General features: G+C 41.4%; 6 protein-coding genes across 6 annotated transcripts; 4 read left to right on the top strand and 2 right to left on the bottom strand.

The window, feature by feature from the left end:
- Positions 1-39,143: 39,143 nt before the first annotated feature.
- On the top strand, positions 39,144-45,266 carry prdm8b (PR domain containing 8b). Its single transcript, XM_078411145.1, has 5 exons — positions 39,144-39,337; positions 40,502-40,589; positions 41,036-41,271; positions 42,247-42,478; positions 43,500-45,266. Exons 3-5 carry the CDS (start codon positions 41,047-41,049, stop codon positions 44,750-44,752), a joined length of 1,710 nt encoding a protein of 569 aa, XP_078267271.1. The 5' UTR covers positions 39,144-39,337; positions 40,502-40,589; positions 41,036-41,046; the 3' UTR covers positions 44,753-45,266.
- A 78,064-nt stretch (positions 45,267-123,330) lies between these two features.
- On the top strand, positions 123,331-128,138 carry fgf5 (fibroblast growth factor 5). Its single transcript, XM_078411132.1, has 3 exons — positions 123,331-123,607; positions 124,689-124,792; positions 127,788-128,138. Exons 1-3 carry the CDS (start codon positions 123,331-123,333, stop codon positions 128,136-128,138), a joined length of 732 nt encoding a protein of 243 aa, XP_078267258.1.
- A 17,689-nt stretch (positions 128,139-145,827) lies between these two features.
- On the top strand, positions 145,828-676,615 carry cfap299 (cilia and flagella associated protein 299). Its single transcript, XM_078411120.1, has 6 exons — positions 145,828-145,964; positions 166,342-166,472; positions 300,264-300,354; positions 545,612-545,754; positions 667,186-667,315; positions 676,468-676,615. Exons 1-6 carry the CDS (start codon positions 145,851-145,853, stop codon positions 676,561-676,563), a joined length of 705 nt encoding a protein of 234 aa, XP_078267246.1. The 5' UTR covers positions 145,828-145,850; the 3' UTR covers positions 676,564-676,615.
- A 30,174-nt stretch (positions 676,616-706,789) lies between these two features.
- bmp3 (bone morphogenetic protein 3) lies at positions 706,790-720,734 on the top strand. The gene is made up of 3 exons (XM_078411106.1): positions 706,790-707,338; positions 715,573-716,468; positions 720,215-720,734. The coding sequence occupies exons 1-3, from the start codon at positions 707,053-707,055 to the stop codon at positions 720,404-720,406; spliced, it is 1,374 nt and encodes a 457-aa protein (XP_078267232.1). The 5' UTR covers positions 706,790-707,052; the 3' UTR covers positions 720,407-720,734.
- A 14,598-nt stretch (positions 720,735-735,332) lies between these two features.
- Positions 735,333-801,734, bottom strand: prkg2 (protein kinase cGMP-dependent 2). The gene is made up of 18 exons (XM_078396866.1): positions 801,205-801,734; positions 792,308-792,474; positions 789,212-789,325; positions 782,839-782,944; positions 781,870-781,933; positions 778,831-778,908; positions 774,776-774,870; positions 771,999-772,067; positions 770,730-770,828; positions 759,613-759,757; positions 758,227-758,363; positions 753,618-753,707; positions 753,335-753,476; positions 751,802-751,965; positions 741,957-742,079; positions 739,584-739,646; positions 736,999-737,065; positions 735,333-735,667 (listed from the first exon to the last, which is right to left on the bottom strand). The coding sequence occupies exons 1-18, from the start codon at positions 801,732-801,734 to the stop codon at positions 735,572-735,574; spliced, it is 2,349 nt and encodes a 782-aa protein (XP_078252992.1). The 3' UTR covers positions 735,333-735,571.
- A 45,253-nt stretch (positions 801,735-846,987) lies between these two features.
- Positions 846,988-925,554, bottom strand: rasgef1ba (RasGEF domain family, member 1Ba). Its single transcript, XM_078402088.1, has 14 exons — positions 925,251-925,554; positions 911,215-911,397; positions 908,782-908,904; positions 908,151-908,288; positions 894,317-894,529; positions 890,803-890,877; positions 871,120-871,215; positions 870,862-870,964; positions 867,342-867,421; positions 864,768-864,863; positions 862,325-862,420; positions 857,399-857,522; positions 854,120-854,192; positions 846,988-852,424 (listed from the first exon to the last, which is right to left on the bottom strand). Exons 2-14 carry the CDS (start codon positions 911,389-911,391, stop codon positions 852,400-852,402), a joined length of 1,419 nt encoding a protein of 472 aa, XP_078258214.1. The 5' UTR covers positions 911,392-911,397; positions 925,251-925,554; the 3' UTR covers positions 846,988-852,399.
- Between the last annotated feature and the right edge of the window lie 172,763 nt (positions 925,555-1,098,317).

Genomic DNA, 1,098,317 nt, shown 5'->3' with positions numbered 1-1,098,317 from the left:
ATGAGACATAAAACAGACAATTCATGAGAAATCAGCAGCACAGTAAAACTGAGATTCAGTCACACAGCTTGGAAACAGCCCGTTTGGCCCAACTCGTCCATGCCGACCAGTGGGCATCCTTCCATGTTAATCTCATCATCCAGCATTTGGTCCATGGTCCTCTGTACCTAAGTGGTTGAAGCATTCACCTTGCTAGTTTTTAAATGCTAGAGGTAACTCAGCTTCAGCCAGTGCATTCCAGGTAATTGCCAATAATCTAGAGTGTTTATTTGTCAAATGTACAATGACAAAACAATGAAATTCTGACTTGCAGTAGCTTACCAGGCAATACTTTTTTTTCAATTCAATAAATTAATAACTGCAATAGTAGTGCAAAAAACAAAGTACTCAGTACTCGCTGGAGTTTAGAAGGATAAGGGGAGACCTCATTGAAACATACCGAATAGTGAAAGACCTGGATACAGTGAATGTGGAGAGGATGTTTCCACTAGTGGGAGAGTCTAGGACCAGAGGCCATAGCCTCAGAATAAAAGGATGTACCTTTAGAAAGGAGATGAGGAGGGATTTCTTTAGTCAGAGGGTGGTACGTCTGTGGAATTCATTGCCACAGAAGGCTGTGGAGGCCACCAATGGATATTTTAAGGCAGAGATTGACAGATTCTTGATTAGTACAGGTGTCAGTGGTTATGGGGAGAAGGCAGGAGAATAGAGTTGAGAGGGAAAGATAGATCAGCCATGATTGAATGGCGGTGTAGACCTGATGGACCGAATGGCCTAATTCTGCTCCCATAACTTATGAACTTACAACCAATGACAGTCCATAGAAGTTTGTCGTTGTTCAGGTGAGTGTTGGGTAGTGTTCAAGAGACCAATAATTTTTGGGAAGAAGCTATTCTTAAACTTGGTGGTCATTGTTTTCAGGCTCCTGTACCTTCATCGCAATGATAGGGGCAAAATGAGAGCATGGCCAGGGTGGTGTGGTGTCCGCTGCCTTTAAGATGCAGTGCCTCCAATAAATCCCATCGATGGTGGGGGTCAGTGCCTGGGCACTGTCTACCACTCTGTAATCTCCTTTGTTCCTGGGTGTTTAAGTTGTCGAACTATGCCGTGGTGCAACCAATCAGTATGCTCTGTACCACACACCTGCAGAAGCTCGAGTCTTCATCAACATACTGAATCTCCTCAATATTCTCAGGAATTACAAGAAGATACGGAGCCTTCTTTGCGTGTGCATCAATGTGCCAGACCAGGACAGATCTTCAAAGATATGAATGCACAGGAACTTAAAGCTGTTGACTCTCTCCACCACCATCCCGTTAATGAAGACTGATCTGTGGATCGTTGGCTTTCATTCCTGAAGTCAACAGTTAACTCCTTGGTCTTGGGCTGATGTCGAAAGCAAGATTGTTGTTCTGGCACCATTCAATCAGATTTTCAATTTTTCCCTGCTCCTTACCCAAAACTATATCCTCTAGTCTTATCTAACTGTGATATGGAGAAAGGTTTCCTAGCATATCTGTATTCCACCCATGGCTGGTGCATGTTACATTAATTTCAATTAATTTATTTTACATTACAAAATCTGTTTAAAAACACCAGTATTTGCTGTTTTATTTGAGTCATTTTTTTAATGGCTCTGCGCATCGAAATCCTGTAAAATTTGTTCAAAGGACTTTGACAGAAACTATCTGCTGGACACCATCAGGGTGATCCAAAGACAGGACCCCAGGATCCGCTGCTTGAAGCCTAGTCATTGCCATGGTCGGCTCCACTTCATATGATGACCACAGCGCTCTGATCTCCAATTTGCTTGCACCCACAGGCCACAAGTAAACGTGGCTGCAAATATAACATGAGACTTCACCAAAATGGGGATGATCCAACTCAGTAAATTAAGGAGCATTTTTAGTGCAGTATAAAGTCATATGGAGTCTATTCAGATGCAAAATCATACTGAACCAAAGGAGATGAAGCTGGAATCAATGAATGAAAGCTTAGTCAAAACGTTTGGTTGCACAGGGTTTTTAAAAGAAGAAGAAAGAAATGGAGTTTAAAATGGAAAGTACGGTGCATGGGCAACTGGAAAGCCACAAACTCTGGGTAAGGGGAATAAGAGATGCTTAAGAACCAAGAGTTGAAGATGTGTGAAATCTCAAAGGGTTGTAAAGGTCATTACAATGATACAAAGATAAATAAAACTATGGGGGAATTTGACCACAATGGTGAGAAGTTTCAAACGGAGGTATATTCTCAACAAGAGCAAGTAAAAATCAGTGAACACAATTATGATGAGTGAATTGGTTTGAGTTAGTATACAGATAGTTTTTAATGTGATATCTAATTTATTTAGAGTGCAATATTGGAACAGAATATTTTCTGCCAGAAGAAAATTGGCAAGCACTGGACAGGAGACAGGACAGAATAAATGAAACTCAAATGTGAAGAAGCTGTCTCAGCAGCAGATAAACAGAGACTGAAACAAACAACATTTTGGATGTGGAATGAACGAATGAATGCCTGAATTCATTCAGTGTAAGAAAATAACTGCAGATGCCTGAATGCTCAGTTTAAGATCATATAAGAAACCAAGCAAAAAAAGTGGAATTAGTGGCTAACAAGCTGGGTTGGCCCCTTCCCCTTGCACCTATATTCCTCTCCGCGGCCCATTTCTCACCTCCTCTATCCTTATTTCAAGATTCAAGATACAAGATTCAATTTAATTGTCACATGTACATCTCACATTTTTTCTTTTCATTTCTGGCCATTGTCTAACCATCTGCCAATCAAAAAAAAAAACTTGACTGTATCCACCTATCACTCACCTGCTCCCACCTCTCTTCCAGTAGGGGGCCCCCAACCCCTGCCACCCTACTACAGTCAGCCTGTCAGTCTGTAGGGTTCCGACCCAAAACATGACCTTGTCTATTTTTGTAAATCAGTATCTACAGTCCATTCTGTCTCCAAGTAGGGTTTATGACGTTACAATATCTCCTGCAACCTCGCTAGTAGATTCATATCCTTCCTCTAGCGTGCTGACCAGAAATGTGCACAGTACTCCAGATGTGGCCTAAACATGGTTTTATAAAGTTTACCATATTTATCTTATTTTTATATCCCATTCTCCAGCTAATTAGTTAATTATCCCATACATGTTCTCAGCCATTTTATTTCCCTGTGCCGCTGCCTTTGGGGATCCTTGGACACTTGTAGCAAGGTATCTCTGCTCCTTGGTACTTCTAGGGCCCTACCGTTCATTGTGTATATGCTGGTCTTACCAGTTCTCCCTAGAAGCATCACCTCGCAGTTTTCAGTATTAAATCCCATCTGTCATTCCTTTGTCCTTCTTACCAAATCATTAATATCATTATTTCTCTTTAAACACAACATCATTAACCTTCATGTCAACTGCAAGCTTACTAATCAAATCTCCCATATTCATACTGAAATTGTCCATATAAACAGCAAAGAAGAAGGGCTCCTTCACCAATTCCTGGGGTACATCTCTGGTCACACACTTCCAATGACAAAAGAAACCCACCACTATCAACCACTGTATCCCATCACAAAGCCAATTTTGGATCCTATTTCCCAAATTGCCTTAGATCCCATTAATTTTACGGACCAGTCTCCTAGGTGGGGGTTTTGTCGAAGGCTTTAAAAGCCTAAAGTCTTGCCTAACTCTCATTGACATAATTAGTAACCTCCACAAAAAATTCAGCTGCATTAGTCAGACAGGATCTCCCCTAAACAAAGCTCTGCCAACTAAGCATAATTGCTCTCTACTTCCCCAAGTACATATTAATCCCGTCCCTAATATTTTTTTTGAATAATTTCCACTCTTCCAATGTTAGAGCCACTGGTCTGTAATTATCTGGTTTATTCCTCCTCCCCTTCTTAAATAAAGTTACTGCGTTTGCTGTTTACTGGCAGCTCTTCCCTGCTCCAGCAATCTCCTCTCTTCCTGCCTTCAGCTGCACTGGATAACACTTCATCAGGCCCCAAGGATTATCCACCTTTCTGGCCACTGAGATTGTCTGTTCTATACCACCGCTTTTCTGGTGATAACTTGTTCTAGAATTCCACTATTCCCCCCTGAATTTTCCATCTGTCCTTTTCAACAGTGAATACAGAGAAGTATTCATTGAAAACCTCACCTGGATCCTCCACGTCAACGTATCAATTGCAAAGTTGGACCCTGATGGGCCCTACACTTTCCCTGGTTACACTCTTGCCCTGAATACTATTAGTTTAGTTCAGAGGTACAGAATGGAAACTGACTCTTTGGCCCTTGCCGATCTTTGATGACCCATTCACATTGGTTCTGTGGTATCCCACTTTCTCAACCACTACTTACATATTAGGGCAATTTTATAGAGGCCAATTTTGCACGTCTTTAGGATGGAGGAGAAAACCAGACCACCCAAAGGAAACCCACAAGGTCACAAGGAAAAGGCACAAACTCTGCACGTACAACTCCTGAACATAGATCTCTAGTGCTATGAGGCAGCAGCTCTAGCATTTACACCCACAGCACTGATAGATGTTTTGCAACTTCTAATAATCCTGTCTGCCAATGCTATCTCATGCACCTCTTTCCACTCCTGATTAATTTTGAGAACCCTACTTCATGTTTTATATTTCTGAAAAGTCTCTCCCTTTTTCAGTTTACTAAAAATGCTATAAGCTACCTTTGTGTCATTTTTCCATCTCTTAATATCCCTTGACATCCAGAGTTCCTCAGAGTTGTTGACCTCATCTTTCACCATTATGGGAACACATTCATCCTGAACGCACAGGATTACATTTTTGAATGACACCCTCTTACGGCAAACTGCTTTTCCCAGTCTATTTCTGTTGTCTTTTCTTATTATATTGAAATCTGCCATCTCCTGATTCAATGTCTTACCTTCAAATATGTCCTTGTTTATGTCCATAATAATTTAACAATTTACAGGAGTTACTGTCATTATCTCTGATATATTCTCCCAATGGCACTCCTTCAACTTACTTGGCTACATACCCAAAGATTAGGTCTGGTATTACTACTTCGTTCAAGTAAGGTTATTGATATAGTGGCTCAAAAGGCTCTCCTGCACGTACTTTAAAAATTCCACCCTCGTAACTTTTCACAATAAAGTGATCCCAGTTATTATCGGGGATGCTGAAAAATTATATTTTCATTCTATGGAGTAATACAAGGGGCAGCTTCCCCAAAGCTTCAGCAGCTCAAATTCAATCCAAACCTCCAGTGCTCTGTGTGTGACCTTAGCGATCCAGAAATCTAAAGCCCTCCTTCCTTCCTCATCTCTTCATCCACGCAGCTATCTAATTTATCCTCCTTTTCCTGTTTGCACATCATCCCTGTAACTGCACAGGTTTCCTCTGCTGCTCTGGTTTCATCCCATAACCCAAAGATGTACCGATGGGTAGGTGAATTGGTTACTGACAATTGCCCTGAGTGTAGGTGAGCGGTAGAATCTGGGGCAGGGCGTGTTGGTGAGAAAATTGTGAAGAATACAATGGATTAGTGTCAGATTAGTATGTGAGTGGTTGATTGACTTGTTAATGAGGGAGATGGGGGGGGGGGAGAACAATGGACAATGGGAGGGGGGGACAAAGGACAATGGGGACCCGGCATGGTGGAACTGTTGGGGGGGGGGGGGGGGGGGTGGGGGGGGGTGGGGGGGGGTGGGGGGGTGACAAACGGGGGAGCAAGCGTGCTTTGTAACTTTGTCAGCACCATATGTGGCTGCTATTTGTATACATTGTGTATGCAAGCAAAAAATTCACTGTGCCTAGTCACGTGTGACAATAAAGTATTCCTATTCCTCGATCCATACCTCCCTCTGTATAAATCTATGACTACGTAATCCCGTACCTCCTTCTGACCTTTGGAGACCAGTAGTATACCTCCAGCAAAGATGATTCTAGTTTTTTTAGCTCCATCCCCATGGTCTCATTTGAAGAACCTTGTGAGATATCTTTCTTCCGTGCAGCAGTAATGGACTCATTTGATTAATATTGCAAAGCTGCCTGCACTGTTATATTCACCCTGTCCCACCTGAAAATTCCGTATCCTGGAATGTTCAGTTGTGTTCCTGGCCAACTTTCAATCACATCTCTCTGGTAATATCTTTCCACCGTGTGTTAATTAATGCCATGATTCAACTGCCGCAGACTCCCTGCAATAATATTGATATAATCTAGCTTTGCATTGCTCCCACGTGCCTCTTCAAATCCATGTATCCTCTCACTATTGGACTGACTCAGTTGTCCTTCTGTATGTGACCATTCCCCACCCTCTACTCTACTTCTACTCTGGGTCCCATTCTCCAGCCAAATTAATTTAACCCCTCTCCGTACTCATTCGCTAATCTCCCTGCAGGCACGTAGGACCCATTCAAAATGAGGTGTAACCCATCCAATTTGTACAGGTTGCAACGGCTCAGAAATCATCCCAATGATCCAGAAATCTATAGCCCTCCTGCACCATCCCTTCATGGACACATAATCAGATTATCCTCTGGTTCCTGGACTCACTAGCATATGGCAGCAGAAGTAATCCATAGATTGGAACCTTGGAGGTTCTGTTTATTCTTTCTGATGACTAGCTCGCTAAATTGATTTTGCAAGACATCATTCTTCCTTTTACTTGTGTCATTCGTACGATTGTGAACAAAGACCTCTCATCATTTACCCTCCCCCTTTGAAATGCTTTGTTACTTTTCTTTGTTATCTACAACACTGACAGGAGGAAACATTATGTTTCAGATCAAAGCAGTGCCTGTCCATAACCTCTGTAATAAACCTCCTATGTTTGGGCTCTTAGTCTCCCCCCACTTGTGCAGCTAAGCCATTTAAGGTGCCCTGATCTTTGCTTTGGTTGCAATCCCCAGAGAAACATTCATCCCCATTATTTTCCAACACGACACAACAAGAAGATGCACTCTGAGACTTGTTTGACCTCTTGCCGCCACCCTTCCTCAGCCTGGGCTTTATCCATTCCCTTTCTGACTGCATTTCTTTAAGCTGTGCGGTGGCCTCCTTTATAAACAACGTCTGAATTGTTCTCATCCATTCTGAACCATTGTAGTGCCTCCAACTGGAACTCAAACACCAAAACCTGGTGCTCAGGCTGGTCAATCGAACTGCAAAGAGCAGTTTGGAATTCCCACATGCAGCAACCATGCAACATAAGGGCTTGTGCTCCCCTGTCAAGGTCTTAATTTAAAAAACAGAAATTCTTTACCTAATAATAATATAATAATAAACATTTATTTTATATAGCGCTTTTCCAAGTGCTCAAAGACGCTTTACAAAAACAGTCATGACATAAAAACAAACAGACGAACTGTCCTGACGGAGAAGCGGCGAACAAATAGCGCCAGCGTCCTCTCACGTCAGGGTCCGGCAGTAGACAATAAAGAACACAAGACACACAATTACAATTTTAACACAAACAGCCATCACAGTGATTGCTCCAGGCACACCCTCACTGTGATGGAAGGCAAAGAAAAGTTTTATCTCCTCCTCATTCTTCTCCCGTGGTGCCATGAGGCGATCGAGGCTCCCGACTTTTGAAGCACCCACCGGGCGATGGAAAGTCCCAGGGCCGAGCCGAGCAGGCCGATGATATTTAACCCAATTAGAAATATATATATTTGAAGGAAACTACCAGTTGCCGTACATAATTAACGATAGCAAATCTCTTAACTAACACTGTATGCTTGAAGAAATTATTCCATCAATTTTGGTTTCAGTGAATAACAGGTGGCATCTCGGGCACAGGGATATGCCAGTGTTGTTGGCTCCATGTGAGTCTATAAAGCCATTGACTGCACTCATAGTATAAAGACTGCACTAAGTAACGTCATAAGGTCATAGGTATCACAAAATGCAGGAGTAACTCAGCAGGTCAGGCAGCATCTAGGAGAGAAGGAATGAAGGGTCTCAACCCGAAACATCACCCATTTCTTCCCTCCCAGATGCCGCCTGACTTGCTGAGTTACTCCAGCATTTTGTGATACCTTCAATTTGTACCAGCATCTGCAATTATTTTCCTTCATGTCATAAGTGATAGGAATAGAATCAGGCCATTCGGCCCATCTTATCTATGCCATTCTCTATCTCTCCCTCCTAACCCCATTCTCCTGCCTTCTCCCCATAAACTCTGTAACCTGTACTAATCGAAATCTATCTTTCTCTGCCTTAAAAATATCCACTGATGGCCTCCACAGCCTTCTGTGGTAAAGAATTCCACAGATTTAAGGGAACACGATGACCTGGGTGTCATGGTGCACCAGTCATTGAAAGCAAGCGTGCAGGTGCAGCAGGCAGTGAAGAAAGCGAATGGTATGTTGGCATTCATAGCAAGAGGATTTGAGTTTAGGAGCAGGGAGGTTCTACTGCAGTTGTACAGGGCCTTGGTGAGACCGCACCTGGAGTATTGTGTGCAGTTTTGGTCTCCTAATCTGAGGAAAGACGTTCTTGCCTCAGAGGGAGTACAGAGAAGGTTCACCAGATTGATCCCTGGGATGGCGGGACTTTCATATGAAGAAAGACTGGATAGACGAGGCTTGTACTCGCTGGAATTTAGAAGACTGAGGGGGGATCTTATAGAAACATATAAAATTCTTAAGGGGTTGGAGAGGCTAGATGCGGGAAGACAGTTCCCGATGTTGGGGGAGTCCAGAACCAGGGGTCACAGCTTAAGGATAAGGGGGAAGTCTTTTAGGACCGAGATGAGAAAACATTTTTTCACACAGAGAGTGGTGAGTCTGTGGAATTCCCTGCCACAGAAGGTAGTTGAGGCCAGTTCATTGGCTATATTTAAGAGGGAGTTAGATGTGGCCCTTTTTGCTAAAGGGATCAGGGGGTATGGAGAGAAGGCAGGTACAGGTTACTGAGCTGGATGATCAGCCATGATCATATTGAATGGCGGTGCAGGCTCGAAGGGCCGAATGGCCTACTCCTGCACCTATTTTCTATGTTTCTATGTTTCTAGAACGGGGAAAGAGAAAAAAGAAAAGGTAGTATTAGTTGCAGACATGGCGGCCAGAGGGAATAGATAGCACAAAGAGAGTATCTGTGACACCATTAGGCCTGGTGAATCAACTGGTAAGGGCAGTTCAAGGTTGATAACACTTCTTTGCCTGCATTATGTGTTGCTAATAGAAAGCCTTGTGGCATACTGTTTTAAAATAACCAGTGTTCAACACTTACCCGATATTAAGGATTTTTCTAGATGATATGTAATTCATTTCACATCAGAAAGTCCTATTACATTGAATAAACAGATAGGCTGATAAGCCTCAGAAGATAGAAAAAAATGTTAATATTAACTTTCAACAACCTTTGATACAATGAGAGCTGGAATGCAAACAGCAACAAACCCTGAAAGTAAAGCCTGAGCAACAAAGTTTAAATGATAAACAAAAAACAGTTAGATCAAAATGGACAGGAACGCCCCAAATTGTTGAGCCAGGAAGAAATTAAAGTCAGATTGAAATCTGGCTGAACATTACAACAAATTGTACTTCTGAAAGTCTGGCCATGAAAGAGATTCAGCAAATTAGGCCGATACTCCTTTGAATTTAGAAAAATGAGAGATGGTCTCACTGGAACATACATAATTCATAGGGAGCTTGACCATGTATATGCCAATATATCTGGCTACGGGATCTAAAACAGCGATCTGTCTCAAGAAAAACACGTTGGCAATTCAGAACAGAGATGAGACTGAATTTCTTCAATCAGAGGCTGAGTTGCTGAGTATATTAATGGCAGGGTTCAATAGGTTCAGGTAATAAAGGAATCAATGTTAATGGAATTAATGTGTGAAAGTAGTATGTAGGTAATGTAGGAAATGAGGGAAAAGATTAGCCATGATCTTATTGAATGGTGGAGCCAGGGCCTACCTTTGTGAGGACTTCTGTGTCTTATCAGAATTAAACACTAAAATTTCACTATTTAATTGAGACTTTAAGGGGGTGATTGCTGGATGTAGACCAAATAAAGGTTTATATAAAGTCTGATTGCCATTAATCAGTCTTTATACCTTGTGAATATTCTCAAAGTGCATCAGCATAACAGAGCAGGGTTCTACCAAAACTTAAAAACCATCTAGAGCAAGAATTTCATTTGATCTTAATAAAAATGTTAGGTTGAAGTTAAATGTGAACACAATGAACTAAGAGTTAGAAACACCAAATGTTACATATTATCCAAGAATTTTTAAAAAAAAATGTAATTAAAAGGGAAATCCAAATAAAAAGAGTAAAACAATAAAATTCATGATTACATTTTATCAAAAATGGTGCATAATTTGAAAACATAGCATTTAAATTTTACATTTTGAAACACCTTGTCAGTGTTGACTCTAAGTGCCATAGACAGTGAAGATGGCCATCGAGAATTACAGTGAGATCTTGATAAGTTGGACATGCGGGTGAAGGAATGGCTAATGGGGGTTTAATTCAGATAAGTATGAGATGTTGCATTTTGGGAAGTCAAATCAGGGCAGGACCTTGACAGTGAATGGTAGGTCTCCAATGAGTGATGTAGAGCAACAGGATCCAGGAGAACACATACATAGTTCCATGAAAGCATCATCACAGGTAGAGAAGGTGGTGAAGAAGGCCTCTGGTTCATTGGCCTTCATCAGTCAGATATAAAAGTTGGGATGTTATGATAAAGGTGGTGAGGCCGCATTTGGTTCAATTTTGGACACTGCTGTAGGAAAGATGCCATTAAGCTGGGAAGTTTGCAGAGAAGATTTACAAAAATGTTGCCAGAACTTGCGAGCCTGAGGTATAGGGAGACGTTGAGCAGAAAAGGACTTCCTTCTTTGATCTGCAGGATGCTAAAGGGTAACTTATAGAGTTATATAAAATCAAGGGAGAATTAGATAGAGTGAATGCACAGACATTTTTAAGAAAGGGGAATCAAGAACAGGAGGCCATAGGTTTAAGATGAGAGGGAGAGATTTAATGGGAACCTAAGACACATCTTTTTTCACACAGAGGGTGATGGGTAATGGAACAAGCTACTAAAGGAAGTGGTTGAGGCAGGTACAATAACAACATTTAAAGGATATTTGGACAAGTGCATGGATAGGAAAGGTTGAGAAGGAAATGGGCCAAGCATGGGTAAATAGATGAGACATCTTGGTCAGCATGGATGAGTTGGGCCGAGAAACACATTTCTGTGCTGTATGACTTTAGGACTTTATGATCTATGGCTCTTTTAGCAGGATGACCAGAACTGTGCCTAGTACCTCAAATGTGGCATTACTAATGTCTTGAAAAGCTGTTATGTAACATCCCAACTCCTGTATTCAATGCCCTGACCAATGAAGGCAAGCATGCCAAATGCTTTCTTCACCGGCCTGTCCAACTGTGTCACCACCGTCATAAAAAATTGCACTTGCACCCCTAGATCTCTCAGTTCAACATCATTCCCCGTGGCCTTAACTGCTTATGTACTGCCCTGGATTGTCATACCAAAATACAACACAGCACATTTATCAGAATTTAACTCCATCTGCCAATCCTCAGTCGATTATAATCATAGATAACCTTCTTCACTGTCCACATTATGACCAATTTTTGTGTCATCTGCAAATTTACTAACCATGTCACCTACATTCACATCTAAAACATTAATGTAAATTACAAACAGCAGTGAACCCACCACAGGTTCCTGCATTACACCACGAGTTACAGGCCTCCAGTCTGAACAACAACCTACAATCTCCATCCTCTGTTCCCTATTTTTCTGTAGAAACTAATTTATGCATCATGGGCTGCTGTCTGTGTGGAGTTTGCATGTTCTCCCTGTGACCGTGTAGGTTTCTTCTAGGTGCTCTAGTTTCCTCCCACATCACAAAGACTTGCAGATTGGTAGGTTAATTGGCATTTATAAATTGCTCCTGGTGTGGAGAAGTAGATGAGAAAGTGGGATAACATAGAATACAGAATACAGAGAATACAGAATACAGAGCCTTTATTTGTCATTCGGTACCGAGGTACCGAACGAAATTACGTTACCAGCAGTCACACAAAAAAAGAAACACAAGACACATAACCCCAACATAAACATCCATCACAGTGACTCCAAACACCCCCTCACTGTGATGGAGGCAACAAAACTTCCGCTCTCTTCCCCACGCCCAAGTCCCCGCGGCCGAGCTGAAACATCCCGCGACCGAGCCGGGCGATGGAAGGCCCCGCGGCCGTACCATGCGCAGCTAAGTCCCGCGGCCGAGCCGCGCCGGGCAATGGAAGGCCCCGCAGCCGAGCCGCACCAGCGATGTAAAGTCCCGCGGCCGAGCCGCGCCGGGCGATGTTAGGTCCCGCGGCCGAGCCGCGCCGGGCGATGGAAGACCCCGCGGTCGAGCCGCACCTGGCGCTGAACCGTCCCGCGGCCGTACCGGGCGATTGAAGGCCCCGCGGCAGAGCCACACCGGTCACTGTTAAGTCCAGCGGCCGAGCCGCACCGGGCGATGGAAGGCCCCACGGGCGATGGTAGGCCCCGCGTTTTTTTCACCAGCGCAAACGGAGATACGACCCGGAAAGGGTCGCATCTCCGTTGAGGAAGAGATTTTTAAAGGTTTCCCCAACCCCCCCACCACCCCCCACCACCCCCCACCCCCCCCCCCCCCACCCCCCACATATATACAGCTAACGATAGACTATTTCGTACATCTAACACTAACAATTAGACAAGAAAAGAAGAAAGACAAACAGACTGCCGGCGAGCCGCAGCTGCAGGGCAGCGCCGCCACTTCACAACTAATGTGAATGGGCAATGGATGGCCGGCATGGACTTAGTGGGCCAAAGGGCCTGTTCCCATGCTGTGTCTCTAAACTAAACTCTAGGAAGGATGTCATAAAATTGGAAAGGTGCAGATGAGATTCACTAGGTTGTTACCTGGACTTTCGGACTTGAATTATGGGGAGAGGCTGGATAAGCTGAGACTGGACTGTGGGAGGCTGAGGGGTGAGGTAGTCAAAATCAGGAGGAACATGGATAAAGTGAAGGCTCAAGGTCTTTTTCCCAGCGAAGATGATTCTAAAATGAGAGAGGTTTGTAGCTGGAATGATTTGCCTATTTAACATGGACATGTTAAGCTGAAAGATCAGTTTTGATGATATATAGCTCTCGGACTCTGTATCCTATAACTTTTTCTTTCCTTCCATTTTGTTCTAAGGTAAACAGAAAATGTAGAAACAAGGAATTGCAGATGCTGGTTTACAAAAAAACAACACAAAGTGCTGGAGTAATTCAGGCAGCATCTCTGAAGAGAACGGATAAGTGATGTTTCAGGTCAAACCCGTTCAGTCTGAAGAAGGATTCTGATCCAAAACATCATCACATATCCAATAACAGAAGATGGACATTATCCATGTCCTTCACTGCAGTTAGTTCCAGGTTGAGTATTTTCCTTTATTGCAAAACAAAATAACCTAGAAACTTCTTCCTCAAGCTAAAATAGTGTATCAAAGCTTTGCCATGTATTAATACCTACAACTACATTTCTGAATTAATTGCAAATGGATTCTATGAAGGACATATAGGTTGTTTTATCTGCTTAATGCAAGACTTTAGATTCAGACTATGGAATTGTTGAACCTGCTCTTGGCAAAGATCTAGTCAATAATGGCAAGTATTTACCAATAAAAATATGAATCAGTATGACTAAGTTCTCACGAAGAGATAAAAAAGTAGGGTGTACAAAACTTGTTAGAAAACTGAAAATGAAATTAAATCCAACTTAAGGTGCAACATTTTGAGCCGCTGATACAAACAGACTTTGATATTTCAGTTTGGGACATCCCAAGGCTGAAAATGTAAGCAATTCATTAGAAGTAAATGGAGATAGAATTAAGTTAACAATGTTTGCAGGAGCATAATATCAGGGATCCAGGGCCACATTGGATCCATGGGTCATATCTTCACATGAATGTCCTAATGATAATAGGGTGACCTTAGTCAGGAGGAAGCTTACCACTGCCCTCTGCTGATTAGTTGCATGTTTTAGCTGGTTGCACATCACTGGTACCCCACAACATTTTTACTTTTTTTCACTTCAGGAATGACTTGTAATTGACAACAGAATAAATAAACACTTTAAAATGTCCCAATGAGACAAATTACCATAAATAAACAAAAGTTAATAAACTCTATCAGAATAGTCAATGAAATATTCTTGAGCAATTCAAGGTTCCCACCAATCTATAGAGCACAATATGAGGGAGTGGTGATCTTGCTATGGTAGAGTCTAGTGTAGATGGGGATAGAACAGAGCAAAGATCCATCTCCTAGAAAACATGGAGCTTTGCGATGCGCAATGCAGAGAGAATGGCCCAGAGGTCTTACTGGGTAGTTTGAACTAAAATGAGTGGTGCCTTTACTTGCATCCTATTGATAACCTGATTCAGTCAATATTTACAGAATTAATTTACTCAATTGTTAATTTGAAACCAAATTTCCCCTAATTCTCACTTGCAGGGCCAAAACAACCTTATTCTTCAGACAAATTATAATCATATTTGTGAATTCAAAATAGAAATATAGTTGGGCCAGAGTGATCCCAGCATTTACATCTGTATACTAAAACTCGCGTATGTTTGTTTGTTTGTTCCTGAACTACAGCCAAAATGGTAGACGATAGCACGACAATTGTAGGCCCACCTTACTCATCACCGTCCCTTTGGTGCCAATGGAAGATGTTTCATTGAAACTTCTTTTTATATATTTAAAGTTATTCACATTTTAAAGTTTAAGTCTATCTCCTAGGGAGGGAGGGATGATAAGGGGGGTTGAAGTAGGGGGAGAGGGGAGGGGAAATGGGAAGGAGGAAGGAGGAAGGGGAGGAAGAAGGAAGGGGAGGAAGGGGGAACGGGAGGGGGGAAGGGGGTGAAGGGGGGAAGGGGGAGGAGGGGAGGAAGGGGAGGAGGGGGAGGAGGGGGGAGGAATGGGGGGAGGAGGTGGGGGAGGGGAGGAGGAGGGGAGGAGGAGGAGGGGGAGGAGGAGGGGGGAGGAGGAGGGAGGAGGGGGAGGAGGAGGAGGGGGAGGAGGAGGGGGGAGGAGGAGGGGGGAGGAGGAGGGGGGAGGAGGAGGGGGAGGAGGAGGAGGGGGGAGGAGGAGGAGGGGGGAGGAGGAGGGGGAGGAGAAGGAGGGGGAGGAGGAGGGGGGAGGAGGAGGAAGGGGGAGGAGGAGGAGGGGGAGGAGGGGGGAGGAGGGGGGGAGGGGGAAGAGGGGAGGGGGAGGAGGAGGGGGGGAGGAGGGGGGGAGGAGGAAGGGGAGGAGGAGGAGGGGGAGGAGGGGGGAGGAGAAGGAGGAGGAGGAGGGGGAGGAGGGGGAGGAGGTGGGAGGAGGAGGGAAGGGGGAGTGGGAGGAGTGGGAGGAGGGAAGGGGGTGGAGAGAAAGGGGTGGGAGTGGGGGGAAGGGGGAGTGGGGGGAAGGGGAGTGGGGAGTGGGGAGTGGGGGGAAGAGGAGAGGGTGCTGCACCAATGCAGGAGAGGTTTGGGCCCAACGGGTCCACTTGGTCTAGTATCTTACTATTTATTGCACATTTACTCACAGCAGAAGGCGGGAGAGTAGAACCAGTTGATGAATGCTTTGGAATACCCAATGCTTGTGAGTGGGTTATCAAAAGCATTTCAAAAGGCCATTTACACTGAATAATCAGTGCATCAGGAGAGACTTTCAAAACTATAAACTGATTCAATATTGCTTTAACATTTAGAACTCAATTATCTTAAAGTAGCAATTCACTAATTGTAAAACAATGTTCAGCTGCTTGCAATTCCTGATGTATGTTTTCTGGTACAGTTTAATAGGTGGCAAATAAGCATGGAAATAATGTTGCGACTTAAGGTGTAAAAATATAAAATATACTATTGATAATTCTTACTTCTTTTAAAAGATTTAATTTAGTGTTTTGTGTATTAGTTTAATAGTGCACATTTAGGAAGAATGCCATATATGCCTGTTATGTGCCTGTCTAACTGTTTCTTTAATGTTGGAAACATTTCAAATCAAACAAATCTCCAGCTGACAAGCTAGTCATAAAGTATGGAGGACACAGCATGGAAAGAAGGCTTTTGGCCCACTGAGTCCATGTTGACCATCAACCCCCATTTACACTAATCCTACAATTTTTGTTTTTGCTTTTCTGTGGCATTGAAAGATTTGCTCAGTTAAGGTCCATTTGAGAACTTGTTTCAATTAGAAGAATGGCTTTCTTGCATTTCAGTGTACCAGTCTTGTGCAGACACATTCTCATCATCATTGATTCCAATATAAATGAGTGTATTGCTATGAAAGGCTCACAGCCCCGACTGAATACAGCTTGTCTGAGCAGTCACACGACCGTTCCTGCACAAGGATTATGCTGCTCCTTGTCACTGCCCCTCCTCTGACTGCTCTCTGATCACTCCTGTTTCCTCCTAATCAGTGACGTTTCGGGTCGAGACCCTTCTTCAGTCTGAAGAAGGGTCTCGACCCGAAACGTCACCCATTCCTTCTCTCCTGAGATGCTGCCTGACCTGCTGAGTTACTCCAGCATTTTGTGAATAAATCGATTTGTACCAGCATCTGCAGTTATTTTCTTATCCTCCTAATCAGTGTTTTCTCAGGACTTAGACTAATCATGTGGAGGCTCAAACCTGTGGTCAGAGGCATCTGGCCCAATCCTGGAACTTCTCACTTAAGCTCGACAACAAGCTGAAATGAAAGACTTTGCCTTTTCTTCATCTTTTGTCCTTAGACCATTGTCTCAGACAATGGAATCACATCAGGAGGCACAGAGAACAGCTGGGTCATTCAACTTTCTAACTACCCTGCACCTACGGCATACATAAACATGGTGTGTCATATATAATCATGGTACATCAAACACAGAGATTATACATAATGTTTACATGCTAAGCATTACTGAACATCCAGCAGCAAAGGAAAACTATATTTCCATAGCTGAAACTCAATACTAATGAAATCCAATAATTCAAGAGCCTTGAGCATAGTTCAGCTCCATGTTGCTGCAAAGTGGCATAGATATCCATTAAATAAGCATTATGTAGTAAAATTAAGGATTTGGAATAAAATACGGTCATACCTGTAACATATTTTATGCTTCTGGCAAAGTGCCCAAGAGCAGAATTAAGAGGTGTCCAACCTGTTGAATATTTACATCTAGGACCACATGTGATCTGGTGCTGCTTAAGGCTTGTAGAACAGCAATCCCCACACACAGCCATCCAATATCACACCCTGGATTGAGCTGCCTCTGAAAGTGTTTCAGTTATTGAAACTTACATCACACCACATCCACCTCGACTTTTTTGTCCATCTACGTTTATCACTACGTTTATCCCTCGAGACTTTGACTACTTAAGATAAATAAGAGACGCTTTTGCTGTTGACTTGAGCTCAGACCTTCCGTCCCTCCATGACAACACAATTCCATTCAATGGATTACCGGAATATTGCTTAGGAAATGAGTGACAACTCTCACGGTTCTGTTCTGCCACAGACTATTGTTCAACTTCAAAGGATTAATGACGTGATTATGTTTGCTCATCAGAATTACTATTTCAACATTTTTGACCAGACTAATGTGTTTGACCTTGAGCCAAGCATCTGGTTAGTAATGATCCAAATACATAGTAAACATGAAGAATTTTGGCAGTAAGTTACGGCAATTTTATTATATTAAAATTAAAGCATATACTTATAAAACTAATTAGAAGGAACTAAGTACGTGGAGGCTGAAAGATCAGCAGCTAATACAAAACTATGGACGCCAAAATGATAGAGGAAATGTTAGGTGGAACAGCCAAAATCTTGTAGCTAGAATTACAGAAAACAGAGCTAAATTACAGAAACATTTGTTTACAATAGTTTGAATGCGAGGTGAATGATTTTGCAGAAGGAACTCTGAGTGTGTCTGAAAGCATTGGTACTGATAGTGGAAGAAAGAAAGAAGGCAATTTACAAAAGAGTACCTTCAGTATAAAGAATTGGAGCAGGGGTCGGTGAGCTGCAGGAAGTTGTAGACAGGCAGAAAGGAGAAAACATGATCTTTTTTGAGTTAAGGTGCAAGTTTCAGTTACAGGCCTCACGAGGCTTGAGGCCAGCTTAATTTGCCAATTTGGCTAATGGCTTGGAACTGTTAGAAGACAACTGGAAAATGAAGCATGGCGCAGAACGGAGGCAGCAAAACCCAAAGTGCTGGAAAAACTCAAAGGGTCAGGCAGAATCTGTGCAGGGAATGGATAGGCAATGCTACAGGTCAGGGCTCTTCTTCGGATTACAGAAGAGACCAGAGCCATTTTGACACCTATCCATTCACTCCATAAATGCTGTAAGACCCGCCAAAATGGGTGCGTGAAATTGACAGCAATTATTTCTAGCGACACTTGTGCAAAAATATTCTGCTAAAATATGTAACATACAGTCTTTCGCAGTTTTAGTTTGCAGCGAAAAAGATAAACCTAACCTATTGCTGTAGGAAGGAACTGCAGATGCTGGTTTATATCAAAGATAGACAGAAAATGCTGGAGTAACTCAGCGGGGTCAGGCAGCATCTCTGAAGAAAAAGAAAAAGTGACGTTTCAGGTCAAAACCCTTCTACTATTGCTATTAAAAAGACCTTGATGTTTGAAAACCCCGCAGGAAAAATCACATCACTATTGTGAGTCTGAAACTCTCTCACCCAGAACCTATTTTCTACTGACAGTTATTTTTATAACTTTTTTCTATTTCGCAAGGTTTCTTAGGAACGCAACTGTTTCATTGTAGCAGACCTACCTGTTTCAAAAGTTTTTTTTAAAACTTTCTCCATTAGCAATGTAAGTGTTTGGAAGAAGAAGAGGCCTAATAAAATTGATGTTTCGCAAAAGGTGCCACACATGCAATGCTACAGCCATAAATAAATGTACCTTGCTGTGGCAGATGATTGGTGTGGGTACAGGCTTCCCAGTACTAAAGGCAACTGATACAGGAGACCTAATGGCACCCAGTGAGATGCATGAACAGTAATATTGGAGGCTTACTCAGAGGCATCTTAAGTATCCTTTCCTTGGCACTTTGGAATAGAAGGCTTAGCCAAGTTGAATATGATCCAATATGTTTTGTTCGGCTGCAACCACAAATATGCCATCGACAATTTCTTCAGGTTCTGGCACATTTGCGTGATTATGATCAGAAGGAATTGTCTACATAGAGTCTGGGTCATTAGGTAGTCAGATACTGTGCCATCTGTTGGAATGGTAGCTCTTATGCCAATGGAAGATTTGGCACCATCCTATAGCCACGAGCCTGCCTCAAGTTCATTGCAAACATTCTGCAATATTAACCTATGGGTCTGAGACACATACTAGCGCACAGAGCCATACCTCTCACAACCAGCTCATGTAACACTGTCTTCATCAAATCATGAAGTCATGAAGTAATGAATTGCATGCTTCAACACCTGCCTGCAGAAAAATGTTTATACATTTGATTTAATTTCTCTCCTTTTTTACCAATCAAATATTCGTCTTTCTCTGCTTATTATGTTGTCAATGGATGGCGGCACATTTCCACATTTTTCTGCCTGAAAGAATTTGATCCTCTTTTGTATCATTTTTCCTTCAAATGAAACTTAAAGACTTGAAAGTGATTTACTACTGATATTTTTAGCAGAGTCCCTTAACTTATCCAAATGGGTGCCCAGAACGATACTTAATTCGGCAAACAGCCAAATTTAAACATCAGTAAAAATATAATCATTCTGATAAAACATGCTATATTTTTTAATAATTAGAGCAAATTTATAATGGTACATTTGCCTTTGTGGGTTAATTGTCCCAAAACTGCAATTCATATTTATTCAGTGAGCTAACTTTCAACTTTAGACTTCAGACTTTAGAAATGCAGCGGGGAAACATACATTTCCGAACACCCACAGTGTTGCGTGGACAAGTGATAACTCAATACACTAAGTATCCTTACACACAAGGGCCAATTTACACGTTTTTACCAAAGCCAATTAACCCTCAAACCTGCATGTCTTTGGAGTGTGGGAGGAAACCGGAGCACCTGGAGGAAACCAATGTGGTTACAGGGAGAACATACAAACTCCGTACAGATAGCACCCATAGTCAGGATTGAACCCAGGACTCTGGTGCTGTAAGCAGCAACTCTACCACTGCACCATTGCAAACACCCAACTAACATACTCATTGTAAAGGAACCCCAAAGATTGTGAGACAGAGTGGCACAGCTAACAGAGATGCTGCCTCACAGTTCCAAAACCCCAAGTTCAATTCTGACCTCTAGGTTTGTCTGTGTGGAGAGTGTGCGTTGATCCTGTGACCACATAGCTTTCACCCTGGACATTTTTTTGTTTGGTTCCAAATCCCAAAGGTGTGCAGTTTGGTAAGTTGATTTGCCACTGGAAATTATGCATGTTGAAGACAGTCACAAAGACCTGGAGTATCTCAGCAGGTCAGGCAGCATCTCTGGAGAAAAGGAATAGATGACGATTTGGGTCGAGACCCTTCTTCAGACAGACTGAAGAAGGCTCTTGACGCAAAATGTCACCAATTCCTTTTCTCCAGAGATACTGCCTGACCCGTTGAATTACTCCAGCTTTTTGTGTCTGCCTTTGGTTTAAACCACCATCTGCAGTTCCTCCCTTCACAATTATTCATTGGTACAATCTGGGGGAAGATAATGGGACTGTGGAGATCATAGGTCATGTAAAAAATTAGTGGGGCTGGTAGGAGATCCCACATAGAATAGTGGGCCAAAATGGTCTACTTCTGTGTCCTGAGGAAATGTAGAAATTACATTTAAAAAGAGTCATTAGGGTGGGTTTCACCAATTGTTCATTTAAAATAGGACCAAAATGTTTTTTGGCATCTACCAATGGAGAAAATAATGGCCCCAACATTGTTGCTAGGAATCAAGGGAAGGTAATCAGCACTTTAAACAAATAGTTTCCATTGCAGCCAAAACAGTTGTGAAAAAGGCTGATATAGAAAGGAGGAAAACATGGGGTGGGACTGTGGGAGGCAGTGTGTGCCTTCAGTGTTTGTGGCCAGACCTCTCCATCACCACTATTATAAGCATCAACATAAATAGACCAAAAGATACAACGTGCTGGTGTAACTCAGCAAGTCAGGCAACATCTTTAGGGAAAATGGATAAATTATGTTTCAGATCGAGATCTTTCTTCAGACTGAATGTATGAGGGAGAAGAAAGCTTGAAGAGCGGAGAGGCAGGAGAAAGCCTGGTAGATAATCTGCATTGCCTGCCTCTCTTTGTCCTGGCTCTCCCCTCTTCCAGCTTTCTTCTCCCCCTTACAATCAGTCTGAGGAAGGGTCTCGATCCGAAACATCACCTATCCATGTTCTCCATAGATGCTGCCTGTCCTGCTACGTTACACCAGCACTTTGTGTCCTTTTATGCATTAACGAGCATCTGCCATTCATTGTTTCATCATTTAGTTTAGTTTCTATATAGTGAAAAACTTTTGTTGCAGTCAACGGAAAGACTATACATGGTTACCATCGAGCAATCCACAGTGCACAGATACATCATCAAGAGAATAACATTTAATGCAAGATAAGGTCCAATAAAGCCCGATTAAGGATAGTGCAAGGGTCTCCAATGGGGTAGATAGTAGCTCAGAATAGAACACCTTGTCAGGAGTGACACTGAGCCTCCAAGAGGCATGGGGGTCTTCACTCCACAGAGACTGCAACATGTATCTCAGACATCCATAATTGCAATGTATAATGGGACCTGGCAACAATGTGTGACGTATGCAAAGCATTAATCTCTGAGGAAAATAGATGCAGTTAGCGACACATCAATGTTGCCATGGGACCATTTTAATTCATGCCTTTTTATTGACTTTCTTAAGGTTATCTCTTTGTTTTGCTGGGAGATGTAAATTAAGGCCATAAGCCATATTATGTTCCAGTTTATGTCAGTATACCTCATATGAGCATCAAAACATGTTGGTGGCATTTCTGCAGTCATGAGTCAAGTCAGAAAGCTATCAGCTATGCTCAGTAGAACCACGCCAAGAGTTGACCAAACCAATTTCCCATGGGGTGGAACTACTGCTGGTAATGGTTGCTGTTACATTAAAATATGCACAGAATAATTATAATAAATATTTGCAAATTAAATTAAAAAATGCACAGTGCAGCAGCCGTAGATTTGCAGTCTTACAATGCCAGAAACCAGGGTTCAATCCTGACTACGAGTTCTCCCATGTTCTCCTTGTGACTGTGTGGGTATTTTCTGGGTGCTCTGGTTTCCTCCCACACTCCAAAGACGTACAGGTTTGTAGCTAAATTGGCTTCTGTAAATTTTGTAAATTGTCCCTAGTATGTTGGATAGTGTTAGTGTAGGTATGATTGTTGGTCAGTGCGCATTTGGTGGGCCGAAGGGTCTGTTTCCATGCTATATCTCTCAAGTCTAAAGTCCAAAGTAAAATGCAGGTGAGTGTTTTTCTTTGCCAGTACATCTGAAATCAACTTTGAGGTCAATAACAAAACATTTCATCAGCACTTTCGTTTGGCCCAAGCATAGACATTGATTTCCAGCAACAGAATTCCTCATGCCAATTAATACCAATTGATTTAAAAGTTTGCAACTACTATAAAGATTTAAAGGAAGAGTAAGAGTTGTAACAACAGAGCAATGGAAACTGCAACTCTAACTTCAATCACGGTCACACCTAATTTTAACCTGCTGAAATCATTTAAAAAATAGTATTGATGGTCTCAAAGTGATACTGCTTTGTAGATTTGTTAATGACACTTTCAAAGGAGAACCCTAGTGCTGAGTACAAATACTTGTCGACATCAGGTGGTAACTGCAAATTAGAGTCCAAGGTGTTCGTAAGAAATGTGTTACAGATGGTTTCAAAACTACAACCAGGAATTTTATTCATGACTATTCCCATATCGTGTCCCAATTTTCCCAGAAATTCTATTCACATTCCCATCATTTGGATTTCAGCAGTTTTTCCAGCGGGGCTAAAGCAAGTAGCAGGACCAACCTAAGCTGTTTCGCACAAATACCTCTGGGATTTTTATTAAAAATGTTACATTCCAGAAGTCGGAATGTGGGTCCTCAAGGGATTATCGTACTGAACCCATGATAATCCTTCAGTGGAAAATGGGTGACAGTTCATTTAAATAGTTATTTATATTGAGGCTGATAAACACAAAATGGTGGAGCAACTCAGTGGGTCAGGCAGCATCTCTGGAGAAAAGGAAAAGATGATGTTTCAAGTCGAGACCCTCTGCATCCAGCATCTGCAGTTCCTTCCTACATATTTTGTCTGCTCCACTGCGAAATCTCCTCAAGGTAAACCTACTTTGAAGAAGTTCTCTCGCCAACAGGAGTTCTGAAACACCCTCTCTCACTGCTCCCCTTCTGTGATTCGTCCTGTTCTCCAGCACTATGACCACTTTTTAACCCAGTCTGAAGGATCTCGTCCCGAAACGTCAGTTATTCCTTTTCTCCAGAGATTCTGCCCGCCCCACTGAGTTACTCCAGCATTTTGTCTCTATCTTTGGTGGCAGTACCTTCCTGTATATATTGAGGCTGCCCCATTCCAGATAGATGGGGAATGTGCTAGTTCAGCATGCAAGAACTGAGTGCAACAACAATTTATTGGTGTTGTGCATGAACACAGACAGCTTTAGTTGCTTGGATTAAATGAAGTTTCTACACACAAGTATCTTGACAAGGAATCTGCAATTTTGTAAGAACAGCTTCAAATGAAGGAGCAGTTAAAAAAATCCAAATGAGAACTGATCCATTGTAAAGTTTGATCTGGAGATATTTAAGAATGAAATATAACAAAAGTAAAGGATGAATGTCAGCCTCAAAATTCAAATTAAATGGAAGGTAACATTCAGTGATAAATAAGGGAAAGAACTGCTGCTGGATCCTTTCTCTCTTGGATATCAGCAAACCTAGAAACAAATCACTCTTTTCAATACTGTAAGTATTCTATAGCTTGATCTATGGTTCATCTGAATGATAGCCTAACCATTTACTCGACAAAGAATTATGGTCTCCCATGCAAACAATTCTTGCCTGCAACATCTCAGAAACTGTAATCTATGTTAGTAGGGCTTGATTAAACTGTCAACACACTAATGCATGCTGTGTGGTAAGGATTAATCATAAGCTTCACTTTACAATACATTCAATATTATTTTAGAAAATCACTCGGAATGTTCTTAAACTCGGGTAATTAGTTGAGACATTCCACTCAAAGTTGAGACTTTTTCACTAAAAAGGTGGTGGGTGCATGGAACAAGCTGCCAGAGGAGGTAGTTGAGGCTGGACTATCCCAACGTTTAAGAAACAGTGAGACAGGTACATGGATAGGACAGGTTTGGAGAGATATGGACCAAACGCAGGCAGGTGGGACAAGTGTAGCTGGGACATGAAGGCCAGTGTGGGCAAGTTGGGCCAAAGGGCCTGTTTCCACACTGTATCACTCTATGACTCTATGACTATGACTCTAACTAAAACATCATCAAACAGCAAGCCAGCAAGCTATCAGCTCCAGTTAGAAGATAAATTCTTGTGCTGGAACCAAGTGAGGAAAAATTATGGAAAAGCAAAATACTGTAAACAATGGATATTTAAAGCATAAACAGAATAAAATTATAACACTCAATTGCTCAGATAGCATCTACGGAGAGAGATACAATTATTTTTACACTTGCATCCTTAACAGAGATGCCTTGGAGATCAATATTAAGTAGCAATGATCTGGTATTCTAAGGCCGAGGCTCTGTTTGAAGAATGGTTAATTTTAATGCTCCAGACTGTAAGAATTATATTTATTACCTTAAAACTGAAGTAATTGCAATGATTTCATATTTCTAATTGGTCCTTTGAGAAGCACTTTGGATTTTTTTTGCAAATATATAATTGGCATCGGAGATTTTGGGGCATGCACTAGTTTCCTCAAAATTTGCACTGTTTTGCAACATTAGCTTTAAAGTTATGTCAAGTTCAGTTTATTGGCATATGCAGAAGTATGGCAAAGTACAGGTACAATGAAAATCTAGTTTACAGCAACATCAAAGGCACTTAAACTCAAACAATACACGGAAACATAAATCGTACATAAATTACACATAAATTCTGCAAATTGCAAGTACTGCAATCCCAGACTTGGCAGGTGTACCTTCATCGCAGGTTAGTACAGAGTCATGTGAAACCCATTACAGCTTACTGTACCAGTCAGAGGAAATCTGTCACAGAAGAATGTTTTAATCATGAGGCATTTCGGGGTTTGTATCATTTCCTACAGCAAACTCCTTTGACAACACATGAAACTGTGGCTTTTTAATGAAAAGTAGAAGCCTAGATCCATAACCTCTTCGGATCAACAGACTTCTTAGGTAATATTTGATCCAATATGCTGCCCTTTGCTTATCCAAATGGTATGTTGTTCCTGTGGATTTTGAAATGCACACAGAAAGCCCCAAATGGATTTCCCAAAAGTGAATAATTTCAGAGTAACTCCACTACATAAAGGACACATGAGCATCCAAGTTGCTTACTCGGGAGTATACCAGAAATTGCCAAGGATCAACTTAGCATCTGTCCTTCATTGCAGACAGAACCATCTGCAGCAGGAAGAAATCCCAAAAGGGGGGAATTCAACTGATTAACTGTGATATATAATCTTAGCTTGATATTTAAAAAGGATGAATGTCCTGAGAGAATCTTTCTTTGTTCAAAGTATTGAACCATATTAACATATTAAAATATGTAATGGCCTATATTCAAAAATAACACATTTTTTGTTCAAATAGAGACCAAGCAAGTATCTGCAATGAATGAAATGGATACCATTGAATGCATTGGCTACTGAACAATCAGAAACCATACAACTGGCTCTGTAACATTTATATGTTCAGATTTATTTTGATTTATGTATTTTAAGCAAATATTTATTAAAACATAATTAAAACTTGAGTTGCAATATTAAAAATATAATAAAGTCTTTATATCTCATGGTTTCAATCAGGTCAAGAATAAATTGTGGATCATTGTTGAAATCTCATTATAACTGATCTTCCAACAGTACTGATTTGAATCATGTACATATCAATTCTTTAATTATATGTGTGTGTGTGTGTGTGTGTGTGTGTATGTGTGTGTGTATGTGTGTGTATAAATATATATATATAGATAGACACATAAATATATATATATAGATAGACACATAAAGCTGGCGTAACTGAGCAGGACAGACAGCATCTCTGGAGAGAAGAACTGGGTGATGTTTCGGGTCGAGACTTCATCAGACTAGTTAGGGAGTAAAGGAAATGAAAGATATAGATGCCCAAAGATGCTGCCTATCCCGCTGTTACTCCAGTTTTTTGTGTCTATCTTTGGTTTAAACCAGCATCTGCAGTTCCTTTCTACACATTTTGTCCGCTGCACTGCAAAATCTCCTCAAGGTACGTCTACTTTGAAAAAGTTCTCCTCCTCTCTCCGACGAGAGTTCTGCAACATCCTCTCTCGCTCCTCCCCCTCTGTGATTCATTTATTGTTCTTTATCTCTCTACGATCTCGAACCAAAAATGTCTTGTCTGGTCTCTCCAGAAATGCTGCCTGTCCTGCTGAGTTACTCCACCTTTTTGTGTCTATCTTTGGTTTAAACCAGCATCTGTAGTTCCTTCCTACACATTCCTATATATATATGTGTGTGTGTGTGTGTGTGTGTGTGTGTGTGTGTGTGTGTGTGTGTGTGTGTGTGTGTGTGTGTGTGTGTGTGTGTGTGTGTGTGTGTGTGTGTGTGTGTGTGTGTGTGTGTGTGTGTGTGTAAAAAATGCTATACTCCTCTGCTTCTTGATCTTTTACACAAGTGTTGTAGTGGCCTACACAAATACACAAAATATACAAATACACTGTTTGTTCTTTTAACCCCCAGTGCAAAGAACTATTGTACTCTATCAATGCAGGCCATCACTCAGCTGACCTGAAGGATGGTGTGCATTGCATAAGAACTTTCTGCCATGTTTATCTAATCTTCTTGGGGCTCTGGTCCTTTACATTTTCTCTCTTTTTGGTGTTACATTTGGTATTCTATATGCATATATGATCTGACCTGGATAACATGCAAAACAATGCTTTTGTTGTACCTCGGTACACAGAATTTCAGTACCTTAGAAGTAGTGAGTTCTAGGCCATAACATTCACGGAATACAAATATTTTTCTTCTGTTGTAGGGGAAGGAATAGGGAGAGCTAATAACTTGCAAATAAGGATGCGGCTTGTGCTAATGTGACAGGGAACCGCAGACCAAGCCTAAAGGTTTGATCTGACACCCATTTCAGGAACTCCAGTGATTATGTTATAGCATGCACCCATCATTGTAACAGAAAATTAGATCCACTGTCAACAAAGTTAGAATTGTGGATAATCATCTTATTCTGTTTTTTTACCTAATTAAGTCTTCCTGAGCTCCATTCTGTAATCAAGACCTCATTTTACTGTTAGTCAAGTTTCTGTGACATCTTGTCATCTGAGAGAATAAAAACCGTACCAAAGTCACACTTGGGAGATCAGCTCAGATCAGCTGGTCTCCTGGTGTGCACCAGTTTTAATAAATCACCCGTTACTTTGAACATCAACGCCGCATGGCCTTTCCATTTTGCTCCGGCATCTTCACATCCGCCATGAAACTGCCAAATTTTGTGATTCTTGGGCCTTGCACTGGGAGCTAATGGGGACAGCTTTTTCTTGTTAATGACATCTAAATCTTTCATAATGTGGTACACCTCCGTCATTTTTTTTCTTTGTTTCCTTTATTCAAAGGAGAACAATGGCAGTTTTTCCTATCCGCCCTCATAACTGGAACCATTCTTCTAAATCTCCTCCATATCCTTTCAAAGACCATGCTTTCTAAAGTGACCAGACTGGCACCTAATGTTCTAGGTGTGGCCTATTGAGCTTCAGTGTGACATGTCTGCTTTCATAGTCAATCCACAAAATCCTTATACTTTAATTTCCTTAAATAAAATAATTAATCTTCAGGATCTGAATGTCACAAGCAAGGCCCTCGTAGAAACTTATGCAGTCACAGGGAGAACTGACAACTCAAAGCATACAGCAGCTGAGGTTAAGTTAGAACCAGGGGCACTGGCACTGTGAACCAGTAACTCTACCAGCTGTGCCAGTGAACCACTGCAGTCCTTCTGGCAAAGGTTCTCCCACAATGCTACAGGGCAGAAAGTTCCTGGACTTGGATCCAGTGACAATGAAGAACAAATTATGTTTCCATGCCAGTGATAGACACAAAGTGCTGGAGTAACTCAGCGGGTCAGGTAGTATCTTTGCAGAAAAAAGATGACGTTTTGGGTCAGGACCATTCTTCAGACTGAAAGTAGAGTGGAGGGAACTGGAGGTAAGAAAAAGCCAGAACAAAGCAGGGCCAGCAACAAATGGCCAAGGAAGGATGAAGTCCATATGGCCCATTGTTGGTTGGGGAAGAGGTGATAACGAAGGGATACAAAGATGCAAACAGTGGAACTAGTCGGATGTCTAGGGTTAGGAAGGGGGGATAGGAGAGAGAAGGAATGCAAGGGTTATTTGAAATTAGAAAAATCAACATTCATACCACTGGTTTGAAAAGTGCCAAGCAAAATATGAGGTGCTGTTCTTCCAATTTGTGTGTGGCCTCACTCTGACAATGGATTAAATTGATGGAGTAGATTTGATGGGCCGAATGGCCTCATTCTGCTCCTATCACTAACAACCTCACTTATATCAACATCCAATTGCTGTCAAGTGATTTCACTGCAATTGTTTGCCTTACTTCCGGATTTGGAATCAGTAATAAACTTTCAAAGTTTATTCAACATTCCAGCAAAGAAGACATTATTTTTTAAGCCAATGTCCTGGAACTGACCATTGAGAACTACTTCTGTCTACTATTCCTCTGTTTAAAAGTAACCATTTCCCATGAAATGCTGTCTTTTGTCCTTGACCCTTTATTTTTAAATTTAAGCTTACATTACATGAGACTTCATTTTGTTAACTATTCCTTATCTCGAACTTTGTTGGATGCTTTCTTAAAATCTATATAGAAGGCATCCACAGCATTCTTTCCATGGCCTTTCTTGTTGCTTCATCAAAAAAAATCATTCAATTTGTCAAACATAATCAATATTTACAAATCCATGCAGTTCACTTTGGTTAACTCAGAACTTCCCCAAGTACCTGGTAAGATTTTTTCCCCTTGTTTACTTTCTAAACCTTTGCCATCACTGGCGTTAAAGTGACCAGCTGGTGTTCCCAGGGATGTCCCAGCATTCTTCTTTAAATGAGAGTATCATATTGCCACTTTCCATTCCTTCTGCTATGTCCACCATTAGCCCTTACTCCCATTCCTCTATTTAGCAACTGGTGATGCAATCCATCCAAACCAGGTAATTTATCTACTCTGAGCACAGCTAGTCTTTTTGTACATCCTCCTTATCGATTTTCACCCTCCACATTATCATTACCATTTATAATAAACATTGATACATGGTTAAGTATTCCAACCTTGCTGCTTTCCTTGATCAGAACGTATCCCACTTCATCTCTAATCATCTGTTATTTAGATGCTAGTAAATGATGTTTAGTTTTTTTGGTATTTTAACCTCCATTCTTTTCTCATATTTGCTTAGTTTAGTTTAGTTTTGAGATGCAACGTGGAAACAGGCCCTTCGGCCCACCGAGTCCCTGCTCACCAGCGATCCCCGAACACTAAATTTATCCTGCACAATAGGGACAATTTAAAATTAAGCTAATTAACCTACAAACCCATTGGTCTTTGGAGTGTGGGAGGAAACCAGAGATCCCGGAGAAATCCCACGCAGGTCACGGGGAGAACGTACAATCTCCGTACAACCATCTGTAGATAGGATCGAACCCGAGTCACTGACGCTGTAAGGCAGCAGGTCGACTGCTGTGCCACCGTGCTATTTGTCAAATCTATTTTTCTCACTTTCTCTCTCAACTGATTGTATTTTGCCTGTCTCTAGCTTAAACGTTCACTTGACTTGCATCATATGCTCCTCTTTTTTTGTTTGAGTACGTCCTTGATCCCCTTCATCAACCGAGGAATACTGGCTTCAGTTTCCAGTCTTTCCTTCTCCTGGGAATGTACCATAGCTGAACCCGAAGCATCCTCTTCTTATAATTCTCCTTCATTCAATTGCTTGTTTTAAAGTTAATTTTTGCTCCCATTTTACTTTGCCATAGCATTCCATCAAAATTAGCCACTACAATTAATAAGTTGCACTTTGGACTGTTCCTTGAGCTTCTACATTGTTAAGTGAACCATTCTTATTCATAAGGCCTTAAAAATATCCACTGACTTGGCCTCCACAGCCTTCTGTGGCAAAGAATTCTGCAGATTCACCACCCTCTGTCTAAAGAAGTGCTTTCCACCGATCACTTGGCATATATCTCCTCTAGCAACTGATTCCATATTATCTCCCTTTTGATTAGGCCCAGAACACACTGGTCAATGACATTTCAGAAACATATTTCAGAAATTCCTTTATCTTCCTTTCCCGTTAGCAAAATCCTAAATTCTATTTGGATAAAGAACCCAATGGCCCCACTCTAATTTTGCAGACACCTCTGTAATTCTACTGTAGATGTATTTTTCAATCTGCCTCTCATTATTTGCAAGTCTATGGAATACCCCCTCAGTGGCATAATTGTGTCCTTCTGATAGTCTCTGCTCCCCCCTTCCCTCCTAGATAATCTAGTTCTCTTTTTCATTCCTTCCTAATATCCTCATATCTGATGTGGTGCTACTTCCTACACTCGTACTATCCAACACACTTCCTTGTAAACGTATCACGCTTTTTTTCTAGGTCTTCAGCAGGTTACCAACGACCGCACAGACGAACAGCGTTTGGGAGGCGTGGGAATGGATTTACCGCTGCTACCAAGCTGCTGGTATTTTCTGCCGCTTGGGAACGCGATTCACGGCTGCATTTCTGACTTGCGATCTGTCCGGGTTACGAACAGTCCTCAGAATCAGAATCAGAATTACCTTTATTGTCGTCCAAAAAAACCCAAGTCTTTTGGATGAGATTTCGGTCTCAGGAACGGAACCCTGTCCTAACATGAGGAGACCTTCCATAAACAGATACCCCTCCTTCTTGACGGTGACAATGACTGGCACCGGCATTTTTGAGATGCGATATGCACTTTTTCAGTTGTTGCATCCGATCCTGGAATTGGTCTTAAAGCCCCAAAACTGCGATACCGTCCTTTCTGCACTTTGCATTGAGATAAGCATTCTCTTTATCTTTCTACTTTTACCTTTGCTGGGGCTTATCACTGGGAGTAAACCATAAATGTTATCTTCGACCCTTGCTTCCTAAAGTCTAATGGTAAAATCTCAATTGTTGGGCTCGAAGTATGATTCGTCCTCAAAATGATATTTGGTCACCAAGAGCGTTAATGGAAGAAAGTCAGTTAAAAATCTTAAATAGGTGCTGTGTGCCATTGAATTCGTCATAACATTATATATTCTCGGCTATAACATTTCGAGCAGGCTTTGGTGGCCGCGGCGCCAGTAGAAACGTTGATAATATGGGATTGGTGATACATTCGTGATTACATTTCTTAAACGCGTTCGAGTTAACAATTGAGCCCAAAAAATCTAATAAACGATCGCATAAAATGTACACCCTACATGTGAATTTAATGGGTCTTATTAACTTGGGTATAAAGCGTTACAGACTGTAATGAGGCAATCGCAGGCAAGTAAGCGAAGATCGGAATCTGTCAACCATCGGTTGTGCTTTGGATGCAAAACTTTCAACTCTTCTGCCCTCCACCGGAATTTCAAAAAACTATTTCTAGTTTAGTGTAGAAAAACATTTTATTTTAATCTCCTTGTTTTCACTGTGCTTTTCTTCTAGCTTCTTCCACTCCTTTTTCCACTTGGTCTTTTGTAACATCATCAAATCATGAGTTAGCGAATGCCACTGGTTGCAGATAATCCAGGGCTCCTGTCTTTGGGCTCTGACATTTAGCCCAATTTCTGCACAACATGACCAGTGTTTACATTGTTTTTTCTTGCGTTTTAAGTGCGATTGAAACGCCGGCTCCATTAATATCATAGGTCAAATATATAACATTTAGACTTTAAAGTGGAAACAAGCTAATGCAGAACCATGTTTCCGTGCCAATACCACTTTGAAAGATAATCATAGTTTTCACGGGCTCTTCGGGACAAACTGGGGACAATGTGCTCTATCCTTTTGGAGGAAAAAATAAATTAAAAATTGTATTTTAATTCTAAGTATCCCTGGTCTTTCGTGATTGGGAACCAATGAATAGAAGAATTAACCAAGTATGGCTTGGTCAAAGCCCTGATAATTTGCCTTTATATGAAATAATTCCATGTTCTGCCTCAATACTAGCAAATTGAACTTAAGCACGTATTAAATTTCCTCAAACCAGATCACCTTAAATAATACTTCAGAAATAAATGTTCACCTTCAGGTCCATATATAGCCACTTTTCTCCGCTCAATGGCGTAACATTTCAGATGGTTGTGCAGTTTATTTTCGTGAAAGTGTGGACGGGGCCAGAAGTCACCTTGGCAACCAGGTGAGATGTTATATAACCTCATGACTTGCATGGTGCTTACATAACTGAAAATCTGAGTTAGCCCAGGAATACAACTGATCCAATGCTACACAGTCGCTCCCGATTAAAGGGTAAGCCCAATTCTAAGTTCCATCAATAATTCTCTACTAAACACAACATTTATATTTCATCAATTAACATTAGGGAACTCGATAAACTGTATGCAATTAGAAGAAGAAGAATTTGTTATAGGTAAGTAAATATGAATGTACATTTCTGACAGGTAAAGAAATTGTTACTTCTTCAGAGATTTTATATGTATTTAGCAGTAGCGTATCCTGATGGCTAAGCCTTGCCAGTTAACATTTTGATCTGTGATTTCTTTTGGGCTTTATCTGCTGTCAACAGATGCATATAGATATAGCTTTTGTGATATCTCATCTATACATTCAGGATACAACGGTTGTTGGTCAGAAATTATCGTAGTTACCAAAGTTAGTGAAACAGTAAAACACGGCCAACACGGCCAGCTGTCTTTTGTTACAGGATACGATATATTTTGTTCACATTGTATTGATTGTTGGACTTCTAATTATCTAATTATATAGTTCAGGTTTTTCTTGGTGGTGTGGTTAATTCTGAACAACTGGACAAAGACGATACCGTATATACAAAGTTACACTCTGATATTGAATCTTAAGTTATGTGTTTAAAGTAAATGTGAAATTACACTAAGCAGGTAGTCTAAAATCCAGCCTCCACAAAGTATGTTGGCCATTTCTGCTAAATAAGGAGAGGCTTTTATTTGTTTCTATTTGAAAAAGATACTGAATGCACACAGAGAAGAAAAATGTATTTTGTTCATTGCTGAACAGAGGATATGTCATCTTAATTCTACCAGTCAAATTGTTCAACAGATAAGTTGCCTCGAAACGATTGAATAGGTACAGTCGCGTTTCATTATATTGCTACTGGGACCGGACAAATGCCTCGAATGAACACTTCGAAAAAAACATTTGTGCTATATTTACTAAGTACCATCGTCAAGCTTGGAACTATTTTATTGCATGATTTAATTAAATGCACGTTAAAAGACATGCTGAATTATTTAAAACGATGGTTCTGCTTACATCAGAATATTCGAACTGTTAGGTCTCAGCACTTAAAGTAAAAATTGCAATCACATCTGCTAGTCGTTGAATGTATGTTGCGAAAGATAGCATTCAGTGGTAACATTAAAGCAATAGTTATCAATAACAAGTATGGGACCGGGTAAGATTCTGCTGTCCATTCAAGCATTCCGATACAGCATTGGAAGTGAAATCCTAGCACTGCTTATTGGCATTGCAGTTTATCGGAATAATTAATGCACCCTGCACACTCGTGTTAGAAAACAAACTTTTTAGATGAGATGTAAGAACAGTCGGTCGGATAGCATTTAAGATTCATGATAATTAAGAATTGAAAACGTGGCGCGCACAACCAGTGGTGTTTAATATCGGGAATTTGATTGTTATTTGTGGTCTAGAAGCAATATCTTGATTATAAGGTCTGAAACATACAAAGAAGTTTGTTTTAAAAAGTCACTGTACTTTGTTTTCTAAATCGAATAGCCAACATTATTAAGAACCGTCAGATTTGTTTTTAAACTTACAGTCGTAAGGAAAAAAATCACCTTTAATAGTTAAGCAAAAGCGACTTGTAACTGGGTAATTCCACATATTATGAAAAGTAATATGTTGCATATGACATTCTCAAATCAAATGAAAATATTTTTTATTCTGGAAGAGAGGTATGGATTTTAATTGATGCTATTTGTATACAGCAAACAAACACCTGGATAATGCGGTAGGCATAATTGTGTTATATTGATCATACAAATATCTTGTCATGTAGTTATTTCAAAAAGTTAGACATCTCATTTAACAATATTGTACGACATATCAGGTCAAAATGAGAATCGCTAAGCAGAAATTGACTCCCTCGTTTCCTGTGTTAACTTCAAAAATAAACAGTAATATACATTTACAAGCACGATGTTATTCTAATGCATCTCGATAAATATGACACGTTCATAAATTTGGCGACGTGTTGCTTGGAGTTATCATATTTCTATGCAGTTTATTCTTTAATTAATAATTCGTCGCTATTCGGAATGGTTACGATCATAAATTTGAAAGACGCTTGTTTTGATCAGCTACTGTAGGGAAACTAGGCAAAAAATAGAACATGAACATTGTTGTTGACCACTGGATATCAAAGGTGATCAGAGTCATTTTACGGTTAGTCACGCACTTAAACGATGACAGAAACCATTCTCTGTGGGTTATTAGAAATAATTAAAATATTACAAATTTTAATTTTCTTGTTGTGCCCACAAATCATTGTGAGGTGTATTTTTTAACCCCATGAGACTAATTTATTTAAGTTAACAGTAAGTTATTTTAAATATAGATTCCTAAATAAATAATAGTGTGTGCAAAGGAAACAGTTTATAACTGGGAGGTACATGTCAACCGCATCACATCACCAATAGAACATAATAATTTGGCTACTTAATAAACAAGTACGGGATTCGTAATGTTTTATCAATAGATTAACTAGGGCATCGTGTAATGCCTTTCAACAATTCCAGATTGGGCTATAAAAAAGAAAATAATAATAATAATTCAATGACACGCCAAAGCTGGAAGACTACTCTTTATACCTGTCTATCTATTTTGAACCGCCAACACCATCCATTTGTAAATGTAACTATCAATATAATTTGCCTCCTAATGCAAGCCTAAGGACATCAGTCGCATATCAGAAATATCATTTCATGCTATTGACAACTTATAAGGGGAATAAGGTCGCGATAAGAGCAACGCATCACATAGGTGTTGATGTTACAAGGATTTGATGTTAGAATTAAATATACTGCATACATTTCTCATATAATCGGGCTTCTCTTGCATGCAGGTCAGCAATTCCAAGCCTTCGACTGAAGGGCAAAAGTTTTTGAGGTACGATTCGCCTTGGCTTTTTCATCTATAACCTTCAGTGAAATATTCATAGCAGTTCCAATCGTATGCAGTTCCAATACGCTGCAGCAGCTGCGGTTACAAGATCGTAGTCGGTAGAGAATGACACCGCACATTCAGACCAGTGTAGTACAGAAGGTGGAGGACTACTATTAGGTTAAATAAATGAATGCAACAAAGTTGTTATATTACTGCGTGCCGCCTGTAGTATATATCTCTGAAGACTACTAGACCTCAATGTCACAGTCAAACTTAGGACCACACCTTCGATCCAAACTACTTTGAAGATGCAATACATTTTAGTCGCACGATGTAGCACAGACCTTTGCACTTCCCTAAATCGATACCAATAAGATGTATGAATCATTTCTACGATTGGTAACTATATCCTGCTGTAGCATATTTATTTAATGGTTTGTCGAAGAATCAACCCGATGGCAAACGTGCAGATTATTTCTAAGTTTTCAAAGGGCCAGGTACCATTCAGATCAGTTTTTGATCTCAATGAACAAAGTGATGATCAGGCAATTAAGCCATGTACAACCAACTTGCTTGCTTCATACGAGTCGTTCTCTGGCTTCTTGTGGTCCCGTGCAGTTTATTTTCATAGGGGCTCTGTTAACATAATGGTTCTCAGATAATTTCTGTCCTGTGAACCTAAGTGGAGCGCGTGTGTGTCGCTGCTCTTGCTGCCATCCCCTGTCACACACGCTGCTGTTGTGGTGGAGGCAGATGGCCACTGATTGGGTGAGCTTTGTGGTTTTAATACTGAATACTTTATGGAAACGGGTTTTAGCATGCATGGTTGGTCAGAGGCACAATGGGAAGATTTATGATGATAGCACATCAATCGTTTTATGTGTTGTGTCTACAGAATATCGCAAAACAATTCAGCTGGTCGGTGTTCTACTTTAGTCTTTTATTTTTATTTCTCCCAAGTTTTTGATCCAGAAGTCTGGAAAAAAAAAACCGTCCCTTTTTAAAGGAGAGGTCGGTCCAATTTCAAATCTTACCCATGGCGAATGATGCCCAGCAAAGCATCTGAAAGCTATTTATATTTGCTGGCAATCAATTGGAATTCAAATGGAAAAGCAAAGCTACCCTTTTGAGTAAAGCAAAATATATAATAGGTAGACCTATTGTTATTTTGAACCTCATGTCGCCTTGTTAGCATGTGCGGCTGTGTCTTTCATTGGTTTGCGCAGTGTGTTTATTTACTGGTTTCTGCAACATTGTCAATACATCAAAACAGCAAATTAAATTCAATATTTTCATATTTTATCGCAACGTAATGTCTATGGTTTGGTGCACAAGCCATTATTAGTTCCAGTTTGATGCCCCTCTTGAATTTTTATAGAGTTCATTATGCCTTAATTCAGCGTAGAATTTTGTTAATTCCGAAAATACAGCAGCAGCAAAATAACCTTTTGAGTGACAGCTTCTAGATTTCACACTTGATTCACAAAATGCACTCATTGAAAAGGCAATAGAGTCGCGGAATTTTTTTTTGCATAGCAACTTCCCATGAAATCACCGCAGCGCACTCAGTTAGCTAATATTATAAAGCCAAACCTCCGAATATTATACCATCTGTACTACGTATGGTTACAAGAATGCCTTTGTGAAAATCAGCAGGAAAGGTGTAGATCATTTGATAACTGCATCTATTCCTCATAAAAATATTAATCAAATGACTGTATTTGGCCTTCAACTGCCCGAATAGATATTTATGAATACTGTTTTTGTTTATATATAGATCTATGTATGTATATTATTTGTGTGTTTTTGCACTTATCTATACATGCAAATGTGTACATATATTTGACACGTGATAAACATATTCAGTTCTGTGTAGCCTGAAATGATATGTAGGGATGTAAGTGTTGAATACAAACAAACACAACACAAGAGTGGCACTGGTGATTGCTTGTCTCTATAGGCCGAATAACATATTTTCCAAAATGAGTATCAAATGGTCAAAATGCCCGTCCACTCAAGTTGATGAAATTTCAGTGAAACCTGAATTAGACGCTTGAATTTGGACGCCGTTTGCCGACAGGTTAAAAATAATTCGCACAGTTCCCATCGCACCCGCTCCCTCGCCAGCAGTGGATCGCCCAGAGCTGCAAAGATTCAATAAAAAAGTTTGAATTGCCATGATGATTGTCGTAAACTTCCACAGGTGAAAGCGTGAACTGTCTCAGAACAAAGCTGCTTATTAAATTGGAAACAAAATCCTATCAATAATGTTATGGAGTATAGTATTGTGGTTTCCATATACATTTAATTAGAGACTGGCGGGACAATAATAATGATTAAGTTGTTCTCCAGTTAAGTACAAGATTTAAAGCCCACCAAAGTAAGTAATACATAGGACATGTAAATGTCCTAAATCTATTGTTTTCTAATAGTATTTTAAATTATTTACCTTGTGGGTTCCCATTATTCACTCCAGGCTTTTAAAACAAACAAGCAATTGATAGGTAATACACGTTACTTTGCCACACGTGGAACCGTATCAGTGGGTGCTGACATTTCAGTTGCATGCAAAACAACTGTTTCCGATTTCGGTAGGAAGCAATCTGGGTCTAGTTTCTTAAAGTTAGCCAACCCTCTTTACAACATCAATAATAAACCCCTACCTCTTCACCTGTTTAAAAGCCCTGTCAGCAGTTGATCATCCCAAGTAGGCTTTGAAGCAACGGTGTAAAATGTGCCTGTGACACAGAAGCTGCTCCTACTCGGCGTTTGACTGTCCATAACAGCTTTAATATAATCTGCTGCCGGTGCAACGGTGGCAAGCGCAGACTGTGCATGTTGTTACACCGCATTCAGGCGAGGAGCATTGGCCCTCACACTGTGAGATTGAGATCATTATTGGGGTGGACGGTGTTTGTGGTGATGGTGATGGGGGGAGTGATGTTGGGGGGTAAGGATGGCAGCAGCGCACCATTCGGCAGTGCTCTGTGCTCCGATATTATCCCCCCCCCCCCCAGCTGGCTAGAGGCAGCAGTCCCTGCCCGCTTCCACCACCTTCCGTCCCTCCCTCTCCCCCCTCTTGCTCCCCCACCTCATGCGCCTCTCAGCCCGGAGCTCGCGGGCGCTCGTGAGTTCGGCGGCCGCTCCCTCCCCCTCCTGCGAGCGGGCGTGCGCGTGCGCGTGCCCGGGCCCGGAGCCAAGCGCGCGCCAGTGTGTGCGCGCGTCAGGTGCAGCGGGCACGAGCCGCCACCAACAGCGCGCGCGCCCGCCCGCCGGCCCATCGTGAGCGCGGGCTGTAGAGTACGCGGGTGGTTGAGCAGAGGAGGGGAGGGGGCTCAGTGCGGGGGGTGGGAGGGGACGGGGACGGAGTTTCACGCGTCATTGGATAGATTATCTCCACCAAACAAAGTGTCTGCCACTTACGTCCGGGCCCATGTGCAACTCTCTCCGCGGCTCCGCTCCTTTTTTCTTGTGCGTGCGTGTGTATCGGAAGCACAGCATCACCGTCACTTTCACCAGCGATGCCACTGCGCTGACAGCACCCAGCCAGAGCGCTACGTCCACAGCTGCTGCTCCAACCTTGGCCACATTCTCCTCCTGCATCCTGCAAAAAAATAAAAATAAAGAGCAGAACGAGAGACCTTTTTTTAAAACAAACCGCGACGTTTTTTTTCTGGTGAGTGCTTACTTTTTGTTGATGTTTTCCTTCGTTCTAAACGCTCTGCTGGGGATGGAAAGAAATGCATATTCATGAAAGCCTTTTTATTTATATTCTTTTGACGCCCCAAGTGACGCGCAACCTCATTCACAATAAAGCATTTGTAAAATGAGTTTGCAGCGTATGTTGCATTTTTTGTTACTCTTTGCTTTGCAAACCAAACATAAATCTCGGAATCTGGAGAAATGTGCATATGATTGTCGCTCGATCAGGTAAGGCGAGGGCATCACTTTCTTGTGTGACCAGGGTCTGTTGGAGCAGCCTATGTGCTGCGTTCACTCCAAGTTCAAGGAGACCATAATTGTCCACTTGGCTCTGCTTTCACATTGCGCTAACGATCCAGTGTTGCGGGGCAGTGAAGCCTCCACTGGGTTAATGCCAGTTGGTTATCATTAGAATAGGTTCCTTTCTGACGTTCATTGCCAGTGTGTTTGTATTTTGCAAGCAAATCGATTCAGTTTGTATCGAAGGTGAAAAAATGGACGAAGGTTTAAATTGCCTTTAACTTTCTGCTTTTCGAGGGCTAAATACATGACACTTTATCGGACTGTAATCGATGCAATTGTATTTTACATTTTACGTGTTCTCCGATTGGAAATAAAATGTGATTTGCCGTATTGAAATGTACATGAAATGGTATGAATTAATTTCAAAGTATCCGCCACAAGATGAAATACGATGCCTTTCTATTTAAACCATCCAAGTCAGAACGGTGTAGATTCCATGCTTCTGGCGTGTAGATTGCGATTTCGGAGTGTGTCTGTCACAGAAAATTGGCCCTGAACTCATTCAATTCCTGCGAAGATTACTGGCGATACAAAAACTGCCCCCACCCCGTACAATTCAGATTTCACAAGCCACGTTTGACCGAATCTCTCCCTGTGTCGAACAAGGTAACTGTGATTCATTCTCATCCATAAATAACCGTGTCGAGGTAAAAATAATTAACTCTGCATGCTGCTTTTAATTAAAGTCTCAGAGGGAAAGTGGTGTATTATGGTAATGAGCAGAGCGGACGAAGAAGACATACGTTCTTCCTTGTAGAAAAGATCTAAAGGTTATCTGACATCAAACCACTGGAAATGACTGCACACTTTCAATGCATTTCATTTGCATTTGCAGATACCGTAACGGTGCGATTTGATATTTACCGATGAATGATTTCGCCAGCATTCAGCCAAAATAACACACCGAACTGGTAGTAACACAGGTAAGGATCGCGTCTCATTGTGTCCGAACCCACCCAGATTTTGGAAGCTGTCAGATTATCAGCAAGTGCAAAGGCGAGGTTGTCATTCGTAACATCGAAGCTATTTTTTTTTTAAACCGCGTGAATAAAAGTTAAAAAGGGTGACATAAAAAGGATTTGTCAGGATTATCATATGAACGTTTTAGCAGCAAAACTCACTAGTTGTTTTTAAAAATACTTAGCGTTTCTGCTATCCCGTATCAGGCGGGTTCTTCTTTGTTTACACATTTAATGCATTTTATAAATATTTCAATTGAGTCTCATAATGATGTCCTTGGTCAAATAAAAAACTGACATGCATTGGAAATCTGGACCAGTAATTGTGTCGTGATTTTCGAAGCTTAAGAATTTTGCCTCTTCTCTGTCTATAAGCATTGAGGTGACCTTTTCATGTGATTTCCTCCCAGAACGAGCGCCGATGATGGAAGATCCACATGCTCACAGGGGGTGTTGGGGGAGCGAAGCGAGCAGGGCGGTCCAGCAGTGTCTCACCGACATTTTCACCAGCGTGTATACAACCTGTGACATTCCGGAAAATGCCATCTTTGGGCCCTGCGTGCTGAGCCACACGTCCCTCTATGACAGCATCGCTTTCATTGCTCTGAAGGCAGCCGACAAAAGGACGGTGCCCTATATCTTTAGGGTAGGATTAATTTTCCTCTCCGTGCTCATTATATGCTCTTGTTGATTTCGTCTTTTGTCTCACCAAGTAAATGTTACCACGAGTCAGTTTAAAAAAAATATTGGGGATTTTCCCCATATTTTTTCCCCTCATATTTACCCGCATTGTACTTTCGTCCACGTTGTACTTTTAGCACAGCATTTTCCACCCAGTTCCTATTTAGGGCTGTCCCTCTTATTTCTAGACACCTGAGTGCTTTCCTCATTTATGCTCTCGCGTTTGCCCATTAGAGCAGCGGGTTTTTGGGCCACGCCGGGAAGATGGTTTATTCGTGGCTGGGAGTGAATACAGCGATGTGGGGGTAGGGGTGGCGGTTGCTGAATGCAGGTGTTGGAAGAGAGATGTGGTTTAGGTGGGTCAGGGAAACTGTACGTACTAAAGTATAGAAGCATGTAACGGACGCCCATGGCTCGCCTGTCATTTGGCACTTGGACTTCCTAAACCGCCACTGCAGTAACTGATGCGGTGATCAACAGTGCCTGAAAGGTGGCCATCACATGCAACACCTCTCCCCCCGCTTTCCAAATACATTGTCACAGTGCCCAATCGACATAACGATATACAGCAGTATCTGATATCTTTATAACATTTGCGAAAATGCGAGAAGTTGTAATTCTGTAAGGTTTATGGATCGCCAATCTGATTTCCAGTTATTCCGAATGCAGTGCTTCGATTTTTTAAGTAGTACATAGTAAATCATAAGCACGATGTCCAAACGCCTTGGTAATACTCAACAATATGCAACACTCCGCTGCACAATACAGCGGGCCCCAGTCATGTGTAATTTTTTTCTGAACCCCCAATAAGATCTTGGTAACGGGGTGGATCTACGTCTTGGGGAACGTGGGATAGGAAATGTGCAGTGAAACAGGACCCAAATGCGATTATTGGCAATTCCCCCATCTTCATCAAGCATGTGGCCCTCCTTTACTGCAGGTGGATACATCATCGGCAAACAGCTCCTCGGAGGGTTTAATGTGGCTCAGGCTGGTCCAACCGGCTAGGGATAAAGAAGAACAGAATCTTGAAGCATACGTGAAGAACGGTCAGTTGTTTTATCGGTCTCTGAGGCGGATTGACAAAGACGAAGAACTACTTGTGTGGTATGGAAAGGAACTGTTGGAGTTACTCCTCCTCATCAACAGCAGACCACAGGCCAAAATGAACGGTGAGCTGAGATTTGTAAAGTCTCCTATTGATGCTGTAAAACACACGTACGTGCATCAACAAACACACACACACAGTGCAGTGTCGGAAGGGACTACTGATGCTGGTTTAAACAGAAGACAGACACAAAATGCTGGAGTAACTCAGCGGGACAGGCAGCATCTCTGTGGAGAAGGAATGGGTGACGTTTCGGGTCGAGACCCCTCTTCTCAGGGTTCTATGGATGATACATCACCTTCTATATATCGTATAAGAAGATAACTGCAGATGCTGGTACAAATCGAAGGTTTATATTCACAAAATGCTGGAGTAACTCAGCAGGTCAGGCAGCATCTCGGGAGAGAAGGAATGGGTGACGTTTCGGGTCGAGACCCTTCTTCAGACTGATATATATCTCTCGTTTCCCTTTCCCGTGACTTTCACTGAAGAAGGGTCTCGACCCGAAACGTCACCCATTCCCTCTCCCCAGAGATGCTGCCTGTCCCGCTGAGTTACTCCAGCATTTTGTGTCTATACACACAGAACAGTCTATTTATTTAATAGGCAATTGAAATGTATTATGTATACTGTCTGGCGTAACTTGGGTTATGTAAATATTATCTAATGTTCATGAAATGTATGAAAATCCTTCACATAAAATGCTCCAAGATATTTTAAATGCCTTAGAAATTAACAAAAACGTGTAGACAGTGCCACGGCGACATGGAGAGTTGGAAAGGGGCCGTCGAAGTCTTCAAGAGGAGGCAGACAGGGAGATGGAATGAGCATTTTGCGTAGACAAATACACAGACTGAACATAATGGAGTAAAGGGCTGTACAAGGGCAAGTGTAAGCAAAGTGATTTGGCAATATGTCAATGTAATTATTATAATGACAATGAACTATTTATCACATTGCTGAAATATTTTCTACACTTCAGACGCGTGCTTTTAACATTATGATTTATTGCCGGTTGTTAAATCAGTGAACGCTGGAACATGTAGGAGCGAGCAATCTCATTCTAATGTGCTTCATTCATACAGGATCGTCGGAATACACATGCCTGGACTGCAGCCAGCGTTTTCAATGTGAATATCCCTTTCTAGCCCATTTGAGATTCCGCTGCCAAAAGCGAATGGGCTGCATTGCCTTGGACGAGAACATCAGAAGTAGTGGAGACCGTGACGACATCGCTATCGTCGTGCCGAGTGTGAAATTCAGCCGATCGGAGCGACAATCAGCCTTTTCAAATGTGGAAAACAACAAGCCCACCACAGATTTCCACAATCTCGCCAGGGACATGGAGAATCCACGCGATAATGCCAGGAACCATCGGGAAAATGAAGGCGTAAATGAAAATAAAAGAAAGTACGACGAAGTGGAAAAGAATGATAATGCAGCGCACAGTGCAAAAGTGGCAGATAGATCGCCGCCCACTCCAAGAGAAAAGTTTCCCTGCCCTTCCCAGCAGTTCAGAGGGAGCTATTTCAGTCTAAGAGAAAACGGAAGGTTGATGTCCAGCCCAGACTCTACAGGTGCCAAACAGAGCGCATTCAATGAAGTGAAGAGAACTTCACTTAATCTTAAACAGACTCCAAAGGATCACACTGCCAATACAGACAACAAGAACGGCACAACGGCTAATAGCAGCCCTTCGGAGAAAGCGATGGACACTAAATCTGTCCTGACTGAAACACAGGTCCCTTCTTGTCTGGACAACATTGCCATGGGGAGCGCGTTTCGTAGCGTCTCTCAGCTCTGTGCTACAGAGGAGAGGAAGAGCGCATTCTCTCAGCCAACCAGATCGTTTACTCAGTTGCCTCCACTCTTGGTATCCCAGAAGGTGATTCCTGGTTTAGAGTGTCATCCTAGCGTTGGCGAGTCTGGCAGGTTTTATCAGGCGAACGCCTTGGCTGCAAAGCTCCAAAGTGCAGACGTTAACGGCAGTTGCAATATACAAGGAGGTCTCCCGAAACAAAGTCCTTTCATTTATGCCACCGCCTACTGGCCAAAGACTACTGGGCCCATTCAGCTGCAAGTTCCATCTGCTATGACCCTGCTTCCTCCTTCATTCACGTCCTTTTGTTTACCAGCACAAAACTGGTGTGCTAAATGCAACGCCTCTTTCAGAATGACATCCGATTTAGTGTACCACATGAGATCTCATCACAAAAAAGAATATGCCATGGAGCCTTTAGTGAAAAGACGAAGAGAGGAAAAGCTTAAATGTCCCATTTGCAACGAATCCTTCAGGGAACGCCATCATCTTTCCCGGCACATGACATCTCATAACTAAACTCTATCCGATTGCAATACAAACTTAAAATACAGACAAACTAAGGGAAGGGACGATTGTGATGACACCCTATCACTTTACATTTAACATTTTGTAATTACAAACGGCAGTAAAACCAATACATTTTGTCACAAGTTTATTTATGTTTAAATACGTTAGGCGCTTATGGTAGCTTGGCAGAGGAACATATGATATTATCATATTTAAGGACAGAATTTTATTTTCGATAAATTAATAAAAGGTAAAAGAATGGATTTTGCTTTATTGACTTCATCACCTATTTCAGTCACCATTAAACTGATGTGAGCAGCTTGTCCGCGGGAAATGCAAAAGCGGAAAGCAGGAAAGATGCATGTAAAACGCGTAAAATAATGAACACCAAATGCAGGTGGGACCGCGCGGAATATACGTCGTGTTTGTAAATATTTCCGTTTTGAAAAAACAAATGTACTATTTTGTGCCAGTGTAAAAAAGTCTTAATAGTTATTGTGTTCCTCAATCTTGGCGAAATCTATGAATCTTGATAGTCTATCTGGTCATTTTGGCTGGCTTCAACAATAAATAGCTTTATTTTTACTTGACCAAATGTATGCGTATATGTAATCATTTAAATTTCAGGTTGAGATAATGTGACTCAGTAACACCCACAATTAACATGTATAGTTTCTACATATTTAGTGCATCTTAAAAAAAATGATGAAGCGCATTTACATGTTGTTTTCGGTGGAAAGGATGATGACAAAGTAAGGCTTGGTGTCATATACCCGTGGTAGTGCGCACGAACAGACAACTAGTTGACAGTGGGCACTAAAGGTGTTGCTTAGCTGCTTACTACGTCACTGCAGAACCTCTTTTCAAGTTTATCTTAATTCAATTTCAGAAACCAGACACATAGCTTGAAATAGATCCGACCTTCGCGAGTTGCTGTTTTGATTTGGAGTAAAAATTTGCAAAGATGTTGCCAAAACAAACCCGGTTCAAATCTAATGAAGAAGTAATATTCTCTGATAAATGTAAAAAAAATCACGAACACATTAATCCTAGAAATCAGAGCCCAGTGAAAAGCAACAGAAAAGGGTCGAAAGGTTTACCAGCAGCCTTTCCGATCCACACGCCCCCGACCCACCACACACACACACACACACACGCGCGCGCGCGCGCGCACACACATAAACTCAATTAAAGGCAAAACTTGATTCAGACAAGTATCTAGCGTTCAGGGATTAGTAGAAAGAGCAAGCAGAAGAGGGAAGACATCTCTTGGTGGATCTCCATCCTCACTGTAACCACCAAAAAATGGCTGCCACTGTCTAGCTACCTGATAAAACATCGGAATGTTCCATTATATCCATGATACAAGATGATACCAAGAGATTGAACATAACGTGTAATGTAAAATGTTAACACAAAACTCAATAGATTTTGTGAGTTCTGTAAGATATTTATCTGCGGCCAAATATACTACGAAACAATTAATCTACTTGCTGGACTATAGATTTCAAATGATTTTATTTGCATTTTCTTATTACCACAAATGAAATATGATTAGATTAATTTATTCCTTTGCGGCATTTTGGTTTTACTATGTTTTTCAATTCCAATAGTGGCTTGATTTTGCCAAAAAATTGATTTGTTTTGAACTCGGCAACAATTGATCTGTTTGAGGCTACATTTTCATAGGTCAGTTACACCTGTAAAGCACTAAATGTCCGACAATTTGAAACTAAAACAAAATAGGAATGTTGCATATGAATGCCAGGATTGTCGACGTAAGGAGGGAACCACGGCACTCGTTTGATGGAAGATGTAGGTGGAACTTGCATAGACACAAAGTGCTAGAGTAACTCAGCGGGCCAGGCAGCATCTCTGGATAAAAAGGATGGGTGACGTTTCGGGTCGGAACCCTTCTTCAGGCAGGGAACTTGGAATTGAGAGCAACAGTGAGTGGATAACTCTGTTACTACCGAGCGATGGAATGAGGAAGATGAGAAAGGTAGATGTCCAGGTTGCCGAGTTACAGCGTGCTGCCGATGGATTTAATACTCGATATGAAATGATAACATTCATATATGACAAATAAGGACGATATCACTGACCGAGCGAACATTGTTAGTAGGTTCCTAGCAGACATTACACACGAAAGTAGATACAAAATGCCGGAATAACTCGGCGGGTCAGGCAGCACCTCTGGAGAGAAGGAATGGGTGACGTTTCGGGTCGAGACCCTTCTTCAGACTGAAGAAACGTCACCCATTCCTTCTCTCCAGAGATGCTGCCTGACCCGTTGAGTTACACCAGCATTTTGTGTCTACCTTCGATTTAAACCAGCATCTGCAGTTTTTTTCCCTTCCCAAACATTACACACATCGGGACAGAAATATAAAAACATTTTACGTCACTTTACGTGATTGTCGGGACAAAGCAAAAATATACATCACTGAATTTGAAATTAATCCTTTGACTCGATACCTTGTGGAAATAGTCTTAACGCTCCTTCAGATAAATCTAAACCAATTCTTTAGTTCGTAAAACTAAATTTCTTCCATAATTATATCGGTTTACCGACAGATTTGTTTTAATTTAGTAACCTATTATTTTTATAGGAAACAAATACGTAATTTTTAAAACATTCTTGATTTCATTCATGTCTAAATATATATTCTCACAAATAGTAATTGGGGTGCGCTTATAATGTGCGTTTAGTCCGGCACACAACTAATTCATTTAGCCACGTAAAATGCACAGAAATCAACATTCGGGAGGGCAAAACTTGACTTAAAGTAAGATGTCTAGGAGGTGTCCCTGTTAGTTGTTTTCTGTTTCCGCTCCATTGTAACATTACATAAATTGTGAATACATTGTGATATCTTATTGGTATTATTTGTACAACCGTAAGCATAGAAAAAACAAACATAATTGGACTCGTGCAAGTAATATCGGGAGGTGTAAAATTCGCTCCTGAAGAGAACAATTAATGTACCAATAAAGAAGGAGTCAAATTATATGGATTGGGGTTTACCATACTGGAACCTTGAATCTAAATGTTCTCTTGATAATGTGTAATACGTAATAAATCATAATTTCTGTAATAGGGCGGTACAGTGATGCAGCGGTAGAGTTGCTGCGTTGCAACGCCACAGACCTGGGTTCATCCTGACCACGGGTGCTGTCTGTGTGGAGTTTGTATGTGCTCCCTGTGACCGCGTGGGTTTTCTCCGGGTGTTTGGTTTCCCTCCCACACTCCAAAGACGTAGGTTGATTGGCTTCTGTAAGTTGCCCTGTGCGGGCTCGGTCGGTCCAGGGGCCTGTTTCCACGGTTTACTTCTGAAGTCTAAATTGATAAACGATAGAACACTCTAGTAAAAATTAAAATCGTATTGCACAAAAAGATATACAACACCAATGTACATTTTAATTAACATAATTAATTTATGATTTTATTTTGGACTCAATTAGTCAATTGGACTCAAGAACTGAAGTAAAGCTTTTTCTGAAATCATACCAGATATTGAATTAGTTAGAAATAGATGCCCAGGCGCGAAGCCACGAATGTATTGTTTCAGGCCTGAATCCAAAAGCTACAGAGCTGGCCATTATATACTTTTATCCATGTTTGTTTACCGGTCATTGTAGTCAGCTGCATTTTCTCACTGCCGTGATGTATTTTCCCGAGCTCAAATATCTTACTAATCAAATGTTGAGTGAATATGCTTACAAATGTGTAATAGGGGGATCACTGCGCAGTTGTTAACGAAAATTGTTTAAAAAAGAGAAACATATGAATACATTTCCATGTAAACGCTGCAGCAATAGATTCACCTGTATCAGCACATGACTTCTGAAGTTGGGTTAACAATGCTCGGAATGCGACAAATAATGCAAAGTAACTCATCGTCAATTATCATTCTTCGTGATAAATGTTTCTACTCTTTTATTTACACTTTTGATAATGATTAGATATTTACCCAATATTCATCATAAGGATCTCTATGTTTCTGAGCAGTCATCAGACACATATCGTGCTTCCATACAAGATCATCAAACATGGAGCAGTCTCCTTCCACAATGCATTTCATCCTACTGCCTGCAGCAATGGCTTGTAGGGCCCGACCATCCCATGCACTATTTAAGTTACTCGCAAGCTTCACGCCGTCTTCCTTTAAACACCCATAATCAACATTATCCACGATACTTTCCATCTTATATTTTTCTGGGGGATACCCTGAAATGGATGTACTGCATGCCATTTGCCTCAACCAGCCTAGAGTTGCTTGTTCTCGCCACTTTCTGGTACCGAGACCCTACCTGATAAGATTGAAATTGTATTTCACACACAATCTTGGTAAATCCTTTTTCGCACCAACTCTATTGCTATTGTATCCTTGCCGTAATATGCGCGCACATAATGTTCCATGCATGGCGTGACAAAGGTTCGATGCATTATCTCCCTACAGTTTAGCTTTATGTCTGAAACGCACGGTTGTATTCATTTATTTTATAATCGCATTGGCCTACACATCTCGTGTTTGTATTTGTGCTCCCAGATTCCAATCTATCCCTATCCCAAATTAATTAACTTTAACAATAATATCAAGCTTCACTTTTCTTCCCAAATGGTAATACACATTGTTTATCAAAATGAAAGCCATTTACCAAATATATACCTAGTGTGCACATATTTATTTTCTTTTTGAGATTGGTTGTATTCCTCTTCATAATGGACCAATTTTGTGACATTCACAACGTTATGAATTGCGATTTAATTCCACTCTCTACAGTATGATTATTAATATAAACTGTAAACAGTTCTAATATTGATACCTATGGGATCCATCCCACTTACCAGCTTCTGTCAATCCGAAAAGTCACCGTCTACTTTTCCTTTCTGCTTTCTGCCTTAAAACCACTTGTTATTATTTATGTTACGTAACACAGTAACATTATGCACAGGTGTCAAGGTACATGTGGTAATGAACATTAGACTTACCCTTAGATATACTTCGCCAGTCCAAACGGCTTGATTATTCTTCGAATGGCCAATCAATTTCCCACCAGAGCGTGATTGTTAAGAAATGCGCATCTTCACAGGCAAATGAATTACAAAGTTCACTCATGGATTCCACAACCTTAACCCAGTATGTAGATTAATAGCGAAAAGCAAATTGGCAGTGGACAAAACAAAAACAAGAAACCATCATAATAGACATGGCCATAAGCCTTAATAACAATTCCTAATATAATTGTCACTTTATTGAGTATTTATATTGGACGATTATTGTGAGGGTCGCATGTTGTTAAGATAGCATCGTATGACAGAAATTGAACACAAACCATCCCTTCTCGTAGCTACATATATTTTAGAACGAGAAAACAGACCTAAAACTGAAATTTAAACGGAACGCTCTCCAGAGAATCTTACATTTGCGATACGTGTCCAAACTTATTTAGAACAATTAAAAATGGCAGATTCGCTTCTCATATGGGCCAGAGTGAAATGAATTTGGACTCCGGTCGAGTTAACTGTAAATTTGTAGTTAGCTGCCGCATTTGTCAACTACTCACTCGAATAATTCAGATCTAATTGAATTAGCAATATTTCCATGAAGAAAAGTAACTGCAAAACTTATCGGTGGCCATTTATCACGTTAATTCATTTAAATTTTTAGACCCAAACCGCGAGATTCACGATTCCATGATTAGTAAAGGCAATTCTTGAAATATTTTAAGTTTTCTAGAAAACTGAGGGATATTAATACTGGATTCTGGGTTTTTTTCCTGTGCGTCAGCATAAAAATACAATGACACAAATTCCAGGACAAGTCTAATTTCCGCTGTGCTTAAGATGGTCCGATTTTTCGCTTATTTTAAAGATTGCATCTGACTCAAGCCCCGTGGCTCAGGAAATTAAAAGTAATTCAAACTTCCTCACTGCTGGTAAAATTTGCATCAACACAAGCTGCATAGTTTAAAAAGCAACAGGCACCTTATACAATCAAGGCTAACCAACCGTTAATGAAAGGTGCGCTGTATAAACACGAATTCCTAGTAAAAACAACTATGTGAAGTTATTTTGGGGTATAGGGATTTGGCGACAGCCAGTGTAGTAAAGAATGTAATGTAGCTGTTAAGTGGTCCCTCTGGACTAACTCGGATTGAAATGAACAAATTGATGACAGTATAATGTTTCACTCACTACAGACCAAAAACACCTGTTTGGTTCAGTATATCGTGCCCTTTGCACTCTTAAAACTCCCCTTTATTTTACTGTACAACAGGAGAAGAGCGCAAACTTGCATTAACGCGACCAAACAACTCGAACTTCCAACTGCGCAAACCGCTGAATATTAATTTTCAATGTTAGTTATTCACTGTTGGGAAAATGCCTTTATTTTTATTCTCCAATAACACGGCGATATTGTCATCTGGTGAAAAAAGAAGCCGTCGGTTGTCAAAGAGACAACATCAAACATCCCTGGCGTCCAGGCGGAATATGTTGCTAAAAGTAACTAAACAGCGACCCCAAGCTAACAAAAATGTGTAACTCAGGCACGCAGCATCAAAGGGTTTTTTGCAAATATGAAGGACTGTTCATAACGCCACCATGAACTCCAAGTTTCTAAATCAGTCCAATTGATCATATTTATTTTAATCTCAAAATATTTCGTATATTTATCAAAACCACAGTCAATTATAACCCACACATAAGGCTACTCGATGCCGCATTCCGCAGTCTTTGAAAATGACGACCTTAAGTGCTGTAATCAAATCCCATTCTCCTCTTTACTAATTTAATTAGAAATGTGAATTGTGGCCCATCAGAGCTGCGAGATTAAGTTTAGTCCATCATGGCCTAGTATTATGGATTAAAGGAATAAATGTCATACAAGTTATATTGGAAAGAAAAACTACCATCACATACAGCGATTTAAGATAAAGTCTCAATTTCAAGTTCCTTCATGTACTTTACATTTCTACTCAACATAAAGGAAAACGACCCTCTATATGATAATCTAATTTTAACCTTAATGGTTTGAATTGTGCGGTTGTAATTACAAATTGCAAAATCGACAGAGACCTCAGGACTTCTGAGCACACCTCATCTAATGCAGATATCCTGAATTTACAGTCAACGAATTGAGGTGACTGCGGCCTGCATTCTGACATTGGAACCGACACGGAGGTCAACCAGGGGAACATGAACTTGCACCAACTGCCCATTCATTACAAAGACAACTCCTGTAAAGATTTTGCTTCAGATCCCAGGAATCTCAAAGAGTGTTTTCTCCACTCTAGAGACTAAACACAGCAGAGAACAGCTGCAGGAGACCCACTGGGTAGATCTTCAGTGGCCTTTTAACTTAAAAGAACGTTTTAACAATCCTGTAATTGTTAATTTATTTTCCTTGTTTTCCTTCGTTTCTGAAAGGATTTTGAAGTGTTTAAAACTAATCTAACTTGTATAACTGCAAGTTGTTTTGTACGTTAAAATATGCCTTACCTTAAAGTTGCCACAGGCATTGGCAAATTTGTCCAAACTTTCCTGCAGACCAGCTTATAAGCTTGTCTTGTGTGCACAGTCACAGCAAAGAGGAAGGTCATTAAAGTGGTTTCTCACACTATGGTTAAGAGTCTCCTTAGTCAGTCTTGTGTCTAAAGTTAATTCTATCTTTTCTACCAGGATAAGCAACAGACAGCATTTCCCTTTCTACTACTGCAATGGATGGCATTATGCAAACATTCAACGTCCACTAGTTCATTATTTTCACTTGCAACGGTACATACAACTGCTTTTAAAGGTCCCACATTATATCATAAGGCCATAAGGCCATAAGTGATAGGAGTAGAATTAGGCCATTTGGCCCACCAGGTCGACTCCGCCATTCAATCATGGCTGATCTATCTCTCCCTCATAACCCTATTCTTCTGCCTTCTCCCCATAACCTCTGTCACCTGTACTAATCAAAAATCTATCTATCTCTGCCTTTAAAATATTCACTGACTTGGACTCCACAGCCTTCTGTGGAAAATAATTCCACAGATTCACCACCCTCAGACTAAAGAAATTTCCTCTCATCTCCTCCCTAAAAGAATGTCCTTTTATTATGAGGCTATGACCTCTAGTCCTAGACTCTCCCACTGGTGGAAACATCCTCTCCATATCCACTCTATCCAAGCCTTTCACTATTCTGTGTGTTTCAATTAGGTCCCCCCTCATTCTTTTAAACAGGCCCAGTGTCGACAAATCCTCATCGTAGGTTAACCTACTCATTCCTGGGATCATTCTTGTAATCCTTCTCTGGATCCTCTCCAGAGCCAGCACATCTTTCCTCAGATATGGTGCCCAAAATTGCTCACCATATTCCGAATGTGACCTTACCAGCACCCTATAGAGCCTCAGCATTACATCTGTGCTTTCATCTGTGCTTTCATCTTCCACTCTGTGATTGGGAAGGCTTTACCTCTTCAACATCCAAGAGAAACTTTGAAGAAAGATTAGATGTATTGCTCTGCTACTTGAAGATTCCTGAGAAGATAATCATGTTATGTGCCAGGTTTTGCTCTCATGTTAGCTGTTGGAAGTGCTCCTCACAGTCAGCTAGTTAAACCAATCAATGTAGATCAGGTAACATAGGTCTGTTATCATCACATGTACTGAGATACTGCAAATAACTGTTCCATAGAAACATTAAAAATAGGTGCAGGAATAGGCCATTCAGCCCTTCAAGCCAGCACCGCCATTCAATATGATAATGGCCGATCATCAAAAATCAGTACCCCATTCCTGCTTTCTCTCCAGATTCCTTGATTCTGTTAGCCCTAAGAGTTATATCTAACTCATGTTGTTCCGCATGTTATCCAGGTCATACTACACAGGAGTAATGTTACAGTGAAAAGAGTGTAAATGCAAAGGACCAGGAAACTCAGGAGATTTATGTAAGAAGTGAATATTTCAAGGGGACCCAATACAGAAGTAGCCATGAAAATGTTTACAAAGGTTTAGGTTTAAGTTTATGAATGTCACGTGAACTGAGGTACAGTGAAATGCTACCTAGTCAAATCAGATAACACTATAGATGACACACAATCAAGCCAAACAGAGAGCAGAGTATAGTTCTCAGCATAGTAGCATAACAGTTCCAGAGTAGGAACATTAATCAGGAGCATTCCCCTTCATCTTTCCATTGTTTCTCTGCTTTGAACTATTTGAATTTTGAATATTTGTGGAAAGACAGTGAACTTGAATGTTTATCCAATCCTGAAGTGGTTTACCAGAATGCTGCCTGAATTAGAAAATATTAGCTGTAAGGAGAATTAGACAAATTTGGATTGTTTTCTCTGGAACATTGGAGGTTGAAGGGTCACCTGATACAAGTATATATAATTATGAGAGGTATTGATATTTTGACAGCAGAACCCTTTTTCTCAGGTGGAAATGTCAAAGACCAGATTGGTGGGTACCTGAAATGGTATGATAGTGGCATTTAAGGTAGGCATTTGGATATGCAGGGATTGGAGGCATATGGATGGCCTGCAAGCAGAGGAGATTAGTTTAACTTGGCATCATGTTCAACATGGACCTCATGGGCTGGAGAGTCTGTTCCTGTGCTGTACTTTTATATGTCCCATGCACTGTTTAAACATCAACATTACCTGATCCCTTACCATTTAACAAACACTCTGCTTTTCTATTTTGAGAATCAAAGCAAATGCTGTCACATTTTTCCACATTATTTTACGCCATCTTTCTCACTCAGTATATCTGTATCCCGCAGAAGCCTTCCTTCCTACTCATAATTCCTTCCAGGTTTGTATCTCCAGCAAACTTTGGATATGAAATGTCAAGTATGACATTTTGTCCGTTTACACAAATTGTTGACAGAGATTGCGAAAAGCTGGGGAGAAGCATTGCTCCCTGTTACATCCCACCAACCACAGCTTATTATTTTTTTCTTTCTTTCCGAGAAGGAATGGGTGACGTTTCGGGTTGAGACCCTTCTTCAGACTGGGATGTTATGTTAGATTTGTACAAGATGCTGGTAAGGTCATATTTTGAGTATTGTGTTCAGTTTTGGTCACCCTGCTGTGGGAAAGATGTTGTTAACCTGGAAATAGAACAGAGATTTACAAGGATGTTGCCAGGATTTGAGGACCTCAGCTACAGAGAGAGGTTCGGTAGGCTAGGACTTTATTATTTGGAACGCAGGAGAATGAGGGGGTCATCTTATGGATGTGTATAAAAGCATGAGGGGAATAGATAGGGTAGATGAACAAACCTTTACCCAGAGTAGGGGAATCAAGAACCAGAGGACATAGGTTTAAGGTGAGAGGGGAAAAGATTTAATAGGAACCTGAGTGGCAACCTTTTCACACTGAGGGCAGAGGGTATGTGGAATGAGCTGCCTGAGGAGGCAGTTGAGGCAGATACTATAAAAATATTTAAAATGCATTTGGACAGGTACATGCATAAGAAAGGTTTAAAGAGATATGGACCAAAGACGGGCAGTGGGACTACTGTAGATGGGGCATCTTGATCAGCATGGACAAGTTGGTTGAAAGGGCATGTTTCCATCCTGTATGACTCTATGACTATGAGTAACCTGTTGCATCCTTAATATAATAACAGTAGGTTGGTTAAATGTGATTCTCTTTCCATAAACAAATGCTGACTCTGATCAATCCTATTATTATTTTCAAAGTTTTAAAATTATATCCTTAATTTTTAGATTCCTGCATTCCCCCTACTACTGACTTTTGGTAGAGGGAGTATTTCCTTGTTTTTCTCTCCTTCCTCTATGAAATTACTGGGGCACGCTGGATACCTTGCACTCCACAGTATTATGGTAGATGATTACCAATGTCACACAAAAATGATGGGGTATTTCAATGGGCAAGGCAGCATCTCTGGAGAACATAAGAAGGGTCTCAACCCAAAATGTCACCTATCCATATTCTCCCAACCTGCTGCTTGACCGACTGAGTTACTCTAGCACTTTGTGTCTTTTTTTGATAAACAGCATCTGCAATTTCTTGATAATTACTAATGCGTTCACAATCTCTACAGCCACCTCTTTCTAACGTCCAGGTGGTAGATCAGTGGATCCTTGGGATTCATTGACATGGACTCATCAACCTCTCTGGACCTAGAGATGCTAATATTCCTTTCAGTTCCTCCCACTCACTGGAGCCTTGGTTCTTGATATTTATGACAATCACAAAGTAATTATTTAATTCTCCATTATAAATATTCTCAGGAGTATGATTAGTCTAAATTGATGATATTGAAGGCTGACAACATAGGTTCTGAGTTCAACTCTGGATTGTTTTCATAATGCCAGCATTAATTATGAGCAGCATGGTGGTGTAGCGGTAGAGCTACTGCCTTACAGCACCAGAACCACAGGTTTGATCCTTATTGTGGGTGCTTGTAATTCTTCCCGTGATCTGTGTGGGTTTTCTCCGATTTTCTCGGTTTCAATAGACAATAGACAATAGGTGCAGGAGTAGGCCATTCGGCCCTTCGAGCCAGCACCGCCATTCAATGTGATCATGGCTGATCATTCTCAATCAGTACCCCGTTCCTGCCTTCTCCCCATACCCCCTGACTCCGCTATCCTTAAGAGCTCTATCTAGCTCTCTCTTAAATGCATTCAGAGAATTGGCCTCCACTGCCTTCTGAGGCAGAGAATTCCACAGATTCACAACTCTCTGACTGAAAAAGTTTTTCCTCATCTCCATTCTAAATGGCCTACCCCTTATTCTTAAACTGTGGCCCCTTGTTCTGGACTCCCCCAACATTGGGAACATGTTTCCTGTCTCTAACGTATCCAACCCCTCAATAATCTTATACGTCCTTCTAAATTCCAGTGTATACAAGCCTAGTCGCTCCAGTCTTTCAACATATGACAGTCCCGCCATTCCGGGAATTAACTTAGTAAACCTACGCTGTACGCCCTCAATAGCAAAAATATCTTTCCTCAAATTTGGAGGCCAAAACTGCACACAGTACTCCAGGTGCGGAGTTAGGAAATTATGAAGGCCAACATTCCATTGGCTTTCTTCACTGCCTGCTGTACCTGCATGCTTCCTTTCAGTGACTGATGCACTAGAACACCCAGATCTCGTTGTACGTCCCCTTTTCCTAACTTGACACCATTCAGATAATACTCTGCCTTCCTATTCTTACCACCAAAGTGGATAACCTCACACTTATCCACATTAAACTGCACCTGCCATGCATCTGCCCACTCACACAACCTGTCCAAGTCACCCTGCAACCTCATAGCATCTTCCTCACAGTTCACACTACCACCCAGCTTTGTATCATCTGCAAATTTGCTAATGGTACTTTTAATCCCTACTCCAAAGACGTCCTGGTTTGTAGGTTAATTGATTTGGTTATAAATGTAAAAATTGTCCCAAGTGTGTGTAGGATAATGTTAATGTGTGGGGCAGCTGGTCAGTGCAGCCTCGGTGGGCCGAAGGGCCTACTTCCATGCTGTATCTCTAAACTAAACTAAATTAAACTAAACTAATTTGGGACCAGCAATTGCAGGAAAGTATGCTTTCATATTTCAAAATGTGCCCAGAGGTGCACGATTCATGTTTTCACAACTTTGCACGTAGATGTCTTAGAAACAGATGCTTTAAGGGCATATATGAAGCATTGCAATATATTTTAAACTGCTTTCAGTTTAGTGAGTAGAATTTCAAATCACATTTACTAAAAATGTACTTTGTTAAGTTATCCTGTAAGAGCAGCAATGTTAACATCAAATCAAATCCCCAGGGGTACAGGAATTACTTTTCATGGGTAATAAATGATACTACTTGTGTCAGGATACAGACCATTGAATAATTCTTTTTTGTTATTCAACAGCACATCATTTACATAATTTATTCAGGTGAGTGAACTGGGACTAATTTCTTACTCTGCTCAGTCCACAGAACTGTCTCGTTTAATGCTCTGTAAACAATATATGTTACCATCTATCATGGGGCTAGTCTAAATTTCTATCTGTATGACTCATTGGCATCATAAATATGCAGACATTTTTAAATCAGCAGTTCAGGAAGTGTATCCTTGTTACTGAGCAGGCATAGTAAAGGTGCAAGCTGAGGCTGATTAAATATTAGAAAGAACATAAATACTTCCCTACTGTCACAAAGTCAGAGGGCTAGCCTTTGAAACAAGCTTCCTGAAATTACTGTTGAGACGGACGTTATTGGGAGCTGCACTGCTCCCTGGTTTTAACTTTCAACCTCACAGAATTTTCAAGTCTAAATCATCTGGATTTACACAAAATGCCTGTGAGTTCTAACACATCTTCTACGACTGCTGCAGTACCCTGCAATAAAAATAATAAAAATAAAACATACAATCTTTTTCTAATACCACCTTTTAAACCCCCACATGTGATATAGACAGAAGACAGGCAGTTAAACACTTTATGATGTTCTTAGTATAATAGTCATACTGTGTGGAAACAGGCTTTTCGGCCCAACTTGCCCATACCGACCAACATGGCCCATCTATACTAGCCCCACCTGTCTAGGTTTGGTAGCTATCCTATCCTATCCATGTATCTGCCCAATTGTCTTTTAAACCTATTCCACCGGGTGGCGCTGTGATAGCTGCCTCGACAACAGTCTGTCTGTCTTTTTCGTCTTTTTTTGGTTATTTTTACTGTGTTTTAAAAGTATGTGTTAATGTTCTCTAGTTTGTTTTATGTGGGGGGTGGGCGGGGGAGGGTCGGGGGAAACTTTTTTTCAATCTCTTACCTTGCCGGAGATGCGATTGTTTTCCGGATTCTATCTCCGGTCGCTCTGCGGCCTAACATCATGGAGCTGGAGGCCCTGCTCGGGACTGACTTTGAGCCCCACCGCGGGGCTGTGGACTTACTATCTGAGCTTGCGATCTCTTGCCTGGGATTGAGGCTCCAACCGCGGACTTCAACATCGAGGAGCTCGCAGTCTCGGGTAGAGACCGATATCGGGAGCTCCAAACGATGCAGAAGGTTTCGACCAGCCCCGACCCAGGTCTGATCGGTTGCTGCGGGGGAGCTGAGATTCCCCCCTGATGCAAGAGCTTGATCGCCCCGATGCGGAGGGCCCAAACGCCTGCCGGCTACTGGAGTCAAGATCGTCCCGTCAACGGAAGGCTCAAGGCCCTCAACCGTGGGAGAACAAAGAAGGGAAGAAGTTTGAACTTTTTTTCGCCTTCCATCACAGTGAAGAATGTGGAGGAGTCAGTGGTGGATGTTTATGTTAAAATGTATTTTGTGTGTTCTGTTGCTTTTTATTGGTATGACTGTCTTGCAAATGAAATTCCTTGTATGTTGCAAAACATACTTGGCTAATAAAGTATGATTATGATTATAACAGTATAACAGTATAACAGAGCTTTATTTGTCATTCGGTACCGAAGTACCGAACGAAACTACATAGCAGTCATAGAAAAAAGAACACAAGACACATAACCCCAACACAAACGTCCATCACAGTGACTCCAAACACCCCCTCACTGTGATGGAGGCAACAAAACTTCCACTCTCTTCCCCACGCCCACGGACAGACAGCTCGTCCCCGACCGACCCGCACAGTCCCCGCAAGAGGATGGAAGTCCCCGCGGCCGAATCGCACCGGGCGCTGAAACGTCTCGCGGCCGAACCGGGCGATGGAAGGCCCCGCGACCAAGCCTTGCGCAGCTAAGTCCCGCGGCCGAGCTGCACCGGGCGATGTTAAGTCCCGCGGCCGAGCCGCACCAGCGATGAAAAGTCCCGCGGCCGAGCTGCACCGGCGATGTAAAGTCCAGCGGCCAAGCCGCACCAGCGATGTAAAGCCCTGCGGCCAAGCCGCACCAGGCGATATTAAGTCCCGCGGCCGAGCCGCACCGGGCACTGTTAAGTCCAGCGGCCAAGCCGCACCGGGCGATGTAAAGTCCCGCGGCCAAGCCGCACCGGGCACTGTAAAGTCCAGCGGCCGAGCCGCACCGGGCGATGTTAGGTCCCGCAGCCGAGCCGCACCCCGCGCCGTGAAGAAGAGAAAAGTTTCCCCCACCACCCCCCCCACCCACACCACCCCCCCACCCACACCACCACCCCCCACACATACACAACCAAAAAAAAATACAAAAACCATCCCAACACCGACACACAACAAAGGAAAAGGAAAAAAGACGAACAGACTGCCAGCGAGCCGCAGCCGTTAGGCGCCGCCACTTCAGATTATGAACCTATCCAATTGTCTTTTCTTGATCTAGTTTGACACAAAGTTTGAATACTGTGGATGGTTATGAGGTTATGATGGTTATGCGTATAATAATAATAATAATGCATTACATTTATATAGCGCTTTTCATATACTCAAATACGCTTTACAGGGATTTAAAGAACATAGGGAAGTGAATAAATAGATAAAAAAGTAAACGAACAGAGAAAGGAGACAGAAGGTGAGGTGACCTTCAGTGGTTGAAGGCAGTACTGAACAGGTGAGACTTCAGCGATGTTTTGAATGTGGTGAGTGTGGAGGAGTCTCTGACGGTTTGGGGTAGTGAGTTCCATAGGGTGGGAGCAGCGATGGAGAAAGCCCTGTCCCCCCAGGATCTGAGTTTGGTCCGGATGTGGGGGGATAGGAGATTGGCAGCAGCAGAGCGGAGGGTGCAGGTGGGAGTGTGCCTGTGGAGGAGGTCGGTCAGGTAGGATGGGGCCAGGTTATGGAGGGCTTTGTAGGTCATGAGGAGGATTTTGTACTGGATTCTCTGGGGGATGGGGAGCCAGTGGAGTTTGTAAAGGACGGGGGTGATATGGTCACGGATCGGGGTGTGGGTGAGTAGACGGGCAGCGGAGTTTTGAATGTATTGAAGTTTACTGATGATTTTTGAGGGTGCGCCATAGAGGATGCAGTAGTCCAGATGGGAGGTGATGAAGGCATGGATGAGGGTTTCTGCAGCTGTGGAGGAGAGGGATGGACGGAAACAGGCAATGTTTTTGAGGTGGAAGAAGGCTGTCTTTGTGATGTGTTTGATGTGTTTGTCGAAGGAGATGGTTTGATCAAAGATGATTCCAAGATTCCGGATGTGAGGGGAGGTGGATACTGGGAGACCATCAATATTGAGGATGAAGTTTTGGGTGGATTTGGTGAGCGTTTTTGGACCAATGATGATGATTTCAGATTTGTTGCAGTTGAGTTTGAGGAAATTTGATTGAAGCCAAGATTTTATTTCAGTGATGCAGTTTGTCAGTGTAGAGTGTGTGGTGGGGGAAATTGACTTGGTGGAGATGAGGAGCTGGATATCATCGGCGAAGCAGTGGAAGTTGAGACCATGACGGCGGATTAATTGACCAAGGGGGAACAGGTAGAGGATGAAGAGGAGGGGGCCAAGGACTGAGCCTTGGGGGACACCTTGGGGGAGGGGAGCGGTAGGGGATTTACAGTTGTTAATGGAGATGAACTGGTGCCTGTCAGAGAGGTAAGATTTGAACCAGGATAGGGCTGTGCCGGTGATGTTAAAGGAGGTTTCATGTCGGGTGAGGAGAATGGAGTGATTTATGGTGTCAAAGGCGGCGCTGAGGTCAAGTAGGATGAGGATGTTGAGGTTGCCAGCGTCGGAGGAGAGGAGAAGGTCGTTTGTGATTTTGAGGAGCGCAGTTTCAGTACAGTGGTTGGAGCGGAATCCGGATTGGAAAGTTTCATACAGGTTATTGGTAGAGAGGTGGTATTTGAGTTGGGATGCTCTTCCTCACTGGGGGGGGGGGGGGGGGGGGGGAGGAGGGGGGAACAAGTAAATCAATGTGCATGAAAATAAACCCTCTCCCACCTTTGAAAGCTAAGAACAGGACAAAGATAGAGGAGAACTTATTGTCTGCCCAGTATGTTGTTAACCCAACATGTTAACCACAGAGCAGCAGTCATGGAGAGTTGAATGGGTGAGGTTAGTAAATCATCAAATATATGACACAAACCATCTATTTTTAATTCCATGGTGATGTTTACAACATTTGATGATTTTGCTCTGTTCTGATCCATCAATATCTTATTTAACAGTGGCATGCAATCTTCAGCTTAGTTTGGCATTAACATGTTTCCTGAGGTTTTCTAAGCTCAATGGTAAAATGTGAGCAACACTTCATTGGGAGGAGGCAGTGTCAATGTCTAGTTCCCTTCCATCTGCCCCTGCTCTTACTTCTTATTTTCCATCTTCATCATGCTCATCACTGCAGCAGATCAGCATATAGCAGGAGCCTGGGGCTCTGTGTGATAATGGTAATTCAAGCAGTGTTCAATGGGTCATAATTAATCATGACGCCAACTTTACTGTGTACCGTCGGGCTGCTCCAGAGCTCTTCCTAAGTGGAAGCATCGCTTTTGCATGGTGTTGCTCTGTGTGGCTGCATGGTTTTCACTGTATGTATGTAGCCCATGTGCAGGTGGGCTGCATGTGTTAGCAGATGGATATTGTAGCAAAGCACTCACCCTTTGGTTGGGCATTGTTACAAGACTAAAGGCACAATGACATCAAAAAGGATTGATGTGTCTCATATATTTATGGTGGTGCACACCAGTTACCAGCTGAGGAACTGTTCCTCTTTAGTACCAACATCCGGCAGAGCTGATACATAATGGCCTCAGAGTGATGCACGAGTAAACATTAGATCTGTCCCATGGAAAGCCTGTAATCCCTGCAAAGCCACAAGCTTTATCTGCCATCCGATCTCTGGCAAGATTCAATGAAATACAGTAGGCTTTCTTTGAACAGAGAATATCAGTGACCTTTATTGTGTAACAACAGCAGAAATCTCAGAAATGTTGGAAATATCCCCAGTTCAACAGAAGACAGAGTCAGGTGTATAAAAGTTCATGGTCACAGCCTTGATGAATGTCATTGGCACTGTCGTGTTTGCTGATGGCGGAGGCAAGTTTTAGTGAGAATGTCCTCATCGAAGCACAGACATGCTGTTTCTCGCCTATGTTCAGATAAGAGAACTTGCTTCTGAATGGAAGAATGACTCAACATGCCGGGGTAGATAGAGCTCTTAAGGATAGCGGAGTCAGGGGGTATGGGGAGAAAGCAAGAACGGGGTGCTGATTGAGAATGATCAGCCATGATCACATTGAATGGCGGTGCTGGCTCGAAGGGCCGAATGGCCTCCTCCTGCACCTATTGTCTATTGTCTATTGTAACTCAGCGGGACAGGCAGCATCTCTGGTGAGAAGGAATAGGCGACGTTTTGGGTTGAGACCCTTCTTCTCAACTCGAAACGTCACCCATTCCTTCTCTCCAGAGATGTTGTCTGTCCCGTTGAGTTACTCCAGCATGTTGTGTCTATCCTCAGTGTAAACCAGCATCTGCAGTTCTTTCCTATGCATTTCTTTCTGAACAGCCTGAATGGGATTGCCTCTTGCTGAGAACTCTTTTCCCTTTCCTTGTTGTCCTTCTTCCAACAGATTATCTTGCGTTTTATGGCCTCTGCCCATTCTCCCACCAATGTTGTATTGCAAAGGACAAAGCTTGCTCATGTTATTCTTCTCATATGTTATTCAGTCTGAAGGAGGTTCCCGACCCGAAACATCACCTATCCATGTTCTCTGGAGATGCTGCCTGAGCTGCTGAGTTACTCCTGCACTTTGTCTTTTCTTCCTAATGTTAACATGCCCGTGAATACCTTGTTTTTTGCAGGAATCTGGCACACCATTCCATGTGAACTTCTGCAATTTGAACACAAGAACATTCATGAACATTAGCAATCATAGCAACAAGTTGATTATTCCATTAGGCAGTGTGGTGAAGTCTTGCTGTAATTCCATGTGCAGGGCTGTGTGAGTACTGGAGAGAGAGAAGCAGCTGAGGTGTGAAGTCATAAAATAATTGTTAGTCGACTGCATGACTGAGCTGTAAACCTTCAGTGCAGCCCTCCATTGGGAGGCCAGCTGATCAGCAAAGCTCACCTCGTGCAGCACTGTAACCAGCTCGATCCCAAGGAGGCCGATGACAGGCAGATAAGAACTGCTCCTGACACCCTGTCAGACAGTGAGCAACTACACCAGAGCACCCAGACAATGAGGAACTATCCCCGGGCCCCAGATAGACAGTGAGGAACCAATCCTGGGCACCCAGACAGCGAGCAACTGCTGCAGTGCACCCAGAGAGGGAAAAACTACCCCAGGGATCCAGACGGAGAAGCTGCCCAAGGCACCCAGACAATGAAGAACTAACCCTGGGCATACAGATACCAGTGAGGAACTAACCTGGGCACCCAGGCTGTGAGGAATGGCTTGGGGAGCACAGACACCCAATGGGGAACTGCCACTGGGACCCAGACTGTGAGGAACTAACTCTGGGCACACAGATGTGAGTGAAGAACTACCGTGGGCACCTGGTCATCCAGTGAGGAATTAACCCTGGGCACACAGACACCCAGTGAGGAACTGCCTCTGGGCACACAACCAGTGAGGCACTAACCCTGGGCACATAGACACCCAGTGTGGAATTGCCCTAGGCACCCAAGCAGACAGTGTGAAACAGGTATGCAACAGCGTCTTTGACTTTCCAAAACACACAATAATTTCAAAGAAGTGAAAACAGCGTTAAAAGATAAAATCTTTTTTTTCTCTCTAAAAGTCAAAGTACTAAAAACAGTCACAAATCAAATGTATAAAGTGTGCATTTACTGCTTTTTGGACAGCTGTTGGTCCCATTGATTTCAAGAAGCCCACTGGCTTTGTGCAAGGCTCGGCAGACACATTTCCAGGCTTGGGAACCTGAGGAAGTCTGCACCACTCCTTTTAGATTTCATGAAATGTTCACCTCCAGTGACCCAGAGTTGGTACTTAACAGAAGCAGAAGGCTAGACCTGAGTTTGTGTACAGTAATTCTGGATAATGAACTAAACATTCTGATTAACTGCTTTGCTAAACGTTCATCAACCTGAAATGTTAAATCTGTTTCTTTTTCCGCAGATGCTGTCAAACCTACCAAGTACTTCCAACATTTTCTGGTTTTATTTCAGATTTCCAGCATCTGCAGTGTGTTGCTTTGGAGTATGTCAATATCTGCACATTTTTGTCATTTCTTTTTTAACTGGTGGTGAATAACGTTTCATTTAATCCCCATTGCTGACACCAAGTATTTGCACTTGAAACACATCCATTGAAGTTTTAACCTGCACTTACACGCAAAGGAATTTGCAGAATGGCAGCAATGCTAGAGTGACAGTAAAATGGAATTGTCCCAATCAAATGTGTCAGACCTTGGAACAGTTTCACATCCATCAGGTTTGATATTACATGATGTATAATTCCTTGGTGTCTCCAGGATCTGTGACCTTAATCACCCTCAGACAGGATGTTTGAGGTACCGCTACCCGCTGTCTGACCTTTCCTTTGAAAACAGGGTTATACATGTGGCTATCAGCTCCTGGAACATGTTGCAGAAATTATCCCTGAGACCAGGTCACCGGATTAACTCATGACGTCGATGTTTTTAAAAAGATCAGACCTACTCTATATCATGCCAACTTTGAGTGCACTTATTATGTGCATATAAGACAATGGCAAAACAAAACAGAATATTATTTTTAAACTATATTTGATCAAAAGTGGGTCAGTTCAGACTGAAGGCCAATGGCTTTTGTAATATTATTGTGATCATTGGATAGAATAACCACAATTTAATCACTGCAAGCTATTCCTGGGAAGTGAAATTAATTCCTGGGAAGTTAAATTAATTCACATACTGACAGAATCAACCACATCAAACTCATGGAATGCAGAAAAAAATCTGCTTTACTGTTCAAATCAGTTACCCAAAGTCCAGCGACTGTGTTAGAGACACAGGAAACGTCAGACTGGCATCTTGAGCAAAACACAAAGTGCTGGCTCAATTGGTCAGGCAGCATCTGTGGAGAAAAGGAATGTGACGTTTCAGGTCGGGACCCTTCTTCAGACTGTGAAGATGGACTGGATGGAAGGAAGTTCTGTTGATAAGGATATTCTATTCACACACACGCTTCCTCGGGTCATCCATCAACTAATTCATCTTGCTATTGTTAAGGGTTAGGTTGTTCCCTGTCACCATGACACAAAGTTCCCGACCTCTTTCCTGAACTTCTTCTCTTCATTGATGCAGGTCCAGCCGACAACAGTGATATCTTCAGTTCAGGCAGTACAGCACCACTCAAAGTCATAACCCCTACCACCAACAAATCAAAGGCTGGCAGACATTATGGGGACACTATCTCCAGCAGATTCTATTTCAAATCATATACCATCATGATTTGGAAAAATATGACTTTATCTCATCATAACCATGCCTAATGTTTAGAATCTCTACCCGACAGCATTGTGAGAGTGCCTTCGTACCACTGACAATAATGGATCAGGAAGCCGATTCACCCAATTCCTTCTCAAGAGTAGATTGACAATATAAGCTGACGTTGTCATAATGTTCACAATCCAAAAATTGAATAAATAAAACTAGTTTCATAGCTTAGTAATTTAATATGAATTTATGGCACCCAAGTTCAGCTAAGTCTGAAGAAGGGTCTCGATTCGAAACGTCACCCATTCCTTCTCTCCACAGATGCTGCCTGTCCCGCTGAGTTACTCCAGGATTTTGTGTCTACCTTCGACTTAAACCAGCATCTGCAGTTCTTTCCTGCACCTGTTCAGCAGTCTGTTTCATTCATTTCTACTTCCCAGATACATCCTGAGACAAATTTCTAATGATACTACCAAAAAGGAGACAAATAACATATAACTGGTCGATGGTTGACACCCCCATTTCACATTAAATAGATTGTGGCTTAGGTTTCATGAAAACCACTATTCCTATTTAATTTAAATTCTTCAGCAAAGGTCATTTCAAATAATTAATAATTCGAAGCCTGATATTTAATGTCAAACAGTGATAAGATTTGGCAAGTTATTATGGGTTATACTTTAATGCTTTACCTATGTTAAATGACCGATGCAAACTGTAACATAAGATCATAAGATCATAAGTGATAGAAGCAGATTTAGGCCATTTGGCCCATCAAGTCTACTCCGCCATTAAATCATGGCTGATCTATCTCTCCCTTCAAACCCCATTCTCCTGCCTTCGCCCCATAACCTCTGACACCAGTACGAATCAAGAATCTATCCATCTCTGCCTTAAATATATCCACTGACTTGGCCTCTACAGCCTTCAGTGGCAAAGAATTACACAGATTCACCACCCTCTGACTAAAGAAATTTCTCTTCATCTCCTTCCTAAAAGAATGTCCTTTCATTTTGAGGCAATGACCTCTCATCCTAGACTCTCCCGCATGCAAAATATTACCTGTGTTTTATGTCATCCCCAAAGTGTTTTTTTCGACATGCGCATTGCTTGAATGTTACACCTCATATTTTTCTTACATTGCGAACATTCAACCTCGCAGGGCAATTCTATCATTATTTTTGCACTTATTTCCCTGTTACCTAATCTCTCATGTTCTTATCAATCCCCGCTTATCTACTCTAATTCACTCAAAAAACAGCATTTCTTAGGTTGTGGTGGAAAATTAGAGAGCCCAAGGGAAGCTATGTGGTCACAGAGAATATCCAGGCAAACTATAAATAAATGATCAGAGATAGACACAAAATGCTGGAGTAACACAAATGGAGATCCGTTCAAGAAAAATTAAGACCAATAGAAAAACTGAAAAACAATGGGAAATATTTAAATATAAAAAAGGAAAAAGTGGACATACATAATACATTGATCATGTGAGTCAATTGTTGCACATGATCCCGAGTATGTTTATAGCAGGATGCTGATGCCATATGACTCATTTTGCTTGACCACCCAGGATAATATTCTATCCCAAACAGGGCAAATAAGGTTAATTCCATAAAGTGTAAATATAACATATTGAAATTTGGAATTCCATGGATGAAGGGGTAAATAATTATGAAACTTAAAGGACACAATTTATGCTTATAGAACAGCTTATAACAATATTATCTTTTTGCACTTGTCCCAATACTTCAATAGTCAATAGTCAATAGTCAATTTATTTGTCACATACACATAAATGTGCAGTGAAATGAAAAATTACCCGCAGTTCAACAATATGAGATGTAAGAGAGAAAATTAATAATCATATTAAACACAGATGATTTCTATGGTGATATTAGTATTAAACATGTGGTAGTAAAATGGCTGCAAAATGTAATAAGCATTTTGCCTTCGGTGAGATGAATAAGGAATAGAATAAATAATTAATGTTACTATTTGTTATGAACAATAATGACATAGGAGGCTGTAGCTGCATCAATTGGCTTTATATACCTGTGCCAGTCTTAGGTGCATCAATTAAGTGTCAATACAACTGCCCTTATTTCTCTTCATAAAATTCTGTTTAATTTATTATCCACATTTTCATAATTATGGTTGAAAGTATCATAAAGAACTGCATAAGCGCTTCAGAAGGATTTTTGGCGCCAAGTATGTACAGAGGGATCTTAAGTTCCACGTCTATAACTTCATCAGAGAAGCAACACAGGTAGATTGTGTGGTAAAGAAGGCATATGGTTTGAACATTCAGTGTAAATTCCAGCTTTATATATCTTTGGTTAGGCCTCATTTGCAGTTTTTTTGTGCGATTCTGATCGCTCAATTACAAAAAGGATGAGAGGCTTTGGAAAGGGCACAGAAGAGGGCACCCAAGATGCTGCCTGAATTAGTGCTATTAAAGAGAGTTTGGACAAACTTGGACGATTTTCTCTGGAGCATCAGATGCTGAGGGAAGTTTGTAAAATTATGAGAGGTATCATGAGGATAGACCGCCAGAACCTTATTTCCAGGGTGGAAATGTCAAATAGGCTTCACGGTGGCGCAGCGGTAGAGTTACTGCCTTATAGTATTTGCAGTGCCGGAGAACCGGGTTCGATCCTGACTACGAGTGCTGTCTGTACGGAGTTTGTACGTTCTCCCCGTGACCTGCGTGGGTTTTCTGCGAGATCTTTGGTTTCCTCCCACACTCGAAAGACGTATAGGTTAGTAGGTTAATTGACTTGGTAAAATGTTTTTTTTTAATTGTCTCTTGTGTGTGCAGGATAGTGTTAATATGCGGGGATCGCTAGTCGGCACGGACCTGGTGGGCCGAAGGGCCTGTTTCCGCTCTGTATCTCTAAACTAAAAAAACTAGAAGGCATAGCTTTCAGATCAGAGAGGAAAAGTTTAAAAGAGATGTGCAGCACACTTTTTTTTACACAGAGAGTGTTAAGAGCCTGGAATGTGCTATCAGGGGAAGTGGTGGAAGTAGGTATAATAGTTGTATTTAAGAAGCTTTTAGCTAGGCACATGAAAATGCACGGTATGGACTGGTATGGATCACGTGTAGGCAGAGGCAATTCGATTAATTTGGCATTATGTTTGGCACAAAAATTGTAGACTGAAGGGCCTGTTCCTGTGCTGGACTGTTCGATGTTCTATGCTCCTAAAAAATAATTTTTAAATACTAAATGGAAATTTATTTTATTTATTTGAAGATGGTCTTGGTATCTTAAATTTCACAGCAAATGGACTGAATTTTCAAATTATAGTGATGAGAAAAACTATCGGTGTTTTGTTATCACTATGAAACTGAGGGTAATTTTTTCACTGCATACATGCCCAGTTGATCATGGAAAACCCAATGTTATCGTGAGCAGCTCCATTTTTCCTGGAATCTAAAAGAAAGTAGGAAATGCTATAAGTACTCAGCAGGTCAGTCCACATCTGTTAACATTTCAAACTGAGTTTTGTTTTGCGATTTCCAGCATCTGCAGTTGTTTTTGAGTTAAAAAAGAAAAATTCCCCTAGCAGAATTTGCTGTTTTACCGCATTCTCTATTTTCAGAATAAGAACATGACAAAGCTATTCTTGAAGTAAAACACCTCTGGAAACATCAGACTTTGATGAGATATAAGTGAGGTTTTATTGGTATAGTAAATCATAGTTATTGTTTAACAATCTCACTGGCACTAAAAATGTATATGTGCGTAAACTGTAATCCCATCAGATAAATATTTATTGAACCCAGCATCAATGGTGGGAAAGTTATTTGAAGGGATTCAGAGACAGGATTTATTTGCATTTGAAAAGGCAAGGGTTGATTAGGGAGAATCAAGATGGCTTTGTGCATGGGAAATCATGTCTCACAAATTTCAATGATATTTTGAAAGAGGTGACCAAAACCAACGAGGCCAGGGAGATAAATGAGAGAAGGTGGGTATCTTTCAATATCTGGAGGAGGTAGTTGAGGCAGAATGAATAACAACATTTAAAAGGCATTTGGACAGGTACATGGATAGGAAAGGTTAAGAGGGACATGGGCAGGCAGGACTATTGCAGATGGGGTACCTTGGAGAGCATGAGCAAGTTGCACCGAAGAGCCTGTTTTCAAGCTGCTTGATTCTAGAGCTCTACGACTCTATGACATTGCCTACATGGATTCTGGAAAGGTCATTGACAAGGCTGATGCAGACATTAAAAAATATGGGATCCAGAGGGAAAGTGAGCACAAGAAAGGCAGATGGAATTTAATATGGACAAGTATGAAATGGTGGGAAATTAAACCCGGTCAGGACCTGTGTAGTGAATGGCAGGACCCAAGGGGGTGTGGTTGAACAGAGTGACCTTGCAGTACGTACATAGTTCCCTGAACGTGACAACATAGGTGGACAGGGTGATGAAGAAGGCATATGGCATGCTTGCCTTCATTGGCCAAGACATTGACAATAGACAATAGGTGCAGGAGTAGGCCATTCGGCCCTTCGAGCCAGCACCACCATTCAATGTGATCATGGCTAATCAATCTCAATCAGTACCCCGATCCTGCCTTCTCCCCATACCCCCTGACTCCGCTACCCTTAAGAGCTCTATCTAGCTCTCTCTTGAATGCATTCAGAGAATTGGCCTCCACTGCCTCCTGAGGCAGAGAATTCCACAGATTTACAACTCTCTGACTGAAAACGTTTTTCCTCATCTCCGTTCTAAATGGCCTACCCCTTATTCTTAACCTGTGGCCCCTGGTTCTGGACTCCCCCAACATTGGGAACATGTTTCCTGCCTCTAACGTGTCCAACCCCTTAATAATCTTATATGTTTCGATAAGATCCCCTCTCATCCTTCTAAATTCCAGTGTATACAAGCCTAGTCGCTCCAGTCTTTCAACATATGACAGTCCCGACATTCCGGGAATTAACCTAGTAAACCTACGCTGCACACCCTCAATAGCAAGAATATCCTTCCTCAAATTTGGAGACCAAAACTGCACACAGTACTCCAGGTGTGGTCTCACTAGGGCCCTGTACAACTGCAGAAGGACCTCTTTGCTCCTATATTCAACTCCTCTTGTTACGAAGGCCAACATTCCATTGGCTTTCTTCACTGCCTGCTGTACCTGCATGCTTCCTTTCAGTGACTGATGCACTAGGACACCCAGATCATGTTGTACGTCCCCTTTTCCTAACTTGACATCATTCAGATAATAATCTGCCTTCTTATTCTTACCACCAAAGTGGATAACCTCACACTTATCCACATTAAACTGCATCTGCCATGCATCCGCCCACTCACACAACCTGTCCAAGTCACCCTGCAACCTCATAGCATCTTCCTCACAGCCCACACGACCACCCAGCTTTGTATCATCTGCAAATTTGCTAAGGGTACTTTTAATCCCTTCATCCAAGTCATTAAGTCATTGAGTACAAGAGTTACAGTTGGACAAAGCATTGGTGAGGCTGCGCATGGAGTATTGTGCATAGTTCTGGACATCACACAGCAGGAAAAATGTGATTAAGCTTGAAAGGTGCAGAAAAGATGCACAAGAATGTTGTCTGGACTGGAGAGCTTGAGTGGGATTGGCTGTCAATTTTAGCTGGAGCTACAGAGATTGAGAGGCAACATGATAAGAGTATGTAAAATTGTGAAAGGCAGAGCTATGGCAGATAGCCAGTGCCTGTTTCCCAAGGTAGAGATATCTATGACTAGAGAACAAAGGTTTAAGATGACAGGAATGAAGTTTAAAGGGGATCTGAATGGAAAATATTTCACACAAACAATAGTTGGTATCTGGAATGCGTTGCCAGAGGAGATGGTGGAGGCAGGAACAGTAACAACAGTTAAGAAGCATCAGTACAGTTTTTTTAAATGAGTAGGCATAAAGGGATGCAGAATTAATGTAGGAAAGCAAGATTTGTATAGACAGGTGTGACTGTTGGCATGGACACAATGGGCTGAAGGGCTTGTTTTTTTAATGCTGTACAACTGTATAAGCCAAAGATCAACAAACTAAGTTCGAAAGCATGCGTATCCCTGAGCCTCTGTCCTGGGCCCAACACTGATGCAACCATAAAGAAAGCCCATCAATGCTTTTACTTCCTGAGAAGGTTGAGGCGATTTGGTATGTCAATGAATACTCTCTTGAACTGTTAAGGTTTACACTAGAGTGCATATTGACTGGTTGCATCATGGTCTGGTTCAGCAACTGTAATGCTGAGGAACAAGTCAGATTACAAAAGTTGTACACACCGCCCGACCCATCATGGGTACTGACGTCCCCACCATGGACGAGAACTATGGGGGTGGTGGGGGGTGATGCTCGCATCATCAAAGACCTACACAATCCTCGTCATCAGGAAGAGGTATAGGAGTCTGAAAACCTTGATCTCCAGTTGTAAAAAAAGCTTCTTCCCAATCACCATCAAGCTCTTCGACACTATAAAATACTAACTAAACAATGAACTACAATATGAACTATTTTGGATGCAGTCAGGACTTCAGGTTTTTGCACTCATATTGAGGTTTTAAATTTATTGTTGTTTATTATGCTATCAATACCGTGTTTACTAAAGTACAGGCCTGGATAGAGTGGATGTGGAGAGAGATGCTTCCACTAAAGGGAGAGTCTAGGACCAAAGGCTACAGCCTCATAATAAAAGGACGTGCCTTTTGAAAGTAGATGAGGAGTAAGTTCTTTCGTCAGAGGGTGGTGAATCTGTGGAATTCATTGTCACAGAAGGCTGTGGAGGCCAAGTCAATGGATATTTTTAAGGGTGAGATTGACAGATTTTTGATTAGTAAGGGTGTCAGGGGTTATTGGGAGAAGGCAGGAGAATGGGCTGAGAGGGAATAATAGATCAGCCATGATTGAATGTTGGAGTAAACTTGATGGGACAAATGGCCTAATTCTGCTCCTATAACTTATGAACTTTACAGGCCTCTTATGGTGCTGCAATAAGAAGTTAATTGTTCTGTTCTCAGTACATATGACAATGAAAAACTCTAGACTCTTGATCATGACTCAAAAAGGAGTTTGTTTCTTCTGAATAAAATTGTTTATGATACTTCAGCTTCTGCATGAATTTGTGCATTTGCTAATCTTCATGTTGTACCTTGTAAAGTACTTACCATGTGTATTAACACCCATCATTATGGAGTACGCCATGAACAACCTGGCCAGTCACCAATGATCAGAAACTCCACTAGACCTGCCCCCCCCAAAAAAAAATGTGGATAGTACAAGCCAGAGGCTGGGTATCCTGCAATGAATAACTTATCTCCTGACTCCCCAATTTCTTCCCCTCAGATCCCTTGCTAATCTTTGTCCCATCGCCACTTTTCTCTTCCAGCTTTCTTCCCCTTCGTCTGAAGTAGGGGCCTGAACCAAATTTCATCTGTCCTTCCCCTCCCCAGATATTACTTGATCCACTGAGTTCCTCCGGCACTTTGTGTTTTTCTTCCCACCATACAAGGGCATCTGTGAGGAATACAAAGAGTACTCTTCACTTGTCTGGATAATTGAGCTCCAGCACCCAAGAAACCACTCAAGGTAAAGCATTTTACTTCAATGGCATCCCATTTCACTAACTTGCATGTTAATTTTCTCTTGCATTGTTTGCTATGAATTGGCTGTGGATTTCAACTGCAAAATCATAGGGCCCAGGGAATCCTGGCAGATCCCTCCACATTACTCACCAAGGCTGTCTCAACAGCGCCTCCAAACCCTCCAACTTCCAACACTACCAATACCAAGTCCTCTCCTGCAACCCGTTTCATGACCCTCCCCCTCCATCTGCTCCCTTTTACTCATGTTGCAGGCCACCCTGACCTGGAAGTATATCACTCTTCTTTCACCTCTGTTGGGTTTAGCTCCTGGAACTCCCCATCTAAAAACATTATGGAAATATTTCCAGCAGAAGGATGACAGCCGTTTATCAAGTTGGCTAACCATGACCTCTGCATTGGCAATTTGATTTAGGCAATAACTATTATGCCACAGATTTGAAGGATAGGAAATGTAAACATGCAGTCACAGAAAAACTAAAGGCAGTTAGTTTGCAAATGACTGATGTTTGGATAAAGCTGCACATACTTGCAAGAAATCCGTTTTAATGACATACTGGGTCAAATTTCCTATAAATTACTATGATTCTAAAATCTATATGTGGGGGCTCAGAAAGTTTAGGCTGTCATATTTAAAGGATGGCAAATTCAGAAAACATGAGAATGTCTAAAGACCAAAATTTACTAATCTTTCAAACCCAGAACCTAACAGTGCTTGCAATACGCAGCTCGTAAAGTAACACAGAAAACAAAGTGTAACACATAAGATCACACATGAAACCTACATAGAGAATAAGAGAAAAAACGTGTAATGAGGGGCATGGAAAAGTGACAAGAAACACAACCAATAGATGACTTTTGTGAAGAATGAAAGGTTGTTGCAAAGAGTTGAACATAAATAAATCACAAATGGAAACTGGTCCTACTGACCATGCCTCAGAATCATAGATAAAGTCACAGGAATTCCACATGGAGCAGTGTCTCAGCAGCTCCCATCCCAGTCTCCAAGCTGGAATGTCGGGGCATCACATGTCATTTCAGTGGCAGTAAAGATTCCCTGAAAGTGAACAATGGAAGTTTACATTCGGAAATCTTCTAATCTCAGTGGATCCTTGTGAATTCCTGAGATAGCTACCTGTCCCCTCTGGGATCAATTACAACTTGTCATCCTGAACATCTGTGAGGTGGAATGAAGTTTCAATAAAAAGCTTTAGCAAATTGAACGTGAAAAAAAAAGTAAAATGGCAGAGAAAGGAACTTGGTACAAATGTGTTAACATGTTTACCACAATGTCACATTGAAATTTCAAATCCCGTAATTATGTGAGTGGAATTTGATATTTCTGAAAAGCCGAATCCAGCTCATGTTTATGTTTGGATATAAGCCTCTATCCAAAAGCTAATAACGGACAACGGCACATGGTCTTAAAATAGTGCTCACAAGTGCACGCTTTCTAAAGCATTACATGTTGAGTGCAGTGGGTCAAAGAACAAACATCCTCACCCTCCAATGTCATTCACTCAAGTTATTTCCTCCCCGATGACAAACACTAATCACTTCCACCTGCTGCTGTCGTCATGGTCTCTAACTGATGGCTCCTGAGGTGACACCACTACAATCGGAAGGCAAAACAACAAAAAAGAACCGCACAAGTTACAAGTGCACGACATACTTACAATTCCCAACTTCATAAGCTAAGATTATGTTAGTTTCTCTCGGTGAGGAGGGATGGGGGAAATTTCATACACATACTGGCAGAGTGATTTTCCACTTTTGCTTCATTTACAAGTTACTTCCATGTTTAGTTTAGTTTAGTTAAGAGAAACAGACCCTTCGGTCCACACATTAACACCATCCTACACACACTAGAGACAATTTTTTACTTTATACATTTATACCAAGCAAGTTAACCTCCAAACCTGCACTTCTTTGGTGTGTGGGAAGAAACCGAAGATCTCGGAGAAAACCCATGCAGGTCACGGGGAGAATGAACCAACTCTGTACAGATAGCACCTGTGGTCAAGATCGAGCCCGGGTTTCTGGCGCTGTAAGGCAGCAGCTCTACCACTACACCACCGTACTGTCCCACTTAAGGTTTGTTTTATACCTTTGGCATTGCGGTCCCCTTCCTTTATAGATGACATAATTATTTCTGCAGGCGATAAAAAAATGCAAAATGGCAGGAAAATTTGAAAAATAAATTTATGGATTATGTGATGAAGATGAAATAATAAGATGGTGTGAAATTACCTAGAATCAGAAGCTGAAAGAAAGCCTCATTGCTCTGTCTTCCAGTCTTTGTCTTTTTATTTAAATCTGTACCTGTAAATCTTAAATTAATATAAATTATAACATTTTAAATTAAATTTATTGATATATCGGGCAGTTGAATTTTTCAAGGTTCTGAACCTGGAAATAATTTTTGCTTTCCACTTAAAGTGGTATGATACTAGTAATGCTCATAGTTACCCCTGGCACGCCTGAGTGAATTCTGTAATGTATTCACCGAATCGGATCTGCTCCTACATCTCCAGTGAGGACTATCCAGCAATTCACCAGAACAGGAATGTTTTGTTTAGTTTAGTTTAGAGATATAGCATTGATAAAGGTCCTTTGGCTTACCAAGTCCGCACCGAACAGTGATCCCCACACACTAACACTATTCTACACACACTAGGGACAATTTACAATGATACCAAGCCAATTAGCCTACAAACCTGCACGTCTTTGGAGTGTGGGAGGAAGCCGGAAATCCTGGAGAAAACCCACGCAGGTCCAGGGGAGAATGTATAAATTCTGTACAGACAAGCACCCGTAGTCAGGATCGAACCCAGGTATCTGGCGCTGTAAGGCAGCAACTCTACTGCTGCACCACCATTTGAAATGGTAAGGCTACTGGTGGAAGATGGAGGGATTGTGTTTATGGCTGTTGTGTGGTTGAGCCAAGGCAATTATTCAACCTACATAGCATCCTTACACCATCCAGCTCTTCCAAACCTTACAAAAGTCCAAACAATGCTTACCTTTTTGGGCCAGTTTTCTGAAGTCTCTTCAAAAATAATTGGTTCGGCTTGTCTTTTCCTGGAACAAATGTGAAATCTATGCATGCGAACTGTCATTCACTGCTGAAATTTGCAATGCTGAAGGATCAAGATTTGTGTAGACAGCAGGATGGGCATGTGATGGCAGTATCTTCTTCGGCCATTCCTTGCGATTAAAGAGGACCACGTAATTTCTGGGTTCTGCGTGGTTTATACCGATTCTCCTGAAGATGGGGCAGGAGGAACAAAACAGTGGGGTGAAGAGGGGTGGGGGTGGAGTGCTGATTTATAGTGGGGTCTCACTGCATCACTAATCCAAGGATTCTTTATGCTCCTGCTGCATGAATTTGAGCTGCATTTTGAAGTCCCCTTCCCTAATCTGAGTGGTCATGAGCAAGCATTACAAAGAGTCTGGCTGGATTGCATTTATTTTTAGGGAAGCTTTGAACATATCCTTAAACATTTTTCTCGTTTTACCTTTGCAATACTTAGAATGAAGTGTCTGTTCACCATGTAGATCTTGGTTATTAAGAAGGAGTCCACTGAATTTTGTATTGCAAGAATCCTACATGACAGTCAGAAAATGGGCTTTCGGCAATTTGATATTGGCCTTAATGTAAAATCGTGATAATTGGCTCAAAATTGAAAACAAGAGGATGCAAAGAATCCCCCAGTCTTCGCTGTGTAAATAATTTAATTATTCTAATCTTTGGACTATTAACAGCATCAAGAAATTCCACATTTCCTGAAACATTTGAAGGCTATTTCTCATCTGACAATGGTCTGCTAATACAACAGGGAGTTCAACTGCCACACATATGTTGTAAAACAGATTACAATCGTAAAAGGCTGCAGCAATGATAAACTTCTGAGGAGATCCCAGACATTTTCACCAGGTGAAAGATTGGCCAAGCCATTGAAATCCAATGAATGCTCCACTATGATATATTTTTGTTTAAGAGCTGAGGATAAACAGTGGAGAGAGTCCCATGGTGCTAAAGTAAGCATGGGAAGGTAATATTTATCCTCCTGCTCACTCTTGAAGTACCCTTCAATTTTGCAATTTCAGTCTTCCTCCCCATGCATTGTTGGAAGCTCATGTGAAAATGTGACCTCATTCTGACTTAACCTCTCAGCAGACCACTCCTTCCAACTTTGAAAGCCTCCAATTCTTGATTTGTGCACCATGAAGAAGTTGACATCTTCCTCAGAAAGTGTGCAATCTTCAAGAAGACCATCTTCATTCAGGGTTTGGGTCCGACTTAATATTCCTGAAATGATGAGAATGCCATGAAATGTATAGAGTCCTGAAAGTTGTGATGCATGCGCTGAAAATGGTTTTAAAACTGCACAATATTACAAACGCTGGGAGACAAAAGACCTACTCATGGCTCTTCAGAAATCTGCAGCAGGAATTTAAATCCTGAAACAACAGACTCATTGCACCTCTCACGTTACTCCCTGTTACTGGAGCTGGGCATTCCCCCAGTTCCATGCAAGAGTTCTCCAACCGGCCTGCACTTGTGGTGCCTTCCAATTGTGCATTGATCTGCCTATGTGGGTGTGATTGGAGGCTCAGTAAAAATGTACAGCCTGGTGATGCAGCTGCTGCCTCATAGCTCCAGAGACCCAAGTTCATTACTGATCTTTGGTGGAGTTCTCCTGTTCTTGCTGTGACTGCTTCAATTTCCTCTTAAAGATGCACAAGGGAATTATGTGGCTATTGTATATTACCTCTCAGAGTGGAAAAAAGCAACAAAAAAAATCAAATCAGAGTTGATGAGCATGTGAGCGAGAGTAAGTTGCAGGTTATTGGGAAATAAAAAGAGAAGGAATGGAATTGATATGATCATTCCAGTGGAAGCTTGCATTGAACAGGTGGACTGAATGGCCTGTTGTGTTGAAGCAGGAGCTGCATATGTTACCCAACAGTAATGAGCTGATGTTGTAAAGTCAGCAAAATCAGGGGGCTCCGCAAGGATGCATTCTCAGCCCCCTTCTTTACTCCTTGTACACCCACGACGGTGCAGCCATGTACAAATCTAATTCAATTTTCAAATTCGTAGACATCACCTCCATTGTGCGCCGGATATCCAATAACAATGAGATGGAGTATAGGAAGGAGATCGAGAACCTGGTGTCCTGGTGTCGAGACAACAACCTTTCTTTCAATATCAGCAAGACAAAGGAGATAGTGATCGACTTCAGGAACACATACCCCGGTTTGCATTGACGGTGCAAAAGTAGAGTTGGTTGAAAACTTCAAATTCCTAGGAGTCAATATCACCAACAACTTCTTCTGGACCACCCGAATTGAAGCAATGACCAAGAAAGCACACCAATGCCTCTACTTCCATAGAAGGCTTAGGAACTTTGGCATGTCCCCTACAACTCTCACCAAACATCTACAGATGCACCATTGAAAGCATTTTATTAGGATGCATCACAGCTTGGTTTGGGAACAGCTCCATCCAAGACCACAAGAAATTGCAGCGAATTGTGGACGCAGCCCTGACCATCACCTAAACTAACGGAGATGAAGGAAAAACCTTTTCAGTCATTAGAACGGAGATGAGGAAAAACTTTTTCAGTCAGAGAGTTGTAAATCTGTGGAATTCACTGCCTCAGAAGGCAATGGAGGCCAAGTCTCTGAATGCATTCAAGAGAGAGCTAGATAAAGCTCTTAAGGGTAGCAGAGTCAGGGGGTATGGGGAGAAGGCAGGAACGGGGTACTGATTGAGAATGATCAGCCATGATCACATTGAATGGTGGTGCTGACTCGAAGGGCCGAATGGCCTACTCCTGCACCTATTGAAATTTTAAAAAATAACCTCCCTTCTATTGACTCTAATTATACATCACACTGCCTCGGCAAAGCCAACAGCATAATCAAAGATGTTGCACCCTGGCCACTCCCTCTTCTCCCTTCTCCCATCAGGCAAAAGGTATAGAAGTGTGAAAAGCTTACCTCCAGATTCAGGGACAGTTTCATCCCAGTTGTTATCAGGCAACTGAATCATCCTACCACAACCAGAGAGCAATGCTGAACTACTATCTAACTCTTTGATGACTCACGGACTTTCCTTGATTGGACTTTGCAGACTTTACCTTGCACTAAACGTTATTCCCTTATCTTGTATCTATTGTATATGACTTGATTGTAATCATGTACTGTCTTTCTGCTGACTGGATGGCACGCAACAAAAACTTTTGACACATGACAATAAACTAAACTAACTAACTAATATCACTTATGGACAGTAGGCATGTGCTGTTGACAGTTGTGGTTTTTAAATAGCACAAAGGAAATATTACTTCATGTACTTTAGCTTTCATTTTCATCTGTTTCCTTTTACTTGTAGCATTTGGTTTATACTTTCTGTTACTGTTTTGTTACTATTGCTGCCCCAAATTAAAAAGAATATATATATTTATGATCGACTTAAAGAATGTTCCAAAGTTGTTTTTCGCAGATAACTGGAGGGCAGTAAGCTTGAAATTGAAGCTGGTCACTTTCCCAAACCTTTAGTAGTTGATAACTCATGGGTTCAGTAAATATAATCATCTAAGTACTTGAATGGGCTACAGTAATCTATTACATCCCTACATTAAATTCACGGAGATGGAATATCCCTATGTTAAATTCACAGAGATGGAATTATTTGTAGTGATATCTCCATTATGTTCTCCAAATAACATGGCAGCTGCTATCACTGAGATTATGAATCAAAAATATGCTTGGAATGGTTAGAATGGACTGTCAATTGGGAATGACATATATCAGGACTTGCAGAATTGGTGTAGCAAGTTCAAAGGAAGAAGGGATTTGGATTTAAGAATCTCTGTAGGGCAATGTAAGCACTACAGCCCTGAGCAATGCGAGGAAGTTAAACAAGAAGGCAAGTTCAATCAACTTGACCTCTTGTTGAGCTAGGATTGCAGAAGGACATTGCCTCTCTGTAGGAGGCAAGGTCCTTGGCCATTGTTAAATTAGGCTTTGCGATGCTGAATGCGAGAATGGTCAGAGGATCTGCTCACACATTTGACTGACTGGCAGGCAGGGCGTTTTTCAATCTGAATTCAATCAGTCTCATTGGAGATTAATTGTATTGTACAGGTTGGTTTCAGGCATATAATCCAGTACGCAGGTTTAGTGGTCATTGTGTTCACAGATTTTGACTCAGCAATCATATCAGTCCATGTGCGTATACTGGATTGCACACACCTACCAACATGTCATTTTACAGAGGACTGAAGAAAACTGTGCAGGTGAGAAGAGCTAAAATTCCAGGATGGGAACAAAGGCATGACTAAACGTTGGTTGTCTGTGTTCAGCATGATGCATTAAACTAGTGAGAAGGGAATGACACAACATGGTAGTGGAGGATGGAAATGTTTAATTGGGAAAAAGTGAAGAATTGCGAATCCGTTTGTGCAATGCACATTTTCCAGAGAAAATAAACATACACTGAAGGTTGCACTGTAGTGCCGACATGTGCCTTTAGCAGTAGGATGATCCACATGGCACATTGCTCCAGAACCCTGAAGTTATCCAAAATACACATAGTGGGGTGCAGCAAGGCTCGGTACTATTTACAATATACATTAATGATTTAGATGAAGGAATTAAAAGTAACATTAGCTAATTTGCAGATGACACAAGGCTGGGTGGAAGTGTGAACTGTGAAGAGGATGCAGGGTGATTTGGACAGGTTGGGTAAGTGGGCAGATGCATGGCAGATGCAGTATAATGTGGATAAATGAGAGTTTATCCAATTTGGTGGCAAGAACGGGAAGGCAGATTATTATCTGGTGTCAGGTTAGGAAAAGGGGAAGTACAACGAAACCTGGGTGTCCTTGTACATCAGTCACTGAAAGTAAGCATGCAGGTACAACAGGCAGTGAAGAAAACTAATGGGATGTTGGCCTTCATAACGAAAGGAGTTGAGTATAGGAGCAAAGAGTTCCTCCTAGGGCTCTTACAGAGAACGTACAAACTCTGTACAGACAGCACCCGTAGTCAGGATTGAACCCAGGTCTCCGGCGCTGTAACTGCTCTAAGGCAGGATCTCTACTGTCGTGCCACCATGCCGTCCTATTGTGGGCATTGTGAGTCAAAGGGCCTGTTCCAGTGCTGTACTATTCTATGATTTGTGAACCCATGAACCCAATCCATGATCACATTGAATGGTGGTGCTGGCTCAAAGGGCCGAATGGCCTACACCTGTACCTATTGTCTATTGTCTAATCCACTCCTTTATGGCAGGAGCAATGCTGTCATGCGCCTCAATTCCCCTGATCATTGTATGGAAGTGTATTGCCTTTACAGTTAATTAGCCATACCTGCCATTTAGCTGCAGGTGTGTGCGTCTGTCTGTCTATCCATGTGTGCAGTCCTATCAGTCCTATCAACATCAGGCCTATCTGCATTGTCAGTATCAGTCCTATCTGCATTGTCTTTCATTATCAAGCACACTGCTTACATTTAATAACTATGTTCATGCATGAAAATTAAAGGTTAATTGCCCATGGCAGACTGGACACAGAATAAGATAACATCTTCATTAAAATGTGCAGAATAGATAAAGAAAATGGGAATCAAAACAACAATGTGACCCTTGCCTAACTAGAAAAAAATGCTGCATGTCCATCTACTTAATGTAATCAGCTAAATATATAGCCCTTATTTTCAAGAATAGAAGACTTAAGTTACTTTACGTAATTGAGTTATTTGAAGTTACCTTATAACCCACTATCGAAACAAGTCATCTGTTCTCATATTTGTCAAGTTATGACACATGTAAGCCTAAAGTGAAGAAAATGGAAGATGGGAAATTATAGTTACAAAAATAATAATTTCATTTGTCTGCCGATTCACAAAATTTGTTCTGATAAATTTGTTCCGATATGATTCTATATAAAATGTACATACATTTACATAAATTTGTATATAGGTTTGTATATAAATTCTGACGATATAAATTTGTTCTGACAAAATACGCAAAAATTTGTCCTGACTATATATGCATTCATCAGTGATGCAGTAATCATTAAAGTAATTCCAAAGCATTCTTTACAGGGAAAACTGAGGTATAAGTGTACACTAGAGGTCACCCTTGCTGCTTTGAAATTAAATATTAGAAGAAATTTAAATTACAAATATTTCTCATTGGGTAATTGATTGTTAATTATGGTAAATCTAGTTTTCAGATTCTCGTATGTATGAGGCATTGCATATCTAACACATGCAACCCAGGGCAGCAAAGAGGGACAGGTGGGTGGGTGGATATGTGCTTAGGGGGGATGCTCTGATACTTTTTTTCCCAGATTCAGGATAGCTAGCCAATCTGTTGTTTTGAACAATTCTGCTTTCCGTCTAAGAGGTCAGAGCACAGAAGCAGACTTGGTAAAGTGGTGGGCTCCACCAGTCTGATGATGGGTCTCGACCCGAAACGTCAGCTATTCCTTTTCTCCAGAGATGCTGCCTGACCCGCTGAATTAATCCAGCATTTTGCATCTCTCTTCGGTGCAAACCAGCATCTGCATTCCTTCTTCCACCTCTCCTTGATCATTGTTGCTTTTTGCGTATCTTTTTTTCTTTTGTTCTCTATCTCTCTATATCACATCTATATCCCTTAGTTCCCTTTTCTCTGACTTTCAGTGTGAAGAAGGGTCTCGACCCGAAACATCACCTACTCCTTTTCTCCAAAGATGCTACCTGACCCGGTGAATTACACCAGGTTTTTGTGTCTATCTTCAGTTTAAACCAACATCTGCAGATCCTTCCCACACATAGATATTTTCTATGGTTACAAACAGCCTTGGAGAAGATTCCCATTTGCTTGAATTATACCAGTGGCACAGGTCACCAGGTAGTATTTGAAAGCAGGTTCAGGCACCTGTGGGATACTGAGGGTAGCTTAGCACTGCATTTTTCAGTGCACTCCCTATTCTCACCAGCAGAGGCCATGAAAATGAGTTATATCATCCCCCATCTGATGTATCCAGTTTGGCGACAAAAGTCCTTACTGATGGTCTTATCTACTATTCTGGCAGCGGAGCCTTTTTTTGTCAATTGACTGGATTGTAAAATGAAGCTTAATGAAGTTATTGATATTACTAGGTGATTGTAAGGGCAATATATTGCAAGATTTAGTTTAGTTTTAGTTTAGAGATACAACGCGGTAACAGGCCCTTCTGCCCATCGAGTCCGCACCGACCAGTGATGCCCGCACATTAACACTATCCTACACACACTAGGAATAATCTTTTTTTAACATTCATAACAAACCAATTAACCTACAAACGTAGACGTCTTTGGAGTGTGGGAGGAAACTGAAGATCTCGGAGAAAACCCACGCAGGACACAGGGAGAACGTACAAACTCCCTACAGACAAACACCCTTAATGAGGATCAAACCCGAGTCTCTGGCACTGTAAGGCAATAGTTCTACCGCTACACTACCGTGCCAACTCAGATGTATTATTTTCCCCGCTCAATGGTTCCTTTCAAGTGGGAAGTCCAAAGAATTGGAAGTACAGTCCCAAGCTCTTTGCATAATATTGCTCAAAGCACACCTGCCCAGCACCAACATAGATATTAACACTTCAAAACATTTCAAAAGTGACCTGTCCAGCTGTTGCAGGAGTAGCACAACCTATTAGCAAGAAGAGCACTTTGAATTCAGAGTCAAAGATGTTTACAGATTTATGAGCATGTATAGTTTTCCGACATCACAAAGGTATTGTTATTTGACCGTGTACATCAAATAAGTATTTATTATTGAATTCAATTACAAGTTTTGGGTGTCACTGTCTGAAAGGAATGAAGCAAGATATTTTTAGTCTGAAGACCCAATGGTGATTAATTCCAAGGTTGTTTTGCTCAGATAATTAACAAACGTACTTTTGATAATTATCACCATTGTTATTCAGTTTTAAAATACGACTGATACAATTGTCATTTCCTGTTCGCTTCTCTCACTAAATATAAATTACAGACTAGTCTTGTGGGCGCAAGCAGTGATTATCAGTGGTTTGGAAATTCCCTCCCAATTTATCTTGAATAACTATCACTGACATCGGCTGTAATAATGTGCTTTGTGTTTACATTTCATTTGTATGAAGTTCAGGATTTCATCTTGGTGCTTTTTGCTCAGAGAAGGATTGTGGTGGCCCTTTCCTTTGTGAATACTTTAAAAGTAATCATTGAATATATATGAGCCCCTTTTTATCTGGAATCTCTTCTGCATCTTTCAATTGTCTCATTTCTTGTCTTACAATCATACTTCAAACACCTGCTTTGCTGTTGCCTTTGCCTCAGTTGTCTTGCTCTCTTCCCAGTCCCTCTTTGTCACTCTCATCAGCTTCTTCACATGTTATTGCATGATACTTAGATCATGTATTTTTATACACCATTTTCTGTATTTATTTTTAGGTGCTGTTTTCTTATTTTCATTTTCACTTTTTATCTTTTTGTTAATCCAACCAGGTTACATTTGTTCAGCCTGACCCTTATAATCTTTAGTGTGCATTTCCCTTTCATTTCCACTGTTATTAATTTAAACATGTTTCTGCTACTCAAGCATGTACTTCCATTTCATTTGTTTGAATGTTGTCCTCAGCCATCTGAATGTGGGTCTTTTTTATGTTGTACACTTGTAATCTCCTCATTAGTATATTGGGATGCCAGATAATCTAAAACATGCATTTTTGTGGACATAATGCCCAAGGGAGGGGGTTGCATTTACCACCTGAGTCATTATCGACAATTAATTTAAGGTAGACTTTGAGCTGATGCCTTCCTTTAAAGCACTGACTCATTAAGCAGACATGCAATGTATCGGACAAATATCCAATTTCAATTGCACAATTTGTATCTGTTCAATTTGAAGTACGGTACGGTACGGTAGCGCAGCGGTAGAGTTGCTGCTTTACAGCGAATGCAGCGCCGGAGACTCAGGTTCGATCCTGACTACGGGTGCTGCACTGTAAGGAGTTTGTACGTTCTCCCCGTGACCTGCGTGGGTTTTCTCCGAGATCTTCGGTTTCCTCCCACACTCCAAAGACGTACAGGTATGTAGGTTAATTGGCTGGGTAAATGTTTTAAAAAAATTGTCCCTAGTGGGTGTAGGATAGTGTTAATGTACGGGGATCGCTGGGCGGCACGGACTTGGTGGGCCGAAAAAAGGCCTGTTTCCGGCTGTATATATATATGAAGTAAGGATTTTCTAAAATGACTATAATCCCATAGATTCTCTAAACCCTCAACAGACAATCTTAGATGCTAAAATACTGAGGCACTCCTGCTTGTTATAGCTACATGAAGAAATTAAGGAACTAAATGATAATTCAACAGAACATTAAGTTACCACAAAGAACTTCACAACTAATAATGAACATCTGCCAGTGATAATATCCTCTAGTGAATGTTACTCAAGTTAACCCAGAGCTTGAATGTGTAAGTCAAGACACTACATTACCCGAAAGATGTAAATGTATTGGAGAGGATGCAAAGGAGGATGTAAAGGATGTTCATGATGATGTTGCTAGAGGTGGAAAAGTTAAGGCATTAGAAAGATTGGGTTTGATTTGTGTATGGTGGAGAATAAATAAATATTTTTTTCATGTATACAGTGGTAGGGTTTTGGATGTGCTGGGTGGCAGAGGCAAAACATTTATTTCATTTAAACAGTACTTGGATGTGTTCTTGAAGATCCTTGATATGTAAGGCTAGCACTGGAAGGTTTATCCCATGGTGGAAGTATCAAACATTACAGGGCATAGGTTTAAGGTGAGAGGCGCAAAATTTAAAAGAGATGTGAGACAGAGATTGTAAATGATCCCTGGTGTGTTTTTGTCCCCAGTGTACTTTTTTTATACAGTTGTTGGTTGGCACTGCCAAGTATGGTGGTGGAGTCAGAAAAAAATAGTAGCATTGAATAGGCTTTTAGATAGGCACATTGATATGCAGGGAATGGGGGGGGGGGATAGATCACGTGCAGGAAGAGGAGATTAGTTTGCCCTGGAATTATATTCTGTGTAGTCACTGTAGGTTGAAGGGCCTGTTCCAGTACTATTCTATGTTCTGAGGTATGATTAAGTTCAGTGGCTCTTTTAGGACTGATACAGATATCATGGAATGTGTTATACATTTTCTATGATTCTATAATTCTATGTTTAAGTTATACAATGCAATGGAAACTCGTCTTCTATTTGAAGTCTATTTATGATCTAAGAGCATTTGATAAAGTGCAAATCAAGCACAAGGCAACAAACATATCAGAATCTCTCGCACACTCTCCATCCTTTGATTTTCAAGGGTACGATTAAAATAAAAGATCAGATATTAGCGCCTGAACAAAAGTAATCCACGTGCTGTCCTGATTGGTAGAATCACAGCAGTTACCAAGTCTAAATATTTTGCTTGTTTCACATCAATGCTCAATTTATAGATTTGAATTCCCTCTACAATGTTCATGGAGCAATAACATATATAAATACAGAGGTGAATCTTCAACAGATCACTCTTTGTTCAACGGGAACAACAGTACCAGAAGATTTTTTTTTGTATTCTGTCTAAATAACACCAGTTTTGACATAAAAGTAGATTGCTTCTCTCATTATAAAAGCATCAACATCCTTGGGCTTCCAAGTAACATCACATCGAGAGACAATGGTTCAAGAGAAAAGTTTACCATCAGTTTTTAAATGTGGCATTGTTGTTTCATTGTAAAAACAAATATAATACTAAGTTACAATTTGATAACTTAACAGTGGGAGTCCAGATCAAATGACCAGGAAGGAGTATTCATCCATTTTAAATTCACACCAAAAATAGTAATATTAGAGCAAGTCAGCAACATTTGGGAGCATTCACTGCAATTAATGCCCTTACTCTGTTATTAGAGATTACTTCTATTGTCTCTAGCTGGAAAAACATATTAAAATATATGTCTGATCCAACACTGGGTGACATCAGCAATGGCTGCCTCGCCGATAGTCTGTCTGTCCCTTCCTGCTTTGTTGTTTTAATAGTATGTGTTAAATGTATGTTTTAGAGTTCTTTAACTTGTTTTATTTATGGGGTGGGGGTGAGGGGGGGAGTTGGGGGAAACTTTTTAAATTTCTTACCTCGATGGAGATGCAACTTTTTTTCTGGATCATATCTTCATCCGCACTGTGGCCTAACATCGAGGAGTTGACGACCCCTGCTGGAGATAGACCAGGAGCTCCAACCTCGGGCACCTGCAGGACTTTAACAACGTGGAGCGGGCGATTCCTGTCGGGGATTGACCTCGGAGCTCCAACCGTGGGAGCCTGTGGAATTTAACATCATGGAGCTTGCAGTCCCTGGTTAGAGACCGTCTTCGGGAGCTCCAAGCCACAGGAGCTTCGACCTCCCCGACGCGGGATCTATGATCGCCCCGGGGCGGGGGCTTCAATCGCCCCGACACAGGGGCTTCGACCGCTGGCTGCCATTGTCATTGGATTCCCCAGAAACAAGCATAAAAATGAAATATGTAATCCTCCTTTTCACAAAATATAAAAATAAATGGCTTTTTAAAAATCTGTAAGTGAGTAATAACAACACATTTGTTTGGCATTTATCCACAGCTGAAGGTCAGGATCGTAAACCTCTGCTGCCAACAATTATGAGAAATACATCCTTCTCCTTTCCATGACACCCTGTGACTGGCACCAATGGCTTTCAGATTTAATTTACTGTTTGTGGCAGAAGACTGAGATTCATTTTAAAGAGATGTGTTGTTTTTTTTGTATATGTACAGTTATTACTTTATTTCCATCTTAAGGTTTGTCTTGCATTTAACTTTATGCACGTTATTTCCTTTATTATGTATCTGAACACTGTGAATGACTCGATTGTAATCATGTACTGTCTTTCCGTTGACTGGTCAAGCACACAACAAAAGCTTTTCACTGTACCTTGGTGCACGTGACAATAAACTAAACTAACAAACTAACTATCCCTATTATTTTTCTGAATTCAGGGTAAATTTTATAACAAAAATCACAATATTCATCATTATTAAAATATGTCCAATGGTAATACTGGTGGCCACAAATGCACAACTAAGTGCTGAAATTCAGTAAGTTGATCTTCTCGTTCTCTTCGCCCTCCACAGCTATGCTTTGCCTATGTCATTTTTGGTCCAGTGCGGTTTTGGTCTCCAAATTTGAGGAAGGATATTCTTGCTATTGAGGGCGTGCAGCATAGGTTTACTAGGTTAATTCCTGGAATGGCGGGACTGTCATATGTTGAAAGACTGGAGCGACTAGGCTTGTATACACTGGAATTTAGAAGGATGAGAGGGGATCTTATCGAAACATATAAGATTATTAAGGGGTTGGGTACGTTAGAGACAGGAAACATGTTCCCAATGTTGGGGGAGTCCAGAACAAGGGGCCACAGTTTAAGAATAAGGGGTAGGCCATTTAGAATGATGAGGAAAAACGTTTTCAGTCAGAGAGTTGTAAATCTGTGGAATTCTCTGCCTCAGAGGGCAGTGGAGGCCAGTTCTATGAATGCATTCAAGAGAGAGCTAGATAGAGCTCTTAAGGATAGTGGAGTCAGGGGGTATGGGGAGAAGGCAGGAGCGGGGTACTGATTGAGAATGATCAGCCATGATCACATTGAATGGTGGTGCTGGCTCGAAGGGCCGAATGGCCAACTCCTGCACCTATTGTCTATTGTCTAATGTCATGCCAGAAACTCAGCAGTGAGACACTCGAAGTGGGTTGGAGGCTATACATACACGTAAGCACACACGCCAAGCTCATGAGAAACAGTTTGGGGCTTATCTGTTTTAAGTTTTTTTAGTGGGTTGATGAGGCTTTTTTTAAATCCAAATAACTAGCCATTACTGAAAAACGAATGTGCTGTACTCCACTCTTCAGATTTTAATTTCTGTTTAAAATATTTGAAATGCTGAAAAACTTCCACTGTTTATTCGTCTCTCATTTACATATTTTTGTCCTCGCTATGTTTCTTTCTAATTGTGCATTGACAGTAAGTTCAATGTTCCAACTGGCGCCTCTCCATTCAGACCCTGGATCAGTCATTTATAATTCTTAACATAAATTGGTTCAGAAAATATGCAGTGGCCTGTCCTTTTCTTCATACTTCACTCGGTACCATTTTGACTCTCTGATTCAGTTTAGGAACTAATTAATGTAAAACCCCGCGAAGGCTAGTACAAACTTAAATGTAACGCACCATCCATGTGCTGCGGAAGTTTATTTAAAAAAATAATCACCCATTCTAAATCGCATACCAAAACATCAACAGCTGAGGGGGTGAGGCTCCCCACTCAGTAATTTCTCCTGGAACAACTCCTCTAACTCGTTATTGCCAACCCTTTGGCCAGCGTGGCTCCCATTCCAGGATTTCAGTTGAATTTTCAGTTCTTTCCATTTCATTGAAAATGTTCAGTGTAGAACCATTGAACAAATCCTTTGTTCCGTTGACCCGAAACGTCACCCATTCCTTCTCTCCCGAGATGCTGCCTGACCTGCTGAGTTACTCCAGCATTTTGTGAATAAATACCTTTGGAAATCAAGATCGCTTCCAAGCAGGTCAAGACTCTTCGCTGAGCAGCTGAAGCAACACTCAATTTGAAGCATATAGTTGTGTTTTATACGGGATTGTCCTTGAAATTTTATGTTGCTCTTTTGTAAAAGACCACATAACAAACAAAACGACAACAATTGAGCATAGGAACACAGGGGATGCTATTTTGAAGTACATTTGAAGTACTTTTGAAGTTATTTTAAAGTTGATAATTTTGCGTGGCTAATCTGATCGTTTAAGACAGAGGAACCCGTGTATGCAGGGTTTTCCAAAGCCGCAGCTCAAAGTCACCTCTTTGACTCTCTTTCAGTGCATGAGTGTTTTCAGAACAACTAGCTTCTCTTAAGAGATGCAGATAGCTTACCTCCAGAGACGGCTTCCAATGATAAAGTCTTCAGGTAGAAACAAGGAACTGCAGATGATGGTTTACCAAAAAAAAGACACAAAGTGCTGGAGTACTCAGCGGGACAGGCGGCACCCCTGGAGAACATGGATAGGTGATGTTTCGGGTCGGGACCATTCCTCAGAATGATGTAAAGTCTTCAGGCAGGATTCCTAATACCTTTTGTAAATAAAATCGTTTCCGTAATTTCACTGAATAAATTCCTTTTTAAATACAGGATTATACTTTTAAAAGCTCTATGACACAAAGACGAATAGTTTAAAACCTAACATTTTAATAGTTCCTTTAAGAGTCTGAGAAACCACTAAGACCCCAAAAGTAATCTGTCGAACTAGACAACCATTATACAATAATCAAAACAGAGCTTGGCCGAATTTATTCCAGGGTCAAGGTCTCCGGCAATCGCCTTCCTTGGAGTATATATTGTCCAAGTTCAATTGTAATTGGGAAATTCGACATGTGTTCCGGTCACACGCTATTGCAATTTGTCTCACCCCACCCGAAGTACAAATAACCTTACCATGACTGCTCTGCAGCGTGGGGTCAATTCCATGCTCTGTCAGACACCACCACGTGATATTACAGGCTGATAAAGCACAAAGTTGATGTGGCAAGTCTGAAGAAGGGTCTCGACCCGCAACGTCACCCATTCCTTCTCTCCCGAAATGCTGCCTGACCTGCTGAGTTACTCCAGCATTTTGTGAATAAAGCACAAAGTTGCCGGGTGTCGAGCACCACACTCCCTTACCCCCCTCTCCCACTCTGAGCTTGCTCCGTCCCGAGGTAACACAATGGGGGCATTATCTTCAGGGGTGCCGGTCTTCGGATGCTGCAAATAGGAAACTGATTCTGAAATCCATAGATGATACACACACGCTCGCTTGCTTGTCCACCGCACAGTTTAAGTCGCAAAAATGACACGATAAGGGTTTCACTCCCAGTTTGGGGTTGAGGTGTAGATTCATTTCAGCAGATCAGAATGGAGATGCAGCCATGGTTCCAAATATCCACCTCTTAGTCGCTTTGCTGTCCGTGACAGGAGACAGATGGTGGCTGTAGGTGTGATCAAAGGAGTTAATAAGAAAGAACTTGCTGTAAAACCTACCAAGGCTGCCAGTAAAATAATAAGCGAGAAATGAATATCACCACCAGCCACCAAGGTTCAGCAAACCCTAAGGCTGACGCAATCAAAGTTCAGCATTAACTAATTAACTAAATTGCTTGTCTATTTGTTTGTTTGCTTTTTTCTCTCTCTCTCTCTCTCTCTCTCTCTCTCTCTCTCTCTCTCTCTCTCTCTCTCTCTCTCTCTCTCTCTCTCTCTCTCTCTCTATCTCTCTATCTCTCTATCTCTCTATCTCTCTATCTAACAAAATATTGAAATATTCATAGAAACATATCATCTAGTTCTATATAATATAATCTTCTAATATCTAGTTAGGCATTCATTTAGTTGGTGTCGTGTCTCAAATAAATGATCCATTTTTCCAGTTCTTTTCAAATGTATTCTCTTTGACTCTCAAAAAGCATGTCAACTTTTCCATAGCAAAGATGTCTTGAACAATTTCCAGCCACTGTTCCTGTTTTGGACTGTTTTCATTAAGCCAATGTCTGGTAACGCCTTTCTTACTTGCTGCAAGTAGAACTTTAGTCAAGTAGATATATCTTCTCTCATCACAACATCTTTAGTGCTCCCAAGATACATCACAGGGCAGGTATTTGGGATTTTATAACCCAAAATATTTTTAACAGCTGCGTTAACATTTTCCCAGTATGGCCTTATCTTTGCACAGTTCCAGAAAATATGCGAGTGGCCAGCCTCCATACTCCCGCACAGCCTCCAACAATGTTGTTGAGCAGCAAGTTGCCTGCTTTTTATTTTGGGTGTTATAAAAAAGCGAGTTAAATTCTTCCAGCAGAATTCTCTCCATACTAGTGAGTTTGTGGATGTACATTGTCTCACACATTTGATATCATTCTTCTTCTGTTATTTGAATCTTTAACTCTGTTTCCCATTTTGTTTTTATGTAGAGCGTTGATTCCCCCCCCCCCCCTCCCAGAGCTTGGTAGAAAGCAGAGATGACCCAAAGCCCCTTCTGCTTGGATGCATCCACAATCACCTCAATCACATTATTTGAAGTTTCATCTAGTTTCAACCTTATCTCTTTTGTCGTCTCTTAATTGCAAGTATCTAAAAAAATCTTTGTTTTCGAGACCATATTTTGCCTTTAAATCTTGGAAGCTCATAAACTGGCCACTTTCTGAAACCGTACACATTGCTGTTATGCCTTTTTGTGTCCATTCTTTGAATCTTGAATCTTAAACTTTGAGTCATATGCGAATCTCTTCAATGCGTGAACCCCTCTTTTTAATTTGTATTTTTCCACTATAACATTCCATATTTCTAGCGTAAATGCTACTATTGGATCCATAGCATGTCTCAAAGCCCGTCTCAGATATTTGTCTCCCACCAAAATCTGGGTCTGGCAACCCTGTATCTCCCTTTCCATTTCTTTCCATCGAGACTCATAATCAGGTCTACACCAAAGTTCAGCATTAACTAATTAACTAAATTGTTTGTCTATTTGTTTGTTTGCTTTTTTCGATCTGTCTGTCTGTCTGTCTGTCTGTCTGTCTGTCTGTCTGTCTGTCTGTCTGTCTGTCTGTCTGTCTGTCTGTCTGTCTGTCTGTCTGTCTGTCTGTCTGTCTGTCTGTCTGTCTGTCTCTCTCCCCCTCTCTTCTTTTCCATACTTTTCTTCCTTGTTGCTTCCGTGTTGCATTCTTGACACCACCTCTCGAGGGAGAGCTCTGCGCCCTCTCACCCAATGTGTTGGGAAATCCCAGTAGCTACTGTTTGTGTGAAGCTCGCTGTGCGTGTGTATTATCCGCCTTCCGGATTACTCCGGGAAGATTTTTCAGCGTTTTAACATCTGAGCAGCTCTTGCGATAATATATGACGCTGATGAAATTGTATTCTCAAAGGGTAATCTGAATCTGAGGCATGCCCAATTCATCCTAAAGACTCGACAAGTTAATTCTAGCAGATTTATACCTCCTCAAACCGCTGCCACCTGTTGTCGGCTTTTTAATAAATTGACAGTGTACAGTCCCGAGCCATTGTCTGAAACTACATTCAACTTTTCGGGCCGTTTCCACCCGCGCAGGAATGTGAAAGTGTTTGCTGAAGTCTCCTGGCTCTGCCTTAAAAAGGGGGAAACTATTATGAAAATCCAAGGAGATAAAACTCCGCAGCCTCTGTGGTGGGGAACGTTTTATAAAGGGCTGTTTAATGCCCATCTCCACATTGAAATGCTCAAAATGCCACCTTGAAATACATGAAGTGGGAGTGGAGAGAGAATGATTATCTTTGCGGGGCTGGAGTTCCATCCGTGGCTGTAATACCCCAAATCCACCTTGGACCCGCCAATTGAAGAAAGCGAAGATAGACACAAAATGCTGGAGTAACTCAGCGGGACAGGCAGCATCTCTGGAGAGAGAAGGAATGGGTGGCGTTTCGGGTCGAGACCCTTCTTCGAAGAAAGCGCTTCGCGAACCCACAATCCCATCAATTGAAAGCTCTTTTGCTCTTCCATCCATCTCTTATTTCTACTTCTGACATTACTGGGCTTGTGATTTGCGCTGGACTAAGACACACGATTGTGTTAGAGAGAATGCAGCCAGAATTCACCAGAATTACGTCTAAAGAAGGGTCTCGACCCGAAACATCACCCATTCCTTCTCTCCAGAGATGCTGCCTGTCCCGCTGAGTTACTCCAGCATTTTGTGTCTATCTTTGATTTAAACCAGCATCTGCAATTCTTTCCTCCACATTCACCAGAATGTTGCCTGGATTTGGATGACTATAGTTACGGGGAGTGATTGGATGGGCCTGATCTAAGATTACATGAGACATAGATAGGGTGGGTCGTCAGCATCTTTTTCATCTGGCAGGGCAACAAAAACAAGAGTGCACAAAGCGATGGAGTAACTCAGTGGGCCAGGCAGCATCTCTGGAGAAATGCACACTGAATCGGAAACTCTCTTTTGTGTCTTGTATTTGTAAATCAACATCTGCAGATCCTGGTATCCACAAAAACAAGAGGGCAAAAGTTTCAGGTGGGATGTAGAAGATTTACAGGAGATTTTAGTTTTTTTTTTTACACAGAGAGTGGTTGATATCAGGAATGCCATGCCAGAGAAGGGAATGGAATCAGATACAATTAGTATGTTTAGAGGCATTAAGACAGACACTTAAATAGACAATGCACAGACACTTAAATAGATAATGCATAGAGAGATATGTTCCTAATGTGGGCAAATAGGATTAGTATAGATGGACATAAAGATTGGCATGGGCATGATGGACCAAGGATCCGTTTCTGTGCTGTTCTCCATTACTTTATTGCAATGGACTAACCCTATGGCAATGCACTGGTTACATAGGGCAGCAAATAGAAATCAAAATAACTGCTAGTGCAGGAAATCTGAAATATGACAGAAACATTTTCAAAACACTATGTAGGTCAGACAGCATCTGTGGATAAAGAAACAAAGTTTATGTTTCAGGTTATAAATCCTTAGACAGTTATTTCTGACAGTGTCTTTGGCATGAAATATTAACTGTTTCTCTTTCATGAATGCTACCTAACCTGCTGAGGATGTTTTGCATTTTCTGGTTTTATATAGGGCAGTACTATTGAAAATTAATTATGTTCTGTTAAATTTGCTTGAAATCATATTCCACCCTGATAAAGTGAGACCTCTGAAAATGTTTGTGCAGTAAAGTTCTGGCTTTAGAAATGTTAAATGGCCTTTAGTTTAGAAATGTATCTGAACTTAAGGATATTTTTATATCCTTGCTCTCTATGGCGCATCTGTAGGTGAAGGTTGTTGGATACATTTGATCTTCATCAGCCTTTGAAGGAAGTTGAGGCATTGATGTGCTTTCTTGGCCATAGCTTCAATGTGGCAAATTGCTGGTGATATTTATTCCTAGGAACTTTGAGCTTTCCACCATCTCCACTTCAGCGCAATGTAGACTGGAATATGTGTACTGGTTTGGTTCCTGAAGTCAATCACTATCTTCTTTGTCTTGTTGACATTGAGAGAGAGGTTTTTGCCTTGGCACGGTTACTAGGTTCTCAATCTCCTTTCTGAACTCTGTCTCAAGATTATTCGATGGTATCGCTACCATGATAATTTAATTTTGGTCATTGATCCAATCAAAAAAACCAAGTCGTACATAATTGTAACATTTTGTCAATTTTAGGAAGTAATATTAGTTTTATATTAATACCATGCGTTACAGCCCTAACAGATAACCCAGTGCCAAATAGCAGAGGGTTTTTAATTTTAAGGAAAACCTTTGCATTTTTACAAGCAATAATGGTCTGAATGTTGCAGGTAGTTATTAATGCACAAATCAATCAATGGTTTTTGATAAGAGAGAAATACCTTGTGAACTACATAGAAAATGGAAAATAGGTGCAGGAGGAGGCCATTCGGCCCTTCGAGCCAGAACTGCCATTCATTGTGATCATGGCTGATCATCCACAATCTTCTTTCACTGCAAATGGCTTCTGCTTTGCACTGCAATACCGTATTACCGTGATGGTATTGCCACTGCAACACCATGTGGAATCATCTTAAGATTAACCTTTCTGTGATCTTTTTGCAATGTTGCTGCCTTTTTCACACTGCTGATTAAACTCATCACAAAGTTAAACAATGAACTACTCAAGACATATTTAGTAATGTGATATAACAACAGAAAATGTTGGAAATACTTGAGTCAGGCAACATCTGTGGAGAGACAAACAATGAATGTTTCAGCTTTGTACCCTTCCTCGGTTCCTGATGCATTACTTATATTATTCTCTTTGAAGCTGTCTGACCTATAGGGAAGTTTCACTATTTTCTGTTTTTCTTCAGCTGTCCAGCCTCTGTAGTCTTTTTGTTTCCTTTTTAATAAAGTTTAATTTAGAAATACAGCATGGAAATAGGCCCGTAGGCCCATTGAGTCCACACCGACCATTGATCACCCCCGTGATAATGTGATCGTTATTAGTGGACACTATCAACTTGACATCCAGGAAGGAAACAAATAAAATGTAGAATATCAATTGGTGAGTTTGTAAATTGTTCTAGAAAATGTAAAACATATATTATTGTTTTTTAATTGTTCACTTAATGCTTTACCCTTTTTGTGAGTTCCTCTTGCCCCACTGTTTCTTTCCACAAGTGATAAGTTCTCTATTTAGCATCTGTAACTTGTGCCAATTGTTGAACTAATTTTCCAGACTAACATGCCTTCATTGTATTCCCAAACCAATCTGCTGTAATTTCTGGCAGACGGTGTTCAGACTGATCTGTGGCCATTACCAGAAGAGTGTACTCTGTGGCTTTACTTTCAATACTGGCAGCCTCATCACTTGGCCCTCAAAAAGAAACTTAATTAGATGAGTGTGGTTTGATACAGATGAGGGTTTGATGCCAGTGAGCTGTCGGAAAAGCACTACCCTCATGTTAGACGAATAGACAGAGAAAAATAGCAAAGGGAAGGAACGCTGATTATTGTACAGCATTGTGAAAAGTTGGCATTATCCAGAAGCACACTTGAAAAAATATTGGTGAATATAAGAGTTTGATCTACAATGAATCTCAGTCAACAGAGGATTAGAGAAGGACCCCTTACCTTCATCAGGATGTGAATGCCTTGGACAGGGTTATGTACAGTGCATTCAGAAAGTATTCAGACCCCTTCACTTTTCCACATTTTGTTACATTACAGCCTTATTTTAAAATGGATTAAATTCTTTTTTTTAATCATCAATCTACACATTTCGAAATTTTTGTAAAGTAATGAAAAATAAATAACTGAAATATCACATTTACATAATTATATAGGCCCTTTGCTATGACTCAAAATTAAGCTTGTCCATCCTGTTTCCATTGATTATCCTTGAGATATTTCTACAACTTGATTGGAGTCCACCAGTGGTAAATTATATTGATTGGACATGATTTGGAAAGTCACACACCTGTCCTTATAAGGTCCCACAGTTGACAGTGCATTTCAGAGCAAAAACCAAGCCATAAAGATGAAGGAATTGGCTGTAGACATCCAAGACAGGATTGTGTCAAGACACAGATCTGGGGAAGGGTATAAAACAATTTCTATAGAATTGCAGGTCCCGAAAAGTGCAGTGGTCTCCATCATTCATAAATGGAAGAACTTTGGAACCACCAGGATTCTTCATAGAGCTGGCCGCCCGGCCAAACTGAGCAATCTGGGCAGAAGGGTCTTGGTCGGGAAGGTGACCAAGAACTCGATGGTCACTCTAACAGAGCTCCAGAGTTCCTCTGTGAAGATGGGAGAACCTTCCAGAAGGGCAACTATATCTGCAGCACTCCACCAATCAGGCCTTTATGGTAGAGTGGCCAGATGGAAGCCATTCCTCAGTAAAAGGCACATGACAGCCCACTTGGAGTTTGCCAAAAGGCACCTAAACAAGATTCTCTGGTCTGATGAAACCAAGATTGAACTCTTTGGCCTGAATGCCAAGCGTCACGTCTGGAGGAAAGCAAGGCACTGCTCATCACCTGGCTAATACCATACCTATGGTGAAGCATGGTGGTGGCAGAATCATGCTGTGGGGATGTTTTTCAGCGGCAGAAACTGGGAGACTTGTCAGGATCGAGGGAAAGATGAACGGAGCAAAGTACAGAGAGATCCTTGATGAAAACCTGTTCCAGAGCGTTCTAGATCTCAGACTGGGGTGGAGGTTCACCTTACAACAGGAAAATGACCCTAAGCACAGCCAAGACATTGCGGGAGTGGTTTCGTGACAAGTCTGTGAATGTCCTTAAGTGGCCCAGCCAGAGCCCGGACTTGAACCCAATCAAATATCTCTGGAGGGACCTGAAAATAACTGTGCATCGACGCTCCCCATCCAACCTGACAGAGCTTGAAAGAATCTGCAGAGAAGAATGGGAGAAATTACCCAAATACAGGTGTGCCAAACTTGTAGTGTCATACCCAAGAAGACTTGAGGCTATAATTGCTGCCAAAGGTGCCTCAACAAAGTACTGAGTAAAGGGTCTGAATACTTAGGTAAATGTGATATTTCAGTTATTTATTTTTAATTATTTTGCAAAAATTTCTAAACACCTTTTTTTTGCTTTTGTATTATGGGTATTGTGTGTAGATTGATGATTAAAAAAATGAATTGAATCCATTTTAAGATAAGGCTGTAAAGTAACAAAATGTGGAAAAAGGTGAAGGGGTCTGAATACTTTCTGGATGCTTTGTAGTTCAGGACACAGAAAAGAAGGGGAGGACAGGAAGGCAGAATTCAGGAATATTGGGAAGCCTCTAGTAATTGGAATAATCAATACTTGGCATTGAAGGATTAAGGATGATAGTATCAAATACCTTAATATTTACATGGAGACAGAAAAGGAGTAAGGAAAATGTCATGAATGCAGAGGTCCTACCAAGTATCATGTTTCAAATTCACTGCTCCAGTTCCCTGGGAGCAGGAGGTCATGTTGACAAATTAGCCAGCTACTGGACTGGAAATCAAGCAGCAGAAGGCCACAGCACAAGGCCACTGCAGCCTCTCCCCAGGCAAGGAATGGAGCCTTGGGGTGCTGGGAGCTGGGGGTGAGGTGCAGCAGGCATTGTGGGAGTCAAGGAATCAGGAGCTAGTTTATCAGCATTAAGTGAGGGGAGAGCGGAGGAGATACAAGATTAGCAACTGGGAGTGAAGGTGAACCAGGAGAGAAGATAGGTTTGGATGGGGGCAATCGGCTAATTGCAGCAATCAGTTTGAGGTACCAGACAGCAGACCAGCTACTTCTCTTCACTGGAGTCATGATGTCTGAACTAAGGTAAATTAGGTGACCGACCTAGCAGAAGAGAGATAGCAGAACATTCCTGCCACTGTTTTTTCAATTTTTGTAAAAGATACAAATAACATTGGAGTGACAGAAAACTGAATATGCAAGAAAAGCCTACAAAGGATATCTAGCGCAACAATGTTTTTTTACATATATATTAAAGAGGAGGGTAGCTCAGGGTAAAGTAGGCCTCTGAATGACAATGATGTAGAGGGATCTGGTTGTCCTACCACATATTGTCTATTGTCTATAATTCTTAAAAAGTCCCTAATTTGTACAGTCTGCTAACAGAACATTCTTTTTTCAGTTAGATGAAGCATTGATCAGACCATGGGTAGAACATTGTTTAGGGTGTTGGCCTTAGCATTTAGGGAAGATGCTAATGAACTTGAAGCAGTTTATCAATGGTTCAATAAACCAAGAGTCCACAAAAGCTGGGGTGCTGGCTTGTTTTATGAGTAAAGGTTGGAAAGATTAGGTTTATATCTGCAAGAGTTTAGAGGAGCAATAGGTGACTTGTTTGAAACATGTAAATTACAGAGAGGTCTTAATTGGATGATTTCTAGAGAATGTTTCCCCTTCTCAGAGAATCAGGAACAAAGAGGTTACTTTAAAAAATATATATATATACCACCCATTTAGGAGAAGAATAAGGCTATTGTTTTCATGAAGAAAATTAAGTCTTTGGCGAACTCTTCCCCCTAAGGTAATGGAAACAAAATCTTTGAATATTTGTAAGGCAGCATTACTAAGTACTCGGGATGAAAGTCAACAGCAGATAGATAGGAATGCAGAGGTGAGGGATGTTTGTATGTGGGTGATATCGTAATTGACAGTCAGGAAATGGCCATTATTAAGTATTACCTTGAATCAGTTGTCACTCACGAAGATAAAGATAAACTAAAGGAAAATAGAAAAAAACTCAAGGGGGATAATTGAATTTATTGTAAGTAAAAAGAGAAAGAAATAAAGAAAACTAGACCAAGTAGACCCGTTGGGCCCAAACCTCTCCTGCATTGGTGCAGCACCCTCTCCTCCCCCCTCCCCCCTCCCCTCCCCCCTCCCCCCTCCCCCTCCCCCCTCCCCCTCCCCCTCCCCCTCCCCCTCCCCCTCCCCCTCCCCCTCCCCCTCCCCCCTCCCCCTCCCCCTCCCCCTCCCCCTCCCCCTCCCCCTCCCCCTCCCCCTCCCCCTCCCCCTCCCCCTCCCCCTCCCCCTCCCCCTCCCCCTCCCCCTCCCCCTCCCCCTCCCCCTCCCCCTCCCCCTCCCCCTCCCCCTCCCCCTCCCCCTCCCCCTCCCCCTCCCCCCTCCCCCTCCCCCTCCCCTTCCCCTCCCCCTCCCCCTCCCCTCCCCCTCTCCCTCTCCCTCTCCCTCTCCCTCTCTCTCCCCCATTCCATTCCCCTCCCCTTCCCCATCCCCCCCACTCCATCCCCCCCTCTCCCTCTCCCTCAACCCCCCCTTATCTTCCTCCCTCCCTCTCCCTCTCCCTCTCCCTCCTTAGAATATAGATTTAAACTTTTAAAATGTGAATAACTTAAAAAATATAACACCAATTTGAATAAAACGACCATTTTTACCATTAAAGTGATGACGGTGAGGAATGTGAGCCTAAAATTGTCGCGCTATTGTGTACCATTTTGACTGAAGTTCAGTCACAAACAAGATAACAAACGAGAGTTTTAGTATATAGATAATGATGATGAAAATAATTAGGTTCAAAATAAATGACTTTTCAGGACCAGACTGTTTCTATCCGAGTATTGAAAGTGGTACATGGGGAAAGTGTTGATGCAATGTTGATGCAATATCTACAAACTTTCAAAACTCAACTGAATCTAGAAGGATGCAGAGGGTAATGGTGGAAGGTTGCTTCTCAGTCTGGAGGCCTGTGACTATTGGTGTACCTTAGGGTTCGGTGCTGGGACCATTTACTGTTTGTCATTTATATCAATAATTTGGATGAGAATGTGCATGGCAAGATTAGCAAGTTTGCAGATGATACAAAAGTGGGTGGTATTGCAATAGTGAAGTTGGTTATCAGAAATTGCAGCAGGATCTTGATCAGTTGGCCAGGTGGGGTAAGGAATGGTTGATGGAATTTAATGCACAGAAATGTGAGGTATCGCATTTTGAAAAGTCTAACATGGGCATGACCTACGCATTGAATGGTAGGGTTCTGGGAAGTGTTGTAGAGCAGAGAGATCTAGGAGCGATACATAGTTCCTTGAAGGTGAGGTCATAGATAGATGCAGTGGTCAAAATGGCTTTTGGCACATTGGCCTTCATCGGTCACAGAATTGAGTGTAGAAGTTGGGAGGTCATGTTGCAGTTGTATAAAACGTTGTTGAGGCCTCATTTAGAGTATTATGTTTATTTCTGGGCACCAAGTGAAAGGAAAGTTGTTAAGTCGGAAAGGGCGCAGAGAAAATTTACGAGGATGTTGCCAGGATTTGAGGGTTTGAGGTATAGGGAGAGGTTGAGCAGGTTGAGCAGGTTGAGACTCTATTCCCTGATGTGCAGGAAGAAGAAGGGTGACCGTATAGTGTATAAAATCATGTGAGGAATAGATCGGGTAGATACACAGAGTCTCTTGCCCAGAGTAGGGGGAATCGAGAACCAGAGGACATACGTTTAAGGTGAATAGAGGAAGATTATATAGGAATCTGTGGGGGTAACTCTTTCACAAAAAGGGTGGTGGGTGTATGGAACAAGTTGCCAGAGGAGATATTTGAGGTAGGAACTATCGCAACATTTAAGAAGCAATTAGCCAGGTACTTGGATAGGACAGGTTTAGAGGGATGTGGACCAAACGCAGGCAAGTGGAACTCATGTAGCTGGGACATGGTGATCAGTGTTGGCAAGTTGGCCGAAGGGGCTGTTTCCACACTTTATGACTCTATGACTCTATTTATCCCTTTGTGCCTGCTCCGTTATTTAATAAGATCATGGCTGATCTTTTTCCTCATTACGCCATGTCCTTTGATTATTGTAATATGTTCAAAACACCCTGTCATGAGTGGAAACATCCTCTCCCCATTCACTCAATCCCCTCTACTATGATCCCCTCTACTACATCTTCTCCCCATTCACTCAATCCCCTCTACTATGATCCCCTCTACTACATCCTCTCCCCATTCACTCAATCCCCTCTACTATGATCCCATTCACTCAATCCCCTCTACTATGATCCCCTCTAATATTTACTCATCAATATAACCAACCCATCCAAAGTGGATTTTTTTTCAGCAAAACTCTGCTTCATGAAACTTCCCGGCAACCATATTGCATTTAACAACTCATTAATGTTGTTAAATGCAACAATCACACCAGTCTAAAAGCTCTGGTCGACATTCAAACTTGATTTTAGTGCCCTCCATGGCACATGGCATTTAAACCAAGGTATTGTTCCTTTGGGCTATTTTCAGCTCCTAAGCAGTGTAATTTTTTTAATAAAATCCAAATTCAGTAACAGACCTTAAGCACAGACAGATACTCTGTCCTTCATTACTAATCCTGTGAAACAGGACCTGGAAAGATTACAAAACCATGCTTTCTTAAAAGAGAATTCCAGCTGCTGGAAATCTTCACCCAATAACACTGCATGGAGAAAAACGGATCTCACAATAGAGTTTAGGATTGATTATTTGTGTGAACCCCTGAGAAACGAAGAAGATAATCCAGGAAATGCAAGATATGAAAATTAATTTTAAATAGAAAAAAGGAATGACAGTTATGTTGATGATAAACTAACCTGTTCTTTTGCAGTAATGGAACCAGTTTATATGCGATATTATAGACAAAATTGGCTTAGAGGTGGGAAACAAACAGTAATTCTCAATAAGAGTATTGGTGGCTGGAAGGCTGTCCACAGTGGGGATACACAAAGTGCAGGTTCAGGCAGTATCTCCAGAGGAAAAACATGGCAGACATTCTCAGGATATTCTCAGTGTGAAGATAGGACTCCGTCTCCACAAAGATTGCGCAAAGATTGAGAAGCAGAGGACATAGATTTCAGGTGAGGGGGGAGAAAGCTTTAATAGGAACCCGGGGGGACAACTTTTTTTGTTTTACACAAAGGGTGGTGGGTGCATGGAATGAGCTGCCGGAGGAAGTAGTTGAGGCAGGTATATCACAACCTTTAAGAAACATTTATATAGGTACGTGGGTAGGGTAGGTTTACATGTGATGTCCCTTTGAACATCAACGCAATCCAATCCCCCTTCATTAAAAGAATGCTCTGAGTTTCTATGCTGTACATCCGATTGAACTCGTAAATCTCCGCATCACATTGCACCTTGCAGTTCCTTGTTTGCTCACTCAGTTCATCCGTACTCACCGCTTTATTTGTTCAAACATTGTTGACAAATTTCCTGTATGCAGCCTGAGTGAAAGCCTTCTGAAAATCTAAATGCATCACATCCACTTTATAAACATAGCACAAAAAGTAAGGAAATTTGTGTTTGGTAGATTATTTCTTTGTTGTAACAATGCTTCTTGGCAATAAATCTTATACCGTTGGAAAGCCTGTTTATTTCCCTTTTAAATGGTGCCACATTTGTAAGGAACATGCATTTGTGGGATGAGCAGCAGAGCTGAGTATGTGGGTTGCGCCCATGAAAAATCTGCCAAATCTTCTCTGCCAATGCCAAACAGCTTATTCTGCCATTGACTCTTGTTCGGTGTTGTTTGGTGGATTGGATGATTGAAGTCTGAAGAAACAAGACATATTGGCAATTTAACAATTTATTCATTTAATAAACAGGAGCCTCAGTAGCGTGTGGAAGAACCATACACAGCCACAACAGCCTGGAACCTCCTCCTCATGCTGGTCACCAGCCTGGTCACACACTGTTGTGGGATGGCATCCCATTCTTCAACCAGCATTTGTCGCAAGTCAGCCAACGTGGTGGTGTTGGTCATTCTGGCATGAACAGCACGCCCAAGCTGATCCCACAAGTGTTCAATGGGGTTGAGGTCAGGACTGCTGGCAGGCCATTCCATCCTCTCCACTCCCAAATTCTGGAGGTAGTCTCTGAGAAACCCTGCTCTGTGGGGGCGAGCATTGTCATCTTGGAGGATAGAGTTCGGTCCCAGACTGTGGAGATATGGGATTGCCACTGGTTGCAGAATCTCATCTCGATATCTCTCTGCATTGAGATTGCCTCCAATGATGACAAGCCTCGTTTTTCCAGTGAGGGAGATGCCGCCCCACACCATCACACTGCCTCCACCAAAAGATGTTACTCTATCGGTGCAGCAATCAGCATAGCGTTCTCCGCGTCTTCACCACACTTTGACCCTATGATCCAACTGCCGTAGGCAGAATCTGGACTCATCGCTGAACATAACGTTCCTCCACATGTTCAGGTTCCAATGCACGTGTTGCCGACACCAGCGCAAACGGGCCTGACGGTGAAGGGCAGTCATGGCAGGCCTCCTGGCAGCCCTATGAGACTGGAGATCGGCTGCGTGCAGTCTGTTCCGAATTGTCTGGGCAGAGAGCCGTCGGCCATATCGTCCTGCAAACCTTGACTGCAAATCTGTAGAAGACAGCCTACGGTTCCTAAGTGCTGACAGGGTGAGGAAATGGTCTTCTTTGGGTGACGTCTTCTTGGGACGCCCACTTCGCGGCCTGTCTCTGACATCCCCCGTTATATGGAACTTGGCCTTCACTTTGGAGATGGTACTAGGGCTCACTCCAAATAATGCCGCAACTTGGTTTTGCGGAACACCAGCTTGAAGTTGCCCTATCGCACGGGCCCTATCCAGATCAGTCAAACGTGGCATGCCGATTCTTGGAGCAGACACCTACTGACCACTGTAGCAGGGCCCATGCTCACAGATGCTGCCAATCAGGTGCCAATCAGGCACCTGATTGTCAGCACCTGGGGGTACCAGAAGCTCAAAACAAGAGTCAATAGCAACAGCAGAATAAACTGTTTGGCATTGGCAGAGATGGTTTGGCAAATTTTTCATGGGCGCAACCCATATATTCAGCTCTGCTGCTCATCCCACAAATGCATGTTCCTTACAAATGTGGCACCATTTAAAAGGGAAATAAACAGGCTTTCCAACGGTATAAGATTTATTGCCAAGAAGCATTGTTACAACAGAAATAATCTACCAAAGACAAATTTCCTTACTTTTTGTGCTATGTTTTATATTCTATTAGTTCCATCAACAAAGAATTCCAGCAAATTAATCGAACACGATATAAAAACGGAAAATGCTGGAAACATGCAGGTTTGACAGCCTCTGTAGGTAGAGTTAATGTTTCAGGTTGAAAAGCCTTCATCAAAACTGGGAACGAGAGAAAACAAGTTAGATTTATATTGCAGAGAGAGTTGGGAGGAATGGATAGAGCAAAGGGAGTATCTCTGATAGGTTGGGACCAGGGTTGTTGTAGCGATAAGCTGTTGATAATTGCAAATGGTCCACAGGAAGGAGTCAGAGAGGGGGAATACAAACAAAGGAGCAGATTGAAAACTGCAAATTGCAGAAATGTAGGAAATCCCCAGCAGGCAACATTAATAGCAAGAGAAAAATCTGAGTGAAAACAAATTGTGGATAACATACAACAGAACTGATACTGACAGAGAAATTGAGTTATCTGAAATTGTTGAATTTTCACTTGTTGAATTCCCAGCAAAAATGTAAGGTTTCTGTTCATCGACTACAGCTCAGCATTCAACACTATCATCCCTTCCAAACTTGTTACAAAGATCTGGGAACTGGGTCTCTGCACATCTCATTGCAACTGGGTCCTCCACTTTCTCTTCAACAGAACACAATTGGTATGAATTGGCAACAACACTTCATAAGGTCATGTCATACTTGAAAGGAGTAGAATTAGGCCATTTGGCCCATCAAGTCTACTTCGCCATTCAATCATGGCTGATCTATCTCTTCCTCCTAACCCCATTCTCCTGCCTTCGCCCCATAACCTCTGACACCTGTACTAATCAAAACTACCTATCTCTGCTTTAAACATATCCACTGATTTGGCCTCTACAGCCTTCTGCAGCAAAGAATTCCACAGAATCACCACCCTCTGACTCAACAAATTTCTTCTCATCTTCCTAAAAGAACGTCCTTTAATTCTGGGGCTACGACCTCTAGTCCTAGACTCTCCCACTAGTGGAAACATCCTCTCCACATCCACTCTATCTAAGCTTTCACTATTCTGTATGTTTCAATGAGGTCTCCCCTCATTCTTCTGAACACCAGCGAGTACAGGCCCAGTGCTGACAAATGCTCATCATAGGTTAACCTACTCATTCCTGGAATCATTCTTGTAAACCTCCTCTGGACCCTCTCCAGAACTAGCACATCCTTCCTCAGATATGCTGCCCAGAATTGCTCATAATATTCCAAATGCAGCCTTACCAGCACCTTATAGAGCCTGAGCATTACATCCCTGTTTTTGTATACAAGCCCTCTTGAAATAAATGCTAGCATTGAGTTTGCTTTCTTTACTACAATTCAACATGCAGATTTCATCCTCAATAACCATCAGCACAGGGGCATCTCAAGGCTGTGTGCTCTGTCCCTTGCTCTGCTCACTCTGTACCCATGACCACATAGCACGACTCGCGTCCAACTTGATTTTTAAATTTGTTGACAACACACCTGTTGGACGAATTATGGGTAATGGTGAGTCAGAGTATCGGAAGGGTATCGATCATCAGATTGAATAGTGCCAGAACAATAATCGTGCTCTCAACATCACTTGACTTTCGAAAAGGAAACCCAAGGATCCACAAACCTGTCTTCATTGATGGGTCAGTGGTGGAGAGAGTCAACAACCTCATGTTCCTGAGTGTGCATATCTCTGTCCTGGATCCAGCAGATTGATGCAATCATAAAGAAAGCCCATCAATGCCTCTGCTTGCTTAAAAGACTGAAGAAATTTAATATGTCGACCTATACTTTATGGAAATTCCGCAAATGTATGGTGGAGAGCATATTGACTGGTTGCATCACCGCCTGGTTCTGCAACTCGAACACCCAGGAATGAAGAAGATTGAAAATAGTCGTGGACACTGCCTGGTCCATGACATGTTCTGACCTCCCCATCATTGAAGGGACCTTCGGTGCTGCCTCAAAAAGGACAGTCAGCATCATCAAGGACCCACACCACCGACCATACTCTCATTTCACTCCTGCCATCAGGAAGAAGTTATAGGCGTCTGAAAACTGTGACCTCCAGGTTCAGGAACAGTTTCTTCCCAACAACCATCTGGTTATTTAATACTATAAACACCAACTAAACTATGAAGAATGAACTGTCTTGTTTGCACTGGGGACTTCAGGTTTTTGTTTTGCTTTGCACTCATATTGGGATTTTTAAGAATAAAGCATAAAACATACGTTCATATTGGAACGTCGCCCATTCCTCTCTCCAGAGATGCTGCCTGTCCTGCTGAGTTATTCCAGTATTTTGTGTCTACCCATTATCTGAATGGTGTACGATTAGCAAAAGGGGAGGTGCAAATGAGACCTGGATGTCCTTGTACATCAGTCACTGAAAGTAAGCATGCAGGTACAGCAGGCAATGAAGAAAGCAAATGGCATGTTGGCCTTCATAGCGAGAGGATTTGACTACAGGAGCAAGGAGGTTATACTGCAGTTGTACAGGAGCAAGGAGGTTATACTGCAGGTGAGACCGCACCTGGAGTACTGTGTGCAGTTTTGGTCTCCTAATTTGAGGAAGGACATTCTTGCTATTGAGGGAGTGCAGCATAAGTTCACCAGGTTAATTCCCAGGATGGCGGGACTGACATATGATGAAAGAATGGATCGATTGGGCTTATATTCACTGGAATTTAGAAGAATGAGAGGGGATCTTATAGAAACATATACAATTCTTTTGGGATTGGACAGGCTAGATGCAGGAAAAATGTTCCTGACGTTGGGGGAGTCCAGAACCAGGGGTCACAGTTTAAGAATAAGGGGTCGGCCAAATAAGACTGAGATGAGGAAAAACATTTTCACCCAGAGAGTTATGAATCTGTGGAATTCTCTGCCACAGAAGGCAGTGGAGGCCAATTCACTGGATGTATTCAAGAGAGAATTAGATATAGCTCTTCGGGCTAACAGAATAAAAGGATATGGGGAAAAAGCAGGAACAGGGTACTGATTCTGGATGACACAGGAGGCACAGGAGAGAACAGGATAGCACATCAGGGCACAAGAGGGCAGATCATTGATGTTCAATAGACTGTGAATTTTACACCTGATCTGACGTCTTGCTCTTCAAATGACCCTTTCCATAAGCTACCAAAGGCTTTGCTCATGACAATAATACACTAAACTAAATCATGAGGAGAATTAATAGGGTGAATGCACAGTCTTTTATCCAAGGTAGCAAAATCAAGAGTCAAAGAACATTGGTTTAAGGCGAGAGGTGAAAGACTTAATAGGTCCCTGACTGGCAACTTTTTCCACACAGCGGGTGGTCGATATTTGGAGTGAGCTGCCAGAGGAGGCAGATACAATAACAACACTTAAAAAACACTTGAATAGATACATAGAAAGGACAATTTTATAGGGATATATGGGTAAACACAGGCAACTAGGATTATCTTAGATGGGGCTTATTGGTTGTCATGGACAAGTAGGGCTGAAGGGCCTATTTCCATGCTGTATGGCTCGATGATCACATGGGAATTAGTTCACATTTTTCAGGGTCGCACGATGAATCATACCAGTCTCCACAGCTGCACTTGGCCACGGAATACTAGACTATTGCACTTTGCATCTCTGGAATGATGCCATTCACCAATATGTAATTGAATCAGCAGTATCCCTAGAAATTAGTCACATCATATAGGTTTGCCATTTGCGCAGGGTTCTACAAGAATAGTTGCACAGGATCATAAATACAAGACATGTTAACTTTAACATGATACACTGGGTGTATCATAGATGCAGTGAGTGTGCATTCAATAATGACAATGTTAACATAAATCAATACTACACTGCTTTTAGTGTTATGCATTTAATAGGTAAAGAAGAAAGCTCCTGCACATGTATATATCCTTTTTATCCTTTTCAGGATGTCTCAAAGCAGGAAGAAAGTGCAATCATAATTATCAAAATCTAAATTGCAGCAGCCAATATTAAAACAGGAAGCTCTTGCAAACAAGAGTGTCAAAATGGCTATTTTAATATGATTGCAAGGAAAAGCAATTGGTTGAGCGTAAGAGAACACAGTGGGTGCTCCCCTACCCATCTTTAAAATTGTGCCATGGTGACTTCTATGTCCACCTCTACTAGAGCAGCACTTCCTCACTGGAGTATCAGTGGAGATATTTGTGATCAAGATTCTGAATTGGGACTTGAACCATAATATTTTGGCCCAGTTGAGAGGGCCAAGGTTGACATTTAGGAACCTCCAGGATAAAAATAAAATCTGTTTGCCGATTATATATCTCAGGTTTATGTTACCAAGTGCTTAAGCTGTTCTGATTTGCCCATCAATTATATGTAGCAACTAACAGCAGTTTTCAAATCTCCAAAATAGAAAAAATCCAAGCAGAGTAGCAACTTCGAAGTATAGGCAAACAATAAAATGCTTGACACAAGCAACTGCAGATGCTGGAAATTTGAGCAAAACACAAAGGGCTTGAGGAACTCAATGGGTCAGGCAGCATCCGTGGTGGGAATGGACAGGCGATGTTTCAGATCAGGACCCTTCGGTATGAAAAGAGGTCCTGACCTGAAACATAACCTATCCATTCCCTACACATATGCTGCCTGACCCACTGTGTTGCTCCAATCCTTTGTGCTTTGCTCAATAAGATGCCGGCTAAGGTTGAAGCTCTTAGAACTGAGGATTTGAAGGCAAGGTGAGTGGCTGGAAACAGGAATATAAGGTGAAAGAGTAGGTGCCTTATTTACCAGGAGTTGATCAGTAGTGTCTCAGAGGAATCGGTGTCATAGTCTCAATTATTTATTGACAAGAGATACACAAAACAGGCAGTGTAGCAAGCAAAGTAAAGAGAAGGAAAAAGAAAAAAAGCATGGAAACAGTACAGAAAAGGCATAATTTAAATGAATGGACAATAAGTGACAAATTAATTTCAGTATAGGAAAATAGGAGTCATCCAATTTGGATCTAAATAAAGACAGAATAAAGTATGTTCTGAATGGTAATAAACTAGTAGTGGCGGAACAAAGAGATTCAATGGTTCATCTACGGAGTGAATTACAACATGACAAGTAGTGCAGAAAATAATCAAAACTTAAAAACTTTAAAATGGTGTATTGAAGGAAGGGAGAGCTATATCAAACCCTGGATAGACTGCTCATCAAATATTATGAGCACATCTGGGCAGTGCATCTCTTGGAAGGATATGTCACCTGTGGAAAGTATCTGCTAAACTGAAACCTGACTCCATGAATTCAATCATGAGGAGTGATTATACAAACTACCATTGTATTCCCAGGAAGTGTAAGGGGCGATATGATTGAAGTTTTCACGACAGTAAAGGGCATTGATAAAGTAGGTGGAAAGTAACTATTACATCATTTCAGGGAGTCTGGAATTAGGGGATGAAATAAAGATTAGAGCCAGGCCTTTCAGGAATGAATTTGAGAAAAATTCTATTGGAAATTTGAAACTGTCTTCCACAAATGGCGATGAATGCCTAGACTATTATTCACTTTAAGTTTAGGATTGATAGATTTCTGTTAACCATATCTGTTAAGGGATATGGGGAAGAGATGGATATAGGGAGTCGGGTCACAGTTCAGGCATGACCTTCTGAAAAGTAAAAGAGGATAAATGGCCTAACACTTCCTAGACTCCCATATTTACTGGAGTCTGGCATATGGTCAGTTGAGGTACATCTGTTCAGAACATACATGCTGCTTCATCAGCAGATGTGAGGCTGCATCAAATATTATGAACCAGAATGAAGATTAGATGCATATTTTGTCTTATTCTTCTTCTAATGATTTATTGCTAAGAGGACAATTGGGATAACGAAGCATTGTTCCTGTTCATGGGGAAGGATCCTGATACTCCTTTTCCATTGCAGGAATATGGGTCACCTTTTTCAGACTTGTTGCCATAACAGATTCCCATATCCCCCAAGGTCCACACTGGTGATATGGAAACCAAAGGAATGAATGAATGAATGAATGAATGAATGAATAAGTTTATTGGGCAAGCATGTACACATACAAGGAATGTGCCTTGGTGCTCCACTCGCAAGTAACAACACGAACATACAGTAAACAATTAAGAATAAAGCATAAAACATTAAAACATTAAGAATACAACATTACAGTTTAAACATGTGAGTGAAATAAACCAGAGCAAAAAGAGACTACAGATTTTTGGTTATTGAGTAGAGCTACTACTCGTGGAAAAAAAGCTGTTTTTATGTCTGGCTGTGGCTGCTTTGACAGTCCGGAGTCGCCTTCCAGAGGGAAGTACTTCAAAGAGTTTGTGGCCAGAGTGAGAGGGGTCAGAGATGATCTTGCTCGCTCGCTTCCTGACCCTTGCAGTGTACAGTGTACTGTTGATGGTGAGTGGGGGGAAGGGAGGGGGAGCTCTCCTAAATTCTACAATCAGTTCCACTATCTTAAGAGCATTGAGCTCCAGTTTGTTATGAAGGCACCAGGATGCCAGTTGTGTCACTTCCTGTCTGTAGGCAGATTCCTCCCCATCTTTGATCAGTCCAATCAGGGTTGTGACGTCCGCAAACTTGAGAACCTTGACAGAGGTGCAGTCGTTGGTGTAGAGAGAGTAAAGGAGAGGGGAGAGTACGCAGCCTTGCGGTGCTCCTATGCTGAGGGTCTGCGGGTCTGAGATGTGCTTTCCCAGCCTCACATGCTGCTTCCGTCAGTCAGGAAGTTGATGATCCACTGACAGAGGGGTTCAGGCACAGTCAACTGGGAGAGTTTGGAGTGTAGAAGCTCTGACACAATGGTGTTAAATGCAGAGCTATTTGGGGATTGGGGAGGAGTGGGTGGTGAAGGGTCCAGTCTTTGCTGAACGGAGTCAGGCTATGAGTAGGTGCAAAGTGGCAGGGGGGTGGGGGGGTGGGGAGAGGGTCCCAGGTTTACGATTCTGTTTCTCGAACCTGCAGTAGAACTTGGTCAGGTCATTGGTCAGCTGACGATTGTCCAAGGAGCGGGGGGGGGTTTCCTCTTGTAGCTGGTGATTTCTTGCAAGCCCTTCCAAACTGAAGGTGTCATTAGCTGAGAACTTGCTCCTCAGCTTCTCAGAGTACCTTTCCTTGGCAGTTCTGACTCCTCTTCTCAGCTTGTACTTGGCCTGCCTATAGAGGTCTGCATCCCCGCTCCTGTAGGCCTCATCTTTTGACTGGCGGAGCTGCCTGAGTTCTGCTGTGAACCAGGGCTTGTCGTTGTTGAGCCAGATCCGGGTCAGTGGGAATGCAACTGTTCTCGCAAAAGCTGACATATGATGTCACAGTGTCTGTGTACGCATCGAGGCTTGTGGTTGTTTCCCTGAACCCATTCCAATCAGTGCAGTCAAAGCAGGACTGTAGTTTTTCACTTGTCCACCTTTTCGTTGTTCTGACCACAGGTTTAGCAGATTTTTGTTACTGCCTGTAGATTGGAAAAAGGTGAACTAAACAATGATCAGAGAGACCCAGAGCCGCCTGGGGAACAGAGCGATATGCATTCTTGATTGAAGTGTAACAGTGATCATGTGTTCTCTCCCCTCTGGTGGGGCAGGTAACATGAAGTCTGTACTTTGGGAGCAAAGGATCTGTCAGGAATTTCTCAGCAATAATTAGAAGTCACTAATTTGGCTTCTTGTGACCACTTAAAACTATTGATTGCAGTAAAACTTTTAAAAAAAACTAATATCTACATTAAAATTGAGATATCATAAAGAACATGAAAATAAAACAAAGTAAAGTAAAGTTAAAAAATAAATAACAGCTTCTTATTTCCTCCTAATTTCCAGGTTATGAACCCTTATTCAAATGAATGGAAATTTCAGTCTAAGATCTGACTGCTGGAGTTTTACAGACTAGGAATTATCAGTAAATGTGGAGTCCAGTGACAGAGCCGATGAAAACATCCGTCACTTAAATCTTTCTGGACTTGCATCAGGTCCTTATGGAATTGTAGCATAATATTAAGAAGCTTCTAAAACTATTATTTTATCCAACGATGTTAGGAAGCCAAAGATTAATCATCTCTACCATTTCGACCTTAACTTCTTTCAACAACCTAGGTCACTTTCCATCTGGACCAGTTAACATCTCTCAGTAATCCCAATAGTAAACTTCTTGGAGCTTATTTTGTATTTATCACTCACTGTCCTTTGATATTCCATTTTTCTTTTAGTATAATTGCAATCATCTGGTTTTTTTGAAGCTGTTCGGCATGGACATTATGGGCCTGTTCCTGTGCTGTGCTGTTCTATTAAAAATACAAATATTAACAGTCCTAATATTTTTAGAAAATGTGAAGATAATAAATATCCTAAACAAGACATTTAAAATGATCAAAAATCCAATTTAATTTAAAAAAAATAATATTTCCTTTGCAGTTCCTTGCAGATATTCCCCTGTATTGCAATGAATGGTGAAGCACTACCTGTGTCAATTTCAAATCATGTTATATGGTGGAGAATCAGTGCAGTGTGGGGCTTTCACTTTGCTGGTGGAGCACAATTGGCAAAACAGCGCTGAATTAATGACTGCAACTTCAGGACTTTTATAGTCATGTAGAAGCCCTGAGGTAGCTCAAAGAAAATGTCAGCAGTTCTATCAGGAAATGTTGACATTTCTTCCATGAAATTCAGAGTTGTATTAAAAATATATCAACGCTTTTGCTGGTAGCAAACTAGGGTTTTACATTCAAGTCACCAGACCTGTGTGAGGGTTAGAGTGGTCTTGGATCTCGATCAAGCTCAATCCTAACAGAGTGATTCAGGCGCAAAAAGGGTTAAATTGTGAGGAAAGTTTGCACAGACCAGTCTTGCGTACCTTTACACATAGAAGTGTAAGGAAAAGGTTAATTAAAAGAATTGTAAGGATAATTACAGAGAACCTGTTTCCTCATCCAGTTGATCAGAACAAAGGGCTGGAGTAATAAAATAGACTGCTCCTCAAATGTAAAGTTGGGAAAGATAATTTCACATAAACCCACTAGAACTTGTCAAAGTATACTGTGGGATAAAGATTTGGCTACAGAAATGGGGGAGAAATGACAGATGAAGTTTAATCCAACAAATGTGAGGTGTGGCACTTTGGGAGGTCAAATGTAAGGGGAAGGTTTATTGTTGATGGCAAAATCCTTAACAACATTGATGTACAGAGGGATCTTGTGGTTCAAGTCCATAGATCCCTTAAAGTGGCAGTGGCAACACAAGTAGAAGAAGGCAAGCATACCATAGAGTGGTAAAGAAGGCATATGGTATGCTTTCCTTCATTGGCTGGGGCATTGAATATAAGAGTCAGGAAATCGTCTTGCAGCTTTATAGGACTGGTTAAGTCTGATTTGGAATATTGTGTGGAGTTCTATTTGCCCCATTACTGGGCAGCACAGTGGCAAAGCAGTAGAGCTACTGCCTTACAGCACCAGACACCCGGATTCGATCCTGACTACAGGTGCTTGTGTGTACGGAGATTGTACGTTCTCCCCCTGACCTGCGTAGGTTTTCTTCGAGATCTTCGGATCACATTCCAAAGATATACAGGTTTGTAGGTTAACTAGCTTGGTATAAATATAAATTGTCCCAAGTGCGTGGGATAGTATTAATGTGCAGGGATTGCTGGTTGGCGCGGACTTGGTGGGCCAAAGAGCCTGTTTCTGCACTGTATCTCTAAACTAAACCAAACTAAAATTATGGGAAGGATGCGGAGGCTTAGAGGTTTGTGCAGAAGAGGTTTTTCCAGTATGCTGCCTGGATTAAAGGAAAGATTGGACAACCCTGGATTATTCTCTCTGGAGTGTCGTAGGCTGAGGGGAGACCTGAAAGAAGTATATAAACTTATGAGAGGCATGGATAGGATTGATAGTCAGAACTACTTTCGGAGGGTGGAAATGTCAGACTAGAGGGCCTAGCTTTAAGCTAAGAGAGGCAACGTTTAAAGGAGATGTGCAGGGCAGGATTTTTGCACAGATGGTGTTGGGTGCCTGCAATGCGCTTCCCAGGTGATGGTGGAGGCAGATATGACAGTGGCATTTAAGTGGCTTTTGGATGGGTACATAGATATGCAGGGAATAGAGGAACCTGGATCACATGCAGACATCATGTTTAGCAAATATTGTAGGCTGTAGGGCTTATTCCTGTGTGGTATAATTCTGTGTTTTATGTTCTAAATGTGAAATAGAAAGCCATAAAAGCCAGATCAATAACGTGAAAACTAATTTTGATACATTTTTATTATTCCCTTTATCATGTATCCGTGCACTGTGAATGGCTCAATTGTAGACATGCATAGTCTTTCCTTTGACTCGTAGCACACAACAAAAAGCTTTTCACTGTACCTCAATACACGTAACAATAATAAACTAAATTAAACTATTGTTGGCATCTTTATTAATATTTCAAACATTCAATTATTTTAAAGGCTATAGAATCAAGGCAGATAAATTAAATGAAAATACACATTAGTCACGCTCCAATTGAAATGCAGAAATAGTATAAGGGGCTTAATAGAATACCCCATTCCTATCATTCAACCTTGACTATCTTGTTCAATATATATTTACCAGACATTTATTGGATGCGCATATCATTATGTGGGCCATTGGATTTCTACTTTACCTGTTTTTATATTTTCTTGTCTGATCTCCGGCAAGAATATCTTATCAATTATATGTTCAGTCTGAAGAAGGGTTTCGACCCGAAACGTCACTCATTCCTTCTCTCCCGAGATGCTGCCTGACCTGCTGCATTACTCAGGCATTTTGTGTCTACCTTCGATTTAAACCAGCATCTGCAGATTTTTTTCCTACATATATTATCAAAACTCATACCATTTCACAGAATCAAGTTACCTCCAAAATACCTGTGCACATAATATTCTAAATATCAGTCATTTTTACTTCATAAAGTTTTAATCTTGTCTTTAAACAACATTGTTATTTTTCACAGAATTAAATTCTCCAGTTAATGTAAATAGATTTAAATGATATTTCATTACTCTTTAACATTTAATATTGAGGCAAAGATGAAATCATATTTATAAATGCACTTAATAGAGCAATCAGTAAATAAACGCAATAATCAAGTTTGATTTAATTTTGTTTCTTGATATTTTGTTGTTTTATTTGAACAATCCAGTGGAGTTTCTATATTTGATATTGTTTTAATATTTCACATGAGTAAGACATAAAGAGTCTCTTTAATGATTGATTTCTCTTAACATTCTCAAATTCGTGGAATATTACTTGTGTTTTCGCACATGAAATATCATAATCGGAGATGACAATACATTTTATCAATTTTTTAAAAAATCAGTTATCAGTTTCCTGTATTCCAACCAAGGAAATTACATAAAATTGCAGTCTTTGGTTATTAAAGTAATGGTGTGACAGAGACAGGTTATTCACTAGATTTGATGCAATAGATTTTTATAAATTTGGGCAGTCAGTCATCTATAAACAGATGTTCTTTAAGCATCTGTCAATAGCAAAGACCCTAGGGTTTGCCAGTGGACATCTTATTTCAGAAGTCAATAGCCTGCCTTTTGTATGTCATTATCACCAAGCAGGTGCGTGATCATTCGCATCACTGATAAGAAATCCATTGGGATTTATGTATTGACATCAACTTGTCACCAGTCAATACTCTGATTGACAGGTGTATGTCAATAATCGGACAACAGGTGCAGTTTAGCCAACCTGTCAATAGCCCTGGAGATTTTTGCATCTGGCTGTTCAGAATTAGGCAGTGGGGAATGTTTTTTTGAAAATGCACAAAAGTGGAACAGATACTGTGTCCAAAATAAAGAAGATTTGCATGCACGATCACAAAAAGTAATGTTTGAAGGAACAATAGAGCATACAGCCAATTACTTATCAAGAAGCATGCTCACGTGCTTTTGGGAAAGTAACATTTTGTGAATTTAACTGCAGGTCTAAAATTGGAAACAAAAATCAAGCTTCAAAAATGATGTTTCTTCCCTTTGGAGAAAATGAAGCTTGAATAAGCATTTGTTGAAATTAATTAATCCTGGAATGGTGCACAGTGACATGGTGCAATACTGCTTAGAATGGAATAAGCCACTGATCAGAATTTTGGTTATTACTTTTTCCTTAATCAGCATAGCCAAGCACTGTAAAAAACACGGAGCTAGATAAGGCAGAATAGTGCCGTTGCATATCGCAATTTGATACCTTTACCATCTAGACCCAAGAAGATGAAAATGAAAACTGTACGTGAGAAGTAGTCATTACTTTGCCACTTCTCCAAAGTGATTTTGGTAGCAAAGCAATACAAAAGTGGATAAATCTATAGGCTAATGTATCTCTGGAATGCACTAAATTAAATGGTGTGCGATCCCATGGGAATTTGGTCTTGCATTCTTCTAATTTGACACATCTGATCTATGTGTCCAGCACAGTATGAAGCTAGATATCAAGAATACTCTGTTATCGGCACTTATGCACATATGTTTCTCCTTGTGGTACGGGTGCAATTCAAAACCTGCCATTTGTATTCTGTAACTATCAGTTCGCAGCTTGAATATTGACAGAACCTCAAAAATACTTAATTAGCTGTATAGTGCTGAAAATCACCATATAAGGCAAATACTTTCTTTCTTTAACCTTACTTATAAACACATAGATCTTGAAACCAAGAAGCTACAGTGATTACACTCAAAGACTTTGACATAATAGTATCAAAGCTATCTGCAAAGCATATTCGTTTCTGAACTCACGATTTTTATCTTTTTTTTTAATTTTGAAGAATTTTTCCAAATTCTTCTCATTTTATTGGCTCACAGAAGTTACCTGAAAAATCCCAAAGTTTAATCGTAAATGCAACTACTAAACCCGTGTCATTTGTATAACCGCCACACCTACAGCTTTATGTTACTTTAAATGAGATTCACTTTGTGCCAGGAAATGGCCTTTAGCCCACGCTTGGTATTAGGTTGAGGTTGCTTAAATTAATTTCAGCAGAAGACAAAGGGCTTTACTCTATCATTCTGGTTTGGATTGGTAATAAAATCCAGGAATGCAAGTGCAATGTTTTAACTTGCTGAATCAGACAGTCATTGTGTACTAATCTATGTAGTAACACATATGCAAATATTATCAATTGAATTGAGAATTGAAAACCATAGTAAAATGCGCAGTGCAATCTTTTAGAAAGAGGTCAGAATAACTTTCAAGAATGTTGTTATTTTGTTCTAATCTATATGGCACCAAAAAAATTGTCAAACTTCCTCTTATTTCCCTTTCAATTACATTGACCCAGTTGTCATCACAGCTTATTTATTTAAACAGACAAAAATAAACACCGTTATTCTATAGAATGCATTGATGCACACCTAAAGCAATGTAATCTAGCTTGCACCTGAATGTTTAAATTACATTTTGAATCTTTGTTTTTAAATGTAGCTTTGTGAATAAATAGCTTTAGATTACTTAGGCACATTTGGGGTTATCTAAGCTAACAGCTACGTCCGATTAGATAGAATCCAGGGCAAATGGAGTGTGTACTTACTTTATCCAAATGGTTTATTTTTGTTGCAAATGAAAAATTAATCAGGGTTGGTTTATAAGTCAAGTCAAGTCAAGTCAAGTCAACTTGATTTGTCACATACATATACAAGATGTGCAGTGAAATGAAAGTGGCAACGCCTGCGAATTGTGCTAAAACTACAAAACAGAATAGAAACATTTTTTAACACAAAAAATAAATTAATACAGTAAATTAAATTAGTCCCTGGTGATATGAGAGTTAACAGTCCTGATGGCCTGTGGAAAGAAACTCCGTCTCATCCTCTCTGTTTTCTCAGCGTGACAGCGGAGGCGTTTGCCTGACCGTAGCAGCTGGAACAGTCCGTTGCTGGGGTGGTAGGGGTCCCCCATAATGTTGTTGGCTCTGGATCTGCACCTCCTGATGTATAGGTCCTGCAGGGGGGCGAGTGTAGTTCCTAAATTGGTTGGTTTATAAATGAATTTTTAAGGACAAGAAAAGGCATAGAAGATTCATGGCAAAGCTTAAAACAAGGACACTCTGGGAAATCTACTCTTTCTCTGGTTACTTGATGAATCATAGGTTTCATGTCATTAATCATTCTTTCTTCCTCATCTTTAGTTCAAATGCTAAACCGTGTCCGGTGTAAGCAGAATCCTCAAGTTACAGTTCTGAAGAATGACAATATCGTTAAAGTGAATGGGTCCAAACATTTACAATCAGATCAAAAACATTCAATAAAAGATGCATTTACAGCACCGAAGTTGAGATGGTTGGACGCTTCCAATTCCTAGGAGTAAATATCACCAGCTACTTACCCTGGACTACCCATATTGAAGCAATGGCTAAGTTTAGTTTAGTTTAGTTTATTGTCACATATACCGAGGTAGAGTGAAAAGCTTTTTGTTGCGCGCTAACCAGTCAGCAGAAAGACATACATGATTACAATCGGTCTATTTACAGTGTACAGATACATGGTAGGGGAATAACGTTTAGTGCAAGGTAAAGCCAGCAAAGTCCGATCAAGGATAGTCACCAAAGAGGTAGATAGTAGGCCATTTAGAACGGAGATGAGGAAGAACTTTTTCAGTCAGAGAGTGGTGAAGGTGTGGAATTCTCTGCATCAGAAGGCAGTGGAGGCCAGTTCGTTGGATGCTTTCAAGAAAGAGCTGGATAGAGCTCTTAAGGATAGCGGAGTGAGGGGGTATGGGGAGAAGGCAGGAACGGGGTACTGATTGAGAGTGATCAGCCATGATCGCATTGAATGGCGGTGCAGGCTCGAAGGGCTGAATGGCCTACTCCTGCACCTATTGTCTATTGTCTATTGTCTATAGTTCAGCACTGCTCTCTGGTTGTGGTAGGATGATTCAGTTGCCTGATAACAGCTGGGAAGAAACTGTCACTGAATCTGGTGGTGTGCATTTTCACACTTCTATACCTTTTGCCTGATGAGAGAGGGGAGAAGAGGGAGTGGCCAGGATGCGAATCATCCTTGATTATCCTGCTGGCCTTGTTGAGGCAGCATGAAGTATAAATGGAGTCAATAGAAGGGAGGTTGGTTTGTGTGATGGCCTTGGCTGCGTCCACAATTTGCTGCAATTTCCTGCGGTCTTGGATGGAGCTGTTCCCAAACCAAGCCAAGAAAGCACACAAGAAGGCTCAGGAAGTTTGGTGTGTCCCGAACAACTCTCACCAACTCGTCAAAAGCATGTATCAGGATGTATTACAGCTCGGTTAGGGAACAGGTCCATCCAAGATTGCAAGAAATTGCAGGGAATTGTGGACGCAGCCCAGACCATCACACAAATAAAACCTCCCTTCTATTGACTCCATTTACACCTCACGCTGCCTTGGCAAGACCACCAGCATAATCAAGAATGAGTCGTACCCTGGCCACTCCCTTTTCTCCCCTCTCCCATCTGGCAAGAGGTATAGAAGTGTGAAAATGCACATGTCCAGATTCAGGGACTGTTTCTTCCCAGCTGTTATCAGGCAAATGAACCACCCAACCAACAACTAGAGAGCAGTCCTGAGCTACTGTCTACCTCATTGGTGACCCTCAGAATCTCATTGATTAGACTTTACTAGTCTTTATCTTGCACTAAATGTTATTCATGTTATTCCGTTTATCATGTATTTGTACACTATGGATGGCTTGATTGTAATCATGTATTGTCATTCCGCTGACTGGTTAGCACGCAACTAAAGCTTTTCACTGTACCTTGGTACACGTGACAATAAACTAAGCTCAACTCAAGTAAATATGCTGATGTGCTTTCTTGATCACTGCATCAGTGTGAAAGGACCAAGTTAGAGTGCTGGTGACATGGATGCACAGGAACTTGAGCCAAGTGATGTTTGGAAGATCTCACGAACTACAAATAAAACTTACTGAGGGTTTATTATCAATATAAATATTGAAAGTTCACTTGCATCCTGCTCACGCTTTCATGGTTGTTCATGCAAGCGCACATAAGCCTGCACATGCATTAAGAACCCAGCCGTAGACACCGGCTCTTCGCTCATGTACATGCCCATTGACTGCGTTGATACCCACCCTTCTTACATACAATAAGTTCTAGTTGAGATGTCTTGTTAGTTTTGATTTTAGTGCAAGACCATAAATTGGTGAATCTCCAAACCGTCTAGTTTACCACCAGAACTTTTTTTTCCAAACACGGCGGCTCGCGTGACTGCAGATCCTGGAATATTGAGCAAAGAACAAAGTGCTGGAGGGACTTAGTAGGCCTTGGAGCACTTACGGAGGGAATGGACAGATGACCTTTCAGAATGTAGGAGGATCCCGATCTGAAAAATTATCTGTCCATTTCCCACCACAGATGCTGCCTGGCCTGCTGAGGGCCACAATTTAAGAATAAGGGGTAGGCCATTTAGAACAGAGATGAGGAAAAACTTTTTTAGTCAGAGAGTTGTGAATCTGTGGAATTCTCTGCCTCAGAAGGCAGTGGAGGCCAATTCTCTGAATACATTCAAGAGAGAGCTAGATAGAGCTCTTAAGGATAGCGGAGTCAGGGGGTATGGGGAGAAAGCAGGAACGGGGTACTGATTGAGAATGATCAGCCATGATCACATTGAATGGCGGTGCTGGCTCGAAGGGCCGAATGGCCCCCTCCTGCACCTATTGTCTATTGTCCCTCCAGCCCTTTGTTTTGTTTCGTATTCTCCTGCCAACTCATTTGCAATGCCGATCCCCAGTAGAATATAGGTGTGCTCTTACAAGTCTATATATGTTTCTATCAGTGTGCAGAATATGAGTGATTTCACCTTGCTATTGTCAACCTTGCAAGAACTGGAAAAAAAATGTTTATTATGTTTTATTGTAAAATATCGAGCGATTTCATGTATTTTGTATTATAATTGGATATCAAATGAGCCCATTATTGTGCGAGTGGTCATGCTTACACATTATGGGGTGCTAGAATGTCGAATATTATAAGTATGCCCAAACTAATCCTTTTGACCTGTAAATGCTCTATTTAAATGATTAGTCGCTGTTAATTAGTTATGTGGCACAAACCTTCATATAGAAAACCTGTCGATATCGATCCATTGAGTAAATTTGTCCTTTTAAAAAATTTCAGACTGAACTCTGTGGCCATTTATATATCTAGTTGAAGTCTCTGTGGAGCTGATGGGTCACGAAAGATCATTGCGGTTCTTGGTTAAGAACCATTAGTTCACGGCATCCTCGAGTTTCGGCATGAAATGACTCATTCGTTGTCCCCTGTGGGGCACATTTCTGGTTGTTATGAATTATTTGTGGGCTTCCCTCTACGATTAAAATTCGCCGTGTCTTGCGTGAAGTCTGTGCAGATGGCGTCCTGGCATTTTTGATATTATTGATGCCTCTTGTTTCGTAACGTGTCGTCTTCGCCTTTCATATTGAACGCGACCATGTCCATTCTTTGGCGGCTGCAGGATGAGAACCCGTCGTTCAGATCACAGGCATGCATCTCGCAGTGAGATCATTTGTGTTATAAATATCCCCGTGCCAGCAGTAGCTTTTGCATGGAAATGCCTGGCGAACACGCCACGAACGGCCGGCAGTGCATGGAGCAAAGGAACAGCAAAATGCGGGGATTGTCCTAGCAGCGAGCACTCTGGACAGATCTGCTGGAAGAATGCGCCTGCACTTGCTCCTCCGCCTCCTCTTTCTGAATCGCGCTATCCACTTCGCCTCGGGCTACATCGAGCAGGTAGTGTCCGCAGAATCACCCCAGGGCAGAGCAAACGAAAGCTCTTCAGCCATGCAAAGCCGCAGATCGCTGAGGAACATCTACCAATGGAATAGGTCTGGGCCGCGCACTGGAAGACTCTTCTGCAGAGTTGGAATTGGTTTTCATTTACAGATTCAGGCTGATGGCAAAGTCAGCGGCTCGCATGAAGCCAATCTGTTCAGTAAGTGTTTGTTCTAAATAAGTTCACGTGGCAATGGCAGACTATTACGTAAACACAGCCAGTCAAAAAAAAACCATAATATGGTCTATGGATTCCAATTATCTCCGGAGAAATATCATATCATTTATGCGCGTGCATCGTGTTTCATTGCAACTTTCGCTGCCAGTCTCGTTTAGCATGATTGCTTTTGTTTCAAGTAAATTGCTTCGACCACCAAAGTATTGCGCGTTCTGGAGGTCACGAATGGATACTGATTTATAAGAATTGACAGACTTGTGATGGGCAAGCTAAGTATCTTCATTTCGATCAACGTGTTGGCAGATATTAAATGCACATCGACGCGTTCCTGGTTGTTTTAATATTTTAAGCTAAAGGAAAATACTTACAATACTTACAATACTCACAGAAAGTGAATCTTACAGCGTGATTTTAGCATATTGTATAATTATCATTATTCTATTTCCATGTAACTGGAAGTGGCGTGTGTTTGCAAAGCTATTTCTGTTATAAAGATCGATTTTGCGATTAGTGATTCCGGGGACAGGTTGTCTGGCCAGTGCTTCACTGTGGTCACGTTAAACTGCGAAGTATGTTGGTAACAGGTGCAGGGCTAAAGGGAACTGAGTGCTTGGAGTTATTGCGTTAGAACATGGTGTGGTCGATCTGGCTAGTTAATATCTGGAAATAACACATTTCTGAATGTATGATTCATATAACGCTTGAAAACACCATGATGCACAAATCATAAAACTGAAAAGAAAGTCATTATTGTTTAAATATTTCTTAGCAAGCCATCTCTAATTCTCAACCTGCGAAACTTTGTGATCTGCAATCTCACCATACACATGCTATATTAGTGTAATCCCTGCAATGATAATAAAAAGTGGCATATATTGTAAAATGCAGAGCATATTTGGCATTTCAGAATTTCAAATCGTTACTTGATATAAGTGAAAACCAGCTTTAAAAGCGATGGTTGAAAAGGCCTTTAAACAAAGGAAGCTTGCCTTTAGCCTTCCCTTGGTAGTACATTTTTGAAACACGACGTTAACATTTCTTTCTTGTTTAATTTCACTTCTAGGTATTTTAGAAATATTCGCCGTGTCTCAAGGGATAGTGGGAATCCGTGGGATTTTTAGCAATCGTTTTTTAGCGATGAGTAAAAAAGGGAAACTCCACGCTACGGTGAGTATTGTAGGAGGTCGAGGGTGCTTAAATTTGTACAGGGCCTTTAAGATAGACCATTCTTCAAATGTCTGTGCATCGTACAAGTGTAAATGTTGGATGTTAATTGCACAAATTTGTCAGGTGCACCCGCCCGCTCACTGATGAATGAATGGTTCAAAACGAGATCTAGCTGACAACATGAGAGTGTTTGAACATCCGCAACTGAGACGACATCTTTTTTAACATCATTGGTTCCAAAAAGTTTCGCTCAGTCCACGGTAAATCATCTAAACATTACGCCATCGTAAGAATTAGTGAGGATTTGTCTCCTGACCATTCGAAAACCATTCCTTGCTTATTATTGGATTTCGCCGTATTATCCATTACTCTTGTTAAATAACCGAGATGCGATGCTATAATGCGCGCAACCTCCCAAATGTCCAGTGTTTCGTAGAAACATGGAAAATAGGTGCAGGAGTAGGCCATTATTCCCTTCCAGCCAGCACCGCCGTTCAATATGATCATGGCTGATCATCCAAAATCAGTACCCCGTTCCGGCTTTTTCCTCATGCCCCTTGATTCCGTTAGCCCTAAGAGCTAAATCTAACTCTTTCATTGAAATGAAAACGGGAATCATCCACGTCCCCACGATCTGAGTGTTCTCTCTCGTACCGTGACAACTTGATAGAAAAGCTCAAAGCCACTTCGTAAATGGCTGACTCACGCAAGAGGAGCAGCAATATTTGCAAATTAAGAAATGGGGGGGGGGGGGGGGGGGGGTCTGATAACATAAGGAAATAACGAAATATATGGCTTCAAATCCAAAACTGACAATATGAATAAAATAAGCTTGCTGTTGATCTTATTCCAGTCGCGAAATTTCCCTGCACACTTAAAATACTTTTTTTTTCACAGTACGAACATCTAGTAAGTCATTTCAGCATTTTTTTTGCTTACATTGTATTTCAGTCTAAACTACGTTGAAAGTTACCGGATGAAATTGCCTACAGAATACTCAGATGTTTGAATGGCCGCTTTCGAGTTACGCAAAATAGATAGGCATTATTGTACTTTTTAACCATCTGTTAACTTTATCCAGTGTTGAACATGGCAAACGTCGCACGGCCATTCAGCTTCAAACTTAAAATATAAAAGAGATTTGTTTTCCTATTGCTCTGGACCACTTCGTGAAATGTTATCCAGATGATGATCCAGTAGTTACTAGTAATAGTAATGGTAATCGTTACTATTTAGGGTTTGTGCAACCTTGTCAAGGTTCCCAACGAAATCAAATCATTAGATTGCGTCGGGGATTCTGAGCACACAAATTGACATTTGACCTAACTTGCCTTCTGTTGATGCTACTAAAATTAATGCAATCGATGCTAAATGCCACGTGACTCTCCAGCGGTCATGCTTGGTTGAAGTTGTGTGATTGCTTAATAAGTTTCGGAATAACAAAGTGGATCTTGCTCCCGTCAGTCAGTATGGGCCTTTGTAGAACTCGATCTGTCCACTTACATCTGAAATGAGATAAAAGTCAATAGTACAACTAATTCTGCATCCTGCTAAACCATTCAATGTATTAAGTTGTCACACTGCTCCAGTTCTTCTTCCTGTCTCTTATCTTGACTAGTCGCCTGACACCAGTCTTCTTTTTTTTCAAAATACAGATGGCAACGTAATTAAATCAGTGATTGGGTTGCAAGGATATTGTATTCCAGCATTTACGTGTCCTAGCAATTATCAACTGCCGCACAGAAGAGATTTTCTTTTAATTCCTCTGGAGGATTTGACACGTTTTGAAATGCTGCAATATTCACTTCGCATTAATTGCAATTTTGACTGCCTCGGGCGTGGAAACGGGACATGTCACGCAACGATAATTTCGTATCGAAGTTTAAGATCACCCCTTTTAAATTTGACCTCCAAGCGGAAAGCTAAGCAGCCAACATTTATCAAAATACCGAACATTTTGGGAGGCATGTTTCAACGTGAATGCCACAACTGGAAATTGGCAGACAATAGCTGCCAATAATGTTTGTAGTTTGGCTTCTGGAATTTCATTGCAAATTCGGAGCTTCAAAAGAAGGCTGGGCAGGTGTACGAGGAGGTTATATGGATGCAATGTCTACAGTATTACATTTTTCCTAGATAACAATCTTATGCAGAGGCAGTTGTCTAAAACCATTGTTAGATGTATAAGTGTACATTTTCACATGCAGTTATATTTGATCAAAACTATCTCAAAGTTATTTTTTTTTAAAGTACATATGCTGAAAATGCGAGTTTGCTACGGATTCATTTGCATTTTTTTGAAGTCTTAAAGATACGAATTATGGTTTTACCGCAACCGGCGTCTGGTTTGAAGTTCTTATCTGGTTTGAAGTTCTTATCTTACAGTGATTTATTTCTAGGACGCATTCCGAAGCAGTTCATTATTAGAGAATCTTTGAGCTAATTGCTCAAAAGCTAATTGCTCACTTTGAGCTAAGTTGCATTTACGGGTTCTGACGAAAGGTCGTCGACCTGACACATTCACCGCGTTTCTCCACAGATGTTGACTTACTTATCGGGTATTTCCAACATATTTTTGTTTTAATTGTAAATTTAACAGTTTTCCTGGGTCTGAAGAAGGGTCTCGACCCGAAACGTCACCTATTCCTTCTCTCCAGAGATGCTGCCTGTCCCGCTGAGTTACTCCAGCTTTTTGTGTCTATCTTCGGTTTAAACCAGCATCTGCAGTTCCTTCTTACACAGTTTCTGGTAGGTCGGTTCTCCCTCAAATATACGACTGAGGACAAGTTAGTTAAACATTTTTGGGAGAAAGGAATCGAAGGCAAAGATCGTTAGGCGAGGTGAGATTATTGGCACGGAGCATAAGTGAAACGGCAAGGAATTTTTGGGTCCAATGGCCAATTTCTGTGTTGTGCGTGAAATCTGTGCTGACTGCATTATTGAGATGTCTTAAAGCAAATAAAGGCTAATTTTGTTTGTGTTGCTCCTTTTGTAGACGAAGTTTACAGCTGAATGTAATTTCAGGGAGCGATACCAGGAGAACAGCTACAACACTTACGCCTCAGCCATTTACAAGAGCGAGAACAGCAGTCGAGAATGGTACGTGGCTTTAAATAAATGCGGCAAAGTTAAAAAGGGGAATAGCCCCCGAGTGAAACCTCAACACATTTCGACACATTTCCTTCCAAGGTTCAAGCAGTCTGAAAAAGAAAAGACTTTCAAAATTACCAAGAAGGTTCCAGAGAAGAAAACGCCACCCAAGCCCCCGAAATCGCCTCCCGCTGTAAGCGCCAGCAGGAAGCATGTGAACGTTGTCAAATATAGGCCGAAATTTCGATTTGGATAGCAGTGGGTGGATTTCGCTCTTTTTATTTGCTTCAGGGGTCAGTGATTTCGGTGGAAAGTCGATGTGAAGCAACGAGGATCACTGAACTTCCCTGGTAAGGCATGGCATCCACGAAACGCGTAGTCTGCGCCCAGCTCCGGCAGTGTGAACTTAAGGGTTTTCATTGTTATGGGTGGATGCTGCATCGACACTGGAAATGACAGGCTCACCGGGAAATATGCAAACAAAAATCTTATTTTCTAGTAAAAGAACGTATGTCTGTTTGTATTCAATCGTTCGCCAACTGGAGAAAACATACTTTAAAAGTGCATTCATGTTCATTGGAAAAAAAATGTTTTTGTCGGTGCATTTCTTCGAGAGGATATGCTTTTATAAATTAAAACGCAAAAAGTTATCCTGTTTTATCCCTGTCGGAACCGGAGAATCGGTTTGGAAAGATAGCAAAGTCCTTTATTTTCAGTCTGAAGAAGGGTCTCGACCCGAAACGTCACCCATTCCTTCTCTCCTGAGATGCTGCCTGACCTGCTGAGTTACTCCAGCATTTTGTGAATAAATACCTTTATTTTTAAGGCGTGTATCCCCTTTCCCAGAAACTTGCAATTCTTTCTCCAATTGTTTATGCCTCTCCTCTCTAAGACGAATAGCGCTGGTATTGTATAACTTACATTGATACTTGTTTGGAAAGCACATGCAACAATGATTATACTCTTGGCGCACGACCCCTGAGCTCCAGTCATCTCCCGACCGAACAGGTGGGAGGATGGATTGGAGACCGTCAATCAAACTATCACTTTGGAGTTCGGATGTTTAAAATACCCCTGTCATGATCCTAGCATTCCACCTCTTACAGACTCGGGAGGAAAAAGACTGCTTTGCTTTGCAGAGAAAAATACGCATACTTTTGGGAGGCAGCATCTGTCTGTAGGTGTATCAAGTGGCAAGCATCAACGTCACGGACCATTATCGCACACTGTCATCAGAAACGCTCTATTTGCAGAAAAAAATCTCTCCTGGGACTCGTATAGGGAGGTAATGATTCCTGTGGTAGACATTGCATTAAAACACATGCCTTATTGTGTTCGAGGGCACGTTGTTCTTTGAGTTTACATGCATGAGCTGCACTCGGGAATCGCTGTCTGCTGCACTTGGAGATAACAAGCATCGAGGCAACATTCATTTAATGTGCATGCATTCTTTAATACTAGTCTTGAAATATTTTGAGGTATATGACAAAAAAGATATACAATAAATGTATTGCTATTAATTTTGTTTACATTCACGGTATTGATTGTTGATGTTATGTTGTGATCATTTAATTAAGAATGTTGTCTCCTTGAATGTTGTCTGGTTGGTTATAAAGATATGTAAAATTGGAATGTATATTTTCTCATGTTTTCTGTTTGATTTTATGGGCAATATGCTGTAAAAAAGCACTCGTATCAAAAAGAAGAAAGTGATTAATGAATGTTTATCAATAAATCTCAAAGAAACAGGTTTTATTTTTCGTGAATGCTGTGTGTGATCTGCGGTTTCTGTTCTGTGAAGGACAATGGGAAGTGTATTCTCCTTCGATTTGTCTTTCATGCGTTTTGAATTTTCAGTCATTCTATGCCAGCTTACAGTTCAAGTTATTGGACTCGAGCGAGACAAATCACAATGCAAAAGCACAGCAGCAGTATCTATCACCTTGTACCCAGCAGAAACACCAGCCCAGTGCCTTTTCTCCTCCATCAATCGTTGAATTTGTGGGGGGTTTTGTGCATTTAGCAAGTCATTGATACATCTGAGATAAAAATAGAATATGATAGAGATGTTGAGCTGGTCAATTAATCAAGTAGCCTCTGTGGAAAGAGGGGTCCCAGCCTGAAATATTGCCTGTACATTCCCTCCGCAGATGCTGCCTGACTTGCTGGATTCCTCCAGCACTTTGGGTTTTGCTCAAGACTTCAGGATCTGCAGTTCCTTGTGACCCAGTGGAAAGGGGTTAAAGTTTCATGTGGATTACAAAGGTTCTGCTCCCACAGGGAGTGAATTCCAGACCACAATGCCTCTGTTTATAAAGAGATGAGAAGAAATTAATCTTTTGTCAAATATTGTAAATCTTTGGATCTTGAAACATCTGCTGATGGAAGATGCTTTTCTCTAATTCCCGATTTAAACCCACCTTACCCATTCTTCTATCAGCCTTCTTTGTTCCATGAAAAGCAACCCCATCTTTTAAAGTCTAACTTTGTTGCTGAAATCCCGTTCTTGCAGGAAACATTCTCGATTTTTTTCCTCACTCTGGGGCTTTTTAAATCTTTCCTTAATTCTCTTGAGCAGAATTGTACCCAATACTCTGGTTGTGGTGTAATTAACTTTTTTATAAAGGCTTAACTTATTCTTTCTGCTCATTTATGAAACCCAGGATCCCATGTGCATCAATATATCCTGTCACCTCAAATGATTTAGACACATATTGTATTTTCCTAGGTTCCTTATGTTCCTACATCCCCATTAGAACTGCAATATTTAGTTTGTAGTGGTGGGAAGGAACTGCAGATGCTGGTTTACACCGAAGATAGACACAAAATGCTCGAGTAACTCAGCGGGACAGGCAGCATCTCTGGAAACAATAAATGAGTGATGTTTTAGGTTGACCATTTGGGCAATATTTCTTTTATTGTCAGGGTTTGGCAGAATTGGAATTTGGTATTAAGACTGGATATTAGTCCAGTGTATCCTGTATTTAAATTCAGTACAGATTGTACTGAAAAATAGGAAATAAAACTGTCATTAACTACAATCCTACAGATAAACAGGATATATATCATCAAATTAGTGGACTATGTAACAAGATTACTTAAATACAGAGGGACACTGCAATTTTGATTGACCAATAATCATGCAACCTAGAAATAGGCCCTTAAACCCATAAATCCTATCCCACTGGAAAGATCAATTGTCAAATGAAGGAACAGAAACAGCTGAATATATTTGCTTCTGTTCCTAGAGAATATAGTTGAATCAGTTCAATGTCTGGACATTTGAGATTGTATCTGGAACCAGAAGGAGGCCATTCGGCCTGTCAGATCTATGATGCCTCCTATCGAAAACAATCCTATTGGTCCTTTATCACTCTTATTTCTCCATACTCCTACAACTTATTCTCCTTCATTCATGCCCATACATTTTCTTTTTTCCCATTAATTTGCAGCTAATAACTTAAACCATGACTTACATGCTGGTTCACACCAAAGATAGACACAAAATGCCAGAGTAACTCAGATGGGATTTAGTATTAGGTTAATTAGTAACATTGAAGTAGGTGATTATCTGGCTAATGATGATAAGAATAAAACAACATTTTATTTTAAGGTCGAGAGTGAATCAGTTACATCGGCAATTTTGTTCTTAATATTTTTTCAAAGCCATCTACAAAAATATGAGGTCAGAAATGGCTGAAGTTGGCAGAAAAAAATAGATACCATAGATGCAGCAGTAGATATGGCTTTCTTTACATGGCAAATATTTAAAATAAATACTTTTGAAAGAAATATGAATTCCCTTGAATTAAAAATTCCACTTCAAAAGTAGTATTGCCCTGCCTGTGTAGAAAAGTTAAGTTTGGTATTGGATTGGATTGGAAGAAGAAACATGATACTGGTAAACACATTCATATCAGTAGTCTAGGAGTTTTAACAATCAGCACATTTAATTTTCCATATTTCCTTGCAACATAGGAGGCCATTTGGCCCATTTAATCTATGTCAGCTCCGAGACCAGTTCCATTCCCCTATTTTTTCAATAACTTATGCTCCCTACATTCTCATCCACTCCTCTCAGATTCTATCACTCACCTCCATACTAGAGGGAATGTACAGTAACCCATTAACCTATCCACCTGTATGTCATAAAACATAGAACAGTACAGCACAGGAATAGGCCCTTCAGTGTTAACACGCTTAACGTGATGTCAAGCTAAACTAATCTCCTCTGCCTATACATTATCCATATCCATTAATTCCCCACATATCCATGTCCCTATTAAAATCCACTTAATCACCACTGTATCTCCCTCCCCCACCACCTTTGGGATATTGGAGGAAACCAGAGCAGCAATGGTGCTGGTGACCCACACACTCTCAAGGAGAACATGCAAACTCCTCACAAACAGCGTGGGTAGTTAAAATTGAATCCAGGTGACTGGAGCTTCGAGACAGTAGCTGCAGCAGCCGTGCTTCTGCGTTGAAATAAACAAAACATTGAAAAAAGTGACTGAATAGAAGATACAATTTAAAATTGAAAAAAAAAGTAGTTTGTGAGAGTTTATTAAAAGTATGTAAAAGGAAAACAGATAGAAAGAGATAGGAAACTGCATAATGGGAAATAAAGAAATTATAGGGGTTAAACACTAAAATTCCATATCTAAGATGCAAAAACCAAATCACAGATTATGGGGAACTAACGATCCATCTAGAATGAAAAAAATAAAGTAATTTGTACTAATCATAGAAAATGAAGAATCTAATAGGGGCAAACCCTAACCAACCCCTTGGGTCTGATGGTCTCACATGTCTTTTAACAATGTAAATACAAAAAGAGTGGATGCTTCGTTTTGATCTTCCAGATTTTTCTGGCTTCTAAACAGTCCCAATAAATTAGAGTAAAGAAATGGATGCCTGCGAAACAATGAGGAGGGGGAAAAAAAGGAACTAAAAGGCCGGCAGAGGAGTGCAGTTGGTAGAGCTGCTGCCTTATAGTGCCAGAGATCTGGGTTGAATCCTGATGTATATGTGCAGTTTGCACATTCACCCTGTGATGCCTTCTTCCCACAATCCAAAGATATATGGGTGTGTAACTTAATTGGCCTCTATAAATTGCCCCTAGTTTGTAGGGATTGGGGGTGAAAATGGGATAACATAGAACTCACATGAATGGATGATGTATGGTCAGCGTGGACTCGGTGGGCCAAAGGGCCTGTTTCCATGCTGTATTTCCAAACAAAACTGTACCTCTACACAGAACTAAATTAAAAATGAGTACTTATTAGAAGGTAAAATGGTATGGGGAAAATAATTATGGAATTGGAACAATGAATATAATTTTTAAAAGGGGAAATCTTGTTTATAGAATCCATTAGAGCATTTAAGGGTAAAGTTCCCAAAGTAGAAAAGTGGAAAAGGCAGCAGATGTAGTGTTTTTGTATTTGCTAATAGCATTTAATATGATGCTGAACTGTGGATTGTTACTCAAGTTTTGTGCATGGGATTTGGATCAATATATACTAGCATGGTTTGAGAATTTGTTAACAGATAGAAAATAGAGAGCAGAAATAAATGCGTGAAATTAGTTAAGCGTCCCGTGGGTCTCAGCTGCTTGCTATCTATATCAGTGGCTTACATGAAGGAATCACTCTGCTTTATTCTTCCCTTCGATACTGTGGATATGCCTGTCAGATTCATGTCATTGGTTGTGTGAAGATGGTAGCTATGTCAATCGTGGCATGTCACTGCCTCCTCCCTGCTAGCCCATTGCAGCATACTTTGTTCATACTCATCCTATATTCTTCTCTTTGCCCATTCGAACTCAGTACAACCTTGATACGATCAGATATGGTTGTCAGTAATTACTGTGCTGCCAAGGGGAAGAGCAGGGTGACATTGTTGTCTCAGGTTCAGGTTTGTGTTGTATGCCATGATAGAGGCACGTGTGGGTCAGGATAACCCCATACCTTCAGAGGTGCCTTTTTCTCTATCTAAAGAGTTTTTTTGGGGGTGATCCTTATCTGAATGACGATAAAGATCTCACCCCACTAGTACCCCTCTTGTATATCTTGCTGTTAGCTCGCTCCATCATTGAAAGAGACTCAGATCACTTATGTTAACCCCCATCCTTGTTGGAGTTATTGGCTTCTGAAATTTTATAATGGGTCACATTACACTTTTTTGTCACAACTTTTGGCCACAGGAGAGGTAATCATGCAAGGGAAGGTTGCTTTAATTTCCTTTTCACCCTCTAGGCCAACATAATGTCAAATGTTTCGTCTTTTTTTTACTCAGCCTGCCTAATATCTCTTACCATAACCTGGATCCTTTCCCATATCTGTTTTCATGTTAGTTTTCTACACTGATCTATCCCACTAAATATCTGACACCCAGAATAAGCCTTCATTACAAAAATCCAATTCCTAATACATCTTAGCGCTTCCTACATGGTTTGCTAACATGCTCTCTCTGTCTCCTCCATGTTTGCATTCCCTTTACCTTTCACCCATAAGTCTACTTCCATTTACAATGGTCAGATGACAAACAGGAAGCAAGTGTTTTTTATTTGAGATTCCTGCAATGTGATCGTTGAAGACTGATTCTAGTTTGTATTAATACCTGGTATCCAGATTATTCACGAAAGATGTATAGGAAGGAACTGCAGATGCTGTTTTAAACCGAAGATAGACACAAAAAGCTGGAGTAACTCAGCGGGACAGACAGCATCTCCAGAGAAAAGGAATAACTGACGTTTTGGGTCAAGACCCTTCTTCAGACGGTTTTCGACCCAAAAAGTAATTTATTCTTTTTCTCCAGAGATGCTGTCTGACCCGCTGAGTTACTCCAGCTTTTTGTGTCTAGCTTATTCCCGAAAGATGTTGCATGTCTAACAATCCCAAACAGCCTCCCACACTGTTACAGTGATGCCCACACAAGCTCAAAGAACAACAGTTTATTTTCCATCTGGGAACCTTGCAACTTGCTGGAGACAGTATAAAAATCTCCAAGTTAAGATAACTTGCTCTTTCTTTCTGTTTTGTATCAGAACTGTCCAGTTTTGTCTGCCATCCTTTTTACTTTCATTTGCGTAGTCTGGCCTGTTGGACACATCTCGGTAGGCTAGACCATCCCCCACATTCTCTGCTTCCTTGAGCAAATTGTTTCTCTCTTTCTCAGTTCTGACACAGGGTTTCAGACCTGGAATGTTACCGATTTTTCTTACAATAGATGCCAACTGACCATCTGAGTTTTTCCAGCATTTTCTGGGTTTTTATTAGATTTTTTAAAAGATTTTTTTAGAGATACAGCGCGGAAGCAGGCGCTTCGGCCCATCGAGTCCGCGCCGCCCAGCGATCCCCGCACATTAACACTATCCTACACACACTAGGGACAATTTTTACATTTACCCAGTCAATTAACCTACATACCTGTACGTCTTTGGAATGTGGGAGGAAACCGAAGATCTCGGAGAAAACCCACACAGGTCACGGGGAGAACGTACAAACTCTGTACAGACGGCGCCCGTTGTCAGGATCGAACCTGAGTCTCCGGCGCTGCATTCGCTGTAAGGCAGCAGCTCTACCGCTGCGCCACCGTGCCGCCGTGCCGTTTTTATTTCAGAATGACAGAATCTGCAAATGTAATGAATCATACACCACTGCTCTTGACAGGCAGCAGTGCTGTAGGTGGAACCTCGCTGTCAAAGCAATTCTATAACACTAGCTGGTTCTGGGTTGTTTTTAAATGTGCTATACAAATAAAATTGACTTGACTTGACTTGACTTGTGTGCTGATAAAGATATTATGTTGTAGTTGCTGGCAGACGGGCTCCTTGTTAAAGACTGGGTTAGGGGATATATTCATGCTCTGGTATGAATGCATGCCCCCAAGGCAAGTTCTTGTCAACTTGGCCACAGAAAAACTGTCCCAATGTTGTGGCCCTCCTAGCCACCTCCCATTATTGTCACAAGCTAAGTGTTAAAATGTAAACAAGCAGAAGCCTCTCAGGAATGGAGAGGTAAACGTAGTGTTGTATTGTTGATGGCCCAGGCAGGTTAAAACTAACCTATCCATTTTAAATACATATAATGAATCTAGCAAAAAAGAAATAATGCTTCAAGTATGTCAACAGAGGTCTTTCCCTGTCCTTTGGGGGTTTTATTTGTATAATTCTTGTCTTGCTTGTTTACTTTCAAATATAAATAACGTGACAGATTTATTAATGTAATTCAATAAAGATTAAATTCTGCAGTTATCTAAAAACGACAAAATAATGTGAAATGTTCATCAGCATTGTGCTTAGCCTGCATCCAAAAGATAAGGGAACCAAAAACCCCTGACATAAATTAACTCTTACAAATTATACATCTTGTTTTAAATAATTCTGTAGGGGGAGATTAATTCTTATTTCAAAGTGGACAGATTCCTTCACGTGACACTCAAAAGGCAAACGATATGAGTGTTGTTTTATGGAATAAATAGTGATATCTACTTAGATTTATTAAATTAACTTTAAAATGAGGAATAATCTCAAATTACTGCTGGTCAGCTACGGATTGAATTGTCATTCATGAAACCAAGATGTGCTGCGTGTTGTTTTCTCAAAGACTTTTCTCAAATATCCGGATCTAATAAGGCTGACAGTTGCTTTAGGTAAAATTACAGTTCTAAGTAAAAGATGAGACATAAAACAAATGCTTGGCTTGCATCATTTTATCAGATCGGAGAGATGCGGATCAATAATGATGGATAAGACAGAAAGGCGCTACAAAAAAATCTATATCCATTCACAGAATTATTTCTTACAAGGGAAACTACAAGCCAAAAGCATTCACAATAGAAGTAGAAATAAGTCATTTGGCCCCTTATGTCTGCTCTTTCAATCATGTTGATATTATTATTCAGCATCACTTCCCTGCTCTGATCCCAAATTATTGGTAAATAAATTAATTTACATTTAGAAATATTCCTAATCTTACCTAGTACTTTAAATTAACAATAGTACTTCATCTAAATTTAAAGTAAATGGATGATTCTTGATTGTTTGAAATATATAACTTTATGCCAATCCTTTATTCAACGACACCAAAAGTGATTATTTTATCAATATCACATTTTTGATTATGGGCGAATTGAACTACTCAAATTGGCAACTCTATTTCCTAGTTCCCGAAACATATTATATTTCAAAAACCACTTGAGTGGTAGTAGAGTATTTTAGGATGGTATGAAATATGCTGGATCAGTGCAAGTTTTTATTTCATTAATGACTGATTTAGCTGGTTGGATTTACTTAATGAACATTTTAAAAATTATTAAAACCTACGTTTGTAGTTTCTTGCTCTACTCATTTTAATTTCTGCTCCCTGCTCAACTTTATCTGATAGTATGATATGTAATGATGGTCAATTCTGATTTCAGAAACGACAGCCAAATTGTTAGTTTGCCTGCACTCAATCTTTGTCAATACAGAGAATGACTGTAAATGTATCCATTCCTGGGAGAAGCCAGTTTTTTTATAGTGGTCCTGGAGTCAAGAGAAATATTACAATCTGACCTATCATTTTTTGTTCACTTTAGGCACTTCAAAGAACCCCAGAAAGTGCCAATTACTAGGAAAATGAACAAGATGCATTTGAAGTGGGGCATGTTTTTCATGTTTTTTAAAAGGATGAAGTGTTAAATCAATCATGAATTATGATCAGCAGTTTCCTAAAAGGTTACTCTAGCTTCTATTAAGAGGATTTGCCTATGCATGGAGGTTGCTGGGCATGTGGCATTAACATTACCATTACCATTGTGCTGTTCCTTGCTGCAGCTGTTGCAATATTGAAGTGCGAGTATGTGTTGAAGAAACTGTGTGGACCCTGTAAAGGAACTCTAACTTTCTTCTGCACTGGAGGAGCGTGGGCAAGAGCAGATGTGCAAGAAACAGAAAAAATGCGATTGAGATCTGCATCCATAATAGAAACATAGAAAATAGGTGCAGGCGGAGGCCATTTGGCCCTTCGAGTCTGCACCGCCATTCATTGTGATCATGGCTGATCATCCACAATCAGTAACCTGTGCCTGCCTTCTCCCCATATCCCTTGCTTCCACTAGCCCCGAGAGCTCTATCTAACTCTCTTAAATTAATTCAGTGAATTGGCTTCCACTGCCTTTTGTGGCAGAGAATTCCACAAATTCACAACTCTGCGTGAAAAAGTTTTTTCTCACCTTAGATTTTAAATGGCCTCCCCTTTATTCTTAGAATGTGACCCCTGGTTCTGGACTCCCCAACATTGGAAACATTTTTCCTGCATCTAGCTTGTCCAGTCCTTTCATAATTTTATACGTCTCTATAGGATCCCCTCTCATCCTTCTAAACTCCAGCGCATACAAGCCCAGTCTTTCCAATCTATCCTCATATGACAGTCCCGCCATCCCGGGGATTAACCTCGTAAACCTACGCAGCACTGCCTCAATAGGAAGGACGTCCTTCCTCAAATTAGGAGACCAAAACTGCACACAATAGTCCAGATGTGGTCTCACCAGGGCCCTATACAACTAGAGAAGGACCTCTTTAATCCTATACTCAAATCCTCTCGTTATGAAGGCCAACATGCCATTAATTTTCTTCACTGCCTGCTGTACCTGCACGCTTACTTTCAGTGACTGGTGTACAAGGACACCCAGGTCTTGTTGCACTTCCCCTTTACCCAATCTGACATAATTGAGATAATAATCTGCCTCCTTGTTTTTGCCGCCAAAGTGGATAACCTCACATTTATCTACATTATACTTCATCTGCCATGCATCGGCCCACTCACTCAACCTGTCCAAGTCACCCTCCAACCTCCTAACATCCTCTTCGCAGCTCACACTGCCACCCAGTTTTGTGTCATCTGCAAACTTGCTAGTGTTACTTCTAATTCCATCATCCAAATCATTAATATATATTATAAATAGTTGCGGCCCCAGCACCAGGCCTTGCGGCACTCCACTCGCCACTGCCTGCCATTCTGAAAAGGACCCGTTTATTCTTACTCTTTGTTTCCTGTCTGCCAATCAATTCTCTATCCATGTCAATACCTTGACCCCAATACCAAGTGCTCCAATTTTGCCCACCAATCTCCTGTGTGGGATCTTATCAAAGGCTTTCTGAAAGTTTAGATACACTACATCCACTGGCTCTCCTTCATCCATTTTACTTGTTACATCCTCAAAACATTCCAAAAGATTAGTCAAGCAGGATTTCCCCTTCATAAATCCATACTGACTTGGACCAATCCTTTTACTGCTATCCAAATGCGTCGTTATCACCTCTTTAATAATTGACTCCAGCATCTTCCCCACCACCAATGTCAGGCTAACTGGTCTGTAATTCCCCGTTTTCTCTCTCGCTCCCTTCTTGAAAAGTGGAATAACATTAGCTACCCTCCAATCCACAGGAACTAATCCCGAATCTATAGAACATTGGAAAATGATCATCCATGATTTCTAGAGCCACCTCCTTGAGTACCCTGGAATGCAGACCATCAGGCCCTGGGGATTTATCAGCCTTCAGTCCCATCAGTCTACCCAATACTATTTCTCGCCTAATGCAAATTTCTTTCAGTTCCTCTGTCTCCCTTGATCCTCTGTCCACTAGTACATCTGGGAGATTGTTTGTGTCTTCCTTAGTGAATTCAGAACCAAAGTACCTATTCAACTCTTCAGCCATTTCGTTGTGACCCATAATAATTTCACCAGTTTCTGCCTTCAAGGGACCCACATTTGTCTTTACTAATCTTTTTCTCTTAACATACCTAAAGAAGCTTTTACTATCTTTCTTTATATTCTTGGCCAGCTTACCCTCACACTTCATCTTTTCACCCCTATTGCCCTTTTTGTTACCTTCTGTTGTCCTTTGAAAGTTGCCCAATCCTCTGGCTTCTCACTACTCTTTGCTATGTTACACATCTTTTCTTTTAGTTTTATTCCACCCCTAACTTCCCTTGTCAGCCACGGTTGCCTCTTGCACCCCTTAGAATTTTTCTTCCTCTTTGGAATGAAATGATCCTGCATCTTCTGGATTATGCCCAGAAATTCCTGCCATTGCGTTTCCACCGTCATTCCTGCTAGGATCCTTTTACAGTCAACCTTGGCCAGCTCCTCTCTCATGCCTTCATAGTCCCCTTTGTTCAACTGCAACACTGACATTTCTGATTGAACCTTCTCCCTCTCAAATTGCAGATTAAAACTATCATATTATGGTCACTGCCTCCTAGCAGTTCCTTTGCCTTGAGTTCCCTTATTAAATCTGGTTCATTGGACAACACTAAATCCAGAATTGCCTCTCTGGTAGGCTCCAGTAAAAGCTGCTCTAAGAATCCATCTCGGAGGCACTCTACAAACCCCCTTTCTTGGGGTCCAGACTAACCTGATTTTCCCAGTCTACCTGCATATTGAAATCTCCCATAACCACAGTGGCATTACCTTTGTTGCATGCCAGTATTAACTCCTGCTGCAACTTGCACCCTATATCCGCGCTACTGTTTGGGGACCTGTAGATAACTCCCATTGTGATTACCTTTATATTTCCTCAATTCTATCCACAGCGACTCTACATCATGTCTCTATGTTACCCCTCGCAAGGGACTGAATTTCATCCCTCACCAACAGAGCTACCCCACCTCCACTGCCCACCTGCCTGTCCTTTCTATAGGATGTATAATTCTGAATATTCAGTTCCCAGTCCCGATCCTCCTGCAGCCATGTCTCTGTAATCCCCATTTGGAAGCAAACCAGAGATAACCACCCTGGAGGTCCTGCTTTTCAGCCTTCCTCCGTGCTCTCTAAAGTCACGCTGCAGAATCACTTTCCTCTTCTTCCCGTAATGGTTGAGGGAATGCCACATTCAGAAGCACCAGGTAGAATGCCTTATACTTCCAATAAATATGATGAAAAGAAAGAAAATGGAAAATAAAGGAATGATTTCCCGACATGAGGCAGTGTGAGAGCATGTAAGGTAATTGTGAGAGTATATATGATTGTGAAATATGTTATTAACTATATCTCCTGAGATGGAGTCAAAAAGATAGAGAAAGAGAAGGGAAGTGTGTTACTGTATAAATGTGCAGGGAGAAAATTAGCAGCTGGAATAATTAGCAGACAATTATTCTGTCTGGATGGAGAATGCAGCACCAATGCAACATCAATGTATCAGAGAAAGTTGGGGAAGTAGTCTGGAATAGGCTTGGAATAAGGAATGTTCCACATATCCAATGAAAAAGACCAGGATGTGCTGCTTGAGAGTTCCCTTAGCAATACTTTTGATCTGAGGAATGTGAACTGAATAAAAAGAGAAGTTATTGAGCATAAGGACAAGTTCTATCGACTGAATGAGTGTGTTGGTGGGAACTAAAGAATGTAATTTGAAGAAGAAACTGAAGAGCTGTAAACCTTCCTGAGGTGTGGTGGAGGTGGAAAAAGTCTGAACATTCATAGTGAAGATGAGCCTCTTGGGACTAGGGAATCACATGTGGTCAAAATGGCAGAGAGCATCAGAGGCTTTGTGGATGTAAGTGGGAAGAGGCTACCTAGGGCGATAAGATTAATTCAAAGTAGAAAAAGTATGTTCAATAATGCGTAAGCTGAAATGCAAAAAGAAGTATCTATAAAAAGGGGATGAGGAGGAATTTCCTTAGCCAGAGGGTGGTGAATCTGCGGAATTCATTGCCACAGACAACTGCGGAGGCCAAGTCTTTGGGTATATTTAAAGCAGAGATTGATAGGTTCTTGATTTGCAAGGGTGTCAAAGGTTGCGGGGTGAAGGCAGGAGAATGGAGTTGAGGGGAGAAAGATAGATCAGCCATGATTGAATGGCCGAGCAGACTCGATGGGCCAAATGGCCTAATTCTGCTCCTATGTCTTATGAACATAAATCAATCAGTCTACTGGGTGTTGAAATTTACTGAATGAACAAAGCAATCAATATGCCACAATTATCATAAAATGTTCAAATCATTCTTTTTAATCATAGGCAGAGAGAAAAAATACACTGGTGATTGAACTATACAGCATGGAAACAGGCCCTTCGGCCCACCAAGTTCATGGCAACCATCGATCGTCCATTGATACGAGATTTGTTATCCCACTTTCGCATCTACTCCCTGTACAGTTGAGCCAATTTACAGAGGCTAATTAACCTACAAACTTCTTGCTTTTGAAATGTGAGAGGATACTAGAGCACCCAGAGGTAACCCACTGAGTCACTGTGATAACATGCAAACACCACACAGACAGCACCCAAGGACAGGATCGAACATGAGTCTCTGGTGCTGCAAGGTAGCTGCTCTCACAGCCGCGCCACTGTGCTGCCACATTTACTAGTTTGTTACAATGGAAAATCTATCTCAGTAAGCCAGCTTATTTATTCAAATGTGACAAAATACATTTTAAATATTGCGTATGGTTTATTTTACCATAGAATATCTTAATCTTAATTGGGCTGCTTAGCAAATCATATTGAACATTAGATAACAATGTTACTTTCAGGTATAAACCGAACAATAGTTCCATCACAAATGCCTTATGTAGCCTGTACTAAATATTTTAGCAATAACATAACAGAAACCTAGTGTAATTTGCCCAAATGCCATCAATACCAGCGTTTAGTTATATTGTCAAAGGTTTTTACCACTGTATTCAAATATGTAGCAATTTGAAATGTGTTTAAAAGCTGCTCAAATTGAGAGAAATAGAAATAAAAACTAAAAATGTGTAAAATACATTTGAAAGACCAGATCTGAAATGCTCTTTGTTCCAACTTAATAATTCTTAGTCTTCCAAAAGCAGAGAAACCCTTTACTACTTTGTTATTGACTTTGTCATCAAAATATTACAATAAACTCAAACAATTAAACCATTTACTTCTCAATTTTCACAAATAAATGTAGGTGTAGTTCTTAATGCCAGTCGGCCTTGAAGGTAATGCTGGTGCTAGTACCTCTCCTCAGCAAGGCAATGATTTGCTGTTGGACTCAATGGTAAATCCAACAGTGTACAGAGAGGTTGAATAGTTACTTGATCCAAATTTGAGGGTCAGAGTCATTTCCTAAATACCACCAATGGAGTTTCATTGGTGCCCAACCTAGTCTCGTAAAGCAATGACAAACACTCATCCAAAATAGCTATCCATCAGTCAGAATACAATTATTCTCTTGAAATAATTAAATGGTGAAACTTTGCATGATAACCAGAGTACTTGCTTGACATGCTCCTTTGTTGTGCTAGGGAAGGGATTAAAACTGCTGAACCGATTTTTAAAATGGTTGGAACCTAGTGAACTCACCAGAAACAAATTTGGAGACCAAAACTGCACACAGTACTCCAGGTGTGGTCTCACTAGGGCCCTGTACAACTATAGAAGGACCTCTTTGCTCCTATACTCAACTCCTCTTGTCATGAAGGCCAACATGCCATTAGCTTTCTTCACTGCCTGCTGTACCTGCATGCTTACTTTCAATGACTGATGAACAAGGACATCCAGATCTCTTTATACTTCCCTTTTTCCTAACTCGACACTATTCAGATAATAATCTGCCTTCCTGTTCTTACCACCAAAGTGGATAACCTCACATTTATCCACATTAAACTGCATCTGACATGTCAGTACCCTACCCCCAATACCACGTGCTCTAATTTTGCCCACTAATCTCCTATGTGGGACCTTATCAAAGGCTTTCTGAAAGTCCAGGTACACTACATGCATTGGCTCTCCCTTGTCCATTTTCCTAGTTACATCCTCAAAAAATTCCAGAAGATTAGTCAAGCATAATTTCCCCTTCGTAAATCTATGCTGACTCGGAATGATCCTGTTACTGCTATCCAAATGTTCCACAATTTATTATTTTATAATTGACTCCAGCATCATCCCCACCACTGATGTCAGGCTAACTGGTCTTTAATTTCCTGTTTTCTCTCTCCCTCCTTTCTTAAAAAGTGGGATAACATTAGCTACCCTCCAATCCACGGGAACTGATCCTGAATCTATAGAACATTGGAAAATGATCACCAATACTTCCACGATTTCTAGAGCCACTTCCTTCAGTACCTTGGGATACAGACCATCAGGCCCTGGGGATTTATCAGCCTTCAGTTCCATCAGTCTACCCAACACCATTTCCTGCCTAATGTGAATTTCCTTCAGTTCCTATGTCACCCTAGGACCTCTGTCCACTAGTACATTTGGGAGATTGTTTGTGTCTTCCTTAGTGAAGGCAGATCCAAAGTACCTGTTCAACTCGTCTGCCATTTCCTTGTTCCCTATAATAAATTCACCTGCTTCTGTCTTCATGGGACCCACATTTGTCTTAACTATTTTTTTCCTCTTCACATACCTAAAGAAGCTTTTACTATCCTCCTTTATATTCTTGGCTAGCTTACCTTCGTACCTCATCTTTTCTCACCGTATTGCCTTTTTAGTTATCTTCTGTTGCTCTTTAAAAGAGTCCCAATCCTCTGGCTTCCTGCTCATCTTTGCTATGTTATACTTTTATTTTATTTTTTTACTGTCCTTGACTTCCCTTGTCAGCCATGGTCGTCTCTTACTCCCCTTAGAATCTTTCTTCCTCTTTGCAATAAACTGATCCTGCACCTTCTGTATTATTCCCAGAAATACCTGCCATTGTTGTTTCACCGTCTTCCCTGCTAGGGTCTCTTTCCAGTCAACTCTGGCCAGCTCCTCTCTCATGCCTCCACAGTCCCCCTTGCTCAACTGCAATACTGACACTTCCGTTTTTCCCTTCTCCCTCTCAAATTGTAAATTAAAACTTATTCTGAAGAAGGGTCTCAGCCCGAAACATCACCCATTCCTTCTCTCCTGAGATGCTGCCTGACCTGCTGAGTTACTCCAGCATTTTGTGAATAAATACCTTAGATTTGTACCAGCATCTGCAGTTATTGTCTTATAAAACTTATATTATGATCACTACCTCTTAATGGCTCTTTAACCTTGAATTCCCTTATCAAATCCGGTTCATTACACAACACTAAGTCCAGAATTGCCTTCTCCCTGGTAGGCTCCAGTACAAGCTGCTCTCGGAATCCATCTCGGAGGCACTCCACAATATTTAGAGAATTAGGTGATGTGGACACAAAGTAACTCAGCGGGTTAGGCATCTCTGGAGAACATAGATAGGCGACGTTTCGGGTTGCGACCCTTCGTTAGACTGCAATGTTTATTGTCACTTTCCTATTCCCTGATTTATCAGCTGCAGAGAGCAGATAGCTTCCTCACTGCAAAGATGCAAAACAATTGCTCAAGATGGTGCTGTCCTGGGCTTCCTGTCCTGTCCTATCAGAGTGAGACCCAGCGCAAATTGGAGGAACAGCACCTCATATTTCACTTGGGCAGCTTACACCCCTGCGGTATATTGACCTCTAACTTCAAGTAACCCTTGCTGTCCCTCTCGCTCCATCCCTCCTCCTTCCCAGTTCTCCTACTGTCCCCATTACATTTTATCTCTGCTTGCTTAGTTGTCACCTTCCTCCGGCTATCAATGATCTATTCTACATTTCCCTTGAGCCACATCTCTTTAGATGTTGTAGGAAGGAACTACAGATGCTGGTTTAAACCGAAGATAGACACAAAATGCTGGAGTAACGACAGAGGGTCAGGCAGCATCTCTGGAGAGAAGGAATGGGTGACATTTCGAGTCAGACTTTTTTTTTGATGTCTCGTTTTCACACCTTGCACTTCCTTTTCCCTGGGTCTCCCTCAGTCTGAAGCAAGGTCTCGCCCATTGCTTCTCCCCAGAGATGCTGCCTGTGCCGCTGAGCAGCAGAGTGGCTGCAAGAGGCGGAGCTCGTGCCCCGGGCCAGCCCCGGCCCCAGCCCCAGCGCCGCCGGAAGTCCCCGTTGCTGGGCGACGGCACCGGCCCCAGCCCCAGCGCCGCCGGAAGTTCCCGTTGCTGGGCGACGGCACCGGCCCGGGGTAAACAAGATGGACGAGGACGAGCTGGGCGTCGCGGCCGTCGACAACATTGTCAACGATTTCGAGACCTACGAGACTTTCCTGGACTCGCAGATCACTTCGCTGGATCTGTATTACCTGGAGGTGAGAGCGCACCCGCCGCATCCACCCTGGGGTCGTTGGGACTGGGACTGGGACTGGCCGAGCGGATCCGCCGCGCACTGGTAGCGCCGCTGCTCCGGGAGACTGGGCGGGCGGGTGGGGGTGGCCAGCCCGGCACAGCACAGCACGGCCCAGTCCGGCACAGCACAGCCCAGCACACCATGGCACAGCCCAGCCCGGCACAGCCCAGCACAGCCCAGCCCGGCACACCACGGCACAGCCCGCCACAGCACAGCATACCATGGCACAGCCCAGCACAACACAGCACAGCCCAGCACAGCCCAGCCTGCCACAGCCCAGCACACCATGGCACAGCCCAGCACAGCACAGCCCAGCCCGGCACAGCCCAGCCCGCCACAGCCCAGCACACCATGGCACAGCCCAGCACAACACAGCACAGCCCAGCACAGCCCAGCCTGCCACAGCCCAGCACACCATGGCACAGCCCAGCACAGCACAGCCCAGCCCGGCACAGCCCAGCCCGCCACAGTCCGGCACACCATGGCACAGCCCAGCACAGCCCAGCCCGACACAGCCCAGTACGGCACACCATGGCACAGCTCAGCACAACACAGCACAGCCTGGCACTGTCCGGCCCGGCACAGCCCAGGACACCATGGCACAGCCCGGCCCGGCACAGCCCAGCACACCATGGCACAGCCCAGCACAACACAGCATAGCCCAGCCCGGCTCAGCACAGTCCGGCACACCTTGGCACAGCTCAGCACAACACAGCACAGCCCGGCACAGCCCACCCCAGCGCTGTTTTCTTTTCTCCAGACGTGCTGCCTGTCCCGCTGAGTTACTCTAGCATTTTGTGTCTATCTTCGGTGTAAACCAGCATCTACATTTCCTTCCTACACATAACTGGATACAGGAGATCGACACAAAACGTTGAGTAACTTAGCGGGACAGGCAGCATCACTGGAGAGAAGGAATGGATGATGTTTTGGGTTGAGACCCTTCTTCAGACAGGCTTTGGATAAGGGAAACGAGAGATATAGACGATGATGTAGAGAGATCACAATCACAAATCACAATCAATCACAATAATACTTTATTAGCCAAGTATGTTTTGCAACATACGAGGAACTTCATTTGTCATACAGTCATAACAATAAAAAGCAACAGGACACACAAAATACATTTTAACATGAACATCCACCACAGTGATTCCTCCACATTCCTCACTGTGATGGAAGGCAAAAAAAAGTTCTATCTCTCCCTTCTTTGTCCTCCAGAGATCGGGGGCCTCAAACCTTCCATTGACAGGACGATCTTGACATCCGTAGCCGGCATCGGGCTTTCCTCATCGGGGCGATCCAGCTCCTGCTTCCTTGCTTCGGGGGGGGGGGGGGATCTCAGCTCCCCCGTGCCAGGCGATCATACCCCGGGTTGGGGCTATCGAACCTCGTGCGGCTTTTGGAGCTCCCAACTGGTCTCAACTGAGCTCTGCAATGTTAAAGTCTGCAGGCCGCGGTTGAAGCGTCGATCCCAGGCAAGGGATCGCATGCTCATATGGTAAGTCCGCACCCCGGGGGGAGTCAGGCAAGACCTCCAGCTCCACGATGTTAGGCCGCAGAGAAACTGGAGATGCGATCCGGAAAGCAATCGCATCTCCAGCAAGGTAAGAGATTGAAAAAAGGTTTCCCCCTCTCCCCTCCCCCACCCCCCACATAAAACAAACCAGAAAATGTTTACACACACTTTTAAAACTTATCAAAAATAACAAAAGAGTTCAAAAAGGATAGATAGACTGTAGGTGAGGCAGCCATCATGTGGCGCCCCCTGGTGGAATATATAGAACAAATGAATGAAAGATATGCAAAAAAGTAATGATGATAAAGGAAACAGGCCATTGTTAGCTGTCTGCTAGGTGAGAACGGGAATCTGGTGTGTCTTGGGTGGGGGAGGGATGGAGAGAGAGGGTGCAGCTTACTTGAAGTTAGAGAGATTAATACCACTGGGTTGTAAGCTGCCCAAGCGAAATATGAGATTCTATTCCTCCAATTTGTGATTACCCTCACTCTGACAATGGAGGAGGCCGACGACAGAAAGGACAGTTTGAGAATGGTAAGGGGAATTAAAGAGTTTGGCAACCGGGAGATCAGGTAAGTACAGGCGGACTGAGCGAAGGTGTTCAGCGAAACGATCTGCTCGTCAACGTTTGGTCTCGCCGATGTATAAGAGTCCACATTTTGAACAACAGATACAGTAGATGAAGTTGGAGGACGTGCAAGTACCTAACCTGCTGGAGTCCCTGAACAGAGTCGAGGGAGGGGGTATAGGGACAGGTGTTGCATCTACTGTGATTGCAGGGGAAGGTACCTGGGGAGGGGGTGGTTTGGGTGGGAGGGATGAGTTAACCAGGAAGTTGAGGATGGAATGGTCTCTACAGAAGGTGGAAAGGGGTGGAGATGGGAAGATGTGACTCGTGGTGGGATCCCGCTGGAGGTGGCAAAAATGTCGGAGATTTATGTGTTGTATGCGATGGCTGATGGGGTGAAAGGTAAGGACTATGGTTTCATGGTAGGAAGCAGAAGTTGGTGATGGAAGGCTGATTTTCAGACTGGAGGCCAGTGGCTAGTGGTGCCATTGCTGTTTGTCATCTCACGTACAGTCTTACTACTATTAAACCAGACAACCTGATCCCAATTCGTAAATCTTGGCCTGAACTGTTATTCCAGCTCTGTCCAGGTGGGAACAAGAATTGCTAATAAATTTTAACCTTAAAAATAACCTGCTGGCTGCAATAGTACATTTCTATGTGTATTAAAACAGAATTTTATGCTTGGAAAATGTGTCATGGTAAAAATATACCTACTGCACAATTTTGAACTTCTACTGGGGATACTGACAGGAGAATGTCAAGTATTGAAGATCACTTAGTCTGATTTTGATCATTTTGATCCTGCGTTCCATAGTGTGAAAGTTAAGGATGATCTGAAGGTCGGATGGTCTGATGCTGGATTTAGTTTTAACTCCAGAGTCAGTACACAAATGTCTTGAACCAACAAGCATTTTGAATCTGGCTCCTCAGTTTCAAGATCAATAATGGCTGGCATTCATTGTGTGGTGGCACAGTGGCACAGCACATTGGCGCAGTGGTAGACTTGCTACCTTACAGTGCTAGAAACCTGGGTTTGATCCTGGCTAAGGGTGCTATGGTTTCGGAGTTTGTATGTTCTCCCTGTGACTGTGTTCGTTTTCTCCAAGTGTTCCGGTTTCCTCCCACACTCCAAAGATGTACAGGTTTGTAGGTTAATTGGCTTGAGTAAAAATTGTAAATTGTCCTTAGTGTGTAGAATAGTGGTAGTGTACGGGGGTGATTGCTGATTGGCATGGGCTCGATGGGCTGAAGGGCCTGTTTCTATGCTGTATCTCTAAAGTCTAACAGAAGGGAAGAAGCTGTTCCTGAGTCTGGTGGTGCATGCTTTAAAGATTCTGCATCTTCTGCCAGTTGGGAGCAGGGAGAAGAAGGAATGACCAGGTGGGATAGGGACGTCTTTGATTATGTCGGCTGCTTTTTTTAACTGCTAGATGGAGTGTATAGTGGGGAAGACACAAAGTCTGAAGTTGAATTGTGTCTTTGCGCAGGAGAGAAAAAGTGATTTTTTTGGGATATTTATTAATTTTAACTTTTTTGAACTGTTTCAAATGCTCATATTTAAACACATTTAGAATTCTGAGTTTGAACGCTTGACAAATATTAGCTGTCAAAAGAACATCAGATTAATCTGTGAGTGAGGCCCAGGATCTGCTGTTAGCAAAGCCTCAGAGAGTTGAACCCAGAAGTGCTCAAAAATTTAACACAGATTTGGGACTAGTATGGACAACAAGTTGCATTATGCACCTTTTTCTTATCTTCTATATTCCCTTTTTACTTACTATGAAAGAACACTTCAACAAGGCACGATAAGATTCCCCATGGTTGGCTGCTACAGAAGGTTAATTTGCATGGGATCCAAAGGGAACTAGCTAACTGGATACAGAATTGGCTTAATGGCAGAAAGCTGTGGGTGGTGGTAGTGGGAGGTTATTTTTCGGACTGGAGGTCCATGACTGGCTAATGGAATTTAATTCAGATGTGTGATATGTTGCATTTTGGGAAATCGAACCAGGGCAGGACCTTCGCAGGGAATGGTAGGAGCCTGCGGAATGTTGTAGAACAAAGGGATCTAAGGATATAAGTTAAAAAATATATAAGATAGGGCCTGAGGAAGGTTCCCAACCCATTATTGATTACATACGTGAGGTAGAACAAGTGTAGGGCTACAGAGCTCAGTTGAAAATATCATGCCTGACTTTGTTAAAGATCTATTTCTACTTGCTGAGTAGATATGGAGCATCCTTCAGCATAAGAGGCTCAAGATGCCTGGACTTTGCTGAGATCTACATAAAATTGTTTGATACTGAAACCTGTATGATAGACTTGTTGTTCAAGGTGTGAATCAGAGATCCAGGATGATGAGAAGGGGGAGCAGGAGGAAGGAATGAAATGTAGCCAATGTAAGAAGAGTGACAACCTTTCTTCTCATGGCTGATTCATCTAGTTAGTGCCATACAGCATCTCTTTACAGCTTCTTAAAATCTGGGATGTAGTCTAAAACGCTTTATTGGACTACATTAGACTCTGCAAGTGAAATTCCATCCACCATGTTCACTAATGATGAATGGAATATGGTGTTAACTGGGCATTTTGCTTATTTTGATAGCCATTTTCTTATGGAGTGAACATTTGGCAATGATATTCAGCTCATTATCCAGAGAGCACATTTCTCCTTAATGTAACATGAAATAACACCATGACCCAAAACCTTGTTTGTCCATTCCTCTCTGCAGATGCTGCCTGATCTGCTGAGTTCTTCCAGCAGTTTGATTTTTGCTCAAGGTTGTACTGTCTGCAGTCTCTTGTGCATCCAGGTGTCTGACTCAGTTACCACCTGTAACTTTCTTTTTGGATTTGAAACTAGAGTTGTTTTCCAGTCTCACCCATGGATCCTGGAGTGGTATTACCAACAATACCCTCAGAAAGTCATTTGCATTAACTTTGGAGACCAATATAACTATGTTGTATCCAAAGCCAAAATCACTGGCATTAAGATAAAGATAGTACATGTGACAAATAAAGTACCATAAAGATCTTTGAGAATCAATTCAGCTGCAGTGTTTGGCAGCCCTACTCCCTGGTCCCTAAACAATTTTTATAATGTCTGTGCAGTAGACCCTCAAATACTGTGACAGTCGAAAGAAACATTGCAAAAACACACTAAAGGTATTTCCCAAGGAAATATAGTCGTCACAATCTGCAAAAAGAAGGCTACCAATCAATGCCAATGATGCCAATGCCACCATTATACAGACGCCTGAATGAAAGGGAAAGGGTTTGTTCTTGAAGTCAAAAGAAGTGCATCGGAAAGGAAAGGAAAAGAGGCTTTCACCAATGAACTTGGAAGTATCTACAATTAGGGGTCCTTGATTTTATCCCATGGATATTTTTTGCCTGGGATACCATGTGCTTCTTAGAGGTAAAACACGAGAAAGAAGACACTTCATTTCTTTTTGAAAATGTTCTCCTGACTTGTATAAATGTAGGTTAATTCTTAATTTAGACACACTAATGCCAACATTTTGCCATAATGATTTCATAATTCAAAAGAGCAACATTGAAAGGGAGGAGATTTAGTGGGGTGGGAAGAGGAGTGGTGGGATGGAAAGTGGAAGGAAGCAAAACCATGTTCAAAGCCAATTATTTTGATGATTAACTTTCTCCTTCAAATTGCAGTGCCTAAAAGCAAGACAGTAACATCACGGCACCTAGCTCAATACAGAAACTGTGCCATGTCCATAGTCACCAGAGCTCAGCAACTTAGATTCAATCCTAATTTCCAGTGCTCTCTATGTAGAGTTTGCATGTTCTTCCTGTGATTGTGTGGGTTTCCTCACAGAGTTTCAGATTTCCTTCAATGTTCCAATGTTCCAAAGATTGACCATATAAAAAGCCCCTTCTGTGCAGGTGCAGGGAATAGATGAAAATGTGGGAAAATAGGTTACTGGGAAAGTAAATGGAATTGCCTTATGAGTCACCAGAAGATTGATTGCAAAATGGTCACCTTCTATGTTGTATGGAAATACGTCATGCCATGTGTGTAGCAATATTTTTGCTTTCTGATGCATTATATGTCAAATTGAGCATATTTCAAGCAAAATAGATCAGTTGGATTGTAAAAAATATAGTGCTGCAGGAACTCAGTGGTTCAGGTAGCATCTGTAGAGAGAATGCACATATGATGTTTAGGGTTAGAACCCTTCTTTAGACTGATGAAGTAGGGGGAGAAAGCTGAAAAAGAGAGGTGGAGGTGGGGCAAAACCTAGTAAGTGATAGGTGGATACAGGTGAGGAGAGGACAGTCAGAAGTTCCAGCAGTCTTGGCTGACAGAGTGCAGGTGTTTGCTGAAATGGTTGACTTGTCTACACCTTCTCTTACCAATGTAGATAAGGCCACCTGGGAGCATTGAATGCAATCCACATGGGAGCACCTCTGCCTTCCTGGATGGAAGTGAGAAAAGAGAGTTGTAGGGACACTTGTTATATCTCCTTCACTTAAGGGGAAAATGCCTGGGGAGGGTGCGGGTTGGGTGGGGTGGGATGAGTGAACCAAGGAGGCCACGGACAGAAAGATATATATGGGAAAATGAGTTAAAATGGTTAGCAACCGAGTGCTCCAGTGGGCTTTGGGGGACAAAGTGGGTCTAGCTGAAGTAGAGTGAGCACATCAGGAGCACTGAATGCAATAGATATGGATGGAAGAGGTGCATGTCAATTTCTGTTCCACCTGGAAGGGCTGCTACAATCTCTGGCTGGAAGTGGAGGGACAGGTGTGGTTATAGGGGAAAGTTGGATTTATAATCATTTAAGTATGAATGTAGATAGTGTAGAAACAGGCAAGCCACTCTCAAGGTTAAGGATACTGGCTCGCAATTGGTTGAGCTCTAATGAGATTTGCTGAAACCACATAAACTACTTCGAAAGTACTTGGTTTTTATTTCCACGGAAGTAGAAACCAGATCTATCAGTTTCTGTGGTTTTGGCAGAACTATTGTGCTGTGTTGCTCTCTGGCAATCTGCCACAATAGATGTTTCTGAGCTGACTGCAGCTGATGAGTGCTCGGTGTTTCTCCTATAACCTCTATGTCTTTTGTTCTGCACCCTCAGTGTCACCAGATGCCACATCAGCTGCTTCTGCTTCTTCCTAATAAACTGATACAGGAATCTATTTAATCTATTGGGGTTTTGGATTTCATCTTATTACCTCTTGCTATATTTTCTTGTATTCCTGAAACCTATCCACCCTCACTCATGTCCTTCAACTCTCTGGGATGTTTCTTACCATTAACTCATACCCGAGTAATTTACAATAGTCCATTAAGCCACGAGCATGTATTTGTGATGTGGGAAGAAACCAGAACATCCAGAGGAATCTCACTTGACCACAGAGAGAACATGAAAATTCTGCACAGGCAGTACACAAGATGAAGATTGAACTCAGGTCCCTGGAGCTGTGAGGTGATGGCATGTACTGCTGCTACATTGTGGCTCTCTCAATCCCTACACTCTTATCAAGCAAAACAATTTTTAATCTCTGATTTAAATCCACTCCGCTACCTGGAAGTTTCCCTCCAACTAGAACATTATCCTAATTTGAAAATATATATTTTATCCTTCAGTGTCATTGGATCCAAATCTTGAAAATATCTGCCAAACAGCAATATGCAAATATCTTCACCATAAAGGCTCTAACAATTCAAGGTGGTGGCTGATCAGCATTTTCTTAAGGGCATTTGGGAATGCATTAAATGTTAGCCCACATCTTGAAAAATAAGTAAAAATTTATTGAGCCCACATCAAGAACATTCCACACTTCTACCACTCTACATTAAGAAAGCATCTCTAAGAAGCATTCGCTTTTTCTGATGAATGTCCTAACCCTAAATTTATGGTGATGTTCTGGATTCCAATAATTCTTTATCTCTCTGTTAAATTTCTTTAAAATACTTCATATTTTTTAAAGAAATCACCCCATTTCATGTAATCCTGATGTTTTGCAGAATCTTTGCCATGCTTTTTCCAGGACCATATTATTTCCCATGTGTAACTTTATAACTCGACACTTTATGCCAGAGGTGGTTTAATCATGGTTCTACCTGGCTGTAAAAAAACTTTCATTGCTCTTTATTTACAGCCATTAGTATAAAAGCTAATGTTCCATTTACACTTTTGATTTTTCTTTTCATATTTGACCACTACATTTAAGTGATCTGTGTACCTAATTCCTAATGTTTTTAACATTATGTTAAATCTCACTAACCTGACTGAGTTAGTGAGGTTGGATCCAATGTTAAAATTCAAAATGGATACTGTAGATCAGTGCATGTTCCTTTAACATAGTGACCTCACCACTACTAACCACTCCCCATTGTCTCTTGTATAATTGTAGCTTCCCCACCTCCAGCTCGCTCTCTAGTTCCAGTGATGACCACGGACAGCTAGGGCACAACATGTGTGTAGTGAAATTAATAAACAATATCCAGTAAAAGACTCTGTGTGCAAAGGACGTCTCTTTACATGGTGTCAGAGCGGTAGACTTGCGTCTCCTGTTTATCGGGTTTTTATTTTTAGCATTTGTTCGTCCCAGTTGTGTCCCATCCTTCCACTTTGCCATGGCTCCCTCGTGTCGTCGTCCGGACACGCTTGTTTTTGATGAGGACATAGTGCACCGCTGGACTGTCTTCCAGCGGGACTACGAGCACTATATAGCGATTGCCCATCCTGATGCAACTGCTGCGATAAAAGCTCACCTGCTCCTCAACCTGGCTGGTCCGGAGGCAATGGAACGCTATGCGTCGTTCGAATTCGTCCCTCCGGAGGACCGCAACGACCCGGTATGTCTCATGGCTAAGTTCACTGCCCTGTGCGATATACCCACCAATAACATTATCGAACGTTTCAACTTTTTCTCGCGGCGTCAGACTCCAGGGGAGCACGTTGACGCCTTCATTGCATCCTTAAGACATATGGCTCGGCGGTGCCGCCTTCAAACGATTACACCCGACGAGATGATCAGGGACGTCCTGGTCAACGGTCTCCTAAACTCTAAGCTGCGGGATGAGCTCCTGATGAAGCCTGACCTGTCGCTAACGGACGCCATACATGCCGCACGCATGGCCTCTGCTGTTGGCTCAGTATCTCGGCCGGCGCCCCAGGACATAAATTTCACCGGCCGCCGGCGATTGAATGACCCGCAGACCAGGGTCACCCCCTCCGCGCCCACTATGGTCACCCCTCGCAGATGCCCAAACTGCAACTTCTCGTCACACAGGTATAACGTTTGCCCAGCGCAGGGCAAAACTTGTAATTCCTGCGTGAGGCAGAACCATTTTTCTGCAGCTTGTCGTTCTCGTGGGAGACCTGTCCCTGCTCCTAGAAGGAGTCTAAACAACCTTGCGACCGATGATAGCGCAACCGGTTCCCGGTACCAACATGAGGAACTCCATGGCTCAGATACGACTTCCTCCCATGGAGACTCTATGCTGTTTTCGCTTTTGGGTGCACCTGCATTGATAACGGATCCATCCGTGCATGTTACGGTCAATGGACACTCCTTCCCTGCCAAGGTCGATACTGGGGCTTTTGCAAATGTTATGTCTGTGGGCCTCTTCGAGCAGATAAGCTCGGGGGAGAGGGTTACTCCTGACAACTCCCGCCTCCATGCCTATGGGGGAGGCGTTCTGATTGCCGTGGGAAAGGCAACGGTTATCTGTACTGTTCTGGAGACCTCTCGGCCCCTCACGTTCCTCCTGCTAGCATCCGACAACGTCACCCTGCTGGGCGCCCGTGCATGCCAGGACTTTGGTTTGGTCTCATTCCACCGCGACATCCACCTGGTGCAGGCCCCCATGGACCCCCTGATCGAGTACCCTGACCGATTTGATGACGTCCTGGGGAAGCTGCCCTGTGCCTACAAGATCGTTGTGGACCCGGGGGTCGACCCAGTGGTCAGACCGGCCCACCGTGTGTCTTTTGCCATGAAGGGCCGCGTGGAGTCCACACTACGTGGCATGGTGGACATGGGCATCCTCAAGGAGGTGAGTGCCCCCACCCAGTGGGTCTCCACCATGGTGGTCGCTGCCAAGAAGGACGCGAGCGAGATCAGGATCTGCATCAACCCCAAGGACCTGAACCTGGCTATTAAACGCCCGCACTACCCCATGCGGACGGTGGAGGACGTCGCGGCACAGGTCGGTCCAGCCACAGTTTTCTCGGTCCTGGATGCCAAGAGCTCCTTTTGGCAGATCCCGCTGGATGCACGTTCCTCCTTCCTGACCACCTTCAGCACACCGTTCGGCAGGTTCCGTTTCCTCCGCATGCCTTTTGGGATCAACTCGGCAAGCGAGGTTTTTCAGCGTACGATGGAGCAGCTGTTTGCTGGGTTGCCGTGCGCCATCATTGTGGATGACATCCTGGTGTACGGGAGGGACGTCGCTGAGCATGACCGACACCTCCGCCAAGTCCTGGACAAGGCTCGTGAGATCAACCTCAAGCTTAATCGAAGGAAGTGTCGGTTCCGCGTTGAGGAAGTCACCTACGTCGGCCACGTTTTCACGGCGGGGGGCCTGAAGCCAGACCCCGAGAAGACGGCGGCGATCACCAAAATGCCCGCTCCCACTGACGTGCCCGGCCTGCAGCGCTTCCTGGGCATGGTCAACTACTTGGGTAAGTTCATACCCGACCTCAGCGAACTGAGTGCCCCCCTGAGGGAGCTGACCAAGAAGGACAATGCCTGGGTCTGGCTCCCGCACCACCAATCGGCCTTCGTGGCCCTGAGGTCCAGACTCGCACGGACCCCCACTTTGCAGTTCTTCGACCTGAACAGGCCAATCGTCCTCACCTGCGATGCATCTCGGTTCGGCCTTGGTGCTGCCTGCCTGCAGCTCTACGACGACCGACAGCTGCCCGTCTCCTATGCCTCTCGCACAATGACCCCTGCTGAACAGCGCTACGCCCAGATAGAAAAGGAGCTCCTTGCCGTGGTGTTCGCGTGCTCCAAATTCAGAGACTACGTTCTTGGAAAAACTTTCACCATCGAAACTGACCACCAGCCGCTGGTCTCTATTTTAAACAAGCCCATCCACGCAGCCTCGTCCCGCTTGCAGCGAATGATGCTGCAGCTGCAGCGTTTCACATTCAAAATCGTGTACCGCAAAGGCAAGGAGATGTTCGTGGCAGACACTTTGTCCCGTGCCCCACTACCTTCCACTTCCCGCCATCCGTACGAATCGGCTGACCTGATGGTGTTGAACGTCAACATCGTTCCATCTTGGCAGATGCAGTCACTGGTCACACACACTGCCGCTGATCCGAACCTTCAACAGCTTGAGGGCGTCATCCGCCGTGGCTGGCCTGAACGACGGTCTTCCCTGCCGGCTGGTGCCGTGCCCTACTTCCTGGTTCGGGATGAACTGGTGCTGCACGCGGGCGTGGTGGTGAAGGGTCACAAGGTTGTGGTGCCGGCTGCGCTGCGAGATCACTACTTCCAGACTGCCCACAACGGACACCCAGGGGTGGAGGCCACGTTATCCCAGGCCCAAGCACAGTTTTACTGGCCTGGCATGGTCAAGGACATCCGGGACAGGGTCTCCGCCTGCGCTGCCTGCAACAGCCTATTACCTCATCAGCAGCGCCAGCCTCTCCTGCAGCAGCCGGCTCCCGAGTTGCCGTGGATGGCTGTTGCCGCTGATATTTTCGAGTGGCGTGGCAAACACTACCTGGTCCTGGTGGACTCCTACTCCAGCTGGTTCGAGGTGGACCTGCTGCCGTCCCTCACGTCTGCTGCCGTCATCGGGAAGCTTCGCCGCCACTTCTCTACCTTTGGTTCCCCGGCATCCCTCCAGTCCGACAACGGCAGCCAGTTTACCAGCGCGGAGTTTGCTGCTTTCGCCACCCGGTGGAACTTTCGCCACATCACCAGCAGCCCCGAGTACCCGCAAAGCAATGGACTTGCAGAGCGCGCTGTCCGCAGCGCTAAGGAACTGATGGAACGTTGCCGGCTTGACAGTTCGGACTTGTACCTTGCCCTCCTCAACCTCCGCAACATCTCCCGGGACCCCGCGCTCGGTTCCCCTGCCCAGCGCCTCATGTCCCGCACCACTAGACCCCCTATCCCCGTCTCCCAGCAATCCCTGCAACCCACGGCTCGGAGCCCTGCCGCTGTCAGGGAGCGCTTCACTGAAAAGCAGCTCATTCAGAAGCGCTCCTTTGACAAATCGTCCCGTCCCCTTCCACCTCTGTTCGCTGGCCAGGTTGTCCGGATGGAGTCCACCTCCGGTCACCACCGGCTGGCCGTGGTCGTCGGCAATGCTGACTCTCCACGGTCGTACCTGGTCAACTACGAGGGCACCGTGTATCGTCGTACCCGCCAGCACCTGATGCTGGTAAACGAGCCTGCACCGCCTCCCGCGGTCCCGTATTCACCTCCCGTCCAGTCCCCGGTGCCTGATGTGCCTCCTGCTCCGGTACATCCGCAGTCGCCCCAGCCCCCTTCCCCTCCCTCGCCTGCGCATGTATCGCTTCCCAGTCCTCCTCCTTCCCCTGGTTCCCCAGCCTCTGTACCCGCACCCGTCCATGCTGTTCCTTCGACCGGAGGGGATGGTGCGTTGCGCACCCGCTCTGGGAGAGTGGTCAGGCCGCCTGTCCGGTACGGTGTGTATGAGTAGTCTGTGTTGTGCTGCATTCTATCTGCTCCCTGCTTGTAGTTTGAGCCTAGCGCATGAGCCGTGGTCACTTTTGTTTCCAAGAGGAAGGATGTAGATCAGTGCATGTTCCTTTAACATAGTGACCTCACCACTACTAACCACTCCCCATTGTCTCTTGTATAATTGTAGCTTCCCCACCTCCAGCTCGCTCTCTAGTTCCAGTGATGACCACGGACAGCTAGGGCACAACATGTGTGTAGTGAAATTAATAAACAATATCCAGTAAAAGACTCTGTGTGCAAAGGACGTCTCTTTACAGATACCCTCATGCTCAGCTGCATTGAAACCCAAATTCTTTAATTTATGAATATTTCAAAGTTAATTTTAGAGTTAATACTTGGGAAAGTATTGTCGGGAAAAATACTCATCATGACACATTTGAAGTTATTAAAGGCTGATTTTTTTCTTTGTGTACTCCAGTTGGAATGCTGTGCTGGTTGCAATTAGATATTCAATTGTGCACAATTAATCCAAATGGTAAATAAATTGTACTTTAAAAAATATTAAGAATTTTGAAAGAACAAAAGAACTCCAAGGATGGTAGGGAAGCCATTGGAAAGGATTCTTCAGGATAGGATTTACTGACATTTGGAAGAGAATGGGCTAATAAGGGACAGTCAGTCCACAGCAGGCCATGTCTTACGAACTTGACTGAGTTTTTTGAAGAGGACAAAGCTGACCAATGAGAGGGCAGTGGATGCTGTCTACATGGGCATCAATAAGGCCTTTGATAACGTCCCTCATGGTAGGCTGATCCAAAAGATTAAGATGCATGGGATCCAAGGAGACTTCGTCAAATGTAAGGGGAAAGTATACAATTAATGGCAAGACTCGTACATACAGAGTGATGTACATAATGATGTACAGAGTGATCTTGGGCTCAGCATCTGTAGCTCTATGAAAGTGGCCATAGAAATAGATTGGGTGCTAAAGAAGATGTATGGTATGCCTGCCTTTGAGCAGTGAATATAAGAGTCAGGAAGTCATGTTGCAGCTTTATAAAACTTTGGTTTGGCTGCATTTGGCGTATTATGTGCAGTTCTGGTCACCGCATTACAGAAGAAGCACACCTATGTTGATTTAAATGAAAAAAGATAACTTACACAGTGTACTGTTCTATGTTTAACAGGTTAAATCAAAATATTTCGTCAACGGAGATAATTGCCAGTGGATGTAGTGTATCTAGACTTTCAGAAAGCCTTTGATAAGGTCCCACACGGGAGATGGGTGAGCAAAATTAGAGCACATGGTATTGGGGGTAGAGTGTTGACATGGATAGAGAATTGGTTGGCAGACAGGAAGCAAAGAGTAGGAGTAAAAGGGTCCCTTTCAGAATGGCAGGCAGTGACGAGTGGAGTGCTGCAAGGCTCGGTGTTGGGGCCGCAACTATTTACCATATATATTAATGATTTGGATGAAGGAATTAGAAGTAACACTAGCAAGTTTGCTGATGACACAAAGCTGGGTGGCAGTGTGAACTGCGAAGAATGATGTTAGGAGGTTGCAGGGTGACCTGGAATGGTTGAGTGAGTGGGCAGATGCATGACAGATGCAGTATAATGTAGATAAATGTGAGGTTATCCAATTTGGCAGCAAAATCAAGGAGGCAGATTATTATCTCAATGGTGTCAGGTTAGATAAGGGGGAAGTGCAGCGAGACGTGGGTGTCCTTGTACACCAGTCACTGAAAGTTGGCATGCAGGTACAGCAGGCAGTGAAGAAAGCTAATGGCATGTTGGCCTTCATAACGAGAGGAATTCAGTATAGGAGTAAAGAGGTTCTTCTGCAGTTGTATAGGGCCCTGGTAAGACCACATCTGGAGTATTGTGTACAGTTTTGGTCTCCTAATTTGAGGAAGGACATCTTTGTAATTGAGGCAGTGCAGCGTAGGTTCACAAGATTGATCCCTGGGATGGTGGGACTGTCATATGAGGAAAGATTGAAAAGACTAGGCTTGTATTCACTGGAGTTTAGAAGGATGAGAGGGGATCTTATAGAGACATATAAAATTATAAAGGGACTGGACAAGCTCGATGCAGGAAAAATGTTCCCAATGTTGGGGGAGTCCAGAACCAGGGGCCACTGTCTTAGAATAAAGGGGAGGCCATTTAAAACTGAGGTGAGAAGGATCTTTTTCATCCAGAAAGTTGGCCATTTAAAACTGAGATGAGAAGGAACTTTTTCACCCACAATGAATGGCAGTGCTGGCTCGAAGGGCCAAATGGCCTCCTCCTGCACCTATTTTCTATGTTTCTATGTCTATGTTTCTAATTGCCATTGTAAAGACAAAAAACTTATGAAGGGAAAGCTGAATTAGGCATTTCTGTCCTTTGTGGCTGTTCTGACATTCAACAAAATCATCACTGATCTTAGATTTTATCACCTCTGTACTGATCCTGTATCGCTTGTTTATTTTAAAGTCCAAAAATCTATTGGTCTCATTCTTGTTCATATTTAACATCTGGATAGAGAATTCAAACGATTCACTAACCACTGGGTGAAGCTATTTCTGACACTTGACTGACACCTTATTATGATTAGTGGTTCAGGACTCCCCATTTGGGTAAACATTATTCTTCTATCTATTCAGTCAACTCTGCATTTTCCTAGGGATTTTAACCTGATGGATGATAAAGTATTTTTCTGTGCCATATAAACCAATTTTATTTAATGATCACCAAATCTAAAGGTTATTGTAAATCATACTGTAGTATATATATACTCTGTTTTATTATTCAATGGAAATAGAGATATCCAAAAGAGCACCTGATTAATGGAAATTAAATTGAAATGTTGTTAAACTGAAGTGAAAAGAAAATTGGAATTAGTGGGCTTGCTCATCAACATTAGTAAAAGAAAAGAACAGTCTAACCGTGGACCTTTGTCAGGCTCTTGAGAGGCAATTCAAATTGTACTATTTAGACCAGGGGTGGCCAAACTTGCTTAATGTAAGAGCCACATACGATAAAGTTCAGATGTTTGAGAGCCGCAAGACATGAACTAAAGAGCCGCAAGACATGAACTTAAATATTTTTACTAACCATGAACATTAAACTTACGTTTTATTCCAATGGGGTCTCAATTCATACCCAGTAAATAATTTTTTTCTTATTTACCTTTTATATTAACTGTGATGAAAAAAGGAGCTCAGCCAACATATTTTCACGAGCCGCATATTAAAGGTCAAAGAGCCGCATGTAGCTCGTGAGCCGCGGTTTGGCCACCCCTGATTTAGACTGTACTTTTCAGTAAGCTGCTTTCTCTTGTGTTTAGGTTGAATTCTGCTGCAATAACTTTTCTGTCTGAAATTTTCGATTTGAATTTTAATTCTTCAAAAGTTGTTGATATGTAATTCATTCTTCACTTATTGTTGTTGCCTTAATTATAGAATAATTAGTTAGTAGGTAACAGAATTTTTGAGATGGTTGAAGTGCTAGAAAACAGAGGCTAAGCTTTTTAAAATTCTGGTGCCTAGAAAGAAGATTGCCTGAATTTTGCATGAGTTCGAACTAAACAAAACCACATTTTAATGCCCATTTGCCTACCTTGTAAAAAACAATAAATTTGTCCCAACTTCAATTTGAAAGACCATTAGGGTACATTATAGACACAATCTCTCGGAAGCGACCGTACAATTTCCAGTTTTGCAAATCTCCTGATACTTAGCTGTGCAGAAGGTTTCCGGCCCTTAAGACATGGCCCTGTGACAGCGAACAAGCGAAACAAGCGATTACACAGCAGTAACACAATACATTGGTTACGATGGAGAAAATAGATGCTGCAGGTGAGAGGGAGATAACTCCCACATTGATTTAAATGGACATAAGAGTGCTGATGAACTATATATATAAATCAAAAGGAAGGTCCAGAATGCAGAAAATGTTGTGGGGTAACATGTAAGAGACTACTAAGCCACCTAACCAAGAGCTTGCAACAGTAGTCTCTTGCAAGAGTGAGGATCTCCACACAATGGAGTAATGCTGAAAGAAATTTCATGATCTCGTAAGACATTTCATGGTGATTTGCACACCATTGTGAAGACCTGCAGAGTGGAGATATTCTTAGAAAATGTCTTTATTATGCCAAGGTCTAAACTCTCGAGAGAAACCTAAATGTAGATATTACTCACGAGAGAAACCTAAATGTAGCAAGCCAATAAAATAATTGGAGTTATGATTCAGTTATTTATGTTTTAAATTCAATAAAGATGTTCTTGTGCAGTCAGATGAAAGAGGAATTTTGCATCATCTGGGCTTTCCTGGATGATTATTGGTGCACAGTGTTGGTGTTAAAGATTGTTAAAGGTTGGTGCAAAAGCTTTTCACTGTACCTCGGTACATGTGACAATAAACTAAACTAAACTAAACTGTAATATGGAGTAGATTCCATTCAGGATAGAGTGGTCATATGTCCTTCTGGAAGCGTGGCATTCAACATGAAGTGATTCTTGATGTGACCAGCAAGGACCTTCAAGTTGTAGAGATTGGAAACATTTATTATAAGTATGAAGATCTGGATAAATAAGGGGAACTGCAATAGGCATATGAATTTAGGCTATGGTTGCATGTAGTCTTAATAAGCTATCAATTCTGGCAAATCCCAGTATAATAGAACACACCCGTTGGTCCCTTACATCAAAATATTTGAAAGTATTGCTGTGCTAACAGTTATTTTCAGAGATCTCTTTTCATGTAGTAAGCAGCAAATTGGGAGATGCAACTGAAATCTACAGTGGTCATTTGGAAAAAAATGATGAGGAGGTTGAGAAGATTCAATATGACCTTGACCTTCATGGAGAGAGCAGTCCAGACAGCTGTGTCATTTATTTCAGTGATGATAGTTTGGAAAGCTCAATATTGCAAGTACATTGTTCATCTGAGAGGCCCCAGTATGATGCCTTTAAAAACATAAGGGTAGTAGGTTCTTCAATGAATGCTCTAAAGTACCTCTACTATATTAAAAAGTCGTCAACTGTGGCAATAACTGCACCTCCGGTAATGGACTTTAGAAGGGCTCAACATCCAAGGACGTACATGCCACTGGAGATAAATGGGTCTACTGTGGATAGGGTGAGCAGCTTTAAATACTTGGGAGTCCACATCACAGAGGATCTGACATGGGCAACGCACATTGCCGTACTGGTGGGTAAGGCACAGCAGCGTCTTTACCACCTTAGACAGCTGAGGAAATTCAGAGTGTCTCTGAGGATCCTTCATTGCTTCTACTCTGGGGCTGTAGAGAGCATCCTGTCCAGCAACATCACAGTCTGGTTTGGGAACAGCTCTGCCCAGGACAGGATGGCCCTGCAGAGAGTAGTGCGTTCGGCAGAACGCACCATGGGAACTACACTCGCCCCCCTGCAGGACCTATACATCAGGAGGTGCAGATCCGGAGCAAGCAAGATCATGAGGGACCCCTGCCACCCCAGCAACGGACTGTTCCAGATGCTACGGTCAGGCAAACGCCTCCGCTGTCATGCTGTGAAAACGGAGAGGATGAGACGGAGTTTCTTCTCACAGGCCATCACTACTGTTAACTTTTATAACTCCAGGGACTAAATTTTGTCTTCTCTATATTAACTTTATTAACTTTATTTATATGCTGTAACTGTAATTCTTTTTTGTGCACAATCCGCAGGCATTGCCACTTTCATTTCACTGCACATCGTGTATGTGTATGTGACAAATAAACTTGACTTGACTTGACTTGAATGGAATTCTGTTTCTAACCTCACTTGGTTTTGATTGTGCAAATTCAGAAACAAAATATAAATGCTAGAAAAAATAACATTCAATGTTACTTTTAACACACTTTGAATACCCTGCTGGCATCTAAAGTTGCCCAGCATGGTTTACAGACATCACAGAGTACATTTTTAAATGGTTAAAAAAAACACAGCAAACTGGTGTGATGTGTTGCTGAGCTTGTACTCCAGCGGATGTGGCGTGGAAGTTTGTGTCCCAGTATATGTTGGTACAGGTGGAAACATGCCTTGCATGAACAATAATGGCGGGAATATATCATGTATGCGATGAAAAAAAAGTAAAATCAGATGTGCTAACAGCAAAACCTTTTCTGGATAAAACTGAAACTGTATCATGTTGTGCCTCATATAGCTACTTAATCCAATTCTATCCAGACTTGACTAGCCGTTAAGTACTTTTATGCTGATCATACACTAGGTGGCAGTACTTGATCATATCATAGCTATAAAATAACTTTTTTAAGTAATGCATTACGGCATACTTAAAAATCTTCATTATAGTCAAAAATCTATTTACTTATCCAAGGACTTTCTGCTGCTTCTTCATCCCAATAATAGGTTTTTAATTTCTAACTTGAGAAAAGTTAGCGTTTTTGGTTGTTAAGTACGTGTTCCAGGATAATTATATCATCTGCGTTTTGCTCTTGGTTGAAGCTTAATTACTTTTGTAGTGCTTCATACATGCAAATCTGCTTTCAAAATGGGAATTTGGGGTAAAGCATTTAAAATAACTTCACTGAAAGAGTTTTTTTGGGAGTTGAATGCGGAGTGGGCAGCCAATATGTAAGGTTGATAATTGATCTATATATACTCTTTTTTTTCCAGTATTTATATTCCTTAAATATAACTTTGTTTCTCTTAATGCATAATAACTTAAATTCCCCTGTTTGAATAGAAAAATAAATACCTCAAAATTAATATAGTCCATCAATTGTTAGAAAGAAAAATGCTGTTAAGTATATTTGAGAAGGGAAGATGAAAAATATGAAAAATACCAATTTAATAAAAATCTCTAGATTAACAAAGATTTTGTGCTCTTCAATTACACCTCTTCAGCTTTCTTGAAATAAAAAGTAATTTGAAAATTGTCAGTCTCCATAAATGTAATTGTTCAGCCCAGGCAAGATTTTTTCTATATTCTGTAGTTTACACGTCCTTCCCGAGCTGTACATAGTACTTGTGTTATGTCTTAATTTGTGATAATTAATATATATCACAATACTTGATATACTCGATATAATTGTGTTGTGGTATTTTATACAATACCAGCACAACCTCCTTGCTCTTACCTTCTGTGCATTGGCCAGTAAAGGCAAGTTTACAGTTTGTCTACTGAAATGCAGTGATACTCCAAAATAACTGTATGCCTACCCTTCTATCGTCTGGTTATGTGGTCATTTCTGTCTATTGGGAACATTTATTATTTGTTTGGAATTTGTAATATTTAAGTTATTATCATTTTCAACAAGTAGCATTTTAGAGTTTTGAAAACTGGTAAACTCTTTATTAAGAAGTACTCTTCAGTTACTTTATAATTCTTCTGGGACAATGTTAAAACTGATAGAATAAAAAAAAACATTTTGTTGAAAACCCTCACATTCATATTATTGTTAGCTGTAGCGAAGACCTGCTTCTTCAAAAGTTGTAAGTTTTTTTTTCTTTATTTGCACTTGTTTTCGGAGTGGTCAAAGTTCTATAACATTATTGTAACATCATATGAGGCAGTCAGCCAGTGAATGAATTTTAGTTCTGCCTTGATAAATTATGTCCATGAATCCCATAGGATGAAGAGTTGGCTCGACAGCTGGTGGAACTGGGATACAGGGGAAGTGGAGAGGTGCTGAAAAGAGAAGAGTTTGAAATGAGGAAGGCAGCTGCTGAGGCTGCAAGACTTGCTAAAAAAAGCCAGAAAAAGTGAGTACATTCCAGTTCCTTGGCAATAGAACATATTTTATGATTTTGTTCTGAAAAGAATGAAGCAGTATTCATGGTATTTTATATGTTGCGTGTCTATCGTCAGGGTAATGGAAATGGAAGGGCATTTAGTTTGTAAATCTTACCTGCTTCATTTGGGAAGATGTGTATTCTATTGGGTTCTTTTTCCAGTATTAATCCCCCAGTCAAAGATATAAGAATTTCAAGATAGGTAAAGTAAAGCATTCTTTGGCATTCTTGTATAAATTCTAGCAAGCTGAGTTTACTCAAATTATACCAATAGTGGCAGAATATATGTTATATTATATTACAGGTACCTTAGAAGAAATAAGATAATATTATATGATATTGTATTACTCAGATTTCTACAATGTATTATTTTACACCACATGGTACAATTATGTCCTTTATATTTGTTCAAACCATCAAAATATTTCATTTACACAGGAAGATCAAAGCACTAAGAGAAATTTGCACTGATCAAAAAAATAAAAACAGAGTGCGAGTTTAAAACAAAAGATCATGAGGTACAGACATGTTTTACCCTCTAGAATTTTAGCTCCAAACACAAGTTCATCTTATATATTCAGATTTTTTTTGCTTCAGAATATGTTTCAGTTCAACTTGTTAGTGATTGAGGGTCTTAAAGCCAAAGGCTTGATTTCCTAGCATAAATGCAGAGATGAACCCAATTTTTCTTCCATGAAACTGATCCTTCCAAGGTTTATGCATTAAATTAATTAAAAACAAAAGACTGGCGTATTCCCCAGTCTTTTCCCCAATGATCAAATTCGTGCCACTTTCACTATTCAGTAATCCCGTTTTTGTAATGTGATGTTCTATTTGGCTAGAAATGTGGAACCTCTTCATCACTGGTGATGCCACATCACAAAATTTTGAAACCAGATCGCAATCACTCAACCTTCCCCTAGTAGCATGAATACTGTGCTCTGCATGGCATCAACATTCCTACACAAAGAGGAAACATAAGGGAAAGAATGTGAAGATCGATGAAGCGTTGCTCTGATGGTTTCAATTTCTATAGTAAAGATTCATTTATCAGTGATCCTTTTCTGGTTAAATTGGTTATTTGAAGTCTTGAACAAGCTCTCTTAGGGATGATATCAGAAATGGAAGTTTGGTTGTTTCAGGTTTTTTCCAGGTCCACAGAGTAAAAATAATATGGATGCTATAAAGTCAGAGTAATTCCACACCAAGTTCATAAAGTCATAAGGAATAGGAGTAGAATTAGGCCATTTGGCTCATCAAGTCTACTCCGCCATTCAATCATGGCTGATCTATCTCTCCCTCCTGACCCCATTCCCCTGCTTTCTCCGCATAACCTCTGACACCTGTACTAATCAAAACGGTGCTGCAGATTTTAATCAGGTCAGTCTCTCAGGCCATCAGTTGTTCCATTATTGACCATTCCTGCAGGATAAAGTCAGAATAAGGATGTCCACCGAAAACGACCAAACGACTCAAACTTGGGTTGGGAAGTTAAATAACATGTTTCATTTGGACCAGCCAGATAAATAACAGGGCTACAAATCAGGTCAAAAATTAGAAATTCTGCAGCAAATTGTGCACATTCTGTATCCTCAAACAGCTTGGATGTACATAGAAAATGTTACTGAATGCATTTGTTTGTGCAATTACAAACATATACTATGCATTTGCCTTTCTGAATGCCCTTGGCTAATTGGGATAATGAACAATCTCTCTTCAGTTTGTATGTTCTTGCTCTAAATGCTAGATAAATGCTGATAAATAAGAAAGAGATTAATTGAAGGAAAATTGTACTCCAATACAAAACTGACCCCCCCCCCCCCACGTGTCTGAAACAAGACCTTCTTTGTTATGTACTTTGTGCCTATTAAACCCATGCTTTGGATATTTTCAGTCAGCAGACACTTCAGTGTTGCTTCTAAAAAAATCTTGCTTTTGTTGGTAAAGAAAGAATTGTGGCAGAAATACTGAATAGGATGCTGAACGAAGCTGTATCACTGGGGTAACCAGATACCATGTCTGACACCATGGTTAAACCAGCATCTACAGTTCCTTCCTACACACCATGTCCGACACTATGGTTGGTGTATTGAAAGCTGGTTGGTGTAATGATAATGATAAAGAAAAATCCTGTACATGTTCACTAAGCAACATGTGTTTGTATGCAGCAAAACTTAGACAACATTCTGGCATGAGTTGGTAAGTAGCAAGTAATATTTGCATGATACCAGTGCCAAACAATATTCACCTCCAACAAAAGAGAGTCAAATCACCTATCCTTGACTTTTAATGAATTACCATCACTGAATCTTTCACCATCAACATCACATGGTCATCATTGACCAAATGGATGGGTCATGAAGAAACTGTAATTCTAATGTGTTTCGAAGGCAGGGTATGCTGTGGCAAATGATTGCCCTCCTAATTTTCCTAATATCTTTCAACTGTACAAATCAGAATTGCAATGGAATTATCTTCATTTTTCTGGAAGATCTTTGTTAATTTTCAGCCACTATGTCTTCAGTCAAAGTCTTCAGCCTATGTCTTCAGTACTTTGTTTATTGAAGATCTTTTAAAGCTTGAAAGCTAATAATGCTTGAAAAGTGATACAACTTTTGTAGTCCATCTCGTTTATCAGGGAAAACAAGTTAACTCAATACAAGCATTAGGGACTGCATTTGACATTATGATAAGAGCATTTGTTTTTATTCTTCCTCTTGCATCAATCTTGGTTGTCACATTAGCACAACTGAAATATTAAACTTTGGTTAAGCAGTCCATTTTCGTCAGCAAAAACAAACTGCTTACCATACTTGAATAAAATTTTGATCTATTGCATCCTGATATAATTGCAGTATTCAGGCTCCAAGGTTGTGGCACATGACTATATCAGTTATTTTTCTTGGGTACTCAACAAATGTAATTTTCTGTTAAATTTATTGAGTTAAAAGTCAATTAGGCTTTTATGGAAGTTCTTTTGCGTGTAAACAAAACACTTGTTGGTCAACTGTTTAAGTAAATTTATTTGAGGTGAATAATCAACTACATTTCAAATCAGAAGGCCAATCTAGTAACAATTGCTTTGAACCTGAAAAATTCTTTAAAATATATAGCTTGTACAACAGCATGTGCATCTAGATGGGATCACACTTATGAAGGTTCAGAGATTTTATGAATGGAAAAGAATGAAAATCGAAAACATATTTCTCATATAATGAAATTAGAGTCTGTGAAACAATAATGTTAATTAGGAAAATAAAAGTCAGAATGATATATCATTTTGTTTCTCCGCTTTTGTATTGCTACAAAACATTGTTTTGTGTATGTTATGCTAGACTTTAAAAAAAACAAATAAAATGAACGAGTCAGTTGAAATACCTTTTCTGTATTATCACTAGCCAAAGTAAACTCGAATGTGAATATGTCACTCCTGATAGTGATATCCTTATCCCTGGTGCAGCTGGGTTCTGATATGATTGTTTTTCATGTACACATTACTTTGAATAATAATATTTGCCCCCTGAGCTTCAAACCTGGGAAAATTGAACCAAATATGCTTGGGTTTAGAACGTATCCATGCTAATTTTTTTGCCATGTATTGTGCAATTACAGCTTTTGTATGAATACGAGAGGCTTAAATGTTTATCCAACATTTATTGACATTGAATTAGGCTTCTGGTTGAGTAATAACTCATAACATGAATCCAGCAGATGAATTACTGATTTTGCTTCCTGCATATGAATTTGTCTGAGATTACTTGCACTTTCCTTCTGTTTATTGGTAATTTGCCATTGCAGATTATTGCTTAGATTTAGTTTTTACTGCCTGTCATCAGCTTTAATTATTGAATTTTAAAAAAATGTCCTTTAGTCCATGTTTCAGCATGTGCACTCACCATTTTAGCTCTTTCCTTTTATGTTGTTATGCAAATTGCTCAAAAATGTATTATCAGTATTCGAGTACGGAACAATTTTGTAAACCAGAGAATGCTAAATTACAATATATAATTGTCAGGATTTTCAAAGAGAAATGGTATTTAGCATTTCATGTTTCTACCCTTCCTCTGAACTGAACACTGAAAGGTAAGCAAGGTCCTTTGTAGACTAGCATAGAAACGATAAGGGGACGGAGTGGACACTGCATATAGATTAACATTCAAGTTACCAAATGTAGGTTAAATCAGTTTAAAGATCTGAAATACCACCGGGTGGCGCCGTACAATGGCAGCCTCACCAATAGTCTGTCTCGTCCTTTCCTTTCTTTATTGTTTTTAGTATGTTATTAAATGTATGTTTTAGTGTATTTTTAGATTTGTATTATGGGGGTGGGGGGGTTGGGAGAAACTTTTTAAAATCTCGCCTCGACGGAGATGCGATTTTTTCCCGTATTGTATCTCCGTCCGCACTGCGGCCTAACATCGAGGACTTGGTGACCTCTTGCTGGGGATCAACTTCGGAAGCTCCAACCACGGGAGCCTGCGGACTTAACATCGTGGAGCTTGCGAACCCTTTGTCAGGGACTGACTTCGGGAGCTCCAAGCTGCGAGAGCTTCGACCGCCCCGATCACGGGAGCTTCGATCGCCCCAACGAGGGAGCTTCGATTGCCAGCTGCGGGAGCTTTGATCGCCCCGACTGTGGATGGTTCGACTGCCCCATCCGTGGGAGAAAAGGAGGAAACAAGATAAGACTTTATTGCCTTCCATCGCAGTGAGGAATGTGGGGGAACCGCTGTGGTGGATGTTTATGTTAACTTTTATGTAGTTGTGTGTCTTGTTGCTTTTTTCTGGTTTGACTGGTAAATCAAATTTCACTGTACCTTAAATGGGACATGTGACAATAAAGGACCATTGGACCATTGAAATTGCATTAAACATGACAGATAATTCGTCTGAAGATATCAAAAAGTTACGAGAGCTAAAATGTGCTCAAACAATGAAGGTCTGAAAAACTAATGCAAGAAACGGTGTAATAAAAAGGAACTGCACATAGCAGTTTATGCAAAAGATAGACACAAAATACTGGAGTAATTCAGCGGGTCAAGCAGAATCTCTCGAGAAAATGGAGATGTGACGTTTCAGGTCGGGACCCTTCATCGAACTGAATAAGGGTCCCATCCCGAAATGTCATCTATCCAGTTTCTCCAGAGATGTTGCCTGACCCGCTGAGTTACTGTGGTATTTTTTGTCTATTTCAAGAATAAGATGTTTTTGAATCAAAAAAATAGTTGAATTGAAGGAGCTTTGAATAGGGAAACATAATTCTGGTTTCACATAGTATCCCAAAACGATATATTCTCTGCCTCTTTCTCGGTCTGTCTCTCTATCTCTGTTTCTCCATCTCTGTTTCGCTGTCTCTGTCTCTCTGTCTCTGTCCCTGTCCCTGTCTCTCTCTGCCTCAATGCTCTGTCTTTTTGTCATTGTTCCTGTCTCTGTCTCTCACTGTCTCATTGTCTCTCCCTGTCTCATTTTCTCTCTCTGCTCCCTACCCCCCTAACGTCTCTCACAGAGTCATAGAGCTGCATGGCATGGAAACTGCTTCAAAATAGATTATTTAATGATAGACTTTATAAGTTCTGCCTTGCAAATGGTTTTCTGTATATCACTACTTTTCTCAGTCCGTCTTTTGGTTACTGGTTAATTTTTTTGCTTTTGTTTAAATGTTCTCATTGACTTCAAATGTATTTATCATTTTACAACACTATCCCAATCACACGCATTCCCACAACATTAAATATCATAGTTGACTCAATTCATAGAGAATTAAAATATTTCTTTTTCACCATGTTTAATAAGAAAGGGGAAGAAAGAGAGTGGTATATTTCTCCTTAAATAATGCCCACTAACAGCTCTTCTCATTCATACAATAAGATGTAGCTATTTCTACTTGTTCTATATTTCATGGAGTGGGGAAGTGCTACTATTCCACTCATTTTCTCATCTACTGGGAACAATATCATTTTGCTTAATGTACCGGTTAACAAATCTCAGATCCAGGACTAATAATCTGAAAAAATCTGTTCAAATTACATCCCGGCAGATTGAGATCATAAATTCAGTTATTTAGCTAACATAAAATGAATATGTTGACCGTGAAACTGTTGGATTGTTACCCTAACTGGTTCACTGAAGTTCGTCAGGAGGTGACATTTCCCATCCCTGTCCAGTCCAGCCAGCATATGACTCCAAACCAATAGTAACACAGTTGGCTCTAAATTATCATCTGAACTGGCCTAGCAAGCCTGCTGTGCTTAACAAACCACCACCACTACTTGGAAGCGAATACAGTACTGGATTCAATTATGACAAATGTGTTTCCACATAAAAACAGAAATTGCTGGAAACACATAACAAGTCAGGCAACAACTGTGGAAAAAGAAACCAAAGTTGTTGGATGTTAAACCGAAACTGTTTAGATGTGCTCTTACACTGACGGCTCTTATACTGACGTCACTACCGGTGTACCAGATATAAAATGCATATGAAAACAAAATAAAAGTCTTCTCTTCCGGTTAAAGCAACACCGACGTATGAGAGCATGTGTGTTTATTCCTCCGAAGAATAAAAGCATAATACCGACTATCCTGCCCTTGAGATGGAAACGTCAACAGGTTATGGGCCCAGGAGGGATGGTGGAAGCCGATGGAACAGATTATGCTTCGACGGAGATGAAAAGAATGACGAATTATGGGAAACAAAGTTTTTAGGCCACCTGCGGCTACAAGGCTTAAAGTCAACAATTCTGAACGAGCCGGCTACCGACGAAGAAGACGACGGGGAAGCCGAGAAAAACGAAGAAGCCTACGCCGAGCTGATACAAGTGCTAGACAACAAAAGTTTGTCGCTCATTATGAGAGAAGCGGCGGACGACGGGAGAAAAGCGTTGCAGCTACTGAGGAGCCATTACGCGGACACAGGGAAGCCGCGAGTGATCGGCCTCTACACCGAGCTGACGTCGCTGAAAAAGGCCATAAACGAAAGTGTAACTGAATACATTATTCGTGCAGAAACGGCGATTACAGCACTAAGAAAAGCCGGAGAGACTCTTAGTGACGGGCTGCTGATTGCCATGATTCTGAAAGGCTTGCCAGAGACATTTAAGCCATTTACCATCCACATAACACAGGGACAGAGACAGTGGTGCAGTTTTTGCAAGAGCCCCACTCATAAGGAGGCAAACTGCACAAAGAAAAAGCGAGACAACGTGAAACAAGCATCCGACTCCAACGACCACACATTTGCATTCAAAATAAATGACTGCCAGGCAAGTAAAGAGACTCGTAAAGGGCTTATGGTCGACACGGGCGCAACGTCACACATAATCACAGACATTGAAAAGTTTAAGAACTTTGATGAGACTTTCCAGCCGGCCAAGCACTTCATCGAGTTGGCTGACGGGACAAGGACGAGCGGTGTCGCACAGAGGAAAGGCGAAGCAGAGGTGTACCTGAGAGACAGCGAGGGCCGTCGTGTGAGGACGACGCTGAGAAAGGCGTTGTACATCCCATCATTCCCACAGGACATCTTCTCTGTCAAGGCAGCAACGACCACCGGAGCTTCAGTGATCTTTCGCCAAGGCAGCAACAAGCTCATCCACAAGAACGGTACCAAGTTCGACATTAAGGAGTACGACAGACTATACTATCTAAACACTGTGTCATAAATCTAATGACGGATGTCACGGGTGTTATGATATTCAAACATGGCACGAGATACTTGGTCACTGTAACTATGATGATGTATCACAGTTAGAGAGGGTAACAGAGAGCATGAAAATTAAAGGTAAAGTTGATAAGTCCAAACTCAACTGTGAGGTCTGTATAAAAGGCAAATTTGCACAGAGCAGGAACAGAGAGCCAGATGTAAGGGCTAAAGAAGCACTTGAGTTAGTGCATACTGATTTGGCTGGTCCTATAGAGCCAGAAGCAAAAGATGGATACAAATACATACAAACTTTCACAGATGACTACTCAGGAGCAATGTTTGTTTACTTCTTGAAAACAAAACGTGACATTATAAAAGCTACAGAAAAGTTCATAGCGGACGTGGCCCCCTATGGAAAAATTAAGTGCATAAGGTCTGATAATGGCACAGAGTTCACAGCAGCAGATTTCCAATCATTGCTCAGTAGAAATGCCATAAGGCATGAAACCTCCGCACCTTACTCCCCCCATCAAAATGGGACAGCTGAGAGAAACTGGAGAACGCTATTTGAAATGGCAAGGTGCATGCTACTCGAGAGTAACCTACCGAAAGAATTGTGGACATATGCTGTAATGACTGCTGCAGTAATCCGCAACAGATGCTACAACAAACGTGTTGGTCAGACTCCACACTACATGGTGACAGGCAGAAAGCCTAATCTTTCAAAAATGAAGAAGTTTGGATCAGTCTGTTTCTCATACAAACAAGTCAAAAAGAAGTTAGACTCAAGATGTGAAAAAGGGATTTTTGTAGGTTATGACAAAAACAGCCCTGCATATTTAGTCTACTACCCAGAGACAGGGCGAGTTCTCAAAAACAGACTAGTGAAGTTCATAACAAAAAGTGTAACTGAATGCCAAACTCAGACAGATATGGAGATGAGTGATGATGACTATCCTGGGAAGAGATTAACATCCCCCAGACCAAACGCAGAGGTGACTGATCAGAGTCCAGAAGTGACACTGAAGTCACACACGGATACTACTGAGAGTGATAGCAACACTCAAACTGGACAGGGTGAAAATAGTCAGAGTACACGCTATCCTAAGAGAGAAAGGAAAAGCCCACAGTACTTACGAGACTATGAGTGTAAAGTAGAAGAGGATGACCAGATAAACGTAAATGTAGACTACTGCTACAGAGTGATGTATAATGTTCCACAAACCTTCAAAGAAGCTATGAGCTCATCAAAATCTGACATTTGGGCTAAAGCTATGAAGGAGGAAATCGAATCTCTCAAAGAAAATGACACATACACTCTAACCACAATACCACAGGGCAAAAATGCAGTGGGGGGGAAGTGGGTGTTTGCAGTAAAAGAATCTTCAGATAAGACTGAGACATACAAAGCCAGGTATGTTGCAAAGGGGTATAGTCAAGTAGTAGGAATAGATTACAAGGAGACGTTTTCCCCAACAGCTAACATGACATCAGTGCGCAGTCTGATGCAGCTAGCAGCTCAGTACGATTTGGAATTACACCAGATGGATGTGAAAACAGCTTATCTACATGCTCCAATTGATTGTGAGCTGTATATTGAACAACCTGAAGGATTTGAAGTGAAAACAGACACAGGTAAAAAGCTGGTCTGCAAACTTAACAAATCACTGTATGGACTGAAACAGTCAGGACGGAACTGGAACAAGATGCTGCATGATCATCTCAGTAAAAATGGTTTCGCACAAAATCCAGCAGATCACTGCGTGTACAGTAAAGAGACTGAAAATGAGAGAATAATTCTGATCATATGGGTTGACGACCTAATTATTGCTGCCAGTGATAAAGAATCTCTCAATGGTGTGAAAGAAATGCTAAGTGCAAAGTTTAAGATGAAAGATCTTGGGAAACCTAGACATTTTCTAGGCATTGATTTTTCACAGACAGAGGGAGAAATAAAAATGAACCAAAAGAGGTACATAGCAAAAATACTGGAGAAGTTTGGAATGTCTGACTGTAAAACAAGGTCAACTCCATGTGAACAGAAACAAAACTTTTATGATGATGATGAGCCTGTTAATCCAACACAATACAGGGAAGTGGTAGGCAGCTTGATATATGTGATGACATGTACAAGGCCTGATTTAAGCTGGATTGTCAGTAAACTGTCACAATATCTAGCAGAGCCTAAAGAACAACATAGGATAACTACCAAACATGTGTTGAGGTACTTAAAAGGGTACTATAAACCAGCTGTGTTACAAGAAAAGAGAGGAAAAACTCAAACTTGTTGCATACAGTGACGCTGACTGGGCGGCAGATCAAAATGACAGGCGAAGCACAACAGGATATTGTTTTAGTTTGTCTGAAAATGGGCCTGTTATTTCATGGAAATCCAAGAAACAGCAGACAGTAGCCTTATCCACATGTGAAGCCGAATATATGGCAATGGCGGCTACTACACAAGAGAGCTTGTATCTTGTGCAGCTATTGAAAGGAATGGACAAAGATTGCCAGTACGAGCCAGTGAAAATCTTTGAGGACAATCAAGGTGTTGATTGCATTATCAAAGAACCCAGTGAACCGACAAAGATGCAAACATATCGACATTAGGTATCATTTCATTCGGTCTGCACTCAGTGATAAGAAAGTAATCATTGAGTATTGTCCAACAGCAGACATGGTTGCAGATATCTTAACTAAGCCTGCAACAAAGTTTAAAACGGAGAAATTCAGGGATTATATGTTTGGAGTGTAAAATCATAACAACAATTTTTTTTTTTTTTGAAAGGTTGAACACTGTAAATATGTAAAATGTGGCGATACAGAGAATGTAATCAGATTAAGTTATGTTGTATATGTTGTTAAATGTAATGCACAGCATAAGAGCAAGTGGGGGTGTTGGATGTTAAACCGAAACTGTTTAGATGTGCTCTTACACTGACGGCTCTTATACTGACGTCACTACCGGTGTGCCAGATATAAAATGCATATGAAAACAAAATAAAAGTCTTTTCTTCCGGTTAAAGCATGTGAGCATGTGTGTTTATTCCTCCGAAGAATAAAAGCATAATACCGACTATCCTGCCCTTGAGATGGAAACGTCAACAAAAGTAATGTTTTGATTGAAGACCCATCGTCTAAATTGGAAAGAGAGAAAGCAATTTAATTCTAAGTTGCAGAGAGGTGCAATGGACAAAGGGAATATCTCTGAAAGAGTGAGGCTAAAGTTTCTGTGGGTACAAGGTGTTGACAAAGTTATCTTTTATGATTAGTGAGGGTACTCTGAGAGAGAACACCAAACAAAAGGGCATGTAAGAGATATAAAATGCAGGTTAAGGGTAAAGGAAATGCCCATCAGACCTCACAGTGATGCAACTGGAGAAATTGCATTCTCTGAAATTGTCTAAGGGTCAGGAAGTCAAGGGTTCAGTGGGAGAGGAGGGGAGCAGACTCCTAGGTTCATGAGTTTGGAGATGAGTTTGGTTGGGATTATGGTGTTGAAGGAGGAGGTCTGGTCAATGAATAGGAGTCTGCAATATGTGTCCTTGTTATCTAGATGTTCCAGAAATTAGTGTAGGGCCGGGGAGATGGCGCCTGCCTTGGACCTGTTGCGACGGTAGGCAAACTGCGGTGAATCACGGCTGTCTGGAAGGCTGGAATTAATGTACATCATGGACATCCACCTGAAGCACTTCATGATGATGAATGTCAAAGCCACTGGGTGCCAGCCATTAATGAACACTACCTACGTTCTTTTGGCACCAAGATGATAGTGGTCTATTCAAAGCAGGTGGGGACTTCAGAATGGAGTAGAGAGTGGTTAAAGATATCTGTGAATATTCCTGCCAGCTGATCCATGCAGTTCTTGAGGACATGGTGGAGGACTCCATCCAAGCCAATTGCTTTCAATGGGTTCACTCTCAGGAAGGCAAATCTGGCATCTGCTGTAGTGATCGTGGGTACAGGTGCATCCAATGCTATCAGGATAGATGATGTCCTTCCACTAACCTGTTCAAAGCAAATGTTGAATGCAGTGAGCTCATCAGGGAGGGACATGTTGTTGACAGTGATATTGCCCAGCTTCATTATGTAGCCCTTTATAACTTGCAAGCTTTGCCATTGACAGGTGTTCTTGTGATATTTTGGGACTTTAGTTTGGTCTTGAATTCCCTCGTGGCATCCTTGATATCTTTGCTAAGATCGTAAATAGATTTATTATACAGTTCATCCATCGTTTCTGGTTGGGGAATATTTGTATTGTTTCGTTTGGCATGCATTTCTCTATAAACCCACTGATGAAGTACTTGAAGGCAGTGGCAGACTCATTTATGTTGGCCTAAAATATGTCCTTGAATATGGGCCAGTCCATTGACTCAAAGCAATTGCAAAGGATCACGTACGTTTCCTAGACCAATTCTCCTGCTTTAGTTTCTGCTTGTATGCAAGGAGTAGAAGGACAGCCAGGCAGTCAGATTGTCCAACGTGTGGTCAGGGAATGGAGTAGTTGGTGTATTTGATGGTTGTGTCGCACTGGTCAATTGTGCTTGGACCTTTGGTGGGACAGGTAATATTTTGATAATATTTTGCTAGTACGCTCTTGAGGTTGGCCTGATTGAAGTCCTAGGCTATTACGAACAAGACCTCAGGGTTCTTTGTTTCAAGGCTATTGGTAGCAGTGTGTACTTCATCAAGTGCAAGCTTCGCATCAGCATGGGGTGGGATACAGACTGCTGCCAGGATAGGCGAAGAGGATTCCCACAGCAGATGGTAGGAATGGCATTCACTGTTAGATATTCCAGGTCCCCAGGGAGCAGGAGTTCACCAGGACCTCCACATTTGAGCACCACAAGGAGTTGATTAAGGAGCAGATCCCTCTATCCCTAATCTTGCCTGGGAACTCGATTTGGTCCATCCGGGGATGTACGGCACAGTTATCAGGGGAGAACCCATGTCTTTCTAAAACAGAGAGCACAACAGTCTCCAAGGCCCCTAAGGTAGAGGAATCTAGCTTTCAGTTCATTCTGCTTGTTGGCAATATCTTGGACATTTGCCAAAGGTATGCCGTGTAGATGGGACTTGAACCCATGTTGTTTCAGTCTCATCTGCAGGCCAGTGCGTTTCCCACATTTTCTATGTAAGTGGCTGCTGCTGATAGAGCCCAGGAGTCAGAGTTGAATCGGCCATTCCTTATCACATGTAATGTTGTGTTTTCACAAGATAATGGACTTTCTCACTCTACCTGCAGCACACCTTGATTGATATTGATGCCATTCCTCCTGTTTCTCAAATAAATAAGCTAAATAAGAATTGAAGAATAAAATTATGGATCATAAGCACGTTCTCTGGTTATCTCAACAAGAAACATTTTAGTCAAAGTAATAAGCTTTGTGTTTTATATAAAGTAGTTTAGATGTTGAGAATGATTTTATGTCTATTTACAATAGGGCACAAAATTAGACAATAAGTAAATATTTTTCTACATATCCTATGTGTATTGTTCTAATCTTTTAGGGCATGACAAAGTTCAAAACATTTTAGTGATATGTTGCATAAGATAATGTTCAGATAACATTGAAACAGTTGTTTTTTACACTGTATGTATACTCAGCTGAATTTACTGACATCATAATTTTATTTGTGAGCTATTGAACTAAAGCAGTGCTAGATAGTTGTATCAGAATTTACTTAGTATTTTATGTTTGATTAAGGCCTGCTGCCAGGAATATGTCATTACATTACCCTAGAGAATCAATTCCCATTTTCTTATGACACTGAAGCAGGTCATTCTTCCCATCGAGTTCATTCCAGCTCTCAGAGCATTCCCATTGATACAATTTCCCAGCAATATATTCCCTCGTATACGCACATAAACTCCCTCTAATTCTTCTGACAAACATGTTTGGGGCAATTGATGGTTGTCTATTGAACTTCCAGTTCATTGGGGATGTGAATGGAAAGTGGAGAAGCACTTGATCATAGGGAGAATGGGGAAACTCTACAGGGCACCTGAAGTCAGTATTGAACATGGGAAACTGGAGCTGCATAATGACACTACTACCATTTATAGAACAAAACATTGAACCTCCAGTCCATTCATTGTTTTTCATTGTAAATGTTTCATCATGTGCTCCAACCATCTCCTTTCTGGATGATGTAGATAAATGTAATAGCCATTGATTTGGATTCTGAATACACCAATTAATGGGCAATTACTACAGGCCTGATTTCTGACTCAAGAAATGTACAGCGCCGCTGAGTACGCCGCCCCAGCATGGTGCCACAGCGCTCATGCTAGCAAGCTAGACGCCACCCTCAACGACACCATGCGGATCATCACCGGCTGCCTACGCACTACTCCGACGGATATCCTGCTGGTGCTCGCAGGTATCGCACCCGCCAAGCTTCGCAGAGAGTTCTTCACTCATTGGCTGGTGTTCAAGGCCCCATCGGACGCCAAACATCCTTTGCACCACCTCACCCAGGATTCACAGCAACTGGGACCTCAACGTCTGTCATCTCGTCGCCCCTTCTCCCGTCATGCAGCGACCCTCTGTGGCTCCGGTTTCAACATACTAGGAGCATGGAGAACCAGCTGGGAACAGACTTTTCGACTTCCTCAATTCACTGTCGCACCGAACACCACAACCCCACCCGGCTCAGACATGCCCCACAAAGAGTGGGTTGCCCTGAACGGCTCCGCACAGGGGTCGGCCGGTTCAACGCCATCATTGGGGGTTGCGTTCATCAGCAGCCTGCGTGTGTGGAGCAGACCAACAAACAGCGCAGCACGTCATTTTCGACTGCGCTGTCCTCCGCCCCTCTGGTGGAGGGGTAGACCTCATGGCCCTCGACAACATCACATTACACTGGCTACAGTGCCTGGAGGGCGTTACATAACTTCTGCTGCCTCAAACGCAAGAAGAAAAAGGTCCAAGGCAGATGCTACTATTTATTTCACCCTTTCCATTATTTTGACTCTTGATTTATTTCCCTTATTTTCATTTCATTTATTTTTTTGCTTTTCCACCTGTTTTCATAGTCCAGAGTGACTTATAAGGGAACAGCATCAAAAAAGCCAAGAATTATCTTAATCTGTAATGCACAAAATTCTTTACCCTCAAAGAGAATATATTGAACTAGAACACCAGGTTTATCAGTATCAGAAGACAGAAGGCAAGCTAATATTTTGGGTGAATTTCTTTCACCAAAATTAAGAATAAGAGAATGTCCCTTCAGTATTTTGCAGGGTATTGCAATGACGTTTTTTTCCCATGAATTATGGCCAACTGTTGTGGAAACAATGTTGATTTAAAAACAAAAATGTTGATGCCAGAAGTTAATAATTTAATCTATTGCACTAAATGTAGGTTTCTTTACTGATGCATATTTCAGCTTTTTGGGGGATTTTGCACATTTAGTTAAAAAAAATAGTGTTATTCATCTCCTTAATATTGAAAGTTTTCTGGAGAATTGAGCATTGATTTAAATACACTCATTGAGATTCTTGGTAATTCCTTGCTGGTATTAACTTTTTATATAGGCACCCTATGAAATGAAAGGAAATGCTTCACTTTTGCTCCTATTCCATTCATTTCTACTCCTCAAAAGTAATAGTTTGTTTGGAAGAAATGAAAAATCTTTGAGACTTTTCTCTGACTTCTGTGGTCAATTTGGCTGTTCAGTTTTAAGTATCCTGTAATAACTTGTAAACACCTGCAATTAAAGAAGCAATTCTGATGAGGGGATGGGTAGAGGCTTGACTTTATGGTTCTGTCCTTTCCTTCTGGCCTGAGGTTATACAGTTATTGTGGAAGTGTCCTTGATCAGCACATTGCTGTTTTCTTGTCCTCCATTTGTTTTCACATGCCGCTTGCATTCAATGTCTTTAGTACATGCAGGTGAATAAATAAAGCTGTTTTCAATTAGCTCTGACCTCTGCAGTTACGTGCATCTGATCATTTTGTACTGTGCACCTGTGGTAATAAAACACCAAGCGAGAGTGATAGTTTGCTGAATCTTAATCAGATGTTGCATTGTTACATTATTGCACTGCTTAAGCTGGCTATTATTGATAAGCTCCTTGGGTCCGACTGTTATTAATTGAGTCCACAGAGAGAAAGGGCTGATTGTATCCTCTCTCACGCAAAACAGTGCAATTCTTTTTGTTACTTGCTTATTCATGGAAATTCTGCTTGTGTTTTGTCAGATGGCTATGAGGTGAATCATGTGTGAAAGTCTTAAGCAAGTGTGCAAACATTTTTTGATGACAGTAAGTTTGTTAATGGTTATCCTGCCAAATGTTTTTAACTTCTGGAAGCAGGATGGAAAAAGTTTTGATTGACAGAATCATCCCACACTTTGAAGCAGCTCAAAGTGAGAAGACAAGGTTTAGTAATGAAATCTCTAAATACAAATCCTTTTGCTGCATTTTGATTTGATGCGTGACCTTTAGGTCATGTAAATTGGTATAAACTGAATGCAAGTTATTGCTTAAGAAGAATATATTTTATATTTAAATTAATTAAATGTGTGAATTTATTCAGGTATTCCTAATGGATTGCCTTATGCTGCACCTGGATCAGATTCTGCACAAGCCGCCTCTGATTCTACAAGCCCTCAAACATGTTTTTCAGTGCAGAGAGTTGGATGAGCTGGCTATCTGCACTGGAGAGACATCCCACAAGGTGGAGCTGGCTCCAAGAGGTAAACATTTTCAGGTGGTATGATTCTGAGATCTCAGCTTAAGGAAGGGAGAGATGGAATTGCTGGAGAGGATTTGATATTGAAACAGGCTATGCAACATGGATCAGTGGCACAATTTATAACAGCGACAGGGTATGGTCAGACAAGGGCCCATGATCTATGTTCACGCGTGGGGTCGGTGAGTTGTGAGTCTGTAATGATTGGTCACAGTTGAGAACGTTGGTGTTTGAATGAAGAATATTTTATTGTCACATGTGACGAGTCACAGTGAAATTCTTTGTTTTGTATACCCAAGGTATAAATGGCACAGGCGAAGTTACAAAGTATCCTACACCACGTCCTCCTTGGTATCGTCCCCCCCCTCACACTGGGCCCTTCTTTGTTCCTGGCGGCGCTTCCTCCGGTGGGCTCCGACCCGCGAGGCTCCGTCGACCCGCGAGGCTCCATTGACCAACAATGCTCTGTTGACCCGCGAGGCTCCATCGACCAGCAATGCTCCATTGGCCAGCCAGGCACCATCGACCAGCAAGGCTCTGTTGGCTGCGGGGGTCTGCCAGCCAGCGGGGCTCTGCCGTCCTGCTTCTCCGTGGCTTCCTGGGAGGCCTATGCCGCCGTGGCCTCCTGGGAGGCGTCGGGGTTTGCGCATGCAAGGTAGTTTGGTACCTTGAATATCATGATTATGGGGGGAAATCGGCTGAATGGTGTGTGGAGACGTTTGGTGATTAGTGTAGAGGAAAAGACGCTAGTTAAAGGAAAGTATAGGGATGGTCAGTGATTGATAGGTCAGGTAACTATCAGGAGGCAGTATCGATGTATGGGGTTGGGTTGGGAGGGTTATAGAAGAGCTTTTAAGTAAATATGAAGTCATTTATTTTGAGAGAGCTTACTTACAAATGGGCAGTGGGCAGGTGCTATAGACCTGCACGGGAAGGTAGAAGCTCCCGCCCCCACGAGTCTCGTCAGCCTGGGAAGGCAGTCCATCTATGAGAGGGAAAACTCTGATCTAAAACCTCCACTGCCTTGTGGCCATATTCAGTCATGGAAAAGGCTCCAGGAGTAAACCTCAAAAAAATCCGGAGTCGGAGTCCCTAAGGTAGTTTGTCGTTGTCTACAACCTCGTTCTGGCAGCTCCTGCGACGGCGCTGGTGCCAAACCGTAACGGCTCTGCTGTTCCTTTGGATCGATCAGCGACGTGGAGAGGGGGGACGTGCTGCATGGGCAACAGCCTGTCCTTCATATGACATCGCCCAGGCTTGCGCCCGAAAAGGATGCATCACCAATGGTCAGCCATGACCGAGGGGGGGCTAAGAAGAAATACAAAAACAGGGATGTAATGCTGAGGCACTGGTCAGGCCACATTTGGAATATTGTGAGCAATTTTGGGTAATTCTGAGGAAGGATGTGCTGGGTCTGGGGAGGGTCCAGAGGAGGTTTTATAAGAATGATCCCAGGAATGAGTAGATAAACATACAGTATGATGAGTGTTTGATGGCACTGGGCCTATATTCGCTGGAGTTTAGAAGAATGAGGGGGGACCTCATATGAGGGGTCCTTCATTGAAACATACAATTGCTTGGATAGAGTGAATGTGGAAAGGATGTTTCCACTGGTGGGAGTGTCTAGGTCTAGAGGTCATAGCCTCAGAATTAAAGGGGGATCTTTTAGGAAGGAGATGAGGAAGAATTTCTTTAGTCAGAGGGTGGTGAATCTGTGGAATTCTTTGCCACAGAAGGCTGTGGAGGCAAAGTCAATGGATATTTTTAAGGCAGAGATAGATAGATTCTTGATTAGTACGGGTCTCAGAGGTATAGGGAGAAGGCAGGAGAATGGCCACTTAAAATGACCATTGTCCACTGAAAATGGGCAGTTTTCCACTGGTCACCTTGCACCCTAAAGTGGAGCACTGCAAAGGAGCATGAGGACAGCAAAAATATACATTGAGCAGGCACAGAAGAATGTACACTGGTAATATGTTGACGTTTATTCATTTTTTGTCTTTTGTATGTTGAAATATGTTTGGAACATTCATTTGTTTGGTCTTGCATCTCCAATTTGGCCAAGCAGCCATCTAAGGTAAAATGAACATCATTTTATCCCAAATTAATGATATATTTTCTAGTGTGTGAGTGCATGTCAAAGAAGTAAGCTAATGCATATCTTATATATTACAGTGTAAAATGATGGTTAATATTTTACAGCATATTTTCCAAGGAATATGTTATTTGCTGTTTTGGAGCAGATTTTTTTTCTGCCAACATTAGTTATTTCTACCAGATTAAATTGAGAGCATTGTAATTCAGTTCTGTAGAAGGATTCTTGTCCATAAAATTCATTGTCTTTGCTGATCTGTGTGAAGGTCTGGCACCAGGGGGTACTTTGTCTCAATCTGGTTATCATTTAGCTTATTACTCAATTTGTTGACAACATTCCCAATTTATCAAGTACTTAAAATCTAATTTTAATGGTTCTGATAAATGATCCATCAGGGATTTTATTTCCTGTTTGTAGACATTCACAGTTTACCACAATATACACTTGCTCCAGCTGCCTTACTTGTTTTCTGTGGTAGTATGCCATTTAACTGCCTAATTTCAGGATCTGCTCACCTTTCATATTCGTGGAGAAAGGGACTGCAAATGCTGGTTTGCACTGAAGATAGACACAAAATATTGGAGTAACTGAACAAGCCATGCAGCATATCTGGAGAAAAAGAATAGGTGACGTTTCGGGTCAAACCCCTCTCTCAGACTGGTCCTTATTCATTCCATTGCCATGTTCAAATATTATTTTTCACTATTAGTAGTAAATCTTAAAGCTTGTTGATTGTGCTTGTTTCCGATTTAGACATAGCTATTATCAGAATTAACATATTGCCGATAATAAAATTTCTTATATTTTAATCTCCGATTGCAATCACTTTAAATTGCGAACATTATATTTCAGTTCTGAAGGAGAATTCTTGTCCATAAAATCTTATATGATGTCTGACCTGTTGTGTCTTTCTAGTACATTTTGCTTCGTTGAATTTCAACATCTATTGTAATTTGTTTTTGGAGTATTATTTGATTGTTTTTTAGATGCTACCAATAGCTTCCTCTGTGTTAGTTTCAGAGCTATGCACAAAAATTATCACTTCACTTGATTAGGAAGAATAACTGCACTGACAATTCACATTGTTTCGTCACTTCAAATAGATCAGGTTGCATTTATAACAATGACCGTAATATAATGTAATTGGTCGCAAAGTGTGTTGTGATATCCTGATGTCAATGATAGTCAATGCATTGTAGGGACATAGGGATTGGCCAGGTAATAGAACCCTCGGATTGGGTTACGGTCACGGGGTGAGGAAGCGCGGGGTATTTAAATGCTTGGCGCCAAACGTTAGGTAGAGATTAGATTAGTGAGTGAAGTTAGTGTTTGTCCAGAAAGAAGTCTGTCGCGTTTGTTACGGGTTTTATACTAATAAAGGATTTAGATAATACCACTCGTCTGGACTCACTACAGCATATTGTTTATTAAAATAATTTTCTTTGCCAAAAGGGATGAAAACAGATTGTGTATAAAGAGTTATTTCTGAATTAGAAGACAATGATGAGTGGAAACCATCAGGAGCCATGGTGGAACCTAGCTGTTCTAGATTAGTAATTAGATGAAGCAGTGTAAGTATAATTAACCCAGATTTGTTGATGTTGCAAACTTGGGTGACAATTTGAGTTGCGAAGAGAATGCAAAAGAGCTTCAGACATATATATATATATAAGGAAATAGAAACACAAGAAACGGCAGATGTTGGAATTTTGAATAAAAAATGAAGTGCTGGAAAAACTCAGTGGGTCAGGAAGCTTCTATGGAGGGAAATGGACATGCGTTTCGCGTCATGATCTTTCAGACTGATGGAGTAGTGGGGATAAAGCTGCAAAAGAGAAATAGGGGTACGGTTAAGCCTAGCAAGTGATACGTAAGAGAAGGAAGGGAGATGGGTGATATTACTTGAAATTGGAGAATTTAAAGTTCAGATCATTGGGTTGTATGTTACCCAAGCAGAATACGGGGAGCGGTTCTTCTATTTTATGTGTTGCGTCACATTGGCAGTGGTGGAGGCCAAGGACAGAAAGGTTAGGAATAGGAAGACAATAGACAATAGGTGCAGGAGTAGGCCATTCGGCCCTTCGAGTCAGCACCGCCATTCAATGTGATTGTGGGTGATCATTCACAATCAGTACCCCATTCCTGCCCTCTCCCCATACCCCCTGACTCCGCTATCATTAAGAGCTCTATCTAACTCTCTCTTGAAAGCATCGAGAGAATTGGCCTCCACTGCTTTCTGAGGTAGAGAATTCCACAGATTTACAACTCTCTGAGTGAAAAAGTGTTTCCTCATCTCCGTTCTAAATGGCCGACCCGTTATTCTTAAACTGTGGCCCCTGGTTCTGGACTCCCCCAACATTGAGAACATGTTTCCAGCTTCCAGCGTGTCCAATCCCTTAATAATCTTATATGTTTCAATAAGGTCCCCTCTCATCCTTCTAAATTCCAGCGTGTACAAGCCTAGTCGCTCCAGTCTTTCAACATATGACAGTCCTGCCTTTCCGGGAATTAACCTAGTGAACCTATGCTGCACTCTCTTAAGCGCAAGAATGTCCTTAAATAAGAGGAGGTATATTGCCACAAATGGGAGTTCCAGCAGGCATTGGCAGATGGAGTACAAGTTAGTTTAATATGGTTTAGTTTAAAGATACAGCACCACCTATTCACATTAGTTCTATATTATCCAACTTTCTCATTGACTCTCTAAACACCAAGGGCAATTTTACAGTGGCCAATTAATCTACAAACCTGCATGTCTTTGGATGTGTGAAGAATCCAGAGCATTCGGAGGAAACCCACGTGGTCATAGGGTGAACGTGCAAATTCCACAGACAGCACCCGAGGTCAGGATTGAACCCAGCTGTCTGCCGCTGTGAAGAAGCAGCACCACCAGCTGCACCACTGCAGGGCAAAACATCTGCCAGATCTATGTTTGGTCTTGCCGATGTTGATATCGTTGCATCCGAAGCACTAAATGCAATTGACAAGGTTGGAAGAAACACGTATACCTCTTTCTCCCTGGGTGGAGGTGAGAGAAGAGAGGTGCAAGGCCAGGGGTTATATCTCCTACAGTTTCAATGGAAAGTACCTGTGTATGGAGTGGTTTGGATGGGAAGGGATGAGCAAACCAAGGAGTTGTGGTGAGGATGGTCTCTACAGAAAGCAAGAAGGGGTGGGGAGAGAAGATATGACTGGTGGCATCACGTTGAAGCTGGTTGAATTGTCGGAGAATGATGTGTTGGATGCAGAGGCTGGTGAGGCGAAAGGTGAGTATTAGGGGAACTCTATCCTTGTTCCATCTGGGGTGAAGGGGTGCAAGAGTAGAAATATGTGAAACTGGGAAGGTACCGGTGAGTGCTCCCTCCACAACAGCAGGGGAAAACAGTGTTTATTGAAGAAATAGGACAACTTAGATATCCTAGAGTGGAAAGTCTCATCTTTGGAGCAGATGAAGCAGTGACAGAGCCAATGAAAGTAAGGGATGGCATGCTTGCAATAATCAGGGTGGGAGGTGCTGTATCAAAGTAGTGTGGGAAACAGTGGATTTGTAATAGACATCACTAAATAGTCTATCCCTGTGAATTGACACACAGAGATTGAGAAAGAGAGGTGGCAGATAGTCCATGAATTTGAGGTCAGGGTGGAAATTAGTCGTACAGATGATGAAATCAGTGACATCTGAAGAAGGGTCTCGACCTGAAACGTCACCCATTCCTTCTCTCCTGAGATGCTGCCTGACTGATGAGATGCTGAGTGCTGATGAGATGCTGAGTTACTCCAGTATTTTGTGATACCTTTGATGAAATCAGTGAGTTCAGTTTGGATGCAGCAGGCAGCCCCAATGTAATTGTCGATGTTGAGTAGGAGTCACAGAGTTGTACTTGGAAACAGGCCCTGCTGCCCACTTTGTTCATGCCAACCAAGTTAGCATGCTGGGTGAGTCTCATTTGTTGCATTTGACCCATATCCCTCTAAACCCTATCCAATTGTCCTTTTAAACATTGTAATGGTATCCGCTTCTCTAGCTTGCCCTGGCAGCTTATTTCAGATATGGACAACCCTTTGAGTGAAAAGGTTGTCTCTGAGGTACCTCTTAAATTTCACAGTAAGCCTATGTCCTCTAGTTTTAGAATCCTCGGCTCTGGGGGAAAAGACTGTGAGAGTTTACTTTATCGAAACCCTGCATAATCTTGTACAGGTTAATCCTTTTACTGAAGATAGACACAACAACCTGTAGTAACTCAGCAAGTCAGGTAGCATCTCAGGAGAAAATGAATAGGTGACATTTGGGTTGAGACCTTTTTTCAGAATGAGAGTCAGGGGAAAGGGAAACGAGACATACAGATGGTACACAGAACAAATGAATGAAAGATATGCAAAAAGCAATGATAATCAAGGAAAGGTAGCGCCCACAATGGTCCATTGTTGGCGGTGGGGTAGGTGATAACAATTTATACAGACAGTGAAACTTAACAGGACGACGGTGAACCTAGTATGACAACTAGGGTAGGGGAGGGACGGAGTGAAAGGAGATGCAAGGGTTACTTGATGTTATAGAAATTAATATTCACACTGCTGTGATGTAAGTTGCCCATGCAAAATATGAGGTGCTGTTCCTCTAATTTGCATTTGGCCTCACTCTGATATTGGAGGAGGCCCAGGACGGAAAGGTAAGTTTGGGAATGTTAAAGTGTTTTGCAACTGGGAGAACTCGTTGGCCAAGGTGGACTTAGCATATTACACCTCAGCCCCCTATGCCCCAAAGAAAAAAATCTTTGTCTATCCAACTTCTACCTAAAATTCAAGCCCACAAGTCCAGGTAATATCCAGGGGAATCTCTTGTGCAGCCTTTCTAATTTAATGAGATTCGTCCTAAATGCTGGATGACCAGAACTGCACACAGTACTCCATATGTGGTCTCACCACTGTCTAGATTCCATGCAAACTAATCTTGCAGGCAATCCTACCATGTAGGACCTTGACAAATACCTTGCTAAAGTGATATTGAGGACATACATTGCCCAACCCTCATCAATCCTCTTGGTGACCTCGTCAAAAAAGTCGATCTGATTTGTGAGACTTGATTTCCCATGCAAAAGCCATGACCATCCCTAATCAGGCCATGTCTATCCAAAAGCTGATAGATTCTGTCCCCAAGAATCACTTCCAACAGCTTTCCCACCACTGACGTCAGGCTCATCAGTCTGTAGTTCCCAGTCTTGTCTTTGCTGCCCTTCTTAACTAATGGCACAACATTAGCCACGCTCCAGTCTTCCAGAACTTCACCTGTGAAGATTTGTAAATATCTCTGCAAAGGCCCCTGCAGTTTCCTCCCTGATTTCCACAAAGTCCAAAGAAGTACAGTCTAGGAAAGATGAGGGGAAGAATTATCTGTCCAGATCCCCCCAAGAGGGATGCCTATATTCTCTAGTTTAAAAGAACTAAATGTGATTTTATTGAAATATACAAAATTATGTTGGGCTTATGCATAGATGCAGAGTTGATGATTTCCTTAGCTGAGGTATCTGGAACTAAAGCTGACAGGCACAAAATAAGTTGTTTCCCTGGAGCAGATAGTAAAGAGAAGAAATGTCTTCATCTAGAGAATGGCGGATCTTTGGAATTCTTTACACGTGAAGTCTTTGGAGCTTTGTTCATTGGGTTTATTCAAGATAGAGATTTATAGCATATAGATATTAAGAAAATTAAAGGAAAATATAGGAAAGAGGATTGAGGTGGAACATGTGTCATAATGTTTATGAATTATGCAGCTGGCACAAGGGGTCTCTGCTTCTATTTCTTATATATTTTGGAAAAAAAAGAATTAGGCTTTATTATTATCAATTGTAACTTAGCATTTATATTTATGGAAAACTCCACCCTGCTTAATTATTAATGTTTTCCTCTAAATGTAAATTCATTCAGCAATTTACATTTTTTGGTCGTTGTTTTTTGATTACTTGTTCAATTGCATTTAGTTTACTTAGAACTCTGTGCTACACTGCATAATGGGAATCACGTTTTCAGTCATAGTTTGAACCTGTAGATTTTGCAGAACAGGAATATATTGTTAATTACTCATGCATGCAATGAGTGCAAAATCTCTCCTTATATGAAATATCCTGCATTAGCCATCTTTCAGAATTGTCTAAATAGGCTTTTTTTGAAAAAACATAAATAGACTAATTTTACAATTCTGTAATGCCAAAATGGCATGGGTAATCTCAGTGTAAATATTTGATCATTGTAATATTAGGAAAATCCTTCTGGATTCATTTATCTTGATGACAAAATTCATGTTTCCTTCTACTTGGAATGCAGAATTGTGGATAAATTATTCATGCATTTACATTAGAATATTTTCTGCGGTTTCTTCAGAATATCTTATGCAGTTGCATCAGAATATATTATGCAGTTACAACAGATTACTTTATGCAGTTGCAAAATGATTCTGAGCTCTGTAAGGGTAAGTGATGTCTAGGTAGACGGAGATAAAGGTCCAAAGATATGCTGAAGCACTCGTAGAAATGTATTTTTTACAGATTTTTGGTGAAAAATGTACATTTTGGATGATAATGGGAATCCTGAATCTGTGCACCAGGAGCACGCAGAAGTAATGCGTAAATGAAAGTAGAAAAGCAGAACCGCACAAAACTGCTAATTTCCTGCCTGTGTCTGTGTTTCTCACATTGGCCTTATTATTGAACCAAAACTCCCCAGAACTTGAGTGGAAGTTATTCGTTCTTGATACTTCGGAGGAAAAATAAAATGAGGGGTATCTGTGGATGAGTGAGCCTGTGTTTTTAACATATTCCATTTTCATTGACTCCTAATGAGATCATGAAATTTCTTGAAACTCTTTTCCATTGCCCAGAGCTTCTCTTTTCAGGTTGAGAAAACTCAGGCTGACTTCTTCCATATTCTTTTTAAATGGCCTCCCTGGTAAACAGGACTCCCGTCTTCAATAATCTCAGTGACCGGCACTTTAACATGCCTTTCAAATGTCTGATGCACCCTCCATCTTCTTTTTTCTCCTCTTTGCCAACTGTAAAATACATTATCGTCGTCTGTATGCCATGGGCAGTATTTCTTTTAGGTTGGACTCCAATCCCTCCCCAGCTGAGGCAAATTGTCAGCAATTCAACATTTCCCTGCTGGGTTTTGACACTTTCTTCAGGTTGTAAAATAAACACTGTTTGAAGGGGATCTGAAATGGCATTAGCACAAGATGCAATAAAAAATTAGCATATCAAAAATTGATGCAATCTAGTTTCCAGGCACATTTCTATATTTGTATAAGAAGGTATTTGATTAAGAGGCTGTTCACTAAACCTGAAACACATGAGATTGAGGGGTTTTGACCACACGAGAAAAAATGGAGTGACAAGAGACTAAGTGTAGGTATAATAGCAGGTACTCGGATGGATCAGGCATGAGTTGTGGAGACTCAAAAGGATTAGCATTGGGGATTTCATCTATTCACAAAATTTAGAAATTACATAGATGATTGATAGTAAGCAACATGTGATAGATGACATTGCTGGTAATGTTAATTAACATAACAATGTTAATAGCATGAGTAGGCATCTGGGAAATAAAACCTCATTGTAGTCAATCATAAAATCACCCACTCCTGTCCAAAAAAGACAAAGTGCAAATGATCTTTTAAGCACTGAAGATATAGAAACAGTAGAACTGCAAAGGATCTTATGGATTTGTGCCCATTTGTGGCACAGCGGTAGATTTGCTGCCTTACAGTGCTTCCAGCCCCGGGACTCAGGTTCGGTCCAGACTACGGGTGCTGTCAGTATGGAGTTTGTACGTTCTCCACATGACCGCATGGGTTTTCTCCAAGATCTTCGATTTCCCCCCACACTCCAAAGATGTACATGTACTGTGTATAGGTTAATTGGCTTGGTATATGTGTAAAAAATTGTCCCTAGTGTGTGTAGGATAGTGTTAATTTGCCGGGATAGCTGGTCGACGCAGACTTGGTGGCCGGAGTTGGTTCCCCGCTGTATATCTAAAGTAAACTAAAGTAAGATCGTCACAATTTTTTTGAAAGATTTGAAAATAAACAAAAATGATAATAGAATACCGACCTATATATCATATCATATCATATATATACAGCCGGAAACAGGCCTTTTCGGCCCTCCAAGTCCGTGCCGCCCAGCGATCCCCGTACACCAACACTATCCTACACCCACTAGGGACAATTTTTACATTTACCCAGCCAATTAACCTACATACCTGTACGTCTTTGGAGTGTGGGAGGAAACCGAAGATCTCGGAGAAAACCCATGCGGTCATGTGGAGAACGTACAAACTCCATACTGACAGCACCCGTAGTCTGGACCGAACCTGAGTCCCGGGGCTGGAAGCACTGTAAGGCAGCAAATCTACCGCTGTGCCACAAATGGGCACAAATCCATAAGATCCTTTGCAGTTCTACTGTTTCTATATCTTCAGTGCTTAAAAGATCATTTGCACTTTGTCTTTTTTGGACAGGAGTGGGTGATTTTATGATTGACTACAATGAGGTTTTATTTCCCAGATGCCTACTCATGCTATTAACATTGTTATGTTAATTAACATTACCAGCAATGTCATCTATCACATGTTGCTTACTATCAATCATCTATGTAATTTCTAAATTTTGTGAATAGATGAAATCCCCAATGCTAATCCTTTTGAGTCTCCACAACTCATGCCTGATCCATCCGAGTACCTGCTATTATACCTACACTTAGTCTCTTGTCACTCCATTTTTTCTCGTGTGGTCAAAACCCCTCAATCTCATGTGTTTCAGGTTTAGTGAACAGCCTCTTAATCAAATACCTTCTTATACAAATATAGAAATGTGCCTGGAAACTAGATTGCATCAATTTTTGATATGCTAATTTTTTATTGCATCTTGTGCTAATGCCATTTCAGATCCCCTTCAAACAGTGTTTATTTTACAACCTTTATTTATCGGAAGGATCAGAATACAAAGAAGTTTTTGCTGCAGCTATGCAAGGTTTCGGTTATGGACCATTAAAAGCAATTCTAAGCACCATAATGAAAGCTTTATGATATTAAGAATAATTGAAATGGCAGATCACTTTTTAGGAACTTTAAGTTGAATGGGAGTGCTTTATAAGTTAGAGGCTTGACAAAGTTCATTAATATGGAGACAGTAAAAACTGCAGATATTGGAATCTTAAGCAAAACACAAAGTGTTGGATGAATGCAGTCAGGCAGCATCTGTTGAGGGAATGGACAAATTACATTTCTGATTGGGATTGAAGAAAGGTCCCAACCCAAAGTGTCATTAGACCTTTCCAACAGATAATGACTGGTCCTTTGAATTCCTCTTGTACATTGTGTTTTGATGAAGATCATGAATACTTAAACATCAGGGTAAAGTCATCTTAAAATCCATTATTGAACCAGCTTTGAGGTTTTTGTACATCCCTTTCTATATGATACCGTTCCAGATCTACACTTTAGCACCAACTATTCAAAAGTAAAGAAAACAAGCAAGGAACAGTGAATGCAATAAAAAGCCAAAAGAAGGCAGAAAGGTGCAGAACAGAGGCTATGACAAAAGTAGAGTTTGGATTAACAGCAACATTTGGCACGTTAGGAATGATTTTTGTAGGCTCAGACTCGCTTTACCAGATCAAGCTGACTGACAGTTGGTGATTCCAAAAGCAAATGCTGGCTGTCAACAATTATTAGCTCAATCTTTACAAAAAAATGTTTTTTATTTACTTACATCCATTTGACTAGTTTAAAATATATCTTGTTATCATTGACTTTTATAAATAGTTTAAAAGCCTTGAACAGTGGTAAAGCCAACTCAGCTCTCATACCCCACTCCACCTCTGGGAATCCTCTTGGATGTGGAGAGTCAGACGTTATAAAGTCATAGAGTGGTAAAGCATAGAAACAGGCCCTTCAGCCCAACTTGCCCACACCGGCCAACATGTCCCCACTAGTCCCACCTGCCCGTGTTTGTCAATATCCCAAACCTGTCCTATCCATGTACCTGTCTAACTGTTTCTTAAATGTTGAGATAGTCCCTGCCTCAACCACCCCCTCTGGTAGCTTGTTCCATACACCTGCCACCCGTTGTGTGAAAAGGTTACCCCTCAGATTCCTATTACATTGTTTCCCCTTCACCTTAAACTTATGCCCTCTGGTCCTCAATTCACCGACTCTGGGCAAGAGACTCTGTGCATCTATCCGATCTATTCCTCTCATGATTTTATATACCTCTATAAGATCACCCCTCATCCTCCTGCGCTCCAAGGAATGGAGTCCCAGCCTATTCAACCTCTCCCTATAGCTCAGGCCCTCTAGTCCTGGCAACATCCTGCACTCCTAGATCTCTCTGCTCTACAACACTCCCTGGAGCCCTACCATTCACTGTGTAGGTTCTGCCCATGTTAGACTTCCTAAAATGCATTGCCTCACATTTCCCTGTATTCCATCAACCATTTCTCAGATCACCTGGCCAATCAATTGATTCTGCTGCAATTCTCCACAACCATCTTCACTATCTGCAAAGCCACCCACTTTTATTTCATCAGCAAACTTGCGAATTGTGCTAAGTATGTTCGCATCCAAACCATGTATATCCTAAACCTCTGAAATGGTTCACTCATTATCTGCAAAAGGTTACTGTTGGCACTTGTAATGAAATATAAACAGGTTTCCTCCCTTACCACTGTAGCTTCCATTCCAGATTTCTACTATCCTCTCTTCTCTTGCTCACTCCTAATCTAACCATTCCCTTATACAATGTTCCAGTAAAGATGAAAAGAATCTCAAGGAATCTTTTGATTTGGCACTTTGTCATCTTTTCAATTCAAAGCAATTTCATTTAAAAATTCATAAAATTTCATCAAAAATAGATAAATTACAGTGGTTAAGCAGGGTAAAAAAAAAATTGTCAGTGTTATTCTAACAGTTCTCTGACAAGTTCTAGAGTAGAGGGCAGAGTTTCAGTTTCAGTTTAGTTTATTGTTACGTGTACCAAGGTACAGTGAAAGGTTTTTGTTGCGTGTTAACCAAGCAGCAGAAAGACAATACATGATTACAATCAATCCATTTGCATGTTAAGGGAATAATATTTAGTGCTAGGTAAAGCCAGCAGAGTCTGAGCAAGGATAGTCAGAGGGTCATCAAAGAAGTAGATAGTAGTTCACCAGTGCTCTCCGATTGTGGTAGGATGATTCAGTTGCCTGATAAAAGCTGGGAAGAAACTGTCCCTGACCTTTGGGGGTGTGCGTTTTTACACTTCTATATCTTTTGCCTGATGGGAGAGAGGAGAAGGAGTGGCCAGGGTGCGACACGTCCTTGTTTATGCTGCTGGCCTTGCCGAAGCAGCATGAGGTATAAATTAAGTCAATAGAAGGGAGGTTGGTTTTGTGCGATGGTCTGGGCTGTGTTCACAATTCGCTGCTTTTTCTTGCGGTCTTGGATGGAGCTGTTCCCAAACCAAGCTGTGAAGCATCTGATATGGTGCATCTGTGGAAGTTGGTGATTGTTATAGACAATAGACAATAGGTGCAGGAGTAGGCCATTCAGCCCTTCGAGCCAGCACCGCCATTCAATGCGATCATGGCTGATCACTCTCAATCAGTACCCCATTCCTGCCTTCTCCCCATACCCCCTCACTCCGCTATCCTTAAGAGCTCTATCCAGCTCTCTCTTGAAAGCATCCAACGAACTGGCCTCCACTGCCTTCTGAGGCAGAGAATTCCACACCTTCACCACTCTCTGACTGAAAAAGTTCTTCCTCATCTCCGTTCTAAATGGCCTACCCCTTATTCTTAAACTGTGGCCCCTTGTTCTGGACTCCCCCAACATTGGGAACATGTTTCCTGCCTCTACTGTGTCCAATCCCCTAATTATCTTATATGTAAATGTAAAAATTGTCCCTAGTGGGTGTAGGATAGTGTTAATGTACGGGGATCACTGGACGGCACGGACTTGGTGGGCCGAAAAGGCCTGTTTCCGGCTGTATATATATGATATGATATGATATGAAGATCCCCCCTCATCCTTCTAAATTCCAGTGTATACAAGCATAATTGCTCCAGCCTTTCAACATACGACAGTCCCGCCATTCCGGGAATTAACCTAATGAACCTACGCTGCACTTTGGCTTGGAGGGGACAAGCCAAACTTCTGAAGCCTTCTAATGAAGTAGAGGTGGTGGTATGCTTTCTTGGTCATTGCTTCAATATGGGTGGTCCAGGAGAGGTTGTTGGTGATATTGACTCCTGGGAATTTGAAGTTTTCAACCATCCCTATTTCGGCACCGTCAATGGAAACTGGGATATGTGTACTACTTTGCTTCCGAAAGTCGAGAGAGAAAGAGAGAGAGAGAGAGGTGTCCAGATGGAAGGATATTTTGGTCAGGAGAAAATATCCTCTGAAAGACAGTAACGTGTGAGTAAAGAATTGGCCAGAGAGTGGAAGAACAGTTCAGGATTATGACATATGTGAAGGTCAATAACATGAGACAGACTAGTATTAAACTTGGATTCTTGCTAGCATTGCCCATTTGAATTGGTTAAATCTTAAGTTGCTTGACATCTAAAAGGAATATAAGTAAGTTATTAATTAAAAAGGCTGGATGAGGCAAAAATAGACAATGCTTGAAGCAGCAAGTCAAAGAACTACGGATAAGGAACAAAGATAACATCTCATGTTGATGATCTGGAAAGTAGAAAGTAGAAAGAGTAAAAGGGAGTTTTCCATAATAGAGTAAAATAAAGCAGAAACATGTGTAAGACAAAGGAAGATGTCTATGGGTTTATAAAAGAATGGATGAGGCTAGAGGAGCTTGTTAATGAACCTCATAGAATCATTAATAACAGCTGGCCAAAGATAACAAACGGTGTTTTTTGATCTGTTGAACTTAATGGTACTTAAAAGAGTAATGTTGAAATGTTCACTCTAATTGACACAGGGTCAATAAAGTTGCTCAATAAGTATAAAATTTAAATTTGACTTGTTTATTTGCCTTTATGTCAATATGGTAATACTCCGCATGGCAGTTCAGCGAGGTTTCAAAGAAAAGGATAGAATGCTAAAAGATCAGAGTAATTTTATCCTCTTTTAATATATTACACTCTAAAACTTCCACTGGTCTTTTTTTGTTTCTCATTTCAAATCATCTGTATCATTCTTTTATTTTATTATTATTAATCTTGCAGCCTTGCAGGTGTAGGTTAATCCACCGATAAGGAGCCAATACAAGAAGCTACTTGGTCATGGCAAAGAAACATTTGTGTGAAATGTGAGTCCTCAGTTAATTAATTGTTTTTAGTTGCTCGATTTACAAATTAAAAAGTTGAAATATACTGTCCATTTCTGTTTAATATCAGATTGCAATGGACATAAGCTTGAGAACATAACTCCCTCCAGCTTGGTGTCCATAATGTTGCCACCTCATTGTTTCAGCTAAAGGCCTTTAGGCAGTAACAGATTTATGTAATGTTTATATCTAATTGTGCAGGAATTTGGATGTAATGGGGAGAATAGCAGATGTTTAATTTTTTTGCATTTTGAATAAACAATGACTAATAATGTGTTAAGTCTTTACACCCTTAGGTTTGGATGGCATTCTAAACCATTAAAAAAACATGCAGTTGTGCTGTGCATAGTCATCTGAGTTTTCAAATTCACTAAAGGCTCATACTGTAATTTCTTTCCTCCTTGCCTTTAGTTATTATGTAGATGTAATTGTACATGTTTTTCTTATATCAGTGATTTTCATAATGAGTTTCATTTGTATCATCCAGACTTCAATTGGAGCCATCAAATGTTATGGTGTTGTTCTGTATCATATGAATGTAAAGTTAAAATAGAGTCAATTGAAAGAAAGATTTTACAAAAATAAAGATTATCTTTTAAAAAATGTTTAATACTGCTATCTTTGTACACATGGTGATATAAATTATATTATATTACATTATCATATTATATTACATTTCTATATCAATATTGAAATCTGCTTAAACTATCAACCAGGCTTTTGTTATTTCTAAACTTACCCATTCCAAAGCACTCCAGACCAACCTCCCTTTTCTAATTGTGAACTTCATATAAATATAAAATTGTTAAAAATTATGTGTCATCTCATACAAATTCCATCAACCATAATCCCTAGACTTGCTGAACTACATTGACTCCTGGTTTAGTAATATCTTGCTTTTTAAATTTTCATTCTCATTTCGAATTACTTGTAGCTTTCCATTGCTTAATCCACCTCCTCTTCTTGAACCTCCTTGTGCCTAATTTTAACCACCTTCACCTTCAGTTTGATCTCCTTTAGTCGTGATTTCTTCCACCAAACTCTGATCTGCAATTCTCTCCTTGAATTACTGAAAGTAAACATGCAGGTACAGCAAGCAGTGAAGAAAGTAAACATGTAGGTACAGCGGGCAGTGAAGAAAGCTGATGGCATGTTGGCCTTCATAACGAGGGGATTTGAGAATAGGAAAGAGGTCCTTCTGCAGTTGTATAAGGCCCTGGTGAGACCACATCTGGAGTATTGGGTGCAGTTTTGGTCTCCTAATTTGAGGAAGGACATCCTTGCTATTGAAGCAGTGCAGCGTAGGATCACGGGGTTAATCTCCGGGATGGCGGGACTGTCATATGAGGATAGATTGGAAAGACTGGGCTTGTATTCACTTGAGTTTAGAAATATGAGAGGGGATCTTTTAGAAACATGTAAACTTATGAAAGGACTGGACAAGCTAGATGCAGGAAAAATGGTTCCAAATGTTAGGGGAGTCCAGAACCAGGGGCCACAGTCTAAGAATAAAGGGGAAGCCATTTAAAACTGAGGTGAGAAAAAACCTTTTCACCCAGAGAGTTGTGAATGTGTGGAATTCTCTGCCACAGAAGGCAGTGAAGGCCAATTCACTGGGTGAATTTAAAAGAGAGTTTGATAGAGCTTTAGGGGCTAGCAGAATCAAGGGATATGGGGAGAAGTCAGGCACAGGTTACTGATTGTGGATGATCAGCCATGATCACAATGAATGGCGGTGCTGGCTCGAATGGCCAAATGGCCTCCTCCTGCACCTATTTTCTATATTTTTATGAATCTTACTACCTCCTATCTACATCAAATTTATCTTTTTGACCAAGCCTCTTATGTCTTAGTGTCAAGCTTTATTTGACTGGAGTCTGCTAAAGCATATTTTACTATGTTAATACTGTGTTAGGGGAGCAATGTAAATACAAAACATTGGTGTTTTATTTGGATTGTCTCCTTTCTCAACTGGTCTTGGGTGCTAGGGGAGCAACGTTGTTAGAATCTATTTCAATGTTACTGAGATAAAGAGAACAAAGAAGATTGTTTAGAGTGGTGGGGTTGGTGGTCAGGGTTGGGGAAGGGAGAGAGACCAGTCTATTCTTGATTACTGTCCAATTATACTTCCAGCAAAACACACTAATTTAGATTTTGTGTGTGTGCAGGAACTGGCCAGGCTGTGAAACTATTCAAATAGCCATTGAAACTCAATTTCCAGTTTCATATCCTAAGAATGGCACACACTTTCAACTTGTTGAAAGAAAACTGAAATAAAGTTCTCACCTTCCACCTGGTATATTCTGACTTGGTTTGAACCTTTCTCTTTGTAAAGGGCTGACCCATATTTTGGCTATTCTTGACCTGAAGATGGGAGTGAAAGTCTAGATAATAGACTTGCCTTCTTAGAAAACATGTTCTCCAAATATGTGGCTTTCCATTTCCTACTGCCCAAATATAACTATCAGAAGATCCACCAGCCTGAAGATTCATGGGGACCATTTTATTTTGAATAAAGGTTTTTTGTCAGTTTGTGCAATAAAGGAATTTGTTGCCTACTTTTGTTATTTTGTAGACGGGTACGAGTTCATAGTTCAGATGATAGGTCATGTAAATGTTGTGATATAAAACGTGCTCTTTACTTGAATTGTGAACAAACAAAAGAAAATCTTCCCCAGATTTTTTAGTTTTCAGTGAACTTGGCTGGTGAATAACCCGTCTGTTATGATGGCAACTCTTAAAGCCCCACACTTCACTTTAAAAGGAATATTTATTGTGATGCCAGTAAAATAAACTAATTTGTTTGCAATCATATTGAAAGAGCATATTAGCAATGTTGCAGTTTTTGAGAGTTGATGGTGCACTGCAGGAATTGCAAAAATGCACAAATAAAAGTACAGATGCCAGATGAAAGGAAATAGAACTGACAAATGGGTATTGGCAATCTGCAGTGGCAAAGACAAAGTACTCTATGCTCTTGGGAGGTAAATTAACAGAGCCAAAAGATGTAATGTGTAGACTGGCCAGTAAACGCCCAATTGTTCCTGTCCTCAAAAACAACAACCATTATGTATTAACTGATAATGGGGACAAAAATAATGATGTATTTTGGTACTATTATTTTCATGTACTGTAAAATCTGGAATTTTCATCAAACTAGCAAAACCTTCTAAGCTCATTTAATATTTGATTTTTTGTCAAGTGATGTGCAAAATAAGCACAAAGCCATTTTCAGTTTAGTTTACATAACTAAGGTTTAGGTTGTAGGCTGAATAGCAGCAACTCTGATGTTGAGAGAAACTGATCCTCTGGTCACGATAAAGGAGTAGGCAAGAGTAAGGAAGATTAAGGGTTAAGTGTATCTTTGGAAGAGCATATGGGATTGAGGAGCAAAGGAAAAGAAAGAAATCAGGAGGGCCAAATTGGTCATAAGATAGCTCTGACAGACAAGATTAAGGAGAATCCAAATGGATTTATATTAGGGGAAAAGGGATAATTAGAGATAATGAACATGTTTCATGTTTCATGTTCATGTTTCATGTATTTTGTGCTTTTATGCATGTTGGCAGGCCAATTTCCCTCCTGGGATAAATAAAGTTCTATTGTAGCGTATCGTAAAATAGTGGCCTCTCTGATCATCTAGGTGTGGAACTACAGGAGTTGAGCATGGCCCTCAAATAATATGACTGTTTTTACAATGTAGGACAAGAAGATGAAGTAACTTGGGACAGTTAATCATGAGTCAAGAGGATATATTGTTATATGTTTTTACATTCATAGTGCCAATTTTTGCGAGGAAATTTTGCCAGTCAATGGAAACTGCAACCTATTCAACTAATCCTTCAATTTCATGGGAAAAAGCATGATTAAAAACACAATGGCTACTACTACGCCGATAGATTTGTACTCTTAAACATCGTATGGTGGACAGAAGCTTTATGTGGTGAAAAGGAAATAAATGGTGGCTTGAAATCTCCACACTGTTAATCATTTCTATGTGAAGGAATTAAGTATAACAGAAATTGCAAAAAAACGATTAAATGAAACTGCACAACAATTTCCTTCAAATGTTGGGCACAGTTGATTAATTCCTAGGAGCCCTGTGGATGCAACTTCATCTGAATAATACAAGTGTTAACCTTTAAATTCTGACACGTAGCAAACATTACAACAGCTGAACATCTGCCTGAATTCACCATAATGCTTGGGAAATTTATTAATGCATGTTATATATCTGCCAGTTTCTGAGGAATCTGATTTTAATCAAGAAACAAAATGCTCATTATATTGGAATTAAAGAGCTAATTCCACAATTCACAGTGGAAAGTGATGCTCACGGGGAGTACATTCTTGGAAATCGTGATTTTTATGTTCAATATTTAAACGGAAATAACAGCCTGCATATCACTGATCCCTGTTTTACAATTAAACGATTTCTTTTGTTCAGTCACCATTGAGAACATGTCAGAAGATGCTTCAGAATCAAGGTTGTAATTGTTTCCATAACATGTGGAAATGTTGTATTAAAATTGTAGGATCCATGATTTTAATTAAATACTTTTGTTACCTCTGGAGATTAGCTAACTCAATCTATTGTTCTCAGTGTAAGAATAAAGAAAGTCGAAAAACTGTAAACAAATTGCAAACTGTTCACCTCAGCAGGGACTAATGCTAAAGGGGGGAATTGAGTCCACCTCCGCGTTTCATGAATTGTACATCTACCCAGATATTTTTTCCCTACTGGTACTTCACATTTTAATTTATAAACCATTAACCATCTATCTTTATAGTGCCGGAGAGCCCCTAAGAGTGGAGGAGGGGGGTGAGGGGGGGATATGGTGGGTTGAAGGGGGATGGTGGATGAGGGGGGGTGAAGGGGGTGTTGAGGGGGGATGGAGTAGGTGAGTGGGGGGAGGAGGCGAAGGGGGGAGTGGGAGAGGGGAGAGTGCTACACCAATGCAGGAGAGCTTTGGGCCCAATGGATGGCCGCCGGATTCGCGCGTGCGTGGTTAGGGGAGGGTTGCCATGTTGTGTTCAACTCCGGCGCGTGTGCAGTTGGGGGAGGGTTGCCATTTTGTGTTCATCTCCGACCACAAGCTTGACGCCTCATTGCTCTGGGTCCCACGTGGGGGGAGCGCCGGCGCGTCCTGATTTGCTCCAGCCGCTCACCCCCATGTGGGGGGTCCATTGATTGGCTACAACCTCCCGCTCGACGCCCAATTGGCCCGGGTCCCCAAGTGGACGGAACGTCGACGCTCTCCGCTCTGAATGTTCGCAGGCACGTCCTCATTTGTTCCTGCCGCTCACCGCCACATGGGGTCCATTGATTGGCTCCGACCTCCCGCTCGACACCCGATTGGTCCGGATCCTACGTGGGGGGAGCGCCAACACTACCCCTCTGATTGGTCGCTGGCAAGTCCTGATTTCCTTCTGCTGCTCAACCCCACGTGAGGTCCATTGATCGGTTAGAACCTCCTGCTCAATTGGCCCACGTCCCCACGTCGGCTCGAATGATTAGCTCCGACCTCCCGTTCGACGCCCGATTGGTCCGGGTCCCATGTGGGGGGTGCATTGACTAACATTATGAATTGCAAAGTCTGTGAATTTTCCTTCTGTACTGCTATGATAATTTTCCTTATGCATGGAAAACTCTGAACATGAATGTGACAGGCAACATACATCAGGATGGCACTTTCTTGATTGTAGTGGTGTCTATGTGGACTCCCATGGGCCAATCACAGGAAAGCAAGCTTGTAGCACACCTGAGAAATCTACTTCTGTGTGACTTGGTAGAATGAAAGTTATGTCCCAAACCAACAACTAGAATTTGAGCTCCCTTCAACTAACTTCACTTAGTCATTTCATTTCTTCTTAATCACACTTATAGTGCACTCCAATCCCCCTAAGTATTAGGGCATGAACTATCTCTCCACCCACAACCAACTCTTAAATCTTAATTGAAACCCTAGGCTGATTCAGAGTTTTATTAGGCGAGTGATAGGATGCATTGTGTTGTTGTGGGTGAGACATGATGTACTGTATCTGGTGGGAGATATAATTGGATAATGCATTCATAAACCTTGACTGTTTATGTTGATTGTTGTTTATGTTGGCTTGCAGTTCTTGAATCGTACCATTGGACTGTGTTTGTTGATGTTCAACTCAGTTGTTACTTAGTCCAATTTCTGCTTAATTGTGTCATCCAAGAACTCCTTATCTATGCCACAGAGGTTGTGGAGGCAAAGTCAGTGGATATATCTAAGGCAGAGATAGATATGATATGACCAGACCTTAAAATGCCCCCACCCTACTTTAGAGCATGGACATTTTTCACCATGTATAACATTTTGTACCAGAACACAATTATGAGCAACAAGTGCCTAAGGATATTGGTTAAATTAAAACCATCATTGGCATATGGTAGATGTTAACATGTGGAAAATATTAACACGAAGAACTATCGCAAGATTTTAATAAAAACTTTCATTGTATCTTCAATGCTGCTTGCATTTCTGCATCAAACTCTTATTTATTTTATTTTAATATTATTTGGAAGTTACTAAAGTGGATTTCTGAGTAATTTAAAAATATTTATTATATTCCCTGAATGTGACTAATTGTAAAGTTCTAATATATTTAGTTCTAGTTGCTTTTAGTGTACAGATCCATCAATGGCTAATCGAATGAATGAATGAATAAGTTTATTGACCAAGTATGTACACATACAAGGAATGTGCCTTGGAGCTCCGCTCACAAATGACAACACAAACACACAGTTAACAATTAAGAATAAAGCCCCCAAACAGTAGCCTCGACATAGGGTGCAAGTTGAATTAAGAGCTAAAATTGGCATGTCGCAAATGTTTTGAGGGGGCGTGGCTGCGTTCTGCAGCTGCGGCTCACCGGCAGTCTCTCTGTCTTTTTTTTTGTTTTTGTCTTTTGTTATCGTTTAAATGTATGTTTTGATTTATTTTTAGCTCTGTATATGTGGGGGGTGGTGGGGGGGTGGGGGAAACCTTTTCTAATCTCCTCCTCAACGGAGATGCGACCTTTACCGTGTCGTATCTCCGTTCGCGCTACGGCCTAACACCATGGAGTCGGCGGCCTCCAGCTGGGATCGACCTTGAAGACTCCGGTCGCAGGGCCTGGACTTACCATCTCGGAGGCTTCGGCCGTGGGTCCTGCAGACCTCAACATCGGGAGTTCGCAGGTCCCTGGCTGGCGACTGGCCTTCGGAAGCTCCAGCCGTAGCAGCTTCGACCGCCCCGGAGCGCGAGGTTTGATCGACACGCTCGCACGGCCTGCATCGCCCTGCATGGCCTGGCTGCGGCACTTTCCATCGCCCGGTGGGGGCTCAGGACCTTCATCGGCCTGCTCGGCTCGCGCCTGGGACTTTCCATCGCCCGGTGGGGGCTTCAAAAGTCGAGGGCCTCAATCGCCTCGTGGCACCACGGGAGAAGGATGAGGAGGAGATAAGACTTTTCTTTGCCTTCCATCACAGTGAGGGTGTGCCTGGAGCAATCACTGTGATGGCTGTTTGTGTTAAAATTGTAATTGTGTGTCTGGTGTTTTTATTGTCTACTGCCGGACCCTGACGTGAGAGGACGCTGGCGCTATTTGTTCGCCGCTTCTCCGTCAGGATAGTTCGTCTGTTTGTTTTTATGTCATGACTGTTTTTGTAAAGCGTATTTGAGCACTTGGAAAATCGCTATATAAAATAAATGTTTATTATTATATATTATTATTATTATAATGCTACGGTGGTTATGGGAGATTTCAACATGCAGGTAGACTGGGAAAATCAGGTTGGTAATAAACCCCAGGAAAGAGAGCTTGTGGAGTGCCTCCGAGATGGATTCTTAGAACAGCTTGTACTGGAGCCTACCAGGGAGAAGGCAAATCTGGATTTAGTGTTGTGTAATGAACCTGATCTGATAAGGGGACTCAAGATAAAAGAGCCATTAGGATGCAGTGATCACAATATGATAAGTTTTAGTCTAGAAATTGAGAGGGAGAAGGGAAAATCGGAAGTGTCAGTATTACGGTATAGCAAAGGGGATTACAGAGGCATGAGGCAGGAGCTGGCCAGATTTGACTGGAAAGAGGCCCTAGCAGGGAAGACAGTGGAACAGCAATGGCACGTATTAATGGGAATAATGCAGAAGTTGCAGGATCAATTTATCCCAAAGAGGAGGAAAGATTCTAAGGGGAGTAAGGGCACCCATGGCTGACAGGGGAAGTCAAGGACAGCATAAAAATAAAAGGGAAGAAGTATATGATAGTAAAGAAGAGTGGGAAGCCAGAGGATTGGGAGTCTTTTAAAGAGCAATAGAAGATAACTAAAAAGACAATACGGGGAAAAAAGATGAGGTACGAGGGTAAGCTAGCCAATAATATAAAGGAGGATAGTAAAAGCTTTTTTAGGTATGCGAAGAGGAAAAAAATAGTCAAAGCAAATGTGGGTCCCTTGAAGTCAGAAGCAGGGGAATTTATTATGGGGAACAAGGAAATGGCAGACGAGTTGAACTGGTACTTTGGATCTGTCTTCACTAAGGAAGATACAAACAATCTCCCAGATGTTCTAGTGGCCAGAGATCTTAAGTTGACGGAGGAACTGAAGGAGATTCACATTAGGCAGGAAATGGTGTTGGGTAGACTGATGGGACTGAAGGCTGATAAATCCCCAGGGCCTAATGGTCTGCATCCCAGGGTACTAAAGAGGTGGCTCTAGAAATTGTGGACGCATTGGTGATCATTTTCCAATGTTCTATAGATTCAGGATCAGTTCCTGTGGATTGGAAGGTAGTTAATGTTATCCCACTTTTTAAGAAAGGAGGGAGAGAGAAAACGGGAAATTATAGACCAGTTAGTCTGACATCAGTGGTGGGGAAGATGCTGGAGTCAATTATAAAAGACGAAATTGCGGAGCATTTGGATAGCAGTAACAGGATCATTCCGAGTCAGCATGTAACTAGGAAAATTGACAGGGGAGAGCTGGTGGATGTGGTGTACCTCGACTTTCAGAAAGCCTTCGACAAGGTCCCACATAGGAGATTCGTGGGCAAAATTAGAGCACATGGTATTCGGGGTAGGGTACTGACATGGATAGAAAATTAATTGACAGACAGAAAACAAAGAGTGGGGATATATAATTCCCTTTCAGAATGGCAGGCAGTGACTAGTGGGGTACCGCAAGGCTCGGTGCTGGGACCGCAGCTATTTACAATATACATTAATGACTTGGATGAAGGGATTAAAAGTACCATTAACAAATTTGCAGATTATACAAAGCTGGGTGGTAGTGTGAGCTGTGAGGAAGATGCTATGAGGTTGCAGGGTGACTTGGACAGGTAGTGTGAGTGGGCGGATGCATGGCAGATGCAGTTTAATATGGATAAGTGTGAGGTTATCCACTTTGGTGGTAAGAATAAGAAGGCAGATTATTATCTGAATGGTGTCAAGTTAGGAAAAGGGGACGTACAACGAGATCTGGGTGTCCTAGTGCATCAGTCACTGAAAGGAAGTATGCAGGTACAGCAGGCAGTGAAGAAAGCCAATGGAATGTTGGCCTTCATAACAAGAGGAGTTGAGTATAGGCGCAAAGAGGTCCTTCTGCAGTTGTATAGGACCCTAGTGAGACCGCACCTGGAGTACTGTGTGCAGTTTTGGTCTCCAAATTTGAGGAAGGATATTCTTGCTATTGAGGGCATGCAGCGTAGGTTTGCTAGGTTAATTCCCGGAATGGCGGGACTGTCATATGTTGAAAGACTGGAGCGGCGAGGCTTGTATACACTTGAATTTAGAAGGATGAGAGGGGATCTTATCGAAACATATAAGGTTATTAAGGGGTTGGACACGTTAGAGGCAGGAAACATGTTCCCAATGTTGGGGGAGTCCAGAACCAGGGGCCACAGTTTACGAATAAGGGGTATGCCATTTAGAACGGAGATGAGGAAAAACCTTTTCAGTCAGAGAGTTGTAAATCTGTGGAATTCACTGCCTCAGAAGGCAGTGAAGGCCAATTCTCTGAATGCATTCAAGAGAGAGCTAGATAGAGCTCTTAAGGATAGCGGAGTCAGGGGGTATGGGGAGAAGGCAGGAACAGGGTACTGATTGAGAATGATCAGCCATGATCACATTGAATGGTGGTGCTGGCTCGAAGGGCCGAATGGCCTACTACTGCACCTATTGTCTATTGTCTATTGTCTATAAACACATCAAAACAATAAGGATACAACATTACGGTCTAAACATGTGGGTGAAAATAAACCAGAGCAAAAAAGAAACTACAGACTTTGGTTATAGAGTAGAATTACCACTCATGGAAGAAAGCTATTTTTATGTCTGGCTGTGGCTGCTTTGACAGTCCGGAGTCGCCTTCCAGAAGGAAGTGCTTCAAAGAGTTTGTGGCCAGGGTGATAAGGGTCAGAGATAATCAAGTAAAATGCTAGGATTGATTTGTATTTCAATAACTTGAAAAGGTACATATTAAATACTTCGTCTGCAGACTGTAAACCCCAACATTTTCAAAGCTTGGAGATTTCGGATACATGTTTGTGAACTCTTCTCCTTCATTTGAGAAGAGGAGAACTTGTCAAGGCACCTCAGATAGACACAAAATGCTGGAGCAACTCAGCGGGATCGGCAGCATCTATGGATAGAAGGAATGGGTGATGTTTCGAGTCGAGACCCTTCTTTAGACTGAGAGTCAGGGGAGAAGGGGGCACAGAGATAAGGTAGGTAAGGTGTGAAAACGAGCCATCAAAAGAGATGTAGCTCAAGGAAAATGTAGAATAAATCATTGTTGGCTAGGACAACAAAGCAAACAGAGATACAATGTAGCTCTGGACATTCAGACTGGTCAGAGAACTGGGAAGGGGGAGGGATGGAGAGAGAGGGAAAGCAAGGGTTACTTGAAGTTAGAGAACTTAATATTCATATCGCTGAGTTGTAAGCTGCCCAAGCGAAACACAAGGTGCTGTTCCACCAATTTGTGCTGGGCCTCACTCTGACAATGGAGGAGGTGCAGGCCAGAAAGGTCGATGTGGAAATGGAAGGGAGAGTTAAAGTGTTTAGCAACCAGGAGATCAGGAAGGTTCAGGCGGACTGTGCAGAGGTGTTCAGCGAAACGGTTGCCGACGCTGCGCTTGGTCTCACCAATATATAGCTGTCCACACTATATACTGTAGATGAAGTTGGAGGAGGTGCAAATGAACCTCTCTACCTGACCTGAAAAGACTGTTGGGGTCCTTGGATGGAGTCGAGGGTGGAGGTATAGGGACAGGTGTTGCATCCCCTGCAGTTGCAGAGGAAAGTAACTGGTGAGGGGGTGGTTTGGGTGGGAAGGGACGAGTTAACTAGGGAGATGCGGAGGGAATGGTCTCTGTGGCCTATGTTTTCCCGATTGCCAAACACTTTAATTCCCCTTCGCATTCCAATACTGACCTTTCTGTTCTGGGCCTCCTCCATTATCAGAGTGGGGCCCAGCGCAAATTGGAGAAACAGCACCTCATATTTCGCTTGGGCAGCGTACAACTCAGCAGTATGAATATTAACTTCTCTAACCTCAAGTAACCCTTGCTTTCACACTCTCCAACCCTCCCCTTCCCAGTTCTCCAACCAGTCTGACTGTCCCCGATTACATTTTATCTCTATTTGCTTTGTTGTCACCTTCTCCTAATTAACAATGATCTATTGTACATTTTACTTGGCCTCTTTTGATGTCTCATTTTCTCACCTTACCCTTCCTTATCTGATGCTGCCTGTCCCGCTGAGTTACTCCAGCATTTTGTGTCTTATCTTCGGTGTAAAATAACATCTACAGTTCCTTCCTTCACGGGTCACCTCAGAAATGCCAGAACTGTAATCTTCAACAGAGAGGCATCAGAACTGATTGCTATAAAAACAAAGAGGTCTCCCTTATATCTGACTAAAGTAAGGTCATCACCAGGGAGTTCTTCAACCACATCATCCATGTTATCGAAGAGTTGTTCGCCAAAGTGTTTTGTAAATTCTATCCATTTAGATATATAATGGATATGATCTTCATTGTGCACAAGCTCCCAAAATGTAGGAAACAGCAGTAACTTCTTTATATAGCCTGAATTTGACCTGAACAAAACATTTGACTCAACCAGCAAGCGGTGTGGAATATGGTTTACAAATTTGGCTTCTCTCAGATATTTATAGAAATTCATCTCCATGTTAAGGTTGGTTAAGGATGAATGGCAATCTATGATTTTATGTCATGTGCATGTTCATGACAACAGGTCCACTACAGAACCACTCTTGGTGCAAGCTCATCTCAAAGAAAGTTGCATCAGAGCTCCAACAATTTTCACAACCTTTCTCACCACAATGCATTACCTCATCCAAAAACCATCCTGTTGGAGTGGAGCTAATCTGCAGAGCAAATGGGAATACCGGTCATTGGTTTCAATCCTGAACTCAGGTCACCCTATCTCAACTCATTGAACTGCAATAGGCAGAAATGCTTTCGGAGACTTACCTCCAAGCCATCTTCAACTCATTCATTGAAGCATACGAGAGACACTTAAACCTGCAAAACAACCTGCCCAACTGTACATTACTGCTTTCTAGCAACAAGGTCTGCAATGTGACCATGGCTTGCCATTTTTCAACCAAAACTAATGAAATCCACAATCACTTTCATGCAGCCTGTCGCTATCTGCGCAAACATAAGAAATATTTGAAGATCATGACCTCAAATCTAATACACTGGGCAGTAGTTATCCCTCCCTCTTGAATTCTTCTCGAACGTGGACCACTTAATGCAAAAAACCGTCAAGAACTGGAAAGGTACCACCTTTGTGAAATTATGGTTGTGATTTTCTTATTTCCTATAGCATTTGGGCATGTTGACATTCCTAGCTTTTGAGTTTAGTCATCACACATCCAAATCCACTGATACAGTAGGTAAATTAATACAGAATACAGAATACAGAGCCTTTAATTGTCATTCGGTACCGAGGTACCGAACGAAATTACATTACCAGCAGTCACACAAAAAAAAGAAACACAAGACACATGACCCCAACACAAACATCCATCACAGTGACTCCAAACACCCCCTCACTGTGATGGAGGCAACAAAACTTCCGCTCTCTTCCCCACGCCCAAGTCCCCGCGGCCGAGCCACACCGGGCGCTGAAACATCCCGCAGCCGAGCCGGGCGATGGAAGGCCCCGCGGCCGTACCGTGCGCAGCTAAGTCCCGCAGCCGAGCCGCGCCGGGCGATGGAAGGCCCCGCGGCCGAGCCGCACCAGCGATGTAAAGTCCCGCGGCCGAGCTGCACCAGCGATGTAAAGTCCCGTGGCCGAGCCGCGCGGGGCGATGTTAGGTCCCGCGGCCGAGCCGCGCCAGGTGATGGAAGGCCCTGCGGCCGAGCTGCGCCGGGCGATGGAAGGCCCCGCGGCCGAGCCACACCAATGATGTGAAGTCCCGCGGCCGAGCCGCGCCGGGCGATGGAAGGCCCCGCGGGCGATGGGAGGCCCCGCGTTTAAATTTATTTTTTATTTTTAGCGCAAACGGAGATACGATTCGGAAAGGGTCGCATCTCCGTTGAGGAAGAGATTTTTTTAAAGGTTTCCCCCACCCCCCCACCACCCCCCACATATACACAGCTAAATGTCAGTATCCTGACCTAGATTAACATTCCCAGAACTGAGACTCTACTTACACTCAGTCAGCTCCGATACTTGTGACAATGACACTTGATTCCCAGCAGTGTCATGACAAGAGAACCTGCTGGTTAAAAGAAAGGTTTAAGGCACCGTCAAAGTGCAGTGTCCCACTGCCTCATAGCACTGCCTCATGGAAATCCCTGGCTCATGATTGAACAAAGTGAAGAAAGAGCACTCATTGAGAACCACAAACCTATTCATTGGTCGCACACAGAGGTCCAGTGTCAATAACAGAAAGGGTGTGCAATCTCCCAACTATCCAGCTGCCCTCCCTTCCAAGGACCTGCAGGTTCCAAATTGGCTCAACAGCCAACTAAGATTCAATGAACCAGACAAGAAATAACCCATCCTCAATCCAGGAGGAATGCCCAAACCGATGCTAAAGAAAACATTTGTAAAAAATAATCAAAAGGACCAACATTTAGAACATGTTAGGAAGGCTCAGAATGAATGATTTTAAAGCCATTAAGATGGGCAAATACATTCGAAGAAGTAATTGAACCACGTAAAGAGGAAAAGATAACATTGATGTAAAATGAGTAAATAATACTAATATATATTCAGGATTCGGGCTAACTTTCACAAATTTATCGTAGAACTATGATTGTGAGGGTTGTTCAAAAGCCATGCTGGAAAATATATTCGCAAATACATGACATGAAAGCCACTAACTTGAACTCAAAATTAGGAATCTCAATGAGTCTGAGTACTGTTGGAAAAAGTACAACCATGCTTTCATAAATTCCTTGGAAATATGAATAATGTTAAAGGATTGGATGGTGCCAAATGAAACAACCCTTCATTCAAGAAAGTGAAAGGGATAAGCAAGGAATAATTGGAAAATTAGTCATACCTTGAATGTGGCTGAAATTCTAAACCCTGAGATGAAAATTGTTGACTGATCTGGGGTCAAGCTGGGTCATGGAACACTGAGCTGATTAGTTGCAAGTTCAGCTTATTTCTTTAATTAGCATAACTCTTAGCAAAGTTACGGCTACAAAGTTAATCGCGATACTCAAAATCTAACATCACATTTAATGGTCTGTGTACACTTAAAGTTAAGTGGCTAATTTTAGAAGTAATTATTTTTCAAGACTTCAGACAGATTCCAGTTATTTGTCAGTCTTTTCCAGTATTAGAGATCTGAGACAAAGCAGAATATACTAGAAACGCTTTATCTAGTCAGGCAACATCTGTGAAAAGAGTTAATATTTCAGGTCAAAAGGCCTTTCATTGGAACTGCATTTTCTGTTTTTGTTTCAGATGTACAGCACCTGCAGTATTTTTTAATCATCATTTACTAAGACTCCAAGGGATAGAAGGTAATTTGCAGACAAAAATGATTTATAGGGAAATTCCATTTGGAATCACAATGTGGAAATTATGTCTCCCCCAAGTAGACAATAGACAATAAACAACAGGTGCAGGAGTAGGCCATTTGGCCCTTCGAGCCAGCACCACCATTCACTGTGATCATGGCTGATTATCCACAATCAATACCCCGTTCCTGCCTTCTCTCCATGTCCCTTGACTCGCTATCTTTAAGTGCTCTATCTAGCTCTCTCTTGAAAGCAACCAGAGAATTGGCCTCCACTGCCTTCTGAGGCAGAGAATTCCACAGATTCACAACTCTCCGAGTGAATTTTTTTTTCCTCCTCCATTCTAAATGGCCTACCCCTTATTCTTAAACTGTGACCCCTGGTTCTGGACTCCCCCAACATCAGGAACATGTTTCCTGCCTCTAGCGTGTCCAATCCCTTGATAATCGTATATGCTTCAATAAGATCCCCTCTCATCCTAAATTCCAGTGTATACAAGCCCAGTCGCTCCAGTCTTTCAACATACGACAGTCCCCCCATCCTGGGAATTAACCTCGTGAACCCAGTGCTGCACTCCCTCAATAGCAAGAATGCCCTTCTTCACATTTGGACACCAAAACTGCACACAATACTCCAGGTGAGGTCTCACTAGGGCCCTGTACAACTGCAGCAGGACCTATTTGCTCCTGTATTCAATTCCTCTTGTTATGAAGTGACCCCTGGTTCTGGACTCTGCCATTAGCTTTCTTCACAGCCTGCTGTACCTGCATGCTTACTTTCAGTGACTGATGAACAAGGACACCCAGATCTCGTTGTACTTCCCCGTTTCCTAACTTGACACCATTCAGATAATAATCTGCCTTCCTGTTCTTGCCACCAAAGTGGATAACCTCACATTTATTCACGTTAAACTGCATCTGCCATGCATCTGCCCACTCACAGAACCTGTCCAAGTCACCCTGCAACCTCATAGCATCTTCCTCACAGTTCACACTGCCACCCACCTTTGTGTCATCTGCAAATTTGCTAATGTTACTTTTAATCCCTTCATCTGTCATTAATGTATATTGTAAATAGCTGCGGTCCCAGCACCGAGCCTTGCGTTGCCCCAGTAGTCATTGCTTGCCATTCTGAAAGGGACTCGTTAATCCCTACTATTTGTTTCCTGACTGCCAACCAATTTTCTATCCATGTCAGTACCCTACTCCCAATACCATGTGCTCTAAATTTGTCCACTAATCTCCTATGTGGGACCTTATCAAAGGCTTTCTGAAAGTCCAGGTACACAACATCTACTGGCTCTCCCTTGTCCATTTTCCTTGTTACATCCTCAAAAAATTCCAGAAGATTAGTCAAGCATGATTTCCCCTTTGTAAATCCATGCTGACTCGGAACGATCCTGTTACTGCTATCCAAACGATCCGCTATTTCCTCTTTTATAATTTACTGCAGCATCTTCCCCACCACCGATGTCAGACTAACTGGTCTATAATTTCCTGTTTTCTCTCTCCCTCCTTTGTTAAAAAGTGGGATAACATTAGCTACCCTCCAATCCACAGGAACTGATCCTGAATCTATAGAACATTGGAAAATGATCACCAATTCGTCCACGATTTCTAGAGCCACTTCTTTAAGTACCCTGGGATGCAGACCATCAGGCCCTGGGGATTTATCAGCATTCAGTCCCATCAGTCTACCCAACACCATTTCCTGCCTAATGTGAATTTCATTCAGTTCCTCCCTCACCCTAGGACATCTGTCCATTAGTACATCTGGGAGATTGTTTGTGTCTTCCTTAGTGAAGACAGATCCAAAGTACCAGTTCAATTCGTCTGCCATTTCCTTGTTCCCCTTAATAAATTTACCTGCTTCTGTCGTCATGGGACCCACATTTGTCTTAACTATTTTTTTCCTCTTCACGTACCTAAAGAAGCTTTTACTATCCCCTTATACTATATTCTTGGCTAGCTTACCTTCGTACCTCATCTTTTCTCCCCATATTGCCTTTTTAGTTGTATTCTGTTGCTCTTTAAAAGTTTTCCAGTCCTCTGGCTTCCCGCTCATCTTTGCAATGTTATACTTCTCTTTTATTTTTATACTGTCCTTAATAAAGGCTATTCTATTCTTGACTTCCCTTGTCAGCCACGGTCGCCTCTTACTCCCCTTAGAATATTTCTTTGTCATTGGAATGAACTGATCCTGCACCTTCTGTGTTATTCCCAGAAATACCTGCCATTGTTGTTCCACTGTCATCCCTGCTAGGGTCTCTTTCCAGCCAACTTTGGCCAGCTCCTCCCTCATGCCTCCATAGTTCCCTTTGCTCAACTGTAATACTGACACTTCCAATTTTCCCTTCTCCCTCTCAAATTGTAGATTAAAACGTATCATATTATGATCACTACCTCCTAATGACTCTTTTACCTTGTGTTCCCTTATCAAATCCAACAACATCTGTCTCATCACTGGCAATATATTATTAGCTGGTGGAAAATTATTCGTTTTTTTGTAAATTGGATGAGGACAGCACAGTAGATGTTTACGTGGACTTCATCAAACTTTTGAGAAAGACCCGCGTGGTAGGCTGTTCTGGAAGATTAGGGTACATGCCATCCTCAAGGTGTGTGGCAAATTGGGTCCATAATTGGCTTGATGATAGAGGGCTGAGGGTTGTGGTCGTTTGGTAATTCTCTGACTGCAAATCTGTAACGGGTTCGGTGCTGGGATAATTTATATATGTGTGGGATAATTTATATATGTGTGTGTGTGTGTAATTAGTAAGTTTTCTGATGAAGCAGACATTGGTGGGTGGTGAATAGTGAGAAAGATTATGAAAGGATACTGAGGGACATGGATCAATTGATCAGTTAGTAGAGCGGTGGGACTCAAATACTAATAGAACATATTCAGTAAATAGTCAGGACCTCAGAAGAGTTGATGTGCAGAGAGACCTTGGGTTGTAATTTCAAAGTTCCCTGAAAATGGTAATCCCAGTGAAGAGGGTAGTGAAGATGGCATTTGGCAATCTTGCTTTTACAGGCCAAGGCATTAACTGTAAGAGTAGAGATGACGTGCTGCAGCTGCACAAAACATTGGTAAGACTACTCTCATTATTTGTTACTGGTATTATTTACCATGCTGGTTGCCATGTTATAGGAAAGATGTTGTAACATTAGAAAGAGTGCAGAAGAGATTCACCAGCATGTTTCTAGGGATGGAGGGCTTTACTTCTGCGGAGAGATTGGACAGGCTGGGTTTATTCTCATTGGAACATAGGAAGCTGAGGAATGACCATACTGAGATTTTATAATACAATAAGGGGCATAGATAGAGTAGAGAGTTAAAGTATTTTTCCCATGGCAAGGGAATCGAGAACTAGAGGACACAGTTAAGGTGAGAATGGTATGTTTTTCACACAGAAGGTGATGATTATCTAGATGGACTTGTGAGAGGAGGTGGTAGAGGCAGATACAATTACAATGTTTAAAAGCTATTTCATCAGGTACTTGGATAGGAAAGGGCCAGAGGGATACAGGCCTATTGTAGACAAATGAGATCGCAGATGGGCATAATGGTTGGCATGGACGAGATGCCCAGAATGATCCATTTCCATGCTCTATGGCTCTTATAATTTTAGGTAGATTTCCTGATGAAAGCAACACTTTTTCCTAGCAGTAATGTGCACCTAGGCTCTGCATTTGTGCAAGATGACTGGTAGTAACAATAATACTCGAGACTCGTGGGATGAAATATTTAGTCTTTTATTTTTCATAGTGAAAGTGATGGTCCTTGCAGTGTACAGACAATCCTTATGCTGAGGACTGGTTGTGTTCCTGGACAACAGCACATCCTGCGATTTTCTGTAATGCATAATTCTATTTTCCATCGAATCCCATGTTATATGTGGAGATGTGTTCCTACACTGACTATAGTACTGAGCTAAGCACAAAGTGCTGGAGGAACTCAGTGGGTCAGGCAGTATCTTGGAGAGAATGGACAGACGGCATTTTGAATTGGAACCTTACTTCAAACTGATAGGAGTAGGAAGGAGAAAGCTGGAAAAGAGAGGTAGAGGTGGGACAAAGCCTGGCAAGTGGATAGATACAAAATGCTGGAGTAACTCAGCGGGACAGGCAGCATCTCTGGAGAGAAGGAATGGTCATGTCTGAAGAAGGTCTCGACCCGAAACATCACCCATTCCTTCTCTCCAGAGATGCTGCCTGTCCCGATGAGTTACTCCAGCATTTTGTGTCAGTCTTCGGTTTAAACCAGCATCTGCAGTTCCTTCCTACACAAGTGATAAGTGGATACAGGTGAGGGGGGTTTCTAATTGAAAGATGGATGGAGTAAGTGACAAAGGATAGAGGTAAAAAGGTGACAAAAGGGTGTCAAATAAGGAAAGAAGGGGAGGGGTGAAATATAAAGCTGAAATGAGGGATATGGGTGGAAAAGAAAGAGGGGGAAAGGAGGAGGGAAGAAGGGGCACGGGGGACTAGGGGCTAGGAAATAAGCCTATAAAGGAGGAAAGGGGAAAGGAGTAGGGTGACTGGGGGGGTGTGGGGTTGGGAGATGGTGGGAGAAATGAGTGTGCACTGCAGTAGGTGAGGGGGAGGGCATTATTGAAATTGGAGAATTCATTGTTCATATCATTGGGTTATAAACCAGCCAAGCGGATAGTTTGGAGCTGCTGATTCATGGCGGGTAGCCACAAAGATATTGCCTTATCAGTATCCAAAGCAAATCTCTTAATGGTCAGCAGCTGCCTTTGGAGACACAAGCTACTGCTGAGGTTATAATATGGAACAGAAAACAGAATGAGGGGCTGGAAGGTAATGGCGAAAGGTAGAGATAGAAAGGAATTCACAAATCACTGGTTCAACCCATCGCCTTCCATACTTATCAGATCCCAACATCTGCGGTCTCTTGTGTCTCCACATATCATCTACCCAGCTATAAGTTTAGGTTTACAACTTACACTTAAGCTTGCCAACCCTGTTTCATTCAACCTGAGGATAAATAGTGTGGAACACCCTTGAAAAAAGCACAAACTAAAATAAACAACCACATTACGCATGCTTAAAGAGTGAGTTGAAAAAACTAAAAACTGACAACAATTTGTGGGATTTTTACATTTTGTGTTTATCTAAATATTTCCCACATAATTTCTGTAAGAGCGAATTTTTCACCATGTTTTAGATTTGTGGGCCATCATTTGTGAATGCTGTGAAGGTGAATTTCCAGAGCCCAAATGACCGGAGTGCGGGTGTTGCCTGTATTGGTAAGCTCCACTGGAACATATCACCTTTGGTGGCTTAAACTTTCAAGGCAAATCCAATGGTATGAACCAACTCTCCAGTACAAGTTAAGAATTCCTACATTAGACTCCAAAACTATGGTCCAAAAATAATAAAACAAGTTTCCAAGGACTGTTGTGGATTCTATAATCAGGTGCTGCAAAAGTAACAATTGAAGCCAAACTTTAATTAATGCAAGAAGCTGCAGACAAACCAAATGGCTCGGTGGAATGTAAAATAGGTGGCAGATGCAGGTCAGTATAGTGAAATGTGGTATAATTTGGATAAAAGAAACGTGAAAAGAATTCTACCCTAAACCATGGGAAATCTACGGTACAATTATTTCAAGTAAAGGCCAAAAAAGACAAATTGAATTGTATTTGCGGAGTCTAAATATAAAGGAAAGGAAAGGTGATTGAAGATACAAACCTATATATAAAGCACCTCAAGCATATTTGGCCATTTAATAAGACCATGGTTAATCTGTTTGTGACCTCAACTCCACCTTTCCATCCACCTGCATCAGTTTTCCCCTTTCCCATCCCAACTTTGTTTTAAAAGTCTCCAAAGCCTCCACATCCACCTCTGAGGAAGAACATTCCAAGGACTTACAAGGCAACAAAAAGGTTTGCCTTAACAATGTGTATAGGTAACTCCTTATTTTTAAACAGTATCCCCTGGTTCTAGATTCTCTCAAAAGACTGCTCAGGATCTTGAATGCTTTATAGTTATTGATTCGGCTATAGTTTTGAAAAATTATGTGCAGTTCTGGGAACATGTAGATGTTTCTCTTTCTTTCATATTAGTTTAGTGATGCCAGGATTTATGGACAAGTTTTAACTGTTCTGGGCAAGTTGTTTGCGAGACTCTGGGAAAATACTCATGAAAGTTGCAAAGTAGAGAGTTCCAAGATTTTAAGCAATACAATAGCACTTGGCCTGGAAGGAAACAGATATGGTGGAGTACTCTACATCTTACTTCCCTTATTCTACCAGTGATAAATATGGTTTGGGAAATATTATTGAAGATGGTTTGACAATTTCTGCCATGCACCTTGCAGGTAGAACACATTGAAGCCATGGTGCATCAGTAATGAAGGAAGTAAATGTTCATAGTGTAAGCAATGTACCAATTCAAAAAACTGCTTTATCCTGGATACTGTGAAGTTATTGAGGTGTTATGTAATGTCACTCATCCAGCCAAGTGGAGTGTATCCCCATTACACTCCTGGCTTACAGATGCTGAAAAGTTTTGGAGAGTTGAGAGTGCACTTATTTGCCACAAAATACCGCTTTTCTATTCTGTTCTTGCCTCTACAGTATTTAGGCAGTGGGTCCAGTGCTGGCTCCCAAGGCTTAAATGGAAGTAGATTCACTGGTAGCTCCATTGCTTATGTAAATAAGGAGCCTAACATATTTCAGCTTTCTTCACTGTTTGAATATAGCTAATGATTACATGTGGTGTGCATGTTGCAATCACTGTCCCCAGCACATCGCAGCCAAACAAGCTGTTTTAAAAGGCTGCCTGCAAAAATTTAAATATAAAATGTTGCCAAAATGTCTCTATTGTGTAGTGTTCTAATGCTGTTTCAAAGAGTTTCAAGAGTTGTGACATTCCTTTGCAATCCTCATCCTCATGTGGCAGCATTGCTGGGTTTGGATGAGGATTGCGCCATTTTGAATCTACCATTCAATGCAGATTCCAACACTCGGTGTCACTGGTGCAATCTTGGGGTTCAGTGCTTAAGGGAACCAATGCACCTGTCATCCCCCGGAGTAGTAACTTATTACAAGAGGAGACAGGGAGCGAGCTTGCAGATTCACAGAGCATGGTTTGGATCGTTTGATTCACAAGGTCAATGTTGGGGTTTGTGTGCTGAGGTGCATTGAAACTGTACAGTGAACATCCAGGCATGCCTGGAAGCAGTCACAAGAAAGATCAGAACGAGGAATGGCATATCAAGAAATATACTTCAGTACCATGAAAAGTATAACCTTTATAATATATGTGAATATGGGCCTTGGTTTTCAACAGTGCTTAAGATGATGTATGGCCTTTTGAGGCAGATCTGTTAACACACTGCTCCGCCTTCACCTCATTCAGTGTTTCATACACAAGCATGTACAGAAGCACGCTCCCATACTCAAACTTTCCCTTTCTGCCAAAACTCATTCCGTCATGCATTTTCATGCTCTCTGAATCAATCAAGGTAGGCAAGTAATTCATGCTCCTATTTTTTAATATTCCAGGCATTGCTTGCTTGTAATAGTCAGCAGGTGTTGTAGGCTAGAGGAAATACTGCTCAAAGGTAAAAGATTATAGGCTGCAATGAAAGGGTTCTTAGATTGATGGGTGTTGGGGCAGGTAAGCTTAAAGCCACAGGATGCAGTGGAATCAGTTCACCATGTCCCAGGCATGCATTTGATTTCCTGATTCCATAACATGACTCTTATAAAAAGCTGTGTACCATGGGAATCTTTGTATCTATGATAATGAGATTTTTATCAGGTATTTTCACAAGACAGAGGCTTCAGAAATCCAAGCAGAAATCACTGTCAAAATAACCAGTTTCACATAGTACTAGCATAATTATACATTGTTAGAGACACAGTGTCAATGTATCCAGTACATGTAATAATGCCATGCTGACATATGTGTGTTATCGAATCCCAATGCATTTTATTGCAATAATAGGACAATTAAGGTTCTTCAGTATCTTAATGCGAAGAGATGTATTAAAAGACGTGGTCAAGTGGAATACTGAGTGCACAAGAGGGACCCATAATGACTTACAATTGCTAATGTAATGAATAAAAAATGTGGCACTGCAACTTGGAGATGATGTGCAGATGGCTCTTATATTTTTAAATGTTGTGTGAAAGATCACGCAGAACTCAGTATAGTCTACGATAGTGCCCATAGACAGTTTATTAGCTTGTATAGTTATTCTCATACAAATAATACCTTTTAGCATTTGCCATTTTTTTTACAAAGTAATGTGAGAAAATCAAACCATGTTATTGTAAGGCTCACGTCAACTGTGTTCATCTCTGAGAACATTGCCCACATTGTTCATTTCTACCAATGTACAAAGGACCTTAGATCAGAGAGTGGCAGTTTCAGAGAAATCCTGTGAGGATGGTAACTCGAGAGCCACGGAGCTCTACTGAATGAAATTACTTGGGGAAATAAAGAGGAAGTGGTGCACAAGATAACATTGGCGGCTGCAAAAGTTACAGTTAATCGTATTTCACAAATTTGGGGTGAGAATTCCAGGAAAATTAAGTTAGAGGAATTCCAGTGAGGGATGAAGTTTGAGGGATGCATATCACAAGGGGCAGTGCTTGGAACTAGAAGTAGAACATGAGAGAAAGAAAATGTACTCTGTCAGCTGGATCGAGGGCAAGTAGAAAGGTTCAGAGGGATCTACTGAAGACCATACGAGGGAAGGATTTTGCAGAAAGTGAAAGGAAATGCACATTAAGATCTTTGGTGAAATGAAGTCAAACCGCAGGAGAAAACGGCAAGCCAATGGAGTCTATATTTAGCTTCTACAGTGGACTTTTGAGATACAGTTCATTGTCAGCAATTGACAATACTCAGGAAACTATGGGGTTGATGGAGCAGGTTTCTACTTTTATGAATGCGCAGCCAAGCCTATGTGCTGTGTTAATAATGAGCTCATGACCGGACAGCTTCCAGAGAGAGAAGATTGTTATTGGCAGGTAGACAATTGTTTTCAGCAATGTATCCACTGAGTGGCAGGATTCTCGAGGAGACGGTGAACTCTATGTAATTTGGGCGGGTGAAGATGCAGTGGATCATGATCTGCCCTGCCTTGTGAGAGTCGCAGCATTATTTTAATGAGTGGAAGTTCTACCGTCTCTTTTGAAAAGTAAAGATCTCCTGTGGCTACTGACTGTCAGGCACCATCTTCTGAAATGCATCACAGCTTGCTTCTCCGGATTGAACTCTGCAGTGCAGTTCAGAGACAGTCCACTTGAATCAGGAGTTCATTATAGATGACTAGCAAGGATAACTGAATCAATCTGGAAGGGGGCCAGATAGCATCATGACATAATAAGGTTATTAAATCAAGTTGGAAAGTAACAACAGCAAAGATGTACTTGCCAATACTGAATATTGCAATGGTGACACACATAATGCCTTCTCCATTGTGAAATGTATGCGACCAATAAGTAATTATTAACATACTCTTACAGAATGTAGACAAGAAAAACTGCAGATGCGAGAATCATAAGCAAGAAATAAAGTTCTGAATGAACTCAGTGGGTCAAGCAGTATCTTTGGAGGGAATGAACATGATGTTTTGGGCTGGGAGCTTTCTTTATGATGATGGAGTATTGGGGAAAAAGCTGAAAAAGAGAGGTAGGGTTGAGGTGAGTGAGGTGATAGGTGTATCCAGGTGTGAGGGGGCGGTGATTGGCAGATGAATTAAGTAAGTGACAAAGGCTAGTGAAGAAAAGGAGACAAAAAGGGTGATAAACAGCAGGGAGTGAAATGTAAAGCCGAAGGCTGAGATATGAGTGGAAGGGGATGGCGAGGGCAAAAGGTGGGGAGGTGGAATCAAAGGGAAATAGGGGACACGGGGATGGGAGAGGAAAGGAGCAGGGTGGAAAAGATAGAATCAAGATATTTGGAAATTAGTTTGGTGAGACAATTGCCCCAGCATGGAATAGATTAGTCTGACAGAATACAATGACACTCCCTCAGCTCCCGGAGTCTTCCTCATGCCTACTCCTTGACCATGACCACACGGACAAACATTACATAGATACATAGATACATAGACAATAGGTGCAGGAGTAGGTCATTTGGCCCTTCGAGCTAGTGCCGCCATTCAATGTGAGCATGGCTGATCAACCACAATCAGTACCCCGTTCCTGCCTTTTCCCCATATCCCTTGATTCCGCTAGCCCTAAGAGCCCTATCTAACTCTCTTTTGAATACATCCAGTGAATCGGGCTCCCCTGCCTTCTGACGCAGAGAATTCCACAAATTCGTAACTCTCTGTGCGCAAATGTTTTTCCTCATCTCAGTTCTAAATGGCCTACCCTTTATATTAGGTCACCATCTCCCAAACTATCACAGATCTTGTCACCTCTTTTGATCTCTCCACAGCAACCTTATGGTTCTGCAACCTCTCATCTATCTCCTTCCCAAAATGCACAAGACGACTGCCCCGGCCGATTCATTATTATTTTTTCTCCTGGCCCGCTGAACTCATCTTCAAATGCCCTACTTGTCCCCTTCTGACACACTTTCCCCTGACATCGCAGAAGATATAATACCTGTCCCTACATCTCCTCTCTCACTTCCATCTGGGGAACCCAGCAGCATTTCTAGGTGAGACAGGTTTACATGCACCTTTTCCAATTACATTTGGTGCTTCAGATGTGACCTCCTTTACATCAGCAATGCCAAGTGTACACGAGGCAACCATTTTGCTAAACATTTGCGCTCTGTCTGCCAATGCCTGCTGGACCTCCACTGTTTTAACTCACCTTCTCTTTTCCATACTGATCTTTCATTCCTTGGCCTCCTCCATTGCCAGAGTGATGGCACATCTAAACCGGAAGAGCGTAGAGTTCTTAAACCCTCTCTCTTTCCCCTGTCACCCTTGCCCTGGTGCATGCACATTTCTCCCATCTTCTCCCAGCACTCTAATAAACCCAGCCCCCCCCCCCCCCCAACTTGTATCCACCTATCACTTGGCAGGCTTTGGCCCGTCCCCACTCTCTTTTCCAGCGTTCATCACCCTATTACATCCGTCTGAGAAAGGATCCCCCCACAGATGCTGCGTGAGCTCTCCTGTTTCTTAATTACTTAAGTGTAGACATTATATGTTTTCTTTTAACACATTTTTGCACAGTCCTTTTTGCTCATTGAATGCATAAAGCATTTTTTAAATGTGTCTGTCAGGTGTAAATTTTAATTTGTAAATATTAAAATTGGATAGTTAAAAACATAAAAATAAAAATAAAATAAAATAAATTCATAAGAATTACTCCACCTTTAAATAATCTCATTTGTGGTAAAGGAGCAGAAATTTTGATCAACAGAAATGATCAGCATTTGCCTATGATACATTAGTATGGCATCATATTCAGGTGAGAATATTAAAAGCCCTCACATCGTAACTCATTGTCTGACCCCACTCTTTAGTTCTGTGACAGCTTATAACATCACAGTTCTTGCAGTGATTTACAGACTGTTTAAGTTAAACGGTAAGTCTCAAGAAATTGAAGAGAATTGTTGCTGTATGACTCAGACAAGAATAAATGAGCTGAAAACTCTGATGCTTTGCCCCTTGGAAAGACTTTGCTGGATGAAACATTCCCTGGCATCACATTTAGAAATGGGACCCCCGCACTATCCCTCCCAACACTGGATTCCTGCCGTTAATGCTGCTGATGTGGAACACATCCCCTCGTTTCCTCTTCCTTTTTATTGTTGTTTCAAATCTTGTCTTCTACCTGCTGGCCCTTTGCTGCAATGCATTTGGTTATTTCACAGCTATAAAAGGAACATAACTACAAAGCTGGAAAGTTTAATTGTGGACCAGCCTTTTACAGTGGTCAAAATAAATGGAAAAATTCAAAATGGAAAGACATGGTCTAGTTTATTTGGAATAACTGATAACTTATTGTTAATTTATTGTTGTTGCTGTAAAAGTGCAGCAAATAAGAGCTTTATTTTTCCAGTCATATCCGCTGCTCATGACATATAATCACCCTTGACTTGACTCTGAACTGATCGTGTTATTTATTATTTGAATACAAAATTATGAAAGCATAAGCAGAAGAGAGTGCAATGCAAACTTTCTTCATGACAGTAGTGTTACAAACTAGAGGATTGGTTTAGTGTAAGGGATTTGAGGAAACCTGAGGTCAAACTTTTTCATGCAGAGAGCATGAATGAATTATTGAATGTAGTGCACGAGTGGGTGTTGTGAGGGGTACTCTCACACCATTTATTAAGTATCTAGATGAGCACTTGAGTTGCCAAGGCAATGGACCAAGTGCAGATAAATGGAATTAGTGTTGATGGGTAATTGATGTTCAGCATGGAAATGATAGGCCAATGCACCTATTTCTGTGCTGTGTGTATGTGACTCTAACAAAACTCATTCCACTCAGTTCAAATTAATTTGAGTGAACTGAACTGACAACTGTAATGATAACTGAGTACAGACTGTTGATCTGTACAATTGAAGTACTAAATGCAATTGTAAGAATTTTAAGCCAACTTCACCCCATTAATCAGTATTGTATTGAAATTGATTCCTATTGATTGCACTAAATACGCTACATATTTGCATTAGCGCATTGTTACTCTGCTTCTGTTATTCATTCATTGGCTTTAATGGAATAAATTTCCGAGGCAGAGTTCAATGCCCTAATGTGATTATAGAGGGCTTTTTGTGCTACTGGCCCCACATGCATTTCTAGGTTGGTGCTTAATGGTTCAGCTCAACTTCACTCGAAATTCAGCTGGTCTTGATGCAATCTATCGCATGACTACAGTTCTTCAGCATATTTTTGTTGACTAAAAATGAGATATTTTTCATAATCTCTTAAATAAAGAGCATAGGTGTAAAAAAATCTATTTCTCAATTACATGTTTTGTCTTTTTGCATGCTTTTTGTTCCCATGGTTGATAGCAATTACTGTGTAGAGCTTTGTGTCCAACTAACTGAACACAACATGTGGCTTAATCCTCACTCTAAAAAGCTCTTGCCAACAGCAGCCTTATCTTTCCACATTAATGAGCTGTCAAAATGCTGAAGAGTTTTATCTACACCCCAAAGTCTTGGGTGAAAGTGTATTGTTTTGAATTTTAATGGCAGTATGTCAAATAAAAAGAACAGTACAGACAAATGTTAAATTCAATTAATGTAAAATTCTTATATTTAGCAGTGTACCAAGGTTTTACATAGATATCAATAAATGTGTGGGGGTGGGAGGAGGAGGGGGAGAGTGGGGTGGGGGGGAGGGGGGAGGGGAGAGTGGGAGTGGGGGGGAGGGTGTCGGAGAGAGTGGGGGGTGGGAGGAGGAGGGGGTGGGGGAGGGGGAGGGGGAGGAGGGGATGGGGAGGGGGCAGTGGGGGTGGGGGACGAGTGGGGGTGGGGGCAAAGGGGGACAGTGGGGGGCAGGAGAGAGTGGGGGTGGGGAGGAGGGGAGAGTGGGGGTGGGGGAGGAGTGGGGGTGGGGGAGGAGAGAGTGGGGAAGGGGGGGTGGGGGAGAGTGGGGGTGGGGAGAGTTTTGGTGGGGGGTGGGGTGGGAGGTGGGGGTAGGGGGAGGTGGGGAATAGGGGTTGGGAGGGGGGAATGGGGGTGGAGGCAGGGCTGGGGGAGTGGGGGTGGAGGCAGGGCTGGGGGAGTGGGGGCAGGAGAGGGACAAGTGGGGGTGGGTAGGGGGGATGGAGTGGGTCAGTGGGGGGAGTAGGGGGGATAAGGGGGATTGAGTGGGGGGGTTGAGGGTGCTACACCACTACAAGAGTGGCTTTGGGTCCAGGACTCACTCACACTCTCTCCCTTTCCCTGTCCCCCCTCTACGAGGAATGGGCCCAACGGGTCCACTTGGTCTAGTAACACTTAAAATTGTGCCGCATAATAGAATATTAAAGCAGATAATCAAAGCTGAGCCAAAGAGATAAGTAGAGAGCAGTATGAAGGCAGAAAGATTTGCAAAGGAGTTTCCAGAGCTTAAGATTTAGGCAGCTGAAGATAATGCTGGCAAAAGTATGCTGATTAAAACTGGGACCCCAGAAGAACAGTGGAATTTTGTCTTGAAAAATGGATATCATTCGCAAAACAAGCATTTATTGGGCATCTCAAACTCCCTGTGAGAAAGTAGTGATGAAATATTCTGAAACCATTGCAGCCCTTCCAGTGATTTTATTTTCACTGTCTTTGGGTGGGGTGTAGACAGCACTTCATCATGCTCTTGACTTGTGTCTTATACAGTAGCTGATAGAAATGCTTGGATGAGGCAGGAGGGCAATGAATTGCTACAGAGTACAAAATCTCTGACCTGCTCTTATGGTATTTATGTGGCAAGTTCATCTCTGGTCAATTTCTGGTCAATGATGACTTCCAATGGGTGATCTCAGTGATGGTAATTGAATCAGGGGTAGCTAGGTAGAATTTATCTAGTTGAAACTTCTCATTCTCTGGCACATTTTGGCATGAGCATTACTTGTCACTAAACAGCCCATTGACTGTTATGGGCTTGCACGTTGACTATCAACAACCAAAGTACTTTCCTTTTCCACATGGAATGACTTTCATTGATGTGTTTGTGACCTCTGCTTTACATGGACACTTTGATGCCTCACTTGGTCTTATGTTATCTTGATGTTAAAGGCACATTCTCAATTCACCTTTTGAATTCAGTCTTCTGATCCTCATTTGGGCCAATACTGTGGGGATGTCTGTGGTTGAGTGTTCTTAGCAAGTCTTTCATACTTCATTTGTCAGATACTCGCAGCTTTGCTGTCTCAAACCATGCAATGACATGGTTACAATGACTGTGGTGGGGCAAGGACCTCAGTTGGCAGTTAATATGGATCACATACTCTTCATTTCTGACCAAAATTGATTACAAAGAGTTCAGCCTTTTCATGCACTAGCATACTAAGCATCATTAACTGAGAGACAACTCTGCTAGTTATGTACTATTCACCATAGTTCATCATTAATGGAGATGGGTATGCAGTCTAGTTGTGCATTGCTTAGCTCTGTCCCTTATGTTCTTTTAATACTGTTTAATACTGGTCTACTATATGTGGGCCTATGTTACACCTTTACCAGGTTGGTACCTTATTTTCAGGTGTACCTAAACCTGGGTTGATCCCTCTTGCTTGTTTCTAATGGCAGATGGGTTATGCTGGGCCACAAGATTACAGATTGTGGTGGAATACATTTCTAGTAAATAGTCTTCAGTTTAAAGATAGATTTTATCCCACAAGACAATGATGGATGGATGTAACTGCAACAGATAAATTCCTGAGAACAAAGGAGATTGATTACTCATATTAATTAATTAACCACATTATTTGTAAGATTTGTTCTTGAGATTTTAGCCAGCTGTTTCAATGGTGATGAAGTTGCAATATTGACAAGAAACTCCCTCCCCCATCCTCCAACACATCAAATTCACGGGGTACACTCTGTAATCTTTATGGTCTCAGTGCTTTTTCCTCATGTTGTTTAGCATGGAAGAGTACTGAGTAATAAGATTTTATGGATTATTAAGGTCTGTTGAAATAGTGGTGGTGGATGCCACACTGATGGGAGTGTCTCCTGGGATAGGAAGAACACAGAAAGAGCTCTTAAGGATAGCGGAGTCAGGGGGTATGGGGAGAAAGCAGGAACGGGGTACTGATTGAGAATGATCAGCCATGATCACATTGAATGGCGGTGCTGGTTCGAAGGGCCAAATAGCCTACTCCTGCACCTATTGTCTATTGATTGTTTCGTAATTAACTCACTGCACAACTAGACTAGTAGAGAACAAAGGGAGTACAGATCTTAAAACTGCAGATGTGTGGATATTACTGAAGGCAGGTGGGTAAGTAAAAAAGTACCAATAATATTTGTATAATTAAGCTAAATTGGTGATCACAGTGCTTCACAATTTCATAGAATCATTCAGCATAAAATAGGCCCTTTTAACTCACTTCATCCATGCCAATTGTGATGTCTTTTTACATAAATTTCATTTACCTGCATTAGGCCCACATCACTCCATGCTTTCCCTGTATTAATTCCTGTCCAGGCCTGTTTTAAACTTTCCAGATAACCACCACCCACTGTGTGGAAAAACTGCTCCTCAGATCGTCTTTAAATTTCTCACCTTAAATCTGTGCTCTTTAGTTCTGGATTCATATCACAGGTGTTCTGCATTCTTCTGCAGAAATTCTTGCCAAAATCATGACATTAACGATTACCACATCTCTAGTACATAGAAATGTAGAAAACAGAAGCAAAGGTAAGCCATTCAATCCATTGGGGCTGCCCTACCATTCAATATTATCATGGCTGGTACCCTGTTACCAGATTTTGTGTCCATCTTCGATTTAAACCAGCATCTGCAGTTCTTTCCCTGTGATGCTTGATGCTTCCATTCCTGATGCTTGATGCTGATTCCACTTGACACATTGTGATGTCTTGAGAGGTCGGGAGCTTTTCTCTTGAAGGTTGGGAGGTGTGGGTGCCAGAAATGAAGACAGAAAAGTTCTTGTTTTCAAACTGAAATTCCATATATTTAGTATTTTCCAAAAACAGGTAAACTTAATTGTTTGCAGACAGGTACACAAAACCAAAACAGGTAGTTAAATCAAAACTGTAGCTTGCTGCCTTCTTACAAAATATAACTCAAACGCTGCTTCTCTCCCTCTCTGCTCCAGTCGGTCTCCCTCTCTGCTCCAGTCGTTCTCCCTCTCTGCTCCAGTCGTTCTCCCTCTCTGCTCCAGTCGTTCTCCCTCTCTGCTCCAGTCGTTCGCCCTCTCTGCTCCAGTCGTTCGCCCTCTCTGCTCCAGTCGTTGTCTCTCTCTTTAAATATACTGCTTCCCTTCCCTTTTAGCTCTCTCACTGAGGCAATCAGCTCATCTGGTTCAGCTGGGCAGCAATCAGTGTCAGCAGCAATCAGCAGCAATCAGCAGCAATCAGCAGCAATCAGCAGCAATCAGTATCAGCAGCAATCAGTGTCAGCAGGGCAGGCAGCCTTGCTGACTATGGGTTTTGTAATCTTTTGCTGGCAGCCATGATGGTTTGTAGTCCTTGTTGCATCCACCGGGAGGAAATGTATCTCCCCTCTATGACTCTACCTCTCATGATATCACAACAATAGTCAATAGTCAATAGTCGTTTATTTGTTACATACACATAAATGTGTAGTAAAATGAAACATTACCCGCAGTTGAACAATAAGACCAATAAGATTAATCAATAAAAATGCAATAACACATACAATCACAACTAACACCAAACAAAAAGAAACATCCATCACAGTGAGTCTCCTCCAGTCCCTCCTCACTGTGATGGAAGGCCAGAATGTCTTTTTCTCTTCCCTGCCGTCTTGTCCCGCGGTCAGGCTGTTGGAGTTGCCACGTCGGGGCGGTCGGGGCTCCCGATATTGAAGCCCCCGCTGGGCGGTGAAAAAAAATCCCGCGGCCTATTTCAGGCCGCGCCGGATGGTGAAAGGTCCGTGGCGGGCCGACCCAAGCACCGCGATTCGGGGCGGGCGGACACGTTGCCTCTGCCGCTGCCTTCAATATATCCTTCAAGAATATATTTAATGACTTAACCTATGCTTTCTATGGTAGAGAATTCCACAGCTTCATTGCCATCTGCAGGGAGAAATTTCACCCAAATACCATCCCTATATACTACAGCTGCAACCTCTGGTTCTGCACTCCACAGCCATTGGGAACTTCCTCTCTTCATCTGTAGGAAAATAACCGCAGAAACTGGTACAAATCGAAGGTATCACAAAATGCTGGAGTAATTTTATCAGTCTGAACAGGTAGTTAAATCAAAACTGTAGCTTGCTGCCTTCTTACAAAATATAACAAAATATATCTGAAAAAGGGTCTCGACACGAAACGTCACTCATTCCTTCTCTCCAGAGATGCTGCCTGACCCGCTGAGTCACTCCAGCATTTTGTGAGACCTCCTCTCTTCATCTAATCTGTCTTGTTATTAAATAATTTTACAGGTTTTCATGACACCATCTCATTCTTCTAATCTCCAATGAATACCCAATCTCACCTATATGTCAGTCCTGCCATCACATTGTTCAAGAACTTATTAATCATGAATTTCTGATTTGTCCTACTTTTCTCAATGTAAGTTGAAAAGATGACAAGTTATCCAAATTACTGCTTCAAACTTTTTCTTCAGGACTTTGCAGCAGAAAGCATAAGATTCCAAATGGCTTATGATTATGGGCAAAGTCACAAATTTCACCCCCAAACATCTGCATCCATATTTACTGGGGAGGCACAGTGGTACAGCTGGTAGAGCTGCTGCCTCCAGTGTGCTTGAAAGTGTGGAGTTTACACACTGTATGGGTTTCCACCAGACGCTTGGTTTCTCTCTGCACCCCAAAGACGTGCAGATTGTTAGGAAAGGGGATGCATTGGAGACGGAGGGAATGTGAGGAGGATGTGCCTGAACCCCTCTGTCAGTGGATCATCAACTTATGACAGAGAGGAAGCAGCGTGTGAGGCTTGGAAAGCATATCTCGGACCCGCAGACCCTCACCATAGGAGCACCGCAAGGCTGCGTCTCTCCCCTCTCCTTTACTCTCTCTACACCAATGACTGCACCTCCACAGACTCCTCTGTCAAGCTCCCCAAGTTTGCGGATGACACAACCCTGATTGGACTGATCCAGGATGGGGAGGAATCTGCCTACAGACGGGAAGTGGTACAGCTGGCGTCCTGGTGCCATCGCAACAACCTGGAGCTCAATGCTCTTAAGACAGTGGAACTAATTGTAGACTTTCGAAGAGCTCCCCCTCCCTTCCCCCCACTCACCATCAACAACACCATAGTCACATCTGTGGAGTCATTTAAGTTCCTTGGAACCATCATCTCCAGGGACCTTAAATGGGGGGCCACCATCGACTCCACAGTCAAAAAGGCCCAACAGAGGATGTACTTCCTGCGGCAGCTGAGGAAACACAATCTGCCACAGGCAATGATGGTCCAATTCTATACTGCAATCATTGAGTCCGTCCTCACCTTCTCCATCATGGTCAGCCACCAAGCACGACATCCGGAGGTTGCAACGGATCGTTCGCATAGCTGAGAAGGTTGTTGGCTGCAACCTTCCCCCCATTGACAAACTGTACACTGCACGGGGCAGGAAGCGAGCGGGCAAGATCATCTCTGACCCCTCTCACCCTGGCCACAAACTCTTTGAAGCACATCCCTCTGGAAGACAACTCCGGACTGTCAAAGCAGCCACAGCCAGACATAAAAATAGCTTTGTTCCACGAGTGATATTTCTACTCAAAAACCAAAGTCTGTAGTTTCATTTTTGCTCTGGTTTATTTTCACCCACATGTTTAGACCGTAATGTTGTGTCCTTATTGTTTTGATGTGTTTATGCTTTATTCTAAATTGTTAACTGTATGTTTGCGTTGTCATTTGTGACCAGAGCACCAAGGCACATTCCTTGTATATGCACATACTTGGCCAATAAACTTAATCAATCATTCATTCATTCATTCATTCATTCATTCATTCATTCATTCATTCATTCATTCATAAAATTAGGTTGTTGTAGGATTGATACACAGCATGTGTGATGGTTGGCATAGGCTCTTTGGGGTGAAGTGTCTGTTTCCATGCCATATGACTGAAATAGAGAAGCTCCCGGCGAGCGCTGGAAAGGACCTAGCTGGTGGTGCAGAGCCATGCTGGAGTAGACCCAGCCAGTGGCCGATATGAACAAGAATGAGCCCGGCGGTCAACGTGACCGCCAAGAATAAGTGCGGGCCGGACAGCGACAGACAAGAACCGCCAAGAACAAGGACAGGCCCGGTGGCTGATGAGAACAAAGACCTGCCGGCCGCTGAGAAGGAGGGCCCAAAGGTCACGTGTGAGGGAAGCTTGGAAGACCTGAAGAGTCACTGGCGGTGACGAATGCGAGGAGTGGGCCGGTCAGAGAGGGACCGGGCTATTGTGCTACAGCGCCTTCAGGTTCGGCTGTAGGAGGCTGTCCGGGAACACGGGCGGTCGGCAGAGGAGAGGGACTTCGGGTCACAGGCCTGCAGGGTTCCAGGACTTATAACATGTGGACTGGACTTCGGACTTGGACTTTGGACTGTTTGTGTTTTCTGTTTTTTTTTATTTAAAATGGCGCCAACATTGTGCAAACTGTGCAATTGTGGTTGTGCAAAAGAATTTCACTGTGCTGTGCATACGTGACAATAAAGAACTATTTAACCAATGAAGCACCGAATTGTAGCTTGTCAATAGAGAGATTCCCATTTGGCTTTGATGTGAAAATTAAACAGCAGTTATTTATTCAAATTCATTAATTTCATACGACCAAGGATACTTCATTTGCAGCTGTATTGATAAGTTTTCCGTACTGACTATCTGTCAGAACAGACCTTCTTTCCTACAATGATATTAGAGTCATATTATTTTAGTTTGCAGATACAGCGCGGAAACAAGCCCGGCCCACCGGGCCCGCGCCGACCAGCGATCCCCGCACATTAACACTATCCTTCACCCACTAGGGACAATTTGTACATTTACCAAACTAATTAACCTACAAATCTGTACGTCTTTGGAGTGTGGGAGAAACATAGTAACATAGAAAATAGGTTCAGGAGGAGGCCATTTGGCCCTTTGAGCCAGCACCACCATTCATTGTGATCATGGCTGATCGTCCACAATCAATAACCCGTGCCTGCCTTCTCCCCATATCCCTTGATTCCACTAGCCTCTAGAGCTCTATCTAACTCTCTCTTAAATCCATCCAGTGATTTGGCCTCCACTGCCCTCTGTGGCGGAGAATTCCACAAATTTACAACTCTCTGGGTGAAAAAGTTCCTTCTCACCTCAGTTTTAAATGGGCTCCCCTTTATTCTAAGACTGGCCCCTGGTTCTGGACTCGCCCAACATTGGGAACATTTTTCCTGCATCTAGCTTGTCCAGTCCTTTTATAATTTAATATGTTTCTATAAGATCCCCTCTCATCCTTCCAAACTCCAGTGAATACAAGCCTAGTCTTTTCAATCTTTCCTCATATGACAGTCCCGTCATCCCAGGGACCAATCTCGTGAACCTACGCTGCACTGCCTCAATTACAAGGATGTCCTTCCTCAAATTAGGAGACCAAAACTGTACACAATACTCCAGATGTGGTCTTACCAGGGCCCTATACAACTATACAACTGCAGAAGAACCTCTTTACTCCTATACTGGAATTGTGAAGGCCAACATGCCATTAGCTTTCTTCACTGCCTGCTGTACCTGCACGCCAACTTTCAGTGGGAGGAAACCAAAGACCTCGGAGAAAACCCACGCAGGTCACGGGGAGAACATACAAACTCCTTACAGACAGCACCCATAGTCGGGATCAAACGGGGTCTCCGGTGCTGCATTCGCTGTAGGGCAGCAACTCTACCGCTGCGTCACTGTGACCGCCGTGTTAATTACAGTTAAAACACCAAATCGGACCCTTTAGTCCAAGGAGTCTCTGCCAACTTTCTTTCCTGTTCATGTAAATTCAAAATTGTGAATTAAACTCAACTGTTAAAATAGTCACTCACACACAGGAAATGAAGAATACATGTGCAAGCTGTGTCCAGACATGCAAAGCTTGCATTTTCAGAAGGAACAAATTTTACAATTTGTCCCGGGGAGTTTTAATGAGGCTCCGTCTCCTTGTCGTGGATGTTCTACTGGCGTAAATTTTAAATATGTCATTCTTCATGCGCACTCTATCTTTAAAATATGTCACACAAAAATCAACAAACAATTAAGAGCATATAGAATTTGCCAAATTTGAGGAAGGATATTCTTGCTATGGAGAGCGTGCAGCGTAGGTTCACTAGGTTAAGTCCCGGAATGGCGGGACTGTCGTATGTTGAAAGGCTGGAGCGATTGGGCTTGTGTTCACTGGAATTTAGAAGGATGAGGGGGGATCTTATTGAAACATATAAGATAATTAGGGGATTGGACACATTAGAGGCAGGAAACATGTTCCCAATGTTGGGGGAGTCCAGAACAGTTTAAGAATAAGGGGTAGGCCATTTAGAACGGAGATGAGGAAGAACTTTTTCAGTCAGAGAGTGGTGAAGGTGTGGAATTCTCTGCCTCAGAAGGCAGTGGAGGCCAGTTCGTTGGATGCTTTCAAGAGAGAGCTGGATAGAGCTCTTAAGGATAGCGGAGTGAGGGGGTATGGGGAGAAGGCAGGAACGGGGTACTGATTGAGAGTGATCAGCCATGATCGCATTGAATGGCGGTGCTGGCTCGAAGGGCTGAATGGCCTACTCCTGCACCTATTGTCTATTGTCTATTGTCTATTGTCTAGAACAGTGCAACACAGGACCAGGCCTTTCAGGCCATCATGTCTGCACCAAAAATAATGTCAAGACCAACCGTATATAATCCATGTGCCACCATTCCTTGCATATCCATGTGCCTTTCCAAAAGTCTCTTAAATGCTATGATTGCATCTGCCTCCACCACCACACCCACCATCACCACCTGGATGATTCTACTTTTTTTCATTTCATATTTCCCATTTTATGCTTTAGGCTTAAGTGTCTTGTCTCAGTTAATATTGTATGATTTTATTTTTGTTTTTGTTATGTCACATGCAACAGGATGTGAATTGGAGGATCTTTACAGATTTCAGCAGTGGAGCAAGAGGTTGCTCAGCATATTCTTCATTTTCAGAGTGTGTTTGGAATATTCAGATTGAAACTAGGATAGATGAAAATATAAATCGAAAAGTAGGGAGAGTATTTTGTTAGAATCTTGCCCAAGCCAAAAATTCACAATGTCAAACCCTTTCCTCGCATTTGTTCCATTGCAATATTGGGCAACATTGGAGTCATCAAGTTATACAGCACAGAAACAGGTCCTTTGGTCAGCTCGTCCAAGTAGATCAAATTCAACAAACTGAGCAAGTCCCACTTGTTTGTCCCTCCAACCTTTGCTATTCGTTTACCTGTCCAACTGTCTTTTAAATATCGTAATTATTAAGCATTTTTAAGTATCTCTCACATTCAGAAAGTTTAATTATTTATATTGTTACTTCATCTCATAATGTAAATTATGTAAATAATTAGACTATTTCAAAAGTTAAATGAAAACAGACACATTTGTACATAATTAAAAATATGGAACTAAACTGAAGCAAAATATCTTAAAATCTTTGTTACTTTCTAAAACGTTACTCTTCAGTGCTCCTTTTAATCAGTGAGGTGTTGGATCCAATGTTGGTTCTCATCTATCACGTCCAAATGACTATTTTCCCAACATAAGCAATCTCAGCTAGGCTTCATGGGAACTATAAGGGAAGAATGGACAGCCAGATTCATAATCTTAGCGAGGGCGTGTGTTTAAATAGTTAAACTCCTGTAGTGCTAATTAGAACTGCCAGCATAACTCAGCACGGTACGGTCTAATAAATGCAGAAAAATTCACGGGTGGTCTGGGAAAGGAAATTGTACAACTATTACGAGCATTTTTTGTACGAAAAGTATTGCTCAAGTCATTGATATAAACACCTCTTTAGCATGGTTAAACAAACATTCACTGTTGAACAGGCAATCTCATATTCTCAAATATGTAAAAATATAAGAAATATACGCCATTTGGCCCTTTATGCCAGTTTCATCATTTAATAAGATCATGGTTGATCTTTTAACACAGTGCCACTTTCTTGCACTTGAGCTGTCTGAATGTGACTTGCCAGTTTATAGCTGCTATTCATGATACTGCTTCACTATTTCTTTGAAATGTCTCCAAGTGTCATTGCCCATATTTAACCTTCCACCAATATGTGCCCATGTGTTGGAATTTTGCTATGTACAAATTGAAGGCTATATTTCCTATTCACTGCAGTAATTATACTGAGAAAAAACACAGTTAATGCCTAAAAATACTTTCAGGCATTCTGCGATTGTGAAGGGCACGATATGAATTTGGATGAATATGAAGTCTGAAGAAGGGTCTCGACCCGAAACGTCACCCATTCCTTCTCTCCAGAGATGCTGCCTGTTCCGCTGAGTGACTCCGGCATTTTGTGTCTACCTTCGATTTAAACCGGCATCTGCAATTCTTTCCTACAGATGAATTCGGATTATTCTTTTTGGAGTATTAATTAGTGTGTCTTCAAATGGTTTAATGAAGCATTAATTTTGGCTACCTTTGATTCAGGCAGTCTCAATGTTGGCTCTCTGAATTCAATTTTGTTGTTAATTCCATGATCTTAGTATTACTTAAAATTATTTAAAGCTTAGTTATGTAATTTACAGTTTTTCTTTTGGTTATTATTCTTAGATTTGTACGGACACAATACAGTATCCTATTTTAAATTCCACTTCTTAATAGATACCAACATAACATGAAAGAGTTTGCAATGTCCTTTGTTAGTGTACTTTTTATACTCCCATTCAAGATAGCATTTAACCTAAAGTGTGGTGAATGCAAAACAATGTTAGCATTATTACAACTTCATTATGGATACAAGATATTATTTATAACTTTCAAATGTTGAAGTATGAGGATGGTACAGTGAAGCACATTGTATATTTTGTGCTTTTGGATTATTTTATGACTATGGTATTGTGGGACCTCTGTTCTGTAGGATTTTCTTAATAAATCTCTTTGTATTGAACTAATAAATTTTACCCACAGTTTTACAATGCAATAATGTGTTCTGCAATTGATTCCCCTAATTTAAGTTTGAAGTCTCAAAGAATTGTTTCTTTGGTTCTGGTGTTTGTGTTTGGTTTTGTTGGTCCATTAACTCAAAGGTTTGGAAAGAGAGCGAAGTAAGAAAATGAACAATGCAAATAAGATAACATGTGATGATGTTTATAAGACTCTTATTAGGTGAAAGAAAGTAGGCATTGACATTGTCAATTACAAATCCTAAGGGATTTTTTGCACTTGCAGATGTTATAGAAACAATTCCGTTACTTAATATTCCAGGGAAAGACTGGGATGAACATCTAAGTAGCAATGAGTATTTATGGATGGGCCATAAACCAAATTCCAATAATTATGGAGGTGCCAGTGTCCAAGTAATCAGGCTGAACAGTCGCTTAGGATCCAGTTAAGTTAGCTTTTATCCCTTTTATCTTGTGTGCTTCAATGGCGATTTCTCCAATTGAAATAGGATGAGCAAGATCATGTCATATCTAGGAATGCTCACCATTTCTGCTAATATTTCCTCACCTATAACCTTGTATGCAATACTCTCCAATAGCTTACAGTTTGAGTTTTGTCAGGTCCGTTTGAATTTACACCACATAGCAACTCCATTACAAACAGCACAGAATCCTTAATTCCAGAAAAGTGTTAAGGCATAAAAGAAACATTTAATCATATGTGCTACCAAGGACCCTAAGTAAAAATGAAATTAATTGGAATTAGACAATGGGAAAAATTGTACGTACGAGAACACTCCATGTACAGCCCTGCTGCACAGGGGCTAAAGCAAATTGGGGTGCCCTTGGTCCAGTGGTTATTCCGACTTGTTCTTTCATTGCCCAGATTATGAATAAAGACTTAACCTTGTTTATCATTAACCTCATCCTGTGTATTGGGGAATCGGTGTATTCTGATATAAACAGAAATTTTAAGCTTACTGAAATCATTAATTTTGATATTGAATGGCAAAGGCCATATCCTCCATATCATTGTGTTGTAACGTTTCAGAAACAATGTCAAATTCAACTATTTGCCTTTTCTATTAGTGTCAGAACTGACCTGTTCTGCTGTAAGTTGATCCATCTGTAATATCAGTTTTCCCTCCCTCTCAGCAAGTAGATCTGTTAACAGCAGCATTACCTCAGCAAACCTCGTCTCACCTTATCGGAGATATTCCCTTTGTCCTAGCAACCCTTCCCTCATTCTACCTGCAACTTTAAACTGACTTATTTCCACACTTTCCCAGTTTTGATGAAGTCTTTGAAATAGTTAATGTATTTCTCTTTCCACAGATGTTGCCTCTCCTGCTGAGGTTTGACAGCATTTTCAGATTTTATTTCAGATTTTCAACAACTGCAGATTAGATATTTAATTGTACAACCACTCCCTGGGTTGTCCTCTCTTGCCCATCTTCTTCAACTTTTCTTTATTGATACAATTTGAAAATTATTGTTTCTTCTTCCAACCTTGCAACCCCCATCCCCATCTCTCCCAACTGCAGGAACTTTTTTTAAAAACTTTTTTTTAGTTTCTTTAGAAACTCATAACTAAAATATTTTGTTTGGTTGATGCTGTTCTATTTTGTTTTGCCAGTGATTTGCTAAAAACTTCCAGATTGCCCTGATAATTCAACTTAGTTTACTTCAGTTCATTACTGAGTTTCCTTCTACTGATTAAGACATTATATTTTTCTTTCTCATGTAGATACATAGCAACCATTGACCACTGTTTCTTCTTTCTGCTGCAGCTTGTAATTCTCGTCTGCTTGCAAAAGGCTCCCAATTTCTTTCCAAACCTACCTGACCACCTCAAGAAGGGCCAGTGCATTTTTTGGTGTGGGTAGTTTATGATATCTACACAATCCTAGGCCAAGATCTTTTGAAAATGTAGTCTCTCAATCAACATTACTTGATTTAGGTTGATTCCAGGAACTCTAACACATGCTCATAGCCTGCAACTATGATAGTAAACAAGACCCATCTGTCCATGTCAGGTACCCAGCAGTCAATTTCATAGAGTACTCTGAACGTAGATAGACACAAAATGCTGTAGTAACTCAGCGGGACAGGCAGCATCCGTGGATAGAAGGAATGGGTGACATTTTGGGTCGAGACTATCATAGTTTTCAGGCTACAAGGTGCACCACACTGTCTTGATCTGCATAGCAGATGCAAAGGAAACAAATATCTTGTTTTCATTACTCCTTCATTTGACACGGTGGCCTTAGAGTAATCATTTTTTTTAACTTTCTTCAAATAAATCAGGGTCATGTGAGAACTTAGAGGTGCACTTACACTCACTACACTTACACGTGTCCACCATCTTTGATAGTCCATCTCAATAATTGCCAGAGCAGGTCAGAGATTATTTAAGAGTGTGAAAAGCTAACTTTGTACCGCCTCTCCATCATATATTATAAGGTGCATGTGTGGAATGGGTACAGCTATAGGAACATTCCAGAATCTACAAATAATCCATGACAAAGATGTCCACACACCAGCTTAAATATTCACTCTTTCACCATTGCAGTAGAATGTGCACTATATAAGGAAACATTGCAGTAAATCACTAAGCTTTAACTGTAGCCCTTTGAAATCCATGACACAAGGAGTTCTATTAGTAGCTTCTAAAGGGCACTTAATTCTCTGAACATGAAGATCTCTATCGATTTGAGATTCCCACATTCAGAAAATAAATTGATAGAAAGAAAGGTGCTATTTTTCAAAAGAAAATCCATGTACCAAAGTTAAAGCAGAAAATTCAAAACAAATAATACAGTAAACCCTCAGTTTGAGTAGACATCTTTATAACGAACTAGACCAAATGGACCCGTTGGGCCCAAACCTCTCCTGCATTGGTGCAGCACCCTCGCCTCCCCCATTCCCCCCTCCCCTCTCCCCCCCCTCCCCTCTTCCCCTCCCTCCCTCCCTCCCTCCCTCCCTCCCTCCCTCCCTCCCTCCCTCCCTCCCTCCCTCCCTCCCTCCCTCCCTCCCTCCCTCCCTCCCTCCCTCCCTCCCTCCCTCCCTCCCTCCCTCCCTCCCTCCCTCCCTCCCTCCCTCCCTCCCTCCCTCCCTCCCTCCCTCCCTCCCTCCCTCCCTCCCTCCCTCCCTCCCTCCCTCCCTCCCTCCCTACCTCCCTCCCCGTCCCTCCAATCCCCTCCCCTCCCCCTTCCTGTCCCCTCCCCTCCACTCCCCGCTCCCCTCCCCCCTCCCACCTCCCCCCCTTCCTCCTCCCCCCCTTCCTCCTCCCCCCCTTCCTCCCCCCCTCCCTCCACCCCCTCCCTCCACCTCTGCTGTGATCGCATGGCAGAGTAGACTTGATGGGCCTTATGGCTTAATTCTGCTCCTAGAACATGAACACAACAAAAGCAATACTCTTAAGATCTGGCCTGGAAGTGGCGCGAGCTAGGGGCGGTGAGGGCAGCCTGTGCTGCAAGTGGGCGGGGAGATGGCACAAGCAGCTGTCGGTAGGTCCGTCTATTGTAACTGAAATCTATATACTAAAACTTTCATTTGTTTGTTTGTTTGTTCCTGAACTACAGCCAAAACGGTACACGATATTTATTGCAACTCTTTGCCTTCTGCCATCCAGCCAACTTGCTATCCATGTTAGTATCTTCGCTCTCCACCCCCTGACTCTCTTGAATTTCAGGCACATTACTCTGAAGACTGATGAAAAAATGTATTCAATTCCTCTGCCATTTCTTTATTCCCCATTATCACTTCTCCAACTTCATTTCCCAGTGGTTCAACATCCACTCTCACCTCTTTCTTACTCTTTATATATCTGAAGAAACTTTTGCCATCCTCTTTTATATTATTGGCTAGCTTACTTTTATATGTCATCTTTTCTCCCCGCATTGCGTTTGTAGTTACCTCCTGTTGTTTTTTAAAAGCTTGCGAATCCTCCAGCTTCCCACGAATCTTTGCAATGTTATGCGCCTTCTCTTTTAGTTTTATACTGTCTTTGACTCTGCTGATCCTCACCTCTCCTCCGGCCACCATCTGGCCAGGGCCGTTAACTCACTTGGATTCCAGGCCTAGAGTCTGAAGAAGGGTCTCGACCTGAAACATCACTTATCCATGTTCTCCAGAGATGCTGCCTGACCTGCTGAGTTGCTCCTGCATTTTGTGTGCATTTGTGTATTAACCAGCAACTGCGTTGTTTATTTCTACTATTCATACAATGATAATCTCTTACTCGGTTATAGCGGATAATCGGCAATAACACACCATTTCCCCCTATGGTCTGTTATAACGAGGGTTTTATGGTTATTATAAAAATCTCTTGGGACAGAGGCAGGAAGTTTAGTAATGCTGAAAATGGTTGTTTGCCAACCTACATTAAAATATCTCTGAGCCTTAGGTACATCTAAGGGGTAATTGAAAATTCCATAGCATGTCTACCCCCAGAAAGATGACATTTATTCTTTGTATTCTGCGATCTTGACAACGTTTCCGTGTTTGCTTTATCTTCAGTATTTTTTGTTATTTTGGAGAATTAGCAGGACATTTTTCTTTTAACAGCAAACTTGAAAGTTTATTCCATTTTAAAAGAACCTCTTCGCGGGTACTCTGTGTAAAAGTTGAAGAGGGTTATATGAATATTTTTCCTGATATTTGGACTACAGCACAGAGCTCAGGATGGATACTGATATATTCATACAGTGCGCAGACTCATGAACTATTTAAAATTTGGACTTCTTTATGACTTGTAAGTGTACTTGAATCACCCTCTCCCCTTCCCTGTCCCCCCTCGGCCGCCCACGACCCCGGGGGACACTCCCCGCCCGGCAACGGGCTTCAGTTGGAGAGGGTTGCCGTACCCGCAGGATCATCAGTTGGGGGAGAGTTGCCCCAGGAGAGGCTCACAAGAGAGATTTGGACCCAACGGGCCCACCTCAGTCTACTTTCCATTAAAACCTCTTTGTACCCCATTATCTCTCAATATAACTATAGCTAAAAATAAAATTTTTGCCATTTTTAAAACTGGTAAATTTTAAAACTTGACAGAGCACAGTTACTGGAAATCAGAATTAAAAAATAATTACATGTTGGGTATATTTTGCCAGGCATATAGATTACTGCCTAACAGCGTATAAAGCTCAGGATAGAAATATTGCTGTGGCTACACATATTGATGCCGTGTCTGATAAAATGAAAACTTCAACTTTGGGAACTCACATTTTATAGGCCTTAAACACTTGACAAAAATCCATACTTTTGTACGTCGTAAGTATATATTCCTCATTAAACCCTCTGTGCCTTTCCTCAGATAATTTCCGAAGTGAAGCTTTCAGGATTTGCAAACTTGTAAAATATTTCACAGGCCAGAAACTTGAACTTTTTGAAACATTTGGTTACCTGATATTCTAAAAATGTATCCACTTGATTTCAAGCTGTAATTCCATATACTGGTTGTTAACTTCCAACTGACCTGTTGTAATAATTAGGAAAAGGAGAAGTGAAATAAGATTTATGACAAAGACTAAAATGCCTATAATAAAATCCCTGACAGCAGGACACTCTAGCTTACATTGGAAAAATGCCATGATACATTTCCTTAGATTTTTGGCTTGTTTGTTTCTTTTCCAGATCGAGGTGAGATTGATTTTTTTAACAATTTCAAATTTCATCTTGATATATGAACTGTTATGTATCACTTTTGAACTGAGTGTGAAACACATGTAGAAGGAAATATTACAAATAAACATAAGCCGAGAAATTGGATCATGTAGTATTTTCTTTAAGTACTGCGCAATCCAGAATTGAATTTACTCTAATAAGAATTAAGAGTGATAATTTCTAGTTGAAATTGGGCACATCATGAAATGGGATCAGGGAACCTAAATTACAATTAACATTAGCACACCTCATCTTTTCCTGGCATGAGATGCTCAACAAATGATGCAATTATTCTCCAATGCATGCTTTTGCACAAATTGAAAATAAATGTAACTTAAAGCTCCACATGAATATTGTTGTGGATTAGGTGAACCAGGAGCATGTTGCAAAAACTTCTTGTGTTTCATTACTTAAAATGAATCCTGCTGATGTTGTAAGATCTAATCATGGAACTTCAGAACTGCAGTTTTCTCAAAAGTCTTCCAAAATCCACAAATGTCTCTAAAACTGACAGGAAGTCTGTTTTCTCTCTTAGCTGCTTCAATATTCGTTCATTGGATGCCCCAATCGGTGACATCTCTTCATTACTGGGGGCTCTTGGTTATGTGTGCACGGAAGGGTTTTCAAATTTGTGACAGGAGCAAAGATATGTTTAAATGTTGCGGAAGTCTATTCCCACAAAATGTTCAGACAGACTCTCTGTATTCTGCACTCATGTGTCCGATGAGCAATGTATTTGCAGGTTTGTGTTTTCTAAGACAGTCAGTATGTGATAACCTGCTGGTTGTCCTTTAACGATGCTCTTGGATTTAAATAGTTCTTTCTGTGGAGATTAAGTTGACGGTGACTCAAAGCTTCTGGGCCAATGGATGATTCCAGGCAGCTGTAGTGAATTTATGCCATATCTTTCAATTTGCCACATACTGCAGTGGCAGAGAGTTCAGCGAGATCTTACCTATTCATGATTTCAGTGAGAAGGTGGTCACCTGGACACTGGGAGATACCAATATTTCTGGCTTCCCACAAGTGCAGGTGGCCAATGACAGTACTCGTGTCCACCAGGTTCTTTTCGCCTGTTGGAAGACCTTCAAAGTGCAGCTGATAATTAATTATAAGACTAATTTTGATGGTGTATGTGCAATCTCTGAGCAACATATGACTTATTTAACATAAGTGAGTCAGCACTCTCTGGAGGAATTGATTCTGTGAGCCATGGGTATTGCCGTGGGTCCTCAGAACAGTGAATTCTAGAACTACAATAGTTGAATGATAACACAAAAATAAACCTGCAACATTGTAGTGGAAAACCCATTGGCCTCCTAAAGCTCAAAGTTTATTGACTGCATCATTCCAAGAGCATCTTGTATGTGCCAACCAGATACAGTGGATCTAAGGTATTGGACTAAAGGCTTGGGCTGTAATCATAGAAACATAGAAAAATAGGTGCAGGGGTAGGCCATTCGGTCCTTCGAGCCAACACCGCCATTCAATATGATCATGGCTGATCATCTAAAGTCAATACCCCATACCTGCTTTTTCCCCATATCCCTTAATTCCTTTAGCCCTAAGAGCTCAACCTAACTCCCTCTTGAAAACATCCAGTGAATTGGCCTCCACTGGCTTCTGTGGCATAGAATTCCACAGATTCACAACTCTCTGGGTGAAAACATTTTTCCTCATCTCAGTCCTAAATAGGCTACCCTTTATTTTTAAACTGTGACCCCTGGTTCTGGACTCCCCCAACATGGAGAACATTTTTCCTGCATCTAGCCTGCATCCAATCCTTTAAGAATTTTATATGTTTCTATAAGATCTAATTTGAGGAAGACATCCTTGCGATTGAGGCAGTACAGCAAAGGTTCATGAGGTTAATCACTGGGAGGTGGGACAGTCATATGAGGAAAGATTGGAAAGACTGGGCTTGTATTCACTGGAATTTAGAAGGATGAGAGGGAATCTTTTAGAAACGTATAAATTTATGAAAGTGTTGGACAAGCTAGAAGCAGGAAAAATGGTCCCAATGTTGTGGGAGTCCAGAATCAGGAGCCACAGTCTAAGAATAAAGGGGAGGCCATTAAAAACTGAGGTGAGAAAAAACTTTTTCACCCAGAGAGTTGAGAATTTGTGGAATTCTCTGCCACAGAAGGCAGTGGAGGCCAATTCACTGGATGAATGTAAAAGAGATAGAGCTCTAGTAAGTACTCGGAAACCTCATCCTTTTACAATGGACTCTCTAATCTTCCCAACCACTGAAGTCAAGCTCTCCGGCCTATAGTTTCCACTCCTCTGCCTCGCTCCCTTCTTGAACAGCAGAATAATATTTGCAAAAAGTTAGATAGAGCTCTAGGGGCTAGCGGAATCAAGGGATATGGGGAGAAGGCAGGCACAGGTTACTGATTGTGGATGATCAGCCATGATCACAATGAGTGGCGGTGCTGGCATGAAGGGCCAAATGGCTTTCTCCTGCACCTATATTCTATGTTTCTATGTTTCTATCTCCTCTCATGTTTTTAAATTCCAGTGAATACAAGCCCAGTTAACCCATTCTTTCATCATATGCCAGTCCCGCTATCCCGGGACTTAACCTGGTGAACCTACACTGCACTCCCTTAATAGCAAGAATGTCCTTCCTCAAATTAGGAGACCAAAATTGCACACAATACTCCAGGTGCGGTCTTACCAGGGCCCTGTACAACTGCAGTAGGACCTCCTTGCTCCTAAACTCAAATCTTCTCGCAATGAAGGCCAACATGCCATTAGCGCTCTTCACTGCCTGATGAACCTGCATGCTTACTTTCATTGACTGATGTACAATGTCCCGTTCTTCTCCCCGGGCTGAAAATGGGAATAACAGTAGCAATTGATCAATGCACAGAGATGAGGGACATTAACAATGCTACCTGAAGCTTGTACAATAGGTTATATGCCTCCTTTAGATATGTGTTCTAGTCTAGATTTATTCATCACAACAATCGCAATTCACAACTCAATGCTTAAATTCAGAGGACAAAGAGAACTATGTGTGATTCTGTCAGTAATTTGAAACTGTGAAAGAGCAGCTACTTTATTGTTCCATTTTGGATCAGAGTATGGAAAACTAAACTAAACTGAACTGAAAAAAGTGATTAAGAACTGTCATGGGACTGAAACCCATTAACGTAATCCAATCAATGGTGGTCCTGAGGCAAGGACTGATTATATTGACTAGATCTACAGGTGAATAAAGTACAGAGTGAATGTAATATTGTACTTTTGTGATTGGAAGGAAGGTGAATGAAACTGATATGCCAGCTGTGATATGAGTACCGGAGATATTAAAATATCCAATCATGGCTTTTGGGGTAGTTATTTTTAAAAGGGAAAAGAGCACAGGGAAGATCAGGAGCTGGATATAGGAATACATTTCGCACAACATCAAAAACACCAGGAGTTGCTACTTCACCCACCTGTAATTTATAAGCACATTGGTTGGACCTATGTTTTCTTTACTGATGGTTATTCGCACTACTTGCTATGTAAAATCTCTAAATTTGTTGGAACTTTCTGAAAATAGCCAATATTTGTAATTTGAATTTGCTGTTAACCTACACAATGTACAGCTGAAAACTCAGTGGGTTAGTACAGATTTTAAGTTTAGTTGATTGTCACGTGAACCAAGGTAAAGTGAAAAACTTTTTGGTTGCATGCTATCCAGTCAGTGGAAAGATTATACGTGATTACAATCAAATCATCCACAGTGTACAGATATAGGATAAAGGGAATAATGTTTAGTGCAAGATAAAATCCATTAAAATCTGATTTAAGATAGTTTGGGGGTCTCCAATGACGTGGATAATAGGTCATATTCACTCTCCAGTTGGTGATAGGATAGTTCATTTGCCTGATAACTGAACGTGTGCTTTTTCACACTTTTGTAGCACTTGCCTGTTAGGAGAGGGGAAGAGGAAGTGTCCGGGTGAGACTCGTCCTTGATTATGCTGGTGACTTTGCCACACACAGCTGACCAGGATGAATGTACAAGGCTTTCTCAGGTACTAGTAGCTGCCTGCTGTTGGCAAAACTGTGCAGAAACCACACTTCATAACAAACATGCTTTCTGCTTATTTATATTTCAGAATGTGGCAAGGGAATCATTTAGTGCCCTTCGTTAACTCTCCTTCATGAAGAGGCATGCTTGGCTACTTCATAGGCATTTAAAAGTCAACCACATTATAATGGGTCTGCAGTTACATATAGGTCCTCCTCAGGTTACAGGAGAGATCAGTTCCTGTGAGCTGTTCATATCCTGAACAGTCTGCAAGCCAGAAACATGGCCGCAAACTGTGTTCCCACAGAGCAGTGACTGGTGGGGTGCCACAAGGCTCGGTGCTGGGACCCCAGTTATTTACAATATATATTAACAATTTAGATCAGTGCTTCTTAAACTCATTTACCCTTGAGTCTTCATCACAAAATTTCATTCACCCTCGACTAAATGTTCTTATGTTTTTTGGTAATTTTCGTCTTATTCTCCCTTGTGTATAATTTTATATATATTAAGTCATTCATCCTTCATGCACCCCTCTAGTTTCATTCACCCTTGGGTGAACCATTCATCAGTTTAAGAAGCACTGATTTAGATGAGGGAATTAAATGTGACATCTCCAAGTTTGCAGATGACACAAAGCTGGGTGGCAGTGGGAGCTGCGTGGTGGATGCTATAAGGCTGCAGAGTGACTTGGATAGGTTGGGTGAGTGGGCAGATGCATGGCAGATGCAGTATAATGTGGATAAATGTGAGGTTTTCCACTTTGGTGGCAAGAACAGGAAGGCAGATTATTATCTGAATGGTGTCAGATTAGGAAAAGGGGAAGTGCAACGAGACCTGAGTGTGCTTGTACATCAGTCACTGAAAGTAAGCATGCAGGTTCATCAGGCAGTGAAGAAATGGAATGGCATGTTGGCCATCATTGCAAGAGGATTTGAGTTTGGGAGCAAGGAGGTCCTACTGCAGTTGTACAAGGGCCCTGGTGAGACCGTACCTGGAGTTTTCTGTGCAATTTTGGTCTAATTTGAGGAAGGACATTATTGCTATTAAGGGAGTGCAGCGTAGGTTCACCAGGTTAATTCCCGAGATGGCGGGACTGGCATATGATGAAAGAATGGGTTAACTGGGCTTGTATTCACTGGAATTTAGAAGCATGAGAGGAGATAGAAACACAAAAACATAGAAAATAGGTGCAGGAGGAAGCAATTTGGCCCTTCGAGCCAGCACCGCCATTCATTGTGATCATTGTGGATCATCCACAATCAGTAACCCGTGCCTGCCTTCTCCCCATATTCCTTGATTCCGCTGGCCCCTAGAGCTCTATCTAACTCATGTAGTTGATACCCTCTAATCCAGGCATTACTCTGGTTAACCTTGGAAATATGCACCACGGTTACAGGGGTTATAACTAGAGGCTGAGACCATTTTCCTTACCAAGGAGAAGGCTGAGATTTATAAATATATAAATTAACAAGGAGAGTTGTGACAGAGTGGATAGTTGGGAACTGTTCCCTTCGGTGGAGAAATCAAGGATCAGAGGTCACAGGTATAAAATAAAAGGGAAGAGAATTGATAATGACACAATTAAAACATTTTTACAGTGTGCGTTTGAAACTGGATTGTACCTGAGGCTGGTTCCCTTCTGGCCTTAAGGATAGAATTGGATACATCTGTGGTGATGCAGCGCTTGTAAGTCTCCAGAGAAGTGGTAGGGGGGTGAAGTGGAATCAGTGGGTTGTTCTGTAGAGAGCCAACACAGACATGTGATTGAAATGGCCTCCCTCTGTGCTGAAGCCGTTCCATGTCCTATTTTCCCTTGAGTTTTTTCCTCCTGCCTGCTCTGGCATTGATTCAGTGAGCCTGATTTTGCTCAAACTAACTTCAGAAACAATGATCTACTTTCCCAACAATTATTTCTCTGTCTCTAATTATTTCTATCCTCAGGATCAAGTTATGTCTGAGCTTTATAACTAGTTTTTGGGACATATTGGGCAATTAGGATTATAAATCAATGATCTAGGGGTATTGCTTGTGATCTGTTTATCACTGATATCCCTTCCAAAATCACTCATGTGGAAACCATACGTTATCTGCATATTTATGCAAGCTTTCTTTCATTTTCTGGTGAGTTTTACCTATTTTATTGGAGAAAATTATTTGAGAGAGGTTTTATTTGCGTTTGATAAAGCATTGGCCTTTTAGGGATCAGTAGCATGGCTTTGTGGGGAAAGTCCATTTCACAGACTTCATTGAATATATGAGGAGCCAACTACACTAAACTAAAGGAGAATGCTCATCATCTGATCCTCAGGTTAAAAAAGAAGTAATCGATGTGAAATATATTCATAGAAATGGGACCTGGAATGATAAAAGAGTGCATTTCAGTGTGCTATGAAAATCAAGGCTGTTTGTACCATTACAGGAGGTTAAGGAGAAATCTAGTGAAAGGTAAATAGTGAAAATTATTTACACAATCTAGGGCATTGATAATTCAGGGAATAAAATAGGATTGAATCTAAAAGTATAAAGAGATGGGTGAGATGGAAAATTTTGAAATCAAAATATTATTAGAGTATTGAAAGGGTTAATTGAAGGGAAATTAAATAAATACGTGCAGTAGAAAAAGGAGTTAAAAAAATGTGGCATCATCAACACAAGCTTAATAGATCAAATACTTCCATCTGTAGTGATATTTATGTTTTGACATGACACACATTTTTAAACCTTGGTTTTGAAAAACAAAGTCCATGCATATTCAGATTTCTGAATGTTGGTATTTGATGACTTAATATTAATTTCTTTATTCTGAGATATTTAAATAATGCATGTTTTTAGCGATCCTAATATTGTTTTTTTTGGGTGATTAACATAGCCTTTTTGAAATTTGGATAATATTTATACAAGTCGAGATATGTGTTCATATCTGGAACAGTTCTCATGGAGTAAAGTTTGGAAACCGTGACTGTTTTGAATATATCACTCAGCTAAACACACACAGTTGCCATAACACAAATCAACTTCTTTTATTTCTTCATGTTTAGTGAAAGGGTCATGAATGTAAGTCAAGGTACATTTCATGATTTTATGGGTTACTGTTATGAAGTCTCAGAATCAGCAGGAATTTAAGCAGCCTCTTTCTCATTTTGCAGTCATTTACAAATAATTATAGCTAAATTCTTATCTTTAGACGTTAGAGATATCACATGGAAATAAGCCCTTCAGCCCACCAAGTCCGTGTGATCAGTGATCGCCCCTTGCACTTGCACTATCCTACACCCTCGGGACAGAAGCCCATTAATCTACCAACCTATACATCTTTGGAGTGTGGGAGGGAACTGGAGCATGCGGAGAAAACCCACGTGGTCACAGGGAGGACGTGAAAACTCTGTACCGATAGCACCTGTAGTCAGGATCGAACCCGGGTCTTTGGTGCTGTAAGGCAGCAACTGTACCGCTATGTCACTGCGCTGCCTTGACATTGCCAAGAATATACTTTCTTAGTTTGCTGCAGAAAATCTGAGTGCATTCATCTTCAAGAGTCAAGAATGTTTAATTGTAATATGTACCGACAATGGAACAATGAAAATCTTACTTGCTGCTGCTTAACAGGCCTATTGACATAATAGCATGCAGATAAATATAAAATACAATAAATTAATAACTATAATATAGGTAACCATAAATTTGCAAAACCAAAGTCCATGGTGCAATCACAGACACCGTCTATAAAAGATTATGGTTGCCGAGGTCATGGTTTGTGCTATACAGTGTTCATGAGCCTGATGATAACTGGGAAGACCTATTCTTGAATCTGGTGACCATGCTTTTCAGGCTCCTGTATCTTCTTCCCAATGGTAGTAACAAAATTAGAGTGTGGTCTGGGTGTGATGGATCTTTGATGACACTGGCTGCCTTTTTGATGGTGGGGAGGTCAGTATTTGTGATGGACCATGCAATGTCTACCATTCTCTGCAGGCTCCTTCATTCTTCAGCGTTGCATTTGCCAAACCGGCCATGATGCACTCAGTCAGTATGGTCTCTACCGTACACCTGTAGAAGTTTGATAAGGTATCCATCGACATACTGAGTCCCTTCAGCAAGTAGAGGCATTGTTGAGCTTGCGATATACTAGGCCCAGGACAGATCCTCAGAAATATGGTTTAAGTTTAGGTTTATTGTTGTCGCAGATTATTTGAAGCAGTTGATTCTCTCCACTGCCATCCCCACATTAAAAACAAATTTGTGGATCGCCAGCTTTTCCTTCCTGAATACAACAATCAGATCCTTATTCTTTCTAATATTGAATGCAAGATTGTTGTTCTAGCAGTATTCAATCCGATTATCAATCTCCTTTCTGGATTCTGACATATCGTAATCCATTTTTCATCCAACAAGGGTGGTATCATCGGCAAATTTAAAAATGGCGTTGGAGTAGTTATAGTTGCACAATCATGAGTCTAGAGAGAGTAGAGCAAGGGACTCGCGCACAGCCTTGAGGTGCAGCTGTGTTGGAGGTTATTGAGGAGGAAGTGTCGTTGCCAATCTGTACTGATTGCGGTCTGCCAATGAGGAAGTCAAGGATTCAGTTACATCGGGATGAGCAGAAACCCAGTTCTCTGAGTTTGATGATGTTCAGGATGATGGTGTTGAATGCTGAGCTTTAGTCGATAAACAACAGCCTCACGTCCATGTTCTTATTGTCTAAGTGGTCCAGTGCTGCATGGAGAACAAAATCGCATCCCATGCTGATCTGTTGTGGCAGTGGGCGAACGATAATGGATCCAAGCTTGTTAACCGTATGTAAATCTTAAACCTTTTATATCCACATATAACCATAAAAAGCTTCTCACTTCCTCAGGCAGAGGATTCTTGCCATTTGCATCTTTTACTACCCTAAGTTATTTTCTGTACTGAGGGAACGCTTTACCATTGTTTCCTTTGGCATCTTAGCTCAGGGATGGTCGGTAAATGCTGGAATTGCCAGCGAGTTCACATTCTGTTGAGCAATTAAAACAAAGGCTTATATATTTTCCTGCCATTGCATTTTGATAAGCTGTTCAGCACCGTCAATGTCACAGAGTCGAATCTTATATTTATATTAACATATATTTAATTAGATATTCAAAATAATGAATAAACAAATGAATAAAAACCTTCAACCCCCTTTATTTAACCTGATATCGTTCTTCTTTGAAAGAGTTAATCGGCATAGCATTAACAGTACTGAAAATCTGTTTCACATAACCACCATTCTGCAAGAAGGGAAAAAAATACTTCTTTTAAACCTCTAGTTTCACTTGAGGCTTGTTAATTTTGCACCTGTGTCCTGCAGTTCTATAGTGTTAGTCCAAGCTAAATATTAACTTGTGTTCAATTCTTAAAATGATGGGAGTTGGTTTCCGACCCCTGGCGTGCAGTGTAATGATGTCATCATTCATGTCGCTGTATATCAGCAGGAAGAAACCAAACATGATTAACAGAAACTTTCACTGAAATAGCATCTCAATGTTTAAAAATAAATCATGGTGGAGATTTGCAGGAGTTTTAGATGCTGAGGATGTAAACCTTTGGCGGGTGAGTGAAAATTTGGCTGCAAGTTACATTTTGATTGCACTGGCAAAAATTAATAAAAGAGACTTCCCGAAAGTGGGAGCAAACTGACTGATAACACTTTCATCGACTGTGAAGGTGAAGGAGTGCATCACAAGTCAGTAATGTGACCCTTGAATATGGAAGGAGATGTAAGGTAGGTAGAATGGCAGAAGTAGAATGTGACAAGGTTATAGAAGGGTTGAAATAGAACAGTTATTGGGGAATCGGTGGAGAATGGTAGATTAACAGGATTTAGTATGTTATAAAACAAATTGTGTTGAATGTGGAGATGGTTCAACATTGCCTGGGGAGGTCTATTTCCACCCAGTGAAATAATGCAATTTAATTACTTTTCATGAATTTTAGATTTTCATGCTTATGGCAGTGTATTTCTACATCCTACAGTAGAAATTGCTAGACAGTGTATGTTTTGTTTTGAGTATTATTAATTCCTCAACATTCCCAAGGACCACTGCTATTCAACAATCAGCACAAGTTCTCACTATTTCCTTCCAACATCCTTCCCATCACTTATACATCTTACTTAAATGTCACTGTTATTAAGGCATGTGCCAAAATTATTCAGTTGGAAATGGATGAGCTCCCTCTTGTGTTGTAACAAGAAGGAGCCAATCATTTAAATTATTAAAAATGATCCAAGACAAAATTTCCTATGATCCTTAGGCTTTTCTGTCTGAGTTACATGCTGTTATTTATAGTTATATATCTCAAAATAGGAATAACAAATCTCTACACCTGCATCATTCCCAACACCAGATGAATAGTTTGAAGTGTTGCTTATAGGGTTATGCAAATATTATATTTCAATGGACTTTGGATGTATGATAATCATCTTTTTTTAAAAACATCCATTAAAAAATAATCAGGGTCCTGGAAGGTGGGAGCAGTACTCAGTTTACATAGTTGGATAGGGGTTAATGGATCCACAAAGTTTTAACCCACCTTACTGTGAATGTCACTTGCTAACCTGCCTTCAAGTCACAAACCTGTCCATTAACTTTATTTAGCTGCTTATGATAGTATTTTAAAAATGGGGAAGGAATGGAAAGGTGGACGGAGAACCAAACCACAATTAAAGGAGCGTGGGATTGATAATCAAATGTGGGCATTCCAGGAGCAGTGAGAAAGAACATGACAAAACAATGGCATCAATATGTTTCAACTTTCATGACCCAAAATATTCAGACAACCATGGAAAATGTAGAATTCATTTCATAATTAAAAGTCATGGTAATTGATGACAAATCAATGCTGGGCCACACACATTTTTGATATAAATGTTTCCAATATTTGGATAAGGGAAAATTTCAGCTTGAAAATGTTGCAGCCAACTTTACTTTTTCCTATGTGGATTAACTTTGAAAAGGTAAATTTATCACCATAATAGTGGATATTGCGATTTGTTATGGAATATAAATGCATCAAATCTCTCAATGCATTAAACTACAGCATGCATAGCCATCGTCAGTATTTCATAGTTGGCTAGTTATTTGGAACTTACATTTCCTGCAATTGACCAAAACCTAGAAGCACACCTCATGCAGTTTCACATAACACATGGTTACCTCAAAATGATTCCTGGCTTTCTCCTCTCCTCTACTTAACCCCTGCTATTGTTGCTGTTGCTGTTGCCAGGTACTTCCTTGAGTTTGTTTCCCCATTGCTGGCTGTTGAAGTAGTTAGAGGTCATTCATTTACTAATACGTGCCAGTGAGAGTTGGCCACACCAGATAGTGCTGCCAGTTAGTTCTGAGTGGTGATGCTGTGGGTGGTGTGGGGTGCGGTAGAATGGAGAGGTGAATGGTGTTTGGTGATAGTGGGAGTATTAGTGATATGCTCAACCCACAACCAAATACCATTCACCTCTCCAAATTTAGCATAGCCCAAAAATTCGTAGAACATAAAAGTTTACAAGGAGCCACTGTTCTGCTAATGATTGGATCTGTGCATGCCAGGTGCCTTTGGAGGGAAGTATCGGCCAGAGCTTGGGGAACACGTGGGTAAATGCTGCTTTTGTTGATCGGGGCTTGCAACATTTCAACTATCAAAGTTACATACAAATGGGGATTGATTGTCTGATCACAAGACCATCACATTCCGGCACAAACTAATTTTCTCGCTCTGCAGCCAAGATGGTTGCCACTTTTTCTTTTATTATTTATGGAAATAAACCTTGGCCAGGAAGCAGAGTTGAACAACTTACAATGTTGCTACTTGCTGCTTGCTATTGCACTGGTTCTACCAAAATTCTATTCTTAAGTAGGGAAGGCAAATAGAACACCGAACAGTATGGCACAGGGCCAGATCCTCAACACACAATGACCATGGCGAACATGATGTCAGGTTAAACCAGTCTCCTCTGCTTGCATGCTATGCATATCCCTCCATTCTTTGCATATCCATGTGTCAATCCAAAACCTTCTTCACTGCCACTATTGTATCTGCCTCTACCACAACCCCTGGCAGTGCATTCCAGGCACGGATCACGCTCTATTTAAAATACTTGCCCCGTACATCTCCATTAAACTTTGCTCCTATCACCTTAAAGCTGCGCCCTCTCATCTTTTATATCCCACCCTGGGAAAAGTTTCTGACTCTCTACCTTATCTATGCCTCTCATAACCCACATACTTCTATAAGGGTCTCCCCTCAGCCTCGCACACTCCAGGGAAAACAATCCAAGATTGTTCAACCATGTAGAAAATATCATCTAATCCAGGCAACATTTTGATAAGCCTCTTCTGTACTCTTGTCAAAGCCTCCACATCCTTCCTGTAATGGGGCAACCAAACTGCGTACGACACGACAAATGCAGACGAACCAAAATCCTATAAAGTTGCAACACAACTTCCTGACTCTTCTATTCTATATCACGATCAATGAAGCCAAGCAAATCATATGCATTCTTTACCATTATATCTGGAATTTTATAGTTTCTACTTTCAAGGAATAATGGATTTGGACCCCAGGATTGCTCTGGACATCAATGCTGCTAAGTGTCTTGCCATTAACTGTATACTTTTTCCTTATATTCGGCCTCTGAAAGTGTAATACCTCAAACCCGCTTGGATTACACGCCATTTGCTATTTCTCCAACCGTTTTTATGGCTGATCTGCATCAGCATACTTGATGACCTTGCTCACTGTCTGCAATCCACCAATTTTGATTCCTGCGGAACTCCAGGAGTCACAGACGTCCAACCAGAATAACATCTTTCTACCTCAACCCTCTGTCTTCCAATTCCAAATGACTGGATTACTGTGTATCCTGTGCACCTTATTCTTCTGGACCAGCCTATCATGAGGGGTTTTATCAACTGTCTTATTAAAATCCACGTAGACAACATCTACTGTCCTACTCTCCATGATCACCTTCATTACATCCTCAAAAAACTAATTCAAGCTTGTAAGACATGACCTGCTGCAGCCAAAGCCATCCTGACTGTCCCGAATTAAACCATTCTCTTCCAAATGTGAGTAGGTCCTATCCCAAATAACTTCTCCCACAGTTGATCAATCATTGACATGAGGTTCACCAGCCTATAGTTTTATGGATTATCTCTACTTCCCTTCTTAAACAAAGGAACAACAATGACTATTTATTGGATACCTCCCTTTAAATGCTGCAGAGTGGATGGAGAATGGGGCTTTGGAAAGTTGTTGGGGAGGATTGTAATGATATGAAGGGTGAGCCCAAGGAGAATGAGATATGTTTAAAAATGTGCCTGGTTTTGTTTTTAGTAATGAGGTCAGGTCAGGTCAGGATAGTCCCCTAAAAATAGCACTATTGCAGAGACTACTATGATGTAATTTGAACTTATTATTCTGGGAGTGACCAACAGCAGTGCTTCTTAGAACAACAAAACATCATGACGTAATTTCCCAGTCATCGTTTCAGAGAAGCAAATATGTATAACGATTTGGAAGAGCCTGGTTAAACTGCTATTGCAATGTAATTCGACAATACATGGTCACAATCGATTCCATTCCAGAAATAATTGAGTTTCACATGTATGATGTGGAGTAAGACATCACTTCTGAATTTATAGTCCTGTGTAATATAAAACACTGTATCTATATGTGTATGCAAACAATTTGTTCAAAATTGAAATACAAAACAAATTAAAGATTATTTAATTATTATTTTTAATAATACTGAGCATGTCAAAATTACAATCTTTTGATCCTTTCCAAAACAAAGGTATTACATTATTTAAAATACAATGTTTCATCTCAAGGCCAGGGGGTTTGCTTGCTGTCATCTATCCACTTGGGGTGTCAAGGAAGGACATTAAAATTTGTCATTGATTTCCTGAGCAAAAATGGCAGCTTAGAAATGTATCTGCTGAACCCAGAACCTGTCCTGTCAGCTGTGGATAAAGGGAAAAATGGTATGTTCATTAATTTGTAATGTTTATCAATGTGTGTACATAACTCATGTAGCCAGAAGACACTGCCTGTTAAAGCAGCAATATTCAGACATTATGGTACTAATGGTCAAGGGACATCTAATCATTAGAAAAAAAGGCAGGGATAGACCATTTAGCCTCTTGTGCCCGCTCCAGCAATAATCAAGTTCATGGCTAATAATTTCCCCAATTTCCTATTCTAATACCATTTATTTTAGTAACCAGAAATCTCAGTCTCAGCAACTGAACCTCCATTACCATCTTAAGTCAAGAGCTCCAAAGATTCACCAGTTACTGGATAAAGACATTTCTTCTTATTCGTGTCCTCAATGTCAAATCCCTTATTTTTAGACCATGTTTCCTGGTTCTAGACACCACAACCAGGAAGGAAACCTACTCTCCATTTATCTAGTGAGGTCCCACCAGAATGTTATATATTTCAAGGACATCTCTTCTCATTCTTTTGAATTTAGGAAAGTGTTGACCTAGTCTGCTTATTCTGTCTTCATAATACAAATTCTTATTTTAGGAATCAATTTGGTGAATCTTGGTTGCAAACCCTCAGCAGTAGATATCCTTTGGTAGGGAGACCAGGTCTAAGAATAATATTCTAGGTATGGTCTCACCAGGATCCTATGTAGTTATATTAAGGTGTCTTACAACCTGTAAGCAAACCTTTTTGTAATAAAGTCAGCAGGCCACTTGTTTTTTTCCAATTATTAAATTCATGTTCAAAATCACATCCTTCTGAATTCCAACACATTCCATTCTAATTCCTTTAAAAAAAAATCTGCTTCTCTTTCTTTTAATTAAAAAGTGAACTTGGTGTGCCTTTAAACATTCATGGAGCCTGCCTTTATCCCCTTTGTGTCCGTATCATCTTGACAGCCGACACAGTCATCTGGTTTTGTATCACAATCAAGCTTGATCACCTTTTCAAAACATTGACAGAAATGGGCTGACAAGATCGTAGATCGAGGCCCTTCTTCATGCATGAAGAACGGCCCTGACCCGAAACATCATCTATCTATTTCCCATTAAAGAGGTTGCATGACTTGCTGAGTTCCTCCAGCAATTTGTTGTTCATTTAAGATTCCAGTATCTGCAGCCGCTTGTGCTTCCAGAATAGAAGGCAGTGTAGCTGCCAGATGTGAACCTGCTTTGGAAGTCAACAGTCAGGAATGGTGAAGAAGGAGGGACTGCAAGGTTAGGAATGTAGAGGGTTATTGGAGCCCAGTAATTCTCATGTACCTTAAACTTCCAAGGTCCCTGAGCCCTTTAAATTCTAATGGCAATTACAATCTGAAGAATGCCAGTGATAGAAACATAGAAACATAGAAAATAGGCCCAGGAATAGGCCATTCTGCCCTTCGAGCCAGCACCACCATTCAATATGATCATGGCTGATCATTCAAAATCAGTACCCAGTTCCAGCTTTTTCCCCATATCTCTTGATTCCCTTAGCCCTAATAGCTAAATCGAACTCTCTCTTGAAAACATAAGTTTGTTAACGTAAGTTTAAACTGAGTAGACAGCGGAATGGGGCTCAGACTAGATTTTCCGATGGAGACGCAATCCTCACAAGGAAAAATAGTTGGTGAGATCAGAAGGCTGAAGCAGGTAAATGCCGACTAGAAGAATTTAAAACTAAGTTGCATCTATTTGAATGCAAGGAGCCTAATTACTAAGGTAGATTAACTCAAATCTGCAATTTACACAGGGAAATACAATCTTATTGCCATCACTGAGACTTGTTTAATGGATGGATTGGACTGGCAAGTTAGTATCCCAGGATGTAAAATATTCACATGAGACAGAGGGAAGTAAAAGAGGAGGTGGCATTGCACTGTTAGGCGATGACTGTGTTACTTCAAATACTGAGAGAATATCCCAAAAGGCTCCTCTGATGAAACCATATGAGTAGAGATTAGGAACAAAAAAGGTTTGTTGCAGAGTGTTACAGACCTCCCAATAGTGAAAAAAGCTAGAAGAACAGAAATGTGGGCAGATTTCAGAGGGATATAATACAAAGGGGATTATTGTATTAGGAGATTTTAATTCACAAATATTAACCGGAATTGCCTAAGCACTAAAGGCAGGGGGTCTTTTTTGAGATGTGTTCATGAAAGCTCTTTGACATAGTACCTGGATGGACCAACGAGGTAAAGAACACTTCTCTATCTTATCCAGGGAAATGAAATTGGTTAAGCGAGGGGGTGTTAGTGGGTGAACATTTTGGGAATCGTGATCATAGCTCTATATATTTCAGAGGTTATATGAAAAAAGGATAGATCAGAAATAAACTTTTTAAGTTGAGGAAAGGTCAGTTTCATTAGAATTAAGGCTAAGGTTGACCGGGAGCATTTACTTGCATCTGCACAGTGCAAAGCATTCAAAGGAGAAATGGCAAGAGTTCAGGGCCAACATGTTCCAGTAAGAGTAAAAGCTGGAGGAAACAAGTTCAAGGAACCTTGGATGTCAAAAGGTTATTGTGCATTGGATAAGAAGTAAAAGGAAAACATATGGCAGGAATAGGGAACTAAAGATGAGTGCAGCTCCTCAGGAGTACATAAGTATCGGAAGGTACTTAAAAATTAATTTGTTGGTAATGGCATGTTCACATACCTTTTAAGAAAAGAGTGTATTATGATATCACTGTGCCAGATACTATATTAATTGAGTTATTGCTATTAATAAAAGGTGTTCTGTTGATATCTTTACTTATGCGTATTTATGTGTGTTTACTTAAGCATTTTACTCTACCGAGGTACACATAACAATAATAAATTCAACTAAACTAAACTATTCTGCAAATAGCAAAGCAATGGAACCTATTTTTTCATTTATTTAGAAGTGACTTTTAAAATCATCTTAAAGGTCAATTTTTTCCATGTATTATAAATATTTTATAAATCTTTCTTGTCAGTTTATAGATTGACAATTAAAAATATACTGCTAGTTTCCAATCAGTCCAGTTACAGATAGTTTTGCTTTTTTTTATGTGCTTATCACTTAGTTATGTTAGTTGATTTACTAAATTAAATGCATTCCAGTGATGGGCTTCTTAGATAAATGATTCCCCATTCTTTTTATTAAAATGGTCAATGTTCAATTATTCAGGAAAATAAATAATCTGCTTTCGAGTATTGTAACCTTTATTTCCCACAAGATTGCTCCACATTTTTCCTGAATGTATACAGAGATTAAATTGGTCAGCTTCTGTAGAGCCCTCCATTATCCAAGGCTGTTGTGTATCCAAATTGTTGCTGTAGTCTGAAGGCAGATGTGCTTTAAGGCATGAAGCAGATGGTTGATTTATAAGTGGATTTATAAGTTCTAGTGTTGAAAAAACATTTTGCTAACCTCATGCACCATCTAATCCTCCAAATCTGTATTACAGATATTACATCTGAAGAAATAGTAAAGGCAGCAAAACAGAAGACGTAAATGTACAGATTCTGGTGTTAATGTAACATATTAGCAGGCATATACTTCCTTGAAAGAAAATATATTAATATGTATTGACATTAATATACATTAGTATAAATGCTGGCCAGTCTGAGCTTTACTCTACCCTTCAACTCAATTCCAGATTCACTCGGTCCCATCTGTTAATCTCAGGTTTTTACTACATTTTTATCTTCTCTGTCATATTCTATCTTTCTGTGATGGTAAATATGACATCTGTTGAGTTGAAATATAAATTTATTTATTTTTTATTGTTGTACGATTAATGCCAGATGATGAATGTTTTCATTGACTGGCGTTTAAAATGAAAGAGCAAAGTTTAATTATAAGTGGGAATACAAAATACCGACAGTAACCTGTTCAAAGTTGATGAAGATATTTATAGCTTTAAAAAAAATACTAATCTGAGAATAATTAAATCTATACCCGATTAGACTTTTACTATAACTTGTAGAGTCCTCATAAGTCAGATTACTCAAAGGAGATTGAGCACACAGTAATACAGTCAACTTTTGATTTGAGACATCATGGTGCACTTCTGCATTAACTTCCATTGTACCAGGTCAAAGGTTTACCACTGTCACAGCCAATTTCTATAAATATTAATAGAATACTCATGGATCTGCATTATTTCTCTTGTTCTGAAAGTTGGGTAAATGATATCAGAGGTTTAAGAATAGATGGATAGGCTTGGATGGTGGAAAAACTAGACAAGAGCCTTAGGTTATGATTTATTTAATCCGATCCAGCAGGAAACAATTTACAATGATGTGAGGGAAAACGGGATTGGAAGAATATCATGAGTTTTAGGATTGGAAGCACTGGTTATAATGTGGCCGGGGAGGTAGTTGTGGCATACCAATCTTACTTCAATACAGTATTAGACTGGGATCAAATTAAATTACCCTGCTGTGGAATAGAATTGTCTTATCACTTTTACTGGTGATGATTTTTTGTTGTGGTGAGATTTCTGCCTGTTTTCTGCTTGTTTGCAGTGACTCAATTGTTCATACATGTGGAAGAGGTGCCAGAGCCATTTCTGGCAATAATAAAGTGCATGTAGAAAGAAGGGCACTGCCTTTCCTTGCAGTAATTCAATTAAAATTATACATGTATCAAATTTAGTTTGTATCAAACGCTATGTAGTAGTTTGGAATAGTGATTCCTTGAGATCAATCTTACTTGAATGTTTCAGAAAGTGGCGTCACATTTTGTGAAAGTGGCATTGCAACTAGATAGGGTGGTGCAGAATGTTTTTGCCATGTTTCTTCATCAGATGGAAAAATGAGTATAGAAGCTGGGACGTTCTGTTACACAAAAAGCTGTGAGAAGACTGAAGAAGTGTCTCGACCCGAAACATCACCTATTCCTTTTCTCCAGACTTCTTCTTCTTGCGCTTGAGGCAGCAGAAATGATGTAACGCCCTCCAGGCACTGTAGCCAGTGCAATGTGCTGTTGTCAAGGGCCGTGAGGTCTACCCCTCCACCATGGGGACGGGGGACAGTGCAGTAGAAAATGACGTGCTGCGCTGTTTGCTGGTCTGCTCCACACACGCAGGCTGCTGATGGACGCAACCCCCAACGATGCATGTTGGCATTCAACCGGCCGACCCCTGTGCGGAGCCGGTTCAGGGCAACCCACTCTTTGCGGGGCATGTCCGAGCCGGGTGGGGCTGTGGTGTTCGGTGCGACAGTGAATTGAGGAGGTCGCGATGTCTGTTCCCAGCTGGTTCTCCATGCTCCTAGTATGTTGAAACCGGAGCCACAGAGGGTCGCTGCATGACGGGAGAAAGGGTGACGAGATGACAGGCATTGAGGTCCCAGTTGCTGTGAATCCTTGGCGAGGTGGTGCAAAGGATGTTTGGCGTCCGATGGGGCCTTGCACACCAGCCTATGAGTGAAGAACTCTCTGCGAAGCTTGGCGGGTGCGATACCTGCGAGCACCGGCAGGAGATTCATTGGAGATGGGCATAGGCAGCCAGTGATAATCTGCATGGTGTCGTTGAGGGTGGCATCTAGCTTGCTGGTTTGAGCGCTGCGGCACCATGCTGGGGCGGCGTACTCAGTGGCCCAGAGATGCTGAGTTACACCAGCTTTTTGTGCCGATCTTCGGTGTAAACAGCATATGCAGTTCCTTCCTACACACGATATGGTACAGTTGTGCAAGATGTTGGTGAGGCTGCACTTGGAATATTGTACTCATTTCAGTGGCGGATGGTGGTGTAGCGGTAGAGCTACTGCCTTACTGCGCCAGAGACCCGGGTTGATCCTGACTACGGCTGCTGTCTGTACGGAGTTTGTACGTTCTCCCCATGACCTGCTTGGGTTTTCTTCAAGATCTTCAGTTTCCTCCCACACTCAAAAGACGTGAGGGTTTGTAGGTTAATTGGCATGGTGTAAAAAAGGTAAATTTGTCCCTAGAGAGTGCAGGATCGTGTTAATATGCGGGGATTGCTGGTCGGTGTAGACTCAGTGGGCCGAAAGGCCTGTTTCCACACCGTATCTATAAACTAAAACTAAGCTAAAGTCAGCCTACTTCAGGGTGTCTGCACAGAACCTTTTTCCTCGGGTAGGTGAACTTTAGGTTTTCGGTTTAAGATGAGAGGGAAAAGATTTAATAAGGATCTGAAGGGCAACTTTTTCACACAGAGGGTGGTGCCAGAGGAAGTGGTTGAGGGTAGGTAAATTAAACAACATTTAAAAGACAGGTACATGGACAGGAAATATTTGGAGGGATATTTTGAGGGGTATACATAAGCAAATAGGTCAAGCAAGGAAAGGGCACCTTGGTCGACATGGATGAGTTGTGGTGAAGGGACTATTTCTGTACTTTATGACTGATTCTTTGGCTCTGTTGAGTTTGAATGCAAAAGCTGATGAATTAAATTTCACCATTTACTGTTTGCATTTTGATCTTTTACCTTGAGTTTCCATTCTACTTTTCTCAAATGTGGCTGCATGCTCAAAGGTCCAATTTCATTAACAAATCCAAAGAATCTTGGCTAAATGCTGAAAAGAAATTGCAGATATGTATCATGGGATATAATATTTCCTGGGCACTTACTTGGCCCGAAGGAGTGCAGTGATTTCTGTTCCTCTACATTTCTGTCAGCGATTAATGCAGGAGGTCCTTTGTTTTGTTTTTGTAAAAGTCACTTTGGGGTGGTTCGTACAGCTGAGGTGATAAAATCAAGTGTGTAAAGTTACTAAATTTTAATTTGCCTGGATAATTCCAAACCCCTTTGGGGTTTTGGGTTCCTTGAGAACAATGTTCAATACCACAGAGTTTGGTGCATGCAAAACTGTAGGTGAACCGTAAATGGAAAGTTAACGCACACTCAATTCCATCATATTTTTAGCAGGTGGCTTTACTAGACCAGCAGGAATTTTATGGGTTCTTAAAACTTAAACAAAATTCATACATTCTGCCAACTTACTGTGCCGCTGGCTACATGTTGATGTGAAAGCATTGTAACAATATAATTTAAGAGTCAGTTTGTTGATTTAATTCCCAAAGTATAAGAATGCTGAACAGTGTGAAATCCAAGTAATATAAGAATACCCTATGTGTAGCAGGTCAAAGCGACATTCTTATAGCACTCAAATTTCACTGTTTGCAGTATCACTGCAGTCACTTGCAAAAATCAAGGAAAGAGAAGTCTTGGGTAATTGAATGGTCTACAGATACATTTATTAACAGTTAACTTTACTGGCAAATTCTACAGAGCAGCTGGCCCCACAGTACTGCACCCTAATTTGTGCTACCTTCAAGAGCAGCTTCTTTACTGGATTACCCAATTGCCCTTGAATATATTTGATATTTGCAAAACCTTGCTCATTTCATAAGCTTTTTCATAGCATTAGAATTTTACCACTAGACTTGCGACAATATTCTCTTATTTTTCTTTGTCGAGTCTGACATAAACCTGGCAGCACAATTTGGGTCTTCTTAGTGCATTTTGTATTGGAGTACCTGTTAGAGACTGTATCTGCAATGTATCAACAGTTATGATTACAGTATCAGCAATTCATCTATTTACAATGCCAAATAAAACATATGGCTCCTTGAAACAAAATTCAAAACAGATTTCTAATGGAAAATTTATGCAGTTTGCTTCAGGAAACAGGTGTTGTTGATGTAGAATATTGAATTTTGAACTCCCTCAGGATATTAATAGAATATTAATTACTTTTAACAACCCATATGAAAATGACTATGTACACCTGTTCTTGTGGGGTGGATAATTAACTATTAAGATTAAAGCCCTTGTCACAGTATCCCTAAGGACATGCGACAAAGATTGAATATTCATTAAAAAAAATATTTGAGCTGTCTTCAATTCAAAATGTTTTTCAGTTCATAAGTCCAAAGACAGAGGAGGATGATTGAAAGCACTTTAGGAATTTAACATTTTTTATTCCAAACACCCGGAATTTTACCTGCAATTTTTAGTAAGTTTGAAGACTTCTACCAGAGATAGATGATAGCCTTATGAGCTCAAGCATATGAGGATATATCATTTTATTCAAATTCACTATTTTAGGGGGAAAATAGAGTTCTATGCAACTCCCAAGCAACCAGTAAAAGTTGGAAGTATTGATCTTATAAAAGAGGTGGATTTTCATTTAAAGGGACAGGTCAACTGCAAGCCATTTTATCTCAGGATCTATGATTATTCGCTTTATTATGGCAGGACAGTGTACAGTATTCTAGTTATTTGCAGTAAACTTTATATGCTTATCGTAAATGAAAATTGACAATTAAATAAAGATGCAACAGGCAAACTAGTGGCACCAGCCTGAGCAAACAGCACAAGCCATAAATACCCCATTAGCAGACTGGAGTGTAGGAGTTTGCACAAAAGATATATGGCAACCAGTTTCTTGAATTTTCTTGAAAAGCGGAGCATCAGCTGGCTATGCATTCTCTGAAGGACTTTTGCAGACTTGCAATAATATTGTTGTTTGCAGAATGGAAGAAATTTACTTTGTCAATTGTTCATCAATCTTTAACTCACTACTTTGCACTATGCACCATTGACCATTATCATATCTCCTTTCATCTGCCAAGAAGCTTTTTTTTCTCAGAAATGGATTGAAAATTCAGTGCTATGTTGTTCCATTGTTTTACAGAATAAAACAATTGAAATCTCTGTAGAATTAACATCCTTCACATTTTTTATTGTGTCTTCTTTTCCATAGTTCTATGGCAGAGCAGGAGGTCATTAGACTCGTCAAGTACAAAATGGATCTCAAAACAACCTCTTGAATCCCCTTCCCTGACCCCCTGGAGGCATCCCTCATTCTTCTGCTTCACCCTGGTTTTCCTCATTTGTTTTGTGCCCAGAATTGGGAGACAGCAACAAAGCAATGATGTTTGCTGCTCAACTTGAAAAAAGTGCTCTGTAAAGTCCAAGTGATATCTGTGCCATGAACTGTCCCTTTTCCAGTACCTACTGTAATTGGGAATATGTTTCAAAAGATACCAGGTATTGAGCAGTAGTGATCAACCTAATCATATTAAAGAAATCTTACAGTTTTCCCAGAAGCAAAATAGATAACAAAATAGAAACAGAAGGTGTCAAACGAAAGTTGCACAGTGTAAAATGCAGAGCTGCAATATGAATATTATAAAAAAATCACTTTGCTACTTATATCCAAGTTCAACAGGGGAGAGACAAAAAAAATGCTGGATCACTATGCCACAGGATCACTATGATCAAAATCGAGCTGCTTCTCAGTTGACGATCGTTAATGATTCTACTAGACTGCTCAAAAAGTATGATGGTATTCTGATCCTGCACACCATTCCCAAACAAAGTCGCATCAATAGGAACAATAATGCCTTATATTTTACATTAGTTTTGTGGATGAAATTACAAGCATTGTATGTCGTTAATCCATAAAAATGCTGTATCTTCAAGATGTTTGCGTGCATGCTAGTTTTGTAGAAATTCCAAAATTGTTACCAGTAATTAGTGGACATCTGTACTCTGCACTATGTGCAACTTTCTTTGCTACAGTGAATGGAAATTGGATAAATTAATGTGAATTGAAGACACCTACAAATTATTCTCTATATAAGCAAAATTCTCAAATCTTATGCTTCATTGCATGAGGTATCAGTGAATCACAAATGGCGAATGAAGCTATAATCAGTAAATAATACCCTTCGAAGTTAGTTTTAATCTCAAAATATATGATTCCTTTCGTTTTGTTAAAAAAAACGGAACTATAGAACTTCAATATTTAGTTATGCATGTTTTATCTCATTTTAGCAATCTGCCCACTTATTGTTGTAATTAATTAATTAATTTATTAGCTAAGAATGTAAACATACAAGGAATTTGATTTGCCAACAGTCATACAAAAAAAGCAACAAGATACATAACCACATAAAAATTAAACATAGAGTTTAACCAGCCACCACAGCGGCGTGTGAGAATCCCCAGGGTACACAGCATAAGTGGAGACCCACAGCCATCAGTTCAATGTCCGGGCCACACACACGCTCCTGGACCGTGATGTGACCAGAGTTGTACTGACCGTTGTCGCTCTCTTTGCAGTCCCTGTTCGCACGAATGTCAGAAAGCCGTTCACACTCGCACTAGACTCTGGGATATCCCCATGTTGCCGCAAAACACCGAGATCACTGCACTCACAGCTCTCCCTCCGAGTCCTCACCAGTGCAGGTAGCACGTCCATCTTCTTTTTCGGCGACCTCACATTCCCTACTGTGATGGGAGGCAAATAACTTATACCTTTCCTCCTTTTCTACCGCAGTCGGGGCAATCAAAAGTTCCGCAGTCGAGGCGATCAAAGCTCCCGCAGTCGGCGATCGAAGCTCCCGAATCGGGGCGATCGGAGCTCCCGTGATCGTGGCAGTCGAAGCTCCTGTGGTTGGAGCTCCCACAGTCGATCCCGAACAAAGGGGCCACCAGCTCCACGATGTTAGAGCCGCAGTGCAGACAGAGATATGATTAAAAAGTCGCATCTCCGTCAAGGAAAGAGATAAATGTACGGTGCCAGCGATTGTTTCCACGATGGTTCTGAGTATGCTATCCGGAAGATTTATTTAATATGATTAGGTTCATTACTACTGCTCAATGCCTGGTACCTTATGAAACTGATTCTCAATTACAGTAGGTACTGGAAAAGGGACAGTTCTTGGTACAGATATTACTTGGACTTGATGGAGCACTTTTTTCAAGTTGAGCAGCAAACATCATTGCTTTGTTGCTGTCTCCCAATTCTGGGCACAAAACAGATGAGGAAAACCAAGGTGAAGCAGAAGAATGAGGGACGCCTCCAGGGGATGGGAGAAGGGGATTCAAGAGATTGTTTTGAGATCCATTATGTACTTGGTGAGTCTAATGGCCTCCTGCTATGTCATAGGAACTATGGAAAAGAAGACACAGTAAGAAATGTAAAGGATGTTCATTCTACAGAGAGTTCAGTTTTATTCATTTTATTTTGTTTTTGTTATTGAAACAATAGAATAACTGACTTTTCAATCCATTTCTGAGAAAAAAGAAGGCTTAATAGCAGATGAAAGGAAAGATGATAACGGTCAGTAATGCATAGAGGTGGTGTGGGAGAGGTTCCTGTTTAACAAGCAACTAACATTCAACATAAAGGTAAGGTGAGTTGAGGATTAATTGGTTCGCATCGACATGTTGGATCTTTGTAATTCTCCACATTGAAGGGCCATGAGGACTTGCTCATTGAATTCGTTCAAAGGCAGAGATTGATAGATTTCTAGATATTAAGTGAACCAAAGGTTATGGGGACAATTTAGAACAATGGCGTTGAGGTGGAAGATCGACATTGTATGGTGGAGTGGCTTGTAGTTTTAAATGGTCTACTTCTGCTCCTATTTATTATTATTTTTATACTATTGTTGCAGTTATGGGTCTACTCTCTAGATGGAGGTTTGAGTTTACAACATTTCCAGGGGAGAGATAAGCAAGGATACATGCTATATTCCCTCCTGAACCTGTTTTGTAACTGATATTGGTGATGTCAGGGGTGGCAGATGGAATGAGGGATGGTGGCCGAATACCAATGTGGAAACCATGTCAATTGCTAGGAATTTGTCCCTGATATAACATTGGTCTTTGTAGATTAGGTGATGGTTGAGATTTTGTTGTGACATTCCTGCATTGGTGAGGAGCAGAATTGCCAGAATTGTTGAACCTAGTGATTTCAAACAAACCCCAAGTAAATAATCCCACGTTTCCATGCCTAGAAGTAATCTATAAAAAAATTGATAAAGATGCTTAATATTGATTCTTCGGTTCACTTTGCTGACATTGACTGCTTGTTCCCATTCAAGTCTTTGAATGCAGAGCTCACATTGTGAACAGCACCATTTAATAGGGATAGGCAACTTTCCAGGGCTTGCTTTTGAAGAGTTGTAGTGCAGTGGATTAGAATCACATCATGAGCATGATATAAAACTGTTGGCTCTTATTTTAATTGCATCAAATTTGCAAAGGATTCATATACAGTTTTATAAAAATGACAAAAGTTACAGGCCTTTCAAAACATTCAAAACTGTTTCTCCATTCAACAAAATATGGCTGACCTTAAGGTGTTTATTGCCAGCAGCTTCTGCGTGCTTGCATTTATGATAGCCTGGCTGTTATCAAGACAGTCATGGTTCAGTTGACATCCCCACTGCTGACAGACTGCCAACCCAAAAGTAACCTGTCCAATCCTATACACTGCTTTCTGTCTGTAAACCAATCCTCAGTTTAAGCTAGTATAAAACTCCATAAGCAATTTTGTGAAATTACATCCTTGTTGTATTTGAACAAATGGACCTTTTAAATCCAAACAACATAACTCTCGCAGTTCTTGATTGTTGACCTTGCGAGTTACAACCTCATACCAGTGGAATCACATTAGGGATGGATGACGGGTAGATGGAATGATGGAAATGGAATTGGGGAGGGGAGTCAGTCTCTAGGTTCGGGATCCTGACCTAAAACATTGACCACTCTTTTGCCTTCACACATGACACTTGCCCCACTGAGTTCCTCCACTAGTTTGTCTTTTGTTCTTAGGATGGCACTTTTGTCATATGACAAAGGATTAAACAGATTTTTCCATGCGTTTACAAGAATGAGAGGTGTTCCCATTAAATGTACTATGTTCTATTGGGTCTGGACAGGGTGGATACAGAGTAGTTTTTTCCCCAAATGAATTGGCCTTTCTTGAAAGAGATGTGAAGACATTTCTTCCCCAGAAATGGTGAAACTTTGGAATTCCTTTCTCAACAAGGCTGCGGAAATTCAATTGCTGAGATATTTAAGGCAGAGATTAATAAACTTTTAGGTATTAAGGGAATCAAGGAATCTGGGAATACAAGAGGAAGGGTGGTGCTGAGGTCATTTCCAAACATCAGCCATTTCCTATTGAATAGCCTAGCCAGTACAAGCAGCTGAATAGACTACTACTCCATCACAGGAGATAGACTAGTGACTGACATCTACTATAAACCCACTAACTCGCACAGCTATCCGGACTACACTTCTTCCCACCCTGTCTCCTGCAAAAAGTCTATCCCCTACTCCCAATTCCTCTGTGTAGGCCGCATCTGCGACTGGGATGAGGTGTTTCACACTAGGGCATCAGAGATGTCCTCATTCTTCAGGAAATGGGGCTTCCCCTCGTCCATTATAGATGAGGCTCTCACTAGGGTCTCTTCTACATCCTGCAGCTCCACTCTTGCTCCCCCTCCCCCCATTCGTAACAAGGACAGAATCCCTCTCGTTCTCACCTTCCACCCCATCAGCCAGCGTATCCAACAAATCATCCTCCAACATTTCCGTCACCTCCAATGGGACCCCACTACTGGCCACATCTTCCCATCCCCTCCCCTTTCTGCATTCCGCAGAGACCGTTCCCTCCGTAACTCCCTGGTCCACTCTTCCCTTCCTACCCAAACCACCCTATCCCCGGGCACTTTCCCCTGCAACCGCAGGAGATGCAACACCTGTCCCTTTACCTCCCCCCTCAACTCCATCCAAGGACCTAAACAGTCTTTCCAGGTGAGACAGAGGTTCACCTGCACCTCCTCCAACCTCATCTATTGTATCCGCTGCTCTAGATGTCAACTTCTTTACATCGGCGAAACCAAACGCAGGCTTGGCGATCGTTTCGCTCAACATCTTCGTTCAGTCCGCCTGAACCAACCTGATCTCCCGGTGGCTCAGCACTTCAACACCCCCTCCCACTCCCAGTCTGACCTTTCTGTCATGGGCCTCCTCCAGTGCCATAGTGAGGCCCACCGGAAATTGGAGGAACAGTACCACATATTTCGCTTGGGAACATTGACTTCTCCAACTTTAGATAGTTCCTCTATCCCCCTCGTCCCCTCCCCCTTCCCAGTTCTCCCTCTATCTTCCTGTCTCCACCTATATCCTTCCTTTGTCCTGCCCCCCTGACATCAGTCTGAAGAAGGGTCTCGACCCGAAACATCACCCATTCCTTCTCTCCTGAGATGCTGCCTGACCTGCTGAGTTACTCCAGCATTTTGTGACTAAAAGACTACTACTATTTATTTCCAATGTTCTGAGATGCTCCCTCAACTATTACTTTTGTCAGCCATGGGAATCATTGGAAAAGATACTGGTTATGAAAGAGGAACAGTATAATTATTTCCAGCCTAGCGTGGTGAACTGCTAGTTACAAGCCATCAATGCATGCTGCTCTTGATACCTGCAGTGGCAACAACGTCTTTTGAGTGGGCGATACCCCAGCCTGGTTGCCATTGGTTACCAGTGAACTTTGTGATGGACAATGACTAATTCTAACATCCCAATCAGGTTCCTGAAGCCACCCCTTAATCAACAAGGCTCTCTGCAGTATTGACAATCACTTTTGTTTTGGCAAACTTTAAATTATTGGAAATAGTAGAAAGGAATATTGAAAGTTATATTTTAAAGAATGAAACCACTCAAAAACAGTTAAATACATTTGTTAGGTAGACACAAAATGCTGGAGTAATTCAGCGGGACAGGCAGCATCTCTGGAGAGAAGGAAGAGGTAACATTTCAGGTCGAGACCCTTCTTCAAACTAAATACATTTGTTAACTCAATTAACACAAAAAAGTGTTAATGACTTGGAACTTGCCTACGGCTTTGGAGGCAATTCTGTTCCCCGTGATTTCCCACTGATTTCCCCGTGAACTGCCAGGAATCTGATGAAAGTTGGCACTCTGAAATTAAGGTCTGTGGGAAATCTATCAAAGGAATACCATTGAATTGGCATAGTATTAACCTTCCAGGAGCTTCAAGCCCCTTGGATCACGTGAATGACTCTAAACTATATTTTGGATTTTCAATCTGACCATTCTCACTGAAAACATTGTGCATCATTGCTCAATTTTCTTTCTACACGATTAAATGCCACTAGTTGAATGAAATTCAAAGAAAAAGTATTGGGACCTGTGAAGAAACTAATTAATTTACATGGAAAAAACACAAAAACAAATTTGAAGTGAATATCAATCTAAAACGATGATCCCAATGTGTAGGAATTTGATGAATTCTTTAGACGATGGATCTATGATGGCCAAATGTTGTCACACATCTATTATAGCAACAATTGCCTGACTTTCTTTTTTTTTATTTTTTATATTTTTTATTTTTGAAAAGCATATGTACAGATAGAAATAAGAAAAAAACACATTTGTTACAAAGTTCTTACATAGCTTCAATTTTAAATTTTTGAAGAGAGAAAGTAAAAATAAAAATAAAAAACTATAAACTTGGGGAGAGAGAGTAAGAGGGTTAAAAAAAAAAAAAAAAAAGGGATCTAACAATAAAAATTAAAGGGAGTAGATCCGGGAGACAATAACCACAGTTGTACATCCAACCCCTAACTCAAGTTTCAACTTTTAATTTAATTTTTTTATTTTAGTCCTGTGCCAAACCCATTTACTTTTCTAAAAATTCAATAAATGGAGACCATATTTTTAAAAACAACTCAGGTTTGTCGATTAAGGCAAACCTTATTTTTTCCAAATGCAGGGTCTCTGTCATTTCCGTAGTCCACATTTTAATTGTGGGGGTTATTGGTTTTTTCCAAAATTTAAGTATTAATTTTTTCGCAGTTATTAGACTGTAATCAAGAAAATGTACCTGACTTACTGTAAAATTTGTAGTATGTTCTGATAATCCTAATATAATTAATTTTGGGTCCATATCTAATTTTTTATTAATAACTTTAGAAACTATTTTAAAAATCTCCAACCAGAAGTTTTGCATTTTTATACAAGTTACGAAAATATGAGTTAAATTAGCTTCTTGAAATTGACATTTATCACAAATAGGAGAGATACTAGGAAAAATCCTATTTAATTTCGTCTTCGAATAATGTAATCTATGTATTATTTTAAATTGTATTAAGGAATGTCTAGTATTCAATGAACATTGATGTATATGTTGTAAGCTTTCATCCCATATATCTTGCATTATAAATTGATTCAATTCGTCCTCCCATGCTCGTCTATAAGATTCTGATGACGGAATGTCAGTGTCAAGGAGAGTATTGTAAATAAAGGATATTAATTTATTTGAATTATAATGTCGATTCAGGCATACATCAAGTGTTTCTGGACCTCTAAACTTATATTCTTGCATGTGTGATTTTACATAATCTCTAAGTTGTAAATATCTAAAATAATTATTAACATGTAATCCGTACTTCTGCTGTAAATCCTGAAAAGAAAGAAAAGTTCCCTTATGATAAAGATCTCCCACCCTTTTAATTCCATAACTTTTCCATTGAGCAAAGCCTCTATCTAAGACAGACGGTTTAAAAGAGGGATTATTCGCAATAGGAAGGAAAACAGATAATTTACTCAATTTTAACGTAAGCTTTAATTGTTTCCAGGTACGGATAACACTGTGTATAATGGGATTACCTCCATATGTTTTTTTATTTAAATTTATTGGAGCTAAGAGGATCGCACCAATATCGAATGGTAAACAATCCTCTTTCTCCATCTTTAACCAATCCGGTTGTTGATCAGAATCATCCAACCAGCAGGTTATATTTTTAATATTAACCGCCCAATAATAAAATTAAAAATTAGGTAAAGCAATTCCTCCATTAATTTTAGACTTACATAGATGTCTTTTATTTATTCTATGAGTCTTGTAGTCCCAAATAAAATTAGTAACAATTGAATCAATTTTAAAAAAAAACTTTTTTGGAAGATAGATCGGAATTGCTTGAAATAAGTATAGTAGCTGTGGAAGAAAGATCATCTTTATAGCATTACTACGTCCAACTAATGATATAGGAAGTGTTTTCCAAAGTTGGATATTTCTGTGTAATTTAGTGAGTACAGGAGGAAAATTTAATTTAAATAAAGAAGTATATTTCCTAGTCACGTAAATTCCAAGATATTTAAACTTTTCATAGGCAATTTTAAAAGGAAATTGTTGAAGTATGGCCGGATTATGCTCCATTATTGGCATAATTTCACTTTTATACCAGTTAATTCTATAACCTGAAAATGAACCAAATTGAGTTATGAGATTTAATAAATTCGGAATGCTAATTTCTGGCTTTGTAATATATATTAATACATCATCCGCATATAAAGAAATTTTATTGGTTGTATGTTTAGTGTTATAGCCATGAATATCTGAATTTGATCTAATACTCTCAGCAAGTGGTTCTATAATAAGGGCAAATAGAAGCGGTGATAGTGGACATCCTTGTCTACAACCCCTAGCTAAATGAAATTTAGATGACAGCATTTGATTAGTTAATATTCTAGCTGTTGGGGATGTATATAAAAGTTTCACCCATGAACAAAAATTTTCACCTAGTTGAAATTTTTCCATCACTGAGAAAAGATAGGGCCATTCTACTTGATCAAATGCTTTTTCAGCATCTAGCGAGATGATTGCTAAATCTTCATTTAATAGTCTATTTGAATAAATTATATTAAACAAGCGTCTCAAGTTGAAAAATGAATATCGTTTGGCTATAAAGCCTGATTGATCGGGGTGTATCAATTTATCTATAACTAGACTTAATCTCTGAGCTAAGATTTTTGCTAATATCTTCTGATCAGTATTTAAAAGAGCTATCGCCCTATACGAACCAGGATCTTCAGAATCCTTATCTTTTTTAGGAATGAGGATTATTGTTGATTCAGTCAGAGTTTGTGGTAATCTCTGTTGTTTAAAGGCGTGACTATATACATTTTGCAAACGTGGAGAGATCAAATCACTGAATTTTTTATAAAATTCATTATTTAAGCCATCAGGGCCAGGAGTCTTCCCATTTTTCATGGATTTAATGGTCTCTTCAACGTCTTTCATAGTTATTTCTGCGCCCAGTAAATTTCTATCACTCACATTCAAACCAGGAAGGTTACATTCCTGCAAAAAGTTTTGCATCTGCGCAGAAGTATCTGTTATTTTTGATGAATATAATGACTGATAAAATTGCAAAAATCTCTGATTAATATCCTTAGGTAGTTTAAGCAAATCTCCATTTTCTGATCTAATTTTATGAATTGTAGAATCATCTTCTAATTTACGGAGTTGACGTGCTAGCAATTTCTGTGGTTTGTCTCCAAATTCAAAATGTTTTTGTTTAGTATATTGAAAAAGCCTTAAAATATGAGCTGAGAGGATATAATTTAACTTATATTTGAGAGCTGCAATTTTATTATGTATTTCAATAGAGGGAGCGATGGCATTTATTATGTCTAACTGTTTTATCTGACTTTCTAGGTCATGTTGTTCAGCTCGCTTCTTCTTATTTTGAGACGCTTGAAAAGCAATAATACATCCTCTCACAAACGCTTTAAATGTTTCCCAAAGCAGGGACGCAGGTGTTTCAGGAAGGTCATTTGCGTAAAAAAAAGTCTCAAATTGCGATTTAAGATAGTCATAACATGCTTTTTCATTTAAGATTTGCGGATTAAATCTCCAATTAGTCTGTTTCCCCGTTACTCCTTGGAGTTTTACCCTAAATGTTAAAGGGGCATGATCGGATATAATAATATTATGATATTTTGAATTATACGTATAAGGAATAAGTTTGGAGTCCACCAAAAAATAGTCAATTCTTGAATAAGTTTTATGCACAGGTGAATAAAATGAATACTCTCGGCCTGAAGGATTATCAATCCTCCAAACATCTTTTATATTTGCACTATTTATATAAGAGTTTAATAATTCACACGACTTGGATTTTATTTTCCTTTGAGTTGAAGATCTATCCAAATAAGGATCTAATGTACAATTTAAATCTCCTCCAATTATCAAGTTATATTGTCCAAATTCTGGAATGGTATTAAATATATTTTTAAAAAATAACGGATTATCAAAATTTGGTGCATAGACATTCACCAATATCAATTTTGTAGAATATAGTTCCCCCACTAATATAACATATCTACCTTCAGTGTCGACTATAGAGGAAGTATGTATAAATGGTATACCCTTACGAATTAAAATAGCAACATCTCTTGATTTAAAGGGAAACGATGAGTGAAATACTTTATCAATCCATTTGCCTTTCAGTCTATTATGTGCTACATTTTTTAGATGAGTTTCCTGAAGGAACATTATGTCTGCATCAATAGATTTTAAATGTGAAAGTACTTTACCTCTTTTAATTGGTTCATTAACACCCTTGACATTCCAACTACAAAATGTAATACCTTTACCCCCTATTTTCCTAATAGAATCTTGCATCTTAACCGATAAATAGTCTATAATAAAGCAAATGGTCTGCAACCGGACTACAACATTTTTCTTGAATGAAGGGTGGATGATCTTTTGTACAACGTAGAGTGTTTCCCGGAAATATCTCCCAAAAGTATATAATTTCTGAAAAATGACATGATAATAAAAGTTAAATCTAAAAAAAAAATCAATATATAAAAGGTTAAAAGAGTGCAGGAAAGAAGAAGAGACAACTAAAACTACAACTACAATTAGTGCAGTTAGTGTTAGCCACCCTAAGGTGGCAAAAAATCTAAGGACTTTCGTGAGATGTAAAAAAAAAATTAATACTAGCTCCGTTTTTTAACAAAGTTATTGTTTGTTTTTTTTTTTTTAAAAAGAGAGATTGCCTGACTTTCTGTCACGATTTTGTCTAGAACTCGCCAGGATACATATTCCCCATAGCAATGTTACTTGCGGAGTGGTTTTCCAGAAGGAAGACATTGCAGACCTTCCCATCCGTTAATATTTCCCATCTCATCATTTAACCAGAAACCTTTATGGACACAAGCCAAAGACCTTATGGAACATGACAGTTCAGCAGTTTGGAGGAAAACATGGAATAAAACAACCATCTGTTTTAAACATCTAATTTTCAGCTTGATAATAAAGCCTTTGGGTTTTGACCTGCTACATAAAGTACCAAAGGATCTAAATCAGATCCCACACAGGCATGACTACTGCTGTCACTTGATGTAAAAATGGCATGAAAAGAAGTTGTGCAGAACCTGACTGTGGCAATGTTGATGAAACTGTGTGACCTTTAGCAACACTCAGTTCATAAGAAAAAAAAATGGTGGCATTATAGACCTATACTCTCTCTCGTTGAGTGCTAAATTAATAAATCTTATATGATTTGAATTTCTATTTCAAATCAGCCACCTGAAGGAAGCAGCAGAGCAATAGCTGCTGCTCTGGAACTTTTGGTGTTTCAAAATGCATTTTGATGCATCTTTTCCCTCTATTTCAAGTTCCATATCCTCTCGATCCGATGTGAAGGTCGAGTGGATAAGAAAACCCCATTGTGCCATATTTATCAATTAATTTGCATGATCCTCAATTGGAGACTCAAACTGAGAAACTGGATGTCCTATTTTGGGGATGCTAAATAAGTACCACATTTTACCCTAATTCCAAATCAACTGTCATCAAAAAATAATTCTAAATTGGGATGTTCTCACTATAGGAAGCTGATGCCTTTGTTTTCTTTTACTTAAAAGCAATAGAAACTGGCATACGTGCTTTTAAAGGACACCTGTTGTCTTGAGAACTTAGATGTCATTTCATTTGCACACTGCTCTCAGGGAAGCGGTCAGCATTGTTAAAAGGTATTCCAATGAGCTCTGGAGGGTAATCAGGGTTGTGGTGATGGAGCAGTAGGTGAAAAATGGAAAAGAAAAGGTGGAATGGAGAGGTAGTGCAAATCAAAGCAGAATGAGCGATCTGGTTAAATGGTGTTATGCTGGTTCAGCGTTGCCCATAATGGAACAGTTTCAAATAGGCCCAATACATATTTGGGCAGAGACCATTGGGATCATCAGGGATGCAAATATCATATATTTTGCAGAGGTACTACAGTGACTGGGGGAATCAGTAAAAACAAAATGGAGTCCCAGCTTAGTTTCCCAACATCCTCGGTGATGTACTTCTTGCTTTACTTGTTTAATCAGATGTTTTGAACTGATTATGTCAATAAGTCGGATGTGTGATATCATCTGATGTGTAAAATATAACGGGGAATCAGGGCAGGGAGTTCATGGTCCAACGTTGCAATACTTGCAATTCTGCTGCAAATGAGCGTGAACAAGTCAACTTGGAAAAGGGGATTATTTTATTTCTAGTTCATTTTCTAGCCTACAAGGTCTAAACTGAGAAGTTTAAAATAGAATAATTAATTCAATATTAATTCATACAGGGAAAGTGTAAAATGAACAATGAAAGAGATTAAAGAAATAGAAAGAAGAGCGAAACAGTTATGCGTTTCCCCAACAATAACAAAATCTAAGGAATATACTTCATACGGGAAATAGTTCATTTTTAGCACTAAGGTTTATTTAACAATAATTCTTATCAGTGCCGGATTAACATAGTAGCAAAAGTAGTATTTGCTATGGGCCCCGTACTTTTGAGGGCCCCGCACTAAATTCTTGCATGCTAAATGCTTGAAATTGGCATCCCACTGAGGGGCGCTGTGTTGTGAGCGCCGCTCCCCAACCGCCACGGTTTGAATGTGTTGGTGGGGCTGCGCGGACCAATGGGCAGCCGGCGTGTCACCGCCCAATCGCCCAGTCTCCGGCCCTCTTACTCCACACACCTCCGGCCTCACCCAAACACCTCACTCCTTTGGACCTCTGCTCGAATATTGGCCTTGTCTCCCCACACATCCTGGCCCTCTTACTCCTCGCTCATCAGCTCCTTTCTCTCAAGTCCCCAGGCCACTTTCACCAACTCATCATCCCCCCCCCCCCCACCCATCCCTCCGACTCCTCCAGCCCGCCTTCTCCCTACTCCTCCAGTGCTCTCTCCCACTCCTCCGGCACTTGCACCCCTGAATCCTCCACTGCTCACTCTTCCGCATACCTCCCACCTGTTCTTTCCCTACTCCCTCTCCTTGCTAGGGCCAATTCTCTCTCTTCGTTCCTGCGATCTTCACTCTCTCTCCACTCCTCCAACTCTCTCCTTCTCCACACTCCATTGGGTGTCTCTCTCCACAATCCCCCTTCTCTCTCGCATCCTAGACTTTTGTCCCTCCAAATAGCCACTGTTCCAGTCCTCTCTTCCACCAATCTACCTCACCCCTTTATTCCCAGTCTTCTGTCCCACTCTCCCTCCTCTTCTCTATCCCACTCTCCCCTTGCGCATCTCCATTACGCTCTCCCCTTTTCCTCCGAACATCTTTCCCCCACACCTCCCTCCATGCCCCCCTCCCCTCCTCCCTCCGGCCTGTACTTTCCATTTCTATAGGCACATTCCCTCACACTTTTGGCCTTTTCTCATCCCCTACCCATCCGTACCTCTCTCTTTCTCTACTCTTCTGGCCCATACTCCCAAAATCCTGCGACCCTCTCACCCATCCCAAAAGCTCGGGCCCTCTTTCTCACCAGTCCCCCGGCCATCTCTCCTCACTTCCTGGGCCCTGTCTCCTCCTCCACTCTTCTACCATCTCCTCGACCCACACCTTGCATGCCTCTCAGCATCCCCTGCTCCAGCACTCCCTACCCCTACTCCATCCCTCTCACCCCTGTACCTCCAGTCCTGCCTCTATTCACCCCTCTGGCCCTACCTTTGCCACATTCCTCCGGCCGTCCCTGTCTCTACTTCTCTGGCACCCTCGGCTCCCACTCCTCCGGCCCTCTTCTCGCAATCCTCCGTCATTCTCCCCATGGTGTCGCAGCGGTAGAGTTGCTGCCTTACAGCGCTTGCAGCACCGGAGACCCGGGTTCGATCCCAACCACGGGTGCAGTCTGTATGGAGTTTGTACGTTCTCCCCATGACCGCATGGGTTTTCTCCGAGATATTTGGTTTCCTCCCACACTCTAAAGACGTACAGGATTGTAGGTTAATTGGCTTAGTGTGTGTGTAAAATTGTCCCTAGTGTGTGCGGGGATCGCTGGTCGGTAGGGACGGTGGGCCGAAGGGCCTGTTTTCACGCTGTTTCTCTAAACTAAACCCCTCCATCACACACACTCTGAGAGACCCGTATTACTGTAGGCTACTGTAGGCCCCAACACTGTAGGCCCGGACAGTGTAGGCTAACAGAGCTCGTTAACGTTAACAAAGTTCGGGGAGTGGGGCCGAATGTGTTTGGGGAGCGGGGCCGAGTGTGTTCGGGGAGCGGAGCTGAGTGTGTCCGCTGAACGGAGGTCGCAACCCTCCTCCAGGCCCGGGCAGCTGTCATTGGTGAAGCGGGAGCACGTGGCCGCTGGCTGGGTGAGGTCACGTGGGGCGTGGGTGGTGACTTCACCTTGTCCCATATTTAAGGAACCTTTGTAACATATGCTACACTAGCTTAATCTGGTCCTGATTCGTATCACTATTAATCATTTGCTTACACTGAAAGAGGCATTAACTCCGGTGAATTCCATGAGTATCTAACATGAAAGTACAAGCTCATACAGCTCACATGTGGGATATCAGCAATTGCTTAAGAAAGGCACAAAATGTAATTCAGTGGGTCAGGCAGCATCTCTGGAGGAAATGGACAGGTGACGTTTCAGGTCAGGACGCTTCTTGAGTCTGAAGAAGGGTCCCGACCTGAAATGCAGCTGTCCATTTTCGCTAGAGATGCTGCCTGACCCACCAATTTACTTCAGCATTTTGTGTCTATTTTTGGTATAAACCAGCAGCTGCAGTTCATTTTTATTACATCAGATATTGCTATTTTATTTACTCCTTAACAACAATATATGTTGTTCTTAAAGTCCTCATGTCAACAGTTTGCTTTAGAATGAAAATAATTAATGTATTCCAGCAGTGATATTGATGTCTTTCAAAACTGAAAATCTAATCCTCAGTTTCAGTTTGTGTAGTTAGCTTGAGTAAATATATTCAGTTGAAATGACATTATATCAAATTTGACATACAAAATACATAGATTGTTAGATTGTGGTTGAATCCTGATTTTTTTTTGAAATGTGCTTGCATTTACGTGTTCTTCACATAAAATTTGTGGGAAATACACTTGGTTGGAGGTCTTTGGCAAAGATGCAATATGGTTACACCCTGGAACCAGCGCATTTTTGAACAAGTTTTACTGCGTAATAGACCTTCTCATGAGACAGTTTGTTCCCTTAACTTTAAATTCAAAACTCTGTGAAATTTGAATCTATGTAAAGAATTATTGTTACAAGATTATGCTAATTTTGACCCAATATAGGAGCAAAGCAATTTACAAATTAGTTTGATTTATTTTTCATGGTGCATACTCTCTAAGGCTTACAGTAGGCTTAGTTGTTTTCGGAATTTAATTGTACAATGGGCATATTATTTAGCATTGACATTATACAAAAATATTTGTAAAGAAGTATTGACAGGTGCTACTGCATTGTACAGAATTAGGTGATATTTAATAAATGTGATTGAATTTTACTGTGCTACTTTAACAAAGGAATTTGAAATGAATGTATAGATTGATTAACAATATTGCATTTCTGATTTCACTTATTTTAGACATTTTGGAGAGGTGATCTTCTTAAATTATGTTTAACTATAAATCTAATTTATGAGGCCATTATGCTTATGCTGTGTGTGTATTCACACATTTTAAACATGTATATTCTCATTCATATTTAATGGCACAGTGCGTAGAACTACTGCCTCACAGTACCAGAGAACTGGGTCTCTAGTGCTGTAAAGCAGCAACTCTACTGCTGTGCCACCATGCCATTGCATTTTGCCCCAGCAAAAATAAAATATTTTCATCTATATTACCTTGAACTAAACTTCATACATTGACATTACACATCCTGAAGACGTACGGGTTTGCAGTTTAGTTGGCCTCCATAAATTGCTCCCAGTGTGTAGATGCGAAATACTGTGAATGTATGATGGATGGTCAGCGTGGACTCGGTGGGCCAAAGGGCCTATTTCCATGTTGTATCTCGAATATGAAGAAAGAATGGGTTGACTGGGCTTGTATTCACTGGAATTTAGAAGATGATAGGGGATCTCATAGAAACATATAAAATTCTTAAAGGATTGAACAGGCTAGATGCAGGAAAATTTTTCCCAATGTTGGGGGAGTCCAGAACCTGGGATCACAGTTTACAAATAAGGGGTAGGCCATTTAGGACTGAGATGAGAAAAAAACCTCTTCACCCAGAGAGTTGTGAAACTGTGGAATTCTCTGCCACATCCAATTCACTGGATGTTTTCAAGAGAGAGTTTGATTTAGCTCTTAGGGCTAAAGGAATCAGGGGACCTGGGGAAAAAGCAGGAATGGGGTACTGATTTTAGATGATCAGTCATGGTCATATTGAATGACAGTGCTGGCTCAAATGGCAGAATGGCCTACTCCTGCACCTATTTTTCTATGTTTCTATGTTTCTAAGTAAACTAATAAAATCTTTGCATGTAATGGTTGGATAACTCTTTCAAAGAAAATGTAGTTGTTCAAGATTTATTGCTTTTATCTTGCCTGCATGTTGGAGAGAAGTAAGTGGATGGATTGTAGCAGTTCATTTTGTCTTGAATTCTTTTTTAAAATGTGCTGCCATTTAATGTGTTCTTCACATAACATTTGTACGAAACTCACTTGGTTAGAGGTTATTTTCAAAGATGCAATACGGTTACACCCTGGAACCAACCCATATTTTAAACACATGTTTCTGTTTTCTGTCTCATGAATGGGCATGATGGGTATGGATTTTAGGACCTACATAGTTTTTCTGGGTCAACTTCGCTCACAAAGGCTGCTTCATGTGACTGAAAAGACAAGAATTGGATGCCATTTCAGGATGTCATTAAGGACTGAGACATGTTTCTTCAAAGGGCTGTGAATCATTGAAATTCTGTTCCCAAAGGGCTAAGGATGCTCAGCCATTTTACTTGAAGACAGAGTTTGGTAAATTTTGCAAATAAAGGATAAAGAGAATTTGTCAGGAAGTGAAGTTGAGACAGAAGATTAACCATGAACTTAGTCAATGGTGGAACAGATACAAGAGCCCTGTGGCTCACCTCTGCACCTATTTTGTTTGTGCCCTATTGGCTGCTTACTGTTTCAGGGGTTGGAAATTAGTGTTGTATGAAGATCCGAGATCCAAACTTGCAAATAATTCCCCATTTCCTTTCAGAGGCTGATCATCCCTGATTGGAATTTATCGATGCATATTTTGTTCACATTTCCATTGAGAGCATGTTTACTGTTAATCATCAATGGAGTTTCACCTTCTTTTAGTTGGACCAGGTTGTTCTAGCCTGCTCACCAATGTACCTGGATGATACACTCTGTCCCCATGAAAGAGGAAATGTGATTTCCTCCTCCACTATTCCGTTCAGATACAGTCTGTCACGTTACCATAACTTGGACCATTGCTGGATTGGAGAAATGGAAGAAAAATACCAATCTGTAATGGGGTGAGGTCAATCTGGCATGTCTAGAGCTATCAACCTACCATATTTTGATGACCGGCATGGTGGCGCGACAGTAGATTTGCTGCCTTACAGCACCAGAGACCCGGGTTTGATCCTAACTGTTGTCTGTATGGAGTTTGTACATTCTCTCCGTGACCTGCGTGGGTTTTCTCTGGGATCTGTGGTTTCCTCCAACACTCCAAAGATGTACAGGTTTGTCGGTTAATTGGCTTGGTATCATTGTAAATTGTCCCTAGTGTGTGTGGAATTGTCCCTAGTGTACAGTGATCGCTGGTCAGCATGGACTCGGTGGGCCAAAGGGCCTGTTTCCATGCTGTATCTCTAAACTACACTAAATTAAACTAAGATTATCCTGATGTTAAAAGTGATTGAATGTAAGGCAAACTAGAAGGGATTCTAACTTAGTTTAAGGGGAATACTGCATTGGAGTGTCACCCTAGGTTTTGAGCACATCTCTGGAGTAGATGAATTGGATGGGACAAATATTATGTTGAGGCTGACACCTAAATCAGTGTATTTAACATGTCACATATACTATTACAAGCACAATAAATATAAACTAAGGAGGATGAAACAGCTATTTCTGTTTAGATATATTATGCAGTAGGTGGTGAATGTATGCTATAAATTGTAAAAGGAGGCTGCTATTGCTGATTTAATGACTGTATAGATGGACAGGGATAAATAATTGGAGAAAATAATCATTAAATATTTTGAGGAGAAAGATGTAAGATAAAATATTTACATTACAACTTCCCAGACAGACTGCAGTATTTTTTGTAGTTCTATACATCCCCATTTTCCTTGTCTCTCAGTTGCATGTGAGCAGCAAATCATAGGCACAGTTCAAATCAGTGAAATTGCCCAGAAATTCAGTTGCATAAAGCTGTAGTTTTCAGAGTAATGTCAATTTATTTATTTTTACTATTGCTGGGTCAAAATACAACCATTTACAGGCGTTTTGGTGCCAGATTGATCTTAGTCGTCCTTGCAGCCTAATGCTATTTCCATATCAGAGGTGCAAGGAATGATAACATTCCCCATGATAGCAAACTGTGGAGCATTAAAGGAAATATGAACCATGTTTCCACATGAACCTGGGGCACCTGTCAAGAGCGACTCTCAGGGCAACAGCATCTTACCGGTATAGGAAGGAACTGCAGATGCAGGTTTAGACCGAAGATAGACAAAAATGCTGGCGTAATAGAACATAGAACATAGAAAATATGTGCAGGAGGAAGCCATTTGGCCCTTCGAGCCAGCACCACCATTCATTGTGATCATGGCTGATCATCCACAATCAGTAACCTGTGCCTGCCTTCTCCCCATATCCCTTGATTCCACTAGCCCCTAGAGCTCTTTCTAACTCTCTTTTAAATTCATCCAGTGAATTGGCCTCCACTGCCTTCTGTGGCAGAGAATTCTACAAATTCACAACTCTCTGGGTGAAAAAGTAGCTTCTCACCTCAGTTTTAAATGGCCTCCCTTTTATTCTTAGACCGTGGCCCCTGGTTCTGGACTTCCACAACATTGGGAACATTTTTCCTGCATCTAGCTTGTCCACCTCTTTCATAATTGTCTACGTCTCTATAAGATCCCCTCTCATCCTTCTAAACTCCAGTGAATACAAGCCCAGTCTTTCCAATCTTTCCTCATATGACAGTCCCGCCATCCTAGGTAACTCAGCGGGACAGGTAGCATCTCTGGAGAGAAGGAATAGGTGACGTTTCAGGTCAAGACCCAGCTTCAGACTAGTCAAGGGAAAGGGAAACAAGAGATTATAGACAGTGATGTAGAGAGATATAGAAGAAATGAATGAAAGATATGCAAAAAAGTAACAATGATAAAGGAAACAGGCCATAGTGAGCTGTGTGTAGGGAACCTGGTGCGACTTGGATAGGGGAGGGATGGAGAGAGACGTAGTGCAAGGGTTATTACCTGAAGATAAAGAAATCAATATTCATACCACGGGGTTGTAAGCTGCCCGAGCGAAATATGAGAAGCTGTTCCTCCAACTTGCGATTAGCTCACTGACAAGGCCCAGGACAGAAAGGTCTATGTGAGAATGGGAAGGAGAATTAAAGTGTTTGGCAACCGGGATATCAGGTAGGTCCAGGCAGACTAAGCAAAGGTGTTCAGCAAAACAATCGCCCATCTACGTTTGGTCTCACCAATGTATGAGTCCACATCTTGAAAAACTGATACAGTAGATGATGTTGGTGGAGGTGAAGTGAACCTATGTCTAACGTGAAAGGACAGTTGGGATACCTGGACATAGTCTATGGAGGAGATATAGGGACAGGTGTTGCATCTCCTGTGGTTGCAGAGGAAGGTACCTGGGGAGGAGGTGGTTTAGGTGGCAATGGTTGAGTTAACCAGGGAATTGCGGAGGGAATGGTCTCTTGAGAAGGCGGAAAGGGGTGGAGATGGGAAGATGTGACTCGTGGTGGGATCCCGTTGGACCTGGCGAAAATGTCAGAGGATTATGTGTTGTATGCGATGGCTGATGGGGTGAAAGGTAAGGACTAGAGGGTCTGATCCTGCTGCGACATGGGGCAGGGGGAGCTGTAGGGTACCGGGGAGATGCGTGTGAGGGCTTCATCTATGATGGAAGAGGGGAACCCCCTGTACCCTAAAGAATGAGGACATATTGGATGGCCTGGTATGGAACACCTCATCTTGGGCGCAAATGCGGCGTAGACAGAAGAATTGGGAGCAGGTAATAGTCTTTGCAGGAAGCAGGGAGGGAAGAAGTATAGTCGAGATAATTGTAGGTTTGTAATACACGTCAGTTGATAGTCTATTTCCTGTGATGGAGTCGGTGAAATTAAGAAAGGGGAGGGATGGTCCAAGTGAATTTAAGTGCAGGCTGGATTTTGGTGGTGAAGTTAATAAAGTCCATGAGGTTTGCATGGGTGCAGGAGGTAGGACCGATGCAATGTAATGGAGATAGCATTCAGGTATAGGGCCTGTGTACGCCTGGAAATGAGATTGTTCAACGTACCCTACAAAGAGGCAGGCATAGCTGGGGCCCAGCACAGTATCAAACTAGTATGCCTGTTATATAATATATGATTCTGTGGCTCCTTACCTGCACCACACCTATCTTTCCCAACATACCTATACCCAATCCCCATATTTCCTCCCAATCCTCCATCTTTGCTCCATGACCCCCAAATCCATCCCCCACTGATGAGGGTCTCGACCCAACGTGTACTGTGCATCACCCCACCCTTCACCCACTGTTTCTCCAGCAGTTTTTTTATTGTTCCCAATTTCCATAACTGCCCAGAACCCCAAGTACTGATTTTGCCAATTTCTCCACATCACAATTGCAGTCAGTGGCTTCCCACATCCCCTACAACACGTGGTATCGATTACATCCTGATTTCCCTCCAGCCCAATGCACTCTCACCACTTTACTATCTCATTACCCAGTACTGGTCTCCCCCAAACCATCACATCACCAAATGCAGTTATTTTGCTGATATTTCCTGCCCCTCCCCTCCACTATACCCCACTAACAACACTGACCACCAAGCTTGTCCCTATCCTTGAATGTACCGTGCTGATCTTCTCCTCCAGCCTCAATCTCAAACATCATGTCATTAACCTTCGGCTACATAACCAAATCCATTAAACATTTGGAAATATTCAGATCATATTCCTCCACTTCACTTCCCGCACATACCTTTTGTTTCTCTCTAATGTGAAATAAAATTGAATTTAACTTTATTTGTCGTCCTTTCTACTTTGGTAATCCATAAATTTGAATATTTTTTACGTTCATAATTTAGTATGCTCTAAATCATTTTCACTACCCTTGTGCACTTTTGTTTGCACAGTGACCCCAGCTGGACACCGGTGCTTTACATATGAATGTCCATATGGTGCATTACGCTGAAATTACATTTTGTGGATCAGTTTATACACCAGAGCATTTACTGTCAGTTGTTGCAGCTTCTGGTGACTATTAGCTAAACTTAACCTGTGGAGTTACTGGTGTGTTTAGCGAGTCCAATGTAACTGTTGTGCATTTGAGAAAGCGTGCTCTAGCACACAGCAATCCTCAGCAAACACAGCTGTGCAGACATTTTATTATTAATTCTGCCTTCTACTGGGAGTGTATAATTTCACTGTTATTTCTGGGAAGACATAATTATTGTGCTGGCGGCATAACCAGGTCTTGAAGTGTAAAGCTGCAGCAATTGAGAGGAGGAGAGCACGGGTGAATTCAATGCGTAATAGGACTGAGAGTGTAGCTATTTATTTTGTTTGTGAGGGTCGAGGAGGAACATTTTCAGACATGCATGAGTTAGGTCAGCTAAGAGGAGCTAATGATTGGGAAATGCAGGGAGGCTTGGAACTAAAGCTTATTGTTCTGCTGCAAACAATTAGTACTAGTTTGAGGCCAGATACAGTATTATGGTCAGTTAGTCAGCAGTTAGTTTTATAGAACTGACGGTGCCTTGGGAAAACTCAGTGGATGAGGCCAATGAACAGAAAAAGCTTAGATATGTAGATATAGCGGCAGAAATTGAGCAGCGAGGATGGAGAATAAATGTACGTCCAGTTGAGGTGGGTTGTAAATGTTTTATAGCGCAATCAACCACGTCGCTCTTTGGAAAGCTCGGAATTCGCAGGCAGAGTTTGCAGAAGGCCGTAAAGGAGTTGTCAGAGGCAACAGTGTAAGGCAGTAGGTGGATTTGGTGGAGAAGAAATTGTGTCAGTTGGGGTTAGAAAGGAAATGCGCAACGCGAGGTAAGTGTATTCCTTTCGCTTTTGTATGTGAGGTTGATATGAATGGCACCACGATTGTTTGATGGAGGGTTAGGATAAGTGTAAGACAGGATACGAGTGTTTAGCATTTGTTTGAGCGTTGAATTAATCATCTGCAGTTTATTTTACAGTAGATATTTACATAGTTAGCTGCTTGGTAGTGCAGGTTGGTAGCATAGGTGAGGAGAGCAGGTAGAGGGGGCTGGTTCTGGGACCCAGAACTAACTGTTGAGCCTTCCTGAGGTGTTATGGGCCTAACATAATGAAACATCAGTGAATAGAGGTGTCCACTTGATAAACCCAATTATACACTGGCATTTACATGCCAACTTTTTGTAGTCCCATCGTTTAATTGTGTAAAGGCATTTTAAGTTCTAAGGAATTACATGTAAGAAACATTTGCCTATAAATTTGTTTGCTCCTTTCCTGCTCAAACGAAGGGATTAAAAGTACCATTAGCAAATTTGCAGATGATACTAAGTTGGGGGGTAGTGTGAATTGTGAGGAAGATGCAATAAGGCTGCAGGGTGACTTGGACAGGTTGTGTGAGTGGGCGGATACATGGCAGATGCAGTTTAATGTAGATAAGTGTGAGATTATTCACTTTGGAAGTAAGAATAGAAAGGCAGATTATTATCTGAATGGTGTCAAGTTAGGAGGAGGGGGAGTTCAACGAGATCTGGGTGTCCTAGTGCATCAGTCAATGAAAGGAAGCATGCAGGTTCAGCAGGCAGTGAAGAAAGCCAATGGAATGTTGGCCTTCGTAACAAGAGGAGTTGAGTATAGGAGCAAAGAGGTCCTTCTACAGTTGTACCGGGCCCTGGTGAGACCGCACCTGGAGTACTGTGTGCAGTTTTGGTCTCCAAATTTGAGGAAGGATATTCTTGCTATGGAGGGCGTGCAGCGTAGGTTCACTAGGTTAATTCCCGGAATGGCGGGACTGTCGTATGTTGAAAGGCTGGAGCGATTGGGCTTGTATACACTGGAATTTAGAAGGATGAGGGGGGATCTTATTGAAACATATAAGATAATTAGGGGATTGGACACATTAGAGGCAGATAACATGTTCCCAATGTTGGGGGAGTCCAGAACAAGGGGCCACAGTTTGAGAATAAGGGGTAGGCCATTTAGAACGGAGATGAGGAAGAACTTTTTCAGTCAGAGGGTGGTGAAGGTGTGGAATTCTCTGCCTCAGAAGGCAGTGGAGGCCAGTTCGTTGGATGCTTTCAAGAGAGAGCTGGATAGAGCTCTTAAGGATAGCGGAGTGAGGGGGTATGGGGAGAAGGCAGGAACGGGGTACTGATTGAGAGTGATCAGCCATGATCGCATTGAATGGCGGTGCTGGCTCGAAGGGCTGAATGGCCTACTCCTGCACCTATTGTCTATTGTCTATTGTCTATTGTCAAATCTGACTATCCAAGCTGGTGAAGTTCTCATTATATCAGTGTAATCAGGTCCTCACAAGCTATTTTAACTGGAGACCTTAAAGGTTGCTCAGAGATTACAGATTGAAGAACAGAAAGAAATCAGGTGGGTTTGGGAAAGATTTTAAAGATTCTCTTGTGGGGCAATAGGATGGATCCCTCATCAAACCACCAAGCCACTTTACTCAACCTCTGAGAACACTCTCCCTGATTTTCCAGCAACAACACGCTGCTTCCCTGTATTTTGGTCCCACCCAGTGGCTGGGAGGTCATTTATATTGGGTTCAGTCAAGATTTGCAGCTTAGGAAAAAAAAACAAAGGCTTGGAAGTTTGACATTGTCCTAGTTCATAAAGTCATAAGGTCATAAGTGATAGGAGGAGAATTAGGCCATTCGGCCCATCAAGTCTATGACATTCAATCATGGCTGATCTATCTCTCCCTCCTAACCCCATTCTCCTGCCTTCGCCCCATAACTGACACCTGGTTACACTGGTTTGCTGGTTCCAACATTTCAGCCCCACCAGCCATTGCGATTGCTACGCTATCCACTTCAGGCCTGTTGCACTCTTTCTGATTTCACTCACTCCACTATTGATAACCACACTTTCAACTATTTTGGTCCGAAGCATCTCTGCCATTTTGCAACTGTCTCCTTTCAGTGGTTCCCTTAAACTTGCCTCTGCTGTTGTAGTTCTTTTTGTAATTCGATAGCTAATTATTTTTTCAAATTCCAATTATATTAAAATCACATTATGATGTTGCATTAATTTAAAAGTGCCATTTTATGTCATTGCATAAAGACACACTTCAAAAGTTATATCTGTCAGTTTTTATTTTATTTTCAAATAGAAAAACACTTTAATCTTAATTTCAGTTATGAATTGCCAGCTTCAATAACAGGCAGCCTAAACAGACTGCGGCAGGATTACAGGCAGCATCTGTGGAAGGAAATGAAAAGACAATATTTTGGATCAGGATACTTCTTCAGACTGGTGAGTTGGAGGGAAGATAGCTGGCAGAAAGAGGAAAGGAGAAGGCATGGGCAAGCGCTTGCAAGTGGTAGGCAATCCAAGGGGAGCGGTATATTGGCAGATGAGACAGGTGGAGATGGTAACTAAGGTTGGAAGTGATAAGCGGAGAGAACAAAAGGGTGCAAATGATGGAGTCTGAGAAGGTAGGGAGGTGCAGAGTAAAAGCTTGAATCAGACGGATGAATGGTGGACAGAAGAGAAAGAGTGTAGAAATGGAGGGAAGGATGGTGGCTAGAAGGGAATAAGGTTCAGAACCAGAGGAAGGCAAGGTGGGTGGAAGCAAACAGGATGGGGACAGATGGTGGAAGTAGACAGGGAGTAGAACCGAAGGGAGGGATGATGGATTGCCCCATTCCTTCCTCTCACCTCTTTCTATTTGCTCTCTCCCTTCAGACTGAAGAAAGGTGCTGACGCAAATAGCCGCCTGCCCATTTCCCTCTTTAGATGCTGCCTGACCCACCGAGTTCCTCCAGCAGTTTGTTTTTTTGTTCAAGGTTCTTGCATCTGCAGTCTTTTGTTTCTCCATAACAGACAGCCAATTTGCTTCAAGTCTTATGCCAGAACCTCTCCGTAACAAGCTACAAGTACTGGCCTTGCAGGACTTGGCTGCCATTTTTTGTTTCCATTCCTATGAAGGATCATTATTCTCCTGTTTGGTACTTCTCCAACAGGTGGCTCAGATTGGAAAATGTTGTTTTTTTTGCGGATTTCTGAATATGATCTGCATCATGCCAGTTATGTCATTCACCAAACACTACCTCTTTGATTTCAATATATGGAAAATGGCAGATTAAATGAATGCCATTCAGACAAATATTACTCTTTGAATAATGGTTAATCGTGAAAACATCTCCGATAGGTAATCAAATTTACCCATTCTTAAAATAAACCTGACATATTTCAAAAGAAGGGGACATTTTTGCAGCATCTAATTCACCAATTCCTTTCAGAAAACTGGAGCGTGAAAATCCATCGCACAGTTTAAACATCTCAGCAGTCTGTTTGTATTGGTTGCAGAAATAGTAATAGTTATTTTTTTATTTCTTAATTTTAGCTTCCTTATTGCATTTATTGTGGCTTTAAATTGTGGTCCAAATTTATACTTGATGGAGGTAATATTAGTGGTTCGTGGTGCGTAATGGAGTATATTTTAAACTATTGGCCTGTCCAGCTGTTATCTGATTTGACCAATCCAACAGGCTTCCCTAACTTAGAAAGGACTTTAGGAACACATTAGTAACTTAGCAAGCACAGGTGCGAGACTTCTGGCTTCAACATTATTTGCATAATGACAGGCACTTAATTGAAGCTTTGAAAAATGGCAAGCTTTGTAACAAGACCAGAGTTTTGTTCAAATATTGTCATCTTTCCACCCTAGATTTCTAAAACATTTTCAACAACAAAGCCAATCAGCACAAGTCATTGGTCTACGACTCATACAGATGCATGCTTATTTACTTAAGGAAAAACGATGTTGGTCTTCTGCGTCTATCTTTTCCATCAAAAAGTGAAATCGTGAAATAGTGGAGGTAATGGGAGTGGATTTAGCAGCATCCAGTGGTGAGCGATCACTCATGCATCATCCCTCAGGCCCTGTGCAAGTTAGGCCTTAACTGAGTCCCCATTAAGTTCCACTGAGAGTTTAGACTTGCAGATTAAAAGGCAAAAAGAAAGGATTTTGTAGAAGCATTGTTTTAAAATTTTATTGGCCTCATATTTTCTGTACATTGGGTAGCTTTGAATTCTTTTCCTTTTCTCATATTTTTGGAAGTGATGAAACAGTTGAATTATGATGAGTGTCTCAAGTTTTGGTCCACAATATATTGAATTGAATATCGTTACCAGTGAGTGAATGAATGAATGAATGAATAAGTTCTTTGGCCAGGTATGTACACATATAAGGAATGTGCCTTGGTGCTCCGCTCGCAAGTAACAACACGTACATACAGTAAACAATTAAGAATAAGCATAAAACATTAAAACATTAAGGATACATTATTACGGTTTAAACATGTGAGTGAAATAAACCAGAGCAAAAAGAAACCACTGACTTGGTTATTGAGAGAGCTACTATGGAAAAAAAGCTGTTTTTATGTCTGGCTGTAGCTGCTTTGACAGTTACCTTCCAGATGGAAGTGCTTCAAAGTGTTTGTGGCCAGGGTGAGAGAGGGCAGAGATAATCTTGTCCGCTCACTTCTTGGCCCTTGCAGTGTACAGTTCATCAATGGGGGGAAGGTTGCAGCCAACAACCTTCTCAGCTGATCGAATGATTCGTTGCAGCCTCCGGATGTTGTACTTGGTGGCTGAGCCAAACCAGACCATGATGGAGAATGTGAGGACGGAATCAACGATGGCAGTATAGAATTGGACCACCATTGCCTGTGGCAGATTGTGTTTCCTCAGCTGCTGCAGGTAGTACATCCTCTGTTGGGTCTTTTTGACTGTGGAGTCGATATCCAAATTCATGGAAGTAAGGTAATTCTACGGAGAATTTGGTGGACAATTTAGAGAAAATATTCACCATTGGGTGGTGGAGATTTGTAACCCACTCTCTGAAAGAGTGATAAAGGCAGAGCAGATCAAGTTATTTAAAACATTTGGATCTGCACTGGAAGTGCTATAACTTTCTAAATTAAAGCTCAGGAGCTGGGAAGTGGGATTAATTTGAAGTGGTCATCTTTGGCCTGCAAGGAAAAGATAGATTGATGACCTCCTTCTGTAGCATAAATTTCACTGCCGTGATGTAATGGTCATTCTCCAGTACTTAGACTCAAGTTCAATGTTTGTCAAGTATCTACACTCATGCTCTTGTCCTCCCAGATAAAGCCATGATGTTTTTGACCATTCGTGCCAAATGCAAAGTGGGCAAACTCTGCATATTGTTTGGGCCTCAATGTAAATGGATAAGGCCCCAGTCGCAGGTGGATAAACTGGCAATACAGAGATAGGTAATGCCATTAAAGGAAATGTTAGCCTACTGGGCATCATAATGGATGATTTACTGTCCAGATAATGCTGTATTTTGATAATTAGCAGTGACTCCATTACATTTGAATGAATATGTTGCTCTCTGAGCCCGTATTTATTCGCTGTGACATTTTCTGTTTAAGTTTCAATAGTTCCAACTTCTGCAGTCATTTCTTCTTGCTGAAAAGTAAAAAAATATATTGTATTTGAAAATACACAAAATAGCTCTTACATAAGCTGGTTTCTGAAAAGGCTGGTGTGGGAAAGAAGAAGGAAGCATCCCTTGGTTTGCTTTATAGTGTTTTATTGGAACAAAAGTTTATTCTTGAGGTATAGCAGACAGTTTCTGATAAATTTAATATTAACGTGCTCAGCAGTAACACTTTTGACTTGAACAGAAAACCTGACAAGGGCATATTTAGGTGAATTCAGCCAGCTAGTTCGTGCTGTTGCATAAAAAAATGAAAACAGTTTAATTTTAAAAGATACATTGATCAATTTTGAAGTATAGCTAGTTTTAAATGGAGAAACCCATGTTTTCGGACAAACTATGAGCGTTTCTCATAAGATTTTTTCAGATGAGCTAGTTGTCATCGTAAATAAATCAACAGGTTAGCTGACTGGAATATCATTGAACACGGTGTACAATTTTCTTTGATGCTGTACATTTTAGTATTTTTCATGTTTGCAGTTTTACACACTGAAGAAACAAATTGATAAGAAAGAAGTGCACAGAGAGTTGACAGGAGCTAACGGTTGCATAGCCAGTCATTTCCAGGTGTACTTTTGGATCGGCTCATTATTTTTGTGATGCTAATTTTCTGCTGTTATTTGTAATACATCAAATAATCCACTCTCTTTAAAAGTGGAAGAGAATGCCACTTTATATGAAGCCAAATCTAACATATATGCAGTTGAAGATGATGTCCTGCAGATATTGCTGTTTCATTCAGTTTTTTGTGCCTTTCTCATTACGTTAATGAAAAATTAACATTTCTCTTTTTCACACTTCTTGGTAACTTTTATTCATGGCTGTATTTAAATGCTAATCCAACAAATGGATGATAGAAGTTTATCCCATGAAAACTTGGAGGAACAACAGAGCTGCATTCACTGCTAGTCTGCTGGAAGCTATTCGGAACATTTGTATTTGTGTTTTGTCAGGTGCAAGTGCCTCATGGTAGGGTCAAGGATGTATAACCACACTATTCAAGCACCAGCTCAAGAAAATGTGCTAGATTCATAAAGGTTTGGTTCTTTTACCCAACAATATTACAAAGATTCCATTTTGCAATGGATCAGTAATTCATTTATAATTATACATTTTCTTTTCTTTAGAAAACAAAACTTCATTAATCTCTGCAATGTGTGCAATTTAAATTAATGAACCTTTCTTTAAAATACACTATATTTCAGCACAATACCTGCTGCTAGTAGTGAGATTTGCCCCGCCCCTCTCTAATATTAAGGGCAAGACCCTTGCTAACAAACTACTAAAATGCCCAGAAATAGTCTGACCAAGTCAACATCATCTGGTTGCAGTTAGAACTTATAGTAGAATTGGATTCACACATTACCATTCCTTTTTTTGGCTGAGCAGTAAAACAAGCTGAACTGATATGGGACTACTTTTATGTTTCCCTTATGCCAGAGTCTGAGAACATGTATCTGCTCTCCTTAATAAGATGTGTTAGGCCTTAAAGATATTATTTTGTTTTCGCGAAGATCCTAACAATCTAGACTGCTTAACCTTCAGGCAAGAAACCTAATTGAAGTGTATACTTGGTAATGGTGGGGATAAATTTTCATTTAGCTAACATTTCCTTTGGCATGATTCTGCTCTCTTACTGTTTCTTGGAACGGGACAGATAGTGCACTTGTTTGTAAGCTCTATGAGCACTGACCATTGAGTTAACCTGCTAGATGATGGGCTTTTACTTAAAAAAATTGACATTATTGCTAGAAACTGGGGCAAGGATTTTAATGGGTCAAAGCACAGGATGGCACCCTGGTGTACTCTAATGCTGCAGTTGGTCTGATGGTGTTTTTGTGTAAAATGTATGATAAGTACTAGTTACATTAGCCAGGTTGTGTCGGCATATGTCCAGCACTGCAGCTGATAACATGAGCCAGATGTGCAGCTGGGCTTGGTTGCTGTGAATAGGCCAAGAATGCAGCCAGGATCAGGATCTGGAGTCAGGAGGGAAGCATTGGACATGGATTCCTGTGCCTAAGCCCCCACAAGTGCATGAGCATGCATGCGTGTACACGTGTGTATCGCTAATGAGTGAACATTAATATCCCTGCTGTCTGCAGTTGTCTTCATTTCATTTTGTTCAGTTTAGTTTATGTCACTAAGGTACAAAGAAAATATTTTGTTGTGTGCTAACCAGTCAATGGCAAGACGATACGTGATTACAATCGTGTCGTCCACAGTGTACAAATACATGGTAAAGGGAATAACCGTGAATAACGTTTAGAGCAAGATAAAGTCCAATAAAGTCTGATCAAAGGTAGTCTGGGGGTTTCCAATGTTGTAGATAGTGGCTAAGGACTGCTCTCCAGTTGTTGGTCAGATGGTTCAGTTGCCTGATAACAGTGGGGAAGAAACTGCCCTAAATCTGGATGTGTGCATTTTCACATTTTTGTAACTCTTGCCTGATGGAAGGAGGAAGAAGAGGGAGTGGCTGGTGTGCGACTCATGCTTAATTGGCCTTGCCAAGGCAGCGTGAGGTGTAAATGGAATGGAGGCTAGTTTATATGATGGTCTGGGCTGCATCCATAATTCTCTACAATTTCATGTGATCTTGGATGGAGCTGTTGCCAAACCATGCTGTGATGTACCCCGATAAAATGCTTTCTATGGTGCATCTGTAGAAGTTGGTGAGAGTTGTTGAGGACATGCCAAATTTTCAAAGCCTTCTAAACTCTGTTCCCTTGGCCATTGCTTCAATATGGGTGGTCCAGAACAGGTTGCTGGTGATATGTACACCTAGGAATTTGAAGCTTTCAAGCATCTGTACTTTGGCGCCTTCAATGCAAACCGAGGTATGTGTACGATATTTAGACTTTGCTTACATCAAGCAATATTCTTTTGTAAATATCTGAGCACATCTTTACATTTATAAATACCTGAGCACACCTTTAACGACAGAGAATAATGTGAAAAGCATGGGAAAATTGCGGATCTGTTTGCGTTCAACAATTCCGGATCCTCCTCGGGTCTATAATAAAGATAATTGATTCAACAATATGCCAAAGCAAAGTTTATGCTTGTCATATGATTGCAATTTTTGCAAACACTATCCATTTGTAAATGCCACTGTGCAGAGTATCAGTGTAATTTGTCACCTGATGCTAGCCTTTAAACACCGGTCGCAAATCAGAAATATAAATTCACGGTTTAACAATTAATCGACAATAGGTTTTAATCAGTCATGTTCCTTGCCAACCTTATTGTTCAAGAAGGAGCTAATTTTGTCGGAGGGATCGAGGGATTATGGGGAGAAAGTTGGATGTGGATATTGAATTTGGATGATAGGGCATGATAATATAGAATAGTGACGCGTTAACTAGCCCTCTCCTGCTCCTTTCTTCTATATTTCTGCATTTAGTTTTATCATTACTGCACCTATCTGAATTAAATGATCAGAACATAGAGAAGAACAATCTGTACCCAAGAACAAAAGCCTATTTCATTTACCGTCAGGTTAATAAAGTATTCAATCTTACTTGCCTATTTAGTCTTACTCTGCTGTTTTTAGAGATTTCAATAATGCCATGTAAGTCTGTTGTGCTTTCTTCATTTTTCAAACTCGACACTTATTTTGGTGGAAAAATATCCACATCCCTGATTTTCCACTGTGACATTAGCAGAAACCCTTTGGAATTAGTGTAAGTGATTGGTAAGTTCCTTTCTCTTGGAGTTGAGCTAATTTTCCTCCAATGTTATGTTGTGTGCGGGGAAGCTGATTCATTTATATGTTTTAGCCTGATTGAAAAGAAATCGTGATTAAGCAATTAAGCAATTAAGAAAGAAATATGGATGTAGTGATCCCACCAGATATGCATTCATTTATTTAACATATTTATCTCTGAGGAAGTAAAGATGAATTTCCTGTAAGGGTGAAGTTTAAATTGTTTTGGTTTACAACATTATATTATGAGCGCACCCATGGAATTGCACCCAAATTCTCAACGTGGTCCTGTGCCATAAAAATCAGAATAGGTATTATACCAAAATGTATTTGCAGGATTATTGACAAGGAATCAAAAATTGGATACATCTTATTTTATAAAACACTTGTTTATGAAATCATAATTTTTCTAGTATTAAGGATGTGCATAGAATTGGCTTCATGCGCATAATGATGCACTTTGCCTTATTTCCGCTGGTCAGCTTCCTATTTCTGCTGTCAACGCAGCCAGCATATTTTTTTGTCTTTGGTTAAATAGGCCGAATTCACTAACCTAAATAAGACGTATAATGACTTCTATGAGACACAAAATTTTAAAACATTTTGGGTGACATCAGTCACAGTCTCCCTGCTTCCATTCAACCATGGAAGGAATTTTAAACTAACTTATTCAGTGAGAAACTAATGTTATCAGATGAGATGCCAATTGTGCCGGCATCTAATTTTAAGTTCAATAGAAACAAAAATCAGATGCCATGTAAAATGCTGCTGATTTCATTGTAATAATCTACCCACGAAATGGATTAGCTCAAAATTACTCTACAGTGTTCTATTCTCATCATATTTTGCCAATCTTATATGCCTTACTATTACATTGTCTTCAAATCCTCCACTGCATACTGTGTGACTATTTTTTCCAGGAAACAATCTCCTTTGATTTCTGTCTCGTCTTCTCTCCTCATTTCACATGTAGCATTAGAGTCCCATCATTTATCACAATATTTGTGCCTTCTGAATTATCTTCTAATTGCATCTTTTTTCCAACTCTTTTAATGCTTTCAATTGGCCCTTTACACACACTTTCCTTTGGTTGTACCTTCAATCTCCTTGCCATATTTCATGCTTATACAATTTTCCATCTAGTTTCTTCTTGGTTATTCATGATAAAATATGTTAAGAGGAATTTCTCATTGTTCTGATGGTGCTGTTCTAAGATGTCAAAGTAATTGTGGTGTTTTCTTGCACGGTAGCTTATTCTCTGATTCATTTGCTACCTTTAAATTCCCAAATTTCTTTAAGTTACCATATCAAATAACAGCAATCACTGATAGTTAAATAACATTTCCAACATAAAAGAGCTTTTAAGAGTACTTTAAGCAACAAAATCCTTTACAATCTTCACATTAGATTGGAAATTTGCATAGATAAATAATTCATTATTGCTTTTTACTGGTCACACGTGTTCATTTGTGCATACACTTTTGTAAATTTAGACATCACTTATTACTACAGACCTTGTTTGCAATATATATGTTAAATTAACTTGATCAATAGGCCATCTTGTATGAAATATGCTAACAATGAGGTTGTTAAGTTCCAACATAAATCTGCTTTTTCCTTCCCTTAGCATAATGTTTGTATAAGTTATCAAAATTATAATTTTGACCTTTTTTTAAATAATCTTCTGTGTGGCACTCTTTGTTTTCCCTTGCAAGTTGAAATTGGAGATGATAATATATTAAAGCAATGATTAGGTCCAGTTTGTGTCACTGGACTCTAATCTTCAATTGGACCATTTATTTATGTAGGTCTTATGAACCAGCCTATTTTAAATAGGGTAATCTTTAAAACATTGCAACTATATGGGTAAATTCATTTAATAAAGCACTTTCAAAAGGACATGGAAATAATCATTCTGCTGAAGCCAATTGGAAGAAAATATGTCTTGTGCAACTTAACCAAAGTAGGGATAGATACTGTGCATAAATAGCCAGACACATAAATTTGTACTTGGAGTACTGCATCTTCTCATCGTGTCCCTGAAATGATAGGCATATCATTTTAGACTAGTTTCACAGGAATGGGTTGACAGGACTCTTTAAAGCAAATGTTTTAAAAAGCCATTTATCTTCTTCTTGCAGAATATCGGCAAGTGCAGGAAAAGAGTTTAAAGATAATTTCTTGATAGCACTGGCAGAGCGAGAGGAAGACAACCGCAGTGGGAAAACGAGTGTGAGTACACAATCAAGATCTTAACTTGCATTTAATTTCTTTATCTGTTGGGAAAAAAACTGTACAAGATTTGGCATGCATACAAACACGTGAATTAAGCGAAGTGAGTTTGGCTACTCTTGAGATCATCCTCAACTCTTCATTCTCATTTACCCACAAATACCTTTCATCCTTTTGCTTAGTGTATTTATCAATCTCTGCCTTAAAAATGTATAAAGTCTCTGTCTCCACCATCCTTTGAGAAAGAGAGTTGCTAATTCTAGGTTCTCCCACAAGAGGGAACATCCTCTCCATATCAATGCTATCAAGATCGCTTTGGACACAATTAAGTTGCCTCTTACTCTTCTAAACTCCAACATTGCAAGCCTAGTCTGTCAAATCTTTCCACACAAGACAACTGGTCAATTCCAACTAATGTTCAGTTTTACAGTTGCCCTGTGCCCGGGTTTAATTCTGATCTCCGGTGCTGTCTGTATGAAGGTTTGAATGTTCTTCCTGGGAGTGCATGCGTTTCCTTCGGGTATTTTGGTTACTTTCCACATACTAAAAAGAGAGAGGGTTAGAATGTAAATTGGCCAATGCAAATTGCCCCAGGTATATCAATAGGTGATAGAATCTGGGGTAAATGTGTGAGAATAGAATGTGTTCGGATTGGACTAGTATAAAAATGGGAGCTTGCTAATCAGTACAGACTCATGGGCTGAAGGTTTTTTTCTATAAGGTATCAATCTAGGACTCTAAACATTCTCTGAATTGCTTCTTATGTGTCAGCATCCTTCCTTAAACGAATTGACCAGTACTGCACATACAGCCTATCTATAGCCAATGTAACTATGTAACTGAATCCTACCTTCACTGCTTTTGTAATTCAATTCCCCAATAATAATGGAAAAGTTATATTAACTTTTCTAATTATTTGCAATACCTACAAACTAGCATTTTGCAAATAATGCACTTTGCACTGCAAGACTCTGCCACATCTCACTGTCCAGATAAATGCCTCTTCTTCATTTTCCCTGCCAGAACAGACAATTTTGCATTTACCCACATTCTACACCACTTGCCAAATGTTTGCCAACCCAATTAATCCATCTACATTCCTTTGTAGCCTCCCTGCCTTCTCTACAACTTACTTTTCCTACCTATTTTATCGTCAAACATTAAATGTGTGTATTTGATATTGAATTATTTGCTATTAAATTAAACACAATTTACCTTTGTATTTTTAAATTTTGTTTTCGCTTTACAATATTCACTGAGACAGACAATGAGATTGCCATTAAATTAGATAACACTTTTCACTCACCCAATCCTTGCTGCAGGATACAAAAATTATAATCACATTTTTTGTTGTGCCTCAAGTACTTTTGATTTCAAATATATATGGATACAAGTGATTTGAAAATGTACAGATATATATGATTGGAAAATGTAATTTAACTGCTGCAAGTTGTATAGAAACATTAATGCCAAGAAGGTTTGAATTAGAAGTTGACTTTAAAATAAAATCAATTTTGATTGGAAAAACAAACAAGCAAAATGGTGATGCCCTTCCTATACCTGGACCTATGGGATTTGTAATTAAAAGATCAAACACAGACTGGAGAAGGGATATTGGAATCTGTGGACACATATTTTTCCAATGAATATTGACTATGTAAACTGTTTCATGCAAAAGGCATTCTAGCTTTTAAACTTACGTTATTGAAGTTGGTATAAAAGAACTGGTTACAACATTTTCCTTTTCAAGGTTATTCAAAGAAACCACTGTAGTTGACTTAGAAAACAGTGAATTAAGCAGCTTCTAATGTACCTCTTCCTGTGTTTAAAACCTGAGGAAGAAAATATAGCAAGAGCATATGACTAACAATATTGTGCTGACACACTCCTTTCTTTCCTTTACTATTTTCCAAGTCCTCTGAAGTGTTTCCTTTGATGAAAAAAAGGCTGATTGTAGGAATGTTTATTTCGTTTTCAATTAACCCAAATTTGCCCCCATTTAATAAACCTACTGCTGGAAAAAGTATGAGTCATGCAGGTAATTTCATCTAAAAGTTTGACAATTCTCATTTTGTCCAAACTCTACAAGTATATCAAACTGTGTTTACATGGGCAAAGACTGTATCTCAAGGAGCACTTTGTGCTTAACTCTGCACGGACAGACCTACAGAGATTTAATTTCCATGTTTGTAGCTTACTATTTTAATTCAAATATTGTGTTTTGTGATACATTGGCATGAAAGTTTCCATTTCAATTCTATTTAACCGCATTAGATAAGTTGATAAAGGATGCATGTGCGATGAAATGCAATTTTGGTTGGGAAAGATAATATGATAGACGCTCACAATGCATGAAATGAAGTCAGACATGGTGCTAAGATCATAATAAAGAAAAATAGAAATAGACTCTGGAGTAGAGAATCAAAAGGTTCACATTCCTCCATTCTTTCTCATTTATATGGATGACCCTTTATGTGGAGACATCAAGTGTTCTCCTGCATGCTGCCTGCAAAATGTCACTTCTGACACCATTTTTATATTAACTATGCCGCCTAATTCAACGTTCCCATATGAGGGGACCATCTGCACACCATTTATTTTTGTCAAGAATGGTATGTTTTAATGCCATTTCTCATTAATCTCAACTAGAAAGAGCAAGGGTACAATCGATTTACGTATCCAAGGAATCAATCTAAATGAGGCTTTACTGCATTACTTCGAAGGATGGTGCATCAAAACCACATGTGGCGAACCAGATGGCGTCTCAGCAATGCCCGGGAGAAAGACTTCCCTATAGTTGCACTCCATCCCTCTGGGCAGGGAGATCATTACCCTGTACACCTTTCTCATCTAGTTATATGCCTACATTTGATATATGAGGACACTATCCAAATATTTAATTCTGCTTTACTATTCCTCTCACCACAGTAGACATTCATAGCTCCTCACTATAAAATCTGTCTGCTGATATTTTGCCCACTCACTTAACCTGTTCACAATGTTATTCATACCTATTATTGTATCTTTAGGGAATGTAGAGATAGCAGTCTTTCAACTGAGTGATTACTACAAATTTTAGACATGCAGGGCCTCATCATGATCTCATGCACCCCACTAATTCCAACATGCGACCCTGAAGATGACCCATGTGTCTCTGTTCTGTTTTCAGTCACTAAACCAATCTTCTATCCCTGCTAATGTATCATCATCAATACAGTTACTCCTTATCTTATGGAGGAACATTTTATGTGGTATCTTAATAAATGTATTTTGGAAATACAAAGACGTAGCCCATCAGATTTAGGAGGTAGAAGCCCTATTAGTTTACTTTAGTTTTTTTTCTCTCTGGTGATAACTGTTTTAAATTCAGCTCCCTATTTTGCCCCTTACTTTCTATTGTTTTTGGTATGTTTTTCATGTCTTCTGCTATGAAGGCAAAAATAAGGCACCCCTGCTATTTCTGTGCTCTCTGTTAATAATTCTTTGTTTCAACTGCTCAGGGGCCAAGTATTCACTTTTGGTGCTTTCTTTCTTTAATTGCATTTTTGCAATTAAAGAAATGTACTTTATATTTATTTTTGGTTCACAATTTATTTAATATTTCTTGTTCATTTACTGTTGTATTAAATGTTCTTCCTTTATATACTATTTATTTCAACTTTATTCTTTTAGATGTGTTGAGGTGATGAGTCACATAAAATGAATCAATTAAACTGCTGAGCAGAGTAACTGATTTTCTTTAGGCAATACAAAATATGTATTAGTTCTGAATTTTATTGCAGTGAAGAGATGGAGATGCTTACTACTGATTAACGTAGTAAGTGCTGGCAAGTGTAATTAATGGGAAATGCTATTCACAATTATTCTTTGTTTGAAATTTGAATGTGCACTAAAATATAATTAGTTGTGTAATGGAGGGCAGAAGATTTGAACTGAAAGTATATATTAGAAAATGTGTGGTAAAAGTTTCCAGAGGTATTATCTGATCACCTCTATGAAGATCACAGACATAAAGGTTTCTAAAACATTTTTCTGGGCCTTAATTTCCTAGGGAAGATGTTGTGAAATATCAGAATTAATGTGAGAACCACTGCTGTTAGATAGCCCTATCTGCATAATGTAATTATTAAATAACCCAAGAGTTGTAAAATATGACAAATTTACTTAAATTAATCCATTTTATGAATTTGCATCTGCTGCTCCAAGCTATGAGCAGTCTGCTAATGTCTACGAGTGATTAATGGCTTAATAAACCCATGTGGTGGCTTGTAGCATCCTTTAGGCATTTTGTATGCCTGCTTGCAAATTTATTCCACTGACAATTTTCAGATGTTACATTGTATCACATCTGTTTTGTGTAATGTTTATTGTATTGCTTGTGTAATGGTTTTTATTGTCAAGTGGGATGGTTTAATATGAATGTACCTTCAATCCTTTCCAACTTTCTTCCCCCTGCACAAATAATAACTATGAAATCAAGGTACTGAGCATAAATCCTGAATGACGTGCTCAGCAGTGTGTTGAAGATTCTTTTAAAATTGAGGGGAAATATTTTCTCTTCAATGTTACTGATTTAGTGCATGTCAGACCCGGAGGTATTATGATTCCCATCACTACCAGCTTTAGATCAGTTTCATATGTGCTAAAAATAGTTAAGGAATTATCTACTATAAAATTAGTTTGCTTTCCTATGGATAATTAATTTTTATAGGAAGGACTTGGATTTAGCTCTTTATCTGAACAGTTAAGGAACATTTAAAAATATGTAGTGTAGTATCTTAAATATCCCCAAACCTTTTTCAATGTAGATGTTAGGTTGTCAAGTCACTTACTTAAAATAGCCTGGCACACAAGTTGACATGGTCATTTTCTAGAGAAAGGAGCTCAATCACTGGCAATTTAAAATGCATATGGAACTGAATTATGCAACTTAATTTTTTTTTTAAAGAGGAATACATTCTTGTTCAGAGTAGTTATATCATTGTGGTTACCTGACTTCTTCTGTCAAGGTTATATCCTGGAACATCTCCACAAATCTTTTTCAGGCTGCCCTCCTTGTCTTTGTCTTAGGATTGTGATGGTCTCTAAGAGGCTCAAGGAAAGACAGGCAATAATTCTAGATTATTTTTCTATTCCAATGGCTATACCCCTTTCTATCATAACAGACCTTCAATAGGTTAAACGTTGAAAATTCTGCTTCCCCACATACTGAATTATTGATGGAGGAGGAGTGGAAGACCCAGTGTCTCACTTTCCTGCAAAGACATGCCATTCTTCTCTCTTTCATGTTGCCAAACCATGCAAGGTAAATGTAGTTATTGATAACATTTTCCATTAGATGAAACTGGTATCTTTCTTTTATGTTGTTCCCCTCCTTAAGACAAGTGCAATGCTTCTTAAATAGGCGCAAGTGCCTTGCCCGGGTGCTAGAGTAACTCAGCGTCTCTGGACATCATGGACAGGTGACATTTTAGGTTGGGACCCAAAACGTTACCCATCCATGTTGAAGAAGGGTCCCAATCCAAAACGTCATCTGTCCATGTTCTCCAGAGATGTTGCCTGACCCGCTGAATTACTCCAGCACTTTGTGCCATTTTTTTGTAAACCAGCAACTGCAGTTTCTTGTTTCTGCAATACTTCTCAATCTTTCATTAAATTATTACCACCAGTAAACTTTAATAAAATCATATTACTTCCGTTAAATATATCAGTTTTGGTTAACCTAGTACCCTTTTGGTCATTAACAGATGGTGTCACTGTGATGTATACTGAAACTGCATTATAATGGTTCATTATCTGAAATATCCGTCATTGGACCATGATTCATCTTTTTATTCAGATTAGTCAGATGGATTATTTACTTTAGTTTATCTTAGCAATATACTGTAGCACAGAAGCAGGCCCCTTGGTCCACCAAGTCCACACCAACCATCAATCACCCTTTCATACCAATTCATTGTTATCCCATTTTCACATCCACTCTCTCCACGTGGACCAATTTTACAGGTGCCAATTAACCTACAAACCCGCACATCTTTGGGACGTGGGAGGAAACTGGAGCACCCAGAAGAAACCCACACAGTCACAGGGAAAACATGCAAATTCCAGACAGACAACACCCAAGGTCAGGATCGAATCCGGGTCACTGATGTTGTGAGGCAGTAGCTCTATCAGCTGCTCCACTGTGCACCATTCAGAACTAAAGTACCATCAATACTGAAATTAAAGAAAGCTGTTCATTTATGTCTGTGTTGTTTATATCTTGCTTGTTGATGTATTTTCTGATGAAGCAAAGTGGCATGTTTCAAACAATTTATTCAAAGGAAAATCAGATATTTCTGAGGGGTGTAATGAGGCACTATGCAAACACAAGTCCTTGCTCCAGTTGCTGAGGCTATGACCTTTTTTAATTGATGTCTAATATTTGCTGGATATCACATCCAAGGGGTCTTCTCTCATGGCTCATGCAAATTTGAAGAAGGGTCTCGAATCGAAATGTTATCTGTCCGTTCCTTCCACAGACAATGCCTGATCTGCTGTTCCTCTGATACTTGGTGTTTTACCCATACCATCTCATTTTAAACCAACTACTCGAAGCTAGCTAGCTTTCATTCTGCTTAGCTACTCTCAACTGAGACACTGGTTGAAGTGTTCCCACATGGTATTGTTAGCTATTGATGAAATGATTAAATTACTGTTGCAGTGGAAACTTATTCGGAATTCATTAGGCTTAATTAGAAACTGTAGATATGTACTTTTAAAGTTCATTTTCAGCAAAGTATGCTGATGTCAGATTCCATAATGCTACTCACAATTAAGTATCTCTTTATAAATAAAGAATTACCAAAAACATTTTAATGGTAGTTATGACTTCTGTTTAACCTAACATTTTCTGGCCATGTTCTCTTCTACTGATAGAAGATGGCCAGAAAACATTAGATGGTGGCATAATATTTCACTAACAGTGAAGCCTGCCAGGAGTAAGTTATAAAATTCTGTTAATGGGAATAAGGAGATTTCAATGATTTCTGCATGCTGGCAGGCTTAGGTGAACTCTGATAGATTAACAGAACAGATAAACATTATAAATAGCATACGAGTCTAGTTTCCTGTATAATTTTCAGACAAAAGGGGTCATAACTGACTGGAACCGAGATGCTTGGAAGGGGATTAATAACCTTTGAGTCTAACTCTAAGCTTGTTTTCACCCATTTCATGATGATTGTATCATATATGCTGACAGACAGATTATTATGTAATTTAAAAATTGCTTTTGCTCTAATGATGAAATAATGGTTTCTTTATGAGTTCACCTGTTGCAGCTTCTCCAGTATTACAGCCGCTTTGAGTTGATTCAATACCAATACTTAACTCATACAAATAGAAGTATGGTTTTTCGTTTAGAAATTTTTACTTAATTATTGTTTAAATTTTACGCATTGCAACAATGATAAGCTGAAGTATGCTTTTTCATAAGCTCTGTGCAAAGCTATTTCTGATAATGTAGAAGGATGACAAAATCTTAATTCCTCAGCCAACGGATAATGGGAGTAATTTTAGTTTCCCATTTGTGAAAAAAATAGTCCTATCAGAACATGAACTATGGCACATTACTCTTGATTTTTGATTTCCATTTAAGGAATGAAAAGGTAGATCAAGTGGGACAAATGACAGGCACATCTGCTTGTTAATAATTCTACACCGTTGTCAGAGATCAAAATGGCATCTCTTATATCTTCTGTGGTAGCCAGTATTCCAACATACTTGTACAAGTTGGAAGAAACAAAGAGAAATTTGACATAAATATGCAATTTTAGGAAATCATATTTTTCAATTTAGATGTGCTATCATAGAGCTAGAATGACTAATTATTAATTTCAAGTTAAGTCTAGGATGCCGAGGTAGAAATGCAGTGAAAAAAATAGTGAAATACAAATCAATTGAACTATTTTGTAACTGTTGGCACAATTTAAATAAAATCATTCCTTAAGAAAAATTTGCAATTACAAAATAGGGATGAAAAGTTAATCTTCTTGCTATTTTGGACATTTGCACAGCGGTGTAGTTAATTCAAAACATAATTCAAATCAGTTCAAACCTACCCTACCTCTACCTCTACGTCTTCCCCCTCCATCCACCAATTTTGTGCATTTTCACCTGCAGTTAGCAGAATCGAGCACCACGTGATTGTGATGTTGAACCACTGTTAGCAGACTTCATGGACACAAAGTGCTGGAGTAAGTCAGCAGGTCAGGCAGCATCTTTGTAGGAAAAGGATGTTTGATAAAGCATCACCCGATCCTTTTTCTCCAATGATGCTGCATGACCCTCTGAGTTACTCCAGCATTGTGCATCTTACCTTTGATATCAACCAGCATCTGCAGTTCTTTTTTACTACATCATTTCATGAAACATTATCTGCTGTAAACTGCAAGGCTCCATGACAGCAATTTAGGCAAAATGAATGTATCATCTTTGTTCCCAGAATACTGTACAGTGACCTTTAGGATCCACAGCATATGATTGCTGACTTGCTGACATTCAGTGAATAGAAACTATTGCACGAAAGTGCATTTTGCAGTTCAGATGTGTTAACGTCAAAGTGATATGAGTTTAGTTCATGGCATGTTTGTGAGCTTTACAAATCTTAGCAAAGTCACATATCTGTGCCAGTCTCACTCAATGAAGGAAGAATAAGAGAGATTACACTGTTGTGAAGTATAGTCCACCAGTGGCTACGCAAAATTTTGAAGATGTCAGTTGCTAAAGCTGGAAGAATAATTCACTGCTTCTTTCACCATTGGCAATGTAGTTCTGGAAGAAGGTATAGGAGTCTGAAAACAGTAACTAAAGATTCAAGAATAGGTTCTTCCCAATGGGCTATTCAGGCTCTTGAACACTACAGTGACGACACAACACTAACCTCAATTATGAAATTTGGGCTGAGTTTGTTTGTACTCAGGACGTGTTTTTTTTGCACTTGTATTGGGGCCATTAATTTATTGCATTTTAGTTTATTATTTATTAGCTGTGCTAATATGGTTAAATTGTGTTGACAGGCTTGTTATACTGCTGCAATGAAGAATTTCATAATTCCATTGTCAGTACACATGACAATTAAATACTCTTGACTCTTAGATAGGTTCCGCAGCTGTAGAATTGCAAGAAGTTTCATACTTCATGTTCCTCACTGAAATGGGATTGCCTCACAAATTTGTTTTGCATGTCTTACTGAGGCGCATGTAGAATAATTATTCCCTGAGGAAACTTAAAAGATAGTGTCTCCTGCTGACTCAAAGAACTGCTTCACTAAAACTTGAAGTCTGGTCATTCTTAGTAGAATTCAACAAAGTTTAGAAAGTCTAATCACTGCCTTATTCATTTGTCACATCAATTGTCAAACTATATCTAACCTGCAAATAACTAAGGACCCCCTTAAACCAAGCAGGTTAGGATATTTTCCTCCTGTATACTGCTAGGCTCATATTGTTGGATCCTTTGGTGCTGTATCAACACTTAGCATTAAATGTAATCATCAGACAGATTTCCAAGGCCGATGTCAAATTTGTGTTGCACAGTGGAGGATATCATAATCTGTCTCCTCAGCGGTTCAACACCCATTAAGCTGAAATAGCAAATACAGAACACCTTAATTTTATTGCCAAGCTATGTAACGTATAGAAATATTTTACCACAAGGTTGAGCAAAAGGTCATTGTGTGTTATCATAAAAAGAAAATTCCAAATTTTGTGCGTACAAAAAGCAAAGCACAGATTCATCTATTTTGCACTCATTGATTCATTATGTTGCCAGAAATGTGGCATATCATATAATCTGGAAGAAAGAATAGAAAAATAGCAGGTAGAATAATAACCATATTTATCTCAGAGACAAAATGTTGAAAACTGATGAATCTGGCCTCTGCCTTAGAAACTCAGACACATCTTTATTGTGTGCATAGAGTAAAATGAGTAGCTGTTTGCTTATGCTTGGATCCACATTTCATAACACACACATTAAGATCTTCCCTCCTTTAAATTTCACAATGGTCTCCTGATTATCAATCTGAGTTCCATAAATCTTCCACATTATCAGATAGAATTCTCAGTAATACTGCCACTTTAATTTCCATCGAATTAAAGAAGCCTTGAGCATAGATAGCACATAAAATTGCTTCAAAAGTGAAAGTATCATTACTTTCTTCTCTATATTAAGCAGTGACTTGCACCATTGTCTACCTGGTCAGGCACCAGTAGATATTGAAATCACTTTTCGTTGCAAAACATCTCAAAGTTGACATTAAATGTATCCGCTGTCTTGGAAATGGAGAGCATCAAAAGCTTTCCTTATGTAACAGTGAATGCTAATTTCTCTCTGCCAATGACTTTAATGCCATTGTTCACTCTGTCCTTAAAACACTTTTTTTTTTCTCTCCTGCAGTTCCTGCATACACATGAACAAATTTCCCCAGGAAGTAAACACAAATGTTTTGAATGAGGTTTTCCTTTCTGGATCCAATGCACACTATAATTTCAGTATGGATAGCAATTATGGTTTTGCTACTGACCCCACCCAATTTGCCAAGATCAATGTTTTCAAGTAATTTATGAGTTCCCTTTGGAATATCCCCTTGCCTATGGTGTCTGCCATGTGTGAACTCTGCAGTCTCTGAAGAAAATTGTGCCTTTGTAAATATGTGAGTATTTTCAAACAGAAGGATCATAATTGATCACTCATCAGAGCAACAATGCATGCCAGAAATGCACTGACATTTCTTTCATCGAGCAATCCAACAGCATTAGTGATAGAAAATGTTCTGACATTTTCCCAGCTTTTTGTTATTATTAGCATTCAACACCTTCAGGCAGAAAATTCCAGTCGTGGTAGTGGTCAGGAAGAGGTAGTTGGAAATGCTCCCCACCCCTATTTTCTGCTTTACCCCAGAGGAAACTTGTTTGCTGAACTAAAGTATTGGAGGAATTAAATGCCATTGGGAAAAGTAAATAATTTAACCAATTTAATCCTAGATTCATAAAATTTGAGTTTGACAACTATTTACTGAAACTAACAATATTTTTTTTGAAGAAAATATAAATGCTCAGAGGAAGCATAAACTGATCAAAGCCTGATTTTCTAATTGCATCAAATATTTACTTTTACATGGAGGCAGTCAGAAACTGGAACAAATTACATGCAGGGGTTGCATTTTTCTGGCTATGTTTAATGTTGTTATATTCCTTTACCTTTATCGTTTAGATAGAGTGCTCAATCATGTGCCAGTGTTCATGTTTTCAGGCTGTCATGAATTAATTTCACGGCCTTTTGAATTGTAATTATGATTATCATATAGATAAAAGCAGCAGATGAATGATGTGTATGCTGCATCAGAAATTATAAGTAACGTACAGAAACTACAGTGCCCTCCATAATGTTTGGGACAAAGACCCATCATTTATTTATTTGCCTCTATACTCCATATTTTGAGATTTGTAATAGAAAAAATTACATGTGGTTAAAGTGCACATTGTCAGATTGTAATAAAGGCCATTTTTATACATTTTGGTTTCACCATGTAGAAATTACAGCTGTGTTTATACATAGACCCCCCCATTTCAGGGCACCAAAATAGTTGGGACACAGCAATGTCATGTAAATGAAAGTAGTCAAGTTTAGTATTTTGTTGCATATCCTTTACATGTAATGACTGCTTGAAGTCTGTGATTCATGGGGATCACCAGTTGCTGGGTGTCTTCTCTGGTGATGCTCTGCCAGGCCTGTATTGCAGCCATCTTTAGCTTATGCTTGTTTTGGGGACTAGTCCCCTTCAGTTTTCTCTTCAGCATATAAAAGGCATGCTCAATTGGGTTCAGATCAGGTGATTGACTTGGCCACTCAAGAATTTACCATTTTTTAGCTTTGAAAAACTGTTGCTTCAGAAGTATGTTTGGGATCATTGTCTTGCTGTAGAATGAACTGCCGGCCAATGAGTTTTGAAGCATTTGTTTGAACTTGAATAGAATAGAATAGAATAGCCTTTATTGCCAAAAACATGTTTTTGGACGAAATTCCGTTACCCAGTCAACAATAAGAAGCAATAAAAATAAAGCAATAAATCACACAATCACAAAACCAACATAAAACAAAAAACATCCATCAGAATGAGTCTCCTCCAGTCACCTCCTCATTGTGATGGAAGGCGAGAATGTCTTTCTCTTCCTTGCTGTCTTTCCTGCTGTCTTCTCCCGCGGTCAGGCTGTTGAAATTGCCACGTTGGGGCGATTGGGGCTCCCGACACTGGGCGGAGAAATTCCCACGGCCTATTCCAGGCCGCGCCGGACAGTGAAGGTCCGCAGCGGGCCGGCCCAAGACCCGCGATTCGAGGCGGGTGAAGACGCTGCCGCTGCCGGAGCTCCCGAGGTCGGTCCCCACCCAGGGACCTGTGAGCTTCCGATGTCTACGCGGCCCGCGGCCGAAGCCTCCGGAGCCTCCGAAGGCAAGTCGCAGCCGCACTCGCAGCGCCACCACAGCCTCCAAAGACAGCCAGCTCCGCAGATGGTGAGTACAGTCCGGACCGCGGGCTCTGCGAACCAGAGCCCCAGGTGATCCCAGCTGGAGGCCGCCAGCTCCAGGTGTTAGGCCGATGGTAGGCCACAGCAGAAACGGAGACACAACCCAGAAAAAAGGTCATGTCTCCGTACGGAAGAGACTCCGTACGGAATTTTTAATAGTTTCCCCCCCCCCCCAATACACATAGCACACAACCACAAAAAACACTACATCACATCCAAACACTACAATTAAGACAAAAAAACAAAAAAACCCCACAAAAGATAAATGGACTGCAGGCGAGCCGCAACTGTTGCGCAGCGCCGCCACTTCCGCCATAGCAGATAGGATATGTCTATACACTTCAGAATTCATTATGCAGTTGTATCATCAATGAAGATAAGTGAGCCAGTACCTTCAGCAGCCATACATGCCCAGGCCATAACACCTCCACCACCGTGTTTCACAGATGAGGTGGTATGCTTTGGATCTTGGACAGTTCCTTCTCTCCTCCATACTTTGCTCTTGCCATCACTCTGATATAAGTTAATCTTCATCTCATCTGTCCACAAGACCTTTTTCCAAAACTGTGGTTGCTCTTTTAAGTACTCCTTGGCAAACTGTAACCTGACCATCCTATTTTTGCAGCTAACCAGTGGTTTGCATCTTGCAGTGTAGGCTCTGTATTTCTGTTCTTGAAGACGTCTGCGGACAGTGGTCATTGACAAATCCACACCTGACTCCTGAAGTGTTTCTGATCTGTCGGACAGGTGTTTGGGGATTTTTCTTTATTATAGAGAGAATTCTGTCATCAGCTGTGGAGGTCTTCCTTGGCCTGCAAGTACCTTTGCAATTAGTAAGCTCACCAGTGCTGTCTTTCTTCTTAATGATGTTCCAAATAGTTGATTTTGGTAAGCCTACGGTTTGGCTGCTGTCTCTAACAGTTTTATTCTTGTTTCTCAGTCTCATAATGGCTTCTTCGACTTTCATATGCACAATTTTGATCCTCATGTTGATAAACAGCAATAGAAATTTCCAAAGGTGATGGAAAGACTGGAGGAAAGTCTAGGTGCTGAGAGCTCTCTTATACCTGCATTTAAACACACCTGAGCAATTACAAACACCTGTGAAGCCATGTGTCCCAAACATTATGGTGCCCTGAAATGGGGAGACTATGTGGAGGGCACTGTATGTGACAAGTATCCCAGGTCTGTGCAACTGCGATCCTCAAGGCCTAATATCAATCAATTACCTTGTGTGAATACGATGTCTGCAGTGATAAAATGGCAAAATGTGGAGAATGTAATTCATGCTGAGCTTCTTATGCATTACTCCCCTTTTCTATTTTTACTTATCTAATACAGAAACAGAATGGATGACGGCCCCAGAGGAGGCATGGAAATGAGACCAGATAGTTCTCCATATGCTTCAATCCTGCACCTCTTATTTTGTATCTTATGTTAAAATTACAGCTTTAATGTTGGTGATTCCATAGTAGATCAATTTGTGATTTCTGGACTTCAAGAGACAGGACAGAATTTCATGAAGGATTATTTGATGCATTCATATACATTTAGCAAAGAGGATTTGTTCCTTACCGTTTGGTTTCAAAATGTTAAAAATGTTCCGAACATAAAAAGCTAATTATGTCCTTCTGATAATAAAAATTAACTTCTCATGCAAGAAGAGGAAATGCATGCCCTGATCAACTTGTAGTCATGGCCTAACAATATACATAACATATCCGTGACGTTCTTTCTAAATGTAGCCCTAAATGATCTGAGAACCATCTTTACAGATGATTTCCACAAGTGCCTCACTTATCAGCCCATTTGTTAATTTTTGCAAATGAGACTATCTGATGACAGAGTAACTATTTGCTAAGGTTGGTGCCATCAAAAGTCTTCATTCCTGGAATTTATGTTGATTATTTAAAACTATTAATGCACACTTTAAAAATAATAGTCTTTCAGTGCAGTGCATTAATTTGCAAGTGACAATAAGTGTTTTATTTTTTTTATTGAATGCATTTTGCAGAACGATACATTACCTATATGTAGGAATGTGGACCAAATGACTGAGTTCCTGACATGTGATAAAATAAGACAAATTTATGATCCTTTCTCTTTTTGTTGAACTGAATGCATTGCATGAAGTAAATAATAGCAATAATATTTCAACTATTTTTAGTAGTCTCAAATTATCAACTCCCATTATCATTCCATGCTTTCATCATTTCTTCCTCTGAACAAAAAGAAATTGCTGATGAAGGATGTCCAGATGTCATCTGTAATCTGTGTTAAACCCACAAAAGAAACAAGGACTGGTCAGAATATATTTCGAGTCTCCATACAATGAACACTGTGACTCCAGGAGGTGTTCAGTATCACATGAATAGAAAATTGTTTGGCAGACAGGAAACAAAGAGTAGGTATTAACGGGTCCCTTTCAGAATGGCAGGCAGTGACTAGTGGGGTACCGCAAGGCTTGGTGCTGGGACCACTGCTATTTACAATATACATTAGTGACTTAGATGAAGGGATTAAAAGTAACATTAGCAAATTTGCGGATGACACAAAGCGGGGTGGCAGTGTGAACTGTGAGGAGGATGCTATGAGGATGCAGGGTGACTTGGACAGGTTGTGTGAGTGGGCAGATGCATGGCAGATGCAGTTTAATGTGGATAAATGTGAGGTTATCCACTTTGGTGGAAGGAACAGGAAGGCAGATTATTATCTGAATGGTGTCAAGTTACAAAATGGGGAAGTACAAAGAGATCTGGGTGTCCTTGTTCATCAGTCACTTAAAGTTAGCATGCAGGTACAGCAGGCAGTGAAGAAAGCTAATGGCATGTTGGCCTTTATGACAAGAGGACTTGAGTATAGGAGCAAAGAGGTTCTTCTGCAGTTGTACAGGGCCCTTGTGAGACCTCAAGGCCTAATATCAATCCTCAAGGCCTAATACCTGGAATACTGTGTGCCGTTTTGGTCTTCAAATTTGAGGAAGGATATTCTTGCTATTGAGGGCGTGCAGCGTAGGTTCACTAGTTTAATTCCCGGAATGGCAGGACTGTCGCATGTTGAAAGACTGGAGCGACTAGGCTTGTATACGCTGAAATTTAGGATGAGAGGGGATCTTATTGAAACATAAGATTATTAAGGGATTGGACACATTAGAGGCAGGAAACATGTTCCCAATGTTGGGGGAGTCCAGAACCAGGGACCACAGTTTAAAAATAAGGGGTAGGCCATTTAGAACGGAGATGAGGAAAAACGTTTTCAGTCAGAGAATTGTAAATCTGTGGAATTCTCTGCCTCAGAAGGCAGTGGAGGCCAATTCTCTGGATGCTTTCAAGAGAGAGCTAGATAGAGCTCTTAAAGATAGCAGAATCAGGGGGTATGGGGAGAAGGCAGTAACGGGGTACTGATTGTGAATGATCAGCCATGATCACTTTGAATGGCAGTGCTGGCTCAAAGGGCTGAATGGCCTACTCCTGCACCTATTATCTATTGTCTATTCTGATCTACAATGGAAGCCAAGTTAATACTACCTGGGATTGAAATTCAGTATGCGATGCCTTCATTTCATTTCCTTTTGAAAATCCACTAAATTGTAGAAGCCATAACATTTACTTTGAATTAAATCTATGTTTACATTTCTCATCAAATGTTCTATTTTATTTATACTTGTAAAACATGCTGTGCATGATTTTTTTAACCTTCTGGATGAGGCCCACTGGTCGTAATAATTACTTTAAATCAAATGATTTAATATGTTACAGTTTTCTTTTATTTTGCTTCTAATAAAACAGTCTTCTTGGGGAATATGTTAGGATCAAGGATGATTTGTTTAAATTCCAAATTTGTGAGTTCTCAAGAGTCAAGAGAGTTAAAAATGTTTAATTGTCATATTCACCAGCAGCCTTAGAGATGTATTACAAATAACACACACATATTCGGTCAATAATACAATACATTAATAATCCTAATGCCAAGTAATCAGACAATAATATTGCAAAACCAAAGTCCATAGTATAACCCAAACAAAGTCCACAGTAGATCATAGTTGCTGAGGTAGACACAAAATGCTGGAGTAAAATGCGGCAGCATCTCTGGAGAGAAGGAATGGGTGACATTTCGGGTCAAGTCCCTTCTTCAGACTGATGTCAGGGGAGTGGGCGGGACAGAGAAAGAATGTAGTCGGAGACAGTAAGACTGGTGGGAGAACTGGGAAGAGGGAGGGGATGGAGAGAGAGGGAAAGCAAGGGCTATTTGAAGTTAGAGAAGTCAATGTTCATACCGCTGGGGTGTAAGCTACAAAAGCGAAATATGAGGTGCTGTTCCTCCAATTTGCGCTTGGCTTCACTCTAACAATGGAGAAGGCCCAGGACAGAAAGTTCAGATTGGGAATTGGGAGGGGGAGTTAAAGTGCAGAGCAACTGGGAGATCAGGTTGGTTAAGGCAGACTGAGCGGAGGTGTTCAACGAAATGATCGCCGAGCCTGCGCATGGTCTTGCCGATGTACTTGGTCTTGACGCCTGGAACAGCGGATACAGTAGATGAGGTTGGAGGAGTTGCAAGTGAACCGCTGCCTCACTTGACAAGACTGTCGGGGTCCTTGGATGGAGTCGAGGGGAGGTAAAGGGGCAGGTGTTGCATCTCCTGCGGTTGCAGGGGAAAGTACCTGGGGAGGGAGTGGTTTGGGTCGGAAGGGACTAGTTGACCAGGGAGTTGCGGAGGAAACGGTCTTTGCCGAAAGCGGAAAGGGGTGGAGATGGGAACATGTGGCCAGTAGTGGGATCCCATTGGATGTGGCAAAAGTGTTGAAGGATTATATGCTGTCTGCTGTAGGCTGATGGGGTGGAAGGTGAGGACAAGGGGGACTCTGTCCTTGTTGCGAATGGGGGAGGGGGAACAAGAGCGGAGCTGTGGGATTCCTACACATAGTTGCTGAGGTAGTGTTGTGCAAAATTCAACAGTCTGAAAGTTGCTGTTAAGAATCTGTTCTTGATCCCGAAGGTCATGGTTTTTAGCTCCAGTATCTTTCTGATGGTAGTCGCAAGGCAAGAGTGTGACCGGAGAGTGTGGCTCTTTGATGACATTAGCTGCACTTTGAGGCAGTGCCTCCTGTCAATCCTTTCGAAGGTGAGAAGGTCAGTACCCATGAATGGACTGGGCACTCTCCACTACTTTTTCCAGCCTTCTTCATTCCTAAGCATTCAAGTAACCAAACCAGGCCATGACACAACCAGTGTGTATGCTGTCTATCGTAGAAGTTCAATAGAGTGTTTTACGACATGCTGAATCTCCTCAATCTTCTAAGAAAGGAGAAGCATTGATGAGGTTTCTTAATGATTGCATCTATGTGCTGGACCCAGGAGATCTTCAGAGATATGCACAGCCTGGAACTTGAAGCTGTTGACTCTCTTCGCTGCCAACCCGTCAATGAAGACAGGTTCATGAATCCTCTGCTTTCCTTGAAGTCAATATTCAGCTCCTTGGTCTGGCTGATGTTAAGAGCAAGATTGTTGTTCTAACAGCATTCTATCACCTCCTGTACTCTGACTTGTTGGTGAATAGTAGTGGCTTCAAGTCATTACTAAGGCAGGTGTTATAACTAACACTTGATTTATAACTAATACTTCATCACCACGGATGTCAATGCCACCGGTTGGTAGTCATTGAGGCAGGCCCTCTTGCTTTTCTTTGGCACAGGTATTATGGATGTCCTTTTAAAGCAAGGGGGACCTTAGACATTAGTAGTGAGAGGTTGAAGATGACTGCAAAATTAATGCAAAACCCCAACCAGTTGGTCTGTTCAGATTTTAAGAACATGACCCTCTACACCATCAGGGCTGATGCTTTCCAAGGGCTTACCCTTGTGAAGGATCTTCTGAACTCAGCCTGAGCTCTGAGATGATTGATGACATTAATCTTTCACAGACGGGACAGATGTACAGTATGTAGGAGTGGATGGATGGATAGTTTGGGAGGTGGTGCACATTTTCTGCCATTTACACAGGGCCTTTTTGCAATACCATCCTGAATGTTCCTTATCCAACTTCATGCAACTAGGCGACAGGATTCCAAGTAGTCAGTGGTATTGTTGCATCTTTTCAAATAAGCTTTTGTTGGGAGAGGTGGTGGTTAAAGTTAATAAGAATGTAGAGAGAATTTTAAAAGGTTATGTAAATGGGTGGTTGACAGTTAGCACAGAATCAGTGGACAGAAAGGCCTGATTCTGTGCTGTATCTCTTTGGGACTCTGACTCTGACTCTGACTTTGCAGCATGTCAATAGACAATAGACAATAGACAATAGGTACACCATGTTCTCAGGTGAGGACTGCCTCCGCTATCAAAATCTTTCAATGGTAGGATCAATCCAAGCTATGGCTGCAGACTTATGCCATGTCTCCCAATTTGGTGCTCACCAATGCATCAGGGAGTTCACACAGACTCTTTATTAATGTAGGAATAACTTATGTACTTTGATTTCAGTGAAGAGGAAGTCACAAAATAGACAGTGGGATTTGCAAGAGTTGCTCTTTGCCCATCAGTCCACATGTATGCACACAAAAGCTCCAAGCAATAATTCTGTCCTTTTCATCAGCAAAAAGCACTCCCTCTCATTCAATGTTTAGGTCATGGTAGATCATCGGACACTGTTTCTTTTGTCCATTACTGAATTATGACAGGGAATGAATTTCTTAGGAATTCATCCTAAGGAAGACATTATCAGAATGGGATGGATCCAGGGAGCAGGGGCCACTGTCTCCATCCTGGGGGCCTCATTCCTGCATGATTCACTCACACTGCTAAAGGGCATTAGTATTAATGAGAGCCATACTAGTTTTAAAATCGCCGCTGAGAGCACCATAAGCATCCTTGGGATGTGATTTAGATATTTTCAACAATCTGGGCAAATCCTCAAGTTTATTCCAAGTAAGTGCAGAGATTTAATAATTGTGTACTCTCTGCTGTATGTGGGAAGCAGGTCATGGGATGCACCAAAGGGGAAAACGGAAGGAGCAACGGAACCTGAAGACCAGTTAGGAGAGGAGGAGGTATCAGAAAAACAAGCAGAAAAGTGTGAAAGTGCAGATGGGCCCATGGTGTCATTTTTAGGGACACCAGTATCGGGACTTGTTTTTCATAACCTTCCTGCACAGACAAAGTTCCACGAAAGATGATCCAGCAGGCAAAGTCCTGATCAGCTCTGGTATTTCATAAACATAATGCAGACAAATTGCATAACAAGAATGTTTTCTCACACACCCTCCAATGCTCATTACACACCAATGAAGGCATCAGCCCCTTTTGTTTATAATGACTTGCTGCAAATTCTGTGTTACCTGTATTATCCTTCAGGAACAAAAACAGTTGTTTGCCCCTGTTCCCAACTACAGGTGTAATACTTCTTTTGTCTTTTGAGCTGTTTGAATTTAGTCAACATACATGTCTGCTACAATGTAGGAAAACCATAGGCACTGAGAAAAACGTTCATAAGAACAAAGTGTTGTGAGATGTCTGGCACAGCATCACAGTATGCAATCCCTTAATGTTCTCTTCATCTGTCTCTTCCTCTCCAACGTGTCTCTCCTCTTGCTCAGTTCCTCCTTTCAGCATCCATTCTAGCTTTCACTGCTCCATTCATCCTTCCTTTTCCAGGTGAATCCCTGTCAATGCATAAAATATAGGACAATTAGCAGGTTGTAGTGGCCCCACTGACATCTGTGAGGTTGTGCACTTCTGGAGAAACCATTTGGGATGTTGTTCTCAGAATGTAACATTATGTGGCAGTTTTTGCTCTCCCATACGAATGCATAAAGACTGCTCATCAATCTCAATCCCTGTTCAGCAAGATGCAACCTTTTGTGAATCCACCATCTTGTAGATAAGCCTCCCTCCGATTCCAGACAACATTTGCCTAATTAGTGAAGATAAAGTGCATAAGAACATGGATGCGTGCTTCAATTTTGATTGACTTTTAAAATATTTTAATATTTCAATGGTTTTAATGGTGGGAGTTGTGTTGAAATGTGAATGGTGATGTGAGATGGGCGTTGCTCTGCTGGAGGGAGTTGTGATTTATGAAGGGTGTTGATGATATGTGATTTTGTATGTACCCATCCACCTCCTCACTCACAATTCTGCAATGACGGGTCTCAGTGACCCTGCAGCACAGGATTTCTCTTCTTGCATCTGTGAAGTTGATGCTGATGTGGAAAGGATGAAAGGAGGAGCTCTTTTCCACTCTACAGCAACTTCTGTGTTGACTGCTATTATTCATGTCATGGGAGCAGAATTAGGCAACTTGGCCTTTCGCGTCTACTCTGCTATTCAATCATGGCTGATCTATCTTTCTTAACCCCATTCTCTTTCCTTCACCTCATAACCCTTAACACCCATACTAATCACGTATTTGTCAATCTCCGCCTTAAAAATACCCAATGACTTGGCCTCCATGGCTGTCTGTGGTAATGAATTCCACAGATTCACCACCCTCTGGCTCAAGAGATTCCTCCTCATCTCCTTTCTAAAGGTGTGTCCTTAGGCTGAGGCTGTGCCCTCTGGTCCGAGACCCTTCCACTAGTGGAAACAACCTCTCTGCATCCACCCTATCCAGGCCTTTCACTATTCTGTAAGTTTTGATGACTTCCTCCCTCATTCTTCTAAACTCTAGCAAGTACTGGCCCAGTCAAAACACTTAGTGTGTAGCTGCTATCTGTGCTTGCTTGGAAGTGTGCTCCTGCAGGATTGGTGTACAACAAAGTGCGTGCTAGTTCACCAAATTGTGTTAAGTGCTTTATAAAATGACATCTGTCCTATATGCAGCATTCAGCATATCAAAAATAGTTGGCCCAGTTCCTCACTTTTTTCTCAGATCCAGATCCCTCATCTAGGTCAGGGCAAAAATTCATCAAAAATATAGTTGATGAAAAGAGTTTGTTGCAATAAAGTAAACTAATGAAATATCAATAATGTATTATCTTATATTATCTTGACATTTCAATTTCTAAGCTTAAAAATTAAATAATACAATCAGGGTTTTGCATTTGCTTGTGCATGTCCTTGATTAGATTTAACTAGATTAGCATGGGTGTCAGGGGTTATTGGGAGATGGCAGGAGAATGGGGTTGAGAGGGGAAGATAGATCATCTATCATTGAATGGCAGAGTAGACCGGAGGAACCAAAAGGCCTAATTCTGCCCCTATAACTTATGAACTTATGACCTGCTTGCCTTGATGTTTCTGTGGGGCAGGGACAACAGTAAAGGAGCATTTGCATTGAGTTTAGTTGGCACTATAACTTTATTAGGACCCACACCTCTTCATGCCTTAATCTATGATAGGCTCTTTCTTTTGGGGGGTTGGGTTACAGCCACACACAGAACCTGCAGCCTCAAGTCATGGAGGTGTAAACGGGGACACCTTAGGCAGTGGGATGAAGAAAAGGAGACTCTCCTGTGAGTAAAAACCATTTGAAAGATGACAAGATTCATATTTCAAGGCCTTCTTCTGATTATCCTTAAAGCCAGAGTAATGTAACAAGAAAGACAAATAGGCATTTCAGTCCCCTTTGCCGATTGCTTTTTCAAAGGGTATTTTTTAACCCGGACCTTTGCAGTAAAACAGGACACACTTTGCTTTATAGCAATCCCATCAGGCCACTTCCCCGTGCTACCCCCAAAACAGCTTTTCAAAAGCACTTGAATATTATTCTGCAATCAGTCTCCACAGCCCTCTTGGATTGTGATTCTAAAGATTCACCACTCTCTGGGTGAAGACATTTCTCTACATTTTAGCCCTGAAAGGCTAACCTGTTACTCTGAGTGAGCCTTGATGCAAGGCACCTCAACAAGGAAAATGAATACCGCATCCACCTCTCATTTTCTGAAAGCAAATGAGTCTCGACCTAATCTTCTTAACTTCTTCACATATTACAAACCTGCCAGAACAGGAATCAATCTGATGAACATTTATAAGTTGTAAAGTCATAGGAGCTGAACTCGGCTATTTTGGCCCATTGAGTCTATACCGCCATTCAATCATGATTGATCCATCTTTCCCTCTCAACCCCTTTCTCGTGCTTTCTCCCCATAAACCTTGACATCCTTACCAATCAAGTATCAGTCAGTCTCTGCCTTAAAAATACCCAATTAATTGGCCTCTACGGCCATCTGTGCACATTTGTGCACTACCTCAAACTCAAGTATATCATTCCTTGGATATGGAGATCATATCATTACATGGTATTCTAGATGTGGTATCACAGAGCCTCTATAATTATAGAAAAATACCTCTTATCATGTTCTCAAATCCTCTTAAAATAAAGAACAACATATATAGCCTTGCCTAAACTCCATGTATAATTTGTCATTCCTCCAATGGACACACAAGACCCTTGAAACACCAATAACTTTCAATCCTTTACCATCTTAAAAAATAATCTATCATCTTACATTTAACAAAGTGTACAATGTCATGCCTTTCTACGTTATTTATTTATCCATCGTCCTAACCTTGCCCATTCACTTAGCCTGTCAATATCCACCTGACCTCTCTTTATCCTTAAGTCAGTCTAAGGTGTCATTTTGGTCTGTATCACCAGCGAATATGAATAATCATACTTGATCCCTTCATCTAAATGCACAAAAACAAACTGCTGAAGAAACTCTACAGATCAGACGGCATCTGTAGAGGAAAGGTCAGACCACATTTCAGGTCATGACCATTCTTCGAACTGGTCAGTCTGAAGAAGGGTGCCCGAAATGTCAGCTGTCCATCCCTCCAGAGATGCTGCCTGATTTGTTGAGTTTCTCAAACACTATTTCTTGCTCAAGATTTCAGCATCTGAAATTTCTTGTCATCAAAATAATTGCTACAGTCTGAGTAGTTGGGCTCCCATTACTAATTATTGCAGAATTATTGCAGAAGCCCACTTGCCAATTCTCTCCATAGCCACTGCTATTAAAACTTTGTCATGCAGATCATCAGGTAGTAACGATTTATTGCGCTGCAATCCCGGTCAAATATTTGCTCAATTTCACTGCTGTTGCATATTCCCTGATGTCACTTCTTCTATCTCAGCCGCTAAGTGACTCACATGAATCTTTTGCTGAACTTTTCCTTTTTTTCCACCTTCTTAGCCACTTCTAGGCTCTAGAAGATAGGAAGGAATGGGCTGCCCAGTTTTTAAGCTGATTTGCCTTTACTGCTTCACCATACGCTGCCACACATTTTAACAGTTAGGGAAAGGAAATAAATAAACCAAATAACCTATTCATCCCTGCTCGTATTTACATCTTTGGAAGCCAGATTCCCCCACTCTCCCGGTGTGGGAAGGAAGGAATGTGCTGCCCAGTTGTATTGCTCCTCAGGGAAGGGAAGGAAATGCATGTCACCAGTGGAGAAGTTTAGGATTCAACGATGGGCCACCTTGCTCCATTACAATAAATGACAATCCAAGCCAAGAACTTGATTGCATTCCTTGAATTCTCACTTCATCGTACAAACTTAAGCACTGGTGCTCATGTGGAGTGTTATTGGTATGACAAAAGTATTTGATGGAAAACATCTGTTTAACACAATCCTTGCCCTCAAAGGGCTAATCAAAGAAGGCCTGAATTCTTTTTAGCAGTGGCATGTGGATACATTTTATAGCACCCACATTTCAGTGTTGTCCTTCCTTTAAATTGTTTCTTCCTTGTTGCTTCCCCTCTACTGAGCACTGCTCAGTACCGTTCAGAGCAAGGGCAGGTGGTCTGCTCCCATTGTGCAGATTTTGTCTCTTTGTAATCATCTGGTAGAGCATTTTTGCATGATTCATCCTCCTCCAATTTATTTTCCTCTTCCTGTAGGAAAGTGCATATCCTTGACTCAATGCCTTCTCCAGATGGCAGGATGCATATCAACAGTGGGTGACTATGGGTTTGAACTTATGCCTGACCACCCTATGTTGTGAGATGCAAGCACTTCATTTCATTCCCATTCTCACACCATTACGCTATACTTTTTGAATCAGCTCAACTACTTTGATGGACTAATATGTTTTGCATTAATTTATCCATTAATATTGAATCAACTACCAATGTAATTAGTCTATATTAGTGAGCAGATGCAAAACCAAAATCAATCATTATGCTTTCAAAGTAATGATCCTTTTACCCTTTTCAAGTAGCTAATAATCCATTAAATTTATAAGGGATAAATGAATTGCAGGAGTCACTCTATTGTCTGCCCAAATTAAGGAAAAAGTGGACATCTATATACGAAAATTCTTGTTTGTTATCTTGTTTGTGACTGAACTTCAGCCAAAACGGTACACAATAGCGTGACGATTTTAGACCCACCTTACTCACTATTGTCACTTTAGTGATAATGCAAGTAGTTTTATTGAAATCGGTGTTATATTTTTTCAGTTATTCACATTTTAAAGTTTCAAAGGAGGGGGAGGGGAGGAGGGAGGAGGGAGGGGGGGAGGGGGGAAGGGGGAGTGGGGGAGAAGGGAGAGGGGAGGGGGGATTGAGGAGAGAGGGGAGGGGGGGGAGGACAGGGTGCTGCACCAATGCAGGAGAGCTTTGGGCCCAACGGGTCCACTTTGTCTAGTGCTCTTTTAAAAAAAGAAGCATTCGCTGCTGATCACTGTTCTGCCACCCAGTTGGTAAACTAATTGCAGAAGGTTAGAAGTTCCCTCATGGAAATGACTGAGATAAATTTCATAAGGTTAATGAACTAACTTTGCATGACATTTTTTATTAGTTAATGATAAATGCCAAATCTAATTTTGGCAACTATACTCTGAATCCAAAGTCATCAATGTTACAACTGTTCAAAAATTCAATCTCAAGCAGTAGTACTAATCAAGCCACAGAGATGGTGTACTTTGCCTCCAAAAAATGTAACGGCATAACTCATTTAATGCCAGTAATTCTATAGGCAAGTGCTAATCACATTGACATCCAGAAGCCAAGAGTCGACAAGAGAACTCTCGTTAGCAGTGGAATTTGGTTAGGAAATAGTGAAATAGAAAATATTTTATGGCTTTAAAAATTTTAACGTCAAAAATATGTATATTCTGATAAAGGGTTGATAATTCACAAAAACAGAAGTAAAATGGTAATTATTAGTGTTATGATAAGCTTCAGAAACATTTGTCATATTCCATGTACCTTCAGCAAAAGGTTGATGGAAATTTCTAGAAAAGTAGCATAAACCATGGCTTTTTGGAATTTGAGATACCTTTTCACCAAAACACTCAACACATTAATACACAAAAACACAATTATTTTCAGTTGTTTTGTGACTAAGCAGATCATCTACTGGATTTTGTGGCTCATAGTTTTTTTTTCTCCGATTTCAATGGAAGTAAATGGGGTGTCGGGTTTTGGGTGGGAAAGCTTCTGCAAGTTGACATTTCACTCAATCAAATTATTGCCAAGAAAGTCACGCTGGAACGACACCTTTAGTGTAATGAAGAAGGTTAAAATATTAAATACCATGAGAGAATTAATTGGAGAGGAATGTATTATATTATGTAGAGGCAAAGAGAAACTATTCTCAGTAGTAATATACCAGATAAATGCACATCGCTTCCATTTTAATGGTTGCAGTTATGCATATGTTTACAGTGGTGTTGGTAATAATGAACTTTAGTTCCTTTTATTATTCGGGTAAAAGAAGTATTTGACAAAGATTGTATGGTAAGATTTAGCAGTTAAACATGTTTGCAATAAATACAAAAAACTTAATTTAAGAAAGATGTCTTGCTGTTGGGATCAGGTGGCATGGAGAGCAAAAGGAATGTAACGTAAAGTGCACAGATGTTTCAATACTTCATTGAACTCAAACAGTACATCTGTGCTGTCAACTGGAGATACATTTTCACACAAGCTATTTATTTCACATAAATGAAGTTAATGTTTTTTCAATAAGGATACCTTAGACCACCCACTAAAGTTAGGTGTACTCCACTGTGCCTCTTTAAGGTTGTCGTGTTGGCCTATTGAAATCACCAGCCAGCAACAGCAGTTGAAACACTTTAATGTCACATTTGTCACATTTAGCAATTCTATTTTCTACACAGCTTTCCATTTATTGAACTTATTTTCTTACTCAAAATGACAAGAGCAGGTATTTCAAGCAATGGTTTGAGGTTCCTGTAGCAAAGAATGTACATATAATCAAATAACTTTGTAGATATTGTCATATTTATCGAAATTATTTTTAAACGGAGCCTTCTTCCATTTTAAAACCATTTGGTACTATTATCTGATTTTTTGTGAGATTGGATTCGTGTGAATCAATAAAGGACATTTTCTACAATGCAGTTCAAATAATCTTATTCACTGCCTCTAGTTGAATACTAAAACATGATTACTGCCTGAAAATTATTCCCTTTGTTTATGATTTGTTTTAGATAGGAATTTAAATTTAGCTTGGGCATCAATGGAGGAATGTAAGAGGTGAAAAATGGGAAGGTTAGACTGGGAGAATGGAAAGGAGAATTAAAATGTTAGAAACTCAGGTGGTCCTTCCAACTGAATAGTCCAAATACATTTCCTTTATTGAGTGTTGAGGATACCACTTTTTGAGCATTGATTGCAAAACACAAACTGGAAAAAGTCGACTGGAGAGTCAACTGTTGCTTCACCCAGGAGGATTGTTGTGGTTGCTGGATGGTGGGAACGACTGTGGTGCGGCACAGGGGCGCCGTGGTAGAATTGCTGCCTTACAGCGCCAGAGACCTGGGCAAAGGACCTGTCCCACTTAGGCGATTATTTTGGCGATTGCCGGCAACTGTTAAAGTCGTAGCAGATCGCCGAACTTTTCTTTTACCCGACGACAATGACCACGACAATGCCGAGTCAGGTCGAGATTACAGTGTCTTCGGAAACATTGCGAAAATTCCCACGCTGTCAATGCTCCGGCGTCCTAATTTTTGCTGAAATCACTGACAAGTCGGTAAGTACTTGAGAGTTTTGAACTATAACACCTTGTATGGGTTACTTAAAAACCAAGCTTCACTGTAACAAGGAATAAACTGGATTTACTTCCAGTTTACTAATAGCTGTATTAAAAAAAATTTTTTTTTAAGTGGTTCAGTGGATTTTTGTGAAAAGTGTGTGGGCATTCTTTGAAAATGTAAGGGAGATGCATATCTGGTTTCTGGGTTGAATATCGTGGTTTGGAGCCCACTTTAAATGTAATGGCTGAGGCCAAAAACATCGCAAAAATTCCCACGCTTACCTGTCTGTCAAACTGTCGCCTCCAATCTACCTGTCAAATGTCCTGACGGTAAATAAAGTCGTTAAACACAAGCATTTTATGTTATTTTGAAATGACTTTACTTATTTTAATATTATGTGCTTCTAAATGCATCTTAAGAGAACCTATCAAACCTGGGGACAGCATGTGACAGCGCCCGCAATAAGCTACGATACCTGGCGACAAGCCAGCTGTCGCTGAGAAATTTCAAACCGTTTGATTTCTCAGCAACGCGCCGAGATCCACTATGGTCCACTACAATCTTTGGAAGACTCCTCACGATCATGCCCGCGACACCCTGGCGAACTGTCGGCGACAACCTAGTCGCCGGCAGTCGCCTAAAAATCGCCTGTGGGACAGGCCCCTTAATCATGACTACGGGAACTGACTGTACGGACTGTACGGACTGTACGAACTGACTGACCTTCTCCCTGTGACCATGTGGGTTTTCTCCGGGTGAAACATAGAAACATAGAAAATAGGTGCAGGAGGAGGCCATTCATCCCTTCGAGCCAGCACCGCCATTCATTCTGATCATGGCTGATCATCCAAAATCAATAAACCGTGTCTGCCTTCTCCCCATATCCCTTGATTCCACTAGCCCCTAGAGCCCAGTTGTTTTCTGTGGGTTCACCCCCAGGATCCAATTTCAGCAGCAGTGACCCTGGCATACTTGAGTCTAATGGGAAGGATATCATCGCAATGTAGGCCTTCTACTCAAAGCAAGTATAGAGTGCATTAGGTAGGGCCACACTATCACCATTAATGTTGCTTCACTTCGCTTTGCTGCCAGGTATAATATAATATTCAGACCTTGCCGCATTTTGTGGGTGTCCAAATGATTATACTGGGACTCAAGTTTGTCCCGGTATTGTCTCGGCACCCTCAATGGCTTTGCAAAGATCATAGTGAGCTTTCTTGTACCACTCGGGATCATTTATCCTGTATGCTGCGGACCTGGCCTTCACCCGTGAATGTACCTCACGGTTTATCCATGACAAGCTAAATCCACTCAACCTTCTGAGGAAGTAGAGGTGTTGATGAGGTTTCTTTGTAATTGCATCAATGTGTTGCGCCCAGGACGGATCATTGGGGCACTTTCACACATATTCACTATATCTAGTTGTTTAAGTTTTGACTTCCAAGACTGTCTGCTCCCAGCAACATTTGTCAAGCCCCTTGACTGTGTGGGTTCAACATATCTATGCTAATTTTACACTTCCCCACAAAATTGTGAAGCCTTGGAATATGATAATCCTCATTGTTTCCTTGGTCAGATTCATACATAAAATGACTTATAGCACAAGATGCAGTCTCAGTGTGCTTACTGTTTGTGGTTTGTCGGCCAATTAAGCAGCACACAAAATGTGAAGTCTAAACTCTGAAAAATCTGAAGAAGGATCGCGACCCGAAATGTCACCCACTCCTTCTATCCAGAGATGCTGCCTGTCCCGCTGAATTAATCCAGCATTTTGTGTCTATCTTCGGTTTAAACTAGCATCTGCAATTCCTTCCTACAACACAAAATGTTTATACTGCTTGCTTTGCATCAAACAAACATGCATCAGTCATTCACCATAATCCACATGGTTATTTTTAGGATTAATGAACGTTACCCTTTGTATTCTTTAAAAGTTTCTATAGTTACAGAAGCATCAAATGTAAATACAATTTCTTAATATTTCATTCCAATATCCCTTGAATCATTCAAAGATCAGTTAGTTAACTTGTTCTACAGATATTTGGATTGAAATGATTTATTTTTCATTTAGTTGTTTTAGCAACAAAGTATACAGAGATATGTGAACATGTGGGGTTTTGAAGATATTGCCAGAGCAGCTTCTAGTTTGGAAACAGCTTGCGCCTTAGCCTGTCAAGCATGTATTTGCGGTTTGCTAAAATTTGGCCAGCCAAGATGATGGAACAAATTATTATATTGGCATAAGATCAAAGGTTGCAAAATTGCATCCTGAAGCACAGCATCTAGCATTTTTCGGAAATACAGTTTAACTGATATGCCGGCTGGGTTTATTAATCTTGCTCTGTTGTATCCCAAATTGCTGCATTACAGTAAACACCTGTACATTCCCAGTAACTGCCATATAGATACACCTAATGGGCATTTCTTGGTGAGGTTTGGTCACACCTGAACATTGAGTAATATTGTTTTTACTGTACAGATCATTGTTTGCACGTACAATGGCTTCTAGAAACTGTATTTTCTACATATATGACCTCAGGTTTGCTGTTACTATAAACCAAGCTTCATTCCAATTACATATTTATTGATAGGTTCAGAATTTTAACACTGCTCAGACAATCTAAGTTCAATCCTAAACTTGGATGCTGTCTGTTCTCCCTATGACAATATGGGTTTTCCACTTTTCTCCCATTTTGCAATAACACGTTGTGTCTTTTTTTTGATCAACTAATTTATCCAATTTTCAAATGTTCTTGGTTTATCAGGAAATCTTGTGTCCTTGAAATTCTATTGTTTCAAATATTTATGTACTTTCTGATCTTTCAAAAAATGTCTTTATTCTTATGCTGTTGCACTGCACTTCCAGGAATTAGATGACGTTCCTTTTTCATGGTGGACAGATGCATGAAAGCTGCTCAGAATCCACAATGTGGACCCACATGCAATGCATGGTGTGATTCTACATCAACAAAATTGATCTGTTGAGTCATAGAGAGTCATAGAGTCATAGTGATACCGAGTGGCAACAGGCCTTCGGCCCAACTTGCCCACACCAGCCAACAATAGCTACACTAGTCCCACTTGCCTGCGCTTGGTCCACATCCCTCCGAACCTGTCCTGTCCATGTTCCTGTCTAACTGTTTCTTAAATGATGGGATAGTCACAGCCTCAACTAACTCCACTGGCAGCTTGTTCCATACACCCACCACCCTTTGTGTGAAAAAGTTACCCCTTGGATTCCTATTAAATCTTTTCCCCTTCACCTTGAACCTATATCCTCTGGTCCTTGATTCCCCTACTCTGGGCAAAAGACTGTGCATCTATCCGATCTATTCCTCTCATGATTTTGTATACTTCTATAAGATCTCCCCTCATCCTCCTGAGCTTCATGGAATAGAGACCCAGCCTACTCAACCTCTCCCTATAGCTCACACCCTCCAGTCCTGGCAACATCCTCATAAATCTTTTCTGAACCCTTTGGAGCTTGACAATATCTTTCCATAAACGTGGTGCCCAGAACCAAACACAATATTCTAAATGCGGTCTCACCAACGTCTTATACAACTGCAACATGCCCTCCCAACTTCTATACTCAATACTCTGACTGATGAAGGCCAATGTGCCAAAAGCCTTTTTGACCACCTTATCTTCCTGCAATTCGACCATCAAGGAACCATGCACCTGTACCCCAAGATCCCTCTGCTCTATAACACTACCCAGAGGCCTACCATTTACTGTGTAGGTCCTGCCCTTGTTAGACGTCCCAAAATGCAACTCCTCACACTTTTCTGTATTAAATTCCATCAACCATTCTTCCGCCCATGTGGCCAATCGATCCAGATCCTGCTGCAATCATTCACTATCATCTTCACTATCTGCAAAACCACTAACTTTTGTATCATCAGCAAACTTGCTAATCCTGTCCTGTATGTTCTCATCCAAATCATTGATGTAGATGACAAACAGTTACGGGCCCAGCACCAAACCCTGAGGGACACCACTAGTCACATGCCTCCAGTCTGAGAAGCAACCTTCCACAATTACCCTCTGTTTGCTTCCATGGAGCCAATTTGCTATCCATTCAACCATCTCAAACATTATCTGTATACTATGAATGGCCAGTGAAAATCCCTCAAGAAATTTGTTGCCAGGAAAAAAAGGAGTCTACATTTGCCTTTAAAAGCTGGAAGGTAAATCCATAGTGCAGACCCCTATATGCGAATGGAGCTGGAGGATGAAAAGGTGAAAATGTGAATATTCAATATAATTTACCATATATCTAAAGAGAGTGATAGAGATGAAACAAATGAGGCAATGTTGTTTATTGATCAGACCACAATAAATGCACATATTCAATGCATGAGATGGACGTCTGTGACTCATACAGCCAGCTGAGCTTAGTATGTAAAGCAGCCAGAGAGGTGGCTTGGATGGATTCAGTTGGATTGTGTTCTTAAAAGGGTCATGGCATTGAGCAGTGACGGGATCCAGATGCTAACCACAATCTGGAAAGCACTAGCCCTGCCCAACCGGTGCACTGATCATGTGGGTTTGTGAAGTGCTGAGAGTTTACAGCCAGCAGACTCCAGCTGATGAGGGTTATAGGGTACAGTTTGCACAAGTTTGATTTTGGAAACAGCAAGTCAAAGGCAACAAGAAAACATCTGAAAATGTAAAAAATATTTAAAATTGCAGAGGCATCTCACCAAAAAGAAGGCATATTTCAAGGTTTACAAAAAATCAACACGTTAATGTGTCTCAAGGAAGACAAGCCTTCACTCAATAGCAAGTGCAAAGCAAACTAAATCATCAGGTAAAGCTGGAATGTTTGCAAAGGGATCTTTCTTTGTGAACATAATCTTCAGATTTGACATCAGTTGAACAGGTTTTATTGAAGAGTTTGCAACAATGTGGGGCTGTCCAAGGCAATGCTTAGACTGGGAAGTTAGAATGAAATCTCTGTACTTGTAAGAGGCAGGGGAGGAGAAGAAATATCTCAGTTTTAAACAACACTACTAATGAAAGAAATTGCTGTTGGTGTGTAGCACAGTAGACAACCTGTTGTTGCTCAGAATCTTCCTCACAAAATGTTGGCTGATTTCAAGACAAGGATATTTAAGGATACCGTTGATATTAAAAATCCTGTGTATAGAGTTATCCAAAAATCTTCCTATGTTACATTAATTGAATTTGAGAAATAAGTGGTGCAACAGTAAAGGATGTCTGGACTCCGTGATAATGGCAACACGGACAAACTGGAAGAAGCAAGTCTTATCTGGATATTTTTAGCTTGCATCAGTGTTGTGCAACATTTTGCATAGGTCAGGGAACACAAGAAGTTCATTGTTCTCCAGAAATATGCCTCCTTTTAAGATTTACTCATGAGTGATTGTTCCCACCTGACCCCAAAATGTCTACTGCTTCCTACCAATTTCTAGAGATGCACCTTAGAAAGCATCCTATTTGGGATACATCACAGTGTGGTTTAGTAACTACTCTGCCCAAGACTGCAATAAATTGACTCCATCCACATTTCATGCAGCCTCGAGAAAGCAGCCAACATAATCATTGCATAATGAGTACTTAGAAGCACACGATAAAGTAGATCAAAGTCAGCATGGTTTTGTGAAAGGGAAATCGTGCCTGATGAACCTGTTGGAATTCTTTGAGGAAGTAAATGGCAGGATAGACAAAGGAGAGTCAGTGGATGTGGTTCACCTGGATTTTCAGAAGGCCTTTAATAAGGTGCCACACATGAGGCAGCTAAAGAAGATGAGAGCCCATGGTACCAGATGGAAGATACTAGCATGGAAAGCAGGATGACTGGATGGCAGAAGGCAAAGAGTGGCAATAAAGGGGGCTTTTTCTGGTTGGATGCCAGTGACTAGGCGTGTTCCGGTGCTGGGGCTGCTACTTTTCATGATGTATATCAATGATTTGGATGAGAGAATTGAAGGCTTTGTGGCCATGTTTGCAGATGATACAAAGATAGGTGGAGGGGCAGGTAGTGTGGATAAAACAGGGACTCTGCAGAAGGCTGGGAGAGTGGACACAGTAGTGGTATATCTCAATTACACTAATCCATTCTGATATACCAATACATTACATCTCTAAGTGACTCCCCATCTCCCACCTCCCAATCATCAAGCTGTTGTCTCCCCTTACCAATCCTTCATTACCTATTAACCTCACTAATTTCCACTCCACAATCATCTTCCTACAATTTGTCCGTTCTCAATTGTTTATCTACTGATTCTGCTCTCCTTTGAGTCACGCGCCGGGAGTATCCCAGCGAGCGACATGCTGGAAGTATGTCGGCAAGCCCATCAGCACGCCCGGTTCACCCGCCGCAGACCAAGCACTCGCTCACCGAGTATGGTGGACCCGCCGGGTAGGCCAGCATTATCCACCGTGGACTTCAAACTTGGCCCCGAACCACTGGCGTTGAAGGTACCCACGAAACTGAGAGTGAGGAGGGACTCGTGAGGTCGCTGGATAGTCGAGAGCGAGGTGGAATCCTTGCGCGACCACCAAGAGCATAGGTGGACGGTAAAGAGTGAGGAGGGCCACCAAAAGCTACCCAGTGGGGGACCGCGAGAATAAAGGGGGTCCCGGCAGGGTATGGGCCACCGAGAATGAAGAGGGACCTAGCGAGCGGGGGAGGGGGGGGGGCGGCAAAATAAAGAAGGGACCCAGCAGGGGGCCACCTTCTGCCATGTGCTGCATTTGGCAGAAGATAGGAGCATTTGGTGAACTGTTGTAACTTTGTCAGCACCAAAAACATGGTGATACTTGTGTACTGCCTACGTGAGGTCTGCTATATGATTTTACTGGTTTGTATGTAAAACAAAGCATTTCACTGTACCTAGTTACATGTGACAATAAAATATTATTGAATGATTTAAATCTCTTTTGCTAGCCCGCCCTCCCCTTCACTAACCTCTTTATTGTTCTTTTGTGTGTTCCTCTCCCCCGTCGACTTCAAGTTACTCCCAACTAAGTTTCTTAATGTCTGAAATGGTGGGAAATACAAGCATTAGTGCTATTTCCTTGTGCAAAATCTATTCTGCCAACACGTTTGACATCTTGTACGATGGAATATCATAGCGTGAGGACTTCACTCAAAACTGGTGAACAGCACACAGCAGCACCAAAGGCTAGTTACAATTCCCAGCTCAGTCTCTTCTAGTGTGTTTATTTATGGAAACATTCCAATCAGATGTAGTACACAAAATACTGTGGTGCCACCTGTGTTTTCTTTATGGGCAGAGCACACAATTATCTTGCTTGTTTGATTTGTAGGTTATATGTGAACCCGTCATGGCATACTTGATTTAAAAGTTGTGTTTTACTTTTTTAAACATGTTGGATTGAAGATTGGGAATAATTGCTTTAAAAATTAACATGGACAATCAATTGCAAAACTCGCAACATTCATTGCCTAATATAATATATTTTGCACTCTTCTGGATGCAAGTTAAGTGGAAGTGGCGGCGCCTAACGGCTGCGGCTCGCTAGCAGTCTGTTCGTCTTTTTTCCTTTTTTTTTGTTGTGTGTCGGTGTTGGGATGGTTTTTGTATTTTTTTCTGGTTGTGTATGTGTGGGGGGTGGTGGGTGTGGGTGGGGGGTGGTGGGTGTGGGTGGGGGGTGGTGGGTGTGGGTGTGGGTGGGGGGGGTGGGGGAAACTTTTCTCTTCCTCACGGCGCGGGGTGCGGCTCGGCTGCGGGGCCTAACATCGCCCGGTGCGGCTCGGCCGCTGGACTTTACATCGCCCGGTGCAGCTCGGCCGCTGGACTTAACAGTGCCCGGTGCGGCTCGGCCGCGGGACTTTTCATCGCTCGGTGCGGCTCGGCCGCTGGACTTAACAGTGCCCGGTGCAGCTCGGCTGCGGGGCCTAACATCGCCCGGTGCGGCTCGGCCGCGGGACTTTACATCGCCCGGTGCAGCTCGGCCGCGGGACTTTTCATCGCTGGTGCGGCTCGGCCGCGGGACTTTTCATCGCTGGTGCGGCTCGGCCGCGGGACTTAACATCGCCCGGTGCGGCTCGGCCACGGGACTTAGCTGCGCAAGGCTTGGTCGCGGGGCCTTTCATCGCCCGGCTCGGCCGCGAGACGTTTCAGCACCCGGTGCGATTCGGCCGCGGGGACTTCCATCCCCTTGCGGGGACTGTGCGGGTCGGTCGGGGACGAGCTGTCTGTCCGTGGGCGTGGGGAAGAGAGTGGAAGTTTTGTTGCCTCCATCACAGTGAGGGGGTGTTTGGAGTCACTGTGATGGACGTTTGTGTTGGGGTTATGTGTCTTGTGTTCTTTTTTTTTTCTATGACTGCTATGTAGTTTCGTTCGGTACTTCGGTTATACTGTTATACTGTTATTTGTAAAAGGATTTTACACTTGCATTAGAACAATAACTGTGGTACTTTTCTTTGGATAAATAAAAGTCCTAATTTTCACGCAAATGAATTACTGCAAAGTTGCAAAAATCATGTACTGTATAATGATGTTTTGCATTTTATTTATATTTGTCTTGTAGGAAAAAGAGAGTTTAAGTTGCCTAAAAGGTTATGTGTCTCACTGTGGCCATATACTTTGGTTGTGCATGTATTTATGTCTGTGCATGGGTGCGAGAGGCTATTAAGAGGATCAAGCAAAGACTTGGAGAGTTTATTTCCTGTGCCATTTTCTTTTGCAGGGCACTGCTCAGACTTGACTGAGCCTCAGACTAAGGAATGCACATTTTGGCTCAAATTATATTTGAAGCAAAAAAAACCTCACCATTGTGAAAGCAAAAATAGAGTATTGAAGCAACTTTATTTAGCAATCAACGATTAAACAAAATAAATGGTAATCAATTGCCATTCATTTTGTTTAATCATAGATTGTTTAAATGTATATTTACCATTTGGTGCATATGTGGTGTTCGTGATAACAGTGTGATGACATTCATTTCATGAAATCATATTGACAGTCACAGTGCATGCTGTGAGCATGGCTAGAAATAGTATCAAGCCTATTTACACGTGAGGACTAGTATGTGTATTTGTGAAGGCAAAAGAGAAACATTTGTCACGATGATAACAGATTATTGTTCACATTATTTATATTACTTTGCACAGCTAGGATCAATATTAAAGTACTAAAATGGTTTCATTTCGGAGATACCAAAATAAATAACAAATAAGATAGTAAAGATAATTTCCCATGCCGTGAAACTGCCATTTTATGGTAACTGAAAGCATATTCTCAAGACATAGAGTAACTATTCTTAATTTTTAGTATAATAATAGTGTAATATTGTCACCAATGATAAATTTAAAGACATTAATTCAATTAACTATCGCCGACAATATTATTGTAGAAAATGTATTGAACATCAAACAGTCACAGAAGAAATTAAATGTTCACTGCATACAATAATCACCACTTGTGGCATAAGACTCAAAGAATCCAATTTATCAAAATCGGAGTGGAACGTTTGGCGATTTTTCTTTGGATATTTTAATTAGTTTGCTTTTTAGTTCTTTCATGTCATAAGGGTCATTTAGCATGATTATCCGAATTCTGAGTAAGATAGCCCACGTTATTTACATCACCCTGTTCATTAACAATTCATTTTTCAACCCTTGATGAGCTGTTTTACTTCACAAATTGCTTGTAAGTACAGGCATGAACTTTGTGGCTATACAGATTTTAACTTTCTACAGTGTTATAAATGTATAATTGTATTTATAATTGTTCACTTCACTTCACTAGCATTGTTCTGCCATATTTAGCACAGTTGCTGAACACATTACGAAACAGCAGTAATGATCAGCAGGTTATGCCTCAATTCTAATCACTTTTGAATGTCAGATAATAGCACAGGTGTGCTCATTGCTAACCAAATATGAAGTCAAAGTGATTTTGATGTTGTCAGAACTGGAAGGAAATGATGGATACCAAGTGCAAGAAGAAATATAGGCTGCAAGAGAATGCAGGCTGGTAGAAAAAGAATAACCACTGAACACAAATCAGCTGTACAAATGAAACTCATCTGTCTTTTAAAGTAGTTAACTAAATCCTAGCAAATGAGAACAAGGATCATGAGAACAATGGGAACAAATGGAAATTAAAATTATCAGCAAAGTAAATCCGATGGCCATTAAGCTACAATCTCTTTAGACCTTCGAGATACTTTTGACATCAGAGATATAGCGTGGAAACAGGCCCTTGGGCCCACTGAGTGTGCGCCGACCAGCGATCACCCTGTACACTACCACTATCCTATACACTAGGGCTGATTAACAATTTTACCAAAGCCAATTAACCTACAAACGTATGTCTTTGGAGTGTGGGAGGAAACTGGAGCACCCGGAGAAAGCCCACACAGTCATAGGGAGAACGCATGAACTACGTACAGACAGAACCCGTAGTCAGGATCGAAAACGGGTCTCTGGCACTGTAAAGCATTAATTTTACCGTTGTGTCACTGTGCCTATATATCTATCTCCACTGTATCTCCTTTATACAACCTCATAAATTCAAAATTACCTTAAATATCTTTTACAAGAAACAATGAAGCAAAATAAGTTTTAAACAAATGTTAAGATACTGGGAATTACAATTTGCTTAATTGATACACACGTTGTTTGTTGGTCTAAAGAAAAGTTTCATATTGGACAGCTGTTTTCCAACCAGATAAAAAATGTATCAACATGGGAACTTTGGAAGTGAATAAGGCAAAAGGAGAAAAGTTATGGCAAAAATACAATTCACATTCAAATACTGGAGTAACTGATGGTATCTGTGGAGGGAATTGATAGGCGACATTTTGGGTTGGGACCCTTGTTCGGTCAGAAGAAGGTTGCCAACTCAAAACATTGCATATTGATTCCCTCCATAGATGCTGTCAAATCTGCTGAGTTACTCCAACACTTTATGTTTTGCTCAGGATTCCAGCATTTGCACTTCCTTGTGTCATGATTCTAAATAGGTGTAACTCAGTAGGTCATGCAGCATGTGTGCAGAACATGAATGGATAACGTTTTGGGTTGAGACCCTTCTGAGATCCTTCTTTAGACTGATTGCAGGGAGGGAGAAGAAAGCTGGAAAAGGGGAGATGCAGGACAAAGCTTGACAGGTAATAGGTCGGCACAGGCAAGGGGGGTTTGATAATCAGATAATTGGAACCAAGGCCAGAAATAAGAATATAAGGTGTGAAACAGGCTTGAAAAGTTGCAGATTGTGAAGACAGTTGGATGAGAGTAGCGCGGGGGAGGGGGTGGGGGTGGGTGAAGGGAAAAATAGGTGGGAGTCCAGGTGAGACCCAGAGGAGGGGGGAGGGGGAGGGGGGAGGGGGAGAAGAGAGGTGAGAGGTTTGGAAGGTGTGGGGGGGGGGGGGGGTGAGTGGGGGGGGTGAGTGGGGGGGGGGGGGGTTAATTGAAGGTTACCTAAAATTTAGAATTCAGTGTTCATACCATTGAGTTGCAAACTACCCAAGTGCAATATCTGGTGCTCTTCCTCCAGTTTGCGTGTGGCTTCACTCTGGCTATGGAGGAGACCCAGGACAGAAAGGTAATTGTGGTTAGACACAAAAAGCTAGAGTAACTCAGTGGGTCAGACAGCATCTCTGGAGAAAAGGAATAGGTGATGTTTTGGGTCAAGACTGAGAATCAGGGGAAAGAGGGAATGGGTAGAGGGGTTAAAATAGTTAGCTACCGGGAGATCCAGTAGGCCTTGGCAGATCGAGTACAAGCGTACAGCAAAACGGTCGCCAATTCTACGCCTGGTCTCGCCAATATACAGGAGGCCATATCTGGAAGACCAGATGCAGTAGGTGAGGTTAGAGGAGGTGCACCTGAACCCCTTCTGTTTTCGCCAGCATCTGCAGTTCTACTCTTCTGTTCTACTGTTCTACTATTCTACTGTTTCTATTCTCTGATTTTCTGCAATTGTTTTCCATTATTTCAAAATGATATCACATGGTAATTACACAATCAATATTTACAGGAAAGGAGGTGTAAAGGCGGATAAATATTCTAAATGAATCATTTAAAAAAAGTTGATAACATCAGCCTAACAGGTACAAATTTGCTAGTGCTACAAGGGTGGGTTTAAACTAGATTTGCAAAGGGGTGGGATTTTATGCAGGACTGAGGCAGGTGAGAGGTTAGAAGTTGATATGGTATTTGTCATAACTTTAGAGGAAATTGCAGGAGCCCTGGGTGAGATTTACAAGTCGTCATTAAATAGAGGTGAGGTGCCGGAAGACAGGAGGGAGGAAAATGTTGTGCTTGTATTCAAGAAGGGATGCAGGGAAAAGCTTGAGAACTACAGGCCAGTGAGCCTGACACCTGTGGGCAGAAGGTTATGAGAGAGTATTCTGAGAACTAAAATGTACATGTTTATGGGCAAGGGCTGATTAGGGATAGTCAGCATGGTTTTGTACGTGGGAGGTTGTGTCTCATGAATCTGCTTGAGTTTTTCAGGGTGTGACCAAAAAGGTTGAGGCTGGCAGAGCTGTAGGCGTAGCTGTTCTTTGTTTCTACTACTTATAATCCCTTACTGGGTTATGGCGGACAATCGGCAATTGCCCCTGCTATGGTCCGATATAATGAGGGCTTATTGGATGTTGGAAAAACTCAGCAGGTCAAGAAAGGTCAGCCTCTGTGGGAAGAGAAATGGAGTGGATGTTAAAGTTTGGATTTAATATTGAATTCTGCAACTTTAACCAGTTTGATTTCTCTATATCAGTCGTCCAACTGTGGCCCAGTTTATTTTAATTTTCCATTGTATTGCTTTAATTCCTCTGAAAGTAGGAAGCATGCCCAGCCAGTTGGGTATGTCTGCTTGCTCTGCATGTTGCAACTCCCAAGATCTTATGTCTACATTCTTTTGTCCGTTGTCTCTTTCTCTAACTCCCCCACAAGTTCACTCCTTGACAGTATAACCTTGCTAATAGCTTACCCCTACAGTCACTCAAGTTTTACCCTTTCAGAGACATTCCACCTTCTCTACTCTCACTGCAGCTTAACAAACTCCTTTGTGTAATATTGCCCAAGTTTTAGTTATCTGGAGGGCAAGAACACTTATGAACTCTGTTGCAGAAATTAGAGGAGGATGTCAATGGGGACTGCATGACAAAATGCTTTTGGAAGCTTGTCATAAATTTAGGATTTAATGTTATTAAGTGCAGAGAGAGTTCTTGGCACAGAACCTTGTTCAAGCTTGGAGCCCACCCTTTCCAGCATGGAATTAGTAATGCTGGTGACCAGTAACCAGTGTTGCAACTTCCATAATAGCAGATGCAGCATCCACCCAACATCTGTTCTATAGTTGAGGCTCAAACTGTAAGAATGCAATCTTCAGATTTGTGGATTTTTATTTTCAACAAGGCTTCCAGAGTGTCAGTTGCTCTGGCAACCTGGAAGTCTGTTCTTCAACAAATTATCAGGATTGCAGAGGTGTCCACGTTTGTGTATGAGTGGATCCAGGAATCACAAAATTCCTATCCTTCCTCAAGTAGATAACATTCATATTCCAACCCTTACCCATCTTCCAGAGATCGTATTGCAGTCAATTGGTCATGGTGGTGAAGCGGTAGAGTTGCTGCCTTACAGCACTAGAGACCTGGGTTTGATCCTGACTATGGGAGTAGTCTGTATAGAGTTTGTATGTTCCCCAGGTGACCTGTGTGGGTTTTCTCCGGGATCGCCAGTTTCTCCCCACACTCCAAAGACGTTCAGGTTTGTAGGCTAATTGGCTTGGTAAAATTGTAAATTGTCCCTAGTGTGTGTAGGAAGTGCCAACGTGCGGGGATCGCTGGTTGGCACAGACTCGGTGGGCCGCAAAATGTGAGGTGTTGCATTTTGGGAAGTCTAACATGGGCAGGACCTACACAGTGAATGGAAGGGGTCTGGGGAGTGTTGTAGAGCAGAGGAATCTAGGAGTGCATGTGCATAGTTTCTTGAAGGTCAAGTCACAGGCAGATAAGGTGGTCAAAAAGGCTTTTGTCACATTGGCCATCACCAGTCAAAGTATTGAGTATGGACATTGGGAGGTCATATTGCAATTGTATACAACGTTGGTGAGACCGCATTTAGAGTATTGTGTTCAGTTCTGGGCACCATGTTATAGGAAAGATGTTGTCAAGCTGGAAAGGGTACGGAGAAGATTTACAAGGGTGTTGCCAGGACTAGATGGTCTGAGCTACAGGGAGAGATTGATTAGGCTGGGACTCGCACAGGAGGATGAGGGGTGATCTTTCGAAGTGTATAAAATCATGAGAGGAATAGATCGGGTAGATGCACAGAGTCTCTTGCCCTGAATGGTGAGTCGAGGACCAGAGGACATAGGTTTAAAGTGAAGGGGAAAAGATTTAATTGGAATCAGAGGGAAAACTTTTTCACTCAAAGGGTGAAAGCTGTCAGAGGAGATAGTTGATACTGGGACTATCCCAATGTTTAAGAAACAGTTAGACAGGTGCATGGATAGGACAGGTTTGGAGGGATATGGACCAAACCATGTTGGCAAGTTGGGCCAAAGGGCCTATTTCCACAGTATCACTCTTTGACTCTATGAGAGGCATGTTTCCGCACTGTATCTCTAAACTAAACTAAATTAAACTAAACTGAATCCAGCCTGGAGTTCGAGGGTTCGAACTGCTTGAGCCGATTCTCTGAAACCACCCGCAGTGTCTTGGACTGAATGTCACCAGCTACCCACCAGCCATGCTGCATCTAATGGTGAAGAACTAGTGCAGGCAAAGGAAAATGGAGGACAGGCACCAAGGAAATCACAAGGCTGATTCATTGACTTTTACTGAAATAAGAAAGGATTTACTTCATAAATTAGGTTTGCATTATTCATTTTGCTTGAATGTTTGTTTTGTGGTCAAGTGCACTAAAGTTCCAATGTTAAGAGAGTGAAATAAAGTAGGTTATAAGACTGTTGGCAAATAGTGGATTTTGATTGAGTTTAGTGGAAGTAAATGTGAAAAATTATTTTACAGTTATCCAGTTGCAAAGGTAAATTGAGACAGACACCAGGAAAATACACAAACTGATTAGCTGATTTTTAATGAAATACGAAGTGATTTACTTCATTAGTTTGCTCTTTGGTTGCTCACTCTGCAACTGGAGTTAAAGATTTCAAGCGAGAGTTAGATTTAGCTCTTAGGGCTAAAGGAATCAAGGGATATGGGGAAAAAGCAGGAACGGGGTACTGATTTTAGATGATCAGCCATGATCATTTTGAATGGCGGTGCTGGCTCGAAGGACCGAATGGCCTACATCTGCACCTATTTTTCTATGTTTCTATGCTGTGTCTTCACAATCTTCTAAGCACTGTATTATCCTATCAGAATGCCCAGGACACTGGTGTGGTTTTAAAATATCAGCAGTCTGCTCCATTATATTTGACTGTGCAATATGTTTCTCTTTCTGTGAATGCTATACATTTGTGTGTGGATAGCACACTGAAGTCATTTGTCTTATTATCAGTGGGGAACTTTGATTTGGAATAGTTCTAATGCATCAACTATAAAATGAAACAATGAGGATTACAACCTAGATAATCAGGCATTCGTCTTTGAGGCCCTCTGAGGGGGCGCTGTAAACTGTTTATGTATGTGCTGTTATGTTTGTGTGCCATTGTATGTTCGTTCTTAGTACCTGAACTGATGTACAGCACTTTGGTCAATGTGGGTTGTTTTTAAATGTGCTATACAAATAAAATTGACTTGACTTGACTTGGATAATTCATTGCCTCAGGTTGTGCTGGGCATTCAACCCTTTAGTTCCAGAATAAGGAGTGTTGCCATAATCTGGCTGCAAATAAACTTTTCCATGAAGAAACCGGTGTTTATGTGGCAGAAGAGAAAAGAGTCATCTTCTTTTGAAGATGTTGGTGACCAACCTACCATATAAATGATAAATTGCAAGATATTGAATATATTCCTCGCTCCATTGCAGAAGCAATGTTCCATTGGTAATGTTTTCTTTGTCCTACTATAATGTGGCAACAGAAAATGGAAGGTTTTAGGAAATATGTCATTACTGAATTACAGACATCTCACTCATTGCTCCTGGCTGGTCTGAGTAAACTTATTGCTCTCCGAGTATATTAGGTGGTTTAAAAAAAAAAAAAATCTGCTAAATTGTGTTTTCATTTTTTTATCTATGATGTATTTTTGCTTTGTGTGAGAAAAATATTTGTCCATTTATGTGGGACTCCACAAAATATTTCTGTTTCTACATAGTTTGAAAGAAGGGATTGCCTAGCAAACAAGGAAAATGAAATCTCTGTATTTCACCGTATTTGGATAATCGTTTCTAATATGAACTTTATTTCCATCATATATACGATTGGATTATCGGGTGTTTTGGCAGCAAAGAGTTAAAATGTTAGTGTTTATGGTAGTATTAAAGTAATTTGAAGACATGAAGTACTATAAAATTCATAACTCGTACACTAAAACTGAACTGTGTCTAGGGCCCACAGAAAAGATTTGAGGGATCAAGGGGCAACAATTTTCTTTTCCATATTGTGCATGATGATTTCCAGAGCTTTTATGAGATTAGTTGTAGAAATGTAACATTATACAGGAAGGGAGTTCTTAAACTGCTTGTTCTCAACAGAAATGCCAAAGTAAAGAGTGACAGATCAGAAATGGGAGTGAACATACCTCTGTCTGCAATGAACAATTGGGCAATGTAGCATCAGAGGTGGGCATCCAGAGGAAAGAATTAGAACACTTTACAACTCCCACCTCCTCAACCCCCATTCTTCCTATCCTATAATATTTTGTTCACAAATATCCTTTTAATAGTAACTCTACTTGGGTCAAGAGTATTTTTTCTGGAAAAGGAAATTGTAGTAAGGTTGAAAACATTTGATTCTAGCAATTACTGTATCTGTAATTCTTTGAATTGAAGAATTAATCTATGCCTTTAAGTATCAACTTGTAAGACATGTTTTTGAATGATGTACTTTAACTTTGCCATTCTTGTACAGAAGTAAGGAAATAACATGTTTTGTGGATTATTCTCCCTTTTGGAACTGAGAGGGTCAGCAAGTCAAAATACTCCATTGAGAAATAATAACGTTACATAAATTTAATGTTAAGGACTATTATCAAAGGTCTAGTGCAAAATTGGAATGCTATTGAAGGCTATTGCTATTGCTATTGATGTGCTGTTTTTCTTTCATTGCAAAATAGAAACATATCTATTCTGAATGTTCTTAGGCCAAAATGATAGATGCCTTAGTCTTAGTTCCTTGAATCTGTGTTTATGAATGAGTTACTCTGGACTCCTTAGCAAGAGAAACTATCAACACAACATCAACTAGGAATCTAACTCGATATCTTATATGAAAGCAGAAGTCATGCCACTAAATTTCAAAAAGTAAAAGCTGCTCTATCTCTCCTCTTAGTTCACCTCTCTGAAACTAGGTTCAATCTAGAGAATTTGAACGGAACCTTTTAAGATAGGCGGACCGAAAGTGCATATATTTATCCAGGTGTGATGTTATCAAAACAGGAGCAATTTCTTACTCTTGTACTTCAGCTCTTTGCAATAAATATCTGCACACAATTTGGTTTTCTAATTGCTTGCAATATTTACCTGTATACTTTCTAAATTTCAACTTGTCTCACCTTTACACAAACATGCACTAGGATTTCTTACCATCTCACATATCAAATATCACTGGCAAGCAGATATCAGATCTAAAACACCTTCACACAGTTTGCCTGGGCCTACCTGATCTCCCAGATGCCAATCACGTCAATTCCCATTTCCATACTGACCTTTCTGTCCTGGGCCTCCTCAATTGTCAGAGTGAGGCCAAATGCAATTTGGAGGAACAGCACCTCATATTTTGCTTGGGCAGCATGCAACCCAGCAGTATGAATATTGATTTCTCTAACTTCAAATAACCCTTGCATCCCCTCTCTCTCTGTTCTTCCCCACCCGTCATTGTTCTAGCTTCAAAGTCATCTTCCTGAGACTCATTATCTGTAACTCGTTTTCACTGAGCCCACAGCTAACAATGGCCTGCTTCCTTTATCATCGTTACTTTTTTGCATATCTTTCATTCATTTATTCTTTATCTCTCTATATCACTATCTATATCTCTCATTTCCCTTTCCCTTGATTCTCAGTCCAAAGACCCAAAACATCATCTATTCCTTTTCTCCAGAGATACTGTATGACCTGCTGAGTTACTGCAGCTTTTTCTGTCTATCTTCGGAAAAGATGGTAGTTCTATTCACAGGATGAATTTGCCATTTTCTACTTTTACATTCCTAGCTCAGTGCTTTGTTTCCCATAACCTCATCTAAGAATATCCCTAAAGAATTTTCAACATTGACACTGGGAAGAACTAGCATTTGGATCATCCTGTGAGACACACCTGCATAAAACATGGTGCTTGTTCATAAGGGGTGGTTAGAATAGAGGAAGCAAAGAGGAAAAAAGAATCTTGAAAATCAAAAGGCATCCTGATGCCTTTGTCACCTGCGTAGATGGAATTTTCAAGTCCAGGTTGGTCTAATCAGCCATCTCTGAAAACATCGCAACACTCTTGACTGGATGTCATGATTTTATTAGAGAATGAGAGATGAACAGCAACACATTCTTAGCTCAATGCTTTGCTTCCTCTCAGTGGAAAATAGACACTGTCTTGCTCTTTCGCAATCCTTTAAAATAATAGTCAGAAGATTGTACAAAATGCAGGTCCAGATTTCCAATATATGTTCTTGGCAAGAAAGCTCATGGCTGAGAATGCAAAGGTGGAAAATTATCCTTTGCGAGTTCCAGCCAGTTTTGTTGGTATATTGACGGGGTAATTTATTAACTATGAATGAATTTCTCAAGTCTTTATTTCTCATGGGGGAAAAAAAGCAACATATTTTCCAGCTGTATTGAAGTGGATGTTTCATGAGCTAATGCAGCAAGATTCATTCCGCATTAAGCAACAGATTCAGCAATTTTGACAGATTAAAGAAAATAATGTCAATGTCATATACAGCACCCAAATGATCTATAAATGCAACTTTTCTTCAGATGGTGTGCATGTTGATGTGGCCATGTGCAGGGAAATTACACTTGGCAAGGACAAAAAGAAACAATATTTGTAATAAGAATATTTTGTTAACTTATTTATATTTTAAAGTATAGTTTTCTAGTTACTCTCATATGCATAATTGTCAACAGTGAAATTATAAAACATCATTAGCATATACAACAGACACAAAAATTATCATTATTAATAATATGGAGCCAAATGTTACTGCATGATAACTGATAATGTCACATTTTCCTCAAACCCTCTGTGCAATGTTACCATGACTTCACGAAAGTGGGTAGGAACTCTGTTTCCAATACATTAAAAGTGGTTATTGTATATTGTTGGCAGAGAATCAAGGAAATATATGCTCAGTGTGTTTCATATTGTCCCAAAGAGGCAAATTAAGATTCAAATGTTATAATATATGAGCAATAAATTGAGATGTATCAGAAATTCCTTTGGGTTTCTGTCAGCTCCGCCTATAATTTCACGAGTTTCTTCAATGTTTTGTAAGGGATGGAATCTCTGTTTTGCCTTTAAAAAGCCAATAAACCACAGGGTGGGAAATCATGATACTGGGAGGATGTGCTCCTGAGCCACACTTTGAACCTACAAGTGTACTGATTGCTGGCCTCTGCATGGGTCCTTATTGGCCAGAACAAACAAAGAAACATAACCCATCAGGAGATTTATTAAATAAACAAGTTGGTCTTTTGTATTAGAATGTTTATTCTATGAAGGCCACAGGTCACTAACTCTTACTAATGGATGGGGCCATTGGGTTTCCCAGTAGAAGTAAGAAGCTGCTCAAAATGGCAGATGCACCTCGTATTTACTTGTTACAAAACAGAAGGTCATTCAGCTGTCTAAATCCATGCCAACATGAAACAAAGGAATCCAATGAGTTCAATTCCTCCTTTCATTATTTTCTCTTGGAATTGTTTTTTCTCAAATGCCATGAACTCGCTTTTGATTCTTTTCCCATTTACCTACACTATTGGGTAATTTACATTAGCTATTGAACCTACCGGCCTATCTTTGGGATGTGGAAGAAATTGGAGTAATCAGCACAAGTGGTCACAAGGTGAATATACACACTGCAGATATGAACAATGTCGACATTGACGGCACGCTTGGTCAGGAGAACCATAGTCTCTGGAGTTGCATGGCAGCAATGCCACTATGCCACCTTATCACCAATCTAAATTAGATACATCCACTCATTCCCCCACACATTAGCTAAATTAAAACTAAAAAGGTACCATTACTTTTGGCATAATTATCAATGGTTCAAATGGTTCAATCAAAGTTTGGGGATCAAGGCAGTCATGCATTTGGCAAAGATATTAAGCTAATACCTGTGCAGAGACAGAACAAAACAGCAATTATTTACATATTTGTGCTCTATTCACTGATATCATATGGGATGACAGTCCATGGCCTGAAAAAGATCTGTCTCTAATCTGACATTGTTACTCCTATTAATCTACAGCCAATCCCTTGTGCAGCCCAGTCTTTTAGGTCAAAAATATATTATTTGCCCTTGGAAGAACATATGTCTAGAAATTGCAAAGTGTTTCAATATTTAATCATGGTCCTTGTTTAAATGTTCATGTACATTTGCAGAATGCTATCTTAAATTATAATATGTGATAAAATAACTACTTCAATTTCATGTATTTTCTGCCCTATCCCCTTGCCTATCACATAAATGTTGTCATCTTTACTCCACTCCAGCTCCATCTGTCCCAGACTATAGGTCCACTTATCCCATACTATAGCACCACCAGACAGAAGAAGGGTCTTATCCAAAATTTTACCTATCCATGTTCTCTCGGGATGCTGCCTGACCCACTGAGTTACTCCAGCACTTTGTGTCCTTTTTTCTATTAACCAGCATCTACAGTTCTTTGTTTCTACAGCCCTACCTGCATTCTATGCCCAGTCTTCCCAATAACTGATTGTGGCCTTTATTTTTGGATTGTCCTTTATTGCAAATGGATTTGTGTACAAGAGTAAAGATGACTTACTACAATAGCATAGGACCTTGTGGAATATTATGCACTATTTTATTCTCCTTATCTGAAAATTGGATATACTTGCTCCAGAGCAAGTGTGGCAACAATTCACCAGACTTGCTCCTGATGGCAAGTCTGTCAAATAAGGTATTGAGTAGATTATATATTTTTAAAGTGTAGAGTAATATGAGCTGACCTTATTGAAACATGCCTAATTCTTCGTGAGCTTGACAGGGTAGATGTAGAGAAAATAAGGACCTAACTAAGGAGTCTTGGACGAGGGAGATAATCTCAAAATAGGCCACATAACTCATATCAGAAAAACTCTCTGCACTCAGAGGATTGTGCATCTGTGGCATTCCAAATTTGAGGAAGGATATTCTTGCTATGGAGGGCGTGCAGCGTAGGTTCACTAGGTTAATTCCCGGAATGGCGGGACTGTCGTATGTTGAAAGGCTCGAGCGATTGGGCTTGTATACACTGGAATTTAGAAGGATGAGGGGGGATCTTATTGAAACATATAAGATAATTAGGGGATTGGACACATTAGAGGCAGGAAACATGTTCCCAATGTTGGGGGAGTCCAGAACAAGGGGCCACAGTTTAAGAATAAAGGGTAGGCCATTTAGAACGGAGATGAGGAAGAACTTTTTCAGTCAGAGAGTGGTGAAGGTGTGGAATTCTCTGCCTCAGAAGGCAGTGGAGGCCAGTTCGTTGGATGCTTTCAAGAGAGAGCTGGATAGCGCTCTTAAGGATAGCGGAGTGAGGGGGTATGGGGAGAAGGCAGGAACGGGGTACTGATTGAGAGTGATCAGCCATGATCGCATTGAATGGCGGTGCTGGCTCGAAGAGCTGAATGGCCTACTCCTGCACCTATTGTCTATTGTCTATTGTCTATCAGCAGTCTACATGTGCTATATTGCTGATCACATCCATAGCAGGGCAGAGAACATTTGATTTCTGGATATTCATGGTATCAAGAGATATGGGGATTGGGCAAAGAAATAATGTTTGAGTTGGAAGATCACCCAGCACAGTGGCAAAGTTGCTGCCTTACAGCGCCAGAGATCCAGGTACGATCCTGACTACGGGTGCTATCTGTACGGAGAGCATAAGTTTTCTCTTGGTGCTCCAGTTTCCTCTCACACTCCAAAGACGTACAGGTTTGTAGGTTAATTTACTTCAGTAAAATTGTAAATTGTCCCTAGTGTTTAGGATAATGTTAGTGTGCGGGGATCGCTGGTCAGCGCGTACTCGGTGGGCCGAAGTGCCTGTTTTTTTTTACTCTGTATCTCTTAAATCTAAAGTCTAAATCAGACTTTATGCAATTGAATGACTGAGAAGGCACAAGGGATTGAATGACCGACTTCTACTCCTAATTATTTTGTTTTTATGTTCACCATAAAAATCTGTATTCCTCCAAGTTAAAAGTCCATTTGCAGCCATAAAAAATGTTTGGATCACAGCTAAGAAAGGGAGTTATAATTTTTTTAAATATGAATGGCAAATTATTAAATTAATGTGTTGGCAGGACCTTTTCCCAGTCATTATTGTTTTGTCATGAATCTTCATCAAAATAACATCATGCTAGCTCAAAATTTCATAAAATTGCAAGTGGCTGGGGAGTCATTCAAATGATGCATGCTGTGGTTGTCTTCTTTTCCATAATCTTCATGGTTCAACTTGATTGTGGTTAAAACCAGACATGTTACTTCAATAGTATAGTTTAGTTTAGTGATATAGGCCCTTTGGCCCACCGAGTCTGCAGCAATCAGCCTGTACACTAGTACTATCCTACACACTAGGGACAATTTACAATTTACAGAAGTCAATTAACCTGCAAACCTGTTTATCTTTGGAATGTGGAAGGAAACCAGAGCACCTGGGGAAAACCCACGTGGTCACGGGGAGAACATGGGTTCAGTTAGCATCCATAGTCAGGATGGAACCCGGGTCTCTGGTGCTGTAAGACAGCACTCTACCGCTGCGTCACTGTGCCACCCCAATAGGTGACAGTTTTTAAGATATATTGCTATTCCCCTTCATCAACATCATGCACCTGTAGCAGGATGTCATCTAGTACATGTGAAAAATGATCAGTGTCAGCGAGTTGTGTCATCGTCAATTACTCTGAATGTTAACATTTCCCAAGGCTATAAAATGTCCTCTTGCTCTTCATTATTTGTCAAATTTCCTCATACTGCTTATGTGAAGCACAATGGTGATCAGTTCAAGGATTGGAGTCATATTAGAGATTAGGCAGACATCCATTATGGTTGTAGAGAATCCAAACAGTGGGATGGTTAGGGAATTATGATTGCTCCTATTCTATTGATAAATGTTGAAATTGTCTGCCCAGTGAGACATTCACTGTTTATTACTCATGTTCTAGTGAAATCAATGTAAATGATATTTTAAATTAGAGATGAAATGTTTTAATAGATTAAGCTGCTACCTTAGTTGACTTCATTTAGTTTAGTTTAGAGATACAGCATGGAAACAAGCCCTTTGGCCCACAGTGTCACACTCCAACCATCGAACAACAAAATAACAATTTGTGACTTTTGAACAATTTGACATAGCCTGATGATCAGGCTAATTCCCAATGGCTAACAGAGTTAACATTCAGGCTAATGGGAAGATGCAAGATAAAGGGATGATAAATGTTGTGACAGTACTTTCCATGCATTTATAACTAAGGCTATCTTCAGTTTGAGAGATAGTGAACAAGGTATGTACACTATGGAAGATAGACATCTGCAAAGTACATTATTAGCACCTCTATTGACATTCTTCTTCAGGCATAAATCTTTCTTGAGTAACTCAGTGCTGGAGTAACTCGGTGGGTCAGACAGTACATGTGGTAGGATTGGATAGGTGATGTTTTGGGTCAGGACCCTTCTTTAGACTGATTGAAGTAGTGGGGCGACAACTGGAAAAGAGGTGGAGATGGGACAAAGCCTGGCATTGGATAGGTGGATATTTGATAGGTGGATACTTGATAGGTAGACTGTGAGGGGGATGATTGGTAGATGGGTGGACAAAGGTTAGAGATGAAAAGAAGATAAAATTGTGTCAGATAGGGAGAGAAGATGAGTGAAATGTGATGCCACAGGGAGGGATTATAGGTAGAAGGGGGCGGCGGGGTTGGGGCAAGAGGGGCAGGATTGTGGCAGAAATGTGTGTGCACCAGGGTGATGAGAATGCACGAGAAAGAGCATTTGGGGAAAGGGGGTGGGGAGCGGTTGTTACTTAAAATTTGAAGCATTCAATGTTCATACAGCTGGTTCTAAGTTCCGCAAGTGGAATATGAAATGCTGTACCTCCAGTTTGTGTGTGACCACTGTTGATGGAGGAGGCCGAGGACATAAAGGTTGCTATGGGAATGGGAAGGGGAGGTGAAATGGCTAGCAATTGAGAACTCCAGCAGGTGGACCAAGCGCAAATGTTCTGTGAAACAGTCTACATATCGAGTATCCACCTATCAAGTGGCAGGCTTTGACCCACACCTACCTATTTTCCAGCTTTATCCTCCCCTACTATAATGAGGCAGCCAGCGTCATCAAAGACCCGCACTACCCTGGTCACTCCGTCATTACAATTCTGCAAATGGGAAGACGGTATAGGAGTCTGAAAACTGATGTCCAGGTTCAGGAACATTTTCTTCCCAACAACTATCAGGCTATTGAACTCCACAAACACCAACTAAACTTCAAATTACGAACTGTCTTGGTCGCACCAGGGACTTCAGGCTTTGTTTTGTTTTGTACTGCATTGTTTTTTTTATTTCTCAAACTTTTTGTTTGTAGTTATGTTGAGTACCCTGTTTACAACCCTGTTGTGTTGCTGCAGTAAGATATTTAGTGTTCTGTTTCGATACATATAACAATTAAACACTCTTGGCTCTTGACTTGAGTCTGAAGAAGTGTCCCAACCTGAAACATCCCCTATCCATTCCTTCCACGGATGTTGCCTGACCTGCTGAGTTACAGCAGCTTTTCAATTTTTGCTCAAGATTCGAACATCTGTACTTTCCTCTGTCTCCATTAATATGTTTTGTTCAAAATTTCTTCTTAATCTCAGTTTTGGCTACACCTCTTTCAGCACAACCAAACTACTATGATCAAAAATTGCATTTCTGCTCACAAAACTTGAGCAATGAGTAAGGAAGTCCAACAAAAAGAATCGCCTTTGCATTGCAATTCAATAACTGATTTTTTAATTTAGAGAAACATAACAAGTGTGATTGTTGTGTTCTTTGCAAATTTCAGATCAAAAGCATGTATCTATCTACCAGGTGCATTGCTGCATTATTTGTCATTGTTCTAAATCTTTGTATGTCAAAGTCTGTCTAAGTTCTCAGTCTTTGTATGTTTGTTCTTGTCTTTGTTTTATTCTTTCATTACTTTGGAACTTTTACTTTTAACAATCAGCATTTTTTTCATGTGGGCTCAAATTACACCTGCCAGTGTTGAGAGTGTTTAGGTCACTTTTTTTCTGTCTCCCATTAACATGAACTATTGAAGCTCATGTCACTGAATGATGGTAGTACACTATCACTTTCTATTCTATGTTTACCACAATTGTTTTCCTGTTTATCACCGTCAGAGATGGAATAGATATTAAAGGCTCTGTTATGGAGAAAGAGTCAGGCTTTAACAATTCTGTGCAAAACAATACCTATGCAACTTCATCTCTATTTAAACATCCCAGCCCATAGGCTAGGTTACAACTGTTCACAGTGATTTCACCTTGATTATCATTTTCATCTGAAACATCACCCTTCAAAAATCCTTGCCAGGGTGCACCTCTTTTCATGATTTAATTCTGCTTTCTGTTGCCAAGTATTCCACAAAAACAATAGGTGCACCTGGGCAGTTTCCACTGTATTTAAATTGGGAAAAGTTAATGTTTTACTGAATCCAGGTCACACCTGTGAAAGGAAAGGATCTTAATAAGATCTTTTGATGTGATTGTGGCACAGCCACCACAAATGCCTCTGTTAAGAACAGCAAAGTGAGGAAGAGCTTCTTTGAGTTTCCTGTTTATTTTAAAGTTCGGTATTATTCTACATAAGTGGTATATAATGTCAGTGAGTTAACAAAATGTTTTTTATGTATTATACTCTAAACCTTTGAAAACTGAGCATCCATTCTGTAATGTGTACCCAAGTAAAATGTTACAGAAAGAATTGGTCATGCTGGTAATAATCATGCATACACCATCATATAAAAACTGAAAATAATACATGGTTTTTAGTAAAGTCAACAGAGCCGGACTCTATCTATAAATTCAAATTGCTTAAATTAAGCAGCACAAATGGAAGCTTAAGAGGGTGAATTCAGTGCATACTTCAGTGATAATTTTTCTCTCCACACATGCTGATTGACTGGCTTTGTTTATCTAGCATGTTATGTTTGTGTTGATAATCTTAATGATGAAAAATTTCCAGGCATTATGAAGGATTTTTGTGCAAAGATTTTGGAGCTGATTTTTTTGCATTATAGAATATTTTTGTGTACTATGCGAAGGCAATTTAATCTGAAACTCAATTGTTATATATGATTGGATATATCCACTGTCATGGAGTCCTGCAGCATATAAACAGGCCATTTAGCCCACCATGTCCCTGCTAAACAGTGGCACCCATCTAACTTAATCCCATCTTCCAGCACTTGACCTATAGTATTCTATGCCAAGGAAAAATTAATTTCTCATTTAGACACCTTAAAGGCTCTCAGCGACTTTGCTTTCACCACACTCCCTGGAAGTATATTCCAGGTACTCACCACTCTGTGGGTGAAAAATGGCCCTGACAGACCGCTCCCTCCGTAACTCCTTGGTTCACATGTTTCTCAATATTCCTCAGAAATTACCATTTAGTGTGTATGTCCTTCCCTCTGTCCAAATCCAAATCATTCATCAATATTATAAAAGACGAGAGTCCCAGCACTGATCCCTGTGCAACACCACGTCATAGGTATCCAAGCACAAAAACAACCCTCTACCTTTAGTATTGGAGAAATATCTCCTATTTCTAAGCCAATTTTGGATCTCATTTATTATCTTGCTCTTGATCCAATGGGCTCCATGATCCCTATTGGACCAGTCTCCCATGTGGGACTTTCTCAAAGGCCTTACTGAAGCCCATGTAAACCACATTTTCTGCACATATTTGTCACCTCCTCAAAAAATTCAATCAGACTGGTCAGACAGGATCTGCCTTTGACAAAGACATATTAATTTCTGGCTGCACATATAGTTTGCCCTGTTCAAATGCACCCCATTCTAGTTATTGTTTTGTCCTTAATATATTTATTAAGTGCCTTCAGATTTACCTTCATCTTGTTTGCCAGTGGTATTTTACAACCCGTCTTTACATTCCTCATTTCCCTTTTAAGCATATCCCTTCCTTAGTTCTCCACACCTGCAATATCCTTAATTTTTTCCCTCTTTACCCAACCTTTGATATAGGAAAATAACTGCAGATGCTGGTACAAATCAAAGGTATCACAAAATGCTGGAGTAACTCAGCAGGTCAGGCAGCATCTAGGAGAGAGGGAATGGGTGACGTTTCGGGTCGAGACCCTTCTTCAAACTGATGAAGGGTCTCGACCCAAAACATCACCCATTCCCTCTCTCCTAGATGCTGCCTGACCTGCTGAGTTACTCCAGCATTTTGTGATACCTTCAACCTTTGATATACCTCAATTCCTTCTCTCCAGAGATGCTGCCTGTCCCACTGAGTTACTCCAGCATTTTGTGTTGACTTTTGATATACCTCAACATCCATTGTTCCCTGTACTTGTTATCCTTAGCTTTTACCCTTGCAAGAACATGTGGACCCAGAAATCTTGCTATTTCCACTTTGAATACTTCCCACTGTGCAGATGTAAACATAACTGTAAGTAGATCCTCCCTGCCTGCCTTTGGTCAGTCTTGTCTTATTTTAATGAAATTGCCTGTCCCAATTTAAGACCTTTATTCCTGAATTATCCCTATCTTATTCCATAACCACTTAAAAAAATAAAGAATTATGGTCTCATCTCCAAAATACTCCCCCACTGATTCTCTCTCCTCCTGACTGACTACATTCCCCAATTCAAGATTCAATGATACTCCATACATTGTTGGGCTATGTACCTTCTGCATGGAAAAACTATCCTGGCCACATACCACTAAAAATTCACTCCCTTTGAGCCATCACGTTTAGGCAAATGTATTGCATTTTCTCTTTTTATGGGTTGTGTCAAAGCACTAAGGTGATTAATAAGCACAGTAGTGTATGGCATGCAATGCAACTTTTAATGGCACCTTTCATTGCTGGACTTTAGAGATACAGTATGGAAACAGGCACTTGGGCCTACTGAGTCTCTGGTGAGCATCAATCACACTAGTTGTATGATATACTAATTTCTTAACCACTCCCTACACTCAAGGGGCAATTTACAGAGGCCAATTAATCTACAAACTCACCCATCATTGAGACGTGGGAGAAAACCAGACCACCTGAAGGAAACTCACACAGTTAAAGTTTGTATTTATCTCTTCCTACAACAATTCCAGATGTTCCTCGGTTTTCCAGTCAGACAGATCCTAACCTGATTGTGAATCCCTCCTTCCCTGCTTGATACCCTGACTCAATCCTCAAGCCCCCTATCCCCCATAAACAAGTGCTTTAACATCTTCTTCTCTCAACCTTCATTTCGCCACCACCTTGTTCCTAAGTCTTTCAACCCAGCCTTACCCACAAACCACACCTACGTTAAGTTTCCCTTCCTATTCAGCAATCATAAAGCTAGCAAAGAAGGCCTTTGTGAACATTTTCAGTACATGGCCACTTCTGTTGTGCTCGACTACTTAGTTCCCTCATTCATGGTTAATTTAAAATTCCTTTGAGGTCCAAGCAATTTTAGGCCAAAGCCTTCACACTTTAACATATCTGTTGATGCAATTGTAGTCAATCACATTTAAAGTATTGCTTTGGAGTTTCCATCTAATTTAGTCAGTAATTGAGTCATAATTGGTGTAACTACTTCAATAGATTGTGAATTTTCAGGTGCAATTTCCATTGTGGAATGTGAATTTCCATGACCTTACTTACTAGTTTTCTCATCATTGTACTGCAAAAGGTCACAGCTTCTCAAATTTGCAATGCCTCCTGGGTGAATTAATTGGCAATAGGGTTTCTGTTAATTACACTTCACCAAAAGGGTTTTAGAAGCTATTAGTTCTTTTGCACCCAAGGATATAAAATACTTCAGATAGTTTAGGATATGGTGGATCAATTAAGTTTGGATCCTGATCAATATGTAAGTTCATAAATCAATGGAGCAGAAGAGGCTATTCGACCTATTGCCATTCAATTTATTCTGCCATTCAATCATGGCTGATCTATCTTTCCCTCGCAATTCCATTCCTCTGCTTTCTCCCCAAAACCCTTTGCCAATCAAGTATCTGTCAATCTCTGCCTTAAAAATACCCAAAGACTAGGCCTCCATCTGTGGCAATGAATTCCACAGATTTACTACCCTCTGACTCAAGAAATTCTCTGTTCTAAAGGTGCATCCTTTTATTCTGAGGCTATGCCCAGTGGATTGACACTCTCCCACTAGTGAAACAGCCTCCACACTTCCACTTTATCCAGTCCTTTCACAATTCGGAAAGTTTCAATGAGATCCCCCCTCATCCTTCTAAATGCCAGCGAGTACAGGCCCAGTGCCTTCAAATGATCATCACCTGTTAACCCAATCATTGTTGCCAGCACATTGTTCCACAGATATGAGGCCCAGAACTGCTCACAATACTCCAAATGCCATCTGACCAGTTCCTTATAATGCCTCAGCATTACATCCCTGTTTTTATATTCTAATCCGCTCAAAATAAAAGCTAACATTGCATTTGCCTTCCTTACTACTCTTACTTCCTTACTTGCAAATTAACCTTTTGGGAATCCTGCACGAGCACTCCCAAGTCCTTTTGCACTTCTGAATTCTGAATCCTCTCCCCATTCAGAAAGTAGTCTACTTCTTTATTCCTATTACCAAAATACATGATTGCACACTTTGCATCACTGTATTTCACCTGCCACTTCTTTGCCCCCTCTCCCAACTTGTCCAAGTCCTTCTGCTGAGTCCCTGTTTTTTCTACACTACCTATCCCTCCACTTATCTTCATATCATCTGCAAACTTGGCCACAAAGCCTTCAATTCCCTCATCCAAATTTAAATATAAATAGAATGTATTTTATACAACAGAGATGGACTCTTACTGCCCACCTCATCAATGTCATGCATGATCCCTTTCTATGCTAATTTCATTTGCCCACATTATACCCCTATCTCTTTACATCTTTCCTATCCAAGTACCTGTTCAAATGTCATTTAAATGTTGAAATAGTATCTGCCTCCTGGCAGATCATTTAAAAAATTCACCATTGGTTGGGAAAAATTACTCCTTGGATCTCTTTTAAATTCCTCCCCTTTCACTTCAATCAAAACCTTCTTTTTAGACTCCTCTGTCCTGGGAATTGACAGCTCTGCACTTGCTCCCCCTCCCCCTATTCGTAACAAGGACAGAGTCCCCCTTGTCCTCACCTTCGACCCCATCAGCCGTCGCATACAACATATTATCCTCCAACATTTTTGCCACCTCCAATGTGATCCCACTATTGGCCACATCTACCCATCTCCTCTCCTTTCTGCTTTCCGTAGAGACTGTTCCCTCCGAAACTCCCTGGTCCACTCGCCCCTTCCCACTCAAACCACCCCGTCCCCAAATACTTTCCCCTGCAACCGCAGGAGATGCAACACCTGTCCCTTTACCTCTACCCTCGACTCCATCCAAGGACCAAACAGTCTTTCCAGGTGAGGCAGAGGTTCAACTGCACCTCATCTACTGCATCCGCTGTTCCAGGTGTCAACCTCTCTACATAGGCATGACAAGCGCAGGCTCGGCGATCGTTTCGATTATCACCTCCGCTCAGTCTGTCTTAACCTACCTGATCTCCCGGTGGCTCAGCATTTCAACTCCCCCTCCCATTCCCACTCTGACCTTTCTGTCCTGGGCCTCCTCCTTGTCTGAGGCCCAGCGCAAATTGGAGGAACAGCACCTCATATTTTGCTTGGGTAGTTTACACCCCAGCGGTATCAACATTGACTTCTCTAACTTCAGATAGTCCCTGCTTTCTATCCCTTCCCCCTTCCCAGTTCTCCCACTAGTCTTCCTGTCTCTGACTACATTCTATCTTTGTCCCGCCCCCTCCCCTGACATCAGTCTGAAGAAGGGTCTCGACCCGAAATGCCACCCATTCCTTCTCTCCAGAGATGCTGCCTGACCCGCTGAGCTACTCCAGCATTTTGTGTCTACCTTCATGTTATTCACAGAGCCATTGGTCATTTTAAAGCAAATCAAATGCAATTTTTTTTTGTGGTTAAATAGTTAATAGCATTTAAACAAAACTGTAATACTCCATACATCAACAGACCATTTTAGTACACATCAATTAAGCACCTGTCTTTCTGAGAAATGCATTTGTAATACAACCCATTTCGAAATTTTGTATTGGTATGAGGCTGAGATTTGACACATGTGCAATGATTTTAAAGCTGCACAAAAGACAGTCCTGACGAAGTGATTCAACTCAACCATGCAGCCAAATCTAGCCAAGGTCAATGTTTGTTAACTCCACATGTGTGTTAGGCCATGGTATTACACGAAAGCCTGATTATTTCTGAAAACAGTCAATTGATTAATCTAACTGGTTTGCAAAAATATTATATTTCCACAGTAATTTGAAGGTGGAGGTAACATATTGTTTCCCAGAAGCACTGACTAAATTCCCATTGGTAGAATAAATTCCTGTTAATATCATTATTCACAGGTGTTCCTGTTGTCATGCTCTTGTTGCTGCCATGATCACTTTTCATTGTTGCTGTGGGGAACAAAAATCATCTGATTTTCCACTGACTTATATGAAACAAAAATTACAACAGCAACATAAGAATGCCAGAAATGTTGATGTAAAACACACATGACAATATAATGAAGTGGAATCATAAAGCTCTCTGAGAGTGAGTCAATTTGAATACTCCATGCTATAGAGTCATAGTCATACAGTGTGGAAACAGGTCCTTTGGCCCAACTAGCCCACATCGACCAACATGTCCCATCTACACTAGTCTCACCTGCTTGCGTTTTGGTCATATCTCTCTAAGCCTGTCCTATCCATGTACCTATTGTGATGTCTTGAGAGGTCGGGATCTTTTCTCTTGAAGGTTGGGAGGTGTGGGTGCCGGAAATGACGACAGAAAAGTTCTTGTTTTCAAACTTAAATTCCATATATTTAGTCTTTTCCAAAAACAGGTAATTAAATCAAAACTGTAGCTTGCTGCCTTCTTACAAAATATAACTCAAACACTGCTTTTCTCCCTCTCTGCTCCAGTCGTCGTCTCTCTCTTTAAATATACTGCTTCCCTTCCCTTTTAGCTCCATCACTGAGGCAATTAGCTCATCTGGTTTAGCGACCCGAAACGTCACCCATTCCTTCTCTCCCGAGATGCTGCCTGACCTGCTGAGTTACTCCAGCATTTTGTGAATAAATCGATTTGTACCAGCATCTGCAGTTATTTTCTTATAATATTAGCTGGGCAGCAATCAGTGTCAGCAGCAATTAGTGTCAGCAGCAATCAGTGTCAGCAGCAATCAGTGTCAGCAGCAATCAGTGTCAGCAGCAATCAGTGTCAGCAGCAATCAGTGTCAGTAGCAATCAGTGTCAGCAGGGCAGGCAGCCCTGCTGACTATGGGTTCTGTAGTCTTTTGCTGGCAGCCACGATGGTTTGTAGTCCTTGTTGCATCCACCGGGAGGAAATGTATCTCCCCTCTATGACTCTACCTCTCATGATATCACATTTCCCCCTCCCTGACTTGAGGCCTCCGGACTGGGGAAGGAGGCCCACAGGACGTCTCTTCGGGAAAGGGCATCTGCATTCCCATGTTTCCGACCTGCCCTGTGGACAACCGAGAAGTTAAAAGCCTGGAGGCTGAGAAACCATCTTGTTACTCGACTGTTCGTTTCCCTATTTCTTGACATCCACTGCAAAGGAGCATGGTCTGTGAGTAGAGTGAATTTGCGCCCAATAAGGTAATAGCGAAGGGTTTCAAGGGCCCACTTAATTGCCAGACATTCTTTCTCCGGTGTAGAGTATCTTTTCTGCTACTGTAGAGGATTGGGTGCTCCTCACCCTTCTGTATCGGAGAGAGTACCGCCCCAAGACCCACCTCTGAGGCATCTACCTGCACAACAAACTCCTTGTTGAAGTCTGGGACGGACAGAACTGGGTGGGAACACAAGGCCTTCTTCAGGCTGGTGAAAACCTCCTCTGCTTCCTGTGACCATTTCACCATTCGGGACTGTCTTTTAGTTGTCAGATCTGTTAGGGGGGCAATTACTTCAGAGAAGTTGGGAACAAAGCATCTATAGTAGTTTGCCAGGCCGATAAAGGATTTTACTGGTCTCTTTGATACAGGTCGTGGCCAATCTTGGATGGCCCTTAGTTTAGCATCTTGAGGTTTAACAAGGCCACGCCCTATTGTGTAACCAAGGTACTCTGTTTCACTATAGGCTAGCCTGCACTTGCGGGGATTGGCTGTGAGACCTGCTACATGAAGAGCATCCAGTACCTTCTGTACTCGGGGCAAATGACTTTCCCAATCTGTGCTATGTATCACTATGTCATCTAAATAGGCTGCAGCATATTCTTTGTGGGGCCGCAGGACCCGGTCCATCAGCCACTGGAAGGTGGCAGCTAGACCAAATGGTAACTTGGTGTACTGGAAAAGCCCTTCACTTGTTGCAAAGGCTGTTTTCTCTCGGGATTCTAGGGAAAGCGGAACTTGCCAGTACCCCTTTGTGAGGTCAAGGGTTGTGATGAAGCGAGACATTCCCAGACGGTCTATTAGTTCATCTACCAGGGGCATGGGGTAAGCGTCGAACTCGGACACTTCATTTAGTTTTCTTAAGTCATTGCAGAATCGAGTCGACGTATCAGGTTTGGGGACCAGTACAATTGGGCTTGCCCAGACACTATGGGATTCTTCAATAACTCCTAGTTCAAGCATCTTTTTAACTTCCTCTCTAATTGTTTCCTTATGGGCTTCTGGAACTCTATAGGGCCGCTGATGGACTACCTTTCCAGGCTTAGTGCGAATTTCATGTACCGCGAGATGTGTAGTGCCCGGCTTGGCCGAGAACACATTTTGGTTACGGTCAACCAGCTCCATGCACTCTTGACGTTGCTGGGGTGACAGCTCTGGGCCCATCTTTATGTCATCTCTTGGTGGTGCTCCTGACTCTTTTGGAGGTAAACAACTTAATAGAACCTCTGCCGGGTGCCATTTTTTCAACAGGTTCACGTGGTAAGTCTGTTCTGGTTTCCTCCTTCCCCGTTGCTTTACCTTGTAGTTTACCTCTCCCACCTTTTCGATGATTTCGTATGGCCCCTGCCAAGTGGCTAAAAATTTACACTCAACAGTGGGCACCAGAACCAGAACCCGGTCACCTGGCTGGAACTCTCGGGGCTGTGCAGGGCGGTTGTAGGATGCTTGCTGTTCCCTTTGAGCTTTTTCCATATGTTCTCTGACAATAGTAAAAGTAAACCCCAAGGGGTTCTACAGTAAAAGTAAACCCCAAGGGGTTCTACAGATATGTCAATAGCAAAAGGATAGTGAGGGATAAAATTGGTCCATTAGAGAGTCAGAGTGGACAGCTATGTGCTGAGCCGGAAGAAATGGGGGAGATATTAAACAATTTCTTTTCTTCGGTATTCACCGAGGAGAAGGATATTGAATTATGTGAGGTAAGCGAAACAAGTAGAGTAGTGATGGAAATTATGAGGATTAAAGAAGAGGAGGTACGGACACTTTTGAAAAATATAAAAGTGGATAAGTCTCCAGGTCCTGATAGGATATTCCCTAGGACATTGAGGGAAGTTAGTGCAGAAATAGCAGGGGCTATGACGGAAATATTTCAAACGTCATTAGAAACGGGGATGGTGCCGGAAGATTGGCACATTGCGCATGTTGTGCCTTTGTTTAAAAAAGGTTCTAAAAGTAAACCTAGCAATTATAGACCTATTAGTTTGACGTCTGTGGTGGGAAAATTAATGGAAAAGATACTTAGGGACAATATATATAATTATTTGGACAAACAAGGCCTGATTAGAAACAGTCAACATGGATTTGTGCCTGGAAGGTCATGTTTGACTAATCTTCTTGAATTTTTTGAAGAGGTTTCCAGGGAAATTGATAAGGGCAAGGCTGTGGATGTTGTCTATATGGACTTCAGTAAGGCATTTGACAAGGTTCCACATGGAAGGTTGATTAAGAAGGTTAAATCGTTGGGTATTAATAGTGAGGTTGCAAGATGGATTCAACAATGGCTGAATGGGAGATACCAGAGGGTAATGGTTGACAATTGTATGTCAGGTTGGAGGCCAGTGTCTAGTGGAGTGCCCCAGGGATCTGTGATGGGTCCACTGTTGTTTGTCATTTACATTAATGATCTGGATGATGGTGTGGCAAATTGGATTAGTAAATATGCAGATGATACTAAGATAGGTGGTGTAGTTAGTAATGAAGTAACATAACATAACAACACTTTATTGTCACTCGGCACAACACCGAGCGAAATTTCAGCAGTCACACAAAATACAGCAAAAAGAAAAGAACACAGGACACCCGACCCCAACACAAACATCCATCACAGTGACTCCAAACACCCCCTCACTGTGATGGAGGCAACAAAACTTCCCCTCTCTTCCCCCCGCACCCACGGACAGGCAGCTCGACCCCTACCGAGGCAAACGACACGCACAGCCCCCGCAAGGGGATGGAAGGCCCCCCGGCCGAGCCGCCCCGGGCACCGAAACGTCCCGCGGCCACACCGGGCGATGTTAAGTCCAACGGCCGAGCCGCACCGGGCACTGAAACGTCCCGCGGCCGAACAGCGCTGACGATGTTAAGTCCAGCGGCCAAGCCGCACCGGGCACTGAAACGTCCCGCGGCCACACCGGGCGATGTTAAGTCCAGCGGCCAAGCCGCACCGGGCATTGAAACGTCCCGCGGCCGAGCCGCACCGGGCACTGAAACGTCCCGCGGCCACACCGGGCACTGAAACGTCCCGCGGCCACACCGGGCGCTGAAACGTCCCGCGGCCACACCGGGCGATGTTAAGTCCAGCGGCCGAGCCGCACCGGGCACTGAAACGTCCCGCGGCCGAGCCGCACCGGGCACTGAAACGTCCCGCGGCCGCACCGGGCGATGTTAAGTCCAGCGGCTGAGCCGCACCGGGCACTGAAACGTCCCGCGGCCGAGCTGCGCCGGCAATGTTAAGGCCCGCAGCCGAGCCGCACCGGGCACTGAAACGTCCCGCAGCCGAGCTGCGCCGGCAATGTTAAGGCCCGCAGCCGAGCCGCACCGGGCACTGAAACGTCCCGCAGCCGAGCTGCGCCGGCAATGTTAAGGCCCGCAGCCGAGCCGCACCGGGCACTGAAACGTCCCGCAGCCGAGCTGCGCCGGCAATGTTAAGGCCCGCAGCCGAGCCGCGCCCCGGGGAAGAGACCTAATAAAATAAAGGTTTCCCCCCGCCCCACCCCCCCCACCCCACCCCACACCCCCACCACACACCCCCACCACACATACACAGCCAAAAACAGAAACAAAAACCATCCCAACACCGACACAAACAAAAAAAAAGAAAAAAAGACAACAGACTGCCAGAGAGCCGCAGCCGTTAGGCGCAGCCAACTCCTCCCAGAGTTTCAAAGTCTACAGAGAGACTTGGGCCTTTTGGAAGGGTGGGCTGAAAGATGGCAGATGGAGTTTAATGCTGATAAATGTGAGGTGCTGCATTTTGGTAGGACAAATCAAAATAGGACGTACAGGGTAAATGGTAGGGAATTGAGGAATGCAGTGGAACAGAGGGATCTGGGAATAACTGTGCATTGTTCCCTGAAGGTGGAATCTCATGTGGATAGGGTGGTGAAGAAGGCATTTGGTATGCTTGCCATTATAAATCAGAGCATCGAGTATAGAAGTTGGGATGTAATGTTAAAATTGTACAGGGCATTGGTGAGGCCGAATCTGGAGTATGGTGTGCAGTTCTGGTCGCCAAATTATAGGAAAGATGTCGACAAAATGGAGAGGGTACAGAGGAGATTTACTAGAATGTTGCCTGGGTTTCAGCACTTAAGCTACAGAGAGAGGTTGAACAGGTTGGGTCTTTATTCTTTGGAGCGTAGAAGGTTGAGGGGGGACTTGATAGAGGTTTTTAAAATTTTGAGAGGGACGGACAGAGTTGACGTGGGTAGGCTTTTCCCTTTGAGAGTGGGGAAGATTCCAACAAGGGGACATAGCTTCAGAATTGAGGGACAAAAGTTTAGGGGTAACATGAGGGGTAACTTCTTTACTCAGAGGGTGGTGGCTGTATGGAATGGACTTCCGGTGGAAGTGGTGGAGGCTGGCTCGATTTTATTATTTAAGAGTAAATTGGATAGGTATATGGATAAGAGGGGATTAGAGGGTTATGGTCTGAGTGCAGGTAGATGAGACTAGGTCAGGGAGAGTGGTCGGCGTGGACTGGAAGGGCCGAACGGGCCTGTTTCCGTGCTGTAGTTGTTATATGGTTATATGGTAATAGGATAGATAGTAGCCACCCTGTCTTTCATGGCCTCCACATGCTCAATAACAGTGCGGTGACGACAAGGCTGTTTCTCCCATGCGTCTTTAGCTAGGTCAAGAAGCCCCCTGGGTTTGTGACAGTATAGGAGCTCAAAGGGTGAGAAGCCTGTAGAAGCTTGGGGCACCTCCCTAACTTCAAACATCAGGTACGGAAGGAGCTGGTCCCAGTTGCGCCCATCTCTTTCAATTGACTTCCTTAGCATGGCCTTAAGGGTCTTGTTGAACCTCTCTACCAGACCGTCAGTTTGAGGGTGGTATACTGATGTTCTGAGGTGCTTGATCCTTAGGAGGGAGCACAGGCCCTTGGTGACACGAGACATGAAAGGGGCCCCCTGGTCTGTTAATATTTCTTTTGGAATCCCTACTCTACTGCACAGGAGGAACAGTTCCTTTGAGATATGCTGGGCTGTAGCCTTTCTGAGGGGTACAGCCTCAGGATAACGGGTAGCATAATCAACCAGGACCAGAATATACTGATGCCCCCGAGCACTTTTGGGTAGGGGGCCCACAATATCTAACCCAATCCTTTCAAAGGGGACTTCAATGATTGGTAGTGGGATAAGGGGATTCCTAAATGAGGGCCAGGAGGCAGTGAGCTGGCATTCTGGACAACTACGACAATAATTTTCAACTTCTTTGTGGATGACTGGCCAAAAGAACCTCTGCAGCATTCTGTCTTTTGTTTTTTCCACTCCGAGATGTGCCCCGAGCAAGTGTGTATGGGCCAGTTGTAACACTGTGAGACGAAAAGCTTTTGGCACTAACAACTGCTCTGTTATCTCATCTTGCCCTTTTTTCATCTGGTACAGAAGCCCATTCTTTATAGCAAAATGAGGGTAAGTTAAACCACTTCCCGGCCCCTGGTCCACACCTTCTAGTACTCTAACATTTTTTAAAGCATTTATCAATGTAGGATCTTTGAGCTGAGCAGTACCATACTGGCCTGAAAGCGGGGGTGGTCTATCTGCTGCCCGGTTGGAATCCTTACTTGATGATGGCCAATTGTTTCCTTGCGGCCCTTCCTCTTCAGAAGCCGGCCCCGTATCACTGGATGATGCTACCGCACCCAGGAGAGCATTTACTGGAGGAGAAGTAGGCGTTAAACTAGCACTGGACCTATTCTTAGGACTGCTTCTCTTATGCTTGTTCTTACCTCTGGGCAGTGATGTCACCCTAGATCGTCTCTCTTGTATTTCCCTCCAGAGTCTGTGGAACAGGGGGCAGTCTCGTCCTATTAAGAGTGGGACTGGCAGGGCATCCAAATCCCCTGCGTTGACTTCACATATGCCTTGGGTTGTGTCTAGCTTCAAACTACTAGTAGGATACTCACGAGTGTCACCATGGACGCAGGAGACGGGTCGGGTCTTTGCCTGCAGCAAGTCTGTTTCATCTATTAAAGATTTGTGAACTAGTGTGAAATTACTCCCCGAGTCCAGCAAAGCTTCCACATCTTGGTTATTTAGCTTCACAGGGCACATAAAAGCTGGGTGTTCAGCACCCTCCATCAAGGCAGCATAAAGGTTTGTGGGTTGGCTGCCAGAGGAGTCTGCAGTGGGCATCAATTCATCCACTTTGTCACATTGCCATGAAATATGACCCATTTCCCCACATCTGTAGCATCTTCTGGTGTCCCTGTCCAGGATTTTTCTCCTTTGTTCAGCCTGATATAATCCCTGTACATTAACCCGTCTGGTTGGGTTGCCCTGTATGGGTTTTTGGGGCTGTGACCGAGGATTTGCTTGACGTCCTTGAACGATAGGTTGCTCTTTTTCCCCCTTGCGGAGCATTTCATTAGTAGCCTGAAACCGTTCAACTGCATCCACTAAGGCACTAGCTGCAACAGGAGCACTGTGGCCGATAACCCTTTTTGCCTCATAGGGTGGAGCACGCAAATATCGATCCACAACAATGGCTTCCACAATGGCTACTGCAGAGTTTTTATCAGGATCAAGCCACTTCTTTGTAATACGAATAAGTTCATGCATCCGAGTCCAGGGGGTTGGTCATTCCTGAAACCCCAATTATGGAAACGCTAAGCCATTCCAAACTTTGCAAGTCCTATTCTGCTCAATATTTCCTGCTTCAAGATGTCATAGTTATTCGCTATTGTACTGTCCAAGTCTTGAAAAGCTTTCTGTGATTCCCCAGCTAGGAACGGGGCTAGGATACCAACCCACTGGTCTTTAGGCCACTTTTCTCTGGTTGCAGTGTCTCGAATGCATGGAGATAGGCCTCTGGATCATCGGTGGGTCCCATTTTAGGAATAAAATCACTGGCACGAACCCTCGGGTTGGTGGTTGATCCAGAGACTGGATCCTCTGTAACCTGAGTTCCTCTTCTTTCAACATATTGGCTTTTCTTTGTTCCTCCAAAAGAGCCCGGCTCGTCTCTATTTGGAGGTGGTTACTCCGAGCCAGCATCTTCAACATTTCCTCCATGTCGTTCTCACTGGTTCTCAATTGTGCCAAGCGGATAGTCAAATCACTGATGGACATTCGTACTCACCCACCCCTCCTTATTTGGCATTCTCCACCATTGTGACGTCTTGAGAGGTCGGGAGCTTTTTTCTTGAAGGTTGGGAGGTGTGGGTGCCGGAAATGAGGACAGAAAAGTTCTTGTTTTCAAACTTAAATTCCATATATTTAGTCTTTTCCAAAAACAGGTAATTAAATCAAAAACTGTAGCTTGCTGCCTTCTTACAAAATATAACTCAAACACGGCTTCTCTCCCTCTCTGCTCCAGTCGTCGTTTCTCTCTTTAAATATACTGCTTCCCTTCCCTTTTAGCTCCCTCACTGAGGCAATCAGCTCATCTGGTTCAGCTGGGCAGCAATCAGTGTCAGCAGCAATCAGCAGCAATCAGTGTCAGCAGCAATCAGTGTCAGCAGGGCAGGCAGCCCTGCTGACTATGGGTTCTGTAGTCTTTTGCTGGCAGCCATGATGGTTTGTAGTCCTTGTTGCATCCACCGGGAGGAAATGTATCTCCCCTCTATGACTCTACCTCTCATGATATCACACTATCTAAATGTTTCTGAAATGTTGCAATAGTACGTGCCTCAACTTCTCTTGAAGCTTGTACCATACACCCACCACTCTTTTTGTGAAAACGTTACTCCCCAGGTTCCTATTACATTTTTCCCCATTTACGTTAAACCTATGTCCTCTGGTTCTCGATTCTCCTACTCTAGCCAAGAGACTCGGTGCATCTACCCGATTTATTTCTCCCATGATTTTGTGCACCCTTATAAGTTCACCCCTCATCCCCCTGTGCTCCGGGGTCAGGAATAGAGTCCCAGACTGCTCAACCTCTCCCTAGAGCTTAGACCCTCTATATTAACTATTATTTTTAGCAAGAAGCAGTAGAAAAGTAATTCAGTCTATAGCGCCGGCAGAAAAGTTCAGGAGAAACAAGATAACATGGTCTCCTCATTGGAGACCTTTGACATCTTTAATCGAAACTTATCGAACTTTATCTTGCACTAAATTGTATCTTTTATCCTTCATCTGTGCACAGTGGGTGGCTTGATTGTAATAATTTATAGTCTTTTCTTTGACCGGATAGCACCAAACTAAAGCTTTTCACTGCACCTCAGTGCATGTGATAATAATAAACTAAACTAAACTAAACTAGATATTCACTGTAAATGAGAAAGAAATATGAGCCAATGAGAAACATATATGTGTGCGGCCACATGCATGACATTATCTTCACAAGCTTCACAAGATTTCACGAGCATAAAGCAGATTTATGTCCATCTAATCACTGCTTCCCTTGGCTGTGGGTTAATGTGCAGTGCGAAAAGTAGCATTGATAAACAGGTACTGTTTTTCATTAACTATCTCTTGAATAGATAGTTTTGGCCTGTCGGATATCTGTGTGTTGACGTGACAGGAATTGCTCATGCACACAATAGCTGTGTTTGTTTTTGGTCTCTGGACCCAGGATATTCTCTGTTGGGAGACCAGGACTATATCGGTAATAAGGTGGTCAGTGATGCAACAAAAAGATCAAGTTTAAAGTCAAAATTAAAGTCAAATTCCCAGCACTATTGCGTTTCAGTCCCTGCAAAGGTTGATATACTGATATACTGCCCAACCCTCTGCCCTTGTCATGGGCAGTAGAGCAATAAAAATACAAAGTTGATTGCAATCGTTAGTTGTTGGGAGGTCTTCTGATCTATCGACACAGAGATAACATGTCAAATCCATCAGATACCTTGACAAGGTTGGAATGTAGCATTCCAATGTAATGTTTAGCTAAAGAATTAGAGGATTACGAGTCAGGGGGTATGGGGAAAAGGCAGGAACGGGGTACTGATTGAGAATGATCAGCCATGATCACGTTGAATGGTGGTGCTGGCTCGAAGGGCCGAATGGCCTACTCCTGCACCTATTGTCTATTGTCTACCTGTGGGTCAGATCATTTCATTAGGCTTAATGCAGCCATACAGTTCTTGATCAAAGTGCATTATATGAAGGGAAGAGAATTTAGCATTACATCCTTGCAAAAAAACTCTCATGGGGTGCCTTTCAAAGTATCTATGTCAATGAACGCTGTAGTCTGGGTCACATTCATTCAATGTGATCAGCATAAAATCCAATATTGCTGTACTCTGCACTGCTGTGTATTTAGTCCTTTCCTTTCATATATTTTTTCTCGCATGATATATATTTTTCTGACTTTGGTGTCTTGCAGCTTGAAACAAATATATAGTACAGAGCAATGAGTTACTGTCACCAATATTTTCTATTAATATTTTCATTGGATTATCTCTGATCACCTTATCAGTATCAGGGGTAATTTAGGAACACTTGTAGAAATGTGATTTCTCAGTTATACTTCAGTTTAGTTTAATTTAGTTCAGTTTAGTTTAGTTTAATTTAGTTTAGTTTAGTTTAGTTTAGTTTAGTTTAGTTTAGTTTAGTTTAGTTTAGTTTAGTTTAGTTTAGTTTAGTTTAGTTTAGAGATGCGGTGTGGAAACAGGCCCTACAGCCCACCAAGTCCACGCCGACCAACGATCACCCATACTTCTTTCCTAGATACTAGGGGCAAGTTACAGAAGCCAATTAACCAACAAACCCACACAGTCACAGGGAGAACATGCAAACTCCACACAAACAGTACCCAAGGTCAGGAATGAATTTGGGTCTCTGGCGCTGTGAGGCAGCAGCTCTCCTACTGCACTGTATTTATATTTCCTTGACCATTCTTTATGCTTATTTATAATGTATTTGCTTTTTCTGAAAATCACTGTCATTTATTGCATTTCCTTATTTGCCTTATGCAAGTAAAGAGGGCCCATCTTCTTGAACCATTGTATTTGTAGTGCAGTTAATGTCACAATAGCATGGGATTGGGAATACTCTTCATGTATTGAGAATAATATCCTGATAATTTGCACAATTCCAAGTAAAATAATGAACTATTGTTGACAATAGATATAATACTCACATATCTATCGTCTTTTGGGGAATGAAGAATGCAATCATTTTAGATGAAATTGCTTCATTGGCATAGACTTTTCAGAAGTGGAGTCTGTCACATTTGTTGTAAGCAGTGCTTTGACATTATGCACACTGCATAATGGTGGTTCTAAAGCAGGACCTGTGTGGTACCTCTAGTGCTGGTCTGAGGATATGAATGAGATCTTCCATGACTGCTTTGACTGGTTGGTGGACTGGTCCATATTCAAGGACATTACGGACAACCTAAATGAGTAAATGAAGCTACAAGAAGGAATGTAGTGGAAGGGGAGAGGATAAATAGGTACAGGTTCAGGTGAGGCACAGTGGAGGGGGCGGGGGGGGGGGGGGGTAAGGGAGTGGGGCAGTTCTATATAGGGGAAGAAGGGAGAGGGCGAGGATGATGACTTTATAACTTTTGAGGGTTCCTCCACAGGGAATGTCATTACCTGCCTCCTCCTCCTGGTGCCTCCAGATCATAGTAGGGATTCCAACTATCCAGAGACAATTGATATGATATTCATGGCATAACATCTCCAACTCCAACTCCAAGAGAGCATTTGAAATCGCCGCCCCCCCCCCCCACCCACCCAAAGTCCTTCTGAAAATGTGGCACCCAGGCCGGGTGAAGCGGCTGACCCTGACCTCATCAGGACTTCCGTAGCCAATCGGTGGGTCGAATTTGCCCCCTGTGACCGGAGCTCTGGATCTCCGGCTCAGCTGGAGATGGCAGATCCATTCCCATAGCTGATTTTCGAGGCCGGATTTGCAGACCAGTATCTTGGTCCTATGAAGGCCGTTGTCCTGCCAGGAAAGCAATGCCTTGGCCTCGCGGCTGGGCGCTAATCCGACAGTCATCGGGACCTGTGTGGACAATTAATGAGTGCCTGGGTTGCCCTTGCAAGAAATGTAAATTACTGTACATTTAATTTACATTTAATATTTTTTAAATTTAAGTTTCTAGCAGTCCATGGTGCTGTGGTGACATGAGAGGGCTACAATGAGTGGGCCAGAGGTGTCTTTTTGTATCATTATTACGTTACCTCCATTGGTCCGGCAACACGGATTATATGGCAAGGCTCTGGAACCAAGGGTGCCAGAAAATTGGTGATGGACCTGTACCAAGCAACCAGTGCATGGGGCAGAACACAAATCCTGAGGAAATCTTGTCAGCAGTTGAATTTCTGGAAATAGTCACAATAATGGTCTGGTCTAGAGATGTATAATTTTCAAATGAAACACAAAGCTTAAAAAAATTGTAAGTCAATGTGCATTAGTTACTTTTCAAGGTGCAATAGTTACTGCATGGTTAATCCTTAGAGGTTCTTTCAAAGTCAAGAAAGGATTCTCTATACATTTACAAAGTCAAGTATCAAATGGAGCTGTTTCTTAAGTACGTAATGATAAGGTATGGTCCATGGGAATTATTTTTCTTATTTGATATTGAAGGAATAACAATGATTACATTTGTGTGTTTCTACGTCAGGAGAACAATAATTGCCCTTACTGACAAATAGATAGTGACAGCTTTCAGAATCTTAATTTGCTGTGGTCATGTGAAATTTCCAAACAGAATCTTTTATCTGATTCAGTTATGAAAGAAATCTTTCTTGAGCGTTGAAGAGATTTAGCTACATAGACTATTTTCATTTCTAGGATTTTGAGCATGTATGGATGACTTATCATTTTCCATATTTTTCTTATATGATTATTTATGAAATTAAATGTTGACAGATAATGCGCTACTGTAAAATTTAGTGGTTTCTGTGTTTGACGATTTCCATGGCTGTAAATTTCCTTCACATGCCATGTTAGAGGCCATGAGACTCAGCTTTTATTACGATTAAGAGCAGCAGTTCCTCAAGTACATTTTTAATTCTCTTCTTTTTCCATAAATGCATAATGAGTTAAGTGTATGTGAGAGATTAGCTTTAGTAAAACAGCCCTGATTTTCCATGTTCAACAAGTGGAACAACTCATGTTTGATTTGAGTGTATGTCCATGAGAAATGAGGGCTGATGGGGGGCTGGAGGTGGTTTGGCCAAACCTAATAGTATTTATTCATTTTGGTGCCGTCCCTTTATTTGAATTGGCTCCATAAATGTGGAAAACTTGTACAGAAAGTGAGGTCTGAAAGCTATTGGGAGGTTGAGCCCAAGTTCTTTTTAAAAGGAATCACTGGACATGCCCTAATGGAATAAAATAGAGCACAGAACTGCAATTGCAGAGGACATAGCTTCGAGGTGAGAGGGACAAAGTTTAAAGGAGAAGTGTGGTGCAACGTTTTTACACATAGAGGTGGGTGCCGGGAACACGCTTCCAGGGATTGTAGTGGAGGCAGATACGACAGTGGTATTTAAGATATTTTTGGACAGGCATATGGATATGCAGGGAATGGAGGGATATAAATCATGTGCAGGCAGAAAATATTATTTTAAACTTTCCATCAGGTTCAGCACAGACATTGTGGGCTAAAGGGCCTGTTTCTGTGCTACACTGTTCCATGGTCTCTGTTCTAAATGATGTATTGAGTTCTGTTATTGGAGTAAAAGTGGGTGAGCTTTCTTGCAGAAGGATGGCTGGCCATTTTCTAAATTACAAGATAAACTCCATTGCACCAGCAGCAATATTTTTACATTAATTTTGTTTGAAACATAGAAACATAGAAAATAAGTGCAGAAGTAGGCCATTCGGCCCTTCGAGCCAGCACCGCCATACAATTAGATCATGGCTGATCATCCAAAATCAGTATCCCATTCCTCCTTTTTCCCCATATCCCTTGATTCCTTTAGCCCAAAGAGCCAAATCTAACTCTCTCTTGAAAACATCCAGTGAATTAGCCTCCACTGCCTTCTGTGGCAGAGAATTCCACCAATTCATAACTCTCTGGGTGAAAAAGATTTTCCTTATCTCAGTCCTCAATTGCCTAACCCTTATTCTTAAACTGTGACCCCTGGTTCTGGACTCCCCCAGCATCCAGAAAAAAAACCCTGCATCTAGCCTATCCAATCCTTTAAGAATTTATGTTTTTATAAGATCCCCTCTCATCATTCCAGTCAATACAAGCCCAGTCCACCCATTCTTTTATAATTTGTCAGTCCCGCCATCCTGGGAATTAACCTAGTGAACCTACACTGCACTCCCTCAATAGCAGTAATGTCCATTCTCAAATTAGGAGACCAAAACTGCACATAATACTCCGGATGCGGTCTCACCAGGGTCCTGTACAACTGCAGTTGGACCTCCTTGCTCCTAAACTCAAATTCTCTCGCAATGAAGGCCAACATGCCATGTCATAAGTCACACACATGCATGACCATTCTCTTATGATCTGGTTGAAACTTATCGCTGCACTTTCAGACAGATCGGCGGTACAGGTTCTAAAGTGAACTATTATGCATCTTTTGTTCACTTTCATTCCACAGAAGATATCCAAACAATTGCCTCGGGAGTTAATGTTTTTCTGCGCCATTCTTTAAATGATGGCTGCATAATATATCATGAAAGAACCATCAAATGAAATTACTCAGCCAAGCAAGGTCAATGGCAGATGTGAGTAAGGTAGTGAATGATGGTCCATTCACCAGCAAATACCTTTGCATCTATAGTTTGCTAATGGACCAAAACAGCACACAGCTCAGCTACCATGACAGTACTCAAACAGAGTTTGCATTTCTAAAATACAATTCGCATCGTAATTTTTCATGAGGTGAATCTGTGCAAAGATTTCTGTTTGTTTATTTACTTTCCTCCACATAAGTTCCATGGGAGTGAATTTTATTCTGCGTCTCAAAATGTTGTGTGATAGGGCAAATTACTGTTCTTAGAATGACTGTAATGGTGGGGGGGGGGGGGAATAACCTGCAGTAACTGGCCCTGCTCAATATGAAATCTGCTTAGAGTCATAAAGCACGGAACAGACCTTTCAGCCCAACTCAGCTGTGCAACCAAGGTACCCCATCCAAGCTGGACCCATTTGTCTGCACTTGGACTCTATCCCTCTAAACCTTTTATATCCATGTACCTGTCCAAGTCTCTTGTAAATGGTGTTATTGTACTTGCCTCAATTACTTAATCTGGCAGTGCATTCCATATAGCCGCCACACTCTGTGCAAAAAACGCCTCTCAGCTTCTTATTAAATCTTTCCCCCTCTCACAAGCCTATTTACTCTATCCTTCAATCCTCTACCCTGGAAAAATACTGTGAATTTACTTTATCTGTTCCCCTCATGCTTTTATACACTAATGTAAGATCACCGTTCAGCCTCCACTACCTAAGGATTAAGTCAAACCTGCCCAACCTCTGCCTTTAGCTCAGGCCCTTGAGTTTTGGTAGCATTCTCATGTCTTCCCTGCACCTTTTTCAGCTGAATGGCATCTTCCCTACACCATGTTTACCACAACAGAGCACAATACTCCAAATGCAGCCTCACCAAAGTCTTGTACAACTATAAACTGATGCCACTGCTTATTTTTAATTCTTTGACTGATGAAGGCCCCTGAATGGCAATTCGGGTAGCTAATGTCCCACTTTTTAAGAAAGGAGGGAGAGAGAAAACGGAAAATTATAGACCAGTTAGTCAGACATCAGTGGTGGGGAAGATGCTGGAGTCAATTATAAAAAACAAAATTGCGGAGCATTTGGATAGTAGTAACAGGATCGTTCTGAGTCAGCATGGATTTACGAAGGGGAAATCATGCTTGACTAATCTTCTGGAATTCTTTGAGGATGTAACTAGGAAAATTGACAGGGGAGAGCCGGTGGATGTGGTGTACCTTGACTTTCAGAAAGCCTTCGACAAGGTTCCACATAGGAGATTAGTGGGCAAAATTAGAGCACATGGTATTGGAGGTAGGGTACTGACATGGATAGAAAATTGGTTGACAGACAGAAAGCAAAGAGTGGGGATAAATGGGTCCTTTTCAGAAGGCAGGACAATGGGATTGAGAGGGAAAGATTTATGAGCCATAATTAAATGGCGGAGTATACTTGATGGGCCAAATGGCTTAATTCTACTCCTATCACTTATGAACTTATGAACTTATACTGCACATGGCAGAGATGATAGAAACGTGGAAAGGCACCTTTTAAAGAAAGCATCGTAAAGGGCTTCTCTGGACTGTAGTGAACCACGTGCTATGCAGAAAAAAGAGCCAGTATGTGATATCCTCAGCATAAACCCGAACGTGGCAGCACTGCCCTGTAGCTGCGGCTCACCGGCAATCTGTTTGTCTTTCTTCTTTCTTTGTCTATTTGTTAGCGTTAGATGTATGTAATAGCCTATTTTTAGCTGTTTATATGTGGGGGGTGGTGGGGGGTGGTGGGGGGGTGGGGGAATCCTTTTTTTAAATCTCTTCCTCAACGGAGATGCAACCCTTTTTCGTGTCGTATCTCCATTCGCGCTACGGCCTGACACCGTGGAGTTGGCGGCCTCCAGCTGGGATCGACCTTGAAGGCTCCGGTCGCAGGGCCTGGACTTACCATCTCCAAGCTGGCCGACATTCGGAGGCTGTGGTGGCGCCTTGATTGTGGCTGCGACTCTACCTTCGGAGGCTCAGCCGCGGGCTCTGTGGACTGCAACATCGGGAGCTCGCAGGCCGGTGACCAGCTTTCGGGAGCTCCAGCCGTAGCAGCTTCCACCGCTCTGAATCGCACGGCTCGATCGACCCATTCGCAGGACCTTCATTGCCCTGCACGGCTCGGCCGCGCAACCTTCCATCGCCCAGCGGGGCTCAGGACTTTCAACGCACTGCGCGGCTCGGCCGCGGGACCTTCCATCGCCCGGCGGGGACTCAGGACTTTCATCGCCCTGCGCGGCTCGGCCACAGGATCTTCCATCACCCGGCGGGGGCTTCAAAAATCGGGAGCCTTGATCGCCTCGAAGCAGCAGTTTGACTGTCTGACCGTGGGAGAAGAACAAAGGAGGAGATAAGACTTTTCTTTGCCTTCAATCACAGTGAAGGGGTGCCTGGAGGAGTCACTCTGATGGTTGTCTATGTTAAACTTATGTAATTGTGTGTCTTGTGCTCTTTACTGTCATGACTGCATGGCAAAGACATTTCATTCAAATTTATTTTTGAATGACAATAAAGGCAATTTGTATTTGTATTTGTAACTCACTTCAGCTGCAACATATATATATCACAAAGCAGTGCAAAAATTGTGTATTAAAATGAGTGCCATTGATTCACAGGAAGTTTATGAAGCCGGTCATTTAACGATTACATATATATAAAGAGATAGCCTAACCCAACTTTCCAAGTTTTTCTTTATATGCATTGAAGGTTTTTGCTTCTACCAACTTCTAAGGCAGTGAATTACAAACTCCTCCCACCCTCTGGATGAAAACATTTATCTTCATATCTCCTTTTATCCCTCTACCTATAGATTACTTTAAATCTTTTCGAGCGGCACAGTGGCGCAGCAGTAGATTTGCTGCTTTTCAGCGCTTGCAGCGCCAGAGACCCAGGTTCGATCACGACTGCAGGAGCCGTCTGTACGGAGTTTGTACATTCTCCCCGTGACCGCGTGGGTTTGCTCCGAGACCTTTGTTTTTTTCCCACACTCCAAAGACATACATGTTTGTATGTTAATTGGCATGGGTTTGTATACTTGGTATAAGTGTAAATTGTCCTTGGTGTGTGTCAGCTTATGTTAATAGAAACATAGAAACATAGAAAATAGGTGCAGGAGGAGGCCATTTGGACCTTTGTGCCAGCACCACCATTCATTGTGATCATGGCTGATCATCCTCAATCAGTAACCTATGCCTGCCTTCTCCCCATATACCTTGATTCCACTAGCCCCTAGATCTCTAATGTGTGGGGATCGATGGTCGGTGCAGACTCAGTGGGCCGAAGGACGTGTTTCCGCGCTGTATCTCTAAACTAAACTAAACTAAAGTCTATATCCCTGGTTTTTATACACTCCCAAGGGAAACGTGTCATCCTTATTTAATCTAGCCATCATTTTAGGCTGTGCACCATTTTACACAACTCGGTTATATCTCCCTTCAGTATCTTCTGCTTGAAATATAACAACACTAATCTTTCTCGTCCTTCACTATGGCTAAATCTTTCCAGTCCTTTCCAGTCTGGACCTCTGACAGTGCATGTTCTCTAAAGGTGATAAGCTGCACTTGGATAAGGCGGGTAGCAGAAATGGGAAGTATATTTTAGTTTAGTTTAGTTTAGAGATACAGCACGGAAACAGGCTCTTCAGCCCACCAACCAATTATCACTGCATATTAACACTCCTACACATACTAGGGACAATTTACATTTATACAAAGCCAATCAACCTACAAACCTGTACGTTTTTGGAGTGTGGGAGGAAACCGAAGATCTCGGAGAAAACCTATGCGGTCACGGGGAGAACATATAAACTCCGTACAGACAGCACCCATAGTCGGGATTAAACCCGGGTCTCTGGGGCTGTAAGCACTGTAAGGCAGCAACACTACCGCTGTGCCATTGTGCCGCCACTTCTTTTCCGTTATTAGGATTTAAACCTTTAAAAATAACCTTAGGTTTAGTGCCTTGCTGCTCTCTCTGCTCTTTAGAGTTCCCATTTATTTTCCCACTGATCTTTATCCAACATTTTTTTTACATTAATGGGACTGTTGCAGGCTCATTTAATTTTCTGACCTCCCAGATCTAACATCCTCCAAAATGGGAAGCTGTCAATCAGCAACACTCATTAGCCCCAGCCATTTTTATCTCGAATCTGAACCAGATTTGAAAGTAAGAATATCCATTCCTTGCTTCCCAGTGGTATAAATCAACCCTACATCAATCTGATGTGCAACAAAAAATAACAATCAATACAATGGAGAGCTAAGCATTGAAATTGTTCAAAGGATTATAAATAATAGTAAATTGGACTAATTTCCATTTAAGTCTTTTAGGCAGCACATTCTGAACCAAATAATGCAACTGTAGTCTGTGCCAAAATAACTTGCACAACTTCTGAAGATTTAAAGAAAGAAAATCAAAGACCAAAAAATATTATTTTGCTGTTCTTCCGGAACCATGTGAAGCGCTACAAAATTGTAGGATTAAATTTGGTTTGGATTTTTTCTTTGTAAATGTTTGAAATAATTATCGCTGCCTTCATCTGGGATAACAGCTGCAGGGCACATCAGGCAGGGAAGTCTACTAAAATTATTCTTGATGTGTAATTACAATTATGTAAATTCTAGCTACTGGAATTGTAAACAGTTGGACTCGGGAGAATAAGCTGGAAAGTTGTCAACTCACTTTGCACACAGACACTGATTTAGATTTGAAAAGCCTGGCAAGTTCGCACTGGCATGCAATGGCCTGAGATCCACACTACTTGTTTCTTCCATTTCAGCATTGAAGTGAAGTGGCTGGAAGTGCCTTTTATAATGATTTCCTTTACTCCACCACCATTACCACCCCCAGCCCCCAATGAACAGCTGCGGGAATGTAGGCAGCAACATTTACAGTATATACTGGCTGATGTTCAGATGAGATAAAAAAGGACATATTTAATCTAATCTCTTTTACTTTAGCATTACAGACATTCGTTAAATAAACACAGACAAACTTTTTCAGATTGACACTTTCTCCTAATGAATCATCTGGATGTTGTTGCCTGGCTGTTATATTGTTGGGTAAATGTGACACAGTAGGTGCTGAACTTCAATTTAATCTCCAGCAGTAATATGGCTCAATGACTTTGCTTAGTTTTGAAATGAGAAAAAGATTGATTGTTAATCTCTTGCCATATGTGTGAAGATGGTCTGTAAAAGTGCAGTGAAGAGTGCTTTAAACATAACGTGGAAAACACGTTCATCAGACGTATCAAATGTATCAACATTTTACTCTGAAGGTCAAAAGCAGTAGAAAGTAAAACTGTAAAGCTGTTTGAATTACGGTGTCTTTTATAAATTTATACAGATGTGATGCAATTTTGGTAAACATTAGAAGATGTTCTCATGCTGTTCAGCATATAGGCATGAAAATGAATAGAAATGCTTATCCAAATTCATGCACTCGCTGCTCTTCCTTCACCATCTGTGTACTTGGCCATCGGGGGAAAATTTCCTCCATAATCTTTAATCTTGAGTCCACTAACCAATAGAGTTACTAAAAATTGGAGAATAATAAGGCAATGAAAAGAAGAGTAATATTTAACTGAATACATGAGAAACATCAAATTTTTAAAATGTATTGCATACATTTGTGTGACTAATAACAGATTTACTTGTTTTGTTTACCTGAATCCAATTTAACCACCAATGCTTAGGAAATACTTATTTTGCCTTTAAATTAATTGATTTTCAGCTTTGTTTTACCAACTGGTAATTTATAATTAGGTACAATTAAATAAATTAATAATAAGCATACAATTTAGAATTTATGTCAGCAATCAATTTGCTTTTTTTTAAAAATCTATCTTCAGAAAGGTTGGATGGTGCATAAAAGCATATGTAAAAGAGATGATTTTTTTCATGCGGAAGAGATAATGAATGGTACAAAGACTGGTGTAGATTAGAATTTGATGAACTCCAGAAAGTTACATAAACTTCTTGTACCATGCATATGGTATGCTTGCCTTCGTAGGTCGGGGCAGTGTGTATAAGAGTCAGAATGTCATGATGCAGTTTTCTAGGACATTGAGTAGGCCACATTTGGAACATTGCATGCCGTTCTGGTTGCCCGATTACAGAAAGGACGTGGGGGCTTTGGAAAGGGTGCCGAGGAAGTTTACCAGAATTATGCCTGGATTAGGAGGTGTTAGGTACAGAGAGAGGTTGGACAGATTTGGATTGTTTTCTCTGGAACGCCAGAAGTTGCGGGAGACCTGACAGAAGTATATAAAATTATGTGATGTATAGATAGGTTATACAGTCAGAACCTTTTTCCCACACTGGAAAAATCAAATACTAGTGCATAGCTTTAAGGTGAGAGGGGGAAAGTTTAATGGAGATGTAAGGGACAACTTTTTACACAGAGGGTGGTGAGTGCCTGGAATGCGTTTCCAGGGTTGTGGGTTGAAACAGATACAATGGTGGCATTTAAGAGGCTTTTGGATAAGCTTATGGATATGCAGAGAATGGAGGAATATGGATAATGCAGAGGTAGATATGGTGTTGATATCATATTTGGCATATTGTAGGCCGAAGGGCCTGTTCTTGTGCTGTACTATCGTATGTCCTATCCAATCAGATTTCTCCAATAAAATTCATACCAAAAGTTTAGCTTAATTTGGTTTAGTTTATTATTGTCACGAGTACACCTTATTTTTCTATGTTTCTATGTTTACCCAGATAAAGTAAAACACTTTTGTTTGCGTGCTATCCAGATTACAATCAAGCCATCCACGGTGCATAGTTGAAGGATAAAGGGTACAGCAATTCATGCAAGATAAAATCCGGTTAAAGATAGTTCAATGGTCTCCAATGAGCTAGATGGGAGGTCAGGACTGCACTCTAGTTGATGAGAGGACCGGTCAGTTGCCTAATAACAGCTGAGAAAAAACTATCCCTGAATCTGAAGGCATGTGTTTTCAAACTTCTGTATCTTGACTGATGGGAGAGAGGAGAAGAGGGAATGATTGGGGTGAGACTGTTCCTTGATTATTCTGGCGATCTTGCCGAGGCAGCGTGAAGTGTAGATGGTGTGAAGTGTAGATGTTACTCCAGCATTTTGTGAATAAATCAATGTTACTCCAGCATTTTGTGAATAAATCAATGTTACTCCAGCATTTTGTGAATAAATCAATGTTACTCCAGCATTTTGTGAATAAATCAATGTTACTCCAGCATTTTGTGAATAAATCAATGTTACTCCAGCATTTTGTGAATAAATCAATGTTACTCCAGCATTTTGTGAATAAATCAATGTTACTCCAGCATTTTGTGAATAAATCAATGTTACTCCAGCATTTTGTGAATAAATCAAATGTTACTCCAGCATTTTGTGAATAAATCAATGTTACTCCAGCATTTTGTGAATAAATCAATGTTACTCCAGCATTTTGTGAATAAATCAAAGTTACTCCAGCATTTTGTGAATAAATCAATGTTACTCCAGCATTTTGTGAATAAATCAAATGTTACTCCAGCATTTTGTGAATAAATCAATGTTACTCCAGCATTTTGTGAATAAATCAATGTTACTCCAGCATTTTGTGAATAAATCAAAGTTACTCCAGCATTTTGTGAATAAATAGATGGAAAGGAGGTCAGTTTGCGTGATGTTGTGGGCTACATCCACAACTCTCTGCAATTTCTTGCGGACATTGATGGAGCTTTTTCCAAACTAGGCTGTGATGTATCACAAAAAAATGCTTTCTGCAGCACATCTACTGAAGTTGGTGAGGGTTTTGGGAACATGCCGTACTTCCAAAGCCTTCTAAGGGAGTAGAAGCGCGGTGTGCTAACTTGGCCATAGGTCCGATATGTCTGGTCCAGGACAAATTGATGACGATATTTATTCCGAGGAACTTGAAGTTTTTGACCACCTCTTCAATATACATCCTTGTATATCGGGGCGTATGTATAGTTTTGCTTCATGAAGTTGATCACAATCTCCTTTCTCTTGATGATATTGAGGGAGAGGTTGTTGTCTTGGTGCCTAGTTATAAGGTTCTCATTTTCCTTCTGCAGAGGGGTTGTGTGGATAGTCAATGAATACTGGCCTCACCACTCCCGGCTGGGTAAATTGCATTTTTATCTAGCTGCCTCACAATCAAGGCAGTGACCAAGCTCTATTATCTTCTGCAGGCTGGTTTAAACACAATTTAAAGCATGGTACATTACTTTGCACCATTCAAAATGAGAAGATTGCACTTGTAAGCATAAAGATGATTCAGGAGCATTATAGGACTTTTGCCTGAAAACCCAATTTCCTGTTAATTTCTATGCAAAGCAACTCATTGCATTGACTCCTTGTATGTATCACATTCCCAGTGGGGAGTGAAGCTGGCAGATTTTCCAAGAACAAAGTGTTTTATAAATAGACCTTATGTGTCTATCAAGCCCACACATATGAAACAAATGTACATGGAAGAGGGAATCCTCACGTAAACATAACAATGCTTTTAGTCCAGAATATTTGCTTCACCGGCTATAGATCGGGGCACTATTTTCATTCATAATTTTTTTAGACTTGTGAACGTCAGAAACTGGATGATCATTTAGTGACCATTACTTAATTATTTTTTAGAAAACAGTTATAAATCATCATAAACTGCTACATTTTGGTACTTGCAATATGCAGTTGTGTCGGGTTTTCCAGGAGTTAGAATGAGCAACAATAATAGTCAATAGTCAATAGTCGTTTATTTGTTACATACACATAAATGTGTAGTAAAATGAAACATTACCCGCAGTTGAACAATAAGACCAATAAGATTAATCAATAAAAATGCAATAACACATACAATCACAACTAACACCAAACAAAAAGAAACATCCATCACAGTGAGTCTCCTCCAGTCCCTCCTCACTGTGATGGAAGGCCAGAATGTCTTTTTCTCTTCCCTGCCGTCTTGTCCCGCGGTCAGGCTGTTGGAGTTGCCACGTCGGGGCGGTCGGGGCTCCCGATATTGAAGCCCCCGCAGGGCGGTGAAAAAAAATCCCGCGGCCTATTTCAGGCCGCGCCGGACGGTGAAAGGTCCGCGGCGGGCCGACCCAAGCCCCGCGATTCGGGGCGGGCGAACACGCTGCCTCTGCCGCTGCCGGAGCTCCCGATGTCGGCCCCCATCCAGGGGCCTGCGGGCTTCCGACGTCCACGCGGCCCGCGCCGGAGCCTCCGGAGACGAGTCGCAGCCGTTCCCGCAGCATTCGCAGGCAGCCAGCGCCGCAGGTGGTGAGTCCGGACCGCAGGCTCTGCGAACCAGAGCCCCAGGTGGTCCCAGGTGCATGGCCGGTGGTAGGCCGCAACGGGAACGGGGACACGACACAGAACAAAGGTCGCGTCTCCGTTCTGGAGAGAGAATGTTACAGTTACAGTTACAGTTCCCGTTCCCTCCCACCCCCCCCCCCCCCCCCAAAACATAACATATCCTATCATATCATATATATACAGCCGGAAACAGGCCTTTTCGGCCCTCCAAGTCCGTGCCGCCCAGTGATCCCCGCACATTAACACTATCCTACACCCACTAGGGACAATTTTTACATTTACCCAGCCAATTAACCTACATACCTGTACGTCTTTGGAGTGTGGGAGGAAACCGAAGATCTCGGAGAAAACCCACGCAGGTCACGGGGAGAACGTACAAACTCCTTACAGTGCAGCACCCGTAGTCAGGATCGAACCTGAGTCTCCGGCACTGCATTCGCTGTAAAGCAGCAACTCTACCGCTGCGCTACCGTGCCATACAACACTACATCATATTAACACTACAATTGAGACAAAAACAACAAAAAACACAAAAGACAGACGGACTGCAGGCAAGCCGCAGCTGTGATCACTGGATTAGTGATCAAAAATCAACACAGAAAATGCTGGAAAAACTCAGCAGTTCAGACACCAATTGTGGAAAGAGTAACTGAATTAAGACTTTAGGTTGAAGAATCTTAGGTCAAAGCACAGACAGTGCTTCCTGGTATTATTTATTAGTTGGCACATTGGCACACCTGCTAGAGCTGCAGCCTCACAATGCCAGAGACCTGGGTTTGATCCTGTCCTTGGGGTTCTCTGTGTGCAGTTTGCACATTCTCCCTGGACTGCCTGGGTTTGCTCCGGGAGCTCCGATTTCATCTCACATCCCAAAGATGTGCGTGATTATAGGTTAAATGGCCCTTGTAAATTGCGTGTGTCGGGTATGGATGAAAAAATGGGATAACATAAAACCAGCATGAACAGGTGATTGATAGACAGTGTGGACTCTGCGGGCCCTGATTCAATACTGCATCTCTAAACTCTAAACTAAACTGGGAGAGAGAGAAGACAAGGTAGCTTTAAGCTGCAGAGAGGGTGAGGTTGGATTGGACAGGACAAAGGGAATAGCTGTGATAAGTTGAGCCTCAGGTTGCTGTGGAAGGAGTTGCACAAGGGGATATAGATAGAGTGTGATGTGTTGCAAATAACAAGACACCAACTGCATCCCAAAACCTCCTGACCACTGATCCTTACCTTTGCTATCCACTTTGCAGCCCGATTTTCAAGAAGATTGATTTCTCAACTACTGATCCTAAACCTCCTTATTACCCCACCCTTTAAGTTCCCAACTCACCTACCCGCCACCTCTCCCAGGTCAAATCCCCATGACATTTGGACCCTAACTTGGGCAATTTGCGAAAGCAAAACACATGGAGTTTAAACCTTATGTGCACTGGGCTTTTTCAGTGGCACAGAATGCTTTTACATTCATTCTGCTGAATTTCCCAGTGGCAAGACTTTCTCGACTATCCTTTTGGTGCATATATTTTGTTGTTTCATTTCAAAAATCTCTTTTATTCAAATTTTATCTTTGATTTGATTGATCTTTGCTCAGATTTCTAATCATTCTTTATACTTTTTTTACATTTAGTAAAAGAATAATTGTCCATTTATTTTTTTAAAACATTATTCACTCACAAAATTGACAGTATATAATGCAGTACATTCGTTACCATTCTCAGTCATAGTATTTTGTTTATAATGATCTCATATCAGTTTTCTTTGTACAAACATTCCTAGAGCACAGTCTAAGGGGTGCACCATCCCTCATATTGAGGAGGCAGGGAGGCTTTAAACTGTGGTCTTTCCCAATAGACCCTTTGCACTGATTGTATCAAGCTTCATTGTGTCCCTCGGCATGTTTTCATTGATCTTGGAATTTTGCATGCTGTAACATTTATTCATGGACAGCTCCTCACATTTGAAGACCACACAGTTCTGGTAGACCAAAGTTCTGGCATTTCAACAAATTCATAACCTTCCAGAACAATTAGTGTATGTCTCAGTGTGCATCCCAGGGAACAGCCTCAACAGTCCAATGTGATAGAGCTGGTGGAAGGAACTTCAAAACACACCTTTTGGTGCTAGCGTGGTATTGAATAACATTTGTATACAGTTCATGTATACATGCCCTGGCATTTTAGTGTGCAATAGTGGGAATGTCTTAAACCTTAGCCCTTCCTCATGGACTCTTTGCAGTAGCTGAACCTTCCTTTATCCCATTTGGACATTGTAGAGTGCCAATTTGCTGTACAAGGAAACACTTTGCACTGGAAGAGCAATCAGTTTAGTTTTGATCAGAGTATTTTACAGTGTTGGCGGTTCTCCTCAACCATTGATGTATGATTTTGGGATGCCTCTAGGCAAATATCACTCCATTTCTTCCCAGACCGTCTTGGCAAATGGTCATTCTAGAAGGAGATAAAATAATCTAATTCCTGGTGCAGCATTCGTGTGGGCACTGTGTGGTGTCACTGATATTTTGATTCTATAAAAAAGATCTGACAGGATTATTCCTTATCACCAGTGGTCAACAAAGATCTTGAGGTTTGTTTAAAAGTATTGGTGATGAATTATTCTGTCGTATGACTGGTGGTTTGCTTGGTGAATGAGGTCTACCATCTTTGATTTCCTCTTTCCAGGAACAATATGTGCTTCCTAAAAGCCAGAACTTTACCTTATGCATAAACTTTCTCAGATGGCAGTCCTCCAATTGAAAATTAACCCTTCTTACTATGTGGTATCCGCTACAAATAGTAGAGCATTAAATTCCAAAGTCCTGATCTCCCTGACTAATGAAAAACACCAGTCTGCTTATATATGGTTAGCTGAAACTGAAGCTTCAAATTCATATTTATTACGAAGATTAAACAAAACCAAAGGCAAGTTTATTCCACCACTTATCTAACTTTCGTTATGTATTCCAAACTAATTAATGACATTAGCACCAACAATAACTTGCATATACATTGCACAAATGCATTAAAAATTCTCTCAAGGCACTTTGAAGAAATGTAATCAGCCAAAATTTGGTTCTGAGCAAAGAAGGTGATATCTGACTAGAACACTAAAACCAAAGATGGAGTTGGACTTTCAAGGGAGATCTTAAAGAAGGTCAAATGTGTAGGAGATAGAGCGGATTAGTCAGCGAATTTAGAGTGCAGGATCCAGATGACTGATTATACAGCCGCCAGTGTTGGTTTGAAGGAAACGAGAACTATAAAAGACTAGGGCTGGAAAAATGTAGACTTTCATATCATATCATATCATATCATATATATACAGCTGGAAACAGGCCTTTTCGGCCCACCAAGTCCGTGCTGCCCAGCGATCCCCGTACACTAACACTATCCTACACCCGGGCTAAGGAAATTACTCAGTAAAGGGAAGGGTGAGAATAGAGAAGGAGTTCAGTAACCCGTTTTTCAAGACGACATCCATGCACCCGTTGAAGCTCTCTGTTCTTAACCAATTGTGGGAAACAAAGTATGACACAAAATGCTGGAGTAACTCAGCGGGACGGGCAGCATCTCTGGAGAGAAGGAATGGGTGGCGTTTAGGGTTGAGACCCTTCTTCAGACTGCGAGAAACAAGGATTGGATTGTGGTAGAATTACAGAAGCCATTGCACTGTGAATGTGACTGCAAATTTCAATTTAAAAAATGTAATTGAATCTTATGATATGTACAATTCCTTAACCACAGTGTAAATCCTAAATGACACCATAACATTGAGATAGTCCTTTTTGCTATTACTTTTTTTCTTTTTTTTTCTTATCTTTAATTAACATGAAATCAGCAGTCATTTAAAATCAATCAGAAGTCACAACATAGCCTTTAATATTTAAGAACAGTTTATTCTAATTGAAGAGATCTCCATGAAGTCACCGTCATCATAGCAGATTTTGATCATTCTGGGATATCTGGGTAGATCGGGTAGATGCAAAGAGTCTCGCCCAGAGTAGGTGAATCGAGGACCAGAGGACATACGTTTAAGATGAAGGAGAAAAGATTTAATAGGAATCAGAGGGGTAACCTTTTTCACACAAAGGGTGGTGGGTGTATAGAACAAGCTGCCAGAGGAGGTAGTTGAGGCAAGGACTATCCCACCATTTAAGAAACATTTGGACAGGTACATGGATAGGACAAGTTTGGAGGGATATGGACCAAACACGGGCAGGTGGGACTAGTGTGGCTGGGACATGTTGGCCGGTGTGGGCAAGTTGGGCCGAAGGGCCTGTTTCAACTCTGTATCACTCTATGACTGTATTGTGTTGCATGATTCCTGATCCAGCCTGCTACCAAGACATGCCACTAGTACCCTTCTCATGTCCATGCTAACCTAATAAAGATGTGTGAATCTGTTGTTGCACTGTTCCCAATCCCAGAGTCAGGCATTATGGTGCTGCAAAGCCATATCAACAAGACTTTAGACTTTAGAGACACAGGATGGAAGCAGGTCCTTCAGCCCACCGAGTCCATGCTGCCCAGAAGTAGCACCATCCTACACACTAGAGAAAACTTACAATGTACAAAAGCCAATTAGCCTACAAACCTGTACTTCCTTGGAGATTGGGAGGAAACTTGTGCACCCAGAGAAAACCCATGCGGTCACAGAGAGAATGTACAATCTCGGTCCAGACCCGTAGTCAGAATCCATCCTCAAGTCTCTGAAGTTATAAGTCAGCAACTCTACCGCTGTGCCACTGTGCCACCCTAAATCCTTAAGATGTTATGCAAAAAGACCCCGAGAGATTTTGTATGCAAGTCCTTGGTGGGTGCACTCATGGAATATTGTGTGTAAATGCTCCATTTACCTAAGAAAGAATATATTCATCAATGTGGATGTGCAACAAAGTGTCATCAGGCTGATTCCTGGGATTTCTAGACCATTGGATGAAGATAGATTGGAGGACTAGCTACGTCTGTGTTCATGAGAATTTCAAGAATGATAGGGGATCACATTAAAACGTACAAACATCTGCAGGGTTTGACAAACTGAATGGAGAGGAAGAAATTTTCCTGACTGGAGGTGATTAGAATGAGACCACTCTTTTCCAGGATATGTCCTAAGATATTTAGGACTAAGATAAGATATTTCTTCATTCAGAGGGTGCAATTATCTACCGTAAAAGGAAGACAAACTCCTGAAGCAGACAATGAAAAGCAGAAAGCTGCAGGTTCTGTAAATCTGAAGTAAAAACTGAAAAAGCTAGAATCGCACAACTGATCACAAAGCATCTGTGGAAATAGAAGACTCAAGATACTGCAAATGCTGGAATCTTAAGCATGATACAAAGTGCTGGAGGAACTCAGCGGTTGGGAAGCATCTGGGGAGGAATCAGACCGAAAAGATTCCCAATTTGAAACATAGTCTCTCCATTTCCTCGCTAGCTGCTGCCTGGCTTATTGAGTCCCTCCAACAATTTGTGGAAAGCAAGAATCATTCATTTTGGTACTCTTTCCAGTGACGCTGCCTGATCCGCAGTCACTTCTGTAATTTTCTGTTTTTATTCCCGAAACAGCCACTCACTTTCATGTTCTGTCTTTGGAGGAAATTATAAGGTGGAGCGAGAAAAAGATTCAAAGATATGCTCAAAGATATGAAGCAATACAGCATCCCTACTGACTCCTAAGAACTTCTGACTCACGATTGTTCAAAATGGAAAAGGAGCAGCTGGAATGGTTTTGAGAACTTCATGGCCATGCACCAAGAACAGACAGAAGCACTAGGTCAGCAGCAAAAGGAGCTTAACAAGCTATCTACTGTCCCATCACCTGCCCCACCTCCTCCCCCATCAATTGAAGAGCCTGCAGTTCCCACATTGGCCACAGTAGCGATCTAAGAACCCACAAAACTGTAATGGAAGCAAGCCATTCTTGATCCTGAAGAATTGCCTAAGCAAGGAAAAGAAGAAGGAGGTATTGAGGTAGAGAATCGCCCATGAATAACAGAGGTAACCCAAAGACACAAATGGCTTGCAACTGCTCCTTTATTTTTATATTTCTGTTACTAAGATGGGAGAATCCATAACTGCTTCACGTGCGCAATGAACATGACATGGGGAACATCATATTTCGTTGCGACATTCTAGGTATGGTGACATGACTTATTTGAAAGGGATATTTGATGAAGGAATTTATGAATTTTAATAATACAGTGTAAAGATCCCAGAGCTAACATCAACCAAATATGAGGAAGTTTCATTTAATGACGACTTGCATGACTGCGAGAATAGCTGGTCAACTGTGTTTCTTTTCACTGTGAAAAGAGAGGAAATAGATTTTGAAATAAATACCAATTATTGGCACAGAGCCAGGAGAGGTTTTACAGATTCCCATGATTTAGATAATATAGTTGTCAAAGGAAAGATATATGAGGGAGATACTTGGTATCAATTTTCAGTGAGAAGGACAATATTAAACGAGACCTCATTTAAAAAAAAAGATCTATTGTCTAACCAAAATTTATGAATGTACAATGAAAGGACAGTATTATTCATGGAACACCTGTGAGGCTCCAATTTCTGAACCCTGTGTTGAATGTTAACAATCACCAACTCCGCTTCATGTAATGAGCACAGTGGAAGCGACCAATAATTCTTTAGTTAGTAATTTGTGAAGCAAATAAGTTCATTCTTGAAATAATCTATTTTATTTAATGTAATGGCCATGATCATAAAATGAACATCAGTTCACAGGTAATCAAGCAAACTAATTTAAGGAAACAATCTCTCAATAGCTGCGGTATACCTGAACCCATGACTAAGCAGCAAGTTTTAAGAAAATACTTTAGTAACTTTGTAATAAAACCAGCAAGACTCTGATAAAAACAGATTCCGATGCATGGTCATTGACCTGAATAATTTCAAATCACTTAAGCCTGCATTTTCTAGTTAGTTTATATATACACAAGTACAAATAGAAAAAAATGAAAATGTGATAAGTAATATGGAAAACATTGGAAGGTATGTGAAAACTAACAGTTGAATTGTTTGTAAGTTTATTAAAATAAGTTGTTGCAAAGTAATATGAAGTCATTAAAAAATAAGGCAGCTGAATGAATATAGGATGATAATGAGAGGACATAAATGGGCACCTTTTATCCATTTAACATCATGTGAATTAATGGAACCTGTTATCAGACCGGGCATGAAGGAAGTTGGTATAGATTTGTTAAGGGTAGGTCAGACCAACCTTGATGAAGTTTGTGAGAATAATGGATAAGGACATACTCATGACTGTCGTCGATATGAACTTCCAGAAACCATTTGTGTGAGTTCTGCTTAAAAAATGATGGAATGAATAAGATGTTTGGTATTGGTAATTGTTTGAATATTATAGACAGGGAACACAAAAAAGGTGATCGATAAGGTATGACAGGATGTATTTTTTTTTAGATATATTATTGATGATTTAACCTTTTATATTAATGACTTGAATGTAGCTTTAGAGTTAAGTATCTACAAATCCAAAAAAGGAGACAATTAAATGCTTAGATAGGCTCTGGAAGTTACAATGGATCACAGAAAGACTAAATGGATGGGGAAAACTATGGTAGTTGGGACTTAATGCTGCAAATGTGAAGTCACCCATTTTGGTTCTAAGTAAAACTCACTGATACATTTCCTGCATTGTAAACACCAGCAGCTGTTTTTGTTTGTCAATTTTTAGGACTATGCCACCATTTATTACCTTCATTTCCCATAAGAAGGTGGTGGCAAGCTGCTTTATAGAACTACTACAACCCTACTGGTGAAGATACATTCATAAAGACAAGGGAGTTCCAGGATTTAGAATGAGCATATGTGAAGGATGAGCACGTGAAGGACCAGCAGCATTCATTCATTATTCATTCATAAAGTATTCATTCATATAGGTTCAAGTTAGGATAGAGTACAACTTGGAAGGGAAACTGTAAATGATGGTTATTCTTAAAAGTATTATGCTTGTCCTTCATCGGAGAAGTTCTGCGTTTGAAAGACGCTGCCTGATAGTTTGCTAAGCAGTTTGTGTTTGGTACACTCTGCAGCCATCCTACTGGTGAATTAATTTACATATTAATGTAACCTGTTCCTGTTCCCTTTTGGGCGGCATGGTGGCGCAGCGGCAGAGTTGTTGCCGTACAGTGCCAGGGACCTAGGTTCGATCCTGACCATGTGTGCTGTCTGTATGGAGTTTGAACGTTCTCCCTGTAACCGCGTGTTTTTTCTCCGGGTGCTCTGGTTTCCTCCCATAAGCCAAAGACGTACCGGTTTGTAGGTTAATTGGCTTCGGTAAGTTGTAAAATTGTCCCTAGTGTGTAGGACAGTGTTAGTGTACGGGGTTATCGCTAATTAGTGCGGACTCAGTGGGCTGAAGGGCCTGTTTCTGCGCTATATCTCTGGTCTAAAGTCTAATTAATGACTTTGAAGAAGGAATATAAAGTTTCAATATTGCAGTGGTTGAGGGAATAATGTTTCTGGTGGTTGTTCGAGATTGCTTTGCTCTGGATGGTAGCGAGCTTTTTCAGATTTATTATGTGATACTCATCAAGGCTAACAGAGAGTATTCCACTTGTAAATTGCAATGGTGGAAAAGCCTCATGGTGTCAGGGGATGAGTCACATGCTGTTGAATACCTAGTTCTAATTTTCTTTTGTGTCAATAATAAATGATCGAACTTAATTTCAAACATTGGTAACTCCATTGATGTTGATAGTGAGCAATTGAGTGATCGTAATGCCAATGAATTTCAAGTTGTTACACCTACTTTTGTTGGAGTGTCTTTCCCCTTTGATGCCTGTCAACGTTAGTTTTCTCAGGCCACCTTGCTTCAGCCCAGCGGAATAGGAACAGCACCTCATATTTCGCTTGGGCAACTTGCAGCCCAGCGGTATGAACATTGGCTTCTCCAACTTTAGATAGTTCCTCTGTCCCTCCCCCTTCCCAGTTCTCCTACTGTCTTCCTGTCTCCACCTATATCCTTTCTTTGTCCCGCCCCCCGACATCAGTCTGAAGAAGGGTCTCGACCCGAAACGTCACCCATTCCCTCTCTCCTAGATGCTGCCTGACCTGCTGAGTTACTCCAGCATTTTGTGATACCTTCGATTTGTACCAGCATCTGCAGTTATTTTCCGACACTACTTGCTTTAACACTTGGTCAAATGCTGCCTTGATATCCAGGGAAAACATTTTCACCTCAGCTCTGGAATTTAGCTCTTCATTCAATGTTTGCAACCAAGTGGGCCCAGCAAAAAATGAATTGGATGTTAGTGATTACGCCACTGGTGTCTAAGAGCCATTTAATAGCATTGTCTGGCATAGTTTCCATCACTGTAATGATAATGGAGAGCAATCTAATTGTGAAGTGACTGCTGGTTAAACCTATGATAGACACCAAATGCTGGAGTAACTCAGCGGGACAGGCAGCATCTCTGGAGAGAAGGAATGGGTGATGTTTTAGGTCAAGACCCTTCTTCAGAAAGAGCCTGAAGAAGGGTCTTTACCTGAAACATCACCCATTCCTTCTCTCCAGAGATACTGCCTGTCCCACTGAGTTATTCCACCATTTTGTGTCTATCTTCCGTTTTAACCAGCATCTGCAGTTCCTTTCTACATTGTTCCACATTGTCAGGTAGATGTTGGAGTTATAACCAGACTGCCATTGCTTGGCTAGAGGAGTACCTCATTCTGGAGTGCAGGCCTTTAAATCTATAGTTAAGATGCAGTCTGATCTCATACCTTCTGTTGTATTATATGGATTGAATCGAGCTTCTGGTGTATTGGGTCCCTCCAAGTGGACTTTCTGACATATTTATGCAAGAATTGTGGCAGGGATACCCTGGAAGATTGATACATTTTATCCAGATGTACCAGTAGAAACAATCTATTCTTTGCCAGAAACTATGGAGTTTTACAGCACAGGATCTGCATTGACTATTTGGAGATCATCTCAAATTTGTGAATCTGTGAAGTTTCTGGTAACATATATTTTTCCACGTCCACATTAAAGATGGTTCAGACTTCTCTGCATCATTATTTATGTTAGTGGATTCCATGAACGCAAACCTGTAGCCTTTTCCGTCCTCCAGTCCCCCCGTCTCTCTACTTTCAGTCTGAAGAAGGGTTCCAATCAGAAAGTTCAACCATCCTTTATCTTCAGAGATGCTGCCTGACCTGCTGAATTACTCCAGCACTTTGTGTCTATCTTTCAATAAACAAACCTCCCACTTTGTTTGATAATTATTTTACATTTAGGCTTTCACTGATCTGATCAATACACAAAATCAAAAACTCTTTCCTTATTGTGAAGGGAATACATCAGCTGAGGACAATTATATCTCTCAATCAACTCAGCAAAAGTAAACAATTTGGTAGTCGTCTCATTGGTATTTGTGAGATCTTGCAATGTGAAAATTGTCTGCAGACATCCTATTTTTGCAACATTTAATATATTTTCAAAGTATCGGAATGGCTGTAAAATGCATTGGGTTGGCTTCAAGGGGCACAAAATGTCCTATCTTAATGAAAGTCATTATTTTTCTGAGCAATAAGGGTGGTATCTACACATATGTGTGGCCAGTAAGCTTGATTAACTGTCATAACTGTCATATAAAACTGTCATGTTTTAAAGTAAATTGGCTTCTTTGTGTAAAAACACAATGCTCTAGATTTTGCAGCCAGAGTGAACTGCTGCATTCACAATTGACTATGGAATAAAGCTTGGATTTCGATAGCACGGTTCTTCCAAGTGGAAATTTGCAGACTAAACTTGACTTGTTCCCTTCAGGGTGAAATCCAGTGTGTGACAGGCATTCCACAATATAATGGGATCATGTTAATAGAGTGAGGGGGAGAGCAGTATAAGACCAGCCCACTTAATAGGTTAAAATAAATATTGCCACTTATGCCACTTTGGTACTTGGTTAGCTAATTGCCAAAACTGAAAAAGCATGAATATTTCTGACATTCAAAAATAAGCAACAATTTTAAATCCTGACAGATTGCTAATATCTTTAATGAGCTTTAATAGCTATTAATAGCTTGACAACATGCTTGTTAATTATCTTGAGATCTTTAATTGTGTTTGAGGTGCTGTATTGTGATCATTGTTACAATTCAAATTATGAAGTGCAAAATAAATGTCATTCTTAATTTGAACGTAAAATGAGTAAATAAAGATAATTCAAAACAATTTCCATTTGAAATCAACATTTTATGAAGGAGTAAATAAAATTACTTCTTACTCAATGAATCCCAGTTAATCATCATTGACAATAGCGCATTTTTAATGGGTTAAATGTGGTAAAATTCTGCTCTGCACATTTGCAAGTAATTATTGAACATGTTGGGAATGTACATAACATACTTTGTCAGACCATATGAGAAGTTCTTTTATCTCTGCCTGTCACCTAATATTGGAAATTCATTTGCCACGGACTATTCAAAGGAACACATGGGAAGCATTTTAAAAAATGTTCTGTTTTATCACTCTAAGCTAGACAACGGCAAATTTGTATTATTGCACCTGAACAAATACTACAGCACATTTCACCAATTTCAGGCTTTGCACGAGCCTTGCCAGGCATTCTTCTGCATTTTCCCCTGACAGAATAACAATGTCTAGGCACCCGTGCCATCTGACCGGATATCAAGAAATGCATGTTTTTGATTCCAACCCTGAGAGCCCAGCTGCTGACCACCAGTAGGTCTGTATACAGAATCAACTGGAGGGGAGGGGTCAGCCAGTACCCATACTCCTACTCACGATAATAACTTCCAGCATAGTTTCATGTCTGCAACTTGCCAAATTCTCCAAATATTTTAATCGCATCGTAATGCATAATAACAGGTGTACAGTTTGGTTGCCAGCCTTGAGGTCTGGAATGGGGGAAAGAAAAAGTTAGCCAAAAGTGAAATATATGTTATTGACACTTGCTGAGGAAGTTGATCATAGCATAAGTCTGAAAACACATGAGTATTAAATGTATAAATTTGATTTTTATATACGTATGTATTTCTTTTTCGGCCTTTTTAGACACGCTAAAAGCCTGGTTTCTTTATCATTTGGGCAGAATTTTATTTATTTCCTAGTGTTACAGTGTTTTTTCTCTATTTTTCTTACTTTAATTAATCTGTTGAAATGCATCTGATGTGAAAACCTTTATCTTCCATCTTTTATTAGCTTTCATACTGTTTTAGACATTACAGATATATCAATCTGTATTGTATAACCATACATGTATGAGACTAACAAAAATTGTATAAAAGTGATACACAACATTTGGTAGAAGTTATTTTGTAGAATTGTGTAATCCACACAAGTGAAAAGAACTGTAATGTAATATAATGTAATTGGTTTCTGGGGACTAATCGAGTCAGAGACATAAATGATCACGGATTTATCTTCAAAACAATAGAGCATTTGCACCCTGCCAATTTGCTGCCTGCTGTGATGAAGTGAAGATTGGGCAAGCTACCCACAAGCAAATCAGTTACAGAGGGTGACTTTAGCAAATCTTATGAATGGAGAAAGAGGGTGAGTGGATGAACCAGTTACAGTGAGCCAAAACTCTCCCTCCCCCCCCCCCCCCCCCCCCACCCCCACCCAAGAGATAAATTTGAACCATTCCTATTAAGGTCACCACTTCTTCTAAGTAGTTTTCATGAGCAAGAAAGCCACAAAAGGCACCCCAATCAAATGGTGACTAAAATGTCACCATGATCCAATGTACACAGTGATTATGTTATTGAACTAATAATTCACAGTCCTGAACTAATAGTTCAGAGACTCTGAGTTCATGTCTGTCAGGACTGATGCAGAATTTTTTGATAAATTGAAAAATAAATAGTTGGTCTCTGTAAAACATAAACACGGGATATCCAGATTGTTATGTATCACCAATTGATTAGTTACTATCCATAAGGACATTTTCTTGAGGTGGACCTCTCACAATGGTCAGCGAGGAGGAGATATCGGTACCAATATGTTCTGATTTAGTTCTGCAAATGAGGAAGTCAGGAATCCGGTTGCAAAGGAAGGCACCAGAGTGTGCTTGCAATTCAGTCCTTATAAAACCTCCCAATAATATTGAGAACTCTTATCTTGAACTCTTATCCCACACATATGATTATGATTGTTAAGGTCAGTTGGCTCAGGCCAGGACTTCACTGCAAGAATCCCTGAGGAAAATATCTTAGGCCCAACCATTCTTTGGCTGCTTCATCACTGACCATCATTTTCACCATCTTATTTTTTATCAGTAATCTTACTTTCATATAAAGCCAGTAGTGAGGATGTTCACTGAGAATGGTAAACTCTGTTTCAATTTCATTTGCAGCTCTCCAATAAATAAAAGTCTGCATATGCCAAGAACTGGACAACATTAAAAATTGGATTGATAAGTGACAAATACCATTCACACTACACAACTGGCAGGCAATGGTTATCCCCAACAAAAGAAACTCAAATCATCTAGCCTATACCAAATTTCCCAACATCAATTTCAAGATCCCGGAGCTCACTATTGACTTTAAATATAACTGAATCAGTCAGAAAAATACTCTGACTACATAAACAGATCAGAAACTATTGACCATCAATATAATTAGATCATTCAATTGAATACTGACTAGATAAACAGACCAGTTGTAGGTAACCTGGATATATTACACATCTCCTGCCTTTCAAAAGCCTATCTGCCATCCACAAGAAGCATGCTGGAACGTGATAGATTGCTGTCCATTTGAATAGATGAGTGCAACAATTCAAATCTCAAGCAAGCTTAATACCATACAGGATAAAGCAACTGCCTTAATTAGTACCTAATTCATCAGTCTAAATATTCACTTCCTTCATCACCAACACGCCATGTTTGTTGCATTCCATCTACAAAATGCAATGTTGTTCCTTTCCAAAGTTATTCCAACAGTATCGTCCAAACCCTCAACTTTGATCGCAAAGAGTGTCAAGGAGAGCGGGAACCATTTGCTGCTTCCAGGTCATAAATTTAATTGAAATGGAAAAATATTGCCAGTCCTTCATTGCTGTTGTATCTGAATCCTGGAACTCCTTCACCCAACAGTGTCACAGTTTTACCATCACCAATCAAAAATATGCTTCATACCAACTAGTCAATGGCAATTATGGGTGGGCAATGAATATTGCCAAGACCACCTATATCCAGTTGATAAATAATATTGAAGTAATTGTGGCATTATACTGTATTCAGAATGGATTGGCTGAATGTGCCCTATAGCCTTGATGATGGGTATATTGACAAGAGAAACATTGCTGAAATTGATTCAGCAATCCTGTGAATCAAGTTTCCATTTGTTTTGAAGAACTAACATTAGTGGTATTTCTCACGTGCTTTTGAGGTGTTCACTGTAGATTCTACATTAAAGGAGGGGAGGAGAATGGCACTTCAATAGACTATGAACTTGGTGCTTGTTTTGAGGAATTGGTTTTCAATAAATATTAATATTTTCACAAAAATGAAAGAAATTTTAGATAACCACATTAAATATGTATTACCCCTATGTATTTCATATACTCATTAACCCTAGAATATATTCATGACTCAACATCGAGATTTGTAGTTAATATTACATTGACAAAGCCTAATTTGAATAATTCGCTTTTGAAAATATATAATTATATATATATAAATGTATTAATAAAAACATCATACAATTCCAATAGCTCCTGGGTATTGCTAGTGAAATTATTGAGTCTTCTACTTCTTCTTTCGTGTTCATTATCCATGTTTCAAATGTTACATCACTGTCATTGTCCGTCCTTAAAAGGGCGCAAGCTTCCGGCGACAATCAGTGGGACCCATCACTTGTGCAATAGATGATGGTGGTAACAGAATTAGCTCAGGACACTTCCAGTTTCCAGCCCCGTGATGTGAACGCATCTGCTATGGGGCCAATTATTGAGTAAATTGCAGTGTTTTTGCTGACCACTTCAATTGGTTTGTTTAGATATTTATTCAGATTTCTTGTTACACCATTAGCAATGTGCAGCAAAATTCACAAAAATCTGGAATAGCGCTATGAGTTCATATACTACATAATGCAATTTATTATGGAAAATAAAACAATGTTCAGGGTCATTTAGGTAAATTACAATCTTTGCTTTGGCATGCTCTGTATATCTGATGCATAATTGATGGATGACCTGGAATATACATAGAAACATCTAACAATATGAGATAGACATCTGGTTGCCATGCCTAAGATTTCCAGTGGTGTATGAGTGGCACATGCAATTCATGCGGTTTTTCAACGTGCCTGTAAAGCTTGCTTTTGTTTGTGTTAAAGGGGCCTTGTGCAAAGCTCATTCATTTATGCATGAAGCTTGGGGTCTTATGTGGATTTTCCAGCGGTGGGCCATGAAAATAATGTTTGTTGGCCTCCTCTGCAAGGACTGTTTAAAGTACCTTTGCAAGCCTTAACCAATCTTTAGGCATTTGTATTAACAGATGGGAGTAATCTAATATTATAAACAGATTTTTTTTAGAACCATAGTTCATGCCAGATGAGAAAAGGCCAAAAGTATGCCTGGTTCATTTTCTGCCATATTGTAATCCTCTGATAAAATGATAATATAATTGTTGACTAATCATAACAGTCTCTGCCAAATAGATTACAACAATCCAAGCATGTCATGGTAACTACCCAATACTGGAGACCTCCAGCAATCATAGTTACCTGTTCCTCTTAAGGATAATACACTATATACATGTTATGCCTCTGATTACTCATGTACCACAATCCCAAATTGTTATTCTGTGAAATTCGTCAGTGCCAAAAATAGAAACAAAGTGGGTTTATCAACGACATAATATACCTCGCATGTGGTCGAAGTTCTGTCATTATATGTTTTCACTATGTCAGCTCATGGATCATTGTTGCCACAAAAAATCTTTTAAATTTAAAGACCTCCATGTTATTCGGTTTAAGATTTTAAGCTAACCCTTGAGTAAAATTTAACAAGGTCAGGAGAAAGCTAGATTGGTATTTAGGTTTGGGAACAAAATAAGTTCAGACCATGAACTGAGCATGCAGTGCCAACCATTTAAAATTATACATACCTTCAATGATTTATTCAGCGCTGAAGCTTTAGGGAAGTCAAGGAAGCATTGTTGCGCACTTGTTGATTTCAAACCTGCTTATTTTCAGCTGTAGGTGTCTGACCTAATCCTATTTCACTACAACTGTTTCTTATTATTTCCAAGCTTTCCATTTCCTTCAACCCTCCAATCTCAATCACTGTTTCCAACCCAAACTAACCCAGTTCTTTTTGTTGTGCCTTGATATTACGTAAAACACAGAACAGTACAGCACAGGGACTGAGATATCAGCCCACTGTGTCTGTGCCAAACATGAAAGCAAGATAAACTAATCTCATCTGCTTTATGTAATCCGTATTCCTCCATTTCCTGCATATTGAGATGGCTTTCTAAAATCATCTTAAATGCCTCCATTGTATCTACCTCCACTACCATCCTTGGCATAATGTTCCAGGCACTCACCATTTCCTGCGTAAAAAAATTTGCCCAATACATCCCCTTCAAACTTTCCTCCTCTCATCTTTAACCTCTCACCTTTCACCATGACCTCACCTCTAATCTTTGTCATTTCCATCTAGGAAAAAGGTTCTGACTGTCTGCCCATGTAAGCCTTGCATAATTATCTATACTTCCAACATGTCTTCCCTCAATCTTCAGTTTTCCAAAGAAAATAAACCAACCTCTCCTTGTAGCTAATGTGTTCTAATCCAGGCAGCATTTTGGTAATATGCAGAAGATATTCTGAGAGTGATAGGAGGTGGTAGCCAGAATGCCCCTGAGGTCCCCATGGATTTAGGGGTAAATCCCATGAGATACTCCACCACTATTCTCCCATACCATATCCCTTTGAAATCCAACTGTCTCAAGGTTGCTTCATGATTAAGGCACATTGGAAAATGTGTCGTTGCCATTATTTTAAGTTCTCTGATCTGCGATGCAGGCCTGACTGTTATAAAACTTACTTTGTTCCTTTCTGTAACTTTGTTCACCCATATCCTCCTGCACATCAATGATGAACACGAACTATGAGTACTGTGTTTTTGCAGACCTGTTATCCTGCTGCAAGCAGGACATTCATTGCTCTGTTTCAAGAGATTCAAGATTCAAGATATCTTTATTTGTCATCCAAAAAACAAGTTTTTTGGACGAAATTTCGTCACCCACAGTCCAACAATAAGAGCAATAAAATAAGCAAATTACACAACCCCAACCAACACAAACCCCCCCAAAAAGAAACATCCATCACAGTGAGTCTCCTCCAGTCCCCTCCTCACTGTGATGGAAGGCCAGAATGTCTTTTTCTCTTCCCCTGCCGTCTTCTCCTGCGGTCAGGCTGTTGTCGTTGCCATGTTCCAGGCTGCGCCGGACGGTGAAATGTCCGCAACGGGCCGACCCAAGCCCCGCTGCAAGTCGGGGCGGTCGGGGCTCCCGACATTGAAGCCCCCGCCGAGCAGAGAAAATTCCGTGGCCTATTTCAGGCCGCGCCGGACGGTGAAATATCCGCGGCGGGCCGACCCAAGCCCCGCGATCCGGGGCGGGCGAACACGCTGCCGCTGCCGGAGCTCCCGATGTCGGCATCCACGCGGTACATCGGTACATATGACAATTAAACACTCTTGACTCTTGTTTTGTTTCATTCTGGTGAGCTACAAGGCTTCTATTCTGGAGCAGGATTGAAGCAAGTGGTAAAATGTAAAAACCTGCCAACCCCTGCACCTCGAGCAATTCTCTCACAGCTCCCAATATTGTAATAGACTCATCAAATCCTTCTCCATATGTACTCTCACACATCAAATCCAGCATCCCTGACTCACTGGACCCACATCAATTTGCATACAGGGCAAATAGATCCACAGAGGACGCCATCTCTCTGGCTCTTCACACTGTCCTGACTCACCTAGAGAGACAGGGCACGTACGTGAGGATGCTATTCATAGACTATAGCTCCGCCTTCAACACGGTCATCCCCACCAAGCTCATCACCAAACTCCACCAGCTAGGCCTTAGCTCGTCATTATGTGACTGGATCCTGGATTTCCTGCTGGAACGACCGCAGGCAGTGAGAATGGGCCCGCACCTGTCCTCCACTATCACCCTGAGTACCGGCACACCACAGGGCTGTGTTCTGAGCCCCATGCTCTACTGCCTCTTCACACACGACTGTGTTCCTGCATTCGACACCAACACCATTGTCAAGTTTGCAGATGATACAACGGTGATCGGGCTGATCACCAACGGGGATGAAACAAACTATAGAGCGGAGGTGCAGAACCTGGCGGACTGGTGCTCGGATAACAACCTGTCCCTAAATACCACCAAGACCAAGGAGCTGATCATCAACTTCCGTAGGTCACATAACGGGGAATATGTCCCGATCTCTATCAACGGGGTCAGTGTGGAGAGAGTGTCCAGCTTCAAGTTTCTGGGCACTCACATTTCGGAGGACCTAACATGGTCCAATAACACTGCTGCGCTGGTCAAGAAGGCACAACAAAGACTGTTCTACTTAAGAACACTGAAAAAGTCTGGTCTACCCCAACAGCTGCTGACGACCTTCTACCGCTGCACCATAGAGAGCATCCTAACGCATGGAATCCCTGTGTGGTACCTCAGCTGCACGGAGGCAGAAAGGAAAGCTCTACAGCGGGTAGTCCATAGAGCTCAGAGGGCCATCGGAACACAGCTACCAGACTTGGAGGGCATCTACAACACACGATGCCTCAGAAAAGCCACCAGCATCCACAAAGACTCTTCACACCCCTGCAACAGTCTGTTCGAACTCCTTCCATCGGGAAGACAATACAAGGCCTTCTATGCCCGCACCTCCAGACTCAGGAACAGCTTCATCCCCAGGGCCATAGCTGCTATGAACCGGTCCTGCTGAGCCGGATGGCCACAACGCATAGATCAACTTGCACTTTACCCTGTCCAAAACTGTTACAACTGTTCGTTTCGTTGGGTTGCTGCTGTCTAAATTACCTAAATTATTGCATCGTATGGGAGGCGCATTCCCAATCTCGTTGTACCCCTGGGTACAATGACAATAAAGATATATTGTATTGTATTGTATTGTAATTGTTGAACACAAACCTTTCCAGATTGTTCAATTTTCATGGTTACAATGATTATCATCTTATGGTTTTGACATTACTGTATTATATGAATGAACTACATGCTTTACTGGTATGCTTTACTGGTAGATCTACAATATAATTTTTGCAAAGTGGATTGCAATATTTATTTCCCAGCTGAAAATATCAGTGAAAATTACCTTAATTTTTGCTTTGTGAGGAAAGTCAAAATTCAGACTTCCCTTGCTCCTGGTCGTGTTCCAGGCTGTCTTGCCTACAGATCCTCTTTAACTTCTGTATTTGCCTCAACCTTTTCATCAGCCTCACTAATGCTTTGGGCCTCATACCCCTGTCAAAATAATTTAAACCCTCCCGAGTAACTTTGGTATCTCCCCGCCAGGATGTTTGCCCCCTCCAATTCAGGTGCAACCCAGCTCTCGTGTTCAGGTTAACCTCTGCCCCAGAGGAGATCCCAATGGTCCTAAAACCGAACCCTCGCCTCAACTCCTCAGCCACGCATTTGTCTGCTTTAAATTTCTGTTCTTACCCTTATCAGCACATGACACAATGTGTAATCCAGAGATTAAACCCTCAAGGTCCTGTTTTTTTAAACTTTCTGCTTAACTCTTTATATTCACTCTGCAGGAAATCGTCTCTTTTTCTCCCTATGTCGTTCAGACCAATGTGCTTAAAACCTCTGGTTGCTCATCCTGCACCTTGTGAATATTCTGCAGCCACCCAGAACATCCTAAACCCTGGCATTGGGGAGGCAACATACCATCCTGGTAATGCTGCACTCTCTGCCTACACCATTTGCCCTTCCTGGTAGGCGTCCAACTACCTGCCACTTGCACATTAGGTGAGACCACCTCATGGGAGCTCCTATCCATGATGCCCTCAGCATCCCGACTGCATTAAGGCTGATGAGAGACAAAAGATTTAATAGGAACCTGAGGGGCAGCTTTTTCACACAAAGGATGATGGGTATGTGGAATAAGCTACCAGTGGAGGTAATTCAGGTAGGTACAATTACAACATTTAAGAGACATTTAGACCGGTACATGGGCAGGAAAGGTTTAGAAGGATATGGGCCAAATGCAGGCAGGGGGGACTAGTGTAGTTAGGGCATCTTGGTCAGCATGGGAAAGTCGGGCAGAAGGCCTGTTTCATGCTGTATGACTCTTTGACTCTATTTTTCCCAATTAGACTTTGTTCATGGCAGGATGGTTGACATGATTGTCCCAATATTGCCAATTAACATAACACAACACAGTTTCACTTTGGCTAAGAGATTTATCTTTACCAACTTTACTTACTGCAGCATTTTACATTTTACATTTAAGACACATGCTTGACTTTTTAAATAAAATTTGCCACACAAATTTTGCCACACAAAAAAAGATCATTAGGGTCAATGGTGACCATCGATTCAAACCTTAAATTGGATTGGAATGCTCTTTGAAAGATGCATCCAGTTAGTTTCAATGTCCATTCCCAATATATTTAGATGTATTTTTACAGAAATGTACAGTTTCTGGTATACATCTGGTATATATCTAAAAAATAACCTCAACAAGACCTGGTATCATTAGCAGAAGTAATTAGCGTCGGTCACTCCAGCTGACCTTGAGGAGGCAGTGCTGAATTGACGTGTATCGGATCAAATATCTTTAATGATTTTATGATAAACACAAAGTAAAATGATTGCCTAATTCAGATCCTTGGCACCTGTTGTTTGTGTGCTGTGGGTGCCAAGATGGGTTCAACGTATTAATAGATGTGCATATAAATATTCATGGTGCAAATGGAATTAACCGTCACAATTTTTAAAAGATGTTGATGTCTACAGGACATGGTGTACCAGGCACAGAAGGATTTTGTCCTGATTTAAAGGCTTCTGCCCAATTGTTTCTCACAATGAGTACATTCCCTTGGGGTACAGCTTGGCTATAAGAATGAGAGGAAGGTACTCTTTGCATGTCACTAAAATAGGAAAGCAGGTCAGAGGAAAGCCGGAATGGCCCTCGAGAAGAACAATTCACCCACCTACAATTAAAATATGAACTTTGAATCCATGCAAGTGGTTGAACAAGGAGCTCACTAGCAGACTGTAAATGATAGAGTACTGCATTTGACTGTAATCTTGGGTTTAGATTTAGGCTTAGGTTTATTATTGTCACATATAGTGAGGTACAGTGAAAAGTTATGTTTTTGCGAGCTTTCCGAGCAGATCAGATGTACCATACATAAAGACAATATGCCACATATAACTGCAAATCCTTCACGGTGTAATTTGGATTAAAAATGTACCTGTTTTAATTCTCATTTTTTCTTTATACTGTGCCTGATTATTAATGAGTAAAGACGCTTGGGTCCCAAGATAAGAACAATATTTACTCTATTTCTTTCCTCAAATGTGAAAAGTAGTTTCAACTCAGTGAATCATTAATCAACACAACATGTAAATGATGGTTTTTAAAAAAAAGATGTATATTGATACCATAAAAACATATTGAAAGGAACAGTAAATGCATTACAGGTCTCCTCTCCCATGTGGAGGTTGTGATCCATAAAGATTGGTTGTGACTGTATTTTATTCTCATCAAGGTCCCTTTGCAGATGCATTGTACTGAAATAAACAATGCAGCATGACACTGAATTTCCGAGTCATTATGTTTTCATCATCACAATGCTGCTTATAGCCCTTTCCATCTGCAAATTGGTTGAAGGATTTTGTTGTTACATTGTAATAGTTAATATTTTAGTGGGGTTAATTTGTCCCTTAAGATCGGCAAAGTTTGTAGTATAGCTGTTAAAATCCACAAAAAGAAATTTAAGGAAGCTGATGATAATTTGTTTACAAATTCAACACTTATCAGAAAAATAATAACGAAGAATAGCCACATACACTGGCTACCAGCTCTCCACATCACTTAATTTATCCCCATTTGAGAGAACATTTCGTCTGACAAGAGGAAAAACATAGCACATAGAACAAATAACAGAGAACAGTACAGCCTAGGGACAGGCTCTAAGTTTGCCAAAGCTTTCATGATCGGAAATACACTCAAATCTAGGCAGCATGCTGGTGAATCTCTTCTGCACTCTCTCTACAACCTCCACTTTCTTCCCGGAGACCAGAACTGCACGAAACTCCAAATATGGCTGCAACATGAGACTTATTATGGAAAGAATTATTTAAAAAAAATATTACATCAAAGCAGAATAAGACAACTTTTTTGTTGAATAGGAAGATTAATCAAAAAGTTTGATTATCAATTTGCACAGGAAATTCTAAAGTATTGCAAGTATAACAACATCCTTCATAGTAGAGTGACCAAAACTTAACACAATACTTCAAATGTGACCTCACCTTTTTCTCTTTGCACTTTAACACATTCAATTTAAAAAAATGATTTTATTGTTGAAAATTGTCCCAAAATCTGTATACCCTTTTCAAGTTGGAAATTGGGAATTGATTCAAATACAGATATAAATTTTAGGAAAATGCTGAAACAAATTTTCCCAGCATAAAATAATAAACAGAGGTACAGAAAGTATTTGCTGTACCATACTCCCTCTTACTTTAAAGAACACTGTTGGGACTGTTTCACAGTCTAACATTTCATACGTCTGGGATGAACATTTTGGGAATTACAAGCTGTTTTCCTACCAGGTTTTATATTATTTACAGTGATTTTACACTGTTTCATTGTTGTCCATGAGAAAATGCAGCCCTAGATTTATTCATGTTGTCAACACTACTTTACCTCCTTCGAAGTCCGCTCATAAATCAGAAGTAAAGGCTGTTTTTACTTTGACCTTACTGCTGTTAACATTAACAGATGTGGTGATAGTTAGAGGTTTAACCCAGGGTTCATGAAAGCTCACAGAAGTGGCATTTATTTCATAATGTGTTTTTATATTTAAAACTAGTCATTTCTTTTACAGTCTCGCTGCCAATTATTTATGACTCGAGGCTGACCCCCTCACCCACACACCCACCCCTTCTCCTTAACTTAGTAGTCATGTCATATTGCTAAAATAGAATTTGGAAATGTTGTGGGGTAATGCTAAGTACATCATTTTTCATCAGACACCTGCATGTAGCTGGCTGAGAGGATCCTTGAACCGCAACCTGTTTGACAGTACCCTGTCATAAGACAAGCACTGAACATATCAGACCAGACCGGATTACTATTTAGTTAGTATTTGGCTTCAAATTTTTCCTTACCTTTGCTTTCATCGCAAAGTCAATTGAACTGGGGTATGTGGCATGCTTTAATGAAAATCTTACAACAAATAAATTAGGTAAGGTATTTTTCTGAGCTTTAGCTCCCACCATGGCATCATGACCTTTGAAGGTTGCAGTAAGTAAAGGAATTTCTCATTAGAAAGGAAATATTATTTTCTGCGTTAACAATATTGCAGGACTATTGTTCAGAGAAGATATGTTGAAATACACTGAATGTGCATAAGCGTTTCATGTTTTTACTCAACTTCTAGAATTACTTAAGAATATTTTCAGTTACTTTACATCACCCTGGATTGCTTTTCTTAGTTAAGGATGCTGTATAAATGCAGGTTGCTGTTCAATGGAGATATATAAAAAAACAAATTATTTTTAACAAATATTCCACCATTGAATAAATTATTATTATGCTTTAGCAAATAATTTTTTCGAGATCTAGTCCTTCTAGTAGTGTGGAATATCACTAAACAAGGGCTGAAAGTTGCCTCCTGTATATCGGCTGAACATTTCCACTCAGTCCACCAAAGCCTGCTGGATTACCCGCTTGTAAAACGTAACAAAAGCACTCACTGAGTAACATTGCCCTTTTCATGACTTCAAAACATTCTTTATACATTAAGTTCAATCATATTTACAAGAAGGTGCAGTTGCTAATATATTCACATCAATGTGTCATTAACAGCAAAGTGATACAGGATTGTTTAATCAGCATCTACAGTATATAATACAATACCCTGGACACCATGAAGAATCTTCAATCATCTCCAAATGTGGCGTGAGGTATTTTTATATATATATTTGAGAGGGCAAAGGATCTTTGTTTTAATTCTCCATCAAAAAAGATGTTTACTCATTTTCTGTCTCTTTGACAGTACAGAGACCAGCCACAAGGTTTATGTTCCACAAAAGCCATCTCCGACCTTTCTCTATTTCACCCGCAGGTTTACAAAATGAGACACAAAGTGCTGGAGTAACTCAACAGGTCAGGCAGCATCTATGGATAATATGGATAGGTGATGTCTTGGGTCGGGACCCTGCTTCAGACTGATAGTGAGGGGGTGGGGGAGGGAGAAAGCTGGAAGAGATGAGGGAGACCTGGCAAGTAATAGGTGGATACAGGCACAGGTTAACAACTGCAGAAGATGTAATATCTGTCCTTATATCTCCTCCCTCACCCCCATTCAGGGGCCACAGCAGCCCTACGTAAGATAGAAGTTCATGTGGTGCACTCTAATTTCATCGACTGCATCTGGTGTTCCTGATGGCCTCCTATATATTGGCTGAACACTTGCACTCAGTCCACCGAGGCCGACTGGATTTCCCGGTTGCTAAGCATTTCAACTCCTTTTCCCTTTCCCATGTCGTCCTTTGTGTTCCGGGCCTCCTCCATTGCCAGAGTGAGGCCACACACAAACTGGAAGAACAGTACCTCATATTCCCCTTGGGTAGCTTACAACACAATGGTATGAACATTGAGTTTTCGCAATTTAGGTAACTACCAAACCGCTCCCTCCCCCCCTTTCTTTCACCCTCGCCCCCACTAATTTTCCCCCTCTCTTACCCCATGCCCCACCTAGACTTGCAACCATTTCTCCCCTCCCCCTCCCTTTTCACCTACATTCCTTCCTCTGGCTTCATATTTGCAACACTTCAATCAGTTAGTCTCACAACTACTTTATCCAAGCTGTATCTGTATCCACTTGTTATGCACCAGACTTTGTCCTGCCCGTTCTCTCTTCCAACTTTTTTCCTCCCCCCCCACACTACCATCAATCTGAGGATCCCTATCCAAAACATTACCTTGTAGGGACATACGGATTGGCCAGGTAGTCTAGAACCCTCGGGTTGGTTTACGGGTCACGTGGTGCGGGAGCGCGAGGTATTTGAGTGTCTGGCGCCAAACTCGAGGAGAGATTAGATTAGCGAGCGAAGTTAGTGTGTGTCCAAAAGTAAGTGCGTTGCGTTTGTCACGGGTTTTATCGACAATAAAGTCTTTGGATAATATCGCTCGTTTGGACTCACTACATTGGTGACACCGACGTGATCCGTAAACCAATCTGGCACGGCCTGCGGAAGCAGGTGGCAGCCTGGGCACGTGCCTGCATTCCGTGCCAGACCTCCAAAGTTCATCGCCATGTCCAGCCCCCATACCAGAGATTCGAGGTTCCCCCCGTCCGTTTTTTCCACATCCATGTGGATTTGGTGGGTCCATTGCCCTATTCTAGGGGTTATACTCATCTGCTGACGGTGGTTGATCGGTTTACACGTTGGCCGGAGGCGCTCCCGTTGTCGGACACCTCGGCGGCCTCCTGTGCACGGGCCCTGGCATTGCATTGGGTGGCTCGTTTCGGCGTCCCGGCTATCAGAAGGCCTTCGACAAGGTCCCACATAGGAGATTGGTGTACAAACTTAAAGCACACGGTATTGAGGGTTCAGTGTTGAGGTGGATAGAAAATTGGTTGGCGGACAGGAAGCAAACACATACAGGTATGTAGGTTAATTGGCTGGGTAAATGTAAAAATTGTCCCTAGTGGGTGTAGGATAGTGTTAATGTACGGGGATCACTGGGCGGCACGGACTTGGAGGGCCAAAAAGGCCTGTTTCCGGCTGTATATATATGATATGATATGATATGATAAAGAGTAGGAATAAACGGGTCCTTTTCGGAATGGCAGGCAGTGACTAGTGGGGTACCGCAAGGCTCAGTGCTGGGACCCCAGTTATTTACAGTGTATATTAATGATTTGGACGAGGGAATTGAATGCAACATCTCTAAGTTTGCGGATGACACGAAGCGGGGTGGCAGTGTTAGCTGCGAGGAGGATGCTAGGAGGCTGCAGAGTGACTTGGATAGATTAGGCGAGTGGGCAAATGCATGGCAGATGCAATATAATGTGGATAAATGTGAGGTTATCCACTTTGGCGGCAAGAACAGGAAAGCAGAGTATTACCTGAATGGTGACCGATTGGGAGAAGGGGAGATGCAACGTGACCTGGGTGTCATGGTGCACCAGTCATTGAAAGCAAGCATGCAGGTGCAGCAGGCAGTGAAGAAAGCGAATGGTATGTTGGCATTCATAGCAAGAGGATTTGAGTTTAGGAGCAGGGAGGTTGTGCTGCAGTTGTACAGGGCCTTGGTGAGACCGCACCTGGAGTATTGTGTGCAGTTTTGGTCTCCTAACCTGAGGAAAGACGTTCTTGCCTTAGAGGGAGTACAGAGAAGGTTCACCAGATTGATCCCTGGGATGGCGGGACTTACATATGAGGAAAGACTAGATAGACTGGGCTTGTACTCGCTGGAATTTAGAAGACTGAGGGGGGATCTTATAGAAACATATAAAATTCTTAAGGGGTTGGAGAGGCTAGATGCGGGAAGATTGTTCCCGATTTTGGGGGAGTCCAGAACCAGGGGTCACAGCTTAAGGATAAGGGGGAAGTCTTTTAGGACCGAGATGAGAAAACATTTCTTCACACAGAGAGTGGTGAGTCTGTGGAATTCTCTGCCACAGAAGGTAGTTGAGGCCAGTTCATTGGCTATATTTAAGAGGCCCTTTTTGCTAAAGGGATCAGGGGGTATGGAGAGAAGGCAGGTACAGGCTACTGAGCTGAATGATCAGCCATGATCATATTGAATGGTGGTGCAGGCTCGAAGGGCCGAATGGCCTACTCCTGCACCTATTTTTTATGTTTCTATCATCACCACGGATCGGGGGGCCCAGTTCACCTCGTCCCTCTGGGCCGCGCTGGCACAGCTGTATGGGTCTCGCTTACAGCAGACCACCGCCTATCATCCCCAGGCCAACGGGATGGTTGAGCGCTTCCATCGGCAGCTGAAGGCGTCCCTCTGTGCTCGCCTGACCGGCCACGATTGGGCTGACCAGCTGCCTTGGGTCCTCCTCGGCATTCGTATGGCCCTGAAGGCTGAGCTGGGCACATCCTCGGCCGAGCTCGTCTACGGTTCGCCCCTGCGGGTGCCGGGTGACATTCTTCCTTCCACTCCCGCCTTGCCGCCGTCCGTCACGTCGGTTTTGGGTTCCCTCCGGGCACGGGTGGGTTCTCTGGCTCCAGTCCCGACCTCCAGTCACGGAAGCACAGCAGTTCACGTTCCGTTGGACTTGCGGGGCTGTGATTTCGTGTTCCTTCGGAAAGATTTCCACCGCCCCCCTCTTCGGCCGGTTTACCAGGGCCCGTTCCAGGTGCTGAAAAGAGGGACTGTCACCTTCACCTTGCAGGTGGGAAATCGGCAGGAGCTCGTTTCGGTGTCCCGGCTCAAGCCGGCCCATTTGGACCAGGACCTCCCCGTGTCGGTGGCCCAGCCTCCGCGCCGGGGCCGGCCGGTGGCCGCCCCTCTGGTCCCGCCAGCGGCGCCCTGTTTGCCACCTCTCGGGCCCCCGCCGCCTATGGTTGGGCCCGGGCCGCCGTTGCTGATCAAGTGCCCCCCGTCACCTGCACCCTCCGCTCCAGTGGACCCTCCATCGCCTCCAGCGGCGGCGTCCTCCCCGCCTCCTGTCATGCTGGCGGTATCGGTTTCCCCCCTCCGTACACGTTCCGGGCGGGAGGTTCGGGCGCCCGTCAGGTATGGTTTCGAGGGTTCTGGGGGGGGGGGGGTCATGTAGGGACATACGGATTGGCCAGGTAGTCTAGAACCCTCGGATTGGTTTACGGGTCACGTGGTGTGGGAGCGCGAGGTATTTGAGTGTCTGGCGCCAAACTCGAGAAGAGATTAGATTAGCGAGCGAAGTTAGTGTGTGTCCAAAGGTAAGTGCGTTGCGTTTGTCACGGGTTTTATCGACAATAAAGTCTTTGGATAATATCGCTCGTTTGGACTCACTACAACCTATCCATATTTCCAGAGATGTGACCTGACCCACTGAGTTACTCCAGCACTTTATGCCCTTTATGCCCTTCTACACACGTCTGCATGATACACTGAACTAACTTTTACTTAAATACTCCTTTATTAACAAGCTCAACAACTCCATGTGATAGTATGTTCCGCATTCTAATAACTTAGTGAGTAAAAGAGCATATTTCAAATTCTTTATTGGGTTTGTTAACAGTTATTCTATATTTAAGGCCCTTTGTTGTGTATTCCCTTACTCGTTACTATCCTCCGCATGTCAACAAATTTTATTGATCACCAACAAATTGTCTCTCAGCACTATATCTAGGGAAGTGCCCTGACTTGTTCAGTCTCTTTCTCTGATAATTATTTTTCGAGCATGCAACAGTGTGGTGCAATGATTAGTTTAATTTAGTTTAGTTTAGTTTAGAGATACAGCACGGAAACAGGCACTTCGGCCCACCATGTCCGCACTGACCAGCGATCCCCGCACATTAACACTATCCTACACACACGAGGGACAATTCACACTTATACCAAGTTAATTAACCTGCAAACCTGTATGTCATTGGAGTGTGGGAGAAAACCGAAGATCTCGGAGATAACCCACATGGTCACGGGGAGAACGTACAAACTCTGTACAGACAGCACCCGTAGTCGGGATCGAACCCGGGTCTCTGGCACTGCAAGCGCTGTAAGGTAGCAATTCTAACGCTGCACCACCGTGATGCCCAAAAAATAGGTTTCACATAGTTTATCTGATTTTAAGCTCTTCTGTTTTCAAAGAAAGCCCAGTACTTAACCTTTTTTTAAACTTTTATTCGCATGCCTTGCTACCTTTTTGTATTTATGGATCTTATCTTCTGAATCCCTTTGTGCTTGTGGTAAAGACCAAGTAAACCGTTTCAGTGATGTTGTTTAAGGGATAAATATTGTCTCGGGAATGCGGTAGTAGCTTCAAAATAATGGCTGTTATCCATAGAGTAGAATGGAGTCTCATTTTAAAAACAACCAAATGTTGGCATCTCTGGTAATACAGTGATGATGCCGATTTTTGTATTCAATAGTGGTGAATAAATTTTCTCATATGGAGGCAAAAGAGCTAACTTCTGAGCCACAGCTGACTTAGCACAAATCTACTGATGCTTTGCATTTAGTTACCAATATCTCGTGCAATTTGCAGGTTTGGACATGTTGTAATTTTAATTATCATGTACGAATTATTTGTATAAATAGTGAATAACTGAGGTCCAAACCCTGATTTTTAATTGCTGGTTCTCTGTAAGGTTGAATTGTAACCTTTTAGCCTTGTCTAATGATTCCCGCTCCTGCACAACTCTGCTTTATTGTTTTGTGGTCAACTTTAAATTCATTATTTTGCTTAATCTTTTATTCATTCCTGGTCCTCAGCATCTTGGATCTTTTTAATGAAAAGGGCAAATGGAACTTTTAGTGATTAGGCCAGTATTTATTTCCAAGCCAACAGCACAGAACACATTTATAATTGGAACATACCTGTAGAAACATGGAAAATAGGTGCAGGAGTAGGCCATTCGGCCCTTCGAGCCAGCACTGCCATTCAATATTATCATGGCTGATCATCCAAAATCAGTGCCCGTTCCGGCTTTTTCCCCATATCCCTTGATTCCCTTAGCCCGAAGAGCTAATCTAACTCTCTCTTGGAAACATCCAGTGAATTGGCCTCCACTGCCTTCTGTGGCAGAAAATTCCAGATTCACAAAATCTCTGGGTGAAAAAGTTTTTCTTCATCTCAATCCTAAATGACCTACCCCTTATTCTTAAACTGTGACCCCTGGTTCTGGACTCTCCCAACATCAGGAAATATTTTCCTGCATCTACCCTGTCCAATCCTATAAGAATTTTTATATGTTTCTACAAGATCCCCTCTCATCCTTCTAAATTTCAGCAAATACAAACCCAGTTGACCCATTCCTTCATCATACATCAGTCCCGCCATCCCGGGAATTAACCTGGTGAACCTATGCTGCATACCCTCAATAGCAATAATGTCCTTCCTCAAATTAGGAGACCAAAATTGCACACAATACTCCAGGTCACTGGCTGCCATTCTGAAAAGGACCCGTTAATTCCTACTCTTTGCATCCTGTCTGAAAGTAAACGTGCAGGTACAGCAGGCATTGAAGAAAGCTTGTGGCATGTTGGCCTTCATAATGAGAGGATTTGAGTATAGGAGTAAAGAGGTCCCTCTGCAGTTGTACAGGGCCCTGGTGAAACCACATCTGGAATATTGTGTGCAGTTTTGGTCTCCTAATTTGAGGAAGGACACCCTTGCTATTGAGGCAGTGCATCATAGGTTCACAAGGTTAATCCCCGGGGTGGCGGGACTGTCATATGAGGAAAGATTGGAAAGACTGAGGTTATATTCACTGGAATTTAGGAGAGAGGGGATTTTACAGAAACATATAAAATTATAAAAGGACTGGACAAACTAGATGCAGGAAAAATGTTCCCAATGTTGGGGAGATCCAGAACCAGGGGCCACAGTCTAAGAATAAAGGGGAGGCCATTTAAAACTGAGATGAGAAAAAACTTTTTCACACAGAGTTGTGAATTTGTGGAATTCTCTGCCACAGAAGGCAATAGAGGCCAATTCACTGGATGAGTTAGATCGAGCTCCAGGGGCTAGCGGAATCAAGGGATTATGGGGAGAAGGCAGGCACGGGTTACTGATTGCGAATGATCAGCCACGATCACAATTAATGGCGCTGCTGGCTCGAAGGGCCAAATGGCCTCCTCTTGCACCTATTTTCTATGTCCATGTTAACCAGTTCTCCATCCATGTCAATACCCTACCCCCAATACCATGTGCTCTAATTTTGCACACTAATCTCTTGTGTGGGATCTTGTCAAAGGCTTTTTGATATCTAGTCCAGATACACTACATTCACTGGCTCTCCCTTATCTATTCTACTTGTTACATCCTCACAAAATTCCAAAAGATTAATCAAGCATGATTTCCCATTTATAAACCATGCTGACTTTGACTGATCCCATCACTACTTTCCAAATGCGATGCTATAACATCTTTAATAATGGACTCCAGCATCTTCCCCACTAACGATGTAAGGCTAACATAATATCATTACTCTCAGACCTCTTCATGTTTATTACCATGAACAATGCAATTAACATAACGGTAAGAGATTTTTGAATATTAAGAAAGCTTTTGTGCTGCGAGAACAGATTCGATAATCAAGCACAATACAGGCACAATTTTCTGATTGCACTGACAGCAATGATAATTTCACCCACAGTATTTAAGTTACAATGTGTTTTTTTAATCTAAATTTCATGTTTCAAGATTTAAGAATTGAAATTTGGTCAGTTCATTGCAGATCTTTCATTAATTTAGGAACTGTGTAGAGGGAGGATTTTGCCAGTGACGACTGATTTTAGGGACTTCTGTGTAGCTCTTTTGTAAAAAATGTAGACATTTGGACAGGTAGTACTGAAACCTTTTCACTAATGTCTACTTTAACATTAACTTTTTTTTTCCAGCATGGAACATTATTACGATGAGTATGGGTTCAAAAGTTCTGTTGTTTTCCCAAACCAAACTGGAATTTCAAACCTATAATTTATTTTCACATCCTGTGGAATATCTTGCATACTGAAAATAAACATGCCGATCCTTCCAATAGTTGAGCATGTTAGCTAATAATATAAAATACATTCTCAGAGACATAATCATAGGCCTGCAAGTTTATGCACTCGTGTAGTATAATTCAGAAGAGCATAAAAAGCTGGTGTAACTCAGCAGGACAGGCAGTATCTCGAGAGAGAGAGAGAAGGAATAGGCGACGTTTCAGTCTGAAGAAGGGTCTCGACCAGAAACGTCACCCATTCCTTCTCTCCAGAGATGCTGCCTATCCTGCTGAGTTACTCCATCTTTTTGTGTCTATCTTTGGTTTAAACCAGCATCTGCAGTTCCTTCTTACTCAGAAGAACATAAGCTACATATTTTTCTCTTCATAGCCGATACTTCAGAATGTTTTATCTATGGCTTTCCCTCCATTTTAGCCATCTTCAGTTTACCATACCAGTTTCTTTGTCCCCTTTATACCTGCCAATGGCTGATCCATAATAGGATGCTTATAATTTGAACAGATTGCAAAATAATCACACTTGAGGCGTATTAGTAGCCAGTAGATGTTGCACAAGGGATTGAGGAAAACATAAAATGCTGAAGAAATTGCAGGCGGTTTCGAGTCGGCCGGTCCCAGAAAGAAGGGTCCTGACCCGAAAACTGAAGAAGAGTCATGACCCGAAATGCCTTCTGTCTATTCCCTCCACAGATGCTGCCTGACCTGCTGAGTTCCTCCAGCACCTGTGTCATGTACAGGGCATTCAAAACGTATTCAAACCCTTTCACTTTTTCCATATTTTGCTACGTTACAGCCTTATTTTAAAATGGATTAAATTCTTTTTTTTTTTATCATCAATCCACACACAATACCCCATAATAAAAAAGCGAAAACAGATGTTTAGAAATTTTTGCAAAGTAATTAAAAAGATCCTTTTCTATGACACTCAAAATTTAGCTTATGTTCATCCTGTTTCCATTGATTATCCTTGAGATGTTTCTACAACTTGATTGGAGTCCACCAGTGGTAAATTAAATTGATTGGACATGATTTGGAAAGGCACACACCTGTCTATATAAGGTCCCTCAGTTGACAGTGCATGTCAGAGCAAAAATCAAGCCATGAAGACGAAGGAATTGGCTGTAGACCTCCGAGACAGGATTGTGTCGAGACACAGATCTGGGGAAGGGTATAAAACAATTTCTGCAGCATTGCAGGTCCTGAAGAGCACAGTGGCCTCCGTCATTCTTAAATGGAAGAACATTGGAGCCACTAGAACTCTTCATAGAGCTGGCCGCCCGGCCAAACTGAGCAATCGGGGGAGAAGGGACTTGGTCAGGGAGGTGACCAAGAACCCGATGGTCACTCTGACAGAGCTCCAGAGTTCCTCTGTGGAGATGGGAGAACCTTCCCGAAGGACAACTATATCTGCAGCACTCCACCAATCAGGCCTTTATGGTAGAGTGGCCAGACGGAAGCCACTCCTCAGTAAAAGGCACATGACAGCCCGCTTGAAGTTTGCCAAAAGGCACCTAAAGGACTCTCAGACCATGAGAAACAAGATTCTCTGGTCTGATGAAACCAAGATTGAACTCTTTGGTCTGAATGCCAAAGGGGCCATGCGGCACCGCTCATCACCTGGCGGAAGTGGCGGCGCCTAACGGCAGCGGCTCGCTAGCAGTCTGTTCGTCTTTTTTCCTTTTTTTTTTTGTTGTGTGTCGGTGTTGGGATGGTTTTTATATATTTTTTTGGTTGTGTATGTGTGGGAGGGGGTGGTGGTGTGGGGGGGGGGGGAACTTTTCTCTTCCTCACGGCGCGGGGTGCGGCTCGGCTGCGGGGCCTAACATCGCCCGGTGCGGTTTGGCCGCTGGACTTTACATCGCCCGGTGCGGCTTGGCCGCTGGACTTAACAGTGCCCGGTGCGGCTCGACCACGGGACTTAACATCGCCCGGTGCGGCTCGGCCACGGGACTTAACATCGCTGGTGCGGCTCGACCACGGGACTTTACATCGCCCGTTGCGGCTCGGCCACGGGACTTAGCTGCGCAAGGCTTGGTCGCGGGCCTTTCATCGCCCGGTTCGGCCACGGGACGTTTCAGCGCCCGGTGCGGGGACTGTGCGGGTCGGTCGGGGACGAGCTGTCTGTCCGTGGGCGTGGGGAAGAGAGTGGAAGTTTTGTTGCCTCCATCACAGTGAGGGGGTGTTTGGAGTCACTGTGATGGACGTTTGTGTTGGGGTTATGTGTCTTGTGTTCTTTTTTTCTATGACTGCTATGTAGTTTCGTTCGGTACTTCGGTGCCGAACGACAAATAAAGCTCTGTTATACCTGTTATATACTGTTATTACCATACCTTTGGTGAAGCATGCTGGTGGCAGCATCATGCTGTGGGGATGTTTTTCAGCGGCAGGAACTGTGAGACTAGTCAGGATCGAGGGAAAGATGAACGGAGCAAAGTACAGAGAGATCCTTAATGAAAACCTGCTCCAGAGCATTCTGGACCTCAGACTGGGGCGGAGGTTCATCTTCCAACAGGACAACGACCCTAAGCACATAGCCAAGACAATTCAGGAGTGTCTTTGTGAATGTCCTTGAGTGGCCCAGCCAGAGCCTGGACTTGAACCCGATCGAACATCTCTGGAGGGACCTGAAAATAACTGTGCATCGACACTCCCCATCCAACCTGACAGAGCTTGAGAGGATCTGCAGAGAAGAATGGGAGAAATTACCCAAATACAGGTGTGCCAAGCTTGTAGTGTTATACCCAAGAAGACTTGAGGCTGTAATCGCTGCCAAAGGTGCCTCAACAAAGAACTAAGTAAAGGGTCTGAATACTTATGTAAATGTGATATTTCAGTTAATTCTTTTTTATTACTTTGCAAACATTTCTAAACACCTGTTTTTGCTTTTTTATTATGGGGTATTGTGTGTAGATTGATGATTTAAAAAAAAAGAATTTAATCAATTTTTAAATAAGGCTGTAACGTAGCAAAATGTGGAAAAAGTGAAGGGGTCTGAATATTTTCTGAATGCACTGTACTTGTAGCCTTCCTTCTATCAATCACAACCAGCACATGATCATTTTATTATGTTTACTTTCAACAGCAAAATTTACAGCATTTATTTATTATCTACTTCCTATTCTTAAGATTAAACAATATTTTGAGAGATCATGAAAGTTTAATTGAAAACATAACCCAAGATTGAGGTGAGAGGTTTTTGCTTTATTCTTTAGGAGCAAGGATGAGGATGTCAGTAGTGTTAATCTTAAATCATCAGCAAGAATGTAACCTGGCCCCACTCAGCACTTAATGTGGTGTTATATTTAAGGATAATAAACTATATAGAGCGAACAAATTAGAGAAAATTGAGGGAGGGCGTCAACTAATCACACAATGCAATTTATGTTTTATGTGAAGTGTTAGATTACATGTTCTATTCCAAACCTAGCCTTGCCACCAAAGTATCTGTTTGCAACAATCCCCTCTAAATACATTGTAAAACTTCCAAGAGGAAGCACAACCTGTTCCTTACTGCTATTTCCCCACCTGTCATACAATTCAAATTTAAAATATTGGTTACAAAAAATAGCACATTACCAGCAACAAGAAATTCAAATTCATTTAATCTTCCAATTTTTGGAAAATCAGTACCACATGGAAATTGATTGTAATTCCAGGTGACCATGAGGGACCATAGTGCTGTTCATCCTTTAAGCTCTCAGGCCTTACAACAGTGCTCGCTTTAAGCTCCCAGATCCCTTTCTCTTCTGTGCTTCTTATAGAATTTCCATTTAATTTTCCCCATTTCTGGCTACGCGCATTTAGAGGACTGGTCCTCTTTAATATTTTAAGATTAAGATTAAAGTATTTAATCAGCAATAAGTAAGGGCTGAACTGCTGTAATTTCTTCCAGTGAAGCATCTTACAAACTCAAAATAAAGATGTGGATCTTTCAAAAAACTCAACTGCACAACTGACGTATATTCTCAAAGGCAAAGCCCCCGGTATTGAAAGTGTCTGCATAATTGAGACAGTCTGCACAATTACTCCTCCCGATTAGATTTCAGCATGGATAGCCCATTGATGGAGATGGGCAGTAAATCTGTCAGAACCTCCATGATACTGATCTGGAAACAAAGTGGTTGTGATCATTGGGGAACGGGTAGTGGGATGGGTGTTGGTTTACAATCAGCTTAGAAGTAGAGTGAAGCAAATGGCAACAGCTTTCTGGGCCCAAAGTAAACATAAAATGGTGGCTTGGATTGATCGATTCCCGATTCCTAAATAATCTATAGTAGACTAAGGATTATGCGGATTAAGGGTTTATCGATGTCCTTGTCAAAGTAATTCCGTATCATTTATGGCAGTGCAAGATTCAAATAAGTTATACAGTTAGCAAGTTTTCTTCCAATCCTGAAATCAAACTTTTATTTTATACTGCAGTGTGTGAATTCTGATATATTTAAGTAGTAACCTTGATATTAAACAACTTTAATACTTACTGTCCCTTCAACTAAAATAAACTATATTTAATTTGATTATCTCACTGGCTATAAAATTATTATTTTCATGAAATCTTCACGGAGATCTTCCCTTATATCGCATGATATGCAGTGTCTGTGGTCGGGTCTGAAAAACATCCATCGTGGAAGCCAAATGTCATTAAGCCAAAAGCCAAAAAGTACTGGCTATGGGATTAAAAATACACTTTGGATGTAGTGAAATGCTATAATAACGACTTTCATTTTGCTTTGGTGCAGAAATCCAACCTGGCATGAATAATGCTTGCATATCTAATGTCATTTTTGCAACAGGCCACATTAAGCAATATTGTTTTCCATGCAAACCTCCTTTTGGAAACCAGAAGCAAAGAGGAAAGGAAATGCTAGAAATCTGAAATGAAAACACAAAATGCCAGAAATTTTCATCAGGCCAGATAGCCACTGTGGAGAGAGAAACAAAGTTAATACTTTTAAGTCAATAACCTTAAGTCAGAACTGAAGAGTAAGAGGAGAAACTATGTTTTAAACTGAAGGAAATTAACAGGGTGGAGATCATTTGACAAGGTCCTTCATGGTAGGCCTATCCAGAAGATTAAGACACATGTAATCAATGGAGATTCGATAGATTATATTTCAAATTGACATGGTAGGGTTGTGGTGTGATAGTGTTTTTCTAACTGGAGGTATTTGACCAGTGGTGTTCAGGTAACTGTCTTTCCCCTCATAGATCTCTGGGTTTTATAGCACCATGTGTAAAATGTGATGGGCACTTAAATCAACTGACAAATGTCCCTCCTCTTGTGCACGGTGTTGACCGCAAGAAAGTTTTGTTCATGGACACACAGTCTGAACATTTTGACACTGATAGTCCTACAATTGATAAAGAGATTGGATTTAACAAGGGAACCTTTGAGCTCAATGCGGTGCCAATCATTCCCTTAACCTTCCAGAAACCCTTCATCTGAGAACATGCACTTGTTCACATTGCCCTGTTAGTAGATGCTCAAGGAATTAATGAATTAACATTTCTGTGAATTTAGGGCATCCATGAAATCTCTCATGCTGCAAACTGGGAGGCATGACATAGATCAGTCAACACCAACTGGAATGGCCTGAAAACTATGAGATTCTCAGCACCATTATCCTTCCCCTGTACAGAGCAGCCAACAGTGTCAGGCTGGAATTGTCTTTCTATGCTCTTTGCCTATAACCAATCTCTCCTATAAACAGTGGATGGACAACTTTTCCCATAAAGAACAGCAGGCACATCGACACCTCCCATCCCAAAAGCATTAGCATATCAGAACTATGGGACCATACTGTCCCATGAGGCTGCTCCACCTTTCATCAAGAACATGGCTGGTCTTCTACCTCAGCGCCACATTCCCACACTATTTTCATATTATTTGGTTTCCTTAAATTGACCTTAACAATTGGTCTCTCACACCCCACTGGTATAGAGAATCCCGAAAAGATTTGAATCTTCTGCATAGAAATGTCCACTTTAGTTTATTAATATTGTCATGTGTACTGAGATGAAAAGCTTCAGTTTGCATGCTATCCTGTCAGAGGATAATTTACATGAATACATTCAAGCTGTCCACAGTGCACAGATAAAGGATAAACGGTACAACATTTAGTGCAAGATATAACATTGAAGTTTGATTAAGTCCAATTAAAGATAGTTCAACGGCCTCCAACGAGGTAGATGGGAGGTCAGGACTGCACTCTAGCTGATGAGAGGACCATTCAATTGCCTGATAACAGCTGGGAAGAAACTGTTCCTGAATCTGGTGGTTTGTGTTTTCAAACTTATGTACCTCTTGTCTGATGGGAGAGAGGAGAAAAGGAGTGACCGGGGTGATACCAGTCCTTGATTATGCTGGTGGCCTTGCCGACCATGAAGTGTAGATGGAGTCAATGAAAGAGAGGCTGCTTTGTGTGATGGTCTGGGCAACGTTCACACATTTTGCAATTTCTTGTGGTCTTGGATGGAGCTCTTCCCAAACCAGGCTGTGATGCATCCCAATAAGATGCTTTCTATGGCATACCTGCAGAAGTTAGTGAGGGTTATTGGGCAAATGCTGAACTTCCTAAGCCTTCTAAGGAAGTAGAGGTGTTGGTGAGCTTTCATGGCCATAGCTTCAACATGGCTGATCCACAACAAATTGCTGGTGATATTAATTCCTAGGAACTTGAAGCTTTCGACCATCTCTTCTTCGGCAACATTAATGTAGACTGTATTTTGTATACTGCTTCGCTTCCTGTCAATTGTAATTGCCTTTGTCTTGCTGACATTGAGGGAGAGGTTAGACACAAAATGCTGGAGAAACTCAGCGGGTCTGGTGGCATCTCAGCTTCAAGTCTTTTCAGTTCTTTCTCAACCTTGTCCTTAAGAGCAAACCCGTGGTTTGCAATGCACTGGTGTCGTATCCTGCTTCACGCGTACTTTCGCCTTGTACCCCTTGATTGGCTCTCCCTGGTCGCTAAACACCTTCGGATGTTGCTTGATTACGTCCTCCGGCCACTTGAATTCTTCACGAACGAGGAATATCTCGTTCCAGTTGAGCTTCAAGATCTGCAGCCAATTCCGACCTAGCAACACAGGTTTATCTCCCTTTACAACTATGAGGGGCAACTCCGCCTGTTGCTCCTTATACCTAACTGGTACATGTACGCATTTTAACACAGAAATCTTCTCTCCAGAGTAACCACGTAGCTCGATTCACTTCGCTTCCAAAGGAATTTGACTCAGCTTTTCCCGATACACAAATTCTGGAATCACGCTCACAGATGCTCCTGTGTCGACTTCCATGCTAACATGAGCTCCATTCAACTGGACTTGCACGGGACACATTCTTTGTCTTCCGGTTTACTAGCTCATTGCTGCAGATGATGTATATATCGAGAAGCTCTTCCTCTGCCTGCAGTTGGTCCACAGAATGCAGCTTACTTGTTGTTGAACCTTTTTTCTACTTAGCCTTTCGACAAGCCTTCGCTAGGTGTCCCATCTTGTGACACGAGTAACACTCTGCCTTGAAGAACGGACAAGACTGCTAGATGTGAGGCCAAACAGCGATAGCATGACTTTGCAGTCGTCTTGCTACCCTTCCATGGATAACAATTCTCTGACGTCTTTGTCGACTTATCCGTCTTTAGTTTGCTGGACTGCAGCTTGTTCAACTCTTCCGCTGGTTGTCTAGAAGTTGTCCTGACTTCTCTAGAACCCCTTTCTGCCATATCCATTGACAAAGCAGGTTTACAAGCTGTTTCAAAGGTCAGGTCATGCACCGTCATCAGCTTACTTCGGAACCGCTCACTTCTCAGTCCACACACGAAATGGTCTCTTAACGCCCGGTCTTGGAGATTTCCAAAATTACAATGAATTGATAACCTCTTGAGTGTCACGATAAAATTACTAATATCCTCCTCTGGAAGTTGGCATCTCATTCCAAAACGATAGCTTTCAGCTACTTCTAAGGGCTTTGGGTCATAATGTTCTGTTAATTCCTTCAGAATATCCTTCAAAGGCGTGTTCTTTGGTTTGGCGGGAGCTAATAAATTCTTTACTGTATCATAAACATTGGGACCCATTTCAGTGAGAAAATTTGCTCTTTTCCTAGCTGCTGCAGCAATCAGCAGCAGCAGCAATCAGCAACAGCCAGCAGCAATCAGCAATCAGCATCAGCAGCAGCAGTAGCAGCAGCAGCAGCAGCAGCAGCAGCAGCACCAAGCTGTGTTGCTTGGGAAGTATTGTGTGGGGATAGTAAGGAGTAAGACCTGTGTGATCTCCCGGACAAGTTTCGATCGCCTAGCTTGAGGTCGGAGAGGAATTTCCCGGATTTTTTTTCTCCCAAATTGGCCTGGGTTTTTTATCCGGTTTTTCGCCTCTCCCAGGAGATCACTCAGTTCTTTTGGGTGGGGGGTTGGAGCAGCGGCCGGGCGGTAGGTTTAGAAACCGAGCACGGGGCTTTGTTTGGGGAGTATGAGTGCCAGGGCAGTTTATTGTTCTGGGTGTCGGATGTGGGGAATCTGGGAGTCTGATAGTCTTCCAGACATCCACATCTGCGCCAGGTGCGACGAGATGGGGCTCCTAAGGGACCGTATTAGGAACCTGGAGCGGCAGATTGATGACCTCCGTCTGGTCAGGGAGAGTGAGGAGGTTATAGATAGGAGTTACAGAGAGGTGGTCACTCCAAGACCACGGGAGGTAGACAAGTGGGTCACGGTTAGGGGGGGCAAGGAGCAGAGGCAGGGACTAGAGAGTACCCCGGTGGCTGTACCCCTTGGAAATAAGTACTCCTGTTTAAGTACTGTTGGGAGGAACAGCCTACCTGGGGGCACCGACGGTGCCCGGGCCTCTGGCAAGGAGTCCGGCCCTGCTGCTCAGAAGGGTAGGGAAAGGAAGAGGAGAGCGATAGTAATAGGGGACTCTATAGTGAGGGGGTCAGATAGGCGATTCTGTGGACGCAGTCGGGAGACCCGGATGGTGGTTTGCCTCCCTGGTGCCGGTGTCTGGGATGTGTCTGAGCGTGTCCAGGATATCCTGAAAGGGGAGGGAGAGGAGCCAGAGGTCGTGGTACATATAGGTACCAACAATATAGGTAGGATAAGGGAAGAGGTCCTGAAAGGAGAATTTAGGGGGCTAGGAAGAGAGTTAAAAAAAAGGACTTCCAAAGCAATAATCTCAGGCTTACTGCCTGTGCCACGCGATAGTGAGAATAGGAATGGAGTGAGGTGGAGGATAAATACGTGGCTGAGGAACTGGTGCAGGGAGCAGGGATTCAAGTTTCTGGATCATTGGGACCTCTTCTGGGGGAAGTATGACCTGTACAAAAAGGACGGGTTGCATCTGAACCTGAGAGGAACCAATATCCTGGCGGGAAGATTTGCTAAGGTAATTGCGGAGACTTTAAACTAGTACGGTTGGGGGGAGGGACTCAAACACAGATAGCTAATAGGCAGTGTGTGAGGTAGGAGGCAGAAAAGGGAAACACTCAGACCCAATATGTAGGAGAGAAAGAAGGGAAAATAAATAAACTGAGAATAAGAAATGATGGGTCCCTTAAATGTGTATATTTTAATGCTAGGAGCATTGTAAAAAAGGTGGATGAGCTTAGAGCCTGGATTGACATCTGGAAGTATGATGTTGTGGCGATCAGTGAAACATGGTTGCAGGAGGGTTGCGATTGGCAATTAAATATTCCAGGATTTCATTGTTTCAGATGTGATAGAATCGGAGGGGCAAGAGGTGGGGGTGTTGCATTGCTTGTCAGGGAGCAGTGCTTTGGCAGGACAGACTAGAAGGCTCGATTAGGGAGGCTGTTTGGGTGGAACTCAGAAATGAGAAAGGTTTAGCAACACTTATAGGGGTGTATTATAGACCGCCAAATAGGGAACGAGAATTGGAAGAGCAAATATGTAAGGAGATAGCAGATATTAGTAGTAAGCACAGAGTAGTGATTGTGGGTGATTTCAATTTTCCGTATATAGACTGGGAATCACATTCTGTTAAAGGGCTGGATGGTTTGGAGTTTGTAAAATGTGTGCAGGATAGTTTTTTGCAGCAATACGTAGAGGTACCTACCAGAGAAGGGGCAGTGTTGGACCTCCTGTTAGGAAATGAGACGGTCAGGTGACGGAGGTATGTGTTGAGGAGCACTTTGGGTCTAGTGATCACAATGCCATTAGTTTCAATATAATTATGGAGAAGGTCAAATCTGGACCAAGGGTTGAGATTTTGGATTGGAGAAAGGCTAATTTTGAGGAGATGAGAAAGGATTTAAAAGGAGGGAAATTGAACTTTTTGTTTTATGAAAAGGATATAATAGAGGATATTTAAAGGTGAAATTTTGAGAGTACAGAGTCTTTATGTCCCTGTTCGGTGGAAAGGAAAGAATAATAATTTGAAAGAGCCGTGGTTTTCCAGGGAAATTGGACACGGTTCGGAAAAAGAGGGAGATATACAATAAATATAAGCGGCAGGGAGTAAATGAGGTTCTTGAGGAATATAAAGAATGTAAAAGGAATCTTAAGAAGGAAATTAGAAAAGCGAAAAAAAGATATGAGGCTGCTTTGGCAAGTAATGTAAAAGTAAACCCCAAGGGGTTCTACAGATATGTCAATAGCAAAAGGATAGCGAGGGATAAAATTGGTCCATTAGAGAGTCAGAGTGGACAACTATGTGCTGAGCCGGAAGAAATGGGGGAGATATTAAACAATTTCTTTTCTTCGGTATTCACCGAGGAGAAGGATATTGAATTATGTGAGGTAAGCGAAACAAGTAGAGTAGTGATGGAAATTATGAGGATTAAAGAAGAGGAGGTACGGACACTTTTGAAAAATATAAAAGTGGATAAGTCTCCAGGTCCTGATAGGATATTCCCTAGGACATTGAGGGAAGTTAGTGCAGAAATAGCAGGGGCTATGACGGAAATATTTCAAACATCATTAGAAACGGGGATGGTGCCAGGAAGATTGGCGCATTGCGCATGTTGTGCCTTTGTTTAAAAAAGGTTCTAAAAGTAAACCTAGCAATTATAGACCTGTTAGTTTGACGTCTGTGGTGGGAAAATTAATGGAAAAGATACTTAGGGACAATATATATAATTATTTGGATAAACAAGGCCTGATTAGAAACAGTCAACATGGATTTGTGCCTGGAAGGTCATGTTTGACTAATCTTCTTGAATTTTTTGAAGAGGTTACCTTGGAAATTGATAAGGGTAAGGCTGTGGATGTTGTCTATATGGACTTCAGTAAGGCATTTGACAAGGTTCCACATGGAAGGTTGATTAAGAAGGTTAAATCGTTGGGTATTAATAGTGAGGTTCCAAGATGGATTCAACAATGGCTGAATGGGAGATACCAGAGGGTAATGGTTGACAATTGTATGTCAGGTTGGAGGCCAGTGTCTAGTGGAGTACCCCAAGGATCTGTGTTGGGTCCACTGTTGTTTGTCATTTACATTAATGATCTGGATGATGGTGTGGCAAATTGGATTAGTAAATATGCAGATGATACTAAGATAGGTGGTGTAGTTAATAATGAAGTAGAGTTTCAAAGTCTACAGAGAGACTTGGGCCTTTTGGAAGGGTGGGCTGAAAGATGGCAGATGGAGTTTTAATGCTGATAAGTGTGAGGTGCTGCATTTTGGTAGGACAAATCAAAATAGGACGTACAGGGTAAATGGTAGGGAATTGAGGAATGCAGTGGAACAGAGGGATCTGGGAATAACTGTGCATTGTTCCCTGAAGGTGGAATCTCATGTGGATAGGGTGGTGAAGAAGGCGTTTGGTATGCTTGCCTTTATAAATCAGAGCATCGAGTATAGAAGTTGGGATGTAATGTTAAAATTGTACAGGGCATTGGTGAGGCCGAATCTGGAGTATGGTGTGCAGTTCTGGTCGCCAAATTATAGGAAGGATGTCGACAAAATGGAGAGGGTACAGAGGAGATTTACTAGAATGTTGCCTGGGTTTCAGCACTTAAGCTACAGAGAGAGGTTGAGCAGGTTGGGTCTTTATTCTTTGGAGCGTAGAAGGTTGAGGGGGGACTTGATAGAGGTTTTTAAAATGTTGAGAGGGACGGACAGAGTTGACGTGGGTAGGCTTTTCCCTTTGAGAGTGGGGAAGATTCCAACAAGGGGACATAGCTTCAGAATTGAGGGACAAAAGTTTAGGTGTAACATGAGGGGGAACTTCTTTACTCAGAGGGTGGTGGCTGTATGGAATGGGCTTCCGGTGGAAGTGGTGGAGGCAGGCTCGATTTTATTATTTAAGAGTAAATTGGATAGGTATATGGATAAGAGGGGATTAGAGGGTTATGGTCTGAGTGCAGGTAGATGAGACTAGGTCAGGGAGAGTGGTCGGCGTGGACTGGTAGGGCCGAACGGGCCTGTTTCCATGCTGTAGTTGTTAAATGTTATATGTTATATGAGTTGCTTCATTTAACCGTCTTGATTCTGCATCAGAAGCTTCTACTTCAGTAATGTTATTTGCAGCAAAAAACATCTCTAAACATTTGATGTACGCACTGAACGTTTCCCGGCTTTGCTGGAACTTACCCAATCTTCCGATATATCCACTGGGTTTTAGATTTTAGATTTTTTTTTTAACAGTCTCACAGAATTCAACTTTGTGACCCGATTTCCAGCTTTCCCTGACACCAAAAGTTATACAACCTTCTCCGTGCCTCTGTAGAATTCCTTATCTACACAAACAAGTAAAGCTGGGGAATCGACGATCCCATCCTCGTCGCCAATTTGTGATATCTTGAGCTCAGACACAGAATAACAAGTTAACTCACTGCTAACTGGAACATGACTGCACAGCTGTACTGTGGTTTATTTAATCATTTACAATCCTCCAGCCAAAGGTGGCGCTATTACAGAATAAACTAGAGGCAAGCAAAGGCCAGAACAAATCAGGATCAGCAGCAGATGACATCAGGATGGGTGGAACCCATAATGGTCCATTGTTGGCTGGGGAAGGTGTGATAATAAGAGTGTTACAAGGATTGCAACCAATGGAACTGGTAGGACAACTGGGGTGGGGGAGGGGAGTAGAGAGGAGAAGGGAAGAAATGCAGAAGTTACTTGAAATTAGAGAAATCAATGTTCATACCTCTGGGTTGTCAGCTCCCCAAGCGAGATATGACGGGAGACCAGGTGGAGCACAGAGCACTGAAAAATGAATTCCAATTTAATTTAGGAAAGTGTTACGAAGGGCTAAATAAAGGGCAAAAAGGTGGATCCATTATTAATTGTAATAGCTAATAATCCTGATTAAACCGAAATAAATTTGTTAAAATAACTCAGCAGATCAAGCAGCATTTGTGTCAGAGGAACACTCTATTTACACTCCAATAACCTAAATTATCTCTTTTAAGTTCCTGTTGGCTTAATATGAGTAATTACTGAAACATTTATCTTCCAATTTAAAACCATATTCAGTTCCATACTTATTTTAAAAGGCCATGCATTCCTTACCGAAGTTTTCCGCTTCTGTTTACCACACTCCTCTGATTTATTACTACAATTAGTTTGCAGATTAAAAAAGAAGTATGAGCCTGTTCCATGTACTTTCAATAAAGGGAGACTGTTTAATAATTCTTGTCAGATCACATTTTCTTTTACAGGTGAACCCACTCCAGGTTATAATTAGTATATATTGCCAAGATTTAAAAATAATAATATAGACTTGACATTTCAAATTAAAATGTTTTGATGCACAGCCTTTTGTCTTATCAACCCTGACATATTTGTTTTTTCAAAGGGCCAGTTAAATGGAGGCATTGTTCTGATTAAATTGAGTTTGGAGACACGTTTTGTTGAAGGTGCCTTCTATAACTCCAGAAAGGAATTGGCAGGTCTTCTAAGGAATTTTTGTGTCAATATACTTAACCTGCACTGTGCCTCGTAAAAGTCATCAACTCAATTTAGTTGCCAACTTTTCCCCTTTTTATCAGAAGTCAATGTACAATTAAGAGGATCAACATTTAATACTGTTGGAGGCCACCACTAAAACATCAATTATTTAATGATATAAGAAAATAACTGCAGATGCTGGTACAAATCGATTTATTCACAAAGTGCTGGAGTAACTCAGCAGGTCAGGCAGCATCTCGGGAGAGAAGGAATGGGTGACGTTTCGGGTCGAGACCCTTCTTCAGACCCTTCTTCTTTATATTTAATGATATAATTTCAGGGAGATCACACGTGGATCCATACATTATCTATAATGGGTATGTGGAGTTAATTGTGGAGAAGGATGGTGCTCAAACTTCTAAATGTATAAGATTTAACATAAGATGTATAAGATCATCAAATGAAATGTGCCCATTGACTGAAAAAAGGGTGCATTTCTGGGCGAATTCTCCAATTCACCTGCTATGACTATGACTGTAATGCTAATATACTGAAAAAAATTCTGGAACATCTATGTCAACTTTTCAATTTCATTTTGCTTCTGTTGATATCATTGTAGAAAAAGAGTGGAATAGTGAGATAGCTGTAGAACTAACATGTGTAGGAAGGAACTGCAGATGCTGATTTACTTCGAAGATGGGTACAAAATGCTGGAGTAACTCAACAGATCAGGCAGCATCTATGGAGAAAAGGAATAGATTGATGTTTCGGGTCATGACCCTTCTTCAGACTGAGAGTCAGGAAAGAGGGGAACCAGAGGTATGAAAAGGTACAAAGAACACACAACTGCAAGGTATGAAAAGAAGAAATCAAAACCAGCAATGATGATCAAGGAAAGGCAGAGCCCACAATGGTCTCTTGGTGGCTATGGAAAAGGTGATAACGAGTAGATACAAACAGTGAAGCTAAGCAGGATGACAGTGAAACTATAGGAAGACTAGGGTGGCCGAGGGACTGAGAGAGAGGGAATGCAAGGGTTACTTGAAATTAGAGAAATCAATATTCATATTGTGTTGTAAGCTGCCCAAGTGAAATGAGGTGCTGTTCCTTCAATTTGCATTTGGCCTCACTCTGACTTTAACTCCCCTTCCTATTCCCGTACTAACCTGTTAGTATGGGAATGGGAAGGGGAGTTAAAGTGTTTGGCAACCGGGAGATCGCATAGGCCAAGGCGAGTAAAGATGTTCAGCCAAACAATCGCCCAGCCTGTGCTTGGTCTCGCCAATATATAGGAGTCCATACCTAGAACACCTGATACAGTAGATGAGGCTGGAAGCGGTGCAAGTGAACCTCTGCCTCACCTGAAAGGATGGTTGGGTTCCCTGGACAGAATTCAGGGGGGACGTATAGGGACAGGTTTGCCATTCCTGCCGTTGCAGGGAAAAGTACCTGGGGAGGGAATGGTTTGGGTGGGAAGAAGCGAGTTAACCAGGGAGTTACGGAGGGAAAGATCTCTGTGGAAAGTGGAAAGGGGTGGAGATGGGAAGATGTGATTGGTGGTGAGATCCCATTGGATCTGGCGAAAATATCACAGGACTATGTGCTGTATGCGCTGGCTAATGGGGTGAAAGGTGAGGACTAGGGAGACTCTGTCCCTGTTGTGACTGGGGTGAGGGGGAGCAAGAGCGGAGTTTCACTGTCGTCCTGCTTAAATTCACTGTTTGCATCCACTCCTTAACACCTTTTCCACATCCAATATTGGACCATAGCGGGCTCCACCTTTCCTTGGTAATTGTTGCTGGCTTTGATTTGTTCCTTTCATTCATTTGTTCTTTGTACCTTTTTCATATCTCTAGTTTCCCTCTCCCCTGACTCTCAGACTGAAGAAGGGTCTCAACACGAAATGTCTCCTATTCCTTTTTGCCAAAGAATGCTGCCTGGCCCGTTGAGTCACTCCAACATTTTGTGTCTATCTTTAGTCCCAACTTGTTGGCTACTAAAAGAAATCCTGCCTGAGTTCCTAATTTGGATTAAAATTACTCAATTGTAATTATACCTTCTGGTATCTGGACATTTTAACATAGTAAACAAATTGCATGGATGAGCTTTGTCAATCCCGCATACAATCTTGAAAATATATGTTCAGTATCCTTAAAGAGTCTCCTTCAATGAAAATGAGGGTTAAGTTTCCAATTCATGTTGGTTTTAGATTAGTTTAGAGATAGAGTATGGAAGTAGGCCTTTTGGTTCACTGAGTGCACACCAACCACTGATCACCCATTCACATTAGTTCAATATCATCCACTCCTGCACACCAGAGGCAATTTAAAGAGGCCAATTAACCAATAAACCCACACGTCCTGGCGATGTGGGAGGAAACCGGAGCACTCTGAGGAAACCCAAGTGGTCACAGGGAGAATGTGCAGAAAGAATAATTTCAAAATCCCTGAAAATAATAAACCTCCCATGGACGTTTTGTGGTGGCAGGTAGCCTTAATCCTTTTGTGCTCCTGTGTTTAAGAAAAACTCCAGAAAGTTACAGAAAGACTGGGATGACACAACCGCTGATGACCCAATTGGTTCTGTATATTAGATATGGAACTGGCATTCAGGCAGCACAAAGCTTCTGCCGTTCACTCGAAGAATAATTTCTGGCAAAGCGATCATAGTAATATTTCATGGCATTACTTACAAAACAAGAAGGAGATTTGCCTGTTGTCCAGATTGACATTTATCTCTGAACTCTGAAAAGCAGATTAGTTGGGTGTGGAGTTTCCACATGGTTGCATTGGCATTTTTTCCAGTACAGTTTCCCCCAAATTAGCCAAACTAGTCGAAAAGATTACATGATTTAGATTCAGTGCACGTTAAGCTTCCGTGTCTTCTTGCACAGGTTTTAAAAGAACAATAGTAGGAAAGTTAATTCTGGCCACAAAACTTATTTTTTTCAGAACTTTTGTAACCAACTACTTTTTAGATGCCTTGATCGCATTGGAGAAATAAACTAGCAGGGCCAAATTGTTTATTCCTGCACCTAATTTATATGTTTAAGTGTTTCTCAAAATGGTTCTGTAGGATTTTTAAAGCTCTAAGTGTTGCATTAAACACTATTTTTAATCACTCTTTTTAAACACTTTGTTCATGATCCCATTTTCAATTGTTTTATCTGGACTGAGTTTATAGGAGGCATTCTTTCTTGAAACACAAGAAAAACATCGCATTTTGAGATGCCATCTGGTTGTGCTGGTCATTGATAGATGTTATATTCTGAAATATATGAAAGGGATTATGTGTAATCCAGAATACAGTACTCTGGATGTGTAATCCACCATAGTGGCACAATGGCGCAGCGGTAGAGTTGCTGCCTTTCAGCGCCAGGAATTAGATAAAGTCACAGGCTGCTGAGAGTAAAATGGCAGAAATATTAAACATTGATTTGAGCATTTACGAAGAAGATAACAAGTGATAATGCAATTGTGAGATTAGATATGCAATTATTGAACAATGTCTAAAATAAAGGAGCAAAATATAAAATAAATTAATCAAATCCTAAATCCACAAAATAAAATTGGGGCTACTAAGTGATCAAGTTCATAATAGACAATAGACAATAGACAATAGGTGCAGGAGCAGGCCATTCAGCCCTTCGAGCCAGCACCGCCATTCAATGCGATCATGGCTGATCACTCTCAATCAGTACCCCGTTCCTGCCTTCTCCCCATACCCCCTCACTCCGCTATCCTTAAGAGCTCTATCCAGCTCTCTCTTGAAAGCATCCAACGAACTGGCCTCCACTGCCTTCTGAGGCAGAGAATTCCACACCTTCACCACCCTCTGACTGAAAAAGTTCTTCCTCACCTCCGTTCTAAATGGCCTACCCCTTATTCTCAAACTGTGGCCCCTTGTTCTGGACTCCCCCAACATTGGGAACATGTTATCTGCCTCTAATGTGTCCAATCCCCTAATTATCTTATATGTTTCAATAAGATCCCCCCTCATCCTTCTAAATTCCAGTGTATACAAGCCCAATCGCTCCAGCCTTTCAACATACGACAGTCCCGCCATTCCGGGAATTAACCTAGTGAACCTACGCTGCACGCCCTCCATAGCAAGAATATCCTTCCTCAAATTTGGTAGTTGATCTCAAATTTAAAAAAAAAGAATTATAAGTTAATAGTTTAAATTATACTGTTAAACAAAAAATGACTATTGATATTTTGTATTCTTCAAAATAAATGGTTTTGCCTTTAGTTTTGGAAAATCCATTGGAAAATGTTATGCTTAATCAACATTTAATGATTGACTTACAAATTGTCATTCTTTTCAAATACTTCTGTGGGCTAGCCAGTAGTTCTGTAAACCTCTTGCAGTCCTTTCACCCTCAGATCTCCATTTTCTTCCAATTCTGCCCTTTCATAGAAAATAGAAACATAGAAAATAGGTGCAGGAGGAGGCCATTCATTGTGATCATGGCTGATCATCCCCATCCAGCTTTCCTCAGCCCTGATTTACTTTATCGACCATGGGGTCCTTTATCAACTTGGTCGCTGCATTGAATGCTAAGTTAACAGAATAGAATTGTTTTATTGAATGAGGTACTGTAAGTGGGTAACAGCAAGGAGTTGAGGAGAAGAAGCAGGAAGAAGCTAGATGGATTCAGGTCTGCTCTGGGCATGGCTACCCCTTGTTGAATTGAATTGAATTGAATTGAATACTTTATTGTCACATGTGACAAGTCACAGTGAAATTGTACCCCAATCACTTTAATATTAATGACCGATTCTGACTGAGTTTAGTGTGGAACTGCGTTTAGAATGATAAAGAGCGGTCCTGAGCTACCGTCTCCCTCAATGGAAATCTTCGGACTATCTTTAATCGGACTTTCCTGGACTTTATCTGACACTAAATATTATTCTTTTTATCTACTATCTGCACACTGTGGACGACTCGATTGTAATCATGTATATTCTTTCCGCTGACTGGATAGCACGCAACAAAAAGCTTTTCGCTGTACCCATAATGAAGCAACGACCAAGAAAGCACACCGTCTCTACTTCCTTCAAAGGCTGAGGAAGTGCGGCATGTCCCCAACCACAGTCACCAACTTCTACAGAAGCGCTGTAGAAACCATTTTATTGGGATTCATTACAGCTTGGTTTGGGAAGAAATTGCAGCATATTGTGGACACAGCCCAGGCCATCACATAAACCAACCTCCCTTCCACTGACTCCATTTATGCCTCACACTGCCTTGCAAGATCAGCAGCATAATCAAGAACGAGTCGCATTCTGGCCATACCCACTTCTCCACTCTCCCATCAGGCAGAAGGTATAGAAGTGTGAAAATGCACACCTCCAGATTCAGGGACATTTTCTTCCCACTCCTGCACTAAATATTATTCCCTTATCACGTATCTGTACACTGTGAATGGCTCGATTGTAATCATGTATTGGCTTTCCGCTAACTGGTTAGCGCACAACAAAAGCTTTTCACTGTACCTCAGTACATGTGACAATAAATGAAACGAAACTAAACAGTGGATCACATTAGATTGGATGCAGATTCTTATTCCAAGTGGAGATGATATCTACGTCCTTCCCATCCTCCTCTCCCCTACGCATATCTATACCTATACTACTTTCACTCTCACACTCACTCTCTCTCTCTCTCTCTCTCTCTCTCTCTCTCTCTCTCTCTCTCTCTCTCTCTCTCTCTCTCTCTCTCTCTCTCTCTCTCTCTCTCTCTCTCTCTCTCTCTCTCTCTCTCTCTCTCTCTCTCTCTCTCTCTCTCTCTCTCTCTGTCTCTCCCCCTCTCTCCCTCTCCCCCTCCCCCTCTCCTTCTTCCCTCTCCACCTCGCTCTCTCCCCCTCTCCTCCTCTTCACCTCTCTCCCTCCCCCCTCTTCCCCTATCCCCTTATCTCCCTCCCCCCTCTGCCCCTCTCCGCATCTCCGCCTCCCCCCTGCCCTCTCTCCCTCTCCTTCCCTCTCTCTCCCTCCCCCTCTCCCTTCCTCCCTCTCTCTCTCTTTCACTCTTCCACCCTCTCCCTTTCGCAGGCAGGTGGCATTAGGGCAGGTCAGGGCTGATATGCCACTATCTCTAGTTGCTGGATGTCAGCACCACAGAATGCCACAAGACAAGAGTGCACATGTTCTGCGCAAGGGTTGGAAGGGATCAGACTGTTAGAGGTTTTGATGTCCCAGGCAACATGCCTCACTGCACATCCCCTAGTGTTGGTATTGCCAGCACTTCATTTTCACAATCTTTCACAGTCATTTTGTAGTTAGAATGATTAGCACACACTTCAAAATCTGTCTTGTTTGATCATTCTCTTTGCAATCTTACAAAAGACAACAGAAATCCTAGAGCGGGATGATGCAGTAAATGTAATTTATTTCCAAAAGGGCTAAATGTAGCATATGAGAGCAATAAACATTAGAGCGTGCATAACATAACTATCTCTCATAATTAGGGGAATGGAAGCACTGGAGAAGATGCAGTATGATTTTGTTAAAGTAGTTCCACAAATGCAGGTTATTCTCATCAAGAAAATTTGCAGGACAGGTCTCCTTTCTCTTGAAGAAACTGAAAGATAAACCATTCACTTTTAAATACAAGAAGAGTATTTCCACTGTGGGGAAAAGCAAATTATTGACTGAAAAGCAGACATCATGAAATCAGAAAAAAACTTTATAAGCGATGAGAATTGAAACAAACACAAGGAAAGGTTGAAGTGAATACGAAGAGAAGACTGGTTAAAGCATTTAAGAGCAGTGAGAAGGGAATAATAATAATAATAATGCTGATATACAGAATGACAGAAGGAGATTTGGTATGAAATCAGCTGATTTAATAATTGTTTATTCCTGGTAATTATGTAAAATTAGATTAAAATTGAAATGCTATTGGCACCAGAAAGGGGGAATTCTCTGCCAGGCTATTAACGTTATTGTTCCCTATGGAACCTTGTGTATAAATTATTTTGTTTCTCCATGTTGCAGAGTATTAAATAACTTAATTGGATTTAAAATAGTTTCTGATGCCTTAATACTGTATACGTTTTGTGTGAATGCAAATATTTTCTTAATACTGATCAGTTTGACAATTCATCACCAATTGTTACCCATGCAGAACACTTTTATTATTAACCTCAATCTGTCTGTGATAATGCAATCAGTTTCATAGAACATGGAACAGAGAACAATACAGCACAGGAATGGGTTCTTCAGCCCACAATGTTTGTGCCAAGCATGATGGCAAGTTAAGCTGATCTCATCTGCCTGTACATAATGCATATCATTCTATTCCCATCTTCCATGTGCCTATCTAAATGCCTCTTAAAAGCCACTATTGTATCTGCCTCCACCACCATCCTTGGCAAAGTAAGAAAATAACTGCAGATGCTGGTATACTATTGTATCTGCCTCCACCACCATCCCTGGCAATGCTTTCCACCCCCTTACTCATTATAAAAATCCTCCCTGCACTTCTTCATTAAACCAACCCCTTCTCACCTTGCAGCTATGCCCTCTGGTGTTAGACATTTGCACTCTGGGGAAAAAGGCTCTGGCTGTCTACCCTATCTATGCCTCTCACAATGTTATATCTATTAAGTCTCCCCTCAACCTTCAACAGTCCAGAGAAAACAATTCAGGTCTATCCAACCTCTCACTGTAGCTGAACTCCTCTAATCCAGGTTTCTTTTTTAGTTAAAAGATTGTCTTCTAATCTTTCAGAACATGCCATTAATCATTAGAGTGGCCTCTTCCCTGCTCTCGTGTAAATCTGGAATACATAGATCTTGTGACCTGATGCTTAGCAGTGAATCATACCAATCTGACATGTAAAGCACAGATCTCAGCTAAACTTCCTCGATGTCTTCCTATAATAACATGGGAAACAGTAGGACCTCTTTATCATTCACCCGTTTGCCAAGTCTTGAGATGAGAGAGGTAATTGGATAAGATGGGCGCTGACCATAGATGGGATATCTGGTAGTAATTATGTATGTTTTTCTGTGAGTGGGAGAGACAAAAAATCAGTTAAAGATTCATAGAGTTGTACATCACTGAAATGGACAGTTTAACCCATCATGTCCATAAAGACCATTTTACTCATCTGCACTAATCCAATTTGCTTAGTTTAGCATCGTACCCTTCAATGTCTTGCCTACTTAAGTGTCTGTCTAAATGCCTCTTAAATATAGTAATTTTATCTGATTCCACCAGTAGCGTGTTCTTGATATCAACTGCTTTTATGTAACAAAAAATTAAAGCTCCTTCTCCATTTAGATTTTGACTATCCACCCATCTATGTCTCTCATAATCTTATGTATTTCTATCAAGTCACCTGTAATCCTCCTTCATTCCAGGGTAAAAAATCCCAGTCTGTCCAATCTCTTCCCATCTGCATTCTCACTAGCACAATCATACCTTTTCTACAGTGTGGTAACGAGAACAGCACACAACACTTCAAGTGTGGCCCAACCAGTGTTCCAGAAGGACTGAATGGGGGCTGGCAAGGGAATGAAGGGCCACTGTGACACTGGCTAGCAGCACTCCTGTTGCTTATGGATTCACATTCAGCCTGGTACCTCCCATAAACTGTTTGATTGTGGCCTCCAACAATCCTTATAATTATTGGTTTGGTCGCAGTTGACTTGGCAATTTAATTAATGGAAGGAGATCTGTAACAGCCATTAATCTTGCTCTTTTGTCATCGTCAACAACCTTGCACCCCTTGCACAATCACCAACATGCCAAGAAATGCTTGAAGAGTCGGAACTGCTTCATGGAACTAGAGCCAACCGTGCCAGGTACCAAAACCAAACAACAGATGGCACCAGGACACCACCTGCCTTATACTACCTGGAAAGCCCTAAATCGTCTCCGTACTGGAGTGGAACGTTGCGGACTCAACCTGAAGAAGTGGGGCTTCTTGGGCTCTGACAAATGCAAATGTGGAGAGGTACAGACAATGGCCCACCTACTGACTTGCAGCAGAGAGGCATGCACATGCTTTGCTCCAACAAATAATAGTGGTTCTAGTGAGATAATATCAAAATCATATCAATTTAGCTACGATATAACTAAGTTTCAACTCATTGTTGATTCAAGTACTGCAAATTCCATGAACTGCGCCCTTTTACTAGTGATAAAAATCACAAAAATGTGCTATTACAACACAATAGACTTACTGTATATGCTAATAATCAAAGACACTGTTTTTTGAGTTTTAAAGCAAAATGTAACTTGATTAAGAACACTTCTCCACTCAGTTAATGCTCTGATGATATATATGCTGCGTGCACCTCTGGCTGGCTATTATCAACTGGAACAGACATTGGCATCATTCTTATTGCTGGATTGATCACAGTACTTAAACACAAGTCAAAACTCAGTAGCAGCTGGGAATGCTTTCAACACAGCACTTGGGAGGAAAATGAAAGCTTAAAGCCAAAAACTATCGCTATGTTTCTTTGAAGGAGTATATTTATATTACTTTAAAAGTTTTATTTTTTAGTATTTTCCTGTATGTAGCCATAATGTTTTCCTGCAGGTGGTATTCTGAGGTACCTTTAAAATTATGGAAAGCCCATTGAAGTGTGACCTACATGTAGAAAGTAGCAATTTGGCTCCAGATTTCAAACACTCGTATTTTATAATGATATTCCCGGTTCCATAATTAATGCTTGAGTATGAATCTTCAAGGATAACCAATTCAGATACATATCTGCACATGTGAAACCTTCTAAAAATCACAATCCAATGGAGTAATTTCTAAAAAGAGGCTTTCATTTGCTATTGCTGAATCTATCTTTTTGGATGTTTCCCTAATGTTTTCTCATGAGTATTTATGTTTATATTTGCATGGCAAAGTAAGACCATTTGTCCCATTTGGTCCATGCTGGCTTCCCTTGGAGCCTTCCCATGTTCCATTCATGTCATTCCCCCTGCTTATTTCTCCCCTGAATCGTATTTTTTTTCATATTTGTCCATCAATTCACCATTTATTCTTTTCCCTGCAAGTTTACACTGAGGGGTCATTTTTGATAGCCTGTTGATTTACCAGCTGGCCTTTTGGGATATGGATGAAAATCAATGCACCCAAAGGCAGTTGTCGCAGTCAGGGAGAGAATATATATCTTAGCACAGGCAGCACTTGAGGTTAGAATCAAATCTGGGTCCCTGGAGCTGTTTCACACGAATTACCATGTCACCATTCTGTCTTGATATTATTTTTATAATTTAACATACCTCCAGACAAAAATATGTTTATGATTACATGAATCGGTCAATAAAAACACATAGAGAATTATCTACTTGAATTTCCAAATCACTCTGTATGGGCTGATTGCTGGTTGTGGTATTTTATTAGTTTTGTTTAGTTTAGTTTTGTTTAGTTTAGTTTAGAGATACAGCGCGGAAACAGGCTCTTCGGCCCACCGTCCAAGACGACCAGCAATCCCCGTGCACTTACACTATATGACACACTCCAGGGATAATTTACAATTATACAAAACCAATTAACCTACAAATGTGTATGTCTTTAGTAGTTTTAGACGAAACCAGAGATCCTGGAGCAAACCCACGCAGGTCACGGGGAGAACGTACAAACTCCATACAGACAAGCACCTTGTAGTCAGGATTGAACCCTGGCTTCTGACACTGTGAGGCAGCAGCTCTACTGCTGTGCCATCATGCCACCCTAATAGTCTGATAAGTTATAATAAGAGTTTAGATTAATCAACATGGATTCCACTGATATTTTGGAAGAAATGCATGTGTTTCTTTGTGTTAAATATGCATTAGGTAAGCTTCAATGAAAGCAAATTTCAGAAACTGTCTTTTGCATATAGAGATATATATTTGTATTGTACGTTTAATACATGCGACCTTGGACAGACCTCTGCCCCAACATGTGGCTTTGCTTCCTACTGACACTTAGCCAACTGCTCTATGATCACCATTCATGATTATGTATCAAATTTTATCTGATCATATTCCTGTGAGACATGATGGAATATTTCACTGCGTTTAAATGCGATATCAATGAGAGTTGTTCCTGTTCCTAGGGGTTATTCTGGTTATTAGGAATTATAGTGAGATTGAATAGGTGTTGGATTTATTGACTAATAATGCCATCTTGGACCTTGCACAGTTTCTAATAACCTTTCTGATACATGCTCATGTTACTGTGACATTATTTATGTTCTTGATTATCAGAGGAAGCTTATGAGAATGATCACAGGAATGATTGGGTTAACATATGATGGGCGTTTGACGGCACTGGGCCTGTACTCGCTGGAGTTTAGAAGGATGACCTCATTGAAACTTACTAAATAGTGAAAAGCCTGGATATACTGGGTGTAGAGAGGATGTTTCCACTCGTGGGTGAGTCTAAGACCAGAGGCCATAGCCTCAGAATAATAGGAAGGAAATGAGGAAGAATTTCCTTCGTCAGAGGGTGCTGAATCCGTGGAATTTATTGCCACAGAATGCTGTGGTGGCCAATTCAATGGATATTTTTAAAGCAGAGATTGATATAATCTTGATTAGTATGGGTGTCATTGGGGTTTCGGGGAGAAGGCAGGAGAATGGGGTTGAGAGGGAAAGATAAATCAGCCATGAGTGAATGGCAGAATAGACTGGATGGGCTGAATGGCCTAATTCTGCTCCTATAACTTATGAACTTATGAACCATGACCCAGTGGATCCAACTTTAAGCTTGTACAGTGATTTTTCTTTTTCACAGTGCAACTAACAAAAGAAACCATAAGCGTTGACTGTTACTGCAGTTTGCAGAGGCAGGTCTGTGACTGAAACCGTCATTGATATACCACACAGTGACCATATAGCATACTGTATCTTTCATGGCATGCTACAATTTCTGTATCTTTCAGAGGAAAGTCATTATATTTTCCACAAGATTGAAAGCTGTTGAAGCACATCGAAGTCTAGCATCAACCATTTAGCTTATATTTGGCAGGCACATCATCAGTTGTTTGATTAGCGGAGGCAGAAAACAATGAATTCATTTAAATTTGAATACAACCTGGGGATGGTACGAGTATCCACTTGACATTTTGTGGTTGGGACATGTGCTTTTTCTCTTTTGTCACAGGATAGAAATAAGAATATCTAATTTCTTACAGTTTTGTTATTGGCAGTCACCATCATTTTAAACCTGACCTTGCAGCTGGATGGATTGCTGCTGTATTTTTTACTACATTTTGTGTGTTGGGGTTTAGCACTGTTTTAGTTGAACAATTTATTTTGGCCACGTTGGTCAAGAAACAGCCCACCTAGTTAAATGTGAAAGGCAGGTGCTGGAAGAAAGGAGAAAGATATTTTTTTCCACATCATGCACAAGAGAGAAGCTACAGCCATGCATCTTTATTCTTTATGATAGTTAAATAAATGAATCATAAGTAACTTGCTTGGGGATTTAGTTTCATAAATTGACAGTAAAAAGATACAAGCTGAAATTTATGATTATGAGTTTTAAAATAACTTTTAAGTTGTTGGGTCAAGGCTTCTGAGTTTTATCATCGCAGTAATCACAGTATGCAGCATTAAGCACTTTTGTAATTACTTTGTAATAGTTATGTGTGCTGAAGTGCCCATTACTGACTGAAGATGTACTGTCTTTTTCCTATGTGTTGACATATTAGAGTCTAACTTGTGAGCAACAGATCCTGATTTTGCCCTGATCAAAACCAAATGACAACCATTAAAGGGCAAGTTATCTTCTCCCACTTATGATTATCATAAGTACTGCAAAATATATATTGGTCTAGATTTTGCAGATAAAAGTAAAATATTCCAAATGGAATTTCCACCATTTGCCTACTTATATGGAAGCAAGTCCAGGGCATTTGCTTTACGTGTTCCCAAACAAGGAAATTCTGAGTTCACATAGACCTGAACTCAGAATTTGTCAGTTAACTCCTCTATGTCCAGTGGTGGAGCACTGTCCTGCTGGGATTCAGTAGCATTTATGCTCAAAACTAGTTTCAGATCCAGCACCAGATTAATCGAGACCCCATTGATTTCAGCAAAGAATGGCACAGCAGTAGAATTGTTGCCTTACAGCGCCAGAGAACTGGTTCAATCCTGACTACAGGTGCTGCCTTTATAGTGTCTGTAGGTTCTCCCTGTGACCTGTGTGGGTTTTCTCTGGGTGCCCCGGTTTCCTGCCACACTCCAAAGACCTACAGGTTTGTAGGCTAATTGGCTTGGTAAAATTGCAAATTGTCTCGAGTGTGTGTAGGATAGTGTTAGTGTGCGGGAATCCCTGGTCGGCACGGACTCGTTGGGCCGAAGGGCCTGTTTCTGTGTTGTATCTCCAAACTAAACTAAACTAAATAACAAAACAAAGTGGTAGCTAAGTTTTTATTTTAAGTACTTTAAATATTTTGCTTTAAATTATTTATTTTTATGTTTGTTTAGTTTAACATATTTAATTATTTATGTTTTTAGGTGCTATTAGATATGTATATAATTTTTAAAGCAATATCTTTCAAATGCTTTAATTATTAACTTAATATTTAGTAGATTTTAGATACCTCTGCATGTAACCTCTGGGTTAAGCTTTGCTGGCTCTTGAAGCTGGGCTACTTTCAAAGTAGCCTGCCACCATTCAGACCACATTGGATGCTCCAGGCTAGCAGGGTAAGATCTCTGCATAGTATGAGCATGATGGTGGGGTGATCGCAAATGCTGATTGTGGGCATTGAACCTATTTCAACAAGGACTGGCCCACTGAGCTTTTCCTTTTAGATTACTTGTTGGCCAGTCTTTAATGTAGTTTTACAAGAATGTAAACTCAAGATTTGCAATTTGTGAATTCTCTTAAATATTAGCCCAATTTATATTTTTAAGTATTTTCAGTTAATGAAATGACTGAAAATGCTTAAAAATATTGCACTCTCCAAGAAAGTCAAGAGTGTTTTATTGTCATATGTCCCAGACAGTGCTTATTTAGAGGTTGTGATGTTTAATAGCCTATTGACTGCAGGAAATATACTGTTCTTGAACCTGCACTTTCCAGTTTTCAAGCTCCTATATCTTCCCGATGGCCAGAGTGAAATGACTGTGGCAGGGGAATGTGGGTCTCTGATGGTGCTGGCTGCCTTTTTGAGGCAGTGACTCCTGAAAATCCAGTAGATGGTGGGGAAATCAGTGCCTGAGATGGACCAGGCAGTGTTCACAAATTTTTGCAGTCTGTTTCACTCCTGGGCATTCAAGTTGCAGAACGAAGCCGTGATGGATAATATACTCTCTACTGTACACATGTAGAAATTCAAGAGAGGCCTCTGACATACCAAATCTCTGCAATCTTCTCAGGAAGTAGAAGCATTGATGGGCTTTCTTTATAATTGCATCAATGTGCTGGGCCCAGGAAAGATCTTCAGAGGTACGCATACCCAGGAATTGGATGTTTTTCACTCTCTCCACCATCGTCCCGTCAATATAAACAGGTTTGTGGGTCTTCATCTTTCCTCTTCCCAAGTCCACAATCAGTTCCTTGGTCTTACTGACATTGAGAGCCAGGTTATTGTACTGGCACCATTTGGTTAGTCGATCAATCTCCTTTCTATACTCTGGGAGCAGGGGATTGAGCATGCATCCTTGAGGTGCTCCCGTACTGATGGTTATTGAGGAAGAAGTGTTGCTGCCAATTCGTACGGACTGTAGTCTGTTGATGAGGAAGTCAAAGATCCAGTTGCAGATGGATGCAGAGACCTGTGCAGAGACCCAGTTCTGTGAGTTTGATAATCTCCTTAGAGGGGATGATAGTATTGAATGCCGATCTGAAGTCTATGAACAATAGCTTTTTTTACTATCCAAATGGTCCAGTGCAAAGTGGAGAGCCAGTGAGATTGCATCCTCAGTCTGAAGAAGGGTCTCGACCCGAAACGTCACCCATTCCTTCTCTCCCGAGATGCTGCCTGACCTGCTGAGTTACTCCAGCATTTTGTGAATAAATCCTCCGTTGACCTGTTGTGGTGATAGGCAAATTGTAATGGGTCGAGTTTCTTGTTGAGGTAGGAGTTGATATGCGTCATAACCAACTTCTCAAAGCACTTGGTAGTGTAAGAAAATAACTGCAGATGCTGGTTCAAATCGAAGGTATTTATTCACAAAATGCTGGAGTAACTCAGCAGGTCAGGCAGCATCTCAGGAGAGAAGGAATGGGTGACGTGTCGGGTCGAGACCCTTCTTCGGTGGTACTAACATCACTGTTAGTACCACCGGTCAATAGTGATTGAGGCACATCACCTTACTCGTTTTGAGCACTGGTATTATTATTCGGCTTTAACTTTCAGCATGTGGGAACCTCAGACTTTAGTAATGAGAGGTTATAGATGTCCGCAAAATCTCCAGCCAGTAGATTGGCACAGATTTTAAGAACACGACCGGGTATACCATCAGGTCCAGATGCTTTCCGAGGGTTCACCCCCCTGAAGGATCTCTCTGATGTCTGCCTCTGTGACTGTGACTGTAATACTACCAGGGGCTATGGTGGCTCGGGAAGGCACATCAACGTTCTCCATAACAAAGCGTGCGTAGAATGCGTTGAGCTCATCTGGGGGTGATGCTTCGCTGTTGCTTGAGCTGCACCCCGATTTTGCCTTGTCAAGCCCTGCCACAGTTGCTGAACATCCGCCTCATCCTCCAGCGAAGAGCGAATGTCCCTTTTAGCCTTTTTTGATGGCCTTATCAAGTTCATATCTGGACTTCTTATGTACCTCTGCAACGCCAGACTTGAATGACTGGAATCTGGTCCATATAAGGTGCTGGCAAACCTACTGATACTGCATTGTTCAATAAACAGTTAAATGTTTGTTATTATTCATTCACAGGAAGCTGATATCATTGACAACATCAATTTCATTGTCACTATTACTGATTTTAACTAATTTGAAATGTGTTTAATTATTCTACTTGAAATTCCCCAGCTGGCTTGGTAGAGTTTAAACTTATATTTAGATGAAGAGCAATGAATCAATACTTAAGCCACTGAATACGAGCATGGTAACATGTTACCAGACGCCTTTTGCATCTTACTATTGCAACACTATTAGTACTGATGTGTGAATTGCCCTGAGGCGATAATGCTCAGCTGAAGAAAAATTATTGAAAGGCTGTTTTGAATCAGGTGACACATTCAAAGATGTACTTAAAACAGATTATATTTTTAATGTTTGAGCAGGACCACATTGTACTGTACAAAACAGTGCTGTTGAACTGATTGCTGTTATGCAGTAGTTGGTGTTATGAGGTATCGAAGAAGTCCAGATATGATAAGAAAATAACTGCAGATGCTGGTACAAATCGATTTATTCACAAAATGCTGGAGTAACTCAGCAGGTCAGGCAGCATCTCGGGAGAGAAGGAATGGGTGACCTTTCGGGTCGAGACCCTTCTTCAGACTGAACTTGATAAGGCCATCAAAAAGGCTAAAAGGGACTTTTGCTCTAAGCTGGAGGATGAGGCAGATGTTCAGCAACTGTAGCAGGGCTTGAATGCCATCACTTCCAATGAGACAAAATCAGGGTGTAGCTCAAGCAACAGCGAAGTTATGATGAAGTGCTGTAAGCAAGAAGACTACTGACCAAGACTGGCAAGTGGTAGAAATAATATAGCTTGATTTTTGCCTGGACACAGTGGGCACAATTGTCTCCTTCAATGCTGTAAATCTTGATGATTCTTGTCTAATTTTAATCCAGATTTGGAAAATTTGAAAAACGAATTTTCCATCACTTAATGTATGAAGTTGTAAGAATAACAACGAGTTAATAACTTCAAGCTAATTTTATTGAGCACAAGGAAGCAAGGTTACAGTCCAAGCCGCAGCTCACAAACAAGATGACTCCCGCCGATACCACACATGTGCAAGATAACTTCTTGCAGGAAAGGCATATGTAAAACCCGACATGGACTTCGAACTCAGTGACTGATGTACATCCCCTTTCCTTAGCTAATGTTCCATGTCAAACTAAATATCATGCGAAGTGATAAATATATCAGGCCGCACACAAAATGCAGCTACTGCTAAAATAAGCATACAAGGTAGGAAGTTCTACATACTAAATACTAAACACGAGTGCCAAACAAATGTACACACTGTAAAACACAAACTTAAAGTCACAGCATTGTAAAGAAGTGAATTCAGTCTTGGTATTTGGGAATTGGCTTGCTGACACGACCTGAGCGTGTTTGGCACAGACCCATAGTGATGTTCAAAGGCAGCTTAGCCACAGGCACAGGCACCTGAACCTGGAACTGCTCAGTGTCCATTATTGCTTGTCCGTCTCTCGTAAGAGCGTTATCGCTGCTTGACCTAAGTCCAGTATCCTGGTGATCGGTATCAGTGTCACATGTACTAGTTGATCTGGCTGTTTTGGGGCAGGCTTACTTACAGGCAAAATGTGTCTGCGATTCCTCCTGTGCAACTTTCCTTCCGAGTGGATAAGGTAAGACCTGGGCTCCTGGCATATTTCCTTTACCATGCCCATCCGGTTGTAACCTTGTGGGGTCTGTAACCTGACAACCTGTCCTTCCATCAAAGGCTGAAGTGGCCGGCTTGACTTGTCATAGCACCTTTTCTGTGACAGCCTTTTATTTAGAAGCTCAGCTTGTACCTCCTGTGTTTCACGCATATGTAGTTCAAGCAGCTTCCTTGAGACTGGGAGAGTAATACGTGTCTGCCTTGACATTAGTCTTTGTGTTGGAGATCCAAGTATTGTGTCACGTGACACATTTCTAAGATTGAGGAGGTTTAGAAAAACATCAGCTCTGTCTCTGTAAGACTTCTCCATGAGTTGTTTAGCACTGCAGACAGCTCTTTCAGCTAACCCATTAGATTGGGGATACTCTGGGATGCTGGTAACATGAGTAAAGTCCCACCGTAGCAAAGTCTTTGAAGCATTGGCTTGTGAACTGTCTGCCATTGTCTGATATAAAGGTGTGTGGTGCTCCATGAACTGAGAAGTGTCTCTTGAGTTTTAAAATGATGGCTGCTGAAGTAGCATCATGAAGCAAGTCGATCTCAAACCAGCAGGAATATGAGTCCACTAGCACCAATTATTGCTGGCTGAGCCATTTGAAAATGCCTGTTGCTACCGTCGACTAGGTCAGGTCTGGAACTGGATGCAACATGACTGGTTCTTTCTGCTGGTGCGACTTTGTGCTGTTACACAGAGAGCATGACTGTACCTCATTGTTGATGTCATCTGCCATTGTAGGCCAGAAAACAGTTTTTTGCTCTCCTTAGAGTAGCTTCTGCACCAGGATGCCCTCTGCATAATACTGATATATAATCCTTGTGTAGTGAGGAAGGAATGATAGCTTTGTGACCCTTCATGATGACCCAGTCCTCAATAGTTAGCTCATCTCGGAAAGGAAAATAAGGGCGAACAGCATGTGGTAGTATGCGTTGTTTGCAGGGCCATCCATGTCCGACGATAGTGCTGAGTGTCTGCAGGGTCATGTCATCTGCTGTGTGGCTCTTTAACTCCTCCAGGCGAGAAGAGGATATGTATCTGACTGTCATGACATCAAAGCTGTCTACCTCGTCAGCTTGCTGAACTGTGGGACTCCTAGGAGCTTGAGACAGAGTGTCCGCCAGGTGCATCTGTTTTCCACATTTGTAAATGAAGGTGATGGTGTACTTTTGAAGTCTTAACATCATCCTTTGAAGTCGTGCCGGTGCCGCATGTATGGGCTTGTTTAGTATGGTGACCAGGGGGCTGGTGGTCCGTTTCTATGGTCACTGGCTTGCCGTAGATGTAATCGTTGAATTTATCCCACTTCTGACACCATGTATGAAGTTGCAAGAGTAACAACGAGTTATTAACTTCAAGCTAATTTTATTGAGCACGCGGAAGCAAGGTTACAGTCCAAGCCGCAGCTCACGAACAAGGTGACTCCCGCCGATAATACCGTGCATGTGCAAGATAACCTCTTGCAGGAACGGCATATGTAAAACCCGACATGGATTGTGAATTCAGTGAATGATCTACATCCCCTTTCCTTAACTCATGTTTCATATCAAACTAAATATCATGCGAAGTGATAAATATATCAGGCCGTATACAAAATGCAGCTGCTGCTAAAATAAGCATACAAGGTAGGACGTTCTGCATACTAAATACTAAACACTATATATTTAGTCACTATTTGTTTACTGGTATATTTGTTCAAATTTATATATTAGTTCATTTGGATGAGCCAAAGTTATTGTTTCACCCTTTACTTAAAATGTTTTCATGTAATTTACAATTGGGCAATGCGCTTGGGCAGTCAATGGGTGGTGTTCCCTTTAGCGCAAACTGGTTGTAAACAGAACAAAAAACTTCCCTTCCAAATTATTTTACAATACGCCTTGGATCAAGTCGAAGCAACATTGAATGCCAAATAACCCAACACTGAAATGATTGGTACTTCTTGTTCGAAATAACTGAACAATATCTCCCTTTGGTGCCTCTCGGTCAACAAGAGATGTGGGAAAAAGAAAGAATGAAGGAAAATCCAAGTTAATATCAACATGCTCAGGACATGGTTTAACAGTACAAACAGCTGGAAAACCTACTGTTGGCTCACCATAACTGGATTCAAAGATTCCTGAGAATTTGTCGACCACTTATTCAGTTCAGCAAGGCTTGTCAGTGGCTGAAAGCTTATTGAAAAGAAAGCAAAACATTCATATCAAGAGGAAAACCGCATTCCAATTGATTTGTAAAGCACATGTTTCAATAAATTTCATGAGTTCTCAAGTGACAACTGCATCGAACAATTCCGTGCAGATCACTCAATTTGTGGGTACTCTGGCCATCTCCTTTGATATCTTCATAATGATGCTCTCACTCAACAAAAAGATTTTGGCTACTATAATCTCTGAAAAGTTTGCAGAAGTTGACTTTGAATCAGCCACATGGAGACCAGAGCTACGGATACAAAGGATCTTTATTCAGCACAAGCAGTTATTCATGAGGAGACCTATGGGAGAGAGAATCTCTCGGAAGAATTTCTCTGGACATAGAGTATGTCAAGGTTTTGTATTCTTTAAGCATAAAGGGAACAGCAGATTTTTAAATACTGTTTCAATAGTTTTCAAGAGAAAGTTAGACTTAGCTCTTCGGGCTAACGGAATCAAGGGATATGGGGAGAAAGCAGGAACGGGGTACTGATTTTGGATGATCAGCCATGATCATATTGAATGGCAGTGCCTGCTTGAAGGGCCGAATGACCTACTCCTGCATCTATTTGCTAAGTTTTTTTGGTTCTAATAGTCACAATTAAATCGTTTATTTCAATATTTTTGGGAGTAGATAAGTGGTTCTGGAGAATTATATATTTACAATGGCAGCACATCTCAACTAACAAGACTCCTCTGAACAAGCAAGCATCTTGTTGGAAATCCAGTCACCTTAAACTTAAGGAGGTGGCTCTAGAAATAGTGGAAGCATTGGAGATCATTTTTCAATGTTCTATAGATTCAGGATCAGTTCCTGTGGATTGGAGGATAGCAAATGTTATCCCACTTTTTAAGAAAGGAGGGAGAGAGAAAACAGGTAATTATAGACCAGTTAGTCTGACATCAGTGGTGGGGAAGATGCTGGAGTCAATTATAAAAGACGAAATTGCTGAGCATTTGGATAGCAGTAACAGGATCATTCCGAGTCAGCATGGATTTACGAAGGGGAAATCATGTTTGACAAATCTACTGGAATTTTTTGAGGATGTAACTAGGAAAATTGACAGGGGAGAGTCGGTGGATGTGGTGTACCTCGACTTTCAGAAAGCCTTCGACAAGGTCCCACATAGGAGATTAGTGGGCAAAATTAGAGCACATGGTATTGGGGGTAGGGTACTGACATGGATAGAAAATTGGTTGACAGACAGAAAGCAAAGAGTGGGGATAAATGGGTCCCTTTCGGAATGGCAGGCAGTGACCAGTGGGGTACTGCAAGGTTCGGTGCTGGGACCCCAGCTATTTACGATATACATTAATGACTTAGATGAAGGGATTAAAAGTACCATTAGCAAATTTGCAGATGATACTAAGCTGGGACGTAGTGTGAATTGTGAGGAAGATGCAATAAGGCTGCAGGGTGACTTGGACAGGTTGTGCGAGTGGGCGGATACATGGCAGATGCAGTTTAATGTAGATAAGTGTGAGGTTATTCACTTTGGAAGTAAGAATAGAAAGGCAGATTATTATCTGAATGGTGTCAAGTTAGGAAGAGGGGATGTTCAACGAGATCTGGGTGTCCTAGTGCATCAGTCACTGAAAGGAAGCATGCAGGTACAGCAGGCAGTGAAGAAAGCCAATGGAATGTTGGCCTTCATAACAAGAGGAGTTGAGTATAGGAGCAAAGAGGTCCTTCTACAGTTGTACCGGGCCCTGGTGAGACCGCACCTGGAGTACTGTGTGCAGTTTTGGTCTCCAAATTTGAGGAAGGATATTCTTGCTATTGAGGGCGTGCAGTGTAGGTTCACTAGGTTAATTCCCGGAATGGCGGGACTGTTGTATGTTGAAAGGCTGGAGCAATTAGGCTTGTATACACTGGAATTTAGAAGGATGAGGGGGGATCTTATTGAAACATATAAGATAATTAGGGGATTGGACACATTAGAGGCAGGAAACATGTTCCCAATGTTGGGGGAGTCCAGAACAAGGGGCCACAGTTTAAGAATAGGGGGTAGGCCATTTAGAACGGAGATGAGGAAGAACTTTTTCAGTCAGAGAGTGGTGAAGGTGTGGAATTCTCTGCCTCAGAAGGCAGTGGAGGCCAGTTCGTTGGATGCTTTCAAGAGAGAGCTGGATAGAGCTCTTAAGGATAGCGGAGTGAGGGGGTATGGGGAGAAGGCAGGAACGGGGTACTGATTGAGAGTGATCAGCCATGATCGCATTGAATGGCGGTGCTGGCTCGAAGGGCTGAATGGCCTACTCCTGCACCTATTGTCTATTGTCTATTGTCTATAAACTGCCTTCTTTTACCACTGTATTGAAGGATGGGTCTCTTGATGCACTAACACCCCAATATGTCTTTGTGTATTCAGTGACCAGATAGTCAGTCTGGACCCCTCCCTGATTTCATTCTGGGGCTTCAAAATATTATGATTAACATAGAATTTTACTGGTTGTTTCCCTGCATGATTTACAATGATGCAAAACTCGGAAAGTTGCACACTTTGCAATTACATTTGAAGGTTGTTTTTTTTTTTGTATTACTCACTGCCACTTACTATAAATTAAAGTTGATTAATCATCCCTAACATTAGGTTTTTAAACTGAAATTCATTTACAACTCAGAGCTGTGCAAATTTGTGACCATTAATGGTCTTTTCTACATTTGACTTTCCATTGAGATTTTTGTCAGCATTTTTCAATGCAGTTTTGTTATGACATTCAGGAATATTTACTGCCTATACCCTACATTCTTCATATTTAATTGACTTCCCAGTACCTTCAATTACATTCCTGCATTTAAAACGCAAATCCAATAGATGTTCTTCTAATATATAAGAAAATAACTGCAGATGCAGTACAAATCGATTTATTCACAAAATGCTGGAGTAACTCAGCAGGTTAGGCAGCATCTCGGGAGAGAAGGAATGGGTGACGTTTCGGGTCGAGACCCTTCTTCAGACTGATGTTCTTCTAAACCTACCACCCTCTTGCTTGATGACATAACATTGGAGGCACCATGAGAGCCAAGGTACCATGTACGATTAGACCTAAAATGGCTCATCATCCCAAACTTTCTCCACCCAGGATTTGCATGGGGCCCAGGCTCGTAATTAGGCTCATATCTCCCATAGCAGCAATAACTACATAGGTCTAACTTCAGCAATGTAGTCCTGATTAACATCCATGACCACTATGAGTTCAGGGACAAGCTTGAGTATGCTTATCACATGTGGTCACATCTCCCGAGCCTCAAGATCATTCCAGGCCACTGCTCTTTATGTACGCCATGTTTAGCACTTTTCTACTCACTGCTGCAAAAGGTTGGTATATATACACTCAAAGAGACAAGACCGTTTACTTGTCCCTCAGGCCGCAGGATCAGGCAGACAAGAACCACGGCATGGGTGGCACGGTGGTGCAGCGTTAGAGCTGCTGCATTACAGCGCCAGGGACCCAGGTTCGATCCTAACCACAGGTGCTGTACAGAGTTTGCATGTTCTTCCCATGACCACGTGTGTTTTCCGCGGGTACTCCGGTTTCCTCCCACACTCCAAAGATGTTCAGATTTTTCCGTTAATTGGTTTAGGTAAAAATTGTAGATTGTCCCTAGTGTGTATAGGATAGTGCTAGAGTACAGGGATCGCTGGTCAGCACGGACTCAGTGGGCCCAAGGGCCTGTTTCCGCGCTGTATCTCTAAACTAAAACTAAACTAAACCAGGGATGTACTGGCATTGCAGGCATAAAGGATTGGCCATCATAGACGTTGGATTTTATTGCCTGTAGAGAACGTCTGAGAAATCTCTGACCAGAATTGGTTAGCTCAATATGAAGAACCCAGTGCTTTTCCGGTGATGTCTGCCCTGGTACGGTATACTGCCACCTTAAAAAGTTATAAAATAGATTTTATATACAGCAGTCAATAGCATTAATGTATTGTTGCATGCATACTAAACATTTTCATCAACAAAAAAGGAACTGGAAGAATCTATGTGACCTCTTTGCACAGAATACTTATTTCTTGTTGGTTATCTTTGTCACTTGACAATTAACAAGACACATTATTGGATCAACTAAGTCCACGAAAATAGATTGATGGCTGTGTTTGATTTCTTAGTTCGTTAAAGATACCCTATGAACTACAAGGCAAAACTCTTCAAATGTCTTCTTAAATCCAGTTCTGATAATATTAAAGTCACAGCATCATTTTGAAGAAAGCAAATGCCTTCCACAATTTTATTAGAAGCCATTTTTCCACACTGATGTACATGTTAGAGAAATACTCCCTAATTAGAAGTTGGGTAGGACATCCTGTTGAGGTCAGCTCTTCCTTTTCTTCTCCTCACTCTTTGGCAGATCCAAAATTTCTCTACCAATTTCTCCACCATGAGGATGGCACGGTGGCGCAGTGGTAGAGATGCTGCCTTACAGCGCTTGCAGCACCAGAGACCCAGGTTCGATCCCGACCAAGGGTGCTGTCTGTACGTAGTTTGTACATTCTCCCCTTGACCGCTTGGATTTTCTCTGAGATCTTCAGTTTCCTCCCACACTCCAGACGTACTGGTATGTCGGCAAATTGGCTTGGTATAAGTGTAAATTGTGCCGAATGTGTGTAGGATAGTGTTAATGTGCGGGGATTGTTGGGCGGTGCGGATTCGGCGGGTCAAAGGGCCTGTTTCCATGCTGTATCTCTTAACTAAACTCTCAGAAAAATGGCCACTGTGTTAGGGAGCTGCAGAGAAATCTACATCTACATCTAAATCTACATCTTCTAGTTATATCTCTTTCATAACGCCCTCATTGACAAGAAATTGTGTTACCTTGAGCAAACCTTTACCAGTATTTCTCAACAGACTAAACACTCAATGCCAATTGTTTACTTATTTGATAATCTGTTTTAGTAATATTAATTTATAGATCAGTTTTGGCCAGGACACCAGAAATATATCCCATGTAATTCTTTGAAATAGATCTGTGGATTTTTTTACATTCATCTAAGCAAGGCCTATGTTTAATTAAAAAAAGACACAAAGTGCTGGAGTAACTTAGCGGGTCAGGCAGCATTTCTGGAGAGCATGGATAGGTGACATTTCGGGTTGGGACCCTTCTTCCTCCATTTAATATCTTGTCTGGACAAGGTAGCAGTGCTTGACTCCCCAGTATTGCATGGAGCAATGGCCTAGATATTTGTGCTCACACCTTAGAGAAAAATTTGAACGCATAGCTTTCTGACTCAAAGGCAAATGTAACGATTTGAGCCACTGTTGCTACCAAATGATACCACAGCTGAAACTGCAATGCTGAAAATTTTCAGGGAAAGAATAGTGAATGAAAAAAAAGGTCAAAGTACTTCATGCAATGTATCAAAATGTTGTTGCCAAACTGTTTAATCACAATGTGATATGCTTCAACCATAAAACAGCAGCTGTTGTGTGTCATATTGAGTTGCACCTTTAAAGTTGAAAATATGCTTTGCTGTGTCTCTAACAGGAAAAGGAGTTATTGCAGACAGTCACAATTAGTTTTCAATGAAACACATGCCGACCAAGCTGGCTTTTATCAGCTGCCGTTGTTTTCCTTGGAGCAAAGAAGGTTAAGCAGAGATTTGCTTGAGGTATTCAAAGTAATGTTTGGTTTGGATAGGGTAAATAGAGAGAAACTTAAACCCATAGCAGATAGTTTCAGGAGACAGATTAAAAATATTGCAAAAGTACAAAGGTGTGTGTGGACATTTGTTTTAATGCAGTACATGGTTATGATCGTCTTTGCTCTGGGGATGAAAACAAATTTCAATCAGGGTTTTTAAAAGAAACCAGACAAGCACTTGAAAGAAAATAATTTGCAAGGCTATGGGAAAAGAGCAGGATAATGGGACTGATATATCTACTTGGAACCAGTAAAGACTGAGTGGACAATTGACTTCTTTCTATGCTCTAATGCTTCAAATATTGTAGGTGCTTTGATGCATTTATGTTTGAAAATGTACAAAAGTAACATGGTCTGAATCTAAAGTAAACTGATACAAGTGTAGCAAAAAATAGAAACAACTTGGAACTGCAGATGCTGGAACCTTGCATAGAACACAAAGTGCTGGATGCATCTCTAGAAGATATGGACAGGTGATGTTTCGGGTCTGGGCCCTGAGCAAAAGTTAAACTGCCGGAAGAACTGAAGAGTCGAACAGCATCTGTTTGATGCACAGGGTCTCAACCCGATATACCAACTCATATGTTTTGCCTTCATGGATGCTGTTTGCCCTGCTGAATTCTTCAAGCACTTTATTTTTTTGCTTTAGATGCCAGCAATCTTATGTGCAAATCTCAAGGACATTGTCATTTTTAGAATAACAATTATATTTTTATCTTTTTATGTATGTGATAACTGCTGTGAAATTACAAAAGATAATATGATTGGTTTTTTTTTTACAAACCTGTAGTTTCCTTGGAGTAGTTACTAACTTATATTTGAAATAGCTGTGGGAAGGTTGTAATCTTAAAATATAAATTTGTAGAGACAATAGATCAATTGCAAAACTTCAGCAATTTTGGACTATTAGTAGCTGTTGTTTATTTTTTAACTTTTAATTATAAATACATTAGTTCAGGTTATGTGATTCAAGATATGTAGGAAGGCTGATTTCAACAAGGCAACTTTAACCCAACAGGAAGCTGTTGTAATTGTTTATATATTCTGTCTGCATCAGACAAGCTGAAACATTAGGGAAAACATTCATGACCTGTAATAAAGTTCAGCAAGCAAACTAATTTTAGGTTATTTTACAGCTGTTCATTTAGAAATTAATAATATTTTGTGCGGGCTTCAAGATCTGTGATTGATTTTAGCACCTATGAGTGTTTTGTGCTGAATTATCTTTCAACCTATTTGCACAGAAACATTTGGCTTGTGCACAAAGAAAATATTTGTATGAGAGTCACAGGCAGAAGTTAGAATTCTGTATTACTGTATAATATTAAAGGAATTAATATATCATATTATGTTTAGAGTATGTGAATTATATAATTGTGTATTAACCTATTTTAAAGCTTTACCTTAAGAAAGATACATTTTTAAAAGTCTTTTGAATGTTGAGAAAAAGTATTTTCTCATGCTTGCCACTAGATCGTTAAATGTCATACACGGACATAACTTCACTCCAGTAGGAGGCATAAACACAGCTCTTCCCAAACTAGAGTGACTTTAGCTGTTCCAAAATATTTTATGTGAATATATACTCCCAAACCAAAATCAGGCTGAAGAGAGATAATCTTGTATCCATCCGCCTGCTTTCGATTTAAAATTTGGCTCAACATTCAGAAGAAATTTATTTTTTTAAAGAAATAATCAGTAGCAGAATTAGAAATAACAATCCGCACTTGTGTTGCAGATTTGATATAGAAATACAGCCAATTAAGCTTCAGTATGTGAGAAACAAGCCAACAGATTCTGATTCAAAGGAAGGATAAGGATGGGTTTCCAAAAGGATGTCCGAAGAGATGCATTTTAAGGCTAACGATGGATAAGGAGAGGGAAATAAATGAGTTTGGAAAGAAAATTCCAAAGCATATGATCTAAATAACTAACAGAAGGATGTGATAAAGTTATATACAATAGGCTAAAGTCAGAGAATGAAGCATTTAGGGAGGGATGCTGTGGCCAAAATTAGTTATAACAAAGGCAATTTGAAGTATGAGGTGATGGAGATCCCAGAGTCAAAGCAGCTTGGAGAGATCCTGACTGGGGACAAGTCAGAATGAAGTATGATAAAAAATGCAAATGTTCAAATGAATTGAAATCACAGAGAGGGAATGGAAAAATCATCAGGAAAACACTGGTCATATCAAATACAGAGATGATAAAGACAATTAGGTGAGGTTTAACAGTAGATAGATTGATTTTGGAGTAGAGGAAGCTCTGGGGAGCAGTGGGCAGTCTTTGCAGTGAAACAGACATGGAGTTGAAATCTCAGCTCACCTCAGAGCCACATGTTAAAGTTATGGTTTGTATGTTTAACTTGAGAGACTCTGCTATGCAAAGAATGGAGTCAATGATCAGTATGCTGAGTTTGTGGCAGGCTTAACCATGTAAATGACATTAACGTAATATGGAACAACACACTACATATACTGTAGATCAAGCCAGCATCTTTATTCCTTTCACAGGCAGTATTCCTCATCATGGACTGTACCGTCCTCATTTTATTGGGCAAAGAACAGTAAGCCTCAGGAATAAATAAATTCATAGCACTGTTATCCAACCATGACCAATGCCATGACCAATGCCATGACCAATGCCATGACCAATGCCACTCCACAAACCAAAGAGGTCAGAGTTTGACAATGGTGATTATAAGTATGCAAATTGATGTTTCTCGTTCTAATGCAGAAAACCACAACTTTAAAAAGGAGTGATATTCACAGGGTCACTTTTTTTGTGAAATTACTTATACTTGAAGTTTTCATCGTGAGGATAATCTAAAACTTTAAATTTGTGAACATAATGAAACCCTCCTCAAAATGTAGTATTGCGGAAAATCTCAGATTAGTTGTACGTTCGTTTAAACGCTTTGACAGAATTATATTTGCATTCATTTTTTAAATAATCTGACCTAATTATTGTTTATTAGTATGTTGGTATTCTTTAAGAAGCACAGACTCATCAATATTGCTATATTAAAATACACAGCAAATGTTTAAAAGGCTTATACATTTCATTTGATCTTTGATAATTATTTTAAATCCAGTGGGAGAAAACATTTTTTAACTTTACCATAATTTGTAAAATTATATTGTAGTTTAAAACCTATTATTATGCGGGTTGGGTGCAGAATCTTTCAAGTCTTTAATTTTACTCAGTAGGGAGTTTTTCCACTGCAACCAAAATTAATACATTGGATTAAATTTTAAAGGAGTAATGTTGTATTGGACATCTATGTCAACTGCACTTAAACTACCTCGAACCTCAATATTGCATTCCTGTCATTCCTAATATAAAAAAAGTATGATATGGAATAAATTAAAGAAGGGAATGATGATGCTGAGAAAAAAATGATGCTTTTTGATGTCGTCCTCATCCAAATTATAGAATGTAAGTGTCTTGTTTTTGTGAAAAATATGTTTTTTTTAAATTGGCTTAAATTAACATAAATGAAGCCAGGAATATGTATTAACTCAAATTTAATAGCAGGACTTTGTAAAACATTAAGTCCTTGCAATTTCCTGTTATGCTGCCATTTTAGAATGAGCCAGTGTAGCTGATCATTAACATAAGAATACAGGAGTATAACATGCCAAGTCTGAAACTGATATCACAATGCATTTATGTGGCTGGTGTTTTCTAATGGTAAATGGTACTTTTATATCATCATTATGTTTAAATAAAACTAATCAAGTTGATGAAATATGATCCTTTGCTCATGTGGCCTTACTATATTACCTTTTTGGCTTATTAAGTAAAACCTACAATCCACAATTGGTTGTTAAAGCAGAGTATTTACGTTTAAGTATACGTGAGTATTGCTCCATGGGTGTTACACTGGGCGACCAATTAGACAGGGTAGCGGTGCTAACACACATGACAAAGGAATATCACAGAGGCACACACAATTATCCAATTATTTAGCCATATGCAATTGTAACCTAAGTCTCACTGAGAAAAAACCTCAAAGTAGCTGCAATCTTTATTGATCTCATTTTTTTGTGGAGTATGTCAGTCATTCTATCCATGCAGAAACAACTCATTATGTAATTCTTAGGATCTGTATCAGTCTCGACTACTGAATGTCAACAGCTACAGCATGACTGATAGAAGATTTGATTTTCAATGGAGGAGATTGCACCTGGGATTGCAAGATATCTCAGATACGTGGTTCTGCATTTTGGTAAGAAAAACTAAGGCAAGACTCCCACAGTAAATCGCAGGGCCATGGGGAGTGTTGGGTCTTGGGTGCAGGAGGATAGTTCCACAAAAGTGGTGCCATGGGAACACAAAGTAATGAAGAAGGCATTTGGCATGTTTACCATCATTGATCAGGGTACTGTGTTGGGAAATAATACTACAGCTACAGCTACAACTAGTACAGCTATGCAAGACATTGGTAAGGCCATGTTTGGAGTATTGTGTATATTTCTTTTTGCCCTGCTATAGGAAAAATGTTATTAAACTGGAAAAGGTACAAAAAAAGATTTATGAGGATGTTATTGCATCTAGAAAATTTGAGTTATAAGGAGAGGATGAATTGGGGTCTTTTTTCTCTGGAACTTTGGAAGCTTAAAGAGGTTTTTAAAATCATGAGGGGCATAGATAAGATGAATATCCATCTTATTACCCATGGAAGGGGAATCAAAGACTAGATGGCATAGGTTCAAGCTGAGAGTAGATAGATTTAAAAGGGACTTGAGGAGCAGTTTATTCGCACTGAGTGATGTGTACATGGAACGAGCTGCCAGAGGAAATGATAGAAGGGGGTACAATTCCAACATTTAAAAGATACTTGGACATGTACAGAGATAGGAAAGGTTTAAAGGGTCTGGGCACAGACAAATGGGACTACCTCAGTCGGGCAACTTGGTCAGCATGGACAAGTTAGGCGAAGAGCTTGGTTCCAAACTGTCAAGCTCTCTGACTCTATAACTCTTTGGCTTACGAGAAAATATCTGATAGGAATATAGAATGAAATGTTTGGTGAACTGGTAAATCTTTTTTTTTCCCCTTAACCTGTTCCATCAAAGTCCTCATGTGTGTCCACTGTGGCAGTGTTTGGCCTCACCTAGTATCTAGCAAGTTAGTGTCTCAGCAAGCTAGTATCCCACCTGAAAGCCATTCGTATTTTGTGTCTCACCATATACGTATCCCACCACCATGCTCCTCTAAACTACATTCAGCACCAATATCTGCATAAGTGGCCGTGAAAAAGTATGCCGTTGTTGCTTTATCATTATTGAGGATGAAGTAGACTATATCATTGCTCTCACTGTCTTCTGATCATGTGGCTGCAGACCCACTTAACTCCCTGCTGTTGCATGATATCTCACCTCCATCTCCTCTCCTCCAATTTTCTCTTCTTCTTCTTAAGCCCTTTGCTCCTCTAGGGAGCATAGGCCATTGACAGATGTCCTCCACCTCACTCGGTTGTTGGCGGTTCTTTCAAGATCTCCCCGGTTGAGCCCACTCCCAGACATTTCTGCCTGGACACCTCTTCTCCAGCTGTTCCTGGGGCGACCTCTTTTCCTTTTTCCTTGGGGGTTCCATTTCAGGGCTTGCCGGGTGATGTTTGTGGCAGGTTTTCTGAGGGTGTGTCCAATCCAACTCCATTTTCTCCTTCGAATTTGTAAGTCAATGGGATCCTGGCTTGTTCTTTTCCACAGGTCCACATTGCTTACTTTGTCTCTCCTCCAGATGTTTAGTATTGTCCTGAGGCAGGTGTTAATGAATGTTTGCAGCCTGTTTGTTGTGTGTTTTGTTGTTTTCCATGTCTCTGATCCATACAGCATTACCTGCTTCACATTTGAATTAAAGACGCGTATTTTGGTGTTGATTGAGATGGATTTTGAGCTCCAGATCTTCCTGAGCATGTTAAACACCACCCTAGCCTTATTAATTCTGTTTTTTATGTCTGCATCTGCCCTTCCGGTGTTGTCCACAACACTGCCCAGGTATGTGAATGTTTCTACCTCCTCCAGGGCAGTGCTGTGCATGAGGATAGGGTTGCTGGTTTTGGAGTGGATCTTCATCACCTGTGTCTTTGCTGTATTGGGTGTAAGACCAAGTTTTGTTGCAGCTTGTAAGAGTCTGTCCATCTTCTCCTGCATTTGTATCTGTGTGTGTGAAAGGAGAGCTATGTCGTTTGCAAAGTCAAGGTCATCTAGCTGTTCCCACATTGTCCACTGAATTCCATTTCTTTTCCCTTCAACTGTTTCCATCATGATCCAGTCAATTGCCAGGAGGAACAGGAATGGTGACAGTAGACATCCCTGCTTGACGCCCGTCTTGACACTAAAGCTCTGGGAGAGCTGGCCTGCATGCATAACTTTACATGAGGTTCCATCATACGAGTTCTCGATTAAGTTTATGATCTTGGTAGGAATTCCATAGTGGTCCATTAGGTGCCATAATGTTGTTCTGTCTAAGCTGTCAAACACTTTCTCAAAGTCGATGAAGTTGATGTACAGGGATGTGTTCCATTCAATAGACTGTTCAATGATGATGCGCAGTGTTGCTATGTGGTCTGTGCATGAGTGATCCTTCCTGAATCCTGCTTGCTGATCCTGTAGCCTCTCGTCTACAGCTTCCTGAAGACGGTTGAGGATGACCCGGTTGAGAATTTTACTGGGTACAGAAAGTAGGGTGATCCCTCGGTAGTTGTTACATTTTCTTAGGTCACCTTTTTTTGGCAGTTTCACAATGTATCCCTCTGCCCATTCTGCGGGTGTCTTTTCCTCCTCCCAAATATTCCCAAAGAAACCGTAGAGCATGTCTGTTGATGAGTCTATATCTACTTTTTCAGGTGGAATATTGTCAGGGCCAGCAACCTTGCCAGTTTTCAGTTGCTTGATTGCAGCCTTTAGTTCTGATTTTGTTGGTCTATCACACTTAATATGTAGTGGTATCCTGGTTTTGGGAATATGTGGCTGCACTGCCGGTGGTGGCCTGTTTAGGACTTCTTCGAAATGCTCTACCCATCTGTCGAGCTGCGCCACCTGGGTTGAAAGCAGTTGGCCGTTCGTGTCTGTAATTGGTTTATTACTGTGCAGGTATGTCCCGGACAATTTCCCGGTGATGGTATACAACTCCCTCATGTTCCTTTGAGTCGCTGCAATTTCTGCCTCCTTGGCTAGCCTCTCCACCAGTGTTCTCTTGCCCCTCCTGATGTCCTTTTGCACTTCTTTGTGGCATCTGTTGTACTCCTTTTGGGCCAAAGCCTTTTCAGCTCTTGTTCTTGAGCTGTTCACTTTATCTTTGAACTTTCTCCTCTGTTGGATTGTGTTGAGGAGTTTCTGGTGTTATCCACTCCTTGTGCTTTTGGGTCCTTCTCCCTCGGGCCTCCTCACAGGTTGAGCTCCAAGCAGCTTTTAGGTGTTCCCACTACTCATTTATTGTCCATCCTTCCTTCCTCCTCAGCTGTAGCTCTGTATTTTCCCTTGAGAGAATATCCTTGAAATTCTTCACCACTTGAGCACTGCTGAGGTATTCAGGGTTGTATTTCGCTCTTTGGCTTTTGGCCCGGTGGTGTCTCCTCAGCCTTAGCTTGAATTTCCCTACCAGGAGAAATTGCCTCCCCTCCAATGCAGCATTCAAAATCAATGGAGTTTACTTTTCCCCATGAACTGTTCTTCACAGCTTCATGGGTCTTGTAAAAAAATAGAATGCACTGCTGTGTGTCAATTGAATTTATTACTTTGCATTGGCATGGGACCAATAGAAGTTCCAGTCATATAAGTATTAACATACTCAACATTGAATTTTTCTTCATATGTGAGAACAAAATTCTGGAAATGGTCAGCTCTGGAAATGACAGATAGTGTAATCAATGGGTAGGAATGTTAATTGATGAACAGCCTGATAGAATAATTGATCACTTGAAGATAGTAGGAGTAATTTTCGACTAGTATTTGACAAAATGATTGCAGATGGAGGTGAATAGCCTGTGGGCATGTATATGTGTGGGGATGGGAGTGAGTATGGTTGGGATGGGGGGCTGCTTGCCTGCTTGCATCCATAACATACCAAAACATTTCTAAATACTACTTAGTTTAGGATATTAGAAAAAACCTTGGCCAGAAATAAATTATCATGAGTGACATAAAAGTAAGGAAATGGAAATGTTCGTTTGTACAAATATTAGAAATTAACCCCTCATGAAAGCATGAACATAGCAATTCCTGCTGTTGATTCATCTTTTTGCTATTTTTATACGTTGATGCACAAAGAAACAATACATGAATATGTTGAATATTTATCTAAATTAAATATCTATTACTAGATTTATGCCATGATTTGAAAATGGAAAAATTGCATCAAAATCCAAATAGTCTAAATTTACAGTGAGTAATGAATTTCCACTAAATATGGGTAGGTCATGAAAAAAACACAGCAACTAAATGGATTCCTGCCAATGTCACCACTCCTTTAAAATGCATAGTGTTCTGAGCTATTTTATTAAGCCAACAGGAAAGCTAATTTTCTCTGTTTACTTGCATGGAAATCATACGTTTATTTACTGATTTTCCAGTCTGCTTGTAAACATGATTAACATATCCTGCAATTTATTTTCAAGAGGGAAGACCAGAAAGTCGGTGCAGGTTCAAAAAGAACAAAAATATTTCAAGTACAAAAGCAAAACTGAGCAGTTTCCTTTTGTAGTGAATTTAGCATTTCATCATTACTGAAAACACATTCTATTATTTCATCTCTTTCCATTGTGACACACGGAACAGCAGATGCTAGTTTACAAACAAACACAAAGTGCTGGAGTAACTCAGTGAAACTTCAGAAGAAGGGTACCAACCCGAAATGTCACCTGTCCATGTCTGCTAGAGATACTGCCTGACCAGCTGAATCACTCCAGCACTTTGTTTTTTTTAAAAATTTCATTGCACGTTTGTTTCTGTGCAGTGCCTTGGTCACCATCTGAACATTCAGTTATGCTGTGAAAGATAGAAAATTCCAATTACTTACTTTGAAGGGACAATGTAACTTTACTTGCTTCCTGTAAGAAAATAACTGCAGATGCTGGTACAAATCGAAGGTATTTATTCACAAAATGCTGGAGTAATTCAGCAGGTCAGGCAGCATCTCAGGAGAGAGGGAATGGGTGACGTTTCGGGTTGAGACCCTTCTTCAGACTGATGTCAGGGCGGCGGGACAAAGGAAGGATATAGGTGGAGACAGGAAGACAGTGGGAGATCTGGGAAGGGGGAGGGGAAGAGAGGGACAGAGGAACTATCTAAAGTTGGAGAAGTCAATGTTCATACCACTGGGCTGCAAGCTGCCCAGGCGAAGTATGAGGTGTTGTTGCTCCGATTTCTGGTGGGCCTCACTATGGCACTGGAGGAGGACCATGACAGGAAGGTCAGACTGGGAATGGGAGGGGGAGTTGAAGTGCTCAGCCACCGGGAGATCAAGTTGGTTAAGGCGGACTGAAGCTTGAAGGAGAGGTAAGATGGGAAAGCTTCTTAATGGAAATACCCAACCCAGGGCAGAGATCTGCTTAGGAAGCAGTGCTCTAACAACACAGTTGTTTAGAGAGTACCAAAGACAGGCTCATCTCAGAACAATGTGTGCATTATGGCTGGAAACTTCATAAACTAGCGATGAAACCTCTAACAGTACCTTTTCCCTGACGTGTTGTGGTATTTGGTATTGTGGTATTGGTTGGTTGTCAGTATACGTATATTACTTGACTCTTTACTCTTGATTTCCAGTGAGTGATTACTGCAACTTAATCGCTTCACGCAAAGATCTTTAACAAAATGTTGTTGAAGTAGAGCTTATGGAACAGCTAAAGACGTTGGACAGCAACTTCCTGAGTTCTTTGTTCACCTGTGTATGATTCAACATTCAAAGTTTGCAGCCTGATCCATTCCTGAAAGACATAAATAATGAGAACATATTATTTCTACCATAACAGTCTGAATACTCAAGTTACATTGTGGGTAATATTAATATAACTCACCAGGAAGGAAGTACATGGGATTGAGTGGAATGGCATTTAACCCTGCTCATTAGTTTTCTCCATTGACTTCAATGCAAATTCTTAGCTGGATGTAAAATCGGTATTACACCCATTTCTATAGATTTAACTCCTTGTGAACTAGATGGAAGTTTCCTCATTAAATCTTTTATTAACAAACTAATTTTGCTGCTCAAGATTATTTGTAGTTTATGACATTGTTTTTTCCTCTGAAGAATATTTTCTTCTTTGCTGGCAACATGCTGGTGCATTTCATTCTGCTGGTGTCATTCACCAAGAAGCTAAAACAGTGAAGAATAACCTGAGAAAATATTCAACCACAGAAACATTGCAAATAAAATTATTTTCTCCCCATCCAATGTTGACATATGTATGTTCTATTACATTTAAGCACAGAAAATCGTAATTTGGGGATCATGGTGGGTTTTTCCTTTTTCCATCCAGGGACTGCTAAAAGCACTTGACGCTACCACTACTGTACTGCTACTTCGAGATCAACAAATGTAAAATAAATTTGTACAGCATCAACCACATATTGATTTTATGTGTCAAATTTGCAGGTCCAAGCTTTAATGGGAGCATTCTGACAAGGAATACTCTCATTGGACTAAAATAACAGATCCCCCTTTAAATTTGATGTATGATGTGAGTTGTACAAATAGTTCATGCTTACTCTTAGAAACTTCTGTACAGCTTGTTTGCAAATTATATGAGGAAATCAAGGAGCGTCCACGAGGAGTAGACCTGAATGGCCACCAAGCTCATCTGCAAAACAGAAGTTCCTTCAATTCTCTATCTGTCCCTCCAAAGGTGCTGAGGTCAATGTCAGAAAAAAAACTGTGGTTGGTGTTTGGCATGTTTCCCCCTTCCCCTACTGCTTTCTCTGCAATGTTATCAAGAGATCAACAGCACACAGCAGCTGCAACAGTGCCACGTGCTTGGTGGAGATTGCCATTTAAGGTCACCAGATAATGTCTGGAGCCTTGACATAATTTAGCACTGCAAATTGCCAGAAGATGACTAAGTGCATTGGTTAATTGTAGCAGCCTGCATTACTTGTCTGATTTGGTCATGTTGTTCAATGAGAATACCTTTACGCTCTTACACGGAGATTTTAATCTAAAACCATGACCTAGTATGCATCAGTGTTGGTGTGCCAGATAGCATTCCAATTCTGAAGTATAACAATTTATCGGAAAGTGATTTTTTAAATCAATATTCAAAGAATATCAGACTAGTTACTAGAATTTGAGAATTACTAGAAAATTAGAGAAAACATATTGGAAATATATTTTGCAAAACATTATCAAAGTTCATGCAATCCAAAAGTATTTCCACCATTTTCTATTTAATTTTAATATGTAAGCAGTTTGGGAGAATATATGGCATGGTTTAACATCACAGATTTTGTGGATTGAAGAAGCAAATTAAAACAGATTAAAAATAAGGACAGTATTTTTCTACTATGTTAAAAGGATGCCTCCTACATAATTTGAAGTACAAGCATCCATTGAAAGGGATGTTTACCTGGAAAACAGTGGGATATGATTTACTAGCATTTGGGATGGGATAATTAGGGACATTCCTTGGCTTTGTCCACGCCTGGCCATGTCTTCGTAACATGACTGAGGCCTTTTGACCGAGTTGACAAAGGTGATTATGAGGGGAGGGCAGTGGATGTTGTCCACATGGATTTTAGTAAGACATTTACTCCACAGCCCCTCTGACCTCACTGACTACTACAACCGCACTCTCTCCTCCTGCCTCGACCAGCTTGCACCTATAAAAACCAAAACAGTTTCCTTCACCCACTCTGCTCCCTGGTTTACCCCTGAACTCCGCGTGATGAAAACTCATGCCCGTCAACTTGAAAGACTCCGCAACAAAACAGGTCTCACAATTCACTCCCAAGCCTACAAAGACCACATACAGCACTATAAAGATGCCCTCTCCCATGCCCACTCCACCTACTACTCTCAAATAATTCACTCTGGCTCCGGAAACCCCAAAACACTCTTCTCTACAATAAACAAACTCCTCAGCCCCCTGGACACCATCTCCCAATCATTCACAGTTGACAAATGCACCACTTTCCTTTCATTCTTCCAAAGCAAAATAGACAACATCTACAGCACCTTAACCACCAACGCACCTGCTCCCCCTCAAACCACCTGCCCCCCCTTATCCTGTCAGCCCCTGCCTCAGTTCTCCCCAATCTCCACCACCGACCTCTCTGACCTCTTCACAGGAATAAAAACTGCCACCTGCTCTCTGGACCCCATCCCCTCCAGCTTTGTCAAGGCCTGCCTTCCTGCTCTCTCTCCACTTATCACTGCAACAATAAACTCCTCCCTGTCCACTGGCATCGTCCCGCCATCCCTCAAAATCGCTGCTGTCACCCCCATTCTGAAAAAACCTGGTCTAAACCCTGACACCCCAAACAACTTCAGACCAATCTCCAACCTACCCTTTCTGTCCAAAGTTTTGGAACGTGCTGTAGCTTCCCAACTAAAATACCACCTCTCTACCAATAACCTGTATGAAACTTTCCAATCTGGATTCCGCTCAAACCACTGTACTGAAACTGCGCTCCTCAAAATCACAAACGACATTCTCCTCTCCTCCGACGCTGGCAACCTCAACATCCTCATCCTACTTGACCTCAGCGCCGCCTTTGACACCATAAATCACTCCATTCTCCTCACCCGACTTGAAACCTCCCTTAACATCACCGGCACAGCCCTATCCTGGTTTAAATCTTACCTCTCTGACAGACACCAGTTCATCTCCATTAACAACTGTAAATCCCCCACCGCTCCCCTCCCCCAAGGTGTCCCCCAAGGCTCAGTCCTTGGCCCCCTCCTCTTCATCCTCTACCTGTTCCCCCTTGGTCAATTAATCCGCCGTCATGGTCTCAACTTCCACTGCTTCGCCGATGATATCCAGCTCCTCATCTCCACCAAGTCAATCTCCTCCACCACACACTCTACACTGACAAACTGCATTACTGAAATAAAATCTTGGCTTCAATCAAACTTCCTCAAACTCAATTGCAACAAATCTGAAATCATCATCATTGGTCCAAAAATGCTCACCAAATCCACCCAAAACTTCATCCTCAACATTGATGGTCTCCCAGTATCCACCTCACCTCACATCCGGAATCTTGGAATCATCCTTGATCAAACCCTCTCCTTCGACAAACACATCAAACACATCACAAAGACAGCCTTCTTCCACCTCAAAAACATTGCCCGTCTCCGTCCATCCCTCTCCTCCACAGCTGCAGAAACCCTCATCCACGCCTTCATCACCTCCCGTCTGGACTACTGCAACAGCCTCCTCTATGGCGCACCCTCAAAAATCATCAATAAACTTCAATACATTCAAAACTCCGCTGCCCGTCTACTCACACACACCTCGATCCGTGACCATATCACCCCCGTCCTTTATAAACTCCACTGGCTCCCCATCCCCCAGAGAATCCAGTACAAAATCCTCCTCATAACCTACAAAGCCCTCCATAACCTGGCCCCATCCTACCTGACCGACCTCCTCCACAGGCACACTCCCACCTGCACCCTCCGCTCTGCCGCTGCCAATCTCCTATCCCCCGACATCCGGACTAAACTCAGATCCTGGGGGGACAGGGCTTTCTCCATCGCTGCTCCCACCCTATGGAACTCACTACCCCAAACCGTTAGAGACTCCCCCACACTCACCACATTCAAAACATCGCTGAAGTCTCACCTGTTCAGTACTGCCTTCAACCACTGAAGGTCACCTCACCTACTGTCTCCTTTCTCTGTTCATTTATTTATTTACTTATTTATCTATTTATTAATTTCCCTATGTTCTCAAAATCTCTGTAAAGCGTCTTTGAGTATATGAAAAGCGCTATATAAATAAAATGTATTATTATTATTATTATTTGATAAAGTCCCTCATGGTAGTCCAATCCAGAAGAGTAAGACGTATGGGATTTTGGATAAGCACTTTTTTTGTACACAAATACGTGTTTGCACACTCGACTAATAAACATACATGTCATGTGGCCAGAAAACGAAATATTGATCTTTAATTTTTTAGAGATGCAGGCATGCTGTCCTGGTGCATGTAGTCAGTATTTGTTTGGATTCAGAACTGGCTTAACAATGGAAGGCAGAGGGCAGAAGTGATGGAAGCATGTTATTCTGGATAGAGATCTATGACCAATGATGTTTCATAGGGATCTGTGCTGAGACCTTTTTGTTTGTGTATAACAACTTGGTTGTAAATGTAAATAGGTTGGATAGCAAGTTTGCAGATGGCACAAGAATCGGAGGATTTACAAACAGGGAAGAAGGCTGTGAAAGGATGCTGTGGGATTTAGATCTGTTACAGATATAGGAAGACAAATGGCAGATGGAGTTTAATCTGAGCAAGTGTGAGGTGCCGCACTTTTGGAGATCGAATGCAAGCGTAAAGTGTACAGTTAATGACAACCTCCTGAACATCATTCAGGTTCAGGGGAATCACTGGGTCTAAGTTCATAGCTGCCTGAAAGGTGTAGCGCAGGAAGATAGACTGGGAACAAAGACATACGGTATGCTTATCTTCATCAGTCAAGGCATTGAGTATAAGAGTCAAGGAGTCATGTTGCAGCTTTATTAAACTTTGGTTAGGCCACATACAGACTATTATGTGCAGTTCTGGTCGCCCTAGTATAGGAATTATGTGAAGGCTTTGGAGAGGGTGCAGGTGGTTTATCAGTATGCTGCCTGGATTAGATATCAGCTATAAGGAGAAGATTGTTGTCTCTGGTGTGTTGAAAGTTGAGGGGAGATCTGATAGAAATATCAGAAAAATTATGAGAGGCATAGATAGGCTAGACAGTCAGAAGCATTTTCCCAGGGGATGTGCAGACCATGTTTTCTTACACAGCGTGGTGGGTGTCTGGAATGTGCTGCCAGGGGTGGTGGTGAAAGCAGATACCACAGTGACTTTAAGAGCCTTCTAGATAGATACATGGATATGAAGGGATTGGAGAGGTATGGATTATATGCTGCCAAAGGAGATTAGTATAAATTGGCATTATGTTTGGCACCAAAGGGCCAAAGGGCCTGTTCCTGTTCTGTACTGTTCTGTGTTCTTAAAACATTTCGTGAAATGAAATTTTATAAATCGAAAATGTTGGGTCATATGTTTCATGCGGGTATTCTGTTGCAGTGTATTCCTATGGGTGCAGTCACAACAAGCTATTAATTATAGCTAAATAATAGACACACAAATCAAAACAGTTGCCCAAAGACTCAAATGGCATTATTTTGAAAATTCATATGTCGACCATTTGGACAGGTTCGTGGATAGGAAAGGTTTAGAGGGATATGGGCCAAACGCAGGCAGGTAGGGCCAGTGTAGATGCAGCATCTTGGTTGGCATGGGGTAGTTGGGCCGAATGGCCTGTTTACATGCTATATGACTCGTGTAAAATGCGGAATACTTTATTAGTATTGCTGAGGTGCAACTATGTAACTTTTGAATTTAATTGAATAAATACAGGACCTAAATTAAAAAGATAAAGAAACTCTTTAGTAAGATGAGGGGACAATCACATAGTTTGATGTTTGGTTTCTGTGTCTGATGTCAGGGCCAATGATACAGTAAGTTTATTGTATTCTCAAGCCTCTTTGGAAATTTAGATTCATCCATGAATTTTTAGTCCCAAATGATTTTGGTTTCCTCCATGCAATAGTAAATATGTGAATAGAGATTATTTAACTATAGAACCAAAAAAACAGTGTGTTGGAAAAAGTCAGCTGACTCGGGTTTGAAGTCAGCTGACATCACCAAAATAAGATGAGCCATGTATGGAAGGAAGGGCCAAATCAGAAATATAAATGAAGAAAATACCCCATCCAGAGAATTTCCCAGCATGACAGGCAGCCGAGTTCTGCTGGAATCGGAACAGATTACAGGGCAAGATACGCAAAGCAGCACGGACCCTGAATTCTCCACAGTAAGTAGATAGAAATCCAGAAACAACCTGGAAGTTCAAGTCCCAGCAAATTTTTCCCCGGCTACATTGGTAAATATGTGAGACATAGAATGATACAGTGTGGAAACAGGCCCTATGGCCCAACTTGTCCACACCAGCCAACATGTTCCAGCTACACTAGTCCCACCATGTTGCAGCTTTACATTTAAAGAATGGACAAATTAAATTATTCTAGTTCAATAATTTGCGCGAAACAGACAATTCAGAACTGTGGAATGCATTTCCTGAGCCACGTGGTAACTTCATGATGCTTTCTATGTCCTGGACAATCACAGGTATAGCAAGCATCGTGAACTGAAGGAGCCCGAGCTCTGGATTATGGAGCTTGTTGACTGCTGACACCACTGCAGTTCATCGGCAAGACTGTGCTGTTTGATGGATAGCATCTATCAAAAGATAGCAACTTTTGAGCAATAAAAAGGAGAGCAATAAGAAGAAAATGAGAGCCTGTCATTCTTATAATAAACAAATAGAAAAGAGGCACCAGAGATTGCAGAAGTTGCATTCTGGAGCAAAAGCCAACTACTGCAGGAGCTCAATGGCTTGAGCAGCATCATGGAGTTGAAAGAATAGTTGTTGATGTTGCTCAATCCACTGAGTTCCTCTAGAAGTTTGTTTTCTTGCAAATTAGAAAGCAGAGCTGTACAATATGCTCTAGCAGAGGCCTAACCAATGTTTTGTATAGTTGTAGCATTAACCTCCTTGCTCTTATATTCTCTGACCCTCCGAATGAAAGCAAATTTCCTACCACTATAAACATCTTGGATGTGTGCTTGTACAACCATGAACTGCACAGTGACTGACTCAGTGATGGAAGGTGGGATTAGGCTGAAGATGGCTTCTTTGGCCAGCAATGATACAATGATTTATACAAATCTATATGTGTCTCTTGACACCAGATGTTTGACCTCCTCTGTTGGCTCTTTGAAAAGTGTGAAATAAATATCTCTTTATTCACATGTAGATGTTGTAAAGTGAGTCGGAACCATACACAATATGATCTGGAATCCAAATAATTCCTGACCTGCTGGCTATAAGTCTTTGCCTTCACTGAGGCGAGATTGAAATTTCACCTTACTGTCAAAGGTTGAATTTATGATGAGGAAAACTAAACACAGTGATCTCATTTGTGACAAAGCCTTTTCTCATTCCATGTTTACTTTCATTTTTGTTATATAACATACAGGTTGAGAATGATAACAATATAAATACATTGAGCGAGAGACTCACAGTACTTAGCATTGCATGTATGAAGAGACAGAAGGGAAAAATATGAAATGCTGACTGGGAGAAAGGCAATTAAACAATGTTTATCTTTCTTCTTGACCTGTATCGGCACTAACAATAACAATAGAGGTATATAAAAGTACAATGCGATGACCATGTTTAGGATATGTATTGAATTTGATAGGAATACATTAAAATTAGTGATAACAATAGAAAATTCACAGTTTGCATCGGTAGCATATACATAGAAACATAGAAACATAGAAAATAGGTGCAGGAGTAGGCCATTCGGCCCTTCGAGCCTGCACCGCCATTCAATATGATCATGGCTGATCATCCAACTCAGTATCCCTTACCTGCCTTCTCTCCATACCCCCTGATCCCTTTAGCCACAAGGGCCACATCTAACTCCCTCTTAAATATAGCCAATGAACTGGCCTCAACTACCTTCTGTGGCAGAGAATTCCACAGATTCACCACTCTCTGTGTGAAAAAAAACTTTCTCATCTCGGTCCTAAAAGACTTCCCCCTTATCCTTAAACTGTGACCCCTTGTTCTGGACTTCCCCAACATCGGGAACAATCTTCCTGCATCTAGCCTGTCCAACCCCTTAAGAATTTTGTAAGTTTCTATAAGATCGCCCCTCAATCTTCTAAATTCCAGCTAGTACAAGCCGAGTCTATCCAGTCTTTCTTCATATGAAAGTCCTGCCATCCCAGGAATCAATCTGGTGAACCTCCTCTGTACTCCCTCTATGGCAAGAATGTCTTTCCACAGATTAGGAGACCAAAACTGTATGCAATACTCCAGGTGTGGTCTCGCCAATGCCCTGTACAACTGCAGCAGAACCTCCCTGCTCCTATACTCAAATCCCCTCGCTATGAATGCCAACATACCATTCGCTTTCTTCACTGCCTGCTGCACCTGCATGCCTACTTTCAATGACTGGTGTACCACGACACCCAGGTCTCGTTGCATCTCCCCTTCTCCTAATCGGCCACCATTCAGATAATAGTCTGCTTTCCTGTTCTTGCCACCAAAGTGGATAACCTCACATTTATCCACATTATACTGCATCTGCCATGCATTTGCCCACTCACCTAACCTATCCAAGTCACGTTGCAGCCTCCTAGCCTCCTCCTCACAGCTAACACTGCTCCCCAGCTTCGTGTCATCCGCAAACCTAGAGATGTTGCATTCAATTCCCTCGTCCAAATCGTCCATATACGGAAATATATATTTAATTTCTTGATGCCTGGAGATACATTATTAAAAGTTTAATTTCCATGTCTATGCTCATTTAAAGAAGAGTATTCATCATCAGTGGACAGCATAGTGGTGAAAGAAGAGTTAAATAAATCAATATTTGCCAGGGAGCCCTTTCTAATCCCACATGAATTTCAGTGGACACTGGTATTTTGCTTTGAAAATGTGTTCCCAGCCGCATAGACACCTGTTTCTTACGCAATGTTTAATGACTGTGCTTTCAGTGACGATTGCTTCACAATTCATGCGGATTGGCTGTTTTAATTCAGGGAGCTAAAAGTAGCCTTTAGCATGTCTGTTCATGTCAACAATAAAGTTCCACAGTCTCTGAATGACTGACTGTGGTTTAGCAAGTTGAAGACCAGCAGCAAAGCTTTCCATATAATTTTAATTTAAGTGATTCCAAGACTGGATCTGCTGAGACTGCTACTGGGAAAGTAACTCTGCAAAGGTTATTGCTTTTAGATTCCCACCCCTCAAGGGTAATATGTGAATAACACACAATTCGGCTGAGAAGTGGAAAGCCGACATAATCTAATTAATCAGGCAATATTGGATGCTTCAATGAAGAGGGCAGCTAAAGACCTAAATGTTCAGCATTCAGCTGTTGCTTCTCAACAATAACTTGACCATTTGCCATTAGGAATCTATTGCCAGCAAAAACATCCGCTGTATTACTTGCATCGCCAGCCTTTTCATTCGTGCTTCAAATCTCCTGGTTTATCAAGTCCAGCAGCAGCAAGAGCACTTTACCATCTACCCCATACTGAACTATATTAGACATTAGCTACTCTCATTTCACAGTGCTGGTTTTTATTGCTAACTTATTTTGCCTCAATCAATAACTGGATTTTTATTTGCTCTTTACCATCAAAGTTTCATCTTAGTTGATATGTTTAATAAGTTAAGCAGACTAGTCAAGAGTGTTTAATTGTCATATGTACCTGGAACAGAACAATTAAATGATTACTTGCTGCAGATTTACATGCCCATTTGCTGGCCAGTAACACAATCAATAAATAAATAAATATACAATTATCAATAATTGTAGTGTAGTGTAGTGTGACACTGTAGATGAAACTGCAAGTGGAAGTGTGAAAATGCACACCACCAGATTCAGGGACAGTTTCTTCCCAGCTGTTATCAGGCAACTGAATCATCCTACCACAACCAGAGAACAGTGCTGAACTACTATCTCCTCTTTGATGACCCTTGGACTATCCTTGATCGGACTTGCTGGCTTTACCTTGCACTAAACATTATTCCCTAATCATGTATCTTTATACTGTAAATGGATCGATTGTAATCATGTATTGTGTTTATGCTGACTGGTTGGCACACAACAAAAAGCTTTTCACTGTACCTCGGTACATGTAATAATAAACTAAACTGAAACTGATAATACAATAAATTGATAATCAGTCATTCTAGGTAAGCAGACCATTTATAGTACAGAACAAAACTATGTAGTACAATCAAAAACAAAGTCCATAGTAGATTGATTCTGAACTAGGATTGTGGTTTGGGTTGTGCAGTGTGGTTCAAGAGCTTGATGGTTGCCAGCGAGAAGCTTTCTTGAACCGAAAGGTCGCAGTTATCAGGCTCCTCCTGTATGTTGTTCCAAATGGCAGCAGTATGATGAAAGCATTGCCATGGTGGTGTGGGTCTTTGATAATGTTAGCTACCATTTTGAGGCAGCGCCTCCTGTAGATCTCTTCGATGATGGGTAATTAGAATACATTTTGTGATCTTGCAGCCTTCTGAGTGGAATCTTCTGAGTGGTATTCACAATAGATGAGTACCGATTCTGAGGATGGTGATGAAGAGAGTTCCTAGTCCATGCTTACCTAAGGCAATGGAATACCAGTACAGAATGAGGAAGGTATATCCCTGGGAGTTTACAGCAGTGGCTCTATGTCCCTTGAAATTTCATAGCTTCAGATTAAGCATGGACAAGGAACACTCCTTGCCAAGGGACAGGACGGAGTCACAGATGGAGCAGCAGGACACCAGGCGCCTTTGGCAGGGGCTACGGACTATAACTAGCTACAGGTCCAGCACCCCCTCAACCGGAAGTGCCGGCTCCTCCTTAGCTGATGACCTGAACTCTTTCTATGCATGGTTTGAGACGGGTAACACCCCCATCTCGCCGTCTAAATACAGCACCGAAGGGGCGCTGGCTAGCGAGGCTGGAGGGGGATCCACCGCCGGGGATGTGCACACATTCTCGGTGTCCCAGCATGAGGTGAGGTGGGCTCCGACGCGTGTGAACACGAGGAAAGCTGTAGGCCCAGATGGTATATCTGGGCGAGTACTAAAGTCTTGTGCTACTCAGCTTGCTCCAGTGCTCACCACAATATTCAACCTCTCCTTGGCCAAGTCCGTGGTCCCTGCATGCTTCAAAAGATCCATCATTGTTCCGGTGCCAAAGAATGCCTCTGCAGCGTGTTTAAATGACTTCCGACCGGTGGCCCTCACCTCGGTTGTCATGAAATGCTTCGAGAGGCTAATCAAGAAGCACATCTGTGCCCTCCTTCCTCGCAACATGGACCCACTACAGTTCGCATACCGTCCGAACAGGTCCACGGATGATGCAGTCTCCCAGGTTCTGCACACCGCTCTCTCTCTCATCTGGACAGCCAGGGGGGCTATGTGAGGATGCTGTTCATTGACTTTAGTTCAGCATTCAACACAATAGTCCCCAGCAGACTGGTTGAGAAGCTGCTGGAACTGGGGCTTAGCACCCCTCTGTGTGCCTGGGTCCTGGACTTTCTCATCGCCAGGCCCCAAGTGGTCAGGATGGGGGAACACACATCTAGCTCCCTCACCCTGAACATAGGATCCCCCCAGGGTTGCGTCCTTAGCCCCCTACTGTACTCCCTGTACACACATCACTGTGGAGCCAGGTTCAGCTCAAACTCCATCATCAAGTTTGCTGATGACACTGTGGTGGTGAGCCGGATCTCCGACAACGATGAGAAGGCCTACCGGGAGGAGGTGGCTGATCTGGCACTCTGGTGTCAGGACAATAGCCTCCTCTTGAATGTCACTAAAACTAAGGAGCTGATTGTGGACTTTAGAAGGGCTAAACTTCCAAGGACGTACACGCCACTGGAGATAAATGGGTCTACTGTGGATAGGGTGAGCAGTTTTAAATACTTGGGAGTCCGCATCACAGAGGATCTGACATGGGCAACGCACATTGCCGCATTGGTGGGTAAGGCAAAGCAGCGCCTTTACCACCTTAGACAGCTAAGGAAATTCAGAGTATCTCTGAGGATCCTTCATTGCTTCTACTCTGGGGCTGTAGAGAGCATCCTGTCCGGCAACATTACAGTCTGGTTTGGGAACAGCTCTGCCCAGTACAGGATGGCCCTGCAGAGAGTAGTGCGTTCGGCAGAACGTACCATGGGAACTACACTCGTCCCCCTGCAGGACCTATACATCAGGAGGTGCAGATCCAGAGCAAGTAAGATTATGAGGGACCCCTGCCACCCCAGTAACGGACTGTTCCAGATGCTACGGTCAGGCAAACGCCTCCGCTGTCACGCTGTGAAAACGGAGAGGATGAGACGGAGTTTCTTCCTACAGGCCATCACGACTGTCAACTTTTATAACTCCAGAGACTAAATTTTGTCTACACTATAGTAACTTTATTAACTTTATTTATATGCTGTAACTGTAATTCTTTTTTGTGCACAATCCGCAGGCATTGCCACTTTCATTTTACTGCACATCGTGTATGTGTATGTGACAAATAAACTTGACTTGACTTGACTTGAGTCTGTCTGGTTTTTGAGATGCTATTCCCACAGACATGATGAATGAGCAGAATCTGGGAATCTGGGCCATTGGGAATATTTAACTGAATGCATATAACAAAATATTCTCAAGCCCACAGGCAGCTTTGCAGTTTCCATATTTGCTCTTAAATATACAACAGACCAAATTGCTGAGAATACATTTTTGGAGATTCTGCCAGTTAGTAACTTTAAATGATAAAAAGTTTAAATCTGCATGACTGGAAGTTCAAAGCCAGTTATTATCAGGATCAGTGAAGCATCCCTGGATCAACCCCTCTGACTTATTTCTGACTCTGCGATAGTTTCTGGCACCTATCATCGTTGCTGGCATCTGCTTCTGTTTCAGCAGGCCTAGTCAAGAGGAATCACAAGCGGCAGAAAGCAAACAAGTACAAGGAAGTAGGATTTGAAGATAAAATATGGCCTGAAGCAGGAATCCAGCAGTAAAAATCACAGTGAAAGGTGTAAGCCACAGCAGGTGGTGGAAATGGCAGTGGGAGCCAGAAACAATAGTGGAAACCAAAAACAGCAGGTGTCTAAAACCACAGAATGCATTAAATGTGTAAAAAAAATTGTGAAGATCATTCAAACTATCACAAAGAAAGTGATCTTGTCAGTACAGTCATTTATAAGAGCACCTTAAGTTTGACAGTGTTTTACTGGGATCAGATTCATGGTTAAGTGGAAGGGCAGCACGGTGGCACAGTTGTAGAGTTGCTGACTTACAGCGCCAGAGACCTGGGTTAGATCCTGACTACGGGTGCTTGTCTGCAAGGAATTTGTATGTTCTCCCTGTGACCTGTGTAGGTTTTCTCTGGGATCTCCGGTTTCCCCCCACACTCCAAAGACGTACAAGTTTGTAGGTTAATTGGCTTGATATAATTGTAAATTGTTCCTGGTGTGTGTAGGATAGTGCAGGGATTGCTGGTCGGCACAGACTCGGTGGGCTGAAGGGCCTGTTTCCTCGCTGATTCTCTAACCTAAATTGAGAGAATACATGATGTGGGTCTGGAGTCACGTATGCTGAAAGTAATTAACAAGGAGGCTATTTTGTGATAATCCAATAGTTTCATGGTCACATTTGTTAAGACTAATGTGCCTTTTTTTGAATTTCAAATTAATTGCTGGAATGAAGTGGAGCCTCTGAAGAATGAATATTTGTGGAACTTCAATGTTTGTGGAATAATTTCAATGCTATATCAACATGCTCAATAATAATAATAATAATACATTACATTTGTATAGCGCTTTTCTAGACACTCAAAGACGCTTTACATGGTAAATAAGACAAAAAATAAATAAATAAACGAACAGAAAAGGAAGAATAAGGTGAAGCGACGGTCAGTGGTTGAAGGCAGTGTTGAACAGGTGAGACTTCAGTGATGTTTTGAATGTGGTGAGTGAGGAGTCTCTGATGGTTTAGGGTAGTGAGTTCCAGAGGGTGGGAGCAGCGATGAAGAAAGCCCTGTCCCCCCAGGATCTGAGTTTGGTCCGGATGGGGGGGGACAGGTCATAAGTTCATAAGACATAGGAGCAGAAGTAGGTCTTTCGGCCCATCAATTCTATCTATCTTTCCCTCTCAAAACCAATCTCCCCACAACCCTAGATACCCGAACTAATCAAGAATCTGTCAATCTCCTTAAAAATGTCCTAAGGTGTGGCCTCCACAGTCATCTGTGGCAATGAATTCCACAGATTCACCACCCTCTGACTAAAGAAATTCCTTCTCATCTCCTTTCTAAAGGTGCATGATTTTATTTTGAGGCTATGCCCTCTAGTCCCAGACTCTCTCACTAGTCGAAACATCCTCTCCACGTTTACCATTTCCAGGCCTTTCACTATTCATTAAGTTTCAATGAGGACACCTTCATCCTTCTAAACTCCAGTGAGTGCAGGCCCGGTAATGTCAAACGCCCATCGTGCATTAACCAAATTATCCCTGGGATCATTCTTGTAAACCTCCTCAGGACCCTCCCCAACACCGGCACATCCTTCCTCAGATATGGGACCTAAAACTGCTCACAATACTCCAAATGTGGTCCAATCAGTGCCTTATATAGCCTCAACATTACATCCCTGTTTTTACACTCTAGTCCTCTAAAAATAAATGCTAGCATTTCAGTTGCTTTCCTTACTACCGGTTCAACATGCAAATTAACCTTTTGGGCATCCTGCACCAGCACTCCCAAGTCCCTTTGCATGTCCAATTTCTGAATCCTCTCCCCATTTAGAATATAGTCTACACCTTTATTCCTACTACTAAAATGCATTAATGCACTCCTTACTACACTGTATTCCATCTACCCTTTCTTAGCCCACTCTCCCAACCTATCCAATTCCCTCTGCCGTGTGCCTGCTTTCTCTACACTACCTGCTCCTCCACCTATCTTCAGCTCATCCACAAACGTGGCCATGGCCTTCAATTCTTTCATCCAAGTCATTGATATACAACGTGAAGAGTAGCGGCCCCAGTACCGACTCCTGTGGAACACCACTAGAAACTGGCAGCCATCCAGTTAAAGCCTCCTTTACTCCACTCTTTGCCTTCTGCTATTCAGCCAACCTGCTATCCATGCTAGTATTTTCCCTCCAATATGGGCTCTCATCTTCTTTAGCAGCCTCATGTGTGACACCTTATCAATGGCCTTCTGAAGATCTGTTTCTATTAATCGATAGAAACAGTTCAGTTGCGTATTACTGTGCAAGGCTAACATGTTTTGTAATCAATCTAACTCAACTGGTATGTTCTCCAAAGTATAAAATGATTACCTCGTGCCTAACCTGATCTATCGGGGGTGTTGACGTGTTGAGTAAGGTTTGATGAGTGAAGATATTAGAAGGCATGAGTTCGCCAAATTTTAGCTGAATGTCTGTTCTGTTCAAGTATGTGTGTATGATAAATAAAACAGATACACAGTTTGTGTGACCACTTAAAATTAATGAGCAATATGCAAAATGATAAGTTGACATAAGTTAATACTGAGTAGTCATGTTGCTGGCATCTTTATCCTTAATTCCCTTGACCCTGCAGACTCGATGTGCAGCATTGAGTTAAGTCACCATTACCTGTTAGACATGATCTATTGCAGCCTTATGGAAGGGTGACACCTCACACAATGTGCAACATTCACTTCAGGGCATCAAGTTCAGTACTTTTCCTCACTTTTCTTAGGCTTATCATCATTAAAATTATTTTCAAACTTTTTAAAGATTATAAGTATTTGCCCCTCCATCACTTATCCTAAGATTTCACTCTCTGATTCCAAAAACTGCAGACATATTATTCTCCATCTTTGCATCAAAATCATTAATACAAATTATAACTAGTTGCCGTTTGTAATCATTGCAAGGCCCACAAGTAATACTGTCTACCTGAAATGAGTCAATTAATTCCATGTTCTGCTTTTTTCACCTTCCTCAATTCCTGCTAATCCACTGCTCTCAGCTCTGTGAGATTTTATTTTGCTTTCACAACTTTTCTTGGCACTGCATCAAAAACCTTTTAAAAATTCAGATGCATGGCACTCCCCCTTACCTATCCTCAACAAACTCCATTAACTTTGTCAAATGTGATTCCCCATTCATAATGCCACATTGATTCTGCTTAATCGTACTGGAACTTATCGCCTGAAGGCTGACGAACTCTAATCAGCATCCTGTAAGTCAAATAGAACAGAATCTCCTCTACTACACAAGGAGTCACTGGCACAGAAACTAACAGAACTTTCCAGATCGAAAAGCTTCACTTCAATTCTTTTACAATAATTATTTTAATATTTTGAGGTTTAATCATGAATTTAATTAATTAATGCTTCTTTAAAGCAAAACATTTCTTCAGATGTGGCCTGCATTGATTATCACCTCAAGCAGGGTTGTAGGCTCAGCCTCAGATTATGGTAATGATAAGAAAATAATTTGTAACTGTTACATTTTTTTTGTCAGGAACACTTCTGTGTTTTTGCTCTGTCTGAACACGTTGCAAAAATCCTTTTGGCAAAACTACAAAATGCAAAACATATAAACAACTATTTCCTTCATTAATATCCCTTCCACAATTAGTTATCCAATTAAGTTTAAAATAAGCAAACAAACTGTCAGTTTGGAAGTGGGTTTGGTGTGCAGGAGGCCTTTGCATTGGTAAAACCTTGGAAAGAAACCATTGAACATCAAATGCCACCGCGTTGACAGCTGATCAGCCTGGGGGCAAGGCCTCACTCATGAGGCCAGCCAAGGCCCTAAGCTGGTAAATGTGACATTTTAACAATAGTGTGCAATAGGGAAGTTTTGCTCGCCAGGAGTTCCCTATATCTGGGCCAACATGATTTTTGGAATGTATTCCTTCATATTCATAATTGATATAACATTAACTGTAGATCCCTCCTTGTTTGAACATGTTTAGTCAGCAATGGATAGACTTTTATTCGCAATGAAATCATGAAATATTCATTTAAATACTTGCCATTATTTACCTCATGTATTTTACTCTAATTTCCTAGTCTCAAATGGCCAACTTGCCCCTCATTACTATTTCAAAATGTTGCACTACTTTTGGATTTAATATGTTCGTCTGCAACAGAATGTAACATTCGATCAGATTTTGTTTACTTACCCCTAGAATGACAATTATAATGAGATCACTGGATAGTATTTAATCACAAAATACTGGAGTAACTCAGCAGGTCAGGCAGCATCTCAGGAGACAAGGAATGGGCGACGTTTCGGGTCGAGATCCTTCTTCAGACTCCCTCCCGTATCTGGACCTCACCATCTCCATCACAGGAGACAGACTAGTGACTAAAAAAAGAAAAACCCAGACTCACTGGATAATAACTCACTACTCTGGGTAGGATTTAAAATGACCTATTCCTCTTACACCTCTTCAAATGAAACAGCTAAAGAATCACTAATACAGATACCCATTTGATAAACCAGTTGAGAGAATAGAATCAATCAACAGAATATTTGATTTTTCTCCACTTCAAAAAGTACTAGAATTTTGAACAGTGACTTTTAATTTTTAACGTCATAAAGCTTTCTTGCAGTCTTTCCAGCTTGATGATATTCTTCCTACAGCAGGGTGACTTGAACGGGACACAATACTGCAAGTGTGGCTTTACCAACATCGTGTACCAACATCACACAGAGATGTAACATGACATTCCAACTCCTATAGTCAGTATCCAAAGTGTTGCAGGCAAGCATGCCAAACATTGTCTTCGCCACCTTGTCTACCAATGTTACCACTTCTATGGAGCTGTGGAGGACTTCCATACCTGCAAGTCACTGTTCTAAAGCATTCCCCAGGGTCCCACCGTTTATTATGTAAATCCTGCCCCAGGTTTGTCTTATAAACTAGGGCGGCATTGTGGCGCAGCAGTAGGGCTGATGCCTTCCAGCTCTTGCAGCGTCAGAGACCCGAGTTCGTCTGTACGGAGTTTGTATGTTCTCTCCGTGACCACGTGGGTTTTCTCCAAGATCTTCGGTTTCCTTCCACACTCCAAAGACCTACACGTATGTAGGCAAATTGGCTTGGTATAAGTGTAAATTATCCCTGGTGTGTGTAGGATAGTGTTAATGTGCAGGGATTGCTGGTCAGTGGAAACTTGATGTGCCGAAGGGCCTGTTGCCGCGAGGTATCTCTTAAACTAAACTAAACTAAACTAAACATATTGAACCAGCAGGAATTGAATATTAGAATATTGACCTGTACTGAGTTCAAAAGGATCGATAAACAGTAATTCTCTATGAAGAGAGAAACAGGGTAAAACTCTGGATGTCCAATGCATCTGGATTTGATCAAATACATGCAGTTTTTTTGTTGTGCCTCTGTTTGATGTTAATAATGGTCTTGTAAGAAAATGCAATTGGAATTAGAATGAATTCAGTTGCAAAACAGGAAGGAGTAGAATGAGAATGAAATAGTAGAACGTCTGAAAAAGGTTTCCGATCTGAAACGTCACCTGTCCATGTTCTCTAGAGATGCTACCTGACCCGCTGAGCTTTGTCTCTTTTTATGTCTATCTCTAGGAGTAGAGTGAGCATTTGTTTAACAAAAGCACAATCATGAATTGTGTATACTGAGGGGCTGTTCAGCTAATTTACACCCTGCCAAATTTTACATTCAAGCTCCAGTAGACTTATAATTAACCAAAGTATTGTGCAGCATCTGAAGCAATTATCATTATCAGCTCAAAATACATTATATAAAAGCAGATACAGGTGACCCTTTGGGTAATGGAAATTCACTCTTACAGAATTCACAAATCACTATCCAAAAATTTGAGATACAGAATAAACTTCACTCCGACAAAATTAATGTGGGAAAATAAATAAACACAAAATGCAAAAGAAACAACAAATTTAGTCACTCAGTACTGTGGGGCAATAAGATTTGGATATTATGTCACCTCTTTGATTGGGTTGGCAGTCACAGCCAAGTAACACAGAGGGTGGTGGGTGTATGGAACAAGCTGCCAGAGGAGGTAGTTGAGGCAGGGACTATCCCATCGTTTAAGGAACAATTAGACAGGTACATGGATAAAACAGGTTTGGAGGGATATGGACCAAGCGCAGGCAAATGGGACTAGGGTAGCTGGGACAATTTTGGCCTGTGTGGGCAAGTTGGACCAAAGGGCCTGTTTCCACACTGAATCACTCTATGACTATGATTCTAAGTCCCTCTTTTGCCTCATCCTCCCCAGCCTGAGGATGTGTGAACAGACGTCTCAGAGTGCAGTGATGCCACACTCTTCATCTGTAGGGTATTTTTTCTGACACTGCATTGTGGGGAGTCACAGCAGCCATGAACATCACTTACATCAGCTACTTAAAGCAATTCATTGGCCTTTACTTAAATTCCACTGCGTTACAATGCTTTAACATATTCCTCCCCTTGAACTCTTTCTCCATCACCTCTCTTCCATTATTCCTGATCCTTGAATTCCATCTCTTTCTCCAAGATCTCGATTTCCTCTCGTAATCTATGAGCCTTGTCCATCCCCGAGTCCAGCACCAGTGCAGGAGGGTACGTATTCTCCAATCAGTCTTCCTGGTAACTCCTGCTTTCCTGTTGCAGGCATTAAAGTTGAAAAATTGCTAAACTGTAGAGAGTGGATCGGTGTAAATCCTGACCGTAAAGCCACCCACAATGAAGCGTAAATCTGGTTTAACGTCAAAAAATCATGTTCAACATTCTGTAACCAGGATATCAGAAGTTCAAAGTTAGTAAATTCACTCATGATCACGATGGCATATAAATATCTGGTCGGTTTAAAATAACGTGCTTTGAGTTTAAATCTTTGCATGTGATAAGTTCTTAATGAGTTCCATACTTGACAGGGTTAAAATTAGATTTTGTTATAAATATTGGGGTTTTTTTGTTGTACCCATCAGGTAGGTGTTAATGCTGGGAAATGAAGCACAGTCCAATCTGTGATAGCAGTGGGTGATTTTGTGAAAGGGCACTGTTCACCAGAAGCATCCATTTACAAAAACAGCCCTTGAAATCATGCTTGGACACAACACAGTAGAATAAAAATACCCTTACATTGTCTCAGTAATATGTTTACCGATCAGCTTCAGAAAACGTTCTGTGTCAAAGTGTAGAGGGTAGTTGGAGGCGGTGTGGGTTTCAGTTTCTTACTCTTGAGTCAAATCTTGAGTTGGTTTGAGTGCCAATTTACGATAAAAATTGGGCCAGTTTTGCTTTGCGGTCAATGAGCTATGAATGGAAGCTGCTAAAAAATGTTATAAGAAGCAGTTACACCCAGTACATAGAAGACTTCCATTCCATCAGTTTGGTTTAGGTTAAAATCCAGCTGGCAGATTGAAATGCCATGTGTTAATGGCAACTTGATGCAATTCCCAGATATCACTGTTCACTAAGTATTGTTGGTTATGTAAGAGTGAGCGTATCCCATCCCGGAGAAAATGGGGAAAACCTTTGTTCCTGATTTAAACAAGAAATGAATTCAATGAACAAATTATAATGGAACTTTATACAACCAATAAATCATAAAAATAATCATGAACATGCATTATATTTTTCATTTCTTTCTCCTTGGTGTGGTTTGGAAGAACTCACTGCTTCAGAGTGCCTGCTGGTATGGTCTCGTATTAAAATTATAATAGCTGTAATATTGCACCAACATTAATAATATTTGGCAACGAATGGTTCATTAGCAAACCGAAACACTTAAATCCCAAAACATAAAAACTTTCTTAAAAATGCCACTCAGTTACTTCATCATACTGTGGAAAAAATCCTTAGCACACAGACTGTATATGTGGACTGTAACCAAGCAATCCATATGGTGGAACAAATATGTTCGAGAATGCTTCAGGGTCAGGCAGACCTCACTCTGGTCTGGCATTAATTCAACATGATTTACAAAAATTTAATTTTATGGATATTATACTAATCATAAAAGTTATGCTTTTTATTCACTTATTTTTGTTCGGCATTGGACAATACCCAAGAATTTTAGCACTCCTTATTGTAGAATTTAATTGACAATTGTTTAGTTCCCAAATCAAAGTTGTAAGCCATCTAAAAGCCAGAGCATTATGATAACAACACCTCACTGATCCACTGTCAAAACTGGTGATCTGCCAATATGTTGTTATTGTCTGTTAAACACACATAAACATAGTCTGGATTACCCTCGTGACAGCAGAGTGGGACCTCAGCTCTCAGCTGTAAACTCAGCATAGCTCCAAGCTTTTAGCCTGCAGGATGGGATTGAGGAGATTTCCAGTTCCAAAGAGCAGAATCGAGATAATGCTAATGTGGGATTGCCATCACTGAAAAACTGGTCAGAGTCTGGGAGAAGAATTGAGATTTTTTTATTACGCCCATAGGGCCCATATGGAGTTAAAGGAAAACACTAATCGCCCCTTTCTCCTCAATCAAGGACATTGGTGAAATTCCCACTGCTCCACATGTTTCCTGCATTTATAGCTGGTAATATGGTGGAGACAGCAGGAGTTTTAGAGTTTAGAGATACAGCATAGAAACAGCCCTCTGGCTCACCGTATCCATGCTGGCCATCGATCACCCATACACTAATTCTATGCTGAACAATCCTACACACTAGGGGCAATTTACAGAGGCCAATTAACCTACAATTCTGCACATATTTGGATATGGGAGGAATCGGAGCATCTGGAGAGAACTCCCGCAGTCACAGAGAGAGCATGCAAATTCAGCTCAGCACCCGTAGTCAGAATCGAACCCGGGTCTGTGGCGCTGTGAGGCAGCAATTCTACCGCCGTGCCACTATTCTGCCCGCAGGAGCTAGGATAAGAAATTGAGCTTTGGGTCAGAACCTGTGTAATTTTATCCCCTTTTTATCACAAGTACAATCAATTATGAGTGGGATTTTCAGAGGAAAATACAGCCCTCTTTGTCTTTGGTGATTTCCTCCCAAAAATTTAAGTACTGAACAACCTTCCTGACTGTGGTAAAATTGGAAATTAAGTTGATATCTGCTGGGAGATAGAATTATAATCTGCAACGTGCATAAAATAACCAGCGCCTACATCCTCTAAATCCTCTGGAGCGGAAACTGGCCATATTTGAAAAAGTAGCAAAAGTGGAGTTGCCGGCTTTCTAAAGTCATGACCTGTCTTTAAGTTTGTATAAAAATGTTAAATAAATATAACACTGCCTCTGACTCAAAGAAGCACCTTTTCCCTGTAAATTATTTTGCATTCAAGTTGATTGTGTGCATGAAACGGGATTCAAAGTAACCAGGGGCCTCTAAATCTCTCTTTGCAAACATACTCTTGATCTCCTCACTGGCAGACTTCAATCAGTGCCAGTCGGTAATAACGTCTCCTCATCGCTGACCATCAACCCAGGTGGATGTCAAGGCAGTGTGTTTAGCCTCCTGTTCTATTCTCTTTACATGCATAACTGTGAGGCCAGCTTGCTACAATGCCAGCTGTAAATTCGCCGACACCACCACTGCCCTTGGCCGAATCACAGGTGGTGATGAGGCAACATACAGGACAGAGGTAGAACAACACGATACGATACGATATGATACAACCCAGGAGGGAAATTAATGAATGAATTTGCCAACAATGATAAAAACACAAAATCCACGAAACAAAAATAAAGTGACAAGAGGTATGGTTTAGGGGATGTGCAAAGATTGAGGAGGTGGGGGGGGGGGGGGGGGGGGTTGGTCTCAGTCTCAGTCTCAGTCTCAGTCTACCCCACGACAGAAGAGGGAGGAGTTGTAAATTGTGGTACCCACAGGGAAGAAGAATCTCTTGTGGCATTCTGTCCTGCAACTTGGTGGGATCAATCTGCTGCTGAACGTTGACCAGTGTGTCATGGGGGGGTGGGTGAGCTGTACTGTCCAGGATGCTCCACAGTTTGAGGGGCATCCTCCCCTCCAAGACCACCTCCCAAGAATCCAACTCTGCCCCCAGGACGGAGCCAGCCTTCCTGATGAGTTTGTTGATCCTATTGGCGTCCACGGTCTTCGCCCTGCTGCCCCAGCACACGGCAGTGAAGAAGATGGCACTGGCTACTACCCTTTGGTAGAACATCTGCAGCATCTCACTGCAGATGATGAAGGAGCGGAGCCTTTGCAAAAAGAACACCCGGATGAGAGGCACCACAGCAACAACCTCTTGCCCAACATCAACAAAAACCAAGGAAAAAATCATTGACTTCAGAAAGGGGAAGTCAGGAGACCATGCATCAGTCTTCATCTACTCACAGCAATAGAGACTGTTGGCAACTTCAAATTCCTGGGAGTTAACATCTTGGATGTACTGTCCTGGGTCCAACATATTGATGTAATCATGAAGAATATGCGCCACCTGCTCCACTTTTAATTTTTTTTTAAAGAAGTTCAACACATCAACAAATGCTCTATCAAACCTCCACGGATGTACTGTAGAAATGAATCTCAACTGGTTGACTATTCCTAAGCATAGGTATGCAAAAGGCTGTAGGGAATGGCAGACAAAGCCTTTCTCACCAGGGATACAATCTTTCCCATTATCTAAAGCATCTACCTGAGGCATTGCCTCAAGAAGGCGGCATCTATCATTGTCTCTCCATCATGCCCTCTCTGCGACCATTGGGCAGTAGGTACAGAGGCTTGATGTCATACACGACAGGAGCAGCTAATTTCTTACAATGATCAGGGTAAATGAACCAACCTGCACAATCCTAATCCTGCTCATTTTCTAAATATATTTTGCACATGCCTTTTTTGCATGCTTTATCTTTTGCACTGTCTTGTAGAAGTTCCGCGCAATTCATGTATTATATATGTTTTGTGTGTTGTCAGAGTCTATGTCAGTTCAGTTTAGTTTATTGCCATGTGTACAGTGAAGAGCTTTTTTGTCGCATGTTAACGAGTCAGCAGAAAGACAATACATGATTACAATCGATCCATTTACAGTGTCTGGACATATGATAAGGGAATAACGTTTAATGCCAGGTAAAGTCAGTAAAGTCCAATCAAGGGTAGTCTGAGGGTCACCAAAGAGGTAGATAGTAGTTCAACGCTGCTCTTTGGTTGTGGTTGGATGATTCATTTGCCTGATAACGGCTGGGAAGAAACTGTCCCCGAATCTGGTGATGTGCATTTTCACACTTCTATACCTGTTGCCTGATGGGAGAGGGGAGAAGAGGGAGTGGCCAAGGTGCAACTCGTCCTTGATTATGTTAGACAATAGACAATAGACAATAGGTGCAGGAGTAGGCCATTCAGCCCTTCGAGCCAGCACCGCCATTCAATGCGATCATGGCTGATCACTATCAATCAGTACCCCGTTCCTGCCTTCTCCCCATACCCCCTCACTCCGCTATCCTTAAGAGCTCTATCCAGCTCTCTCTTGAAAGCATCCAACGAACTGGCCTCCACTGCCTTCTGAGGCAGAGAATTCCACACCTTCACCACCCTCTGACTGAAAAAGTTCTTCCTCATCTCCGTTCTAAATGGCCTACCCCTTATTCTCAAACTGTGGCCCCTTGTTCTGGACTCCCCCAACATTGGGAACATGTTATCTGCCTCTAATGTGTCCAATCCCCTAATTATCTTATATGTTTCAATAAGATCCCCCCTCATCCTTCTAAATTCCAGTGTATACAAGCCCAATCGCTCCAGCCTTTCAACATACGACAGTCCCGCCATTCCGGGAATTAATCTAGTGAACCTACGCTGCACGCCCTCCATAGCAAGAATATCCTTCCTCAAATTTGGAGACCAAAACTGCACACAGTACTCCAGGTGCGGTCTCACCAGGGCCCGGTACAACTGTAGAAGGACCTCTTTGCTCCTATACTCAACTCCTCTTGTTACGAAGGCCAACATTCCATTGGCTTTCTTCACTGCCTGCTGAACCTGCATGCTTCCTTTCATTGACTGATGCACTAGGACACCCAGATCTCGTTGAACTCCCCCTCCTCCTAACTTGACACCATTCAGATAATAATCTGCCTTTCTATTCTTACTTCCAAAGTGAATAACCTCACACTTATCTACATTAAACTGCATCTGCCATGTATCCGCCCACTCATACAACCTGTCCAGGTCACCCTGCAGCCTTATTGCATCTTCCTCACAATTCACACTACCCCCCAACTTAGTATCATCTGCAAATTTGCTAATGGTACTTTTAATCCCTCCGTCTAAGTCATTAATGTATATCGTAAATAGCTGGGGTCCCAGCACCGAACCTTGCGGTACCCCACTGGTCACTGCCTGCCATTCCGAAAGGGACCCATTTATCCCCACTCTTTGCTTTCTGTCTGTTAACCAATTTTCTATCCATGTCAGTACCCTACCCCCAATACCATGTGCCCTAATTTTGCCCACTAATCTCCTATGTGGGACCTTGTCGAAGGCTTTCTGAAAGTCGAGGTACACCACATCCACTGACTCTCCCTTGTCAATTTTCCTAGTTACATCCTCAAAAAATTCCAGTAGATTTGTCAAGCATGATTTCCCCTTCGTAAATCCATGCTGACTCGGAACGATCCCGTTACTGCTATCCAAATGCTCAGCAATTTCGTCTTTTATAATTGACTCCAGCATTTTCCCCACCACTGATGTCAGACTAACTGGTCTATAATTACCCGTTTTCTCTCTCCCTCCTTTCTTAAAAAGTGGGATAACATTTGCTATCCTCCAATCCACAGGAACTGATCCTGAATCTATAGAACATTGAAAAATGATCTCCAATGCTTCCACTATTTCTAGAGCCACCTCCTTAAGTACTCTGGGATGCAGACCATCAGGCCCTGGGGATTTATCAGCCTTCAGTCCCATCAGTCTACCCAAAACCATTTCCTGCCTAATGTGGATTTCCTTCAGTTCCTCCATCACCCTAGGTTCTCCAGCCCCTAGAACATTTGGGAGATTGTGTGTATCTTCCTCAGTGAAGACAGATCCAAAGTAACGGTTTAACTCGTCTGCCATTTCTTTGTTCCCCATAATAAATTCCCCTGCTTCTGTCTTCAAGGGACCCACATTTGCCTTGACTATTTTTTTCCTCTTCACGTACCTAAAAAAACTTTTGCTATCCTCCTTTATATTATTGGCTAGTTTACCCTCGTACCTCATCTTTTCTCCTCGTATTGCCTTTTTAGTTAACTTTTGTTGCTCTTTAAAAGAGTCCCAATCCTCTGTCTTCCCACTCTTCTTTGCTATGTTATACTTCCTCTCCTTAATTTTTATGCTGTCCCTGACTTCCCTCGTCAGCCACAGGTGTCTCTTAATCCCCTTAGAGTCTTTCCACCTCTTTGGAATAAATTGATCCTGCAACCTCTGCATTATTCCCAGGAATACCTGCCATTGCTGTTCTACCGTCTTCCCTGCTAGGGCCTCCTTCCAATCAATTTTGGCCAGCTCCCGCCTCATGCCTCTGTAATCCCCTTTGCTATACTGTAATACCGACACTTCCGATTTTCCCTTCTGCCTTTCCATTTGCAGAGTAAAACTTATCATGTTGTGATCACTGCCTCCTAATGGCTCTTTTACCTCTAGTCCCCTTATCAGATCAGGATCATTACACAACACTAAATCCAGAATTGCCTTCTCCCTGGTAGGCTCCAGTACAAGCTGTTCTAAGAATCCATCTCGAAGGCACTCTACAAACTCTCTTTCCTGGGGTCCATTTCCAACCTGATTTTCCCAGTCTACCTGCATGTTGAAATCTCCCATAACCACCGTAGCATTACATTTTTGACACGCCAATTTTATCTCCTGATTTAACTTGCACCCTAAGTCGAGGCTACTGTTTGGGGGCCTATAGATAACTCCCATTAGGGTCTTTTTACCCTTACAATTTCTCATTTCTATCCATACTGATTCAACATCTCCTGATTCTATGTCACCCCTTGCAAGGGAATGAATATCATTCCTTACCATCAGAGCAACCCCACCCCCTCTGCCCACCTGTCTGTCTTTTCTATACGTTGTGTACCCCTGAATATTCAGTTCCCAGCCCTGGTCCTCTTGTAGCCATGTCTCAGTGATCCCTACAACATCATACTTGCCCATGACTAACTGAGCCTCAAGCTCATCCACTTTATTTTTTATACTACGCGCATTTAAGTACAACACTTTAACTTCTGTATTTACCTCCCCTCTCACATCGTTCACAATTGGCCCTGCCCTTAATTTCTTTTCCGCTCTAGAACTTCTGTTCCCATTCTTCCGAGAGTCTTTTGCAATATCTCCTGTATTCCCTTTTACCTCATCTTCATATTCACAATTTGTTAACCCCTCCCCCCCACTACTTAGTTTAAAGCCACAGGTGTCACACTAGCAAACCTGCCTGCCAGAATGTTTGTCCCCCTGCTGTTAAGATGCAACCCGTCCCTTTTGTACAAGTCACCCCTAGCCCAGAAGAGATCCCAGTGGTCCAGAAATCTAAATCCCTGCTCTCTGCACCAGTCCCTCAGCCATAAATTCATACCCTCTATCTCTCTGTTCCTGGCCTCACCAGCACGAGGTACCGGTAGCAGTCCAGAGATAACCATCTTCGACGTCCTACTTCTCAGCGTTTTTCCCAACTCTCTAAACTCCCGCTGTAGCACCTCCTTCCTCTTCCGCCCGACGTCATTCGTGCCCACGTGCACAACGACTTCAGGTTGATCGCCTTCCCTCGCTAGGATTTTCTGAAGCCGGTCTGTGATGTGTTGAACCCTGGCACCAGGGAGGCAACAGACCATCCTCAAGTCCCTCCTGCTGCCACAGAATCTTCTATCCGTCCCTCGGACTATGGAGTCACCGACCACTACGGCTCTTCCAGACTTCGGTCTCCCCTGTCGTGTATCCTTGCCAACAGGTCCGCCACTCGGACTGGAAACGTCTTCTGCCCCGACAGTTCCCAAGAGGGTATACCTATTTGCAATAGGCACAGCCACTGGGGTCTCCTGTAGTCCACGTCCACTCCCCCCGGAAACAGTCTCCCACCTTCGCTCGACCTGGACCCTTGGCGTGACAGCCTCACAATAGGTCCTGTCGAGGAAACTCTCGCATTCCCGGATGGCCCTGAGGTCATCCAACTCTCCAACTCCACCACACGTCCCTTCAGGAGCTGCACCTGGACACAGTTCTTGCAGGTGTAGCTCCCAGAAGCTCCCGTGACGTCCCTGTCTTCCCACATCCTGCAGGAAACACACCGCACCAACTTTTCCGCCATCATGTTGCCGGTCTTGCTGATGCAGCGTTAGGTTTAAATGGAGTCAATAGAAGGGAGAGTGGTTGTGTGTGGTATACTTGTGGTGCCAGTACAAGTAACATTTTCATTGCATTTGTACATCACCATGCATGCGCATATCACAATAACTTCAACATGACTTGTACTGGTGAATTATTTCCATACTATCACAGCTATCCAATATGCAGGTCTGTATCTATTAGAGCTCTAGTTATGTACACTGTCATCCGACCCTTCTGCAAGATCATTACTTCCAGTCTTTTTTCTGGGGCATCCACCTGTTTTGTCAGCTCTTTCTTATCATCAGTGTGATACAACACCAGCTTAGCATTACCACCTCTTTAAATCATTTGCCTCCATGATAAACTATTAGCATTTCATTTCTTCCCGAGACAGCTGTGCAAGTGGCTCATATATTTTTGCCCAATGGAGCAGAATCATGCTCTGATGGTTGATGAACCTGAGAAAGTTTCTAACAACCATCAAATTCCTTTACTGTCTTGAATTTGGCTGGATTTGACTTAAGAATATCTCTGGTGATCATTTTGATTTTTTTTGTAACTTTGTTCAACGTCAGTTGTTTCTCAGTGCATCGGGGATCTCAACTTTCTATTATTGTCTAAGTTTGCATTTCCACTGTTGCTCCTTCTCCAATGACTAATAGGTCATCAATGACGATATTTACCCCTACCAAGTGAAACATCAAACATAACTCAAATCTCTGTTACCGTGTTGTTCCCAAATCACGTTCTTCTCCAATGGTATTCACTGAATAGTGCATTGAGAGGTTAAATATTATCTTCCCTCATCAATCTCCATATGCCGTTCTTTGCACTCAACACCTTGAAATTCTTTGTCCCCCTGAGGTCTGACAAAATATGCTTAATTATTTTTATGCAGTAGTGACATCTCTTCAGAGATCCATGACAAACTCTTAGATGCAGTCAAATTCCAGCTTGCCAATTAATGTCTCATACTGGACAGGATAGTCAGGGGCAGGCACGCCCCTTGAGTTACTATCCCTGTTCCAGTCAAGAAGACTTTTAGTTTTTCCTCAATATCTAAGAATATAACTTGTTGGGTGTATAGGCAGCTGTTTCCTCTCATCTGGGATTAGATGGTGTTTGCCTTCTAGTTTCTCTATTCACTGAAAAACATCTGTAGACGTATCTGTGACTGACACGGCTGATGTGATTGTTTGCATTGAAACACTCTGTGATCCTGTCATATTATATCTTTATCAGCCCCATCTGCTGCACTGTCTACTTCCAGGTATATTTATGTGACTTCCACTGCAACTAGCCTCATATGTGTTACAACAGATTAGATGGTCATTAAGATCCATAGGCCATGCAGATGTTGACCAAAATCTTTGAAATGCTTGTAGCATAAAGTGCTGGAGTAATTTAGAGGGTCAAACAGCATCGCTGGAAGGAATGGACAGGCAACATTGTGGATCTGGACCTTTCTTCACACTATTCTCTTGTACTTTCACTGTACTTCATTGATATCTCTTTTATTGTCCTTAACTTTTCTTTTATCTTTATGTATTCTTATGTTTCATCATTATTTAGTATTTCTTTTGTTTTATGAATTGTATCTCTTTTTTATGGTCTGTAGAATTTAGTTTGAAGAGGGGTCCTGACCCATTCTCTCCAGGGATGCTGCTTGACTCACTGAGTTACTCCAGTACTTTGTGTTTCACTTAAAATTCCAACATGTGCATTTCTTTGGGTCTTAATCATTGAAATGTCGTTCAACTACTGTGCACCTTTGATCTCCTCTGTGCATTAACACGTCAAATGCACAGAAGAATCAAAAGGAATATCAGAAGGAATATCGCTTAACACCTTTGTTCAGTCCGCCTGGGCCTACCTGATCTCCCAGTTGCCAAACACTTTAATTCCCCTTCCCATTCCCAAACACAAATTGGAGGAACAGCACCTCATACTTCGCTTGGGCAGCTTACAACCCAGCGATATGAATATTGATATGTCTGACTTCAAGTAACTCTTGCATTCCACCTCTCTCCATCCCTCCCCCACCCAAATCATTGTCCTAGCTTCAAAGTTGCCTTGTTGAGTCTCATTGTCTCTAACTCTTCACCTAGCTCACAGTTAACAGTGGCCTGTTTCCTTTATCTTCGCTACTTTTCTACATATATTTCATTCATTTGTTCTATATCTCTCTATATCACCATTTATATCTCCAGTTTCCCCTTCCCTGTCTGAAGAACGATCTTGACCCGAAACATCATCCAGAACCAGGGGTCACAATCCAGAACCAGGGGCCACAGTCTTAGAATAAAGTGGAGGCCATTTAAAACTGAGGTGAGAAGGAACTTTTTCACCCAGAGGGTTGTGAATTTGTGGAATTCTCTGCCACAGAGGGCAGTGGAAGCTAAATCACTGGATGGATTTAAGAGAGAGTTAGATAGAGCTCTAGGGGCTAGTGGAATCAAGGGATATGGGGAGAAGGCAGGCATGGGTTATTGATTGTGGACGATCAGCCATGATCACAATGAATGGCGGTGCTGGCTCGAAGGGCCGAATGGCCTCATCCTGCATCTATTTTCTACGTTTCTATGTCATCTATTCCTTTCCTCCAGAGATATTGAGTTACTCCAGCTTTTTGGATCTGTCTTCGGTTCATACCAGTATCTGCTAGTGCCTTCCTACACAACACAAAATGTGTGATGTACATGTTGGGTTCTTCTGATATTTAGTAACAATATTTTCTTAGAAATCCAACTGCAGAGCATATATAAAAGTTGTTTTGTCAAAGTAATAGTGAAGTAAATATAAATAGTGCAACAACCTCATGTCAGGAGCAGTGTTGGTAAATGCAAGCATGCAATAACTGTGGTCCAAATTGTGCCAAATCATTTTTAGCTCTGTGAAACTGTCTGCTCAGCATTGATGCCCATGAGTGTTGGGAAATTACTATAATTGTGTGGTGGATTCAAATGCAACTCACTTGTAGATAATTAGAACTCGTAGGTCGACACAAAATGCTGGAGTAACTCAGCGTCTCAGGAGAGAAGGAATGGGTGACGTTTTGGATCGAGACCCTTCTTCAGATTGTTTAGAACTAGTTATGGGTGGCTAAAAGTATCTTCTCAACAGTATGATAATTATGAATTATGGCCAATTAACCAGCGTGGAACTGAAACATAATGTGTTAAAGTCCCAACTCTTCAGCTTTTGAATTGTTAGTGTAATTTGTAATTTTCTAATTTTGTAATTGTTGTTTCTCTTTTCTTTGCTTTAAATCCACTATATTTTCCTTTCTTCCACTCACGCCTTCGTTTAAGCCTCCTTCTGAGACCCACTGACTCGTTCACAATCCATAAATCTGATTGTTTAAGAAGAGACTGCTGGTTTCTTGATACACACAGGTTCTGATGTCTTTTTTTTCCTCACTGTACTGTTTTCAGCTCCATTTTCCGCAACTTTATGGGTAAAATGTTCGTGAACTAAAGATGCTCTGCTACTGAACAAGCACCAACTGCAACACCACACCACAAATTATAGTGAATTGTGTAAACCAATATTTTTTTGTACAAGGAAAATAAATGCATAATAACTGATTCAACACATTGATCTCCAAAATGTGATGGTAGGAATACACAACATGAGGGAGAGGGGGGTTTGAGTAAATCCTGCAGCTCTGATGATAGATCAGAATGTGTGTACTTCAAACACCATTGTATAAATATGGAAACCACATGAACAGAGTTCCATTTCAGAATGTTGGTCTGTGGTTCATGAAAACCAAAAAGAATAAGTATTAACTTTAAAAACACATTTCATGCTTCAGGATAGTTGAGTTATATCTATGCTAATTTATTCAATAAGATTTGACTGCTTAGAACATTTAGGCAATTGTCTTTTTTTTCTATGTTTTCAAGGTATTTTATATTTCATTGCTAATTTTTTTTTAAAGTACACCTCCCTAGAAAGCCAAATACTTTTATTCATAGGCACACATGTGAAAAATGTTTATTCTTTGAGTAGAAAGCAATTGCAGCCCTTGTCATATCTGATTGTGCCTTTCTGAGCACCTTCAATGAAGGTTTGCTTTAGAGCAACTGACATAATTTACACATCAGGCGTTCATCAAATGATGCCATCCCCTATACTTCAATCCTTTTGGAGCATTATCAGGGAAATTAGTTTATAAATGCTAGAGGAACCTGACTTTGAGCACTTTGAGCCCAGGTTATCTTCTTACTACTGCGAATCACCCCCACCCACACCAAACCCTCATCCTCTGCCTCATTGTCATATACCACAATTTAATCCAGGCCTGATATAGGTACCTCCTTAATTGCCCTCATTCCGATTCACCTGAGTTTGTCCAAGATCCAATCCCAAATCCTCAATTTCCAGTCTCTGAACAACCAATCTTCTAACTGCCTTATTACCCCAACTTCCTGATTCCTGAGTTGGGTACTCACTGATTCCCAATTAGCCATGAAGACCCTGAATACTCACCTTCCTCCTAAAGAGTTGCCGTTCTCCATCCATCAACCCTTCCGCCTGAACACCTAACCCCTTAGACTCAGATTGAATAGTACATTTACCTCTGCACACTCCACACTCTTGGACATAGGATCCATGACCAAAATGGTCATCACTGCAACACACACAATCGTACATTGTTCCTGTCTGGAAACACAACCCCATTTTAATTTTGATTTTGATGACAAGTGAAATTTTCATGAAGTCAGAGTAGGTTTTGTGCCTTGAAGCAAGTTGGATCTAATTATAAGATACATGAGTTTCACTAGCACATAAGATAAAATGGCCTTAAGTGAAATACCATCACAAAGAGGAAATTGTACCAAGTGTGCATTTTCAATCATCTGGATACAGAATAAATATGATGCTAGAGTCTGACACATCTGTAAAGGAATCTACTTGATTTCCTTCCTTTAGTTCAAATGGAAAGAAATTTAGAGTATTAACACAGTCATGTGTTTTCATCATATTTTCCAATACTCATTCAAAAATTTCAGATCAAATAGTTATAGGTTATTTAAAGATCATAGATTATTTAAATAATATAAATCAGATTTTATTTGTATTAATCTTTATAAGAACCCGATTTTAAATGTGCAGTCTGTGATAATGGCTGAGTTGTACAGAAATCCAATCTCTTTTCATTGCAACCAACATCTCTATATCACAAGTGTTTAAACCTGATTGGAATTAAAATTAAGAATTGGCAACAACAACAAAAATTGAAAAGTGCATTTTGTCAGAGATGTAGAATGAACCTTGTTCCTTTATTATGCATATGCTTTCCAACATTTTAAACCTCTGGTATTTTGGTTGTTTTATCTTGCTGGGGTAATTTTCCAACTTTGTTCTGCTGGTGGGAAACCATACCCACAGAATACATGTTTCAAAAATTCCAGTACAATCAATAATCAATAATGATCATAAAATCAGTCTGAGCACTTTAGAATTTCCAGTGTCCTCAGCAGTAATGGCTTGCTGAGCAATTCAGGCTATCTGTACGTCATGGAAAATTGAAAACTCATCCTTCGCATCTTTAATCCCATTGTTAAAATAGAAGACATTCTGATTTTTTTAAACAAAATGGAACCTGATATTAGATTTTATTTGTATTAATCTGTACAAGAATCTGATTTAAAATGTAGAGTCTGTGACAATTATTGAGTTGTATAGAAATGTAATCTCTTTTCAGTGCAACCAACATCTTCCCCTTGCCATATCCAAAACCCTCAAGCATAGTGACAAGAATAAGTACAGTGAATTTCGATGCTTTGACCTGTCTCTGCTGAGGCCTATCTACGCACTTCCCACCTTGAAGAGCAAATTGAAATGTAGGGAAGGAAATGGGACACTGATGGGTCAGATCCCTGACTGGTTTTGGTTGACCAATGGTAGAATGAAGCCTTAAAGGGGTTTTAAATATTTATTTTTAATTGCGGAAGATCGGGTTCAGGGAAGGAAATGATGTGGCTGTATATACTGAATACAAGAAAAAAGTGAGAATAATCTCACATCGGTGAGAAACTAGATTCTGGAGGGTAAAATCAGTGTAAAACAAGACATCGAGATTGTTTGTCGTTTTATTCAATAAATGAGAAATTAGGAAACATTGCTCAAATGCTTCAGCAATGCCATACTACCACAGTTTAAGAATAAGGGGTAGGCCATTTAGAACGGAGATGAGGAAGAACTTTTTCAGTCAGATAGTGGTGAAGGTGTGGAATTCTCTGCCTCAGAAGGCAGTGGAGGCCAGTTCGTTGGATGCTTTCAAGAGAGAGAGCTGGATAGAGCTCTTAAGGATAGCGGAGTGAGGGGGTATGGGGAGAAGGCAGGAACGGGGTACTGATTGAGAGTGATCAGCCATGATCGCATTGAATGGCGGTGCTGGCTCGAAGGGCTGAATGGCCTACTCCTGCACCTATTGTCTATTGTCTATTGTCTAAAACCAGTGAATCAGGAAAAGAACATGGAGTAATAGGCAAGAATCACGGGCATAGCATCATGGACAGTCAAAAACCTGGAGTCAAGTCCTTGAGAGTGCCAAGGACTCCAAATGACTAACGTAGAGTAAACAAATATAGACCAATGCAAAATATGCAGAATTGGGTGTGCAGTCCAATTGAAGATGGCCATTGAAAGGAGAAAGGAGCCGAGCGGAGGAACTTTGAGAACTAAACCAAGAGATTCTAGATAATTGGGGCAGTTCATCGATCCGCAGGAATGTTACAGAAATGCGAATTTCAAATAGTATACAAAAATCAGAGAGGATCTGTGCCCTTCCAAATGGGAAAGGTAATGTGTTTTTACAAATAAAGCATTGGTTCCTTTCAAAGATGTCGCCCCTTGCATTATACATTAACTGATCCTTCTTTTTATTTTTTTTAAATTTTATTTAAATTTTAACAAAACAAATACATGTATGAACTCATAGTATGCGATGGTACCTACATTATAAATTCGATTATACATTTAAATTCGATTATACCTGTATTGTTCTGTATTATCTCCCCACCCACAACCCCCCTCCCCTTCTTGATCCTTCTTGAGACAAATTCAAAATCATTTAGAGTCTTGGGGGACCCCAACGAGCAACCTTTGTTTGTTTTCGGCAAAAATATGGTTTCCATGTAAAACCTTCTATAAGGATATAAAAAGGAAAATATTAGCGGAGACAAATAAAAGCCCTTTCGAGTTAGAAGTGGGATATTTTGCAATGAGGACAAAAACAAAACATTAAACAAATACTTTAGTTCTGTTTTCATGAAGATAACACAAATAACTTCCCAGAAGTGCTAGGAATGGAGGAACTAAAGGAAATTAGTATTGGTATATAAAAAGCGTTGGAGAAATGAATGGGACTGAAATCTGATAAATCCCCGAGGCATGAAAAGCAGCATGCCAGAGTATTAAGAAATAGCTATAGACGTTATCTTCCAAAATTCCACAGATAATGAAGCTCTTCCTGCAGATTGGAGGATGGCAAATGTAATCTCACTGTTTCAAAAGGGAGGGAGAGAGGAAACAGGAACAGGAACTAGAGCCAGTTCCCTAACAGCAGTCATCTAAATATTATATTTTAAAAAAGGGCATGATATAAAAAAAGGAAGAAATTAAGCAGTTTTTGTGAATATAACTGGAATGATAGTTAATAGAAAATTGATGAATGTGGCTTATCTGATTTTTAGAAGATTTTTGATAAAGTCCTATTCCTGGATATTATCGTGCAAAATTAAAGCACATGAGATGAGAGGTAATTTATTGGCTTGGATTGAAAACTAGTTAACAGATAGGAAATCGGAAGTAGGAATAAATGGATCTTTATTGAGGTGGCAAGCAATGACAGGTGGATACTGCATGATTGGTACGAATGCGCCAGGTAATCGCGAGATCTATTAATGATTTGAATGAGGGAATTGAATGTAATATTTCTAAATTTGGTGACCGTGTAAAACTGAGAGTGGTTGTGAGTGGTGAGGAGGATGCAAGGAGATCTCATGGTAGTTTAGATAAGTTGAATGAGTTGGTAAACGTATGACAGATGCAGTAAAATGTGGATAAATACAAAGTTATCCACTTTGGTGTGGAAAACCGAAAGGTGGAGAGTGATTTGAATGGTGGTTTATTGGGAAAACTGTTGATCTGGGTGTTCTTCTTCTCGGGTACAGCAAGAAGTTAAGAAGAAAATATTATGCTGGCATTTGTTTCAAAATTACCAGGGCAAGGATGTTTGACTACTTGTACAAAAGTACACCACACCTGATGTTTTATGTGCAGGTTTGGTCTCCTTACACAGGAAAGGATATCTTTGCCACTCGAGCAAGAGCAATGGAGATTCACCGGACTGATTCCTGGGATGCTGCGTTTGCCTAATGAAAAGAATTGATGATGAATTTAGTAAATTGAAAGGAAATCTCATTGAAATGTACAAAACTGTCCTGGCTTGCCAGGATAAATGCAGGGAGGATGATATCCTTGCCCAGGTGTCTAGAAGAAGGGGTTATGGTCAAAGGAGAGGTGGTTTGACACTTAAGACTTTGATAAGAATTTTTCTTCATGGAGAAAGTGATGAATGTTTGGAACTCCCTGCCACAGTAAGCCTTGGGAAGAGGGTCTGAACATATTTAAGGATAAGGTAGGTTTCAAGAAACAAAAGACATTCGAGGATGTCAGATACAGAGTGGGAATGTAATGTTAAGATATAAGATTAGCTATACTTGCCTGAAATATTGGAGCAGTCTCAAAGGGTTGAACAGCCCATGCCTGCTCCTTTTATCCATGTCTATATTTCATTGGTGTCAGGGAAGATAAATAGGTGAGTTTCCTAAATTATTGCAAGGAAATCTATCCACTCTCTTTCAGAGTGGTGTCTGAACATGAGAGAGTGTGACCATTAGATTTACCAGTAGATGTAGGATATCTGCAATTCCACCCTTTCATTAATTGATGGCTGATCTTCCACCTCAGTTTCATTTGCATGCCGTTTTTCTATCAATCTCTGTTTTGAATGAACTCAGCAACTGACCCTCTACAGCCCTTTGGGGTGGAAAATTCTAAAGATTCACCACCCTCGACATGAAGAGATTTTTCCTCATCTTAATCCTAAATCACTAACGTCTAGTCGTAGAATCTTCAGCCGAAGAAACATCCACCCTGTCGAGCCCTATAAGAAATTTGTAAATTTCAATGAAATCAGCTTTCCAATCTAGAGTTTTCCAAACTCTAGAGAATATGAACTTAATCTACCCTATTTCTCTTTAAATAATAAACCCACCATGCCAGGAACCAGTCCAGTTCATGTTCATGGAGTTTATTTGCATGTAAAGTAAAGGGAGTTAAATGACAGGAAAAATAAGAGATAAGCAATAAAATCTTCACAATTAAGGAACCAAATAAATACATTGCAGCCATCTTCAGAAAGAACTGGATGATGCAGCGAAGGAGCAGATGTAAAATGTTGGGTAGGGTAACAATAGAGGACAAAGAGATTCTAAACAGTTTGGCATCACTCCAGGTTGATTCGACCTTTGTTACAGGATGCAATGCACTCGAGGTTACATCTGGGAGGTTGGGGGTGAAGCGAAGAAAGAAAGCTTCACTACAATTTTACAATCATTCGGACAATACAATACAATACAATATCATATATCTGTATTGTCATTGTACAGGGATACAATGAGATTGGGAATGCGCCTCCCATACGATGCAATAAATCAATTAGCTAGTCAGTATTAATTTAAACAACCCAATGAAACAAATTAGAACAGTTTTAAAACAGAATAAAGTGTAAGAGAATTGGAAGATTTCAAGTGTTGCTCCACTGTTCAAGAAAGGAGGGATGAACCTAGTAATCACAGATCAAGTGTCCTAATATCAGTGGTGGATAAATATTCATTCTCCTGGTAATGGATTAAACTGGAGGCCATACTCTTAAAATAAATTACAGAGTAACTGGAGTAGAAAAAGGAGAAATACTTCATACAAAGCGTTTTTACATCTGGAATGCACATGTGGTGGAATCGGGTTCCCTGGAAATATACAACAGCAATTGGACACATGCTGGAAGAGGATTAATCTTGGGGATCATGGGGAAAAATCAGGTCTTGGAATTAAAAGAGCTGGCAGAGGCACAGCAATATTTTATTTATGCTCTGAGATCAAGAAGAATTCGAGAGGGTAGGAGAAGATGTCTTTTACTTATTCAACATTACTGCCTGGTCCCGCTTCCCCCCCCCCCCCCCCCCCACCCCACACCACCACCCCCACAACCCCTCTACTATGCCACAATTGACCTGCACAATTGAAATTCATTCTGTTTCATAAATAGATCAGTGATGTTGCTTTTGAGCAAATGCATAGCATTTTGTATTATAATATTTTTTAAAGTACAGTAATATTAAAGTCTGGATCAGTGTTCATGCTTCACACAATTCTCTCCCCATCTTACTTGATCTGTACTTATTAGTGGGACCTTACCTTGTCCATCAAGGAAAACAACAGCAGGGAAAGCAAATGCTCCTCATGAAGCAGCAGGATTAACAGTGTGTCTTGTGTTTCTCTAGTCTTGCATGGAGGATGATTCTATGGCCCAAGAAACATAGAGAAGACAACAGAATGAATAATTGAGGGACTGAGTGAAAGAGAACAATCTACTCTTTCCCTGGTTTCCTCTTTCCTTTCATATATGTAAAATGCCTTGAGGTTTTTAAAAAAATCATGCCCATTGGTTCTATTTAATGTCCCCTCTTCACCCTTCTGATTACTTGTTTTTAAGTACCCCACCACTCTTGCTATCCTCCCAAAGGGCCTCTTCTGTTTTCATTTATTTAAACTTGTCATATGCTATCTATTTAATGCAACTTCGATATCCTTTGACATTTATTGTTCCTTGGACTTAGCCTTGTACTGCATTTTGTCTTAGATGCAAGTAGTTACTTCCATTACAGTTTTTTTAGGATTTTGTCTTATCATGTTAAAATCAAACCATATTATGGTATATACTTATACCATAGGTAGTGCAAAGAAGAATAAGGAATGGCATGTTCAGCCAGTTGACAACATTAATTTCTGATCTTTCTATGTCCTTTGCCATAATAATAATATAATAATAATAATACATTTTATTTATATAGCGCTTTTCATATACTCAAAGACGCTTTACAGAGATTTTGAGAACATAGGGAAATGAATAAATAGATAAATAAGTAAATAAATAAATGAACAGAGAAAGGAGACAGAAGGTGAGGTGACCTTCAGTGGTTGAAGGCAGTACTGAACAGGTGAGACTTCAGCGATGTTTTGAATGTGGTGAGTGTGGGGGAGTCTCTAACGGTTTGGGGTAGTGAGTTCATAACAACTTTTAAACCTTCCAAGTTATGGTCACTATTTTCAAAATGCTTTTGTACTCATACTCCCTCAATTTGCCCAATCATCTTCCCATAAAATAGGTCCCAGCAACATATCTACAGCAGCATTGACCAGGTGAAGTAAGGCTGCCAAGCTCACTTACTTTGGGCAGTTAATATTGGGCAGCCTTAAACCATTAGTGGCTGGTGATCCTGGTGAGGAATGAATTTCAAGATAATACCATCCGATTAATTTTATGTGGGTCTGAAGAGGATATTTAAACTTATTTTGAGGTTTGTTCTACTGGAACGGAGGAAATGAACATATGACGATGGCCTACATTCCCATCAGTATCATGGGAATGTAGTTATGTACCAAAGTTGAAAATTGGGGTCTGATGTATGTCACAAGATCCCAATTCGTTCACTTAAATAGGCCTTCAGCCTGAAATAGACAGGAACTTCCACAGCCTGTGCAGGCCCCTTTCCAAATAGATTGGATACAAAGTGCAATGAAACACTACATATGTAGTATATGAAACACTACATCGACCATTTTAACTACGATCAACCATAAAGATAGATTATATTGAATTTCTGCCAGTCTAACACGACTCTCCTGCTCTCCCTTAGTAGCTTTCACTTTTTCTCTAATTATTTTATTGAATATTTTTTCTATCAATTACATACCCTTGTGATCTGGATACGTGATCAGAACTGGATACCTGTTGCTTTCATGTACTTCTTTGATGTCTCCAACTGTGTGCCAAGTTGCCACTTGTGAGGCTTAATATGAGCAATTAAACTACTTTGTTCCACAACAAAGCATTGGTGATAATCAAATTCACTTAGTTTAATATGTGAAACTTATCTCTGCAGGATTTGAAAGAATAGGCATAATTTCGGTTCTGATGTATGTCACAGGACCCCAGCTTACTGATTTAAATTGGCCTACTACCTGAAACAGACAAGAATTTCAACAGCCAACCACAAAGAACTGCTCAGCCTCGAGCAGAGACATCTCTCCTTGCAAACTCATATTTCTTCATTTCTTGTTGTTTGTTGCCTGACTGCCTCTTGCTTTCACAGCCCTCTCTTCAAAAGACTGACTTTGGTGTCAATTTGAAAAGAATTGAAACCGACTTGGCAGTGGCCCCTATTGAATTCAAATGAATAGAGATTTTGCAGGTGCAATGAATGCGTACAGTGACTAGAAATCAAGCTATCTTTTACTATCTAGAGGACACATGACCAGGTGTGCCATCTAAGCCCCCTGGGAGAATTATAAAGTAACCCACGAAGTGGAATACCTAACAGAATTGGATCAGACCTATGTTTCACATTCTGCTTCATTTAAACTGGGCAGAATGCAAAATAAAGACTCATTCCTGTCATTGGTTAGGTTAAAATAGACAATAGACAATAGACAATAGGTGCAGGAGGAGGCCATTCGGCCCTTCGAGCCAGCACCGCCATTCAATGTGATCATGGCTGATCATTCTCAATCAGTACCCCGTTCCTGCCTTCTCCCCATACCCCCTGACTCCGCTATCCTTAAGAGCTCTATCTAGCTCTCTCTTGAATGCATTCAAAGAATTGGCCTCCACTGCCTTCTGAGGCAGAGAATTCCACAGATTCACAACTCTCTGACTGAAAAAGTTTTTCCTCATCTCAGTTCTAAATGGCCTACCCCTTATTCTTAAACTGTGGCCCCTTGCTCTGGACTCCCCCAACATTGGGAACATGTTTCCTGCCTCTAACGTGTCCAACCCCTTAATAATCTTATACGTTTCGATAAGATCTCCTCTCATCCTTCTAAATTCCAGTGTATACAAGCCTAGTCGCTCCAGTCTTTCAACATATGATAGTCCCGCCATTCCGGGAATTAACCTAGTAAACCTACGCTGCACGCCCTCAATAGGAAGAATATCCTTCCTCAAATTTGGAGACCAAAACTGCACACAGTACTCCAGGTGCGGTCTCACTAGGGCCCTGTACAACTGCAGAAGGACCTCTTTGCTCCTATACTCAACTCCTCTTGTTATGAAGGCCAACATTCCATTAGCTTTCTTCACTGCCTGCTGTACCTGCATGCTTCCTTTCAGTGACTGATGCACTAGGACACCCAGATCTCGTTGTACGTCCCCTGTTCCTAACTTGACACCATTCAGATAATACTCTGCTTTCCTATTCTTACCACCAAAGTGGATAACCTCACACTTATCCACATTAAACTGCATCTGCCATGCATCCGCCCACTCACACAACCTGTCCAAGTCACAATAGACAATAGACAAAAGACAATAGGTGCAGGAGTAGGCCATTCAGCCCTTCGAGCCAGCACCGCCATTCAATGCGATCATGGCTGATCACTCTCAATCAGTACCCCGTTCCTGCCTTCTCCCCATACCCCCTCACTCCGCTATCCTTAAGAGCTCTATCCAGCTCTCTCTTGAAAGCATCCAACGAACTGGCCTCCACTGCCTTCTGAGGCAGAGAATTCCACACCTTCACCAGTCTCTGACTGAAAAAGTTCTTCCTCATCTCCGTTCTAAATGGCCTACCCCTTATTCTTAAACTGTGGCCCCTTGTTCTGGACTCCCCCAACATTGGGAACATGTTTCCTGCCTCTAATGTGTCCAATCCCCTAATTATCTTATATGTTTCAATAAGATTCCCCCTCATCCTTCTAAATTCCAGTAACCCTGTAACCTCATAGCATCTTCCTCACAGTTCACACTACCACCCAGCTTTGTATCATCATCCAAGTCATTAATGTATATTGTAAATAGCTGCGGTCCCAGCACCGAGCCTTGCGGTACCCCACTAGTTACTGCCTGCCATTCTGAAAGGGACCCATTTATCCCCACTCTTTGCTTTCTGTCTGTCAACCAATTTTCTATCCATGTCAGCACCTTACCTCCAATACCATGTGCTCTAATTTTGCCCACTAATCTCCTATGTGGAACCTTGTCAAAGGCTTTCTGAAAGTCAAGGTACACCACATCCACCGGCTCTCCCCTGTCAATTTTCCTGGTTACATCCTCAAAGAATTCCAGAAGATTAGTCAAGCATGATTTCCCCTTCGTAAATCCATGCTGACTCGGAACAATCCTGTTACTACTATCCAAATGCTCCGCAATTTCGTCTTTTATAATTGACACCAGCATCTTCCCCACCACTGATGTCAGACTAACTAGTCTATAATTTCCCGTTTTCTCTCTCCCTCCTTTCTTAAAAAGTGGGACAACATTAGCTACTCTCCAATCCACAGGAACTGATCCTGAATCTATAGAACATTGGAAAATGATCACCAATGCGTCCACAATTTCTAGCGCCACCTCCTTAAGTATTCTGGGATGCAGACCATCAGGCCCTGGGGATTTATCAGCCTTCAGTCCCATCAGTCTACCCAACACTATTTCCTGCCTAATGTGGATTTCCTTCAGTTCCTCCGTCACCCTAGGATCTCTGGCCACTAAAACATCTGGGAGATTGCTTGTATCTTCTTTAGTGAAGACAGATCCAAAGTACCGGTTCAACTCATCTGCCAAATAACTCCATAGTAAATAGAGAATCATCCACTTTGTTGACTTGCGTGATTTAAATCTTTGAGATCTTTTATAATAGTATATTTAACATGTTAAAACCTATTTAAGCAATGCCCCCTCCAGGGAGTGCGGAGCGACTGGTGGGATGATGTGTCCTGCACAGCTGGGGACCGAGTCCAGCCTGCAGATTGCCATGCCCAAACTGAGCCGTGCATTACAGGGAGTGTTTAATCTCAGTTGGGACTGTCGTGGGGCTGGGGAGAGGGTGGGTAGGGAAGGGTAAGGTTGGCTTGTGCAAAACAACTCAGAAATAAAGTATTTTAGTTTTTAAAAAAAGAAGAAGCATTTAGTGCGGGGCCCTCGAAAATGCGGAGCCCGTATCATATGCTACTTTTGCTACTAGGTTAATCCGGCACTGCCATCGAGTCTACTCTGCCATTCAATAGTGGCATTTAAGAGACTTTTGGACATGCACATGGATATGCAGGGAATGGAGGGATATGGATTATTTACAGCTAGATAAGAGTTGGTATTGGCATCATTTTCAGCACAGTCATTGTGGGCTGAAGGGTCTGTTCCAGTGCTTTACTGGTCTATGTTCTAAAGCTCCAATACATGCTATTAATGATAAATTCAATTAACTGCTAAATTCAACTAACTGGTAAGCCTTAAATTCTGATGGGAAAATAGTGGGAATGAATGCCAAGCGCTCATGAAAAAGTGAGGTGGTGACCTAGCAGAAGCCAATCAAGACATTGTTTACAAAGTGTGATGGTCAGCCGTTAACCCATTTCCACTCAAAAGCAACAGCTATAACAAACACACACAGAAGCTGTGCCACTTCACAGCGTTAGAAGCATCCTGAGCACCAAAAGAAGGCATATTCCAATGTTTACTGGGCTAGTTGGGTGGGTGTTGGTTGAAGGCGTTGCAGAGGGAGGAGTTGGGGTGATCCCAGGGTCAACAAACCTGTTGCAGTCATGAGAATGGGGCGGCACTGTGGCGCAGTCGTAGAGTTGCTGCCTTACAGCACTTGCAGCGCCGGAGACCCGGGTTCAACCTCGATTACGGCTGTTGTCTTTACGGAGTTTGTACGTTCTCCTCGTGACCTGCATGAGTTTTCTCTGAGATCTTCAGTTTCTTCCCACACTCCAAAGATGTACAGGTTTGTAGGTTAATTGGCTTGGCAAATGTATAAATTGACCCTAGTGTGTGTAGGATAGTGTTAATGTGCGGGGGATTGCTGGTCGGAGCGGAACCAGTGGGCTGAAGGGTCTGTTTCTGCGCGGTATCTCTAAAACTAAAACTAAATAAAATGTGTTTTTCCTTAAACTTACCTTCCTGGTGGATTGAAAAGTCAGGACTCTCCCACACAGGTACAAGTGAAAATTCTATTGGAGACTGATGTGTCATAGTGATCCTGATCAGTATTTTTTAATCCAAGTGTAGAGCCTCAACATATTGGAGCAGGATTAGCTGTTACTCATTCTTGCTGATTGGAAAGTGATAAAAATAATCTTTTTGAAGCCCCCTTACAGTAGGAATCAAGAAACAGTGAGGGGAGTTTATGAAAAAAATAATCATATATGCTTGTTAGATATAGTTGGCTCATTTCAGATGATACTCCCTCAAAGTTGAGTGGTCATCAAGGAGTAGTGTGCACAGATCTCCACACATATTTAGTTCTGACTGCAAGTCGGATCTTTGCTCATTCCCAGATAACCATACATTGTGATATAAAAAAGTGATCTTGTGACATAATTCTGCACCTGTACCCGACACACTGCATTAACAACAAGAACATTTTTTCAACAAGAATGCTTAATACACCAAGAGCAGAATAAAGTTCATTGTTATGCTTGTAATAGTTTATTTGCTCCAAGATCCAAGATTCCAAGATCGGCATTTGAGTGCTCTCAGAGGAGCCACATTTGGATTAGTTATAGGCTGAATCCATAAGTAGTTCCCCAATATATCAAGTAAAAGGCCCTTGAAGGGGTTAAGAATCATTATGTCACAGACTGACCCACCAGCATTTCCAGAACCCACGTGTTACATTTTTAACACCTTAACACTTTGGTGCAATCAGCACCTGTACATTTAAACTGACACATACCATCTTTCAAAATAACTTTGTGTTTGGATCAAAGAAGGCAAGAATTCATATAATACAACATATTAGATTGAAACCAAAGATAAGCTCTGTAGTCTGTACTTTGTGCTTGACTGGACAATGGCTGGCTTTTTTTCAATTGCTTTGCACATCACAGTTGGAACTTAATCCTATAAACACTCAAAATTGGATCCCTATCAATACATCCCTGTTTTGCTTCCCTGGTGCTGGACCACCTGGCGATGTTGGCAGCAATGTGAATGAGGCTAATTGAGGGAGTTTAAGAAAAACATGTTAAGACTCAGTGTCGTTCAGTAAAAGGACTGTTAATTATAGTGGGAGTTTTGGAGTAGTTGTTTCAGTGTCACCAATGCATCCACCGCTGCATATTTACCATTAACATATCAACAGCATGACTTTTATGAGCCTAATTAGCTCTTTCAGATCCAGCTTATAAAATATATGACATTTGTGTATTTGACAAAAGATTGTACTTGGTTCTATGGTTAACAAACCTGAGTACACTTCTAGATTTTATTATAATTTTACTTTTTAATAAATATTTATTGAGTAGATATGGAGGAAGGTAATCAGCTGAGGATATTTCTCCTTATTTACCTTCATTTAAAAGCTAATCTTGCAATTTATAATATTGAAACCTATAAGGTTACTCATCAATCTTCTCTTTTCTGAAGAAAGACATTCCAGCTTGATTATTCTTTCCTAGTATATATAACTTCATTTAGTTTAGAGATACAGCAGGGAAACAGGCCCTTTGGCCCACCGACCCACACCGACCAGCGATCCCCGCAAATTAACACTATCCCACACACACTAGGGACAATTTACACTTTACCTACATTCCTCTACGTCTTTGGAGTGTGGGAGGAAACCGAAGATCTCGGAGAAAACCCAGCCGGTTATGGGAAGAACGTACAAACTCCGTACAGACAACACCCATAGTCAGGATTGAACCTGGGTCTCCGGTGCTGCAAGTGCTGTCAGGCAGTGATTCTACCGCTGCTTTTATTCTGGTATTATCTTTGTGAATCTATTTTGTAGATAATGCTTTTAGACAGGCACATGTGTATGCAGGGAAAGGAGGGATATGGATCATGTACAGGCAGTTGAGATTTGTTTATCTCAGCATCATAATTGGCACAGACATTGTGGGCCAAAGGGCCTTTTACTGCCATACTGTAGAAGCTGCATAAAAGCCACTTTTGTGCTGTACGGTGCTGTAAAAGCCTCTTAAACGTCACTATTATATCTGCATCCACCACCATCGCCAGGCACTCCCTTAAAACTTTGCCTTTTTCACCTTTAAGCTATGCTCCCCTGACTTTGACATTTCCACCCTGGGAAAAAGGTTCTGACCGTCTACTCTTATCGATGCCTCTCATTATTGGACATAACTTTATTAAATCTCCACTCAACCTCTGGCATTCCAGAGAAAATAATTCAAATTGTACACCTTCTCCTTGTGGCTAATATCACCGAATCCAGCAAGCATTCTGGTGAACATCTTCTGCACACTCTCCAAAGCCTCCACATTCTTCCTCTAATAGGGCAACTGGAAATATATGCAATACACCAAATGCAGCCCAACCAAGGTATTACAGAGCTGCATCATGACTTTCTGACTCTTATACTCAATGCCCCGACTAATGAAAGCAAGCCTACCACACACCCTCTTTACCAGACTATCTACTTGTGTTGCCACTTTCAGGGAGCAATGAGCAGAAAAATCTATGGACCTGGCCCTAAGATCCCTCTTTTCAGGGTCTTTTCAGTGTCACCTCCCAAGTGCAACACTTCATACTTGCTCAGGTTAAACACCATCTGCCTTTTCTCTGCCCATTTATATAGGTGATTTATATCCCGCAGTATAGTTTGACAGCCTGGCTCACTGTTCACAACTCCAGCAATCTTGGTGTCATCTGCAAACTTACCCAACACTCTATCTACATTTTAGTCCAAATCACTTCAAACAATAGTGTCAGTAAAGATCCCTTTGGAACTCTATTGTTCACAATCCTCTGGCCAGAGTAACACCCTTCCACCACAACCCTCTGTCTTCTATGAGTGAGCTAATTCTGAATCCATATGACCAAGTCACCATGAATCCTGGGCATCCAAATCTTCTGTATCAGCCTACCATGGGGGAATTTGACAAATGCTTTACTAAAATCCATGCAGACAACATTCATCACTTTACCCTCATTGATTGATCTTGTAGTGCATAAATTCTATTCTCCCTTACATCACGTATAGATAGGCTCACAAAGATGACATTGTGCAGTGGACTCCCTTTGGTAATACCGAAAGTCATTTCAGTTGGCATCCAATATTCAGGGCATCTTGTACGTAAGCGGAACAATTTCTTAAGTCTTTACTGCAGTTACACATCTGCTAAGCATATACTCAGTCTGCACAATATCCTGCCAAGAGGAAGGACTTCACGTAGTGATTCTCAGCAATATCTGCTGCAGTGTGCATCATGTTGGATATAGGTCTCCAATGGTAGGAGTGGCTGGACAAGCGTGGGAAAATACTCTACTTCTTGGATGCGTGATTAGGCACTAAACAAGGAACAAAGAGGTTGAAATTCCTTTCCAATCAAAGAAATTAGAAAACCTTTCTTGAAAAATCTTGATACATTTAACTGGTAAGGTATGAATCAATGTTTTTTTTTGTGGCGCATTTCCCAACAATGGTAAGGTCTGTGCCTTTAAGGAGTATTCAATCAGACTTTCTTTCTCGTAGAAACAAGGAACCGCAGATGCTGGTTTACAAAAAAAGTCACAAAGGGCGCAAGTACCTCTGCGGGTCAGGCAGCATCTCTGGATCCACCAGACGCAGTAAATGAGGTTAGAAGAGGTGCACGAGAACCTCTGTTTCACCTAGAAAGACTGCTGAACAGAAGTGAGCGAGGAGGTAGAGGGACAGGTGTTACATCTCCTGCGGTTGCAAGGGAAAGTACCTGGGGAAGGTGGTTAGGGTGGGAAGGGATGAGTGAACCAAGGAGTTGTGGAAGGAGCCCTCTCTACAGAAGGTGGAAAGGGGTGGAGATGGGAAGATGTGACTAGTAATGGGATCACTTTGGAGATGACGGAAATGTTGGTGGATGATGTGTTGGATACAGAAGCTGGTGGGGTGAAAAGTGAGGATCAGGGAACCAGAGGATCCTTGTTCCTTCTGGTGGGAGGAGGACTGAGAGCAGAACTACTGCACACAGAGAAGAAAAGGGTGAGGAATCCATCTATGACAGCAGGGGTGAAACCACATTTACTGAAGAAAAAATACATCTCAGGTGTCCTAGAATGGAATGCCTCATCATGGGAGCAGATGCAGCAGAGAGAGAACGATTTCAGGAGGCAGCCCCAATGTAGTCATTAATGTACCAGAGAAAGATGTGGGGATGGTGCCAATATACACCAGGAGCAAGGACTGTTCGACGTAACCGACAAAAAGGCAGGGTCCATGCAAGTACCCATGGCTACATCTTTAACGTGGAGAAAGTGAGAGGGGTCAGAGAGAAGTTGTTGAACAGTTCCACCAAGCAGAGGAGAGTGTTAGAAGAGGGAAATTGATTGGGTCTGTGTTCAAGGAAGATTAGAGGCTGAGAAGGGCAGATCGTCATAGGTGATGAGATCAGAAACAGTCTGGGAAATGATGGCCTGATGCTCCTCTGTGGGGTCATGGTTAATGGGTGGGTATGAGGAAGTGTCCAAGAGCTGGTGCCTGGCCTCAGCACAGTAGATGTTAACCTGCCAGACTACAACAGCATCTCCTTTGTCAGAAGGTTTAATAACAATGTTGGGATTGTTGCTGAGTGAGCGGAGGGCTGTGCGTTCAGAGGGAATGAGATTGGAGTGAGTAGAAAGAGTAGACATGTCAAGATATCCATTGTTGTGCCAGCAGTTGGAACCGAAAAGGTCCAAAAACTGTAGAAGGCTGACAGAGGGCGTCTAAGAGGAGGGGGAATGTTTGAGACAGGAGAAGAGGTCAATGATGGAAGAAACAAGAAAGTAGGCTTTCTTTCTCTCGTTAATGCTCGTTTTCCTGCTTAAGACCCACATTTTTCTGATCATAGATGTGCATTCCACTGTTGCAATAGCAATGTGAGAAGTTAGTTGCATGCTGATTAATGTCACTTGTGATGCCATTGTGATGACCATGCACTGGCTCATTACATGCACATGATTCAACTTCCCAGCATATGCTCGGTGTGCCAGGAAATGGCAATTGCATTTAGTGATGAATTTAACACCAATTAAATCATGCCATAAGCTGCCTCATTAAATTTCTACACAAATATTACTCATTGCAATGCCCACTATAAACAAGCCAAGTAACCACACTAAGAATGGTTTCATGTTAATTGAAGTACTTTCCACTGTATCACCACTGATACAATAGTACACGGTTGAATACATTTTACAAAATATTATTTCCAATTGTGTAATTTCAAGTTTGTTTCTCGCCTCTCCCTCTTTCCCCCTTTTTCTTCCTCTTCCTTTCCCTCTTTCTCTCTCTCTCTCTCGTCCGCCTATGTTTCTTATTGAATAATAACAACCTATCTTTACATCGCATCACTAACGTTGCTGCACATCATCGAGTGCAAGCAGTTGCCGTTATTTTGAATTATACTATAACCAAATATTGAACATTTTTCTAGATACTAGTAATTAATTCAGATGTGTTTTCTTCTGCCAAGATTCTTTGAGTTGAAAGCCCTGTTATGCTGGTTGAATACCTTGTTATATCCTTGTTTGATAAAATTTAAGTGCGGGTCCTTCATCTATCAGAAAAGCATTTCTTTTTTTTAGACACATTGAGCTTGCTACTGTAGAATGGCCTTGTCAGGTTTATGCGTGAAAAAAACATTGATCTAAAAGAGTGACCCCATACTTTTTTCAAAATCTTCTCTGCATTAAAGCCTTCTGATCTCATTTGTTCTTACTCCAAAAAGTATTTTTTTAGAACTAGAGTAAATCCTTCCTACAGGAAACCCCTTTACTGATATGTACTTTTCACCAACCATTTATGAAGTCGAGGTCAAAAAGTCAAATGTTATAATATTAATATGTCAATTATTAGCAGGTTATTTAGAAGTCAAACTGATTGGACTTCTTACCAGTAAAGAAGAGAAACTATTTTGAGCTGAATTCGACAGAAAAAAAAGACGGTCTTTCCTTTGGTTTGAGGGGAAAGACAGTGTTCCAGCTGGTTTAGCATTCCACTGCCATCATTATCGTGGCACCCAGGTGCATTGTATGCATGTAAGCAAGTCAGTGTGTTATTCATATTTAAATAGACGTCTTGTGCAATAATCATGGACAGTTTTTGGCTTCCAAAACAGCACTAATACTGAGTGGTGGGCCAGTTCAGCGATCCTTGGCAGTGAAGACTAGACGCTGAATTAGAAGCTGTACTTATGGAGAAAGCAGCTGCAGAGAGAACTATTTATTACTTAGATTGTTTATGAGGTTGCAGTGATTTGAATGGATTTGCAATATGAGAACATACTTCAATACTTGGAATTTTGTGGTGATAACTGGCATAATTAATTATTTGCACTCAGGAGGGTGAACCAGGTAAAGAATAGTAGGGAGCAACAGGGACATAGTCCCCTCGTCCTTACCTTTCATCCTATCAGCTGTCGCAAAAACAAAATCCTCTGACATTTTCGCCACCTCCAACAGGATCCCACCAGTAGTTACATGTTTCCATCTCCACCCCTTTCCGCCTTCCGCAGAGACTGTTCCCTCTGCAACTCCCTGGTTAACTCATTGCTTCCCACCCAAACTACCCCTCCCCCATGTACCTTCCCTTGCAACCGCAGAAGATGCAACACCTGTCCCTATACCTCCTCCCTTGACTCTGTTCAGGGACCCCGACAGTCCTTTCAAGTTAGACAGAGGTTCACTTGCACCTCCTCCAACTTCATCTACTGTATTCTTTGTTCAAGATGTGGACTCTTATACATCGGTGAGACCAAACGTAGACTGGGCAATCGTTTCACTGAACACCTTCGCTCAGTCTGCCTGGATTTACCTGATCTCCCAGTTGCTAAACACTTTAATTCCCCTTTCCATTCCCACACTGACCGTTCCGTCCTCAGCCTCCTCCATTGTCAACGTGAGGTTAAATGCAAATTGGAGGAACAGCATCTCATATTTCGCTTGGGCAGCTTACAGCCCAGTGGTATGAATTTTGATTTCTCTAACTTCTGATAACCCCAGCATTCCGTCTCTCCCCATCCCTCCCCCAACCAATTCACACCAGCTTTCCGTTCTCACCTAGCAAACAGCTAACAATGGCCTGTTTGCTTTATCATTGTTACTTTTTTTCCATATATTTCATTCATTTGTTCCATATCTCTCTACATCATCTTCTATATCTCTCGTTTCCCTTTCCCATGACTTTCAGTCTAAAGATGGTTCTCGACCCGAAACGTCACTTATTCCTTCTCCAGAGATGCTGCCTGTCCCGCTGAGTTACTGATGTTGTGTCTATCTTCAGTTTAAACCAGCAGCTGCAGTTCCCTCCTGCACATGTAGTAATATGAATGAGCCTGGTACCTAGTTATGGGAAGAAAATGAAAAAGAGAAGCAGGTAAAGTTGCTGGAAGGGGAGCAGGAGCAGAATCAAGAAGAGAATGTTGGGACTGCTCCAAATCGAGTCTTGCCTGTTCTCCACAGGGCAGGTGGCTCGTATATGGAGGTCTATAGACACAGAATCGGTTGTCAGATATTCACCAAGGATCAATATGTAACTTGGCAGAGTGTTGGAGGTTTATGCACCCAGAACCAATGAAAGTAACAGGCACTTTCAATATTTTTGCATCATAGACCTTCTGAGCTAAAACAAATGAGGGTGGCTGGATCGCTGAGTAAATCAAGTGACAGATCACACCTAAATAGTGCCAACCATAGATGCTGTTAATCACATGGCTGAAAAGGAGATTTTGGAAGCCCATATCCATATATTCCACCTGAAGTCAACAGATATCAAGAAGCCTGAGGGTCCGTGTGGCTTCTGTATGGCCTTTGATCTAATCTGCTTTGCCAGATGATAATCCCTTGGCTCTTGGGCAACTGTTGAACACAAGACCCAGCCTGCAAAGTCAGCCAGGGTTTTTGTCCATGTTGTTGGGTGGCTGAAATTTCCACAATATTCAGCAGCTGCCTCAATTCTGTTCCAGTGAGACTCTGTCCCTTACTGTCAAATATTTATTCTTCGCAGAACAGCCTGTTCAGAAACAAACTCGTTGCAGATTTAATCACTTCATGTTTAGATACAGTTTTCTCAAATGTAATCATCTCTGCAGTGTGGATGAAACCACATTTCATCAGTCTGTCATTTGCTTTCAGAGACTGATTTCCTTTATTGAAGTGGATTTTATTTCAATTTTATTCTCTTTAAAGTGGTTACTTTAAAGAGCATGAAAGAGGAGTTATTTTTTTGTAAGGAAAAATCATAAGATCATTCAGATCATAAGATCCTGAAACATGTGCTTACAACTGAATGGATTTTAATGGAATGCAGAAACAGCTACTATTTCTTATGAAGTTGTTAGCTTCTGTAATTGTTATGGCACTGACTTCACAGTTTCCTGATTTTATTTTTGTCATGTGTCCAGAACTTGGAGAAAACAATATCTTTGCTTTACAAGAACAAGTTCTATCACATCCTGTCAAGTAACCACATTCCACACATGAGACTCCTGCACAATAAACAATTGATACCTGATAACCTTTCTGTGCAGTTTTCCATAAAATAAGTTAACGTGAAGGGCTAGATATGATGGAGTGTTTCCAGTATTCAGTTATTTATAGATGACGGAGTTAGAAAGGAGATATTTTTTCTAAGTTTCACATTCACTGACAGCGACAACATTTTGTTTAGCTGAATAATGTCTGACGTGACCATTGTAAATCCACTGACTTTCTGTACACTTTGCCTCAGTCTCTCAATCTTGCTACCGCCTTCTCCTTGCAATGCCAACCAAGAGTAAAAAAACCCTTTTCAATATTGCTCCATGCCACCTTCCAAATCCTCCTTCCATTTAAAAAAATAATTTCCAGTTATTTCAGTAGACATTTGTTTGCTCGGTTTATTAATTTCTGAGCATATCTTTTTTTTTATAACAGGAAAATAAAATCCCAGACAATAGAGTAGATTTGTGTTATCTCACCCCTTTTACTTGAAAGTTTTAATCCTAGCTGATAATACCAAGGTTTCATTCCAATTTCATTAATCTTTGCTACGGTGATAACAGTATATGCCATCTACAATGAATAATATTTTCATTCAATTTTGTGAGCTTTCGGTTTGGATAATTGTGCTGCTAGGAAAAATGCAAAATTACAATGAACCAATTAAAACAAGCACTTAAAAATGACCGTATTAGTAAAATAAAAATAAACTATATGAACAAATCATAAGATCATAAGTGATAGGAGTAGAATTAGGCCATTAGGCTGTCAAGTCTACTCCACCATTCAATCATGGCTGATCTGTCTCCTTCCTAACCCCATTCTCCTGCCTTCTCCCCATAACCTCTGATACTAATCAAGAATCTATCTATCTCTGCCTTAAATATATCCGCTGACGTTGCCTTCACAGTGTTCTGTGGCAAAGAATTCTACAGATTCACCACCCTCTGAGTAAAGAAATTCTTCCTCATCTCCTTTCTAAAAAACATCCTTTAATTCTGAGGCTATGGCCTCTAGTCCTAGACTCTCCAAATGCTACCAATCTCCCTCAAAAATGTTAGCAGGTAAAACGGTCTGGCAGCAGCAACATGCTATTAAAGAATATGACTATTTTAGCAACTATTGGAAAATTAACTTTGATTATGCAGCATTATCTTTAAGAATATTCCCAATATTCCTGCATAATAATGCAAAACATAATTAGTTGTTGTCGATATCTTTCCTTGAAAAATACATGGAAAAGAACGTTTTGTTCATAAAAATATGTGCTTCAGATTTACAACCTTTCATGTTGACAATATGTAAAGTTTATAGACAATGTTCAATTTATTGTTCAAATTCATGCAGAATCTTAAATTTAACTATTTAAAGTTTAGATGATTCAAACCTTTTGTAAATTTGTTGACAGTAAGTGAAGATGCATATTATTTACATTCCTCCAAGTATATAATCTTTAACATTTTGACAGAACTGGTTTACTTCAAGGAACAAATGTGAAACTAAAGAAATGATTGTCATCCACATAAGGGAACAATTATTTTAATAGTATATGTAATTCTTTTAAACATGGATCGATGGGATTTTTGCAACAAAAACTTCCCACAATTTGAATAACAGTTTCTTTTAGAAGGATTTTGGTCTTTACATCTTTGCTAAAAATTAGATACAAAGTAAATGTTTCAGGAGGAAAGATCAAGTTAAGTCGGAAGTTTGGCACTGGTCTTCCAGGGTGGGATGGTTTCAAATCTAAAGTACAGAATGTGCCTTGTCTGGCACACTGATATAAATGCTACATGCAAGGCTGTGTGATATGTTTTCTTATAAAATAAATGAGAGATTACGCTATAGCTTATTAGAAAAAATAGCTCCCATTGTTGAATGATACACTGCATTGCAGTTTTTTATTTTTCCTTTGGTTTCGTGAAAAGAATTGTAATACTGTACGCATTTTATTCGTTTTCTTTTGAGGAAAAAAATGATGCAGTCATGAATTATGACAGATTAGACAATGGTATTTTTTTTTTAAATACATGAAAAGAGTTTTGGCAAGTACATCCATAAAAGAGACTATAAATACAGGCATGTGGGGCTGGTAAATGCTGGTTCTCCACGCCAAATTTGATTTCTGACACAAACCTTTAGACTCAATGTTCCATTTGATTATGTCAATTTAACAATGTGGAACAACTGCGGTTGGGCAGAGAAGTGAAAGCAAAGGGGGGAAATAGGACTGAAAATTTTGGAAGTAAAGAGAAAAACAAGCTTCTTTTGAACTTTGACAGATACCAGAAATTAATTTTTCTCTCGGTCAAATGGGCTTTCTTCACTCATTTCATTCTAGATATTTTTAATGCAGATCTATTTGTCTTTCTCAAAAAATTATTCCCAGTGTTTAAAGGATAACATATAATAATCAATTTTCAAACCCAAATTATGACTTTACTAGTTTACGCAACAATTGGTGCTTTCTATGGCTTGGTCATAAAAATATATCTATGTCAGCAAACTGGAAATTCAAGTGTGCCACGTCAATTTATTTTGGCATTTCTAGAACCAATTTCTCACTTTGTTGATCTTGAATCATGATGGCAGAATTACAGCACGTTTTCCACTTCATGCCAAATTAAATAATCCGCGTGCAGGTATCCAATTGTGATGTTAATCCTGTATAAAGCAAATTCGATGCAGCTTTATAAGACACTGATTAGGCTACATTTGGAGTATCGTGTACAGTTCTGGTCACCTCATTCCAGGGAGGATATGGAGACTTTGGAAAGAGTGCAGGAGAGTTGTGCAAAATAATGCTTGGATAAGGGGATATTAGCTACTGGGAGAGGTTGAACAGATTTGGATTGTTTTTCTCTGGAATGCCGGAGGTTGTGGGGAGATCCGACAGAGGTATATAAAATGATGAGAGGCATAGATCGGGCAGACAGTCAGTACCTTTTTCCCAGCATGGAAAAATCAAATACTAGAGTGCATCGTTTGATGGTAAGAGGGGCAAAATTTAAAGAGTTGTGTGGGGCATCTTTTTCACACATCAGGTGGTGAATGCCTGGAATATGCTGCATTGATTGGTTGCAAACTAACAGGGTAGGAAGTGTTAATGTAACTGTTACGGAATGTGGGGATAAAGATGAAGTTTGACTTATGTTATTGCAGGTACAGGAAGCCCCAGTAATGTTCCTGCCTGGTCTCCATGAGAGCTGGGAACAGAAGGATAGGGCAAGAAGGCAAAACTTCTGAGACAGATAAGTTTGAAAGAAGAGACAGGGAATGGCCTAGCCATAAGGGCGTATCCCCCTAAGTGTCTTTCAGAAGCTACACTGCTACATCTACCTGTCTGAGGAATAATGTATCAGGAGGGTAAAATATTCAAAAGAACTCATCATTTACCAAGATTTACTGAGTGGCTCCCAGTTGCTGCAAGAGCAGTAAAAGTTATATTCCGCCAGAATAACTTGTTGTTGAACCTTCCAGTCAGCAAATAAGACGAAAACACTACAGTCCTCCAACACCAAATGTGAATGGTGGTGGACAATTAAAATTGCTCATGAGTGGAATAAGCCTCATGAGCATCCCATTATCAAAAACTGCAGATGTTGAACTGTCTGTGCAAATGTCAAGGATGATGGGGAAAATCAAGGGATTTGGGGAAAAAGCCAGAATGGGGTACTGATTTTGGATGATCTGCCTTGATCATATTGAATGGCGGTGCTGGCTCGAAGGGCCGAATGGCCTACTCCTGCGCCTATTTTCTATGTTTCTATGAAATTTCCAGCCATTTTCAACCAGAGTGCAGTGAAGTTCAACAACAGAGCTTTATTTGTCATTCGGTACCAAGGTACCGAACGAAATTACATAGCAGTCATACACAAAAAAGAACACAAGTCACATGACCCCAACACAAACGTCCATCACAGTGACTCCAAACACCCCCTCACTGTGATGGAGGCAACAAAACTTCCACTCTCTTCCCCACGCCCACGGACAGACAGCTCGTCCCCGACCGACCCGCAGTCCCCGCAAGGGGATGGAAGTCCCCGCGGCCGAGCCGCACCGGGCGCTGAAACATCCCGCGGCCGAGCCGGGCGACGGAAGGCCCCGCGGCCGAGCTGTGCGCAGCTAAGTCCCGCGGCCGAGCCGCGCCGTGCGATGCTAGGCCCCGCGGCCGAGCCGCACCGGGCACCGCTAAGTCCAGCGGCCGAGCCGCACCAGCGATGTTAGGCCCCGCGGCCAAGCCGCGCCGTGCGATGTTAGGCCCCGTGGCCGAGCCGCACCGGGCACTGTTAAGTCCAGCGGCCGAGCCGCACCAGCGATGTTAGGCCCCGCGGTCAAGCCGCACCGGGCGATGTTAAGTCCAGCGGCCGAGCCGCACCGGGCGATGGAAGGCTCCGCGGCCAAGCCGCACCGGGCGATGTTAAGTCCAGCGGCCGAGCCGCGCCGGGCGATGAAAAGTCCCGCGGCCGAGCCGCGCCGGGCGATATAAAGTCCCGCGGCCGAGCCGCGCCGGGCGATGTAAAGTCCCGCGGCCGAGCCGCACCGGTCGATGTTAGGCCCCCCGCGACCAAGCCACGCCGTGCGATGTTAGGCCCCGCGGCCAAACCGCACCGGGCACTGTTAAGTCCAGCGGCCGAGCCGCACCGGACGATGTTAAGTCCAGCGGCCGAGCCGCACGGGGCGATGGAAGGCCCCGCGGCCGAGCCGCACCCCGCGCCGTGAGGAAGAGACCTAAAAGAGAAAGGTTTCCCCCACCCCACCCCCCCACCCACACCACCACCACCCCCCCCACACATACACAACCAAAAAAAAAAAAAAACCATCCCAACACCGACACACAACAAAAAAAAAGGAAAAAAGACGAACAAAAGGTGATGTGCCTTAGCTTTCTCTGGAACTGTCCCAGAATCACTCGGCTAATTCTTTTACCATGTGATATTCTGAAATGACTGAGCTCAATAATGGAAGACACAAAGTTCTGGAGTAACTCAGTGGGTCAGGCAGCATCTCTGGCAAAAATAGATGAGTGTCGCTTTGGGCCGGGACCCTTCTTCCATTCAATAATGGAGATGTTTGACAATTGTGTTATCGAGTTGAACTTACTCATCAATAGCCTGCTCATCATCATTCAGTTTAGGTTCTGGTCAGAAAACATAGAAACATAGAAAATAGGTGCAGGAGTAGGCCATTCAGCCATTCAAACCAGCACCGCCATTCAATATGATCATGGCTGATCATCTAAAATCAATACCCTGTTCCTGCTTTTGCCCTATATCCCTTGATTCCATTAGCGCTAAGAGCTAAATCTAACTCTCTCTTGAAAACATCCAGAGAATTGGCCTCCACTGCTTTCTGCGGCAGAGAATTCCACAGATTCACAACTCTCTGGGTGAAAAACATTTTCCTCATCTCAGTCCTAAATGGCCTACCACTTATTCTTAATCTGTTACCCCTGATTCCGGACTCCCCCAACATCAGGAACATACCTGGCTCCAGACCAAATGGGATTACGAATTGAATTCCAGAGGAGACATGCGAGCTACTGTCCTTTAAATCAAAGACTTTACCATATGTGATCCTGAAGACCCAAAATAAAAGTGGGTTAAATTCTCAATTTGCTGGAGTCATAGGTAGCAAAAATGGAAGTTGATTGGGATTGCTGGAGGGCAGTCAGCTCAACCACAGAGCATTGTTACAGGATGTTCATAAGGGCAATGGTTTGGCCTAACCATCTTTAACTGGGGTTTTTTTCAATTCCATTCCCTCCATCATGAGGGCACAATGGCAGTAACCTGCAGAGTGTTTAGTTCTAATATCAAATCCTCAGATAATGAAGATTGCAGGGTCTGGATAACATATATCTTCAAGCAGATAAATAGCACAATGGTTACTTCTAAGTGAGAGAGTGTTCATTGGCCTTCACCTGATGTTCAGCAGCATCATAATTATTGCATCCTCCTCCATCACATACTGGTCACCATTGTTATAGGGAAAACTAACATACTGTGGTAAAAAGAGCAGACCTTAAGTGGGTATCCACTTTATGTGACTTTTCCTTCCTTGAAAGGAGAAAGGAGAGTCACAAGGTAGTGTGATAAAATATTTTCCATTTGTTTGAATGTGTACAACTCCAACAATACTTCAACGGTGCAACAACATGTGGACAATGTAACATGCTAATCCATTGTGGTGAACTCCTTGCATAACAGCATTGTGGAGAACGTTCACCATATGGTCAGCTACAGTCCCAAAAGATGGCTCACTATCACATTAACAAAGGCACTAGACGTAGGCAACAACCGCTGGCCTTGTTAATGACATCCACTGTACAATCTTTGTCACACAGTGTGGAAACTGGCCCTTCAGCCCAACTTGCCCCCACCAAACAACATGGCCCATCTATGGTTTTGGCCCATATCCCTCTAAACCTTGTCCTATCCATGTATCTGCCTAATTTGCTTCTTAAACGTTGCGATAGTTCCTACCTCAACTACCTCCTCCGGAAGCTCGTTCCATACACCCACCACCCTTTGTGTGAAAAAGGTACCCCTCAGATTCCCATAAAATCTTTCCCCCTTCACAAACCTATGCCCTCTTGTTCTCGATTCCCCTATTGTGGGCAAGAGACTCTGTGTCTACCAGATCTATGAATTAAATTAATATTTTTTAAATATATATTATTTGGGGTCATTATTACGTATTATTGTGTTACCATCACACGAACCAACCTCCCTTCCATTGACTTCATTTACACCTCATGCTGCCTCGGCAAGACCAGCAGCATAATCAAGGACGAGTCGCACCCTGGCCACTCCCTCTTCTCCCCTCTCCATCAGGCAAAAGGTATAGAAGTGTGAAAACGCACACCACCAGATTCAGGGACAGTTTCTTCTCAGCTGTTATCAGGCAACTGAATTATCCTACCATGCCCAGAGAGCAGTCCTGAACTGCTGTCTACCTCATTGGTACTATCCTTGATCAGACTTTGCTGACTTACCTTGGATTAAATATTATTCCCTTATCATGTGTACACTTTAAATGGCTCAATTGTAATCATGTATTGCCTTCTGCTGACTAGATAGCACGCAACAAAAGCTTTTCACTGTACCTCGGTACATGTGACAATAAACTAAACTGTAAACTAATTTCATTGTCTAATACAAGATTCTGGAGAAACAGATGGCCTTTTATCTTTACAGTATTCTTTATAATTACATCCCACAGAATTATTTTTTTCAGTGGAGTCGTTCAGCAGCATGTGCTTTGGTATCAAAATAATGTGTAAATGATGCCACAGCAGATTTGAAATCTAATGTTATAATCTGAAATACATTGCTGGTGATCGATTATTTTGCAAAGTCTGAAATAACAGAAGTTTAATAAACCAAATGTGGTAATGCAAATACTTTCGCTAGCTGTGGTCATTCAAATAATTTGCAAACGTTATATGCAGACAGAAAAAAAACTTGAAATAATGCATTATTGAGGTATTTTCATTGGTATGAATTGATTCAAGGTAACTAACTTAAAAAAATCAAGATTTCTGCTTTTGCAATAATACTGTAAGTGAGATGCTGGCCTAGAGATTGAAAAACGATGACTACTGCATCTACACACATTGAGTTGCCAACATCAATTGTTTCCTACAACTAAAATGGGAACAACAGTTGCAGTCTCAAAGGCAGATGTTTGGTCAGAGGTAAAATGATAGTATCCAGTTGAGGGCAGTAGGTGAGTCTAGAGATGAATATGGGAAACAGTCAGAAGAGTGATGTGAATAAAACCTGACCTTTCAATGCTTTGGAGCTATTAGCAGTGTAATGGCAACTTTCCGACTTTTCCAGTGACTTATTTTCCACTTGCCATTTACTACACAGGAAGGAGGAGTGATCTTTCGCAGACCTAATAGAACAGATCGTCCAGTCGTTATTTCCAGTTTAATTGGTGGTTTATTGAAGTAGTTGTACAAACAAGGAGATGAACATACCAGGCTTTCCTTATTCCGCATACAAGTTGTAGCTGGCTGCTCTGTCCCTGGTCTGGTCCCAGGTCTCAGGTCTGTCCAGTCGTTGGTCTGGTGAGAACTGTATGCTCTCCCTCCCTGTTTCTGCCACACCCTGTCCCTTATGCCCCTGTATATGCACCACCCTGTGCATTTAATGACCGCCCCAAAGTGTCCAAAATAACACGGCAAGATATATCTAGACAAAATGATATAATATGCCAACAGTAGCTAGTCTAAACATAAATGGCTCCGACAAGCAGTAATCCAGTCTGAAGCAATTGTTGATCACTCCTTCTGATTTGTGTTCCTTCTCTGACCACAGTGGTATTATAGAAGGATTATTTGAGACCTTTCAACTCCTGCTACCACTTTATAAGTGATTCATTTATGATTCTATCAATAAATAGGTGATATAAATACTTCAGGAGAACAGCATCCAATAACGGTATTTATGCACCGTCATGTTCATTCATAAAAATACTAGGAAGAAAGGCCCAACCTGCTACTGCTTGACTGTTTAACATTGAGAATTCATTCTTTTACATTTTTGAATCATTTGAAGGGCATTTCTAGGAATAATGTAACGGGTTCCAGAATTTAAACTCCTCCGCATCATATCTGTGCTCCATGTTTGCATTGCACATAAAGTAGCTCAAAACAATGACACCATTATATCTTTTAACTTTGATGAGCACAAGAAGGAAAGGAAACAAATTGTCTCTGTTGCAAAACCCACATATTGTAAATTAATGGTATATTAATGAAAGTAAATACTATTGGCATCAATATGATTCCCAAAATCCTATTATTTATTATCTAGAGAAATAATTACGTGGATAAAAAATTATAGAAACCAAAATCTGACCAAGAAAGGGATAAGTTGAAGTAGTAAAAACAATAATCAATTAAGCGGAAACTAATGTAATTAAAAATAAATAAATCAACTAAGTGGAATATTTATGTGCTAAAATAATAAAATATATTAAGATGTTGGTTAGAGAAATAAATAATAAAGTAAAAGAAAATAACCAGGGTGGAGTTAGTTAGCATTAAATATTTATTATTATTAGACCATTCTAGATATTGAGATGTATAGCATACAGCTTTTTGGCAATATTTGTGATCAAAGAGTTTCTAAATAGCATTTGATCTGTGTGTAAATATTTTATGTTTTGAAAAGTACAGGATGCAATATAGGTGAAGTCATCAGTATGTGTGCAAGTCTTGCCCACCAGAAATAAGTGAAGTGGCTAGATTGTGATTGTACACCAGCAGATTAGATACCAGCACTGCTATTTTGAAACTTGTGTTCCAGTTAACACCCTTGCCTCGTGTTGACAAGAATAAAACAATTTCAACATTAGGAACAATCTCCCAGCCGCATAAATTTAAAATTATGTTTGTCATCTGAAGTCCAGGCCCCAGATTCCTGGGCCTATGTAAAGGTGGGTGCTAATAGTATGCCCGCGCTGAGACCCAGGAATGTGATATGAAGAGACCAGGGACCCAGGGACCATGTTGGATCTGATCATCTGCGACTAAGTCCAGATCGAAGTCCATATTCAGCTTTATACCCAGGTGCACAGATTGGTTGGCTCAGATTTGTCAGTATAATACCTTGGATTACTGAACAACTGAGTTCAGATCAGTTGTTGCACAACATTAGGTCTAGTACTGTTGGGTCCAGTTGTTCCTCTGTAAACCATCAGGATACAGTACTGACGATGAGAGGGCTGACCTTTGCAGCACTATAGTTGACGACAGTAAGCACAGATCACAATGAGTACAGATTTGCTGTTGAATAACATGAGGGTGCAGTATTGCAGATGCAAGTACTTTACTGTATAAAATGGTTAGAGCACTGTTGAGCACGTCTTTCACTATATAACACTGGGTTATGGTGCAGGTGCACGGGCACAGGTCTGTCACTGTCCAAAACTGGAGTACATATTGGTAGGCAATGATCTGCATTGTGACATTGGAATAGAGTACAGTGGGTGCTGGACATAAAGAAATCTGCATTCTGTAGTTACAGATCTTTCACTGTATAAAACAAGAGACAGTAACAAGGACCCAGATGTATTTCTGTACATGACAAAGGTCAGCAAGGAGGTACTGAACGAATCTGAGAACTGTTATTTAGTTTAGTTTAGTTTAGTTTAGTTTAGCTTTGTTTAGCTTTGTTTAGCTTAGCCTAGTTTAGCTTCATATTGTTTAGTTTAGTTTAGTTTAGTTTAGTTTAGTTTAGAGATACAGCCTAAAAACAAGCCCTACAGCCGACTGAGTCTGCGCTGACCAATGGTCACCCGTACACTAGTTCTACGTCATCCCAGTTTTGCATCCTATACACTAAGGGCTATTTTCAGAAGCCAATTAAGCTACAAACCTGCACTGCTTTCGAGTGTGGGAGGAAACCAGAGCACCCGGAGAAATCCTACGCGGTCACAGGGAGGATGTACAAACTCTGTATAGACAAGCACCCATTGTCAGGAATCATGAATAAGTCACTGAAAAGTTGCTGTCAATTTCAATTTATTGTTAAAATTGGTATACACTTGCTTGATGATTTCTAAAATTCCTTAACATTTCCAAGGACTACAGGGAGTGAAGTTGCTGAAATACTTTATCAACAACCATCAGGCTCTTGAGCATGACACAATGCTAACCTCTGGAACTATGAAGTTCTATGGACTGTCTTTGGTTGCACTAAAGACGTCAGTTTTTTCACTAGTATTACAATTAATATATTAATTACAAAATACATATATATTATCTGTGTATATTGCATTTGTGTTTTGCATTTAAGGGCATATTAAGCTGCTGAAAGTAAGATTTTTTAAATTGTTCTGTTGTTGGAACAATGAAACTTGATTTTTGACTCTTGACTTCTGCACAAACCAGTTGCATTAGTAGGCATTCCACAAGGCCATCACTCTGCCCTTGGTGCCTCCAGTGTAAAGTGGTCATATCATGTGCACCAAATACAGTACACTAGGCTGGAAGAAGTGCAAGCAAATGTCTGCTTTACTTGGATAGATTGCTTGAGTTCCTGGATGGCCAGGGGAGAAGAGGTGAAAGGACAGGTCTTGCACCACCTGTGGTTGCATTGGAAAGTACAATGAGCACATTAATGATTTGCGGTACAGAGAGTCGAGAGGGGAATAATTATTTCAGTGTGCTTAAAGAGGAGGAAGATGTATCTGGTGGTGGAATCTTATTTGAGTGGAATTTGTAATCTGTTGAATGCTGAGACTGGTGAGGTGGAACATTAGCAGCAGGGGCACACTATCCACTTCCCACGCCTGTGTCTAAGATGTCTTCTTGTGCCATCCCCGCTACCATAGTTAACAGAGTCCTTGACTCGATTCTCATCTATTTCCTGCACCTCTGCTCTGAACAAGAACAGAGTGATCTGGCTGAGAGTAATCCTTTCAGCAGCAAACCAACCTTGATGCGACATCTGAGGAGTTTTAAACTGAGTGACAATCGCTTCTTTGTCTCCAACTTCTTGCTCTTCCAACTAAGTAATTTGCATTTCTTCGCTGTGTGAAATTAGAAAGACATACAATTAGGTTTGTTGAGTGTAATAAAAGGTTGCATGCTTGCACAATTTGCAGCTCATAAATTAGAAGAAATTGTAAATTTATGTGGAAACTGGCAATTGAAGAGTATGAAAACTTTGTGATCTTCTGGTTTCAGGCTGGTAGCTGGCCTTAAATTTGGTAGTTATCTACCCGTCCAAGTTTAGTATGTACATCCAGTCAAGCTAGAGCCTCATTAATTGGACGTGGCAATTAAGCAGCAGGCAAACAGAAGTTAGTTTCATCCCCGTGGACTTATTTTTGCTGCTCTATAAACAGATTCCCCACTCTACCTTTGGATTCTCCATTGCAGAAATTACCACGTCATGAGTACCAAGTACAGTATTCCCAGGTGAGCAAAGATCTGATATGTATAGCTTAGTCCTGCAAGTCAAGGAAATGTGTCACTGAATGTGTGACATTGGGTGCCGTCTGTGATATGTGAGAATAATGTTTTGCAGCAGTGATGATGAATCTCTGAATCTTAGAGTAAATACAACTGAATGATAGGGACAGTTTATAGCCAGGCAATGCAGATGGAAGGCATTGTGCCGTGTCCGAGTTTGATATTGTCGTTCATAGTACGTGGGTTTGCTGATGCATTCACTTACCTTGGCTGTGCAACTGAGGTCGATTAATTTATTGCAGGACTGCAGCCAGGTCACTAAAGGGTGATTCCTGGCATTAATCACCACATGTATTGGTTTGCATCACTGAAAACAGACTTTTTAGTTTAGTTTAGTTTGCAGCATGGAAACAGGCTCTTCGACCCACCGAGTTCGTGCCGACCAGCGATCCACACTCACTAGCACGATCTAATACACACTGGGGACTGTTTACAGTTATACCAAGCCAATTAATCTACAAACCTGTACACCTTTGGAGTGTAGGAGGAAACCAGAGCTCCTGGAGAAAAACATGCAGGTCACGGGAAGAACGTACAGACACCGTACAGACAGCACCCATCGTCAGGATCGAACACAGGTCTCTGGCACTGTAAGGCAGCAACTCTACCGCTCTGCCATTGTGCCGCCAAATTTAAAAGTTTTATCCGTATTTTCAAATCCCTCCATTGTACCACCTTTCCCAATCCTACTGAACATTCCATTCACAGTGCGTGATTACTTCAATTGCAAAATTTTTGAAACATCAAGTAAACATTGAGACTTTTAGCATCTGTGTGAATTTGCCTCTATTATCAAGGGCAACTTACTATATTAATCAACTAATATTATGTGAACATTTCCAATGTCTCCAATTTCACTTGTTTGACCTCGCTGCCAAGATCAAAGGTCAATGCTTGGTAGAGTCCGATAGTTCTTCTGTCCTGGGACTTTTAACTGGACACATGACTATCTTCACAGGGAATCGCCATAGCTTTTCCTTCATTGTCTATTGCCATTTGAAAAGCACTGTACCCTTTGTTTAGATTATTTTATGACTTAGTAATTGTTTATATTATATGAATTTCTATCATTATACAGTGTTATTTTTCACTGGTTCAGTTTACATTATAACTTTGTGAAGAAGCAAATATTTACAGCATTAACAGTTGATTTAACATCAGCTTGGATAGTATGAAGAAATAGCTTGGCAAGTGTACGTGTTTCCAATTTTAAGTACTTTGAACATCTTAAACAATGAAAGTAGATATAATATTTTATAAATGTAAGAACATTCTGTCACATAATAGTTCCAATGACTGTAAAAAGTTATTTCCCTGTGGATTGCACAATTAAATTTTTTGTATTGGATCATTTACATCCCCCACACCTACAATAAAATAATTTCTATGTAATCTAAATTGCAGTTGTAAAATCTTAGTTTCATAAATTAGGTGAAAGCTCACTTTTGATAGTATAATTGCATATGTGCACTAATGCATGCATATGTGCACGCATCACACAAGCATATGTACAAAAACAATCCAATAAATGTCAGTATTCATCACCATTAGAAATGGTAATAGAGAAGAAAGCAACTTGCAAATTTATGAAACTTTTGCAGCATCTGTCCTGTCTATTAGCAATATAATTTTGTTTTTTACTTCTCAGCTGCTTTGCTCTCCATTGGGTAAATATTTTCTTGAGTATTATTTACCAAATATTTAAATTCCCAAATGGTCCTTGAACAAAATAACTATACTTGTTTTTGTTGTGATGGTCATCTAAGAAAAACATTTAAACTGGAGATCTGAGATTCATTTGGACATAGAAACATAGAAAATAAGTGCAGGAGTAGGCCATTCGGTCCTTCAAGCCATTCAATATGATTATGGCTGATCATTCAAAATCATGAATAGGTTCCTGCTTTTTCCCCATATCCCTTGATTCCGTTAGCCCTAAGAGTTATATCTAACTCTCTCTTGAAAACATCCAGTGAATTGGCCTCCATTACATTCTGCGGCAGAGAATTTCATAGATTCACAACTCTCTGGGTGAAAAAGTTCTTCCTCATCTCAGTCCTAAATGGTCTACTCCTTATTCTTAAACTGTGACCCCTGGTTCTGGACTCCCCCAACATCGGGAACATTTTTCCTGCATCTAGCCTGTCCAATCCCTTAAGAATTTTATATAATCTATAAGATCCCCTCTTATCCTTCTAAATTTCAGTGAATACAAACCCAGTCAATCCATTCTTTCATCATATGTCAGTCCCGCCATCCCGGGAATTAACCTGGTGAACCTACGCTGCATTTCCCAATAGCAAGAATGTCCTTCCTCAAATTAGGACCAAAATTATGCATGTCCTGCATCTCCCAAATATAATTTCACTGAGCTGAAGTTGCAAATTGGGCATTCAGAAAGGACTCTTTAATTTGAATCAGGGAGAGAGAGAGAGAGACACACAAAAAGCTGTGGTAACTCAACGGGACAGGCAGCATCTCTAGAGGGAAGGAATTGGTGACTGAAGAAGGGTCTCGACCCGAAACGTCACCCATTCCTTCTCTCCAGAGAAGCTGCCTGTCGAGCTGAGTTACTCCAGCTTTTTGTGTCTATCTTTAGTTTAAACCAGCATCTGTAGTTTCTTCTTGCAGAGTGAGAGAGAGAGATTCTACAACACATTTCTTCCACATTGTAATCAGATTCTTCAATGGACCTCTTATAAGCTAAGGATATATTCCCGATCCCTCATTCTACCTTATTGCAGCCCTTGCAAGCTATCTTTTTTTGCACTTTCTCTGTAACTGCACACAATATTCTGCATTGTTTGATTGTAATCATGCATGAATGATTTACCTAGATAGCACAGAAAACAAGGTTTTACACGGTACCCTAGTACACATGACAATAATATGATACCAATAATAATAATATGATACCAATGATTGGGCATGCGGTCTGCATTTTCCTCAGCTTCTGGTATGATCTTTTCAGTAGCATTATATTCCCCATTATGACCAAAATGAATATCTGCATATTGTGTAAGTTAGTATGATATTGGGCACATTTCAGATTGTGTTTTATTGCCTCTCAGAAGTTTACCTTTCAACCATTGTTTATTACCTAAAAAAGGGCAAAAGGAGGTGAATATCTGTCTGCTACGTATATCGAAAGGTAAAACTGCAGGCAATCTTCTTCTTGCCCTAAGAATTGCCCTAAAGGCGGCACAGTGGGGCAGCAATAGCATTGCTGCCGGGAGACCCGAGTCAGATCCTGACTACGGTTGCTGTCTGTATAGAGTTTGTACGTTCTCCCCGGGACCTGCATGGGTTTTCTCTGAGATCTTCGGTTTTCTCCCACACTCCAAAGACTTATGGGATTGTAGGTTAATTGGCTGGGTATAAATGTAAATTGTCCCTAGTATGTGTAGCGTAGTGTGAATGTGCGGGGATCGCTGGTTGATCCAGACGGTGGGCCGAAGGGCCTGTTTCCACGCTGTATGTCTAAAACTAAAAACTAAAACTACATTTAAAAAAAATCAAAGCACAAAATAGACTCCAAGTGTTTTCTCACTTATGCTCGGTATACTGTATGAAATCTCATTCATGTTCATCATCTACAGGCAAATTGAACATTCTTACAACTAACTCTTGTTGTTCATAGAGCTAAATCTTCTTTCCTGAAGTTTGAGGTCATTTTTTAAATTGCTGGAAAGAGAAGATATTTTATCTTATGCACATGTCACAGATGTTCAGGAATTAATGAAATGTCAATACAATTTGCAAAGAGATTTTGTTACCAAATTATCATCCTCTTTTCTGCTTCCAATCTTATATGTTCATTAATTAACCCCAGATTCTTTGTTCCCACTCACTTGGCATCATGATCAGCATGGACAATGCGGGTCAAAGGGCCTGTTTCTGTGCTGTACTGATCTGGTCATAGAGGCATAGAGTGATACAGCGTGGAAACAGCCCCCTCAGCCCAATTTGCCCACACTGAACAACATTCCCAGCTGCTAGCTGCACTAGTCCTACACTCCCACACTCCCAGCTGCACTAGTCCATATCCCCCCCAAACCTGTCTTATCCATGTATCTGTCTAACTGTTTCTTAAATGTTGGGATAGTCCATGCCTCAACTACCTCTTCTGGCAGCTTGTTCCATACACCCACCACCCATTGTGTGAAAAAGTTACCCCACAGATTCCTATTAAATCTTTTCCCCTTCACCCTAAACCTATGTCCTCTGGTTCTCGATTCACCTACTCTGGGCAAGAGACTCTATGCATCTACCCGATCTATTCATGATTTTATTCCTCTCATGATTAGATACGATACGATATGATACGATAGAACTTTATTTATATCAGGAGGGAAATTGGTCTGCCAACAGTCATATTTCCTATGCAATGTAAACACAAATAGTATAAAGATAGATTATTATTTAAATATTAAGTTAAATGAGCAGTTATTCTTAATAATTTGTTTGGTTCTGAGTATGAAAAATGTTTGATTTTCCCGTGTGGCTGCAATCAAACACAAGCAAAATGTAATGTCAGATGCAAAAGTTCAGTGAACACCTGTACACCCCAAATCCCAGAATAACATCAAAGTTTCCATAAGAAAATAGAGCCAGCAATACTTTCCATGTTTTAAACTGGACTCAGATGTTTCCAACAGTATCATGTCTGAAATATCATCCATATAATAGCGGCACTAAAATTGCCAGCTTTTTCAGAATCCTTTCATGGTTCTGATGAAACATTAATTCTTGTTCTCTTTCTGCAAATGCTGTCTGACCTGCTGAGGGTTTCCAGCAGTTTTTGTCTTCATTTCGTTTCGACCATCATCTTCCTTCCTCCCAAACCAAATGCTAATCGTATCACTAAGCTTTTTATCCCCTTTTTACGCACATTTTTTTCTACTCCCCATCTAAAGAGGGTAGCAGATTTATTTATTTTTATACTGCAACAGTTATCAAGTAAACATTGATCTGAAGTGAGCAGTATTTTTATGAAAGACGTCTAGGAAGTACAGTTTTCTGCAGATGGCAGGGAAAATACCCACCTGTGTACATGCCTGGTTTCTCTACTGCATAGTTTTACACAGGGTCTACTGTGTGGGAACTTATTTCCTTTGAAACAAGTAGCAGCTTTCAAGTAGTGGAATCAGGTCACAAACACCAAAGGCACAGTACTCAAATGTTCCTGTAAGAGCAATATTCCCATTTCCCCACCACATTTACACAAAGCTGTCAGTGGCAACCTCATCTGCCTCCTCCAGACAGCACACCTTAATAAACAACGGCCAGCTGAGACCCTGAAACACCTGCAGAATCATTTACAGTACACAATTGTTTGCTTGAGAGGAAGCTGGTTAGCCATCGTTGTGAAACATTTCCACTTTCTTGGAAGACTAATGTTGCCTGACAGGATACTGCCGAAGCACGTTACATAGTTCTGAAAGACTGCCAACCCATGTGATGGTGTAAAGCAAGTGAGAGGAAAAATAATATGTGAAAGACCCTTTTATGCATTTTCTCTGTTGTCGCGGGGTTACTCACAAAGTTGCTGCGCTAGCTCACAAATTAATGCAGTGACCACCCACCAGTCCGCTGCTTAGCAGACTGAGACAGACTCGATGATACTTAACCCCATATTATCATGACCCACTAGAAAAGGAGATTGCAAGAAATATCATCAGTCAGGGAGGCAAAATTATAGTTTGGTCTGATTGGGTTGAACAATTTGAAGCTTAATTAACTGGCGATTATGAGATACTTATCGAGTTTATTATGTATTTGCCTCAATCTTTGCTATAAAAATATTTTACAATGTTGGAGATTATGGAAAGATGATAAACTGAATACTCAAGTGATTATATGAATTTAGTTTATTTAACTTATTTGCAATTACAAAAATACATTAATTTTGTTCAATTATTTTTAAATTACAAAGAGATATTGATATTTACTAGAAGGGCTATATATAGTCTACGATGTAATTTTTTACATCCTTCTGATCTGTGGGCTGATGGCATTTCAGCCCAAGACATGGATGACTTGCAGTGTCATGTGTGATTGAATAATTCAATTCAAAGTTTGCATCATCTTCAGCAGTGATCAGCAATAATTTTCATGGATTTTGTTTTTAACTACAAGCTACTGGGAGTGAGTTATTTTTGTGCATTTTAATACCTCACTGTCGTCAATAAGGCTACTTGTTCCGTTCAATTGCCAGGAATCAGTTCAATTCAAACTGCCTTCATATCTCTCATCCACATGTCTTTATAGTAAACCTTAAGACATCCTGCTGTTCTTTTGCCCTCAGATAGTTCCCCATTAATCATTTCCTTGGGGAATCTACATTTCCCAATCTGTACAGATGGTCAAACCAGCACTATTTTCCATTATGCTTGGTAAAATAGCTTAATGGAAAACTTCTGGGATGATGACTCCAACCATTTGAGGCTGAGGGAGCAGAGTAGAATGAAGTTGTTCAACCTTTGCTCTCGGTTAAGTTGGCCTTGCTTCCATACTATGTGAGCGCCAACTAAATAAGGATTGTGTACTAGCATTTTAGTCTTTTGAGCTAGAACTTTTTCATGTGTTTTAGTGTCTTCTGAAGATGTTAGTAGTGCTTCCAGTGCGAACATCGAGTTCTTCATCCAGCGATAGGTCAATAGGCACTACACACCTGAACAGTTGAAGTATTTCTTACTCAGAGGGATTTCATGAAACTTTTTGTCTGCATGTAACTGCTTTCTTAATGTTGATGGTGAGAACAAATGCATGACAAGCTCTAGGAAGGTGATTTACGAGTGTCTGAAGTAGAACTTTGTCATGGATTATAGAGGCAGCTTTGTCAGTGAATAAAAACGCTTAATTAGCACTTTTTTACCATTTAGCCTCCACACTGACAGGATAAGGAGTTTTGTAAAGACACAAAGTACTGCAGATGCTGGAATATTGAGCAAAACACAAAGGGCTGGAATAACTTAGCAGGTCAGGTAGCATCTATGGAGGGAATGGATAGACGACACTTTGGATCAGAACCCTTCTTCAAACTGGAGCTCCCTAACTTGTGTGCAAATATGCTCCATCTTCCATGTCTTTTAATACCAGTTCATGATTACGGAAAGGAAAATTCCTAAGAGTATAGGGGCATGAACTTGTCCTTACTTCGCCCACTGAAGCTTTCTGATGTAAATCCAACAAACTAAACAGTGGTCTTCAGGTTATCATGGAAAAGGGCATTTAGGACAAGAGGATTTATGGGCAGCCTATCTCTTCTTGGATTGCAAATAAACAGGTTCTGTTGATTGTGTTGGTTCAATTCATTAAAATGACACAAAGAGAATCAATTTTACTCCCTGCACCTTTCTTGAAGCTGATGCAAGAAAAAAAGCCGAGAGTTAAACTTCCACCTCTGAATCCATACTGAGACACGAAGTAAGTAGCGGCTTTAACTTAAATGCAATTGCTTCACAATAACAAATTTGTAGAGGATATCTACTTGAAAGCTATGTTAAGTTTTTGTTTAAACTTCTCCATCAATCTATTGCATTTTGGCATTTTATTTTAAACAAATCATCCCTCTGGTAACATATAATTTATTTTGCAAATATTAAACAGCTGTTTGCAAATATCACATCAGTACTATTAAGCTTTTTGCTAATTGTAGATTGTAGTATGTTTTCAGTGTAAAATCTGTGACCAAGGAACCAAATAGGTTTTATGCAGGTGTAGGGATCTAAGGCATTGTGCAGTCAAGGGACTAAAGCATCATACTGGAATAATATAGGTCTGTGATATGCTGAAACAAAGTTAACGAGGGAGTCAAATGCAAAACACATAGTTAGCCAGTATCTGTGGAAGGAATGGATAGGTGACATTTCAGGTCAAGACCCTTCGGAAGAAGAAGAGTCTGAAGAAGGTTCCAATCCAAAACATCTCCTGTCCATTCCTTTCACAGATGCTGCCTGACCCGTTGAGTTCCTTCAGAGCTTTGTGTTTTCTTAAGATTCTAGCATATGTAGTTCCTAGTGCCTCCAGGGAGTCAGACCGTTGATTAGAAATATGTTGACTACTGGAAATAGCAAAATACCCCAGAATCAAAAGTGGGTCATATCAGGGCAAAGTCTTGACACTTCAAGGCTACAGGACTTACATTGTAAGAATATTTACTCATCACCATGCAAATAAAGTATACCACAGCTTGCAGCTCAGAGCTGCTTTTAAAATACTATTTGGCAACTGGCTGTTGGAAGACCTGATTACACACAGCCATTGCACACATCAGTATAAACCTGCCAGACTTTTGTAGACAAGTAGCCCTTTCTCACATCTTTTATTCACTTACTTTACCAATATGATTTTGTAACCTTACATCAAAAAATGTTGTTAGGCTTGCTCTAACGTGCATGAACAGCTTCCTGCTAAAACAATTTTAGTAGCTTCAAAATGCTAGGAACTTGAGATTATTGGGGTAAAATAATGAAATATTTGCTTTACAGAAGTTAGAATATAACATTCTTGAATAAAATAATGCAAAAGCAGTCAAGGAGACTCATCACAATTATGTCAAAGAGTAAATCTTTGTTGTGGAGATTTTTGAAGTGGTCCTTCCATTGGGTATTGACTGCCTCTTTGTATTTGATTCACAGATGTTTGGTGTAAGGCCCATTCTCTTTTATGCTACACTGGATGAATCAAATGACTTGGAGCTCAGCCTCCAAGTGCGCTCATAATGCATTTCATCTCTGCAGCACAGCTTGATAGTGGAGGTTGGAGTGACCTTGGTTCTGGCACAAGCTGACGTAGGTTCAATAATTTCATATTCATCCTCTGGGTGTGCACCTGGGTTAGTTCGTTGGAAATTGGGTGCAGCATTGCAGTAAGGAAGATGAAGAAGGTTGAACACTGAGACAGCCTTACTTATCCTCAATGCTCAATGATGTTGGGACTGTGCAGGACTCAATAATTAGAATCATGGCTTGGATGTCATTGTGTAGCAGAAGTGGATTTGAGATGCATTTCTGACAGAAACCAAATTTGAGGAAGATTCTCGGTGAAACCTCGGTTAACACAATGAGAAGGTTTGCTGAGATCATAAAATACCATATATAGTTGTTCATGCTGCTCCTTGAATTCTTCTTTCAGAGGAAATGTGGAAATTGGATAGTGTTTACTTTCCTGCAAATGGTGACTATTACTGAATTTCAAGGCTCTAGATGCAGAAGCTGAGGCTGTGAATTTGTGATAATTATCTTAGCATCTGCTGAATTTGACAGACTTCAGGGTGGGCCAGGCACTGTGATCTCTCCCTGTCTCAAACTGAAACACTCCAGTTATCATTTTTATTGTACTATTTCTTTTTTTAAAGTTTCTGAATTTCCTCTCTCCCAAATCCACCTTCTGCCACAATTTAGTTTGAAGCCCTGCTACAGCCCTGATAATTTGATTCACAAGAACAGCATCCTCATGCCAATATGGTGATTACACTTGCATCTGTCCACGATTGAGGCTGGGAAACCCATTTATTCCACAGCAGTCTCTGAGCCACACATTCAAGTCACTGATCCTATTGCCCCCATGCCAATTTGGCTCAGGTAGTAATCCAGAGATTATTACCTTTGTGAATCTGCTTTCTCATTTAGACAATAGACAATAGACAATAGACAATAGGTGCAGGAGTAGGCCATTCAGCCCTTCGAGCCAGCACCGCCATTCAATGCGATCATGGCTGATCACTATCTATATCTGCACAAATTCTTTTTAATAATAATATTTTATGTTATTGGTATCCATGTAAACCAAGCAATTGGATCTATCTGACCTTAATTAACCTACAAACCTGCAAATCTTTGGAACATGGGAGGAAACTAGAGCACCCAGAGGAAACCCAAGCGCTCACAGGAAGAACGTGCAAGCTCCACACAGACAGCACCCGAAGTCAGGATCGGACCCATATCTCTGACGCTGTGAGGCAGCAGCTCTGCCAGTTGTGTCACTGTGCCGCCCCCTAAAGTGTCCAATGAACTTTCTCCCTAACTGATGCATCATTGTGTCTGAAACTCAGAGTTCTCCAGTTCATTAAGTCAAAGTATTTCAAGCTGTGGACATTTATGGCAAGTATGACCATGGTGACTAGCAATGGTCTCCCACAGGTTACAGCAACAGCACATCATCTACAATACGACATGATAAGATACGATAGAACTTTATTTATCCCAGGAGGGAAATTGATCTGCCAACAGCCATAAAAACACAAAGTACATGAGACATGAAATTAAAGTGCCGAGTGGAAAGGTTTGGGGGATGTGCAAAGATTGGGGAGGGGAGTCAGTTTCAGTCTACTCCACGACCGAAGGGGAGGAATTGTAAAGTTTGATAACCACAGGGCGTTCTGTACTGCATCTTGGTGGAACCAGTCTGTTGCTGAAGGTTCACCAGTGTGTCATGGAGGGGGTGAGCTGTATTGTCCAGGATGGTCTGCAGTTTGAGGGGCATCCTCCCCTCCGAGACCACCTCCCATGAATCCAATTCCATCCCCAGGATGGAGCCAGCCTTCCTGATGAGTTTGTTGATCCTATTGGCGTCTGCAGCCTTCACCCTGCTGCCCCAGCACACGGCAGTGAAGAAGATGGCACTGGCTACCACCGATTGGTAGAACATCTGCAGCATCTTACTGCAGACGTTGAAAGATTGGAGCCTTCTCAAAAAGTACAGCTAGCTCTGTCCCTTCTTGTACAGGGCCTCAGCGTTCCCGGTCTTTCATATGTTCTGCCCTTTCATATGTGCCATCATGTAGTTAGTAATTTAGTGTAAGTAATAAGATGATTTTAAGGGACCAATTTTGGACACATGTTTTCTGTGGATTATAATTTAGAGCATTTTCCATTGTTATTGCCTACAATTTGGTATTCAATTGTGGGTGCCTCTTTAGGGTGAAGTACCAGCAAGATGTATTTTCTGCTTTCGTTTCAGATCCACATAATCCCAAGGAAACTTTGCTCACTGATTGCTTAATCAGTATGATTCACAACCATTTACCTGGCATAATCCCTGCTGCCCCAAAGGAGCCTGGGAAATCCCTCACAGTTCTGCAGCAGAGATTATAATCCAACACTAAAAAAAGCCCGAAAGGTTACGGAGTGAGTATGGTTGAAGATCAGCTGAGCACTTCAAGCAGTAAATGCCCAGGAGCTGACTGGAAGAGGAAGTCACTGCAAGATACATTTTGATGATTGGGAAATTTTATTCCATCTACATTTTATTTAATCATTTATTTTGTTTGCTAACTTATGGCTTTGCAGTTATCTGTTTTTTTTCTTTTCATTGCCTTTCATGGGCGGCTGTTACCATATCAAGGAAAACGATCTGTACATTTTCCATTTCCAACTATTGTACCGTTTCCACCTGGCTAATTCAATCTTTTACTTGTGCAGAAGTGTGGGTGCACTATCTTGTTGGGGCAACAGCCAAACCTGCATTTGATAGGATCTATTTGGCAAATGCATAAATAGAATTCAGTTTCACAAGAGTGCAATGATTTGTATCTTGCAAACTAAAGCTGGAAGGTCATGATATTTCTTTCATTAAATCTCTGTTATGGTGTCTTATTTAAAAGTAATCAAGCCTTTGATAAACAAAGTGAATTAACTACTGTTGATAATTACTCCCAGATAGTTTAATTGGAGACAAATCTCTTCAAAAGAGCAAAATTGCTGTCTCATATCGCCAACAGCAGGCGCTGTACATGGCAGCCGTGCCAACAGCCTGTCTCAGCTTCTTCGTTTGCTGTTTTGGTCTGTATTTACAGTGTTTATTTGTATGTTTTTAGTGTACCTTTAGTTTTTGTATTATGTGGACGTGGGGGTTGGGGGAAACCTTTTTTATCTCTTTCCTCGACGACGGAGATGCGCCATTTTAATCATATCTCCATCTGCACTGCGGCTTTAACATCATGGGGCTGGCAGTCCCTTTGTTCGGGATCGACTACGGGAGTTCCAACCGCAGGAGCTTTGACCACCCCAATTGCAGGAGCTTCGATCGCCCCAATGCGGGAGCTTCGATTGCCGACTGCGGGAGCTTCGATTTCCCCGACTGCGGAAGTTTTGATTGCCCCAACCGCGGGAGAAAAGGAGGAAAGAAGGTATAAGTTATTTGCCTCCCATCACAGTAGGGAATGTGAGGTCGCCGAAAAAACAAGGTGGACGTGCTGCCTGCACTGGTGGGGGCTGGGAGGGGGAGCCGTGAATGCAGTGATCTTGGTGTTTTGTGGGGACATGGCTCCATGAGGACATCCTGGAGTCTAGTGCGAGTGTGGACGTCTTTCTGACCGTTCGGGCGGACAGGGACTGCAGAGAGAGTGACACCGGTCAGTACAACTCTGTTACACCACGGTGAAGGAGCATGTGTGTGGCCCAGACATTGAACTGATAGCTGTGGGTCACTGCTTATGCTGTGTGCCCTTGGGATTCTCACACGCCGTTGTGGTGGCTGTTTAAGTCTATATTTAATTTTTATGTGGTTACTAGACCAAGTGGACCCGTTGGGCCCAAACCTCTCCTCCCCCTCCCCCTTCCACTCCCCCTTCCCCTCCCCCTCCCTCCCACCTCCCTCCTCCTCTTCCCCCTCCCCTCCCCCTCCCACCTCCCCTCCTTCCCTCCCTCCTCCTCCCTCCCTAGGAGATAGATTTAAACTCTAAAATGTGAATAACAAAAAATATAACACCGATTTCAATGAAACTTCTTCCATTAGCACCAAAGGGACGACGGTGAGAAAGATGGGCGTAAAATTGTTGCACTATCGTGTACCATTTTGGCTGTAGTTCAGGAACAAACAAACAAACAAATGAGAGTTTTAGTACATAGATGTATCTTGTTGCTTTTTTGTATGACTGTTGTCAAATCAAATTCCTTGTATGTTTACATACTTGGCTAATAAAGTAATTACAATTACAATAAATTTACCCTTGTAATTTCAGATATTAAGATAATTACACAATTTATTTTGATCTTGGTATTGGTTTATTATTGTCGTGAGTACCGCAGTGCAGTGGAACTTTTTTTTTGCATTCTATCCAGTCAAATCATACTTTACATGAGTATAATTAAGCCATACAATGGATTCTCCCAAAAGAAAAATATCAGAGTGCAGAACATAATGTTACAGAGTTGTAGGATTACAGTTACAGAGAAAGTGCAGATTTTAAAAAGTGCAAGGGCTCCAATGAGGTAGGTTAGAAAATAAGGATTTAGCGTATGAGAAAACTGTTCAGTAATCTGATAACAGCAGATCCTGAATCTGGAATATATATGGTTTAAGATTTTACATCTGCCCAACAGGAGAGGGGAGAGGAGGGAATGACGGTGGTATAAATGGTCGTTGATGGCTGATTTCCCAAGGCAGCCTGAAATGTGAATGATGGATGAAGTTGAGGCTACATCCACAGCACTCTGCAATGCCAAACTGAGCTGTGATGGATCCAATAGGATCCTCTCTATGATGGATTTGTAAAAATTAGTAAGAGTTATTAGAGACATGCCAAACTTCCTTAGTTTTCTGAGGAAGTAGAGGTGATGGTGTACTTTCCTGGCCATAGTTGTTAATGTAGTTGGCCCAGGAGAACATAATTGGTGAGAAGAAACCTTTTCACCCAGAGAGTTGTGAATTTATGGAATTCTCTGCCACAGAAGGCAGTGGAGGCCAATTCACTGGATGAATTTAAAAGAGAATTAGAGAGAGCTCTAGGGGCTAGTGGAATCAAGGGATATGGGGAGAAAGCAGGCACAGGTTACTGATTGTAGATGATCAGCCATGATCACAATGAATGGCGGCCTGGCTCGAAGGGCCAAACGGCCTCCTCCTGCACCTATTTTCTATGTTTCTATGTGATGATTACCCCGTTGAACTCGAAGCTGTTGACCATCTCCATTTGGCATCATTGATGATGACAAGAATGTGTACACCATCATGTTTCCTGAAGTCAATAAATAACTCCTTCCTCTTGCTGACATTGACGGAGAGGTCCTAAAGACCAATCTTTATTTCCAACTCCAAGTATTGACCTGCATGTAGGCAGCACAGTGACCTACACGTCAAGCACTTTGAATGTTTTTGTTTCCATTTGGAATCATGAGATTGTTCACCCACAAGAAATCTTATAGCTAGGTGCTCATCTAACTGCCACAAAAGATGAATAATAGAGGAACAGACACATTAGTCAATTACTTCCCTTCTGCTGCCCACGGCACTCATTCATTATAAAGTCCTTATCACTGTGCTTTATTTCTGCACTGAATGATCGATTTATGAATTGAGCCTTAAGGGACTTGATGCCTTCCTGTTTCCTATGACAAATTGCATTGTGTATGTCCCAATATGTATATCATTGAATAGAAAGTACATTTTAATAAAAACAGAAAAGTGAAAGACAAAGCTTAGACAGCTTAAGGCCCTTCTTCAAAAATACCTGCCACCGAAACTGTTCACAGTCTGAGTGATTGATATAAAGGGAGAATGAGTCCACATTTAATTAGAGATACATTGTTGTCTTTTTCACCCATGGGCAATGTATGTTTTAGATGATTGATATATCATTACATTATTATTGTTGTTCTTCTCTTCATTTAAGAAAGTAAAATCTTAGATTTTCTTGCCAGAAAATAAAGTACAAGTATAAAGTACAATCAGTAAATGGAATTTTGATCAAGGCAATAAGAAACCAAAAAACCTATTTACAGTGATCTACCTGATCAAAAAATATTACATAGTTTGATGTTTATAAAGAAGGACTGAATGTTTCAATGAAATAAAGGAAATTTATGTTCAGTAAATAGTTCTGTTTTTAATGTTTCAATCTGTGCCAATAATCAATTTTTAAGAGCCCTATCTGTAACCACCACCTTCAGCTAATCACTACCTCGTACCCTTCAGCACTTCCCATCTTCTTAATTCCTGAATATTATCTCTGATTTTCATGTTCCATTTGTTATAAGTGGACAAGATTAATTAATGAAATGAATGTGGACAGTCTTAAATATAGTACAATGACCAAGCATCGTGTTTTATGCAGACCCTGTGTTTTAATAGAAATAACCCTCCCAAATGAACTTCCCATCTGCCTTTTTGAGGGTTATATTATTAATTGCTGCGTGAACAGTTGGGTCCTATATAATAATATAAGGGAATAGGTCATGCCAATTCTTCGGACTTTCATGTCACTGAATTATGCCACTGCCCTGCAAACGGATAAAAACTGATAAATCATTCAGTTGAACGGAAAACACAATGATTACCATTCTGTAGAAAGAAATTGGAAAGAATGGAAATATGGCTGTTTATTTCTAGAAGAATCTAACCTACTATCCTTCAGAATGAAAAAGAAAACATTCATCCACAAAATCATCAACTCAACTTTTAATTACCTCATATGAATATAATTGTGAAATATACATTTTAGAAAATATTGGTATCAAAAATAATTCCAATATCTTTTGTAATCAGAATATTGAATAATATTATGCTCCAAGTCTTTTTATCAAATAATTATTAGAAGTAAAACTGTGGACATCAATGAAATAAAACGCTGGAGTTCATTATTAAATGAAGAAAATTAATAGTATATTAAGACTGTTCAGCTTTATTTTACATGTTAATTTATAATACAACAATATGTGTTTTCTAATTTTACAGTCCATTCTGTTTATCCGCGACTACAATGCTCATGGTCAAGAGATTTCTGGCTATATCGACTATTCACACAGACTCAGATTGGAACACTTTGAAGGATATTTCAGTGGAAAGAAGAAACTATTGCCAAGATCAACAGATCTGAGGTACTTTTACAGAGTTTAACCCTCGTGCAGAGACAATGCTTGTGGTATTCACAGTTATGTTTTTGTTCATGTTCCATCATCAACAATTACAATGTCTCTGCATAAATAATAACTTACCAATTTTTCCTTATTTGTGGTTTCCACATTTTGGTTTGTTGTGCTTCATGCTTCCCCACAATGACTTAACGACAATGGACCATCCACAAAACCTATAAAGTACATGATTACTGCTGCGGAAGATATGTTACTCTTTAGTTTTAGTTTCTCATGCACCTGGATTCTTTTAATAAAAATCGTCTGTCTGGTTTAGATTTATTAAACACCAGGAGCAATCCTAAAACATTCTTGATGTAGTATCAAATGTAGCCTTAAATATCTTGTACTAATAGTAGTTAATTGCTGGGTCTATACTAGTTAATTCACTGTATCCTAAAATTATTCACTGGGATTTCCTTAGGACAAAAGGCTTAGATTGGTAGAATTTGTTTGATGCACCCAAGAGGATTTCTTGAAACAATATGTGCATAGTTTATCCAAAGGAGGGACTTTGTTGGAAAATAAACCTGACCAGGTGGCTGGTGTTTCAATGGGAGAGCATTTTGGGAACACTGATCTGATCACAATTTAAGCTTTAAGATACAAGTACACCTCCAATTTTCCGGCAAATGATGGTCCGCCACCTCCTTTAATCCAGACAGAATTATGAGAGCACACCTGAAATTCCCTCCAGAATTCCCCCTGAAAATGTGGTGCCTAGGCTGGGTGAGGTGGCCGATTTCGACCTCATCGGGACTTCAGCTGCCAACTCGGTGGTGTGGGCATTTGAAAGCCCCCCCGAAAATGTGAAGCCTAGGCTGGCTGAGGCTGCTGATCTCAATCTGGGCTCACATTTCCGCGCCCCACAGATGGCCGCCCGTCATCAGGACTTCCAAGGGCAACTCGTTAACCAGCGCCCGTTAACAGGGGGCAAGAAATACAAGTTTTGCTATAAATTTAATCTTTGTTTTATTTAAGTTTCTAGCAGTCCATGGTGCTTTAGAGACACAGAAAGGGTATAGTTAGTGGGTCAGAGGTGTATTGTTGAATCATTATTATGTGACCACTGTTGGTCCGGCAAGTCTCTGGAACCTAAGGTGCTGTATCGGTATTTACAAATAAACCTAAGTCCAGCCTTGCGGAATGCACTAAATTGGGGAAGAGCAAATGATAACATTATTAGACAGGAGTTTAGGAGAGAAAAAAAGGAGGGTCTGATACTGGATCATTTAAAGACCGGCTGATCTGAGTTCAGGACTGGCATGTCCCAGTGCGGAGGAGGGACAAGAATGGCAAGGTAAGGGCACCTTTGATGACAAGAAAGTTTGTAAATTTGGTCATAAAGGGAAGCATTTGTCAGGTTTAGGAAGATGAAATCAGAGAGGGGCTTTGAGGAATATGAAGAAAGCAGGAAATAACTCAAGGACAGATTCAGGTGGACCAAAGGGGCAATTAAATTTCTTTGGCCTCTCTGATTAAAGAGAATACATACATTAAAACCAAGCGGGTAGCTAGGGAGAGGATATGACCAGGGATTCTGAGGGATAGGATTTACTCACAATTGGAAGATTAAGCTAATTAGTACGGCTTTTGCAGGATAGGTCATATCCTAATAACTTGATTGAACCTTTTGAAGAAGTGACAAAGCTAAGACAGTGGATGTTGTCTCTGTTGACTTTAGTAGGGGATTTGACAAGCTCCCTCATGGTAGGTTGATCCAGAAGATTAAGATGCTTGTATCCAGAAGATTAAGACTCGGTAGTTTGCATTCAGAACTGGCTTCCCCATAAAAGACAGAAGGAAATCGTGAAAGGACACTATTCTGGCTGGTGATTTGTGACCAGAGGTATTCCATAGGGATCAGTGCTTAGACCTCTGTTGCTTGTGATCGTCTCTGAGAAGGATTCTGACCTGAAAAATCACCTGTCCATTCCCTCCCCAGTTGTTGCCTGGCCCGCTGAATTACTCCAGCACTTTGTGTTTTGCTGAAGATTCCAGCATCTGTAATCTTGAGTGTTTCCAGCAGGAGGAAGACCTCTAGTGCTTCAAGAGCTGTTAGAACTTTACTGACCTTTCAACAAAACTCATTAGCTTTGCTGATTATCCCCCCTATGTGTGATATATGGCATTCTGCTTTCTGTATTGCGTTCCTTCTTTATTTTTTCTAGCTTCCTGCCCTGAGTAATGTGGCTCTAGGTTATGATTCCCCTGCTAATGTTCCTTCTGGCTTCTCATTGTGAACCCGGAACAAGTGTAGACAGGCTACTTGACTGATATTTAATGAAGAAGGAAAATAATGGCTCAGTGTATTTTTTAACATTTTTTAACAAATTGACTGGTTCACCATGTGGTAATTGTTGGTTCCAAAAGATTTCAACCATTTGATTGGTTGGCTTTGTGGTGCTTGCTCATTGCCAATCTGTGGCTGTCACTTGCTGTTTTGCGTATGGAGTGGTTTATGGTTTCTGTGGAAAATGCAAACCTGAGATGTTTTTGTCACTCCTGGCAGGAGTGTGTGGTATTATTACAAGTTTACATAGAAAACTTTAGTGTAGAGATGGGATTTTTATTTGAAAAATTGTGCACGCATGTAATATTTGTAAGGTGAAAATGTTTTTCTGAGACACCCATGTCCTAGTCATCGATATTTCAAAAATGTCTATCACCCCAGCTCCCATCCTTGGGGAACAGTACTGCTCAGCACCCTCGAAACTAAAAAACAACAATTTGCAGCTAGGTTTTGGTTCATTTCGAAGTCAATTTTTTATGCATGTTGCAACTGTCCGTTTTATTCCAGGAGCTTCCATTTTTTTCTAACTAACTGATGTGAAATTTATATCATGCCTTTTGAAAATCTATATACTGAATGAGTTATTAATCTTCATCAAACCTCTATCCACCTATCGTGCTCAAAAACACCATCAGTTGAGTCAAGCACTATTTGTCTTTAACTCATCTTGTCTTGCCTCCTCTTATGATTCTAACACCTCCAAGTGACCTTTTTATCCCTAAATATTTTTCAAGAAGCTTTCCCAATACCAAAGTTAAACTGTGTAAGAAGGAATTGCAGCTGCTGGTTTAAACCGAAGATAGACACAAAAAGCTGGAGTAACTCAGCGGGACAGGCAGCATCTCTGGAGAGAAGTAATGGGTGACATTTCTGGTCGAGCGACCCGAAACGTCACCCATTCCTTCTCTTCGGAGATGCTGCCTGTCCCGCTGAGTTACTCTAGCTTTTTGTGTCTACCAAAGTTAAACTAACTTTTCTGCAGCTGTCTCCTTTGTTCTTACTCCCCATGTGGGCAGTCGTGTAATGTTTCGCATTGTCGTGTAATGTTTCGCATTGTCCCACCCTTTGGTGCTACCCCTGTAGGGTGGGGAATTGGAAAACTATGCCCCTCCAATCTGCTATAATTTCCACCCCATCTTCTGTCAGCAGTCTGGGGTCCCAATTGAAATGGGTAATTTATCCACTTTAAGCATAAGCAGCCTTTCTAATAACTCCTCATCGCTTTTCACTTCATCCTTTATCTCTAATGCTTCTTTTCCCCTTTTATTGAGACTTTAATTTCATTCCATGGTAAATACAGATATGAAACATTCATTAAATATTACAGCTATGCCTCTGCCCCCATACATAAATCATCTTTTTATTTCCTATTTCATTCTCCTTACTATTTATTCACTATTTATCTACTCTAAAAAGACTCTTGGTTTGCTTTTCCATTAGTTGCCAGTATATCCACATGTTACTATGTCCCAATTAACTATTTTAATATGAATCTGATTTTTTTTGTTGTGTTTACTATCTGGCACTCAGTGCTAATATCAATCCATCGTTAATTGTGTGCCTGCTTACATTTCTATTTCTTTTCGTATTCAGGAGGCTTTGCTTTTATTTTGCTCTATCTTTTCCCCCTCAGGACAGTACAAACCCATCTCCTCTTTAAAAGTTGCCCCATTGCGAGCTAACATAGATTGAAATTAACCATGTCCTGATCTCTCAGCCCACAGACAATGGCATTTCCCAGTAGTTTTTTGTTGTTGATTGCTACTGGTTCTTTTCCATTACTAATTTAAACCTTATGATATTAAGATTACCAATTTCCCTTCCCTTTCTGACATTTAGTGCCCAGAAACAGATGCAGCAATATCTCCTTCCTCTGGTGGAAGAACACACAGATCAAGAAAATTATCTTGAACATCAATTCCTTGGTCTCTTTTCATTTTACTTTAATGCCATCACAATCAGCTTTGAATCATCACCAATCTCATTCTCATACATCATGAATCTCTCTGATATTCTTGCAGATTTATTTTTTCTCCATCCCACTATTTCATGAACAATAAAGCTCATCCATATTTTTCATAACTCTAACCAGATGGATTCAGTCAAAGACATTCTGCTCAACATTATAACATCCTCTTTCATCAGTACTGACAACCCCTTTCCCTCCTTAACTTTACTGTCTTTCCTAAACACCTTCTCATCAGGAATATTTAGAGTCCAATCTTACCTATTGAGCTACATCTCACTTATCACCACTGTAATATTTTTCCACCCATCAATTGATGACTGCAATCATAATTACTGAAACTGTTTCCGTTGATTCTTAATTATTTCTCATTTTCTGTTAAAAGAAATCCAATATCAGCATTTATAATAGAAACTAGATATATCCCCCTACATTTGCAATTTTGTTTACCAGTGTGGATTTGCATCACACCAATTGATGAATACATATTTATCAATTAAAGTATATACAGTCAGATTAATTAAACATTTTAAACAGTGGCATTTTAATTTTGCACAGAGTGCTTGCAGATGTAAGTTTTTAATATATGAGGAAATGCCATTGTGGTCAGTGGCTTGAATGCACCAATTCAATGAGGTTCCTAACCCTTATAGTATCTTTGGTTTCACCCACCTGTAGATTATTTCCAAATATTCTCGTGTTTTCAGCAACCTCTGCAGTGGCTTGATGAAATATTTCTGCACTCCTACACACATTGAACCACAAAAACACCTATGTAATTAAAAGATCTTTCACATGGATCCTGGTTTCAAGGGTGTCAACCAGGATGGGGTGTACACCTTATTGAATCTTGGGTAAAGGATCAAACAGAACTGTGACTTATGAGTAAAAACACCTGTGTTGGGTGTGAAAAAACATTCACGTTCTGGCTTATTTAGGGATGACTGCATTGGAGCAGGCAGGTCTGCTGGTTCTGGGACTAGCCACACCCTCCGTGGTTCATTTCTCCGAAGGAGGTTATTTATTTAGTAGCACAGTGGTGCAATGGTTGAGTTGCTGCTTTAGAGCATCAGAGACCCAGGTCCTGACTATGGGTGCTGTCTGTATGGAGTTTGTGTATTCTCCCTGTGATTGCATGGGTTTTTTCTCCAGGTGCTCCTGATTCCTCCCTCATTACAAAGACATGCAGGTTTGCAGGTTAATTGGCTTCTGCAAACTGTCCCTGGTGTGTAAGATAGAGTTATTGTATGGGTGATCGTGATCGGCTTGGACTCGGTGAGCTGAAGGCCCTGTTTCCGCGCTGTATCTCTAAACTAAACTAAACTTCTGTCCACTTCTGTCCACTTCTGGACCAGCTTTGTTAATGGCCTGCCTAATTCCTAACCACCAAGGACCATGAACCTGGTGCTGGTAAGTAGGATTCGTTTGAGTGGCTCACAGACATGAGAGACTGAATGGCATCATTCTGTGCCATATATTTTCAATTATTATATGATCGAGGAGGAAATAAACAATTTAGATGCTTGAAAGTATTAAGGCTTCCTGATGACTTATATATGAATCAGATTACTCAAGTTGCACCTGTGGCAGTTCCATTACCTTCCTGAAAGAGATTGCCAAGATGCCTCGGGGATAGGCATACAATGACCAAAACAGTTCCTCCACAATTTATCTGCTTTCAAGTAAAATAAAATTAAATGTATGATAAAGGTGACACAGATGAAGACCATTGCAACACACATTGTTCCATTTTTAAAAGCCTTCTTGTCACCCCTTTCATATTTCTCATTGACGTCCTGAAGCAAGAACGATTTTAAAATGTTTTAATAAACAATATGGTCAAACCTATTATGAAGTTTACTGACAACACAATGACATATCCCTTGTAACAACCAGGCTGGCTGGACTTGTTGCTTGCATAAAGAGCCCCCACTAAGGCAGCAGCAAGGTTGGTTGAAGGGTCTCAACCTGAATCGTCACCTATCCCTTTTCTGCAAAGATGCTGCTGACCCGCTGAGTTACCCTAACTTTTATGTCTATCTTTGGTTGAAGGCTGCTTGTTTGTGAGCTACAGCTATATAAAATTCCAAGGTAATTGTCCAGAAGGGCTATTGACGAAATCACTGGCAATTCAATACACTGAGACATTTTCAGTTGGTTTGGCCTTGAATCATGTCTAGGCTCTACCAGCATAAGTGTGCACTGAACACATAGTGAAGGATTAACACTTTGGTTGAGGTAAAATCCAATCCCTTTTAGCTTTTTTTTCCCCATTTTTTCTGTTTTATAAGAATTTGATATTCCAGCTTTCGTTATTTGTCAAAATGTTGTGAAATGTTTGCGAGAAATACGGATTAAGTATTAAGAACAGTGTTCTACCAATCAAATTTCCAACAAACCCGATAATTAGATTATTCATTTAAATTCATCACCAGTGCTCTTCAATTCTAAAATTAATTTTGATTCCTTGTTTCAGAAACAAATTCAATGGACACATATTATATCACACATATTATATCACACATATAGGACATGCAATCACAAATGACAATTGATAAATGATAAAGCTTCTCATCCTTCATAAAATATTATACTGACAGTAGAAAACTGAGAAACAAGAAAAGGTTTTCAACATTTATTGTATTTCAACTGGGGATGTGTTTTGATAAAAACATAATTCATGTGGATCAACAAAATCCAAGTAAGCTTCACAGATCCACAGAATAGTCTGAAAATGTAAGGTCATTTATCCCATCAAATCTTCATTGGCTCTGTGCAAGAAAAATCCAAGTAATCCCACTCCTCCACCCTCTCCCTGTTGTCCTGCAAATTATTTCTATTTGTTGCTTATCCAACTTCCTTTTGAATGACATAATTGAATCTGCCTCCACTAATACTACCATTAGTAGTGCATTCCAAACAATAACCACTCATCATTGAAAACAATTATTCCTCAATTAACATTTTGTCCATTGCCAATGATTTATGCTCCATTGCCCTCTGATTACAGGTTTTTTTTCTTCAAATGCTTTGTATACACCTTGCATAATTTGAAATACCTGTATCAAATCACTTTAAACCTCTTCTCCAATGCAGATAACCCCAGCTTCTCCATTTTATCCACAAATGTAAACACGATGCTCGCATTTATTTCTAGAGGGCTAGAATACAAAAACAGGGATGCAATGTTGAGGCTCTATAAGGCACTGGTCAGGCCACATTTGGAGTATTGTGAGCAATTTTGAACACCATATCTGAGGAAGGATATGCTGGCTCTGGAGAGGATCCAGAGGAGGTTTACAATAATGATTCCAGGAATAAGTGGATTAACATGTGATGAGCATTTGACGGCACAGGGCCTGTACTCACTGGAGTTTAGAAGGATGAGGGAGGACCTCTTTGTAACTTACCAAATAGTGAAAGGCTTGGATAGAGTGGATGTGGAGAGGATGTTTCCACTAGTGGGAGCGTCTAGGACTAGAGGTCCTATCCTCAGAATTAGATTAAAGCATTAATTTCCTCCCGCTACCCATTCCCATAACCTGTCCATCTCCTTCATTCCTATCTCCCCCATGTCTCACTACAGCTGTAAGTTTATGTAATCTGCAAAGTTGGAAATTGTGCCCTCTGCTGTTAAGTCCTGATCTTTTAATAGATATGAAGAAACGTTATGGTAACAACTGCAGGTAACTCCACTATAGGCTTCGCCACAATCTGAAAAACAATCTTCCAACACCACTCTTTGTTTCCTGTCATCCAACCAAGCTTCCTCGTTGTGCCCCATTCATTCCATGGCGTTGTTCCTGAATGCAAACCTATTAAGTAGCACCTTATGAAATGCTATTTCAAACTACATAGAATCTACATCAGTCATATTTTTCTCACTGACCCAATCTGTACTTCATCAGAAACTCAATTAAGTTAGTTGGACTTGCTTTTGAGTAACTTGATCACAAATATTAAATGCCATGTTACATTAACTGTTCCAGTCCAAGCCATTAGTGTCTTACGCATTCATCGTGCATCTCTCAAAACTCTTGATCAGAAATAGAACATAGCATTCAAAAAGTGTTGCAACTCTAATGGCTGAATTGCTGGTAGTGTGTGTAAACTCTGAAATGAGAGTGACTTTAGACTTTAGGCATTCCGCACCCTTAGATGGAATATAAAAATCAGCAAAGTATCGTGCATCTTAATACATAAGATCAACACTTCACTCTTTCTTGTTCAGCCAGTAAAGTTACTACATTTGAGTTTAGGCAATAATTTTCAACCTAGTTGCACAAGGGAACTCAAGCTGTGGTTTTCAATATGACCCAAATCTAAACTGGACACTCACATTCTGTAGAATAAGGTAACATAGAATCAAACACGAATAAGAACAAGATCATTGAATAAAGCTGAAGCATTTATGCAAACATATTACACCATGGGTACTTGGGAAAGGGAAGAGTGCTCTTTATGACAAAATTATCAAGGTTTTACAATGTTGTTGTAGTGTCCAAGATACTAAAAAGCATTCCACTTTCAATTAAATGGGGAATATAACTGTGCATGATCATGAAAAAAAACACATGTGAAAAGGAAGTATGGGACTCATGTGAATGACTAGGCCCCAAAATCACTGGCTAAACTCTCCTGGTGTTAATCTGAAGTTGGATTCCTCGTAGAGTCCAGAAGCTAAGCACAAGGTACAAGATGGCAACATTGATCTCTGCCCGCTTTTCTGTTTCTGAGACCTGAATTACTTACAGCAGCAACCTCAAGACCCTGGAAGGATACCAGTGATTCTGTCTCTGCAGCACTTTCTAAGCTCACTGGAAGGAGAAGGGACCCATTATCCATGTGCTCTCTTCGACCCGCATCCCTAGCAGTGAGGCCCAGTTACACTCAGTCAACTATATTGGAGAGGCCACATCATTCACATGCCTAACAATGGAATTTCAAAACCGACATTCTATTTTGAGCCATACAGAATTGAAACAGATCCTTCGGTCCAACTTGCCCATGCCGAACAAGATGCTCCATCTACACTAGTCCCACCTGCCTGCCCTCCCATATCCCTCTAAACCTTTTCTATCCATGTACCTGTCCAAATATCTTTTAAGTGTTGTTAGAACATAGAACATGCAAAAATACAGCACTGGAACAGGCCCTTCGGCCCACATTGTTTGTGCCAAGCATGATGCTAAGTTTAACTGATCACTTCTGCCTGTATATGATCCATATCCCTTTATTCTCTGCACTTCCTTGTGCCTATCTAAAAGCCTCCAAACATCCTGATGTATCTGCCTTCACCACAACCCCTGGCAATGTGTTCCAGGCCCCTATCACTCTCTGTGTAAAACACTTGCCTCCATTAAACTTTCCCCCTCTCATATCAGTTCAGCTTAGTTTATTGTGATGTGCACCATGATTCTGCTGCTGGCCTTGCCGAGGCATCATGAGGTATAAATAGAGTCAACAGAAGGGAGGTTGGTTTGTTTTGATGGTCTGGGTTGCGTCCACAATTCGCAGCAATTTATTGTGGTCTGTTCTGAAACCAAGCTGTGATGCATCCTGATAAAATGCTTTCTATGGTGCATCTGTACAAGCTGGTGAGAGTTGTGGGGGACATGCCAAACTTCCTTAGCCAGGGATGTAGAGGTGTTGGTGTCCTTTCTTGGTTGTTGTTTCAATAGAAGGGTGGTCCAGGAGAGGTTGTTGGTGATACTGACTCCTAGGAATTTGAGGTTTTCAACCACACCTACTGCGGCACCATCAATGGAAACTAGGGTATGTGTTCCCCTTTGCTTCCTGAAGTCGACTACTATCTCCTTTGTCTTGCTGACATTGAGAGAAGGTTTGATGTCTCAACACCAGGACACAAGGTTATCGCTATGTCTTCTAGTATTGGACATTTCCACCTTGGGGAAAAAGGTTCTGACTGTCTACTCCATCTACCCGTCTACCCCACTGACTCTAAGGAAACTCTGACCTATGACTACATAAGAGGTCTCAAGCTGTAGCTTCTACTATGAGTCAAATCTAAACGGCACAGCTCACATTCTGTAGAATAAAGTATCTTAGCAGCAAACACAAATAAGAACAAGATCACTGAAAAAAACCCCAAATATTGTAATTACATATTAATGCCATGGCAGCTTGGGATATGGAGAATCGGAAAAGGAGCATTCGGGATGGTATCAGGAACCCTGAGTCCATGTATTGAACATCGTGTGAGCAATGGAAGGATGCACTGACTTATAAACCTGCCCATTCCATCAGGCACCACTGCCTGCTGCTTCCATATGTCTCATTTACGACTTCAAAACAGTCATTATCGAACTTATGGGACTGTCTGAGAAGACAAGGCCCTGCAATATAAAATTATGAGAGGCATTAGATAGGGTAGACAGTAAGGACCTTTTTCCCAGAATGGATCAAATATGAGAGGGCATAGCTTAGTGAGAGGGCCAAAGTTTAAATGAGTTGTGCGGGGAAACCTTTTTACACAGAGGATGGTGAGGGGCTGGAATGTGCTGCCAGGATCGGTGGTTGAAGCAGGTGGCGTTTTGGAGGCTTTTTGATATGCCTATGGATATGCTGGGAATGGAGGATGAATATGGATTATGCGCAGGTAGATAAGAGATGGTCGTGGCATCATGTTCACCACAGATATTGTGGGTCGAACAGCCTGTTCTTGTGCTGTACTATTCTATATTCTAATTTCCAGGCACTAAAGAATCTGTTCACTGAACCAGCACCAGGTTAGACTAGTTACAGTTATGGTGAGTCCATAGTCATAGTTGTGAAGATGAAGTCTGAGATTGTTATATATATTTTTAAAGTATTTTTTTAAGTTGGTTTTTCAATGTTTTTAATACATTAGTTTTAATGATTACATTTATGTTTAATAGTTTTTTATGTTTTGAATATTATCAACATTGACAGCCATTCATGTTTAGTGTCTAATTTGACAGTTGGCAAAACCTCCAGTTGACTGTTTTCATTTGGTTTGTGAGCAGAGTGTGTTCTCTCCCCACCCTCACTGAATGAGATTGCATCACACAAGGATCAGGGCGGCATTTCCAAAGAACAGATTCATAAAAGGTACACCCTGAGAGGTAGTTATGTCAGCAGCAAAAGTAGGCAGGGATATACTGCCAACAAGTTTTATCCTGGGGTCATTTCTTGCCTTCCCTTTGCTGCTGGCTGTACATGGACTTTATTGGCATGCACTATGTCTACTGTGTAGTCCACTATGCATGATTGAGTGTTCTTGATGGTTGAATGGTCTTTCTCACATCTGGAAAATCATTCCTGTGGCCTTCTGTGATACAAGAAAATAACTGCAGATGCTGGTACAAATCGATTTATTCACAAAATGCTGGAGTAACTCAGCAGGTCAGGCAGCATCTCGGGAGAGAAGGAATGGGTGACGTTTCGGGTCGAGACCCTTCTTCAGACTGATGTCGGGGGTGGGACAAAGGAAGGATATAGGTGGAGACAGGAAGATAGAGGGAGATCTGGGAAGGAGGAGGGGAAGGGAGGGACAGAGGAGCTATCTGAAGTTGGAGAAGTCAACGTTCATACCACCGGGCCGCAAACTGCCCAGGCGAAATATGAGGTGCTGCTCCTCCAATTTCCGGCGGGCCTCACTATGGCACTGGAGGAGGCCCATGACAGAGAGGTCAGACTGGGAATGGGAGGGGGAGTTGAAGTGCTGGGCCACCGGGAGATCAGTGGCGTTAATGCGGACCGAGCGCAGGTGTTCAGCGAAGCGATCGCCGAGCCTGCGCTTGGTTTCGCCGATATAGATGAGTTGACATCTAGAGCAGCGGATGCAATAGATGAGGTTGGAGGAGGTGCAGGTGAACCTCTGTCTCACCTGGAAAGAATGTTTGGGTCCTTTGATGGAGTTGAGGGGGGAGGTAAAGGGACAGGTGTTGCATCTCGTGCGGTTGCAAGGGAAAGTGCCCGGGGTTAGGGTGGTTTGGGTAGGAAGGGACGAGTGGACCAGGGAGTTGCGGAGGGAACGGTCTCTGCGGAATGCAGAGAGGGGAGGGGATGGGAAGATATGGCCAGTGGTGGGGTCCTGTTGTAGGTGACGGAAATGTTGGTGGATGATATGTTGGATCCGCTGGCTGGTGGGGTGGAAGGTGAGAACGAGGGGGATCCTGTCCTTGTTGCGAGTGGGGGGATGGGGAGCAAGAGCGGAGCTGCGGGATGTAGAAGAGACCCTAGTGAGAGCCTCATCTATAATGGAGGAGGGGAAGCCCCGTTTTCTGAAAAACGAGGACATCTCGGAAGCCCTAGTCTGAAACACCTCATCCCGGGCACAGATGCGGCGTAGACGGAGGAATTGGGAGTAGGGGATAGACTTTTTGCAGGGGACCGGGTGGGAAGAAGTGTGATACTTTCTTTTTAAGTGCTTTGTGCAGATTTTATCTTCAAATTGTTACCAAATCCAGCTAATCTGACATTTTTCTTACACATGACAAAGTACCTAGGAAAGGTTTAGAGGGATATGAACCAAACATGGGCAGGTGGGACTAGTGTAAAAGGGACATCTTGATCGGCATGGGCAAGTGAGGCCAAAGGGATTGTTTCCGTGTTGTATGATTCTATGTCTCCATTACTCTATGATTCTTGGTCAATTTGGTCACCTTTAAAGAGCAGCACTGGAAGAATTACTGTTTTGTGCATCTGCAAAATGACTCCTTTTTAGCTTCTAATCAGATTTGAGAATCAGCAGCAAAAATTGTTGCATTACCTATCACAAATTCATTTCCTTTGTTGCTCAATTTATGCTGCTGATTATTTTTGTTGTAACTTGTCCTCTCTTAATTTTGTAGTCCCTTCTTCTAAGCAGTACTGGAGTGACTATCCATAAGATCAGGCTCCACTCAGCCAGATTCTGAAAAGTAATAATTAATTGAGCAGCAGAGGGAATGAATTTGTGATAGGTAATGCAACAATTTTCTGGGCTTAAAATCAATTTTATTTATTTATATTTAAAGTATAATTTCAATCCTTCCTTCTGCATTCTGTAGCATGGTTCTTACACAGATAGATATTCATTAAGCATTTCCGAAAAACGACTCGATTAATTAATCAAAATGTAATAAATTTACATGACTTTGTTAAAATAGGTTTTGTAGGGAAAAAATAAATAAATTAGAGGGGGAATGTCATATGATCTTCATCTAACAAAAAACACCAAACAAGCATGATCAAGTGGATATAAGGAACTGCAGATGCAGGTTTACAAAGTGCTGGAGTAACTCAGCTAGTCAGGGAGCAGGAGGCAGTCCTGATACAGTTTTCGATGTAGCAAAGAGTTGGTGAATGGTGCTATGTTCTAACAAAATTTCAAAGATATTTGGGTATTTACAAAGTTACAAAATGCGCTGGCTCCTCCTTTGTTCTCCCCCACCCTCCCTCTCCCACAGCGGTTTCCCCATGCCGCATCCTCCATTGTTATTGCCCCCCTCACAGTGGTTCCCCCATGTCCTCATCGACCGCTGACTTTGGGTCGATCTGCCACCGCCATCAAGGCTTTATCGCCACGAGGCTTCATTGCCGCTGAGGCTCCATCACGACGAGGCTTCAACGCTGCCGCCAAGTATGTGAGGGGTGTAGGTCTGAAGGCATCAAATAAGGAGGGAGCATGATAGAATTGAGGTATTTGGAGATGACCTTGGTGGGGCAGGAGCAGGCTGAAACAATGGGTCTGCCAGGCCAGTCCTGTTTGTAGGCATTAGGAAAGAGAAAAACAGTCAGTTCAGGGCTGAGGGACTATACATTTGGAACCCGTGGAGGGGAGATCGCCAGAGGTGATGAGATCAGTATCGGTCTGGGAGATGGTGACCTGATGATAATGTGGTTGAAATAATTAGTTGCTCAGCCAGCAATCTGAAGAGAAATTGTTAACTTTTCAAATCCATGACTTGTAATCAGAGGGCATTGTAAATACATTTTAATATAAATTGTGTTAATAAGCATTTAAACAAAGTAGGAAGGTAAGGAGGTGTGAAGAAAAAAAAAGAGGAGGTTTTTGAGCAATATAAATGAGTTGTGATCATGAGTCATAACGTGTGGAAATAGGTCCATCAGCCCAATGAGTCAGTGGTGACCATCAAGTACCCATTCACACTAATCTTACACTAATCCCATTTTAGTCTTGAAACATTACTACCAATTGTCACCTAATTCTACCACTCACCACACACTTGGGGCAATTGACAGCAGCCAATTAACCCACCAATTCATATGTTGCCAACTAAGTGGACACAAATTTGGCATATTAAAATATTTAGAAAATGTTAATTATCCATTTTGGCAGGAAATTTAAAAAAAAAAATGAAGCAGGTATCACAAAATGCTAGAGTAACTCAGCGGGTCAAGCAGCATCTCTGGAGAAGGAATGGATGACGTTTTGGGTTGAGACCCTACTTCAGACCCAGATCTGAAGAAGGGTCTCGACCCGAAATGTCACCCATTCCTTCTCTCCAGAGATGCTGCCTGAGTCTGAAGAAGGGTCTCGACCCGAAACGTCACCCATTCCTTCTCTCCCGAAATGCTGCCTGACCCGCTGAGTTACTCCAGCATTTTATGATACCTTCGATTTGTACCAGCATCTTCAGTTATTTTCCGACACAACTTTTAAATGAAGCACACTATCTGAATAGTAAGTGATTGCAGCACTCTGAATTTAGGTGTCAATAGACAATAGACAATAGGTGCAGGAGTAGGCCATTCAGCCCTTCGAGCCAGCACCGCCATTCAATGCGATCATGGCTGATCACTCTCAATCAGTACCCCGTTCCTGCCTTCTCCCCATACCCCCTCACTCCGCTATCCATAAGAGCTCTATCCAGCTCTCTCTTGAAAGCATCCAACGAACTGGCCTCCACTGCATTCTGAGGCAGAGAATTCCACACCTTCACCACTCTCTGACTGAAAAAGTTCTTCCTCATCTCCGTTCTAAATGGCCTACCCCTTATTCTTAAACTGTAGCCCCTTGTTCTGGACTCCCCCAACATTGGGAACATGTTTCCTGCCTCTAATGTATCCAATCCCCTAATTATCTTATATGTTTCAATAAGATCCCCCCTCATCCTTCTAAATTCCAGTGTATACAAGCCTAATTGCTCCAGCCTTTCAACATACGACAGTCCCGCCATTCCGGGAATTAACCTAGTGAACCTACGCTGCACGCCCTCAATAGCAAGAATATCCTTCCTCAAATTTGGAGACCAAAACTGCACACAGTACTCCAGGTGCGGTCTCACCAGGGCCCGGTACAACTGTAGAAGGACCTCTTTGCTCCTATACTCAACTCCTCTTGTTATGAAGGCCAACATTCCATTGGCTTTCTTCACTGCCTGCTGTACCTGCATGCTTCCTTTCAGTGACTGATGCACTAGGACACCCAGATCTCGTTGAACATCCCCTCTTCCTAACTTGACACCATTCAGATAATAATCTGCCTTTCTATTCTTACTTCCAAAGTGAATAACCTCACACTTATCTACATTAAACTGCATCTGCCATGTATCCGCCCACTCACACAACCTGTCCAAGTCACCCTGCAGCCTTATTGCATCTTCCTCACAATTCACACTACCCCCCAGTTTAGTATCATCTGCAAATTTGCTAATGGTACTTTTAATCCCTTCATCTAAGTCATTAATGTATATCGTAAATAGCTGGGGTCCCAGCACCGAACCTTGCGGTACCCCACTGGTCACTGCCTGCCATTCCGAAAGGGACCCATTTATCCCCACTCTTTGCTTTCTGTCTGTCAACCAATTTTCTATCCATGTCAGTACCCTACCCCCAATACCATGTGCTCTAATTTTGCCCACTAATCTCCTATGTGGGACCTTGTCGAAGGCATTCTGAAAGTCGAGGTACACCACATCCACTGACTCTCCCCTGTCAATTTTCCCAGTTACATCCTCAAAAAATTCCAGTAGATTTGTCAAGCATGATTTCCCCTTCGTAAATCCATGCTGACTCGGAATGATCCTGTTACTGCTATCCAAATGCTCAGCAATTTCGTCTTTTATAATTGACTCCAGCATCTTCCCCACCACTGATGTCAGACTAACTGGTCTATAATTACCCGTTTTCTCTCTCCCTCCTTTCTTAAAAAGTGGGATAACATTTGCTATCCTCCAATCCACAGGAACTGATCCTGAATCTATAGAACATTGAAAAATGATCTCCAATGCTTCCACTATTTCTAGAGCCACCTCCTTAAGTACCCTGGGATGCAGACCATCAGGCCCTGGGGATTTATCAGCCTTCAGTCCCATCAGTCTACCCAAAACCATTTCCTGCCTAATGTGGATTTCCTTCAGTCCCTCCATCACCCTAGGTTCTCCGGCCCCTAGAACATTTGAGAGATTGTGTGTATCTTCCTCAGTGAAGACAGATCCAAAGTAACGGTTTAACTCGTCTGCCATTTCTTTGTTCCCCATAATAAATTCCCCTGCTTCTGTCTTCAAGGGACCCACATTTGCCTTGACTATTTTTTTCTCTTCACGTACCTAAAAAAACTTTTGCTATCCTCCTTTATATTATTGGCTAGTTTACCCTCGTACCTCATCTTTTCTCCCCGTATTGCCTTTTTAGTTAACTTTTGTTGCTCTTTAAAAGAGTCCCAATCCTCTGTCTTCCCACTCTTCTTTGCTATGTTATACTTCCTCTCCTTAATTTTTATGCTGTCCTTGACTTCCCTTGTCAGCCACAGGTGTCTCTTACTCCCCTTAGAGTCTTTCCGCCTCTTTGGGATAAATTGATCCTGCAACCTCTGCATTATTCCCAGGAATACCTGCCATTGCTGTTCTACCGTCTTCCCTGCTAGGGCCTCCTTCCAGTCAATTTTGGCCAGCTCCTGCCTCATGCCTCTGTAATCCCCTTTGCTATACTGTAATACTGACACTTCCGATTTTCCCTTCCGCCTTTCCATTTGCAGAGTAAAACTTATCATGTTGTGATCACTGCCTCCTAATGGCTCTTTTACCTCTAGTCCCCTTATCAGATCAGGATCATTACACAACACTAAATCCAGAATTGCCTTCTCCCTGGTAGGCTCCAGTACAAGCTGTTCTAAGAATCCATCTCGAAGGCACTCTACAAACTCTCTTTCCTAGGGTCCATTTCCAACCTGATTTTCCCAGTCTACCTGCATGTTGAAATCTCCCATAACCACCGTAGCATTACATTTGTGACACGCCAATTTTATCTCCTGATTCAACTTGCACCCTATGTCGAGGCTACTGTTTGGGGGCCTATAGATAACTCCCATTAGGGTCTTTTTACCCTTACAATTCCTCATTTCTATCCATACTGATTCAACATCTCCTGATTCTATGTCACCCCTTGCAAGGGAATGAATATCATTCCTTACCAGCAGAGCAACCCCACCCCCTCTGCCCACCTGTCTGTCTTTTCTATACGTTGTGTACCCCTGAATATTCAGTTCCCAGCCCTGGTCCTCTTGTAGCCATGTCTCAGTGATCCCTACAGCATCATACTTGCCCATGACTAACTGAGCCTCAAGCTCATCCACTTTATTTTTTATACTACGCGCATTTAAGTACAACACTTTATCTTCTGTATTTACTTCCCCTCTCACATCGGTCACAAATGGCCCTGCCCTTAATCTCTTTTCCCCTTTAGAACTTCTGTTCCCATTCTTCTGAGAGTCTTCTGCAATATCTCCTGTATTCCCTTTAACCTCATCTTCATATTCACAATTTGTTAACCCCTACCCCCCCACTACTTAGTTTAAAGCCACAGGTGTCGCACTAGCAAACCTGCCTGCCAGAATGTTTGTCCCCCTGCTGTTAAGATGTAACCCGTCCCTTTTGTACAAGTCACCCCTAGCCCAGAAGAGATCCCAGTGGTCCAGAAATCTAAATCCCTGCTCTCTGCACCAGCCCCTCAGCCATAAATTCATACCCTCTATCTCTCTGTTCCTGACCTCACCAGCACGAGGTACCGGTAGCAGTCCAGAGATAACCACCTTCGACGTCCTACTTCTCAGTCTTTTTCCTAACTCTCTAAACTCCCGCTGTAGCACCTCCTTCCTCTTCCGCCCGACGTCATACGTGCCCACGTGCACAACGACTTCAGGTTGATCGCCTTCCCTCACTAGGATTTTCTATGCACAATTATACACAATAATTGTACACAATTTGCAAAAAAAACAATCGAGAGTCAAGATCTTCAGAGATAGACACACTCAGTAGCTTGAAACTGTTGACTCCCTTTGATGTCAACAACCAGCTCCCTGGTCTTGCTAACGTTGAGTGCAAGATTGTTGTTCTGGCACCAGTCAATCAGGTTAGCAATGACCTCTGACTCATCATTACCCATTATTCATCCAAGAACGGTGGCATCATTGCTGAATTTAAAGGGAATGTTGGAATGGTAGAACTTGTTTCAAGAGGGCTTGTATGTAAAAACAGGGATGTAATGCCAAGGCTTTATAAGGGGATCTTATCGAAACGTATAAGATTATTAAGGGGTTGGACACGTTAGAGGCAGGAAACATGTTCCCAATGTTGGGGGAGTCCAGAACAAGGGGCCACAGTTTAAGAATAAGGGGTAGACCATTTAGAACTGAGATGAGGAAAAACCTTTTCAGTCAGAGAGTTGTGAATCTGTGGAATTCTCTGCCTCAGAAGACAATGGAGGTCAATTCTCTGAATGCAAGAGCTGGATAGAGCTCTTAAGGATAGCGGAGAGGGTTCCAGAGGAGAATTATCCCAGTACTTGTTGGAGTTTAGAAGAATGTAGGGGGACCTCATTGAACCATACAGAATAGTGAAAAGCTCGGATAGAGTAGATGTGGAGAGGATGTTTCCACTAGTGGAAGAGTCTAGGACTAGATGTCATAGCTTCAGAATTAAAGGATGTTCTTTTAGGAAGGAGATGTTTATTGTCTATTGTCTAAATTTACTAAGTCAGCAGGTGGTGAATCTGTGGAATTCTTTGCCACAGAAGGTTGTGGAGGCCAAGTCAGTGGATATTTTTAAGGCAGAGATAAACAGTTTCTTGATTGGTACAGGCATCAGAGGTTATAGGGAGAAGGCAGGAGAATGGGGTTAGGAGGGAGAGATAGATCAGCCATGATTGATTAGCAGACTTGATGGGCTAAATGGCCTAATTCTACTATCACGTACGACCTTGTGGCCTTATGACCTTAACTGTGTCTATCTGCCCAGTCATGGGTTTATAGAGAGTAGATAAGTGGACTAAGGACACAGCCTGAGGTGCTCCTGTGTTGTTGATTATCTAGGAGGAAGTGCAGTCGCTAATGTGCATTTGTTGTGATCTGAGCAAGTCAAGGATCCAATTATAGAGGGATCAGTAGAGACCCAGTTCTTTGAGCTTGATGAAAAGTTTGAATGGGATGAGTGGAGAGCCAGCAAGATTGCATCTCCTGTTGATATGTTATGGTAATAGAATTGTAGTGGTTCTAGGTCCTTACGAAGGTAGGAGTTGATATACGTTATGACCAACCTCTCAAAGCACTTCACCACAGACATTAGTGCAATGGGACAGTAATCATTGAGGCACGTCACCTTACTCTTATTGGGCAATAGTATTGTCGATGACCTTTTAAAACAGGTAGGAACTCGGACCTTAGTAATGAGAAGATGAAAATGTGTGCAGAAAGTCCAGCTCATTGGTTGTGCAGATTTTGAGAATGTGATCAGGGCCATTCACTTTCCAAGAGTTTTATCCTCATGAAGAATCTTCTGACATCGATCTCCGTAGCACTGAGATTACAGTGTCATCGGCAGTTGTGAGGCCCCAAGAAGCCAGATCGATATTCTCCCTTTTGAATTAAGCATTGAAAGCATTGAGTTCATCTGGAAGGGATGGCACACTGTCAGTTGAGTTACTACTTGGCTTCCCCTGGTAGAAAATGATGACATGCAAGCCATGCCGAAATTGCCAGACATCTATCTCATCCTCGAGTTTAGACCAAAAGTGTATCTTTGTTTTTCTGATGGCCTTATCGAAGTCCACTTGGATTTCTTATATGACCTGTACTGCCAGACTTAAATGCCTTAGATTTACTCGTCAGGAGATTGGAGACCTCCTCGTTCATCCCAAACTAGTATCCAAGTACTCCAAATAATTAGGAAAGCTAACAGAATGTTATTGTTTATTGCTGGGATAACTGAACATCAAAGTAGAGAGGTTATGCTTCAGTTATTTGGGACATCGGTGAGGCCACATCTGAACGTTCTGAAATAGTCTGGATCTCCTTATTTAAAGACAGATGTTAATGCATTGGAAGCAGTTCAGAGAAAATGTACTGGACTAATACCCAGAGTAAATGGGTTTCCTTATGAGGAAGAACTAAACAGGCTGGGCTTGCACCTGCTGCATTTTACAATACGAGGAGATTAATGAAAACATACAAAGTCTGAAAGAATCTTGGCAGAGTGGATGTAGAGAGGAGTTTTCTTGTAGAGGGAGATTCAGGAACTAGTTATCAGTATTTAACAATAAAGGAATGGATCAATATATGGATTTGACTTGTGTCATCACACTTGTAACAGCATCCCACTTTCCGGACATTCCTTTACCTGCAAAGAAACTACTCTAATCAATTTTAGCAAGTTCCCGTCTAATACCTTCAAAGTTGGCTTTACCCCCATATTCAGAATTTTTAATTGAGGGCTCGTCTGGTCTTTGTCCATATTCTGGATAGATTAATCCTTAATATGGATAAAGACATGGTAGGCCCACAAATTAAACTTTGGAATTGAGACCAGGCCAACATTGATGGTATTAGACAAGAACTTGCTAACGTTGGTTGGAGTAGTTTGGTTGCAGTCAATGGAATATCTTGATAGTGGGAAGCTTTTAAAGGTGGGATAATATGAGTTCAAGGCAGGGAGAACATGCAAACTCCGTGTAGACAGCATCGTCAGGACCGAACCTGGGTGTCTGGCGCTGTAAGACAGCAACTCTACCGTTGCGCCACTATGCCGCTGACAGTAATTAAAGAGGAATATTAAAGGTAAAGAGAGAGCTATAACAAACTGTAAAAAAATGAAACTGAACAATCACAGAAGGATTTAAATCATTTTAAGTCTACTCACCTTACAACTAACTGTACTTCGAATGTCTTTAATGTTTCTGCTTTTATTACTGCATCTAATGCTGGGAAAACACCAATGGCAGTTCTCACTCACATAATTTTAATTGGTATTAAGGTGTTGAAGGTTGAGTGGGAGTCCTGACATAGATATTCTTATTCTAACTTGTTCTAACGTCTGCCATAAGATGTATGCGATAGTCATCGGAAGATGGGATGTGCCGAGGTGGAATTTTGCCTGTTCAAAACAGGTGGAAAAAGCATTGAGCTCACCTGGTAGAGATGTATTATTGTTGAAAATCACCCTGGATCTCAGTTTATAACTGACCCTAATTGTCTTTGCTGAAACACAGTTGCCAATGCATTTTTTGATGAAATTGGTGACGACTGAGCTATACTCATTCAAGCTGGATATATGGCTTTGGTCACGTTGCAGTCCATCGACCTGCGGCAGTTGTGAAGTAGACCTTCAGCCCCCTCAGATCACTGCTGTATTACGCTTTCCGTTGATGCCTTGCTCTTTATTGGTGCCTCACGCTTCATGCTGTAAGCTGACACGAGCAGCACCGACAGATTGCGGCAGGGTGGCGCAGTGGTGGAGTTGCTGCCTTACAGTGCCTGAGACACGGGTTCCATCCTCACTCTGTCGGTGCTGCTCTGTACGGAGTTTTTACATACTTCCTCTGACCACGTACGATTTCTCCAGTATTGTGGTTTCCTACAGGTTTTTAGGTTTATTGGCTTCGGTAAAAAATTGTAAACTGTCCCCAGCATGTAGGATAGTGCTAGTGTATGAGGTGATCACGGTCTCGGTGGGCCGAAAGGCTTGTTTCCACGCTGTATCTTTAAAGTCTAAAGATGATCAGATTCGCCAAAAGGAGGGTGAGGGATGGGGCGATAGGCATACTTGATGATGGTGTAGCAGTGGTCTAGAATATTACCACCCCACATGGGGCAGGTGACATGCTGATGGTATTTGGGGATTGTAGTCACCTGCCATGAACTGAAAGGAAAGTTCTGAAGTTAGTGTGGTTGTGTTTCCTTTTGGCAGTCTTGAATATTTCTTCAGAATGATCAACACTGAAATTTGGAAAATTCAGGCACAGTTCCCGCAATGATACCTCAATATATATGCACAGGGGTTTTAAAGTAGATTTACAGTGGACAACCGAATGTTTATGGTCTCTTTGTTAGGGCAGATGATAAAGAGACTACTGTGGAAACTAGTAAAATTGAATAGTAGCAAAGAAGAGCCTGACCCTCATAGTCTGATAACACCAGAGTGTAGAGATCAACATTTTGAATGAGTATTTCTACATAATTATACTTCAGTAAGTTTTATTTCAAAAGTGATAATATTCAATTGTGAACTTCACTGATCCATCTCTGAAGTTAACTTATGACCCAGTTCAGAAGAAAATTGAAAAGCCTTCAGTTTCAGGATATGGGCTTTGTGTGGAAGGAAGCAGGCAGAGGTTATATCCTCAAGACTGCTTGGCAGCTTTAGACTTTAGAGATACAATGCGGAAACAGGCCCTTCGCCCCACTGAGTCTGTGCCAACCAGCGATCATTCTGTACACTGGCACTATCCTACACACTAGGGACAATTTACTATTTTACCAAAGCCAATTACCTGCAAACCTCTACGTCTTTTGTATGTGGGAGGAAACCGGAGCACCTTGAGTAAACCCACACGGCCACTCGGAGAATGTACAAACTCCATACAGACAGCACCTGTAGTCAGGATCAAGCCCGGGTCTCTGGTACTGTCTGGCAGCAACTCTACTGCTGTGCCACTGTGATGCTTTGGATTGTGAACAGATGATTTGCACCTCCTTTCCCCACTATCGTCTGGAATCTGTCCAGAGATAAAGGCCATGTTTGGAGCACCACGGAAGATAGTTGTGGTGGTGGGAGGTCAATCATCCTAGCTATAGGACATCTCTATAGAAGTTCCTCAAGGAAGTGTCCTAGGTCCAATCATCTACTGTCATTTCATTTGTTCTTCCTTCAATCATTAGATAAGTAGGGATGTTTGTGGATGATTGCACAATGTTCAGCACCGTTTACAATTCCTCAGATAATGAAGCACTTCACATCCAAATATCGTACAACCAGCCAATCTCCATCTACTAACACTCTCCGCCTAGCAGAGCTGGTTCTCACCCTCAACAACTTCTCCTTTGACTCCTCCCACTTCCTCCAAACCCGAGGCATAGCTATGGGCGCTCGCATGGGCCCTGCCTGCCTCTTTGTCGAGTACGTCGAACAATCCCTGTTTCAGACGTACACTGGCCCCATCCCCGAACTCTACCTCTGCTACATTGACGACTGCATTGGTGCTACCTCTTGTACCCATGCAGAACTCACTGACTTCATACATTTCTCCACTAATTTCCATCCCGCTCTTAAATATACTTGGACCATCTCCGACATCTCCCTACCGTTTCTAGATCTCACCATCTCCATCACAGGAGACAGACTAGTGACTGACATCCACTACAAACCCACTGACTCCCACAGCTATCTGGACTACACGTCTTCCCACCCTGTCTCCTGCAAAAAGTCTATCCCCTACTCCCAATTCCTCCGTCTACACCGCATCTGTGCCCAGGATACTATGGGCATACCTATGTATGGTATACATATGGGATACCTATGTATGGTATACTGTAGCTGATCTGTTTAGACAGAATGCAAAACAAAGCTTTTCACTGTACCTCGGCACATGTGACAATCACTTAAACCTAACATTACCAATGGCAAGTTGGGCTGAAGGGCATGTTTTCACACTGTGTGAATCTAACACACAAGCCACTTGACATCACACAGGACATAGCAGCTTGCTTGATAGGCACCCCATCCACAACCATTCACTCACTTCACCACCAATGCACAGTACCAGCAGTTTGCAGCATGTGCAGAATGCCCTGTAGTAACTAACTAAGAAGCCTTTAGCAACACCTTTCAAGCCCACAACTCACAAGGGTAGCTAAAGCATGGAAACACCACACATTATCCTGACTTGGAAACATATCATCGTTCCTTCAATTACGCTGGATCAAAATCCCATAACTCTCTGCCTAGTTCATCTCTGAGGTTAACCTCAGATTCAGTTCAGAAGAAAATTGTAAATGCTTGCAGTTTCAGATTCAGTTTGATCCTGACTACTGATGCTGTCTGTATGGGGCTTTGAGTTGAAAGGATTGCAGCGGTTTAAGATGGCAACTCAGCACCACCTTCTCAAGAGCAATCAGGGATGGGCTATTAAATGCTGCCTCAGCAGTGAAACCCACAAACCTTGAATGAATAAAAGAAAGTTGATCTGGAGTGACAACCACCTTGGCAACTGGTGTTGGATCTGGAGGAGTATTTTTTTCTCACCTCCTTACAAAAATAAATAGCAACTTATAAATTGGTCAGACAGCATCTCTCAAGAGGGAAACATTTCAAGTTTCCCTCTCGAGTTTCAATTTCAAGTCGATGACCTTAATCATTAACTGATTCTCTCTCCATAAACTCTTTCTCACTGCTGAGCATTTGCAATATTTTCAGTTTCTATTTCCGATGTCGATATCTCCATTTATATTTTCAATTTATATTTGTGATTCTTTTCTGCTGTAAGCAAACGTTGGCTGGTGAATAAGCACTGCTTATTCTACTCATTTTTAATACAAAAATGGTGGTCAAGTTCCTATCTACATCCTCAGGTCCAACTACTCTTTTAAATGGGCCCATCATTTAACACAATTTAATGCCATTTAATGCAATTGGCTTAAAAGGCCATTCAAGTAGAAATAAGGCACAAAGTGGCTGGAATAATGCAGCAGGTCAAGCAGTAACACTGGTCGGGCAGCATTCAATCTGAATCTGAACAAGGGGACTAACCCGAAACATCACCTATCCATGTTCTCCAGGGACGCTACCTGATCTGTTGAATTATTCCAGCACTCTGTGTCTTTTTATGTATACTAGCATTTGCAGTTCCTTGTGTTTACATTTAAATAGAAATGATGGATATAGTATTTGGAACACTTAGCACCTAAGTGCAGAAACCGTGGGTAAGTATATGCTTCAGGTGTTGATTCTTTGTCAGAATTGGAAAATGGTGCACTCCTTTACGAGTATTGATAAAATATGTAGGGAATGCAAATAAAAGCCAAGATTTAGGGAAGTAAATAATATTGCAAGAAGTTATCTCTATTAAAAATGTCACTCCCCTTTGGAAAACTCCTTAATTGCCATTAGGGGCAGCACAGTGGCACAGCGTTAGAGTTGCTGCCTTACAGCGCCAGTGACCTGGGTTCAATCCTGATTTCAGGTGCTGGCTGTATGGAGTTTGTACATTCTCCCTGTGACTGCCTGGGTTTAGTTTAGTTTAGTTTATTATTGTCACATGTACCAAGGTACCATGAAAACCTTTTTGTTGTTGCTATCCAGTCAGCAAAAGACTAGATATGATGACAATCAAGCTGTCTGCAGTGCACAGATACAGTATAATGGGTAGAACGATTAGTGTAAGGTAAAGTCCGATTAAAGATGGTTTGAAGGTCTCCAATGAGGTAGATGGGAGGTCAGAACCGCTCTCTAGATGGGAGCACTGTTCAGTTGCCTGATAACAGCTGAGAACAAACTGAATCTGGAAGTTTACTCCGGATACTCCAGTTTCCTCCCACATTCCAAAGATGTGCAGGTTTGTTGGGGTTGCCCTCGTGTGTAGGATATAACTAGTGTACAGATGATTGTGGTCGGCATGGACTCGGTGGGCCAAAGGGTCTGTTTTGACACTGTATCTCTAAACTAAACTAAACTAAACTAAACTAAACTAAACAGAACTAAACTAAACAGAACTAAAGATATTTTGAAAGTTACTTTTAATTGAACCTCGCATGATAATCTTGCACAGAAAACATGTAGTCTCGAACCATTTGATGTTAATTATTTTTATAATTCCTTGTACAGATATTAATTCATAAATTAGCCTGCATGATAATCTTCATCTGATTCCAGCCATTATTTAGATGTAAAATGAATCCTATGCAAATGGAGTGTAACATCATCCAATTACATATATGTTACTGCAGAGTAGACTGGAAATTATTGAATTTACATTGAAACACATGAAAATTTTTGACATGATAAATTATTTCATCATTCATCCCCTATGATTGTATGCACATCAAAAAGTTCATCAAGGATTCAATGTTCCAATGCTATTCCGACATGATCAGGCATCTACAAATAACAACTGCAGCTTCAGTTGGAATAGACAAGACTGAGGCTAGCTATTTTTCATGTCGATTTTTGTGCTGACATTATTCACACTATTGCCTATTTAGGTACGATTTTCATCGAAAACGCAAGAAAATGGTCATCCCTGTTCTCTGTTTCCTTTACAACCCATTTTGGTTGTTGAGGAACATTTCTTTGTTGACATATTTTGAATCTTTATTAAGTGGGGCTATTCATGAAAAATGTTATAATATTTACTGAAAAAACGAAAACTCACGCACTAAGAAATACTTGGCTGACACAACTGTTCCATAACATATGGAGAAGATTCAGAAGCACACATTGCAATAGCAGAAAGCTGCTTCAACAAACATCAGAAAAGTACACAGTAGGATGAGCAACTAAACAACTTCAATGCCAAAAGTCATGTTCCAATGTAATCTAAACATTAACTGTCAGAAGTAGGCACAGTTCTATCAAAATATACATTTGAATTTATACAAATGTTGTCAAAAAATAGCTTTTCCTACACTTTGGCAAAAGCTGTCTTGTTTTCATAACAACGGACGTGCTCTGTTATTTAGATCTCATTTTCACCCATCATTTTAACATTATGAGTTTCATATATCCTATTAAATGATGTGTGTGAGTTGCCACAGCTGTGTGCCTCTAAAGCATTTCAACCTGATTACTTCAATATCAGATTTAATATTAATGTGTAGGTTCAATTTTTAATAACAGATATACATACTGCTTGTGGCTGAGTGCTCAGTATCCCAAGACCACTCAGATCCAATTTACACAAATGTCATGTTATGAATGCATTAATCTTGAAATTCATAGCAGGAATTTCAATATGTATAGTGACATATTAAAATTGAAATGATTAATAGATAACCTTTTGTCTCTGGAAATGCTTCAACTTCCAGCCCTTTCACACTATCAAATTTTCCCAGTTCTTTCCTTAGGCACATCAAGGAAGTAAGAGCCTATCTTAGTAATCTTTGTCTGATTACATTTATAAATATTACGATAACTTCATACTGTGACGGCAGAACATTTTCCACTTTGGTGAACTTTTCACATTATATCCATGAAGGAAGGTGTTGAGGCCAGTTTCCTTCTTCAGAGTAACATCCTTTCACTGAACTTCAGACAACAGGAATACTGCAATTCTGTGTTTTTTTTAAAGATATTTTGTTTTCCAACACAGGATTTATAAAAGGAGTAATACTCCACTGGATGCACAGAAGTGGATTTGGTATCTCACAAGCTGTCACCACTAATATTTTGTTTCCTTACATTATATCAGTATGTTTCCACTCAACAAAGCAAGGTTGACTGACTAGAATAATATGGTGCTAAAAATATTTACATTGCCTTGATTTTGGAGTAACAGGGTTTAATTTGATACCAGACTGAACTTGTTATGAGTCTGGAAACTCTCATATGGCAGTGATAAATTGCATTTATTTCCACACCCACAAAATGCAGTTGGATGAGATTAGCCAGAACTGTTCTGTATGTTTTCAGATTGAGAGGCAAGAAGATGGATTCTTGTAACACAATTATTAATGCAACACATAAGCCATGGAGATAGACTTCCAGTATCCATTAATAATATAGATAATTTTGATATTTGTTACTTAATCAAGTTTCAAATGACAATACTGCAGATGTGCACCTGCCATTATTAGTTTGTATGATATATTAAATAGCAGCTGAACAACCATAGTAAAATCATTCAGGCTGTTATTTTTGTATTTCCTTTTGAGAGTACAAAAGTACATCCATGAATAATAATCAAATGCAGACATCAATCCCGTTTCTGCATCCAAAAATGTTTGCTCCATTCATGCCATTTTTTATCCTAATAACATGCAATATTATGTTTTGAGGTACAAGAGTTGTATGTTGCATTAATAGATCAAAATATTTTCAATGTAATTAATTCAGTCACGTCTTTAACTTACACTAACTAATATGGTAGAACCACATAGATTCAGTATGAGACATGAAAAATTGTTTGAAAATGGTCTAGCCAGATTAAGTTCTTGCAATTCTTAATAGTTTAGGAATAAAAATATAAAGGTTTTGTTTATAACTGTTTAGTGTAGTTTAGATTAAAGATATAGCGTGGAAACAGGCCCTTGACCCAGCGAGCCCACACCGACCAGCGATCCCTGCACACTAACACTATCCTACACACACTAGGGACAAATTACATTCATACCAAGCCAATTAACCTACAAACCTATACGTCTTTGGAGTGTGGGAGGAAACCGAAGATCTTGGAGAAAACCCACGCTGATGTTTACAAATGATCGAGGCCCTGATCCAATAACCTAGATTCAAATATTACTTTTCTGACATTATTGCCAATCAATTGTGAGTTTTACGTCAGCTTAAATTTGGAATGAGTACTTGATATATTTAACTCTACAGACATTGGAGTCACAAGGCACCTATCTATGTCAAGTTACAAGCAATTGGCTGTGGGTAGTATTATCCATAATTTAAGCTGCACAAAAATATTTAACAAAGACAGATGGAAATATTAGAGAAGTGATTCCTAGAGAAACGCTTTTCAATAGTTAGGGCAAGGTCAAGCTTTAGCCGTCATATTTGGTTCATTCATAGCCTGCTGCTAACCTCATCTGGCTGCTATGCCAGATAAGATTCAGCGTTCAATTGCTACTGGTACTACCAAGCCATTCTTGGTGATGAACACTGAAGTCCCTGAGCCAGAGCACAATATGCCCTACTTGTCACATTCAGTGCTTCTCCTTGTGTTGTTCAACTTGGAGAACCACTTATTTATCTTCATTTGCTGAGGGCGTAATCAGGAGGAGATTTACTTGCATGTGATTGACCTGATGATACGAAATCTCATGCATTTAATGTTGAGGCCTCCCAGAGTTACACAATCTTGCATGTATATCTCTGTGCCATTCCCTTCTGGTGGATTTGCCTACAAGTGGGCAGAACGTATCTCGACGTTGTAAAGAAGTCTGCCATATTATCTGTAAGAATGAGACAATGAGATATCTTTCGCAATCTATATACCAGTTTCATTGTTTGTATGGACAAGTAGCTCACTTCCTAACCCCATAATCCTTTCCAATACCTGCAAGGCACATCAAGAATGTGATGGAATGCTTTCCACTTGCTGTTGTGCAGCTCTAACAATTCTAGAGAAGCTCAACACCATACGGGACAAGGCAAACTGCTTGGTTGGTACTCCATCCATCCTATCCATTTTAGGTACTATAATGACGTTTAAGAAACATTTAGACACATGGATAGGACAGGTTTAGAGGGGCATGGGCCAAATGCAGCTAGGTTGGACTAGTGTAGATGGGACATGTTGGCCGGTGTGGCAAGTTGGGCCAAAGGGCCTGTTTCCACATTGTAAGACTCCATGACTCTCTGACTCTATTTTCTCTACCACTAATGTGCAACGGCTTGATTGTGCACTATCCAAAGAATGCAATGCCTTTACTTACCTAGGATTCCCTGATAGTATCTCCCAAGCCACAAGTTCTACCATCTTGAAGAACAGTGGCTCTAGGCACATGAAAATACCACATCGACGGGTCCTCTTCCAAGTCTCACATGATCCTTACTTGGAATCACGTTGTCATTCCTTCATCACTGTTGGATGTGAATCTGGAACCTCTCTCCTCAACAGCATTTCGGTCACGGTTTCAACAGGACCAACTGATTGTCCACCTTCCCTCAAAAGCATATGGGATGGACAATAAATAAATCACCACCAACATCCAGATCTCCCAGAAAAGTGAAAAAATCAGCTATTCTTGATAATTTCTTTGCTGTGCAATACTATCATTCCCACAGTAGTTTATGGTATTATTCTTAACCATAAAATAAAATTTTCATTTAGCTAGGTGTAGGATTTTGCAAACTAGTCACATAAACAAGATGGTGAACTTCATGATGGTACATACTATATAATAGAACTGAAGAATTAGTTGTCTAGAACATTATAAGAACCAACAGTAGAAATAATGCCCACAAGATTGCTTCAGCATTCCACTTAAGTCCTTTGAAAACAACCATGCTTACCGGTGAACAATGACAATGTGATCAGCTGAACCTTGTCCATGGTTCATAATACTTCAAACGTTTCTTGCTTAATTTACTCTAATAAAATTCTGGATGTGGAAAACTTGGAACTTTGGATCCCAATATTATTTCTTTCAAATTCTATTATGCTTCTACAACGTTAGGTCAAATAACTAAATCAGACAAAGAATTTGTGGTTTTGTTTTCAGATTCCATTCTAAATTACTGAAGAAAACAAATATCTGTTTTAGCTTATGTTTAGAATTCAGCATTCCTGATTGAATTGATTAAATTCTTCAATTGCACCCACTAATATCTTCGTAATTGAGATTCTTTGGTGTGGTAGCCACAAAGAGACTGGGCGTAAGTTTAGGACATTAATCATTTGGAGTTATCGCTGACTGTTTTCAACCTTTTCCAGTACTGAAATTTAACAAGCACTGATTAACCAATTCTAATTCTAATTAAATGGTACTTGAGAGACGTTATATAGGAAAATAACCCGGTTGACCAGAAAAATAACATTAGGCCAATGTTACTGAATGGGAATTGGATCTGAATTGGGATTTGAGTTCAGTAGTTTCCAGGAAGATTCCACTGGCCCTATGTGGCAGAGTGGCACAGCTGGTAGAGCTGCTGTCTCACAGCGCTAGAGACCTAGGTTCAATCCTAACGTTGGGTGCTGTCTGAGTGGAGTTTGCACATTATCCATAGTACTGCGTGGATTTCTTGTGGTAACTCCGGCTTTCTCCCACATCCCAAACTCATGCAGGTCTGTAGGTTAGTTGGCCTCTGTAAATCTCTCCTAGTATGTAGGGAGTTAATGCAAAAGTGGGAAAACATTGAAATAATGTGAATGCGTGATCGATGGTTGGCATGGACTCGACGGCCCACAGTGGCCCATTTCTGTGCTGAATCTTTAAACCAAGACAGGCATGAATGGAAAGTGACAGCAGCTGAATAATTTCTTGCCAATTATAAAGGCTAGACCAGAACTGTGTATATAGGAAATAAATCTTAAGAAAACCATCAAGAAGAAGACAGTATCTAAGCCCAAAGAACAACTTGTGAAGAAGTGTAGCCAGTAAATGAACTAATGCCAGGCAAACAGAAATCTGAATACAGCTGTGAACATTAAAGGGAAATTAATTCCACCATGTTTTTATTGAAATATATACCTCTCCAAATAGCAGCACAGAAACATTGTGAAAAAAGAATCTTGCAAATACATATGCCAGGCTCCATAATTTACAGTTGGTTCCTATTAATGTATATTGTTTGCTCTCTGTCCCTTAAAGGATTTGCGTTGTACTTAGCGGTTCATATTTCTACCAATAAATGAGTTTGAAACTATTTTGAGTTTGTCTCAGTACTTTAGAATCATATTCTAAATAGTACAATGAATTCTACTAATAATGAAATTAATATTTGTACAATAATTTGCACCCTTATTACTATGTTACATAAACTCAAACTTACGATACAGGATATATGTTCTGCAATAATTTTAGGAGATTTAATGAGATCTTTGTCATGTTACAATGATTCCCAAATTAATGTATCGCATGAAAATTAACATGGAAATTATGACAAGATAGCTCTGTTCCTGTTTTCAATATCTGTTAATTCATTTTTTTGCCCATCCCTGGCCTTAAACTGAATGGCTTGCTAGTCCATTTAGGGGTCAACCCTATGGGGCAGGGCTGCACTCTCAGAGGACGGATCAGATAAGATGATCAATTTCCTCCAAATGGAATTTGAGAAACAGTTGGATTTTTAAAAGAATCTAGTATTTTTGGCTGTTGTCATTACGTAGCCAAGTTGTTGCTTTCCAAATTCAAGATTTTTAACTGAAGTCCTTCAACAGCCATTGTGGTAAATGTAAACTCATATCCCTGAGTTGTTGTGTTTAGTTCTCTGGACCTCAAATCCAATTATGTAAGTACCACCATCACAGCCTAAATCTGCAGTGCAACCACAGCCTGTTCTCCAAGATATAAACAGTGCAGGGTTTCTGCAGTGACATCCATTATGCAGGGAATTATATAGAACCAGCCTATCCAACTGAGGCTTATAATTCAAATAAATCGCCTTCCACTTCGACCACATTATCTCTCCCTTTCAGCATGTATCTATAATCTTTTCTCTCACATGATTGTCAGTTTCCTTTTGAAAACAACAGAGCCTCAGCCATTTCCGATGGTAATGCGTTATATATACAAATAAATCTAGAGAGAAATGTACAATTATTTTCCTGTTTGATATGTTAGTAATATTTTGGAACATTTTTTGGATCCTTTTTCCTCTCCACATCCATTGTTCAACATTTTCGCAATTTGAGAGTATGATCTCCAGAGAAGTTTCCCATTTCTCAAGGGAAATACATGAAGTATTCAATCATTTTCCTGTCACCTCTCCACAATTCAAACTCTGCAAAGTCATGGCAGCCAGCTGGAAGCCACTGACGCTAGTCCCACCAGTCCACATCCCAGCTCAAACTGCTTCAGTTCAGGAGCAATCCTTCAGGTGGGTGAACCCTCGGAAAGTGGCTGGACCTGATGGTGTACCTGGTCACATTCTCTAAACCTGTGCAGACCAACTGGCTAGAGTTTTTGCAGACATCTTCAACCTCTCATTACTGAGGTCTGAGGTTCCCACCTGCTTTAAAGGGGCATCAATAATACTGGTGCCCAAGAAGAGTAAGGTGACGTGCCTCATTGACTACCGGTGGCACTAATGTCCATGATGTTCAAATGATTCAAGAGGTTGGTTATGGCGCATGTCAAATCCTACTCCTACAAGAACCTAGGACCCTCTATAATTAGCCCACCACCACAATAGATCAATGAAGGATGTGGTCTTGCTGGCTCTTCACTCTGCACGGGACCACTTGGACAATAAAAACACATATGGCTGTTGTTCAAGACTACAGATCGGAGTTCAACACTATCATCCCCTCCAAACTGGTTACAAAGCTCATGGAACTGGGTCTCTGTGCATCTCTCTGCAACTGGATCCTCAGCTTCCTCATCAACAGAACACATTCAGTATGAATTGGCAGCAATACTTCCTCTTCAATAGCCACCAGCACAGGAGCACCTCAAAGCTGTGTGCTCAGCCCCCTGCTCTACCCACTCTATGCCCATGACTGTAGGGGTGGACACAGTTCCAACTCCAACTTTAAATTCGCTGATGACACCACCGTTATCGTACAACTTACGGATGATAATGAGTGAGAGTATAGGAAAGACATCACTCGTCTGACGGAACGGTGCCAGAACAACAACCCATCATTAAAACCAAGGACCTCATAAACTTCTGCAGGTATACAGTAGAGCATATGTTGACCGATTGACTCGTGGCCTGGAACTCAGCAACTCGAATGCCCAGGAACAAAGAAGATTGCAAAATGTGGTGAACACTGCCCAGTCTATTATGGGTACTGACCTCCCCACCATCGAAGGGATCTATAGAAGGTGCTGCCTCAAAAAAGCACCACGCATCATCAGGGACTCGCACCACCCTGACCACACTTTCATTTCTGCCTTCAGGAAGAAGGTATAGGAGCCTGTAAACTGCAAAGTCCAAGTTCAGGAGCAGCTTCTTCCCAACAACTATCAGGCTATTGAATGCTACGAACTCCAACTAAACCCCGAACTACAAACTGCCTTGATTGCACTCGGGACATGGGGGCGTTATTTTTGTCTTTGCACTATATCGTTTATTTGTCTTTTTCTATTGATTACTTAATTTTGTTGTTTATTCTGGTGTCTACAGAGTACTAAGTTTACATTTCTGCTGCGGTGCTGCAAGTAGGAATTTCAGTGTTCTGTTTCAAGACATATGACAATGAAACTCTATTCATCTTTGACTCTTGATGTGACCTCTCACCCTTCCACAACTGCCACTGGTCCCACCAACCCACATCCCAGCCCAAGCAGCTGGCTGCTTCAGTTCAGGACCAATTTGACCTCTCACCTTTCCACAACTGGCAAAGCTCCTTTTTGGGAATTCTGTCTTCCTCATGGCATTTATATGAGCTCCAGATCTGAAAATGATTCTGATGTCCTGATGGTAGCTTTGGTCAGTGTTATAAATGCTTCAGTGAAGTCACATCAGTTAGGATGGATGTCAAAAATCCAATTTTAACATTGCAGCTAGCTAATATCAGCAAAATTAGATACAGGCACACAGGAGCCAATACAGAAGGCTATGGACATGATAGATTTAATAGCCATCTGCAGAACATTTAGATTCACTGAATGATGCTTCAAACCAACAAACATGGTTTCTTCATTGAACCCGAGACCCCTAATCCAGGTGTTCTGACATTCAGAAATATAAGAAAATAACTGCAGATGCTGGTACAAATTGATTTATTCACAAAATGCTGGAGTAACTCAGCAGGTCAGGCAGCATCTCGGGAGAGGAGGAATGGGTGACGTTTCGGGTCGAGACCCTTCTTCAGACTGATGTCGGGGGTGGGACAAAGGAAGGATATAGGAAAGTTAGATATGGTCACTTTATACACCTTTCTATTCAAACTGTGCACAAATGATATTTACAATATTTACAATTCCTGTTTCCATAAAGATCCTATAAAATATCTTAACTGAATTTGAAAATCATGAACTATAGTCTAGATTAAATCCTCCTTAATGACGGGATTAAATAGTGTTTTCTATTCACTACCTGTAAACACCTGATATTGTCACAATGTTTCCACCATGTCAGGTCCACAATCATAAGGGGTGATGCAGACTTTAGCATCTATTGCTTGCCACACTATTTCTTTGGAGAAAATATATTATTGAGAAAAAACATAACTAATTCTTCTTCAGTTTCCTGTGGTAATCAGGCAAGCTTTAGTGGTTGTCCATAATTCATTGCAATCTCAAATAGCAATTGGCTTCTTAAATCTATTGATGACCTTTCAACCGCGAAACATTTACTTTTAAATTGACCGTGCAACTCCATTTTCATTACATCTCAGCAATTTGTTCTCGAAAGCAATGATAATTTTATTCTCTATCATTAGTTCTACACCATATTTCTTATCTTTGACGGCAGTCAGGCATATTCCAAATAGCAAACCGAACCTCGCTTTGAACCTAATTTCATCGCTTCTGTTTTTATATTAAAACAATCTGCAATCCCATTTGATAATGAAAAGAATGTTCTAACATATTTCACAGATACGAGGAAAACAAAGACATAATTTATTAATTAACTCGGCAATTGATCAATTTTCCTGTTTCCTAAAATCGCAAATGCCATTAATATTGTAATAATTAGTTTCCTAAAAATATTGTAGTCCAAAAACTGGTTAAAATGTGTTGATCTCACAAATTGCCAAATATACCAGTTAATGTTTCATTTTAAATGGCCAAACATTGAGAGAATTATATCCTTTTCATGAATCAATGGTATTTCAATTTAAAATTTAATAAATCTTCTTGCTATTAGAGTTTTATTTTTGATGATCATTTATCTATGATATTAGTAAGTTAAATAACCTGCCTTGAGTCTGCAAAATATAAAACATGCAGGGTTACGTTTGACACGGCTTAAAATAAATGGATGATCTGGTAACAAAATACTCGTAATTATAATTGTGTCTGTATTGAATTGCAGGGGTAAAGCAAATAGCTTTATTGCTTCTCTTTGATGGTAATCTTTAGAAGGTGATTTATGACTAATTAAAGGAAACTTCTCCCTTTAAAGTCAAAGATCAGACAGCCCAAGATTGAATAAGAGGAAACAGGAATGATATATTTGATTGCTTTGTACTTAATGATAATGATTGATATAAAACATTTTTTCTGTACAAATGGCTATGTGAAGAAATGAAAATATATATATAGATTTCTTAAATTGTGTTTATAATCTATCTCAATTTACTCTCTTTGCTAGTGGCAATACATTTTCTTTTATTCTTTGATGTAAAAATGTTGCAATGAATTGTGTAGCATTTGGAAACACATGCTAAATTCTGACTGCACAAGGCAAAATACAAGGGATCAATTTACTTGTGTACATGGTTTTTAGCACATAAGCATCATGAATTGTGAGCTGTGAGCAGACTCATGCAAAGCAACCACTCCCAATTTCAGGAAACATGAGACAAGTACAATCTAACATCTACTCCCATGGTAGAAAATTTGTCTAACCACCATTCTCTAGGAAGCCACTATATTAAGTAGTTGAAGACCACATGGTATCTTCAATATGTGTGCTTACGTAGCATGTTCAAGTGGTCATACTAAATGTGCTGTACATAATTTAACATTGCATCCTCACAACATGCAACCCTCTTGCATTGGTGCCTCATGTGAGCAGAATTCTTATTTCTCATTAATAATAATTTGTCATTAATTAAGTATTAATTAATTAATTAACTAATTGATTGAGAATAATAATTTCGCATTGATGATGATAAAGTTTCAGGCGGGACATTCTGATACAAGTCAATCATGCAGTGCATAAAATGCATTAGTTTCTGCATTACTTTGTATTAAGCAAAGAATGATTATTAAATTGTTGCCAATACAACTATATACGTGAACGTCTATTAGCTAAATAGTCTGTTGGTCCTAATGAAAAAGGAGCAAAAAGAGATCGGAAAGTATGGTGTGATGAAGAAGAAGGAGTCTTTGGAAAACTGAAATAAAACGGGAAAAGCAAAGACTATTGAGCAGGTCAGGTGGAATCTGTTGAGAGAGAAAGAGTTGATGTTTCAGATTAATGATCTTTCATCAGCATGAGAAATCAAAAATGTTTGAAGTTGCAAAGAAGGAGAAAGGTTGGAGTAAACAGAATGAATGTCTGTAACATGGTATAGAACAAGAGGATAGACACAAAGTGCTGGAGTAACTCAGTGGGTCAAGCAGCACCTCTAGAGGAAAAGGATAGGTGATGTTTTGGGTCTGAAGAAGGGTCCTGACCCGAAACATCACCTCTTCTTTTCCTCCTGAGGTGCAGCCTGACCCACTGAGTTACTCATAGAAACATAGAAAAATAAGTGCAGGAGTAGGCCATTTGGTCCTTCGAGCCAGCACCGCCATTCAATATGATCATGGCTGATCATCTAAACTCAGTACCCCGTTCCTGCTTTTTCCCCATATCCCTTGATTCCTTGAGCCCTAAGAGCTAAATCTAACTCTCTCTTGAAATCTACTCCAGCACTTTGTGTCTATCTTTGGTATAAACCAGCATCTCCAGCTCTTTGTTTCTACAGACCAAGAGGGATTGAATGCCAGATGTGACAGTGGTGCCAGTTGAGGAGGGTGGTGAAGGGCTGTTAGTTGCAGCTGATCTCTCTGAAAGTGATGAAAATAGATGAATGAAAGTAGAGAAGCAGAGTGAAAACAAAATGATACTATAACTGTGAGATACAGCATTTACTGGAAATCTGAACTCAAACAGAAATTATTGAAAATACTCTGCAGGTCAGGTAGTTTCGGTGAAGAACGGAAAGCAAGTTGCCTGCGAGTCCTTAATTAAAACAATTTTTGGCATTTTTCCTACTAACCGAAGTGCCATTCTCTTTTCTCTTTGGTCTGCCCGCTCTCTTCCAATACGAGGTGATCACTGTAAAAAAATGGAAATTTGGTAGATGGCAACCAGTGCCTCTACAATCACCTCTATTTCCTCCAAAATCTTATGGTGCATGTCAATTTATCCGGGGTTCCTCAATGCATTGATATAGAATAACACCTTTTACATACTGTACGAATGTGGCCACCACACTATTACTGTTAAATTGGTTTGCCCTGTATTGGTCGGCCTGCATTAAATACTCTTAAGATCATTGTGCTATCCTTGTTATATGCATCTCTCATTTCCTCATTTATACCATGTCATACCACTCTTAGATTTACGGCATCTGTAATCTATATACTAAAACTCTTGTTTGGTTGTTTGTTTGTTCCTGAACTAATACCAAAACGGTACATGATAGCGTGACAATTTTAGGCCCACCTTACTCACCAACGTCCCTTTGGAGCTAATGGATGAAATTTCATTGAAATCGGTGTTATATTTTTTGTTATTCACATTTAAAGTTTAAATCTATCTCCTAGGGATGGAGGGGGGAGGGAGAGAGTGGGGTGGGGGGAGAGGAGGGGGGGAAGGGAGGATAAGGGGGGTTGAGGGGGATGGAGTGGGGGGAGGGGGGAGGGGAAGGGGAAGGGGGAGGGGAAGGGGGGAGGGGAAGGCGGGGAGGGGAAGGGGAGGGGGGGTTGGAGGGAGGGAGGAGGGAGGGCGGAGGGGGAGGGAGGGGATGGAGCGGGGAGGGGGGAGGGGAGGGGGGAAGGAGGGGGAGGAGAAGGGGGCAGAGGGGGGAGGGAGGTGGGGGAGGAAGGGGGTGGAGGGTAGGGAGGGGGGAAGGAGGGTGAGGAGGGAGGGGGGGAGGGGAGGGGGAGGGGAGGGGAGGGGGAGGGGGAGTAGAGGGTGCTGCACCAATGCAGGAGTGGATTCTGTTGAATGATTATTGATCTCAAACAATAATTCCTATTCCCTCTTCCCAGAGAATGTATTAGCTGCAAACTCAACAGGCTCACTGAAATGCCTGTACTGAACTGTACCTGCACCTTGTCGGTCAGTTGAAGGCAACTAAAAGGTTAGGTTTCGAAATTTAGTCAAATAGTGCAATGTTGTTATGTAGTATGTGACAGATTTGTTTTGATTTGAAAATGAAAATGTTGAAAACAATTCTCAACTCAATGCATGTAGAGTTCACTTTGGGAATCTTAATGATTGATTGCAACACTGAAGGAGGACATTTGACCCATCAGATTAATACCAGCTCCCGGTAAAGCAATCCCATCAGTCCTATTGTCTGAATAAAGGTCCCAACCTGAAAGGTCATTGATCCATGTCTCCACAGATGCTGCCTGACCTGCTGTTACTCCAACTCCTTGAGTCCTTTTGCCTCTGTAGCTCCGCAACGTATTCTCTGTCACATGACCATCAAATGGGAGTGTTTGTGGACTTCCGCTTCAATTTGTGGGGCTGCTTTGAGATAAATTTGCAACATTTATGTCAAACATACATTTACAGTGATTAACATTACAGGGAAAGCGAGCAGAATAAAATGGGTTAGTGTAGAGTTAGGGTAAAAATTAGGCTATAGGTTGACACGGACTCAGTTGCTGTTTCCATGCTGTCTATCTCTATAACTACAGTTAGGAGTTTGGAAGTCATGTTGCAGTTGTATAAGACGTTGTTGAGGCCGCATTTAGAGTGTTGTGTTCAGTTCTGGGCACCATATTATAGAAAAGATGTTTTATTCACAAAATGCTGGAGTAACTCAGCAGGTCAGGCAGCATCTCGGGAGAGAAGGAATGGGTGACGTTTCGGGTCGAGACCCTTCTTCAGAATCTTAATGATTGAAGAAGGGTCTCGACCCGAAACGTCACCCATTCCTTCTCTCCCGAGATGCTGCCTAACCTGCTGAGTTACTCCAGCATTTTGTGAATAAATCGATTTGTACCAGCATCTGCAGTTATTTTCTTATAGAAAAGATGTTGTCAAGCTGGAATGGGTACAGACAACATTTATGAGGATTTTGCCAGGGCCAGAGGGTGTGAGCTCTAGGGAGAGGTTGATTCGTCTGGGACTCTATTCCTTGCAGTGCAGGAGGATGAGGGGTGTATAAAATCATGAGAGGAATATATATATATACAGTGCCCTCCATAATGTTTGGGACAAAGACCCATCATTTATTTATTTGCCTCTGTACTCCACAATTTGAGATTTGTAATAGAAAAAAATCACATGTGGTTAAAGTGCACATTGTCAGATTTTAATAAAGGATATTTTTATACATTTTGTTTTCACCATGTAGAAATTACAGCAGTGTTTATACATAGTCCCCCCATTTCAGGGCACCATAATGTTTGGGACACAGCAATGTCATGGAAATGAAAGTAAATAGTCATGTTTAATATTTTATTGCATATCCTTTGCTTGCAGTGACTGCTTGAAATCTGCGATTCAGGGACATCACCAGTTACTGGGTATCTTCTCTGGTGATGCTCTGCCATTTGCAGCCATCTTTAGCTTATGCTTGTTTTGGGGCTAGTCCCCTTCAGTTTTCTCTTCAGCATATAAACGTCATGCTCAATTGTGTTCAGATCGGGTGATTGACTTGGCCACTCAAGAATTGACCATTTTTTAGCTTTGAAAAACTCCTTTGTTGCTTTAGCAGTATGTTTGGGATTATTGTCTTCCTGTAGAATGGCCAATGAGTTTTAAGGCATTTGTTTGAACTTGAGCAGATAGGATGTGTCTATGCACTTCAAAATTCATTATGCTGCTACCGTCAGCAGTTGTATCTTCAATGAAGATAAGTGAGCCAGTACATTCAGCAGCCATACATGCCCAGGCCATAACACCTCTACCACCGTGTTTTACAGATGCGGTGGTATGCTTTGGATCTTGGCCAGTTCCTTCTCTCCTCCATACTTTGCTCTTGCCATCACTCTGATATAAGTTCATCTTCGTCTCATCTGTCTACAAGACCTTTTTCCAGAACTGTGGTTGCTCTTTTAAGTACTTCTTGGCAAATTGTAACCTGGCCTTCCTATTTCAGTGGCTAACCAGTGGCTTGCATCTTCCAATGTAGCCTCTGTATTTCTGTTCATGAAGTCTTCTGCAGACAATGGTCATTGACAAACCCACACCTGACTCCTGAAGAGTGTTTCTGATCTGTCGGACAGGTGTTTGGGAATTTTTCTTTATTATAGAGAGAATCTATCTGTCTTCAGCTGTGGAGGTCTTCTTTGGCCTGCCAGTCTCTTGGCGATTAGTAAGCTCACCAGTGCTCTCTTCTTAATGATGTTTTAAACAGTTGATTTTGGCAAGCCTAAGGTTTGGCTGATGTCTCTAACAGTTTTATTCTTGTTTCTCAGTCTCATAATGGCTTCTTTGACTTTCATTGGCACAACTTTGGTCCTCATGTTGATAAAGAGCAATAAAAGTTTCCAAAGGTGATGGAAAGACTGGAGGAAAGATTAGCTGCTCAGAGCTCTCTTATAACTGCATGAAGGAGGCAATTAAACACACCTGAGCAAGTACAAAACACATGTGAAGCCATGTGTCCCAGACATTATGGTGCCCTGAAATGGGGGGACTATGTATAAACACAGCTGTAATTTCTACATGGTGAAACCAAAATGTATAAAAATACCCTTTAATAAAATCTGACAATGTGCACTTTAACCACGTGATTTTTTTCTATTACAAGTCTCAAATTTCAGAGTGCAGAGGCAAATAAATAAATGGTGGGTCTTTGTCGCAAACAGTATGGAGGGCACTGTAAAATCATGAAGCGGAAAAGATTTAATAGGAATCTGAGGAGTAACTTTTTCACACAAAGGGTTGTGGGTGTATAGAACAAGCTGCCAGAGGAGGTAGTTGAGGCAGGGACTATCCCCACATTTAAGAAACAGTTAGACAGGTACATGGATAGGACAGGTTTGGAGGGATATGGACGAAACATGGGCAAGTGAGACTTGTGTAGCTGGGACATATTGGCCGATGTAGACAAGTTGCGCCAAAGGGCCTATTTCCACACTGTATCACTCTATGCCTCCATGACTTCACACTGTAGCTCCAGCACCCAAGATGTTAAACATGTCACATATACAAAGATTTCACAATGTAACTGAGTGGCATGGTGGTGTAACAGTTAATGCTGCTATCTCAGAATCTCAGAATACAGTATTACTGGTTACAGTATTCCAGTATCTCGAATACTGGAACGAGTTACTATTTCCAGTAACTCGTTCAATACTTATCTTGGGTTCCATCTGCATGAAGATTTTTCCTGTGACTGTGTGGGTTTCTCCTGGGTACACCAGTTTCCTCCCACATCACAGTGCTTGTCTGTATGGTGTTTGTACGTTCTCACCGTGACCAGTGTGGGTTTTCTCCGAGATCTTCGTTTTCCCCCACACTCCAAAGACGTACAGGTTTGTAGGTCAATTGGTTTTGTATAAATGTTAATTGTCCCTAGTGTGTATAGATTAGTGTGCAGATCAGTGCTGGTCAGTGCAGATTCGTTGGACCGAAGGGCCTGTTTCCGCGCTGTATATCTAAACTAAACGAAACAAAACACAGAGATGTTTTGGCCTATTGTAAATTAACCCTGTTCTAGGTAAAAAATCAAAAAGGTGTTGAATGGCATGTGAGAGAGAATAAATTGCCGGACAAGAAGGAAGTAAGAAAAGTGTGTACGAAAGTGATGGAATTAGGTTTGCTGGGAACTAGCATGGACCTGATGTTACAGTTGTAATTAAGTAGGTAAACTTCCCAAAGAGAGTTCTAATACACAGAGTTGTAAATTGTTTTCAGCATGTCATTTTCAGATTAAAAATCGACCACATAGCACATAAAAACACTGCATTATGCAATAGCATTTCTAAACCTACCTTTCTTGCTGCCTTCAGCTGGCCTCATGAAGCACAAGGACAGCTCAGTGTGGGTATTTCTCTGCGCCTGTCAATATTGATGTATCATTTAGAGGAAGACAAGATTTCTATAGACATTAATGTAGGTGGTCCTCTCTCAGCAGCTGTGCTTCTATGGGAAAGGAGATGGTGTGTATTTATCTTTCCAGAGACCATTCACATGACATGGCTTAAAGAATATTTAAGCATGACCTTTTCCCCAAGCGGCCCATAGCTACAAAGTATTTGCCTCCGTACTAAGGATTACAAGTCACTTTCACTTTTATCCTAAAAGGGTCACCTTCCTTTACAATTGGGCGGCACAGTGGCGGAGCAGAAGAGTTGCTACCTTACAGCGCCAGAGACCTGGGTTCGATCCTGATTATGGATGCTGTCTGTATGGAGTTTTTTACATTCTCCCTGTGGTTTTTCTCCTGTTGCACCAGTTTTCTGCATGAGTAGGCCATTCAGCCCTTTGAGCTAGCACCGCTATTCAATATGATCATGGCTGATCATCTAATATCAGTACCCCGTTCCTGCTTTGTCCCCATATCCCTTGATTCCTTTAGCCCTAAGAGTTAAATCTAACTCTCTTTTGAAAACATCCAGTGAATTGGCCTCCACTGCCTTCTGTGGCGGAGAATTCCACAGATTCACAACTCTCTGGGTGAAAATGTTTTTCCTCATCTCATTCCTAAATGGCCTACCCCTGATTCTCAAACTGTGACCCCTGGTTCTGGACTCCCCCAACATCGGGATCATTTTTCCTGTATCTAGCCTGTCCAATCCTTTAAGAATTTTATATGTTTCTATAAGATCCCCTCTCATTCTTCTAAATTCCAGTGAATACAAGCCCAGTCGAACCATTCTTTCATCATATGTCAGTCCCGCCATCCAGGGAATTAACCTGGTGAACCTACGCTGCACTCCCTCAATAGCAATAATGTCCTTCCTCAAATTAGGAGACCAAAATTGCACACAATACTCCAGGTGCGGTCTCACCAGAGCCCTGTACAACAGCAGTAGGACCTCCTTGCTCCTAAACTCAAATCCTCTCGCAATGAAGACCAACATGCTATTAGCTTTCTTCACTGCTTGCTATACCTGCATGCTTACTTTCAGTGAATGATGTACAAGCACACCCAGGTCTCGTTGCACCTCCCCTTTTCCTAATCTGACACCATTCAGATAATAATCTGCCTTCCTGTTCTTGCCACCAAAGTGGATAACCTTACATTTATCCACATTGTGCTGCATCTGCCCACTCACCCAACCTATCCAAGTCACCCTGCAGCCTCATAGCATCCTCATCGCAGCTCACACTGCCTCCCAGCTTTGTGTCATCCGCAAACTAGGAGATGTGACATTTAATGCCCTCATCTAAATCGTTAATATATATTGTAAATAACTGGGGTCCCAGCACTGAGCCTTGCGGCATCCCACTAGTCACTGCCTGCCATTCTGAAAAGGATCCGTTAATTCCTACTCTTTGCTTCCTGTCTGACAACCAGTTCACTATACATGTCAATACTCTACCCCCAATACCATGTGCTCTAATTTTGCACACTAATCTCTTGTGTGGGACCTTGTCAAAGGCTTTTTGAAAGCCCAGATATACCACATACACTGACATTCCCTTATCCATTCTACTTGTTACATCCTCAAAAAATTCCAGAAGATTAGTCAAACATGCTATCCCCGCCATAAATCCATGCTGACTTTGACTGATCCTGACACTGCTTTTCAAATGCGCTGCTATAACAGCTTTAACAATCGACTCAAGCATCTTTCCCACTACTGATGTTAGGCTAACTGGTCTATAATTCCCCATTTTCTCTCTTCGTCCTTTCTTAAAAGGTGGAGTTACATTGGCTACCCCCCAGTACACAGGAACTGATCCAGAGTCGAGAAAAGATTGGAATATGATCGCCAATACATCCATGATTTCTAGGGCCACCTCCTTGAGTACTCTGGGATGCAGACCATCAGGCCCTGTGGATTTATCTGCCTTCAATCCCAACAGTTTATCTAACACCATTTCCTGATTAATGTGGATTCCCTTCAGTTCCTCCCTCCCACAAGATCCTCGGTCCCCTAGTATTTATCGGAGATTGTTTGTGTCTTCCTTCGTGAAGACAGAACCAAAGTACTCATTTAACTGTTCTGCCATTTCTTTGTTTCCCATCATAAATTCACCTGTCTCTGATTGCAAGGGACCTACATTTGTCTTCTCTATCTTTTCCTTTTCACATATCTAAAGAAGCTTTTAGAGTCAGTTTTTATATTCCCCGCAAATTTTGTTTCATACTCTTTTTCCCGCTCTTAATTAACCCCTTTGTCCTTCTCTGTTGAATTCTAATTTTCTCCCAATCCTCCGGTTTGCTGCCAATTAATATGCCTTTTCCTTGAATTCCACCATATTATGGTCACTGTTGCCCAAGGGGCTTTGCACAACAAGATCGCTAACTAATCCTTCCTCATTACACAATACCCAGTCTAAGATGGCCTGTCCTCTAGTTGGTAAACTAAACTAAATCCCCTGATTTTAGTTTAGAGACACAACATGGAAACACGTTCTTCTGCCCACCAAGTGTACGCCGACCACTGATCACCCATTCATGCTAGTTCTATATTATCCCATTTTCTTATCCATTTTCTACATACTATGGACAGTTTTTACAAAGGCTAATTAAACTACAAACCCGCATGCCTTTAGGATGTTAGAGGAAACTGAAGCTCCAGGAGTAAATTTACTCTTGGTCACAGGAAGAACATGCAAACTCCACACAGACAGCACCCGAGATCAGGATTGCACCCAATCCCACTGATGTCAGGGGAGTGGGCGGGACAGAGACAGAGACATCAGTCTGAAGAAGGGTCTCGACCCGAAACGTCACCCATTCCTTCTCTCCAGAGATGCTGCCTGTCCCGCTGAGTTACTCAGGCATTTTGTGTCTACCTTCGATTTAAACCAACATCTGCAGTTCTTTCCTGCACATTGTTGGAAACACTCAGCATGTCAGACAGCATCGGTGGAAAGAGAAAACAACTTAACCTTTTGGGTTAAAATCTTAAGATTCCCAGATGCCTGCTTAACCTCATTAGTCATTGGTTCAAATTTACAGCAATTTGGAGCGATATGAGAACTTCAAGTTCCACTGCTTTCTCAAGAATGCAGTCTGCTTCAGCAGCTTCTGAGCCAACGTGTTGGTGGAACCTAGGTGGCACAAATATTACAAATAGCTAATGTTGAAAATTCAGTAAGTTAGTATATTTATTGTTTCAATCAAAGTCCTCCCTTCTTGCAGTTTCGACACTGGGAATCCCATTTGCCTCTTTGGCTTCCTCCCTTTCCATCATCAGTTTCTCTTTCCACTGCTCTTGATGATTTCCTTCTCACGTGATTGCTCAGGTCCAAAACCATAAACGACTCAGTTATTAATAAAATAACTTTACAAATGCAGATGCTAATGTGATCTGTGCCATGCGATGAAACTTCAACAAAGATCAGGGGTTGCAATACAAGGACAACGTTTGAGGTTGCAAATCTCACCTGACCATTCTTCACCATTGATTTCAAACAACTGTTAATTGAAGGAGAATCAAATTAGCTCAAATTCTAATAATTTCAAGATATAAAATTCAGCTTTTACAGTCCAGTGAAATGTCCTTTCCCCATTTACTTGTCTATCTGTTCAACCTGTTTTAGCTAATAATCACTGTCCTTCAGAATAGATAAAGTAAAACAGTTCATCTGGTACATTCATTTTTTCTGCTGCTTGGTCAGTAATTCAGTCTCTGGTGCACAACTCCAACAGCGGTGTTCTTGCAGCTACTAATTGGTCCCACAGGCTGTGTTCCCGGCACTGACATATCATGGAATGGTGCTGACAGGATATGATAAGCAGCCTTATAACTTGAAAGCTTTTTTTCCACATTTTTTCACTTCAAAGTCATAATTCCTCCCAAAAGAAAATTATATTGCTCTTCAATTTGAACTTGTACCAATAATTTACAAGAACATTGTTTTTCAAATTTTGCTTACCATATTTAGCACTGTACACGTTCAAAAGTCATAGAGTCTTACAACGTGGAAACAGGCCCTTCGGCCCAACTTGCCCACACCGGCCATCATGTCCTATCGATACTATTCCACCTGATTGCATTTGGCCTATATCCCTATAACCATGTCTTATCCATGTACCTGTGTAAATGTTTCTTAAATGTTGCGATAGTACCTACCTCAACTGCCTCTTCCGGCAACTCCTTCCTACACCTTCTCCCCTTTGCGTGAAAAAGTTACCCCTCGGGTTCCTATTAAACCTTTCCCCCTCACCTTAAACCTATGTCCTCTGGTTCTCAATTCCTCTACTCTGGGCAAGAGACTGTGAGTTTACCCGATCTATTCCTCTCATGATTTTTTACATATCTCTTAGATCACCCCTCATCCTATCCCAATAGCTCAGGCCCTCAAGTCCTGGCAACGTACTGTAAATCTTCTCTGCACCTTTTCCAGCTTGACAACAGCCTTCCTATAACATGGTGCCCAAAACTGAACACACTACTCTAAATGCGGTCTTATACAAATGTAACATACCCTCCCAACTTCTCTACTCAATGATAGACAAAAAGCTGGAGTAACTCATCAGGACAAGCAACATCTCTGGAGTGAAGGAATGGGTGACTTTTCAGATCAAGACCCTTCTTCAGACTGTTCAGACTGACCAATCTAAAGAAGGTGCTCAGTCCTTCTCTCCAGAGATGCTGCCTGTCCTGCAGAGTTACTCCATTTTTGTGTCTATCTTCGGTTTAAACCAACATCTGCAGTTCCTCCCTACACTTTCTATACTCAATGCTCTGACTGAAGAAGGCCAATGTGAAAAAAGCCTTTATGACCACCTTATCTCCTTGTGATGCCACTTTCAACGAACTACGTACCTGAACTCCCAGATCCCTCTGTGCAACAACAGCTCCAGAGCCCGGCCTTTCACTGTGTAGGTTCTGTCCGTGTTAGTGCTCCCAAAATGCTACACCTCACATTTCTCTGTATTACATTTCATCAACCATTCCCCAACCCACCTGGCCAATGACCAAGATCCTGCTGCAACTTTTGAAAACCATCTTCACTATCTACAAAACCAACTACTTTTGTGTCATTTGCCCACCATGCCATGTACATTATTATCCAGGTCATTGATATAGATGACAAAGAGCACTGAATCCTGAGGCACACCACTAATCACAGGCCTCCAGTCTGAAAAGGAACATTCCACCATCAACCTCTGCTTCCTTCCATGAAGCTAATTTTCTATCCATTCAACTATCTCCCCTTGAATCCCATGGTTGGCGTGGACTCAGTGGGCCAAAGGTCCTGTTTCTATGCTTTATCTCTAAACTAAACTAGTTGTTTTTTTTGCTGAGTACTTAATCTAATAGATATTGGCATCCATTTTCTATGCAGTTGACAAATTTCAGTAAAGTTTATGTTGCAACAGATTTTCACTTGCAGTTGTCAGACTGTAGATAATATCCATTCAGCAGAATACTAAACAAATCTATCTTTGCTGCTTTTATTGTACTTCTTAATGTCGACATGTTAACGTGCAAAATCAACATCAGAGGAATGGCATATAATTCGTTTTTAAATTTCCCATTCTTCATAATTATCCAACTTATTTGACTAGATTTACAGATCTATTTCATTCAAGTATTTTTCTGAACATTTATAGAGGTAATCCTTTGGTCCTTGATGCTACTTTCCCACTCATTAAGCCGTGAGTAGGACGAATGAGAAATACTAGAGAAGAGTCATTAGCTAGTTGTAGTTGTTTTCATGTGTCATGCCCTTTAAAAGTGTAAAATAAATTCTCAACCACATGTTCATCAAAATAAGCAATCTGGAGTGGATTCCGATTCCATTGAGTTTGTTTCAAAAAACATAGAACTGCAGAAATTCAAGCAGGCAGTCACGCTTTTATATCCTGTTTGCACCTTGACATAAATTTTAAGTTAGATGTGTACATTTTTATATAATTATTTATGCAACTCTTCTTTGATGCATTGCCTGGGAAATTAGATCATGTAGTTCCAAGGTGTGCTGTCATTAGACATTCTCAGAACAACTGTGATTTAATAGAACTGATCCCTCATTAGGTGCCTGCGCAGGGCTGACAGCCCATACCCAGAAAGGTTTCATTACTGAGCTCATCTTTCTCGGCTCCCATCCTCTCTCACTAGGTTTCTAACCCCCACAATACACTGATATCCAGGTCATTCACGATGATGATCCACAGCCCCAAATACCAACTCACTGTTACTTCCCAACCCATGCCTTGACTCCACAATCCTTCAACATACACCCTCCTCCCTCGGCTCACCACCTCTGGCCTCATTTTCTCCATTCCCTGATTTGATTCCGATCAAAGGCCCCAAGATTGCTGACCCTAACCTCCAACTTCCAGTGCATGCATCTTGCCTCGGCCCAGAATTATGCAAGACTTCCCTTTGCACAGTCTACAATGTTGTAGCATTCAAATGAAAGTATGTGAGTGTCAATTGATGCCTAACACGTTGGACATGAAATCTGAAATTTGTTGCAGCGGGATTAAAATCATAATGAATACAGCAGCCATTTACTGATTTAAAGTTAGGTTTGAAATTTATTAGTGTAGTTTTACAAGTTACATATTACAGTCACAAGAGCCTGTTCTATGACCCTGGTTTCTAATGATACACTAAAAAACATTTATTTACCAAAATATAACAAAAAATGCTCATGGAGATTCATGCTGAACAAACCTTTAACCTACTATAAACTCAATCTTTTGTCCAGCAAGTCAAAAGAATTCAATGACTCATTGCCACCTTTCTTGATCCAAGTCTTACAGATAATAGCCATAGCAAGAGATGTTAGCACACTTATCAATTGCTACTTTATTGGCTGGACAGAGTGAATATTCATTTTGTCTGTGCCAAGAAACTAAGGAGAACATTAAATTGTGATTCTCCATTTCCAATAATAAATCAAGTAGGATTTATGCCTTGTAAATCCATTAAATCTATGACAAACCCTTTACATTGGGATTATGCTGCTGTTTCCTTCATTTTGTGTAATTGTGGCTTTTTGTTGAATAACCAAATTTGTCTGATAAATTGTATTGTATGCAAATCCACAAGAACTGAAAATTAAACCGAAGTTCTGTTTTGTTCCAATCTACATTAAAGGTTGTTATTTGATAGAAAAGGTTTTAGGTTTTTGAGTAGTAACTGCTTTTCAAGCTAAATAAAAACTTGCACTTGTACAGTACCATTCATGATTTAATGCAATTTATATTTCCATATTTTCATATTCATATCTTCATGAAATGGAAAAAGACTATTTGGCCTTTGCGTCAATGCCATTTCTAAGAGCAATCTCATCAATCTCATACCTCTCACCTATTGATTAGAACGGGTGTTAAGGGTTATGGGGAAAAGGCAGGAAAATGGGATTGGGAGGCAGAGATCAGCCATGATTGAATGGCGGAGTAGACTCGATGGGCCGAATGGCCTAATTCTACTCCTATAACATGTGAATTTATCCTTTGGTAACCTATTCTCCCACCTTCAATTCCCCGATCACCTACACCAGGAATAATTTACAAATAATTTACAAATGATACAAAGCTGGGTAGCGGTGTGAAGTCTGAGGAGAATACAATGAGGATGCAGGATGACTTGGACAGGTTGTGCGAGTGGGCAGATGCATGGCCGATGCAGTTTAATGTGGATAACTGTGAGGTTATCCACTTTAGTGGTAAGAACAGGAAGGCAGTTTATTATCTGACTGGTGTCAAGTTAGGAAAAGGGGAAGTACAACCAGATCTGGGTGTCCTAGTTCATCAGTCACTGAAAGGGAGCATGCAGGTACAGCAGGCAGTGAAGAAAGCCAATGGAATGTTGGCCTTCATAACAAGAGGAGTTGAGTAGAGGAGCAAAGAGGTCCTTCTGCAGTTGTACAGGGCCCTAGTGAGACCACACCTGAAGTATTGTGTGCAGTTTTGGTCTCCAAATTTGAGGAAGGTCATTCATACTATTGAGGGAGTCCAGCGTAGGTTCACAAGGTTAATTCCCGGAATGGCGGGACTGTCGTGTGTTGAAAGACTGGAGCGAGTGGGCTTGTATTTTCAGGAATTTAGAAGGATGAGAGGGAATCTTATTGAAACATATAAGATTATTAAGGGATTGGACACGCTAGAGGCAGGAAACATATTCCCAATGTTGGGGAAGTCCCGAACCAGGGGCCACAGTTTAAGAATAAGGGGTAGGCCATTTAGAACGGAGATGAGGAAAAACATTTTCACTCAGAGAGTTGTGAAGCTGTGGAACTCTTTTCCTCAGAAGGCAGTGGAGGCCAATTCCCTGGATGCTTTCAAGAGAGAGTTAGATAGAGCTTTTAATGATGGCAGAGTCAAGGGATATGGGGAGAAGGTAGGAACAGGGTACTGATTGTGGATGATCAGCCATGATCACGGTGAATGGCGGTGCTGGCGCAAAGGGCCAAATGGCCTGCTCCTGCACCTGTTGTCTATTGACTCAATTTATACCTCACGCTGCCTCGACAAGGCCAGTAGCATAATCAAGGACGAGGCGCACCCTGGCCACTCCCTCTTCCATTAGGCCAAAGGTATAGAAGTGCGAAAATACACACCACCAAATTTGGGGACAGTTTCTTCCCAGCTGTTATCAGGCAACAGAATCATCCTACCACAACCAGAGAGCAGTGCTGAACTCCTATCTTCCTCTTTGGTGACCCTCTTTGGTACTACCCTTGATCGGACCGTCCTGGGGTTTATCTTACACTAAATGTTATTTGCTTATCATGTATCTATGCACTGTAAATGGATCGATTGTAATCATGTATAGTCTTTCTGCTGACTGGTTAACATGATACAAAAAAGCTTTTCACTGTACCTCAGTACACATGACAATAAACTAAACTAAACTAAAACCTGGGGCTTACTGTACGGAATGTGCAACTTCCATGGGTCAGGACCAAATCCTGCATGGTGAAACTGTGAGACAGTAATGCCTTAACATGCTTTACAAATAATAACATACAATGAAACCCGACAAGAGAATTCAACGAAAAGCTGAACACTACAGGTGATGGAAAACTATAAGAGACAGAAAAAATGCTGGAATCACTCGACAGATCAGGCAGCATCTGTGGTAAGAGAAACAGTGTAAATGTTTAAGGTTGATGATCCTTCATCAGAAATGGGGAAAAAAGAGACAGGTTTGCTTTAAGTTACAGAGAAGATGGAGATTAAAAAGTACATGGAAAATACAAGGAGAATATCTTTGACAGGTTGAGGTTCGGGTTGCCATGGCCGTATGCGTATGAGAGTTGATGAAATAATGAGGAAATTTAGAGAATGAGAAAACAAAAGCAACATGTAAAATGCTGTGTAAAGCTTTATACAGGGCAATGAAGAAGGCATACGGCTCACTTACCTCCATTGGTCAGGGCATTGAGTATCAGAGTTGGGACATCATGGTAGAGCTAAGCAATACATTGGTTTAACCGTATGTGGAGAACTGTGTGCAGTTATGTTCACCCTGCTCAAGGAAAGGTGTGATTAAGGTAAAGAGTGTACAGAAAAGCTAAAACAATAATATTACCAGGACTGGAGGGCTTGAGGTGCAAGGAGATATTGGTTAGGTTGTGATTGTTGTCCTGGAGAGAAGGAACGTAATAGGTGGACTATACAGAATCTGGAACATCGAGCACTACATCACAGGAACAGGCCCTTCATCCCACAATGTCTGTGCTACAAATGATGCCAAGTTAAGCTAATTTCCTCTGACTGCACATGACCCATATAGAGGTTTATAAAATCATGAGGGGAATAGGTAAAGAGGATGCTCACATTTTCTGTTATGTCAGGAAGGGGCATCTAAAATTAAAGTGCAGAAGCTTAAGATAAGAGGGAAAAGATTTACAGGGGAAGTGAGGGGGAACGTTTTTCACAGAGTGAAGTAGGTATGTGGAATGAGCTGACAAAAGAAGTGATTGAGGTGGAAACAATTACAGTGCTTAAAAGACAATTGGACAGACATATGGACAGGAAAGGTTAAGAGGGATGTGGGACAAATGCAGACAAATGGGATAGGCTTTGCAAGAGTCAGTAGGCAAAAGCCAAGGGTAATGGTGAATAGGATTTTTTTGTGACAGGAGAGGTTCTACAGACCTCAGTGATAAGACCTCAGCTTGTCATGATAAATATCAAATACTTAAATATAAATGCACAGTTGACAAATGAGAAGCTTTCTGATATCATGAAAATTGGTAGGATGGTTGATACCGTAGAAGAAAATTTTAGGTTGCAGGAAGATATCAATGGACTATTCAGGAGATTGAAAAGTGGCAAAGAAAATTAAATGTATTAACGTATAAGGCAACCACAATTGGGGAGGACAGGCTAGGTGAAAGAACATATAATCCATGGCAAGATCCTAATAAGTGTAGAAGGACAGAAGTACCTTAGAATCGTTAGACCACTGATCCCACAAAGTGGTGGAATAGATAGGTAATGTGGTAAAGAAGTATTTCAGATCTTGCTTTATTTGTTGAGGCCTCAGATATATATGAGCAGAGAGGTCATGCTGGAGTATGAAATCTAGTTTGGCCAGGGTTATTGTATGGTGCACCATACTACATGATGGCTACGATAGCACTGGAGACTGCTTTGAGGAACTTTAATTGCCTTGTTTACACTCATCATTGATATCTTCAAGCCATTGATCCATGGTCCATTGATATCTTCACCCTTATATTCTGTACCTTGGCAAACAAGAAAAGGAAAGCATTGGAAAGGTCTTTTTAACCATTGTTACGACCTGTCCACTTCCTTTAAGGATTTTTTGAATGTGAACTCCAAGGCAAAGAATATAAGAGAAGGAAGGTTATACTAAAAACCATGTAAACAGCTTGAGTGCTCTGTCCAACTCCAGTCATACGTTGGAGAGGCTGCTCACAGAACCTTTTAACTTCCCATGATTTCTCCCTTCTTTAACTGCCCTTCTTATGTTTATCTCACTGCTCATGTCTATAATCTTTAAAAAACAACAAAATAAATCTTCACAAATTATTTTCCAATGGTTTCTAGAAAATAGAAACATATATGTATAAATTGCTCATTCGTGATTATTTGAATGCATCCCTAAAAAAGTAAAGAAACAAAGTTTCCCTTGACTAATTTCTAGATTTCTAAATAGATAGACTAATTTCTCCACTCACTTCACTGAAAATCCCATTGCATAAGACTGGTGATGATTGGGATAGACTATGCCTGAATATATATATTATTCTGGTTTCCGATGACATCCAAAGACATGCTATGCAAAATAGCATTGACAGAAATGTATGTTGATCAATTTGTTTGAACCCCTGGAATAGGTTGCTCCTCCTAGGTGCTATTGTTCAGAAATATACTTTAAGTAATAATTCATTGTATTATACTGTCTTATCCTTTTAAATGTAGAATACAACACAGCACATTTGCGAAATATCTATCAAAGACCTCAACTTTGGTTAATTTCAGAATTCAAATGTTGTAAAGGGCAATACATGAATAACAATAATGTGTTATTATTGTTTGGCAGAATAATGTACTGATTTGCTACAAAAATGATTCATGAATATCTCCAGTATCTACATTAATGGCATCTACATTAATGATTTGGATCAGAACATACAGGGCAAGATTAGCAAGTTTGTTGATGATACAAAAATGGGTGGTTTTGCAGATAGTGAAGATGGTTGCGAAAAATTGCGGCAGGATCTTGATCGATTGGCCAGGTGGGCTGAGGAATGGTTGATGGAATTTAATACGAAGAAACGTGAGTTGTTGCATTTTGGAACGTCTAACAAGGGCAGGACCTACACAATGAATGGTAGGACTCTGGGGAGTGTTGTAGAGCAGAGGGATCTAGGAGTGCAGGTGCATGATTCCTTGAAGGTCTAGTCACAGGTAGATAAGGTGGTCAAAAAGGCATTTGGCACATTGGTCTTCATCAGTCAGAGCATTGAGTATAGAAGTTGGGAGGTCATGTTGCAGTTGTATAAGACGTTGGTGAGACCACATTTAGAGTATTGTGTTCAGTTCTGGGCACCATGTTTTAGGAAAGATATTGTCAAGCTTGAAAGTGTTCAGAGAAGATTTACGAGGATGTTGCCAGGACTGGAGGGTCTGAGCTGTAGGGAGAGGTTGAGTAGGTTGGGTCTCTATTCCTTGGAGTGCAGGAGGATGAGGCGTGATCTTATAGAGGTGTACAAAATCAATGAGAGGAATAAATCGGGTAGATGCACAGAATCTCTTGCCCAGAGTGTGGGAAATCGAGGACCAGAGGACATCGGTTCAAAGTGAAGAGGAAAAGATTTAATAGGATACTGAGGGGTAACTTTTTCACACAGAGGGTGGTGGGTGTAGGGAACAAGCTGCCAGAGGATGTAGTTGAGGCAGGGACTATCCCAACGTTTAAGAAACAGTTAGACAGGTACATGGATAGGACAAGTTTGGAGAGATACGGACCAAACACCGGCAGGTGGGACGAGTGTAGCTGGGACATGTTGGCCGGTATGGTCAAGTTAGTCCGAAGGGCCTGTTTCCCCACTGTATCACTCTATGACTCTATCTCCAATTATGGAAACAAGCGCTGCGCTGAGAGAAGCAAAGATTTGTTATGTGAATTCCCATTAGCTCTTTCCATTTTGTCAACAGATTCATTTGCTTTTACTTTAAAGCTTTATTTAGTCTTGCATCTCTTTTCTGCAGACAGCCACAGCAGTGAAACAAGCAGATGATCATTGGAGATCAGCACTCTTGAATGTGGGAGACACAGCTGTCAAAATCATAACATTTTTAAAGTCCTTGTGAGATGACTGGTCCAGTTCCAGTAATGACAGTTGCTGCAGGCACTGGCTGCAATATTGCGAAATCTGTTAACTGTGTCATTTACTGTGAGTCAGTGGTGATAATAGACGCTGTTTCATGCAAGCTCTGCTGTCTACCGTACAGAAATGGATCTGATTGCCATTATTCAGAGGACTTGTGTAAAGATGTGTGGTTCTGTGAAGTCATGGAACAGCTGTGGAGCAGTAAAACACTCCATGTGTGATGAATGATAGACCAACAACTAACCACTTTAAATGCTGGCATTTTCTAACATAACTCCTTTACAATTGATGCCAAACGTCATGTCCAGCACTTTCATAAGGAATAGGAGTAGAATTAGGTCATTCGGCCCATCAAGTATACACTGACATTCAATCATTGCTGATATATCTCTCCCTACTAACACAATTCTGCCTTCTCCCCATAACCTCGTCGATGTGCTCTAGACAACTATGCATAACATAGTTGATGCATTCATATTTGTAAGGAACATGGATGTATTTTTGATTTGGTGGGGTGGCTATTGGATGAAGCTTTCTGAATATAAAATATATCCATATTTAATTAACAAATAGCACCTTTAATTGCTCAAGTGCAGAACACTGCCTCTGTCAAGTACAGTGATTTCAATTTGTTACATGTCAAAATCAGTGCAGAACATCATTCTATCATGGATATCATATATAACTGCTAATAAAATTGTAGTGCTTAAAGGACCTGTCCCACTTAGGCAATCTTTTTGGCGACTGCTGGCGACTGTCAAAGTTGTAGCAGATCGCCGAAATTTTCTTTTACCCGATGACAATGACCACGACAATGCCGAGTCAGGTCGAGATTACACCGTCTTCGGAAACATCGCGAAAATTCCCACGCTGTGATTGCTTCTCCAGCGTCCTGATTTTCGCTGAAATCACTGACAAGTCGGTAAGTACTTGAGAGTTTTGAAATAAAACTTCTTGCCCAGGTTACTTGCCCAAGCTTCACTGTAACAAGAAATAAACTGGATTTACTTCCAGTTTGCTAATAGCTGTATTAAAAAAATATATATTAAAAGTGGTTAAGTGGATTTTTGTGAAAAGTGTGTGGACATTCTTTGAAAATGTAAGGGAGATGCATATCTGGTTTCTGGGTTGCATATCTGGATTTGGAGGCCACTTTAAATGTAATGGCTGATGGCCATAAACATCGCAAACATTTCCACGCTTACCTGACTGTCAAACTGTTGCCTCCAATCTACCTGTCAAATGTCCTGACGGTAAATAAATTGGTTAAACACAAGCATTTTATGGTATTTTGAAATGACTTTACTTATTTTAATATTATGTGCTTCTAAATGCATCTAAGAGAACCTATCAAACCTGGGGACAGCATGCGACAGCGCCCGCGATAAGCAACGATACCTGCCAACTAGCCAGCTTTCGCCGAGAAATTTCAAACCAGATGATTTCTCAGCGATGCGCTGAGATCCACTACGATTTTTGGAAGACTCCTCACGATCATGCCCGCGACACCCCGGCGAACTGTCAGCGACAGCCTTGTCGCCGGCAGTCGCCTTAAAATCGCCTAAGTGGGACAGGCCCTTAAAGCTTTGAAAGGAATGTACTACTCCTTTCTCCCAGCTGAGTACATACCACCAAACCTGGAAAATCACACAAAACGAATGAGAAAAAGTTCTAATCATATTGGGCGGATCTGGTTGGGTCCAACATGCAGTCCGATCTTGTTGCCTGAAGTTCGTGCACACATACATTTACCTGGACCAGATGCAGATGCTGGTCTTGCTGATAGAGCAGTAAGATCTCATTAGTGACCAGTCTTCAGCAAGCTTTGTGTGTACACGTAGATTTTGATGCAGAAGAGAGACAGAAGAGAGCACTGCCATTGCTTAAATGGTTTGAACATTTTTTAAATATCTCTGTTGATCTGAGATATTTCCAAACCATTAAAATAAAAGTTAATCACTTTAAAAAAATAATTATAAGCAGAGACTTTTAAAAATCATTAAATTAAAGCAGAATAAATAAAAAGGGATATTTAACTGATAATACTTTGCTTCACAATGCACACATTATAAATCTGCGACTTTGTAATAGGGATGTATAATATGGAACCAAATCCTTTGCCCACCTTGTCTATGCTGACCATGTTGGCACATTGGGCTAACCCTGTTTAACTGCATTTGAAGGCCTGTTGCCTTCTACACCATTCCTGTGCATATATCTGTACAAATATCTTCTAAAATTTGTCATTATATTTGCTTCTATAGCTTCCTCTGGAGCTCCTTCCATATACAGTTGACTCTCTGGGTGAGAAAGTTGCATCTGAGGTCCCTTTTAAATCTCTCCCCTCTAGCTGTAAGCCTGTGCCATCTAGTTTTTGAACACCACCCTGGGAAAAGGTTGTGAGCATTCACCTTATCCATGCCAGAGGAAGTAGTTGAGGCAAGTACAATTACAATATTTCAAAGACATTTGGACTGATACATGGACAAGAAAGGTTTTTAAGGATATATGGGCTAACACAGGCAAATGGGATTAGCTTAGATGGGGCACCTTGGTCAGTGTGGACAAAGAGCATGTTTCCGTGCTGTATGACTATGCCCTTTATGATCTTGTACACCTCAATAAGGTCAACACTCAGCCTCCTACTCTCCAAAGAAAGAGGTCCCAGTCTATCCAATGTCTTCCCTCTATCTCAAGCCCACAAGCACAGGCAACATCCTGGTGGAGATGCAAGGAATCCTGCTGGAGAGCTGGAACAGGGAACATCCTGGTGGAGAGCTAGAATCTTCCATAGAACATTAAGTGCTGGAGTGAATGAAAAAGGGGCCCGACCCCAAATGTCACCTATCTGCGTCCTCCATTATCTGTTGCCTGTTTTAGAATTTGCATTGATCCTTTTTTTCAGATTTCTGATAAACCTAGTCCAAAAATGTTAACAAGCCAATTATTTATGTAAATAATGATTGCATTGTGGTGTATGACAATGAACTTGACAATGTTGGTTGTATGGTTATATGGTTTCCAGAATTTTCAGCTTTTATTCTATTTATTTATCATTAAGCTTCATTTTTCATACCAGAGTTGATAAAATGGACTTTGACTTACTACTGTTGATGATAAAGGGGAATCACAAAACCTAATACTCCAACATAGCCAATATACAGTGATGAGCCAAAACATTATGACCTGATGAGCCGAAACATTATGACCACCTGCCTAATATGCTATGCTGTTGGTCCTCCGTGTGCAACCCCATATGCAGCAGGGTGCGATGCACTGTATATTGTGACACATTCCTCCCGTGACCACCATTAAAATTTTCTGTGACTTGTGCCACGATAGACCTTCTGTCGGTTCGGACCAGAAGGATAGCCTTCGTTGCCCTTGCGCATCGATGAGCCTTGGGCGCCCAACACCATGTTGCCGGTTTGTGGTGTGTCCCTCCTCAGATCACTGTCAGTAGGTACTCAACACTGCTGACCGGGAGCACCCCACAAGCCTTGCTTTTTCAGAGATGCTCTGACCCTGTCGTCTGGCCATAACAATTTGGCCCTTGTCAAAGTTGCTCAGGTCTTTACTCCTGCCCATTTCTCCTGCATCCAACACATCCACTTCAAGAACTGACTGTTCACTTGCTGCCTAATATATCCCACCCCTTGACAGGTGCCGTTGTAACAAGATAATCAATGTTATTCACTTCACTTGTCAGTGGTCATAATGTTTTGGCTCATCGGTTCATATAAAGTTTGTTCAAGTTCATTGTCATATAACAACAAAGATGAGGTGCAGCTACAATGAAAATAAATCTTGCTTCCAACACCATCACAAGCACATAGACTCAGCCAAATACACAAACACAAATTATTCAGTAATTATATATAGCTTACACATGAAATTCTAAAAGAAAGTAGATTGTGCAAAAAAGCAAGACATTAGCGCAAAAATATAATCAGAAAAATATATATATTCTTGTAAGAAAGTCCTCTCCACTGTTTCGTGCTCTCTGCTGTTTTAAGGCTTTAATTTAAAAAAAATTTTAAACAGATTCAGGCTTCCATTAAAATAGTGAATTAAATAATTTGATGCATATTTATTTTTGAACAGAATGTTCTTATGCTCCAATTTAGTGCATGATACATGTTGAAAACAGGATGATTTGCATACCAAATGTTTTAGGTAAGTGTCAGCTTATGATCTCTCCCTCTTTGCTTGTGTCAGTATAATATCATTTGGTTGACAGTCATTATTTTAGCTCCATATTCTTATCTGTTTCTTCCAAACCCTGGTATCAGGCTATTCTTTGTTCGGGTAGATGACTGCAGGAGATTCTCGGGTTTGTTCTTCACCCACAGGGGTCTTCAAATAGATATGTTGTCTCAGACTTGAAAGTGTGAACTGAAATACTTAAGTTTATTTCTGCAAAAAATATTTTTGAAAAGGCCACAAGCTGAAATGAACATTACTGATCCTAAATGCTGAGTCAAAACAGATATTCTTTAAATCCATAATGTTAATGAAGTCCATTGTGAAGAACTCCTAATTTGAACATAAACTACCTCTTTTTAACTCATATAAAAGCTGAATATTGTAGACCCTGTAAAATTGAAATTATAGATCATAAAACCATGGAACTACTCAGCAAGTCAGGAAGCAGTGTGAACATTTTCCATTGATAATCTATTGTCAGATATAGAAAATATTAGAGATGTAACCGTCATTTCTTGTTTCTTTCACCCTTTGTGCCACCTCCAAGAATTATAGTAGGTTTATCTTAACCTCGCTTCCCATCCAACCAACCCTCACATTCATCTGGCTCCCCTACATCATGCCAGTATTACCAACATGATACAACCATAAAACAAATTTCCCCCTTGTATCATCTGTCAGCATTCCATAGAGCCCATCTCTTCAAAACACGATCTCAGGGGTTTCTGAGAGAGCACATGTCAGAAACAACTGGTAGCCAATCTCCTCCCCACAGAACCTTTCTTTGCAAGCACAGGAGATCAGTAACTCAACTCCCTTTTTATCTTCTCCTTTCCAATCAAGCAGTAGCCCCCACACACTCTTATCAGATGAGACTGTGGATTTACTTTTATTGCTTTTCAATTTAGTGTCGTAAACACGCTACTCACCACACATTTCCTCTACATTCTGGAAACCAAATGGTAATTTGTAGAATACCTCAGTTCAGGAGCTTCCTTTCATGTGCCATTTTAGTTTTCCATCCCAATCCTGATTTTATGTACTCTTTCAATGAACCACAGAAGAACCATTTGAAACAGCACCTCAGTTTAGGAATTTATAATTGCTTGCCATTGAGGGCGTGCAGCATAGGTTTACTAGGTTAATTCCCGGAATGGCGGGACTGTCATATGTTGAAAGACTGGAGCGATTAGGTTTGTATACACTGGAATTTAGAAGGATGAGAGGGGATCTTATCGAAACGTATAAGATTATTAAGGGGTTGGACATGTTAGAGGCAGGAAACATGTTCCCAATGTTGGGGGAGTCCAGAACCAGGGGCCACAGTTTAAGAATAAGGGGTAGGCCATTTAGAACAGAGATGAGGAAAAACATTTTTAGTCGGAGAGTTGTGAATCTGTGGAATTCTCTGCCTCAGAGGGCAGTGGAGGCCAATTCTCTGAATACATTCAAGAGAGAGCTAGATAGAGCTCTTAAGGATAGCGGAGTCAGGGGGTATGGGGAGAAAGCAGGAACGGGGTACTGATTGAGAATGATCAGCCATGATCACATTGAATGGCGGTGCTGGCTCGAAGGGCCGAATGGCCTCCTCCTGCACCTATTGTCTATTGTCTATTGATGTCATAAGGTGGATTCACCCTTGTGTGGTCCAGCTGATCTGGGATGTGATTTTCATATTTATGCATGGTGTAAGCTATTGTGCAGATTTGGAACCCTTTTATATGTGAGTCATTAAAGTTTTTATGCAATGTGTTATTCCAGCTGGAACTCTCACAGCTTTTAATTGGAATACTTGCTGATAGGAGTGGAGCTGCTTAAGATTAATTGGCGTGAGGAATGGAAGCTCTTTTCCAAGTGTAAATTGGTCATTGTAACAGCAGTGGACACCCGGGAAAAGGACAGGGGATCTTAGCGAAACTCTGTCGTTAGCTGGGCTGTCACGTGCATAATGATCAGAAATCTGGTCCATGTTTGCAACTGAACCAGATCTGTTGATACATTCTGCAGAAAATTCCCTAACAGAAATCGTTGGGGAATCTGCTGCAGAAGGTATCAATAGAGACTTGGCTCAGATACAAACATGACCCAGAGAAAGACTGACTGGAGGGAGAATGGAGAGAACAGGCTACCCAAAAAAATTAGTTGTGAATGGCATTGTCCTATGTTGAAAAGATATATGGAAATTACACATGCTAATTGTTCAATGCAATGCATTTTACTCTTCAATTCCTCCAAATCTTGAGCGTTGAAATTGAAATTTCTCGTCACTTGTAATTTGATACACTTACAGCTTTTCATTCTCAACATTGACGAGAAATTTCCGTACTTTGGTCATTAGTGTCAAAGTTAGGGGACTCAATAATGGTGTTTCCATTGATTGACAATTAAAGGTGGTTAGATTCTCTCTTGAGGATGGTGCACGATGTATGAAAGTTACTCGGCACTTATCAGTCCATTCCTGAATATCTTCCAAGTTTTGCTCATGGATTACTTTATTTTCTGTGTCATTGTGGAACTGAACATTGAACATTGCATCTGGCCCTACGATGGAAGGAAGGCCATTGATAAAGCAGCAGAAAATAGTTCAGCCTAGGACACTGCCCTGAAGAACTGCTCTAGTGATGTCATGTAGCCAAGATAATTGACTTCCAACAGCTCCCATTCATTGTATAGGGAGGAACTGCAGATGCTGGTTCAAACCAAAGACAGACACAAAAAGCTGGAGTAACTCAGCGGATCAGGTAGCATCTCTGGAGAAAAGGAATAGGTGACATTTCGGGTCGAGACCCCTCTTCTTCCTTTATCTGCAAGTTAACCTTAGGTGTTTATTTGAAAGTCTTATTCATTGATTTCAATTTAACTGCATTTAAAAATTGAGTCAGAAGTGCTTGCTTCCTATCTGCTTGCCCTGTCTTGTTACATTTCAAACCTTTTGCAGTTCTGATGAAAGATCATGACATGAAATGTTAACTCCATTTCTCTCATCATAAGCATTTTACTATTAGATAGACACAAAATGCTGGAGTAACTCAGGGGACAGGCAGCATCTTTGGATAGAAGGAATAGATGACATCACTCATTCCTTCTATCCAGAGATGCTGTCTGGCCCGCTGAGTTACTTCAGCATTTTGTGTCTATCTTCAGTGTAAACCAGCATCTGCAGTTCCTTTCTCAGCACTTTACTATTCTTTTTTGCTCCTCTTCATGAGTGCTCAGATAGGAAACATGGAGAACAATTTCAATTTGGGGGGAGTTTTCAGACAAGCTGAATTTTCCCAGTCCAGGCAGTGTAGAGTGTATCAGGTGGATGGCATTGCAGACAGTCAACCTTCAACCACACTTTCATATCTCCTCTAAAGTTTCCAAACTTCTGGCCAAAAGAGTAGATTTTTCTCCAGGGTGCTATTTGGCTGGGAACAACATGCTAGTTTATACTCTCAGTCCTTGGAATCCGAGGGTCTGGAATTATTATCAAAGTGTCAGAAAATCATTTGCCTGCAGCAAATCCTCAGTTCTGTGTGGATGTGTTCAACCTTGGGAAAGGGAGTGACCTGCTGTAGTAAGAGCATGTTCTTTAACAGTAAATATGCCATATTAACAGCCTACCTTCAGCCTAGATTACACAATGGTTCAGTTGGTAGAGCTGCTGCCTCACAGCAATCAAAGACCCTGGTTTGATCTTGACCATGAGTGCTGACTGTATGGAGTTTGCACGTTCTCCCCCCTCTCTTCTGTGACTGCGTGGTTTTCCACCAGGTACTCCAGTTTCCTCCCACATCCCAAAGACATGCAGGCTTGTAGGTTAATTGGCCTCCGTAAATTGCCCCTAATGTGTTGAGAGTGAATGAGAAAGTGGGACAGAGTAGAACTAGTCTGAATGGGTGATCAGTGATCACTGTGGACTTGATGGGCTGAAGGACCTGTTACTGAGGTCATGTCATAAGGAATAGGAGTAGAATTAGGTCATTCGGCCCATCAATTCAACTCTGCCATTCAATCATGACTGATCTATCTATCCCTCCAAACCCCATTCGCCTGCCTTCTCCTGCCTTCTCCCCATAACCTCTGACGTCTGTACTAATCAAACAGATACAACGCTGTATCTCAGAACTAAACTAAAGTCCTGACACAGGGAATGTTCCTACTGCTCACCAGTAGGCCATGGGAGAACTGGGAACTTGTCAATAGTTGTTTGCCACCATTTTGTGGTTGCATCGAAGTAACTTCTGAAAGACTTCGAAATCTGTGCAAGTGCAAATTGGAGAAGGTAAGCATTAGGTAATTGCTCAAGTTATGTAAAGCCCAGAGTTTCTTTTCAACTTTGTCCTTTGAAATATAAATAACCTGAACTATTCTAAAGGAAGACGGATTTAAGATCATATATCTTTAAATTTCTTGTTAAGCAGATTCTGACAAGCATTTTTACTGTTACTAATCTACTAATGAGTCTCATGGGAATTAATTTGCTACCTGCCTGCCAGATGAGGATGATTCACTTCCTCTCCATATCAGGCCACTTCAAACATTTCTTTGAAACAACCCAAAAACCAACGGAACCCAAAGGCAGAACTTAATTGCTGGAGTACAGACAGAGGGCAAGTTTTCTGATAAAGAAGAGCACTGTTATGATAAAAAAAATTCTGGAAACATTATTTTGTTTGTGAAGAGAGAAAAATCAATGGAAATGAGTGTCATGCAGAAATGATAATACATTATATGTTTCAATGCAGTTTCAACCATTGTTTTTAAATGTTTGTCAAATGTATTTTCATAAAGGTGCGGTCCATTAAAAGAGGAATTTGATTGATCTGATTTACTATGTCACTTTCAGTGCTATCAAGGGATACAGGCACATTTGTTGTTCCAATCCAATACCTTGTTTTAAGCTCAAGAGGCAGGAGTGTTACAGGGGGATCATATTTTGCTTGGAAAGCTTTCCTAACGTTTGAACATTTAGCCCATTTTTTTTTATCAGAGGAGATACCTGTCCTCAATGTGCTGTACTTATAGCATTACCATTCATAATTATGTTAAGTCACGGGAATATAGATTCACCAGTTTTACTTCAGAGAGATTTTCTACACAAAGCAGGGGTGGCACGGTGGCGGAGCGGTAGAGTTGCTGCCTTACAGCGCTTGCAGCGTCAGAGACCCGGGTTCGATCCCAACTACGGGTGCTGTCTGTACGGAGTTTGTACATTCTCCCCATGACCACATGGTTTTTTTCCGAGATCTTCGGTTTCCTCCCACAATCCAAAGACATACAGGTTTGTAGGTTAATTGGCTTCTTATAAGTGTAAATTATCTCTAGTGTGTGTGTAGGATAGTGTTAATGTGTGGGGATCGCTGGTCGTTCTGGACTCGGTGGGCCAAAGGGCCTATTTCTGCACTGTATCTCTAAAACTAAGTAAAACTAAAAAACTAAAACCAAAGTATTTGTTTTGGTGGAAGCTAGTGCAGGTGTCCATGACTTCCTTCATTTTGGGCAATAATCTTAAAACACTTCAATTTGATCTTAAATTTGCACAGTTAGGAATTACTTGTTGATACTTGCATCCAAATGCTTAATACGATCATATATTTGACATTTTTCAGTTAAATAAATTAATCCATTTATTATTATAAATGTGTTAATGTTTGTTAAAATTGTGAAGGCTAGAAAAAGAATGGGGGAGTGGGTGCTTTCTGGCCGACCAGACATCCTGTGTGAATTAATTGCAGGATTATTTTTTCCCAATGAATTTCTCAACTGATTTGCTGCTTGCCTTCCTGTCAGATAACAAAGCAACTGGTGCTAATTATTGCAATATTGCAAAGTAGGAATCACAAGCATGGGATGACTTGGAGATCACAGCATCATAGAATCAGAGAATCAGAGTTGTATGGCAAGGAAACTGGCCTTTTGGCCCATCTTGTCCTTGGATGAAGGGATTAAAAGTACAATTAGCAAATTTGCAGATGATACAAAGCTGGGTGGTAGTGTGAACTGTGAGGAAGATGCTATGAGGTTGCAGGGTGACTTGGACAGGTTGTGTGAGTGGGCGGATGCATGGCAGATGCAGTTTAATGTGGATGTGTGTGGTTATCCACTTTGGTGGTAAGAATAGGAAGGCAGAGTATTATCTGAATAGTGTCAAGTTAGGAACAGGGGACGTACAACGAGATCTGGGTGTCCTAGTGCATCAGTCACTGAAAGGAAGCATGCAGGTACAGCAGGCAGTGAAGAAAGCCAATGGAATGTTGGCCTTCATAACAAGAGGAGTTGAGTATAGGAGCAAAGAGGTCCTTCTGCAGTTGTACAGGGCCCTAGTGAGATTGCACCTGGAGTACTGTGTGCAGTTTTGGTCTCCAAATCTGAGGGAGGATATTCTTGCTATTGAGGGCGTGCAGCGTAGGTTTACTAGGTTAATTCCCGGAATGGCGGGACTATCATATGTTGAAAGACTGGAGCGACTAGGCTTGTATACACTGGAATTTAGAAGGATGAGAGGAGATCTTATCGAAACGTATAAGATTATTAAGGGGTTGGACACGTTAGAGGCAGGAAACATGTTCTCAATGTTGGGGGAGTACAGAACAAGGGGCCACAGTTTAAGAATAAGGGGTTGGCCATTTAGAACTGAGATGAGGAAAAACTTTTTCAGTCAGAGAGTTGTGAATCTGTGGAATTCTCTGCCTCAGAAGGCAGTGGAGGTCAATTCTCTGAATGCATTCAAGAGAGAGCTGGATAGAGCTCTTAAGGATAGCGGAGTCAGGGGGTATGGGGAGAAGGCAGGAACGGGGTACTGATTGAGAATGATCAGCCATGATCACATTGAATGGCGGTGCTGGCTCGAAGGGCCGAATGGCCTCCTCCTGCACCTATTGTCTATTGTCTATTGCCGACCAAGGTGGCAAATGGAGCTGGTCCCATTTACCTGCATTTAGCCCATAGCTCACAGTTCGAAGGGATTTGGAAATTGCAGGGAGTGAGATGAGGGTTCATGCATGAGAGTAAGAACAACATAAAGGCAGTTTGCAGGCAGGAACTGAAGGTTATGGGATTATTGGTAAAGACAAAAGTTTATAAGTCAATCAGCAATTGAGTGGAGTTAACGATGAGGCTAAGGAGTTAGGAAATCATGGAAGGGTTAAACTTCTACCTATTCTTTAGTCAGCTTCAAAAAATGTAGGTTGCAGAATGCAAGAGCAGAATTTTTACTGATGGCAGCCTGGAATATGCTGCCTGGGGTGGTGGTGGAAGCAAAATTGCCATTCAGGGAGCTTGGGAAAGGTACTTAGATATGTTGAGAATGGAAGAAAATGGGTCGCATGCAGTTAGATTAAATTAGTTTAATTTGGCATCATGTTCAGCACAGACATTGTGGGCCAAAGGGCCCATTCTGGCACTGTACTGTTCTATTTTCTATGACATCTAGGAATTTATATCTGACCACAAATTACATCTGAAAAAAAGAAACCTACCTCACACAGTAAATGAAATTTAAAAAATTGCAGATGCTGGAAATCCACTGGATTCTTCAACCTGAAAATGTAATTGTTTCTCTTTCTACAGATGCGGCTTGACCTACTGAGTCTTTTTTTACACAGCAATTTCTATTTTAATTCCACATTATTTCGATTGCTTGGCCATTCTGAGCAATGAAGCCTTGGTTCCCTTTGTTACTCAAGGAGACCAGAGAACCAACGTTTCATTGTCCATGTAAAATCCAGCCAATGACTAGAAAATTTAAAAAAGAAGGAAATTAGATAAATTTAAGTTAAATTAAAAACAGAAAGAAAAGCAGATTTTTGAGTGTAGAGTTCGAATTGTTTTTTATTGTAAGGTATTTCCCGTGTTTCAATGGAAAATTGAGTGCCCAGTATGTGATTGATGGGGTTCAACATATTTCTTTACTAATTTTTAAAATCTAAATATGTGCCAATACAAACCCTGAAACCCAACCTAGGAAAGAAGCAATGACCTGGATTTTGAAGAAAATGAATAAAACTGAAAATCCCAATTGACTCACAAGGCAGTGAGCATTCTGACTTGAAATGTCAGGAGAAACCTGTTCAGTAAGACACAAGCTCAGATCGAGAATTAAACTGAGTCAGAGTTACACATTACACGATAAAGCTCTTCAGCCCACTGAGTCTGTGTTGACCTTCGAACTCCCATTTCCACCAATCCTAATTAAATCCCAGTTTATGCTCCCCATATTCCCATAAATCTCCCCCCTTCCCTCCTTCCCACCAGATTGTACCACTCAATTAAATGTTGCAGGTAATTTTATAAGTCAGTAATCCTCCCAACCCACTTTAGTTTGGTTTACTTTAGTTTTGCTTTGTTTGGTTTGGTTTAGTTTAGTTTAGTTTATTGTCACGTGTACCAAGGTACAGTGAAAAGCTTTTGTTTGCGTGCTAATCATTCAATGGAAAGCTATACATGATTACAATCGTGCCATCCACAGTGTACAGATACATAGTAAAGGAATAACAATTATTCCAGTAAAGTCCAATTAAAGATAGTCGAAGGGCTGCTAATGAGGTAAATAGTAGCTCAGGACCACTCTCTGGTTATTGATAGTAAGGTTCAGTTGCCTGATAACAGCTGGGAAGAAACTGTCCCTGAATCTGAAGGTGTGCGTTTTCACACTTCTGTACCTCTTGCCTGATGGGAGAGGGGAGAAGAGGGAATGACCAGGGTGAGACTCGTCCTTGACTATGCTGGTGGCCTTGCCGAGGCAACGTGGTGTAAATGGAGTCAATGGAATATTTTTGGGATGTGGGAGGGCACCGGAGCAGTCAGAAGAAACCCATCTGGTCACGGTGAGAGCATGTAAACTCTGCAAAGACAGCACCAAAGGTCAAGATCAGACCCAGGTTGATGGATCTGTGGGGTAGCAGCTCCATAGTCTGCACCACAGTGATGTCCACAAAGGAAAGAGAGGGAAAGAAAATGTAAATATAAAATTCAAATGATAAAACTGCTAAAAGCAATCTATTTTCTGCTGGCACAAGGAACTCAGTCCTCATGGTTTCAATTTTCCACTTCTGGAGCTCTGAGTTTTTTCAGGAAAATAAATCACATCATGAGAAGGGTCCATTACATATCAATTCTAACACTGCTGTTTAATTTGATGCTGAATGAGGGTGGGAGGCATTTGACATTGAACTGAAATTTTTGTGTGACTAAGAATTGAGCAGCATAAATCTACTCATCATCCGGATACGTCAGGTTCTGATCCTAAATGTCAACTATTCATTTCCCCCTACAGAGGTTGCCTGATCGATTTTGTTCCTCCAGCAGCCAGTTTATTGCTCTAAATTCCAGCATATGCAATCTCTTATGTCTCAATCACACTCCCCTTCCCTGCCACAAATTATCAACAAATTATGAAATGAAGTTATGCAGCATGCTGTTTGCTATTATTTCCACAGCAGCTCCTACTATTTCTCTGGGGAATAAGCAGTTTACATTTTCTTATTTAAAATGGAATCTGATGGGGTTTGGCTCCTTTTCTACAATTGGGTAGAGCTTCCTAATTGGCTTGTACTGGGTTGAAATTTCAATCCTTGATGTCAGTCTTGGGAATAATGCACAATCCAAATGCTCAGAATTACCTAAGATCCAATGGGATCTAACTGAATCCAGTTCAGGCTCCATAACCCAGCACCTGATAGTGCGATAGGAACAGATACCAACATCACATATGGAAATATGTACGTATGCACAATGAATTGTGACTTGCAGGACCAGGACTAAGTTGGGCAGCTCTTTCTCATCAGCACAAAAATAAAGTGCTACATGACTTCCTTCTTTTCATTGATTTTATGATATCATATAATTGACACCAGTAGATAGGTTGACTCCAGAATCTACAGATCCTCAAACAAAACTAGAAGAATATCAATGAGCACAAAATTATGTTCTGTGGCATGTGCATTTTTTGAGCCCATATGTGCAATTTTGGGTAAAAAATGTCCACCATGTGCACATAGTTGTGGTGTGAATTGTGCCAGATATTATACTTATACAAGTGTTAACATATGTGCAGCTGACACTCATCAACAGACTAGGCTGATCATAACATCAGTCTGCATACAATGCTGACTTGATGCCAGTGTTGCCACTTTGGAGCTCTTTTAGCTACGTAGGCCTCACTAAAGGGACAATGAACAACTTGTAAATTAGTTGTTTAATTTCTACCTGGTGCTGCTAATATTCGGTAGAATTTTTCAAAGTTCTTCAAGTACGCGGAGTGTGGCAGATGCTGAGGAATGTGACATAACGTCAAGGCTTCTTGGTAAACCAGTCATGAGTACACTTGTAGGCATTCCTCTTGAACTTTTTCTGGAAACTATCCATTCACATAATCAAGGAGAGTACGATGCTGGGAGAAGGAATAATGATGGAAGAGTGGGGGAAGGAATTCCTGAACCTCAAAAACGTGCTGTGTACGAGCAATCTATACTTTAATAAGAAGATAGACACAAAAAGCTGGAGTAACTCTGCGGGACAGGCAACATCTCTGGAGAGAAGGAATGGGTGATGTTTCGGGTCGAGACCCTTCTTCAATATGTCCTTACTGAAATCTAGCGTTGGGTACAACTATGGTTGTAACTTCCAAGCAAAAAGTACAACGCTGGTGGCGATCAAGGTGTTACACCATTTTAATTTTAATTTTATGCTCTTTATGGACTGCAGTTTGAAAATATATGCAATTTCTCATCCTCTGCTATGTAAGGAAGGTCACTGACACTCTCTATTCAGAGAGAATTGATTACATTTCAATCTCTTTTATCAACCAACAATTGATGGAAAACACATAAACCTCCTCTATTTTGTAAATATCTCTGTATGTCATTAATTGCACATACATCTTACAGGTACCACAACTAAAAGTGATTGTACTTCCACCGCTGGTCAATTATTGGCAGCAAATTATGCAGCTCAATACCTAGTTCCAGGCATAAAGCCTTCATTCTGTCTCTATCCGTAGTGACACCAGTATTTCAGCCACCATCAGAGAATGACATCTGAGTGCCAAGAGGTAGGTCAGCCCTTTGCTTCCACATTTACTGCCTAATGTACTGAGTTCCTCCAGCAATTTGCTTTTGCTCTAGATTACAGCAACTGTCTCGTGTCTCCAAGGATTTGGTGGACTAGAAGAAGTACGATTAACAAATGTTATTCACTTGGGAGAAGATCGGAGTTTTGCACACAACTGAAATGCTGTCAGTCCCCTGGGGCAGCACCTTGGCAATATAACAATTAGTTGGGTCATGTAAGCCTACACTGCTATGACACCCTTTCAGCCCCATTGAACACTGGGATTCTCAGCCACATCGGCAACAGATTCAACTTGCATAGTAACAATCTAATGACTGAGGTTTAAATTTCCACAGCAATGTTGTGAGACATAGCAAAATACTGCAAAGATAAAACGATGCTGGAGTCTACAAATACGCTAACAGAGTTGCCCACCAGCTCCATTCTGGAAAGAATGGGCTTCAAGCTCTTAACTGTATCCTGTACAAAGTTGGTGGCAGACCTCTTCATGGTCTCTGGCATTTATAGGTTTTCTTGCAGTCTTGAAAACATACAAAGCATTTCATTGTGCATCCACATCCACCTTGTTATGCTTTTCCCATCTCATTTGAGTCCGTTTTCACTCTCTCTTTATTCATACATTTGTTGTTCAGGCTAGAGTTCTTGAATATCTGAAAATAGAATGGGTCTCATGTCAGGTTACAGTAGAGTGAGGGGAGGTTGTGTCGGGTGTGAGCAAGAGATGCAGCCTGCTTGTCAGATAAGTCATTAGAGGAGGTGCAAGTGGGATATGAGAAGGAGAAATCCATTACCAATAGTAGCTAAGGGCAAAGGAACAGCTTCACCAATGATTGCAAGTGCAGTGTCTTCCATGGCACCTATTCGCCATTGCTTACTTGCTGCTGTCTCTCGCTGCCTATCACATTGTTCTCAGAGTGTGGTTGGGGGTGTTGTGATTTGGATGATAGTTGTTAAAATGGTGCAATGTTGATGGTGTGACAGTGTTGGACAGATGACAGATTGCTGGTGCACAGAGTATTACAGAGACTAATGAAGAGTGAAAAGGTAAGGAGTACAAGTACCTTGGAGTTTCCCTGGACAGTAAACTGGACTGGTCCAGGAACGCTGAGGCACTGTATAAGGAGGGGCAGAGCTATCTGTACCTTCTGAGGTGGCTCTGCCCTTTCAACATCTGCAGTAAGATGCTCCAGATGTTCTATCAATTGGTGGTGGCCAATGCCATCTTCACTGTCAGGTGTTGGGAAAGCAGGGCGAAGGCCGTGGACGCCACCAGAATTAACCTGGATCCGTCCTGGGGGTGGAGTTGGATTCACTGGAGGTGGTCTTGAAGGGGAGGATGCTCCTCAAACTGCAGAGCATCTTGGACAATACAGCTCACTCCCTCCATGACACACTGGTCAACCTGAGCAGCACCTTCAGCAACTGAAGAAGGGTCTTGACCCGAAACGTCACCCATTCCTTCTCTCCCGAGATGCTGCCTGACCTGCTGAGTTACTCCAGCATTTTGTGAATAAACCTTCAGCAACAGACTGGTTCCACCAAGATGCAGCACAGAATGCCAAAGGAGATCCTTTTTCCCTGTGGTTATCAATCTGTACAACTCCTCCCCCTTCTGTCGTGGGGTAGACTGACTCCCTCACCCCCCACCCCTAATCTTTGCACATCCCCAATCCTGGACTTTTCACTCGTCACTTTAATTTGCTGTTTCATGTATCTTGTTGCGTTTTATGACTGTTGGAGACCAATATTCTACCTGGGATAATTAAAGTTCTCTTGTATCATAACGTAAAAAAGAGTCTGTGCTATAGGGAGAGGTTGAGCAGGCTGGGACCCTATTCCTTGGAGCACTGGAGGACTTATAGAGGTATATAAAATCATAAGAGGAATAGATCAGATAGACGCACAGAGTCTCTTGCCCAGAGTAGGGGAATCAAGAACCAGAGGACACAGATGTAAGGTGAAGGGAGAAAGATTTAACAGGCATATGAGGGGTAACTTTTTCACACAAAGGGCGGTGGTTATATGGAATGAGCTGCCAGAGGGGGTACTTGAGGCAGGGACTCTAATGGTGCAGGATATGGCATTTGGGGATGCATTCACTGGTATCAGCCCTGTATGTATGTCCTTTGAGCATCATGCAGCATTGGATCCTTATCTTTGATCTGGATGTGGCCATTGATTGCTACAATTATCTAGTGCCAATGCCTCTGAAGAATTTATCTCAAGAGCTTCCTAACCTCTGTAAATGGAGCTTATCACTACAGTGGTGCCAATTGACTTTCGCTAGTGCTGGACACTGACAATTTTGAGTCTACCATATATCAGTATCGCTTCCAAGAAGTTCAATGATTATTTAATAACAATCATTAATTACCAAGCATCAGAAAGCTAACATATTGCTTATATCGTATCTCCTGTCACTGTGTGGCCTAACATCATGGAGCTGGCTGCCTTGTTCAAGACTGACTTCGGGGCCGTGGACTTACTGGGATCAACGCTCCAACTGTGGCCTGCAGATTTCAACTTCGAGGAACGTAGTCTAGGGTAGAGACTGATGTCGGGAAACTCCAAAGTCACAAGAGGTTCGACAAGCCCCAACCCGGGGTCCGATCGGCTGGCGCTGGGGAGCTGAGACCCCCCCCCCGATGCAGGGGCTTAATTGCTCCAATGCGAAGGGCTCGACTACTAGCTACAGGAGCCAAGATCATCCCGTCAACGGAAGGCTCGAGGCCTTCGAACGCGGGAGAACAAAGAAAGGAAGAGATTTAACTTTTTTTTCACCTTCCATCACAGTGAGGAATGTGGAGGAGTGATTGTGGTGGATGTTTATGTTAAAATGTATTTTGTGTGTTTTGTTGCTTTTTATAGGTATGACTGTTTGGCAAATCAAATTCCTCCTATGTTGCAAAACATACTTGGCTAATAAAGTATGATTATGATTATGATTATAAGGAGCAATACACATGAGGTAATCAAACTTTGCAATACTGTGTCTTGTAATAGAGAAGACCCAATTTAATCCCATTATTTTTTCTTATTTTCTATGTCCATGTTGGGTGATACGTTTGAATATTTTAATATTAATTAATTTCATACTGTGTGGTGGAATGTTGCCATGATCATATTTCACTCCACTGCTATTTATGGAGCTGTGATTCCTCGCTATCGTGCCAGGTTAAAGCTGTTTGTTCTCTCTGTTTTAGCTGAACCCCATTAACCGCTCAGTGATCCATTCAGTGGTTTAAAATATCAGGTATATTTGCTGTTCCCACCCACTGCAGGAAATGTCTACAACCGTTGACAGATTTGCAATGATAGATTTAAGGCCAGGAACCACGTTGGAAACCTACTCCAACTAACATTGTGGATGCAGGCTCACTACAATCTTCCCTGTTTATTTTTGTTAGTATTGTGACTCAACTCAGCTTAACTCTGAGCATTCCTGGTGATTTGATTCTCTTCAATTTGATGACTGCTTCCTTATGGCTGTGTTCATTCATTTTCAGATCCAAGATTATTTTACTATTCATGGTGTTATGAGCAAATTCATTCAATTTGCTAGGATTACAATTTAGCCATTTGTCTTATTAGCAACATTTCACTGCAGCTGTGGCTATTGTCCTTATCATGACATGAACAGTGGTTTGTGTGGTTTGCATTATCTATGTGTATTATCCTGATGCAAGTATATCCTCAGTCAATTTTACTTTCCTTCTTTTAAAATGTGTTTATTAAAGATGTGGGGAAAGAGGGAGAATGGTAGGAGTGAAGGGGAATTTGAGGAATATGGAGCATGAGGGAATAGGGAAGGAGAAGATGTTAGAAAGGGCAAGGGAATAACCAAGTGGAATAGAGTGGAATTTGCTGGTGCTGGATTGAAGAGGGGTGAAAGTGGTAAACAAGAAGGAAAAAAAGTGTTTCATACACTTCTCAACAAGAAATGTACATTTCTGTTTAGCAAACAATTTTACTTTCATCTTTGAACATTTAAGCAAGCAATTGTTATGTACATGCCTATAATAAATGTTCTCGACTTTCTAAAGTAGAATTCTGGAGTCCTAAAGCCACACAGAGAAGCCATTCAGCCCATTATATTCATGCTGTCTGTGTGGAACAATTCAGTGAGCCAACCCTGCAAGTTTATTTCCTTCATGTTTCTATCCAATTTTCTTTTGAAATCATTCATCTTCTCTTCTTTCAACATTCCTGTTGTCAGCGAGTTCCAGGTGTAGGCGGTGAACTCCAGGTCAAGCGCTCTCTTTCCCTGGGACCATACTGGAGGTCCACATTGTGCATTGTGACCCTGCCAACTTATGGGACTCACGGAACACTGAACCTGACTGGTCCAAAAGCAACATACTGCAGATGTGAAAATTTGAAATAAAAGCAGAAAATTCCAGAAATACTCAGCAGGCAACATCTGCGGAGTTAACATTCTGATGAAGGGTCATTCACCTTAAAGATTAAAGGGCCTGTCCCACTTAGGCGATTTTAAGGCGACTGCCGGCGACTAGGCTGTCGCCAACAGTTCGCCGGGGTGTCGCGGGCATAATCGTGAGGAGTCTTCAAAGAATTGTGGTGGATCTCGGCGCGTCGCTGAGAAATCAACCGGATTGAAATTTCTCGGCGACAGCTGGCTTGTCGCCAGGTATCGTTGCTTATTGCAGGCGTTGTCGCATGCTGTCCCCAGGTTTGCTAGGTTATCTTAGATGCATTTAGAAGCACATAATATTAAATTATGTAAAGTCATTTGAAGATACCATAAAATACTTGTGTTTAACCAATTTATTTACCGTCAGGACATTTGACAGGTAGATTGGGGGTGACAGTTTGATGTGGGAATTTTCGCGATGTTTATGGCCATCAGCGATTACATTTAAAGTAGGCTCCCAACCCAGATATGCAACCCAGAAACCAGATATGCATCTTCCGTACATTTTCAAAGAATGCCCACACTATGCACAAAAAATCCATTTAACCACGTTTTAAATTAAATTTCTTAATACTGCTATTAGTAAACTGGAAGTCAATCGGTTTATGCCGTTACCATGAAGCTTGGTTTTCAAGTAACCCGGGCAAGATGTTATATTTCAAAACTCTCAAGTAATTACAGACTTGTCAGTGATTTCAGCGAAAATTAGGACGCCGGAGAAGCAATGATAAACGTGGGAATTTTGCGATGTTTCCGAAGACGGTGTAGTCTCGACCTGACTTGGCATTGTCTTGGTCATTGTTGTAGGGTAAAAGAAAATTTCAGCAATCTGCTACGACTTTGACAGTCGCCGGCATTCGCCTAAAAAATCGCCTAAGTGGGACAGGCCCTTTATTCTGTTTCTATCTCCATAGATATATCCTGAATGATTTTGAAGCATGCAGTTCAAGCCTTTAACATGGATAATAGTGTGACAATGGCAAGACTCTATGGTACCACCTCAGCATTACATGTTCATAATGCTGATATCCAATGATTCTCAGTGCCCATATAGAATGGATCATAATATCATTCGACGAGCTCTGACACTGAAGGAGGATTTACCTTCACTTGACCAAAACAATTTTTTGTTGTTGATATATTCATATTCAGTCTTCAAAAGAAATATTCTCTTCTGAAAACTAAATGTCTCAGTTTAAAATCTGGTGGGGATTACATACGTTCTGCACCTTTTGCCTGACTGAGGTAAACTTTGGACAGACATTTAAATAGGTAATTAGTACTTATTCTCTAAAACAATGAGAGCACGCAAAGCAATGTGCATAATAAGGCCTTATCCCTTAAGGTTCATCCCTAGTCACAGCATTCAAGAAGGAATTTGTGACACATGCAAATTCTATTCATGTTTTGAATGGAATTGCTAAAGACCTCAACAGAAATCCACAAAAAGAAAATCAACGTGGATTTATTTCACGGAAATTACTGTCCACATGGTGAAGGTGAATTTGCATTCCATAGACTAAATGCATTATGGATTCAGAGCATGATTCTAGCGATGGAGAACAATATTTCTAAGGTGAAACAAGATGAGGAACCATGGTGACAAGGAGATTAAGAAAATATTTAATCGACAATTGTAATATATAAGTTTTGATGAGATGAGCAGGGTATATCAATTGACTTAGATTAAGCATGGTTATCAATTTGGAATTGTTACTTTGATAATGAGGGGCAGGGAGGAGGTGGGCTTAACCAGGGCTCTGAATGTTTTTTTCTGAGTGGGCATATGAAAGATACCCGAAGAAGAGGAACACAGAAAACTAATATGAGAGTGGGCAATAAGATTGGTTTTGATTAGGATTGTTTTTTATTCTTCTGGCAGAATGTTGGTACACATGAAAGAGGATGAATAGTCTCATTCTGTTCTGCAAACTGATGTGGGATACAAAATACATTGTGGCACTCATGCAGAAACCCCAACCCTTTAGTTACTTTTCATTAGCTAATCTAGCACTTCAGCTGACATAAACTTTGAAATATTGGATTTCAAAGGGTTAATGAAATATTGATTTGAATTTTTGCAGGTAACTGAAAAGATGCTTAATTGATACCTGATGACTGATGTGGTAGTTGTGCTGAAACCTGTGCTTTAACACACACACATGTTAGCCAATGTGGAGAAGCACTAGATAAATGCAATGATGATGCACTTAAAGTTATAGCATAATGTAGACCAGCTGTTACCACAGTAATTTTGCTGAAGAATGCCAGACAGAGGCATGCCAAATTCACAGATGAGGCCATGTCGTCCTTGCTTAGTGAAGGAGAGTAGGACATATTGGCATCCAGTACCTGAAGTAGAGTCCAGTGTTGCAAAACTGTGTACAATTAGCAGAAAGTGTCATTTTCGTTGCCTGCATTGCCAGTACATGGAAGCACATAAGATGTCTGGTTTGAATAGATTTACTAAGATAAGCCAACAGGATCGTTCTGCATGAGGAGCACCTGCCACAAGCACTAAAGGAAGAATTTTCTGTTTGCTGGCTCTTTCATCCTTGCTGAACATGCTGAACTGTGTCAGAGGCTTAAACAGATTCAGTTCTGCTCTGGTAGAAGAGGCCTAGCGAAGAATCTTTTGTATGAATGTAGGTGCTTAGGTTGTATGTTGTCCGTGAAGTTACCAAGGTTTTAGAGTCCGGCATGAATTCTAAAAAGGCTTCCCACAAGCAATATCCATTATAGCATGAGACTGCTTATCAAATCATGCAGCCGTAACAGCTTGTTGCAGCTCATATGCTTTCTGCACTCTCCCTTTGCTTCAGGACAAGATAATATAGAATGTGCAGAAATAGATTTACACTGGATAGCATGCAACAAAAAGCTTTTCACTGTACCTCGGTACAATAAACTGAACTGTTGTAGACCAAAAGTATCAAGAATCATCTTTTAAAAAAACTGTCCTAATGAGCATTGGCTCAGGAAGTGGCAAACTATGTAGATAGATGTAAGTTCATTACAAAATATTCGTGTTGTGTAATGTTGCATTCCGGGGACACTGCCAGACATCCTCAGTCTGCTCTCACCCTCCCTCAGTTGCAGTAATATTATCACTGAGACACCGAGTCATTCAGACTTTGTGAGAAACAGCATGGAAACAGGCCCTTCGGTCCACATAGTCCATGCCGACCAGCGATAACCCTGTACACTAGCACTATCGTACACACTAAGGACAATGTACAGTTAACAGAAGCTAATTAACCTACGAACCTGTACGTCTTAGGAGAGCGGGAGGAAACTGGAGTACCCGGGGAAAGCCCACGAGGTCGCAGGGAGAACGTACAAATTCCGAACAGACAGCACCCATAGTCAATACTGAACATAGAAACATAGAAAATATGTGCAGGAGGAGGCCATTCGGCCCTTCGAGCCAGCACCACCATTCATTGTGATCATGGCTGATCGTCCCCAATCAATAACCCGTGCCTGCCTTCTCCCCATATCCCTTGATTCCACTAGCCCCTATTTGCTTCTATCATCTATATATATATATTCCTTTATTTGTCCCACACCGGGGAAATTTGCAGTGTTTCAGCAGCAAAGTGGATAGCACTTTTTTTGGCAACCTGGGTCTCTGGCGCTATAAGGCAGCAACTCGCCTGCTGCACCACAGTGTCACCCCCGATTTGTTTAAGCCCTGCTGCAGGACTTGAATAAGCCATTGAAGTTGATGTATGAGTTCAGCACAGAGAAAACACAGTCCATTTAAAAACTCTGCATTCCCCAGGGATCCAATAATGTATCCCAGTGCATCATTTGAAGAAAGGCAACGGACACGGTGCCCCAGTGGTAAGTTATCCCTCCGCAAATGCCACAAAAACAGATAATTTGGAGTCACAAGGAACTGCAGATGCTGGTAAACAAAAAAGACACAAAGTACTGGAGTAACTGCAGTTGTATAGGGCCCTGGTAAGACCACATCTGGAGTATTGTGTACAGTTTTGGTCTCCTAATTTGAGGAAGGACATCCTTGTAATTGAGGCAGTGCAGTGTAGGTTCACGAGATTGATCCCTGGGATGGCGGGACTGTCATATGAGGAAAGATTGAAAAGACTGGGCTTGTATTCGCTGGAGTTTAGAAGGATGAGAAGGGATCTTATAGAGACATATAAAGTTATAAAAGGACTGGACAAGCTAGATGCAGGAAAATTTTTCCCAATGTTGGGCGAGTCCAGAACCAGGGGCCACAGTCTTAGAATAAAGGGGAGCCCATTTAAAACTGAGGTGAGAAGGAACTTTTTCACCCAGAGAGTTGTGCATTTGTGGAATTCTCTGCCACAGAGGGCAGTGGAGGCCAAATCACTGGATGGATTTAAGAGAGAGTTAGATAGAGCTCCAGGGGGTAGTGGAATCAAAGGATATGGGGAGAAGGCAAGCATGGGTTATTGATTGTGGATGATCAGCCATGATCTCAATGAATGGCGGTGCTGGCTCGAAGGGCCAAATGGCCTCCTCCTGCACCTATTTTCTACGTTTCTATGTTTCTATCTCAGCGGGTCAGGCAGCATCTCTAGAGAACATGCATGAGTGGTATTTTATGTTGGGACCATTCTTCGGACTCTTGATTAAAGGCTTGGATCCTGTGGGGAATAAAGTAGAGTTGTCCATTGCAAGTCTGGGTGAGTGTGGCCCTGAGCTGCAGGAGAGACAGAGCAAGGGCCGGCAGGTGCTGGCGTATGGTGTAGAATGCAGGGCAGGTAAAGAGAACTATTGCAGATAGCAGTGGATTGAGTGTTTGTACCTGAGATCCTAGATGGAGCCGAATTAGGAGGCCTAGAAACGCATCTGGAAGCCAGCCTGAAGAAGGCTCCCAGCTTGAAATGTTACTTGTTCATATTCTCCAGGGATACTACCTGACCTGTGAGCTATTCCAGCACTTTGCATCTTTGAATTTGGTCATTTGTTGCTCAGTACTGTGCATTACTTTGCTCCACATTTTCAAGCACGACAGTGACACCACTTCAAATGTACTTAGAGATATTCTGAGGTTGTGAAATTTGTTGATTAAGTTCATTTTTAACAAATCTTTAAATCGTATCCCATAAGGAATGTGCATTTCAATTATAGCATGAGTGTACTTATAAAATCATGCAGCTGTAACTGGTTGAAAACAATATTCAACCAGTGATAATTGTCATGTTCATTATAAATGGAAGCACAGCCTGGTGCTTTAGCCTATATTCTTGGCCAAATCCTCGTGTCATATCATTCAAAGAAAATATCCAGCAGGAGTTTGAACAAACTTTACACTCTGGAGATACAGCGTAGAAACAGGCCCTTCGGCCCATCGAGTCTGCCATGACCAGCGATTACACTATACACTAGCACTATCCTGCACACAAGGGCCAATTTACAATTTAGAGAAACCAATTAACCTACAAACCTGTACGCCTTTGGAGTGTGGGAGAAAACTGGAGCACTCTGAGAAAACCCACGCAGTCACAGGGAAAACTCCATACAGACAGCACCCGTAGTCAGGATCAATCCCTGATCTCTGGCACTGTAAGGCAACAACTCTAGCGCTGCGACAATGTGCCACCATCTCAAGAGGTCTCCCAAGGAAGAGCCCATTTCACCATATACTTGTAGCATTGGTGACACCAACACGTGAGCATGACATGGATGACTTACCAAGCAGGGTATCAGACATTTGAGGTTCTTCACATTTCCACAAGGGAATAATTTTTAAGGAGTAGCTCGTTTAAGTTTCACACATCAAAAACAAACCACAAAACAGCACCACTGATGACATTTACCCACTATATAATATAAAGAAATGCACTCTATTTGAATTAAACTTTGTGTTTTGTACAAACAAAAAAAATGAGCAGTGGTATATGGCAAGAACTGTTTATTTTATGGATGTGCAACAAAGGTTACAGAAATAGCAGAGCTCAAGTATTCACTTCCATTGGTGTCTGCCAAACTAGGCTAAATTGTTGTTTCAGTACCGACCATCCTGATTTAATGTGGCTAATATTATTCTTAAGGCGATTTTTTAGGCAACTGCCGGCAACTGTCATAGTCGTAACAGGTCGCCGAAAAACCGGTGACTGGACCCCCCACGACAATGTTTTTAGCGACAAGCTACAACAAACTACCACCTAGTCGATGTCAAGCTACGGCAAGCTACCGACAACCGGCGACCCAATCGTCGCGAGTAGGACATCCACCTACGACCGCACCTACAACAACCTACGACCACACAGGTGACAACCTACGACAACAGAAGTCAACCTATGTCCACCCGCGACAAGCTACGACAAGCTACGACCCTGTCGGCGACAACTGAAGACAATTCACGTCATTTTGGCTTCCGGTAGTTGACGTAGGTCGATGTAGGTAGTCGCCAATGGAATTCACCAAAGTCAGCACCGGCGACAACCTACGACAGTACCTACATCAGGAGACGTCAAGCTACGCTCATTGGCGTAAAAACCCACTGTCGCCAAAAAAAATTCAACATTTTGAAAATCCAGCGGCGACCAGAAAGACGCTACGACTCTTTGGAGACTACTCACGGCCATACAGTGGACACCCTGGTGACCATGTGGCGACAGCCTAGTTGCCTGTAGTCGCCTAAAAAATCGCCTAAGTGGGACAGGGGGTTTAATCTATACTGAGTAGAGTTAAGTTTAGAGTAGATTTATAGCAACGCATGCAGCAAACAATCATGATTCTTGAGATTTAATGGTAAAAAGCAAGAAGAGTTTCCACTGCAGTACACTCTGTATTCTGTTGACACATCAGAAATACTGCTTCAGAAACCTAACAAAATGCTAAGAATAGTTTCCTAATACTATGATCTTCAGCTAGTACTTGGTGTTGTGTCAATATATTGATGGGTACCATTGTAATAGGACTGGACTGTTTAAATTACATCTTTGGCAATAAGACAAATTCCACTGCTGGTAAAAGTAATATTGCAAAGATTTCTGCAGCATGACACTTTGCTCTATGGCATTGTTGAAAATCATTAATTTTCTTTTCTTGACGTCATCATGGCATTAACAAGCCTTTTCATAAGCTGTGCAGTGGCACAGGGAAACTTCTTAATGTTTACAAAAGTGTGGCATCTTTCAAGAAGTAGTCAGGAAATGTGCTCTGCTTCTAACGTTACCTCATAAAGTTTAACATTACACCAAAAGATCAAAAATTATCCAGTCAATAATAGTCTAGAACATTTTGGTAATATAGCAAAAGGAAAGCTTTAAATTTTATTGCCGTTTACTGACCATGCAGTAAGAGATTAGCAAATATAAATATGTCAGTACTGCCTGTTTCTCAAATGAAAATACCCCAATACTGGAAAAGATTTGATTAAAATACATATTCCTTGGTTAATTTTAGCACATGCAAATATAACAAGATTTTACTAAGATGAAGTACAACAAAGATTACATCAAGAAAACTATCTGGAATAAATCAATAAAATATGGTGTTTACCCTTTGTAACGCCAAGTTTTGGATACTGATCCTTTCTTTAAGTATGAAGATGAACTTTTATAAACATTATGTGGAACTATAAATATTGTTCTGAAATTTTCTAAATCAGAAAATAAAATTGTAAATCATGATGGCTATAGTCCCATAATTTATCATTTGAAGCCAGCTGCTGCATTTTTTGTTTTGCAAAATGGGAAGAAAGCCTGTTTGTTTTTTTCGATGCTACATTGAAGGACAAAAGAATAATTTAGAGTCATAATGTTAAGCATCATACAGCTAGGACAGACTCTTCGGTCGTCCACCAAGTACCCATCTATGCCAACCCCATTTTCCGGCTCATAGCTTTCCCTGATTAGGAAATTCATATGCTTCTCTAGATATTTCTTAAATACAGTGGGAGACTCCACCTCCAAGACTACTTCAGGCAATGCATTCCAGATTTCAACCACCTTCTGGTTGAATAAACATTTGTTCAGATCCACGCTAAACCTCTCACACCTTATCTTAAATCTAAGTCCTATCTGCCCTATCCATGCCCCCTTATAGTTTTGTGAACCTCATTCAGTTCACCTTCAGCCTCCACTGCTTGAAACAAATTCAACCCATGCAGTCTCTCCTCATAACTGAAATGTTCCATCCTTAGGAACATCCTGGTGAAATTGTTCGTCAACTTTTGCTTTACATTTAGGTTTAGATTTATTATTGTCACGTGTGCTGAGGTACAGTGAAAAGGTTTGTTTTGCATCAGATCAGATAATACTATACATAACTACGATCAAGCCAAACTTAAGTACAATAGGTAGAGTGAAGGGAAAGATACAGTGTAAAATATAGTTTTCAACATTGTTGCACAACAGTTCCAGAAACAAAGTCCAATGTCCAAAATGAAGTAATAATAATAATAATAATAATAATAATAATAATAATGCATTACATTTATATAGCGCTTTTCAAACACTCAAAGAAGCTTTACAGGGATTACTAGAACATAGAGAAGAAAATAAATAGATAAATAAGTAAACGAACAGAAAAAGGAGACAGAAGTAGAGGAGAATCAGACTGTAGCCTAGATAATGGAAGGACTGTTCGGAAGCCTGATAACAGGGAAAAAGAAGCTGCTCCTGAGTCTCATGGTGTGGACTTTCAAACTTCTGTATCTTCTGCCTGATGGGACTGAAAAGAAGAAGGAATGACCGGGTTGGGAAAGATCTTGGATTGTGTTGGCTTCTTTCCCGAGACAGCGTTAAATGTAGATGGAGTCAATGGTGGGGAATCTGGCCTGTGTGAAGGAACAGACGACATCCACAACTCTGTGCTCCCTATACACTGCCTGAATATCTGACTGTTTCCAGCGTTTTTTTAAAATCTTCATATATCAAATATCTGCAGTATTTGATTTTTGGAAAAGGGAGCTGGGTGTTTGTTAATAGTTTTTTTTAATAAATGTAGCTGATTCATGATTTATAGTTTTTTATATATAAGCTGTAAAGTTTCCATTTTAATTCTCTTTCAATGCCTACATGCTGCATATTCTAATTACATCTTTCATATAGGAGGGGGTATTTCTGTCACATTTTGGAGCTTTTTTTTACACAAGTACAAAATATAACAAAAGAATAAAGTTGGAATTAATAGTGGAAGATTGTCCGTTCCAGTACACCAATCTGCAGCTGCAGTGAGAAAGGGTTAAGGATGATACTTAATGATTTTACTCCATTGACCACTATTGCCAGATACTGCTAACAGTCTTATTAAACTTTGAGGATTTATGTTTGTACGGAAATATTATTGAGAAGAAACCATGGCATCATAGAGTTGCACAACACGATCATGCTCCGTGGCTCACCACGGCGACCTACTGAAAATAAGAGTCAAGAGTGTTTAATTGTTATATATACTGGCAATGGAACAATGAAATTCTTACATACCTCAGCTTAACAGACCAATTAACATAGTTACACATAGATACATATGTGTAGAAATATCAAAGATTAGAAGGCATGGCTCTAAAGTGAGAAGGGCAAAGTTTAAAGGAGATGTGCAAGAAAGATTTTACACAGAATGGTGACTGCCTGGATGGTAGGGATGGTGGTGGGGACAGTGACATTTAAGATACTTTTTATTGGGCACATGCATGTGCAAAGAATAGTGGGATATAGATCACATACAAGCATAGGAGAGTAGATCAATGCAGACATTGTGTGCCAAAGCGCATGTTCCTCTATTGTACTGTTCTGTGTTCTAGACAAATTGTAATGGATCCAAGTCCTTACTATAACAGGTGTTGATATGCATCATAACCAATCTCTCAAAGCATTTCCTCAGCATGGGCATTAGTGCCACCGGTTGGAAGTCATTGAAGCATGTCACCTTACTCTTATTGGGCACCAGTATTATTGGTGTCTTATTCGTCTCATCACAGACAACAATGCGATGGCCTACAGAGAGGAGGTAAAGGCACTAAACAGCTGGTGCCAGAAAAAATAATCTCTCTCTTAATGTCAGCAAAACTAAAGAGATGATCGTGGACTACAGGAGGCAGCGAGGGAGTGGACACCTCCCCATCCACATCGGTGATGCTGAGGTTGAAAAGGTCAGCAGCTTTAAGTTCCTCGGTCATCACTGAGGACCTTTCCTGGACACTGCACACGGATACAATAACAAAGAAGGCCCACCAGCGGCTCTTTTTCCTGAGAAGACTAAGGAAGTTTGGCATGAACGCCAGCATCCTCAAACTTCTACAGATGCACCATCGAGAGCCTGCTGATGGGCTGCATTACAGTCTGGTACGGGAACTGTTCTGCCCACAGCCACAAATCACTACCGAGAGTGGTGAAGACGGCACAGCACATCACTGGCAACTGTCTCCCGGCCATTCAGGACATTTTCTACTGGCGGTACCTGCGGAATGCACACAACATCATCAAGGATCACAGCCCCCCCCAGCACGCAGGCTGCTCTCCTTGTTACCGTCAGGCAGACGATACAGGGGTATGGCTGCGCGTACCACCAGACTTAAGAACAGTTTCTACCATCAGGCCATCAGGCTTCTGAACTCATAAACACATTTCACATCACATATGTTGATTATTTTAATATTTTTTAATCTTTCTAATGTCTTTTTTATGTTATTTATCGTTGGAATATTACTGCTAAGGTGACCCGTTGTCTTGTCAAATACATTTAATTGTACCATTGACCCTGTGCCAACCAACATGTGACAAATAAACTTAAAATTAAATTAAAATTTAAATTAAATTAAAGCAATGGGGACCTCAAATCATAGTAAAGAGTGGTCAAAGACGTCTGCAACATCTCCAGACTGTTGATCCGTGCAGGTTGTAAGAACCTGGCCAGGTACACCATCTTCACACTTGTACACATTTCATACATCTCATACACCAGCGGGACACTTTCTAAGAGTTCACCTCTTGTGAAGGATCTTCTGATATCAGTCTCATTGACTGAGATTACACTGTCATTGGGATGTGGGGGCCCTGAGAAGGTACATTAATGTTCTCCCTATTGAAGTGAGCCCAGCAAGCATTGAGCTCGTGCAGAGTGATGCATCGTGTCACTTGAGCTACTACTTTCAGTTTCATCTTGTTATGGCATGAAAGACCTGCTCCACTTGCTGAATGGCCCCATAGCAGAAGCATCCATGTCGCAGGACTGGAAACTGGAAGTGTTCTGAGCTAGTAGTGTAGGAAAGAAAACTGCAGATACTGGTATAAATTGAAGGTAGACACAAAATGCTGGAGTAACTCAGCGGGTCAGGCAGCATCTCTGGAGAGAAGGAATGGGTGACGTTTCGGGTCGAGACCCTTCTTCAGACTGATGTCAGGGGAGGGTGCGGGACAAAGATAGGATGTAGTCGGGGACAGGAAGATTGATGGGAGAACTGGGAAGGGGAAGGGGAAAGAGAGGGAAAGCAGGGACTATCTGAAGTTAGAGAAGTCAATGTTCATACCGCTGGGGTGTAAACTACCCAAGTGAAATATGAGGTGCTGTTTCTCCAATTTGCGCTGGGCTTCACTCTGACAATGTAGGAGGCCCAGGCTGGAAGCTTGTGTCCTTTTCAGGATGGATGATGACAGTGATGTAACATTTGAAACATAGATGATGGACATGAAAGAAGAAGACTTGCTGAATTTCCATCTCATCCATCGCTGAGACTAAAAGTGTATTTTTGTTTTCCTGATGGCCTTTTTGAGGCCTTAACTGGACTCCATATATGACCCTGTATCACCAGTTTTGATTCCCTAAGATCTAATCCTCAGTAGATTGCAAACCTCTTGTTTTATCCAAGGCTTCTGCTTAGGGAACATTCAGATCGACTTGATGGGTACACGCTCCTGCACACATTTCCTTATGAAGTTGGTAACAACGATGGCAAATTCGTTCAGGTCCATTACTGTACCCTAGAATATTGCCCAGCCGACTGACCCAGTCTACCATATAATCGATCTGCAGAATGACAGTGTCATCAAATATTATTTAGACAGGAAAAAAACTATTCCAAACATGTAAAACTTAAGCTAAAATGTAAAAAATAGAACTGTGAGCATTTATTACCTTGTCAAGCAATTTGGAATTTGTCCTCACAGTTGTATTAAACCATCGCTTCTCAAACTTTCCAATAACACAGGACTCACAACTCCTGGATTATATTAAATTCCACTAACTCTGTAGCCATACCATAAAATAACTGTGGTTATATTTTCAGTGAGTCTAGTATATTAAACACTGCTTCAACATATTTTTTGAATCATGGTTATTGATTGAGTTCTATTCAGAAATCAGCTGGTCTGAGATATGACTTTATCTCACAATAACAGCAACAATAGTGGCTTATCTTAGGAATTCTTGACTTCCTTACCAGGAATATTGAACCAGGAACAAATATCCCACTTTCCTTTTGAACACATAACATGAAGTATTGAATTATTACATCAAAAGTATAAGGTTCTTGAAACATATTCTGTTGCATCTCATGCACTGCTATCAATGTTCATTTTAAGGATTTAATTTCCAACTGATCATTCTTTGTTCTGTCCCTTCTCCCACAGTTTACTGGGTCTTATATGAAGGGTTTTAGTCCTCAACCATGATTAATTACTTTTACCATTGAAAGTGAGCATCGAAACATGGTAACAATTTTTCCTTTGTATTTTTACAGTTAACAACATGCGCTCAAATTCAATAAATCTGTGTTTCTGTGTTTTTTTGCCATTCCTTTCAATGCATTTTATGTTTTTATTATCTTTCTTATCTTTTTGTGATTGTTCCTTGTCTCTCCTTTTTTTGGCGTTCTTTGTCATCTGGAGATGAAATCTGGCTGGGAGGCCACATTTCCGGTTAATAAAGAGGTTTTTATCATAACCTTTCAACAAGGAAATCCAGTCATTAATTTTTGCTGAAGAGAGGCACAAAAAGCTGGGACAGGCAGCATCCCTGGAGAGAAGGAATGGGTGTCTTTTCGGGTCGTGACCCTTCTTCAGACTGAAGATGTCTGAAGAAGGGTCTCAACTGGAAACGTCACCCATTTGGTCTCTCCAGAGATGCTGCCTGTCCTGCTGAGTTACTCCAGCTTTTTGTGTCTATCTTTGGTTTAAACCAGCATCTGCAGTTCCTACCTATGCATTATTTTTTGCTACTGTCAGAAAGTGGATTAGGAACGGATGCCACGAGTATCCTCGGTGTAAGGAGAACCATCATGTAAATCCTTCCAGAAATGACCTCAGGAAAGCTGTCGGTGAATTTTAAAAGAAAGAAAACTTAAAACGTTCGCACATGTATAAATAATTGAAAAGCTGATTTTTTAATTTACTTTTAGTTCAGAGATACAGCGCGGAAACAGGCCCTTTGGCCCACCGAGTCCGCACCGACCAGCGATCCCCACACATCAACACTATCCTACTACTAGGGACAATTTACACATACACCAAGCCAATGAACCTACATACCTGTACGTCTTTGGAGTGTGGGAGGAAACCAAAGATCTCGTAGAAAACCCACGCGGTCACGGAGAAAACGTGCAAACTCCGTACAGGCAGCACCTGTAGTCGGGGTCTCCAGCGCTGTAAGCACTGTAAGGCAGCAACTCTACCTCTGTGCCACCGTGATTGATTGATTGATTGATTGATTGATTGCAGAGGCTTAGGTATCAGTTTAAAAATTAAACTACATTTTCTATCCAATTAATACCAGAATGAGTATAAAAATAGTTCCTCGAATAACTTTCCCAATATGAATTAAATAATTTCTAAACTCAAAACACCTGAAATTGTTAGAAGCTTATCTGTAAACGCAGAGATTGCATTACATAAAGAAGGTACAGTAGTTTACCACTGCCAAGGGTATACATACATACCCTTGTAATAGAGCTTGAATGAAATAGAGCTTGACTTTGCAGATAGACACAAAAAGCTGGAGTAACTCAGCAGGACAGGCAGCATCTCTGGAAAGAATGAATGGGTGATGTTTTGGGTCTAGATCCTTCTTCAGACTGTGCAGAATTGTCCACTTTCTATAAATGAATTGTAAAACAACAGAGGGATATTATAACATAATTGTTATATTCCTAGACCTATAATCGAGATGCTTGGATGAATGATGCAATGTATATGTTGAAATCCCACCATGGCAGCAACGAGCCATGAAACAAACTATTAATTTTGAAAATAATTTATTTGGAGAATAAAATGGGTTAGTATAAGTTTAGTGTTGATGGTCTGTGCAGACATGTTGGGTCGAAGGTGCTGTTTCCATGCTGTATTGCTCCATGACTCTCAAGCCCATTAGATTCACATCTTTCAGGAAGGAAGATGCTGTTCTCTTGCAAAATGTCCTATAAGACACTCAAGGGTGATGGCAAGATTATTAAATCTTGCTTATTCTTGAATAGCCTGGCAAACTACTCAGTAGTAGAAAGGTGCCACACATTGTGCAAGCACCTTGATCATGTGGGCTCACCATCACTTTATCATGGTCAATTAATAATAGCCATTAATGCTGGCCTTTCCGTTGATCACCAAATTCTAGTAATGAAGATCTGCATTTGCGCCCAGCAGCCAATTTCCCCGTACCTAATGAAAATACACATTTGAATTTGAATTTGATTGACTGCTGAGAGGAGTTGTATTCCGAGAAATTTTCATGTAAAGTGAAATTTTATAAAAATAAAATGCATTATGGATATCATATCATATATCATATATCATATATCATATATCATATATCATATATCATATATCATATATCATATATCATATATCATATATCATATATCATATATCATATATCATATATCATATATCATATATCATATATCATATATCATATATCATATATCATATATCATATATCATATATCATATATCATATATCATATATCATATATCATATATCATATATCATATATCATATATCATATATCATATATCATATATCATATATCATATATCATATATCATATATCATATATCATATATATACAGCCGGAAACAGGCCTTTTCGGCCCTCCAAGTCCGTGCCGCCCAGTGATCCCCGCACATTAACACTATCCTACACCCACTAGGGACAATCTTTTACATTTACCCAGCTAATTAACCTACATACCTGTACGTCTTTGGAGTGTGGGAGGAAACCGAAGATCTCGGAGAAAACCCACGCAGGTCACGGGGAGAACGTACAAACTCCTTACAGTGCAGCACCCGTAGTCAGGATCGAACCTGAGTCTCCGGCGCTGCATTCGCTGTAAAGCAGCAACTCTACCGCTGCGCTACCGTGCCGCCCTTGGTACAATGTATGCCTGTGATCAGACAATGGCTTGCTTTCCATTATGGGGAGAAATAGATTCATAAATTAAAGACAAGTCCAAGGATACAATGTCTCTGTTAAAACTCAATGTTAGTAAATGGAGGAATATCTATACAAATGTATCATTGTTGATAAGTATTATTATGTGGGAGTAGCAGCCAATACTTCCTAACAACTGTAACCCACTTACTGAAAGGTCAGGAATTTCCTGGTGATATATCTGGAACTAAACCTCATAGAAGCAGAGCAGAAACACTCACTGAAGTTACAACGGGAGGATCTCTAAGAAAATCCCTGTTCCACATGTGCCAGAATTTTAAAAACCAGGAGCTCCTTGCTATATCTATGACAGTTTTCATTTATCTTGTAAAGCACGGACCTTTAAAATTATCTTGGTTATCGCTAAACAACCACTTCTCATTCTACCTCATCTTTCTAGTTGACGTTTCACCTTTTCTGTGCTGAGGTTGTAGTCATGGACCAATCCCCTGCAGTTTCTAATTGAACGCTTCTACAATTATCACGAATGTGACAAATTCCCCAAAAAATTTAAACTCAATAATTAAATTCTTCCAAAAATTTCAGGCAATTTCTTAAAATAACTTGGTTTCCATGATTTTTTGAGGCAAAGATTTTGAGTCAGCAATTGCCAATAAACTGCTTATGAATAGATTTCCGATTTCACTGACCACATGGACCTCCAAACAAAAATCACATTTTTGTAACCCGCTGATCCTGCCTATTACATAAATATGTATTTGCAGCATGTTACATAGAACAGCATAGAACAATACAGTTTGGGATCTGGCCTTTCGGCCCACATTGTCCATGCCGGCATGATGCCAGGTTAAACTAATTTTCTCTGTCTGTACATGATTCATATCTCTCTATTCCCTACATATCCATATGCCTATCTGAAAGCCTTTTAAATACCACATAGCATCTACCTCCAACACCATGCCCAGCAGCACATTCCAGGCACCCACCTCTCTTTTTAACATTTTGCCCCTCTCACCTTAAAGCTATGTCCTTTAGTTTTTGACATTTTCACCCTATACTCAACTCCTCTTGTTATGCCCTGCCATTCAATACGACCATGGCTGATCTATGCTTGCCTCAACTCCCTTTCTGTGCCAGTTCCACATAACCCTTAATTTTTTGATCCTCCAAATATTTATCCATCTCCACCTTAAATATTTATGACCTGACCTCTTTCTTACCTTCAGCGATGGGGAATTCCAAAGATTCACTACACTCTAAGAGAATAAAAGCCCACAGACCACAGTTGTAAATGATCAGCTCGTTATTTTATAATTACGTCCTCTTATTGAGATTCTCCCACTTGTGAAAATGTCTCAATATCTATCCTGTCAAGCCGTCTTAGGATCTTATATTTTTGAATGAACTTCTCTAATACTTTATTTCTTGTGATCGGGATTTTTACAACTTTCTGCCTATTATTTAAAATTAGCCCCCTGTTATCTCAGGAATATTTACAGTGTCCTCCACAATGAAGACATTGAATGAACATTTCTGCCAATTCTTCGTTTTCTGTTTAGTTTTAGTTTAGTTTAGAGATACACCGTGGAAACAGGCTTGTCGGCCCACCAAGTCCGCACCAGTGATCACCCCATACACTAGTTCCATCCTGCAAACTAGGGACAATTTACAATTATACCAAGCCAATTATCCTACAAACATGCACGTCTTTGGAATGTGTTAGGAAACCAGAGCACCCGGTGAAAAACCACGTGGACACAAGGAAAGCGTATAAACTTCATAATGACAGCAAGTATTGTCAGCGGAGACCAAGGTACGGATAGACCCTGGGTCTCTGGTGCTGTAAGGCAACAACTTCTCACTTCTCACAGACACATGTAACTTGAATTCCAACTCTCGGGAAAATCATGCTGGATTTGTACTACTGCCTTGGCACTCCTACCCACCTTCCTCCATGACTTTGCAATGCAGAATACAGTAGGTAGATATGCAACAGGGCATTGCAGGCCCTCAATGGCAGATACAAACTGTGTGTGAAACAGGAGTGTATGGTCAGTTCAATCACCCACCTGCCTTCTGCCTAGGTACATATGTCTAGGTAGGCATTGTGCAGGGGAACCAAGTATAGGCGGTGGGCCAAATCCAACTTGATTTAACCAAGAGAGTGAGATCAACACCACAATCATGATTTAAAATCATTTAGAGACCAGATTTATGCTATTCTTAGCAATTTTACCTTTGATTTAAAGGTCAAAGTACTCAAATGAGCCTCTTCACAAAATGACAATACTCATGATCATAAAATGTACTTTACAACATCGTAACCAAATTGTTAGATGCTCACAAAACATGTTGGAAGGTTAAAGTGAATAAATGTAATAATGATGGGTGGGAACATTTAGCAGAAAATAATCTCATAAAGTAAACATCATAAAATACATGAGTGATGGCTGTGCAATTCCTCAAATTCTGAATTCCTGATAAGAATATTTTTATTGTTACTGCACTCAAGTAGCCTTTTGTTAACTATCAAGTTAGCCCTTGGAAGCTTTTGGCACAGAATTGTTAGGGCACATTTCCATGCGCACTAATGTACTTCACACGTTCTCTCAAATGAACCTAACCAGTGGACATCAGCAAACTATGTGTGGAGAGTCTGGCGTCCAAATGCAACATTACCCGAGCCAACATACATCAACAAGTATACAGCAAAAGTTACTCAAAGTCTGCAAAGGTTTCTCCTCCCCAACCCTGAGACATGAAACCAGTAGCAGTGTTTGAAATTTTGCCCCAACTCAAGCAATTTAATATTGTTCCAAGTGTTATGGTTACCCTGTGAGCTTTTTTTAATTTTATTCCATTCCATTTCATTCTCTGTCCTGTGCAGGTAGTTTATCATAGTGGTTCATTCTCTAACCATTCCTTTTTGATGACAATACCAGACACACATCTAAGATTGGACACGCTGATTGAAATCATGAGTTTTGGTCATTGATTTGCACTATGATTTTTCTCAGCATGTTGAAATACTACGCTAATTTTGTTCATAAAAGTGATTTTGGACCTCTATTTGCAACATGCAGTCTGAGGCATTTGAAAATATTACCAAACAAAATGTGTATTTGAGAATGTAAGAAATTTTGGTTCCTTGTGTTCCATGGGGAGATCACCGAGATTCCCCAGTTAAGAGGGAAAAAGCTGAATTACTCCAGAACTAGTAGGAAACCACTGAAATTTCAGGAATGCAGGAGAAACATTTTAAGTCATTTTAGACATGTTCTTAACTGATCATTTAAACTACCTACATGGAATTTCCCGCAGGATTTTTCCAATTATCTGCCATCAGTTTGACAGGACCTTGGTGGAAAAGTAAAGAAATGGCATAGATAAAGACTGGCAGAATTTTCTTCCCCATTTACTTCAAAACGCCCTGAGCTTGATAGATTCCCATTCTTGTCCTTATTACTTTTCAAGTTTATTTTTAATGAGGACTTTGTCTTGATCAACTTTGAAAGATACCAGTGCAGGTGAACTGTAAAGATTTCTGGTAGATTGGCAAAATACACTATGCCTTTATCAAGTCACTAGCAAGCACTTGGAATAGTACTCAACCTTTCACACTTACTTGCAATGCAGAACTGGGAAAAGCAATGTTCTGCATTTGTGGACTCTGAAGTATGTTAGGAGGACTGCTAATCAGAACCTGTCATATGTTGCAATCTTCAGAAAATAGCTGATAGAATTGTCAATATTTTATCAACCAGCAGAAAATAACTAAGCCATTGAGTCATAGAAATATATAACAATATTGAACTTTTTTTGTTGTTTATTATGGTGTTTACAGAGCACCATGTTTATTGTTCCAATTCGGGACACATGACAACAAAACACTCTTAACGTCTCATCATGGAAACAGTTCATTTGGCCCATTGAGTCCATGCTGACCATTACACTAATCCTACATTCATTCATTTTTTCTTAGTTCTCCCCATATTGTCATCAACTCCTCCCAGATTCTTCCACTTACCTACACACTAGAAACAATTTACCGCAGCCAATTAGCCTACCGATCACACATCTTTGGATATGGGAAGAAACTGGAGCACTGGGGGGAAGTCATGTGGTCACAGGGAGATCTCCACAAATACAGCACCCGAGGTCAGGATCGAACTTGGGTCACTGGTGATGGTAGACAGCGATTCTACCACCTGTGCCGCTCATTCTCATGGCTTCTCATGTCATTAAGAGCTGACAGAGTGTACTATATGCACAAATGCTATGCTTATTGTGCTAAAGATGTGCTCCATAACGATCTGCACATGTGGCCAAAACTCTCTTGTGCAAGAACAATATTGGCATCCACAAAAAATTCTTGGCATGTCCGGCCCACAAAAAAAAGGATAAATCCAATCTGGGCAGCTGCTGTCTAATCAATTAACTATCAATCAGCAAAATATTGGAAGATATTAATGACAGAGGTACCATATGATGCTTAATCAGCAATAACTCCTTGTAGATGCTTAACATGGTTAATGCTAGGTTTATTTAGTTACAGCCCTAATTTTAACCATGACCAAATGTAAACAAAAGAGTTGAATTCCAGAAGTGAATGAGCAATGAACTGCTGTTTCCTCGTTCCATTGCTGCTGCAGTAAACTGGGTCAGAAGAATGATATTTGAATTTCCAAGATACGGATTCCCAACGTTTAAATCCTTGACACTAAAACAACTTCCCTGACAATAATATCACCTGATATGGTTCACATTGTCATTCCTTTTAAGTTTAAGGCAAAAAAAAATGTTGCTTATGATGTAATGCCAATTCCATGATTTGAACACATTCAATCCTCCTGGACATTACCCCTCACCTCACCCAACATCTGTCAAAACTGCCCACTTATCTGGAATCATTTTGAGGGGGTGAAAATCACCATTGACTCCTCAAATATATCCTCAGATCACTATTCCATTCTTCCACTTCCTTCACCTGTAACAAAGTTCCTTCTGACCAGCACATGTTCATTTTCAGGCAGCTGGTTCTGAAGAAAAGACTGACCTGATACATTGTCTGTACATTTCCCTCACAGATGTTGCCTGACCTGCTGAGTTCCTTCAGCAGTTTGTTTATTTTTACTCAAGATTGGTTCTGCTGGTTCTCTCCCTGCATCCCTTTGCTTATTTAGCCAAACTTTCCCAATATTCAGTTCCTTCCAGATTATGAGGCAAATGATGTTCACTAAATCACATTCCATTATACACAAACATACCCAGCTTCTGCCCTGACTACCACACTAGTCAATACTACCTCTCTCCCTCTCTCTTATTGAGTATTGTCCTTGTCCTTTCAACAGTGCCAACATCACAGTTTCCTCACAACTCCAGCTTCGACCTTCCAGTCTCATTAGCCACATCTCCAACCACTTCTTCCGCTCCACATGTTGTTTAAACGTCGCTGCAAACTGGCAGCACATTTGTTCATCATCAGAAACAGAGAAATAGAGGTAGGATGGGGGTGGTGTGGAAATAGTATCAATATGCCAAATATCATCTGATCAGAGTTTGCCGAAATATCTTACCCATTATTCGTCTTCTGTTTGAATCTTAAGATGAATCCCAACATATCTTGTAACTTTTGCATCGTTTTAACAACTTACAAATCTAAATTCCATTTATTACCTACTCAGGACGTTACTCCATGCAAAGTGACATCTGCCAATTTTGCATAGAAAATATGTTGCTTTGAATCACAAACTGTTTAATTTCATAAAGCTTGACTGGTGATATATTTTATTTGGTTTGGGCTGCTTATAACTGTGCCAGAATTGCGGCCACTTTAATTTGGCACTGTTCACTGGGAAAGCTTGCTGAGATGGAACACATAAATGATTTGTACCAGATCTCATCTATCAATGGCTCATATCTATTTAATTAGTGTGTTGGATTCCTTTCCTCTCTGATGTCTTTAATTATAGTTAACAAAAATATGCCTCCACCAGCCAAATTTGATTGGCCAAATCATGATCATGTTCCTCTCATCCACCCAGTGCAGCTTGGCCTTTGACAAAACCCTGTTCTCAGAACTGAAGCAGAAAAATTGGCCACCATTGCAAACCTAGGAAGGCTCCAACATCAGCCATGACTACCGTGGTTGAAAGGTTTGGCTGCTGCTCTCCAACATCAGCCAGAAGCTCTGCAAACATACACATCATGGCAATTGGTACTTTCAAGCTTGGTCATAATGGCCGAGGAAGTCTGAGTAGATCTTGTGCTATCCACTGAGCAAATGAATGTACATAAATGCAAGGCATGAGGCGGGAAACTGGTTCACAAGCTGTTATGGTCCCCGATGGCTTCCACCCACCAGCTGCCATGTCATCTCGGAGAATCAAAAACACCACCTCCTCCAGAAACTTGTCCAGATATTTTTCATACGTTACATTTCCTTCGTCAGCGAATGTTGCTGCCAAGGTGACAAGAAGATGAAATAGGAGAGTCAGCAATGCCTGCTCACTTCAATTTCCTCCTCTTTCCATTGATGGTAGCACAAATGGCAAAGCAAAAAGGAATATGAGGGGTGGTGCACTTTACAGCACTGACCCTCTTCCCATTGATCAGCTTCACTGCACATCGTGTATGTTATGGCGAGTCTGGAGGCTTGTACTTTGTTAAAGAAGTTTATTGCGGCAGCAATATTCAATTACAAAGGATAACAAACGGATTACAGACAACCATTAACTCAAACTGTTCACATCGAAGTTCTCTTCCCACTGACTGGTTTTGGGCCCAAAACCACCACGTGACCTTGCTGGCCAATCAGCGGGTTCGACTCTCAGGACCAATCCCTATGGTCGCACCACCATGTGACCTTGCTGGCCAATCCGAGGGTTCGACTCTCAGGACCAATCCCTATGGTCGCTACATGACCCCCCCAGAACCCGAGGTACGGAACCTAGCAGGGAGCCGGATTTCGTGACCAGAACGAGTAAGGAGAGGAGCTGCAGGAACCACAGGAGCAGGGGGTCCCGGATCAGGTGGAATTGCAGGAGGACGGCCCCGCCGAGGTGGTTGGCCGACCAGGACAGGGCGGTCCTGATCCAAGTGTGCAGGTTTGAGCCTGGACACAGAGACGAGCTCACTCCTGCCCCCAACATCCAAGGTGAAGGTGACCGTCCCTTTACGCAACACGCGGAACGGTCCTTCATAGACCCTCTGCAGCGGGGAACGATGGGCATCTCTACGCAGAAACACAAATTCACAGTCCTTCAAGGCAGGCGGTTCGTGCACCATGGAACACCCGTGACATGAAGTAGGAACCGGAGCCAGGGAACCCACTCGCGCCCGGAGGGATGCTAAAACCGACGGAACCGAGGGCTGCTGACCAGAGGACTCCGGAAGGAAATCCCCGGGCACTCTGAGTGGCGAGCCATATACCAGTTCCGCGGACGAAGTTCCGAGATCCTGCTTAGGAGCAGTACGGATGCCCAAAAGGACCCAGGGGAGCTGGTCTACCCAGTCAGGGCCGTCCAGCCGCGCACTGAGGGCCGCCTTAAGTTGCCTGTGAAACCTCTCCACGAGCCCATTAGCCTGTGGGTGGTACGCCGTGGTCTTTTCCAATGGGAACCGTACAACTCCGCAAGCGTAGCCCAAAGGGCAGAGGTGAACTGGGACCCCCGGTCGGTGGTAATGACGGACGGAACACCAAAACGGGCCACCCAATGGAGGGCCAGGGCCTGGGCACAAGAGGCGGCGGAGGTGTCGGACAACGGGAAGGCCTCCGGCCAATGGGTAAATCGGTCAACCACCGTGAGTAGGTGAGTGTAGCCCCTGGAGGAAGGTAAAGGCCCAACTAAATCAACGTGAATGTGAAAAAAACGGACCGCAGGGACCGCAAACTCCTGCACCGGAGGTTGGACATGCTGGTGAACTTTAGCGGTCTGGCAGGGAACACAGGAACGGGCCCAAGCGGCTACTTGTTTCCGCAGGCCATGCCACACAAACCTAGCGGCCACTAAGGCAGAGGTGGAGCGAATGGACGGGTGCGCCAGCCCATGAATGGCATCAAACACCCGGCGCTGAAGGGCAGCAGGCACCACCGGCCTAGGGCGGGGAAGGGAAACATCACACCAGACTTTTGTACCCGCAGGCCCGCAAGGGCATCAGCAACAGCATTAAGCTTACCCGCGACATGGCGGACATCGGTAGTAAACTCTGAGATGGCAGTCAGGTGCCGCTGCCGGCGGGCCGACCATGGGTCGGACACTTTCGAAAAAGCAAAAGTCAATGGTTTGTGGTCCGTAAAGGCCACAAATGGGCGGCCTTCTAGAAAATACCTAAAGTGGCGGACAGCTAAATAGAGAGCCAGAAGCTCTCGGTCAAAGGCGCTATACTTCAGCTCAGCCGGATTAAGCTGTCGGCTGAAAAACGCCAAGGGCTGCCAACTGCCATCTACCTGCTGTTCCAAAACCCCTCCCACCGCCACGTCCGACGCATCGACCGTCAGGGCCGTGGGGGCGGAGGCGCTTGGGTGGACGAGCATGGTGGCGTCTGCCAGAGTCACTTTAGCTGCCTCAAAGGCCGTCTCAACGGCCGCGGACCACTCCAACTCGACAGGTTTGCCTGCGAGACACTGGAAGAGCGGACGCATGACTCGTGCCGCTGCCGGTACGAACCTATGGTAGAAATTCACCATGCCCACGAACTCCTGCAACCCCTTTACTGTGGTGTGTCACGGGAAGGCACGGACAGCCTCCACTTTTTCGGGGAAAGGAGTGGCGCCGGCAGAGGTGATCCGGTGTCCTAAGAAATCAATTGTGTGGAGGCCAAATTGACACTTGGAGGGGTGGATGATGAGCCCGTGGTCTTGAAGCCGCCGGAACACGGTCCGCAAATGGACCAGGTGTTCCTGCTCCGAGTGACTGGCGACCAGGATATCATCCAAATAAATGAAAACAAAAGACAAATCCCGACCAACATGGTCCATAAGCCGCTGGAAAGCCTGTGCCGCGTTCTTCAAACCGAAAGGCATACGCAAACATTCGAACAACCCGAACGGAGTGATCGTGGCAGTCTTTGGTATGTCTTCTGGACGCACAGGAATCTGGTGGTAGCCCCGCACCAAATCAATTTTGGAGAATACCATGGCACCTTCCAGCCTAGACGAGAAGTCCTGGATGTGCGGTATGGGGTAGCGGTCTGCCGTGGTGACGGCGTTAAGGCATCAGTAATCTCCACATGGTCTCCACCCCCCAGATGCTTTGGAGACCATATGCAACGGAGAGGCCCACGGGCTGTCGGACCAACGGACAATGCCCATTTGTTCCATCTTCTGGAATTCTGCACGCGCCACCACCAGTTTGTCCGGCGGCAACCTCCGGGCCCGAGCGAAAACGGGGGGCCCCTCGGTGGGAATGTGATGGACAACGCCATGCCGGGCAGAAGGGGCGTCGAAATGCTGAACGAGCAGCTCCGGAAACTCAGCCAGGACCGCTGCATACGGAGGCCACGACAACCGCCTGGACAGTCGGGCTGGGCGGGGTGGCCGGCGGTGGAGCAGCGGGCTCATCGCTGCTAGCGGAGGGTCGAAGGCCTTTACCTCGGACATCGGGAACTAGTGAAAAGGCCCAGAGAAAATCTGCGCCCAGGATCGCCTGACCGACTTCCGCGATGATAAACGACCATTCGTACGTGCGGGTGCCGAAAGCCAGAGACATTGCCCGCGTACCATACGTGCGGATGGGGCTACCATTAACCGCGATGAGGGTAGGCCCTCTCTTACCTGATCGGGCTTCGAGGTCGGTCGGCGGCACGATGCTGACTATGGCTCCCGTGTCGACCAAAAATTCTGTGTCCGTGAATCGATCTCGGACGTAGAGGCGTCGGTTCTGGCCAATCGCAACCGCCTCTATGTACGAACGGCCGAGGCATTTCCCGAGAAGGTGCAAGGTGAGCGGCAGTTGCGGGCTTCTCCACCCCATTGCAGATGATAATAACACCAGCCGCGCTTGTGCGGATCTTTTTGGCGGGGTTTTGAAGAAATGGCGGGGGTCGCGGCACCATCTTGGTGCCGTTGCGGGCTGCCCGATGGTGCCGAGACCCTGTTGATCGAACTGTGTTTTTTCGATTTGGACGCCATGAGCGCATCGGCTTTCTCCGCATATGCCACGGGGTCCTTAAAAGAACAATCCGTGAGCATAATGCCTGCTCGAACATGAGGCAATCCTTGTGGTCACCTGCCAGCGCCAACATTTCGGCCATAAGGGCGGATGGCAGCCGATTTCCGAGATCTGGCAGGTGCATAAGCCTCTCAGCTCGATCATGCCTACTGAATCTGAAGGTTCAAAGCAAGAGTACCTTCAGCGCCTCGTACTTGCCGTCTGCAGGAGGGGAGGTGATTAACTGCATCACCCGCGCGGACGTCTCAGGCGGTAGAGCGCTGACCAGGTAATAATACTTTGTCTCGTCCACCGAGATGTTTCTCAGGTGGAACTGCGCTTCAGCATGGGCAAACCAAAGTTGTGGTTGATGCGCCCAAAACGGAGGAAGATGAACGCTGACCGCGTTTAGCTGCGGTACGCCGGGCGTTAGAACCAAAGAAGGGGCATCTTGTCCCTCCATGGTAGATGATCGGCTAGATCACGTCGAGGTCACCAATATGGCGAGTCTGGAGGCTTGTACTTTGTTAAAGAAGTTTATTACGGCAGCAATATTCAATTACAAAGGATAACAAACGAGATTACAGACAACCATTAACTCAAACTGTTCACATCGAAGTTCTCTTCCCACTGACTGGTTTTGGGCCCATAACCGTCACGTGACCTTGCTGGCCAATCAGCGGGTTCGACTCTCAGGACCAATCCCTATGGTCGCACCACCATGTGACCTTGCTGGCCAATCCGAGGGTTCGACTCTCAGGACCAATCCCTATGGTCGCTACAATGTGCATGTGACAAATAAACTTGACTTGACTTGACTTGACTTATGAATGGCACAGCAAAAAGCTATGAAGGCAACTGCCAACCATAAATGCCAGCTTATTTTTAGCATTTTTATGTAGACGAGTACCCCAACCTGATTTTTTAAAGCAAGAATGTCTCAATTTCATGATAATTCTGGTGTCTACTTAGATTTAATGCCGCACATAAAAAACATACTTTACATATCAAATAAGGGTGAAGTTCTCAGGAAATATACATATTCTGCACAGAAGCATGAACAATAAAATGAGGAATTATTTATTCTACCCTTATGGCTGCTTTATCATGCAATATGATCATCGCTGATCCTCCCTCCCCAAGCCTCTTATGAAACATTTACAATTATTTTCAAATTACAAATGTAACTCGACCAGATACGTTCCTCCATCAGTTTGTTTTTTTGTTCCAGATTCCAGTGTCTGCAGTCATCTGGTGTGTCACATCATGTGGTGTCCAGAGACCTTCATCTTAATTATAAAATAGAAATTGTCCTCCATTATCTATGGTAGGGAATTACACAGATTCATAAATAAAGAAATTACTCCTCATCTCGGTCTTAAATGTGCTAACCCACAAACTGAGTCTACGATCCCTTTAGCCAGGGCTTCGATCCCTCCTCACATACAATCTCTTTGTTGCACTAGTGGTAACACAGTTATAAATATCATTGGTGAATGATGTCAAAATAATTATAAATGGTATATAAAAATCAAATTAAAAACTGCCAAAAACAGAAGCAGAAACCCCAAATGCTGGAAAAACCCAGCAGATCAGACAGCATATGTGAAAAGGGAAACCGTTGTGGTTCTTCCAATTGAAGGCCTATCATCAGAAGAGGGAAAACAAGTTAAATTTGCAGAGAGATTGGGGGGGAAGTAGTGTTCTTGTTCCATTCAATCACCATCCAAATAAAGACACAAAGTGCTGGGGTAACTCAGCAGGGTCAGGCAGCACCTCTGGAGAACATGGATAGGTGATGTTTTCAGACTGATTGTGGTGGGGGAGGGGAAACCTGGAAGAGAGGTGGGGGCAGGACAAAGTCTGGCAAGTGGATACAGGTGAGAGATTTTTTTAATTTTTGGCAGATGATTGGACAAAATCCAGAGATGAAAAGATAAAGCTGTGAGATAAGGGTAGAAGAGGTGCGCATTGTGAAACCAGAGGAAGGAACATAGGTGGAATGGTTGGGACAAGGAATAAGGGGATAAATGTGTGTGAATCCAGATGGGGCACAGGGAAGAGAGGTGGATGGAGGGGAAGGAGGGGGGTTGTTATCAAATCGATAACAGGCAGTCTTGGAAGCCTATCCTGCCTAGTCAAACCGCATGTCAAAAACCTCGGCATGATATTTGACTCTGCATTAAAATTTGACAAGCAAGTCAACGCTGTGGTAAAAGCCAGCTTCTTCCAACTTCGTACCATAGCTAAAATCAAACCTTTCCTCCAATTCGACGACACTGAAAAAATCATTCACGCTTTCATTTCCTCCAGCCTAGACTACTGCAACTCCCTATACACTGGGATCAGCCAATCTTCCCTGTCCCGCCTGCAACTGGTCCAAAACGCCGCAGCGTGACTCCTGACGGGTACCCGTAAAAGGGACCACATCACGCCGATTCTGGCCTCTCTCCACTGGCTCCCTGTATGGTACAGAATCAACTTCAAGCTCCTCCTATTCACGGATAAAGCCCTAAATGGACATTCCCCCCCTACATCAAAAATCTTCTAACCCACTTCTCTAACTCCAGGTCCCTCAGGTCGGCCGACTTGGGGCTACTCACTATCCCGCGGTCTAGGCTTAAGCTCAGGGGTGACCGCACTTTTGCGGTTGCAGCTCCTAGACTGTGGAACAGCATCCCTCTCCCCATCAGAACTGCCCCCTCCATCGACTCCTTTAAGTCCAGGCTCAAAACCTATTTCTACTCCCTAGCGTTTGAGGCTCAATGAGGAGGCGCTGTGAACTGTTTTGTATGTGCTGTTATGTTTGCGTGCTACTGTATGTTTCATTTTTTTCCTTAGTACCTAATCAGGTGTACAGCACTTTGGTCAACGTGGGTTGTTTTTAAATGTGCTATACAAATAAAATTGACTTGACTTGACTTGACTTGTTTGAAGGTTAGTTACCTAAAATTGGAGAATTCAATGTTCATACCATTAGATTGTAATCTACCCAAGTGGAATATCTGATGCTGTTCCTCCAGTTTGCATGTGGCCTTACTCTGGCAATGGAGGAGACCCAGGACAGAAAGGTCGGTATGTGTATGGGAAGGGGACTTAAAATGATGATTGGTCAGATTCAATAAGTTGATGCCTGGATTGCTATGGTGATGAAGTCATCTGATTGATAGATTAATGAGAGCATTGAGACAAAGAGATGCAAACAAAGGAATGTGTAAAAGTGATGAAATGCAGTTATCGTAGATGCTCAGCAGGCCAAGTCCTACTAATGCTGGGTGATGGAGAAATAAAGTGGCTCCATCCCATTCAGACCTCGAGTGTTTGTAGGTGACCTATTCCATTGGCCTCATGTTTGCAATTGATTTTTAAGCTATCTCCAAACACCCAGCTTATATTCTTGTTTGTATCCTTATCATCATCTTAGCTACTCTGAAACATTAATTTTAAACTTACCATTTCTTGGAGCAAGTTTCCGCCATGCAACAAGACTCTGATTAATATTTGATTGTGTGCAGCTGATTTTCAAGTGACATGTGTGGACATTTCAACCAGGTTAGCGTATGCAGTAAGATGGAACTGTGGAGGATGCTTTATACCAGAGATAGGCACAAAGTACTGGAGTAACTCTGTGGGTCAGGCAGCATCTCTGGAGAAAATAGATGGGTGACGTTTGTCACCTATCCCTTTTCTTCAGAGATGCTGCCTGACCTGCTGACTTACTCTAGCACTTTGTGTCTAATTAGTGTATGCAATTATTTCACAAAATGATATTCATAGAAATCAAATGTTTTTTTATTTGGTGGAACCAAGATTGCTCCCAGAGACTGAATGATTAAAATTCACTTCTTGAATGTTCTATGTAAAAATTGATTAACGTAGAAAGCAACGTAAAGAAATGACTTCAAAATCTGCTCCATCCTGAAGGAATCACCTGTGCGATCTATACAAACATATATATTTTTAAAATCCTAGTTTCTTTTTAAACATGTATTATTATAAAAATTTATATTCCAAATCCCTTGACCGGATTGAAATAATGATAATCCATGCCTGTTATGGGTATTATTAAAGTTCTGTTTGAACTATGATAGGGTTGAAATGTTTAAACAATGTGATCTTTTTGTTGATTACATGGTTTCAAATCTTCAAAGCTTAACAAAATATTGTGGAATCACAATCCATCACAGGGTCATTTCCCTGTGTATTTCCTAATATGGCTTTTATAATTTTCCTGAATTGGAATCCTCAAGGCCTTGTACTTCTGCTCCATACACCAATTATAGAATGATGTCAATTATGAATAGAAAAAAAATTTGTCCCACATGCTGGCTCCTTTTATCCATCTATTTAATCTCACTCTTTCCTAATAGTCTTGGGCATCTTCCCTTCACGAATTTATACAATTCTTCAGCCAATATTATCAGTAAATCTGTGTTTCCCATCTTCTCAGGAACACATTGGAGATAGGATGCTTTCTACGGTGTTTCTGTAGAAATTGGTAAGAGTTATTGAAGACTTGCTAAATTTCTTTGGCCTTCTGAGGAAATATAGGTGCTGGCCAATATGGATGGAATTTGGTAAATTCTTTGGTGATATTTACATCAAGGAATTTAAAGCTCTTGACCATCTTCACTTCAGCACCATTAATTCTGCTTGTTATCTTTGGGTCTTTTTGCAACTCAGCTTAAGGCTGTGACCATTGGTTACAAACTATTCTGCCACTGGAAAGAGTTTCTCCTTATTTTGTTTATCAAAGGCTTCAGCGAGCCTGGCTGAGCAGAGGTATAAGGTGCAGTTGTTTCTCATACCAATTCCGCTCTCAGTCTTATTGCAATTGGGATGGCAGCTAGTGCACTGGTAAGCTCCTCCTGGATTATGTGGGAAATCAGGGAAACTTCCATTGTCTCTGACAACTGTACCTGTGGGAACGGCATCCAGCTGTAGCTCCTGACTGACCACATGGGGAACTGGAGATGTAGCTGGATGACGTTCAGAATGAGAGCATGGTAGGAGTTATAACGAGGTGGTCACACCTAAGGTAGAGGATGAAAGTAAATGGGCGACCACCAGGAAAGGGAGAAGGCAGAGAGTGGAGGAATCCCCTTGGTCATTCCCCTCAAAAATGAGAATGCCCTTCCAGATTCTGTAGGGGGGATGAACATTTAGAGGAGAGCAGCAGCAGCAGTCAGGTCTGTGGTTCCTGGCCTCTGAGACACAGGGGGGGTACCATGACCTCCAGGGGGTTAAATAAGACATGATTGAATGGCGGAGTAGACTTGATGGGCCGAATGGCCTTATTCTACTATTCCTTATAACCTTATGAAATCAGACAGGACGATAATGATAGGAGCCTCATTATTCGGGGACAGACAGGAGATTCTGTGGCAGTAAATGGCTCTTGAGGATGGTGTGTTGCCTCCATAGTGCCAGGGTCCAGGATGTTTAGGAGTGGCTACAAAACATTCTCAAGAGAGAGAATATGCAGCCAAAGGTCATTGTACACATTGGCACAAATGATATAGGTAGGAAAAGGAAAGAGGTTCTGCAGAGTGAATTAATGGAAGTTAGGCAAAAAGTTAAAAAGTAGGACCTCAAGGGTAGTAATGTTTAGATTACTATCGGTGTCACGTGCTAGTGAGGGTAAGAATAGGAAGTTAGGAGAGGTGAATGTGTGGCTTTGATGCAAGGTGTAGGGATTCATATTATATCTTGAGATACAATTGAGATCTATTCTGGGCAGAGGTGACCTGCACAAGAGGGACTGGTTGCACCTGAACTGGAGGTGGACCAGTATCCTGGTGGACAGGTTTGCTAGTGCTGCTCTGGAAACTTTTAGCTAGGTTGGCCTGGGCACAAGATCAAATGCAGTAGTGAGGCAGATGGGAGGTTGGACGTCAGTACAGATGTCAATGACACAAAGTTCAGTAGATAAGATAGGCAGGAGTAAGGCAGGACTATTGGATTAACTTGCAGTAATTTCATTGCAAGTGGCCTGATGGATAAGGTGGATGTACTCAAGGCATTGATAGGTATGTGGCGTTATCTCCATTGTAGAAAGCTGACTAAGGGAGGGACAGGATTGGCAATTTGATGTCCAGAGTATAGGTGTCCAGTGAGGCCATATGGGTGGAGTGGAGAAATAAAAAGGGGATGATCACCTTTTGGGATTGTACTACAGGCCCCCAGATAATCAATGGAATTAGAGCGACAAATATACTGGGATATTGCAGGAGACTGTCAGACAGATAAGATTGAGGGGATTTTAACTTTTCCATTATAGACTGGGACTGTCATAGTGCCAAGGGCTTAGATAAGGTGAAATTTGACAGGCAATATGTAGAAGGCTTACAGGGAAAGGGCAAAGCTTGAACTGTGGTAAAGGAATTGGGCAGGAGAAGTGACTGAAGTGTCTGTAGCAAGCTTTTTGGGACCTGTGACTACAGTTCTACTAGCTTTAAAACAGTTATGGACTTTATTAGGTCAGGGATGGTCCACGATTTAAAGTTCTAATCTGAGGCAAGGTCAACTTTAATGGTAATAGGCAGGAGCTTACAAAAATTGATTGGAGTAGGTTGTTTGCGGGCAAAGGGATATTGCAAAGTGAGATGCCTTAAAAAGTGTGATTGCGAGAGTTCAAGCTATGCATGTTCAGAAACATAGAAACACAGAAAATAGGTGCAGGAGGAGGCCATTCAGCCCTTTGAGCCAGCACCGCCATTCATTGTGTTCATGGCTGATCGTCCACAATCAATAACCAGTGCCTGCCTTCTCCCCATATCCCTTGATTCCACTAGCCCCAAGAGCTCTATCTAACTCTCTCTTAAATCCATCCAATGATTTGGCTTCCACTTCCCTCTGTGGCAGAGAATTCCACAAATTCACAACTCTCTGGGTGAAAAAGTTCATTCTCACCTCAGTTTTAAATGGCCTCCCCTTTATTCTAAGACTGTGGCCCCTGGTTCTGAACTCCCCCAACATTGGTAACATTTCTCCTGCATCTAGCTTGTCCAGTCCTTTTATAATTTTATATGTTTCTATAAGATCCCCTCTCATCCTTCTAAACTCCAGTGAATACAAGCCTAGTCTTTTCAATCTTTCCTCATATGACAGTCCTGCCATCCCAGGGATCAATCTCGTGAACCTACGCTGCACTTCCTCAATTACAAGGATGTCCTTCCTCAAATTAGGAGACCAAAACTGTACACAATACCCCAGATGTGGTCTTACCAGGGCCTTATACAACTGCAGAAGAACCTCTTTACTCCTATACTAAATTCCTCTCATTATGAAGGCCAACATGCCATGTCGTTAGCTTTCTTCTCTGCCTGCTGTACCTGCACACCAACATTCAGTGACTGGTGTACAAGGACACCCAGGTCTCGCTGCACCTCCCCCTTACCCAACCTAACACCATTGAGATAATAATCTGCCTCCTTGATTTTGCCGCCAAAGTGGATAACCTCACATTTATCTATATTATACTGCATCTGCCACGCATCTGCCCACTCACTCAACCAGTCCAGGTCACCCTGCAACCTCCTAACATCCTCTTCACAGTTCTCACTGCCACCCAGCTTTGTGTCATCCGCAAACTTCTAATTCCCTCTTCCAAATCATTAATATATATGGTAAACAGTTGAGGCCCCAACACCGAACCTTGCGGCACTCCACTCGCCACTGCCTGCCATTCTGAAAAGGACCCGTTTACTCCTGCTCTTTGCTTCCTGTCTGCCAACCAATTTTCTATCCATGTCAACACTCTACCCCCAATACCATGTGCTCTAATTTTAGTCACCAATCTCCCGTGCGGGACCTTATCAAAGGCTTTCTGAAAGTCTAGATACACTACATCCACTGGCTCCCCTTCATCCATTTTACTTGTCACATCCTCAAAAAATTCCAGAAGATTAGTCAAGCATGATTTCCCTTTCATAAATCCATGCTGACTTGGACATCCTTTTATTGCTATCCAAATGCACCGTTATTACCTCTTTAATAATTGACTCCAGCATCTTTCCCACGACCGAAGTCAGGCTAACTGGTCTGTAAATCCCCGTTTTCTCTCTCGCTCCTTTCTTGAAAAGTGGGATAACATTAGCTATCCTCCAATCCACAGGAACTGATCCTGAATCTATTGAATATTGGAAAATGATCACCAATGCGTCCACTATTTCTAGAGCCACCTCCCTGAGGACTCTGGGATGCAGACCATCAGGCCCAGGGGATTTATCATCCTTCAGTCCCATTAGTCTACCCAATACTATTTCTCGCCTAATGCAAATTTCTTTCAGTTCCTCTACCCCCGCCAGATCCTCTGTCCTCCAGTACATCTGGGAGATTGTTTGTGTCTTCCTTAGTGAAGACAGATCCGAAGTACCTGTTCAACTCTTCTGCCTTTTCCTTGTACCCATAATAATTTCACCCATGTCTGCCTTCAAGGGATCCACATTTGACTGAGCTACTCTTTTTCTCTTAACATATCTAAAGAAGCTTTTACTGTCCTTCTTTATATTCTTGGCCAGCTTCCCCTCGTACTTCATCTTCTCAGCCCGTATTGCCCGTTTTATTACCTTCTGTTGTCCTATGAAAGTTTCCCAATCCTCTGGCTTCCGGCTATTCTTTGCTGTGTTATACATCTTTTCTTTTAGTTTTATTCCATCCCTAACTTCCCTTGTCTGCCACGGTTGCCTCCTACTTCTCTTAGAATCTTTCTTCCTCTTTGGAATGAAATGATCCTGCCCCTTCATTCCATCTCATCCATGCCAACTGAAATAGCCCATCAAAGCTAGTCCCATTTGCCCCCAATTTGCCCATACCCCTCTAAGCTTTTCTTATCCATGTACCTGCCCAAGTGTCATTTAAATGTTGTTATAGTAACTGCCTGAACTACTGCACCTCCTCTGGCAGCTCGTTCCATATACACACCGCCCTCTGAATGAAAAGGTTGCCTCTCAGGATCCTATTAAATCTTGTCCCTCTCATCTTAAACCTATGTCCTGCAGTTTTTGGTTTCCCTAGCCTGGGTAAAAGACTCTATGCCTCGACTCTATCTATCCTCCTCATGATTTTATGCACCACTATAAGAATGTCCCATCAGCCTCCTGAGTGCCAAGGAATAAAGTCCTTGCCTGCCTAACCTCTCCCTGTAGTTCAGCCCCTCAAGTCCTGGCAACATCCTCGTAAATACTTAAGGAAATCAGGAAAGGAAAAGGTGGGCATGAAATAGCTCTGGTGGAGAAGATTAAGGAGAATCCAAACATATTTTATGTATGTTAAGGGAAAAAGGGTAACTCGAATGAGAATGGGGCCCCTCATAAACCAAAGTGTTCACCTGCATGTCGATTATATCCAACGACACAGTTGGAAGCTAAAGTAAATTGCAGGAGTCCTGGCTGAGATTTATGAATCATCGTTAGACACGGGTGAGGAACCGAAAGGGAGGGTTGTTAATGTTGTGCCTCCATTTAAAAAGGGCTACAAAAAAACCTGTGAACTTTACAATACAATACAATACAAACTTTATTGTCATTGTGCAGTGTACAAGTACAGAGACAACGAAATGCAGTTAACATCTTAACCAGAGTGCATGTGATGGAATAGTAAAACATATAATATATACATATATGCACAGTAGTGATAGTGGAAATTCCGGTGAGCGAGATCAGTCACTGATGGGAGGAGTGCCCGAGGGGGGATGTGGGGGGGGGGGGGGGGGATGGCAGCAATCACCGAAGCTCAGAGTTAAGTAAGGTAACGACCGCAGGAAAGAAGCTGTTCCTGAACCTGCAGGTCCGGGAACGGAGAGACCTGTAGCGCCTCCCAGATGGGAGGAGGGTAAACAATCTGTGGTTGGGGTGAGAGCTGTCCTTAGACCAGTAAGCCTAATATCTATGGTAGGAAAGTTACTGGAGAGGATTCTGAGGGATAAGATAAGCATGCATTTAGAAAGACAGGGTTCGATTAGGGATAGTCAGTGTGGTTCTGTGCATGGAAGATTATGTCTCATGAATTTGATTACGTTTTTTGACCAAGAAAGTTGATGAGGGCAGGGTTGTAGTTGTAGTTTAGATGGACCAGCAAGGCCATTGATACGTTTCCACATGGTAAGCTGCTCTGAAAGCTCAGATCGCATAGTATACAGGACAAGCGATCCAACTAGTTATAGAATTAGCGTCATGGTAAGAAGCAGAATTTGGTGGAAAGTTGTTTTTCGGACTGGAGGCCTATGACTGGTGGTGTGTCTCAGGGATTGGTGCTGGGCACATTGCTGTTTAGCATCTAAATCAATGATTAGTATGTTTGCAGATGACACTAAAATAGACAGTGAAGATGGTTATCACGAATTTCAACAGGATTCTGACCAGCTGAGCAAGTGGGCCAAAGAGTGGCAAATAGAATTTGATTCAGATTAATGTGAGGTGATACTTTTTGGGAAGTCAAACAAGGGCAGAACCTTCACAGTGAATTGTAGGGCCCTGGCAAGTGTTATAGGCCAAAGATAGACACAAAAAGCTGGAGTAACTCAGCAGGACAGGCAACATATCTGAAGAGAAGGAATGGGTGACATTTTGGGTCAAGACTCTTCTTCAGACCGAAACATCATCCATTCCTTCTCTCCAGAATGCTGTCTGCCCACGGAATTACTCCAGTATTTTCGGTTTAAACCAGCATCTGCAGTTCCTTCTTACATGTGTTAAAGGGCATTGGGATCTAGGTGTATAAATACATAGTTCCCTGTAAGTGACATTGCAGGTAGCTAGGGAGGTGCAGAAGACTTTTGGTATAAGAGAGCTCTCAGCACCCAGTCTTTCCTCCAGTCTTTCCATCACCTTTGGAAACTTTTATTGCACTTTATCAACATGAGGACCAAAGTTGTGCCAATGAAAGTCAAAGAAGCCATTATGAGACTGAGAAACAAGAATAAATGTTAAGACATCAGCAAAACCTTAGGCTTGCCAAAATCAACTGTTTGGAACACTATCAAGAAGAAAGAGAGCAGAGGTGAGCTTACTAATCGCAAAGGGACTGGCAGGCCAAGGAAGACCTCCACAGCTGATGACAGAAGAGTTATTTCTATAATAAAGAAAAATCTCCAAACCTGTCCGACAGATCAGAAACACTCTTCGGGAGTCAGGTGTGGATTTGTCAATGACCACTGTCTGCAGACTTCATGAACAGAAATACAGAGGCCACACTGCAAGATGCAAACCACTGGTTAGCCGCAAACATGGGGGCCAGGTTACAGTTTGCCAAGAAGTACTTAAAAGAGCAACTACAGTTCTGAAAAAAAGGTCTTGTGGAGAGATGAGATGAAGATTAACATATCAGAGTGATGGCAAGAGCAAAGTATGGAGGAGAGAAGGAACTGCCCAAGATCCAAAGCATACCACCTCATCTGTGAAACACGGTGGTGGGGCTGTTAAGGCCTGGACATGTATGGCTGCTGAAGGTACAGGCTCACTTATCGTCATTGATGATACAACTGCTGATGGTAGTAGCATTAGGAATTCTGAAGTGTATAGACACATCCAATCCGCTCAAATTCAAACAAATGTCTCAAAATGCATTGGACGGCAGTTCATTCTACAGCAAGAAAATGATCCCAAACATACCACTAAAGCAACAAAGGAGTTTTTCAAAGCTAAAAAATGGTAATTCTTGAGTGGCCAAGTCAATCACCTGATCTGAACTCAATTGAGCATGCCTTTTCTCTGCTGAAGAGAAAATTGAAGGAGACTAGCACCCAAAACAAGCATAAGCTAAAGATGGCTGCAATACAGGCTTGGCAGAGCATCACCAGAGAAGACACCCAGCAACTGGTCCATTAATCGCAAACTTCAAGCAGTCATTGCATGCAAAGGATATGTAATAAAATACTAAACATGATGACATTGCTTTGTCCCAAACATCATGGTGCCCTGAAATGGAGGGACTATGTATAAACACTGTTGTAAATTCTACATGGTGAAACCAAAATGTATAAAAATCCTCTTTAATAAAATCTGACAATATGTACTTTAACCACATGTGATTTTTTCTATTACAAATCTCAAATTGTGGAGTACCAAGGCAAATAAATAAATGATGGGTCTTTGTCCCAAACATTATGGTGGGCACTGTAAATGATCATAATTTCCCTTGTGCTGTTAACGAGCTTCAAATCCTTTTTCACACAATTAATATCCCTCCAATGTATTTCACCAGTAAGTAAGATTTGTTGAGAAGACAGATGATTGAATGTAACCAAAATTAGACAAAAGATAGATTCAGTGTGCTGAAGCCTGAATAACTGTGGTGAATTTTATGCTTGAATCAGGAACTTTCTGTGATGAGAATGAATGGGAAGTGATTTGATACAATGCAATTCTCTCCTTGGAACAAATCTATTTTTTGGGTCACCCAGTTGTTTTTGTTTTAAAATGTGGATGTACTTCTTGATATTACACTTATATGTGTCAATTCTCATCCAAAATAGCAAGCCAAAAATGGCTGGCCAGTTCCCATTGAAAATAATGGAAATTCCTCAAACTCATTACAGTAAAATGTTTAACCAGTTAAGGTCAAAGGATGAGCATAGTTTTGTATATATTATAAATATTTTTCATGTACTGAAGTAGGGTACATGGCAAAAATAAATAGTTACATTTTCTCAAGTGCATGCAAAATGGAAAGCTACTTCAATGATCACTTTTTGTTTCATAAAGTACAGGTGACCAGCACAGAACAGATTTGTACATTTGTTGAGTTTGCATTCATGATAGGAGTGTTAATGACTGACACAAAGTTACCTTTCTTTGGAAAGGAGAGATAAAGTCATCGAGGAGTTACTGTCCTGATCATTGTACGACAGTTCCTGAAATGCAATTATATCTTTGACCATTGGATTCAGTTCTAATTTCTTCCAAAATAAATTGGTAGCGCAAACTTTAAAGCTTGGACCCCGAGAAAAGACACTTGGGCAAGGTACACAAGATGAAACAAAACTGTAGCATGAAGCAAAAGTATTCTGGAAGACTGGAGGAAAGGTTATAAAATGCAAAACACACTTGAATTAGGAGCTGGAGTAGGCTATTCAGCCTTTTGAGCTTACTCTGCCATTTAAAAGATCATGGTTGATCCAATTGTACCTGCACTCCATCTACCTACAATTTGCCCTATTCGCAAAGGCTAATATGGGTCAAAATTGCCCCTCTGGTGAATAATGCTGATAATTTTCACCATCGCTTTTAATTGCAATGTTCCATACCTTAAATTAAAAAAACAAATCTTCAGAGGAATCAGTACTCCAGAGTGGGGGTGAGTTAAAACAAACCACATACCAGTATGTGAACTCAACCACATTACTATTCAAAGAGAATGTAACACCTGGAGCCAACATGTGGAATATGATGTCAAGCGCTTAACAGTTTCAAACTCCCAACCTCTTTAAACCACATTACAATTTTGCCCGTGTGGTGTTAATGGTTTCAAAATTTGTCAATAATGGACCTTTGATGCAAACAGCTGCCGATGGCAAACACATGTTGTTACGTTATTGTAGCCCAATGTTTCCTGCAATGTTCTACATATGTGATACACATCAAAGCCGCAGGCTGTTTTCAACAGAACATTCAGAACATACTCTACCTTGGTTTGTCAAGATTTTTCAATGCCAAACACAGATTGCCTGTCCATATTTGCACAGATCATCCCTTCTTGATTAGACGAGTCATTTGGTCCACATGAGGTTTTTTTCTAAACAAAAGCTCATACATTGGCTCATTGCACCCTGGAGTTTACAGACCAAAAACAGAAAATGCTGCTGCATACATATTCCCAAAGCACTGAATCCTCTTTCACAGCATCCAATTCCCCGGCCCAGATTGACTCATGGCCATCTGCAAATGCCAACCAAGTGACTGGAAGGTTAATTCACTGATTTCAAAGCCCAGCAGCCCATATATATTTGTTGATTTCAGTAAGATATGTTATGAAAGCAAGAGAGAAGGCAATGTTAGCACTTTTGTAATGGGGCATCAAGCAGTGATAGTAAAGCAAAATATTGCATACGTTGGAAATTTGAAATATAAACAGAAAATGCTGAAAGAGGTCCCACGGGTCAGAAATACAGGAAACTAACTTGACAAAGATGTTTCATTGAAACACAAGAAAACGGAGTTGCTGGAACCTTGAACAAAAACCAAAATGCTGAAGAAACTCAGCAGATCAGGCAGCATCAGTGGAGGGAATGAACAGGCAATGTTTTGGTTCGGGACCCTTCTTCAAACTGATGGAGTTGGTGGGAGGGGGGAGAGATGCAAAAGAGAGGTGAGGGAGGGGCAAAACCTGGCAAGTGAAAAATGAATACAGATGAAGGAGGTTGATTGGCAGATGAGTGCAGTTAGGGATAAAAGCTAGAGCTGAAAATGTGACAACAGTGTGTCAGATAAGGAGAGGAGGAGTGAAAAGTGGGGTGAGGGAGGGGATGTGGAGGGTGCTTAATAGGGGTATAAGAGATGGGAGAGGTGGGAGATGAGCGTACAGAGGAGGGGAATGGAGCAGTGTGACAGTCCCGGTGGATCAGAAGTTCCATTGTTCAGTTAGCCATGATGGCCACTCTGAAAACTAAGGACATCAGAATATCATGCTTTTGTTTCAGTGGGAGTATTTGTGAAGAAATATTTTCAAGAGATTAGCACATCTCGTTTGAGAAAAGAAGTCTAACCACTTGCTACACAGTCTGACTACACAAACACATTTCCTCAAATATTCATAGAAATCAGATAATTAAGGTCCCTTGACCTTCACAGACCAGCATGGTACTAAATTCAGCACCCTCTACATCCAATTTCCATTCTGTGTTAAAAATAGGGTTGTTATCATTGCTGAAGGTTTCTTGATAGTTATATTCAAATCATATTTTTTTCTATCAAAATAATTGAAATTATTCAAAGCTGGAATAATTGAGCAGTATTTTTGAAGGAGATTGTGAAACTAAGTTTCCTTGATCCTATGCTGAGGTAGCTGATCTCAAACATGGTCTATTTAAGTAGCAATGGCCGGGGGAAATGGAAAGCTAACCAGAATTTCCTTGATTACACAAACTGCTGCAGTTAGGGTAGCATCCAGTGAGGTAATGGCCAGGGAACATTTCAGGTCGAGGTGGGGTCCTGACCCGAAGTGTCACCTGCCTATTCCCTCCCCAGATGCTGCCTGACCCTTTGAGTCCTGCCAGTACTTTGTGTTTTGCTTAAGATCCCAGCATCTGCAGTTTCTTGTGTTTCCTTCATGACAGTCCAGTTATTCCAGAGTATGCAAATTAACAAACACAAATCAGATTCATGCTGCAAAAACTCAGAATGTCGCACATTCGAGTATTGGGCATTGCGTAATTTTCCTCCCACACACTGGGGTGTAAAACAGTGCGTGGGCAAAGCACAGATGGCAGGGAGGACTGCATGCATATATGAAGCTCAAAATTTGTCCAATTACTTAAATGACTAAACAGCAAATAAGGTGGGTCCAGTTTCTGTTGACCCTCTTCAGAGAAAGCTTTATGTCTCCAAGCAGCACAGTGGAAAATCCTGCCTAGTATCTTCACAATTAGTGGGGAGAAACTTAACATGAGAGCCACTCTAATAAATAATGAAGTCAGCATTTCACAATGTCGTGCATTGGGAATTATAAAAGTAGTGCTCTCAAGATATTTCCACATCTTATCCAAGAGTATAATTCCATTGCATTAAACTACTTCTTACACATTTCCACTGTACGCAATTTCTGATCGAGGCAAAGCTTCATAGATACGTACAGCCATACAGCATGGAAACAGGTTACAGAAGTGATCAAACATTTCTGCGCAAAATAAAGGTGTGACAAATATAATATAGACTGCTATGCATCAAGTAGGAGGCTCATCAGATTTGTGAGAGATAATTTTCCATGCACAAAGCCATGCTGACTATCCCTAATCAGTTCATGCGTTCCCAAATGCTGGTAGATCATGTCCCGGAGAATCCCCCAACAACATTCCCACCACTGACATCAGCAACACCAGTCAGTAGTTCACTAGCTTGTACTTGCTGCCTTTCTTAAATAATGGTACAACATTCAGTCTTCTGAAACTTCACCTGGGGCTAAAGACGATGAAAATATCTCTGCAAGACCCTCCACGATTTCCTCCCTAGTTTTCCACAAGATCCAAGAATGCAGTTGGTCATGGTCTGGAGATTTATCCACTTTAATGCACTTTGAAACTGTCAATGTCTTCTCTTTGCTAATCTGTAAATGACCTAAGACATCACAACTCTTTTGCCTTAGTTCCACATCTTCCATGATCTTCTCAGTAAAAAGAGTTAAGGTGCAAAATTGTGACACAGACAGAAAATAAGTTGTGCTTACACAGCATACTTCTGATTACCAGGTTGATTCCACAATTGAACAGGAATCTTTAGCTTTCCCACTTTGTTTTCACGCTTCAAAATAAATCATTTTCATAAGCACTTCTAGTGATAGATATAGAAATGAAATTGGAAATCTAAAATGAAATGTAAATGTTGGAAGTCCACGCCAGATAATTCAGCATCTGAAAGGGAAACATTTTAAACATAACCATTAGCAAAAGCTATGATGATAGAAGCCCAAATTGAAATGATTACCAACATTACACCTTAGAATGCTATTTATTTTTGTGTATATATCCAATATTTTCTGTTGTTATTTGGTAGTTAGACTGAAGCAAAATGTTCGATGCAATGTATTTAATTTTCCTCTTCACAACAGAGAACTGTACTTTCCATTCACTTCACCAACAGATGCTCACAGGTGGAAATTCCTCTGGCAAACTGCTCATTCCATCATGTTATCATGTTATCAGTCAATGGAGGGTCTTCAACAAATCTATCTGAAGTCTCCTCAGTCACACATGCAAAATGTAAATTATACCTAAATATTCTACAGAATAAAAATGAAAGGTGGGAGACCTTGTACATTTGGCCAAATTAAGTGTGGACCTGCAAGTTCCTTCAAAAACTGGCAAATGTAAATTGCAGCACATGTCCTTTACTATTGAATAAACAAGGAGCTGCAGAAGCTGGTTTACAAAAAAAAAGGAACAAAAGTGCTGGAGTAACTCACTGGGTTAGGCAGCATCCCTGGAGAACAAGGATAGATGACATTTTGGGTCAGGACACTTCTTCAAATTTCTAGTCTGAATAAGGGTCCTGACCTGAATTGTCACCTATCCATCTTATCCAGGGATTATGCCTGACCTGCGCATTGTGTCCTTTATTGGTGAACAAGTTAATGCTATTGCAGTCATTTCAAAAGTAAGGACTACAAAAGAGCTACTTATTGTAGAAGTCGGCTACATCTAAAAACAATTTCTGAACTGCATATAACTGCCTGTTTGTGGCTGTGCACTCCATTAAGTGCTGTCAGATCTCCTCCATTTTAAAGGCAAGTTCTAATAGCCCCATTGTATTTTCTCATTGCAAATTCAGAGCATTCTGAAAATAAAATGGGATCATACAGCACGATTATATAAAATCTGTGCTCTGTGCTTCTTCTGTTAGTGGAAAGAATTTTTTTTCCACACTCATTATCTTTATCGAATGCCTCATATTTCATTGGATAGCTCCTTTTATCTGTAAAACTATTCAACACATCAAGGCAAATTAATATTTGTGTAAGGATCTTGTTATTTTCTTTAGTTATTCACAGAGTATAGATATCAGTAGCAGGCGGTAAATGCTGCCCATCGCTAGTAACCCAAGTAAGGGGCAGTGAGCCTCCTACTTGAAGCACGGCAGTCCACATTTTTTTTGTGGCAATGTTTTTACGCACAAATGCTTTCTCACTTCTGAAACCATTAAGCGTTGATCATCTTGATATGGGAGCAGAGCAACTCTATGTAGGTCAGAGTGGATAAAGCTAGAAGTTTTCCTTCACTGCAGCACATAAATGAACAATTGCGTTTTTCTGGTAATCCAGCAGTGCCACGGGCAGCCTTTTAAAACACATTTCTGCAACTTTCCACATTTTTAAACGACATCATCAATCTATATTTAAGGCCACGGACAATTTCTTGTGCATCTGAATGGAACAACAATTCACATTCGGAAGGATATCCTTGATAAATGGCATCAACTGCAAAGAGCAACAATCTAATGTGAGGGAACAGCAGTGTCATCCCGCCCAGTATATTGCATCACCAGATGTGATTGTGAACTCAGCTGGATTTTGAGCATAATAAAATAACTAGTTCCAAAAACTTGTTAATTCATCCAACATTTTCTTCAGGCAACACAAACCAACTTTTTATTAAACTGGTGGGGGTGCATTACTCAGTTGGCACGAAGGATTTGTTATGGCCAAAGCCCAAACTATAAACATCCAACACAATAAGCACTGAATTGAAATTGCTGGTAAAGTACAGAATGGCGGTGATACTTCTCAAGTTATTTGGAGGCCTGATTTCAACAAGATGCAGACACCTCTAATTAGATCCAGCACAGTCTTAATTTCTTTTTAAGGTAGCTTTGGCCCCTCATATTTTAAACTACCAAACATTGTTTGGCTGAAGAGCTTGACAAGTGATTTATTCCTGGAGCTCAGAGTTGTCAACATTGCACAAATCCTAGGTGTGAGATTTTTCATCGCACACCCGAGGCATTGTCTCACACCAAAACATAAACAGGTTAAAAGCAGCACACGTCATGCAGGCACCGACAGTGAACTTGGATTAAAGAACCTATCTGTCTTAATCCAAGTTCGCTGCCACATTATTGCTGTTGCAGCTGTTCAATGTCACTACGTTTTGACCAAGGCTTTAAGCACAACTGAGTTTCTCCAAGCAGCTACAGATAAAGAGTTTTCAGCCTTTCTGAAGTTGTTAATTAGGCTTGAGGTAAAGAATGATGGGCATTGACTGCAGAATCCACAAGCAAAGTCATATTTTAAAAATGAATACTGGTAACCTGTTTCACAGCAATCACCTATCAATAAACTGATAGCATGCTGGGAGGTATGTTGTTGGCAGGAGTTAACAAAGCGATGCAAAGTTAGACATAACCAAAATAAAAGCAATTTGTCTTATTGCATAACGCATGAAAAATAACTGCTACCCCAAGCTTCATTGTAATATTACTAAGATATTAATGAATTTGTCTCATCATTCCTTACTCTCTTGTCTACTATTTTCAGTTCTTTGGTTTTTTCTTCTGTCGATTTTGACCAGGAATCTGCAATGACACTGAAAACCTTTGTTAATCCAATGGCTCCTGGGGTTTTCATGAAGAATTGATGTTATTGTCACAAACACCCAGGAAACAAGTCTTTCCAAACTATCTTCTGCATTGTCTTGCATTGTCACACAAAACTAAAATTAAAAGGACATCATTTATAGCTACAAGTATCCATCACTGTCCTCAGAGAAGATTGCAGTAGATACTCAGAACAGGAGAATTCTGAGATATTTTACTTTATTCTTGACATAGTTGTGACAAAGAAATGTGTACTTTTTCGTCGGCCCTAACTCCTATTCTCTTCCGTCACATAACATGGCTGAACAGAGCTCAATCTCTTAAAAAGTAGTGGGTGGCATAGTGGGGCAGCTGGTAGAGCTGCTGTCTCATGGCACCAGAGACCTAGGTTCAATCCTGGCCTCGGGTGCTGTCTGAGCAGTTTTTACACATTCTCCCTATGAAAACGTGGATTTCCTCTAAGTGCTCTGGTTTCCTGCCACATCCCAAAGATGTGCAGGTTTGTAGGTTAATTGGTATCTGTAAATTGCCCCGTGTGTAGGGGGGAGATTGGAAAATGGGTTAACATAGAACTGGTGTGATCGATTGGGTGATCGATTGTCGGCGTGGACTCAGTCACCGAAGGGTCTGTTTCCGTTAATGTATCTCCAAACTAAACTCTGACAAATGATCTCTGACCTGAAACATAAATTTTAGGTTTATATTCAAAATTGCTGCCTGACATACTCAGTGTTTCTGCTTTTATTTCAGATTTTCAGCATCTTCAGGTTTTTTCTTTAAATCTCTCTTCAGGATGTCACTTGGACTGCTTAGAAGGAGCGCTTACCTAAATGTCAGATTAAAAAATGTATTGGAATGAACAATTGTAACTCAGCACAATCATTTCTATTTATTTTATGACAGCTTCTACAACTGGGACACCCAAAACTCCACGTCTAATTCCAGCCTATATTATCTTGTGATCACAGACAATGCTTCCGGACTCCTTTTTAAAAACAAAAGAGATCGTAAAGTAATAAATGTGGATCCAAAGGTGAGTCTGTTTTGTTGTTCTTTTCTGATCAAAATAGATCAAGTAGCGTACTATTTTCCCTTCTGAGGTTGAAAACATCACAAACATTAAATGCTGACAACATTATGAGCACTCGTAGACAGACTGCATGAAAGCAGGCAATTGGCAAATTCAGATTTCAGATTCCAGCTTTTTGTAATTTTCGTTCCGGAGTTCCAGGATAGCCAGTTTATTTTTTGTTCTACAATTAAATTAACGAGTACAGCTCCAAAAAAATTGGAAAAACTCAAGATTTGACATGAAGCTTCATTCATCTAATTGGCAATTGCTGGCAACATAATGATTTAGCAACATAAACATGTATTAATGTCACAGCTCTAATTGGAACGGGAGTTATTCACACAAGCTGTCAAATAGAGATGCACTCTCACAAATAAGGTGATAAGGCAAAGTAGTAAATTATACAGAGTACTTTTAAAGTTAAAAAAAAAGATCTAATTGCATAGATCTTGGGTTAACAAGAAGCATGTTAAATTTTTGGTTACAATTATTTTCTAATATTTAGAGATATATTTTTGTAATTCACAAGGTGAGGAAGGTCAATGATAGAAGATGAGAACCACTATTTTTTGGGGGTGGGGATACTGTCAGCATCAAACATGACCAACAAGTACAGTGCAGCCAGAAACAAAATAGTTCTCTGTACGCTGCCTCAATGAGGGGGAGAGCTGGTCTGGTTACCATGTGTAACTAAATTCTCAACACCACCCTTTTTAATTAATAACTACATAAATCAAAATTCCTTCATTGTACTACTGCTCTAAGCTCAGGAGAATCTCACCATGACAATCCTCATTCTTCAGGAAATGGGGCTTCACCTCTTCCATTATAGATGAGGCTCTCACTAGGGCCTCTTCTATATCCCGCAGCTCCGCTCTTGCTCCCCCTCCCCCCATTCGTAACAAAAACATAATCCCCCTCGTTCTCACCTTCCACCCCATCAGTCAGCGTATCCAACAAATCATCCTCCAACATTTCCGTCACCTCCAACGGGACCCCACTACTGGCCACATCTTCCCATCCCCTCCACTTTCTTCGTTCCGCAGAGACCGTTCTCTCCGTAACTCCCTGGTCCACGCATCTTTTCCTACCCAAACCACCCCATCCGCGGGCACTTTCCCCTGCAACCACAGGAGATGCAACACCTGTCCCTTTACCTCCCCTCTCGACTCCATCCAAGGACCCAAACAGTCTTTCCAGGCGAGACAGAGGTTCACCTGCACCTCCTCCAACCTCATCTATTGTATCCGCTGCTCTAGATGTCAACTTCTTTACATCAGCGAAACCAAACGCAGGCTCGGCGATCGTTTCGCTCAACACCTTCGCTCAGTCAGCCTTAACCAACCTGATCTCCCAGTGGCTGAGCGCTTCAATTCCCCCTCCCACTCCCAGTCTGACCTTTCTGTCATGGGCCTCCTCCAGTGCCATAGTGAGGCCCACCGGAAATTGGAGGAACAGCACCTCATATTTCGCTTGGGCAGCTTGCAGCCCAGCGGTATGAACATTGACTTCTCCAACTTTAGATAGTTCCTCTGTCCCTCTCTTCCCCTCCCCTTCCCAGTTCTCCCTCTATCTTCCTGTCTCCACCTATATCCTTCCTTTGTCCCACCCCCCTGACATCAGCCTGAAGAAGGGTCTCGACCCGAAACGTCACCCATTCCTTCTCTCCTGAGATGCTGCCTGACCAGCTGAGTTACTCCAGCATTTTGTGAATAAAATCACCATAACAATGTGTTTGTTTCTATCATTTTTCTGCAACAATCATCCTTCTGAGACCAACTGCTTTTGACTGCATTATGTGATGGTCGACACCAGGGCAAAGTGATGGTTTACTGCACGTAGATATGAATTATGCTCACTTCCTGAACTATTTTCAGCTGTAACCAGCAATATTCAGATTTTATACAAAGACTAAAAACAGATATTCAGTTGAGTTCTGGTGGGATTTACACCACTAAAAATAATTTATAAACATGGCCTGTCCCATGAATTGTAAGATTCACAATTCAATGCAGCTGAACTCCAATAAAACTGGCGATATTAATGGTAGTCGGTTATTACCTATCGAGCTTTTTTCAGCATATTGTGACAAATAGAATGACGCAGAACAGTCCAACACAGGGACAGGCCCTTCAGCCCACACTGACTGTGTCAAACATGATGCCAAGTAAAAATAATCTCCTCTTCCTGCACACGAGCCATATCCCTCCATTCCCTGCATATCCATGTGCCTATCTAAAAGCTTTCTGTAAATGGGGAGACCAGAATAGCACATAATTCTCAAAATGCAGCCTAACTACCGTCCTATAAATCTGCAACATGGCTTCCTGACTCTTATACTCATAGATACGTAGATACATGGACGGACAATAGGTACAGGAGTAGGACATTTGGCCCTTCGAGCCAGCACCGCCATTCAATGTGATCATGGCTGATCATCCATAATCAGTAACCCGTTCCTGCCTTCTCCCCATATCCCTTGATTCCGCTAACCCGAAGAGCTATATCTAACTCTCTTTTGAATGCATCCAGTGAATCGGCCTCCACTGCCTTTTGAGGCAGAGAATTCCACAAATTCACAACTCTCTATGTGAAAAAGTATTTCCTTATCTCAGTTCTAAATGGCCTCCCCCTTATTCTTAAACTGTGGCTCCTGGTTCTGGACTCCCCCAACATCGGGAACATGTTTCCTGCATCTAGTGTGTCCAATCCCTTAAATTTTTTATATGTTTCTATAAGATCCCCTCTCTTCCTTCTAAATTCCAGTGAATACAAGCCCCGTCACTCCATTCTTTCATCGTATGACAGTCCCCCTATCCCGGGAATTAACCTCGTGAACCTACGCTGCACTACCTCAATACCAAGAATGTCCTTCCTCAAATTAGGAGACCAAAACTGCACACAATACTCCAGGTGTGGTCTCACCAGGGCCCTGTGCAGAAGGACCTCTTTGCTCCTATACTTAACTCCTCTCCTTATGAAGGCCAACATGCCATTCGCTTTCTTCACTGCCTGCTGTACCTGCATGTTTATTTTCAGTGACTGATGTACAAGGACACCCAGGTCTCATTGTACTTCCCCTTTTCCTAACCTGACACCATTCAGATAATAATCTGCCTTCCTGTTCTTGCCACCAAAGTGGATAACCTCACATTTATCCACATTATACTGCATCTGCCATGCATCTGCTCACTCACCTAACCTGTACAAGTCACCCTGCATCCTCATAACATCCTCTACGCAGTTCACACTGCCGCCCAGTTTTGTGTCATCTGCAAATTTGCTAATGTTACTTTTAATTCATTCATCTAAATCATTAATGTATATTGTAAATAGCTGCGGTCCCAGCACAGAGCCTTGCGGCACCCCACTAGGCAATGCCTGCCATTCTGAAAGGGACCCGTTAATCCCTACTCTTTGTTTCCTGTCCGTCAACCAATTTTTTATCCATGTCAATACCATACCCCCAATACCATGTGCTCTAATTTTGCCCACTAATCTCCCGTGTGGGACCTTATCAAAGCCTTTCTGAAAGTCCGGGTACAGTACATCCACTGGCTCTCCCTTGTCCATTTTATGTAACATCCTCAAAAAATTCCCGAAGATTTGTCAAGCATGATTCCCTCTTCGTAAATCCATGCTGACTTGGACTGATCTTGTTACTGCTATCCAAATGCGCCGCTATTACATCTTTAATAATCAACTCCAGCATCTTCCCCACCACTGATGTCAGGCTAACTGCTTATAATTCCCTGCTTTCTCTCTCCCTCCTTTCTTAAAAAGTGGGATAACATTAGCTACCCTCCAATCCACAGGAACTGATCCAGATACTCAATGCCCCAACTAATGAAGGCTACCATATCTTATGTGCCTTTTGTCACTTTCAGGGGGTTATGGATTCAGACCTCCCACTGAACATCACTGTAGTTAAGGGTATTGCCATTAACTGTATTCTTTCCCCTTATAGACAAAGATAGACATAAAAAGTTGGAGTAACTCAGTGGGACAGGCAACATCTCTGGAGAGAAGGAATGGGTGACGTTTCAGGTCGAGACCCTTCTTCAGACCAAAGGTCACAGGAAAGGGAAATGAGTGATATAGACGATGATGTGGAGAGATATAGAATAATGATTGAAAGATATGCACAAACGTAACAAAGATAAAGGAAACAGGCCATTGTTCGCTGTTTGTTGGGTGAAAACAAGAAGCTAGTGCCACTTGGGTGGGGGAGGGATGGGGAGAGAGGGAATGCTGGGGTGGGCTGTAAGCTACACAAGCAAAATATGAGATACTGTTCCTCCAATCTTTTTCCTCCATTGTCAGAGTGAGGCTAAACGCAATTTGGAGGAACAGTATTATCATATTTTGCTTGGGCAGCCTACAGCCCAATGGTATAAATATTGATTTCTCTAACTTCAAGTAACCCCGGCATTCCCTCTTTCACCATCTCTCCCCCACCCAAGTCACACCAGCTTCTTGTTTTCACCCAACAAACAGCTAACAATGGCCTGTTTCCTTTATCATCGTTACTTTTTTGCATATCTTTCATTCATTGTTCTATATCTCTCTACATCATTGTCTATAACTCTCCTTACTCTATCCTGTGACTTTCAGTCTGAAGAAGGGTCTCGACCCGAAATATCACCCATTTCTTCTCTCTCGCTGCCTGTCCCACTGAGTTACTCCAGCTTTTTGTATCTATCTTTGGTTTAAACCAGCATCTGCAGTTCCTTCCGACGCATTCTTTCCCTTTATATTCAACCTCCCGAAAGTGCAACACATAGAAACATAGAAACATAGAAAATAGGTGCAGGAGGAGGCCATTTGGCCCTTCAAGCCAGCACCACCATTCATTGTGATCATGGCTGATCATCCACAATCAGTAACCCCTGTCTGCCTTCTCCCCATATCCCTTGATTCCGCTAGCCCCGAGAGCTCTATCTAACTCTCTTTTAAATTCATCCAGTGAATTGGCCTCCACTACCTTCTGTGACAGAGTATTCCACAAATTCACAACTCTCTGGGTGAAAATGTTTTCTTTCACCTCAGTTTTAAATGACCTCCCCTTTGTTCTTAGACTGTGGCTCCTGGTTCTGGACTCCCCCAACATTGGGAACATTTTTCCTGTATCTAGCTTGTCCAATCCTTTTATAATTTTATACCTTTCAAAAAGATCCCCTCTCATCCTTCTAAATTCCAGTGAATACTAGCCCAATCTTTCCAATCTTTCCTCATATGACAGTCCCGCCATCCCAGGGATTAACCTCGTGAATCTACGCTGCATTGCCTCAATAGCAAGGATGTCCTTCCTCAAATTCCTCAAAAACACCTCACACTTGCTCAGATTAAACTCCACCTTCCATTTCCCTAGCTGATCGATATCTCATTGTATACTTTGATAACCTCCCTCACTATCGGCAACTCCACCAATTTTAGTGTCATCTGAAAATGTACTGACCAACGCACCAACTTCGGTGAGGAGTCTAAGGAGAGGGGGGCAGGAGGTGAAGCTACAGTCTGTTGTGCCTTTTGTATAGCCTGTTGTGCGTGATTGTTGTGCTTTTTGTTTCTCATTTCAGTGCAGTAGAGATGGCAGGTAGAATGGTTTCTCTGGCAGCAGATAGGAAGTCAGGGAAACCGCTGGTATCCCCGATGACCACACTTGTAATTGTATCAGGTGCGGTTTGGTACAGCCTGTATTAGGGAACTGGAACTGCAGTAGCAGGACCTCAGGATTATCAGGGAGAATGAGAGATTGACTATTGATTCTTAGATAAGTCTGATAATGAGGTGGTCATGCCTAAGGTCCAGGAAGAGAGTAGGTGGGTGACCACTTGGAAGGGTGGTAGGCAAAGAGTGCAGGTGACCCCTGTGGCCATTTTCCTTCAAAAAGGTATACAGTTTTGGATATTGTTGGGGGGAATGACCTGTCAGGATTGAGCAACAGTATCATTATCAGTAGCATTGATCTTGGCTCTTGAGGCACAGCAGGGAAGGGCGACGTCAGGCAAAGCCATCGCAGTAGGTGACTCTTTAATTAGGAGGGCGAACTGGAGATTCTGTGGCAGTAATCAAGACTCCAGGATGGTGTGTTGCCTCCCTGGTGCTAGGGTTCAGGATGTCTCAGAGCAGCAACATGACACTCTCAAGGGGCAGGGTGAACAGCCGGAAGTCGTTGTGCATGTTGGCACAAATGACATAAACAGGAAAAGGAATCAGGTCCTGCAAACTGATTATAGGAAGTTAGCAAAAGGTTAAGAAGCAGGACATCCAGGGTAATGATATCCAGATTACTCCCAGTGCCACGTGCTGGTGAAGGTAGGGACAGGAAGATAGGTTAGGTGAATGCATAGCTGAGGAGTTGGTGTAGGGGGCAGGGATTCAGATTTTTGGACCATTGGGATCTCTTCTTGGGTAAAGCTGACCTGTACCAGAGCAATGCGGTTGCACCTGAACCAGAGGGGAACCAATATCCTGGCAGGCAGGTTTGGTAGCTCTGCTTGGGTGGGTTTTAACTAAATTTGCTGGGGCAGGGATACAGGACTGAGGCAGGTGAGAGGCTGGAAGTCAGTGTGGATTGTGATGGAAGAAAGCTCAGTGGACAGAAAAGACATGAGAGGGAGCGAGGAAGGACTGGTGAATTAAATTGCACTTATTTTAATGCAAGTGGCCTCATGGGTAAAGCGGATGAACTCAGGGTGTGGATAATACATGTGACTGGGATGCTGTAGCCATTGTGGAAACCTGGCTAAAGAGGGACAGGACTGGCAGCTTAATGCTTCAGAGAACAGATGCTACAGGTGAAATAGGGATGGAGGAAAAAGAGGAGGGGGTGTTGACTTATTGATTAAGGAGAATGTCATAGTAGTAGTTCAAGATGGCATTACTGGTGGTTCATCCAGTAAGTCTGTATGAGTGGAGCTAAAAAATAACAAGTGGATGATCACCTTTTTGGGAGTGTACTACAGGCCCCCAAATAGTTAACAGAAATTGAAGGAGAAAATATGCCATGAGATTGCAGGCAGCTGCAAGGCTAATAAAGTAGTCATTGTGGGAGATTGTAACTTTCCCAATATAGACTGGGGCTGTCATAGTGCCAAGGATTTGGGTGGGGTGGAATTTGTAAAATGTATTCAGGAAAGTTTCCTCAGACAATATGTAGAGGGCCCTATACTGAAGAGGGCAACGCTGGATCTACTCTTCGGAAATTGGGACGGGCAAGAGACTGAAATATGGTGGGTAAACCTATTGCGACCAATCATCACTGTTCTATTAGCTTTAAGATAGTTATAGATAAAGACAGGGCAGTCCACGAGTTAAAATGTTGGATTGGTCCAAGGCTAACTGATGGTATTAGACAGGAACTTTCTAAAGTTGATTGGAATATATAGGTTGTTTGCTGACAAAGGAACATCCGGTAAATGGGATGTTTTTAAAAGTGTGGTGACAAGAGTTCAGGGCATGCATGTTCCTGTTAGAGTGAAGGGCAACGCAGGTGGGAGTAAGGTAGCTTGGATGATGAGGGAAATTGAGGCCTGATCGGGAAAAGGAAGGAGGCATGGGGCAGGCATAGGAAGCTGCAATCAAGTGTATCCCTGGAGGAGTTTTGGGAACTGAGAAGCACTCAAGAAGGAATTCAGAAGGATAAAAAAGGGGCAGGAGATAGTTCTGGCAGATAATATTAAGTGAATTCGAAAGAGGTTTTATAAATACATTAAGGGAAAGAGGGTGACTCGAGAGAGAATAGGGCCACAAAGAAATCAAAGTGGACATCTCTGTGCTGAGCTGAAGGAGATGGCCAAGGTTCGGATTAGTATTATAACCTGCTTTTCTCTCCTTCCCACTTTGGAGGTAAGGTCTTCAACCTGAAATGTTAACTGATTCTCTTCCAACAGATTAATCCAGGCCTGCTGCCTATTGCCATAATTTTCTGGTTTTATTTTTGATTTCCAGCAATGCAGTGTTCAGATTTTCAAGTAATTCTACAACCTGACTTTCTCTGGTCTTTCTCGAGGGTCTGTTATCATGAACTGGCATTCTGCTCAGCAAGGTAGATGACTTAGGGAAAGACGCACAGTGATGGGGACAGGATTTATCCTGTCTTTGAGTCCAGAATAACTTTGTGTGTTGAAAGTATAGATTAAGCTTAAAGGTAGAATTTCAATTACTGGGACCACAAATTGTTTTCTCTGTGGAAGAGCAACAGTTTATTGTGCTATGTGCAGAATGTGTTCAGTAAATATTTCTAGTTTACCTGTTTATAGATAGGACAGCAGAGTTATTTTTAAAATCTGTATAGATTTTAGAGATACAGCATGGAAACAGGCCCTTTGGCCCACCGAGCCCGTGCCGCCCAGCGATCCCCGCACATTAACACTATCCTACACATACTAGGGACAATTTTTACATTCACCCAGTCAATTAACCTACATACCTGTACGTCTTTGGAGTGTGGGAGGAAACCTAAGATCTCGGAGAAAACCCAGGCAGGTCACGGGGAGAACGTACAAACTCCGTACAGACGGCGCCCGTAGTCAGGATCGAACCTGAGTCTCCGGCGCTGCATTCGCTGTAAGGCAGCAACTCTACCGCTGCGTCACCGTGCCGCCCCGTGGGTTCCTTGAAATAACCTTTGATTTCATTCTGTGTTTATTAAAGAACATTCAGCATGTAAAATATAAAGTTATGAGAGGGATAGATAAGGCAGACAATTGGAACCTTTTTTCCATTGTGGAAATACCAAAGGCTAGAGGGCATAACTTTAAGGTGAAAGGGGCAAAGCTTGAAGGAGATGTGTGGGGCAAGTTATTTTTTACACAGAAGGTGGTGGGTGCCTGGAATACCTGGCATTTTAGAAGCTTTTAGATAAGTGCATGGATATGCAGGGGATGGAGGGGTATGGAGCATATACAGGTAGATGTGATTAATTTATCTTGGCATCATGTTCAGCACAGATATTGTGGAACGATGGGCCTGTTCCTGTGTTTCACTTTTCTATGGTCTCTTTTTAATACATTGATAAAAGAGCCTTTAAGTTAAAGACAAGTTAATCTTAGAAATATTATCCAAGCTGATACCATGCATTTCTAACCAGCATTTTATTATTTTGGCAGGCATCTCCTGGGGATAATACCACTCGAAGTTTAATTGAAACTGAACTTTATGTTCAAGTTGTCATCTATGATCACATCACTAGAAGAAAGACCTGAGCATCTTAGAACAATAAAAGAATGCCCCTTGTATACTTGTAATTGTTTTCACCCAAAGGATTGTTGAATCATTTGTAAAATCTGTGGGAAAGCAATAAACATGCAAGGATATTTATTCTGTTTTACTTATATTAATGCTTTTTTTTCAATGTTGCTTTAAGTGTATAAGCCAACAGCTGGAGAAAGGCAAACCTTTTTTTTAGTTTAGGGATACATCGTGGAAACAGGCCCTTTGGCCAACCGATTCTGTGCCGATCAGCAATCTCCACACACTAACATCATCCTACACACACTAGGAACAACTTAGAATTATACCACACTAATTACCCTACAATCGCACATCTTTGGAGTGTGGGAGGAAACCGGAGCACCAGAAGAAATCCCCTGTAAGTCACGGAGAGAAAGAACAAAATCCATACAGACAACATCCATAGTCAGGATTGAACCCGGGTCTCTGGCGCTGCAAGGCAGCAACTCTATCACTGCACCACTGTGCCCCCTATTATTACCTATATTGTATCAAAGTGATTTGTGACAGCAAGAGGGTACTGGTACATGGCAGATTATATTGCAAAGTAAGCTTACTCCTTTCCTGCTATGCTTTTGTTTTGCCCAAATGAATACTGTTTCTGGAGGACTCACAGCAACCTTTACTCACACTATTAGACATTAAAGAAGGAAAGCCAAGCATAGACTTATTCTCTGACCTTCCACCCTCATTCCTGCATATATATGTCCAAGTAAACTAACACCCTCTTGCAACCTCCTTGCACATCATAACTGAGATTGGGGATAAGTAACCGGCTGAATCCACTTCCCTCCAATCCATAATGCTCTATGCAAAATCATAAACAATTGGTGACCATTAAAGACCTGATCTGCATACACATGCGTCGAGGACAAAAGGGTGGTAACCAAAACTGATCTCTGGAAGACAAAGCAAGAAAATGGGTGGAGGAAGCAGGAAAGAGGACAGATGACAGATGTCAACATAATATTCCGAGAAGTTGTCAGGCTGAATATGAATGATATAGAAGAAAGGTGAAAAGAAAAATGAGACAAAACAAAATATGAGAACAGATTGGTGGTTGATATAAAAAATAATTCAAAGTTTTCCATAAACAGATTATCACTGCATCATAAAGTGAGTGATAGATTGATTAAAGCCTTAACAAAAATCTATTGGTGGATGGAAAATAATGGCTAGGAGACTGAATGAGAATTATTTTAGGTTTTTAACCGAAGAAAACGATTTTGCTAAAACTATGGTAAATCAGTTATTGGGAAACTAGATGAGATAAAGAGGAAGAATTAAAATGATGGATACTAAAAATTATTAAATTACCCAGTCACAATTGCTGCGGGAACATAGAAAAGAAGGTGAAAAGGTACTGGCCACAATGCTGGAAACCTCCATACACATACTCTCTAACCAATGGGACATATGAATGATCATTAGGAAGACCAGTGGATTAAATGGAGAGGGGTTTGCTGGTTCCTGCGAGGCTGTAGGCATTCTCTGCCGGATTGATACATGGCATTTCTGCTTTCCTCTCCACGTTGAAAGAATCAGTGGCTGGGTTGAGCCGAGCAGAGCTGGGAGCGCTAAGCAGACTTAGTCGCTCACCCACCATGTCAGTGAGGCCAGCTGGCGGCCACTCTTCTATCACCTGTTCACTCTCCCATCACAGCTGTTTCTGTGATCCTCTCCCACGTATTGTTTTTGTTCGTTTCCAACTTATGAGCAGTTTGGTTTATAAATAATCCTCAGGAATGGAACCTTGTTGTAACCTGGGGACTACTTATACTCCCATGAATGGGGCCAAAGGACAGGATGTTTTCAAACAATGTAACATATTTCAAAGAAAGAAAAATTGATGAAGCTGAATATTGCAGCCTGCCACCTCACTCTGATGAAGAGTCAGCTTTTTGATGCAATATTGTTGGAGAAAATTAACAGCCATCTGGACCAACATTCACTAATAAATGGAACATCACAGATTTGTTGGGATCACTTTGCATTTGATTAACATGGTTAATGTAATGAAGGGTTTAGGTAGAAAAGGCTGGAAGGTCATTGACAGGGGAGAACAGATCAGAAGGAGAAACAATTCTCACACAGGGGTTGGGATTTGGAATGAGGTCAAGTAGTGGCCTTCAAAAGGCAATTGTAAAAACATTTAAAAATAAAATGCATGGACTGAGGAAAGATCAGGAGTATGGGTCCAACTGAGTTTTTGGTGAAAGATCCAGATCTATCTCAATTAGGAAATTGATTATTTCCATGCTGTACAGGTCCATGGTTCAATGATAGTTAACGAGGCAGGTAAAAATTGCTTTATCCTTAGATTATTATTAAAATACCAAAAAAAGTCATGCATATAAACCAACCATTGTAAAGATGCCTGATGTGTTTAGGACTGTGGGTTTCATTACAACGCTGCAATAAGTACATTATTGCACAAACTTTGGGATACTTTGAAATACTGTTTGATGATTTCCAGATGCTTCAATACATTGTTGCAGCATTCAAGAAAATTAATTAAACCCTACAACCCTATTTATGTACTACAGAACTCCTGTCAAACATATATAATGCACCTTGACCTTCAATGGTAATTATGATGGTATTATTTTTCACTGATAAATGGTACCAATTGTTAACCTGCTTAATATCAACATTTAAAAGTTTTTTTGTAGAAAAGATATTTGTAGATTTAAATTTCTGAAAGTCCTCCACAGAATAATCTGCAGACAAAGGGCAAGTTTTCAAAAGGAAAATTTCAAAATATCAACTCAATAAATATTAAATCCACAACTTGCAAACAATTTGCTCGACCGTTTTGACTTGCGTAATGCTCATTTTGATAACTGCTGGAACAGTTTACTTTTCCATTTAACAGAATTGGCATATAATGTATAGATTTGGACAGTAATTATGAAGATGTAAAGATGTTTCAGGAAAACTCCTTTTACCTCCTTCACGATTATTAATTTTGAAAGCACATGTTTCATTTACATTGGCTTGGCAATCAGCAGTTTGAACAACTTCACCTCTGTCTAATTCAGATGAATTTCCACCAGGTCCAAGAAGATCATCACTTGATACATATACCTCTCCCCTCTCCTTTCAGCATTTTGAAGGAATCACTCTCCTCACAACTCTCTGGTCTACTCCATTGACTTCACCTGCCACTCCCTATCATATATGTCACTATCCTACCCAGCCTCAGGAGATTCAAAGCCTGTTCCTTCCCAGGGGTCCAGGTGAATTAATGCTTTATTTGCTCTTCTTCCAAATTGGCGACCTGCATTCAATGTGCACCATGTGGCTTTCTGTACAATGGAGGAACCAAACGCAGATTGGGTGATCACTGCAGAGCACCTGCATTCAGTTCACAGGAGTGACCCAGAGCTTCCCATTGCCCACCACTTTAGTTCATTGGTCTTTGATCTTTTTGTCTGTGGCATCTTGAACTGTTACAAAGATGCCAACACAAGCACCAGGAACACTACCTTTTCTTTCTGGATTCAATATCAAATTCTAAAAAGTTAGGTAAACTCTTTATTTCTATATCTGAAATGGCCATTTTTGCCTGTTTTTGTTTTTGCTCAGATTTTCTATTTTCTGGCCCGCTGGGCTTCTACCCTACTATACAAACACATGAAACAAAGAAAGAAACATAATCTGCTTCTTAAGGGCCTGTTCCACTTAGGCGATTTTTTTGGCGATTGCCGGCGACTGTCAAAGTCGTAGCAGATTGCCAAAATTTTCTTTTACCCGCCGACAATGACCACAACAATGCCGAGTCAGGTCGAGATTACAGCGTCTTCGGAAACATCGCAAAATTCCCATGCTGTCAATGCTTCTCCGGTGGTGCTGGCTCGAAGGGCTGAATGGCCTACTCCTGCACCTATTGTCTATTGTCTATTGTCCTAATTTTCGCTGAAATCACTGACAAGTTGGTAAGTACTTGAGAGTTTTGAACTATAACATCTTGTATGGGTTACTTAAAAACCAAGCTTCACTGTAGCAAGGCATAAACTGGATTTACTTCCAGTTTACTAATAGCAGTATTAAATTAAAAAAATTAAAAAGTGGTTAAGTGGATTTGTGTGAAAAGTGTATGGGCATTCTTTGAAAATATATGGGAGATGCATATCTGGTTTCTGGGATGCATATCTGGGTTGGGAGCCCACTTTAAATGTAATGGCTGATGGCCATAAACATCGCGAAAATTTCCACGCTTACCTGACCGTCAAACTGTCGCCACCAATCTACCTGTCAAATGTCCTGACGGTAAGTAAATTGGTTAAACACAAGCATTTTATGGTATTTTGAAATGACTCTACTTATTTTAATATTATGTGCTTCTAAATGCATCTATGTGAACCTATCAAACCTGGGGACAGCATGCGACAACGCCCGTAATAAGCAACGATACCTGGCGACAAGCCAGCTGTCGCCGAGAAATTTCAAACCGGATGATTTCTCAGCGACGCGCTGAGATCCACTACGATTTTTGGAAGACTTCTCACGATCATGCCCGCGACACCCCGGCGAACTGTTGGCGACAGCCTAGTCGCCGGAAGTCGCCTTAAAATCGCCTAAGTGGGACAGGCCCTTAAACTGCCACATTTAGTCATTTGGTCCGATCCTATCAGAGATATTCATTTTATTCAAACCAACTATACCCCATCTTCATTGCTACTCAAAATTTACTTTCTTTTACTCTTTCCTGTTTTGATGAAGTCATCGACGCAAACATTTAACTGTTTCTGCAGATTCTCCTTACGGGTGGCTAAGTGGTTCCAGCATTTTCTGTTTTATTTCAGATTTTGAGCATTTATAGCTCTTTGAATTTGAAAGTGATTTTCTACCTCTAAATTATGATACAAACTCACCAGGGTTGTCTAAACACCAGGTTTTCCCCTTATTTTCTATAGATTGGTTGGTAGCAAATAAGACCGGCCCCATCGAAACATATAGGCAATGATTTGAAATAGGAATGATGGTTACAAGATTCTGTATCTTTAACTGGATATTTTCAATTATCTTTGCTCCACTGTCATATTGCTTACTCAAGTATATCCATTCTCATTCCTGTAGGAATAATTAAAAAATAGACCTTTAACTTCCTTCCCACTGACATTCCCACTTGTTTCCAGATGCACAAGAAAAAATAGCAGTCTCTGAACAAACAAGAAATCCCGAAGAACAGATTTCCTTGAAAATAGTATTATTTTATTTCCTTCGAGTTACAAAAGAGACTTGAAAATTGGTGGGCTTCGTATCAGAAGCAAGGCCAGGATTTCATTCATCAGTATCCTCTGATCTGACATCTTTATAATTTGATATAATCAGCAATGGTATGGAGGTAATGGAGGTAAATTTTTCAACAGTTACTGATGGCTCAGTTGGGAATGACCTTGCCTTTTAAATCGGAGAATTCTACTTGCAAGTCAAGAGTCTTGTGCACAAATATCTCTGGAGCTGCTCGAGTACAGTATCAAGCGAAGTGCGGCTTTCTGATGGGACATTAAATCATGATCCCACATACACTTGAAGATGGATCTGTGTTGCTATAACACAAAAAAAATCTTAGCATGTGCATTTTGATCAGCATTTGCACATCGAACAATGAGATGGATTATTCGCTATAATCCCATGTTAATTTGTGAAATTATCAACTGTGACTTGGCTCTTGAGTTTCCAATTTGTCCTTAAGAATACTTCTTTGTCTGTAACTGCTTTGAGATGCGTGTTTATGGTAAATGTATTATTAATATTTCTTGATCCTTTTTCTACATCCAATCAGAAACTAATGCCTCTATTAGTGCATTGCAAGTTCCCATTTGCCCTAAACAGCCAGAAAAGCTGCTGCCTGCCTGCCTGCCAAGGTATGTTTTAAGGATCACTATGTCTTCATCTTCAGTTCCTTTGACAAGTTCCGATCTATTATTTTTTTGAAAAGTCTTACATTTCCTTCAGTGATGCAGAGTGCAGAGGTCTGAACAGTCTCATCTTTATCAGTCTCATCCCTATCTAAGAATCTTTATGAGAGCATCAGTAACAGGGCCTAGCTCCGCTTACTGGAGGTTTGGTAAACCATCTCACTGCCTGAATTGGCTTCCACTCCTTTGCTCGGCATCAACCCAGTTGGAGAAGTGGGGACTCCTTAACATAGCAATTCTTTACCTCTGGGGCAGTCCCTAATGACAAAGAATTTGTAACATTTCCCATGGAGATTCCTCCCTTTAAATAACTAAATCTCAAATTCAGGAGGAATGCAGCACATCTGTTTCCTTTCTATTTTCCAATCCATCATGCCTGACCACAGCTCAAGTTATAGTGGAAAGGTAAAGGAAAATGTCTACCTTCTATACTCTGTTTTGGACCCATTCACAGCAGAAGCTTCATGCCCCTGATAAACATAGGTGTAGCCACACACGGAAATATTCTAAAACCTCAGATTGCAACAAACTAGAGGTGCTCATGCTTAGAAATGACATATTCAAAAAGGACATGTCAAAAGATAATGAAAGTAGCAAAGTAGAATGTACATTAACCATCAAAACAAATGTAATCATGTAATATTTAATCCTTTTTAAATCCTCAGTTGCATACTTAACACAAGACTTGTTTATTCTCATAGTTGCTACAGATTTTTAAAATAATCCTTCAGATGACCAATTGTAATTTAATGAGTTTTTCAAGAACTCATGTTGTCTCTTGGAATTCTCTTCCGGAACATCTCAGGCTGTGAATACCAGGCAGCTCCAGGATAAAGTGCCAGCATTTCTCAATGTAAGTGCCACTAGGTTCATGATACCATGTACAAACATGGGAGTCCTTGACATGCTGACTTCGTATTGGCAATTTCTCAATTCCACTCCAACAGTACACTCCCCATTGAGTCAACAATTAGACTTGCATTATATCTCCAGGACTTACATGTGGAATTCCGCCCAATGAACTTATGAATGGCAAGTGCATGGGTGAATATAAGTGAAAGTTGCAGAATTATGTCATTCAGCCCATCAAGTGTACTTTGCCATTCAATCATGGCTGATCTATCTCTCCTGCCTTCTCCCCATAACCTCTGACACCTATACTAATCAACAATATACGTATAAATGAATCGATTTTGTTTACTTAAATGCTTCAAGTCATTTTGAATGTTTTATTTATTTTACAATTTTTTCAGTGTATAGAAATGTTTACATATTTTAGCATTTTTAAAGATGTTTTGGAATGTATCGGAATGCTTCAAAATATTAAGGACATTCAGAAAGATTAATTGTTTTTGGCATGATTGACAGCTGACTTTGATCACAAGTTTACAAGAAAGGTTTGGTTTACAAGAATGATCCCAGGAATGAGTAGGTTAACATATGATGAGCGTTTAACGGCACTAGGCCTGTATTCCCTGGAGTTTAGAAGAATGAGGGTGGACCTCATTGAAATGTACAGAATAGTGAAAGGCTTGGATAAAGAGGATGTGGAGATGATTTTTCCACTAGTGAAAGAGTCTAGAACTAGAGGTCATTGCCTCAGAATTAAAGGACATTATTTTAGGAAGGAGAAGAGGAGGAATTTCTTTAGTTAGAGGGTGGTGAATCTGTGGAATTCTTTGCCACAATAGCCTGTGGAGGCCATCAGTGGATATTTTAAAGGTAGAGATAGATAAATTTGTGATTAGTACAGGTGTCAGAGGTTATGGGGAGAAGGCAGGAGAATGGGGTTCGGAGGGAGAGATAGATCGGCTATGATTGAATGGTGGAGTAGACTTGGTGGGTCGAATGGCTTAATTCTACTCCTATCACTTATGACCTTATGATCTTATGATCATTGAAATGGGAGGATTAAGTTGCTCTGGTTAATGTTGGATCAATAATATTGCAATAGCAATGGATATGCAGGGAATTGAGGGATATGGATCACATGCTTGCCATATCCCTTTCCATTTCCAGAGAAGATTAGTTTAACTTGGCATTGCGTTCAGCATGGACATTGTGGGACGAAGGGCCTTTTCCTGTGTTGTTTTGTTCTATGTTCTAAGATCTTTAAATGGATAAAAACTTTTATCAGAGCAAGTGAGAACTATAAAACAAATCAGGACCTCTGAGGTTATAAATTCTGGATAATTAGTTGTGCCACATGTATACTTGAATACAATTTTTAGATTCGGAAGTTATACACTTGGATGAAGGAATGGTGTGAGAAAGAGGGTATCTATTCCTTGGGACACGTGCATGGGTACCTGGATAGGAAGGACTATGTCAGTGCAATGATTCCAGGCTTCAATTGAAATGGGATAGGATCGGGGTCCTTGCAAAAAATATCATATGGCAACTTTAAAGTACAAAATAGGAGAGGTAGGTGTTAGAAATGATAAACTTCAAATAAATAGAATACCTCAATGGTTAGTAATTTGAATGGAAAGGTTGAAAAGAAATACTGTACATCAATGAGGAGCAACAAAAAAAGCTTATGAACAGAAGGGTGTGTGGCCCAATTAAACTTTATTTGTACAAAAACACAGAATATAAAACAAACCGTAAATTCAACTTTGGGACATTAGGACATTGTACTGAGACACAGCTGCAAGACTCCCAGAACTGAGAACTGGGAGTTTTCGGTTATAATCACTCTGTACATTAATGTATTTCCCCACATCCCTTCTGCAGCTTTTGCTCTTCATTTCAAATCCGTGTCCCTGGTCTTTGAATGGAACAGTTTTTTTTTTCTATTTCCATTTCTTTAACTCGTCATAAGTTTGTACACTCTATTAAATCTATCAGTCTCTTTTGCTCAAGAAAGAACGACACCAGCTTCTCCAATCCATCCTTACAGTGTAAATTCCTCATTTCTGGAATCATCCTATAAAATCCCTTGCACGATAGAAACATAGAAACATAGAAAATAGGTGCAGGAGGAGGCCATTCGGCCCTTCAAGCCAGCACCGCCATTCATTGTGATCATGGCTGATTGTCCACAATCAATAACCCATGCCTGCCTTCTCCCCATATCCTTTGATTCCACTAGCCCCTAGAGATCTATCTAACTCAGTATAATGATGTATTCACATCATTCTGAATGAGCATTACTCAGAATTGTACGTGTTATTTCAGTTATGATCTAAACATAAGCATTACATGTCTGCTTCCTACTACAAACTTCTACTTATGAAGCAAACAATCCCTAATATCTACAAACCACTTACTTGACGTGTTCTGAACCACCAAGAATATATGCGTGCACACGCAGAGTCAAACAACGTGGAAACATGCCCTTCAGCCCAACTTGCACACACCGGCCTACATATCTCATCTTTACTAGGCCCACCTGTCGTGTTTGGTCCATATCCCGCAAATTTATCTTATCCATATAACTGTCTAAATGTTTCTTAAGCATTGCAATAATACCAGCCTCAACTACCTCCTCCGGCAGCTTGTTCCATACACCCACCACCCTTTGTGTAAACATATTACCCTTCAGGTTCCTATTAAATCTTTCCCACCTCACCTTAAACCTATATATCCTCTGGTTCTCAATTCCCGTACTCTGGGCAAGCAACTCTGTGTGTTTACCGGATCTATTCTCATGATTTTGTACACCTCCATAAGATCACGTCTAATCCTCCAAGGAATAGAGTCCTAACCCTATAGGCCAGGCCCTCGAGTTCTGGCGACATCCTCGTAAATCTTCTCTACGCCCTTTCCATCTTTCCTATAATATGGTGCCCAAAACTGAACACAATACTTTAACATACAGAACACATATTCTACACATCAATTCCTTTGCTTCTTTGAGAACTGTGCCATTGAGTGTCTATTATTCCTTCTCATTCTTTCTGACCTTTATGCTCCTCTATTAAATTTAATTGGCCATTCTGCTTGTGTCCTGTCACAGTCTCCTCCTGCTAATAAAGGATGGAATACCTTCAATTATGAAAGTTGATAATAATGAGAATTAAGAAGACAGCTCAAATAAAATGGATGAAACACATTGGATGTCGGATGGAGGTGAATCTGACTTCTTGTTCCACTCCTGCCTCACTGATGAATTCAGTGGTGTTTTTTAAGTTGCTGAGTCAAGGGACTGGATAAACTTGTCCCTTCTGCTTTATGCCAACCATAATACCAGAGTTATTTGAATGGTCAGTTAAAAGGTATGGTTGGGTGTATACTTTAAATTTATTTTTCTTTATCTCAGAGTTTACTTATGTTTTATGGGTGGGCCCTTCTTCCTGCTGCCTGAAGCCTGGTCAAACCTCACGATCCACAGGAGCTGCAAAAGATCAGTGTGGTTGATCGGTGAATGCAAGGGACACCCGTGGACCACATTCAGACTCAGCACAATCCAGCCTAATGGATAGAATCAGGAATCACAGATGGGAGTGGTATGCAGGTCCACATTAACAACCATGAGGTAACAGAAAGTATTACTGAAGAAATCGAACAACTTTATTAGGGCAGCACGGTGGCACAGCGATAGAGTTGCTGCCTTACAGCGCCAGAGACAAGGGTTCAATCCTGACTACAGGTGCTCTCTGTACATAGTTTGTACGTTTCCCATGACCGTGTGGGTTTTCCCTATGTGTGCCAGTTTCCTCCCACATTCCAAAGATGTACAGGTTAGTAAGTTAAGTGGCTTTGGTAAAAATTGTAAATTGTCCCTCGTGTGTAGGATAGTGCAAGTGTACGGGGGTCGCTGATTGGCGTGGACAGTGGACGCTGTGTCTCTAAACTAAACTAAATATACAATGGATTAATAAGGAATTATAACCAATTTTGATTGGGATAAACAGAACAGCTCTTATCGAAACGATACTGAATTTCATGAGTGTGTTCAAGATAGTCTACCTCAACAATAAAACAAAAGAGAAAAAAACAGAGGATTCCATTTTGATTTAATAACAAGTAATAAGTCCGATTTAGTTAACAGCCAAATCTTGTTTGAACATTTACCCAATAATGTTCGTAATGGGCCAGATTATATCGATCCAACCTATGATTCCTCCCATCATCCCGCTCTTCCTCCCAACTTACTTGCTGGAGTTTAGAAGATTGAGGGGAACCTCATTGAAACATACCGAATAGTGAAAGGCTTGGATGGAGTGGATGTGGAGAGGATGTTTCCACGAGTGGGAGAGTCTAGGACTAGAGGTCACAGCCTCAGAATTAAAGGATGTTCTTTTAGGAAGGAGATGAGGAGAAATTTCTTTAGTCAGAGGGTGGTGAATCTGTGGAATTCTTTGCCACAGAAGGCTGTAGCCAAGTCAGTGGGTGTTTTTAAGACAGAGATAGATTTTTGAGTAGTATAGGTGTCAGAGGTTATGGCGAGAAGGCAGGAGAATGGGGTTAGGTGGGAGAGATAGATCAGCCATGATTGAATGGTGGATTAGATTTGATGGGCCAAATGGCCTAATTCTACTCCTATCGTTTATGACCTTATATCTTCCATGAAGCTTCAACTCTGCAGCTCGTCGTGGCTATCCCCCGAGGTCGAGGATGATGGTCTACGTTCCGTTGTTTTTATGAACTTTCAGGTGGCTTATGAGTCCAATCCTGGCTTTGAAAGTTCTTTGGCATTCAGGGCAGGTGATTCCAGATGTCAGATCGGGCTTTGGTTGTTGCTGCCTCTCTTTCTGTTTACTTCTCTTTTCTTCTAATTCTGTGCATCTGTTGGCTTTGAAGGTAGCTGTTCCTTTTTGGATGATGGTTGCCAGAGTTTCCTGTCCTTGGCGTTGGTTTCCCAATTTTCAATGTCGATTTCACATTTCTTCATGCTGGCTTTTAAGGCGTCTTTGAATCTCTTCTTTTGTCCGCCTCTTTTAGATTTGCCTTCCTTAAGTTGGGAGTAGAAGGCTTGCTTGGGTAATTCCAGGGTTGTTTCACCAAGTTGAATTGATGGTTCTTTCCGATTTGTCTCAGGTAATGATGTTTGGTAGGTAACCTGAGTCTTCTTGTAGTTGATGGTAAGTCCACCTTTCGTGTATGCACTGTTGAAGGCAGTCATGATCTGTTGCAGATGCTTTTCTGAGAGAGCTGCAACACTGTTGTCTGTGTATTGGAACTCGATGAGGGAGCTCGTAGATGTCTTAGTCTTGGATTTGAGACGGGCAAGATTGAAAAGTCTGCCATCTGTTCTGTAGACAATTTTGATCCCTGGGGGTAGGTCCTTGATGTGGGTGGTTGTTGCAATGAGGATGGTGAACAGTGTTGGGGCAATCACGCATCCCTGTTTCACTCCTGATCTGACTTGAAATGGCTCACCCTTTTGTTGCTGGCCATGACTGTGGCAAGCATATCAACTATCGCTTAAGTGGAGCAGGTGACCACCCCTCCATACAGTGCAATCTGAGGTCTACCCTGCGCCACCTTGATTTATGATAAAAGTTGAAAATGATTTAAATATTATTTTAATTGCACCTGATTGAAGATATAGAAATTAAATATATGCTATTTAAAAAATATATGTTAATCTATTTCACATTCTTCTTCATATCGAGTCCATGTCACAAGATTGGAAATTGTTCAGCCAGAGCTTCTCACACTTCTCAGCATCTGCAAACAATGGCACATTAAGTTAAATCATAAATGTACATGGACATTTTAAAAACAACAGAAACATTTGCTTAAACTTACCTTTGCAATAAAGTTGATGAAGGGACTGTGCAGGATGCAGTCACAGCTGATGTTAGATCAAAAGCCTTTTCGCAGAGTGTGGTGGGTATATGGAAATACCTGCCAGAGGAAGATGTCGAGACTGATACAATCACAATGGCGAGGAGACATTTTGACAAGTACATGCATAGTAAAAGTAGATGGCTTGATTCTAAACATGTATTGTCTTCCAACTGACTGGTTAGCACGTAACAAAAGGTTTTCACTGTACCTCGGTACACGTGATAATAAACTGAACTAAACGAGATATGAGCTAAAGGCAGGCAAATAGTACTAGCTCATGTAGACATCTTGGTTGGCATGGATAGGCACAAAGTGCTGGAGTAACTCAGCAGTTGAGTCAGCATCTCTGGGTAGGTGGTTTCAGGCTTCTGACTGAAGACATCCCAACTCAAAGATCACCTATCCTTTTTTCTCCAGAGATGCTAAGTGACCCACTGAGTTACTCCAGCACTTTGTGTTTATCTTTGGTATAAACCAGCAACTTGTTTGTAGGATGAGGATGCTGGGCTGAATGGCCTGTTTCTGTGCTGAATGACTCTACGACCGTATCTATGACTCTTTTCCAATTTCCTCCCATAACCCAAAGATTTACAGATTGGTAGGTTGATTGGCCACAGTAAATTGCCTCTGTAGTGCAGGCGAAAGGTAGTGACTGTGAGAAGTTGATGGGGTTGCAGAGAATCATTCAATTAAAGTAAACAATTTAGCAGTGATGAAGAAAATAATGGATTTGAAGAATGACAAATCTTTTCTCAGAGATTCAAAGGAAGTAGATGAGTATATTGCAGGTGCCATTACAATGATCATCCAACTTTCTTTTGATTCGGGAACTATTCCTATAAATTTGTTCATTACACTTGTGGTTCCACTATTTAAGAATGGCAGGGAAGGAAACCAGGGAATTGTGCATCAGCTATCTCATCGGCTGTTGTTGAGTTTATGTTGTCTATAATTGATAGTTATTCAACGAGTCACTTATAAAAATCAAAGAACCTGAAGAGCCAATTAAAACAACAAACATGTCAATGCCTATGGATACTATTTATATGGCCTTCCAAAAGGCATTTGATAAAGTTCTTCACAGGAGGCTGTTAACAAAAAATAAAAGTAAAGGAACTGAAGGGAAATTTCTCAGCAAATTATGAAACTGACCTAATAGTTTGGAGGAGTTTAAGGGTAAATGCCTTGCCTGACATTACCTAAATGGTAGATGCAACTTGTGGCAAAACACAAGGATGCCAACCTATTCACAGATGTATTAACAACTTAGATAATGGAATGAAAAGCCAAGCGGCCAGATTCCCTGATGACACTGAGGTAGTTGGCAATATATATATAGAGATATTAATAAATCGAGGCAGTGGGCAGATGCGAGAGACCTGCACGGGTAGGTAGACGCTCCCGCCCCCACGAGTCTCGGGCAGATGAGGCTTGTCAGCCTGGGAAGGCAGTCCATCTAGGAGAGGGAAAACTCTGATCTAAAACCTCCACTGCCTTGTGGCCATATCCAGTCATGGAAAAGGCTCCAGGAGTAAACCTCAAGAAAAATCCGGAGTCGGAGTCCCTAAGGCAGTTTGCCGTTGTCTACAACCTCGTTCTGGCAGCTCCTGCGAACAGCTCTGCTGTTCCTTTGGATCGACTAGCGACGTGGAGAGGGGGGACGTGCTGCATGGGCAACAGCCTGTCCTTCATATGACATCGCCCAGGCTTGCATCCGACCACACATCACTGCAAACACTCTAGCCGAGGTGTGGAGCAAGCAGCCAACTGATGCATCACCCATGGTCAGCCACGATCAAGGGGGGCCTAAAAAGAATAAATCGAGTGAATATTCAAGACAACAGCAAATAGATTTCAATATAGCCAAAAATAAACACATTGGTCTTCGAAGAATAGATCAGGTTTAGTTTGGTTTATTATTGTCACATGTACCGAGGTACAGTGAAAAGCATGTGTTTGCATGCTATCCATTTGAAGAAAAGATTATACATGAATATAATCAAGCCGGCCACAGTGCACAGATAAAGGATAAAGGTACAACATGCAGTGCAAGATATAAAATTGAAGTTGGATAAAGTCCGATTAAAGATAGTTCAAAGAACTTCGATGAGGTAGATGGGTGGTCAGTACCACACTCTAGCTGATAAGAGGACCGTTCTGTTGCCTGATAACAGCTGCAAAAAAACTGTTCCTGATCAGAGTACCGTTTCATTAGCAAAAAAACACAGTTGCAGAGATGATTGAAAGAGATTTGCATTGTTCAATCATTAAAGTCTACAGGCACAAAATTAAAATAAAGAAAATTAATGAAATGTTGTCAGGAGTAACATTGGTTTGAAATATGCTGCAAGTATACGGAGCCTTGATTAAACCACACCAGGAATGCTTTGAGCAATTCTTGGTCACACACCTTATAAGGGCTGTTTTGGAAGAAGCATAAATTAGATTTACCAGAATGTTAGCTGAATTTAAGTATGAAGCAAGATTACGCAAACAGTAATTGTCCCTGAAAATTAGAAGATTAGATAGCAATCTGATTAACGTTTAAAAATATTAACGGAGAGATGGAGAGAAATTATTTCTACTTGACAGGGAAAAGAGGGCGTTGACATTGTCTGCAAATCACAGTCCTAATCTTCCAGGAGTGAAGTTAAAAACACAGATTAAAGTATTTTCCCACAACAACTATTGATGATAAATGATTAATTTTAATTCTGGTTCGCTTTGCAGCGAAAAAATCCTTTACAGAACAACGTTTCATAATGCCTTAATGAGACGAAGTGTGAAACAAAGCAGAGATGTGATTTATGGCTGTTCCGTTGCATTGAATATCCCCAACTAATGTTCAAAAAATAAAGTAGTTATAGTAGAAATACAACAAAAATAAGTGCTTTGTTTTTTTCTTACTTTGGGAAATGAGGGAAAATACTCCCCCCAAAAAATCATAATTTGCAGGAGACGTGCGTGACTGTGCAGCTCTGATTGTTGCTTTTGATGCTTGAATTAGTTCTTAATAACTCTGATATGGCTGTGTAAGAATCTGCACTCTCAGGCTGAACGAGGCTGGCTAAATATTCTTCTGCACTCTGTGCTGCATTGGTTGAGGATTATTTATAATCCCAATGGATGGCATAGAACATTTAGTTTTATTCCCTTTAGGAATATTTAGGAAGTAGTAACCTGCTTAGAAATTTGAACTGTGTAGTGTTTAACTTTAAAATGATTATTATGTTTGGATAAACAAGTTAAGGGCGTGCAGACTTTTAATGATATTCATTACTGGAACAGTTCCTTATTTCAGCTTCCCCTACTTCTTAGCTACATATAGCCTATAATTATTTTTCTTTTCTTGAAGCAATGGAAAGCATTGATTAACATTATTTATCTGTAGTGTAAACAGGTTAACTTTGGGCATTTTATTACAGATCTCATATTTTGTTTCACTGCCAAACTTTTATGATGTGTTTTTGTTTGTTTAGTTGGGGGTTTTCCTGTGATTTAACCTTCCTGCTGTGCAGATCGTAGATTCCTGATAAAACAGAGGGAGAATATAAAAGTAACAAAGCTATTAAATCAAAACAAAAATCAAAATGAAAGGATGGTTGATCTTAAAAGGCCCAGCCTATGGAAAATGCTATTGACTATAATATAATTAACCAAGCAAAATGTTGAGTAAGAAACGATAAACATTGCTTTGACAATGTAAATATCTGCAAAATATATATAGAACTTTGTAGGAATTTAAGTATTCCGATCTTTACTATTAAGCTGGTAGAGCTGCTGCCTCCCAGTACCAGAGACCCGGGTTCGATCCAGACCTCGGGTGCTGTCTGTGTAGAGTTTGCACGTCCTCCCTGTAACTTGCATGGGTTTTGTTCGGGTGCTCCAGTTTCCTCCCACATGCCTTTGGCGTGCGGGTGTGTAGATTAATTGGCCTCTGTAAATTTCCATTAATGTGTAGGGAATGGACGAGTAAATGTAGAAACCTCTGTGCCCTTATTGTTGTGGATATATACATGCATCTATAATTTCTGGTTATAAAACCTCTTAGATGTGCGGCCATGCACCTGTTTGCCTTTCATCACACAGGCCCTTGTCTGAGTTTCTCTTTCATTATTTTCCTAGAGGTACAACACTCTCCAAAGCCCTACCGTTCACTGTGTAGGTTCTGCCCATGTTAGCACTCCCAAAATACAACACCTCACATTTCTCTGAATTAAATTCTATCAACCATTCCTCAGCCCACCTGCCCAATCGATCAAGATCCTGCTGCAATTTTTGACAACCATATTCACTATTCACTATGTACGTTCTCATCCAAATCATTGATATAGATGACAAACAGCAATGGGCCCAGCACTGAACCCTGTGGCACACCACTAGTCATGGGCCACCAGTCTGAAAAGCAACCTTCCACCAACATCCTCTGCTTCCTTCCATAAAGCCAATTTTCTATACATTCTGTTTCTCTCCATGGAGCCCATGGGATCTTCCAGAGCAGCCTACCATGCAGAATCTTGTCAAATACCTTACTAAAAACCATGTACACAAAGTCTACAGCTCTGCCCTCATCTACCTTTTTGATCATCTTCAAAAAACTAAATCTGATTCATAAGACGTGACCTCCCACGTACAAAACAATGTTGACTATCCCTAAGCAGCCCTCCTCGTCCATCTAATTGCATGTATATCCTATCCCTCAGAATACTCTCTAGTAACTTTACAATCACAGATGTTAAGCTCACTGGCCTTTTCCCTGCAGCCCTTCTTGAATAGAAGCACAACATTTGCCTCCCTCCAGTCCTCCGGCACCTCGCCTGTACTTAACGATGACTCATAAATCTCAGTGAGGGCTCCTGCAATTTCCTCTCTAGCTTACCACATTGTCTTTGGATATATCTGATCAGGCCCGCGAGATTTGTCTATCTTCATATGCGTCTGGACCTTCAGCACATCTGCGGCCGAAACACTGACTGCTCCCAGTGACTATCCCAAGATCCCTCGTCCTTCTGTCTTTCTCCACAGTAAAAACAGGAGAAATACTTGTTGAGGACCTTACACACCTCCTGTGGCTCCACACAGATTTGACCGCTATGATTCCTGAGGGGTCCCACTCTCTCTCTGGTTAACCTTTTTCACTTTAAGTGCTTAAAAGATTTCTTGGAATTATCCTTAATACTCTCTGCCAGAGATAACCCTGTCCTCTTTTTGCCCTTCTGATCTCCTTTTCTTGCTTACTCCTTAGTTCCTGAAACTCCTCCAGGCATACAATCGAACGCAGCTGCCTATACTTGTCCCATGCTTCCTTCTTATTCTTGACCAAAGCCTCAATTTCCCTCATCATGCAGGCTTCCTTACGTTTACCTGTCTTTCCCTTCCCTCCAACAGGAACATACATGTCCTGAGCGTTTGTCAGCACACTTTTAAAAACATCTCACTTTGCTGATGTTCCTTTTCCATCAAACAATTTACTCCAATGTACTTGAGCAAATTCCTGTCTCATACCCACAAAGTTGGACTTGCCCCAATTTAGCCTTTTAACTCGTGGGCCCACTCAGTCCTTAACCATGATTATCTTAAACCTAATAGGTTTAACCTAATTGGGTCACTGGTTCCAAACTCAACCACAAACACTTCATCCACATGCCCCTCCCAATTTTCCAAGGCTAGATCAAGCATTGCCCTCTCTCATGTAGGGTCCTCAACATATTGCTGGAGGAATCTTTCCTGAACACATTTGGCAAATTCCACCCCATCTACCAGGTACACATTGCAGCCGTGTCCAAATGGGGGCAGGGGAAATGGAAGTTTGCAGAAAGGGTTTGATCAAGTTAATTGCTTGGTTCTGATGGTGTTAAGCTTCTTGTGTGTTATTAGAACTGAACATGCAAGCATATGAAGAGTGTTCCACTACACTTCTGACTTACAATTGTATTCATGTATTGTCTTTCTGCTGACTGGTTAGTAGGCAACAAAAGCATTTCACTGTACCTTGGTACACATACAGTAAACTAAACTCAAACACATTATGGATATTGGAAAGGCTTTGAACTGTCAGGAATGGTGAACTTCATGAGTTGGCGAATTGGGGCAAGCCTTTTGAAAGTCCTGAATTCCAACATGTCCTGGAGCCTATATCTTCATGGTGATTAATCAGGCAGAACACACAATTCTTGATTAGTACAGGTGTCCGGGGTTATGTGGAGAAGGCAGAAGAATGGGGTTACGAGGGAAAGATACACTAGCCATGATTGAATGGTGGGGTAGACTTGATGGGCCTAATTCTGCACTTAACACTTGTGAACTTATGAAACATATGCAGTGTTCCCAGGCCTCGTGCTGAACCCTCTCCAGGTTAATGGAAGCACATGAGACTGCAGATGAGACTTGTGAGCGAAGGGAAGGTCAGTCTGAGGAAGGGTCCCCAGCCGTAATATTGTCTGTCTAATTTCCCTCCAAACATGCTGCCTGATCCACTGAGATCCTCCAGTACATTGTTTTCTGCCACAGGTTAAACTTGATATGAGTAATATCCCCTTTAAAATTAATGAGGAGAAACATCTGCCAGGAGAACAGGAGATCCGTTTATTTGTTTTAATTCCAGAAGTCAAATGTATTTAATTATTCTTAAATGCATGCATTTTTTTTTTAATTTTCTTGTTATGTTTTAATGGTTCCCATGTGTTTTTTTAAATGCCATAGACCATATGATCACCAGCAGTGTGCCTTTGGACCACATAGATCTGTTCTCAGCACATCAAAGGCATTTCCAAGTATTCAATTTCAGTGACAGTTTCAATAGCCACCGAGCACATCACCAGCTGCCAAAGCCATTCTGCATGCGATGCCAACCACTTAGGGAGAGGCCTTGCTCTGCATTGTACAGCCACTCAGAGGTTACAGTATTAACTGAGCAGAAGAGCAAGTATGAGAGTAATGAGCAAGTAATAAAATTGGCTACTTTAGATTAAATTTCCTCACAAGAGTCTGTATTTATTCACAAATGAGATAAATACATGACTTTCTATTTCATTTTCCCAGATACAAAGACAGGCTGCATTAAAACTGTCTGGTGAGAAGCCTTACATTACAAATAGAAATTAATGTAAAGGAAATGGGCAAAACCATGGGAAATGCAGAATTAAATGGTGCACAGCTGGAAGTGGAGGTCCAAATGTACTCCATGTTAATAGATCTCTAAAAGGCAAGTGCAGAAAATAATCAAAATTGCAAAAAGGATGCCTGCCTACCTATATTAAGGACTAGATTATGACAGAAATCATCCCACAAAGCCTTGGTTGGAATAAACATAGAACAATAAACAGTACAGCACATGAACTGGCCCTTCAGTCCAAAATGTCCATACTGAACATGATGCCAAGAATCTTGATGCTGGCCAAATGTTAATTTAAAATCTGAAATACTAATGGATATGAAGAATAGGTAAATAAAATTGAGTTACGTTACAATTCAGTCACCATTCCAATGAATGGCAGAACAGTCTTGACAGATTAAGTACTCCAGTTCCCACATTTCACTGTTTCACTAAGATATTGATATTGAGGGTATGGTAGTTCTAACCAATATGAATATTTATTAGTAATTACCTTCATAAGAGGTCTGGTCAGAAGGTCAGGGATCCATTGACAGATAGTTGCTGTCTCCAAGTTCAATGAGTTTGGAGATGAGTTTGGATGGGACTATGGTGTTGAAGATGGAGTTATAGTCAATATATCGGAGTCTGATGTAGGTGGCCTTGTTATCTAGATATTCCAGACATGAGTGTAGGCCCAGGGAGATGGTGTCCGCACGCTGCCTCGGCAAGGCCAGCAACATAATCAAGGATGAGTCACACACAGGCCACTCCCTCTTCTCCCCGCACCCATTGGAAAAAGGTATAGAAATGTGAAAACACACACCTCCAGATTCAGGGACAGCTTCTTCTGAGCAGTTATCGGACAACTGAATCATCCTACCACAACCAGAGAGCAGTCCTGAACTATTATCTACCTCATGGGTGACCCTTGGACTATCTTTGATCAGACTTTACTGGGTCTAACTTGCATTAAACATTATTCCCTTATCATGTATCTATACAATATATATGGCTCAATTGCAATCAGGTATTGTCTTTCCACTGACTGGTTAGCATGCAACAAAAGCAAAAGGAGAAATGTCTTCACTCAGTTGGAAAAGCTTTGTAATTCTCTGCTCTGGTGGGTGTATGGTGGCTTAGTCATTACTTTCATTCATATCAGAGAGGAATAGTTCTCTGGATATTAGAGGAATCAAGGGATATGGGGACTATGCAGGAAAATGGTGTTGAGAAAAGGTTTTTGTATCTCTTAGCTCCGGCATTTTTTTTCTTCTCCTCCGTCCACATTAATCACACTCTTTTTCCATCCCATCCAGGCAGATCAGTTATCATTAATGAACCTTCATGCCCTTCTGTTCGCCAGCACCTCCGCCATTTGGTTCATGCAGTCTGTCTTGATCACCACTCGATCTCAGACATACCCTCCATTTTCTCCATCCCCCCACCCCATGCCCTTCTTCTCTGCAATGTAACATATATTCAGTCCCCAGTTTCTCCTAATTCAGCTGAAAAGTCATCAACCCATAATGTTAACTTTATTTCTCTTTCCACATACTGTATGTTGCCTGACCTCATGAGCACATCCAATATTTCCCTTTATTTATTTTTAGATTTCTCAAACATGCAGGTTTTGCTTTTCAACTCTCTGGGGATTACAGTTCCTTCTTTAATAGTTGCAAAATCTGCAATTATCAAAATATACTCAAATCATTCTGTGATTGTGAATTGCCATATCATGATCCATTATGTGATATTACAAGTTTAGAAAACCAAGTTACTAAATTAATTCAACAAATGTAATCCAATTATCATGCCTTCTCCCATTAAATACATGCAGGTCAACACACTAATTCCAGACCAGTTCAACAATCATTGTGGTGAAAAGAATAATTGAACCAGCTCTAATGAGGACAATCCTTTGCTCGGTGATATGTTTATATTATATTTTTAGCCATGTGTGCTTCACCAGATCAAAGACCCAGTATTCCTGTTCTCTGAACCATGGAGGCCATTAGCAGAAAAAAATGTAAAGCCTTTGATTAATTTAAGATTCATTCCACCCTTGAAAGTTTGCATCCAAATGGACAAATTTAACTCAACTAATGGTGTGAAACTAACAAACCGCTGAAATAATATGTTTTACCCAAAATATCGAGAGGAAGAAACATGGAACTGCTGATGCTGGTTTACAAAAGAAGACTTGGCTCAGTGGGTCAGGCAGCATCTCTGGAGAACATGAACAGTGGGCATTTCAGGTTAGGACCCTTCTTCAGACACAGAGCGGAAACTGGATCTGCCGTCTGTAATAACAACTTTTGAGTTTAACAATATTCTGGGAGCTTGTGCAGATGTACAGGTGTTGGGTGCTCATAACTCAAGGGCGACTTGTGTTTGTTTTGTGCTTTTGAACTTTACCGACTGGATGTGATTGGAAGAGGCCAATTCCACATTAATAAGAACAGCTAATCTCCCCTTGTAGCATCTCCAAGCTCATCTTGTTCTGAGCCAAGCTTTGTTCCCTCAATCCTGTCCCAGCTAAGTTGCTATTAACTCGTTCACTTCCTTTCTCCTACATTAGCTGATCCCACTCCTCAAGTATTGTCCATTCCCTCCATCTGTCCTCAACCCGCAGGCCCAGAGTAAGACCACCCCCACCCCCCTCGCAAACCACTGATCCACTGATGCAATTCCAACCTCCCTTTCCAAAGTCAATAGACAATAGACAATAGACAATAGGTGCAGAAGTAGGCCATTCGGCCCTTCGAGCCAGCGCCGCCATTCAATTTGATCATGGCTGATCATTTTCAATCTACCCTATTCCTGCCTTCTCCCCATACCCCCTGACTCCCCTGACTCCACTATCATTAAGAGCTCTTTCTAGCTCTCTCTTGAATGCATTCAGAGAATTGGCCTCCACTGCTCTCTGAGGCAGAGAATTCCACAGATTCACAACTCTCTGACTGAATTTGTTTTTCCTCATATCCGTTCTAAATGGCCTACCCCTTATTCTTAAACTGTGGCCCCTGGTTCTGGACTCCCCCAACATTGGGAACATGTTTCCTGCCTCTAACGTGTCCAACCCCTTAATAATCTTATATGTTTCAATAAGATCCCCTCTCATCCTTCTAAATTCCAGTATATACAAACCTAGTCGCTCCAGTCTTTCAACATACGACAGTCCCGCCATTCCGGGAATTAACCTAGTAAATCTACGCTGCACGCCCTCAATAGCAAGAATATCCTTCCTCAAGTTTGGAGACCAAAACTGCACGCCCCTCAGCCTTATTGATCTTTCTGCAGCCTTTGATTCTGTTAACTACATAAGTCATAGGAGCAGATTTAGGCCACTTGGCCCATCGAGTCTAGTCCACCATTCAATCGTAGCTGATCTCCTGCCTTCTCCCCATAACCTTTGACCCACCCTTACTAATCACGAATCTGTTAATCTCTGCTTTAAAAATACCCAATGTCATGGGCTCCACAGCTGTCTGTGGCAATGAATTCCCACAGATTCACTAACCTCTGATTAATGAAATTCCTCCTAATTTCCTTTCGCAGGGTGCGTCCTTTTATTCTGAGGCAGTGCCCTCTGGTCCTAGACTCGCCCACTAGTGGAAATATCCTTTCCACATCCACTCTATCCAGGGATTTCACTATACGGTAGGTTGCAATGAGGTCCCCTCTCATCCTTCTAAATTCCAGCTAGCACAGGCCCAGTACGATCAAACGCTCATCATATGTTAACCCAATCATCCCCGGAATCATTCTCGTAAACCTCCTCTGGACCCTCTCAAATGCCAGCACATCCCTGCTCAGATATAGGGTGCAAAACTGCTCACAAGACGTCCTCCTCCAATCCTTCTTCACCTTTATCCTTCCCGTCAACACTTACGTGATTCTGTGCCCTCCCATCAGTCAGAGAATCATCAGCAATAGTCTCACCTCACATGATAGCACCATTTGATTCGATGTTCCGCATTTACCAAGACTCTATTCATCATCTGCACTTTGCCCTCAGGATTCATCACCCAAAAACACATATTTGTTGATGACAATTAGCTCTCCTCCATCACTGGCTCTCAACATCCCCACTGACTACGATGCTTCTGAATGGATTTCTGACATCTAATACTCGTTAACTGGGAATCTTTTCCAATAGCACATTGAGAAGACCAAAACCATTGCTTCAACCCTCTTTACTAACTATATTCTCTGGTCATTGATCCTATCCTTCTCACTGACAACCACCTGAAACCAACTTCCTGTCATGTTTGACACAGAGATGGACTTTGAATCATGCACTGAGCCATCCACTTCAATAATATCTGACTCCACCCTGAGCAATAAATCTGCTGCTGAGAGCCCTAATAAAGTCTTAGTCGCAACTAAAACAGTCAATTAGAACGTCAATACTTTTGAGACTTCAGACACTAGACTTTAGAGATATAGTGTGGTCCATGCCGACCAGCGATCACCCCGTACACTAATACCATCCTATCAACTAGGGATAATTTTACCAAAGCCAATTAATCTGCAACCCTGTACATCTTTGGATTGTGGGAGGAAACCAGAGCAACTGGAGAAAACCCACACAGTCACAAGGAGAAAGTACAATCTCTGTACTGACAGCACCCGTAGTCAGGAACAAATCTGTGTCTCTGGCGCTATAACAGAGCTTTATTTGTCATTCGGTACCGAGGTACCGAACGAAACTACATAGCAGTCATAAAAAAATGAACACAAGACACATAACCCCAACACAAACGTCCATCACAGTGACTCCAAACATCCCCTCACTGTGATGGAGGCAACAAAACTTCCACTCTCTTCCCCACGCCCACGGACAGACAGCTCGTCCCCGACCGACCCACACAGTCCCCGCAAGGGGATGGAAGTCCCCGCGGCCGAATCGCACCGGGCGCTGAAACGTCTCGCGGCAGCAACTCTACGGCTGCATCACTGTGCCGCCCGTGACAACCTATTGTCAAGTCTTTGCAAGCTCTGCCCTTTGGTTGGCATCATGTTCCACATTATTTTTAATAGTAATAGTCAGTGAATCAACACAAAGATTAACAGTTAGTTGATCCCAGTGTATATACTAGGATCAAAAGCTCTTGGCCTTTCACTATTTAACCCGTAATTGTATCTCTCTTTATGATGGCATTTTGGTGCATGATACAGCTCCTGAATCACCATCTCTGGGCTTTGTCCATGCCTTTCTACCAACAGACTTCACATCCCTTCACATTCTCCTGGCCTATGCTCATTGATCTGCTCTCAGTAAATCAGATCTGATTTACTGAGAGCAGTAAATCTGTGGTCCAACAAACCTCTGGTGCCCATGTCCTGACTTGTACCGAGTTCCATTCACCTATAATTCCCATGTTTGCTGATTTACCTTGACAATTAAGCAGAGGCCTGATGTTTAATTTAACAGATTTGGTTTTGAATCCCTACACATCTTCAGCTTCCCCCTCCACTCTCTTTCTATAATCTCCTCCAATCCTATGACCCTCCAAGGTATCTGCTCACTTTCAATTATGACCTTTAATCAACTCTTAATGTAATTGCTGCTATGATTTCATTTGCTATCACCCTAACCTCAGGTATTCCATCCCAAAACCTTTCCATAGAACTTGTTATTCCCCAATTCAATGTGGTTTGTTTTCTGAAAGAGAGTATTCACAACCAACACTGTGTCAGTGAGTGAGTTGGAGGTGAGGAAGGGTGACTCTTAACGTAAGCTGTTGTAGAGCAAACAGGGTCAATTTACACAGTAAAAACAACGCTCTGCTGCCTGTGTACCAAACATGTGGATACAAACTACAACAACTTCTCCCAATAAAAACCGGGCAATTTCCCAGAAAATGCAACGAGTGAAGGACAGTTACATAAAAACCACGTGCATGAAGTAAATCTTACTCCCTTACAACAATGTAGTCATCAACTTGACTAATAGGCTCACCACCCAGTCATCAACATTCTGGATTGCTTTTGCACAGGCACTAAATATAACCTTTCGGAAATGTATTGCAATCATATTTTTGGTAAACCAAGCAATGTACATTGCTGTGTCCCAATTTAAGAAAACAAGGGTGGGGCTTTTTTTTACAATAACCACCATTGCACGCACTGCATGCCCACCCCACCATCTCATGAAAAAAGGCACAAAGTGCTGGAATAACTCAACGGGTCAGGAAGCATCTCTGGAGAACATGGATAGGTGATGTTTTGGGTCAGGACCCTTCTTTAGACTGACTGTACAGTTGTGGGGGGAGGAGGGGAGGGAGGGAGGGAGGGAGGGAGGGAGAAAGCTGGAAAATAAAAGGGGCAAGGACAATGCCTGGCAGGTAATACGTGAATAAAGGTGAGTGGTGGGGTGGGAGATAGTTAATAGGCAGGTTTGGACTAAGGCCAGAGATGAAAAGACTGAATGTGTGAGACAAAAGGATTGAAGAGTTGTGAATTGTGCAGCTGGATGTGTCCAGGTAGGGCACAAGGGGAGGGTGGGGAAGAAAAATAAGGGTGCGTGTGAAATAAGGGGGTTTAAGTTACATAAAATAGGAGAATCCAATGCCCATATCCGTGGGTTGGAAGTTCCCCAGCGGTATATGATGTGTTGTTCCTCCAGTTTGCGTGGGGCCTCACTCTGACCTTCTCGTGACAAGGTTGGCTGATGACAACACGGTGTGGATTCAGCCGAGGTAGTGATTGTTGGACTTTTGTCTCTCTCACCTGCAATGGCGCGGCAATGCTCGCACCCAGCAGAGGGCAGTATCAGTGCTAACTGCTCATGCAAGAGACTCAGTGAAAGACCCGCAGCTATTAAAGTCGGGCTCATCGTTGTTTCCCTGACCTCAAAATGGACATGCCGTCTGCCTTAACAGGGTTGTACACCCTGTTTTGTAACAGGCTTTCTATATCAGTTTTCAACCATATTTCTGAACCTGATCGGCATATATTTTGCGATATACTAGCCTTGTCCAGTATTTGCAAGTAACCCTTTTTTTTTTGCAGGCGAATTAACATCAGTTGAGCCATGTGATTCTCTCATAATTTAACTTCCGAACAGCTTTATTACTCGGCCGTATTTTTGTACCATGGTATCACCAGTGTGTGCCCAAGGCTACAGATCATCAAACAACATTGCAAACATGATTGAACTTTTTAATCCAGTCGGATGGTTTTGCGGTTTACATGTGGCACTAAGAATGTGTAGGGTGGAATACTACTTTAATACTCAAGGTGTTGTTGGACCTTATTTGGCAATGTCCACGCGGTTAGTCGCTGGGTTCTGCCAAAGCCCATTAATGCCGCTTCACTAAATAGAGATAATTCAGCGCCCTTTCTGGGTGAAACAAAAACGTTCAGCTTGTGTGCTGACTTCCATCTCCTGCTTCAGGCGGTGCCCTATATTTTTTGACCTTGAGCTCGCATCTTTGCAGGGACCAAGTGAATACTTTTCAATCGCCCACACTTCACCCTAAGGGATCAATAATTCTCCCAATTGCCCCTCACGAGGAAATCGATTGAACTCACTCCTCACCCCCATATTATTGGGATTTTTTAATTTAAAAATTTTAAAAATAAATACCTATAGTGTGAATTTGGACTGGTCCTGCAGCACAGAATCCCTCATTACAATTTCTGACCAGTCGCAGCACAGGGTTGGCGGAGACAACGTTTAATAATAAATAAGAATAAAACGTTGCACTCCGGAATGAAGAACGGAAAATGCTGCAAATGTTGGTGTCTGTTTGTCTATTCATAAGACCCCCTGTTTGTCTATTCATAAGACCCCGGTTCCTAAGCTTCAACCGTTCTCCTTCACATGTTAATCGATGCGTGGTGGTTTTCCTCTTTTTGTTGGACCTTAGCAGGACACGTGTCCAATATTTTGGGAGTGCTCCCTGTCCTATTTCAAAGGAGAAAAGATGGTCTGAAACGGTTAAGGAGAGCGCTTTAACCCACTCCCTGCTAACCCAACGTGTTTTTAATATGCCTTCTTAATTTCCTAAATAAACTTTAAGCAGAATAAATAAAAAAAATACAAGGCATACACAAAATAAAGATCAGTGCAAAAAAACCTTCACGTCGATATATTCATTGGAGTGAGTTTCGCAACTATCCATAAGCCAAGTACCCGTGCCACTCATGTGCCCTCTCCCACGCAGTGATATCTCTTCCGTTGTTTGAGGGGTGTCTCCACCCTACTTTACCCCTCAATAACCCGGAGCAGGAGAACCATAGTCTGTGCCCCCCCCCCCCCCGTCACAGAACCTTGGCGTTGGATGCAACAAGCTTCAGCGAGTCCCTCAGTTTTTATATAAAGGAACACTACCGGGGTGAACACGATCAAAGGTTGTTCTGGTCATAATGCCCTTGTCCGGGTAGAGTTAAAACTCCTCACTTCTATTCGTTAGGTAACAAATAATAATGTCAGCACGCCTAAGATTTAAGGAATTAATCTTCATTTTGTCGCCCTTGTAGTGTGTAATCTTGAAAGTTCTGATGGCGATTAGTTAAACAAGTGTAGTCAAGCAGAATCCTGTCGTTGAACAGAATTTAATTCACACTCAAGAAACTGAAAGGTAGTTAGTCGGGCAAATCCTGCAACTCCATTGCATTCTCGAAACCAGAGCATAGGTCAAGTTTGAAAGTAGTGTCGTGAGTCAATTTCTAATGGGTTTAGTTGGGAGGGGGGTCTGTTGGGTAGGGTCAAGTGCAGAGGTAATGTAGTCACTCAAATGGCAGGAATGTAAAACTGATTAAGGGTAAAAGTCAGATTAAGCATAAAGGTAAATCTGTCATTTCTTGGCAAGTGTGCTCCTCTTGGGGATTTGTGAACTGCGTCCTGGGAAAATTGGCGTAACTTAAACCTGATGGCAGATCCGTTAAACTGGTAAATGCAGGAAACATCCACTATGCAGCATTGTACACTTGTACATGTAACACGGTGGATTTAGAACGATCTGGGAAGATTAGGGTGGTGAACCTCTGCCACGTAAAAATAACTCAGTCATATATCCGCTCTTCTACCTGACTCCCTGGTTCAATGGTGCATTGAACGTACCTTTTGCTGAGGTGGGCAAATCAAATAGAAACATTTGGATTCATTTTCCCCAGTGCGTTCATGAAAAGACTACTTAATGCAAGCAATTCGTGCAACGATTTTTATTTGGGCTGTAAATACATTTACAGTCTGAAACATTGGTACTGGTAGATATTTCCCATATTAGGATAAATCTGACATTCAGTTACTTTAAAACCTTCGGTTAGAGAAATAAACACCTCTGAATGGACGTGTATAGATGTTGGCATTTTCTGTTTATGGGAAATCATTAGTTACTCATGGATGCTCGTGAAAGAGGGTATTTAAAGTCTTCTTCATGTCTTTATTTGGCATGTGTGACATGTGGCGCTGTGTCCGGGCCGGGAGCGCCACAGGATGCGTCCGCTTAATGCCATTCACTCCACAACAGAAGGGAGATCACGTTCAAAGCCCCAAATAAGCCACGCGATTCTCCGGCTACCTCAGAATCAGCTTTGTTGAAATATACTTTTTTTTTCTTGTTAATCTGCACCATTATTTTTTGTAGGATGAACCGGAGAGGATTTAATTTGTACGAACTGTCAACAATCTCACGGGGAGGGGCGACGGCGCTTCCTTTGTTAAAGGGAAATGCCAGGCGTAATTTGTGAATGATAGAAGTTTGTATTCCGAATGAACTTGGACACGAGTTTAATTCAGGACGTGATCAGGGGGCGAGTGTGAGTTAACGGCAAGGTAGTGAATAAAAAAATCGCCTAAATATTGGTTCGTACTTGATATTAAATATTCGACCGTGAATAAAGAGGGTGGGAATCAGAATTGGCCATTGCTCCATTCGAAAACTTTACTAACAAGCCTCATCCCCTCACTGTACCCATAAAAAACACTTCAATTGATTGGTTAAAATTAAATATGTTGGCGAGGACTCCAGGAAGTGGGCAGAGTGATTAATTTCGTTTCGAACTTCCTACTAAACTAGTGTAAAAACTGCTGCCTGACTCACAGTTAATAGATAAGTGAAAACAAAAATACTTGTTCCCAGTATAATAATAATCTTTCAAACATCCCACAGCCCTTCGATATTCATGTTACATATTCCGAGACATGTGGGTGAATTATCAAATCGTTCAGGACAGATTTACTCGGGTGCATCTCTCGTTCCCCGCAGCAGTCAATTTCTGCAATGTAACAATCCACAGTCTGGCTTACACACAGCTCTCGCATCTGAATATTTGATCTGTCACCTCTCGACATCTGAGATGTCTTTGGCTTTTTGAAGTCTGATTTGATTTAAGGGAGTGAAGCCGTGTGATTGGTCGGGCCGAAGCTCTGCCTTGTGCTAGGACACATAACACTCAGTCTGCACTCAGATAGGAACAGAACAGAAGAGTCCGAAACAGACAGAGAGGAGTAGAGGCAAGCGGCGACTACAGCCTAACGGCATCAGCGCACAAACTCAGCAAGGTCTGCAGAAAGTTATCTGCTCATCGGTCACCCACCTGCAGCCGCTCCAGAGCAGCACGGAACTCAACAGGAAGAGTCTTGGAACTTTCCCAGAGCAAAAAATAACCAACGCAAACTCTGTCTTTACTGCCTGAAGAGCTGTTATTTCCAGACCCGTGCGCAGTTTTGCTTTAAGTAGAGGATGGGCAGGTTTGGAGCGCTGGTGCTTGCGTGTGTCGGGTGGACCTGTTTAACGGCGGCATTCTCGGACTTGCTCAAGGATCACATCCGCGGGCTGAGGGCGATTTCTGGCTCGGCTGAGAATTCGACAGAGTCCTCCCGGAAGGAGAGCCCCTCCATCCCCACAGGGCCAGAGCTGCCCCAGGACACCATGTCGGAGCACATGCTGATGCTTTATGACAAGTATAATAAAGCTGGCTACCTGTTTAAGGATGGCAACACGGTGCGCAGCTTCAAAGCTAATCTGGGTAAGTAGAGAGGAGGGGTGGATGGCTCCAAGGACGGCTGTTCCATGCGGCAATATGCCACCACTAGTGCGAATGTCCTGGCACCAGAGCCCCCGAATACCCACCGGTGGGGTTTCACCGAGATCCCATTTATTGCACAGGAACTCCCAGGGGGAGCCGGGCAAACCTGGGGCGTACAATGGCTGCATTTTATAAGGCAGAGATAGGTCGATTCTTGATTAGTGCGGGTGTCAGGGGTTATGGGGAGAAGGCAGGAGAATGGGGATAGGAGGGAGAGATAGGTCAGCCATGGCGAGGTAGGTTTGATGGGCCGAATGGCCTAATTTCACTCCTATCACCTATGAACTTGAAAGATTACCGGTAGTCACTGGAGAGATTAGTGAATCTGAGAAGTACTGCTCTTGACACAGGTAAGTGTAGTCGTAAGAAAAATGTTCCGGTGTCTACCAATTCTGGTTGGCATGGTTGAGATGGAGTATTTCCATTTGGCAGCGCCTCTAACTGTAACCCCATAACCTTCCCTGCACCTGGCCATCTGTGTTGGGAGTCACGACAGATCTTCAGATAGCCTGACTGAGTGAGGTACTGGGTATGTATCACGCCGGTTATCAGCTGCTTATTTTCCATCATGTTTCCGGTAATGGTGACCCATACATATGAATAATTTGATATAAATTTAAATTCACTTTACTCCCTGCGGCCAGGACACTTGTCATACTCGTAATAGACTATTATATCTACGCAAAGTGTCAAAGGTAAAGCGTTGCATTTCACGCGCTCCCTCCCTGTCGTCCTGAAGGCTCATACTGGATGATTCACAGGGCTGCGACGGTCGATCAGTATTCCAATCAAATCGCAATGCCCAATATGTGAGCAAAGCCGAGCGTGTGCTGGTGATAAAGTGATTTATTCCATCCACACAAGTACTTGGGCTATCACTCAATACAAATTAGGGAGAGAGTTCCAGCGATTATTGTCACTCTAAAGTTCAGAAACATTGGGTTGCCACCACTACCATGGCAGATAACAAGTGATTCATCAGGTAGGGTGGAGGGCAATTGGAAGTGTCTTGACCTACCAACACCTAGCATGACATCCATATCTATTGTTTATTCTCTCGGGATGTGTCAATATTAAAAAAAATCAGTACTTTACAACCTGCATCACTTGAAGTCTTAAGTAAATCACTAAAGCTTCAATGCCATACCGTGGGCATTGAAAGTATGGGAGTTTAAGGTTTGTAATCCAAAGTTTCAGATGGAATCATAAACCATGGGAGCAAAGTTCAAGCACATTGAACTCCAGGTGTAATTTTCCTCCAGGTGTAATTTTCTTCAATTATCTGCATTGATTTGCTTATAATTGAGAATCCATTCTGTTTTGGTTGCTGTGTGTTAATACAATCTGCCAAAATGTAAGAATCCTATTTTTGGTGTAATTCCATAATTAGCTAGCTCATTCCCCAATCAGTACAGTTCATATAGAAATTATATAATGGGTTTTGTTTGCTAGAACCTGTACCTGTAATTAAAATTATGCTGTATCCAATATTGGCTATCAATTATATTATTTATAGGAAGAAATTATTGATAACGAAAATAAGGAATGTAAAGGGCCAGAAAAAGTTATCACAGTTTATCTGGCAGATCACAGGGTCTAAAAATTATTGGGCTCTTCCAACTTTGTCAAATTGGTCTGTCAATAATTTTAATAAAAAATAGCAAAAAATACCTGAATTGCTAAGCATGTCAGGCAGCATCTGTGGAGAAAAAAAGAAGGTCAAAGTTTCAGTTCAATGACCGTGCATTTTGCTCTCAGAATGGATTGACCTTTTCTGACATTGCACTACTGTCCAATCCAATGATTGATACTCTCTATTCAGTATGCACCGCGGTCATTAATTACAATCTCCCCTAAATGAATCCATTCCAAAATATTAGCCTTTGGTGTGTACCACAGCTTTAGAATGTCTGGAATACAATTCCTAATCTATGTGTGCTATCACAAAATGGAGGGAAAATCATAGAGCTATCCAGTTGACATTAATTCCACAAGTGTCTGCCTCGGTGGAAGTCTGAGGACAATATTTCTCTGTGCTTTCATAATCAAGGTTTAGCAATTGATGACATGAAGAGATAGAGAGATTTAAAAAAAAATTCTCTAAGCTCTGTCACGCATACAAATGGGTGGGCCACTGGTGAACCATACCGATGTGAGTGAAACAATAGCTACTGCCTTGAATAAAGTGGTGCATAATCCTTTGTCAATACGCTTCTTTACTGCCTGCCATATGGTTGACCGAAAGCATAAATGCTTGAACAGCAAGAAAAACATATACTGTAATTGAGTTTAAGTGTTCTGTTCCCTTATAGAAACAGGGCATAAGCATATAAATGGTCATTTCAATCAGTCTTACTTCAACTGTTTTATTATTTGTTGATACAAGGATAGGAATAATTAGTCTATTTTGATCTGGTTATTTTCAAAAAAACATGCAATATTGAGTTAATACTGATGGTTTTAGAAAAAAATTAATCCCCAGGTTACTTTTTTTCCATTTTATTTTAAGAAAAAGAGTATAAAAATGTCATTTTCAATAGTAATACGATAACCCACATTATTCTACGTTATTTTTCACCTCATGACATTCACTTTTCATTCTGTTTTAATTCTAAACAACCAAGCAAAATTGAATATTATCTCAATTTCACACAGCAAGGTATGGATACTGAATGACATGACTCAGTTTTCATGAGTTAGCACATCATGTATTAGTGGATTAGGCTTTGCATTCTCATTGTGTCCTGTCTACAAAGTCTGATTTGTTCAGAGGTCAGGATTTTACAATTCAGAATACTGCTAAATTGTAACATGTTTTTGGGGAATTTCAATGGGCAAAGAGCTCCCCCTGTCATCAATACTGTTTGGTCTGTAAGTTAACAAAAATGTTTGCGTGCTTCTGTTACATGCCAACAGATCAGAACTTTTCAGGAAGTCATCTATAACCAGAAGTGATTGTGATGCAAATACCCAATCACAGAATGAGTAATCAAGCAAACATGTTGTAAATGGCAGAGTAGAAAGGGAATGACTATAATGGGATAGGGACTTAGAGAGACTGAATGTTGCAGGTGGTTTTAGTGCGAGCTGAGAAACAATGATGAAGGCTTGTTAATCACACTTGATCTACCAGAAGGTGAAGTAAATAGAAGAAGGTGACGGTGGCACAGTGATTAGCATTGCTGACTTACAACTGCACAGTTGAGACCTGACTAGCACTGGACAGAAAACTTCTGAATCACAGAAATTGGCCCCCAATCAGCCTCCTGTGAGCAGGAGAAGTGTTCGTTTGAAGTAAGTCGGAAACCCGTCGGCTGAAATTGCAAAGGTTATTGCACATTAATTAGCTACACATTATGACAGAATTTAGTTTGATTTTAGTTGGAATTCATTAATTAGTACACCTCTGTACTGCAGATTAAAAACAGGCCAGATCATAGATTGCCGGACTGAACAATTTCAACCTGACAATAGTAAGTAGAATGGTCAAAAGTCACGAGTCAAGAGTGTTTTATAGTCATATGTCCCAAAACGGAACAATTAGATTCTTACTTACAGCAGCACAACATACATTATCAAACAAACAAATAAATAAACAAACAATAATAGTGCAAAGTCAAAAATAATGCCCACAAGTCTATGAAATTCACAGCCTATTTGGAGGTTACAGTGTTGCTGTAGGTGGGTGGCTGGAAAATCAGAGGGGAGCTGACAGGCATTTGAGAGAGAATACATTACAGGGAAATGAGAATGGCAGTGATTGTTTTTTCTCTGAGAGCCAGCAAAGCCAAACTGGCCAGTTCTGATAAAAACAAGAAATGCTAGTTATCTAAACTTAATGAATTGAACGCTGGGTAATTGAACATAATGTACCCAGCTGGAAGATGAAATGCTGGTTCTTGAGCTTAGAAGTGATTTTCTTGCAGGTCAAAGTCAGAGATCAGAGTTGGAGTGAGATGAAGAATTGAAGTTCTGAGCAAACAAGACTAAAGTATTCTACAAGAAAACTCAGCCAGTTGGCATTTGTTGGGCATCCTGGTGTAGGTGGAGGGTGGAGATTGAACATACAGGGTGAAAATGAGCTAGTTGGGCCAGGAAAATGGAAACTGTCAAAATGGTGGAGAGCAGCAGAAATATAACAGATGTAATTAGGAAGAAATGTTGAGGTGGGAAGAAATTAATTCTGTTGGGCAAGAACAAATTGAAACAATGTGTTCACTGGCTAATTCCTGCAAATAGAATTCTGCTGACATGGAGCCATGCTGAATGAGTTGCTGGAGCTGTCCTACAATGACCTATACCACCCACACTTCATTCTAACATTCCTGCACACTAGGAGAGCACCTCACATAACTGCACCTCATTTGTCGTGGCCAGCATCAAGCTATTTTAACTAATCCTGAAGCCATCTATGGGACGTTTTTCAGTCTCAACCACTGAAATTATAGGAGCACAATATGTTGACCATATCAGAAAGGAGTTGAAAAAAGGGATTTTAGATACTTCCTCTATTTTGAAGAAATAAAATGAACATAGTTGACAGCTTTCCTTTGGCTTTGTGGAAATACTTTTCAACATTCTATAGTGGCGTGCCAGACTCTTTTAAGTGAACTCCTTCAATGATACTTTTGTGGCAAATTGTTACTTAATGTATATGGTTAATCCACTTAAATTTAAGTTCACTTCTTATGTAGATGTTATTGGTCTCAGCCTGTGGACAGCCGGGAAAGCTATAGGAACTGGCAACATCGACACCCTAGTCTGGAAGTGGGAAATGGAATGTAGCGTAAAAATGTTCATTCATCCACAGATTATTTTGTAAATGTTGAGAAATTGAAATTTGTGTTCAAAAGGGACTGAACAAATAATCACTGGAAGGCAAATGGTATGTTGACCAGTATAGCAAGGGTATTTGAGTACACAAGTAAATATGTCTTCATTCAAAGGATCCTTGTTAGATGCACATGGAATAATGTGCACAGGTTTTGTCTTTTTGCAGTAAGAGGGATATATTTGTGATTGATGGAGTACAGCAAAGATTCACCACATTGATTCCTCGGATTGGAGATTTGTCTGATGAGGAGAGCTGAAGTGGACTGAGTGATACTCTCCAGAATTTAAGAGAATGAAAGATAATTTCATGGAAATGTACCTTAAAGGCTTAACAAGGTAGATGCAATGATGATGTTTCCAGACTGGGATATTTGGAACTAGGAAATCACAGTCTCAAAATAAGGAATCAACCATTCAGAACTTAGAAGTTTTTCCATACAGAAGGTGTGGAATTCTCTACCCAAGAGGAGTGTAGAGGCTCAACCACTGAGTATATGCAAGGCAGATTTTTGGACTTCGAGAGAATTAAGGAATTATATAGAGTTTGTACAGAAAAGTGGCACTCAGGTTAAAATATCATCACTTTGAATAGTACACCAGGTGGAAAAGACTGAATTGCCTATTCCTGTTTCTATTTTTGTATGTCAATATTTTTGGAGTCAGTACTTACTACAGGTATGGTGTACTGGTGACTGAGGGGATCAATGTTTTGGCTGGTGGACAGAGCACCAACCAAGTGAGCTGCTTTGTTCTGGATACTGACGAGCTGCTTGAGTATTGTTGGAGCTGCATTCACCCAGGCAAGCAGAGTGTATTCCATCGCATTATGTTATCATTATTATTATACTATTCCATTATGTTGGAAAGGCTCTGAGGAGTTGGGAGTTGAGACGCTGGCTGCAAAACACCCAGCTTTTGAGCTGCTCTTGTACATGTGCAGATTTCATTGTTCACAACGGACATGGTATTGGTATGTATGAGTTTGGGTAAACATGATGCTGTTACAATCACCGTGCCCTTCCACTGACCTCTACTCGGAAACACGGCCCTGATCCAGTGTAAGCTTTAAAGAATACAAAATGTGAAAAAGAGCCATTTTCAGTCCATCTGCCCCAAGTGCAATACTTTTCTTCACTTCTGCGTAATTTATGCACTGAGACATTTCTAAGAGTCATAGAGTCATACAGCGTGGAAACAGGCCCTTCAGCCCACTTGCCCACATCGCCCAACATATCCCATCTACACTAGTCCCACCTTCCTGTATTTGGCCCATATCCCTCTAAACCTGTTCTATCCATGTATTGTGCACAGAAAGAGATGTGAATAATTCTGAGGAAGAAGACATTTTTTGGCTGAAGATCTTTTGGGGGGGGGGGGGGGGATAAATGTTTCCCTTTTGCAATAGAAAACTTGCAACCATTTCATCTCTAATTATTAATGAGTCTGGGAATAGTTTTTAATCTTAAAGCTGTGTTTTACAGCAACCCCCGTGAACTTCGCAGTGTTGACTAGTCTAAAAATCCTTTTGTTTACCTCTTCCAATTTTAAAAAATGTTTTAGCATATTTCTTTGTTTAAGCAACTTGTATTTCATTCCAGGACACATACATCTGGAATATAATTAATTGTTGTTGGTAACTGTCAAACCAACACCTGACTAAATTTGAGACCATTGGACCACTTCATTATTAATAGCTCAACAGCACCATCTTCTGTAGAGAGAGGGAATTAATCCTAGCTCCTGAGTCAAATCTTTCCGCAAGTTAAATGTTTACTGCACTTCAAAGAAATAAGGTATAGAATCTACAATTAAATACTTCAAAGGTGGGTACCATTGTTAGTCAAGCATAGCAACCATTTTACAGATGGCAGGATTTCACACACACCAAGAATAATATAATTATTTTTTCACCTGTTTGATTGAAGAGAGAATTAATTGTGAAATTAGGGGGCTGATTTTTATTTTGTTTAATCAGTGTTGTGGAATTCTTAACATCCACCTGCTCTTCCACATTTAAAGCTTCTAATGTCTTTACACAGCACTGAAATAACATCCTAGATTATATGCTGGAATCCTAGGAGTAAAAATGTGAGTGCCTTACATAATTGGCATGACAATGACTAGTGCTTGTGTATATCTTGCTTGAATATTTAAGCCATTGCTATATTTAATTGGTCCTATTGTTTGTCATATGCCAGGCCTAAATCTGGTTTAACCACTCACTAGCATAACTTCTCTCCTATGACAAAATGGATATACACTGTTCATAATGTTTAAAAAATCAATGAAATCCAAGCACTGAACTTCACTAATAGGCAGTTTATATTAAGATGCATACTTCATAGTATCATTGGCAGCACACTGCTTCTGAATCATTTGATTGTGACCTGTCTTTACTCCAGAGTGCAAATATCCATTGGAGGACTGAGAAAATTCTGTTTCATTGGATGCCATATAAAATTTAGGCTTGATATATAAGATCCCATGTCATTAATGTGAAGATGAGCAAATGAGGCATCTCTGATGTTCTCAGCCAACATTGTGAAAACTAATTACCTGCAATAGCGTCTGCATTCAGAGGTAAATCACTGGCTTTGCTTAAAGTCTTCCTATAAATGAAAGTCGTTATATCTGAAGCAGGTTCTGAGAATATATCCTGATATCCTGAATATATCCTGCTCAATTTGTCCATTGGCCCACTATCCCAGGCCTTGCCCTTCTGGGATTTGGCATTTAGGCCCTGGTGGGATAGCCTGCTGCCAGTTACCTGCGGAAGAACAAGAGGTACTTAAACAATATTAGATATGTCCACTGCCATTATGGCAGTGTAGTCAGGAGTGAGGCTTCATCCTTCAGTACTCAGAGTAAGAAACAAATGGATAAAGCAAAGCAAATAAAGAAATATATTAAATTATCAAGATAAAGAGATACTGAAAAAAATTGATGATGACAAAGTCATAACTAATTTACAATGCCATATTTGGAATCCTGATTACCTCTATTATCTGATTACCTTACATTCTCAAAAATGTAAAATCTCATTATATTTAGAATTTGAATTAATAATGCCTCATCGTAGCATCATGATTTAAATTTTCAATGGAATATCGTAAAACGATTCGATGTCAACCAATGTGCTAATAAATGGAATACATTTATTTAATGCTCAACAATGGAAATGCAGTCCAGAAAGTATATTTTAAGACATTCCTTCAAGGGATTTGATGTGAATTGGGCAATTAAACTGTCTGAATAATAGCAATGAAATTTTGTAATGTCATGGTAGACTTGCTTCATTGTTAGCTAATAATTGACCTTTTACCGTTTTGTTGCAATTGTAGGATGGATTGGAGGCAAACAGCTGCAGATTTTTAACCTGACCTCTTTGGCAAAATCAGAAGACATTTTGTCTGCCACTTTACATTATTATGTAGGTGACCTTGCGAACAACACTCGGATGTGTCCTGGCTGCAATCATCGTTTTCATAGAAAACAAGTCAACATTGATCTATCCATCTGGGTTTTTGGCATTGTCAACAATAATACCAGAATTCGGGGCCGTTATGTGATAAGTACTTCAACTTTTTATCGAGACTTTCTCTTTTGGCAGTGGAAAGACATCACACGAGCGGTAAACAATATCAAGTCAAACGATAATCTATTGATTGGAATTGAGATCACATCATCAGGTCCAACCTTTTGGACGCAGTTGCTTTCAAAGCTTCCGCCTTATATATTGGTGTACGCGAATGATTCTGCAATTTCAGAACCAGATAGTGTGACAAGAACCCTTCAGAGAAGGCGGGGATCCATCGTTACCAAAATGCAGAGTTTGGGAATCAGTGCGGCAAATAGGACATTAGAACTGAGGAGGAAACGGTCCACTAACTTACTCATGCCCTTGCATAACAACGAGCTACCCGGAGCAGAGTATCAATACAATGAGGCTGATGCATGGGAGACAAGGAAGCCTTATAAAAAGCTGCTTCCTCGGCCAACAGACCAGCAGAGGAAGGGGAAACAGAGGAAGGGCAACAGGCAAAAAGCACAAACTCTACAGTTCGATAAACAAACATTGAGGAAAGCAAGACGGAGACAGTGGAATGAGCCCAGAAACTGTGCCCGCCGTTACTTGAAAGTGGATTTTGCAGACATTGGATGGAGTGAGTGGATAATTTCTCCCAAGTCTTTTGACGCCTACTATTGTGCAGGTGGTTGCCAATTCCCTATGCTAAAGGTGCGTGCCATTTTTCATATTGTAATTTGTCACTTTCTTGACATCCTGGGAACAAATTAAGTTGGTAAGCAACTATTTCTGAGCCCAACCATTGCCTCTATGCATTATAAGAGGCACATTGAAATCATCTTAATGCCGATATACCATTGAGGTAGCCTATTTAGTACTTACAAGCTTGAAATACAGTTTAATACATATGTATCTAATTTGTTTATATGCTCTTAAAAGCAAGATTAACCTATTTATTTTGAATGAGTTCATATCTCAGGTATTTGAGAGCAAAGAACAGAATGTTAACATTTTTGGGTTGCTTGGTAAAGCTGTGCTGATTTTCAGTAAACTGGAAAATCATCCAATCTATAAGTTGTACTGCATGAATTTAATAAAACAGGTGGACCATATTCACTAGATCCTGGAAATATGCATGGAAATTCCAGGATGCATTTACTCTATATCTATTTAGTGATCTTCCTCTAAATGTTGCCTGGTATCTGATGAATCCAGAGTTTAGCCAGCACCAGCAGTGCTGTTCGCTGCCTGAATACTTCACAGGGAGGCCTGTGTAGTGAACACCGACCCAGTAAAAGTGCGCCCCCTACTGCCTAATACTAATTTTTTCTTCTTAAAGAGAATGGTCACTGTGACCTGAGAATGCTCTGGGTGTCATACAGGTGAGAACTGAAGCTAACTTGGCAAACTAAGAAGCATGGGTTTAAAGTGGAAGACAGTGCCTCCAAGTTTTCGAATGCCTTGGAGGTTTTGTTGGAGCGGTTGGGAAGGAGATGTCCTGGTTCTGTGGAGCCCAGCAGGCCTTCCAGATACAGTCAGAAAATACTGTAGTCACTGAAAGTCAATACCAGGAAGCACGACTTGATGATAAAATGCTAGAAGAAGTTCAGGGGAGTGGCTACACCAGTGGTTGCATCTGCGGTGCATTATCTCAATATTTGTGCCATTAGCGTCTGACACCCACAATTGACCACAACTTCATGACTCAGTTACCAACGATTTCTCTGAATCAGGACTCCTGACCAACACTCACTGCACTTTGACCCACTTAATCCTGTTGATCGCACACCCATTTGTATACACATTTCAAAACTGTTAACCGCATCTTTGAAAAGCACTGCACAATACTCTGCCCTCCAGGACAAGGTGGTGCACCGCCAGATGCAGCAACCGCAAACAGGGAGCAAAAGATATGCCTGCAGATCCTGAACCCCAGGAACAGATAGTGTCAGCCATTTTGAGAAGTTGCTGAGGTTGGAGCCCAGAGATTGGCTGAAGAGAAAATCAAGGATGACAGAATCTAGTACCTAATTCTGCTTTTCACATTCCATTTCTCTGCCAACTTCCAGTTTATAACTGCAAATTGAGTGAGGATGTTCCTCTTACTTTCCTTACACCATTACTTTCCCACTATAGAAGCAGCTCACATTGCATACTAGTGGTAACAGTACAGCTTCCAAAGTATCCTGCCAAGCAGCAATGTGATGTTCTGTAGTGCAAGTTCAGATTGTTGCATCGAGACCACAACAATCCAGCAACCTGCTCCCCAATGGATCGTTAGGATTACTGAGGGCAGTGACCATCTTGGTACCAAGATCTTCTTTAATCACTCAGGAAGAGAGCATTTATTCTAATACTCTTCCCTTCTGTCAGTGACCTTACCATTGCCAGGCAACTAGCTGGCACATGCTGCTGCTGTTCATGCCAAATGGTGTGGGTCCACATCTGGGCTTAGAAGGCCCAGTCATTCAATGGCCAGCTGTAGTCTTGGCCCACACCTGCTGGACCCCTGCGGAAGTACAGCACTAGGAGAGGCAGAGGCACAGAAGGGAAGGGGCAAAGGTGATCAGTTTATATTTGTTTGCTCTTTGGCATGATTATATTATAAAGTTAGTTTGGGATGGTTATGCTGCAAGGAAGCCTTCTACCAGAGGGAAGGTCATCTGTGGCATTGTTGTTAAATGCCAAGTTAGGTTGTGGTCACTGGAACCTGACTGTGGAACAAGTTACAGACAGCGCTGTCAAAAAGGTGCTCTGCAATGCAGCTTCTCTTCCTCTTTCCGTGGTTCTGCTATCTCCAGCTTTTGCTCCTCGACTGCCTGCTTTTAGGTGGTTGTCTTTTGATGGTGAAGTTGTGCAGCATTCAACGTGTAAGACTCTCCCAGAACCATCCAGGCAGTGGAAGGGGTAGGACAGCAGGTTGACAGTGTGCCATTTGGCCCATCAAGTCTACTCTGCCATTCAATCATGGCTGATCTATCTCTCCCTCCTAACCACTTTCTCCTACTGCTGACACCTGTACTAATCAAGAATCTATCGATCTCTACCTTAATAATAGCCACTGACCTGCCTTCACAGTCTTCTGTGGCAAAGAATTTCACAGTTTCACCACCCTCTGACTGGGGCTTATCTACACAACTGTTGTGCAAATGTTCATAGTCACAATGACCTGATCACCGACAGAGACAAGGCCTACCTTTTGCCTGCTGTGGCGGCTGCAGACCAGGGCAGGAGTCAGTGCGCATGTCCTTAATGCTGAACCATCCTGCACACTGTTCCTTGCTGGGATTCAGCGAGGCAGATTGCACTTTGAAGAAGCCCCTCCAACTGCCAGCAGTCTCCCCCCTTCTTTTTACAGCCTCTGCTCAAGTTCCCAGTCAGACTGTATTTCAAGATGACTGCCCATTGATGTACCCATCTCTAGAAATAAGTTTGTGCACATGCTTCACTTTGGCGTAGTTTTACAGAACATGTCAAATCCTTCCTGCATCAATTTGCAGACTCCATCAATTTGAAGTAATGTGCTCAACGAAGCAACAGCAATAAATATTTAGTCAGCAATTGATCCAAAAGGGAGAAGTGCTTCCTTTAAATGAAATCAATAAAGAGGCATTGGGTTCCTGAACATGAATTTTGTCACCTGTCTTCATAAGAAGGCATTAATTGGAGAAATTAGTTTTAAAATGGCAACATTGGTCTCAGATCAGAGTTCAAGCTACTTCATGCCTCAATTTGCCTATTTGCAACAGATACTCTTCACAGCTGAATTATGGTTAATTTCACTTCTTCCACCCACCAGCTCCCACTGTCCCCCACTCCTTGCATCCAATCTCAGTCTGTAATGAACATTTTGATTTAACCTTTTCATTTTATTGCAGTACTATTAAATAATTAAGTAATTTGAAATATAACACAGTTATGTGAATCAATGCAAATATATTATTTGAAAATCAATCAATTTATCTTTTAAAACACCTTACAATAGTTCACATGTTTTGAGCGTAAGTTATTATTTAATATTAATTGTCAACACTTTGTAATGCATATTTCAGAATGCACATTTCTCTGGCAACTTTTCGGTAAATTGTGCCCTCACAGAATGAAATTCAAGGCATAACTTGACACCACAGATACTCCATTTACACACTTAAACAGTACTTGTTGCCAACAGATAATAAAAATTACCATTGACACTGGTTGCCGGTAGACTCTGAAATGGTCATGTTCAATGGAACATAGAAATTGCAGTTGGACCCTCGGGCATATTGAGCCATTTATTTGGATCTTGAATAACCTGCATTGTCACTCTACTTAATCACTAATATATTGGGAATTAAGGATCTGCTTCATAGAAATCATGTTAATGTCTTTATGTCATCTATGTGGGGGGAAATTGAAGTATATGTAAAGATGTTCAGTGGTGTTGATGTTAAATGTTCTTTTCTTTCTTCCTTCAGTCATTGAAACCATCCAACCATGCCACGATTCAGAGTATAGTGAGAGCAGTGGGTGTGGTTCCAGGGATACCAGAACCATGCTGTGTACCCGAGAAGATGTCATCGCTAAGCATCTTATTTGTTGATGAAAACAAAAATATTGTGCTGAAGGTCTACCCGAACATGACAGTGGAATCATGTGCTTGCAGATAACTCCAAGGAGTGGGTGTGCTTTGATTTTTCGGTATGCACTGCAGGTTTTTTTTTTTTCCTTTTTCATTTTGAATGAAAGAAGTCTTCCAATTAATGAGAACCAGCAGTGTCTTTGGATGAAAGGATCTGAAAGATGATTTATCTTGTTCTTGAAAAACACAAACGCCTGCATTAAAGAAGCAACTTTCTGAAGCAACAGCACATGGAGGTGCCAGAGTCCTTGTGTCTAGAATTCAGGATTGCGAATGGAGCTCCATTTACTGTAGGTTTCTTTTAAGCTTTTAAAGACAAATTGATAGAAATTGCCGTTGCACTTCAACAGATACTCTTCACAGCTGAATAATGGTTAATTTCACTTCTTCCACCCACCAGCTCCCACTGTCCCCCACCCCTTGCATCCAATCACAGTCTGTAATGAACATTTTGATTTAACCTTTTCATTTTATTGCAGTACTATTAAATAATTAAGTAATTTGAAATGTAACACAGTTATGTGAATCAATGCAAATATATTATTTGAAAATCAATCAATTTATCTTTTTAAACACCTTACAATAGTTCACATGTTTTGTGCATAATGTATTATTTAATATTAATTGTCAACACTTTGTAATGCATATTTTGGAAGATATGGTATGATATTCAGGCAGACAAGGAAAATTAGTGCTCAGAGCAACAGGCTGGTTGCAGGATGTTTTCTGGAGCTTTTCTGGAGAATGTACCTGCCAGGTATAGCTGCAGCACATCATGAATCACCCATAATTAACAGAACTGCAATGATTCAGTGGTACCTGTGTTCCAGATTCAGTATTCCAGTTTCAAAAGGACAAACAAAACAGAACAATGTTACTGGATCTTTGTCAGTTCCATGAACTACATTGGGCTTAACAATATGTGTCAGTCAGTAAAAAAGATGCAACATTTCTTTCTCCAACTGAAATGCCCCTCCTAATATTAATTGGACCAAAAAGAAGAGAGGGATTGTAAGACCGCAGCAGCTACCAGACCTGTCCTCGGGCTTAGTTCATGAACTGGTCCCTTCAATACAAAGCTGCAATAACATAGTTGCTATAATTGCTTCTGTGGTTACTGAATTGTCAAAATTGTTAAATATTTGTTAGTTTGGTTGGAGGTTCTATTATTCACGATTTACGCTTTAATGTTGTGTTAACCAAGCATTTATATACAAATAAATACAGTACATTTCTGCTAATGCATTATCTGATGGTTCAGAATCCAAATGATTCAGCATCTGCTTCACTGGGTGCTGACTGTCAGTTCTTGCGCTCCTTTTAAACTCACCAGCATCCCAGTTCCTCTGCTCTCGGAGGTGTTACAGATTCTGCTTTGTAGCTCTTTAAAAAACAATTACAAGTATGTTGGACCATGAGTTGGAATAACATCAAAAAGTCCAGAAAGTCTGCCAGTTTGACCCTGCCAATGTTCCAAGTATGCTGGTTTTAGGGAGTTTTACTGAAAATCTTTTATAATTGGTCCTACTTCAAGCTAAACAAACAAATGTAGGATTACTATGACAAACAATATCCTGTATTAATTATGCCTATCATATGCTGCAACTTTGTCTGTTTTTCGACAGCTTTAATTCAATAATATACATTTTGATGTAAGGAAGTCATTGGATAAAGAATAAAGGACATGTTTATTTCACCATTAAAATTAAATTGAATATTCTGGAGAATTAAATACGGCTTTAATTTAGCCACTGGTGAAACGTCTAAGTATTTCAAATCTGAAGTGAAGTAGTGAACTTGGCTGTAGATTGCCTCAAAGATGATAGCCAGGCCAAGGTTTACCTTTTGAAAGCATAGCCAGCAATACCTTGTTGCATTTTCAAAATATAACAAAATCCTAATATGGGCATAGCGTATCTTTCACTGCAAATCTATCGCTTGGCAGTGTTGCATAATTTCCATAGCTTTGTTTTACTTTTTGCTGAATCAAATTTAAATTTGGGCTGCAACTTTCTGTTAAATCTCTTATATCATTTATTTCTTTAATGCAAAGATAGGTTCAAGGGATAACAAATTAATAAGGTGTGAATTATTAGAATACTATGAAATTCACTGCATTCCATTTGTTGGTCCAAATATAAAAATAATTTATGTTTGAGGAAGTAAAGAGAATTAGTTTGGGCCTTATTCAGAGATGGGCTGACATACCCCAGGTCTTTGCACCCCATGAACTTTGGAGGTTTGTAGAAGCCCTTTACATGGATCTAAAAGCAGGTGGAATTAGAATCATTAACATTGATCCCTGAGAAGGGGTGTTACAGCATTAAATCAACATCTAAATAAATAGGAACCTCGTCCAATTGAGGTAGTCCCTTCCTCTCTTAGATTATGTGTCACCTTGAATATTATTTGTGCTATGTGTGCATATTTTTATTTGGTGAGTTTAACTTCCCATTGATTCCAAAGATGAATTTGAGATCTGATGTCAACTATTTTTACCACTTTCTTTTATATCAGTAAATATCTTTATTTCTTTATATAAGTATGCAATAATCGGAAATTTTGGTAGAAGAGAATATTTAAGAATCATTTAAGAAAAAAATAATCACCCATGTAATTTTTCAGACAATTAAAAAAAAATCAAATATATTTTCACTATTTAAATAGTTATGTATGTGAATGCATTGAGTAATTTTAATATCAGTTTTGTAGAAATACCATATTAGAGTTGCTACAAACGTAAACCAAAATCAATTGCCAATTGAAGAACAAATTAATTAAATAGATATGTTCCATTTCCCTCCCATCAGATCTTGCTATTAGTTTATATTATATTGAACCGGTATGACTCAAATTGCATGCTTTTCTCTTATACTTAAAAAGACTTATATACATGGATTATTATTACAAAGGCGTCTGTGAAGCAGTTTGCCTCTGTTTTATCAAAGCTTAAGCAAACTTGCCAATTTAACAAAAGCGATTCAATTTTAAATGTGTAATTCTTTGTTATTAAAAATATCAAAGATAATAACATTTCCATTGTTAACTTTGGCTATAGACAACAATATTTAAAGAGGGATACAATCATATGGTTTTGTATTGCTTAAGCACATTTGTAACATTATATTGCAATATATTTTTCATTTCTTTGTTAATTTGGTTAGTGTGCTCTTTTGGATATGGCTGCAGCAGATTTTTTTAATTCAAAACTTAACTCAATTGTAAAAAATATCCTGTAAACATTTAATTGCAATGTAATATTGTACAATAGTTTTAAAATAGTACATATTTGTATATGGAAGGAAACTTTGTTGAAAAGCTTTTTTTTAATTTATTTTATTTTTGGCTGCAATTCTTTCCTCCTTTTTTGCACAGTTTCAATGTTTGGTTGCAGTAATGTGTATTGAAGACAGCGGGAGCATAATAATACCATCTTTATTTTCCTGAATACTGCAAAGCATCTGAAATGAAACTGTGAAGGGCACGTCACTACTGATATCTGAGCTTACTTGTTTAATAGTGTTTTATTGCATTAATGGCAACCTTCCTCACAATCTTTGAAAATAAATAAATTTAGTTATGTAATTAACAAAATCATTTATTTCTGTGTTATATTTCTTGGAAACCCAATACTCATCGAACAGATATAGTTTAAAAAGCTTGTTTGTTTCGTCTCATTCTTCTATCCTTGGATCTATTTTCTTTTTAGCCTTATGTAGTATAATCTGTTTCTCCAGATTAGATATTTTCCATCTTCATTTTCACACTCCCTTGAATGCAGTGAGATATAGTAATAAGTGTCGGCTGGATGGTAAGTATTACACTGAAACTTGGTCCACTCAAGATCCCCAATTAAAAGCAGATATCAAAAGCATTGGCAATACCTGAGATAATCTTTCTTAACCATGTTGCATCTCCATTTACCTAGATGATCAAACCCAATACAGTGGTGGTTATATCAAAAACATCCTTGATGCACATGACTTGGGATAGACAGTATAGGTGGTGCATATATTCAAATGTGTCCATACATTAACTGTTCAAGTCTTTTGTAACATTAAATGTAGTTTATTTTGGCATCATGTTTCTCCACTGTGCATGTGGCCTCACTCTGGCATTGGAGGAGGCCCAGGATCAATATAGCAATAGGAATAGGAGTTAAAATGGTTAGCAACCGAGAGGTCAGCAGGCCTTGGCGAGTGCAAGATTTGGCGAATTGGTTGCCGAGTCAATGCTTTGTCTTGCCGATGGAAAAGAGGCCACATCTGACCAGATTGAGGCCACATGCAAACTGGAAGAACAGCATCTCATATTACATTCGGGCAGCTTACAACCCCCCCCCCTTTTTTCCTTCTATCTTTCCGATGCCCCACCCAGATGTGCCCCATTTCTCTCATTATCCCACCTCCCTTTCCCCTTCCTCCAATATCTTTCTACCTAGATCCCTTCCTCTCGATTCATATTTCACTCCTTTCCACTTATCTCACAGCCTTTTGTCTTCTTTTCTGTCCATCTACCAATGAAACCTATCCACCGATCACTTGCCAGGCTTTATCCTGGCCCGACCTCTCTTCCAGCTTTTTTGCCACTACAATTATTCTGAAGAAGGGTCCCAGATTAAAAAAATAGAAATATTGGGTATTATCTTGGCCTGAGAGGCCCATTGTAATGACGGCAGCACTGGATCGGAGATGTAGGATCAGCCTGGCCTGATGATGCCATTGATGCCTTCCCCACCGCTCCGTGCAGCGGCTGCAGGTTGCGCCCAATCCATGGGGCCTCCAGCCGCGTTTGATCTATGTGATCCCCATCTGTTGGAGGATCTCCAGTGGCCCCATCCACTGATATCTCGACCTGCCAACATCGCAAACTCATTGTCTATTGCCTCGTGCAGCCGCTGCTCCAGTTCCAGGTGTCGGGGTTGCCGTCACTCACTTTCTGTAGCTGTCCTCAAATCTTTTAGAGCATTTCTGAGAGCATGGGAAGTGAGCTCACAACCCATTTGCAGGCACCAATCTTCACTTTCACCATCCACTGCCATCATCTCACTGCGCTTCCTGATCATCCAACCACCTTTCATGGTTTCCAAGCTGGAATGGGTGCAGAAAAGATTTACAAGGATGTTGCCAGGACTCGAGGGTCTCAGCTACAGGGGGTTGAGTAGGCTAGGTCTATTCCTTGGAGCGCAGGAAGATGAGGGGTGATCTTATACAGGTGTATAAAACATGAGAGGAATAGATTAAGTAAATGCACCGAGTCTCTTGCCCATAGGAGAATCAAGACCCAGAGGACATAGGTTTAAGGGGAGAGGGGAAAGATTTAATAGGAACCCGAGGAGCAACTTTTTCCTTTCATCATTTTTTGTCTTTTCTTTTGCATAATGACGTGCTCCATGCTTCCCATTCAAACCTTCACAGGCAATATAATTATCCACTCATTAATACACTCCACTTTTCCCTCCATCTCAGTAATTGCTGCTCCAGAATATGATATATATGTGTAAAACTTTTTATTAGTTCTGATATATTTGTTCCTGACAGAAGACAATGAAAGGATGGAAAGATAGAACCTAAGAAAGATAGACACAACATGCTGGAGTAACTCAGCAGAATAGGGTTGGTTTGGGTTCGGTGATGTTGTTTGAAGGGAAACATTACCACCCAGAAGCTTTCCTTTTGAAATTTTGCTAATCTGAAAAACGTTAATTTGATCAATGTTGTAATCTCACTCAGAGGAAGTTTTGAAAAGATATGTGTATCACTTTCTCAGAGTTGGTGGTCTCAGCGTAATTGGAGAAGTAACAGCAAACGAGGTGAAACGAAGACAATTAGAAACAGGGGCAAAGAAAGTAAATAGCAACTTACAAAAGGAATTGAATGGAGTCTGAAGTAATGACGGAGATTAAATGAGAAGGCAAACGGAGTCCATGAGGATCAACGTCAGTAAGAATGGAAATTAGGGAAAGAATGAAAGTGAAATTTAATATGAGGCCTCCTATCTTTTAAATATTTTCTCTAACTAAGCTATTAATCATTTGCACATTTTGTATTAAATGGAAATGAATTTCACAAAAAATATAATGTGTAACAATTAACCTGCAAATGAACGAATTAGGGCTATACAAACGGTCAAGCTCCCTTTTCATCTTGGTGACTGTCAGCCAAGGTTTTGTAATTGAATTACCTACTTCTACCACCAGTGGTCAGCAGGAACTAACCCTGCCAGTACATTATTAAATTAACCAGAATTTGACTTGAACAATTTGTCATGATTTGCCTCATTACCTGCATATTATGATTAGTAATGAATATATTCACGATAAACTTCTGTTTGCACAAGCAAACAGAAAATTAAATTTATGCCGTTGTTAGAAAAAAGTTTATAATTCAGGGAAGGACACAAAGTGCTGTAGTAGCTCAGCGGGCCATTCTGCATCTCTGGAGAACATGGACAGGTGACGTTCTGGGTCACGCCCCTTCTTCAAACATGTGGCTAAAATGCAAATTCTAACAAGTGCAAGTTATTGCGTGTGCCTACATTTGGCGCCTAATTATAACATTTATGTGTCATGTCTGCAAAGTAACAAATGATATTTATCAGCTAAGATGACGTTGTTATTGGCCTCAGAAGCACTGTGATGAATAACAGTGCACTGTGCTGGCATCACCCTGCTGGTAGAACATTACCGGCACTTTAGTAGTTACTAGACCAAGTGGACCTGTTGGGTCCAAACGACTCCTGCATTGGTACAGCACCCTCTCCACCCCCACTCCCCCCTCCCCCACCACTCCCCTCTCCCCCACCACTCCCCCACCACTCCCCTCTCCCCCACACTCCCCTCCCACCCACTCCCTCCCCCCCTCCTCCACCCCCTCCCTCCCTCCCTCCTTCCACAGGTGGTGGATTAGAATAACTACTAACATCTTACAGTTAATATGAAAACTGTTGAATGGTGACTGCAGCTTGTAACCGGCAAACAACAATCATCGTAACAAAATCCACCACAAATGATAACACTGAAGATTTACAAAGATGTTGCCAGGACTCGAGGGTCTGAGCAGGCGAGGAATTTATTCTTTGGATCACAGGAGGATGAGGGGTGATCTTAGAGAAGTGTATAAGATCATGAGAGGAATAGATATGGTAAATGCACAGAGTCTTTTACCCAGAGTAGGGGAATCAAGAACCAGAGAGCATGGGATTAAGGTGAAAGGGGCAAGATTTAATAAGAACCTGAGAGGCAACTTTTTTTACACAAAGGGTGGTAGGAATATGGAATATGCCAGAGGGCTCAGTTGAGACAGCATTTAAAAAATCAGGTACATGGATAGGAGAGGTTTAGAAGGATATAGGCCGAACACAAGCAGGTGGGACTAGAGTAGATGGGGCATGTTGGTTGGCATGGGAAATTTGGACCAAAGGGATCTCTTTACATGCTGTATGTCTCTGATTCTATTGAAAAGGGCAATCTTCAGGTATTTATAACTATTGTAACAGTAGAAATGTACTCCACACCAATCTGTAATCTCTCTGCCTGGTTTACCCTTCACTTTGCCATTACTGTCAAGCCTAGAGAATCAACTCTGACTCAGTGAAGAGTGCAAGGGGCAGGTTGGCAGCAATGCCAGGCATAGTTCACCATGATAAGGTGGCAGCTGGTGAAGATGCAAGGTAGGATAATTTGTATGCTACACAAAACAGTGCGTTACAGTCAGGGCAAAGTGATCTTAACACCAATGGATCAGATCAAAGCTTTGCAAACCTGTCACATCCAGATATTAATGATGGTGGATAATTAAACAGCTAATTAGAGAAAGAGCTCAAGGAACATTTCCATCGGTAATAGTGAGGGATCAGCACATGAATATTAAAGTAAAGACTGAAACATTTGAATTCAGGTTCAAGATTTTTTTTCCCACGATGGAAAAATCAAACACTGGAGGACATAACTTTAAGGTGAGAGGGGCACAGTTTAAAGGAGATGTGCAGAGCACGTTTTTACACAGTGGGTGGTGAATGCCTGGAATATGCTGCTGGCAGTGGTGGTAGAAACAGATGTTTGGAGCATTTGAAATATTTTTGGATAGGCATATGGATATGCAGAGAATGGAGGGATATGGATCATGTACAGGTAGATAAGTAATGGTCTTGGTATCATATCCGGCACATATGTTGTGGGCTGAGGACCTGTTCTTGTGACTCCTGTAGTCTATGTTCTATGATCAGACAGAATTACTGAATGGCTGCAAAATACAAGCTGCAAGAAGACCTCAGCTAGTCAGGCAGCATCTGCGGAGGGAAATGGACAGTTGTCATTTTGGATTAAAACCTTTCATATGGATTACAGTGTTGGGGGGAGATGGCTAAAAAAAAGAGGGGTAGAGGAAGGGTGGGGTATGAGCTGCCATGTAACAGATGGATCCAGGTGAGGGGGTGTTGATTAACAGAAGGGGGAGACAGGTGGGGGAAGGAGGGGTGGAGACACGGAGAGAGGCCGGGAGGTGATAAATGGAGACAGCAAAGGATTGCAGATGATGGAATTTGATAGGTGAAGCATAGAAGCGAATAAGGATGGGTGGTGTGTGGGGATTGCGCAGGATGGTGAGCAAACACGACCAACATGGGGAGGGGATAGCTGAAAAGATGAACCAGCTCAACTTACTGCTGAGATGTTCACCATTGGAGAGCCAAGATATCACAAGATTAGGAAACCTTTGAGAGCACTGGTTACAGCAAACCACCTGGTAGTAATAATGATGAGCTGTGCCCTAGAACTGGATGCATATCAAGCCAATCCATGCCAGTGTAGTTGCAATCCTGGCATCATCAACGATGCGAAACTTTGCCCAAGTAAGTTCCATTCACAAAAAGAGGGACCAATCTAATCAAGATCATGACTACCCAATCAGTCCACACCCGATTATCAGCTAAGGGATAAATGCTCGACAGTGTCATCAAGCAGCACATACTCAGCAATAAGGTATTCATCAAGGACCAGATTGGCTTTCACTAGTGTCTTGGAAGGTACTGCAAATGCTGGTTTATATCAAAAATAGGCACAATATGCTGGAGAAACTCAGAGGGTCAGGCAGCACCTCTGGAGAAAAGGAATAGGTGATGTTTTGAGTCAAGATCCTTCTTGAACAACAATGTAAAGTAGCAGTTCATACTTTCACTGATGACCTGAAGATTTGCAGCATGGTGGCGCAGCAGTAGAGGTTCTGCCCGGGTTTGATCCTGATTATGGGTGCTGTCTGTACGGAATTTGTACGTTCTCCCCGTGACCACGTAGGCTTTCTCTGGGTGCTCCGGTTTCCTCCCACACTCCAAGGATGTACAGGTTTGTAGGTAAATTAGCTTCAGTAAAATTGTAAATTGTCCCTAGTGTGCAGGATGGGGCATGGGGTGATTGTTGGTCAGCACGGACTCGGTGGGCCAAAGGGCCTGTTTCTGTGCTATGTCTCTAAACTAAACTAAAATCCGCTGCTCTCAATAAAATTATATCAGATACAGATTCATCATCATCATATCATATCATATACATACAGCCGGAAACAGGCCTTTTCGGCCCACCAAGTCCGTGCTGCCCAGCGATCCCCGTACACTAACACTACCCTACACCCACTAGGGACAATTTTTACATTTACCCAGCCAATTAACCTACATACCTGTACGTCTTTGGAGTGTGGGAGGAAACCGAAGATCTCGGAGGAAACCCACGCAGGTCACGGGGAGAACGTACAAACTCCTTACAGTGCAGCACCCGTAGTCAGGATCGAACCTGAGTCTCCAGCGCTGCATTCGCTGTAAAGCAGCAACTCTACCGCTGCGCTACCGTGCCTGCATATTATTCTTATGAGATTTTTGAAACATGATAAAATTCAGCAGGAATCATGATTAAAAAAACACCATTGCAATTTTCATTTTGTGTATCTAAAGTTTATTAAAAATATATAAACAAAACTTCCAGTAGAAAAGCATAATTTCTCTTAACACTGACACGAGGAGAAGACTAAATTAAACTTTATTATAAACTATAAACCATCTGTAACATGTGATCAGACACACTTTATTAATAATTTATTTTTGAAATAAAGCATTTCTCTAACAAATTTCATTTGCAAATAAAATAAAATATATTAGCCTGGAAACTGGATCCATTTGCTCACATCTTTAGCCATAAATTGCATTTGAAAGGGTTTTGCACTCAGCCAATCACGCTGGCCATCATGTTCAGGACAAATGTTTCCATCAAGAAATTGCATACAATTCACTTAGCAGTCACATTTTCCCAACATCAGCAACTAACTTAATGAAGTCATGGGTTGCATAGTGTATGTCTCCTGCACTGCTGGCAGAAATTTTGAACAGGTACATGAATAGGAAAGATTGTGAGGAATATGGGCCAAACTCAGGCAAATGGGACGAGTTTAGATGGGGCATTTTAGTTGCTCACGAATTGGGCCGATGGCTTGTGTTCATGATGTGTGACTCTATATGTTCGAACTTCTGGAGGAAACATAAGCTTTGCTGTTCTCCCATAAAAAAACTAAGAATGCTATTAAACTAAATTACTGAAAGTGTCTGGACATTGACATTGTGCGCTCATTATTTCCCAGCCTCAATGGTTAGCCTTTTTTAAAATGGCTCCCTTCAATGTTAAAAGCCTCTTTTCTCAGATCTCACCTGGGCTGCACACAGCGATCACTATCTTCTTGATAAGCTTGTACTTTGCTTTGAATTGGTGCCATAGACACGAGAATTGATCAGACAAGACGACTGTATGATGAATGTTCAGGCATAAAGGAGTGTACCACCTACTCTCTCTCCTACATTATTCCTCATCTCTACAGCAGTTTTCTCAGCCGCTTTACAGTAGAGTACTGTACTGTTGGAGAGTTCCTGAAGCTCTAACTTGCTTCCTAATGTTTCACCTGGCATTGACAAGGCAACTGCAAGCTCTGTTTTCAGCTTGTGGAGAACCGCGCAGATTCCATTTTATTGCATGGATCTGTATGTAAATTGCCATTGCGCTTCTGTCAATGGATTTCCATCCAATTTCCCAATTTTTTGTGAGATCCGAGTAGATGCTGGCTCCATGCATGGCACATATTTGCACCCTAAAGGAGAATGAAATCCTTTTCCCCCGCCATTCTCCTTATACTTTTTTCCAATCTGATTCATTATTGATGGCTATTTATATATGTACAACGGTAGTTTGTTTGAATTCAATAAACGCTGGTATAACACATTTCATACAAAAGTCAAACAATTGGTCACATATATCACACAGTGTGCAGGCTTATTTTCCCCGTAAGAGTGTCCATAAAATCATGTTTACAAAGCACTGTAGTAATTTATTTTCTGTCAATCTCTTGTGAACAACACTCATAAACTGTTTGGGAAATTTTGTAATTTCCTTTATAAAGTGAATGTACCCAGTGTAAGTACTGTGTTAAGATCATAAGATCATCAGTGATAGGAGCAGTATTAGGCTATTCGGCCCATCAAGTCTACTCCGCCATTCAATCATGGCTGATTTATCTCTCCCTCCTAACCCCATTCTCCTGCCTTCTCCCCATAACCTCTGATACATGTACAGGTATAACATAACACACACATACATAAACAACAGGTTCAATAAATTAATGGGAAACATTCCATTAAATGTATACATAAAGCATTATCATAGTATCTCAGAAAAATGGTGGCACAACAGTACTCAGTTTCAGCGCTGATAAGGTCATAAGGTCATAAGTGAGAGGAGCAGAATTAGGCCATTTGGCCCATCAAGCCTACTCCGTCATTCAATTATGGCTGATCAATCTCTCTCTCCTTACCCCAATCTCCTGCATTCTCCCCATAACCCTTTACACCCGTACTAATCTAGAATCTATCTATCTCTTCCTTAAAAATATCCATTGACTTGGGCTCCACAGCCTTCTGGGAGAGTGGAGATCATGAGATTATCTTTCTGAATTCTTGGAATACAAACTTCGAATGTGACATTCGACTTAATGACTTAGATGAAGGGATTAAAATTAACATTAGCAAATTTGCGGATGATACAAAGCTGGGTAGCAGTGTGAACTGTGAGGAGGATGCTATGAGGATGCAGGGTGACTTGGACAGGTTGGTGAGTGGGCAGATGCATGGCAGATGCAGTTTAATGTGGATAAATGTGAGGTTATCCACTTTGGTGGTAAGAACAGCAAGGCAGATTATTATCTGAATGGTGTCAAGTTAGGAAATGGGGAAGTACAAAGAGATCGGGGTGTCCTTGTTCATCAGTCACTTAAAGTTACCATGCAGGTACAGCAGGCAGTGAAGAAAGTTAATGGCAAGTGGGCCTTTATGACAAGAGGAGTTGAGTATAGGAGCAAAGAGGTCCTTCTGCAGTTGTACAGGGCCATAGTGAGACCGTACCTGGAGTACTGTGTGCAGTTTTGGTCTCCAAATTTGAGGAAGGACATTCTTGCTGTTGAGGGAGTGCAGCGTAGGTTCACTAGATTAATACCCGGAATGGCGGGACTGTCATATGTTGAAAGACTGGAGCGACTAGGCGTGTATACACTGGAATTTAGGATGAGAGTGGATCTTATTGAAACATATAAGATTATTAAGGGATTGGACATGCTAGAGACAGGAAACATCTTCCTAATGTTGGGGGAGTCCAGAACCAGGGGCCACAGTTTAAGAATAAGGGGTAGGCCATTGAGAACAGAGATGAGGAAAAGCTTTTTCACTCAGAGAGTTGTAAATCTGTGGAATTCTCTGCCTCAGAAGGCTGTGGACGCCGTCTTTGGATGCTTTCAAGAGAGAGTTAGATAGAGCTCTTAATGATAGTGGAGTCAGGGGGATGGGGAGAAGGCAGGAACGGGGTACTGATTGTGAATGATCAGCCATGATCACATTGAATGGCGGTGCTGGCTCGAAGGGCCGAATGGCCTACTCCTGCACCTATCGTCTATTGAAAAGATGTGTCCCCACCTTTTAACATTTTCAAATCTCTTTTCGCCTCTTGTCCTCTTTTGTTGGACTTTGGCAGGTGTCCACATAAAATAGAATTGAATGGTCAAAGTGGTTGGGTGATTCTTGTGGCATATTTTTAGCTTCTGGGAACATAACACATGCACTTGGCATGACAAACCTCCAGATAGAGTCATAGAGTAATACAGCATAACCCTTCGGCTCAACACATCCATGTCAACCAAGATGCCCTTTTACACTAGTCCCATTTGCCTATATTAGGTCCATATCCATTTTTTATCCATGTACCTGTCCAAATGTATTTTAAATGTAGTTATTGTACCTGCCTCAATCACTTCCTCTGGCAGCTCGTTCCATATATGCACCATCTTCTGTGTATAGAAGTTGCACCTCTGATTTCTTTTAAATATTTCCCCAATGCCCTCTAGTGTTTGATTCCCCTTCCCTAGAAAAAAGACTGCACATTCACCTTATCTGTGCTCCTCAGGGTTTTGTACATCTGTATGTTCATCACTCAGTCTCCCTTGCTCCAAGGAATAAAATCTTGCCTGCCCAAACTCTCCCCATAACCCAGGCCCTCGAGTCCTGGCAACATTCTTATGAACATTCTAGCCCTTTCCAGCTTCATGACATCTGTCCTATAACAGAGTAAGCAAAACAGGACATAATACTCTAGGTTTGACCTCACAAATCTCTTGTACAACTGCAATATAATGTCCCCAACTCATGTACTCAGAGCCTTAATGATGGCCAGCATGCCAAATACCTTCTTCGCCATCCTGTCTACCTGTAAGAAAACTTTCAGAGAGCTATGTACTAATACTCCAAGGTACCACTGTTCTGCAACACAGTCTAGGGTCACTGTGTACTGTGAAACTCCTATTCTAGTTTGACTTCCTAAAATGCAACATTTTGGAAATGTTCACTTTTCTGAGTCGAATGTCATTTGCCATTTCTCCACCCATTTACTTGGCTGATCAAGATCCCACTGTAATTTTTGTAAACCTCCTTCGTTGTCTATGGTACCACCTACAAATTGTTTTCTGCAAACTTGCTAACCATGCCTTGTGATATTCTCACCCAAATCATTTAAGTTATTAAAGAACTACAACGGCCCTGACATCGATTCCAGAGGCTCACCACATTCCAAAAAACAACCTTCAGCCATCACATTCTTGTCCTACTATCGAGCCATTTTGTATCTCACTAGCTAGTTCTACCATGCAGACCTTGTCAAGGACCTTGCTAAAGCCCATAGAGGCAATGTCTACCATCATGCACTCATCAGTCCTCCTGGTTACCTCTTCAAAAACTTTAACACATTTGTGAAACACAATTTCCCCATGCTCAAATCCTTGGTGACAAGACGTCCTTGTCTATCAGAATGCTGAAAGATCCTGTCCCTCGGAATCCCCTCCAGTAACCAACCCCAAATTGATGCCAGGTTCACTGGCCCTGTCTTCTACTGGTGCCCTTTTAAAATAATGGTGCAACATTAGCCATTCTGATAGAAAGGAAGTGTCACAAAAGTTTGGCCAAGGATAGAGATATCAGATTGTGAACATATAGTCAGTTCAGTATTATGAGTTACTGAAAGCTTATAAATAAATTATCACAGAGATGTGTGCAAAATCTAGAGAAAGTATGAACCAGACAGCTCTTCTCAGAAATACCACAGAGTGGGTTCAGTACCAGGCAAGGGAAACCGGCTCAATTATAACACGAAGACAGTTACCACGGGAAAAATAACTGCGTAATGCAAGTCCTGCTGCTCTTTGCACTTACAGTAAGCAGCAATTTGCTCTTGCTTCATAACATATCCACATGAGCTTCTCCTCTTCAAACAGTGCAGCTGACTTTTCAAAGCCTAAGGTAATGTTTGCACAAGTAGCACTTTCAATGCATTTCAGCAGCCACTTCAATCTTCATCATCAAACTTTTTTCAGGTAATATTAAAATACTATTGACTGTTACATTTTTAAAATTCCTTTCCTCTTTTAAAATTATTGTTCACTTTCTTTGGTGGTTGTTTTTCTGATTGTTGACGAAGCCTAAAATTAGAGGATGCATACTAAGAGGAAAATGTCCTTTTTGATCTTAAAAAGGATTTTAACTGTTACTCTTACTAATGTGCTTTTGAACATTAGTAAGGGTAACAGTTAAAATCATTTTTCCCACAACTTGTAGAAGATTTGGCGTAGATCTAGAAATCCTTGTCCCAGCCTGAGAGCTCATCTGGGGGAATATCCTTATCTGGAGGATAGGTATCAAAGTGTCTATAATCTGTTGGACCTTTAAGCTTAAAGAAAAGGCAAAAATAGTTTTATTCAGCATTTTAATCCTTAAAAATACAACCTTATCATTACTATGTTGGTTATGAATAGTTCCCATCAAAGACATGATAAAAAATTAGGTTTGGCCTACTCGGTCCATCAGAACGTTTTTTCTCAGCACCAATAACCCCATGTAACACTCCAAACATAACCTCAACAATTGCATGGCTTGCATTTTTACCAGATTTATTTTCTGTTCCTTAATTTATTTAAATATGCACAAGAAGCAAATACTTAAAACACATTTACAGCATGAACAGATTACCTCTCTCCCTCCAAACGGGTGAGGTGGGGGCAAGGTGCCGCAGATCATCCATTCAAGGAGTGTAGTTCTGGCGCAGGATGGAAATAAAGCTCATGGCAAAGATGGGAGGGTGACCATCAGGCTATGCTGATCAATAGCACACACACTTCTCCCACTGGGTCTCCTGTCGCCCACTGTTCCTATCTGCCCACCCTCCCTCCTTTACTTGGTTCCACTCTTCCTTTCCTATCGGATTCCATCATCTTCAACCGTTGTTAACCCACCTATCACCATCCAGCCTCTTTCAATATTTCCACCTTTCCCTCCCCACCCCACTCCATCTGCTAATCATCTCCTCCACACCTGGATCCAACCATTGCTTGCTAGCTCTTGCTCCAACCATCCCCTTCACCTCATTATATCAGTTATCTCCCCTCTACTCTTTCAGTCCAGCTGAAGACTCCTGACCCGAATGTTGACTGTCCATTTCCATCCATGGAAGCAGATCAACCTACAGTGACACTCTAGTATATTGTTTGTTGTTCAATATCTTCAATATTTACAGCTGGATAGGGGTCCCTTATCTGAAGTGTTAACGTTGTTCCTATGTCCGCACATGTTTCCTAACCCTCAGTATTTTACGACTTATTTTAGAGTCCCGTTACCTGATGGTTTTTGCATTTTTATTTTCTATACCCTCTGCATGGCATTATTATAGATTTTCTAATGATGATTCTAATTTCATTAAAAAAATAATGCAATCAATGTTTCAAACTGACCAAGCCCTACCATTCTTTTAGGTGAATTAATGATTGGTTTAATCTGACCAAATATCTAAATTGGCACGAGTTGTTTAATGCTTATAATATTCAATATTACTATTATTCAAATATCTTATTTGGAACAGTGTAAAATAGAATTGATTGTGACAAATCAACATCAAGTTCAGCTTTGGTCTGGCAACTCCAAAACCAGTAAATGTGATGTTTCCCAGATATAATTAACTGCAAAATTATTCCATTCTTATATCAGAGACAAAATAATAGCAAATACCTCTCTTTTTAATGGTGATGATAAAGTCCTGGCTTTTAATCCTTCCCAGTTAAAACCGCTGAACCATCTATATTTGAGTAAAAATTACATAAAATATTTCAAACACATTCTTCATTTAAATTGGATTAATTTGCACGTTTAAAAGCAATTGAACCGAGGGTAGATTACCTTTTCCGCATGAAAACATTAACATAATGCAACATAAGGATGTGGAGGCTTTGGAGAGGGTGCAGAAGAGGTGCAAGTCAAATCAATTTTATTCTCGTATGCACAAATATGGTGAGGTGCAGCTGACATTCTGAATGTTACCTGGATTAGAGGGTATTAGCAATAAGGAAAGGTCAGACAAAGTTAGATTGTTTTCTCTGGAATCTTGGAGGCTGAGGGATGATCTGATAGAAGTGTATGAAATTATCAGAAGTATCGATAGGGTAGATAGTCAGAGCCTTTTCCTCAGCAATGAAATGTCAAATTCTAGAAGGCATAACTTTAAGGTGAGAGGGAGAAAGTTTAAAGGTGATTTATAATGAAATTTTTTCACAAAGAAAGTGGTAGATGCCTGGGATGTGCAGCCAGGGGAAGTAGTGGAAGCAGATAGCTAAAACAAACAGGCAGGGAATGGACGGATTTAGACCATATGCAGGTAGATATCCAGGTGTAATTGGCATAATGGTTGGCAAAGATATCATGGGCTGAGAAGCCTGTTCCTGTGCTGCATTGTTCTATGTTCAATTATATCCCTACTAAATCCCTTCCTCTTCAATCCTCACTGAGTTCTCTCATCCTATTTCAAATCGATTCCAACTGAGGATTCAAAAGGCAATTTACATCAGTAAAAGGGCGCCCTGTCAACAGTGGGCAAGAACGTGGTGAGTGGAATATTATGTGTTTAAAAGTGAGCCAGTCACTTTGGAGAAAAGTGGAGTATATTTAAGTGCTGAGAGATTAAAAAGTATGGATGGTCACAGCCGCATGCTAGTCCTCGTGCATAGGTCACCGACAGTAAATATGCAGGTATAGTAAGCTATCATGAAGGTAAATGGTACATTAGACTTTATTGCAAGAAAATGTAAGCAATTGGGAAAGGTGTGTTACTAATGTAACATAAGGGCCAAGTGAGAGTACACCTTGAAAGTAATATCTTGATCTTCCTATCTAAGGAAGGATGATACAATGATAGAAGGAGTGCAGAAAAGATTCACCAAATAGATTCCTGGGATTGGGCAAGGATGAGACATCTTTGGCTGGATTTATACTTCGGAGTTTAGAAAATTGACAGGCGATCTCATTGAAAGTTTAAAATTGTTAAGAATCTACACAGGAGTGTCATATCAAGAACCAGTGGTCAGATGTTCAATGAGGATTGGCCATTCAGAATTGAAGAAAAGAAAAACGTTCTTGCCAGAGAATGGCAAATCCAGAGCAAACTCTGCCCAAGAGGGCTGCACTTGCTCAGTCAAGAAATATATATAAGGCAAAGAGCGAAAGATGTTTAGACATTAAAGGAGATAGGGTTAGTTCAGGAAAGAGGTGCTGTGGTAAAATATCAGCAGTGATCTCATTGAACGTTGGAGCAAATCCAAGGCATTGGATGGCTACTCCTATTTCTGTTTAAATTCTTACATTCCCAGAAGACAAATTTCTTGTCTTTTGGCAAAATTGCCAAATACTTAATAGTATGAATAAAGAAGGACTGAATAGTGTCAAATAGTTGAAAAAAAGAGGAAAAAACTGCATCCAGACAGAGTTGAGTTGTTTATAGATGAAAATAATTAACACCTCAATACAAATATAGCAAGTTATTGGTATTCAATTAATAAAAGGAAATTATCATAAAGTTATAAATACTAAGTGATTTTGTAATGTTAACTGACAATTATTTACATATTGACTATTTTTGTAGTAATGGTTTCATATGATCTTGGGTCAATTGTAATAACAGCTGTTGCCAACATTTTCTTTTCTTATTGTGGTAACGATATCATACATATAAAAGAAACCATGATAATAGTGTGGACAAAAAGGAAAACCAATCCACTTTAACTCACATTTGCCCAATCAGTCTACTCTCAGTCACCTGCCCTGTGATGAAAAGTATCAAGTTGTATATGACAGATCTTACACGTTGATTTGGGGATTTTGCTATTTGATTCAATAGATGGAGGGTAATCTAGTTTGAAGGAAACAGAGAGCAGTAATCATTAAGTAGAGCTGTAATTATGGCAGGTATTGGCAATGATGAATGGAATGTGTAAATGTTGCCGGGGTGGGGTGGCAAGTGGTGGGGTGGGTTCCAGGTCTGGAGAAGACACGGAACAGAGCAACATGGCCGTACTTACTCACCCATAACATGCTCACTGATGTCCAGTTTGGATTTTACCAAGGCCACTCAGTTCCAGACTTCATCTCAATCTTGGTCCAAATGTGGACCAAAGAACTGAATTCCAGAGTAGCAGGGTTCCTCACTTCGTACCAGGGTTGTGGCAGACCTGCTTCCAGAGATCCCCACCAAATCTAGCAACCCACTCAGCTAAGATTCCGCCCACACAGCCAGCCTCTGTCAAATTTCTGCACAAAAATCCTACCTGTGCTTCTTAATGTCATTTATTCCATTTTTCAGATTTCCCAGACGTTCATTTGGATTTTGTCTGCATTGAAGAACATTACAGTCAAGTGAAAATTTGATTTTTTTTTTGCAATTTCTTTCTCTCCTTTTTATCCCCCATTTTGTTCTCCTGAAACTACTGAGTTACGGAGAGCATACTGTCTATGCTATTGGAATCACAGTGTAAAAGATCAGCCTAAAAATTAGACACATGAGATTGAATCTACCATAGCTGCAGAAGAATTAAATTCAGTGAATTAAATAACCTGTTATTAAAATGGTCATTTAGTAATGAGGATCATGAAACTATAAATTTGTTGTGCACAATCCTGTTAAATTCACTAACATCCTGGTGAAATAGGACTATGCTATTTCAAAAGAACAACCTAAACATACTTAAACACAGCTGCCTGATTGTCAGATAATTGGAGTTGAAACCAAAACTCACTCACCACCAAGGAAATTTTGGAAATTCAATGCAATTCAATCACCAAAAACGCTGAATTGTTCTGGGATATCATTAAATCACACCGAGTGATCCCCAATGGCTATGGGGAGAAAATCAGACCGGGGTACTGATTTTGGATGATCAGCCATGATCAGATTGTATGGCGGTGCTGGCTTGAAGGGTCGAATGGCCTACTCCTGCACCTATTTTCTGTTTCTGTTTCTATGAGTTCACATTACCTGTCATGTATGACACTAGTCTTACACTACAGTCTTACACTTGAAGGAAAATTTGGTAAAGCTATTATTTTCTATCCAGACTAAATAACAATTTCAGACCCTGCATGTAAGATCAATGATGTTGATGTTATGCTCCTTCATATAACCAAAGCACAGATTTTTGCTTTTAACAGAATTCGTTAATAGCTATGAAGATTAATAAAATTAAGTAGACAGCTCCATAAAAGAAAATGACACCATGGATCACTGAAGCAATGCTAACTGCCGAGCATCTGTCTATCAGGTGGGATTCTCTCTGTAGATAAACATTTATTAGTGACACCAGCATCAGAGGTGTGACTTCCTTTGTAGATGAAAATAGTAACTCTGCCCTCTGTTATAATACAATTTTATTGAACACAGTAGGGATTCATCACTGAAGATGCTAATGAACTGAACTTTTACTGAACTTTTTTCTTGTCATTTATTGTGGGATTTACGGAGTACTGTGTGCACATATGTGTTGCGCTGCTGCAAGTAAGAATTTCATTGTGTCGGAAGGAACTGCAGATTCTGGTTTACACTGAAGATAGACACAAAATGCTGGAGTAACTCAGCGGGCCAGGCAGCATCTCTGGAGAGAAGGAATGGGTGACGTTTCGGGTCTGAAGAAGGGTCTCGACCCAAAACGTCACCCATCCTTCACTCCAGAGAAGCTGACTGTCCCGCTGAGTTATTCCAGCATTATGTGTCTATTGTCAGTAAGAATTTCATTGTTCTGTTTCGGGACATATGACAATAAAACAATCTTGACTTTTGACTGTTGACCAATGATTGCTGGCATCAAAGATGTTATTGATTTGCACAAGGCTTAATTGAATACCCGAGGACTGATTTTAACTCCACTTGCCAGCAGGGCTGTCATTTAAAATGACTGTCACAACATCCTGCATTGGAACTTATAGACTTTTTGCTGGTTATCATTTTAACCAGCTCTTTTAATTTTAATTTTAATGAAATACCTGCAGGAGAGAAGCAAAGCTATTCTTTGAATCTGAAGTTCAGATTGTGAGGTTAGCAGAGCCAATTTCAATCCTTCATCCAAGCCATACATCACTTGTGATCTCCCCACCAAGCCAACCTGGCAGCAAGGTAGCCAAGACCACAAAAAATCAAAAATGTTAAGTTATTCCTTATGCGACAGGAGCCCAGCTTTGCTTCTCTGACCTCATAGAAGTCCTTTACCTTCCCTGTTCCTACATTCTTGTTCTTTCCTTCCTTACCCAAGAACATTCTGTGTACATTCCCAAGCATTTGACCCTATCTGACCAAAATTCGTCTTCTGCCAGATCACGAGCTAATGCTGCACATCCCATTGAAAGCAATTCTTGAAACATCCTGTAGACTGAAGTCCTTAAACTCATCAAATCTGTGCAGCTTATTAAAGAGGCCTAATCTTTCTCTATAGCCTTGAATATTTTTCTCAGTTGATTGTATAACCAATTTACTTAAAAAAATATTCTGGTCAGAATAAAATTCAGCTGACTTTAATAGTTGATGATTTTGGTTGATAAATGGTATTTCCAGAATTATGAATCTCCTTATTATGCTTTTATGAAATTCTCAAAGAAGGAGCAAAGTTAGACTTGTGGATGCATACATTGTGATTTTTTTTTAAAATTCTTACTTGCACAGCCTACGAATTATGTCTTCTGGTCGCTTTGTTATCTTCTTGGGAAAATCCATTTTTTCTACGCCTTTGAGAATCATGTTGTAGGTCAACATCTGATCATATCCACAAAATGGTGGGCTATTACACAAGGACAAAAAGTAATGTTAGAGCAATAAAGAATCCTCAATTGAAAAAACAATTGGAGAATTTGCAAGATAATTTGTATTTTAAATGCGACAGACAGCGAGCAAGAAATTCAACAACGTTTTGAACCTTTTGGAAAAATAGTGGGAAAGCCAATCCTTTCCCATGTAACTATCAGAAACTTTGGTATTTACATGGAAATGCCCACCCTGAATTTCTCAGTCTTGCTCCAAAGATGAGGCTTTCCGTTTTAGAACATCCAAGATATCCTTTCTTTTGTAAACGTGATTTCCCCTCTGCTGTGATAGATAGATCCCTCATCCATGTCTCTGTGTCCAATAGTTCTGTTCTCGCTGCCCCTCCCCTCAGATGGAATGATAGAGTTCCCTTGGGCATTATCATTCATCCCACCGCTTCACTCTCCAATGTTTCTACCACCTTCCATGTGCTCCCTCCTACAGTCACATATTCGTATCTCCACCCCTTTCTGCTTTCCCCAGAGAATGCTTCCTCTGCAGCTCCTTGCTTCACCCATCACCCCATCCGAATCACACCCTCTCCAAGTATGTTCCCCTACAACAGTAGGAGATGTAAGACCTGTCCCTACACCACCTCCCTCATGCCCATCCAGGGACCGTAGCAAACGTTCCAGGTGAGACAGAGGTTCATGCACACTTACTCATATTCTGCATTTGGTGCTCCCAATTCAAGATTCAAGATTCAAGATAGCTTTATTTGTCATCCAATATTGGACGAAATTCAGTCACCCACGGTCCAACAATAAAAGCATTAAATAGGCATTAAAATTACACAACCCCAAAAACACACAAAAAAAGAAACATCCATCAAAGAAACATCCATCACAGTGAGTCTCCTCCAGTCCTCTCCTCACTGTGATGGAAGGCCACAATGTCTTTCCCTTCTCCTGCCGTCTTCTCCCGCGGTCAGGTTGTTGTGGTTGCAGGCTGCGCCGGACGGTCCGCAGCAGGCCGGCCCAAGGCGAGTCCCAGCCGCTCCCGCAGCCTCCGAAGACGGCCGGCTCCGCCGATGATAAGTCCGGTCCGGGCGGGCGAACACGCTGCTGCTGTTGTTGCACGTCGGGGCGGTCGTGGCTCCCGACATTGAAGCCCCCGCCCAGCAGAGAAAAATCCCGCGGCATATTTTAGGCCGCGCCGGACGGTGAAATGTCCGCGACCCAAGCCCCAGCGGGCGAACACGCTGCCGCTGCCGGAGCTTCCGATGTCGGCATCCACGCGGCCCGAGCCTAAGGCGAGTCGCAGCCGCTCCCGCAGCCTCCGAGGACGGCCGGCTCCGGTGATGGTAAGTCCGGTCCGCGGGCTCAGCGAACCAGAGTCCTGGAGGCCGCCAGCTCCAGGAGTTGGGCCGATGGTAGGCCGCAGCAGGAACGGAACAACACCCAGAAAACAAAGGTCGGGTCTCCGTTCGGAAGGGACACCTATTTACAATTTTACAGTTCCCCCCCTCCCCCCCACATACACACATAGTACACAAACACAAAAACACGACATCACAACTACAATTAAGACAAAAAAACAACAAAAACACAAAGACAAATGGACCGCAGGTAAGCCGCAGCTGCTATGGCAGCGCCGCCATTTTGGATGCAGCCTCCTTTACATCGGCACTTAGATTAGACAACCATTTCGCTAAACATGTAGTCTCAATCAGCCAAGGCCTGTTGGATCTCCCGGATGCTAAGCATTTTAACTCCCCTACCCATTCCCACACTGACCTTTCTATCTTGGGCCTCCTCCATTGCCAGATTGAGGCCACACTCAAACTGAAGGAACAGCACCTCATATTCCGCTTGGGTAGCTTACAACTTAATGATATGAATATTGAATTCTCTAATTTCAAGTAACTAATCTACAAATAAACTCCCTTTCTTTCCTTTTTTCACTCCTCCCTTCCCTATCCCTCACCTGGATGTGCACCCACTTCTCCCTTTCCCCTCCCCCAATCCCCTTCCACCTACATTCCTTTCTCTTGCTTTGCATTTCATGCCTCTTCTATCCTTGCTCTTTATCTCACACTTTCCTCTGGCATTTACCCAACCATCTGCCAATCAAACCGCCCTCGACCTGTATCCACATATCAGTTGCCATGCTTATCCCTGCCCCCACCAGGGGTGGCACAGCAGTGGAGTTGCTGCCTTACAGTGCCCGAGACTCGGGTTCAATCCTGACTACGGGTGCTGTCTGTATGGAGTTTATATGTTCTCCCTGTGACCGCGTGGGGTTTCTCCGGGTGCTCTGGTTTCCTCCCACACTCCAAAGACATACAGGTTTGTAGGTTTTGGCTTCAGTATAAATTGTAAATTGTCCCTAGTGTGTAGGATAGTGTTAGTGTGAGGGGATTACTGGTCGGCGCAGACTTGGTGGGCTGAAGGGCCTGTTTCCATGCGGTATCTCTAAACTAAACTAAGCTAAATAGTGCCAAAATCACAGGTAGAAAGGAAATTTAAAAGAGTAGGGCAAATGTATCGGATAATAGTAGACCCTCTTCAAGGACCAACCAGAATCACCACACTCCAGGACCATCTCGACTAAACCTAAACCTAGTTGTGTTTATTAATCAACATTTAAAAAACATTTGGACAAGTACATGGACAGGAAATGTTTAGAGAAATAAGGGCCAAAAGCAGGCATGTGGGACTAGTGTAGATGGGACATCTTGGTCAGCATGGGCAAACTGGGCCAAAGGGCCTGTTTCCGTGCTGTATGACTCTATGACGCCATGACTGTTAAACTGCTCGCTGTGAGTTACCCCTAGTGTAGGCTGCAGGCACATAGAAGTCAAGGGGAGTTGACGGGCATGTGGGAGAATAAGTTGCAGGAGGAAAGGGAAATAAAGATAAGGGGCATCCTATCAACCCAAGGGGCTGAAGAGCGTCCTTCTGTTTCTTTATATGTGTATGACAGAAGACTGTCTGACTGAAGATGCTGCTGTATGCACTTTGAGAACTTCTGCCAACATCTGCATGTTCTCCCTGTGACTGCATGGAATGCCTCAAAGAGAACATAGTACATAGAACAGCACATGCAGGAACAAGCTCTTCGACCCACAATATCTGTGCCAAACATGTTGCCCAGTTAAACTAATCTCTGCCAGCACATGATCCATTTCTCTCCTTTCCCTGCATAAACAAAAGTTTCTTGAATGCCACTATCGTATCTTCCTCCTCCACCACCCCTGGCAGTGTGCTCGAGGCATTCACCACTCTGCGTAAAAACTTGTCCTGCACGTCTTCTTTAAAATGTCCCCATCTCACTTTAAAGCTGTGCTCCCTTGTTCTGTGATGTTTCTACTCTGGGAAAAATGTTCTGTCTGTCTACCATTTCAATGCCTCTCATAATTTTATACACTTTTATCAGGTTTCCCATCATCCTCCCCTCATAAACATGACTGTTGGTTGGTTAATTGGCCACTGTAAGTTGTTCCTAATTTATAGGCGAGTGGTAGAATATGTTGCGGATTTGAGTAAAGTGGGTTTGGAAAGATTAGTGTAAATGGATGCTTGAGTGTTGGCATGGATTTGGTGGGTGAAATGGCCTGTTTCCCTGTGTATCTCTTTCTGACTCAGCTTCCTTCCGTGAAGCACAATAAACAATTGTTCTGTGCCTGGGAAGTCCAGCGGTGCTGTGTGCAAATGTAGGTGTGAAATGCTGAAAGCTTTATCTCAAAGCCATAGATTGTTGTCAAAATTACACAAGAATTTAATTTCATGTAATTTTAGAGCTAGTACTAGACTAAAAAAACACTGAACCACCCCCACTACTGACTGGCCACTGAAATCTGAGCAGGTACTTCAGAATAGTTTAGAAATAGTGGTAGCTTTCCTGGGCGGATTACCTCAGGCTGAGGAAGAAACTTCATGGGGCACCTGGACACAAGGAAGTGGTTTACGTGCACGTTGTAATGTAAAGAAATATAGAAAGATGGAAGTTAATTTCTGCCACACCAACATTAGACCTAGTTTGTGCAGATGAGTTAACAGACTTGCAATAAAACTAAAAAATAAACAAACAGTTCACTGAAATGTTCTCATGAAGATAGCTTATTTTCACATGAGTTTACAGGATTGCAACAGACTTTGCACTGACTAAATGGTAATCAGGATCAAGGTCAGTGCAAGGACATGTCAAGCAGACCACCACAGGTGGAGAGATTTATTTGACCCGCTGTCAATGGAGATGTAGATTATCTTCAGGTGGAAAAGAGATAAAAGCTTGTTCTCAAATCAATTGGCATCTCCAGTAATGGCCGAGAGTAGTGATGGATAAGTTTAATACAAATGGTAAGTAGAGAGGTAGTGGCAACCAATAACAGGTCTGGAGAGTCCAAATGAACATTGGAGGGATTAGCTTAATAATTATGCACTGATTGTGTTTAAATCAAAGCGGTACTTTGTTATGACCGATTACCGACCAGAGGTAGGACTCTTCAAGATACATGAGGAAAAGAGGTAGTTGATTGTGCGTTATCTTGGTTAACAGATGATGCTGAACTCCTGCACATTGGTGGAATTGTTGCACTTACCTTCAAATATAACCAACTAGAGGGCAGGACATCCTTGATTGGGTATTGTGTAATGAGGAAGAATTAGTTAGCGTTCTTGCTGTGCAAAGCCCCTTGGGCAATAGTGACCATAAAATGGTAGAATTCCACATTAGGATGGAGAGTGACATGGTTAATTCAGAGACTAGGGTCCTGAACTTAAAGAAAGGATACTTTAAAGGTATGAGATGGGAATTGGCTTGGATAGACTGGCAAGTTATGCTTAAAGGGACCGCATGGATGAACTCCAAAAAATGTTCATCCCTGTCTGGCGAAAAAATAAAATGTGGAAGGCGGCTCAACCGTGGCTAATGAGGGAAATCAAGGATAGTGTTAAATCCAAGGAAGAGGCATATAGATTGGCCAGAGGATGCAGCAAACTGGAGGACTGGGAGAAATTTAGAACTCAGAGGAGAACAAAGGGGTTAATTAAGAGGGGGAAAAAGAGCATGAAAGAAAGCTTGCGGGGAATATAAAAACTGACTCTAAAAGCTTCTTTAGATATGTAAAAAGGAAAAGATTAGTGAAGACAAAAAATGTAGGTCTCTTACAGTCAGAGATAAGTGAATTTATAATGGGAAACCAGGAAATGGCATACCAGGTAAACAAGTACTTTGGTTCTGTCTTCACTACGGAAGACACAAACAATCTTCCAGAAATACTAGGGGATTGAGGATCTAGTGGAAGGGAGGAACTGAAGGGAATCCACATTAGTCAGGAAATGGTGTTAGCTAAACTGTTGGAACTAAAGGCAGATAAATCCCCAGGGCCTGATGGTCTGTATCCCAGAGTACTCAAGGAGGTGGCCCTAGAAATCGTGGATGCACTGGTGATCATATTCCAATGTTCTCTCGACTCTGGATCAGTTCCTGTGGACTAGAGGGTAGCCAAAGTAACTCCACTTTTTAAGAAAGGAGGGAGAGAGAAAACGGGGAATTATAGACCAGTTAGCCTTTCATCGGTAGAGGGGAAGATGCTTGAGTCAATTATTAAAGATGTTATAGCAGCGCAATTGGAAAGCAGTGACAGGATTGGTCAAAGTCAGCAGGGATTTATGAAGGGGAAATCATGCTTGACTATTCTTCTGGAATTCTTTGAGGATGTAATGAGTAGAATGGATAAGAGAGAGCCAGTAGATGTGGTGTATCTGTACTTTCAAAAAGCCTTTGACCAGACCGCACCTGGAGTACTGTGTGCAGTTTTGGTCTCCAAATTTGAGGAAGGATATTCTTGCTATGGAGGGCGTGCAGCGTAGGTTCACTAGGTTAATTCCCGGAATGGCGGGACTGTCGTATGTTGAAAGGCTGGAGCGATTGGGCTTGTATACACTGGAATTTAGAAGGATGAGGGGGGATCTTATTGAAACATATAAGATAATTAGGCGATTGGACACATTAGAGGCAGGAAACATGTTCCCAATGTTGGGGGAGTCCAGAACAAGGGGCCACAGTTTAAGAATAAGGGGTAGGCCATTTAGAACGGAGATGAGGAAGAACTTTTTCAGTCAGAGAGTGGTGAAGGTGTGGAATTCTCTGCCTCAGAAGGCAGTGGAGGCCAGTTCGTTGGATGCTTTCAAGAGAGAGCTGGATAGAGCTCTTAAGGATAGCGGAGTGAGGGGGTATGGGGAGAAGGCAGGAACGGGGTACTGATTGAGAGTGATCAGCCATGATCGCATTGAATGGCGGTGCTGGCTCGAAGGGCTGAATGGCCTACTCCTGCACCTATTGTCTATTGTCTATTGTCTATTGTCCCACACAAGAGATTAGTGTGCAAAATTAGAGCACATGGTATTGGGGGTAGGGTATTGACATGGATAGAGAACTGGTTGGCCGACAGGAAGCAAAGAGTAGGAATTAAAGGGTGCTTTTCGGAATGGCAGGAAGTGACTAGTGGGGTGCCGCAAGGCTTGGTGCTGGAACCCCAGTTATTTACAAGTATCTGTTGTTTTTTGTGCCTCCATATTAATAGAAAGGATACAGAAAAAACACTATGAGCTCTTCCACTTCACTCCTTCGCAGCACACCCATGCCCACTCTCAGGGGTTGGTCAGGTAGCCAATGATTGTGTTTAGCTCAATGCCTTAATATAAATGAAATTCTAGACTTGTTTTAAATGGAGCACCAGGTGAAAATTCCAGTCATTGAATCTAGACTGGAAATTGCCATCATTTAAGTCCACTTGAAAGTTAGAGCACATTATGCCGTCAGCACCAGTGGAGCGAAAGATGTCTCTTGTGCTCTATGTATAATGAACTCCTAAAGCTGCTTTTAATAAAGTGTTTAAAATGTCATAACGCATAGCCCTCAAATAAAAGCCACTTCCCAAATGTTCCGTTGAGGTGCTTCCATTTCATTATTTTTATTTTTAATCTAAAAAATATAGAGAAGTCTTGTACTGTTAATGGAAATATAGAAAATTATTTGAGGGAAAACTGTTTTAAAGTAAAAAGACATGAGCATTCCGCTCAGAGCATGTAAATTACCATTCATATGGGACATACTTGCACTGGGAAAAAGAATGTTTCTCATAAAATATGAAGCACAATTTAAACAGGGCTAAAAAGTACTAGTCTTACATGTAGAAGCTAAGCAATTATTTATCAAGTACCTTTTGTATAATTTTAGTTGCTGTACTCTCTTTGAACTGGCTGTGAAAGTTGCACTTCTGAACAAACATGTCACAAAGAAATCAGGTGAAATGAAAATAATATTTTTGATTCTCTGCTGTATAACTGATGTGTAAACTAATCTAAGTGCCAAGGTGAAGTATGCTCAAAACACCACTGGAGATGAAAACAGTTGCTGTTTTCACTGATGTCAATTTTTGTTAAATTGCGTTATCCAATTGTTTAAAAAGTTGTAGACTGCCAGGTCAGTAAGCTAAGTATCACACAGATAAAGCTACAGGAGAGCTATATTGATATAGCTCAACAGTCACTGTGTTTTCAATGAATCACATTGAGTTTAAAGACGGCACGAGATATGTGACTCTGATGAGTTCAAAAGGATGGTAGGTAAAAGGGCTCTAGTGAGTTTAAAAGGAGCACGGGAACAAGGCCGCAGTGAGTTAATGAGGAACATAGAGAATGGCCTCAGAAACTTCACAGTGAGTTTAGAAGGAACATAGGAACAAGCCCCAGTAACTTTACTTTTGGAATCGGTACCCTGGCAGAGTTCACAGGAGCATGGGAATGAGGCACCAGTGTATTCAAAGGGAGCCTGGGAACTATTACCTGATGATCCAGGTCTAATCATAAGGATATCTGAATGATCAAACAACGGGTTAGTGGAGTTGTATTGTATAATCTTGGTTAATTTGGTTTGGAGATACAGAGTGGAAACAGGCATTTTGTCCCACTGAGTCCACGCCGACATTGATCACCCGGAAACTAGTTATCCCACTTTTCATTCTACACTCATGGAGTACTTTACAGAAGCCAATTAACCTACAAACATGCACGCCTTTGGAATATGGGAGGAAACCAGAGCATCGTTATGTAGGTTAATTGGCTGGGTAAATGTAAAAATTGTCCCTAGTGGGTGTAGGATAGTGTTAATGTACGGGGATCGCTGGGCGGCACGGACTTGGTGGGCCGAAAAGGCCTGTTTCCGGCTGTATGTATATGATATGATATGATATGACATCCAGAAAAAACGCACGCGGTCACAGGAAGAACATACAAACTCCGCACAGACAGCCCCGAAGTCAGAATCAAACCTGAGTCTTTGGCACTGTAAGGCACCAACTCTCCCACCGCACCACTCTGCCACCCACCACAGCTTACTGATCTGGCAGTCTTCAACTTTAAATAATTAAATGACACAATTTAAAGAAAATTGACAACAGAGAAAAATAGCAACTGTTTTTTTGATCTGCAGTAGTGTTCTGAGTATATTCCTCCTTGGCACTTAGGTTACAGTTTACACATCAGTTATACAGCAAATAATCAAAACATATTATTTTAATTTGATTACCTAATTTCTGATATTGGTGATATTGTTTGTTCAGAAGTGCTCACCACATGGATATGTAAAGGCTGATTGCAGTAATCGTTAGCTATTTCTGCATGTTGTGGAGATACCTCAAAGAGGCACTTCAGGATAATACAGAAAACTGCACAGTTCAGAAAGCCCTGGGCATGTGTGCTTTGAAAGTTCATGTAATGCCTCAATGATTACATGACTCGCGAGTCATTTAGAGTAGCAGTGAAGCACCGCATTTAGTCTAACTATTTGTAATGCAGGATATGCGAAATACAGTAGAAACAGAGAATACTGGAATTACTCAGCAGGTCAGGCAGCATCTGTGTGCATAGGAAGAATTAACATCTCAGGTTCTGATGGAAGGTCATCAACCTGAAACATCAACAGTTTCTCTCTCACAGAAGCTGCTGCACCTGTGTGTTAAGTTTCTATTTTTCAAGAGCCATCACAAGAAAACATTGCAAAAAAGCAGCATTTTGTAAATTTTGACCATCTAGAGGACACTGGATCCAATTGAGCTGATTGCCCTGGGCCAGTAGCTTTGAATAGAAACACTTGCGTTTAGCCAGCACTCCATGACTTATGGGCAGATTTTGTGTCCAAAATTTCAGTTTACCCCACTGCAGTGCACAGTCCTGCTGGCTTTCTTTAGACTTTAGACTATTAAGAATGTCACTTGCTTTGTGGCTTTGACTTTTTAAGTCATTCTTACTTTTCTCATTTGGGACAGCCAGATAGGAAATTATGCATTGCTAGAGAAACAAGGTCAAGATCAAGGAGTAAGCATCTGCCATCCCAGAGATTATGTGACATGATATTTAACTCAACATGCTGATAAGAAATTTAGAGAGACATAATGACTACCTCAGTTTTGGAGAGTCTCATAGACCCAGGGGAAATTAGTTTCATCCACCACTTAATATCTCAACATACCCATCCTATATTCCAAAATATTATTTAATCTAAATTGTACTTGTTCTGTCTCCTCCATGGACATTAAGTCATTTGTGCCATCTGATTGCTACACTGTATGAGAACATGTATATCAATACAGAACAAGTCACTTTCATAAGTTTAGCTCTTTACTTTTTAATTTATGTTTTGCTCCATGCCCATTGATTGCAGAAATAACGTGTAATAGCAAAGAACAGTTACCTGCCAGTCAGAAGCTCAAAGACAAGAATTCCCAATGACCAAAAGTCTACACCAAAATCATGGCCTTTGTTCAGAATGATCTCAGGTGCTACATATTCAGGTGTTCCACAAAATGTCCATGTTTTCTGACCTCTGCCAATCTTCTTCGCAAATCCAAAGTCAACCTGAAAACAGAGGATCAATAAAATATATTCTTCTAATTATCAGCAATATCTATTCAATCAATGTAATGCTGGTAAATTGTTGCGGGCTTCTGAACCCCGACAATGGAATGAGCTCAGGATAGACAACAACATCCACATTGACCCGATGAACTTTGTGGCATCAGTGAGGGGTTTACTTGTTTACTTAACATGGCAATGCATCTCATCTGGTGTACCCACCACAGCAAATGAAGACACAAGAATTTTGCCAGGTCATTAACGCCAGGTTATGGTGATTTATTTTGAACTGCCTGGTTCTTTTGAAGGGTCCAGTCTATTGTTAATCTAACCTCAACAGGGAACCAGTAAACATGCTGCTCCTGGCAGATGTACCTCTGCTAATTAGGTCTGGGTTCCTTCTGAGTATGGATGATATGGGAACTCCCTATGAAGAGAAAACCCTATCTCTGCTCCTCCAGTGCCAATGGTCTTCCAAGAAGCTTGCAGATGCACTGTTCTGTCTCATTGGCATGGCCCAATGAATGAATGTGGGAGATGTTACCCTCTACTCTGCAGTCTCGGTTTTCTTCATGAGAGCCAGAGTGGATGCATGCGGCTGTATAAAAAATGTGCCTTTAATGACAGAAGGCCTGACCCGCTGAGTTATTCCAGCATTTTGTGTCTATCTTCAGTGTAAACCAGCATCTGCAGTTCCTTCCTACACAAACTTTCTTTGAATGCAGTGCAGCAAAATATCAGGAGGTGAATTGATTTGATCTTTCTGAATTCAATCAATTACTGCTCTTTACACCAGACTTTGGCCAATTCCATATTTTTTCTTTCAGAGGACCCAATCTGGAATTGGAAAAGAAAAGATACAATCCAATTTGTAGGCAATTATGCTTAATCTAGTGCCATGGTGCTATATTGCACTGAAATATTAATTGAACATAGATGTTTTTTCCTCCAGATTCAGTTTGCACTGCTTGAAGAAAACAATATCTACATTCAAAAAAATATTCAATGCAATCTAGCAAATTAGTTTGCACTGCCTAACTTTCCTCATTGCTCTGAAGTAGACAGAGAATTATCTTAAGTGGAATAGTGACCAGTTAGGCCAGGCACAAAAGAATTAAACTTATATGCTGGAACAGGAACTATTTGTAAGCCACTTCCGAAGGGGCTGCCTTCCCAAAAAGCAATTGTGAACCAGTTCCACTTCTATGCAAATCCAGCAGGTCTGAATGACGTCTTTCTAACTAACGATTAGGTTTTTACAAAATTAAATTCCACATAAAATGATCGCAGAATTTGGATTAATTGCCTATGAATTTTTAGCCCAGCACCACTTTTGCCCGAGTGATTCTTAGGAATATTATTTAACACCCACCAACTTTATGTATCCTTCAGTATCAAGCATCAGGTTCTCAGGTTTCAAGTCTCTGTAGATGACTCCAATATGGTGCAGGTAATCAAAAGCTTCCGTCACGCATGAAACACAAAATTTTGAGGTGGACTCATCAAAGCAGCCTCTGCCATAGGAAGAACACATTGAGATAGTTGGGCAGTAGGATGTGTACACTAAGATTGATTTAAACAATCAAAATTTACAAGGGCTGCTTTAAAAAGAGAAGTGCAATGACTTTTTTTGTGCAGATATCAAACCAGCTCACCTATCCCGTAGAATACTCCAGATCTCTCCTCCAAGACAAGCCTCCAACAGCATGTAAACGTATTTGTTATCTTTAAAACTGCGAAATAGTCTACAATATCAAAACAGAGGAAAATCAATGAGATATAGTTTATACAGGACACTCATAATCTGAAAATTGGCACAAAATGCTAGAGTAACTCAGCAGGTCAGGCAGCATCTGTGGAGAAAATGGATAGGTGACATTTTGGTTCGAGACCCTTCTTCAGTCTTGGTCTGAAGAAGGTCCTGACCAGAAAAGACTCCTATTCCTTTTTTTCCACAGATGCTGCCTGACCCGCTAAATTACTCCAACATTTTGTGTCTATCTTCGGTGTAAACCAGCATCTGCAGTTCCTTCCTACATCTGCTCATAATCTGAATGGAAATTCAAGAGAGTTTATGCATTTGGATTTAACATTTAAGTCAAAGTTAATTGCAAACAATTGCAGCCATGTCTATAGCTGTTGTCAAACTCATGCTTGGAATGAATACAAAGACAAGGATCTATTTATACTGAAGATATTAGTTATGAATATGCTTCAAAGTGTATAGAGAACAATAATCAAAACATTGGTGAGTTTTTAATGTTAACAAAGAGCTTTTTGTTCTGATAATTATTAACTAAACGGTAAACATACATATCTTATTCCATAGGTTCACCAAAAGACAAAGAAATAGATCAACAAAAAAATTAACATTAAGCTTTAAAAGAATAGCATCTGGCATAATGAAATCCATTGCATTCATGAGAATTAGGGCAGAAATATTTCAATTGACTGGGTCAGTACATTTGTGTAAATACATGCTGAATGCAACTTTTCCCTGTTAATGTCCTCCCTATGTTTTAACGCCCGGCTTTTGAACACAACGTACAAACAGACATGCGATGGGGCAACTGGCGGGATGGATGGTGATGGATTTGCCAGCCTTTGCGAGTCTGCCAGCATCTTCTGCTGGGTGGCGGCAGGGCATTTCTGCGGGCCTTCTTTCCCCGCCCACCCTGCGCTCTGCAACGATCAGGGGCTGGGCCGAGCAAAGCGGAGCTGGGAGCACTAAGCAGACTCACTCGCTCGCTTGCTCATCGAGTAAGTGAAGCCGGCTGGCGGCTGCTTTTCCCTGGCTCTTCTCTCTGCCATCACACCTGCTTCTATAATCCTTCCCCACACACTGTTTTTTGTTCATTTCTGACTTACGAACAGTTCTCAGGAACGAACCCTGTCATAACTGGGGGGGGGGGGTTTCCTCTATTGTATTCTCATTGTATTTAAATAATTTGCCAATATTATGGACATCTAATGCTCGGCTTTCAGGTTTTCTTGTGCAGGTCAAGTTTTGCTGTCACTTTGACAATGCGGCAAAGTTAGACAAACTAGCAGCATTAAACAATGATTACTGTCCTCCCTGCTGTTGTGCGTTGATATCTCAAGCAACAATGCTTTTGTAATGTTTGCATCTCATAATGCAACCTCCACATATTAATGAAATCTGAAATCGTGAATGATCCAATCTTAAAGTATTGATGCTGCTAGCCAGCAAATCTATGACTTTGCTAATTTCTATTGGACTGAGTTTATTTTTCTTGTCATCATGTTATCTACCAGCAGATGAAAGATGGGAGCTGGAGCATAGTGACTCAGTTCAGAATCTCTTGAGGATGCAGCCAGATATGGCCACACCCCTCCTTCACGTCAGCACCATGTAGGGAATTCAATCACTTAATTCTTTATTGCAAGATAAAATCTGGAGAAAAGCGGCCACATGTCTTATCTTTAACCAGAACATCACTCACTCCAAGTATTACTGCCATTGAGCCTACTAATGGCCGTGTTAGAAGAAGCAGATCATGAGGTGGCCTCCATTCCCCCTATCTTATGTCCCAATTTAAGGCCATGGTTCTATGGTATCTGGAGCTGACCTGCTTCCCTCTGGAATGGGAATGTGTTCCACAGGAGCACAAATCATTGGGTTTAAAGATTCATCCATGAAATCAGCAGCAACATCTTTCTTTTATGCTGAGAAAAGAAACTACACCTGTCATTATTCATTACATTCACTCATTTAAAAGCAGCCATTTAAAATTTATCCTCTGAGGTTTTGAAAGTTCAAATATTATGCTCTTGTTTAAATATGAATGAACCAACTTCCAAGATCTGACTGCACTTACAGCCATCGACCAATCTCATGACCTTTATGATCATAGACCACATTCTGCTTTATGTTGAGCTCATCTTAGTCACAAGCCATCTCTGGCTGTTAGTTATTAAATAAGGCAATCCTGAATGGTCAAATGGCCTTTGAGAAAGACCACATAAATTCAGCAATGTTATCAATAATAGTCTCCTCGCTCTATAAAATTGGGAAGTACTTTTAACTCCTTGACAGCACCAAGAAAATGGCCAATTCCCCAGCCGTAAAAAATGGTGTCCTCTGAAGTCAGTTTGTGCTTTTAAAGTTTGTATTAAATTTCTGATAATATTTAGACCTCAATTGCTTCAATAATGTATAACTGAGGCCAAAATATTATTAGAAGTTTAATGCAAATTTCAAAAGTGCAAACTGGCTTCAGTTTGTTTAAACCTCAGCATGCAGATTGGAGAATTGGAGAATACCCATTTATTCTGGCTTCTAATGCCAGTTTTTATGAAATCATGTGTAGGAAGGAATTGCAAATAGACACAAAATGCTGGAGTAACTCAGCGGGCCAGGCAGCATCTCTGGATAGAAGGAATGGACGACGTTTCAGGTCCAGGCCCGACTTCAAACTGAGAGTCAGGGGAGAGGGAAACTAGAGATATGGAAGGGTAAGGTGTGAAAACAACAGATCAAAGCAGATGCTGCTCAAGGAAATGTAGATTGGTTCATTATTGGCTGAGGAGAAGGTGACAACGAGACATACACCTGGTGGCCGTAATACCAAGCAAGGTAAGGTTAATGGATAAAGAAAATAGTGATTTCCGATCATTAATATTATTGCTACCTACTTATTTCAAGTTTATTTAATTATTTGAATTTAAATTCCCCACTGCCATGGTAGGATTTGAACTCATAAGTAAAAATAAACTATTAAATCCTCTGGAAATGAGCTTATTAACAACCACTAATCTACTGTTCCCTAGATATCACACACGTTCAACAATAAGTTAGGAAAAATGCTCGGCCTTGTTTTGCCAATTTGCCTTTTTCCATTAGGTTAAAAATAATTTTAAAAATACTTTTATTACTGTAGGTGAACTCCCAGAAATCTACTGGTTACAATTTAGCTGTCTGACCTGGATGCATAAACTGGATGAATTAAAATTTCAGGCACAGTTGTAGTTATTGTAGTTTTATGAATTCAATGCAAACAACCAAATACTGTTTTGCCATTGCTTGTTTTACTTCATCTCACAAAGTCAAATAATACTTCTTGCATATCCCATTATTCGACTAAATTATCATGGAAAAAATCAGCAAAGTCCGATCACGAATAGTCCGAGGGTCACTACTATCTATCTCTTGGTGACCCTCAGACTATCCTTAATTGGATTTTGCTGGCTTTACCGTGCACTAAACGTTATTCCCTTATCATGTATCTATGCACTGTAAATGGATCGATTGTAATCATGTATTGCCTTTCTGCTATCTGGTTGGCACCCTATAAAAGCTTTTCACCGCAGTACACGTGACAATAAACTAAACCAAACTAAATTAAAATCATGAAAAGTACATGTCAATATTTCCATGTCAAAATGTTTCACTGGGACATAGGAAATTGCAACCCACTATGTGGTCATCATTGCTTTACTTAATGCCCCACTCTATCATTGAATCCTTTGCTTCTAAAAGCCCCAGATCTCTGGAGCAATTGCATTTATTTTGATATTTCAAAGGTTCAAAGGTGTTTTATTGTCACATGTACCAATTAAGGTAGAGTGAATTTTATTTGATTACACTGTAAACTGTTTATACTTGTGTTTACTGCTGAGATATAGGTATGATACCATGACATAACTCCAAAGTACTTCTCATATTAAACCAAAATGTGGAAATAAAAATATTTCAAAGGTATTACCTGCCATTCACACTAATGAGAGCGATGAGATGCAACAAAATTGTTGCTACAGGAGATCGGTTTCCTATTGAGACATTTTTATTATTTGTTCACAGTGAATCTGGCAATGGAATTTTATGCTCAGAATGGTAGTATGTTTATTTGTAGGGTGATTTTCAAACTACGTGCTGATAAAAAAAAGTCAAGTGTCGTAAGAAATGATTTTAAACTATTTTTGCACGCAACTTGCTGTCAGCTCACACTGAAAAATGTTTGCACAATAAAATGTTGACATGTGGAATAGAAAATGTTGGTTTACCAAAAAAACATATAAGGTGCTGAAGTAACTCAGTGGGTCAGAGAGCAACTCTGGAGAACATGGAAAGCAGATGTTTCAGGTCGCAACCCTTCTTTGAACTCATGAAATGGTCTCGACCCGAAATGTTATCCATCCATGCTCTTTAGAAATAATGCCTGACCCGCTGAGTTGCTCTAGCACATTGTGTCTTGTTTGTGCAGCAAATCTGTCTTAAGAGTATTTCTCCAGTAAAGACCTTACGTTACAATAAATGGAGAGCGAGCCTCTTCAAGAATCTTCTTCTCTGAGTGGATGTGTTCTTGTTGCCTTGTGTCGACAATGTGTTTTTTCTTTATGCACTTCACAGCGAATGTCACATTTTCATTCTTCATTTTAACCTAGAGGAAACAAATTAGTTATCTGCTTTTACAATTCGTGTGTTACGTGGTAAACAAAGGGCATATTATTTTACCCCCTACATAAAACAGACTGGCAATATGCACTGGATTATAAGTACTTAAAGATGGAAAATAATTTGATGGGGAAAACTTAGAAAAAGAGATGTAATATGTAAAAGCTCCTTAAAAAAACACTATTGTTTCTATTTCCATCACTACCCCAGGCAGCGTGTTTCACCCACCACTCTCTGTGTAAAAAAACTTGTCCTGAACATGTCCTTTAAACATTCCCCCTATAACCTTATAGTTATGCCCTCTAATCTTGGACATTTCCTCCTTGGGAAAAAGGATTTTACTGTCCACCCTATTTATGTCACTAATAATTTTATATATTTCTATCAGGTTTCTAAACCTCTGAAACTCCAGAGAAAATAATAAAAGTTCTACAAACTCTTATTATAGCTAATACCCTTCAATCCCAGCAGCATTCTGATAAGCTTTGTCTGCAAACCTCTCCAAGTCTCCATATCTTTCCTGTGTTGGGGCAACCAGAACTGCACACATGCTTCAAATGTGGCCTAACTAAAGATTTTTAAAGCTGCAGCATGACCTGCTGACTCCTGTGCTCAATGGTCCAACTGATGAAGCAAGAAGCCACATGTTTTCTTTACTGCACTAACTACTTTTATTGCCACATAGGGAGTTATGAACTTGGACCCCAAGATCCCTCTCTACATCAGTGCTGTTCAGGGTTTGCCACAACTGTGAACTTTCTCCTCACATATTACCTCCCAAAGTGCACAAGTGCTTGGATTAAACTACATCGGCCATTTCTCTGCTCATATCTATAACTGATCTATATACCACTGTGTCCTTTGACATATTGTGCTATGTATCCAAGAAAGAGAGATGCACAATTTCTCTGTTGAATATTGTGTGTTGCAACAATTGCTGACTGAGGGAATCTGCACTGCAAGCAAATACATGATTCTATCTGAAAACAGAACCACACTGAAATTGGAAGAATAAGCTATCAATAAGCTATCAGGTAAGCTGCATCACTGAAACAGTAATGAAAACATTTGGTGTGAGAAACATTAGAAAAATGGCATTAATAAATCAGTGGCCTGTTTTAAACCACCTCATTTCCTATTTTGCCAATGCCCACATGAAAGAAAATGCATCCCTTTACACATTTCTGACCATTAGTAAAAGACGATATTGCATTTTATATCAGCAGAAAACTTACCAACTCAACTCTCCCAAATCCGCCTACCCCCAAGGTGGCAATGATTTCAAGGTTCCTGAATGGAGATGTTGGAGAAAACCTGGCTACCTTCTCCTTCAACTCAATCATTTCTAAAGAGACCTCTTCTTTTACAAATGTGGATGTTCTGTGCAATACAATGATCACAATAAATACCGAGAACATAATTCAACATTAATTCTTGAAAGATTCTTGGAAAGCAAAACAATGGATCAGAAAGAAGATCGCATAAAAAACATAAATAATTCTGAGCATCTGTCACAGATCCAAGTAATTAAGTTCACACAGTCAGTGGAATAAAATTGTGAGCAGAAGTCATTCTGGGAATAAGAATTTAAAATGGAACATTGCCAAATAAAGGGATCATGTTAATTATACTGAGATTATGATTAAAATATGTATCATATCATATCATATCATATATATACAGCCGGAAACAGGCCTTTTCGGCCCACCAAGTCCGTGCAGCCCAGCGATCCCCGCACATTAACACTATCCTACACCCACTAAGGACGAATAAGAAGTTTCCAGAAGACTGAGGTATGTCCATCTAACATTTTAATTCAATTACACAGAAAAGGATAAGCATAACAACTGTGGATTTGGTATCCCAAGATCACTTAAGGATTAACTTCTAAATAGCATAGGGTTAAATTGGTAATAAATATGCAAGATGATGCATGAAATTGAACTTCAGCTTGTATAAATAATTATCTGTTACATTCCAAACTGCTTTCATTTCCTCACTGAAATAAATAAACGGAAAATGGCCTTGGATTATCTTCTAACTCCTTAGGATGTCCCTCAGGATGAAGGATGATTTACATTGATACATAGATTGAATTGAATTGAATTGAATAAGTTTATTGGCCAAGTATGTACACATTCAAGGAATGTGCTTTGGTGCTCCACTCGCAAGTAACAACACGAACATACAGTAACAATTAAGAATAAACCATAAAACATTAAAACATTAAGAATAAAACATTATAGTTTAAACATGTGAATGAAATAAGAGGCTGCAGACTTTTGGTTATTGAGTAGAGCTACTAGTCGCGGAAATAAGCTGTTTTTATGTCTGGCCGTGGCAGCTTTGACAGTCCGGAGTCACCTTCCAGAGGGAAGTACTTCAAAGAGTTTGTGGCCAGGGTGAGAGGGGTCAGAGATGATCTTTCCCGCTCACTTCCTGGCCCTTGTAGTGTACAGTTCGTCAATGGGGGGGAAGGTTGCAGCCAACAACATTCTCAGCTGATCGAATGATTTGTTGCAGCCTCCGGATGTCGTGCTTGGTGGCTGAGCCAAACCAGACCATGATGGAGAAGGTGAGGACAGACTCTACGATGGCAGTATAGAATTGGACCATCATTGCCTGTGGCAGATTGTGTTTCCTCAGCTGCCGCAGGAAGTACATGCTCTGTTGGGCCTTTTTGACTGTGGAGTCGATGGTGGCCCCCCATTTAAGGTCCTTGGAGATGATGGTTCCAAGAAATTTAAATGACTCCACAGATGTGACTGTGGTGTTGTTGATGGTGAGTGGGGGGAGGGGAGGGGGAGCTCTCCTAAACTCTATTATCAATTCCACTGTCTTAAGAGCATTGAGCTCCAGGTTGTTACGAAGGTACCAGGATGCCAGCTGTGTCACTTCCTGTCTGTAGGCAGATTCCTCCCCATCCTGGATCAGTCCAATCAGGGTTGTGTCGTCCGCAAACTTGAGAAGCTTGACAGAGGAGTCTGTGGCGGTGCAGTCGTTGGTGTAGAAAGAGTAAAGGAGAGGGGAGAATTCGCAGCCTTGCGGTGCTCCTATGCTTAGGGCCTGCGGGTCCAAGATGTGCTTTCCAAGCCTCAAATGCTATTTCCTGCCTGTCAGATACATAGACAATAGGTGCAGGAGTAGGCTATTCGGCCCTTCGTGCTAGCACCGCCATTTAATGTGATCATGGCTGGTCATCCACAATCAGTACCCCGTTCCTGCCTTCTCCCCATATCCCTTGATTCCACTTGCCCTTAGAGCTCTAACTAACTCTCTTTTGAATGCATCCAGTGAAATGGCCTCCACTGCTCTCTGAGGCAGAAAATACCACAAATTCATAACTCTCTGGATAAAAAGGTTTTTCACAGTTCTAAATGTCCTACCCCTTATTCTTAAACTGTGGCCTCTGGGTCTGGACTCCCTGAAAATCAGGAACACGTTTCCTGCATCTAGTGTGTCCAATCCGTTAATAATTTTACATGTTTCTAAAGATCCACTCTCATCCTTCTAAATTCCAGTGAATACAAGCCCAGTCGCTCCATTCTTTCATCATTTGACCGTCCCACCATCCCGGGAATTAACCTAGTGAACCTACATTGCATTCCCTCAGTAGCAAGAATATCCTTCCACAAATTAGGAGATCAAAACTGCACACATTACTCCAGGTGTGGTCTCACCAGTGCCCTGTACAACTGCAGTAGGACCTTTTTGCTCCTGTACTCAACTCTTCTCATTATGAAGGCCAACATGCCATCAGCTTTCTTCACTGCCTGCTGTACCTGCATGCTTACCTTCAGTGACTGATTTACAAGGTCACCCAGGTTTCGTTGTACTTCCCCTTTTCCTAACCTGACACCATTCAGATAATAATCTGCTTTCCTGTTCTTGCCACCAAAGTGGATAACCTCACATTTATTCACATTATACTGCATTTGCCATGCATCTACCCACTCACCCAACCTGTCCAAGTCACCTCATAGCATCCTCTTCACAGTTCACAATGCCACCCAGTATGTAAACAAAAAGGATATTGAACTCACAGTGCCTCTTTGGAAGGACTATCCAGTCTGTTTTACACCTCTGGCCTTCCTTAATTGTTTTGTTAGTTATTTTGCTCCAGTCAGAAACCCGCCCAAATTTGCTAATTTTACTTTCAATTCCTTCATCTATTAATGTATATTGTAAATAGCTGTGGTCACAGCACTGAGCCTTGCGGCACCCCACTAGTCACTGCCTGCCATTTTGAAAGTGACCCATTAATCCTTATACTTTGTTTCCTGTCTGCCAACTAATTTTCCATCCATGTCAAAACCCTGTGCTCTCCCTGTGCCAATACCATGTGCTCTCATTTTGTCCACTAATCAAAGGATTTCTGAAAGTCCAGGTACACTACATCCACTGGCTCTCCCTTGTCCATTTTACTTGTTACATCCTCAAAAAATTCCAGAAGATTAGTCAAGCATGATTTCCCCTTTGTAAATCCATGCTGACTTGGACCGATCCTCTTACTGCTATCCAAATGCACCGCTATTACATCTTTAATAATCGACTCCAGCATCTTCCCCACCACCGATGTCAGGCTACCTGGTCTATAATTCCCTGCTTTCTCTCTCCCTCCTTTCTAAAAATGTGGGATAACATTAGCTACCCTACAATCCACAGAAATGATCCAGAATCTATAGAACATTGGAAAATGATCACCAATGTATTCACTTAGTGTTAGAAAATAACTGCAGATGCTGGTATAAATCAAAGGTATTTATTCACGAAATGCTGGAGTAACTCAGCAGGTCAGGCAGCATCTCAGGAGAGAGGGAATGGGTGACGTTTTGGATCGAGACCCTTCTTCAGATGCATTCACAATTTCTAGAGCCACCTCCTTGAGTACCCTGGGATGCAGACCATCAGGCCCTGGGGATTTATCAGCCTTCAGTCCCATCAGCCTACCCAACACCATTTCCTGACTAATGTGAATTTCCTTCAGTTTCTCTGCCACACTAGGTCCTCTGTCCCCTAGTACATCTGGGAGATTGTTTGTGTCTTCCTTAGTAAAGACAGAACCAAAGTACCTGTTCAAATCTTCTGCTATTTCCTCGTTCCCCATAATAAATTCACCTGTTTCTATCTTCAAGGGACCCACATTTGTCTTAACTATTTTTTTCCTCTTCACATACCTGAAGAAGCGTGTACTATCTTCCTTTATTTTCTTGGCTAGCTTACCTTCATGCCTCATCTTTTCTCTTCGTATTGCCTTTTTAGTTACCTTCTGATGATCTTTAAAATTTTCCCAAACCTCTGGCTTCCCGCTCATTATTGCTATGTTATACGTCTTCTCTTTTATCTTTGTTCCTGTCCTTGACTTCCCTTGTCAGCCACGGTCACCTCTTACTCCCCTTAGGATCTATCTTCCTCTTTGGAATGAAATGATCCTGCATCTTCTGGATTATTCCCAGAAATACCTGCCATTGCTGTTCCACCGTCATCTCTGCTGGGTCCCTTTCCAGTCAACTTTGGCCAGCTCCTCCCTCATGCCTCCATTGTCCGCTTTATTCAACTGCAATACTGACACTTCTGATTTTACCTTCTCCCTCTCAAATTGCAGATTAAAACTTATCATATTATGATCACTACCTCCTAATGGCTCTTTTACCTTGAGTTCCCTTACCAAATCCAGTTCATTACACGACACTAAATCCAGAATTGCCTTCACTCTGGTAGGCTCCAGTACAAGCTGTTCTAAGAATCCATCTCGGAGGCACTCTACAAAATCCCTTTCTTGAGGTCCAGTACCAACCTGATTTCCCCAGTCTACCTGCATGTTGAAATCTCCCATAACCACCGTAGCATTACCTTTGGTACATGCCAATTTTAACTCCTGATGCAACTTGCACCCTATATCCAGGCTACTGTTTGGGGGCCTGTAGATAACTCCCATTTAGGTCTTTTTACCCTTACAATTTCTCAGTTATATCCACAATGACTCTACATCTTCTGATTCTATGTCACCCCTCGCAAGGGACTGAATTTCATTCCTTACCAACAGAGCTACCCCACCCCCTCTGCCCACCTGTCTATCTTTTCGATAGGACGTATACCCCTGAATTTTCAGTTCCCAGCTCTGATCCTCTTGCAGCCATGTCTCTGTAATTCCCACACCATCATACTTACCAATCTCTAACTGAGCCTCAAGCTCATCCACTTTATTTCTTCTACTTTGCGCATTCATATATAACACTTTTAATTCGGTATTCATTTCCCCTCTCACACCGGTTCCTATTTCACCTAACCTTACTCTCTTATCCCTTGTTGAACTTTCCGTCCCATTAATTGCCCAACCAGGTGAATTAATTATTTTCCATGAGAGCCAACTACCACTGAAGTCAAGCCAAATGGCTCCGATCATCTCAGAAGATTACTTCTCCAGATGTTGCAGAATACTCGAATGAATCTCTGCAAGTGTAAGCTAGACAGCATGCTGACTGGTTGAAACATGGCCTAGTTCCTTAACACAAATATCCAGGAATGAAGGAGGTTGCAGAAAGTGGTGACTACTGCCTGATCCATCACGAGTATTCACGTCTCCATCATCGATGGAATCTACAGGAGGCACTACTTCCAGACATCCACTAATGTCAACAAAAGCGCACACCACCTTGGCCATGCTCTCACCTTGCTGCTACCATGGGGCAGAAGGTACAAGAGCCTCAGAACTGTTACCTGCAGGTTCAAGAACTGGATCTTCCCATCAACAATCAGGCTCTTGAACCACAGTGCACAACCCTAACCACAACTCTACCTCAGCAATAAACTTCTATGGACCATTTCTAGGTTGCACTACATACTTCAACTTGCACTATTTGATCTGGTCATAGTGTATAATTGATCATTGATTATATTATATTTATTGTACATTATTTATTGAGCTGTTGTGTTAATGAACCTGTAAACTAGCACCAAGTAAGAATTTCATTGTTCCATTCCCCTTGCTTCTGGCAATTAAAGCACTTTTGACTCTTGACTCTGAATGTGGACAAGCTAGGCACACTTCATCCACTATTGCAGCAGCATGTAATAGGAGCACCCTGCTTTGCAAAACCCAGGCGTCGGGAAAATAATTCATTCTGGATCAATTAGCATCATTAAAGTAAAAACCTTGGTCAATGAAAGTGATTTAACTGACCTGATAGATTCAGTGGAAACTAGGCACAGAGCCTGTTACTGACGTAAGTATGAGCTGCAGATAGGGTGAGTTGGCCTCTCCACAATGCAGCCTCAGAATCATACAAGTCCTTCAGCCCACTGAGTCTTTGCCAACCATTAAGCACCCATTCACACCATTTCTACAAAAACATCTATATTATTATTAGCTCCTCCTAGATTCTGCCACTCACTTATACACTTGAGGTAATTTACAGTAACCAATTATCCTACCAATCCACATGCCTTTAGGTTGTGGGAAGAAACCAGAGAACCCGGAACTCGGTATACTCCCTTGGGGAGAACACACAAACACCATAGAGTCAGCACCAGAGATCAGGATTGAACCCGAGTCACTGGAGCTGTGAGGTAGCAGCTCCAGCAGCGATGCCACTGTGCCACCCACCTTTCTCACCTTCCATTCTAATTAATTGTATTCCACGTCATCATACATTAACAGTGGCAGCTTCCTCTGGCGTTCCCATCAGATGGGGTAACCATATAACAGTAAGCTCTTTCCACATACGTTCTGACCTGATGAGTGTTTCTACCATTATGTCAAATGAGCACTGGATGAAGTGTAAGAATCAACGCCCAATTTTCACTCTTTCTATGACAGCATATCTGATAACTGTTTAGCACCACTCCGAAGTCCCCTTTGTATATAAATAGTCTCCTACACTGTAATGATCCGTTCCTAAACACTGCACCTTTGTGTTGACTTCTCCATTTACTGCACTCTCTGATATTGCATATTTGGGATGTTAAGGTGTCTTGTAAACTGCACAAAACCCAATTAGGATTTTCTATTTCCTTAGCAGTGCCAAACTATAACATAAGCAATGCATGGTTGTACTAACAGCAGAGTGTCCCCAATTAAACTCATTAGGCTATCCTTGAAAAATTAAAGATGGATACAGAGACATTTTTTAAATAATGGCAACGAAGCAACATATTTCCTTCACTGATTGAAATTTGCATCCAATACTGTATACAAATTACAGATTTTGCAAAGAGTAAAGGCAAAGGATGTACTAAAGTACATATTACAAATTAAATGCTTCAGAGCATAAGATACAAACCAAAACAACATTCCACAAGCAAACAGTGAAATTGTAACAGAGAACAGACCTCCTATTGAAACAAAACACACGTGGTTTATTCTCATTTTAATAGAACTTATGCCAGTACTTCACATGGCTCAGGGTCTAGAATACCAACAGTGAAAGTTCAAATGTAACTATCATTTTTGATAATCCTTTGCTCCTTGCACCATTAAATATTAAACTAACCTGTAAAATATTACCTCTAAGAGGGATGCACTTTGTTATGTTTAACATATGATTATGCTAGGTACTGTACCTCCACCTGTAATAGTGTGTACATATTACTGTCAAAGGTTGGGTTTGCTCTTTTATCTATATTGGATTAGCTAGCCGCATTCTGGAAGAGAGTGGAGGCACATGAGATTTTAATGCCCCAGGACTAAGAAAAAAAAGGCAAATATTACCACACTTACTCCCAGAAAATCAATAAGGTTGCAACATCAATTTTCATATTGACAGCAGTTTTGATGCAATAAAAATTTGCTTAGACAAAGTACCTGAACACTACTTGGCCTGAGAGATGTCTCGGTAATTTTAATAAATTGCCGGTGTCATAAAGCACAGAAAGCTCCTTTAAAGATGGGCATGTAAACCACGGCAGCCCTAGTTTGATACTGCACAGCAGCAAACTCTCTACATTGCTTCTGCCTGTGCTACAATGGAAGCTGAAACCTGCCCTAAAATATCACCCCCACCTCTGGGACAATCCGATCACTTCTCACTGATTCTACTGCCCACATACAAACCCCTCAACCGCAAGACCAAACCTACAATTAAGATGGTCAAAATATGGCCCGAGGACGCCACCCTACAACTCCAGGACTGCTTTGATCGCACAGACTGGGACCTGTTTGCACAACAGACGACCTGCGGTTCTGAGGTAGACTTGAAGGAGTACACATCCACTGTGCTCTCCTACATCAACTGCTGTGTGGAGAATGTCACAGTGGACAAGGAAACAAAGATGTTCCCAAACCGGAAACCATGGATGAATAAGGAGGTACAGAACCTGCTGAGGGCACGCAACAATGCCTTTAAATCTGGTGACACTTCAGCATACAGTGTTGCCAGGTCAAACATGACCAAAGGTATAAAAAGGGCCAAAGACACCCACAGGCAATGGGTGGAAGACCACTTCAATACCACGGACACCAGAAGCATGTGGCAGGGTGTCAGGGACATCACTGACTACAAGAGCAGCCCTGCCTGCCCCCACAGCGATATCACACTAACCAACGAGCTAAACACCTTCTTTGCCCGCTTCGAAACTGGCAACACCACCTTGAGTGGAAGAACCCCAGCCAAGGTGGAAGGACAAGTCTTGCAATTGAGCACACAGGAAGAACAATGCGCTCTGCAAATGGTCAACCCACGCAAGGCTGCAGGCCCAGATGGAGTTCAAGGAAGGGTACTTAGGGACTGTGCTGAACAGTTGGCTGAGGTATTCACCAGGCTCTTTAACCTGTCGATATCTCTGGCTTCGGTCCCCAAGTGCCTGAAGTCGGTTACCAAAGTGCCGGTGCCGAAAAAAGCAAAGATCACCAACCTGAACGACTACTGTCCGGTTGCCCTAACTCCTATAATCATGAAGTGCTTTGAAAGGCTGGTCCTCTCATACATCAAATCCAGCATCCCTGACTCACTGGACCCACATCAATTTGCATACAGGGCAAACAGATCCACAGAGGACACCATCTCTCTGGCTCTTCACACTGTCCTGACTCACCTGGAGAGACAGGGCACGTACGTGAGGATGCTATTCATTGACTATAGCTCTGCCTTCAACACGGTCATCCCCACCAAGCTCATCACCAAACTCCACCAGCTAGGCCTCAGCTCGTCATTATGTGACTGGATTATGGACTTCCTGCTGGAGCGACCGCAGGCAGTGAGAATGGGCCCGCACCTGTCCTCCACTATCACCCTGAGTACCGGCACACCACAGGGCTGTGTTCTGAGCCCCATGCTCTACTCCCTATTCACACACGACTGTGTTCCTGCATTCGACACCAACACCACTCTTGTAAAGTTTGCAGACGACACAACGGTGATCGGGCTGATCACCAACAGTGATGAAACAAAATACAGAGCGGAGCTGCAGAACCTGGCGGACTGGTGCTCTGATAACAACCTGTCCCTAAATACCACCAAGACCAAGGAGCTGATCATCAACTTCCGTTGATCACAAAACGGGGAATACGCCCCGATCCTTATCAATGGGGTCAGTGTGGAGAGAGTGTCCAGCTTCAAGTTTCTGGGCACTCACATTTCGGAGGACCTAACATGGTCCACTAACACAGCTGCGCTGGTCAAGAAGGCACAGCAACGACTGTTCTACCTAAGAACACTGAAAAAGTCTGGTCTACCCCAACAGCTGCTGACGACCTTCTACCTCTGCACCATAGAGAGCATCCTAACACATGGCATCCCTGTGTGGTACCTCAGCTGCACGGAGGCAGAGAGGAAAGCTCTTCAGCGGGTAGTCCATAGAGCTCAGAAGACTATCGGAACACAGCTACCAGCCTTGGAGGGCATCTACAACACACGATGCCTCAGAAAAGCCACCAGCATCCACAAAGACTCTTCACACCCCTGCAACAGTCTGTTCGAACCTCTGCCATCGGGCAGACGATACAAGGTCTTCTACGCCCGCACCTCCAGACTCAGGAACAGCTTCATCCCCAGGGCCATAGCTGCAATGAACCGGTCTTGCTGAGCCGTATACTAATTGATTTATTGCATTCCCAATCTCATTGTACCCCTGTACAATGACAATAAAGATATATTGTATTGTATTGTATATTATAAATGGACTTTAACAGCAATCTGGTCGCTTCTCCAGACTTATCCGGATTATTTAATTGATAGATTGTACATAGCCATGTCATGGTGAGATTTGAACTCGTATCTCCAGATGGTAAACCTGGCTGTTTGACTGTTTCTCCCATAATGACGTCTGGCACACCGGGGGAAAACTATTAATTACCTCGCTAGGTTTAATCACATGTTGAACATCATGAAAACATTCTTTGGCACCTACCCACATCTGACATGCTTCACTACACGTGATTGATCTGGTGAATAATTTATCTCACTCTTGTTTCAGAAAAAAACAGAGAAGCCTCTTTGGTCCCTGCACATATTAAACTCAAACGTCCTCTCTATCGTATGTGACGAAGTAACCAAAATCACACTGAAAACGGGTACCTGCTTCCTGCCCTCTTCTGCTAAGATTTTCACCACAAAACTTTAAAGTGATTTCTGGCAACAGATTGAAAACAGTAAATGCTTTCCCCTTAAGAGGTGCGGCAATAACAATAATGCGGGCCTATGCTATCACTCAACAAGGCACACCCCTTGATAAGGGTTACGCAATAAGCTGCAGGTTTGGCACCACTTCTTTCTTAATAAGTATTCAGTAGCTGAATGATGCAAATAATGGAAATCTGAAAAAAAAATCAGCAAATGTTGAAATACACAGCAGGCCAGGCAGCATCTGTGGACAATAGACAATAGGTGCAGGAGTAGGCCATTCGGCCCTTCGAGCCAGCACCACCATTCAATGTGATCATGGCTGATCATTCTCAATCAGTACCCCGTTCCTGCCTCCTCCCCATACTCCACTATCCTTAAGAGCTCTATCTAGCTCTCTCTTGAATGCATTCAGATAATTTTCCTTCACTGCCTTCTGAGGCAGAGAATTCCACAGATTCACAACTCTCTGACTGAAAAGAGAGAGACACAGCGTAAATATTTCACTACTAAGATTTTTCAATTGCTTTAAGGGCTTTGACTTGAAACCATCACTGAGAATGTGATACAAAAACAAACCTTCTCTGAGCTGACAGACATAAATTAATTGAGCAGTATATTTCCAGCAATTCTTCCCACAGGTCTATATCAATATAGTTCATTTTTATCTGTCCCAGAGGGTGGTTTATACAAGTGAATATGTCTAAATATGTTAGTCCCTATCCGTAACAGTGCTAATTGTAGGTATTTTTACTTTTTTTTTCTCAATATAACTCATGATAAGAACGACTTACTTGGCTTGTCTCTTCTCATCATCTTTCGTTAACTCTGCCACATAGCCCTGCAGGTAGTTTTGGAGTTCATCAAATGTCCCAACTGTTTGATTGAATGTTCTATCAAATACAACAGGATAAGAACATAATTAACATATTACCTATTATATTACTAAGACTCTCTGTTTGTTTGTGCATTTTATTAATTGTATATTGTTTGGGAAGACATGGAAGGGTGACGTTTCAAGCCAGGACACTTCCTCGGACGAATTGTGGTAAGGGGGAGAAATTGTAATAGGTTCTCCACTGTACTGCAAACGAAGCTAGATTGAGAAATGCAGACAATTGTGCAATGAGCCACCTACTCGAGCTTCAGTGGTTTCAATGTTACTCACCCTCACACTACCTGATATAGGTGATTCCACAACTCGATGACTGCAAAGTGACAATAATAACAATATCGACAACATTTTTTTGCTTTTGAGGAAAGATGTTAAATTCACTTATTCAAGATTTATGATTCACAAACTCAAATTTCAGATATGTAATGATCCGGGTACAAGCAATTTTGTGTCATGAAAGATGTTAAATTCACTTATTCAAGATTTATGATTCACAAACTCAAATTTCAGATATGTAATGATCCGGGTACAAGCAATTTTGTGTCATGGAAATTTGTTATTGAATAATACACTGAAAATGGAAACTACGAACCAAAGCAAAGCAAATAATTTCACATGCGATGGATTCGTCTGCTCCTCCAAATCTGCAATGAGGCTTTTTCCTATGATAGGATTGTGCCTCATGCATCGCACTGTTGTAATCTATCCAACCTACAACAAGCCTATGCTAAGCCCCCTTTCAATGAGACATCTGAGGATATCCTTCCTGCCTCAAATTCGTGTATCTTTCTTTGATAGGGTTGAGGGTTGTGTGGAGGTGGATTAGTTGAAATATACAGCTCATTTTGCAGAGTTAATTGGCTGTGCTTTTAATAATTGTCTTTAGGTGGATGGTTTATGCTGCACGCTCTGCTATCTGCAACATGTAATCTCGCTACAGGGTTTCTTTTAAATGCATTCTCAAGCTTTGTTTAGCATTTGCAAGGGTGGGGGGTTATTTCCCATGCTTAGCTGCTTTTGAGAAGCTAGTAAAGATGGGCCTCCTTCCAGAACTACAGTTCGCCTGGCAAAACTCTGCCATCTTCATTTAATGAGCAAATGAGCAGTTTACAAGAGTTTCAGTCCTTCAACTGGAAAGTTCAGGGTTTGCCACCTGTACAAAACTCACTCTCTGTCCATGACAAGACATTCCACGCCATTTTCGTCAGCAATTATGTTAGCTGACCTGACATCATCACTGTGAAAGATAAAAGATCAAAAGTATTTCAGAAACATATCAAACATTGCTTTGAAATAGACTGAGATCTGTCATCCTGAAAATTCAACTCTGCCTTCAAACAGAATAACCTATCAAGTCAAGCATTCTCTCACCCCCACAGACTTTCCCATCTGAGCCTGTTTATTGGTTTGTTAATCAGTTTTTTTATTCTCCAAGATTAATTAACAACTCCGCCTAGTTCTCCGTCTGAAGTACAAAGGGATGGGTGATTTGATGTGGGAACATTTAACAGCCACATTCCCTGCAGAGGATTGCATTTGAATTGCAGGTGGAGGTTGGGTGACTGTGCTGCCATTGGTTTTTCTGATCTACATTCTCTGACCCCGGAGGGAAGTGCAACATCTGAAGTTTTACACCACAGAAAACAAGCTGATAAATTCTCTGCAGTGCTATTATATTAGGAAAGAACTACTGAAGATTGACATAAAATGCTGGAGTAACTCAGCAGATCAGGCAGCATCTCCAGAGAAAAGGTGACGTTTCGGGTCGAGATCCTTCTTCAGACTGAGGGTCAGAGGAGAGGGAATCTGGAGAACTAGAGATGTCTATCCTAACTTTGTTGATTTGATCTAAAATGCCCAGAAATTTGGCCCAATTGTTTCTGTTTCAGCATAAAATGTACATTAAAAGCAAAATTTGCTGTTTTTTTAAAAGTATTTGCATAGACACAAAATGCTGGAGTAACTCAGCAGGACAAGCAGCATCTCTGGAGAGAAGGAATGGGTGACGTTTTGGGTCAAGACTCTTCTTCAGACAGACTTCGGGACAGGCTGCCTGTTCTGTTGAGTTACTCCAACATTTTGTGTTTATCTTTGGTGTAAACCAGCATCTGTAGTTCCTTCCTACACACCTCTGGTGAATGTCACCCTCATCGGGACATTGGACTGGGTACATCCCACTGTGGTTCACCCTGATGCAAATTTCATTTGGCCGTCACCTATCTCACCTGTGATATCAACATCACCGTGCATGTCTTGCTTCAATTATTTTGTGACCAACATTGGACCAATAGATTGTGATCCACACCTTCCATACTGTGCTCAGAAGAATTGAGCACATCATGCTGAAAACCCCTGCAGAGAATTGTCTGAGATTTAAAGTGATGTCACCCGGATATTGCTGCTAAATTTTATCTATCATCCACTGTTTCCTCTGAGAATTTTATTGCTCTTAATAAGTCTATCACCTTGTGGTACTGTGCAATGTGACCTACGCTTCTGATCAATCTCTGGCCTGATTACTGTTAATGATAATCTCCGGCCTGATTGTGGGATTTACCCTCTGGCCTAATTGTAGCTTTAAACTGCTCTGGTGAAAATCCCGTTAACTTCTCAGAGGCGACTCTGGGAGAACTGGAAACTCAAACGCTTCTCCAGAAATAAGGCCAAGCCTATTTTAGCTTGTGTGTCTTAATGAAATCCCATTCCAAGGAAGGATGAATAAAAAATTGCAGTCCTGAGCAACTCACTAAAACTACACGTGTAATAGAACTGAAGGTAGACACAAAATGCTGGAGTAACCCAGCAGGTCAGGCAGCATCTCGGGAGAGAAGGAATGGGTGACGTTTCGGGTCGAGGCCCTTCTTCAGAATTGGTACATGGGGCTACCTTGTGTTTGATAATTGGTAAGGCTTTGATTATGTAGGGTCAACACCAACGTCGATTTACCGATGTCCAAGAGTTGATTTTGTCCAAGTTGGAAAATACAGATAATCACCGAATGCAGTAACTATACCTCCACTGTATTGTAATGAATGGTGTTAATGGTTGCCAGTTAATATTTATTTATAGACGTTCTGTGCCTAGTTATAATGATGCAGAATCAGGAGGTCCCACGTTCAATAGATCGTGTCAATGATCTTGCAATATCAGTTGATATTACATTATTTAATCCAGTATTGTTCCACTGGTATCAATAAAAGCGATTGCTAGTTCATTTTTTAAGCAACACTCTTAAGTGGCCTCCTACGGTGTTCTTGAGAGAAAATAAGTATCTGATAATTCCATATAAACAGGTTTTTTTCAAGAATGGTTCTCCTTGGAATTCAATAACATTTATGGGAGCTTGTTCGAATATACAGTATTTGTAAGTCGGGCAGACATAACCGAGGAGGGCCCATAGTCAACTACCAGCAATACCTGGGCATGTCAATATGCAACTTCTGGACATCAGTATGTCACCTGCCCATGTCGAGGATCAACTGGCAAATAGGATTGAAATCATTCCCAAAGAGTGAAGATAGCAGTGGCCAGCAATTGGTTTCAACAATCTCAAAAGTATTGCCATCTGAGTACTACTCTTGAGCTACCTAGCCATACAAGGTTTATATTTTCTGTCCAAAGCAAGTAATTCACATTAAGTTATCACCCAAACTTTATTGTCTATTACTGAAGCATTTATTTCAAAATCTGCTTTTGTTGAAACTAATGGGATTAATTTTCACCTTGCTGCAAAGATACAAGGCTGAATCTCCTCAGGGCACAAGCTCGGAGTTAAGGTCTTTAGAAGAGGCTTGCCTTTGCATGAGGATAGTCTGCAATGCATTAGGTTCCCTTGAAATCAATACAACTAAGTCTGTGAAAGTGAGTATGACCATTAAATTCTTGTCCAAATTTAGTGCTGGAGAATAAAGACAAGCATGTCTGCCTTGTTTACATTAAACCAACCTGACCAGAGCCTTTTCCCCAAAGTAATCTCCTCTCTGCAGGATTTTGATCATTTTTGGTTCCAGATGGAGCTCAGTGCTCTGAGTAACTTTAACCTAACACAAAAATGAATGGTGATAAAGTTTAGTAAATTCATAAAACAGTGTTTACAAAATTCAAATTAACATTTCAATGACTTGTAATTATAAACAGTGGCATGTAGGTGAGGGGATAAAAATAAAACAAAGTGAGACAACATCTCTAACCTGCCCATTTAAACAGGGGCAGGTCAGTGGACAGAAAACTTCACTGAAGATATTAGGCTTTAGACTTTAGAGATATAGCACAGAAATAGGCCCTTTGGTCCACCAAATCCACGCCAATCAGCGATCCCCTGTACACTAGCACTATCCTATCCTAAACTCTAGGGATAATTTACAATTTCACCGACATCAATTTAACCTACAAACCTATACATATTTGGAATGTGAGAGGAAACTGGAGCACCCGGAAAAAACCCATGGTTTTCCCCACAGGGAGAACATACAAACTCCATACAGGCAGCACCCGTAGTCAGGATCAAACCCGAGTCTCTGGTGCTATAATGTAATTACTCTACCGCTGCGCCACTGTGCTGTCACATGCCACTCACTGTGACAGAACACCCATGATCAACGGGTATTTAATTTCTGTCCATTCTGTGAGGTAAAAGTGGCCACTTTAAAGATAAATGTGAAGTCATGATGTGATGGAAGAATAATTTTGATCTCTCTGTTAGGATACACAAATTTCAAGAAGGTCTTCAATCTAGATACACTGCAAGATATTTAAGAAAACAAGGAATGAAAGTTTGTATTAAAAACAGCAGCTGCAGGCATGTACCTCCTTTAAGTACTGTCCCACGAAGTCCACCATTAGCATTTACAGAATGAAGTGATTAGCAGTTCTCAGGTGGCCCTACATAATGCCTGTGTGGTAACAGTCACCAGTGTAGCCTCAAAATAAGTGATCCACACATTGGAATTAATTTAAGGCCCAGGAGGGTAATTATTACCACAAGAGTGGTTTAATGTCAGGGACCTCAATGCCTAAGCTTTGGAAACTGGAAATTATCCACTCTATGCAAATTCTCCTCTTTTGAAGTATTTGAAATTTCAAGTGAGAGGGGCAAAGAATTGTAGGGCAACTTTTTTTACATAGAATGTGTTGAGAGGGGTATTGGTGGAGGCAGGTACGATAATGGTGTTTAAGAGCTTTTAGATGGGGATTTCGATTTGCAGAAAATGTGGATCATGTGCAGGTAAATGTTTGCCTTGGCATCATGTTTGGCACAGACATGTGGACCAAGGGATTTGTTCCTATGCGTGCTTTTCTATGTTCTATGTTCCAAGTGCTTGAAATAGAAAATTAGTCCACTAAATTTTTGTAGCATGGAGATTCTCATATAGACAATAGACAATAAGTGCAGGAGGAGGCCATTCGGCCCTTCGAGCCAGCACCGCCATTCAATGTGATCATGGCTGATCATTCTCAATCAGTACCCCGTTCCTGCCTTCTCCCCATACCCCCTGACTCCGCTATCCTTAAGAGCTCTATCCAGCTCTCTTTTGAATGCATTCAGAGAATTGGCCTCCACTGCCTTCTGAAGCAGAGAATTCCACTCATAATGGGTTGTTAATCATCTCATTCATCTCATAATGGGTTGTTAATTGGAAACCACTCAACAAACATACTGTAGGATTTTTAATCTATAATATATTTATGACAAGGTGAATCTAGAATTCTTGATGATTCTGTAATGTTGCAAATAAGCTTGCTTAAAATAATCTCCGTATTACCCCGACCAATACTATCATTGGAGAAAAAGCTGTTACAAGCTTACATTTAGTTGCAATGCCCATATGCCAATAAAAACACACAGTGATGTTGGCAAATAATATTTTGTTACACCTTGTCATAGATATATTATAGGCTAGAAATCCTAGTATGTTTGTTGAGTGGTTTCAAATTAACAACCCATGACACAGTGCCCGGTGCGGCATGACACAATGCCCGGTGCAGGGCCTTCCATTGCCCGGCGCGGCTCGGCCGCTGGACTTAACATCGCCCGGCGCTGCTCGGCCGCTGGACTTAACAGTGCCCGGTGCGGCTCGGCCGCGGGGCCTAACATCGCTGGTGCGGCTCGGCCGCTGGACTTAACAGTGCCCGGGCCGCGGGGCCTAACATCACCCGGCGCGGCTCGGCCGCGGGGCCTTCCATCGCCCGGTGCGGCTCGGCCGCTGGACTTAACATCGCCCGGTGCGGCTCGGCCGCGGGACTTAGCTGCGCACGGCTCGGTCGCGGGGTCTTCCACCGCCCGGCTCGGCCGCGGGACGTTTCAGCGCCCGGTGCGACTCGGCCGCGGGGACTTCCATCCCCTTGCGGGGACTGTGCGGGTCGGTCGGGGACGAGCTGTCTGTCCGTGGGCGTGGGGAAGAGAGTGGAAGTTTTGTTGCCTCCATCACAGTGAGGGGGTGTTTGGAGTCACTGTGATGGACGTTATGTGTTGGGGTCATGTGTCTTGTGTTCTTTTTTGTGTGTGACTGCTATGTAGTTTCGTTCGGTACCTTGGTACTGAATGACAAATAAAGCTCTGTTGAACTGTTGAACTGTTGAACATTACGGATACAATGCAGAGTAGACCCATAAAACAATTGCAAAGCATTACCTCTGCGATTTCACACCAAGGCGAAACTGATACTTTTCTCAGAAGGCAGTTACTTACCCCAGATGGTGAAATGGAATGGATAGAACATAAAAAAATAGAAAATAGGTGCAGGAGGAGGCCCTTCGAGCCAGCACCACCATTCATAATGATCATGGCTGATCATCCACAATCAGTAACCCGTGCCTACCTTCTCCCCATATCCCTTGACTCTGCTATCCCCAAGAGCTCTATCTAACTCTCTTTTAAATTCATCCAGTGAATTAGCCTGTACTATCTTCTGTGGCGGAGAATTCCACAAATTCACCATTCTCTGGGTGAAAAAGCTGTTTCTCATCTCACTTTTAAATGGCTTCTCCTTTATTATTAGACTGTGGTCCCTGGTTCACAACATTGGGAACATTTTAGCTTGTCCAGTACCCTTTTATAATTTTATGTTTCTATAAGATCCCCTCTCATCCTTCTAAATTCCAGTGAATACAAGCCTAGTCTTTCCAATCTTTCCTCATATGACAGTCCCGCCATCCCGGGGATTAACCTCGTGAACCTATGCTGCTGTCCCTCAATAGCAAGAATGTCTTTCCTCAAATTCGGAGACCAAAACTGCACACAATACTCCAGATGTTGTCTCACCAGGGCCCTGTACAACTGCAGATGGACCTCTTTACTCTTATACTCAAATCCTCTCGTTATGAAAGCCAACGTGCTATTAGCTTTCTTCACTGTCTGCTGTAGCTGCCTGGTTACTTTCAGTGACTGGTGTACAAGGACACCCAGGTCTTGTTGCACTTCCTTTTTTCCTAATCTGTTGTGCATTGAAGCCAGTGGAGAAAAAGGTCAGATGAGCCAATATCGCCCACTTTACATTCACTGAGATTGAAAATTCTGATGCTTTCTTTGTCCTGTGTTTAAAGATCAGTGTGCAAATATTTGCTAAAAGAAAGTATTTTAAAATAGGCCCTAGGTATTTTATTATTGTTCGCATACAAACATAGGTATCCGTTGCTGCCTACAAATGATTTGTTTTAGAGTCACAGCACACAACACCCAGGGACTAGTAAATTTGCAAGCTGGGGTTTACAATTCTGGCCATTAAGATCTAGTTCGTTATGAATGTGCAATATGTATATCCTTTTCCCGTCCTGGTTTTAATTATTTTTTTTCACTCATTACATTTTTGAATCTCCTACCTATTTTTGAATTGCTTTGAGTCTGACCTACAGTGCACCCAGAAGAGCCGTAATCAGAGAATAATGGATTATGAGATAACTGTGAAATCTGATTTATGGCAGTTTGTGGAGAGTGATTTTAATAGCACAACAATAGGATATAATTTCCAATTAAGTACATTGAGTAGCACAGGATACATTACCTTTCCCTTTGCCAAAATGAAAAAGGTATTTCCTTCCTCACCTTGCCGGATGATATAATCCCCTTTATCATAGTATTCCTGTAAAACACAAAGGTTTTATTACAGACTCCAGATCTTACAGTGTTTACATTTGGATTGACCTCCACAGCATCAGAAGAACCTCAGACAAAACCTGTAACCTGATCAGTGAGCACACACAGCACGCACAAGCCTTTTGCGACCGTGAGGGGCTCCTTGTGATCTCATTCCTCCACAGAGCTGGACTCTGCTGAACTTCAATTGTACTTCAGAAGCAGTAACTCCCAGATTTTAAAAATATAGAAAACCTGGGTGTTGTTATTTCCTAGTAGGAGACAGATATAACTTAAGGGCTGTCATCACAAAATGCTGGAGTAACTCAGCGGGTCAGGCAGCATCTCAGGAGAGAAGGAATGGGTGATGTTTCGGGTCTGAAGAAGGGTCTCAACCCAAAACGTCACCATTCCTTCTCTCCTGGGATGCTGCCTGACCCACTGAGCTACTCCAGCATTTTGTGAATAAATACCTTCGATTTGTACCAGCATCTGCAGTTATTTTCCTACATAACTTAGGGGCTGTAGTATCTTTCCATATTTTCTTATACTGTATTAGTTTTATCAACATCTTCTTCATTTTAAAAATCTCAACTTTCACTCTGGCTTTAAATCTACCATGTTAATAAATTAGGTTCCTAACATCACTTTCCTTTGCTTTTCATTACTACAATTAGGCTCTGTCAATTTCTTCAATGTCTTCTAGTTATTCCAAATTATTCATTTCCTTCCATCTTGGAATGGATCCCCATTAAGGTAGATTCATATTTTTTATTATCCATGGTTCCCATGGCCTGCACTGAATTTTCTTGTGGAGCACATATATTGTCCATGATATTGGCAATGAATGGCCCAGAAGATGATGGGAAAGTAATGTTCAGCTTCGTACTTACTCCAGCCATTAAATTTCTTGTATTGGGGGGGAAAGATTGTTGATTCCATTGTTTGCTAAGGTCCCAGGTGGCCCATTATCTTGCTGTAATGTTAACGGTTCATGTATTCAGCAATCATACTGTGTACATCTTTTTCTAAATCAGAGGTGAAGGAGAAAGTCTAACAATATCCCTCTTTCCAGAAATATATTACCCAACATTATAAACCCAGCACTAATAACAATGTGAACTTGTTCTTTATTTTTTTTAAAAGGAGCCATAGACCTCTATAATATCCTTCATGACCTTTGACCTGATATTAGAAGAGTTCTGGATCTGAACTTTTTTTTCCTGCCATTTCTCACCAATCCCCTCAAACCCTTTCAAGCTACAAACCTCTTGAAAAACTGATAAAAATCAGGGTGTTATTATGGTGTCACAAAATACTGTAGATACTGGAACCTTGAATGTAAAAACAAAGTGCTGGAGAAACTCAGTGGGTCAGGCAGCATTTGTGGAGGGAAATAGTCAAACAATTTCCTTCCATGGATGGTGTGTGATCATTGAATTCCTACGGCAGTTTGTATTTACTCAGGTTTATTACTCAGGTTTATTAAGGGCTTTCCCTGAATCCCCCACAGAGGGTTGAAAAAGACAAAGATCCCCTCATCATCCTCAAACTGAACTGATATTGGAAACAGATTGAAATGAAGAAAGCAAATGGCATGTTGGCCTTCATAGTGAGAGGATTTGAGTATCGGAGTAAGGAGGTCCAATTGCAGTTGTACAGGGCCCTGGTGAGACAACACCTAGAGTTTTGTGTGCAGTTTTGGTGTCCTAATTTGAGGAAGGACATTCTTGCTATTGAGGGAGTGCACCGTAGGTTCACCAGGTTAATTCCCGGACTGACATATGATGAAAGAATGGATTGACTGAGCTTATATTCACGAGATATTAGGATGAGTGGGAACCTTATAGAACCATATAAAATTCTTAAGGGATTGGACAGGCTAGATGCAGGAAAAATGTTCCTATTGTTGGGGGAGTCCAGAACCAGGGGTCACAGTTTAAGAATAAGGGGTGGGTCATTTAGGAATGAGATGAGGAAAAACTTATTCACCCAGAGAGTTATGAATCTGTGGAATTCTCTGCCACAGAAGGCAGTGGTGGCCAATTTACTGGATGTATTCAAGAGAGAGTTAGATATAGCTCTTAGGGCTAATGGAATCAAGGGATATGGGGAGAAAGCAGGAATGGGGAACTGATTTTGGATGATCAGCCATGATCAGCCATGATCAGCCATGATCATGTTGAATGGTGCTGGCTCTAACTCCTGCACCTATTTTCTATGTTTCTATGTTTCTATGTTTATCGCTCAGCCACTGTAACACAAGTTTTCGAAATCATGCAAGCTACTCAAGAATCTATGGTCCTGGTATGCTGATGTGCTTAGCCCAGGAAGACAGGAAATTGGAATGGGAAGGAAGATATTTTTCTGGGGTTGGAATCGATTTTTTAACAGAACATTATTATCAGTATGTTAAGATATTTACCATGAAATTTCATATAAATTGATGCAGACTTCACAAAGCCTACATCAGCATGTGTTTGCCTTTTAACGGGAAAATCCAATGTCATTACAAGGAACTGAACAGTCTGAATTCATCCACCATTAGTACTTCCTAAATCACAATTAGATCAGTGTAGAACAGCTGCCACAATGCTGCTAAATTACTTCTAACTGACAAAAAGGAAATGCATTTACAATAAAGTGTCAGTTAGGTCTAAAAGCAAAATTGAGTGGGTTTATATGATCAGACACCCATTATATCCCGTCATCCATCACCTTCAACTTATCACAATAAAAATAGCAGGAAATATTTATTTGTGCAATAAACCAACGAGAAATCTTTTTTTGACATGTTTCACATGGTCTCGTCTTAGAAAATGCACATATTTTAAAAATCAAACAATGCAATCCACTGAACAATCTTTCAAACTATGTGCAAATTGCAAAGTCTCCAAAGCCTTGCAATAAAACCATTAAATAAAGATTCTAAATTCCCAGTTATTTCCTTTACAAAACAAAAACTTACCACCTCCAAACAGTCTACTATCTTCACAAGTTTATCTTCTGGTAAGTTCTTAAGCAAAGAAACACTAGAAAAATAGATAGAAATTAAATTATTAATAAATATCCCTGTTTTCAATACATTTGTCAGGCAAATAATGCTGCATAAATTTTGATATGCTAATGATCTTTTATTAAATCTCACAATCTGTGTGTTAATATTCACAACCACTTTCCTTTCTCAGGAAAGATACAGATAAACTACTGACATTTTCGAACACAAAACAGGCACTGCGACAATACAATGCGTCGGGAAGGATAAAAAAAAGGGATACATCAGATTTTCATTGAGAAGGAGACTGAGGAAAGTACCTAAATGCATCTAGAAAACATGGCATAATTAAAATCACCCAGTTGAATTATTAAATTAAATGTTAAAAAAATATTTAGGTGAAATGATAAAAAATGCACCTATTTAAAGGAAATATTACACTGAGTGAAATTACTGGGTGTTTCAAGTATTTCATAAATCATCATTCTAAGTTCAGATGCAGCCCCTGCATTCTGATAGGAGCAACTTGATCATGTGAGAAAATGACATAGTTGATCACAAGCATCTTGCTGAGCTATCAGCGACACGATGTTTGATTTCTTCCATACCTTCTCCAAACAAATGTTCCCCCTGTTCCTCCGTTTAAATCTCTCCCCTTTTGCTTCTGAACCCCAGACCGAGGAACAGAACAGGTGTATTCTCTAAAGTCTCCTTCACCAGATTTATTGCTCAACAAAAAACCCAAACCATATTATCTGTTCAGCATCACACTGCACTTTGTGTGAATATGATGTAGTATAGCACTTTCATTGCTCATAAAGTGCTTTGGGACATCCTGAGGTCACAAAACACACCACATTATTGTAATATTTTCTTCTCTTTTTAAACCCTCACATGCTACATGCACAATCTTTCACAGGCACTGCGTACACAGACATTTACCTTCTAAGGAAGTTTCTGTACTGCTCATATCTGGCCTGAGCTGTTCCTCTCATAATATTCCGAAAGACTTCTCGATCCAGAACCCAGGTTTTGACACAGGTTGCAGCTTCAAGGAGACAATCACAGCACGAGTAACGACACATGTAACCATAGTCAGCACGCAATTGTTTATTTACTCTCATGTCTAACGATCTGTATGCCTGTGGATTTGTCAGTTGAGTCTGTGACCTAGTCCACATTAGATTTGGAAAGTTCCACCATTCATCCCCGGTCAAGGCTGAGGTTTCTGATCTTAGCTATTATCAGTTACTATGTGCAAAACACAAAGTGCTAGATGAACTCACTGGATTAGGGAACATCTGGGGAGGGAATGGACATGTGAAATTTCGTGTCGGGACCCTTCTTCAGTTGCAAAACGTTGCCTGTCCATCCCCTCCCCAGATGCTGCCTGACCCGCTGTTCCACCAGTGCTTTGTGTTTTGCTCCATATTCCAGCATCCGCAGACTCTAGTGTTTCCATCGGTTACAGCATTCATTGGAAGCAAACAAAAATGATTGACTTTGTGCTTCTAATCACCATCTAATGATTGTTTTTCTGGAAGTGTGCTTTGTGAAAATCAGACGAGGAAATGCCCTGTTTCATAATGTCCCCGGTGGTGAGAATGGTGAGCTGATTAACATCATTATGGTTCACAAGTGAAGGGGAAACGAGAAGAGGAGAAAGGCTGAAGAAAATAAGTGAGGGGAAGGAAAAAATTGGGGTGGTCAATACTCCAGAACATGAAAGTTAAAAAACAAAAACAACGATGCTCAAAAAATAATTTAAAAAAGGAGCAGCACAGTGGCACAGCGATGGAGTTGCTGCTTTACAGCACTAGAGACCTGGGTTTGATCCTGACTACAGGTGGGGTCTGTATGGAGTTTGTACATTCTCTCTGTGACTGCGTGGGCTTTCTCTGGGTACTGCGTTTCCCTCCTAAACTTCAAAGATGTACAAGTTTGTAGGCTAATTGGCTTAGTAAGATTGTAAATTGTCCCTAGTGTGTAGGATGGTGCTAGTGTACAGGGTGATCGCTGGTCGGCATGGACTCGGTGAGCCAAAGCGTCCTGTATCTCTAAAGTCTGCAGTCTAAAGTAAAGCCTACTGTCTCCAGGGCGATGACATAAACAGTATGAAATTAGCAAGCTGCCTAGCAGAAATAACTGTGGTATAAGAAAATAACTGCAGATGCTGGTACAAATCGATTTATTCACAAAATGCTGGAGTAACTCAGCAGGTCAGGCAGCATCTCGGGAGAGAAGGAATGGGTGACGTTTCGGGTCGAGACCCTTCTTCAGACTGATGTCGGGGGTGGGACAAAGGAAGGATATAGGTGGAGACAGGAAGATAGAGGGAGATCTGGGAAGGAGGAGGGGAAGGGAGGGACAGAGGAGCTATCTGAAGTTGGAGAAGTCGACGTTCATACCACCGGGCCGCAAACTGCCCAGGCGAAATATGAGGTGCTGCTCCTCCAATTTCCGGCGGGCCTCACTATGGCACTGGAGGAGGCCCATGACAGAGAGGTCAGACTGGGAATGGGAGGGGGAGTTAAAGTGCTGGGCCACCGGGAGATCAGTTGCGTTAATGCGGACCGAGCGCAGGTGTTCAGCGAAGCGATCGCCGAGCCTGTGCTTGGTTTCGCCGATATAGATAAGTTGACATCTAGAGCAGCGGATGCAATAGATGAGGTTGGAGGAGGTGCAGGTGAACCTCTGTCTCACCTGGAAAGACTGTTTGGGTCGTTTGATGGAGTTGAGGGGGGAGGTAAAGGGACAGGTGTTGCATCTCGTGCGGGAAGTGCCCGGGGTTAGGGTGGTTTGCGTAGGAAGGGACGAGTGGACCAGGGAGTTGCGGAGGGAACGGTCTCTGCGGAACGCAGAGAGGGGAGGGGATGGGAAGATATGGCCAGTGGTGGGGTCCTGTTGTAGGTGACGGAAATGTTGGTGGATGATATGTTGGATCCGCTGGCTGGTGGGGTGGAAGGTGAGAACGAGGGGGATCCTGTCCTTGTTGCGAGTGGGAGGATGGGGAGCAAGACTCCCCCTCCCATTCTGACCTCTCTGTCATGGGCCTCCTCCAGTGCCATAGTGAGGCCCGCCGGAAATTGGAGGAGCAGCACCTCATATTTCGCCTGGGCAGTTTGCGGCCCGGTGGTATGAACGTCGACTTCTCCAACTTCAGATAGCTCCTCTGTCCCTCCCTTCCCCTCCTCCTTCCCAGATCTCCCTCTATCTTCCTGTCTCCACCTATATCCTTCCTTTGTCCCACCCCCGACATCAGTCTGAAGAAGGGTCTCGACCCGAAACGTCACCCATTCCTTCTCTCCCGAGATGCTGCCTGACCTGCTGAGTTACTCCAGCATTTTGTGAATAAATAGCAGAAATAACTCACTTGTTTCTGCCCAGTGAGAACTGCAAGGGCTGCCTATCTCACATCTGAGGTATGTTATCAGAAAACTTTGGGGTAGTACAGAAGTTTTGGAAATTGTGTGTGTATGTGTGTGCATATGTGCATGTGTGCATATGTGTGCGTGTGTGTGCATGTGTGCTTGTGTGTATGTCTGCATGTGTGTGTGTGTGTGTGTGTATGTATGTGTGCATGTGTGTGTGTGTATGCAGGTGTGCGTGTGTGCATGTGTGCTTGTGTGCATGTGTGTACCTGTGTGTACGCGCACATGTACAGTGCATTCAGAAAGTATTCAGACCCCGTCACCTTTTCCTCATTTTGCTACATTACAGCCTTATTTTTAAATGAATTTTAAAAAAAATTATCACCAATCTACACACAATACGCCATAATTAAAAATCAAAATCAGGTGTTTAGAAATTTTCCAAACTAATTAAAAAGAAATAACTGAAATATCATATTTACATAAGTATTCAGACCCTTAACTCAGTACTTTGTTGAGGCACCTTTGGCAGTGATTACAGCCTCAAGTCTTCTTGGGTATGACGCTACAAGCTTGGCACACCTGCATTTGGGCAATTTCTCCCATTCTTCTCTGTAGATCCTCTCAAGCTCTGTCAGGTTGGATGGGGAGCGTGGATGCACAGCTAGTTTAAAGTCCCCCCAGAGATGTTCGATCAGGTTGTGATCACATTGAATGGCGGTGCTGGCTCAAACGGCCGAATGGCCTCCTCCTGCACCTATTGTCTATTGGGTTCAAGTCCGGGCGCTGGCTGGGCCACTCAAGGACATTCACAGACTTGTCGCGAAGCCACTCCTGCGTTGTCTTGGCTGTGTGCTTAGGGTCGTTGTCCTGTTGGAAGGTGAACCTCCACCCCAGTCTGAGGTCCAGAACGCTCTGGAGCAGGTTTTCATCAAGGATCTCTCTGTACTTTGCTCCGTTCATCTTTCCCTCGATCCTGACTAGTCTTCCAGTTCCTGCCACTGAAAAACATCTCCACAGCATGATGCTGCCACCACCATGCTTCACCGTAGATATGGTGTCCGGTTTCCTCCAGACGTGATGCTTGGCATTCAGGCCAAAGAGTTCGATCTTAGTTTCATCAGACCAGAGAATCCTGTTTCTCATGGTCTGAGTGTCTTTTAGGTGCCTTTTGGCAAACTCTAAGCGGGCTGTCATGTGCCGTTTACTGAGGAGTGACTTCTGTCTGGCCATAAAGACCTGATTGGTGGAGTGCTGCAGATATAGTTGTCCTTCTGGAAGGTTCTCCCATCTTTACAGATGAACTCTGGAGCTCTGTCAGAGTGACCATTGGGTTCTTGGTCACCTCCCTGACCAAGGCCCTTCTCCCCCGATTGCTCAGTTTGGCCGGGCTGCCAGCTCTATGAAGAGTCCTGGTGGTTCCAAAGTTTTTCCATTTAAGAATGACGGAGGCCACTGTGCTCTTCAGGACCTGTATGAGATAGCCCAGCTGCTGGCGGTTGTGCAGCAGAAAACAGAAACAGAAACCTGCAATGTTGCAAAAATTGTTTTATACCCTTCCCCAGATCTGTATCTCGACACAGTCCTGTCTTGGAGGTCGATGGACAATTCCTTCGTCATCATTGCTTGGTTTATGCTCTGACATGCTCTGTCAACTGTGGGACATTATATAGACAGCTGTGTGCCTTTCCAAATCATGTCCAATCAATTTAATTTACCACTGGTGGACTCCGATCAAGTTGTAGAAACATCTCAAGGATAATCAATAGAAACAGGATGAATAGTGTAAGAAAATAACTGCAGATGCTGGTACAAATCGAAGGTATTTATTCACAAAATCCTGGAGTAACTCAGCTGGTCATTCAGCATCTCAGGAGAGAAGGAATGGGCGACGTTTCGGGTCGAGACCCTTCTTCACCCTTCTAAGCTCAATTTTGAGTGTCATAGCAAAGGGTCTGAATACTTATGTAAATGTGATATTTCAGTTATTTCTTTTTAATTACTTTGCAAAAATTTCTAAACACCTGTTTTCGCTTCTTCATCCTGGGGTATTGTGTGTAGATTTATGGTTAAAAAAAAAAGAGTTTAATCCATTTTTAAATAAGGCTGTAACGTAACAAATTGTGGAAAAGGTTAAGGGGTCTGAATACTTTCTGAATGCACTATAAGTGTATGTTTGGTGGAGTGCGTAGCAGCCTAAAATGAGAGCAGTCTTATCCTTCTTTGTAAGGCCTGAAGAAACACTTCTGTTTCTTCTGATCCCATGAAAACTATTTCTTAGCTACAGACACCAATTCTGCACCCAGTTTTACTCAAGAGAATCTGACTTATTACAATATACTAATGATATGTGTGAACTGAGTTTTATCACAGCTCGTGATTTGTTGCAGTCCAGTGGATCGAGTAGTAACTAAAGCTAGCGTTCATCAAAGCAAACCCGAATACAGATTTCCATTTTTAGCAAAAACATTATTAAACACAATTGTAAGCCGCTGCTAAGAAGTAAATATATGACTAATTCTATGATTATTTTGGCAACTCACAATTGACTACAAAATGTACAGTTCTGTTCATTCTTTCACCTTGAACCTATGTCCTTTGGTTCTTGATTCCCCTACTCTGGGCAAGAGACTCTATGCATCTGTATTTCTATGTCCGATATATTTCTCTCATGATTTTATACACCTCTATAAGATCACCCCTTATCCTCCTGTGCTCTGATGAATAGAGTACCAGCCTGCTCAGCCTCTCCCTGTAGCTCAGACCCTCTAGTCCTGGCAACATCCTCGTAAATCTTCTCTGTACCCTATCTAACTTGAAAACATATTTCCTACAACATGGTGCCCAGAACTGAACACAATACTCTAAATGTGGCCTCACCAATGTATTTTGTAGTTGCAACATAACCTCCTAACTTCTATACTGAATACTCTGACGGATGAAGGCCAATGTGTCAAAAGCCTTTCTGACCACCCTTCAAGGAACTACTGTATGTACCTGCACTTCTAGATCCCTCTGCTGTATAACACACTCCAGACCCCTGCTATTCACTATGTAGGTCCTGCCCATGTTAGACTTTCCAAAATGCAACACCTCACATTTCTCTGTATTAAATTCCATCAACCATTCCTCAACCCACCTGGCCAGCTGATCAAGATCCTACTGCAATGCGTGACATCCATCTTCACTATTTACAATACCACCCACTTTTGTATCATCTGCAAACTTGCTAATCTTGCCATGTATGTTATCATCCAAATCACTGATATAGATTACAAACAGTAATGGTCCCAGCACCAAATCCTGAGGCACACCACTACTCACAGACCTACAGTCTGAGAAGCAACCTTCCACCATAACCCTCTGCTTCCATCCATTAAGCCAATTTTCTATCCATTCAGCTATTTCTCCTTGATTTGCAATTCCAGAGTCAATCAAGTTCTAAGTAAGTGACTGTGATTATTTTATGCTCCGAATTTATATGTAACAATTCTCCACAGTTGATTTTTCTGGAGAAGTTATCTGGCTTTGTTGAGAGAATTTGGTATAATTTCTATTTCCCGAACAAATTAACTTCTTTGTTGGGTGATAATCTTTAGTGACTCATTAAACACAGTGCACCTCCAGTTCATTGGCTGAAGTGATACTGTGATTGCCTTGTGATTTTTAATTTGGATTCAGAATAATGTTTTGAGGTAATGTGCCTTCATATTTAAACTTAAGAGTTAGTTAATATCGCAGTTATACTGCATATCATATTTCTTATTGTTCTATGATATTGGTCCAATGTGAAATTTTGTTTGATGGACATTGCGAGCAAAATAAAATGTGCACACCAATGGAAATACTAATTAGGGATTTCAAATCTCACAAAAATGTCTTGCTAATGTTTAAAAAACATGAACTACTTAAGATGTTTTTATTGAATAATCGAAGGTCTCTACCTTTCACAGATGCTGTCCTTGTGCAATTATATAAAATAGCAAGTTCGCCAAATGCAGTCCATATGCTGATCGATGTTAGAATTTTGTTATTTTGGAAGACCTCGAGATTGCCCTCTATTACAAAAAGAGAAAATAAAAGAACATTATAAAGCAGAATATATTCTTAATAGAACAGATCAGAACCAAGAGAAACATTTCATGACAACAGTTTTACCCGTGGCTATATATGTGAATAGATTTTCCTTTTCTAAATGGTTTTTAAAAGCACTAGTTCAGATCTACGACATGGCCAGCAGAGAGGCAGCTCACCATCTGGCTTCACTGTCAAAAATGATAATTGTCATTGATTTTTTTGCAGCTAATGTTCCTAATTTAGTTATTAAACCCCAGGCTCACTTGGTAGCATTGTCAAATTTGGGTCAGAGGGCTGCGGGATCAATTTCCACACCAGAGACTTAACTGCAAAATTCAAATGGACACTAAAGTGCTCCGAGGGATTCTCCCCTCTCAGAGGTGCTGTCTTTTTAGGTGGATATAAAGATATCAAGGGCACTCTCTGAAAACAAGCAGGGAATAATTTCTCCCATAGGCAACATCTAAAAATATCTTGTCATCTATTTCACTGCTGTTTGTTGGATGTTGTAGTGAGCAAAATAGGTGGCCACATTCGTTACTTTACAATATTGCAGAGAATGTATTCTTTGCTTGGAACTTTGAAACATGCTGAGGTTGTGAACAAAGTGGATACATTTTCTGCAGCACAATGAGATTGTGTTTTTATTCCTGATTGTAAGTTTTCAAGGTTATTACCTTCTCCCTTGTGAAACCACATACTGTGTAGTAAAGGGCCTGTCCCAGTTTGGCGAATTTTAAGGCGACTGCTGGCGACTAGGCTGTCGCCGCACGTTTGCCGGGGTGTCGCGGGCATGATCGTGAGTAGTCTCCAATGAGTCGTAGCAGATCTCAGGTGGTCGTGGAAACTTTATTCTGTTCGAAATATTTCGGCGACAGCTGGCTTGACGCCAATGATCGTAGCTTGTCGTGGGCGCTGTCGCAGGTTGTTGGCAGGTGTGGTAGGTTGTCGCCGGTACTGAGGACGGATGAATTTCATTGGCGACTACCAACGTCAACCGGCGACTGGTACCAGGATCAGGAGAAGGCAATTGCGACAGGAACTGTCAAAACCCGTCCACAGAAGTTCAGCTGCAACAGTGGAATGGGGGCGGAGACCACGATGCTGTCAAAGGGGGCGGACACCTGACCATACCGACCACAAGGTCCGGCCAGACCACTTTTTAGGTATATTTTGTAATTGTTTGAAGTTTAAAAAAAAAAGATTTTTGCATGTAGTTATCCACCTTTCATAGGAATATAGTTTGTTTGAATAAAGTAGATTTTCGAAACATATTAAAAAAAAATTGGAGTCTGAAATTATTGCATTTCTAAGTACTTTCTCATGGCATCTCTTTCAAATATTCTAGTTTCATTTAATTTGACCAATGAAATAAATACTGACACAGGCATTGCACTGCATTTAAAAGGGAACTCTTTTCATTTATTTAGATCAATGAAGCAAACACAAAGACAAGCAATTCACTTCATTGAAAGGCGAACCCTTTTCATTTATTTCGATCATTGAAACAAAACCAACACAACCAATGCACTGCATCGAAAAATAAACTCCTTTGGGAGGGTGTAGGGGGCACTGAAAAGGGGCTTGGGTTGTGGTCTTTTGAGAGCTCTCTTCCTGGAGTGGTGGACCTCTGCTTGTGGAGTGGGCTGTTTGCTGCTGGTCTTCAGATAATGTCATTCTGCCATGGTACGCTGCCTAATTCGGAGTTGTAGGAAGTGCAGGTTGACGTCGTTTGTCGTAGCTTGTCATAGTCCCTGTCGTAGTGGACGTCCTAGGTCACGAAGACTGGGTCGCCGGTTGTCAGCAGGTTGCAGTCGCCTAGGTGGTAAGTTGTCGTAGCTTGTCGCGTGCATTGTCGTGGTCATTGTCGTAGACATTGTTGTAGGGTAAAGAAAATTAAGTTTTTCGGCGATCTGCTACGACTTTGACAGTCGCCGGCAGTCGCCTTAAAAATTGCGTAACTGGGACAGGCCCTTAAATGTTCTGTTCATCATGAATGGTAAGGTAACCAATTTAATGTTTTGTTGCAAATATCAATCAGACGAACACATCTAAATATGGAAGGTAGATTGACACAAAATGCTGAAGTAACTTAACTGGACAAGTAGCACCTCTGGAGAGAATGAATAGGTACATTTCAGAAGTGTCTGAAGAAGGGTCCCAACCCAAAACGTCATCCATTCCTTCTCTCCAAAGATGCTGCCTATCGCACTGAGTTACTCAAACATTTTGTGTCATTCTTCAGTGTAAACCAGCATCTGCAGTTCTTTCCTACACATAAAAATGGAAGGCATGGTCACCATGCAATTGGGCAGTCATTGACTGTGCTCCATTCCTGCAATCAGTGAGGGTGCCACAGCATTCTCTTGGGCTCATCAGTGAACTGACAGACGAAGCACCCATTGGTTTGAGCACAGTACATATACAATATAAATCAGGGATCCACGACTGGTGTAGCAATCCAATTATAATGTTATGAATGTACGACATTGACTATATATAAAGCTCAGTTTTCCTCTATTTTTGTGGGCCTTAGTTATGTCCACGCTCCAGTGAAACTGCCCTGATCATTGGCCCTTCCTCGTTCTCAGGAACCCTTGAAGGTGTGGTAACCAAGAGTTAACCCAATCTGTCCCGACACCTGTTATTGTGACAATAAAACGGAAATGAGACCTGGCCCTCAAATTGGACAATTCCTTTCACCAGGTGCAAGTCGTCAACACCCACTACATCACTTTAAACCATTATTTTTATTCATTCATTTTCTGGAATCTTGGCATTGCAGACAAGTTCAACATTTATTGCCCATCTGCAAATGCCTGGTGGGCAGCCTTCTTGACTCACACCAATCCTTCTAAATAGGAAACTTCATGATTTAAATCCAGCTATGAAAATCAGCAGATCAATTCTTCTCCAAATTTAACTTTAACGGCAAATTCAAGAACTTTACAAGTTTTTCTAACCTGCCAATACAAAAAGATGGTTTCCTGGTTCGCCTTGCTTAATAACATAGTCACCATCTTGGTAGTTTTTCTCATACATACACTCCACCATGTCTCGGACATGCTGAGTCTCCAGTCGTTTCAGAAACTGGTTCTTGTTGAAGGCCACAGTTATGAGCTTCTTCACCCTGTTATGGAAACAAATTAGCTGATTACAATGGAAGGTGTCCTCAGTAATCCTAATGGCTCTCCTCTGAAGGACTGAAGCAAAGCACCTTAAATTGTATTTAAATCTCAAAGATTCAAGAAGTGAAGATGTATTAGCTGTAACATTGCTTCAAAAAAACTGGCGGTAGACACAAGAAACTGCAAATACTTGTGTCCTGAGCAAAAAGGAAACTGCTGGAGGAACTCAATAGGTCAAGCAGCATCTATGGAGTGAAATGGACAGATGACTCCAGGTGTGGCCGAACCAGCTGTGGCTTTAAAAATTGTATTTAAATCTCAAAAGCTCAAGGAGCGATATCCAGGTTATTTTATTCTATGTCACAGACAATGAGGGCCAGCATCTCATGTGCTTTCTTCACACTTTATCCACCATTGCTGTCACTCTCAAGGATCAATGGACGTACCCCATGGTCCCTCAATCAGTAAACTAGGGCTCTATCTTTTACTGCGAACAACCCATTCGTATTGATCTTTATTGGCCTTCCCAAAATGCATCACCTCTCAATTATTAGGATTAAATTTAATTTAGCCATTGCTCTGCCTAATCTTCCATTTGATCAAATAACTTGCTGTAGTTAAACAAACTTTCTTGCTGTCTACATTACCACTGAATTTTGTATCATCTTCAAACTCACTAATCATATCATCCACATTTACTTCTTTGTCATTAATCGCCAACGTCTTTTTTATTGTAAGCTACAACACAAATAAAACTACTTTTTTAATGTGACAAGTTGGTGGGGTCAGCCTGAATGCCTATTTAAGTGTTACATGCTATTTAACATTTCTTTCCATAAACTTTCCCAAATTTCTTAAACTGTCTCTTTTGTCCCCTCTATCTAACTTCCTTGATGTCACAACCTTGCATCATTCTCAATTTCAATTACCTTTAACCACAGCATCCACTCCTATCGATATCCCTTCATTCTCAGTATAACGACATGCATATCCAAATTCCTCAGGCACAACTATCGTATCTGCCTCCACCACCACTCCTGGCAACATATTCCAGGGCACCCTCCCCTCTGTATAAAAAACGTGCATCACACATCTCTATTAAACTTTGTCCCTCTCACCCTAAAGCTATGCTCTCTAGACTTTGACATTTCCACCCTGGGATAGGGTTCTGACCATCTACCTCTGCCTCCCTTAATTTTATGAACTTCTATCAGGCGTCCCCTCAGCCTCAGACAAATTAGCAAATTTGCAGATGACACAAAGCTGGGTGGCAGTGTGAACTGTGAAGAGGATGCTATGAGGATGCAGGGTGACTTGGACAGGTTGGGTGAGTGGGCAGATGCATGACAGATGCAGTATAATGTGGATAAATGTGTAGTTATCCATTTTGATAGCAAGAACAGGAAGGCAGATTATTATCTGAATGGTGTCAGTTTAGGAAAAGGGGAAGTACAACGAGACCTGGGTGTCCTTGTACATCAGTCATTGAAAGTAAGCATGCAGGTACAGCAGGCAGTGAAGAAAACTAATGGCATATTGGCCTTCATTATGAGAGGAGTTGAGTATTATGAGGAGCAAAGACGTGCTTCTGCAGTTGCACAGGGCCCTGGTGAGACCACACCTGGAGTATTGTGTGCAGTTTTGGTCTCCTAATTTGAGGAAAGACATTCTTGCTATTGAGGGGATCACAAGGTTAATTCCCGGGATGGCAGGACTGTCATATGATGAAAGAATTGAGCTACTGGGCTTGTATTCACTGGAATTTAGAGGGATGAGAGGGGATCTTATAGAAACATATAAAATTATTTAGGGATTGGACATGCTAGATGTAGGAAACATGTTCCCGATGTTGGGGAAATCCAGAAACAGGGGCCATAGTTTAAGAATAAGGGGTATGCTATTTGGAACTGAGATGAGGAAAAACTTTTTCACACAGAGAGTTGTGAATTTGTGGAATTCTCTGCCTCAGAAGGCAGTGGAGGCCGATTCATTGGATGCATTCAAAAGAGAGTTAGATAGAGCTCTTCGGGTTAGCGGAATGAAGAGATATGGGGAGATGGCAGGAACAGGGTACTGTTTGTGGATGATCAGCCATGATCACATTGAATGGTGGTGCTGGCTCAAAGGGGAGAATGGCTTGTTCCTGCACCTATAGTCTATGTATCTATATATCTATATATCTATGATAGAATGAAGACTAAATTACTAGAGGTCTTTAAGATTATAAAGGAGTTTGATTGGGTAGATGTGAGGGAGATGGCTCCATTTGTGTGGGAGGACACACCTAATAAATCCAGAGGTTATTGGTATATGCTGATGGGTTTAGAAGAAGTGTTGGAGGAGACTCAATAGGAGCATCAGCACCTGTTGGGTTCATTAGCTCTTTCTGTGCTGTATGTCTTGTAAAAATATCCTTAATTGCTTCTGCTCAATGATCATCTGAACACTATTTCACAAATTCATGTGATAGCATGAATATAGAATTAGGCCATTCTGCCCATCAAGTCTACTCGACCATTCAATTGTGGCTGATCTATCTCTCCCCCTCAACCCCATTCTCCTGCCTTCTTCCCATAACCCCTGACCCCCGTACTAATCAAGAATCTGTTTATCTCTGCCTTAAAAATATCCATTGACTTGACCTCCACAACCTACTGTGGCAATGAATTCCACAGTTTCACCACCATCTATTTGCATTGGCGCATTCCAACTCCAAAGTTCGGCTCCATCAATATGAACCAAACTGAATTTCCTTAATTGAATACAATATATAGATGATGCCTGGTTCCTGCAACTGACTAATAATGAATTTCTACCACTCTGAATTCAATATGTCTCAGAAAGGTAGCGATGACAGAAAATCAAACTGCCAGTGAGATCCTTTATGTTAAAAAAATTTTTTTCTCTCAAAACCCCATCAAAGAATACCACTTGTAAGGGTACAGAGACAAATGGAGCTGTTCTAACGCAGAATGATCATATCAATAGTTTCCTCATGGAGTCATAAAGTAATACACCATGGAAGCAGGCCCTTTGGCCCATCCTGCCCATGCTGACCAAGATGCTCAATCTCCACTAGTCCCATCTGCCCGTGTTTGGTCCATAGATAGGTTTTTAGATAAAATAAGAGCATGTGGGATTGGGGATAATAAACTTACAAGGATTGAGGATTTGTTCATGGACGGAAAATAAGAGAATAAAGAGGTTGGGAACCTGTGACGAGATGGTGACTACAGGAATGGGGGTTGAGATGCCACTTGTTCATAACTTATACCAGTGATTTAGATGAGCGGAACTAATATAATATATCCAAATTTGGCGATGATAAAACGCTGAGTAGAAGCATGTCCTGTGAGAAGTATGCAGAGAAGTTTTGAGGTAAATGCATCAGTTGTGTGAATGGGTGAGAACATGACAGATACTTGACAGATTGTATAGAATATGGAAAAATGTACATTGGCAATAAAATAGAAAGTCAAACTACTTTTAACTGAGGAGGTAGTGAAATGTGTTGGAGTTCAGAGGGATCTGGGATGTTTTCAATTAATCGGTCAAAGTTAGTAAATAAGTACAATAACAATTTAGAAGATAAATGGCATGATGGCTTTAATGACAAGAGGATTTGAATTTCATTATAAAGAGAACTTACAACAATTATATTGGTAACTGATGAGACTGCATCTGCAACTTTGCATATACATCTGCTTACCATGGTTACTATCAACTATTTATTTCCCAACATGTGCCATTTTATGTTCTAAAAATTGTTGAAGATGCTTCAGCTTCCAATTTATTATGCAAGTCCCTTTATTTATTTTGCTTGCTGCAGAATACTTTAAATTGTTAAAATATTATAGACATCCTGATTTGCTAATTGATGGCTTGAACAGTTTCATGACATCACTGTTGCGAAACATCACAGATTCACTTCAGAAAATGAATGACTTCAACGTTCAGGAAAAAATTAAAGATAGGGACAGAGTCAATGTACTCTGGCTTTTTCAGCACCATCCCTTCACTGTGGGCCTTTACAATTTGGGCCAAATTAGTTTGAGTATGAACATTCCGATTATCTCAACAAGGGTTTGCATGAAGACTGAGGAACTGCTGATGCACAACACATGGTGCTGAAGTTACTCAGTCAACCTCTGTGGAGAAGAAGAGTCCCATCTGAAACATCGGTTATCCATTCTCACCACAGATGCTGCCTGACCCGTTGAGTTACTCCGGCACTTTGTGTTTTGTTCAAGGGTGCACACGAGTTTGAACGAGTCGGAATTTGAAGGGCAGGTCATGCATTTGCTGAATTCTCCAACACCTCTGGAGAAACTGCCTACTGAATCTTCAAGTTGGATCTGGTGATGGGACCGTCACCCCATTCACTTCAATAGAGTGAAATGGCTCTGAGAGAGAAGAGGGAAGACTTGGTAGTCTTGACATTTTCTTAATTACATTTGTTCTATTATTCGTAATTATTTAAAAGTCATAAGGTCATAAGGAATAGAAGTAGAATTAGGCCATTCGGCCCATCAAGTCTAGTCCGCCATTCAATCATGGGTGATTTACCTCTCCCTCCTAACCCAATTTTCCTGCCTTCTCCCCATAACTGACACCTGTACTAATCAAGTCCTTTTTGTGATTTTTGACAGCAATATCTCGGGTGCAGTTTTGCCAGTTGTCAATGCTTTTTTCATTACATCATAGAAGGGATTCTGCTCTGGTACGGTCATGACATGACATTAAGCAGTGCAATCCCTTGTCACCACACAAGGCCTCACCATTTAAGATCAAGTCAATACTTATATGGATATTAACATCAGGAGCATCACAGAAGGTAAGCGTACACATCTCATGTCTCATTGTTGAATGTGATCAGCTCACCATAGCAATAACATCTAGTCTGTTATGTTTCCATACCATATTTTTATGTATATGATCTGCAAAAAAATGTACCATCATCTTGGGATGAAGCATATAGATGGCTTCAGAAGACACCTGGAATGCATTTTAATATACTGAATAGTGATTAATTAGGGCTGATTCTGCATTTAGAACTGCTAATAAAGAGCCTCAGATGGCTGGATTCAGATCCAGACCTACCCAATAACTTGGATTAGTCAGCCAAGGACGGGATTATTGAAACAGGTGAAGTTGGAAGATTTGTTTTATGCAATGAATTATTTAAAAAAATGAAATACTTTACTATAGGTTGCTAAAGAGACAGACTATAGACAGAATTTAAAAAAAAACTAAATTAATATTTGAACGGGAAGAGCATAAAAGGAAATAGGATGGTTCAAGGAAATGTTAAGAGGGTTTTGATTGAACAATTGGCAATGACTCATGGGTGGCTAGAATGTGCTGATTCAGCTCAATTCCAGAGGTATCCAGGGTCAGAGAAAAACTGAGGTGTTCCCAAAGTTCCTATGTAGAAGGGGCTGCAATATTTTTGTTACTTCCTCCTTTCCATTGCAGGATTCAGACTGTGCTGGGGCCAGGCCTTGGATCGTCACATGGACTTATTCATAAGACCTTGAAAGATATTGACATTCACCACACCAACTCAGTCTAAATTAAGTCAACATTACCCTCCTCATATTTTGCTTGAGCAGCTTACAACCCAGCAAAATGTATGTGATTTCTCTAATTTCAAGTAAGCCTTGCATCCCCTCTCTCTCCGTCCCTCACCCACCCGAGTCGTCCTGCTAACTCCACTGTTTTCATCCTCTTCCACATTATCACCTCTTCCACAGCCCACCTTCCCTTGGTCATCAGTGCCGGCTCTGATCTGTTCTGAATCTTTTCAAACCTCTAGTTTCCCCTCTCCCTTGAGTCTTAGTCTGAAGAAGGGCCTCGAGCCAAAATGTCAAGTATTCCATGTCTCCAGAGATGCTGCCTGACCCACTGAGTTACTCCAGCATGTTGTGTCTATCTTTGGTGCAAATCAGCATCTGTAGTTCTTTCCTATCCATTACATTTTCACATTTTCTTGAATTAAGAAAATAGCGTAGAAATTCTAATCCATCCAAAAGGGTGTGCCTAGTAGTTGCAGCAATAGGACACCGATGCACGTTTTGATTTCATACAATCCCACTATCCTTCCCATATTTGCAAACTTCTGTTGGACCCAATGTTGTTTTTTAAAAAGCTTTTTAGAGATACAGCGCGGAATCAGCCTCTTCAGTCTACCGAGTCCGCACCGACCAGTGATCCCCACACACTAACACTATACTACACACACTAGGAACAATTTACATATACACCAAGCCAATTAACCTGCAAACCTGTAAGACTTTGGAGTGTGGGAGGATACGAAGATCTCGGAGAAGTTCCACACAGTTACGGTGAGAACATACAAACTCTGTACAAACAGCACCCATTGTCGGGATCGAACCCGGGTCTCCGGCACTGCAAGTGCTGTAAGGCAGCAACTCTACAGCTGCACCACCTTGCCGCCCGTTTTGGGGAATAAAAATATGTTGCCCCATGATTGAGAGTGAGACAGAGTTTGGGTGGGGGTGGGGGCGGAGCAGCAATGAACCTGATTGGGCCTGTGGCTGTGTTTGGAATTCAGAGGGTGGGAGCTTTGAGAGAGAAAGAATAGAAGGTGCATCTTGAGGGTGAGGGAAGAGGGAATGGAATTGGTTCCTTGAGTCAGGTGGAAATGAACAATAGACACAAAGTGCTGGAGCAACTCAACGGGTCAGCCAGGAACTCTGGAGAAAAAGGATGGGTGACGTTTCGGGTTGGGAACCTTCTTCAGACTGAAAGTGAGGGGGGGGGGGCTGGATGAAGAGCTGGAAGTGAGAAAAGACCAGCACTAATCAGGGCCTGCCAAAAATGACCTCAGGTAGGGTGGTGGCCTGCTAGGCCCATTGTTGGCTTTGGAAGGTGTCATCTTAAGAGGGATACAATGTGGAGGGCTGTGGAACTGGTTAAATGACTGAGGGAAGAGGGAAATTGGGCTGGGGGAGGGGAGTGTAGGTAGAAGTTACTTAAAATTAGAGAATTCAACATTCATACCATTGGGTTGTAAACTACCCAAGCAAAGAAAGAGATGCTGTTCCTCCTAATTGTGTTTGACCTCTCCCTGGCAATGGTGGAGGCCTGGGACAGAAAGGTAAGAATGGGAATGGGAAGGGGAGTTGAAATCGTTAGCAGCTCGGTGATCCCATAGGTCTCAGCCCTCTAGTTCTTGATTCCTCTGTCCTTGGAAAAAGGCTATTGGCACCCCATGACCATCTCAGCAGGCCAGACCCACAATAAAATACCCCTTTGTGTGGGAGAATGGTGAAAAATCACAAAACAAATTTGATGGACATGAAAGAGAAAATAAAATACAGTGAAATCAGGAGAGGGAAAGGGACTGGTGGGATTGTCCTTCTAAAGACTGGTATGAATCTGATGAGCCAAATGACGTCCTCCAGTGTCAAAGGTAAAGTTATGTAAAAATACACCCCGACGGGAATCGCCAAGCTGCACAGTATGATCAGCCAAAAAGTGGGTTCAAATCCGACTGTAGCAGGTTAAGGAAAATTAATTAATGAAATCAAGAAAATAAAAAAACTGACAGGACATAACTGTGGGCCAAGAATAATCAAATAACTGCAATAACTACTTTCAGCTTCACCTATTCTGACTAATTCAGTGTGAACAAATTTGGAGAGCAAGTATGAAACTGCAAAAAGCCACAGATATTGCAAAACTGAGGTCAATAAATTTTCCTATGTTAGAGGAATTAAAGCATATGGGGATTGGGCAGAAGAATGATGTTGAGGTTGAGAATGTGTGACACCCACATTTTCAAATTGATAATTTTAAAAAACTAGGATAGGACCATTTGCAAAGCAAGGGCAAGGCAATTTTGAAGAACAAGGACCAAAATTCCTCTCTTGTGTGAGTAAGTTAATTGGACAGAAAATCTGCCAGGCTGCGTAATGACTCTCCAATTACCTCCCAAATCAATTTTCCACTATTTTCCTCTATACCACTCAGGGAAACATGTAATTCCACGTGCAAAGGAGGATTTCTATTCCAAGAAGTTAAATCTCATTTATATATGTTTTTTATAACATGTTTATTATGATGCACAAGCTGCAAGTAAGGTTTGCTATACTCCATTTATGACTGCTTGCTCAATACCATTGCTCAGTTTGTGCACTACATAATTTTAACAGGTTTTCTATTAGTGTGATAATCATTATTCTCTTACTGCAAATTTCCCATCCATTAGTGTTTCCAAATCAGTATTGACAACCAGTTCAAACGAGTCACCCCTAACAAAAAACCTAAAACTACACCACTGGCAAACATATAAAGAGGACTGACACAAAATGCTGGAGTAACTCAGCGGATCAGGCAGCATCGCTGGAGAAATGACGTTTCGGGTCATTTCGGTGACTTTTCGGGTCTCGACCCAAAATGTTACCTATTCCATTTTGTGTCTCTCTTGTAAACCACCATCTGCTGTTCCTTCCTACACAAATTATGAAGAGGACTTGGGCTAATGTTGATATTATAACTATAACAACAATAAGGTCAACAAAAAAAAGAAAAACCACTGGAACTTACATCTGATCTGCAACTCGGGATTCAAAAAACCTCTAATCATTCTCTGGCATTGACTCTTCTCTAATTACCAGTTTAAACATACGTTGGAAGATGAAAGTTATAATTAAATAATCAATCAATATTTAAAAAATATGTAAACTAAGGAAAAGGTATGTCATTACCCTGAATCTTTTCGAATCCTGGCTCCTTCCAACGAGAACATAGGCAGTTTACTGGAGTTATAGGTCCTGGTGGTAGGTTCTGCTGAGACTCCCTCCTTAGCTCCTCTCCTTTGGTTGGCAATGTCCTTGAGCATGCTGGTGCACTGATTCATAATTCTATTCGCAGACCTAAGTGGTGATGGTGATGACTGAAAAAGGACTCCACACTGAGTTTTAACGACATCCTGCAGTTTGTTCACTTGGATGCATTTGGCTTGTAACTCTTCCGTGATTTCAGCGATGGTGCAGGTCTGCCTAATGAGCTGCTCTTGCAGTTCTTGAATCCTGCCCTCCTGCCGGTGCAGGTGGTCATCTTTGCTTTTGTTCTCCAGTTCCAGTTCCAGTAATCTGTCCTGGAGGAGTTCTCCTGGGGCTTTTATATTTGCATCGGTCCCAGAGTCTCTCCAAATCTTTGCGTTGCTGTTGTTGATCGAAAGGATGTTGTTTTCCTGCTCCCTCAGCTGCTTGGTTTTCACAAAACTATTTCCCATCTTGTTTCAGATCTGCAAACACATGCACAAGCAAACAAAAAACTCATCAGCTCTGAATCATTACAATCTCAGTGCCCGAACCAATACTTGGGTGGACAATTGGAACTGACTCATATTGATGTTATTGTTTTGTCCTTGACAGTGGTCATGTCAGTTTAGTAATAACTTAATGCATGTGCCATTAACACATCATTATTTCCACCAGGGACATAAACTAATTTGTATCTACGTAGTACATACTGACTCTCTATATATTTAAACACAAGTATCCCGCTCTAAAAAACAATCCTGTACAATGCCAAAGGAATTATAGAGTCATAGACTCTTAACCCGTGGAAACAGGCCCATTGGCGCAACTTGCCCACACTGGCCAACATGTTCCATCTATACGTCCCACTTGCCTGTGTTTGGCCCATGTCCCTCTAAATCTGTCCTATCCATGTACTGTACCTGTTCAAATGTTTCTTAATCAGTGATAGTACCTGCCTCAGCAACTTCCTCCGGCAGCTCGTTCAATAACCCCACCACCCTTTGTGTGAAAACGTGACCTCTCAGGTACCTATTAAATCTAAGGAATAGAGTCCTAGCCTCCCCAATCTCTGCCTATACCTCAGGCCCTCGGGTACTGGCAACATCATCGTAAATCTTTTCTGCACTTTTTCCAGCTTGACAACATCTTTCCTATACATGATGCTCAAAACAACATCATGCGCAACTGCAACAAGACCTCCCAACTTCTATACTCAATGCTCTGACTGACAAAGGCCAATGTGACAACAGCCTTTTTACCTGGTTACTACCTGCTTACTTTCAACAGACTATGTACCTAAACTCCTTGATCCCTCTGCTCTACAACACTCCCCAGAGCCCCACCATTCATTACGTAGGCTTTGCTCATGCTAGTCCTCCCAAAATACAACACCTCACTTTCTCTGTATTAAATTCCATCAACCATTCCTCAGCCCACCTGCCCAACTGATCAATATCCTGCTCTAATTTTTGACAACCATCTTCACTATCTACAATACCACCCTCTTTTGTGTCATTTGCAAACTTGTTAACCATGCCATGTGTGCTCTCATCCAAATCATTGATATACAGTGCCCTACATAATGCTTGGGACAAAGACCCATAATTTAATTATTTGCCTCTGTACTCCACAATTTGGGATTTGTAATAGAAAAAAATCATATGTGGTTAAAGTGCACATTGTCAGATTTTATTAAAGGCCATTTTTATACATTTTGGTTTCACCATGTAGAAATTACAGGACACCATAATGTTTGGGACACATGGCTTCACATGTGTTTATAATTGCTCAGGTGTGTTTAATTGCCTCCTTTATGCAGGTGTAAGAGAGCTCTCAGCACCTAGTCTTTCCTCCAGTCTTTTCATCACCTTTGGAAACTTTTATTGTTGTTTATCAACACGAGGACCAAAGTTGTGCGAATGAAGTCTTTGATTGTGTTGGCTGCTTTCACGAGGCAGCGTGATGTAGATGGGAAGTCTGGTATGTGGGAAGTCTGGTCTGTAAGATGGACTGGGCTCCATTAACAGCTCTCTGTAATTTCTTGCGGTCTTGGACAGAGCTGTTCCCAAACCAAGCTGTGATGCAACCCAACTATATGCTTTCTATGTAGGTTTATAGGAGTCATCAAACAAAATGACATTTCCTCAAATGAATGTCTCCACAGGAAGTAGAGGTGTTGGTGTGTCTTTTTGGCCATCATATCAATGTGGCAACATTAGAGAGCCGTTCAGCTCCTATATGGAAAGAGCAAACATGTTCTTCATGGCAAACAACATCACGGAGACTAGTGGTGAAGGAGAGGTAGTGTCTGCCACAAATAAGGCTGTTCGTGAAAGCATGAAAGTGATTCTGCTCACGGAGATCGGACCTGAAGTGTACGGCACACTCGTGAATATCCTTGCGCCCATAAAGGCAAAAGATGTGCCATTCAGTGACATTATAAAGAAGTTGGAGGAGCACTTTAACCCAAAGCCTCTGGAAATTGCAGAAAGCTACAAATTCGGCACGAGAAACCAGAAGCAAAACGAGACAATCAGTGAGTACATTGTTGCCTTGAAATGTATTGACACGGCAGCAGACTGTTCGGTCATGAGCAAAGACCTGTAAGAAAAAAAGTTCTCACAGACACCATTGTCCGAGAGTAAGATCAAGCTGAGAACCTACTCGGGCAAAGCCTTGGAGGTGTGCGGACAAATGAATTGTAAAGCTCAGTGCAATGGCCAGTCTGTAACACTGCCCATCATTGTGGCCAGCTACAGAAATAAACCAACCCACCTTGGAAAGGATTGGCTGAGTAGAATAAAATTAGACTGGAAGAACATTTTCAGTGTCGATTTGTCCAAATCACATCTTGAAAATGTCGTAAGCAAACATGCTGAAATATTTGCAGATAGTTACACGGGGATAACAGGGTACTCTGCACACATTCCACTGAAGCAAGATGTGAAACCTGTGTATTGTCGACCAAGACCAGTATCGTATGTGCTAAAGCAACAAGTGGAGGAAGAACTCGACAGACAAGTGACAAACTCCTTGTTCACTACGACATGACGCGCGAGATGAAACTTGATTGTGATGCTTCAAGTTATGGTGTTGGTGCAGTGATTTGCCACGTAATGGACGACGGACAGGAAAAGCCTATTGCTTTTGCCTCCCGCACCCTATCACCAAATGAGCGCAACTATGCACAGATAGAAAAGGAAGCACTCAGCATTGTGTTCGGAATCAAGAATTTCACCAGTTTCTTCTTGGCAGACCATTCACCCTTGTGACTGATCACAAACCACTACTAGCGATACTTGGTCCCAAGTCAGCTATTCTGTTGTCCCAGTATGACTACAAGGTGGAGTACAGAAGCTCCAAATACAACGCAGTCGCAGATGCGTTGTCCCGATTGCCCCATGAGAAATCTGATGTGGGAAGCAAGAACTCAATCTACACACTGCAAGTCGTAGATGAAGACTTTCCAGTGACTGCAACAGGAATTGCAGCTGAAACAGAGAAGGACACTGTGCTGAAGAGTGTCTAAAAACAGACATTGAGTGGTTGGACTGAAATCGAGAGTGCATCAAACTTGGAACTGAAGCCTTTCTATAATCGACGACATGAATTATCATGTGAGCAGGGATGCATAAAGTGGGGTTACAGAGTGGTTGTACCAGAGTCTTTAAGAAACAAGATTATGTACGAACTTCATGCCGAACATCCTGGCATAGTAAGCATGAAGTCAATTGCTAGAAGTTTTATGTATTGTCCTGGTATAGACAGTGACATTGAGTCACTGGTGAGCAAATGTAGTGTGTGTCAAAATTGCCGGAGTAAACCACCAAAAACACCACTGCAACCCTGGTCATGGCCAAGTAGACCGTTTCAGAGAGTTCATGTAGACTTTTGTGAAAAGGGTAATGATAATTTTCTGGTACTAGTAGATAGTCATTCCAAATGGATCGAGGCTAAGCATATGGGGTCAAGCACCACTGCTGAGTGTACCATAGATGAGTTGAGATCGATTTTTGCATGTCATGGTTTACCTGAAGAACATGTTTCTGATAACGGACCTCAGTTTTGTTCAGAACAGTTCAAAGAGTTCATGCAGCGTAACGGGGTAAAACACACACTTGTTCCCCCATACCATCCAGCCTCCAATGGGGCAGTGGAAAGGTCTGTTAGAGTGGTCAAAGAGGCTCTCAAGAAACAGGTTTTGCAGGGTAGTTCAAAGCTCAGCATGAAACATCGTTTGACTAGTTTCTTGCTGAAGTGCAGAACCACTCCACACACAACTACGGGTTATTCACCTGCAGAACTGTTGATGAAGAGAAGGCTAAGAATACGCCTAAGTCTAGTTCAACCCAATTTGGCCTCGAGAGTTGAGCAAAAACAGTTAAGTCAAAAATGCCACTTTGACTTCCACAAAAAGGAGAGGAACTTCAAGCCAGATGAGCAAGTTTGTGTTCTCAGTCCTCCCAACAAGTCCAGTCGAGACAAATGGGATGTTGGGAAAATAGTGGAAGTGTGTGGAACAAAAAGATACTTAGTGGATGTTGGAGACAAGATCAAAAGTGTTCATGTGGATCAAATGATTCCAGCCAAAGATGAACCAAAAACTGAGCATGAATTCCTAATCCCTGAGTATTCATCTGAAAGTGAGTTAGAAAAGACTACTGTGGTTGATACACAAAATTCAGTTAGTACAGATAAAGAAACAGACTTCTCTGGTCAAGGTCAGTGTACTAACATAGAGCCAAACAAGCCAAGAGTTGAGTCTACACGTACATCTGTTCCGCCTGTTGCACCTGTTACTGTTATATGATCAGGCAGGAACCGCAAACCAGTAATTAGGTTAGATTTGTAAGTTAGATAACTCACTGCACAAGTAAAACGAAAATGTGTGAATATGTAAAATAAATGTGTTATGTTTATCCTTTGAAATTTTGTAAATATGGTTAAAAATATTGGTTTAAATCAAGTATCACAACACCAAAATTGTAACTGAGTACTTGGATTTAATACTTAAAAAAAGGGAGAGCAGTGTAATGTATTCATGAGTATTCATGTGCCATGTTAATGAGTGGGTGTTCCTTATTAGCCGAGAATGCTGGGTAAATAAAGGCTGGCGCGATTCAGGCAACGAACGTGTGAGTATACTTTATCTTTTATGCCGTGCTGAACATAACAGCCACCTTACCGAATTTGGCCTACATGTGAATCTTGACCATTGCAATGTGGCTTTCAACTATCTTGTGACATGGGCTTGGAGTCCAAAGGTTAGTTTGGGATGGATAACAAATATTTGCCTTACCAGCAATTACACCATCTGTGAATGAATTAAAAGATATTTCTATGGAAAGCTCAGATGTTCCATCATTTCAAAGCAGCAGGAATTGTTGTGTTCACAGGAAATTCCATCAGCCGGTCTCCGTTTAGAAGATGTTTGGATTATTATGTTCAATGTGTTCATTGGTCCTCTTCTGTGTTGTACAGGTCCCCATCGTTCCTGTTGCTGAGAACTGTTCATAATCTGAACAGTTTGCAAGTTGGAAATTGATCCACATTTCCAGATAACAGACGATGCCTGAGGCCCGCAGCAGCCAACAAATGCATCCTGCCAGCCTCCCAGATCCCCACTCACAATCTCTGGGACCCGTAAATCAGGTGTTCATGATCTGGGAAGGTCTTGTACATCTATTTCACGATCTTTGTAAATTCTATTGATATCCATTTTTAAACCATTGCATGATTAAACCTCCTTATTCAGCAGAAAGTATATTTATCCAGCTAATTTAATTTTCATGATTAGTCATGGTACCCTGCAATGATTATAATTCCCTGTAACGCCATGTCTGCAATTACCATCCTTCACTCTTCACATAATGAAAATGGAGTCAGAGCTTCACGTTCCTTGCCATTAGTATATGACAGCCAAAAAAGCAAATCAGGGTGGCATAAGAGTAAAGTTGCTGCCTTACAGATGGCAAACACCTGACCTTCCATTTCGGGGAGGCATCTGTGAAGCAGAGCGGGATCTGCGAGACGACTTATCCTTGAGCGGCTCATCACTAGGACCAGGCCCTTCAAACAAGTCAGTTGGTTTAGTTTATTGTCACATGTACCGAGGTACAGTGAAAAGATTTTTGTCATGTACTAACCAGTCAACGGAAAGGCTAGATACAGTGCCCTCCATGATGTTTGGGACAAAGACCCATCATTTATTTATTTGATTCGGTACACCACAATTTGAGATTTGTAACCGAAAAAAATATGTGGTTAAAGTGCACATTGTCAGATTTTAATAAAGGCCATTTTAATACATTTTGGTTTCACCGTGTAGAAATTACAGCAGTGTTTATTGTGGAGGCAAATAAATAAATGATGGGTCTTTGTCCCAAACATTATGGAAGTCACTGTATATATACATGATTACAATCGAGCCGTCCACAGTGTACAGATATATGATAATGGGAATATCATTTAGTGCAAAATAAAGACCAGTAAAGTCCAATTAAAGGTAGTCTAAGGGTCTCCAATGATGTAGATAGTAGCTCCGGACCACTCGTTGATAGGATGGTTCAGTTGCCTGAAGACAGCTGGGAAAAAACTGCCCCTGAATCTGGATGTGTGTATTTTCAGACTTCTGTACTTCTTGCCTAATGGGAGAGGGGACTTGAAAAGAAGTGAGATGCAAGGCCACCAACAAAATCATGGACAAGTGTCACCCCGGTCACTTCCTCGTCTCCCCTCTCCCATCAGGCACATTGACAACTTGTGACCATCAAAGACTCTTCAGCTGTTGTTGAATGTTGCTAAATGGAACACAGAGGCAATTAAAACTTATTCATATTGATAATGTCAAAAGCCCTAAAATGCCAGCAAGTAACTGAAAACATTAAAATAAAGTAAAATAATTCACTTGCCTGCACTTGCCTTTTGAATCCTGTTGCTTTCAATGTGCGAGCCAACTCCGGTGTAAAACTAAGACTGGATAAGAAGTGCATTAGCTCCTCTCTTCAGTAGATGAGTGTTTTGGTGCCAGGTTCGACGATGCAATCCAGCAGCAGAATGGGAGGTCAAATGTGCCATCTTCTGACCTCCAGTTTAGTTTAGAGTTCTGTGTCGGTAAGAGCCTCCACCCCCTCCCTCCCCCACCCCCTCCCCCTTTCGCCCCTACACCCCCCTCCCTCCCCTACCCCAAACCTCCCCACCCTACTCCGTTTCCCCCTCCCCCTCTCACCACCCCCCTCCTCCCCCTCCATCCCCCTTATGCTCCCTCCGCTCCCTCCCCCCCTCTCTCCACCCCCATTCCCTAGGAGATATATTTAAACTTTTAAATGTGAATAATTAAAAAAATATAACAACCATTTCAATGAAACTTCTTCCATTAGCTCTAAAGGGAAGACGGTGAGTAAGGTGGGCCTAAAATTGTCACACTAACGTGTACCGTTCTGGCTGTAGGCCAGGAACAAACAAACAAACAAACAAACAAGAGTTTTAGTATACAGATATGGGAAATGAGGAATATGGATCATGTGCAGGCAGATAGATTAGTTTATTTTGGCATGATGTTCGGCACAGATATTGTGTTCCTGAGTGCCTGTTCCTGTGTTGTATTATGTTCTATGTTCTATGTTCTAGATAGCAACTGCAGAAAGAGAAGATAGACACAAAAGGAAAGGAAAAGGAATAGGTGATGTTTCGAGTCGAGACCCAAAACCTCTGAAGCAGGGTCTCGACCCGAAACGTAACCTATTCATTTTCACCTGAGATGCTGTCTGACCCGCTGAATTACTCTAGCTTTTTGTGTCTGTCTTCGGTTTAAACCAGCATCTACAGTTCCTTCCTACATGTTTTGTCTGCAGAAAGAGAAACTTTGTTAATGTTTTAGATTGCAGAGTTTCATCAGAACTGGGAAAGAGAAAAAGAAACAAAGTCAATTAGTTTCAGATTGCATGATGGATAATCATTATCCTCGCTCTTAAAATCAGTTAAGTGTCTTTGGTCAGAGGCACTTGCAGCCAATTTCCATCTCTTCTAATGGGCCAGTGAATAAAATGCATGCTGGTGCTAAACCAATTGATCTGTCAGATTCCGGCTTTAATCCTTGTTCTGATTTAAACCTGAACAATACCAAGGTGCTTCTATTATTTTCATCAAATTGATTGATAGCAAGGAATGTAGGGCAGATTCTCACTCCTGTTCACTACTTATAGACAATAGACAATAGGTGCAGGAGGGGGCCATTCGGCCCTTCGAGCCAGCACCGCCATTCAATGTGATCATGGCTGATCATTCTCAATCAGTACCCCGTTCCTGCCTTCTCCCCATACCCCCTGACTCCGCTATCCTTAAGAGCTCTATCCAGCTCTCTCTTGAATGTATTCAGAGAATTGGCCTCCACTGCCTTCTGAGGCAGAGAATTCCACAGATTCACAACTCTCTGACTGAAAAGGTTTTTCCTCATCTCAGTTCTAAATGGCCTACCCCTTATTCTTAAACTGTGGCCCCTTGTTCTGGACTCCCCCAACATTGGAAACATGTTTCCTGCCTCTAACGTGTCCAACCCCTTAATAATCTTATACGTTTCAATAAGATCTCCTCTCATCCTTCTAAATTCCAGTGTATACAAGCCTAGTCGCTCCAGTCTTTCAACATATGAAAGTCCCGCCATTCCGGGAATTAACCTAGTAAACCTACGCTGCACGCCCTCAATAGCAAGAATATCCTTCCTCAAATTTGGAGACCAAAACTGCACACAGTATTCCAGGTGCGGTCTCACTAGGGCCCTGTACAACTGCAGAAGGACCTCTTTGCTCCTATACTCAACTCCTCTTGTTATGAAGGCCAACATTCCATTGGCTTTCTTCACTGCCTGCTGTACCTGCATGCTTCCTTTCAGTGACTGATGCACTAGGACACCCAGATCTCATTGTACGTCCCCTGTTCCTAACTTGACACCATTCAGATAATACTCTGCCTTCCTATTCTTACCACCAAAGTGGATAACCTCACACTTATCCACATTAAACTGCATCTGCCATGCATCCGCCCACTCACACAACCTGTCCAAGTCACCCTGCAACCTCATAGCATCTTCCTCACAGTTCACACTACCACCCAGCTTTGTATCATCTGCAAATTTGCTAATGGTACTTTTAATCCCTTCATCCAAGTCATTAATGGATATTGTAAATAGCTGCGGTCCCAGCACCGAGCCTTGCGGTACTCCACTAGTTACTGCCTGCCATTCTGAAAGGGACCCATTTATCCCCACTCTTTGCTTTCTGTCTGTCAACCAATTTTCTATCCATGTCAGTACCTTACCTCCAATACCATGTGCTCTAATTTTGCCCACTAATCTCCTATGTGGAACCTTGTCAAAGGCTTTCTGAAAGTCAAGGTATACCACATCCACCGGCTCTCCCCTGTCAATTTTCCTGGTTACATCCTCAAAGAATTCCAGAAGATTAGTCAAGCATGATTTCCCCTTCGTAAATCCATGCTGACTCGGAACAATCCTGTTACTACTATCCAAATGCTCCGCAATTTCGTCTTTTATAATTGACTCCAGCATCTTCCCCACCACTGATGTCAGATTAACTGGTCTATGATTTCCCTTTTTCTCTTTCCCTCCTTCTTAAAAAGTGGGACAACATTAGCTACCCTCCAATCCACAGGAACTGATCCTGAATCTATAGAACATTGGAAAATGATCACCAATGCGTCCACAATTTCTAGCGCCACCTCCTTAAGTACTCTGGGATGCAGACCATCAGGCCCTGGGGATTTATCAGCCTTCAGTCCCATCAGTCTACCCAACACCATTTCCTGCCTAATGTGGATTTCCTTCAGTTCCTCCGTCACCCTAGGATCTCTGCCCACTAGAACATCTGGGAGATTGCTTGTATCTTCCTTAGTGAAGACAGATCCAAAGTACCGGTTCAAACTCGTCTGCCATTTCCTTGTTTCCCATAATAAATTCCCCCGCTTCTGTCTTCAAGGGACCCACATTTGCCTTGACTATTTTTTTCCTCTTTACATACCTTTACTATCCTCCTTTATATTATTGGCTAGTTTACCCTCGTACCTCATCTTTTCTCCCCGTATTGCCTTCTTAGTCATCTTCTGTTGCTCTTTAAAAGAGTCCCAATCCTCTGGCTTCCCACTCTTCTTTGCTTTGTTGTACTTCTGCTCTTTTATTTTTATGCTGTTCTTGACTTCCCTTGTCAGACACGGGTGTCTCTTACTCCCCTTGGAATCTTTCCTCCTCTTTGGGATAAATTGATCCTGCAACTTCTGCATTATTCCCAGGAATGCCTGCCACTTGCTGGCAATTTGAAACCCAATTCTGAGGCTTGATCGAGTATCAGATTCTACCTGAATCATGGGACAATGTCACTCATTCTTTCTATGGAGGCTCCTGAAAGTGATCAGAAGAATACTGACCTTTTGGTAAAGGGATCTTAGCTTGAATCAACACAGTCAGTGAGAAGAATCGGATCTGATTTTACCAATAACTTGATATTATTTTTCTTTCTTAGATAGCAGACTATACTTTTAAATCAAAACTGAAAGATTTTAAGAAAACAGATTTTTTTTAAAGAAAATAGAAAACTAGTGGAGTAACACAGCGGGACAGGCACCCATTTCTTCTCTCCAAAGAGACTGCCTGTCCCGTTGTGTTACTGCACTAGTTTTTGGCTATCTTCGGTATAAACCAGCATCTGCAGTTCCTCGAATCCTGGCCTCAGATAATTACAGCAGTTCAGACACAAAGCTTCTGAATAGTGTGGAATCTCAGGATGACAAATGTTGCCAACATGTCATTGATTAGCATACTGTCTTTGATTAACATTCAAGCTAATCAAAAAATATTCAAAGAAAATATTTAACAGATCATCCAAACACTCATCGGAGGCATATTTACTGAAAACTCCCATATACAGGGAAGGGACGCTGGGCTTGCGGGAGTTTTCGTGAGGGATTGACAATGGTTTAGCTAAAGATTTAACCGGAGTTTAGCCAAGTAATGCTGGTCATCAACATGTTCAGCTGCAATCCGGGTTGGCGATAAAAGTAAAAACAATTCTCCATACAAGATGAAGTATTAGTTAAAGTAATATGCAGTATGTTACGAAGGATAAACAAGTGTTCCTATCAGAAAGCAGTGTGTCATTTGTTTACGTACTTAGCGAAAAGTGTATATTAACTCAAATGCACCCACATCTAATTCAACAATTATGTTTACAGTCCATAGGAACACACGAGAGACAATAAAAACTTTGACACATTACTCTGCGGGTATTTTCAACTGACATAACCGTATTTCTATAGATTGATGGTCTTAATGTCTATCCCGTTTCCCTGTTAAATAGTATTCATGTATCATTTGTTCCAAAGTCACTTGTGCAAACTTATCCATTCCTACCCCATGTGAATAATTATTTTTCCGGAGGATAAAACATATCCTGTTCGGTTTTGTTTTTTACTGCATTGTGCCAATCCAACAATGTTTTTAACCTGAACAAGTTCCCATGGGAAAGTTGTTTATATTTTAAAAAGTTGTTTTTTGTTCCCCAGCTGGGTTGATAAAACATTGCTTACCAGGTATGTTTTTTACCCCGAAATCCGTGCAGAAGAGCCGCAACTGCGGCCGCACTGGCACTGGGTCCGACTGTCTGCTCCTGTCTGGCTGCTGGGAGCGCTTGCGCCGAGCAAGGCTCAGAGTTCAACACTTTTCGCAAAGGGAACGCCCCACCATAAACGTGCACGGGGAGATAACGTTAGCAGACAGCGTGTCTGCGGTAAATGTGAGCCTCCACAGGACCCGGTGACAGCGGCCAGCTACTACAGGGATGCCACGTAACCCGGGACACATCCATCGACCCGACCCGACCGAACTAGCCGCCTCCTGCAGGAACACTTCATGTAATGATTGCCGATCTTAAATCAAACCAGAACACAGGCAGGTTTAGTGCCATTGCATACCCAGGCAATGCAAAAGCTGCAAAGGGTTGATAACCTTTGTGGTTGGTCCTACTTTATTAAAGCTTTACCATGTTATATCGCAGAGCTCCGCAATTCAGACAAGGGTAATCTCTGTGGGTTGAATTGGTGGCAAAGGGTCCTGAGGCTGAGCACAAGGACCACACAGTGACACCTGGGATACAAGGTGCATCTGAAGAAAGGTCCCGACTCTTAACGTCGTTCGTCGATTCCCTCCACAGATGCTGCCTGGCCCGCTGAGTTAATCCAACACTTGTGGTTTGCTCGAGAATCTCGCGTCTGCAGTTCCGTGTGTCTACAACGTGCATCTGCCTGTCGGGGGTAAGAGAGGGGCAGTGTGGAGACCGGGTGCTGCCTCCCCGTGTGGAACTGAGGGCGACGCCTGGGTTCCTGGGAGCTGCTGTCTTGCCAGTGAGCAATAGGCCATGCCAGGTCTGCTGGCTGTTGTTGTGCTGTCTGGAGTGGAGGCTGGCACCTGTCTGTTATTCTCCGGCCAGGGAGGTGAAGGCACCCCAAACAAGATGAACGATGTCCTACTCACCCCTTGACCATGACCCCACAGATGAGCACCGGGCTATCATCATGCAGACTATCTCCGATTTTATCACTTCCTGCTGTCTGCCCGCCACAGCCTCCAAACTTATTGTTCCCCAGCCCCGCCTTATTCCCAAAATCCATAAACACAACTGTCCTGGTAGACCCATTGTTTTTGCCTGCTCTTGCCGCACTGAAACCATTTCCATGTACCTCGAATCCATCCTATCCCGCCCGACCAAAGTCCAAGATACCTCACAAGCCCTTTGTCTCTTTAATGACTTCCGTTTTCCAGACCTCTTTCCCTCATCTTTACTATGGACGTTCTGTCAACCCACTCCTCCAGCCCCCACCAGGAAGGCCTTAAAGCCTTCTTTCTTGACCACAGAACAAGCCAATTTACATTGATTAACACTCTCCTCCACTGGCAGCTGGTCCTCACTCTCCACAACGTTTCCTTCGACTCCTCCCACTTCCTCCAAATCCAAGGTGTAGCCATGGGCACCCGCATGGGCCCCCGCATGGGCCCCAGCTATGCCTGCCTCTGTAGGGTACGTTGAACAATCCCTATTCCAGGCGTACACTGGCCCTATCCCTGAACTCTATCTCCTCTACACTGACGACTGCATAGGGGCTACCTGTTGCACCTATGCAGAACTCATGGACTTCATTAACCTCATTACCAATTCCCATCCTGCACTCAAATTCACTTGGACCATCTTCAACACCTCCCTCCCCTTTCTTGATCTCACCGTCTTCATCACAGGAGATAGACTATCGACCGATGCCTATTACCAACCTACTGACTCCCACAGCTATCTAGACTTCTCACCCTGCCTCCTGCAAAGACTCTATCCCCTACTCTTAATTCCTCCGTCTACACCGCATCTGTGCCCAAGATGAGTTGTTCCATACTAGGACATCCAAGATGTCCTAATTCTTTAGGGAAATGCTAGCATTTATTTCTAGAGAGCTCATATACAAAAACAGGGATGTAATGCTGAGGCTCTTTCAGGCACTGGTAAGGCTGCATTTGGAATATTGTGAGCAATTTTGGGCACCATATCTGAAGAAGGATTTGCTGGCTCCGGAGAAGGTCTATTGGAGGATTACAAGAATGAATAAATGAATGAATGAAAGAATGAATTAATGAATGAGTTTATTGGCCAAGTATGTGCATATACAAGGAATTTGCCTTGGTGCTCCGCTCACAAATGACAACACAAACATACAGTTAACAATTAAGAATAAAGCATAAACACATCAAAACAATAAGGATACAACATTACGGTCTAAACATGTGGGTGAAAATAAACCTGAGCAAAAAAGAAACGACAGAGACTTTGGTTATTGAGTAGAACTACCTCTCGTGGAAAAAAGCTGTGGCTGGCTGGCTGTGGCTGCTTTGACAGTCCGGAGTCGCCTTCCAGAGGGAAGTGCTTCAAAGAGTTTGTAACCAGGGTGAGAGGGGTCAGAGGTGATCTTGCCCGCTCGCTTCCTGGCCCTTGCAGTGTACAATTCGTCAATGGGGGGAAGGTTGCAGAAGGGGTACTGATTGAGAGTGATCAGCCATGATCGCATTGAATGGCGGTGCTGGCTCGAAGGGCTGAATGGCCTACTCCTGCACCTATTGTCTATTGTCTATTGTCTATAACAACCTTCTCAACCTTCTCAGAATAATCCCAGGAATTAGTAGGTTAACCTATGATGAGTGTTTTCAAAAGTTTTTTTCTGGAGATAAAGATTGCATCAGACCAGTATTTTGAGTTTACAAGAAGTGGCAAGGAAACAGAAAAATTATAGTGAATTAGCATTATGTGTACTGGGAACAATGGGTCACACAACTTTCCTAATAAATCTAGACCAGTGACAAATATTATTAAAGAGAAACCTGCCAGGACAAGCTTTCACCAGACTCATTATAATACACCAGAAAGTAGCTTGTGAGTTATATTTAAGTCAGGGTAGCCCACCTGGGATTACCAGTGTTACATAATACAATAGTATTTTTTTAAATCATTTTGTATGGTCAGGTTGTACTGATTGACCTGAGACCAAGTCTAAATGTTAACTTGTATGTTTACTTGCAGTGGAATAAAATTGCTTAATGATTCATATTGAACTTTCACCCAAGTATTTTTTGAAGTTTGCCTCAATAAAATTGCATAAGATACAAAAATCCAGTTCAAGTGATAAGAGGGTATTAGCAGTAGAGAACTGGGTCATGGCATCATTCAGCTGGATATGGGAAATAACAGAACATCAGTGCTAAGATAGTAACCTGCACACCGATATTAAAAAGATAACTTAAACTTGAGAAGAAACCAACTATTTCTAGATTAGCCTATCTCTTGTAACATTTTCTTAATGTGATATTTGAGACAGAAAGAATCTTTTATTCTGTGGGAAATCTGATCATATATGTCATAAACGTTTGTAGTTAAGCACCACAAGTTCCAAAATATATTCTATTCTGGAATCCTCTAAAGGTTTTTCTGAGAATTAATTCCAGTATTTTAATGTGTTGTCTTTTAAAGCAGATTTCTTCTTTACCTTTGTGCTAAACTTGAACATTGGGGTCATTATATGCAGTATATGTTATTAATGCTTTTCTTTCTCCTAGTTGCTCCTCAAACAAGTCTCCTTAGATGCTTGTTGGGTAACAATTAATGCGGTACATGAGGACTGAGTATATTTCCTTTCCACGTCACATGGTCTCCCATTTAAAGCTGGTGTTATTCTATCAGAGGAATCAATTAATGGATGGAAAGTCTTACTGGGCCCATTAACCTACATGTGTGAATTCCCAATTCATGCTGGCAGCAAAGATTTGTACAGCACAGCTTAATGATTAAAAGATGACTCTTGTTGTGAATGCTGCCACATAGGTTTTACATCAGTAGATTCTGTCTATATGGCAAGGGTTTTTTTTGTTCAAGTCTGCAGACTGTGATGCATGTTACTGGTGAAATTGATGTTTGTCAAAATCTTTATGGATAGAATAAATAATTAAAGCAAGAATCCCTACCTAGAAATCTGTAGAAATAGATGACTTCCCCACAATATTGCTTGAAGTTTCATGGTTACTGCATCATGTTTAATGCATCATTTGCCTTCAGACACATCAACAATATACATCAAGGCAGCAGATTCAATGAACAAAAGTGTGCTCGTCCCATTGCCAGGTCAATGGTGTCATACAGATCAGCATCCCACACAAGATTACAAGGTTTTTCCATCAAGGTTCAAACACTTTTTTTTAGGCACTCTCAACAGCTTGGGAATAGCATGGAATAATTTGGATAAAGGCTTCTTCCTCAGCATACATCAAGTTCAGCCTTCATGTGCACACAAGCTGCATGAAGTCTACATTTCTATCACTTCTCAGACCAACTTTGTATCAGTTCCAACTCACATACAAAGGTACTCTGTCTTTTGTCGACAGTCTTTGCTCTTTCTCAATTCAAATATTTCCTAATTATGGCTAGAATGTTATTGAAGCTAATATTTTGCTGGCATATTTTCCTGATGCATATCTCTTGATATTATTTGAAGTTTCATCAGTTGCTTGAAGTGAACAACACAATGTATTGTTTGTTTCTGGCAGAAACAGATTGCTGTCTCCAAACACAGTTGAAATCTCTGTAGAGCCTACATCCTAAAATTACAGATTCATGAGACAGAAATGCAACGTAGGAAACCTCCAGATTCTCAAAAGCGCCTAGAAATTGGCTGTGACCCATTGTCAAGCACATAACTTGTGGTGAACCCAATAATAGGTCAAATCTTTACGGCACAATGTAATGTAAAAGTAATTTTTTTTCACCTTTGCTTTATGCTCCTAAAATAATGGAATGAAACTCAATGTCAGCTTTATTTATAATAATAATAATAATACATTACATTTATATAGCGCTTTTCATATACTCAAAGACGCTTTACAGGGATTTAGAGAACATAGGGAAGTGAATAAAAAGATAAATAAGTAAACGAACAGAGAAAGGAGACAGAAGGTGGGGTGACCTTCAGTGGTTGAAGGCAGTACTGAACAGGTGAGACTTCAGTGATGTTTTGAATGTGGTGAGTGTGGAGGAGTCTCTGACGGTTTGACTATTTGCCTAGAAGTTGTATTTATTTTATTTTGTTGCTCAAACATCATCACATTTAATGCCAAATTAAGACGTCATAAAAAATGACGTGATTGGCAAAAAACAAATGTGCAACAACATTTGTAGTGTTTTACACCAAGTAGAAAGAACTAAAATGTGACTTGAGTGGTTCACGAAGGGATAGAACTAAATTCAATGGTGTTGCTATTGCATTGCAATGCAAGATTCAGTGAAGATGTGAGCCATTGAGGTTACACTTTGCATTGTAGCCAGATGCATATGTCATGAGAAATATAAAATGTAAAATAGCAGCAACACACAATATGGTCGCATGATGGAGAGCGAGGCTGCAGAAGCAAAAGGGAGATGGAGGTCTGCACTATATATAGAGTGAGGGAGATGAAGAGCTCATCCTGACATATGTCCCAGTAGGAAGGTAGTGTGTGCCAGAATGGTACAGAGGTCCATCAGAGCCACCAGAAGAAGAATCTGCGAGGAGTTGCCATTAGTTATGTCCTCCAGCTGTGAAAGTAATCACTATGGAGAAATGCAAGAAAATAAATGTCATGATTTTACAAGACTGTACAGGGCCCCAGTGAGACCGCACCTGGAGTACTGTGTGCAGTTTTGGTCTCCAAATTTGGGGAAGGATATTCTTGCTATTGAGGGCGTAGGTTTACTAGGTTAATTCCCGGAATGGCGGGACTGTCGTATGTTGAAAGACTGGGGCGACTAGGCTTGTACACACAGGAATTTAGAAGGATGAGAGGGGATCTTATCGAAATGTATAAGATTATTAAGGGGTTGGACACGTTAGAGGCAGGAAACATGTTCCCAATGTTGGGGGAGTCCAGAACCGGGGGCCACAGTTTAAGAATAAGGGGTAGGCCATTTAGAACAGAGATGAGGAAAAACTGTTTCAGTCAAAGAGTTGTGAATCTGTGGAATTCTCTGCCTCTGAAGGCAGTGGAGGCCAATTCTCTGAATGCATTCAAGAGAGAGCTAGATAGAGCTCTTAAGGATAGGGGGTATGGGGAGAAGGCAGGAACGGGGTACTGATTGAGAATGATCAGCCATGATCACATTGAATGGCGGTGCTGGCTCGAAGGGCCGAATGGCCTACTCCTGCACCTATTGTCTATTGTCTATTGTCTGTCTATAAGACGTACACTCAGTACTCAAGAAAGGAGGGATGAAGAAAACAGGAAACTATTCCCCTGTTACCCTTTCATTTGTTGTTGGCAAAATACTGGTATCCATTTTTAATGTTATAATAGAAAGATACCGGAAATCATAAGACAATCAAGCAAAGTCAACATGGTTTTATCAAAAAGGTAAATCGTGCTTGACAAATTTACTAATGGATGGAATAAGGAAAACCAATGTATTTGCCATACTATTTTGGAAATGACCTGCAATGGGAAGTTGCTCCAGCGATGAATGTTGGACAAAGATACTCAGAATATCTTTCCAATGTTACATCTGTTTCAATATCTGATTTTAATTGCAATCATTATTGAAAATTCAATTTCACAAAGTAGAATAGGATGCTATTCAGATTTTGACTGCAAATCCATTGAGTTGTAGATATATTGTAACAAGTTTAATCCAGAAAGCAGAGAAATTCAGGTTTTAGAATTATAAGTGGAAGCCCTGCTATTTCTGATCCAACTGATGTATATCCTGGTGCATTCCTTGACAACCTTCCTCACCATCTACAAGTCACACAATTTTCATGGCAAATATAAACCTACTAATCAGCCCACCTGCATTCTCATCCAAATCATTTATATATATTTCACAAACAACAAACGCTTATCCCTGCTGAACACCACCTTTCACAGACCCCCCCCCCCCCCTTTAAATAACCCCTTCCACCACTACCCAATTTAATAGCCAAGCAAATTTTGGATCCAATCTACCAAGTCTCCATGGATCCCATGTGTCCTAATCTTCTGGATCAGTGTGCCATGAGGGACCTTGCCAAGTCCTTTACTTTTCCATATAGTGTCCACGTCCACGGCCTTATCCTCATCAGTCAGATTCATCATCTCCTCAAAAAATTCATTCAAGTTGTAAGACATGATCTTCCCGTACACAGCCATGTTGACTATCCCTAATAAGCCCATGCTTTTCCAGAGTAAATCATATCCCTAAGAATCTTCCCCAGTAATTTCCCTACCATTGATGTAAAGTTCACCGGCATAGAATTTCCTAGCTTGTCCCTATTTCCCTTCTTAAACAAAGGAACAACATTGGCTATTCTCCAGTACTCTGGGACCTCCCCTGTGGCGAGAGTTACGAGAGAGAGGCAAGTGTTTTATTGTCATGGAGCAGACCAATGAAATTCTTACTTGCAGCAGTGCCACAATTGGATTGTAAACACAGTGTTCAATAGATAATATAATAAGCAAACAAAAACCTAGTGCAATAAAATTTTAAAAACCAATACAGTGCAAAAACAAAACAAAGCCCCAAATCCCGAATGAAACCCAAGCAGTTCGAAATTCAGAGTTTAGTTTGAATGAATAATGTTCAATAGCCTTATGGTTGTTGGGGAAAAAGCTGTTCCTGAACCTGGATGTTACAGTTTTTAGGTTCCTGTACCTTCCTCTCAATGGCAGGAGTGAAATGAGAGTGTGGTCAAAGTGGTGTAGGAAGATAACTGCAGATGCTGGTTCAAATTGAAGGTAGACACAAACCGCTGGAGTAACTCAGCGGGTCAGGCAGCATCTCAGGAGAGAAAGAAATGGGTGACATTTCGGGTCGAGACCCTTCTTTAAAATGGTGTGGGTCCTTAATGGTTACCTTTTTGAGACAGCACCTCTTTCAGATCCTTTCGATGGTGGGGAGGTCAGTAACCGATGAAATGGGCAGTGTTCACCACTTTTTGTAATCTCCTTTGTTCCTTTGCATTCAGAGATTCCAAAAAGTGGTGAACAAAAAGAGGTCCTGAAGTGGCTAAAGAGGATACAGTAGAGATTTTGGTGACTGATCTGCCAGGTAAGCAAGCTTAGTGAGCCATTGTAAACCCTGGAAATACTCTGTTACAGAAGATAATTTTACAGACAGAAAAGCTTTAATTCCACACCACACCATACACTTCATAGCCTTTACTACAGGGCAGACACTACACCTCAGCATGTACATGATAGTGGTCAGCCCTCACTTCTTCAGGAGAACTGAGGGTATTAGCATTTGATACCTTATGAGAATTGAGGGTATTAGCGTTTACAGTATTCATGATTTTAATTACCACATTGAGGACACTGGGGAAAAAGTCTTGGCTGCTAAAGGGGTAATATTTTCCTTGAGCACTTGCTGCAAGTTCCCTCATTCCTAGCCGTTAAACACAAGTGCCTGCGTATCCCTGCAGCCGACCTGTCAGTGCAAATTCCAACGTATAGAGCCACCGGCAAACGTTGGCCTGTCACATGATGGTGCAGAACTTCGAAAAGTTCCAGCATCACTTGGATTTAGTGGCAGTTCTCCACAGCAAAGTCAATATTCAATAAGGGCCTCTTCAAAGATCCAGCAAAGATGAACAATTAGAAACACAACATTACAAATGCATCTAATGGTGTGCCAAACCAACCTGATGCTTACATCCTCCCAATCAATTAACATTCCATGCCTTCTACAGAAATTCTACAGGAGACAGTCATTTGACCACAAAGGTAATGCTACAGTTGTCCATATCGTTGGTGGGGCTGCACTTGGAGTACTGTGTGCAGTTCTGGTTGTCAGGCTATAGGAAGGATGCGATTAAGATCGGGAGGGTGTAGTAAAGATTCACAGCAATGCTGCCTGCCTATATAGGAGAGCTTCAGTTATAAGGGAAGATTGGATAGGCTGAAATTGTTTTCCATGGTGTAAAGGAGGCTGAAGGGCCACTTCTAGAGGTGTATAAAATTATGAGGGGATGAATAGGGGAAGATAGTAGCAGCCTTTTTCCAAGGGTAGGGACATCTAAAAGTTGAGGACTTGGGTTTAAGGTGAAAGGCGAAAGATTTAAAAGGAATCTGAGGGGCAAGCTAGTTGCACTGTGGGTGATGGATATGTGGAACGAGCTGCTGAAGGAAGTGATAGAGGCAGGTATAAGTATAATTGCAAAGTTTAAAAGACACTTTGATAGGTACATGGATAGTAAAAGTTTAGAAGGATATTGCCCAATGATGGCACATACATTAGCATAGAAAGGAATCTTGGTCGTCAGAATTGTGCAAAAATACCTGTTTGCATGTTGTACGACTCTATGAATAGGCCACTCATTTTTTTGGCAGTTGTACCACCCATGATTGAATGACAGATGTACCCAAGGTGACAAAGAATTTGGAAGATATCATAGAAGTGTTGCTCAGAAACATGCCATAAACAACACGCACAGGTATGGGGTATTCTCCTCCTTTTGGAATAATTGCATATCTTACATATGAAGCATCGTATTATCTGCAGAGGGCTAAACCTTCCCTATCTTTTGTAACTTTACTTATCTTTACTTGCACGGCAACAGTCTCATCTTAGTAACATTTTCTCTGAATTTTTACTTGTTCTAAAAAAATCCAATGAAACCTGCTTTGACATTATGTATGGAAAATTTAAAATCCTTGTTTAATGTGCTTTCTAATGGGCGGCATAGTGGCGCAGGGTGGCACAATCAGGCAGCAGTAGCTTTGCTGCCTTACAGTGCCATAGACCCGGGTTTGATCCTGACTATGGGTGCTGTCTGTACGGGGTTTGTATGTTTTCCCTGTGACCACGTGGGTTTTATCCGGTTGCTCTGGTTTCCTCCCACACTCCAAAGATGTACAGGTTTGTAGGTTAATTGGCTTCTCTAAATTGTAAATTGTCCCTAGTGTGTAGGATAGTGCTGGTGTATGGGGTGATCACTGGTCGGTGCGGACTCAGTGGGCCGAAGGGCCTGTTTCCATGCTGTATCTCTAAAGTCTAAAGTCTAAAGTCCTCGCGTTACTGTTGTTAGTCGTTGGAAGTTACCTGGATCTGATTTCTTTTAGCATGGGATGGCTGTTCTGAAGCAGAATCAACATAATGAGGTCTTTATCCAGTGGCAAGGGCACAAGACATTCTGCTGCACAGAGCCTGATGCTCAGACATTGGTGAGTATGCTTAGGTGCAATCAGCACATACTCAGAGTCTCTCTCTCTCTCTCACACACACACAAACACACACATACACATTCACACAGACACACACACATGCATGCACTTGCACATGCACACGCACACACAATGCATGTATATGGGGAGGGAGACAGGAATTCCTGCCCAACCCCTAAGTTTGCTCCAGATCCTCGCTGCATGCCTCGACCTCCGTCCACACGCATACCCAAGTTTTCAGGCCTGGCTCCAACTACAGAATGCACACACAACCCAACTCTGGACACTTTCCCACCAAAATCCCTGAACCGCCAGTTATCGCCATACACCTGGCCCACATTCCCAACCCCTGGCTCTACCCATACACCTACCACATTCCAAATGCCTGAGTCTGGCTGTATATCTCTCCACTGTCCTTGATCTACTTGTTGCAGAACCACTCACCTGCTCAAATTCGATAGCAGCATTTGAGAGTGCAGAGGACCTGGGAGGGAGCTTATCCAACATTATGATTCAGAAAGTGATCCTTGGGAGGATAGTGGGGTGTGGGTTTTTGTGGGGGGTGAGGGTAAATAACTTGTTAGTAAATAGGAACAGGTGAGTATTTCCATTTCTACAGTTTAATCGCTAGAAGTATCCAGCTGGGTCCTGGATCTAAGCAAGGGAAACTGCAACGTTTCAAGGCAAGAGTTGGCGAAGAAAGATTGGGTTCCTTATGATGCGTTTCAACAATGGCAAACTGGATTCTGCTCTCTCTTCTAACTTGAGTTGAGAATATCAAAGCACCTTTCAGTTACAACTGCCTTTAAATTGAGAGTTTGGAATAAAGCCATAAATGAATGATCACGGATTGTAAATGTTTATTATATATTATTATAAATTTACTGTTATAGTCCTTTTTACAACAGCCGTAGGAATAAGGTCCCTTATTCCTACGTCTTACATCTAAGGTCCTATGGGACCTTGTTCCTATGTCTGTTATAAAAAGGGCTACAACAGTAAATTTAAATTGTTATTCATATAACCTTTATAGTATCTTGATAATAATCCAAGTTGTTATGCAAGCATAAAAGCTAGCATTTTTCACAGAGTCAAGGGGGTCAGGAGTCTAGTGTGTTTCATTGTCACGTGCACCGAGATGGGAACAATGACATTCTTACTTGTTGCAGCTTTACATGCATATTAAATACAGCAATACAACAAAAATATACATCAAATTATTAGTTTTTCGAGGAGAAAACAAGACCATGATAGTGCAAGATAAAATACATAGTGCAACCTGAGTGGTGCAAAGTCAATAGTGGTTAGGTGCTGAGGTACAGTTGTGGTTAGGGCTGTACAGAGTGGTTCAAGATGCTGATTGTAATGGGAAGAGACCATTCTTGAACCTGAAGGTACAATTCTCAGGCTCTTGTACATTCCTCACAATGGCAGCAGTGAGGTTGGCTAGGGTGGTGTGGATCCTTCATATTAGTTGCCTTTTTGGGGCAGCACCTCCTGTGGATCCCTTTGATGCTAGAAAGGTCAATACCCTTGAGGGACCAAGCAATATCCACTATCTTCTGACACCTTTATTCTTGAATTTTTGTTACTGAACAAGGCTGTGAAGCAATTTGTTTGTCTGTATGCATGTATGTATGTATGTAGGTATGTATGTATGTATGTATGCACATAGAAACATAGAAACATAGATGCAGGAGTAGGCCATTCGGCCCTTCGAGCCAGCACCGCCATTCAATATGATCATGACTGATCATCCAAGATCAATACTCCGTTCCTGATTTCTCCCCATATCCCTTGATTCCATTAGCCCTAAGAGCTAAATCTAACTCTCTCTTGAAAAAATGTTTGGTAGAGAGCATACATTTAGTATGCTCTACCATACACCTGTAAAGATTCAATAGAGAATTCAGCAACATGCTTAATCCGCACAAATTTCTGAGGATGTAGAGACTTTGGTTAGCTTTGTAATTAAATCAATGTGCTGACTTATCATTACCATTGTAAAAATTGCGGTCACATTGAAAGATGGCATTCGAGCAGTGACGGGCTGCGCAGTCATGCGTTTCGAGAGACCAAAAGCCTTGAGGTGCTCCTGTGCTGATGGTTCGTGAGGAGGAGGTGTTGATGTCAATTTGTACAAGTCTGCCAATCTGGGCAGCACAGTAGTGCAGCAGCAAGGTTGCTGCTTTACCTTGCCAGAGAGCCGGGTTCGATCCTGATTATGGGTGCTATCTTTCTCCCTGAGACCTGCATGGGCTTTCTCCGGGATCTCCGGTTTCCACCCACACTCCAAAGACGTACAGGTTTGTAGGTTAATTGGCTTGGTATAATTGTAAATTGTCCCTCCTGTGTTGTAGGATTCTGTTAGTGTGCGGGGATCACTGGTCGGCGCGGACATGGTGGGCCGAAGGGCCTGTTTCTGCACTGTATTTCTAAACTAAACTAAACAATGCGGAATGCATAGGAAGGAACAGCAGATGCTGGTAAAAATCAAAGATAGGCACAAAATGCTGGAGGAACTTAACGGGACAGGCAGCATCTCTGGAGAGAAGGAATGGCTGACGTTTCAGGTCGAGACTCTTCTTCAGACTAGGGGTCAAGGTAAAGGGAAATGAGAGATATAGTCGGAGATTTAGAGAGATATGGAACAATGAATGAAAGACATGCAAAAAAGTAACATTGATAAAGGAAACATGCCATTGTTAGCTGTTTGCTCGGTAAGAATGGGAAACTGGTGTGACCTCGGTGGGCGTGGGATGGAGAGAGAGTGAATGCAGAGGTTACTTGAAGTTAGAGAAATCAATTTTCATACCATTGGGTTGTAAGCTGCCTAAGCAACATATAAGAAGCTGTTCCTCCAATTTGCATTTGGCCTCACTCTGACAATGCAGGAGGCCTAGGACAGAATGGTCAGAGTGGGAATTGGAAGGGGAATTAAAGTGTTTGGCAACCGAGAGATCAGGTAGGCCCAGGCGGACTGAGCAAAGGTGTTCAGCGAAACGATCGCCCAGTCTACATTTGGTCTCGCCGACGTTTAAGAGTCCACATCTTGAACAACGGAAGCAGTAGATGAGGTTAGAGGAGGTGCAAGTGAACCTCTGCCTAACCTGAAAGGACTGTTGGGGTCCCTGGACAGAGTCCAAGGAGGATGTATAGGAACAGGTGTTGCATCACCTGCAGTTGCAGGGTAATGAGGAAATTGTGGATCCTGTTGCATTGGGAGGAATAGAGACTCAGTTTTCTGAGGTTGATGATGCATTTGGAAGGGATGTTGATATAGAATGCTGAGCTGTAGTCAAGGAAAAACAGGTTGCATGTGGTCCAGCGCAAAGTGGAGAGCCAGTGTGATTGTATCCACTCTCGATCTTTTGTAACAGTTGGTGAGTTGAAGTGGATCCACATCCTTACTAGAGCAGGTATTGATTTGCATCCTAACCAACTCTCGAAGCACTTCATCACAACAAACATAAGTGCCACTGGTCAGTGGTCTTTGAAGCATGTTACCAGGCTCTCTTAGGACCAGTAGTTTAGTTTAGAGATACAGTATGGAAAGAGACCCTTTGGCCCACCGTCCGTGCCAACCAGTGACCAACAAACCCTGCTGACCAACAATCATCCGTACACTAGTTCTATCCAACATGTAAGACACAGTTCTCAGAAGCCAATTAACCTACAAACCTGCACGTCTTTGGAGTGTGGGAGGAAACCTGGGCACCCATAGAAAACCCACGTTGTCACAGAGAGAACAAACAAACTCCGTACAGACAGCACCCATTGTCAGAATCGAACCCGGGTCTCTGGTGCTTTAAGGCAACAACTCTACCAGCTGCGTCACTGGGCTGCCCTTTTAAAGCCAGTCATCAACCTGAAATGTGAATTCAATTTCTCTCTCCAAAGGCGCTGCCGAATTTCTAGTAGTTGGCAGTTGGCTCCATTGACCAGTGCAGGAATTTGTCGAGTGAGTTAATTGTGGAGAAAATACACAAAAAAAATTCTGTTTACATTACAAACAGTGCGGGAGGATTTTTGATGTCCATTTAAACCAGTTTAATTTCCTCGTACAATAAAAAACACCAACATGCATAATCTTAGCAACAACTCATTGCTGCACAGAATTGTTAGGGATGACTCTGAGTTAAGATTTGGAATCTGTTCTGAGCTCACAAATATCTGAGTCAACAGCAAGTTTGCAAAAATCTGAGTCAAGCTGACTAAAGTAGTATTGATAAAACAAAATTCTTCACCAGCCTATTTTTAAGTGATCATAATGATTTTCCATCACCCACCAGTTTACAAGGAAAAGGCAAACAGTCCGTCTTAAAAATGTTATCTCAGCCACTTTATCCTCCCCTTCCCATCAGTGTACAGCATCCAACCTTCTCCCTGAGCTTGATACCTTCTGCTGATGTTTAACTTTTCCTGGGAGGACATTGTGGTATTAAATGCTTGCATCAGCTTTTGAGCTATTTTTCAGTTAGCAACTCAATGCAAGATTTAATAACATTCATGTGAAGAACTTTGATGCTTTTTACTGCATTCAAGGAATTACAAAAATATAAAATATGCCTTGTTTTTGTTCAATGGAGCTAAGTTAACAATGATGGGGACCAGAATGTTTTATATAACAAATCATACTTAATTTCTACTTAAAGTCACGCAATGGTTCATTGCTTCCTAAGGGTCCACAAAATAACTTGACTACATACCCATTCTGGCTCTGTCTGTGAAGGGGATTCATGATATGCATCCCAACTGGCATCCAAGCCAGGAACAAGGACATCCCTGCAGTGTCCCCTGCGACAAAGAAGATGCAAGGGTCAAGTTGTTGAGCAAGTTCCCTGGATTTGTTGCAGCAGTCTTAATATAAATGTTATTACACAAATATAAGTAAATGGGTTTCTTTGCACTTCTAGCAAAGCATTACCAATGACACGGAAGCAAGTCCAAGGAATTTCATGGAAAGTAAATTCTGATGAAAATGATAGATCTTCACGTTGAAACCTAAAACTGTAAGGTTTGATTTAGTTTATCGTCACATGTATTGAGGTACAGTGAAAAGCTTTTGGTGCCTGCTAACTAGTCAGCAGAAAGACAATACACGATTACAATTGAGCCATTTACAGTAAATAGATACATGATAAGGGAATAACGTTTAGTGCAATGTAAAGCCAATAAAGTCCGATCAAAAATAATCCGAGGGTTACCAATGAGGTAGATAGTAGTTCAGGACTGCTCTCTAGTTGTGATAGGACGATTCAGTTGCCTAATAACAGCTGGGAAGAAACTGTCCCAAAATCAGGAGGTGTGCATTTTAACACTTCTATGCTTTTTGCCCGATGGGAGTAGGATGTAAATAATTTGAGGGAAAATGCTCAAATATATTTTGTGTTATCCCACACATATCAAAAATAATATTAATCATGAAAGATGCTGGGCTAGAACAGACGCTCAAGGAAACAATGTTCACTTTTATTGACGCACCAATTTCCGTTAATCAATAAATACACAAATCGAGGTGGAATCTGCATGAATAAGTTGTCCAACACAAACTTTGCAAAAAATTATAGTTTGCCATCTGCCTCACTGCTACAATGCAGAGTGGTCAGGAGATGTTTTGTCATGGTGACGTACAGACAAATGTTTCTTCCAAAGGTGGGCTGACTTTGGGATACAATGCCCTGGCAAAATAACAATGTAAACCCTGCAGTGACTTCTCATATTGACAGCTAATTTGATATCTTGAATTATGCAGTGACGCTGATCTGAGGGAGTAACCAGGATATTAATCAGCAGACCCGGATCTGGAAACCTACTCCTGTTCTTTATCTTGTATTCTTATATTTTCATGCCCCCTGCTGGAATCATGCAGATTTTCATTCAAGAATAAGAATTTATTACAAATAACTTTGCAATAACTTATTCTCAACTAAGAGCTTTGACTTGGAAGAAATCTTTTCAAGTATATATGTTCTAATTATTATTACAAATTCTCAAGCCAAAAATCTCTAGAACAATAATATGCAATTGAATACTCCTTTCTTTGCAGTTTTTAATGAGAGAATCATTTGCTTTATATTTATAAAGATACAGTGTGGCAATTGGCCCTTCGGCCCACTGACCATCGATCACCCATTGACATTAGTTTTATGTTATCCCACTATCTTATCCATTTTCTACACATTAGGGGCAATTTACAGAGGCCAATTAATCGACAAACCCGCACGTCTTTGGTGTGTGGGAGAAAACGGGAACACCTGTAGGAAACCCAGTGACCCAGTGAACGTGGCACACTGAGGCAGCAGTTCTACCAGCTGTGCTTCTGTGCTGCTTAGTTTATATTACGGGAGGATGGTAAAGTCACTCCAAATTGGTCCTCGTGTATGTGTGCGAAGAAATTTGAAGTGATTGTGAGAGGAAAAAATGTGACGAATTAATGATTAATTAATTTGATGTTCAGCGCAGTCAAGGTGGGCCAAAGGGCTTGTTCACATATTGGATAGCTTTATGACTTTATGGCCCTATGATTCAAGCAACAGCAGTTGAAACTATTGGATATCCAGAATCACTTAGGACTTCTGCAGTTATTGAACATACAATGATATTAAAGAGCACAGTCAAGTAAGAAGTAAAATGGAATTGTAACGCACTTCAAATTTATTTACAAGTGAAAACACTGTAATATTTTATTTATAGCTGCAACCTCTACCATTAAATATATACCTCATGTTGTCCATTAATAGAAAATGCATGTAATTTAGAAAGCAGAGGTTAAGATGCCAGAAAAGATGGATTTTGAGGAGGGACTTTAAAGAACGGAGGTGCAGAGGGTCAGCAAGGAGCATGTGGAAGGTAGAGTACAGGTCCTAAAGAATCTGTTGCCAATGCAAAGAGTGGGGAATAGGTCAGAGTCATTATGGCTGAATGCTCTTTGGAAGCATAATAGAGCAGAACGTATTTTTGAAGACAGCATCAAGCAAATGTGGTGGAAGGATTTAAAAACAACTGGGTAACCCACTGCCATGAGTGACTTCATCACCAAGTGTGTAGAGGAGTGCGCGCCGAAGAAGACAATCTGTGTTCCCCAACTGGAAACCATGGATGAATATCATATCATATCATATCATATATATACAGCCGGAAACAGGCCTTTTCGGCCCACCAAGTCCGTGCCGCCCAGCGATCCCCGTACATTAACACTATCCTACACCCACTAGGGACAATTTTTACATTTATCCAGCCAATTAACCTACATACCTGTACGTCTTTGGAGTGTGGGAGGAAATACTAAGGTGCATTCCCAGGTGAAGGCAAAGACCACTGTGTCTAAATCAGATGATCCAAAGCAGAACAAGAAACCCGGCTACAATCTTCACAAGGTCATCAGGGATGCCAAGAGGCAATACCAGAACAAAGATGTGTCTCGGTATGTTCGTTTAGACACCCGCAGACTGTGGCAAGGCCTGAATATTATAACTGGCTTCAGCTAAGTCAGGCAACGTCCCCCTCTCCATGTCGCTGATCGATCCAAAGGAACAGCAGAGCCGTTACAGTTTGGCACCAGCGCCATCGCAGGAGCTGCCAGAACGAGGTTGTAGACAACGACGAACTGCCTTAGAGACTCCGACTCCGGATTTTTCTTGAGGTTTACTCCTGGAGCCTTTTCCATGACTGGATATGGCCACAAGGCAGTGGAGGTTTCACATCAGAGTTTTCCCTCTCATAGATGGCTGCCTTCCCAGGCTGATGAGTCTCATCTGCCCGAGACTACCTTCCCGTCTATAGCACCAACAGGGCAACACTTTGTCCTGCACCAACCACATCAAAGCAATGGCCAAGAAAGCACACCAATGCCTCTACTTTCTTAGAAGATTTGGGAAGTTCGGCATGTTCCCAACAACTCTCACCAACTTCTACAGATGCGCCATAGAAAGCATTTTGTCGGGATGCATCACAGGTTTGGGAACAGCTTCATCCAAAAATTGTGGAGAGTAGAGGACACAGCCCAGTCCATCATACAACTAACCCTTCTATCAACTCCTTCTACCCTTGCATGCCGCCTCAGCAAGGCCACCAGCTTAATCAAGGATCAGTCTCACCCCAGTCCCTCTTCTCCCCTCTCCCTTCAGGCAAGAGATACAGAATTTTGAAAACACATACCTCCAGGTTCAGGGACAGTTTCTTCCCAGCTGTTATCAGGCAACTGAACTGTCCTCTTTCAAGCTTTTGTCTCTTCTGTCTTACCACAGATGGGAGAAGAGAGAAAGACAGTTGTTTGTGGTCCTTGATGGCTGCTTTCCTGGGTCAACGAAAATTGCAGCTAGAGTTGACAGTCAGGGAGAGGGGTAGTCTGGTTTGCACTTAAATGGTAGACTAGGCTAGGCTGTGTCCACAACTCTCTGCAATTTATTGTGATCTTGGGCAGAGCAGTTGCCATAGCAAGCTTTGATGTATCCCGATAGATCCTTAAGGGCCTGTCCCAGTTACGCGATTTTTAAGGCGACGGTCAAAGTCGTAGAAGATCGGCAAAATTTTCTTTTACCCTACGACAATTACCACAACAATGCCGAGTCAGGTCGATACAAGTTGCTTTTTTTGTGAAACTAGCACCTGGCAAAGAGATTACACCGTCTTCGGAAACATCGCGCAATTCCCACGCTTACCTGACCGTCAAACTGTCGCCTCCAATCTACCTGTCAAATGTCCTGACAGTAAATAAATTGGTTAAACAAAACTATCTTCTGGTATCTTCAAATGCCTTTTCTTAATTTAATATTACGTGCTTCTAAATGCACCTGCGACAAGGGTTTTTCAGTGAATAAATAAATAAATGAATTAAAAGAGTTCTCATAGTGCAGTGCCTGTGTCAGCATTTTATTTAATTGGTCAAAATGAATGAGACTAAAATCTTTGAATGAGATGCCATGATAAAGTACTTAGAAACATAATAAATTCAGACGCCAATTTTTTTTTTAAATCACCAAAATCAACGTAATTACAACAAACCATATACCTATGAAAGATGGATAACTAGATGCCAAAATATATATTTTTAAACGGACACTTCAAACGATTACAAAATATGCCTAAAAATCTCACTGGCCGGACCTTGCTGTCGGTTTGTTCAATTGTCCACCCACCTTAGAGGCAGGAAACATGTTCCCAATGTTGGGGGAGTCCAGAACAAGGGGTCACAGTTTAAGAATAAGGGGTAGGCCATTTAGAACTGAGATGAGGAAAAACCTTTTCAGTCAGAGTTGTGAATCTGTGGAATTCTCTGCCTCAGAAGGCAGTGGAGGCCAATTCTCTGAATGCATTCAAGAGAGAGCTGGATAGAGCTCTTAAGGATAGCGGAGTCAGGGGGTATGGGGAGAAGGCAGGAATGGAGTACTGATTGAGAATGATCAGCCATGATCACATTGAATGGCGGTGCTGGCTCGAAGGGCCGAATGGCCCCCTCCTGCACCTATTGTCTATTGTCTATTGACAGCATCGCGGCCTCCGCCCCCATTCCACACCTGGCTGTTGCAGCTGCACTTCTGTCAGCTGTCAAAACGGGTTTTGACCGTTCCTGTCAGACCTTGTCTTCTCCTGATCCCGGTACCTGTCTCCAGTTGACGTTGGTAGTCGACAATGAAATTCATCTGTCCTCAGTACTGGCGACAACCTAGCAAACCTGGGCACAGCATGCGACAGCGCCCACAATAAGCTACGATACCTGTCGCCGAGAAATTACTAGCAGGTAAATTTTTCTGCGACGTGCCGAGATCCGCTACGATTCATTGAAGACACCTCACGATCATGCCCGCGACACCCCGGCGAACATTCGGCGACAGCCTAGTCGCCGGCTGTCGCCTTAAAATCACCTAACTGGGACAGGCCCTTTACAATAGACAATAGACAATAGGTGCAGGACATTCACTGTGATCATGGCAGATCATCCACAATCAATACCCCGTTCCTGCCTTCTCCCCATATCCCCTTGACTCTGCTATCTTTAAGAACTCTATCTAACTCTCTCTTGAAAGCATCCAGAGAATTGGCCTCCAGTGCCTTCTGAGGCAGAGAATTCCACACATACACAACTCTCTGGGTGAAAAAGTTCTTCCTCATCTCCGTTCTAAATAGCCTACCCCTTATTCTTAAACTGTGGCCCCTGGTTCTGGACTCCCCAACATCGGGAACTTGTTTCCTGCCTCTAACGTGTCCAATCCCTTAATAATCTTATATGTTTCAATGTAATCCCCTCTCATCCTTCCAAATTCCAAATATACAAGCCCAGTCGCTCCATTCTTTCACCATATGACAGTCATGCCATCCTGGGAAGTAACCTTGTGAACTTACGCTGCACTCCCTCAATAGCAAGAATGTGCTTCCTCAAATTTGGAGACCAAAAATGCACACAATACTCCAGGTGTGGTCTCATTAGGGCCCTGTACAACTGCAGAAGAACCACTTTGCTCCTATACTCAACTCCTTGTGTTATGAAGGCCAACATGCCATTAGCTTTCTTCAGTGCCTGCTGCACCTGCATGCTTACTTTCAGTGACTGATGAACAAGGACACCCAGATCTCATTGTACTCCCCCTTTTCCCAACTTGACACCATTCAAATAATAATCAGCCTTCCTGTTCTTGCCACCAAAGTGGATAACCTCACATTTATCCACATTAAACTGCATCTGCCATGCATCTGCCATGCATCCGCCCACTCACACAACCTGTCCAAGTCACCCTGCATCCTCATAGCATCTTCCTCACAGTTCACACTGCCACCCAGCTTTGTGTCATCTGCAAATTTGCTAATCTTATTTTTAATCCCTTCATCTAAGTCATTAATGTATATTGTAAATAGCTGCGGTCCCAGCACCGAGCCTTGCGGTACCCCACTAGTCACTGCCTGCCATTCTGAAAGGGACCCATTAATCCCTACCCTTTGTTTCCTGTCTGCCAACCAATTTTCTATCCATGTCAGTACCCTACCCCTAATACCATGTTCTCTAATTTTGCCCACTAATCTCCTATGTGGGACCTTATCAAAGGCTTTCTGAAAGTTCAGGTACACTACATCCACTGGCTCTCCTTTGTCCATTTTCCAAGTTACATCCTCAAAAAATCCCAGAAGCTCAGTCAAGCATGATTTCCCCTTCGTAAATCCATGCTGACTCGAACCGATCCTGATACTGCTATCCAAATGTGCCGCTATTTCATCTTTTATAATTGACTCCAGCATCTTCCCAACCACCAATGTCAGGCTAACTGGTCTATAATTCCCTGTTTTCTCGCTCCCTCCTTTCTTAAGAAGTGGGATAACATTAGCTACCCTCCAATCCACAGCAACTGATCCAGAATCTATAGGACATTGGAAAATGACCACCAATGCGTCCACGATTTCTAGAGTCACTTCCTTAAGTACCCTGGGATGCAGACCATCAGGCCTTGTAAGCTTTACAACATTAGCAAGCTTGCAGATGATACAAAAGTGGGTGGTTTGCAGATAGTGAAGATGTCTGTGAAAAATAGCAGCAGGATCTTGATGGATTGGCCAGGTGGGCTGAGGAATGGTTGATGGAGTTTAATAGAGAGATATGTGAGCTGTTGCATTTTGGGATGTTTAATATGTGCAGGACTTACACAGTGCGAATGGTAGTGTTCGAGGTAGTGTTGTAAAGCAGAGGGATCTAGGAGTGCAGGTGCATGGTTCTTTGTAGGTGGTGTCGCAGGTAGATAGGGTAGTCAAAAAGGATAGAAATTGGGAGGTCATATTGCAGTTGTATAAGACATTGGTGAGGCCGCATTTAGAGTATTGTGTTCAATTCTGGGCACCATGTTGTAGAAAATATGTTGTCAAGCTGGAAAGGGTACAGAGAAGATTTACAAGGAGGTTGCCAGGGCTAGAGGTCTGACCTATTGTGAAAGGTTGAGCAGGCTGGGACACTATTCCTTAGAGCGCAGGAGGATGAGGGGCGATCTTTTTGTGGTGTATAAAGTGATGAGAGGAATAAATCCGGTAGATGCACATAGTCTCTTGCCCAGAATAAGGTGAGTCGAGGACCAGAGGACATATGTTTAAGGTGAAGGGGGAAAGAATTAATAGGAATCTGACGGATAACTTTTTCACACAAATGTTGGTGGGTGGACAGGACAGATTTGGAGGGATATGGACCAAACACAGGTAGGTGGGACTAGTGTAGCTGGGACATGTTGGCCGATGTGGGCAAGTAGGGCTGAAGGGCCTGATTCCACACTGTATCACTCTCTGACTGTGACTTGATAAATAGTAAATTTCAAAAGGGAAATAATAAGAAAATAATTGTAGATTATATTTTTAACCAAGGTTAAGAGGGAGATGGGACTAATTGGATACCATTTTCGACAAGTATAATGGGTCTAAGAGCCTACTTCTCTGACTTAAAATTCTATGAGTAACATTCTCAAACATGGGACAATTCTAAATAAAATATTCCAGCTCCGGTTCATCTCAGAAACAATTTCTTATGCTGCCTTTCAGAGAGGAATGATGTTTGTGCTTGAGCTGGTTCAAGTGAAAATCTATCGTGAGGAATTTAACATAGACTGACCAATGTTGTGAATGCGTTCCACTGCCATTTCATTAAATATTTCATCATCTAACAGCACCCAGAATAATAAATTGACATTCTGACACTGACATGGCACAAAGGTATATATAATTTAACAGTGCTGTAGGCTTACTGAGTGGGAGCAAGGATGGAGAACCCTGCATCAAAAACAAACTCAGAATACAAAGAATTCTGTATCGACCTCTCTGCACCAAATCCAACCAGGTTCAATGGCAATAGAATGCATGGGCGTTCTCCCTGGGGCTTGGGGCATCAGTTTTGCTTGTTTGTATGTTCTGATGTGTGTTGCATTGCATTAAATATGTATCATGTGTTACAGCATCATTGTATATTTGACTCAACTGTAAGACCACAGCGATGTGAGATGTTATACTTCCCTACCACAAAGTTATCACCTATCACCTATGTGCATCAAACATCACCTTTCTGCCAATAACCTGTATGAAACATTCCAATCTGGCTTCCGCTCCAACCACAGTACTGAAACTGCACTCCTCAAAATCACCAACGACCTTTTCCTCTCCTCTGACGCTGGCAACCTCAACATTCTCATCCTACTCGACCTCAACGCCGCCTTTGACACCATCAACCACTCCATCCTCCTCACCCGACTTGAAACCACCTTTAACATCACCGGCACTGCCCTCTCCTGGATCAAATCATACTTCTCCGACAGGCACCAGTTCATCTCCATTAATAACTGCAAATCCCCCACCGCTCCCCTCCCCCAAGGTGTTTCCCAAGGTTCAGTTCTCGGCCCCCTCCTCTTCATCCTCTACCTGTTCCCCCTTGGTCAATTAATCTGCCGTCATGGTCTCCAATTCCACTGCTTCGCCGATGATATCCAGCTCCTCATCTCCACCAAGTCAATCTCCACCACCACACACTCTATCCTGACAAACTGCATCACTGAAATAAAATCTTGGCTTCAAATCAATTTCCTCAAACTAAACTGTGACAAATCCGAAATCATCATCATCGGACCAAAAACGCTCACCAAATCCACCCACAACTTCACCCTCAACATCGACGGTTTCTCAGTATCCACCTCCCCTCACATCCAGAATCTTGGCATCATTTTTGATCAAACTCTCTCCTTCGACAAACACACTAAACACATCACCAAGACAGCCTTCTTCCACCTCAAAAACATCGCCCGTCTCCGTCCATCCCTCTCCTCCACAGCTGCAGAAACCCTCATCCACGCCTTCATCACCTTCCGTCTGGACTACTGTAATAGCCTCCTCTATGGTTCACCCTCAAAAATCATCAATAAACTCCAATACATCCAGAACTCCGCTGCCCGTCTACTCACCCACTCCCCGACCCGTGACCATATCACCCCCGTCCTTTACAAGTTCCACTGGCTCCCCATCCCCCAGAGAATCCAGTACAAAATCCTCCTCATGACCTACAAAGCCTTCCATAACCTGGCCCCATCCTACCTGACTGACCTCCTCCACAGACACACTCCCACCCGCACCCTCCGCTCTGCTGCTGCTAACCTCCTGCCCCCCCCCCATCCGGACCAAACTCAGATCCTGGGGGGACAGGGCTTTCTCCATCGCTGCTCCCACACTCTGGAACTCACTACCCCAAACCGTCAGAGACTCCTCCTCACTCACCACATTCAAAACATCACTGAAGTCTCACCTGTTCAACACCGCCTTCAATCATTGACCGTCGCTCCACCTTATTCATCCTTTTCTGTTCGTTTATTTATTTATCTTTATGTTAGATCTAATATGTAAAGCGTCTTTGGGTTTCTAGAAAAGCGCTATATAAATGTAATGCATTATTATTATTATTATTAACATTAATAATAATAATAATAATGCATTACATTTATATAGCGCTTTTCTAACACTCAAAGACGCTTTACAGGGTTTACTAAAACATAAAAGAAAATAAATAGATAAATGAGTAAACGAAGAGAAAAGGAAAAAGAAGGTGAGGTAATGGTCAGTGATTGAAGGCAGTGCTGAACAGATGAGACTTCAGTGATGTTTTGAATGTGGTGCGTGAGGAGGAGTCTCTGACGGTTTGGGGTAGTGAGTTCCAGAGTGTGGGAGCAGCGATGGAGAAAGCCCTGTACCCCCAGGATCTGAGTTTGGTCCGGATGGGGGGGGCAGGAGGTTAGCAGCAGCAGAGCGGACGGTACGGGTGGGAGTGCGTCTGTGGAGGAGGTCAGTCAGGTAGGATGGGGCCAGGTTATGGAGGGCTTTGTATGTCATGAGGAGGATTTTGTACTGGATTCTCTGGGGGATGGGGAGCCAGTGGAGCTTGTAAAGGACGGGGGTGATATGGTCACGGATCGGGGAGTGGGTGAGTAGACGGGCAGCGGAGTTCTGGATGTGTTGGAGTTTGTTGATGATTTTTGAGGGTGAACCATAGAGGAGGCTGTTGCAGTAGTCCAGACGGGAGGTGATGAAGGCGTGGATGAGGGTTTCAGCAGCTGTGGAGGAGAGGAATGGACGGAGACGGGCGATGTTTTTGAGGTGGAAGAAGGCTGTCTTGGTGATGTGTTTGATGTGTTTGTCGAAGGAGAGGGTTTGATCAAGGATGATTCCAAGATTACGGATGTGAGGGGATGTGGATACTGGGAGACCATCAATATTGAGGGTGAAGTTGTGGGTGGATTTGGTGAGGGTTTTTGGTCCAATGATGATGATTTCAGATTTGTCGCAATTGAGTTTGAGAAAATTGAATTGAAGCCAAGATTTTATTTCAGTGATGCAGTTTGTCAGGGTCGAGTGCGTAGCGGTGGAGATAGACTTGGTGGAGATGAGGAGCTGGATATCATCGGCATAGCAGTGGAACTTGAGACCATGACGGCGGATTAATTGACCAAGGGGGAACAGGTACAGGATGAAGAGGAGGGGGCCAAGAACTGAACCTTGGGGGACACCTTGGGGGAGGGGAACGGTGGGGGATTTGCAGTTATTAATGGAGATGAACGGGTGCCTGTCGGAGAGGTATGATTTGATCCAGGATAGGGCTGTGCCGGTGATGTTAAAGGTGGTTTCAAGTCGGGTAAGGAGGATGGAGTGATTTATGGTGTCAAAGGCGGTGCTGAGGTCGAGTAGGATGAGAATGTTGAGGTTGCCAGCGTCAGAGGAGAGGAGAAGGTCATTGGTGATTTTGAGGAGTGCAGTTTCAGTACTGTGGTTGGAGCGGAATCCGGATTGGAATGTTTCATACAGGTTATTGGTAGAGAGGTGGTGTTTGAGTTGAGAAGCTACAGCGCGTTCCAATACTTTGGACAGAAAGGGTAGGTTGGAGATTGGCCTGAAGTTGTTTGGGGTGTCAGGGTTGAGTCCAGGTTTTTTCAGAATAGGGGTGACAGCAGCGATTTTGAGGGATGGCGGGACGATGCCAGTGGACAGGGAGGAGTTTATTGTTGCAGTGTTAAGTGGAGAGAGAGTAGGAAGGCTGGCCTTGACAAAGCTGGAGGGGATGGGGTCCAGAGAGCAGGTGGCAGTTATCATTCCTGTGAAGAGGTCAGAGAGGTCGGTGGTGGAGACAGGGGAGAACTGAGACAGGGGTTGACAGGATAAGGGGAAGCAGGTGGTTTGAGGTGGAGCAGGTGCATTGGTGGTTAAGGAGCTGTAGATGTTGTCTATTTTGCTTTGGAAGAATGAAAGGAAAGAGGTGCATTTGTCGACTGTGAATGACTGGGAGATAGTGTCCAGGGGGCTGAGGAGTTTGTTTATTGTAGAGAAGAGTGCTTTTGGGTTTCTGGAGCCAGAGTGAATTATTTGAGAGTAGTAGGCGGAGTGGGCGCGGGAGAGGGCATCTTTGTAGTGCTGCAGGTGGTCTTTGTAGGCTTGGGAGTGAATTGTGAGACCTGTTTTGTTGCGGAGTCTTTCAAGTTGGCGGGCATGGGTTTTCATCATGTGGAGTTCGGTGGTAAACCAGGGAGCAGAGTGGGTGAAGGAAACTGTTTTGGTTTTTCTAGGTGCAAGCTGGTCGAGGAAGGAGGAGAGAGTGTGGTTGTAGTAGTCAGTGAGGTCAGAGGGGCTGTGGAGGTCAACGAAGGGAGAGGCGGAGATTTTTTCAGAGAGGGAGGATGAGAGCGAGGTAGGTGAAACAGAGTTCAGCATTAAATTGAAAGAATATTTGGTGATGGGAGAGTTGTAGTGCAGCCAACTAAACATTAGTGACACTACTAGCTGAGGAAGTCTGAAGCCTGAAGAAGGGTCTTGACCCGAAACGTCACCCATTCCTTCTCTCCTGAGATGCTGCCTGACCTGCTGATTTACTCCAGCATTTTGTGAATAAATACCTTCGATTTGTACCAGCATCTGCAGTTATTTTCTTGCACTACTAGCTGAGATAGTGACCAGTAAAATGGACATCAAACTCATGGTGTAAATGTCAAATATTTGACTCAGTGTGAAAGGCCAGTGAAAATGGACCTGGGGCAGTAGGCCCAAGTGGAGCATTCCTCTCCTGAACTCAGCAAAATAAAAATAGCACAAACTGAAGGTTTTTCTAATGTTTTCTTCAATAAAGCTTGTTGATTAGAATGCTCAAGACTTAGGTGTATCAATCAAACCTGCATGCATTATCTCCCCAAATGTATTTGGATCTCAGATTCAGGATTTTTAAAGTGAATTGCATAAATAAAGACCCTCACAGCTCCTTCAGTAAGACACCATAGTTGAATAAAGAATACACTAAAACAATACGATGTTCAGTACACCTCTGGTCCAGGTCAAGCCCAACAAATTGCTGTGAAGTTTGGAGGTCAATTGTCCGTTTTCTCAGATCGTTCTTTCCCAAATTTTCGGCCTATTTTCTACTCTCTTACATTCTCTGTCCTCCAACACTGATCTAAAATCTGGTTTCTCTGACCATATCTTTAATATCTCACTCAAAACAAAATTCATCGTTCCATGTTTATGTTCCTTAATGAATGCTTCTGGAACGTCGAAGATTGAGGGGAGACTTGACGAAAGCATATAGAATTATGAGAGGCATAGATAGGGCAGAGAGTCAGAACCTTTTTCCCCCATGTTGAAAATGTCAAACACTGGAGGGCATAGCTATAAGGTGAAAGGGAGAAAGTTTAGTGGAGATGTGCAGAGCAAGTTTTTTAATCAGAGAGTGGTGGGGGCCTAGAATACATTGCCAGGAGTGGTGGAGGAGGCAGATATGGTAGTGGCGTTTAAGAGGCCTTTATGTGGACAGATGGAAGTGCAGGGGAATGAGGAATATGGATCATGTACAGGCAAATTAGATTAGTTTAAAACTAGGCATCATGTTCGGCACAAACATGTGCCCTTCCTGTGCTGTACCGTTTCATGTTCTATATTCTATTTTCAACGTTCCATGTTCAACGTTGTATGAAAAGCTCTTTGAGTTTTCTTTCTGAAAGGAGTGCTTTGGAATTTCTAAAAGACATTGTCCATGGAGTATCAGAGGCAATGGTGGTGTAATTGTGGATTGCTAGAAAGTGCCCACTGAGCCCCAGACTACTTAGATGGCAAATCCTGGTTCTGAATACATGGCGCGGCCTCATTGACATTTCAAAGGGCATCAGGAAAACTCTCAATGTGATTGCTAAAACCTTGGCTGGCTTGCAGTTGTGATTTCAGCACATTCAAAGAACTTTCTCCTCAGTGAAACTATTCATTAGCAATGTATACTTAATTAGCTCTAACCTTTTTGTGAAGAGTATCATCTGTAATTATTAATTTCAAAAGCAAGGCAATCTGGTTCTGTCAGCATTTGTCTGAAATGTTCACAGCCCTTATCCAACTACATGTTACGTCAAAATATTTACAAAATATATCTGATGCTCAACAGGCTGGAACATGTATGGTGGCAACTAAATTAATACAGTATTTTCACAGGTGATTTTCCAGACAGACACCTGGTTTTCATGCTGTAATAACTGCAAAGAACAATGTTTTCTTCAGTGTTCCTTGAAAAAATACAGCATCAGCATATGTAAAGATGATAGCAACATGACTCTGTATTGCCTGAGGCTTCTTCCAGATAACAGCAAGGCACAGACTGTATCAGTTAAGCTCTGCATCCTCTCACATATATCAGTCAGCAATTGCTTTTGTTATCAGAACAAGTAATTATACTGAAGGTAGACACAAAATGTTGGAGCAATTCAGCGGGACAGGCAGCATCTCTGGAGAGAAGGAATGGATGACATTTCGGGTTGAGACCCTTCTTCAGACTGATCTCGACCCGAAACGTCACCCATTCCTTCTCTCCAGAGATGCTGTCTGTCCTGCTGAGTTACTCCAGCATTTTGTATCTACCTTGGATTTAAGCCAGCATCTGCAGTTCTTTCCTACCAGTAATTCTACTGCTTGTGCAGGAAGGAACTTTAGATGCTGGTTTGCACTGAAGATAGACACACAATGCTGGAGTAACTCAGTAGGACAGACAGCATCTCTGGCAAGAAGGAATGGGTGAGGTTTCGGGTCGAGAGAAGGGTCTCCACCTGAAACATCACCCATCCCTTCTCTCCAATTATACTGCTTACCAATGACCAGGTCAACAAAGATAGCATATCAATAAATATTTTGAACAGATGGCAGCCTTTGAGAACCACCTGTCATCAAATTATGACCAAAAAAGGCACAAAGTGCTGGAGTAACTCAGCAGAATATAGATAGGTGATGTTTTGAGTCGGGACCCTTCTTCAGACTCATCCATGTTCTCCAGAGATGCTGCCTGAGTTACTCCCACATTTTGTGTCCTTTGTTGTCATAATCTGATGGCAGGTGATCATCTGCCGTTCCAGTTGATTTAAAGCTACCCTCTGGGTGGATCTTCCTTTAAGAAAATATTTCAATGGATTAGGTTCTTGAAAATGTTGCTTTTACCATAACTCTGTACTGGGATACCTGCTCATCTGAATGTCAAATGGTAGGACAAAGTAATTATCCATTGGTTGGAAACTGGCAATGGGAAAGCACCCCAGTCTTGTGAAAGCTTTTCCCCAAAATCCAGTTACTTGTATCCTAGTATCTTCAAGGATGTTGCTTCAGAAATTGTTGCTTCAGAAATTGTAGATGCATTGGTTGCCAACTTTCAAAAATCTTTAGATTCTGGAGAGCTACCAAAGGATTGGAAAAATACTAATGCGATAATCTTGCTCAAAAAATTGGAATGCAAAAATGGATAGGTCAGTTAGCTGAAGGTCTGGTAATGGAAAAATTGTTAAGGTGTTTATCGCTGAAGATTTGAAAAGTTATAATCAGATCAAGCAGTCAATATATGGTCTCATGAAGGGGAATTCATGCCCGACATGTTCATTGAAGGTTTCTGAGAGAGTATCAGCCAGAGGGGATAGTGCAAACCCAGAAGATATCATACCAATGAATTTTCAATAGTGTTTAAAAAGGTGCCAGACAAAAAGATTACTTTGTAAGAGCTGATGGTTTTGGATATAATATTTGCAAGCTTGCAAACAGGAGCAAGTTGGGGTGAGGGGGTCACTTTCAGGTGGCATTGTAGGGATCAGTACTGAGACTGCTGTTTGTATTATATATATTCATTATACAGAGGAAGGAAGCGAATGAGCTGCAGTCAACATGGAAGAACAAAATAGCTAGGTGAGAAGAGAAGCTTTGAGGAGGATATAAATATTTATTGGGTAATATTGAAACATTAAGTGAGTGGAAAAATGCCAAAAGGAGTATAATGTGGAAAATGTGAAGCAGTTCATTTTGGAAAGAGAAAGTCAGCATTGACTGCCTTCGTTCTCAGATGAAAACATCTCTTTCAGATACAGCAATCATATTAACATGCTGCAAAGAATCTGTCAAACCATGAACTTCAATACAGAAAAGATAATGTTGGGAGTAGGTTTTGGAACATTTGCAAGTGCTATCCTAACCTAGGAAGATTTCATCTCCTCAGTGCTTTTCATTCAGATGTTTACATGTCCCTAACTACTTTTTTTGAGTGTATACTGGCAATTTGAACCGCGAAGGGAATGATTATTTTAGTTTAGTTTAATTTAGAGATACAGCACGGAAACAGGCCCTTCATCCCACCCAGTCACGCCAACCAGCGATACCTGTGCATTATCCCTATCCTACACACCAGCGACAATTTACAATTTTACCGAAGCCAATTCACCTACAAACCTAGAATGTGGGAGGAAACCGGAGCACCCGTAGAAAACTTATGTGGTCACGGGGAGAACGTACAAACTCCATAGTCAGGATCAAACTCGGGTCTCTGGCGCTGTAAGGCAGCAACTCTACCGCTGTGCCTTCATGCCACCCCAAATAGCTATAGTTATTTAGCTTTTGCTGCTCCTTCTCTCCCATTGCACGTAGTCACCTCAATTTACCCTAATGCCCAAGGAATCAATGCACCTTTTGACTCTTCATCTTAAGAATTTTTCCACCTCTGGTACTCACTGAAAGTGCCAGCGCATGTCAGAGTGGTGTCAGGTTTGAGTGGGAGAATGAGGGTGAATTAACTTTATATATTTCACATTTGTTACTTCATATTAAAATAATATTACCACTGTCTTTAGTTGTGCAATAGAAAAATTTCCTCTTATCAGCATCTGGAAGTATGGCAAAGTTTAATAGCCTTTAATTAGAAGCAAATCATGAAAAAAATTACAACCTTTCAAACAGTTAGTGTGCATTGAAATTCCAGCTCAAATTATATGATTTCCGCTGGAGAAAGTTAACATTTTTAGCTAATTTTTCTAATTATAAACTATGCAGCACAGAAACATGCCCTACCACCCACCTGGAACAGCGTCCCTCTCCCCATCAGAACTGCCCCCTCCATCGACTCCTTTAAGTTCAGGCTCAAAACCTATTTCTACTCCCTAGCATTTGAGGCCCTCTGAGGGGGCGCTGTGAACTGTTTACATATGTGCTGTTATGTTTGTGTGCCATTGTATGTTCGTTTCTTAGTACCTGAACTGATGTACAGCACTTTGGTCAACGTGGGTTGTTTTTAAATGTGCTATACAAATACAATTGACTTGACTTGACTTGACTTATCCATGCTGGCTAAGTTGGCACAGCTATCTCAACCCTTCCTATCCACGTATCTGTCTAAATGTCGCTAAAACGTCGGGACTGTATCTGCTTCTATTGTTTCCTCTGGCAGCTGGTTCTAGATATGGATTACCCTCCGAGGCCCCTCTTCAACCTCTTTCCTCCCACCTTAAGCTTACGCCATCTAGTTTTAAAATCCACTACCCTGGGAAAAAGATTGTGAGCGTTTACTTTATCAGTGCCCCTCTTGCAGAGGTAATGGATCTTCCCCTTATACTGTACACCCTAAATTTTATTTGTCAGGCTTCACCATCCCATCCAAGATTATCACTAAGAGTATTCAATTGAGGTTATGCACCATTTGCCTTTGTAATGTGTGTCTAGCACACTTCTCTGGAGCCATCCTTGGTGGAGAGCATTGTGAACATGGATCTGGACATTTGAGAATGAGTTAAATGTTCAGGACAAAGCTGATGGGCAGCATCATTTGAGACCATTGTGCTCCATTTGGGGTAGAGTTAAAAGATTGAGAGAGTAGCATGTATGTTTAAAGCCATACTGTATATGCCTCCTGAAAATTTAGCATTTGCCATTATGCACATGCAGTAGGTTCATGGGTATCCAATATTCTCTGAACTCAGCCTAATTGTTCCCAGTTGATTTTATCACCTAACTAGCTGGGCGTGGACCCGTTGGGTCCAAACCTCTCCTGCGGGCCCGGCAAAAACTCTCCTGCGGGCCCAGCAACCCTCCCCCAACTGACGACCCGTGGACTCGTTCCCAGCCGGAGAGTCTCCCCCGGGGCCGTGGGCGGGCGAGGTGAGAGAGAAAAAGAGAGAGGGAGCTACTCACCCCGGCCCCGGGTGGTCATCGCATTGGCCAGAGCGAGTCGTGGACCCGTTGAGTGGAAACCTCTCCTGCAGCGGCAGCTCGACGGCGACGGCCACCTTCTTTGACCCACTGCTGCCGCACTGCACCATGGGTGGAAGGTCAGGAACGGGGCAAGCCGGGAAGGGCACCGGTCCTCCTAGCGGGGGGGGGGGGGGGGGCGCATTTATTAAAGTTTATTAAGTTAATTGTTTTTAAAATGTAACAAATCGTGACCAATTGAGACCGCAGGAGAATGGTGAGTAGTGTGGGCCTAAAATTGTTGCGCTATCATGCACCGTTTCGGCTGCATTTCGGGAACAACAAACTGCTATGTAGTCAAATATAATGTCTGTCTAGCACACTTCTCTGGAGCCATCCTTGGTGGAGAGCATTGTGAACATGGATGTGGACATTTGAGAATGAGTTAAATGTTATACAAATATATAAATACAAGATGAGAGCTTTAATAATATATAGATTATATTGTTCTTCTACTTGTTTCATCTATTCATCAACCAGTTCTACATATTTTATTACTAATAACCCTATTTCAGGTTTATCAGTTCTTTTCAGATCACATACTTTCTACATTAATTACCTTCAGTTCCTTCTCTTGGGCATCTATCTCTAAGCCCCCTCATGGTTTTTAATGTGCCAGTGAAAATCTTGCTCATTTTCATTGTTTACAAATACTTGGAATGATTTTCTATTGCAAATGAGCATTAAATATTAATTAAGCAGAGAATAGAGCAAAGCGTGGAGGGAATGTAACATCCTGTAGACAATGTACAAAAATTCTCCATTCATTAAATTTAATCAAAGTAAAAGTCACAGCGGTCAGCAGCACATTATCCTCCACAACAAATTTCCCTTTCCTCTTCTCTTAAAGCCAGCTAGTGAACATGAACTTTTAATCGTATGGCTTGCTCAATATCTCATATTTTACATTTTCTGCTTTTAGTTACTTGTATTTGCGAACATGCATTGACTATGGTTAGTCTAATCTCAATAGGAATGCCCACTGCTCTAATTCTACAACTCTATCTCATTTTCTTTCATACCACTTTTTTTTTCATTTATTAACTCTTCAAACTTTCAATACTATTCTATCCTGTCTCTTACTTTTTTTCTGGAGACACAAGACTGCAGATGCTAGAACTTGAACAAAACAGAAAGTGCTGGAAGAACTCAGCAGGTCAGGCAGCATCTGGGGAGGGAATGGACGGGTTTTGGTCAGAACCCGTCTTCAGACTGGGAAGGGTCCCAACCCAAAGCATTGCCTATCCATTTCCTCCTCAGATGCTGACTGACCAGCTGAATTCCTCCAGCTCTTTATGTTTTGCTCTTTGTTTTTCTTTCTGCTTTTTATCCTGGCACTTTTGAACCAGAGGTCTGATGTCATCATCTATATTTCCGTTGCAATCAAGGAAGACTGGCATTTCCCTCTAATTTCTCAATTTAGAAAAAAAACATCAGTCATTCAGAGCATTGTCGTACTTGTTTTTAATACTAGTTGTGGGTTTTGATTGAAAATTGGGGTTTGCATATTCTACAAAGTATCCATTAATGAGCTGGATTTTGCTCTCAAAGGTGAGATGTCCAATATTTTGACACTTGTTCATTACAACTTTAATGTTTTACATTGGAAATTCTGTAATGTTACCAGGTGGAGTAGCCACCACAGCATCTGATACCTGTTGACACAAGCCAAGCAGCCACATATCTCAATTAATTATATATAATTACAAATAACCAATATGGCATGCAGAGCAGATAAGATCAGTTAGCATTGGCTACTTGAGATACGTTTTTTGAGATACACCACAGAGACAGGCCCTTCAGCACACCGAGTCCACACTAACCTACACACCAGGGACAATTTACAATCTTACCTAAGCGAAGTAACCTACAAACCTTTATGTCTTTGGAGTGTAGGTGAAAATCAGAGCATCTGGAGAAAACCCAATGCAGTCATAGGGAGAATGTATAAACTCTGTACAGCACCAGTAGTCAGGATGGAACCTAGGACTCTGGTGTTGTACGGCAGCAACTCTACCGCTACGCTACTATGCCGCCCCCTACTGAATGGGAAATCAAGTACAAGAAGCAAAATAAAGAGGTAAGGACTGGATTGATGGATAAATGAGACAAATGTAAAAGATAATGAAAAGAATGATCTCCCTGGAGATATTCTCTGCTAAATTTAATAGATGTGCATCAAGTAGCTACAAGAATTAGACAACATTCCATGTACTTCAATTGCTAATCTCAGTGAGATAGTTTCCATTCATTTTTTCGAAGGAGAAAGGCATTAATGGAAGCTCCTGAACCATCAGTGATGTGGTAAGTTCATCGAGCTTATTGTGTTCAGACCTATTCTGTTTAAAGAAAATCACATGCAGAACCAGAATGACTGAGTAAAATTCTATCAACTCTTTATTTCCTATTTCCAATCATTATGTCCTGTTAACATGATTACCGTTCCCTCCACTTACAGAAAATATTGAATGCAGAACATGGGCAACATTCATTGTGAGACTCTCCATAGTCAGGTAACATGAGATGCAAATTAAAACAAATGTCCAGCATTCATTGAAAAAATGTTAAAACTTGACAGACTTTTTAGAAAAAACATTTTGAGGTGAGTTGATATTTGTTGATAGCCAAGATGACTGTGCCAACCAACTCCACTGTGTTTCATAGAAAATAGGTGCAGGAGGAGGCCATTCGGCTCTTCGAGCCAGCACTGCCATTCATTGTGATCATGGCTGATCGTCCCCAATCAATAATCCACGCCTGCCTTCTCCCCATTTCCTGGAAACAAATATGTCAGTTTTCTTTTATTAATCCTTTTTTGCTACAAGATTGTCCAACGGGTTCCTTGAAATCCATCGGAATTTATAAACTTCCTAGTTTAGAGCACTGGTTGACTACATTTTAAAAAACTAAATAGCATAATCCTCTGCAAATCCACAAGTCTCAAATTTAGGTTCACAATACAAAGTGACTTCCATAGTTTTGGTGAGAAATGAGATACAAATAAAATTAATTCAAACATTTTGTTTTTCAATGAGTAGTACTATGACTGATGAGCCTATTACTTGTTACTATCCCCTCCACTCTCTAATGTATAAACTAAAGTTTCACGAAAAATTAGTATCAGTTGTGAAAAAAGGCCCCATTTCTTTGTTGTTACCTGGCTGACATGAAACAGTGAACTTTCGAGGCTAAATGGATCATTGTGGATGCAGAATTTAAATTACTTGTAAGCTCTTTCCACTCCAGTAATTCATGATTGTTAAAATAAGCACAATTCCATCTAAGAACTTTGATTCTGATTGACACAATTCAATGTCCAACATGGTAAAATTCACTGGATTCACTGATAAACTTAATTTACTTTGGCTGATTGGCCTAATTCTGCTCCTATCACTTATGAGTTTACTTCAGTTTTGCATTTTGTCCATTTCTTCCTGCAGTGTATACAACATTTTATATTGCGTGCAGCTCTGGTCGCCTCAATACAGGAAGGCTGTAGAGGCTTTCAGGCATGTCCACCTCCAGTTTAAATTCCATTTGGAATATTTTGGAGGACCAAGAACGAAAAACCATGTGAGTGAGGTAAAAAAAGAGGAAAAGGGTGGAGCGTTTGCGCGAGGCATACAGCAGGGGTCAAAAAATTGGAGAATTTACACACAAAATTACTAGTTTCAAGCCTCTTTTCATGCATTTCAAAGTAAAAACGGACATTACAAAATAATGTGGACATGTCACTGTATACTAATAACATTTTGAAGTAAATTCGCACATTGATTGGTAATCAGCCCAAAAAGGTGGTAATTGGCTTTTCTGCTGTGTTTTATATTTTAACCCCATCTTAATTAATTTAGTTATATAATCTTGCACTTAAATTTAATATTTACTCATTACAGTTCCATCACTGATTTTCTGGCACACATGGTTCCAGAGCTTTGCTGGTTTATCGAGCCGGCCAAGGAAGCCAGCTATGGGGATAGATTTGCTGGCTCCAGCTGGGCTGGAGTTCCAGAGCCCCAGCCACAGGTTGCAAATTCAATCCACCGATCGGCCGTGGAAGTCCCGATGAGGTCGAGATTGGCTGCCTTGCCCAGCCTAGATGCCACATTTTCGGGGAGGCTTCCAGGGCAGGGGGATTTCTCGTAGAACCCCTGGCGACCAAATTGACCATGGAAGTCCTGATGAGGCCGAGATTGGCTGCCTTGCCCAGCCTAGGTGCCACATTTTCGCGGAGTCTTCCAGGGCATGGGGGATTTCTCGCGGAACACCTAGCGACCTCTAGCAGAACCCTAGTGTTGATTACAAGTCTATACATAGTTTATTTTCTTTTTTTCCCAATCCGATTTCTCTGTTGGTAAACGCGATTTTGGCAAAATGAAAAACGTGGAAATCATGCAAAAAGCGTGGAAAATGGATTTAAAAAGCATGGAAATCTGCGGAAAATTCACAAGCCTGGGCTTCAGAAAAGGTGCAGAGGGGGGTTAAGCAGATTAATGCTTGGATTATCTACAACGAAAGGTTGGACAGAATTGGATTGTTTTCGCTGGTCTGCTGAAGGATCGAGGAGAGATCCGAGAGATGAATATAAAATTATCAGAGGCATAGATAGGGTAGACAGTCAGAACCATTTTTCCACGATGGAAAAATCAAATACTAGAGGTTATCAAACTATACAACTCCTCCCCCTTCTGTTGTGGGGTAGACTGATTCCCGTCCCCCCCCACCCCCCAAATCTTTGCACATCCCCAGTCCTTTCCACTCGTCACTTTAATTTCATGTTTCATGTATCTTGTGTTTTATGACTGTTGGCAGATCAATTTCGCTCCTGGGATAATATAAAGTTCTATCATATCGTATAGCTTTAAAGTGAGAGGCGCTAAGATTAAAGGAGATATACAAGGCAAGTCTTTACTCAGAACATGCTGAGAACGTGCCTGGAACATGCTGCTTCTTCTTCTTTCATTTCCATCATTCAAATGTTACATCACTGTCATCCGCAAAAGGTAGTGGTGGAGACAGATACGACAGTAACATTTAAGAGTCTTTTGGACGGGTAAAGGATATGCAGGGAATGGAGTGATAGGGGTTACATGCAGGCAGGTATGTCTTTGTCAACATCATGTACAACACAGACACTGTGGGCTTAAGGTCTTGTTCCTATGCTGTACTATGTTCTAATATGCTTGGTCAGTTCAACAAAAGCGCAGGTAACAATTTCCTATGTATTTAGGAGTACAGTATTCACCATATTTTTCTAATTGTAATTGTAATTATAACGTAAAAAGCCCTCTCTGCTCTGTCCACAAACAATCAATCACACATTTAGCAGTGCTTAGTAGTAGCATTCCTATCCCGTGTTTGAAGGTGTAGTATTTCAACCCCGTATATGGTGGGGTTGACATCCAGATGAAAGCATGCATCATGTGGGGAGCAGGTGCAATCCCTCCTGCTGTACAGTTCTAATGCTGCCATTGGATCCCACAATTATGATGCACCAAAGTATTCAACATACATACAGATAGATTCACCAATACTTGTTGACACAAAACACTACTGTTGCATAAAATTGTCAAACTGCTAATGCATGACTGGAATTTTCTCTCTATTGCATCAGTAATCTATAGATTGAACTACGCTAAAATTCAGTATAAAATTAATCTTACAGTGAAAGAGGATTCATTATTTACAAAATCACCACAGTATTTTTTTTAAATTCCCTTCTCAGCAACTAAGCATTTAAAATACATAATGATGTACGCATAAGTTATATACAGATAAGTTAACCACAATATTATGACAACTTTAAAAAAAGATAATGGCAGGAAGAAAATGGACAAATTCAGCCATCATTCACATGCTTTATAACATGTACATTATCTTTTCATGAATCACGGGCATTTTTAACCTTTCAGAACCATGTTCATTTTTTTTCTACTGAGTTCACATGTCTTTCATGATGCATTTGGAATAAATATTTTAAAATGTTTACACCTATTGCAAGCAAATCATAAATGCTTCACAATGCAGGATATTGCACAATCCTGATGCTGATGTGACTCACAGAATGTTGACCTGCAGGTTAAATGACGGATTACAATTTAATCGACGAATTTGCAAGTATTCCTGTCAAGAAAATCCCTGCCTTTGTGACGATATTCTAGTATGTGATTACTAAACATCTTATAAAATAATCCAAAATGTTTTGTTTTAATTCTTACAAACAAATACCAAAATAACATTCTACCACTTTAATTCTTCAGTTACTTTAAATCTCAGAGTATCCCAAAGCCTACCTAGATGTAACTGATACTTCAACATTGGATATTTACAATATGTTGTATGTAAACAGTTTGGTCATGGATTTAACTAACTTGCCATATCATACAAATCTATTGCATTCCGGTACATGTGTGACCATTGTCATGAACATTATTATATTAGCTTTTTTTTCCATGATACTGACCCGCAGCTATCTCAGGTTCATTTTGATCTCTATAGCTATAAGACCAGGTGGAGACCAGCACCCAGATCTGAGGTTCTGTCTGAATCTGCAGAGTAACCAGCTGCAAATCCCAGGGATCCGCCCACCACACCAGTTAAATACGGAGGTTTGCAACCAGGAATACCCACACTCTCAGCTCTGAGATTCTCAGTTCACAATGAAATTGCTAACAGCCAGCAGAACCAAAAAAAATAGCATGTAGTCTATGACCAGTGTAATAGGCTTCCAATCTCTGTCTCACTCTGATTGAGTTTAATTGTTCTTAGCGCACAACTTTTATTCCACTGCTGTCCAAGTCGCTTGCTCTTGAATATCAGTTATTGAAAAACATTGTACGTTGGTGCCAATTATAAAGCACTTTATGTCGAGGCTAAACTCTAGATAGAAATTTTGATCTGAAAGAAAAATAAACATATTCATTTTAAGTGCATAAACAACCAATTAGCAAAACAGGAACATGAAGGAGCTCCACACCGCAGTTGTCCATTGTTTCCCCCACCCCTTACGGCGCCCCCCCCCCACCCCCCATGCCGGGTCCTCCATTGTTTGTTCCTTCCCTCACGGCAGATCCCCCCATGCTCTCGTCGATCTGTGAGTCATCGCTGCTGCCGCAAGGCTTCACCACCCTAGTTCTCAGATTAGTTTTACTGTCCTTCTGATTTGCCCCGCCGGGCCGTGGCTGCAGACCGGGAACGCGGCCAGAGGCCTTTATCGAGGTGCCGCAATCTCGATGCACCCGGAAGGCCCCGGAGGCGTGGCGGATGGCCGAACCTGCCCGGAGCTCGTTCGGCTCCGTTGGAAGAGTGGGAACGGAGGAGACCGGATAGGAACGGAGGCGGCCGAACACGCACGGGAGACGGCGGAGCCCAGCGGCAGGGGCCCTCGTTGCACGGATTCAGAGGTTGCGCCAGAGAATCCGCGTTGCACGGATTCAGAGGTTGCGGAGGGGGAATAACAAAGGATTTGGCGTGGGAGGGGGAGGGAAGAGCAAAGGGGACTTGCCATGGATTACTTTGCAACTTTGTAAACGCCCTTTACATGGTGACTATTTGCATACCTTGGGTGCACTGACTTGTCACATAATAAAGTATTCAATGCAATTCAATTCAATTAATGCTACTGATGGTAAGCCTGCTTGTCACCTTCCCCTCAGCTAACAGTGAACTACATTGTCTGCTTTGATCTGTCATTTTCGCACCTTACCCTTCCATAGGTCTAGAATCCCTCTCCCGAAACATCACGCATTCCTTCGCTCCAGAGATGCTGCTCGGCCCGCTGAGTTACTCCAGCATTTTGTGTCTATCTCAATTCTCTAAGATATCAGTGTTGCTCTAGCCTCTTGACTACTCATAATTTAATTGCTCCAAGTTTGGGAACTAGGCCTTTACCTCCCAAGACTCTGATTTTCTCTCTGCAAATACACCTCACCTTTCTGATCCTGCCTCATCCACTGCTCCCCCACTACCACCACCACCCTCCTCATCAAAATCTACCATCCGTGGTCAGCTGTGTTGCTGTTGTGCACTCTCAGAGAGTGTATAAATGTTGCAATCTTGAACATACAAAATTACATGTTCTGAATTTGTTTTAACATTTATAAAAGTACCAAAGTGTGAATTCCAGAATAGGAATAAGGAAAATCTATATTTCCTCCACTCATTTGTTGCCATGAATCCAAATCTCAATCTCAAGGCTCCTGGGAAGTCCTACATTTATCTATTTTGCTGGAGAACTGATACTGTACAGAGCAAGCAGAACAATTTGCAAAAGAAGGTCTACTTCCCACCTGTACTCCTTATAATGGGATTGCCACGGTACATTCCATTTACATTGCGACGGCTCAATTTCCCTTTGCTTATCATATTTCAATCTCCAGCATTTATGGTTTGGCAGAAGTTCAATAGAGATTAAATATGAAAGATCGGCTATCACAATTACATCAAAAACACACTGATCCTATTGATCCTCAAACAAAACTAAGTAAAGTGAAGAATGTAATTATCAATGACTTTTGCGGGGATGTTCTGCAGGTCTGTAAGGTTTACTCTGCAATAACTTGCATACAAGGATTGCTGAATTTTGATGTCTACCTTAAAGTCTTCCACCTCTCTTTTTCAACATGATTCTCTGGGCTTTCACATCCATAGGATGCCAAATAAAGTGCTGAAGAACAAAAAAAGTAAAGACAGTATTATATTATTATTGCTATAATCCAATTCTGCTTTTTAAAGCTCCTGCCTTTTTGAGACACGTAGAATATCAGATGGGGGGGGGGGGGAGATGATAGAAGTATACTAACATTAAAATGGGATTAATGTAAATGATTGCTGAATGGCCAATGTGGATTCAGTGATTCAAAGGACTATTTATGTACTGCATCTAACTCTTTGACTAAATGCAGAAGGTGCTCAGGTGGCCCAATTGTACCAGAGCATCTCTTCAACAGCTCGCCTTTCTTCAATTCTGTTAACCCAGTATTTCCACAGATTCTTTTACCACAAAATCTCTGGGATGATTTTCCAAGCCATTAATTAAAGAAATCAGGTTCCTGGCTCTTGGTTAGATGGATCAACCTGGGAGCTCTGTTAAGACAGAAGATCAAAAGCAAGAGAAGCACATGTAAATTCTCAATGGCATAGAAGCTGCCTGGAGAAAGGCAGCCTGCTGAAAGCTGCTAACTGTTACTCTGCAGACTGACACTTGTACTGGTGACCACATCCTACCAAAGCATGTCCTCTCAGTGAGGATACAGTTTAGTTTATTGTCACGTGTACCGAGGTACAGTGAAAAGCTTTTGGCGTGTGCTACCCAGTCAATGGAAAGATAATACATGATTACAATTGAGCCATTTAGTGTAGAGAAACATTTATAAGGGAATGTCGTTTAGTGCATGATAAAGCCAGCAAAGTCCGATCAAGGATAGTCCGATGGTCACCAACGAGGTAGATAGCTGAGGACATGAGCCTGCGCTAAATATTAAGTGATGGTCTTTTCTTTCTTGCTTCGATCTATATCCCAGCAACATCCTACCAAATTTATTTGTATTCCATATTACGTTAATCACTTGAGAAGCCATTCTCAAGTGACGTGGGACAGCATTCTCAAGTCAGCTGAGAAGATTGCTTCCATGTATAAACAAGGAACTGCAGATGTTGGTTTGCACGAGTGCTGGAGTAACTCAGCGGTGTTACATCAGCAGCATCTCTGGAGAATATGGGCAGGTGATGGTTCAGGTCAGGACCTTTCTTCAGATTGATTCTGGGGGAGGGAGGGAAGAAAGCTGAGAGAGAGGAGACGCAGCACAAAGCATGGTGGGTAATAGGTGGACACAAGTGAGGGGGAACTTTGATGGGCAGATAGTTGGAACAAAGGCCAGAGATTAAAGCAGAAGGTGGGAAAAGGTATGGAGGAGAAAGGGGAGAGGAGGGGTTAAAAGTCACCTAAAACTGTTGAACTCAATGTTTAATTGCTTCCATACCCGAAGATCAAAATCTAATGACGAAAGAGACATTTCCTATCCCATCTCACTCTTGCCTCACTTTACTGCTAATTAATCAGCTAAAGTAAAGAAAAATCAAGGCGAATAATATCCAGGTGTGAAGAACAAATTAATTTAGATGATAAACAGGAGGCAAGGCAGGTATCATTGGAAGGCTGTGTTTCCACGGTAACAGGGATTTTAATAAGGTGAATTTCTGTTTTGATTCACGAATCCTGTTTGTGGAGGATCGGCAGAGGCATGTAGTTTAAAGCTGACAGTTTGGTATAACTGAGAAAGATACTGTTTTGATCTTCATTGTTCCAATTTGAATTTCAAAGCCAGCAGGAAATATATGTCACCTCGGGCTGCAGCTGTGGCTTGGCTTGTCCTGCTTTATATAATCCAATAAAGGGACCATGTTTTATTGCTCAAAAATCATTTGATTCAAGAAATGATTAAATATTACAATGGCCACTGTTGTAAATCAGGATATTTTCTCTAGCTACCAGTCAATCCAATAACATATCATTCATCTGGCTTTGAAATTACTGTTTGAAATATTGGTGTGTAAATGCTTAATAGTCTTATGGAATTGCATTGCTATTTCAACATATAATTGTATCCCAAAAGAGTTAGGATCTCACTATTGGCGGCCTTAATTCTTGCATTCATATTTTGAGTAGATAATTAACCTAACAGGAACATATTTCAATGTTTCTAATGTATTCGGAACTTCTAAAATTAACTTTAACACTAAGATTAAGGCAAGATAGGTTTAACTTCATTCATCCTAATCATCGTTAGAGTCATATTGAGTCATAGAGTGATACAGTGCGGAAACAGGCCATTCGGCCCAACTAACCCACACCGGCCAACAATGTCCCAGCTACACTAGTCCCTATCCCTCCAAACCTGTCCTATCCGTGTACCTGTCTAACTGTTTCTTAAACAATGGGATAGCCCCAGCCTCAACTACCTCCTCCGGCGGCTTGTTCCATCCACCCACCACCGTTTGTGTGAACAGGTAGACAGGTGCATGGATAGGACAGATTTGGAAGGATGTGGACCAAGCGCAGGCAAGTGGGACTAGTGTAGCTGGGACATTGTTGGCCGGTGTGGACGAGTTGGGCCGAAGGGCCTGTTTCCACACTGTATCACTCTATGCCTCTCTAGGATTCTAACGATGGTTAGGATGAATGAATTTAAAACTATCTTGCCTTAATCTTAGTGTTAAAGTTAATTTTAGAAGTTCCAAATACATTAGAAGTTACCCCTCGGATTCCTATTAACTCTTTTCCCCTTCACCTTGAACCTGGTCTTCGATTCCCCTACTTTGGGCAAAAGACTCTGTGCATCTACCTGATCTATTCCTCTCATGATTTTGTATACCTCTATAAGATCTCTCCTCATCCTTCTGCCCTCCATGGAATAGAGATCCAGCCTACTCAAACTCTCCCTAAGCTCACACCCTCTAGTCCTGGCAACATCCTCAAAAATCTTTTCTGAATCCTTTCAAACTTGACAATATCTTTCCTATAACATGGAGCCCAGAACTGAACACAATATTCTAAATGCAGTCTCACCAAAATTGTATATTTTGAACCATGCAGGTTATTTACAAACTATAGACACTTGATGCAAGTGGTGCCTATATAAAGATGTTATCCGAATTTATAACACATTACATTTATTATTAGTATCAAAGCCTACAAGTCATGCTAATATTTGCAGATAAAATCTAAAAATCTTTTTGATTGGACTAAAATTAATTAGTCATTTTCTTGAAGAATTGTTTGCCAGCAGGTTTTTCCTTCACTGTATTCATTAAAATGGATAGATTTTATCATGCAACACAATTCCTTTCCAGATGTATCTAATAATGACTTACTATCTTCAGAGAACACGGGGGCAGTGAGAAGGTACTGAAGGATTTTACGATCACGCTCAAAGGGACACTCCATCTGTTTCCAGGTCATAAACTCACTGACTTGCTTTGCCAGCTCCCAGAATTTCTAAAAGAAGCAGAAATAGTACATCAAATATTTGCAAATAATGTTTCAGAACATACCTTGAAGGATATTAACACACATCAGAATTCCTCATTGACAATAAATTCAAGAGTGTTCAATTGAATCATGCAATTGAATCAAAAAGGTCTCAATGGTCTGAGCAGCAACTAGAAACACAACGTGAGTAAGACATCCACAACTAGGTATTCAGACTAAGCATCTGAAGCTTGTTACTGAACAGAGAAAGATTATCAGTTAGTGGTGAAGGTGAGGCATGGTGGAATCCTGGTTCAGTCTGTAACTACTGGGCTGACCATTCAACCTATCGTCTAGGCTCCACTACCTAGTTGTTCAGATTGTTGACCCATGTAGTAGATTCTGCAGCACTAGATTGCCATCAGTGCATGGGGTGCCATGCATGCCATGCACCCAAAGACATAAATCCCTTTGCAAACCTTTACATAAAGCACATTTTCAATTGTGTTACTGTTGCAATTGGTAGACTCAAAGTCCAGTGGCTGCGCAATGTGTTCTGACCCAGCAGAATCACATTTAGCCTCTCAAGACGAGTGAGCACTGCAGGTGTCCTCACCAGCACCACCCAAAACCTCAGGCGGAGTTAACCCTCTACACTCTTACACCAACGATGAGTGCAAGTGAATTGCTCCATCGAATAATCATTTGAATAATCATGGTGACTTCACCATGAACATAATTTTGTTCAGGATAATTTTCAACAGAACATTCCAAGGTAGGAATTACTGCCAATATCAACATGTGTAATTACTGCTGGGAATACTGACATGTGTAATTACTACTGGGAATACCAACGTGTATAATTACTACTGGGAATACTAATGTGTGAATGCTTGCAGTGCTCAAACTAAAATACACTTTTCTATAATGATGCCAAAAAATTGGTCATATTTAACCAATCACTGCTATGACACCAAATAAATCACATGCTTATATATTGGTATTATTGATTGCAACTTCAATGCTTACAATCTTCTTTAAGGAGCCACAAAGATGAGATGGCAGGGCATCAGAGTGGAGTTGATGGGCATTTGAAAGGGAATAGGTAACAGGAAACAAGCGGGAGAGTGGGATTGATAGGATAGCTCTGAGAGCAGGCACGGTCTCAATGGCCTCAGTAGTCTTTTTCTATGTCCAAAAGGTGTACGGGATATGAGAACAACTACTCATAAAATATTATTCAGCCCTTTCATTACAAACATAAATTCAGTGTAGTCCCTGGAACACCAGAACTCTTTCTGTGGTGAAGTGGAATGGTGCTGTTACCAATCAAAAACCCTGTAATCTGGAGATCTACCAACTGAGACAATAAATGGTAGCAAGTGTCTGATCGCAAGCTCTTTTGAGCAGCATCTTTTACGCCAAAACACAAACAAAAAATATAGATATGCAATTTTAAAAGAATAAATATCACTCCCGGGTTAAAGCTGTTATGTGTTAATTCCTTTTACCCTGCTTCAACTTACAAATAATAGAAATATGCAAGTAAAACAAATGTTAAAAAGGGGCTCAATTTTCAGTTGTGACAAATAAGGCATTGTGAGCTAGCAATGGATTGATTAAGCCTTTTCTTTATTTAATTACTGTTTTAATTTCTTGGCCTTTTGTTGCTGTCTTACTTGGGAGAGACTGTAGCATTGTTTATGTTATATCTTTTCATCAATTATTATATATTAAAAATGTCACATAATACATCTAATTCACTAAAAACACTCATGTCAACATTTCTGCTTGCAACACCTGTTCTGCCTGGAGGTGGAAATTTCACATTGATCACGTTTACATACATCACATATTCACCCATGCATGAAATTACGCACATTGAATGTTATAGCCTGCTCTACTTTTCACTTTTAAAATATTTATTTCAACCCTTCTGTCCTCTCGTACTTTCTATAAATGTTTAATAGATTAAACCTCTAATTTTACAGCTTAGAATTCAATTAGCATCTTTACTGCCTTATCAATTTGCGTTGAACATTCAATCAAACTTTACTCCAATTCAAGTCCAATCACTGTTTTCTATTGTTTACTAAAATGTATTGACTTGCTGTTACTGAACCTCAATTCTCTTGTGCTTTTGTTCAATTTTTCTCCTGGTGTTTTTCCCATCTGTATTGTATCTTCCATTTCTCTTCCTCACATTTCAAATGTTATAAAAAAAGCTTGCAAATTTCAAGTTTTTATTGTTTAGCTTTTCTGTTTCACATTTTTTAATATTTTAAAGCAGCGTCATTGGAATATGACTTTTTTATTTTAGCAGGAGTTCATCGTTGCCTCCGAGTCTGTTTTCTTACTGCATTGGGAGTCCTCTTCCCAACCAGCCTTGAAATTCTTATAAATTCTCACTCAGCCTCCAATGGCCTTCCCAGCCCTAATGCAACATCTTCTACTATTGCATCTAGACTGCATTCTGACGTGATCTTACCAGCATTTCTCTTCCTGTAAAGTATGCCAACATATAACATTCATTCAGACACTCTTGTTGTTAATGATAGGACAGCATGCTGATCAAGTCTCCACATGTGTGGGATCAGACAATGGAGAAGTAAGTAACACATCAGTATTTGCAAACTCCCACTATCAACAGCATCAGACAATCTACCAACCATCTTAGCAGAAAAACAAATTACTGTTGTAGGGAATACCAAACAGTGAAAGCTTTTCGCTATACCTCAGTACACGTGACAATAAACTAAACTCAAACAGGAAAACATAGATACCAGATAACACATACAAAGAGAGCGACGATTCACAGATGACCACAGATGTAAAGGGAACGTAATGACTTCACAATGGCATTTAGATGGAGGATATGTAAGATATACCCAAAAGATATTACGGTTTATTTGCAAAGCCAGACACTTCAACTGTTTGCATGCTGAGATTTTAACTTGTGCCAACAATAGGATCACAATATATACCAAATGACACCAAGAGAACTGGTATCTCTTGGTACCAAGAGATACACTACAGCAGGAGGTACTCCAAGAGTAAAGAAAGGGAAGGGTTTGAAATATAAGATGTAAAAACAATCAGGAAAAAAAATACTATCTAACAAAAATAAATACAATGAAAGAAGAAACTAGTATGCTAGAAAACGTCAAAGAAATGAGTGGGGCAGCAGACAATGGTAGAGAACATCGGTAGGAAATCTGCTGTGGGGTAGTAATAGGATGTGAAATCACAGGGATAAGTACAAGGCAGATGACTAATTCCTGGGATATTCCCATTTATTGGTCAAAGCTAATTGCCCTTGAGATGGCCATTGTCATCCCTGTTTTAATCCTTTGCAGCCTCATCATGTTGGACATGGCTCACTACCTAGAATTGACACCCGTGGTCTCTGTATGCCTGGAGTTTGACAACCAAATGCAGCCAGCAACTAGCAATCACACAGAATACCAGCAAAGTCCTGCCTGCAGAATGCCCTTAAAGTTGTTTGTCAGTGGGTAGATTGGGGCAATGTGTCATCTCATGTCACTGATTTTAACAATCTTCAATATTTCTGATATATGGAGACATTTAAAATCTACATTGAAGTAATTAATATAAAATACAGTTAATCATAAAAAAGAAATAATTTAAAAATTAAATGATATAAATCACCTGTCACACAAGACTAAGAGGAAATTCTTCAGTAATGATGTGCCATTTGTCATTCAGTAAATCCTGAACTTCTGTATTTAACAGTGCTTCAAGTCTTACCAATGTTTACACTGTTTAGTGCCTGGTCGTTCTGACAGGAATGGCTCACATAAACCAGCTGGATTTACCTATTTATTTATTATAACCCAGAGGAGGTAATTCAGTCCAAATGATCCATGCTAATCTCCAACAGTATAATCCTATTAGTCCTCCTTAACTCTCTCCTTATTTCCCAAAGCCCTGTAACCTATTCTCTGAGACAAACTTATCAACTTCCAAGGGATAACTACAGTACATACCAAGTTATGTAGAAACAATCAATGGGAGATTGATGGGCATCGGTGAGAGATTTAGCTGCAGGGCTATAGTGAATAAGGAGGACTAGTAGGATTGCGCTGTGGGGGATTAGCATGAATCTGGTGGGCATATGAGAATCATGCGAACTCTATACAGATGGAACCAGGGTCGATGGGGCCGAGGGACAGCAGCAATACAATGCCTTCCTTTTGCCACATTGCACTTTAACATGATGGCTTGATACAACTGCATAGATTATTATACCACTTAGAGAACGTCTAAGAACCCGGCGCTGTGAACCCGAGTCATATTACAGGGTTAACAGAGTAAGGGCAGAAGATTTCCCTCCATGAAGCACATTATTGAGCTGTTGGACAATCATTTCTTTCAGTTCCACGTCATCATTACCAATAATAACCTTTTAATTGAAACTTGCTTAAAAGAAGTGAATTTACATTTCCTGCCTGTCACGATGAAAAGCGATTACATATCTTTAGATTTTTAATCCTGGCTTCTGCCCAATAATAGAAGCACCATGCTGCAATACCCTTATCATCGTTAAATATTTTTTAAATGATCGATGCAATAGAAAGACAAATTGGTGATGGAAAAATATGTGTGTTCCCATTTAGTAAAACTAAAAGATTGTTTACAACAGTTAGCCGGGATACTACATAGCTGTTACTCAGCAACAAAATGCAATTTCTTAATGTTCAACTATTGCTTTCTTTGAAAAGTTTGATTGTTTTTTACATTTTGTCATTACTTGCCACTTACTACTTTTAGCAAAATTTCTTTACAAAATAAGATTTAAGTTTCCTCACCTCAAAATTGACATGTCCATCCATTAAACGGTTGGCACAACCCTCGTTTAAAAAGTAAATGTCCTTGATCAATAGACTGCAGAACGGAATTACAATCTGTCAAAAAATGTAAATGAGTAACATTAAATAAAAACAATAACATTGGTAGCTCAGTGACTCTGATGGTAGAGCTGCTGCCAGTGACCTGGGTTCAATCCTAACCGGGTGCTGTCTGGGTGGATGTTGTTTGTCTCCCTGTGACCACATGGGTTTCCTTTCGGTTCTGTGGCTTCCTCTCCCATCCCATAGACATGCAGGTTTGTAGGTTAATTGGCTCTATAAATTGTCCCCTGTGTGTAGGGAGTGAATGCAAAACTGGGATAACGTACAATTAGTGTGAAAGGGCGATTGATGATCAGCGTGGACTCGGTGGGCCAAAGGGCATGTTTCCCTGTTGTATCTTTCATCCGAAAAAAACTGACGTGTATTATAACGTACCACCTGTTCTGGCATTTAACACAGTTGACCAAAACATTATCCTCCAATGCTTTTCCTATGTTTTCCAGATTGATGGGGCTGCCCCCATCTGATTAGATTCTTTTTTATCCAGTTGCAACCAGGTAATTACTGCCCGCCTGCACTTGCATAATTACCTCTGGATGGCTCAATGATTTACCCTCGCTCTCCTCCAATTTTTATCCACAAGCTACAACCTGGACAACATATTCAAAAGCATAAAATATGGTTCCTCAGGTACACTGACCGCAGGATTTATTTAAACTTAAAAGACTTATCTTGAGCTTTGCTGTCAATTTTATAAATTATCTGTCTTAAATACTATCTGCATTCAATTGTCTCACTCTGTTCTATAAGCTATTTGAATCTTAGTTATATTTCATGGTTATACTTATACAGAGATACTTGTAATATTATAAAAATCCCGACACTAATTTAAGGTAAGGGACTCTATGTTTATAGTTATATTTTCATGGCTAGATATGTTTGGAAATTATTCAGGAGGTAAAACATTAATGATTCCTGAGTGTACCTGATCTAACTTTCTCAGCCACTTGTACTGTGAAACTGGTAGGTTAAAACATACCACTGCAGTGATTTCAATGCTTAGTCCATCTGCCAGGCTGGTAACAGCACACTGTCTGAAGGAGACGCAAATCTTGATTTCCACATACAAATTATGGATGAGTGTACTTTGGAATTTGTCGTAAGCACTGAGAGACTTCACATGAAGGCTGGATGAATGATCAACCCAATTAGCATACTCATTTCACTCATATGAATAGCAGGGATAGCAATTAAACATATATACATCTATGTATGTTCATGGCAATTTACAGAGGCAATTTGGCAATATTTAATAAAACTCTTTATTCACAAAATGCTGGAGTAACTCAGCAGGTCAGGCAGCATCTCGGGAGAGAAGGAATGGGTGACGTTTCGGGTCGAGACCCTTCTTCAGACTGATGTCAGGGGGGCGGGACAAAGGAAGGATATAGGTGGAGACAGGAAGATAGAGGGAGATCTGGGAAGGAGGAGGGGACGGGAGGGACAGAGGAACTATCTAAAATTGGAGAAGTCGATGTTCATACCACTGGGCTGCAAACTGCCCAGGCGAAATATGAGATGCTGTTCCTCCAATTTCCGGTGGGCCTCACTATGGTTCATAATACTGGGCTGCAAACTGCCCAGGCGAAATATGAGGTGCTGTTCCTCCAATTTCCGGTGGGCCTCACTATGGTTTCATACCACTGGGCTGCAAACTGCCCAGGCGAAATATGAGGTGCTGTTCCTCCAATTTCCGGTGGGCCTCACTATGGTTTCATACCACTGGGCTGCAAACTGCCCAGGCGATTTCATACCACTGGGCTGCAAACTGCCCAGGCGATTTCATACCACTGGGTACTAACTTGTTTCACCTTTAATCCCAAATTGCCTCTTTTTGTAAATTGTTTGTGTTGAGAAAAGGTAACAGCTTATTCCAGGTACTGAATTGAGCTGGGTTGAGGGGTAGGGGAAGGTGGTGGTGAGGTAGAGCTGGGTGCCATCAGCAAAATTATTCAACCAAATGTGGTTGCTTTTGGATATGTCACTAAGGAGAAACACGTAGGAGTGGAAACTGCACGTCTCAGTAAAGATTTTTAAGTCTAATTACTCAAAAAGCCTCCCGATCGCATGTCCCGATTACTGATGCGTAAGGACTGCTGCAAAGGCATCCTGCTGGAAAAGTAGCAAATGAGGGAAAAACTCAGCTGAGATGCCTGTGAAAAGTCTTTGAGTGATTGTTAATAAATGGTCATCACTGTGAGCAAAATACAGACTAATAAAAAAAAATCAAAGAAGCTTCTAATTTATTTTATAAGCCTTTTCTGTGTTCAATTTTATCAGAGGTAAAATATCTGGGCATGAGGATTTTCTAATGCTTTTATTGTGCATGTTCTTCCCTTACCTTTTCCCTGGTGCTATGGGCTGTCGTTGATCTCTGGGCTGCTCCTCGCAAAGCCGTCCTGTAATTGTAGAAGTTGCTGGATGGATCCATTTGATGCTTGAAAAGGAAGCAGGATCAATTATTATTTTAGAGATGAAAAATACACATGTTAGAATTGATTTTTACAATGTGAATTTTAATTGACAAACATGAAAGAATAATTTATCATTTTAATTGACAAACATGAAAGAATAATTTACCCATAAAGTTTATTTCAATAAAATTCAGATCTTATAAAAGGTCTGCTTGAATTGTGTTCATTAGTTTAAAAACACAGCAGCGTTGCTTTGCTGCATTTCTTAAACACGAATTAACATAACTTGACCTGAACGCGATTATTTGACTGAATATATTTGAAAAAGGAAGAAAAATGAGCAAATTATATAATAACAGATGAAGTTGAAGGGAATTTTGCCAAAGGCAAATTACGATTGAAAGCCACTGTTAAGATAATAATGAGTGATTTAAATGGAATCAATGTGATATTTTAGCCTGTTCAATCAACAGAGAAAATGAACATCCCGAGAAACTGTTTATACCACCAGGTATTTTCCAATGTATGAAATAATTTGATATTACCAAAATAAGAGCAAAGATTCGGAAAATAATAAGTGTCAAAAATTTATTCCAGTGTATCAAATGAAGCCATTTGGTTCATTGAGCCAGTACCAGAGCATTGTAAGAGCAATCAGTGGGTGAAGAAGGGCTCGCTGGTGCACCTTGCAAGTCAAGAGAGGCGTCGGAAGCCGGGGCTCTAAACGACCGGAGAGACGGTGGGAGCCGGGGATGTGTCGGCAGGTCATTCCATTTACATTTTATATTTGTTTTATTTAAGTTTTTGGCACTCCATGGTGGTTTAGTGACACGGGAGGGGTGTCATTCGCAGGCAAGGGGCGTATTGTCGTTTCATTATCACATGATCTCTGTTGGTCCAGAAAAACGGATAATCCAGAAAGGCTCTGGAACTGAGGGTGCTGGAAAATCGGTATTCAACCTGTCCTGATTATTCTACGAGCATCATGCAAACAAGAAATTTCATTGCATCCTGATGTGTACGACAATAAACTAATCTGAATCTGAATCCTCAGGCATGTAGATTTGTTTGGGAGCTTATAACTACGGCCGTGGCAATTTTCTCACTTACTTTCCTCAGCATATTGGACTAGTCCATCTGGACTAGGCAATTTATCTTCTTTAACTAGCCTTTCTGAGGCCTCCTCCTCATCAATCTTCAGCCTGCCCAGAACCTCATAACATCTTGGTTTGCTGAAGCTCCAGTAGCAACTTTTTTCTTGGTGAAAATTACTATAAATCACCTCAGTCTGGCAGATCATCCATGTCCACTGCCTTCATTTTGATGCGCATATTTTAGTGAATAATTAATGTTGTTATAGATACAAATGTTTTTTATTTTGTACAGCAAATATCCCATTTGATGCCCATTGTATTATCCAGAGTATTATTAGGACTCAAATTAGCTGCTTACCAGACAAGATGAAAGACAAGGAAATCGTATGATAGGATTATTTTGCTCGTAGTTGGGTGTCTGGTTAGCTTTCAACAGTCAGGGTGTTTGTGGTTTTACAACCAATCTGGATATTCTGTTCTGTTTCACCATTTTGAGCAAATACACAGCCATCACTGTTACCTTTATAGATGTGTCATTTTTGGCAATTAATTGTTTACAAAATCTTAATACTACACACACACATTTCTCTTGAAAGTGGAAATTATGATTGGAATCTGATACATCAATTGACTTTATCCACCCAAAGTGAACATTGTGTATCTACTTTACATAAAGTTGACAACTGAGGTCCAAATATGTTAATGTGAAATAATGCCTACCATTTCCACATCTACCAATTTTTGAGTAATGACAGAATGAGTAATTCATCAATGAGTAATGATGAATTTGAGTGAAGTATACTCAAGTATACTCAAGTTGCTGGAAACTCTACTCTTCCAATAATGTTAGTGTAATTTAAAATACACATATCATATCATATATATATACAGCCGGAAACAGGCCTTTTCGGCCCTCCAAGTCCGTGCCGCCCAGCGATCCCCGCACATTAACACTATCCTACACCCACTAGGGACAATTTTTACATTTACCCAGCCAATTAACCTACATACCTGTACGTCTTTGGAGTGTGGGAGGAAACCGAAGATCTCGGAGAAAACTCACGCAGGTCACGGGGAGAACGTACAAACTCCTTACAGTGCAGCACCCGTAGTCAGGATCGAACCTGAGTCTCCGGCGCTGCATTCGCTGTAAAGCAGCAACTCTACCGCTGCGCTACCGTGCCGCATATATGTATTCCACAATAAAGCATACTACCGAGGACCGGTCATAAATATTACCTAATGAACTTCAGTAAATAAGGGATAATAGATAATGATAATAGATAATGTCAACTATACTTATTCACAATTGTCTCTCTTGTACACACAAATATTAGATGTATATAGTTAAAGTAGTCAAGTGGGCTGAGATTGCACCTTACTACATTTTGTGTTGCTTGTACTTACCTCAAGGATATGAAATTTGGCTGTTTTGATTTTGGACCAGGTTTTCTTTAATCTGGAAACTGGGCTCATATTCATGCCGGCTGCAAAGTAGACAAATTAAGATTATTCCATTTACTGTACTGTAGAGTAAAAACTAAACTAAATTAGCTTGTGTTAGGATCCGACCGGTAGTGTTCAGTTCAGTTCAGTTTATCGTCACTTGTACAGTGAAAAGCTTTTTGTTGCGTGTTAATCAGTCAGCAGAAAGACAATACATGATTACAATCAGTCCATTTACTGTGTATAGATATATGATAAGGGAATAACATGGTTGTATTGGGTTTGGAATTTATTCTCAGCTGATCCTCACTGCAGTGGGCAGTGTTCTTCAGTAACAGTTCCCACGATTCTTGTGAGAGTGAAAGAAGGAATAACAAAGTAGTTTCATGAATAATTGAGATATTCATTTCCAATAATAGTCCAACACGACCGAGAACATAGTAGCTACCAAGGACAACATCTGTCATATGTGCAGAGTTCATGCATTCTAAAGTATGTTACAGGAGCATCAATTTAGTGGGCAAAATTAGAGCACATGGTATTGGGGGTAGGGTACTGACATGGATAGAAAATTGGTTGGCGGACAGGAAACAAAGAGTGGGGATAAATGGGTCCCTTTCAGAATGGTAGGCAGTGACTAGTGGGGTACCGCAGTGGGGATCACGGTGAATGGCGGTGCTAGCTCGAAGGGCCGAATGGCCTACTCCTGCACCTATTGTCCATCATCAAACAAAAAACAAATCACAAAGTTAATCAACTAACCAAAAGCTTGGTCAATTAAGTCAGTTTTAAGAAGTCTATTAAAGAAGAAAAATTTAGTCAAAAATATTTGTGGAGAGAATTCAAGAGTTGCAGGCCTTGGAAACCTAAAGGCACAACTATCAATGAATGAGCGAACAATGAAGAGACCATAGAGAGTTATTTTAAAGCTATAAAGGTTGAAGGAGATTTGACATAGACTGAGGAAAGACCATGGAAGGATATGAAAACAGGATAAGAATTTAAAATCAAAGCACTGCTTAAGCATGAGACAATGCAGATGAGCAAAGCCCAGAGCAGCATTTGAAAAAGAACAATATGTTCCAGTAATGATCAACAGTATTACTTGATCTCATGGATGAAAAAATTATCATGCACACTTCTTTATACTCTTTTTACATTTTAAACAAATGTTCATTACTGTTTGCCACATAACTTTTGATATGATATAGACAACAGGTGCAGGAGGAGGCCATTCGGCCCTTCGAGCCAGCACCACCATTCAACGTGATCATGGCTGATCATTCTCAATTCATGCCTTCTCCACATACCCCCTGACTCCGCTATCCTTAAGAGCTCTATCTAGCTCTCTCTTGAATGCATTCAGATAATTGGCCTCCACTGCCTTCTGAGGCAGAGAATTCCACAGATTTACAACTCTCTGACTGAAAACGTTTTTCCTCATCTCCGTTCTAAATGGCATACCCCTTATTCTTGAACTGTGGCCCCTGGTTCTGGACTCCCCCAACATTGGGAACATGTTTCCTGCCTCTAACGTGTCCAACCCCTTAATAATCTTATATGTTTCGAGAAGATCCCCTATGCATCTTGATAGCAAGGAACCTCAACTAATGCTTCAGATTTCACATACTTATCTATGACTTATTTGTGTGCCTATCCACATTATTAGAAATTATTACTATCTTTATCAATATTGGATAGAGTCATGCACAAAGCATTGTAGTGATACATATGTTGTTCAGAAATGCTTTGCTTAATAAAAGGTTATCATAATTGAGAAAAAACTATAAATATTACTTTGTAATTTATCATTATAAATAAAGTTATGCTTGAAGTTAGGTTGTATCAGCAATAACCTTTTGTCAATACATGCCTGTCTTTCTATTTACATTTGCAGATTAAAGTATGAAACCAAAAGTACTGTGTTTGTGCACATTCTGCAAAGTCTTTTATGGTAGTTGCCCTAAAGTACTCATCTGCGATAATTCTACAAACCTTGACTATTCCTTTTAAAACTATGGCTTGCATACACCCCAAGTGGAAATACTAGAAACTAGCTTGTGGGCAAATTGTTACCATTCAGGCTTCAGTTTGAAAGAACGTAATAAAATGCCTGGTTTCTTTATATTTAGGCAGACACAGCAGTAGCACAATTAAAAAGTCAAAAATCATAAAAATCCCATGCTGAAATTCGGCAGAGCTACTTAAAATGAAAAATAATGAAACAGCAGAAGGCCGTGTGGTTCTTCAGATTCTCTACAATTAATATGTCAGCCCGATGGCATTTAATTGCCTTGTAAACAAAGTTTTCATTGTGTTTCCCTGCTGCGCACAAGTCAGATATAAAGTCCCCAAGATATTTATTCACCCTTGACATTAATTGGCCTGGTACCCCATCAGTCCCAGAAATTCAGGAACCATAATGTTCTCCAACATTGCAGTTGCAATGATCATTGTAGCTCAAATCAGATATATTTTTATTCAGCCTTTACATGAGTATTACAAAGAGCAAATTGTTTAGGCTCATGGTTTGATTTATGCAAAATTTATTCTGCAATGGAAATAAATTAGTTTTATTTTCACTGGCTTGAAACTTGTTCATTTTACATTTTACAACTAAATAGTCAAATATAAAGATCCCATACTGACATTCGACAATTAAATTGAATAAACCAACCCATCTACAATGGCTTTTATTTTCAGTACTTTGAAGCAGAGATTGAGTCAGCACTCAATCATGTTTCCAATGAAAATAATCAGTTTATTGAACCTGCCTTCATATCAGTCATCTGAAGTCTCAATCATGCCTGTCACTCGAATCTTGGATTGTTTCCAATTCACCAGTAATTTTGAGGGCAAGGTTTAACAATCTCCAAATGTTGTTCCGTTTGTGGCGGAACCGATGATCTGTAAAATGTTAGTATCATTTGTTTTGACTGATATTCAAATGCCCTTGAGACAGACTCGCACATAATTATCTTTGTTAATAACATCAGATGAACGTAGTTCAAAAGACACGAACTGCAAAGGGGTATTTTGTTAAGAGTCCCCTCTTCGCCTTCCACACAGTGAGGAATCTGGAGGAGTCACTATGGTGGATGTTCATGTTAAAATGTATTTTGTGTGTTCTGTTGCTTTTTATTGTTATGACTGTATGGCATAACATACTTGGCATAACATACTTGGCTAATAAAGTATTATTGTGATGTCAATATGACAATTTAAATTGAATAAGGTTACACTGTACATCTCTCTTTAAAAAGTTGTATTTTTAATCATTTATCTTCTGAATATTAAACTCCTAATTGATAGTTTATCTGTATCAGGGAACTGATAAAACCTGTCCGGGGGGCCAATACTGCTGACTGATTAAAGTGTAATCATGTTTTACAAACAATACTGTTTGGATTTAATGAAGATCTCCTAACTTGATTGATCTGCCCTGTGTCTCATTACATCCCATCTTACGAGCAATACTCACAAATAATTGCCATCAAGGAATTGAAATTGCCGATGTTAAAGCACTCGCGAGCAACGTCTATAAAATATTCTATTATCCGTGCCCTGTGCTTCTTCTTCGCAGGCTGTGAATGACAGATGAGAAAATTAGACTTTAGATGGAAACAGCACCTTTCACTAAAAGGAACTGACAGGGGAAATGCATAATAATAAGGAGCAATTATTGTGACAGGCATAAAAAAAGGGCTCCAATGTCAGACCCTGCTAGCTTCTGACTCACCATGCAGATCTCTGTTGCTACCAGATAGCTCAGTCTGTTAAACCACTCCACATAGGCTTCCAGGTTGCTTGTTTTCTTCAGATCATTGATGCAGGACTGAAAGATAGAAAGGAAACTGAAACAGAACTGAAACAGGATCATCAGCCCAACTTGCCCATTCCGATCAAGATGCCCCATCTACACTAGTCCCACCTGCCCATGTTTGGCCCAGATCCCTCGACACCTTTCCGATCCATGTACCTATCTAAACGTTGTTACAGTAACTGCCTCACCTACTCCTCTTGCAGCTCATTCCATACACCCTCCATTCTGTGTGAAAAAGTTGCCCCTCAGATACTAAATTATTTCCCTTTCACCTTAAACCTGTGTCCCCTGGTTCTTGATTTCCCCACTCTGGGAAACCACCAACTTTAGAATCATCCACAAACTTATTAATTATGCCTTTTACATTCTCACAAACAGGACTGATCCCTGAGGCACACCACTGGTCACAGACCTTCAATCTGAAAAACAACCTTCCTCACCACCCTCTGCTTCCTTTCATGAAGCCATTTCTCCATCGGCTAGTTCTCCCTGGATCTCATGCGATCTAACCTTCCAGAGCAGACTCCCATGCAGAACATTATCAAATGTCTTTCTAAAGTTGTGGTATGGAGAAAAAAAAAGACATCTAAATATTATCACATTTCTAGAATAAGTTGGATTAAAAAAAACAATAAAAAATGCTTTCAAATAGATCAGCACATAAATGTGTTACAAGGCTTGCAATTCAAAGGTGGGCATTGGTCTTTTCATAAAATGCTGGAGTAACTGCTGAGTTACTCCAGCATTTTGTGAATAAATCGATTTGTACCAGCATCTGCAGTTATTTTCTTATACTATTGGTCTTTTCATGTTCACATCACATGATTGTCTGAGGTACCTTTCACTGTAATGTCTGTTGTTCATTTTCAATTATAAGCATACAGAAATAAGGCAAGTGTGCATAGAAATTTGCACTCACTTGTGCATGTTTTTACATGGCTGGTACCATTTATCTGCCATTTTCTTCAAATAACATCGTTCAATCTACTAGTAATTTCCTTGTTTGACAAGGTTCCACATGGAAGGTTGATTAAGAAGGTTAAATCGTTGGGTATTAATAGTGAGGTTGCAAGATGGATTCAACAATGGCTGAATGGGAGATACCAGAGGGTAACGGTTGACAATTGTATGTCAGGTTGGAGGCCAGTGTCTAGTGGAGTGCCCCAAGGATCTGTGTTGGGTCCACTGTTGTTTGTCATTTACATTAATGATCTGGATGATGGTGTGGCAAATTGGATTAGTAAATATGCAGATGATACTAAGATAGGTGGAGTAGTTGATAGTGAGGTAGATTTTCAAAGTCTACAGAGAGACTTGGGCCTTTTGGAAGGGTGGGCTGAAAGATGGCAGATGGAGTTTAATGCTGATAAGTGTGAGGTGCTGCATTTTGGTAGGACAAATCAAAATAGGACGTACAGGGTAAATGGTAGGGAATTGAGGAATGCAGTGGAACAGAGGGATCTGGGAATAACTGTGCATTGTTCCCTGAAGGTGGAATCTCATGTGGATAGGGTGGTGAAGAAGGCGTTTGGTATGCTTGCCTTTATAAATCAGAGCATCGAGTATAGAAGTTGGGATGTAATGTTGAAATTGTACAGGGCATTGGTGAGGCCGAATCTGGAGTATGGTGTGCAGTTCTGGTCGCCAAATTATAGGAAGGATGTCGACAAAATGGAGAGGGTACAGAGGAGATTTACTAGAATGTTGCCTGGGTTTCAGCACTTAGGCTACAGAGAGAGGTTGAACAGGTTGGGTCTTTATTCTTTGGAGCGTAGAAGGTTGAGGGAGGACTTGATAGAGGTTTTTAAAATTTTGAGAGGGACGGACAGAGTTGACGTGGGTAGGCTTTTCCCTTTGAGAGTGGGGAAGATTCCAACAAGGGGACATAGCTTCAGAATTGAGGGACAAAGGTTTAGGGGTAACATGAGGGGGAATTTCTTTACTCAGAGGGTTGTGGCTGTATGGAATGGACTTCCGGTGGAAGTGGTGGAGGCTGGCTCGATTTTATTATTTAAGAGTAAATTGGATAGGTATATGGATAGGAGGGGATTGGAGGGTTATGGTCTGAGTGCAGGTAGATGAGACTAGGTCAGGGAGAATGGTCGGCGTGGACTGGTAGGGCCGGACAGGCCTGTTTCCATGCTGTAGTTGTTATATGTTATATGTTATATCAATCAGTTGGTCAAACCTGTGTTTTACCCATCGTAAAATCAGGGGGTCAAACATTGCAGTGATGGCAGGGAGACAACATGAGGACACTAATGCTATCCCCACAACTGATGTCAGGCTAACTGGTCTAGAATTCCCTGCTTTCTCTCTCCCTCCTTTCTTGAAAAGTGGCATAACATTAGCTACCCTCCAATCCACAGGAACTGATCCAGAATCTATAGAACATTGGAAAATGATCACCAATGCATCCATGATTTCTAGAGCCACCTTCTTGATTACCCAGGGATGCAGACCATCAGGCCCTGGGCATTTATCAGCCTTCAGTCGACCCAACACCATTTCTTGACTAATGTGAATTTCCTTCAGTTCCTCCGCCACCCTAGGTCCTCTGTCCCCCAGTACATCTGAGAGGTTGTGCCTTGCTTAGTGAAGACAGAACCAAAGTACCTGTTCAACTCGTCTGCCATTTCCTTGTTCCCCATAATAAATTCACCTGTTTCTGTCTTCAAGGGACCCACATTTGTCTTAACTATTTTTTTCCTCTTCTCATACCTAAAGAAACCTTTACTATCATCCTTTATATTCTTGGCTAGCTTACCTTCATACTTCATCTTTTCTCCCTGTATTGCCTTTTTAGTTACCTTCTGGTGATCTTTAAAAGTTTCCCAATCCTCTGGCTTCCCGCTCATCTTTGCTATGTTATACGTCTTCTCTTTTATTTTTATACTGTCCTTGACTTCCCTAGTCAGCCATGGCCGCCTCTGACTCCCCTTAGAATTTTTCTTCTATGCCATGCAGGAAAACTTTTTGTACATAGTTTGGCATTAAACAGATCTAAAGATTTTAAAACTTTGTTTTCCCATCAATTTCCTGATTTTTACAACAGGCACCCATTTGGTTCTCAGCACTACCCAGCCAATGTTTTGTATCAGCAAAAAATCTGATAATATTTTCTGACTGTTCTTGCCATTATGCCTATAAAAAAATATGATAACTTTGTTTTGGTAATTATCCATAAAACTGTTCTCAAAAAAGTTGAAATTTACAGAGCTGCACAAATGCAGATCAAAATTATATTTATTCAACTTTTATGGATTTCCTTTTTTTCAAAGAAAAAAATGATCTTCAAAATTTCAGGTATTCAAAGCAATGAGTAGCTATAATGTTCTGTTGGCAAGGTACTGTTGACATAACGTTATGGGATCCTATGTTGTACAACAGTCGAGCATTGTTCTCAAAAGCAACATTAACACTGCGGTTGAAAATCAAAAGAACATAAACTAAATCAAAAATCTAAAGAATTTGAGGGAACACCAGAGAAAAGAATGCCATCACTGTCACAACAGCAGGAATTGGAAAGACAAAAGAATTAAATTGACAACTGATTTTGGCACATGTGTTCAGTTTGGGTTATCCTGCAATAGAAAGGATGTATGAAAAGCATGAAGAATCAGCACAGCCGAACCCGACAGGAAGAGAACTAAAGTTCAGGAAGCTGAAGTGTGCCAAAAGCAGCATGTGGGCAAATAACATTTTCTCAAATTCCATTCATGAGGTTAGGCTTTGAGAAACCCTTAAACTTTCAATGAAATGAATACTCCACACTGCAGGTCTCATCAGGCAACTCCATTACCTTTTGTCTTGCTTGGGTGTTGACAATAGATCACAATATTTGATGTTGTGCCATATTCAGCAGTCCAATATATTAACTGTCATATTACCTATGTAAGAGGGTTTTTGATTTGGAAAGTGCAACTAGAAATGATGCATTGCGGCTGGGTGTGAATCCCAGAACTCAGCTCTAAACAGCACTGCGGGTTGCGACTTTACCCGAGGACAGCAGCAGTTCAAGAAGATGGCTCACCAGTACCTTCTCAAAGGCAATTTGGGATGGGAAATAAATGCTGGACTTGCCAGCAACATCTCAAGAAATGAATAAACAAAAGTGCAAGGCCATGCATGCTAGGCTACTCCATCAATGTTCTTCCATCAGTTATCTGCTGATGACCACCGAGTGGTTTAATTCCACTCGCTACCCCTGAACATGGGAGTCTATACCTGGCCACAACATGGGCGGATAAATAGCAGCAATTAGAGGACTACATGGGAATTTAACTTTGATTAATGCTGGAAGGGCACCTTAAAAAGACACATAGTGTACACATGCACATTCATTCATTCAACAATAATCGATTGGACATATATTCCAGCAAGTTATAATCATGTCACACATGCAAGGCCATGACCATCAGTGATACGAATATCTAGTCACCTTTCTGACAATAACATCATTAACTCTCCCACCACTGATATCCTAGGGTGGAGTGGTCATCACTGAGCAGTCACATCAATAGCTATCATGAAGATGTGGGAATAGGTTGAAATAAAGTATTCGTTAGCGAGTGCTTCACTTTCAGATTCTCCACAGGCTTTTCACCTTTGATAAGGCACAGTAATAATGTGTATGACTGAATAAGTTTAGCTTTGACAATACTTGAGAAACTGAGCCGCCCAGAATAATTGATTAGCAACCAATTTACCATTCTGTACCATTCCCTCTAGTTACCCTATTACCAAGTGTGACTTAGACGAAGGGATTAAAAGTACCATTAGCAAATTTGCAGATGATACTAAGTTGGGGGGTAGTGTGAATTGTGAGGAAGATGCAATAAGGCTGCAGGGTGACTTGGACAGGTTGTGTGAGTGGGCGGATACATGGCAGATGCAGTTTAATGTAGATAAGTGTGAGGTTATTCACTTTGGAAGTAAGAATAGAAAGGCAGATTATTATCTGAATGGTGTCAAGTTAGGAGGAGGGGGAGTTCAACGAGATCTGGGTGTCCTAGTGCATCAGTCAATGAAAGGAAGCATGCAGGTACAGCAGGCAGTGAAGAAAGCCAATGGAATGTTGGCCTTCGTAACAAGAGGAGTTGAGTATAGGAGCAAAGAGGTCCTTCTACAGTTGTACCGGGCCCTGGTGAGACCGCACCTGGAGTACTGTGTGCAGTTTTGGTCTCCAAATTTGAGGAAGGATATTCTTGCTATGGAGGGCGTGCAGCGTAGGTTCACTAGGTTAATTCCCGGAATGGCGGGACTGTCGTATGTTGAAAGGTTGGAGCGATTGGGCTTGTATACACTGGAATTTAGAAGGATGAGGGGGGATCTTATTGAAACATATAAGATAATTAGGGGATTGGACACATTAGAGGCAGATAACATGTTCCCAATGTTAGGGGAGTCCAGAACAAGGGGCCACAGTTTGAGAATAAGGGGTAGGCCATTTAGAACGGAGATGAGGAAGAACTTTTTCAGTCAGAGGGTGGTGAAGGTGTGGAATTCTCTGCCTCAGAAGGCAGTGGAGGCCAGTTCGTTGGATGCTTTCAAGAGAGAGCTGGATAGAGCTCTTGAGGATAGCGGAGTGAGGGGGTATGGGGAGAAGGCAGGAACGGGGTACTGATTGAGTGATCAGCCATGATCGCATTGAATGGCGGTGCTGGCTCGAAGGGCTGAATGGCCTACTCCTGCACCTATTGTCTATTGTCTATTGTCTATTGTACTTTCTACAAAAGGCAATGCAATAAACCTACAGCATTTCCCATAGCTGTAACCACTACATTTAGAAAGACAAGAATATCAAAATGCAACCATCTGCATGTTCCCATTTAATTTTAGTTTAGAGATACAGAGCGGAAACAGGCCCTTCGGCCCACCAAGTCTGCACCGACCAGTGATCTCTGCACATTAACACTATCCTACACACACTAGGGACAATTTGCACATACACCAAGCCAATTAACCTTCATACCTAATAGCATAGATTATCTCAGAGTACTCACGCGGTCACTGGGAGAACGTACAAACTCCGTACCGGCAGCACCCAAGTCAGGATCGAACCCGGGTCTCCGGCGCTGCAAGTGCTGCAAGGCAGCAACTCTACCGCTGTGCCATTGTGCCGTCCGTGTTTGAGGCACACATGATTGAACTCAGTAAATTCATCACTGTTCTTTCAACATTACAGCATCTCAGTCCCAGAAATATGAGAATAGTGGGATTATCTTTAGTATAAAGGCTTGCATAATTCAGGAAAATAGGTCACTATCATCATTTCAGGGCAAAAAGGGGAAAGGTCCTAATATTTTCCTTGCCAGCCATACCTACACCTCTGAAGCCATACCTACATCCTGCAACAGTTTCAGTTCTAGATTTATTTTTATATTTGACCAAACTAATACTATTGTTAGTCTGCTAATGCTTAGCAAATGTTTTTAATTGACTTTAATCATTAAAAAGAGCAAGCAACCAATAGCCTAAGTTTGGCAAGTTCGTAATGTGTTTCCTACAGCTCAAAGTTAAATAATCTGCAATTTTCTGCTTTTGACCACAATTGGACATAAGTTCATTTTTACTATAGTACAGCTTGCTGTGAAGACATTTTTAAAATTCAGGTACTTATTCACCCAATAAAATCAGGTAAGAGAATTTAGACACCAGAGAATTGGAACTGTTGCAGAGAGACCCGATAGAAGTATATAAAATTATGAGAGGCATAGATAGGGTAGACAGTCAGAACCTTTTTCCCAGGATGGATAAATCAAATACCAGAGGGAATCAATTTAAGGTGAGAGGGGCAAAGTTTAAAAGAGATGTGCAAGGCAAGTTTTTTCTACACATAGGATCGTGTGTGCCTGGAATGTGTTGCTGGGGGTGGTACTTGAGGCAGATTCAATTGTGGCGTTTCTGAGACTTTGGATAAGCATATGGATATGCAGAGAATGGAGCGATATGGATTATGTGCAAGTAGATAAGAGAAGGTCTTGGCATCATGTTCGGCACAGACATTGTGGGCTGAAGCAAAGATACTAGAGGAACAAGATGGACCACTCCGTTGAGATCACCTATACTGAGGTGTAGTGTGCAAAGGAGCGTAACTTCCGCCATTTTATTAGGCAAAACCCGCCATTCGCTATGCCTCTCGCAGTGTAATCAGAGTTTTGGGGGTACAGTATGTGTGATGATACCATTAAAATGCAGAATATATCTCATCTATCAATTCACAGATTTTTGTTATTTTTCTTTTAATATTATTTTTATTGCTTTTTCGAATAACATACAAAAACATTTAACATAACATAATATAACATAACATAACAAGGCACATCAACAACAAGGTCAGTTTTAGGCACCTAAAGGCACTTTAAATATAAAGGAAGTAAGTAAGTATATATATATATATATATATATACATACATACATATACATACACATACAAACTGGTCCCACCTTTAATATCCTAACCAGACAATAATCACAATGAAAATAAAGACAGTCAGCAGTCCACTACAAGGCCTCAGTAAAATCTTCCTCCTCCAGAAATTTCATAAACGAGCCCCAAATCTTTTCAAAAGTGGCGTATTTCCCCTTAACTATATATGTAAGTTTCTCAAAAGCAAGACACTGCAGTAATCCATCAACCCAACTTTGCTTGTTTAGTCTATAAACTGATTTTCGTGACAAAGCAATTTTATGTTTAGCTTCAAGCAGACAAAATATAACCATCTTCTTATCTGTATTGTTAAGTTTACAGCTTGTTGGGAAACACCCGAAAATACTAAGTTTAGGACATAGTGGAAGCTTCTCTTTTGTGGCAATAGATAATATTGTTATTATCTCCTTCCAGTACTCTTGGATGGTGAGGCATTCCCAAAGGCAATGAAACAAGTTACCCTCATGTACATTACATTTGATGCACAGATCAAGTGTATTAGGGTTAATGCGATGCAGTAAAACAGGAGTCATATATAGTCTCATTATCCATTTGTACTGGAGTAATTTGAACCGCGTATTTATTGTTTGGACTTGAGACTGTAAACATATATCCTGCCATTCTTCGCCAGTAATTTCTTCATCAAGATCTGAACACCACGCAAGCCTTTTATCTTTTGAAAATTCCTTTGCCGTAGCTATAATAATTTGGTAAAACCGTGACATTTGGCCACCTGCCTCATGATGGTTTAAAGCCACCTTTTCTAAAGAGTTTTGAGTTGGCAGACCTAGAGTTTTGCGTCTTTGTTATGAAGTTTCTAATCTGGAGATACTTAAAAAAATGTTTTGAGTCAAGTCCGAATTTTTGTTTTACTTCATTGAAACTTAAAAGAATATCATTATTATATAAATCTGAGATTTTACTGATACCCTTGTCCGCCCATATCTTAAAACTCAAGTCATTAGTGCCTGGAGTAAAGTATCTATTTCCCCAGATTGGAGAAAATTGGGATAGAGGAGGATTTTCCCCCAGATAATTTAACACTTCATGCCACACTATCAGTGTATTTTTTACAAAGGGATTTAAAGTGTATTTTTTCAGTGTGGATATATTTGCTGAATATAGATAAAGATTTAAAGAAATGTTAGAAGTTGTGGCCTCCTCCATCCTTATCCAATGTAGGGGTGACTCACGCTCAAACCAAAAGGAGGCTGCCCTCAGCTGGGCCGCCCAATAGTATCCCTGGAGGTTAGGGAGTTTTAACCCACCTCTGTCATACAGTAAGTACAACAGGGTTAAGCGAAGCCTTGAACGTTTACTGTTCCAAATATAGTTACGAAAAAGCTTTTTCATTCGAGTAATAAAATTAAAAGGGGGAGCCAGCGGGATGGTCTGAAAGAGGTAAAGGAACTTAGGAAGGATGTTCATTTTGAGAACATTAATATGTCCAATCATGGATAATGGTAAGGATTTCCATCTGTTAATAGATTCTACCGCTGAGTCAACCACCGGATTATAGTTAGTGGGCACAATGGATTCTATTGTTGGAGTGATTTTTACTCCAAGATATGTAAAACTTTCCAAAACATTTCTGAAAGGAGTATGTAGCGGAGGAGTTAGTTTCAGAACTTAAGAAATAGGATTGTAGATTTAGATATATTAACTTTATAACCTGAAAAACATCCGTATATTTCAATTAAATCTAGTAAATTGGGTATAGATTGTTTCAGATCCGTTATAAAAAGTACAATATCATCCGCATACATTCCTATTTTATTCTCAATATCATTAATTTTAATACTAGCTATCCCGCTATTGCTTCTACTTCCAATAGCTAAAGGCTCAATGGCCAGAACAAAAAGTAGAGGTGACAAGAGGGCACCCTTGCCGTGTGCCTCTGAAGAGAGAAAACTGTTCTGATACCATATAATTGGTCATTACTGAAGCCCTTGAATCATAATATATTTTGATCCAATTGAGGAAGTAACTGCCAATTCCAAAACGATTAAGCACTTCAAATAGGTATTCATGTTCAACCCTATCAAAGGTTTTTTCAGCATCAAGTCCTACCACAGCCGCATCTGGTGCATCTTTCTTTGCATGTATAATATTCAACACTCTACGTATATTATGGAAGAAGCCCTGTCTTCCTTTAATAAAACTATTTTGATCTAGAGCTACAATAGATGGCAGGTGTTTCTCAAGCCTCCGTGCAAGAACTTTTGCGATTATTTTCACATCAAAGTTGATCAAAGAAATGGGGCGAAAGGATTGACACTTTGTGGAGGGCTTTCCTGGCTTTAATATTAAAGTTATAAGTGCATTCCGTAGTGAAGGTGGCAGCTCACCCTTTCCAACCGATTCTTCAAACATGTCTAATAATGGGATGAGTAGCTTGTCTTTAAACTTATTATAAATATCAATAGGTATACCGTCTGGCCCTGGTGCCTTTCCTCCTTTCAAACTGACAATGGCCTCCGACAGTTCTGATATTATAACTGGGGAATTAAGCTCATCTTTAGCTCCATCTTCTAGAACAGGTATCTCTAACTGATCTAGGAAGTTGTGGAGGGTCTGTGAGATGGCTGGACCTTCTGATGTATAGAGTTTTGAGTAGTATGATATATTGTTAATTTCTTGTGGATTTATTATTGTTGTCCCTTCCTCAGATTCAATTTCCAAAATTGATCTTTCATTTTGCAATGATTTTATACGCCAGGCCAATAGCTTCCCTGCCTTCTCTCCTTGATCATAAAATGTCTGTTTCAGTTTCATTAGGCTAGATGCTGCTTTATTTGTGGGCAATTCGTAGTACTGTGCTCTGAGAATTGCCAATTTCTTTCTGCTCTCTTTTATTTCGTAAAGATTAATTTCTATCTCAAGTTCTTTAATATCTTTTTCTAACTCCATCAATTTCAGATGTTGTTTATTTGAACTGCTACTTGTATAACTGATCACTTGCCCTCGAATATAGGCTTTAAATGCCTCCCATCTAGTTGATGCTGAAGTTTGAGTTGTATTCAGTTGGAAATAAGTATCAATATTTTTACCAACAAATTCTAGGATTTTTTTTATCATGTAACCATCGCCACACAGCAAGGCCCCTACTAGCTATCCTAATGGTATCATTAACTAGTAGTAAAGCATGATCTGAAATGACAATATTTTATACACTGAATCGTTCACACAGGTTATCATTGGTTTAGAAATGAGGAAATAATCTATGTGTGAATAGGAATTATGAGTAGCAGAGTGACATGAATATTCCCACCTGGAAGGATTTTTATATCTCCAAATATCACAAAGATTCAACTCACACATAAATTGTTGTATTATTTTCCGACACTGCATACAAGAAGTATCCACACCTGAGGATTTATCCAATTTTGGATTAAGAGTACAGTTAAAGTCTCCTGCTATACAGATGAAACCATGTAATGTGGACAAAGTAAGAAACAGATTATTATAAAATTTTGTATCGTCGCTATTAGGGCCATATACACTTACTAAACTTATTTCTTGATTTAGTAATGAACCCTGGATGATTACAAATCTGCCTGCTGGATCCTGTATGGTTATATGAATCCGTAGTGGAACAGATTTGTGCACAAGTATTACAACTCCTCTTGCGTAAGAGGAATCCGAAGCGGATATGACTTGACCTGGCCATCTCCTTCTTAAAGGGATGGATTCACCAGAAATTAAATGAGTTTCTTGAATGAAAGCTAGCTTTGTTTGTAGCTGCTTCAGCCTAGATATTACTTGCTTTAATTTCACTATCTTCCTAAGACCTCTAACGTTCCATGAAATCATATTTATTTTAGTATCATCACTCATGATATAATCAGTAAACTACTTGATTTGCAGCCGTCCTTTTAACCGTGCCTTGCGGTAGTATAAGGAGTGTGCCTTTAAAACAAAAGAACAAACAGAACAAGTAATAACAAAAAAAACCATCTCCCCAAATGAGACATTGAAAAATCCCTGTGCAGCTGAATGCGCACATTCTCCCTCCCACCCATTCTGCAGGACCTCGATTAGACTGTAGTCTGATCCTCTAAGAGGAGCAGTTTAACAACTGACACTATGAAACCAAAAAGAAAAATAATCAGACTTGTTCTGACGAATTGTATGGAAGAAAAAATAAATGTAACAAAGACCTTAATACACTCGACTAGTTATCCGTTGGTTTACATTACTCTCTGAATCAAGTTGCGTAAAGCTCACAAAACATGTATTAGTAACCGTGACTCTCTGTCGATACTTAAATTATAACAGACTCGTTGTTAACTTATTGTAGTAGTTATTCCTACCGTTACATATTAATTTGTCACAAAGACCAAACTCTCCGCTGCTCGCCGCTCTTCAGCTGACTGACGACCCAGGTTGTGCGTCATGATGGCTGGGGCGCTCCTTCTGTATCTTTCGGATGAAATTCTCAACCAGAGCTGGGGAACTGAAGTAGTGCCCGCAGCCGATGTGTAGAATCCGGTTTTTCGCCGGGAACAAAAGTCCAAACTCCATATTCAAATGGCGCAGTTCTTGTTTCACTCCATCAAAAAGTTCTGCTGTCTTTGAACTTCAGCCGATAAGTCCGGGAAGAACATAACACGGCTGTCTCCGAAAGTGACTGCATTTTTCAGGCGTGCTGCTTTCATCACTCGGTACTACATCAGGAATTTCACAAGGAGAATCCGTGGCCATGTCCCACCGGACCCATCCTGGATCTGGGGCATCTTGCCGATCCCGTAGGCTTGCTCGATGGTTACATGTGGTCCTACATCCATATTAAGAGCCTTAGGCAGCCACTCCATTAAGAATGTAAGTGCATCTCCTTTCTCTGACCGCTCGGATAATCCAACCAGTTTCAGGTTTGAACGGCGTTGGTGGTTCTCCATCTCATCCATCTCTAAGGTTAGCTTCTGGACTTTTTCCCGTGTGGCACCAGCCTCCGTTGCTAGCGATGTAATCTGGTCCTCCGCCGTGTTGATGCGGGTCTCCGCCATTGTGAGTCTTTTGGAGAAAACTTATAGCTTCTTTAATCTCTCTGTTGGAGGAAATTACTTTGTGTAACTGTGTGGAAATGTAATTTCTCAGTGCTTGTATGGCTGACAAAATCAGACTCTCATCATGGCTAGTCTCTTCTTGAGTTAGCATTTCTTTAAGTGCCCTTGGGTCCTCCTCGTGTCCCTCCTGTAGCAGTTCAGCATCTGTCTTTTTCTGGTCTTTAGCTCGGCTTTTCGCTCGATTTCTCGACATCATAAGGAGTATGAATGTCTTGATAAATATTTAGGTCATAAATAGTTTCGTCTATACGTCGGAATATTAAAAAAATATTGTGAATTCGCCGGAGCCTTGGCCCACACGACTGCTCAGTTGAACACCATTACCAGAAGTTAACTTATTTTTCTTTTTAAACGTTTCTGCAAGTTTCTGCCTACTAAAACGGCACCATGACATACTACGGCTTTTAGGGTTAAGTGGTCTATCTTGCTCCTCTAGTATCTTTGGGCTGAAGGGCTTGTTCTTGTGCTGTCATGTTCTAATTTCTATGTTAGTTCATAGTTTGACAATCAGAGGCATGACAGAGACCCATTCTGCTTGAATGCACATCCTCCTGTGTCCTGGACAAATTAATTTATTGGAAATGTCATCAGCTGGAAAAGCTGATGTTTCAGGTTTCACAACCTGCACACCATTTGCAAGCTGAGACTTAGGCAGATACTATATTTCTAGCATTGATCAAGGCGCAACTGAAAGGTGTGCAGTTGAGAGGGAGTAGATGACAATTGGACTGATAAGGAGGACTACCCAGGAGTATGTGTTTTTGTTGCTAATTGTTATCCTGTTCTGAAGACTAGATGAAAGTGAGTGGGTGGGGTGGTGGGGAATCACAATTTCTCAGAGGGGTACAATGTCTACATAGGTATCTCAACTAAAATGGATTGGGGAGGAATATGAAGGAACTAATAGTGTTATCAAAGAGGTGGTGTTGCTGTTTGGTGATGTTGTGAAGAACAGTTCATACAAATTTAGCAAGGGTCGGTTTTAGATAAGAGAAAAGTACCCAGGCCATATAAAGGATTGTGATAGGCAGTTCAGGGGCAAGACTGATAGAAAATGCCACTTTGCCGGTGAAATCCACGTCTTGGTCACAGCTCAAAATAAACTAAATACACAGCAATACTTTTAATGGCCAAGAGATCAAGACGATTTCCAATTCTGAGAAACGTCTTTATCATTACAGTTCCTGTTCAGGAAATGAAGTAGATGAGACTGGAGCATGAACCAGCACAAGAGCATCAAGGGGATGGAGATCATGAAATCATAAGGTTTTGATTAATCAATTTCAGTGGGTTGAAAATGAATCCAACCACAGTAGACTGCTATCAAAATTTGGCAGAAGATACAATAATTGAACAATGGGTAGTCTATAAGGAGGAGCAGGTTTAAGTACAGTTTAAACTGATTCTCATGAAAGCAAAATAATAGGGCAACCAAAGCATGGTCTCGACCCGAACGTCATCTATTCCTTCTCTTGAGAGATGCTGCCTGTCCCGTTGAGTTGCTCCAGCATTTTCAAAAGTTTCAAAGGTCTTTTATTGTCATGTGTGTAGATCAGTCACTATGTTCCTGATCCAGGCCGGGTCTTCAGACTGACATCCTGTGGTAAGTGCTTTGCACACGCGTGGACGTAGCTTTATTGATAAGATGTTGGAACAATCGAGATTCTTGAGAACGTGGTACTCGTTATCTGCGGGCTCCATTGCTTTTGGCTAATAAAGAACTTTATGTGAAGTTAAGCGACTTGTCGTCATTACAACTTCTTACAATGTGTACCAATTTAAGATTACAGTGATATGCAAATCACATACTGCCATACGAGAAAAAAAAGCAACAAGACACATAACTACATGAAAGTTAACATAAACATCCACCACAGCGGATTCCCCACATTCCCACTGTGATGGAAGGCAAAAAAGTCCAATCTACTTCCTCTTTATCTCCCACGGTCGGGGCAGTCGAACCATCCATCAGGGCGAACAAAGCTCCTGCAGCCGGCGATTGAAGCTCCCGCATCTGGGCGATCGAAACCTCTGCGTTGGGGCGGTCGAACCTCCCGCGGCTTTGAGTTCCTGAAGTCGGTCTCTGACCAGAGACCGTGGGCTCCGTGATGTCAAAGTCCGCAAGCACCCATGGTTGGAGCTCACATGTCAAAGGGATCGCAGGCTCCGCAATGTTAAAGTCCCGTAGGCACCCATGGTAGTAGAGCTCTCAAAATCAGTCTCCAGTAAAGGCCGCCAATTCCTCGATGTTAAGCCGCAGTGCGGACAGAGATACGATACAGAATTATATATTTTTTAAATTGCATCTCCATCGAGGTAAGAGATTAGAAAATGTTTCCCCCCCATCCCCATCCTAAAACAGGCTAAAGAACATTAAAAATATACATTTAACACAGACTATTAAAACACAAAGGAAAGGACAGACAGACTGTTGGCGAGGCAGCCATTGTTGGCGCCAACCGGTGGTAAACGTTTGTGTATCTTCAGTTTAAACCAGCATCTGCAGTTCCTTCCTACTCAAAGCATGAGATTTCTGGATGAAGAAAGAGATGGAGGAAGATCTTCTGTTGCCTTGAAACCAATCGCCATCTCCCACTGGACACCATGTTTGTTCCTGTGTGCTTCTGGCTCAGGTTTACAATGGGGGCCTAGCTCCCAGCACTCTGGTGTAGCCCAACACAGCACACAAGCTGTCTCAGCCTGCTGCACTCACATAACAGCTTTGACCACTGGTGAGACCCAGTCTCCAAGCTTTCAGCATTTCCATACGTGAAAATAATTCTTGTTAAAAAGTTTAAAAATATATTAATGGTGAAAGAAAATTTCTGTAACATTCAACGTACTAGAAACAACTAAAAGCATGGAAAATGATAAAGACGAGATTTTAAAAATAACCACTTTTATCCAGCAGCCAATTTCTTGAATTTAATCCAGCAAGTAATGTTTGCATGTTAGACTAATAGTTGGGAAGATCACATTGCCCAGTTAGACTACTCCACCGGTGTCAACGACAGCCACCAGCTCAACCCTAGAGCAAATGGGGAAACTCTGACTTCCATGGGGAAACCAAGGTGGACCCCAACAAAGCATTTAAAAGCAGATGCCAAGGTGAAGAGATCTCCTCCATAGAGAATATTAGATGGTAAAATAAAAAATATTTTTATTAGTCTCGTGAAAAAGATATCCAGATACAGCGAAAATCTGTTTTACATGCTATCTAGTCAAATCATACTATACACGACTACAATCAAACCATACACATGTTCAACAGGTAGTTTTTAAAAAAGCAAAGTGCAGAATAGTGTTATAGCTACAGAAGTTCAATTTTTTTTTTAAGTGCCAGGGGCCGTAACGAGGTAGGTTGTGAGATCGGGACTACACTCTTTGTGTATGAGATGTCCGATCAATAGTTTGATAAGAGCTATTTAGAAGAAAGCAGTTCTATAATCTCTTTCAAACTATTGTATCAACTGCCTGATAAAATGGGGAGAAGGATTGACAGGGTTGCAAAAGGGCGGCACTGTGGCACAGCAGTAGAGTTGCTGCATTACAGTGCTTACAGAGCAAGAGATCTGGGTTCGATCCCTACTACAGGTGCTGTCTGTACGGTCTTTGTACATTCTCCGTGACTGTGTGGGTTTTCTCCGAGATCTTCGGTTTCCTCCCACACTCCACAAACTACTCCACAAATTGTTGGTTAATTGGCTTGATATAAAAAATGTAAATTGTCCCTAGAATGTGTGGGATAATGTTAGTGTGGGGATCGCTGGTCGATGCAGACTCGGTAGGCCGAACGGCCTGTTTCCGTGCTGTATTTCTAAACTAAACTAAACAGTCCTTGACTGTGTGGGTTGATTTCCCAATACATCGCGATGGTGTAGATGGAGTCGATGGGGTTGAGCCTAGCTTGCCGGATCAACTAGGCTGCATCTACAATTCTCTGCAGCTTCTTGAAATCTTGGGCAGAGCAGTTGCCAAACCAAGTTATGATGCATCATGAAACGATGCTTACAGCAATGACAAACAATAGATGTCAGATTGTCAATGTGCCAATCAGCACAGATGTTGAAGGATCACAGAGGAGATGAATAGGACACATTAAGGGTTCTGAAAGGATGTAAGTAGATTGCCTGTCAATTTAGGTTTTATTTGAACATGTAAAGAAAAGCAAATTGGGAAGTACAAAAAATGAGATCTCTGCCTACAGATGGAAAGAATTTTAAAAAAGATGTAAATGAGAAATTTGAATATTTTCTTTATAAGTTCTTGTTAAACTGTAAAATGAGGTTGTTGAGATACCAGAAATGCTAAAATGTGGTCGGGATATGTGGGAAGCTGATTGTGCGAAAAAGCAGACAAGTTACCAGTACCAAACATAATGCATTATATACGGCTGTGGAAAGAAGGCAAAATCATAGAAGAACTAGTCATAATTGTCTGGCCCTACTTACTGACATATAGCAAACGTGTCAAAAGTGAAAACAATAGATAATTTGGTATACAAGATACAATTCTAAAAGGGATGCAGTAATAAAAACAGAGAATATAATCACGCAGATCTTTGAAAATAGCTGGACAATGGAGAAAATGGATAAAGAGGCCTTCAGGATCATGAGTTTATAAAAGGAACAGACCTCAAATGTAACAATGTTACGCTGTTTGCTTAAAGCAGATATTTTGTTTAATTCTGAGCATCATACATCAGGAAGTGTGTCAAAGTCTTAGATACGGTACAGAAAGTTTTTGCCAGTAATCCAAGAATAAGAGATTGGCTACATGGATTGACGAGGGAACATTGTTTTAGTTCAGTTTAGTTTAGCTATGCAGTGCAGAAACAGGCCCTTCGGCCCACCGAGTCCGCACTGATCTGCGATCCCGGCACATTAACAATACCATACACGTGCTCGGGACAATTTTACATTTATACCAAGCTAATTAACCTACAAACTTGTACATCTTTGGAGTGTGAGACGAAACCGACGATCTCAGAGAAAACCCAAGCGGTCACAGGGAGGACGTACAAACTCCGTAGACAGCACCCATAGTCGGGATGGGACCTGGGTCTCCGGCGCTGCAAGCGCTGCAAGCGCTGTAAGGTAGCAACTCTACCGCTGCACCACCGTGCCGCCCTATTGTGTTCTTCTCTAACAAAACGCTGGATGAGATGAATAATTAGTAGGACATAAAGTGCTGGAGGAACTCAGCGGGTCAGGCAGCATCTCTAGAGAACATAAAAATGTGACATTTCAGGTCTGAAGAAGGGTCCCAACCCGAGACATCACCTATCCATGTTCTCCAGACTTGCTGCTGGACTGCTGAGTTACTCCAGCACTTTGTGACCTTTTTGTAAACCAGCATCTGCAGTTCCTTGTTTCTACACGAATAACAAACAATTATTTCTATTAATGAGAGGTAGGGGATCTGAGAATATAGATTTAAGGTGATTGTCAAGAGATTTATCAATAGTAAAGAGTGCATCTTATTCGTGAAATGAGTAATGAATAGGTATTCACTGATTGAAAATGTTCAATCATGGGTTTTTTAAAATAATTTCATTTTTAAAATAAAGCAAAAATAATGGCTTATTGGGAAAATGTCTGGAGAACAAGGCAAACAGGGTCTGCTGCTACAAGACAAGCACTATTAGCTTAATGAGACAAATGAACTCTTTTTGCTGTAATAGTTCTGTACTTCGGTGACTCTATATGTTTAGGAAATAAATAATAGATACATGTAGGGGTTTTTTCTTTTTCAATTTTATTTATTGCTGAAGCCTTGATTCATGGTGTGATGTAGCCCCCAAAGTGGGCGTCTTGTCAAAGAAGCCATTTCAATTATTTGAGCTTCCAGAAAATGTGTGTAGCAGGGTCATTACACAGTTCAGACCTTTCCACACACATATTCCACCTTCAGCAACTATTATTGGATAACAAGCTGGAGTCAGAATCAAGGCTAATTTATTTCTCTCAACAGTTAAAAGGCTATTTTACTTGTACCACTTTCTTGACCAAGATGAATTAACAATGGAAACTGGCCATTTCTTTGTCAAATTGGATTTTGTATATAAATATGGCTAGTGTCACTTTTTCATTATCTACACCAGTATCATCTTTCAAATTAATGTAAAATGACCAACTAGTAATAATTGGTTCATTAAATCTTTCCTGATGCTTAGTATTTAATAGGAACTATTAATCCAGACCTCCCACTGTGCTCATTCACAAATCATCTTTATCCTTCTTCACGTTCACAAGATATAGGAGTAGAATTAGGCCATTCGGCCCACCGAGTCTACTCCGCCATTCGATCATGGCTGATCTCTGCCTCCTAATTCCATTTTCCTGCCTTCTCTGCATAACCCTTGACACCCGTTCTAATCAAGAATTTGTCTATCTCTGCCTTAAAAATATCCACTGACGGCCTCCACAGTCCTCTGTGGCAATGAGTTCCACAGATTAACTACCCTCTGACTAAAGAAGTTCCTCCCACTTCCCTTCTAAAAGAGCGCCCTATAATTCTGAGGCTATGGCCTCTGGTCCTAGACTCTCCCACCAGTGGAAACATCCTTTCCACGTCCACTCTGTCTATGCCTTTAATTATTCTTTAAATACATCTTAATATTATTAAAATAGTCAGTTTTTTTCTGTCTTTACCTTATTCAGAAACAAAATATAACTTTGTTTCCTTTTTTTGTGGAATAAATCATGATATATTGGATGCACACATGGGGAATTCCAGTAATGTAGTTTATATAACAGGGATAGGCTGGCTGAATACAATTTAAAATATGTTGCTTTCAAGTAGTTGACCTTCTGAACAAAGCACATCATTTATGTGAAATGATAAACCACACTCCTGACCTCAGGGACAATCAGACTGCTGTAACAGCAAGTGCTTGTTCTGGGAAGATTTATGTGTTTATCAACTGCTCTTTTGAAGTTAACAAGATCTAAAGTTTGTCTGGCAAGGACTAGTTTCCCGACATGTATGTGAATTGAGGCACTGCAGAATGCTAAACTTAAAATTAACAATAATAGATTCTGTATTTTGGGTGAAGAATATTGAAAATTATATTGATTAGTGACTGGAGACAGAGTATACCTTGTTGTTGTCCAAAAGATCTTTGTGTGCAAACGCCTGGACAAATTCTTCAGGTCCGATATGACTGAGTCGTTCCTGTAGATATAAGAAAAAAGAGTCAAGCATAATTTAGTTTAGTTTCGTTTATTATTGTTACGTGTACTGAGGTACACTGAAAAGTTTTTGCTGTGTGCTGTCCAGTCAAAGAAAAGACTATACATTAATATACTTATAATTAACGAACTATGAAATTATTCTCATTTTAAAGATTAACTTTTTCTTAAATTTAGGTCAAAATAAAATTGGGTATAATCATCTGTGAGCAAGTATCTGCTTTTTTTGGGCCAAACATAAAAATGGCCGATCTCTGATATAGTTAGGTTTAATAAATACATCATTCTATAAACCTATAAAAATACTTAAGATAATAAACATTTATTGCAATCTTCATAATATATGACATAAGCCTATCTAAGTCTATACTTTGTGTGTCTTCCATGTACATTAAATTAGTTGTATCCCAACTGAATGTTTCTCTTAATGGAAAGGGAAAAGATTCATCATCCCCATATAATAAGAAAGGTAACTTTGTTCATCATCCCAGGAAAACAGAAATGTTGATGTTATTGATCCTCGGTTCAAATATTGAAACTCAACTCCTAACGAGTCATTAAAGTTTTAATCATGCTTAATCTTAAATTCATTGTTCGAATATGCATTTCATCACCATCGATTTTAATGTGGTATTGCCAGTATCATCTTGTCCTCAATTCAGTATATTTAGCTCACTAGTATTGAACTGTACTTAATATTGTATTTCTGTGTGAGATATTCATGTGATATTCATTTCATCTTCCCAACCTTTTGGCACCACCATTGATAGATCTACATCCATCACGCATAAGTATGCAGTTGAAACTATTCTTTTAAAATATTGCACATTTGAATAAACAAAATTTCTAACAGTTCCTTAGGTTTTTTAAAAATCATGCAGCTCTTAACTGAAATTGTAAAAGTGCTCCTGATTCGCAGAGGTTAAGAAATAAGTAAAAGTTTCCAAACAAAATAATAGTTTTAAAGGTAACATAAATAATGTATAATAAGTATTGAGGTGTTCTTTAAGGAAAGACTTGTGTTAGAACCAGAAGAAAAAAAATCTGCTTTACAAATTATTACAGCTTTGAATTTTATGTGCACCTGTGAAGAGCAAAGGGTTGAAAACAGTTCTTCAGGATTACACTGAAGTGTCATAGAGTCATAGAGTGATACAGTGTGGAAACAGGCCCTTTGGCCCAACTTAACCACACCGGCCAATATGTCCCAGCTACACTAGTCCCACCTGCCTGTGCTTGGTCCATATCCCTCCAAACCTGTCCTATCCATGTATCTGTCTAACTGTTTCTTAAATGTTGGGATAGTTCCTGCCTCAACTACCTCCTCTGACAGCTTGTTCCATACATCCACCACCTTTGTTTGAAAAGGTTACCTCTCCGATTCCTATTAAATCTTTTCTCCTTCACCGTAGACCTATATTCTCTGGTGTTCAATTCACCTACTCTGGGCAAGAGACTCTGTGCATCTAATGTATGCAAATTTTGTCCTTGAAATTTATGCTTATTTTACTGGAATGAATCTTGAACCGTAAACACTGATGTCGGCACAGCTGATGACACTCATTAGAGTCGACTCTGAAGTTCAGAGGTAATCAAGAAAAGACAACAAATGTTGGCAATGCTAGTAATATCAATATCCTCTGAACCAACAGATTCCTTCTCTACAGGTTGATGCACTAAAGTGATACAGCAGAAAGCTAAAAAACGTTCATAATTATTGTTTGTGTGAAGTGACTGTTAATCTTTGAAAATATTTAATTTTAATTTATACCCAATATTTCTTTTTCTGTTCTTGGAGTGAATCCAGGCGCATTGGCTTCAATCCCATCTTAATCTTTGTCAACGTAACTTTATAATAATTAACAGCTCAACTGTAATCTCAGACAATGATGAAAATGTGCCTCAGAGTACCGGGTAAATATGTCATCAACCTTAAAGCTGTCTGGAGAAACGTTTGTAAATTTAATTTGAGAAGTTTATTAGAAGTGGGATTGTTGATGTTGTTGAACATCATCGTCAGGAGGAGGCTGTGGCTGGTTATGATTTCACCTGGGTTTAAACGGCGGCACGGTGGTGCAGCGGTAGAGTTGCTGCCTTACAGTGCCAGAGACCTGTGTTTAATCCTGGGTGATGTCTGTGTGGAGTTTGTACGCTCTCCCCCCGGACCTGCGTGGGTTTTCTCCGGGTGCTCCGATTTCCTCCCACACTCCAATGACGTGTAGGTGTGTAGGCTAATAGGCTTGGTAAAATTGTAAATTTTCCCTTGTGTAGGATAATGTTAATGTGCGGGGATCACTGGTCAGCATGTACCCATTAGGCTGAAGGGCCTGTTTCCACACTGTATCTCTAAACTAAAAATATAAACAAAATAGCATTGCCCAATCTATTCTTTATATTCTCTCTAGTCAATATTTGTGCCACTATCCAAACCAAAACTTGGCTTTGTGCAGAAAGCATTGAGGGGAATGTGTCTCCAGGAAGCAAAGAATCATTTTACAATTGTCAAATATACCCGACACTGCACCAGGACACCCCTGATTTGTTCGACTCGTTTATTATAATGGATCACCAGATTACAACAGTCCACACAAATTTCAACAGGTTTGATGGAAGCACTACATTCTTCTGGTTCAAAAGCTTTACATTTTAGGTCTTGAGCTCGTATATCTTTACCATATTCTGGAGGAGTGCTACATGTTCTGAGGTGCTGCCTTTCAATTATCTGACTATTTAACAGGATAAAAATGATCCCATGACATAATGCTGGACCTGCAGATTTCTCCTGAAAAGCAGGCAATATTCACCTCCCACGCAATGCAAGGGTTAAAATTTGACCAGCACATGGGTGATGATCTAGTAGAGGGGATCCAAGGTTATCGGTTTTGGAATGGACATGGGTGGTGAGTCGCAAGAATTCCTTGCTCCAAAAGTGTCTTCCACTGCTCATTCAGAAGCCAATTTAACTCATGAGGTTATAAATCAAGCAGCTCCACAATTTGCCAACTCAGTACTGTGTACTAATAAAACTTGTGCTATAATATTTCTTCTTGAGACATCACTAATGAACTAATTCAGTAAATACTGATATTTGACACTGATGATAAAACAGGAAGATACTGAGCACCAAATGGCATTCCTGCAATCATTAACATAATGTCCATTGCCCTGTACCAACAAATGTATTCATTACAACTTGGTTTTAAATAAATTTTATGCCAGTTCCATGAGTTTCCAAACATAAACTTTCAAAAGTTAAGAATTGAAGCTTACATGGTAGAATGAGTGAGTCATCATAACAAAACGGATAATACAACTAAATTATGGGCTATAAATTATAATCCCATGGCATAAATATGATTTCACATTAACACATTATTTATGTTTATATAAGACTCATTATTATTTGACATTAACACACTAACCAGTTCTATATGTGTTAACTGCTGTGCTAAAGTGTATGGATCATTGCAGATGGTCATTACGTCTCTCTGGATGGATTGTGGTTTGGTCCTTAGCACAGTTAATCGGTCGGTGGCCGAAGCATTTAATTTTGAGAGAACTTCCTCATACTGGTTAAGGGCAGCAAGCTTCCTGATCAAATTCTGAGTCATTTGCTGCACAGATTTCCGATGTAGCTGTCAGAGAAAGAGAAGAAGAACATAAGTGGAAAGGCAAAGTCTGGATATAGCTTGACATAGCAATCAATTTTGGGCATCAAACATTTTGTTGCAGAATCCATCAATTCGGTTACAGAAAATGTGCAGACATTTCAAGTGTTTACTGTCCCACATTTGCACTGCCTGTGGCCGTTACAATTTGCCCACTTGTGAGAATGGAATTGATGCTGGAAAGTGCAGTGAACTATGTTGCAGACCACTGCACAGGCTGCTACCCACCTGGTAGCAAGGAGTTAAAAGGCAAGACAAATAGTCACCACAATCCTCGGAGAAGCTGTTCAGAAAATATTGCAAATACAGAAAATATTGCAAAGCCAAGTTAATGATCACAATGCAAGCCAGGGATCGATATTTCAACCTGTGTGGTGAACTGAATGGTATTCTACAACAATTGGCAATTATATTGTTGTTCATGTTTTAAAATTAGTTTTTAAATTAGTATATATGGTATAACCACTGGATAAAGCATCCTGTGTTTGCAACAGAATATGCACACACTTTAAATCAGTTTGCAACATACAATGGGCGCCGAAATTAGATAAATGAACCAATAAAGGGATACAAACACATCTAAGAGGACACACAAGGAATTGCAGATGCTGGAATCGTGAGCAAAACACAACGTTCGGGAGGAACTCAGCAAGTCGTACAGTATCTGCGGAGGGGATGGATAGATGACGCTTTGAGTCAGGACCTTTCTTCAGTCTCAAAGTCTAAAGAAGGATCCCATCCCAAAACGTCATTTGTCCATTCCCTCAACAGATGCTGCCTGACCTCCTGAGTTCCTTCAGAACATTGTGTTTTGTCAGACGCATCTGAAAACTGTCTAACTTTGTAAAGTTGGGTAAAAGAAAATAACTGCAGATGCTGGTACAAATCGATTTATTCACAAAATGCTGGAGTAACTCAGCGGGTCAGGCAGCATCTCGGGAGAGAAGGAATGGGTGACGTTTCGGGTCGAGACCCTTCTTCAGACTGTAAAGTTGGGTTTCACTTGCACTGTCAGCAATTGATGAGAGCAATTGTAAGTTTTAGCAAGAGTGTTGTGGCTGTTTGATATACACGTAGCCGAATTTCCATTTTAATGGAAGTCATGGAATTTATAAATTGTGAGAACAAGAATCTGCAAATGCTGCATAAAAACAGAAAATACTTGAGACATTCAACACGTCAGGAAGTACGTGCAGAAACAGAGTTAATATTTCTAGTCATGAGAATGGAGACAAAAAAACAATATGTTTAGAATTGCAATTAGGGGGAGGCATGGAAAGCACAAAGGAGCTGTTTATGACAGGGTGAGGATGAGACACTAAGTATCACAAGTGGTGGTGAGTCAGTGCAGTGGTTAGGTTTGTTGATCATTGCTGATCAGTCTGATAAGTGAAAAGATGCAACAGACAACAGAAATATGGAAGGATAAAACAAAGCTGGAGCCATGAAATACCAAACAGCGGTGACACTAGAAATCTGGGGGGGGGGGGGGGGGGACACAGGAAATTCTCAGCAAGATCAAGCAGCATTTACAGAGAGAGAACAATAAAGGTTAATGCCTCCCTTCAGAACAGGTCTGTACAGATACAGACTGGTTATCTAAAATTGTCGAAATTCGATTTTGCATTGGGTTTTGTGGGCAAAGGCCAAAGGCAGAGAGGTCAGAGTGTGACTGGAACGGAGGATTAAAGTGACAACAATAGGACGCAACCATAGGATTTTCAGCACCAGCCCTTTAAGCTTCTCCCTTCCCATCATCCAGAGACGCGGGTTCACTAGTGTCCGCTCTGGTGGGTGATGCCCTGCATTCTGTGCTCACAATGTGGTTCCCTCGGCATGAGAGAAACTAAATGCAGATTACAATCCAATACACATCCATTCCGTGCACAAGAATAACCCTGAACATCCAGTTATCTGTTCCAATTGCGATTGCTTTGTTAAATTGCTTCAATTTTTTTCTGAGCTACTCGCAGGGTTACACATCTGAATAGGACGCGAGGATGTTTTCTGATTTGCTTAAAGGGGACCACTGGGCCTGAGGAGTGAATCTTTACTCAGGGTGTGTAAGTACAAGGAACTCCACATGCTGGGTTACAAAAAAAAAGACACAATGTGCTGGAGTAACTGAGTGTGTTAGGCAGCATCTCTGGAGGACATGAATAGGCCAGGTCCAAACCCGAAACGTCACCTATCCATGTTCTCCAGAGATGTTGTCTGACCTGCTGAGTTATTCCAGCACTTTGTGTCTTTTTTTCTACCCTCGGGTTATGTCCTGTTTTAAGATTTTTTTCTTCCAAGTGGTCACTCCCTTCCAAATCCTACCTCCACAGCACCAGTCCCCAGGCTCCCTGCTCTTGCCATTTAGAGTACAATCATTTCTTATACCCACCCCACCAATGTTTCCACCACATATTTGGACCCAGCACTTGTGTATCTTTGCCTAAGACACTCTCACCTAATACAGCATTTTCAGCCAACAGCAGAACTGGTGGAGGAAAGAACATTGTATGTCCTTGCACATGCAATGCTGCTTCCTTCACAACATCCTGGTTATGTGGAGAACAAGATATTGCTGCCAGGGCTGCACACAAAACTGGTGCAGTCCCTCTGCATAGCAACTACTTAACGCATCTTTTGAGCTGCAGGATAATTTCTAGGCCAGCTACTCGTGCACAACTTTCAACGTACCAAAGGCGATGTTGATATCTATAGATGAAGCTGCAATAAATAGTATAAAAGAATCTTGAAAGGATATTGAGCCTCTGTTTCCAATAATCTAAAAGCAAAGGAAGCTTTGGATGTAGTGTTCACGCTGATGGTACAATAAGAAAAAAGGGCTCTTAATAGCAACACAAAAGTGCTGACTCAGTGAACAGATGTGTCTTTCTATTTCTGAATATTTTTTCATGTTCATTACTTGCTTCGAAGAAGGCTTCACAGATAATCTTGTGCTGCAAACCGCCTGTGAAACAAGGTCATTGATACCTTCTCCTGGCTGTACCAGAAGCAGCTAATTTTGCTGCATTAGTTGACTGTTAAATGTAATGGTCAGGATCCATCCAGTCAGTCACCATTTAATAAAATGTTATTAAAGAGAATAATGGCACACAATATAGTGAAACACACGATAAGGCAACAAAAATGATTTAAAAATGGATAAATAACACAAATCAAATATCAGCACAGAACAATATGCCTCTAAAGTCCATGGGTGACACAATGGTGCATTTAGAATTCCCATTGCTGTTTGTAATCTATATCAATGATTTGGATGAAAACATACATGACATGTTTAGCAAATTTGCAGATGATACAAAAGTGGGTTGTATTGTAGATAGTGAAAATGGTTGTCAAAAATTACAGCAGGATCTTGATCGGTTGGGCAGGTGGGCTGAGGAATGTTTGATAGAATTTAATACTGAGAAATTTAGGGGTGTTGCATGTTGGGATGTCTAACATGGGCAGGACCTACACAGTGAATGGGAGCAATCAGGGGAGTGTTGTTGAGCAGAGGGATCCAGGAGTACAGGGAAATAGTTCATTGAAATTGGCATCACAGGTAGATAGGGTGGTCAATTTCTGTGTTCCGTTTTGAGCACCATGTTATATGTTGTCAAGCAAGAAAGCGTTTAAAGAAGATTTACGAGGATGTTGTCAGGACTCGAGGGCCTCAGCTAAAGAGAGAGGTTGAGCTGGTTAGGACTCTATTCCTTGGAACACAGGAGGATGACGGGTGGTCTTATAGAGGTGTCCAAAATCATGAAATAGATTGGGTAGACACACAGAGACTCTTGTCCAGAGCAGGGGAATCTAGAACCAGAGGCTATAGGTTTAAGGTGAGGGGGGAAACATTTAATAGGAACTTGAGGGATACCTTTTCAGGCAAAGGGTGATAGATGTATGGAATGAGCTGCCCCTGGAGGTCATTGAGGCAGGTACGATTGCAATGTTTAAGAAACATTTGGACAGGTACATGGATAGGACAGGTTTAGAGGGATATAGGCCAAATGCAGGCAGATGGGACTAGTGTAGATGGGACATGTTGGCCGATGTTGGCAAGTTGAGCCAAAGGACCTGTTTCCATGCTGTACGACGCCATGAATGAATTGAGTTAATTAAATCCATGTAATTGTTTTTTTTATATACGTTAGCAAGTATATTTTGTGACTATTTGATTTCTTAATTAATTCATTTTGATTATGCTTGAATGTCACATATCTCTGGAATATTTGGAAACTTTCCTGGCGTTTAGCAAGTTTGGCAGCTGGTACTGCCAAGGACTGTAACAAAGTTATCTGCGGAAGACTTTTCGCTGTTTTGTGGGCAAGGAATAATTTGCTCCAAACATGATGGCATGATATCATGCATTGATTGCCCTACTAATACCCAGGACCTTGCCATTATAGAGCATAACTGCACTCAACAGCAGGTTGACAGATGCAGTCGACAAAGGTATATGTATACTTTACACATTTGTTTGCAGCAGGTATGGAAGGCTCGCTACTGGAGCCAAGTTCTGATCCAGTAAGTCTGCCATTGCTCCTTGTGATTCAATTTGTAACTATCCAGCATGTCATTTATATTCTATTCTTATTAGTATACTAGACCAAGTGGACCCATTGGGCCCAAACCTCTCCTGCATTGGTGCAGCACCCTCCCCTCCCACTCCACCCTTCCCTCTCCCTTCCCCCAGCTTCCCTTCCCCCAGCTCCCCCTTCCCCTCCCCCCCCTCCTCCCCCCCTAAGAGATAGATTTAAATTTTTAAATGTGAAAACTAAAAATAACACCAATTTCAATTAAACTTCTTCTATTAGCACCAAAGGGACGACGGTGAGTAAAGTGGCCCTGAAATTGTCACGCTATCGTGTACTGTTTTGGCTATAGTTCAGGAACAAACAAACGAGTGTTTTAGGATATAGATTTAAAATAACAAAGCAAGTAAACCCTGAACTTGTAAGTTTTGATCATATCCCTTCTTAAGCCCTATTATTAGGTTTTAATGCTTTGTTGCACTTTTTCACATTGCAAAGCTTACTGAATTTCTACAATTCCTTGCTTTTGAGAGTCTTTCGAGAAGCTTTACCGTCATGGAGTCAGATTCGTACAGCACAAGAGGCTTTTCCGTCCACTAAGTCCATGATGATCATTTAATAGCTATTTATACTAATCAGCATTTGATCTGTTGCCTTCTATGCCTTGACAATTCATGGACTCGTCCAAATACTTCTTAAACGTTGGCAAAAATCAGCCTCCAACATCTCCTCAGGCAGTGTGTTCAAGATTCCAGTTACCCAGAGTTGGGAAGTTCTTCTTTAGATCTCTTCTAAGCTTCTTCCCCTTGCCTAAACCTGTCCTCAAATTCTAATTACCTCTGCTATGGGAAAGGTTTCTCACTATCCTATCTAAGCCCCTCAATTTTGTATACCTCTATTAAGTAGTCCCCTACAAGGAACTATCTTATTACATAGATGTGGTTGATAGCTGCATGAATGGAACTACTGTTTGTTTTAGGGATATGAACTGTTTTCTATCGTAGCCAATAATTAGTTGAATACTCAAGTCAAGTCTAGTTTATTTGTCACATACATTTTCAAGATGTGCAGTGAAATGAAAGTGGCAACGCCTGCGGATTGTGCTAAACTACAAAACAGAATAGAAATATTTTTTTTAACACAAAAAATAAATTAATACAGTAAATTAAATTAGTCCCTAGTGATACGAGAGTTAACAGTTCTGATGGCCTGTGGGAAGAAACTCCGTCTCATCCTCTGTTTTCACAGCGTGACAGCGGAGGCGTTTGCCTGACCGTAGCAGCTGGAACAGTCCGTTGCTGGGGTGGCAGGGGTCCCCCATAATGTTGTTGGCTCTGGATCTGCACCTCCTGATGTATAGGTCCTGCAGGGGGGGCGAGTGTAGTTCCCATAGTGTGTTCAGCCAAACGCACTACTCTCTGCAGGGCCTTCCTGTCCTGGGCAGAGCTGTTCCCAAACCAGATTGTGATGTTCCCGGACATGATGCTTTCTACAGCCCCAGAGTAGAAGCACTGAAGGATCCTCAGAGAGACTCTGAATTTCCTCAACTGTCTGAGGTGGTAAAGTCGCTGCCTTGCCTTACTCACCAGTACGGCAATGTGTGTTGTCCATGTCAGATCCTCTGATGTGGACTCCCAGGTATTTAAAGCTGCTCACCCAATCCACAGTAATCTCATTTAACTCCAGTGGCGTGTACGTCCTCGGATGTTGAGTCCTTCTGAAGTCTACAATTACCTCCTTAGTTTTTGTGACATTCAAGATGAGGCTGTTGACTTGACACCAGTGTGCCAGAACAGCCACCTCCTCCCGGTAGGCCTTCTCATCATTATTGGAGATCGGGCCCACCAACACAGTGTCATCAGCAAACTTGATGATGGAGTTGGAGCTGAACCTGGCCACACTGTCATGTGTGTATAGGGAGTACACTAAGGACACAACCCTGGGGGGATCCTGTGTTCAGGGTGAGGGGGTTAGAAATACGTCTCCCCATCTTGACCACTTGGGGCCTGGTGGTGAGAAAGTCCAGGACCCAGGCACACAGGTGAGTGTTAAGCCCCAGTTTCAGCAGCTTCTCAGCCAGTCTGGTGGGGACTATTGTGTTGAAAGCTGAACTAAAATCAATGAACAGCATCCTCGCATAGCCCCCCTTCTGGCTGTCCAGGTGCAGAACCTGGGAGACCACATAATCCGTGGATCTGTTCGGACGGTATGCGAACTGCAGCAGGTCCATATTGCGAGGGAGGAAGGCACAGATGTGGTTCTTGATCAGCCTCTCAAAGCATTTCATGACCACCGAGGTGAGGGCCACCGGTCGATAGTCATTCAAACAAGCTGTAGAGGGATTCTTTGGCACTGGTACGGTGATGGATCTTTTGAAGCATGCAGGGACCATGGACTTGGCCAAGGAGAGGTTGAATATGTGGCGAGCACTGGAGCAAGCCGAGTGGCACAAGACTTTAGTACTCACCCAGATATATCATCTGGGCCTACAGCTTTTCTCGTGTTCACACGCGTCAGAGCCCTACTCAGGTCGTGCTCGGACACCGAGAATGTGTGCACATCCCCAGCGGTGGATCCCCCTCCAGCCTCGCTAGCCAGCGCGCTAGTGGCGTTGTTTTTAGATGGCGAGCTAGGGGTAATGTTGCCCGTCTCGAACCGTGCATAGAAGGAGTTCAAGTCCTTCTGCAGTTGTACAGGGCCCTAGTGAGACCGCACCTGGAGTACTGTGGGCAGTTTTGGTCTCCAAATTTGAGGAAGGATATTCTTGCTATTGAGGGCGTGCAGCGTAGGTTTACTAGGTTAATTCCCGGAATGGCGGGACTGTCATATGTTGAAAGACTGGAGCGACTAGGCATGTATACACTGGAATTTAGAAGGATGAGAGGGGATCTTATCGAAACGTATAAGATTATTAAGGGGTTGGACACGTTAGAGGCAGGAAACATATTCCCAATGTTGGGGGAGTCCAGAACAAGGGGCCTCAGTTTAAGAATTAGGGGTAGTCCATTTAGAACTGAGACGAGGAAAAACTTTTTCAGTCAGAGAGTTGTGAATCTGTGGAATTCTCTGCCTCAGAAGGCAGTGGAGGCCAATTCTCTGAATGCATTCAAGAGAGAGCTAGACAATAGACAATAGACAATCGGTGCAGGAGTAGGCCATTCAGCCCTTCGAGCCAGCACCGCCATTCAATGCGATCATGGCTGATCACTCTCAATCAGTACCCCGTTCCTGCCTTCTCCCCATACCCCCTCACTCCGCTATCCTTAAGAGCTCTATTCAGCTCTCTCTTGAAAGCATCCAACGAACTGGCCTCCACTGCCTTCTGAGGGAATTCCACACCTTCACCACTCTCTGACCGAAAAAGTTCTTCCTCATCTCCGTTCTAAATGGCCTACCCCATTCTTAAACTGTGACCCCTTGTTCTGGACTCCCCCAACATTGGGAACATGTTTCCTGCCTCTACTGTGTCCAATCCCCTAATTATCTTATATGCTTCAATAAGATAGAGCTAGATAGAGCTCTTATGGATAGCGGAGTCAAGGGGTATGGGGAGAAGGCAGGAACGGGGTACTGATTGAGAATGATCAGCCATGATCACATTGAATGGCGGTGCTGGCTCGAAGGGCCGAATGGCCTACTCCTGCACCTATTGTCTAGTGTCTATTGTCATCAGCTAGGGAGGTGTCGGTACTTCCAGTTGAGGGGGGGCTGCACTGGTAATTAGTTATAGTCCGTAGCCCTTGCCAAAGGGGCCTGGTGTCCTGCTGCTCCATCTGCGACTCCATCCTGTCCCTGTACCTCCTTTTTGTGTCTTTCACCACCCTTCGCAGTCGGTCCATTGCATAGCTATACATTCCCCATTCAAACTGTTCAGCCCAGATTACTGTGGCCGTTTTATTTTATTTAAAACCTTGGTTTGCGAGCAGAGTAAGACTGTGTGGAAGATGAAAAGGAAAGGGAGAAATCACAAAGACAATACAGCTTAGGTGAGATAAAGTTGCCACCCATTAGCTGGCTTGGGGGGGTGGGGAGGATTTATGACAATTTACAAATGGACTTTCCACCATCTCCAAACAAAAGGAATGATAGTTGGTTAAGTGGGGTTAATATAATTACTGTGATGTTTTCTGCTCTTCTAATCACATAAGACAGTTCAGACTTGAAAAATGTAACACCTTTTTTATTGCTTGCAGACTTCTCCAAACAAACCAAAATTAAGGTTGTATTTCCTACTTGTCCTGATTTAAAGCACCGCACAACCAGTAAATAATACGTTTCTAGTGGCTTTATTTTTCATCCAAATTCTATCTCCAGTCCTTATAGTTTATTTGAAAGTCTGTGGAGATCAGATTCCGCTCTTTTCCTTTACTGGAACATTTCAATGATGAAAAAGGAATCTTGCCATTTACCCACTTCCGCCAGTGACATGGAGCAGCCACAGAACGGAATCAAAGTCAAGACTTCCATTTAGCAGTTTGCCTTTCGACTAAGTGCTGTTATCCTACACTAATTTATCTAAATTATCTGGGGCAGTTTGATGATATGAATCATCTCAGAAGATGATAAATTACTGTGGCAGAAGGCAGAAAGAGGGGTGGAATGTGAGGAGTGGAATAAATCACGGTCCTTTTGATAAATATCCATGGACTCAAGCTGGAATAGTCCAGCATCTGAGTAAAGGACCCAGTCCCCACTATCTCTGATTGTCTAGACTCACACACATATATCAGGTGGCTTAGTATTTAGCTCTTGCCCCATAGAAGTATAGCCCAACATGAATATTGGATGAACTGTTAGCGAAGCAATAAATTCTGTAAGTGCATAAAAGTCAAAATAAACTACGTGAAGCAAAATAGAAGCATAATTTGCGTTGTTAACAACTCCGTTCAAATATACCCAATGTAATTTAATCTGAATAGGATGTTAAGATATTCACAACCAGACAATGTATATAGAGTTCTGATAATTGGTGCCCTCGTGTTTTAGAAAAAAAATCACATTATCAAAACAATAATATCAATGGAGAAAGGAGGTTAGATACAAGAGTTACAGATTATCAATAATAAAGTTATTTTCTGACAAGATTTTCAATAATTAACGTATTTGCAATAGCAATAAGTTTATTACCACTGCAAGCTAAAATACCAATGACTGTGTGTTACATTGTTTCAGAGTATCGTTGCACAAGTGTCAACAGAAACAATCGTTTGTCAATTTCCATGGCCAACCCCGGTTAAACTATCAGCTCTGTTCTTAAGAGACAAAGGTGTCCAGTTTCTGCGGGCAGATTACATGGAGGCAATTTTTTCCCCTCGACTTTTTTTCTGCAGGACAGCTTTTTGACAGCTCCATTTAACATTTAAATGGTTGCATAGTTCCCGATTGAAATCACATGATAACTTATTTGGACCACGTAATGCAGAGAGCATTCCCTGATTAATCACCAACAGTATATCCAATTCATGTTATGGAAACAAGTGTTATAGCAGAACTACCTCCATAGGCAATTGATGAAAGACAAAAAGAAATCTAATTCTGAGAATAGTCAAACCCTGGCCTCTTGACAGCAGAAGCAAATGGATTAAACTATCGTGACAACTTTCAACTATTGCAGTTCACAAATTCATTAGAAATATGGGAAGGCAAATGATGTATATATATATATATATTTAAGCGCTGGGGGAATGAGGGGAAAATGCTCATGGAACTATTCATTCTATTATCTCAGGGATTATTTTCATTATTTTTCGGTTGAAATGACAATACGCGACTGTCAAAATGTCAACAATCAGGTCGTAATGAGGCACAAATTATAGCAAAATGTCATCTTGCAGGAATACATCTAAGAATAACCAATGCTCTGAGCAAACCAGATCTAAAAGATTATCTTTTGAACATGACCATTTTCTTCTCTCCTGCCCAAGTACTTAACCGGTGGCTATGTTCACTAGAAATATACCAAAATTATAATGACCCCCAATGCTGCGGAAGTCAGTCTGTGTCAAGCCCAATGGCCAGGTACAAGCACAAGCCCTACCCCATCAAAGTTGTAAAGTCATGGAAACCAAGAAGAAACTTTATCCAATAACAAATGCCATAATTTAATATAATTATCATTTTTGGGGATGATAGTTAGGATTCATTGCAAGAGTCATAGATAGAGGCCCCATGGCCCAGTGTGTCCATGCTGATATCAAGTACCCATCTATACTAAACCTTTTTGTCAGCACTTGAATCAACAAGGCTTAGATGGCTATGAAACAAGGCATATCATTATTTATGATTCATATATACTTCCAGAATCTATGGAAGATACTAGATATCTGGATATTTCCTAAATCATCCAGATACTTCCTAAACGTAAATATCAAATCTCAGGCACTGCGTTCCAAATTGCAACCACTCTCTCGATTTATTTTCTCAGTTCCCGTCCAACCTCCTTACTCCTCACCTTAAACCTTTTTGTTGTACGGCTCATCCTGAAAAGCTGAGCTTATATGTCTAGCGGCAATTAACAGACCTGAAAGATACTTCCTGGCTGTATTTAAGGTAAGTGCTGGAGTGTAAGTGCTAAGGATGCACTGCCAAGGTAATGGGGGAAAAGAGATTTAAATAAACATGCCAGAAATTCAAGCAAGTCAGGGGCAGAAGCGAGTGCAGTCACTAGTACTAAGGAGAATGTTCCGCTGAGTTACTCCAGCATTTCGTGATTACTAAGGAGAAGGTGCTTGGGAAACTGAAAGGTCTGAAGGAAAATGTCACGTGGACCAGATGGACTACATCCCAGGGTTCTGAAAGAGGTAGCTGTTGAGATTATGGAGGCAAGAGTAGTGATCTTTCAAGAATCACTGGAGTCAGGAATTGTTCCAGAGGCCTGGAAAATCACAAATGTTACTCCACTGTTTAAGAAGGGAGCAAGGGAAAATAAGGGAAATTATGGGCCAGTTAATCTGACTTCAATGGTTGGTAAGATTTTAGAGTCAGTTATTAAGGATGAGATTTTAGGGTACTTGGAAGCACATTATGAAATAAGTTGAAGTCAGCATAGTCTAGTTAAGGAGAGATCTTGCCTGACAAATCTGTTGGAATTCTTTGAAAAAGTAATAAGCAGGGTAGACAAAGGAGAGTCGGTGGATGGTGTTTAGCTGGATTTCAAGAAAGCCTTCGATAAGGTGCCATGCATGAGGCTGATTAACAAGTCAAAGTCCATTTGGGACAAGCCACTAGCATGGATAGAAGATTGGCTGAATGACAGAAGGCAAAAAGTGGGAATAATGGAGTCTTTTTATGGTTGGCTGCGGTGACTAGTGGTTTTCCGCAGAGGTCGGTTTTGGGGGCCACTGCTCCACATTATATGTTAATGATCTGGATGATGGAACTGCTGACTTTGTGGCCAGGTTTGTAAATGATATGAAGATAGGTGGAGGGACAGGTAGTGTTGAGGAAGCAGGCAGTCTGCAGAAGAACTTGGACAGGTTGGGACAGTGGACAAAGAAGTAACAAATGGAATGTAGCGTTGTAAAGTGTAAGGTCCTGTACTTTGGCAGTAGGAATAAAGGTGTCTACTATTTTCTAAATGGGGAGAGGATTCAGAAAGCAGAGGTGCAAAGGGAGTGGTGTAGAATTCCCAAAAGGTTAATTTATTGGTTGAATCAGTAGAATGGAAATTTAATGTTAGCAGTCATCTCGAGAAGACAAGAATATAAAAGCAAGGATATAATTCTGAGGTATAGGGTCCTGGTCAGGCCATTTTGGAATATTGTCAGCAGTTTTGGGGTACATATCTGATGAAGGATGTGCTGGCATCAGAGGGACCAGAGGTGGTTTACGAGAATGATCCCGAGGTTGATGTATGTGGAGTGTTTGTAAGCTCTGGGCCTGTACTCACCGGAGTTTAGAAGGATATGGGGAGATCTCATGGAAACCTACCGAATAATGAAAGGCCTGGATAGAGTGGTTGAGGAGAATGTTTCCAGTAGTGGGAGAGTCTAGAACCGGAGGGAACAACCTCACAATAAAAGGACGTACCTTTAGAATGGAGATGAAGCGGAATTTCTTTAGCCAAAGAGTGGTGAATTGTGGATTTCACTGGCACAGATGGCGGTGGAAGCCAAATCATTGGGATTGTTTAAAAGCAGACATTTATAGGTTCTTGATTAATAAGGTATCAAAGGTTACGGGGAGAAGGCAGGAGAATGGGGTTGAGAGTGAAAAATTGATTAGCCTTGATCGAATTGCAAAACAGACTCGATGGGTCAAATTCCTAATTCTACTATGTCCTATGGTTTTAAAACATTTAAAAGCGAGCTGGATACATATCTGAATGCAAAGTATTTCTAGCGCCGCGTGGAGGGAACAGGGACATGGGACTAGCTGAATTGCACAGAGCAGAGGGGAGCTTTTCTATTTTGTAATCCAGCAAAATCTTGACTGAATTTTAACCGACTGCATGGCCATTATAAATGACAAAAATCCATAAACATCAGTTTCTGGGAGTAATTCCCATTGCAAATTATATGAAATTGAATTCTATCCTCAATTCAGTAACACATCATAATTTTCCATTCATAACACTACTAATCTCTCTCCCAGACCTCCTACTTATCTACACATCTGTGATTAGCTACATACAATCACACAGTTGAAAATAGATCATTTAGAGCACGAAAGTAAAATATGAAATCGTAGCTAAAATATTCTGCATCGCAGGAAACGCACATAAATGATATCAACACATTAATACAAAATGACTCAGAACCTTATGATAAAATAAGGATTTATTTTATATGTTATTAATTAATGTTTACAAAAAATTACATTTTAAATTTGCCAGATATTGATTATTTTTGTGGACAAATTGCATTGTCACCAGAAAAACATGTACGTAGATAAGAGTTAAAATGATGGAATCAATCTGGATTCAATTCCCAGTTTGTTCAGATTTTTATTGATTGGATCAGTGCTTCCTTTTACTCTTTTCTAGATGCATTATTCCATCAACTTAACTTTTCTCCAGTATCCAAGCATGAATGAGTTGTTGTTTACAAATAACTGACCTCATCCATTGCCGCTATCCTGTGGGTCATGTCCTTCAGGTTTCTCATCATTCTCTCGTCTCGAAAGTCATAGGGAAATGTTTCAGTCCAATCGTACAACAGCTGAACTATTTTAGGCGCAAATTTCCTTATTTTGGCCTGGAATTATTGAGAAAATGTCATTAATTATCCAATGTTTATAGCAATAATAGACTTAAAGTGAAATGTACACATCTACTTAGTTTAGTTTAGAGATACTGCACAGAAACAGACCCTTCGAGCCATAGAGTCTGCACAGACCAGCGATTCCCTACACTAGCACTATCCTACACACTAGGGACAATTTTTACCAAAGCCAATTAACTGAGAAAAGCCTGTACGTCTTTGGAATGTAGCAGGAAGCTGGAGCACCCAGGAAAATCCCTCAGTCACGGGGAGAACGTACAAATTCTGTACAGGCATCAGCCATAGTCAGGATCGGTGAATGTGCGGACATCAAACAATCCTTCTTCCATTATAGATTTACCTAAGAAAAGGATATAATTTGTATCGCACAAGGTAAAGCTCCTACTGCATTAATCAGGAAAGTCTCATAAAATTGTTATTTTGGCATTTGGTTCGGGCAAATAGAAAGTCCCTTTGGAAGTCTCACCTTATCCAAAATAGTCTCATTCAGTCTCTGTTGTTCAATGCACATGACGCAAACCTTTGCTAGAAGTTCGTAAGGTCGAATGAAAAGACGTGAGCTTAGAAGAAATGTAAATATGTATGTCTTCTGTAAAAGAAAACAATGAGACAAACTCATTTAAATTATTTTTCAATATTCACAACTGTGCCTGATCTCAGTTATAGACGATGATCCACAGAGCTTACTGTTCCAAATATTCTTTCACAAAAATGGTACGAATAAAAATTGCTTATCGAAAGATCATGAAAACCAGAAGCTTAACTTTTAAGCCATTTGTTTCTTTTTAACAGAGATTCCTCACTAACCCCCCCCCCCAAATCTACTTCCTTAGTCCTTTCACTATATTCACCTGAGGTGATGGTAGATCTATACTCGTATTCTTAGCCACTTTATAAATTTTTCTGGAGTTTTGTTGGAAGTTATCTACTATTAATTTGGCACATTGGTACAGTAAGTCTTTGTACATGGAATTTCTAATGTAAAGTCAGTGATCAGTAGAGTTTTGAAATATTCATTTTTTTGTTCATTCATATGATGTTGGCATCTCTATAAAGCCAGCATTTATTACCCACCCCTATTTGTTCACATGTCATGAAGCTATTTCCACTGTGGTGTCAGGAAGAGAGTTCCAGGATATTGAGCCATTGATAAAGTAATGGCAACACATTTCCAAATTGGGTTGGTGCACGACTTGCAATTGAATGTTAAGGAGCCCACATTTTCACGTGACTGCTGCCTTTATGCTTTTAAGTGGCAAAAATCACAGGTTTTAGGAGTGCTGTTAAAGTTGGCTCGGTGAAAAGTTGTCGTACACGTTGTGGACAACACACAGGATGCATCTATGGGGAAGGAGGGAATGTGCACAATCAACATCTTGGGGTAAATGGGATGCCAATCCAAACAACTGTTTTGTCCTGGAAGATGTGTTTTCTGAGTAATGTTGGAGCTCTGTCATTATGTGGAACGTGGTCCAGCAACATCTTGATTTCTGAACTGTAGACAGTGTAAGGTTATATGGGAACTGAAAAGAGTCATTTGCCAGAACTGCCTTCATACTGGTCTCATTGTTACAGAATTCACACCATGCTAGATTGTCTCTGGTCAACCGTGACCTCCACAAAAACCCATACGATGCACCCCGAAGCAAGCATGATTTGTTCATTGTAATGTCATTGAATGTTAAAAGAAGGTGGTCAGAGCATTTCCAGTTAGAGATGGTGTCAGCCTTCCACATCTGCTTTGCAAATTTAACTTGCGTCCCATTGCACGCTCTTGAGATTCCTATTTAATTTTAACATTCATCACAAAATTAAATAAAACCTGAATGCAGTGAATAAAACCAACCACAAATATCAGAAATGATAATGTCCTCGAGAGATAATATTTCCCTAGAATGTAAGTATTTTTCACATCTTTCATTATGTACATCATGAAAATGAACCAATAGTGTCAATCATACAAAACTGTACAATTTATTTCAGAAATCATAGTTGTTAACAATTGTAGTTAAAGGCACCCAAGAAGATTGCTAACAATAACATTTAATCGCAATATCTCAGAAACTTGCATGTGTAAACTTGCCTTTAAACACTTGTACAACATATTTTAATAATACAAACATACTGATTCTCTTTTTTCATTCTGTGCTGGTGAATATTTGTAAATGTGCTGGATCATAAGAGAAAGCCAAAGAATAAATGTTTAATTTGTCTCAAAGGCGGCAAAGTTTTCATTCCTCTCCGCAGCTTGCCTTAGATATTTTAAATTGCATTATTTTCCATACAATCCCATTACAATTTTCCCACCAAAGCTTCCCTGCAGCCCAAACACATAAAAAGCATCCTGAGTAAATAGAGCTCAGTTTCTTGCTTTTACATGAAATATCTAATCAACTGCCAGGAAACATCAAGCAACAGGTAGAAAAGTTTAATATTTGCCTGAAGCTAAATTTATAATTTCCCAGTACAATAAATCTTGCTTTCTTTGTAGGCAAGTTAAAAATGTACAGGCAAGCTGCATTTCAATGCAGGAGTTCTGGTATGATGTGGCATAAGTGAGAACTTTTATCTTTATCTATCTGTTTTTACTTCAGGTTTTTACATGTGGAAACATTATCTACCAATGCCTGGATTTGAAATCAGCAACTACACACTCCATTGTGAGATGCCAGGGATATTTTTTCCCCTGCTTACAGCAGAGATCAAAATGCACTTGGTACATTAGTTCCTGCATATCCTCTGCTCTGATAAGTGCCAGACAACAAATAATTTCTGTGTCATTGTACCATGGCAAACAATTAGCCCAATGGATTTTCCTGTGATTTACTTTAAACATGATTTTTTAATGCAATACAATTCAGTTATGAGGCATCCACAGCCACAATTAAATGATACATACATCAGGATAGTAGTCCGCTGTTGGTACAAGGTGTTTGATCAGTGCTTCCAGAGACCCTGACACAAGGTTGTTGTCTTGGTAAAACAAGCCTCCACAATTACCTTCTCTGGTTACGTATAGATGCCGGCTGTAACCACTGCTGTTAAACATGGCTGCAAAGGTAGGTGTTTGCGGCATTTTTTTCTGTAATTTAAAAAAGATAAAAAGTGTTTGCAGCTGACCCATACATCAGATAAACAAGATGGTAGCCTGTTTGCTAGTGATGCTGCAGCAGAACTAGAACCATTGTGAAGAATGATTGAGGTTTCCCCACCATTAACATCACAGCCAGGATACACCTCTGGAGTTCCCCCCTCCACCCCCTTGCTGCCTTACCTCTCCGATCAGGATTTATTTATCCGTTTCTGTCCACTGACTACCACGTGTGAACATGAAGTATATCTTCTTCCCACCCACTCCTGTTACTGCCACTTGCTGTGCCAGCAATGAAGAAGTCTGTGGGCCTGGGAACATAACACGAGGAAAGCCTTTGATCCTCGAGTTTGCTCCGTTATTCCATGAAATAATGTCTGTTCAGTATCTTAATTCCATCCTCCTGCCTTAGCTTTATATCTATACCAAAGGGTGGCAGATTTAAAATTAATTGAGCTAGAACTTACTGCAATTAACTTCCATACTTGTGTTAGTCTTTAGGTGAATTAAAGTTTCCAATTGTCTCTCCTTGATCCTCTGCATTTGATTGTAAGATTATACCCCTATGCTATGAGACAACAGTGATACCTACATTGACCCATGGATGAATGTTATCATGCAACTTTTTTTATCTTCCTTCAATCTAATACTCGCTAGCTACCTGAATTGCTCCAGATTCTGTTGAAAATTACTAGTTGTTATTCTTGGCAAGGGGAACTCTTGCTCCCTTCCACCTCCTTTGCTGTGGTGGACAATGAGGTGATCTACTTTAGCTGCAAGAGTCCTGCTGGAATATTGCTCTGTGTAGATGATGCGATTCCTCTCTTAGATGCCTTTGTCAAAGATATTGGGGGTTGAAAAAAATCAAGCAGATGATGCATCCTACAATATCAGAACTACTGGAAGGACAATACCAACAATAAAAGTCTTCCTTTTGGTGAAATAGTTTTGAAAAGTAGTTGAAATTTCCCAAATGTGTTTAAATTCTCCTCAGTTCTAATAAATGTGATGCAAGTATTACAGACATTTAGGCAAGCTGGAACCCAACAACATTCCCTTTCTCCATGTATTCCTACTTTGCTTGTCCAACACCTCATCTTTGATTACAGTCTACATGCTCTACACCTGTGAAGGAATGAGGTCTTTACCACAAGTAATGCTCTATGAATTCCACTGGACCCAACTACAAATAAAGAATAAAGAATATTACTTGGACTTAAAAACGAAAATGCCGAAATACCCAGCAAGTCAGGTAGCATTTGGGGAAAGAGAAATAGTTAACATTTCAAATCTAGAACCCTTTGCAGAAAAAATAGAAAAACAAGTTAATTTCCAGTGGCCATTTCAAGTTTCCAATTTCATGGTCCCAGCCAGTTCATCTTCACCATGAATGTACAATCCCTCTATCTCTCCATCAAACATCAATGTCTGAAGGCCAGCACTTCTTCCTTGCTGGAAGACCAACCAGTTCCCCTCCACAAACACATTAATATTCTCTGCTGCTGTTTACTTGCACATATTTTGGTTTTATAGTGTGGAACTCGAACATCAGGTTAATTTATTAATCTCTCTCTCTCTCTCTCTCTCTCTCTCTCTCTCTGAGGGTTAACCGGTAGCTGGTAGTATATTTCAATGAAATCCAGTTTTATTCACCACCACACTTTACATTATGAAGTTGCAGGCTTTAAGGTTAAAAAAAACACAAGTGTTGGAACACTAAAACAAAAATGACGTGCTAGAAACACTCATCAGATCAGGTAAAATCTGGAGAAAACAAAAACTCTTTGTTGGGTTGCTGCCACATGTTCATAATGCTTACAATTGAATAAATTATACATGTAAAGAAGCCTGTTTGTGCTTTTGTTAATATTCTTTCCAAGCAATATTCTGTTAATATGTAATATTGAACCCGTCAACTGAATCATTTGTAAATAAAATTATGAGCAAACAGATTATTGATTGAAAATTGTCTTAATCACGATGTTTCATTAGGGTTTTAAATGTGGTTTTGTTTGGAATGTATTACTACAATTTATTTTCTAACAGTGCACTGTCACGCCAATAGATGTCACCACAGAATCCATACTTGGTAAAATCCTCAGCTCCAATAGGTTCTGGATTTCTAAGGAGGGAAGAAACAAAAGCCAGATGTTTCTTCATAAAGAGTTATGAGGAAAGAAGGAAGACTTCCAGATTTTGGCCTTGATAGATGACCTGTTCATATAAAACTCGTAAAGTTGTCAAATATTGTAGATAGATCGAATGCAGGAAATTAATATAGGAAGCAAGTTGTGACACAAATTTAGACCGGTAAAGGGCAAGTTTAGGACTATTGTTGGGAGGTCCCGCTTCATATAAAAGAGAATCATTACTTGGAAGGAACATTTGTATCCTTATTGGAGTTGGTCAAATTGTTTAAGAGCTGACTGGCTTTTGTCATGAGAATGAATTAACATTTTTCTAGTTGGAGAAATTAATAAGAACCTGCCTCAGATACAAGTATCTTTTAATCTTAAGGTGCACAAAAGGATGCTGCAAATGTCATAGTTGAACCTCCATACCCCAACTCTGCCATCTATCAAAATTGTGAGGTTAACAGATTTTAAAAGTGTTTTGACATTCAGAAATATTTAGAAAATTAAAAAATGGAAGTAAATTAAAAAATGTAAAACGATTAGAACAATGAAAGATAGTTAATGTTTATGTAGACATTTACAAATAATCAATAACATTACACTTACAAAAATATAACTAATAAGAACATCACCTTCCCCTTCGCAAGAGTCTGAGAGGCTATTCCCAATGCAAAAGCATGTACAAGTGGAGCAAACTGACAGACTTGGCATTCCCAATCTGTTTGAGAGTCCAAAGCTTCTGCATTGAACAATCTAAGGCTTTCAATCTGCCTGATATACAGCAAAATACCAGCAGTTCTATTCTAAGCTACTAGCACGACCCAGCAAGAACCAGCTCGGAATGTATTCTTATTCAGAGAATCCATCTTCACAATGTACATGTTAAACTAACTGAACTTTAAAAAAAAAATTTCATCTAATAATTTAAATTGGGAACTAGATTTCCCTCCCCCTCCTCCCCAAGGACACATCTACACAGAGCAAAAGCCTGAAATATACCTTTTTTGGGCCTCGGCAATTTCCTCCCTCAATACAATCAGAATAGGATCTAATGAGCAAAACACTAAATGTTTAAGGAACTCAGCGGGTCAGACAGCATCTGGGAGGGAATAGACGGGATATGAAATTTGTGTCTGGTGCCCAACTAAATATTTTTTTCCAATCAATAATGATATCATTCACCCATCTTTCACCTCCTTCAGGTAACTACCATTCCAATATTTCACTCAGTAAATGCTGAGGTGAAAAACCTATTGAATATTTCTGCCATTTTCATTATTATCTAATTTATAGTTTTGATTGTGAATCCTCTGTGATAAGCGTTATCAAAATTACTTTTAACAATACTCTTTTGATTGATTTAATTACACCCTCTGATATAATTTTACATGCTTCCCTCTTCCCTCATTGCCATAATCAACTTTTATTTCATCACATGCATTTGTTAATGTTTTCGTTATTATGCTACAGCCTCAGAATAAAAGGACATGAGATGAAAAGGAATTTCTTTAGTCAGAGGAATTCATTGCTGCAGATGGCTGTGGAGGCCATATCAATGGATATTTTTCAGGTGGAGATTGACAGATTCTTGATTAGTATGGGTGTCAGGGGTTAAGGGGAGAAGGCAGGGGAATGGGGTTGAGAGGAAAAGCCAGATCAGCAATGATTGAATGGTGGAGTAGACTTGATGGACCGAGTAGCCTAATTCTGCTCCTTGAACTTATGCTCTTGACATTTCTTACAAGATCACCCTAAAATCATCCCCAATCTAACCTGCTTCACAATTTATTTTTCTCTTTCCATGTGAATCTTCAACATATTGTGGTCACTATTCATCATATATGCACAATCAGTTCATTTCATTCCAACAAAATGCATCCATTGTTATTTAAGTGAACAAACTTCCCTATTTGGGAATGGAACCCATAAAACATTTTAGGAACCCCTTTTCATTTTCCGTACTTCAAGTTATGAATGTGCAATTTACCCATTTTCATGATTCAGCCATTGTCTCTTATGAATGGGTCATAATTTATAAAGCTATTTTTTGCAAAATCTAATAGCACTCCATTCTTTGCACATGTGAATATTGTGTATCAAAATTCCAAACTACATTTCTGCACACTTTTCTCTTGCATTTCACTTAATGTTTTTTTTTCTAGGAAAGCAACCTTTTCGTAAATCAAGGAATTACTATACATTCTTCAGTAAACAGATAATTAACATCACCCAGAAACTATTTTTATTATCCCTAATCAGCACCCTAATCTGACTGCATATCTTTCACTACTTTTTCCTTATTGTTCCATTAAAAACTATGCCAAAGTAAGTAGACCGTTTACATATTTTGAGTTTTAACCCCTTGCAGTAGGAGTTCAGGAGAATGGTTGCCAAGTAATACCACTTTTTAGTTTAGTTTAGAGATGCAGCAAGGACGCAGCTGAATTTGGTCCACTGAATCCACACCGACCATTAATCACCCGTTCACATTAGTTTTACTTTATCCCACTTTCTCATCCATTCCTTAACACACGAGGGTCAATTCACAGAGGCCAATTAACCTAAAAAGCAGCACATCTTTGAAATGTGGCAGGATATCAAAACATCTGGAGAAAACCCGCACGGTCACAGGGGGAACGTGCAAACTCCACCCAGACAACACCCGAGGTCAGGTGTTGTGAGGCAGCAGCTCTACCAGCTGTGCCACTGTGCTGCACATAATCAGTTTCAGAAAAAAAGTTTTCATGGTATTAGCTCTTTTCCCATTTATCATTCGTTATTGAATGTATTAATATATCTAAAGAGATATTATATATCCAAATTAATAAAACAGGACACAGATTGCTGGGCTAGAAGATTGTTTCAATGAGTTCTGTACACAGTACTGTAAAATCAAGTCTTCTCTGCATAGCTATTAATGGAATCTCACTATGATTAAATGCAGTCAATGGTGGGACAGTGAGACAAACAGTATATGGCACAAACCTACACACAGATAATGTTGCAAGTTCAGCTGTCTGTTGTTTTTAATTTTGCCTGATTCTTACATTAACAGCAGTGTGCTTGCTGCTGCTTTTACCCAGAGCTGTGCTATTACAATATATCCTTGGAAAATAGAGTTTCAACTGGCACTTCAGCCCCATGACTTCAATAAAGACAACAATGTATTAGTATCAATATCACCAACAGCAACTAACTTCTAAAAGAGGCTTTTATAAATTCTATTCAGATTATAGGCTTTTAGATGGACTCTTCAGGAGACTGAACTTGATAGATCTTGCAATAGTGTTCAGGATAATACAAGGCACAGGGATTTGGAAATAAATGATAATGACAGAAAATTACATCCCCACTGAGAGAGAATAATAGAGATGGAAAAGAGAGTGCATTTCAGCCTCCTGCAATCCCAATTAATCCTTTAATGCCATTAAAATTGACATCAGAATAAAGGATGTGTCCGCTAATATAAAGTTGCATTGTTGCCATTTACATCTATTCTATTTTGTGCTCAGCTTCTTGCAGCAAAAGATGGAGAGACAATAATAGTAACTGAGCAGTAGAGTATGTGATGGCCCAGCATTGATGTACTCCACTGCACAGTCACACACACACACACACATCTTACAATAGGCGGGCAAAGGAAAGCTGAGTCACCCCTGTGAACTAAAACCAGGTGCCCTACAAAGCAGTCACCCAATCTGTTTTGGTATCACCACTGCACTATATTGGAAGTGCAAGTGAATTGCAGCTTCATCTGAGGGCGTGCAGCGTAGGTTTACTAGGTTAATTCCCGGAATGGCGGGACTATCATATGTTGAAAGACTGGAGCGACTAGGCTTGTATACACTGGAATTTAGAAGGATGAGAGGAGATCTTATCGAAACGTATAAGATTATTAAGGGGTTGGACACGTTAGAGGCAGGAAACATGTTCCCAATGTTGGGGGAGTCCAGAACAAGGGGCCACAGTTTAAGAATAAGGGGTAGGCTATTTAGAACTGAGATGAGGAAAAACTTTTTCAGTCAGAGAGTTGTGAATCTGTGGAATTCTCTGCCTCAGAAGGCAGTGGAGGCCAATTCTCTGAATGCATTCAAGAGAGAGCTGGATAGAGCTCTTAAGGATAGCGGAGTCAGGGGGTATGGGAAGAAGGCAGGAACGGGGTACTGATTGAGAATGATCAGCCATGATCACATTGATTGGCGGTGCTGGCTCAAAGGGCCGAATGGCCTCCTCCTGCGCCTATTGTCTATTGAGAGGTTGCTTGTGTCCCTGGTTGATCGGAAGGGAAGAGATGAAAGGACATATTGCATCGCCTGCAGTTGCAAGGAAAATTGCTGTAAGAAGGAGGGAGGTGGATTGCTGGGAACGGAAGGGAGCAGCAGCAAGTCACTAAGGCTTTGAGCACTGCAAAATGTTGAAAGGGGTAAAGGGAAAAATGTGTCTGGTGATGGAATTTATTTAAAGGTAGCTGAAATTCTGGAGAAATATCTGTTGGATGCAGAAGCTGATGAGATGGAAAGGGAGGACTGGGGAAGATCTAGGGGCTAGAGGAAATCAGAGGATTTTCTCTTTAACTCAATTGTAATCTGGAATGTTCTGGTTGAGAATGTAGTCAGGGTCAGTACACACACACACACATTAAAAATGACCTAGATGAGCACTTAAATTGCCATGGCATAGAATCTACAGACCAAGCGGATATATGAGATTAGTAGAGTTGGGTAATTGGTGATCAGCATGGGCACGGTGGATCTGTTTTTGTGTTGTAAAAATGTATAACTATGAGAAAATGAATTTGGAGATGGTAAGAGGTTTAGAAAATGCCCTACGTTTTGTCAATATTAACCTATAATGAAATCTTCAAAGCAGTGAGGATAATGGTTCCATTTTGTAAACACACAAAATAAAAATAAAATGGCAAAAAATATTTAGTTTCCATTCAATTTGTATCCCGGGATTGAAAACAGAAGACAAATCTGCATTGAGCAACTATGCGGGGTCTAGCAAATATGTGAGTACACAGCAATATGTAGCAGTATGTGAATTCACAGAGCTAATTAACAGTCCTGGTGGAAATCAAGGAGATCTATTAATAATAAAAAACAGTTTGCTATCAGTTATTATGAAAGACCATCAACTGTGATTCTGTCATACATCCTGTCCTTACAGACAGCAATAGAGGGAAGCAAGATGAAAAAAAAAATACAAGATTATAAACAGAAAATGCCAATGAAAGAAATGGCCAGAATTGCCTTGAAGATGAATGTATAATTTCCAAATTGCCAGTATAAGCCTGGAGAAAGCACAACATTTTTATGTTGCAGAGATTTTCAGAAAATTAAGTTTCCCCTCTGTTATTTTGAAGTAATATTCTTGTTCGTGAGGTATTTACCTAGACCTAATACTTTAACTGCAACCTGGGTAGCCCAATAAACCAATGTTGTTTTATTTGTTCTATTCCCACAAAAGGATTATTTTTTGCTGCAAGCAAGAACCTGTGATCCATCTGCAGCAAAGAACCAGTCGACAGGGGTTATTCTCATTAGGATTTATGATGAGCTGATGCAATAAATGAAAAAAACCTCACATTATGCAAAGGCTTGTGTTGCATTTATTTCTTCAACATAATTTTAATGCTGAGCCTACCCCCTCTAGTAAAAGTACCTGCAACCAACTGCATGCTGAGTTGCTTTGCCCGAGGTCGAAGAATGCTCCACAAACAGTTTGTCAATATCCAAAATAACCATGGACTGCATAAAACCAAAGGTTGTGCAATGAATCGGTGTTTCTCTTCTGTAAGGCAACACTTCTCATAATCTATTATTAAAAGGCAAGGGTCCTTATTCATTTCCAAAGTGAAGACGTATTAACAATATAATACTGTTTTATCAATCCTGAATCAATTGTAATCATGTTCTGATAAAATAGGCACCTCCCTTTAGCAGAACTAAATATACACAAAGAGCAACATGCAAAGTATGGCTAAATATTGTGCTGTGACTCATTAAATACTGAAAATTAAAATCTTATTGAGATACACCGTAATCTTTGTGATTAAATCGCATAATCTCCAGAACATTTAATACTATCCTCCCATATCTGTCCACCCATATGTCATTCCACAGTTAAATTCAACAATGAATTGGTAACTGTGCGATTCAGTCCAACCAATGTACAATTGCCATAATATTAACTAAAAAGTAGTTTTATTCCTAGTATGATTGTGAAACTAAATGTTGCCATATGTCAAAATAATGTCTCAACAACAACTGCACGGTGGCGTAGCAGTAGAGTTGCTGCCTTACAGCGCCAGTGGCCCAGGTTCGATTCAGACTACGGGTGCATGTCTGTACGGAGTTTGTACATTCTCCCTATGACTGCGTAGGTTTCCTCAGAGATCTTCGGTTTCCTCCCACACTCCAAAGACTTACAGGTTTATAGGTTAATTGGCTTGGTACAAATGTAAATTCTCCCTAGTATGTGTAGTATAGTGTTAATATGCAGGGATTGCTGGTCGGTGCAGACTCGGTGGGTCGAAGGGCCTGTTTCCGCGCTGTATCTCTAAACTAAACTAACTGCCTTTCAACATGGGAGTGCCATCTTTTCCCTGATTATACATTCTACTGTTGCAAAGGTCCAATTCACAATGCAAACCTACCCATCATGTAACAAAATAGGAACCTACACATTACACCAGGCTTACAGGGTTACAATTCTAACCAAATTCTTTCGCAAGGAATACTGCAATGCGTTGACTATAAATGTATAATTACCCAGATAGTGAACTCCTGACTTCAGCCACTAAAATCAGCTGCCAAGTAGCAATTACATTTGTCTCTCCAAGATCACAAAAACCGTGGGGCCAATAATAAATGTCATCATCTTAAGGTTTTGGCACAAAGTACATCTTTCGATTGCTTTTACCCTAATAAACCCATTTGATTTAATCTGGGGAACACAAAGGGGCCCTGCCTCAAGGAATACATCCTTCAACAGGAGAATAAGGGTACGAACGTATATACTAATTCCCAGCTTGGTTAAGGAAATGTAGGACATTTCATGTCAAATGTATACCTTTCATGTCAAACAGCATAGCTTCACTTACCTTGGCAATGCTTTTATTGGCAGTAAAAGAGCTTCTTGTCAAAGAAAGGGGGAAACGCTGGAGGCATTCAGAATCACCTTGCAGACCTTCCAATATTTGATTTTACAAATTCATAATTTTGATGTATAAAATTCAGAATTTTACATCGAAATTCATATTGATATGAATATTGAATATATTCATAATAATGCAACTTTTCAGCAAAAAAGGTATGAACGCCAAATGTGTATACACGTTGCGCTACATTCATGTGTGAAATATGACTATTATTTCCAACAGTCTATAGTTCTTGGACTACATGTACAATGTCAGGCCTATCATGAGTATATTCTGCTATTTATAGAAGGGTTATTGAACAGAGATACTTTTTACAACACAAAGAAAACATTGTTTTGTTTTATTTTTTCTATTTTGCTTTTCCTTACACATCCCAATTCTTTTGGTATTGAATAAAAGAACAATGGTCATAAAATGTATGACTAAGTTACGCAGAAAGAGTTGATATATGCGACTCGACTAAGCACACGGAAGTACTTGTTGAAGTAAATTCGCACATTAATTGATAATCAGTCCAGAAAGGTGGTAATTGGCTTTTCTGCTGTGTTTTATATTTTAACCCTGTTTTAATTAATTAATATAGTTATATAATATTGCACTTAAATTTAATATTTACTCATTACAGTTTCACCACTGATTTTCTTACACTCTTGGTTCCAGAGCTTTGCTAGTTTATACAGCCAGCCAAGGAAGTCAGCTATGGGAATAGATGTGCTGGCTCCAGCTGGGCTGGAGTTCCAGAGCCCCGGCTGCAGCTTGCAAATTCAACGCACCGATTGGCCATGGAAGCCAGATGAGGTCGAGATTGGTTGCCTTGCCCAGCCTGGGTGCCACATTTTCGGGGAGACTTCCAAGGCATGGGGGATTTCTCGTGGACCACCTAGTGACCTCTAGTGGCCACATTGACAAATTGTAATTACCAACTGTGTTTGCGGAAAAAAATGTTAGGCGAAATGTTAGGCGAATGGCGGAAATGAAATAAGAAAGCGGAAACTTTCCGCCAAATTCGGAAGGGTTGGGAGGGGTGCACCTTGGTTATTAGCACCCAATAATACAATGGTATTGCAGGTCCATTGTTCAATAATTCACAACAGAGAAAGTCCACAGCAAACCAAAGTAATAACAATATCACTACTTTAATTATGAAAATAACAAACTCCCATCAGCTGCAAATGGCACACTCTAATCGTTGTGGGGACGAGAGACCATGAGATTGAGGAGGGCCAATTGAGAAGGAGGTAAAGAGTGTTCCACACAAATAATACAAATTAATGACTCGGGTAAACATTGGTATATAAACCAGATATTTTGAAGTTGTGTGTTGCAGTGGTACTGATAAGATAATTAATTGAAATCAGGGAGGAAAATTGATTCATGGATAATAATGCCGACCGTAGAGATGACAATCAGTATGCAAAGCATTAATTAAATCACACCTGGAAAACTGTATAATCTTAGTCACTGTAAATGCTATTTCAGGAAAGTTCAACCTCTCTGATAATTAGCCTGAAGCATCAAAGCTATGAGGCGAGATTGAAGATGGCAGGTTTAAAACAAAAACATTGGAAATATTCAACAGGTTAGGCAATCCATCTGTGGAGAGCAAAACAGTGGTATCAGGTCAACGAAATGCTGACCGTGCTGCTCTTTCCACAAATAATAATTGGTCTGCTGGATATTTTCAGAACTACTGCTTTTATATCAGATTTCCAGCATCTACAGTTTTGTTTGGCTTTTGAAGAACCTAACCTACGAACTGACGTACGGGGGTCAGATGTTATGGGGAGCAGGCAGGAGAGAGAGAGCCATGATCAAATGGCTGAGTAGACTTGATGGGCCGAATGGCCTAATTCTGCTCCTATCGCTTATGACCTTATGAACCTTGTTCATAATGGAGAAGAGAACCTCAGAGAAAGTATTTTTCAACTGGGTGTAGAATAGAGAAATCACACCCTGATATCAAACCGCATTTAAGTTACAGGAGAAATTGGATAAGCCATGCATCTTGGAGTGAAGAGTAACTTAATAAAAGTATATTAGATGATAAGAAGCCTAGATAGGGTAGATGGTTAAATCTTTTTATCACATGGTAGAGATATCAAAAACAAAAGGATGTAGTTTTAAACTGAGAGGTAGGCATTTTAAAGGAGATCCGAATAGAAGGTTTTGATTATACAAAGGTTGATATCTGGAATGTATCTCCAGAGGAAATAGTGTAATCAGATACAAGACCATATTTAAGAGGCATTTTGGCAGGCACTTGAATAGTACAAGGCATGGAAGGATGCGGTCTTAATGCAGGCAAATGGGATTAGTGTAGATGGGGAAACAAAGTGGGCACAAACATGGTGGGCTGAATAATCTTTTTCTATGCGATACAACACCACTCCATAAACTGCAGCTCACACAATCACATTCAGAATAATTATAGTATAAATTTAATGATTTTTATTTTACAAATGATGGTAAAGATATAGACATGTCAAGTGAACTTCACAGGAGGGCAAGGTAAAGAACCGAATAGATATTTCATGTTTTCTTTTAAATCAGCCAGTTGGACTTTTTCCAGACCTGTACTTTCCAATGTGATTGATTACTTTTATATGGGGTATTTATGATGTATTTGTTTACCTGGGAATAAAAAGTTTTTTTAAACAGTATTGCCTTCTGCCAGAAACGTGCGCAACGAGTGGATCAGGAAACTTTACACCTTCTACTAAAGAACTGCAAATCGGCATTTTTGCAAATCCCTTTTAGCATGCATTCACTTACACCACTTATTATAGCACCCTGATCAGATATTGCCTAATTCATGGTCTCGAAAATGATTGATAACAATCACAACTGGCATTTGATTACACCCTTTAACAACAAAAAAATATCCCAAGGCACTTCACTTTATTAAAAGCATGGAGATGTTTATATTATCACGTGTAAATGGCTGTTATATTGATTTAAAGACGTGCAATGGTAAATTTAAAAATAACATCATGGAAATGCAGAGGATGTTGATATTCCTGCAATTTATTATTTATATCTGAAGATTTTTAAAAAAAACTAATGCTGCATGAACTCAGAGATGTTGGTACGCAGAAGGTAAATGGGAAACCCGCCAACAATAGGCGGTAAACTTGAGGAGGCAATGCAGTTCGTGGTGCTCTGCAACATCATGTCGTTTCTCTGACAGCTTTCCACACACAGTTCTTTAGCGATACGTTCAAAGGCATATGCTTCATATTTCACCCAATCTATTTGGTACTTAAGTTTACATATTGAATCAAATTTTACTACAATCAAGAAATGTTACAGTTGTGTTAATTCCCACCCTTTCCAACAATGCCTCCTCAGCAATACCACGCAGCGTTGCAAAGATGTAAAGGTGCTTATTACCAACATATGAATGCTCACGTTTGACCTGTTGGTCAGTTGCCGACCAGAGTGACTGGAACTGCTACCACAGCGCGTTATCATTACAGTAACAGACGGGGTAACTCTTAAAATATTGGTCTCAGCATTTGCTATATTTTGTTGATTAAATAAGAGAAGGGAATACCTGATTTAGTATTCCACCACATTTCTCAGACACATTGTTATACAATGAGGTGCTATGAAAGTACAAGGGTTGTTGCCAAATGTGACAACAATTTTGTTCAAATATCCGAATAAAGAAATGATTAGGGCGGGTTATCCGTGTTATAGACGCCCTTGTGCAAGAAACATTTACCTGTATGTCAGGAACACTTCCAGTTCCAATTTTGTTGTTGTAAATAGTGCAATGTTGGCTTTAATGCCCAGCAAACAGACACAGCGTCGGTGCGATGCACGGTCCAAGGAACTGCGGCCGTGACAATGCAACACGCCTCGAGTTTTGTACTCGGAGTGCCAGCTCAGGTTCAGTAAGACCCGATTTGAACCCACAAAAGTGTTAGCAGCTAAACTAAGCGGACAGAGCGAACTGAGAAAAATACGATGCGCAGAAAATGATGACCCGCACTCGTTTCTCCCCCATATCCCACTACAATTAACCGAGACTTAACATCCCATTTTATGTTGGAGGCAGATGCTGCCTCTGCTTCCCACTCCTCGTGCGCCCTGTTGTCAAATTGACTTGATGTTATAAAACATGTTATAATGTAATCAGTCCAGATAAAGTCTGTAAACATTACAAAGTGGGGAGGGAGGCGGGGCGAGGTGGTGGGGGTTAGAGTGGCAGAAAATAGGTGCTGACCCTTCGCTGGAGTGCGCATTGAGATGCAACTGTTGCTGAACAATACCCTTCCCCTCGCTTGCGATCTGCCATCGTGCAAGCATGGGACTGGACGCTTCGGGCGAGCTTGCAATCAATTTTATGTGCATCTATCTTGCCTTGCGATACTTAGCTTTCCTTTCCGTGTAGCCGCAGTGCACAGTGCACAGTGGTCGTTTTAATCAAGCAAATCCTGCCCGCAGCCTTACTGAATACACGAAATAGACACACACAAAAAAAAACAAATCAACAGTGACTACGTTAAGTTGTAACCTAATCACAGAAAGATGAGGACACCTACCTTCGGGAAGTGCACAGCTATAACCAATAAAGAATATTACAGAAACCAAATTTCAAGACTCCCAAATAAATGGGGCAGAAAGCCAATGTTTCATTTCACGCAGTCAGTCGCTCATTTACTCGTGACTTCGCGTAATTCAGCCCAGCAGTTTACAACGCAGCTTTCACTTTCAGCTTCACAAATAGCTGCAATCCGTCTTCACGGAGCTCGGCAGACTGCGACTGACTTCTGTTGTTTTTGCTCTCAGTGCACATGTGCCTGGCCCGGGCTTCCCGCTTGAGTGACACGCCAGCGTTCAAATGGAGTGAGCCGCCCCAGAGTGGGCAGAAGCAAGCAAGCCAGCCAGCCTCCTGAAGGATGCCAGCGTTGGTGCAAATCAGACGCACACCGGCTACTGCAGTCAATGGCTCTCGGATATCATTGCATTTATACGGCGATCATTATTTTCAGGGCTGCGCTGAAGTGAAATAAAAGGAAAATATATGTTCAAGGGGCATTGAGTGCTCCTCATAGGTTGCACTTTTCTCCGCACAAAATGGGTTTTTATATATGGGGCAAAACCATTCTCAAACAAATAAGCAGGAACACCTCGCCTTCAAACAAACATCCCAAATAGGAAAAAAGATTAGAACAAAATAAAATGATTTGTAAAATAGCGGACTTATTGGTGAAAGAGAGATCATAGAGACATAGAGTCAAGATTGTTTAATTGTCAGATGCACCAGAAATTGAACAATTACACGTTTACTTGCTGCAGCTTTAAAGGCACATTAACGCAACAACACAACAAATAAAGATCCAGGAATCAATAATACTATAATTTATCAGTTATACTAAGTAACCAGACCATAACCATGTAGCCAAAGTACTGTTACAACCCTTATACATAGTCCATAGTCGTTCGTTGCTGAGGTAAGGTTGTGGTTGATGATGTTCAAGAGTCTGATCGTCAATGGAAGAAGCTGCTTTTGAACCTGAAGATAACAGTTCTCAGGCTCCTAGACGTTTTTCTCAATGATAGTGGTGCGATGCGAGCATGGCAAGAGTGGTGTGGGTGTTTGATGATATTAGCTACCTTCTTGAGGCAGTGCTTCTCCATAGATCCCTTCAATGATGGGGAGGTCAAAACCCATGATGGTCCAGGCAATGTCGACCACTTTCTGCAGCCTCTTTGCATTCTTGGATGTTTGAATCACCGAATCAGGCCATGATGCAACTACTCAGTATGCTCTCTACCCCATACCTGTAGAGGTATTTAGCGACATGCTGAATCTCCTCAAACCTCCAAAGAAGTTGATGTGTGGATGAGCAGACTTTGTGAATGTATCAAGGTGCTGGGTCCAGTACAGATCTTTAGAGATGGCCAACCCCAGGAACTTGAAGCTTTCGACTCTCTCCACTGCCATCCTGTTCATACGTTCATAAGTTATAAGAGCAGAATTAGGCTATTTGGCCCATCAAGTCTACTCTGCCATTCAATCATGGCTGATCTATCTTTCCCTCTCAACCCCATTCACCTGCCTTCTCTCCATAACCCCTGACAGCTGCACTAAGATCCTTGATCTTGCTAACATTAAGAGCAAGATTGTTGTTCTGGCACATTTAATCAGATTGTCGATCTCCCTCCTCCAACCTGGCTCATTACTGATTTACCATCCATAACAATGGTAATGACGGTGAATTTAAAGATGCTGGTGGTGCTGTGCCGAGCCACACAGTTATGGGTAGAGAGAAAGTCGAGCAGCAGACTGAGCACACTACCTCGAGATGCTCTATGCTGATGACCAGTGAGGAGGAAGTGTTTTTTGCCAATTTATGTCAATTGAAGTCTATTGCACGGACGAGGCTTCCCACCATTGACTCCAGTCACACCACGCTGCCTCAGGAAAGCAGCCAACATAATCAAAGACCTTTCCCACCCCAGTCAGTCATTCCTTCTTCTCCCCACTCCCGTCGGGCAGAACTACTTTTCCCCCTCTTTTCAAGAGTCAAGAGTGTTTTATCAAGCTTCGGAACAGTCCTAGGATACAGTCTCAATTCTCTAACCTTATCTTATTGTGGACATTGGACTTTTTCTCTGAAATGGTTATGCTGCAGTGCTGAGAACTGTTTTCTATACACTACATCTTTCTCTTCACTCTACCTGTTATACTTGAGTTTGGCCTGATTATATTCATGTATAGTATCATCTGACTTGATTGGATAGCATGCAAAACAGAGGTTTCTACTCTGTCTCAGTCCACGTGATAATAATAAACCTAAACCCACAGAAGTTTCCCCTACTGTAGGAAAATGATTGTGATCATTCACTTTATCCATGCCCCTCATTATTCTTTTATGCCACTCAATATTTTATGTAACTCCATATGAAACACTCCTCATTCTCCTGCGTTCCAGGGAAAAAAGTCCCAGCCTATCCAGCTTCTCATTATAATTGAAGCCCTCCAGTCCTGGTACATCCTCCTGATCTTTTTCTATACGCTTTCCAGTTTAATGGCGACCTTCCTAGAGAAGAGGAACCAGAATTACACACAATATCCAAGGGTCTCACCTATGAGCTAGAAACATAGAAACAAAGAAACATTAAAAAATAGGTGCAGGAGTCAGCACCGCCATTCAATATGATCATGGCTGACCTTCTAAAATCAATACCCCATTCCTACTTTTTCCCCATATCCCTTGATTCCTTTAGTTCTGAGCTAAATCTAACTCTCTCTTGAAAACATCCAGAGAATTGACCTCCACTGCCTTCTGTGGCAGAGAATTCCACAGATTCACAACTCTCTGGGTGAAAAATGTTTCCTCATCTCAGTCCTAAATGGCCTAACCCTGATTCTTAAACTGTGATTCCGGTTCTGGACTCCCCAACATCAGGAACATTTTTTCTGCATCCAGCCTGTCCAATCCTCTAAGAATTTTATTTGTTTCTATAAAATTCCCTCTCATCCTTCCAAATCCCTGTGAATACAAGCCCAGTCAACCAATTATAACATGACATCCCAACTCCTGTATTCAATGTCCTGACCAATGAAGGCAAGGGTGCCAGGCACCTTTCTCACCATCTTGTCTACATATATTTCAAGGTGAGCTGTTTGGTACAGAGGTTTAATGAGGTTTTCAAAAATGAAAAGCTAACTGTAGTGATAAAGAAGATCAGGGAGGGTGCTCCAAAGAGTGGACATCTACCAGTCCAAAGTTTGACCACAAATGATGAGGTGAAGCTTGTGGTAGGGGATGGGTGAAGCAGGTAAAGAATACGTTCAGAAGTGTAGATTGGGGCAGGAGGTTAAATAGTTACAAAGCTGAGGCATAGTGAGAATTGTCAATTAATTCAGTAAAGGTTAGAAAGCCAGTGTAGCTCAGTGAAGACAGGATATGGCTATGACAATGCAGGACTGTTTTAAGGTAACTGAGCTTCAAGCAGATTGAAGTTCATTGGGGCAGGAAAATATTATGTCAGCAATAAAAAATAGATCTGGCTTTCAGAAAAGGGATACATTTATATTATCATTTTACCTCAGACCAGGATAATCATATTGATTGCTATGGCTAATGTAATAAGGACTACACACAGCGATTATTTATTGCTGCATCAAATGTTTTTTTATAAAGATTTAAAGTTATTATTTACAATACATAATATCTGGCAGCATTTTTGCACAACAGGAATACAGAATTCCCTCAATTGCTGGCCTGTAGTATGGTTCAAGGAATCAATGAGGTTCTACACGGACCAAAGCATAGATATGAAAATGGATAGTCAAAGATTATCTCCATTAAAGTAAGATGGGTGAAAGCTTATGAACATTGTTGTACTGAAACTGAACAATAAAAATGCAAATTTAAAAAAAAATGATAGTGAGCTCAGTGGAGGTCTCCATGGTTTTAGCACCTCCAGCATTTGATCTGTGATGTAATGTGCATCCCAAAAGGTCACATTACAGCTTTTGTAAAAGCAATATTAGCTAATTGGCTGAGAATATTTACTTGGGAATATTGCTCAGTCAGTCTGCTTCACATGAGTCTGAAATAAAGCAACAACAATACTCTTCAAGTCAACTACGCAAATTGTAATTTAAGTAATAAGATTTCTGAGCCTACAAACATTTTGTGCTGAGTGTGCTGATCCCTGTTTTTTGTTAGACAATCTGCGTGACATGCGTACAAATCCCACCTGACAGACCATGAAAATCATCCTGTGAAAGCCAGTAATTTAACTATTGACAGTCTCCTATTTACTCTGGCATCTGCCAGTTCTCTTCAACACTTGAATAAGCATTAAGACTTTAAGCTGCACGTACACATATTCACTTTAAAGTTAGGCAGTGACTTTTCACATCAAACTTCAAAGTTCAATACATAAACCAGCATTGCCACCAAAACCATTTTCTGTTTGAATATACGTATTGTCTAGTGTCCCCAGGAATCATTTTGTTGTTTGGAACAAAACTTCTAAACTATTTCAGGCCATTAAAAAATCTCCTTTCAAATAAACAGCTGGGGGCTCAGTGTTTCTGTGCAGAAGTAACAAAAGAAATGCAAATATGGGATTTTAAAGCACTATTCTGTCACAAAGAAACAGCACAGGATTTTGAATGTTTTCTGTAGGATTCTACTTGTGACAGAAGGGACCAGCTGATCATTATTAACCTGCCAGGTGGGAAATGGCATTTTAATGGGATGAGAAAAGGAAAGAATCTGAAGGAAAGCAAAAGGGTGAAAGGATTTTTAATGTTTTTATGCTGAGCAAAAATACAAAATACCCTTTAGTTTAATTATTATTGCTGACTCTTTAAGATCTTAATACATCTTTTAAAGGATTTCTCAGGAGGAAATGGCAAGTAAAAGATTTTCAAATGGGCTTTTGAATGTTTAATTTAAACTGTAATTTAAAACAAAAACTGGCGATAAGACATTCAAAAAAGACATAACACCTTCATGCAATATCCAAGAAGATCTGATATCACTTTACTCAGTATCAGATGTAGCTTGGTTTGAGGAAAATTTACAACTGTGTGTACCTAATTGGTCCTTTCCTCAGGTTTTAGTAGTTTAATTGCATGTATCGCATTACACATGACATCCTGCACCATCACAGCACAGTGAAGTCCAAAGCTCTGTGTGAAACAAACTCTTCTTCGCATTTAAGGCACAGAAGTCAAAGGTTGACCTTGCACATTACTGACCTTCTCAGCGTGGTTTGATGCCTGTTACTTCAGAAGGACTCAGTTCATAACTGATTTATGTCAGCACTTCAGTACATCAGAGCAAGCTATATGAGGTAACTTGAAGTCCAAATATATAAAAATATTCAAAGAGATTTCAAAGCTTGCAGGAATATCTCATCCACTTTCACTTGTTACTCATTCATCAGTTATTTTTATTTATCCACAAAACTAAATGTGAACCCATACTGTGAGTAAAAATTTCCAGAGGTTTCTCTGCTCTTACTTTGCAATTTGTGCTGAAAATCCACAAAAATCTCTACTTAAAACAGGTATGGTAGGTGCTAAGAAAACTCCCCATTAAAACACGAAAGGAAAAAATAACCAAGAGCAAACAAATGGATATTCTTGCATACCAAACAAAACTGTGACCCTCTGAGTTATTCCAGCTTTTTGTGTCTATCTTCAGGTTAAACCAGCATCTGCAGTTCCTTCTTACACAAAATGTTGTCATCATTGTTACTGTTTCACACTATAGTTCTTCACGGGGAACAAATTAGATGAATGCGCAGTCAGTATGGGGCAGTCACACAGACTCGTGTTTTTATCCAAAATCATCTTTGGTCTGTTTTTGTGAGAGGAGCAAATAAAGTATCCAGGATGTGCATCATCTAGAAAAACGTAACTTACTAAAAGCAATGATAGGTGTGGTGACATTAAAGAAGATGTACTGTATGAGCAGAATCAACGGGTTATGATGGTGAAGGCAGAAGCATGGAATTAAGGGAAGAGGAATGGATGGAATCATATAGTGAAAATGATAGGAAGAGAAAATAAATCTGGGAATGACATTTTGCCAAGGAGAGGGATATAAAAGCAGGCATCAACTCATAAGGAGTAATATCATGAGACGCATAGACAGTAGAAAGAAACTTCAAACCTGATAGCAATATTGGACGCACTTGATACTCGTTCTTCAGTTATTTTTAATTAACCTCACAACTAAATGTGAACCAATATCAAGATCAGTCTGAAGAAGGGTCTCGACCCGAAACAACACCTATTCCTTTGCTCCAGAGATGCTGCCTGTCCTGCTGAGTTGCTCCAGCATTTTGTGTCTACAACCAATATATAAATGTATATATTGTGAGTGAAATATTGTGAGGGTGTCAATCAAAACCTTTTTTCCAGGATGGAAATGCCAAATACTTGGAATACAGCTTTAAATTGAAAAGGTACTGTTTAAAGGAGAGGAGTGGGACAAGTGTTTTACACAAAGAGTGGTAGATGCCTGGAACACTCTGCCAGGGGTGGTAGTAGAGGCAGAAACAATAGTGACATTTAAGAGGCTTTTAGATAGGCACATGGATATGCAAGGAATGAAGGGATATGGATCAGGTGATGGCAGAGGATATTAGCTTAACTTGACACCGTGTTCGATGTAAACATTGTAGGCTGAAGGGCATGTTCCTGGGCTGTACTGTTCTATGTTAACTATGAGGGGAATCATCATTGTTATGATGTGCTGGTAAAAAAATGTGCGACCTTGGGAAATGGTATTGCTCCCAGAGAAGGGAAGATTATTTTATAGAGGAAGACTTTATAAGGGTTCTAAAAACTATGAAAGATCTTGAGAGTACAAATCAAAAGAAACTTCTATGGTGGTATGGGTACAGGTTAGGAAAACAGTCAGTAACTAGATGCTACTTATTTCAGACAATTGGCAACAGAACCAAATGGGAGATCATGAGTAAAAAATCAAGAGTGTTTAATTGTTATATGTACCAAAACCAGAGCAATGAAATCCTTATTCGCAGTGGCATAACAGGTCTGTAAATACAGATTATTATCTATATATTACATACTTTTGTGACCAGCAATGTATTGCCTGTAAGAGAGGTGGAAAAATATTCAATTGTAGCTCTCATAAGGATATTTGATATATACTAGAAATAAGAGATATTCAGCGGCTTTGTGGAAATGATTGAAAACTAGAAGGGCGGACAGTTTTCAGAGTAAAAAACTAATAGGAAATCCTAAATTCCATGCTGCATAATTATACCGTCTTATGATATGGATGGCAAAAGACTTTTCAAGAGACAAGAGAAAGAAATGTTGAGACAGAGGATAAGAGGAGCAGAAAATATCTTGATAAAAGAAAGGGAGCATTTGTAATGGAGTCATTTGTTTCTTTGCATTAGTTCTGGAGAAGGCAACCTCCAGATGGCCTTTGTGAACTGGATATGGGATAAGTGACAGGTGATGTAAATTTGGGAAGCAATTATTCAATTGGTCTGTTGAAAATAAACATGCCACTTATGTTTCTCTTTTTGTCCGATCAAAAATCTATCCAATGATGTACCCGTCGACTATTCCAGTGGTATTACCAATTTTGCACATTCAAATTTTGTATTTTCTGTGTTCATTTGATAGCAATAAGGTATACTTACAATATAACCAATGCAACACACTTGCTGTAATTATCAAAGGCTTATAATCAGGCTTTTTCTTAAATTATTGGTGTTTTATTGCTAATGTTAGCTTTTACAGAGCTGCCACTAATTTGCTTATTTTCTAAGTTGTCATGTATAGTTGCCTTGGAGCCTTTTTATATTGCGTTGCTTTTGCTGCAAACAGCCTTGACTGGAATGCAAATGGCAAGGGAGAGCAGCTCCTGATGCCACAGGGCAAAGTTTGTTCAGGCTGATACCATTAGAAGAAACCTAAATAGATACATAATTTATAAGCAAAAATAAATCTTACAAAACCTGCTGCAAGGAGGCAGGCAAATTAGGCTTGGTACTATCACCAGAATGGAAGTCTGGAAAGACAACCATTAAATGTCCCATTTTTATCGCAGTAATCATTACCCCCAGTGGGGCAATGAAGTTTGCTGCTTACACAGCCTGAGCAGAGAATCGTGCTTCCTCTCCCATCTCCACAAGTGACCCAATCATGCTGGCTCGAGCTCAAATGAAAAGCACGTTGAAAGATATTTTGTTTCAAATTATGCAGCAGTGTATATAATAAGACAAATTAGTTAATACAATTATAATATTCATTTTATTTGCCTGTGTCAGTTTACAATGAGAAAAAATGATCAAAATAGCCTCGTACGTTAGGACCACTTTATTCCTGAGACTATGTTCAGTAGCTTCCAACATGCCTGAGGGAAATTTAGCATAATTACTTGAGGGAAATAAAATCACAAAACAACTTTTGTTAACTGGTAATGGAAGAGCACATCAGAAAGATTGATTAATAAACATAGAATATCCAAAGTGACAATGGAAACAACAAAATGAATTAAGGCACAGTCTCGTAGTCAACCTGTCATGATAAATGAAATTTTTTACAGTTTAAGTTTTGGAAACTATTGAGGAATCGGTTAGAAAAGCACACATCAATTGAATTCTGTATACAATTTCTAAAATAATAGCCTCACAAAATAATTCTGTACCTGTGCATCTACCAGCCAAATTTGTAAACATTAATGATAAGCAACCAGGATCTGAGAAATCTAACCAGCACAGGACCTTCACAGGAGGGTCCTGTAGGTTATTGTAGAGCAGAGGCACCTAGGAATACAAGCACACATGTTTCCTGAGGGTGGCATCACAGGTGGTGAAACAGCTTTTGGCACACTGGCCTTCATCAGTCAGCGAACTGGGTATAGAAGTTGGGATGTGATGTTGCAGTTGTACATAACGTTGGTGAAGCCTCATTTGGAGTAAAGTATTCAGTTTTGGTCACCTACAGTAAGAAGAATGCCATTAAGCTAAAAAGACTGCAGGGAAGATTTACAAGAATGTTGCAGGGAATCGAGGACCTGAGTTATCGGGATAGGTTGGGAAGGCTAGGACTTTATTCCTTGGAGTGCAAGAGGCTGTGGTAATCATACAGAGATGTATAAAATCATGATGGGTAAATATACAGTGAATGCACAGAAACTTTTTCCCAGGTAGGGGAATCAAGAACTAGAGGGTACAGGTTTAAGAAGAGAGGGGAAAGATTTAATAGGAACTTGACAGGCAGCCTTTTCCATCAGAGGGTAGTAGGTACATGGAAGTAGTTAAAGGCAGGTACAAGAACAACTTTTAAAATACATTTGGACAGGTACATGGATCGGAAAGGGTTAAAAGGATATGGACCAAATGCAGGCAAATGGACCAGCAATGCTGGAGCATCTTTGTCAGCATGGTCGAGTTGGACCAAATGGCTTGTTTTGTGTTGCAAGACTCCATGACTCTAAATGAGTAAAAGCTAAAACTGCAAAGAAAACATACTCCAGATGTTGAAATCTGAAATTTAAACAGCATATACTGAAAATACTCACCAGGTCACTCAGCATCTCTGTTAATAGAGATAAAGTTTTAGCTCATGATCGTTGACAAGCATATACTATTTTTATTCATTGCTTTGAATGTTCATTTATTATCTAACGCTTTCAACTTAATCAGGCCAATAATAGGTAAGCTAAGGTACTTCTTAATATGTTTGAACATGTTTTTTTCCCAAGGAATTCTACATGTTTAGACTGCACTGTAAACATATTTCACACCTACATTCAGTAGAACATATGAGGCTAATTTCAAATATGAGATACAAAGTTAAAACATTGCACATAAAAAATTAAGAATTGTACTAGACAACCCGTGGACCCGTTGGGTTCCCGTTGTTACTAAAGGTTCTTTAGTAATTTGTCAGTTTCTTTGTTGAACTAAATTAAGGCGCATGTTGCAATCAAAAGTGCTTGAACAATTGGTTGGGCAGAAAGCAGCCAAAACTACAAGATAGCGCAACAATTTGAATGAAACACTACCCGTGGATCTGTTGGGTTCCCATTGTGACAGCGGTTGATGAAAAAAAGACACATAATTTCAAGATTATTGAGTGGTCAAACTTGAACTTGAAGAATATTTGAGCATTTACCTCAGGAGTCCTCATTCAACGAAGCACGCGTTTAATGACAACATTGAACATGGAAGTATTAGATCAAAATGGCGATGTTTATTTTATGGGGTATGTGTCCGAAATACAGCCAAAGCGCAACAATTTGAACGAAATGATACTGCACATCGCAGGCGAATGGTGAGTAAGGTGCCCCTAAAATTGTTGCACTATCGTGTACCGTTTTGGCTGTATTTCGGGAACATACATATATACAAAATGAGATTTTTAGTAATATACTAAAAATAACCATTACATTTGAACCACAACCCCAATCGGCTCCAAACCATCCTGCATTGGTCTAGCACGCTTCCCCATCCCCAGAATTAGTCAGACCCCCCATATACCCCTCCCCTGCAATGCGGCCATCTTCTTTGACCTTCTCTCTGCCGCCGCGCTGCACCACGGAAGGAAGGTCAAGCACGGGGCATGCCAGTACAGACACTGGGTTCACAACTACATTCAGTAGAACATATGAGACTAATGTTAAATATGAGATACAAAGTGAAAACATTGCACATAAAAAAATGGAATTGTATAATCCTACAAACATGCAGCACAGAAACAGGGTCCTACAGCTAACTTGTACACGCTGACCATAATGCCTATATACACTAATCCCCATTTTCCTGCATTAGGCTAATTTCCACAACGATTTTCCTATTAAAGTACCTGTTCAAATGCCTTTTAATGGTTGTAATTATATCTGCCTCTGTCAACTCCTCTGGCAGCTCATTCCAGATTATCATTACCTCTATGCGAAAAACCTATCTCTCAGTTCTCCTTTAAATTTCTCCTTCTTGCCTTAAATAAGTGGTCTCCCACACTGGGAAAAAGTTTCTCTCTATCGCATCCATGTCACTCATGATTTGATAAACATCTGTAAGGTCATCTCTCACTCTCCTATTTTCTAGTGAGAATAAAACCAATTGATCCAATCTCTCTTTATACCTACAGCCTTCCATTCCAAACATCAAGCTGGTGAAACTCTCTATTGCTTTCTCATCATTTCTGTTATGTAGTGGCCAGAGCAGTACACAAATGTCCATGTGCAGTTTGACCAATAATTTGTACAGCTGCAGCATGATATTCAAACTTTTATTCTTAATGCCTGAGCCTCCGAACATGTGTTGACAAATTCTGTGAACTATGCACATATCCAAATGCCCCTCTGTGTATCAATGTTCTAAAAGTGCCCAAAATTTACTCCATACACTATGTCCTACCACAATTGACTTCCCAAAATGCATAACATCACACTTGCCTGGGTTAAATTGCTAATACTAAACATGTCATCTATATATTAAAACTCTCGTTTGTTTGTTTGTTTGTTCCTGAACTACAGCCAAAACGGTACACGATAGCGCGACAAATTTATGCCCAACTTACTCACCGTCATCCCTTTGGTGCTAATGGAAGAAGTTTCATTGAAATCGGTGTTATATTTTTTAAGTTATTCACATTTTAACGTTTAAATCAATCTCCTAGTGAGGCAGGGAGGAAGGGAGGGAGGGGGGTGGAGGGAGGATAAGGGAGGGTTGAGGCGGGTGGAGTGGGGGGGGAGAGGAAGGGGGGAGGGGAAGGGAGGACGGGAGGGGGAGGGAGAGGGAGAGGGGGAGGGGGAAGGGAGGGAGGAGGGAGGGGGAGGGAGGAGGCAAGGGGAGGAGGAGAGGGGGAGAGGGGGGAGGAGGGGAGGGGGGAGAAGGGAGGGGTGGGAGGAGAAGGTGCTGCACCAATGCAGGAGAGGTTTGGGCCCAACTGGTCCACTTGGTCTAGTATACCTTAAAACTATTATATTGTGCATTTTATTGGGATGAATCACAGCATGGTTTGGGAACAGCTCCATCCATGACCGCATGAAATTGCAGAGAGTTGTGGACGTAGCTCAGACCATTACGCAAACCAACCTCCCTTCCATTGTTAAACATCTACACTTCACGCTGCCTCGGCATGGTTACCAACATAGTCAGGCACATCTCCCCTGGTCATTTCCTCTTCTCCCCTCTCCCATCAGGCAAGAGGTACAGTAGCTTGAAAATACATACCTCCAGATTGAGGGACAGTTTCTTCTCAGCTGTTATCGGGCAACTGAACCATCCGATCACCAACTAGACAGCAGTTCTGACCTACCATCTATCTCATTGGAGACCCTCGGACCATCTTAAATCGGACTTCACTGGACTTTATCTTGCACGAAACGTTATTCCCTTTATCCTGTTTCTGTACACAATGGGACGGTTTGATTGTGATCATGTATAATTTTTTCCACCCAACAAAAAATCTTTTAATTGCACGTAACAATAATTAACTAAGCTAAACTGAAATATAATAATATTTTAATAACAGAACAAGTAGGTGCAGGCTCCTGTCGCCATCTATCTTTTATTCAGGAACAGCGATAACAAAAGGCAAACTGCTGAGTCTTTATAGCAATCTTTGACCTTCCCAGTTATAGGAAATAAAGATCGAAAGAGAGCAGTGAAGGAGGAACTAGCATACGGGGGAATCAATGCCATTTTGTGTGTACAGGAATCAACAGAAGGTCGTTGCCTTTATTTCTGCTGAGGAATTTGAACTTGAACAAGTACACACATACAAATTCAAATTTACTGATGACTGAATATCAAGTCAGAGCAACAAACCACGTCTGAAGAAGGGTCTCAATCCGAAACGTCACCATTCCTTCTCTCCAGAGATGCTGTCTGTCCCGCTGAGTTACTCTAGCATTTTGTGTCTATCTTCGCAACAAACCACGTGATGCTTCACATCAAAATGCACAACCAGTAATTCTGAAAATTATCTTGACCTTGTCTACATGTGTCAGCCATGATCACATTGAAAGGTGGTGCTGGCTCGAAGGGCCGAATGGCCTACTCCTACACCTATTGTCTATTGTCTATTGTGTCCCTTAGAGCTACTATTCCCACTAAAGAACATCAGCAATAGGACATTTCATTTCCACAGCGATAGTGCATGCCTTCATCTCTTTGGGCATATCCTGGGTATCACTTGCGTTTTCCACAGTGGTGGTCACTATCCAAAACCAAGCTGCAAGGCATATTGATCGAACAATGGAATCAACGAAAAAATGACACCACCCATCCCAATCTGCCCAGAGAGATTTCACTACATCTGCTTCCTAAGGAACAGGTTTGATTTTATTGCATTTTATTGCATTAAGCTCTTTTACTGTACCATGTGGGTTATCCTCAAGAGCAGAGGTAGTCTACTAATTAGTTTCTCACTGACATTCATCTCCTTAAACCCTCTCATCCCTCGCTTGATCTTCACCTCCAACGACACAGTGGCACTGCGGTAAAGTTGCTGCCTTGCAGCACCAGAGACCCAGGTGCAATCGTGACCTTGGGTGTTGTCCGTATGGAGTTTGTACATTTTTCCTGTAACTGCGTGGGTTTTATCCGGGTGCTCTGGTTTCCCCCCACATTCCAAAGACATGCAGGTATGAAAGTTAAATGGTTTCTATAAATTGTCCCTAGTGTGTAGGATAAAACTAGTGGACGGGTGATTGCTGGTTAGCACGTACTCGTAGGTAGAAGGGCTTGTTTCCATGCTGTATCTCTAAACTAAACTAAAGTACAAGTGACTTCAGGACATCTTTTTAATAAAGGTAATGATCATCTAAACAGGCATCCCCATTGCTTATTCATTATTTCCCTTGTCCAATAGCTATGATCCAAACTGTTTCTATGCTGCCATTTCGTTTCATTTTTTATTGAATAAGTTTTATTGGCCAAGTATGTACACATACAAGGAATATGCTTTGGTGCTCCGCTCGCAAGTAACAACACGACATGCAGTAAACAATTAAGAATAAAACATAAAACATTAAGAATAAAACATTATAGTTTAAACATGTGAATGAAATAAAATACCAGAGCAAAAGGAAGCTACAGACCTTTGGTTATTGAGTAGAGCTACTGCTCGTGGAAAAAAGCTGTTTTTATGTCTGGCTGTGGCGGCTTTGACAATCTGGAGACACCTTCCAGAGGGAAGTGCTTCAAAGTGTTTGTGGCCAGGGTGAGAGGGGTCAGAGATGATCTTGCCCACTCGCTTCCTGGCCCTTGCAGTGTACAGTTCGTCAATGGGGGGAAGGTTGCAGCCAACAACCTTCTCAGATGATCGAGCGATTCGTTGCAGCCTCCGGATGCCGTGCTTGGTGGATGAGCCAAACCAGACCATGATGGAGAAGGTGAAGACAGACTCTACGATGGCAGTATAGAATTGGACCATCATTGCCTGTGGCAGATTGTGTTTCCTCAGCTGCCGCAGGAAGTACATCCTCTGTTGGACCTCTTAAATGGGGGGCCACCACCTTAAATGGGGGGCCACCATCGACTCCATAGAAAATGGAGTCGATGGTGGCCCCCCATTTAAGGTCCATGGAGATGATGATTCCAAGGAACTTAGATGACTCCACAGATGTGACTGTGTTGTTGTTGATGGTGAGTGGGGGGAGGGGAGGGGGAGCTCTCCTAATGTCTTAAGAGCATTGAGTTCCAGGTTGTTACGAAGGCACCAGGACGCCAGCTGTGTCACTTCCCATCTGTAGGCAGATTCCTCCCCATCCTGGATCAGTCCAATCAGGGTTGTGTCATCCGCAAACTTGAGGAGCTTGACAGAGGAGTCTGTGGAGGTGCAGTCATTGGTGTAGAGAGAGTAAAGGAGAGAGGAGAGTACGCAGCCTTGCGGTGCTCCTATGCTGAGGGTCTGCAGGTCCGAGATGCACTTTCCCAGCCTCACATGCTGCTTCCTGTCAGTCAGGGAGTTGATGATCCACTAACAGACTGGTTCAAGCACAGTCAACTGGGAGAGTTTGGAGTGTAGTAGCTCTGGCACAATGGTGTTAAATGCAGAGCTAAAATCCACAAACAAAATCCTTGCATAATGCTGGAGGATAAAGTGCAGGCCTAGGTTGACTGCGTCATCCATTGATCTATTGGCCCGGTATGCAAACTGCAGTGCGTCCAGCAGGGAGATTGTGATATTTTTCAGCTGGGCCAGCACGTCTTTCAAGGGTCTTCATGACTACAGAGGTCAGTGCGACAGGCCTGTAGTCATTAAAACCAGTAATCCTTGTCTTTTTGGGTACAGAGACAATAGTGGAGACATTGAAGCAGATAGGGACAGTACAGGTTTGCAGGGACTGGTTAAAAATATCTGTGTAGACCAGTACCAGTTGTTCGGCACAGAACTTGAGGGTAGAGGGGGAAACATTGTCCGGTCCTGGAGATTTCCAGCTTTTCTGTTTTCTGTCTTTTACCTTCCTTCTCCCCATTTCCTTCTCCCTTGTCCAAAAAAACCATCTATTGGTCATTTACCCATATCCACCAACTGTTAATCACCCCATGTCCCAGTATGACTCTTTGCTTATTGATATTGTAAATGGTTCCTTTTCCCTTATGGAACTGACATTTCCTCCACAAGAAACACTTTATCCAGTCTGTGCATGAAATCTCTTGTGTAACCATTGACCTCGTCTACGTTAGTAAGGTTTTTGAGAATTTGTGTAGGAAGGAATTGCAGATGCTGGTTTAAGCCGAAGATAGACACAAAAAGTTGGATTAACTCAGCAGGACAGGCAGCATCTCTGGAGAGAAGGAATGGGTGACATTTCTGAAGAAGGGTCTCGACCCAAAAAGTCACCCATTCCTTCTCTCCAGAGATGTTGCCTGTCCCGCTGAGTTGCTCCAGCTTTTTGAGTCTATCCTCTTGAGAATTTGTCTGATTCAAGATTTATAACCATCTCTCTTAGCTCACTATATAAATCCCTGCCATAATCTTCATGGATCCATGACAAAATTACAACGGGATAAAAACAGAATTGTCCAGCAAGTCAGGCAGAATACAATGAGAAAAAAATAATGTTTCAAGCTCATAACCTTTCATTCGAACTATTAATAGTGGAGATAATTAAGTATTAAGATGCTGCAATGTGTTGGAGGAGGGAACAAAGGGAAGATCTGTGACAGGATGGAAGGCATGGAAGATTAAGTGGTAAAAAAGGTGAAGGTGAAAGATAACAAAAGTCAGGCGGAAAAAAGTAAATTCAGTCGGATTGTGTGAAATTATCAGAAGAATTCAGAGGTTTAGTATGGAATGTGGAGGGATAGTATAGTCAGTGGAACATCACAATTCTCTGCCGCAAGCATCGAGAAGGCTATGTTGCCTGCCTGGTACCAGGGTTTCATCTGAAAGGAATTTGGAGTGAGAGGGGAAAGATCCAGTTATCATAGTCCATGTGGGAACCAATGGTTTAGGTAGAATAAGGAAAATGGTTCTGCTGAGGGCATTTGAGCAGCTAGGGACTAAATTAAAAAACAGAACTAAAAAGGTAACAATCTATGGATTGCTACTTGAGCCACAAGCAAATTGGCATAGGGTTGAGAAAATTAAAGAATTGGACGTATGGCTCAAAGATTGGCATGGGAGAAATGGGTTTGAATTCGTGGGACATTGGCATCATTATTAGGGAAGAAGGGAGCGTTTTTCGATGGGTCAGACCACCTCAAGCCTGCTCAGAGCAACTATGGCCCTGGGGATGAAGCTGTTCCTGAGTCTGGAAGTGCAGGCGTAGAAGGCCTTGTAGCGTCTGCCAGATGGTAGAAGTTTGAACAGACTATTGCAGGGGTGTGAGGAGTCTTTGTGAATGCTGGTGGCTTTCCTGAGGCATCGTATATTGTAGATGCCCTCCAAGGCTGGTAGCTGTGTTCCGATAATCTTCTGAGCTCTATAGACTACCCGCTGAAGAGCTCTCCTCTCTGCCTCCATGCAGCTGAGATACCACACAGGGATGCCATGCGTTAGGATGCTCTCTATGGTGCAGCGGTAAAAGATCATCAGCAGCTGTTGGGGCAGACCAGACTTTTTCGGTGTTCTCAGGTAGAACAGTCATTGCTGCGCCTTCTTGACCAGCGCAGCAGTGTTAGTGGACCATGTGAGGTCCTCCGAAATGTGAGTGCCCAGAAACTTGAAGCTGGACACTCTCCACACTGTCCCTGTTGATAAAGATCAGAGCGTATTCCCCATTATGTGACCTTCGGAAGTTGATGGATGATCAGCTCCTTGGTCTTGGAGGTGTTTAGGGACAGGTTGTTATCTGAGCACCAGTCCGCCAGGTTCTGCACTTCCGCTCTGTAATGTGTTTCATCATGTTGGTGATCAGCCCGATCACCGTTGTGTCGTCTGCAAACTTGACAATGGTGTTGGTGTCGAATGTAGGAACACATTCGTGTGTGAATAGGGAGTAGAGCATGGGGCTCAGAACAGAGCCCTGTGGTGTGCCGGTACTCAGGGTGATAGTGGAGGACAGGTGCGGGCCCATCCTCACTGCCTGCGGTCATTCCATCAAGAAATCAAGGATCCAGTCGCATAACGACGAGCTGAGGCCTAGCTGGTGATGAGCTTGGTGGGGATAACCGTGTTGAAGTCAGAGCTATAGTCTATGAATAGCATCCTCACGTACGTGCCCTGTCTCTCCAGGTGGACCAGCCTTTCAAAGCACTTCATGATTATAGGAGTTAGGGCAACCGGACGGTAGTTGTTCAGGTTGGTGATTTTTGTTTTTTTCGGCACCGGCACTATGGTAACCGACTTCAGGCACTTGGGGACCGTAGCCAGAGATGACAGGTTAAAGATCCTGGTGTATACCTCAGCCAGCTGTTCAGCACAATCCTTAAGTACCCTTCCTTGAACTCCATCCGGGCCTGCAGCCTACATAACTAGGGCCATTAATAAGGCTTTAAATTAAAGAGTGGGGTAGTGGGTTCAACAAATTGGAAATGTATGGGTGAAGTTAAAGGGAAGGAGAGTGTAGGAGAGGTTACTGAAGACTCCAGAAGAAGTAATAGGACAGAAAGTTTAAAAAGGGATAAGAGCCTAATGACAGGCAAAATGTGGACCATTTTGAGAAGATTGGTGATAAATACTGAACTTAAGGTGAGACATTTGAATAAACACAGCATACGGAACAAAGTGGATGAGCTCATAGTGCAGTTAGCAATTGGCAGGTACAGTGTCGTGAGACGTGGCTGAAAGGGGATCAGAGCTGGGGGGTTTCACCATACAAGGTTCCACATCCTATTGAAAATACAGGCAGGTGGGCAGAGGGGGTGGGGTGACTTTGCTGGAATTCAGTCCTGAACAAGGGATGACATCAGATCAGAAGATGTAGAGTCCTTGTGAATAGAGCTAAGAAATTGCAAGGATGAAAAGACCCTGATGGGAGCTATATAAAGGCCTCTGAACGGCAGTCAGGATTTAGGGTATAAATTACATCAGGAAATTGGAATGGTGGAAATGCAATGTTCCAGTGGTCATGGGGGATTTCAATACACAGACTGGGAAAATCAGGTTGGTTCTGGATCCCAAGAGAAGGAATTTGTACAGTGCTTATGAGATGACTTCTGAGAGCAGCTTGTAGTCAAACCTACTAGGGAAAAGACAATTTGGGATTTGGTGTTGTGTAACAAACCAGATTTGATTAGGGAGCTTAAAGTAAAGGAACCCCTAGGAGGTAGTGACCATAATATGATAAAATTCAAACTGCAGTTTGAGAGGGAGAAGATATGTCGTTATTACCATTGAGAACTGTTGAACTGGCTAAAGTTGATTGGAAAGGGACCCTAGTAGAAATGATGGTGGAGCAGCAATGGCAGGAGTTTCTGGGAGTAATTTGGAAGATGCAGGATGTTTTCATCCCAAAGAGTAAGAAAGATTCAAATGAGAAAATTACAAATGATGCAAAAGACAACAAAGGTAAAAGAGAAGGTATATGATTTTTTTTGTGTCAGTCGTCACAGCGGAAGACACTGTTCCCTAGTAGGCTTGACTACAAGCTGCTCTAAGAAGGCATCTCATAAGCATCCTACAAATTCCTCCTCTTGGGATCCAGTACCAAGCAACATGCCAGAAGTTCAAAAGTCGGAGGGCAGAGGTTAGTGGAGTTGCTATTACTAAGGAGAAGGTGCTTGGGAAGCTGAAAGGTCTGAAGGAAGATAAATCACCTGGACCAGATGGACTGCACCCCAGGGCTCTGAAAGAAGTAGCTTTAGAGATTGTGGAGGCATTAGTAGGGATCTTACTGATCTGGTTTTGTGAGGGAAGATCTTGCCGGACAAATCTATTCGAATTCTTTGAAGAGGTAAATAGCAGGATAGTCGAAGGAGATTCAGTGGATGTTGTTTGCTTGGATTTTCAGAAGTTTGATAATGTGCCGAACGTGAGGCTGCTAAACAAGATGGAAGCCCATGGGTTTGGAAGAAAGATACCAGCATGGTTGGCTGACTGGCAGAAGATACTAGAAGGTTGGCTGACTGGCAGAAGACAAAGAGAGGGAATAAAGGGGGGCTTTTTATGGTTTGCTGCCGGTGGCTAGTGGTGTTCCACAGGGGTCAGTGTGGGATCTGCTACCTTTCACGTTACGTGTTAATGATTTGGATGATAGGATTGATGGCTTTGTGGCCAAGTTTGTAGATGATAAGAAGATAGGTGAAGGGGCAGATAGTGGAAAGTAAGCAGGGGGTCTGCAGAAGGACTTGGACATGTTGGGAAAGTGGGCAATAAAGTGATGGATGGAATACAGCGTAGCAAACCGTGCGGTCATGCACTTTGGTAGTAGGAATAAAGGCGCAGACTATTTTCTATATGGGGAGAGGATTCAGAAATATGAGGCACAAAGGGACTTGGGTGTGCTGGTGCAGGATTCTCAAAAGGTTAACTTGTAATTGGTGGTAAGTAAGGAAAATAAATGCAATGTTAAATTGATTTCAAGAGGACCAGAATATAAAAGCTGGGGATATGATGCTGAGGCTTTTTAGGGCACTGGTCAGACCACATTTGGAGTATTGTGAGTAATCTTGGGCCCCATATCTGAGGAGGAATGTGCTGGTGTCAGAACAGGTCCAAAAAAGTTTATGAGAATGACCCTGGGGATAAGCCCCTGACATCAGTCTGAAGAAGGGTTTTGACCCGAAACATCACCCATTCCTTTCCAGAGATGCTGCCTGACTTGATGAGTTACTCCAGCATTTTGTGTCTATCTTTGATCCAGGGAATAATTGGGTTAACATCTGAGGGAAAGGTTGAGAGGGAAGGATAGATCAGCTACGATTCAATGACAGAGTAGATCCAATGGACCGAATGGCCTATTTCTGCTCCAATGACATGAACATGAGGTTTAATGGGAATATGAAATAAAATTACTCAAAATGTTTTCCGACTGATAGAGTCTGGAAAGCTATACTATTCCTCGTCTGAAGATGAAAAGCTGTTCCTTGAGATTGCATTGAGCTTCCTTGGAAGAGGTTAGGGTACCAAACACTACGATAAGAGAAAGATAGACACAAAAAGCTGGAGTAACTCAGCAGGACAGGCAGCATCTCTGGAGCGAAGGAATGGGTGATGTTTTGGGTCGAGACGCTTCTTCAGTGCTCCACTACAATTAGAGAGGGGGGGAGGGGGGGGGGGTAAAGGAATATTAATCACTGTAAGCTAAATCACTGTATTGGTGGTTCGTTGTCACTCCTTGACATCTTTGCTGCACTAGAATCAATGAATTATTGCCATTGAAGTCTCTTTCCACTGCCCAGACTGATTCAGTAGACATCATGTCATTCTGTCATGTTTCGTAGGTTCTTCTGAACTGACCACTAGACCTGAGTAGAAAAATAACTGCAGATGCTGGTACAAATTGAAGGTATCGCAAAATGCTGGAGTAATTCAGCGGGTCAGGCAGCATCTCTGGAGAGAAGGAATGGGTGACGTTTCGGGTCGAGACCCTTCTTCAGACTGATGGCAAGGTGGTCGGGACAAAGAAAGGATATAGGTTGAGACAGGAAGACCGTGGGAAAACTGGGAAGGGGGAGGGGAAGAGAGGGACAGAGGAACAATCTAAAGTTAGAGAAGTCAATGTTCATACCGCTGGGCTGTAAACTGCCCAAGCGAAATATGAGGTGCTGTTCCTCCAATTTGCGGTGGGCCTCACTATGACACTGGAGGAGGCCCATGACAGAAAGCTCAGACTGGGAGTGGAAGGGGGAGTTGTAGTGCTCAGCCACCGGGAGATCAGGTTGGTTAAGGTGGAATGAGCGAAGGTGTTGAGCGAAATGATCGCCGAGCCTGTGTTTGGTCTCGCCGATGTAGAGAAGTTGACATCTGGAACAACGGATACAATAGATGAGGTTGGAGAAGGTGCACGTGAACCTCTGCCTCACCTGGAAAGACTGTTTGGGTCCTTGGATGGAGTCGATGGGGGGAGGTAAAGGGACAGGTGTTGCATCTCCTGCAGTTGCAGGGGAAAGTTTCTGGGGAGGGGGTGGTTTGGGTAGGAAGGGACGAGTGGACCAGGGAGTTACGGAGGGAACGGTCTCTGTGGAAATCAGAAAGGGGAGGTGATGGGAAGATGTGGCCAGTAGTGGGATCCCGTTGGAGATGTCAGAAATAGTGAACTTTTAAGGCGGACTGAGCGACTAGAACTGAGTATTGCTGTCAATTTTCACTCATTTAGACAGTGCTTAAAGTAAACTCAACTCCAGATTCCAGCATCTGCAGTTCCTTGTGTCTACTTTATTTCTATGACAGACTTCAACTTAAATGCAAACATGGTGCCAATAATGTTACAACAGACACACACATGACAGAGTCCCTTAAGGAACTTGCAACCCACCAACCTTGAAACTCCTCAACAGTTAACAAACAAAATACAGTTTCAATAGTTAATCATGGGAAAAAACAAATCGAACAAAAGGCTGTCTGAAGAAGGGTCTCGACCTGAAACGTCACTCATTCTTTCTCTCCAGAGATGCTGCCTGTCCTGCTGAGTTACTCCAGCATTTTGTGCCGACCTTCTCTTTTCACCCCTGCATTCAAATTCAAGCACCAAACCTCAGTCCTTTTTTAGTTTGTAGTTTTGGATTTAGAGATACAGTGAGGAAACAGGCCCTTAGGCCCACCGACTCCACGCCGACCAGCGATGCCCATCACACTAGCACACACGACACACTAGGGACAATTTTAACAATTTTTACCAAAGCCAAATAACCTACAAAACCTACACATCTTTGGAGTGTGGGAGGAAACCGGAGCACCCGGGGAAAATCCATGCGGATATGGGGAGAACGTACAAACTCTGTACAGACAGCATCCTTAGTTAGGATTGAACCCAGGTCTCTGTCGCTGCACCACCGTGCCGTCGTTGTCTTTACTACATCCATGGTGCGGCATTATCCCCAGGTACAGGTGACCTAATACATGTAAGTTAATGACTTATAGCTGGGCCCCTTCACCACCTCTCTCTCTTCAATCACTAATCAACTACTAAAGGCAATCAATAACCTATCATGTCACCCCTGCTGAGGTTAGCAAAATCCATGCAGACTGAGAAATAGGATCAGGACTTCACTCGTCTGAATAGCAGAGCTGATCGTGGCCTTGAGGTGGTGAATTGACAGAGGAGCTTATATTCATCTAATAAAAATACTGTAACTGCCAGGCCAAGAGGTCAAATAGAAGTACAAATTTGTTTGGTTGTATTTTCAATCCAACCTGCCATGATGCTGAGCTCTGGGCGAAATTAATTTTCATCTGATACTTTTGAAAGACAGCCGCAGATGCCCAGGGGAGGCATTCCTCTAAATCATAAAGCCGTCTGGCACGACAGAAATTACACAGAGCGGTGATGTCTGCAGGATTGTATAATGTGGTGGAATGAAGTCCCCTAATTTAACGTGGAGAGCACCCCAAAGCCTAAGAGAAATAATGTGTTGTTGAACTCAGCATTTCATTTTCTAACTGTGGGGCTGAAATTCAATAACTTCCTTCTCCACACGGAAAACGCAGAATCCTAAAGAACAATTAATTTACACCACTGACTAAAGTGTGGATAGTATCCTAGTTTTGCAACACCTGATCAATTCTGTGATTTTGGCCTCAAACCAGTGCTCAGCTTCTGCCAGTACTCTTGATTGACTGGATACATTAAGATGCACTATGCATTATTTCAAGTGGGAAGCCTTATTTAAAGCCTCCACTGCTCCACTGCTATTAATCTGAACCTCTTTAGTTTAGTTTCATTTAGAGATACAGCTCAGAAATTGGCCCACTGAGTCTGCGCCGACCAGCAATCCCCATACATTAGCAATATCCTATACACACTAGGGACAATCTACAACTTTTACCAAGCCTATTAGCCTACAAACTTGCATGTCTTTGGAATGTGGGAGGATACTGGAGCACCCAGATAAAATCCATGCAGGTCACGGGTTGAGCGTACAAACTCCATGCAGACAGCACTCCTAGTCAGGTTCGAACCTGGGTCTCTGGTGCTGTAAGGCAGCAACTTTACAACTGTGCTGTCCTACAATGCAAGTAAGTTAATGACATTGCTGGGCCCCTTCACTGCCTCTCCCTGTTCAATAACGAATCAAGTACGAAAGGCAATCCTCTTAGAGAGCTTGTGCCTTTTTTTAGATTTTTAGATTTTTAGATTTAGAGATACAGCGCAGAAACAGGCCCTTCGATCCACTGGGTCCGCGCCGCCCAGCGATCCCCACACACTAACACTATCCTACAACCACTAGGGACAATTTTTACATTTGCCCAGCCAATTAACCTACAAACCTGTACGTCTTTGGAGTGTGGGAGGAAACCGAAGATCTCGGAGAAAACCCATGCAGAACGTACAAATTCCGTACAGACGGCGCCCGTAGTCAGGATTGAACCTGAGTCTCCGGCGCTGCATTCGCTGTAAGGCAGAAACTCTACTGCTGCGCCACCGTGCCTTTTAGCTAGAGCATTGTTTGCAGGCAAACAATGAGTGAATCAGATCTATGAAGCATTGACCCAGAGTTTGCTGACTCAGGTTGATTCCTCAATGAGCCAGCCACATTTGCCAACAAATTCTGAAGTTGAAGAATAGCACAACTTGGGTTACAACAGGCTGCATGATTTGAGAACATCACACTGGAGACATGGGTTAAAGAAGAGGAAACCAGGAACCATGTGCTATTCCACAGGGGCCCAGCAGTCTTCCAGAGACACTATCAGAAGGCATTGAGAGCAAATGGCCTGGAGGTCAAGACTAAGAACTAAGCTCAAGGAACATGGATGAGGTGGTGCATGGAAGTTCAGTGACATAACTGGAGTGATCAGTGCCAATGAACACATCCTCAAATTGCATATCATGCCAGCCGCGCCACTAATCATAGACACAGTTTAATGCTCAATCATCACTCACGTGACAGCAATCTCTATCAATCAGGATTCATACCTAATAAAACACTTCCTTCCCTGCACACTTAAACGCAGTTCGGAGTGCTGCAGATTCGGCATCTCGTGGTTTGCACAGATTGCCAGCCATTCAGCCAAAACATTCACATCACCCAAACACATTGCAGGACACCAATTGGAACATTTCCTTCTGTATGTTACAACATAGTTCTAGCAAGGCCTTTGACAAATTGTGAGCAATTCTGGGCACTATATCTGAGGAAGGATATGCTGGCTCTTGAGAGGGTCCAGAGGCGGTTTACACGAATGATCCCAGGAATGAATAGGTTAACCTATGATGAGCGTTTGTCAGCACTGGGACCGTACTTGCTGGAGTTCAGAAAAATGAGGGGGGCCTCATTGAAACATACATAATAGTGAAAGGCTTGGAGAGTGGATGTGGAGAGGATGTTTCCACTAGTGGGAGAGTCTCGGACTAGAGGTCATAGCCACAAAATTAACGGACGTTCTTTTAGGAAGGAGATGAGGAGAAATGTATTTAATCAGAGGGTGGTGAATCTGTGGAATTCTTTGCCACATATGGCTGTGGAGGTCAAGTCAATGGATATTTTTAAGGCAGATATAGATAGGTTCTTGATTAATACAGGTGTCAGAGGTTAAAGGGAGAAGGCAGGAGAATGGGGTTAGGAGGGAAAAATAGATCAGCCATGATTGAAAGGTGGAGTAGGCTTGATGGGCCGAATGCTCTAATTCTATCCTATTTTTTATGACCTTGTGGCAAAATACTGCACGTAGGCTGGTCTGGAAAGTTTGATCACCTGGGATACAAAATTGGCTTGAAGGTAGGAAACAGATGGTGGTAGTATACAGTTAACCCTCGCAACAACGGACCTCCGCATAGGGGATTTTGTTTTTTGCGGACTGAGACTTCCATTGTCCCTGCACTTCCACCAGTTACTCAATGGGCTGGCGCTACGTAGCGTGCTTCCGGTTGTGGGTGCGGAGAGAGCGAGCAGCATGAAGACGGCGTGAGTACCAGGCCCATCCCTGGCGTACCACATGTGGAGTTGGACGCTTTATGGCTCCCTGGTTTGTGAATTCCCGCTTTTTTAACCCCCCCCCCCGCCCCCCAACATCGCGTTTCTTCCCTTCCAGCATTGGGTTAAACTTTAACCCCCTCACTCGGTTACAGCGGACAATCGGCAATAACGGACTCCATCCTTGCCCCCCCCCCCATGGTCCATTATTGCGAGGGTTTACTGTAAGTGGTGTAACGCAGGGACTGCCGCTGTCTCCACTATGGTTTGTTATTTGTATTAATAATTTGGATGTGAATATAAGTGACCTGTTTTTTTGTGTAAATGTGTGGATTACACTAAAATTGATGGCATAGTGGACAGTGAAGAAGGTTATCTACAATGACAGCAGGATCTTGATCAACTAGGACAATGGACCGAGGAAAGGCAGATGGAGGCAGATGAAAGCGAGGTGTTTCACTTTGGTGGGACAAACCAGGGCAGGAGTTACATAGGAAATGATAGGGCCTGGGGACTGGTGTAGAACAGAGAGACCTCAGGGTTCACATGTATCGTTCCATAAAGGTGGCGACACAGATAGACAGGGTGTGACATTTGGCACACTTGCCTTCGTCAGTCAGAGTATTGAGTACAGGAGTTATGATGTCATGTAACAGCTGTACGAAATGTTGTTAAGACCACATGTGGAGTACACTCTACAGTTCTGGTCATCCTTCTATTGGAAGGACATTATCAAATTCGAAAGGGTGCATAAAAGATTTGATTATATTATTGGATCTGGAGGCTTTGAGTTAGAAGGAGTGGCTGAATAAGCTGTGTCTTTTCTCACTGGAGGATAGGAAGCCATGGGGTGATCTTATAGAGGTGTACAAAAGCATGAGGGGCAGAGATAAGATGAATAGCTGTACTATTCTCCCCAGAGTAGGGTAATGTAAAACTCAAAGATATAAGTTAAGCGTGAGAAGGGAGAGATCTAAAAGGGACCCAGGGGGCAACCTTTTCACATAGGGTGTGGAGTGTACATGGAATGAGCTGCCAGAAGAAGTGGTAAAGGTGGGTATAATTACGACAGTCAAAAGACTGGGCAGGAATTGGCAAGTGAGATTAGCTAATTAGGTAATTTGGTTGGCATGGATGAGTTAGGCCGAAATGCCTGTTTCTGTGCTGTGTGACTCTATGACTGCCTGACTCTATAATGCTGCTGTACTGAATACGGCTGTATCTGAGGAGAGAAAGGCACAGCTAGTTATCGTAACCCTCACAGAGTAGATGGCTCTGGTGATCATTGAGATGCCCATTGAGACCTTGCCCAATGTTAGCACTGAAATTATAAAAGCGGACTGTATTCTTATACAGGGGCGGCACGGTGGTGCAGTGGTAGAGTTGCTGCCTTACAGCACCAGAGATCCTGACTATGGGTGCTGTCTATATGGAGTTTGTACATTCTCCCCCTGACCATGTGGGTTTTCACCGGGTGCTGTGGTTTCCTCCTACACTCCAAATATGTACAGGTTTGTAGGTTAATTAGACTTCGGAAAAAATTGTGAATTGTTCCGAGTGTGTACGGGGGTCACTGATCGGTGCAGACTCGATGGGCTGTTGGGCCTATTTCCACGCTGTATCTTTTTATCTCTGTATCTGTACCCTCAGATGTCGTCTTACATCTCATTTCTCCCTTAACCCACAGAGTTTTCTGATTTACTGGCTGAAAAAAAGACCCTGCACTTCCATCCTATCATATCATATATATACAGCCGGAAACAGGCCTTTTCGGCCCTCCAAGTCCGTGCCGCCCAGCGATCCCCGTACATTAACACTATCCTACACCCACTAGGGACAATTTTTACATTTACATTTACCCAGCCAATTAACCTACATACCTGTACGTCTTTGGAGTGTGGGAGGAAACCGAAGATCTCGGAGAAAACCCACGAAGGTCACGGGGAGAACGTTCTTACAGTGCAGCACCCGTAGTCAGGATCGAACCTGAGTCTCCGGCGCTGCATTCGCTGTAAAGCAGCAACTCTACCGCTGCGCTACCGCTATCTTAACAGCTCTTTCATTTTGGATCTGCAACCACCATGAACCTTTCAGCTAGCGCAGGGAGAGTGAAAAATCTAGAGTGTCGATTGATTTCTCACATAGCCACCATCTCAGACAATGACACAGTTGAAGGATCTAATAAAGAATGCGACTAAGTGTGCTGAGACTCCCAGTAGAAGTGGCTTGCAATAAAGATGGAGAGGTTAAGATAGCCCAGGCGGCACAGCAGGTGGGGCCTGCTTAAATCTCATCTCATCCGTCATAGAATCGGCTGTGAACTTCAATAGGCTAGGCTACAGAAGAAGATCAATGGCATTGGGAAATCTGCCAAAAATCCCAAGTGCATTGTCAAGGAGCTCATCGGATAGTGGCATCGATCTTTCCTTGGTTTTACATACTACATTAACATTGTAACACATTGCTTGGACCAAAAGCTGATGCCTCAGAAGCCTTTAGGGCCATCCTAATGCTCAGATTGCTAAAGTACTAACCTGGGGGAACAGCAGTGACTGCGTGCAACATAAGCATGATGTCATCCCTCTGCAAACAAAACATTTATCCTCCTGTCTTGTCACTCTATCAGTGCCCTGGCTGTTAGATGTTACCCAGGAAGATTAGAACTGTCAGACATACAAAAAGATTGCACTTGAAGCTTAGCCATTTTACTTAACATAGTGCTTTTGATAAAATGGACAGCTCGCCAGGAGCAGTTTAAGAGTCTGCCTCATTACTGGCTTAGCAAAGAAAATCGCATATTATCAAAACCCTGGGTAAGGGTGAAAATGTTCATTCCCTGGAGGACTTTAATGAGGCAGATTGGTTTTTACAAAAATATGTTTCATAGCTACCGTTATTAAGAGTACATTTATTTGTACTTAAACGATTAACTTGATCACTGTGCCATCATTCCCTTATTGAATCAGCATGGCAATGGTCGGTCTACCACTTTTTTGTGGAAATACATTTTTGATCATTTGAATGCTGGTCACATGTGCCTGGATGACAGCCTCGAGATAATAGTTTTAGTTTTTCGAGATACAATGTGGAAACAGGCCCTTCGGCCCACTCAGTCCGCACCGGCCAGCTACGCCATCAGCAGACAACTTGGTTGTTGTATGAACACCCCTTTGATTTTTAGTGGGAGGTAAAACACAACAGGTGTCTGGGGTTCTGGGAAGAAAGTAGGAGAATGGAGTTAGGAGGGAGATAGATCAGCCACGATTGAATGAAGGAGTGGACTTGATGGGTCGAATGGCCTAATTCTACTCCTATTCCTTATGACCTTATGACAACTTGCACAGCAGTCCACTCTTCAGTAAAGGTATCATGATGGCAACCAGTTGCCGGAATGATTTGTCATCTACGGTTACACACCAGCTGGTGGAAGAGGCAGTGAGAATCTCTTTGATTCTGGTACAGGTTAAGGGTGATATGCGCCACAGTCAAATGTGTTCTTGCAATCATGGCAGCCATTAACAAAGCTGTCATCCATGTCTGAGGTTTACAGCAAGTGATGCATTAATGCACATCTTCACTCCATGTAACTTTGAAAGTCCAAGGGCACTTGTAACACTCAAATCTTCAGACAGCTTTGCTCCAAAACATTTATTCCAAACCCTCTCTGTACTATCAAACCAATCTCATAGCCACATCACGACTATGGAGCAGCAGAGAGATTGAGTATTTGAGTATATGATGTTCCTCTTGTGTTACAAATACAAGGAAAGCCATTAAAAGACCATTACTATCTTTAAGTAATAATATAGTATAAGGTCACAGAGGAAATTATAAATCAAGAATCAGTCAAAAGTGTTTAGTTGCCAAATCTACCAGCAATGGAACAATGACATTCTCACTTACTGCAGCTTAACAGGCTCATTAATGCAATGGCAGAAATAAATATATGATAATCAATAACATAATAAATTTATAACAGTAATACCAGGTAACCAGACCATAATAATGCACAACCAAAACACGTAGTGCACCCAAAAACACAGTGCATAGAAGATCATATTTGATGAAGTCATGGTTAGTGTTGTGCAGTGTCCAAGAGCCTTGCTAGGAAGAAACTGTTCTTGAACTTGGTCATTGTGGTTTTTTTGTCTTCTGTACCGTCTTTTCAATGGTAGTAGGAAATAAGAGCAGGGCCAGGGTAGTGGGGGTACTTGATGATTTTGGCTGTTTGTTTTGACGCAGCACCTCCTACCGATTCCTTTGTTGGTGGCGAGATCAGTAGCTGTGATGGGCCAGGCAATGTCGACCACTCTCAGTAGCCTCAGTCTGAAGAAGGGTCTCGACCCGAAACGTCACCCATTCCTTCTCTCCCGAGATGCTGCCTGACCTGCTGAGTTACTCCAGCATTTTGTGAATAAATACCTTCGATTTGTACCAGCATCTGCAGTTATTTTCATACACTCTCAGTAGCCTCCTTCATTCTAGGACGTTCAAGTTACTGAACTAGACGATGATGCAACCAAACCGTATGCTCTCTACCATATATAACAGTAAAAGTTCCATGGAGTAATCACCAACATGTTGAATGTCCTCAATATTCTAAGGAAGTAGAGGTGTTGATGAACTTGCTTTGTGGTTGCATCGGTGCTGAGCCCAGGACAGATCCTTCAGAAATATGCATGCCCAGAAACCTGAGGGTGTTGACTGTCTCCATCATTGTCCCATCAATGAAGACTGTTTTGTGCACCAGCCGTGTGTCATTACCATTAGACCCAGCTACCAAAGCGGTACTTTAAATGTATAAAGTGTGCTGACTATGCATGAGCACTCCAAACACTAATTACCCTGTATACACAGAATTAGGATCCCTGCCAGGGTCACAGTTCAGATCTGCGGGTGCTTGCACTGTTAGCAATTATGGGAGGCAGAAATTGCGGATTTCAGGAACTTTAAAAGCTGCCGTGGTGCTTGGCTTTTACTATCCGCAACGTACAGAAGTCAAATGATAAAAACAAAGACATGTCTATTGTGTGCAGCCGAGATTGTCCTCAGGCATGTTCAGCTCGGTCGGTGAAAGCTTTAAAAGACAAATTAATCTAATGAGCTCAAATAGGTCTTCTGATTGAAATTTCTAAACCATAGGCTCCTCGACATAAATAAATCCTCTAGCTAACCGAAATGATCTTACCCAATGCTACCAATTTAGATGATGGATCTAGCCTAAGTCTAAGCCATCTGCTCTTGATGGACATATCTCTTAAGTTAATATCACAAGATATCCCATCTTCAGTCAAATAGACTTATTTCCCTGATTCTAATAGTTTGTCACTGCTCTCTATCAAACTTCCACAGGTATGACAGAGGGCATACTGACATTGCATCACAGCCTGGTTCAGTAACTCGAACGGAATATGAGGTGCTGAAGATAGGAATAAAATGCTGGAGTAACTCAGCAGGTTGGTTGCACCTCTGGAGAAAAGGAATAGGTGCTGTTTCAGGTCAAGACTCTTCTTCAGACCATGAATATGAAATATGAGGTGCTGTTCTTTTAGTTTGCATGTGGCCTCATTCCGGCATTGGAGGAGGCCAAGGGCAGAAAGGTCAGTAAGGGAATTGCAATGGGTGTTAAAATGGTTAGCAGCCGGGAGCCCCAGCAGTTCTTGGAGGAGAGAGCGAAAATGTTTGGTCAATCGGTTGCCAAGTCTACACTTGGTCTTGCCGATGTAAAGGAGGCCATATCAAGAGCACTGAATGCAGTAGATGAGGTTGTAAGAGGAGCACATGAACCTCTGTCTCACCTGGATGGATTGTCAGGGCTCTGCATGGAATCGAGAGTGGAGGTGTAGGGACGGGTATTACATCTCCTGCAGTTGCTGGGGAGAGGCAGGAGTTGGGTGGGAAAGGATGAGCAGATGAAGGATTTGTAGAGAGCAGTCACCATGGAAAGCAGACAGCAGTGGGCACAGAAAGACAAGAATGGTGGTAGGATCACACTGAAGGTGGTACATATGTCAGAGAATGAAGGGTTGAATGCGTGGGCTGGTGGGGTGAGGTGACCTCTATCCTTGATCTGTCTGGGAGAAGGGTGAATGAGAGCAGAGCTGCGTGAGACAGAGGAGACAGAGTTGAGAGGTCCATCCACAAATAGCAGGGGGAAAACCACATGAAGGCCTTGAATAGCATCTTTGCAAGAGGCAGGGTAAGAGGTAGTCCAGATAACTGTGGGAGTTGGTAAGTTTACTATACATTATTCAATAGTCTGTCCCCTATGATGGAGACAGAAAGAAAGAGAAATGGGGGGAGAGGTGTCAGTGATAGTCCAATAGACAATAGACAATAGACAATAGGTGCAGGAGTAGGCCATTCGGCCCTTCGAGTCCAGGTGCATTTAAGGGTGGAAGGCAGTGGTAAAATGAATGAAATCCACAAATTCTGCACGGGTGCAGGAGGGAGTCCTGATGCAGTCATTACTGTTGCTAAGAACAAAAAAGGGACTCCAGACTTTGGTTATTGAGTAGGACTGTCACTCGTGGAAAAAAAGCTGTTTTTATGTCTGGCTGTGGCTGCTTTGACAGTCCGGAATCGCCTTCCAGAGGGAAGTGCTTCGAAGAGTTTGTGGCCAGGGTGAGAGAGGTCAGAGATGATCTTGCCCGCTCGCTTCCTGGGCCTTGCAGTGTACAGTTCATCAATGGGGGGAAGGTTGCAGCCAACAACCTTCTCAGCTGTGCGAACGATCCGTTGTAGCCTCCGGATGTCTGAAAGTTATTAAAGAATTGAAGAAAGTGTGAGGTGTCTTAGTCATAGGTGGGAAGGAACTGAACAAGAGGGGATAAGTTGGAATCGAGGTATGTGGAGGTGAAGTCAGTTGGGCAGGAACAGGCAGAGACAAAAGGTCTGCTGGGATATTCCTACTTGTGAATTTTGGGGAGGAGATAGAAGCTGGCAGCGTGGAGCTGGGGAACAATAGGGTCGCGATCTGAAACGTCATCTATCCATTCCCTCCACAGCTGCTGAATTCCTTCCACACTTTGCTTTTTACTCAGGATTCCAGCATCTCCAGTCTCATGTCTCAAAAATATATTAAAACATTTTTAAGAAATATGCTTAACTTTTTTAGCATCACTTCACTATTCTTCCCTCGTTACTAGAACAAAAATGAAAATAAAATAAACTCCTGGTAATTATTCATTATTTATTAGAGATGCCAAATTCTATGCATTCTTGTACAACCTGTACACTATTGTAAAATATAAATTTTGTCAGAATGTAGAAGGTAAAGTAATTCTCACTGTTTTAATCAGTCTGATTTTTTAAAAACGTTTCACAAATTTGAGATGAGTATCTAAAATTCACTGACATTTATGAACCTAATTTCATTTTTGGAAATGCTTTGTTTTTACTACTTTTACAGATGGAAACGGAAAATTGATCAAATTACCCTCAAAGCACATAAGGGATTTTATTGTGTAAAGCCATACATTAATCTGAGACAAGAATGAGGATGAGTTTGGTTTAATGGCTCATGTATCTAATAATTCAACACAACCCATTTCTGTAGCTGGCTAAACTCAATCCCAGCAAAACTCCAAATCACAACGTCTCCTTTGCTGGACATGTCAAGGGCAAATTGTTCCATCCAGACCACTTACAATTGACAAAATGTAATGTATCTTCCATCCCTGTGATCAGTTTTAAAGATATCCTCCCTCTGGCTGCAGAAGCTGAATGGTGAAATGCTGCATGTAAACTCATACCTGAATCTTTCAAGTATGTTATTAATTATTTCAATACAATACATCCCTCAAGTAGGTGCTGAGGATTATCGTTAATTAATTCTTAAAATGGTAGGAGGCTGTAAATTACCGGATCTTTGGTAACTGAGTTCTTTTTATGTCCATTATAAAAATGACATTCCTTGATCTCTCAATAAATTTGCTTAATCAAAATTAATTGAAGTATTTTTTACTATGGAATACTTTATAATACTGAAAGTTGTTAATAATCCATGTATTAAAGCAGCACCAGTGAATTATTGAGATATCACCATTTCAAATTCAATCAGTATCTTCAGTCAGAAATAAAGTACAATGAAAGCAAATGTTTTCAAAAATGGAAGTATCATGGAGTTATTTCACAAAGTATACTACAAATATAAATTATATTCTCCATATCACTACCAATTTCCATAAGCCCCGGGCTAATGAATCACAAATCAGTGGAAGTACATTTGACCTCAGGCCAAGACATGCAACTGGAGATATTGCTCAGCTACCTTGCGGCATCTCTCCCAGTTCTCACTTCATTCGAAGTCAGGCCCATACCAAATTAATTGAGAGGGTTGAGGTTTTTGCTTGCAGGTCAAGATTGCAGGATGTTGGAAGTCAGGGGGATTTCCAGGGCCCCTGAGGACTGCACCTGCAATGTGCATTCAGCTGCAGCTCCTTGAGGACCGCATTAAGGTACTGGAGCTACAGCTAGATGACCAGGTTTATCTGGAGGTGTGAGAGTGGCATAGATAGGACTTACAGTGAGGTGGTCACACCCAAGGTACGAGCAGAAAGTAGACCCTGTTAACCCTTAACTGCATTGATGTATAGAGGGATCTGGGTATCCAAGTCCATATCTCCCTGAAAGTGACACCACAAGTAGATAGATTGGTAAAGAAGGAATATAGACACAAAAAACTGGAGTAACTCAGCAGGACAGGCAGCATCTCTGGAGAGAAGGAATGGGTGATGTTTCGGGTTAAAACCCTTCTTCAGACTGGTCAGGGAAAAGGGAAATGAGAGATATAGATGATGATGTACAGAGATAAAGAACGATGAATGAAAGTTATGCAAAAAGGTAACAACGATAAAGGAAACAGGCCATTGTTCGCTGTTTGTTGGGTGAAAACGAGAAGCTGCTGCGACCTGGGTGGGGGAGGGATAGAGAGAGAGGGAATAGAAACATAGAAACATAGAAAATAGGTGCAGGAGTAGGCCATTCGGCCCTTCGAGCCTGCACCGCCATTCAATATGATCATGGCTGATCATCCAGCTCAGTAACCTGTACCTGCCTTCTCTCCATACCCCCTGATCCCTTTAGCCACAACTACCGAGGTTACTTGAAGAAATCAATATTCATAGCACTGGGCTGCAAGCTGCCCAAGCGAAATATAAGATGCTGTTCCTCCAGTTTGCGTTTAGCCTCACTCTGACAATGGAGGTGACCTAGGACAGAAAGGTCAGTTTGGGAATGGGAAGGGAATTAAAGTGTTTAGCAACCGGGAAATCAGGTAGGTTCAGGCGTACTGAGCGAAAGTGTTCCACGAAACGATCGCCCAGTCTACGTTTGGTCTTGCCGAAGGAGTATGGTATGCTTGGGGCATTGAATCTAAGAGTCAGATCATGATGCAGCTTGAGAGGACATGGTTAGGCCATATTTGGAATATTGCATGCAGTTCTGGTCGCCCCATTTCAGGAGGGATGTGGAACTTTGGAAAGGGTGCAGAGGCTGTTTACCAGAATGTTGTCTTGATTGGGTGATATTAGCCACAGGCACTAGTTGGACAGAATTGGATTGTTTTCTCTGGTGTACTAGAGGTTGAGGGGAGACCTGAACAAATTATATACCATTACGAGAGGAATAGATAGAGTAACAGTCAGAACTTGCTTCTCAGGATGGAAATATCAGATACTATAGCTTTCAGTTAAGAGGGGCAAAGTATAAAGGGGCAGGACAAGTTTTTTTTACACAGAGGGTGGTGAGTACCTGGATTGCGCTGCTAGAGGTGGGGATGGAGGCAAATACAATTGTGACATTTAAGAGATTTTGGATAGGTGCATGGATATTCAGGGAATGGAAGGATATATATTATGTGTGGGTAGCTAAGAGCTGATCATGGCATTATGTTCATTACAGACATTTGTTTTGCTGAAGAGCCAGTTCCTGTGCTGTACAGTGCTATCTTCTATATATGTAATCATTAGAATCACTATGCATTTTCAAAGGGCAAGAAATGACAGGGAGTTTCACTGAAAGCTGTGGAAGAGAAAGCCAGGACTTTATAAATGCCAATCTTTTCCTATCAAGTAAAAACTGAATTTCTCTTTCAAATCCTACAAGGAAAATTTGTATCTCGACTTTCTGATGTCCCACCCTGATGCCCACTCAGCTCGTTCCACCCACTAAAACACTTCACCCTGAAGAAAATCATGTAATGTGTGCCAGAGGGTGACCTAGACTGTCATTCTATCAACAATATGTGAGCAGTTTCTTTACATCCATGTTGATCTCATTGGTGCGCCGGTCAAAAACGAGGAGGATGGCAGTAAAAATTTTACGCTGTCATCCAACTACAATACGATACGATACGATATAACTTTATTTATCCCAGGAGGGAAATTGGTCTGTCAATAGTCATAAAACACAACAAGAATACATGAAACATGAAATTAAAGTGACGAGTGGAAAGTCCAGGATTGGGGATGTGCAAAGATTGGGGAGGGGTGGGGGGAGGGGAAGGGGTTGAAGTGGGGGGGGGGGGGAGGGAGGGTGAAGGGGAGCCAGTCTACCCCATGACAGAAAGGGGAGGAGTTGTACAGTTTGATAGCCACAGGGAAAAAGGATCTCCTGTGGCGTTCTGTGCTTCATCTTGGTGGAACCAGTCTGTTGCTGAAGATACTCCTCAGGTTGACCAGAGTGTCACAGAGGGGGTGAGCTGTATTGCCCAAAACACTCCGCAGTTTGAGAAGCATCCTCCCCTCCAAGACCATCTCCAGTGAACTAAAACTAGCACACTGTTAATGTCTTAAATACAAATGTTTTCCAGTGATCAATGCTACCTCCATCACTGCAAAAAGGATGATTGCTTTAAGACTGCACCACAGGACATCCCCACTTGTGCCACCGTGCAGGGCTCAAGACTAGATGAATCTCACAAATGTCATATTTCATCGATCTCGCAAAACACACCCGTAAAATGTCACCCTTCAATTCCCCTTTAAACATTTATGCAGGTGATAGCATTTAGTCTTGGAAGCATTACCAATTGCATTATCGACCTGAGATGCTGTTTAATAAATTCTGCAACCCTTTTGGATTGAGTGGAATAGCTACTTTAACACTCAGTGCTATTTACAGATGTTCCTCTTTGGCACATTGGCAAAACATTGTAACCTGAGCCCAAAATACGAAGGAGCAAAATAATATTAAAATAGGTTAATATAGATATGTACATTGGAAAAATAAGCTTACAGCCCAGTGGTATGAATATTGATTTCTCTCACTTCAGGTAACCCCAGCATTCCTCTCTCTCTATCCCTCCCCCAACCAAGTCACACTAGCTCTCATTTTCACCCCAGTTTACTGTTTCCTTTATTATCGTTACTCTTTTGCATATCTTTCATTCATTGTTCTTTATCTCTCTACATCACCGTCTATATTTCTCATTTCCCTTATCCCTAACCAGTCTGAAGAAGGGTCTTGACCCGAAACATCACCCATTCCTTCTCTCCAGAGATGCTGCCTGTCCCGCTGAGTTACTCCAGCTTTTTGTGTCAATCTTCGGTTTAAACCAGCATCTGCAGTTCCTTCTTACACATATATTTTTTCACTTTGCTTTAGTGCACATGCAGTGTTACTGAATCCATGCCTATGTTTTTACATTAAAGGAAGGGCAATTTAAAATATGTATTAGTACAGCCACATTAGTACATCTATCATTGGTATGTTTATTTTTCCCACTTTAAAGTAAAGCATAAACTTTATCATGGCACTGATTTATTTTTGCATATAGAGATATGTTATGTACTTGCACTATATATCTTCAAAAGATGGTATAATTCATGTTATTGTAATGTAAGAAACTGGTAATAGAAATGACTAGAGTCCCATATATTCCGCCAAACCTACATGATTATATATTAAAATCAATTAAAATGTAAAATACTTCAGGGTAAATTCAATGAAATCCAATGAAGGACAATCTGCACAATGCGATATTGTCAGTCTGATTGGTCATCTACCTTTGCATGCAAATGTTACAGCAAAATATATTTCCTTATTTAGAGCCATTAATGAGAATGCTGTGGAATGAAATTAATTAAATAAGGCATCAATGAGAATGTTTGCTGATTGACTTGTACATTATCACGAACAGTCAAATCCACACCACATCTGAAAATGGGAACATAATTTATCTTTGAACCTATTAAATGCTGAATGTATATTGCATAAGGTGAGGTAAAAAGGCACATTAGCCAAACTATCTCCAGGTATGTTTCCAGAATTTATTGAGTATGCATCTTCTGAATAGGGGTTTATTTCCATGATTCTTAAAATTCCTCTCAGCATGACTCATGTGGACATAATGATGGAACAAATAGAAAAGGATTAATCATTGATTATTCACTGCATGCTTCCAAGTGACAAGAAGCTGCTAACAATAGTCAACTACTGAGATGCATCTCAAATCTGTTTGCTTACGGATGAATTTCCATTGCTACTTCCTCTTTGCTTGTGGATACTGTGAGAATGTATTATGAACTTAGGCTTGGTTTCGTGCCTGTCTGCTTAAGATAAAAGCATGACATTTGTGGGCTTGTAAACTGGCTGCAACCCTAATCGACACACAAGTGACGCAAATTTCATCAGTATGAAAGCAATTATTTTACACAACAAATGTTTGGAATCTATAATGCAGAAGATAGGGATAATAATGAAGGTAGGTTCAATTGGAATGTTGAAAACAAATCTATTTTAGAGATACAGCATGGAAACAGGCCCGTCTGCACTCCGAGGCCACGCCGACCATCGATCACCTGTTCACATTAGTTCTATCTAAAGCCATTTACTCATCCACTCCCAGCACACATGGGGCAATTGCCAGAGGCCAATTAACCTACAAACGTACATGTCTTTGGAATGTGGAAGGAGACCAGAGCTCCCAGAGGAAACCCACACAGTCAAAGGGAAAATGTTGAAACTGCACACAGAGAACACCCGAGGTCAGGATCGAACCTGGGTCTCTGGCACTGTGAGGCAGCTCAACTGTACCACTGTGCCACCCATTCTGATAGGAAATAATTTACTGGGTAATGATGAAAGGGCGAAGGGGGCAAGACTTGAAATGGAAATGGTACAGACTTGACTGCTCAAATGTCCATCTGTGCAGTTTCCATTCTAGGATTCAGGCAAGAATTTGAAGGCAATAATTTACCTCAATAGTCCAATCATTTTATTTGGATGCATCAATGATGAACCAGGTTTAGAATATAGCCAGTACTTTTTAAATCCTCCAATCAAATGGACATTTTTAGTTTGCAATGGGTTCAGAAAAATGTCTGTGGATAGCTTTGACTTGCAGATAAATTAATGTGGGGTACACCCAATTATCTATCACATTTCTGATGCAAGAACCGTGAGATACCCAAGAAACAGCAGTGAAAGCCAACCCCATCCTTTCCCAAGAGTTTCTATAGTACATTTAGTGAAGACTAGACCAAGTGGACCCGTTGGGCCCAAACCTCTCCTGCATTGGTGCAGCATCCTCTCCTCCCCCTCCTCTCAGCCCCCTCCCCCCTCCCCCTCTCTCCTCCCTCCCCTCCCCCTCCTCACACCCCCTCCCCTCCCCCTCCCCCCTTCCCCTCCCCCTCCCCCTCCCCCTCCCCCCTTCCCCTCCCCCCCACTCCATCCCCCTCAACCCCCCTTATCCTCCCTCCTCCCCCCCAACCCATCCCTCCCTCCCTCCCTCCCTAGGAGATAGATTTAAACTGTAAAATGTGAATAACATTAAAAATATAACCGATTTCAATGAAACTTCTTCCATTAGCACCAAAGGGATGACAGTGAGTAAGGTGGGCCTAAAATTGTCACAAACAAATAAACAAACAAATGAGAGTTTTAGTATATAGATGTAGCAGACATGGGAAAATATCTATACAAGCCATCTCCATGAAATGAAATTTGTAAAACTGAACTGATTTCCATTGGGGAAGAATAATTCTATTGGGAAAGATAATCCAAGTCTTTAAAATACGCTGTAGTATAAATGAAATTAAAGCAAGAAATTCTTTTCACTCAAGCTTTGTGCACAACAGTCGATGAATGAGTTAAAAATAAACAAGACTGGAACATGACTAGAAATTAAAATATTCCTCTCTCTCGAAAAACCACGATGTGTAACAAAAATTCCCAGCAAACAGTCCACATTATGCTATGTATTTCCTTCATAACATATAGCTAGATAAGTATCTGGTTGGAAATGAGATTTAATGTTTTAGTGATAATTATAGACAAAGAAATCATTTGCATTATATGCTGCCAGGACCAATGGTATGTTATCTGATGAGAGCAGACGGTTAGAGTTGAATAATGTAAGAAGGAACTGCAGATGCTGGTTTCAATCGAAGGTAGGCACAAGATGCTGGAGTGATACAGGCAGCACCTCTGTAGAGAAGGAATGGGTGATGGTTCAGGTCGAGACCCTTCAGACTGATTAGTTGAATAGTGCATGCTTAGGAAAGAAGACATGTTCAGAAGTAGGAAGCATTAGAGCAAAATTGGATTTTAGGAGGCTCAGTGAATGGAGTTGAGTCTGTAATTATATATCGGCGTTTGAGGAGCTGGATAATGGGCCAGCTGTTTTTTTATATTGCGTGTATTCTTGTACTGCTGCAATGCAGTTTCCTTACACACCCGTAGCTTCAATAGTTTAGTTTAGTTAAGATACAGCGCGGAAACAAGCCCTTCGACCCACCAAGTCCATTCCGACAGGCGATCCCAGCACACTAAGGGCGGTAAAGCTACTGCCTTAAAGCGCCAAAGACCTGGAATCGATCCTGACTATGGGTGCTTGTCTGTACAGAGTCTTACGTTTTTTCCGTGACCTGTGTCGGTTTCCTCCCACACTCTAAAGACATACAGGTTTGTAGGTTAATTGACTTGGTATAAAAACGTGAAAATTGTCCCTAGTGTGTGTCGGGTAGTGTTAATGTGCGGGGATCGCTGGTTGGAGTGGACTCGGTGGCCAGAAGGGCCTGTTTCCGCGCTGTATCCCTAAACTAAATGAAACTAAACTAAAATAAACTAACCTAACATTATCCCACACGCACACTCGGGAAAATTTCCAATTTTACCAAGCCAATTAAACTACAAACCTGTATGTTTTTGGAGTGTGGAAGGAAACCGGAGATCCCGGAGAAAACCCACGCAGTTTCATGGGGAGAACATACAAACTCCTTACAAACAAGCACCCATAGTCAGGATGGAGCCCGGGTCTCCATCGCTGTGAGGCAGAAACTCTACTGCTGCACTACCGAGCTAATAGCTAAGATTATTGTCTGCGCCAGATGAATACTGGTGCTCCTCGCCAGACATCCGGACTAAAAATCTGAACTGATGTATAAGTTCAATGTTGAGAATGTTTGACATCCTTCTGAGGTGGACTTGCAAGATCCCATAACATTATTGAGAGAGTACAGTGGTTCTCCAAGATGCTTTGACAAATATATAGCCCTGGATCAACAGCATTAAAACTGTTCATTATCTTTATGATGTTTTTAAACTTTCGCTCTGCATTTATTGGCTGCCACATTTCCCTTGTTATAAATTGGGCTGCACTTCAAAAAATATCACATTTTTTCGGTGCTTGGCATTGCTTCAAGGACAAATGGTTTAAATATAGTTTATACCCTTCTTATATTTGCTTATAAGAAAATATTATCTTGTAATATTTATTTTCTTGTTTTGAAGATAATTAATCTAATATTCTTATATTTAAGATCCTTTACAAACACTATTTAAATAAACTGCCACTCTGATGATAATTCAGTGTGGATAAAAATTTCAACATGAGTTTTTATTTTATGTTTTCATATCATAAATTTGCTTCCAACATACTTAGTGTATATTCATTCACAAATGCACTGTTCTTGGGAAAAATGATGAGGGAGTGGGATTGGAAGTTTGCAGGCAAATTCCATGGACAGTGGCCAGTTGTTCCATAGAGAGTGTGGTAGGAGGAGTTCAGATGGAGAAATCTGTCCACTCACCCATCTGTGTCCCGATATGGTTCTACAGCACATTGAGCTGAGGGGCTGGATGTACTTTATATTCGGCTCCTAACTAATGTGGCTCCATTCACTTGTACTTTATATTCGGCTCCTAACAAATGTGGCCCCAAGTCATCAACCTTCACCTACAATGGGACCCCACTACTGGCCATATCTTCCCATCCCCTCCCCTTTCTGCATTCCGCAGAGACCGTTCCCTCCGTAACTCCCATGTCCACTCGTCCCTTCCTACCCAAACCACCCCATCCCCGGGCACTTTCCCCTGCAACCGCACGAGATGCAACACCTGTCCCTTTACCTCCCCCCTCAACTCCATCCAAGGACCCAAACAGTCTTTCCAGGTTCACCTGCACCTCCTCCTACGACAACCTTCATTTTAAAGGTAAGTGAAGGCAAAACTTTTTTTTAATTCATTTTAGTTAATAAACTATTTTGATTTATTTATGTGATAGTAATGTAGTTTTAAATTCATTTTTCATTTAGCTGTCGAATACATAAAATAAAGTAATAATATTTTTCAACTGTTTCACTCTGTTTGTGATCAGTAGGAAACATTTGGAAAAAAAACCGTTGTTGCTGTGTAGGAAGGAATTGCAGATGCTGGTTTAAACCAAAGATAGACACAAAAAGCTGGAGTAAATCAGCGGGACAGGCAGCATCTCTGGAGAGAAGGAATGGGTGACATTTCGGGTCAAGACCCTTTTTCTCGACCCGAAACATCACCCTGGAGTTACTCCAGCATTTTGTGCCTATCCCCGTTGTTGCTCATCTTTTCAGAAGACCATTCGGGCAGGGCCTTTGTCTCCACCATCTGCAGGTCTGTTCCTGCTTGCCCGACCTCAGTGATCAGCTGCAGAGTGGCTGGGAGGACGTTCAAAGCCCCATGGCCTCAAAGGTGAATGCTACCATGGCCGCCCGACTGGAGGTAAAACCTGCAAGCAGCCAGAGGATTCAATTATCTTTAAGGGATTATCCAGCATTTGTTGAAAACTTTACCGATGAATTAGGCAGAAGTGGAAACGGAATAATGTGTGAAGACAATAACTTGCAAGGTATCTTTATACAATAAATTTACGAAAATAAACTACAACTTCCATTTATATAGTGCCTTGCTGCAGTTAATAGGACCATTGACAATCACAAAAATGTAGATTGAACTACATAATACAGCATCGCATAACCAAAAGCTTGGTAAAAATAGATTTCCCCTTCACCTTGAACCTCTGTCCCCTGGTCCTCGATTTCCTTACTCTGGGCAAGAGATTCTGTGCATCTACCCAATCTATTCCTCTCATAATTTTATAATCACCCGATCTATTCCTCTCATGATTTTATGATTATCCCTCATCCTCCTGCACTCCAAGGAATAGAGACCCAACCTACTCAACCTTTCCCTATAGTTCAGACCCTCTAGTCCTGGCAACATTCTTGTAAACCTTCTCTGAACCCTTTCAAGCTTCACAATACCTTTCCTATAACATGGTGCCCAGAACTGAACACAATACTCTAAATGCAGTCTCACCAATGTCTTATACAACTGCAATATGACCTCCCAATTTCTGACTGATGAAGGCCAATGTGCCCAAAGCCTGTTTGATCACCTTATCTACTTGCGAATCTACCTTCAAGGAACTATGCACCTGCACCCTAGATCCCTCTGTTCTACAACACTCCCCAGAGGCCTACCATTCATTGTGTAGGTCCTGCCCTTGCTAGACGTCCCAAAAGGCAACACCTCACATATCTCTGTATTAAATTCCATCAACTATTCCTCAGCCCACCTGGCCAATCGATCAAGATCCTGCTGCAATCTTTCACAAGCATCTTCACTATCTGCAAAACCACTCACTTTTGTATCATCTGCAAACATGCTAATTTTGCCCTAAGTGTTCTCATGCAAATCATTGATGTAGATGATAAACAGTGACGGGTCCAGCATCGAATCCTGAAGCACACCACTAGTCACAGGCCTCCAGTCTGAGAAGCAACCTTCCACCATCACCCACTGTTTCTTCCATGAAGGCGATTTGCTATCCATTCAGCTATCCCTCCTTGGATTCCAAGAGATCTAACTTTCCAGAGCAGCCTACCATGTGGAACCTTGTTGAATGCCTGACTGAAATCCAAGTACACAAGATCTACAGCTCTGCCCTCATTGACCTTTCTGGTCACATCTTCAAAAAGCTCAATCATATTTTTGAGATACGACCACCCACGTACAAAACCATGCTGACTATCCCTAATCAGCCCTTGCCCATCCAAATGCCTGTATGACATATCCTTCAGAATACTCTCTAGTAACTTTCCAACTTCAGACATTAAGCTCACCGGCCTATAGTTCCCAGCATTTTCCCTGCAGCCCTTCTTGAATAGGGGCACAATATTTGCCACCCTCCAATCTTCCGGCACCTCTCCTATATTTAAGGATGACTCATAAATTTCAAGCAGGGCTACCGCAATTTCCTTTCTAGTTGCCCACAGTGTCCTCGGATATATCTGATTAGGCCTTAGAGAGTTGTCTAATAGAGGATAAATACTCATTGAGGATCTCATTGCCCATCTCCTGTGGCTCCACACAGAGGTGACCGCTTTGATTCCTGAGAGGTCCCACTCTCTCTCTAGTTACCCTTTTTCTCCTTATGTATTTATAAAATCTTTTGGGATTGTCTTTAATGCTACCCGCCAGAGCTATCTCCTGGCCCCATTTTGATCTTCTGATTTCCTTTTTCAGTTTACTCCTTATTTCCTTAAACTCCTCCAGGGATGCACTTGATCTCAGCTGCCTAGACCTGTCCCATGCATCCTTCTTGTTTTTGACCAATGCCTCAATTTCCCTCATCAGCCAAGCTTCCTTTCACTCTAACATGGACATACATATCCTGAGCTTCTGTCAGCACACTTTTTAAAAAACCCACGGCTGATGTTCCTTTCCCCTCAAATAACCTGCTCCAGTCAACTTGAGTGAGACCTTCTCTCATCCCCTCAAAGTCGACCTTACCCCAGTTGAGCATTTTAACACGTGGGCCCTCTATGTCTCTATCCATAAATGTCTTAAACCTAATCGTACTGTGGTCACTGGTCCCAAAAGGCTCCTCCACAAACACTTCATTAACTTGCTCTTCCCAATTTCCCAATACTAGATCCAGTGTTGCCCTCTCATGTGTAGGAGCCTCTATATACTACTTGAGAAAACTCTCCTGAACACTTTTGACAAATTGCACCCCATTTAAACCTTTCACGCTATGATTTTCCCTGTCAATATTGGGAACATTAAAATCCCCTACTACAATAACCTTATTTGACCTGCAGCTGTCTGCAATCTCCTGGCATATTTGTTCCTCCAATTCCCATTGACTATTCGGGGGTCTGTAGTGCACCCCAACAAGATGAATGTCCCTTTATTGTTCCGCAGTTGGTGCTACGTTGCATCTTTGGGTGGGGGAAGAGGGAGAGATGTTTACTGGTTTAGTGCAGGAATGCCAGAACTAAAGGTCTTTATAGCTGAAGCCAGTGCTAACAGTGGTGGAGTGATTACATTCAGGGATCCTCTATTTGTGGATGACTCAGAGAGCTGAAGGACCACCAAAGACTTTAGCAATGTGGAACTTGTTCCCCTTATAATCAACCTCCCGAATGCAACAATTTATACTTGCTTGGATTAATCTCCATTTCCCAATTTCTTTGCCCATTTCTGTGGCTGTTCTATATCTCGCTGTATACTTTAACAACCTTCCTCACTGCTTGCAACTCCACCAATTTTTGTGTCTTATGCAAACCTATTAACCAACCCATCTATGTTATAAGAAAATAACTGCAGATGCTGGTACAAATCGATTTATTCACAAAATGCTGGAGTAACTCAGCAGGTCAGGCAGCATCTCAACTTCTTCAAAGTGGACATACCTCGAAGAGAAATAACTTCTTCAAAGTGGACATACCTCGAAGAGAAATTAACTTCTTCAAAGTGGACATACCTCGAAGAGAAATTAACTTCTTCAAAGCCTGACCTGCTGAGTTACTCCAGCATTTTGTGAATAAACCCATCTATGTTTACGTCCAAGACATTTATATATATCACAAATAACAGAGGTCCCAGCACAGATCACTGCACAATTCCACTGGTCACAGACCTCCAGCCAGAATAATGTCCTTCCATCACAATCCTTTAACTTCTCTGTGTATGCTAGTTCTGAATCCAAACTCCCAAGTTTCTTTGGATCCCAGGCATCTTGATCTTCTGGATCTGCTTACCATGAAGGACTATCCAAGGACTAAAATCCATGTAGACAATATCCAATCAATCATTTTCATCGCCTCCTCAAAAAACAGAAAGTTCATAATTTGTGACATGATAGCAGAGCTTTGAGTGACATCACATTTATGGAAAGTAGAATGAGGAAGGCCAACTAGGAAGACTTTGGATAAAAGACATAGGCAGAGTTTTCAACAGGAGTTGAAGTGAGGGAAGAGGGAGTTAATGACGTGGAAATCAGTTGTCTCAAATATGGAGTCAAATCAGGGTCAAGTTTGCTAGCAACCTGTTCAGCTGTGGAAAGTTGTAAAAAAAAGGGAGCGAGTCTGTGGCTTAGGAAATGGAGTTTGTAACCGGAATTCAAGATGTTAGCTTTGGCCTTGCCAACATTTAGCTGAAGGAAATTCCTGTTCAGCCAGTATTCTTAGGTAAACAGGAGAAGGGTGCTATAATGGAAACTTGAATGGGGCACTGCAGCTTACAATTTTTAATGTAGTGAGATACACCAATGACTTTGTGTTCAATTCCTCTCTGTACTATATTTTGGAAATATATTTCATAAATATAAAATAGTTGCTACACTGCTGAAATCAATTCCCAATCCTGTTTATGGGATTAAGATTTTGTAGGTCGTCATGTCAATGTCAATACTCCCAATGACTCCTAATTTGGTTCTTCCTGTAGAAAGCACATCTGACAATAATTTTTCACTAAACATAGAAATGGTCACAAAAATCTCCACTTATTCACTACTCAGTAGATGTCAGCTGCAGTCTGACAGGAAATAAATATGTCCCAAAAACTCGGCAGTTTCCTTATCTCTTGACAACCACGGCATTTGGCATAATAATGATAATTTCAATCATCTGGGAATTTTACTATTCTGGAAACCATCTGTTTCTTATCTTTATAAACCGAGGAGTAAATCAGATGTGAAATTTCTCCTGCCACTCTTAGTAAACATGTTTTTGGCAATAAAACTTACACAATTCTAAAGGTTAGCCGACAGGGATAGAACTAAAAGGTCAACATATTTTTCATCTTTGTTAATGACTAATCTCAAGATAAATGGATGGCAAATTGTATTAACTCCTGATGTACCATGCTAATTAGATGTGGAGAGAGAGTGGCATAACTCTGATTGCCAAGGAATAGAAACATGATGACAAGAAATTAGTATGGCTACCGATGAGCAATGGATTGACAAAATGTCTCCATGTTTCAAGAGCCAAGAGAGTCAAGAGTGTTTAATTGCCATATCTAAGGACAACGAAACAATGAAACTGGATATTCTTTTTTCTCCCTGCTCCTGTCAGGCAATAGATACAGAAGCTTGAAAGCGCACATTACCAGGCTTAGGAACAGCTTCTTCCACTTCGTTATCTGACTTCTTAATGGTCCTTCCATAAGCTAAGGTACTGTCCAATTCACCTTTACCCCATTGTGGATATTGGACTTTGTCTATGGAACTGTTGTGCTACAATGCTGAGAAATGTATTCTGCACTCTGTTTCTTCCCGTTTGCTCTACCTATTGTACTTGAATTTGATTTGATTATATTTATGTATAGTATTATCAGAACTGATTAGATAGCATGCAAAACAAAGGTTTACACTTCGGTACATGTTGGCAACAATAGAGTTACGCCTAAACCTAAACCTAAAATTCTTATTATCTGCAACTTTTTTCAACCCATTAATGCAAATAAATGTACAAATATACAATAATCTACAACACAATAAGTTAATAGTCAGAAATATTAGGTAACCATACCATAATAGACAAGAACCAAAGTCCACAGTGCAATCAAAACAAAATCCATAGTAGATTATAGTTGCTGCAGAAGTGGTTAACGATGTGCATTAAGAGCCTGATGGTTGCTGGGAAGAAGCTGCATTTGACTCTGAAGGTCATGATTTACAGGCTGCTGTCCCTTCTTCCCGATTGTAGTAGTGAGATGCGAGCATGGCCAGGGTGGTGTGGGTCTTTGATAATACTATTTTTGAGGCAACACCTTCAATCTCTCTGGCTCTTCACACTGTCCTGACACACCTGGAGAGACAGGGCACTTACGTGAGGATGCTATTCATTGACTATAGCTCTGCCTTCAACACGGTCATCCCCACCAAGCTCAGGTGTGGTGCTACGGAGCTCTGTCTCAATCACTCGAACGAGTGAGCTCTAAACATCTTTTGGAATTCGGAGGAGGTACAGCGGTACTCTAAACATCTTTGGGTATCGCTGCGACGCTACAGAAATCTTTTTAAAAGGTTTCTGTGTGTTTTGGGGCTGCGAGCGGTGTTATCAATTGACTGCTCAGCTCCCACTACTGAGGCTGGCAACCTGCCAGGAAACTGTGGCGCACAAAAAGGGGGAGAAAAACCTGTCTGGACTGATACACCTGCGTCCAGAACAACCCCCCCTACACTGCCTCGTCGCTACTGACCGGACAGGTCTGGTTTTCGTGCGGTGTGGGAGTTTTCTACACCCTCGACCTTCTTCTGTGGCCTTGAGACCTGGAGCTGAAGGAGCCTCCTCTCTATCAGAGATAGGCTTCCAACAACAACAGACTGCAGGTGAATCCCTTTCGTTGCTGCAGGAGCAGCGAAGACCAGCGGGGATTGCTTGAGAAAGTCTGCAGCTCACCAGGGAACGCAGGAGAGCCGAGATACCCGGGCCAAGAGGCCGTGACGCAGCAGTTTCTAGTGGGAGCCGCCATTATTGACGTTCGAGGCAACACCACTCGCCTCCCTCCCTTGAACTGTTCTACACTTGTTTGTGTGTTTGGACTTGGCCCCGTGCCTTTTGGATTGTCTTTGTCTTTGTGTATCAGTGTTTTTGTTTCACTGTAGTGCCTGATACCATGCAGGGTCAGCGTTCTGGGGGATCGGGGCCTTCGGGGAGTTATGCTAAGGCGGCTGCTTCAGCTGCTTCGGCTGCTCCTCTGGGGGCCCGGTTCCCCATGAGGAACCTACCCTTTGAACATGGGGTCAGGTGCTACTTGCCCCCCCAAATGAACCTGGAGGACTGCGCGGCTGCTGTGGCAGCGGCAGCCAAGCCTGTAGGCATTGTGTATGTGGGAAAAATGTTTGGGAAGGGCGTGTTCTTTCTGGAGTCCGTTGAGGGGGTGAACGCGACTGTATGTAAAGGGGTCACAGTGGGTGGACTTTTCCTACAGGTCGAGCCCCTGGGGTCCACCGCGCAGCGGGTGGTCCTATCCAACGTCCCGCCTTGCATCAAGAACGAGGCCCTCCTTCCCCACCTTCATACCCTGGGGAAGATCCTAACCGACATCACCCCAATACCCATGGGGTTCCGCAGGAAGGACTTGCAGCACGTTCTCTCCCTCCGGCGCCAGTTGACAATGTTGCTGGACCGGGAGGAGGTGGTCGACGGGCGCTTCTGTGTCCAGCAGGATGGGCGAGACTTCACCATCTTCTGGACATCGGACCGCCCGAGGTGCCACGCCTGCAAGGAAGTGGGGCATATTCGGAGGAATTGCCCCAAATCCCGGGCGGAGGCCTCCGCCTCCGGTGCCACTAACCCCCCTCCCCCCCCCACTCCCACTCCCCCTGTAGTTGAGCCAGGGAACCCTGGGGATGGGGAGGGTCAAAAGAAGGGGAGCAAGGTGACGAAGAAGATAAGGCACCTGGGGAACAAACCCCCCGGGGATAAGACTTTGCCACCCATCCCGTCACCTCCCGTTAGGGAGTCCGCAAGCCCCATAATCCAGCCAGGGGCGGAGGGGATTGGGCGGGAGGAGGGGGAGCCGCAGACTAGGATTGCTCAGGTGACCCCAGAGTCTGTGAGCTCCTCCCCTTCGAAAAAAAGAAGGAGGAATCTCTCCAGGGAGGAGCAGAAGGGGGACATAGGGGAATCTTCCAGTGGGGCGAGGAGTGCTGTGGTGGAGGATGACTCCTGCCCTCTGGTTCAGGCCCCGGTTCCATGCTCTGAAGGGGTTTCTGGGGAGGGTGGTGATGGGGACCACTCGGGTGTAATGGAGCAGGGAGAGATTCCTGTTGGGGAGGGAATCCCAATTCATGCACCCGAGGAAGCCCAGGAGCAACCCACCCAGGACGAGGTGCAGAACACGCCTGTGGAGTTAGGGATAGTAGGCGGGGAGGGGGAAGGGGAAACCAGCCCTTCTCTCCCGCAGGACCTGGCTCCAGAGGGACTCCCTGAGTCTGGGGCACCAGAGTCCACTCTGGGCCCAACTGGTGGAGGGATAGACCCCACTGTCAATGGTCTTGACTGCCCAGGTACACCCGAGGAAGGCCCCTCTGCCACTGGCCCCACGGTGGGGACTGAGGTGGAGGAGAGACCAGAGGGTGGGGAAGAGGCAACCGCTGCACAGGGTGGGGCGGGAGCCTCAAGCACAGAAGGTGTGTCCAAGGATGGGAACGGTGACTCCATCTGCAGTGGGGGGGTGGAAGAGGACTCCTCGGGCAATGAGTCAATGGATGTTCTCGCTGCCCCCGACGCCACTCCTCTCATTCCAGTGGAGGAGATCCGCGAGTTCATCGCGGCCACCGAAGGAGCCCAACATCGGCCCAAACTGGCCTCCCTCCGGTGGCCGAACTTACAAGGGGTCACCAGCTCCCTGAACCTCATCCTCAGAAGGAAGGGGAGGGGAAAGGGAGGGACGGGGGTGAAGGGAGGGACGGGGGTGAAGGGAGGGATGGGGGTGAAGGGGAACGACCGGCGTCAGCTCAGGTCTTTCTTGGACGACCTGGAAAAGGACGCCGAGGCCCAGAGCAGCGTCGTTCCTGCTGAGGGTAGAGGGACCAGTAGAGCGTCCCTTGTTGCCAAGATCCGGAAGGTGAAACGCACTGCCAATCCATCTAGGGTCCGTAGCGGCAAAGGCGACTCTGCTGTCAGTGACCAGGGGACTGGTGAGGGGATCTAGTGTACTTCTGACATGGCGATCACCATAGCCAGTTATAACATCAATGGCAGCAGGGGGCCTCTCCGCAGGTTTAACCATCTCTCAACCCTGAGGGATGGGAAATATGCGGTGAGCTTCCTGCAGGAAACCCACACCATCCCAGGAGACGAGTCCACCTGGCTCCTGGAGTGGAGTGGTGAGGTCTTCATGAGCCACCTCAGCTCCATTTCCAGTGGGGTGGCCATTTTGCTGGCCCCGAATTTCCGGCCAGAAATCCTAAAGGTCCAGGAATTGGTGCCAGGCCGCTTGCTTCACCTGGCCGTGCGCCTGGATGGCGTGCCGTTGCATTTTGTCAACGTGTACGCCCCCAAGCCCGCCGTGTTGCAGACGTGCCTGTTCCGGGAGGTGTCTACCCTTTTGAGCTCCATCGACCCTGGCGACTGCGTGATCTTTGGGGGAGATTTCAACTGTACCCTCGAGGAAGGAGACCGTTCAGGTATCCAGCGCGGCCAGGAGTCGGTGAAGAAGTTGAAGGAGCTCGTGGGCTCCTTTGACTTGGTAGACACCTGGAGGAACCTCCACCCCGACTCCAGTGCCTTCTCCAGGAGGTCAGAGGGGGGTGGCTCTCGCATTGACCGCCTGTACATTTCTCGGGCGTACGTCTCCCGGGTCTCGGCGGCCTCCATGCGGCCGATGCCTTGCTCGGACCACCACCTGGTGTGGGCAGAGTTTACCCTGCTGCGCACGAGGGGAGGGTCCGCGTACTGGCACTTTAACAACCGGCTGCTGGAGGATCGCCGCTTCCGGGACTCGTTTGTGAGGTTCTGGACCACTTGGAAGGGGAAGAGGGGAGGATTTCACTCCCTGCGGCTATGGTGGGACGTGGGCAAGGCCCACATCCGGCGTTTCTGTCAGGAGTACACTAGGGGGTCTACCAAGAGACGCGATTCCAAGGTCCGACAGCTCGGGAGTGAGCTGCTCGATTTGGATTCGCGTCTAAGTCAGACCGGTGGGGACCCGACCCTCTGGAGAGAATACCAGGAGAAGAAGGACGCGCTGAAGGAGCTGCAGTTACAGCAATCCCGAGGCGCGTATGTGAGGTCGCGGATCCAAATGCTCCACGATTTGGACCGCGGTTCACCCTTCTTCTACTCGCTGGAGAAATGGCGGGGAGTCCGTCAGCAGTTAGTGGAGCTGCTCGCTGACGATGACTCCCCCGTCACCGAACCAGAAGACATCAACGCGGCGGTTCGTTCCTTTTATGGGACCTTGTTTTCACCGGATAGCTCCGGCGTGGACGAGTGCAGTGATCTGTGGGAAGGTCTAACCACGGTCGGCCCGGAGGGTGCCGAGCGTCTGGACGCCCCCCTGACACTAGACGAACTGACTGCGGCCCTCCATCAGATTCAAAGGGGCAAATCCCCAGGCCTGGACGGACTGACAGCAGAGTTCCTCCGCACTTTCTGGGGGACCTTGGGGGAGGACTACACCATGGTCCTGAGGGAGAGCCTGGCGACCGGGGAGATGCCCCTGTCTTGGCGGAGGGCTGTAGTGGTCCTTCTGCCCAAGAAGGGTGATCTCCGCCTACTAAAGAACTGGCGCCAGGTCTCCCTCCTCTGTACCGATTACAAGGTCTTTGCTAAGGCAATGGCCAACCGTCTGGGCCCAGTGCTGGCCCAAGTGATCCACCCTGACCAGTCTTACACGGTCCCGGGCCGGTCCATCCAGGACAATATCCATCTGGTCCGGGACCTGGTCTACCTGGCTCAGGAGACCGGTGTACCCACTGCCTTTCTCTCCCTTGACCAGGAGAAGGCTTTCGACAGGGTGGATCACGAGTATCTGGTGAGGACTCTGCGGGCGTTTGGGTTCGGACCGCACTTTGTGGCCCGGATCCGACTTCTATACACCACTGCGGAGTGCCTCATCAAGGTCAACGGATCCTTGACGGCTCCCATTCCCTTCCGCAGAGGAGTACGTCAGGGCTGCCCCATGTCAGGCCAACTGTACGCCATCTGCGTGGAGCCATTCCTTAGTCTGCTTCGGAGGAGGTTGACGGGCATGGTTCTACGCGAGCCAGATATGGAGGTGGTCCTCTCGGTCTATGCCGATGACGTGCTCCTCATGGTCACTGACCCCGCTGATCTGCAGAGGATGCGCGAGTGCCAACGAGTCTTCTCGGCCGCCTCCTCTGCAAGGATCAATTGGGGGAAATGTTCTGGACTCTTGGTGGGTCCATGGCAGGTGGACTCCCTCCCTGAGGAGATGCGGTTTTTCACGTGGAGCACCACGCGCCTCCTTTACTTGGGAGTCTACCTGAGTCCCGTCGCGGAGACCTGGCTGGCGAACTGGCAGGAGCTGGAGTTGAAAGTCGTCGCCCGGCTGGGGCGCTGGTCAGGTCTCCTCAGGGTGCTTTCCTACCGGGGCAGGGTGTTGGTCATTAACCAACTCGTGGCTTCCCTGCTCTGGTACAGATTGACCACATTGGTCCCATCAGCCACTTTTGCTGGGATCATCCAGAAGAAGTTGGTGGACTTCTTCTGGGGCAACGGAAAGCACTGGGTCTCTGCAGCGGTCCTGAGTCTCCCGATTGAGGAGGGCGGGCAGTCGCTGGTGTGCATCCGCACCCAGTTGGCGGCTCTCCGCCTCAGGACTCTGCAGAGATACCTGTACTCGGAGCGTCCTCCCAGGTGGCACGTGCTGGCGACACACTTTTTCCAACGGGGCCGCTGCCTTCATGCAGGTACGCGGATCCCGATGGTGGGCGTCAGCCGTGCTATCCTGCTGGGAATGCCCGGCTTCTACCGGGACTTGCTGAGAGTCTGGAACCTGGTTGCTGTCGACCGGGCCCCCCCTCCGCTGACGGAGGGCGGCGGCCCAGGCGTGAGAGCAGCCGGCCCTTGTCCTGCCCCGCTGGGTGTCGGAGAGGCTCAAATGTGTGGAGTACCTGCGGCTGAGCAAACCCCCGCTCAGCCGGAAGTACTCGTCGGACCGAGGCGCCGTAATCCTTCCCGGGAGCCGGTCCCACACAACATGAGTCGCATTTCCTCGACACCCTTCATCTCCCTCCGAGACGCAGGGAGGCGTGTCCTGTACGGGCTCCTCCTCCACACCCTGCACTTCCTCGCCCTGGTCCACCGTCCGGACACTAAGTGGCGGTCAGTGTTGCCTTCCGGTCGCGAGGTGACCCCGCGGTGGGGGTCCCTCTACGCAGGAATTCTGCCCCTCTCCATCGGGGACCTGGGGTGGAAGATATTGCACCGAGGAGTCCCCTGCAACCTGTTCCTCGCGCGGTTCACAGACTCGCCAGCCGCCTGCCACTTTTGCGGGTTGGAAGAGTCTGTGTACCACGTGTACATGCAGTGTGTGAGGTTGCAGCCCCTGTTCCAATATCTAAAGGGGCTGCTCCTTGCTTTTTGGCTGCATTTTTCACCCACCATCCTCATCTTTGGACACCCTGTGTGTAGGGGAGAGGGTAGGGCCGAAGATGTCCTTGTTGGGTTGCTCCTGGGCCAGGCCAAGCTGGCCATCCGAGACTCACGGCGCCAGGCGGAAGAGGGCTCTGCCCGAGCCAGCTGCCTGCCCCTTTTCCGGGGTTACGTCCGTGCCCGGGTGGTGTTGGAGAGGGACTACGCGCTGTCCACGGGCACCCTGGAGGAATTCCGGGACCGCTGGGCACCGCGGGGGATTGGATGTATCCTGGATGTGGATTGTAGTATAATTGTATGATAGTTTTAATAGGTATATTTGTTTGTATAATATTCTGGTGGTGGGTTCTGTTTTGGTTTTATTGCATTGTATATATTATTTTAATATTTGAATAAATATTTTTGATTAAAAAAAAAAAAAAAAAAAAAAAAAAAAAAAAGCTCATCACCAAACTCCACCAGCTAGGCCTCAGCTCGTCGTTATGCGACTGGATCCTGGACTTCCAGCTCGAGCGACCGCAGGCAGTGAGAATGGGCCCGCACCTGTCCTCCACTATCACCCTGAGTACCGGCACACCACAGGGCTGTGTTCTGAGCCCCATGCTCTACTCCCTATTCACACACGACTGTGTTCATGCATTCGACACCAACGCCATTGTCAAGTTTGCAGACGACACAACGGTGATCGGGCTGATCACCAATGGTGATGAAACAAACTACAGAGCAGAGGTGCAGAACCTAGCGGACTGGTGCTCTGATAACAACCTGTCCCTAAATACCACCAAGACCAAGGAGCTGATCATCAACTTCCGTAGGTCATACGATGGGGAATACGCCCTAATCTTTATCAACAGGGACAGTGTGGAGAGAGTGTCCAGCTTCAAGTTTCTGGGCACTCACATTTCGGAGGACCGAACATGGTCCACTAACACTGCTGCACTGGTCAAGAAGGCACAGCAATGACTGTTCTACCTAAGTACACTGGAAAAGTCTGGTCTACCCCAACAGCTGCTGACGACCTTCTACCGCTGCACCATAGACAGCATCCTAACACATGGCATCCCTGTGTGGTATCTCAGCTGCACGGAGGTAGAGAGGAAAGCTCTTCAGCGGGTAGTCCATAGAGCCCAGAGGACTATCGGAACACAGCTACCAGCCTTGGAGGGCATCTACAACACACAATGCCTCAGATGCATCTACAACACATGATGCCTGAAAAGCCACCAGCATCCACAAAGACTCTTCACACCCCTACAACAGTCTGTTCGAACTTCTACCATCGGGCTGACGATACAAGGCCTTCTACGCCCGCACCTCCAGACTAAGGAACAGCTTCATCCCCAGGGCTATAGCTGCTATGAACCGGTCCTGCTGAGCCTGATGGTCACATCGCACAGTGAACCGGCACAGATCTACATGCACTTTATTCTGTTTTAAAACTGTTCTAATTTGTTTCATTGGGTTGTTTAAATTTAAATTAATACTGACTAGCTAACTAATTTATTGCATCGTATGGAAGGCACATTCCCAATCTCGTTGTACCCCTGTACAATGACAATAAAGATATATTGTATTGTATTGTAATAGTGGGAAGGTATACCCGTGATGAACCAGGAAATGTCCACCATTCTCTGTAATTAATATTAGGTACCTTTTTGAAGCAACATCTTCTGTAGATGCTTTCGATGGGTGGGAGGTCAGTATCTCTGATGAAGCAAGCAATATCTATCACTTTCTGAGCCCTTCTTCATTCCTGGGAGTTTGAGCACCAAACTAGGTAAGGATGCAACCAGTTAATATGCTCTCTATCTTGCACATGTAGAAGGTCAGTAGAGTATTCAGTGACATGCTGAATCACCTGAATCTTCTTTGGTCATAAAGCTGTTGATGTGCTTTCTTTGTGATTACATTAATGTGCTGGGCTCAGTGCAGATCTTCAGAATTTCTGAAGTCAAGTTCTCTCAAAGGTCTTCTTCAAAGACCAATAAATGTATGGCCATGCTGAGTCAATATAAACCAAGCCAAAAAAGTGGTGTGAGTGCAAGAAAGAGGAGCAGGAGTAAGAAACGAGCCTGCTCCATCATTCAACAAAATTGCGTCAGCTCTCCTTGCTCAGCACCATTCTCCTGCCCTATCCCATCCCTAAAATCATCTAATATTGAATTAAGCTTTTTTAAATTGAGCTTCCACAGCCTTCTGGGACAGAGAATTCTAAAGAATCACCATCCTCTGAGTGAAAAAAAAGGCTCCCTCATTTCAATGCCAATTAGCCTAATCTATCCATTATTTTCAAGATTCTGACTCAAAAGTAAGGAATAAATGCAGACTCAGGGAGTCTGCTTTTCCCTGAGCAGACTCCTCAGCTTGGGAAATTGTCCTGCATCTACCCTGCCAAGATCTCTCTGAAATTTGCATGTTTTAGTCAGTTCAACTAACCCATTCTTCTGACCAGATAAGAGACCGATCTTACTCAATCTCTCTTCATATTACAGACCTACCCCAGTAAATAAACGGATAAATATTCACTGCATCCTCTCCATACCAAGTATATCCTTTTTAAGGAAGGAAACCAAATTGTTCATAAGATCTAAGGCTTTGTCCATCCAAGGCCCCATTTCCCCAACTCCCATTATCAAGCAAATTAGATAGAGTTAGATAGAGCTCTTAATGATAGCGGAGTCAAGGGATATGGGGAGAAGGCAGGAACGGGGTATTGATTATGCATGATCAGCCATGATCACGGTGAATGGCGGTGCTGACTCGAAGGGCCTAATGGCCTACTCCTGCACCTATTGTCTATTGCCTAACACATAAGCAGGCTCTTGTTTCTTCTCTCTTTCCATTCTTAAATCCTAATTTCTAATCATTCCAGAATCTGCACTATTTTGGAAATTGATACTCAGAGAATCCATTAGCTTCACAGGCATTTATTGCAAGACTAAGATGTGGTTTAAAATTGATCAACTTTCAGATTAATTAACTCATCTCCTGGTATTTCTTTACTAATATTATTTTTTTACTTCCTCATACCTCATTCTCCATTTATATATTCACCCATGTTATCAGTATGGGAACCAGAGTTGCCTGCCCTTGATAGCCTTTTGCTTTTGTTTGACATTCCTGTAGGAGGTCTTGCAACATGATTTTATGTTTCTTGCAAATTACACTGATATTAATAATAATAATAATAATACATTTTATTTATATAGCGCTTTTCATATACTCAAAGACGCTTTACAGAGATTTTGAGAACATAGGGAAATTAATAAATAGATAAATAAGTAAATAAATAAATGAACAGAGAAAGGAGACAGTAGGTGAGGTGACCTTCAGTGGTTGAATGGAGAGAACGACAATTGTCAGGGAAACAGAAAGCAGAAAAATACAATTAACTAATTGAGGGCGGCACAGTGGCACAGCAGTGGAGTTGCTGCCTTACAGCACCCGAGACCCAGGTTCGATCCCGACTATGGGTGCTTGTTTGATCGGCATTTGTTCGTTCTCACCGTGACCATGTGGGTTTTCTCCGAGATCTTTCCAAAGATCCAGTCCTCCCACACTCCAAAGACGTACAGGTTTGTAGGTTAATTGTCCTGGTATAATCGTAAATTATCCCTAGTATGTCGGGTAGTATTAGTGTGCGGGGATCACTGGTCAGCGTGGACTCGTTGGGTCGAAGGGCCTGTTTCTGCGCTGTATCTCCAAACTAAACTAATATCCATGGTGGCGCCTAACGGCAGCGGCTGACTAGCAGTCTGTCCGTCTTTTTTTTGTTGTGTGTCGGTGTTGGGATGGTTTTTATATATATTTTTTTGGTTGTGTATGTGTGGGAGGGGTGGGGGTGTGGGAGGGGGTGGGGGTGGGGGGGGGGGACTTTTCTCTTCCTCACGGCGCGGGGTGCGGCTCGGCTGCGGGGCCTAACATCGCCCGCTGCGGCTCGGCCGCTGGACTTTACATCCCGGTGCGGCTTGGCCGCTGGACTTTACATCCCGGTGCGGCTTGGCCGCTGGACTTAACAGTGCCCGGTGCAGCTCGGCTGCGGGGCTTAACATCGCCCGGTGCAGCTCGGCTGCGGGGCTTAACATTGCCCGGTGCAGCTCGACTGCGGGGCTTTTCATCGCTGGTGCGGCTCGACTGCGGACTTGACATCGCCCGGTGCGGCTCGACCACGGGACTTAGCTGCGCAAGGCTTGGTCGCGGGCCTTTCATCGCCCGGTTCGGCCGCGGGACGTTTCAGCGCCCGGTGCGGGGACTGTGCGGGTCGGTCGGGGACGAGCTGTCTGTCCGTGGGCGTGGGGAAGAGAGTGGAAGTTTTGTTGCCTCCATCACAGTGAGGGGGTGTTTGGAGTCACTGTGATGGACGTTTGTGTTGGGGTTATGTGTCTTGTGTTCTTTTTTTTTTCTATGACTGCTATGTAGTTTCGTTCGGTACTTCGGTACCGAACGACAAATAAAGCTCTGTTATACCTGTTATACCTGTTATCATATTGAATACTTTTGAAAATATCATTATATTATAGAAGGGCACTTAGAAAAATTGTGCACATGAGCAGCATGGTGCATACTCTGACAAATATGTGAACAGTGACATCAAAAAAGAAACTACCGGTGAAACCCAGCAGGTTGAGCAGCATCTGCAGAGGGAAAGGATTTGTCAACTTTTGGGTCGAGCCTTTACAGTGACATCATTTCAAACTTTAGACTTTTAAACTTTAGAGATTCAGCATGGAAACAGGCCCTTCGGCCCAATGAGTGCGTGCCGACCAGCAATCACCCTGTACACTAACACTATCCTACACACTAGGGACAATTTAACAATTTACCAAAGCCAATTGACCTACAAATCTGTACGTCTTTGGAGTGTGGGAGGAAACCTAAAGAAAATCCACACCTTCACAGGGAAAACATACAAACTCGGTGCAAAAACCCCCCTTAGTCAGAATCGAACCCGGGTCTCTGGCACTGTAAGATATGACTCTACTGCTGCTCCACTGGGCTGCCACTGTGCCGCTGTAATCATGCTGATCTGTCACTTTACAGTGACATCGTGCTTATTTATATACCCTACATTTCCCGCCCCCCCACCCCCCTCCCCATCTAGAAAAGAAAGAGTGGAACCAGCTGTTTTCCTTAATCTTCAGAGGTGCACTGACAAAGCTTGTGTTGACCATGGAGACTCAGAGGATATCGTTGATAGAATGTCTGCTTCAAGAATCACTTCACGACTTACTTCATTCGCGTTTGGTGTCAGCCTCATTTCTTCGACTATAATCAATCTCACATTATGATTATATTCAAACATACAATCTCTATTTTCTTGAGGCTCTTGCACTGAGATCAAATGATCTTTGTGAACCTTTCTGAACCTATCATCTTTTCATATCGGATTCATGAGAAGGTCTTTGGAAACATAAATGTACACAATAGCTCTAACATCTCATTTTCTCATCTCTGATCTATCAGGCAGGCTCACCACACGAAACCTATTCCTTTAAAGCAAATATCATGATATTTGTTTCATTTCAACTGTCTTTCATGACCTTCTATTCTAGACTCAGCTGAACCAGACTCAGACATCATAATCTTCAAAGTGTCAGTATTTCTGCAGGGCTAAAAACAAAGTGCTGGGGGAACTCATTGGTTCGAGAAGCTTTTAATATTTTTGCAGTCCTAATGATGTTGCAAGTCAGGGGAATTTCCAGTGCCCGTGAGGACTACACCTGCCGCAAGTGGGTTCATTGCAGCTTCTTACGGACCGCGGTAAGAAACTGGGGCTGCAGCTGGATGACCACAGGATTATCCGGGGGGTGTGAGAGTGTCATAGGTAGAAGTTACAGTGAGATGGTCATGGCTAAGGTACAGGCAGGAAATAGATGGATGACCACCAGGACAGGAAGTAGGCAGACTGTGCGGAAATCACTGGGGCCGTTCCCCTCCACAACAGGTGTGCTCATTCGGATGCTATTGTGGGGGAGGACCGGTCAGGAGAGAGAAGCAGCAGTGGTCTGCAGTGACAGGCCTGATTCTGATGCACAGCGAGAAGGAAGAAGTCAGGCAGAGCTATCATGATGGGAGGACCTGTTAGTTAAGGGGACAAATGGAAGATTCTGTGGCAGCAAATGAGACTGCAGGATGGTGTATTGCCTCCCTGTTGGCAGGGTCCAGGATGTCTCAGAGCAGTTGCAGAACATTCTTTAGTTTAGTCTAGCTTAGATTAGAGATACAGCGCAGAAACAGGCCCTTCAGCCCACCAAGCCCGCACCAAACAGCGATCCCACCACATTAACACTAACATTATCCTCCTTCTCAAGGAGTCATTGTGAGCATTGACACCAATGACATAGGTAGGGAAAGGGATGAGGTCCTGTGGAGTGAATATGGGGAGTTAGGCAGAAGATTAAAAAGCAGGACCCTAAAGATAGTAATCAGTGCATTACTCCTGGTGCTACATACTGGTGAGGGTTGGAATAGGCAGATAGGTCAGATGAATATGTGGCTTATGAATTGGTGCAGGGGCAGAGATTCAGATTTCCAGACCATTGGTATACCTTCTGGTGCAGAGGTGACCTGTACAAGAGGGGTGGTTTGCATCTGAACTGAACTGAACTGACGGTTTTGCATCAGAATTGAACTGAAACCTTCCTTGCAGGGAGGTTTGTTAGTGCTACTCTGGAGGGTTTAAACTAAAGAGACAGGGGGTTGGGGGTGGGTAAGAGTTGGGGTGATGGGAAGCTTGGAGACCAGTAAATCTCAATTGAAGGACAGGCAGGGAGAGGAGAAGAAACATGGAGACACTGATGGGCTGATGTGTTTATTTCAAGCTAAGGAGTAATGTGGAGAATGCAGATGCACTTAGAGCCTGGATCAGTGTATGGGACTATGATGTTGCACCCAATGTGGAAACATGGTTGTGAGAAGGACATGACAGGATGCTCAATGGTCTGTGGTTTCGATGCTTCAGACGTGACCGAGTGGGAGGCAAAGAGTTGGAGGAGTTGCATCACTAATCAGGGAGACTCACAACGGCACTCAAAGATGACAAACTGGAGGGTTTGTCCACTGAGACAATAAGGGTAGAGCTTAGAAATGAGAGATGCAAGCACTCTAATGGGTTTGTACTATAGCCACCCCCCAATAACAAGCAGGAGACAGATGAACTGAGATGTCGATAGATTACCAAAATATGACAAAGCAACAGGGTTTATTTTTCATCCAGATGCTTTCCATCCAGATTCATATTTTGTGCTAAAATCACATACAAGGCTGGCAGTTGGTTCCTGTCTTTATTTTGCCATTTGCCACTCTGCAAAATTAACACTGACTCTTAAGACATACCAGTTTAGATTTCCATTTCCAAGATATGTTCTTTTTCTCTCCTATCTTCTTCTATTTCAGATGCCACCCATATCCTCCGGAGGATTGTTATCTTTCTCCAGATATACCCAGACAGTCAATCTTTCCTCATCTCAACCCATTCAGAGACTTTCAATTTTCTACTTTCCATCCCAGCTCTCTGAACTTAAAACATGTTTTATTCCTAACTTTTGTCTTTGGATCTGAAACAATAATGTCAGGTGTTGGCTGACCTGCTGGGTATTTCCATTTACTTTTAATTCTTGAGCAAGTAAACTGCTGGAAGTATCTAATTAGATTGGGATAATCTGAGGATGTGAAAGGTACAAAGTGTAGTTAATCTTTGGAATTCTCTATTCGGGAGAGCGTGTACTCTCAGGTGCTAGGTATTTCAGGGTGGAGATTGATAGCTTTTGAGATATTAAGAGATTCAAGAGAGATTGGGTTAGTACAGGAAAGAAAATCAGCATGGGCATGATCACATTGAATGCAGAACAACACGAAGGGTAAGATGGCCTACTTCTGCATTTCTTTCTTATCTGTGGCACAGTAGTACAGCTGGTGGACCTGTTGCCTCACAAGACCAGAGACCCAGGTTTGATCTTGGACTTGGATGCTGTCTGTATGGAGTTGAGTGCTACAGTTTCTTCCCACATCCCAAATACGTGCAGGTTTGGAGGTTAATTGTCCTTTGTAAATTGCCTCTAATATGTAAAGAGTGGATGAGAAGGTCGATAACGTAGAACTTGTGTGATTGAGGACTAGGTGGCCTGAGAGGCCTGTTTCCTTGCTGTATCTCTAATCTCTAAACATTAAACTTATTTCTTAACTCTTCTTCTTAGCCAGTCACTCATAATCGAGGATGACCTACTTCTACTCTGGTTTTGTGGAAAATGTGGACGCCACTTCCCTTATCCCAGAAGCCCTATTTGAAGACCTCAAAATAGCATAAGGCTCATGGATTACTGGGTGTCAGCCATCCCATATGTACTTCAGTATTTCATAGACAATGAATTGCTTTTCATTTGTTATCGAAGTTCCCAAAGAAGCACTGAGCTAATTAACATCTAAAATTCTTTCAATGTGTTATGGGAAGTATTGGAAGCCAAATATATGGTAAAATAGTAGCAATATTGATGCAGAATTCACCTAAATATTTGATTCCACGTTGCAAAGCATTTGCTCGATAATGTCCATGCTATTTATTACTTGTTTTATGAGTTGGTGTCTTGTTACACCAGAACTATTTACTCAATCAGATATTTTTCCCATTAAATTAAGAATACTGTAGTTTAGAAATATAATAGAGATAAAGCGATGACTTGAATCATCAGGCCATGTGCAACTATTTCCAACATTGCTGCTGATAAAAGTAAAATCATTGCACTGAACCTTCAGTTTGTTAATTGCATCTCTGCTACATTTTTTCAATGGAATACAAGTAATTTTGCACAAACACATAATGCATTTCCAATGCTTCTGAAAGTGGGGCCTCAAAGCCGTTCCATAACTTGCTCTGTAGTGACATTTAGTCTTTGATCATAGGTATCGCAGTTTAAAGCTGTTTACAAGAAAAATCAGTGCAATTATTTCAGAGCGAAACGTGTAGCCAGAAAGAGATTTGGCACGAAAGCCAATTTTACTCACTATTTCATTGCTTCCAACAGAAAGGGAAAGCTCTGCTGCTTTGAAAGACAATTTTATGCCTCGTAAATCCCTCCTGGGTTCGTCTGTGGCTGCCGAAATTGCAGCAGCTGTTATTTTCTTCACTTCTCTGGTACCGGCTTCAGGACAAAACACCAGAGAGGAACCAACCAGAGGAACAGGAAAGTGAAATTCACCCACATGTTAAATTTTCCAAAGAAAAGAACAAAATATTTATAAGACTAATTCATGGCTCTTATTCCCACTTTTCAGCCAATTTGTTTATCGTAATGGCCTTGTTCTAACATAATACACTGACAGCTGTGCCGTTACATTTGAAGGTCATTTATATATAGTTACTTGGTTCTGTTTTCTACAGTAATTTTACTTGGCATATTTACTTCTTATTGACAATCACTTATCAAAATACTATGAACTGATCTATCAAGAATTTTGGCAAAATTTTTCCCGGTCTATCAAGTTTCTTGATTTCTTTACCATTATCCTTACTGAAAAGTAGAGGAAGTCTCTTATCCTCGAGTAAAATCCCCAGTACATTAGTTCATGGAAAAATATGATATACTGCATCGATCAGCCATGGTAACTTGTAATGATTCCAGGGCCAGGAAGATGAGTGTGCTCGTAACTATGACTTCAAAAGGGCAAATGGGCAAAGTAGCCCAGGTAGAAGTGTAAACTTACAGTCTGGCTAAAGAAGGCCGTAGATCTGCATCATGACTATCTTCGCAAATCTTAGCTTCTGGATCATGCTGGCAGAAAGGGTGCTGAAAGACTCATGGCATATGGTTCACATACATGGGCCCCTCTATGCCTGTGCATCCCTTCAATCACTATTGCCTGTGTTACATTGCTATGTAACACAGTACCGTGGCTGGTAGAGTTGCTGTCTCACAGAGCCAGTGATCCGGGTTTCAATCCTGTTCTTCCATGCTCTCTATTTGGAGTTTGCATGTTCTCCCTGTCACCATGTTGGTTTCCTCTGGGTGCTTCAGTTTCCACCCACATCCCACATCCCAAAGATGTGCAGATTGGTAGGTTAATTGGCTAATGTAAATTGCCCTGTGTGTGGAGATGAAGGTAGAATTTGGGATGAGTTGATGAGTTGTTGGGAAGATAATATGAGATTAGTGTAGGATGGGTGTGAATGGGTGCTTGATGATCAGTAGTGACTCAATGAATGAAGGGCTTATTTCTGCACTATATGACAATGACCTATAATATAACCAGGAAAACCTTTTGCAGGATCATCCACTCACCTCATGGCAGTTGATCCTTCTGATATTAATTGCCATTGGCTTCTTGCATGATATTGTACACCCATGTGACATACTTGTAATTAGCCATATTAATGCTGGATTTTTAATGAATTTCCCAAATTTCCAGTCCTATCTCCAAATATGCTGCAATTTTTGACAACCATCTGCACAAAACCACCCACCTGAGTATCATCTGCAAACTTGCTGATCATGCTTTCTATGTTCTCATCCAAATCATTGATATAGATGACAAACAGCAATGGACCCAGCACTGACCCTTGAGACACACGACTAGTCACAGGCCCCCAGTCTGAAAAACAACCTTCCACCATCATCCTCTGCTCCCTTCCATTAAGCCAATTTTCTATCCATTCAGCCATCTCTCCATGGATTCCAAGCGATCTAACCTTCCAGAGAAGCCTACCATGTGGAACCGTAAAAACCTTGCTGAAATCCATATATACAATGTCTACAGTTCTGCCCTCATCGACCTTTTCAGTCATATCTTCAAAAAACTAAATGAGATTCGTGAGACACGACCTCACACGTACAAAACCGTGCTGACTATCCCTAATCAGCCCCTCTCCATCTAAATGCATGTATATCTTATCCTTCAGAAAACTCTCTAGTAACTTTCTGGTCACACATTAGGCTCACTGGCCTGTAGTTCCCAGGCTTTTCCCTGCAGCCCTTCTTGGGTAGAAGAACAACACTTGCCAACCTTCAATTTTCCAGCACCTCACCTGTATTTAAAGACGACTCGTAAATCTCAGCCAGGGCACCTGCAATTTCCTCTCTAGCTTCCCAGTGTCCTCGGATATATCTGATCAGGCCCTGGAGATTTGTCTATCTTCATATGCGTCAGGATCTTCAGCACCTCCTCGACTGTAATATTGCCTACTGTCAAGGCACTTCCATTGAATGCCCCACGTTCCTCAGTCCTCGTGTCTTTCTCAACTGTAAAAAGAGAGGAAAATACTCATTGAGGATCTTACCCATCTCCTGCGGCTTCACGCAGAAACATTCTGGAAATGGTCAGAAAATCAGGCTGCATCATTGGCAATGCAATCAGAGTGAAATATTCATATCAACGAACTCTCAGGAGAACAGGAGCTTGTATTCAGATCTAAACTGATGAAGGTTTAATGTTTTGCTAAATTACGAGTGTGCATTGTTGCCTGCTGAGGTGAAGAGAAATTGGTCTGAGTTGGGAATTTAGACTACAAAAGTTTGGATGATTTAGTTTCTGAAAGATTGATGATAAGAGGCCAGCCAAGAGACCTATGGACTGGCCGGGCCTGGAGGTAATGAAAGCAGGGATGCGTTTTCTGCAGCATATGTGCTGAGACAAGCAGCACGTTGGCTGTGAGTATAGGGTTATTTTTAAATTGCTTTCCGAACTCCGAATTATTCATCACATTTAGTAGGCAAATAAGTAATTCTGTATCTATCTTCAATTTGATTTTCCTTTATGAAAATAAATCCAATTCTATTTTTTTTAAAAATTATTATTGGAAACTTATAGGGTAATTTTCCAACTTGATATTACTGGTGGGGAGCCTTCCCTAACCAGCTGTGCATTCTGCAAATTTAGCTGGATGCTGCACAAGATTTTCTGACTATTAATTTTAACAGCACTAATTACAGCACTGCCAAGTTTCTGCTGTATGTTTGCACCAGTTGAGATTGTCGCTGGGAACGTAAAGATGAGAGATAACTCCGTGAGGTTGCCTTGGTCATTCATCCGTGAATTATTATCAATGGAGATGGTGTTGATTTTCTGATGCAGATGGGCTGGCTGAACAGGCAACGGGATATTAAGTTATTTCAAATCCTTGCTCCTTTCCTCATTTTGATTATCCAGCCCAGCAGTATATTTTAAGCAAGTGTGTGAGGAATTCATAAAGGACTGAAAAGTACCCAATTAATTTTAGTACTGTTCCATGTGATGTTTGTGCCTAGAGAAGATGATTAAGTTCTGCTATTTGAGAGCAGCCTGTGTACATCTAGAAAATTGTTGGCAATCACATAATTTTTCCTTAGTTCACTTCTGTTGGCAGATACATAATTTTTGTTTGCATATCTCACATTGCTCCCTTATGCATTAATTTCCATTTCCTGCAATTAAGTCCAACAGACAATTTATAATTCACATACATAATTTGCTCAAACCGATTTCAATATTTTAAATGCTCTTTACATGAACATCTAGCCACCAGTTATAAACAAGTAGTGCAAACAGCAGATGACCCTGAACAAATTGCTATAGAGCGCCATTAGTTACATTTCCCCAGACAGAAATAAATTTTCTGCAATCAAATGTAAGTCAGTTTTCAATTGAGCTAAATTAGAAGGCTACAGATATTGAATATCATATCTACGCCCTGCTTTAAACACAAGCAAAACATTGCCATGTACTTTATTTGGAAGTTTAGCATATCAGGAAAGCAAATGTGGAGAAGTACTCTTGGGCAGCTTTCTCTAGGGTATTGAAAGCATAATTCATGTGATTCACTGTCCATTGTTCTGGGTGGATGAAAAATAATCCCTGAAATTTTCTTGACCAGCACTTGCCGCCAATGAATCCCCCAAATTGAATGTAGCTAATTGCATTTAATAAGAGTAAGAGACAAGCTGGCAGCTGCTTGAACTTACTATAGGTTTTGTTTTTATTTGTTCATATGAAAGATAAATCATTGTTATAGGACATTTTGCATCGCTAGATCATATGCAGCAGAAGTTAGAATTTTTTTTCTATTTTAGTTTGCAAACTCCAACACCAATGGACTCCAGAATCTCTTTTATATGGCAATGTATAAGAATGACAAACATTCTTGGGTTGATCAGGTGTGTTGACTTGGAATGAGACCAGGTTTTCTCCTTGATACATCTTATATCTAGTATAATATGAAATGACAGAAAACATAAATAAATGTATTTCGTACAGATGTAAATATCCCTATAGTCAAATAGTTATATTTAACAGAAATGAGGGAAGAGAATTGATGAAAGACATAAATTGTACATCCTGAGCGATGGTCTATGAAAATAGAACAATTCCATCAGGTAGGGCATTGTAAACTAAATTTGACTTAATAACATTAACTTGTATTTTTATGTTGTTCTCATGCAACAGTCTCATGCCGCTCACAACAGCAGTGAAACGTCAATATTCGATTGATGATGAACATAACAATTTTGTGGAGTGGGTGACACCACACATTGAGACTTCTCCAACAATGCCTGATATTTTTCATGATTCTATTTTCCCATTTGATTCCCATCGTCAGAAATTCCTTTTGGTGTCCCATTGATGCACATATCGATTGCACTCAATAATTGAAGACCCTCTTGGGTAGAAAATTCTGAAGATTCACTTTGGAGACATCTTTTCTTTCCCTGCCCTAAGTGTGTGACTGCTCTTCCTGACTTTATGACCGTTCGTTCTGGTTTTCCCAGCCAAGGAAAACAGCCGCTCAGCATTTATCCTGTCATGAATTAGAGATCACATTTGATCTCATCTCTTACTCTTCTGCTCTACAGAGAAAACAAGTCCATTCTTCTCTATCCTCATAGTTTAGTCATATGGCTCACTGAGTGATGTGCATAGCATGTGTGTATTTGTGGAAAACACATGTGTGTATTTTTGAAAATAGCTATTAAATCATTATTTAGTGGCACACCATTGACTGATATTTCTCCTCCCTAGCAGGGACTGTTGTAAGGCACATAATATCTCACCCCTCCTCTCTTCCAGCTAAAGTCTGTTCAACACCAATCAAACATCCCAATTAGGGAATTCTGATGTGACTGCTCAAGCAATGTCTTTATTCATGAGGAGACCAAAACACCTTCCTTTTAATACTTTATTCCTCTACATGCCCATTATCCTTTGACTGCAAAGGTTCCACATAACTTTCCCCTTTCCATTCAACACTTTATTACATAACATATGGTCTGGAAGAGGGTTTTTGGTAATAATAAAAACATAATTATCATTTTCTTCTTGAAAGTTTCAAATAGGTCTCTTGTTGAATCTTTGAGTGTGATTGAGTAATATATATTATTTTTAAAAGGCTTCTGAAGAGATATTAACCTTTTATCCAACAGAAATATTCACATCAATACCGCTTTTACGAAGAAATTCTTCATATTCTTTTGTGAATAATATGCACTGTGAAAGGACAGAATTAAACTATGACTGATTCGTAGCCTGCTGAATGAGCTCACATGAATGCAAGTAAATCCATCGGTAACCTTTGAAGTTATGAGTGCTTCATGGAAACAAGACTGAACTATACATTGCCTTTCAATATTTTCCCTATTAATCTGTTGTGTCCAAAGGTAAACAATAATCCTTTGCTCAAGATAACTTCATCAATACACACAGGCTTTCTTTACTCTGGTTACACATATTATTTCTCACCAAATTCTGACTGTTTTCAAGGGCTTAGATATCTAAAGATAACCCGGAGACAGACATAAAATTATGGAGTAACTCAGCGGGACAGGCAGCATCTCTGGAGAGAAGAAATGGGTGACGTTTCGGGTCGAGACCCTTCTTCAGACCTGTGCAAATGACCCAAACCTAAAACTTTTAAAACTTTTACTGACAGTATTTTTAGAACCTTTATTGCATCTACAGAACATTGAGATAAACAATTGGCCAATACGTCTGCTTATTATTAACAAATCTGAGTACTTAAAATACTGACTAGAATATTTTTTTAAACGGCTATGAGAAATGTAAGGCAATGGAACAGCAGTAAAGGTAATTTTTTTTTACAGAACTGAGCTTTCATTTCCAGCAAAGCCAGCCAATTAAACTTGACAGATGTACATCTGGTTTGTTCATCAGTTCCCTGGAATTGAAGGTCACGTTAGTTTGCAAGGGGTGAGGGATTACCATCACAAATGGTCTCCAGCACTGATTCCAAGAAAGATATCTTGAGTAAAACTCCCCAAAATGTCGGGCAAATCATACAGATTAGGATAGCACCTCAAATAGGTTTGCCAGGAATTGTAAAATTCTGATTCAGCATTGCTCATGTAATACAAGGATGGCAAGAATCCAGTGAGAAGTAAGAAGAGAAAACGACAGGGCCTGACCCCAGCAGAATGCCAGGCATCCTGCCACCTGTGCTGTGGTATTGTGAGAACATAAAGTAAAGGAATTGATCTCTTCTGCAGCATTGGTATAAGATGCAAGATGTAGAAACTAACTTCCAAGCACTATGTCTACATTGATTTTCACACAAAGATAAGCCAATTTAACGACCCAAAATTGAAAGCACAATTTTCCCTCTCCCTCTCCCTCTCCCACTTCCACTTCCACTTCCACTCCCAATCCCACTCCTACTCCCAAACGTTTCCACTACTTCCCGCAGTACTGAATCTACAGTGCATTCAGAAAGTATTCAGACCCCTTCCCTTTTTCAACATTTTGGTACGTTACAGCCTTATTTTAAAATGGATTAAATTCTTTTTTTTATCATCAATCTACACACAATACCCCAGAATGAAGAAGCGAAAGCAGGTGTTTCAAAATTTTTGCAAAGTAATTGAAAAGAAATAACCAAAATATCATATTTACATAAGTATTCAGACCCTTTGCTATTGCACTCAAAATTGAGGTTAGGTTCATCCTGTTTCCATTAATTATCCTTGAGATGTTTCTACAACCTGATTGGAGTCTACCAGTGGTAAATTAAATTCATTGGACATGATTTGGAAAGGTACACACCTGTCCACTTAGCACATTCTCCTGTACCTTGTAATGTACCCGTCGGAAGCATTTGTTTGTTGACATCTCCTTGCACTGGAAGACCAACAAGTTTTGAGATGAACCTAAGTGTATCTATTACTGAATTGATTGTCTTCCAGGAGCATTAAATATTTTCTCCGCTAGCATATATGGGAACAGCCAATAGAGCACAGAATCCTGTCATACATATCTGCACAGGGCAAACTTTGACAAAACCTCTGCGCTCTTTTCCAGAACTTCTTGGGAAACACATAGTGCCAAAGGTGGTTAACAATCATCTTGTCCACACCATAGCCATCTCAAGGGCTGGGTGCAGTGGGATTGAGACGGCTATGTTGGAGGGATCTAATGGGGAGGGCCCCTCCTACTGATGGGTAAATGAGATTTTGACGCTTGCTTGGGAGCTCTTACAACAAGACATTCCGCCAAACGGACTTTGACCGTTAACTTGGGAATCCATCTTACAGGTTGCACAATTTTCTTATCTCACAGGATGTTCCATGTTGACCACTCCCTGATGGACTTCAAAAGACAGGGGATGAGGCAAAAGGTCAAAGTTAATGGACCATTGCATGGCAACAAGGCCAGGCCCATGCTCAACACTGGAGAGAAGTAACACCTCAGCATGATGTATTCAAGAAAGAGTTAGATACAGCTCCTATGGCTAATGGAATCAAGGGATAGGCAGGAACAGGGTACTGATTCTGGATGATCAGCCATGATCATATTGAATGGTGGTGCTGGCTCGAAGGGCCAAATGGCCTACTCCTGCACCTATTTTCTATGTTTCTATGTTTCTATATAGTGGCACTTAGGGTGTGCACACTTCGGCTCCACACACACCTCGATGCATTCACACCCAGAGGAATGCAGCAGAGATAATAGATCAACCATGACTTTATTAAATGGTGAATCAGGAGTGAGGAGGTCAAAAGCCCTACTCCTGCTTCTTGTTCTTCTGTTCTTCAATTTGTATGAGAAGCCTGAGCAAGAGGTGACTGACATACTGCCTGCCGTCAATCAAAATTCCCTGGACAATGAGCAATGCTGAAAAGGTCACACACTGATAGGAAACATGAAGACACGCTCTACAAACGTTAAGTCCTTGATACTCACATTTTCACACACACAGTCATACAGACCCACACATGCACGCACAGTTATTCCATCCACCCATTCATACATCACCTCTTCTCTTACACAATCCTCTACCTTGGTATCCTTAACCAATTCTATCCTCTTCACCGTGCTCAAATAATTCAATCATAATATCCAATCATAGTATTACATAACATCCATTTTCTGCACTCAATCATAGTTGGCAGGAATACAAAGATGACCCTCTTGTTTTACCGGAAATAGGCTGATTGATCGGCAGAGGGGCCACTTTAGACCGGTCAGGTATGCGCTGAATGATCATTAATTGGAAATGAATACTTTGTTTCTCCTGCTACTGGTGCTACCTAACATGCTGACTATTTCCAGCAGAATCTGTCTTTGCCACAGATTTCCAGCACTTGCTGTATTTACTTGCGGATGGTTTGGAAGTGGCCAAAAAGTGAAGGTGAAAAACCACTTGAAGGATAAGGCTATTAGAGCATGTTGTGGTAAGCTGCCCGACTGATTCCTCAGAAAAACCCCAGCACATCTGAATCCAATCAACTGCAGTTTCATTAATGGTCAAGAAACTTTACTCTATCCAAAGTAGTGCACTCTCTTTGATTATCACCACATCTCCCAGTTTAAACATTTCCCCCCATCACTTGTATACCAAGTCTGCAGAAAGTAATATCAATACGATACACAGCAGTAACTCACCAAAAAATTTCTGCAGCAACTTTCAATCCAACAACCTCCACCATATACGAGGACTGGGGAAACTATGCAAGAGAACATTGCTGTCTCCAACCCCCCCCCTCCCTCCCGCCCCATTCCAGATATTGACATCTTTCAATATTCTGTCATTTTAATTGGGTCAATAATTTGAACTAAAGTTTATGGGAGTACCTTCCACACATGAGCTGCTCCAGTTCAAGGTGATAGTGCACAACTCGGATCAGCCACCAATCCTAGCCTTGGTGATGATGCCTGCAGTTCATGTAGACATTCAGAAGAAAATTAAAGTCTGCCATAACATCCCCAAAGCAAAGATTAATTAGTATCAATTTTTATAAAAACAATTTTGCCTTAATAGGCCAAGCCAAGCCAGAAATGACACCTGGTCTGCTGTAAAGTTCAGGAAAATACAATAACACACATTAAAGACGAACTAAGTCACTTTCTTTTTAAGAAAGTAGGCTAGCTGAATAACATATTTTTTTCCTGCATTTTTATAGTGCGACAGTGTTCTGAGATGAAAATTGGATTCTATGATTCTATTCACTTATATCTATTTTTAAATAGCTAACAGGATGTTGAAAGTTTTCTTCAATGTCCTTTGAGCCACAACCCAACACCCCAAATAAATGTCTGAAAACCCACAGCCAGAGAAAAGGAAGATAAAAGCCTCCAGCACTCCAGTGGGAGAAGTTAATGGCTACAGATGGTGATGCCACACCTCCAGTGAAATCCTGGACCTGTGTTTGAACCTTGTGCCACCTGAGACACGATGTCTCATCGAATAGACGACATCTTGACAAGGTGACACATCCCTTCTGCTGCACTGGCATGTCAGCCACTGCGTGTGTTCAAATCCCTACTTTGTAACAGGTGAATCTGTCACCTACATTAGATCAGTACTGCTGAAATCAGCAGCATCGCCAGCAGTGCTGCTGAAAATAACAACACACTGTCAGCCTTTTCTGTTTTGTCTTACAGCTGAAGGATCTTATGAAGTAATGGTTCATTGAAAAAAGGAAGTCTATGCACTACCGCGCCACATTCGCCATGATCTAGTTGAAGGTCAGATATTAATTCCATCCAGAAAATGTTGGACTACAGTCTTTCAAATTCTGCCTTTAATAATTTCTTCTCCAGGAAGTTAATTTCCCAAATGTCAATTTCCAGTTTTGCACATAGCAAGTTCTCAGGGCAGCATTGTTACAATAACCAGTGAATCTGTGTTTTTTGGGGGGTAAACATTGACCAGGACATTAGGAGTTACCTTCCCTGCTCTTCTTTGAAGAGACACAATCTGCTACTTTCACCTGATAAAGTGGGTGGAACCTCTCATTCTACAGGTAGCACCTCTATATGCAATATTCCTTCATTGCCACACTCAGGTGACAGTGCAGACGATTATGTCCATCCTTTGGAGTTGGACTGAATCTCCATCATCTTATCCTATTCTGAATTTAAAACCACGTTGTGATTCAATGGTGAGAGTGCCATTAGTTCAATCACAGATGCCACAATTTAATTTAAATTCCGAAAAGACGCTCGGACTATCTTTAATTGGACTTTACTGGACATTATCTTGCATTAAACCTTATTCCCTTTATCCTGTATCTGTACACTGTGGATAGCTCGATCGTAAACATGTCTAGTCTTTGCGCTGACTGGATAGCACGCAACAAAAAGCTTTTCACGGCACTTTGGTACATGTGACTATGATCAACTCAACTCAACTACATCTATCAATCATCTTCCAACCAGGCCGAAAACACCTCAGCTTACTCAGCTTTTCCTTTTCAATCATTTCACAAATACTCGAAAATTAGTCCTGTGACTCTTTATATTCACAGATTCTGATTCACACCTTGCACTCAATCAGCAGCTGCAAATGCAGCAGTATCATGAGTTTGCAATGTGCTGAGTTGTCATGCCTGCGAAATAGACAGTAGCTAGATACATAAAATTGTACAAGGCAAGAATGTGTTCTTCAGCCCAACTAGTGCACAACAACCATGATGCCTATCTACGCGAAGCCATTCACCTGCATCAGGCCCATATTGTTTTACTCCTTTCTGATCCACACCTTTCCAAATGCCTTTTAAATATAGTATTTCTAAAGCATGACCCAGCATGAGGAGATGTCTTGCCCATCTCCTTTGGCAACTCATTTAATGTAGCCATCACTTCTGTGCAAACAACTTGCCCCTCAGATCTCCTTTAAAATTCCACCTGAGATCGTATTTAAATGTATCCCCTATCTCCTGTGCCCTGTAGTTTTAGATATCTCCACTAAAGGAGAAAGATTCCGACCATCTATCCTATCTATGCCCCTCATAAATTTATAAAACCCTGTAAGGTCATCCCTCAGCTCGTACGTTCCAGTGAAAATAAACCTATTCTATCTAATCTCTCCTTGTAAGTAAAGCCCATCATTTCAAGCAACGTCCTGAAAAATCTCTTCAGCATTCGCTCCATTATGACCATATCTTACCTGTAATGTGATGACCTGAACTACAAATAATACTTCCCTTTGTCCTATTTTCACACCTTATACTTCCTTATCGATGTATCTCCCTCTCCCCTTACATTAGCCTGAAGGAAGGTCTCAATCCGAAACGTCACCCATTCCTTCTCTCCAGAGATGCTGCCTGTCCCGCTGAGTTACTCCAGCATTTTGTGTCTCCTGAGTTACCTGTCATTTACTGTAAAAGTAACATCTCAAAATGCATTACCTAACAGATCTGGATTAAATTCCATCTGCCACCAATCCACCCACATAGCTGCAGGGTGAGTGCAGGACATGAACCAGTATCTGTGTATGTTAAGAGTTACCAATCTGATTTTTTAGCGTTTGCGAACTGATTAATAAACAAAAAAATTGAGCAAGCTTGAGAGACTTCAACCTAATTGGCAGATGACTGACAGGTGTAATCACAGAGATATAAGTAATCTGAAATATGACTTTAAATTAAATAGTGATAGTTGTGGTTCAACTGGTAGCACTCTCACCCACTGAATTAGGATCTCCTTTCACCTTTGCCCCTTCTCACGTTAAAGCCATGCACTTCAGTATTTGATATTTTTACCTTAGGGAAAAAATTCCTATTGTGTACGTCTCTCATAATTTCATAAACTTCTATCAGATCTGCCCACTGCCTACGACACTCCAGAGACTGAAACCTCCCTTTTTTTCCTGTCTACAGGCCACTACCGTAATATCTTACACTATTTATAACAACAAATCTATCTTTACACTACAAAGTTATCCTCTGATAACTAAATTAGATCCCATAGATATCTTAATGCTCTCTCTGCAATGGAACCACACAGACCACCATGCACAACCATGGACATGTTTTCTGCTTGTGTGTCTTTGCACTAATATCTTGTCTTGTTTTTGCACACTCTTTTTTTTACTGTCTTGTAGAATTTATGTATGATTTATGTATAATTCATGTTTGTTGTCTGAATTTATGTGCCTGTGATGCTGTTGCAAGGAAGATTTTCATTGCACCTGCACCTCACCACATCTGTGCACATGACAATAAACTCAACCTGACCTGACTTATACAAGTAGTATTATTAAATATAATCTTTTCTTTTATTTATGCAGTGGGCTTCATTTATGTTGGAGTTTGTTACAGACTGTCTTGACTGGGGTTTGTGTCTTTTTATTTCTGTGAAAATGATTGCAGGGGAGGAAAGTGAGAGACCCACGCTGTGTACCTGCAAAGAAGCAATCAATACAATCATGAAGAAATGTAGTTTCTTACTTGAGTAATTGACAGGAAGTTGAACTGCTCTGGAATGGGGATTTAAGAAAGACCTGATAAATGTTTTCTAACCTCAATATTCACCTGAAAATTATCTGTCAATAGTCAATAGTCATTTATTTGTCACATACACATAAATGTGTAGTGAAATGAAACATTACCCGCAGTTCAACAATAAGACCAATAAGAATAATCAATAAAAATGCAATAACACATACAATCACAACTAACACCAAACAAAAGAAACATCCATCACAGTGAGTCTCCTCCAGTCACCTCCTCACTGTGATGGAAGGCCAGAATGTCTTTTCTCTTCCCCTGCCGTCTTCTCCCGCGGTCAGGCTGTTGGAGTTGCCACGTCGGGGCGGTCAGGGCTCCCGACATTGAAGCCCCCACCGGGCGGAGAAAATCCCGCGGCCTATTCCAGGCCGGACGGTGAAAGGTCCGCGGCGGGCCAACCCAAGCCCTGCGATTCGGGGAGGGCGAAGACGCTGTCGCTGCCGCTGCTCCCGATGTCGGCCCCCACCCAGGCGCCTGCGGGTTTCCGACGTCCGGGCGGCCCACGCCGGAGCCTCCGGAGACGAGTCGCAGCCGCTCCCGCAGCATCCGAAGGCGGCTAGTGCCGCAGGTGGTGAGTCCGGGCCGCGGGCTCTGCGAACCAGAGCCCAGGTGGTCCCAGGTGCATGGCCGGTGGTAGGCCACAGCGGGAACGGAGACACGACACAGAAACAAAGGTCGCGTCTCCGTTCGGGAGAGACAATGTTACAGTTCCCGTTCCCTCCCACCCCCCCCCCCCACATAACATACAAACACTACATCATATTAAAACTACAATTCATACAAAAACAACAAAAAACACAAAAGACAGACGGACTGCAGGCAAGCCGCAGCTGCGAGGGCGGCGCTGGCTCCTCCTCCTTCTCTGCTTTCCCTAATCAACCACCCATCTCAGGCAAATGGTGAGATATGATTTAACAGATGGCAAGAGGTCCTGGGTACATTGGTCAAGTGGCCACACTGTATCTGTAAGCCAAGGCAGCAAATGTCAGCAAGCTACCCAGTCAAAGGAAGCTCTCAAAGCTTTGTCTAATCCTGTTTTCATCTAGGATTCACGCAAGCTCACCACCAGCTCAAGCCATATTACACAATTACAAACAGGAATGCTCTGAATCAACTTTATTCTTCTTTGGCTTCTATTAACAGAGGCTAATTATAGAATGTTAATATTATCTCAGATGAGACTGGCTGATTCAATATGAATCAATGATAGAAGCAGGAAGTTTCCTGTTCTGCATCACTCAGTATATCAGATGCAACATTTAGCTAATTATGTTCAAATAAATGAAAATAATCTATTGATAGAAATTCCTAAATTATACCATTATTAGTGTAGCAATATATGCATCGTCATTCAGCAGCCCTATGATGCATATGAAGTAAACTGAAGTTTAATAATCTGAAGTTTTATTGAGTTGAATCTTTTAACCATAGTGGTTGTATTGTATAAATTTTACAACAATTACTGTGACTCTGTACTCACTGCCTGCAATTTAGTTTGTTGATTTCCATTCAGTTTTCACCTGTACAATTGTTCCCAAACATCTTTAAATGGTATCCAAGTAAGTACAATAATTTAATAATTGCACTACCACTCTGTACTGAATGAAGAATGAGTCAGATTAAGAAGTTAGCACTAAATGGAGCAAATAACATGAATACAGCCAAATGCGGGCATATAGGTACAACATATCCCACTTGCGTTGAACTCTTTTGTACAAGATGAAGTGATGATGGAGCTTCTCGTTGAAATTTTCCTATTCAGAACAATGGTAGCTATTGTGTGCAGATGGGTCTTACCCTCTCTGGGCCAGTCCACAGTTTTCTTTGTATATCCTTCAATGATCATTGGCATAGGCCAGTAGGTAATTGTAGTCTTCCCAACATTTTTAAATGTGCAAAGGCAAACGTAATTATAATGTGGGGAAAAAGATAGTTTATGCAGAATATTTGTGGTGCAAAGTAAAATGAAAAAGGCTTTGCCCACCCCAAGCCACACCTGACTACTTTTATAAGGAGAGTCTTCAGTTCTGCACAAAAAAAATTAAGGACATAATATTTTTAGTCAAAATAACTTTCTCAAAGTAGTGATCTCCAGTTCTTTGTACTATGATCATGTAATAAAAACATCTTTGTCTCCAATCATTATGTCAAGCTACACATCATACAAAACAGGTTCTCTGGATGTGGAAATTAATATAGTAGCTTCCACAAATGAAACCAAACAAATTTTCATGTTATTAAATGACACTGTTATTCACTGAAAGCAAGACAAGTGTATTATTAGTTTCCTCAGTCAGTTCTTCATAAAAAAATCATGATATCTTTTAAACCACAGAACATAAAATTAATCACACAGAAACTGGCTATACAATCCAACTGTGCTCCATAAGACCTCTTTCTCTTTCATTTAATCCAATCTGTATTTTTCTATGCCTTTGGCATTTATGTATTTACTCACCTAAACCTCACCCAATACGCATCCATGTAATTTATCTCAACCATTAAAATTGTAGTAAACTATACTGCATCCTATCAAATGCACAGTGGCGCAGCAGTAGAGTTGCTTTCTTACAGCGCTTACAGCACCAGAGACCCTGTTTTGAACCCGACTACGGGTTCTGTCTGTAAGGAGTTTGTACGTTTCTCCCCGTGATCGCGTGGGTTTTCTCCGAAATCTTCGGTTTCCTTCCACACTCCAAAGACGTACAAGTTTGTAGGTTAATTGGCTTGGTATAAATATAAAATTATCCCTAGTGTGTGCAAGATAGTGTTAATATGCGCGTATCGCAGGACGGTGTGGACTGTCTGAAGGACCTGTTTCTGCGCTGTATCTCTAAACTAAACTAAAAACGATAAAAGTTACTTCCAAAATTCTTACCATATTTATAAGCAATTTTGTTTAATATCCTCTGCCACTCCCAGAACTCTCTGTTTCATGTTGCAAACGAACCTACACTACCCACCTATATCAATGTTTTCTTTATTATTGTCAATGTATCTGTCTCAGAGGAGCTTGAAATGCTGAAAAAACATATTTAATTTGACCCTGCAGTGAATTACAAACACCATTTCTGAGCTTTCTCAAAAACCATCCATTTCTCTTTCCATTAAATTATCCAACTTTTCAACTTTTATTATCAATGGAAGTCTATCTACACTGTAATTACCTCTAGGCTACACTTACTCCAATAATCATCTCTTAAGTCCTATCCTTCTTAAAACTCAAAGTTTCCAAGTCTTTATTAAAATATATATTCACTTACCGGCCAGTAAGTTCCTAATCTCCACTGTCTTCTATATCCTAAATCAAACGGCAGATGGTATTGAGCAGGAATTTTATCATCTTACAGGATTATGGATTTTTGAAATTCTCTACCTAGGAAGACTGGATCATTGGATATATTCAAATGCAAGATTAAAAGATTCTTGGACTCTGGTGGAGTCAAGGGTTATAAGAAACAGTCATAATCTTACAGGATGCCATCTCAATGGTCTCATTTTACTCTATTGCTCATGGTCTTTATTCCAAAAAAAATGTATTGAGAAATTTTGAAGAAATAACAATTTGAGAAAACTTTGATTCAAGCTTGGTCGCATTTACCTCAGCATTCAAATGTAACCTGCCAAAGATAACAATACAAGACAGAAATTATGACAACTAAATAATGGCAGTTAATCAGCACTTTACTCGGATCTACCGAGCACTAGTCTATCCTTGTGGAATAGCTAAAGCTGAACTAACAATCACGAGTCATGAGTGAATTGGCACATTGTCGAGAGAGTTAGATAGAGCTGTAGGGGCTAGTGAAAATGAGGGATATGGGGACAAGGCAGGCACGGGTTATTGATTGGGGACATTCAGCCATGATCACAATGAATGGCGGTGCTGGCTCGGAGGGCCGAATGGCCTCCTCCTGCACCTATTTTCTATGTTTCTATGCTTCTATTGTAAAAAGATAGCTAGCTCATACAAAAAGACCAATGATTAAAACTGCAGATTACGGGGAAAAAAACTACTTACTAATTACACAGTTAAGAGTACCTCCCTTCTTCACTTCATTTATTTCCATGAAATGACATTGTGTGCTGATCTACCATAGTGCTTAATGGAAAAGACTAACTAATCTCGAAGCATATCAGGCATTTTGGCCTTCACCAGCAATAGCAACATGAACAGAATGCAACCAAAATGCCTGACATATTTATCTGTTCTCGGGGTGTGTGAGGAATATCTTAGAACAAAGTTACAATCCAGGAATAGCTGTGTGCAAAATAAAAAGAATAGTGCGGTTCTTTTCAAGGAGAATTAAACAAAATATATAGCTTTCTCAATGATCATTGGATGTCATTGAGTCATAGAGTCATACAACATGGAAATAGACACTTCGGCCCAACTTGTGCAAGCCGACCAACACATGCCCCATCTAAACTAGTTCCACTAGCCCGCTTTTAGCCCATATCCCTCTATCCATGTACCTGTCAAAATGTTTCTTAAGCATTGCGATAGTACCTGCCTTAACTACCTCCTCCAGCAGCTTATTCCGTACATCCACCACCCTTTGTGTAAAAAAGTTACCCCTTAGGTTCCCATTAAATCTTTCCCCCTACACCTTAAAGCCATGTACTCTGGTTCTCGATTCCCCTAATCTGGACAAAAGACTCAGTGCGTTTACTCGATCTGTCCTAAGGTGGTTTACAGCCACTTATATATCATTTTAAAGTGCGGTCACGGTTTCAATGTGGGAAGCATATAATACAGAGATGAGTCCTGTCTGAATCCAATCAGCCCTCCAGTCAAAAGAAATGTACTTCTTAATTATGTGGCATACCACAACTGAAATCACGCTGCATGATTGCAATGGGGTATAAAGCCATACAATAGAGGATAGAATACAAATCAATTCAAAATAAGATTTGCAGGAGAAATGAATAAAAATGACTGAATATTTCAAAACCATTATTCCAGACCCCAAGAAAAATAAAGAGACCTGTCTCAATAACTATAAATCCAGCAGCTCTAACCATAATGAAGTGCTTTGGAAGGTTGATAATGGCCCGTACTTCTGGATAATTTAGACCTTTTGCAATTTATGTACAAGAAGAACAGGTCTATGAAGGACGCCAACACTCTTGCACTCCAATCAGCTCTAGACTACCTTGGCAATAGGAACGCTTGTGTCAGGATGCTATTTATTGTCTACAACACAATTTTCAAAACCGTAACAGTGAATAAGCTCATCCTTAAACTTATTGACCTTGGCCTTGAAAACTCCATCTGCAACTGACTTTTGGACTTCTTAACCAGCAGACCTCAGTCTCTTAGAATTAGTCATAACATTTCTTTCACGCTGACCGACTGCATTAGAATCCGTCAGGGTTACTGTATGTGCTCAGTTCCCTGCTCTACTCCCTGTACATCCAATGACTGTGTGGCCAAGTACAAGATCAATGCAATCTTTAATGTCACCGATGATGCCACTGTTGTCAGCAGATCTACAGCAATGGAATAAAGTACAGGAAAGAGATTGAGAGCTTCGTGCCATGGTGTTCGGACAATAACCTCGCCCTTAACAACAACAAGATGAAAGAGTTGGTTGTTGACCAACGGAAGTGAGAGGTTGTACACAATCGTGTCCTCATCAATGGAGATGCTCTAAAGATGGCCGACAGCTTCAAGATCCCAAACTTCCACATCACCAGCTATTTAACCTGATCCCTTCGCAGTAACGTGGTGAAGAAGAAAGTGCATCTGCGCATGTACTTTCTTAGGTGTATGAGAAGATTCAGCATATCCATGAGGACTCTCTCAAACCTCTACAGATGCACTATAAAAAGTATTCGGATGGGATGCATCTCAACCTGGTATGGCAATGGCTCTGCCCTTGGCTGCCTGAACCTGTAGAAAGTGGATAACACAACCCAGTCTACCACATGGTTATCACCTCTTACCATCAAGTCCTCCTTCACAGTGCAATGCATCAAGAGGTTAGGAAGTATAATCAAGGATGCCTGCCACCCTAGCCTTTCCATTTTATCTCTTTTACCTTCTGAAAGCTCAGTCATCCAGAATTAAGAAATTCTTCACAACTCCTATGTGACTCCTGAACTAGTCACCTCCCTCACACACCATTCCCGGTGATGCTGCCTCATTTGCTTACTCTTAACGACACATCATTCGGTTATTCCATTATTGTATTTTAACATTATTTTGCACTACACAGATTTTACACTAGAATCTTGCAGCATTCTGCTATTTTTTCACTATTTATCATATCATATCATATATATACAGCCGGAAACAGGCCTTTTCGGCCCACCAAGTCCGTGCCGCCCAGCGATCCCCATACATTAACACTATCCTACACCCACTAGGGACAATTTTTACATTTACCCAGCCAATTAACCTACATACCTGTACGTCTTTGGAGTGTGGGAGGAAACCGAAGATCTCGGAGAAAACCCACGCAGGTCACGGGGAGAACGTACAAACTCCTTACAGTGCAGCACCCGTAGTATTTATTGCTGTGTATATCATTCCGATGTGTCTACTGTGTGCTCTGAGAGCTTCATGTGAACAAGGAATTTTAAATCTAAATCTGAATCTAATAGAAACAATGAAATATACAGCAGAACACGACAATGAACAGCAGCAGGTATAAAAATAGATGGGTTAAATAATACATTTTATTCTTCCTTAAGTAACAATTTGTCAATTACAAGAAAAATTGTAAAGAGATTGAACATCTGCAGGAGAATAATTACGGACATTTTCATCATGATAAAATGCTTCACAAGGCAGTTTTCAATGGGAATGATGATCTAGTACACAACAGGCAATGATGTAATTGTCTCACAGATCAGATTTGCTGGACTTAATCTACTTATCCATTTTATTTTAACATTTTGAATTTGGGTCCTCTTAAATCACCATCTTAGTTCAAAGCCTGGCGATGACTGAAGTACCAACGGGAAAGCAAGCACTTCATCAGTGCTTCCTGGATGTGATTTTCTCTCTTGAGATGAATGGACATTACATTACATAGGACCAACTGACATATGCTTACAAATTCCCGGTTTCGTGCATTTGCCCATACTTCATAAAATCTATTACAGTGTGGTTCTATCAATTTGTTAATCTGATTCACCTGTGAGATCCATGCGTCGTTATGTTTTCAGCATTGACATGGAACCCACGTTCCCAATTCCCCAAGATCATGCTGATATCAAAGAACAGAGCATGCGGAATCCTTCTTCTGTCCATTACATAATTTTCTTCTCAGCTAACTAAATAACTAAAACTCCATAAAACCGGAAACCCTGGGCGAGCCTCATGATTCAAGGACCTGAGACTCACATATTTGTTTCCATCCTCTGTAGCTGCACCAAGAGAGAGGATTTAGCCCAAGCTTTAACTCATTTTCATCCAGCATTATTGGTGGACAAAGCGCAGCGTTTATTCAGAAATACAGAAACAATGAAAAACAAAAAATGATGTCCTTCAACCATCACGGAATCATATAACTGGTTAATATTGCTCCTAACAGTTAAATGTAATATTGTTTGATAGATTCCACTCCCCCCCCCCCCCCCCCGTCACCCACCCCCTACATAAAGTGATGATGCAATCGAGAAATTGTTTTAGCAGAGGTCTATTTGAAACAGAAATAACTCCCTTAAGGCAAAGTTATTTGGCTGAGATAGATGAAAAGCTAAAGTAGAAAGTTCTGTTTCCATCAATGGGAAAGAAACTGCTACGCATAATGTACATCAGTTTTCCAGATAGATTGCCCTCTCAGGGAGCACTGCCTTTAAGATTGGTCCGTGCAATAAATGCTTCACTAAGTGTAACACGGTATATAATTTAATTTCTCCATAAATTGTATAACAGCCTGTTCTGCCCTTCTCCAGCACATTGTCCCCCAATCAAGACCATGCCCTGTGTCAAATATCAATTGTTATACAAAGCACACCTTCACTTCTTTGTTCTGCCCACAATAGTTATGAACAGTTATTTTCTCTTCTCACTTGTATATTTAATAGTATTATTGACATCTATTATCATTCCACCCTCACCACAATTGTGTCTTATACTTTCCATTCGACATTTTGCTTTCTTGATTCTCCAGAATCACAGACCTCTCTGAAATGGAAGATGAAGTGCAGTAAATACAACACTAATGAGCTGTTCTAGTTGAATTCGATGTGAAGACAGCCTTTCATTTTTACAGCCACTCCTTTCAGGAATCTCAAATAAATAAATCTATCATCTTGACCAAATAGCACGGTTATACTTCACACTAGCCATCATTCAATACATCAAAGCCATTCTAACTTTTGTCTCTTTTCTCATTCCCTCAAGTTCAGCTCGTCATCTGCACCCACACTAGACACCACAAAAAAATGAGTTCTTCAATAAAAGTCACCATCCAAAGTTGCATCACTCCGAAGCAATAAGAAATTTGCTACTTTGTTGGGTCAGAGAGAGAGTAGACTTGGAAATGCATCCAGCAGTACTGAGAACAGGAACACCTTTGGAGATATTTATGGAAGGCAAGGTCTTATCCATCTGTTAGAAGGATAAAAGCTCCTACTTTGACAGGTAAAATGCCAGACTCACACAACAAATTGCAGGCATTAGAAGGGTTATCAATACATTGGGCAAATTAATAGACAAGTCTTTGTGGTGTCATCTCATTTGGAAATAGCAATCTGCAATCTCTCTGGCGTATCTGGCCTCTTGCCCAATGCCACAACCATTCCAGTTGAGGGTGGAAGCTTAAATGCCCTCAACTTGGGTAGACAGGTGTCAACATTGGAAAGAATGGTAAACCACATGAGAAACATTGAAGCAGTCCCATTTTCCACACTCTGCACTCCTGGAGATCAGTAAAATTGATGAGGTTTGGCTGAATGCACGTAGCACTGTTGTAAATGAAACAGCCCTCTTGTATATTTGTACACCACCAACAAGCCCTCAACCAGCACTAATGCAAGTGCCAGAGCATCATCAGGATCCACAAACCTAATTGAATATTCATTCCCAATCTAGTGAAAGCCTGTATGCAATGGACAATATCTTGTTTCTAGATGAAAATTCATTTCTTTTTTTTTTTGCTTAGTCTTACATTATTCTGTTAATTGGGATCAATCTGTAATTGGAAAATCTGCAGAGGTTCCTAGGGACGAGTCATGTCTGCCCATTGCAGTGAATTTCTAATGAGGCTAACAGGATGACACAGGATGAACTCAATGATTTCATAGCAAACCAATTTATAGAAGCACTCAAGGTAATGTGAAAAGAATCACGTCACCTGCTGGTTCTTGCATATAGTGAGTGAGTGAGTGGGTGAAGGGTTGTGAAATAGTTTGCAAAATACTATATAATGTATTCATAATGACACACAAGAGAGTTAATATGTTCCAGTGCAAAATGATTCCAGTAGGAAATGAGTAAAGTGGATGATATCAGATAGCAAATTTGGATATCATATATTACATTTTTTGAAAACATGCATGCTAGTCTTTATTCCTAGCTCCTTTATAATATCTAAAGACATTCAAGAATTGTATTGTGAAACGCTACTTGGATCTGTTACTTGACAACTCGAAGGACCCAGGTTCAATCTGGATAGGCGACTGCACGGTTCTGCTGAATGTTCGATTCTGCTTTCCTCCCACATCTCAGCGGCACACATGCTGGTTAATTGGCCCTTATAAATGACCTCAGTGTAGCTCAGTGGCAAATGGGAAATAGATGAGCATGTGAAAGAGAATAAGTTAAGTAAGGAGTGGGTAACTGGCACTGATAGGAGTTCTCTCTTGGGAGCTGGCATAGATAGGATGGGATGAATACATTCCGTCTATATCCTATAAATGTAAACTATGTAGTGAATCAGACCATTGAGGAAAACTCTTGTCAAATTGGTACCATTTTCAGAATAGTATGTTTAGTTTAGTGTAGTGATAGTTCTGTTATCCCACTTTCTCATCCACTCCCTACATCCTGGGAGCAATGTTTGCAGAGGCCAATTAACCTACAAACCCACACATCTTTGGGTATGGGGGGGAAACTGGAGCGCCCAGAGGAATCTGACATGGTCATAGGGGACAAAATGTGTAGGAAAGAACTGCAGATGCTGGTTTAAATCGGTGGATACAAAAGGTAGGTCTGAAGAAGGGTCTCGACCCAAAACATCACCCATTCCTTCTCTCAAGATGCTGCCTGTCCCGCTGAGTTACTCCAGCATTTTGTAACTACCTTGTCATAGGGAAAATGTGCAGACTCCACACAGACAGCACCCAAGGTCAGTATCGAACCTGGATCTCAGGCGCTCCGAGGCAGCAGCTCTACTGGCACCACTGTGCCGTCAATGCATGTATTCCAGTTCATCTCTTAACCCAATCACAGGACCTTCCCCATTAATCAATTTACTTGATAAACATCGTAGCAACCATGGCCCAACATGTTAATAGTCAGGTGTAAATGAAAGTAGATATCAATTTAACACACAGAAGTTTGAACAAGGAGGCTTTTGTCGAGAAAGACTTTCTCATCAACTGGAAGAATTGCATTCCACAATAACACTACGATAACTTATTTCAGCTTTCTTTCCATCGACTCCATCTAAACCACGTTGCCTTCAGTAAATAGCCAACATAATCAAGGACCATTTATACTTCAGTCATTGCCTCTTCTCCCCTCTTCCATCGGGAGGAAGATACAAAATTTTGAAAGCATGCAACATCATAAACATTTCTTTAATCTGTTGCATTTAATTTTCTAAGTTGGTTACTTCTCATGCTTGATTTGCTTGGTTTGGTTTTGTTTGATTTGGTATGATTCATCGCATGTACTGAGTGTGAAACACTTTATTCGTATGATAACCAGTCAAATAATTCTATATATGGGTACAATCAAGCCATAAACAAATGCAAAAGATGGTGCAAAGAGAAAAATTTCGGAGTGCAGTATATAGTGTTGTAGCTTTTATGGCATTACAGTTTACAGAGAAAATGCAGGTTAAAAAGAACATAATGAGGCAGGTTGGGAAGTCAGGACCACACTCTCAGACTCTTAACAAATGAAGGGTCCATTCAGTAAACTGACAACAGCGGGTAAGAAACTTTCCTGAATCTGACTGTAAACAATAATGCCATAAATGCTATCATTTACTATGTAAGTCCTGCCCTGGTTTGTCCCACCAAAATGAAACACCTTGCTTTTATCTGCTTCCATCTGCCTTTCCTCGGTCCATTGTCCTAGTTGATCAAGATCCTGCTGTCATTGTAGATAACCTTCTTCACTGTCCACTATACCATCAATTTTAGTGTAATCCACACATTTACATTAAAAAACAGGTCACTTCTATTCACATCCAAATTATTAATACAAATAACAAACCATAGTGGAGACAGTGGCAGTCCCTGCGTTACACCACTTACAGTAATCCCTCGCAATAATGGACCGGGGGGGGGCAAGGATGGAGTCCGTTATTGCCGATTGTTCGCTGTCATTGAGTGAGGAGGGTAAAGTTTAACCCAAAGCTGGAAGGGAAGAAACGCGGTGTTGGTGGGGGGGGGGGGGGGGGGGGGTTAGAAAAGCACGAATTCACAGACCAGGGAGCCACAAAGCGTGCAACCCCACACGTGGTATGCCAGGGACGAGCATCATAAAGTCATATGTGATAGGAGTAGAATTAGGCCATTCGGCCCATCAAGTCTACTCCACCATTCAATCACGGCTGATCTATCTCTCCTTCCCAATCCCATTCGCCTGCCTTCTCCCCTGAACCTCTGACACCTGTACTAATCAAGAATCTTTCTATCTCTGCCTCACAAATATCCACTGACGGCCTCCACAGCCTTCTGTGGCAAAGAATTCCACAGATTCACCACCCTCTGACTAAAGAAATTTCTCACCATCTCCTTCCTAAAAGAACGTCCTTTAATTCTAGTCCTAGACTATCCCACTAGTGGAAACATCCTCTCCACATCCACTCTATCCAAGCCTTTCACTATTATGTACGTTTCAATGAGCTCATTCTTCTGAACTCCAGCGAGTACAGACCCAGTGCTGACAAACGCTCATCATAGGTTAACCTACTCATTCCTGGGATCATTCGTGTAAACCGCCTCTGGACCCTCTCCAGAGCCAGCTCATCCTTCCACAGATATAGTGCCCAGAATTACTCACAATTTGTCAAAGGCCTTGCTAAAACTATGTTGTAACGTACAGAAGGAAATGTTCCAATTGGAGTCCTGCAATGTGTTTGGGTGATGTGAATGTTTTGGCTGAATGGCTGGCAATCTGTGCAAACCACGAGATTCGGAATCTGCAGCACTCCGAACTGCGTTTAAGGGTATACGGAAGGAAGTGTTTTATTAGGTATGAATCCTGATTGATAGAGATTGCTGACACGTGAGTAATGATTGAGCATTAAACTGTGTCTATGATTAGTGGCACGGCTAGCATGATATGCAATTTGAGGATGTGTTCATTGGCACTGATCACTCCAGTTATGTCACTGAACTTCCATGCACCACCTCATCCATGTTCCTTGAGCTTAGTTCTTAGTCTTGACCTCCAGGCCATTTGCTCTCAATGCCTTCTGATAGTGTCTCTGGAAGACTGCTGGGCCCCTGTGGAATAGCACATGGTTCCTGGTTTCCTCTTCTTTAACCCATGTCTCCAGTGTGATGTTCTCAAATCATTCAGCCTGTTGTAACCCGTTGTGCTATTAGAGTCATAGAGTGATACGGTGTGGAAACAGGCCCTTCAGCCCAACTTGCCTACACCGGCCAACAATGTCCCAGCTACACTATTCCCACTTACCTGCGTTTGGTCCATATCCCTCCAAACCTGTCCTATCCATGTACCTATCTAACTGTTTCTTAAATGATTGGATAGTCCCAGCCTCAACTACCTCCTCTAGAAGCTTGTTCCATACACTCACCAACCTTTGTATGAAAAAGTTACCCCTCGGATTCCTATTAACTCTTTTCCCCTTCACCTTGAACCTATGTCCTATGTTCCTCGATTCCTCTACTCTGGACAAGAGACTGTGCATCTACCCGATCTATTCCTCTCATGATTTTGTACACATCCATAAGATCCCCCCTCATCCTCCTGCACTCCATGGAATAGAGACCCAGCCTACTCAACCTCTCCCTATAGCTCACACCCTCTAGTCCTGGCAGCACCCTCGTAAATATTGTGCAAATATAAAAGGAGATGTAGTGTTATACTTCAGAAGTCCTCTGTAGAATTCCGAAAATACCTTCATGAAATGGACAAAAATAAAGTAAATCATACATGAATATTTTCTGCAGCCTTTCCACAGCATTAGAAATGTAAAAGGATTCAGTAATCAGCTATAAAAATGGATATGCATTGTTATCGAAATGGGATCAGCATCCCACATGCATGTTTTGCACTGAACTACAAGACAACCCATTAACAATTCATGACAAAATGAGCTGCAGTGGACAAATCACAAAATAAATGGTATTTGTTGCTGCTATTTTTCATGATGTGTAGAGCATCTATGCACAGTGCATCTCAATAAAACCTGCTTGATTTGATGATTAAAAAAAAACTCCAGTACAGCAAACTATTTTCTTTAAACCTACCTTAACCCTTCTCAAGTAAATCAGTGTAAAATAATTTCTTCAACTGTCTGGAAATGAAAACATTAAAAATGACACATTTTGTACTAAACAGTGATTCTGTGCAATTCTGTTTAATTCACAGTCATTTCACACAAATTACAATCATCATTTAATTTGCAAGAGCATTATTTTGATATCAGTTTTTCTCTCCAGCACACAAGACAGTACTTTAAAGATTTTGCTAGGTGTTTAATTGACACTTGCAGGTACTTTGTGACATATTCTGGCACAACAACTGATGGATCCTGACATATTTGTAAAATATGGAAACACATCCACATACAAAAATAACTAATCCAAATTGGTCTTGAGTTCTAGCAAACTTGGCTTCCCAATAAGATGGGTAATAAGATAAGATAAATTTAATAATAATTATGTATTACTGCCAGATACTCAAATCATGTAACTGCAATTAGCAGAACACAGAGATACTTGTAAATAGCAAAACATGTTCTTGCTACTACAAAAATAAGGAAAGTACTTAATGTTCCCACTAATATGTCACCAATTATAATTTGCTACTGCACTTGATAAGGGCACAGATAGCGAAAGATATTGCTCTAAAGTTGCCTCCATTGCATTGCTCCATATTTAGAAGCGTATATTCACAGAAACTGGAAAATTCATCTCCAACCAGAAGACTTTCCTTCACATTATCCCAGCAGCAGAGGTAATTGTTTATCCCATCACGGACTTCTCTGGAAGTCGGTGCTTTCCATTGATTTTGTAGCAAACTCACGATCATCAAGAAAAGCAGTTAGAGGCAAAACTGTTTGATTCAAGAGTAAACTCCTGTTGAGCAATCTCTGGGAATTTGATGATGGGGGATTCAGTAATGGTAGTGCCATTGAATGTCAGAAAATGAGAGCTGGATTTTCTTTTGCTGAATATCCTCATTGCCTGGCACTTGTGCAGCAGCTATCCAAGGTGAGATAACTAGTTGGATTCAAAATTAACTTGGAGGAAGGAGTCAAAGGCTAGATGGTAGAGGGTTGTTTTTCCTGATTGGAGGCCTGTGGCTAATGGAGTGTCACAGGGGACGGTGATGAGTCCACTGCTGTTTGTTATATACATTAATGATTTGGGTGACAATGTAATTAACATTGTTAAGAAATTTGTAGGTATGGACCAAATGCAGGCAAATAGGATTAGTCCAATATCCCAACGGTTAGTATGGACAAGGTGGGCTAAAGGGCCTATTTCCTCGCTGTTCAGATTTATGACTCTTTTCATTTATCAGCTCAGGAGACACAAGGATCTGTAGTGGGGGAGAAAAAGCTGGAAACTGATTTCTCTCCGCTACTATTATTAATCTGAAGCACACAAACTGAAACATCAGCTATCGTGCCTGACCCGCTAAGTTACTCCAACACTTTGTGTTCATTATCTGAGGAGTTCTGAATGCTGCTGAACATTGTGCAATCATCAGCAAACATCTCTGGCTTTGATCTTACGAATGAGGGAAGGTCATTGATGAAGCAGCAGAATATTACTCTGGAGATTATTTGCAGAGAGATCCTACAACCACCATTACCATCTTCCTTTGTGCTAGGTTGAAATCATTTTCAACCAGCAGTATAGCTTCCCTCCCCCCTCCCCCCTCCCCCCTCCCCCCTCCCTCCTCCTCCCTCCCTCCTCCCCCCTCCCCATTTTCCATTGACTCCAATGTAACCAGGAGTCCTTAATGCCATACTCAATCAAAATGTTGCTTTGATATCAATGGCAGTAACTCTCATTTTACCTCTGGGGTTGAGGTCTTATGCCCATGTTTGGACAAAGCTGGCAATGAGGTCAAGAGCTGAATGCCTCTGGCAGATCCTAAATTGACCTTCTATGAGCAGGAAATCACTAAGCCAATGCCACTTAATAGCATTATTGATTATCCCTTCCATCACCATGCTGATGATGGAGAATAGACTAATCGGGCAGTTATTGGGCAGCTGAAGTTGTTCTGCTTCTTTTGGAACAAACCTGGGCAATTCTCCATACTATTGGGTAGATGCCAATGTTGTACCTGTACTAGAATGGCTTGGCCAAGGACACAAATAATTCTGGTGTGCAAGTCTTCAGTATTACCTCCAGAATGTTGTCGGGGCCGATAACCTTTGCTGTTACCATTGCAAAGTTCCTTGAGATCACATGGAGTGGAATCATGTTGGCTGACAATGGGCACTTTTCATGCTGGGGACTTCAGGAGGAGGCCCAGAGTTATCAGCTTATCAATTTCCTTCTGACCATCAGCAACTGATGGAAGGTTTCAATGACAGGTGTACAGAGGATCACTCGCCCACCTGCTTTTCATTACCTACTCACCCACCATCCTTTATTACCTGCTCACCCACAAAGAGTTTCTCAGCAAACTCCTGACCTCATTGTGGTGTTAGTCCAGACAAAAGGGCTGAATTGAACAGCTAATGATAAAAATAACTGCGCTTCACAAGAAGGCATTATTCAACTGAGAATAGCAGTAAAAATGCTCATCAGTGGTGAAGTTGGCAGGAAATAGGGGAAAAGTCATCCCTTGCTGACATCGTATCAGGCACAAAGGAAGCTGGCTGTGGGTTTGAAGGCCAATTAACTCAGCTCCTGACACTGTATAACGTGACCATCAAATGGATAAAGCGGGGCACATGCTTTTTATCAAAAATAATGACCCTAGGGTAATGACCCTGCCTAGTTAATGGTTTTACAACATGGAAGGTCCTGTCAGTGCAAATATGAGAGCAGAGCCGGCTCTTGGCTTTACGTTCTAATTCTAGCAATTGCTAATTTATTGTTACAAATACGGGTGTTCTTAGATTCCATTGCCAATGTTGTGTAAAGTGGGCAGAGTTTGGCATCTACACTCATTGCACGGCTACTGGGAATGAACCCTGGTGTCTTTCCCTAGCGAGATCATGCATTAATTTGAAACATTATCCTTGATTTACTTGCATGATGTGGTCACGAGATTGTTGGTGTAAGCCAACGCACACTCCTTAACTGAAAATTCACAGCACATGGGAATTGCAAAATGCAGAGCAGGAAGATGTGGCCAGCAGATTAGAACAAGAAGGGAAAAATGCTTGAGCCAATACCACAGATGGCCGGCTCATACAGACAGAGAAATCAAATTACCTGAAGTTCTAGAATTCAATACTGAGTCCAGAAAGCTGGGGTGCTTTCCTCAAGCGTGCAATGAGCCTCAATGTGACTGCAGGGGAGGCCACAAACCGATGGACCGGAGTGTGCGAGGGATGGAGAATAAAAGGGCCAGGCAATGAGAAGTTCAGGATCACCCCTGTAGATTGAACACAGGTGCTCCAACAAATCTGTGTTTGGTTTCTCCAATTTAGAAGAGACCACTTTGTGAATACTGAATGTAGTGCGTTAGATTGGAAGAAGTGCAAGTGAATTATTGATTCTCCCAGGATATTGAGAGTGGGGGGATAGTTTAGTTTAGTTTAAAGATACTGCGTGGAAACAGGCCCTTCAGCCCTCTGTGGGTACTGACTAATGATCGCCCAAACACCAGTTTTATCCTACATACTAGGGACAATTTACAGATGCCAATTAACCTACAAACCTGCACGTTTTTGGAGTGTTGAAGGAAACTGGAGCACAGGGAGAAAACCCACACGGTCATAGGGAGAATATAGAAACTCCATACAGACGGCACCGGTAGTCTGGATAAAACCCGTGTCTCTGGCATTGTAAGGCCGCAACTTTACCCCTGTGCCCCTGTGGCAGTCCTAAATGATAATCTTATTAAATGGTGAGGAAAGGTTCCGATTGTTGATGGAGGTTGGCATTTAAATAGTGTAAGTGATGCTTGACACTTAACAACACATGCCTATATATTTCCCTCGTTTTAACCTAAAGATTTGCAAAAGGAATTAGACATTTGAAACATCCGCTAAAATTCGCTTCTGACCTAACTATGGAGCAAAAATCTTCTTCTAAATGCACAGCCCGCCACTCACTCAGTACCAGTCCAAACACGATCATCAGGCCCACTATCAGGATCAGTACCTTTGTAGCCTGGCAGCTTGACCTCTACATTGCTGAGGTCAGGTGTCAGCTCATGACATCTTCTCATACTTATCCCTTGACCATGACCCCGTGAACAAACACCAGACCACCATCTTACAATCTGTCGCCGATCCCTCGCCTTCAGTGATCTCTCTCCCTCCCCCCCGCCCCCACCCCCACAATCACCAACCTTATTGTTCCCAAACCCCGCACTGCCCATTTCTATCTCCTTCCCAAAACCACAAGGAGGACTGACCTGGCAGGCCCATTGTATCTGTCTGCTCCTACCCCACCAAACTCATCTCCAAATACCTCAATTCTACCTTCTACAAACCTCGATTCCATCCTATCCCCCATTGTCCAGTCCCTTCTGACGTACAACCAAGACATCTCACATGTTCTTCACCACATCAATAACTTTCCATCCCTAGGCCCTATCGCCTCACCTTTACCATGGACGTCCAGTTTCTTTACACCTCTACACCCAACCAGGAAGGCCTCAGGGCCCTCTAGTTCTTCATTGAACAGAGACCTGATCACATCCCGTCTACTAACATCTCCTCCATCTGGCAGAGCCTGTCCTTACGCTCAACAACTTTTCTTTTGACTACTCCAATTTCCTTCAAGTCAAAGGTATAACCATGGTCACAAACATGGGCATGAATTATGCCTGTCTTTTCATTGGTTTCATTGAACAGTCCATAATCCAAATGGACACTGGCACCGTCCCCCAACTCTTTCTCCAAAACATCAATGATTGCATAGAGGCTGTGTTGTGCACCAATGCAGAACGTGCTCATTCCATCAACATTAACACTAACTTTCCCCCTGCCATCAAACTGACTTGTAGTATCTCTGGCACATCTCTACCCTTTCCCAATCTTTCAGTTTCCATCACAGGGGACAAACTATATGCCGAGGCCTATTACAAATCTATTGACTCCCACAATTACCTTGATGCTCCCAATCCTGCTTCTGGCAAGGATGCTATCCCTTACTCTCAATTTTTCCGTCTCCGCTGCATCTTCTCCAAAGATGACGCTTTCCACTCTCGGATATCAGAGGTGTTCTCTTTCTTCAGTAAACGTGGTTTTCCCTCTGCCTTCTCACATGTCTTCTCTGTGTCTCGCAGATTTGTTCTCGATTCCCCGAATCCCAGATGAAACAAGGATAGAATTTACCTGGTCCTCATCTTTCATCCCACCAACTTTCAGATCCAACACATCATTCTCCAACATTTCCGCCATCTTCAACATGATCCCACCACCACTCACATTTTCCCATCCCCACCTCTTTCTGCTTCACACAAAATGGAGGAACAGCACCTCATATTCCGCTTAGGTAGCTTGCAACCCAACAGTGTGGACATTGAATTCTCCAATTTCAAGTAATACCCCCCATCTCTTTCCCACAACACGCCCCCACCCTGGTGAGCAAACATTTCTCCCACCATCTTCCACCCCCACAGTCACATTGTTTCCTTTACCTTCCTTCTTACACCCATCTGCCATCTCCAAATCCCCCATTTCTCATGTATCACCCCACTTTCCGCTTCCTCCTGTCCTCTTCCACCTCTATCCCTCACATTTCACTCCTCCTTTTCTCTCTGTATCTGACATCCATTCCTATTTGTCTCCTGTTCATCTCCCATTTTTGGCACTTACTCTACCATAACTGACAATTAAACCACAATTAAACCTGTATCCACCTATCACTGGCCACGCTTTGTCTCGCCCGCACCTTTCTTTCTTAGCTTTCTCCCCCTCTAATTTAATCAGTCTGAAGAAAGGTCCGAACAAGAAACCTTGTCTGCCTATTCCCTCCACATATGCTGCCTGTCCCGCTGAGTTCCTGCACCACTTTGTGTTTTGCTCAAAATTCCATCACCTGCAGTTTCTTGTGTCTAGGTTCTTTTGTCTAGGTTCCTTTATCTATGTTTTCACTCTATCTACTCCCACTTTCTCATGACCAGATAACCTTGTTCACAGCTTATCCCTGTGGCTGCCCCCATTACCATATCAAAGAATCCTTCCTCCCCCAACTCCCCCACCCACCATTCAGCATAACAAGTTTATTTTGCCTCCTTCCCAGTTTTGAGGAAGAGTATTTGACTTAAAGCATTTACTTTGTTTCTCTTCCCACAGATGCAGCTTGACCCGCTGAGTATTTTCAGTTTTTTGTTGTTGTTTGTTTTAGATTTCCAGCATCATTTTGTTTTATTTTTCAATATTCTGGGAGATTTGCTGACAGGCAAATAGTGTAGCTGGCTGGTGTGGGCAAGTTGGGTCGAAGAGTCTATTTCCACACTGTATCACTGTGTCACTCTATGACTCTATACAGTGAACTGACCCAGGTGCACAAATACTGTGCTTCAGAAGTAAGTGAAAGGCCAAGTGTTCTGGGCCACACAACTGGTTAAATTTGTTACTAAATAATATCTACAAGGCAAAAGTCAAGAGTATGATAAATATTATACACAACTGGCTAAATGCAGCTTCAAAAACACTTAAGAAACAATGCTATCCAAGGCAAGGCTGCTTATTTGAATGATTCAGTGGTCTCTTACCATTTTAAACATTCACCTTCACCACTGGCGTAACTTAATGCAGTACGAACATCTTCATTGCATATTGCAACAACTCACCTCAGTGAGTGGGCTTGTTACAACTCTGCTCGCTTCCCCATTTTGTAAAACGGGGAGCTCTGTCAATGCAGAAGGCATCACGGTATGGAACAGAGCCAGCTCTGAAACCATACACACCAACTTTAGCAGAAGCTTGGTTTACTGTTGCAATTGAAAGCATCTATTATAAATTGTTCACTCAAAGCATGTTGAAGTTGGCAGATTCAGAGCAGACATCCATGTTACACAGTTACCTGCATCTGCATGAGCCACACTGTTGTTCCAATGGCTCTCAATGTTTCTGAAATTCTTACAGCATGGAAAAAGGCCCTTCAGCCCAACTCATCCATGTCAACCAGGTTTTATAACTGAGCCAGCCCCGTTTGCCTGTGTTTGGCCCATATCCCTCCCAACCCTTCCACTCCATGTATGTCTACATTGCCTTTTAAAAATCACTATTGTACCTGTCTCTACAGATTACTCTGGCAGCTCATTCCATATTTACACTACCCTCGGCACAAAGAAATTGCCCCTCAGGGCTTTTTTAATATATTTTCCATCTCACCCTAAACCTGTGCCCTCTCGTTCTGCACTCTTCTATCCTGGAAAAAGAATGAGACCATGTGCCTTATCTATACTTCTTATGATTTGTATACTTCTATAAGGTCATCCCTCAGCCTCCTACACTCTAGGAAAAAAATCTCCAGCCTATCCAACCTCTCATTATAATTTAAGCCCTCAACTCTAGGTAACATTCTGACAAATCTGTGCTGCACTCTTCTAGTTGAATGACATCCTTCCGAGAGTAAAGTAACAGCCTCTCATGTAGGAGGACAAACATTTATGACCACACTACTATCTTGAATTGGAAATATATCACCAATTCTTCATATTTGCTCCTGGGGCTCTCAACTGAGCAACTCTGTGGGAATATCTCAAACCTACAGGCTGCAATGGTTTAAGAAAGTGGTTCACCATCATCTTATCAAAGGCAATTACATTTGGGTTATAAATACTGGTCTGCCCAGCAACATCAGGATCCTATAGAAGGATAAAATAAACAGCCACATGGGAGTGCCATTTGATTCCTTTTCTTCCCACAAGGCTAGCCACGGCCTCTGATTAGTGCATCCACAGAGGAATATGGGTAAGATCAGGCACTCAGTGTTCTGCAAACCTCATGAAAACCTTTTGACACATTTCCTTTAATTAAAAAGGACTATAAAGAATATCCAGTGAGTATCCCAAACCCTTCAGTTGGTAAAGTATCATCTTGCAAAGTAGTAATGGAAAAAGGTTTCTAACTCTGCCTTGAAGTCCACTGGATCACCCAACAGAGTTAACTGGAGGCAATTCACCTGAATTCTGTGAATACATGCATTCTAACAGCCTTTTATAATCACATATTCACTGGATTCATATTAAGCCATTTCCCCTTTTCCCCTTTCCCCCATTTCCACCCCTCCCCCCCCACCCCCACCCCCCTCAAGTACAAAGGTATTCCTCGCACAGATGAATATGCAGATAATCAGAAGATATGAGCATTACACTTTCTTGTATCCTTTTAGAGCTTCCCATGAAACCTACACATAATAATGGATAAGATCTGAACACACAATAGCAGCTGCATTGGGATATAGTTAGTGCTTAAATTATAAAAATACTTAGACAGGGACCAAGCCTGCCAAGTAGACTCTCACTGCCAATGGGATGAGAGACAGATAAGTAATCCACTTGCATCCACAAGATTATTCATGTAAATATCTCAATGAGGTTTCCCACCTTTATGTTAACCATCATTCAATATTTACCATAGATTCTTGAATCTCCCAGCCTTTGTACCATCACCCACCACCTATCCCCAGCAGCTGTAAGCAAATGGCGGTGACATTAATGATGGCAATGGTACTGGTGGCAAGAAAGGGGGGGGGGGGGGGGGGGGGAGGAAGAGGAATAGCCTTAATTTTCTCCAGGCCCAGCAGATTATCCACAAAACTCACCTTCAACCTTGTGATTTGTCTGCTCCTTATCTTAATGACAACCTGAAACTCCAGTAAGCTTCTGCTCTCCCTGTCGACCATCTCATTCCAATCACCACATCCAACTCCCAACCTCCATTAGACCCTCGAACACATCACTGCAACTCTGCACTGCCACACCTAGGGCTGACCAGACCATTGCAAGTAATCCGCCACCCCACAAATGGCCAAATGATCCAAACCCATCCCAAGAACTAATCAACATCCACAACTTATCGGCAACACAGTTATCCTTCCTTTCCCTGGTGCACCTTTATTGCAGCTACAAGAACCACATGGCCTGGTCAAGCTACTGGAGAGCAGAAACTTGGAGGAGACTTGGAGCCATGCTGCAGGACTTTCAATAAACTTGAATCCATTCTTCCAGGTTTGTGTGCTCACCATGACCCCCCCCCCCCCCCCCCACCCACTTCCCCAACTGCAAAAGTTAAAGCTTCCCTGAAAAAAATCGATGAAATTAAGATTTTCTTTTAGTTTAGTTTAAAGATACAGAGCGGAAACAGGACTTTCAGCCCACCGAGTCCATAACAACCAGCAATCTCCGCACATTAACATAAGCCGACACACACTCGGGACAATTTAAACTTATACCAAGCCAATTAACCTATAAACCTGCACCTTTGGAGTGTGGGAGGAAACTCATGCAGATCACGGGGAGAACGTACAAACTCCGTACAGTAGATAGGTTTTGTGGATACCCTGCTGGGCCTGGAGAAAATTAAGGCTATTCCTCTTCCTCCCTCCCCTCCCTTCCTTGCAACCAGTGCCATTGCTATCATTAATGTCACCGCCATTTGCTTACAGCTGCTGGGGATAGGTGGTGGGGGAGTGTACAAACTCTGTAGTCGGGATAGAACCTGGGTCCCTGACGCTGCAAGCGCTGTAAAGCAGCAACTCTACCGCTGCGCCACCATGCCACTCGCTGATAAATGATAACAGGTGCCTGATACAAAGAAGCATTCTGAGGCAAGATCAGTCCATGTATCAAAGCATTAAAAAGGGCCAATGGGTCAACAGAAAGCTTATGCGATGATACCGTCTTTGGTCATGTCATAAGGAATAAGAGTAGAATTAGGCCATTTGGCCCATCAATACTCCGCCATTCAATCATGGCTGATCTATCTCTCCCTCCTAACCCCATTCTCCTGCCTTCTCCCCATAACCTCTGACACTTTGGGTATTCATCCTCTCTTAGTTCAGTAAATGTTCCACAAATACTTACATGATGACAACATTTTTGTTCAAAATATATCTCCTTGAAAGTATGCTTGTGATTTTTTAATTTGAGATCTGATATTAGTTTACTACATTGTGAGTATTACATGTTTTGAATTCAGTCTATCAATAGCCTTTTACTGATATAATTCAACGATGTGCATTATGACAAAAACTATTCTGCACTATTCCCTTCAAATCCTTTTCATTTGTTTGTCAGTGCAATTAATACTGAAAATAGTTCAAAATGGTTTTCCCTGATGTACCAGATGATGAGTGCAGTGCTATGCAATTTAAGGGACTAGCAATCTTTTACAGTCAGTTAGTCCTTTCTAATTGAGATAAACTTGCCCCAGGACAAAGGGAAGAATTATTCAATTCTTAATTGCCTTAAAACTATTGAGAGTTAAAAAAGGACAGTTTCTGTCTCCTGGAGAAATATATATGAGCTCACTATGAGCTCAGTACATATCTAGAGTGTAACCTAACAGATGGAAAATGGTTTGGGAAATGACAACTTTGACTTTTATGTTGGAGAATAACCTGCAAATACCCACATAGAATTTCAGTTAGAGTTCACAAAATTATCTTCTTTATCTTTGTCAGAAAATCTTCAGAAATTGAGAGTAGTAGCATTAAAATTCTTTCTGCCAGTTTCTTGGGGTTGTGGCAATCAACAAATTCATAGTAAAACATTGAAACATAGAAACATAGAAAATAGGTGAAGGAGGAGGCCATTTGGCCCTTCGAGCCAGCACTGCCATTTATTGTGATCATGGCTGATCATCCACAATCAGTAACCCGTGCCTGCCCATACCCCTTGATTCCGCTAGCCCCAAGAGCTCCATCTAACTCTCTTTTAAAATCATCCAGTGAATTGGCCTCCACTGCCTTCCATGGCAGAGAATTCCACAAATTCACAACTCTCTGGGTTGCCTCATGTTTTAGCCCCCAATTTTACCACTTGGGGAAGATGACATGTGACCTTGAACATATGAAGCTAAAAGAAAACATTTTTAAAAATGCAGAAGTAGGAAATTATTACAGACACAAAAATGGCCTTCTGTGTTAAACCAAGATGTATTAGATCAATTTCTCCACCCGAGCCCTGGTGAAGCTGCAACAGAATACTGCACACACGCTGTTCAATGAAAGCAATGTGCAATAGACAGAGCTGTGAAATCTCACATTCAACAGATCACATCAAAGCACTGCGTGAATTATTATTTTCAGTCTCCTCCTGATGTCCAGACCAACGCCAATTCAACCCACTCCACTTGATATCAAGAAACTGAGTCCCTGCACACAGAAAACTATATCAGAAAAACATTCAAGCAATCGTGCTAAGGACAGGCTGTAGAAATAATGAGCCTCCAGCTAGGATGTTCCATTACAACTAAATCACTGGCATCTACAGACTACATGTTAATTTGCCAAGATACATCAAGTCCACAAAATGCAAGGCAGACTAAATGGTGCTTATCATCGCACAGTAATCCATCAATCATTTGCAAATCATGGATGGGGAGATTGACAGCCCTGTCAAATGGCAATTACTCACCAATAACCAGTCACCGATGCTATTTTGGGATTTCCTTGGTCAAGACATCATCGTAGAACTCGACGTGGATAGAAAGCACAAAGCAAGAGGTGGGAATGGCTGCTTCTGGCTAATTATGGCATCCAGGATCCCTGGGAAGAACTGAAGCCATTGGACATTAAAGGGAAAACCTAGCGCAATTTGAAGTCATTCATGGCTGAAAGGACGATAGTTGAATTCTCGGTGACCAATTAGCTCAGCCCAAGACATCACTGTTCCTCAAGGCATATCCACCTTCAGCTTCTTCCTTTGCACTTTAGCTAATAAATTGCATATTATTTTGGATTATTCACAGCTCCCTCAGATAATGAAGCAGTTCATTGCTGAATGTGACAAATCCAGATAACATTCAGACATGGTCGTATTGGGGGTGGTCATCTCCCATGGGGGGGGGGGGGGGGTGGATCTAATTACCTTGACCATAATGCCACCACTAACTTCCTGGCAGGGTTGAAGGGAGTTGTGGTAGTAGGGGGAAGCAGGGTCACCATTGACCAGAAACTTAATTGGACCAACCATGTAATTACTGTGATCCAAAGAGAGTGATCGGGGGGTGAACATTCTGTAATGATAACTCGTGCAAAGCCTTTCTACCTTTTACGTTGCACAAGTTGGAAGTGTAATGGATATTCTCCGCCAGCTGAAGGGTGGCACGGTGGCACAGCAGTGGAGTTGCTGCCGTACAGCGAATTCAGCGCCGGAGAATCAGGTTCGATCCTGACTACGGGCAGGAAACATGTTCCCAATGTTGGGGGAGTCCAGAACAAGGGGCCACAGTTTAAGAATAAGGGGTAGGCCATTTAGAACTGAGATGAGGAAAAAAAATTCAGTCAGAGAGTTGTGAATCTGTGGAATTCTCTGCCTCAGAAGGCAGTAGAGGCCAATTCCCTGAATGCATTCAAGAGAGAGCTAGATAGAGCTCTTAAGGATAGCGGAGTCAGGGGGTATGGGGAGAAGGCAGGAACGGGGTACTGATTGAGAATGATCAGCCATGTTCACATTGAATGGCAGTGCTGGCTCGAAGGGCAGAATGGCCTCCTCCTGCATCTATTGTCTATTGTCTATTGTCTACGGGCACTGTCTGTACGGAGTTTGTACATTCTCCCCGTGACCTGCGTGGGTTTTCTCCGAGATCTTCGGTTTCCTCCCACACTCCAAAGACGTACAGGTATGTAGGTTAATTGGCTGGGCAAATGTAAAAAATTGTCCCTAGTGGGTGTAGGATAGTGTTAATGTGTGCCTGTTTCTGCGCTGTATCTCTAAATCTAAAAAAAATCTAAATCTAAAAGAGCAAGTACAGAGGGATGCCATCAACTAAAGGTGCCCACTCTCATCACAAACTACCCTGACTTGGAAATATATCATTGTATCTTCATCAGTGCTGGGCCTGAATCTTGGAATTTGCTATGTAATAACATCCCAGGAATACTTTGACCAGATGGACTAAAAAGTTCAAGAACAAGGTCACAGCCATCTTCTCAAGAGCACTTACACATGGACAATATATGCTGGTACACCCCATAGTGAATAAAAACAAACACTGTGAATTTTCATTAATCAATTTTGGCATTATAAAATAAAGCATGAAGGCAACAGCAGCAATGTGCATTTCCATAAACATTAACTTCAAAATCCAGCAGAAATTAGGAGAAAAAATTGTATTTTGACATTCCAGTGGGCAAATTTATCTTAATGTCACAAACAATTGTTGACAACCACAGAATACCTCTCTGAAGGACTAACAACTGACATTTTTCTAAAATAAAAAAGACTATTCTTGGATGTTAGTGTTTGAACAAATAAAAATATATAGAATTTTCCAAACTATTATTACAGCAAAATGAAAGGTGCGAGAAAGCAATATAATTGGCACTTTTCCCATGCAGGAATAATCATCGATATGAAACATGAATAAATATCTAGCAGGGTTTAATGCTAATCGAAAGATTGTTGGGGGTAGGGATTTTTTATTATCCATTCAGACACCTGTTAAAATTTATATGATTTTACAACATCTTTTAATTAACCAAAGATTTTACTCTAATCTCATGAGGATTTTTGAATGCACAGATTCCAATTTGAAAATTAGAGTGTTCCTATGGCTGAGATTAATCACAATGGCTGTTCCAAAACCCCAGTGCTAGCATACCCACAAAATAAAAGTAATTATTCTTTATTACCTCTTGAGGCACAAGTCAGAGCTCCACTTTCATCTATTGGTGCATGAAATAGCTTGTATGTTAAACCAAGACACATTATTAAACCTCCAATGAACTGTATCAAAAGGAAGTCATACTGATACTGGAAGTCATACTGAAAAATGCCTTCTGTTTTTCACACAGATCTATCTTCGGCTGTGAAAGAGCATTTGAAGAATATTTAATAGCTCGTGTAATGCAACATTTCATGGAAATTGCGGAATTAAAATCCCGTAAGTAGATCAATGGCTTATTTGTTGAACCAAGCATCAAGAATGTGACAAGAACATGACCAATAGGAGCATCGGAGCACCATTCAGCTTCTCATCATCACTCTTTCATTCAAGATCATGTATGATATTTAAACACCGTGCTCCATTTTGCACAACCCAATCCCCCTTGATTTTCTTAATATTTACAAATATTTCATTCTCTACCTTGGGTACAATCAGCAAGTGAACTTTCACAGCTCACCTGACAGTAAATTCTGAAGATTCACCATCCTTTCAAATGCCTCCTCATCTATATTCTAAATGGCCTATCCTTCATTTTAAGTGTAACTCCTAATTTTAAACAGCCCAGCTTGTGGAAATGTCACCCCTGCATCTATCTGGACAACTCTTGCGGCAAATTTGTATATTTAAGTGAGAACGCATCTCATTCTTCAAAACTCAAAAGAAAAAATTAATATGATAGGTAGAGAATAAACGTAGTGAATTTTTGCTGTTCATAAGTTTTTCTGCAAGGTTACGTGCTTATGTATGCATACATATGGGGAGGTATATATATATATATATGTGTATATCGGGTGTATGTATGTATGGGTAAGTAAATAAGTTTGTTACTCCCAAAGAAGAGATATGAATGTTAGAAATAACCCTTTATTCTCTTTGCGCACGGAGCTGGAATTTTTTTTTTTTACAAAGGCTACGGAAGTCTTTAGAATTCTAGCCACGTTAGTGTGGCTATCACTAACTACACCAATTGTAGAGGTAGTTACTTTTCTTTCACCCTATATTAATCAACTCTATCACTTTTCTCTTTTTAAATATTTTTATAATTTAATGTTTGAATGGAAAAGTAAGACAAATACAAGGAGATGTGCTCGGAAGAGCGATGTATATGATTTTAAATTCATCTATTTGAGGTTCGGGAGCAGGGTCGGGTTCTGTGTGTTGTACCTTCTGCTCGGTTATAGACCACCTTAGAAACAATATGCAAGACATTAATATGACAAGAGGGGGTCAGGGAATAACATTTTGTAGTTGGAATGTCAAGGGAATCAATGAACCAATTAAGAGAGGTAAAGTTTTGGCACATCTAAATTTAATTAAAACTGATATAATATTTCTTCAAGAAACACACCTTAAGAAGGAATCTCAATATAGACTTAAAGCTAAGTGGATTGCTGAATCATATCATTCCTCCTTTTCCCACAAGGCCAGAGGAGTTGCAATACTAATTCGTAAAGGAATACCTTTTAAGAACTCGTCAACAATAGTGGATATTGATGGTAGATATATTATAGTAGTTGGAGAGTTAAATGGAGAAAAAGTGATCCTTCTTAATGTTTACGGGCCTAATTTTGATAACCCTATGTTCTTTAATAAAACATTTAATAAAATTCCTGAATTTACACAATATAAATTAATAATTGGAGGAGACTTCAATTGTACATTAGATTCATACTTAGATAGATCATCAATGCAAAAAAAAGTAAAATCTCAATCAAGTGTATTTCTAAATTCATTTATTAATACCACTAATATTAAGGATGTTTGGAGAATAGAAAACCCAACTGGACGGGAATATTCATTTTACTCACCAGTACACAAAACATACTCAAGAATAGATTATTTTTTAGTTGACTCTACGTTTATTCCATTTATTTATAATTCAAAATACCATAACATTATAATTTCAGATCATGCACCGGTAACATTCATGATTAAATTAAATGGAATGTCCGAGAAACAAGCATATTGGAGATTTAACCCACAAATTTTGAACGAAAAGTCATGCCAGGAATATATTATTAAACAGATTCAAATATTTTTTGAAGTAAATGACAACCCCGACACACCTATTTCTCTTATGTGGGAAACGTTTAAAGCGTATGTTCGAGGTACATTAATTTCTGCTCAAGCTTTTTATAATAAAGAGAACAGGATTAAGCAACAAACATTGGAAAGTGAAATTAAACAACTAGATATAGAAAATGCGAGAATGCCATCTACTCTAAAACATAATAAAATTGCTGTATTGAAATATAAACTAAATAAAATGTATTCAGAACAAGTAATAAAACTTTATCAAAAAACAAAACAATTACATTTTGAATTTGGAGACAAACCACAAAAACTATTAGCACGTCAGTTACGAAAAATGGAAGGGGAAAAAATAATTCAGAAAATTAGAACAGAGACAGGAGAATTATTAAAAATGCCCAAGGACATAAATGATAGATTTCTCCAATATTATCAGAACCTTTATTCAACTAAAACCGTAGCACAATCAGAAGGAATAGCAGACTTTTTAAAAAAATGTAATTTACAAGGTTTAGATTCAAAAGATAGAGAAGTACTAGAAAGGGAGATTACGATAAAGGATATTGAGGAGTCTATTGGTTCTTTAAAAAATGGTAAAGCAGTAGGACCAGATGGTTTAGGCTCCGAATTTTATAAAAAATTTTATGATTTGCTTAGCCCACGTTTACATAGACTGTATGAGTATATATATACTCAACAGAAACTTCCAGATACTCTAAATGAATCTATAATAACACTTATTCCTAAAGCTGATAAAGATCCGGAAGACCCGGGATCATACAGAGCAATTGCACTTTTAAATACAGATCAAAAAATTTTAACTAAAATACTAGCGCATAGATTAAGTACAGTGATGAATAAATTAATACACCCTGACCAAACAGGCTTCATTCAGAAACGATATTCATACTATAATCTAAGAAGATTATTTAATATTATATATTCCAAGAGAATTATTAATGAAGATCTAGCAATAATCTCACTTGATGCTGAAAAAGCATTTGATCAGGTTGAATGGTCTTATTTATTTTCGGTGATGGAAAATATGCAGCTAGGGGAAAAATTCTGTACATGGATAAAACTGTTATATACAAATCCCACGGCCAGAATATTTACAAACCAAAGGTTGTCATCGAAATTTAGCCTATCTAGAGGTTGTAGACAAGGATGCCCGTTATCCCCATTATTATTTGCGCTTGCTATTGAGCCACTGGCAGAAAGAGTTAGGGGGCATCCGGAAATACATGGATATAACACAAAGGACACAGTGAATAAAATTTCTCTATACGCAGATGACGTATTAATTTACATTACAAAACCAGAAATTAGTATTCCAAACTTATTAAAGCTAATAACCCAATTTGGTTCACTTTCAGGATACAGAATAAATTGGAATAAAAGCGAAATTATGCCAATAAGGGAACATAATAAACAGATAATACAACAATTTCCATTTAAAATAGTAAATGAAAAATTTAAATATCTAGGTATCTATGTAACTAAGATATATACATCATTATTTAAAGCAAATTTCCCCCCATTACTGAACAAACTACATAAGAATATTCAATATTGGAAAACACTCCCTATCTCAATGGTTGGCAAAATTAATGCCATAAAAATGATTTTTTTACCGCAAATATTATACCTTTTTCAGACAATTCCGATATATCTGACAAAAAACTTTTTTAAAAAATTGGACTCTATTGTTAATGATTTTATCTGGGATTATAAGAATCATAGGATAAACAAAAGACACTTGTGTAAATCAAAAATAAATGGAGGCCTGGCTTTACCCAATTTTTTTTTTTATTTCTGGGCAGTTAATATTAAAAATATGAATTTCTGGTTGGAAGAAATAGATCATCAACCAGACTGGTTAAAAATGGAAAAGGAAGATTGTTTGCCTTTTGATATTGGTTCGATATTATTTGCTACGTCTAAATTAAACAAAAAAATTTATAGGGAAAACCCTATAATATTTAGTGCTATACGAATTTGGAAACAATTAAAAAAGACATTAAAATTAGATAATTTATCACTTTTTCTTCCAATTGTGAATAATCCTTTGTTTAAGCCTTCATGGGTAGACGGGGGTTTTACACAATGGAAGGATTATGGAATTAAAAATATGGGACAACTTTATAAGGAAGGCACGTTTCTGACATTTCAGGAGTTGCAACAGACTTATGGTCTTCGTGGAAATGATTATTTCAGATATCTTCAACTTAGAGATTATGTAAAATCGAACTCCCAAAATTTTCGAATTAGAAATTCAGAAATTCTTGATGAATGTTGGAACAAACATCCTAATACAGAAAAATTAATATCTTATATATATAATATCTTATTAGACAGTGACATTCCCTCCACGGACTTATACAGACAAGAATGGGAAAAAGAATTAAACCAAGTAATTACGAAAGATACTTGGGAAGAAAGTTTGCAACATATACATCAGTGTTCACTAAACGCCAGACATTCTCTAATACAATTTAAAGTAATACATAGGTTACACTATTCAAAAACAAAACTACATAAAATTTTCCAACATATCTCACCTAAATGTGATAAATGTCAACATTTAGAAGCTACATTATTTCATATGTTTGCAAACTGTATAAAAATTAAAAAATTCTGGGTAAATATTTTTAGCATAATATCTAAAGTAACCAGCACACAATTGGACCCAGATCCAAAATTAATTATACTCGGAATATTAGAATTAAATCAAACATTTAGAACAACACAAAGAAACTTTATGGATTATAGTTTAATAACAGGAAAAAAATTAATTCTAAAATTTTGGAAAGGCCCTACGTCCCCCACAATCAAAATGTGGATTATAGAAATGACGGAGACCTTAAACGTGGAAAGAATCAGATTTTCCCTGTTGGACAAACAGGAATTATTTAATGGAATATGGTCTCCTTTTATTGATTACTTAAAGGGTCAGAATGGTTCAGCACAGGAACCTGACTAGCACTCGGACTAAAGAATGGATGAAATGCTATACTTTGAAATGTACGAATATATCTCGAATGAAGTTTTTGTTATTTTAATAAATTTCTCCACTCTTCTTTAACTAACTTTTTCCTTATCTTTATAATCTGTTTTTGTTTTTGTTTTTATTTTTCTTCTCTCTTTTTTCTTTCTTTACTTCATCTAGTTCTTTAGTTCTATCTAGTTTTAAAAAAAAAGGGGCAAAAGGTATTGGAGACAATATAATAATAATTGACAATATTATCAATTTAAAAATGTATGACTGTAAAGATGTAAACAGGTTATGTACCTATCTCCAATAAAAAATTTATTCAAAAAAAAAAAAAAAACTCAAAAGAGTATAGATTTAAAAATACATAAAGAGTTGCAGCAGCTCTGGAGAACATGGATAGGTGATGTTTCAGGTCAGGACATTTCATTAGAACCTTTTTATATTTGTACCTTATGCCCACGCATCAACAAGTTCTGAGCCCACCGAGTCTGAATAAGGGACCTGATCCAAAATTGTGTCTGCAGTTTCTTGTTTCTAAAGTATATAACTCATCTGCTTAATCTCTCATATAATAATCCAGGAATCAATCTGGAGAACCTTTATTGCACTTGTGCTATCACAAGTGCATTCTTTAATTAAGGAGAACAGACGTGCTTATATTATTCCATCTCTGATCTCACTATGACTCTATATCCTTGAAGGGATATCCTTGAAGGGGTTCTATTGTACAGGAATCCCCCTGCAAGAAAGGCCAACATAGTGCTTGACTTTCTAATTGTTCTCTGAAACCTAGTGATTTTTGTAGAAAGATTATCCAGGTCTCTCTGAAAAATGTCATTCAACTTGCATATCTATTCCCTCCAATAAAATGCCTGGCTTGCTGAGTTCCTCCAAAACTTTATATTTGGCTCATCATATCAGCATCTGCATTTCCTTGTATCTACATCTTTCAACTTCACACCAGTTTTAAAAATATACTCACCTTCTCCAGTTTATCTCTCATAGTCATCATCCTCTCATCATCCTCTTTATGTTCATATCAGCCTGGTGCTCACTCCTCATTCATATAGCTTGTTCATATTTCTCTGAAACTGCTTTGCATCTCCTCATTGGCACCCAGATTTTCATCAGCAGCAGTCTTGGACATATTGCACATGGTCACCTCAGCAAAATCGTTGAAATGGGTTGAAAGCACTTGGAGTCCCAGAACCATTCCCTGAAGCTCCCCACTAGACCCAGCCTCCCAACCTGAAATGACACATTAATTCCTATTCTCTATTTTCCATCCATTAAATATTCCGCTATCCATATATGGCTTGGAGTTCCATGTGCTCTGATTATGTTTAATGGTTTTTATCGGAATGCTGCCTGTGTTTTAGCTGTAAGGAGAGATTGGACAGACTTAGATTGCTTTATCTGAAATCCCAACAGTTGAGGAGAGACCTGATAGAAGTATATAAAACCAGAAGAGCCTTAGATAGGGTAGACATTCAGAACCTTTTTCCCCATGGTGGATATGTCGAAAACTAGAGGGCATAGTTTTAAAGTGAAAAGGGTAAAGTTTAAAGGAGGGTTTTTTACTGAGGATGGCCGGTGCCTGGAATGTGCTGCCTGGAGTGATGGTGGTGGCAGATATGATAGCGGCGTTTAAGAAGCTTTTAGATAGGCATATGGATGTTCAGCTAATGGAGGGTAATGCATCATGTGCAGGCAGATGGGATTGGTTTAGCTTGCAGTCATGTTCAGCACGGACATTGTGAGCCAAAGGGCCTGCTCCTCTGCTGTACTTTTATACGTTCTATGTCTTATGTTACCATTTACTAATCACAATAATGAAGAAAATTAGACCAGTATGTCCTGTTTCAACTGTGAAAGTGAGATTAACTGCAGGGTTAGGATTCCAATAATATTATTGCTTACATCAATGATCACTGTAACTACAGCCACAAATTGAGCCTTTTAATCGGAAACTGTAATTCCAATTGTGGTTACTGGACCTTCCCGATACATGGATAATTTAATGCTTTCACTCCAATTAGCTGCTCTGTGCTAATCAATGTGGAACTGTGATCTATCAACATCACACTATGATATCTACCGAAGGATTCCCAATTCTCCAGCTAACCTGCAGATTCGCAAGATTGTACATCCAGCATCAATTCCAATATTCTGCAGATGAAGCACATCAGTCAGCTCTGTCCTGGCAAAGATTGAAAATAAAACTTACTTCTTAACATGGTTCTCTGCTATCCTGGTAATGGTACCGTTCCCTTCAGAAGTTCTGGAGACTACTGTAAAGGAGGATTGTGGAAATGGTTGCACCTGTTGAAATCTCATCAGTTTGATGAGAAAAACCACACTGACCATTACACTGCCTTATCCATGGTCATATAGTTTCACATAATTCATAATATTCCCATTTCAATTGTTTTGACTGGTTTACTTTTTAACATAATTTTTTACAGAGTTTTCAAGAATTGTTTATTGATGTGTTTATATTTATGAATGCTTTAGAATTTTAGAGTTTCCAGCTCTGACAGCCAGTTAACACATAGAACGTAGAACAGCACAGCACAGGAACAGGCCTTTCGGCCCACAATGTCTGTGCCCAACAATCTAATCTCGTCTTCTGCACAGTATCAATATCCCTCCATTCCCTGCATATCCATGTGACTACCTGATAGTCTCTTCAGTTTCATGGTCATATTTGCCTCCACCATCAGCCCTGGCAGCATGTCCCAGGCACTGAAGATAGACACAAAATGCTGGAGTAACTCAACAGGTCGGGCAACATCTCTGGAGAAAAGGAATAGGTGACGTTTTGGGTCAGAACCTTTCATCAGAGAGGCCACCCACCACTCTCTGTGTAAAGAAAAATACTTGCCCCGCACATCTCCTTTAAACTTTGTCTTTCTCATCTTCAAGCTATACCCTCTAATTTTTGATATTTTCACCCTGGGAAAAAGGCTCTGTGTCTTAAAACTGGGATTGTGACTTTTCAGACTCTCCATGTACTGCATCGGATGGAGCTTGTACAGACTGCCAACAGGCCATTCTGTTGATCATCTGAAGCCCCTCAGCTCTGCATGGCCTCGCAGGCCATCTTCATGTCAGTTGTACTGAGAAGGTTGCACCAAGGTTAATGTCGATGTGGATGGCTCACTGCTGTAGAGTGATTTCTCTTGCAGTCATGGCTTATTGCGTGTTCTTTATTCCTTTCATCCAATGGTGTAGCTACTTCTGTGTGATAATGATGTGCAGGATGAGTGGGGAACTCTGCAGCTTCTCCTTAGAATCCCTGACTATGGTATTGGATGGTCAGGGAGCAGGGTCTCTGAGACGCAAGCAGAAACAAGTGTCTGTGTGTGGAAGCATTTTAAGAGCTGCAGATTGCTCTTCGCCAGGACTGCCTCACTTCTGGGTGAAGCAGCTGACCCCGGCAGCTGCTCTACTCAAGTCAAGTCAAATTTATTTGTCACATACACTTGAGTAGAGCAGCTGCCGGGGTCAGCTGCTTCACCCAGAAGTGAGGCAGTCCTGGCAAAGAGCAATCTGCAGCTCTTAAAATGCTTCCACACACAGGCACTTGCTTCTGCTTGCGTCTCAGAAACCCTGCTCCCTGACCATCCAATACCATTCATGTCAACATGTGCAACATATCCAAGTTCAACAGTAGGTTAAAACCAGGAAACATGCTTCCACTCCACCATTGCCAGTTCAGTCATTTATCAATGAGACCGGTGGCAACATGATAGTTGTATCAAAGAAAAACTCTAACAACTTCAGGAAACCCAGGACACCAGTATCGGAAACAACTTAAGCACAAGTCGCTGAAAGCTTTCCACACCAATCCAGCAGTTCTAATGCCAGTGGTCAGATCTAAAATAGAAACTTAACAATCATAAGAAATTAACTGAACACCATAATCTGAATGTATTCTTATTACTGGGCAGGATTCAGACTTTAGAGATAGCATGGAAACAAGCCCTTCAGCCCACAAAGTCTGTGTTGACCAGTGGTTACCCCGCACACTAGAACTATCCTACACACTAGGGACAATTTACAATTTTAGCAAACCCAATTAACCAACAAACTTGTATGTCTTTGGAGTGTGGGAGTAAATCGGAGCACCCAGAGAAAACCCACGCCCTCACAAGGAGAATGTACAAACTCCGTACAGACAGCACCCGTCGTCAGGATGGAACCCGGGTCTCTGGCGTTGTAAAGGCAGCAACTCTACCACTGCGCCACCCTCATAAACGTGTAAACAAAAAGGTAATAATAAAGAATGTTTGAGTGATCAGTATATACAGATGTCAAATTAAAATGAAAATTGAGAAAATGGTAGATTTGTTAAATTAAGATTTTGTAGGTGCCTTTTTTTCATAAAAAGTAGATAGCAATTGTATGTCAAAAGGTAACCCAATATAAATAAAGAGAGATTTACTAGATATAATGTGAATTAACATAAATGATAAATATGGATAAATCTCTATATTCTGATGAGTGGAAACTGAAATGGGTGAGAGAAATGTAGCTGCATAAGTCATACGTTTCTATGATTGAAGAATTGCAATAATTTAATAAGGTAATTAGAATTGTAGCAGCGGTGGAAGATTATTAGAATCCAAAATCGGACTCCACATATTTGAACAGTTGGAAAAGCCTGAGATAAACAAAGAGAGCTAATTTGGATTTTAGCTGGTAGATTATATTTGGCAGATCTTGTTAAAACATTTTAAGAAATCACCAACATGGTGGATAGTTGGATGTCTACAAAAGTTGCAAAAATGGATGTTCATAACATGCCATGCATGAGATTATAAGCAAAATCAAATACAACTGGAATTGGAGGTAAATTTGTGACATGGATCAACAATTTATTCTAATGTAATATACAGGAAGTAGAGATTAGTGAATCATTACCCAACTGGTGAGATATGACAATTACCATTGTTTTAAGCCAGAGCTGGTTATAGGCACAAGGTGATGGCGGGAAAGTTGGTGCGGTGTGTTTCCTGCAGGATGTGGGAAGACAGGGACGTCGCGGGAGCTTCTGGGAGCTACACCTGCAAGAACTGTGTCCAGGTGCAGCTCCTGAAGGGACGTGTGGTGGAGTTGGAGAGACAGTTGGATGACCTCAGGGCCATCCGGGAATGCGAGAGTTTCCTCGACAGGACCTATTGTGAGGCTGTCACGCCAAGGGTCCAGGTCGAGCGAAGGTGGGAGACTGTTTCAGGGAGGAGTGGACGTGGACTACAGGAGACCCCGGTGGCTGTGCCTATTGCAAATAGGTATACCCTCTTGGGAACTGTCGGGGCAGAAGACGTTTCCAGTCCGAGTGGCGGACCTGTTGGCAAGGATACACGACAGGGGAGACCGAAGTCTGGAAGAGCCGTAGTGGTCGGTGACTCCATAGTCCGAGGGACGGACAGAAGATTCTGTGGCAGCAGGAGGGACTTGAGGATGGTCTGTTGCCTCCCTGGTGCCAGGGTTCAACACATCACAGACCGGCTTCAGAAAATCCTAGCGAGGGAAGGCGATCAACCTGAAGTCGTTGTGCACGTGGGCACGAATGACGTCGGGCGGAAGAGGAAGGAGGTGCTACAGCGGGAGTTTAGAGAGTTGGGAAAAACGCTGAGAAGTAGGACGTCGAAGGTAGTTATCTCTGGATTGCTACCGGTACCTCGTGCTGGTGAGGCCAGGAACAGAGAGATAGAGGGTATGAATTTATGGCTGAGGGACTGGTGCAGAGAGCAGGGATTTAGATTTCTGGACCACTGGGATCTCTTCTGGGCTAGGGGTGACTTGTACAAAAGGGACGGGTTGCATCTTAACAGCAGGGGGACAAACATTCTGGCAGGCAGGTTTGCTAGTGTGACACCTGTGGCTTTAAACTAAGTAGTGGGGGGGAGGGGTTAACAAATTGTGAATATGAAGATGAGGTCAAAGGGAATACAGGAGATATTGCAAAAGACTCTCGGAAGAATGGGAACAGAAGTTCTAGAGCGGAAAAGAAATTAAGGGCAGGGCCAATTGTGAACGATGTGAGAGGGGAGGTAAATACAGAAGTTAAAGTGTTGTACTTAAATGCGCGTAGTATAAAAAATAAAGTGGATGAGCTTGAGGCTCAGTTAGTCATGGGCAAGTATGATGTTGTAGGGATCACTGAGACATGGCTACAAGAGGACCAGGGCTGGGAACTGAATATTCAGGGGTACACAACGTATAGAAAAGACAGACAGGTGGGCAGAGCGGGTGGGGTTGCTCTGATGGTAAGGAATGATATTCATTCCCTTGCAAGGGGTGACATAGAATCAGGAGATGTTGAATCAGTATGGATAGAAATGAGAAATTGTAAGGGTAAAAAGACCCTAATGGGAGTTATCTATAGGCCCCCAAACAGTAGCCTCGACTTAGGGTGCAAGTTAAATCAGGAGATAAAATTGGCGTGTCAAAAATGTAATGCTACGGTGGTTATGGGAGATTTCAACATGCAGGTAGACTGGGAAAATCAGGTTGGAAACGGACCCCAGGAAAGAGAGTTTGTAGAGTGCCTTCGAGATGGATTCTTAGAACAGCTTGTACTGGAGCCTACCAGGGAGAAGGCAATTCTGGATTTAGTGTTGTGTAATGATCCTGATCTGATAAGGGGACTAGAGGTAAAAGAGCCATTAGGAGGCAGTGATCACAACATGATAAGTTTTACTCTGCAAATGGAAAGGCAGAAGGGAAAATCGGAAGTGTCGGTATTACAGTATAGCAAAGGGGATTACAGAGGCATGAGGCGGGAGCTGGCCAAAATTGATTGGAAGGAGGCCCTAGCAGGGAAGACGGTAGAACAGCAATGGCAGGTATTCCTGGGAATAATGCAGAGGTTGCAGGATCAATTTATTCCAAAGAGGTGGAAAGACTCTAAGGGGAGTAAGAGACACCTGTGGCTGACAAGGGAAGTCAGGGACAGCATAAAAATTAAGGAGAGGAAGTATAACATAGCAAAGAAGAGTGGGAAGACAGAGGATTGGGACTCTTTTAAAGAGCAACAAAAGTTAACTAAAAAGGCAATACGAGGAGAAAAGATGAGGTACGAGGGTAAACTAGCCAATAATATAAAGGAGGATAGCAAAAGTTTTTTTAGGTACGTGAAGAGGAAAAAAATAGTCAAGGCAAATGTGGGTCCCTTGAAGACAGAAGCAGGGGAATTTATTATGGGGAACAAAGAAATGGCAGACGAGTTAAACCGTTACTTTGGATCTGTCTTCACTGAGGAAGATACACACAATCTCCCAAATGTTCTAGGGGCTGGAGAACCTAGGGTGATGGAGGAACTGAAGGAAATCCACATTAGGCAGGAAATGGTTTTGGGTAGACTGATGGGACTGAAGGCTGATAAATCCCCAGGGCCTGATGGTCTGCATCCCAGAGTACTTAAGGAGGTGGCTCTAGAAATAGTGGAAGCATTGGAGATCATTTTTCAATGTTCTATAGATTCAGGATCAGTTCCTGTGGATTGGAGAATAGCAAATGTTATCCCACTTTTTAAGAAAGGAGGGAGAGAGAAAACGGGTAATTATAGACCAGTTAGTCTGACATCAGTGGTGGGGAAAATGCTGGAGTCAATTATAAAAGACGAAATTGCTGAACATTTGGATAGCAGTAACGGGATCGTTCCGAGTCAGCATGGATTTACGAAGGGGAAATCATGCTTGACAAATCTACTGGAATTTTTTGAGGATGTAACTAGGAAAATTGACAAGGGAGAGTCAGTGGATGTGGTGTACCTCGACTTTCAGAAAGCCTTCGACAAGGTCCCACATAGGAGATTAGTGGGCAAAATTAGGGCACATGGTATTGGGGGTAGGGTACTGACATGGATAGAAAATTGGTTAACAGACAGAAAGCAAAGAGTGGGGATAAATGGGTCCCTTTCGGAATGGCAGGCAGTGACCAGTGGGGTACCGCAAGGTTCGGTGCTGGGACCCCAGCTATTTACGATATACATTAATGACTTAGACGAAGGGATTAAAAGTACCATTAGCAAATTTGCAGATGATACTAAGTTGGGGGGTAGTGTGAATTGTGAGGAAGATGCAATAAGGCTGCAGGGTGACCTGGACAGGTTGTGTGAGTGGGCGGATACATGGCAGATGCAGTTTAATGTAGATAAGTGTGAGGTTATTCACTTTGGAAGTAAGAATAGAAAGGCAGATTATTATCTGAATGGTGTCAAGTTAGGAGGAGGGGGAGTTCAACGAGATCTGGGTGTCCTAGTGCATCAGTCAATGAAAGGAAGCATGCAGGTTCAGCAGGCAGTGAAGAAAGCCAATGGAATGTTGGCCTTCGTAACAAGAGGAGTTGAGTATAGGAGCAAAGAGGTCCTTCTACAGTTGTACCGGGCCCTGGTGAGACCGCACCTGGAGTACTGTGTGCAGTTTTGGTCTCCAAATTTGAGGAAGGATATTCTTGCTATGGAGGGCGTGCAGCGTAGGTTCACTAGATTAATTCCCGGAATGGCGGGACTGTCGTATGTTGAAAGGCTGGAGCGATTGGGCTTGTATACACTGGAATTTAGAAGGATGAGGGGGGATCTTATTGAAACATATAAGATAATTAGGGGATTGGACACATTAGAGGCAGATAACATGTTCCCAATGTTGGGGGAGTCCAGAACAAGGGGCCACAGTTTGAGAATAAGGGGTAGGCCATTTAGAACGGAGATGAGGAAGAACTTTTTCAGTCAGAGGGTGGTGAAGGTGTGGAATTCTCTGCCTCAGAAGGCAGTGGAGGCCAGTTCGTTGGATGCTTTCAAGAGAGAGCTGGATAGAGCTCTTAAGGATAGCGGAGTGAGGGGGTATGGGGAGAAGGCAGGAACGGGGTACTGATTGATAGTGATCAGCCATGATCGCATTGAATGGCGGTGCTGGCTCGAAGGGCTGAATGGCCTACTCCTGCACCTATTGTCTATTGTCTATTGTCTACTCCAAAGGAATCTGTACTACAACATCTGTTTTATCATTTGTATGTATGATTTAGAAGGAGGAATAGAGGCATGTCTACTTAGGTTTGGAAATGGCACTAAATTGTTTTGGATGCCACAAACATACAAAGATAGAATAAAACATAGACAAAAGAGATAAATGGGATTCTGAGTGAGGAAGTATGCGAGTTTCTGCTGTGCATCTGAAAAAGGCAAATTACAATATGCTTTTGAACTTTGACGCTGCAGGAGAATTTATGTACCAAATATAATCGAAGAACTGATTGAAGGTTGGCCTTTGGGTTAAGGGAAATAGAATATAAACCAGGAGATATTCTGGTTCTTTTGTCAATACCCATTTTGGCACTGCATTCTGTTTTGGAAACCAGCCTCAGAAAAGATATATTGGTCAGGCAGCAGTTAGAGCACACATTCATCAGAATTATCCAGATATTAATGGATTAAATATTTTTCCAGTTGTATGGACCTGATGCGTATTGTTTTGAATTTAATACATTGCAGAGTTAATTAATTGAGTGTTTTATATGATAAAGAATTTTAGTCATATACAGTCGGATTTTAGTCGGATACAGTAAAATCTTTTCCCTGGCAGGGGAACTCATAACATAAGGGCATAACGTTTAAAATTAAGCTATATTTAAGAGTGAGATCTGTGAGCACTTTTTTTCACAGAAGTTAGAATCTAATCTCTCTTCTCCAAGTTGTTGTTCATTTTAAATTAACACAATTTTCAAGATGGTGATTATCATATTTTTCTTCAGCTAATGTGTTTTTGGTTGGGAGAATATCTATGATTAATTGAAAAGCTGAACAGATTTAAGGAAGTCAAATGGCTGCATCTGTTCCTACATTTTATTTGGATTTAAACTATACAAAGTAATATAATGTAATGGTAAGTTATTTCCTGATTGTGATGATGTACTACGGTGGAAAATTCAAACTAATCTTGTCAGCCTTTGAAGGTAGTCATGCTGTAAAATGACAGTGATTCATGATTTAACACATGTATATACCTCAAAGAATTGCTGCCTTCTCTGATGTGTTATACAAGCCTTCTTCAAAATTGTTGACATGACATTCCATCATGTGTATCAAGCTTCCAGTGATGGATGGGATATTCACTTTCTGACACTTGGTTCCAGTACTTAGTTTTCTAGTCATCCACCTTTTCGCTGTGTAAATCTTCTCTGATGGCAAGACTTCAAAAAGAAGGGAACACAGTAGCACAAACTGGGTCAGTGCCATGGCTAATGTGTGATGATAACATGGAGAACAAATGTGAGAAATGACTCCTGAACTTTGTGTGAGAGCCCTCTACGTCCAGCAAATATTTATGTTTCATATGCAGAATACCTCAAAAGACTTTGAGGAAGAATACAGGATGTATTAACAGATAACCAGGGTGGCACAGTAACATAGTGGTAGAGCTACTGCCTCACCGTGCCAGAGATCTGGGTTCAATCCTGACTACGGGTGCTGTCTGTACTGAGTTTGTACGTTCCCCCGTGACCTGCTTGCGTTTTCCCAGAGATCTTCAGTTTCCTCCCACACTCCAAAGAAGTGCAGGGTTGTAGGTTAATTAGCTTGGTATAAGTGTAAATTGTCCCAAGTTTGTGTAGGGTAGTGTTAGTGTGCGGGGATTGCTAGTCGGTGCGGACTCGGTGGGCCGAAGGGCCTGTTCCATACTGTTTCTCTAAACTAAACTGAGCTTCTAGTTGCCTGCTGCTTTAATTCATCATTCTGATTTCTCTGTTTATAGCCTCCTGCACAGTCACAACGAGACCCAGCATGAGTTCGAAAAACAACAACTCATCTGCCATCTTTCCAGACTCAGTAGCAAATTTTCAGAATTTAGATAGCATGCATTTACTTCCTGTCTATGTAAAAAACACTTTTGCCTGCCCATCTCCTTCCTTGTCCTCTCTGAGTTTCGTCTAGCTAACTGTCCAGAACTACAACTGCTGTAAAGTAATTTAAGCCAATTCCACAAGTGACAGTCTTTACCATATCAGAGAAGTTAACTTTGTTCCACCCACATCTTGCTGCTAACTATTCTTTCCCTCTTTCTCAGGTCTGGCAAATTGTCAATTATTTGGCAACTGGAATGTGAGCCAGGGGTAGGAGTGGAGACAGATACAACGGTAACATTTATGAGTCTTTTAGATAGGCACATGGATCAATAGTCAATAGTCGTTTATTTGTTACATACACATAAATGCGTAGTAAAATGAAACATTACCCGCAGTTGAACAATAAGACCAATAAGATTAATCAATAAAAATGCAATAACACATACAATCACAACTAACACCAAACAAAAAGAAACATCCATCACAGTGAGTCTCCTCCAGTCCCTCCTCACTGTGATGGAAGGCCAGAATGTCTTTTCTCTTCCCTGCCGTCTTGTCCCGCGGTCAGGCTGTTGGAGTTGCCACGTCGGGGCGGTCAGGGCTCCCGACATTGGAGCGCCGCGCCGGACGGTGAAAGGTCCGCGGCAGCCGACCCAAGCCCCGCGATTCGGGGCGGGCGAACACGTTGCCTCTGCCGCTGCCGGTGCTCCCGATGTCGGCCCCCATCCAGGGGCCTGCGGGCTTCCGACGTCCACGCGGCCCGCGCCGGAGCCTCTGGAGACGAGTCGCAGCCGTTCCCGCAGCATCCGCAGGCAGCCAGCGCCGCAGGTGGTGAGTCCGGACCGCGGGCTCTGCGAACCAGAGCCCCAGGTAGTCCCAGGTGCATGGCCGGTGGTAGGCCGCAACGGGAACGGAGACACGGCACAGAACAAAGGTCGCGTCTCCGTTCTGGAGAGAGAATGTTACAGTTACAGTTCCCGTTCCCTCCCACCCCCCCCCCCCCCAAAACATAACATACAACACTACATCATATTAACACTACAATTGAGACAAAAACAACAAAAAACACAAAAGACAGACGGACTGCAGGCATAAGGGATATGGATCATATGCAGGGAGAGGAGATCGGTTTAACTTGACATCATATTCGGAGCAGACATTGTGAGCCAAAGGGCCTGTTCCTGTGTTTACACAGATGTTGTCTCACCTACCTAGTTTGTCCAGCATTTTAACTTTCTGTTTATATATCATGTTGTTTCAGCTTCTCTTACCCTGATTGTGTAAGTCTGACCTGCTGGGTCAGACCTTACGATTAAAAACATGTTACACAGACCATAAATTTAATGCTCTGGTAACTGCTGCCATTGAACCATTTCAACTTGTCCTTCTCAGAAACTCCCTTTGTTCCAGATATTACACCTACTCCACCTTGCCTCCTACTGAAAACTATCCTGTCTCTATCTCTCTCCCTCTCTTCTGACAAAGGGGTCACGGCCCCAAAACATTGACTCTTTCTCTTTCCATGGATGCTGCCTAACCTTCAACATTTCAATGTTCTCTGCTTTTGTTTCAGATTTACAGCATCTGTAGGGTTTTTTTTACATTAGTTCACTTTAGTTTAGTTTATTGTCACGTTTGTTTTTGTTGTGTGTTATCCAGTCAACAGAAAGACAATACATGATTACAATCGAGCCATTTGGAGTGCACAGTGTACATTGTCTGGTAATACAGTCCAAATATTTCCGTTTTAAGTTATATACAAATTATGCTTAAATCAAGAGACAAAGACATTTCAAAATAATATTTTAGCAACAGTCTCTTTGAAAGAAGCATCCATCTTTGCAACATCTTCCTATATCTCTCCTGCAACACAAATGTCTCTTGAATTCATTTGTGTAATTTGCTTCAGTGCCCTTTTCTCCTCAACGATCCACAATCCTATTACTCTTCAGGGAGTTAAACTCTGCTGAATGCAATTTTTAGAATACTCGTTAATTTGTTTGATACAAAATTCCTACGTGCATAGTTTGAACAAAGCAATTTGAAAGGAGTACATTAGACACAATGCTAAATATACCCATCTGTGAAATTTTATCCTCATTGTGAATTACTCCCACTCTCTCCTTTTTTCTAATAATTGCCTTGCTTTCCATTTTTGTTTCCGTTTGATATGTTTGCCATTGTGAAAAATGTTCTCATTTTTGTTCAGCTTATTTTATCATCTTAAAAATGATTGAGTTATCTAAGCAATAAAGGAAATAATCCACCAGGAGGAATTGCATCCCCACATAAATAAACGTGCAGCTTTATTACTTTTGTCTATCTTGAAATCCTGATATTTGGGATCATCCTTGACGCTCGCTACCATACTCAATTAAGGATATTAAATTGTCTGAGGGAGATATAATAAGATAACCAACCAAGTAAACTCTGCATTTTAAAAAGGAACAAGGATCTGTGGTAGATAGTCACACAAGTTCAGCATCACTTGATCAGTGCCACATTAATCGAGCGTGTTGACAACATTGAATGACAAAATGTTGCCTTCCACAATCAATCATGAGCTTCAACTGTCCAATAGCTGAATGATAATATAACCCTGGGATCATAGCACTGATCATTTAGTGCATGTACGAGATGGAGGGATTTAACATTGTTGCCAAGGGACCCCGCGGCTGAACCCAACTCAAACATCACCTTCAGAGTCATTGAGCTGAAGTCCTAGGATGCAGACTGCAGAGGGTTATGCCGACACACTGACCCAGGATGCAGGCACATCATTTAGTTCATAATAATCATAATCGTAATTTATTAGCCAAGTATGTTTTGCAACATACATTTTACCACAAACTAAAAACACTAAGAATGATAAAGACGAAGACAAGTCCAACGACTTGTGTCCATCGTGCGACGCTCCCCGGTAGTATAGGTGAGTGTGGGATCTGTTGGTGGACAAAAAATGCTGGAGTAACTCAGCGGCTCAGGCAGCATCTCAGGAGAGAAGGAATGGATGACGATCTGTTAGAGTTTATTGAAATAAAAATACTTCAAATTCTCCTGGATGTATGAATAAGATGTACATGGCTGACTTTTGGGAGAAGGGAAAATGATTGTGAGTCAGATAAGTAATAAGGCCTTCAGTTTGGTGCTGGAGAAATCTTGATCTTTGCCATCAAACTTTAGACACTTTAACAAGTTGCATGATTTTTTTATACAGAGGGTGACGGATGCCATGAATGCATTGCCAGCGATAATGGAGGCAGATACATTTGGTGTTTAGGAGGCTTTTAGATGGGCACATGGATAGGCAGAGAATGGTGAGGTATGGATCATGTGTAGCAGATGAGGTTAGTATATCTTGGCATCATGTTCGGCAGAGATATTGTGGTCCCAATAGCTTGTCCCATTTTTTAAATGTTTTATGGGTTTTTTAGGAAGACCGAAAGTGAAAACTGACCTCTCAGCCAACCAAGTCCACACCGACCATCGATCACCCGTTTACACCGTTTCTATATTATCCCACTTTTGCATTCACTCCATACATCCTCGGGACAATGTACAGAAGCCAATTAACCTACAAACATCTTTGGAATGCGGGAGATAACCGTCAACCAACCATACATTCATTTTCTCTGTAACCAATTTACTCCTTATTCCCACAATATCCCCAAATTTTACCATCAATCATCTACACACAGATTAACTATGATATCACAGGCTGACAAACATGCTCCAGCTATTTTTAAGGATGGTCTTTTAGTTCAGGGAGGGAAGAGCAATCTTTTCTAGAGAAGCTCTCACTAAAATTAGACTGAATCAAGTGACCTCAATTCCACAATGTAGAACAGTGAAAAACCGATGGCATGACTAATCATTTAAAAGGCTGGACAGAAAACAAAAAGAAGCATTGCGGGAGAGTTCTAGTCACTGAGAATGTTATTTAAGACCTTGACCAAGCGTAATTTATTGCTGTAGCAGAGCCAAAAATCACCAATCTGTGATTCAAAAGAAGGATGTTTGGCGATCAAATGGTAGGGGACCCCATGGATTATATGAATGCAGAAATGAAGACCAGGAGTTGGGATAGTGCTGTTGAGAGTGAGGGGGGTGTTGGCTGAGTTTAGACTGATAAGAGTTTCTTAATGTTATTGAAATATAAATATTCCAGATTCTCCTGGATGTATGAAAACATACGTGACTGAGTCATTTCCTTTATGAATGAGAAAATGAAGACGAGATTAGTTTTTATTTCAGAGCTGCCAATCAGGAGTCTTCTAACTAATGCTGCCCTCTTCGACTCGGTGATAGGCCACTTTTGACAGCCCATTCAGATAAGGACATCACTGGAATAAGAGAACCATCTTCAGCTAAATAATGGGAGACCTGCCCATGTATTTGCTAGCTGTGAATCTCTATTTAAAAGTGCTATTCATACCTCTGTGAAGACTGGATTTTCAGTTCAATTGCAAAAATGCAAGAGCAGCCTGAGGAAGAAACGATATACTTCTCTCCACCTCTTTCAATCTTTTCATCCATTGCATCCTTTATTGTCCTTTCATTCATACTCCACTTACCCTTCCATTGATAGTTTGTCAGTTATTTCTTTCATTCTTCCTCAGCTGCATTTTAGTCATTTATTTTAATCATTTTTCTCCTTGGTATTTATCCTTCACCATTACATTGATGAAAAACTTTGACTACAAGTTCAGACAGGAAAAGCTGACTTTATTCTCTTTGGAGAAAGGAAGGTTTACAGGAGATTTAATAGATCATAGCACAAAGTGCTGGAGGAACTCGGCGGGTCATGCAGCATTTGTGGAGGGGATGCATAGACCCTACTTCTGACTTTAATACCTCACGATGGGCTTAAAAGGATTAACAGGATAAAAAGTTTATTTCCATAAGCAAATGGATAGGAAGTGAGTGGAGGAACGGAACTGACTAGATTGCTCTATATAGAGCCGGCATGAACTCGATGAGTCCAAAGTCCTTCTTTATCCCATTATGATTCTATGCTTCCAAAATAGACTTCTGGTAGAGTTTCTACCTTACAGTGCCAGAGACCCAGTTGGATCCTGACAAAGAGTGCTGTCTGTACGGAGTTTGCATGTTTGCCCTGTGACCGCGTGGGTTTTCTCCAGGTGCTCCAATTTCCTCCCACATTCCAAAACGTGCGGGTATGTAGGTCAATTGGCTTCTGTAAATTAACCCTGGTGTGTTGGATAGATCTATTGTATTGATGATCACTGGTCGGCTCAGGCACTGTGGGCCGAAGTGTCTGTTTCAACGCTGTATCTCTAAACCAAACTAAAACAACATGGTACTGTTAAATAATGATTTAACTCTTCTAAAGTTATGTGTAATGACTTTAGGTCTTTTTTTTTATAATTATAGGCTTGGAATTCTATTGTTTAGATGTATGAATAATTGTACTAGAGTAAACCCAAGGTCATGTTCTTTGTGGATTTAGTGCCAAAAATGTACAAATTCTTTTGTGATATTGAGCAGGCTGTGCACAAGGAAGAGGCACCATCACGAAATATGTTGGAAATCAGATGGTGTTTGTTATGGAGGCTGTGAGAGACCAGAAGCAGAGGGTAGAATGAGATTAATAAGTAGAGAGGGTAGGGCACAGTTAGGCTGTTTTTATTGAAGATGTATGGTCCAGGTGGGTGGGAAAATGGCCACAGTCATTAGTTGACTGGGGTACAGACTCGAGGAATGGTGGTCAACGATTGGGAGATTGAATTAATGACAAGAGTTCAATTGAATGAGAAAGTCAGGGTCATCAAAAGGGCAGAGGGTAGTGAGGTCTAAGGTCAAAGAAGGGCTTTGATAGTCTGAGAGATAGTTGTCGACCAAGGTGAAGGAACAATGGCTGAGCAGATCACAAGTTTACCAGGTATAAGTCAAGTTCGGGATTGTCAAGTCGAGGAGGATCCATCGTGTGCATGTGGGAGTCCTTACCATTGGGGGAATTGCAAGAATGAATGAACAATAACAGGACAAGTAGATTATTTAGAGATGTCCCATTAAAAGCCCTGAAATCCACAGACTTAAACCTCTGAAAATTACAGAAGTATTGTCCAGATTAATGTTCTGGCAGAAGTGGGATGAGGCACAAAATGTTTCACTCCAAGTATGGACATTATGTGCTGCAATGTGACAGAAAAGATAGGAACACATTAAGCTTCATAATTCCTTTCATGAATAGACCGCAACAGTCTTGAATATTGGAACCGCCAACATTTCTCCATGTAAATCCTCAGCATTTGCAAGTTCCAGATTCTTGCATATCCTGAAGTCCTGAACTTCCTGACAGCTGTCTTCAGTGTTCACATGTCTGCAATCTGCCAGCGGCAAGCAGCGAGCGAAAGCAATCCCACGGGCACTATAACAGAAACTCTCTTCAAACAACCCAGGATAGACCTAGTGCAAAAACAGCTTCTCCATTGTTTGATGCGGCAGCATGGTGGTACATCGCCAGAGACCCAGGTTTGACCTTGACCACAAATGCTGTCCATACGGATTTGTACCTTCACCCCTTGACTGCATGTGTTTTCCCTGGGTGTTCCAGTTTCCTTGCACATTTCAAAGATGAACAGGTTTGTAGGTTAATTGGCTTCGGTAAAAATTGTCCCTAATGTATAAGATAGTGCTAGTGCATGGATATCGCTGGCCGGCACGGTCTCAGTGGGCCGAAGTACTTGGCTCTGCACTATATCTCTAAACTAAACAAAGCGGGCAGTTGTGGGTGTGAGCTGAACGAGCTAATTTCCTTTTTATTAGCTTTATTTTTAGAGGTATAGTATGGAAATAGCCCCTTCGGCCGTTCAAGTATCGATCACCTGTTCACACAAATCCTATGGTATCCCAATTTCTCATTCACTCCGTACACACTAGGGGAATTTTACAGAGGCCAACCAGCCTACAAACCAGCATGTCTTTGAGATGTCACTGTGTCACCCCAAATTATAGTTTAGTTAAGTATTTGTCATTGTTTTTAAGTGTTGTAAAAATATATTTTAAAGTAGCTATATATTTTTTTGGGGGTGGCACAGAGGTAGAGTTTCTGCCTTACAGAACCAGAGACCCGGGATTGATCCTGACCACGGTGCAGTGCTGTCTATATAGAGTTTGTACATCTTCCCTGTGACCTCATGGGTTTTCTCCATGTGCTCTGATTTCCTCCTGCACTCCAAAAATGCACAGGTTTGTAGGTTATTTGGCTTCGGTAAAATATTAGAAATTGTCCCTAATGTGTAGGATAGTATTAGTGTACTGGGTGATGGCTAGTCGGCGTGGACTCGGCGGGTCAAAGGGCCTGTTTCCACAATGTATGTCTAAAGTCAAGAGTACAGTTTATTTTTAATTGTTTCTGAACGCAATAGCTGATTACGCAGTGGGCTTGACTTAGTTGACTGTCAAAGTTTTTTCTACTTTCACGGATGGGGCTTGTTCTATCTCCAACCTCCCACCATGGAGCTACAGCACTGGAGGCTCTGCCATCGCCTAATGCCTCTTCATCTTTACTGAGAACTGGCTTCACGCAAGAAACTCTCCTCAAAAGTTCTCAACGAGCAAATCAAGAGCAGCAGCCATTTCTTTCCTGAGGAAGTCAGTGAAACTGTCTTTTAGATCAATCCATAAAAAATGTATTTGCTGTTCAATGGAGATTAAATATTTTATGGCCTTTCTAAGAAGGATTTTCAGAAGTGCTCGACAATATTCATTTAAGAAAAGCAGCAGGTTAGCTGATGAAGATGCCTTGCTTCTTCTCTACATAATTAAGGTCCTAAATAAGTACAAGTGTTGCCTTTAGTGACTCAAATGAACATATTTACAAGAATACCAAAAGGAAAATTGGGTGGTGAGCACAGCACACACGACAAGAGCATTCCAATGTTCTGCCAATTTTAATTTAAAGGGACAAAAAAAAGAATCAGGTGGGCAATATTATTCATGTGATTTTGCTTACTATATTTAATCTCTTTGCACTGTGCCTCAATGATACCTTATATTTGTGTTTTTGAATCTGCTTTGAGATAAAACTCACAGGGATAAGTAATGATTGAAAAATAATGTAATAATTCTGCTCAATTGTTTAACCTTTACTTCTCTTGAATTTTGGGTTTAATTTAACTACTAATTAGAATTTAACTACTAATTTTAATCATTAACTCGAAATAATTAGAAATAACTTTTCAACTGGGTCTGGAAAATTACCATTACAGCATGTGCACTCATTTTCAGACATTGATTTGGCCAATGTTGTATTTTCATCCATGATTTGACAATAGACACTATAAATAAATGTCATAGTGTAACTGGACGTTAAAGCTGATTCTCTGAGATCTGGCAGACTTTGCAGCTAAATGTATATCTTGCAAATATCATATGACATGTTATTGAATATTTGGAATGATAAAAATCGCTAACATCATATAGATTGAGTTTCATATATCTATTGTGCAATGTTGTGAAAATAGCCTTAGGATTTCCACATGTTCCCACTGCGCAAAATAGTAACAGAAAATTGAATTCCAGCTGTCACCATCAACTGCCTCTACTGTATTTATTCTTTCATTTGTTTCTTGGACTGTGAAGACAGAAAAGATTCTGCAGGTTCTGTCAAATTATTTTAATAATCATTCCAATACTGAGATAAATTACAAACATTACTTGCCTCATTACATGCTCAAATTATTCTGACAAATGTAATTCTTAATTTTATCTAATTTAATGATTTTATACACCAGCTCTTAGACATTAACTAATGCATCTCTTCTTTGCCAACATTATGCCCAGTCAAAGTAGTTAATTGCATTTATAATGGCTGCCATTTTGCTGACAATTGGGAAATTATGCCCAAGAATTCCATAAATCTGATTCTCAATACTGACCTCCACAAAGTTACTGACATCAGTGAGATCTTGAGCAGCATTGAGCCTCATCAATTGGTAATCACATTGAAATGTTTTGAAAATCAATCTGTCAAGCCCCCACTGAACTGAGTATAAAGCTATCAGATAGCACAAATGTCTCTCAAGTTCACCAACACTCAAAAATGTTCAAGGGCTGTATTTTAATAAATCTGTATCAAGCTTTCGTAAACTGATTAGTAGGAAGGAACTGCAGATGCTGGTTTATACCAAAGATACACACAAAGTGCTGGAGTAACTCAGCGGGTGTGGCAACAACACTGGAGAAAAAAGTTGGGTGGCGTTTTGGGTCGGAACCCTGAAAATGAATGATTTTATTTAGAGGAAATGAATACACTTAAAAACACAGACATAATTAAATAATGATATAATAATTTTCAGTTCAAAAATTATTAATCATTTCATACTTCCTCTGGGTCCTTGCAGCAGTTTCCCTTAATTGAAATAAATGAAGCGGTAGAAACTGAGGCAGGGCTGGCCTCGCATAGGTTCAGCAGGTACTGAACTAATCGCTGGGAAACTGGGGCGATATGTATACACTATAAATGGCTCGATTGTAACCATTTATTGTCTTTCTGCTGACTGGATAGCACACAAAAGCTTTCCACTGTACCTTGGTACACGGGACAATAAACAAAACTGAATTCCATTGCTGGGCTTTGCAGAGTCCAGAACAAAGCTCTGTTTGGAAGACAATTGCAATCATCTATGTGGAAGTTTGGTACTTCAACGTTATGTTAACATGCACAGGATCCTAAACTTGCACAAAAATAAGATCCAGCAGTTCACAGTGAGACATTTCAGGCTTTTTTTTTCTTATTTCACTGGGGTATGACAATCCTATATGGCTCTACCAGATCCTCTCTCATATTTCTAGGTTTCCATTGCTTAAACCTAACAGCATTCCTGCTGCCTCTGTATTGTCTTATTAAACTGTTGCTAACAAATGACCATTATTGTCCGACCATCTATAGGTTACAGTTTCCCAGGAAAGGAAGGCAGGTTAGTTCTGTCAGATGGGTTGATATCCTCAAATGTTTAGAGCTCAGGTGCCTCTGTTGACCACCGTAAGGCACATCAATGTAAAATTCATGTATGGGATGCCCAACAGTCTTGAGGCCTGTAGTCCTTGTCCAGTCAACTCACTCCACATTGTTAACCCATTGCAACAAAACTTACTTTTTCCTACGATGAAGATATAATAAAATCCTTTTGCCAGCAATTTTTTAACCATTGGGAATACTATCAATTGACAAAAAAAATCTATTCAACTTTATTCAATGAGGACATCATAAATATTTGGGATTGAATTTCTTATGTTTATATACATAGATCCTTTATAATATGTAATGTAATAGGTTTCAAAGAAAAGGTAGGTAGATGTTAATTAAAACTGCAAAACCGATTACGAGTTTGATTCATTTGCCTCAGAAATTTGAGCCTTTGTTTCCAGTAGAGGTCTGATTGTTGATGATCAGCCATGATCACAATGAATGGCGGTGCTGGCTCGAAGGGCCGAATGGCCTCCTCCTGCACCTATTTTCTATGTTTCAATGTATCTGATTCTCCAATTTTAAATAACACCCCATACCAACTTTCCATTTCTTGTTCTCCACAACCCCCCCCCCCCACACCCTTGTGTCAATTATTTTTCCCCACCATCTCCTACCTCCCAGTCATCCCGCTCCTTGCTCCACCTGCATATACACATCTTCCACCCTTCTCCCTTATTTCCCACTCTTTTCCCTCCTCCTATCCTATCCCACCTAGATTCCCCCTCTGTCTTCACATTTCACCTTTCCTCTTCTCTCCGTATCAGACATCCATTTGTCCCCTTCTCATCTCTTGCCTTTGTCACTATTTCCACCAACCTGCTAATCAACCTCCCCCCCCCCCATTCACCTGTATCCACCTATCACTTGCTAAGCTTTGTCCCACCCCACATCTCTTTTCCAACATTTTTCTTCTCCCCAGCCTGAAGAAGGGTCCCAGCCCAAAACATTGTCTGCCCATTCCCTGTACCGATGCCACCTGATCCGTTGATTTCCTCCAGCACTTTGTGTTTTGCTCAGATTTCCAGCATCTGTAATTTCTTGTTTCCACTGTTGTGTATACAGTGTCAGGTGCCATCCACCTTATTGTGAAATTGCTGGATTCCAACACTATTGCACAGGCCCATTAGGCGCCCACACAATACGAGGTGGATCTAGGGAAAGCAATAAAAGTTACAGACGTGAGCTACCACAATTTAGAGTCATAGAGGAATAAAACCCTTCAGCCCAACTTGCCCATGGTGACCAAGATGCCCCCATCTAAACTAGTCCCATTTGCCCACTTTTGGTCCATATCCCTAAACCTTTCTTATCTATGTAAATGTCCAAGTGTCTTTTAAATTGTTGTACCACCTGTCTCAACTACCTCCGATGGCAACTTGTTCCACATACCCACCACCCTTGGAGTGAAAATTCCATCCAAATCCTTTTTTGGCCTCCAAGATGCATCACATGTATGTTGATAAAGATAGTATGGAACACTATTCCTGTGTTTCCCTGTTAAGCCAAAGGCAGAGAAGGTGGAGAGGAATGAATGCAACAAAGAACATTTATCTGACAGGGTGAGAAAAGCAGGGACTGTCCAGTGGTTTTACACCAATTATAAAATCATTGGTTGATAGATTAATAAGGGAAGTTAGAGAGAGAAAACACAAAGCTGTGAAATGCAGTTCAGAACTGTTGAAGAGAATTGAAACCAAAAGGAAATGTTGGAAATGCCCAGTTATTCTGGTACAAGTGATGCTCATTGTGGAAGAGGAAACTTTGTACAAAACATGAATGTTATCATCACAGGCCAGAATGCACCAGTTTCAAGTTAAATCAGAATTCATAACTCACCCTTCTCTGTGCTCTGTTGCCCTGATTTGTTTATGATCATTTATAATTATTTTTTACTGAACTCTCTTGTAAAAGTGTCATGAAATGATTTGCTACATTAAAGGCCATTATGCAAGCATAGCTTGTTTTTTTAGTCCTGTGCTTAAAATATTTGTGAAATAAATATAAAGGAGCTGCTACCAAAAATATTCCAATTACTTTTTTCAAATAAGTTTGCACTTTATAATGTCTTGGCCAATTTCTACAAAGAAACATCGCCATAGTGAAATATGGAAGTCCAGTCTTCAAATTGTATTCCAGAGAGTCCATTATTTGTATGTAACTTGTATGGCATCAGGGCTGACACCAGGTTCAGCAGTGCCACATCAACACTCACAGTAGGGTGAATTCACATGATATATTTTACTGACAGTGGTAAGTCCACAATCACATGGCAACACTGTTCCTCACCATGACAGCACATGTATGATGACATTGGCAATCTCAAGCTTGTCCCAGCAGCTTAGCACTGGTCTTCAAAGGAGGAGGCGTGGTGATCTCAGGCTTCTTCATACAGTTCACCTTTGCCTCAAGAGGAGCGGTTGACAGCACAGTTTTTTTTCCTGGCAGCTCAGCTTTGGGTTTGGAGAGGCCACATTGGCAGCCAGCCTTTGTGTGTGTGTGTGTGTGTGTGTGTGTGTGTGTGTGTGTGTGTGTGTGTGTGTGTGTGTGTGTGTGTGTGTGTGTGTGTGTGTGTGTGTGTGTGTGTGTGTGTGTGTGTGTGTGTGTGTGTGTGTGTGTATGTGTGTGTGTGTTTGTGTGTATGTGTGTGTCTGTGAGCCAGTTAAAGGGATCAGAGCAACATCCAAGGGAGAGAGCGCAGTCACACTTGCCTTAAAAACAATTTAATAGTTAGATTGCACAAGTGACCTTTTCCCACTGAAATTGGCCCATTAGGAAGTTTGGAGGGCACATTTTTGTGCAAGTTAATTTAGTGTTCCAAACATTTTTTCTTCATCAATAACACACCTGACAGTCACAAATTGTGCATCATACAATTGTCACTTACCCACAAAAAACCTTTTGAATGCATCCTGCAATCTTCACTGCTTCTTTGATGCATTTTGGTCGAATTCAAGGCACAATGAAGAGGGTTATTTGCCCTCAACAGTCCCGGTGTAGATATAATCTTTTAAACATGGGTTTAAAACAAAGTGTAAACAGAGAACAAAATCACAATGACCAGCCCGCAGAAAATCATGACGTTGGTGCTTCCTGATGGAAGAGAAGTTGAAGATATTGACTCTGCTTTAAAACTGAGGAACCATTCCTCGGGACCAGACCTTCAGGAAAGAAAACAAGTAAATTCTGAATGTTGTAACTCTGAAAATATCTGAAGAATTTCTGGACGGCCTGTTACTTCCTCTGATGGGTAGAAAAGCAGGTTGTTGGTGTTATATTGCCAGTTTAGGTAAACCGCTAAGGTTAGCAAATAAACCTATGATCCTGTCATCCCTGCAGCTTTTAAGCTCACCGTTTTACAAAGAAAGAAGGAACAGATGTATTCTTTTTATTAACACACTGTGTCACAATTGCACTGTCAATCACACAGGATATTTTACCAAGATCAGAAAGTGTTCTGAGGTCAGATCCATGTCCTTGACTCCAATCATTTAGTACATTAGATGGAGTGCTCTACCATTGATTTTTCTGAGTCCAATTTTTTTGTACCTTGACATTCCTTCCTGTGAGCTGTTGCAGGGGGCTGCTTCTCGTTGTGAGTTCAAGTTCAAGTTTATTGTCATGCACGAGTAAATCATGCTTGCAGCAGCATCACAAGCACGTAGACACAGACAAACACCCAAAAAACAATTATACGAACATTGTACAAAATTCTAAAGGAAGGAAGACTGAGAAAAAAGACAGTCCTGGCAGTTGGGAAAGGACAATTACATGAAATGACTCTGAGGTGGGAAAGTTCGGCTGGGTCCGATATTATTTTTAATTTGAACAATGCAATCTGGAGGCTTTCAGCCTAAACTGCTTTTTATTGCTTTATTGATGGTTGTTCCTGTAAAAGACATTTCAGATCCCTGTGGAATCTATTTTCATGTGATGTCAAAGATTCAAAAGTCCTCAGATCTTTCAAGAAATGGCTATATTCTGCAAAATAAGTGACAGATGAGCTACGATGGGTTGAATTGCCCTTCCCACATTTACCTCAAGACATTCTTACGCAGATAAGGAGCTTCATTGAAGGGCAAGTTGGAAACTTCTGTCATAGTTTTGGCAGCAAAATAGGAAAATCTCCAATAAAAACCCAATGGATATGTAAACACTACAGGATACTAAAAGTGGAAATATTTAGTACATGCAGGTGAGTTGACAACACTATTTTACACTCATTCCATAAAGTCAACATTTCATCCTTTAAAATCTGAAAAAAGGAACGTCTCAATTCTATTACATGAATGGAATAGAACATTTATGAATGTGGAAGAGAACAATAAAGGATTTCAAAAATCAATCAGAATGGAGTTAAAATTCCTGTCATCCTATATTAATGCAAGTTTAAACAGACAGCAATGATGTTCAAGGCTCCAGCTAATTTTCCAGGATCAGGTGTCATTTGAATGTTGTTGATGGGCATTTTCCAGGCTTCTTGTCTCCATCAGGGACCGAAAGGTGATGATAGTGGGAAAGTGAAAGCAACAAGTCACGGGCAGCTACATCACACCTAAAGCACTGTGGTCAGCTGAAGAGGGAGATAATGTTTTATTTATGACTGATAGCTCTGGACCTCAGAGCCACCCTGGACACACTTGTTCAGAGCATTATAGTGAAACTGTTGTGTGTGTGATATACTACATATCTTTGCACTTAAGTCCAATTTGAATGCCTTTATTGAGGTGTCCAAGGAGATTCAAATGTCATTTTTTGTCAGGAAATTGAGTCATAGAGTCATACAGCACGAAAACAGGCCTTTCGGCAAACTCATCCATGCCTACCAAGATGCCCCATCTAAGTTGGACCCACTTGCCTGCGTTTGACCCATATCTCTGTAATTCTGTCCTATCCATCATGTAACTGTATCAATGAGATGGATGGATGGATGGATGGATGGATGGATGGATGGACGGACGGACGGACGGACGGACAGACGGACGGATGGACGGACGGACGGACGGACGGACGGACGGACGGACGGACGGACGGACGGACGGACGGACAGCAGAATTGTTTCACTCCTTAATTTTTTTTCCTGCCTTTGGTATTAACTGTGGGTCTATCTTAAATTCAGATGCAAATTTTCCCTCCTGGATCATTGCGTGTTGCAATGATAGGTCTCATGCCATGAAAATGTATTACATTTTGATCTCGGGACTCTTCCATAATATTGAATAAGCTAGTTAATTTTTTTATCCCTATAATTGTAATCTACTCTGAAGCAAACACCTTGTAGCTTTTTCAATCTTATTTGAATTGTCCCATTTGCTACTCTATTTATTTCATTACCTCAGCCTAGCTGTTTCATAGCTTCTGCCATTTGGCAGAAGATCTGTCATTGTCTTAATTTTGCTGTTTAAAGAAGGGTAGTATTACCACTGTCTTCAAATTCATTTCATATGGAGTGAGCCAGCAATCTTGCTCACTGCTGTTTATATGTAGATTTACTATTGGAAACTTGTATTAATTAGCTGTTCTAACCATCTTTCATCTACAGTGAGATATTAGCAGATAACCGACTTTCAGGCATTGTTGTTTCAAAGGTTTCAAATGTCTTTTATTGTCACGTGTGCCAATTAAGGTCCAGTGATATTCGTATTACCATACAGCCATACTAAAAAAAGCAACAAGACACACAACTACATAAAAGTTAATATAAACATCCATCACAGTGGATCCCCCACTTTCCTCACTGTGATGGAAGGCAATAAAGTCTAAACTTCTTCCCTCATTTTTCTCCCGCAGTCGGTGGTCGAAGCCCCCGCGTCGGGACGGTCGAAGCTCCTGCGCCTTGGAGCTCCCGAAGTCAGTCTCCAGCAGAGGCCGCCAACTCCGTCGAGGTAAGAGATCAAAAAAAGGTTTCCCCCAACACCCACATAAAACAAGCTATAGACCACTAAAAACATATATTTAACACATACTAAACAAACAACAGAGAAGGAAGGGACAGACAGACTATTGGTGAGGCAGCCATTGCTGGCGCCACCCGGAGTTTGTAATCATGGTTTTAAATATTGGTGCATGCAGCATAACAAAAGTGAGGTTGCACAAATAACAAAAGAAAGATTGGTTTCCATTGATGTCTCATCACTAGAATGCAAGAAGGACCAAGGAGATTCCATACAGTTAAAGTTTGCTCTGCTAACTAAAATATTTCATCAAAGTTCTCAATAAAATCGGATCCCAGTTTATCTAGGAAAAATGACTATTTCTATCCTTTAAGGTAACAATACTTCAGTGCTGACATTTCCGGTCAGAACCCTTCTTCAGCCTGATTAGCCTGAAGATGTGTCCCGACCCAAAACATCACCTATCCATGTTCTCCTGTGATGCTGCCCGACACGCTGAGCTGCTCCAGCACTTTGTGTCATAAGTTCATAAGTTCTTAAGTCAGAGGAGCAGAATTAGACCATTCGGCCCATCGAGTCTACTCTGCCATTCAATCATGGCTGATCTATCTTTCCCTCTCAACCCCATTCTCCTGCCTTCTCCCCATAACCTTTGGCACTCTTACTAACCAAGTCTTCTTTTGTAAACCAGCATCTGCAGTTTCTTGTTTCGACAATACTTCTGTGCATATTTAAATATCTATAATATCAGACCACGTTTTATAACTTGAAAGATATCATTTTACTTTAAGTTCCAAATTATTTTTGTCCAACTCCTTTCATTCATAAAATAGTCAAAAGATTACAAACATGGAAGCAAGAAACATGATTTTTGGAAACACCAAAGTACATTGTACCTTGATATGTTGTGGGCATATTTTTGTATTTCTGCTGCAATGCTGCGCTTTATGCTGCAGAAACTGCTGTTCCAACAGTGCAGCTACTCCAGTGTAACTAGAAAACACTAACATCAATATGAAAGTCCCAGTGACTGGGCACACAGTGTGAAAATGGATGGCATTTCATTAGTATCAGGATCCCCATGACAGAGCTCTTCAACATAACCCTCAGCCTAACTTGCTGCATTGATGATTCCTCTGTTGTAAAGGCCAGAAGTGAATCTGTGAGCAACCATTTAATGGGGATCAGCTCTAATTCTCTTATAATAGAGCAGTCTGTATATGCCTGTGGCACATTTTAGATGGCATGTAACCATTTTGCCATACAAGTGGTAAGCAATGGCAACATTCCCTATCTATTAATCTCATTGTAGAGTCATAGAGTTGTACTGTATAGAAACAGACCCTTAATTGTGCCTACATGTTCCAGGTCCAAAAGGTTCGGGTCAAAAGGATGATGTTCGGGATGGAGGTGAGACTGGAGGGAGAAAGCTAGGTTTCCCTGGCTAGCTCTAGTTATTAGCAACTAGAAAAATAATTTCTATATGATTAACGTTTCAGTAAATTAATTTACAATGTAATTATTTTCAAACATTCCTGATTCCTCTTCCATCCAACACTTGCACATTTCAATTATTATTTACAGAAAATATAGAATATCAATGTTGATTTTTTTTGTTGCTGCAAGTCTACAATTTTACATAAAATACGTAAGAAATGCAAAATCAGGACATTCAGACAGCAGTTTCAAAATCACACATCTAAAAGAAGAATGGAACCAAATTTAAAAAGAAATGGAGGGTATTTTTGGTAAAACTGTGAGAATAGTGTTTAGTTTATGAGGTTTCTTTTTGGGTCATTTGAACCATTCTTTTTTAACTTTTAATTTGCAAATTTGCAAACGTTCATAAAACAATTGTATTGGTAAGTTGTACACATTCTTTGCATTTCAATGGACCAGTTGATGAATGGATAAATTTAACAGATCAACTGTAGCTCCAGAGAGAAGGAGTTTCTTTTAATTTTTCATATATTTAATCCTACTGTGATCTATTTCCAATCAAAGTCAGTGGAAAATCAAATTTGTAAGTATTTCTTTTCATGTGAGATGTCCAATCAAAAAAAGCGCATTCTGCTTCGAGAATGTGCTTTTCTTTCACAATCTGCCTATGTTAATTAATAGTAATTTCACAGATAGTATTCATCACAATGTCTGGTTGCCATGGTTTATTCTCTGGGGCCAATGCATGATTGCAAGTAACAGACAAGATAACAAGAGAAACACAACAGCTCAGTGAGAAGCCCTTCTATTTTACCTGGGTTTAGTCCTTGCATCTTTCACTATAAATAAGACCTTTGCTGGAAGCCTTACCACAACTGAAAGACTTACCACAGAAAATACACACGTGGTATGAATCCACATGCTGATGCAGAAAGAACCAGCTTCTAGCATCCTTCACTGATAAATGAATATCTATTGTGCATTGAACAACAAATTCATGGCTCGTTACTATTTGAATGAGTCAAGACAGGGTCAGTAGACAGCTGGTGGCTGGAGTCTGATGACTCCAAATACAGACAACTGTTTCAGCCTAGTTACAAAAATAAATGATCATATCTGTACAGAAATTAACTTCATAACTGGTCGAAGGTTAAAAATAAAAATGGATAAATCCAAGTTTTGCAGGAAGGACATGATTGAGGTGGAATAAAATTTAAGGTGAAATTTGAAATTCCTGGGTTTCTAGCTTACTGAGTTTTCATGACAAATTCAGCAGTAGGGGAGGGATATGAGAGTTTTTCCTACCTCTAATCCATAACATTGCATATGTGGTGGTGTTTGGGCCCTCAATCTCATATTTTCCTTATCACCTAAATCCTCCACTACAAATATCTACTTATTTATCCTCAAAGGATTAAAGACTCCATGAGTCATGAACTCTCAGTGCTAAATTCACAAACAAGCTAAATAGTCTTTCCCTATTCACATTATACATTTGCCATTTTGTTGGAATTTTTGCAAATCTTACTCTAAAGGGTTGATAAACAAATGGAAGAACAAAGCTAAACAGTTTTATGAAGGAATAAAGTGCAGACACATGGTAAGAATGATATTGTAGCGACCATAGAGAATGGTCCAGGTCGTCGAACCCTCGGATTGGCCAGCGAGGTCACGTGGGAACGCGACCATGGGGATTGGTCCAGGGAGCGACATCGCTGATTGGCCAGCGATGTCATGTGCGCGTTTGGCGCCCGTTTTAGTCAGTTCGGCGAAGTCTTCAAGGAAGACAGTAAGTTTGTATTGGTTGTCCTGTACCTTGTTGTTTAACTCTGTATTCGTGTATTGCGGCTGCAATAAACTTCGTCTACAACCAACAAGTTTCGGACTCGCCATATTGGTGACCCCGACGTGATCTGGACGATCACCGACTGAGCAGGAACCCGACGCCTCATTGACGATGACCGAGCAGGGCACACCGGAGTCAAGCGCGGCGGGCGTCCATCTTCCGTTATTTTGGACGTACGCACCGCAAGCTTGGTTTATCCACGCCGAGGCTCAATTCCATATAAAGAAGGTGTCGGACGAATCCACAAAGTACTTCTACCTCGTCAGCGCTCTATCGCCGGACACAACCAAGCGCGTGATGCGGTTCATCGTAAATTCACCTGCGGAAGACAAGTACGAGGCCATGAAGAAGGTATTACTGCGAACCTTCGGGTTTAATAAGCATGGTGGTGCGGCAAAACTTCTGCACCTACCGGATCTTGGAGACCAACTGCCTTCCGTCCTCATGGCCGAAATGATGATGCTAGCCGGTGAGCATACGGATTGCCCGATGTTTGAACAGGCATTCTGCGAGAAACTTCCCGAGGATGTCCGACTGCTGCTCACGGATTGTTCTTTTAAGGACCCCGAAGCATATGCAGCGAAAGCGGACGCGCTCATAGCGGCAAAAAACAAGGCAAGTGGTTCAATCAACAAAGTCTCGACATCGGTGACCACGCCACAGCGACGGCAAGATGGCGCCACGTCTCCCGCCAATTCTTCGAAAGCCCGCCAAAAAGATCCGCACAAGCGCGGCTGGTGCTATTATCACCTACGATGGGGTAACGAATCCCGCAACTGTCGTTTGCCTTGTACCTTCGCGGGAAATGCCTCGGCCGATCGTACATAGGGGCAGTTACGATTGGCCAGAACCGGCGCCTCTATGTCCATGATCGATTCACGGACACAGAATTTTTGGTAGACACGGGAGCCATCGTCAGCATAGTGCCGCCGACCGACCTCGAAACCAGATCGGGTAAGACAGGTCCCACCCTCATCGCGGTTAATGGCAGCCCAATTCGCACTTTCGGTACACGGAAGATGTCCCTTGTGTTAGGCCTCCGCACGTACGAATGGCCATTCATCATAGCCGACGTCAAACAAGCGATCCTGGGCGCAGATTTTCTCTGGGCTTTTTCACTGGTTCCTGATGTCCGCGGTAACGACCTCCGACCCTCTGCCGAAGATGAGCACGTCGCTCCGACAATCGCCTCCTCGCCCAGCCCTACTGTCCAGGCCGTCGTCGCGGCCCCCGACTCGTATGCTGCGATTCTGGCAGAGTTCCCAGAGCTGCTCGTCCAACGTTTTGACGCACCTTCGGCTAAGCACGGTGTGGTCCATCACATCCGCACCGAAGGCCCTCCCGTTTTCACTCGGGCCAGGAGACTACCGCCAGACAAACTGGTGGTGGCAAGGGCGGAGTTCAGGAAGATGGAGGAAATGGGAATTGTCCGTCAGTCTGACAGCCCGTGGGCCTCGCCGTTACACATGGTCTCCAAGGCATCTGGGGGGTGGAGGCCATGTGGCGATTATCGGCGTCTCAATGCTGTCACCACGGCTGATCGCTACCCCATACCGCACCTACAGGACTTTTCATCTGGGCTGGAAGGAGCGGTGGTGTTTTCCAAAATCGATTTGGTGCGAGGATACCATCAGATTCCGGTGCGACCGGAGGACATACAGAAAACTGCAACTATTACTCCGTTCGGGTTGTTTGAATGGTTGCGTATGCCTTTCGGTTTAAAGAACGCGGCACAGGCTTTCCAGCGACTGATGGACCGCGTGGGCCGGGGTTTACCCTTTTTGTTTATTTATTTGGACGACATCCTGGTCGCCAGCCCCTCAGTGCAGGAACACCAGGTCCATTTGCGGACCGTGTTCCAGCGGCTCCAAGACCACGGGCTCATTATCCAACCCTCCAAATGTCAATTCGGCCTGCCTGCTCTCGATTTTCTAGGGCACAGAATTACTCCTGCCGGCGCCGCCCCTTTGCCCGAGAAGGTAGAGGCTATCCGGGCTTTTCCCAGGCCCACCACAGTAAAAGGGCTGCAGGAGTTCGTAGGCATGGTTAATTTCTACCATAGATTTGTTCCGGCAGCGGCGCGAGTCCTGCGCCCGCTTTTCCAATGCCTTGCGGGGAATCCGGTAGAGTTGTTGTGGTCCCCGACTGCAGAGTCGGCTTTTACAGCAGCTAAGGCAGCCTTGGCAAACGCCACCATGTTGGTCCATCCGAGCCCCTCCGCCCCCACGGCCCTGACGGTTGACGCCTCTGACGTGGCGGTGGGCGGGGTTCTGGAGCAGCAGGTCGGTGGCCGTTGGCAGCCTTTAGCGTTTTTCAGCCGGCAACTAAATTCGGCCGAGATGAAATATAGCGCGTTTGACCGAGAGCTTCTAGCTCTCTATTTAGCTGTCCGTCATTTCAGGTACTTCCTCGAGGGCCACCCATTTGTGGCATTTACGGGCCACAAGCCATTAACATTTGCTTTTTTGAAATTGTCTGACCCATGGTCGGCCCGCCAGCAGCGGCATCTAACTGCTATCTCCGAATTTACCACAGATGTCCGTCATGTCGCGGGTAAGCTTAATGCCGTTGCTGACGCCCTGTCTAGACCTGCTTTTCCCCCTATTTCGGCGGTGGACTGCGAAGTGGATCCCCAGGAGCTTGCGGAGGCACAGCTCCTAGCGGATACCGTTTCGGCTTACCGGTCCACCACTTCGGGATTGAAGTTGGCCCAGGTAGCTTGTGGGTCGGAGGGCACGAAAGTCTGGTGCGATGTTTCTCTTCCTCGTCCCAGGCCGGTAGTACCGCCCTCCCTTCAGCGCCGGGTTTTCGATGCCATTCTTGGGCTGGCGCACCCGTCCATCCGCTCCACCTCTGCCTTGGTAGCAGCGAGGTTTGTCTGGCATGGCCTGCGGAAACAGGTAGCGGGGTGGGCACGTTCCTGCGTGCCCTGTCAGACCGCTAAAGTCCAGCGCCACGTCCAGCCCCCCGTACAGGATTTCGAGGTCCCGGCTTTTCGTTTTTTCCACATCCACGTGGATTTGGTCGGGCCTTTGCCTTCCTCCCGGGGCTACACCCACCTCCTCACGGTGGTGGATCGGTTCACCCGGTGGCCAGAGGCTTTCCCATTGTTTGATATCTCGTCAGCGTCTTGTGCTAGGCCCTTCATTGGGTAGCTCGTTTCGGGGTCCCGGCAGTTATTACAACTGACAGAGGGCCACAGTTCACTTCGTCCCTCTGGGCCACGCTGGCGGAACTGTACGGGTCCAAGTTACAACCCACAACTGCATATCACCCCCAGGCAAATGGACTCGTAGAAAGGTTCCACCGCCAACTTAAGGCGTCCCTCAGTGCAAGGCTTGAAGGCCCGGACTGGGTAGACCAACTCCCTTGGGTTCTTTTAGGCATCCGGACTGCTCCTAAGCCAGATCTCGGTGCGTCGTCCGCAGAGCTAGTATATGGCTCGACACTTCGAGTACCCGGAGATCTGTTTCCGGACCCTTCAGACCTGCTCCCTACAGTCCCATCAGCGTTAGCATCTCTCCGGGAACGGGTGGGCTCCCTGGCTCCAGTTCCGACTTCACGTCATGGGTGTCCCATGGTACATGAACCGTCTTCCCTGAAGGACTGTGAGTTTGTTTTTCTGCGTAAAGATGCCCATCGCGCCCCGTTGCAGAGGGTCTATCAAGGGCCGTTCCGGGTTTTACGTAAGGGGACGGCTACTTTCACCTTAGACATGGGCGGCAAGAGTGAACTCGTCTCGGTGTCCCGGCTCAAACCGGCCCATTTGGACCCGGATCAACCAGTCCTGGTCGGTCAAACCCCTAGGAGAGGCCGACCTCCGTTAGTTCCGCCCAGTCCGGAAACCCCCGTTCCGGCAGTTCCTCCTGGACCCCCCGTTTCGGCAGTTCCTCCAGGACCCCCCGTGCCGGTAGTTCCTCCAGAACCTCTCGTTCCGGCCGTTCCACCAAGTCCGGAACCTCCGGCTCCTGTGGTTCCGGCTGTCCCTCTCCGTACTCGTTATGGTCGCGAAATCCGGCTCCCTGCTAGGTTCCGCACCTCGGGTTCTGGGGGGGGTCATGTAGCGACCATAGAGAATGGTCCAGGTCGTCGAACCCTCGGATTGGCCAGCGAGGTCACGTGGGAACACGACCATGGGGATTGGTCCAGGGAGCGACATCGCTGATTGGCCAGCGATGTCATGTGCGCGTTTGGCGCCCGTTTTAGTCAGTTCGGCGAAGTCTTCAAGGAAGACAGTAAGTTTGTATTGGTTGTCCTGTACCTTGTTGTTTAACTCTGTATTCGTGTATTGCGGCTGCAATAAACTTCGTCTACAACCAACAAGTTTCGGACTCGCCATAATATCCAGATTCATGAAAACAAAATACAACAGATGTTCAGAATTGGTTGAGATTTGGTAGATGGATGAATATTCAAAGAGACATAGAGAGAAATTCAAACAAAAATTGGAGATTGAAAGAGAAGGAAACACAGAATGAAAGAGGGAAGGAAGTGACTAGAAAATAGATTTTTAGATCTATCTGTGGTAGGCACAGATAAACTGATTACAAGAAACCAGACAACAGAATCACCATGACAAACAGATAGAGGGACTGCACATGAAACATATGGAAGAAAAACATACATGGTGTTAAAGAGAACTACATAGGCACAAGTGAAAACACAAAGAAAAAAGCGAGAGAATGTAATTAGAAACATCTAATGGAAAATTGGAATTTCCCTTATAGCCTGAAGTTGCTGTTAGCTGTTTTTTGATCTTTTCACAAACATGCTCTGACATAGGACCCTTATTCTTGGGAATCATCAAGCTAACCTGCCTCAGGTCAGCGTTGGTACAGGAATAGTGCCTATTCATTAAAATGAAGAGGAACAGCAGTGGGTTACAACGTTTCAGATAACATACATTGTTTTATTGTTCGAATTTTTTTAAATATCTGTAATAATTTTTGCAATTTAAGTGAATTTGTGTTGTGCTTTTCAATTAATTTATTAATATGCTTTCCCAATAATTGCAATTAAAAAAATTATGTTTGAGTGTTCATAATGTTTCTGGATGTCAGCAATATTCAGAGCGATTCATTGAAGCATATCCTTTGCAGCCTCAGGACCACTGGCTGCCTGTGCAGGCCAGGCTTGCTCTCGGGCACAGACTTCAGCTCGGAGCTCATCTGCGATGTGGGAAACCTGTGGAAGCGTGCACTGCATGGGTGTTCTGGCGCCTGCACTTAATGCACTTCAGTACAGACATTGGGATAACCCAGTCACAGGCCTAGCTGCCACCAGATTCTGGGAGATCGTAACAATAGATCTACCCCAATGTGTCTGACAGCACACCTAGTTTTGGAAACATGACTTATCTGGCTACCAAAAGTTTTGTTTCTGCTATTTGATCATCTTTCCTCCCATGCGATGCCATTTACAAATATACATAAGCCTTGGCATCGAGGGTCAAATCCCCTTGTGGGGTATGAGTTATCAAAGAAAAGTGTTGATTAACACAAAAGTCAGTAGCAAGGGTAGTTGGCTTACAATTGACATTAAATTCTGGGCTACTAATTGCTTTATTCCATACTGGCAATTTTACGTACCTATTTTTGTGTGGATGGTGTCCCAGATTCGAGATATCACTTTCTCTTTGTATTTTTTTCTCAGTTGTAAAATGGTTGTGTCTTCTTTAGGATCCATCTGTTTTCTATCTCATTTCGCAAAAAGATTCCATATGAATCAATACCCTGTGAGGAATTATTATCTGTAACATACAAGTTAAAGACTTTTCTTTTTTTTTAAAGTTGTGCTCAAAAGATATATATTTATCCTATTCTAGTCCTATTTATACAACTCTATGTAGCCTGACACATAATTATAGGCAGGTAGAATGTATATGGAGACTGTCTGAAATGCTATACAAGACATTTTCCTAGACTTTGTTTCAAGCCAATAATAGCAAGAAATTAAAAACAGGCCGATTCTATCAACATGGCACATTCCAATAAGGATACATCTTCCAACCCGTTATTTAAAAATGATTCTATTAAGAAGATCACACAAAATATTAGCGGAGCTGAATAGTTACATGAGTTGGACAATGGCAACAGTATTTCTTAAAAAGAGTTAAAAACAGTCTCAGATATCCACCAATACTGAGGTAAGTGGAGCTAGAAGGAGCGGTATTATATACAGCAGGATACTGCTGCTGGAATCTCAGTGCTATCTGAGATTTGTGTTTATTTATTACCATCACTCATTAACTCAATGTCGATGAACCTGATGTGTACTGTTCACAAAGCAGGCGAGTCCCTTATCATTGGAACAGTTATGGATTGTCAAGGAGATATACAGGTTAAGGACACATTTTGACAACGAGTGCAACTTTGATGGCATTAGTGAAAATGAAAGCAGCGCAGCTGTAACATCAAGGACAGCCAAAAGCAAGATCACAGGATAAGTGCAGATGAGAGATTTCATTCATCTCTTATCAGCACAGTTTTCAACAAAGAAAAATATTGCAGTGCTCATATTAGATTGGCCAGCTGGATCTTTGATGTGATCTTCCACTTCCACTCGAAACACACACAAGGTCAGGAGAGCAGAAGATTTTATGGAAAAGAATGAAACGGGTGTTATGTAGTCAGGTGGGGAATGAGCTGCCCTTGGTGTTGCTCTATTCCTTAGGTCAATCTACAGCGTGATCCTCGATTATACCTCTATTTTCACTGCATGAAGATCTTTGAGTAAAACATTGTTGTAAAAACCTATATTTTTGGTCTATTTTATTATGGTTATTTTGTGGAATATCAGAAAGAGCAAGCGATACATAAGAAACTTGATCTTAAATGACTTTGAGTGAACTGTGATAACTGTGATTGTCAAAATTGTCATAGGGTGCCATGCATTCATTGTAACATATTGCTGGTCATATGACAAGTGTAACACAGATGTCCACTACAAGGTTTCTTACAGGAGTCACGAACATTTATTATAGATTTTCTATAAATCACACGTTTTAGATATTGAATAGATTTACTGCAGACCTTCTTCTGAATCCCTTCTTAGGCATCTTTAAATATCCCCATTTTTATCCAGTCTTTGCCAAATGTTAAAGATTGATCTGGGGTCTTCCTCTATGTGCTTCCCTTGTGTCCAAAGGATTAAAGCTGAACACAGTATCACAATGTAATCTAGTCATCTCTAGAAGTGTCCAGTTTGTGCCCTTCTGATTAAGTAACATTATATAATTTCATGAAACATTAGTTCCGCCATAGCTGGAATGTGTGCAGTGCCATCGGAAGGAACTAATTGCACTGGAAAGAGATTTTCATGGATGTTGCCTGAGATGGAGCATTTCAGTTATAAGGAGAAGCGAAAAAAGGGTGGGTGTGCAGTCCTCGAGTCAGAGCATCATGGTGTTGGTCTGAAGAAGGGTTCTGACCCTGAGAGTCACTTGTTCCTTTTCTCCAAAGGTGTTGCCTGACCCGCTGAGTTGCTCCAGCACTTTGTGTCTATCATGGACTTGGACAGCACAGAAATGGTCCTTCTGCCCATTGCATCTATGAAGTTTCTCCCCATCTACACTAATTTGCTCACATTAGGAACGTACCCTTCACGACTTCTCTATTTAGTTGACTGTCGAAATAGCTCACATAGATAGCAATTTTACCTGACTCCACCTCCTCTTGGCAGCGCGTTTCAGATATCAATTCTGTGTAAAAAAGCATTGAGGGTTCCTTTCAAATCGCATCCCTCCCACCTTAAAACTGTGTTCCCATAGTTTTGTTGGAAAGGAGGCTAGATTGGGGAATACAAATTATGAGTAGGTAGATAGTAAGAATTTTTTCTCCTTAGCCAAGGTGTCCAGATCTGTAAGGCATGGGTTTAAAAGGAAAGAGTTGGAGGGTTGGAGGGGAATTTCATAAAGACGTTTCCCAGAGGGTGGGAACAGATACTCTCAAAGTATTTAAGAATTATTTATATGAATAACTGTAATTTTGTGGTGTAGAAAGCTACTGGCCAAAAGCTGTAAAATGGTTGGAATGGGCACAGTGAGCCAAAGACCCTATTTCCATGCTACACAACTCAAATTTGCAAGCATTGTTTGTTGTCATCCCAGGGTTTAGAAATGTCAATTGCGAAATTATATGCATATTTGTCAGACAATTATTTAACCACCCATATTTTTTTAGGTCCCTGATGCTTTTAGAGCACATAACAGATGAGCAAGACCTTACCCCACAATGTATATGCCAAATTAACCGAATCCCTTTTGCCTGAACATGATCCATATCCCTTCAGTCCCTGTACATTCATGTATCCATCTAAACACCTCTTAAATTCCACTTTCATGTTTCCTTCCAGCAACACTGGCAGTATATTTCAACCACCTATCAGTCTATGTAAACAAATACACCTCTCCATTAAACTTTCACCTTCTCACTTGGATGAAGGGATTAAAAGTACCATTAGTAAATTTGCAGATGATACAAAGCTGGGTGGTAGTGTGAACTGTGAGGAAGATGCTATGAGGTTGCAGGGTGACTTGGACAGGTTGTGTGAGTGGGCGGATGCATGGCAGATGCAGTTTAATGTGGATAAGTGTGAGGTTATCCACTTTGGTGGTAAGAATAGGATGGCAGAGTATTATCTGAATGGTGTCAAGTTAGGAACAGGGGACGTACAACGAGATCTGGGTGTCCTAGTGCATCAGTCACTGAAAGGAAGCATGCAGGTACAGCAGGCAGTGAAGAAAGCCAATGGAATGTTGGCCTTCATAACAAGAGGAGTTGAGTATAGGAGCAAAGAGGTCCTTCTGCAGTTGTACAGGGCCCTAGTGAGACCGCACCTGGAGTACTGTGTGCAGTTTTGGTCTCCAAATTTGAGGAAGGATATTCTTGCTATTGAGGGTGTGCAGCGTAGGCTTACTAGGTTAATTCCTGGAATGGCGGGACTATCATATGTTGAAAGACTGGAGCGACTAGGCTTGTATACACTGGAATTTAGAAGGATGAGAGGAGATCTTATCGAAACGTATAAGATTCCAAAGACGTACAGGTATGTAGGTTAATTGACTGGGTAAATGTAAAAATTGTCCCTAGTGTGTGTAGGATAGTGTTAACAGTGTTAGTGTGCGGGGATAGCTGGGCGGCGCGGACTTGGTGGGCCGAAAAGGCCTGTTTCCGCGCTGTATATATATGATATGATATGATGATTATTAAGGGGTTGGACACGTTAGAGGCAGGAAACATGTTCCCAATGTTGGGGGTGTCCAGAACAAGGAGCCACAGTTTAAGAATAAGGGGTAGGCCATTTAGAACTGAGATGAGGAAAAACGTTTTCAGTCAGAGAGTTGTGAATCTGTGGAATTCTCTGCCTCAGAAGGCAGTGGAGGCCAATTCTCTGAATGCATTCAAGAGAGAGCTAGATAGAGCTCTTAAGGATAGCGGAGTCTGGGGGTATGGGGAAAAGGCAGGAACGGGGTACTGATTGAGAATGATCAGCCATGATCACATTGAATGGCGGTGCTGGCTCGAAGGGCCGAATGGCCTCCTCCTGCACCTATTGTCTATTGTCTATTGTCACTTTAAACCCATGCCATTGAGTTTTTTATATTTCCACCCTCAGGAGCAAGGTTCTGACTGTCTACCCTATCTATGCCTCTCATAATTTTATTTACTCTGATCAGGTCTCAACCTTAACCTCCACCGTTCCAGGAAAAACAATTCAAGTCCGTCCAATCTCTCCTTATAGCTACAACACAACCGCCAGCAGCCTCCTGGTAAACCTCTTCTGAACCCTCTTCGGACCCTTCACATCCTGCCTGTAATGGCGTGATCAGAACTACACATAATAGCCAAAATGCAGCTCAACTAAAGTTTTATAAAGCTGCAACATTACTTCCTGATTTGTATATTTAATGCCTCAATCAATGAAGGCAAGCATATAATATACCTTCTTTACCACTCTCTTTACTTGTGTTGCTACTTTCAAGGAGTTAGGAATTGGACTTCAAGATCCCTCTGTGCATCAAAGCTGTTAAGGGTCTTGCAATTAACCATATACTTTCCTCTTACATTTGACCTCGCAAAGTGTAACACCTCACACTTGCTCGGATTAAACTCCATCTGCCATTTCTCCACTCATATCACTAACTGATCAACATCTTGCATATTCCTTTGACAGCCTTTATCACTGTCCACAATTCCACCAATGACTGTGTCATCCGTTTGATATAATAACAGAGAATGCTGGAAATACTCCACAGAGCAGGCCACATTCGTTGGAAAAGAAACACAGTTAGCTTTACAGGTTGAAGACCCTTCATCAGAACTGGTGATTCAGGTCAATAATATTACGTTCTTTTAATAATACTCTGTGACACTGAAGCTCAGGAGAGAGAGAGAGAAAAAGAGAGAGAGAGAGGGAGGGGGAGAGAGAGAGAGAGAGAGAGAGAGAGAGAGAGAGAGAGAGAGAGAGAGAGAGAGAGAGAGAGAGAGAGAGAGAGAGAGAGAGAGAGAGAGAGAGAGAGAGAGAGAGAGAGAGAGAGAGAGAGAGAGAGAGAGAGAGAGAGAGAGAGAGAGAGAGAGTGAGAGAAAGAAAGAGAGGGAGGTTTTGCTCTTATTATCTCTTAACTTCTAAAATTGTCAACCATTTCATCTGACATATTCAACTCTTCACTGCTACTCACAATTTCTAGTGTCACAGTGAATAGCATAGTTTGATATGTTGGTACTTTCTTCTTGCTTTATAACCCGTTCCCCTTTTTAGGTTGTTCAAGAATCATGTGCCTTTCTACAATACTAAGTATGTATCATCTCCTTACTCAATACTTATGAAAGAGCCACTAAGAAATAGCTAACAGTTACACTTTCCAGTCAGTCTATGCAAACTGCCAGCACATGAAAATAATTCAGTCTCTTGCCAAATGCCTTTTGAGTCAAACTGTGTAATCATTTGTGTTTATGGTTTCAATGCAGTAGCACTTTATACACGAAGTCCATTGCTTTATTATTGTGCCACGTCACAAAGAAATGAACAGAAACCCTGCTTCACTGCTCTGAATGGAAAACAAAGATCACTCTGATGTCTACTCTTTGGTTTCACAACAAAACCGGGCGCAGTATTAATACGTGTGGCCTGACCAGCTCACCGTGCCTTTTAATCACATCTTCCCCCGACTGTATTCTCCTATATGATAATATAGTTAAACAATGTTTTTGTTGCTATTGTTAACTAATCAGTTATTTCAGCAGCACTTTCAGTCTTCTTAGACATAGTTTGATATTTCATAATTCTAGGGAATATATAGTATATATATATATATTCCCCAGTATATTTCCCCAAATGTCAAAAAAAAATTAATTGCTATTTAACTTTCATCATGCCCATGTGCTACCTGTTTCCATATTCACTCTGACTATTGAAAATTGTGGAAGATACCTTGGACATATTTTACATTTTTTGTTTTAATAATTGATTAGTTAGCTAGTTCCACATCTGCTTTTGGTCTGGCTTCTGAACCCCCCCCCCCCACCCCCCCCCCATTCCTGCCAGACGGCGTTTGAGTCCCTGTTGCAAGGGAACAGGTTCAAGGGTCCGACTGATAGAACAGAAAAAGGCTCACTCGTCTGTTTAGTTGCAAATCAGTTTTATTGGCAAGAGAGGACAAAAACATTATTTGTCTCGGTATAAGCGGGTTCCAGTTTTACAGCCCCGCACCTCTCTCTCTCTCTCTCTCTCTCTCTCTCTCTCTCTCTCTCTCTCTGTCTCCGTCTGCGGCGCTGATCGCGACTCTGCCCGTCGGTGAACCCCTCTCATACATGAACTTAAACTAACTTCTGGATCACCTGCGCCTGCCTTTATACAGGTAAGAAATCACTTGTTGAAATAACTGCCGGTTAGTCCTGGCCAATAGCACTGCTCCCAAATTTAAACTGCACAAAATGGCAGTGGACTGCATCCAAGCAAGTCCCCACTTTGGAATCAAAATGCTATCAGTTGCAGACTGGCGCGTAAAGCAATACACACAGCAATACAGACTTGGGTAAAGGCAATACACAGAGCGCTGCCGGTTTCGCAAGCAAAGGTAAAAACAGAGCGTTGTCGGCTTAGCATGTGGGAATATAAACAAATCACTTGTCTTTTTCTTTTTGTTTTCACTTTTAATTTTCATGTACCTTGTCATGAGTTGTGACTGTTGGCAGACCAATTTCCCTCCAAAGATGAATAAAGTTCCATCGTATCGTTTCATATCGTATCGTATCGGAAGCAGAGGCATTGGTGTGCTTTCTTGAGCCATTACTTGGAAATGGCTGGTCCAAGACAAATTGCTAGTAATATTTCATGTTCATAAGTTATAATCGGATTAGTGATTGTGGATGATCAGCCATGATCACAATGAATGGCGATGCTGGCTCAAAGGGCCAAATGGTCTCCTCCTGCACCTATTTTCTATGTTTCTATGTAATAGCAAAATTTGGCTATTCGGCCCATCAAGTCTATTCCACCACTCAACCATGGCTGATTTATCTATCTTTCCCCCTCATCCCCATTCTCCTGCCTTCTCCCCATAACCCCTGACACCCATACTAATCAAGAATCGATCCATTTCTCCCTTAAAAATCAACTGACGGCCTCCACAGTCATCCGTGGCAATAAATTCCACAGATTCACAACCCTCTGAATGTAGAAATTCCTTCTCATCTCCTTTCTAAAGGTACATCCTTTTATTCTGAAGCTATGGCCTCTGGTCTTAGACTCTCCCACTAGTGGAAAAATCCTCTCCACATCATCTCTGTTCAGGCTTTTTGCTATTCGGTAAGTTTCAATGAGGTCCCCCTCATCCTTCTAAACTCCAGCGAGTACAGGCCCAGTACCGTCAAATGCTCATCATATGTTAGCCCAATCATTCCTGGGATCATTCTCATAAACCTCCCCTGGACCCTCTCCAACACCAGCACATCCTTCCTCAGATATGGGGCCCAAAACTGCTCACGGTGCTCCAAATGTGGTCTGACCAGTGTTTTATAGTCTCAGCATTATATCCCTGTTTTTATATTGTAGTCTTCTCAAAATAAATGCTGGCATTGTGTTTGCCTTTCTTACTACCGATTCGACTTTTAACTTTTAATAAAGCAACGTAGCAAATTAACTTTTTGAGAATCCTGCACCAGCACTCCCAAATCCCTTTGCACCTCCGATTTCTGAATTCTCTCCCCATTTAGAAAACAGTCTCCGCCTTTATTCTTACTACCAAAATGTATGACTCCACACTTTGCTATGCTGTATTCCATCTGCCACTTCATTGCCCATTCTTCCAATCTGTCCAGGTCCTTCTGCAGATTTCATGTATTCTACCACCTGACACTTAATCTATCTTCATATCATCTGAAAATCTGACCACAAAGCCTTCAATCCCCACATCCAAATCATTGATATACATCGTGAAGAGCAGTGGCCCCAGCACTAAGCCCTGCGGCACACCGCTAATCACTGGCAGCCAAGCAGAAAAAGCCTCCTTTATTGCCACTCTTTGCTTTCTCCCATCCAGCCAACCTGCTATCCATGCTAGTATCTTCCCTCTGATACCATGGGCTATCATCTTCTTTAGCAGCCTCACGTGCGGCACCTGATCAAAGGCCTTCTGAAAATCTAGGTAAACAACATCCACTGACTCTCCTTTGTCTATCCTGCTATTTACTGCCTCAAAGAATTCTAAAAGGTTCATCAGGCACGATCTTCCCTTCACAAAACCATGCTGACTTCAGCCTATTTTATCGTGAAATTCTAAGTACTCCATAACCTCATCCTTCCTAATGGGCTCTAAAATCACTGAAGTCAGGCTTCTGCTTCACTCCATTCTTGTACAGCAGAGTAATATTTGCAATTTTCTAATTGTCTGGAACCACTCCTGACTCTAGTGATTCTTGAAAGATTATTACTAATGCCTCCACAATCTCTAAAGCCACCTCTTTCTGAGCCCTGGAGTGCAGTCCATCCGGTCCAGGTGACTTATCCTCCTTCACCCCTTCCGGATTTCCAAGCACCTTCTCCTTAGTAATAGCCATTCCATTCACTTCCACCATCTGACTCTCTTGAATTTCAGGCATGTTGCTGGTGTCTTCTACTGTGAAGACTGATGCAGAAAAAGTTATTCAATTTCCCTGCCTTTGCTTTATTTTCCTTATGATCACTTTCCAAAGGCCCAATGTCCACTCTTGCCTCTTTCTTACTCTTTATATATTTGAAGAAACTCTTGATATCCTCTTTAATATTATTGGTAAGCTTACCTTCATATTTCATCATTTCTCCCCATATTACCTTTTTAGTTACCTTCTGTTGTTTTTTTAAAGCTTCCCATTCCTCTCGCTTTCCACTAATCTTTGCAATGTTATATGCCTTCTCTTTTAGTTTTATGCTGTCCTTGACTTCCCTTGTCAGCCACAGTCGCCTCATTCTACCCCTAGAATATTTCTTCCACTTTTGAATGAAAAGATACGGCGTTTTCTGAATTATTCCCAGAAATTCCTGCCATTGCTGTTCCACCATCATTCCTGCCAGGATCTCGTTCCAATCAACTTAAAAAAGCCAGCTCCTCCCTTATGCATCTGTCATCACGTTTGCTCAGCTGTAATACCGACACATCCAATTTCATCTTCTCCCTCTCAAATTGCAGGTTGAATCTTATCATATTATGGTCACTACCTCCAAGTGGTTCCTTTACCCTGAGGTCCCTAATTGAATCTTGTTCGTGACACAAACCTAAATCCAGAATTGCCTTTTCTCTGACAGGCTCCACTACAAGCTGCTCTAAGAAATCACCTCGTAGGCGCTCTACAAATTCCCTCTCTGGCTCCATAACCAATCTGATTTTCCACCTAATCTACACAAAGAAACAAGTCTGTTGGTTCTGGTCCAACAAGATTCTATTTTGTGGAATCATGTTACCTGTAAAATGGCTTATATGTTTAATACAATAATAATAAATGAACTTCAAACTAATTGATTGTGTGTGAATCACTTTGAGATACAGGATCAGGTACTGTACAAAGATTTTGTTTTTCTTATTTGTTGAAATATCCAGTGCATTTCTTCAGTACATTCTTTGATAGATCAATAGTTATATATTAACCTGAAAGTCAGTCAGATGCATGTAGCTACAAAATAACAAAGCAGTTATCTATTTCAATAATAAAGACAAATTTACATTTGTAATTCTGGATCCTAGCAGCATCTTCTTGTTTGATTTGCAAAACTATCAAATTCTGATATGAATATATTTATAAAATCATTTTGATGCAGAATAGTAAAACCACAATTGGCATAGAAGGAAGCCATTTGACCAAATATGCTCATGCCAGTTCCATGAATGAGTCAGCCAATTCTATTGCTTTTCCCATTACCATATCTTCTGTGTCAATTAAATCCTATTCATTTTCAAAATTCGCCATTGAACCTGCTTCCCCCAACCCTTCAGAGAGCACATTACAGATCATAACAGGTCGCAGGGAAAATAAAATATATATTTCCTCCTGCCATTTCTGATTCCTCAGCCAATTACCTCAAAATTGCATTACGTCAGTGTTGACCCTTCTGCCAGTGGAAACAATTTCTCATTTATTCTGTCAAACACCTTCATGATTTTGAACATGGCTATCAAATCTCTCCGTCGCTTTCTTTACTCTGAGGATTACAATCCCAGCTTCTATTGTCTCCTCAACTGATTGAAATTCCTCCACCTTGGTATAATTCTAGTAAATCTCCTATGAACCCTCCCTAGTGTTTCCTCGTGACATCCTTCAGAAATGGACACAAGAATTCACCCGTGGCCTCATCAGTGATTAATATAGGTCGAGAACGGCTTCCTTCACTTTTTTGTCAATGCTTTTGTTTTGATGAAGGCTTGCATCCCACAAACCTAATTAGCAACTTCCTCAACTTGCCCTGGCACCTGCAAAGGTAAGTATTTTCATCCATCCCCAGATCTCTCTGTTCTTGCGCCAAAGATGTACCATTTGCTTCACATTCTCTTGTTTCATTCATCCATCTGATCAACCTTCACTGCATTACATTTAATCTGCTCTGAGCTGTGATGTTTACAACTAACCAACACAATTACTTGAGCTTCACTTTTTTGTTATTAATTGACTGGTTACTCTTTCATCAATAATCTGCTTTGACATTAAGAATATTTGTGCGTGCCTTCCAACAAGTAATATTTCATTAAATATAAGTGTTGCTGGTTAAATCAACAGAGCAAAAATCATGGTATTATATATAGAGCTGGACAGATGTATATTGCAATAATAATGGAACACATCACTGATTTTGGTGTCTGCCTAGATCTGATTAGTCGACCAGAAAGCTTTCTATCAACATACATTATTAGAGTCATAGTCATAGTGTGATACAGTGTGGAAACAGGCCCTTCGGCCCAACTTGCCCATAACCAGCCAACATGTCCGAGCTACACTAGTCCCACCTGCCTGCATTTGGTCCATATCCCTCCAAACTTGACCTATCCATTTACCTGTCTCTTTCTTAAACGTTGGAATAGTCCCAGCCTCAACTACTGTACGTCTTCTGGCAGCTTGTTCCATACACCCACCACCCTTTGTGTGAAAGGGTTACCCCTCAGATTCCTATTAAATCTTTTCCCCTTCACCTTGAACCTATGTCCTCTGGTCTTCGATTCCCCTACTCTGAGCAAGAGATTCCACGCATCTACCCAATCTATTCCTCTCATGATGTTATACACATCTCCCAGCATAACTTCAATCATAGCTTAATCTTAGCATTGTGCGATGGATAGAGGAGGTGTCTGCGGAAAGATAAAAGCTATGTAAGAATGTTTGTTTAAAAAAATCTAACATGGAAAGGACAGTGGAAAATCAGTGGTTCTGAATTGCATCTGCAATACTGCTATGTTATCAGAAAATAATACAATTAACCAATAGAATGTTCACTCCCCTCAATTGCTAAGCCCTCGCCTGCCATCACAGCATTGGTTTTCCATGATTAATGCTGAATTGACAACCCTTCTTCTGTGGAAAATAATGCAATTTCTGGATCCTCACCTCTTTTTGGAACAGCCTGGGTTATGTCCACTCATGAGCACTTACAATTGCTCATTAATCATCCTTCGGGCACCCAGTCTTACTACTGCATTCACAAAATGCTGGAGTACCTCAGCGGGACAGGCAGCATCTCTGGAGAGAAAGAATGGGTGACGTTTCGGGGCGAGACCCTTCTTCGGACTGATTCAGTGGAGTGGGAGATATAGAGATATGGAAGGGTAAGATATGAAAACGAGATCAAAGTGGACGAATATCAAGGAAAATGTAGAATGGATCATTGTTAGCTGAAGGGAAGGTGACGAGGCACACAATCAAGTAAAACTTTAATCAGGAGGACAGTCAAACTAGTCGGAGACATAGGATGGGGGAGGGATGGAGAGAGAAGGAAAGCAATGGTTACTTGAAGTTAGAGAAGTCAATATTCATACCGCTGGGTTGTAAGCTGCCCAAGCAAAATATGAGGTGCCGTTCATCCAATTTGCGCTGGGCCTCACTGACAGTGAATGGTCAGTGTGGGAATGGGAGGGGGAATTAAAGTGCTGAGCAACCGGGAGATCATGAAGATCGAGGCGGACTAAGAGGAGTTGTTCAGAAAAACGATCGGTAAGCCTGCGTTTGGCCTTGCCGATATTTAAGAGTCCACACCTGGAACAGCCGATACAGTAGCTGAGGTTGGAGAAGGTGCAAGTGAACCTGTGCCTTACCTGAAAGGACTATTGGGAGGAGCTACAGGGACAGGAGTTGCATCTCCTGTGGTTGCAGGGGAAAGTATCTGGGATGGGGGAGTTTGGCTGGGAAATTATGAGTTAACTGGTTGGTTGCGGAGGGAACAGTCCCTGCAGAAAGTGGAAAGAGGAAAGAGGTGAAGATGGGAAGATGTGGCTAGTGGTGGGATCCCATTGGAGGTGGCGAAAATATCAGAGAATTATGTGCTGTAAACAACGGCTGATGAGGTTAAAGGTGAGGAATATGGGGACTCTGTCCCTGTTGCGACTGGGGGGAGGGAGACCAAGAGCGGAGCTACGGGACATCGAGGAGACTCGTGTGAGGGCCTCTTCTATGATGGAAATGGGGAACTCCAGTTCCCTAAAGAATGAGGACATCTCAGATGTCCTGGTATGGAACACCTCATCTTGGGTGCAGATGCGGCGTAGACGGAGGAATTGGGAGTAGGGGATAGAGTCTTTGCAGGAGGCAGGGTGGGAAGAGGTGTTACTACTGGTTCCTCTGTTTATGCTTTCAGTAGCATAATGGCTCATGGTTATTAGGCACATTCTTTGTCCCTGAGAAAGTGTCCTGGATGAATCCAATGCCACAGCAGATTTTTAAGCATTGGTTATTTTTCAACGTGATACACTTAGAACAGTGTTGACTGTCTGTGACAGTAGCCTCAGGATGTAGATGAGGCTTGCTGACACCATGTGCGTTGGGAGATTGGGGTGGGTGGGTTGCATCGAGGAAGTTAGAGCAAATGCTGATGAGCAAACCATTAAAATTCGGGTTAAGGAAATGTTCACAAGTTCACAAGTTATAGGAGTATAATTAGGCCATTCGGCCCTTTGAGTCTACTCTGCCATTCAATCATGGCAGATCTCTGCCTCCTAATCCTATTTTCCTGCCTTATAACCATATAACCATATAACAACTACAGCACGGAAACAGGCCCGTTCGGCCCTACCAGTCCACGCCGACCACTCTTCCTGACCTAGTCTCATCTACCTGCACTCAGACCATAACCCTCTAATCCCCTCTTATCCATATACCTATCCAATTTACTCTTAAATAATAAAATCGAGCCAGCCTCCACCACTTCCACCGGAAGCCCATTCCATACAGCCACCACCCTCCGAGTAAAGAAGTTACCCCTCATGTTACCCCTAAACTTTTGTCCCTCAATTCTGAAGCTATGTCCCCTTGTTGGAATCTTCCCCACTCTCAAAGGGAAAAGCCTACCCACGTCAACTCTGTCCGTCCCTCTCAAAATTTTAAAAACCTCTATCAAGTCCCCCCTCAACCTTTTACGCTCCAAAGAATAAAGACCCAACCTGTTCAACCTCTCTCTGTAGCTTAAGTGCTGAAACCCAGGCAACATTCTAGTAAATCTCCTCTGTACCCTCTCCATTTTGTCGACATCCTTCCTATAATTTATATCCATCCTTCTCCCCATAATCCTTTACACCCGTACTAACCAAGAATTTGTCTATCTATGCCTTAAAAATATCCACTGTCTTTGCCTCCACAGCCCTCTGTGGCAATGAGTTCCACAGATTAACTACCCTCTGACTAAAGAAATTCCTCCTCACCTCCTTTCTAAAAGAGCACCCTTTAATTCTGCGGCTATGACCTCTGGCCCCAGACTTTCCCACCAGTGGAAACATCCTTTCCACATCCACTCTATCTGTGCCTTTCATTATTCTGTAAGTTTCAATGAGGTCCTTCCTCAACCTTCTAAACTCCAGCGAGTAGAGGCCCAGTGCTGTCAAATGAAACGTGTATGAGTTGAGAGTCTAGCAACATGTATATTGGTGATGCAGGAGCATCTGTGGATGGTTTAAATGACAATAGTTTAATCACAGTATAATATGCTCAGAAAGTCAGTTGTATAATTTTGTAGGTCAGTAGGTTATTTGGCCTCCGTGAATTGCCCCTAGTGTGTACGAAGTGGATGCGAAAGTGGGATAACATAAACAGGTAATTTTGCAGTGGGTGGAAGGGCATGTTTCCATGCTGTATCTCTAAACTAAACTTTAATGCTATTTCCTCAGTCTTATGCAGTTGAAGATATTTTATTTCCCAGAGTAAAATGCACTAATCATGAAATGGGAAATTGGTCACATGTGCCATCCTGGTGTATCATCTCACCAGGATGCCTGACAGGAAACGGGATTACTTATTGTCATCCATCCCCTCCTCCCTACCCCTCCACACATCACTATTGTCCATACGGTCCAGATCATATCCTGACCCTGCCATCACCTAACCCTCAGAACTAGTCTGCTGCTCCGCAACCCTGACAATTGACCCCTCTGATCTCAGTTTCTTCCCAGTCACATTTCAAATGCACTCCTAATCCCTATTATTCCACCACAGGTTCCACCAATCCCCAACTAACTAATGTAACAAATACCATAAGACCATAAGACCATAAGACATAGGAGCAGAATTAGGCCATCTGGCCCATCGAGTCTGCTCCGTCATTCGATCGTGGCTGATCTATTTTTCCCTCTCATCCCCACTCTCCTGCCTTCTCCTATTGACCATTGATGCCCTTTGATGAACTAGTTCCAATCTCATCCAAAATGCTTTAATTCCCCATCCTATGTAGGTCCAATCAGGCCTGTGGTTGTGGAACCAAATCTAGCCTTGCAGAGCAATATCTGTGCAATACATTCTCAGATTTGAATGCCCGGACACTTGACGTTTTCAGCATAGGACCAAGAACCAAGACTATCAATAGTATAGGAAGGAACTGCAGATGCTGGTTTAAACCGAAGATAGACATAAAAGCTGGAGTAACTCAGCAGGACAGGCAGCATCTCTGGAGAGAAGGAATGGGTGACGTTTCAAGTCGAGACCCTTCTTCAGACTGATTAGGGATTGGGGAAACGAGAAATATAGACGTTGATGTAGAGAGATAAAGAACAATGAATGAAAGATATACAAAAAAGGAATCAGGCCATTGGTAGCTGTTAGTTGAGTGAAAACGAGAAGCTAGTACGATCTGGGTGGGGGAGGGATAGAGAGAGAGGGAATGCCAGGGCTACCTGAAGTAAGAGAAATCAATATTCATACCACTGGGCTGTATACTGCCTGGCTGTAAGCTGGGCTGTAAAGTATCAATAGTACTCCAGTCTTGCGCCCAACAAGCATACACTTAGTATTTCTAAGCAATGGTATTTTTTAAAGCAACAAATACTCATGCATTTTGTCACAAGGAGTTTGTTGCTCCTACGTACATGGGCACCATGGGACTTGGACTATTAGCTTTTTAATGCTGGGGAAATTAATCAGTAAAATATGCACTCAACACAGCTGCTTTGTACCAGCAGCAACATGCCCTTAAAACCACAATGTCACTGTGCTTTAAAGCCATAATAAAGGCATTACTGCTGACAAATGTGTGAAAAGTTAACCCAAAGTTTATAGAGTGCAGTTAAAAAAATAAATGGGATACAGAGCCAAAACCATTTATATGCAAATTTGATTATGATATAGAAACGGATTGTTTTCGACTCGATTTATTTGGATCAAAATTCTCAAACATTCTCAAACATCTTTCATGCATATAATATATTGTACACATGAAATATTTGTGCAAAATATTATTCTGTTAATTCTTTTGTCTTCGTAAAACCTGTGTGACTCCAGACCCAGGCAAAGGTGATGTTGAATTTCATACTAGCTGCATTATAGATTATAAGCAACATTTTTTGTCCTTCCTGATCTATTATATATAAAGTAGAATTCCATTGAATTGGTTGCTCTCAGGACATTGAGACTGTAGGAGACTTTTTTAAAATTCAGTCACATTACATTTTCATCATTGAATAAAAGCTCCATCCTGCACTTCAGATATACTTGATACAACCTGACATTCATTTCCAACTTGTTTTGCATTTCAGTCATTTCATTTTTGCTGGAGAAGAAACATGATGAAAGGAGAAAGTAAATCTTAGTAACATGTCTGAGATTTACATTAGTGCTGCAGCTATAAAAGTCAACATTTTTTATAAATATTAAATAATATTTGAAGAACTGTGTGGCAGTTCCTGGAGACAATGGGAGGCTGAAGTAATGTGCTCCAATTTTTTTTCCATGAAACCAAGGGAACACAATTTTTGCCTTTAAATAATGACTCACAAGCCATTTTATGTTCTTGGCTCATGTTCCAAAGAAACACATTGCTTTAATTTAATTAATAGGTGTTAATTGTGGAGAAAGTCAATTCATCGCCTGCACTGTATTAACTATGAGCCAATTTGAAAAAAAAAAGCCGAGATTTTAATGAGCTGCTAAGACAAAAATGGGAAGCAAAATCACAGATCTATAAGTTGTCCTTGAATTCCCCTTGAAGTCTTAAAAGATCTGAGACAACTAAAGTGCGGAAATGTATCAAAAAAATTACCTCTGGCTCATTGCTTATCAAGATCTTGCATTTTATTTTATGTTCACAGAGCATCTGAGATGAAGGTCATTGAATTCAAACATTAATTTGGTTTCTCTCGACCTACATGCTGCCGAAGAAGCTGTTATTCCAGTGTTTTCTGTAATTATTTTAGTGGGGTTAAATTGTTATCACTATTTGAAGACATCAATGAAATTCAAAGAAAAATATGAAACTAAGAAAATATATCCACTGTTTCACATACAAACAGGGAGTCATTAAGACATAGTCAGACAGCACGGATACAGGCCTTATGGCACAACTAATCCACGCCGACCAAAATACCCTTTCCAAGGCAGTCCCATTTCCCGAGCTTGGCCCATACTCCTCTAAACCTTCCTTATTCATGTACCTGTCCAAATGTCTTTTAAATGCCATTATGATGACTGCCTCCACTACGTCCACTGGCAGCTGATCCTCAATCTGTTTTAGCAATGCAAAATGATATGCATTAGTTTTGGTCCCCGAACTATAAAGCAACATTTGGGAAATGTTAGACAATCGTGGAGTCTTAAAATACAGAACTGTACCAACATTCAGCCCTTCACAGCTATGCTAATGCTTTGAAATAATTGTAGCCCTTCCCTATGCTCTTATCCCTCGCCCTGAATATGTTTTGGCCTCTACTCTCCTTAGTGGGGTCCACTGTATGTAATAATGTTTGTTCCCATTCCCTGAAATTATATTCCCCAAATCCAATCACTGATCTCATTACCCCAGAAACATTTAAGTTAATTAGTGAGAGCCTGAGCAACATCAAGATCAGGAACAATGTAAAAAGACGTGTGTCAGGCCAAAGCAATCTCTGCCAACAGGTTTCCCATGAAAATCTTTGAATGCCAAATGCAAAATCTTTGAATTTCCAAATGCAAAATTACCATTTATTTTCATTATTTATGAATGTCATTACCTATGAATTTAAACAACTAAAAATTTTGAAAAATGTTTACAATATTTTTATATAATCAATTAAAACAGTTATAATGGTTTTTAATAATTAGAAACGTTAAACTAAACATAATTTTTAAAAGCACAACAAGCCTTACTCTTCCCTATAGTGTGACAATCCCCATTCGAACGATTGGGCTTGCGGCTCCTGCACCAGGTTCAGTGAAGCATCCAAAGATAACACCTTCTTGTTCTCTTTCAGGGGCCACCATCTCTAATCCCTGCCTGTGGACCTGAATGGGGATGAAACTCCTTGCCTTTCTCAAACTCAGACTAAGAACCATCTTGCTTCATTTGTGTCTTATCACTTGCTGACTTAGAAGAAAGATTGCTGTCAAGAGTCAAAAATGTTTAATTGTACCGACAACAGAACAATTAAATTCTTGATTGCAGTAGCTTAATTGGCCCTTCAACACATCACAAACAGATAAATATAATAATTAAACAATCCATTCAATTAATAACCATAATACTAGTTTTTAAGTCTGTAGTGCAACCAAAGACACAGTTCATAGAAGTTCCTAGTTGCTAAGGTTAGTGTTGTGTAGTGTTCAAAAGCTGATGCTGGGAAGAAGCTATTCATGCACCTAGTGGTAACAGTCTTCAGGCTATTGTACCTTCCTCCTGCTGATAGGAACGGAATGAGAGCTTGGCCAGGGCGGCATTGGTCTTTGATGATATCGGCTGCCTTTTTCAAGCAGCACCTCCTATAAATTCAAATGACAGTGGAGAGGACAGTAACTGCGATGGACCAGGCAGTGACTACCATTATCCGTAACATCCTCTTTTCCTGGGCATTCAAATTGTGTAACTAGACTGTGGTTACAGTCAGTCGGTTCCCTACTGTGCACCTGTTAAAAATTCTTTAAATTATTCATTGACGTACCAAATCTCCAAGGAAGTAGAAGCATTGATGAGCTTTCCTTGTGATTGCATCAATGTACTGAGCCCGGGATAGAACATTAGAGACAAGCATGCCCAGCAACGTGAAGCATTGACTCTCACCATGACCGACCCATCAATGAATCCAGGTTCATGGATCCTCAGTTTTCCCCTCCTGAATTCAACAATCAGCTCCTTGGTCTTGCTGATGTTGAGAGCAAGATTATTGCTCTGGCATCTTTCAATCAGATTTGCAATGCCTCTCTTGTACTCTGATGCATCATTATCCTTTGCAGACATGATCTTGCAAAACCTTTTTCTGTTTGGAGGAGTCTCTTGGAATGAGTATACTAACCTCTCTTGACATCGCATGCTAGTGGAGTTACTAATCCCAACACATTAAAATTAGCCAGAATTTAAGTGCAGAGTATCTGCACCAAAGCTACAAACCAGTCTGAAGAAGGGTCTCGGCCCAAAACGTCACCCATTCCTTCTCTCCAGAGTTGCTGCCTGTCCCGCTGAGTTACTCAAGCATTTTGTGTCAATCCAAAGCCACACGTATATTTTCCCTGGGAAAGCAACTAAAAAGCTTAGGAAGCTGCAGCAGGTGTATTACAGTCCATAAAAGAGGGTAAGCATGACCTGGTTTATCCTCACCTCTGGATGAGCCAGAACAGGAACTCACGCCTATATCATCACAACATTCGCACTGTTCTATAGATTCAGGAGCAGTTCCTGGTGATTGGAGGGTAGCTAATGTTATCCCACTATTTAAGAAAGGAGGGAGAGGAAAGAGGGAATTATAGGCCAGTTAGCCTGACATCGGTGGTGGGGAAGATGCTGGAGTCAATTATAAAAGATGAAACAGCGGCACATTTGGATAGCAGTAACAGATTCGGTCCAAGTCAGCATGGATTTACGAAGGGGAAATCATGCTTGACTAATCTTCTGGGATTTTTTGAGGATGTAACTGGGAAAATGGACAAGGGAGAGCCAGTGGATGTAGTGTACCTGGACTTTCAGAAAGCCTTTGATAAGGTCCCACATAGGAATTAGAGCACATGGCATTGGGGGTAAGACATGGATAGAAAATTGGTTGGCAGACAGGAAACAAAGAGTAGGGATTAACGGGTCCCTTTCAGAATGGCAGGCAGTGATTAGTGGGGTACCGCAAGGCTCGGTGAAGATGCTGGACCCAAGTGGGACAGGCCCCTTCGATAGAGCTCTTAAAGCGGAGTCAAGGGATATGGTTAGAAGGCAGGAACGGGGTAATGATTGTGGAAGATCAGCCATGATCACAGTGAATGGCAGTGCTGGCTCGAAGGCCCTACTGGCCTACCCCTGCACCTACTGTCTATTGTCTATAATTGCTTCTCATAATCAACTTTTACTGATTTGAAGACATTAAAATGGTGCCTCTGATCAACAGGATATCAATCACTATGACAGCAAATTGCTGAGTTGTTCTTGTTAGGATAGAGCATGTGTCATATGCGTTAAGGCGAATGTTTTGTTATGTGCCTACCACGCAAGTTATATTGTCATTCACTGGAAATAAAATTATAAATGAAGCATTTACAAAAATTCTGTACATCAGTAAAATTGTGCTGAAGCAGCAATATAGGAGAGCAACATTACTGACTTTTAACTACCCTCTGATATGGTGCAGCAAGCCAATTGATGTTATCAAACCACCAGATTAACAGAGAATAAAACAAAACAGATACACCACCTGGATTCAACACAGCCACCAATCCAGGCAGGGCAAGTTACTTCTGGCGAAGTCAATCTCACAAAATCCTCCTCATAAACCTCTGAAGACTGTCATGTAATCAAAAGAACTTTCTCACAGAATCATTCTCGGCATATTTTTCACAACCCTGAGAACTTTTTGGCCTGCTCGCAAGACAGAGGCAGCAATGCAATAGCAAATAGGCAGGTGTAGTAGCCTCGGGAATTCTCAGAATTGGCTCCGGACCCATGAAGTCTCATAGAAACATAGAAACATAGAAAATAGGTGCAGGAGTAGGCCATTCGGCCCTTCAAGCCTGCACCGCCATTCAATATGATAGACAATAGACAATAGACAATAGGTGCAGGAGTAGGCCATTCAGCCCTTCGAGCCAGCACCGCCATTCAATGCGATCATGGCTGATCACTCTCAATCAGTACCCCGTTCCTGCCTTCTCCCCATACCCCCTCACTCCGCCATCCTTAAGAGCTCTATCCAGCTCTCTCTTGAAAGCATCCAACGAACTGGCCTCCACTGCCTTCTGAGGCAGAGAATTCCACACCTTCACCACTCTCTGACTGAAAAAGTTCTTCCTCATCTCCGTTCTAAATGGCCTACCCCTTATTCTTAAACTGTGGCCCCTTGTTCTGGACTCCCCCAACATTGGGAACATGTTTCCTGCCTCTACTGTGTCCAATCCCCTAATTATCTTATATGTTTCAATAAGATCCCCCCTCATCCTTCTAAATTCCAGTGTATACAAGCCTAATTGCTCCAGCCTTTCAACATACGACAGAAGAATATCCTTCCTCAAATTTGGAGACCAAAACTGCACACAGTACTCCAGGTGCGGTCTCACCAGGGCCCGGTACAACTGCAGAAGGACCTCTTTGCTCCTATACTCAACTCCTCTTGTTACGAAGGCCAACATTCCATTGGCTTTCTTCACTGCCTGCTGTACCTGCATGCTTCCTTTCAGTGACTGATGCACTAGGACACCCAGATCTCGTTAAACATCCCCTCTTCCTAACTTGACACCATTCAGATAATAATCTGCCTTTCTATTCTTACTTCCAAAGTGAATAACCTTACACTTATCTACATTAAACTGCATCTGCCATGTATCCGCCCACTCACACAACCTGTCCAAGTCACCCTGCAGCCTTATTGCATCTTCCTCACAATTCACACTACCCCCCAGCTTAGTATCATCTGCAAATTTGCTAATGGTACTTTTAATCCCTTCATCTAAGTCATTAATGTATATCGTAAATAGCTGATCATGGCTGATCATCCAACTCAGTACCTGCCTTCTCTCCATACCCCCTGATCCCTTTAGCCACAAGGGCCACATCTAACTCCCTCTTAAATATAGCCAATGAACTGGCCTCAATTACCCTCTGTGGCAGAGAATTCCACAGATTCACCACTCTCTGTGTGAAAAAAAAGTTCTCATCTCGGTCCTAAACGACTTCCCCCTTATCCTTAAACTGTGACCCCTTGTTCTGGACTTCCCCAACATCGGGAACAATCTTCCTGCATCTAGCCTGTCCAACTCCTTAAGAATTTTGTAAGTTTCTATAAGATCCCCCCTCAATCTTCTAAATTCCAGCGAGTACAAGCCGAGTCTATCCAGTCTTTCTTCATATGAAAGTCCTGCCATCCCAGGAATCAATCTGGGACCATCCCAAGTCTCAATGCAATAGGACAAACATGGCAACGAAACCTCCTTCCGATTACCACCTACCATGCCTCCCACGGCTGATCAGCAGCACTTGGAGCTACTTGCAAGGTCAAAAATGTGCCCAGATAGTGGTACTTCAATTCTTATCACCAACAGTGGCTCAGTAACACAGTGCTCAAGAACATTGTTGCTAGACTTGGACCACATCAGGTCCCGAGAGAGCAAACACAGGGAAAAACTACTTGACCTTATTCTCACCAACTACTAGTTGGTGAAAATGTCAAATGCACAGTCCTTGTTGACACACTGTCCCATATTCACACTGAGGATGGCCACTGTCACATTGCATGGCATTATCATACCACTAAATCAAACAGACTATGAATGGATCTGACAGCTCAACATTGGGCAGCCTAGATCATAAAAACCACATGAAGAAATAAGATTCCAACCTGGCAAATGTCCATCACATGCTGAACATTAAAAATAGCATGAAATAATCTGAGCAAAATAATTCTACACAATTTTATCAGTTCAAACCTCTGCAATCTGTCGTTAACAGTGATGTGCTATTAAATAGCTGACAATTAATTTGTCCAAAAATATTCCCACCTTCAACGACACTAGTGTTGGGCATTTAATTGCTGGCAAGAAGTGAATGGATGCCCCAGCACTAAGAGAGGGATGTGGGTTGGGCTTTAAGGCAAAGACTGAACCATCACTTGGCCTGTAGGCAAATGGTCCAAGCAGGAAATCTCCATGGAGGGCATCCTCCAATATCTGCACTTCAAATAAGACTACAATGCAGACAAGTACCTGCTCCCATTGCCTGAAGGAAAAGTAGTCGCCATCTCCTTTCCTTGATTATGGCATTTGGCTGACTTCCCGAATATGGAAGTGAACTACACACCATGGCAAGTGGCCGGGTTCAACAGCAGCAGCCTTGAATGATCCTGAGGTTATGAAGCTGAGAGAGTGATCATGAGCCTGATCTCCATGGCCAAAGCATTGAGCATTCAAGGCACATGTGTGAGGTTTTATTTGAGGGCATAGATATGGCTGAGTACAGATCTGGCTCATTCTAAGGACCTCTGAATAGTCTACAAATCTGTGCTCTAATAAGTCTCTCGGCATCCTTGACTTGCATACATCCCTGTTCATCTAGAATTGTGTGCTTATTAACTCTCATCAAATCCCAGTTAAGCAATAGTCGGCTTTCAAATTCTCATCCTTGTTTTCAGGTTCTCTATAATCTTGCACTCCTTTACCTCAGTAATCTTATCCAATCTTAAAAGCCTCAAATTAATCTGCATTCTTCCAATTTAGGTACCATGTTCATCCCTGAATTTAGTTGCCCCTCCATTGGTGTCCATCATCCTAAACTTTGTGTAGTTTCCACCTGAATTATCGGTGTCTCTCTTTCCTTCTATTAAAATCATCCTTTAAACTATTCTCTTTGAAAAAGGAGCTTTGGGTCATCTCCTGTCTCCATTGCCTATGGTGTCAATTGTTTGATAATTTGTCTTGTAAAATTTCATGGCAAGTTTTTGCTATGAACAATGTACAAGTACTTACCATTGGCTTCATACTACTTGGTTCGAACAGTGTTAGAACATTGACTTACAGATTGAATCCTTCAAAACAAAATTGTCTTGTCCAAAATTCTTTCACAAAATTCAAGAGTCCAGTCATGAGTCAAGAGTGTTTTATTGACATATGTCCCGAAACGGAACAATGAAATTATTTCTTGAAGCAGCCCAACAGATATGTAAACATAATACTCTGTAAATACCATAATAAACAAAAGAAAAGTTCAGTATACATAAAACAACCAAAAATAGTGCAAAGACAAAAAACAATGCCCCCAAAGTCCATATAGTTCGGAGCTTATTTGGTTATAGTGTTTAATAACCAGATGGTTGTTGGGAAGTAGCTGATCCTGAACCTGAACATTACAGTTTTCAGGCTTCTATATCTTCTTCCCTATGGTAGGAGTGAAAAGACAGTATGGCCAGGGTGGTGCAGGTCTCCGATGATGCTGGCCGCATTTGTGAGGCAGCGACTCCTGTACATCACTTCGATGGTGGGGAGGTCAGTACCCATGATGGACTGGACAGTATTCAACACTTATCGCAATCCTCTTCATTCTTGGGATTTTGAGTTGCTAAACCAGGGTGATACAACCAGTCAATATGCTCCCTACTGTGCACCTGGACAAGTCCAAGAGAGTATTCGCCCTCCTTGGTCTTCTAAGGAAGGAGAGGCGTTGATGGACTTGCAAAACGTCCATCTTTCTTACCTCCATCTTCAAGCACATCCCGCATCCTTGCTTATCCTCCATCTCTGCTATAAATGTATCCCCCACCATCCTCCCATGTCTACAAGTAACTTCCTTACTGGAAGCTTTGTATTTTTAAATAAACAGTTACTTACATTTTTGTCATATATGCCAATAAATCACCCACTCAAAGTCACCCTCGATGTCATTGATAGTCTCCTCCAGCACCAGACCTCTACCATCAATCCTTTGAGTTGTTCAATATCCACTATCTGTCACCTGCATCCAATATCCACAATATTCCACCTGAACCTTAAATATCAAAACTCTAACAATGTCTTAATTCTATTATTTAGTTTACTTCCAATTATGGTTTTGTTCAATTCTGAAGTGCAGTAACTTTTAACTCTATATTACTTTATATATAACTGTTAGGAATCATAATCATAATTGATATACAAGAGAGCAGTCCTGAACTACTATCTACCTCATTGGCGACCCTCACTTGGCGACTTTACTGGCTTTATCTTTCATCAATCCCTTCATCATGTATCTGTACACAGTGGATGGCTCGATTGTAATCATGTATTGTCTTTCCGCTGGCTGGTTAGCACAAAACAAAAGCTTATCACTGTACCTCGGTACACCTGGCAATAAACTATACTCGACTCAGATCAACCTGAGTACTGTTTTTCTCCATGTTTATTAACGGTATTTGTGGTTCCATCTTAATTTTATGTGGAAGTTTCAATTTTTGTTGAGTTGCTTAAAATGTTTTAAAAAGCTTACTTAAAAATGTTTTTTTCTTCACAATTCATTGTGTGAGAGAATCCTTTAATGTTATCAGTGGCTTGCAAGGTTTTGCTGGAGAATTATTTTGAGGTTCATGGGAAACAAGAACTGTCAGTCCAACAATAGCCGTTGTTTTCTATGTGCACCTTACTTGGAGGAAAACGTTAACACTTCAAATCAGGTTTTGCTCATGTATAGTCGTAATCTATTCATCTCCCTTCAGAGAGATCAATGAATCTGTTTGCAAATACACGTACATGTTTCCGGTACAAATCACATGGTGAAGTTATGGTTTTGTCTTGGATTGGATTATACTATTTATTCATAGGTATATGTCAACTTTCATGGGTTTATGTCAACTTTCACGAATGAGGCTCACACCATATTGAGGGACCAACTAACATTCCTGAACTTGAAAAGGTATCTATTACCAAGTTAAATTTGTTACAAAGATATTAAACCATGCTCATCAGTTATTAGAAAGTGGAAACCAGTGATTTGGGTGGCCAGATGAGACTTAGGAAGTTAATAAGTCAATGTATGGGGAAACATAAAATATTACTGCAGCTGCCAGCAGATTAAAAAGAAATAAATCAGCTGCACATTTTATTGTTGATAGAAGTGTTTGTTTATTACATTTTCAAAATAGCATTTTTAATGCAACATGTAGAAAAACAATAAAAATTGTCGTGGGAGCAGGATTTATTTATCATGGTACTAATTAATTTTTGAGACCAAAATGATCTCAGACCTTTTACTAGCTTCTAGCTGAACCATAAATTGCTTCCTGCAGTTTTTCTTGGAGTGCACAGATTTTAATTTACGGAATGGACAGATAATGTTTTTTCACATTGATTTGGGCACAAGTCCTTTCCTGTATTGATTTTAACCTGTAGAGCTAATGAATAGTTTAGAAAACAAAGATTAAGGCACAGATAGGAAGAATAAATTGAACTACTCCACAAAACCAGTCTATATCACTCATTGCCTTTGACACTATTTGGAAATTGTCATTTCTACTTGTTACCGTCGGCTGCACAAGAAATGTGTTTTCAGCCAGTCCAACAAAATGAACAAATGTAGAGATACTCTGAAATCAAAATCTTACCTACCTATTCACCAGAGTTTGAATTTCCAATTAAAAACCCATTTTCTATCTTTACAGGAGTCAGAAGATCAAGGTTAATATAAACCAAACTCTTCCAGTGTCTGTACATTTAATTACCAGAATGCAGTAGAAATACAAAACTAATTGCCTGGTTTACTATCTGAACATATTTCCAGGCACGCACAGAATTAAAGCCTTAGCCGTATGTACACATTAGACTTTCAAACAACATTGAGATAAAATTAACCCTTTGTGGTTAATTAATAACAGAAGTGACTGTGATTCATCACTTTATTAAAAAATCAATTAATTCATAAGAGGTGTTTAGACAAACCATGTAACAAACCAAGTAAACAGGTGCAAGAGGAGGCCATTTGGCCCTTCGAGCCAGCACCGCCATTTATTATGGTCATGGCTGATCATCCACAATCAGTAACTTGTGCCTGCCTACTCCCCATATACCTTGATTCCGCTAGCCCCTAGAGCTCTATCTAACTCTCTTTTAAATTCATCCAGTGAATTGGCCTTTACTGCCTTCTGTGGCAGAGAATTCCACAAATTCACAACCCTCTGGGTGAAAAAGTTTTATCTCATCCCAGTTTTAAATAGCCTCCCCTTTATTCTTAGACTGTGGCCCCTGGTTCTGGACTCCCCCAACATTGGGAACATTTTTCCTGCATCTAGCTTGTCCAGTCCTTTTATAATTTTATATGTTTCTATAAGATCCCCTCTCATCCTTGTGCATTTGCATTTAAATATGGAAATACCATTCCATGTAAAATAAAAACATTCAGGACACTTTTCTCTGTCTAGTTCTCAGAGAATCATTAGATAAAAATAGGTTATTTAGCTTTAAATGCTGTGTCAATTCTTTAAAAGAGTTGCTCAATTAGTTCCAAGCAATTATTTTTCCTAAACTCTGTATTTCTTTTCTTTTGTCAAGTACATATCAGTTCATTTGCGAAACATATGTTTCATTTGAAATATTTCACTGAAGAGATGTGGGTATTATTGGCAAAATCAGCACTACGTGCCCACCTTTAATTGTCCTGGAGAAGGTGATGGTGAGCCATTTTGAATGAATGATACATTATTATTATCACATGTGGCATGTCACAGTGAGACTCTTTGTTTTGCATACCCAAACAATGCAAAGAGTCACCACATATGGGGCACAACAAAGTGACAAAGTATCCCATTTAGTCCCCAATGGTCTCTCTTTGTTCTCGGCAGCCGACCCCCCCCCCCCCCCCCCCCCAACGTCGGGTCCCCATTTGTTCACGGCGGCACGTACAATCTGCGGCACCCATGCGGGCCCGTCCAACCTCCAGCACCCTCCACCGACCCGTCCTCGACCACCGGCCTTGAAGCTGTGAAGGCAGTAATCATGATGGTGAGGGATCTGTTTTGTTACTGTAAGAATTTCATTTTCCATTTCCAAGAAGTTCCATCTTCGGCACATATGACAATTAAACACTCTTGACTCTTGTGTCAGAGGAACTGCAGATGCTGGTTTGAACCAAAGATAGACACAAAATGCTGGAGTAACTCAGCGGGACAGGCAGCATCTCTGGAGAGAAGTCTGAAGAAGGATCTCAACCCGAAACGTCACCCATGCATTCCCTCCAGAGATGCTGCCTGCCCCGCTGAGTTACTCTTGACTTAATATTGTGGATGTAGATGACAAACAACAATAGGACCAGCACTGACTCCTGAGGCACACCACAAATGGTGTGGACTAGCATGCACCCCGCTATTTTTCCTAGCATTGAGCCCATGATGTATTCAGATAGCTAGCTCATCCTGGATCCCATGCAATCTAACCTTCCAGAGTAACGAACCATACAGAAAGTTATCAACAGCTTTGCTGAAGTCCATATAAGCTACATTTCCTGCCCTGCTTTCATCAACCTTCTTGTTACTTCTTCAAAAGACTCAATCAAATTGTGTGTAAGGCATGATCTCCCACGCACAAAGTTGTGGTGACTATCCCTAATTAATGCTGTCCTTCCAAATGCATCTCCATCCTTCAGATCCTCTCTGGTAACTTACCTACCATAGATGTCAGATGTACCGATCTATTGTTCCTAGGTATTTCTTTGCAGCCCTTCATAAATAAAGCTACAATATTAACCATCCCCTCGTCACCCGGCACCTCACCCACGGTCATCGATGATATCCAGCAAGGCCTCCAAAAACATCTCCTCTTGCTTCACACAATGTTCTTAGATATACCTGATCAGGCTCTGACGATTTATTTACCTCCATATAATTTAACGGCGGCACGGTGGCGCAGCGGTAGAGTTGCTGCCTTACAGCGAATGCAGCGCCGGAGACTCGGGTTCGATCCTGACTACGGGCGCCGTCTGTACGGAGTTTGTACGTTCTCCCCGTGACCTGCGTGGGTTTTCTCCGAGATCTTCGGTTTCCTCCCACACTCCAAAGACGTACAGGTATGTAGGTTAATTGGCTGGGCAAATGTTAAAAAAATTGTCCCTAGTGGGTGTAGGATAGTGTTAGTGTGCGGGGATCGCTGGGTGGGCCGAAGGACCTGTTTCTGCGCTGTATCTCTAAATCTAAAAAAAAATCTTAAGGCATCCACTTCCTACTCTACTGTAACGTGATCCATCCCCAAGACATGCCCATTAATTTCACTGAATTTCCTACATGTCTTTCTCCATGGTAAAAAATCAATTCCTATGGCTCCAGACATTGATATCCATTTTGGATTTTGAGGGGCTCTATTCTCTCCCGAAATAATATTGTTTCCCTTAATAAACCTGTCAAATCTCTGCAGATTTCCCTTAATCTCTTTCAAAGCCATTCATGTTCCCCTTTTGCTCTCCTGATTTCATTCTTAAGTCTACTTCTGCATCCTCTATACCCTCCATGTTCCAGACATGATATGAGCATTGAATTCTCCAATGTTAAGGGCCTGTCCCACTTTAGGCGATTTTTTTGGCGACTGCCGGCGACCGTCAAAGTCGTAGCAGATCGCCAAACTTTTCTTCTACCCAACGACAATGACCACGACAATGCTGAGTCAGGTCGAGATTACACCGTCTTCGGAAACATCGCAAAATTCCCACGCTGTTAATGCTTCTCCGGCGTCCTAATTTTTGCTGAAATCACTGACAAGTCAGTAACTACTTGAGAGTTTTGAACTATAACATCTTGTATGGGTTACTTAAAAACCAAGCTTCACTGTAACAAGGCATAAACTGGATTTACTTCCAGTTTACTAATAGCTGTATTAAAAATAATAATTTTAAAAG

The sequence above is a fragment of the Rhinoraja longicauda genome, chromosome 1 (genome assembly GCF_053455715.1).
Source record: "Rhinoraja longicauda isolate Sanriku21f chromosome 1, sRhiLon1.1, whole genome shotgun sequence".
Lineage (NCBI taxonomy): Eukaryota > Metazoa > Chordata > Chondrichthyes > Rajiformes > Arhynchobatidae > Rhinoraja > Rhinoraja longicauda.
The sequence above is the reverse complement of the archived record's forward strand: the minus strand, read 5'-3'. Positions and strand labels throughout refer to the sequence as shown.

What these genes read in the sequence shown, in the direction of transcription:
- bmp3 (XM_078411106.1), top strand. Translation starts at nt 707,053, where the DNA reads ATGGGCAGGTTTGGAGCGCTGGTGCTTGCGTGTGTCGGGTGGACCTGT. An exon ending in CAGCTTCAAAGCTAATCTGG is followed by an intron (nt 707,339 to 715,572) that starts GTAAGTAGAGAG and finishes TTGCAATTGTAG; the next exon opens with GATGGATTGGAGGCAAACAG. An exon ending in GCCAATTCCCTATGCTAAAG is followed by an intron (nt 716,469 to 720,214) that starts GTGCGTGCCATT and finishes TTCTTCCTTCAG; the next exon opens with TCATTGAAACCATCCAACCA.
- prdm8b (XM_078411145.1), top strand. Translation starts at nt 41,047, where the DNA reads ATGATGGAAGATCCACATGCTCACAGGGGGTGTTGGGGGAGCGAAGCG. An exon ending in CGGTGCCCTATATCTTTAGG is followed by an intron (nt 41,272 to 42,246) that starts GTAGGATTAATT and finishes CCTTTACTGCAG; the next exon opens with GTGGATACATCATCGGCAAA. An exon ending in ACCACAGGCCAAAATGAACG is followed by an intron (nt 42,479 to 43,499) that starts GTGAGCTGAGAT and finishes TCATTCATACAG; the next exon opens with GATCGTCGGAATACACATGC.
- cfap299 (XM_078411120.1), top strand. Translation starts at nt 145,851, where the DNA reads ATGGACGAGGACGAGCTGGGCGTCGCGGCCGTCGACAACATTGTCAAC. An exon ending in ACCGCAGTGGGAAAACGAGT is followed by an intron (nt 300,355 to 545,611) that starts GTGAGTACACAA and finishes CTAATTTTACAG; the next exon opens with TCCATTCTGTTTATCCGCGA. An exon ending in TAATAAATGTGGATCCAAAG is followed by an intron (nt 667,316 to 676,467) that starts GTGAGTCTGTTT and finishes TTATTTTGGCAG; the next exon opens with GCATCTCCTGGGGATAATAC.
- fgf5 (XM_078411132.1), top strand. Translation starts at nt 123,331, where the DNA reads ATGCGCCTGCACTTGCTCCTCCGCCTCCTCTTTCTGAATCGCGCTATC. An exon ending in GCATGAAGCCAATCTGTTCA is followed by an intron (nt 123,608 to 124,688) that starts GTAAGTGTTTGT and finishes TTTCACTTCTAG; the next exon opens with GTATTTTAGAAATATTCGCC. An exon ending in AAGGGAAACTCCACGCTACG is followed by an intron (nt 124,793 to 127,787) that starts GTGAGTATTGTA and finishes CTCCTTTTGTAG; the next exon opens with ACGAAGTTTACAGCTGAATG.
- prkg2 (XM_078396866.1), bottom strand. Translation starts at nt 801,734, where the DNA reads ATGGGAAATAGTTTTGTGAAAACCAAGCAGCTGAGGGAGCAGGAAAAC. An exon ending in CTGAAGGATACATAAAGTTG is followed by an intron (nt 751,966 to 753,334) that starts GTGGGTGTTAAA and finishes CTCTGTTTTCAG; the next exon opens with GTTGACTTTGGATTTGCGAA. An exon ending in ATAATTCGTAGGCTGTGCAA is followed by an intron (nt 739,647 to 741,956) that starts GTAAGAATTTTA and finishes TCTTCAATGCAG; the next exon opens with ACAAAATCCAAATGAACGTC.
- rasgef1ba (XM_078402088.1), bottom strand. Translation starts at nt 911,391, where the DNA reads ATGCCGCAAACACCTACCTTTGCAGCCATGTTTAACAGCAGTGGTTAC. An exon ending in AGTTAACACATATAGAACTG is followed by an intron (nt 890,878 to 894,316) that starts GTTAGTGTGTTA and finishes TTATATCTACAG; the next exon opens with GAACGACTCAGTCATATCGG. An exon ending in TAGCAACAGAGATCTGCATG is followed by an intron (nt 870,965 to 871,119) that starts GTGAGTCAGAAG and finishes TGTCATTCACAG; the next exon opens with CCTGCGAAGAAGAAGCACAG.